At 38.9% G+C, this 1,153,433-nt stretch overlaps 12 protein-coding genes, 3 long non-coding RNA genes and 1 pseudogene across 40 annotated transcripts; 9 read left to right on the forward strand and 7 right to left on the reverse strand.

Moving 5' to 3' along the window:
• The first annotated feature begins 70,324 nt into the window (after positions 1-70,324).
• CTNND2 (catenin delta 2) lies at positions 70,325-708,336 on the forward strand. 11 transcript variants are annotated; one of them, XM_077182185.1, is made up of 23 exons: positions 70,325-70,801; positions 191,710-191,843; positions 318,511-318,623; positions 407,013-407,047; positions 407,541-407,657; positions 430,947-431,119; positions 439,971-440,538; positions 461,596-461,790; positions 480,899-481,217; positions 545,838-545,970; positions 566,569-566,782; positions 581,923-582,106; positions 612,102-612,219; positions 615,215-615,400; positions 625,251-625,424; positions 637,558-637,708; positions 671,866-672,076; positions 675,355-675,439; positions 680,545-680,670; positions 694,777-694,903; positions 698,949-699,080; positions 706,272-706,345; positions 707,146-708,336. In XM_077182185.1, exons 1-23 carry the CDS (start codon positions 70,765-70,767, stop codon positions 707,404-707,406), a joined length of 3,867 nt encoding a protein of 1,288 aa, XP_077038300.1. In that variant the 5' UTR covers positions 70,325-70,764; the 3' UTR covers positions 707,407-708,336. The 11 variants fall into 11 exon arrangements, with proteins under 11 accessions (XP_077038300.1, XP_077038339.1, XP_077038287.1 ...); XM_077182224.1 differs by lacking the exon at positions 70,325-70,801 and adding an exon at positions 70,858-70,972; XM_077182172.1 differs by lacking the exon at positions 70,325-70,801 and adding an exon at positions 72,708-72,835.
• Positions 270,887-302,034, reverse strand: LOC143694651 (uncharacterized). Its single transcript, XR_013183284.1, has 3 exons — positions 301,865-302,034; positions 295,521-295,685; positions 270,887-275,238 (listed from the first exon to the last, which is right to left on the reverse strand). It is a non-coding gene; the product is annotated as an uncharacterized LOC143694651 (long non-coding RNA).
• LOC143694650 (uncharacterized) lies at positions 281,278-289,745 on the reverse strand. Its single transcript, XR_013183283.1, has 2 exons — positions 289,399-289,745; positions 281,278-283,710 (listed from the first exon to the last, which is right to left on the reverse strand). It is a non-coding gene; the product is annotated as an uncharacterized LOC143694650 (long non-coding RNA).
• LOC143694649 (uncharacterized) lies at positions 429,241-440,930 on the reverse strand. Its single transcript, XM_077182238.1, has 2 exons — positions 440,781-440,930; positions 429,241-430,155 (listed from the first exon to the last, which is right to left on the reverse strand). Exons 1-2 carry the CDS (start codon positions 440,923-440,925, stop codon positions 429,779-429,781), a joined length of 522 nt encoding a protein of 173 aa, XP_077038353.1. The 5' UTR covers positions 440,926-440,930; the 3' UTR covers positions 429,241-429,778.
• Positions 708,337-786,957: 78,621 nt separating the features above from the next.
• Positions 786,958-838,567, forward strand: DAP (death associated protein). Its single transcript, XM_054633342.2, has 4 exons — positions 786,958-787,156; positions 793,537-793,633; positions 834,028-834,070; positions 835,766-838,567. Exons 1-4 carry the CDS (start codon positions 787,102-787,104, stop codon positions 835,883-835,885), a joined length of 315 nt encoding a protein of 104 aa, XP_054489317.1. The 5' UTR covers positions 786,958-787,101; the 3' UTR covers positions 835,886-838,567.
• A 15,131-nt stretch (positions 838,568-853,698) lies between these two features.
• ANKRD33B (ankyrin repeat domain 33B) lies at positions 853,699-899,372 on the reverse strand. Its single transcript, XM_054647000.2, has 4 exons — positions 898,282-899,372; positions 869,243-869,372; positions 863,602-863,742; positions 853,699-856,892 (listed from the first exon to the last, which is right to left on the reverse strand). Exons 1-4 carry the CDS (start codon positions 898,714-898,716, stop codon positions 856,042-856,044), a joined length of 1,557 nt encoding a protein of 518 aa, XP_054502975.1. The 5' UTR covers positions 898,717-899,372; the 3' UTR covers positions 853,699-856,041.
• A 22,270-nt stretch (positions 899,373-921,642) lies between these two features.
• LOC143694652 (uncharacterized) lies at positions 921,643-938,820 on the forward strand. 3 transcript variants are annotated; one of them, XR_013183290.1, is made up of 4 exons: positions 921,671-921,723; positions 930,366-933,725; positions 936,102-936,218; positions 937,358-938,820. It is a non-coding gene; the product is annotated as an uncharacterized LOC143694652 (long non-coding RNA). The 3 variants fall into 3 exon arrangements; XR_013183285.1 differs by lacking the exon at positions 930,366-933,725 and having other exon boundaries at positions 921,643-921,723; XR_013183291.1 differs by lacking the exon at positions 930,366-933,725 and having other exon boundaries at positions 921,643-921,723; positions 937,361-938,820.
• A 1,885-nt stretch (positions 938,821-940,705) lies between these two features.
• Positions 940,706-948,760, forward strand: SNRNP48 (small nuclear ribonucleoprotein U11/U12 subunit 48). 5 transcript variants are annotated; one of them, XM_054632367.2, is made up of 9 exons: positions 940,706-940,841; positions 940,915-941,028; positions 941,150-941,210; positions 941,945-942,019; positions 944,350-944,538; positions 945,493-945,614; positions 946,042-946,195; positions 947,354-947,518; positions 948,426-948,760. In XM_054632367.2, exons 1-9 carry the CDS (start codon positions 940,782-940,784, stop codon positions 948,713-948,715), a joined length of 1,230 nt encoding a protein of 409 aa, XP_054488342.2. In that variant the 5' UTR covers positions 940,706-940,781; the 3' UTR covers positions 948,716-948,760. The 5 variants fall into 5 exon arrangements, with proteins under 5 accessions (XP_054488342.2, XP_054488352.2, XP_054488360.2 ...); XM_054632377.2 differs by having other exon boundaries at positions 947,357-947,518; XM_054632385.2 differs by having other exon boundaries at positions 946,042-946,157; positions 948,426-948,704.
• Positions 948,761-949,117: 357 nt separating this feature from the next.
• On the reverse strand, positions 949,118-961,550 carry ROPN1L (rhophilin associated tail protein 1 like). 4 transcript variants are annotated; one of them, XM_077182334.1, is made up of 7 exons: positions 961,280-961,550; positions 955,739-955,888; positions 953,777-953,900; positions 953,446-953,607; positions 950,825-951,000; positions 950,239-950,334; positions 949,118-949,612 (listed from the first exon to the last, which is right to left on the reverse strand). In XM_077182334.1, the coding sequence occupies exons 2-6, from the start codon at positions 955,867-955,869 to the stop codon at positions 950,271-950,273; spliced, it is 657 nt and encodes a 218-aa protein (XP_077038449.1). In that variant the 5' UTR covers positions 955,870-955,888; positions 961,280-961,550; the 3' UTR covers positions 949,118-949,612; positions 950,239-950,270. The 4 variants fall into 4 exon arrangements, with proteins under 4 accessions (XP_077038449.1, XP_077038456.1, XP_077038428.1 ...); XM_077182341.1 differs by lacking the exon at positions 961,280-961,550 and adding an exon at positions 957,864-957,927 and having other exon boundaries at positions 949,118-949,471; XM_077182313.1 differs by lacking the exon at positions 961,280-961,550 and adding an exon at positions 957,864-957,927.
• A 768-nt stretch (positions 961,551-962,318) lies between these two features.
• MARCHF6 (membrane associated ring-CH-type finger 6) lies at positions 962,319-1,006,612 on the reverse strand. 2 transcript variants are annotated; one of them, XM_054649906.2, is made up of 26 exons: positions 1,006,472-1,006,612; positions 1,001,716-1,001,812; positions 1,000,822-1,000,895; positions 994,078-994,221; positions 993,146-993,218; positions 991,315-991,483; positions 989,725-989,917; positions 989,367-989,428; positions 987,407-987,439; positions 986,294-986,345; positions 983,581-983,639; positions 982,896-982,976; positions 981,657-981,725; positions 981,466-981,540; positions 980,504-980,638; positions 979,903-980,022; positions 977,706-977,806; positions 976,876-977,013; positions 974,960-975,161; positions 973,536-973,605; positions 972,161-972,342; positions 970,887-971,021; positions 968,783-968,872; positions 967,258-967,390; positions 965,985-966,120; positions 962,319-964,929 (listed from the first exon to the last, which is right to left on the reverse strand). In XM_054649906.2, exons 1-26 carry the CDS (start codon positions 1,006,488-1,006,490, stop codon positions 964,839-964,841), a joined length of 2,733 nt encoding a protein of 910 aa, XP_054505881.1. In that variant the 5' UTR covers positions 1,006,491-1,006,612; the 3' UTR covers positions 962,319-964,838. The 2 variants fall into 2 exon arrangements, with proteins under 2 accessions (XP_054505881.1, XP_054505873.1); XM_054649898.2 differs by having other exon boundaries at positions 1,001,716-1,001,815; positions 1,006,472-1,006,602.
• Positions 1,006,613-1,028,434: 21,822 nt separating this feature from the next.
• On the forward strand, positions 1,028,435-1,033,632 carry LOC129128734 (carboxymethylenebutenolidase homolog). Its single transcript, XM_054646227.2, has 5 exons — positions 1,028,435-1,028,640; positions 1,029,256-1,029,363; positions 1,031,216-1,031,358; positions 1,031,732-1,031,823; positions 1,033,453-1,033,632. The coding sequence occupies exons 1-5, from the start codon at positions 1,028,435-1,028,437 to the stop codon at positions 1,033,630-1,033,632; spliced, it is 729 nt and encodes a 242-aa protein (XP_054502202.1).
• Positions 1,033,633-1,040,770: 7,138 nt separating this feature from the next.
• Positions 1,040,771-1,046,471, forward strand: LOC143695224 (carboxymethylenebutenolidase homolog; annotated as a pseudogene).
• Positions 1,046,472-1,049,975: 3,504 nt separating this feature from the next.
• LOC129120017 (carboxymethylenebutenolidase homolog) lies at positions 1,049,976-1,057,508 on the forward strand. 4 transcript variants are annotated; one of them, XM_054632292.2, is made up of 8 exons: positions 1,049,976-1,050,155; positions 1,051,540-1,051,643; positions 1,052,066-1,052,109; positions 1,052,430-1,052,652; positions 1,053,445-1,053,552; positions 1,054,647-1,054,789; positions 1,055,925-1,056,016; positions 1,057,008-1,057,508. In XM_054632292.2, exons 4-8 carry the CDS (start codon positions 1,052,438-1,052,440, stop codon positions 1,057,185-1,057,187), a joined length of 738 nt encoding a protein of 245 aa, XP_054488267.2. In that variant the 5' UTR covers positions 1,049,976-1,050,155; positions 1,051,540-1,051,643; positions 1,052,066-1,052,109; positions 1,052,430-1,052,437; the 3' UTR covers positions 1,057,188-1,057,508. The 4 variants fall into 4 exon arrangements, with proteins under 4 accessions (XP_054488267.2, XP_054488259.2, XP_077038487.1 ...); XM_054632284.2 differs by lacking the exon at positions 1,052,066-1,052,109; XM_077182372.1 differs by lacking the exon at positions 1,051,540-1,051,643.
• A 21,796-nt stretch (positions 1,057,509-1,079,304) lies between these two features.
• LOC129122518 (serine/threonine-protein kinase SBK2-like) lies at positions 1,079,305-1,083,164 on the forward strand. Its single transcript, XM_054636465.2, has 3 exons — positions 1,079,305-1,079,810; positions 1,080,513-1,080,715; positions 1,080,970-1,083,164. Exons 1-3 carry the CDS (start codon positions 1,079,549-1,079,551, stop codon positions 1,081,537-1,081,539), a joined length of 1,035 nt encoding a protein of 344 aa, XP_054492440.2. The 5' UTR covers positions 1,079,305-1,079,548; the 3' UTR covers positions 1,081,540-1,083,164.
• Positions 1,083,165-1,098,949: 15,785 nt separating this feature from the next.
• Positions 1,098,950-1,106,932, reverse strand: CCT5 (chaperonin containing TCP1 subunit 5). The gene is made up of 11 exons (XM_054630386.2): positions 1,106,722-1,106,932; positions 1,105,747-1,105,807; positions 1,105,491-1,105,655; positions 1,104,906-1,105,104; positions 1,103,968-1,104,160; positions 1,102,929-1,103,078; positions 1,102,488-1,102,607; positions 1,101,901-1,102,086; positions 1,100,731-1,100,868; positions 1,100,174-1,100,354; positions 1,098,950-1,099,225 (listed from the first exon to the last, which is right to left on the reverse strand). Exons 1-11 carry the CDS (start codon positions 1,106,824-1,106,826, stop codon positions 1,099,098-1,099,100), a joined length of 1,626 nt encoding a protein of 541 aa, XP_054486361.1. The 5' UTR covers positions 1,106,827-1,106,932; the 3' UTR covers positions 1,098,950-1,099,097.
• A 115-nt stretch (positions 1,106,933-1,107,047) lies between these two features.
• On the forward strand, positions 1,107,048-1,121,366 carry ATPSCKMT (ATP synthase c subunit lysine N-methyltransferase). 3 transcript variants are annotated; one of them, XM_054639402.2, is made up of 5 exons: positions 1,107,048-1,107,200; positions 1,107,614-1,107,885; positions 1,109,766-1,109,903; positions 1,110,643-1,110,693; positions 1,115,502-1,121,366. In XM_054639402.2, the coding sequence occupies exons 2-5, from the start codon at positions 1,107,619-1,107,621 to the stop codon at positions 1,115,697-1,115,699; spliced, it is 654 nt and encodes a 217-aa protein (XP_054495377.2). In that variant the 5' UTR covers positions 1,107,048-1,107,200; positions 1,107,614-1,107,618; the 3' UTR covers positions 1,115,700-1,121,366. The 3 variants fall into 3 exon arrangements, with proteins under 3 accessions (XP_054495377.2, XP_077038510.1, XP_077038518.1); XM_077182395.1 differs by having other exon boundaries at positions 1,107,058-1,107,232; XM_077182403.1 differs by lacking the exon at positions 1,107,048-1,107,200 and adding an exon at positions 1,107,254-1,107,515.
• The last annotated feature ends 32,067 nt before the right edge of the window (positions 1,121,367-1,153,433 follow it).

The raw sequence follows: 1,153,433 nt of genomic DNA on the forward strand, positions 1-1,153,433 counted from the left end.
AACCCACAAAGACCATCATGGCAGATTTTTTAAAGTAACCTAACACATGATGTACTAGTCTATTCTGAAATATAACCATTTGTTTGGATATGTAAATAAGACCTCAACTATCAAAAAGCTCTGCCCCTTCACATATGCAAGTTCTTTCTCTTTGGGTTCAGAACCAACCTAGGCCTGACTTTGAATTTTACTCTAGTGGAACAGAACCTAAGTTTGTTGTGAATTAGGGGAATTCAGTTCCAGCACTTGAGAGTTAACATCAGATTTTCTTTCTGTTTGTAGAGACAGGACTAATCTTTCCCAGTTTCCCTCTCCTCTGAGCCATCAAGAGACACTAATTTTAGCTGACACTGGATTCCTATTCATTCCTCTCATTCTAGGAGAGTGTTAAGACATTAGTGACAGTGAAGAATTACTTGTCTGCATAGCATGTTGTGTATTGCAGCAATCACTACATGCAGGAAACTTTGAGGAGTGACAATGATGGCTTGATGTGCACAAAAGTATTGATGTCACATGAAGAATATCAGGTTTTGTATCAAGTTTTAGTTGTCATTCATCTTGTTACCAAGTTTTTCATATTCTTGAACAGAATTAAAAACAATGTATTTGTCATATTAATCCATACCTCTGTTGAGACTTCCAAAATTATTTCGCAAGTATAAAACCATTCAATCAAGGCTGATAATTTTAAATGCCACCTATATATTGCTCATGCCTGCACTGAATCTGCAGTAACAGATTTTACATTTTCTATTCTGTACTTACACACTACACATAGAACCATAAAATCATAACTACGCCTCAAATTAAAATAGGATACAAAAAGGTATGATCAGAAAACCATAAATGGAATTTAACATTTTCAATATTCTTTATTATTACCATGTGTTTTTCTTATGTTTCTACTTGTTTGAAGGTTTCGTGAGGTAAGAAGCCTTGAAATATTAATATAGTTATAATTACAAACTTTTAATAATCTAACAGGATGTAAGATAAAAGCCACTTGAAGCTCCTTATAGCCTGAGGGACTATGTTGATTTCTTTCTGCACTCACTTCTTAAAGTATTAAAAATGCATTATTGGAAGTGCTCTGATAACTGCTCAGATGTCTATTTATTCAACTCTGCAATTGTTTATGTTAGAATTATGGGCTTGGTTTTCTATTCCGACAGTTATCTAGTTTGCTTGCTTGCTGTGTCTTGAATCTATTTTAGTTCAAATTATATTAGAGCATCACATACAAAAGAATTCTTTGTTCACAGCCTATCCAACAAAACAGAGAAGGCTTCAGAGGCATCTGTAGCTCCAGGGCCCAGTAAATTAGGTCTTGACTAGAAAAATAAAAGGAATAAAGATTGCCATGTGTAAGAGGATGGATTGGATGTGCTGTCTTCCATTAAGAAAAAGGAAACTGCATTGTCTTATAAATTGAAAGTGTGTTTATTTTACAAATTTTTTTTAAAAGTCACATACTCTTAGATAAGAGGATCTACTCTAAGATGAAGAAACAGTGTTTTATATTCTTTCTGTGGTCTGGGTGACATTTTTTTATGATGAAAAAGAGAAGGAAGTCAGATAAGAAATCTCTATGGAATTTACATTGTCTTGGCAACTACCCATCTTTACACCAGCCAGGAAAGCTGTGGAAGTGTATGGCTCCAGAGAATCTAGTTTTTGCCACACCCTTATTGTTGTACAACATCACAGTCTGAAAGTGGGAAGTGTTTCAAAATAGAATGTTTTTCTTCCCTTCTTTCTCAGCTACTGCCCTTTTTCAAAAGGTTGAAAATCAATTTACAATGTATTCTTCTACTGAAGCAGCCACTGAGAGATATCTTGGGAAGGCTAAGACATGAAAACTCTGGTGTTATCAAAACATTGGTTTTTTCTCCTTATTCTTTTAATGCATATTTTGAAGCAGATATCCTTTTAAATACCATTCACAGAGAAGAATCCATTTGCTTTATTTCCTGTAGATGCCTTATTAGCTACATAATTTTCTTTCACATTTTTATTTACATAGCTGAAGCATAGAATTAGGTGGAAATTGATAAAATTAGCTCTATGTACAATTTTGATAGTTATTTTTGCATTGAACATTATTCTCCTGTGTTACTACAAGCTGTAGAAGGAGGATTATTGTTAATTAGATTGATAAATCTTTAATAGTGAAAAAGAATGTGGGTTTAGTCATGTTTCGGTAAGGCTTTTTGCAAAATCTTCTGCATTGTTTTAGAAAAATCTTATTCTGTATTGCATTTTGCATTTCTTCAGTATCAACTCATATGAAGATTGTACATATGCTGTCCTTTAGTCCTGGTTAATAATACTTCAATTTCTACTTTCTTCCTTCACACTTCAGAGCGATGAGGATCCAATTTTAGGTTTATTTCTGAGGTCATTAAAAGGACATTTTATTTTGATCTTTTTTGAATTTCTTTAAGAGATCAGGTCCCAACATACCATTTGTATATTTTGGAAAAAAATATAGCAAAACAGAACAAAACAACATAACAACAACAACAACAAAAAGAGCAGGAAGAATTATGTCTTACTGAAAACGCTGAATAATTAATAGTGTATTTTAAATATGCTAGGTACTATTTTTGAATCATCTGTATCATAACCATGCATCTTTTAACCAGTATATGTTGCTTAGTTAAAATTTTATATACCTCTTCAATTCATTAATGTAGTAAGCAAAAAGCCCATTCTTTAGTGCTTCATGTGTTACTTTGGACCAGGATTCTAATTTAAGAACCTTTATCAGAAGCTATCAATCAGAATTATAGATAGCTTTTCATTATAGCAGTGAGCTATTGATTTTTTTCCTGTAATGACATGGGCCAATGCCTTTTTTCTTAAGAATTGTAATGTCTCTTTTGTTTTATTTTTATTTCAATGTTCAGCTAAAGGATATTCACAAGACAACCTTTTAACTTATCAGTAGTGAAAGTGATATGAAACAGCAACAAAATAGGGAAAGAACAGATTGATAAGGTGATAGATAAATCAGTCACATTTCAGGGTTTACAATAAGCTGTTTAAGAGCCAAACAAGGAAATGTTCATGCTGTTTAACTTTGGGAGTTACAGGATGATGGCCCTGGTCTTGGAGGTGTGGGAGCTGTAGCACAACACCTATATTTCAAGCAGGGAAAATGAAAATGAAAATATGAGGCTATTTAGCCTTGAAAGATTTTAGCACTAATTAAGTAATTGGGGTGTGCATACATAAATTCAAGAGTGTAACAAATGTCAGATACAAATTTGCTGAGACTCAATGTCCTTCAGCAGCAGAACAGAGGCTTATGAATGGAAGATATGTTAAATATGATAAAACTTCATTTCAGGAATATTTTGATTGCACCATATGGCTTGAAATTCATGCAACCAACTAGAAAAATAAATTTTAGAATGCCTTTATGAACTGTTAGTAACAAAAATTGCAAATTAATTACCAAATTTTCACAACAGCACTGCAAACTTGCCAAAGCTAAATGTAGTAGGAGTTCTGAATACTCAGAAGATGCAAATTGGATGTGAGAGTGAAATCCAGAAACAATAATTAGGTGAGGGTCTGAGCTACTTGGTAGGGTCAAGAAAAGCAAGTTCTTCATTGGATCCAATGAATAGTGTCCCTCTCCTTTCAAATGAAAGAATTACCTTAATCTCTACCACTTTTGGCTTGGCACAACATTTATTGCAAACTTATAAACCTCAGAGGAAAAAAAAAAGATTATTGAAATCATTGCAGATCAGCAACTTGAATAGCTTCAGAACATTATCTGTGCCTTTTAATCAAGTCCTCTACAAATGAAAAATTGAAATTAATACAGATTTAATTTACTGCCTACTAAGGTTAGTGAATTTTAGGAAGTAAAATAACTCAGCTTTTTACTTTTTTTAGCCATGGATAACCTGCAATCCCTCTTTGGAGATGAGCAGAAAAAATATATATAAAGACCTCTTAGAAGAACTGCTTTTGTGCAGAAGTTTTGTGTTTGTACGTGTGAATAATGGCTTCTCAGAACTGAGAAGGCAATCTCAACATGACTGTAGACTACAAGGAAACAGAAAATGTCTTTCAGTCTTTTAGCCAACACTCAGCATGAAAGCATCACAGATCTTTTTTTGGCAATGTAACATTTTCTGCTTCTTCTTCTAAGAATCAGGCACTTTACAGTGGTGTATGATAGGAGAACACAAGACAACAGACAAAGCCAGGAACTAGAGAAGATCCAGCCTGATAAATGAAAAAAAAATCAAGGACAGAAACAGGTTGCCTAGAGATTGTATGCAACCTCTGCTGCTGAATACCTTCAAAAATGTAGAAAAAAATGGTGAGTATTCTAGTCTGATGCCACAGCCAACTGGACCAGAAATTTTCTGAGATTCTTTCCAACCTGAGTTATCCTATAAACATACAACCAGCAACTTTTCATATCATTAGCTAGCAGGGTTTTCCTCATACCTCTCTCTGGTCTGTTTTTCAGTGTGGATTACAGCCTTACAGTTGTAGTGATCCTAAAGTTTCTAACTTTTTACAGATTGTGAGGGGGAAATTCTAAGCACCCTTACTACTTTAGACTTAAACCAGATGCACTCAGTGAAACAGCACTCATTTCACTTTGTATTCCAAATGGCAATTTTTGTGTCCAATTTAGTGCCTGTTGACACTTGAATTGCATGTCTACTTTCTGTCTCTCAAGGCATTGAGTACCTGCCTTACAGTCCACCACAGATAGAACAGTTTTATTAAAAAAAAACAGGGAAGTAAATATGGTCTTTTCTCTTTGGCCTTTCTCATCCCTAGCCATGTTTACTTTACTACCCTATCATTCTTTCCTTTTACCCACTGCTGCTAAGAAACAAATTCCTACATCAGCAGAAAAAATAGACACCCTTTTTATATGTCTTCTTACTTTCCCAAAGCTTCTTTTGACCTAAAAGGATTGTTTTTGTGGGGAATGTGGAAATATGACATGACATGTTTTCTGTCTGAGCAGAGGGAAAAATAGGTTTGATGGGAGAGCAAAACAAGCTTCTTTGTTTGCAGTAAGACAGACCTTGCTAATATGATGTCATAGACAATTATCAGGGTTAAATTAAATAATATCAAACTTTATTGATATTAATACCTTAAAGATTAGGAGATGCTCTGTAGATTGTTATGAATGGGGTTCCATAATTTCAGAGGTCTATAGAGTGATCCTTAAAGCATCCTTAAAGCATCTTTAAAGAACAGAGAACATACAGTAATATGGACGATATTCAATGATTATAATGAGTTAATTTCCTGTTTGTTTTTCTAAAGGACAGTTCTGAGATCTCTGAGGCCTCTTGCTTCTCCAGGTCTGCTTCTTCAAAATGTCAGTGATTTGAATGAAAAGGATCTAGAAAGAACAAGTTGCACTATTTTCACATTCTTCCTATTTGGGTTGAAAGTTTGATCAAACCTGCCAAAAAATTAATCTTGTCATGGAGATGTCTGGGTTGTTCATGTCCCAAACATAACCATTCAGAGCTGGCCAGTTCTATTACTGAAATGAAACTGCCTCATCTGAACAGAGAGAACAGATACTTTAGCAAGGTATGATTGCCCAGTTTTTCTTTTTACTGTGATATCTTATGCTTAAATGTTATTAGTAAGCTATTAATTAAAAGTAAATATTGGTAGTAAAAAAAAAAGGTAAATGAAATTTCAAATTAATCCCTGCTTAGTCTTCATAATTCACAAAGACTGTCTCCTTTTTAGAAAAATACAAATATTTACTGACCGACTTTTCTTGAATCTTTTGAGGTTTTTGGACTTTTTAGTTTTCTTTTTTTTCCTGCTTAAATCTCATTTCTCAAAAGAAATAAGTAATGTCTCGTTATCTATATTAACTATATTTACATAATCATTTGCTACATATAGCTGTAGGAGTTCCTAAAACATAAAAGACAATGTTTTTGAAAAGCATATCTCAAAAGATGGATAAAGCTAAAGAGTCCTCTAGAATTTAAATGTTTGTACTGCATGTGCTGGGAGACACAAGCTAACCTTTGATACAGTCATAATGTGCAGAAAATCATCACTAACCAATTTCTGGCCCTTGGGAATATTTCTCACTGTTTTCTAGAATTTCCAGTCAGCACTATCAATATCCAGAATGACTATGAATAAACAACCTCTAATCTGAATTCTGGTGTCATTTTTCTCAGAGCATCGTGCTTAAAGCATTACTCTTCATCCACAAGAAACTTTGTCATGGCTGTAAGTATTATAGTATAGAGAGCACAGACACTTCTGAATGTAAGGTTCGGTGACTTTTCCATGCTTTCATTATCAAATATTTGGAAGAAATTGATTGTACAAGATGGGTTGCTTTGGTATGTTTCTAAAGCTACAGAAGCAATGCATGTGACCTACATATTCATAATTAAGACTTCTTAAGCATATTCTTCAGGTTCTTTCTTTGGAAATTTAACCATTGGGACTGCAATTATTTCAACACACCTTTTGGGCAGAGAGGAAACCTGTACAATGGAACCCTCCTTATTTAACACCTGAAGATATTTTGGAAAAAAAACCCCTGTGGCTGGAGACTGGAATATATCTTAGGAATTCACAGAATCCAAGCATCTAATATTTCCCTTCCTAAAGTCAACTGATACATCTACATTTCAAATTAAAGTGATGACAACTAAGTAACCCTGAAAGTAATTATGTAAAATATCATCATATTTTCCATTATAGATTCTGTCATTCTTAAATGAGTTATTTAAAAACTTTTCAACTTAAAAAGCAAATGAAGCATTGGAAGCTTATTATGAAATACAAAATCTGCTGTACAAACTCAAATAACAGATACTCCTCAGCTGGTCCCACATCTAACTAAATACTTGTGAAATAAACATAAAGAATGGTGACAGCAATTGCAGATTATTTATATTAAAAAAATGGAAGCTGAATAATTTTCCACAAAAAATATACTTAACTGAAAACTCTTTAGAGTAATTGAAATGTGCAATTAAAGTGAGATATGGCAAGATAGTATTTGAAATGCCCAGACTAAGATCCACTTGAACAAACCTTAAACATAACACAGCAGAGATTACCATTTTACATTAATATACCAAGTCCTGTTCCTTCATAGATTGATTATCTATGTAATGCAAAAAATATTAACAAACTGCATTGCTTTAAAGTATTGAAAATTTCCTGATCCTAACAATCCCCTAGAGGAATCATATTTCTCTTGATAACAGAAATATCTGCTATACATAAATATTTCCAAAGATTTTTCATTATTTCAAAAACCATCATGGAAAACAACAAGTTATATTTAATTACTTATATTAATTTATTTATTAACAATTAATTTATGAGTTTTGCATTTAAATCATACAACCTACAGCAAAGCAACTGCTTTATAAACCTGAATTGACATGTGCATGAAAGCATCAATTAAATCAAATTCAAACAGAAAATGTTTCTTAGATAGTAATATCCTTCTCTTGTTCTTCAAATGGTGTTACCATTTACTGTTCTCCCCTACATGCTTGACATACTGAAACAAATATAACTGTAAGCAAAATTACAACATAATTTTTACTTACAGTAAAAATCGTCATTAAGAAAAAGTCAGAAAAATTAGGAAAAGTAATATATATTATTTTCATAATTTTGTTAGTGTCTATATTGTATATCTGCTGTGAAAGCACTGTAAATAACAAAGTACTGGATTTCTTTTGAAAATTCAAATATATTGTCAAAAAATGCTTGCGGTATTTAAAGCTTCCCTACAAAAAAATAGAATTTCTAAAATAATGTTTACCTTTATAAGTATATCCTTACAGAGGCTTTATCAGTCTAATTTCTTTCAACACATGAAATTTCATAAGTTTCAAGAAAAACTAAAATCTAAAAAAAAACCAGTAAAATGATCATGCAGTAAATTTAAAAGGAAAGAAATTGCAAGTTAAAAATCCTCACATCATTTTATTTCTGCTCTTTCAGGTACATACTATAATTTTCCATGGTATTATTGAACCCCCTCTATGTACTGAACTACATGCATACAAAATTTATGGAAAAACTCATCATTCTGATGAGGTGGTATTTTTGCTGCTGTGGTACCCAAGTTATTTTTACCTTCCTCTGTATCACCATGTGTCATAGGTTTCATAGGCTCATTAGAGCACATTCACCTAAAAAAAGCTATCTGCCATTCTGTCGATATGGGGATTGCTAATACACTTGATTGTTCCTGCCCTCCTTCTATTTTTGTGATCTTTCACACTTAAGTTCTTAATTTCTAAGGCACTGAAGTGCTTTGTGATTCAGGGTGTGTCAGTACGGTCCCTTCTAGATTAGATATTTGTTAAATGGATGGCTGTAATTCACAGCTGGGTATATTTGATGGGTCAGAAGGTCTTCTTGAGTGCTACAGTCCTAAAACTAAATGTGATTACATAAGGTGGGAAGTAGTAGAGATATTTAATTACTAAATCACATAGGCTATTATTTGTGAAGGCAGTGATGCATCATGAATGAGGCAAATGGAGCACATTGCTTTTATCCTCTCCTTTCAGTAAGCAAGGACACCTGCATCATTCCTCCTTCTGCTGTTTATTCTGTCAGTGGGGATTGCTCTCGTGAGCATAGTACAAATTAGATTCTTCCTTCTGAACAAGACAGGGATCTAAAATGCATTGCCATGCTTGTTAAAACAGATATTGGCATCCTTAAGCAATTTTTCTGAAACACATTTTGATATTCTGTGTGTGTTTATTGAAGAAATATCCTCTTCTGCTGTTTTTTTTTGTCATTCAAGCTATCCCCACTTTTCTGGGACTGCAAGGCGATGGTTGACTGAGTCTTGACCTACCTACTGGAATGGACATGGTAAACTACTAGACAAGAGAAACTCCTGGACGTGATGAGATGGATTTGTGGGAATCTAACAACAGTAACAGAAGTGCCATGAGAGGATGGTTGGATTTCACTGACAGCTCAGGAGTAGGTATGCAAGAAACAGGCAAACTTGACAGGAGGTGAAAAGGACCTTTGGGAAAGGGAATCTTGCAAGGCCCAAGATACTGAGAAAATCATATGGCTGAGAACACCCCCAAAACAGTAGCAGAAATACTAGATTAGACTCCAGATAGGTGTACCAGAACATGATATGAAAAGTAATTAGGGAAATATTGTTTATTTTGTAGGAAACAGTTGTAAAAAGGAGAAAACCTGAGAAAGAAAAAAGGGAAAAGAAAGCAGCAGCTAAGGATGACTTAGAGAAATATAGGTGGAGCAGCTAATGGTCTTGGTTCTTGATTACTACACCTGGCAGCACAGCAAAACAGAACTGTTATTCTGCCCATAAATAATGTGGTGAATGTGCTTCTACTCTTAGGCAGACCAAGGACATCCAGACACCTTCCTATGCTTAGTGGAGAATGTCCAGACAGTCCTGCTACTGTCACCTTTCCAGTACTCCTTCTGGGTGTCATGACACCATAACCTTCAACACACTTACCCTGCACACTTCTAGTCTGACTATAGGAAACACGTGATTAAAAACCCGGAACAGATATGAACTTGAGGCTGTTTCAGATGAATGCACTGTTGTAGGTAAAAATTGGATTAACACTGCATCAGCCCATAGAAAGCTGAGAACAGGTGAACAGGAAAATGACATTAAAATTGTACCCAAAAAACCAGTCTTCTCGTTCTGTTCTGGTACTTTGCAGTTTGAGAGTAATGAACAATGAAAATTTTTCAGGCTTTACAGAGTAACTTTGAAAACCTTCATCTGCTTTACTGAGTTTGAGACTGGTCTGCAGTAATGCACTGGAGAATCAGAGAGTCATAGAATAAACTGAGTTGGAAGGCACCCATAAGGACCATTGAGTCCAACTCCTGTCCCTGTATAGGACCCTCCCCAAGAGACACACCATGTGCCCAACTGCACCATCCAAACCCTTGACAAATTCTGCCAGGATTTCTGTTTTGACTACTTCCCTGGAAAGCCTGTTCCAGTGCTCAACCACCCTCTGGTTGAGGAACCTTTTCCTAATATCCAACCTAAACTTCCCCTGACACAACTTCAGGCCATTCCCTTGGGTCCTGCCACTGGTAACCACAGAGAGGAGATCTGTGCCTGTTCCTCCACTTCCCCTCATGAGGAAGTTGTTACTAAATGAGGTCTCCCCTTCTCCTCCAGGCTGACCAGACCAAGTGACCTCAGCTGCTTCTCATACGGCTTCTCCTCCAGAGCCTTCATCATCATTGTTGCCCTCCTCCGGATGCTCTCTAACAGCTTAATATCCTTCTTATATTGTGGCACCAAAAACTGCCCCCAGCACTCGAAATGAGGCCACCCCAGTGCAGAGCAGAGTGGGACAATCCCCTCCCTTGCCTGGCTGGCGATGCTGTGCCTGATCTGCCCCCAGGACATGCTTGGCTCTGCCAGGGCACTGCTGGCTCGTGTTCAGCTTGCCAACAACCAGGACCCTCAGTCCATATATCCAGTGTTTCCCTGTCACAGGTGTGGAATCCAGCTTTTCCTTAGTGGAGTTTATCGGGTTGGTGACTGCCCACCCCTCTATTTGTTGAGGCCTCTCTGCAGGGACTCCCTTCCTTGGAGGGAGTCAACAGCTCCTCCCAGATTTGTATCATCTGCCAATTTACTTAGTATCCCTTCCAGTGCTGCATGCAAGGCGTTTATGAAGATGTTGAAGAGCATAGGGCTGAGAATGGGGCCCTGCAGAACCCCAGTAGTGACAGATTGCCATCTGATGTCACTCACTCCATTCACTGTAACCCTTTGTGCCAACCCGTGAGCCAGTGGATCACCCATCATATGAAGTGTTTATCCAACTGTAATGCTGGGCGTTTTGTTCAGCATCACTTTAAGAACCAGTCTTATGGAAGTGTGTTGAAAATACAAGCTTACAAATTTTAAAATGTGCAAAAGTTTCAGTCCTCAAAAGTACAATCTAGGCAAACACTTGTAAAAAAATTTTGCCTTACTTGCCCATTAATGAAAGAATATATCAAGGTAAATTAGATTTTTGGGTGTGTTTTCCCAGCATAATGGTCAAATGCAACTTGGCTTATTTTAATCTGACTACTTTGAAGCCACTGTAAATGGCACAGTTGGACATTAGGAGGACTAATGTAGCCAATGTCTAGACTGAGGTCAGTGGAGCATGGCTGTCCTTCTCCAGGGCCAGATGTCAAAATAACAAAACATTTTGTGAACAGGTGAAGGTGAAATCCAATAATCTGTTCTCAGGGTTGAAACATCAGGGGCAGAGACATGATATGATTTCTGAAATTGGAAATATTTTTACTTAAAAATAATACCATAGTTTTCAGTGCTGACACTGAGTACCTTTTTCACAGAGTCCTTAATGATTGCCTGCATAGGAAATTAATACATTCAATTTTCAACAGCATCATTCAGTCTCATGGTGATCTGGATAACACACTACCAATTAATTAAGTTCAGAAATAAGGTGTAATTAATTCTCTGAGCATTTATTTAATTTCTGCCCAAGCAAACTAATTCTACCTAAAAATGTGCATATTTTTCTGTGGTTAGCTGTGCTTCAAAGAAAGACTGTTCAAATAAAACCCACAGGTTTTTTCTTCCCCCATCCCACATGTACTAAGAGTTTAAATATAATTGGATTTAACATCACTGAACACATCCAGTAGAATTTGCATGAATAGACAACATAAACAATGCACATAATATTCAGACAATTCTGTCAAATATTGATTGATGCCTTTGCTGCATATGCTGGAGAAGGCTATTATAGAGATTCAGCTAATATGTGAAATCATTTATTTTCACCTATTCTTTTACATTTACTTTTTACCCCTACACATTTACTTAAGATTTATCATGAGAAGCTTAGAAAATAGTTGATGTTCCTATAGTATAGCAGCTGGAATATTTTAACAGGGTTTCACTGGAACTGCATCAAATAAAAAAGCAAAATTTACCGAAACCAATTGTGCTACACCCACCATATGCAAAACTAAAGTATTTACAAATGCTTTCCTAACTCCATGACCAAGGGACATGCATATATTTTCAGTGTTGCTTGAACCAGAATCCACTCATTCATAGTAGTGATCAATCTGCTTCATCATTCCCTCATGTTTCTAGGCTTTCGTCATAAGAATTCTTCTTATAATGAAATAAAATGTAAATCATATAGGAAAGTAAAATGTGAATTCTGTATCTTTCATTTTTAAATGCTTTCTTTGCTTGGAATACAGTTGCAAAATACCCACATATCAGTCCTTAGAGCTAGATAAAATTTTCATGTTTTGGTTGGTTTCATTTGACTTTCACTTGAGAAATGGATTGCCTTTTTAATTTTTTTGCTTAGCTTTTTTTTTTTTTAAGGAACATATTTATGTCATCTTTTCAAAGGAAGAAATTATGTCAGACACTCTTCCAGGACTGATGTGCCAATTCTTCTTCTTCTGCTGGAAAACTAAATATATATGTGTGTAAATCTGTTTTTTCAAGTGTTCTTTGGCTGTCTCAAAGAACAAACTGTAAAATACAGTTTTATCTCCTTCCTCCACATCCATTCCTAAAAATGTTATCTCATTAATCAATCTTTAAAAAAAAATTACAGGGAAAAGATGTTTTATCAGCAGAATTAACAAGGATTATAACAAAAACATTCTTCTGCATGGAAGTCTATAAGATAAATTGGCACGGTATAAGTTTAGAGAGTGTGTTCGTTTCTTTTCACTAAAGTGAATATAAGACAACATTCAACTGGCATAATTTTCACTGGGGATTGCTTGCAAGAGAGGTAGAATTTCAAGATATTTCATTTTATTGCTGACTTTTTTTTGTGTTTGGCACTCTCCTACAAGTAAATAGTGTCCAGATGTTAATATTTCCTAATCAGGATGTTTTAGAATTGTCTAAATCAACTATGTGCTTTATTGGAGTCAAACCTTGTTGCTGCTGCCAATTAGCATTTCCGTTATTCTCCACTACTGCCAATAGGCTTTTCAACCCTATTGTCATTAAGTTTTCAAAAGTATTAGACAACTAGAATAGAAATTTCTCCAAAATTTTCACAATTCATCTGTTATAATCCCTTTAATCATTGTTTCATGTCTTTTTCAATTCTCAATTTATTGCTATCAAGTTTTGTGATGAACTATGTCAGTCTTATAGTTTCCTCATTTTACTTTCTTCTCTTTGATAAATCATGAAAGCTCTGAGCATATATATCTATGAAGCATAATGTCCAAACTGGTGACACTAGCTAACATCTCAGAACTTCCAGGTTCTGTTCTAATAATCCTGAAACATTCTTGGTTTTGACAACAGAAATAATGCTCACATAAAGCAATTCTGGGAAAAAAACCAAACAAAAAACCAAAAAATGAAGAAAGGACAGCCAAGGAAAACAATAATTTCTGTCAGAAACTAAGTGCTAAACACTTTTAACAAAGCCTTTCTAACTTTTCTCAACTTTAAAGCTGAGAAAATTCAGATGACTTTTTACTGGTTATAAGTATAATTAAGGTAGAAAATACAGAGAAAGGTGTAAGTTTGTCATTAGTTGCATCGTTATACAGTTTCAAGTTTTCGATTTGAACATCCGCAGGCATTTAGAAGAAAGTCCTAGATACTCTTTAAAGATCTTTTCATTTAAAGCAAATAAAAGCTTCTTAAGAGTACAGTACCAGATTGAGAATAGAAAATCTATGAGTAAACATAGAATTTGTTGTTGATAAATGGTCATAAATTCAGAAATATGTATAAAGAGTGCATGGAGAGAGAAGAGTGACATGGGAGGAATCTCAATTGACGCAACAAGATGAGCAATTGTACATAAAACTATGAATGTAATTTCTTTGGCTGTATTTAGGCTAAAATAAACTGTACATTTAGTTTTGTTTAACTGAATTGAAAAGGGCAACTAAGAAAAAGGCCTGCAACCTAATATTAAATAAAGACACTGTAGCTTTGACAACTTCCTCCAATCTAAGCCACTAGCATGGAAAACTAAGATGCAAGAGCTAATGATGATTTAATGTAAATTTTAATATTTATATAAGCTATGTTAATATAATCACTTTACATTTGGGGTGATTATTCTCATATAGGATCCTACTGGGATCCTGTGTTCCTCTGCCCTCAAATACATCAATTACCCTCCTTTTTCCTTTGTAACAATTTAACAGATGGGAAAACTGAATATTTGTTTGCATGTCATTAGCTGTGGATCGTAGAACAGAAGTCCAATTTCAAGGAGGTAAATGTCTGCCAGCATTATTATTTAGAAGTCAAAGGATGCAGCAGTGTGAAAAATGAGGATATTTATCAATGAGATGAAAAATTTTTGAGGCTGGATGTTCCTTAACTTCATATATCAGATCTAAGCTACATTAGAGAGAAATTAATCATTCTTTGAAAGGTCCTGTCTCTTCCCTTGAGATGTAAAGGTAGTGTAAAGATCCACAAATACTTGGTGCTGAAGTAAAGGTCAGCAAGATGTATCCAATTCCAAATTAGTAAATGTAAGCCACTGATTCTTTGCTCTTTACTTGGCTTCATCTCATTTTAAGTTTCCAAAACGAAGAGTGTTTGTATACCACATTACAATGTTCTGATCATTATGGTTGCTATGGAAACTTAGCTCAAGTTTTATCAATATAAACTCAAATAATTGAATTGTGATTAAGCACAGTAGGAGAAAGAAGGGCTCACACAACATCCTTGTACTTCAAAGCAAATTACAAGGTCATGAGTCCAGGCATACAGGAACAGGATCTCCAAAGTAATTCCATTGCTCCTATCAAGGTACATCTGAACAGGAGTAAAGGCTACAAAGACAAAGGCTATGACTCTCTGCTGGTACATGCCATGAGTAAAGTACTGGGGTAACTTCTGCCTGCTATGTCTCATTGCAGGATAGAAATGAAACTTCTGGAGCCTTGCAATGGCAGTGAAAGCAAAAAACAAAGCCAAGTGCAAGGTCCTACACCCGGCTCGTGGCAATCCCAGGAATACCTGCAGGCTGGAAGGAGAAATGATTGAGAGCAGCCCTGTGGAGAAGGCCTTAGGGATAAGAGTTGGTGAAAAACTCAGCCTGAGCCAGCAGTGTGTGCTCACAGCCCAGAAAGCCAATGGAATCCTGGGTTGCATCCAAAGGGGCTTGGCCTGCAGGTCAAGGGAGGTGATTCTGCCCCTCTACTCCAATCTGTGACTACACCTGTAGTACTGCATGCAGTTTTGGTGTCCCAAACATAACAAGGACATGGAACTGTTGGAGCAAGTCCAGAGGAGGGTCATGAAGTCAATAAGTGGATTAGAGCATCTTCCCTAGGTTGGGAAAATTTTGGCTGTTCATCCTAGAGGAGATTGTGTGGAGATCTTGTAGCAAACTTCCAATACCAGAAGGGAGCCTCCAGGGAAGCTGGAGAGGGACTCTTCTTCAGGAACTTTAGGGACAGGACAAGGGAGAATGGGTACAAACTGAAAGGGGAAATTTGGGTTAAATATTAGGAAGAAATTCTTTACTGTGAGAGTGGTGAGACATTGGAAGAGGTTGCCCAGGAAGGCTGTGGATGCCTCATCCCTGGCGGTGTTCAAAGCCAGGCTGGATAAGGTCTCAAACCACCTGGTCTACTGGGAGGTGTCCTTTCCCATGTCAGGGGGTTGAAACTTCATGATCTTTAAGGTCCGTTGCAATGCCTTAACTTTCTCTGTTCTGTGACGGCCTGGATACAGCTGCAGAGTAATCCAGTTTCACCTCATACCTATCAGCCTCGCTCTTTTATGTAAAGTTGATTTAATGTCACTTTCTGATAACTAATATACATAATTAGCATTAATTATCAAATAACTATGTACACAAATTCTAGTGTGGAAGAAAAGAAATGTTAAATGTTTGTAGTATCTCCTGTCTGTGGAAAGGCACAAATTTTCAAGCCAACACTAGAAGAACACAGTGCAGTAATTAGTGATGTAGAACAGAGTATAATCAGAAAAAAAAACTTCTCACATGATTGAAAAGGGTTTGGGCCTGCAGTAGCAGAATACATTCTAAAGGTTTTTAGGGCAGCGATGTAAACACAAGATATTATGTAGTATTTTTCATGCAAAAATAGAGCTAGCAAGCACAAAGCAATGCAAGGGTTGCGATGAACTTCTTGGGAACACTGTGGGGTAGATACAATTATTTAGGCACAGCTATGTAGGGAAAGGAACTCTGTACCAGCTACACAGCTCAACTGCAGTACAGTTTTCAGTTTTGGTCATCTTAATTAGAAAGGGAAAGAGCATATAAGGATCAGGCTTAGTAAGAGTCAATGTGAATCAGCAGAAGCAATGAAAAAGCCATAAAGAAGTTTTTCTCCATTGTCTAGGTTTATCTTAGAGAAGAATAAAAATGCCTTTTGGTATAAAAAAAACCCCAATGAATTCCAGAGGGAAAAAATGGCAGAAAACAGTAAATCCCTTTGCATTTCTTTTAGGGGACAAAGAAGGGTAACTAATCTGGTACTACTGTGTGTCATTCACTGAAAGAACTCATTGCCACAAAATGGCATCAGGAGAAACTTTTAAATTGAAAGGGGAAGGGAGTTTGATACTGACACTGTTGGTGAGTACTTCTGTAGTTAAATCCTACAGAGAATTTTAGAGAAGCAAGGCTTGTAAACCGACACTTCAGAACAAAATGTCAAAGGTGCTTGTATCATGCCAGTTTTTCTAGATTTTGCTTTCTGGATTATTTCACACTGTCAAATATCAAACACAATTATCAGACTATGGTTAGCATTATAGTACATTAATAATTGTCTCCCAACAATTTTTCTAATTTCCAAACTCCTCTATTTCTATGATGATCTCAGATCACAACAGCCCATTTTGTACTGTAATTACATTGAAATTAATCTGCAGCAAATGAAAAGATAATTCCATGAGTTATAGTTGTAGGTCAGGTTTCAGCATGGGAAAAAAAAAATTATTTCAAAATAGAGAATATGCTGATATAAATGACATTCTAGAGCTATTGATTGACAGAAATTCTTAATTCTCTGTTAGAATCAAGAAGGACAAAAGCAGGATCTGAATGAAGATGCTAATGGGCCAGTTGCCAGACAGACTTCTTGTACTGAGACTGTGATCTTCACTCAAGGGACCACTAATATGAACCTTCCCGTTCTATGCAATAGTTTACTTTTATGAAGCTTGTGGTAACGTAAAAGCTTTGAGTCCTCAGCTGTGCTTTCACATGTTTTTTTTTTTTAATTGTATACCTTGTTTGAAAGTTGTTGGGTAGACTGACAGACTGACAGACAGATAAATGGCCATGGACAACATGATTGCAAAAAACTTTTCTGTTTAGGAAACCAGGATAAAAATAAACTGCCTTTATTATAACACTCAGTAGACTTCTGGAATCACTGAGATAGCCTCCATAATTACAGTACTATACTTCTAAGGCTGTTTAAAGGTATATAATGGTTATAACTGTTATTCTTCTCTGACTACCTGTAAAATTGCTGTATGCCACTCATTCCTAATGGCTGTTTAACAAATTTTAGGGTTGAATATGTGCTACCAACTGACTGCAGCTGGAAGAAACAAATAACACGACAAAACAAAAATCTCAACATTCATTTGGAATTGTCTCTACCAAGGTCTGTAAACAAAAGCTATTAATTCAGCTGGAAGCATGATGAGTGTTGCTGGGTAGTTCAATCCAAAAGAACTGAACTCTTTAGAATAGTTTAGGTTGGAAATGACCTTTAAGATTATTGAGTACAACTGTTAACCCAGCACTGCCATGACCATGACTAAACCATTTCCCCAAGCACGGCTTCAGCACATATTTTAAATACTTCCAGGGATAGCGACTCCTCCACTTCCATGGGCAGATTGTTCAAATGCTTGACAGCTTTTTTGGTGAAGGATATTTTCTCTAATATCTGGATTAAACCCTCTCCGGCACAACCTAAGGCTGCTTTTTTTTGTATGGTCACTTTTTTACTGGGAAAGGAGACTGACATCTACCTTTCAAGTAGCTGTAGAGAGCAAAAAGGTCCCCTCTGAGTCTTCTTTTCTCCAGGCTAAACAACCCCAGTCCCCTCTGCCACCCTCATAGGGCTTGTTCTCTAGACACTTCACCAGCCTTGTTGCTCTTCACTTACAAGTCACTCGCAATTATTTCATGATGCCACTTTTTGAGAATCAAGTGAATACTTGATTCTGAAGTACATCAGAAAAAGCTTGAGGTCCTTTTGGTCATTTAATGGAACACAAAAAGCCATTGTGCTCCTCAAATGAATATTTATTCAAATCATGAAGTGGTTTACTTCAACCACTTCAATTTTTAAAATCCATCTTTGCTGCATTCCAATTTTTATTTTCAGTAAACAGATAGGCATTTATCTAGAGGCAAAAGTATATTTTCCTGTAAAAATAACCCATTCTGATGAAATTATCAATATTATAATGTATGCAGCAGTCAACAAAAGCAAGTTACCTTTCTGGAAACTTACAGATACTTGGTCCGATTAGATTATTTACTGTTTTGAAAGAAAGGCCTGTGACAACTTACCCAAATATGGCTTTTCCTAGTGTTTGTTTTTTTCAGGGAGATGAAGGCCCTGCTGGAAATTTGAAGCAAAGCTGAGGTGATGAAGACTCCATTGCTGGCATCGAAATTGCAATCTGGGTAGAATTTGGGCCAACATCCCCACACTTTAACATTAAATTAATGTTTTTGATTAAATACTAAGTAGTGAATGATTTTTGAGTTCTGTATCTCATATTTTTCAGTAATATAGCCATAACCTAGAAAAGGGGTCCAATCTTGTTCTTCTTTACTTATGATACTTACTTCTTCTTTATGATATCTATTCTCATCAATAGAAGTCATACATGCTTGAGTTTTTTTGATCTGTTTTCTCTTCTCTTGCAGTTGTCAAGCACAGAACAGCTGAGCTGGGAGGAGAGTAGTGGTGAAAAAAAGGAAATAGATTTGTTAATCATGCTCTTCATTTAGTTTAAATGGCATTGGCCATTCCTACCTATTATCACTTATTATGCTTACTTTTTTGTGATTTATTTTTCATCTCTTTATTACTAATGCATGTCCATTAGCTCAAAAGATTTTTTTGTTTGATTTGCTGATGAATAGCTCCATACAATGGCTTGGCAACAGTCCCCTAGAATAATGTGGGATTCAACTGTTCTGCCCTTGTCACCTTGTGCTGGTCTAGTCTCTCTCATAACAGAAAGTTGGAATACTGAACAAAGAGGTTTTTAAATCATTGGAGAAGGCTTATTGTACCATAATGATCCTTTCTGGGCAAAATCTAAAAATAATACTCTATAGGTGAGCTGACCTTATGTCTAAAGCCAACCCTTAGTATTTATCATTGCATTGGCTTTCTTGATTATAGAGTTATGATATGCCATCCTGCAGCATCTAATGCTGTTCATCCAAAATTTTGGGATGATTTTGCTACTAAGTGCAAATAAGAGGCAAGATGCCAGACTTGAGGTAGAGACAGTTTTCACTACTGGACTGAGTAGAAGAGCTATGTGTCTTTTTTAAACTATCTATTTCATCTCTTACTTGCATGCATCCATTTGCTCCAATGGCACCTCAGTGTTTTGTTTCCCTTAAAAGACCTTGGATGTGAGATTTTCTTTTTGATGAAGGGCTATTCAGGGCTTAGTGTTTTCATATCTTAAACCTTTCCATGCTGAAAATATATACCCTTTCCATCACATACCAGAAGGATGACAATAAAACTGCCATAGCAGAATAGACTGCAAGGTAAGTAACTGTTTCCTCGTTCTTAAAGACAACTTGTAAAAATAAAATGGGCAGGTTTTTACAACCATATTTGAAAGAATTGATGTATTTATCTTGAAACCTGGAAGAATTTTTATATCATCAGTAAGTTCTGACCTATTGATCTGCCTTCCATCTGGTGACACCATTTATACTCATGCAGAGCACAATCAATAGTATAGAAAAACCATATTTCTCCTGTATTACGGTGATATTTCAAATGACAGTATGGTCAAGGGAGAAGGTTTCAATAATAATAAAAAAATATTAAAATAAGAAATATAGTTTGGGGTTTAATAGCTTGCCCATATTGATTTTTACCAGGGTTATTTGCCATATTTTACCATCAGGAGGAGCTGTCATCTCTGCAAAAGCCATTTATTTTCCAATTAATTACTTCAGCTTGGAAAAGCAAATAAGAATACCTAGGGATTATAATGTTTCCCAAAAAAATAAGCTAAGCTTTCCTGCCCCAGGGTTCTAGCCACTTTCTGCACCATTTCCTCTGGCTCTTTGGGATTCTTTAAGCTTAATATTTTTCAAAAATGTGAAAGAATCCCAGTTCTTCCTCAAGTCTCAGCAGTGCAGACTATCATGCCACAAACAAAAGAGGTTTCCAGAGGCCCTGTTAGGAGGAGGGAAAGCAAGAGCACACCTTTGGCTTATGCTCCAGCAGGAATCATTTAGAGAAACACAGGCTTTCATTGACAGGCTTAGGCAACAGCCACTGCTCAATACCACAGAGGAACATAAACAAAAGCCCAAAGTCTCAGTCAGTCTGACTGGGAAGAAAAGTATTTCCTCACTTCAAAGACAGCAAGTATTGTTTCACAGTCTGTCTTATGGGATGAAGCTTACCTGAAAGCACTGCCCACATAAATGAGATCCTGTTTATATCTTCACAGCCCTGACTGTATCAAACCACTATAGAAAACAAAAAAGGCCACATAAACTTTTAATTGCTGCTGCCAAATTCATACCCTTTTAACATTTTTTGGGGACAAGAGACCTGAGTGTCATAGAAATCAAGACAAAAAATATTAAAAGGCCTTCAATATAAGGAAACACAAGAAAATTGTGCTACATGATTAGCCCAAAATTAACATTTTGGCCCACTACAAAATCAAATCTATTTTAGAAAACACTAAATGGTGAAGACAACTCTGTGGAGACAAGGGGAACTCTAACACAGAGACTGTGAAGACTGAGTCCAAGGTGAACCACTGTGTTAGGGGTCAGGCCACCTGCCACATGTTAAGAAATTAGACCAGTGTCATGCTGCCCCAGATCTGTGGTGCTTGTCAGACCTGCACTGCAGGGCCTCAATTACGTGAGAATTACTTGAGTGCTGTGGAACAGAAATCTGAGAATAGAACTTATTACTCACCTTTTTTACCTTATTACATAAATTTAACTGTGTGTCACTGAGTGGTGTGGCTCTGTTCTCATATCCATCTGATTCAGATTCCCTCCAGGACAGCATAAGAGCAAGAATAGCACAGCTGACATTTTGGGTCATTGGTTTTACTGATGCCACCTGAACACTAATGCTGTCTTCTCTGGGGTTTCCTGTATTCACAGGTGGCCAGTATCAATGTTTCAAAAGAAAAGGGAAGGAAAAATGAAATTTAATGAAAGGGAAAAAAATCTTTATTTTCTCTTCAGTGAACTTATATTTTTATAGCTGCTCCCATCAAAATCTTTGGTGTTTTTCCCCTACAAAAGTAACTGGCCTTGTGAACAAATATCAAGAAACAATGATAAGCATTGTCTGCATGAAATGCCTGTGGAGATGACATGAATTTATCATTCTTTCAATCATGGCCCATAATCTACATATGAGGTTTAAACCATTTGTTAAAAGAGTTTGCATCTCTCTGATGGGGCTCTGTGGCATCATGCAACTCCAGAGAGGCTGTGCCTGTCAATGCAGCACCCTGTCTTAGTCATAATTTTCTTTAAGAGAGAAGAAACTGCCAAGGAATTAATCTAGCACAAAGCAGCTTTGCTCTCTCTGGGCCCTGAAGCAGCCAGCAACAAGTAGCAAAATCCACGCACACACACACACACACACACACACACACACACACACACACACACAAAAAAAAAAAAAAAAAAACCAAAAAAACAAACAAAAAAAAAACCCTAAAAAAACAAACCATACCAAAAAAAACCCCAAAAAGGAAACAAACAAAAAAAACCCTACCTTTAAAGTCAGTGAGAAAAGAATTGTAATAGCATAGCTGATATTGTTCTTACAGGCATCCTTTGGGAATTGTAAACTCCCTGGAAATTTCACAGAAACTTCAGCTGAAAGATTATTCATCTGAAACCAGTGAATGAAGAAAGACACAGCTGGAATGGTAAAAAAGAGAAGTGTTTGCTCTGCGGCAGCAATTAATTTATTAACTATTTAAGAGAAAGATAAGAGATGCTATGAACTATATCTCTGTACTTGTGCACTGTATAGCAAAGGTAAGGGAAGTGTGGCAGCTGCAAGTTTTGCAGGGACTAAATTAGTAAGCACAAATAGTTTTAATATAATGGAAACCTAAGGTTTAAGAGATTGGGAACATTTCCTGTAAAATCCCCCTTTGATCTCAAGATAATTTTCTGTTTTGTTTTATTAGGCTTTTGTAGACTTTTTTGTTATTAAAGAGGAGATGAATCGACAGGGATAACTGAAAAAAAACCAAAAAGAAACAAAACACCCCCAAACCAACAACAACCATAGCCTCCCCCACCCCTCCAAAAAAACCAAACCAGTTTCGTCTCAACAAAAGGAAATCTCAGGTTTAAGGGTAATTTTATGTGAAAGATGGATGAAGGGGAAGCTTTCCAGGGAATATGTAGCACACAGAAATGAATCAAAGCATGAAAACAGCATGCAGAGGAAAGGAGGCCACAACAGAGAAGAAAAATTACTTGTTTATATCCCTGCTTAACTTGGGTAAGTTCAGGGAGATTTCTGAGCTGAACCATGTTTTTTAGCTATAGACTCATTAAAGGATACTCTCGACTGTCAGCAGAAGTTATTGAAGTAATAGAATTAAGAATAAAAAATCTGCAAGTCTAATTGATATTTCTTTTTAGGCTCTAGGGAGACTTAAAGATGAAACACAGGAATCTCAAACTTCTGTCTCAAATACAGTGTGGAAGAACAGGACTGACACATCCTGACATCAATTATTTCAGAAAGCTGCAGGGGAACCTGAGGACTGACCAATAGCTCAGTGCATCCACCATGTTAATTAGCTGAAACTGCCTGAGAAATGAAATTAATGTGCATCTGAATAAATATGAACAATTATGGTTCATAAATATGAATAATTAAGGAAGACCAATATGGCATTTGCAAATGAATAATGGTTTTTACAAATGTACAGTTCTCTAAAGTAATCAGCACGCCTCCAGACTGATGCAAGAAGGCTGATAAAGTGCACCTTGACCTTGAAAACGTGTTGAACAAGGTCTTGTAACAAAGACTTAAACAGATGAAGATGACTTTGGAGAAGGGACTAAAATGAATAAATAAATTCCGTATTAAGAGGTAGAAAATAAGTGGCAAAAATAGTTAGATTTCACAGGGGAGGAAGATTATCAGAAGTATTCCTTAGTGATTTGCACTTGACTCCATAATTCTTAATTTAGTCTTTAATGATCTTGAAAAGATGCTGAGCAGTGAGGTGGAAAAGTCTGTCAAAGTTAATAAGTTATTTGGTACAACATACATGACCAGGGGCTGTGAAAAACACAAAAGCACTTCCTAGTAGTGACTGACTGGGTGACAGAGTGGTGTTGAATGTAAAGGAGAAAGCAGAAGCCCACTTTATTACCTTAAGTATGCTTTAATTAATCTTTTGAAAAATGAAATTTACAGAAGGTAAATATAATATTAAAGTCATCAACCCATTTCAGAAACAGTATAGTAGCCTTAGAGAACTCTCCGAAATACTGTTTCAGTTCAAAATCAGAATTTACAAATTACATCTTTAATCTGTGGATATTGTTCCCTTGATTTTCAGGTTTCAGACAGAATGGAAGAGAATGAAACACCTGATTTAAGTTCCATTAAATAAAATCCATCTATGAAAACTTCTGATGTAGTATTATTATTTAATTGTATTTTACAAGAAGATAAACCATTTGATATCTGTTTCCAGTGTAAAGATCCAGAAATAATGTGTCAATTACCATCAAGCTACTGCAACTTCTTATGATCTTTTAAAATAAATATATTACAACTGCTTTATAAAGCCAGGCCAAGAGTTAGAGAACCTAATACATATCATAAAGTAATGAACACAACCTACAGTAAAAGTCTCTCAAAGATAAACCCGTGAAACTTTTCTACATATTCTTCCCCAGGGCTCTTTGGTCAATATGACTTCATAGAAACTGTCGTTCATGCATATTTTTCTGTCTATGGTTTTGTTTTCCTGGGACTGATAGAAGAAGTAGATTCTTTTCTTATACTGAGAAATTTTGATTTTTCTATTTTTTATATCCTTTGAATTTTGTCTGCATTAGACGTGATTGGTTGCAGGTGTTTGTCTTGTTTCAGGTAGCAAAGTAGCTGTAGTATAATGATCTTTTGGTACTCTCCAGTTTCTTTTCTAAACTTACCTCTCTCTCTTCAGAGATGCGGATAAAATTCAGGCAATTCTTAATTAACTCCTCTTTTAGACTTTTTGAGTATAGGAATACACTGGTTCTCCACCTGTAGCAGAGATACACAGTACTTTCACTTATTTCAAAATGATAAATAAATGCTAAAATCAGCAAAATTTGTCAAATCATAGAATCACATACGTTGGAAAAGACCTTTAGGGTCATTGAGTCTAACCATATGTGTAGGAATCATTTCAGTAGCTCTTGAGGAAAAAAAGTAAACAGATTACAAAACTGAATCGTCCATAAAAAAAATAAGTAATTTTAAATAATTTTAAGAAAAGTTAGCAGGGCCATTGAATTCAGTCTTGAGGTTTTGACAATCTCACTATAATTCATGATGCAATTAATTGCATCTCTTGAAGATTTTTGCAACCCTAAGAACATTTGACCATCATGTCAGGACTCCAGGTACATTATCAAGTTTCTATGACAGAGTTTTAAGGTATTGCAACCTTAAAAAATAGCTGGTTGTCTTGCATTTAATATGACAAAACGTTAGTACTTCAACTTTCATTGGTCTTACCAATTTGTATAATTTTGTTTGCAGCCTTTATAAAATTTATAATTATTAAAGGTGACACACAATAAGTTGATTTAAGATGACAAAGTAAACATATGCCATAAATAAAATGAAAATAATAGTTTTATCAATTATCTCTTCATCTCTCTGTCTTTTCATCTCTCTTTTTCTTCACTGAAAAATGCATCAGTTATAGTTTTTCAAAACTTGAATTAAACTATCAGTATCTAATTTAGAGAAATTTCCTGAAAGATGATGCAAAAATAGTAGAGGCCATCATCCCAAAATAATCAGATCACTTTTGAAATGTCTTTCAGTTTGATGAGTTTGTCAATGTCATGAACAATAGTTCCTCAACTCAGACTATCTGTCAAATCCACTAGACACCAAAAAATCCCACCTGATCTAGGGAAAATACTGGAAATTTTAATAGAGGAGTTTAAACTGTAGAACTGCAATATTATTCATTTTGAGTCATCTAATTTCATTTTCTCAAAATAAATTAGTAAATACTGGACAACATTTTGAAGGATCTCATATATTTAAGGAAAATATTAAGCTGTTAAATAATTTTAAAAATAAAGAGTGCACTATTACTTTTACTAATTTTAAAATGGAATGTCAAATATTAATTCTTCTAATGTGTATATGCTGTTAGTTTAGTTGACTACTGTTATTGGCAAAAGCTTCTGAGTGAATGTTATTATTTAAGATGTTCAGAGCTTCTAGAAGCATATTTTCTTGTAATGTCTCATGATTGTTTTAGGTATTGGGAGAAAAAAATATCTGAATATAGCTGAACTAATTAGAGAGGTCAAGAGTGGTGTCAGCAAACTTTCAGCTGTTTGAGGAGTTAGTGGATGTGGCCTCCTGGAAACTGCCCTCAGAGATAAAGGATTGAACAGAGCTTAGAGAATATTTTTCTCACAGCACAAGAACTTTCAATTTCCCTTTTTAAGAAATCAGGCACAGAAGGCAAGGAGATAAGCGTGGCTGAGCAAGGACCTCCTGATCAAATTAAGTATAAGAAATGCACAAGCAGTGGAACCAAGGACAGGTTTCCTGACTGTAATATAGCAAGTTGCCTAGATATGTAGGGATGGGATCAGGAAAGATATAGTTCAGTTAGATCTTAATTAAGCAAGGAATGCAAAGAATAATAAGGATATCTATATTGTTGATATGAAAAAGAAGATAAAATGAAAAGTACCTGTCCTGATAAGTAAGACAAGGGAACTGATGGCAACAAGCACAAAGACTTGAGGCACTTAAAATTTTTTCTGCTTCAATTTTCAGTTTTAATCTCTCCTCCCACACCTCTCAAATTTCTAAACCTCAAGACAGGGGATGAGGGAATGATCTCTCTGGCTCTAGAAGATCATTTTCAAGACCACCTGAGAAACTTGAATGTACATAGGTCCATGTGACCTGATGAGATGCATGTCAGGGTCTTGAGGCAATTAGCTGCCTAAGATAGTGTCCTCTTATTATGTAGTGACTGTATCAGTGGACAAGGCCTTTGACATGTCCCCCCACCCAATATTCCACTTGATAAATTGGAGAGATATGGGTTTGATGAATGCACTTTTAGATGGATAAGGACTTTGCTGGATGACTGCGTCTGAAGTTCAGTCACAGTTATCAGCTCAATAGACAAGTGGAAATTAGTAATGAGTGGTGTCCTTCAAGGGTCCATACTGGAATCAATACTATTTAATATCTTCACCAGTTACATTGACAGTGGGTTTGGGTACACTCTCACCAAGTTTGCAGATAACACCGAGCTCAGTGGTGAGGAGCTTCGTGTTATCTGCTGATGTGCTTTAGGGAAGCAATGCCAGCCAGAGGGACCTTGACAGGCTTGAGAAATGAGCACACATGAACCTCGTGAAGTCCTACGAGCCCAAGTGCAAGATCCCGCACCTGTGTAGGGCAATCCTAAGCACAAATACAGGCTGGGTGGAGAATGGATAGAGACCAGCCCTGCAGAGAAGGACTTCAGAATACTGGTTGTATATGAGCCAGCAATGTGCACTTGCAGCCTAGAAAGCCAGCTGTATCCAAAGCAACCAGGGCACCAGGGTGAGGAATGGGATTCTGCCCCTCTGCTCTTGTGAGACCCCACTTGGAGTGCTGAGTCCTGGTTTGGGGTTCAGCAATGACATGGACATGTTAGGACTGACCCAGAGAAGGGCCACACAGATGACCTGAGGGCTGGAGCACCTCTCCTATGAAGAAAGGCTGAGAGAGTTGCTGCAGCCAGAGTTGTTCAGCCTGGAGAAGGGAAGACTCATGGAAGACCTTATTGCAGCCTTTCAGTATGTAAAATGGGACTCACAAGAAAGATGGAGGGATACCTTTTATGAAGATCTGTACTAATTGGACAGGGGTAATGGTTTTAAGTTGAAAGAGGATATAAGAAAGACGTTCTTTACAATGTGAACAAAGATATGAAGAGTCGTTTATGTTCCATTTCTTGAAGTGTTCAAGGTCAGGTTGGATAGAGCTTTGAGTAATCTCATCTGACAGAAGATGTCCTGGCCCATGGCAGGGTGTCTGGACTAGATGATCTGTAGAGATCCTTTTCATAAACATTCCATGGTCCTATTATTTCATGATCCACAAAGTGACAATTATCGTGAAGCAAGAACTCTGGTTCTTTAGGATGAGACACACAGAAGATTTATAAATAATGAGATTTCCCAAGACGCTCACTTTTGTACAACCTCTTCCAGATTTACCAATTACTAACCTAGATTGAACATGTTTAGAAACCTGTTTGTCATATTTTATTTCAGCTATAAATGAAGAAAAATAAGATAGTTAAACACAGAGTAAACAAGAAGAGGACAACTAGATTAAGTGGGAAAAAAAGCAATAGAATTATGCTTTGAAAAAATAAGACTGCTAAAAATACTTTTTAAATAGCAAAGATTAATAACAGTATCCAACAAATGTAAATAGTATTGGCACATTCGAATCTTGAGCCTGTATATTCTACCATGTAAAAAATATATTCATTCCTTCTTCCCTAAGTTGATGTCTCAGCAAAAATAATTTTGCTTATAAGTGCTTGAAAAGTGAACCAATTTACAGAAATCTACTGCAGAATGTAATTGCCATCTAGTACTCCAGGCAGCTCTGCCCATAAATGGAGGAGAAAGTAATAGATAAGGGGAAAATATAAAAGACAAACAATGAGAAAGAAGAGGAATTTTAGACTGCTGAGAAGAGGAACTACTGCTATAAGTCCTGCCAGTTCATGAGAAACTGATCTGCAATTCATGAATGACAAAACATATTTTCCTTACAAAACAAAAAGAAGAGAGGTAAACAGAGCAAAAGGTGCCCCCTACCCCACTGCAAAATGGTGAATGGTATTTCCACTTAGGTAGATCCTTTGTGTATTTAAAAAACAAGAGCCTGAAGAATGCAGAAATTAGAAAACAAAAATCATATTTTTTACAATTGACAAAATTAAGAGGTCAAAAATGAAGAGGTCAATGAAAAATTTTGAACATGTATATAATCTTCTGGTAACTCAGAAATCCTCAAATCCTTGCATTTGAGAAGCTATTAGGAAAAACTGCTTACTTTTTTCTTCTAATTCAGATTTCTTTCTAGCTAATAGAAGCTGAGATCCTTTTATGTGTTTTTACTGCTGTTTTGCTTTTTTTCATAAGAGTAGAGCTCCTGCAATCCTTTGTCTATGACTTTTTTTGTCTGTTTACTCCAAAGTAACCACATGCCTTCTTTTTCTTTCCTGTATTCCCATGTCTTTAAAGGCACTGTATGGGAAATTGCTTTTTCTTCTCTCTGTTGGAAAAGCGGGACTGCTGTTTTGCTTCTGGAAGCAAAGAAAGGAGACTTTATGGATCAGACCCAGTAGATTTTTTTTTTTTTAATCAAGTCAAATAGTACATGCTATTGATTACAAATTCAAATGCAAATGTAGTACTCTTAATACTAGTTCTAACATTATCAGTTTTGGTCTGTAAGCTTTTTTTTTTTTTTTTTATATTCCTTTTCTTCCATGAGATTCTCGATTCATTTTAAAATTCACTTGAAGGATTTCTAACCCTGGAAACATTGTGGGCTTTCAGATTGACATAAGGAAGTAGGAGAATCTCTGATGGAAATGGTCTTAAATCAGATGGCCACCCCATGAGACATTGTAGAAAACCATACGGTAACATCTGGATTGACACAATAAAATTTTTTTTGAGCATGGCAGCACCACTGTTCCAGGGCAAAGTGTCTGTGTGCTCTTGGGAATTAGCCCCTCCATCACAAGTTGTTTTCATCTTCATTTTTGCTCAACTAACAAATTCCTTCTCCTTCTTCTATCTGTATGCAGAACAAATAAGGGTAATATCTCAAAAGAATTACAGTAACAGATTAAAAGCAATGTGCAGGATCACAATTATGTTGTACATGTCCAAAATGAATAAAATAGAATTAATTTCAGATTTATAATCACAAGAAATGAGGCTAATGAACAGCACTAATTACATCCCTGTAACATGATAAGCATAAAATAATTAAGTATGGATAATGTATTATATGATTTTAACAGAGATCAGGAGCATAGGTTTTCAGGAAAAGTTCTAGGCAATGGAGAAGATTTTACACCTTTAAAATTAGCAAAGATGTCTGGAATATGAGATTTTCCTTTAGGTCTCTGTAGTAACACTTTTTAAATCTGCATTTTATATAACTTAAATGTGAACTGCAAAACTGCAGCTTATATTTAAGGCCAGGAAGACATAACTGTCTAATTCCCATTTTTGACTGTTCTTTAGAGCATCTTTATTGTAATAATTTGTTGCCTTTTATATCACACTATGTTAATTCTTTATGAGCATTTATTAAAGTATTATTTTCTTAGGGATACCTCCAAGTACTGATTTTATTTGTGTATCTTAACTTTCTCTGGAAAAGTAGATTTTCATTTGTACAAATACCATTACAACAATAATAAAAAATATTAGGTGTCCACACTGGAAATTGAAACACAAAATTAGACAGAGGTAAGAAAAACTTGTCCACCTTAAAATTATAATATTTAGTGTTTAAAGAGTAAAACAAAGCATTCAAAGAAGTATTGGGGAAATTATGCAAATCACGATCTAAATTATTAGCAAACAGAAGAGGAAAATTGGTTTGTTCTCTAACCATTATTTCTGAAATGGGATTTCTGAATGGTTCCATGTTAAGGAGTTTTCTTCTTTCAATTTTTGTTTCATACCTTAATACTGCGGGGGTCTCTTACAAATAATATTTCTGAAATCAAGCATTTTCTTTAACAGCCCTTCAAGTTTGCACTAAATCTTCCAATGCTTGCTACCCTTTTACATACAATATTCCTATGAACCAGCAGATGCAAAGATGAGCAGGAAGGTTTTAAGTCACATGCTGTGGACTGCTTATCTTTAAAAATGCTTCATGAAAAGCACATTCTAAATGGCAGGCATATCACCTAATGGAAGGAAAGGCCTTTTAAAAACTACTTGTTTTCAAGTTGTTTTGCCAATGCTTCATTAGCTTTCTTTTACAATCAGAAGATGAAGTTCTTCCTCTTTTCTTTTTTCTTTTTTTTTTTTTTTTCTTTTTCTTTTTTTTTTTGACAAAGTAAAACTAGAGCTGGTAGGACTTGGGGGCGGTGTATGTGGAAGGGAAGCAATAGCACCTCTCTTTATGTTTCATTCTTTGTAAAGACAAGGAGTCTCACAACCCACTTGCAGCTGTGTCAGGCTTTAGCCAGTCTGCAGAGTTATGGTTGGATAAGAAAGGGCTGAAGCTGAAAGATGAGCTGCTGTACAGTACATCTTGGGTTAAAACTTCCTGGGGTTTAAATAACATCTCTGAACAGGATTAACATTTTTAAAACTTCTGCCATGCACTGAGCAGAAACCATGTTTGTGCAGCTCCCAAAGGAAAAAAATCTTTACTAGGTGACCAGAAATAGAGACCAGCTAAATGTATTTGGACTCTCATGCAGCAAAGCATAGAAGCATGGCCTTATTCTCCATTTAGTCAGATCACATGGGCAAAAAACCATGTTCCTTGGGCTTGATCAGAACGAAGCTTGTACTGGACTGATTTGTTGAACTGATGCTTCTGGGTTCATTGAAAGCTCACTAAGCAAATGAAAAATGTTGCATTAGCATTAATAAGCTTCAGAAACTAAAATCCTATGATCTGCAGAGCATGAGGCTGATTTCACAGTAAATGACCTCACTGCAGTTTTTGAACTGAACAAATGTAATGAGATTAGAAGAATCCTCTCATGGATATTTCTCATTTCACAGTATAAAGAGTATATATTGCCAATAGATATGTTTTTGTCTGTTACTTATCACCAACTAGTAATTCCAAGAAGTTTTTCTTCTCTGATAATGCCTTGAAATTTGTTAGACTCAGCTAAGCATTATGACTTGGAATAGGTGACAACTTTAAGTCAGAACATCCAAGAATAAAGTTTAAAAATTTACATTTTTTAAAAACTTCAGCACAGCAAATACCCAGATTAGAAGATGACTTTCTGAATGAAGAAATTATGAAATCTTTGTAAGGAAGTGTTGACATGACTAAGTTCTGTTGAATTATTTCATTGGTCAATGTCTTGAAAGACAAATTTAGCAGCATTTTTTGAATAAAGAAGCATAGAGATTCAGAAAATACAACACTAGAAGGGGAAAGCTTCCATTTGTGACCAGGAAAAGACATTATTGAGAAAGTAAATCACACTCTTCATCAAATAGCATTTTTAAGAACTGAAAACTGTCAGCAAAAGAAAATTGTAAGCCAGAGTGCACATGTTATCCACGTTGTGTCTTTAGCTGGAACAGAGCATGCCCTAAACAGTCAAAAAACATGTGGATACGTGCTCTGTATCACTTTGGACTCACCCAGCAGAGGAAGGAAGCCAAGGTTGAACAGATGTCCACTTCCAGCCTCACATTGTACCATATGGCAGAGACATACAGACAGTGCCCAGAGGAGAGAGACAAAAGGTTTGTTTAATTCCAAAACCCCTAAAGTGTTATGGATGGGTGTTATAACAAAAAAGTGGGAAAAGCAGCCTGCAGCTCCAGGTACTGGGCAAGCTGTGTATCTCCCATTTCATCTTATCTGGTGATAAACCAGTTGTAGTAGATTATTTTGCACCAGCAGAGCATGCAGAGGTCTCCCACTGGAGCAGTAAATCTAACCCAGCATACTTCATAGTGGAGGGAACTGCTGAGCCTGACATTTACATGACCTGTAAATGATATTGGACTCCTTTATTTCACAGTAGACTAACCATGCTGGGTGTCACTTCAGGGTGAAATGGGCGTGCCTGCATACACTTATATATACAGGTTTGTGAAGGAACTGCAGTAGCACATAATTTGGTTTTCTCATGGTAACTCTGATTCTTGAAAAAAGCAAAATTAACATTAAATAAATCCACAATTTGTTTGATGAGGGATTTGACAAATGATCTTGGCCCATCCTGGAGACAGGTAATGAGAAGCTATTTTTGTCCTGGAGATCTAGCCCCTTTAATATGACATGGCATATCTGAGAAATATAGATGAGACAGACAGGGGTAAGCCCAGGGCCTTTTTTTCTTCTGGAGTGGCAGCTGGAAGCTAAGCATCATACCCTATACTAAAATGGCACAGGAACCCACCTTCAGGTACCTGAATAACCAACTCCCTAATCTTTTTGTGAGAAAACAAGAACAAAAAATATCAGTTCAGCAAACCCAAATACATAAATACCAGTAATAAAATCCTTGGCTGTGAGCGCTACCACTGATCACATGCCAAAGTATTATTCTGAACCTTAAAAAATAAAGTCACTAAAGATTTAATTGTCACCAGTGCTGACATTATAAAACATATGCAGCCCTCCTTGCTTCACAGCAAAGCTACCAGTGTGGGCCCTGAAATGCACAATATGTGCTTTCCTTTGGCCAAGGGTGTCTGGGTGTGAGGGACCAGAGAGGGAGTGTGTGCTGCCCAAATGCCCCAGGGAGAAGTGGCCTGCCAGCAATTTTCCTTCCATGATACCCACATCCCTCTAGCCTGCTCATCTGGTTTTCAGCCTTGGCTCCTTCCTGCCCCATTCCCTTCCATCCTCCTCACTGTGGACATATAGCAAATATTCTGGTCTCAAGGTCCAACAAAAATCTTTCATGGAATGGATAGAGACTAGCTTGTCATTTGCAATTTTGTCTGAAAGAATGCTCCATATTTCAACAGGTTAGCCTCTCCTGTCACACGAGATGGTTGGACATCACCTGCACAAGATAACAGATTCTTTCTGAACAGCTCATGGGTTATTTACAACCAGTGATGCACAACGATTAACCACACTTTTTCCACTTTTCATCACCCAGACTGTTTTAACTTAATTTTTCACCTATTTTTATCTGGCCTCCTCATTCTTCCTTCTCCTTTTATGCTTCTCCAGGCTCACTTTTTCCCCTCTTTGAAAAAAGGACAACAAAAGAATTTGTTGTTTCATTCTTTAAATGGGCTCTGTTCCTCAGTGTTCTAAGGAAGAGTATTGTGAAAAAAACTAGAGGCTGCAGACACAGCAGGCAGACAGGAACCACAAGTTTCAGTGCAGAGAAATTTTTTTTTTTTGTTTGTTTGTTTGAATGCATTTGACAAGGACTAGGCAAATATATAGTGAATTAAAGGCTTCAGATTGCTAGGTTCAATGGCAAGGTTGGTTTCTCATTTACAAAGCTCTCTTGGGCAAGCTGGTAATTGAGCATCCACTGTAACATGTATGTGATTTATGGCAACCCCAGATGAATGGTGGTGGAATCCATAAAAAAATTATTTTTAATAAAGAAAAGGAAAAGCAAACTGATTCCATTCCCAAATGTGAAGTCTATTTTTAATTCATACTACTTTTCAAATACTGGAACTATCCAAGAATAACTATGGAGTTATTGGCAAATGACTTCAAACATATGTATTTATGATACTATGCAGCCATACATACAAAGAATACAACATTTGAAGGAGATAAATATGGTTTATCATGTTAGCTCCATTAAGCTTAAGTATATGAAATTATCTTTGACAAACTCAACTGATTTGAACACTGTGTTTTGAAAGTTGAAAAGCAACTGAAAACTCAAAAAAAAGCTGAAAAAAAAAGATACAATTCCTTTACCTCTGGTTCATACACCAAGCAGGTAAAAAAAATTATTACCCACCTCATCTCTTCTTTTAATCATATGATCAGTTTCAGTCCCTGTTTCATATTAGCATTATGTAAAATCATTCTATTAGGTCCTTGTTTGCACTGTATGCATTATATGTGCCTTGAGGTTCATGTACATTTTTCTTAGAATATTAGAATACACAATGAATTATAATCTTCTGTATTCTACTGTATCTTTACTTAGTCATACACATATTTAATACTTGGAAATTACTATGTGGTGGTAGATATTTTTCAGTTGAACTTTCACCAACTCTCCATTAGAGGCAAGATCTTGCTTGTTAAAAAAAAAAGCTATAATGAATTACATATCATTTCCTTTTATATTCTTCAGTTCTGCTAAGAATATTTTTTAGGTTGCTGGATAATTAGCTTTTACCCCTCCTTAGGTACAGGCCTGAGTTCTCAAGGACCCACAAATGTATCATAGAACTGTTAATCCTAAGGGAAAATTATATCAGAGCTCAACCTCTCCTACTTCAGACAAGTCAATTATAAAATTTCATTGAGAGCAAATGTGCCAGAGTTTTTCACTTTAAGAGGGGCAAAATAACAAAATGTTCCCTCCTTCTTAATGCTTTCAGAAAATTTAAATTAAAAAGCTCCAGCAAAGGAAATTAAAATTAAAGGGAGAAAGAGACCCGAGTAAAGCATCAAGTTTGACTGACTGGATAAAATAATAAAAATTTACTGAGTTTAACTAATGTTTTTTCAGTAGCTAAAACCAAGGATCTCTGACCATTGCAAAACCAGGATTTTGTGAGTATTTGAGACCAAGTTTTAATAAATGTAATAATTAAATTATTATGTAAATAATTTAATAATATTAAATTATTAACATAATTTAATTATTTTACATAAACATATAAGCAACAGTCTTAACTAAGTAAAAAAAAAAAAGAAAATAGGGAAAGAAGAATTTAATTTGTAATTTTTTCTTTAAACCTTTTTTTTTAGCCCAAGTTTTCAATATATAGCAGGCAGTCTACTTCATGTTCTTTCACATCACACTACAATACATGTCAATGTCCTAAATGCATGCAAAATGTCCTAAATAAGTATGCTGGCATATAAAAATAATTCTTTGCCAGCCAAGGCAGAAAGCAGGTCTGTGATATGTATAACCCAAACCTATGTCTGTACCATCTTTATGGAAAGATATAAACGAAAATAGAGTCAAAGGGATATTTTGTGTAAATTATTGATTGCTTTGAATTTAAGGCTTGTACAAAATTAGTAATTTTTGATGAGAAATGGCAAAAATCTCTCAAAAGTTAGTGTTTGCTATAGAGAACTGAGTCTTAGGTTAGAAATGTTTATAAAATTAGAAGATAAACAGTAAAATGGTAGGCTATTAAGTAATTTTAATTTTCTAAACCTACCTCTAGAAAATTAATGCAAGGGTATCAGCAGATATCACATTCCTTGGTAGATAAAAAAAACGCAAAACATATTTCTTTGTTAAACAGTTAAGACATAACAACAAAATATGAGTTTTATATAGATTTTATTTAATATAAGTTTTATCTTTAGTGAGATAAATCTTACCAAAGCAATAGGAAATTTTAGTTTATAATTTGAGTCAGTAAATTCAGCTAAAATTTCAGAAGAACAAAATTTGAGGAATAGTGGAAATTTTCTAGCACGTTTGCCTAGAATGATGAGTTCAAGAACCTCTGAACCTCTGAAACTGAAGAGGATGCAGAAACATTGTGTCCAATATATTAGCTTGGTGCTCGAAGTTCAGGGGGAAAAGTCCATTACAAACCAGAACCTTGAGAGGGTTACAGACTTCCTGGGATGACTAAGCAGTTCCTACAGAGATGAGGAGTAAAAATAGAGCATGCAAATATGGAAATTTGAATGTAACACATTTCTGCATCTTGGGAATTTAGAGATTTACACAAGACCAACAGCCTACTGTGGACCTACATCTTGCAAAGAAAATGAAAATACGGCACTGATGTTCTCCTTAGCCATAAAGCAAGAAGTAAGCAGAAACTGTAAAACCAATGTACTGCAGGCTGAAAACACTAGACTAAAGCCAAAAATAATGAAGCACACCCAAATATTAAAACATGATACTAGCACCAAGGAAGAAAAGAGAGGATAGCATAATGGAAAAACAATATGTATCATGGAAAAAATATCCAGATTACTCAAGATAACAAAAGGAGGGGCTGAAAGATCAACATGTGAAACCACAGCTACAAATATCCAAACACTACAGAATAGGAGAAATAATTTAAAATGCCACAACCATGTTTTTGTGAAAGTATGAGCTTATTCTAGATATTGTTGCTCCCATTTTTCACTTTTTTGACTTGGTTATTTTTCTCTATTGGTGTACTTTGAACTAGAGAAATTTTGACACATTTTACAATAAAGGCAGGTCATATTCATATGATATTATAAAATTTCAATACTGGAACCCTGGAGCCTAACTTTTCTGACAAGATATTGAGAATCCAATTTAAAGAAATATTTCTATAATTTCTGATCATTCTCCACTGCTGTCAATGAAATATTTATAAGAGCCTCATTTCTTCTGCTAGTATAAAATAATGCTGTGCAATTTTACAAGTGTGACTCATGACATAAAACAAATTTGTGGCATGTCTAAAACTTTAGTGCCTACCTAGACCCTGCCTGAGATTTTAAACAGAATTGGAGAGAATCACCCCTGTAGTCAGTTCCACTCTAGTGGAACTCTTCCACACCATAGCAGCTAAGCAATGAAATAATTAATTTCAGAAAGTTTCACAGAAAACAGTAATCCACAGAAACCTACAAAGAATTGAATAATCTCAATCTCAATAATCAATAGCCATAGCTATAATGACTACTACAGGTCAAAAAAAAAGAAAGAATTTCAATCTAAACAAAAAATGGAAACCACAACAATGTACAAAAAACGGGGGGGGAAAGTTGAAAAAAAAAGAAAAGAAATGCTCTCTGTGATTTGACCTGCAAGAAAACAGTCTTCCTGATTTCCAGTATGGTCTCCACTCCAACTCTGAGCATGGGAGCAGGGTTCAAAAACACAGTACTTGATAAATTGATGCTACTGAGAGTACTAGTGAGCACTAATCTCCAGTCTGCCACTGTACTCAATTAAGAAAATACTTTAGGGAGGAAAAAAAAACCCCAAGAAGCAACAAAACACAAATATAAAAGCACCCCACATTATTCATGGAATAAAAAACTAAGATGGTCTTATTTGGCAACAGACAAAATTTCTGAAGCATATCAATATAACTTCCATTTATAGCATATAAAAAGAACAATCACTCTCCTAAAATATCAATACCTCAGACAGGCAGAGATTCTGCTTCACTTTTCAAATATTCTGTCATCTTTTCCATGAACTTGACATGTTCTGATGATTCTTCATTGTTATGCTGTTTTGGAAGATTTTTTTGAGCATAAACCCATAAAGAAGAAGAAAGGAGAAGAAAGAAGAAAGAAAGAAGAAAGAAGAAAGAAGAAAGAAGAAAGAAGAAAGAAGAAAGAAGAAAGAAGACAATGAAAATGACAATGACAACGATGATTCTGACAACAGAGTTTAAATTTTTTTTGTATTTCTGTGGCTATTTTCCTCCCCTGAAATTTACTTGTTTATTTTAATAAATGGTCAACAATCCCCTCAGACTCTGTTCCACTAATCAAAACAAGTCAACTACTTTTAATTACACTTCCTTAGGACAGTCTTCTCCTTTGATTAGTCTAGTAGACCACGGGCTGCTTTCAGATAAGAATTTTGTAACTTGAAAAACGTTAATCTAAGCATTATATGTTATTTCAGAGGAAGTCCTGAACATTGTCTCAAATAAGAATTCTGATAATTCTATATCCCCATCAGATGACAGTTTTCTCTCCAAACTCACTGCTGCCCTGTTTTGCCAAACTTACTTATCTTAAAACAGCACCACTTCTCACACACAACTCATAGGGATGGTTCAGATGCTCTCTCCAGACAACCACGCACAAAGATTCCCCTTGTCATCTGTTGTCCCTTTTTGGACAAGTGATCAAACTACAGCAGCTGTTTGTGGCTCCCTCTGTGCCTGAGTTGTCATTGTTTAATACCATTCTATTCCTACGTCTCCACAATAGTGACAATCCTCTCCAGATTTCTTGTTTCTCTGATGAAATGAACCCATGCCAGCCCTTACCTGGTGGCCACTACTGCATCTATTCAACAGGATCCCATTCCCAAGTGTCACCAAAAACTGATCCCTATCCTTTCTGACAACTGTTAAGCTGTCCCTTTTCCTCCAGCTTTTCTCTATCTGCCTCACAATTCACTAGCAATCTCTGTCATCCACACCTCCCTTTTTTAATGTACAGGACTCACATACAGATGCTAAACCTAGACATTCTCTGGATTAGATCCCTTCTCTGAGAAACCGGAAATATTAAAAAAACCTCAAAAGATGGAATTGGATTTCTCTTATGTCCCTTTTCACACTTTCCTTCAAGATCTTTTCTAAGACAATGTCCAGTACTTAGGTCTACTATCAAGAAGTTTGTTGGCAGGTAATTTTCCAAATTTTCTGGAATATATGTTGATAAACTTCAGCAAGTTCTTAAATAGATTTTCCTCCATAAGAAAAAAACCAAAAAGCACACCAAGACTAATAACCAACCAAGACTGGTTTTGTTATTCTTTAATCCACTTGATAAAAAGAGCTCGACAAAACACTGAACTTATAGAAATGATGTTTGTTACAGAACAGTGATATAGTCTGCATGTTCAAGGATTAAAAGTTTTTTTGCCTCTTGGTTCCTGCATATTTTTTGATTATCCAATTTCAAGACTAACATTCATACAAATATTTTTGGGAAATGCATGAGGATTCAGCTAACATTGTTTTTTACTATATGGATTACAATTACATAAGAAAACTACATCTGAATATAAAATAAAGTTTTGCTTCTCAAAAGATCTTTTCTTAAAAAGAAACAAAATTTTGGTAAAAGACCTGCTGCATTGTCAAGGATATTCAGGGATGAGTAAGGAAGGGGAACCAAGAGCAACTAAAAAAATCATAGAAAAATAACCTTACTTTTTCAGGAAAATTCCCATTCAAAAAAAAGAGATAGTGAAAATAAAAGCTCATTACTCTTCTCACAAGCCATCATTAGTTGGATGCAGGTACTTTTATTTACTAAAAGTAGTGGCTAAATGCATGTTTATTTTAACAGAAACAGAATTTCAAGGACCTTTTGAAAAAAAATCTTGCTGGATAGTTAAGGCAATTGATAAGCATGGACAGAAAAAATTAAAAAAAAAAGAAAAAAGAAAAAAAAAACACAAAAAAAGAAAAAAAAAAAAACAAAAACAACCAACCAAAAAAAAAAAAAAACCAAAAAAAAAAAATAGAGCTTTGACTTGGTTGCACCTATCAAATGTCATATTCAGGGATATGATGAAATACAGACACAGATACTAAAATTACTGGAGTTAACTGGAGTTAACACAGGAAAATCAGAGCAGGACTTTCCCTGAGATAATTTTCCCTGCATTATCCTGTACTGATACTCAGTTCCTGAGAGATTTCGATGCCACCACTCTGTTGAAATGTGCTTTTCCTTTTCTTTCTGAAGTTCTCTACATCATCCTCATGAAACTCCATATGATATCTTAGTCATTACAGGGAATCTTGATTCTCAGCTACTGTTTGCCTTGGAAGATCTCCCTTTATGAAGCATCCGCTAAAACAGATGTCTTCCAGCTTAGACTGAGAGATCAGAAATGAAGTAATAGCTTGAAAATCACAGTATCCTCATGAAACCTGGCAATGCAGACAGCAACAGGAGACTGGAAACAGGGTGAGAACTCATCTAACCATCTGATTTCCAAGCAGATAGTCTGTTATATGCTGCACACAGCAGGTACTAGGCTGAAAATGCATTCATGTTAGCAGAAAGCATATAGTAGATGAGCTGAAAGGAACCCAAAGTTTTCTAATATTACAAGTATCCATGCCATGTGATATCAAGGATCAGGTGCAGATAAACTAGCGTACATTTTTGTAGATATCAGTAGTTTCCTTCTTTTTTTTAGCAATGCACATTGCTATCTAATGAAAAATCAAGAAGTGTCAAAAAGAATAACAATTATTCAACAATACAAAACCCCAGGTTTTAAAGCCACAGTTTTTCTTCAAATCAGTACACTTTTCTAAACTGCATTGTATGAAGATGCTTTGGGTGTTGAATGTGTCTAATATTTATCACTCATGCAACAGAAATGAAAAACATTGCCCCAGGTTGCCTGAAACTTAAGACAAATTCTTTAGTATTTAAGCGTATAGCAAGTCTAACCTGATTCCATGAATCACCAAACACTTCACTACCTCTGAAATATTTCAAGTAGATCTGGTATGAACTAGATTCTCCTCCTGCTACAAACTTAGACAAGCAGATTGCAAATATTAAATTAAATTACTTTGATGCAACCTCATGGACAAGCATTTAACTCAATGATTAGACATACACTGAAAATAGAGCCCATGATCTCTAAATTCAGACACTTTGAGAGTTAAAAGTGGATCTGTTTGTGTATGAGAACTTTGTCATGTACCTTAATTACCGCATTGCAGAACACAAGGATAATGACCATCATATACTTACAAAGAAATTTGTTGAACATCCCTATTTTAAATACTAGGGTCAATGACAGAATTAATGAATTATCTGTCATGTGATTGTCTAAAATAAAAGATGAAATCTCATAAACAGAATACTATTGAGAATCACTTTCTATTGTTTACTCGGTAATATGATGACTTATAAAACATGGAATGGTCTCTAAAGGTAACAATAAATCAAAAGTGTAATATTATAAGTTTGGCTTATTTTTTCCTTAGCTTACATTCATCCTACTCTTTTCAATTCTAAAATATAAGCTAGTTTCAACCAAAATCTGCCCTGGGACCTCAAGGTCTGCAAAAATATTGTATGCTTCATCATTCTGTGCCTATGAATGATTGTCTACACCTGAAATCCCAAAATTCATGGAAGCAAAGAGCAGTAAAATACCCCATCTGAATGCACACATCTTCTTGACAATCTAACCTTGAAATTTATGGAACCAAGGGAGTGTACTAACTTCTCGATGTAAGTGTGATGAGCAATACGAGCCCCTCTCCTGAATTGCAAGAATTTTATTTTGGACAAGGTCCATTTAAACTATTTTTCCCCATGAGTGACCTGTCAGTATAAAACAATTGTTACATACTTAATTTTACTGCAGTTGGCATTTTCAAATGCTCCTGAGTTTGTAACATCAAAGTTGGAATGCTTTCCAGGGTATCATCATTCAGAGTGTCATGTTGTCTACTCTCAATTTACATCAAAACTGAAATTCCAATTATTCTTACCTTTGATTTCTAGTTAAAATTCTGGTTTCTACTTTGCTATGTGCTATTTCCCACTGCATGCTCTACTTAATGAATATAAATGGTGAATTTTGGGTTGGACAATCTTTTAGTTCTAAATATCATGCTGTTTTCAGACAATAGGCACTCTGTCACTGAACAAAGTAGGGAGGGTTCATAATCTGTATGAATCTGGACCAAATACAATTTTATTGTCCAGGGAAAAGAGGGGACATTAAAGATTGTATACAGACAGCTGATCATGACCAGATGGAATATCTAGCTGTGCTTAGCAGCAGGCAAAAATATTTTGGAGGACCCATAAAAATCCCAGCAAAATGGTAAGAGTTCAGATTATATATATATATATATATGAGAACCTTTTTTCATTCTTTTTTTTTTCAGTAGATAGTCATTCAAAGTTGCTAACCAAAGAGAAAAAGGTTTAATTCCTAAGTAGTTTCCCTAAAAGTAAGTTCCACATAAAGTAAAAGACATATTACAATATGAATATTTTAAGGACTATAGAAATTCAGAGTACCACTTGAGGGTGAAAAATAGACAAAACTTAATTTCCTGCTGAACAGAAGATGCCTTGCTTTGGTGAAGAGCTGGAATCAGTCATGGTTCTTGACAATTTGCCAGGCTACAAAATGTGAAGCAGAATTAAAGAAAACCTAGTTATTTATGATTTAATTATTTCAGGTTGATAAAATGTAGTGCTGATTTAGCAAACCACATTTGAAGTGCTTTGCAAACATTATCTAATTTGTTTATAAATATGTCTCTCTCTTTTGCGTTTTTATTTATGCCACTCTTTGTTTCGGATAAATGTGTTAAATTAAAATTAGCCACCCCAATAAGAGATACTGAAGAAAAAGAAATGCAGTAAAATGTAAGAGGATTCAATGTAGCACAGAGTAGATTCTAATATTAACAACTATTATGTCAAAATTCAGGTTTTGAAGGCTGCAGCACTGCAGGGCAGAGTATATCATTAAGGCACATCTGTGGAGGTGGCAGAGAGAGACTACTGAAAGCACTGAAAAATAGCTTTTTCCCTAAAAGAGGTGCAACACACATATTTAGCCAGCCACTGAATTCAGGTAGGGATAGAGTCATAAAAAACAGACGTACCAAAAAAAAATCTAGGGCCTGAGCAATGCAAAAGCTGCTGTACTTTATAGTTGCTACAAATACTCCTGCCTAATTTAAGCAGAGCATTTTTTCCCTGCATCTCCACACTAAATACCATGAGGTTTCTAATCTGACATCGTGATAGACTTGAAAGTTTTCATGAAGGTGGTCTTTCCATGAATTCATATGTCAGAACAACTGCAAGAGGAGGTTCAGCATATCCCATGTTAAAAACACAGTGTAAGTCTCAGCTGACATAAATTCTTTCAGATCTAAAAATGTATCTACCCATGAGACTGGTTTTGTTTCAATAAACAGTTGTGATATTTCTTACAAAGTATATTAAATCAATAATATTCTCTGAGGAAAAAATTATATAAAAAATTATTCAAAGAACAGTACATTTATTTTTCAGAAGTTTACTTTTAGATTCTACTAATTTTCAATTATTTTTGCCTTATTTTTCTTTAGAGTTTATTTCATTAACCAGGAAGAGAAATAAAATGCAAGATTTCTGTAATAAATTCCTTGTGATGGATGTAAATCAACTACAAGTTAAAAGGGGGGAAAGGTATATATTTGCACTCATTTTTAAGCAGTATTCTTTTTCATAATGCAGTTCAGATTTTAATTTACCCTTGTAAGTGTCGGCAATGGGCATAGGCAGATTTTTACACCCATGTGACCAGATAGCTTTTGGAGCAAGTAAAGCTTGCTGGAGCTTTCTTTCTGTTTGTTTTCAACTTGAAAGTTCTCAAATATATATATATATATATATATATATATATATATATGTGTGTATATATATATATATATATATATATATATATGTGTGTATATATATATATATATATATATATGTATATATATATATATATATATATATACATGATCTTGTCTAGCTAAACATTTGAGTTATGACTCAGGTCTTGATCTGAGAAAATTAGAACTCAGAAAGGAAGAAATGGCTTATAAGGCTTCTGCGGGTGTGCTTAAAAAGCTGCCAGTTCTTCCCAATGTGTTTAGATGCCTAGGGTACTGCTGCAAGTGAAGAGCTGGCTGCTTCAGACCTTGGGTAACACCAATACTGTCTGAAAGTACTTTTTCAGTGAGTATTTTGGTGGTTTGGAGCACCTTCACACTTCTCCACCTCTGGCTGAAAGACATATCTGGTGTCTGTATTGTGTACAAGTATCCGCAGGTGTACTGTCCGTACATATGTGGACATATGTAAATACACTGTGTGAATATATCTGCTCCCCACTGAGCCAGGGGCATTGCTCCAGGAGCCCACTTGCTGAGCACATAGCCACTGATCTGTCAGTGTTGGATTCTTTTCAGACCTGGCCACCTCCTTCTCATGAGCTGTGAGGGCCAAGGCAGAAGCCCAGCCATCAGGTGCAGAGGCCCAAGTGCTTGGTTGCCAAAAGAAAAGATGAAAGACAGACTGCATCTAAAATGCCTCTCTCCACCATGTATACATGCTACAATAAGAAGTGCATTATGTCAAGCTTGGCTTCTGAACTCATTTCCACTATTTGATAGCAAGCAATATCACTGGGATTTGTTGGAACGACTGAAAGCGCCTTCTGGGGAATGGAAGATGTTAAGCACAGCTATAGCATTCTTCATTTCATTTTTTCAGCAAGGAATGCATCTTTCTTATGCTCACCACTGACACAACAGTCAGTCTTTATTGCTGCTTAGGAAAAAGGCTTCGTAAGAATCTCATTGCCACCTGGATACTTCTTTCTGTGACTGTCAGGATGTTCATGATAAATGTGTGACTCCTGATAGCAAGGTACAGCAAAAGAATTTTCCTAGATGCATATATTAAGCAGTATATCTCTATCTAACTATATAGTAGACAGTTTAATAAACATATATTGCTGGATATATTTTGCTATTTACTTCTTTTCATTTATTGATGACCTCTGAGAATTCAACTTTTTCTATACTTTCTCAATTAATAAATAAATATAGCACACCAATTACTTGTTTGTACAATAAAAAGCAGGTCATAAAAATATCACAAGGAAATGATCATGAACCTTCAACTATGCCAGGTAGTTGGGTCTAATTGTGTCATAAAACAACCAATTCTATCTTACAACTGTTTCATTTTCTCACCTCACTTCTTACTGGAAAGATGGTTCAAAGTCTCATTTTGTTAAAGAACGTATTGTTAATTCTAATCTAAACTTATTTGTGCACAGCATAGAGCTCTTTTACTTTTCCTGTATCAATATTTTCTTCCGGCTTAACAAACTCCTCCACGGTTTTTGGTCTAGAAAGTAGAGAGGGAAGTGAAGGTCTCTCACAGAGGGATCAAGTGTGTGTCATTCAGTCTTTGTTTAGTGAGATTATTAAACCAAATTCTGTTAGTCACTGTTTGCAGGAAGTTTTGCCCTTTCTCTGAGCAGTCTCTGTACTCCTTTTAATGGAAATTTCTTTTTCCTGAATGTGGATTATCACAATGTATGTCAGACTCTCCATGATAATTTTCTTCTAGGACTTTTTAATATTTCTTATTCTCCTGCCAATTCTTCTGATATGTTTAATTATATTTCCTTTCTCCTGACCACATCACACTGATAACTTATGACTCATCTTGATGAACTCAAACTTTTCTTTTCCACTGTCACTCGTTCATTTCCTTTTCATGAACCTTCCATTTATAGAATAAAATTCTTTTATCAATCTATAGTAGCAAGACCTTCTTGTTCTTGCATTTTATACCAATTCCTATTTGCCTTTCTAGTCTTAATTGCTTTTTCTTTGACAATATATCCCAAGTCTTGCACACTGTAGAGGTCAAAGTCATCTATTTGTGGCTGCTTAGATAACTTATTCCTTTTGAAAAGTTACTGCTTCAAGAACTGGTTTTGATACTTTAAAAAATTGAGTTTTTAGTAAAAAATCATTGCTACTAGACTCACTTGCACACTTTACTATGTTTCTGTACTTGGAAATCTAAAAATTGGAGGTAAACCATCCTAACAGGTAGACCACTTCTCCTCCCCCACTGAGGAAGAACCCATGAGAAGGATCTGGCCTCCTTAATTTTCCCTGGCATTTTCTATGTCTCAGTTTCCACTTCCATACAATCCTTCTCATAGCCATCTTACTCCTGCTATATATTCAACAGTGATGTCCCATCTTCTGCAAAGAGAAGCAGAATGCTGCTTTAACTTAGCCACCCTGTAATTATTTTGACTCTTCATCACTGATTAGGATGAGCTCAACTTTGTTTAATCATCTTCTTTTTTAACTTTCTGGTCTTCCTGATAAGATTCTTTGATGATCAATATTTTCTCAGGATTTTTATCATCCAACTTGCCAGGTTTTTATTACATCTTGTTTCAGCTGCCTAGGTATTCAACTAAATCTAGAGCCCTACAGAATTTCCTTTGTGCTTGACAATAAACTCCAAGTACTCTAAATGTTTCCTTCACATTCTTCCAGAGCCTTGGACACATGAATCCTCTCAGTTTGACCTGAATTCCTCTGTAAAACTCAAATCTGTGATTTTGAACTAGAAAGAATTATGTAGTAGCCTGGATTTTTAAACTTCTTTTTTATTTAAGCTGAACAACTCTAAGATAATGGTTTGTGTACTTAGCACTTACAAGCCTTCCAGAATAACTTTATTTCTTGACATTGTATCACTCTTGAATGACAAAATCTTTTAGCTTTTGCACTCAGAAATGACATTGTTATTCTTCGCAATAATTTTTTGTGTTATCCATATCTAGGAAATTTAAAGTCTGGTAAGAACAGAAATATAAATACTTGTAGTATTTATAATGTTAAGATCCACTGATTTAAGTTCTTGGAATCTTTAGAATATTTTTATGTTGTTGCAGTTGTACTAATTTGTTGCAATCCTTTGCAGAAATTGACTAATATATTATTTCAGTGCCTCTGTTCTTCCTCTCCTCCTCCAAATCTAGCTCAGGTATGGTTGGGCCATTTCAGTGGGAATATTTTGCCTCAAGAATAGCAATTTGTATATTTTTCTTTGTTTCTATCAGAATCTCTTTTTTTCACCTTACTTCCACTACTATCTTGTTCTATATGGCAGGCAATTCATTTTTCCATTCTCTGGTTCTTCTTTAGATTTAGGACTGGAAGTCCTTTAACAGCAGTCCCCACTAGAAAAATTCAAACAGACTTGTGATATTTGTAGCAGGCCTTTGTATTTCCTAAGTATTTCACATTCAGTTTTCTCTTACAGTCTCTTTGGCATCATTCACCTTTTGGGGCCATTACTGCCCCTATCTGCTCCCATTTTCTTCTTTGTCTGCTCCGATGGAAAGAATCTCCTTTCTCCTTGTCCCTGTCACCCTGTCTCTTACCTGATTCCCTTTTTACTTCCCCAGCACAGCTAAACTTTTTCCTCAGGGAACAAAAAGATGTTTTTACCTTGGGAATTAGCCAAGCCAGACAGGATATTGGTTAAAGCCTGCATTCAGTAGAGGAAAGAGGGAAATATGGGAAATTGTTGCTGGAATGGGATGAAGACTACATGTGGCAGAATCCCAAAAAGCAGTTGCTCTTTACTTCTGCTTAGCTCCTGTCAGTCAGTTCTCATTAGTTGTCTTTTTTAATTAGCATTTATGCAATTACAGGCCTAAGAGTGCAGGCTTTAGTCAGGCAAGCCACCTGCTGAGTTTTCAAAGTGACTTTTCTACAAGTTTTTCCTTTCTAGAGTTCAAGATCAAGTACAAGAGAAGCAATAGCTGAGTTTCATCTCTTTTGTATCTGGACTAATTCCCACACCATCTGCAATAAGCATTCTTAAACAACTTGTTAATTCTCTAGGGTTCCTTACTGAAGCAACATGATGACTACGTTACTGGATCAGTTCTGTTTCAGAAAGAGATGAGAGTATTACCTTGCTAAGCCTCAGCAAAATTCCAGTGCCAGGCACTACTCCAGACTTTCACCAAAGTCTTATTTCTAACTCAAGAGTTTAGTCATCAGCAAACACAGCTTGCATTCATGAGATATAATATTGAATTTTATAGTTATGCAATACCACAGAGATAACCATCAATATTTATTTTATATTAGAAACTTCTTTTGGTCCAGGTTTGACCCTTATTCACTTTATGTAGTCTCCTGCAAAATGGTGCAATTTGATGAAAAACTTCCCAGAGCCTGAATCTTTGAGCAACGGTGGAAATGACAAGGGAAACGCTAAGATTATTTAGAAATGTCAAGCCCAGTGATGCAGCAGTGAGTACTTTCATTTTTTTCAATTTTGTTAACTGTAGTTTTGAATCAGCTTTTCACTGAGAAAATAATGGATCTATTTCTGCCGACTGTAATAACTGTGGTTCATGAGGTCTGCTCTGGCTGTGAGCTGAAGGGTTGCAAAGTCAATGGAAGTTTATAAAATGTTTTGATAGCTGTTAATAACATAAACTGAGGGGTAAAAGTTACCAAAGGAAGAGAAAAGAGAGAAAAAAATATTAAAAAATTACAAATTATATCTGTCTGTGGATATGATAAAAGGACTGCAGTGAAACCGTCTTTACCCAGAAAAAAAAAGCAACATAGAAATGAATGAAGGCAAACTGGTGTGTTAGCAACACAGTCTGTTCAACATCTGCCCTTAATCACTGCCTTTTTAATGGTCTTTAAAGAGGCACTTTGAAAGGAACAGGTGGACACAAAACCCAACCATCAAGTAGGGAAATAACTGGTTTTTTCACTCCAGAGACTTCAGCCTTTGATTTTGATCTCTGAACTCATCTCCCTAAGGGTGTTTCCAGATTAGCTCATTATAAAATTAACAAAATCCCCTTTCTGATTAATGTGAAGCCTTCCTTCTCTGTTATCTGCCCAGGACTCAGGGAAATTAATTTGGTGATAGAAGTTACAGTGATTGAGCTCCAGCCTCAGACAGTAAAAAGCACTAAAAAAATGGGGAAAAAAGGAAAATAGGATCAGAGATCTCCTCTGTTACCAGATATAATTTTCATTATTTCGTGATTATTTCCTTTAAAAAATAGTAAGAAAACTACCATCTTTCAAAGAATTGAAAGACAGAAATAGCCTTTTTTCCTATGAAATATGTCCCAACAACAACAAATTACTTCTACCTCTAGATCCTGACATTTAAAAAAGGCTCTTTGGGGATCTTTGACTATAGTTTTCAGTTTTGTAGTCAGGTGTGATACTTTTTTCTTTTTTTTTTCTTTTAAATAATTGTTTCTCATTTTAACATATATTTTCTAGATTCTTTGAAACAGTAAATAAGTACCTCTACTTGTTTACCGCTTGACACACTGGTTTCATATGAATATTGATAATTCACTATGCTTATTTATCCTTTTTGAATAAAGGAGAAGCAGTTGTGCTGAAGCTGAAGTATAACTGACAATCCCGAGTGACTCCAGATCTGCTCGATCATAACCATCAAACAAACTCCCTTTGGTGGGCTGTGGCAGAAGGGCTGAAGAGCTGAGACTCAGCTGAGAAATAAGACGACATCAGACCACAGAAACGAAGAGCACTGTTCACACTGCAGCTGCTGTTGTCCAATCCACATTCATCCATTCCTGGAAAAGTTTTTGCCCTTGCTTTCCTTGCCAGAATACAGCTGCTGATGAGTAATGAATGCTGCTCAGAATAACCACATTTTGCTGAAAGTGAGCCATGGACACTATGCTCCCCCCCTGACTACTGATAGAGAAGGTATTTGAAGTACAAGCTCTCTTTAAATAGCCCAATGCAGCTTAAAATATAGTCTAATTTGATAAACAGGGGGGAGGTTTATGGATATATGTGTTTCATATATCCATATGGTTTATGGATATATGTGTTTCATATCTGCTATTATATGAATAGTGCAAAACACTAAGAGTCCTCCTGGTCATGTCTGAAAAATAAATTTCTATGAGTTATGGAGATGTCAAATTTTGCAGTGTGAAATGTTACAGAATCACAGAATCAATGTTACAAATGTTACAAATCACAGAATACAAAAAATTCCTCTTTTTTTCATATGTACTGGGACTGCATTACTAGCACAACCCAAAATGAAATTATTCTGAAATCATATGATCTTGTTAACACTTAAGAAATTTCTCCATTAATTATTTACAGCTTGCTGTTATTTAGACATGTTCTCTACTGCCTACATGATCCAGGTTATTTCACCTTCCTTTTGCACTATCATGCTCTTCCCACAGTCTTTCCACAGTCTTATTTCTTACCTCATTCAAACATTTATTATGTTTCATTTTAGACAGAATTCATTCCAGGGCATATGACTCAACTCAAGACTTTAATTATATTTCAGCAGGTAAAGTTTGAGAGTTTTGAGTCAGATGCATCACTTGGTAATTTATATATCACCCAGTATAATATCACATACTGATTTATATTGATACAGGTTTCTCTTTATTATAGGAATATACAGCTTGTGTCCTCCTTAGATGACACAACTATTTAAATCCTGAGTTAACAAGTATTTAAATAAAGGCATCTGCTTTGTGATTGCTATATGGTTGAAGGGAGTTCCATTGGCTGGCTGTTTATCCCAGTGAAATAGCACAGATATTGATTATTAAACCTTCTTTGAGCTGGATAGAAATTCTTTCCTTGCCAACTGGAACTATAATATATTTAGTTGCTAGTATATTTGTATTCTGAAACTAGGGTGATTTGGTTTCATATGTCTGAAGGTATGTCGTACTGTAAAATGCAAGTACTAGCCAGCTGTGAATTATTTTGTAATGTTTTAAATCACTGTGAAAGTTTTTGCACTGAAATTATTCCATATTTCTTTTTAGCCTCTAATGCTCAAAATGCATTATATTCTTTAAAGAACTAAACTCCTTACTAAATGCTTTATATTGGTTCTGAGTTTTTATTTTAAACCTGTTTTTATTTGGTACACTACACTTGCAAGATATGGTGGAGTCAAAAAATTACGTAGAGTGAAAATAAGGAAAAAGCATTCTTTGCAGAATGACCAGCAACACTCATACCTGGAGTTTATCTACAGTATTTTCTTCTATACATAAAATTCTATAGATTTTTGCTCCCAACAGTGCTTGGCCAATTTAAATTAATTTTTCATTATATTCTGAAAAAAATAGTTGTGCAAAGTAATCTCCAGAGGCCTTTGAGGTTTGCATAAATGGACACTAAGGTGGTATCTCAGATCAAATGAAACAACATATTGATTCTCGTTAAGAATTCTGATCATTGATTTAGCAGTGCACTCAAATGATGGTGCTGTAGGTAAACATTCATGGATAGGGATCCTCAGACTTACATCCATCTGGCAGAAATGGATATTATAATGGACAAAACATGATGTGTAAGAAAAAAGGTGAAGCAGCAACCAGATGCTTAAACACAGAGGGGATTTATGCAGTTTTTTGTAACACAATTCAGACTGTGCTACAGGCTGTCTGAATTTTAAAAAAAAGTACAGAGGGAGCAGAAAGAAAACATTCGCATAGAAAAACCCTTCTGTGAGTTACTGGTTTTATTCTTAGTCTTCTTTTGGTTTTAAAAATCAAGAAAGAGATTAGCAATTAGCAGGAGATTATTGTCTTTTTTCAGATAGGGATTCTACACAAAAAGTAGCGCTCATTAAAATAAAAAGGGATCTTTTTGTTTTTGCTCAGGAAAATTTATGATGTTGCTGTTTTCTCCATTTTCAAGAACTTTGAAGTGCTATTGGTCCCATGAGAATGGGAACTCCCCTACCTTTATACTTCTAACACAGAGACATATGTATGCATGCACAAGCACTCACACATCTGTTCATGCTGGTCCATTTATGAATGATTCCAGACTGATTTCAGGTAAGTCAGGAGTACTCATATTCTAAGCATTCTTGGGAATGGTAGTGCAAAAAGAGACCCTCTGACAAATCCTGGAATTGGTGATTACAAAATGGGAGGAAAGGAGTGGAGAGGCTATTTGCTTAGTCTGAAGAAGTCTAAAGAAAATAAGCAGAGTTATCCTGTGCCATCTGTTAGGAAAGGATTGGGAGAAAGAATATAGGAGAAAGAATATGAAGTCTTTCCAAAGAGTCGTGGAATATGAGGTACACAGAGACAAGAAGGACATAAATAACAGTAATGGGTGGATTGGACAGCAAAATCCACTTGTGAGCCCTGTACTAAAGCATGATGGTAAAATGTCAAGGATGATGGAAGTAGGGACCCTTTGGTGTGTTGTCACATGCATTTACTCTCACTAGGAGCCTGTCCAGACAATGCAAGAAGTTCTTTCTCTACTTTTTTTTTTTTTATTTGGGAGGACTATTCAGGCGGATGACGGACAAAGTGCGCATGAAGTTTCATTGTCTTGTGGAGAAATGAGCTTGTTACCACGAGAATTCCTTGTGGCTTTATAGAAGTGCTAGCACACATCAGTTACCCCACAAGAAAACTACAGTTTGATCAATGCCAGTCTAGGTATGGAAAAAATATGGGAGCCTTAACAGCAGAATAATATCTGAGGCTTTAGCACATTACCTCATTAAATACCCCTGGATTTTAAGTTCCCCCCTTTCTCAGTCCTGCTCCCCAGAGCCTACATTTTTTACATAGCAATCAAAATTGTTCATGAAAAGAAGAAAAATCTGACTTTGTACAATATTTTTGTCTGTATTATAGTAACACATGGTTCCACATTTTTTTCAACCATAATTTTACTGTAAAATTTTTGTCCTAGCAGATATAGAAGATATGCAGATCTAGAATTTAAAGGAAATGTAATGTAATACAGTTTCTAAGATAGAATGACAATATTCCAATTTCTTCACAGTCATTAAAAAATGAAAGATTTTCAAGGATCATAGTACAGTAGAACAAGAAAATGAAATTTGACCTAGTAAAATATATGGAAAATCACTTCAGAACAAAAGAACTTTGAGTAAATCATAGTAAAAAAAAAAAAGAGACTAAAGAGGCAGTCTGCTATACAGAGGAAAAATAGATCAAATAGATATGGAGGTATTTGCATGTTTTAGTGGCACTGATTTCTTTGAACAATTATTATTCACTCTTTTGTAGGTGCCCAGTAATCCATCACAACATCACATCTGGTCCAGAAGTCATTTTTTAAACTATGCCGATAAAAGTGAATAATGCTGCTAAAACTAATTTTACTTCATAAGTAATAGAATATTTATCACACATTAGCTTAGTTTGTCATAAATAGCCATTTCAAAAATCACACTGAGATCACTGATAAGTTTAGGGAAGGAACTTAGGAGATCACTTATTCACAACTCCCTTATTAAAGCACAGTCAGTGTTCAACACAGACCAGGCTGCTTTGTCCAACCAGCTCTTGAAAACCTCCTTAAAGCTATTTGAGACATCTATGATATAGTAAAAGTCCTGTGAAAACTCCTTGGCCATTTCCTTCTGTATTGATTCAGGAAAAGACTACTTCAGACATACTTCACCAAGGCAGTTCCTCAGGAATTTTCCAAAGGATTTAATTGTAACAGAACTGCAAAGATATTGTCCCACTCTAGGAAATGAAAATATATTAACTGATTTTCCTGACTGTATTTGGTTTGAACAAACCAAAACAAACAACTGGTGTGGTGGGAGAAACATTCTGTTTGACACCTACCTTCTTTTTTTTTTTTTCTGATCTCTTGAGTCTTTCATATGGCTCCTTTTGAAATTACAGAAACATTCACAGCTTCTATTTCAACAAAATGTGATTCCTGCACTGACATCAACTCATAATCCTTTGGTAAGTATTTTCTTAAGTTGTTTTATTGGTACAACCATATGCTAAAATTTTAGTGAAGCAGTCCTTCCTTAAGGAAATGAACAAATACAAGATTGCTTGATTTTTATTCATAAGCAGCAGGCAGGTGTTTGTTTTGGTCCTGCTTGGTTTTGATGCTCTCAAGAAGTGCTGTGCTATATTGTGAAAACATAGGAAATAATTTGATTATATGAAAAGGAACTTGTAAAACATTTATTCTACAGATAGATTTAACTTCTTATATTATCTTCTATTATTTCTTTTTAAAACACATTTCCCATTGCTTGCGTATGTTAGAATTAAGATCTACAAAAATTTAAAATTGGTACAAATATTTTCTTTACAACATATACTGCATCACTTATGAAAGCACAGCAAAGAACAATCATTTAAGTGTTTTTTCATCTTTCTGGTACTTGAGAAGACATCTTCATGAAGAAGAAACTTTGAATTATGCTAAGGACATTGTAATATCACTAAATGGTTTCTCATAGCATGATATGTGCAAGTTTTGATTATAATTTTTTCATTTTTATATCATCTTTCAAAATAGAATAATATCACTTTTAGCAAATGAAAGAAAATAATTACTTGTATTAAACGAAATACACAAGGAAAGGGTTGAATTTTTCCAAGGACTTCACTGGTTTATATGAAAACTCCTGAGATGTTTTTAATTGTCAGACTATTGCCTCACACATTAAAATATGTAGTTTTAATATTTTTTCTTATGTATGAATCTTAAATCTATTTACCTACATTACACTCACTGAGAGCATGAAACTGTAGCCTAATGTTTGTGCTTACAGGAAAGCAGCAAGTCAAACAGGGAAGACAAGCAAGAACCTGCTCATTTTCAGCCTATGTATTCATACTTCCTGACTTTGGGGGGATGTTTGTGTTTGGTTTTTTATTGTTGATGATGGGATTTTTTTAAGCTTGGGAAATTTTGATTTTAGCTTGAACTCCAGGACAGCATTATAAAATATAGTTGCAGTGTCAGAGGTCTCAGTATAGGGACAGAACTACCAATTTAGGTACTTAGTTTTAATTTTCCAGATCTAATTTGAGTAAAAGAAGGTTGAATTGGTGATAAGAGAATTCTTTTGATCAAGATCTGCACTTCGCATGCTTTAGCTACTGACATGGATATTCAACAAACTGCATCAAGAAAATCTATCCTGATACTTTATGCCTGAAACAAGAAAATGGTAATTCTTTTTTCAGCTCAAGTGTAGTTTTATAACTGGATGAAACTCTCTTCAAGAATTTCTCAATCTTTTTTACTCCTACATCTCGGTACATGTAGTCACACTTTCCATGACCCCACAGTCAATGCTTTGCAGCAGCTCATCCTCAGATTCAGAAGTGCTCCAAGATATTTTCTGTGTGTTTTCCAGAGACACAAAAGTAACACCTATGACCCCAACAAAAACAGTGTTCTCTGATTTGGTCATAGGACTAAGCAACTGAGAAGTTGCTGCAAAGAATTGGCAGGCTAGATGAGTTAGAGGAAATGCTGAAATACTTCAAGAATTTATCTCTTAAAAAAGCAGAGGGAGAAGTGTGAAGATCAAACAGATGGAGGTTGTCAAAAGCCTTTATTAATGTTTGATTTTATGTATCACACTATATGAGACATGTATACACTCAATCTTTTTACTGCTCCAGATATACATTAGATAGGATCTGTGTTGTCTGGAATGGCTGATAAAAATAAAACACCTTTTGTAATTGCAAGAAAAGAAGTAGTAAGAGTTATTACACAGGAAGAAGATTTATAATGCTGCCACAGGGCACATTACAAACAACCAGAAAACAAATGAACATTAAAGGCCAGAGGATGATGACTTTATTGTTCTTCTAGATCTGCCCTCACCATATGGTCTACAACCTCTGATTGTTTTTACCTTTCCCAATGTTTTATTGTCTCTTTGTGTTACATACATAAAATGTTAGGAAAATTAACCACTGGCACATTCTGATAAGATGATTTTCAAACATAAAATGAAAAACCTTTCAGCATTTTTTGCCTTTGAAAATAATGCTAGCTTCATTTTTGTTTCCAGGTTGAGAATCCTTATTTGTTTTCTAGGCACTGCCAAATGGTGTCCAAAATGATACCTGAGAGTATCTTGCAACACAAAAATGTCTGTTCTAATGCAATCAGAGCCAAGTCTTGCTACTACATCAAAAATTAGGCAGACAAGAGGGGAAAAGGCCTTACAACAAAGGTGAAAGCAGCTCTTGTGTATGCTGCATACTCCTCACCACCTGACTATGTCCAGAGCATACCAATTTTTCCAGCCCAGCCCTTCTGGTCCCAAGTCATAGCGCATTTATCTTTTTTGCAGTTACAGGCAGAGGGCCCATGTGACATGTGAGGTCCAGGTCTCCCAGAGGTGGGGGCTGTTTGAAGTGCTGGGCATTCCCCAGTTTTCCTGGGGTGCCCAGTGCTGCCTTTTTGAGCCCTTCTCACAGCTTCCTTCATCACCAGAAGAGGTCAACTGATGGACATTTCCAGCCTTCCTTGGCTCACCCATTTGCTCTGCCCTGTGATAGCAATAGCTTCTGGCAGTAGCAGGCAACATAGGTGCTACAAGCAGCACGCTGGAGCACCGCCTCTGCTCTGACTCCCAAAAGCAAAGCAGGGACTACCTAGTGACCAGCTTCCCCTGCATATTCTTTGAGTGTGTCAGTAAGAAACACTAGAACTTAAACCTGGCTCATTTTTCCTCTCACTCAATGACTGTGGGAGTATTATGCTCTATAAAGCTAAGCTCTGTGAATTTGAAACACATATTCGACCTTCAGTATTATAATGGTTTTTTACGTTTTTCTCAGCATGGGAAAAGCTTCATGAGGTAGGAGCTGGAGTGTGGTAGGGAACTGTTTTGTGCATGTTGTCCTGAAATGGTAAAGAATTTCTCTGCACAAGAGCAACTGCATCTCTTGAATCAAGCACATCAGAGGTGAATCCAATAGAAAAAGCAAGATATAAAAGGTCTTGAGTCTAAAGATAGAGTGAAAGAAATTGTTGGCTACAAGGAGGTGCTATGGGAGTTTCACTGTGGATCTCAGGATATAGAGGTTTGATGAGTTCTCTCTTCTGATGACATCACAAAAAAAGAATGGGAGGCCAAATGGACCCTAAAAGACCTCCTTCTCAAAAAAATAAATCATGGCAATATTTCACAGCCCGAGGTGTGTAATGCAGACATTTCTTTGTTCTGATTGCATGTATGACAGCATAAACATAAGATCTTTTATTTCGTTTCATATTATTTGTTAGACCATTTCTTTTCATAGAGTGAGAGGTCATATATTTCTCCAGAATTAATAGAAAATATTATTAGTATTATATAATATACTATGTATTATATATATAATGAGTATTTTTAATTACGAAGGACCAAGATTTGGTGCCTTGTGAGATGTCATTTGTTATGTAAACAGTGACACTATTTAATGCTTTCTGTATAAGGGTATCCACCCTTGTCCAGAGATACTGAATTCTGCAATGTGAATTATAATAATTCTTACAGGCTGTAGTGACAGCTTTTAACAAAGGAACAGCTGATCTGCTGTAGATGCATCAGCTGCCAGACTGAGTCAACTGTGAGGCCACAATGAGCTGATGAGCCCCGCTTATGTGCATGTGTGTGTAAGTAATCAAAACAAAATCAGTCAGAAACACCTATAAATAGAAATAGTAGCATTGTTCATAGCTGCAAATTCATGCTCATGTAGTGACTCAGTTGGTAATTTGTTAGGTGTTTGTAGGTCTTGTCAAATGCCAGCTAGTATAATTGACTGGTATTAGCATTGTTTGCAAAACAGACTTGTAGGATTATAAAACAGGCTTTATAAAAACAGGTGAAAACTGAAAAAGGCATTAATGCTCTCCTAGAAAATATGTTTATATTAATCTTAGAATACACAACTGATAAAGCACAAAAATGCCAATGCCTCTGCATGCTATGTAAATTAAATGTACATCTGATTTAGAAAAAGCTAATTTGCTCTTTATTAGCTGTATATCTCCCTCTGATACATTTTTATCCATCACATTCACTTCTGAGTAGGCATCACCTCTTCTGAAGAATGTCATGTCACACATGACTTTTAAGCCACAGTCATATTTTCACACAATTTTGCAGTGCAGTGAAGGGGAAGGATAAGAAGCGACTGATGTAACTAATGACTTCTTCACTTACTTCAAGCAAAAGATGAATCCAGGAAGTGAAGACAAAATCAGGTTGCTAAAGATTAATGCAAAACAATGTAGGTGAGATATATGGAAATAAAAGACCAAAATATAAACCTCATGAAACTGACGAGACATATCCCCATAACATATGCAGAGCTTGCTAGCAGAAAAGTAGGAAAAAAATCCCTGCCCCTTACCCAACAGTGAAGAAAACCCATGAATTTCATGCCCTTTTTGAATCTTGAATCCAGAATTCCCCATCGATTATCACTGGTTTTCATAATTGATTACTTCACACCAGTGGGATAAGATCTTAGCTTAGAACAAGGGGAAAAGAAGTGTGAATACATTTAGATAACTGTTTGGAAGTCAGCTGGGCTTGATACATTTAATTCTAAAATATTTATCAAAATGGCTGAAATAAACACACATATTAGCAGTTATTTTTGAAAATGTATAGGGACAAAAGGTGGCCTAAATGCCCTAAGAACCCTAAAAACAGTTAAAAGAAGTGATCTGGACATTTTCATGGGGATTTTACAGATTTTTCAGCTTCATCATGGACCCTAAGCAACCTTGATACAAGCAACTAAACTGTTTTCAAGCAGACAAGAGACTGAAAGATTACAGGATCAATAGCAGCTAATGTGGATTTGTAAAAAAAATAAAATTTGTCAATTACAATATTTTATCCTACAGTGGGGTGATGAAACCTGTGGATAGAACGGAAACACAGGAACATAAATATATGTTTCATATCACAAGGATAATAAAAACTTTTAATGGTGCCCTACATGATACTCTATAAGCAGGTTAGGGAGATGTGATGTAGATAAAATTTATTACAGGACAATCTGGATTAATCAGCTACAGTGTGGGTGTAAATCTTTTTGGAAATCTGTAATCAGAAGGGTATCTGTCAATGAATTGCCACCCACAGTAGAAGAGGTCTGCTCAGAATCTGTTTTTTCTTAAATCTTGTCATGGATGAATTTGATATTGAAGTAAAAACAAGCTTATTAAATGCACAGATGATGGAAAATCAGGTGAGACTGCAAGCATGTTGAAAGATAAGCTTAGAATTCAAAATGACTTTGATAAATTGCAGAGATGATCCTACAATTTAAGAAAAAGGTTTTAATGGTTAGAAATGCAGTGAGCAGTTGTGCATGCAAAAGGTGAAAAGCAACCTGTTAGAAGTCAGTCCTATGGGAAGAAATAAACTATGTAAGCATGAAAAGGTTACTCTCAGAGGATCATTTTTGAAAGGCAGCACAGTTTTAAGCCTTCCATGTGTCCACACTGCGCACCTGTTACTTAGTCCTGTTGTCCATATACCAAGAATAAAGGAGAAAATTTAATATCATCTGTATACACTGAATATTTTAGGTAAGGTAAGATCTAATTTGGGGAATTTAATGATTTTAAATACACTTCAGAAAAGGATGATATCCACTCTATAGGTTAACCATGCCAGAAAACTATAGCTATCTAGACAATAATTCTTCTTTACTATTGCCTCCAGAAGCAACCATAGCTTCCCTGAGTTTTTGAAATGTATCTGCAGTAGACCTGGTGGATATTTAAACCCTAGATTAGCTGGCTGGCTCAGCATGTGAGGATCAAATATTTAGAGGGAAATCTCCTGAATCTGTGAATTTTTAGGAATCTGCAATAAATAAAATCATCACCAGTTTCTAGGAAGATGTTCCTTTTTGTATTATATACTATGCAATATTCAATATCACTTCTTTTCACTGGAGTTTTAAAGGTTTGTAGGCTGTAAAAGCCTATTCCATGTCTTTCAGAAATTATTTTTATTCATCCATGTATTTTCCTATATCTAGGATGTAGGATGCTTTCCTGATGTAATTCTTGGAAAGGCCAAAATCACTTTAACTCTCACCTCTGCACTCTTTTATTATCTAGAGCTCTAGATCAAAGAAGTCTATCAAATTTGTGGCTCATTCAAAAGTCTGAACACCTTAAGGTGAGTGCAACTCTGGTTTGTGTCACTTAGAGACACAACAAGAAAGGGTAAACTGCCTCTGGGAAGGAGTTGAGGTACATGGAATATCTTGGCAAGCTGTCTACAATAGGTCAAAATATTTTAATCAATCAAAATTGAGATTAATTTGTCCAGTTCTTCCTTTGTTGTTTTATTTTTTACTTCACATGATGATTTATGTTCTTCAAGGATTCACTTTCAGTAGGAAAAGATAATTATTGAAAACTGAACTTTTTCAATAATTTCTGATTCACAGGTAAAAATCATTAAGTGAAATGAAGTTACATGAGCAAGTTCTCACATTACGCATAGAGCAGGGAAATTATCTAGAAAGAGCTCAGGAAGTTACCCTGGAAAAGTAGAGGGTTGCAGCTAAAATATTTTGGCTTATCAGCTTTTGCTGAATGCTGGGAGTTCTGTGCAGAATGTGCAGACCTGTCTCAGCTGCTGTGGTAAAAAAAGCTGTCAAAGCAGCACTGAAAGATCTGAAGATTATTGGCTATTTCAAAAGCTCACAGGACTGTAGTTGGTTTTGAGTCTTCATTTTAAATTATTATATAATCCAAGTGGCTAGTTATTTGTTGTTACCAGGGGTGTTTTTCTTTTAATATCAGTGCTCTTCTTCTACCAGTAAAATAATTTGTAAAATCAAGGTAATTTTATGTAGCTGTTGCTCTCTTCAGAGTCTGCAAAATATACATTGTACTGCTTGAAAGAGCACCAGGTGATGTTACCCTCAGAATCCCCTTAACAAATGACTTGACCAAAAAAGAACTGGCTTAGCTTTTTCATCTAGATCAATTCTTCTAAGAAGATGGGCTCCAGTTGCTCAAACACTGTGTTAACATTGATATTAAGTACTGTAAGGATAGGTAGAAGGTAAAAGCTGTGTGAAGTATGATGGATTGAATGACATTTGTAATGTAAGGACATTTTTTGAGAATATTATTGAAAAAAAAAACCAAAGAGAAGACCAGAAAAAGTAATAAACCCCATCTCAATACACAGACCCTCTGGAAAAAGAGATAACAGAGACAATATCTGTGACCAGATCTCCCAGTTCCCTCCCAGATTGAGGGAACACAACTGAACAAATCACTCAAGACCTTGGAGATGTTCCATCAGCTTTTTGTCACTGATAAAAAGGGGTGCAGAGAGGGAGAAAGAGTCTCACAGGTCTCAGAAAAGAACAAACATTTTCAGAATTTTTCAGGGGCTTTAAGGCAATGGATTAAACTGACTATAGAATGTTGGGAGATTCAGAAAAAAGATTGACAGAGTTGGCTATGTAGACAATAATAACATTGAAGTGAAATCAGGTGATCACAGATCTATAGAGACAAGAAATTAGGGGCAAAGGAGGCACCTTTGATATATAGGTGGAATAGCCTTTCCCCTTGCTCTGGAAGGATGATGAACACCTCCTGCTTGTCTGAGCTGAAAGAGCAGTCAGGACTTTTACTAAAATGGTCAGGAGTACCTATTTTGTGCCATTCTTCATTAAAAAATCTATTAATCTGCAGCATTTGGTGGGCAACTTGACCTCTTCCAGTAACATCATATTTATTTGCCAGTTACTCATAAGGGGGGAAACTGAGCCCCCCTGACAAATCAGTGGGAGAGGAGAAGCCTATGAAACAATCACAGTCAGGGCAGTCTGCCTTTCACAGATGTTCATTTTGTGGTGGCTCTTTATACTTGTCCATTCTGGAGCACACTGCTTATACTGGGGGAGTTTTTCTATCGTGCTTATATGTTGTTCCTTATCCAAAAACCTCAGCGTAATCTAAATAGTTTGATACATCCATTCAATAAGTGAAACAGTAGAAATCCATTGTATGGAAGCTACAGACAAATCTCATTTCAGTGAGGATCAGTTACAGACTATCCTGACCCTCAGCTCTCTGTTTTAATGAACACCTCATATATATATATACTAAACACACAAATTGTCTTCTATCCCTATGACTGCAACCATATTGAGATTGTTAATAGATCTGTAAAGATTCCAGATCACATTTTTCATAATAGACTAATGCAATATTATATCTGAAGAACAAGTCGCTAAATAACCACTAATGAAATATCTTTTACAGATTAAAAGTATTTTCCTTCAGTGTAATACACTGACTTCTACACATGAAACCTAAGTGAAGGATAAAATTTACAAATTGTTGAAATTAATGCTTGCCATTATAAGCCCATAGTGCATTTTATAAAGAGGCAAGGAGTAATGATTACAAAATGAAAGGGGAAATTTAGACTAGATGTTAGGAAGAAATTCTTCACTGTGAGGGTAGTGAGATACTGGAGGAGGTTGACCAGAGAAATTTGGATGCATCATACCTGGAAGTGTTCAAGGCCAGGCTGGATAAGGCCTTGAGCAGCCTGGTCGATTGGGAGGTGAATGGCAGAGGGGTTGAGACTAGATGATCTTTAAGGTATCTTCCACTCCTTAACATTCTGTGATTCTATGATTCTTCTTTTTTTGAGCTCTGTGTATGAAAACAAAAACTGTAGCTTTTGAAAAGTGAGGGTGGTTAGCCAATATGCACTACTGAAGTAACAGCATATTGACATCTCTTACATTTTGTTTTGTGGTTTGATCATTTTTTACAAGAAACAGCTACCTCAACAAAGTGCAAATAGAGTCTAGCCATAAAATTCATGCAAAGTGTATGAAGATGAAAACCTACCGTGTGTCACCCAATTGCTTGATGCAGTATTAGGTTAAATTGGCAAGTACATTGTCAATCACTCATTAGAATAAACAACAGGAAAAAAGAATCCAAAGATAGATAGTTGCTCACCTGTATTTTTCTACAGAATATGTTCAAACATCCAAAATCACAGTAGCATTCTCAGCTGCTTTATAACAGCTGAAAAATCTCACAGGCATCACAAATAACATAAATATAAGCAAAGGTCACTGAATCTAATACAAATTTCTAAATTGATATCCCAGAGTGAAAAAAGAGAAGATTTACCATCTGAACTCTGTATGCAACAAAAGTAACTTATTTTAGGGACAGAGTTGACATGGGAAATGTGAAAGATCTTTTGTAACTCAGTTAAAAGGCTTTACCCCTTTAAATGGATTCTTGGTGTTGAGCTCATCAGAGCTGTCATAGTATACATTCAGTGTCTTTCCAAAAGGACTTCTGCTGGGACTGACTATGTTACTTTTGTAACATAGCCACAGTAGATGTTGTGGAAATTTCAAAATTTAGCAAAAATGACTGACTACATAAATTTATATAAATGCATTTTAATAAGTACTTGATAAGTAACATTAGTGATGATAAAATTTTTACATTAGGATCATAAAACATCTTATTTCCTTCTTAGAATTTGGTACTGTTTTACAGCTTATTACTTTCATTTATTTCTTCTTTCATAAAAGGTAAGAAAATACTAAACACAGTTATCTTTTCCTTTGTAATTTTAGCAGGTGGTGCTGATAAAACATATCTTCGTGTTTTTCACTAAGTTAAAAATACCACAAGGGAGGTTAGGTGTGCAGTAATACAGAGATTTACATAACAGGATTACATGAAAATAAGCAGTTCGTTTTTCTGCTGAAAAAGCATAGGGCAAGAAACTCAAGTTTTCCTTCAAAATCTTTTACCCTGAAATTGAAAGAGCAGGAGTAGGAGGAAATGAGGAAAAATACATCCTGCCCCTTGTGCACCACATATTTTCTTGATGCACTTAAAAGATGAAAACTATCACAAAGAACATGAGACAGCAATGGACTTTAAGAATGGTACCAGGCTGAACAATTTATAATTGTTTAAATGTTGTGTCACAGATTTTTTTAGTATTTCCATTTTTACAATATCATTGTGAAAATCTAGTTTCCCAGATAGAAAACCATGATGTTGTAAACTTTCATAGGAAAAATTCAGTATTGTACTCATCCATTGCACAGTCAACCTTTCAACTCTTATGTGAATGAACATTTACATTGCAGCAACTGGTCCTCCTTCTTTGCTGAAATTTACTCTTTCTAAACAACTTAGTTTGTAGAAGTTTGTAGAAGCTTGCTACTGAAAACTCTGCAGGATGATGACAAACACACCTCCTTTACAAACCATGTATAGGACCAGAACCTGGCAATTATGCAAGATAGCCTGTAGCAAAAATGGTAAAACTGGGTAGCAGGCATGAACCAGATGATCTGACACAGTCAAACCTTTTTTGAGGTGAACTGACAGAGAAAATTATCAGGTCAAAGTGTAAGGCAATCTGCTTCACAGCTATGAAGTGCAGAACAGCTCAGCTGAGAAACAAAATAAAATTAAGTATTTGGGGCCTCAAAATGTACAGGATATGCTGGAGGGCCTTGTGTCCCCACTGGCATCCGTGCTCTCCAGACAGCCCCCACTGTGACTTCAGCCTTGGTGCCACTGGTGGGTGGGGCAAACATTTTTTATGCACCAGTGGCATACCCAAGAAATTTAAGGTATGGGGAATATTACCAGGTGTCTTCCTGTACACTGAAACACTCATATGCATGCCTCATAAGAAGACAATTCTTGTAAGCTGTCCTTGCTAATGGCTGTATACCCATGCATCTTCTGAGGTGTGGGTTTTCATAAGAGTTTATCAAATTAAATTTAGAGTAAGGTTCTGGAAAAGTGTCAGATGAGAAGCTCTTCTGAGCACTGAAAAAACACACCAAGTCTCTCCAGAAAATTAAAATCACACTGGTTGGAAAAGGTAAATGTGTGTCACTTTTGGAGCATGGCATTCATGGAAGTCTAACAGTGAAGTAAAACTAGCTTCATCTTTCCTGATACTTACTAATTATAATAGAGCCCAGATTAGAAAATGACCCAGCATTCCATAATTCCATAATGCCAAATCATTAATTTTGACTTCAGGGTAGGTAATATCTCAGTCTTATGCAAGATGAGGTCTAACTAGATAATCAATCTACTGGTTCCTTGAACTCTGACAGTCTTTTACCCTATGAAAAGATACAAAGTAAAACCCAGACATAAATGGACTAAATAAAAGGATAATCATTGTAACAAGGTTTCACTAACTTTTATTCAAACAGCATCATTTTCTGAATCTGTGTCAAGACTTCTGCTCGACTTTTTGCAGGATGGTCTTTTTTGTTGAGATGGACTTATTCAATATACAAATACAGAAAAAAGAAAAAAGAATCCGAAAGCACAGTATAGTTCTGTAAGTGTTATACCTTAATCCTAAATGCTTTTATAGCTGTAAATGTATTAAAGGATGTATCCTGAGAATGGCTTGTCATTTCAGTTGACAATAATAGAGATAAACATGTTTTGAACATTCAAAGATATCCAACTATAGATTACAATTTGCAGCTGAGTTGACATTGTACTGCTAGTAATACTGGGTAACATGTAGACATGAAGACAAAATGAAATTACTTTCTTTCATGGGGTTAATGTTTACAAATTATTTCAGAACAGTCAGCTCTTCATATAACCTATTTATGTAACAGGGTATATGAATTTATAACAGTAAACTTTGTTTTACTGGATGCTGAAAAGAACAGTTTATACACTATGCTAATTTTCATTTCAACTTCTGGCCTTCCATCTTCCAAATAACAATATACCAAAAACCAACAAAAAGTCCACAAACTAAAAGCCCCAAGCCCTCTTTAAATCAGATCTCTTTAACTGATAGGAAAAAGCACCTACATTGTCTGTTACCCTCTCAATATTTTCACCATGTTTTTCTGTGAAGTTAAGTAAATCTCCAACTATCTCCTTAATCAGGAACACTTAAATGAAGTTTTATTATTTAAAAATGTAGTTTCCTTACTATACCTTGAATAGGAGCTCTGATTGATCCTGGCTGACATGCACCATTGAATTCAATTGAATTTTTAACCTTTTGTATAATTTCTTGTGAAAATTTGACATGCTTAAAATGCCAAATTGTTTAGGAAACCAATGGCAGCTACTCACTAAATAATAATTTTTACAATGATTTTTTAAAGTAAGGTAGGTCGAAAAAATATTTTAATATGGCTGTTTCAGAGAGATTTTGTTCATTACTGCCTATTTGGTCATCAGTGGATGAAGCTGGTAATAAGAAAATCTCAGTCAGGTCCTAGGGATGTGAGTTGTCTTCAGTACATAAAAACCAGCTCTCCCAATGCAAATACAGATTCATTTACAAAATCTGCAGGTACTACAAATTCAATTGTATCTTCCTATTGCCAGTCAAGCTTAGCACTTCAACAATAATTTACTCATAATCAGACTGAGACAAAGCCAGCTGTGCCTCAGAATTGAAAATTCCTTATATTTCTTTAGGATACTTCTGTTTAAAAAATATTTTCATGAGATCAGAAATGCAAGCTTTTGAGAATACGATCATGCAAACCTCCTCTTGTCATGTCATCATTGTGGCATAGAAAATCATCCTCATCCCAGGATTTATGGGTACTTTATTGTTATACAATATTCTGCAACAATTTAGGAGAAATGGAAAATACATATAGTATTACTATAATTCAAGGATGACTTGACTTTTTAAAAATAACATCAAAGTCAAATAAAAGAGAAGAAATTTGGACCAATTATTTGAATTCATTGCCAGCTTAGTTTCATTAAGACATCATATTGTGTGACTCAAGAAACATGTTCTTTCTTACCTGAAATGTATTTTGGTGGATGTTGTCAATGTCTTTCAATAATTTCACCCTGAAATAATTCTTAGAAAGGGATAAGAGAGTAATTGCTAGAACTTCTTTGAAATACTGCTCTAAACTAAAAAACTATCCATGCTTGATTGGTTTTTCAGTTTATTAAAAAGGGCAAAAACAAGTTTTCCCAATTTTATTCTAGACTTGCTAAAGATTATCTGAAACATGAAACTATTACATATAGTTAGTTTCACTTCAGTTACATTTTTAGTATGGAAAGTTCCCATTGACTTCAGTGTGAAAAAAAAAGTTGCCGGACCTGGACATGACAGAGGATCTCAACAATCTTCATATGAAGTATACATTTAAATTTAAACATAATCTTAAAGTCAAAACAGAAAAGAAATGTTTTCCTTTCTGTCCAAAAATTCAAGCTTCCAAACTCCATTCCAAGAGGGATCAAACAAAAATTAATATGATTTGAGACAGAACATGCAGACACAACTAGTGTCTAGGCATCCCATATTTTAGAGGACTCATCCTGGCTGTTGACTGAACTGTTGACTAATGGACTTTTCCTTGGGTTCCTCCACTGCTACCTTCATCCTTTACCTCATGATGAAATTTTTCACAAAGAAAAATATATATTTTTAGTTAGCAGGATGGGGAAATTATTACTGGTAACCAGCTATTCCTAGATGGAACCCTTGAGCCTAAACCTGAAAAATTTGCTACTGATATTGTTTTTCATTATACAGTCATTTGGAGGACTAATTATCTGAAAATTATATTAGTGCATTTAACTCAATTCATGCTATTACTTCTTTTTTTCTGTTTTCTAAAATTTTTGCTTGCTGTTACTTCGACCAAATGGAAATTGGAGGCTCAAGAACCTTTCTAAATCTAACAGGTAAATATAAATGGCAAAGATGCTTTTACAGTTCCTGTGCTAGAAAATATCTGCCTTGATATGATAATTTCCTTTTCTTTTTCCATCTTTTTCAAGGAACAAAAAAAACCCAAAAAAACTCCAACTTGAAGAAACCCTCAGGGAAGTTAACCAAACATTAGGATAGATACACCACTTCTAGGTACAGACCTGAGAAGCCTGAGAAGACAGACTGTCTACATCCAAGAAGTCTGGGACTGACCAAAAAAAGTGAACAGCTTCCACCTACGTATGCTTTTTGCTTGTCAGAAGAGGAGGTTTAGTCACTGAGAATAAAGTTGGCAGACCTCTTCCTGAAGCTCTGTGGAATGCAGCCTCTTCCAGAAGTTGATCTCACTGCTTTTCACATTCTTAACCCTCACTGATCTCCCTTACTCTTCCTCTGTGACAGCAACAACAGCATATGGAAACTGATTTAAGTCATGTGGAAACTCTGATTTAATTCCTTTGTTACATTTCTCCATATCCATAAGCAGGGCTCGGTCCTGGCCCCTTCTCTGACCTCATGTGGTATCAGGGAACATTGAAAATGTGATGCATCGGGGAGAATCAAGGAGAAAAGTGACAGGAATGGGAGAAGCTTTTTGAATCTTGCAGCATCTTGAGATGAAAACCCTCTCATGCAAAACTGTGATGTGAAAGGAGGAAACTTTGAGGGAGAAAAATAGATTTCAGACACCTCCCAGATTCTTCCAAAACTCTTCTGTCTCCAGGCCTCACTTTCCCTATGGAGAGTCTACATTATTATATATCTTTATTTAACTTATATATAGTATATATATTGTATACTATATTTAACTTCCAGGCTAACAGCTTCCATACTAACTACTCAGATCAGTATAGCCAGCTGGGTAACCTTTGCAGAGTAGGGAGAATCAGATGTCTTAAGTTCATTCTTCACTAGCCCGCTTATCCTACCATTAGGTCAGATGTGTACAGTCCCCAGAACCATGAAATGCCCCTATTACATGGGAATATTTGAGGGGGAATGGAAGAAGGACACAGCCTACTTCTAGTCTTTCAATCTCCTTTACGTTTATTGCCAGAAAGACCTTTCAGCTCTGAAAAAGAGGCTGGGCTTCAGAAGGTGGATCACATGATGCTATCACAGATCTAGGATACTGTGCCACCCAGTAATTTTATTATCAAGTACATTTTGAAGTTTAACTGTAAGACAGTGACTCCAGGTAACTACTGAGTGACCCACTACTTTCAGTTCAGAGTTAGATGTCTGTCTTAGGCTGGGAATCATAAACCCAGGGTCTGGAACTTAGCAGAAAAAATGAACTTTTGGTCCAACCAAACGTTCGGACAATGGGCTAGTTGGTCGCTTCTCTACTCGAGTCAAGACTGGATTGGCCACTGTGTTCTGCCACCAGCAAGCTCCCTCTATAGCTGTAACTCAGCAGGCATCAAGACATGCCCGACCAGAACCTGACAATGAGGTTTTGGGCTTACTCTAGACTTGAGCCCAGAGGTGCTCTTCTCACAAGTCCTAGTAGTTGGGCAACATCTGGATTGACATTGAGGGATGCTGCCAGGCTGAATCACCCTCAGCTGTAACTTACTGATTTTGTCACAGGTGGATGGGCCACCTTCACCGAACCCAGGGAAAGGACACATACCAGCCATCTACATGGTCCAATAAATCTAGAAATAAACTCCCCTTGCTCCCCCTCCCCAAAAAGTGACCTCAGGCCTAAAACAAGGTATTCTGGCAGTGGGAAGACGCAGCCTCCGGCCTTCCCGTGACATTAAGGGAGGGGTAGCCACCGCAACCATCCGTCGGTGAGAAGTGGGATCTTCAGCCAGGTGGATCTCGTGCTCGCAGTTTGGGGAAGCTGCGAGAGCGCCAGGCGAGAGGTGGCAGCAGCGAGTCGCCGTGCAGCCACCAGCGGTCGGTCCGCACCGCTGCCGCCTGGGCTCAGCCCGGCCGCGGGTACCGCTGCGGGTCCGGCATGCTTCATCCGTGCGGTGCGGGGCTGGAGGGGCGCGGGGAGGAGGGATGGGTGCATGGATGGATGGGAGCGCTGTGTCCCGCGGGAGCGGCCCGCCTGGCCGCCCCTGGCGCCCGGGGACACGCGGATCCCTCCCTGCGGGGCAGGTGCTGGGACCGCGATTTTGGTCAGCAAATGACCGGCTGTAGGCGCTGGCCAAGCGCCTCGGCCGCGCCTCTGGCTTTCCCCAGTACCGCGCTGATGCTCAGCCCGCTGCGAGCGTGAGTTAGCAGAGGTTACCCCGGGCAACGACCCCAAAAAATTGGGTGGCATTGTTCAGGTACCAAAACTCCCGGCGGCGAGTTGAAAGGAGCCGTGGAGTGGCAACTTTCAGGTGAGTGCTGCAATTGCATTCCACACAAGTTTCTCAACGAAGGGTTAAGCGTGCGCAGGAGTAAAACATGACTTCCATATTCCTTACCCTATTTGCTCGCAAGAATACTTCTGAAAACACGGTAGGAATTCCACCTAGGTTTCCCAAGCATGGGAAGAGAGACCCGAGGTAGACACGAGCCGGAGAACGAGCTCTGGCTTCCCTGTTGCTCTCACCGTTTTGGCTGGCCCACCTCAAGTTCCCAACCCATGACAGCGGGAGCCGCGGTCACCGCCGAGGGGCTGCACCCCACCGAGGACCCCCGCCCCCGGGTGCGCTCCCACACCTGTGCCCTCCGCCCTGCTTCCCCTTCCCCAGTAAATCAGAGCCCCCCGGCCGCGGGGGTCTGAGGGGACGCGCCCCTCTGCGGCGAGGCTGGGGGACCCGGCGCGGCCCTACCTCAGCCCCGCCCGGCACAGGCGGCAGCGCCCCATCGGTGGCGGGGCCGCCCGCCCCCCTGTGTCCCCCCCGAGCAGCGCCGGCTGCTCGGCCGCGGCGGGCGCGCTCCTGCTGGGGAGGGGACGGGCAGGGAGGGGCGGAGGCAGGCGGGAGGAGGGAGGGAGGCAGGGCGGGCGGGAGCGCGGCGGCGGCAGATGCTGCGGCGGCGGCTGTGTCTCCTTCGGCCACATCCCGCGGCCGGTGCGCCCGCCCGGCGCGCTGCGCTACGGCGCCGCCGCGCAGCCTGCCCCAGCCGCCGCCGCCGCAGCAGCAGCAGCAGCAGCGGCCCCGCGCCTCGCCCCAGCGGCGGGGCGGTGGATGCCGAGCCCTCCTCGCCCCGGCAGCCAGCGGGCAGCTGTCCTGCGGCCGAGCCCCTCGGAGCCGGATCGGCGCGCTCGCACGGACACGGGGACACACGGGCGGACACGCACGCCGTGGGGGGGGGCAAGCCGAAGATGCTGCAGCTGGGCAAGGTCAGGACCTTGCGGTGAAGCCCGGAGCCGTCGCTCGCCCCCCCCCCCGCCCCGCTCCCCCGCTTGATTCTCGCTTAGCGGACTGAGGATTTGCTCTTGGGTTTTGGTGTATGTTTGGGAGCAAGCAGACTGAATCGGCGCCGATCGGTGAGTACGACAGGCACCGTAATGGTGCCAGGTCCGTCCCCCTCCCCCCCACACACCCTTCCCGCCTGCGTGATATTTCTTCTTGGTGCGGGGTCCTGCGCTGCTCCCCTCGGCGAGGCTGCCGGGCTGGGCTGGGCTGCAAGGAGCGGTGTTTATGCCCTCAGCCGAAAGGTAACAAAGTGCGTTATTTCCTCATGGCTCTTTCTCCCGGGCCTCCCCCCTCCATCGCTTTCCTCCCTTTCTTGCTACGTTAGTCGTTGCTTATGTAGGGCATCCGCGGCACAGTGTCTCCCGGCGCCCTGCACTAATGTGCTCGTTACGGCGGTGAAGTCATGGGCCAGGGAGAAGGAGGAGGAAGAAGAGGAGAAAGAAGATGAAGGGGCCCGGGGACCCGCGGGCGGGGGCAGCGCCCGGCCCTGCGCGGAGCCCGCGCCCTGGGGCGGCTCCGAGCGACGGCTGCTGCGTGTTTCTGTGTGTCTGCGCTGCGTGTGTGTGTCTGTGTGTCTGTGTGTGCGGAGGGGTGTGTGGGGTGTGTGCTCTTCCTTTGAAGCCACCGTCTGCGAAATCCTGCGCTCGAGGAGCGGGCGGAGGGGGTGGGGAGGGGAGCCGCGATGTGCGCTGTGATGTTTCGTTGATCTATATTTAATGGCTGAAAGAAGATATGCTTTTCTTTCCTTTACCCTTACCTTACTCTTATTCTGGTGTGTAATGTGCTTGCATCGATCGGTCAAATCGTAGCTTCAGCTGAATCAAGTCACCACAGAAGAAGGAGGTGCAGCGGCACAGGCAGTACATGTAATACACAAATTCATCTGGCCGGGGATCTTGGAGAAAAATGAAAAAACCCGTTAGAGGGATAATTTTAGAAACCATGTTAAATTTCCTCTGGAGGGACTGGAAGGACGAATACACGGAAGAGTGTAATACAGCTTCTTGTGCTGTTACATTTTCTTATACTTTGTTAGGGTGTGCTTTGTTTGGATTCAGGGTGTCATGGTTAACCCTATGCTTTACAGAAAAGAAAAATCCAAAACTTAGAAGAAATATTTAGAAATTATTGGGCTTCTTTGTTGAACACCCAGCTCTTAACTTTAGTGGCTGTAGTAACTGATGACTTTGCCCCTTAAAACATATATGCCTTTTTATTGGCAATAACAGGTAAAGTAAAAACTTCACATTGCAGGTTTATTTTCAAAGTCTTTATAGGTAGCCTATATGTAAAGTGAAAACAGTGAGTCAGCCTGAGCTGTGCTTTGTAGCAAACCTTTCCATAGGGTACGTCAAGACTTACGTACCTCAAGACAGAGGGAGGACAACCCAGAATTATATGGAGTTTATGTAAGTCTGTTGTGTCTCTTGCAAAATCAAGAGAGGGGAAAAAAAAATCTTCAATCATTCTGTACTTCAGGATATGTCTTAAAAAATAAACTGATTATGTAACTCATGTAGGCTGGGTTTATCTTTTTCAGACAGCCTAGTTAGCTGGCAGTGTATAAACGATGTGGCACGAAGGGGTTAAGGGCAGGTCTCCAGAGAAAGCTGCTGTATATCCTACTTGTGGGCCTCTGAGACTCAAGTGGCTTTAGGGCTTTTGTTGCCTTTACACAGGTTATCTGGGGAGGAGCCCCAATACTAAACCCAAACCACCTGGAATGACTGTGATATTTAAGCAAAACATTATACGATGATCAAATACCCTTGTAAGACTAATTTCTGAGCTGAGTTGGTGAAGCTGTCTCCTTTCAGTCTGTGAATGAGATGATCCTTTGGGAGCCTTGACTGACTATCAGCTGCAAAACTGCAGAGAACTTGCGATCGATCATCGTCATTAGTAAGAAGTTGATTAATAGCTCGGGACTGGGTTGAATGTGATTACGTTGAATGTTGTAGTTCCAAAAGAGGAGATCACATCTTGATCACGTTGTTCAGAGATGGTTTTTGCAGTCTGTTATATAAGAGAGGCTTGGGGAAAAAAAAGGAGTAGCGGGCTGTGCTATGGATACCTACCGAGGGAAATACCCCCCAAAGCTGCTGGTAGGAAGCTAAGTATTTATTTCCAAATGCCAGTTGCATGACTTTTTGTGGATTGTAAGAAAGATGCTTTTAGGAGAGGACTCCAGCAACAATTCTCGAGTTCTGTTTGTCAGGTGCCTTAATAGATGTTAAGAGCAATAAATAGCTCATCAGTGACACAAGCCTCTGACTTTTGCTGTGGGGTTTTTTTAAAAGCAATACCAAGATAATTTGATCCTCACATAATGAACTCTAACAGACAGTTGCACAAAATAGAAATAGCAACTAAAAAAAAATGTTTTGCATAATTCTGATTTGTATAATTTACCTTTGCTGATAGATGGTAGCAATTTAATGACTATGGTTTGGTGTTGAGTATTTGTTGCTCAAGACACGTGTAAAATCAACTTATGCTACGAAAGAAGTGCTGGAGTAGTTTATTTTAAGCGTTTTAAGAAAAATGTTTTTAGGTAGGGGTGTAGATTGGCATGTAAATGGAGCAGATAACAGAATCAGCGGAACTCATGAGTGTTAAATTTTGCACTAAATTTCAGGTACATTTTCTATTTCATGGTTCAGTGTGATATGATTTTTAGGGCTGATCACTTGTGGAAATTCTGGCATATCTTTGTTAGGATTTCAAGCATATGTTTCTATCCCAGAAGCAACTGTTTTCAGGAGTATCAGCAGGATAAGGAAAATGCATTATTACAGTACTCTTCACTTAAATAAGGACCTATGGTTTTGATGCTTGTTGATTATGCTTGTAAGTCAGGAAGAGTTTGATATTTGAAGTTACAGCTGAGGTTTGACAAAAATGAAAGTGATTGTTTTTTCTCTTTGAAGTTCCCAGTAAGATCCTATTAGAGAATGAATTTTGGATGCTTTTTTACCTGCACAATATTAAGTTTAGTAGTAGAATTATTAATACATACAAGTAAACAAGATACCTTAATAGAGGCAGCAGTTTTAAATATGGAAAATTATTTCTTAAGTGACAGAATGACTCTCAAATAGGACTAAACCACATTTGCTTAAAGAAGAGACTGCTTGTGTCATGACAGAAGATATTATACCAGGAAAAACATGTATTTTTGGCCTTTTTTAATGGGGGTATGTTGGGAAAAGTATTTTCTCTCCTATGAATAGGAAGTCTCTGTGCAGGACAGGTAAGTAGTCCTCTGTTCACACACTGCAGAACCACAAAACTCTTTGGCTAGATGGCTTCTTGGTAGTTAGGCTCACCTGGAAAGAAATCTGAATGCACCAAGACACACTGAAACAATTCTTTCTATCCCCTCGGGATGTGCTAACTTTGTGTAGTGAATGGGTTGTAAAAGCAGATTGCCTGACCAGATTGTCTGGCATTATGCTGGACAAAATTTAAATTCAATAGTATTGAAAAAGAAATATGCTATTTGTTTCTATGTAAACCAGTTGCCATGTTAATAGATTTTTTTCTTATATAAACTGCCAGTTTAGTCTAGAACTAAGAAGCAGAGAAACATTTCATTAGCTATGAGAGCAAGCATTTAATATTTGTTTAAATTGCTATTGGCATGGTAACTTCTAGTGCATCCTACTGGCCCTTAATCTGCCTATTCTACTTTACAAAATTCTATTATAATAATAAGCAATAACTTATAAGACATATAAAGCATGGAACAAAATGTATTGTCTTGTCCTTTTGGTTGCTGCCTATTTTATTAAAGCTTCTGAAAAAAAACCCCAAAAAACTACCCAACCTAAACTCCCCCAAGAAACCCCCCAGGTTTCTAATGACACTGTTAAACTTTGTACTTCTCAGAGCTGTCAAAATGGTATTAACTTTCTAAAACTCATATATATAAAATAACTGTGTTAGATGTTACATTTTGTATTGGTTTATTGTGTTAATAGTAATAATTCTACTATATAATGAACTATTATTTTCCACTTGTTTTAATTCATTTTAAGAAGCCACAAATATGTGGAGTTTGACTTGTAGCATCCAAAATCAAGAATATCTGAGACTCAAAGGGGCTTTACATAAAACTTTCTGCAGGGGAAGATTTTGCATTTTCCCCTCCTATGTTTTCGATGTTTTTGTGTTCCACTCTTTTTTCCTTGCCAAATTTACAATTGATTTCTTCATCTCCCAAAAGTCTTCACAGTAGAGCAACTTCCTTTTGGTCAAGATAATTACTTTTACTGACAGTGTAACTTAAATTTGCCTGCTTAATGTAACATAAACATCTTCTTTTTTCAGCCATGGCTACATTCTCCTGTTCAAATACCGTCAGTTGTTATTCAATTAAGTAGCCAAGATACCCCTTTAAGGCTGAATTTTTGAAGGGAGCCAAGGGAAATAAATAGGTAGTGTAAATATATATTCTGATGGGATTCTAGATTGTTTTAAACCCACTGAATAAGATGTAACCCTTACACATTCAGTTATATCAGATTTATATTCGATAACTTCATTCAAATTACTAAGATGCTTGGGAAAATAATTAGGAATAAGTTTCAGTCTGCTGGTAGAAAATTGCTGTACCTTTTAGCTCCACTAGGATGACTATGGGTTGTAATATTCATCCTGTAAAAGTATGTGCTTTCCATCAGAACCAGCAAGCAGTTTGGAAGGGTGACTAGCAAGGATGCTCTGAGAGGTAACTGAAGGCTCCAGACAATGAGTTTCAAGGTATTTTAATTCCTGCTTCCCAAGAGAGTTCTACAATTTTTGAAGCTGGGTATCTGAAAGGCAAGAAAACATGCACTGGATGTTATAAACAGGACATGTGAACTTTTTAGTTTTTCTTAACAGTTTTCCACCTAAATGCTGGAATTCATGAATTTGTATGCTTCTGATATGCTAGCTGATCTATAAGTGGCTATAGTTTTTTGTTTGTTCGTTTGGGCTGGGTTTTTTGGGTGTTTTTTGTTTAGTTTTGTTGTTGTTGTTGTTTTGGTTTTTTGTTTTTTAAATGTAGACATGGTTTTAGATTAACGTGAGTAAAGAGTAACTTTTATGAAGATGGCATAAATGAATCAAATCCTGGCATGTTGGCTCAGGTTTCTTCAAAAGCAGGTTGTTGTTGTTTTCCCAGTCAAATTTGCTTGTTCAGAAAAATTTATTCTTCTTGACAAGAGGTTGACTGTTGCTTTACCTGTTTGGCATATGGGAAGGCAAAAGCTTTTTCATGCTCTTTTTTTGTGTGAAAAATGTCATGACATTAGATGTGGATGTTCATATTCAGTGAAAAGCAGAGTGAGAAGGCAGAAAGCTAGGTCGGAGAATGATTAATCAAAGGAAATAACAACTTAAAGGTTTTCAACAATGAAAATGCCTCAGGATTAAACATGTAAATCTTGCCTGGACAAACCTTGTTGTTGTTTTGTACACCAGAATTTGTAGAGTCAGTTCTTTAAATAAGCAGGTACTTAGAGACATTAATTACACCATCACTTTCTCACATTTCTTATGCCAACCAAGCTTCAAGACAACTTTTGAACGTGCCTAATGCATCATCTAATTTGTGCTTGGCATGATACTATAGTAGGTGAGATTGTGTCTGATGGAGAAATTGAAGTCTTATGGGAAGTTGAAGTTGGGGCTGCTAAAAATCGTAGGTACTAAATATGGAGTGGTACGTCTAGTGAATTCTTACAAATCAAAATCTAGGTTAGTCTATGAGCATTTTGAAAAAATTTAACAAAATGATTAGTCATATTTGATACTTTGAGTACTTCCTATGAAACACCTCTATCCTTGATCACCACATGATGGTAACCTGAACCTTCAGTTCAGTGCCTAACCTTGTCTGACCTAGTGTGCTTAGAAATGCAGTGAATAGAACAAAAAAGTTCTGGGTATTTTAAAAAGTTTGTGCTTTAATGAAGGAGGTTGACAGTAATTGATGAGTTGTAGAATTCTTGCTGCAAATGGTTTTGAAGCCTGAGTTACAAGAATAATGTGATTTTATATGTGGATTTCCACTGTTGTGCTGATGTATGTCATCTGATGGTACAAAGGGCAAAACTTGGAAGTGTGATAGTGCATCTCTATTTTTGCAGGGGCCCCCAGGCAGGTAATAGCTTACATAGACTCCATGTATTACAGAAGGCTGATTAATCTCTTTATTATATTATTATTAAGAAACCCACTGCTCTTAGTTTGCTACAGGTGTACTCGTGTGATTGGTCCTTTAATTAAAACACCATCACCATTGGCTAATTAAGAAACTACCCTTTGGTAAACAAATCTCCACAACACATTCCACATCTTCACAATAGCAGGTGCAGCGAGTTAAGATAAGAATTGTTTCTCATTCTTTTCTCTGATCTTCTCACAGCCTTTTCCCAGAATGATGCCTAGGAAAGTTGTGTTTCTCTCTGTGGTCAGAGAGCTGCTGCTACACATTTCTTCTTTGTAAGTGGCAAAAATATAGAATGCATTCTCAAAATTTTCATTGCAATTAAAGCAACAAAAGACTGTTGGTTTCTGTTTTCTTTACTTCTGACATTTAACTGTGTTAACCTTCCCAATAGAAGAATTTTGAGTAAAAGGTTTGGAAGTCCTCTCCTGCTTACAGCTCACCAGGTTAATTCCAGATCTTTCTCAGCTATGCCTGTATGATTTTCAGACAATAAAGTTTGGTCCATTCCGGGGTAAAAAAGGGGTTGCAATCTGCCAGAGACCTTGAGGATTAGCTACTGCACATACATTTATTTTACTGATGGCTTACATCATCCTACAGTTGAATGCGTAGGAGATAGGCAACACCAATTCCTCTTTTTCTGCCATAATAAATATGATAGTCCCTTACAGATTTTATAGATTCAGTAGTATGTATTTTTGGTTGAAAGTGTTTCTGACAAGCTTGGCAGCTTATTGCACTTATTTTTCACTTCTGACTTCTATTGCCTTTACCAAGAACAAGTAAATTATTGCACAGAGCCTCAGGAGTCTTGGGGGACTCTGACTTTAATCTCTTCAAAGAAGAATGGACAGGTTGAGCTTAATTAGAAACATGCATGTCTAATCAAAGGGTAAATTTAGAATCACACATTTTAAGAACTGGCATTAAAAGCAGACTCATGGTACCAAAAAAATCTTTGGTTTCATGAAGCCATGGTATATTTGTGAAGCATAATGCACTATTCTGATAAGCAATTGTTTAATACTCTTAGGTATGTAGGCCTCCCTAATATGAGTCATTACATAGTTTTTTCAATTAAAAAAATTCCAAAGCATGCAATTCTGGTGAAACCATGGAAGTTCCCAGTTTCCACTGGGATCTTATGCACTTAATTCTCAATGCAGACTCTCATAATGAGTGCCCAAAGGATGGCTAATACTCCTCATTTCAGCAAGGAACAAACATTTCCTTATATTCCACGTATCTTATGTAGCATAGATCTGTTCAGCAAGCACTGTATGTGAATGAAGTGGAAAGCTATGGTGTAAAATGTAAGCTTTGCATTTTTTCTTTGCTTTTCCTGAGGTTGAGTTTTGATTAGTTGGCTTACATGTTCCTTCTCCATAAATACCTTATATGTAAAAGTAGCCCAGAGTAATCTGCTTATTAATTCTTACTTTTCTATCTCTAAGTTGTCGAGATACAGTGCATGTATAGGTCTTGCTGTTTTGTTTTATTTTTTGTGTTGTTTTTTTTTTCCAGTCAGTAAGAGATGTGAATTTTTTTTGTAGTGAGTAATAAATATTTCTTCTATTTCATGTGTATTAGAAAAACAGTATTTGAACTCAGCAGAGGAGACATCTGGTTTTGTGTGGTAAACCAAAATTCCAGGTTTTGATTATGTTTAATGCCTTCAATTTAGCTTAGAGTGGGTAAAATTTTACACAGATATGTAAAGTAACTTAGTCTGATTTCCAGAATAAAATTTATGTACTTAATATTTTTTTTTTTTTGGTGAGCAAGTGCAACACTGGTATTTGAAGAATGCACTGTACCTGACAGTGACAGTTAAGCGCCACATAAACTTGACTTACTCTTAGGATTTTGGGACATCTTGGATTTTTACAACCTGGCATCTCTGACTCCTGAACATGCTGGTGTCATTTCATTGGAAAGCTGGCTGAACAAAGCCACTTCAAAGAACCTGATTTTCCTGCTTGTGCATCAAATCCCTATATGTAGTTACTCAGAGGGGAGCTGGCCAGTGAGGGGGAGCAGGTTTTCCTTCACAGCTGTGTTCTGCCCACCGGAGTCCTCAGGCTGACATTGCTGATGGATTGCTCTGCCTGAGACTCTCTTCCCCCTAAAAATATCCAGGGAGGAACTACTTGGCTTTTGATCAGTGGTGATGGAAATATTTCAGGTCCCCAAAGGACAGATTGTTGGTGATCTATTGACAGAACAGACTTGGAGCAATGATGTTTGTCAAGGAGCCAAAAAGTCTGCAATATAAATTTCTTTTACATTTTGGGGTTTGTTTTGTTTAGTTTTCATTTAGGTTTTTTTTTGGTTTGTTTTTACTGTACATAGTGTCCAAAGCAAAGGAAGAGATCTGAGATACTGGTTATAGCAGGCTAATAAAAGGCTGGATGGGAATGTGGGGACTGGGGGACAGACTGGAAGGCATAACTGCTATGTTGTCATGTTATCAATGACTAGGAAATGTGCAAATTCAATCTCTTAACACAGGTAGTTGATCCAGTCTAGCAAATTTCTAGCAAATACTTTCAGAAATACATTTTTGGGAGTGTTTTATTTACTAAAGTGCATCAGTTCTAACATAACACCTTGCACAGATAAGCAAAGTAGAGTTTGAACATGTTTAAGAAATGCATGCATGCATATATTCTATTTTTATGTATTAAACACATATGGAATTAGTTGCACCTCTGTCAAATGTAAAAATTCCTCTCTTGTATGCATGTTACACAACTTGCACATTAATCTCAAAAGCAATGCAGTGTTGTCATCTCCCCCAGGCAAAACCCAGCTGTACTCTTGTTGAATTTGGTAACAGAAATCCAACTGATTCCATGGGACCCCTGTGTTTTACTCCATATCCCTTAGTAAAAATATTTTTTTCTATTTATTCTGCCTTCTTTCACTTGATTCTTTAGTAATTCCACAAGATAACGTTTGTCATGAAACAGTTGGGGTGAGCTTTTCAGTGGCTTTTGTTTTGTGGTTTTTGGTTTGGTTTGTTGGTTGAGCTTTTTTTGTTTGGTGGAGGTTTTTGTTGGTTTTATTGGGTTTTTTAAAGAAAAATGCAGTTATTACACTGTTATCAAAAAACAGGCAGGACAAGTAAACTCAGTAGCAGTTAATAGTTTTTATACTACTTGGTCAATATGTGAGTTACAGGTGGGGGTAAAAATGGTGGTGAAGTGGGAAAGAGAAGGAAAAGATCAGAATAGAAATTGGTTTACCTAAGTTATCTTAATGAAAGATTATTCCTGACCTGTAGAACAGTATAGTTCTAGAAGTATAAGGTTTGTTTACCTGATAGTGTAGTATGCTAGTCATCAAATGGAATTGCTCTCTAGAAAGTTGTACAGATCTCCTAAAACAAGTTACTGGGTTTATGGAAATATGCATTCTTGGGAATAAAGCAATTTATTCTTCCCCTTCTGCTGTTTTAAATTCACTTTTTCATAAGGTATTTAGCGTGCCTCCAGTAAAATACTGTAATAAAGAAGCAAGGACTCCTGATTTTTGAAGGGCTTAATATTCTCATAATAGCATTCAAGTATCCATGTTTTTCAAATACTTTTCTAATAAATCTTTACTTAAATGTGATCTTTTGGTTCCAGTTTGGATTTAATAACTAAATAGTGTTGGTAGATTGACAGAAATAAAAGGTTTTTTGGTCATATGGTTTTGTTTAGGAGTGTCTAATTTGTATATACTATGCAATGCATTCATGTTTTTCCTAAACAAAAGAGAATGAATGGTGGATATTAAAAAGACAAGTTGGTCAGGAGGAACAGAACAAATGGAAAAGTGGCGTGGTCTTGAAATGCAGATGTATAGCTGTGCTTCAGAAATAAATGTTGTGTCTAAAACCTAGTGTTGTAAATTACGAGTCTCTAACTCTTTCACATCATCTACAGTAAGTTGCACATTGAAGGGAATAGGATGCAGAAATAAAATTATTTTAGCCATCCTCAAACTCCATGGAAATAGTAGAAGATTTATTGCAGTGATATTGCTTCCATTAGCTGACGCAAAACACGTCTCAAGTCATATCATTCCAGCATGGAAGCTTCTCGGTGGATTTTATGGGCAAGTGAGGTGCTGTCACTACCACTTACTGCTGAGGCTGGCTTCTGTCTGAATGGGAACATCCACCGAAAACTTGTACCACTTCTATGTAGACTTTTCTACCTTTAAGTATGTTCCTGCACCTTGATACAGACCCTGATGGATGTCTGTCTCTCTTGTACCCTCTACTTAAGTTGGTTGTGCAATAACTATTATGAACTACTGTAGCGTTCTTGTTTAACTGTAAGAAAACAAACATTTTTTGCTTAAAAAACCATAAAGAGCTTCCTCTAATCCGAGTTTCCAGTGGCTACCACACTTCCTAACAACATGATGGGAAATTTATGGAATCTAAATTCTCTCTGATTTTTACTTTACAACTTTTATTTGAATAGCAATATCCCACAAATAAATATATGTGCATTCAAGAGGCATGGAGAAGAACGGTTATGTCTGATTGTGTTATCAGTATCCAAAGCTTGCACTTCTGTCCATGGGTTGTGAAAGGAAAGGGTTAGAGACTTGTGATTGATTTCACAATACCAGTTTTTAGATATAAAGTGTATTTCAGAGGCACAGCTATACATCTGCATTTCACAGGAACAGTTGAAGAAAGGAAGGCCAGCACAAAGCTTTTTCTTTTTTGCAGATGAATCCTTCTGAAGCTTCTTCAAAAAGGTGACTTACCTTGCTGAATGAATTTATAGAACATTGTTCAACATTTCTGATGTTTTAATCTTCACATTTTTCATACATGTGTAGAAGATAAGAATAAAAGGGACCTGCAATTTAAAGTCTGAGCATTTATACATCCAAAACTTCTGAAATTTGAGGATGTATGCAGCGCTTTTAATAGTACCTAAATATGACATTCAAATATTACCCAAAGTGTAAAAGGTATATAAAGCAATACTTTCTATCTCTTTATTATTTATTTCTGCCAGGCAGGCTTCCTTTTTTGAATAGACTTTTTTTTTGGTTGTCTTGAAACAGTCATTAATGGGTTCAATAGAATATCATGGAAATAGCTGTGGCCTTATGAATTCTGTTCTTACCTTTTAAATTTTTTTTTCTATTTTGATAAGCTCTAATTTATGATACTATTTTACCCCTGAAATAGTTTTATAGTGCAAAAAAGATATTGTGAAGGGCCTGAAGCTGCTAATTCTAGATGCAGGCTAGCTCACAGTAGAAGCTTCAGGAGGCTCCTTCAGCACTCCTGTTTGCAGCTGTTGTTTCAAACTTTCCTATCATTCTGCCTACAGGAAACCAAACTTCTCAGTGTTTGAGTGGAGGTGTATTTGCTTCTTATTGATACTGAATTTCAGTAGGTGAATTTTGTTATGGAACTGGACCTTAGCCCAAAATTAGAGCAGGACCTTGAAGCTAGCTGTAAATATCCCAGTGTTTCTCACATTGAAATACAGAGTGAGGTCAACACTCCTGAGTCCATCTGTGACTCTTTACAATAACAAACAGAACCACAGGCTGGACTGTGCTCCAGCAAGCTCTGCCTCTGCAGAGTGGTCTGTAACCAACTCCCTCCCGGGGCAAGTTTAGAAAATTGCGTGCTGCAGCTTCATTAACTGCACCATGTATGAGAGACCATATGCAAGAATGCAGATGGAGGAACAGACTGGACTCATCTAAGCAATCAAACATAGTGGTGGCTCTTTATTTTGTATGACATCAGTGTTTTGACAACCATACTTAGATCACAGCCCTGTTGAACCTGTGCTGTCCAAAACACTCTCACAGATGGTCCTTGTGCTGAAAAGTTCAAAAACCTATCTAACAAGACTGCTGAAGGGAAAACAAGTCAAGAGAGGCTGAAAATAGGTCAGGAACAAGCATGAAAATAGGATCGTGGTTGCTTATGTACTCTGTCTCCTAGAGCATGTAGCCCTTTCCATGTTGCTTAAGCAAAAAGCTCTTGCTACACTGCTCTCAGTGCATGGGTGGCATAAAAGTTAACTTTTGTTTGACTTCAGCTGTTTTTTTCCAAAACAAGTAAAAAAATATTTTATGTGATGTAAGAGACTTTTTTTCCAAAACAGAAAATGTCATTAGTGAGCTTTTTTTACGTCTTTAAGAAAATGAAAATAAGTAAGAAGAGAGTAATTTGGAGGGGTGTAAACAAGGCAGGGGTGGTGGGGGAAAAAAGCTGTGCTAGATCCCTTCTCTGTGAGAATTTTAAAGAACAAAACTAGAACTTGCTTTGGCAAGAAGAATGAAGCTCTAGAAAGCATCAGCTAATACCCTGCTGCTGGTCCCTTACTACACTGTTACTTCTATTGTATTAACAGAGTGTGTAAGGAATGGCATTATACTCATTTATAGGCAAAGGTTGCTATTGTTTCATTATGTACTAAGAGAGAAGTGGACAGACAACTTCTACTCAAGCCTTGCTGTGGTACCAATAGTAGTCTTTCAGTCCTTTCTTGTTTCAAGCAAAAAGGAGCCATTTCAGAGCCGGAAGATGAGGGACACCTGCTTGAATTCCCTACATCTGTACGTTTTTCTACTTTTAATAAGTGTAAAGTTGATATTGGAGTAGTTAGAGATTGTTTCAGCAAAATAACTAGCCTAGGTAAGCCCTAGAATATTTGAACAATCTTTCAGCATTTTTTTTTTCACTTTCACAAAACATTAATATCATTCTAATATTTGTCTGAAAATATCTCGGTGCTTTTTCGGTGGTTTCTCACAAGTGGTCTTTTCTGATATAGTATTTCTTGGTGTTCATTTTGTAAGGAGAAATAAACAAACAAAATACAAAAGAAACAAAAAGGAAAGAGAAGGGCCAAGGTGGTGGAGCACCCTAGGCTTTGGCTCAGTGGATCAGAAGGTAACCATTGATTTTTCTTTGTAGTTGGTTTATTAGGTAAAAGTTGCCTTTATCACTTCATGAGTTTTAAATAAAGTAAAATATCTCAACAAATATATGTAATTACTTTGATAGCAAGAATATATAATATTTTTGGACATACTATAGATTGTGTTTATTGTTCTGTAATAATTTATGGGTAGTAATAGAATACATTGTCAAAACCATAATTAATGCAATATCAATTTGAAAAAGAAAATGTGTTAAACCTAACAAATTCCATGAAACTTTAGTTGTAGCTTTTGTAGCTGCTGCTCTTTCAGTCAAAGTAATAATTAAAGAAGGTTTGCTGAGCAAAATTAATTTAATGTACAGGAGAAATCTAATTTACTCAACTCTGATCCATTTATATATTTGTAGTCAGCCTTGATAGCATGGTCTATTGAAATTCACAGTGAATTTTAGAACATCTGCCTTCTAATTATTCTAAATATCACTATCTTAAAAGCATGTACATGAGGCAATTACTCCTTATGGTTTTATACATTTCTATTCTAGGAGCTGCTCAAAGCATGTCTTGTTTTTCTTATCCATTGTTTCTCTAGGTTGTCAGATTACAATCAGCAAGGTTTGTGGAGTTAACAAACCACTTACACCTCAAAAGGGTAACTACAGCACCAATGACAACAGTGTTTCCTACAGATGTAATCTGAAGAGAAAATTCAGTGTAAAACCCATCGTTTCTGGGACTTTTTGTTCACCGTGTTTACCCAACTTTGTTTACCCATGTGTGTGACTGTAGTACATTACCTCCTTTATCCATTTATAGGTATGTTTTATGTACTCAGAGAACGGTTAGACTGCAAATCTTTTTTTTTCCTACTTCCAATAGACTGTCCCACAGTTCAGCATCTTTCCCTGACATCACTTAGTTTCCTCTCTTAAGCTTTGCTCTAGGCTTTATTTCCTGTGTTTTCAGCTGACTTAGGGCACAGGCTGCTGTTAGTGACAAAAAACCTGGGCTCACTCATCATGACTGTGGTAATATGAAATTCTTTGGCATCTCCTTATTGGTCTGTGACTATCAAGCAGTCTCAGGATGTTTCAAGTAGGGCCTTTCCTTTTATTGTGGTGTGGACTCTCTTACAGATGCAAGAACAAATCTGATCAAGTGCTAATAAACAGCTGATTTGAGCTTCAGAATTATCTTCTAGACAATACTTTCTTCCAGCAACAGAATGTGATATCTCTCTCTTTCTCATGCATTTCTGCCATATTTGCTCACTGAAGAGTGGAGGAGTTTATACCAATCCTCTTTATCATGGCATCTGCCCATCATCTACTTTAAAAATTCTACTTACCTACTAATTATGTGAGATTTAAAATCTCTAATAATTATCTTTGAAAGGTCATGGCTATCATGGGAGTTTCCTGAGGACTGGAGGAAAGCAGACATCATCCCTGCTGTCAAGAAGGATAATCTGGAGAACTACAGTCAAGTCAGCCTCACCTCTGTCCTTGGGAAGATGATGGAGAAAATCCTCCCAGAAACACTTTCCAAACATATGAAGGACAAGAAGGTGACTGGGAGTAGTCATAATGATTTATGAAGGAGAAGACAAACTTTGCCAGCCTGATGGCCTTCTATGGTGAGATAAGATGGCCGTGGAGGATGAAGGAAGAGCAACAAGTGTAATTTATTTTGACTTTGTGGGAGATTTTTGACAGCATTCCATAATCTATTCATACTCAATCTTTAAAAGTATGGAAGAAATAAATGAACAGTGACATGGGCTGAAAACCGTCAGATCTGCTGGGCCCAAGGACTGTTGTCAGCAACAATGACACCTACCTGGAGGCTATGCACTAATAGTATACACCAAGGGTTTCTATTGTGTCCCGTGTGGTTGAACATTTGTGTTTGTTCCTGATCTCAGTGATGGGACACTGAGCCACACTCAGCAAGTTTGCAGCTGATAGAAAACTCAGAGGATACACCAGATTGATAAAATGGTGTATCTGGCTCATCCACGAGAAGATTGTGCTGCTGTTCAGAAACGTGTTACCAGATTGGAGAAAAGAGAAGAAGAAAACCTTGTGAAGTTCAATAAAGACAAAATGCCAAGTTTTGCACCTGGGTTGGAATAACCTCTTGTGCTAGTAATATGCTGGGGCTGGCTGGCTGGAAAGCTGCTTTGCAGAGGAGTATCAGAAAATTCCTGGTGTATGGCAGCAGTGTGCTCTCAGGGCAGAAAAGATCCAACAACTTCCCAGGCTTCAGAGGGAAGTGACTTTTTCATTCTATGCATTACTGATGAAGCCATGTCCTGGACAACTGTGCACATTTCTTCTGTGTTTCATAATTCACATTCTTTGACTTAAGTGTTGACATCTCCATTGTCTCAAAGAAATTCAGATATTAATGGACCATAGTATCAGTTTAACTGTTACTGAATATTGAACAAAGAATAAGGCTTTAAACCAGGAATGGAAGCTGTTTAGACCGTGGAAGAATTTTGGGTGTGGGCCTGATATGTTTCCATTGATGCTTGCTTTTAACACAATAGACAACTCGTTTCTCTGCAAATGGGAATCTGTATGTGGTCTTCAGATTGTTCATTGAATGTGGTGGTCATCCCAAGGATGTCACTTGCATTAATTACCATGGCTTGTTTCTTGACAGGCAGATGGAAAGGAAATACTCTAATGCTGCCTGAAGACGTAGACATTTCAGGATGTAAAGGAGCTTTGCATGATTTCCAGCAGAGCCCAAAGACTGCAGTAAATGTGCCTGTGCAGAGCCATTCAGCCTTGTCTGAGACTGCCTTTTCTACATTCAAGAGCTTGTCTCCTGAAATTCAGAATTCACAGTAGCTAGACTTGTGTCCCTTAGGAGCCATCATCAGGATGTTTCAAGAGTCTCATTACAGTTTTCTCTGAAGCAGATGCTGTATGATTTTTGTTAACAATTGGTCTTCATTTCATTTCACCAGTCACTGATACGGCAATCTAATTCGAATAAAGTGATGAGTATGTCTCAAATTAGTCTGATACTGGAACTGGAGAGGTATATGTATAGAATCATAGAAAATGCTTATGCTATGTTGGAAGGAACCTGTCAGGATCATCAAATTCAACTCCTGGCCCTGGGCAGGGCACCACAAGGACCACACCGTGTTCCTGAGAGCATTTCCCTTATGCTTCTTGAACTCACACTGTCTTGGTGCTGTGACCACTTTCCTGGGGAGCCTTTTCCAGTGCCCAACCAATATCTGGGTGAAAAACTTTCTCCTAGTATCCAACCTAAATCTCCCCTGACTCAGTTTCATGCTGTTTCCTCAAGTCCTATTGCTGGTCATGAGAGTGAAGAGGTTGGTACTTGCTCCTCTTCTTCCACTCACGAGGAAGTTGTGACTGCAGTGAGGTCTCCCCTCAAGGCTCCTCTTCTCCAGGCTGAACAGACAAATGACTTCAACTGCTCCTCACATGGGTTCCCCTCCAAACCCTTCACCATCCTTGTGGCTGTCTTTTGGATACCCTATAACAGCTTAATGCCTTTCTTATATTGTGGCACCAAAAACTGCCCCCAGCACTCGAGGGGAGGCTACCCCAGTGTAGAACAGAGTGGGAAAATCCCCTCCCTTGCCCAGCTGGTGATGCTGTGCCTGATGCACCCCAGGACAGGGTTGGCCCTCCTGGCTGCCAGGGCACTGCTGACTCATGGTCGACTTGTCACTGACCAGGACCCCCAGGGACCTTCCCTTAGCACTGCTTTCCAGGATCTTGTTTCCAGTCAGTCTGTCCATACATCCAGGGGCAGAACCCAGCACGTTTCCTTGTTGAACTTCATGCAGTTGGTGATTGTTGAGATCTCTCTGCAGCGCCTCTCTTCCATCCAGGGAGTCAAGAGCTCCTTGCCATTTAGTGTCATCAGCAAGCTTATTTAGTATTCCTTTGAGTCCTGCATCCAGATGCTTAATGAACACATTGAAAAGAACTGGGCCAAGGATATAGCATTCCTTCTTTTTATTTTTACTCCTGGGATACCCTGGACACCCTAATCTGTGTGTTCTGGGGTTTTTTAAATTTGCTTTCTTAAGAAAATCAAGGCGAGATGTTTGCAGCAAAAGACCAGTGGTTGGAAAGCTCTGGTTAATGGCTTGCAATTTCAAAGGATTCTAAAAATATACACTTCATAGTCAGAATTTCTGTGATATAATTGATGACGAGAAATGCTTCTTCAATATTCAGATTGCAGAGTGTTTTGTTGGGATTTTTTCTTTCATAATGAAGCATCTAAAATGAGCTAATGCCTTCTGCTTTGTTTTAGGAAGTTGTGTAAATCTGCTAGAAATATCCTCTATTTTTAGATACAAAATGATGATAGCAGAAAATTAATGCTTCATTCCTGATCATATTTGTGTTGGACCTGAAGACCACAAGCTACTATATAACTAGTTATACTAGTTATATAGTATAGAAAATGGCATCCTAGCACTAACTTTGTCAAAAAGTCAGAAGGCAGTTTTGCAACAGAAAGCTCTTTTCCCTTCATATTTTGTATGGACAGGATTTTGTGGGAAGGTGGCTGGAAAAATAATGGCAAAAGTGGACTATTAATTCTGCTTTTATTCAGAGAACATGAACAAAATTTAACTTCCACTTTATAAAAATACATCCATGTGACAGTAGAGGTTTGGAATATTATTTTACAGTGTTGCATAGATGGGTGAGCTATTATTTCGCTAGCTGTCTTCCAGGTTGGTTAATAAACTAAGTGAAACATTACTTTTTATAAAGACACAGTTATGTGGTGATTCCCTATGTTTTAACAGGGGAGAATTAATTGTCATCTGTTTTTCTAGTTGTTCTTACAAATCCAAAAGTCTTGGGCTGATGGACTGAGATGAGCAATGTGATCATAAAGAATGAAACCAGAATTGATTTTCTGATTTATTAGCTTTGCATTCTTGCATAAACCTTTTTGTAAAAAGCTTCACTGGTTCAAGGCTTGAGTTCTCAGTTGTAAGCTCTTCTAAATTTTAAAAGTATCTATCTTCTGAATTGTTTCTTTGTGGGAGCAAAACCTCTAGAGGGTGCCAAAAACTGGTTTTGGTTAAAGAAGCTGTTGTGTCCTGCACTACTAATGTCAGAAGTGCAGAAGTGCAGGTCACAGATCAGGCCCTGCAAACTTTTCTTCCTCCCAGTAATTCAGTTACCTGTAAAATCCCTGCTCCTTTAAATTTGATTCCAAAGTCTTTCTACTCTGTGATAATAACCTTTTTTTTTGGCTTTTTTTTTTTTTATACTAGGCACTGTATGATTGACAGGACTGGCATTGGAATTCCTCTTTTAGAAAACTTGGTTAATCTTTGTTTATAATTTCTCCAAATGGGAATAATACATCATGTTTCTAATGTCACACAGAGCATACACTAAGATAAGTAGTGTTTATATGACCAAGGCTTCTTGTACCAGCAGACTAAGGATGTCTACAAATTGTAGATTTTCCCATTCCTATGTGACTCTTAATCTTGCCCTTCACCGTTGCCCGGTTTTAAAAAGCTCCAGCTAGCATTAAGAACACACTGCATTTTAAAGAGAAGCAAAACAGAACCAAAACCAACCTAACCTCCTCCTCACTCCAAAACCCCAAAACAGAACAGGGAGGAAGGGTGGGAGTTCAGTAGTGGAGATTGGTGCAGGGTAGAAGCTCCAGGAACAGATTCTCTTAGTAGTTACTTCTAATTGACTTCTTGTCATGTAGCTACAATTTAAGAAGAACTAGATCAGTTTGGTTTTTTTTTCTAATAAACACTGTATTCTAGCAGTTAAACATGTACATGACAAAGTATTGCCAACTGAACAATGTATCAAGCTGCATCAATGCCAGTCATCTCTAGCTAGGGGCGATGAGGACACTATCAGAAGCAATAGGCTTGAAATTGCTCCTGCTGCACCTTGTAAGAGACATGACATATGCTTTATTTCTTGTCCCTCTCTGTGTAGGTGTGCCAAAAATACCTGGGTGTGCTCACGTATTTTAGGTTGAAATATTGCTAGGAATTCTTCTTGATGGCAGCCTTGCACACAACCTCAACAGTTGTAGAGGTTATAGACAGTAATGATGTGCCTTTAAACATAAAGTGCTACATTAAAGTCTCAACCACCAGCACAAATTAAAAGTTGGTGAAGAATGTTCTCAAGAGTTTTGTAGGGATTTGGAAGCTTCTGCTGTAAGATGTGATTGTTCAGGGGATTTGTATATGACCTAGGACCATTGCCCCCACCCTTAAAGATACAGAAGATCTTTGTATTTTGGTCAAGACAGTCAAGTCTTGTTCATAATTACTCTCAGAATTCTATTGACATCAGTGGAACTCTTTACATGAGTGAAACCAGTGGGATTTGTCCCAAATTATATAATCTCCAAAGGAATTTAATAATATGCATGTATTAACAACATTTACAGTTCTTGATCAAGATCAATATTTAATCTACAGAAATTGTGCTGCATGTAAATCAATTACATGACCTGCCTAAAGAGGACCTTAAGAACATTGCAGACTTAGGAGCCTGAAAAAAACTCCTCTTAAAAAAAAGGGTAGCATATATTCTTAACTGGATATGCTAATTTTGAATAGGGTGCTGAGAAAATATGATGAAAAGACTAGCTAAAGATTGTCCCAGTAAAATATTGACTTGTTAGAATGGCCAGGCTAATGGGCACAATTGACAAAATCAATTTGTTTTACCAAAAAGGTTTTTTATGAAGCTAATCATGCAAGTGCAGAGAAAATCTGATGTCATTTCTAGGGAAGAGCAAAACTTGGGGATTAAGAAAAAAGGAGTGATGAGTCTGTCCCAGACAAAATCACATGCTGTTTATTGGATTAACAATTAGTTGAACAATCTCAAAAAAAAAAAACCAACCAAATACCCAAAAAAACACACAACAGCAAAAGTTTAAGGATTCAGTGCAGTCAGCTGAGACTCTGCAGGTGTATTGGCAGGGTCTTTCTGGAGTGAATCATGATCTAGAAAGCACACCTGCAGAAGATGATAAAGAAGCTCAAGCTGTTTTCCTTTGCCAGATGAATCAAATCATTGCAGACTGTTAGTACCTCCTGGGAAAGTGGTTTCTGTTGGATGGCTTTTTGATTTTGTAGCAAATAAAATGAGATTTGGAGTTGGTGGCTAATATGAACAATTGATTTTAGAAATGAATTTAGACTTTTAATACTTGTTGTAGTTCATAATGGAAATAAAACCATCAAATTACAATTGTCTGGATATATTTCTTGAACATTGCATATACATTTAAAATATATAAATAGTCTGATTGGTAAACTGTTGTGGATATCAAATGATAGTTTATTCTGGCCTTAGTACTGAATTCATTACTGAGTTAATGCACTTCAGAAGATTCTTTAAATTGTTCTCAGTTGCTCACTAGCTCAGTGTGCTGGTTGCATACTCCATCCTTGCTTTTGAAAGAACACTTGAGGCTCATTTATTTCTACTTAAATCACCAAAGGTAATACTACTGGTTAAAGTTTTGATATTTACTGCTTCTATTACCATTGGTTCTGGGATGATTCCAAGAGAACCATATATTTATAGGTAGAGTAAACCCTGGTTTGTTTTCATTTCATGATGGTGGAATGTAAGAACCTTATGAAATTTAAATCATGAATAGAATCTCATGTGCAGTTGTAAAGACCTGCTTCCTTCACCATCTGAAATTCATGAACAATCGGGTTTCCATCTTTGTGTTTAAATATTCCACTAAACTAGCACCAGAAGGCAAATCATAGCATTTGATTACCTTTTCTTAGTGTTTTTAGGTTTTTACTTCTATCTACTTCTCAAAAGCACAAGGGAGATTTTGGCTTCAATAGGATCCTTGTTAATATACAGTAAAAGATACTGGATGTAGGCTCTTGATAATTCTCTGTCTTGGTCATTAGTTTGTCTATCTGTTTGGTTAGAATTTGTCTTAGAATAGCAAGGGTCATAAATGTCTGTTCCAAATCTTGGCTAATTTACTTTCTTCATAATGAATGTGGGTTTTTTAGAAAGTAAACTAAAAAAGTGTTAACTGGTAACAAAATTTGCAGAAGATGGAGTTGGTTTTGTCTCTGCTGCTGTTTGCTAAGCTGCAGAACTTCTTCATTGGTGTGTGATGTCACCAAATATGACTGAGGAACACGGGAAGACAGAGTCAAATTCTGCAGGGTTCTTTCTGTAATGAATGTTTATGATAATTTTCTAAAACAAACTGCTCGGATGAGGTAGCCTTAAAATGATGACATTCTGTTCAGAAAGAAATACAAGTACCTCTGGATTTTGCATAAGGATTACTCTGTATAGTGCATTTCTGTTAAAGAATTATAGAGTCGTTCAGGTTGGAAAAGACCTTTAAGATCATCAACCGTCAGTCCACCACTGACCCATGTGCACACTGGACAGCAGCACATCTAGACATCTTCTAAACCTCTCCAGGCATGGTTACTCCACCACTTCCCTGCACAGCCTGTTCTGACGCTTGACAAATCTTTCTGTGAAGACCTTTTTCCTAATATCCAGTCTAAACATCCCCTGGTGCAACTTGAGGCCATTTGCTCTTGTTCTGTTGGTTGTTACTTGGGGCAAAAGGCTGACTTCCACCTGGCTTCAGACTCCTTTCAGGTGGTTGTGGAGAGTGATAAGGTCTCCCTTGAGTCTCCTTTTCTCCACTCTAAACACCCCAGTTCTCTCAGCTGCTCCTCATCAGATTTGTTCTCCAGACCCTTCACCAGCCTGATTGCCCTTCTCTAGATACACTCCAGCATTTTAATGTCTTTCTTGCAGAGGGGGACCCAAAACTGAACACAGGATTTGAGTTGTGCCCTCACAAGGGCAGCATACAGAGGGTCAGTCACTGCCTTGGTCCTGCTGGCCTTTTGGGAACCTTCTCTGTCATAACTCCAGAACTTTTTCCTAAACATGACTGTACAATCAAGACAGGCTTACTGAGTATTTTGGTATTTGGCAATATCTGAATATCCAAATGCTTAAAAAGGTATGTGCCACTTAGTTTCTTAACAATATTATAAAAAATAGAGTTATGAGGCTTACACTCTTCCATGTGTGTAGAACACAAGTTTCCAGCACCCTTGAAGTGTGGTGGTGCTTGGGTTTGTAATTTGAGAGTAAGCATGTTTCTCCTGCAGCTGACTTCTTACCTGACTGGCACTTCTGAAATTTAATTTAGGCTTCACAGGTGTGCTAATTGAACTTCATTAATTTTAAATGCCTTAACAGTGTTATGAAGAGCAAGAGAGCATTTGTTTATGTTTTAAAGAGGGAGGGGAAAAAAGGGATTGATATTCCTAGCTCGTTCTTCTCCAAATTTCTTGCATAAGAAATAAAGATCTCTTCCTAAGATTGCAGTAAAAACTACAGATAACCTTTATAAAATCCAGATGACTACTGAGTAGCTTTTGGTTTTAACAATGTAGACACCTACAAGTTCAGTTTTAAGATTCCACTTTTCCGAACCTTGATGTATTATGTAGTACGCCACTTTTTTTTTGTTCTTAATGATAGATAATTAAGGATAATTTGTATCAATTTTTACTCACAGAGCTAGATTTATTAGCAACAGAAAGTGATGCTCTTTCTCATGCATTTCTGTCATACCAGTCTACTGTTAAAGCCATATATCCTGGCATGCATCCCGGTGTGTATCCTGGCCTTCTACTCTTGGTAGTGCTGATTAATATGTAATGTTTTGTATCTACCTTCCTATCCATTTCCCAGTATTTATATTGAGCACAGGTTATTTTGTTACCTGCTAAGTGTGAGACTTGTTACTTTTCTGGGCATTTAGTAAAATTGTGTTAGGAATGTTTATTGGGAATTTATAGTAGCCATTATTAAAAATGGGGAGTTTGCCAAACAATTTTTTTTGTAACATGTTGCATTTTACTGCTTCCTAAATAAAGGAAACATGTGGGCTACATGAGCTCCATGTGTCCAGCTCATTCTAAGACAACATGCATAAGTCTTTTAAATCATGGTTTCTCTCAAAATATAATGGCAATTTGTGATGAGGTTTTCTCTGAGGAGTGATGACCAGTGTAACCTAGGCATCTTCAAATGGTTTAGAAATTGTTACATGATGATACAAGTAATTCTTGTAAGAGTTTAATGATGAAAATGGTCACTTTTTTAACAATCATTTCCACTTATAAATTGAAATGGGTCAGATGACAATGAGACTTCTTTCTGTTTTCCCTCAATTATAGTAGTAACAGATCTTTAGTGAACTTAGGCATTCAGAAATAGAGCATCTCATAACTAATTGACAGAGAAATGCACGTGCAAGTAGAAAATTATTCTTGTGCTTATTTTTATCCTCAGAGTTTTAACAGCTGCATATTTCAATTATGTGTGGCTAATTAGAAGCCTGGCTTAAAGGCACTACTGCTCTTGGGGTTTCAAAAAATACATTGGGCTATTTATCACAAGAATGAAATTCTGAGTCTGTTTTCACTTTGGACTATTTCTTCCATGTTTCACTGCTTCTTTTTTGCCTGGAGAGATGAGGCATTGGCTTCAGTTGTATTAGGTTACTCAAGCTTGTTACTCAAGTGGTCTTTGTTCATTGGATCCTTTTTTTCAGAGGATGCTAACACTGCCCTGTAATCACTTTATTTGGATTGTCAGACTGTTGGCCTCTTAAAATCCAGAGATAATGTTTGGTTTTTTTCTGGTATTAGTATTTGTTTCAGAGAGTTTGGAGGAAATTATGATAATGGTCTCCTAGTGCCTCGAGGCAGAGGTGAAGTTTCGAAATCCTAGATAAATACCACTGTTTACTGGTGGACCTTGAGCAGCCACCTGCTTGTCTGAAAGTCAAGCTTTTATTCTCTCTGTTGCCTCTTAAAGTGTTCTCTGAGGGCTTTGGCTAGAGCATCAAAGGTTCTCTCCTAAGCAGTGGATAAATTGTAAAATCACTCAAACGGTGTGTAGCTTTCCTTGAGCCTCTCCTTTGGGCTTTGTCAAGAGAGACACGGGTTTTATGCTGCTGTTGGGCTGTGTGTTCTGAATGAATGGAGTCTTTGGACAGCTGCAGGGACCAGTTTTGCACCATGATCTGGGCCTAGAACTGTCACTCTGGAGCAGGGGGTGGAACTGCTGTGTTGAAGATAAGGCTTTCAGAAAGGAGAACTCAAGATGCTTTCTCGATTTATATAAATCATGCTTGAAAGAGCAATTGCCATGTCAGGTGAAATAAAAGAGCATTGTGTAATGGGTCTTGAAACATCTCCAAGCTGAAGTAATCAGGACAAGATTCAGTCCACTTTGCTGACAGTTTGCTTTCTGCACCCTTCCTTATGGTAAATCCATTAAATTTCACTCCGTTTTTAACAGAAGAGGGAGTGGACTTAGTGATTAGCAGCTAATGTGATAGCACCAGCTTTACTTCAGAGTGAAATGGTGTGTGTAACAATGTGAGAGTATGACTTTTTTTTTGCTCCTGAAACGGGTGAAATATATTGACTTATAGAACACGTGAAGCAGGATTTTGTCAGCATTTGGAGATACAGTAGAAAATTCAGCAAGGAGAACATTATACGCTATAAAAAGAATTTGAATTCTTTTCAAGGCTGTTTAAGGAACCCAATTCATAGTTCTAAATAAACACCCATAAATGTAATATATTTAGCTATTAGTGGAGTTCAGAAAGGCATTTTAACTTGACTAGGATGGGGGTGTTGGGGTGGGGGTGGCCTTTGTGCGGGCTTGTTTGCTTTGCTTTTGGTGTTGTTGTTTTTTGGGGTTTTTTAAGCTTACTTTAAGAAAAACTGCTGCTGTTTTCAGAACAGTTAATGTTTATGTTCTTGGTGACCAAATGCTTAACTCTGCATTGGCGCTTGCTCTGTGCAGTTCGAAAGTGTCATTGAATCTTGTGATTTTTTTTTTTTTTGTTTTTTAAGACATTTTAAGACCATCTCTTTTTTGAATGGACTAAAAACCAGGCAAATTACTCACAAAAAGGGTACAGAAATGCTCAAGCAAAGAACAAAAGAACAAAGCCAGATTTAAACATGATTTGAAATGACACTGGTAGAACTTTATTTTCACTTTTAGAATCCTGCTTAAAAAAATGTGCTCTTTCCTGTTCACAGATAACCATTGACTTCAAGAGGAAAACTTGATAAACATGGACAGAATCAGGTCCACAAGCACTAACACCCTTTTTTACTAAGTATAAAATACATATGTAAGCATTTTCCAGATGTTTCAAATGTTTTCATTGCCATCTTCTGAACCTGGATTTGATGTGGATAATTAAAAGCGTCATTGCTTACATAGCAAATAGGGAGGAATAAATGTTTTACAGTGTGTTTATTGTGCACGACCAGATGTCATGTTATCACGCTGCATTATTTTTCTTTGAGATTAATAGTGCTTTGTCTGTCTCCCAGATGTATGCGACACCTGCTACTTTAATATCTGTCTAGGTCATTGTTACAGATACTCTCCAGTTTAGGCTGTTTGTTTTTCATCATTTAGAGGATACATGCATTGATCCATGGAGCTGTAGGAAAAGTCCTCAGCTTCCTTCTCTCTCTTCTGGCACTGAGAGTGTTTTCAAGCCCAGTTTTAGAGTGGATGTGAGAGCCGAAGCTGTTTCCTGGTTTGGCCAAAACCTCCGTGCCAATGCAGACATCAGGATAGAGAGAAACAGATCTGTCTCTTCCACCTACTGGTTCTGCCAGACAAAAAGAGAGGTGCAAATTTCTTTCGCTATCCCTTTATCCTCTTTGTGGTGTTTCTGGCATCCATTTAGCTCATGAATAACCGCACCACTTGTTTCAGATGCTCTTCACAGGGTCTTGCCAACAGCAGCGCTGTGAAATAAGCGTGGTTCATGCGAGGTGTCGTGGCTCCCCACTGGGCTCTCAGTGGCAGCGCTGAGCGATAATAACATGGTCTTTTTGTTTTCACTCTGCTGCGGTTTAACAAGCCCATGTGTAACAGCGGAGATTAATTCAGCTTTCCGTCTGCTGGCTTGGGACAGCATTACAGCACTTTGCATTATCAAGTTTAGGTTTACTATTATATCATGTAGTAGGACTTCTTACTATTATTATTATTATCATTATGGAATAATTTGAAACAGGAAATCTTCCAGCCTGCTTTGCTTGCTTTGGGAAGTTTTACCTCTTGATAATTAGTAAAGTAATATATAAATTTAAGAACTTTCTTGTGCTGTGTAGTCTGATCTGTGTGTTTCATCTGATTCCTACCAGGATAACAGGGTTTAGGGTGGTGGTGCTAGTGGTAATCCCAGATAGAGTAGTGCTTGAGTCAAGAAAAAGCTCCTCTTGCATCTGAGCCACATTAGTTAAATTTAAACGTTCCTAAGGATGTTTCTTTTTTTAAGCAGTTAGGGTATATGTGCTGTTGCTAGTCCATGGTAAAAGAAAACTTGTTGTGGTCTTTCTCAAGTCCACTCCTGAGAGTGGGGGTTGCCCTTCCTGTCCCTTTGTAGCAGCATTGGCTTCTCTGCTGTTCTCTGTATGGGATCCTCAGAACTGCTGCTGGTGGTTTAGAAAAGGTCTTCCTTTTGCAGATTATCACACTCTCAGGTGTCAGGACTTCTCGCATTCATGCCCTGACCTCTTGGGTTTTTCTTGCTCCGTATTTCCCCTCTCAGTGGGAGGAAGGGTACAAAAGAAAAAGTCTGAGCAGGATTTTCAAGGATGTCTCACTGAACAGTGGTTCCCTCACTTTTAATATGCTTTTGGAGCATTCCATGCTGATTGACCAAAAAAACCTTGGTTTTGGGTATTTCAAGGTGTAATGAGTTTCAGACCCACTAGACAAGATTTTAATTTTTTATTCCTTGTTAACCAGGATCTGTTCAACCCTGTTCTTCTCAAGTCTCTCCACTTCCAAAGCAAGCAAGTCACATGCAAAAGATTTATTTTGCACTGTGGCTTGGTTTGTACTGCTAATGCTGCTGTTACAGCACTTCATGCTTCTGCTCCTATTGTGGGGTCTCAATCACAGTGTGCTCTCTTGTAATGAACACAGAAAATTCTCCTGCCTAGCATGAAGTTTCAAAGAAAATACATAAATCTCCCTTGTGCAGCACTGCGCAGAGATGGAATTTTATTTTCAGTATTTTGGCATCTTCTGAATTGTAATGCTCCTCCTGTGATAATTAATTTTAATTAATACTGTGGTCTAATGCACATAGTCCAGATTAACTGCCTTTGAAATGAATTGAAAAAGGTGGGGTGAGAGATCCATGTGAAAATCTGAGATGGACAGGCCTGCTATCCTCTGCCATAAAATTCCTTCAAAATTGCTGTGGAAATGCAGTGTAAGAGTTAGATATTTGCTCTTGCTGATGAAGCTGGCATCTGTATTTGCTATGGTGTAGTTTAGTGGGTTTGTTAATTAGTTTTAATATGTGATTGAGGCTGCTTCTGCTATCTACAAGTAGATAGGGACTAAAGTTGCCAAAAATGAGTTGTCACTGCAGCTGCTTCCACTCTGTGAAGAAATGGAGTGTATTTTTTCAGGCTCAGATGAGTATATCTATGATGCAGGAACAACAATTGCAGATAAACGCCAACTATTTGTCATTTGCATCCAGTTCAGACATGGTTCAGAAGTCAGTTAAAATTAGTCAAAATTTTTTCCTAAATGTTATATTAAAATGTGTCCTTTCATTTAATGTCATATTTATCTTGAAGTTTGAGGAAGAACATGAAGTTGCACATTTACTACAGGGCTTTAATAAGCTTCTTCTGCAGCTAATTTTGGGAAATTAGAAATTACTCCATCTGCTTGCTGTTATTTAGAAGTGGGTGATTTCTCAGGTGTCTAGGTAAAAGAGCCAATCTATTTTGGTGTGCACAGAATAAACTCACGTTCAAATGTCAATGTAAATTTTCAAGTATACCTTTAAATAAATTCACTCATTTGCAACCTTCAACCTTTTGTAAATTGAAGTGATCTTTACCAGATATTAACTTGTTATATTTTAGTAAGCTTAAGTATTACAAGTGCTGAAAAGGAATAAAATTTATATTAGGAGCCAACTTTTGAGATGTGGAGTTGCTTAAATTTTGATAAAATAGAAAACTTAAATTAAATGAAACATTTCTTTCAATTGCAGAGCCATTCCATTTTATATATTAGATGAATTTTAATGTGGTGAAAAAATCCTATTGAAACATTGTTCTATTCTGTGCTTCTCTCTTCAATGTGATATTTCACCATTATCTAGATTTCCCCCACTCAAAATATTATATTCAGCTTTAGTGTTTTAGAAAACTTTGGCAAAGGAGAGGCACTGTGCTGCAAATAACTTCCTGTGGTATTTTTGGAAGCTGTCTGAGAAGGTGAAGAAAAGGTCTGTAAGGGTGAATATTCATCAAAGCATCAAGCCTATTACATGGTCCATCAATGCAACCAGGCATCTTTGCTTGCTGACTCCAGCTAAGGCCAGCTCTGCATTTCTGTGTTTTGCTGGGCTTTTTTGCTGATGTGAGGAGCTTGGGTTTCTGCTGTAGCTGTGAAATATGCCCTTTTCATATGTTCAGCAGAAAGGGTATGGATCGTATGGATCCTAACTTGCTAATATTTTTAAGGCTTTACAAGGGCTGATGTGAAGTACCAGCTCTCTGCTGAGCCTCTTGGCTGAGGTGTATTGCACTTTGAGTGGGAAAGGTGCCTTCATATTAGTGATATGGTTTTTCAGGTCGTGTTGGAGGATGTATATAATTGGTGTAAACAAGAGTCTTTGCATTTTTAAGTATTGCAAACAAAATTCACCTGTTTCAGGGAAATCCTAAGAACAAATATGGGCTCCGTGGAGAATGATTTGAGAGCAGCCCTGTGGAGAAGGATTTGGGGATGTTGGTGGACAAAACCTGACATGACCCAGCAATGTGCAGCCACAGCGCAGAAGGCCAAACATGTCCTGGGCTGCATCCAAAGCAGCGTGGGACAGCAGGGTGAGGGAGGGGATTCTGCCCCTCTGCTCTGCTGAGACCCCACCTGCAGTGCTGCATCCAGCTCTGGGGCCTCCAGCAAAAGAAGGACATTGATCTGCTGGAACAAGTCCAAAGGAGGACCACAAAGATGATCAGAGGGATGGAGTACCTCTCCTGTGATGACAGGCTGAGAAAACTGGGATTGTTCTGTGTTGAGAAGAGAAGGCTCCATGGAAAATACTATCACAGCATTCCATAATAATGGGGGCCTACAAGAAAGATGGAGAGGGACTTTTTCTAAGGTCCTGTAATGATGACAAGAGATTATGTCTTTGAATTGAAAGAGGGTAGGTTTAGGTTGGATATTAGGAAGAAATTCTTTACAAGGAGGGTGATGAGGCACTGGAACAGATTGCTGAAAGAAACTGTGGGTGTTCCATCCCTGGAAGCCTTCAAGGCTGGGTTAGATGGAGCTCTGTGAAGCCTGGTCTGTTGGAAGGTATCTCTGCCCATGGTGGGGAGGCTGGAACTAGATGGTCTTTAACATTCCTTCCAACCTAAACCATTCTATGGCAATAATATTGTGTTGTAGCTGAAAAGAATGTGCCACTTGTCATCCTCTTGCACTAGGTTCTGGTGGTATGGACTCCCTTAAGGACTGGTGGTCTTATCTATGAATTATCCATCTGTTCTACTAGATTAGTGCCAGGTTTTGGACATTGTATGGCTTCTGTGTCCAGCTTTCCAATTCCATGTCCTGTTCCACTGCAGGCAGTGCTCAGGTATGAGATGGAATAATTTTGCTTGCTGGGGGATCCCAGGCTGTTGCTGATGGTGGAAGTGGTTTCTGTATGTATCCTTGCCCTTCTGGCACCTCCAAGGTAGGCATGATCTGCAGTGAACATGCTTCTACCTACAGTGAATCCAGGAGCATTTTCCTAGCTGTTTTTGCATGTGGGATGAAAGCAGTGAGGAAAACACATCAAGTTGAATAAAAGTGCCTGCTCTGACCATGTAGCTCTGAGTGACAAGAAGTTTTGACATACAGCTCCCTGGACCTGCCCCTCTCAGGAGGTCCCAGAGAAGCCTGAATGATTTTAAATTAAGAAAGCATCAGGTTTTACCAGGGAGGAAGATATTCCTTGGTTTAAAAAGCCTAAGTGATGGGTGGGAGACAGGAATGTAAGAGGAGGACTGTGAGTAATTTTTGTTCAAGTGTGCCTTGGCAGGGAGAGCCCTTGTGGATGGGCATGGCTGTCATGGCAGCAAACTGCATAGATCCACTTGATTTGGGGAGCATTTTTCCATTCTGCAGTCCTGGAAGAAATTCCGTTTGTCATAAAGATCTTCAGGATAGGATAGTAATGCCTGATGGGTCATTACTGAATGTCTGAGCATTGGATTAGCTCAGACAAGATGATATGAGGCTAAGTAAGGAACCAGCTTTTTAATCTATGGTAAAATTACACGTTTCATTCTGTTGCTACTGGATGTTTTAGTAGCATGGTGTGGGGTTTTTCTGTTTGGTTGGATGTGAGGGTTTTGTTGTTGTGTTGGAGTCTTTTAATTTTCTTTTCTTTACTGAATTCTTTCCAGATTTTTTTTAATGTTTTGTCTTTCTTTCTCTCTTTCTTCTGTTTGCAATAGTACAGTTATTTTTATGGTGCCACTTTTTTAAAGAGCGTCTGCTGTTGATTTTTAGCATCTGTAAATAACTTCCATTGTTATTTACTCAAAGAGAGAGCTAATGGAGGAGTGACTGTGTATATCCTGCCTAATGATCTCAGACAATTCAGTTCAATCATGGGTGTTGCTATTTACTCTGCAAATATTTTTTAAAAGTCAAAAAAAACCCCTACATGATACATTATGGAGGAAAAAACTGCATATTGAGATGACCATATAGTGTTCATATATATATAAACTAGCATAAAAATACTAAAATATTACTTGAAATAGCTGGTTCAACAGCCAGCTTCATCACTTATTATGTGCATTGATTTTATTCTGTTCCCATTGTGAACTTCAGAAAAATATAATGCTTATTTGTCAGTGATTTCGGTGTCCAGTGGGAACCTGTGAAACACTGTGGTATGGAGGTCATCAAGACTCTTAATTTTCTTGCTAAGTACTTAACCCTGCTGTACAATTCTTAAATTGAATTTTACACAGTGCTGACTAAAGGAACACCACAATATAAATAGCAAAAAATCATGGTGTAATATTTATTTAAGAGTAATTTTACAATGAATCTAAGTCCCAAGGGAAGTAGGAAATCCTGTAAATTATTTGGTATATTACATGAACTGTGTAAAAATGTTTTCTTTCTCTTCATTAATTAAAAAAAAAGAAAGAACCCTCTGTTTCTTTATAGATTTACAGAACCTTTTATATATGTCTTTAGCTTTTAGTAAAGGATTATGTCTATTTTAATTTTATTAAGACATTAGTCTTTATATTAAATATATCTTTAATTTTATTGAGGCATTAGTGAGAAGATGAAACAGCCTGGCAGCCTTTTTCCTCCCCCTTAAATGAGAGTTAAATGTTAGCACACTAGAAAGCTCTCCTCCCACCCCAAAACCCCTACTACCCCTAAACTCACCAAATTCATACTGCTGCAATGACCATACAACCTGAACTTTGCTGGAAAATACGACATAAACTTCTGTATGAGGCAAAGAAGAGGGTAGAGAAGGTCTTATAGGTGATGATTCTTTTTATTTAATGTAGAGGACAAGCCCCACTATGCGTGAAAGATATTTGGTTGAAAGTTTTAGAGGTGCTTCAGCTTGATAAGAGTACTTGTTACTGTTTATGTTGTATTGGAGGATTAAATTAAAATTTTATAGGACTAATGAATTCAGGCTATTGCTTCCAATTAGTTTTTTACATGGTTTGTGTGACCTCCTTTCCTCTGTATGAGTTATGAGCAAAATTATTGGAGATCACAGAGAATGAATAAACTTTAGAACTAAAATGCAAGTAGTTTATTTCTCTAAATTTAGGTTAATAGAAGTCTATGCAGTTTTATGGGAGTGTTTGAATAGAACATGCCATATGTATTTCAGCTCATTTATATTCCAATATGCAGGCATCTAGGGAAAAGTAAGGACCTTGCTTATCCTGCCTATCAAGATTGTAGATTGTACATGTTTCTTAAAAAGACAAAGGGGGGAGACACTCCACTTCCCCATTCCCATTTTATTTGCTTTCTGTAATAAACTATGGTGTTTCTTGAGCATGTTGGGCTTTACTTTGTATATTATTCATGTTGTCACTGTGCCTAGGGCTTTACCAAAGCTAATGAATAAATGCATCAGTTATAGCTGCACAAGAAACCAGTTCAGCTGGAAGGCTGATTCTGAATTATATCAAGGAATGCTTGGAAAAGAATCAAGTAAGCCAAAATACATGCATAGCTAGGAATTGTAAATTTGCAGATGGTGATAAAGCTTTCAGTATAAAGCAGCTGCTTTTTCCAGTGTAATGCACTGTCCTGCATTTGGGCCTCTACTCCCCTAATGTGCAGTAAGTAGGCTGCAAGCAGTGAATGCAGTGGGAGTCAGGTTTGTGTGCACAGGATTGGGGAATTCTCTATGCTCTTATGCCTGGCTGATATCTTTCTGGAAAAAAATAATGGACCTTACAATGTTAAGTCCTATCTCATATAAGAAAAGGCTGATTAACTTATTTTTATGAGGATTAAGTAACTAGCTATAAACTTTTGAAAAAAAAAAAAAAAATTGGATTTGGAGAGTAAAAAGATTACCAGGCCTTAAAAAACTGTAAGTACACAAAAATGTTTCCTTGATATGGGATTAAGACAGAAAATATGACCTTGTACTTTAGGGTGTCTGCAAAGTACAAAGGGATTAGGAAGAAAATTCTGTGATAGGCTATTTTTTGCATGCTGACCCAGAATGGATTTTGTTTTTCTGAAAATATTCTCCTGTAGTCTCCTGTACCAGCCATAGACTGAGATAAATAGCTGGAAAAATCAGTGGGGTCTGATCCCTCCTATTGCATGTGCAGAAAATTCCAGCAAGTACTGTTAAAGATGATCTGGTTAGGAATGTATGGGTAGGAAAGCACCAGGAGGAATAAATTGCAGGAAAGGGGCTGTAGGAAGGGGCAAGTCTAAATGCAGCTTTTCCTGAGCCCTGGGTTAAGGGGCAGTGATTAGGCCCTGGTGGCTCTGAGGATGGAAAGATTGAAAACTGCAGCTCCTGAAGGCTGGAGAAGCCACACATAGCTGCCTACGGCTGCCATCTGACAGGAAGAGGACTCATTCTTCAAGCACCTTGGCTCCCACACCATCCTGGGAGGCCATGGGTGGACACCAGTGACCCTGACCCTGCAGCCTCACCACTGGGCAGGCTGCTCAGAGTTTTGGTGCTGGTGAACATTTGGGTATGGAAGCAAGAATGTGAGTGAGTGAAGGCAGCTTTGTTGAAAAGCAAACCCGCCTTTCTCGCCTGTAAGTTTTGCTACAGGAGCACCGCAGTAATGGAGCAGCGTTCCCTACATAGAACCAGCATCTGCTCACCAGTGAACCATTGCACGCATCGCTCCTGACGTAACTGAGGATTATGACACTCTGATGGGGTCTCGGTGGGGTGCTGCATATGTTTTTCCCAAATATCCCATCTGTGAGCAGTTAAGTACTGGAAAAACACTTAGAAACACAAATGAAAGCAGAAAAACACACAGAGAGAAACTCAATCACCAAGATGTTGTTATGCTTCTTCAGTGCATTGGTCCTGGAGCACTGCTTGTGGCAGTGGTGCTGCCTGGTGGGTGTGAGTGGGGTGTGAGGAGGGAGAGGGGTTTATTGGTTTGAGTCTTCCTGCAGGAGACCCTTATGCCATAGGTATCAGGTCAAAGCAATAACAAAAGTTGCTCTGGGTTTTGTTTTAAACGAAAAGAAAGGCAGCGCTTTTGCTTCATCTCCCTCAAATGTTTGGGAAAAAAAGCTGTGGGTTGCTTGTGGGGTTTTCAGGACTCCATTCTTTTTGTTTGAATAGGTACGTGGTACTTGAAAAGATAAATCTGGAAAGAAATGATAAACACTCATGTATTTCACAGCCATCACTGGTCTAATCAGTGTGTAACTGTTAATTTCTTGCTTTGTTTTTTCCACCCCTTGTCATGAGTCTGGTGATTTAATAGGAAAAAGAAATCAGCGGTTTGACTTGTACGTCCATTCAATAACATCTGTAAAGCAAGCTACTCTTCACGCATGAAGAATCCTTTTCTGTCATTGGTGTTAGGCTCTGCGAAGTCTTTCTAAATTTGGGGGTTTCTCAGTTATTCTTTAACTTCAGCTCTCACAAGGTTCTTTCATTGGTGTGAAGATGCTTTGTTCTGCCAACACAAGACATAGGTTGTTGTTTATAACATGGATGCATGGTAGCAGAAGTTTCCTAGGTCTGTACAGGCCATGGTTCTATCTGAGCCAGCACGGTAAATTATTCATTACCTTGTGATCTTTACATCTTCATAATAAATGGAGCTGTGAGGTAAAAGGTGTGGTGTGCACACTGCTCCCCCAAAGCTGCTCAAGCGTGTACTGTGGATCTACTTGCTGGTGTAGGGAAGAAGCCTGGGAGACTGGAGACTGTAACACAGCAATAGTATTAGAAAAGTTCATTCAGTGGGATGTCTGTGTAAGCCATACTGTACCTAGGCAGAAAAATGTTTGGCATCATATATCAGTCTGGAGGAGTAGACTTTACTGAAGCACACAGACAGTGGGAAAAAAATGTATGTTGTTTACATGAATTGATTTTGATTTGCTGTAACGAAATTAACTTGAAATTCGATTCCTAAAAGTGTTAAATGTATTTTCACCAGCAGTAAACTGATAATTTATTAGTCTGAGTCTAGTCATCTGTTCTTTTAGCTGCAGGGATGTGGGCTGAACATTTTCTCGAGTAGGAGAGAGATCTTTTTAAGTCGTTCTATTGGAAGTACATCCTACTCATGGTGAACGAATTCAGTTGTCTGAAAGATGCTATGGATAATCCATCCAATACTGCATTTATTATGAAGACGTAAAGATTACAAGGTAAATGAATAATTAGCATGCTGGCAACCTTATGAAGTCTCAGGCATACTGGCTTTCATAATTTTTTCAGGTATTTCTAATTTTTTGCCACAAGTTAACATATTTTATTTAAATTCCTTTAAAATACGATTTCCTACAACATCAAAGAAATTTTCTCCATCAGGATTACTATTTATTATTCACCAGGATTCTGAAAGAAGCATTGTATTATTTAATTTAGATCCTGGAGGAGGATGAGGAGAGATGAAGCAGAACCGGTGTTAAGTCAATGTATCATTTTTTTATTTGAATAGAGAAGTTTATTGTTCAGCTGGCTTCCTGCCAGATGTTCCTATGCTAAGAGGACTCTCACCATAGAGTTAAGATAACTTGCATTTCATAATGAAGAGCCAAACCAGTGACTAGGAGATTAGTAAAAGAATAAGGGAGTCCTGTGTTCCTTTGTGAGCACAGCTTTTCTCCTGAAATGCTTACATAGTGATGTAAGATGTAAAATGCTTACACATTTTGCAGGCTAATCTTGCAATAAGTAGAAAAATAACTATAAAACATGGCCATCAAATAATTATAAAATATGGCTGTCAGTAGAAAAAACATTTAACATGCACATGGCATTGAAACAATATTGATTTATGATTTATAACCCACAGCTACTGATATGTAAGGGGATAGAATATAAGAAAATAAAGATAGTGTAGAAAGTAATCTTACCCCTAAGGAGTTGCAGCGGGGCCAATTATCAAAGATTAGGAACAGGCCTGACTTTAACAGGCCACAGCTGTAACCAATGAGAAGAAGAGTGCTATAAAAGGGTGAGGTGGCTGGTTGAGAAGGGAACTGGGGTCAGTTGGTTACTTTGTGAAGAAGGAAGAGTCAGTGCTCTGAGGAGCTGCCCACAAGAAACACCAAGGTATGAAACTTTTGTGATAGGAGACAACAGTATGGAACCCCTGCAATAAGATGACAACACTGATATAGTGTTATATTTCCTCCACATTTTAACAGTGACAAAGGCTTGCTTTCTCACAGGGTTAGAAAACAAGTCAAGTTTTTATTCAGAAAGTAAAATTAAATGCTTTTAATTTTCTGTAGTTTAAATTTACAGTTTAGGTTAAAATAAATCATGGCCCAATTAACTGCTTACACTTATTTCTTTATTTTCCTTCAGAAAACTGTGTGTTACAGAACTTAGTTTAGAAAGTTACTAACTCCAGGCTTTGACAATTGTGCTTGCTCCCACTGATAAAGAGTGTAAGCCTCCAGACTGTGGTTCATTTATTGCAACTAAGCTTGACTAACTTCAGGGTCCCAGTCTGTAGGGGTGGGACCCTGATTATTTTCCCTAAGGGAGAGAAGGTGTGGTGGACACCAATGGCCTTGGACAGGAAAATATGAAGCTGTGTTTAATACAGAATGAAGAAACTTCTCATTAAGTAAATGTCTGACTCTCTGCACTGAGTGATAATGAGCAAAAGCTGAAGATGAGAAAAAATGTCTCACTCTGTGGTGATGTTTATCAAATGATGTGCAAAATGAGTTCCAAATGTGATGGAAAACATCCTGTGCAGCCAGACTTTTGATATGCCTGACTCCATTTGCTTTTGAATTTAATTAATCTAGTTTAATTAAACTGTTTTTTTTTATTGTGTTTACTTTTGCTAAAGGTGTAAGATGTAAGCCTAGATACATCACGGTGGGGAGAAAAAGAAAATAATTTTGGATTTTAGAGAAGATTTCTCCACAAATGTAGTTCTTGGCCTTGCTTTGTGCAGGAAAGAACATCTTTCGCCTTATTAATTGGGAAAGAGTTTTATGTGAAATACTACTTAAAATCAATCCTGTCTTTTTGATTCTTAGGATGTGTAAATCCTATCTCTCTATGACAATTATGTGTTTGTGGACGGAAGTATTAACATCCTTAATTCTTGCTCTTGCTTGTGATTCTTCCATGCTTCATATTCCTTACTTTTTATGATCTGGGGGACTCAACAGTGAATGTATATTGCATAGATACTGCCCTGATATTGCAATTTTCTGGATCTGGAGATTTTATCGATGTGCTGGACTCTTGGCTGCTGAGCTTGGATACCAGGTGGCTGTGGGAGTTGAGCTGTTCTCACAGTTTATGTGAAACTCATCAGTATTTCTTTGTTAGTGTTTTGCCTCTCTTATGGACTACCTGTTTTGCTAAGCAGTGTTATGAAGCTCTGAGTATATGATGTGTTTTCAGAATCAGAAAGCTGTAATAGTGTTTTTGTTACTGTGTGGTATCATTTTTTTTTCCACTTGTTCTTTAATGCTGTGTTGCAAAACATTGAGCTGTGTTTGGACTCATTTAATGCTATGACTGCTACGGGCTTTAATAATAATCTCTCAAACCTTTTTTGTACATAATTGTTTTTTCTGGCAGTGGAAATCTGGCAAATGCTAGGTCATTTCATTTTAAAACAATCCTAATGTTTGTAAATTGCTTGAAACACAGTTGGTATTTAAAAAAAAACCCAGAAAAAAAACCCACAAGCAATTATCTTTGCCTTTTGCTATCCAAAATAAACAACAAATGCTTAGAATCCTTTTATTCTAATTACTCCATTTGGCTGTTTTGAAATAATTGATGAAATATAATTTATACCTCTACAAAATCAGTAAATTAAGAAATGGTGTGATACCTTTGAATGGAAAGGCATGGCAGTTTCTATGAATGATGTGTGGTACCTAAAGCACTGTAGCTTTCATGCTATTCAGCACTGCTGACTTATTTCATACAGACTAATTAGAGCCGCTGAGCCTGGCTTCAATGGGGCTTTGAACTTTGGTTCTTACCTGGGCAGAGTATCTCAATTACAGAAATGCTGAAGGTGTGATACATCAACATGGATTATTAAATAATGTACTTGCCTAGTGTTGAATAAACTTTAGAGCCCCATCAAAAATATATCCTATGCAGTAGTCCCATTAAAGTAATATTTCTTTTGAGGTAGTTGTTTGAAACTTATTTTGCTCTTGAATTCCCGTCTGATAATTACGGAGTCTGTATCCAAGACAGAGAACCTGGGAGATCAAGGCACAAGGGATTCATGCAGGTATGGCTGTATGCTAAATAACAGACTCTAAATCCATGGACCTGTCAGCCCTACTCAAGTCAAGTAGTTGCAACAGTCCTGTTAGATCCCTACTTGAACAAAGAAGTTCAAAACCAAAACAAAACAACCCAACCACTGTCCTCCCCCCAAAAACTCCCAAAACTATGAAACTCAAAGAAAACCCATCAACACCCCAAAACAACAACAAAAAAGCTACAATCAAAACCAATTCTAGGCAGAGCATCTATTTTCCCTGCACAAGGGACATGCTAGGAGCTGTTCTGCCTCAAATATCCAGGGAATCAAATATCTCCTTGAGCTTCATGGATGCTAAGTGGGAGGGAGTCTGCTGTTACCATACACAGGCTGCTAAAAAATTGTTGCTCTTTTTTGGGATGGAATATGCATAGTAACAATTTCAGACAACATTTTATTGGTGTTCTGTTGCTTCAAGTGCAGACTTTTTAGAAGGGTGGATACACCACTGACATGTAAAGCATGCCTGTCCCGCTGTGGCAGTCAACCCTAATCGTAGAGAACGGCACTGACTAACTGCACGTGCAATAAACACTTTCCTTAGTGAAAACCAAGGCTGACAGAAATTTCTTAGCCTTGGCAGACTTGACTAGCTGGCTGAGAAAAAGCATATCTGGACTGAATCTTGGATAGAAACACTGCTTTCATATTTCTACTGTGGAAGCCTATAAATACGGAGAGGATTCTTGTGCTGGGGGCAGGGAAGGTCACAAAAATTTAAGTATGGTATTTCTAATTTCTTTGAAAATAAGTGACCACAAAAATTAACATTTTAACAAAAAAGAAATAGCATACATTGAACTAAGAGTATAAAGTCTTTGGTTTGTAAAATTGTGTTTGTCAGTGGTAAAGCATTTGATTTGTATTTCTCCCAGTTTAGGAGATCTCAGGGAACTTTATTATCATAAGCAGAAATAAATTTGGTTTTACAATATATTCAATGAACATTTCTTTAAAATGGACATAGCTTTTTTTTCTTTGGGGTGCTGGTTGTATTAATTATTGTTTTGTTAGGTTTCTTATAGCAGTCTCAAATATGGTGCTGTTTCTTAGATACGTCTTAAAAAGCCCTGAAAGGTATTAGGTCTTGTTGCTGAAGGGGTGTGTGTACTTTTCTCTTGGTTTGCAGTCTCAGTGTGCAGGAAATGAAACCATTGCTGCCCACCCGCCCTTCCAGAGGCAGACAAGTTTCTTTCAGGCTTGTGCCTCTCTAGTTCAGAGGTTCTCTCATGTAGGTGAAGAAACAACTGGATTTTTGTAATTTGCATGTAAACCAGAGCATTAAGAGCATGTCATGGGTAATAGGCTGAATTCCCAACCTGTTTAGAGAGACCCGTCTGAAGCAGATGTCTGCACATTACTCTAGGAGTGCTGCTCTCTGGTTTTGTAGCATGGTTTTGTGAAACATTTGCAAGCTTGGCAACATGTAGGCCAACGCAATTGTTCAACCTCACGTGTTGGGGCACAGAGTTAAATGTTGTCACAAGATAACATGTGTGCACGTCTTCAAGTATATGAGATTTGCTGATTCTTTTACAAGCTTCTGTAGCAGCTGGGTAGCAACTGCATCCAGGAAAGGGAAAATAATGGAAGAGAACTCTGTGTTTGCTAGTCTCTCTTTTGAAAAAGCCTGAACAGAATAGATCCTGTTTACATTAACACTAGAAGACATGATTTGTTGGGCTTGATACTGTTACCTGGAAATCTTCTAAAGAAAGTGTAGGGCTAAATAACCATTATATTCAATAATTGTATCTCACAGGTAAGCTTGCTTAACATTTCAGACCAATTCCTGCAGACCAACCTGAAATGGGTGGTAGTGGAGATTTTTTATGGAAGAGCACGTTGAGCAAGCTGGTCTTTTCTCGATTTGACCTCAGGCATTTAGTTCCCTGGAAGATGCCTCATCTGAGGACATGGTCCTGGAAGGAAAGGTCAGGTGTGTCTCTGCTGCAGTGTTGAGGGGCAGGGGGAATTAATGGCATTAATGAATTTGCAGTAGTTCATAATAGCTCATTAGTAGCAGTCTCATGAAGTAAGCTGTATGTAAAACTTTTTTTCTAACATAAAGATGATCCTCTTACAATGCTTAGATACCATTTCATTATAATGACAAGTAGTAATGCTTAATTGGTACTATATAAAGAATAAATTAGAGAAGTATGACCTGTACCAGGCTTTAGGAAGTCATCACTACAATTTCTTAAATATTTTTTTTTAAATACAGGTGGCATGATGTCAGTGGTTCTGTGCAAAATTCTTCAATTGCTATTTTTTTAAACTTAAGTTTTAATTTAATGGTTTAAAAAATACACTGATTTTAAAGATGGAAATACCTTCAGAAGATGAAAAATTAGCAACTTTTTAATGATAAATTTTATCTTTCTAAGAAATGTTGGAATTGAATGCACAGGATAATTCAGAAAATGTTTACTATAAGCTACTTTTACTGGAAGATGTATTACTTTTAAAAAAATTAGATATATATGGAAGAATTTCATTGGGTTTTTTCCATTGGGTCCTCAATTGTTCTTAAGAGAAGCTCACTTTTGTTTGCATTCTCTGCTGTTACAAAATTCTGGTTCCTTTTCTGTTATCTCTGTTTCCTTTATCTGCTAAACATTGGGGAGCTTTTGTGTTTGGATAAATAGCTGGGGTTTCTCTGTAAATGGTGGAGAGACTGATAGTCGGTGTAGCCTATTTGTTCTTCTGAAAGAGAAGGATGGTATTTTGCAGTTGGTTATGTCTGTGTTTCACTGCTCCTGCACTAAACGCAAATGAGATTTTCTTTCTCTTTTTGGTCAGAGCTCTCCTTATGTTGATTTATTGATTACTCATTGGAGAAGTAGATTTAGTTTGGCTGCTACTCAAAAGTACTGCATGAAGACTCTCATTCTCCTCCACTCCTTCTCCCTTTTTTGGGTAATTTTGGTATTTTGGTAAAATAATACTCAAGTATTTTACCCATTCATTTTGATGGAAAAGTGCACCCTTGCTGGTTTTTAGAAGCAGACAGAAGTGCAAGTGGAGACTATGTAGAACTAAAATTTTGTTACACAAAGACTGGGCAGCAGACTGCGTGTGCTCATGCATCCTTAATGGGTCAGGGAAGCAGCTCTCCATCCAGACAGAAATATCTTGGCTCACCTCCATGTCTCTGCAGCTTTACCCAACGATGTTTTTTCAACTTTTCATCAGTTTGTGAGACTCTTAAGTAGACAAGGGCACACTCTGTTAATGAAAATGAATCAGAACTGGGCATCCAGACTACTTTGTGCTTCAAAGCTCTCCCCCCCCCCCCCCCCAGCCCCAAGTCACATTGGGACGCTAAGTCCTTCTGCAAAGTGTAAGATGTGGTTGTCTTGTTTGAGAAGAGGTTCTCCTGAAATTGCAGATCTCTTGGTTGAGTGTGGCCCTGAGAAGTCTGAGGTTCCACTTGCTTCACAGCCAACACAAGATGTGTTGCATGCCAACGCAGTTCAAAGCTCACTTCCTTTGGAAATAGTGGCCCTGTTGGTATGTTAATTGTATTAAGGTACAATAACATTGCTAGATCCCAAAATAAAAGTGGGTAGCAGCACTTAGCTGAAAGTTTGTAGTTCAGTTGTTCTAGCTTAGCCTTTGCAGTGGTGGCATGGGGAATGAGCAGAAGGGATGAGTGCTTTGAGTTAATACGTGGGACAAGACAATCTTTGTTGCCTTCTCTTTGAGGGACGTCTTCACAATTCATTTTCCAGTACTTTTACCTTCTTTTTGCTAGCCATAAATGGTAATTTGTATACAGAAAGGATCCTGCTGACTGCAACAGCTTTGTACTTTTGCTGAGACCTTGCTGGAGTTTATAGTCAGCATTTTTACTATAGTGAAATTAATGTTTTATTGCTGCTTAATGTACAGCATGTAAATCTTGTGGCACAGTTGCTTGTTACTTGCCACTTCTTAAAATTAATTTTTTCTTTGTCTTGCTCAGTCATTCTCTGTAGAGAATGGTGCTTGTTCTCTGCAGTTGTAAGTGAATTGTGATACTCGGCACCCTGAGCCATGTTTCCTTCACATTTGTTTTGCAGCAAATGTTTTAGATTGCCTGGCATCTTCCCCAAACCAATTAACATTAAAATCTGTCAAGAACAGTTCAAGCAAAAGAACTTAGCCTCTAACGTGTCAGACTACAGTGAGCAAAAATTTCAGACAAGCATCTCTACTGTTTAAATTATTATTTTATTTAGCTGTGATTTTCTTCTTCTGTAGTGTTTGCTGTCTGGCGAATGTATTCCCTAAACATAGGCAATGCTGAAGTGCAATCTCTATTCCAAACATTTTAGAGCCTATAATCTCCCCAATCAAATACCTGTCAGAGCCAGAATCAAATTTCTACATTCTCATTTTTCTCATTCTCATGAACAGTAGAATTACTTCTCCATCACTGTAGGGAAAACAAGTAGGGTTGCTCTTGGGGTGAGGGAGGGGTTTTTTAACGCCTGTGAGTTCTCCCCCTCTTTTCTCAATGCTCAAATTGAGCCATTTTCCAACTCTTCAGATGTAGTTTTGGAAGTTGAAATGAGATAGTGTTTACATATTTTCATGCTGTATTTAAATGTTCTTAAGCCATAACGTAAGGAGAAATTTTAATTCATTTTTTTGCAATAGCAGTTGGTTTTGTGGTGGCATCTAGGAAGTCAAATTCAGGATAGTTTTACAAACACATGAGAGAAGCTTCTCCATGGAACTTCACCACATGTGTCATCAGAGGTGGGCAAGGGATGAGCAAATTTGTTTAAAGTTCAGTAGACAAATGTGGTGTCTTGCAGTGTCCCCTGGCAGCAGTGAAAGCTGACAGCGTCCTGGACTGTGTTAGACAGAACACTGATGGAAGTGTTCCGTTCCCCTTTTTGTCAGCACTTGTCAGAACCCACCTGGAATACTGTTTTGAGATTTCAACACCACCTCTCCTCTTTCTGCCAGCCCACCTCAAGACAGACATGGAATGACTGGAATATATTCAATGGAGGGTGACCAAAATGGTTGGAAACTGAAGTGTACATCCTTTGCAAAGATGGGGGAATGGAGCTTGCTCAGCCTGGAGGAGATGCTTCAAGGGGAGGGTAACCTGATGGCAGCCTTCCATGACAGTAAGGAGGCAATCAAATAGAGCTGGGCTCTTCACTGAGGCACTTGGCCAGAAAATGAGACACCGGGTACGTAAATCAAGACATAAGAGGCTCAGTTTAAGAAGAAATATCCATTCACCATGAGGATAATTAAGTATTGAGAGAGGCTGCCTAGCAAGGCTGTGGAATCTCTGTCCTTGAGATTTTTCAGGTCCTGCCTGACAAAGCCCTGAGCAACCTGATCTGAATTCAGAATCGACTCTGCTTTCTGTAGATTGGAGCAGATGACCACCTAATTCCTTTCCAACACGACTTCTAATTTTATTCTATGAGCCAAGGAAGATGATCAAGGAAGATCCTGGGAAGAAGAATATTTACTGTCAAAGATAATGGTTTATAGAAGATAGGCCTACTTCCTTGAGCTGATCAAGAAAAAGATTTCAAATAGTTTTCAAGAGGCCACATTTCAGGTTTTTGAGCGATTCATCCCTCTGACCCCCAGAATTATGCAGTGTTCCAAAAGTATAGCAGTGATCAAGAAAGTACAGAAAGCTGAAATAATTATCAGGGCAGGGCACAACTTCCTGAGAGGGGTGGTGTATGTTTGGGATCTACAGGCTAGAGAATGGATAATTGAACATGTGTAAGGTAAATCACAGGAAATATGCAGGATATGAACTTGAAGCTCTTGTCTTCTCTCCGCTAGCAGGCAGACATGGTTGTCAAATGCAGCAAACAAGAAACAGGTGGAAAATGCAAGCCAGTGGTTTGCCCCTAATAAAGGCAATTGGGTGGGATTGCTTGCTGCAGCTGTTAATTTAAAAATTAGTCAATAAATAAATAACCTTCAATATGTTTAAAAAAAGAGGAAAAAATAATGGAATATTAAAATAATAAGTTACAGGTGGTCTACCATACACTTAACAAGAGTATGTGAGAGGAAAAAAAAAACTAGTTTTGATGAACACTGAAGACCAGAGAGGACTCTGTAACCTATTAGTACTGCTGTGCTCTGATTAAAGGAATAGTCTATTACTTAAGTGTGAATTGTATCGGTTTGGAATTTCCCATATTTGCAAACCTTAAAATGACATAATGTCACAGTCTGACAACTGATTAATAATTGATTGATTAATACCAATGATCTAAGAACATGGAATGGTCATAAAGGCATAACATTAAAAGGATGTTTTTTATTGGAAGGGGGCATACAGAGTTTCCTCCTTGCTGCTGGTTTTGTTGACATTCAGGAGCTGTTCATCATTCAGTCTGGGAAAAAGTATTTTATCACTGGATCTTTTCCACAGAGTTTTCATCCTCTTGTAAGCTGATTTTCCTCTGGTTAAGAAAAAAGCTGTCCTTTGAAGATGTCAATAGGCATATCATATATGTAGAGGTATTTAGAGCAGTAACTTTATGATACTTTGATGTAATAAGGTCAGAAGGAAACTATTTCAGACAGCAAAAAAAATTATACTTGGACTACTTTGTCCTTTGGGCAACACATCAAGCAGGAGTGGAATGTGTGCATACACATACTAAGTATCCAATGTTTAATCACATTCAATAATACTCAAAATCCTAACTTCACTGGAAAATCCACGTAGGCAATTGAAGTCCACATGCCATGAAAGTGAGCTTTTTAAGGTGGCAAATTTCTGACCAGTGTAGTTGGTGGCAGGATGCAATAGTCTATAGAAAATACCCAGTACAGAGTCAAGAGTGTGTAATTTAACATAGTGTGCTTTGGGCACTTCAAATGAGCATAGGGTATGAGGGTATTGCAACAAATTTATGCACTGTAAATTTTTCTCAATGCGTGTGGGATTTTTAATCATCACAACATGTTTCAAGAACTGCAGATAGAGAATTGCTGTAACAGCTTCCTCATATTTGAATAAATTTATGTTAATAGCAAATATGTGATGACTGCTTCAGAAGTAGGAACAGAACTCCAGAAATACTAATGAACTTCCAGAGCTTTATGTGTTCTTCTCCACTTCAGATTTGATGTATATTGAATCTGTTTTGTGGGTACAGCATCCAGCCTTGGAGAAGTGTGTGGGTGGGATGCAGAGGACAGTGAAAGGGAAGTATGCCCCTGACTACATCTGCCAGGAACATGTTTTATAAAACAAAAACTTGGAACAGGGATTATATTCCATATGAACTTTTCCAAGTGAGGATGGGCTGTGTCTTGGCATGCTCTTTGTTGGTGTTTGACACACAGTTCTCATCTCCCCTTCAGTGCAGAAACAAATGTTAGTAGTCACCACAGTGTGCCTGCAGTTGGAAGATGGTTGTTTCCCACGTGCTGCATTCTTTGCACTGAGCTACATCTGGAGAAGCCGGAAAGAATCTCTGTATCTGCAAGTTTTAAACTGTCCTCTAAGCTACTGTTAGAACAGGCTTTACATGGCATGGCAAAAAGCAATGATATGTTGTATTTTAAGCAGAAGAGACAACACTTGGACGAAACAAGTACCTATGTGTGTATACTGTAAAAGCAAAAATGTGATGCTATTAAGCAAATAGACTCTTTTGTTCAGCTGGTTTTGGTCTTAGATCCTTATTCATCCATTTAAAAACCCAGAGACTTTGTCAGCAGCAACAGATTGTCTGTTACTTGATCACAGAAGTTCATAACTAAAAAAATTGGTTTTATATATAATTAAGAGCAACTAAATACAGTTAGTGCATTTTGTTTACTTTTTGCTAGTTGAAAACACTCACAGTGAAACAAAACATTCAATGTGCATTGTACCATCTTTTACTTAAAACAACAAAAAAATTGTATAAAAAGGTTATTTCCTAAAGCTGTAAGCTCAGATGCTTGTGTTCAGCTGTGAATAATCAACGGGCAAACACTCTACTCATTTCTAATTTTGGCATCCTTTATGCAGCTGCATTATAAAAGAATGTGTTAAAGATTTTGGATTACTTTTATCTGTCTCTATATTGGTGGTCCCTAACCTCCACATGTAATGATAAGTGTTTCAACTCAGATGGTCCTATTTTATTTGTTTGCATTAATTAGAATTGCTTTTATTAAAAAAACCAAACAAACCCCCAGCAAAACACACACACAAACCTAAACAGCAAAAATAAGAACGTAATTAGCAGCCTGAATGATGTAATGGGAATTTGTGGGAATTCTCTGAAGCCATTTAGAGAAAGAAAATTAGGTATTCTGAACAATGTCATATTTCACGTATGCAGTCTGTTAATGTTGAATGATCAAATGCTTGTTTTGAAACATTTCTGGGGATAATGAAATAGTATCAGAATGGAGTTGATGAGATGTTTGTGACGGACAGGTAATGTCAGATGTGCTTAGTGACTACTTCTTCTGAACCAGTTCATATTTTGTACATGTGCTAAATGGCAAAACAGCTACCAAGCTCCTGAGCGTTGCTGGTACATTAGTAGGTTGATTGAGACAACAGGAGACGTTTGAATGTATCTATCTGCCACAAAAATATCTTTATTATAATTTATTAGCATGGATCAAAACTGACATCACTGTGTGCAGGAAGATGACTTCTAACTCAAGCAAATGTAGTTTGTTGTCGGGGCCTATAAATTTACATTAAAGTAGTCCTAAAGAACACAAGTGCTGCTCTAGAATGCAGGGGAAGGCATGGTGAAGAAATTGCTTAACAATGATGGTGATCAGTCAGTGCAATGATTCTGTATTTACTGATTGTCAGAAACATGACCAGTTTCAATAACGTAGCCAAAGTCATGGGAGTTTTTTAACACTCCTTTCTGGAAAAGGGTCAATGAGAGATGATAAACAGTAGGTACTGGGGCACTCAATAAATATGTTTTGGTTTCCCTTTAGAAATTAGTTGCTAAAGGATTCTGAGAAATTCTGTTTGTGTTCCAAGCTTCTTTCCTAGTTTGCAAAATGATCATAGTACTTGCAGTGTAAATGTCTGTATCCATTTTACAGGAGTCTGTGGTTGCAATTGTGAGAACTGGCTCTCTGAGACCATCCAGGCCAAAGCAAAGCAGACATGCTTTGAAGGCCTTTGGTGGCATGGGTTGAATTTCTGTGTTACAGTGAATATGTCAGTCACAAGGAGAAGAGGACTGTGTGTTGTACTCATATGCCTCCATCAGAACTTCTGTCATCTACTGGATTTGAATAGAGGTGTTTGAGAATACAAACCCTAAAAGGTTTGCAATTGAAGATGGCGGAGCTAGAACATCCTTCCTAGATCAGATTATTCCAATTTTTTTGTCATTTCAAAAGCTGTTTAGGATATGTACAAACATCAGCTGAAAAAAAAAATTAAAAATACATTCACTGTTAAACATGGTCATATCTTGTTTCATAATTTTACAAAACTTCAAAGCCGTGCACATGAGAATATTCATAGTTGACCTCATACAGAAGCTGCTGTTGTATCTGGGCTTCAGATTCTTTTTCAGCTCCCTCCTTGATGTCATATATGACTGTGAAAACAGTGACTTATTGCAGAAATATGGTTACAGGAATACTTCAAGATTTCAATGCAAGATCTTCAACACGTAACAGGAGAACTGGAAGTTATTCTCTTTTTTTTGTAACTCCTTCAATCTTGACAGCAACTCTTTTGTTTCAGTGGTAAGATATGTTCTGATGGCATAAACATAGTACTTTAGCTATACCACACAAGAATCTTTTGTTTCTCATATCAAGGAGTAATATATATGGTTAAATTTCTTAGTTCCATTCACTTACCTGTAGTTTGCATACAATGAGTTTCCATTTTCCAGTCTTTGTTTCTCTTTGTGGTTTTTTTTTCCTGATGTTTCTTTGTTTCCCACTTTGTTAAACCAAGTTTGAGGGATTGGTTTAATTAACTGAGGAATTAAAAAGAAACAGTGGGATTGCTGAGATGAGAGAGACCTGCGGGAACAGACCTTGAAATAATACAATGGAGAAAAATCTTGGAAATTTATATTCAGAAACTAATTCACTTTGCTCTTTTGCCTGCTTTTCCTCACTAAAGATTTGACAAAATTCTTGTTCTTTTGTCAACACTCACATCTTTAAGTGTTTTTTGTTCCTCATTAGATAATCATGTATTGCATTTGTATATGTGTAGCACATACTGCTGTAGGACTTTTGTCTTAATCAGAAACATCTTGACTTAAGTTGCTAATTACTGCACAGGTCTGACAAAAACCATCCTGTTGTTTAGTGGAATTTTTTACAGTTTGATAGATGGCATAATGAGACAAAGAGCAGGTGAAGAGATTGTATAGTTGGCTGAAAAGCTACACCTTTCTGAGCAAACACCTAGTTTCAGGATTGCTTCAATAATTAGTGTTTTGTTCTGTCCTTTTTACCTGACTCAGACTTCCTGATGCCCAAGGAAAGATGCAATTCAATAACTGTGAAACTTGGTTTTCTTTTATAAAAACCATTACAGAAGCACTTATTCTAGTACTAACAGCTTGTAAAATAGTTTTAAAATGTTTTATCCACCTGGAAAAAGGAGCGTTTGTCTGTGAAAGAATGGAAGAGCTTAAATTTCATAGTTGCAATGGGAATATATAATTAATATTTCCTCGTTGCTACTATAATAGAAATTAAATGGTAAAACAAAGCATTTTCTCTGTGAAATGTAATTGTAGAGAAAAATCAGTTCTGCACAATTGGCAGGCTGAGCATCTCTAAGAAATTTCCATTTAATTTAGCAACCTATTTGGTGAACAAGGAGATATTGCAAATAAGGACACAGATGAGAAAAAAATCCCAAAGTATTAATTATCAAATATTTTAGTAAAATAAACTTGAGTTTCTTGAATTTTTTGCTTTTTCCTCAGCCTAAATTAGATCACATTTTTTAGAAAATGCAAATATGCACGACTTCTTTGTCTAAGTGGTCGAGAAATTCACTAGGAATGTCAAGTTCTTCCATGTTCCATGCTTCTGGAAAATATTCCTCTTCAGAAGAGACTGCTTGTGTTTTTTAATGAGATGGACAATTGGAGTGGTGCTTGGGGTGTTTCTTCTGACTGGCAGCATGTGCTGAAGGTGGGGGTAGGAGTTGCCACAAGCCACTGGACAGAAGTGGAAAGCTGAAGGAGGAACCATTTGGTTTGAGGATAAGTTTGGTAGTTGGTTTTATGCATGGAGGCATATCAAAGCTAATAAAGACTAGGCTGATCTGACATGAAGAGTAAACAGATTGTACTTCTCTAGTTACATCTATTCTGAAAACAGATACACAGTGCTGAAATTGGTCAGCTTCATGTGAAGACTCTGGAATCTGAATGTGAACTCTAGAGTTTTAGATAAATTTATTTACTCTCTCTGTAGGAAAATGGAAGGGTTGTCTTCTATACGAACAAAAAAAGAGCATACCACGCCATACAATCGTTCCAGATGCCAGGGACTTGGATGATCATCTGGTCCAGCTACCTGATCACTCTATAGCTGACCAAAGTTCAGTGGCTGGACACTGGAACAGATTTCCTAGAGAGGTGATGGATGCCCCATGTCTGTCAGTGCCTAAAAAAAAAAAGAAACATGCAGCATTTAGTTTTGCCCTTGATAATGGGATTCACTTCTTGGTCAGCCCTGATGTGGCCAGGCAGTTGGACTAGATGATCACTGTAGGTCCCTGCAAATTGAGCTATATCCTCCTCTCCCTTCCTTTCCCCTTCCCTGTTCTCTCCTTTCTTCTCTTTTTTGTGGAGGTGATGAGGTCATTACTCAACATACTCTGGTCTCCAGCTCCTTTTCCTGCCTCTTTCTCTCCTGGGAATTGTCTTGATTATTCGGACTTGGTGTAGGGGTGTTTGTGGTCCTTATTTTCTAAAGCATTTTCTATATGCTTCAGGATTTTATTTGTTACCCTTTCATAAGCTTGTACTTAAAATATTTTGTAGACATGCAAATTATTATCTTGGGAAAGTGAAATTTCATGTAGTGTACTTTCAGAAATTGACATGTGTGTTTGTGAACAGGTTTAGTAAGCAGAAGGAAATTTAACTTAATTCAGTGGTATTGTTTGGTAATGGATACATACATTTTATATAAAAACATTGTTAATATATTAAATAGTCAAAAAGAAAATGAAATTATTAGGTTATAGAGAGAAGAGTCCCTTTGAATTCATATGAATTCAATCTGATATACAGCTCAAAAATGTTAATTATTTCTGCAGGTGGGAGATTTGGTAGAGATTAAAAACTACTTCTTTCTCAGGCTGATAGACTACTGTTAATGATCTCCTATGATATATGAAGAATGCTGTTCCTATGCTAACACATTTTACTTGATCTCTCAGATTTGTAATTCTGAAAAGGAAGCTCTAAAGAATGCAGCATTCTGCATAAAGTTTCCAATATTGATGTGAAGGTGATTCCTGGAAGTTAATTTTCTATGTGCTGTTAGTATTCTGTCTTCATTTCAGCATTCATTCATTCATGTATTCATTCATCATTCAGAATGATGAGAACTCACGATATGGAGTTAGCATGTTTATCCAGAGCAGGCAAGCACATACATTTTCCATGGAGTGAAGCATCAACAAAGCATCTCTGCTGTTAACACACACTGCACCCCTGTGTTACATTTGACTGCATTAATGCAGTGTGCAGCCATCCCTTCTTTCCCTCGTAAAGTTTTGTTGGACAGCACCTTGGGATCAGTGCTTCTGCTAGCTGTGGATGGAAAAATGCATGGTGGTGGAGCATGTGTGTGGTTTTTCTTTTAGGTGGTTGTTTTTTCTGGCCAACAGATAGAGGGGAGGCAGAGGGAAGACAGCTACTGTGCCAGTTATTCTGATGCCTTGGACTGGCTACCTAGAGCAGAGGCTAGACAGAGTTAAGAGAATAATGTGAGTATTTATTAAAGGCCTTCAATAGATACACCTTGGGCAGTCAAAAGCCTCACAGAGGCTACAACCAAGTTGGTCGATGGTTGTGAGTTTTTCAGACATAAGCCAGGTTTTCAGATGTAAAACTGGTTTATTTGCATATCAGGTATTAATTCTCCAATTACAGCTTCAGGTAATGAAGCTATACCCCCAGTTTGCTCCCTTCCGCCTCAATTCACTTTTGTTTCTACTTTTGGGGGCCTGATGCTGTGGTGTGTCCTTGGATCACAGGCCTAGAGGAATTGTTTGGTCTAACCAAAAGGTAATGACAGTTAACTACACATTATATGGAGTTTAGAGCTATGCACTAATGCAGTACAGGATTTGAAATGTGTAAAAGCTAAAATCTTAAGGCATCCATTCTGCCACTATGAACAGAGAGCAGGGAAGAGGAGCACTGTTGGGAGAGAACAGGGATTTGTGCTCTTCATGAACACAGAAAGCAGAAGTTAAGCAATCATGCTTAGAAGTGTAGAGTGTTGCACTACACCTGATATATTTTTGCAGGTTAAAGAAGCACACCTTACACACAAAGACAAGAATTTATTGTTAGTCTAATTGAAATTGTAGCAGTCTAATCAAGAAGCATCATTTTAATTGGACTAATAATACCAGGCTATCTTGAACTCAAAAAAAACTCATTAGCATTATGTTAAAGTTGTTCATAAATGTCCTTGAATTGACTCCTTTTTGTCACGCTCATGTAACATCGCCTGGGTCCTGAGGTCAGTGGCATTGAGGACAGGGGGGCAGGGCAGCACTGATGTACTTGGCACCACTCTGGGAGTGTCTGCATGAGGGGCAAGCTTCCCCCTTGATCTCAGGTCTGTTTAGGTCTGGCTTTATCTATTTGCTGTCTGTTCAGCCACACTTTCTTTTCTAAATGACTTGAAGGGTGCTTGCACAAGGACTCACTCAGACCATTATCACAACACAAAGTTAAAGCACGCCATGGCAGTTGGCAGGAAGCAGTAGCAAAGGAATCTCCTGTCAAGCTCTAGAAAATAGGTCTCTGTAGAGTCACAGAATCATGGAATGGTTTGGGTTGGAAGACAACTTAAAAAAAAGATAGTTCCAGCTTCCCTGATGTGGGCAGGGACACCTCCCAATAGACGAGGTTGCTCAGAGCCCCATCCAACCTGGTCTTGAACACTGTCAGGTGTGGGGCATCCATTGTCTCACCAACCTCATTATAAAAGATTTCTTTCTAATATATAATCTAAACCTACCCTCTTTCAGCTTAGGGCCATTCATTACCCTATGTCCTCGCCCTATATGCCCTTGTTTAAAAAGTTTGGTCCAGCTTTCTCCATTAGCTACTGAAATGCTGCCACAAGTTTGCCCTGGAACCTTCTCTTCTCCAGCCTGAACAACCCCAAAACCCTTTATCCTACTTTCACAGGAGAAGTTCTCCATCCCTCTGATCATCTTTGTGGTCCTCCTCTGGACTTGCTTCAGCAATTCCACATCCTTCTTATGCTGGAGACCCCAGAGCTGGATACAGCACCACAGGTGGGGTCTCACCAGAGCAGAGGGGCAGAATCCCCTCCCTCACCCTGCTGGCCACGCTGCTTTGGATGGACTCTAGCATACTACTGGCTTTCTCACTTCCAAGTGCACATTGCTGGTTCATGTCCAGCTTCTTGTGCACCAAAGACCTTCAAGACTTTCTCCTCAGGACTGCTCTCAATATGCAGAGTCACTGTCCAGCTCTAGAATGTAATCTTCCCGTTCTTTCCTGACCCTTATCAACACTTGCAGTTGCAGCTAAAGCAGACCCATAACCATTTAAAGCATTCTCTGGTCAGGCCCTAGCAGTGTGAAGCTGCTGATGGGCTCTGATGTCCATGGCTGGGGCTGCAGGGGCAGGGGGGAAGAGCACCATAGTGTGGGGCATGAACACCATGTGAGCTGAGGAGAGGAGATGCCCAGGGAGAGGATTCTGAGGGTGGGTGCAAACAAAGTACAGCTTCACATCAGCCATGGACAGTCTATCAGAAGATGTTACCCATCACGCCACATGTGGGTCTGTGGAGGTCTTTCTTTACTCTATGTTGGATAATGGAAGTTCAAAAAGTCACTTTTTTGCCTTAAGCTTATGAACTGACCAAGCCAATATGAGCACACAAGAAAAAAATCAGAGTTTGAGCACATGTTTCCATTTTTGGCATTTTAAATCTTTGATTGCTCTTTAAGCCTTTAACTTTAAAATGTCATTGATTTTCATTAGAAGGCTTTGTAATCTATTTCAGAACTGCTTTAAAAAAAAATCTATGTTGTTAGGGAGTTACAATGATTTTCTGTGTTGGCCTCCTTCCACTTTTATAAATTGAGACTTAATCAGGGCTACTGAACTGAAATTGATTTTATAGAAAGTAACAACCCATTAATAAGATCTTTTGCTTTAAATAAGTCTTCAATTGGAGCTCTCTACAAATGTGATAGAGGAAAAATGTTTGTTAGTGCCGTGACTTAATATTGACTAATATTTATTCTTTGAGAAACATATTTTTCCTTCTCTATTTTTTAGAGAGCACAACCAAATCTGGATGTAAGCTTTATATCCCTAACTAAATGCATTTAAGGCATTAACGGATTTTTTTTTTTCAAATGCCTGTCAACTTAATCTTGTGTAGCAATCTTGATTCAGCAGTTTAGAGCTCTAAACTGTTACAATAGTCTACCTTAGTGAATTTCCAAGCCTTAGAAAACCCTGTTAAATCTTTTTGTCCCCTCCCTCTCAGATCCACTACTGAGGGGAAAAAAAATCTGTGGAGCTGAAATATGAAAATGAGACGTTATCCCTAATGAAATGTGTCTTAAATAACGATTAGTGTGAGTACACTATATTGATCACCCCCTCCCTGGTCTTTCTTTCAGTCTCTTTCTTTCAATTTCTCTTGAATTGCCTGGTACCATTTTTTGCCTGTTAATTTTTAAATAAGCTGTCTTTAAAAAGCCTGCCTAAGTCTCTATATCACCTGTAGTCTGTTAATTTTAAGATTTTATTTTAAAAGGGCCCTCCCTTTTAAAATTGCCCTCTCCCTTTTAACAGACCTATGAAAATGAGAGATTGAGAGGTGTCAGGATGTTGCTGCAGAGCAGCCCAATACAGTGGTGTATTCTGGCTGATCAATGTAAGCACTACTCAATGATATATAATCTCTCCTTGTATAAAGAGCTGATTGGGCTGTTATTGCTCTCATTCTCTGTCTTCCCTGCAAAACTATCCTGTTTCTTAATTTTAGAGTTTTCAAAGAAATGACCATGTTATCTCATTGGGACAGGAATTATCTCTCTCAGGTGTAGACCCAGGGCCCTTTCTGGGGAGGTTCTCACAAGTAGTTATCAGACTGTACCACTGGTTCCAGGTGTGAGATGTGGAGTGGTGTGTCATTTTTAACCCATTTCAGCTGCCTTTACAAATGCTTTTGAAAGATAAGCGCAGTTCTGTCACAGGCATACAGTTGATGTGATGTTTCTCAAGGAAATGCATCATTTTATTGATAACAAGCTGTTTTTTCTATTGATGTGTCACTTGGTCAGCACTGCAGTGACATGGCTTTCAGTGGTAGTTTTTTGTCTGCCAGGTCAGATACACTTCAGGACATCTCAGTCAGTGTGTGTTGACACTTACAGGGAGAAATTAGAGAAGGAGATCACTTAAGCCTCTGTCAATAATAGCTAGACTTCCCAGCCAACAGCGGGGTCTCCCGAGCCTTGTGGATCTGACCAAGTGGTGCTCCAGGCACATAGTGCAGCAGTTATGGGGTTGTTACTCATGAGGGACCAGTGCAAACTCTTCTAGATCTTGGAAAGCTTTAAATGTTGTTCAAGGTTAAATACAGAAATCCCTGCATGGAGTTTGTACTGCTTCAGCTGTCCATTCCAACTGGGCATCTTTCTGGGTATCTTTCCCCGTGCAACTGTACAATAATTAAAGTGTTAAAAAGCCCAAAGATGTTACTGCAGACATTTAATACATATGGCCTATAGGTATCTGCCTGATTTTCTGACCAGGAAAATAGCTGGACTTTTTCCTTCAGAAGTCACTTAAGCATTATTAAGATGCTGAACCTCATTAGTTCCCATCCCAGATTGCTTTAACATTCTGACTTGGAAGTACTGCTCTTTGAAAAGATAGTCTAGGATCTTTATTTAATTGGCTCATCATTTAACCACAAATTAGCCAGTAAATTTGTAAATTAGTAACTTTCAAGTTTATACTCCAAATTAGACTTATCTAAGGGGTATTTGCATTACTTTATGCAGGTCAAATAATTACCTTAGCTTACTAGCACTCAGCAGATTTTCAGCTTACATTCAGTTTAGATTGTATTTGTTTAAGCAAACAGAATAAGCAGATATTCTTTAAATATCAAAATGTCAAGGTCTTAATTGAAGTCCCCAAAATTCTTTATATCTACTCTCCACCCCCAAGGTATGCAAAGATGGCCTTATATGGTATGCAGACAGAATCAAGTCCATTTCCCCCTTCTTTGTCGAGAACCTTGGCAAAGTGACTTTACCCTAACTCTTCCAAGGGAATCTGTATCCTCCCAATCAATTTGCTCTAATATCATACCTTTGCAAAACTTTTAAATATAATTTAAAAAAAAAGTTATTTTGCTATGTCCTTAGGATCTTATGGTGAAGCATGTGAGTGTAGGTGTGGAACATATATTTGCAACCAGTCAGTCAAAGGGAAGAAAAATTAAGGGACAATAATAGAAGGCTTGAAATTATAAGTATTTTTCAGAGGTTGAAACCCAGAACTGATTAAGATAATGAAAAATACTGGGAGTGGGCAGAGTCACTTATGCTTAAATGCTTCAATTAAAAGACAAAAAACCAAACCCAACTTCAGAATGAAGTGTTAATTGTGATGGTTAATGAACATCTCTAAATTAGCTGGAAAATAATTTCCCACCCAGAATCTCACCGTTGTTACCAGAATGATTGTTTTAAATGTCTGTGAAATATGGTATTAAGAAATTCTGAGTCTTTGCCTATTTTGCACATGCCTTTATTATGTATAAACCTTATTCTTGAAAAGTGAGTATTAATGTGAATAATTTTTTAGCTTTTTTCGGATTAGTATCAAACTTCCCAGAATTCCAAAATCAGAACTGAATATAAGCACTATCATGTTTGATTAAAAAATGTTTATTCCTAAATTATTTGTGTTATGAGTTCAGTCTACTTTTCAGTATTCTTTCTTTCCTTCCTCCTCTGAACTTCCCCATCACATCCCAAGCAAGAGGCTGGAACATGTTAACACCATCAAGTGAAACATTTCTGCAAAATTGATTTTGTTGTTTCCAAAATTTATTCAAATGAGTCACAAGTAACATCAAAAAAACCCCAACCAGTCCTGCCACAAAAAACCCCACCCACAAAAAAAGCCCTTCCAAAATAACTGAATTTCTAAAGTCAGTGCCCTTACCTTGGGATGAAGAAAAAAAGAAAATTTCTAAGGGGCTTGGGTATGACTACCACCTATATTATGATTTTTGGGCTAAAAAGTCTCCAAGGATATGTCTAAGCTGAAGAAGCTTTGTGATGTGACTCTAGCAGTGGAACATAGCTGGCAAGTTGACTGTAGGCTGAAGTTTTATTTCCTATCCCTTTGTGGAATAAGTAATGCTGTCAAAACCACAACTCTGCCTGTGTACCTGCTGCTACAGTGGCACCAGTTTGTTGTTTCATTTCTGTCAGCTGATGGAAATAACCAGTGGTGGTAAGAGATGTTAGTGTGAACTTGGCTCTGTTTCGATTTAGGAACTGTCCACGTGTCATGGCAGTGAAAAAGCAATTCATTTGGGGTAAAGGACTTACTGAACATGGTCTGCTACATGTAAAGGTCACCTGAGGTTAGTGTGGTAGCTGGTGGCAGAAAATTTGACCTATTCATGCATGCCTTCATGGACACTTGAGATATTTGAGTTTTATTTACCCAAAAGAATAAATGAAAAATTATCTACCCCAAAATGTTTACATTTTTCCCTGTTACAGTTTGGCTACTGGGCTCTATTCCATGGAAAGCAACATTGATGTCAAATTTCACATTTTGATGCCATCATCATAGGGGGACCACCTCTAAAAAATTATGTAAGACAGTGCATATAAAATGAGGAAAAAGGATTCTTCTCTGCTACCACCCAGAGGAGAACTCCAGGTTATCTGTAGCAAGTTTATCAAAGAGATCAAGAAAGCTTATGAGTTTGGAATTTAATGGTGACATTTTTTCAAAGTGTTGATAATCTGAAATCATAAATTACTTGGCACTGATACTGCCTTTAAATAGGAAATGTTATGTAACACTTGTCAGAAGAGGTATTTAATCCTAAATTAGCTTTTTAAGGAGCTGTTGAATTGCTGAATAACCATGATATGGAAAACTACAAATCCTTCTATAATAGGAAAAGATGCAAGAGGAATAAAACAGGGCGGGAACTTGAAAGTGAAAGGTGAAGGTCAAGTCTGACAGTTTTAACTATGTGTAGCAGAATGAGGAATCAGTTGTCTGAGAAGCTGCCTGTGCATGGTGTGAAATTCTGATCACTCAAAACGTATCCCATGGTTACTTTTGCAGCCCAATGGGAGGAGAGAAGGACTGGGTCTCACTTATCCTGAACATGAGTGCCTCCAAGGCTGAGAACTCCAGAATGGTGATGAAGAACAATAGGAAAAATACTGTGTGGTTTTGTTACCCATCTGTATCACAGACCTCCTTCAGTCTTTGGCTCAGTTTAGAGTGGCCTTGCAGCTCCTGCTACTTGTGTCACGGTGACAATTCCTTGATACTGTGCAGCAGCAGAGGTGCTTGAGTACGGCATGTTCAGCTCTTCTGCTGCAGGAGCACTTAGGGTGGATACCATTTTACTATTTTTTTGATCCCTGTCAGTATACTTTGTCCTTATATATGAATTAATGAATATGACAAGATATGTAACTAAAAAGTAAAAAAACTTCCTGAATGTTGTGTAGGAGTCTGTACAATTTTAGTTTTGTAGTCCAGTAGAAGGGAGAAAACAGTAGCTACATTAAAAAGGTTTATCTTGTCAACATCTTTTGTATACCATGATCAGATTTTTTTTTGCTCTTTGCCTGTCTCCAGGTTAAGAAATGCAGTGGAGATTTTTCACTGGATTTATTGTTTCCAAATTTTTCTTGTAATATGTCATGATGAATTACACTTTGCTGCAAAATGTGGTGGTGTGTTTTTGTGCTATAGCCTTAACATAAATAGCATAGTCCCACTGGAACTAGTTCAGGTTTGTTGTGTAAAAGAGAGGTCAGTCTTGGACTAGTCACCTGGCTGCTGGAATCAAGCCTGTAAACAACAGCGCTGACAGTGTTTGATGCTCTCCATCCCCTGCCCTTCTAAAATGTTAATTAGTCTCAGGCTTTAAGTAACTCTTCAATGTGAAAAGTGAACATTTTTTCAAATTACTGTACTTTGGTAACCTTTCACCACAGAGACATGATACATGTGGCTTCCCATCTGGTTAGCAGCATTGATCCTACTTGAGATCAAGTTGTGCCACAAAACTGTGAGCTTCTCACACTTCTAAACAAAGATTACTTGAAGTCTGAGACACTACAGCTTCAGAAGCAATTTTTGAATGTTTACCTTTAGAATTCTCTTTCCTAGAATATAAGTGTTGTTCAGTCCTTTTCTTGCAGTATCCCATCCTGTAACATTGTATTTTTCACCATTCTTGAATGCACCCATTTCTAGGGTTTCTGACATGATCAGTGCTGACAGCTAAACTGACAACATCAGTTTAAGGAGATGGGTATGCCCATAAAGGAAAATAGCAGAGCAATGATGGTGGGGAATGGAGTTTGCTGGAAAAGTTGAAATGTGGTTGTCTTTCTTTCTGCAGGTCAGAAGGAATGTAGGAGAAGGGGAAATTCAGCAGTGTAAAGCTGTAATTTGCCTGATCCTGTTGCAGACTGAGCCATGTTGAGCACTGTATTGAAACACCACTGTTTTGGAATGTTTGATCGTCAGTACAACTACTGTGGTGTGTTATAGACTCCTGGCAGATAAAGTCTAAACATTTCCACCTGATGACACAAGATCATGCCAGACTAGTGGGTTTTAGACAGGTGTAAGAATTTTTCTACTCACATCACCTTATCATATCTGAGCTCTCTCAGGGGAGGTTCAGATTGGACATTAGGAAAAGGCTCTTCACTGAGAAGGGTGGTCAGCCCCTGGAGCAGGCTTCCCAGGGAAGGAGTTAGAGCACCAAGCCTCACAGAGTTCAGTGAGATTCTGGATTCCAGAATCTTTATGGATTCCTTCCAACTTGAGATACTCTATGATTCTATGATTTTCATCAGCCAAAAAAAAAGTATTTTCAACGCAAATAGACATTTAGACATTAGGCTATACTACTGAGTTTCTTGTACATTTAAATATGTTCAAGTTATGTTGGGTGGACATCATCTTAAAAAGGCTAGTTAGTTATCTTGGCTTGTACAGCATTGCTACTCACCAATTTATTAAGGTGAAGAGTATAGACTGTATGATTTCTGCAATTAAGTCTTGACATATGTGAAGATGTGAGGATTAACATTTATCAATTTCATTATGACTTCTCCTTAGTTTGGTTTGATTTTTAAGTGTAACTAATATTTCACTAAATGTAATGAATATGAAACTTTTGAAATTCTTCATTTTAAAGTTAAAAAACTTTAAAGTTAAAAAACCCCCTTTTGAAATTCTTCACTTTAAAGTTAAAAAACCCCAGAGCCAAAGGTGTTTCAGGTTATTCAAAATTTTCTGATTTGTCTAAGTACCATATCCTCCTTTCAAATTCCCCATATTGGAGGGTATGAGTGAGAGGTTCCTGGAAACTTCTTCAGTTTTCCTCTGTGTATTCAAGTATCTTGTTGTGTCTTAGTGCAATACTTAGTAGATAAAAGCATTTACAAATGAGAGCTTTTATATATAATATAGGTAGCTCTTGTTTCTGTAATGGACTGAATCTAAAGTCCTCTGCTGGTTGCAAACATCTAAAAGGGTTGGACAATGTGTGATTGCTACATAACTAATACAATATAAAAATAAATGTCTTTTTCAGAAACATGATGGAAAAAAATAAGCAAGTAGTTTGACAACTAAGACAATGTTACCACCAATGAGAATAAACCTACCAATGCCAAATAGGAATCCCTTTTTATCTGGACACATACTATCTGCCATTTCCTTGCTGAGGAAAATCTTAGTGTGATAACATTGCCCTAAGCTAGTAGGCATTCTCAGTCTTTTCCATGCCAGTAGCCTCTTCTGATGCCAATATCAGAAAACTAAAGACAGTCCATAGAATTTTAAAAACTTTGAATTTTGCTCTCCTGGGTCTAAGGATCCCAGCAGAAGTAGTCCACCTGAAATGGACATTTTTGTAGTAAGCGGCTAATTGTAAGAGGAAACATGTAGTGGGATTAACCTGAAAAAATACGTTAAATTGTAGTTTTTCCTTTGGCTTCAAATTTATTTATTGTTCATTTAAAACTTACCAAAGTAGTCCTATAAAAAGAAACAAAAACAAGCAGCCTTCCAAGACCAATATCATATCTGTACAAAAGTGTTTGAAAGACTTGAGAAAAGAAGGCTAAAGTCCATCTTGTTTATCTCAAATGGTGAGAAAACCAATTGCACTGTACCCTACTCTGCCAACAAAAGTCGTTTGACTAAATTGAAGAGGGTCATAAAATGGGAGGAATGTGACAGATTGATGAGTAGGTTGAAAATGTTTATCCTGTAGAATATGGAGGCTTAGGGATGAAGACCATCATCAATCTGTAAAGCAAATGAGATAACTTGAGAAAAATGTGAGTTGAATGTGGCATAATTTAGTCATAGGAAGTAATTTATGAGGGGTTCTCATTTTTTTTCCATGAAACCATTATGTTGGTGTTGGTTTGAATAAATGACTTTCATATCGTGTTGTCAAAGATAGTTGTTGTAACCATTCACTACAGAAATGTGGCTCCTCTGTCCTCATTGTTTCTTATCACTGCCTGAGTATTATTTCATGATAAAATGAGTGATATTTTCTGTGGAAATTTATCTGTTCAGAGTTTTCTGTGGTAGAGACAGCAATAGAAGATAAGAAGGACTGGGGGCAAGGTGGGGATGGAGGGGGAAGGAAGGGCAACAATAAACAGGTGAGATAAATTTTGCACCACCTGATATGATAACCCCTAATGATTATTTGTTATGGTTGTTATTTTCTGCAGTCTTATTCATGGAAATATTTTTTGAGTTTTGGAATTAGTCTAACCTCATTACTGCTAAGGTCAGTAATTTTATTCTAGCCCAGATCACAATTTTAGCAGTCCTGAGTGCCTGTGGAATACACCCTTCCTTTTGTCTCTGGGGAAAAGAAATATGAAACAAATTCCTGAGCATTACCTGTTCATGTAGTGACTAGGAATGTCACATTAGTAAGTTAGCTTTTATGGGAGACAGAGCTATATTATTTGTAGCTACTTGAACATTTATCTAAACTGCCTCTATCAAATAAATGCAAGAAGCTAATTCTAATTGACTGCATTTAATGCAGTGTCACCTGAAAGTGTCTATATTGCTAAATTTAAACATGAGCGGAATGACTTACATAGCCCAAGAGGAAGTTCAGGGCATTTTTTTTTTTTCTGCTCTGCTTAGCAATTAAAGAGCAAATCTCTCAAGATTAGCCAGGTGCAATATGCTGCTACTCACTTTTCTGTGTAGCATCAGGTATTGGCCAGTGCTGGAGGCAGCACGCTGGATTTTACAGAGCAGCAATGTGATCTGCTATGACAAATCCTGTGAGATCTTTTGGGGAAGTGGAAAGCTTCTCTGCTTTGAACACTGATGCATTCTCCACAGATTGTTTTTGTGGGTTTAGTGGCATGTCTGTTTTTCTACTTCCTGCTTCATAGTAGCAACATTTCCCTCTCCAACTTGAAAAGTTATTGTCGGGGGGACAAGATGTTTACATTACCTTACATGCCAGCATGAATGCAGTTGAAAGTATGGAAGTATTTAGAAGGAAAGCATCAACGGCAAGTAGAAAGAGAGATACAAACCAATGAGGAATGCATACCTAAGGCTACCTGTTGCATGACTGTAGGCACCCTATTTATTAGATGAAAATGAAGTAGGACGTGCTAAACTCTATCAGAAGCTGAGATGTTAAGCAAGAACAATGCACTTAATCTCTGGTTCATCACTCCACAGTTACTGCCTGAAGACCATTCCAGTTAGCTTGAGTCATGTTTTGAGCAGGCTGTTGTGTGACTTCACAAATGTCTCCTGGCTAAGTAACTCTCAGGAAAGGCAGCCATAAGCACCAGTACATGCTGGATGACACCCAGCTGAAAACCAGCTTTTCAGGAAAGGACATGGCGTTCTGGTGGATGCTATGTTGACCATGAGCAAATAAATCAAGAGCAAAGGGGACAAGATGTAGTAGTATCAGTCAAATTGATAATGAATAACAAAAGGGAGAAGAAGAGGATGCCAGACAATGCAGTATTGAAGGATTTCCAGCTCTAAAAAAATAAGTAATAGGGATTCCATTTTTAAAAGGATGACTTTGCAAATCTTTCCCTATGATGGTTTTCAGGACAATGCTTCAATTTTTTCAGAGCTGTTATTGGAGGAGGGACCAAAGGATGTCAAAAGAATAGGGCATAGGGGTGATGGAGATAATTTCATTCTTTATTTCTATCTAATGTCAGTTCAAGGAACTTGGATACATAAAAGCAGCTTGAAGGCTAATTACAAGATGACAGGAATGAGTCTGTATTAAAGATAAAACTTTCCAGACTTTGCTTTTATGTGAGGAAGATTCAAATTCAAAGTGAAGGTTGCTGATATAGTGAACATCATCTTGTCCAATTTTCTTCTCTTGTTATTTCTTATCCTATTGCAGCATGGACTTGGTTTCAAAACTTTCCTCTCCTTCCCTATTGCTGACAAGTTTCAGAAAAATTAGTACCAAATATAGATACCTTTTTATGAGGAAACAGCACTACTGCATGTCTTGAATCAGTGCTTTCATTAATTTTGTGTGATAGTGGACTGAATACTATTTGTGCTCAGTTTAGTTTAAATTTCAGGATAATATTCTCAAACATTTATATGGAAAGATGTTGATTTTTTTCCCTTTTCCCCCAGATTCACCCCCAAATGAAAACAATTGTGTTTTCTGCTCTAAAATCACAGAAGAATTTTAAGTTAGAAAAATTATTCATTCTTGTTATGAGTATGTACACAAAAATGTCAGAATGTATTTTAGGGAGTTCATCTGTGTTTTCACTGTTTCAGCAGCCTTATGGTCTATAAAAATCATAGTTGTTATTCCAAATTTCCAAACTCTGGTTGTGTGGGTTTTTTGTTTTTCTTTCAAGACTGGATGCACTGAATGTGAAAAATCAAAGATAGCAGTGAGAGGATGCTACAGAATGCATTAAGCATCAGAACAAAGCATCTGGACTTATTCTTACCTGTGACTGAACACAATATGGTAACACCACAGTTGTATTAGCTGGCATTTACAGGGAAAGAAAAAAATAAAACAGTACAAAGAGATCCTTGGAAAATGGTGTGATGGGGATTCTGGTTTGTCTTTCTGCATGTTAAGCAGTTTATGAAAGATCTCAGTTGTCTTATATGATGGCTTCAGGCATATACCCTTGCTCTGAGAGAAACATGAAGTTAAATGTTCTTGACCATGACCCAGGATTTTTACAATTATTGGTTATGAATTAACCAATATGAAGGAACAGACTAGACCAGAAACATAGATACCTTGACCAGGATGTGATCTGTTCTAAATGTTCAGCATGATCTGTGACTCAACAGCTACAAGAAAAGATAGAATGATTTGTACTTCAGAGGATTTCTTGGAATGTTGCCTGGCACCTTGCAGATGGTTTCAGTTAGAATTTATGGTTGAAAGAAACAAAAGTTGTGCTAGGTATCCCATTTTTCTTTAAATCAACCAACCAACAAACCATTTTTTTTCCAGTCTTTCTGAGACAAACATGTCTTGTTTATTGTTGCACTAGGCGAACTTGAATCCAGCTTAATAGAGTAAATCACTATAATTTCTCAGAAAAAAAAGTTAGAATGTAAACTATGTTATTCAAAGAGTGAATTCAAATGGATAAACATCTGAAACACCTGCACTGAATCAGTGGCCTCTGAGTAATAAAGACCCAACAGAATTTGCACAAATTTCTTTCTGTTCAATGGTAGAATATAAGAGTTTTCCATAATCTGCTTTCTGTGGTGCAAAAATTATTTTAATGTATGTTTGCATTGGTAATAATCCTAAAATACTTGGTTTTGGGATAATGGATTGTTCTGTTCATTCAGGTGGTAGGTATAGATGAAACAAGTGCAAGTATAGCTGTATGATGCATGCTTGCTTTAAAAACCAAACAAATAAGCTCAATAGCAGGAATGAACAAACCCTGGAACTACACCTCAGAAGAGTGTGCATTTTATCCTGCTTTTTATCCTTGATCTCATTTAATCAGTAGCTCAGATCTCTTCCAAGAATATGCCTTCATGGGATTGCACACCACATTAGAAATGCAGAGAGAGAGTGAAATAGACTTAAATGTAATCATTTTACTTTCTTGGCTCTTGCTGATTTTTTTAGGCTGTGTGAATGATATTTTAACTTTTATTGGTAAGCCCTACCTAAAATCAGCTGAAATATTATAATTACAAAAGAGGGAACTTTGTTTGCTATGCTTGTTATTAAAGCAAAAACTATTTGATGTACCTTGAGGGGGAAATATTTTGAGCTTGAGTAATCGTGTAATCCTTCATTAAAATGCATTTATTTTGCCCAGGACTTGAGTGTCCTGCTCACAAAGACTTTAATACTTATGTTCTAATTCCTCCAAGGGCACTGCACGCACCCAAGTTTTTGTAGCTTTGGGCGTAGTCTCACTTGGTCATCAATTTTGTTTGTTTGGGGGTCTTTTTTGTGGTTGTTGTTGTTTTTATTTGGTTTGGGTATTTTTTGGTTTTTTGTTCATGTTTGGGGTTTTTTTATTTCTTGACAGAATGTAAATGTTTCTAAAATTCTTTAAATAAAGCAAAGGTCTGGGACATTCTGTAGTCTAGATTTTTTCCTTAATTTTTTCTTATTTATTAATTTAAAGTCTGCTTCTTATTTTGAAGTGCAGCAGTAGAATAGGAAAACTGGAAAAATCTTTTGCAGGAAATAGTTTCAGGAAAAAAATTCAATCCAGGGAAGGAACACTAAGTTCACTTGTCTTTCCCTAAAACTGTCCTTTTCCCTGAAAAAAAATTCTGAAAATTTTCATTTTCAGAAAACTTATGTAGACAGTATTTTACCTGTAATGCAAGATGTCCACTGTGAATAAACATCCTTGTTAAACTGCTGTTGTGGATTATTAGCTTTTTCATTAAATGCTTGAAATGCATTCAGATTATCAATCTAGCAGTCCTTGAGATCCACCTCTTGGTCTAGCACATAAAGGTAATATTTCTGTCTAGTTTATATCTTCCCATATATTTAAGGAAATCAAGTTTTTTCTGTAACCTACCAGGTTGTTGATAATTGATTTTAAACATAAGGGGTTTTTTTTCAGTATAGAAATGTTGTCTTGGTTCTCTTTCAGTGCACCTTCTTTGTACTATGGATATCAGAACTTAACACACTTATCATGTAATGTCTTTGGATTTATTAACGGTTTTTCCACTGTCAGTTAATGGGTGTTATCTGTGCTCTTTCCCACTGAACAGAGAATTTCACATCTGTATATACCTGTATATATCAATTCAGTGTGTACCATGGGGATCCATTTTTGGAATATTTAAATGTACATAAAGACATGCCTTAAGAGAAGAACACTAACATTACTACTGCTTTCAGCAGAGGAAAATTGTCCTTCTGTGTTCTGTTCCTTAATATAAAATGTTATCTTGATAGACACATAATTGCTTTAATTATTTTATCAATGGAGCATTTACAGGGGGTATTCTTTTTATTCAGCCTACTTAATATTTTAGGAACAGTTCTTAGTAATTTCACTTGCAAAGTAAAATTTAATCTGCTATCAGGGAAGAATTCTAAGTGGTATTTTAACTTGTGCATATCAACTTACCCAGCTATTCTTGGATTTTTATTGATTGATTTATTATAGGGAGCGGGGATGCTGCCCTGAGATTGCTCTGCATTGCAATTGCAGGCAGGGATTTGGGTCTGTGTCCAGGGTTGGCTCAGGGTATGAAGGCAGGCAGCCTTTGGGGTGATCTGTCCTGGCTTTTGTGGGGGTTAAAATTGTACATAATTCTTCCCATGCTAGTAATTAAGGCATGTTAGTGCTTCTGTAGATCTGGCATGCTCCTCCTTGCCTGTAATGTACCTCAGTCCTGCACATATTTAAGTTGCCTGCTTACATTTGTAAGGTTTCAATCAATGTGGTTTGTAGTAAAAGTAATAACATGCAAGTTTGGTGCAGTGTTTCATTTGTAAACTGAGACTGCTAATTATGGTTATTACTACTCATATTGCTAGTCATATTTTGTAAGTATGAAAAGTAATCCCCTCTTTGCAAAGGGTTTAGGTCTAAGTATAATTAAATTGTTTTTAAATGTCCATGTATCAGTATTCTGGAGGAGACTCAAATGAAAAGACACTGAAATCAAATTGTGTGGGTGTAAACCTCATTCCAGTAATTTCAACTGAGAGAGTTCCAAATCCATATCCTAAATGGGATCCTGATTGTGTGCCAATCTATATTCTGAATGGCTGTGGGGAAAAAAAAAGGCAAAAAAGGTGCCATTTAAGGCTGTATTTCTCATTTTATTTGGTTATAAATGAGACAAATAATAGTCATTATATAATTCTGAAGAAAAAGATGTTTCCATAGTTTAAGACATATACCTATTCGTAACTGTCTGCATAATGTGATTTATAATATTTTTTTTCCTTCAGAGAATTTCTAGATTGTTAGATATGTATGTTCTCATTCCAGGTTATGAATTTTGAATAATTTTTCTGGATGTATCATAACTTTCCTTAACCACCTTTTTAAATAAAAGAAATCCTCATTTTGACTAATATTCATAGCACAAAGAGATGATCTTAAGGTCTCTGAGAATTTTAGTGCATATTCTATTTAAATGGCAAAGCAAAACTACAGCTGAAGCATATATTTAAGCATATATTTTCCAACCCACTATATGGGAGGTGGGGGAAATGGTGACACTATGTATTCTTCTAACCCTAGGCCCCTAATTTTTTTTATTGAAATCAGAGAGGATTTTTAATAATTTTGTAGGCTGATTTGTAGTCTACAGTGAAATCTCAGAATCTTCCAAACAACACAGAAGTGCCCTTTTTCTTCTTAATGAATGAGTGATATTTTTTTTTTTTTAGATTTTGGTCATTTACTGATCTTTTTTGTTATGACAGTAGAAACCTTCTCAGCAATTAGTGTGAAGAGATCACTACCATAGCCATATAGTGACATTTGACCTTGCCACAAATAAATGAGGGTAGAGAGAAATAAATGCCACGGCAAACATGTTCACAGTGATGGGATTTAATTTTTTTTTTTATTCTAGTCTTTTTTGGAGACAGGTGCTTTGTCTATCCTTGTGAATAAAGTACTCAATCCAAATTACTTAATATTTTCTGATTTTTATTTTTTACTAGTTACAATAGATAACCTAAAAAAAAACCATTTTATAAATAGAAGGATTTGCTCTTCAAGTGTCTTCTTATATTTTGTTTCCTGCATTTTTTATTCAGGTGCACAGTGTAGTGGTTAGCACTGAAGTGATGTATTTTTAGCAAGGTAGATGAGATATTGTATTTTGGATTATTCCGATTCTGTTTGATTTTGGTTTTGCATTTGGCTGGCAGCAATGAAGAATTCAGATAAACTTGTGGAATGACAAGCCTGTGTTTGTAAAGGGCTGTCCTGTTCTCAAGCTGCATGCATAATTTTTGCAGTGTTTCCTTTCTCCTGTGGGGGATTTCTGCTATTGGATGTTATCAGTGCAGATGGTTACAAGCACGAGACACAACCTTTAAAACCAATGTTTTCCAAGTGTTTCCCCTGCCTCCACAGCTGTAGAAATTTCATTTTTTACTGATTCCTTTTCAGCCTTTGGTTGGTTTAGGCTGCTCTTGGAGGTTCTTCCTGAGCTGTACATGAAACACTGTTTTGAAGGTTGTTTGTCTGATGGTAGCTGGCACAGAGGAATGCATGTGCTAAAGAATTACTAAGATATCTCTCTGTATTCCAGCTTACCTTATGTTTGGCATTTTTAGAACTTTTCATAAAACCATCCTGTGATAGTGACAGATCCATTTTCTCAACAAGATCTTCTAAACAAGGTGTTATTTTCTGTCATCTAAAGATGAGTAGCTTAAATAACAGAGTTTAAAACTAATATTCTTTGAAATAAGAGAAAAGAAAATTATTTAAATAAACTATTATTTAAAAACCTTACTGATTTCACACAGAAAAATAATTATCATTATACACTGTGACCGCAAATATTACACCCAGCATTATTTACACAGTTTTGGACAACTTTGTTTCTGGTGAAAAAGAAAATGACCACGAGAACAGTAAGGAGGTGGATCAGGTTGCCCAGAGAGGTTAGGCAGCCTCCTAACCCTGGGGGAATTCCAGACCCAGATGGATGAAGCCATTGGCAACTTGGTCACATTTCATGGCTGACACTGCTTTGTGGAGCAGCTTTACTTTGGTGTTTTTCTGAGACACTCTCCAACCTGATTTAGCCTCTGATTCTATGAAAATGAGTTCAAGTCAGCTGCTGCTGCTGAAAGTGAAGTAGTTGTGTTGTAGCTCTTACAGGTCTTTTTTAATCAGTCATACTCTGTATAAAGATAGTGAAAGAAACAAGATTTAATGCTTAGTGCAGGAAAACATTCAACCCTGAATATTTAGATTTTTCCCATTGCCTTTTGTTATCAAGAAAGTTTGATAGCCCCAAAATATTGCAGTATATCAGGCAAAGACATGGAGTTTGATTCCCAGTTTCTGAAAGGATACCTGGTCACAGGTGGTGATGGGTTGTCTTTGCAGAGATCTGTGGTGAAAACAATAGGAATTGATCTGTGGTGAAACAAATAGGAATTGAGATACAGCTGGAGGAAAGTAATGAATTTCTATATATTAAGAAGAGATGTACTGAACTCAAAGAGCTTGCTGCAGAATAATGTCCGGAAAAGGCCTGGAAAATCACTTGAGTATTTGATATGAATGGAGTTACTTTCTGAGATCTTTAAATACTGTTTTTAGCTAATCTTGTTTAGTTTTTCTTGTGTGCAATATTTACAGGTTACTTTTACTGGCCCTGAAGTCTAGTACCAAGCCTTTCTCTTATAAACAGGAGAGCAGTTGGATCTTGGCCTACAGACTATTTAGAATAGTGTAAAACTTTATTTTCCTTGGCACAAATGGCAATATGCATGATAGGTCTTTAAAACAAATGACTTCACATTCTTTTATTTAAATATCTAAGGACATCTGCAAAGGCAATGAAGAGTTTTCAGGGTTTGATTGTGTGTTTTGCTTTTTGTTTTTGTTGATCATGTTTGCCTTTGTTTTTAGTACAATCATTTCTACTCTTAGTATAGTGTTTGTGGCAGCCTTGGTCTGGTAGGGTGTAGAGTGACAGGAGGAAAACAGGACATTCTGGGGTTTTTTATTTCTCCTTTCTATTCCCTTCCCCCTGCCCCCTGACAGCTATTGGGACACTGGAAGCATTTTCTGAGTAGGAAGGGTGATAAGAAGTCCCCATAACGCAAAAGCTGTCCTGTTTGCTTTTCCCCTGACAGTCTGGGAGATGCCAGGGGCTGCTGTGCACAGAGTGGTGCACAGCCCCTTGTCTTGCTCCATCCCATAACTCTGGTGCTTGTGTGCTTTGGGAATGTGAAGGTACTTTTGTGTTTGCCAGCACACTGCTGTGTATTTCTGAGCAAATTACCACAGAAGTTCTAAGTTCTCACCACATAAATCTTGATGTCTAGTCTCAGTCTTAGCTCAGGCTTCACTTTTGACAGTTCCTATCAGTCTGTGTGTACACTTCTTAAGGGCCTTTATATTTATTGCACAATATAGAACCACCAGAGGAATTTCAGAATATTTTGCTACCTGAAGTAGTGAGATCAATCAAGTAGGATAAGGTAATCTAGCAACTGTGTACTTCATTTAGCTTCTCAAGGTAATGAGCTGTCTAGCCTATTTGCTAGAAATGTCTGGTGTGATTCCTGGCTGTCCTTTATCAGAGAAGAGAAAATAGTGTCTTCACATTTACAATTTGGATAAAGTTTTTTCATTGCTCAGATGAAAAAATATTTGATAGTGTTTTGTTGCATATTAAAAAGAGTAAAATGCCACTGGGTAGGAAAAAAAGGTTTTTACCTTTGTTCTAAAACCTTATTATTTCTATATAGTGCCATACTTCTCAGAAGCCCTAGCTGGATTTCCCTAGCAATTGTGCAAAACGACTTTCAAGCTTCTTGTAAAACAACCCAATGATTTTTTAATTTTTGTTTTTAATTTAGAGCACATTAATGAGAGACATTGATGTCTTTCAGTTGATGGAATTCCGTGTCAAGTAAATAAGAGTTATCTTTGGTGGATTGAGAAGAGTTTTAACTTTTTAAACACTTGTGTGGTTAAACTGAATGGCCAGAATACCTGAGTCTTAAGTACTAGAGGAGAGGAATTCTGTGTGTGGAAATTAATTGTTTGCTCCTGTGGCTAAGTCTTGGATAGTGACATAAAAATTCTGGGAGTATTCTTCATTCTATTACAATTCCTTGTGGGAAGTGAATTCAGCCCTGACATGAAAATGTGGGAGGCTACAACTTAGCAAGCATCTTACATTCCTTATCTCCATTCCCATTTGTCATTGAAAATATTACAGACCTACACTTTAGAGCCCCAGAAAAACTGAGCAAATAAAGGTTCTGCTGGAGTAACACATGTCTCTGGGTACTGATCTTTCCTTTTCTAAACAAAATAAAACAAATCAAATGAACAATATAGATAAAAATCAAGAACATGAGAGCAGCCAATACCTGGGCTGAAATGGGGTGGGCTGAGAACTGATGAAGAGGGGGAAGAAATACCTTTGGTTCCTAGAAAATCTGTACTTGAAAACCATGAAAACTGCATTTTCTTCAGTAGACTGACTTGCTAGAAGAAACAATGGATTAGGTATCTATAAACATTTAAATACCGAATGAAGTGCAACTGTGTTTTTTACCTCATACTTGGTTCTAGATATTTGATACTTCATACAAGTAAAGACACACAGGACTTGTTATTCCATGCTTCACTTTTTCATACACATTCTTACAGTTCTTTATCTGATGACTCCCTTTCAAAATAGGAAGTTACATAGGAAAATACACATCTTCACCTGTGTGAAGAACGAGAGATGTGATGGCAGGTGGGAAACCCTATTATTTCAGCCTAACGGCTTAGGGTTTTGACACACATTTGTGTAGCACCTATTGCAGTGTCTGTGTGCACTCACTGCCCAAGGGTATGGGCAAATCATGGGTGGCCATGGAAGGGCATCTCAAGATTACTCCAGCTGGTGAGGAGGTTGAGGGCTTTGGGAAGCAGGTGTGCTGAGCATCAGGAGTTGGCTGCTGGAGTGACCAGAGGGGCCAGGGGAACTCCCAGAGAGACTCCCAGAGTGTAGGGGTGGCAGTGTCTGTGCCTGAGACCACTGGAGACGAGAGGGTTCAGACATGAGAGACAGGGCAGACTGAAAATGTCAGGTCAGTCACTGGAGAGTTGCTCAGCATGGTTTCCCCACTAGTGGACCTTCATCCTGGTTTGCTAGTGGTGAACAGCGTGAAGCTGCTAGCAATGTTTGTTTCCTGATGACAATTTACCGCTCTGAGAAGCAAGTGAGGTAGCTGTGCTGCTGCCTGCATATGTCAGCCTAATGTTTTCATAACCATATGTATGAACTTCATGGAATCATTTAGGTTAGAAAAGACCTCTAAGATCATCAAGTCCAACACTTAACCCAGCACTGCCAAATTCACCACTAAACCACGTCTCTCAGTGCCACATCTGTTAAATACCTCCAAGGATGGTGACTCCACCACTTCCCTGAGCAGCCTGTGCTAATTCTTGATGACCCTTTCAGTGAAGAAATTTTTCCAAATATCCAAACTAAACTTCCCCTGGTGCAACCTAAGGCCATTTCTTCTTGCCCTGTTCCTTGTGACATGGGAGAAGAGTCTGACATCTGAACCAAGCACAGGTTCTTCTGGTGGCTACTTGACCTTTCTTTGCAGGGCTGATCCTGCTGTTTCTTTCTCATTTTTGTGTATTTAGTTTTCCAGCTGGAATCCAAAAGCTGTCTGCATGGGATCTGATCACATCCCATTTTTTTTCTCCCTATTCCACACTTGATTCTAACTCAATTCTTGTTGTGAGGGGAGAGTAAAATATCTGTTTGGTTTGCCCTATCTTCTCTGATGTACAATATTGCCGCTTGAGGTCTCTAGCTCATTGAGTGTGTTCAAAATACATAGTTTTGTCTCTAGTCCTGTCCTTCAGAAGTGCTGAGCAGAATTTACAGCAAAGCTATCAATTCATATGAAAATGAGTTCATCCAAACTGCCTATCAAATAAAAGACCCTTCTTTTCTTTTTTTTTTTTTTTAATGCATCAGTATCACAAATAAGTTTGTTGTTTGCCTGTTACATGGAACATTAGAATCAAAGTTTCTGGTTATCACATTGTAGATATCCAAGACAGTAAAGCTGATTGTAACTGAAAGCATATTTATATTAAGCAGCAAATGTGCTCATTTTTAACATAAAGAAAAGCGTTCATTAGAAAAAAGGAGTTCATTTCTTTTGAACAGAATGAAATGTAAGTTTAATTTTCAGAACATTGCTTGGGGCAATGGTTTGACATTTTCTTGAAACCAATCTGATTAATTCTCAGAATTATGCTGAGAAATGTCACTTACTGTAGAAAATACCTTTCTAAGAAGTGAACCTCAGAAAAGAAAAGAAAAAAAAATTTTTCTTTTTTTTATAAATTACTGTGTGCATTTTAGTTGCAAGGGCAACAGCTCTACTTGTGTATTGAACTTGGTTTTATATGATTATGGAATCAATTCAGAATCTTAACGGGAAAATAATATGGATTGAACCAAGCTCATTGTGCTATTTTTGTGAAGGTGACCTTATAGAGAAGGTGTAAAGGTTTTCCAGTTTGAAATTTCAATACTCTTCTGCTGTAATTTTTATAACATGAATTTAAGACTTGCTTGTGCAAAATCTCCCTTAAATGAAAGACTTTTTCATCTGAATTAGCGGAATGAGTGAATAAATATAACAAGGTTGCACACTATCGCTTACAGGACATGCTAATAGAAGTATTTAGCTTATATAGTCATCCAGCACTGTGAAGAGTTCAGTACACTTACTAGATCCTACTGGACAGTGAAATGATATTTTAAATTGGATATTGAAAGTAGTGTGGTTTAACAGCTGGTAGAATTTCTAGAGCCAAAAGCCAGACTTCGATGATCAGATTTCATCTTGTGCAAAGTTTAAGGTTTCTGCCAAGGATACCATTTTCACATCTGAATCATGATTTGTGGTTGTTGTATAGAGCAAGGCCAGGAGAATGCACTGTCTGAGGGAAATATCTTTTTCAGCACTGTAAAAGCTTTTAATAACTAAGTTTCTTCTTTAAGAATATATGTATTATTAAATAAAGAATACAAAATAAAGACTATAAATATTTTAAAAACTTGATAGAGGTTTTGATGCTTATTATTTAAATTCCACCATGTATGATTTTTTTAAATCAAAAACCAGTGGGGATTTGGACCGCCTCACTAGTTGACTCAGTACTACAGTTTACTGTCTATTTTAATACAACTTGCTTTCTAGTTGTAGAACTTTTTACATGACAAAGAAGTTGATCTATCTGTATTTTTATGCAGTGTATAATGTCTTTGTAAAAAAAATTCTATTTTCAGGGCACTATATTCTATACATTAAGAAGAGAATACAAAGCTAGTTGTTTTATTCCCAGTTCTGGAAAATGTAATTTTTACCTCCAATGTAAAAAAAAGTAATTATTCTTGAAGACAGAGAAAAGAAAATGGATTTGTGTGGTATGCAACATGCAGTTTACAGCACAGAACATGAAAATAAAGGGAGCGCCTCTGAAATTGAACGGTTTGAACGGCTTTAAGCTAAAATTGAAGGGAACTCAATCTTGCACTATGCTTGTTGATAACATTGATTTAAATTTCATATGTTAATGCATGTGTTAGTAGTTGGATATACAAGTTGATGTATCTAAAATCCATTCTGACCCCTGTTACCTGAAATGTCCACGTCTTTACCATTTAAAAGAAAAAAAAAATAGTTTTATTGTTCAAACACTGTAACAGGGGCCAGTATCTTTTTTTTTCCTTCCTTCTCTTTCATTCCCAGGTTTACAGATGGGGAAAAGGATAAGAGAAAAGGTTATTCACTCAAGGTGGATTAAGGTGCTGAGTGAAAGAACCCAAGTGTCTGTAGTCCCAGCCATATGACCTTTCTTATTCTTAATCAAATTCTCTTTCAAGCAATCTTAGTTTTAATTAAATAGAACTAGTCCTATCTCTAAGCTTCATTAAGGTATCATTAAGAAACTAGGGGGAAGAGAAAAGGCTGCCAGAGTTCCTTCAGCAGGACCTTAAATTCTGTTTCTAAACCATAATGCAATTTCATCTTCCAGTTTATTTAATAATTAAGAATGCCAGTTTCTATTGAACCCTTCTAAGATACAAAAATGCTGGTCATATTCTAAAGGAGCCTTCCAAATTATAAAAAATAAATTGTCCATACATTCATCTCACCTTAAACATTTTTGGAGTCTGGAGATAACAAAACAGCCTTAATTGTGGGGGAAAAATTGCTTAATTTAATACTCGATACCTGGGAAAAACCACACAAGTTGTGACTGAAGTGTTTCTAGTTGGAAGTTGGGATCATGGGAATCTCATGAGGTCCAACAATATCAAGTGCAAGGTGCTGCACCTGGGTCAGGGTAAGCCCGGGTACCAACCTAGGCTGGAGGATGAACAGATCAGGGCATCCCTGCCCAGAAGGACTTGGGGGTGCTGGTGAATGAGAGGCTGGATAGGACCCAGCCATGAGCACTCACAGCCCAGAGAGTCAAACATGTCCTGGGCTGCATCCAAAGCAGTGTGGCCAGCAGGGGAGGGAGGGGATTCTGCCCCTCTGCTCTGCTCTGGTGGGATCCCACCTGCATCCAGATCTGGGGGCCTCAGCAGAGGAAGGACAGGGAACTGTTGGAGCAAGTCCAGATGAGGCCACTGAGATGGTCAGAGAGATGGAGAACTTCCCCCATGAAGAAAGGCTGAGAATCAGGGTTGTTTGTTCTGGAGGAGAATGCTCTGGGAAAACCTTATAGCAGACTTCTAGTACCTAAAGGAGTACAAGAAAGCCAAAGAAGGACTTCTTACAAAGACATGTAGCGATGGGACAAGGGGGAATGGCATAAATCTGGAGGAGGGTAGATTTAGATTAGATACTAGGAAGAAATTCTTTGTAAGAAGTGTGGTGAAACACTGGAATGTGATGAGAGAAACTTTGAATTTCCCATCCCTCACAGTGTTCAAGGACAAATAAGATGGGACTTTGAGCAAACTAGTCTAATAGCAGATGTCCCAGGCCACAGCAGAAGGGTTGGAATTAAATGACTTTTAAAGTCCCTTCCAAACCATTCTATGATTCAATGATTTGGGACAACTAGAAAATAGTAATTTTTCAGATGCTCTCTTTTGATGCTAAAATATTGTTACTGTCATCCTGAAATCAAGTTTGTGTTTATGTCATATTCTGTTGTGCATGGGGCTTTTTTGTTTAAGCACAATAAAGTTCAGAGTTTCGGGTTTTCATCCTGTATAAGGGACTTGTAGACAGGTCAGAGAATTACATGACTGTGAAACACGTTTCCTCAAGGAGGAAGAGGAGAAAACATAATGTTGTAATAATGTTTAAAACCAAGAGGCTGAAAACTGTTGACTTTTTCTTAGAGGTGAACTGCAGCACCATATGTGCGCAATCTAAAGCAGTCTCTTTAATTGCACAGTGTTTTGAAATTTGCAGCATATGCTTGTGTGTGGGGATGACTAATTGATGTCCACTCAGTTTTCACAACACTCTCAAGAGCAGAAACTGCATTCCTACATGAGAACTTCTTTTTTTTAAAGCAATAGTAAGAGGTAATGGTACAGGTCATAGGAGTAAATGGCAAGGTGGGCATTGAGCAGGCATTTTGCCCTGAATTCATATATTTAAAATTGCTTGCATTCCCTGTGAAATTTATGAAGTCAAAGCTGTCTCCTTAATTTTTTTCAATTTGTTTTTCAAGCTGACTTTAATCATCTGAGAGGTAGAGGACAGAGGATGTGTCCTGAAAGAACATTGGTTTGTTTATTTGGTTTGCATTGTTTTTCTCTGGAGACAGAGCACAGCCAATGTTATCTTTGTTCAGCAGTCTCACCAATATGCCTTATTCCTGGCCAGTTCCTTCCCTCTTCCTAGAGGGGATCAAACAGCTTTCATCCTCTTCAGCTCACTGCTTGCACTGTCTGCAGAGCTCTTGTTTTGAGGCATTTCTTTTATGTCTTTGGTAATCTTTGGGGCCTAAGGAATTGGCCTCGTTGCTTTCCAGCACCAATGAATTGAGCCAGGGACTAAGGAAGGACTTGCAGTTCAAATCCAAGAATGGTTGTGGTAAACTGTACATTGATTTGAAAAAAAAAAAAAAAAAACAAAAAAAACCAAGGTTTTTTTTGTTTTTTTTTAGCATTTCCTCTCAGCACTATGCTTTAGGAAGAAATGACTCAATGAACTGTATCTTCTTTTCTTCCCCTTTGCTTTTCTTTGTTGTCCCGGCATTTGCCCTTTCTTATTTCTGAATCTGCAAGCTGGCTGCATTTAAGCAATACTTCCCCCTCTTTATTTTGTTACTCCCTCTAAAGATAGGATATACATTTGTTACATATACAAGAAAAACCTCCTGGAGTGACATGGAATAATGTAACTCTCACCAAGAGTGACACTTGCACACAACATGTGCTCTATTTGCCTTGCAAGCACGGGCTGTGTTCTGAGCAGCCTTCAGCTGTGTTTAAAGTACACACTGCACTGGGATTTCTGGATGCAGCCACATGCTCTGTTTTTCTAGTCAGGAAATGTGCAAAAATTAGAAATCTGTATACTTCAAAAAGTGCAAAAATTATTTTGGACTCTCTCCATGTGTTTTAGAATTTAGGCTCATTTGGACTCAGCATTCAAAATGAATCAGATTCACATCAAAAGATTCCCTATAGCCTGACTACAGGGAGCTACTAATGCAGGCAAAGAGTGAGCTCTTACTTAGGCTTCCATTTAGTTTCACTTGATCTGATCCCTTCAGGAAGAAATTTCATCAGCTTCATTGCTCTCTAGGTAGAAACATGAAATCCTTAGTGGTAGCCTGAAAACTGGGCTACTGTATGATTAGAAAATGAGGTGGAAACTTAGAGTGACCCAGTCTACCATAGGATATTCATAATATGAAAGCCCAGGATGTCAGCTCTTTTATGACTGGAAAGTTTCTTCCAAAGAAAATGTAGTTCATTCATCCAGGTGAGTTTAGAACCTGGCATGACACAAGAGAAAGCCTTAATAGGCATGGGTCCTACCTCTTAAATTCACTGTTATTTTGCTACTGAAAGTAATTTGCTTTCCATTGTTGTACTGAGAAAAACACACTTGCAGTGTTCTCCCCATCTCTCTGGTTCTAGCAGAGAACATGTGCACCAATGCCTTTTAAAAACTTGCACAGCTATTATTTTAAGACCAGTATCCCTAAGGTTCTCATAGTGTTTTGTTCCTGAAAGTAGATATAGGTGGAAAGTAAATCTGCCAGCATGTTGATTAAAGGAGCAATGTAGTCTCTGATAACCATTCCCTCACAGTTGTTTTCCCAGTGACCTGCTTTTCTTACTGAGGAATTCAAGTGTGGTCCTACAGCTTCTGAAGAGCAAAGTGCTGCCTGTCATCACATCTGTGAGATTTGGGACACCAAATACTGCAGTTTTCCAAACCACTATCTTCTTAACCCATAGCTGCCCAGATGAGATGTCCCACTGATTTGTAAGTGAGGGAGACTCGTTTCTCACAGTGTCCTTCTTTCTGTGGAACAGTGAAATTCAAAGATCTTTGTACTGTTTAATATGTACCTACTTGAATTTTTTCACTGCACAGAAAGAAGCAGCCTGCGGTGAAGGGTTCCCATGAATCTATGTCACATAAGGCTCACAGGATATGGATTACTATGTAAGGAGTGCTTTAAAGTAAATATGCAGGCAAGAATGCATATGTATGCACACATAAACATGGCTGTAATATGCAGGGTGTACTTACAGATATGTACTTGCAGGTTTCTTAAACTGAAACCCCCCTTGCTTGATGATTACACAGTCTTGACCCTCCTTAGACATCATTTTTGTCTCTTACTTACTGTATTTTTACACTTGCTTGTATTTCCAGAAACAAGCTCAGCACCCACACCTGTGTACTGTGTTCAGTTTTGATTTCTGCTATACAAAAAAAGTGTACACAAGCTGGAGAGGATGCACAGAAGGGCCACAAATATGATCAAAGGACTGGGAAGTGTGCCATGTGAGGAAAGGCCTAGAGAACTGGGTTTGTTCAGCCTGGAGAAAAGAAGGCTTATCTCCATGTTCCAGTATTTAAAGGCTGGCTAAAAAGAACATGGAGACTCCATTTTTACCAGGAATCGCATGGAAAAGATGAGAGGTAATGCATCCAAGTTTCTTCATGCAGATTCTGGTTGAAGATAAAAGGAAACTTTTTCACAATGAGAACAATTACCCATTGGAATAATCTCCCTGGGGAAGTGGTGGATTCCCCAATGTCAAACACTTATAAGAGCCAGCTGGACAGAGTGCTGGGCCATCTTGACTAGACCGTGCTTTTGCCAGGAAAGGTTGGGCCAGATTATCCTTGAAGTCTCTTCCAACTTGGTATTTTAGTATATTTTGATATTCTAACTACAAAGCTGAAGTGATGAAAAAAGAAGAACTATTTCTCATTATGTTGTTCCATCTTTTAACAGATAAAAGTGAAGCTTTCATAGTTTTCTTCTAAAGCATTAGCTGTACAATTCCCTTAGGATTTTCTACTATCAGAAATTCTAAGGTAACAGTGACAGCCGTGACAGCAAGACTGAGGTGTTGATCTGCAGGTGTATGGTGTCTTAGTTATTTTCAGTCTAACTCTTAAAAAAAGTTAGACAAAATAGTATTGGACATATATGTTTACATAATAGTTATGAAAAATTATTCTTCATCTTTATTCTTCATCTCCAGTTAAGGTTTTGCTTTCTGTCTTAAAGTATTTCCATTTCTGATGGGAAACTTTGTGAAAGATAAGCAACTTAGAGAAAGTTTTAAGATTTCTTAATGCTTCAGCAGTGAACAAAGACTTGTTATCAAATGTCTTCCACTGCTGCAATAGCTTTGAAAAAAAAATTAGTATTTAATGTATTTCTTAAAATATTAAATAGTCATACTGAGTGTTTGGCCTTATGCAAAAGTATAAAAAACTATATTAAAGGATTTGCTTTAGCAAACTGATTATGCTGCTCTCATTCATGCATGGAGTTTGATTGACTTCCCCAGTGCCTCTCATCAAAGTCTTCTTCAACTTTAGCCAAACGGTACCAAATGGATGGTATTATTAATTTTAAATAATTTCTCTACATGTGCTGCTTAAAAAAAAAAAAAAAGACAACCAAACCACCCAAATTCCACTTATTTTTCCTGTACCTTTATTTAAAGCTTCCATATTTTCCCTGAAGTAATCATAGTTCCTGAAAAGCATAAACCGAAAAAGAAAGTAACATACAGGCATTTCATCAATGGGGTGTTAGCTGTTCAAGGTGGATTTGAAAGCTTCTCTCTTGGGATCCATGCAAGAAACCACTTCTGTGTTATGTGTACCATATTTTATTGTGTATTTCTATATAATTAAATTTTAAAAAGAGAAGCTAATTTTGTTTCGGATCTAATTTTACATAATAAGTTGATCAAACTACTTGGTTAATGAGTAGAAGTATCCCATCTTATTTAATCATCTAAATGTGTGTATTTATTGTTGGTGAAGTACTGTTACTGTAATTCTTTATATGCATGTACTTAAATTAAAAAGCCATGTGTTACAATTTGCTGATGGTAGGAATTGGAAAAAAAGAGATGTCTTTAGGTTTCCAAAACCTGACTTATGAGTGTAGTGATCATCTCTATATAAAATTGCTTGGTCTTTTTGTCATGCATTTTCCATTTAAGTCAGGGGAAGTTGTATAGCTAAAATCATGCTGAATTCATTGCAAATCTAGGGCATGCTTAAAGGGCACTTCATCTGAGCAAAGAAATCATTGCTTTGAGTGTGGCTATGTTAAGTGAGAGATGGAAGTGAATAGCTTTTAGTTTATTGCTCATTTTAAAGCTAGAGGGGAAAATGGCCTTTGTCTACCTGCCAAGCTCTTCCCCTCCCCTGCCCAGACTTCCTAAAAATGCTTATTTGAAATCTGGCAGCAGTTACCCTTCATTTCTTTCAAGAGCTTTTTCTATTTTTTTTTTAACAGCATTTTTGTTTCTTTCTTTCCTGTTATAAATGTTATCTATTTTAAAAATGTGGTAAGTAAAAAACTAATGGGGCTTTGGGGCTTCAAAACAAGCCCCAAAGAAAGAATCACTTATTGATAATTTAATACTTAATTCAAAATCTAATCACTAATATGTACTCTTCAGTTGCTAGTTTTTCTCTGTGCAATGATAAATGAACCTGTTATATTTCCTTAGGAAAATTTTAAAAGTCCTACCTCTATGTATATACTATAATGACATCTTATTGCAGATGCAATAAAATTGTGTCATAATGTTGAAATCCTATAATTGCAGCTTGTAGCAAATTTGTCGTCTGCATATATGTGGATGTGAGACCTTATTGTTGTGTAATTTAAAAAGGAAAATGAAATTATGAAGTCTTTTGTTACCTTAAACAATAGTGCATTTAATGCATTAATTAGGATGTGTTTGCTTTGAGACCAGCAAAAGAACAGAAAGTATCTGGTGTTTTCATGGTAGATCATTAAATAACACAAGCTTTTCTTAATAGAAGTGATCATGAACTTATTGTGATTTTGCATTTATTCTGCTTTTTATCTTCTCATTCATTTGGGAATTTTTCAGCTCCTGGCAACACCATGGTTATCAAGTAGGCAGTTCTTGGAGATTTTCATGAGAGGTTTGTTTTTATGGAGGAGAAAAAAAAAAAGGTCTGATTTTTTTTTCCTTCAAAGCTGTGTTATGATAAAGCATTTTCCATACTCAGGGGTTCCACTTAAGGCTATAGCTAAATAAACCTGAAATCTTGCCAAGTCCTGCAACTCAGTGCAAGAACAAATGAAAATGGTTCCTGAACAGTGTGTCTTTCTAGGTGATGTTGTGAACATGTCCATTTATACTTTGCCCTTGTAAGACAGTGTTACTTACTTAGAGTTTTAAATAGCTTTTATGTTTACTCTAGAGTGACTGCTGATGCCAGGAACAAAGTCAAGAAACAGTTTCCCAAGAAGAGAAAAATAAGTCAGTTTTGAAAAATTCAATCTCTGTTTGAACTGGATTCAGATTTTATTAGTGGGTGTGGAACTGAAAAGGAGGTCCTCTTGATGATATTAATAAGCACCAGCCAAAGGGAACAAACTCTGCAGAAGTTAAACTTGGGGTGGGTTTAGTAATGAGTTCCAAAGCTATGCTTCCTCTTTGCTGCACTGTGTTTTTGGATTGTGAGAAAATCAAGTAATAAAGTAATAAAGCATTCCTGCTACTTGAAACCCTTTCACTTTCCTAAGTGAAATATGTCCTTATTGGTCTTATATTAGCCAAGCCCAGACTTTGCTCTATTTATATAACCTCTTCTCTCAATATTTTTACTTTGAGCATCCTCTCACCTAAGCTCTGATGTCATTTTAGCTATCGTGGTCTTTTTATTCTTCTGCCTCTAAATTAAAACAGCCCCTTAATAAACCCCTTAATAAACACTTAAATTCCAAGGATATAAAATTGGCAGGCTGTACTCTTTGTGACGGCTATTACAAAAAATGCTGACCAGCAAAAAAGAATGTTGTAGCATCATGACTCCTGCTTGATAAAGATGCTACTATAGATAATGATGCTGCCAGATAAATGTCATTACAGTATGAAACATTTATCAAAAACAAGTATCAGGCCTCAACTGATATGCATATTGATCCAAAAAATTATTTCATCAGCAGCATGGAAGGTGTTTATTTTTGCATTGAGGTTAAGCACATTAGGATGATGATTCCTTAAGCACCTTAAGAGGATATTTAGGAAAGGTACTTTATCTTTTTGCCTTCATGATTAATGAGGCTGAAATTCTTTTCTGAAATTTTGAGGTTGCCAGACCCAGGAGAGACCATTGGTTTCTCTGAGCAGTGCACCCTGGTGTTGCCAGTACAAACGTGATGGGAGAATTTTGAATCTTGTGTAGACTCTGAATCATGCTTAAAGTGCAGTGTACCTATGGCAAAAGACTTGCCTATCATAAAAGCATGGATCTTCCATAAAAATTGCATCCTCTGCTGGCAGCCAAACTGGGAAGAAAATGAGGTGGTAGTGCAGGATTGGCAGTCTTAGTGAAAGTCAAAGGTCTGATTAAAAGCTGGAAGCTTGTGGCTTATAAACCACTGTGACAATATGTCATCATTAATAGGCATTACAAAGTACAGTTTGAAGTAATAGTGATATTCTTGGTTGAAAATAAATTATTGGATTATTCCTAATAATTTCATAATCTGATCAATTTGATTTAAGGGGGAAAGAACTTTCTTCATAATGTGACTTAAATACCTTTAACAACGTGTCTATGTTACAGAAAAGACATTTTTAGGGAAGGACTGTCTTAGCAAAACAGCTTTGTTTCCTATTAGTTTACTTAAGTGTTTTTAGAGATATCCTTCCTGCAGTTCAAGGTAAACTTAAAAAAATAGAATGTTAAGAGTTTTACAGGCCATTATGTAAGAATACTGTCCGTAAGTATTACTTCACAGGATCCAGTTTGCAGCATTATTTCTCTCTGTTTCAAAATTATTATAATTGACAATTACTGTATATGTTTGATTTCCATGATGTTGTGTTGGACAGTATTGCCATATAAAATTAAGTTTTGAAGTTCATTTTTTTTTATATTTTAATCTCTTTTTTAAACATAAGTCAGAAATAACTACTTTAATGGTTTAGGCTTATACAAAACAGGAAAAAGTAAAACTGGTTTGGCATGGAGTTTAGCTATTTTAATCTTTAGTGAGGTTTATGGAGGAAGGAGGTGTTTGGTTTTGATTTTTTTTGTTTATGTTTGGTTCAGGATTTTTTTGTGTGTTTTCCTTTTGGTATTTGATTTTGGGCTAGTTTTGTTTCTGGTTTGTTTTTCTTTTCCAAATAGTGTAATTGTTTTGCAAAACATTTGTGTTTTTCCTTGGAGGCAGTATTTAATTTAGATGAAGTACCTTTCTGGAAGTAACCATACTTCTCCCCTATTTGAATCTGTGATGTAAAATGTAAGTAGATAATTGGATCTTTGGGAGACATTTCATAAGAGTTAATATCTCATAAAGTGATGTATTCTGGATATGTTTAGAAAATTACAGACACCACACTATTTGTGTAAACCTCTCAGTGCTACACATTTGAGGTGTTAATACTTCCTGTAAAAAGAGAAAAATTAAGATATTGCCCATATCGCCTACAACTTGAAGTATGGGGACGTGAGTAGCATCTGTTCAGTGAATGTAGCTTCAGGATGTCATGGCCTCTAGTCATAAGGAAACCCAGAGAAGAGAAGTCTTGTGATTCATTCTGATTATAGCCAAGTTTGCTCTTGATTTAATTTCTGCCAGTAGCAAACCCCAGAGACAGGTATCATCTGCCAAGAATTCCCTCCTTCTGGGTGCATGAAACCAAAATGCTTGGAACCCATCAAAGTTTGCGTGGTTGGGTTAGAGAAGGGTAGACAGTGAGTCTTCAAAAAGGCATTGCATCCAGGGAATTGCCAGCTAGACTGGCTGCCCAGCACTGGGCATTTCACACAGAATATTGCCAGCTGCCACAGAGCACCAGCATAGCCTGAAAACATATGCTGTGCTTTCACCTCCCATACAATAGTATATTATGGAAAGCATGATACAGGTATTTACAGCAATGTTCCTAGAATTTTGAAACCTTTCACTGACTTCTGTGTGTACCAAAAATATAAAGAAACAGAAAAGATATATCTATACATAATATAGATCTAGGCTGGAAAAATTCAGTTTGCTGTCAGTATTTTCCCACTCCAAACAACAAACCTCTGTTAGACACTCTTCTCAAATGTATGAGGAATTTTTGAAATTCCAGGCTCTTGAAGAGTAGTCATCAAGGATGGAGTGATGCTTGATTTTTCATCCACTGCCTTCCTTCCCAAGGTAGAAGAGATAGATTTGGCTTTAGCAAGCAGAGGAAAAAATATCAGTTATAAAAGCAGTACATAGAAGCTTTCAAGAGCAGTGAATCAATATACTGATATTTCTTAAGTTTTTGTTATGTTTGGGCAATTATTTTCTTGTAAATTTGACTGCATTTTATTAGTATTCAAAGTGCCTTATAAAACATTTCTAAATTTAACACTTTTGTCCTTAATGTTATATGTGGAGATGAGTTTGGACTACTTGTTCTTCCCTCTGTAGTAACAAACCTGGTAGTCTATTTGGCATTGAAGTTGACTAAGTTTACTAAGTTGACTTTAAATAGTATTGCTATTTCTTCATTTGCCATAGAAATATTTTCTTCCCAAATAGCACCTGAAATATTTCTAAAATGGCAGATACAATTTAGTTTAAAAGCCACAGTATCTGATGCTCCTGTAGTTAAGGATGTTTCGAGTAGTGCATGATAAGCAGAACTTAAATTCCTTGACATTTAATATTAAAAAATGGAAATATCGTTATCAGTGATAATGTGCTTTTTCAGTTGACAGGATACACTGGAATTTGGTATTTAAACTTTATCCTATGATCAGCTTAGACAGGCTTGTAAATTTTTTTGGTTGTTGTTACACTGTGCCCTACCCTTCTTCTGGGAAAACTTTCTGACTTCTCCCTCTGTTGATGATCAGTGCTTTCTGTGGGAAGCTGGGTAGGCGCTCAGCAGTTAGTGCAGTTAGAAGAGGAAAAGCTTTTCCTTCTGCTGGGCCTAGAAGATTTGGTCCCACAGACTATGGGAAACTGCCTTGCAGCAAGTTGGTGAGCTCGTGAGAAGAACACAGCCCTCCCAAGGCCCTGTAAGAAAAAAAAAACAGGTACAATGTGAGTTTTCTTGCTTTGAGATTTGGCTCAGACAAGTGACACTAAGTTGCTTTCTTTTGTCTTGTCTGCTTGTTTTTTTTGCTCCTCAAGATTGCCTGGCAGAACATCCCTCCCCAAGGGACTCCGGGCAGCTCCTGGACCGTTTCCCAAAACCCCATGTCTTGCTTTTGCTCCTCTTTCTTGTGCCTTCAAAATCTTCATTCATTGTGTTCCCATTCCTCTAAGTCACGGTCTAGTGCATCATCTCAATGTGTACTTTGGCAAGGCTGCTGTGGTATCGACTGCTGGTCTCCTGTAGAGGAAAATACCAAAAATGTAAAGTCATTAAGTTATGCAAGCAAGATTTTGAATAAATTAATGTATGCAAAGTGGGTTGAATGACTGTTGATTAGTGTTACGATGTGGATTTTTTGTGGTCAAGGTCTTGACTTTCTTTTATTGATCATTCACTTTTGAGACAAGGGTAGTCACTGAACAAAGAATATATTTGAACAACCTTTGCATGTGATTAATGCGTGCTTGGAATAATTTACAATGAAGTGCTTCAATATGTATCCATACCAAGTATTATTTTTAGAGCCTGTGTTAAAATGACCTTAAGCTTGCTGATATATAAATTAGAAGGAAATAGTGAAAAAGAAGACAAAAGAATGAAAATTAGCTGATCTTGAGTAAGTACTATATAATATCCAGTGTACTTGTGCTGAATATTGTTTTCAGAATCATCATGGAAGTCTGAATTATATAGATGTTAGAATTACAATGTCCATAACATCATTGTCAGCCCAGCTTCCCCCCATACTCTTACCTATTGAAAGAATTAGTGTGATATAAATCAATAATCAGGATGGCTTGTGGGAGTTGGACTTGATGATCCCTGTGGATCCTTTCCAACAGAGCTCATTCTGTGATTCTGCGATTCTGTGAAAAGTAAAGGACTTTTGAGTATAGGAGTGGCAAATGTAGAAAAGCATCTGGAATAGTGAATATTTGCAGTATGCCTGAAACCTAGGGAAAAGCTTTTCCTTAAAAAGGGGAAAGCTTGAGTGGAACCAAAAGTTTAAGCTTTAGATGGAAACAGAAGTGAGACATCTCATGCTATTTTTGGAATTAGGTTCAAATTTCTGTAATTCTTCTATTACAAGAATGTCTGTTTACACATTTTTCATCAGAAAAATGTGGTTTTAGAGAAACTCCCATCTGCTATAAGACTTTTTTGCAACTGTTATCTTTACATGGAAGTAATCAATATCTTTACTACTGAGTTTTATTTTAAAAGAACCACCAATAAAACTACTTGTAACAACTTTCTTTGTTATGAGATATTAAAATATTGAGAATGATCAACTGGCATCCTATATTTTAGCAGTTCATTTTATGTTTATATGCAAGAATATATATAATGTGCATCTAAAGCACTCAGCAGTCTCATTTATTGGGAGCATTTGTTTCCAGATAGGAAAAAGAATTGTCCTTTTCCTAATTGGGAAAAATCCTTTGCTCTTAATTTATTGTCCTGTAAAGGCAATACTTTGTGTCCTTCTGCATGTATTTCAGCTCTGAGTATCTTCCCTTTCCTCCTATGTAAGCTGAATAGACATACTACAGTACATTTTTAAGCATAATTCTGTTGTGATTTGCTAGCTGGTGAACTACTGCTAACACTCCTTCCTGTTTCTCTTCTGTGTCTGTGTTTTATTCGCCCTCATATAGAGTAACTCAGAAGAAAACCCATTCTTGCCACCAGATATTTTTTGTGGTTGATACTGCATATTCCTTTTTGTGTTCTTATTCTCTATAATTTTTCTGACTTTCCAGAGAGTTCTTGGAAGCAACTTAATGTATGTCTTGCTGTTATGGATTGATTACTTTTTTAAAAATTTTGTTTGCTTATCTTTTTCATTAGCAGTGTCTCCAAAAGTTCTCATGCTAAAACTGGTAGAGGACTTGTGGCAGAATGTGAAGTGTTGTGCTGGTGAAGAGTATTTCTTCAGTCCTTTGACAATGTTTTTTTTTGTGTCCTACCCTTTAATAGTTGTCTCATACTTGAGAGTTACTTCGGCATTCCACTGCATTCCCCGTGATGCAGGGAGAATGAGGCATGAAGTGCTGCTCTTGTCACTATCATACGAGTTTCACGGGATGTGCCAAGGTGGGTTGTCCTGGAGAATCCCATGTCACTAGGCTGACTGTGTTTTAGAGTATCCAGGGGAGAAATATTAGACCTTGGGGGAATCTGCTCCCTGAAAAACACATAAATAAAACTCATAAATTCTCAATCTCAAATACTTGAAGCAGGCTTCCCTCACGTGCCCCCAGGCTTAAGAAAAAGAGCATTCTAAGAAATCCTCAGATCCTAAGCAGTCCCTCTAGATATACCATCTCCTTTTGTCTCCTTTGTCTTTTAGAAAGCAATACATTTTCACCTTCTGTTTCCTTTTTTCCTTTTCTTTTGTTACCTTTTTTTTTTTTCTTTTTCCTCGGTAATTTAAGAGCTTGGATATGCATCAAATTAGAAAATGCTGGTTTTCTCTTGAGGCATTCTTAGTGCTGCTCTGTGACCATGAGGCTTGGTATGGCATTCATTTAGTGTTTGGTTGAAGATGTAGCTAGCCCTAAAAGAGTGCATTCTAGATTCAGCTTGTTCAGCATATAAAGTACTTCCACTGGAGTATTGGAATGACCAGGTAATCAAAGGTGGCAGAGAGCCATCAGCAGCAATGATTAGATCTGTACAGTGATGAAATTCTTGTACACCAAGAGGAGTGGAAACAGCCACCTTTTTCCCATACCTTGTCTCAACTAAAACACAGGAGCTGGAATGAGAGAGCTAGTTCCTGAAACTGAAGCATAGGCTGTTCAATTTTCAGTTTTAAGGAAAAAATTACTAGAGAGGGCAAAGGTTGGAGTGCTTGTCTGCTACCTGAAGGTATGAATATAATTCAAAAATTGTTGTGCGCTGAGAGGTATATGTTCAGGATAAATCCTAGGAAAAATACTTGCCTTTGTGGAAAGCCGTAAGTCCATTATTTTTGGGGTTTTTTGTATGGCAGAGGTAATAGCTCAGAGAAGGAACAGGGTCACGTTGTCATAGAATCATAGAATGTTTTGGGTTGAAAGGACCTTTAAGATCATCCAGTTCCAATCCCCTGCCAGGGGCAGGGACACCTTGCTCAGAGCTTCATCCAGCTTGGTCTTGAACACTTTGGGGGAAGGGGCATTCACAGCTTCCCTGGACAACCCGTTCCAGTGCCTCACCACCCTCACAGCAAAGATTTTTTTCCTGGTGTCTAATCTAAATCTGTCCTCTTTGCTTTTAAAACGATTGCCTTTTTTCAATCCCTACAGAAATTGCTGTAAGGCCTACCTCCCTCTTTATTATAAGCCTTTCAGTAATGAATGGCTGCAGCAAGGTTTTCCTTGAGCCTTCCCCTGTCTGGGCTGAACCACACCAATTCTCTCAGCACTTCTTCATAGGGAAGTTGTTTATTATCACAGTATTTGACAAATGTCAAATTTTGGTTGCTAATGATTTTGGAAAATGCTTTTATTCCTCAAATAGTGAATGAAATAGGCAGATCAACTGCACTAAGTTTAATTTCCTTTTTACAATTATTATAGCAACAAAATCTATAATCACACACAATTTAAATACACATTTATTTAAATTAAAGCATTTTAAATATATATTTTAAAATACACACTTGCTAAGCAATAAATTCAAGCAATATCAATGGGAGATCTTATTTTGGAAAACTAATTATCTACAGTACATATTTGTAAAGAATCACAGAGCTAATTTTACTTGTTAATTTACATTGTTAAAAGAAAAAACTGGAAGGAGAAAGCAAAGGCTTATTAGTACACTGTAAATGCATTTTTTTAAAGTGTATAAGCTCTTGACTTTTAATTTATTCATGATATTAAGCATAGTAGCTGTGGCCATGATCAGAAGGAAATGTGATTATGTGAAAACAGGGTCTAAACGTTCTGCTCTAAGTCAGACTAAAATCTCTTCCACTTAGCAAGCCATCCTTGTGCTATTGCTGAATGTTGCCATAGAGTTAGGTAGTTGATGAAGAAGACAAAGTAATGTAAGAAAAGAACAGACAGCCAAGTGAAGCCTAGACATTAAGTGAAACCTAAGTTACACACTGTGGATGGTGGCCATGCTGGGCTTCCCAACAGAGTCCTGCTGTACCAGCATTTATATGGCTGAGAAATTCTCCCTCTGGTCAAAACAGGAGAAAAACGGAGTGGTTGACTTTTTCTCCCCCAGCAGTCTTTTACTCTAAGTTCCCCAACTTTCAAAATATTTTTTCTCAAAGTTATTCAAACTCTGTGGAAGCAATTGAAAATAGGGGCATCTGTTTCTTGACAGACTGACATGGTTGGTTGAAACAGTGCAAATTTACTGCATAACTGAAGCAGAACTGGGGAGGGAATCCCTGCCAAATTGTAATCAGGCTGGGACCATCAAATGCTTTGAAACAATTTCCCTCCTTTTTCCACTTCTCTTTTTTTTTCAGTGATGCTTTTATGAATTAATGGTGCATGTGTGATGCTTTTATCCTATTAGTACTGCATATGCATACTGCAAATGTCATCTTAGGTGGCAAGGCCAGAGGAACAGCATGCTTTAGTTCACTGTTTTTTGCCACAATATCCTGTCTAAAGGGGGCAAAAGAATCTGCATCCGCCCAATTTGTTTCTGTTTTTATATTCTGTAAATATATGCCAGATGAAAAGCTGAAATTGTGGTTCTCATTCAAAATAATTGCCTTGGAGAGGCAGGTTTTTTTTTGTGCTAAAATGTGCATCCTACAACAGGTATTCTTTTTGTAGAAGCCTCAAAATAACATGATGACATTTAAACCAATAGAATATATAAAATTGAAAGAATGTTACTCTTAATATTCCTTTTCTTCTTCCCCTCCCTCCCCCTTTGAAATGAATGAGTGTGACTGTGCCCTTCTGTACACACATCTGGTTCAGGATTGAGCTTGTCAGTTCAAAATTTGAATTTTAAACGCTATTCTTCTGCCTTCAGAAGTGCTGTTGTAAACCTGCACCTTCTTCATTAGGATTGACTCTGACATGTGTCAGGGTACTGCACTTTTTTTTATTATCAGTCAAAAATTGATGCACAGTAACCATATCAGTTAGGGTACTTACTAAGTCACCTACACAGAGTTTAAAAAATGCTGCTAGCAAAATCTTCCATTTATCACTTTTATTTAAGTAATAGTTGTGTTTTCCCTTCTCCAGCCTCTCTTGAGTTGGGCCTCTCAACTGAAAGAAAATTCAAAATTCATTCAAAAATTAACTGGAGATAAGCTTCCAGTATATCCACTGGGATTTTAATGTTATGACAATGAGATGCCTTTGTAACACTGTCCATCTAGTCCAGTTACCATGTGGCACAGTGATACAGAACATAAAATTTGTTTTTGTAGTAAAGGAAACCTGTTTGCTGGGGAATTTTTCATTTCGTTTTTGAAATTTCCTTCGATACTAGTTTCTATTCTTGCTGAATTTTGTGGGAGAGAATTTGGCTGTGTCTTGCATGTTTGTATAGTATCCAAGTGAGAGGCAGTTTAAAGATCCCAGTTTGTCTACTCTTGTGATAGGAACGAGTTTGTCCAGCATTTGTAGCTACATCTCTCCTCACACTGGTGCAGAAATATACACAAAGCAAATTATTCTTAAGACATGTTAAAAATCTAATGATACTTGCTTTTTGTTTGTTAGAATTCTGTGCCAGACTTTAAGGTGTATTTTTGATTTCCAGAAAAGACACTTGGGCTAATTCATGAATAATTGTGGGTTCATGATTGACCTCAGTGGATGCAATACATATGACCAATCTTTTGAAGTTCCAGTATTATTTTTGCTTTGTTTGTGGTCTGTCCCTGTGTGTCCATGTGTCATGCCAGTCCCCTACCAGTTTTCACTTGAGATGTGTTCTTTTTGGGCACTGAGTTTTCAGTGCCTTATTTTGAACTTAGGGCAGGAGTATTCAAGAATATTTTTCACCACTTGTGTCTCAAAGTGTAGATCTAGGCATTCTTTTTACATTATTTTTACTTCTACCTGGAACTACTGCCAAAAAACTGTGGTAAAGTTTATTCTGCATGTGAACGGTAAAAATCAGTGCCTGGTGTAAGTGCTGTTTTCACTGCAGCTAAAGAAAATTATTACTTTATCTGCCTGAAGTGTCATAACCTGTTGTTTAGAGGTGATTCTCACCATGGCCTTGTAGACGTAAAAGCTTAACCAGCGCTCAAGTAATTCTCTCGATGTCAACATACTTCAGCTTGTCAGCTGCCTGCCTCACTGTGCTTTGAGTTACAGCATTGTAATCATTACCGCACTAAATCAAAGCTCTGAGCCACCCTTGCAAATGGAAGTTGATAGGTACCTTCTCTGTTATGAGTGAGAACGTGTGCCTTCAGCATCAGGCAGCAAGAGAGCAGGGAAATTAAAACTGGGAGAAGCAAAGATGAAGTAAGTGGAAATGCAAAAGGAAAATAGAAGAGAAGGTTGTTTAGCCTTCAGCAGGAATTAGTGAGTTATTATTTTAATTTGTAAAAAAATTGAATCGCTTGAGTATGTGTACTGTGGACCTGCAGTTCAACTTGCTTAGTCAGAGTCTTAAATTCAGCTTTATTAAGAAAGCAACTTTGTGTGTAGCATTATCATGTGCTCCCATTTTTATTTTTACCTGTAATTTCATAAGATTTTTATTCCCTAGCAGAATCATTGTAGGATGTTATGCACTGAGCAGAGTATTTCTAATCTCATGGAATAAATTCATAGATGGTTTTGGAAAAGGCTGATATACAAATTTATTCAAATTAGCTTAGTGAAGCAAATTTTAGGAGTTTGCTGGAAAGAGAACATCATGTACATCAGAGAAGCAAATTATGTATCTGATTATTTGAGAATTTGCATAGAAATAGGAAATTATGCAGAAATCAAAACTTAATGTTCATTGGAGTTTGGACAAGGGCAGTAAAGAGACTTGGAGTTACACAAAGTAGAAAATGAAGGCAAAATCTCTGACATTCTCTACTTCAATTGAGATTATGTCCAAACAAAGATTTTTTTTTTATTATTTTTTTCTTTTCTTTCCCTCTCCCCTTTTGCATATGCCTTTGGAAGGGATCATTGCTATCCATTGCATGTGAGACACTGCCCTTTAAATATGTTTGATAGTACTGGGTATATTAAGATCCATAACACTGATTGATTTTGAAGTTAGTTTTTTAATGCAACGCCTTCCTGAAATATTTGTTTGTGCTTGCACCAATAAGCAATGCTCAAGTGGATTTTAACATAAGTAGGACATCATGTCTGTTTTTCTTGAACCACAGCTCAAGGATAAAATTTATGCTAAGGGTAATAAAGTTGTTATCCTATAAAAAGTATCTATAGTTATATAAGACACAGATATCATGTATTCTCTTACCCACTCAGAAGAAAAGAGAGTAGTGCCAAAGTAATTTTAAAGCCACCCACCAGCAAAAAACCATCATACTAGTGCCAGTGAAATGGCACTAGTGAAATGTAATATAATACCAGTGAAATGTTTTGGGAAAAGAGTACTAAAGTCAAAGCAGAAATTATTTTGTACCTTGCTTATGGCATTCCAAATGAAATGAACAGCATGGTTCTTGCCTTTGAGCTTCACAAGAGAAAAATTAAACAGACTCTGCACAAATTTTAATCAGGCTGAAATTTATTTCTTAGGCTAAGTACAAATCGTGTTAATACTTTTCTTTTTTTAGAAACCACTTCATGTCTTGGTACTGGATGTGCCTTTACTTAAAGATGTAAGGTGATATTACAGATGTTAGATAAGCTTATGCATAAAGAGAACCAATGTAGAAGAAGGTGCAAAAGTGAAGGGAGAGGCATTAATTGCTAAAATGTTGAGGAGAATTCTGTGGAAAGGTTTATAGGAAAGGCAAATGCACATGGGCCTTTGAATAAGGTAAACAAAATCTTGAATTAGAAAGAGGCATAATGAAGTAATGAGGCATTTAGAAAAGCAAAGCATGCTCTCAATACTTCAGAACTTTCTGAAATAAATGTAGGAGGATTACAAAGGTAAACATCACATCTGAAAAATAACCAACCCAAAAAACCAATGAAGATGTGATAGGCAGGTCTATGTTTAAGCAACCCTGTTGAAATGAAAAGCAAATGGCATTGCAGTGATGCTGTGAAGCAGATCTAAAAGGCAGCCCCACTCTCCACACTGCAGGGACTTGGGACATTGTAGATCAGCTTGTTGTGGTGTAGATATAAATAGGCTTGGTCATCCCCACTGGTGAAAACCTTACAAGGAAATTTTTTTCTGAAAGTCTTTGAGGATCTTTCTTGTCTCTGTGAAGCATCTGACAAATGACTCATTAAAACAAATCAAATTAACCCTTTGTGTTAAGGATAACTTTAAAATGTTTTTTGTCCTCTTGGGAGAGAAGGAAAGTTTATCAGATTTGAGGACGAGGCACAATTCACAAACTGAGAACCAGAGCAAGAGAGACAGTAAAAGGGCATTGTGCAACTGATTCGGGACTATTAGCCTACAACATGGTAATGGACTTCTTCATGAAGCAAATTGTTGACATTGATGCAGCTAAATAATGAAAAAATAAAAATACTACTGCAGTGCACAAACACAGGTTTGTAGCAGACAGAACATGGGATAGCCACAGAAAAAGGAATTGTCAATTAAAGATCAAAAGCAGAAAGGATTGCATTTAAGCCCAGACAAGGAGGAAGGGGAAATAAAACAAAGAAGCTAACAAACCCAAACAAGCTCTATAAATATAATGAAGTAATAATAGAGAAACCTTTCTAAAAACAGGAAATGATTTCTTGTAAAGAGCAAAATAAATTATTAGTGTATTTCATTTCATTCCATCTACAGAACAGAAGTATAATATTGTGGCAATTAAAATCCCAAAAAGCAGAAAATATTTCTTTACCAGCCAAGCTTCTTTTCCTTGTAAGGTATGTACTAGGTACCTTGGAAAATGGATTTTTGTGCAAATTACATGACTCATCTCTATCCCGAGGGAGTGAAAGAAGGTGGAGAAAGAAAATTATTTCTTTTTATCAGTCTTAGTGATAGAGGGAAGGGAAATACTAGCATTGCATTAAGCAAGCTAGAAAAGTGATTCCTTGTAGCCAGCTGAAATACCATTATTGTACATTGCATTTCACCAGATCTGCCTTGCAACTGTGTGCAAGTGCTAAATGTTTCAAAAAGGTTAAATCAAAGCACTAGACTTTGCAGTTGTTAATTATTTCCATTGAGAAGATACTTAGAGATTAAATATTCCTTGAAGATGAATACATGAAAACTAGCATGCTTTTAGTAAATGTAAATGGGGTTCTCACTGCATAGTGAATGGAAATGGGGCCTGTCTACCCAGCATACCAGAACTCAGCATTTCCTTGAGAAAATATTTAGCATATTGAACATTTTGGAATTGAAAGAGGTCTCAAAGCTTTTGTGAAAATGTATCTTATTCACTGTTGGAGGCACAGAGATAAATCCCCACTCTTCAGTGATTTTCTCCAACTTCAGTGTCTGTGGATCCTTTGCAGTGAAAGGATATGAGTCACTATCACAAGGTCATCTTCTATGGCCTTTATTCCTTCTCTGATTTGTCTTTCAATCTCTGGTTAACAGTCTATGAATTGATTTCAGATGCTGCATTTCTCAACAGCATCCTGCTTCAGTTCTGTCCTCAGTAGAGAGGCACTTTTCTGTATCTCTGTGTGTCAGCTCTGGTGGAAATCTTGCCTTGTTTATTGACTTAATCAGTCCTGCTCTCTGCCTGGTCTTGTTAGCATTGTTCAAAAAGACTGGCTGCTGTCACTAGTAATTTCATTACTTCCCTGTGTCTTGTGACAATCTGTTGACCACACTAAGGACAAGTCACCTCACAGCAGTAGTGAGTACTGAATTACTCCAGTAAATGAGTAATTTATTTTATTTGGCATATGATTTCCAACTGGACATGACAAACTGCCCAAATGGACTCCTTTACAGCTCTGCAATCTCTGGACTGCTAGATTTTCACCCAAAATTTACTCAGTGAGCACCTCCTGTAAATTATTAAAGTCCAATTTCAGATACAGAAGGATATGCATTTTCCTCCAGTAATGTTTTCATCTTCATATCGTTTGAAAAAATTGAGATTATAAGTGTTGAAATACTAGACTGCATTAATATTCTCCCGATCTTTGCCAATATATATTAGTTAGTTGTTTTCAAGTGAGCTATATATTGTTTTTCTTGAGCTCTAATAACACTGATTTCCATGAGATCCAGTTGCTGTTATTCATGCTGGAAGTAAGCTTTACTCTTCCAACCATGTACAACCATGTTTTTGTGATCATTATGTGCTATAAATATAAATCACAGTTTAGAATTAGTTCAGAAATATGTGGATGAAGTTCAGATATTCTTTGTAGGAATTTTAACTCTGCACACAACAATACCTGTCTCTATTGGAGGAAAAACCAGAAATAGTCTGGAAAACTGCTGCTCCCTACAGATGCACAGTTTCAAACAAAGGACATTTAAAAAAATATATCTTATATGAAGGATTTCTAAACTTGTGTGGTACTTTGTCAGTTCCTAGAATCATGGAATTCTCTATTTAAAATAAAATGTATAGTAAGTTTTACAGTAAAATCTGGTATCTGTGGAAGAATTTCTTCAGAAGGTTTTTGCACAATTTGCAGTACATTGTGGTATTTATGTTTTTCTAAAATAGCTGCTTTGTGTTGCTTTTGAAGGTCAGCATTAAAGAAGATATTTAGAAATCACTCCTCCTTTTTCCAGTATAGCAATTTTCGTATGGACTTCCCTGAAATTCTCTTTTCTATTCAAGGTAGCCTGCCTATCCAGCTGATCTCAAGGCTTGTGGTTGTAAAGGATAAGGAAGCACTGTTAATGTCAATAAGCAAGCAAAAAGCATGGTAAAATACCTGTGTTTTATCTTTTCCTTAACTAAATCACAATAAAAAAAGGAAAGTGTTTTGAAGCAGAGCACTATGGTGTTGCACAGCAAATTGTGTTCGGTTAAGAAAAATAATAATACTACAAATCTGTAAATGCTTTGCAAAACATGTACACAGGAATTTGTAAAGCCTAGATTTAGGATAAAATTTCATTGCATGTACTCATCTTTGTTGTACATCATCTTGGGTACGATGCACCTGATTTCATACTTTAAAAAGGGAACATTTTAAGAGATAATTCGTACATTACAAATTCCATAGCTGCAAAAATCATTGTATTATCACTTCAATAAATGATTTATTTTTATTTATACTCAGATATCTGCTGTGGGCAAGAGGAGACTTCCATTGTAAACAGAATAATTCAAAGTGCTGATAATGGTGCTGAAATGGTGTTTTATTTTCAGTCCAGCAGTTCAGATCTAGCTGACCATCGTTTATCAGTTGGCAGGTGTTGATGAATGCATGTGTAAGACAGTACAGAGCAAGAAGCAGATTGTGCACCACTGTTGCTCCTGATGCACCTCTCTTACAATCTTGTTCAAGAGGCCAAAGGTTCACTGACAGCAGGCAGCACAGTTTTCACACCCAGTGAATACTGTGCCTTCCTCTGTACTGGGTGTGGCCTATCTCTTCTATCTCAGAAGTTTGGTAATACAGCTGGAGTTTTAAAGAGAAACAAAGAGTCCATTTCTCTACAGTCTGTCATGCAATCTATGTGGGCCTCATTGCTTTCCTGGTCAGAGAATTATTATTTTTAATAAAAAAAGTCTTCATGCAAATAGTGAAGCAAAAGGAAACCTTTGGTATTACAACTACCAATTTGAATCTGTGTTCTCAATAACATGGTGTAATCAGTTTGTTATTTGCACTCTCGATATAACTTACCCTAAATGTGCAATGTAAAAGAAAGTAGGATTTTAGTATTATGGGTATTAATTACATTTGTTTTCCTTAAGATTTCTTGGTTTGGACCTTAGTCTCTAGGTGTCCACTCCTAATTTTAAATGTTATCCTAATTTTGATTTTTTTAAAAATTATATACATCATCCTGCAATATGTGACTTAAAAGCAGTTATACCTGAACACAAAAATAAAATGTGGAACGCAGAGTTGTGTCAAGAATTTTTTGTACAGAAAGAGTTCAGTTCACATCCACCAGCTCAAATAGAGCTTAATACTGTGTGATTGTTGCAGTCAGAGAGCTTGTCTAATGTGACAGGCTGATGGCACTTTGCCTTGTCACTCCTGAACACCAGCCCATCTGAAGGAAGCAACTTCAGTTCACTCAGTGAGTGCTCTGGCCACATTCCACTGCTACCTGCCAGTAATTCTGAGTAATTTGGTGGCCACTTCTTAGATTCTTGGGTCAAGGAGTGTTTGGGAATATTTTTTGCTTCCTTTTGGTGTACTTGCAACAACCAGCATTTGTTGGTAGGTCATGGATCTTCTAAGCTGGCTATTATTGCATGCCTAAATAGGAAAGTGAAAAAAAATTTGTTTTAACAAAATGAGAGATCTTTTGATGTTTAAAAGTAGACTTTTAAGTTAGAGAGATTTAGTAAAATGACTTAGGAAGCAAAGGAAATAGTATTTTTCTAAGGATTCTTGAATTTACAGAGATTCTTATTCTGTTTAAGCAATGTTTTCTATTAAAAGCAATTCTAAATAAATAATCTGGCCAACTTTATCTCTGTGTGGGATCTTTCCAAAACTATATTAAAATTCCCTGTCAGACCCTTTAAAAAGGGAGGGATAGAAGCCTGAATTTTATTTAATACAAATTGTTTTGTCTCCTTGCTTTCAATAGGCTAATTTATCACTGGCATAGTCCTGATGTTAAATCAATGTTACTTTTTCTATTTTACCATATCCATATTGCTCAATTTGACTTCTGTTTCATGAGCTCATGTGGCTTTTTTATCACATTTGGTTAATAAGGTTTTATTTTGAGCATTTGCAGCTTTTCATAATTCAATGCTTAAATTTCATGTAACTTGCAACTGCTGAGAGGTTGCAGTGCTGCTTTGGTTATGCATTAAACCTGTTCCATAGCTCCACAGCATGGAGTAAAAACAAATGTCTTGTTTCTGTAGCAAGCTCTGGTTTCTCCGAATCATGCGTGCACTGCAAAAACAATGGCTTTCCATGAAAAAGACATAATTTTTCCCTGCATTAAGCTCTTTATGTGGTGTTTTTCTCTTGTTTCACTGTGTTCTAGGAATGAAGGGCTCCATTCAGTTACCTCAACATAGATGGCTAGTGCCATTTGAGACAGCCCAAGTTTTTGTGGTTCCAGTACAGCAAATACAATACAGGACCTACAAGAGATTCCTCCTGAGTGCCACCTGGACTCCAGGCAGGAGAGAGAGAAACCCAAAGGCCTCCCAAGCAGCAGTAGACACTTGTTGTTGGTTACCTTTAATGTAATTAATGTAATTACTCAATTTTTTAATTGAGAATTGTGATGAGAACAGCTCTATGGGATCTGACTGTCCTGCCCCAAAAATTGCCAAATATAAATAATCAGAGAAAAAGGTTTTAAAAACAGCAAGTGTGCATTACCTATCTTTTTAGCACGTGCCAGCCTCAGGCACTTTCCAGAAGAAGTGCGGATTGATGTGTTTATTTAGTAAACCTTGGTGCATTTTTCTCACCTGAAACCATGTATGTGTTTAGCAACTGCAGGAGCATTTCACGAGGACTTCAACAGCTCAGCAATGTACAAAGAGCCTCCTCCTTTTGTCTGTGTGGAATTCACCGCTCACTCACTGAATCTGCTGTCCCTCTTTGTTCCTAATCCACCCTTCCTGTGCTACCCAGACTTTCAGAGTTTTCTCATTTATCTTCCCAACTCTGTCTTCTCTGAACCAAGGAGTTCTGACATGCATCTTTATTCTTGATATGGGGACCATTCTTTGCCTCTGATTGTCTCTGTTACCCTTCTCTGGCTTTCCACTTCTGCTGTATGCTTTAAACTAAGGGGAGCCAGACCTGCTCACACTATTCAAGATGCAAGTTGATGTTTATTGACTAGTCATTTAGTCTTGCAAGGGCTTCTGCTGTTCTCCTTAACTGACCATTTTCTGTAATATTTCAATTTCATATCATTAGCAACTTTCATTACCACCTGTAATCAAAAAAAAGGAATGAGCAGTATGAACATGTATAAAAACCTAGGTTTCAACTCAGCTATTTCCTGGAATTTGTCTGTGGTGTCTGCTGAAAGAGCTTACTCTCTCTGCTTTTGTTTGTCCTCATGAAATTAGTTACTCATGAAAGAATTTTCTGTCCTATGTAATACCTCTACAATTTTTTCAAAAACTTTCAGTGAAGGACTTAAGAAAGGCTTTGGCATAGGCTGACACAGCATCATTTTATCCAGCTTGGGACATGAGTGGTCTTACTAGATGGATGAAAAACTCTGTGGAACATCAGACCAGAGGTCTTTACTTTTTTTGGTTCTTTAGTTCTTCAGTGACAGGGATGCAGAGATGCAAGGCTTTGTTGACAAGTTTGTAGATCACCACAAATGGTGAGGTGCACTCAAAAGCACTTGGAGGCCTGGCTGCCATTCAGAGGAGCCTGCACAGACTTGATGAGAGAGCTGGCAGTGACCTTGTGAAATGAGGCAAATAACTTAGTCTTGAGCCTTGGCTGGACAAGCTCTGGCCATTGGTACGTCCTGGGCAGTCCCTGGCAAGCAACTCTGCTGTTACAGACCTGCAAGGCCATCATAGCCAGCAGCCTGAGCGTGAGCTGGCAGGATGCCTCGGCAGCCAACTGCGTCCTGGGCTTCCCTAATAGCAGCACAGCCAGGAGAGTGAGGGAGAAGTTTATTTGCTTTTAGTCAGCTCTCATTCGACTGGGCCTAGACTGCCATGCACACGTGTGGGGGACAGCCCAGCACAGGAAAGACATTGATACCTTGGGGCCAGTTCAGCAGAGGCCTCTGCGACAAGCAGTGGCAGGAGTACTTGCTCTGGGCAAAGAGGCTCAGAGGTGGGACTTGTTAAGCCTGGAAAAGAGATGGCTTTGGGGGAACCTAGCAGCCACCTTCTTGTATCTGTGAGGAGGTTATAGAGAAGACTGAGGCAGGCTCTTCTGTGAGATGTATGGCTGGGGGCTGACTCATTAATTGAGAGGGGAAATTTTCGCTTGACTTACGGGAAAGAAAAGTTGGCTGTAAGTGTAATTAAGCAGTTGAAGAGATTGCCTGGAGAAGCTATAGGATCTTCATTCCTGCATGTTTCAAGAGCCAACTGAACAAAGCCTAAGTAACCTGGTCTTGAATGCTGATCAACTGGCTAAAGCAGATTTTCCTGATCTGCTTGAATTGGGATGTTGGATCAAAAAGTCTGCTGAGATCCCTTCTAGCCTGAATAATTAATTTTGTATGATCATTGCTTATTTTATACTTGCTTCTTTCTTAATATTCACCTTCTTACCTGCATGCTTATTAAAATCCAGCTTCTTAGCTAAAAGCAAAGTAATGTTTTTAAAAAAATAGTTATACTTTGGAAAACAGATTTTTTCATATTGTCATTCAGCACTCACATGATTGAGTTCTTACATTTCAATATACAGACATAACAATGTGCAAAAATAATATCATTTTTGTAAGGGATTTTAGTTTGAAATAAATCCTCCTCCCCTGCACTGGAGGAGTATTATATCATCTCCTTTTCCAAAGGAAAAAAACCTCAACAATTAACTCTATCATAAATGCTGCATACTTAGCATAATTATTTTTGTACTGAATCTGCATGAGCATATGTTTCTGCTGAAAATATTGTACTAAAAAATCTCAGATGATGCCTAATTCTGTGCGTGAAAAAAAAAAAAAAGATACAGGCAAGCTTGGGCTTGGATGTTTTCATGTCAGGGACAATTTCTAAGTCCTGGATAATTATACTTATCTTTCCAGAAGAAGTTTTGAACAACCTTTTGATTATATAGCGTGTCCCTGATGAGCTTGTTTGTTGGTATATTTATCATGCATCTCAGATGCAATTCATCTACCTAATTTTAGCTACCTGAAAAGGTAGTCACTGAGTTTAAAATAGATGCCTAGGCACCCGCTACAGGTAATAGAGATGATTCTTCCTATCCCCAAACATGAGTCATGCTGTCTGCCTCAGAGGCTTGACTTGTGATAAAATTAATCACTCTGCAAAGCACCTCTTTTACCCTATTAACTAGAAGGGGACTTTAGGCACTTAGCTCTTCCAGGAGAACTAGTTTAATATGCTTATGTTTTAAATCTCTACATTCAGACTCATCCTGTGTCACTTTCTGTTTCTCAAATATCATAGAAATATTTGGGAGAAACAGAAGTGAGCCTAACTAAAAAAACAAATTGCTTTAAGCTATCCTTAGATATGGTAACTGATGCAAATGTCTATTTCAGCACTGAATTTTGTAATATAACTCAGCTGGAGCCCATATCTGGAGCAGATACATACCTGGTATGATGACTTGTTGGAAACATGAAGTCAACACCATCTGTACTACAGAGTGGGTTGTTTGCAGGACATGATGGAGTGGTGATACTTGGTTTGGGATTTATTTGTTTGGGGGTTTTGGATTTGGTTTAGGTTGTAGGGTTTTTTTTGTGGGATTTTGTGCGTGTGTGTGTGTGTGTGTGTGCATTTTTTTCATTTCTCCATCTCTGGATATCTCACAGGAGACATTAGTAACTGGAAGAGTGTTGGTAACACACCAGTATTTTGGATACTGCTGAGCAGCACTGGCACAGAATCAGCTCTGTCTCTCAATATTCCCCACATCAAGGGGCTGGAGGTAAGATCCTGAGAGAGGATGCAACCAGACCCAAAATATCCAAAGGGACATCTGCTCAGATATAAAAGCTAAAGAAAGGAGGAGGAAGGTGTGGCATTTATTATTTGCAATGTTTGTCTTCTGGAGCAACTTCTATGTGCACTGAAGCCCTGCTTCCTAAGAAGTGGCTGAACATTAGTTGCTAAAGTAGAGGATAATTTTTTTTTTTGTCTTAACTTGTGCTCATGAAAACTTTTGCTTTTGCTTTAGTAAACTCTCTTATCTAAACCTATGAGTTGTTTTCCATCTTGTTTTTTCTCCCCTGTCCATCTGGGAAAGGGAGTGGTAGAGCAGCTTGGTGGTCACCTGGTATCCAGCCAAGGTCAACCCACCACAGTAGCATTGGGAGACTGGAAACTCTAGAAGTGATGTCAGTGAAATAAGACTCCAAACCTATACTAGAACTTCCTATTCTTATGCTTCTTTTTCTTGATTGCTAGCTAGACTTAAAAGCAGATTGATGTTGGATACATACCTCTTTTCTTCTCCTTTAGCAACACATTAATCCTCTTCAGGACAAGTCAGACATGAGTTTGTATCTACTTCAGATTAAACCAGATGAAATCTGAAGTATTACTTCTTTCTTTTCTTTTGGAAGTAATTGAAAGCAAGTTCATTCTTCTAGCAGCAGAATTGTGTATACTTCATAGAAAACTCATGTAATTGATAAGCACTTCTAAAAGCCCAACTTGAACTCCTGGGCTAAAGGTGATAGCAATAATGCTCAGCATTCAAAGACTGCCTGCAGCTGAACAATGAAAGCAATGCCAAATCAGCTCAAAATATAGAATTTATCTGAGGGTTTAAGGTGCAGGACAGGAAACAGCTGTCTGTGTTGTTAAGATTTTTCTTTTGTGGACAACACTGTAATAAGTGTTAAGTCTAGTGGATTAATTAGAATGACTGTTCTTTTGGGGTTGTACATTCAAACATCTCTGGCAAATTGTGACACTCCTATTAAAAGAAATGGGTAATCATGAATACAGACAGTGAAATGCTATTTCTAACCTTGTACTATCACTGTGTTTAGTATTTTCATTCAGTAAATCTTGCATATGTTTGCTGGTCATAAATTAATGATTTTCCACTTACTTAAAATGTTTTAGAGTGCTTCTTTAATTATTTTAGAGAGATCATGAAGTTCTAATTACCTCAGCTTTGAGTTACTTTTAATCTCTCAGTTTCTCATAGCTGTCTTTACTGCAGACAGGTAAACTTCCAGTGGATTTTTTTCCTGTGCATGTCTGGACTAACAAACCCCAAGTATCTTATCAAATAACAGTATCAAATAACTTATGAATAATCCTTGTGAATAATTTATTTTTTAGTCAGAAAATGCCTGCATGTGTTAAAATCTGTGCTTGATTGACAATATTGAGTTCAGTAGAGATCTGCATATTATGGTTTTATGATATTTTTTCTAGTATTTTTGTAATTTGTACAGTCCTCAGGCCAGTGGATATTCATTTGCAGTTGAAGGCTCTAGATATTCCTATAGTACAAATAATTATTTTGCTGCTGTGCCCTGTAGAACAGAAACACTTCCAGAGATTCCACTTTCTTGGGAGATTTTTTTATAATGCAAACACAAAAAGATACTCTCCAGAAATACAAGTATTGGAAATGCCTGAACGGTTAAAGACAGGGGGGAGTGTGTGTGTGTGTGCTTAATTACAAGACAGCTGCCTGGATAGAGTATTTCAGCCCAAACAGTGAGCTTGTGAAAAGTGTAAGTGGCTCAAAATAGGATCTTAAAATGAGAAGTGCTAAACACTGCTAACTCTGTCTGCAACCAGAAAGAAAATTGTGAAACTTCCTTACCAGCTTTACATCATGGAATTCCACCAGAACTCTTTTAAAAATTGCTCCCAGCAAATCTGACTTCCTGCTGTTGCTGACTGCTTTTCTAGAAGCTGTGATGTCTCAGGTCTGCATTGCTCACCTTCCCCCTCTTTACCAGCTTTATTTCAGGAAGCAGCTCTTCTCATCTTAGTCAAGGGAGGGGAAAGGAAGAAGAGGCACAGAGAGGAGTGGCACCTTCTTTCTTGGCTTCCTGCCCACATGCTTGGCCTCCTCCCCAGTATCATGGGATATATCTCTGGCAGTATATTCCTGAACACTATGTTTGTTTAACTTGTGCAAACGTTTTTTATGGCAAAGAAATTTAATTTTCTGTTATGATGTGTAATTTGACAGGATGAACATGCAATTAGAATCACAAAAACAGCTGAGATTCTGTGGATATAAGTAGATTAAAGATTGCTGTATATACATTCAAAGTATGTATGTAGGAAGTTAAAACTAGGTAATGCAAGCAGCCAAAAGCAGCGCTGGAAAATGTGTCTAACTTAAAAGAATGGTGTGTATGTCTTTCCATGGGCACTCAAATGTATCTGCTTTGAGTGGATGTTGCTGCAATTCCAGCCAGTGCAAAGGAATTCAGTGCTGTCTTAAATCAACCTCACAATGAAAATGGGAGATAACAATTATTACACAGCTCCAGTTTAACCCAGCAAGGCAATTTTAAGGATGTCAGTCTGCATGAAGACTGGGATACATTCTCAATCCATGAGAGTGTTTAGGGGAAAAAAGAAAGGAGTAGTGTATCTTTGTAGGGCTACACCTACAATACAAAATGGAAGAAGTAGATGCTGGAGGACGTGTATTGAATTGAATATATTGATTTCTTTTTTGTTGCTGCTAATAACTTTGAGTTAGAAAATCAGAGTTACACAGTGTATAATAAAATTCAAGTACAAGTAAATTACAGGTGATTTTCAGTTCTGTGTAGCTAGCTGGTTTAAGCCCAAGTCATTGAAGTGAGAGGTGACTTTCTTGCTATACTTAACTGCCACTGCAACTTAATTATTGTTTCTGATCTTTAAGCATAGCCTTTAATAATGGGCCCATTATTTAGTAACCAAATTTTTTACTGTTACATGTTCTTGACAAGTCCTGCAAAAGTAAACAGGCCCTCAATAAAAGCCAGCGATATGACAATATTGTAAAAGAAGGCCCTAGCTTTAGGCTTACAAAGAAAATTATTGCAAGTTCTCTTGCCTAGAATACTTGTAGGTGCAATAAAAGTGTAATCATAATTAAAGGTCAATTTATGTTGCTATGTTAGTTTAGCTACTTATCCTCACTGAAAAAATGGTCCACTATCTCTGTTCTGGGAGAGTTTGTGGTTCTTCAAACAGCACATCCCTTGCACTGAAATAAGGAATTTGATTAAGGTTCTGATGGTACTGTAGGACCATTCATTTGGGCAAGTTATGGTGACACTTTACTGTTTTATGAATGATTAGTCAATTGATGCCATGTGAGGTGGCTTTTCACTTGTGGTCTTGTAGGCAAAATGGCCATGGATAAGCAAGACATGATGTACATTCTTCACAAATACAGTTCAAACCATCAGTCTGAGCCTCCTTCCTGCTTAAGTTTAGTCAGCCTGTGTTTGGAGATAATTTCTTCTTAAGCAACAGCAGAGTCCTTATCTGCTTCTTGTCTTTTATCGCTTAGCAACAAAAATATTTGAATGAACTAGTTCTGCATTTAGAATCACAGAATGTTAAGGGCTGGAATGGACCTTAAAGATCATCTATTCCCAATGCCCCTGCCATGGACAGGGTCACCTCCCACTGGACCAAGATGCTGAAGGCCTTACCAATCTGGCTTTGAATACTGCCAGGGCTGAGGTATCCACGATCTTCTTGGGCAACCTGTTCCAGTGTCTCACCACCCTCACAGTAAAGAATTTCTTCATAATGTCTAACCTAAATGTCCCCTCTTTCAGTGTGAACCCATTACCCCTTGTCCTACTACAGGTGGGTCTCACAACAGCAGAGTAGAGGGGAAGAATTACCTCCCCTGACCTGCTGGCCAAGCTTCTTTTGATGCAACCCAGGATTCCATCGGCTTTCTGGGCTGTGTGTGTACACTACTGGATCATGTTGAGTTTTTCATCAACCATCACCCCCTGGTCCTTCTCCACAGGGCTGCTCTTAACCACTTCTCCGCTCAGCCTGTTGGTGTACCTGGGATTGCCATGACTCAAGTGTAAGGAACTTGCACTCGGCTTTTTGATCCTTACAAGGTTTGCATTGGCCCATCTTCCTGGCCTGTCAAGGTTCCTCTGGATGGCCTCCCTTCCCCCCCTGTGTCTAACACACCACTCAGCCTGGTGCTGTACTTGCTGAGGGTACACTCGATCCTACTGTCCATGTCACCAGCAAAGGTGCTGAACAGAATCAATCCCAGTACCAGCCCCTGAGGGACAGCATTGGTCACTGGTCTCCACTTGTACAATGAGACAGACCACAACCCTTTGCCATCCAGACAGTTCATTGTCCACAGAGTGGTTCATCCATCAAGTGCATGTCTTTCCAATTCTGGCCACAAGAATGTCATGCAGGACAGTGTCAAGAACTTTGAGTAAGTCCAAGGAGACTATATTGGTTGCTCTGCCCCGTAAATCAATTGTAAAACAATTGGCTCTGAGAGAGTTATACAAAGGTTTAGGTTTATTCTTACTTTTCCCCCAGCAACTTTTTACTACTATTTAACAGATTATCTGACTCTTTGTATAGCAAACAGGAGGAAGACAGACTTAACCTAGCCAGTCTATTATAAGCCTTGCAAATGATGCTTAACTGATATATTTTAAGAATGCTCTCAACATATGGGTATGAAGATAACACTGTAAATTGATACCCCTTTAGTGTGACAGAGGGAAGGCTGAAACTGTTAGACTAATTACAGTCTTACAGAACTTAAACGTACATATTTTTATTCTTTTCTGTCAATAAGGTATCTCCTGGATAGTATAATTTTTGGCTAGAAAGAAAGTAAAACAGAAGATACATACTGTGAAGGGACACTGGGTTCAGTTTAACTGTGAGGGGGTTAGTAATTTCCAAACTTTGAGACAAACTGTGAAGAAAATGCAGTTGTCATCACATTCTTATAAAGATTGTCATTGTTTATTTAAGTATATTTCAGTTAAATCCAAACTTTGAAACTTGGTTTGGGTGTGTTAAGTATACTTAGCAGAAAATGATCCATTAATGCAAGGACTTCTGCCTCTGCTTTCTGGCAGGCAGAGATCCAGAAACAGTTTTGTACTCTATCGAATGTTTTTTATGACTATGTTTCTAATGGATTTTATTAGTTGATGTTTCAGCAGAAATTTCTGTCAGTACTTAGTTCTATGAAAATCCAGATTTCATGCTTGGGAGCACATAAAATATTCCTTTGTATAGAGTTTAGAAAAATGGCTAGGATTGCACTGATAGAATTTCTGGTTTGTTTTCTCCATTAAATTGTACATTCTGTCATATAGATTGAAAAGTTTGACTCTTAGAAGAGCTGAATTCAACTCTGATATCCTTTAGATTTCTGCTGTATCTTAGGTGAGATCCCTTGCCTCTTTGTGACTCTACAGACATGTATGCAGCTTTAAGTGTCACATGATTTTGATATCCTGTCAGAGAGATTATTTTGTCCAGGAGAAAATCTGGGCAGGGTAGTGCAATGGTTGCTTCACACATCTTCTCTTTTCTGCAGGGTTACAGTGAAGTCAAGGAAAGAATGCAGGTGGGTCAGCACAGTGTTTCAAGCTGGACTGTGTGCAGACCTGGTGTGGAGTCATGGGGTCGCCCAGAGCACTCTCTGGTGCTCTTGGGTCCTCTGCATGTTGGCGAGGTGGTCCCTAATCTTGCTGGAGAGTCATGAGGTTCTCACCTCCCACTTTTGTACTCTGATTTCCTGCAATATTAACTATCCTTAGTTGTAGGACTAGGCAGGGAATATCACATTGGTAATGAGTCCTGTCAGATCTTGATCTTTCCACATTTGCATTTGCTGCTCTTACTGCTCACAGTCTGTTCCCAGTACTGAGCCTTTGCACTTTTTGATGATCATCAGGCAGTTTGCATGGTTTGGCTGCCTGTTTTCTTCAGCACACAAAACCAATTCTCTTTTTCAGGACATCTGGCTGACTGTATTTCATCTGCTTTTGCCACAGTAAAGAGCTGTTTACCATTTACTGGCTTATGCTAGCAGCTATCCTGTCTGGACATAAATCATGCTAATTGCTACAGAGAGTGAAGAAAAAGCCCTAAGTTCTGTATTTTTTTTCCTTTTTTGTCCCAACTTGCTTGGTCATAAAGTCTGTTTAGGGAGCTTCCCATTCTGCAGTGTTATTTGTGGAGATGCCCTAGACTCTCAAAATATTGCAAAGAGTTTATGAAGCAAAAAAATCAAAATAATGGATGACAAAAAATTTATGTGGATAAACTTGAAATGATGCATATATGGAGAACAAGAGTAATATGACATCCCAGCTTCACACAGGAATCTGATTTGGGATTTGCTACTTTTTGTGGGGCTTGGGCTGTGTGCATAAGCCCATATCAAAGGAATGAGAAGACAAGAACCTACAGTTCCCATTAGGAGTACAGCACTCTTCAGGAAAACACTTAGGAAATGTTTGATTGTCATGTTCATCTTTGGCTGGGGGAGGTGCATCCAGATGTTTAAAAAGCAGATGTCCAGAACTCAGCAGATCCCTACTTCAGCATGCTGTGAACAAGTGAGGAGATGCTGTGCTCATCTGCCAACCCCTTATTTAAGGGGTACAGCCATGGATAGAACCCCCCAGTTATTGCTGCCTTGGTTCCCAGGGTGGCCCTACCTGCCAGACATTGTGTCTGTGCAGGTCACTCTGGAGGTAGGTTGCACAGTGTTGTATGGGGCTTGGAAACATGCATTCTGCTGTCTGGCTCTAATAAAAGGGAGAGATGTGAGGCAAAGAGGATTGTGCAATTCAGTATGATATATATAAGTAAGCTCCTTAACTGCAGGAATTAGTGAGGAAGTAGATTAGTCCTGAGATTACACCAATACCAGAACTGTCTATCCTCCTTCAGGTTCAGAGCCATGGGAGACATGAAGAGTAGTCAGCATGAATCACCCTGCAATTTAAATTTAAAGTAATAGTAATAAAGAGTCTAATTTGGCAAGAACTTTAGTGGATTATTTACCTCAGACTCATAGGGCCATGCTTTTGCCTTGCTATTTCTGTTTTTTGTAATCAACATGTGTCCTCAGGTGTTTCTGCCATTGACCCTCCCTCTTTCATTACAAACTTCTTTTTCCTTTGATTATTGTTGGTGGTGTTTGGAGGAATTAGTTGTGATGTGGTTGGGGTTTGCCTCTGGCTGGCAGCTAAGCCTTCACCCATTTGCTTGGTAACCCACTACAGCAGGATGAGGGGGAGAACTGGACAGTGAAAAGTGAGAAAAAAAACCTCTAGTGAGTCAAGATAACAACAACTTAATACATCAAAGGAAAAAAAAAGTAAAAAATTAAGTAAAAGCATTCACCACCATCAGACTGATGCCCACAAGCCCCCAAGCAAAAGCTACTTTGGAGAAACTGCCCCCAGCTTAAATGCTAAGCATGGCATTGTACAGTATGGAATATGCCTTTGATCTGTTGGGGTCAGCTGTCCTGGCTGTGTCCCCTCCTTACCCTGCTGAGGGGCAGAATGGGAAAAAGACAAGGTTCAGTTCTGTGCAAGTACCACTCAGCAGCGGCTGAAACTCTGCTTTTTAATCACAGTGTTACCACATGAGCTTCTATAAAGAAAATTAACTCCATTCCACCATGAACAAAACATAATGCCACTTTTTTTTTTTTTTCAATTCACCCCATAGCAATAAATGACCAACTGATGAAAAAAGAAAACCCAACAAAATATTATGTTAGTATCACCTACTCATTAGGTGTCTACATAATAGAAGATTTTAAGAATTCATTGGAAGGACTGTTTCTGGCTTTTGTTTGTTGATGTGCATTTTGCTCTTTATGCTTGGGAACAGGAGTTCTTTTATATATATATATATATATATATATATCCTATATTGGCATTGTCACTGAAGTAAGAACTCCTGTTCCCTCAGTAAGAGCAGCAAACAATATTCTCTCATTGGTTCCACGAATGAAACAAATTTGCTTGCTTTATTGAATAGATTTTTCAGCAAAACTGAAATAAATTTTTGCAAATCCTCATGCTGAGGTCTCTAAAATACTGAGAGAAGGAGGATTTTTGATGCTGGTTTCTCTGTATGATTGCATTACTATCTCCAAATGAAATGTTTTCCCAAGAATTTGAGGAGGTTGCTCAGTTCGCAAATGATCATGCTGGCTGGTTAGGATAAATCCTTACAGATTAGGATGGTGCTTTCAGGACCAATGAAGTAGGAAGAAGCAGCATGTGGTTTATCTGTTCTGATTAATCACTTATTCAGTTGCTACAATAAATTGACATGGAAGGGGGCTAGGGGTAGTGAACAGCTCTGGCTTTGTGATTTGAGTCTGATCTTTAAATCTTCATGCACTGGTCAGCAGTGATTCGAGCTCTTGTTTGAGAGAAAAAAACAACAAAGGATCTAGAATTAGACTTTGCCTTTTTTTCAAGGTCCTTTGGGCCAAATGCTGTACGTTTTTTCTCATAAGCACTTCTGAGTTATGCTGCTAAAATAATTGGGAATTACTTAGAATTTTTGTTTAATTTTTAAGGAGGCTGGCTGTATAAGTAATTCAAAGAATTTGAAATTGTGAACATTATAGCAAAAAGCAAAACAGCCATGCTTTATGACATATTACTTGAGCAAAAAAATACTTAGCAGGATCATATTGAACTAAAAAATTTGAAATCATTGCAGATGGCTTAAGCACTAGTCAAGACTTCAAGTTTCATATAGCCTCCAGTGTTCTTACACTGGTTAATGTAGACAGGGGCAGGAAAATATTTGATACAGCCTGTGGAGGCCTCAGGCTGTTGTGTACATAAGACTCTTCATTTTGCTTCCTCTATGCAGAGCAGGAAAATAGAAATATTTTAATCAAGACACAGGGCAGAAGTAGAGAGTTCCTGAGGAAGAAACTTTTTTTTGTCTTGAGCTATAGTCATTGGAATGTTTCAAGAAATGCCTTTTGAGTCAGGCATCTGTGGAAGAGAAGGAAATTTTAGGTATTTCATATTTATCTATCGGACTTTAGAACAGGTGAAGTCAAGGAAAATACTGGAGGAAGTTTTCCAGTATAGCTTCTGTTCTGTCAGGTTTTAGAATATTGTTGTCTTTATCCTTTACTTTAGTGGGGATCTTTTATGTCTTCTACCACACTTCTGCAAAGAGCAGGAGGGTACAAAAAGAAATTTTATGATCTAACTAATCTGAACCTCAACTTTGCCTAAACTTTAAACCAGAGAATTCTTTTTCACACCCTTAGAGGCCCTAAATACTTGTACAGTCTGGTTGAAATAACTGAATGCAACAAGCTGAAGTCACAAAAGAAGACAAAAGCCAAGCTCATCTGTTTTAATGAGCAGGGAGATGGATGAGTCTGTGAACAAAGAACAATCCCAGAAAGAAAACAGCCCTTGCTCTTTGGAAAGCCTTCGTGATACGTTAGCTAGAATAAGAGGAGTGCTGACTGATCCCACATATCCCTGATCCTTAATTGAGCCTAAGCCTTTCCAAAGGTCTTTAAGATATCGTGTCTCCTTTAATTAATCTGTTTTCCTGCCTTAGTAATTTCAACATAGGAGATATATGCTTTAGGATGTTGTGATAACTACTTAGGCAATCAGAAGACATTTTCGCCTCCAAGGTATTTGGCAGGTTCTGGCAGTTTTTCTTATCTTACTGTTGACTCAAGAGATTATCAACCTATTTTTAAGAACACTTACCCAGACACAAATTGAACCAGGCCTGTCAGCTAAGATAGGACAGTTACAGAAATCTGTGATTTCAAAGGGGTTTTGTGCAGGAGGAGGGAGGGCCCATGTTTACAGACCTTGTTTCACTGTCACACAGCTGCAGGATTCAGATTCATTGCAGAAAAATTCAGAGCAGCATTAGTAGGCATGTGTCCTGCCGTCTAGAGACAATGCTATCTCAGCCTTCAGACACCTCCATAGTTTGAGGTTACTGAAGATTCGAATAATGGGTCATCTTTCTACTGGGAATGATAATTTGCATATTTAAATTCTCAAGCAGTGCTAATTTCTACTTCTTCCAGTTGGAATCTTATTCCAAAACTCTAATGTAAACATATTTGTTAGTCTACCAGTTGTATGTGATAATATTTCAATTGACTATACAATATGTAATAGTAAGAATTACTATTTTGGGTAGTTTTCCCCATCCATGTCTGTACCTAATATGACTTGTGATACATATAATAATTTGCAAGAATGACCAGACCTATTTAAATCTGTGTCATTTTGACTCATAATTTATAACTGAATTCTTAGCTTATAAGAATGACTCAGTGAACAGGTAGAAACAGGATCAACATTAGCCCTTCTGACATCATGATATTAGTGTAGATATCATGAGATTAGTTTAGATATTTAGTAAATTTAAGTGTAGGAACAGTTTTAGGTAAAAAAAAGAGAAATTAAATTATTTTCATTATATAGTAAGTCCTCATATATTTGAAACAATAGAAAAAAGGTAAGAGCAATTCTAATAGGAAAATAGAAATGCCTATTAAATTCTAGTCATACAGTAATCTCTACATAGCACGTGTAAGGTAGAGGAAAGGAAGAAAAAAGTTTTCTTGATGCATGATTGCATATTGGATTATTTTAAGTGACTGATTCTTATCCAAGGCTACTTCAGTATCATTTGTGGCTTTCCAGATGAGCTCAGTAACATGCCAGATTTGATTACTATGCAGTAAGACAGCATGACTTACACTTTTATAATGAATGCACTCACTGATTAATGGTTCACTGTACAGGAAGAACTCACTGCCGTGTATGTGGTTTTTTCTGCAATATCTTTTTATTAAAGAAAGATACTTGGATTTTCTGATTTGAATGATTTGATGCAGTTGTTAGTGTAGTGCCTGACCTGGCTTTTGCCATGGATTCTCAGACATCGTGGAGCTGATTGGTTTGAGTTTTTTTAACCTATATGTACTTTCTACCCATGAAAGAGTGATAAAACATTAGACTACTTAAACATCATTAACAAAGTTGCTTTTAGAGGAACTTCAATCTGATATTTAAACCTGAAAGTCTGTCTCTTTAAGCAACATCCTCTCCTTCTTTAAGCATTGATGCTGTGGCTTCTTAAGTTCTAAATTTTTTTTTCTGTGAATGAAGCTTGTTTTTTTCTGATGTGGAGGAGGAGAATAAGATCAGTGAAAGGCAGATGTAACTACCCCATCTATGAAAGAACAGAAAGACTGGCAATGTGTAATTAGACAACTATGCAACCAAATTGCTTTCACCAATGACATCTTCATGACTATACTTCTTTAGATCCCTATGTAGCAAATCTCTGCCCATAATCTATGCAAAGTGTGTATGGAAAATTAAACTTTTAAGTGAAACCTCATCATCTGACACTGCCATTTTCATATGCATTTTTAAATCCTATAACTATTTTGTTTTATCTAAGGATTTATTTATGGTGTAGAATGGACCTCTGTGCCTGAGTTTAGCCTGAACATTTTTGCAATTTTTGCAATTTGACCTTGGAACTAGCTACATTGGGTGCCTCAGAGGAGGCATGACATCCTCCTACAAGGAAGGATATCTGCCATCCAGCTTCCACTGCCATCCCAAGAGTCACAGAAGGAATGTGGTCTTGCTGTCGTTTATTCTCCGGTTCTGAATGTCATGCTATTACTGTTGCCAGATATTTGTGTGATCTAGTCATAAAGATTTGGATCACAGAGGTACAAACTGATGGTCCTCTGTGATCATTGAGTCCAGCCATTAACCTAGCACTGTGAGTCCACCATGAAGCCATGTCCTTAAGCACCACATCTTGGTTTAAAACACCAAGTGTGTTTTAAACACTTCCAGAGATGATGATTACACCAGTTTTCTGGGTAGCCTGTTCTAATGATTGATAACCTTTTTGGTGGAGAACTTTTTCTAATATCCAGTCTAAACCTCTCCTGGCAGAACTTGGGGCTGTTTCCTCTTGTATCATATGGTGCTTAGAAGAGGAGATCAGCTGTAAGCTCCTTTCAGGTGGTTGTAGAGAATGATAAGGTCTCGCCTGAGCTTCCTTTTCTCCAGGCTAAACAACCCCAGCTCCCTCAAACTCCCTGCTCTGGACTCGCTCTAGCACCTCCATGTCCTTCTTGCTGTGAGGAGCCCAGAACTGGACATAGGATTTGTGGTGCCAAGTACAGGGTGGCGATCCTTTCCCAGGTCCCGCTGGCCACACTATTGCTGGTACAGGCCAGGATGCCATTGCCTTCTTGGACACCTGGGCACACATGGATCATGTTTGGATGGCTTCCAGGTCCATCTCTGCCGGGCAGCTTTCTACTGGGCTTCCTCCTCACATTATCCCTGCCCCAACTTGGGGCCTTCCCAGGGGCCGCAGGGCCAGCCCATTCCGGCCGGGCTCTCTCCCAGGCCGCAGGGCCGTCCTTGCCGGGTCTCTCCTGCCCCCGGCCCTGCTCCCGCTGTCCCCTCAGGGCTCGCAGGGCTGTTTCTCGCTCGCTTCCCCTGGCTCAGCCCTGGCTGCCGGGCAGCGTTTTGCCCTCCCTTGCCCAGGCTTTCCCCGGGGCTGAGGGGCTCAGCCGTGCCCTGCGCTGGGGCCGCTGCAGCCGCTGGCACCGCCTGGGGCCGGGCCGGGCAGCGCCGGCCGCTCGCAGAGCCAACACCGGGACACTGCGCCCAGCTGGGAGAGAGAGGATGGTCTCGTCCGGATTTACGGTGTTGTTGACTTTTTTTTTTTTTAATTGAGATTAAATTTTTAGATGCTCTTAGAAGGACAGGGAAAAAAATTAAAGGGTCAAACTCTAGACAGAATTTTGCCAGCGCTTTGGAATACGGGAAGCCATGAATTATTTATGTCTGACTTGCCAGTATGTTCCCAAAAGGCTGGTAGTATTTTCCCTGTTCATCTGTCTATGATTGCCTAGAATTTTAATTCGGTTCTCTCAGGAGCATGTTTATGCTCTGACTTACAGAATTTCATCTGTGTTTTTGTGGCACAGATAGAAAATAGTGTTGCTGTTGTGGAAATTAAATGTAGCCAAGTTACTTCTAGCAGTTTCTCAGCTATGGTATACTCTCTTAAGCTGCTTCGCTTTTCTTTTTCTTCTTGTACTCCCTCTAACTTTCCCTTTGTTTTTGGTGCTAAGTTGCCAGGAGTGTGGGTTAAAAGGCTATCAGCCAACTTAATTTATGATGAAAAATGAAAAGCATTGGGGTGGCTTTTTCAGAGATTTTTTAGAGAAGGGAAGCCAGAGAAGAAGGAAAGGTACCATGGTCATTATCATTATGTGGGAAAATGCTTTTTTGAAGACAACTGGTGGAATTATTAGGTTTTTTGTGCCCATGCTGAACAGTGGAGGAAACAGGGAGAGTAAATGTATTGTATTAAACAGCAAAGCAAATTTTCTACTGATAAGGCCAGTGGAGCCTGGAGCAGAGGGAGGTGGCTAAGAGAGGCTGCAGTGAGAGTGGCTGTGCAGGACTGATTTTGTGTGTTAAATATGTGAAATGAGAGGAAAAAAACCTGCCTTGTCTAGAGCTTTGGTAGTGGGCTAGGGGTGCAGAGGCTCATTTCAACCATATTTTTTTTGTAATTCTACAGTACTAGCAGTTTTAGGTCCCACTGAAACCTGAGAATGTAAAATTTCTTATGCTGAAGACTGAGCTAAATTAAAAGTTCATTTCTGAACAGATGTGCAAATGCGAGTGCTTGCTATGTTGATGTTTGCTGTTGAAACAGTTTTATGTTGCTGAGTCATGCTTTTTTTAAAATCTACTGTACCTTCAGTACAGTAGTGTCTCTATAGCTTGTGAAAATTCATTCTGTGTTTCCTTTCTGTATGGTATCTCTCATACAAATTTATGTAATGAACAAATAACTGTTAGAGTCTATAATGTTAACAGTTCAGCTGGATATCCCAGAACTGTAGATCCAGGGACACTGGGCTACTAGGTGCTATTGGCTGCAACCTTTCCCCTTGAAGAACTATAGTAACAAATGAACTCAGATGTTTGACATTACATTCTCTGTCCAGAAGAAATATTTTAATAGGGGCACAAAACATTCCTTTTAATGTCAGAGACATTTATTTTGATTTCTCTGTTTCTAGATGAAGGGGACATGTGCAACATGCCTTTTTAAAAATCTTTTAAAATCTTTTTCTTCCCCCATCTTTTAATGTCTATATTTAAAAACAAACAAGCACAAATTATGGAAACATGGAGTGGTTGCAGAATGTTCGCTACTATCCAGATATTGAACCTATTTGAACCCAATACAATTTATGACAGTAGTTGATTATGTAATCAGGGGTTTTTTTCCCATTTAAACTAATGCTTGCAAATGTAGATTAACAAAGCAGTTATTGAAGTGTTCTTTGGTGAAAACAAAGAGTTAAAAAAACCTTACAGCCTAAAAATTAAAATTTACTGAAATTGAATATTGCCCTAAAAGAAGTTAACAGTAGCAGCAGACAGCTGCTGCCTGTGTCTTATGGATGTAATTGTTTTAAACTCACTATTTTTGTTTGTTATTGTTGTACCAGTAGCATCTTTTTGGTTACAGAGCAGCTTCCCCGTTAGCCATGCAGCCCTGCAGTCACTCCCAAATAGACTTTAAATATTCTGGAGTGTTTGTGCTCGGGCAAACATTTTGGTGTAGCTAGGGCAAACATTTGTGTAGTCTTGGACTTCTAGTCTCGTTTCCTTGCTGGGTTTTACCTCCTTGGGCGAGTGTTGTTTATGGAACAGCCAATTCAGCAGAGCCTACCCGCCGGGGTCAGGCAGCCCTGGGGCAGCGTGGGGATGGGCTGAGCAGGCCAAGGGGCTTTTCCCAGAGAGCTCCCTCAGCATGGCACCGAAAGCAGGGTGCAGCAGGGGAGCTGCTTCCAGCCAGGGGGCCTGAAAACATTTCCCCAGGCACCTCATTCACAGCTCTGGTTGAAATAAATAGGGCAAGAGATCTTTCTCCTTTTTAATGCCTTTATTAAAAACTAGCTCGGGTGGGAAGAACCGACGGGTCGCATTCACACTCGCTGCTGCTTCCAGGAGTGGCACGGAGGAGCAGGAAAAGTGTAGCCATGACGTTTTCTGAAAAATCCTTTCCTTAGGATTTTTTCTCCTGAGAAGCTGAAAGGCCTCAGGAACAAAATGTAAACAATGGTTATCTGCTGCTGTGTAATGCAACAGGTGCATCTGTGATTGGTCTCATGTGGTTGTTTCTAATTAATGGCCAATCACAGTCAGCTGGCTCAGACTCTCTGTCCGAGATACAAGCTTTTGTTATCATTCCTTCCTTTTCTATTCTTAGCTTAGCTAGCCTTCTGATAAAATCCTTTCTTCTATTCTTTTAGTATAGTTTTAATATAACATATATCATAAAATAATAAAGTCTTCTGAATCATGGAGTCAGGTCCTTGTCTCCCCCCCCATCCTTGGACCCCTGTGAACAACACCATCACAGAAATGTGCAGCTTTGTCCACTGGTCTGTGAGCAGAGCTGGGGCTTCCATCCTCACAAAACCATCAACAGGTTCCCTGGTTTTGGTTTGACATTTGATGTCTTGTGTCCAGCCGACATCTTCGGTTAGGGTGAGGGTAAAAAGGGTCTTAGTGGATACTGGATTCTGTTCCTCACATCTAGACATCACCCTGATCCGTCAATTCCGTGTTAGCTCGTTGTTTTTAGGGGTTTGGTGAGTGGCTTCTTTCTTTGCGTGCTGGTTCCAAGGTCATTTGCATGCCAACTCCGATGTCCCCTCCTCTTCACTTCCAGGAAGCAAGCAGGGTGCCACTCGACAGGGAATTTTAACCATCAACAACAGGTAGTTAACAAAAACGACGGGTGATTATAACAACAAACAGTTAGAACTCCACCCTGGCAGCAACTAGCCCAATCTGTGAACTCTGTAACTTTTTTTTTTTAAATGTGCAGCTTTTCTACTCCTAACACTGGTGTTCCTCCCCGGCCCAGCGCAGTGTCGGGATGCAGTTCCTGGAGCCTCATGCCGCTGTAGTTCCACGTGAGCTGCCCCGAGCAGGGAGCAGGGATTCCCTGCGCCTGGAGCAAGTGCATGCCGGGCAGGTGGGACTGCTGCTGCACTTGTCCTTGCTTGTGTGCTTGGATCCCCTGGGCTCCTTCAGACTTCACCGGCTACAGAGCTGATAGCAAGGAGTGTTGCATTACAGTGATTTCTGCAAATATCACTCTGCAAAATTTACAAAAAGGCAACAAAATCAATTATTAGACCATTTGTAATTTTTTGTTGTATGTAAATAGCCACACCAAAAAGAAAACTACTTTTGTTTCTGTTATGATAATGCAATTATTAATTTACCAAGAAAATATAATAACTGGATGGTTTGAAAGCAAGGTAACAGAATAAAGATTTATAGGTGTGTGCCTGCATGTCTTTTCTCTGGTACTTACAAGACAGCAGCAAATTTAATTGTATGTCACAAACTAGTTAAATTCCTATAACAGAAGTCAGTTCTTTTGTTAAAAAAAAAAAAAAAAAAAAAAAAAACAAAACCAAAAAACACCCAAGAAAATGTAATCCAAGAAGTCCTTTTAGATTGAGGTATTGGAATTGTTAAGAAGTTTTGTTTGGTCTGCTTGTACTTGTGATAGAAGAAGGCAGGTTTTCTAGGTTCCCCCAAGGAACCTTTCTTTCCCCCCAAGGTTTTCTAGTTTAACTTCAAATAGTGTTGGTGTCTGGAGCAAGAGCATTACCAGAGCCAAAGATTTGATATTTAACATTGTCAGCAACATTTGCTTACAAAAAGTAAGCTGTATGAAAATATGTAGCTTCTTTAATTAAAATTAAATATAATCACATTCTTCAGTATATAAACTAACTTAGCCTGAGATTTAGGGAGATTTTTCTTCTAACAAATAACTGGCTTTTTTATGAATAATCTGTTTTCATGTTTTTGTCTTGCATATGTATGTCAGTGTCTTGAGCTTCAGGAAGCTTTGGAAAAATGCTACCCAGCTGGGCTAGCTGTGTCTTCTTGGGCAGCACTGTGGCTTCAGAGACAAAGCTTTATAGAATGTCATTTTCCCTTCTTTTAGAGATCTAATTTCCATGGCAGACTGATGCAGGGATGCTTGGGCTGGGTATTGAATTTTATATTTGCTTTTACCCTACCCTTTCCTACTGTTTTCAGCCTTCTCACTTCTTCAAGAAAAAGCTGTATTACTATATTTTAGCAGAATAGAGCCAAGGCAGGAGTTTTGCTTCTTATGCAAGTGGTGACTGCTCTGAATATCCCCATTGCTCTTTATGAGGCCCATCCAGCTGGCAGCCTGTGGGCCACTTCTCTTGCACAGAATAATTCTGGCCAGCTCCCACATGAACCTGATTTTATCCTATCGTGCCTGTGCATAACCATGCAAACTGCCTCTCTGCTCCTTTACTTCTGGAATGTGGCACAACGTGTCTGCCTCTGGAGATGTGCCTATAGTGACTTTTAAACAGAGATGCTGCACTATAGCTTAGCCTTCAGAAAGATAAATCATTCCACTGTCACACCACTGTTTTGCCCTCTGAAAAGAAATGCTAGAAATGTCTTCAAATGCCAAGACTCTTCTTTTTCTTTTTCTTTTTTTTATTAGTAAGAGATCTTAAAAATGGCTTAACAACTGGTGTGTGTTTTTCGTAAAAATACTCAGATAAAATGGCAAAATTAGACTACAAGAAAGGGTATGAAAGTTATCTAGGCTTAAAATATAATACATGTTAAATAAAGACGTGTGTTAGCAAGTAAACACTAGATAGCTTATATTTCTCTCATTTATCATTTTTTGGGTTTCTGTTTGCAAAGCATTTCATGTTTCATTACTTTCATGATACTATAATTTTATGTTGTATGTTGCCACTGGTATACTATACAAAAATCACAGCTATAAATTATTTGAATCCTTACAAAGGTACTGATGGTAACTATTTTAGAGTAAGGCTGATTTTTTTTTTTAATTAAGAATTTTTTTTTTAATTCAGAAATTGTTTATGTTTTAAATAAGTGATATATTCTACAATATAGAATTATATATAATTTTTACTTTAATTATAATAATAATTTTTACTATAATTTTTACTTTAAATGAGAGTTATTATTCTTGTATTTATATTAGTCTGCTATTTATCAGGTTTATGATAACAAATCCATTGTTTTATTTTTCCATGAACTGCAGAAACTATGCCTGTTCCAGACCAGCCCTCGTCTTCTGACAAGACAAGTTCCCTTAGTCCTGTGTTGAACACATCCAATGGCGATGGCTCCGAAACTGAGACAACCTCTGCCATTCTAGCTTCAGTCAAAGAACAGGTAGGCAAGTGATGCATCTCTAGGCTGGAAAACAATAGTATGATTTACTGTTTTTTTTGGTTTTTTTAACAAATATTTCATAGCTGGTATCTGAATAATTTAGTTCACAAATGCATATTCCAAAGAATGTTCACCATTTCTTCATGCTTTAGTATACTTCTGGAAGCTTTCCTACAGTAAATTTAATATAATTTAATTGACTTGCTCATTTTATTCTCCACTTCCACACTTTACTGTGGATGGTGGTTTTCTGATTTCTCTCCTTTTATTGTTGGCATCTGCATGTGGAGTTACAGTATACTGGCATGTAAGAGTTATAGACAAATGAATTGTGGACAAGATGTGTTATTGTAGAATTTTTTAAGGATTAGTAAGGGCCCTAGGATTTTAAAATTTATATACATGTTTTTGGGGGTTTTGGGTAAAACCTGAGGTGAGATTGTATCAGGGCAAAACTGGGTATAGATAGAGACACTCATTTTTGGATGATTAAAACAAAAATATTAGAAACTTTCAAGGAAAATGTCTTCAGTGTGATGGTCTGCTTTATGCTAATAAGACAGGTTTGACATTTTAATGTAAATTTTTGTGGGCTGAATGTCAGAGATTTTGCTTTTAATGCCTTTTTGTACTTTAGGAGATGGTTAATACTTCAGTTAATGCAAACAACTGGTCTCTGTCACTGCCTCCTTTGTTTTGACACATCAACAGGAATTCCAAGGAGAGACATTAAAATCAGCTGCTTTTAGGCAGCTTTCTCCTTGCTGAAGGTGTTTAAATTGTTTCTTCCTTTATCAGGTACTGATCTTTCCCTGCCAAAGACATTCACTGGTTCTTGATTTAAATTAATGCATGAATTCAGCTTATGGTATTTCTCAGCACTGGAGTAATAGCTCTTGAGTCTTAGAGATCTTATAAAAATTATAACATTGCTCTTTCTTGGTTGTTTTGCTATATGCCAGTTCTCTCTTTTGGGTGGTAGAGGTTAGTCATATTTTCTGTTCTGAAAAGAGGAGTGCAAAAATGAAATGCTATAATGTGGAGCTTTGTCTAGGGATTTATGGCACATCATTGGAATAGAAAATTGACCATGGTTTAGATGTTTGCTTTCTCTTCCATGTCAATGATATTTCTTGGGTGTGTACCAGTGTTTCAGCCTGTGTCACTGCATTATTTTGTAGAAAAGTATTTGCCTTTCTGACTCTTTGATGGTGAAAAAGTGTACAGGGAGATTACATAGATAGAAGCTATGTTTGCATGTTGGAATGTGAATCACAGTATGGAATAGTGACAAGAACTCTGTTGTTTGGTGTTGTGATTTTCACTAGTTTATATCTGGTTATGTGTTTTACAAATGAACCTTCCACCCCTATAAATCAGTTGAGTACCAGAGGAAATTGCTGCTGAATCCACCAGATGAAAAGGATTTCAAGTGGTAATATATTAGCAAAGTTATTTCTGTTTCCTGTGAACTACAGCAGAAAGGAGCCTGTAATAAAGTAGTTCTGCATTGACTTATCACCAAGAACAGCCTAGCCAGCTAACCTAAGGTACTGCTAACTAAAAAGATATTGTCTTGAACTACTGTAATACAAAGTACCAAAATTTAACAGGTGTTCTCTTAAGGAAATTTGCTTCTTGGTAGGTATCTGTAGTCAGACCTATCTTGAAGCTGGAAGACTCTACTAAACTCAAAACCGAGCAATAATGATATCAATAACAATGATAATGACAATAGCAATAACAACAACAACAATAATAATAATAATACCACCACAAACCCCCTCACCCCCAACCTACTTTTGGCCTTTTTCCTTACAAGATTGTGTGTTTTGACACACTTCCATTATTTAATGTTCTGTTGGAAAAATTCTAGGTAATGCCACAATCCTGATTCTCCATTGTTGGAGTAAATGAAGTTAAGTTTCTAACTGACTGTTCAAATGGGTAGCCACCTGCTTTTTAGAAGAAGGAAGGAGTTACTTTACTGTCTGGTATGAGATTTTGCTCTGCATGCTTTTTGATTGTAGCCAAAAATATAACTAGAGTTACACAGATACAATAATTCAAAAGTACTGTCAATATTGAGAAATTAAGGTATTTTTCAACATATCAGTCATAATTAGGATGGTTTTCAACCAATCAAGTATATTACATTTTCTTTTTCTCTGCCTATGCTTAACTTTAAAAGGTTTCCTTGCATTTTTTCTCTTGGAACACTTGGGGTAACTTCATGTGTTACTTCTCATAAAATAAATAGAACATTGTCACTGAGTGATGGTAATAAACTGTGGTATCTATGATATGGAAAAAAGTAAGAGGTGTTTGCATTCTTTGAAGAGGGCAGGATACATGAAAGGCACAGAGAAGTGGTAATAAATGTTGTATTTATTTGTTTTACTTGAATCTCCTACGTGAAATTTAAATGATATAATGAAAATTTAAAGTTTTGCTGTGCTTAGTTTGAAAAACACATATCCCTGTGCTGTCACATTTTGAGGAACTGATTTATTTGGTCTAAAAAGTTTATTGGGGCAAAAGTTGTGCTTGATATGTCAAATTAAAGTGACACACATGATTTTTATGACTCAATAAGAAGATTTAGCCACATGCTTTTCAAGCTGAGGGTATCTGTCAAAAGAGAAATTTTGCTCTTGAGGAATTATTTTGATTTTGGGAAATGTAAATGAAAAACTCCTTGCTTTGAAATACAGGCCATTTCCTTTGTGCTTTACCTCTGGACAAGCGTGCTGATTCATGTTTGGGTTTCAGACTTCAGAGATGCTATTCAGAACTGATAGATACGGAACTTGAATCCATTCTTCATCCCTTGCTGTGAACTTTCTTAAGGTTAGACAGCACTGCTGGAGGCAAGGTCAGGATCATTCAACATTTGTCTAAGAAACCATGAGATGCCAGGCAGTGACCTTTGGCTTAGCCGTTTTTGAGCAGTCCTTATGAAGAGAAATATTAAATAACTTCTGTGAAAATGAAAGCTGTTCTTTTGGGGTTATTTTGTGTGGGTTTTTTGTGTGTGGTTTTTTTTTTGTTTGTCTGAGATTTTTTAGACAGTATCAAGTTATTTAAAGAGAAATCAAGCAATGAAGACATAATTTCAGTTTTCTGTGAAATGGATGAAGGAGTTTTTTTCTTACGATATACTGGGAAACACCTTAGGCCCAATGCTTCATAGGTTTTAGAAAACATAAGGCCATTTCTCCTTGCATTTTGTCATCTGGATTTGTATCTGTAAATATGGGAAAACTTCTTCAACAAAAAGTGAGATATCAGAACTCTTAATTTGTGAGAATATATGTGATAGATGCAACTATTTCTGCAAAAAGTATGATGTGCTTCTGATTGGGAATTTCCACCTGCAAAAGAGACTTCTGAGCTCACTTGTTAACAAACATCCTGGGAAGAGAGCTGTTGTTGATGCTTTTTTGAAGGTGGAAATAGCTGCTGGGGAGCCTTTCGAGTAAATATGTAATGAAGCGGATGCTTTTCCTGGAAGTCTCCAGGCATATGTAGTTCACAGTACTTGGTTCTTGGCATACAGAAAACTGCTCCCTTGGAAGCTGAGCAGGATTGCAGTGACCTAGCAGAGGCTTGTTGTGGCAGATTTTAGTTTTATAGGAACACATGGAAAAGATGTGATAAATTAATTTCCTAGGAGTAAGATCCATCTTGAAGTATGGGCAGCTATTTTCAACTCAGAAATAGTATCATGCATCTCTTTTATTTTCTTTGTGGCTCTAGATTCCTTTACCATCTTAGTAGTAGGCTGTTTCAGAGAACACCTTTCACTTTCAGAAAATTTATGCAAAGAGCAAGTTGTGGCAATGTTAATATTTCTTTTGAATCTTTTTTATGCGTACCTATTTTAAATAAAGATAATTGTTTTCAGTTGCACCCTTTAAAGAAAAACATTTAGACTAATTCTTTTGAAATATTTCTCACATGGTTCAAATAAGTATTGATTGATATGTGCTTTAAGTCATATTGCTGATTTCAGGGAATACAGAAGTCTGGCTTTTATGGTTGCTGGTGGCTTTTGGTTTTGGTTTGGGCTTTTTGGGTTGGATTGTTTGGGGGTTTTTTTTGTCTTTGTAAGATGCATTTTGTTCCTAAAATGGCTTATGTTGCTTTTAATATTTACTATGTTTTTCCACTAGAAAGCTACTTGTTTGTCAAGAAATTATGATTTGGAACTTAATTAAAATCATATAAAGGGCAATAATTACTAAGTGTTATTATTCATGTCAGTATTAAATAAGGTGACTTAAGTAAACTTTTCCATTAGGTGTTAGTACACTTTGGAAACAGGGTTATGTATGCCATGCATGTCTTATATAGGTACATGTAAGTAAAACTGCAGTATTTTTTTTCTTTGGTCTGCCCGGTTGTGTTTCTTGTGTCTTTATATCATGATTGAAGTTTTAGAAAAAAAAATCACATATGTAGGTGGATGTTTCAATTCAGACTTTTGTTTTTGTTTTTGAGGTTGTAAGTCCAGAAGAGATGTAAAATCATCTAGCCTGACCAGCGGGTCATAACATTTCCTAGAGTCATCCAAGTTTTGGGCTCCCAAATCTGATTACAGAATGACATATGCACTGTTTTCCCTAATATTATGCATGCCATATTGTAATATGTAATATTCACCAAATAAAACTCCATTCTTGCCTTTTGGATACCAGTAATTACTCTAGTAGTATCAATTGTTCAGCAGGTTTTCTAAATAGATTCAATTATGATATATTCATGTCTTGCTTCCCCTCAAACAGCAGGCTCTGTTTCTGCCCTCAAAAGTTCTAGCAACTCTATTTCAAATGAATGCTAATTGTATTCAATCAATAGGTATTTCTTTCATAATTTCCCTTAAGTAGCATGTCAATATATTCATTTCCTTAGTTATAGAAGTCCCTTGTTTCCAGTTGGGTTTTAAAATATTCCCGAGAGATATTCCTCTTCTATTTTCATTAATATATTGATTTAAGACAAGAACTGGACCCTACTGTATTGTATGCTCTAGAATAGCACAGGTCTGTACAGTGCTTCTAAGTTGCTGAATAGACCAAGACATTATTGAAATATGAAGCTTTGGACTACAGCTGGTGCTTCCCAGATACATCTTCGGGTTGATGGGAATTGCTTTTGAGATGTACAACTCTGCTACTGGAAATGGCAAGGTGAGTGGAGAAGTTTTGAAGAGCACTCTCACATTGTCTGTTGAAGAAGGAAATTGTGGAAGGGGCTCACAGCTGGTCTGTGAGTCAGAAAGAGTTAGTTGAAGAATAGAAGCTGATAAGAGTTGGCTTTTCCCCTGAAAGGATTTCTGTCAAGGCCGTCGGCATGGAAACAGAAGAAGAGATAAATGAGAGGCTTGCAGTTAGATTTTGGTGGAAAACAGTGGTGGAGACCACCTTACACCAGTGTTGATTAATTTTTTACTTTGTGAGAAGGTATAAAAAGACAGCATGCTGCAAAAATAAGAGAGATAAGACTTCTCAAATACATGGTGCTCTTCTGTTTGTTACGACCGTCTTAACAGTGACAGGAAATCATGTAATGTAGTTGGTATCCACCCTGCTCTACAAGATTCTCAGGCTCTTAATTTAGCCTGGGACTGCTTTCACACAGTTCTTTGGAGCAACCATGAGTGTATTTGTGTGGTGCTTCTCAGGAAACAGAAGTTAACAAGACTGGAGACCTAGACAAGCAACAGTTATTCATGCTCAGAACCTCCAGCCCTTAAGTCATGCCAAAGGCCCTGTAGCCATAGGAGATGTAGAATGAAGAAACTAAAAATTGCTTCACTGATAAAAGATTGCAATGATAACCCAAAACATTTTTGGGATAGTTTGAAATGAGCTGGAAGTGGAAAGGTTTCTGCAGAGATTTAGTGATCAAAGAGTATTGAGGCAATGTGCAATGATAACCCAAAACATTTTTGGGATAGTTTGAAATGAGCTGGAAGTGGAAAGGTTTCTGCAGAGATTTAGGGTGATCGAAGAGTATTGAGGCAATATATCCTCCCAGCAAAACCATCTTTGAAGAGAGAGAAGAAAATGCTAATTATCAGAATAAAATTAGAGTTAAATATGATACTATTTTGACTTGAAGTAATGTTGAAAAATTAATATTTCAAAGCCAGGAATTTCAGAGAAGCTGGATAGAAAGCCACTTAGCCACAGCTCAGTCTAATGCTAATTTAAAGCATTAATAAAGGCCATCACAAAGAAAGGCAAAGTATCCTTTCTTATCAGGCAGCCAGTATATGAACATGCTTTTGGTAATCCGAAAGCACTTCTGCCTTGGCTTATTTTTTTGCTAGTAGTGGAATAGTTTCAAACTTAGAATAATGATACCCTATGAAAGTAATAATATTGATCTCAATGCCAACATAATTTAAATTTTAGTATATTACATTTTTAACATTTTAACATATTACATTTATAATTTTTAAGATCATTGATTATTTTCTCTCTGGTTTCATTCATTAGGGCTTCTTGAAACATAAAATATTTTTACTTCTAAACCTGACTTTTTTAACCAGTGTGGTGGTTATTTCACCTCAAAGTCACTTGAGAGGCAGATCTGAGCTTAAAATACTTACAAGAAGCGAGTCAAGTTGTGCCTTTCCTGTTTCTGACGCATCACTCTCTGTTGTACTGGCAAAAAATGTACTTCTGCAGCCGTGTGGGGAATGCTGCTGGGGAGCTGAGTGGGTCGGAAATATGAAAAGATGAGATGGCAGCTTTAGGTTATTGGAGGTCAAGTGTGCTGTCCCTTTTGGTGAAGGGCAGATGGGTCAATGTGTCAGCTTGTTTGCAAGTATTGGGCTTTTTTAGCGTGGCTGTTGTAGACATATACTTCAGGCCATGAGTTTAATCAACTTTGCTGTAATATTTGGAATTATTCAGAAAGTCCAACATTATAGGCCTGTATAATTGTTCAGGGGAGCGGAAGTTTTGGGTGTGTCTCCCACAAATCTCCCCCACTTCTTCCTCTAAAAGCAAATTATGGTCTTTATGAGACTTAGCTATCTAACCTGTTTTCAGCATTTTTCTCTTTCTACACTTGAATTAGGCAATATCCATCAACGTTAATTGTCATTTGCATAGAGAATATATGAGGCTTGAGTTCCAAGGCTTTCAAAACCATCACACCTCTTCTACAGAGAAAATGAGGTGCTTTTAAAAGGCAAAACTCTGAAGGTGGCTTCAGTTAGTGATGGCTTTTATTTCTTTTGTCTTCTTGGGAAATGAAAAAAACTACTGGAGCACTTTCCAGATTCCACAGTGACCCTGTTTACTTTTCTTGCCAGTGTTTTTCATGCAGCTTGCTCTTAAAACTTACATTTAAAATGGGATTTTTGAAGGAGATTTGATTTTTGTAAATATTTTAGCAATTTTTGTTCCTCTTATGTAATTTTGAAAACTTTACTACTTCTGTTGTGTTTCCCCATCTGTTCCTATGTGTTTTCTCACATGTTATTATTTTCTACTCCTGATGCATTTACTCCTAAAGGAAACTGTATCTTCATGTGGGTAGTTTAAATCTTTTGTATTTCTAGGTAAAACTACTTTAGGGGTAGGCTGAATTCTATTCATGTTATGTTTTGATGAAATAAGCTACAATTTAGTTTATCCCCATACATGAAAACTAGAACCCCAGAAATGCTAAACTAAGTTTAAACTTAAGTCTACCCCAGAGTTAATGTACTTTACTACCAAAATAACCTTAACCTAGGCTGTGAGTTACAGAGTTATTATAAGAATAAAGCAGTTTAGAATAACGTAATAAATCGATTTCAACATGTGGAGCATGTACTTCTCTTTTACCTCCTCTGAGGTGAAAATGTGTTTACCTCTGAAATTTCTGGTGAATTCTAGTTGCTTCTGATGAGGATCTTTCCAGTGTAAAGGAGTAAAAGGCGAGCAAAGGACATTATTCTTTTAAAAAAAATAATTTGAAGATTCATAGTAAAGATCTAGACAAATTAATTGCTTAATTCATAATTCTTTTCCTCAGCATTAACACTGTATTTTATGTAAAACTTTACTCACTTTGTTTTGGAGGAAGGCTTTAGATGTATAACCTATAACATACTTAATAGTGGAGCCAGACTTTTTGTGGGGGTTCCTTGCTACTTTTTATGAATGCATTGTTTTTTCTGTGCAAAGTGCAAATCCAAGTCCTGAGGCTCAAAGATGTTTTTCTCCTTTTTCTTTTCTAAGAGGTTTCATTGTTTTGTTTTCTTTTTTTTAAGGGGTAGCTATGAGATGACACCAGCTTAAACCTTTTTGCTTGTTGGAACCTTGTCATAGTGCAATACTTTTTAACTATGTTCTTTTAGATACAGGTAGAGGACTTTTTAATCTATAGTAAGAAGTTTACATTTCATATTACTTGCAGTTACAGGGGATTTTGATTTGAAAGTGATACAACAATTCACTGAAATCACAATTGAGTTAGTGAAGCGCAGCAATTGCACTATACAATTGATACAATACAAATGGAATTTAATTATTTAGAACAAGCTCAGCATCATGGTGCTGAGCATCTCCCAGTCCCCTAAAAGGAATGTGTATGTTGAAGTCAGCTGAAGGCTAAAACTCTGTTCAGAAAGGAGTTACTTGGTTCATTAAGAGTTCCATATAATTCACATAAAGCTATCCAGCAAGCTCCCCAGTGGAGACCATATTCCTTCCTCCATCACCCTCTGGGCCCAATAGCATGAGCTGTCCTGCATGCCTGGAGCTCAAGGCTGGCAGCCACAGGGCAATGAGGCAGGTATCCCAGGAGGTGTGTCCCAGCTCAGCCCACTTGCCTGGAGTCCGCTGCTGCACTGGGACTTCATCAGTCACTCACTGTAGGTGGAATCACAGCAGACAAAGTCGCTTGCTGAGGTCATGACTAGGCTCTGCAGAAAAGCATAAAACAATATCTAAACACCTATTATATGAGTAAAAGATACCCTTGATTAGAGTACTAGGATGATAATTTATAAGCAGATCCAGTACATACAGAAGTTACATTATTTCAACCAGAAGCTAAAACTAGCCAAAACTAACTTAACCCCTGAAATTAGTTTTGTTTTGCTCTGGGTCTACATTCCTTTCATTCAGGGACAGGCTTTTAGGCAAACAGTCAAAATACTTTGCTGATACAGTCAGTTTGTCTAAAACAAAGGCACCCTTGGGTTTCCCTAGGCAGGGAGATGAGTCTGGCTTCCTTTTCAAGGTTTGTGATCAATCATGCCATTATTCTCCCCTGAGCCTTCAGGTCATGTAGCCTCTATTTATCTCTTCAGAGCATTCCTTCATTGTGGGTGTTTAAACTGTCAGTGTGTAGGGGGCTGTGTGAGGAGGGGGTGTCTTTGATCTGTTAAAGCTCTTTGGCCCCTTATTTTAACAATTTATGATTGGGAAATCTAATTTTTCCCTGTGCAGAAATTTACCTTTTTGGGTAATAATCATTTGTGACACCAGTTTCTGTAAGCAAAAACCTGCCACTGGTTATCCACTCGACAGCATACAGAGTAAAACTTTCTATTAGTATTCCCTCAGTTTCTCCAGTCTGGATTGTAATACAGCAGATAGCTGCTTGTAGTCTGTTTTCTTAGTTGCTTCAAAATGTGAGCTGTACTTCTCAAATTTCATCTCTGCTCCTTTAGTTGCCACATTTGTTTTTCCTGGATTTCTCAAAAGGCATTATTCTTTACATTTTTCAGACAGTCCCATGTCTTATGCATTACTAGCTCCTGTCTATGTTGATCTTTCCTTGCTTGGATTTCTAGTGCTCTTCAACATAACGATCTGAGTAATCTGGAATGACATTTTGCTGCTTAGTGTGGTATTCCATCACTCTAACCGGCAATTCATGTTGCACTGCTATCCTATGGTCATGATTATCCATCTACCCCAACAGTAACACAGTGCAGTTATGTGCCTGACTGTAAATAAGATTTAAATTGAGCCATTTGTATACCATTACCAGCCCCTTCGTCCAGGAACAATTGTAGTTCATGTTCACATAGCTAGGCAATTTTCAACACATTTTTTCAGTGAAAAAAAAAAAAACAAACCAAGCTCAGAATGGGAAAATTTCCCAAGTTTATCTGTTCACGTCTATGTATTTCATAATCTTCAGAGTCTTTATGTAAATAAGTAGGTTTAAGAATTGTACTGTATGTTGTCTTGAAAGCAGTAAATATTTTCTTCACCCTCTGTATTGTTCCAGCAGAGTAACACATCTTGGTAAAATCCTGTTTTTATTTTTATTGTATTGTTATTTTCTGAAGTAGCTCAGTGCTTTAGGTTTTACAGCTGGTACCTCTGGAAAATACTGTTTTCATGTTTCAAAGTAGTTGCAGATTTTTTTCCTCCTTTTTTATTTTTCCTGTGCATAGTTAGATTTGTCTTTGTTCAGCTCATTGTCAATCTAGGTCATTATTTGAAGCTTTTGTTGACAGACCTCTTGAGGGTAAGTACATCTGATGCTATAAATAGGGCTGATTCTTCATAATAAGTCAGCAGATTCACTTGGAAATTCTCGGCTTTGTAGTAGGTTTGATGAAATGGAAGATCTACTGCATTGTTCTGTCACCCAGTAACATAATCATGTTTAATTAATTAGTATCTTCAAAACTGTGACATTCTGGAATTTAGTAATTTTGAATTAATACAGGATTACTAATTTTGTTTAGAAGGGTGAAATGGACTCCTTAAATGATCTCTTTTTTAATTGTTTTTTAAAACTTCTATTTTTGTTTTCGCAAAGCAGTGCTTGCACAAGAACACTTGTTCAAACACATTTTATGCCATTCTGTTTGTTCCAGATCTTAGAAAATAGAGGATACTATTTCTCTTACTGTGTCTTTCAGTAGCCTGTGCTGTGAAAATAGATGATTCTTTGGATTAGTTTTTTGTTTGTTAGTTCAGCACAAATTGTGTCAGGGACCAACCAAACAGTACCTTTCTTGCTACAGAGGTAGGTGCATGATACAGCTCCAAGATGCTGTTCTACTGGCTCAAAATTTTCAGGCATGGAAAAACCTGGGAATAGGTTGTGTTCTGTATGGCTACAGCCACAGGAATGGAGTTTAGGATCAGCTCTGTCTGCACCATGTGCATGGGCACCATTCTGAAACCTTTGATCACTGCATGTGGTGCTGGAGCTTTGAAAATCCAAAAATGACATAATTTTCACATTCTGTACTGTTCCTTAAAGGCTTATATAAACAGTGAATAAATTCTTGAGATTAAACTAGCAATGTGTTTTCATCCTATGTGCACAACGAATGTATTATGGAACCAGGTACAACATTAGGTAAGGCCTCTGTCTCTGAAAGTGGGACTGGGTGTCCCACTGTGGTAACACTGGGTTGAGGAGCTGTGTAGGTAGGAGGACAGACCACAGGCTGTAGGGATTTGCCAAAATGCCCCCCCCGAGCCAAAAGGCAGCACCAGCATCCACCCTGGAGGTTTGTCACACTGAGGCTGCATGAGGGACTGACCAGCTGGAACCTGAACAGTTGTCCATGATAAATCTGATAGCCACTAAAACTGAGGTTTGAACCAGTGCCTGTTGGCTGATTCTGAATTTGCATTGCTGCTGGTGCTGTGCTTTATCTGCCAGATTCACTGTCAGACACAGAAATATAAATTAATGGATAGCATATGCCACAGTGATGCCTATCTAAATGCAGAAGAGCTGAGTTAATAACTTAAATAAATTACTTATTTATTTTGTAATACATCAAAATTTAAAGGCTGATGAGAAGTCTGCTAAGTGCTTTCCATTTAATTTTAGAAAATGAACTACAGTTTATTCCACAATTTTTTAAAAATAAAAACAAGTAAAAAAGTACTTTCTGCGCCAGTGGTCTGTCAGTGATATGCAGCTGTATTTCCATATTTAACATGAGAAATTGTCCAATACTTGCTAGGTTGTTTTTGTGTGAGAGAGAGAACCTTTACACTGTCACTAGTTTTAGTGCACTTTGGTTTGCAAAGGCCATACTTAAATGTGTTTCCTTTATGCATTGGGGTGAAAGGAATTAAAGAAATCTGTCTGGTTGTCATAAGTTTAGTCAGAACAGAAACAAGCGCATTCCTTCCTCTTTTCATCTGTTTTGTCTATGGTGAGATTCTTGTGAAGCTTATTCTTCTCAGTTTTCCCTACCACATAAGGAGTTTTGCTTTTTATTTCCTTGCATTGACAACTTTGTCTACTCCCTCTCAATCTATGGTCATGCAAAGAGCTGCCTTACGGCTTCTTACACTAAATTTGAATGGTACATAGAGTCCCTTGAGTTTTTGGTTGTTGTTGGTTTTTATTTAATAAGGTAGACTGTGACTCTGTAGTCATAATGCAAGATTTATAGGTATAATTAACAACTTTTTGAGGCCAACTACACCCTTTACTGTGGTCTAACTTAGGCACCTCAATATTTACCTTTTTTTTTTGGTACAGTCAATGGTTCCTTTTAGTATAGCAGTGCACAGGTATGCATACAGAGAAGTAAAGTATTTAAAAAAAAAGAATATCAATTTGTGTCTGTTCTGTTCAGTATTTTAGATATTTGCGAAGATTTCCACATTGTTAAACTTAAGTTTGATTTTTTTTTAAATTGACTTCTTTGATCTGTAATCTGCATTAATGATCTTAATTACTTGAAAATGGAGAAATAGGCAGAGAGGTTGTTTAAACTCTCTTCAATGATTGTGGTGAGGCGTGAATGGACAGACTAAAGAAAAGTGAAAATCTTCAGGTTAATGTTGAAAAGGATTGTATTAACATTGACAAAGATGCACAAGCGACTCAAATGAAAATAATTCTGATTTTAATTTTAATATTCTTGACATAGACCTTCCTAGTTGGGTGTGTTTACTTGTAAGATTTATTTTCTATATATGTACTTGAAAGAGTCATTAAATGGTGGCATCAGGGTGTCCTTGCAGTTGTGGTCTAATATTGCCTTTTTTCCCTGGCGTTCAAGATTAATTGCTTTTGATAACAATTGCCCTGCAAGTTTTAAAATGTTTCTATTCATTACTAAAATTCATAATATGGGAAAGATTACTTCAATTCCATTCACTTTGTTAGGTAAATTAAAAAGGTTATCACCAGCTGTATGCTTTTCTTCACCCCACCGGTGTCAGACTAGTTGATTTATAGCAGGAAAAACTCATCTATTTTCTTTTTTTTTTTCTTTCTGCAATGATCCCTGAGACTTCTAAGAAATTTTTCACCTGCATTACCTACTGGATAAAAGTTTCTATGTGTGATGCCTTATGTCACTAAAGAAAAAGCCTACACCACCATTCCTTCAAAGAGCACAGAATTTGTTCCTAACCTTGTTATGATCTTTAAGTTGAATTCAGGTTTGCTGTAGTGCTTCATATAGTGCCTTTAATTTCTCCTTCATTATTTCTGAAGGAAGGAAATTGAAATTTCCAAGCAGGCCAAAGCCTACTTGGAGCTGAATGTGAACACATAGAATAACGAGAAAGGATTCTTCAAGTATTTTCCAGAGGGAACTTGGGAAATTTGCAGGTCCATGGTTGAATGTTGGAGGCAGTCTAATGGTGGACATAGAAACATAGAAAACCCAGAATTTTTCTTTGTTTTTTCAGTGGCTCCCAGACAAGGGACAGTACCATGACAGAGACACAGGTTCAGGACTGTTTAGTAGAAAATGGATGTATTCAGCTTCTTGGGGGTGACTGACAAGAGCTCATTTATGTAACAGTACTGCAAGGCAGCTGTCATCCAAGAGGTAACATGGTCAGTGAGGAAAGTCCTAATCTTACAGCAGCCTTTACAAAAGTAAGGAGAATGGTACTGGGATACACAGGCTGTGTCAGATCAGTGTCAGTCTCCAGGGGGATCATGGAGATCATCATCCTCTTGTTTCTAGACATGAGAAGGGCAAGTATACCTAGAAAGAGTCAGAACAGATTTCTGCAGTGCAGTCAGTGTTTTATTTGCCTGTGAATGAGGGGAGCACATGTGGTGTGGTGTAAACTGTAACTTTATTAAGGCTTCTGATTCCTACTCCCACACTGTTGTCAGTAGTAAGCTGAGGAAGCATGGGTTGGGTGTTGAGTGGGCTGAAAATTGGCTGGACTACTGTACTGAAGGAGTAGTAATCAATATTAGCAACTAACCAGTTGACCAACTATCAGACAGTAAAGAGTGAAAATACCTCAAGGGTTGATTCTGGCACTCCTGCTACTCAATTCTGCAGTGACTTGGATGACAGAACTGAACAGAATGCACCCTCAGCAAATTTATGAATGATACTAAATTAGGGCGATGCTTGGAAAGCCAGATTGAGCTTCAGTCTTAAATCATTCTGAGACCTTGAATGAACTGAGGACTTAGCCAATAGGAAACCCATGTATTTAAAAAAGAACAGATTGAAATTCTGCATCTGAGGTAGAACAACACCATGGCTGGGAAGCACCTGTCTGAGTCAGAGCCCTGCTGAAAAGGACCTGTAATCATTAGGAATGTCAAGCTGAATAGGAGCCAGCACTGCAGATAAAACTCCCTGTGTACTGAGCTGCATTAGAAGGAAGGAGGAACATGGCTGGCAGACTTAAGAAAATTGTTACCATCCCTACTTGGAGCTGCTTCTTGCACAACAGTATGTTGTTTTGGTAACCCCCAATACAGAGAGGATGTTGAGAAATCTTGAGTCCAAGATGCTAAACTGGTTGGAGGCATAGACAACATGATGTAATGGGAGCAGTTAAGGAGCTGTGATTTTCAGGGAGCTGGGCCAGGTGAAGCAGAGGATAAGGGTGTGAGTTTAGCGTAGTTCACAATATCATCAAAAGGAGGGACAAAGATGATGGCACCAAACTTTTTTCAGTAGTGGTATACAGTTCAGCAGGGGGCAATACCATCAATTACAGCTTGAGGAGTTCAGGCTGGACACAGGAAAATTTTCTTCATGAAGAGGTTACTGTAGGAATGGAAGAGGTTACTAGAAACGCTGTGAGTTTGATCTTTTCCAGTCAAATACATAAATCCTGATCTGGTGTTGAAAATGATCATATTTTTAGTAGGAGGTGAGAATAAGTGACTTCCAGCCAAAATTTCTGTGATTCCATATTGATTCTTTGATAATGTACAATTTTACTGAAATTATGATTTAAATATTTTTCATGTAGACCATGGAAAATAAAATGTAAGGGAGGACAGTGTAGCTTAACATTTCCCCCATTGTGATTACTTAGCTTTTAAAGCTTTAAAAATCGTATAGAAACTGAGGATGGCTGATTATTGAAGTAAAATCTCAATACTTTTCACTGTTTATATTAAGTGGGAAACAATGGAATAGATCAACCAACAAAACTGGTGGATAAAGAGGAAAATTAGCTAACACAGAGTGGAATACTGGAAGATTTTGATAAGATTTAGTTTTTTTTTCAACCCTGGAGATGTCATCTATCTTTTAAAATAGATTTTAGACACCAAGTTTATTAATTCTCAAACTCTACCAGAACTTAGTGTTTGCAAGAGATAAACATATGGAAATAAATAAATAAATGGTGTTTTCTTGATATTATAATACAAAAGTGTAAAGGTAGTCTCACATTTAGATTTGATATCCTTTCTGTCAAACTTTGTATGGCCGATCCATTCTTTTCACTATGCCTTAGCTTTTTAATTTATTTTTTTTATTTGGAAAAGTAGCATTTACCTTTTTTTCGGACAGCTTGTGTGTATATGTACAAGAAGAAAGACAGCATGGGTCCCTTAAGGGAGATAGGGCACTTTTCTTTCAGTTGCTTATGTCACGTTGAATATCCAGAGAAGAGCAAAACAGGTATGAAAACGATGTTACACACTTTAATATGGCAAAGATTCCTATCTCAGGAGGGCTGAACCTTCCCTTCAGAGGATCCAGAGCTAATTCATAGAGACTTTGGATCTCCCCATGTGACTTGGACCTCAGGTCACAGAAAATAAGTCCAGGCAAGTCAGTTAGGCCTTCAGCAGGAAAGTTAATCACCTCATAGGCTGTGTGTAGCATGTGTAGCATGTAAATAATTAGGCTGGAAACCAGAGCAAGATATTGCTAATAAAGGAGACTGAGAGATTTCATGTTGCTGCAATAAACTGGCTGTCTGTGACTGCTTGATCTCAGTGGCACAGAGAACAGTCAACACTTTTTGAATGCATGATCAGTTCTGCAGGAGACTATTCTTTGTGTTAATCCTCAGATTCAGCAAGGTATTTCCTGGTGTTTGTTCAGCTCTCCCTAGAGCTGAGGGAGAAATACAATGTAATTGTTGTAATGATGGATTTTAGGATATAGTATGTTGATTGTTATCTTTCTAATACTGAACTGATTGGCATGAAAATACATAACTGTTTCACGTCAGACACATTCTTGTTCTTTTAGGAGTTGTTTAGAAAAAGTTCCAGCATGCCAGATGAGGATTTCAGGCAACAGAAGTTTGATTGTGGCCTATTTCTGCCTATTTTATCAGACTATTTATACAGTAGACATATACCAATACCTGTTCCTGCCCTTCTTCCTTAAATCCTAAGAAATGCTTGGTGCTTTAAAGAAAATCTGTACTTTAAGGGCTTTTGTAAGCATCTTGTAGTTTACTGAGATGCTATTCAACAGTGCTGGTTTACCTTTTATGCTACTCTTAATGAGTATTGTTGTTCGATTCTGGGCCATACCCTATAATCCAATGTATTTGAGCAGTGCCCAGAAGGGGGATGTAATAATAATAAAATTTTCTGCAGAATCTGCTGCAGCTAATGTGCATTGTTTAATGTGCAAGCATTTTCTACAGCAGTCTGTTCACAGTTAAAGTTTACTTTCTCCAATTCCTTCTGTTGCATCACTATCAGTAAAACTGATGTTCTGCATTTTCATATACTTGTAAAGCCTTACTGTCTACAGCAAGTTTCTGTGTTTTTGGCCATTTAAAGTAATTTCGCTGTAGAGTTCTTGATTATTACATGAATCAAGATGCTTTCTGACTAAGATACTGCCTAGCTGTGCATTAAAGAGATCATCTGTGGCTGGGTTATTTTTTCAGTAGGTTTTGCGTTTCAGCTTAGTTAACTTTAACCCTAATGAAGTTGTTGTTCTACAGCACAAGAATTCCTATGCAGTTATCATGTTAGTATCTCAATTTTTTTCATTAGTGTGATATATTTTATTGAAAGAGGGACTTGCATAGTGCATAAAAAGCTTATTTTTTCCATTAGCATTTTATTCCCAACACAGTAAAATCCTTTCCCATTGTGAGGACCTATGGATGCTGTCATGCAATTTTTGAATTAAAATAACTTAATCTTCAGTATCTTTGACACTTTCACAGTAAGTTAGGACAATCTCCAGTCTTTGTAAACAAGACTTCTTTATCTGCACACTTGTGTAATGGAGCAACATCAATAATACAGGTGTAGCTCTCTCTCAGTGGCTTGACAGACCAACAGTATCTGGGAGGGCTAGTACTGTATTAATATGCTGAGGAAGACCTGAGGTGGCTTCATGTGATCAGAATTCCCTGTGGTTTTGAGCACTTGCAGTCTCAAAATGAAATAAATGAATTGCTTCTAGATCCCAGCATGTGCTGAATGGCTTACAGAGGCTTGGTTCCCTACCTGTCTCTTCTTGACCTCTCATCTCTCCACAATTCCCTAGGTGCGGGACTTTGTCTGGTTATGTTGCTATCTTCTGGGATTCAGCTCCCTGAACTTCACCTTCTCCACGCTCCAAAGTTGCCTTTTTAGACCAAGCTGTGTTCAGTCTTCTGAGCTATGAAAGGTACTAAAGGCACCTACAGGGCTGCTAAAAACAATGGTACAAAAAGAAATGATACAAAAGGAGATCATAAAGCACATCTATTTGTCTGGATATGGTACTTACTTCTTGGGCAGGAAAGAGTTGCTCAATTCTTTATGTGACCTCCCTGTCATACTCTTGCTGTACTTGGGCATCTGGGGAGTCCTTTCCTGTCTGCTGATGTAGCTGTATTCATATGAAGAGCTAGAAGTTAAATTTTCAAGCAATTTTTGTGTAAATATTATAGTGAAAGGGGAAATAATCCTGCAGATCCTTGAGCATAACTGTGCTCACCTGAACATCATAATACAGCTGGTGAAGTTACTTGTATGAATTGTTTTCCAGTCAGAGGGCTTAGAGATTTGAGTAGAATCCTGAATTTAATTTTGAATAGATGGCTTTGAAGACTGGGATTCAAGTGATTTTTAAGTTAATTCCTGAAAATAAATACTTACATGGAAGTACAAAAGCAATTTTAGCATATAAATTTCCAAATGTAAGTGATATAATATCCAAATCCTATGACTTTTTACAGCAGCTTTCTTTTTTTTTACTATTTGAACTTAGTTTCCTGTTTTAAAAGGAAGCAGGATATATTTACATAACATTACACAAATTTAAAATACAGCAAATAACCTGTATATGAATAATATGTATACTAACAACTTATAGTATGTAACAAATTATTTGGCTTTCAGAAGGGTTTTGTCTAGTTTTTTGTAAATTTCAAACTTTAGATGGGTTTCACATTTAAGACATCTGTATCTGAGCTATGTATTTGTACAAGAATTTGGAAATTTCCTTTATATTTTAAAATACTAAAAAGTCAATAGAATGTTAGAAGTCTAATCCAGTGCTGAAAAAGTCTAAATTGAGAAATTAAGTTAAAACCTTATTACAGTTTTTGTTATTTCTCTCTTGGTAAAAAGCACATTTGCTTTTATGTCTTTCAAGTTATTCTCATTGGTTGGTTGGTGGTGGTAGTGGGTTTTTTAAATTGGATTTTTTTTTCAATGACCAGAAAGAAATATCTTCAACTGGAGAGAAATATTTGAAAGCAAAAGATTAGTTAATATAAACTTAATATAACCTTAATAATAACCTTTAGGAGATTATTAATTAAAATAACTGTATCAGTAGAAAGTTGATAATGTACAATTGAGGACTTGGAGACTGTGGTGTGATGTGTAGGTGGAAGATGTGGTGTGATTTGTAGGTGTTTGAGGATTATTTAACTGAGTTAGCAAGGTTAGTTTTCCTGTCTTATTATACAGTAATATAGAACTACACTCTGCACATTCTTGTTCTCTCTATTGTGAGGTGCAAAAAAAGAATTGTCCAAAATCATATTTGTTTGTTTGTTTGTTGTTTTTTTGGGTTTTTTTTCTGAAAAAAGTGCTGTTATTTTTCCAAACATGCTCAGGATGAAACATTTCACACTTGTTGAAATATTCCACCTTTCTTCCTTTCCCCTGCTTTCTGTCTCTCGACTTCCAAGGTAACATCTTGCTTCTGACTAATAATCATTTTTCAACAAGGAAATATTTCACCAGAATGCTCTAAAGGGAACCTAATGGAAATTACAGCTAAAACTTTAATGTTACCTAATCAGTGTGCAGAGCAATTCTGGACCACTTGCACAACCCAATTCCAATATGACAAACAGTGACAATTATAAATATTACCAAACTACTGATGCAAATTAATTTACATTTGTTATTTAACATGAAGAGGAACTGTTTTTAAAGATCTTACTCATTAAATGCAAAAATCTGATGCATTTAGTGAAAACTGCAAGGCTATTTTATTTCTGCTGCTATAGTAGAGTTGTGAGAGCGATCATTTTGATGTCATGCATCTACTGTCTTTCTTTTCTCTGAGCTCTGAATGTTTGCATTCTGTCTTCATTTACTCCTTTGCAAGCTCATTGAATTTTATTAGTTATCACTGCAAGCTAAATGAAATACAAGTAGTTGCACAGCTGCAGTGATATGAGTCTGAACTGCCTCATCATCCTTACTTGCAGATATGAAAACAGGACAAAATGAGCTTGATTATAGATCTCAGGAACTTTGCCAGAACCAATATACAAGTGATTCTCTCAAAATGAAATCATTTTGCGCTGGGAATGTTGAAAAAAAAATCAACCAAACCTGGGGGGAAAAAAGAAAAAAAGGAAAAAAAAAACCCCAATAACAAAATAAACCAAAAAAGCCTAACAAACAAAAAAAAAAAAAAAAAAAAAAAAAAAAAATCCCACCCCCCCAAAAAAAAGGAAAGAAAATATAGTCTCTTTAATTCTCAGATGCTTAGATGCTTAGCATTCTTCGTCTTTTCAAGTCAGTGAGAAGTGTGGGCTCCCACTGTCTTCTAAAAGTTTGACCAATATGGAAAAATTTTTGCTCATATTTACGTTATCTTACAGTAACAGAAATGTATCCTAATGCTCTCTAGTTGAGCGTGTGTAATTGTGGCAGAAACAGCTGTGCCTGAATATTGATCATGGCTATCAAAATAAAGCCATTTATTTTGTGCACATTGAAGTATGTATTTTAAGCTTCCAGAATGAGCACTTTTATACTCTGCAGTTAGATAATTTCACAGTATTACAGCAGGCATAAAGACTGGAATGAGGGAACATCTCTCTAGTGGGGTTGTACCTGTTGAACTGCTGCTTGTAATTCATATTTAGTGCAGGATGTGTTTGTTTTGTAAATACTGTTTTCTGCTGTTCCTACTCTGTAGATTCACAAAAACTATGCCTTGAAGATTTCAAGCTGATTTGCCCTGAGATTTTTCCCAGTGGTGCAGGTTGGCCTAAGAAGCTCAGATCAAGGCAGTGCTGTAAGCAGGGAGCAGCAATCTGTCTGCTGAGACTGGAGTCATGGAGCTCTAGTGCCTGACTCCAGAGACAGCGTGTCCTTTCACATGGGCTGGCTGTCTGTCTGTCCTGGCTTTGCACCAGGGTCACAAAGGCACAGTGCAGGTGAGGCTGTGCAAGGAGCTGATAGAGACATGGAATGGCAAAGGGAAGTCATGGGACTGGGTGTGTGTCATGAGCACAGCTACTTTGAGCTGACATAGGCAGGCATGACTGTGTGGTCTGTATAGGCACAAAAGGATAGAAGATGCTTTTAGTGTAAAGCCAGCCTCCCTTGAAAGTAATGAAAAGGTGCTGAAGGGCTGTGCTGTTCAGAACTGTAATACCGTGCCTTCATTCCAAAATAGCTTTAATGTTTTATAATCAGCTTTTATCAGTCAGATAGACAGTGTGGAGTTTTTTTAAAAGATAGCTTTAAAAGTAGTTTTTTAACATATATTTTGGATTTCTGCATTAGACTCTCCAGAATGCTATTAAGAATGAAATCTGACAGATCTTTCATGAGTTTATTTGTAAAGAAATTCTTCAATTCAATGCAAGTTTCTTACTTGCTTTTTGGTTTTAGTTTCCAAGGTAAATAAATTACTAGTAAATGAATATTTCATTTCTTTAGTACTTTAAGAAACAAACAATTAGTTGAGCAGCTGTTTATTCTTCCTTCTTTGCAGTTCTCTTAATGGCAGGTTTTGAAACTGAAGATTGAAGGAACAAATCTGCCATCCAAATATTTTCAGTATTTTTTATGGGTTTTTTGGTTTTGTATGTATTTATACTTCCTCTGCTTAGTGTCACTTTCCGTGAAAAAAATAAATACAATAATAATAAAAATAGTCATTTTGCAATAACATATAAATATTTTATCTTTGCTCTTAGTAAAACAGGAAAGTTCAAATTATGTTTTCTCATCTGATTGCAGTTAATTATGTTCTTGCCTGAGGTGCCTGTGTTCCCTCCACATAAATCTGTTTTTAAGAATTCCTTCCTTTTTCCTGTCAGATTTTAAAAAGGTGAAAGCTCTCAGTTGCTAAAATAAATTTTTTGTGCGTATTTTTTTGTTAGAATAAGAAAATATTCCACTGTAGGAAAAAAGTTGTATTCCCTTGCTTGGAGAGTGGGGAAAATTTATTCACACATGAGTATATATAAAAAAAATTGAATTTTACACAGATAATGTGCTTTCCTTTCAAGAGAGGAAAAATATTGTTGTGACTTTTTTTTATTTGGAATTTTATTCTTTGCTTCAAGTCTTGGAGTAAGGCATGGTGGGTGCTTCAAGTCCTGTGGGAATACGTGCTACAGTGCTCAACTCTGCTTGCTAAATCCATTACCTCTGGATGTTGCTGACACACTGTATGACAGTAAACTGAGAAGAAGCAAGGCAGTGGCAAGTGCTGGTGACTTGCTGCTGCACTGAGGGTTTCACTTCCCGTTTTTCCAACATGACCTATAGCACTGTCTCTCCTTTGGCCTGGATGGGGCCTGGATGGGCCTGGATGGGGCAGGCAGCCCTGCTATACCCAGAGAGATCAATATGCTGCTGGCTGGCTGCAGGATAAGAAGCACTGAAATGGTTTGAGTTGAAGTTGTTAGGCCTAGTAAGTTTTAAAATATGCCTAAGGAATTGGCATGGTTTGGTTCATTGGTTCATCACCACCGGTTCACATGCAGTAGTTTTTGGCATATGCTGAAACCAGTATATTTTCCATCAGGGTTCACATGTGGAAACACCTAATTCAATCTTTTGTTGCAGTAAATACTTTAATATCTCTCTTCTATTGCATCAAGCAGAATGCTTGGGAGGCAATGCAAAAATTTGAACTTCAAAGTACTTCTTTAAATTTATTTCAAAAAGTGACAGTGTTTTCAATGGCACTGATAAATTACTATTATATCTTGTAATGAGAGAAACTTCTGCCTCCTACAAGGCTATTCATTGTGGGAAAGGGAAGCAGGATGGGCTCTTACCTTGTGCCACTCTGGTGGTACCTGTAGAAACAAGACTGTAAAGATTTCTTCTTCTGTATCATAATGGAGAGCATCAGCTTCCTCATACACAATTTTAAATACCAAACATGTGACTAGACAGGCCAAGAAAAGCCCTTTTGTTTTATTTTGGTTTGCTTTTGTTTAATCTTTAAGATTTTGAACATAGGAATTCACTTACTTTTGTGCTTTCACATAAATATTGGCCTTTCTTTTGGATGAAAAATTAGATTTTCTTGCTGAGTAACAGAGAGCAAAGAAGGCAGAAGTTTCAGGAAATGTGACAAAAATGACTGAAGGCTTCCTTTATTACCTACCTTTTGTAGTAGGTAGGGACAAAGTATGCGAAAAATTTGCTGCAATCCTTCAGGAACAATAACAGTAGGCTTTCTTATTATTCTTGAGAGTTTTTCAGAGAGAATTCTGAATTTCAGAGGAAATAACTCTTCCTTACAGGATCTTAAGCTAAGAAATAGCCTGTAAAGTTGTCTGAACTTAGCTACTGTTTCTCAAATAATAGTGAATAAGGACATGTGAAAAATGTGAAACCTGACCATATATTACTATATATATTACTATGTACATTTTTATATATCACCAAATATTTAAAAAAAAAAGTACGTTAGATATTCAGTTTATAGTTCACTTAATATATGGTCAAGCTTCACATTTTTCACATGTTCTTATTCACTAGAACTTTTTCATATGACTGCATTACCTCAATCCCTAGAATAGGAATTCCTGAAATTCCTAGAATAACTGTCTCCATTTATGATGATTGACATACCAAATAAGCAGGTACTATATAGTCAATCTGCTAATGTGTGTGTTTATTAAAATTATTTCTTTGAAGTAGAAGTTGAGCATTGTTGAGCTATAAGTAAGCCACTCTTGGGTTTATTTGAGAGTCACAATACTAATAGATTGTACACATGTAAACACACAGAAAAGTTTCATTTCTCTACATTAAACACAAAGGATAAAATTAACATTTACTTCAGTTTAAAGTCGGAGGAGTAAATGACAAAGCATTACTAAATCTTTGTCAGAAGTAATACTTATTTTTTCATAGTTTTACAATAAAAAATAATTAAGCTCCTAATAAGAAGTAATTCCTAGTTTGGTTTCAAACAAGTCTACCCAAACCCTTAGCTCAGTTAAAGTATATTTATGGATACTACATATTATTTGAATTACAGTCATTTCAATGGAAAAATAATGTAAGGCAAAAATACTTTGATTGCTTGTCAAAGTTTCTCAGAATGTTGAGGGCAAAAAAGATAAAACAGCCACTGAAGCCACTGGTATTTTAAGCTGTTTTCAAGTCTCTCTATTACTTTTTGATCTTTTTATAAACATGATCTATCTACAGCATAGTAGGTAAAAGAATACTCTTCCCAGCCACTCTCCCCATATTTTTATCCCTGATCTAAATATCTGTATCAGCAGAACACTGGCAATTACACCATTGCTTTAAAAACACAGTAGATAACTCTTCAAATGCCAGGTAGTCAAAGTGATACCACATTCTTGTAAATTCTTGAGGTGCAGAATCTGTAATGCAGAAACTTGTAGCTAGAAGCAGTGAGCAGTGGTGGGTACTTGAAATATGATTTTGGCTTCTGGGAAGGAGAAGAATGAGGCCCTATTGCTTCCATTCCTTTATTGTAGAGTTTTTTGGGTCAAGTTGTATTTCTGTGTGTTGTTGTTTTGATTTTTGGCTTTGGTTTTGGTTTTAATCTTGATGTTGGCCTACCAAATTCATGTTTGTGTGGGTAAGTAAATGACCTAACATCCAGTGGTGGGACATACTGAAACCAGATGTTCTGAGCATCAATCAGTCGCCAGAAGTCAATAATTCATGTGTGAATATTTTGGTGACTCCAGTCTTTTTTTATATTCGTAGTAACAGTATGTAGCAACAGGGACCGAAACTGTTGAGGATTTTTTTTTTTTTTTTTACAATTTTCACGGATCCATGTAAAATAAAATAAAAAGGCAGTCCCCCAAATGTTTCTAAGCAATCCCTTCCTCTCCCCTAATGGTTTAAATAATTCAAAAGATAATTCTGGTGTTAAACTTCATGGCCTATGAGTGTCTAAAAGATTTTAACTTGCCATTTTTATGATGCCCAAAATTCTAATATCTACAAAAGACTTTTTGTTTTCATTTACTCTGTTCCACTTTTTTTTTTTTCAGTTACAATTACGAGAGAAGTCTTTTAAGCCCCTGTTAGAAATAAATTAAACCATCACTCAGTAGCAAACATTCACTGCCCTTACCAGAAAATTTGATTTAGAGTGTAATTTCAAATTAAAATAATATTTAATTTGCTGTCAAAGTTGCATTCAAATAACAGCCTTCTTAGAATTGCTGACAGGCCAGCACAGATACAGGTTCTAATCTACTTTTCTGGCTACTGTTGTACTTGTGCAGAAATCTCAAAACCTGAGCAAAATGGCAGAATTTTACATGGGCAGAAAATCAAAATAACTGACACATGGTTCAGTATAGCTAGAAAATAATTAAACAAGCTGAAAATGGGTACAGGTAGTTTTGGCCGATGCCATTTTGGTAATGGTTTATGGGGAATGATAGACCTCAGCCTGTCCAACTTTCAAATCACAATTAGGAGCAGGGTGCTTTTTGAGTGTCACCAAAAAGAGAGTATTTAAATTCTGTTAAAGTCAAAGTCAGTTTGATTAATCTTAAAAGCAATTTATGTTGCATTGGATGATGTTTTACCCCAGTGACCCAGCCCATGTAAGGGTGGTGCTTGGTAGGAGTAGCAGGAAGTTGTAAGATTCTCACTGACTCAGGGGAGTGTCCAAGTGGTACTGGATACTCCAGTTGTTTTTGGACACATCCCAGCTCTAGACCTAGTCCTGCACTAAGCTACATTGAAAGCTGAGTAGACACCTACTTTCATCTGAACTTATACATATGAAAGTATATGTAAACATCAAGGAGCCTTGATGATGAAGTAGAATAGCCCAGGACTTAATTTGTCATGTCATCACAGTCAGTAAGACTTATACTGAGGTATAAAGACTTTCCTTGTTTAAAGAAGTGATTACAAAAATAACAGACTGCAAAATTTCTGGGTGAGAGAGGAAAAATAAATTAGTGAAAATGGAGGTGCAAAATGTAGTGTTTCTAATTGTAAAAAATGTCATAGTAAATTATTTTAGTGGGTGGTAAATGCACCAATATGCATAGGAGTGTCTCAAATTCCTTTCAGCAAGAGAATGAACAGTGTAATACTATGGTTTTGCCATATAGTATTTCTGATGAGAGGATAAGGAGTAAAGTGAAAACTACTTCCGCTGAAGTCGGTAGTTATGTCATAGTTAGAAGTGATTATTAACTATGTCATAGTTAGAAGTGATTATTAAAGAGTAATTTTCTTGAAATACAACACAAATTATACAAGCAAGCTGATATTTTATTTTGATGAATGATTCCGGTTGGAATTTTTGTTTACCCAGTCACAGCCAGCTCTGCAGGTAGCTGTGACTAAGAGGATGTGAAATTCTCACTGTCACCTCATTCTTAATTAGTGCATTGATCCCGTGTGATCCCTGTAGAGTAAACACTGAGATTTCACAACAGTTTTTCCCTTAATTCATTCCTGCCTGAAAATCTGTATCACCTAATATTTAAAAAAAAATGTATGTTAGATATTCAATTTATAGTCCACTTAATATATGGTCAGACTTCACATTTTTCATGTGTTCTTATTCACTAGAACTTTTTCATATGACTGCATTACCTCAAGAACATAGTAAATAGAAAACCCAGATAAGTATCTCCTGTCACCTCTGGTTGTTCCCTGTTACTGTAACCTATTAAAAAAAACCCAGCTCTTTACTCTGGCAGTAAAGACATATATTTAAACCTAGGTACATTCTCTACTATTTCTATTTTATAGCCTTCTTCAGTAAATATTTTGGAGCATGCAGTTTTCTGTAATACAGTGAGCTTCCCGTTACCTGTGATGCAGTGGGAATACCATGGCTCACAGTACCTTTGGAAAGGCAGCTGTCCCCTGGAACACTTGTAGAAACAGATTCCAGGAATCTTAGAGCACACACATGTTCTGGTGGCTGCCCTGGAGCGGGGTCACCCATTATGCACAATGGTGTGTGTTAAACAAGGCACAAAAATGGGTTGGCTAATTCTGAGGTAACTCCTACATTTGTGTGTAAAGCTCTACACACAAGTGGTCTGTGAACCAGAAAAGTCTGTTTGCACACATATGGTTTTTCAACTTAAATGGCTCCCTGTACATGCAACAAGTCTGTTTTGGTAAATCTTTGTGGACATGAGCTTTGGGTTCATCCTTCAAGTACCTAACTTGTTAATTGAGACTCAGCTTGGGTATAAGTCACCTTGTTGGCTGTGTTTCAGTGCTGGCCACACTGGAGCAGGGCTAACCTGTGTAGAGGGGTCCTAAAGAAAGTCAACACCTTGTTCTTGGCTCTCATGGTTCTCTACTAAGAGCTGCTTATTTTAGTGCTGTGTGCCAATGGACACAGCTAAACCTGCCATGGAATCCTGGGATTACTCAGTAAGGTGCTTCCTATCTTTACAGTTTTAAAAATCTAAACCTCTCCATATCTCCATAAAGAAACAGCTACAAATCTCACCTGTGTGTCTGGTTGTTCATGATGCATTGCTGGGAGTCAGGAAAAGATTTGCATTTCTATAGCTTACAGCTACAAAGCTCAGACACTGCTTAAATGGTTTTTGAAAGTCTGGAAGACAGTGCTAATAAGCAAATGTCATGTTGAAATGCAGTTTTCATTACCTAACCCATAGATTTTTAAATGCTTGTAACTTCAAGTGCTTTTCAGAGGCTGAAATTATTCCAGGCTCTGTTTAAACTTGAGATCATTAATTTTTAATTTTTTAAAAAATTATTTTTTATTTTTGAAAAGGCAAAAAAAGGAAAGGAACACCAAACTTCTTTATTTCTAATTAAGAATTTTTTTCAACTACAGTACTTAAAAGATAAAACTTTTGTTTCAACCTTCAGTTCTTCATAGACTGTGTAAACCTTTAAACACTAATCCTCTCATAAAGAAAATTGGTGCAATAACTCTGGGCCTTTGCCTGTAAAAAACTGTACTTTATGAGATATTAACTCTATACTATTACATTGATTTGTAAGTAAAGGGAACATTACTGAAATATTTTTTGTGGAAAGGAGTGGAACCTAAAATACCAGTACAAAATTGAACTGTGAGTGGTAGCTCCATAAAATTTGAACTGTTTCATTAAAAAGTAATTTTTTGTGAAAGAAGTTAGACTCAAATAGTTAGGCTTGTAATGGAAACAAGTTTAATTTACTCATTGAGACTCAGTTTTCTAGGAAGGAGTGGTAGAAAGGCAAAAGCTATGATTATTAGTAAAATTATATTCATTGAATATTTACAAAGTTGTTCCTTCTGTCCTCTTGACAGTTTGGTGTATAAAATTTTCACATCATAATTATACAGCGTCGTACATATTAGGTCCTCTGAATAAAATAAATTCATCTTAGCATTTTTCTCTTTCAAGGGTTTAAAACACAACCCATAGACTCTCACATTTTGAGTTAAATTTAGAAGAGTTGGGCTCTTTGGTTTACTGAGATTTACTTCACTTTAAACAATGTTTTAATACTTTTTAGCTTTGTTTTGTTTGATAGGAGAATTCCATTTGGATATACCTCTATTTGTGCTGGTCAGAACAAAGCAAAAATAAAACAAGGAAATGTACATGGACGTTTTCTCTCCTTTTTTTTTTGTACAATTCAGACATATGTGTCCTTTTCCTTAGAGATCCTTAGCAGTGAAGTGAAAGTTAAATGAGGTTTTTAAGTGAAATGCTAGCCATGTACAAATAGTGTGGTGGAGGATGACATCATGTGTATGATGGGAGGGATTGAGTAGGTTGGAAACAGTGTAAGCATAAGCAGATTATTTTCTTTATATAGAGTAAACTGGGCATTTCAGTCATTATTTCAGTGCAGCTTTCTAGTAAAACTGTGTAAGTTTTGAGGCAGTCTCTGGAGGAGGGGAACAGTGCTGGCTATCAGACATGTATCTCAAATGCTAGATTTCTGAGTATTCAAGTAATTGAAGTTGGTTTGCAAAGACAATAGATAGCACTGACAAATTCAAGTATGCCTGAATTTAACCATGTATCTTGTAATTAATCAAAGTGTAGTGCGAGTATTTCTTCCAGGAGGCCATGAGCACACAGGGCAGATGTGAGGATTGCAGCCAGCGGTTGTGGCTCTGCTCTCACCACGACTTACAAGGATAATGCACAATTGCAAAGGGCTTCTCCCCACTTTTCTGCTCTGCTGTGGGAGTGGCTGAAGATGGATTTTTTTCAGCTTAACTACTTAATGAGACTGGTGAATGAAATCACAGTTTTCATTTCAGCCTTAACAGCTTTAAGGCATCTGTAGGGAAAAGTAATTTTAAGCATCTAACTCTTACGTTTAAGCTGATTAACTCTGCTGCTCCACTCCCTAATCGCTCATCCCTTTCAACATATAGGCCATCACTTTTACCTTTTCCCTTACCCACAACATTTGAAAGTAGTTTTAGAAGCTGATACTACTCAAATATTGCCATTTTTCTATTTTGTGCTTTTTTAGTCCTCTGTGAGTATCTCAAACAGTCTATCAGTGGACAACAAAAAGTAGTTTGTCATGTAGCTCAGTTTGTCCCTTTTGAATTTTAGTTTGTCATGTAGCTCAGTTTATATATTAAATTTTGTCCTATTTAACCTGTCTTCAGTTGTTCATTCACAACCAAAATTTAGAATTTGTTCATCTCTCTGACCAGTTCCTTCACTTCAGTAAATCTGCAGAGGATTGTGATTGTCATATGGCAACACAGTTAAGAAAGGCAGAGGGAGAGACTAAAGTTTTAAAAACAGGGAGTAGAGTTTAAATACAAGTCTGCATATAGTTACATTCCACTGGTTTGTAGGCCATATTTCTTTGTTGAATGCTCATTCCTTATAGTACCTGTATCATATTAGTGTCTAAAATATGTACCTAGAAATTAGAACATGAGAGCCTTTGATTAAGCCTGCAGTTAAAATAAAACAACACTTCCAAATCCAATAAACAAGTAAAAAAATATAAATCCAAAGAAAATTGATTTTTAAAGTCTCTTTTCCCTCTTGTTGCCTCCCTCCTTCCCTTCCTTCACCATCCCCCTCCCAGATTTGGATCACTGACACAACCCTTTTGAATTTTAGTAAGCATGCAATTTTTAGAAGATTTATAAATCCTCTTTAAATATAATCTTGATTCTACTAAAGGCAGAGGCACAAAAGGTTCTCACATGTATGAGAGTGAGTTATCAGATGTCTAGAAAATAAGAGGGCTTGTTTAGCTCTGTGGTTGTACATCACCTGTCCTGTCTGGGGACACCTGTCTGAGGCACCAGCCATGCCTGTTTTCCATGTTTCATCCCAGTTGCCAACCAGAGTCCCACTCAGCAGGCATCTCATGCTCTGCTCAGAGGAGCAGGTTGGATCTCAGAAATGATCACATGCACAGGGCAACAGGGCTGTGCTCCATCAAATATGCAAGGACGAGGCAAGGAGCTTGCCTTTCCAGTACACCAACAAGGAAGCTGTAGCTTTGGAAGATAGGGTGTCAGATCCAAGTCCCCTGGAGCAGAAATGAAAAGGCTTCTGAGGCAGGTCTGAGACACTCCTTTCCCCCACCCTCTGATGAACACAACGACAAGAATTGTATCCACCCTGTATCCTTCCCAATAATTTGTGGTCCACTGTCCAGCTGTCCTTCTGGATCTGAACATCAGACAGCTCTCAGCATGCTTGGGTGAAGCCAGTCACGTCCAACCTGTGGGTCAAGATCTCTCAGGTAATTATTGACTGGATCTTCCTTCATGCCTAGTAATTCTTCTCCTTTCCTCTCTTTTCCTATGGAAATAGAGAACTGGGAGACCTTGTTGTTTCACCTTCAGAAGGAGGCAGAAGAGGCATCAGTTATCTCAATGTGTATCTATGTCTGCTGTTATTAAATCATCCACCCTATTCAACCATAGTCCCACGTTTTCCTTGTTTCACTTCTACCACTAATTTTATGGTCTCTGTTGTATTCAATTTCTTTTGCCAATCTTCCTCTAGTTCAGCTTTGGCCTTTCGTAATACCATCCCCTGCATGCCCAGGCAGTGTTTTCAAACTCCTCCTTTATAGCTTGTCTCTGCTTCCATCTTCTGACGGAGGAAGAGTTTTATTCAATTTATATTTAGTTTATGTGAATGCTCACTGCATGTGTGAGAAAACTGGGAAACTGCATATAAATAGAAGCAGTTGAAGCTTGCACTTCAAGAGGTACACAGGAGACTTCTACGTGGGCTTTCTCTCGTCAGTTTGTGCATAACAGTCACTTGGTGGAAAAACGTTATTAAATGCTTCTGTAGGAATGATGTGATATATCCAATGTGAACACTTTGCTTTCTGTTATCATTTAGCCTCAGCACCACTGGAGTGACTGTAATTAGGCACAGTTTATTTTATAGTTCAATACAAAAAAGTTGGATTTGACTAGTGCTTTTAGCAGTAATAAAAATATTAAGAATCATAGTTCTATTCCTCTTGGAACTCTCTACTGATAACTGTCTTGGAGTAAAAGATGTTTTTCTCTGGATTCTGTTTTCAAAACTTCTGTATATGTGTTTTGTATTAATGAGGAGGGAAATTGAGGACTTGAAGTCAAGTGAATTTTTTTAATATGATTTCTCCAGTTAATGATTTAGGTATTGATTAGGTATTAGGAAATTTTACATAAAATAAAGAGATTTCAGAAGGAGAGATAGTTTAGAAAACCTGTATGGAAAATATGATTTTTTAAACAAATTTTAACTAAGCCTCAAGTCTTTTATATATTGTATGATAACTGAATCTTAAATATAGACTATACTGAAAAGGAAAAAGAACCACTGAAAACTCAGTTCTGTGCATCTGTAGTTGTTTTGCTTAGTTACTTATCTAGTGTGTCTCTGCCTACCACTGTAGTAACAGATTTATCTGAAAGAATCACCAGTTATTCTGTTCCAAATTATTGTTATAATAATCTAAGCAATGTTCAATTGCTATCCTCTGATATTCAATATGATTACAGTTATAATCCACATGATGATCAAATGTTTTCTTTTGATAGTGTCTTGTTACTACCCACTCACAACAGAGACAGTATGTTGTTTATCTGTTATGAAATAGAGAGGAAAATAAGTGTTACTGAATATTCCAAAATTCAATTTAAGGGGAGTTATGAAGTAAGGTAGTCATTTAGAAGAGTTATTCAGTGAATCAGATCAAGCCCATTACATATGGCAAGGTACAAACCTTATTTAGATACATGAAGTTTCAGCTATTTATGTTTTTTCTAAAATTAGGTAAGCCATATTGTGATATGGAAATGTACACTTAGGGCACTCATGTAACTTTAACAGCCCTATCACCAATGCCCACACAACCTTAAGTGCTTTATCACAGCTGCTTTCCAAAGGCACACTTCAATTTCGCTGAAATCTTCAGGGCAGAATATATTTGAACACAGAAATAATTCTATTTTTGCATAGCAAAGCTTATGTCAGACTTAGAAGTTGCTTGTTATATAAGTGAAAACATTTTGGTAAGTCATTGACATCCATACTACTTAAAAGGTATCCTGCTTTTATGCTTTTAAATACAGGTTTGGTAGCCTGATTGCAGTTTCAACCTGCAGCTATCAGAGCTAGGTGTTGCACAACCTGGGACACGTGAGCAGAGAACTGCAGTAATGGAATAGACATTGTAAAAGAAAGGGCAAAGAGCTTGTTGGGGTGTGCCTCTCAAATGTCACACAGGTGTTAATTTGAGGAAATGATGACCTGAAGAGTGGCAGCATGGCTCCAAATGGTTCCAGAATCCTGAGTGTCCCTGCTGATCGCCTTGAGCAGCTACACTGCTGAGCAGACAAGTGGATGTCACAGCCTATTTTTACAAATATTAATTGCAGGAGTGGGCATGAAAGCAAGGAAGTGTGTAGGTAGATTCTAGCTATTCCCTTTGGAGTTAGTTGCAGTAATTTTAGAGCTGCACTGCATATGCCAATATTCTTGAAGTGTGAGTATCTGTACGTGTCAGCTGTAGAATACCTTAAATCCAGTTGATAATTGATTCATCTGAACTCTGTCAGATCATGGAGAAACAAGACCACTTCATGACCATGCTGTCAAGCTCTGTACCATTAAAAAGCCTGAGGAAATAATTCTTATTTTTGAAATATAAAAGAAGCCAGATTTATTGTCCTGATATTTTTAAAGTTTATTCATGACTATTTGTAATATTGTGAGAATGTAGAGTGCAGAGAGGCCTCACAAGATTCCCTTTTAAATTTCCAATACATGAACTATAATGTAGGCTTGAAATTGGCCATTTCTCTCTCAGCACACTCAAGTTCATATTTTACATATGTTTTACATATTTCTGCTAAAACTTGTTGTCTGGTGTACACACAGGTGAAGCTTGCATGAGGGATGAGGAAACACAACTGTTATCCATAATAGTCAGAAGTAGCCTGGATATTCAAAGTAATATAACTACATGAATAAAAGCAAAATGAAATATTCATGTAACTGAGAACATACATTTTTGCAAAAACTGAAGGAAAACAGAGAATTTCAAAACTTGGTTTCTAAAGCCCCAAGCCTCTGTGTAGACATTTAATACTTGCATCCAGAAAGGGATATATTGTTTTTAGTTGGTGAACATTCTAAAGTTATTGCTGTCAGTGGATACAGCAAGTGCTCCACATTTTAAAAGCAACTATGCACTTGGTGAATGAAAAAACATCTACAAGCCTAAATTCAGACATCAAGCTCTGAAAATTCTGGTTGGAGATAATATTGATGCTTTTCATATCTTATGGTCTGTGTACCTACAGGAATGTTCTGAGAAAACGTACTCTTCAAATCCCACACTGATCCCTGCTGATTCACCAGGCAAACAAATACCTCTTGCAGGGGTATTTCCTGGCTTTTCTTCCAGTTTCTGAATCCCTGCCCTGTCACTGAGTCTTCTGATAGGGGAAATCAGCTAAAGAAGGCTACATTTATACTTCATATATAGATTTTGTAGTTAACTTACTAAAGGATGGTAAAAACCAAAGAAAAACATTTGTTTTTTTAAAAAAGGCATACCCATTCAATTTGTTATTTTGACAGTAATTATATACAGCTTCTTGTTTCCAACAGACATTTTTGAAAGTATTCACAGAGCAATTAGGTTTGTTATTAAGAAGATGTAACATAAAATTTTGTATGGAAGGTTTTCATTTCATATCTTGATCCATGTCATTAAAATCTGGCAAAGAGGACTCTCTTTACCCATCTGTGAAAGATGGAGTACAGTCATTTTGGAGGATGCTAAGTTAATTCTTCTGCAGCCTTATTGTGGATAGCAGCTTGGATATCAGCAAGTATGTTTCAACTCTCTGTGAGAGAAGGGAGGATAAGAAATACATGCCCCAGAGTGGCATTGAGTAATTGTTTGGAGTAAAATGGGATTAAAGAGTAAATCCTACTTCTATAGCACCGACTGACAGATTTCATAGTGTGAGGAAACAAGATAAGCGGTAATGAAGAGGAAGTGTTAATCTGGTGTATTGTGTTTTTTCCTCAGTGGTCATGATTTTTTATTTTTTTATTTTAATATGGTTTAATTTACCTCATCACTTAACTCTTTCTACTAAGGAATCTTTTGTTTTGTGGCCAAAAAGGGAGACCAGTGCTCTCAGCTGTAAAGTTTAAGTGGGCTTTGCTTCTGTGTTGCACCTAAAAAAAACATATTGTCTTTAAAGGCTGAGACATCAGTTCCTGATGATGCTGAGAGGCAGAATGCTTATTCTGTTCCTTTGTTTGAATGTGATAAGTTTCCTTCATATATAGAGTTCCAAACTGAGGTTATTTGAGGTAAACAGTGGATATAATTTATGTGCAGATGTAATAGTATGTCCAGTGATGATGATACTGGATGTTTCTGTAGGCATTGCTTTTAAGGGAGTTGTCTTACCTGTCTTTGTGTTAAAGATTTAAAATAGTTCCATATTATCTGGTTTCTGGTAGTTTTTGTATTCATCTTGGCAATAATGAAAACATGAGGGTTATTAAGGATTTTTAGTTTATGAAAGACATGTGTTTAACTGAACCAAGAAATTAAATAATATATCTATGTCCTCTTTGTATTTTGGTTAGGCATATAATCTTCTTTCTTTGTTAATGAATTTGTTTAGCAGCCTCACTGAATACTCACTCAATATTGTTTAGATTTCATTTTATGAACTAACAGCAGTAATGCTGTACGTAAGACACGTTGGAGTTGATATTACATCAAGTTTTGTCATCACAGTATCTAGCTATATAAAGTTTATTGTAGCTGAACTGTGCTTTGTTTTGCTACCTAAGAATAATTTCTAAATTATTTGTGCATCTTAGATTGATCAGAAATTGTTTTGGTCAGTTTTCCCTAGATAAATTAATAGCCTTATTATTTTTCTAAACATTCAGAATTTTGCCAGTAAGCTGAAATCCAATTAGTTTTAAAGCTTGATTGAAAAAGTAATTTCCACTGCTTATCTTAGAAATGGTTTCTCAGTGTCCTAGGTTTCAAAAGATGCAACTCTTTCAGCTTTGAAAATTTGCATAGGAGTGTCTTTCTTAATTTTTCTGTTTTTTTTGTTGTGGGTTTTAGCTGCTGTCACTCTTTGCCTGTAATGATGTAATCATGGTGAACACTATTTTTCTGAGAGGCTTTCTGATTTAAGAAAGAATGCCAGACCCTTCAACTTTTTGGAAGCAGATTCAGAAAACACCTCAATAATTTCAGAAAATTTTTGCCTCTTTATCTTGATAGCTTTTGATGAAGAAGATTATGACATATTTATATTTAAGATAACATGATTTTCTAAATAATGACTGGGGGTTTGAGGTCCAAGAGCATGACATGACAGGTGTGAGACAGACACAGGTTTACCACACGAGCTACAGTGACTTTGCCTTACAGTGCCTTTGCCTTTTGCTGGCACTGTTTGGTATGGCAGATGCTCTTGCATCATCTGGTAGAGTCTCATCTCTGTGCAACTATCCCATCCTATAAATGGAGGCTGCATCTTTCCATGTGAGATGCTCATTGGGAATGAAGATGTTTTTCAGTTCCTTTAATATATCAGTTTGAATCCCATGAAACAGAGTTTATCAGCTGTCAGTGGTTTATCTTTCATCTCCTTCTACTCAGGATTGTTACAAAGTACAACTCCACATCTGAAGCAGCAAGAGGCCAATCTTCATCATGTAAACTATGCACATTACAAAATAATTTAATAATTTGGTAAAGTTTTTCCTTCTGCTTTTGGGCATCCTAAAAGTTTGTGTGTGGTCTGAATCTTCTCTTAAATAAGAAAGAGTAAAAGGCAGTGGAAAGAAAGAATGGTTTTGTACCAAAAGCTTTTTGAATGTTCTTTGTTACAGGTCCCTTTTCTTGTGTACCTGCAAGAGGTGTGCACACTAGAAGCAAGTGTTTCAACATATGTAGTAGAGTGACTGAATTAGAACACTAATTTACATGCTGGAATATGAGTCATGTTTACTTCTGCTGCTACATAATTCAAATATGTGTCCAGAGCAGTTAATCATAAAAGAGCTCAAAGTTAGGGGAGAATGTGACAAGATTAGGTTGATTACTAACCAGCCAAAACAATAAAAGAGAATCTAATTATCACTTGAACTCTCTCCTTGTCAAATAGTTGTGAATTAAAAAGGCCAGTATCCTATGGCATAACATAATAAATAAAAAAACCTTTGAAACTTGTTTAAGGAAGGAAACACGATTTTCTTTCTACTTGATTAAGTAAAAAGACATTATGTGTATCCCTATATTTTGTGTGTCTTCTCCACTAATGAACCAATTTAAGCTGTGTTAATTTTCATTGTCAAAGTTACCTAACATACCAACTGTTTTTATTCTCACTTGATGATATTAAATTAATGAAGAAAAATGGATCTGGAAAAAACAAACAATAGACACAACCTGTAGGAGTCCTGTCAGGTTTTGATTCACTTTAAGGGATTCCTTATGTGTGGTACAGACATCTGGGTAGCCTAAAGTACTCTCTTTATTTACAGGATTGTACTGGAGAGAGTGGATTTCTAAAAAATAAATCCCTCCCTCTCCAAACCCCTTTTCAGTTACAGTGTTTGAACTTGTCAAAACAAGAATAGGTCAAAGTCATTGGAATAGACAATTTTTTCAAGTTACAAATGCTGTGCATAAGCATCTTGCTCATGACTGATTTCAATGAAATTTCTTCACGGTCTCTCTGTTTGTTGTCACTTCTGTAGCAATACTCCAAATAGCTTGCATTTTTTACTGATACTATATTTGGTTCCAGAACTGGCTAAAAAGGAAGATCCCATTCTCAGTACATAGTTGCTTCCCACAGAAAAACTTCCCTTTTATCTGACCATGCTGCAAGGCAGCTGGCAAGCTTCAAACAGAATTTCAGGGGGAGCTTCTGGAGACAGGGACGCTTTGTTGGGCTGCCACGTTCAGTGCAGCCACATCATACCTCTCCACCCTACAAGACGGGATTGCTCTTGGCATTTCTGTGTCTTAAAAAAGGCCATCCAGGGAACAAACAAACAAAAATTGCTCTAACAACCTATGGACAGAACCCTTGGTTGTGTAGGGCTCTGTATTTTGTCAGTATTTTGCCCAGTAGCAGTCCAGTGAAACACCTTGGAAAGTAAGAGATACGCTTAACCCCTATAACAAAATAAAAAGTCTGTTGAACAAACCTGAAGTCTTCCAACTGCAGATTGCTGCAGTCCTATTTTGTAGCCCACACAGATGGCATTGTACTAGGGAATTATGGAACATAGATTGATTTTGTTTTTAATGAAAGGTAAAGGAGAATAAAAACGTAAGTGCCAGCAATTATCCATAGAAGCTGGAGTTTAAAAAATAGCAAATGATAAAGAAAAATACAAATTTGTATCTGCCTTAAGCTTATTTGTAATAGGTACAGAATTTACATAACTGTAGTGCTGGTACCTGGAAAAGTATGGAAAAAACCAGCACTGAAAAATCTACTTCATCTGTTCCATTTAAATTAAAATACTTGGTGGGAAGAAACAGGGAGGGAAGTCTTTAGGGACGGCTGGTTTTTTTGCCACTTTTCTTTTGAAAGATGTGCTTTAATTTTAACACTCTAATGATCTGATACACATCAACATGTTTTTCTCAGAGAGATCATAGCATTTTGTTCTCAGAAATGCAAAGCACTATGTTTTTAGGTGGTCTGTGATTTATTTTTTCTCCCCCAAACCTCATGTAGGTAGAATTTGCTGATAGTTGTTTTAAAAAAAAGGAAAAAATCTTTTATTTTGCTAAAGGTTCTCCTTATTTTGCATCTTCATTAGGCAGCTTTCTGTTGCATTCTTGTTTTTTTGTTCTGCTTTTCCAAAAGAGAACCTTTGGTTCTCTTTTGGTCTTTTTATTAGCATCAACCAGATTAGGTCTTGGAGATGTTTGGTAGACTATATTGTCCAACTTAGGTTTGCTGTTCATAATTTTCTTCCATTTTTCCACTTCTGATCAGGTGACTTAATACTCTTTGACTTTGGCTTAGATACCTCATATTGTATATATTTGTCTTACACATTTTGCATAGCTCAGCCTCAGCATATCTTCCAAAACCTCATTCCATACAACTTCCTTCTTAAATATTACCCTCAAATTTTCTGAGCATCAATTGACACAGATGTTCAAGGCATTGTGATGCCTGTTCTTGGGTTAGGCTTGCATGATTTGCCAGAAGCAATTGTCCTAGGTACTAATTATATTCCTAAACACCTTGAAATTATTTAATATATATAGCTTCCCCTTACAAGTATAAGTGCTTCAGATGAAATACAGATTGTAAACACTGAAGTCAACCTTTGATCTATGAACAACAATGGGAAACATAAATAGGGACATTGTGAGAAGTTACCAAAGCCTTTTATGTATGAAAATTATTGGAAAAATCTGACATAGTAGTAAGGTGAGAAATAGGGTGTGTTGATTTTAATAAAGATACAAAAGGAACATGTGTCATCGAAGAATTTTAACGCATTCAGGAGAGAGCTGAATACAATTGCAAATGATAAAGTAGACTGATAGAACAAGGTAATAAAAAGGCTTCAGAATAGAGAAAATCATACCTTTTCAGATCATCTCTAAGCAAAATGTCAAATCAAAGTGGGAGGGAAAATATCTCAGAACCACAGATTTATTAAAATCTACTTATATTATGCAATCTTGAAAATCTTAATTCTCTAAATATGCAAATAAAAAGATTTGGTGGGTGACTTCATAGGTGGCTTAAATTTCAGCTTTAGAAGAGAAGGGCTTGATAAAATGACTTTAAAAAAAAAAGAAAACCTGGGTTTAAGCCTCATATGTGTAATCATAAAGTAGGTTAGATGTGGTAAAATTTATTAAACCTTTCAGAAATTCTGCATTAAATTAACTGTAATTTTTTGGTGTCATCTTAGCAGGGCTTTGAGAAACTGCAACTATTTGGGACCCATATTTAAGAAAAGAACAATAAGCCAGGAGTAGCTGGTTTGTATATTCACTGTGCCAGATTAAAAGCAAAATATTTCAGGTTTCACCCTGCATGTATGTTGAGTGGTAAATCCTGCTGGGGGGGGGGGGGGTGTCTTTTTGTTAAAAAAAACAAACAACCCTTTTTAAAACATTGCAAAATTTATGGGAAACTACTTTTCCTTTCATAACTCAATCCAATAATAAGTCAGTAAGGATAAGAATGATATTTTAATTCCTCATTTCATAATGAGAAGAAGCAGTAACTTCAAGAGCCTGTATCTGTATTCTGTGGCCAAATTGTGTAAGAAAACTGCTTTATTTCTATACTGATGCAAAGTTCTTTTAATCTGGTGGGAAAAAACCTTTGATTTTTAAGTCTCAAGTAATGTGGCTCAATAGCAATTTAAAAAGTGCCATTTAAAAAGTATGAAGATTAGAACTGATGTGTAAGCTAACTCAAGTATGCCTACAGCTGCTCTGGCTGCCCAGTTTGCTGTTCTGTTCCTTCAAGTGCCTGATGTGCCTAAGTATGTCTCCAGGGAAAGCATGTGCTGCAGAAGCTTGAGACAGGGAAGATACCAGTTTGTCATCTAATTCTGCAGCACGTTCTACAGAGGCAGGGGAGGTTCAGTCCTGAGACTGACACTGAGCTGCATCACACAAGAGGCAAATCTGGCCTTGGTGGAATAGCAGGTGATGTCTGCTTCAGGGAGATTTCACTTTTTCCACTTTCTGATGGTCCTGAGCCCTGTCTCTGGGAGTCACTGTCACCCATGTCCTTCTGCTGGCCTCCTCTGCAGAAGGATATGGCATGAAGTGCCTGAGTGGGAAAGCTGCTGGAGCTGAAGGTGAATCTGAAGAGCTTTTGTCTTCACTGATTCCACCAACTGAAGATTGTTTTGAATATGGGCTGCTGCTGCTGAAGACACATTCTAGTCTTTCCACTAGCTTCCACTAGTCTTTCTAGTGGAAGCTTCAGTGTCTCAGCAAGTGGTCAGTATGGCCTCCACAAGAAGCCTTGAAGCCACGTTATTTCCTGGTATCACACAGACTTCTCTGGAGCTTGGTGTCCTTTTGGTTACTGCTTCTGTTGCAGGAGTCTCCCTGCAGTGTTATTACCCTTATATAGCCTTCCTTTTCCCTTTGGTTGTTTGCTGTTACCTGTTATCACCTCTGAAAATGACAAAAAAACTGATATTTACTGGAGGAGAAGGCACTAACTCTCTGTTGCCTTCTCTACACATGTTCCCTGGGGTTCTACACTTGCATCTGCTCCCTAGCCAGTGAACCCTGGAAAGTTTTAGGTTATTTTTTTGAGGTTTCCAATGAGTGTCAGGAGCCCTTTGTTCTTGGAAGTGAAGAAAAACAGCTGAGGCAGACAAAAGTGCTTTCTCCTACTGATCCCTACAGCATATGAAACAGAATAGGAAGCACAAGAGATACATGAAATACAAGACTGACTTTTCAGAGTAATTCACAGCATCCAGACTTTTTTAGATTTCATAAATCACACAGGAATTGTGACCCTGGGAAGGGTCAGAATGATATAACGAAAGTTAAGGAAAGAGGAGGTGTATGCCATATGTGAGTGCAAAGTTGCTCCCTGAGTTCAGCTAGGTAGAGGAGAATACAAATTGAATATTCTCAGCCTCTAGCAAAATAGTCCTCTCTCTTACTCTCTTCCCATGTTATATTCCACAGATGTTGCTTCTCCAAAGTACTGTGGGTCCATTGGACTGTGGTGTTTCCTTGGGATAACAATATGTATTATCATTAAGGGAAAAGGATTTGTGCTCTTATTATTTTGCAGATTTTAATGTATTTATGAGGACCGCTGAAAAAGAACAACTAACCTCTCCAAATAACCTAAAGCAACAACAACAAAAAAAATCCCAAACAAAAACAAACAAACAAACAAATTCTCAAAACAGTTTTAAGATATGCATATGCCTGAAAGCTTATCTTTGTAGATTAAAAACAGGGAGGAAATTAAATACTCTAACCTTAGCCTTATTAGTCTCTTGTTGATGGACATTTCTGAGGTGAAAGTTTGGGTTTTTTCTCAGCATTTGCTGAGGAATGTATATATCTATATGTGTATATATATGTGTATGTGTATATATATGTGTATGTGTCTATGTATATATTTCAACTATTGGCTGGTCCCTCTGCTCACACAATTCTCTGAAGGAAAGAAATGCCTAAAAGGCAAGAACAGAGGACAAGATTACCATGTTACACAAATGCATACTGTGGCAGGGAGGGTAGCTGAGTTGAATGGAAAATAAGACTATAAAACTTGGATGAAATAAGAATAGATATCAAAATCCCAAGCAGAATTTGAAAACAAGCTGTAGGCCTGAAAAAATCAGCTTTTTGTAGTATGCTTACATTTTCTTAAGGATGTTACCAAGTTCTGGAAAAAGACTTAAAAATCTTGTTTCTAATGCCTTAAGTTTGTGAAAGGATCTTCTGTGTTCTGTATTTTTTTTCTGTTGTTGTGGGGCCTTTTTTCCCTCTGTTTTCCTTTCACCTTTTGCCCCAGAGATGGTACATGAAGAAAAAAATACACTGTTGTGGTGCTTTTGACTGCATGATTTAAGATTGGCATCTGATATAGACACCAGGGCAAGGGCTGCTTTGAGAACTTAACTGGCTGGCTGCTTGCTGTTTTATATTTCCCTTGCAAGGACATCTTTGAAGTTCCAGGTGATGTAGGGGTAGTGTAATATCATCTCATTGCCATCAGTTTTATTAATAGCAAGTAGTGCATATGGCTAGGTAGAAGCATTCTCTGTTGAACCATACTTCTACTAAATGGATTGGCTTAGATTATTTTATAAATCCTCCTTTAGGAGCATAAGGGGCAGCTACTCAGATACACAGCTTTCTTAAATATTTTGCTTATAATGTTTGCATCACATCTACTAAGTGGTATGAAGATAATTCAAAAAATGTATTAAGATGCAAGATGATTCACTAGCAGTGAGCTGCAGATGGTCTATTACTGAATTACTAAGTAACAGTGGGAAGGCCAGGACAATAATTATGGCATTTACCTGCACAGTGGCCAGCAAGCTGTTCAGACCTAGTTGTCTGAGAGGCAGCCTTGCTGTTTTGCACACTAAACATAATTTTTTGTTCACTTACTCATTATCAGAAGGCAACTGAGAAAAAGAAACCCTTTGTACACAGGGTTAGAATAAAATAAGTCTGTTAAGGGAATTCTCCAAATTTCTACTTTAATACCAAGAATTCCACAGTATGTAAATAGTTACAGTCAAAATTAACATTATACATAGGAGATCATAGCCCTGTATGTAGCATCTCACCACAAGGATCTGAGCATTTTCTTGCAGGGAAAAAAAAATTGAGGAACATGCTTTGCTAGAATTTAGCTCAAGTATCTAACAGACTAAATACATTTTTGTCCTTTTCATCATCTTTGTTGCATTCTCATGCTTTTCTATTTATAATCTAACTGCCATATAGATAAGCACTTCACTATAAATTCATCAGAAGAAGGATCAAATGAGTATGAAGCAATCTACAGTTACTATAGCAGAGACTTTAATTATCCATGCCCAATATATAATTGAGTAAGAAAGCAATGGGTTTTTTTTTAATAAAAAATAACACCTAGGCAATTATCTGGGAAGATTACGTAATTTAAAATGTATTTTCATGACTGTGTCTTATCATTTTAATCCATTTAATCTCAACATTTAGGTAGAAATGAATTACAAAAACTCATTTTCTTTTTAACAGTTCAACTACCTGTTTGTAAAATGTCTATGAGAGAACAAAGTCCCCAAGGTGCATTTCAGGATGTTTTCCATGCTAGAAAACAGCAGAAAGCCTTATCACTCAGTAGTTTTTATTGACTTTCTGTGCAGTTCTGTCTCTCCTGGTGAATGTCTTTTGTCTCATATTCCCTCAAGTTCATTCAAGTAGCAGAATTACACAGTCCTGTTCAATGTCAACAGGTGCGCCCAAATTTTATCTCTTTAAATAATTCATTGTTGTTTGAAACTCTTTTTGTAAACAACATCTGACAGTAGAAGACTGCTCATATTCTTTTTCTTCTTTACTCAGAAATGTCACTCATGCATTTGATTACATAGTTTAAGTATGAATTTATTATTAAGCACATGTCCCAGATTCCTCATTCTGCATAATACATTGAGCCAAACAGATGCATATAGTAATTGTTCATGCATTTTATTTTACTGGAGTAAAAGTAACTAATGTTTTACTGTAGATTAAAGCCTTTTCTTTTACTTTATTGTCTTGAAAATCACAATTTAAGGCATATAAAAACTGAGAGAGGATGATCAGTTGGATGCCTTGTTAGCTGTGGCTGATGACTTTAAATGGAAGAAGCTTTTTCAAATGATGGAAAATGATTGATTTAAAACAAAGCTTATTCTTCTTACTTTTTTGCCCCCGTTGCCAAAATGCTTCCCCCAAGCTGCTGCAGATGGTCACAGTCTTTTTTCAAACTTTTTTTGTCTTGCATTTCCACAGCATTAGGCTTGATTATTTCTGTTGGATTGCTTTAGGGAACCCAACATCAACACTCATTTGCAATATCCAAGTAAGATGATGCAGTATGATAGCTTGTTCTCAAAAGAAGGTCATTATTTTTTCTTTAACCCTTCCTACAGATATGCTACAGCCAGACATATTATCAGAAGTCCCAATAGCTCCTTTTACTAAGAGAGGCTGCTCTTGGCAAAGGTTTAGTATTATAAGCTTTCACAGTGTATTTAGTTTGTATGTCTTTTTCTGCATCAACATAAATCCATACAGTATTGGAAACAGTTCATATTGTTCATTGAAAGATTAGTATAATCTGTCATTTCACATTGTTTCATCTGGCTTGTTTCATGGAACCATTAAAAAATTTAAGCTAGAGAAGACCTATGAGGTCATCTCATTCATCCCTAGAATCCAAAGGTGGAAGTAACTCTACCACTAAATTATTATTGCCATTAAATAAAATGTCATTTTTCAGTTCAAACTTTCCCTGCTTCAAATGTTTGATTAACTTAATCATAAGCAGTTTGCATGTTCTTTCTCACATTTAAAAGTGCCAGCAGTACTGCAGTTTTAGATCATTCTGCCTCAACTGTATTTTCATCTAGCACACTGAATGATATAATCTCACTTTCTATCTTCCAATAAGTTGTTAGGGGAACACAGAATTCATCTGAGCATTCTTATTTTTAATGCTTGGCCAAACCTAAGCTCTTCTGTTCTGCTCTTTAAATAATGTTAATGCTAATACTAATACTACTAAAAACATAATAATTAAGTAGTCAGGGCTTCTTATAATAACCATTGTTTAAGTGGTACTCTGTTCCCAAGCCTTCATAAAGTACTAAGAAAACCCCATACCTTGATGTCTCCCCAAATGCTGTAAATTTACTTGAGGCAAACAAAACAATTCTGATTTTAGCAAATGAAGAAAGGGAAAAAAGGAAGGTGTTGTTGCCAAGGAGAAAAGGGAAGTATTTTAATATAAGGTATTTAAAAAAAAAACCCAGTAACTGGTTTCAGAAAGAGAGATTGAGAGGCATGATAATACATACCAGAAAAACCCAAAACAAAGTGAAAAAACTCAAACTTCCCAAAGCCTAATGAAAGCTCCCAAAACCTCAAGAGGAGAAGTATGTTAGTTATACATGGAAAAATATATTACATGAGAGACTGTCAAATGAGAAATGTAGAAGCAAGCTACTTTGACATGCTGAAGTTTTTATATTTTCAAGAGTTCTTAGTATAAGAAGCTCTTGAGTGGGGCTGCTAAATGAAGCATATATGCTGCTGAAGCAGCGGGGTTTATGTGTTGATTCAAGGAGGAATCTCCCTGAAAAGTAGAAGAGTTTTTGTCTTTTCTAAGGTCATGGTATCACAGGGAGCCTAAAAGATGAAGTAGCTCTGTTGGTGAAAGGAGAAGGAAGAAGCTGAAAATTTCGTTTTCAGTTTTATCTTCATGTAATTCCACTTCAAGTACTGTGTGGAAGTGGTAATGAGAAGCCTACTAATATGCAGGATGTTATTGTTTTGGATATCATAAAAAGGGGTTTGACATTTACTAGATTTGTTCCCCCTGTTTATTTCTCCTTCCTTCATTATTTTTGTTCCACATTTTGTTTCAGACACCCAGAGTCAGTGGTGCAAATTGTGTTTCTAGAGACTGCTGTCACTGTACTGCAGCTGCCTGTACACACATTAGGAGTGGCATTCTGTCATATCACAGTCTCCAGAAGCCTTAAGCCATCTTGATATTAGCTTTATACAAGTGCTCAGTGTTCCTTTGCTACTGTCATCTGGTCTCATCTACAGAATTTTCAGTGCTTATAATTTCTATTAATGAAAATTTCAACTCAAAAAGGTTTATTTGTGCTTATGAAGAACAATTTCTGATATTTGTAAGATAAGAATAAAAAGCTATAACTCTTGGGAGTCTTTTTAAATTTTAAGCTTTTACATTACTTGGCAATACATACATATTACCTGCCAACATTACCACATGCAGATGTGATCTTTCCAGTTGTGATTTGGTTTATGCACATTGCTAGTAAGATTGCAGAAAATGACCTTATACTTGGAATATTTTTTATCAATTGTAGTCATCAGTGCACTCCATATATCTTGTGTAGTTAAATATTTTCTATAATGGTAGGTCATGCTTCCATTCTCTGGACACTTGCTCCAGTGCCTTTTTATCTTCCTATACAGGAAGTACTGTCAGTGGCATAAATCTCTGTAAATTTTCCAGATGATATTCAGGCTGAAAGGCACTTCAGTAGGAATTTATGCCAACCTCCTGCTGAAATAGGTCTTTGTCCTTCACGTCTCAGAAACTTGCTCCAAGTAACTAATGTCTCTTGCTCCAAGAGAACTTGCTCCATGATTTTTCCCTTGGGTTGAAGTGGGGCTGACTGGCTTTCTTAAGACTTCAGCCAGCTCTGCAGCAGCTTTGGATGATGAGGTGCAGCAGATCCTACAGACCTGATGAGCTCTCATGAGTAATCCCTTACCTGATGGCAGTTCCTTGCCTCCTTAAACCCTGCCTCTTAGTGCAGAAGTCCTGAAGCCTCAGGAGTAGCCATTGGCACAGTCACACACTTTCTGTGGTTACACTTTCTGTGTATCAGTAGAGGATCTAAGCAGCTGGTTGCCAGCTCAGAGCTCTGCAAATCACTGCCCAAGGAAAGGAGGTGGGAGTGCAAAGTGAGCTAAGGAATTGTGGGAGCAGCAGTCCCTGTTCAGGAGCAAGAGAGAGAGGCTTTTCTTGTCAGCAGAGGTGCTGCATGTAGGTGCTATGAGACAGAATGGATGGGGGACTTGAAAAGAGTGTGAATGTAGTGTCCATGGCTTGGGAGAGAGGGCAACTTCCTGTGAGAGTTAAACCAAGGGCAGAAGTAGTTAATTGTGCCTGTGCAAGAGAACCCTCTCAGTAAGGAAGTCTTTTTGTCTCTCTTTGCCCAGAGACAGAAGAACCTCCATCTCATTTTCCACACTATATTCAACTCTCTTTGCTATGAGTGGATGTGGGTCTTCTACCTTTGGATGGATAATCACCACGCAGAAGGTCTGAGGAACCTCAGACCTCGCACAGAAACCTTTTCTGTTCTCCAAAGTCTGTTCTACACAAAGAGCAGTTACTGACCAAGTGCCCTGGTGTACCTACCACCAGTTTAAAGGGAGCAATTCATTGAGTGTCCATGCACCTCCCAAATCATGACAATCCATTGATGCATCTGGGTCTGCGCTTCCTGTGTCACCCACATTGTCCACAGACCCCCAAGGATAAACATTTAAGGAATGCATATGGGAGTAATACTTCAGTGTTGGATGGTGTGGTCTTCTCAGGCTCTCCCTCATGCCAAGCCTGGAAGTTTGAGTTAAATAACTGCAGAGATCAGCTCATCCCTTATAAAATGGAAGGTTCAGTGATGTGGTCCTGTCTTAACCCCCTTTTTAGTAGATTAATGTCTTACTTAAAGTAGTTTTACTTGCATTATGATTATTATTCCTTGTTTTCAAGAAACTTGGCATCACCTTTTTTGGTTTAGTGGAATATTCCTCTCACACTGGACGGCAGCCATAAGTTACAAACCTGCTGATGCTGTCATCAAGCTGAACCACTGCCCAAGACACTTTTAGTCTTCTTTTAGAGGTTAAGATACGTGAGGTAATGTCATATTCATGAAGTCATTTCTTTTCTTCCAAGAGTGGCAAGAGGTCAACATTGACTGATAAGATAGAAGATGGTTAATTGTAGAAAACTATAATTGGTAATAGTAGCAAAAGTTAGTTTAACTGATTGCAGTAGAAGAAAGTGCAGGCAAAGAAAAGAATTTCAGAGCAGAAAATGTGTGTGACTGAAGAAGCGACAGCAGAATTGAAGAATAGTTCAAGAACTTTCAGTCACTTGGTATAGTGGAGGAGCCTCCTCATGTTTGCTGTGCTTTACAAACTTTTAGTGGTGCTGAAAGTTGCATGTGGCAGTGTCAGCTCTGTGGGAGTTTGGACCTAATTATCCTCATCAGAGTTGTAGAGCACTTTGGTGCAGTACTTCGAGTTGATTTTTCTAAAATCTAATTTGTTCTCAAAACTGCTCTGAGAACTGAGCAAGCACACAGGAAACGCAGTGAAGCGAACCAGAGAATTTGGTTTGAGAGCGTTTATCTAAATGGGATTGCTAATGTACTCACAGCCTCTCTGAAAAAAAGGAGAAAAAACTTGCAAAAAAAGCATATTCTGCTTGTATGCATATATTCTACCGAAAGAATGAAGAAATTACCATTTCCTGTAAAAAAAAACAAAAAAAAAAGCCAAACAAAAAACCCAATTAAAAAACCCAAACACCCAACAAGCACAAAATATCTCTGTTTAATTAAGTTTTCCAGATATAATTTTTCTGAAATACATGTTCAAGCACTGGACTTCCACCACCCTTGCTTTTACTTCCTTTACACTTGCATTCAGTGTATTGTTTCCAGCAATCTAAGCTGTTTAATGGGTTTACATCGCTTCCAATTAAATTTGAATCATAGGCTCAGATCATAATATGCTTGACTAAAAATCTACATTTACATAAATTTGTCTTTTTTATCTTAACAGTTTACGGTACAAACATGAGGTATTTCTTTGCAAGCTTAAAAGGTTACTTCATTTATATGTGACATCTTTGTTCTGACACTTGAATTTCTCCATTTTGTTAATAAAACAGTATCAGCTGTGTGTAAGCTAGTAATTAAGAGACAAAACGTGTTTTAAAATGAGATAGTTGAGCCATAGTCAATTCTTCTTGTCTTCTTAACTCCCTATTCTAAGGTAACTTGTTTTGTAATACAATAGAATGAATTCTGCTCAAAACAAAGACAAAAGAAAAGATGGAATTAAATCAACTTTCTGGCCTTCTTAACCTTGCTCTCCCCCAGTCAATGTAATTTGTTCTTTGTATAGACTTATTGTTTTCTAAGCACTTCTCTGATAAGTGTTAAATAAATGCTTTATATTAATATTGCAAATATATTTCTTTGCAATTCATTCATTTAATTGACCTCTATTTTACTACAGCTTGTAATGATAATCAATTAAATCCTTTTCTAGCCTTCATTGATCTTTCATCCCACATTGTGTTTTCTAACTCTTTTTCATCTCAAATCCCTTTAGAAGATAGGAATAAATGTAAAATTGCTTAAACTTATTTTAGCTTCTCCCTGCTCTTCTCAAGCAATGTACAGATTTGGAATATTTTTACAGTATTTCAGCTACAGAAATTCAAAATAAGCATACTTATTAAGCTATATGGATTAAATAATGATGCTCAACTGAAGTGAAATACAACAATTGCAATAGATTATCAGTATATTTGAGAGGAGTGCAAAAAACACCTCAGGCGTTTTGTTCTTTTCAGTGGTAAAATGGAAGTGAAACAGTCCTAATCCTTTTTATTTGTCACATGGAGAATAACTGGTCAGTTTTATATTTTGGATGCAACACTCTACAGCAGAAATAAATTTGTAAGAAATATCTCCATCTCTTTTGTTCTATTTTTTTTTTTTATTTTTCTTGTTGCAGTAGTCCTAAAAATGTTGGCTTAATAATATCCATCATGGTGTCCTTAGCAACATTCTTTGCTTGTTTATTCCTATTTATTTATTAAATAAAAAATTTAACACAGTTTCATGAGGTTTTTTTTCACAGAGTTATAGAGGTGATTTGCCATTGACTGTGACTCTTATTAAAATCTCTGTGATACATCTTCCATATTTAGGCTTTAGACAAACCTGTTTCCAAGATGTGTTCTACATTTGGTGTTTCTAACTCAGCATATTCCTTGTCAAAGTAATTCACCAGGAGCTGGGTTTGTTTTAATGGTAGATTCCCCAGAATGGGGAAGCATTTTGTATCAACTGTGTGTACTAGAAGGGAAATTCCCAATTAGGCCGTCCTGGTTCTTATTCTTGTGAATAGTTTGTAACCTGCTTACATGAAAACCAGCTCATGCTGGTCTATGAGATGGGATACATCAGAATTCCATGGCACAAAACAAGAGCAGCGTTTTGTGATACTGGCTAAGAGAAAAAATGTTAAAGACATATGAAGAACACAGAAGAAATGCAATGACTTGGAATATCAGTGAGTGAGATGTATTTTAAGATTTCTTTCATCTGTGGTTGTATTCCAGAGTTAGAAGTAGCTCAGAAAATCCCAACTGAAAAAACCCATCCTGCCACAGCAAATTGTGACTGGCAAAAGGAAGAGAGAGTGTTCTTAGAGTTCTCAGATCATAAGTGTGGAGAGGTTGCTTTTTAAGCTTAAGTTAATAATGGAAAGATCCTTTTTTGCTTCTGACCTGTTAAATAAAGGTTAATGAAATGGCCTCTATAAAATACCAGATTATTATTTATTGCATTGAAATGGATTAAAATCTAAGTTAATAGGAATTATAGGTGCTGTTTCTAAATAGCTGATTTTATAATGGTTTTCACCATCATAAGTAATATTATTTGGAAGAAAGAAGAAATAATATTTGGAAAGCAATTAATTTTCAAGATAGCTAGAACATAATGCCAGTTAGAAATAAACTGGGTAGAAAAGAGCAGCATGAAGAAAACTGCAATCGAAGTCAGTTTAAAAATATGTATATATTTGTAGTGTATACACACAAATAGATTAAAAATTCAAGCCATTGGATGTAAACACAATCTGAGGAATCTGGAACATTTAGAAAATAGCTGGTGAGAACTATAAACAGAAGTGTAATAAGGAAAGTTGAGGCAACAAAAGAGTGGTTTTGAAGTATAACAGGAGTTGATATTACATGGCATACTAAAAGTCAAAAAGTTACTTTAATTAATGGGGGGTTTATTGTTGTTATTAGTATTATTACTACAGTGTTCAAAGAGGAAACAGAATCATTGCTGTTTAATTAAGAACTGAAGAAACAAGATGATTATACCTTTTCTTAATTAAATTCAAATTGCATTAATAAACATGACAGAAATAGTAGAATAGGCTTTCATAATACACTTGATTTAATATTATCTCTGTCATAAGAAATTAAAATAGCATGCATTAAATAATTATAAAAAACAGGGGTTTGATGAATTTCAGATATATCAGGAAAAAGCCTTCAAATGCAGTTATGTGTAGTCAACAGCAAAAAACTTTCTCTTTTTACTGTAAGTCTTTTTTTGTAGTGTCCCAGATGACAAAATACGATTGTTGCTTACCTGCTAGATATTGCATGTATCTTAAGGATGAATGCTACGATTAGAAAAGGCTTATTTTTGGTAAAGGATCAAGTTGTGGCTAGCAAATTTACAGACAGGTTAATCAGTATTGTCTCAGAGGGGTCAAAGAAGATGCCATGCAAGATGGATAGATAGATAGATATCATTATGGAGATATATCTTTGTGTCTTGTATACACAAAGATTTCAGACCATACTTAAAGTAGTCAGCTTTGTTGGGCAAATGATTGGAAGCCAGGATGGGACAGTTCCAAGCGTGACTTTAAAGCCAAGCATATTATTTAGTTGGAGTGGAGTGATTATTTTAAGAGTGTCTTTGTTTTTAATTCAAGTCCTACAGGAGTTTACTAACTAGTTCTTATTTGTCAATAGTTCAAGAAAGATGCTGATAAACTTAAGAGTATTTACAGAATGAGAATGACCAAAGATCAAGAAAACTTTCTCTGTGGTGAAAGATTCACAGAACTTGATCTGATTAGTTTATCAAGGGGATGATAAGAGGTACCTGCCTAGAAAAAAGATACCTGATAACAAGGTTAATCTGTAGTGCACCAGAAGTAAATCATCCAAACTCTGGAAATTGAAGCTATGAAAATTCAGACTCAGGTAATAAATCGTTGATAATAAAATTAAGTAAGATTTAATTTTGACTAACTGTTGATAAACTGTTATAAGGATTATCACATATATACCATCAAGATTATTCTATTGTCTGTGAATGCTTAGTTCAGAGACACCTTATGAATGCTTAATTCAGAAAGAACTTGCAAGTTCTTTTTGTTTTGGAAGCCAAAGTAGATATAATTTCCACAAAATATTTCTACCAGCCCTTGGGAAGTAATATATAATAACTCAAATTTCAATGTTAAGAACAATTTTATTACTTAGTAATCCTTCATAATACAAAAGGTTTGGGTTCACTGATTTATAGCAGTTCAGTTTGTACTTGATATATGTTACACCAAGGCAGTGCAAAGATCCACCCACCTGAGTGTCCTGTGTTCAGTCATAAGAATGTGTGTAGAAAAAGGAATACAAGAGAGTTCATATACACTGATGCAGCATATATGCTGCCACATATTGGCTCTAATGGTGGGAAATGGAAACTTTTGGGGGAAATGGAAAAAGAGGAGGAGAGGAACAAGAGAGAAAGGATAAACTCCCCTTAGGCAGGAGGAGAAGTGCCAGGGGACCCCATCCTGTTAAGCTCTGCATGCATGTATTGATTGCCCAAATGGAAACCAAGAGCTACAATGAAAAGGGGGGAAGGAAGGAGTAACCAGTGATAGTTCTTAACAACCACCAGGTTGCACTCCCATCACAGCTTGAGCAAAGGGATCAAGACACAGAGCTGAAGGGCTCTTTAGGCCATTCAAAAAGCAAGACATCAAAAGCACAAAATACCTCTGTGCCTGTGTCGTGAACACAAGTGTTTTATGTATCTCTAGACATATATAAGATGATTTTCCCTTTCTGAAATTGAGTTACGATGTTTTACAGTCACTCCATGCACTGGCTGCTATTCCGTGGGTAATATTATATTAGCTGCATTTGAATTCAATCATTAAGTTTTATCATGTCTTGATTTGAACATGATAAGGTCCATGATTTTTTCTTCAATACTTTTTCCAATTTGGACATTGCTATTTGTTTCCATTCCACTTGCCATTCTCCTTTACTTCTTCTTAAACAATTTTCCTTTCTAAAAATTGAGTGAATTGTTCATTACTTCTTGAGCCATATATTGATAGCCTTTAATTTTGTCCCCCAACCTTGTTCATTTCTGTAGTTAGCAGTTGTATCCATATTCAGCCATTTAAAAGTGAAATGAAATATGTCTTCATGATTACTGACTGAAGGAAGTAAATTTTTTGAAGGATAGAAAAAAATAGAAAAAGATTTTTAAAACTTAGTCACTTAATTTCATTTTGATTTAAATCAAAATACCATGAACAAGAACAAAAAGCATCTTTACATATTGCAATCAATATTTATGCAAGAAGGTGTTTGAAAGATGTGGAATGCCTAAGATGGAACATTTAAAGGGCATTTTAAATAATTCTTTAAAACTTCAAATAAACATGAGTTTGTTTTTAGATTTTATAAGCTGAATTGCTAATCTTGGCTAAGACAGAAGTGAACATTTTATCTTTTTATTCCACAGCAAATGGTAGAGAAGTGATAAGCCTGGTGTGTAGGGTTTTTTAGTTTGTTGGAGGGTTTTTTGTGTATGTGTGGGTGCTCACTTAGTATAGGGATTTTTTTGCTTTTTACATGCATGATTCAGAAACTGCTGCAGGTATTCACTGAAATCCAAACAAGCCTGTACAAGAAAAATAAATAAATAAAAAACCACTGTTGGGTTTTGAGCCAGTGAGTACTTTAGGAATTTTACATCTGTATGTGATAAATTATGAGAGAAACAAGAAATCTTGTTAAAAATGACATTTCAACTCTTATTTTACACAGACTTATCTGATTGCCAGAGTGCTTCTCTCCACATAAAAAGATTGTAAATCTTTAGAAAGGAGGAAAGTACTTCTTAAAAAGATTTGCTATCTTTTGCAATCTTATCTCTCATATGATTACCAAACAATAAATTTTAATAGACTCTGAAAAAGATTTTTTCAGGGTTAGGGGTTTTTTTGGGTTTTTTGGTTTTTTTTGTTGTTTGGTTTGTTTTGGGTTTTTTTTTTCATTTTTTGTTTTTTCTTTTGGATTGATTGGATTGCTTTTGCTTTCTGTTTGGTGGTTTGTTGGTTTTTTTTCTAATTTGGGAGTTTAGATATCTCAAATTCCTCAATAAAAGCAAAAATAAGGAAAGGAATTTAATCTACATAGCAGGGAGCTTGCTTTTTAACACTTTTGACTTCTATGGAACTGAAGGCTGATGCTTGCCATTGAAATCAGAGTATAATGGTTCCTTTAATCAGGCTGACCCCACTGGAGATCCAATTTTGGATTTTGCCCTAGAATATAAATTCAATTTAGTTCAGCTGTTTATTTGCAGCATACCAACCCAGAAATGCAAACAGAAATAACTGATTGAAGGAAACACTATGCTGGTGGTATGAAGCCTGTGTCATCATATTAAACGGGTAAAGAAGGTGTATTTAGGGGGCTTGGAGCATGAGGGGGTGGGACAGTGTCACCAGTTACAGTTGTATGAGCTTGTGCCTGACAAAGGCAAGAAATGAAGGAATGCATTACTATTATAGCTTTTTACCAAACAGAGGGATAGAGAATAATAACAAAAGGCTTATTTTACCTGCAAGTAAAACACATCATTATATTCAGGTTAGTGGCACAGATTCATTTGATTTAGGTAAAGTTGATTGGAAAATAGTATAATGCTTCCATTCTTCAGTATTAGACACTATTATGAGGTTCTTACAGTTTTTTTTTCATGTTATGAAACATAAGCATAATCATCAACGAATGTAACTACTAGTATTATAAAATCTAGCTTTAACCCATATCTTTGGACTGTGTAATGACTTACTCATTTAAACCAGTCCATTTTACATTGGTAGTAAAAAAATTCATTCAAGTAGGTAATTATAAGGGTAATAAAAAATCTGGCAGGAAGCAAATGCAGAAAAAAGAACAATGGTTTCAAACACTGAACAGTTGGCACAAAAAAAGGTTATTGGTGACAGCTAAATACAGAATAGGGACAAAGACAAGCAACTCTTGTTCACTGTGTTCCCACCAATGATCTCACAAGCACAACAGCTTAGCAGGAGCTTCTCAGTACACACAGCAGGATCTAGCTGGTACCAAGAATATGCTGCCCAAGGGTTGTGCGAGGGCATTGTCAGCCTCCTCCGCTTCCCTGTGAGATGTCCTGAGTGAACCCCAAGGTGGGACACTGAGTCAAAGCTTATGGCAGTGTTGGATGCTGGATAGCATCCTCTTCCAACAGAATGAAAGAGCAGGAAAGAGTGTTTCCTTGGTTTTAAATAGATAAAAAGGAAGTAGGAAGTTAAGAGATGGGAGTGCACAAAAGGAACAGTGCAATGAAAAGAAAGTGAGAGGACTGAGAAAGGGAGAGATGGAGAGAATAACATGAGGGGAGAATAAACAGGCTTTGCCATTTGGTCTGGAGCTCAACTCCAGCTATGCCAATGGATGTCCTTTCCTGACTCTATGCTAATCAAAGCTGGCAGGATTCTCTGGCAGTCAGATACTGGGGAGCACAAAAGGCCAGAAGCACTTCCTCTTATGTAGGGAAATTCCCTCTCAGAAATGGCAACCAGACATCTTGACAGTGTAACCTAAGCTGCAAATGCAATTTCAGTCAGATGTAGAATGCTGAGCAATCAATACAGTCAAAAGCTATACGGGACATGGAAAATTACTGGCTATGAGTCAGGTATGATAAATGCATTCATCTGGGAGAGCACCTAGAATTCACTACGCCAAAAATGAGTTCTGCAAGCAGTAGTAGAAAAATATTTGACTTCTGTAAAGCAGACTCTGAGGGAAAATAGAATGATTTGAGGAAAACTCCATAGCATCTGAAAGGTCTGTACTGGAAAGTAAAGAGATATGTAAGTGTGGAGTAACCCATACCCAAAAGTCATACTGGAAACCTAAAATATGTGAGAAAGGAGCATAAGCAATTGTAGCTTATTATAATTAAGAACACACTGAGAATATGAAAATGCAGAGTAAAGAAAGTGACTGAACTTTCTGAAGTTTAAGTTAAGATACTGACTGAATCATTTAGTAGTAATGCAAGAGAATTAGAATGAGAAGTAGCATAAAGAATGAAATAGAGTGAACCAGTAAACTGGTGACAGCAACCAGGAAAAGAAGGATTGCTAATTGGAAGGAGAAGCAAAGAAAAACAGAACCTAATCACCACAGAAAAAGGCCTAAATGTATAGTATAATGGCTGAAAATAAGGTGTGAGATGCTTGTTCCTTATAGAAGATAATTATAAAGTGAGAGGGATTTTTGACAGGCAAGAGGCTAAATTATGTAAGAAAAAGTCACACTATGAAAGAGAAAACTAGAACTATAGTTGCTTATAATACCAACCACATCTGTTGCTGTGGTTTGGCTTTCCACAGGAACACTCTCTCTTCTCTCTAAGAGCAGAGGTCTTGCTTCTTTTCATTGTCTGTGCTCCTGCTTATCCTACCTTCTCTGCTTGTGTGCAGTTTTGTGCTCATGTGCTTCTCCATCTGGTGGGAGGTATGTCAAGGAAGTTTTCCTGCCCTGAAATTATTGCTAGAAATAGCTAAGAATAGTTATTAATCCAGTATAATTGTACTGAAATGCAGCTCAGGAGAACAGTTTCCAAAAAATCTCAGGTACTGTGAGATGGTCTGAGTATGGATCTTTTCCATTCTAACACTAACTCAAATAGCTTTGGCTGCTTAAAAAGTGCATGTGGAGAAATTCTGTCCGAGGGCCTGAATATTTATCAAAAACATAGGCCACATTCCTTACTAGCTGAAACTGGATGGTGCTGGCAAAACAGGCAAGAAACAGGTACAGAAATTCTGTACAGAGACCTGAGATGCAGTACAGTGAGAACAGATATAGCCTTTATTAAATATATGCATTATCTGCGAAGTATCTAATGTTAAAAAAACCCCTGAGCTCGACTCACTTGCTGTTATGAAGATTAATTAAGTACTTGATACAATGCTTGAGATTTCTTAGATGGCACAATAGTTGTCTGAAGGGAGAGTAAAATGAAAAAAACAGTATCCCAAAGCCCCTATTTTGAGAAACATGTGGCAGAATAACACCTAGTAAAACAGTTTGATAAAGGATATCCAGCGTGAATTCAGGCAGAAGAGGTCATGCTGAGCTAATCTGTTTGAGTTCTTTGAAGATACTAGTGGTAAGAAAGATAAGGAAAATTTAGAGGATGTAGCATCCTTACATTTCAAAAAGAATTTGACAGGCTTTCACATCAGAGATAAATGCCTGCGGAAAAAAACTCTGGAGGAGGAAATAAATGAAGATGCTGGTAAAAAATTATTTGAAAGTGAGGAAATGCTTTGTGAATTTCAGAGAAGTTGAATGACATTCTCCTGGTCATTCTGTATTATGAAACTTAGACAATAGGACCAATATGATATTGTTAATTTTTAAAATGGTTGCAGAAAGACAGCAGAAGTGACTTAGGGTTATTAAACCTAAGTTTAATAACTAGTTGCTCAAAACTCGAGTCTTTGGGATTAAGATTTGTCAGGAAACTATTTATGTTCACACTCACAAAATCTCCTATTACATGATCACAACACAATTTTCCACAGCATTTGCCTTCTTTACTGTATAAAGGGTTTAGTATTCACTTGGCTATTTAGTGATTTGTTTTACCTTCTTTCAGCCTTGGGTCCTATTAATTATCACCACTTGCCTTGTGATTTAAGATAGATTTTTTAAATTCCTCATTGGCTTTTCCACAACTGTTTCTAATAGCACAGACTTTACTACAGTGGAAGAATACAGATTCCATCTTTCAGTGATGGGGAACTGAGGCTCTGAGCAATTACAGACAAAGGTGTCTCCTTATTTTGCTCTGTCATTCTGAGGTTCCTGCAACATGACCTTAATTTATACAGCTTTCTGTTTCAAAGGATAATGTGATACAGTTTTTGAAGTGCATAGTATTAAAATTCTAAAGTTAGAAAGAGCCATAAAATCACTGCTGATAGCAAGCTTTTTTGTACGTTAAGGAGAGAGGAAATGGAAACTCTGGGTTTTATAAAGTCAATGACACATTTTCTGATTACTGTTTCTCCTGTTATTCCTGCACACTTTGCATAAGTGGTCCCATGGTAATGTGATGTAATCACTTTCAATTTCTATAATAAGGGTGTGCTGCTGTTTCTTATTTCCAAAGAAAAACTTATTGGATATGACACCATCATCTTCCTCTCTGAAGTTTAAGCCTGTCAGGAAGAGTGCAGTATTTTTAGCATTATTATGTTGGTTAAAATCTTTCTGCTTAACTTGATTGAAATCTTGTATCTTTCTTGTGATTGTCCCTTCCAATAAGTCTGTAAATTTTGTCTGATTGGAGTGCAACATCTGGTTTGAAAAAAAAAAAAAATAAAAAAGAAGCTCATGTCTTTAAAGTGCATCTGGTAAACCTGAACTGTGATTTTAATTGAAGCACCTTGGAACTCATAGAGTAAAAGTGTTGTATCACACTGCTTTTGTTATGTCAGCACAGGATGAGCAGGAAATATAAACATGTAAACCAAAGTGGGGGTTTTAGTTCTCTAGAAGCTTCATTTCATGTGATTGTAGCTTGTAGTTAACATTGGATTTGGCAGTATAAACAGAGATCGCTTCTCCTTCAAGCTTCAGAGATTAAGTCATGAATACTTATTCCTTGAATGTCACTTAATTTATGTCTTTTGTTGTAAAATCTTTATCTGTCCAATTTAAATTGTTCTTTTTCTCTGTATTGAGTGAGTTCTGTCACGAGAGAGATTGTTTCCTGCCAAATACCATTTTACTGCAATACATAACAGGCTAAACAAGGCATGACTTTTTTTTCATTTACGTGTCATATATATCACCTGACTTATTTAATGCAGGAACTGAATTAATAAATAAACAAAGGAATCAAAAGCCATAAAATATTATTTTCTGGAAAAAAATTCTGTAGTAAACATACAACTACTCAGAGAAATGTTAGAATTATGACTGCTTACATTTACTCTATTCTCTTGCTTTGAGGCTTATTTGCTATGGATTTTTCCCTGGGGCGACCAAACAGTCTTAAAATTACAAATTGGCCACAATGAACAGACAGAAAGCAATGTGTATTTCTGAAATAGACATAAATCATAGGTGTCAATTGTAGGTCTTTGAAAAAAAGGAAAACAGATGTAGAGTCATACTGTGTGGGAGAAATAGCAACTTGAAAGCAACTTGAAAGATGGTGTCATATCCAATGTGCTGTAGTTACTGAATCTACAAAATATATTGTTTTTACTTCTTTATATGAATTTCAAAACCTTAAGGTGACAATCATGCTTGGGTTCCTGAAGCTGAGTCATCAAGAGATCATCTTGGGGGCTTGGAAAATTTGATTGTTTCTATGTTTCTTTAATGTTGAGTTCTGTGCTATCACATAAGTAATGCTAGTATTAGAGTGATAAAACTCCATGAATGAAAATTGTCAGATCATCATTTTGATGATTAGGCTTGACTGAAGCTTTTTTCAATCAAAAGATGGTGCTGTTAAATAAGCATTTTTGTTGTAATCATCCAGCTTGAGTCATTACAAGTCTATTTCAGGAATTAGCTTAGTAACAAGTTTTCGGTATGAATTTTGGGATTTGGTTTGGCTTTGTTGGTTTTGTTTGCCACAAACTGCACAAGGAGGTAAAAGGGAGGGAAGGAGGCAGGGAGGAAAGAAGGAAAGGAGGAAAAGAGATAATGGAACAAAGAAAGAGAAAGAGAAAATAAGAGGGGAGAGACAGAGAGACAGAAAGGAACTGCAATAATCAGAAGCCTTGGGTCAGACGCTTGTCCTTAGTTTCAATTTTGGAGTACTTTCATTCAAGTGTATTCCATTTACTCTTTCACACTTTTTTTACATCTTTAAAAAATTATTTTGCCTTACTGAGAAAGATGTATATAAAAAGCAATTATTTCCTTTCATTTTTCCTCTGTAAAAACAAGAGGATATTTTTGCAGATTTCAGACTGCACCTCTGTGCACTGACTCATGCGAAATGGCTGTTATAGCCTATATTCATTCTGGTTTGTACTTCACAATTTATTCAGGTTGTTAAAGTTCTGGAATTCATTGTTAGGCTTCTAGGTCTTCATATTATCACAGGACAAAAGGAATGACCTCTATGGGTGAATTCATTTTATTGTTGTTTTCTACATGGGTTGATGATGGCAGCCGATGGGGATGAGACACTAAAGCTTAAACAGTAAAGCTCTCTTCAAGGATGAAGCAGTAAAAAGTGAGGGTATTTTTCCTTTCTTTATAAATAAGAAAAATGGTTATACCTGATGAGTTTTAGCAATGAAATTGGTGAGCTGGAAAACTTCAGTCAGGTGAGAGGGCCTCTTCTCGAGTCAATTTTTGGAGACTGCTTGATGGAATATGTCCATTTGAATAGAAACTTAGAGTGTAAAAGGAAGATTTTATTGAGAATGTAATCTTTGCGTTATAAAAGAAACTCTTGAAATTTAGAAGACAATTTGCCTTTAGGGAGCCTTTGGAAAATAAGAGGATTTTTATTTTTAATAGAGAAGGTCTTTAGGAATATTAGAAAGGAAGATGACTTTTTCCATCAGTACCAATTTTGATTTTAGAAAATTATTAGCTCTTGCTTGAGGCAAGAAACCAAATTATTTTGCTGTATTTCAGAAAAATGTAATTACAGTATTTATTTCCAAATACGTTTTTTAGGAAAGAATTTGATTGAACGTTATTACTATCACTGCCAAGGGAGAACCAAAACTAAGATTGGTATGAATAGGTGTAGCTGATACTGACCCCTTGCTTAAAGATCCTGAAGAAATAAAAAGGCTGCATGAGTAGGCAACTCCCGGTTGGCTTCAGCATCATTCCAGGTACACACAGAAAAGGGACTGACCAGGTCTAAAGGACAGTTAAAACCTACCACAACAGTAATTAATTGGACATATGTGCTTTTCTTTTCATTAATTGAAAATAAAACATTTTGAGGCCAAAATCTCTATCCTTCTTTAGCTAATAAATGTGTTGTTAAAAACCTTCATCTATGAAGGGCCTACAGTCATAGATACCTTGGAGACAGAAATAAAATTTTAGAAGCATAGTTTCATTTCAGCTGGAAGAGACCTCTAAAGATCACACAGGCCAACCCCCCTGCCATGGGCAGGGACATGTTTCAATGATCCAGGTCACTCAAAGCCCCATCCAGCCTGGCCCTGAACTTCCAGGGACAGGATACCTACAGCCTCTCTGGACAACCTGTTCCACATAACATATTTTATGTTTGCATCATAAAAAAAAAAAAAAAAGGAAAAAAGTTTCTTTCATCTGATCTAAATTTACCCTCTTTCAATTTAAAACTTAATGCCCCTTATCCTGTCACTACAGGCCTAGCTAAAAAGCTTCTCTCTAACTTGCTTATAAGCCTCTTTTATGTTTGAAGGGAAGTGGACCTCTGGAGCAAGTAGGCGGCTGTAGGATGACAATGGATCAGAAAAATGGAGCCATCTTGGGTATGAGTGGTTGCTAAAGTAAGCAGACATTGATGCACAACTCAAATGTGCAAGAGGTCATTCAGAAGTAACAAGCAGGACCAGTATGGCAAGCTTGCAACTGAATAGAAGTTGCAAATCTGTGTTGCTTGAGCTGAGCTAAAGACTCTGGCTTGTAATCACACACCAGTGCTCCAGCAGAGGCCCTGCTCAGTTTGCCCAACAGATGAGCCCTATTTAGTTCCATGTTATTGCAACCCATTGTTAATGTGAGCATTCAGGATGTTCAATAAAATTATATCCATACAACTTTCTTTTCAAAACTTCCAGTCCTTTTTGGAAGTGTGTTGTGTAAGAGCACTGCCAGCATTTAAATAAGGAAAGTTTTCTGTTTACTTCAGCCTCCGTGTAGATACTTAAAGAACTGATTTTTAGTTACATGGGAAACTTTGGGAGCTGCTGAATATCAAGATGGCTGAAACCAGTGATTTTTTTGTCAGTAGTCAGGAAGGAATAGCTTGTTGCAGTAATTTTCCGTGCACAGAGTGGTTCTTGCAACCAAGGCCAATATTTCAAGACTGTGTCAAAATTTACCTAACTGCTTCCCTTGTCATAGGGCTTTTGTGATGGGAATCAGTTTAGCGTGTTTTATTTTAGAAATGTTGATCTATTTTTATCTGGTTTTTCAAATGTATGGGAGTTTATTGGCAAAAAGTGAGAAATGTACCAGCAATCCAGGGAACATAGAGTTTTCCTGCTGAGCTTAATATAAGAGCAGTTCTCCCTCCACAGGGGCACTCTATTTTCTGCTAGCTAATGTCCACATGGTGGAGTTTTTTTCATTTAGTAAAGAAGATGTTTTTGAAATCTGCTCAAGAGCCATTCACAATTGCATGAATGCTTTGGAGCTCAAACCACATGTGAAATATTTACTTAAGTGCTTTTTGAATCTGAGCCTTACATGCTATCCTTGAAAATCTGGATTCTAAGTTTACACCTGCAGGTGTTACAAGTGGAGGTTTCAATAATATCTAATAAGTTAATGTTATTATTAACAAGTCACACCTGTTACAGGAGCAAGGAGCAAAGACAGGCCTGCTTTGGACCATCCACTGCAATACTGGGTAATCTTACATGAGGAGCCACAGAAAGGGTCTTAAAATGTAACACTCTCAGACTGTAATGTAGCATTCCTGTGACAGAACTCAGGTCAATGAACAGCCTGACTACTTCAAGTAAGACATCAGTTACCTGTCAGTCACAAAGACTTTTTTTTTCTGGGCAGTAAGAAATAATTTCAAATGTTATGAATTTGTATTAGTGGGGAATTTGTTTAATTGGAGCATCTTGTGAAAATGAAACGGGAAATTTCCTCCCTGAACGCCTTTCTTAAACACTTTTAGTGTTATAGAATAGTGATTTTGAGTTTCATACTGTTGCTTGGCCTTGAGCCATAGATTTCACGAGTCCTTACCTGAAATAGTATTCCTTCGTGGTTGTATTTTGATTTCTTTAAATTAAAAAAAAAATCTCTATTTTTCTTTTTGTTTAAAAAAGAAAAAGCTAAAAAAAAAGCTTCAGCATAGGTTGTGAGAGCTCACCTTCCTGGTAGAAAAAAACTGTAAGATGTAAAGTCACTACATATCTTTGTGTTATTAGTCTTTCCCAAATCCCTTTTAGCTGGAATTATCTCAGCTGTTGCTTGTAATTATAAAATACATATTTTTAAAATACAAATCTAGTGATTTCTCTCTTATACAAGATCACATAAATTGCAGGAGCATGGCAGTAATTAACTTGGAGGGGGATAAAATTAGTGAATAATGTTTTCAACCACATATTTTCTAATTTGATTTAAAAAGTAATTGTGTCATAAAAGGTATTTCAAAAGCCTGTGGAACTAGTGCCATGTTTGCTGCTTTCTTGGTACGTATGATCAACCTCTAAAGCGATGGAATTAAAAATTTAACATGCTTGAAATGTCTTCCAGTGTGCTGAGAAGCAGTTTCTCACCTCGTGACAGGCCACTCCATTGTCTAAAACTCATTTGGGTTCCCAATAATGGCAACAAACAACATTCTTGGTGTGTTAATCGTTGAGATGCCAAGTCAGAATACAATTCAAAGTAGTTTAACATACCCTTAAATCCCAATAAAGCAAATTGAAACTAACTATGTGCTCAAATTCTTTACTGCAATGAAGACTAAAGGAATAGAGGCAGACTGGATGCTTGAAAGTTTCTCTGATCTAAACAAAATATCTCAAAAGCAACTTAAATTCTTCCCTTCTCTGCAGTTCAGCTATGAGGCTCAGCAATACAAACTGGAGTCCCAAAAGTAACCAGCATTTATTTACCTTTATTTCCCTAGGAGTTGAGGCTCATGGAAAGTGGCTTCCTGCCTAGCAACTTGCTTTTTTACTCTAGTAATTATATACTGTACCTCTTGCCATCTTACAGCAAGGATAACTGATAACTTTACTTATGTGAGAAGTGGTCAAAGTGTTGCTGGTCTGAGAAAGTAATTTCAAGAAAGATAATGCATCTGTACAGTCTGTTGTCTTTCTCAGTTTTTGTGGGGCTGTTCAGATGCACTTGCTAAGTAAACTGACCACAACAAGGGGGAATAAATCTATGTATTGGGATTCTTATTTCAGATTTTCAGAAATTGCAGTACTTCAGCTGTGACAGCTGACATGTTGAACTCATTTTTGTACATGTGTAACATACATGTGCATGTGTGAAATAACAGACAAGCTAATATGTTATTTGGAAAGCTCATACACCAGGCTAGGATTAGGCATTTCCTGATTTATTTAGAGCTTGTTACCTAGCAAGAGAATGGCAAAAATTATACTCTCTCACCTAATATTTGGTGAAGTGACTTAAGAGTTTCTATATCCCAAGGTGCAACCTAACACTGAAAGCCTTTTAAACAGAACTTCTTATATATTGATTGTTCTTCAGAAGTACTGAATACCAACCATCTTTTCTAAAGAAGAATGAAGTAGATACTTGAGTGAAAAATACTTTGCAAGTGTTGAAACAGAAATAAGATTCCTACTTTTCCCTCTCAGCTTTGAAGATAATGCTCAAAGTACAGTAATTATTTGTGATTTTGCCTTTTTGGTTCCCCCCTAAATTGCAGTCTGTATCTTGAACTCCAGTTGGAAGTCCCCACTCCAGCAGCCTCCCCCATCTATAAGCCTGGGGATGCCAGTTCCTGAGTGTCTGATAGGGGTTAATTTGAGCTAATGTATTTTATGCATTTTAAGAATATCTGGTCTTTTTGAAATGTGGCACAAGTGAAACTTCTTTGCTTTCTGATCACTTGCTAATTGAGTGTCCTTGCAGTTCTCTACCTGAGTGCTTCAAATGTAATGAATGAATATTAATGAAAACCTCTAATGAATTTAGATTATGGAATGTGTTTGATCATTAGATTATATCTTTGAAAATCTTCAGTTAGAAGAATGAGAAAGAATTCTGTGCTAAAACTTGATTCCAAATTTATGAATATTAAGTTTGCTTCTTATTATGCTAGAAGGTCATTAGGTTTCACAGAACATGTATTCTCCAGTAAAACTGTGGTTTTGTGAAGATTTTACTCAAAAGTGTCAATGGAGTTCTTTTCTACTTAAAATTAGTTTTATTGCAGTCATTACTGTTCAGCTGCAATTGATTAAAAAAAAATAACTGATGAATTTCTAAGCATATTAAAAAAGTGGTTGATAATTTATATGGTAAACGAACTGGCTCCTCACAAAAGGAAATGAAAATGCTGACTTTGTGCCAATTCCTACCATCTTTATTCACAGTGTCTTATACTTTATTCCACATGAAAGCCCTAGCTGAGAGAGTTGGACTACTTGCCTCAAAAAGCAATTACCTTGATAAATGAAGATGACAGAGTCTTTTCTTAAATAAACATGAATAATCCTTCCACCCATTCAGAAAGCTGAACGTACAGGTGCCATCTTATCCTGGCATAACAGTTCGTTAAAAAACCTCAACCTTTTCATTCACCATTTCAAAGGGATGGATTAAGCTACAGTTATTTCCATATTTCTTGCTCTTTATTCCTGGTTTTGATTCAGAGGTAAGTAATAGTTATTACAACAATTCAGGATGAACTTTCTAATTTCTGCATAAATGGATCTCAGTAAAATAGTCTTTTAAAATATGATAAGCCTTTGCAAATACTGTTCCAATTAAAGTTTCATGAAATCAGCAGGACTTTTTTTGGATAATCTCACTGCAGACATTTTGTTCCAAAAAAAATAATACTCATATTTGATACTGGGAAAGAAACTAAGTAAAACCAAAATAGGTTACATTCTAGGTGAAGTGGTACTTTATGTGTATCCTGTTTCTGCTTTTTCAAAATCTGTCAGACTTCCATATTCTATTAATCAGGTTATTTCTACTGTCTTTCATTGATTCATCTCTTGATTCAATTATTAATGAAGGCTTTCCTATTACAGAGAAGAGCATCCAAAGCACTTATTCTTCCATCTGTATGGCATTTTTTACTTCCCCTAGAAGAAAGAGAAAGATTAAATGGCAAGATTTTACCCCTTGTATGTTTGTATATGACAAAAGAAAGAAGCCGAATTTTCCAGAGTTTCCAAATTATTTTTTCTTTTCTCCATATTGTAATATACTGTATTTGGATAATAGGAATGCCTTGCCGGAATTTGCTTGGCCAAATCATACTGGAGCCATTGATTTAAAAAAAAAATAAATAAAAAGAAACCAAAACAAAATAAAACCCCCAAACCAGTTTGTTCTTAACTGAAACTGACTGATGCATACAGATCCCAGAAATGCAGAATGGGTGTCCAGTTTCTGTCACTGTTGGCCAGCCTTTGTGCAGTCTGGCATGATAGAATATGTTCTGTGTGACTCCTGTCATCTGCCAGGGCCTAGGTGGCCTCTACATTCTGAAGCCTCCCCTGTAGCAGCTACAGTCTCCATCTAAGCATGTGTTGCTCACTCCAGTGAGAAGGAATGTTGACAGAGATGCCATTTAAAAGCTGTCCATGAAGAAATGAGCCTTGTAGTCATGTGCCTCTGGCCAGGAAAAACCCCAGCCCAGTGCCTACCCTGTTACTTGCACTCAGTTCTGAATTGTTCCACGTCCCATTAGGCAGTCTTCCTAGGAAGTCCTTTTAGTGTCTCCTCCAGAAAAATATTCCTCTTCAGAGGTTGTAGTCAGCTCTTGTAGTCCTTGCCCCTATTAAGAACTTGGCTCAACAGCCAAGGTGCTGTGGGAGCAGACTTTTTGCCAGGCATTCTCTTCAAATTAAAACCACTAATCAGACTAATGTTTTTTCTGTTTTGCACAAGATTTCAAGTCTTGTTTTGGCTAAATAGATCAAAAGCAGTGTTACAGGAGCTGGTGCTGATTTCTCCATCATCCCTCCCACTCTGAAATTCAGTAAATACAATTTTGGCTTTGATAGTAGGAGGTCACAGGCTTGGTGCAGAACTGATAGTGTCTCAGGACACATCTGGCCTTGCCTTGGCAAGAGCTAGGTTTAGCAGGGGCAGCAGCTGTCTGGTGGCCACATGCCTGTGGCTCTCCTGCCTTGGCCTCTTTAGACTTTTAAACCACTAAATAGACTAGCAATATCTTGAGTGTAACTCCTGTGCTGTAGCATGACCAGCTGCAGCAGCCAGGGACATGGATGGTGGCATACAGCTGAGATAAAGAAGGGTTGGCACTAGAGCAGATTGTGGGATTCACATTCTCTGAACCTGAGAGAAGCAGAGAAGAGAATGATCAAAACAATTCTTATCTCATTTGCTGTGCCTGTGTTTGTGCCAAAGTAGAATGCATTGTGGAGATTGTTTACCCAAAGTGATGGTGTTTTGTTTCCTTGGCCTGTCAGGGCCAAGTGTGTGTGTGTGTCAGGACTGTCAGCTGACAGTCACAAGATGCTGTGCAGTTGAGTTGAGTTGGGTGTTTGTGCAGATTCAGTTTAGATGAAGTGTAATATAGTATAGAATAATATAGTATAATAAAGTAATTAGTTAGCCTTCTGATATGCATGGAGTCAGATGCATCATTTCTCTCCCCCCTGTTGGAGTTGCCCTGCTTTCTGATACAGATTCCCAGGGCAACCTGGGTCTGCCTGTCAGGACCCCTCTCAACTGGAAAGTGATAAACTTGCAGCCTGTTCAATATCCCCTAGTCCTCCCAGTTGTATTGAATCAGATACTGCAACCTGCCTTTCAGGTGTGGCATTTTTGCCTTGGCACTTTGGGCTGCCCTTTTTAGGATACATTAAGAGATTCAAAACTCTCTGCAATATTCTGAAAGGCAGCATCCAAGCCGTATTTAGATGGTAACAAAAAAAAAATACCACTACAGATTTTAAACAATATGGCAGTCTGTGATCTGTAACAAAATATATTTTAAATGCACCACAAAATGGCTCCAAAAATTCTAGTTTTTCTCAGAGAGCTATTGTGATCTGCCATGTATCTCTTCTCCTTGCTTTAGCCTACCAAATAGCTCCAAATTCTTGCTGTTTAAGGTTTATCTGAGCATTTCCTTAGATGAGCATTTAGAACTAGTTAGTGAAGTAGTTTCCTCATAGCTATCATGATACTGCCATGACTAAAACATTGTGTCCTTTTTCTTCCTTCCTCTTACTTCTATGTCCATTATTGTGTTGAAGCTACATTTCAGTGATGAGTAGCTACAGTTTTTTTCTAAATTAAAGCAGTTCCAGCAGAAATGTGATCTGTGAGCCAGCATTCCTGTAGTATTTTGTTTTCTTTCCCGAACATAGGGGAAAGAACATAGGATTTCAAGTGACCTGCACATAGGTTGGTTAGAGTGATGTTGTGGTTCCAGGCACCCAGGAAAGTCGCTCACTCACCCTCCCCTGCCACAGCTGGGCACTGGAGAGAAAAAAAATTAACAAAGGGTTCATGAGTTGAGATAAGGATTGGGAGAAAATATTTCAAGGGCAAAACAGGCTCAACTTAAAGGTACAAACTGAATTTACTACCAACTAAATCAGAGCAGGATAATGACAAGTAAAATAAGCCCTTAAACCTTTTTTCCCTCCAACCCCTCCCTCCTTCCCACTGACAGTGCAGGGAGACAGCGGTGTGGGGGTTTTGGTCAGCTCATCACCCAAGGTTTACTTTCACATCTCAGGGAGAGGAGTCCTTCCCCTGTGAGACTGGGGGTCCCTCCCATGGGAGACAGTTCTCTGTGAACTTCTCCAGTGTGGGTCCACTCTCATGAGCAGCAGTCCTGACAAAATTGCTGCAATGTGAGTCCCTCCCATGGGCACACAATCCTCCCAAAACTGCTGTGACTCTGTTTCCACATAGTGCAGTCCTCCAAGGCCAGGCTGCTCCAGCCTAGGAGCAGGGCCCCCTCTCTCCACTGCGTCTCCCACTGGATCACAGCCTCCTCCAGGCATCCACCCACTCCAGCATGGGCACCTCCCCCACGGGATGCAGATGGATCTCTGCATCCCCCATGTATCCCCATGGGCTGTGGGTGGATCTCTGCATCCCCTGTCGATCCCCATGGGCTGCAGGGGCACAGCTGCTTCACCATGGTCTCACCACAGCCTGCAGAGGAACCTCAGCACCTCCTGCCCCTCCTTCCTGAATGACCTTGGTGTCTCCATGTTGTTTGTCTCACATGTTCTCACCTCCTCCTCCTCTCTGGCTAGAAAAAAACTGTGTGTGCTTCTGTTTTTATTTTCTTCTAAATTTGTTATCACAGAGGTGATAGCACCATCTCTAATTGGCCCAGCCTTGGCCAGCAGCATGTCCATCTTCAGAGCCACCAGGGATTGGCTCTGCTGGACCTGCTGGAAGCTTCCAGCAGCTTCTCACTGAAGCCACCTCTGTGCCCTCCCTGCTACCGAAAACCAGGCTGAGCAAAACTGAACCAACCAAAAGAGGTGACATGACATACCATCTATTCAGGAGGAAACACTGCTTCATTTTAAGTCAGCATCTTTATTGATTATGAACTCCATCTACTGTATTAGTAATTCTTTTCCAAGAGCTACTTTACCGTTGCTTGGAATTTTTCCTGAATTAATCTGCTGAAAAAGTTTTTCTAATTGCTTTAACATTTCAATGATCTACGCAATAAATCCGCTTTAGCAGTTCATTCAAATTTATAATTACTACCACTTCAACCAATATTCTTTATTTTGTGCATTTACAGTGAAGAAATGCCATAGGTACTGCTAACAGTGTTAACCCTTACAACATGTTTGAACTGTAATCAGTATAGATGAAAAGTTATTTGTTAGAATATTTTAACTAGGGTCATCAACTGGGATGCAACATTTTTCCTTGGTACATGTTAAATACGACAAAAATAACCTATAATACTTCCAAAGCTAATTTTCTTGACAAAAAATTAATTGATTCTAATGAATTTCATTCCTTTCCAAATTAGGATGAGAACTTGGATAAGAGCAGTCTTTCCCACTTGTGGCTGATGCATTTGTCCAAGTCCTGTATAATCTGGTGTGGTTTCCACCTTAGCAAAATAGATGAGAGAGCAGTGAGTTTCAGGATTTAGAGGTTTTTTGTGTTTGTTTGCTTGTTTGTTGTTATGTTGGACTTCTCTCTACACTCACGCAAGATTCCTGTCTAAAAATCAGTCTTAGAGTTTAGCTTTATAACTAGATATTATTTATCCTGCAATATCCCACTGTTGGGAAGTAAGATACACATTATCCTTTAGAGTGATGTAAAAAGGGAGTTTCTTGTATGTAAGACTCTCAAAAAACAAAGGTAGGTTATGTATGTAGGTAGGTAGTGTATGCTTCAATAGCAAGTATTTCAGCTAAGGAATAAGAAATAAGAATAAAAATGTAAACCTTAATGTTGGTAGCATGGCCACATAATACAGGGATATGATAATCAGCAGAGGTTTTGAACATAATGTTTTCTGTAAAGTTAGATGATTTATTTCAGTATGAAATAGATTGCTCTGTAATACTTATAAACAACTTTACTCTCAGCTTTTGTTCACATAGCACTGAATGTCTGAAATTCTGCCTGCTAGAAGACAAGCAAATAAACAATTGGTCCTTACCAGGAGAGAAATTAGAGAAAGTGCATTATCCTTCCATCCTTCCATTTCCTAGCAACCATGTCTTCAAGCTATATTTTGTCCATAAAAAAGCAAGTAAACTAAGCTTCACTCTTGTCCTAGCCTAATTCAGTTCCTTCCTTCCTGCCTTCCTGCCTTCCTGCCTTCCTTCCTTTCAACAAGTTCAGCAGATACCATTATGGAACTCTGTCCTGATAAGTTTAACTTGGGCAAAAGATTTGGAGCAAATTTTATGATAGAGAAAAATAATCATGCTATTTTAAATATGCTGGATCATATATTTCCCCCTAATTTTTACTTTAACAGTGAAATGCTAGAAGTTTTGAAGAGGATTTTCAACTCTATCTTCACTGTACAAAGCAGCTTAGCTTTTGTTTCTCACTAAATTTTTTTACATATACAGTGGATCATTACTGCAAACACTTCACAGATAAAAATCTGGATCATCTTCAACACTTTGTAATGTGCTGAATTCCTATAAGGATAAAGGTCTATTCACTAAAGATAATTTGGTATGGGAAAAAAAATACTATTTTTTACTATTTTTTTCTAAAGAAGTGGAAGGAAACTAAATAGTAGTATGTTTGTAGGAAATCTTTGTAGAAAAAGAGTAAGATGTAAGAGTGAGACATAGAGTAAGATCTAAGAAGTCTAAAAGGCAAGCTGGCTTGCTGTACACCACTTTTTTCAAAGGTCTTGGTTGCAAAAGGGAGCAGCTATACTAAGAAGCATTTCATCTTGTGCATAATTGGTGGGCAGGCAGGTGTGCTTTGTAAGGAGAATGCCTATAACAAGAATGTGTTGAGCTGGACATGCTGACAGAGTGAGGAGAGAGACCCTAAAAATTCAAAGCACTTTGGTCTTAAAGGTGTTTTAAGTTTTTTGTTTGAATTATTTGAATTATTATTATATAAACACTGGCTTTCACACCCTTTCACTGTTGTAAGGACTAAGTATCTAATTTTTAAGATCTGAGATAAAAATTGGCTAAATATTTTCAAAAGGTTTTATTAACAGATTGCATTAAAATTTTGGTGCAATTGGATCTTCAAAATGGTGCCTCATGGGCATGGCTACTGGATGTATTGCTTAACACAGGAGGGACTTAGCTTTGTACTCTTGCTTTCAAATCCAAAATAAAACTAGTGAATTAGATAGTGAATAATTGCTTAACAGTCATAAATTTAAGGGAAGAAACCATTTTTTTTTAAGTAAAAATCTGCTATGGATAAGCTGCTAAGCTTCAAGAAAAAATGTTACTGCTTGATATATATGCATGCATCAACTTCTGTTCATGCTGCATTCACTCTGAATGTGTACATTTGAAACCTCTACTTTTGTTTACTGGTGGTTGCTGAAGTATTACATGATGGAGGATGGAGCTCTGAGGGAATCTCATCCATGTATGTAAATACCTAAAGGGAGGATGCAATAAGGAGGGAGCAGGCTCTTTTCGTTGATGGCCAGTGACAGTATCAGAGGCCATGGGCACAAACTGAGACACTGAAGGTTCCCTGTTAACATCAGGAAACACTTTTTCACTATGAGGGTGGCTAAGCACTGGCACAGAGTGCCCAGAGAGGCTGCAGAGTCTCCCTCTTTGGAGGTATTCAAAAGCTACCAGGACACAATCCTGAACAAGTTGATTTATTTATGTGTCCCAGCTCGAGCAGGCGGGTTAGAGCAGATGAGCTCCAGAGGCCCCTGCCAATCTCAAGCATCCTGCCATCCAGTGGAGATGCCTGCTGTATATGGTTAGAGCCACTGTATGTCCAGGCAGCCTAACTTCTTGTGCTGGAAAAATATTTACTCCTTTTTTAACAAGCAGCACAATTTAGGCAGCTGGCATTGTAGGCACATGAGCAAAAGCCTAAAGCTACTGTGAAGTAACATCAGTCATGATGTGTCATGAAATCCCAACAGGAGAAAAGGGCTGACTGATGAAATTATTTGAAGCCAGCCCTTTCATTGGCCCACCTGTTCTGGTAGTATCCCATCACTGGAGGGAGAGAGTAATTTTCTTGTTACAAAGGGAATTACCTCAATAGGTGTGCTGCAAGATAGCATGCTGTCTCAAGACAGCTATTTTAGTCACTTGACAGAGTGGTGTAATCAAAAGATTATGCAGTAACAGCAAGACTGTTGATGCATGTGCACCGCCACCACTTACTTTGTGCTCTTGATAAATGATTGAGGCAGACAGCCTATGGGGTCAGTGTGCACAGTACAGCAGGATGCCCAGGTCTAGTAATGGGGATTGAGGACAGAACTTTTGAGCTTTCCTACCTGCTGTTACACGCTTCTTTTGGCAGGTGTGGTTCTTGCTTCTCTTCTCCCGGTTGTAAAATGCAGCATTTTCTTCCCACTGTGTTGTAAGGATTAATTAGTTGGCATTTACAGAGAGTTTCAAAGAGGAGTTAATAGGACAATGTTAAATCTAAGACACAAGAGAGTACAATCTATTTGGTTTTTATCTGAGCAATCTCATTTATGTCAGAGAGCCAAGTTTCTTTTCTAATCTAGGAAGCAAAATCCTGGGAGGTGAAAAACCTCTGCAGCTTGCATTTGAAAATTTGATTTAAAATCTTTCTGACCATATTTTCTGAACTGTGGCATGATGAATTAAATCAAAGTAAAGAAGCTGAAAATGTAACTTTATTTTCAGTTCTGAGCAGTCAGCGTCTCTCAGTAAAGTTAGAGGAAATGTGCAAAGTTTTTGGGTTTTTTCTCTTTTTTCTTAATGAGGTCACTTAAACAGCTGCTTCAAGTATGGAATTACGAAGCCAGCTTTGGTTATCTTGTCTTCTCAGAATACTAAAAAATTTAAGAAGAGCTTTCATTATATAGGGAAATCATAATGTGCCTTCTCTGAAGAGTTCATCCATAAATAAATTCTTGTAAGCAGGGCTTAATATCAAATGAATAGAGTCTGCAGCTACAGCAGGTGTTTGAAAGTCAAAGAGTGGCACTAATAGGCATAATTTAAAGTTCATTAACATCAGTAGAAGAAAAAAAATTATATATTTTTTAAGTTCTTTATTTTAGCTAGAGCTTTACAAGGGCATATATGCATCAGTAATCTTAAAATTATATCTTCAACAGCAGCGTTAAAGTGCTTTTTAGTCATTACAATATTGTTTTGAAAATTCAGGTTTAAAAATAAAGTATAGATGAAAAGAGGACTTCACTAAAACAATAAAATAACCCTTTCTGCAAGGCTTGGCTATGGTATCTCTGCAGGGCTTGTGCAAATAACAAGAATCCCAGGGGTGGGCTCTTAACACCACAGGAGACATTTTGTCCTCAAAGCCCATCAGCAGAAACCCTTGGATGCAGAAGCTGCCTGTTCAATGCCCAGGTCTCATGTGATTAAGGAAGTGGCACACTCTGGGGGTGTGTATCCTGTTGGGACTGCACAGAAAGTGCAGCCTTATGTGCCACTCTCCCAGCCCTTGGGGAGGAAGTGGGGAGAGAAGAAGCCTGTCCTTCTGACTGCCAGTCCCCCCCATTAATCTCCAGACTGTTTTGTTGCAGCTGTGCTGAAATGTATTCCATACACCAGCTGTCAGCCTAATGTGACTTGAAATGGGCTGCTGTAATAAACCATTATCAGAGCACTTGAGGATGTGAGCCTTGACCTTATCTGGATAATTATCTAATAGAGTGCACAGAGTGATCCCTTTAATTGCTATTGTCATCCTTTGCAGCCATGGCAGAATGTGCTGGCTTGGACAGTTACTGACTCCTAGGGTGTCTTTACACTTTTTCTATCAACATCCCCCTTGCAGTTCTGTAGACTTTGCTATAGATGAGAATCACAGTGAACTTATAAATGAATTTTATTAGGATCATTTAAAAAATTCTGTTATTTAAATTGCTTGCTAAATTGACTTCAGCTAGTTCTTGTCAATTACTAATGTTTTAGACTGTGTTATGTAAGAAATCCCTGAACAATATAACAAGCGTAGCTTATGGTCAGCAGACTGTCAAAATGCAGGTCTGCCTGGCCAAGACAAGTTTTTCACCCCTTCCTGACCCACTGTCAGCAGGCAAGATGCTCAGCTCTTCTAGAATCCAAATTTACACATTTTGCTTACTGCACAGAAACAATTCTTTTTGGCAAAGGATGGTTGAGTAGGATTCAGCAGTGCATCCTTAACAGTTTATTTCCTCTGGTGGTGAATGGGGGCAGAGGACCAAAACAAGTTCTATTTCTGTTACTTTATTTAGGAACTTGCAACAACTTTGTCTTTTGATGTGCAAAGAAAGCATTTTGTGAGAATCTATATGTTTAGGTGAAAGGGTAGTTTTTAAGCAGTTCTTGTCTTCTGTCTCTCATTTGCTTTCCCTTGCAAGTTCATCTAGTGCTATAAATGGTGTCATTCCTTTTTAAGTAGCAAAATACACTATCAGTTCCTATTACAGGTCCATTTTTTGGACCCTGAAAAAAAATTCTGCCAGTGTACATGTGTTAGTCATCTAAATACACTTAGCTGTGACTTGGGTAGGATGTAACCGACATTTAATCCCAAATCCAGTTTATTATCTTTGAAAGAAGTCTCTCATAATCTGTATTGCTGTCATGTTTCTAGTCCATATTGTATCCTGAAAGGTCACATTCTGGAAAGCAAGTTCCTTTACTTTTTAAAAATACATTGGACAATTTTTTCTGTATAGTTATGGTATTGGAATGCTGTTTCATTTTTTACCTTACCAAGAAGTTCTGCTGTAGTCTATACTCTTGGGCTTTTGGCCTTGTATCTCTCTCAGAATCAGATGCCCAGAAGAAAATAGAGAAGTATTTTCATTAAATTCAAAGTGTTCTCATTAATGTTTATGCTTTATTTTTTCATGCTTTAGGCATTTTTTCCTTCATGTTATGAAAAACTCTGATCATCCCTTTGTGTTGGCAAGTTTATGTCATTACTTTTGCTTGATTTCTGTGTTTCCCTAATGAATACTATATTCAAATACAATAGCATTATCAATTTTTCACTTACAACCAATGAGAGATTTCAGATGTGAATTGCAACTCATATCTCAGACTCTTAAGAAGACTGGAAATTGAATGCACTGAAATTTTTTTAAATGTTTGTAGATAACAAAAGGCCTTTGACTTTTTTTTTTTGCATGCATATGTAAGTGAAAATACAATGCCAAGGTTGTTGTTATTTGACAAAATAAAGATTTAAAATACAGCAAGCAAACCCTTTGTTCCAATGCTGCGAAAATAAAGTAACTGTGTGAGTGAGTAGTGATGTAGGTCAATTCAGCTGCTCCTCATATTCATTGTGACAGTTATTGGAATAGCTGGAGGCGGAGTGGTTACTGATACACTATCCTGTATTTAGAGGTTTAGATGCTATGGCATCAACAGCAAGACCAATGGGAGCACTTAAAAGGATATTGGTGATACAGAGGTTGAATTTCATCCTGAGAGGAGATAACGATTCTCATGGATTGTGGTGGTGAGACACAATTGACAGGGCAATAGGTACCAGATGCTTACATTTTTTTTCTCTTGTTAATGCTTTTATGACACTGAATTTCTTTGTTTCCCAGTTCTCCACATTTTCCTACTTAATGGTGTACATAAGGAGAAAAAGATTAAAAAGGGTTAGATATTACCTGTCTAATATCTAACTATATAGATATTATCTAGATATGATCAGATATTACTGTAACAGAAATCATTTAGCTCCACATAAATCATAATCCCTGACTTCCTAGTTACATTGACTAAGCAATCAAGGCTGAACATAATCATTCTAGGTACTGGGCAAACAGAAAATTGTAGCGTTTCCATCTTATCCTCAGCAGTTTAGTGGACACACGCCGCATATGTAGCATGAAGGGTACACCAAACAAGAATGATAGAAGAACTATTGTGGAAATTCTGTGATGATGTTTTATTCGAGTGGGAAAGGCAGTGGAATGGAGGCAAACACTGAGAGGGAGAGAGATAATGGTAGACAGGGAAAAGCATGGGGTGATTACAGTGGTACAGTGAAGGAACGGGGGTTCAGGGAAGGTTTGATTTTGCTAATACTGTGTGTACCATTTTTTAATACAGCACTAACACAACAGCAAATTCATTTGAGAAGCGGACTGGGTTTTTTTATCATGGGCCACAATTTCAGGAGTATTAAGTAATATATGCCATTAACAACAGAATTGGCATATTCTGAGAACTACTTCTTGTGTGGAAATTAATATTGTAACTTAGAAACATGTATTATATAGACTCCTAAAATGAGTGCAGAACTTGTCACTTCACATTGACTCTGGGCAGACAAATGTCTCATCACTGCAGATCTGTATCTCCTTGATAAGTAGTCCAGTAGGATTGGAAGGTTGCTTTGGAATATTGTAAATAAAGGGCACATAGCAAGACCTTTCAGCTAATGTTTGCAGCTAAAGGTGAGAAAAGGGTAGGCTTCATGATGACTGATGAAGTTCAGAGTTGCACTATGCCTGCAACTTAATAGCAGTTATCAGTAGTCAAAAGAGATTGTAAATAGTCTGTTCTATTAATATTACTTTGTAATCCTGTGCTTTTGACTGTAACACTTTCTTTAGAACTGTTTGTCTGAGATTTGCCTTCATTTTTATGCAAGTGAGGAAAACCATTTCCATGTTACAAGTATGGGTTACCACTTAACTGAGATCTGTACTTCATGATCATGGCTCTCACCCCAGCACAGGCAGCCATGCTGATAAAAACTTGTAATTTTAGGACAAGGTGCGAGACCAATTCCACGCTGCACACAGAGCACTGTACTCATAAAGTAAAACCAAGTGAGTTATCTTAGCTTTCAGGTATTAGTTATGCTGCCTTAATCTTGCAGCTCTTTGGATCTTCATGAGCCTTCTTTTGCAGGATAAAAGCAAGATTTAATTTGACATTGACTTGACTTTCAGATAATTCAGTTTTTAGCAGCAAGTAAGTAAGATTTTTAAATGCACTTGAATAAAATTGGTACTATGTGCTGATTCTCATTAAAGGATTAAACTATAAGCATTTTATTAAGTTATTCTTTATAAAGCTATTTTTATCAAGTTATTTTTAATTGACAGAAGAAAAAAAAAATTAGAGGAACTCAAAATAGAGGGAAGTGCCATTATTCAGAAGCTTCCAACCAGGAAATTATTTGTCTACTTTGAATATAAAAAAACTCAAGTACTCTATATTATACAGAGATCATGCTGGGCAAACTTTATTCAATTTCTTTTTCTTCCTGGGCCCTCTAATAAAAAATTCACCTAGAACATACTTCAATTTCTTGGGTCATTATTCCCCATATGAGGACTTGGAGTGTGAAGAATGAAGGAGTTATACTTTCTTCCTCCTCTTTTTCTTTACCGCTTCATCTGAGGAAACAGACAGAATTCACAGTGTTGATTTGGGTTTATTCCATAAGAGGGTGAAAATCTACCTATGTGCAACAGGGCAGTGAAGGGTCTGTTGAAGAATAAACCAGCAAAAGCCTTGTGATTTGAAGATAACTGTTCCCTTGAAAAAGGCCATGGTTTTTCATATGTATCCTTGGCAAAGGTAGCCAGATATTTCATAGTCGTTTTCTCTCTGTAGTGTGGAGTTGCATAAGCTGCTTTTATCTTACCTTTTGCCCTGCTGTGATAAAAATCACCTCCTTTCCAGCTCTCATTTAGTCTAGTCCAAGTGGTCCTTGTACTGTCCTGGGAGGATGAAAAAGAAATAGCTTTCTCTCTGAAAGAGCTGGATGACCTGACTAGCCTCAGAAGGCTAAGGATAAGGGAAAGGAATAGTTCAGGAAGGAGAATAGCAGGGACAAGGGTGAAGCTAGAAAACTCTGAGTCTTGTCATGAGGTGAAAGGAAGCCGTGCTGGAGCTCAAAAAACAAATGGTGATATTAGGTAAAGCCTCGGAAAGAAACTGGTTTACTAGGTCAGGGAAACATCTTCAAATCCTTAAATGTAGAACTGGAATGATTTTGTGCTTATTTATATTCTGCTAAAGAAAACCTGAATTGTTATATTCTAATAATAGTAGATGGCAGCACAGTCAAATGTTCTATTTAGAGAGCAGCAATCACCTCATGGAAAACACATAGTATATGTACAGGCATTAAAAAGTTGGCCCAGTGAGTGAGATAATTGTGAGCTAGTTTAAATGTGATACAAAATAATAAAAGCTGTAATAAATTATAACTATTTCTTGCTATATAGTTATTTCCCATTTGAAGCATATGGTATATGCCTTTTTTCACTTCAGTCACAGGGCTTCTTTTGCATTCAAGCTTCATATACTGTTAATAGGTCATAAATCCATCAAATTAAAAGATATTGTGTACAACAATTTGTTTTAATTACAAAGTATCATGTGTTCTGTTTAACTGTGAGTTTAATGAATGGCTATTTAATTAAGGGTTTTAACTCAGGTAATCAGTTTGCATCACTGGGCAACAAATAATCAGTTTATAACATGCAGTTGAACAGTCAAAAAAAGCATCAGGCAAACCTTTTCCTGATAGCATTTATTGGCTAATTAAATGATCTGGACTCCAGAGTAAGTATAAAACAGGAAATAGATGGTAGGTGAAAAGGATGTCAGAGGAGGGTACTTGACAGAGCTTGTTGAAGCCATATAAATGTTGGTAGAGGCTTGTCATTCACTGTGTAAATATATCAATTCACTGCAGACACACATGTAGAAAAAGAATGTCTTATACCTTTTCCTATCTTTGCAAATACATTACAACTCTAATAATGAAATACTGAAGGTATTTATTGTTGGCTATGATATAAAAGAACACATCAGTTCAGATTTTTCAGGGTAATATTAAAATCCTTTATTTTCCCTTTTTTTCTTTCTAGGTTTGTTTTCTCTTTCCACTTCTACCACATCTTGAATTATTTCTATTTGAATTAAATTGATTATGCATTTACATGAGAAAACTGCTATTTACATCAATACCTTTCAGAGCACATGCAAAAATTGAATATACTCACATTCTAAGGTGTACTGTGAAGTTAAAAAGATTTGTATTTATGATTATGAGCAATGTCTTCATTTGATATCTCTGCTGTCATCCATTCAGATTTTTATTTCATACATTGTAAGGATAAAGGGGGACATTCTGATAGTCCATGATATATTTTGTAGGCCATAGGATTTCAGCCAACAATCCTAGTATTTGTTTCAAAAGCCGTGGCTGATCTGTTGAATTGTTTTAGAAAGATAGAGTATAAAAAGAGGAAGTGATGCATAATCGAGTACAATGCCGTAAAGTTGCTCCAAAATTTTATTTCCTTTATTGTTTAAGCTTTCCATCTTATTTATCAATTTCTTTTACTTTTCTTTATCTAAACCTACATGAACTGCCAACTAAAGAGGTTTTCTTTCTCATGTACATCCTTTTTATATACGATAGCTAAAGCTTTTCAGATTATTTCTTCCTGGTGATAATTTAAATTAGGCAATTCCTAAAGGTTACAATTCAAAAGAATTGCTTGGGTGATGCTCATGGTTTGTATAAAATATTCTAGTTCAGCTGAGAGACCAAAATCAAGCATGATCCTGAACTGAAAAATGTGGAAGTACCATGGATTTAATTATTAGTTTTACCTTTAAGTGTTTTATATTTAATAAAACAAATTGAAATCTGCTACACACCACATGCATATGAACAATTATTTTTTTGTTTTAGGTTATGGCAAATACAGGTTTTGCATTTAGACTACAATAATAGATTTCTCCTCTCCTGCATCATAAAAGAGCTAAGTCATCATGATAGTGCATGTGTGCAAGACAAGAAAAAGATACTACATCTTAAATTAGTGCAATAATATTGCATACATTAAAGTTCTTTTCCTAGGTTCCTTTCTTCATGGCCTATTAAGAAAGCATTTTTTTCCCCTTTCCATTTTGCTGGGTCAGAGGAAGATGACTTTTTTTCTGTGTAAGACTTTTGGAAGGGAATATTAGAAGGTTTTCTTTTTCTGTTCTAGGTATAACTCCAAAATAGTTATGTCTTTTTATCAGCCTAACAGTGTTTGCACAATATCCTACATCTGCATTGTATGCTGGCCGAAGAAATTGTTGGTAACTTTTATAGCTATTTTAGACTGAGATTTCTGTCTCGACTTCTGCTCATATCACATGAAATTTTCAATTTTCAGACATTCAATGGCGATTTGAGTGAATTCTAAAAATGCAAAGAAATGAAGATGAGTTGGAGTCTTAAGTTTAGATTAATCATGCTTAGATGTAATTTAAAAACAAGTGAAAGTTTATTTGTTCTTACTACTGCAGAGTCCAACAGCTTCTGCAGTAAAAAAAGTGTATTGGTGATCATAACACATTTCACTGTCTTAGTGGACTAATGTTTTTCAGTGAGGGCTACCTATAGATGGCACCAAGAGTAAATACTAGAGGGGCTATAGAGAAAAAAATATTTTGAATCCAGTGTACTCGTGCTTCTGAACAAGCAGTACTCAATGACTTTCTCATTATTATCACAGTGTTACAGTAGTTTTATTAATTCTTATGGAAAATAATTGAAAACCTTCTTCTGACCTAAACTGAATATAGAAAACGGGGACTGGATTCAGGAAATATTAGCTAAAATGGCCTTTGCTTTAAATTCTGTCTTTCTAGCCTGTTCTAGGTCTGGCGACAGTTCTGAAGATTGTAATGTCTCGCAGCACTGAGCAGCAGCATCACAAGGCTCTCTACTCCTGTGCATGCTGCTGAAGAAGATGGAGGGCTAGAACACTGTCTCAGATGTTTTTTCTTTCCCCCAGCTGCATCCTGGTTTTCCTAAAACACAAGCAAAACCTTTCAGGGGGAAAACAAAAGGGTGCTGAATTACATCAGGAATGGTCCCAGTGCTGTACTATTTCTTTATGTGACCCTGTGCAGTGAAATGTTCTGAGACATGCTGGGAAGCAAAATTAGCCTTTGAGGCAGTGTGGCCCTTGGTTTCTGTGATTAGTACATGCATCACTGCCTTTCTGCTGTCAATCTCTTTGTCCAAATTGGCTCAGCATCCCCAGTCATAAAGCTTGCAATGCCAATTGGAAGCATCATCAACATAATAATGTGTTACTCTCCATCTTCAACTGCAAATATAATAACCAAGCAAAAAAGTCAGCAGAAGGTGCACAAAGAGTCTGTCCCAGTGTTATTCACCTTTGTGAGTAAAGCACCAATACATTAAAGTACAGAGAAGTCAGGCTGACACTAGAGCAGCACTCTGGAGATTAGTAGAGATGAAAAGTCCATATTACACATTTTCCCATTCTGTCTTAGGTAGGGCAGAAAACACTATTAAGGCAAAATAATGTATGATACAAAGAAAGAAAATGTTGCAAGGTAACTAGTAACTATTTTAATTTCTAAATTTATCTGTAAACCTGAAATTAGATTGTTAATAATGGCTTTCTTGTTATCTGAGCTCATAAATGCCAGAGGCCCTTATTCAAGATAGGACTTAGCATTCTTATGAAAATGTTTTTGTTTATGACATTCACAGAACGTAGATTTTTCCAGTTTCCTTAGTCTTCACTATGATCTCAGTTTTTCATTCAAAACTTGAACAGTTATCTTGAGTGCCATCACATGGCACCTACAGGGTGGTTGGGGGGGGTCACACCCAGCCAGCATGGATTTAGGAGGGGCAGGTCCTGCCAGACCAACCTGATCTCCCTTTATCACCAGGTGAGACGTCTGGTGGCTGAGGGAGAGGCTGTGAATGTTGTATACCTGGATGTTAGTAAAGCCTTTGACACCATCTCCCACATCCCACTCCTGGAAAAGCTGGCAGCCTGCAGCGTGGACAGGTGCACTCCTGGCAGAGAGCTGTGGGAAATGGTGCCACATCCGGCTGGTGCCAGTCACTAGCTGTGTCCCCCAGGGATCTGGGTTGGGCCCAGTCCTGTTTTATACCTTTATTGATGAGGGCATTGAGTCTACCATTAGCAAATTTGCAGATGACACGAAGTAGGAGGGAGTGTCTGTCTGCTGAAGGGTACGAGGACTCTGCAGAGGGACCCGGACAGGCTGGATCGATGGGCCAAATCCAACAATAGGAGGGTCAACAAGACCAACAGCCAGGTCCAGCACTTTGGCCACAACAACCCCCTTCAGTGCTACAGGCTGGATGGAGACTGGCTGGAAAACTGCCCAGTGAAAAAGGACCTAGGCTTGCTGGTTGAGTCAGCTGAACATGAGCCAACGTGTGCCCAGGTGGCCAAGAAGGCAAATGGCATCCTGGCCTGTATCAGCAATAGTGTGGCCAGCAGGAGCAGGGCAGCGATTGCCACCTTGTACTCAGCACTAGTGAGGTCACACGTTGACTTCTGTGTCCAGTTCTGGGCCCCCCAGCTCAGGAAGGATGTTGAGATGCTTGAATGTGTCCAGAGAAGGACAACAAGGCTGGTGAAGGATCTGGAACACAAGTCCTCTAGGAAGTGGCTGAGGGAGCTGGGGCTGTTTAGACTGGGGAAAAGGAGGCTCAGGAGAGACCTTACCACTCTCTACAAGTCTCTGCAATTAAGATGAAGCCAGGTGAAGGACAGTCTCTTTCCCAGGCAACTAGCAGTAGGATAAGAGGACAGAGTCTTGAGCTGTGCCAGGGGAGATTTAGGTAGGAAGAAGTTCTCCACAGAAAGGGAGATTTGATACTGGAATGGGTTGCCCAGGGAAGTGGTGGAGTCACTGTCCCTGGAGGTGTTTAAGGAAAGACTGGATGTGGCATTCTGTATGATGGTCTAGTTGACACAGTGGTGCTAGTTCATAGGTTGGACTTGATGATCTCAAAAATCTGTCCCAACATAGTGGATTCTGTGAGTCTGTGATTCTGTAAAACATTGTGCAAATGAGGTGAATGGCCATGTGCTATCACCCCTCTGGAGTTCACCTTCTCAGACAGATTTGTGTGTATAGATGGCACAGCAGAGGTTCAAAGACCCTCAAAAAAAAAAGAAAAAAAAAAGATTGGCTGCAAATATTTAAATGTATCTTGTGCAGGATAAATTTTTGACATTGCTCATCAACTGTTGTTTTTCCAAGCACTTCATCTCTTATAGCACCATTGATCCTGTAAATATGAAGAAACAGTGTGATGTGATAGTGGTTGTTTTTGAGAGAGTGAGAGTTCAAGGCTGTTGAAGTCACTTTCTGAGAGGAAAAGAAGGGAAAAAAAGAAAGATTCAATATTTAAGAAATTATTGCCTCAGAGTACACTTTTCTTTTGATGTTGGCTTGAATACTGTTTCCATTATACAAATAAATTTTCTTTTCTTTCTATTTATTTCATATCATTGGACTTCAGGCAACAAATTTTCTATGCAAGAGATACATACACAAGGGGGTTTTAATTCTTTGCTCTCCTTCTTTCAAGAGCAAGTCTCAAATACCTACCATTTGGGGGGTTTAATACTCTAGTAAACCTTTATTCCTTTATCAAACAACAGATTTTCTGGTTTGTTGGTTTCAAAAACCTTCCACAAAATAGGTTTCAAATACAGTGTGTGGCAGTGCCATTTTGGTTGAGTGCTGATGCAAAACATACAATCTGTAAGGCTATTACACTGCTAAAGCCACATAAACATCTTTTAAAAATTAAACATTTTGTTTCCTAACAGACAAAACCTGACATGGCATGTGTCATATTCTCATAGTACTATGGTACTATATCTCAGCCATTTTTGAAATAATACATGTACTGTGCTTTAATTATTTTGACAGTGTTTAAAAAGTTGAAAACATCATGTGCTATTTAAGGGTATTATTGCCTTTATTCTTCTTAATTGGCATTTTGTAATTTCATTCCAAATTCCTTCTCACTGAAAGAATTAAAGTTTTGTTTTAATGTAACAACAAGTAGATGTGTGATTCTTCCTAGCTATGATATCTAACTTTTTAACTGTACAAATACATGTGAGTAGCCCTAGTGATATCAACTGAAACCATGACATTTTGTTAGTATCTCCTAGTGCCTGTAGTCACACCAAGCCACCATGGGCATTTTGTGTTTGGGGAATGAATTACTTTGGATAACAGAACAAACAGTGAATACTCCTTAACTTCCACACAGCCATTTAGTCCTAACTTCTCTCTCATTGATGATATTTTACATAAAGAATTACATACTGTGTGTCTGCTTTTCACACATTTGGTTATAAATATATAAAATCATAGTGAAATGGAAGTGTTACTGTTTGTACTTTAAAATTTCTTACGTAAATTGCATGTATTCCTTTGTTATTATGCATCAAGCTGATATGCAGTTCTTGTTATTGCTGCCTTTATCTTAATATAATTTTATATTTTTATATTCCAATACTCTCTTTAGCCCATAAGGATGACTCTAACTTGTTTCAGTCTTCAATAACAAAGTATTAATTCTTAATGTATAGGGTTGCTCTGGATTTATGAACTTGTTCCCATTTCTAAAATGTGTTTTTCCAGAAAAGAGTCAGTGTATTTTGATCTGATAAATAATACTAATATATTTTCTCTAAGTCTACAAGTCAAACATATTATAAGGCCATGTAATAATGTCAACATTTAAACAATTCCTTAGTGACCTTTAATTGCTTGATACAGCCAGCATTTACTTTAAGAGATTGGTCATGGTAAGTTTATCAAATTAAAAATATCTTCACATTGAGAAAGATATGACACATTTGGCACATGGTACTTTCTATGATTTTTTTTTTTGTCTTGGATATTTCACTTACCTAAAGATCAAAGCATCTTTATTATAGGAGAAATTCTGAAGGTACTTGATGCTTATATCTCCAGTGATAGTGCAGCAGATGACAAAATGTCTGGGCCACAGAGAATTTTTCATGTCTTCTAGGCCATATAAATTTTTCCTTAATTAAACACTCAGTAGGAGGCTTGCAGTTTCTCTGCTTTATGCAAATCCTGAATTAAAAAATTACCTGCCATTTTTAGGTGAAATAGAATTTAGTAGATTTGTGAAGTAGTTATCTTAATTCAAAGGAAAAATACTGTGTGGTAACTCAGTTATTTCCATATGAACTTCATACAATTTTAAATTTAAGGGAAGGAAAAGTATAGTTGCCCTTACTTTAGCATGGAAAAAAATAATTAGAGAGACACTCGAATAAAAACAGCAAAAGCTGTGAGCAATGGAGAAAAGAAACTGGAAAAGGCAGAATAAGAAAAATAGCTTCAAAATGTTAGGTTGCAGAGAGTCAAGAAAACGCAAGCAAGCCAACACCTTCTGCACCAAGCCTTGTGTTCAGTGCTAAACACTTCCTCTACCTCCTCACCTCCTCCTGCTTCATTAACAGTACCAGCTGTCAGCAAGAGACAAACACCCCAGAAAAGGCCTTGCCCTTCTGGATGACTGAGATTTACTCACTCATGCTTCTCCCCAGGATGCTCCACAGCCTTTCTTATCAAGGTTCCAAAATGTTTCAAAGTCCATTATGTACCCCAAAACCAGAATGTTTGTGTGAATTGGTGGCTGCTATAAGGAATACAGCTGACTTCTAACATGGTGTTTCCAAGCCATTGTCCTGTTCAGTGGAACACTACCCATGAGCGCACTGCCACAGGCTCTTATCCATGATTTCCTGCTGCAATGCTAAAAGTGAATGTCTCCCCGGGCTGTGAGAGCGGGGGAAATCGCCTCACTGGGCTCTACGCTCTCCTTACTCACTGCTTTCAATTGCCTTCCCACAGTCTAAATAATTTGCTTTAGGCTTATGAAGTAGTGTGAATTAATCTCCAGACTGACTTTATTTCACTACTTAGAGCTAAACAGCTGGCAAAAGAATTGTTTTTTTACTGAAGCATATCTCATTTTCTCATTGTTTTCAGTAAAACAAAGGAGCAGAAAGGTGGACATGATTATCAATTATGATTATCACTTATTTACATCTGCTTGAAATTCTAGATGCTGGATAAGTCTACTTGTTTTATTGAATAACCTTTTCATTAAAAACCACAAGTTTTTGGTTATTATTTTGGTACTTCTTACTGTCTCTAAGAACAAAGTGGTTGTCACATATTACCTGCTAGAAGGCTGTACTACCTATAGCTGTAAGTAATATAATATTCTGTAAGTTCTAAGCAGATTAATCTCTAGGTACCCTTTGCATAAAGATTTCAAGTATGGAAAAGCTTATTTAAATGGGTGCAACACTTTCTGCTCATATATTTACTCCTGGGATGCATATGGCAGCTATGTTGCAGCTATATGCAACATATTCCAGTGTTGCATAAACATTTACCTGTTTCAGACCTTTCAACATGAGCAAGTGTAACTTCCTTCCATGATTCTGCATTTAATTGCAATTATTTTTATTGTTAGAATAAGTAAGTAAAAATAAAATAAAGTAAAAATTTGGATGCTGTCTAAGCCATGCAGGTCTATTAGAATCAGTTCTTTTGTTCTCCAAAACAGCTCCAGCTGACATGTACGGGGTATGTTTGCATGTGAGTGAGCAGAACTGCTCTCCCAAGGTCACAGGGAGCACAACCCTTGTGAAAAGTGGAAGAAACCCAGCATGAGCCTGTGCAGTTAGGTGTTTTTAGTTTAGAAATGTGCATTAGGCATCACTTTCCTCATGATGGAGGAAATTTCAATTGTAATTTACACAAATGCCTGCAGAATAGGTCTCAAGATTCTTTTAGGCAGATACAATTGCTTGTATTCATGCAGAAAGTCCCTGTTCTCTGTCATGCCCTTGGTTTTAATCTCCATAACATCCTAGCTGGGAGAAATTCTGTCTGTAACTATCAAAGCATAAAGGCAACTTCATTTACAGTAACTAGGCCCTATCCACCAGTTTTTGAACACACCCCAAAGACAACCCTTTTACTCTGGAGGCCAAGGGAAGGAGACAGTCTTCCCTGAGACATGGTGTTGTCAGCTATTTCAAAGTTGTTTCAGGAGCCATGAGTTAGGGAAGATTTAGTAGTTCTTATAAAGGTAGACAGAGTGAAAAAGGTTCTCATTAGAAGGGTTAAATTCCTTACTCAACTAAGACATCCTGGGAAATGTATTGCTACCTTTCTGTTCCCACTCCCAGCAAATATTTTAAATGTAGGGAATTTGAGTTCTTATGTTGGTCAACACAATGTAACTTTTCACTTTCCAGTTTATAGAGATAATACCATCTCATAAGTTCTTAGACCGAACATTCACTTGGTAGTTTCCACTAATGTTTTCTACCCAGTGTATCAGCTAGGTTTACTGATAGCTGTTATATCACATGAGGGCAGCTACTCAAAAAGCTTAGAAACAGATTTTGAATTTAACACTTGTGGGCAAGGTGTAAAGGCTGACAGACAGCTCAGCATGGGCCAAGACACAAGCAGAAATTCTTGCACAATGTGTTGCCATGAAAAGAAAGGAGACAATAAATTTGCATCACAGCACAGGGAAGATGCAATGACCAAAATATCTTGGCACTTCTGAAGAGGGAGAAGAAAATACTGTGATGGAGCACCCTGTGCACAGAAAAATAATGATCCACTAGGTCAGAGTTACTTGTGGTTTACTGGGCACATAAAGGTGGGGTGAAAGATATTGTAGGTATTACGTGTACTGTCACATTTGAAGAATAAAAGAGGTGCTGTAGGACAGCACCTTGCTTGGGGAGGACATTGTCCTGCCCATGGTGGAGACATGCCTCTCCCTGCTCCAGTGCAGCTCAGCCCTGCTGCTCCCTGATGGTCACTGGAGACAGCACCCAGTGCTCAAAGCAGAGCTGGAATTCAGCCCCTTCTCACATGGGCAGGGGTGTGTGCCCTTGCTGGGCAGTGAAGGTCTGGCACTGCAGCCTGTTGGTGTTGCACAGGAAATGGTGGGTCTGGCTTCCAGGCTGAATTTGAAATAGTTGTGTGGTCTTGGGGCACTGAGGTTTTTGGGGTGCTAATAACCTCCTGCCATATTTTGAAGTGAAAAGAGGCAATTTGAAGGCAAGTTGGATTTAAAAAAATATACTACTGCGGTTCATGCTTACTGCGCTATAAGTAACAAGCAACATAGTCTCCAAGAGTGTCTGCAGAAAGGGCAGCAGGTGTTATTTCTTCACAAAATATTGTTTCATTTGTTTGAGGACACAGGCAGAGAGATAACATGCCAACAGAGGGAAGGAATTGTGTGCTTGAATGTTGCTGGGATTTGTTTTTCCTTAAGGGAACTGGATTTACTGTAAGGAGAGCAAAGTGGCAGGAAAGAATTAAGGGAGTGATTGAGAAGAGAGGAAGAAAAATATGGAGCTGCCGAGTTGAAGACAATGTGTGAAAAGGATGTTATTTAAATGTAGCATTGTTATTAGAATGAATGCCTTATTGACTGGAGAATGTTAGCAGAAGTTTAAATAACTTAATTAATTGGTCTGTTAATCATTGTCCAAGTTGCTTTCTCTTGGGTGTATATAACATTGTTCCTTGGTTTTTGCCACAAATATTCAACAGGTAGAATGTGAGGCATTTAGTATTTGCTATGGTAATGTGTGACTATACTTCATAACTTTCTGTTCTACAAAATCATTGTGTCTGTAATAAAACTTATGGAACAGATGCACTGTGTGCTTTTAGGAGGAAAAAACCCCAATACCAAAACCACACCAAACCAATACCAAAAGTACAGCTCCATCCTTATCTGATTAAAAACCTTAACTGAAACTCCAGTAGCCAAGCAGTCATGATTGTCCAAAAGAATTCCCTGAAACAGATTTAATTTTTTAATTGATATGACTGCTGTAGCAAGGGGAGGTTAGTATGGCTGTCACCTTGAAAGGAAGGGTGAGTGCAGTCATTAACAGGTGCCTCTCTCTCTTTCCTGGTAGTATCAGTGTCTCATACACCTTTCTGAACATCAGATTCATCCCCAGCTTTTTATCTGTTTTCTTTTTATCCCTCAGCCTCCTCAACTCCCTTCTGATCAGGTTAACTTGTTTTTCATTTGTGGCAATCATTCATCAGTTTATTCTGAGTACTTCTACAGCCAAAACAGAAATCCATTAAATCTATATAGCAGTTTAATCTCAACCAATAATTGCCCATTAATCTTGCTGGAAATACACATTTTCTTCAGCCCATTGCTAAAGCACAAGCTTGAGGAAAAAAAATGAAGTATTTAATCAGTTTTTTAAAGTTTGTTAATGACAAATTCTGGCTGACAGATTAAAAAATTAGGTCTGCTGCATTGGGGTGCATTCAGTTTTTAAAATGTGATTAACTATATGCCAAGCTGTCAAAGAAATTTTGCATGAAAAAAGAGGAGTTGTTAACATTATTATGTCTCTGCCCAATGATTTTATAATGTCCATTTTAAATATACATGGAAAAAAATAAGTCAGCATCATACAGTAATTTTCAAAAAGTGAAGTTTTTAACTATGAAAAGAGAAGCCTGAAACACCTTTTATGCTCACTCATAACCTCCCCCAATTTTTTTCTCCCATCAGTTTGATTTTAAAAACACTTCTGTATTTCCCTCTAAAATTTTAGTTGCATCTGCTAGCTAACTGAATTGAACACAGATTTTGGCTCTTCTGTCCTGAAGAACTTCTCCTTATTCTTGCCCTCCCATCAAACCATGGCTGCATCCTGGGAGACTCAGTTTTCCAGTGCAGTTGGATTTGCTGACACAGGTAGGTCATGGCCTGGGTTGATTTAGAAGTCCCACACTTGCTAAATAATTCAACCTATTTTATGGCTACTTGCTTAATACCCAGTTTCTGTGGAGTTGGTAAAGTGTCTGACAAAAGGTCAAATTGATTGCACTGCTTCTCTCTGTTGAACTTTTGCTGCTTCCTCATGGTGCTGTCCATATATCTTCACTTCTGATTGATTTTCTTAATTCAAAAATTGATGCAAAAAAGTCTTTTCTAATGAAAAGCATGTTTGTCAATATCCTCCACTCCCTTTATGGATTTCTGTGCGTTGTTACTTTGATTACCAGCTCCTGACCTGTTTATATTCTGGTTTGCTTTAAAATCCAAATCTTCCTTCTCCAAACGTGTAGTTTCATTTTAAAGATCTTTTTGAGAGCAGAAAGCAGCCTCATGCTACGTGACCCGTACAGCATTTTTATATTCAGAAAGAGAAGAAAAACAACCTGTTGTGAGCAGCAAGTCTTTATTTCTGGTCAGAGATGAATTCCCAGATAAAAGGATATATTTCTTCTTTGCCTTGTGACACAAAGTCAGACTTCAAAAGCCTTCTACTTGTTCAAAGTGACTTGGAGGCTGAAGAAGTGACACCATGTAAGGCTGTATATGACACACACCACTGCTGTGCACTTGTTCTGTGCAAAGTATCGAGTCTTGAACTCTTTTTAGTTTGATAGAAAACCCATCATAATGTTTGACTATTACAAAGCTTCAGCATCACAGATGTTGAACTTTTCTTGACGCTTGTATACATCATACAAAACGAAGCAAGTGAAGCTGCGTTACAGACATTGTTTTGTATTGTGATGATGAATTGTTTCTGCCACTGATCACCATGCCAGCAATGGACTACATGGCTGTAATAACACATTTTCACATTCCATTTGTTAGTTCCAGTATTGATTAATCTTTTTCCAATGTAGCCTTAGACTTTCTTTGAGGTTAAATGCAGCAAATTTTGAGGATTTCTCTATTTAAACAGTAAATACTAACTAAAAAAGATCCTATAATTCAAGTGAAAATAGCCCACATAACCCAATCCTCCAGGATTTTATACAGTTGAGCACATCCTCTCATTAATTTGGTTTTCCAGAATTCTGTATTGTTGAAGTTAAATAAGAATACACATGTAACCAAAGGACCTTCCCTCCCTACATTTCTTAAAGTTGTCCTAGAAGGATGTGAACACGAACTCTGAACTGGCATCAAATTTGAAAGATCATATTTTGATCAGGAAATCTTTACTAACAATTTGATGTGAGGGAAGTGAATTGGCAGTCCAAATGGAGATTGGTGACAAGTGGTGGCCCTCATTGATTGGTGTCAGGACTGGTGATGTTCAGCATCTTTGTTGGCAACATGGACACTGGGACAGAGTTCACTCTTAGCGGGTTTGCTGATGACACCAAGCTCAGTGATGTGATCAACACAACAGAAGAAATGGATACCATCCAGCAGGACCTGGACAGACTTGAGAGGTGGACCTTTGCAATCCTCATGAAGCTCAGCTAGCGCAAGGTGCTGTGTCTTGGTCAGGGCAATCCCAAGCACAAATATAGACTGTGTGGAGAATGGATTGAGAGGAGCCCTGTGGAGAAGGACTTGGGGGCATTGCTGGGCAAGAAGCTTGATGTGAGTTGACAATACGCACTTGTAGTTCAGAAGGCCAGCTGTATCCTGAGATAAATCCAAGGAAGCAGGACCAGCAGATCAGTGGAGGTGATTCTGCCTGTCTGGTCTGCTCTTGTGAGACCCCACCTGGAGTGCTGCATCCAGCTGCATCCAAACAAAAGAAAGACAAGGACCTGTTGGTTTGAGTCAAGAGGAAGGCCCTGAAGATGCTCAGAGGGCTGGAGCACCTCTCCTATGAAGACAGACTGAGAGATTGGGGCTATTCAGCCTGCAGAAGAAAAGGCTCCAGGGGGACCTTATAGCACCTTCCAGTGCCTAAAGGGGGCCTACAGGAAAGCGAGAGGGATTTGTTACAAGGGCATGTAGTGACAGGACAAGGGGGAATGGCCCTAAGCTGAAGGATGGCAGGTTCAGTTTAGATATTAGGAAGAAATGTGGGTGGTGAAGCACTGGAATGGGTTGCCCAGAGAGATTGTGGATGCCCCATGTGTTCAAAGTCCAACATGGATGGGGCACTGAGCAACCTGGTCTAGTGGAAAGTGTCCCTGCCCATGGAGGGAGGGTTGAAACTACATGCATGATCTTTAAGGTCCCTTCCAACTAAAACTATTCTACAAATCTGTGATTCTTTCCTCTTATCCTAATGCATTGTATTCTGCATTGCTGGGCATCTAGTAGATTTTTCTCATGTTGTGAACAGGCAATGAAGCTATTCTGGATGACTTACCTAGCAGTAATGCCCACCAGTGCACCAATTTTCTTCTGTTTTAACTGTAGATATTCAGGATGAAATATTATAAACAAATTGCAGATTAGGCTACAGATTAGTCTCATTTGTGCTCATTGCAATATAGCCATAAATGCACACAGATGGTAGAAACAGAATATTCTTTTGAGGGAGAATTTCTTCAATTTCTCCTATATTCTCTGCATAAGTCAACAACCAAGATTTGAAAACAAGGGTAAAAAAATCCCCAGCGTCAAGGCTTCTGTGTCCTCTTTTTATGCTTGCATTTAATCTTTCTGATAGTGAGGAGTACTAGGTAGCACAGAATAGTACTGACCATTGAGCACTGCCTGTGAGAGGTGGGTGGTGTGGGTTTCTGGAGAATGAGATTATCTATCAGATCCCATGGTTCTGATGGTGATTAAATCATCAACAGAAAAAAACATGCAGATTACTCTATGGAATAACCTTCTTCTTTTTTGCTCTTTTTTGTCCCATCCCACTTCTCTAATACAAAGCTCAGAGCAGCTTTCTGTAACAAGGCTCTGCATAGCCCAGGTAATTCATGTTGTCTCCAAGAAACTGGGATTATCTTCAGCATGCCTTCTGAAATCACTTTGCTTTCTATTCTATGACTTAAATGTGGCTCACATTCTGCAAAGTTCTTGCTGAGTGTTAAAAACATTTAGCAGTAATGTTTTTCTCAAAGCTGCTACATAGTAGTAGGAAATTCTTAGTGGTTCTTTTAACAAAGCTGGCTCCCAAATGGGCATGTTCTCTTCTTGCTTTCTGTTACTGAACTGGTTGTTCCCCCAAACAGGAAAACAGAGTAAGTCCTAAAGACTCTGTGGCCTGTAATACAATTTTAAAATAATTTTGCTATTCATTGGTGTTACACAAGATAAAAAGTTGGTGGAAATAACTGCTATATACTACTGTCTATACAGACCCTGAAAAAGGCTTTCTTCATTTATTATGCAAGAACAAAATTCCCTGTTTATTCAATTTGCCAGAGCTTAGTATGTCATAGAAGAAAAATTGTAGGGATCTGCAGGGCCACCATGCCCAGTATAACACAAACCTCTTGCTTATTCTTAGAGTGGTCGTCCTCAGAGGGTTATCAAATCAAGAGAGAAACATGAGTAAAAAATAGTAAGATATTCTGACAGAGGCCTGAGCTTCTGAAAAGCATCTGAAGTTTTGCAGTATTTGAGGACTATTTCATGGTAACTTAGTGTCCCAGAAAATGTTAGTAGAGAAAAAGGAAAAAATCTGGAGTAATCTCTGTCTGCATATGCATAGATTGTCAAGCAGAAGAACAGCAAAGAGTCCTCCTAGAAAGGGTTTAGGAGGAAAAAAACCCTACCCCAACTCAGTACAGAAACTACCTCAGTAAATATCTTTATTTACTTTATTTCATGTAAATGAAATAGTCTTATTTCTAGCAGGTACAGCAGTTTATCCTGTGCATGAGTGTTGGCTCACTACACACATTAAGGATAGCACAAGCTAACCCTTAGCTCTGGCCTTACTACAACTGCATTGAAATGTTTACAGATGTATCTTTCCTGAAAACATAGATTTCTGTATTGGTGTTTTTCAGTCAAATTACAATGAATCCACCTAGGCACTACACTCTTGATGTTTGGAAATGTTTCAAATTATTCTTGATGAGCCAACATGAAAAAAGGGGAATGGGCACTTGTGTAGATTAAAGTGAGGTGTGGATGTTTGCATAAAAACACTGAATTATGGTTCAGAGATAACTGTTCATGTGTTGCATGAATGAAAGAAAAATCACACACCTGATCTTCTTTCTCAGCATTCCAACTAAAACACAGTTTTCCTTTTATTCGAGTAGTTCAGGGATAAATTATAGGGTTTCTTTCTGTTTCTCTCTGTTCAAACTCTCAAAGTTTGCACAGCTTCAGCATACAATGGGTCAAATATCAACAGAGCACTTAAGGAGTTGATCAATTTTAAGTGTGTAGGAGTTTCTGTGATTCAGAAAAAGTAGGTATTCTACTCATATACAGTAACAGCATATGGGTTTGAAATGGGAATAGTTTTCCTCCAGTTTCATCAATCAGTTTTATGAGATAGAATCCCTTTATATAAAGATAGCAATCTGCACAAATGTCAAATGAACAACTCTTTCATGAATATGTGGCAATCCATTTTAATACCAATCATTGATTTTGGCAATGAGAGTGAAATCCCTTTGAGTTGTATTGATAGGTTAAATTTCTGTATTAAATATACTGCAAAATGGCCTGAGTGTTGTGCAGTGCTGCAATAGATGCAATAACCTGATAGTACGTGTTTTCTTATTTTTTTAACAGAGCTTTTCTGAGGTGGTGATGCATATTCGCTCATTGAAATGAAACAGGATGGCCCTTCACAATATTTTAATAAAAGAGAACATGCTCAGGCTGCTATGTAATTAACTTATGCCTTTGAGATATTCTTGCAAGTAGAGTAGATTTTTTCCTATTAAATTGCCATTTATTTGTGACCTTTAATGTATCACAAACAGTCTTCTTTCTACATCCTAAGCAGCGCTGGAGAACAACAATAAACTGTTGTATTGCTCTCCTTAAATGACACTTACAGCTTGGCAGAGTTACAAGGAAGCTGGTAGGTTTGCCATTCAGGAGCTAAAATAAAGGACTTATCCGTTGCTCCCAGCAACATTTTACTTCCTTGAAATTTTAGAAATACAATTAACGGTTGGATTTTTCCCCCTCCAAAAGTTTCTGGGATAAGTAGCTGATTGTGAATAATAATAATAATAATAATAATAATAATAATAATAATAATAATAATAATAATAATAATAATAATAATAATAATAATAATAATAATATTTCTTTGGCCTCAGCAGGTGTTTAAAATAAGTTTCTAGTGCTAAACCTCTGAACCTTCTTTGGAGCCATCTGTTTCTTCTCTCCCTTTTGGGAGGAAGCTGAGGGCAACCCCTGCACCTGGCAGCACACACAAACCCAGGCAAGATTGGTAGAAGCCGAATCAGCTACATTTTTGTCCCTTCAGCCCCTGAAATGCTGCTTTTCCTTCCTCAATGTGTATGCCTCGTCCCGTCAAATCAAGGAAAAGTGACCTCAGCTTCATTGTGACATTTTAAGAGAAGGCTACTGAAGTGTGCAGTGAAATTTTATGATTCCTAATCAAAAGTGGTAAATATTAATGATAGGGAATGTTAAGTACATGGTCACTGGGGTTCAGAGAAAGGGGTGGCTCTATGTAAGTAGAAAGGAGCTGCTTTTTTGAGATCTCTATTGAATATGGAATTTTAAGAAAAGGCTAAAATGCACGTCTCTAGTCAAGTCCTGCAGCCTTTTACCTAATCATTGGCAGCAAATAACAAAGGCTGTGCGCAAGGAATTCTTTTAAAATTAAAATGGGTATAAAAATTACATGAAAAAACTTGGGAAGGGCTCAATTTGGAGTCTAAGCTGATAGTTTATTCACACAAAGTATTTGAGTATGAAACTTAATATTTATGTGAAAGAAGAGAAGGCTATTTTGCCTTTTGTATATATCATTATTTATATACAAAATAATGGAACAGTTGTTTTCTACCAGCAGTCAGATCACAGAGGTGATCTGGAATGGAATGGAAATGCATTTACTGAATAAGGCAGTTTAGCAAGAAATTTTTAGGAGCAAGTTAAAATTTTTTGACTTCATTAGAATAATTGAACCACTTTAACACTTGCACCATGCCAAAAATACCACCAATCTTTTATGGGCATAATTACACCTATGGGGGTCTTGCCTGGGATTGTAGAAATTTCTCATGAATATTGTTTGAGTTTCATTTCCATCTTTGGCATCTTGATCCTTGACCCAAGAGCTCTCAGACTTCAGAGTGCACACAAGGTCTTGCTGCATTCAGTGGCAAGTAATGCTGTACATGGATCTGTACCTAGCAACGTGGTTTGGAGCCTCAGAGTTGTCCCCACTGGATGCTGGGCCATGCACTTATCCCTTAGCTTGTGACCTTGTCACCTGTTGCTGTGCAAAAATTCAAGAGTAAGTTTTATTTTCTAGATGACTGTATATTTTAAAGTTTCACAGCTTCAGGTCATACAGTCTGCAAAGCAGAAGTTTAAAAGAAAAGTTAAAAAAATAATATATGCCCCAAAATGTAATTTTATGTATTGTAAGAGACTGATAAGACCTGTCAGACTCTGATATGGAGTTAAATCCATTCAGTGTGAAGTTATGCTATGCATAGAATCATAGAATCTGACTCATATCTGAGTTGGATAGGACCTACAAGGAATGTCAACCCCTGGCCCAGCACAGGACAGCCCCAGGACATCACACCATGTGCCCGAGAGCGTTGTCTGAACACTTCTTGAACTCTGTCAAGCTTGGTGCTGTGAACACTTCCCTGAGGAGCTTCCAGTGCCCAAGAATCCTTTGGGTGAAAAACCTTATTCTAATATCCAGCCCAAACCTCTAACACAGCTTCAAGTCATTCCTTTGGGTCCTATCACTGGTGACCTCAGAGAAGAGATCAGTGTCTGCCTCTCTGCTTCTCCTCACAAGGAAATTGTGACTGCAATGATGTCTCCCCTCAGTCTCCTCCAGGCTGAACAGACCAAGTGACCTCATCCAGTCCTCAGTGCAGCTGCTCCTCAAGGCTTTTCACCATCCCTGTGACTCTCCTTTAGATGATCACTAAAAGCCTAAAGTCTTTTTTGTATTGTGGCACCCAAAATTGCACACAGCGCTCAAGGTGACGCCACCCCAGTGCAGAGCAGAGCAGGACAATCCCCTCCCTTGCCCGGCTGTGGTGCTGTGCCTGATGCACCCCAGAACAGGGCTGGCCCTCCTGGCTGCCAGGGCACTGCTGACACAGATTCAAGTTGCTATCCACCAGGACCCCCAGGTACCTTTCCATGGCGCTGCTTTCCAGCCTCCTGCTCCCCAGTCTGCCCATACACCCAGGATTGCCCGTCCCAGCTGCAGAATCCGACACTTGTTAAACTTCGCAGGGTCGGTGATTGCCCAGCCCTCCAATTTGTTCACTGGTAGCTTATCGACTTCCCTCAATTAGAAAGCCTAAATGACTATACCTGTGTGTGAAGATTGATCTGCACTCAGGTAGAAAAAAAAGAAAATGCTGAAGACGTGTGTGAGCCAGTGGCAGGGCCAGGGGCTGCTGCCCCCGCCCGGCTCCCGGCCCGTGTCGCCGAGGGCCGCTTCCCCGAGCCGCTGTCGCGCTCGCTGCGCCGGGGGGCGGCGGGGGCGGCTCCGGCGGTGCCGGGGGCGCGGGGGGCTCGTCCCGCCGTTGCCATGGAGCCCTTTGTGCCCGCGGAGCGCCTCCCCCGGCCCGGCAGCTGCCGCCGCTGCCCGCGGCCCGGCCGCGCCCCCGGCCCCCACCCGCCTCAGCGCACGGCGGCGCGGGCTGGGCTGGGCTGGCTGCCTGTTGTTGTCGGCCCCGCGCTCTGCCCGCCGCTGGGAGCGGCCGCTGCCGTCCCGAAGTTTCCTTTTGTAATGTTAAAAGGAGAGGGGGGCATTAAAAAAGAAGAGTAGAGCTGCTTGAGCCGCCGCTCCGGAGAGGAGGGAAAGTCGCCCCGGCGGTGAGGAGGCTTCCCAGGCGCAGCGAACTGATTCGGGAGATTACTTTACAAGTGGGCGACATAAGGTAAAGCCTGAAAGATGGATCGCTTATGTGAGATGGAATGGGAGCTTTCGTGGAAAGGTTTGTGACTTGTCTTGAAACGTCACTTTTGAATGTCTTTCGGATGGTGTTCGACTTCAAAATGCTGTAAGTCCCTTACCGTAGGTAGCATAATTAGCCACATTTTAGAGTTCACAGGAAAGGCAAGAAAGTAAATGTTACTCTTCAGTATCTTATTTCCCCCAAATGCCTCGTGTTCTTGTTCAGCAGCACTTGATCTGACTGCGGTTATTTCTTGGTGCGACCCGTCTAAAGCAAAGCTTCAAGTAATTCCGTAGTTATAATAATTCAACCAGCCGATCTTCCTTGTGCAAAATGTATTTCTGTAGATGCATGCTTTTGAGTTCACAGACCTGTTGCTTTGTACTTCCACCCTAGAAAATGTTCTCAGTAAAATACCATATACTCAACTGTAGTGATATATCTCTTTTCAAATTATAGTCTTATGTAGATGAGAATGGGATTTGCATTTTTATAATTATATGTAGCCTTTCAGACTTTGCTGGGCGCTTTTCAGGTAGATTTTTTGTTTGTTTGTTTTTACATGCATCAGCTAATTTGAAATTCATTACAGATAGCAAAAATAATGCATGGTTATGACTTGCTGGTTTCATCTGGTGCTGCCCAAGTCCCAGGGAAATGTGACTGACTGTTCAAGGGATTAAATAAATGAATTTCATGTGGAAGTCAGTTGTGTGGAAAAAGTCCCGACAGCCTTCTTTTACGCAGATCTGTATACTTGTTAAGGTAACAGTTTTATCTTTTGGCTGAATAAATGAAATACATAAAATGTGAAAACAAACCACCCTTCCTTATGTCTAGTACTCTCTACTAACAATTAAAAAAAAGAGAGTTTTTAGAGCGTGTTGTTTTTATGTATTTTTCCTGAATCAAAACACTGCAGGAATGTCTTAATGTGTTTACTAGATGACTGCATTTGTGCAGTTAAAGGAGTAAACATGTATCCTCTCAAAGTCCATAAGGACTGAAATACATGACTTTGGGGATTTTTTTCTGATACAATTAGTTTTTATCAGTTAAAGTTGGAAATTAAAGGTTTTCTAGATCAAAATGGTATAACTACACAATGTTAGGCTAAGTGCTGGGGTGTTTTGTGGTGTGGGTTTGGTTTGTTTTTCCTTTTTTTTACCTTCTGGTAATCTAGAGTATTCATCTTTCTTCAGATGTTCCCATCTTTATTAGACCAATAAGAACTTCTGCAATTACTTCAAGACCAAATTTTATTTCAAAAAAAGTTTTCTAAGACAAATTTTACATTTGACTAGTGCTCAGTAGTTTAAAGTGCTGTGTGCAGTTGATCCAAGCTTTTTCCCACTTGATCCAACTAGTCATTTTAACTAGTTTGTACCAGTAGACTGATTTTAGTAAGATTGCTTGACTTGTTCTGTGGTGTTTTTCACTTGATTGTGGCATCTTAAAGTATGCTCATTTACTGTGGATTCTTTCAGTAGCTTTCTAACTGCAGACAGTTTAATTTTAGTGGCTTCTGAAGTCTTTTAGAGAAACTGGGTACCTTCTTCCTCTACCTCTTAAGATGTGCTGCATAAAGGCCCCAGTTGGTCTCAACGGTGGGAAGAACATTTAAGTGACTTAAAAACGCTCATGAAGTGCTCGTGAAACCTGTGGTGTCAGAGCACTATCTGGAGTTGTTACAGAAGTTAATTCCAGTCTCCTTTACTAAAGTCCTCTGAGTCAGGTGTAGAAATAAAAATTCAGTGAAGTTCCTAATACAGTGTGCTCTCAGTGGAACCTCCTGTGGTTGATAAATATTTCAAGAAGCTGAAACTTAGTGATACATTTTAAATGCACTGCTAAGCTGAGATACTTCATGGTCCTTTGCATATACATTTGCATTATTCATTTGTGCTGTGCAGGTAGATAATGGGCCAAATCTATCTTTGGTATTACTCCACTGATTTCTGAGCTAATTCAACCATATGTGTACATCTTGCTTTTTGGAAGTCCAAGGCAAAGTTGGAATTACTTTGGTGATTTTATTATACAGGCAAGAGTTGTTTGTACACTAACTATTAGTGTTTGCTAGCTTAAGCATTTCTTCATTAAGATAATTGCAAGCAGAAGGTATCATTTCATTTTTCTTTCTTTTTTCTGAAAAAAACCCCATGGTTAATGTCTTAGCTGCTGAAGTGGCTGAGAGATGTGATAAACCATCTTTCTGTCATTGGTAAAAGTTCATCCTCATAACCTACTACCTTAGAAGTTCTTGACACACTACTTTGTACCACGATCCACCCTCTGCCTGTTTTAAGCAGCCTTTCGTGCCTTGGTCCATGATACTGATGTGCTGCACTTGTGTGTATGTGTATACAAACTGTACATATATCTCTATTTTAAATAACTAGGTACTTGCTTCAACTTAGAATGAGAGGCAGAGAAAACAAAATGGAAAGCCTTGATCCAATTGCATGGACTAGATTTAAAAAGCTGACTCTGAGCAGGTCATTCAGATTATATTCAGAGTATATAATGCATTTGATGGAAGCTACTATCCCTACATTTAAATGTGTATATGGAAGAGGTTATTGTTTGTGGGGGAGCTTTCTTTCTTTATTTCTTTCTTTCAGAAGATAATGATGTTGTAGAAATTTTAATGTCAAATTTAACTATTTAATTTTAAGATCCAGAGAGATCCTATCAGAAGACCCTTAGCATGGGGTTCATGCTATTATGAATAATTTCTGCCAGAGATCAAGGCCTTTGTATGGCATTCTCAGAATGCTCGTTCCAGTAATTGGCTTTTGAAAAAGCTAACCTGAAAATTGTAGCAGAAACTTTGTCCTCCCAGCTGTGAACACTTGAAAAACATCTCTGTCAGTGTTGAGTGCTACAAAAATGTGCAGTTTTAGGGGTCTGGAAGAATAAGTAGGTGGAAACACAACTTTGATTACACTCAGTTTTGAAGTAAGGCTCTACTTAATACACTCTGTGTCTAACATTTTCTAATGACAGTGTGCACAGCCATCTTATTCAGCAAAAGTCCTTCCTGTTAGCACAGCATAGTGGAGCAAATCAGAACTTAGGAGTCAATAAGAAAAACACTTATACATTTAAGATGTTGCCAAGGAATTATCACCATTGTATGTAATTCCTGTTAAGACCAGTTCTAATAGTTTTATTCTCAGTGCAATGAAACATGTTGAAGTCAAATAACTTTTGTGGCTTTAGCCATTGTCAGAGAAGCTAAGTCTTGGGATACCTCTGTCTTCTGTGCCAAGGAATTCTGTAAAAGTCTATTGAGACTTCAATAAACATTTATTGACAATTTCTTCTAAAACTATAGGCAGAGAAATATTATTTTTTTTAATTGTTGAGAAATTATGTTAAATTGTTTGGTGATCAGCAGGCACTCAGATGTCATTACGTTTTTGGGGATTTTTTCCTAGGTCTGGCATCAGTATTCCTGGTAGTGATGAATACTGGTTTTTTTTTAAAGAAAACTTGTCTTCTTTTAAATAATATCACCACTTAGACACACCGCTGACACTGTGTGTGTCTAAGATATTTTGATTGTGTAATGAATAAATTAATTAATATTGATTATTGCCATTCTCTTAGCTTTGTACAAGTATTTTGTAAGGATATCTACATCTGGAGTGGTACCAAGCTGTCAATTTGGAGACTGAGGGTAGAAAATGCCTTTGCTTTCTAGTATGTACAGGCTCTCATTCTGGCATTTTCTCAGGGCTATTTCACCTGGCACAGGTACCCATTCCTTGTGATGTTTGCATGCACAGTGGCTCAAAGATGATGTTGGTTGCCATGGTGGGAAAAGGGCAGACTGCTTGTCCAGCCTACTGGATGGCCCAGCAGACTATAAATAAGTTATAGCATTTCTTCTATAGGCTTGGTTGTGCAGTTGCTCATTTCTATTTTGTGAACCCACAGCACAGTTGGAATTTGTAGTAAAACTGAAGTCTAATAAGTTTGCTCTTCTGTGTTTCCAACTCTTTCCGCGTTTCTTAACTGCCAGAGTTCGTGAATGTGCAAAAGGGACATGTCTGATACAAATCTCTTGCACAGAGGATTAAAATGACTGCATCATCAATAATGTCAGAGGGGTGTTGTTGGCTAAAATGTAGAAAACTATAAAAGTAGTCGAGTTTGTGAGGTCTCCCAGACAAAGGAGGAATTGAGAATTTGACTCCATGTTCTCAGAAGGCTGATTTATTATTTTATGATATTATATTAAAGAATGCTATACTAAACTATACTAAAGAATGAGAAGGATACAGACAGCAGGCTTAACAAGAGTGAATAATGAAAACTTGTGATTGACTCCTCAGAGTCAGATGCAGCTGATGGTGATTGGTCATTAAATAAAAACAATTCACATGAAACCAATCAAACATTGACCAGTTGGTAAACAATCTCCAGACCACATTCCAAAGCAGCAAAACAGGGAGAAGTTATCAGATAATTATTGTTTTCATTCATTTCTGAGGCTTCTCAACTTCCCAGGAGAAGAAATCCCGATGAAGGGATTTTTCAGAAAATATGACAGTGACAAAAAGTGACGAGGAAATATTACACACTTGTAGGTTTTTTGCAGTTAATGGCCATCGTCAGAAGGATCAGTATTTTATTGCTGAGCCCAGTCTAGCATGAGCCTTCTAATCATGCTTTTATCTTTTAAAGTCTTGAAACCATTAGTTGTCACAAGATGGCCTTTAAGCAATAGAAAAGTCAGCCTGTTGCTGGAACTAAGAAAACCTAAAACATTCTTCTAATGCAAGAGATGGTTAATTGACAATAGGTAAAGAGAAAGAATTAAAAGAGAAGGACAGCAGAGATTTTAAGCAAAAAACCAAAACCCTTCAGATCCCAATAAACAGTTTTGCAGTTCTTTTTTTTTTTAAGGTTACAGTGCTACCTGTCTTCCCTGCCCTGATTTCAGGTTAGATTTCTTTTGGCTCCCCAGTTGACCCTCTCAGCTGGCTTTTTATGTGATAAAAATTGAATAGTCAAATTTCAAATTGAGAGTCAAGCATGCAAATGGCTCCATGACAGCTTTCTGTGAGGAGCGGGTTCTCATATTTGTCCTTGGTCTATGCTCCTTTTCTCTACCTCAGTCTGCACAGTGGCTCTGTTGTTTTTCATTGTCTTTCTGTGGCATTCAAAGCCATTATGTATTCACAGCTCTATACTGCTGAGCTATGACTCTTTTTAAATAATTCCCACCTAATTGATACTCAGTCACATGGGTAAAGTCCTTCAAAAAAGCTCCTGCCAGCCCAGTCCCTGCCATTAGCTGGGGAGAGGGATGCTCCTCAGTTCTCATGTGAAATTCGGAGCCATTAGGGAGGGAAGTTTGTGGCTGCTAAATCAGAAGAAATATTTTTAGTGATCTGTCTCTAGTACTTTCCTTTATTTTTTTAACCAACTTTATGATATTCAGTCACAGCCAGAAGTTCTCAGATGGTTTAAAAAGAGGTATCAAGATCTGCTGAAATTAGTGGAATTTGGCTTACTTACCAGGAGATGGATCTATGTTGGGTTGCCTTATGTTGCCCTTGTAGTTATGGAAGACTTGCCTGACCTGATGGAGTCTGTATGTTTTGTTGTGCTCTTGCTGAAACTGCTACACAACTGCTTTAAGTAACTTCAGCCATAGTAAACTACAGCACATCTTGGCATATCCTGTGGAGGAGGTGAAATGTCACCAGCTTTATCTGTATAAACTGTATTTGAAATTATGTGCTCAGAAGGATGCAATTAAAAGAGGAAAGAAAATAATATATAAACTGCAAAAGCCCTTGGGCTTTCCTAAATAACTTTACAGCATCCTCACCATATTTCTTCCCCTCTTAAACAGTCATAAGGGTAGACATTGCACTGGAAGTGTGTGTGCTTGACATTCATAAAGTTTCAAACACTAATGTATTTTGGGTTTAATTTTAACCAAGCACAGATTCCTTAAAAATAGTTTCCAGTATATTGTTTGATGGTGCTAGGATCTGATGAATAACTTGTGTTCCCTAATCTATTATTGAACAAACATATAGAAAAGAATTTAAAGCAATTTTATTTTAATATAATTGTTCCTGTATGAGATTAATACTACATATGAGTATTGAGTAACCCCAGCACTAATCATATTTCCTTCTTCATAATTCTTTTTCTGCCTCAGTTCACTGTAAGGCTATTTATGCTGTGGTCCAGCAGTGATTTGTGATTTTCATCACAAATAACAGATTCTGTGTATTCAGTACCAAAATACTGAATGTATTGAAATTATAGTTACAGAGATGGAGAATTTTCCTTCAACAGTAGCATAATGGAGTGTACAGATTTCTCAGTCATTTTTTCTCATATGAGTTACTTGCATCCACTTTTGAGGGGGTCATGTTATACCTCCATTCTCTCATTACTGCTCTTGTAATGTGCTGGCATTCCATGGCTTTGGTTTGGTTTGGGGTTTGTTCGTTTGGTTGGTTGGTTGGTTTTTTGTTTATTTTTGACGTTCTTTGGGTTTGTTTTGTTTGTTGCTGTTTTGTTGTGGTTTTTTGGTTTGGTTTTTTTGTCTGTGTTTTTACAACTATTGCTTAAATTTTGTTTAGTGGATGAAATAACTACTTTGTTCACTTTTCAACTGTAATGTAGTTATTGCTCTGGGTACCTTCTGTATTTGTTTCTAATACGTATTTACCACAAAAAAAGTTATTTAACTATTTTTTAGTATACCTATAGATAGGGTTTTTCAAGTGCCATTGCCCCTCTTAAATAAGCTTCTGCAGTTTTTTTAAAGCCCATGTACATACACATACAACGCTGAATTATATGAAGAATGATATCAAAATTAGCCATGTCCAAATTAGCTCTGTATTTAAATAGGAACTTTACCTGGAATGTGCATCTATATACTCCCTCAGTGCTCTTTGCACAAGTTGTATGTCTTTGAAGAGTGGCCTTTCACGTAACATTATTCTTAACAAATTGTTATTTTCACAGTATCTTTTAGTTTGAGGATATTTTATTTTCACTGTGTTTAATGGTAGCTTAAAGTATATTTTTAAATTAGTGTTAAATTATCATAATGAACCTGTGCAGCACATCATAAATGAGTTTTTTTTCTAGTATTGTATGAGCTGTCTGGCTTATACTGTAAATTACTTGCTTGGTAGCTGTAGTTCTGTGCTGAAGCTTCAGTGAGGCAGGTAAGGGGAAGGGAGAAACAAAAAGTAAAGTCTTAAAAGGTGGTGATATTTTGTGTTTGGACGTCTAGCTGACATATTGGTCCTTCCAACTAAAGAAAAAAGGCTGCTGTTATTTTAACAGCGCAGTAAAAATGTATAGACATTTTCAAGAAAAGATTAAAGCAGAAGGGTTTATAGATCCATCTTGAATGAGACCCAAAGCACCTTTGCAATGTCCCTGTAGGCATCTCAGGACTGGGTTACACTCAAATGGAATGGACAAAGTTCATATTTTTTCCTGTGGACGACAGCAATACACTATCTGCTGCATCCCCTGAAAAAATTCCTTAAAACTTACAGGATTTCCTTTAATGGATGAACTCTTGTGATAATAGCTTCTTGACACTTTTATCTTTAGGCTCTCTTCTTTAGGCTATGACACTTTTTTTTTTTAAACGTTGCCAGTTTGTTCCTGTGTTGGTGATGACTTGCACACAGACACAATAGCATTGCTTCAGAGCATGTGCATTACACATGTGAATTTATCTCTTTGCAGAAAATGTTACCTGAACTAATACTCTGAAAATACCAGGAGTCTACTTCAAGTATATGAAATTTTATTTATAGCCTTGCCATCTGGAAAGACACAAGGCATCTCAGCCTTGTGAATGTGCTTGGTGATGTTTGAGGAAAAATAGAGGGAATAAATTTGGCTGTGGCTCCTTTGTCATCCATGTTCCTGCACTGCTAACATGAAGACAGAAGTGAAGGTGTTTTATAGGACAAGATGCTTACTATTTTAAACAATAGCAAAATTCTACATACTTTGGAGTGTGTTTGCTATGATGTGTAGACAAGTAAGTTACAAAGCAGCCGCCCATCATATTCAAGTGCTCACAGGTGAAGGAGAAGCCCTTTGCATTGCAACTTGAAGCCATTTCTGTTACTTCCTGGATGGTCAGGTACCAAGCTAGTAAGCTGGCAGCATCTGAGCTGAAAAATCTTCACATCCCTGACTTGAGTTTGCACTTCTGTGCTTTTCTACAGAGTACAATCCAGAAGCAACTTGACAAGTTTGGTTAGTGTGCTAAGCAGCCTGTGTTTCTGGGAGCCAGGTGATGTTAAAATCAGATTGAGGTTAAGTGTTTATGTGCTTAATAGTGTTTCCCTGGTTGATGTCAGACCACTGAGGAAGTCTTGAGCAGTTGGGAGGGTGTCTGTTCTGGCAGGCTCCAGGATGGCCTTACTTCCTTTGGCTCTCCTGGCTTTGAGTCTCCTGTGGCTTATGCAACAGAATGTTTTCTTTGTCATTACTTTCTCTTTTGTTTTTTCCTCTGGAATAATTGGGAGTAAACAAGTACAGCAGTGATTCTAGCATTGCTGCACCACTTTCTTTCTTCTCCCAAACTTTTCCTCTGTGCTCACTCCTGCCATTCTCTACTGATGTGTTATGAATGGGTCTTGCTATGTTCTTGAAGAGTTCTCTGAGTTAGGGGTGTAATTTTCTTGTCTGATATTATATATTGAACTATTTGTTGTTTTTCATTAGTTATTGTGTGTCTGAAATTATTTTATAATGAAATTCTGAGTTCTTTTTGAGTTATTGAAATGGTGAGAAATGACATATTTAGCTGTGGTAAATGCAGCATTAGATGTAAGTGGACTCATTTACTCCTAAACAGGAATGCATGTACAAATAGCACCTGCATCCATCTAAAAAGATTTTATTTTGTGTACATATGCATGAAGATTAAAATTTCTGATTTCTTTTCCGAACAAAATGTGATTTATTTGCTATTTTGTTTATTTTAAGATTTTGGGTATTATTGAATCATACTATTAGTTAGTGCCCTGCTATCAGTTTTACATACTTAAAATCTATTACATTATTTGACTGTCAGTATCTCATTACCCTGCTTCCTTCTTTAGTGTGTTCAGGGGCTTCTACTCAGAAAGTCTGGTAGCAATAATCTCAACTGTTTTCCTATTCTTATTTTTAGTTCTTTGGCATCAGTGTTATAATGCCTTAAAATGAAAATAAGCTGGGATAAATGGATAAAGGCAGTGCCTGGACACTTGTTAAAAACTGCCTTGGCTTAGGAAGCCGTACAAATAGGGGTAGCTGTGGCATAGCTGCAGGATAAAGTAACTGCCTGCTTGGCTGTGACCTCCAGATAGACCCTGGATATCTGTTTAGACAAACTCTAAATGCCTTATGATTGGGCTTTTATTGCACATGGGCCTCCTAATGTAATCTTTTAACATTTTTAAGACAGGAAAGAGACAGAACCTAAGTTTTAATTAGTACTGGCTCTTGTAAAACAGCTGTCCATAAAATCAGTGAAATTCCTATTTGGACATAGGTGCATTTTCCAAGCTCTTACACAACTTCCTTGTGTGGGTTGCTGTCTTTCCTTCCTTTAAACATTTATTGTTAATATTCATGGAATGCTTTAAAAGAATAATTAGACATTTTGTTATTTGGAGGGAGAAGTCAGATGCAGATTTGAGACAGTCAGCATTGGGACTTGGCATTTTATGATTGATTTTTCTGAATGGCAGAGTGGGTTTATTAAAAAACCTCAAACACACTCTTCTATCTAAAATCAGTATATTCGAAAGGGAATTTGGAAAAAAAGAAATTATATACAAGCATTGTGAACAGATTGAAAGTTTTTCTGGGAATGGGAGGCCCAGTCATTACTGTTTGGCAGCACTTTGCTTATTGTTTCAGAATATCTTTGTGCATGACATAATATTTTTTTATATATAAAGGGATTAATTTGCATTATTATTTTTGTCATTCTCCTCATACTGATTTTAGTTGAAGTTTTGAAGCGCGCATCAGTAAGGCACAATATAGCTTTGAAAAACAGTATTAAAAAATAGTTTGAAAACTAATTTAAAAAATCAGTTTACAAACAAAATCAATTTGGCTCAGTTTACCAAAACATGAGCAGGATTCAGAAACAGCTTGTTGGCTGAGCTCAACAGCAGGAGAAGCTGTAGTCGATCAGTTCTGCCCTCTTCAGCAGGTGTAATACCATTTGATGGAAATTGCAATACATGGTTTCAGGGGACATGTGGATAATGTGTCCAGATGATAGCAACATCAACAAAGTATAGAAAAAAACAGGGGCAGATGTTTGGCTTATTCTGTCTACATGGTTACACGTACTTAAATTCACTGTAATGGAGTTTATCTACTGTTGTGTTGTGGTTTGCTCTCTTACAAAGAAGGATTTTATGGCAGGCTGCTAATCTTGCAAAACAGTTCACCTGTTGCAGCAACCATATTTTGCAGCCTTAGCTGCAGGATTTTTTACCTTTTTTTTTCCCCTACTCTTTCTTTTCAAATATATTGAAGTGCTAGGTTTGACTACAGTGGAATGAATTGCTTTATGGTTTTGACATACAACTGGGTATTCTTGCAGTGTGACTGGATACTCCAGACCTTCACAGGCAGAAGAAGATAAATTGCACCCTTTTCAAATGTCACCCTTAGGAAAAAAAAAAAAGCCTCTAGGTTTATCTAACTGAATAACTTTTACTTTTGATTTTTATATTCTGCTCTGTGTGTGCCAGAAGTATGTCTACTCCTAGAATTACTGAAATAGAATGTTGACTCAACTTGATCTATGGAATATAAAATGTATCAATAATTACTGAAAATATTTAGACAGATGTTTAATTTATGAGCCAATGTTCTTCAGATCCATTTATGTATAATTAAAAGTGGTGGTGTATCCAGCTGTTCTATCATCAGGAGGTCCTGTTGGCATGGGTAGGGCATCCTATCTCCATTATCTGCTCCTGTCTCTTTTCATTCCCACTACTAGAACTCCTTAAAATTCGAAATCAATACAGCTTGCAAATTTAAATTCAGTGCTTTGTAAGATTAATTCAAAAAATGTATTAAACTATAATTTTGAAGCTGATGCGAACATTTAAAGGAAAGGGGGTTTATCTGCTATTCATTTAATGCAGCACAAAATTAACATCTGAATCAAACAGCAAAATTTTAGTAAATAAGATGCAGCATTTATTATGAGGCCTCATTATTCCATATGCATAGTAATATTTTCAAAGTGTAATTTTTTCTTCTTCCTAAGCTGCTCAAAATGTTTCCCCCTGTTTTTCAACAAGGCATTGTGTGTTGATGTTTGTAATTAGATCATTTGCATACAGTCATTGTCATTAAAAGTTAGCATTTTCAGTGGTTGCAGTTGTCTGAGTTATCCAAAGCTTTCTCATTTAGAAATATTTGAAATTATAATTTAGGTCACATAGTTTTTGCGCTATCCATTATTTGGAGTGTTATTTCTCACATGACTGCTTCTCAAGCTTAAGCTTGTTTCACTGTAAATAATTTTGTACTTTCCATTTTAGTGGAATTCTAACTGTAGAGTATTTTCTTTTAGGGAATGCATAGTTGCAAGCTATTTATGTGAGGTACTGTATCCAGAGCCATGTGTACCCAGTTGCTATGGAGACACCTGTCATCCTGTCTTCCTAGGAAAGTGATAGTCCAGCCTGGCACCAAACATGCCCAGAGCATGTGGCGTGCAGAAAATTCGCTAGCAGGTACAAAACCTGTGTCACTGGCTTGAGAGATGTGTTCTGTAAATTCAGGAAAGGAAGGTAAAATCCTAAAATAACCAAACCCTATGCACTTTGGCTTACCTCCAGGAGGTTATGTTCCCCTCTGTCCAGTCCTGACAATAATCCAGTTGCCAAACTTCAATTAGGATTGTCTGTAGAGACTGTACCCTGTGCAAGTGCTGTCTCCAAAAGGGCTCCTTACACGTCTCCTGTATCAAACATGAGCTGGAGGAACAAAAGGTAGAAACTGTCTGCAGTGTTTGTGAAGCTGCTTAAAAGGAAGGAAACTGATGTATAAGGCTTTAATTTTCAAAGTCCTCCTCTTTAAGTGGCATTACACTGTTGGAGGACTTTGCTCTTCCTAAAAAAGACATGAAAAGTGGTTAGAGGCACTTTATATTCCAATGATGCTGTCAAAGACATCCCAAACATTGTTGCAAGGTCTCTGCCCACTTTTCATGAATGTATTCAAGGGAGGGTATGGTGTATTTCTCTCTCTCTGTCTCTCTCTTTCTGGCTTTTCTCTGCAGTGGATATGAGCCAGAGAAATGTCTTTCCTGGTCAATGCAGTCTCTTGTTTGAGGAAATGAAGTAAAGTGCATCCCATTAAATTATTTCTTTCATTCTAATTTCAGTGACTTTGCTTTTGGAAAGGATACACACTTTGCCAGCCATGTAATAAGAAAAACCAGTCTGTACTGAATAGGAATCAAGCTTTAGGGATGGGAAAGTAACACAATATTAAGAAAGCTTCAGCAGAGGTGAAACTTGCTTCAAAATCGTGATTTTGGTACACTGAATATATACTTTCCCTTTTTAAGACAGAGAGGAACTTGCTCTATAAATTTTTAGCACTTGCTAAATCAGTTTGATGTCACATTTTGCATGTCACATGATTGGAAAATGTAAAATACACAAGGAATAGACAAGAGAACAGGTCCAGAAAATTAAGTAGCTTTTCTTTTATTCTTACAGTTTAGCATTGCAAATGTTTCTGGTACTTGTGTATTCCGGTCTGGTGAGACTCTCCTCGAAAGGGTCTGAATCCAAGGAACCAGACTTACTGAGCAAAGAGGCTTCTCAGGACTGTATCCAATGCAGCTATCAGACTAGGGCAAGTTAGTGTTTTGCATGGCACAGGCTATTGTTTAAATTAGAGTGTCTGTGAGATGAGAGGAATAAATTTTGTAAGGTAAGACAAGTTGAACCATCTATGATCAATTCAGAAAATAAAAGAATATTCTCCCATATTGATATAATCTGATATGTTAAACATTCCTAGCCTTCAGGCTCACTAGGAAGAAGCTACACCTCTCACTCTGATTAGACAGAGAAAAATTCTAGAAGATCTCTCTTTTACTACAGATGTGTTCTGAGAGGGAGAGTAATTTTGATTGCACAAAAAAAGTTACCTAGTGTGCCTGACAACTGTCTGGTCAAATTTTGCTGCTTCTGAGATGATGTGTTTGCCTCAGTAACCTTGATAAGGTTAGTTTCAGACAGGGCTGTGCCCAGTAACTCCATGCACCAGGACATGCTGGGAGCTACCTGGCTGACGAGTGGCTTTGCCAAAAAAGGCCCTGAGGGGTCCTAGTGGACACCAAGTTGAGCATGAGACAGAAATGTGCCCTTGTGGCAAAGAAGGTGTCCCTGGCTGCCTTAGGAGGATGAGTGTTGCCAGCAGGTCAAGGTGATCTTTCTCCTCTTCTCAGCACCGGTAAGGCCGCACCTCAACACTGGCTCCAGTTCTGGGCTTGTTAGTTCAAGACAGATACAGACATATTGGAGGGGGTCCAGAAAAGAGCCACTAAGATGGTGAAGGGAACATCTCTCCTTTGAGGAAAGGCTGAGAGCTGAGACTGTTCAGCCTGGGGTAAAGAAGGCTTCAGGAAGGAAGTCATCAATATGTACAAACACCTGAACAGAGGGTGCAAAGAAGAGGGAGTCAGATTCTTTTCAGTGGTGCCCAGGGAAAGGACCAGAGCCAGTGGACACAAACTGAAACACAGAAGGTGCTGTAGGAACACCAGGAGACACACCATTACTGGGAGAGTGACTGAACATTGGAACAAGTTTCCCAGAGAGACCATAGGTTCTTCTTCCTTAGAGATATTCAAAAGCTACCTGGACATGGTCTTGGACAGCTTGCTCAGTGTGGCTCTTTGTGAATTGGACAAGGTGGCCTCCAGAGGCCCCTGCCTACCTCCACGCTTCTGTGATCCTTTAAAGGTGCCTGCCATGCATGGTTAGGGCATATGTCTAGTGCTGATGCATTACATCCTGGTTTGTGAGCAGGTTGGAGATTGGAAACAGACACAGAGTAATCTTGCATCTTAGTTATGTTGTGTAAGCAGAGATTGCAATTCCAGATTCTCATTATTTCAGGCTAGCGAAGATCATTCAGAAGTGTCACATCGCATCTCATTTCTGTCTTTGAGATGTTTGGCTGTGCAAATCATATGGCTTTGACAAGTAATCCCAACACATGCACAGTTCTGAGATGGTGAAAAATACAGCTAAAACTTTGCTACCACAGGTTTGGTATTTCTGATTTGTGAAGTAAAAGCAAAGTTCCCCTTGTGCTGCTTCAGTTCATAGCAAGTACATATCTCTACTTCCCCTCAGCCATGGAATGGCCAGAAATCCATCTGCTGTACAGTCAAAGTGCTCCTGGAGGGCAGGAGAGCCAAATGCTTTCTACCCATCCCAGATCTGCTCCGAACATACCAGCAAAACTGGGCACTCCATCCACCATGTCACATGAGCTTGAACCTCAGCAACTCTCACCAGGCGTGAAGAGAGGTTTTCAGGCTGCATGGTGCTGCCAGGCCCTCAGTCCCTCCCAGGATGTGCAATCAGCTTCACTCTTGTCCCTGGTTTCTCAGAATGCCTTGTCCAGGGAGGTGAGAGGGAGCTCTGCTGGAGGGGTGATTCTCATTCCCTCCCTTCCAGACCAGTTTGAAATGACTTTCCTGTTGCTGTCGTGGAAATGGTGCCTGGAGTCACAGAAGAAGGAGTATGTGGCATTCAGCTGCTGCCAGGTGTGGGGAGGAGAGAGGCCTTATTTTACCCAGTCCAAATTCCCAGTGGGGGAAGAGATGTCAGATTTAAGATGAGGAGGCAGGGTAAAGAACTGTATGGCTCTAAACTGCAGCCTGGAAACCATATCTGGAAATTAATTTGAATTGCCTCTCTGCCATTAAATTCACTTAAAACACTGAGTTTAAAATTCTGCATGCATGGCTTGTTTCCATTTACTTTGCCTTTCCTTTTCAATACTGTGACATCATGACCCTTTTTTTTCCTGAAAAGGGAACTGCAACTTCTCCCTGCTTAGCCTGCATTTGGAATCAGGGGCTTTAGTGTTATGCATTGTTTGAGACAGGTCTTGGACCTGTTATCAACACTGCTAGAAGGTTCCTAGCAGGAACCCAGTTCCACAGGGATAGGTGCAGTTTTGATGACTGTGTTTTGCTGTAATAAAGACTTAAATTTCAGGTGACTTTCACAATAGTATCAATGAAATATTCTGATTGAAGTCATACAACAAATTTATTCATTCATTCATTATTTCTACTCATTCTCTCTTCCCTCTTTTTTTTTTTTCCCTGAATCAATGACAGTAACAATGATTCCTATGGCTTTCTTATTTTATAATTGTATCATAGGAATAATGTTGATATTCCTTCTGTAAAGAGCATCCCTGTAGAGATGCTTCTCTCTGTTTTCATCTACTGACAGTTTCCTTGACATCATTTTGGTGGCAACTGAGTAGTCTTTGAACTGAAATCTGTGCTATGTGGAAGCAGCACAGTTGTCTTAGTGAGGCATGGTAATTCTGGAGTGCAGCAAGTGTTGCTTGTGTTTGAACTTCCAGAGGCATAGCCACAAATCCAGTCCAGTATATTTAACTATTCTGTTCTATTAATTGTTTTACTTACGATGAGTAGTACAAATCTATAATCTTTCTGATTGTTTGAGAACTCAGTAGTAAAATCTGTTTAGTGTTTTATTGAAAGAATAGCCTGGATTCCCAATCTGGATTTTTCAAGGATGAAAATCTATTCTTCTGTAGAAAAACCTGATACATTATGTTTTCTGGTATCTGTTTGGTGTTAATAATGTATGTTTCACTACCAAGAACACCTATTGTTGGTTGGATGAACTGTCTTCACTGATGACATCAAGTATATGCTGACTAAAGAGTAACAGCAGGGCCATAATATGTAATATCAACTTCTAATACTCAAAAGCCACCTGTTTTCAGGTAACCACCACAAGCATGCCTGTTACATAAAGAGTCATCTTCTTTCATCTGTTTTCAAGTCAGTAGAGTGTTTCTGGGTCAAAATCAGAGCTATTGAGAGAAATCTCATGGTGTCTGCTATGGACCTAGGTGAGGAAGAAGAGGTGGATCAAACCTTCACTTCCAAGAGGCCTCAGGCTCTGGTTCTTAAGAGGGAATTCAGCCACTCTGAGACTGGGAAAACAACACAATGGTGCATAATAATCTGGGACATTTCCAGGATGTGTTGAGAACAGCTTCTTCATGTGGTTGTGGATGGACCAACCAGGAGCTGTGCTCTCCTGGGCTGAATGTTTACCCTGTTGGAAGATAAAAATGTCAACAGCAGCTGCAGAGACTGTAAGAGCATAGAGGCCAAAGACTTGAGGAGGACAAGTGATCAAATAAAGACCTGAACTTCAGAAAAGCAGATTTCAACTCAGTCAGGGAACTTCTAGGAAGGATCCAAAGGGAACCTGTCTTGGATGGCAAAGAAGCTCAGGAATGTTGGGAGATTTCCCAGTGCAGCTGCTTCTTGAAGTACAAAAGAGCAGTCTATCCCCCTAAGCAGGAAAAGGAGCAGACATAAAAAGAAATCAGTTGGAAAGGCACCAAGCTACCAAAAGAGCTCAAATGAGAAAAGGAGCACTGGAGCAGTGCAAAAGGGGACAAGCTTCCACAGATGAATAGAGAGGTACTGCTTCAGTGTACAGAGATGCAATTAGGAAGGCAAAAGCTCAGCTGGAACTCAAAGCAGCAAGAGATAATAAGAATAACTTAAGAGTCTCTGCAAGTATGTTAGCAAGTAGGAGTACAAGAAAGATACAGCTCTGCTGCTGCTAAAGGCCAGCGAGTTCATCAAAAATGGCACAGAAAAGGCTGAGGCATTCGGCCTCCCCTCTTGGGTAATGTCAGGCCCCAAAACTCTGTGTCAAAAAGAAACAGCAAAGCAAATGGCAAACCACTGATAAAACAGGAGGGTCAAGTGTTGTTGCCCTTCAGCCCTACGGTCCTCCATAACTTTTTATTGTTGCCTAACTTTGTTGACCTGTTGCTCATTCCTTGTTTCAAGTCATGCTATATGTATTAAACAGTGGAACATGGCACCAGAACTTCACTGGTGGACACCTTCAGCTGAGAGAATTTACCATTTATTTCCTGATTTGACTTCCTGTTTAAGAAAAACTTATCCATGTGGAAGCCTTCTAGATAACTTGCTCATGTTTATGTTAGAGGCCACAAATTCTCTTCTATGTTACAGACTGATAATTTTTCCAGTAAGACTATCTGGCTTGCTGGTCTATAGTCTTCTAGATCCCCCTGAAACTGGCATTACATTCAATGTCTTATAATTTTAAGCTGTGTATTTCTTAGTTTCTTAGAACTATTGAGCAAATACCATCTGATCTTCAATTTGCTACAGGTTGTTTTGTCAGTTTGTTTCATGACCTATTCACTTCAATTTCAGGCAGATCCTCTGATAAGACTCCCTCAGTGATTTCTTAGCACAAGAATTTCCCATAAAATAGTAAAAATTTCCATGAGGGATTCATTTGGTTTCTCTTCAGTGAGCCCTTTTATATCCTCAACAGTGGTTTTACAGGCTCTCCAGGCAGATTCTTGCTCCTGATACATTTGGAGAAATATTTGTTGGTTGCTTTGATGCTTTTGGCTATTTGTCCTTTAAAATCAAATTGTGTTGTCTTGTATTCTTGTTTAACCTGTCAACATTTACGCTATTGTATTTTCTTCACTTGAAGATGATTTCACCTTTCAGAAAAAGGGCTTTTTTTAGTAACAACTTCCTTTGCCCTTACTAACTTTCTGTGTCTTGACCTTTTCTTGATACACTGCCTTGATTCTGTACATTCATCATACACTTCCAACAATTATTTTCCCTGCTGTCTATAAATACTTTACTTTTAGCTTTAAGCAAATTTTTTGATATTTTTTTCTTAAAATTTTCTCTTTTTATGTGGCTCCTAACTGGCAGATGCTCTGCTTTCTGTGGGGATGTTGGATTCAAAGACAGAATGATCACTAAGGCTGGCTTCTCAGCTTAGTGAGATAAGCTCTAAGCTTCACATCTTCAAGCAAGATGTGAAACTATCTTGCTTGACCAAGTCAAGAATTTAATCTTTTCTTGTGGGCATCCCAAGCATCTGTGTATGATACTATGTAAAATTCAGCTTATGTGCCACCTTTTCATGTTACTTTCTTTCATTTTCTGTACCAAGTGTTGGGGTAATTGAAGACTCTCAGAACTACTGCATTTTGTACCCATCTTTCAAACTACATCTCTGACAACTCAGTACTGCATCAACCCAGATATCAACTCATAAAAGGAATTTTTATTCAGTGAGATTGTTTCTTTTACTGGTTCTAAGCTCTTTCCCTACCTATCCTTGCCCATACTACAAATGTTACCCTGAAGTACATGTTCCTTACCTATTTGTTTTCAAACAGGTGATTTTTAGACTATAATTTCATTATGAAAACGTTTTTACTTTGTTGAAAAGATGAGCTATTCATACCAGAAATTAGGAGAATAAGATGATAATGATACTTCTTAAAACTAACATTTTCATTACTAATTGCTTTTTTCTTTCATAAGGAACAATATGAATCTGTTGGGAATTTCATGAAACTGTGGTATTTCTTTAGGGTAGCCAGAAAAGGAATGAATTGCCTAATTATTTTACTAGTTCTCTTCTTTGTAATAAAAGATATAATAAAAGAGGAAATATTCAAAAGCTATTAAAGTTAACTGCTACTGCCATAGAATCATCTGTGAAGAAAATGTGCAAATCTCAAGGGTTTGCAGTCCTTGAGTTCAAATTTTTTTTAGCCCATACTGGCAATTTTTTCTTTAGCACTTAATAGGACTTAGTAGCAGAAATAAATTAATTATTTGACTAATCATTGTACTGTCAGCTAGAATACTAGAATTTTCGTTAATTAACATCTCTGTATTTGAGCTGAATTTACAGTTTTGATGCAATCCTTTATTTATTTGAAACTCCATCCACATTCAGTTAGTGTAGCAAACTGCCTCAAGTGTGCAGAAAATCAAGCTTCTAAGTTGTTAGTCTCAATACAAGAAAAAAATCCTGTAGGTATTCATTTGCATGGGCTAGGTTATCTTAAAAAAAAGGGCCCATCTTGCTTTGTTAGATAACTTTTGAATCTCTTAGAAACTTGCTAATGACCAGCTTTTTAATAGCTACTCATGGAAATGTTCAGGTCTAGAATCTTAATTAATTCAGAAATTCAGGGATTATTGCAAATTATGTGTTCTTGGATATGCTGTACTTACAGTCTATGTGTTGAGAAATGAGTTTTTTCTTATAAGATGAGGAAAATCAAAAGAAAAAATTATTCACCAGAATAATTTCCTAAATTCAAGTAGGAGAAAAGAAAGGGAATAGTTGGCTGCTCATTTAGACCATTTTGGACAAGTGTAAAGCTAATGATTTATCGTGCTGGTTCTCCATCTGTTCCCAGTGCCTAGGATGATGTGTATTCTCTGGGAGGGAGAACTAGTTCAGAGGCATATAGACAGGGAACTGGAGAAGTCCATGAATAAAATGCTGGAGAGGACTTCGGATCTCTAAGCATGTAGACAGGCTGGTCAAGAAGTTGTGTGTGTCACTGGTGTGCACATGTGCTGGTGTGTGCTCTGACAGCTCTGCAGCTATTGCTGGCATCTTGGCACACTGCCCAACAGAGCACAGATCTAATCAGATAAGAAAGGGGAACTGGAACCTGAGGATGTTGTCAGAACCAAAAAAGGCTTTCTTAATGCTTCAACATCTAGGATATTTTTTAGAAGTTTCACATTTTGTGACCATGTTGTACAACTTCCTTTGCTTTTCACACTTCTTTAAACTATACAAATATATGTATAATAAAGCATCTTCCATCTTCAATAAAATGACTGCTGATATGTACTGGAAAATCAAGGTAAAAATCCGTCAGTCCACAGTTTTGTCTTGTATATTAGATTTGCTGAAAATCTAATAGTCAGGCTTCAAGAGCTGCTACTGTAAATGGAATTACCTTTTTCCACTTAGACATATGGTTGGACAGCTAGAAGTAAATGAGAATTACAAGCTCAGGCCAATGTAAGACTGAGGAGTCAGAGTCTGTTACTAACCTGCAGCCCTACTTCTCTTGCTCTCCTTGGCCTACCACTTTGATGATTTGTTTTGCTCTCACATTGAGCTTTATGAATAAACAGTAAGCCGTAAAGCAGGTCAAAGTTAGTAAGGTAGAAAGTCAATTTTATCTAACATCCTCCTTGAATTGCTGCTGCAGAGGGTAGAGAAGCGCAGCACTTACATTAGAAAGCTCATAGTAGTCCTAATCCTGTCCTAACACTCTGAAGTTTTTACTTAGAGTTTATTGCTTTATGGATAGAAGTTATTTGCATGGCAGGAAGTGGAATAGCACGGCAATCATGGTGGGTGATGAACCATTGGGAGTGTTGGCAAGGGATGTAAAAACTAATGAGAAGAAGAAAAGAGTTAGCTTAAAGACTGAAGCTGAAGATAAAACAGAGAAGTAAAAATGGGATAAAAAAGGACCATTTGAAATTTTAAAAACTTTGGTGATTATGTTGGAAAAGAAATAATGCAATTTCCCTAGGAACAGAAGTCCAGGCAGTTGGGCAATGTGCCTTCAGAGAGCAAGGCCTGCCTGCAATTCACAGAGGAACAGGGCAGTATGCCTGGAGAGCTAAAACAATGCCATGGAATGCAATTGTCACTATATTTGTATGAGAATCCTAAACATAGAAAATAAAATAGGGCCCTATTTCTATAAAAGTTGTTAAAGGCATAAAAGGGACTTCTTTGAAGTAATCCTACATGAAAATGAAGGAATAGTTTATTTTTAAACACTGTAATCAGCCAAACTAGTTCTTTGTCCCATAAATAATCCATATGCATAATAGCCTACATGCCATGCTAATCTCTTGTAAAGAAGCATGGAATGACTAAAACAGTCAAATCAGGTGGAGGAATAAGCTAGAGAAATTCAGGCTGATAAAATACAAGCATTTACATCAAGTGAAATATGTCTGTATCTAATCATCATGATCAGGGAGTTTGGTAACCTCTGATCTAATCAATAACCTTGGTATAAAGACTTGAAAAAAATATTCAGAGCTCATCAGTTCTAGGATCATGGAGGAAATAGGTTAAAAGAGACTCTGGAGGTCTGCTCCAAGCAAGTCTAGCTTCAGTGTTAGATCAGATGTCAAGATGGATTTTGAAATCTCCAAGAATGGCCATTTTATGTGTACCAGTACACCTGTTCCAGTGTTTCACTACCCTTAATTTTTTGTTTGGTTTTGGATTTTTTTTTAATTACTGTTTTTGTTGCTTGTGTTTGTTCTTTTACCTCTTGTTCAGTTAGAATTTACTTCATTGCAGCTTGTCACTGTTGCCTGTGTCTCCTTGCTGCGTATGTCTGGCAAGAGCCTGGTGATGTGTTCACTATAATTGCCTTAAAGAAGTGAAAGTCTGTGACAGCCAAGCTACAGGCTGGGGGCAGAGCATCTGGAAAGCTGCCCAGCAGAGAAGGACCTGGGGGTGTTGAACATGAGCCAGCTTGTGCCCAGGTGGCCAAGAAGTCAAATGCATCCTGGCCTGTGCTAGCAATAGTGTGGTCAGCAGGAGCAGGGCAGTGATTGTCCTCTTGTACTCACCACTGGTGAGGGCACACCTCAAATCCTGTGTTCAGTTCTGGGCCACTCCCTGCAAGAATGACATTGAGGGGCTGTAGTGTGTCCAGAGGAGGGCAGCAGCACTGGTCAGGGGTCTGGAGGGTCAGTTGTATGAGGAGTGGCTGAGGGAGCTGGGGTTGTTTAGGCTGGAGAAAAGGATACTCAGGGGTGACCTTGTTGCTCTCTACAAATGCCTGACAGGAGGGTGTTGCAAGGTGAGGAGTCACCTCACCAGTCTCTTCTGGTATCAGAAGTCATCGGTCTCTTCTTCCAGGCAGCTGGTGAGAGGACAAGGGCACAACAGTCTCAAACTGTGCCAGGGCAGGTTTAGGTTGGGCATCAGAATTAATTTTTTCTCTGACAGGGTTGTTCAGCATTGGAACAGAGTCATCCCTGGAAGAGTTCAAGAAACGACTGGATGTGTCACTTAGTTCTGTGGTCTAGTTGACAGGGCAGTATTTGGTCAAAGGTTGGACTTTTAATCTTGGAGGTCTTTTCCAGCCTTGGAGATTCTATAAAATACGTCCTCCCTAGATGGTCTCTTCTCCATGCTAAACAAACCAAATTCTTCCACTTCTGGTTGTACAATGTGTGCATTTATCTTCTGATCATTTTTGTGGCCCTCTGGTGATCTTGCTTCAAAATCTCGTCATGTCTTGTCCTGGTGGCCCAAAGCCAACCACTGTACTCAAGATGCAGTTTAAGGAGTAGCAAATAAAAGGGAATAATTAGTTCAATTGTTTCCTTGTTCTGCTAAGGGCTCTCTTGTTAGTGCAGTTCAATGAGGGGTTGGCCATTGTCACCACAGGAATGCACTGCTAAGTCATAACTTTGTGTCTGCTACACCCCCAGGTCCTTCCTGGGGAGAGGCTGTACTGTTACATGGCATTCCATCCTCTCTGCAGGACTGTTTGTTTTTCTTTTATCAGCTTCATGACACTCTTGTCGGCCTATTCTTCCAGCTTGTCAGAGTTCCTCTGAATGGTAGTCCTGCCCTTCAGTGTATGAATTGCTTCCTTCAGGTTGGTTACCTGGAAACTTGGACTTCCTTATGGGTGCAGGCATCTTTCCACTAAGATTCTGCAAGAACATACATACCCACCACTGAGTTTCTGAATCTGCTGCCTCTCTGCTTACATAATTACCTTTCTGTGAGCTTTTTCCCTCACCCCACGTTATTCACTACAATGGAAGCAGGAAACAATCCCGTGAAAAAGGATAAGAACAGAACAAATGAAAATGCAGACCAACAATGGAGAGTGTAGAGAATGTGAAAGGTATTGATTGGTACATTCTAAAGCCCAGTTTCAAAGCTTTTGAACAACCTTTAGTGTCAGATGTTTAGGGGCATTGCTAGTGGTGTTTTTTTCCTGTTTTGAAAGCATGAAGACACTCTGTTTTCCTTCTATTTACAGGATGGGTTGTCAGGTCTGGTTTATGTCTGATGATATCTGTCCCTATGTTTCTGCCAAGTTAGACTTTCCTGGGTTTTGCTGTTTTCCTTAGGAAGTATGTACTCCAGATTTGCTGCTCATGTGTGGTTGGTACTGTAGGTTAAAAATAGTTTGTTACCAACATGGCTCTGAGAAGTGGCATTCAGTAGAATGTACAGATGTGGAGTATATGGAATTGTGCATGATGTTATAGGATGTGCCTAGGAATATTCACGTATTTGTGATGTTAATTGAGGTAAATTTTTTCTTGTTTAACAGGTTACAAAAAGGTAGAGCCAATGCTGTATACTTTTACAGCCTGTGTACTTTTTGAAGTTCTGTGGTTTCTAACATATTCCTCTGATAGACTTCAATCCCAGAGACAATTTATTTGTTTGTGTAGCTGTAATCAGGTTTCCTGTATTCATCTCACCAGGGATTCCTACCCTGGATTATCAGTGCTGTTATTTGTCTGTATTTCAAGATTCAAATGATCACCAGTGCCCCAATTAGGTTTTGTATAGCATATTTGCAATCAAAAGCTAGACACTTCTCCTTTTTTAATGTCATGACCTAAAGATTCTTAGGAACCCAATAATTTTGCAAGCCTCTTGTGCCTAAATTTAGATTTTTTAAGGATTTTTTGTTGGTGGTTTTTTTTTTTTAGCTGCTTTTTACTGTAACTACTGATTTTGCTGTCTTTTGCTTAGCATTGATACACATCTCTTTGTGGAAGGATTGAAGGATTACATTAAGATTGTAAAGGACAAAGTAAAACAAGATCAACTCCAAATACCAGCCAAATTTCTTTTACCCTATTTTGCCCTTCCCAACATTCAAATGGGTCTATACAGCAGATGGCCCATCAGATGTAAAGCATAAAACATAACAAAATACCCTCTGGTTTGGTGTGCCCTGAGCTCAGGAGTTCCTGAGTTGTCCAAAGGCTGTGAAGATTTCTTCTTGCTTGTTCATTGTTTGGACCACTGTGAAATGTTATGATCTGACTCAAGTCTTATATTGTGCTTGAAGCTTTGGTGGCTGCAGAGGATAGATAAAATACAAAACTCATGCTGATAATGAAAGTACATTGAATTGCTATCTATGGAATAATGAATTATTTTTACAAAATAAACCCCACCATGTTTGTGGACAAATACCATTTTTAAAACATAAATTACTTCAGGCCCTAGCAGGTAAATACTTTGTATCACTTCAAAACAATTTGATAAGGTTATCATGAAGTTCCTCCCTTTCCAAGATGCTCTCTTGAGTGGTTTCTCTGGATTACTCAAATCATTATCTCTGATCTCTGGTGGCTTCCCGCTCCCACACCCCCTCCTGGTGCCAAGTGCCAGGACTGCCATGCTGGTCACTGCACTTTGTAGTGCCTTTGTGTGGGCACTTGCTTTGGCATTATTGCCCTTTGCAGCACAGTCCTTGAGGCTGCTCTCGACATGTTATTATGTAAATTAATTTTGATGTTGCATTGTAGTTTCTGCTGTTCTTCATTCTGCAATTGTCTTGACAACAGATTTGCATAATCAGTGAGTAGGAATTTGTTTTTAATTTTGATGTTCTGATTAGCTTGATTCAGAGAAATAATAGAAAGTTGTGAAGATAACACAACATGGCATGAACTGGTGAGAATGATTGTAAACACAACAAATAATACAAATGATGGAGTCAGGTTCAGTGATTATTTTTATAAAATGTAAGCAAACGCTATTTCTGGTTTCTGTCTACTTGCACTATGACAGCTGCTTGAAATCTAAACATATGGATTTATTCAAATATTAGTCACTCTCACTGCTTCCCAAGCAAAGACAAGGAAGCTTATTAATTTGTTTTCTGCCAGGATTTCTTGATATGGAGGGAAAACAGATTCACAAATCGTACTTGAATTCTTCTTTCCTTTTTTCAGTCCAAAGGCAACCCTGTGGACCTGCACCTTTTTCATGGGCATGAGGGAATACCAAAGAAAACTGCTTATTAAATTCAACGTAGAGGACAATTCTTGAAGTTATAATTGTTTGGTTCTGCACATATCCCACCTCCCCAACTTTTGTTTCCTTTCTTTCATTTCTAACTTCTGGTGGCACCTGACAGAAGATAATTAAGTAAGAAATAGTAGCAATTAAAAAGCTAGTAGTGAAGTTCCTGTTCATGTTTTCTTGCCATTTTCATGTGTTAGAAACCCAAGGCTATTTCTTTCTTAAGTGATCAAGTACATCTTTGCTTCCTGCTTGAGGAGTAACATAGATACAACTGCCCTTTTCTAATCATCTCTGCAGGGCAGGACTTAAATTATGTGGGCAGTGAAACCAGAAAACATCAATTTGTACGTCTTAAGAACAGAAGAGTTTCCTCAATGAGGAACCAGGGAGAGAGAGAATGAGAAAAACTCCTTAAACCAATCAATTTAGGGCATTTGCTGGAGTAGCACTTTGTGTAATAGGACTGAAAGAGATTTAGTGGAGGATGAGTCATGAAACACGCTAGGAAATGAAAGAAAGATGGAAGGCAGAAGAGAACAGAAAGCTGTAAGTAGGAAAAAAAAAAGACAGAGTGAAGAGTAGAAAAGTATGTTTTAGAGACTAGAATAATGAGAAAAAAAAACTTCTGAGGACAAAGTAATCTTAGCTAAAGGGTATTTGTTGAGGAAATGCAGAAGTTTCTGGAAATGTTGTCAATCAGAGTAATTAACTGAAGGAATAGAAAGCATAGAAAAGTATGAGAAGACATACAATCCAGAGAGCTGAAGAAAGGAAAAAAAAGCAGAATAATACTGCTTTTGAGGTATTTCTGTAAAATAGGATTGAGGCATTTCTGTATTTAGTTGGCTTAGGATAGCATGAACAAAAGGGAGAAACTAGAGAACCATCGTTTGCACCCCTATTAGACTTAAAGAGCACAAGGAACTGAACTTTTTTTGTCTAGGAAAAGGCAAGTGGACAACATGGAGAGTGTTGAGCATTTGTTCCTGAATTCTTGGTGCTTAACATTCTCTCAGCAGCATTGAGGGGACAGCTCCACCTCCTCACTGGGCAGGTAAGGCAAATGCCCATTCTGAGCCATGGCAAAGAGCACTCCTGACCTGCCTCACCTGGGATGGTGAGAGCTGAAGTGACTGGGTGAAAATCTATGCTAAGCACCTAAATTTGCATTGCTGAGATAGACTCAAGTGGCTTAAAAAATGTAGTGGCACAGAATAGCTGGTAAAAGTTCTGCTTGTATTTTGAAAGTAAACATAATGCTCAGCTAGATTTTCTTGGGTATTTTATTAGTATAATAATACTATCATAATTTCTCCAGCCTTACACACTTTGATTTAAGCATGCTGGCATGGCAAATACTGTACCACTTTGATTTTTCATTCTTCAACAATTTACTAATATTTCTAATAGAATCCTTTCTGCATTAAGGGTTTTATTTTATGCAAACAAGATCTGGATTTGAATAATAACTCTTGGAAAGCCGATAAACTGTCTCTTCAGCTTTTCAGGCAATTGATTCTTCTAGGTGAGAGAAATGCTCTTTGTGAAGGAGGCATATATGAAATAGATGATTATTGTCAGGTGATTTTTGTTAATCATATCTTCAGACAACAGTGAATAAGGTGTTGCTGTACACTACAAAAATGTGCAGAGAATATTATTAACTATTGATTGCTACAGCAGTGTTGACATTTAATGAACAGTGATGTTTTGTTCTTTACACCAATCTGACTTTCAGTGGTATTCTTGTACTCTGTATAGATTTGTTTGGAGTAATAAATTCACACTTAAGCAGGCTTTGTCACATAGTCAGTGGCCATTTAAGTATTCACTGGCTATTTCATGCTGAATATAACCTATGTAGATGTCCCCCTTTACTCATAGTGCAAGGCAGAAATTATTCCATGACAATAGCAAGGGAAACATAGGAGAGTGGTCCAGCTGGATTAAGCAGAATGATGATCAGTGAGTTCCTTCTTACATTTCAGTTATCATTTGCCTCATTTCAGAGATTTGAAAAATTTAAGGCCTTTATTTACCGTTGATTACTTGGTCAGAAGTTTTAGGTAGGACTTAGAATGAGCACTTACAAATCCTACTCTATTTCTGTCATTTCTTCCTTTCTCTCAAATATTAAGTCCTTCAATGTCCCTTGGTGGGCATAAGTCACGACTCCAGTAATTTCCAGTGCTGTTCTGCCCAGCAGGACTTTGCTGGGGAGTTATTCAAGGGACTCCCTCCCATACCTCTGAATTAAAGGGGAGTTGTTTTGGAAGAAAATAGAGGGAGAAAGTGATAATGGGTTCATTTGTGTGGATTGGATAAGGGAATTATTTAAGAAAGGGATTCTCAATATATTTCTCCTTGAGCCTTCAACAAACCTAAATAAAAGGGGCAGGGGAGATGTTTTTGTTTACCTGTGAAAATGATGAAATGTTACTGATCAAAATGAAAGGGCAGCAACACTTGACAAATTACAATAACCATAAAGTTGTTTAATTTTTTTATTTGATAAAACTAGTGCTACAATATGTGAGGAATGTAGCCCTTTGAGAAATGGTGGCGATTTTAATTATATTGGTTTTCTTTTTTTTTTTTTTAATAAAAAATAATCTTTTGTGTATAAAAAAGCCGCTTTATAAGTACCCTTATAAGCTCCGTGGATAAATCTTATCTGGTAGGACTGGTTTGGTTTCCTGGATAGAATAAAAGAAAATAAATTAAATTAGTGGTAGGAATTTAAGCACAGCTTTTGTCCAAAACTACTTGAGTTTCTCTTCTGCACATCATTAACTGCAGAAATTAAGTTGTGCTCAGGGCCTATCAACACACCTTCCATTTAGTTTATTTCACTGGTGTACACTGTGACGGTTATCTTTTTAAGTGCAGAAACTTAAATTAGATTATCCACAGAACTTAGCATCTTTTTTAATCAGTAACACAAATTGTACTTAATTGTGATCATACTTAGGTCAGTTTGCTAAGATCTCTGTGTTACTGAGAGATCTGCATGAACTCTGTAAGTGAAATTATTTAATATAGTTACAATTTCCTTTCCTGATAAACAGTCTTATTCTATGACATGCATCGTTAGGACAAATGAAGGAACAAGTAGGTGTCACCACAAAAATGTGAACTTTGAATGTGTTAAAAAAAGAAAAAAAGGAAGCTTTGTTATAAGATATTAAGCTAATAATTCTTGCACAAATTGCATTTTTATGTGCTGAAATTCCTTCTTAATCTCAAGAGAAGTCAAAGCAAATTGTTTAAATTATTGTTTTCAGGAACTGCAGTTTGAGAGACTGACTCGAGAACTTGAGGCTGAACGTCAGATTGTGGCGAGCCAACTGGAGAGATGTAAGCTTGGATCAGAAACTGGAAGCATGAGCAGCATTAGGTAATGTACAAATTGTTGATTTCTTTATAATTGGTAAGCATTTCTGCTGTTAGGAATTATCACAAGAACAAGTTTGATTTTTTTAAATAAAAATCATATACACTTGGGAGCGTGAGATTTTAGTGGAGTTTGAAAATTTGCATTATGACCTGCTTTTTAAAAAAGAAAATTTCCTGCAATTTTGTATCTTCTTTGTTCAGCGATAAAATAGTAGTCTTATTTGGAATTCATTGATTTGCTGGAGCTTGAATGGATTATCAGCAACTTATTTCCACCACCAATACTGCTGTAATTTTCAGTTGAAGACTTTTAGCTTCCTACTTGCAGAGATTGATAAGTTTTGTGAACCTGTTTAACCATAATTTTATCATTCAAGGTATTAAAAGGTTTGGAATGAATCATGTAAAGGTGCTGACCTGTCTTCAAAATGTCAGATGTATTTTATATCTTCATGAGGAGATAGAAGTCCCTCTCTTTGTTTAAACATTGGTTTACTTTAAGAAATTCTTCTGGTACATTGTTTGGAGGATGATAAGTTTATTTAAGAAATTGTAACAAAAGGAAACTGGTCTCTTGGTGAATTTCATGGAAGTGAAGACTTTGCATTTTTTAGCTTCTCAATTAGTGTGTTTCTTTGTTTTCTCAGTGAACCTAATAAATGGAAGGTGATGGTACTTGAGTTTCAAGAATTGAGGATTGTATAGGCATGTGTTCTTTTTTTTTATCAGTGGAAATATGAATAGATAATATTAAGTATAACATGGCAAGCTCAGTGCAAAATTTTATGTGATAATAGTAGCAAAAATTTACAAAAAACATTGATCACTTCCTCAGTTTAAGCAATTCAAACTACCCTTCAATCAAGTGAAATGAGTGATTTTTCCATAAGAAGTAACTATTCAGTAGAATGCCAAAGATGTAACAAAAATATGGAATGCAAGTTTGCTTAAAAATGGCAGAAGTCAGAAGAGTCTTTGACAAATTCAGCAGAAGCTGTACGTGAAGTTGACTTAAATGTATCATTCTTAATAAATCAGGTGAGAATTAACTCCTTAAGATAAACTCTTATATCATGTCACCATCTAGACTTGTTAACATTAGAGAAAGTTAGTTACTTAAAGTTATTTAAGCATGGCCTATATTGGCATGTCAAGTTTGCTTCTCTAGCACTTTAAATTTTAATTTAAAAATGGTTTGACTGAATTTCAAGAAAGTTATCTGAAATATGTTTGAGTAATACTGAGGTATGTTTAAATAATGCTGTTATTTTAGTATTACTCCAGTCAGTGGTATGAAGGTTGGGAAATTTCTTGCTGTGCAGGAGATGTTTCCTTGGTGAATTTTTTTCTTATTGATAAATTTATACTTTTGAGTTATCAGTGATATCAAGGTCAGATGACTTGGAATGTGTTCTGAGACTCCAGTTATTCCAGAAGTTTAATAATTGGACTGCTAGTCTGTCTGTGAATAACAGAAGAATAACGGAATAGTAGAACAGAAGAGATTTTAAGCAAATTTTTGATATCTGTAATTGGCCTTGAGATGTTTTACATATGCAGTTTCTAGCATTTAAACTAAATACATATTAAGAAATACCCAAAATACTGTTTTATAGAAAATAACATTGAAAGCTTACAGTTAGATAGCTGTCCTTTGACTTGGCAAGTGATGTGAAGACGAAATAAATAATAATCTAATATTGTTTTTGTTGGGTTGTTGTTTATCCCATATGTATTAAATGAGTAATCTTCTCTCCAAAAAATTCTAAATCCTCACTAGAGGGGCTTAGAACTAATACAAATACAAAATGCAGTCAGGTATCTTTCTGACTGCTGTGCTGATTTTCCAGTGGTCATTCAGATTTGAGAAAGTTTCTTTAGCATTGTATTCTTTGACATATACTTCATCTATAGTCATTTTTTAGGGGACTGGGGACTGTGGTCAATAGGAATTTTGCTAAAAAGGACTTGAGTGCATTCTTTTCAGGAACAGGTACTTGGATGTGAACCAAAGGCAGAATCAGTCGCTTCTGATAAAACTGAATAAAATGCTTAGACCACGAGTTAGGACAAAATTTGTGAACTCTTCCCTTCCCCAGTTTCCCTGATGGCAGATACTTACTCAGCCTGCTGAGTATTAAAATTTCATGATACATGCCATAAGGAGACAAGTCATGTTGTGTGCTGCTCCATTCCTCTGGCTGAAGTGCTTATTCCTTCTGGGCCAGATCTGTCGTCTGTCACTCCTTTTGGTATTGGGGGGGGAATTGGATGCCAGCATATCTTTAGAGTTCTTAAGTCTCTGATAATTTTAAGCATATATTAAAGAAATGTACTGTTAGCAAATCCTTAAGACTTTAGGTTACTAGTTCATAGTCTTTATCACTGTTTATCACTGTTTTGAGCAGTTTATTTGGGTTTTTGTTGTTTTGGGGTTTTTTTTGAAAAATCTCTAGTGTTTGAACTGAGGAACATAGCTCAAGCCTAGCCGACTTTTCTTCTTTGAACACAGCATTTGCAAATTGGTCAGGCAAGAGACTTTTTCTCAACTGAATTTCTACTTACTACTGAAATTGGTAGAAGTGATGTGCCATTTGTTATTGAAAGTCTCTTGAATAGACTGGCATTTGTGCCTGAGTGCCTGAAGCAATATGCTGAAGTTTCTGTATCTTACAAGCAGGAAAAATACAATCTAATAAATTGAATAGCATGGAAAACATACCTGCTTTATGAATGCTTTTTTTCAGTAAGGTTTTCTCCTTTAGAAATGCCTATGTTATTCACACTTTATTACTAGGAAAATTATGTTTTCCTTAGATACAATTTTTGCAAATTCACTGAAAACAAAAGTACAGCAAATCTAATTGATAAACATATAAGATCCCTAATTTCAAGAACGTTGACGAAATAGCTGGGATGCATTGTGACATAAGCAGACAGCTGCTGCTGCGTTGGTCAAGTAAATAAAATTGTAAATTATACAGTTTTCCTGTACAGCTGTCAGTGTTCTATCTAATTTAGGCTACTTGTTGTGAAGGGATATATGGTAGTCTTTTTAGAGATTTAAAGATTGTCAAATCCAGTAGCCTCATGAGAGGCGAGCCTGCTGGAACCTAGACCTGCACAGACTGGAGAAATGGCCTGAATGGAACCTTATCAAGTTGAAATTCATAAATGGTTTGCAAATGCATCTGGGATGGAGTATCCCCTTGTTACAACACAGCCAGGGATAGAAAACAGCCTTGCAGGAAAAGACCTTCAGGACTTTAGAGGTCTTTTCCAATCTAAATGATTCTCTGAATTACTGTGATACTTACTTGGGGATTCTCTGAGTCAGCAGTGTGTCCTTGCAGCAAGAGCCAGCTGCACCTTGGGCTGCTGCAGCAAAAGTGTAGCCAACAGATCAGGACAGGTGATTCATCCCTTCTGTTTGAAGGGATACATCTTGAGTGCCCTATCCAGTTTTGGGCATCCCTCTATAGGAAAGAGATCATCATGCTGGAGCAGGTTCTGTGCAGGGCTGCCTGGAAGGCAGGTGGCTGGAGAGCACCTGGGGAGTGAAATGAGGCAGAGGAAACAAGGGGTTTTAACTACAAGAGAAGGGTCAGGAGGGGCCAGCTTCTGATTGCAACCAGGTGAAGGAAGGATGTAGAGAAGACAGGCAAGAGTGTTCTCAGAGGTGCATTGGGTAGAATGATAGGTGACAGATGGAAGTTGGAACACAGAACATTCTAAATAGTTGTAAGGTGTTTTTCAGAATGAATTTGGTTAAACATTATCACAGGTTGCACTGATAAATTCTAGCGTTTCCATCTGTAGAAATAATAAGGACTTTCTGTTCCCACCTAAATTTTCCTGTGTTTTTTATTACTATTTCTTCATAAATCCTGGGAATAGAATTATATTAGTATTCCAGTATTCTTTTTTTCCCATAAAATGACAGGCTCCCCAGGGAACTGGTCATAGCATCAAGGCTGCCAGAATGAAGGAAGAATTTAGATAAGCCAGGCACATGGTCAGATTCTTGGGGCTGTCCTGTGCAGCACCAGGAATTTATGATCTTTGTGGGTCCCTTTTGACTCAGGATATTCTATGATTCTATTCAAGTATTTCAGAAAAAAAATCCCTCTCTTACCTGAACTGGTGAATGTGTTTGCTTTTGCCTGTGAATGTGGGTGAAAATAAGAATATAGGTACTAAAACAAAGTTGAAAAATATATGGTTAGTATGGATTCTGGAGCAAAATATGAGCCAAAAGACAAAGATATGTTTGTCATATTATGAGGACAGAACAGGGGTTTTTTAATGCATAGTTTGATCAACAGTCCTGTGTAAAAAACACTGCAGCTTTCAAGTGAAATTTCTACACCATCATACATATTAAACATACATTTCAATACATATTAGAAAATAGTTTAGCCTGCATTGTGGTTCTTTGTCAACTCAAAATTTATCAGTTAAATGTGTTCAATTGTTTCACATTGGTTTGCTTACAGAAATATCTCCAAATGCTACTGGAAAGCTTCTAACTTGAAAACAAAAATTTAAAAATCCTTTAAATTAAATGTAAATTAGAAAGCTAACTTTTAAAAAGAAAAAAAAATCAACAATTATTGCAGAGCAGAATTAAAAAGGATCAGTATTTTATCATTAGCTATGAAAATGCCAATTATAATGTTTGTACTTATTTTTTAAAAACAAGCCAATAGCATGGCTATTTTTACCAGGATTTTTAAAAGTGATGTTCTTTAAAGAGGTGGGCATTTCACCAGTGGGAAGAGAAGATTTTACTAAACTTTTGTCAGCAAATGCTGTAGCTTAAAATTAATCTCATTCTGTAATGTGTGTTTGCTTAGTAGTTCAGAAGCTGAATAAGCTTTAAGGTTTTTCACACACTGTTATTCATCATTGTGGATTGTGTAAAGCTTAACAATTCATACTTGGATGAACTTTTGTCAACTGAATTAATAAAAAAGTTTATCTAAAATAAAATTTAAAATGGCAATAAAAGCATGCAGGTTTTTGAAAATGTAAGATTCTGAAAATACTAGTCACAAATTCTATAAGTCAGAATTAATTAGCTGTGATAAGATAACATTTTGTAGGGGGTTTTCTGTTGTGTCTTTCTCCTCCCGCCTTTATCTCACAGTGATTTTATGTTGCTATACGCGACCAGGTCAGGTAGAACCTTTCAAAAAGATGCAGATTGCTCTACTCCTGAAGAGAGTTTTGTAAATGTTAAGCATGGTACTATCAGATGTATTTCTAGATCTTGTGCAAAGCTTTGTGTGGGCTTGTGATAAAGCAGAACATCCTAGTAAAAATATGTTGTGGGTTTCAAGGTAGAAGAGATTAAAAACATCCTACCATTCTTTGCTAGGAAACCTAGTTTTGGTTATAATGCGGTTAAGCCGGAATGGAAATGAAGTTAGCTGGAAGGAAGCATTCAATTAGAACAAAACAATGGGGAAATGTGCATGAGTTTGTTGTACCAGAAGGTTTTCATTGAAGTGTTTGCATTATTTGAGTGAGTCCTGCGCTATCTCTGGAAGGCAGAGAATCCAAAAAAATACCTTTAAAAAACATCACTACTGCCAAAAAAAACCCTAAACAAAACAGTGAAATACAGAGGTTTTCTTAAAAAAATTTGAAAAGATGGTATTTTTCTTACATTCAGAATCCTTAAGGAGTTCATTTGTATTATCTCAGAAGAAAAGAAACTGAAGCAGCCTTTGTCAGACCATAATTTAGAATGAACAATGTGGGTTTAATGCTTGCCGCTTTTTAAAAGGTTGGTTTGATTTGTTTTGTTGTTTTGATGTTTGTTTTTTTCCCATGTCAGTTTTCAGCCTAGAGCTTGACTAAGTCATTGAGGGATTCTTCCCCACACCATTCATCTTTTCCAATAATCCACTGAGCTACCACAAAAAATGTTTGTGACTTTGTTGGGTTGCTAGGATTGCTAGCTGATGGTTGATAGTCACTGTGGTAATGTGTGCTCAGCTAGGTAATAGCTGGAATCCTTCTGAAAATAGCTGGAAGCACTTCTGAAAATTGGGCTACTGATTACCATGCCAAATCACAGAATTTAGGCACTACTCATGATGGGAAGGTGGAAGGGTGGGTGCTGATCTCTTCACCCTTGTGAGCAGTGGTAGGGCTCAAAACAACATGAAGCTCTGAGCCAGGGGAGGTTTAAGCTGGATATCAGGAAAAGGTTTTTCACCTGGAGTGTGGTTGGGCAGTGGAACAGGCTCCCTAGGGAAGTGGTCACAGCACCAGCCTGAGAGTTCAAGCAGTGTTTGGACAATGCTCTCAGGCACATGCTGTGACTCTTGGGGTGTCCTGCTCTGGGCCAGGAATCGGGAGACTCGATGATCCTTGTGGGTTGCTTCCAACTCAGCATATTCTATGTTTCTCTGATTGTGAAATCTTGGAAATCAGAATTTTGTGGAATACAATAAGTTGTCTACTGAAGTAGAGTGGGCAGATTCTGCTTGTTGTTGTAACTGTGTATCTAATTTCCAGGCCTAATTTCCTACACAGTTTGACATCAGATTGATGCTCCTGGTATTGTGTTTGCCACCACATATAAGAGTGTTTGAGTCAGAGAAAAGGTCAGGGTAATACTAAGGATAATATTTTCAATGCTTCAGTATCACCTTGTACTTGGTACCTCTTGATCTTTTGATTGTGAGACCTAGAGACCTGAAATGTGATGAACTCTGTATGCTATTAGGCTTGGTCAATAAATTAGTTTGAATCCACCAAGAGAAGAAGACTTGGAGAAAATGTTACTCTAGCAAATAAATTATGGCTGGAACAGTTGGTAAAATTAATACTGGTAATGTGCCTACTTAATTATGTTCTGAAGAATGACATTTTACTGGATTAAAGTATCAGATTTGTGATCTGATCATTCTAAACAATCTGATTTTAGATTAAGTTTGAGCTTGTTTGTACTCAGTTTATAGTATTTCCAGCATTGAAAGAAATGGTTTAAAAAATACTGAGATAAGGAATTGGTACAGGAGAAAAAAAATGAGATGAAGTCAAAGGTTGTCCAATTTTTTTTTTTTTTTTTGTATTTCAATTACTAGAATATTTGCAGCTTCTTTGTGCTGGTTATCCACAATGAGATATATCAAGAAAAAATTTATTAGATTAGTCCTGTTAGCCTCTGCCAAAAACGAACTGGTTTCGTAGTTTTGGAGCAGATAAGCTTCTGTTGCTGAAAGGCAAGTTTCCAGCATATCTTCAAACTATCATGTTTGGTGTCATTTTGTTTTTTAAAGTACATATTACTGCTGTAAAAGATATGGATCATATAATTCCCAGATAGATACACCCCTGAAGGCACAAGCTCCAACAGGACTTTTAAAACACCCTTTCTACAGATACTCTCCCTCTTTTTCTGCTTGCTGAATACCCTCCAGGGATGCCATCTCCATGAGAGGAGTAACACAGTAATATTCAGCATTGCCAAACTCATTACATTGGCATGTTAATGAAATCAAGTATTGGATTTTCATTTAATTTCATAAAGAGAAGATATGTCAGTAAGGATATGGACATTTTACTGCCCTAAGAAAGAGTCTTAAAGTCTGAAAGCCTTATGTGGGGCTGCCAATTGTCACTTAGATTCCCTCTCAAGCTTTTCATTATGTCCTCTGTTTTATTAATACAGAACATACAGGAATAATACAGGAAAAAAACCAGAATGACAACAGAAAAATTCTTTACATATCAACTTTTACTGATATGTGGGCCAGTGAAGACTGTACTTAATAGTAAATTCTCTACCTTAGTGTACTAAGTACATTTTGGTGTACTACTAAGTTATTTGAAAACTGATTTTTTTGCATTCACAATTTCAATGTTTTTTTGAAAGCCTGACACGTGGATATGGCTACTATGAAATATGCATGGAATTGCTGATCTTAGGAAATATATTGTTAATGTAAAACTTGGTTATGTCTTACAAAGTGAGGTTCTGTGTTCAGCCTGCTGTTCACAAGCTGTTTGTTGAAATATCAGGACACTTCAGTTTATCATAAAGGGTTGATAAGCACTGTAGTAGTTTGCCCAAGGACACAATAATAAAAACTATCATTTGAAACTAAAGGATATGTAGAAAATCTATCAAGAATGGGACACAAGTGACAAGTCTATTTCTCTGCAGCCCTTCTAGCTCTCCTTGCTGGGCACTGCTTTAATAATTTGACAACATTCTTTTTGTTCCTATCCTTCCTTATTGTATGTCAAAATGTTTTTGGATCGATTAGGAGGAAGACAAAATTGAGAATATACCGAGAGAAAGTGCCTTATTATTAAAAGTTCTTGAATATAGAGTGCTGGAAGGCGAGTTTGATAAAACTTCTCCAGGAATGCTCATTTTTAGTGCTTACTGCTTGTGAGTCAAAGGTACTAGATAGTGATTTTGTGATATCTTAGATGTAGAATACAGCTGAGAACAAATCCTGCAACATGGTGCCAGTAAATAAATGGCCATGGGCAATCGACATCAAACACTGAAACAGAATTAAGGTATCCAAGGTGCTTCAAGAAGTCAGTCCTGAGAAACTGTCGGCAGAGACCAAAGTGCTATCTGTCATCAAAGTTGCCTGCTGCTTTGTACAGAACCAAGATTTCAGTTCCTTATTTTGATAAGCTGCACCTTTCAGGTAGAGTATTTCCTTTCCAAAATGCACAGACTGAGATTTTGAAGGGAATTTCAGCTAAGCAACTTTCTTGCTGTTTTTATAAATTTGCACTAAAAGCAAATTATCAGAGGAATTAAGCATACCTTTGCACAGAGGTATGGAGATAATTCCCTATTTTCCTACAGTTCTTTTTGTTTTCTACCTAATGTGGCATATGATGGGGTAGAATACTGGAGCTTGGAGGGAAGTCTCTTCAGTGTTGTTCCATCCTTCCTTCCATGTTGCCATAGGTGTCCCATGAGTGCAGTGGCAAGAGGTTAAGAAGTAGATTTCCAGCTGTATTTAACATCCCAGTTAATGCATATATGGGGGGAAGTTAGAGGGGAGGAACCTTTGTTCAAAATGTGGATGAAGTGTCTGGTAGAATGCAGATTCAGTCTATAAAGTGTAGATTGCTCAAAATTGGAGACTTGAGAAGTGAAGAGTGGGTTGAAGAAGGATGATGAAAAAACAGGAGCAGAGAAGAGCAGAAGAGGTGGCTAAGGCAGAGGAGTCAGGGAGCTGTGTTCTTTCCTTACAGCTGGAGGATCAAAGACTAAAGTTGAAAATACCCTTTTATCCTGGCTACTCAGTCTGAGAAATCTCAGAGTAATTGCTGAAGCAATCTACTGGCTTCACTTGCTGCTATAAGCAGTCATCACATCTGTGCATGGGTTCCTGATCTGGTTATTAGGATCCCTGCATGTCTGGAAGGCTGTACACAGAAATAAGAAGCGAAGAATACCTGACAGGGTTTCAAAATGATCTTTCCATTAGCAGCATTAGGCAGCAGAACAATTCCACAGGTACAATTCCACTGGATTGCCTTCAGCTGTTACAAGGAGATAGATAGTTCTCTTCCTAATGCACATTTTGCAAGTTATGAAATCTATTGGTGCTGTAAACAACAGTGTCCCTCTAGACAAGCATGACTTATCCCTCAAGCACTTTAGAAATGAAGTGGTCATGAAACAGAAGTTGTGTAACAATGCATTTGTACAAGGACTAAGTCAAAATGCAACTAGCTGAAGGTGTCCCAGAATTCCACCTATACCTTTTCTTCCTGTGTGTGTTTCACCAGTAAAAACAAAGCCTGTCTTAGTGCTTTCTTGAGGGAAAAAAAAAAAGTCTGATGTTGAGTTTCAAAGAAATATTTCAAAGAACTTTTGCAGTCAGGCATGGTAATTTCTCTCCCTTTACCACCCCTACCTTCTGCTTCTCACCATCTGACCTTGTGTAGACAACCTTGACTTATGTCTTGAGCATCCACTCTTCTGATATCTTTTTTCTTCAACCCTGCCTAAATTTAAATTCCACCTAAATCACTAGACACTGTAATTTGACAAAATAAAGCTGTTACCTCATGCTCTCAGTACTTCCTTGCTTTGGCAAGTCCTGCTCACCTTTCAGTGCAGATACGGGAACAGTTACTAAAGGTCCCAGCCAAACCCTCATCCTGGTTACTTTATCTGTCCCCAGCAAGTTATTTTTTCTATTAAGGTGGCTTTTTTTGGGTTCTTGATTTTAATAAAAGCATAGTTGTTTTCCAATGCAATCTTAAGAAACTGATTTTCAATAGAAATGTATTGATGGAAGTTGCAGACTTCCCAGAAGTCACAGCTCTCAAAGATATACTCCTCTTGACAGTAGTAATTTCTGCAGTCAGAGCAAAAGTGGATCTTGTATCTTGCCATGGTAAAAAAAAAATTAATTTTGTTGTATTTAGCTGTAGTGTTTGATACAGCAAATTTTAAACTTACCAATTCACTTAGAAAACAATTTGGGGGTGGTTTTTTTTTGTGTTCTTTTATCCTAACTTTAGAAATTGACTGTTCTATTGCTCTTAATTATTAGGTATTCTCTCCTTGCTCATATGTGATAATTGGTCCCGATTATCCTTTTGCTGTCTGTATACTTTTCTGTTGGATTGACATGAACTTCTTAGTGATGCTGTTGCAACTGTGACTGTTCTGTAGTTGAAACTGAGCTATGCATCCTTTGATACTCAAGTACTTTGACTACCAGAAGGGCTCAGGAAGTATTACTAGTATATTTAGTTGAATTCCGTGAAAGGCATGAATGAACACAGTTCTGTTCCACTGGCATCTCAGAACTGGATAGCAGTGTACTTTGAATGGCTAAGTTTAGATGCTTTCTAGGCATGTTGCCACTTCAGCAGTTAAGGAATATTTTATAGACTTTATTACGTTAAACTTAGAGGAGCTTTTAAATCTCTCATGCTTTCAGCTCATAGATGTACTCTCAGCTATTGCTAATTGTGAATAAATACTGTGCTTCCTGCTGGCTTTCCTTTACTCCTTCCATTTTATCCTTGTTCTCTACCCTGCTTGTTTGTACAAACAAACAGTGAAAAAACCCAAAGACCAAAACGAACCAAACAAAAAAAAACCCAAAAAAACCCAAAACCAAGCAAAAACGCAAAACTTTTGCACGCGTCAACTCACTGCTTCTTTACTCTCTATAGAGCAATATACTCCAACTCCCCAGGTATAGAGAAGGAAAATTTAGTACAAATGTTGCATTTATGTTTGTTCTATTATCTTAACTAGATCAAGATTATATACCTGTATTTTCATTTAAATCTACTTTCTGAATTTTTTCTTGAAAGTCTTCAACATGCGTATTATCACAAAGCTGGCTTAGTGAGTGCAGCTGCAATAGAATTCATATTGAACTGAATACAGTGTGAAGTTTGTCTAATTTCAAATATCCTATGAAAGTTACCTTAAATGTTCCCCATACAGCTATTGACTTTATTGACTTATTCATGAATGGCTAGCAGGAGCCAGTGGTTAACCTGAAAAGAATGTCTTTAGCTTGGATAAGAATGCTTTCTTCAAAGCTTATCAGAAAAAGCATTAAAATAAATTAAAGGACACCAGTTGTTGGTAGAAAAGTTTTAGTTTCAGGAGGACTTCAACGAGCTTCACAGCAATGGCATTCCTCCCTCCACTAGTGAATCCACACTTTCAAGAGGATTAACTTGGTAGTAGGTAGGTTCTATGGATTCTGGCCAGTATTTCCAGGCTCCCTTCTGGGTTTGAGCACTGCTCTCCAAACCTATTTGTTAATGAACCCCTATCAGTAAAACATTTTTGAGCATGGACCCACAATATATGGTTATTTATTTATCCTTTGCATTTATGTCCTATTGTATTAATATATTATGAACCTTATGAACCAGAAATTAAAAAAATATGGGATAAAAATGAAGTAAACACAATTAAAAAAAAATGTTTCTTTTATGTACTGATGGTACAAAAAGAATTTTTTCCTGCACTCCAGCAACTTGTCTTGTGGAATGCCTGGAGTATCTGCATCCCACTTTGGAGAGTGCTGGGATGGAGGACTAATCTCACAGTGGTAATAACCTTTCTGCTTAAGAGTCTGATCGAAGCCTTTTAGAAGCAGTCCTGCTTTAGGTCAGGCTCTGCAAGAAGGGTGTGCAAGACAGTAGTGTTGGCAAGATAAGCAAGGGAGCTGTAGATGGGCAGATGTGAGTTTCCCCCTCACTAAACCATCTGAGAGCTGCAGTCCTCCTTTAACAGTATCAGGCACTGTGTAGGGAATGCAGAAACAGCAGCAACAACTACATCAAAGTTGTAGTTTTCTTCTTCTCCCCCTTCTTTCACTGCCTTTTCCCCCCATTCTTGCAGTGTGAAAAAGAGATGTCATTAATATTTTAATTTTTGGCCTAGGTTATGGGTTTACTGAATAATATGTACAGTTATCTTAACAGTAGGTTCATGCCACACGTGGTGTAGTTCCCAGTACCTAAGGGATCTTGTCCTTAAAGGCATGTATTGCCTGTACTGGGATAAGTTCCCTTCTGTAAGCTGAGGCATGTATAGTTGGGGAACTATTATGCCATTCCTTTTCACTTTTATATCACTCATGAATAAATTTGTTTATTCTAAATACCAGTTGTAAGTAGTATTTCAATCTAAACCCATTTCAACCACTTCAAGCTAACACAGGAACAGCATTTCAGGACCATCGATCGACAGTGTTAGTCTATATGGTGCCACTTTTAGTCAGAACACCAGACTAGTAGATAGAGAGCATTACAAGAATTTTCTTTATTACACTCATAGGACCCATTCAGTTATAATCAGTGCTTTGTAGTTCAGCTATCTGATTTTCTCCTTCTTGTTGATTCACTGAAAGCTCTGGCAGATCTTTGGAAGCTCATGGCCAAATAATTTGTCAATGAAATGTATTGGATGTAAATTGATACATGTAGCTGTTAGGAGGAAATAATCATTGCAAATTTCTGATGAGAACAGAAGACCCTATTAATAATTTGAAGTAATCATCATCTCCACTTTCTTTCTTAGTCTGCTAAATCTATTGCATCACAATATATTACATGTTGCTTCCTAGGGATATGTAAACATAAGGGCATAACGAATTCTGTATATTTATGAAAGGCTTTTGCAAAAAGCTTTCTGATTTCCTCCATCTAGTCCATGTTAATCGTGTTGAAGAAATGAGTCAGAGATGTAGTTTATTCATACATAATGGTGTTTATAAATCTGCTCTTGAAAAGTGAAATGTACTTTATGCAGTAGATTCTAGAAGTCAATCTGAAACAGCTTCTGTAGCAGCATTTATGTTTCCCAGCGTTTGTTTATGATGTAAAAAATACCTCCATTTAGATGTCAGAAGACCAGGACTTGTATTATTGGGTATTTTCTCATCCACCTCTTCTCCTTTCCTTTCCTCCTGACTTAAATCCTCATACTATTCTCAATTAGTGCCGTAATTAAGAAGGCACTGTATTTATATTTGAAGAGAAAGACTTTAAGACTTTCACCTTCCTTGAGTCTTTATTTCTGACACTAATCTAAAGAGGACATTGTGCACTACCCTCCTTAGCACTATAAGAATCTAATTGTACTACAAGTCACTTTTGTTCTGATTTTGAACTGTTTTTTAAATCCATGTAAATCTTTCTATAGTCAACTCTACTAATAAAACCTAAAAATTGACTTATTTTAGTGACTTTGGAATAAACCACTGTTTCAATATTAATATCTGTTTCTGCTGCGAGACACTGGTACTATGTTGCTTTTTACTCCTTTGCAGTGAATTTAGATGACAGTTTATATTCAGCTTAGAAGAAAGACCCAACAACAAAAAAGGGATATTTATATAATTACAGTAAATGCCCTTTTTCATGCTATTAAAATAATCTGTGACAGGAACCGCCTAACATCAAGGATATTTCAATAAGCATGATTTTTATCCCTTGATGAATAAAATTTAACGAAGGCCCTGTTACCATGCATAATATAACCCTTGTCAGGTTTTGATTATTTAAAGCATTTTTGATTATTTAAAGCATTTACTGAAAATGTTGGCTATGAATTACTTTTATGTTATTCAAAATAATGCAGGATACACATAGTGAAGAGATACAATTGTGGCTAGTCATTTAGAAAGGTATTATGGTTAATGTACAGCTTTGTGCATTAATGTTGTCTTTAGTGAAAAACAGTACTGCATTTATTGAATGTTTTGATATTAGCACATCATTATTTAAGAGTGCAGCCAGCCTAGGGTACAATTTTTTGGATCTTAATTTTTTTTTTACTCTATCCTGTTATGATTTAGAGCTATATTAAGTGATGCTAAGCAGTAATAATGCTAAATATTCTTAATCTAATCCAATTATTAATATGGGATTTTAAAGGTTTATCTTGCTTTTTTTGTTCAAATTATACACAGGAGTAAGTTGTTTTGATGTTACTATTGCTGTTCAGTGTTCAAGTGGCTTGGATTAGCTTGTGAGGTACAGCAGATCTCATGAAAGAAACTACAAGAATATTCTTAATGTAATTTTTGTACTTTTTGAAATCTCATATTTTCAGTCACTTCTGTATTTTTTCTTAACATTTCAGTTCTGGTTTAGATTTTTGTCATATTTATAGCAGTTTCTTCTCTCTCTGCCTTTTCTCTTCTATTGATATTATAAAGGTATAGACCTTTTGATGAGCAGTTCTATTCTGTATGATTCAATAGTTTTGCCACCCTGGAATGTCTGATGAGGTAAATAATTTATTTTACTGGAGTGAGGTCATATTCCTGAGTTTCAAGATCCAAGGGCCTGGAAGTCTTAATGACTGCAAATCCTTACCAATTAACCTCTCTGACAAACAAGGTGTGTCTAAAAGGACAGAGTTTTTTTTTTTCTCTGTTGATATCTCTGGTTCTCATCTAGGAGGAGATACAGGATTTTCCAATCTACTTTCTTTAGAATCTCCATACCACTTTCTCTTTTGGCTTTGGAGGTATCTTGTTATTTTCTTCTGCAAGAACAATCAATTGCTTTGTCCCCTTAGCTTTTCCATCACTTGATGATGATGATAGACCCCTCCATGTTCTGCTAATTCCATAATGGGTCCTGGGTCAGAGTCGGGGGGCACAAGACAAGAGGTAGTGTAGTTTGGAAAAAATGGTCATGCTTTCATTGGTACTGATGATCAGTCAGCAGTCTGACTGAAAAAAGTGCTTCCATGAAGGTCTGTCAGAAATACTGCATGCTACATTTCTTGATAGTCACTATAAATAGAATATTATAAGCAAACACATGTACTTACTGCAGCTAAAATGTTATGACTTTCAATGAAATGTGCTTGCCTTCCTGCCTTGGGTTCCTTTGAACTGCTCAGTCTGAAAGTCTTCCACTAATGTTGCTGAAGTTTGCAAGTAATCTATTAAAAAATTAATCCAATAAACCCATTTTGACTGATGTTTAATTTTATTGCAGACAAATCTCAAAGAGGGATACCATGCAATGTGACTTGTAAGCAGGCAGCAAGCCTTTTAGTGGAAGATACAAATCTTGCAGCCAGTCTTCAATTCATTGACTGCTCATTAATTTCAGTGGTATTGCTTGGGTAAAGAAGTTAGAAAATGACCTTTGATTTTGCCTCTTTAAATGCTGTATCACTCTTATGGAAAAGACCTGTGGAAGTAGAACAAAAGGTAGTAAATGCATAATTGAAAGTACATTCTGTAGATTTGCTTCTGTATTTACTTTAACTTAATATGTCATAGTAAAGGGTTAATCTCAAAGAAAAACAAAACAGAAAGAAACAAACAAAAACCTCCACCTTACAGCATTGGGTTGACATTGGTCCTTCTTGCAAGATGGAATTGCAAGAGAAAGCAGAGGCTTCAAAACAACCTATACAGTCACAGTTAAATTTAAACAATATGTATTAAATTACAAGTTCTCTTTTGTGGAACTTGAGACACCTGAATATCTTTAGGAATAAGATTATAAAGAGCATCAAGGCAGAAATTCAAGGTTATTTCCTAATGGACCATTTTTATGGTCCAAGGTGAAATCTTAATTGCTTTTTATAACACAGTTTGAACAGAGATAAATATTGAAGTTTTACTTCTCTGCTGAATTGTCATGCTTCTTTTTAAAAGGAAGGGACCTAGGTGCTGTACCCTGTGGAGACAAGTTGATTTCCTTCTTTCAGTTCTTTTGTTCCCGTGTGCAGGGGAATGGGAAAAAAGAAAAAGGAAAAGAAGAAGAAATAAAAAAAATAAAAAGGAAAAAAGAGCTTTATTTGCATGGAGGAAGGGCAGGGATTGAATGAAGAATTCAGTTCTGCCAAGGCAGCCATTCTCTTCTGTGGCATCAGTACTCTGCCAAGATTGTCACACTGTGATAGCTCCTTTATTTTGAAGTTGGAGACTTTCTAAAACTAGGATCTTTTAGGTCTGTGGTTTTGCAGTGTGATAGCATGAAGCCTGATGGGAAGGATTCACCATGAACTACTGCCTGGAAAAGCTTGGCCAGTTCTCTTTGAGCAGAAGGCTTGAAGTGAAAGAAATGGCAACAGAGGGGAGAAGTAATGAATGTGGTATAAAGTCACTTTACTTTTTTGATAGGACAATAAGCACAGTTAGGGCGACTTTTCTTATCTTTTCCACTGCATCTTGATGGCCTTTAGGTAGCACTAGGGGGCAAAGCTATTAACACTAAGAAAAAAAGATTCAAATACATGAGGACACACAGCCTCTTATGGGAAATACAGCATCTAAAATGGCATTGCTTACTTTCCAAATGCAGTTCAAAATGTCTTGAAATGCCAGTGTTTACTGCATTGGGTATTCCAAGTAGTGCGGTTATTTTCCCAAAATACCTTTTTTTAAATAAGTTTAAACAAGCTCACTGCATTATTAGAAGTTATGGCAACCATAGGGATTTCCAACTATTACTATAAGAGAAGAAATGCCTTACTGCTCAGATTAATTTTTTTTCAATATTGCAGCATATGATTATTTTCATATTTCATCTAAATTCATGAGCTATACAATAATTACTACAGGAAATATATTTTATGTAAATGGCTGGGTTTTTTTCCCTCAGAATCAAAATTGTGTTTTCAATTAATGAAAATTATATTAGGCAATTCTTTGAAAGTCTATTGTGAGTTCTTCACTGGTTTCCAGATTTTCTCTGAGATTTTAAACATGTTGTAAATAAAAAAGCCTAAAAGCTCAAGTGTTCAAAATAGTTTATAACTATTAAAGATAGTGCTCAATTACATTCAAAATTGTGCTATTTTGGATACTATGAGTTGTTTTACTGGTACTTGGGGAATAAAGGCAACTTTAAGGTTTCTGTAGTGACTGGCTTTATGTGCCTTACAATCTCATTGCACTTGGCCACCAGTTGTCCAGACATGGAGTTCTGGGTGTCTGGTTCTAGCTCCATCACTGTCTGTTTAGCCAAGTTCTTTTCAAGTGGAAGCCAACTGTGCCTTTTGGTTCTTACTTCACTTATGAATTTTTCATTGTTTTAATCTGTTTTGCACTTGAAACTTTAAATTTATGCTTGCTCTTGTGTCATGGTAATGACATACCAGGGACAGTTGATGTACTGTAGCAAGGCACCTGTCATTGCCCCCTTGTATACAGGACAACTGTGTAATAAAATGTAAGTGGTGTTAAGGAACGATCCCATTTCAAGGAAAGCTATAAAAATACATATACATAAGGCTTTCACAGACATTCTTAAAGAGTATCTGTAAAGAAAAAAAGCTGTAGCAAATAAAAAGGCAAGGAATTACTTAATGGGGACTATTTAAGCATTCTCTGAACTAATTATACCTGAAAATCCTTTCTGAATGTATTCCAGTGCTTCACCTGCAGAAAATGTATACTGCTTCTCTGATAGATAGTGTTGTCTGTTCTACCAAGTGTTTCAGCCAAGTGGCAATATATTTGTTCTCTCTGAGATGTGTACAGGATGACTGCACTTGCAGACTGGCTGTGAGAATGACAGTGACACAGATCTTGCTTTTCAGTTTGCTTATGTTACTCCGTAAATGTATTGGCAGGTCATGCTTGAAATGAATGTGTCACCATTACTTTGCTATACACTGGTATCTTTAATGTCATTTCCATTTCATTACCCTACCCAGAGCAATTTAAGTTATCTGTGATAGCATTCTTTGTCTGCTGTCAACATAGTATTGGTAAGGCATTCAGGGGCCAATGGAAAATAAATGAAGAGTGTGGGTATCCTTGCTCCCCTGCAAGATAAATTTACAGAATGGTGCACTAATAATGCTCAAGTTTCTAGAAAACTTTCCATGTCTGTCCTGTGGACTAGCTTTCAGCCAGAAAATGTATGACACTGAGACCAAGTGTCACTGTCCTAAGGGCACGGAGCCAGTTTGTAGGTGTTCCTTTTCCAGTCCCATTTCCTTGAGGAGCACTGCATGTCCATTGTAGGTAGCCACATCTTCAGCCTTGTGCATTGCTGTGTCACCTGGGGGGACCTTGAATATATATATTATGGGTAACTTCTCTCCTGGATGGACCTCTTGGACAGGACTACAGCTTGTATTCCAGTCTGTTCCCAGCCCTATCTCTGGATGCTTGTGACCAAGCCCCTGGATGGATTCTAGACTCAATCAGTTACTTCACTGTTTCAGGAACTGTAGGTAGACTGATACCATCACCCCGTCTGCTCAATTCCTTGGCAAGAGTGAGGAGCTTTTCCACAGCACAGTGTGGGGCACTGAGCAGATCAAAGATGTGTCCCTGGATATTTCTTCACAAGGGTCTTCTGTCCTTGGGGGCTTGAAGACTTCTATCCTGAAGGATTCTCCTGGTGAGATGATGATGATCCTGGTTCTGTGGGTGGGGATATCCAAATGAAAACAAAGCTCAAGTGCTGTGTTTCCGTGTGAAAATGAGCTCGGGATCTCTGTAAGAGAGACATGTCGATTTTGCTACCCCCAAAGTCTGGTGGTGGTTTAGGGTCCTCAAAGAAAAGGTTTTCATCTTCATGAAGACAGTGCAGTACCTGGCCAGCTTGCACATTGCAGTGGAGTATAAGAAGCACTAGAAAGTAGCTCTGAGCCCCTAAGCCTTTTAAGAGCCTTTTGGATGGCATATGAATGTTTAGTGAGTATTTGGTGTACCTCTGGAACAATGTTTTCAGCTAAATTTCCTCCTAAAAGGATCTAGTTAGCATGTACTGTACCAATTCTGCAAGCTGAACTGGCATTCCAAAGGGTCTTTGCTTTATGGATTTGCTTCAAAATGATAGTACTGCTTAGGACTGAAAAGAGTACCATAGATGCAGCCTCAGGACATGGGTTCCATATGCTGACGACTGCCTGCCACTGAAAGGAGCAATAGTTGTCTTGTGCTCACATCACTTTTTGTGTGCTCCTTCTGCTTCCTCTTCGGAGTTCTACTTGTCACACTAAACATTCCCTGATTGGAGGGAAAGCTAACTCATGAAAACCTCCTAGTTTTCCCTCAGATCAGCAAGTTGAGGAAAGCCACTAGAGAGTTGCACAATTACTAAATTTAACTCAAGGGAAGAGTCAGAAAAGCAGGGAGAACACGGGTCTACCCCCTCTGGCCCCCGCCTGCTGTTAGATTGAATTAAGTCTAATATGAAAATACACCCTGAAGGAGAAGCATCATTTAGAGAAGATTATCACTGCTGCTACTGGTTGAGAATTCACACAGCTGAAGAGTCACTGTTTAAAAAATGTGGTGGAATTCCCCAAATTCCTGAGATTTTTTTTTTCAACAGATAATAAACATTGTCAGATGTCTCATGTAGGTCTTTCTTGACAAATGGAAAACCACTGGATATGTGTTTGGTTTTCTTCTTTTATTCTGGCCTTCTCAGAATGAAAAAAATTCAGAAAGTAACAGTGAGCTGTTATAATTAGTATGATATTCACAGGCAGATACAGTAGCTAATGCATCACTAAGATCTTTTGTTCATCTTTCCAAAATATGTTTTAGTATGAGGCCAGTATTTTTCCAAATTTTAATATGGTTTTGTGTATCTGTACTTGGATGATGATAAAGATAAAAATTTTGTATTGTATTTTTCTACCTATAATTTACAGAACTCATATTGTCTACTTTCTTTCCAATCTATTTATCTTTTTCTAAGAAAAAAACACCACCACCAGCCCTCCTTAAAATGCCATATTAAAACACCACTCAGTCTAGGATTGAATTTTGAGTCTCCTGCTGGAGCTACTCTCAGCTCACTTTGAACTAAACTGAACAGAAACAGCAGGAGAGTATTCTATTCCCTAAATATACATTTTGTTAGAAATAAGGTTATCTAATTAGAGCATATTAGTTGTGGAAATTGGGAAATCTCAGTGCTAATGTATGGGCAGATTAAGGTGGAAGTTCTAAAATAAAATCTTTTGTGTTCTTGTACTGTAAGTTGTTTCTTGCTGCTTTTGTACACTAGCAGCTTGCAGAGATTTTTCCAGATGGAACAGGTACCATACATTTCCTCCTAGGCTCTTAAGGGTCTGGGCTTTTTTTCCCCAGAGATTGCTCTGCAGTGTGGCTGAGGTCTGCTCTCTGCTCTGAGCAGAGCCTGTCCCTACTGGCCATTTCTGCCTTTCAGCCTCATCCTGGAAGCCCTTCCTCTTCCCTCTGGATAATTGTTCTGAGTGCAGCAGCCAGGAAAGATAGCTGACCACACACACTTTTAGCAATAATAGCAGATAATGTTTGTGCATCACATTCAACAGCACAATTTGCCCAACACACTGTTAAATTATGAAGACAGAAGCAGATACCAAGGAAGATCCTTTGGCCTTAATTAAATTAATTAAATTCTGCAGTTGTGAGCCTGTAGCTAAGACAGTCCAGATTTAGCACTAGGTGTGTGTCAAATGACTACAACTGAATGGGTGAACAATTTGAGGTATCTGATGTTTATTATATCCATTACATTAGGCATGCTTTGGGAAAGTGAAGTGAGATAAACAAATCTAGCTATGGAGACCTTGGCTGAACTGACAATTCCATGGCTACTATTCATAAAACCAAAATGATTTTTCTGCTGTGAAAAATACACATGTGAGTATGTCCAGCAAGGTTGTGACAGGATATATTGTAGTATGTATGTTTGTGTGTTGGAGATTTAGACAGAAATTACCTAGTAGTTGCTTCTGGAGAGTGCTTAAGGATTATGCTAGAACAAGCTTTAGAGAATTTGCATTATTTACAGAGAATTTGCATACATGGTATTTTATCACAAATTTTGCTGACCTCAAGGAGGACCCACGTCTATTTGTCACAGGTACTACCTGCTCCTAAGCCATGGTACCTTCATCATTCTGCCTAGGGTCCCCAAGGAACCTGTCTCTCCTCATAATGTTGGGTGAAGTGATTTTATCTCTTCTGGTTGCACTTCTGAGTTTCATCGAACTGAAAAAAACAGCAAAAGAAAGTCAAGAGTAGTACAAAAAAAAAAATTAACCCAAGGCACAATCGTATCAATTTCAATAAGGGCAAGTGCTGGATTCTGTGCTTGGGATGGGACAATCCTGGATGTTCAGACGACTGGGGAATGAGAAGCTGGAAGTCACTGCCACAGAAAGGGACCTGGGGGTTCTGGTTGATGGCAAGTTGAATCTCAGTCAATGCTGCCCTGGCAGCCAGGAGGGCCAACCCTGTCCTGGGGGTGCATCAGGCACAGCATCACAGCCAGGCAGGGGAAGGGATTGTCCTGCTCTGCTCTGCACTGGGGTGGCCTCACCTTGAGTGCTGGGGGCAGGTTTGGGTGCCACAATAAGAAAAAAGACATTAAGCTCTTAGCATCCAAATGAGAGCTATGAGGATGGTGAGGGGCCTTGAGGGGAAGCTGCATGAGGAGTGTCACTTGGTCTGCTCAGCCTGGAGGAAACTGAGGGCAGTTATCATTGCAGTTACAGCTTCCTCATAAGGTGAAGAGGAGGAACAAACACTGATCCCTTCTCTGTGATGACCAGTGACAGGACCTGAGGGAATGGCCTAAAGTTGTGTCATGAGAGGTTTAGGTTGGATATTAGAATAAGGTTCTTCACCCAGGGGGTGGTTGGGCACTGGAACAGGCTCCCCAGGGAAGTGGTCACAGCACCAAAACCACAAGAGTTCAAGAGGCATTTTGAGGATGATACTCTCAGGCACATAGTGTGATTTTAGGGAGTTATTGTGCAGGGCTAAGAATTGGACTCAGTGATCCTTGTGAGTCCCTTCCAACTCAGAATATTCCACGATTCTGTAAATTTGTTTTTTTAAAAACTTATGAGACAGAACTGGTGAATTCCTTGTTCCTAAGTCCTTTATAGATCTCACCTAAGCAAACAAGTCAGTCTCTGTTTTCCCTCAGCTCTTGAACCTCCACATGAATACTTATGGCTTCTTGAAAGAAGCTGGCAAATGTGCCTTCTCTCTGCATGTCCTTGATAAATGTGAGGAGGGTGGATACAGCCCCTAACTCTTCTGGTCTTCAGAGGGGTCTGCTCTGTGCAGAGAGTGTAAGCCTCCAGACCTCTCCCTTTTATCTTCATAAGGTTCTCCTTGTGTTTTGCTACTATTTTATGAGAAAGGGGGAAGGTAGGAACAGAACAGAGCAAAACCTAAAAAAAAAAAAACAAACGAGGAGATGGCAGAGAAATTTAAATCGATGCTTGATGGTGAGAGGCTCAGGAATTTAGTAGCAAGGTAAGGAGAGTAAGTTAGAAGCAGGAAAGGGTGAGTGGTAAGCTGGGACTGGATGAGCAAATACAGGAAGGCAGTGGTGTACCATAACTTGAGAAAAGAGTAACATGAGATTATAAAAGGAACTAGGCTAGGTCGATGGGAGCCAAAGGAAGTGGGTAGACAGTTAAAAGATAAGGAAAACCTGTTTCAGCACAAAATGATGATTGTTAGACTCAAAATCCTATTATCAACAAAAGGATACATGCCATATAGATATGTAAAGAGGAACTCTCCAATACAAAATAAAATACTTAAATTATCTAAAAGCTTATCTAGTTTTAAAGAAAGGAAAACCTCTTTGGAAATAGCTTTTAAATTTTAAATACAAGAGACACTTTCAAGTAGCTGCCCCTTTACCCGGCTGCTGTGTGTATTCTTTCAGTGTTCCTCTGGGCTCTGGAGCTGAAAGTGTCAATGTTTCTGAAGAGGAACGGGGGCAATTAGAACAAGTTTTCAGCACTGTGTGGGCTTTGCTGAACAAGGTTAACAGAGGCAGTCCCTTTCTCCTCATTCTTGGGATATTTTTATGTAATATCTTACTGCTGTGTTCCCCCTGCTTTCCAAACTGGGGAGCTGCACACTGCCTCCATGAGTCCCATTACGCTGGAGGGGCTGTTTGTCACACAGTGGTTACGTAGCGCCAGCCCCGTGCTCTGGGTGCCCCTAAACCAAAGCCATTGTAGGGAAGCACAGGCATGTGGCCATCATACAACTGCTGCCACAGCTAAAAGCAGCTTCCACCAAGGCAGAGCCAGACACATCCACAGATCCCATGCTCCTGACTGAACAGGCCTCTGACCTTGTGCTAGTGATAGCCAAAACTGTATTTACGTAGCTAAGGGAGAAAGGCTGATGGAAAAGACAAAGATGCTGCAGTTATAATCAGACTGGAAAAGTGAACCTACATATCATTGTATAGGGAGATGGAGTCTGACTCCCTCCAACCCAAAGAAGGGATGCCAGAGTTATGTTTATGGAGTTCTTGTGGATACAGGACTTGGCAAAACAGCTTGGCACTATAAAGCAGAGGAGGTTAGGCTTGGAGAAAAGGTAGCCTTATGGAGTAGGAACTAATATCCTCCAGGAAAGTGGGTTTGAGTTCAGAATTGATCCTGCATGTTCCCATTCTTTGCTGTCAGCAAGTGTCCAGTCTTGTGTACACAGGCAAAGTGTACCAGCCTGCAAATCTGCCAACTACTCTATTAATACAGAACGCAAAACCAATTCAAAGCCAAGTCTCATCATACTATTGATCTGCATGGATCTCAGCATGATGCTGTATTTATGGAGAAAACTGTGCAATAGGTTGTATCTGTGTTGAAGATTTTCAAGGTTAATAGTATTTTATACATTTTAAGTTACAATGCTTAAGAGAGTGATCAGGGGTATTTTTCTACAATCATTTGTGTCATTCTGCAAACAGCTCTCAGAATAATTCATAATTATTATGTAGTTTGAGGTATTAAAAATTAAAGATTAATATATTTAAATGGGTTGTATTATACTCAATATTCTCTAAAAGAAGTTCCTAATAATCTTTACATATATATATATATATATTTACACACACACACAATATCTATCTCTGGAAGCATGCAGACTTCACCACTCCTGTTCACTTGCAGTAATAGTTTTTTTTGTTGTATCATGTCAGGGTGCTAGTTATTGTCTAATGGAAAAACATATTTAATCTGTGCTTTTGTTATATTTTGGATATATTTAAGAGAAAACAGTTGAATTGGATATTCAGTCTTTGACAATAACCTGCTTTTTACTTTCTAGGAACAGAAGAATTTATCAACAAAACTAGTAGATGAGGATGAAGCCAAAACATGTATTTATAATGAGACAATCAAGTTCTGTGTTGAGGCTATAGTGCAGGGATTTTTGTTCCACTGCATTAAATGGTAGGTAAAAGCAATAACAATTTTGTTTGATATCAGTGCAGTAAAGTAAGTGCTCAGTTTAGATGTATTTTGATTATCTTTCAGAAAAAATTGATTTTTCAACCCAGTCATCAATCTAATTTATTGGTAAATTGAGCTCAAAAAGTACAACTCAGTACCCACATATATTTTAGGTTCTCTTGAACATACCAAGAAATGTAAGTGTCACTGATGGGGAGGCTTTGTTAATTTTTGATTTTTATTTTTTGGAAAAAGGTCAGTGCTGTGTCTTTTGGGAAGAAAGCCTGGTGCATACACAGCTTTCTTTCAATGGTTTGATTAATCTCAAGGATTCTTATTGTGGCAGAGTAAGTGATTCAGGGATCACTGCTCAAACTCAATACTTAACTCCAAAGAGGGCATGTTCATTGCACATTCTGGCTCATCCCCTGTCTAGGTCCTTTTGCTCTGGGCATGGAAAGTACAGACAGACTAATTCAGATCTGGAATTGCAGGAAAAAAAGGTTCCTATTGAGTTGCAATTGAAATGCCAAGATTGGGGGAAGGAGAAAGTTTAAATTATAACTCAAAATCTATTGTGGCAGTGTTTGCAGACATTCCTTTTTGCTGACCTGCTGCCCAAGAACTGGAACTGCTTGTGTTTTGGGGGCCGAGGGGCCACCTTACCCAGGGGGCTACTGTGCCTTTTGTGTGAGCTAGCTGGGCTTTCTCATGTCCTTCCTGACTATAGAGACACTCAGGGAGCTTGGATTTCCCTGTGCTGTGTTTTGCTGTACTTGCAGTTGTGTGCAGCACTAGGGGAGAAGCCACAGACTGTTCTGGCAGGGCAGTGCCAGAAGCTGGTTACACAGTCAGTTCAGCAACAACTGTCTGCAGGGCTCTGCACCTGTAGCTCTGACTTGTTTCCTGTAGACAGAGTGGTTTAAGTGGGGGACTTAATGAGCTTAAATTGTTGTGTTGCAGTGGAAGAGTATGAAGGGCAATTAGTTGGCCTCTACTTTCCTCAATTTTACCCTTCTTTTGTCAGGCCATGGTTCTTAGAACTTGGTGCATCACTTGTAGGAAATGCAAGTTTTGATGGCTGGGTCAAGTATCAGGGTTTGATGGATGATATTACTTTAAGTTTTAAACTAATGGAAGGAAGAAAATAATGTATTCTATTATCTTGTATGGGGCAACTTTAAAATTGGCAACTCAGTATCAGACAATGAAAATTTATAAAGTTGCTCACTTGTCAAATATCAGTGTCAAGATATAGGTTATAATCTACAATAAATGTTAGATACAGCACAGCACTGAGTGTTCTCAGTTGATGCTCAGGATCATGTTGCCTCTAGATGACTCTATCTAAAAAAACTGTTAAGAACTTACAGTGCTCAGAATATGTTGATTGAATGGAACATTTGAGCATTTTGGAGATTGACTTCATCTGTGTATATGTATTACAGTGTACCACTTGTTTTCTTGTCAAAATTAGTGTATTTTCTCGTTAATGTTAACTTCAGTCATGGTGCCCAAAATCTTGTTCAGTTTTCTTGTGTATGTGACTTTGCTTTTAATATCACTAGAGGGTGATACTGTAATTTACTGGTTATGTTCAGTTGCTGTTTAACTGGCTGCTGTTTAACTGTTTAAAATTTGATGGCCAGAAGACTTCCTTTATGATCAGACTAGTCAGCACATTGGCAGTCTATTTCTGTTGTGTGGGATCATCCCACACCACAAACTGTTGCGGGGAGCTGAGGTTCTCTTTTGCCCAATGTCAGGCTGAAGGAGTATAAATTCTGCTTTTGGAATGACTGTTCGAGAGGTTTTACTTTGCTTCTGTGCCAGCATCCCTCACAAAAGCTACAGTGTTTAAGTACAAAATAGTATTTCTTACCACTTAACAGGATGCTCTTGGATTTTTTTCCCAACTCAGCAGGGCTCTAACACGGTGCCAGACCTTTATTTTGTGGGCATCCGGTCTGTATTCCCAGTTCCAGCGTGACTGTCAGCCTCAGCAAGGGATGGCTGGCCATCAGCACCGGGGAGCCAGGGCAGAGCATGCTAACAAGCCTGGCAGCATGGGGGGCTCACCAGCCTGGGCCCCGTCCCTCAGGATCCAAGCAGGGTGGGTCTGGAGGCAGGAACAAGGTTCAGAGGAGAAAGGTGTTCACCCCAGGTTCAGAAGAGGTCAGACAAGTTCCTGGTGATAAGGCAGAGCTGAGGTGAAGCCCAGAACACCAGTCAGTGACTCCTGCTTGAGGCAGGCCCAGAGGCAGTAGCTGGGTCAGCCTGAGTGCAGAGGCACCAGGTGAGATCTCAGGGATGAGGCAGTTCCTGTGCCAGCCTGGGAAGTCGGTCTGGTCTGGGCCAGTGGGGTTGGTGGCCGGGCACAGGCACCTGCAGTGTGGTGGCAGCATAGCTCAGGTGGTCTGTGGCCAAGTGTGGCAGCCTCAGCTCTGCAGCCACTCCTACTCAAGGGGTAGGGCAGCCACCAAACCTTCTTCCAGCTTCTCCTGAAAAGCTCTTTCTGGCTTTCCAGGATATCTCAGCACTGGCTTTTGCCACACAAAGCTGGGCTGGCGTGTGTTGCAGTCTAGACAATCGCTGGGAAGTCTCACCTCTGTCTCCCACATAACAGTGATAAGAAACTACTCTCTTTTGATCGATGTTTAACAAAGTAAAAGCATTTCTGATACATCTCCAAGAACAACCTACTGGGATATCTTCCATAGCACATGGAATGGTCAAGAATTATCAAAAAAATTTTAAAAAACTATACAAGACTGCTTGTTTATACTGTTTATTCACAGATCTATGACATTCAAATCTCTGCTCTCCATGATGGAGGCAGACCGTACATGTCAACCAGTGATGAGGCAGACATGTAAGTCTGCTTTCAGAGACTGACACTTGCTTTCAAGTACTGTAGGCAGAGTAGCTTACCCCTGCCACAGAGCAAATCTAAGGGAAATAAATTTTAAGATCTTCAGCCCCCTGCATGTGCTTTTATCAGCAAAGGAGTATCTAATTTTCTTACAAAAAGTCACATCCATAGACTGTTTCTTCCTCTTCTGCCATAGGAAGGTAGTGGGTGGGGAAGGATAGGAGACAAGCTAGGTGGTCTCTGTGAGGGCCTCTGTTCATCACTTCTATGACTCATGGAGGTTATGTCATCCCAGGAAAACTCAGCTTAGGGAGGGACTCCTCTCCTTATTTACATTCCACATACTTGCAACAAAAAAGTTTCTGTAAATCATTAACAGAAGCTCAAATACTGAATTTACTATACCTGGCACAGATGCTAACCTTATGGTCAGCATAAGTGACAGCATCATTCACGTGGTCTTAAACAATATAATAAAAGGATAAATGAAGGCTCCCTCCATTTTCTCTCTTTTAGGACTAGCCCCTCACATCCAACATTGTAGTATCAATTTTGTGAAGCAGCAAAAGCTGCAAGAAGTATTTTTTAGCAAGCGTCTTGTGGCTATTTAGAGCAAGGCAAGGTAGCTGTGATGCCTTGCAGTTTTGTGTGCAAGCTGTGCCCTCTGTGCAATTTCTTCTGCTCACTACCATTGGGAAGGACTTCCCCTTTCCATAACCGTGAAGCATGGGGTATTTTTTCCCTGCTGGAGTGGACTCACCTGTCCCTATGAACTTAGGCTCTTAGCTCTCCTGGATGAAGATTTATGGGATCCTGGGCACAATTTAGTGGGCAGACTTCAGGAAGTGGAAAGCTGTCTCTTCTAGCACTTGCTGACAGCTGTGACCTGCCTGCAGAATATACCAGAATAGATATTTAGTGTTATGATTTTGTGGACCTCATTACTCAAATCAAGGCAGTGTTTAATGTACAGCCCATGCAAAGCTTTCTGTGCATTGTGGGGACATTCGGCAGGCAGTCTGCAGGGAACTGCTGAGGGGTTCTTGTGCTTCAAAGTTTCTTTGGCATTCACCACACCTAAAGGCACCAGCTGCTATCAAGGCTTGTTATTTTTTCTTACCTTCTCTACTTTTGTTTCTCTGCAGTTAAATAATTAACTTAATGAGAGATTTCTGGTTATTCTGATAATGTTCTGGGACATTGTTGAACTTCTGTGATCAACAGGAACTCTGACAGGTGTCAGGATCTATTTTCCGTCATGTAGAAAGGTAGTGAGTAGCAGCCAAAAGCAGCATAGAGCAATGACACAGCACAAAGCAATTCAGGAAAAACACAAAGTCCCTTAAATCAAAAGTGTCTGTATGTTTATGGAAGACTACATTTGATGGCTCAGTAATTTTTGCTTACTAATTTTTATTTTTTTATTTTTCTGACTAGATTATTGGTGCACTGGAAAGGAGTGAGTAGGAAAACTGGAGGTTTTGTAGTAAAGGAAATAATTTCAAGATATATATATAAAGTAAAATTTACTTTGGTACTTAAGTTAATACATACTTGTCAGGAATAAAAGTTGGAAGACTTTTTTTTCTCCAGAGGCAAAAAAAGCATGAGGAGAACTTACTTGTGGCTGAAAAATTGTTGTGTCGGTTCTTGTTCTGAATGGAACATGGTTTGTATGCAAAATTAAAATATTTTTGCTATGTGTGGTTTCTTAACTGTTCAACTTAAGTACACTTGGAAAGTTTTATTTTGAAATGGCAAGTGCATTCAAGCAATGCTGCCAAATTCCTGGATTAGTACAGTTAATAAAGAACATTGTGTTGAATTTAATTTGTGAAAAGGGATATGCAGCCTCAATTATCTTTGGAAAAAATGCTACAAAATCTGAAAGTGTTAGAACACCCAAATGATTTATAGACATAATAGTTTATTGTCAAGGATAATTGATCTGAAATACATATACAGTATATTTTGTCCTTAAGTACCCTATTTTTGTATTTGTGGCTTCTTAGAGGAAAAGGCAGTAAGGCAGAAATTATGTGGTAGCTGGTTTGAAAACCGTTCCTCAGACCAGAACCTTACTGAAGTTACCTTGCTGCTAGATGTGGGAGGTTGTGACAAGATCTCAAGTGAGATGACCAAGCCTAGTCTTCCTTCAAAAAATACGCTCCCCAAAGAAGATGAAAAGAGTTCTTAAGTGCAGAAGGGGCAGAGGGAAAAAAAAAAAAACCAAAAAAAAAAAGGTAGAAAACGTATCTTTTAAATACAGAAAAATCCCAAATTACTAAGAAAACAGCACAGAGATGGAAGTGGTTCGTACTGTGTCATGGTACAGTGATTTAGTCCTTCTGGGCTTGTTTTATGCCAGCTAGTGACCTTGAGTTGCAAACTGTGAACATTTTCTCCCCCTCCTCCTTCCCCTGCCATGGTTTGCTGCATTTCCTCTCTGCTTACCCCTATTGTCCAGCTGCTCCAGAGTTCCTCTGGCTTCTCTTCTTCCCCCCACACCTCACATCCTACCATGGCCACCTGCCCCAGCAGGCAATCTGCTTTTTAGTGGCATCCCTGGGCATCCCAGCGGGGAAGCACAAGCTCCAGCCCGGTCCCTTCAGGGAGCGGACTGTACCTCCAAGAGCCCAGGCCTCGGTGAGGAGGATGGTGAGAGCTTTCCCAACAGACACTGAATTACTCAGCATGCAGCTGCTTGCTGCTTTCCAGCAATTGCTAAATCACAGTTCAGGCAGAGGCAAAACAAAGCTGCCCTTGACTTAAGGAATAACAGCCTGCAGCCTTAATTATTCTGGAATTTAAAGGCTTACTGTTAGCACTAGACAATCAAAGGGAAGAGTGCTTTAATACTGCTAGAGATACGGGTTTGCTGGTAACCAGGACTTAATAAAGCTGATATTTCTTCATTTGAGCAACCTTCCCTACTTTCTGTGTGATTTTGTACTGCTTCTCTGGAGACAATATACGAGTGAGGAAAAAATCTTAATTCCAAGCACAGGATTGGAGGAAGTTTTCCTCAGCATCTCAGAGTAGTTCTGGCATCTTTTCTCAGTGGTAGTCCTCTTTGTTGTGTTGTACCACACCTGCTAATAAGGGTCTGTGTGCTATGAAAATGGGCAAGTTCAGGGAAACAAGAAAAGGTGCCCTTTACTAAATGGTTGTTGAGTGGCTTTTCCAAGTGTCACAGCAGAGCAGGCAGAAACATTGAATGGCTGTCGGGACTGCAGCTTGATGGATTTTTCACTAAAAAGCTGACACTGACATTATGTTTTGAATCTTTTGCACTTCTTCACAAGCTGAGTAAGATGAATTTGTCAAATATCTATCCAATAAATAATGTGTAGAAATCCTCCAAGTGACATGTCTTTTTAGCTTGTCTGGCTTTTTACCCTTCTGTTGGTTTACAGTTTCCTGTGAACAAAGAGACTGTTGCTACCCCCATTTTGTCTGCACATTTCTTTTAACTTTAGAAATCTTATTACCTATTGATAAAAACCTTCATATTTGAGTATGTTTTTAAAAAATAAAATAGAAGCCTAAGTTTTTAGCACTATCCTGTTCTTTGCCTATGCCCTCCACCCCCAAAATGTTTGGAAAACAGAACACTAAAACAAGTGCTGAAAAGATCCTTTTGAATTCTGACCCATGGCACTGTTAAATGATATTGTATATCCAAAGAATTTAGCCTTGGTAAACTTTTGAAGTAAAAATTTAGTTATTTACCACAGTGTAATTTTAGGTATCTGTTTCTAAATCTGCACTGTACACCTGAGCTCCCTGCTTGTTTCTTTCAATCTGTTCTCACTTACAGAGTGTGTGTGCAATGCTGATGGTAACTGAGCCATATGATTGGTTTCGTATATATTCTGAACAAGAAATTAGCTACTCAAACTAGTATGTGATTCAGTGTCCTATTTTAGATTGATTTTTTCCTTAGTCTTCGCAAAATATTTTGGGATTCCCATCGCCGAGGTTTAAAATATAAAATTGTAAAAAGAAGCTTCAGCTGAACTCTTTAAGTGCAGAAGAATGGGCAAAGAAAGGGGAACAAAGCTAAATAGAAAACTATAAGAAAAATATGCCAGATTTTTTTTTTGTTTAAAGTTCTGTAACTTTTTTCTTTCCTCTGCTAAAATACAATTTTTACATGCATAAAATCTTGAGCAAAAGAGAGGTCTACAAAAGCAGATTAAAACCAGTGGCCTCTTTTTACATTTCATTTACAATGCCTTGCTGAAGATAAGGTAATTCCAGCTTATTTAAAAACAAGCTACAAGAGAAAGGGTTTCCTGAGTCCAAGAGAAATTATATATAGCTACATAATTGGAACAAGTGATAGATTGAAAGGTTTTTCTGTTGTTTGTTTTTTAGCAGCTATTTGATATAGTTTTTAACTAGAAATTTAAAGTATCCAGGTATTTGTAAGTGAACAAATGGAAACTAAGACATCTACTCTGTGAAGGCAACAGTTGTACTTCAAAAAATTAGAGCTCAGATTTTCTGAGGTGATTTCTGAAACTAGACCAGGAAAAAATGGAATACAAAATATACAGAAGAAATTAACATTTCCACACTGTACAGATAGGCTTTGAGCCCTTGGGCTTTGTACTTAATAGCATGGGTTACTAGGCCACTTCTACCCAGTTGGTTTTTTCCCCTTGTCCTGCTTTATTACCAAAGCAGTCTTTGCTTTTTCAAAATCGTTGTCTTCTGAGGTGACAGCGTACTCTGGAAGAGATTAAATCCATTGGCAAATAGTTATCAATTGGAGTGTTTGCACTTTAGTCACCAATTTGGAAAGGTGCAACAAGCTTACTTGGTGCCACTTTTATTTGAACAAATGGTTGTCCATGGGATAATAACAATTAAATAATTAATAACTAAATATTCACTGTGACCCTGTAGTAGGTTCAGGACTCACTTAAGATTCAAAGATATTAAAATCCAATATGTAAACTAAAACAAAGATGAAGGCATACTACAATTCAAAGGGCAGAAGAAGTTTTGTCAAGTATTTCAGTGATAAGTTTGAAGTATTTAAATTTACTACTTTTTTCATCTTTTTAATCTTCATTATTTTGGCATACTCACTTTAACTTCATGAATAAAAAGAGTTCCACATTAATTTGGAAAAGATAATGCTGTTGCTTACAGAATGCACATTTCATGGTTTTTTGTGCTTCAGTGACTGAGCTTGTGTTTAGTTAGCATTATTGTCTTTTCATCAAGAGGAGGTCACACACAGTATCTATCCCAAATACATGAAGTCTAGTCTACACTCTACACTTGTGTAGTGTGGCCCAGTCTTTTAAAAAGAACCATGAACAGGTTAAGCTCTTTGGATTTTTAAGCAAACAGTTACTGTAAACATCCAGGAAATCAAATTAGTCATCTTAAACTGAGATTCTGAACCTTTTTTCAGAGAAAAACATCGGTGCTTACAGACATGTTGAAAAAAAAGAATCCTGTTAGAAGTAACTGATGTGTCACCCCGTGACAGTAGTTCAGAAGGTTTGACTTGCCATTTTATTTCCAGTGCTGTTGTTTTCTTCCAAACCTGTAGAAGTTCAGGGAGGCTCTCATGTACATAATCTGCAGCATTTCACCTTTATGAAGAGGGGTAATTTTTTTTTTAAACAGCTTGCCTTCTGTTTGACAATACCTGCAGAAGATGACCACTTCATCTGGTCATGTATGTCAATAAACCTCAGTATTTAACAGGATCAGAACTTCCATATGCAGGGACAAAAAAACCAATCCAGAAGACAAGAACTGAAGGAAGTAGAGAAGGAAAAATATGTTGATAAACAGATGAGCAAGCAAAATTGAAGGGAACATTTGATAAAAGATCGCCAGTATTTAAAGAATTCTTATTTTGGAAATATTACTAATTTTGAAATTTTTAGGTTTTTTTCTTTTAAATATCTGAAAATATCCAGGTATGTAATTTTAACAAGAGTAGTTGTCAGCAGTTTGGACATCTAGTCCTTCTCATTGTCGCATAAATGAAACTAGAAGATTTTTAAAGGTGCCTTCCAACCCAAAGGATTTTGATATGAAGATGATATCTTTGACTGAAAACCATCTTGACAAGTGACAAGGGTTGCAATTACCTAATTTGTAGATTATGCTTGTTCTTTTTAGTATTTTTTCTGACTTGAGAGAAAAAAAATCATTAAAAATGTCTAGTTCAAAAGAACAAATGTTGGGATAGTAGTGCATGTATTTATTTAATGTTCAAACAAATAGCTCTAGTATTTATTGATGACTACTCAAATTACATGTTAGGAGGAGAAAAAACTGAAAATGGCTACAGTATAACATCAGATAAAACCCCAAAATTATGTTTCCTATATCTGTCTGTTTTTTTTCAATGTGTGACATTGATACTGTATCAATTTGAGTAACTTCATAAGTCACACAACTTGCGGGGCTTTCACAAAGAAGGAAGCAAGGAGAGATGAGTATTTATGGAGAATACCTTTAGTTTTTGACAAACTTTGCTTTCTTTAAAGATAAACTGCTGCTTGTTTTTCGTTTGTAACTAGTAACTGACAAGAAATAGTCCAGGACTGTAGATGCAGCAAAAGGACTTGCATTTAATCCTCTCTGTAATTCAGGAGTAAAACATTAAGGTCTCTATTCAAGATTAGAGCTAGTAACATTTGTTTCATGTTAAGTGTATTTTTCACTGCTATTTCTGCACTGGAGCTTTCCTGGTTTAACCCTGCAATTACAATCAAACAAAAGTTGAAACTCTTTCAATAACAACTCCTGAGGCTACAGATGACAAGTCAAAGTTGTGGTCTTCAGCTCATGTGCCTTGAGTGGAATGGACAATTTATTTGCTAGCAGTGACTTCCAGAACTGCCAAGCATTTAAGAATAAGGATTTTTAGATCTCCTGGTTCTTTTTCTTCACTTTTTTTCATTTTAATCCAAAAAACTCATTAAAGACATTTTCTGACTGGCTTCTCAAGAGAGGGCAAGTGTAAGGTGTGAGCATGGACTGTAATGGAAGCAATGAGTTTGTGCTGAGAAGGATGAGGAAAACCTTCCATTTCTGAGAAATCAGCTATAGTAAAATTTCACACATGACTGTTTGACTTCAATTTGTTACTGTTCTCTGTACACAGAGGTTCCACCAACATAAGAAATATTTAGTTTTTGTGATGTTATTTGCTGTGAAATTCCGCTTTGTGGTTTTGCTGGCACATAAATGTCATTAATGATGGACATTGTAAAACTCAGTCATGTTTCAACAGTCACTTCCTCTTTTTAGGTAACAAATTAACCACTGAAAACTGAGTGGAAGTCTGAGGATTTCATTTGAGAACAGTGAACTGTTCAAAACATTGAAATAGTGACATTAAATATTTTGACGGTCATTGAGTCTATAGTCTTCAAGTAAATTCATCACACAGGAGAGTTATTTTGACCTGCTTAGGAGCCCTTTTCTGGGTCAGTTAATCAAAACTTCAGCACTGGTGTGTATGTGCTCAGCATGAATTCCCAGACTGCCAGGATTTTTATTTGAAAATCATAACTTTGCAGGTAACAAACATATTCCTTTTGAGAATCTGAGGGATTGACATAGAAAACTGGTAATCCACTGTGGACTCTTTAACTGTCTTAAGTTTCTACAGGCTGTAAAGAGCACATGGAGAAAGTGAGACTTTATTATCCTGTTACTTCATTATTTTCTCCTTTCCATTGCTTTGTCATATCTGCATCTCTTTTAAAATTTTGCAGTTCTTCTAGAGAATGTATACAAGTAAAACAGAATTTAACTGTACATATCTTTTTACATCTCAGTTTAAATTCTGAAATACTATATCAGGGAGTATGGGAAGACATGACAAGAAAAATCGTGAAATTTTTTGAAGGACTTTTAAATTCTTGGAAACTTAAGCTGATATTCATGATTCCTGTTTATCTGAGAGAATGTTGTATTCCATACATCTGCTATTGAGTGTGCCACATTGAAACTGTCTCAATCAGATCACTGCTAAGGACTATGTGGGACACTTAATTTCTACATTTTTAATGGCTTGAGTATGTGTATATTCCCTTTCTCCATAAGCGATTTTTATATTCCTAACTGTGTTTACTGAAAATTGCTCCTTGTTTCCCAGTAAAATTGTAATTTGTGCACAGATGCTGTGCTGCAGGGCATGCAAAGATCAGAATATGCACTGGTTGATTGATTCCTTCTAATAAAATGAGAATTTTATACTACTCTAAAAATTTGATTTAATAGCATTTCCTACATTCCAAAATGTCAAATTTTATCCTGTTCCATCAATGTATTTAGTTAGTGCTTGTGTACAGTACTTGTATTTGAATGCAAAAAGATGAGCTACTGCAGTCTTAAGGTTGCCTATCTAAAATTACTTAAAAAATAAAAAAGGTCAACGAGCAATACTAATGTGTTGTCTTACCACCTGCAGATTTACTAATGCTCCATCATAGAGGTCAAAGAGAAGAAATTGAATTAATTCGAAGAGCTCCTGGAGTGTAGGGACTAATCCTATTTAAACCTATGAGTTAATGAAGTGGTAGGTGTGGAGTCTTCAGCAGAAGAAGGCAACCTTTTTCTCATAAGGGGGTGCTGGAACACCAGAGCTTTGTGTAATTTTGTTGCCTGTCAGGTCAGATAAACAGCAATGGATGACTACATCTGTATTTTGCTAAAAGCCCAGGGTTTTGACAGCATACATGGAGACTTCTTTGATTGAATTTTTGAAATAGTTCAAACGTTGCATGAAAATATTTTCACCAAAATAAGGAGCTATTATTGCTGCATTGATTCAGATTTATTTTGCACGGTCAGTAGTATATTGTGAGTAGTTTACTTTACAGATGAAATTTTCTGATGCATACAGTAATATGTACTGTACTGTGGATATTGCCTATCATCTTTATTTAACATCCAGCTAAAGGGATGCAAAAATTGCTAATTGAAAACATCTCTGACTTCACCAAATTAGTAAAATTAGGTGCATTGGTGATAAAAAGTAACCAAGAATATATGAACTAGCAGGATAGATGTCTAAAGAGAGGACTGAGTGTGGGACTGAAGAAAATGCCTGGGATTGCTTCACTGGTTTCCCAAGATGGAATTAATTTTGCAATTTGACTTCAGTTTTGCAATGCCAACTCTGTAACTAACTGTGAGCCTGGGTTAGTACTTCCCTTGTTTTGTTCTTTCTTTTCTTTGCAGGGTGTCTGTGGATTAAACATTTTTCATTACAGCAATAAGTTTTGTGTCCAGTCATTGCTTGCAAGAGGTAGAAGGGTAGAGACTTAGATTGTGATTTCATTTTGTGTGGAGCTGAGAGCACTGAGCCAAAGAATGCTTCTCTCAGTTATCCTAAAAGGCATGAGCATACTCTGTGCCTCACACAGGCACACACATGTGCTGCATACACAAGTGGTAGCTACACTTGCCCTTGTGACTTGGGCCTAAGTGAAATATGAACAGAGCAAATATATGATAGCACAAAGAGAAAACTATGCAAAATAGAAACAAAGAGTTGTAAAAATATGGGACAAAAAGATTATGGCTAATGTGAGCAAGAACTTAAAATTGTATATACAAGGTACATTAGGTAAATGAAGAAAAAAATTAAAAATTAGCAGGTTGATCTTCTGATTAAGATTTTCAAAGAAGCCTTGATAAAGTTATTAATTCCTGTTGGTTTTAAGGAAAAGTTGCAGGCTCATTACTTTAAACCTCCTTCAAAGCTGAAGAATTTGATTTATCATTTTAGATGGAAATGATTCTGTCATGTGAAAAAAAAATCAAAATACTTGTATAAATATTAAGTTCTAAATGTAAAATATGAATGTCTAAGAGTGCAAATAAAATTATAAATAAAATTGCATTGTAGGATGAAAGAGTATAAAATTGAAGTCAAATATTTAACTTTTGAGGAAAAATCTAGTAATTAAGAGATGGAAGTCTGAGAAAACAAGTATGTTATTTGCTAACAAAATTGTTAACAAATACTAAATATACAGTCCAACAAATACATGCTTGTTTTTATGCTCTCTTGTTGGACACACATTAATTAGCCTAACTGTGTGTTGCCAAGTTTTACATTTGGCTATGGGTTTGTGAAATAGCACTGTTGCTGCTTAAAGTATTGTGTTTAGTAACAGAGTAGGTAATACTGAGAAAAAGTTTCATACTGTAATATAACTGTGATATGTGCCTGTATTTTCAGACACATCTTGAGAAAATTTCTTACATTTCACGAGTCACTTTGAGCTGTTAGTTTTCATTGTTTTGGAATTATAAAATAGATACATTTCCATTATTATGGAAATACAGAATTTATGTTGGAAGGGACCTTTAAAGATATCTCGTTCAAACCCCAAGCAAGGAGCAGGGACAACTTCATCTAGGTCAGGTTGCTCAGAGGCCCACCCAACCGGACCATGAACATTTCCAGGGATGGGGCGTCTGCCAGCTCTCTGTGCAAATTGCTCTGATGTTTCACCAGCCTCATAGTTAAAAATGTTGTCCTTACATCTAATTTAGATCTACTCTCTTTTGCTTTGAAACCTTTACCCCCTGTCCTGTCACAACAGACTCCACTAAAATGTTTGTCCTCATCTTTGTTAGAAGCGCCATGTAAGTGCTGAAAGGACACAACGAGGTCTCCTTGGACCCTTTCCTCTTCAGTCTGGACAAACCCAACTCTCTCACCCTGTCCTCTAATCATCTTTATGACTGTCTTGTGAACCATCTCATGTCTTTCCTGTGCTGAGGATCCCAGAGCTGGATGGAGTACTCGGAGCAGGGTCTCACCAGCGTGGAGCAGAGGGGCAGAACCTGCTGCCTGTATTTGTTTGGATACAGCCCAGGATACAGTTGGCTTTCTGGGCTGCAAGTACACATTGTTGGTTCCTGTCCAGCTTTTCATTCACCAGCAGCCCCAAGTCCTTCTTGGCAGGACTGCTCTCAAGTCCCTTCATCTCCCAGCCTCTCTTGATACCAGGGGTTAGTCTGACTCAGGCACACAACCTTGTACTTGGCATTGCTCCACCTCATGAGATTCCCATGCACCCACTTCTCAGGTTTGTGCGGGTCCCTCTGGATGGCATCCCATTCCTCAGGCATGTCAGCTCACTGTGCTACTTGGTGTCACCTGCAGGCTTGCTCTGTGTGCACTCAGTCCTTCTGTCTGTGTCATTGATGGAGATGTTAAACAGTTCTGGTGCCAGTACAACCCCCTGAGGGACACCACTCATCACTGGTCTCTGTTCAGATATTGAGCCATTGACCATTACTCTCTGGATATGACCATCTGAGCAATTCCTTATCCACTGAACAGTCCATCCATCACTGTTACAGTAAAACATACTTGAGTCTCCTACAGTTTATTCACTGTCAACAGTGATTTACTTCCACTTTTTCTATCTTTTGTATATAACCAAAGCATTAATGTGAGAGAAAATTGCATATAACTGTCACTACAGTGGAACATGCTATAGTGTATGAGGGAGTTGTAAATAAGTGAGCCCTGTGGAAGAAGCACTCTGCAACCTCCCTCTTCTGTTGCTATTTCCTGTGAAAGCTCCTCTAGGAAGTTGCTGTTGCATTTTTTAAATAGCTGCTGTAAAACACATGTGATGATGATACAAGATGCTTCAGCTGATTTAAATACAAATCCTTCAGTGAACTTGCACATTATGTGTGTCAGCATGGAATTTATCTAAATGTCTTTATCTGCCATGCCTTACCAAATCCCTCAGAAGATGAGCTGCAGCCTTGTTAATCAATTGAGATTTGAGCAGGGATGGTTAATGTTCCATAGTCACAGGGTATAAGGAGTTAACATCTTGAAAGTGAATGATTAGTGTTTAATTCAGAGTATACAGAATTATGGGTACAGACATAAGAAATCGTATAAACTCAGTGTAGATTCCTAGAAATGTATCAGAACTAAATGTTTAATTAAATGACTTGAAATGTGGTTTATGTTATGTTTGCTAATTATTCTTCATCTCAGCTTATCTTCTTAGGAGATCTACACCACTTTTTTAAAACCTTTGTAGTAAGAAGGTCATATGCTGATCTTAAAGAGATGGTGCATAGCTCATTAACAGTATCTTAGATTGTCTTTTTGTGAATGTTTTACTATCAGGATATCCTACATCCATTTTATTATACTTTTTTTGAGGAAGGACATTGGTGAAACAAAGAGTATCTGTTAAAACTAAACAAAGGAGATAACTCTATCAAAGTCTGACCAATACCTATCATTAATTACTAGGTAATTTAGCAAGTGAATGTGGATTATTTCAGTCTTCCATGCATATTCTCCTGATGAGGGCATAACAGGTATGGAAATAAGGGATGGAAAAAAATTCTGTGTTGTGTATATGAATTGGCAACCTTTTTTAGTGATTTCTCTTACTGAAACGGTGGACTTGGAATGCAAATAAGGTTTTCAATCCTCTGATGTAGGAGGTTGTAGGTTATATTAAAATACTCCATCAAAGAATTAATATAGCTTTAAATACTGCACAATTACTCACCTGTGTCAGTTGGTGCCATACAAGTACTTGATCTTTATTGAAGAAATGCATCCCCAAAATACATGTAGTAAGCTTAGAGGAAGTGAATTTTTGCAGCTATAATTTATATTTGTCAGTGTAGCATCTGCAAAGAAGTCAAGACATTGAACCATCATTAAAAATGCAAATGAATTCTTATCTTTTCTAAGCACTTGATAGAGGATGAGCTGTGATAAGGCTGGCTCTTTGCTACACAGTGCATAAATCTGCAAGCTGTGTCAATGTGAGATGCTTGTTGTAGGATCATTTAGGCTGATGCAAGTGGTAATGCAATTCCCAAAGCCTGGACCTCTATTAAACTGTATACTCTCTCTCATCAGAACGGTCTAGGTCTTTCACATATAGCTAAACATAATTTCATTCACTGAATTTTTTTCTGAGGTGGATGTTATACCAAGGTCAATTGATGTCTAATAAACAGTAGAAGCATCTCACATGATCCAGGATGATGGGTAAGTAGTAAAATGGTTTATTAGAAATTGAAAAAAATGGTTTATTAGAAATTGAAATGGAAGTGTTTTTTAAAGAAAGTTGTTTCATTATAGGTTCACTATAGATAATTATAAACATGCCCTTTAGAATTTTAGAAATAAAATGAAGACTTCTATGATTACAATACATATTAAAGACTATTAAAGATGTGCAAGATATAACAGCTCCTGGCACAGTGGAGGATGACAGAAATGAGGATCTCTTAGGCACTAACCTACATAAAGGTTAGGGATACACAAAGGTGTAAGTTAGTGCCTAATAATGCTACAAACACAACTTAAGCTGCATGTAGGAAGGTCTACTAGTCCAGATGTTCTTTTAACCTCTTTTCATTAATGGTTATGTAATGATTTTATTTCTCCACTGATTATATGGCCATTTTGGTGGTAGATATCACTTGTCAAACAGCCTTAGTTCAACTCATTCTGGACAAAACGTGTAAACATAATTTTTGCTGTATCTTGGGTAACATATTGGTTTAGGTTTCATTTTTCACCTAGTATTGGTTTGACTGAACAATCTTTTTTAAGGAAATGATAGGCTAAGACTCCTCAAGTAGGTCTTTAGCTTCTGCCTGGACAGCTGCTTGCTGTGGGTTTCTTGTATCTGAAGTGTACCTGAAGTGATCAGCTCACATTCCAGTTCCTCACTGAAGAACAACTGTTCCTGGCTCTACCTTGACTCTCAATTTACATTTGAGGATGTGAGTCTGCACTGGACTTGGGGAGACTTAAGTCTTAGATAAACACAGGTCTTAAGCAGTACTGGGATTTTCTCAAAGTCAAATTAATGTGATTGTGCTGTGTTCTTTTATTGACCAATTTCCTTTTGATTAATGAAAAAGTCCCCACCATGTGATGCTTTGAAGTTTTCCCTGGATAGTCAGAGAGCTCTCTGAGCAATACCCTGGGCAGTCTTTTCATCTGAGAAGTATTTTTTTCTGTACAGGGTGTAAGTAGGAAGGGACAAACCATTAGTTGAACATGGTAATATATCTCCGTTCATTAATCTTAATCACGTTCTGCTCTTCAGGAAAGGTGGGGTAGGGGCACGGGAAATAGCCTTTATCAGTTTTCACCCTAACTGAGGAACATTTCTCCTTGATTCCAGAGTGTCTGATCAGCTGGATATATTTGTTGCATGGAGCATGTGCTCACTGACAGGCTGCTTGTTGAAAAGCAGCTAGTGTGGAGATCACTTAGTCCGATGGCTCAGATCAGTCCAGGTTGTCACTTAGGTTCACCCAAGCATAGCAGGTCTTGGTCCACCCAGGGAACTGATGGCTGGCATCCTGGATGTGCACACAGATAAATCCCTGATACCCAGGCATGACTGATTTATAATTTTTTTTGATTCACAGTTACAATTTAAGCTTCATAGATCTGGACACTTATACCTTCCTGAAAATGCACATCCTACATTAGCATTGGAGGGAAGTAGGATAGGACAGATGTAGAAGAAAAACATTGAAAATTAATTAATATGTTGAAATCATTGCCACATCCATGGCAAACACTTCTCTCTAGCCTGGTGGGTGAAGGGGGCACATGTTGCTGTAAAATTGTCGCAGACATCTCTTCACTAAAAATCCTTTCTTTAGGATTTTTCCTTCTGAGAAGCTAAGAGCCTCAGAGATGGAATGTAAACAATGGTTATCTGCTGCTGTGGAATGCAACAGGTCCACCTGTGATTGGCCCATCTTGGATGTTTATAATTAATGGCCAATCAAGGACCGAGCTATCTCAGACAGAGTCTGGGAGAGCTGCCTTTGTTATCATTCTTTTCTTTTCTATTCTTAGCTCAGTTAGCTTCTGAGAAAACCTTTCCCTTCTTTTTCTTTTTAGTATAGTTATAATGTAATATATATATATCATAAAATAATAAATCAAGCCTTCTGAACATGGAGTCAACATTCTCGTCTCTTCCCTCATCCAAGAACCCCTGTGAACATGGTCACATAAAATGGGCCTCCTTCACCCTCCTGAAAATGTTTTCAGTTCCCTCCTTGTAGGTTTTCTTCTTTGGCTTCCAGGTAACAACCTTGTCTGAGACAGGCTCAGATCTTTTTTCAAATGAAGCCCTAGGAGAAAATCTGCCATTGGGCCACTATCAAAGACCAGTACCTGGCTGTTAGAAAGTTTGCTTTTATCCTTATCACAGCTGTGGATAACATGAACTCTTAAGCTTATGGCTCATCCTTAAAGGTGGTGAGCCTGTGGAAACTTGTCTGTAAAAGGTTTCTAGCTGTGGAATGTGCTTCACAGATATTCTAGGAAAGTGAATTGACCTCACATAGTACATTTCAATGGGTTAATATTGGAAACTGAAGAAAGTTTCATAACAAACTCCTTGATCTTGGGATTTCTAGGAGCACCTCTTCTATTTTTTTCTTCATTATAGCTTGGAAGCTCTCTTGTGAGAAGTTCATAGAAGGGGATAGAGATAAACAGTACAGAATGTACCACTGTCTGTTATATTTATACTGGCAATATGAAACAAGGAGACAAATTTGGGATGAATTTTCCCTTTCTATAGCTGTCTCCACACCAACTGATTTCTTTTTAAGCAAAGTCTTATGGGTAACAGACAGTTAGGAAGATCTGATAGTATATGGATTCCTGTGGGACATGACACTGGAGGATGCAGAGGCTTCAGAGGCTGTGTGTGGATGTACAGTTTACTGAATTGCCAAGAGCTGGGTCGAATGCTGGAAGTCATGCTGATTTTCTGAAATAGGACATTGTGTGAATTTCAGGTGAGAAATTGGCTTCACTAAGGAATTTTTTCATGAAGATAACATTCTGTCTCATCTCTCATATGCGTTAATAATTTCAATAGCTAAAAAATCACTATTTTTGGCCACTTCGGGAATGATTAAAGTGCTGCTGTCTTTAAGCCTTTAAACTCACTGCTATTGACATATTTATTTAGGAAGAGCAATATTCTCTCTGAACTTATATGAGACAAAACCATCATTAATTAAATTTTATATGTTGTGCAAGGCAGTTTGAGTTCAAGTGGATAAGAAAACCGTGCATGTATATTAGCAAAGGGCACTGAGGTAGTACCTGTTGTGAACAAAACAGCAGTAAAAGAGTTTCATTTCATTCTCAACAGTTCTGCCCCCAGCCTGTACTATTGCTTGTCTTATATAAATAAATCTTCTTTAGTTTCTGAAAATGTCCCTTGAGTTAGGGTCTGTCCTCATTTTTCTTCTTTCTCTAATTTAAATAGGAAATAGTATCAGTAAGATTCCTAAGAAACAGGATTCAGTGAAAATAGTAATTAATATAACTAACAAGCATTCCTATTGCAGCCTGGAAAATCCATAGGAATGGTACTGAAAAAAAAAGTTAGAGGTGATTATGGCATTAGCCTCTGTTCCACTGTCCCACCCATAAAATTCCATATAATGTCCATCAGTCACAATAACGACAGTACATTGCTGCACTGACGAGAGTAGAGGTGTCTCATAAAAAAGTAGATAACTTGGTTCCAGGTTATTGTTGGATCCATCAGATAAACTACCAGGGTTAGATACTGTAACTAAAGAAGTGATAAATAAAAGCCTCGTCAGAGACTGATACTGTTATAAAAATTCATAGTTATGTAGATTATATAACTTGTGGAAGGTCAATAGTACATAAAACACCATTGTAATTACCATTCTTGTTAATATAGTGTGTGTCTGTGAAAAGTGGTTAATTTATGACCCAAATGTTATTGAAAGTAATAAACACAATGCCCTGGAAAACTACATGAGCAGCTGTCATACAGAAATGATACTTTAGACCTTGGAGAATGTCTTCAAATATTTTGATAGCTATGTATGGTTGTTAGCTCCTACAGTTGGTGCAGGACGATTGCTTTTGGTGCTATGACAGCGATGCCATATTATGTGCCAGTAATTCTCATGCCTGCTTGGTCTCATGGAAGAGTTGGTGTTGGAAGGGACCTCTCAAGCAGAACCACCTAGATCTACTTGTCCATAACCATGTCCAGGCAGATCTTGAATGTCTCCAGGGATGGAGATGCTACAACTTCTGTGTGTCACTACCTGGCCAGAACAAAAGTGTCTCCTGATGTTCGTGCAGTACTTTCTGTGTTTCACCTTGTGTCCATTGGCTCTTGTTCTGTCCCTGGTCACCACTTGCAAATAGTCTGGCTCCATCTTCTTTGCACCTTCCTTCAGTCATTTATAGCCATTAATAAGATCCTTCCTGAGTGTTCTTTTCCCCAGGCTGAGCAGTCGCAGCTCTTGCATCTGATGACTTCCATACTACAGGTGCCCTTTGAATGCCCCTAGTTAATTTGAAACAGTGTATGCATGGCAAATGATGCTTGAATTATAGGGTAAAATACTGCAACAGGCATATAATATCTTAAAAGGCATTATTTGTGGTTCCTTTAGAAATTATTTTAAACAATTCTAACCGGCATTTTTTGAGTACAAAAGGTGATTCTGTATTCTTCTTGATGTCACTGAGAGATAAAATTTGTTTGTAGCATAACATAATATTACATCTCCCACAGCTTGTGTGTTTCTCGTCATGTTTGTGACTAGTCAATATAATCTGATGAAGGACCATTTATTGTTGAAAATTTGGTTCAGTAATATAAGGAAATTTCAGAATGGTATATCCTAGTGGTTCTTGATTTTTATTGCACCTTCTCCAATTTTAAATAATTAAGCACGCTTTGGACTTAAAGATTTTGGACACGTCAGGCCAAACCGCAGCTAAGTAGATGGAGATACCCATTCAGTCTTAAGTATAAGTTTCTTCATGTAATGGTTATTTTTGCTTTTATCCCCTTGGACAAAAACACTGGGATATTGAAAGAAAAAGTATAAATGTCTGAGTGCACCATTTGAAGTGCTTGACTGTATCAATATTGACATATAATAAAGGATTTCCTGATACTGAGATAATTTTAATCAGCTAAGTTTGTTCAGTGTACTGAAGGTTTTTGTTTAGTTTCCATGCAGCTTAGTACCAGAGAATTTCTCTTCTCTTGTGTTACCTGACATATTAATTACTAGCATACTTTTGCAGCTCTAGGCAGAATGTCTTAGTTTGATCTATGGCAGATTTTAAATTCTATTTATCATGGTTAGGTTTTTTTCATTTTTGTGTTTTGGCTTCTCATTTTTCTTCTTTTCTTCCCATGCTCCTTACAGAGGGGCCCCAATACCACAGAGTGCTTACCTGCATCCCAATCTAAAGGCAGCTGAATTGTCATGAGTTATCCATGCAGGAGCAAAGCAGCAGGAAGCCGTGTGTGACAGAGTTATATTATGAATTGCAATTCGCTACTTGGCTGTCCTGCTACACCAGATAATTGATAATCTGATGCCTTTCCCATCCTGCACCTGTACCCTGGTGACAAAGAAATTAGCTGCCAAATAGCTGCTGTAAAACCAAACCAAACCAAAACAAACACAAAACAAGCAAAAAATCCCCAAACAAAACTAACCCTGGAGGTGAGTGCTCATTGAAAAGAGTATTTTTCAGTATTATCTTTCTACCCTCTACTTCGTTTAACCACTCGTGACAATTATCTCATGTCCTCCAGTTGTCTCCATTTTGCACACAATTTAAGTTCTGCATCTGAAATGGAATAACCCCATCCAAAAGCAGGGCTGGGGCTGCCTGGGTGGAAAGCAGCTCAGGGGCCCTGGTGTACAGTAGACATGAACCAGCATTGACAGAATGAAAGGCAGCAGTCACAAACTGCAGCCAATTCTGATTAAATATTGTGGATTCTTTTATTTTCAGCACAAGAGCAGTCTGGGAACAGGTTTGGGAACAGGTGCACACTCTGGTTGTGGAATTTCATCCTCATAAATATTGAATCCTCACACAAATACAACCTTGAGAACCTGATCTACTTGGAAGTGCTCTGAGCAGAGAGCTGGGCTAAATGGTCCCCAGAGGTCCTTTGTGACCTTAATTTCTCTATAGTTTCATGATAAGCCAGGGTGAGCCCTGCAAGGGTAGCAGAAGGTACCTAATGTAGCAACTTCATTGTTGAATTTGGAATAACAAATTATGTTTTTTACTTTCATGTATATAATTTTCAATCTAAAAGAAGAAATCAAACTTCAATGAGGTACATTTTTCAGAAAGTGCTTTTGAATTTTGTGACTTCCACTATGTGTAATGAATTTACTATGAACAACATTTTAACCTGGTTTTTAGTATAGCCCAGTGACTGACTCAAGTTTTAGATTTTCAGCTGAGAACTTAAGAAAGGCTGGAGTTGTAGGGAGGAAGTATTCCACGCTGGTATTATATATACATGAGTTCTGTTTCATTGGAGTATCTTAAAAATTAAGTTAGACAGGACTATTTTCAGGGTCTCTAAAATTGATATCCAAGCAAAACTTAGGTGAATAGGGCCACAGCAATAAGCATCTATTTTAAGAATATTAGGAGTGTTAAATCATAAGAGAGACAAGATGTAGATTTCTCTTGCACCATGATTATTGTATTTTTTCTATGGAAGGAAATGCAATACAATCCTTGTTTACAAATCAAGGAAGTTGAAATGTAGAAAGAGAAGACAAGGCTATAACTCTGATGTTTCATTAGGAATTTTTGTCTTTTGGGTTCTGCCAGAAGGGCAACACCAAACATCTGCGCAGTATTGATAAATGGATTTTTATTCCTCCAAGGTAACAGGAGAACTGTATTGCTGCTACATTCTTGTGTATATAAAAAAACTTAAATGCATACATATAAAAACACAGAAATATTCTCTTGAGTAAAAAAATGAAACCCAGCAGAAATCTTCCTTGCAGGACTCGTACACGTATAGGCCTAGGATTTAAGAGATAACGTCCTAAATATTCCCTGAGGTATTTTATTTCTGTCTAACCCAAATATGATCTTTTCACAGGAAGTAAAATTACCCAAAAGGCAAAAAGAGAAAGGGGGAAAACATCCACCACTGTATATATGTCTCCTGTGTGGCAAAAAGGGAGGCACAGACTTAATCTGTAAGGGTAGCCCCATTAACGGAAATATTTGAATGTCACCCTTTCATGTCCTTTCATCCAGACATTGCTCGACAGTGTTGCCTTGTGGCATTCATTTCTGCAGTTTCATTGTTTGTTTTGTTCAGATGTGGCAAATTCAGTATTTACTACAGCCAAAAGCAACCAAGAGATGGCAGCACTGCTTTTAATATTCTGTGTGCACCATCTGCACTAAGTGCTACATCTGTCAGTAATTCTTTTGAACTTTTCCCTTTGTACCTGGCACATGCTTTCACCACTCAGTGAGTAGTTCTTTCTTTACAGAAGACCTGGTAAAATGAGTGGGCCTTACTGCTAATGGAAATTGTCTTTTCCCTCTGCAAATTTGCATAATGCTGTCTCATCTCTTCAGAAGGAAAAGCCTAATAGATATAGGAACTCTAGGGAATATTTAAGTGCCACAGGGCTTTGGTCAGTGTCACTGGGCAATCTTGCTTCATCATTTTCTTTTTTTGCCTTGAAATGATTTTTCTTTCATTTTTTATTCCAGAAAAAAATTGTTTTCATCAGACAAGGTGTTTTGGAATATAGGATACTGAACTAACTGCCCATGTTTAGTGATTTCTTTTTACCAGTGTGCTTAAATACCTTCTACCCTTCTGAAGTGAGCATCAATCACTTCAGTTTAATCCAAAGAAAGCCTCAAGGGGACATAGCCATCAAAGAATTATTAACACTGTCAGAAGATTATTAGCATTTCAGTAATTGTTCATAGGCTGTATAGAGTCACTTTGTTTCTTTCATTGTAATGGTTACATTATGTCACTATGTATATACAAAGACTCAAAAAATTTTAATCGACTAATTTTGTTTTCATACTGTATTTTTAAAGATTTTTTAGCAGCTAGACATCTGCAAAAGCTGACACAGTATAAATGTGGTGATTGAAACTAGAAATTAAGTATTTGAATATTAAGTGAAATAGGTTGTGGTACAGTGTGAGGTTGGATACACTGCATATAAATGTGAGTATTTTTCATTTTGCATTTAAAGTCACTAACATGTGTATGGCTGCAGTGTCAAAATGATGTTGAAAAGCAAAAAAATTTAGCTTGACCCTCCTAGAATCAACATCTATTTCTAGCAAACTGACTTCAGATCACTTCTTACTGTGACTTGGTAATGTGATGCTTGATTTTTGAGTTTTGTGTGTTGTGGTTAGCATTTTAAAACCTTTAGTCTTGCCAAGAAAAACTTCATAACATGTAGTCTACATGCATGTTTCAGCCCAGAACCACTTGATGATTCAGAGTGATCTAGAATTGTTTTATCTATGTGTGCCTAAATATTCAGAAAAAAAGGCAAAAGCTGATGGGCTTTAACTCTGTGGTTTTTTGCAATATTTGACAAAATAGCTTGCCATGTTTCTGCTAAGAAATCAGTGTTGTCATGAGAAAAAGAGCCTATTTCTGGCATTCCTGATCTTCCAGTACTCACCTAGGCTGGTCTTACAGCAGCGCTGCTGAATGGAATAGACCATCATTATTTTGAAATAAGCACTGCAATTTTTCTTATGTGGAAAGTTTATAACCCAAATGATTATCCATATTCAGAACTAGACTCGTCTTATTTCAGCATTTGTCTTTGCAACTGCTCTGGAAGTGGCCATCACCAGGAGCCTTCAACCATCAAATTTGTTGAACTGCATGTGGGTAATTTTAAATGATCCATTGTAAGCCATTTCTTTGGATGCAGAAATGATGATGCCAGGAGGTAAGACAGCTAGGAGACGTGGTGTCATGTGATTCTGGTGGGAATCCAGCAGAACAGTCTGGAGATCTCACCCAAGTTGCAGCCACTGCTGCAGGGGTGCCTGCAGAGGCTGCTGCTGCCACTCAGACAGCAGCTGGCCATGCTCTGTGTGAAATCTCTGTATATCTGGGAGTGTTACCCAGGCAAAGCATGTAGATTAGCACGTTTTGTTTTGTTTTTTTTTTTTTTCAGTAACTGTTTGCCAGTGTCTGTGCCTTGCTGCATTATGGGTATTTCCATTGACACAAACTGTGAGGAGGGGCACAGTGCTTGTGGCAGGCTTGGATTTCTGCTGCTGGCAGCAAAAAATGCAATGATTTAGGGCTGGTGTTGAACTTAGAAGTTGTCAGATCAAGCAGGGCAGCTGAGGGAGGCACAGGGGAAGATCCAGCCCTGGCACTGGGCACCTCCCTGGGGATGGGAGAAGGTCAGGCTGGGACTTGGGCCCATCCCTGGCTAGGCAGGGCTGTGGGGAGCTGGAGACTGGCCCTGCTGCAGCATCACTGGGATAGAGGCTGACAGCCCTGGGGGACTGACATGAGGTCCTGGGCTGTGGCAAGGTTTGGGGAGCACCAAGGAAGACTGGGCAGGGACTGCAAGGCCTCATGGGTTCCTGACATGTCTGGGCAGCTCATGAATTGACCACTCATGATAGCAGGAGTCTTTATTGGCAGCATCTTGTAGGGGAAAAAAAACCCCAAAAATGGACACCCCAAACAGCTGCAAGTAGATATTACAGGCATTACAATAAAATGTTTGTACCCCTTAGACATACCTTCAAAAGCTACAGGAGAAAATGAAGCAAAAACTTTGTTATGCAACCAGTGTTGGTAAGTGACAACACTAAAGAAAGGTCATGGTGGTTTAGCATTTCTATGGGAATGTGCAGAGTGCAGTGGAGTAAATCACAGGGATGGCATTAGGGCAGCTAGCTGAAGTGAGTAACTCTGTTTTCCTTATTGACCTGTATTTTCTTTTTTCAAAATGGCTGTAATTTTCAAAAAGGAATTGTTTGTAGTTGGCCTGGAGAGATGCTGCCTTTTCCTTCACTTTGTTCTTGAAGTCCCCCTTTCCTCTTCTGTGACTAGGAGGGTGCTGTCATTAATGAAGTAGAAATCCTGGCAGAATTCAAACCTTTTGAAGGACTTCACAGTTCAGTAAACTTTGACAAATGAAGACAAGTGAGAGCACACTGGAAGGTGTTTATCTGAATGATGGTCAACAGGTCTGTCTATAGGCTGGGCCAGGGACAGAGACATGTTCTGTCAGTGGCTCTGTTTGAAATGTATCCAAACTGTACAGTAAAAGAGCTTTGTAATAGTAATACTGGATTTTAAATTCCTCATGAAGTCTAAAAGCTTTCAGAACTTCACTAACGTGAAACTGGCATCTCAGCTTCTTCATCACCTTCAAAGTTCAAAGGATACCTCTATGAATAATATGAATGTTGATATAATCCCAATCAGAGAAAATTACAATAATAGTTAAAACCTCAGTCATTGTTTTAATTCAATGAGTACTTGTAATAGGTTCAACCACCTAACTTAGCAGAAGATGCAGCCACTTTTAATAAATAAGGTATTTGAGCAACTTTATTGGCAAGTGACTTGAAAAAACCTTGAAAGCATAAAATTGATCAAATCAAGATTGGTGAAAAGTGCAACAAAATAGTTTGTGTTCACTGGTGGGAAAATAACTAGTGAAACAAAATCCTGAGTAAACTTTAATAGCACTTGAAGTATATCCAGCAAACCAATGAAGTTCTTCATAACAGAGATATGCAGTCATGCAGTAAAAGAATTTAAATAGCATTGCAGAAAGTATTCCAAGTGTAATAGTAAAAGTTAACTCAAGAATTTAACTCAGATTTGGATTAACAAGAAAGCATTCTTTTAACAGAAAATCTGAAAACTTATTTGAAGATGAAGAAAAAGAAATTCTTATAATGACATTCACATTGTGTATTCTACTGTGTAAACTTTTTTGTCTTTTAGGCTTTATAGCTCCTAAGATTCAGCTCTAATATTTATACTTCTTTGCTCCAGAAAATTATAAACCCCTACAAAATTATGTTTGAGCAAAATATCTGCCTTTTAAATTTTCCTCTGTCTGATCCAAAATGGTGAAGAAATGTCAAATACAGCATATGAAAGCAGTTACTCAGACAGAGAAATTTAAAGTGAAAACTCTCCAGCCATGAAAACCAAGTGTTTTGTTTTTCCTAAGTATTCAGAGAAGTAGTTTGCTAATGAATTACAAAAGATTAGTATAGTTGTAATAGAAGCTCAGTACCTTTCCACATGTAAACAACAAGCTGAGCATAAAAAAAAATACTGGATATAGTGGCAGTCTTAGAGTCTTGAACAGCTGGAAATACACGCTGTAAAGAACCTCTATATGGAGAATGTTTTTAAGGAAAGAAGCAATAGATTCAATAGGTTTTGCCTAAAAAAGTGTTTGAGACAGCAAAATCTTTCATGAGCATGCTTAAGGAAATGTCTTGTAAGAGAGAACGGGTCTCACTTTAGTTGCAGAATTACAACAGGCTGGGTCACCAGCAATTGCTGCAACACTGATTGAAAAAGCCCTGTCACTGTAATGCTATTAGTGCCTGAAGGTGTTTATCTGACACCAGAGAATTTCTTGCTAAAGACACCTATGCAGGGGAGACAGAATGAGGGAGGGTTGAGAAACCTATCAATGTCCCACTGTGTGACCTTCCCAAATAGGATGAAATTGAATTTTGGATGCCAACTGCTCACAGTTCACTGGCAGGCTGCACAGTTACATCAAGCAGTAGACTTTAGGCCAGGTAAAATAATTTAAAAGATTAAGCATTGGCAGCTGTGTGTTTGATATGTGTTTTCTGATCTATATTTGAATTTGATTTTTTAATGTAGGTGGGAATATTGTAGAGTAGGAGTTGAAAAAAGAATCTTAGAAGGGATTAAGAGCAACTAATACAGAAGTAGAGCTAAACAGTGCACTGTTTAGTTGCCTTGCAAATATTAAGAGAAAAGTCCAGGTCTTTGACCTGTAGATAGCCCTTCGACATTTGCCCAGTTTTGGTGACATAGAAATCAAGTTAAGGTGCATTTCACAATCAAATGTAAGATCCAAGTATAGACTTCAACAAGGTCTGCTTTTTTAAATGGAAAATGAAACCCTTTCCAAGAAGTAGGCTTTCATCTGAGCAAGCATAATAAAACTTCAGTGAAATTGGTAAGGCAAACCTTTCATGTGCAAGTAAAATAAATTGAATTCTAAATTAATGACTCTTTCTCAGTGGTTTGAAGCATAGCATGATGTTAATGCACAAGAAAAGCTGCTATATTCAAATACTAGACCACACAACAAATCCATGTTGTTTGGTTTCCATCAAAGAAAGCATATTTAACCAGATTATGTGGGCTGCATGCAAAAAGTAGTTTTGCTGTGGGTAACAAAGATCCTCCTTCAGGCTTTTGTATGTCAGTAACTATAACCTCAGGGTTGTAGTTGTCTAAATGGCTACCTAAGTAATTTTTTATTTAGATTCTCTGGTTTTCTGTAGCTGGCTTAGCAGATGACCTCAGATTTAAATCCCCTGGAGCAGGGACCATTCATTTATATGGGCATGAACAGTGAGGATTTGATCTTGGCTGGAGCTGCAGGTTGTGACTGTGATGTAAATGTCAAGTCATAATAGAGTAAGCTCAGGCAATTTCTCTTAGAAATAAAACTTGCTGCTTTCAAATGTCACTAGGCTAAAGAAATTTCAGCATAAACTAATGCTGAAGTCAGTGGGAAATACATTTATCCACAATGTGGCTTCAATATAAGTTATTTAATTGTAAGATATATTAAAATTTTATTAATCCAGTTATTCTGTATTGTTCACTCTTGCAGAACTATGCCATTTGAGAGAAAAAAGCTTATTGGATGCCTTCAGAATTGCCACACTTCCTTCTGTCTCCCAGGCATTCCTTGCAATTTTTGGCCAGACAGTCTAAAAATAAATAATTATGATTAAAACAAAAATATAGTAACACCTCTAAACATAATCTTATGTGTTAAATCAGCCATAATGCAAATGCTTTTTAGGGAAGTCAAGTTCTCAAGTGTGTCTTTACCAACTGTGTGATTTCCAATTCATGTTTTCTCACTGCAAGTCCAGAAAATTGTATGTCACCTTTATGAGGAACTGGGATAAGTTGGAATGATTTCCTCCATTTTTTTAGATTTTTATGGCTACTTACCCAGAATGTCTAATAGGATTTATCTGCAAAACACAGATCTTAGTAGTGCAGTCTCAGTGAATGGAAAGAACTCTGTATGTATGTATGTATGATCCTGGACTTTGCTTACCAGCAGCCTTTTTATTCCTGGTGTGTACATTTTGTTTTCAGGCACTTAATTTGTTGTATTTGGAAGAAGTCACCATCCTCTCTCTTGCAGCTCTAGGGCTTCTTTGCAGAACTTAGTTAAGAATTCAAATATGGATAATACCTGAACCGTGAAGAGAAAAATTTCTGTGATGCGAGGTACAGAAGTAAATATTGGAGTTGATACATGTGAATTTCTTTTATTTCTGAAATACTTATGCAGTCACTTTCCTCAGTGGTGTCACAAAAATAGTTAATGTTTGAATTTCATGGCAGATAGCTACATGAAAATTAAATACTGCTGATTTGGAGTTACAAAGTCCATTTATCTTAAGTTAAATAGCTGCCATGATTGAAGGGAAATAATTGTGAGAAAAATATGGTAAGTTGCAAAATCTTACAGAATACAAAAATGTGCTGTGATTTCTTTATCTTTAGGCAGACTTGCACATTCTGAAAAGCCTTGTTATTGACACCAGTAAAAAAAAAATGAGGCATCTTGATTTGAGCTGATGCATGTCGGGTTCAGGGAACGATGTCTGTCATCATGAAAGATGTCTTTAGGGTCCTGGTGTTACACCTGATTTTTCATGATCATAAAGTAGCTGAAGTTGGTTGGGTGCATACTGTTTTGGATTGCCTAGTAGCAGTCCTTCAGTGGGCTTTGCTGTTGTTCACTACAGCTGTAAGCTCTGACCTTTGCAGGGACAAGATGGATCCTAAGGCAGGACTCAGTGGGTGTGTCTGCCACCTCAGTTTGTTCCCTACACCTTTGTCAGGAATAGGAAAAGCTAACAGCAGGAAGCATGTCTCCAAATTAAGGCTTTGATGTAGGTGTGCCTGCTTCTTCCTGGCTTATAAAAGTCTTTGTTTAAGTGGCTTTGAATTAGATCTGTGTGATGTCTTACGTCTACTGTAACTCAGCTGTGAAGCCTTAGCAAAAAGTGAAATTAATTAAATGTAGGATCTTGGTGTTTTATGGAGCAGTGTTTGCTTGGCATATTTTTCATGGTAGAATCAGGACAGGCCTTGAAAACACACAGTTACACACTCACATGCACATGTATTGCTAAGATGGAGCAGTCAGCATCAAGTTACGTAGTAGATACCGGTTGTATAACATGAAAAGAGATGTGTTGTGTGTGTATATATATATATATATATATATATATATAAAATTCATCTCCTTATGGCAAAAAAAAAAAAAAAAAAAAATATATATATAGACAACAATAAGAAATCCATCCATAACCAACTAATTCTAAAAAAAATGACTACATTACTTTTTAACCTGAAATTCCTAAGCTATTTTTTCTCCTCATTTGGCTTTCAAGTTGACATAGCAACTGCCATGGGTTCTCCTGCATTGCATTTATCATCCAGTTTCAGTGGGGGATGCAGGAAATGGTGTCCTGCGTAAGGTTGTGTTGATACAATAAGTTATCCTTGTGTTTTGGTGTAACAGGAAGGTTTTGAGGGGAGAGCCTGGAATGGGGGTGCAAGCCAAGGAAGAAATTAAGACTCTTACAGGAGAAAGTGATAAGCTTCAGATTTATTTGTAACAAAGTATGTCCACAAAGAGCTGTAAGGCACGTGCAGGGCAGACAGAAGATGAATACTGAAATGTTACCATCCATCCAGGTCAAAGATTTGAGGCCTTAGACTAATGGGGAGGCCTCTGCACATTTCCCTAAAGCATCGAAGGTGGCAGCCTGTAACACTTTCCTCAGAGAGCTTCCTGGAACCCTCTGACCAAAGGAAATGTCTTGCTGGTGCAGGTAGGAGTTTGTCTTGCTACACAGTTTCCATTCTGTTTCTGCTCTGAAAAAAGGATAGAAAGCAGAAAAACAAACAGCTGAACAAACTTCACATAGCTTTAGTCTCTCAAAAGGAAGTTTCTTGAGTATTCTTGAGTATCCCCTGTATTGCTTTAGGTGACAAATTGTCTGATGGCGTAATTTCCACTTTTAATTTGGCCTAATTGAACTGGAGGAGTGGGGCTCAGGGAAGCATTGCTGACCTGTTCACCATGGAAATAAAATGGGCTAGTCCTGAAGGAGATTAGATAATCCATAATTCAATTTACCTTTCCTAATGAAAGTTCATCATTGACTGTCTAAAATACAGTGTCCTTAACTAAGGATGCTGGCTTGAAATCCTGTAACTGGCCACAGGTATGGATGCTACCTGAAGGACTAATCAATCCAAGGGTTAGTAAATTGGTAAAATAATGAAAAAAAATCATTTGAGAACAAGGAATTTATGAAAAATTAAGATGATAGATTAAACACTAAGTTTGCATAGAAATGCTTTAAAATCAGTGGAAAAACTGTAAGAAACAAGTCCTTTAGTAGACTTCAGAAAATCAGTAACATTTTATCTGCAATAAAACTATCACGATGTTCTACAAGTTTTAATATCCAGAAATCGTTACAGGGTGAAAACATCTGTTCTCTTTGCTGTAATTTATATGCAAAGAGTGAAAGAAACATTTAAAAGTAATTATTTTAATGGACTGGGAGATCCTGGTGACTGTAATCATTGCTGGTACAACTAATGCAACAGTTAATGTGAGTGAGGTAATTGTTAACCTTAATCAATTTAGTAGTAGTAAAGTTGCTTACTACATGATCTGATACTGTTATGACTACTCATCACTTCCTCAGAGTATTGCATTCCTGTGTCTCAGATCAGCAGTAAGCCAGTTACTGGGTTTTTCATTGGCTTTTATATATCAAAGTGTGACTTAGTCTTAAGTCTTGATTTGCTGATTAACATTAGTACGTCTTCAAAGTCAATTAGCATGGACATTCAAGCATTCCTAATCTTTATTTACTTAAAAAACAATTTTCTGTCCAGTCTGAAAAAAGCTGATGAAAGACTTGGGACTTTCTGGAAATTATTTTCTGTAGAATTTTACTGTTTAAATCCAATTTTAAGGGTTGAAATGTCAAATAATGTGAAGACCATCTAAGATCTCCTGTATACTTCTGTTCTGATCTGAAAGTTCTGTCAGTGAAATCATCCAGTCCATACCTGAAATTCTGTTGGCAATTTTAAAACTTATTAACTGGTAATGCTACCAGGAACATGAAAGGTTCTATGAAGAAAAAAAAAATGGTTGTGGTAGTGGAGGATTTGAAGAAGGGGCTTGTGTGCCATCTTCAATGGCTGTCCTGGTTCTGCCTCTCCTCTCAAAGCATGCCTTGCTTCAATGCAGAAAACCAAGCATTGACTTAAAAAAGCTGCTGAATCTCAATACTGCATTTTGTCTCCCTCTGCAATTATGAACATGCATTTCAAATTGATGCCACCTTCTTTGAGGCATAAACATGATCTGAATTTCACTAATTATCTGCCTCTTGTGACCTCATATTTCATACATGTGCTTGCAACAGTTATTCTCTAAGCCACACTTCTTGTGGCTTTCTTGCATTGACAGCTTTTGTTCTTTTGGTCACTTTTTCCCCTTAGGCTGCAGCTCATGTTAATACTGGGATGGCAGTGTCAGGCTGATTACGTGTGAGACCAAGAAATAGTTTTAAAAAGGGGAGGGGAAAACAGTTGCACCACAATAAAAACCCTAAAACCCCTGCAGGATTTGCCAGCTCTACTTTGCTGCAGTGTGTGTCACTTCTTCACTTTCTGAGACAAGCACTGATGTGTGTTAGGAAAATGCATGAAGGCAAGTTATGGTTTCTAGTTTTCCCTTCTACACACAGTAGTTTGTTTACAGCTGGGATAGGAATCTGTATTTCTTAAAGTACAAAAATGGTTGAGATTGAGCACTGCATATTCATGGCCATGCCTGTAGATGTCCCTTGTGTTAATAGAAGAGACCACAGCATGGCAAGCAGTACAAAATCTTGACTAAGCCAAGAAATGAGAGACTGTGTTCTGCTGTGTCTGAATGCTGTCCCTTTAAAGCCAAAGGAGATGTGCTCCTGGATTTGATTTTCTATTTCTGAAGTCCAAGGAACAGCAGCTGATGAGTGAGTAAATGCTTGAAGTATTTTGGGAAGAATACTGACTTTCCAGGAGAATATGTAAGAATGCTAGGCCACTGTGATATTAGAAGGGACAGAAACAAAAACCTTGCTGATACATATCAATCAAGCTTTCTATCTGTGGTCTTCTTTTTCTGTGAGAAATATTAGCTATAAACACTTTTTAAAACCTTTCTCTTTTGTAGTGTGGCAAGATGGTAACTAATTTAGGGAGGTGGATTGAGTTGCATTATCTGACTGTTATTGCAAGCCAGTTTCAACAATCCTACTCCATGATTCCATAAATACAGCTATCTAAGACACAAAAACTACTGCATAAAAAAATTGCTTAATTCTGTATTAAATGTAGTAGCTTCTTTTTAATTTTATATATTTTCTTATTCATTTATTAGATAGAAAGATGCATTTTTCACATGTTGAAAATGATACAAGTCCTACCTTCAATATACTTTACCATGTTGGATGATTTTTGTACATTACTCTGTATTGTAAATGAGCGAGAAGCAGGAAGGTACAATTATATTCCATTACAATTAAAATCTTTACATGTAAAGAAAACTAATAAAATGGCTATATTGATTTTTTTCTCTTAATCCTCAAAAGATTTGTTAGAACAGTTCTAAATTAACTATAAATGTAGGGATAAGATGGGTTTAAAACTTGCAAGATGAGGAAGGATGCAAGAAAATTTGTCAGAACTGAACTCTCAAGTTCAGCCGAAGTATAGAGGTCAATATGTTTATGGGTATTTTTTGCTCTTTATATCAAAGGTCCAGTGTTTTTCCTCTAGAACTTTCATGCAAAGAGACAAAATATGGATTCTTGGAGGTGAGGTTGTTGTTGTTTGCACTTAGCTAAAGTACATGTGAGTGGCTTTTCTCATGACCAAAGTAAACAAAAACAAAACAAACAAACAAACGAAAAAAATCCTGTGCCAAATCCCTTGGAAGTTATCAGTTCAAATCTAATTTTTTCTTCTCTCTTTAAAAAGAAAAATCTTCTTTAACCAGAGCAAATTCTTAGTTATAAGTTCATTTCAGTACTTACTAGGTAATAACTAGTTCCTAATATTAACTTTCCTACATGTTTACCTAAGAGAACAGGTATATAGCAACTTTTAATTTTTATAGAAAACACAGAACTGACAGCAGCATTAGTAATTGCTTTAAGGTTTCTCTTACTTCATTTTGGGGGTAATATTATGAAGCATAATTTTGGCAGAAATAAAATAACTGAGCATCAGGTGAATGCCCAGTAAAAAGCAGTTAATGGGAATCAAATATTCATTATCTACATTCAACCAGCTGTAATCAACAGGAGATTTGAAATTCAGAGCACTTCTTAACACCATTTCAAGTGCAGGACCTTTGGATATTTGTGTGCTGAAGACTAAAGTCACAGTGTGTGATATTCATGCATTTATGTTTCGGAAAGAAAAAAGTTCTTTAGTCTAGATTGCCAAAGCAGCTACAGATTTTAATCTAAATAGCATTGCTACCACACTAGAAAATCAAGTGAAAAGGGGCAGAGTGTCCACCTGTAAAGGAATTTTAGATAGAAAAGGAGTGTGTTATCCAAAATATTTATAATAATACCAAAATTCTGGTTCGGAGTAATGAAATCAAATGCACTGACTCTTCCCAGAGTTTCCTTTAACATAAATTGAATTACCAATCTTCTGGTATCTAAATACTGCTTTTACACAGAAAGTTAAAAACAATAAGCAGCAGATGCAAGAACTGCCACAATGATAGAGAACACAAGTTTGAGACAAAATGTATGGTTCCTGATTGTATAGTGCTTATAAAGTTGTGTAATGTTTAATAACTTGTAGGATAAAGCAAAATAAAAGTTTTATTCTTTCTTTTTCCATTTTGATTCTTGAAGTACTTTTAAGGGATGATCTGTTTACTTGGTCCTGCCTAGCCATCATGGACATACCTGTCTTCTTTTCCTGTGTTGAAAATCTGTGCACGTATCTCTTCTGACATCTGTTATCTCATGGTCAAATCCTACAGCTTTGATAAAATCTTTGGGGATGACTGGAATTTTAGTTCTGTAAAAATGGAGTTTTGGCTTCAAGATTTATCATGAAATACTTGAAGGATATTGAAACAAATTCCTTGTGAGTCTCAGTGTCCAGAAAAATAGTGTAATTCAAAATAAGGGTGAGTTATCATTTGACCTGTAGCCAAATATTTTTAAGGCCAACATAGTAATAATCATAACCTATCTTTTGGATAATCCTGGAAAGATACATAGCTTTTAGTGTGGTTGCATTTGATTATAGCTCATGTTTATGTTGTTACCTTCAATTTAATGTGTGTTAGGCTCTGTGAGGTCATCTCTGGTGTTCGTGGTTTGGACAGGTAGATGCATAGGGCAGTGAAGTTACTGCTCTACCAGACATTTGCTGAGTGTCCTTTGGTATGCCTGGACTTTTTTTCAAGTGCACTGTGCACCAAAGAGTTTAAATACTGCCTACAGTAGACATAACTTGTCTTTAATTTGCTCTTACTGTGAGCTAAACCACATGAGGCTAAGAGCTTGTCAGTGTGATGTGGAACAGCCAGCATACTGAACATGGCACCACCTGAATCAACAGCATATTAGAACACAGCTGTACACAGCTAGTCACATTTTCAGTCCATCACTGCAACCTCCAGGAGGTCAGCTCTGTCCAGCTAAGGCATGCTGGCCTAAATATTTTCTGGTGTATAAAAGCATGTACCAGGTGTCTTCCACTCATATCCAAAAGGCCACCAGAAAAGGTGTTCAATGCTCTAGGTAGAAAATGTATGAAAGCTAAGTTCAATTCATTTCCCCAACCAACAGGGAGAATTTTCTAATGACAAGAAATATAAGTTATTTTGGCTAAGATTTATTTTTATACTTCCTATGATGGCTGTTCTACTGTGCACAGAACTGAAGATTCATTAGAGTGGAAAGAGGTCAAGGAACATTATTCTGACAGCTGGGGAGGTACCTGCATTTCCATCTGTGCTTCCAGGACTGTTTCTGTACTGTGGTTTCATGGACTGAAATATCAGCCTTTAAACCATAAAGCTTTTATTTTTCTTTTTCCCCTTTACTACCACCACATGCCACATTTGCTAAGAGTGATTTTTTTTTTTTTGAGGTAAACAAATGCAATAACATAAATGGAAAGATGTCTTGTCATTTCTCTGCTTGTTGGTGTTAAAAAAAGCAGTGGATCTTTTGTTATGAGAAGGTGAGAATACAGTTTGTGTAACTGAAATTGTTGAAAGTTGTTCAATAAGAATGGCACAGGGAGGTGAGAGTATATATCAAATTTGTTGGGCTTTTTATCAAGTTACAGACTTTCTGTTCAAAAGGTTTGTGTTTGTTTTTTTTTTAATCAGCACCCATGGAGCTGTGGATATGATCTTACGCATCACTGCTACTGTGCTGTTGGCAGCACACACAAATGTCATACTTGAGCACTTCTCTTTTGAGAATATCCCAGTAGTATTGGGAACCTTTGGGAGAAAAAACAAAAAAAAAAAAAAAAAGAGAACTGTAACTTAGACAATCACATCTTCTTTTGAAATCCAGGACAAGAGCTGTTCCCATTACTTGCAAGTATACCTAGCTCTGTGCTGGTTGTAGATATAAATTAACTAAGAAATTATTTTAGTTGCTTAAGATAGCAGAAGGGTGATGAGAAGGAATGGTAATTTCCTTCTCCCACCAGCTTTTTCTACATTGAGAAGTAGTATAACCACAAAGTTAGTAGTAGCTCTCACAGAAAGAACATCAAAGTTCAATTCATTGCTCATGTGACAGCACACAAATCTCTAGCATGAACAAAGAAAAACAAAGCTTGTAAAATATTAAGCCTTAGCATTTGTGCCAGATGTCATAAGATTAATTATCCTTATGAATCCTGTTTCTAAGGTTTTACAAGCTAAGTGTACACTTTTTTGTACAGTTAACACTTCTAGTTCAGTGCATGCAGTCCAGTGGTTACATAGGGTTGGCCTGATCCTGCTGAAGACAATCACACATTCCAAATAAAAGATCAAATGCCTTGAAGTAGATCACTTGGAGATAAACAGTATTAAAATGGAAGCACATCTGCCAAGTATCAGCTGTCAAAGCCCTGCAGCTATCTGAAACCAATCAAGTGTTAGAATAATCTGTTGTAGTGCACTTCATCTTTATGTCTTTGTAATCATCCAGGCAATTTCATGAGCAACATGGAAAAGCATAGGTGTGTGTTTGTGATTATAATAATGCTTTAGGTGAAATCAGAAATAAAGAATAAACACTTAATCTACAGCTATGAATTTCAGCACCTCATTTGTTCATTATTTTCTGATTTCCCATCAATTCATGATTGCCTATGGCAGTTGAAAACATTTATTCATTCTATGTCTGGCTGAGAATTAAGAAAACTTGTTGCAAATAGTCTGAACCTCTTAAGCAAGTGCATACAAGACCTAAATGATTCCAACACATGCATTGTTGCACCTTCATCCTCTAAAAATGTTTTTGTGAGACCCTTAGAGGAATAGGACAAGCTGATTGCTAAGGTCTAAAGTCAATTTTCAGCTCACCTAGTTGTCAGATCAGATGTCTTCTGTGTTTGTGAAGGGCGGCTGCAAAATTTAGGTATATACTCTGTCACAGTCACTGAATAAAACTGAAAGCATTCTCTGATGGTTACAGAGCAGGTTGATATTGAGAACTGGAAAGCTGTCAGAACTGGAAGACAGCCCATGTGGCATAAGAAAGGCCACTTCAGGGCACCCATTTTCTTCTACCTTTCCACCCATCATCATATTATTTGGATACTTTATAGAGCAGAAACTGGCTTTTCAAATAAACAATAAAGTCTAGCTTGTTTTGGCGTTCCTAAAGCACTTAGGCACTATGTTGTACACACTAATTGCCTTTCTTATGCAGTTGCTTCTAAAGACAGAGTTTCATGCGGTTGGTTTTTAAAGTGGAGCAGAATTCTGATAGGGTAGAGAAGCTGCTGGAGAAAAGTTGAGTGTGAAGTCCAGGCCATGGCCATCAGGACATTGTAGATGTCATTGGAGCTCAAGAATCTACTTACTGAATATCAATAGTTGAAACTATGTCTGCCTTTTGCCATTGGTTTTCTGGTTTTCAGCATAATCACCAACTTCTGTATATGTATTTGACTACTTTCCCTGTTATGGAGATAAAAATTGGGTGCAGTCTTTAAAAGTATCATGGACAGAAATGACCCTGTGAGTGTTCAGATCTGACCTCTCATTTGTCCTAAGCCATTTCATTTCAGCCAGCTTATATGTACTTGAATAACATGTGTTTACCTCACATAATTTTCAGACAAATGTAAACTCTTGGTTTATAGGCATTAAGGAATGGAGAGTCTATAAGTGCCCTTGGTAGTTTGCAGCTCTAGTGGTTACATACATTCATGAATATTTATATCAGATTATTGAAAGGAAGAGTTTTGCTGTTGTAATGTTCTCCTGTTCTGCTTTCTTGCAATTAATCCTTGGTTCTCTGGGCTAAGATAAATCCAGATCCGGCTTGCTCAGGACTAAAGCCCACACAGAATTGCACAGACGGAAGATAAAAGATGAGAAGCGCTCTTGGCCATGTGGAGATGAGTGTCCAGTTTATTAGCTTGAGACAGGACACTTCTGGTAGCAGCAACCACCCAGGCAGCAAAGAGCCAGACCCACACCTGCCCTAGGGTTTTATACCCCACATGATGGGGGCGGGGAAAGAGGACCATGGCCAATGGGATAACATTGGGGAGGGGCGAGGGGAGGGACCACCCATGGGACAGACCACCAGGGCATCCAGAAACCAGGGCCTTATGTGAGGGGGAATATACCATCCATGTGACCCAATAACATTTTTTTCAACACCCAGTGCAAACAACTAAATAACTATTTAGTGCAATACAACACTTTCTGTACCAGGAGAAAACCTTAATGCTTTGACTGGGAGAAAGTTTCATATACTGTAATCAGAAACCCTCTCAATCTTCTTGATTAACTGATCAAAAGAAGCCTTTTAATCATACAGGTCATACAGAGGTATTTTCATTAGTTTAATTTGTATTATTCTTTGCTTTTTTCTCCAGTTCTTTCAATGACCCCTTTTGAATTTTATCTCTCTAGGCAGTATTTGAATATCAAGAATATTTCTGGAAGCCTTTAACTGAAATAGAATATTCTCCACTATTTTTGTGCTCTTTTTACATTCAAGGTTTTTAAATTTGCTCTTCCTGCCACGGCATATTGCTTAACTAAATAGATATTTAAGCATGGCACCAAAAATCCTCTTTAACTGTTTTTCCAAGATACGTTCTCTATTTTTCAGGAAAAAACAGAATTCCTTATTGTTTAATGAATTACTCTTCTTTTGACCGTAATAAAACACACTTATACCTAGGAAGGTAATCATAATTTTTCTTTCCAATTGTTTCCTTCACATCTAATAATTTTGCTAATTCCAGGCATCAGCAAGCTTTATAAAATCATTGTAATGCTTTCCTACAGCTCATCAGTGAATATAGTGTTAGCTGTCCTACATACTGTCCCATTTGCTACAGAAGATGTCAGCCATTTCTCTACATGTGCTTTGATTCTGCCCAGTCCTATTTCTGTCTGAAAATATGATGCAGAATGGCATTGTGTAAACTGTATCTACCATTAATTTTAAAAAGTGAAACTTTAGATCTAGGAAGGCAATCAGATTGGTTTGATAATAACTATTCTTGGTAAGCTGTTATTGCTTGACATTTGGGACCAGCTCTTGGTCACTGCAAAAATAAAATGCCTTAACAGTCCCACCAATTGATTCAGCAAGTGGAAGAATAACAGACTAAAACAAAAATTTTAAAAATACTTTCATAAAGTTGTTTCTCCTCCCTCTTCCTGTAGAACCCCTCAAAAGAATTTTAGCTTCCATGGTTGTTACTCAGACATGATATATTTACAAATTCATGCTTAGAACAATATGCCTTTTTTTTTTGACCAGAGTTCTCTAAAGCAATTCACAATTTGAACCAACATATAGTCTGATAACTTGACCACAAGTGATGTGAACCAAGTAGCTACATAGTCTAGTATTCAGTGTATTCTTGAAAATAAGCAAGACTACCTAATAGTACCTGAATGTTCATGCATAGTCCAGCCAGTCAATATGTTTACCATAAAATGTCTTACCAGAATACAGGCTTAAATCTAAGTTGCTAACTAGAATGTGTGACTTAAATTTCATTGTGAATCTTATAATTTTCTAAGTGTAAATTGTGTGAGAGATTAACCTTGACCTTTTTTTAATTCATTGAGACAGAAGGGTTTTGGAATCAGCATTTGAGATCATGAGCAAATGAACCAGTATTGAAATTGTTGTAACTGCCCTTCACATGCTTTGTAAGGTGTTGCATTTGCTATATGTTGTAAATAATTCACCATTCTTTTTATAGGATACAGGAATAAATTAACCTATTAACTGAATGTAGAGTTTTCTGTATTAGATTTTTGTTTTAATTAAAACCCCACAATCTTCTCTTTTCCATTATTCCAAATTGTTAATTGTTAAGTAGTTTGGACTGTATAATATATTAGATTCTCACATTTGAATCACAGCAGTGTCAAGATTACTTTTCAGTTGAGACAAATCTGTTTCTGTAGCTTTTAATATGCCTGCAGGTGTTCAGGATGTTCACAATGTTTGTGACAGTACCCAGTTCTGAGGGGAAAGGGGGGCAGCTTGCCTCTTGCCTTTTTTTCTTTTTTTTTTTAACCATCAAATATAGTATCAGACCATACTTTCTACACCAGGCTTGACAGAGAGCAGTGCAGTGAGTTCAGCAGCTCCTACACCTGTAGTAGTGTTCACCTGGTAGCTGAGTTGCACTTAAGAATCAGCTGTGAAGGGCTCAGAGACCTAAGCAGCCTCTCCTTACTTGACTGTCCTGTTCAGGGGTTCAGCTGAGGAGATGTAGGTAGGAGCCATATGGCTTGGATTACCACACAGTGTGAGATCTGGAGGTGAAAGGGTACAGGGACTGCTCTGGAAGCCTGCTGGTAGGGTGGATGATCCCTCAAACAGTAAATACAAAGATTTGCATGTCTTTGCCAAATCTGGTGAGTGACGCTGTATTTGACATCAGCAGTTGTTACAGTCATTTATAATAAAGCTAAGACCTTTTTCTTCTCCTTTTTCAATTAAATTCTTTTGTCCAGCATCAAAAAAAAGCATTACAATTGTGTCAATTTTACAGGATGAAGTGCCATTCTTATTTTTGTGTGAAATTGTCCAAAACACTTAAGGAACCAGGAGCATGTAGATAATGCATGTGTCTATGTTATAGTTCTAGCAAAAATACAATATGAAAATTAAAGTATTTATGCCTGCATATAATTCATGTTGCTGGGAGCTCTACATGTAATCACTTTCATTTTTCCTGGCAAATGTGCTCATAAGGAAGAACAATACAGCATCACAGCACTTTGCATCACTTGTTGGTGATTAGCCTGATTAAGTTATATGGTACTCACAATGAGTAATTCAAAAGTATGTGATATTCAGAGATATGAGCAGGAGAAAACAGCTCCCTTCCTTTGGTGTGTGCTTACTGTTAACTGTCCAGTGAATGGCCTTTTGCCTTTGTCAAACAACTTGTAGTTTCTTTTATGTGCCAATTTTGTGGCTTTTGTGAATGTGCCATACAGTGAGAATATATCTATCTCACTGTTCCGTAGTTTTGAGGAAACACTTCTGAACACTGGCAGAGTTTGGCTTCTTGCCTTCAAAATTTTGATCTACTTCAGGCATCTTCTAGAAGTTTGTATCTCTAGCTGATAGGGAAGTACAAGATTAATACTCTGTTCACAGTTGCCCATTGAAACATTTATTTCCAATACAAATTTTTTAGCTTAATCTTTTACTCCAGGAAATGACAACTAAGGAGAGACATGAATTCTGTAGAGCAAGTAAAATTCAATAGCTTCAGCTATTAAATAAAAATGTTACAGATTTTTGCAGCTGGAGCTTAAGAAATATTGGGTAGTGAGTAATGTTATTCAAAATATATTCCCATGATGTTTCCATTTAGAAACATTCCTTCAATCTATGTATATTATTCTCCACTTGATTATGCAGTTTGATTTTTTTTAGCCAAAATTCTCTTTGGCCTTCTCATAATGATTACACTATAAAATGTCTTCAAATATTTTAAAAATAAAATAGCTTTCAGTAACCAGTTATATTATTTACTATCTATAGATCTCTTCAGAAGAAGCTTTTCTTTCTGTCAAGTTGACTCTGGAGCCACTTATTCTATCCTTATTCTTTCATTTCTTGCACGGATACCATCATCATTACTAAACATTTATGTACAGCTGTGCATGCACTGTCATAATGATTTGACAATATTTTGCAAGTGAGAGAAAGTCAGTATTTGCATCTTCAGTAGCTTTATCCAGACTTCTTAGAGATGAAATCTAGCAGCAGTACTTACTGTGTACTGCTCAGATTTTGCCCTTTGTTATTTGATACAGCTACAACCTAAGAATTTTGCTGTGAGGGCCTCCTATTTCTCTTGATGCATGACATATATCCAGAAACAATGGAAGTATATTGACTTCATAAAGAGGATATCAAGTACAGGAAAGACTAAAATGCTCTGAGTATTCAGGTACTAATTTTTAGGCCTATTTTCTAGAGTACATGTTGGGATATCACATTATAGAGATAGGGATCATCTCCAGGCCTACCTCTTACTGCACAAAGACTGACAACCAAGCTGTCTTTCTTTGGTTATTATTGGTTTTTTCTGTGAAAAAATTGAACTGAAACAACCCACTCAATTTTAATCCACAGACCCCCAGCTAGCTGGGGACACAGTCTTTCCAATTTCGATTCCAGTTTAGACAATAAGAAGAGATCCTTATTCTATCTGCCTGTGATCTGCTGAGTGCAGTAGAAGAACATAACTATAAAAAATCAGGCAGTTTAGAGGTGTAGTCATGGTAGATATTTATTCAGTTCTGAGGTTTAGAGCCCAATAATGGAAAATTTTGATTATTTTGAATGATAAGCTAGTTTGTCTCAGAGTTGTAATTTCTTTTTTCTATTCTGATATAACTCATATATAAAAGATGCTATTTAGTGGCAATCCCTGTTCTAATTAGAAGGAGTACTGGTGTCACACTTTTCATGAAAGAAAAGATTTCTAATAGTTCAAGTGTCAGGTAATGATAATTTTAACTGAAATCAACATTGGCAGGAAATTTGAATAAGGCTTTCATTTTCCATGTCTATCTGATTTGAACATATTATTTTTTAATACATCACAAAAATCTGGAATTTAAAAATAGTTTGCTGTGCAGGGATTAGAATGATCATATTTTTTTTTAACTTTTCAGAGTAAGTGGAGACCATCTGTCTATTAATTTTTTTCCCCAAGTTCTAACTGTAATTATTTTGTAGTATCACATACCTTCATATTTAATCATTCCACTTCTGTCAAAATTTATATTTTTAACTCATCTTAAGGGTATACAAAAAGATGGCTTAAATGTTTTTCTTGCTTGGTCAAGGTGCATCCTCAGTTCAAAAAACCATATCTGTTTTTTGTACACATCTCAGTTTAAATATTTGCAGAATGCAGTTAGCACAAAATTGACATTTATCATGAGACTGTTCTTGAAATATAAGATTTACTGAGCAATTTAGATGTGGGAGGAACCCAGCTTTCATCCTGGATGCATGATGTTCTGAAAATAGAAGTGGTATTTCCGATGCTTGCTTATGATCCAGCTAAGTTGATATGTGCTGGCAAGGGGGTTTGGGAGCTGCAAACATTTCTTATTTTCAGGATGTCTTTTCAATTTAAATCAAATCTCAGTTTCTTCCAGCTGACCATTAGATGATGGAACAATAATCCATTTGAGTTCTGAAACTTAAAAGAACCTGAGTTCCAGGAGAGTGGGGTTCTGCTAAGATTCATTTAAAAAATTTGTTTGTGATTGTACTTTCTTTTGCAAATACGAATATCACTTTCTGTCTTCTGAAAAATGTCTATGTTGTCTTCAAAATACTTTTAATTTGAAAAATAATAATACGGAGTCTTCTTAATTAGGTCTCTGATTGTGATAGCACACAGCAGGGCGGGAGGCATACAAGGGTAACTTACATGACATTTTTTCCCATGTATGCATCCTCAAGACTAGATCAAAATGAAGCCATATGTTGTTAAGCAGTCAGAGAGTGCTGTACCTGCTGGTATCATCCTTCTATTCCAAAAGCAGGTGCATTTTATTTTCATTAAAAATGAAAAGTGAAGATGTACAGTCAGGTACATGTTGGGTGGGACATATCTCTTCAGAAGATCAGCACTTCAGCCAGGGGAAACACTGTAGTTAAGGGCTGAGAGCTGCACTTCAAGTTCATGCTTTACTTTTCTAAACAGAGAAAGTTCATACTTTCTCTGCGCCCAGAAAGTTGCATGTAAAGGTTGAAGACAATGATCTTTTAGCATTTTTGTTAATTCATTTATTTTGCAGTTTTCAGCATGACTGGGTTTAAATTCTGGTTTATAGTTTATCCGATCTTGGTAACATTGTTTTAGGGTAATCTAGAAATTGGTTTCCTTTTCTCTCTATTCCTTTACGAAACACAAGTGTTTTTAAAATCATATTGAGATCCCAATATACTCCATCTTTTTGACATTCTGATGTAAAACCAGTGAACAGTCAAGATTGCAAGGCACCTGTGGAAGTGTCTGGTGCCAGCTCAAAGCAGGGTCAACTAGAGTAGCTTTCTCAAGATTGCATCCAGTGGGGTTGGCTCCACAACCTCTCTGAGCAACCTGTTCTAGTTAATAGCTATAAAAAAATTTTCTTCATGTTTAAGTGGATTTTCTTCAGTCTTAATTTGGGCTCATTGCTACTTGTCCTCTCACTCACTACCACTGAGAGGCCTGGCTCTTCTTTGCACCATTCCATCAGGTTCTTACACAAATCAATAAGGTCCCTCCAAGCCTTTCCTTCTTGAAGCCTTCACAGCTCTCTCAGCCTTTCCCTGCATGGCAGAGACTCAAATGCAGTTGTCATCTTTGTGGCCCCTCACTGGACTCACTCAAATTCTCTGTATCGTATGTCCTGAAGCCCAGAAGTGCCCACTGTGCACAACGTGTGGCTTCACCCATGCTGAGCAGAGGGAAAGGATCACCTCCCTCAGCTCACTGGCAATGATTTTCTTCATACAGCTCTGGGTCCTGTTGGCCACCTTTTACTGCAAGGTCACACTGTTGGTTTGTGTGCTACTTATTAACCAAAAAGACTTCTCTGCAAAGATTCTTTCTAGCTGGTTAGACCCCAGCCTGCACTGGTGGGATTGTTCCTCCTTAACCCCTTGTTGAACCTTGTGAGGTTTCTGTCAGCCCATTTCTTCAGTCTGTTGAGATCTCTCTGAATGGCAACACAATCCTCATGCCTCTCAAACACTTCTCACAATTTTTCATCATCTCTAAGCTTGCTGAGGCTGCACTCTGTCCTATTATCTACACAGTTAAATTATGATGCTCAAAATGCTCATCTCCACACTGATATAATTCATGTGGTATTTTCACCCCGCTGCCTTTCCCTTGAATTGATGAAGAGAGGCAATATATGTTAGGGAATAGATGTGCTGTATACAAACAACAAAAGACCATTTCTTAATTTCCTGTAGCCTCACAAGGGGCTACAAAACAACAGTTCAGATGTAAAGGATATTGGACTTGGAAACTTAGGTGAATCTAGTTATGAATACTGTAGAAATGCAGCATTTTCAGATGCAAGGCCTCATTTTGACTTCATTTTGAGCACCAAATGTATTAATTTTGGATCTGGCTCACTGAAAGGGAAATAACCTCTAGCAGCTGTTTCTGATTTTCACTATATTCATCTTCTACCTTACACGTGTAACATCTCCTAAATTTACTGTTATCTGTATTTGATCCCTAAGTACATATCTCATTCTGTTTAAATGTCCTCTTACATATTGCTTTATCAAATTTTTAGGAGATAATAGCATCATAAAATTACTGCTGTGGTACCTAATCTGTATTCTACATATGTCTATACATTGTAGTTCACAATTGCAAAGTTCATACTTAATGGACAATAAAAACATATTTAATAACTTTCTCCCTGGAAATATGATATTTTTACCAGAAATATTGGTTTATTGGTTATTCATTTAAGTAGGTTCTATTTAAATGTTTCTGTAGTTTTGTTTAGGCTACAAACTTCTTGGCCATAATTGTACTGACAGCTGTGGATCCAGTAATCCATTTGTATAAAAATCAAAGTATTACTCACAACCTTAAAGCTGAAAATTGATAAAATAGAATTTAGACATGGAAGTCAGAGAAAGATAGAAAAAATGTTTGTGACTGGAATATTTATAAGGTTAAATTAATTTTAAATGTGATTCACACTGTGATGTGAGGAGTGAGCATAGCTTCTTTAATTAAATAAATAAATAAAACAAAAATAAACCTCTTAGCTACTGATTGGGCCATATTCTAGTCTTATAGAATTATTCAAATATTATTGCTGCTGTAAGTATGTCTAGAACTTGCTACATAGACGTGGCCAATTTGTAGGGGAATTAGTTTTCTGACAGGTCTAGTAGCCTGTAGCTTCCACAGCCAAAGATGGTGGCTGTCAAGTGGATCACCTGCTGGTACACATGTCATGAGTGGGACCAGCAAGGTGAGCTGACCCTGGCTAGTCTGTTTGCCTTAGAAGCTGAGAGGAGTTTGTACTCCTAAGGCAGGCAGTGTTATTTGGCTACTACAATGCAGAGCATTTTAAGCACGTTCAGTTTGTTACTGAGCAGGAAGGAAATGGAAGTGCTCTTGAAGTCAGTGTGATAGGCTCAGAAAGGTGTAGCGGCAATAGCGGAGTGTCTGAGCTGTGGTCACCCTTGGCTGATGGCTCTGATACAGTAAGTTAGGCACTGGTGACATACATTGCAGTGGAGCAGTATGGAATCTGCCTGTTGGAGATTCCTGCTGGGGCATTTAAGGTGCTACATAGGACTGGGGCACATGGAGAAAGAAGGCTGACTTCAGGGCAGGTGTAACCTGCATCATTGTAGGGCCCGGCTTTTTATGGACACATCCAGGTAGTCAAGGCTTTCATAAAATAATGGGGCTGATGTTAGAAATTTTTTTGGATTAACAGAAAAGCTTGAGCCTTGTGGAAGAAAGTGATAACTACAGAATAACTGTGTGGTCAGCTGCTCCCATAAAGCTGAATTTTCCACACATAGTAATTATGTTAAGTTTCCTGACCTAGTTATACACTGACAAGGATTTTTTTTTTTTCCAGAAGTAAGAGTTTTTTGCTCAAATGCACACTTACAAAGGACTTGAAGGAGAAAGGGGAAGGTGCCCATCTTATGTCAGATAGCCTTTCACTTAGTTGATGCCACACTTTTGCTTAGCAGGTTGTTCTGCAGCTGTGAGAAAAGTGGCCCTATCTGTCACATGTATATCTTGTGTCAACACTCTAAAGAGTGAATTTCAATGAAGGCAGGCTTCTGGTCACAAGTTTCAATTGGTTTTCAGGTGATGTCACATATGTCTCATTGCCCTCAGCTGAAGAGGTTGTTGAAAGAATCCTTTCCTTTCAAATACGTTTCTGAAAATGTAACTCAGCCCTGAGAAGATGGTATCATGGCCTGCTGTTTCTGCTGTCCCAGTGACTCCAGGTTATACTTTCACAGGTTCAAAGCAAACATGGGGATTGCATTCACTTTCTGTTTTCCCTGTCTGCAATGCAATTTGAGACTGGATTTTAAAGGCAGCCAGACCTTCTTACATATGATGTCCTGGTTAGGAGGACACCAACAGTAATGCCAAGCACACTGTACAAGCCAGAAAAAACCACCTGCTTTTTCTAAGCAGCATTGGCTCTGGGTTTACAGGAGTTAAATCTATGTGTGGAATCTAAGTACTGGCATGTGCAAATATACCTGCTTCATGTACTTGGAATCAAGTTGCTTAATATACCAGCATTTTTAATCTCATGTTTTATGGACAACCTCACTTGCATAGTAATCTACCTTCTTCAACTCCTACTAATCTGAGTAAAATCTGAATCTAAAATCTGCTTAGGTAGAAATAAAAGGATCCATTAATTGTTTGCAATAAATATATTTATTCACTGGATAAATACTATTTGAGATTCCAGTGTGCTCGGTCTTGTCACAGGTTCCATTAAATGCTTATTGTAATAGGCAGGAGATGGGAGGAGAAGATAGTAATTCTGAAAAAAAGGAAACAGAACAATATCTAATAAAAAAACCCAAGGAACTCATGTAAAAGGTTTTCAGCTCTTTGAGTAGAGGTGCTAGGTAGCAGGAACATAGAAGTTTTGGGTTGGAGTGAAGAGGAATTAACTAGGCAGTCAGGCCACCCACCATGTGTACAAACACCGTGTGCCGTAGGAGAGCTTTCCCCTCACATAGACATACCAGGGAATCCTCGATCCTCTTCTGCTACTGGTGATGTGCTCACTCATGCACTTCGGTATTTCTGCATTCTGCCCAGCACCAGTTCAGCTCTGTGGGATCTCAGCACATCGTTCCCGATGTCCAGAGATGCCAGGAGAACCCTTGGGGGTCTCGAAAACCCTGGAATGTTGCCAAGAGTGCTTGGTGGCTTGATTTTGATCCATCCACAGAAGTAACAAGAGTCTGAGGACAAGAGAATCACTTTAGAGTAAAAGGTGTAAAAGAGACACATTTAGAGGGTGAGATATAGATTTTAAGGTTTTTGGTACAGGGGGGTTATGGAGACAAGATGGAGAGATCGGGGCGTGTCTTGTCCTTCTTCTTTCTTCTTCTTGTCCTCCATCTCCTGTGATGATGTTGGCACTTAGAGATTGGTTTCTGGTGAAGGTGCACTTGCCAACATGGGCGAAAAGCATTGGGAAATAAAGGTAAATATTGTATACGTAAGTTTTAGTATAAAAAGACATGACCGCCCCGTGGGTGGTCAGAGAGTGCCTGTGACTGCCTGCAAATCAGACCTCTGTTGGGCAGACAGAAAAATTTTGTAGATAAGAAATAATAAACAACCTGAAGACCGAAAGCTGAAGAGTCCAGACTCGTCCTTTGCATCGCGCCCACCAAAGAACCACTCTACCCGTGTCGGGGCAGAGACAGACAGCCGGACCCGACACAGCTCACCCTGTGAAAGGGCAGGTGAGGGTGCTGGCTGTCACACCAAGGTCACCTCTTGTCAGTGTCTCCAGCTTTGTGCTCTGCAGCTGCCTGGAACTGCCTGGCACACAGGGGAGTCACTCAGTCATGGAGTGCAACCTGGATTCCTGTGTAGGTTATTTTAATTATGTATTACTTCTTGAAAGTGCTTCTGCTCTTGTAAAGAGGACTTCACTGAACATGTCAGTCTTGAGAAGGCAGTCTTTATGTGTAAGATGGAAATTTTAAAGGTGTTATTGGCTCACAGTGCTGCAAAAGAACAGGTTTTCAAATTTTTCTTCAGTGGTGAAAACAACTAGACTAGACAAAATGACTAGAAAAATAGGACAGAAAACTTTTGGCCACTATTAGTGTGCATCACTGACATTTCACATGCAATTTTTAATAGTATTTCGTTTCAGACGGAGGTCAAGAAGTCCAGTCTTATCTAATACCAAAAGACTGCTTTAATACCTTTTTTCAGGTACTGATCTTGCCTCATTTTCAAACTGCCTGAATTTGTCTTGCATAGTTCTGTGCAAAACTGAATTCCCCCAAGACTGACTTCTGGGGAGTGCTGGGTTGTGTCTCACTTGCTCAGCTTCAGTTTAACACTGCCAATTGTCTCTTGTCTGGCTCTGTTTATGCACAGTGTTTGAATCTTGTACTGTTTCTCACTTTCTTTTTGAAGCTATTAACTTGGCAATGTCATCTGATAATGGGTCAAATGCCCAATGGAATTCCAGATGTATTAGATCTACTTTTCTTTTTATTTTACTCCATGAAAGAAATTGTGCTCTGTGAAACCTTAATAAAATCAAGTGCATTTACTTCTTTTCCTTTTAACTTATTAGCAAATTTTTAACTTTAGAAGCCAGCCTAGGCTTGAGTTGATAGTTTTGATTTTTTTTCTCCTTTCTTAAATAGGTATGATATTTTGTAATGTCTGTTTAGAAATTGCCACCCCCAGCTTGATGGAATAACAAAATTTGTGATTACATCTGCTTATTTCACTTATGGACTGGACACAGTATAGTTCATCATGGGACATTGAGTATACTGTATTATTAAATTTCTCCTTACCATTATCCCTGAGTAGAACACCATTCTTGTTGAAAACAGGCCAGATAATGCTTTTCTCTGTACAGATCACTTCTATTCCAGCTCATCCTAACATCAAAGCTGTTTTGCATTGAAGTCTAAACCACCTAGTTGTTGTGCACAGAGTTGTATTGAACTATATTTCTCAACACAAGAAATTGTTGGAATTGAGATTCTTAGAATTTTGTTTATCAGTTTTCATGTTTTCTTCATAAACGTTTTGCTTACTCACTGTTTTGAGTTTTTTTTAAACAAAAGAAAAATTAAGATCTGGATACAATTTTTAACAATTGAAGGCTAGGAATACCTCCCAGCCAGCACTCATTGATCTGGCTTTGAGCAGAGGTTTTGCTACATGATGAGCAGTAAAAATTTGTCTCTGCTCTTGACACTGACAGCCCTGAAGCTAACTTGCAAATACTGTTCTTCCTCAAAATGGCCACAAAACTCACTGTATTCTTCAGCAAAATTATTGTTTTCAACTCTTAGCTTTAGCATTTCTGTACTGTGAAAAATTAATTTTGTGAAGTCTAGAACAGATTTTATGTGATTCATATTCAGAGAGAAAAAAAAATCGGTTTCCTTGCTTTTCATATTAGCTCTGTTTTGCAGTGAGAACAGATTTAGCTTTTTGATTGGACTATTTCCAAGATGCACTGAATAAGTAATATAAAATCTCAATTTTACAATCAGCTTTTAAGCCTAGATTAAGATATTCAGGGAGAAAGAAGCTAAGAGAGTTAGTGAATGATGGCATAACTCAGTTGACAACCCCTTGAAGTTTCATTTAGTGTAATCAGAGAAAAGAAAGCTTAAAATAAATGCAAAGCTGGTAACTTCTATGTATATGTAGAATTTCTGAACATGGAACATGGTGATTTAGATGGGCATGAAGAGGAAAATATTACTTAGTGGCATGAGCTTTAGTGAAAACTAGTGGGATTCTGGATCTACATGGCTTGGGAAAGAAAAAATTTTAATTAATTGTTTTGAACAAGTAATGTTGAGGCATCCTAGAGAGGGATTTGCATAGGTAGCCAAGAACTCAATTTTCTTATGGTTCAGTAACCTTTTCACCAAAACAAAGAACTTTCAAAGAATTGTATCTGGCAATGTAAAGCTCAGCTAGTTATTTGAGATCTGGGTTTCATTCCCTTGTCTACTGTTTCAGCAGTCAGCAGAGAAAAGCAGTGATTTTATTTAACCAAATATGGTTTAACATTTTTCTGCATAATTGTGCAGACTTTATAGAAAGTATTTGATGGTCCCGTGCACAGGATGAGGATCACTGCCCTATCTTAATGCTTTAAAGTTTTACAACTTTCAAATTTGAAGTGCTTTGAGGACTGCAGTCAGTAGAATTTTGTTTTATCAAACAAGCCATCTCAGCAGTTGAATTCTTTTATTAAAATGTTCTTAGATGTGAACTCAGGTGCTACCATGAGTGACAGACTAATTGGTCTCTTAAATATTTACAAGTGATAAAAGCATATAGCTAAGCCTCCTGCGTTGTTTTTCAATGCAATGTGAGAACCTGTAATATTTGGGAATATAGTCACTTCTTTAATATTTGCCACATTTGCATTTGAAAACTTTACAATAAATAAGTAACAGACAGCTTTCACTACTTTTCCAATTTACACTCTGCTTTGGTCTCCCCATTTTGTGGAGAGAAAGATGGTCTTTTTTGCAGGTTAACGGAGCAGTGATATGGAATTCAAGGGTATGCTTTTGTTTTTAATGATTATTGGTAAGATTGCCCAAAGCAGGCCACAAGAGTTAGGAAAAAATTTGCAATTCAGCTGTAGCAATATCAGCTGCATGGCAGTAGGTGCAGATGGGGAATTTGGTACTTGCTTCAATATGCAGACAGTGAGCAATAGAGGGGTTATAGAAAAGCCAAAAAGAACAAAGAAGTGTCATGTAAAATTTCCAAAGCTGACTGAGCGCTTGTGTTTGGATCTGATCAGAGTTTTAGTCTAACTCTGGCTACTGGAGTACATCCCTTCATGGCTTACCTGGTTGGCAAACCTTCGGGACTGGATCAGGACATAAAGTTTTGTTGCAAAGTAATTGCAACAAAAGAATTCAGTATTGAAATGTGTAGATTATATATTAAATTAAAAGATTTAATATTTAACTGTCTTGTAAGACTTCATGTTCTGGATGTAAAGAATATAAGTAGAAAGATGATTTCATCCTTTTGTTAACAAAACAAAATTTCAAAGGATTGGTTCAGTTGTCTAGTAACTTTCACAATATTTTATATTGTAATATTCTTCTAAGAATAAAGATGATTGAAAATAATATTTTTTTCAGCATCACTAGTATGATATCTGTAAGATATTGTCTTCTTTATTCTAAAAAAATATCCTTTTACTCTTTAGGAATATTTTTTTTAATGCCTGTATATAATTTTTAAAAATACAGCATATTTCTTACATCTGTCTTTGCTAAATGTCTGACCTATGAACCTGGTTTTACTTGTGTCGTGTCTCCTGTGTTGTATTCCTTCTGGTAGGCAATGAATAATGGAAGAAATATTATTTTCATAGGGAACTGATTCTTGTTTTCCCCTCTGCACCTTAGTGGTGGAAAAAGCCAGAATAAAAAGACTGTGCTTACAACAATGCTCCCAATCTGTCTAAAGGTTACATTTACTTTTTGTCAGCTTGCATTAATATAATTTTAGTCATTTTCAGTAATAAATGTGTGATTAAAGGTTATCCATATAGCTAAGTAGCTGTTATTACCATGTGCCATTTTAGTTGCTTGGATAATTTGTCAACTCTATATATAAACAGACAGTTTACAAATAAGAACTTTCACTCCTGTTGTTAAAATCATAAACCAATAGCAATTTTTCATGGATTGATCCAGCTGCTTATCACCCACCTAACAGACTCAATTACCTTTATATTCATCTAACATTTTAGGTTAGAAAGTAGTTTTCTGTTGCCTTTATGTTCATCCACTGAAATGTAAATGTTCCACTCATCAGTTCTTGCATACATTTTTCTTGATACTGGCTGCTTCTAGAAAACTCTGTTGCCTGTGTTTCTGGAGGTATCAGTTATGTGTGGATACTGCTCTGTAACAATCATCACTTTGGCAGCATCACAGATTAAGGTTATTTCAAATACAGAACTGGAGGCACCATCCTGGGCTGCCCTTCAGTTCCTTGAAGCTGGAACTAATATCAGCTCTTTCTAATAAACTTACCAACCAGCCTTCTAAGAGCAGAGTGAGTATAGTTTTCACACCTCAACTCAAATTGTGTGGGATTGGCTGCTTCTGTGATGTTTTAATACATTTTTTAAAGTTCCATCAAAAATTTCAGTGACCAGCTTGAACTTGTTTGCCCTTATCCCATATGTGCTTCCTCTATTTCTTTTTCTCCTGTTCTTCAGCCTTGCTAAATTATAAAAGCCAGATGTGCTCCCTTCTCAGACTTCAATTCTTTCATCTTAATTCACCAAATTCTTCTGATTTCACCTTTTATCAGTCTTTATTTTCTCTATTAAAAAAAGATAATTAACTGAACAAATGCTGAACAGCAGAATACTGATGGAGTCTTCCACGTGCCTTGCTAAATTACATTCAGGACAGTACTTCAAAAGTAGCCCACCTTTAAGTGGGGACTGGACCAAATGATGCCGAATTCTCCCGTAAAAAAGATCAACAAAATCTTTCCTGCTTCCTGTAGAATCTGCTTCTGTTTCATGGGAGGGTTTCATGGGAGTGTTTAATGAGAGTGTTTCATGTTCACACATCTGGTGGAGAATATGGAAACAAAAGACAACCTATAAGGTGTGGGTGACCACCATGCAGTCTCTTCAGTGCCAAATTCAGACAATATATTGACACTGAGACTATTCTTTGTTAGTTCCGACCACTGTGGAGGCACAGTAGGAGTTTGCTTCTTGGCTCCAACAGGCATAAGCTGCAGGGAAGGAAGTAGCTAAATAAAAAGAAGAAACATCCTGGTTCTATATTTTCTTCTGTAGAGGGGAAAAGGAATGCAAAGACAAGGAAAGAATTGTTTACAAGGAAAGAGGTGGAGGTGAGAGCCCTGTGAAGGGAGGTTTCTTGGAAGCAGCTGAGTGAAGCTAATGTGAAGAGGCTGTAAGGGAGAAGAGCTGGGGAGGGCTGTGATGTGTGATTTCACAGTGACAGGCTCTGTGTTTGTGTATTGGGAATTTCCTGCATGGAGTACACTTTCTTCAAGGTAGAGGCCGTCTGGCTTCTGTCTGCTTTATTTCCCTAAGGAAGTGCTGAATTTAAAATGAATCATCCCTTCAAAACATTGAGAAAATCCCTTTCTATTATTTACCAAGGACAACACAGAACAAATATTGTAGCTGAAATAGTCATATAAAGTGTGATCATACTTTACATAATTTACCTAGAACAATGGTCAGCATGAGGCTCTCAGCTTAATCTTCATGTTAAGGATTAGCTCTTCTGCAGAAGGAATATCCTTGTGCAATTTGTTGGTATTGAAAAGACAAGGAGCTTCATGTTACTAGTTCTGTGTCTTTTTTACCTGCTCTAGCAGTTAGCTGTCCCTAGGAAAAAAAAATTACAATGTCTTCATTTACAGAAGTGGGTTTCCTTAAAGGAATTTCATGTACATTACACCATATACATTTGGAAATGAATGTTATGGTACAAAGGACCAGAACCAAAAATGCACTGAAAAAATGTGTTGTAATTCTTATTTGTAGGTGACTGTCTCCACGCATCCATGGTTTGAGTTAACACCCAAACCACAGTGCTCATACAATGCATAGGGAACTGTGTGCCTCAGAAAAGAATCAATCTCGTATTCACTGAATGTTTCTTTCCCAGCATCAAAACACGGGTTGTTTAAGGCACCTTACAAGAAATTCACTCCTGCTCCTTGGTCTTCAGTACCTTTTTCTGCTCCACTGGGAAAATACCTTTCCTCAGTGCTAAAGTGTGCACGCTTTCCCCGAAGGCATCTTTCAAAACTTGGTGTGAAGGAAATGTAGCTGTGGTGGTGTCTTTTATAATGGAGTTTCTTAACCAAAATAATGTATTGTTTTCTATACAGAATAGAAGTTTCAATAGGAAAGACAGGGAGTAGCCCAATGGTTACATTGAACTTAATCACTGCTTTCATTTCTCACAAAATATTGTAACTGGTTCCATCACATTGTGCACGACTGCTTTAATAACTAAACTTTTGGAATAAGAGGGAGGAGGGAATGAAGAAACTAGACCCCACTTTATCTTTTAGGGCATGGTACTGTTTTCTTTAAAGCATGGCAACAACTATCCTACTTTTTGTGCAATGTTGTCAATAAGGCATGCTTGAAGAACACAGTTTTATGGGTACTGATAGGCTGTGGTGTGATTTAGACACCAGACTGCTCTGTTGCCTTAGGGCAGAGATGATTCTATCTATCCACTATTGATTTCTCTAATTTGCCATTTCTGATTCTATTTTAGATGCTTATTGAGTTTGGATCAGATCCAAATACCACCACTGGGACTGAAGGAATATCACAGTATGCTGCTGTCTAAACTGCTCTGCTGTGTAGAAGCGGCAAAAATTTAAATTTTAAGATGGCTGACCAGTGAGCTCATTGCTGACTGAGGAGGTGAAGGAGAGAAAGAAGAGCTGAGCTCTTCCCCCTGGGATGCAGAGACAGAGCACACCCGGGAACAGTTCAAAGCTGTGTCAGGAGATGCTCAGACTGGGCATGAAGAAGCATTTCTTTACCAAGAGAGTGGTGAAACACTGGAGCAGGCTCCTAGAGAGGTGCTTGAGGCCCCAAACCTGTCAGTTTAAGAAGCTTTTGGACAATGACCTCAATAATCTGCTGTATAAGCTTCAGTCAGCCCTGGAGTGGTTAGGTATTTGGAGTCAATGGTCATTGTAGGTCCCTTGCAATTGAAATATTCTAATTCTATTCTCTTCTAAATGTGTTCCTGTGTACCTATGTTCAGTTTGGGAAATGAGCTCTTTTCTCAAATAAAAATAGGTTTGAAGCAAACCAGAAGAACTAACATTATTAGCAGAAATCCAGCCTTGAGCTAATTCCTTCTTATTGTGAACCATCATCCTTTTTCTTAATTAATTAATAATGGGAAATTACAAAATTAAGTAATTTGGTTTGATTTTGGCTTCTCTAAATAAGAACAGAAGAGTGGCTGTATTGATTCCAAACCGGGGTCTATCCAGCCCAGTATCCTGGCTGGAATGCTTAAGGGCCTGAAAGGGACATCAGGGGAAGAGTGAGAACAGGGCAATCACACAGTGCTTGTTTCCCTAATGTTGTTGCTGTGTCCAAGTTTAAAGTTAAATAAATACACCAAGTACCTATTGCCCTCTAAATTCTTTTCCTTAGAACAGCAGAGCTTCGAAGGCTTCCACTCTGAAGGAATTCTCTGTGTTCACTGTCATGCCAGGTCTGTCTGCGGAACTGAAGCTAAAGGAAACTGGCTGGTTGCAAGTGAAGTAGCAAGTGTTCCCTCCCTAGGTGACCAAGTCAATTCAAAACCGAAGTAAATGGGTTTTGGGGGGTTGGTCTGTGTGAAATTAATTCAGTAACAAAATAAAATTTACTATCATTGATGGTCTTGTAGACCATTTCAGGAGTGATGGTCAAAAACTATGGGGAAACAGGCTGTGTTATGCTTTATCCATTAAATAACAGCCTCTGGCACCTGCTTTGCAAGCCCTTTAGCAGGGCACTGTGTGGAATGCAAGGCTGCTGCTGCCTTTCCATGCATGCTGTGTACTTGAACAGTGTTCTTAGTGGTGTAGCACCTGAATTTTAAATCACATTTAAATAAGAAGAAACAGAACACTTTTATTAAGCACAATCAGCATAAGGAAATTGAATATAAATAGGACCAAAGCAGTGCAAAAATTGTTTTTAAAGGAAAATCATGTAAATTTCTGCAGGTATTAAATGTAGAGGAAAGCATTGATTCTTGAGACCTGTTTAGAAATTTGGCTGCAAATATTTCCCTGTATCATTGGAAAGAAGTACAAAACTTTCACAGCACAGCCACAAAGTTCTGCTATTGATTTCATAAAACCTAGGGAATAACAATCATTTTTCTATGAAAAAAAAATTAGACAGTTTTCTTTCCCTGCAGGAACTTGAAGCGAGGCTATTCTAATAAAGGTGGGAATTAACCACCTGAATGGTTTCCTGGCATCTGCAGCTAAGAACTTTGTCATCATTCTGAAAATCAGTTTGAAATTTCCAAGGTATAAGAAAGCAGCCATCAGTAAAATATGTGTGGGTTTGTGGGGGTATTGTTTATTTATTTTGGTTTGTTGGACTGGGTTTGTTTTGTTTTTTTTTTTTCATTTTCTGGGATCATTGTAGGGAATTGGATGAGGTTTGTTGGAACATCAAAAAAAAAGGACTTCTTGATAGGGCAGCCAGGTTGATACCACAGCTGACTAATAGAGTGATATTCAACATTTGAGAGAGCCTACAGTGTCACATTTATAGAGGTGAAGGGAGTGCCTACCAATGTCATAGATTTTGATGTTATTTTAAATTGGCCTCAAAACCCAAAAGTTGCTCTTGAGGATTGTTTTTTATTATGGCAATTTATTGAAGGGTTGGTACTTTTTTGCAGGATTATTTAATGTAAAATTTATTCTTAGGTTGTTTGGTTTTTTCCCCACCAGATAGTTGATACTAAAAGTTGTTTACTATTTTGCAGATAACCTAAAATGTACTGATGATTTAAAATTTGCTTCTCCTTTGCTTTAGATGGAATATTAGTTTTTCATCCTCCTTGCTTTTTGTGAAATGCTTCTGGATCTTTTTTCTTCCACCTTCCACAACAAAAAAACAATTTTAAAATCAATGAGACAATATCTGCCTGTAATTATATACAGCAATGGTTGTGTAGCTCCATTGTAGAAATAATTTAAAAGACCATGTGCTGATACAACTCCTTGTAAAATCCTTTCATAGCTTTTCTACAGTAGTGTTATATATAATTTCATTAATTGTTTTGGATATAATTTCATTAATTGTTTTAGAAAACAAGAAAAATATTTTGGTGTAGCAGATAGCTATAGCACTTTTTCAAAAAATGAGTGACAACTGTAAACTGAATGACTTCACACTAAGGAGAGGCACACAAACATTTCTTGGGTAATTAGAGGAATACAAAAGTGTGAATTTGTCCTGGCAGCCTGTATGCAGGCTCAGTGATAAAGCAAGGAGTGTGCCAGCAACAGTGAATGAAAGAAACCCTACCTCCCTTCCCAACAAGAATTGAGTTGCTCTGCTGTGGTGTTCTTCTGGGGAGCAGCAAGGCAATGAATAACCATAACTGCTTTGGCCTGCTGTGCATGTGCACTGATGTATTTTGGTGCATGTGGTAAGAGCAATGAATTTCTGCAGGCTGCATAGTAAATACCATTGCTGGAGCAGGGTGTGCAGGGCAGTGGAGCTCCTTCTTGCACTGAATGGTTCTGAACTTATCAAGGTTCAGAACCATTCCTCTGAAGTGGGCCTGGTCTCACATTAGGCCATGTAATGTCTAAAACTAAACCCAAGGGATGCTGCAAGTATTGCTGTGGCCAGGTAGTGTGCAAAATGTGTCTTGGGCTGGGGTTTGGTGTAAATTGCCTTTGCCTACCATTGTCTCTGCTGCCAGTGCCACAGGCACACATCCATCTTCTAGGAGTTCAGCTGAGCCCAAGGTGCCCTTGCTGCTTCCCAGCACCTGCTTTGGAAGTGAATCTTTGGGTGTTTGGGTGTGTTTGGGTGTTCGTACAGGCCCTAACAGCAACACAGTCTGAGGGTGTCTCAGGCAGCTTTCCTTCTGCCAAAATACTCAATAGCATTCCCCACCTCTGGGTTACCTCCCCTGACGACTTTGGTTGCTTTTATAGAAACATGGCTGGTGAATGTTGTCCAGGAAAGCATTATTTTGGTGTCATGTGGAGCATTCACTGCTACACCTCCAAAACTGCTTTTGACTCCTGTAAATTGCTGGGAGGGGCATTTGATGGTCTTCTGTAACTCACCTTGCTATGTAGGTGCTGGCTGATCTTATCATGGTGGATTCCTATCAAGTCCATCATGAAGGGGCACCCGCTTCTTGTTTAACTTGATTTGAGGCACAGGAAAAATGAAGGCTCCCTGGTTTGTTGCTTGTTTATGGACAAACTGTAGGTCAGTCTGGGATTTTTCTGTTTGAAAAGGGGTGAACTTGATGTACAGAGCTGCTGGTAATAGTCAGACATCCTCAGATGGCTGTAGAAAATCTGTGTTTTTGCAATGCTCTGTGCTGCTGCTGTTCCCTCACTGTGCAGAGGCAGGTAGAGCTCCCCAGGTGATGCTCCCCAAAATGAGCTCCCTGCAGGGTGCTGTGCTCATTTGCCTTTCGCCCTCCCCATATGCAAGGGCACACACAGAGGGTTCTCATTGCTTTGGTGCTTTTATGACATTTGTGTGGAAATGGGAATGTGTGAGTTCAGCTGGAATCAAGATGACTCTTCTGTGGATATTTACTTTCCTCATTCTTGCCTAGGGAGGTAAAACAATTTTTACTGGAATATTTCATTTCCTAGGTACTTATTAAAGGTAAAGCTTTAAGCACAATGTAGTGCATCCTTACAGAAGATAGGTTCATTAGCTTAAACATTAACATCAAGAACTAAACATATAACAATATTCTTCTTAGTGTTTTGCTCATATGTTTGGGTTTTAGCATTATCTTCTCATTCTTAAGTTATTCAGCTTCCTTGAGATTTTCCTTCAATACATTGAGTTTTCCAAAGGCAATATAAGCATAGAAGAATCAGGTTTTGCACAGCTGAATAGTGATGGAGGATTCTTTCTGTAAGTCAGGTAGAGTTAATCAGAACAGTAGTCTTATTTATACCTACAACATTTGAACTACAAATAGGATGCACTGAATACCAAAAATAAAAGAAGAATAAATAAATTCCAATTATTCTTCTAAGTTTGGGTTAAGGGATGTAGTAGTTCTACCTACTTGAGTTCTCAGGTCAGTCGTTTTTTATGGTAGGATTTTCTAATGCTATACCAATGTAGTTCTAGTTAAAATCCCTCCCTCAAACTCTTAAAGTGGGCTCAGGTTCCCATAGCTCAGAACAGATTGATAAAGAACTTTATTGCTCATCTAGCTCAGTCAAAGATACTAATGTTTGCAAACTTACATAATGAGGCATATAAATATTGAGAAAAGTGGTTGCTAATGCATTTTTTCTTTATAAAAAAAATATGAAGCAAAAATATGTTTTGCTGAACATGCTGAAAAAAATTATTAGGACAATACTTCTGTTAATTATTGTTTTTTTGTCTTTTCATGTATTTGATGTAACTATACAGTCTATTGTACTGATCTCTTGTGCAGCTGGGAAACACCAGAAAGAAAAGGACAGAAAAGTGTGCCCTTTTATTCACTCAAGCAGATTTGGCACAGTCGTGACACAGCCTAAAGGCTTCCTGCACAAACAAGTCAGGTTGCCTCAGTCAGGAATCTTTTTCAGGCCAAAAGCAGGGGAAGCTCAGTTAAAAAAGGGAAAAAGGAGAAATAAAGAGTATTTAGATTAAACCTATGGCAAATTCTAATAAAGTTTTCTAGTGAAACCCTTTAAATGTTTGTTTGCAAGGCTCTGGCATTGAATTCCAACCAAGAAAAGGCAGCTTCAATATCCAACCGTACTGGATTGTTATAAAGCTAAAAAACATGAATTTAACTAAGGAAAACAGCACTCTTTCCATACCAGAATATACTGATATCTTTGTAGGAGCAAATACAACTTCAATAGAGAATCAGAGAATGTTTTATGTTGGAAAAGATCTTTGTGACCATCAAGTCCAAGCATTAACCCAGCACTACCAAGTCCACCACTAAACCATGTCCCCAGGTTTCACACCCACACATGTTTTAAATACCTCCAGGGATGGGGACTCACCACTGCCCTGCTCAGCCTGGTTCATGTTCCATATGCTGAATAAGAAGGTAGCATTAGGATAAAAATTCTGATGGTGTTTCTGCCATCATGACTCTAAAAGCTACATTATTTATTGAAAGACCATTACAGTACTGGTGAGGAGAAGCATGACTAAAATTGGAAAAGTCAAAATGGAGTGAAAATTCATTGTGATCCTGAGATTAATATGGATACTGTACAGTGTTTCTGTGGAAGTCAGACAAGTGGTATTGAGGATTACTATGAATCAGCCATAAGTGATTCATTGAACATAATGACCTTTGTTAAATTTTGTACAAGTTTGCTACTTAAAATGGGCTAAGCTGGAATTCCTGGAAGTGGTAATTCGCTCTTTACGCATGACTTGATTTTCTTTTCTAACTTACTTGGATGAGGTGGCATATGCTTTTACATCATGGTGTTCTTGCCAGCAACATCTAGTAATTCATTCTGCCAGCAAGAATGCCACCTGAGATATTACTTTTTTTTCTGGCTGGTGAGGTGATATCTGTCACAAAGAAATCTGGATACTGGAAGAGGGACTTTGGAGTGGAAAGTAGTACATTACTTATTATGGATTGTGCTAATTACAGAAGGGAAGATTGCTCTCAAGTCCCAGTGTGTCAGATGAAGCTGCAGTTATTTAGTACATCTGAAGATCAGACAAAAGGAATGTAAAATTGGAAAAAGTGTTATTTCAAAAAAAGTCACTGTCCCTAGTCACCACTAGGACTTAATTTCAAAGGTAATTTAAATTAAAGTAATTTCATCCAGTTCAACACTTTGCAGTTATTATTGTTTGTCTGAGGACTCTGGCAACGCCTATCTTCAATATTGTTAATTTCAGTGGACTTGAATGCAAGAATTTTAGTTCACTATCTCATCAAAGGACTGGTTTCTTAATCTATAACATCTCACTACTGTGAGTCAATATAAACCACAGACCGTCGATATTAGGAAATTTATGATGATGTATAGATTTGAACTTGCCATGTTAACATTTATGATGCCAGGTAGAAATTAAAAGTTCTTTTAGAAATAGTTTTGTGTAAATTAGACAATAATTTTTTTTTAACACTATCAAATCTGGTAAATAATTTGCATAAGTTCTTTACTGTAAAAATAGACCTCCACAAGGAAGCATGTAATTTCATTTACATTGCTATTGTTCAGAACATAGATAGTAGGAGGTATACTGATATATTCATAAGTGATCCAGCATTTGCTGGGAAGAGGGAAAACAATTAGAGATTTAAATCCTTTTATTAATCCAAAAGAGCATTTTGTCTCAACATCATAAAATAAATGAAAAATAAATTGTTGGAAAAGTTAAAATAATTTCAGTCTTTGTTTTTTTCTTTTTTTTTTAACTTATGAGTGCAACAGATAATGTTGTTCTCCCCTAAAAGTATCTTACAAAAATGTACAGAAAAATCTTTTAGTCATAGGTGTAATACTCAGTTCACTGTTATCAAAAGAATGGGTAGCACTGAGTAACTTGAATCCTTTTTGTATTCTTGTCATGTGAGAAAAACCTATATTGAAGCATAAACAGAGCATGCCTTGGAGGAAAGTGTAGTCATTGCCTAATTGAATATACAATTTATTTTATCATTCATTTGAATGTATCTTTCATTTTATTGGGAAAAAAAAACCCTACCTAATCCATCCTCTGGTGTGCATGCTCATTATTTTAAAATTAAGACCTTCTGTTGCTTAAGTGCTTGTACATAGAAGCACAAACACATCTAAATTTACTCTCCTGTGTAGGTCAATTGAATTAACTTGGCTGCACATTTGAATAATATAAAAATGCACATAATAATCAGTAGAACCAGGACTCGTAATTTCTTTCAGAAATCACATGTAACTATTCACTTGAGAAAGCAATTTATAATTTTCTTGATAAACATGGAGAATCAGACAAATGAAAGGATCCAAAACGTTGAAGAATGCTAATGTTTTTTTGAAATAGTGTAGTTTGTATATCAAGACCAAGACGCCAATTTCTATATGCATGATTGAAATTACTTGATAAAGAAATAAAGATGCTTCCCTCCAGCTGAGTGAATGATGTCATTAATTAAAAATATATATATAAGTCATTAATTAAAAATATATATAAAATTATGTATTCTAAATACGTTTTTTATTCTTAAGTGTCTTCTCTTAAATCAGTTCCTTCAGAATAGATTTATATCTGAATATTCATGGCACACTACAAAACAATTTAATTAAAAATGATCACGTTTTTCTTTCTCTTTCCAGTTCAACAGAAGAGCAGTTTCACTGGCAAACACAAGGTAATGTACCTATCTACATATATGTATCACTTACATTCTCTCCCAGAAAGATCATTTTTACCTAAAGAAGATGGAGGGAGAAAGCACATTCATGTATGTGGAGGTTTTTGTTGGGGTTTTTGTGTGTTTTTTCTCATTGCTAGTGGGTGAAAATTGTACTTAAAAAGTGACAAGATTTGGCGAAAGTTTTTAGGATTGACAAAAAGCACACTGAAACTAAGTAGAGTTTTGAGAAGGGGCATTGCTAAATATGTCTCTGGCTTTTTTTACTACTAGACCTAAATATTCTCATTTTGCTTTTATTAATCCAACGCCACACTTTCAAAGGATGGCACAATTTTCAGTATGGCCAGCGTCCTGGGAATGTGTGGCCTCCATTCCTTCATCAGCTGTGAATGCTTAGTCACATAAAACTGGTTTTAGCTTTTGTCTTGTATATGGCTTTACCTTTTTGGCCTTCTTTTACGTTTTTATGTTGTTAATTTCATTACAGATGGTCAGAAGGATATAGAAGATGAACTCACCACTGGTCTGGAGCTGGTGGACTCCTGTATTAGATCACTGCAGGAATCAGGGATACTTGATCCACAGGATTATTCAGCCAGTGAAAGTAAGTTGCTAGAAATATATTTTCTAGAACTCAAAAATTTCTTGCTTTAAAACTGAATGCATGTCTTTAAGTGCTGCTAGTTTTTTGGGGGAAAAACAAGCACATGAAATATATTTAAATATATTTTAAAAAAATTTTAAGGAAAATATTTTCTAATTGCAATGCTGCTGCACTATACTATAAGGTCATGTTACAAAACTTCAGCATCGCCACCATAAAAACAACATTCAAACAGCAATTTTTCACTATCCAGAGGTAATAAAATGAAACATACTGGGTGGCTGTGAGGAAGTCTGATTGTAACCACTTGGCCAGGTAGCTGGTAACTCCTTACAACTAAAATTTTCTTGTGGACACAGAGGCAGAAGTAAGTGAACTTAAAGATGATGCACAGAACGGCAGCTGGAGCAAAAATGTGAAGTCTTGTCTCCAAGGTTGGCTCACTGGTCACTTAGCAGCTATGCAGTGAGTGGATGGATTGTTGGCTAGAACCAGCCACTGGGGAAGGGAATCAAGGCTACACAACAGCAAAAGTGATCAAGGGACATGCCACTCAGTGTGTTTGTAGAGCAGATGTCTACCAACAGTTGTGCTCATGAGTCATACCAAGACTGTTTTCCAGCATGTTAACTGGTCTGTTATCAGATGTAGCACTAGATGATGGAAAAGCAGGTTAATTCCCTAGATTCCTTTCTTTTTTCTCAGGCTCCTATCTCATATTCTGTCTCCATCTGCCACAATATAAACCCACATTCACTTCTCTGCGGTTCCTGACACTGGCTTTGTTTTTTTTTAGTATTCCTCTACATCTCATTCCCTCTTTCTCAGTTGATCCCTGCTACCCAGTACCTTCTGACTGAGTCACATCTTTGGAGGTAGCTGCCCAAATTCAGCTTTCTTGATATCAAAAGGGAAAATCTCCCCTGCATCTGATGAAGTTGATGAACTGTGACAGCCACCTTCTTCAAAGCATCTCTAGCAATGACAAGTCATCACCTGAAATATGATCATCAGGTGACAGAAGGAAGACATTGCACATTGGATACAGAATTTTATTTTTTCCAGAACACTTTTCATTATTTTAAAACAAGGTTTGCTGTCAAATTAAAGCTGACGATCCTGGGACAGTAGAAAATGTTTCATTTTTCATGTGCACAAGATTTCTGGGCCAACAGTGTCACTAACACTTTTGTTATGGTTTTGCTTAATCTGAACACAGTCTGTATGATTGACATCTGTTAAGATGTTGCTTGATCTGAACAAAATGGGGAAAATGATGAAAATCCTTGGTTTTTTCTTCATTTGGGGGTGAGGAGAAACAAAACAGACTAGCATGATAAGGATTGCCTTCAAAATGTGATACTGTGATAAAAAGATTAAACTGAGTAGATGGCAATAGAGGAGATTGAGAGCAGAGTGGGGCCAACTTGTATGGAGAACTGCCAAAAACTGGCTTAAGAGATGGAAACTAAGAGAAAAATATTGGAAAAAGATGAAGATAGTACATGGAATGAATTCTGTGTACATGAAAAAAACTAAAGACATTTCTGGGGAGCATCAAAATAAGCTAAAAGATAAACAGGAATGCAGATAGAAAGAAAAATAAAGAATGTGGGCAAATGGAAAATGGGGATGGAGAAGAGGAACAATAGAGATAGATTTGTAGGGGGTCATCAGGAGAGGAACTGAGGTTTGTTGAAGCAGGAGGTCGATACAGAATATTGAAAGCAGAATTTGCTTGGCTGGATGATTTGTTTTTGGAGCAGGAGCTAAGTGCAAAGAAAGGGGACAACCGGGTGATGAGAATGACAGCCCAGAAAAGGAAAAGTGGTATCATTATGGACAGGACAGTTGCTGTCCCTAAGAAACATAGGTTTGGAGAGAACAGGCAGGTGCATGTGCTCACAGGGAAGCAGGCTTCCCTACAGGGCTGCAAGCTTGATCTTCTGCATTGTCAGGAAATTTTATAAAGCCTTTTGTCACAGTGCCGTTATTCCTCTGCTCTGGGCTCAGCTTGTAATAAAACTAGATTGCTATTTGCCATTTATGGGTTTAATTAAGAATCAGATCTATATGCCAAAGCTAACAGTTGCAGCTCTGCTAATCACTCATAAATATAATTGGGATGTCATATACTGGATTTTTTTTTCTGGTTTGGAGGACTTTTTTGAATTTCGAGTAAAATGTTACGAACACATCAGACAGGTAAAATTTTACTGTGTTTTAAAAGTCAAAAGTACAAAAGTCAAGACTGTACAGCATAATTTGAATTTCTTATGAATTCATTAGAAAACAATTATTATCATGCTCTATTTTGTACATTTTCTATCCATGCCTAAGTTACCCCAAGTTGAGGCTCAAATTGCAACAGCACACTAGAGGGGAGAGTGCTTCTGACTTCTGTAAGCAACGAGTAGAACACACATACACAATGAAAACAAAAGTCTCATATTTACTTAATATTTCGTTGTGTCCCTCCTTTGTGCCCTAGAGCTTTCCTGTTATAGTTGTGAAATCATTCAAAGTATTTTCTGCTGATACTTAGTTTTAGGTGTTCCCAGTTAGGTGTGCTGAGAACAAACTGTTGTAACAGAACACTGTGGGAGCACAGTCTCAAATATTTGAAGCATAATACAAAAAGGAAGTTTAAAGCCCACTCTGTAATGTCTCAAACCAGTATTTGCATTTCCTAGACACTTCAGTTCTTAATCCTTTCAATTTTGAAATAGGAAATGAGATCTATATAAATGTCTCACTTTACAGGTATTCCAAAAGTCACCATGTGTGATGTATCTGAAGTAAACATTGAGTGCTGTAGAATTATCCACCAGGATGCTATTGTTTGTTTTTTCTTTGTATTGAACGTTTTTCAATGGAGACCTGATGTGGTGCAGTACAAACCACAGAACCATTTTGCATTGTGTGCACTGGCCATAAGGACGGAAGGAGGTGAAGAGCGATGACTCAGAAAAGGAAACTTAGTCTGGCATTTTCTAACTTTTGAGCTCCCAATTTGACAATTATACTTCTGTTTACTTCTCTGCAGTTTGACTGCAAAACTGAAAACTGTATTTTAAGTAACAAGACTGACTCTGAGGAGAGCATTTCCTGCCTGCCATGCATTTGAAGCAGATTTTTTGAAATCATCCTATGAAAGCCTGCCCAGTGATGTGACCACAGCTTCCTTTTCTGAACTGTGTGCATCTAGTCTAGTGACTTAATCTATCAGTAGCCCTGCCTTTGGAGAGGATTAGTGTGCCTCTACTCAGACTCTTTACAATTTGGTTTCACGCACTCTGATTTTCTCAGACTTAATTGTAAAAAGTTGTCACATAGCAGTGAGCTGTTATAATACTCTAAATCCCAAACATCACTTCACATGTGCTATTCCTTTAGTAGCAAATAAAAGCTATGAAAAAAAGGCTAATGGGACAAGTCACATGAAAGGGGCTTACACAGGAGGGCCTCTGGATTGCTAATAGAGATGCTCACTAATTATCTTTACTGAGTGTGAATCAGCAAATTTAGAAAACCTTAGGTATATAAAACTTCTTTATTTGGTGAAATGAAAGCAGAGTGGTCATTGCTTTTAAAGTAATTATTATCAAACAGGCAGATTCATAACTGCTGCAAGCTCTCATACGAGCTTCCTGTGGTGGAGCTGACCCTGGGACAAGGTTATATGCCACCAAGGAGAGCTCCTGCACTGTCCCCCACCTCTTTCTTGTGTCCCAACTCAGTGTTAGTTGTCTTCCTCAAACCATGTGCTTCCAGCTACAATTGACAAAGAGTCAGGAATCTTCCAGAATTATGCAAGAAACTGCATCTGACTGGAGCCCTGAGCCTGCATCTCCATGGTCCAGTTCCCCAGACTGCAGTGATTTCTCATTATCTCTGTGTAGCTCTAGGTCTGTCAAGTCTGTGTCACTCCAGTTTACATCAAACCTGTCATCGTTTTGTGGCCTCAGAGGGGCATTCAGCCTGTCCTGAGCGTTCCTGGGGATCATCAGCAGAACAACAGTGGTCCACACATCCCCCCCATCCCCGAGGGAGGGCACATACAGCTCCTGCTGGTGTCAGTAGACATAGGTACAGAGGGTCCAGGGGTCACCCTGAGGGCACTCAATCCATCCTCCTCCCTGCCCCTCGTTGCTGTAACACCCAGCTTGCCTGGCAGCTCCTCTCTGAAAACATTGCTTCCTTTTGCCATTACTTTTTTCTAACAGGAACTCAAAAGCACTGCTTTTGCATAAATGAAGATAAGTAACTGTCACCCTAAATAGGGTCAGGGGAAAAACCAGAGGTGTGAGAGCCAATGTAGTCACGTATAAGATGCTGGAAATGAGTCATGGAAGAGAGATGGGAATGCACAGTAACTGCAGGACCTGGAATCACTGGGTGAGGAAGCATGCAGAGGAACAAAATTTAGTTCAGAACAGAGTTATCTCATTAAGGATGTTTCAGGAGACACAGCAATACTGAACAGTGAATGTAGCTCAGGAAGGGTATTTTCATGGCAGAATGGTTTAATCTAGTGAGGAAAGGCATGTGAAAATAAATTTTGTGATGGCTGAGTATGCACTGTGGAGACGAAAAGTTAATATTTCTGACCAGAAATCTTGGAAAAATGCAGGATAAAGAAGCAAGACATTATTTCCTCCCCTTCCCATCACTGCACCACTGTCTCAAAATCACACAACTACTTCAGATCCATTCCTTTTATTGCCTTGTCAATGCATCTCCTTTTTTGTTTTTGTTTTTTTTCCTTTTTTCCACTCACATTATATGTAAGAACATTTGAAAAGGTGGAAACCTGCATGGAAAGAAAGAGAGTAAACACAGATATACAGCTGTCTGAGTTAAGAAGATTGGTTGCTGAGGACATTTGTCATTAAGGTTTAATAAGGTTGCAGTCTGGCCTGCAGATGAGTGAGAAAGGTCCTGATGAGCTGCCTGAGGCCCCCAGATGTTCCATCCTCTGTGACAGAGAAACTGGAGTCCTCTAAGCAGCTGGTAAGACCAAACTACCTTTTCCTGATGATGTTTGTAAATTTGCAGTTTACAGATGGGTAGTGTAGGGTAAAAGTGGAACAGGAGGAAAAGTTGGTTCTATATTTCTTTCCCTTCTATTAGTCTCCCTATTCCTGTGGGTCACTAGCGTGCCACATTAGAGGATTGACATGACACTGTCATCAAAACAATTTCTGAGATAATTAGCTGAAGCTCACTGAGTCTTTTCAGAATACACTGCATCCTTGCAGTCTACAGCAGTGGAGACTGTCAGTGGTTTTTCCTTCTGTGATGGCATTAGCAAAAGGAGGGTTTGCAGACTTCTAAGATTACTGAACAAATCCATTGGCACTTTCTTCCTAGCTTAAACCACAGGCTCAAATGTCTGCTAATACAGAAGTCTCTAATTTTAATTTATCTATTCTTAAATCTTCCACACTTTTTCCTTTGCTTCAGCCTCCACAAAATAAACATAGGACCGGTCTTTAAAGGATTATTGGGCAGATTTATGAAGCTTTCAGTGTTTATGTTTCTAACTGAAACAGAATAATTTCATTATTTTTCACTTGCTTCACCACTTCATTTGGCAACCTTCCTTGTTTGCTCTCTAAATCAACAGTACAGACTGTAGGAACAGGGCTCTCGTTGACATGGATCGAAAAACTTCCTGGATAGTTCTCCTAATTGTCTTGATATTTTTTAAATGCTCATTTTTAATTTCAGTTTTTAATTTTTTTTTTTAGAACAAGCAGTTTCTATTAGGATTGCAGTTTTTCCCACACAACACTGCCAGTACTCCAGATGAATTTTTTTCCCACATTTTCTGGATACATATTTTTATTTATGTCTGTGACCCTGTTGTCCTGGTGCTCAGGATTAATTGCAGAATTCAGAGCACTGATAAGGGAATAAATACAGTGCAGATTTAATAATGCCATCTTCTTGGCTGAGGCTGTTTCATAATGCACTTCACAGATGCTACATATTGACATAAATGCAGGCAATTTAGTGTCCAAGTTCTTCTAGGGAAGAAAAATAATGGTTAACCACTCTGGTCTCAATCCCACAATATATTAACTATTTTAGTTATTTGAAACTATTTGTCCCAAATGTAGCACAAACAGGTAGAAGTACCATTTAGATGCTGGGGTTTTTTCCCTCTGAAGAATGAATTATGTTACAAGAGCATTTTACCACATGAAATTATATACAGATGTCACACATTAGACAGATGTGGATTTCACTTAAAACCCCTGTCTAATTGTCAGGCTGAAAAGGTAGTCTAAACTCTTAATTTATTCTCTTAATTCGCTTTTGTTTCAGCAATTTTTTGTAATAAGAGAGATCCTCCTTACCCAGTGGAAACAAGTTGTCCCAGCTTGAAAAAAGCACTCCTTGTTCAACCTGTATGATTTTCAGCTTTTATCAGCTGATTTTATTATAGGTACTGAAAATGGATTGAAACAAAAAGGCTCTATTTACACAATGAATCTGTAAAAGGATGTCTGTTTTCCATCCCATAGCTCTTGCTTTGTGAAATTGCCACCTGTCAGATGGCTGGACGTGCTCAATGAGATGAAATTTGGCAACAGTGGACATCACAGTTTTTGACAGATGAAGTTATTTCCATTTCATTATCTGCTCTGAGAGCCAGGGCTATCCAGTTTAGTCATTCTTTGTGCACACAAAGGAGGTGTTCTTGTGGGATCTCCTGGTAAACATACACACTAATAAAATCACGTGCTCTTTGAGGTATGTTTCCAAGCTGAAAAACCCCTAGGAAGTATGCATGCCCCTCCTCCATTTCAGGATCAGAGTCTTAGGAGTAGAAGTGGCATAAATGCCTAACACAGGCTACACTATCTTTCTGTCTGCTGCATTAATGCAAACCTGGCAGTGTCTGACTCAAGCATTCATAGCTCCAGGTAAATCTCTCAGATTATGAAGTCTGATGAAATTTTGATTTTTTAGGGAAACTTCTGTCAGGATTGTAATATATTTAGGGTAAATATTTATAATTGGACATTTTGGATGCCTCTCTTTACTCCATTCATCTCTTCTAAAACAAGACTTTGGCCAATCTTCGCTTCAAAACTTCGGGGTTTTAAAGTCATCTTTGCCCAATTTGTAATGGAGTAAATCTCTGAAAGGGGAACACCATTTTTCAAAGGTTGGTTTTACAGTTGTTCATTGTGTCATTGTGTGTTCTCACAGAGAAAGTTGTAAGGGAATCATCTCAACTGTGAGTCAAATGCAGTCTTTTAAAGTAGTTGTTAAATATGTATATTTGTTAGAAATGGGGATAAGATGTTGTTTCCTTTACCCATCTCCCCTTTTTGGCCCTAGTCACCCTAAGTGTGAGCATGAAATAACAATTCAGTCATTTAACATTGTAATAGCCACTGGCTGATCACAAACAGAGACCTGCTTTCCAGGGGCAATCCTCAGCAGGAGATGAATGTCTTTACCAAATAGCTGACAATGAAAAGCTCCTGTAGATTCATTGCTACACCCCACTAAGACATTAGGATTTGATGAAATGAGGTCGGCTCTAGTGCTGCTGAGAGCCAGCTCTTACATCTCAGCAGCAGTGTTTACAGCCAGTGCTGCCTCAGGAAATGCTCCATCAGCACTAAGCATCCTTAGCTTGGACTCTATTGAATATTTTCCTTCTCTGTAACAGGCAGAGCTCAAAGGCATTGAGAATAGGCCCAGAAGAAGAGATGTAGCTCAAACACTGCCATGCAGTACTACATCACCTCTGCCCTTCTGGGTATCAGGATGGTATAACAGGCACATCTTTGCGACTGACATATCGCATCCTGGTAAATTCATGTCAGTCTTCTTACTTTAGGCGCATGAGGGAAGTTTTCCTTTTTGGCTGCTTCCCTTATGCAGGCAGGAGAACAGTCTTAGGAGTAGAGTCACAGTATGGGCTTTCACCACCAGGATTCCTGACAGGCTTTGGTGTCTACTTCAGGATGGACTCAGGTCCAGTTACTCTTTGGTTTGCTGCCTGTCTTCAAGTTCATGTGTGATTGTTGCAAGCAGGAAACCTGGTGAAGGCTGAATGGACCATCAGTGTTCAGGGAAGCAGTTTATGCTCTCCCTGGTTTCCTCAGAGGTGGTACAGAAGTTGCTGTGGGCACCCTCCTGTGCGGGGCTTCAATCATCTCAATTCTTCTGCTGCCCTTCTGCAGATTGGTAGGTGCCTGGGTGAATTTACAGGCTTCTAGGGGGAAAGCACTAGAAGCTACTGGCAGAAGTGTTGTTCAAAACTGATAGCCCAGTACATGCCCTTATTGTTGGACCTGAACTTCTGCAGGCTGCCTCTTGCAATTTCCTCTCCTCAGGAAGTTCTCCAGCTGGAGACACTCACACCATCATAACATCCAGCCTTCTACCTTCCTGTGCTCTCTTGCCTTTTCTTAGTGCACCATCTTTCCCTAAACCACCCATTTCTGTCTTACCACATCCTTGTCTTTTGCATCCTTTCTTGTTTAATTCACATCTTTTCTTTTATCTTCTTCCTTTATCTTTTATTTTTTCACATGTCATGCAATAAAGCCTCAGTGCTTGTCCCCAAAACAGATGATCATTCATCCTCAAAGAAAAAAAAAATCCATCAAAACTCCCCAAAACCCACACACATTTTCTGCATATAAGTGACCTTGCCCTCCTGACTTTTCACATGCTTTCCCATTAACTAGAAGCAAACCCAGATTGTGTATTGCTGTGTCAGAGGTAGCACTATGAGAACATTGCAACTAATGAATTTCTAATTTCCCTCAATTTCTGCACAGCAGCCTACAGGCTGAATTTTTGTTTCAATGTGCTGTGACCTGTAACATGGATTTTCTTGGAGTTTACTTATATCTGCAAGATAAAACGTGTTTATATATAAATTCCATACTGATATCACAATATTACTTTATATCTCTGAACTTGTCCTGTGACAAATCTGATTTTGGTAGCTGGTGTCATTTAATGCTGTGCAACTGACTTAAAATCCATGCCTAAGGAAAACAACCCCTTACAATCTAGTTTTAGTACTGTAGTACAGAAGAGTAAAAAAAAAAAAAGGCAGTAACAGCAGGTAAAACATACGTGGAGGGGGGAAATGGAAAGATGAGAGTCAAGACGAGGACAGCAGGAACAATTAGTGGCAATGTCAAAGATGGATAGGAGGTAATGATCAGTTTGTAATGCTTAGTCCTGTGTCAAACACAAATCCTTTACAGGCAACCAGGTGTTTCCTCATCCACAGCAGGAAGCAGCTACTGAAACTCGTTAGGAAATGACAGTGACTTATAGTAGCATCTGTAGGAGCAGAACAAAGAAAGGCTCTTGGCATGCGAACCCAGAGCGCAAAAGAACATCAGTAAATATTGTGCCTGTAGTACGGGCCAGGAAACAAATGCACCCACATCCCCACGACAGACTGATCAACCACTCACCCCGCTCCTGCCTCAGTGGCAGTGCCAGTGCCTGCACACTCGGCTCAGTCAGGAGTGCCAAGAGCCGCATAATTCTGGGATCTGCTGATGCCAGCTTGTGAGCATAAGCATTGTGGAGAGGCAGCCCTGAAAAAAGAGGTACTTGGCTTGTTAGCCTATGTGAAATGATGTATGTGGAAGATAAAATTTTGGCAGGTATGGATTTGGGTTTGATTTCTGTTGTGCTACATGCAGTTTACACAGCTCTCAATCAAGTAGGATTTTTGTGACTTCTGTGGTAACGCAGATTAGGGAGCTGCTTCCGTTTTTTCCATTCTGGCCTTATAAATGGAGAAATGCATTTTCTCAGGACAGTATGAGAGCAGAGAATGGTGCACATTTGTGTGGACACAGAGAAAGAAAGCAGAAGGGTATACTTTCTGGTTTATGGCAGAGGAGGTTTTGGCAGATGAAAAAGATCGTAATAAAATTTTGACCTTTTTGACTTACTTTTTAATTGACTTCTGCAGCAGAGCTAAACACATTCTGAACTGCCTCACCTCAGAGACCAAATAGTCATTTTCTTTTGTGGACAGAAAAGATTCAGGATTTAAGCCTGTCAAAGGTCTGGAAAAAATGGAGTTCTACTTTGCACAAGAAGAGGAAACCTGTTTTGTGCTAGTAGTTAAGTTCATAGAACAACATAATAGTGCAATAGATCTGCTGATATTTTTTGTATTAGATCCATATATCTGTGAGGGGTTTTATAGGCTTTTATAATCAGAAGCTGTTGGGCGCTTTCTTTTTTTTTCTAGCAGTCTAATTTAGGTCTATCAGAGGAGATTTTTCTGTTGGTTTTCTTTCCGGATAATGCATTCAGCTTCCATGTGCATCATGTTTGTGCAATGTCTATAAACATCTGATTGTATTTCCTAGTAATAAAAAAGGAACACATTAGTTAAGTACTATTGATAGCAATTTTAGGCTGTGCTAGGCACAGAGAATGACTAGAAACACTTGATGCTCACAGCTGGTTTTCACAGGTAGAAAACACTTCAAAAAATTAGGATTTAATAATCCAAAATATGTTCTTAAAGTAGTCAGCCCTTTTTGTTCCTGTAAACAAAGCCCACGCACCATTTTAAATATAGTTATTCCTTTAAAAATGGGACACTGATAATGAAAACACAAATTAAAAAATGACAGTTTTTAATGCCAAAACCCAATGTTTCTCAAATGGAAAGATGGCAGTTTCTTCTGAGTTGGAGTTTCCTGTCTGTGTTGCAACATGCAGTGCCTCTTTCTGTACACAAGTTTCTTCTTCTGGTCACATTCACAAATGTATCTAATCCCATGAAGGAGCCCCACTCAGGTACTGTTCTCCTGTGGTTCCACAGTGATATTTTAATAGAGAGCATGCTTCTGTTACACTGAAGTGTTCTACCACTCCTAGTGTTGCACAGTGTCACAGAAGCAGCATCAGAAAGGCTTGAGGATATTATTTTTCCTCTTTGTGTCTTCTGTAATGCAGAAATATAATTTAGTTATCATCCTTGCTGCCCATCTTGTTCTTCTATTGTGTCTATCTATTGCTCCAATAAAGCTCATTGTCCTAATGGCCAATGATAAATTATCTTGTTCAGAGACTATCTGATTTCAATATCTGCAGGGTTTAGCAAATAATTTCATAAAATATGATTAATCTTCTACCAAAAAAATTGGTTTAATCTTGGGGTCAATTAAAAACTCTCATTAGTATGGTTATCCTTGGTTTTAAACTCAGTTGAGGATAGATTTTCTGTTAAAAAACCAAAGCAAACAAACAGAAGAAAAACAAAGATGAGGCCAGCTTCAGTATTCTGAGCTTAAATATGTATGGATCTATTCTTGCTCAGTGCATGTATTTCAGTCCTGGTCTGCAGCATCTTCAGGAATTTCTCTCATTAGTAATGGAACTCCAGATTTTTCCTGCTGTCAAACATTACCCAATATTGCTTATGAAAGAAGATCTGGCTGGTTTTGCATTTCATACAAACTTCTGGAGTAATACTATGCATGATATGGTATAAAAAGCAAAATACATACTGTCTGAAGATACCCTATCATGTCAGGATTACTTAAGCTTTGCTATGTTACCTTATTCCATGAGGTTTAAAAAAAAAATCTTCCAGGAATCAAAAAAGAAATATTTACTGTTGGGATGGAATGCAAAGCTTTTTTTTTTCCAATGCCCTTCAAGTCTTATACTTTTCTACTACTTCTTGTGGACAATTTATGGGGCTTTGCTATCCTTTGGAGTAGAGATTTATTATTATTTCAAATCCTAGAAGATGCCTGTTTTCTTCTTACAGTATTGGCAGAAGTGTTACCTTGTGCAAAAAGCATAAGATAAACAGCATCTAATGAAACTAGTTTTTTATTTACTGTTCAATTACTGTTGAAGTAAAGTGTTTCTCATCTTTCTTTCTGATAGTAATTAGGTCAGGAGAGTTAGAAGGGATATCCTTGTATTGTTCACTTATATAATGGTATCAGCCTAGTTTTTGCATAATTTCTCCATATATATATATATATATGTATCAGTTATAGAATTCTTGGTTAAAAATGAACTTACTCTACTCTTGTGAATGCATTCCACAAAATCCTATTTTCCAGTACCTAAGAATACATTCTATAGCAGTACTAAAGACCTTTTCTGTGTTTGTAGGTAGAACATAGCCCTCTTAATGCTGGTAGAGCATGGCATTGCATATAAATTACTTTCCTTTTTTGTAAAACAGGTTTGTTTTCAGTGTACCCATTTAAGATTTGCTGCCTCTCATCTAAAGAGATGTGTTTGGTTCATAACAAGAGAGCTGCTTGTGATTAAGCATTTAAAGTATTACCATTTATTTCTTCGTTTTAAGTATGCAGATGGTGTCCCCCCTCTTGCTCTCCCCCTGCCTTTTTTTGCCATTTTTTGCCACTTCAACTTTCTTCATTTCTAGGGTATGGAATTCCTTTGCTGTATTGCAGCCTTGTTTTTTTTTTTTTTTTTTTTTTGTAATATAAAGCTACTGATATATTTAATATTTAATATCTCCTAGGAGGTAGATGTTGAAATATTTTCCTAGACCTATTCTAGTTCTAGTCTAAGATTTGGAGGAAGAAAGGGTGCCTTGTTTATTACTGTTGTTATAGGAGAGCTGCTTGTTCTCTTCTATTTGAGGTCAGACTAACAGGTGACTTGAAAACCCTTCTTTTCCTACAATATCTGTTTGACAAGTTGTGTTTCCAACTGCAGATCTTAAGTTTTGCCTTGGTTAAATCTCTCCCTTTTCTAATTAAGAAAACGTGTTCTTTTTATGATTGCCACAAAGTTCTGTCATCTAGTTCCCAAGGACTTTACTTTTTGCCCCATGCCTCTGTGTTTCTCACAACTTCCCTGGAGACTAGAAAATGGAGAAGGTCTGTACCTGTGTGGCATTGTCACTGCTTTTTGCCACCCTCTGTGGTACCTGCAGTGCCTCCCTTCTGCTCACTCAATTCCTCCACTTCCAAAACCATCCGAAATCATCTTGGCAACAGAGAGAGTTTCTTCAAAGAATGTTTCAGATGACCTCAAAAATAGGACACAGGGCAACGGAGGGGGTTAAAACAGACAAATAAGTGTTCTCTACCCTTCTGATTTGGAAGGAAAGTTCACTCCTCATTCCAGGTGGAGCCGTTTAATTCTGGGAGCAGGACTTAGAAACCAGGATGTACTAGTGAGATGCCAAAGAATTTAGTATCACCAGCAGTAGTCTGTCCACCTTGTCATTAACTATCATCACCTCTTCTCTAATATCAGCTACTGTGGAAGGACATCGGGAGGTTAACATCAGAAACTCTCTCTTGTTATACTGTTCTTTTTAAATTATCCATTCCTTTACAAAACTGGGCAACAAATAGAACTCAGCTTTAGGAGGGGTCGGCAACTGCTTAGTTGGAGTGCAGACACTTTAATGAACTTATAAAAAAAGTAGGTTGTAGGGTAGGAATTGATTTTTTGCACTCAAACTAAATGACCTGGGAGGCAGAAGAAACAAGTAAGTGATGACTTTTTGGTATTTGAGATCCTTAATTAGGCATATACTAACAGTTAGGAGGTGGCTCCTCTGGATGGGATGTGAGGCACCTCAACCTATTAACTCTGTAAATGAATGTTTAAAGGACATTAAAGGAGTTTTGCTGGTGTTTTTCTTTCAACTGTTATCCAAATGAGCAAAGCAGGTTGAAGAATGTGTGAAGTGATTAATTACACTAATTAAAAACACTTTATTTACACTTACTCTATAATTTATCATTACTACTTTTGTCAGTTGATCGAAGGTGAGTGAAGTGTTGTTTATAATTGGTATGGGAGCTAATTAAATGGTCGTTCAAGCACGTTTTGGTCTATTTCCTTTGTCAATTAGAACTGGCATCGTAATAGATGACTGACCAAATGGAGATGTATAGCACAATAGTAGTGCTACACTTTACTACTTACTGGGAGAAGCAAATGGGAAGCCAACTGACTTTAAATCTCAAGAAGAAAAAACCTTCTCCTTTCACTTGCCTGCTATTTTTGTTTGTAACTTCATATGAAAAACTCAGGTAACAAGCATGCAATTACTTCACAGAGGGTGACTAGGTAGATGTTTCTGTTGTTTGTACTGTAATTATTTTAGCCAATTCAGAGGTAATTATTGCATAGATTTTGAATACTGAATTAATCATACCATTATTTTGCAATAATATAGTGCTGTATGTAACTTGTCATTATCTGATATTTATTTTATAATGGAAAAACTACCAGATAACGTATTATTGAATACTTGTTCTACACTAAATTCTGCTCTGTAGTGTAATATATTAATCCTGTTTCATAAATCAGCCTTTTTATTTGTTTTGTTTGTTTGTTTGTTTTAAGGATTGACCATACTATTGCAATAGTATTATCTTGAATTGTTAGATGCTGTGAAGCTAAAGTGTTTGAAGTATTCCCTAAGATACTGTGGTCTAAGGATTAGGAAATGGGAGCAACTTTTCAGATGTTTGACAGGCAGACAGTAGGGATAGATTGTCATTGATATCCCCAAGAGAGCAATTTCTGTTGTTTCTTTTTAGGAGTTCCTCCTTTACAAGAAACTCCCATTTATATGAGTATTTAGCTTTGTGACACAGCAATGGTGCTACAATGTGACAGAAAAACTGTAAAGATTTTTGAGTGTGTAATAGAGTTAATCCACACCCCTGCAACCTTAACTTGCTCTCCTGTAGTTTAAATATGTATCACAAGTACTGATTGTACTTAAATCTTATTAGACTTTCCCTTGGGAAGCTGTCCTTAGGAAAAAAGGGGTCCTGCTAGGCTGGACACACTTTAGGAAAGAAATCTTAATGGCACAGGAGTAGGCCATCCTTACATGCCATAAGATGAGCTGATGGGGAAGAAGACTGGCCTGGCTGAAGAGGGAGCTTTTGCTGGAACTTAGATGGAAAAGAAGAGTTTATGACCTTTGGAAGAAGGGGTAGGCAACTCAGGAAGACTACAAAGATGTCATTTGGTCATGCAGAGAGAAAATGAGAAAGGCAAAAGCTCACTAGAACTCAATCTGTTAACCGCTGTGAAAGATAATAAAATGTGTTTATATAAATACATTAACAACAAAAGGAGGGCCAAGGAAAATCTCCATCCATTACTGGATTTGGGCAGGAGGGAGAACATTGCCAATGTCATTATTGGATTTGGGCAGGAGGGGGAACAAGTCTGAGGTATTTAATGTCTTCTTTGCCTGAGTCTTTATCAGAAAGACCAGTTATCCTCAGAACAGCCAGACCCCTGAGCTGGTAGACAGGCATGGAGAGCAGAACAGACTTCCTGCAATGCAGGAGGAAGTTGTGAGTGACGTGTTGTGCCACTTGGACACTCACAAGTCTGTATGGGGCAGGATGGGATTCACCAGAGGGTGCTGAGGGAGTTGGCAGAGCTCCCCAAGTCGCTCTCCATCATTTACCATCAGTTACCATGATGGTTGACCAGGGAGGTCCCAGACAACAGGAGGTTGGCAGATGTGATGCCTGTCTACAAGAAGTGTTGGAAGGAGGAACTACATGGCTGTCAGCTCAACCTCGGTGCTGGGGAAAACTATGAAACAGATTATCATGAGTGTGATCACATGGCACATACTGGACAATCAGGGGATCAGGCCCAGTCAGGATCAGGTTTAGGAAAGGCAAGTCCTCTTCACCAACCTGATCTCCTTCTGTGACTAGGTGACCTGCCTTGATTATGAGGGAAAGACTGTGGATTTAATCTACCTGGACTTCAGAAAAGCTTTTGCCCACAGCATTCTCCTGGGAAAACTGGAGACCCTAAGAGTGGTGGTGAATGGTGCTGCATCCACTTGGTGGCCTGTCAGTTGTGGCCAGGATTGGAGCCAGTCCTATTTAATACCTTTATCAACAATCTGGACCAGGGGATGGAGTGCACCCTCAGCAAGTTCTTGGTTAACAACAAGTTGGGCAGGAGTGTTGATCTGTTAGAGGGTAGGCAGGCTTTGCAGAGGGATCTGGGCAGCCAGGATCGATGGGCCAAGGCCAGCTGCACGAGGTTCAACAAGGTGAAGTGCCAGGTCCTGCACTTTGGCCACAACAGCCTCATGCAGCTCCACCACATGGGGGAAGAGTGGCTGGAAAGCTGCCAGTGGAAAAGGACATGGCAGGGCTGGTAGACAACTGGCTGATCTAGGAGTGTGTCCAGGTGGCCAATGTCATCCTGGCCTGGACCAGCAATAGTGTGGCCAGCAGGAGCAGGGCAGTGGTCATCATCCTGTACTCAGCACTGCTGAGGCCACACCTCAAATCCTGTGTCCAGCTTTGGATCTCTCAATGCAAGAAGGGCATTGAGGTGCTGGGGCATGTCCAGAGAAGGGCAGCAGAGCTGGTGAAGGGTCTGGAGCAGCTGAGGGAGCTGGGGTTGTTTAGCCTGGAGGAAGAGAGGCTCAGGGGAGACCTCATTGCTCTCTACAACTGCCAGAGAGGAGACTGTAGCTAGGCGGAGGTCAGTCCCTTTCCCCAGGCAACCACCAATGGGACAAGAGGAAATGGTCTCAAGCTGCACCAGGTGAGGTTCAGGTTGGACATCAGGAAGAATTTTTTTCACTGAAGGGGTGGTTAAGCATTGGAAGGAGCTTCTCAGGGAGGTGGTGGAGTCACGATCCCTGGAAGTTTTCAAGGAATGACTGGAAGTGGCATTTAGTGCTGTGGTTTAGTTGATAAAGTGGTGTTCAGTCAAAGGTTGGACTCTATGATCCTGGAGTCTTTTTCAACCTTAACATTCCATCATGTGTTTGTTTTTAAAACCTTGCTCATGATCTGTAGTATTAGAAATATTACAAATTTAATAGGATGAGCTTCATTGCCCCCTATCTCTAATCAGTGTTAATGTACTGAATAAATCTCTCAGAACTTAGAAAATTGCTTATCTTCTGACACTGGTAAGCTCCTTGGAGCCCAAGTTCCTATCAGCTTTCTTATATGAGATACTCTTCTGCTTATGACCACCATGGGGTATGATTCAGGTGAGCTCTGCTACTTATGTGGTCACTAGACAAGTTCTTACCCTACAGTGAAAGGGAAGAAAACATTTAATGACTCACCAGCTCTGACTCCCAAACAAGATTCCTGTCTTTTCAACAACTGTTGGTGCTGATGCCTATTTTTTGTAATCTCTCAATGAAGCTTCAGTCAGCATTAATGACTTTTCATTGGATCAAAATTCAATGTGTTGATGCACTTTGGTCTTTGTTGGTTTGGGTTTGATTTGGTTATTTTTTAGCTGGAACAGTATAAGCAGGTACTGGGAAGTATCTTAGTATTTTGTTTTTCTGCTATTTATAATAGCTTTGCTTGCAAACACTTGCCATTCGAGAATAATTTATTTAAAACATAAATTAAAAATTTAATTTTTAGGTTGTGATTTTGTTTCCTTGGTTTGATTTCTGCTTTTTTTACCCTGAATGATGTAAGAAGGAAGAGGACATGGTCTGAAGAGAGCAGAAATGACAGGCAAGATATTTTATTTTCAAAGAAAATATTGCTCTTGAAAGTTAAAAAGACAAATGTTTTCATAATTTCATTTTTTTCCTTCACTTTTGACCCAGTCATGAATTATAATAGTAGCCTGGATTCTTTGCATCACTTGCTTCCCCTAATCAACTCCTACTGTGAGGTCCTTGAATTAATAATAGTCTCATCATTTAAGACCACTCACTTCCTTAGTTTGGTTTTTAAATAGCTACACTGCACCTTATTGCAGCATTGTGCATGGTATTTTTACAAGGAAAAGCAGTGACCCCTGCAGGAATCCTGCCAGTGCAGATCCCTGTCCCTCCCAGGCCAGGGGGCACAGCTCAGCCCCAGCTGCACCATGGAGCTCATCCTGCAGCCGTGGCCTCCTGCTTCCCCCAGCTGCCCGTGGCAGAAGCACGAGCTGCTGTGGAAGCTCCCTCTGCTGTGGCTTGTCTGGAGCCTGGAGCTCACCAGGTTACACTGATGGCCAATGCAGAGTTCTCAGTGCCCAGAACCAGGCTGGTCAGTGCACTGTCAGACTGCTTTGGCAAATGCAGTGTGGCAGGAAGATGGCAAATATGGGCTTCACTGCTGCTCTCTTTAGTAAGTGAGCACTGCCTCTGCTCCTCTTCCCCATTTGGCTTGAGGTGTGCAAAGTACACTCAGGTCCTCCACATCTCTTAAACTAGTAAGTTTTGAAATACAAAAAATAGTAGCCTTATAATAACCATCATAACTGGCAGCAAGAGGGGTGGGTAATATAAACTAAGGGAAAGGGCTTCACACAAAGCCCCCTCTCCTCACTGCCTGAATGGGAGAGTAATTTTCCTCTAACCCTGTCAGTGCCTGCCAGCACCTGGACTTCTAAAACACAGAAGAAATTCCTGTTTCCCTTCTCTAATCCTAGAAAAGTCCTCTGTTCTCCATCACCTCTGAAGTTTCTTTGTGGGTTGGCTCCCTGATGTAAGCATATCCTCCATCTACATCTGTTCTCTTCTTGCCTGGTCTTCTCTGTGCTCCACCAGCTTTCCCCCACTTAACTGCACTTTGTGCCCCAAGCAAGACACCACCTTCTCACTCTCCTTCCAGCTCTTTTCTGAGCTGGGTTACAGAGGCCAAGGTGAGCAACCTAGGGAGGCTTGCACACTGCTCTGCTCAAGGATAAGAGGAAGAGGAAGGTATTGTCTGCAGTATTGTGATGGTGTTCACAGGGGTTTTCAGGTGAGGGATGAGATGAGAATGTTGACTCTGTGTTTCAGAAGGCTTGATTTATTATTTTATGATATACATTACATCAAAACTACACTAAAAAGAATAGAAGGAAAAGTTTCATCTCAGAAGGCTAGCTAAGCTAAGAATAGAAAGGAATGAATAATAAAGGTTGTGTCTCGGACAGAGAGTCCAAGCTAACTGGGCCATTAATTATAAACATCCAAGATGGGCCAATCACAGATGCACCTGTTGCATTCCACAGCAGCAGATAACCATTGTTTACATTTTGTTCCTGAAGCCTCTCAGCTTCTCGGGAAGAAAAATCGAAGAAAAGATTTTTAATGAAAAGATGTCTGCGACACAGTATCTGTCCCCCAAACTGGAGACAAGTTAAAGAGTTGATTGCTCTAACCTGCTCCATCATTTGAAGTCAGTCCACAGAGGTGTCCCTTGCAGTATGATGGCTCTGACTCAGTTTCCTGAATTTTCACTCTTACCTCTACCATTTTAATAAAGGAGGAGAGTGGCACAAACTGAATCAGTGAAAAATTGGTACTATCAACCCTGAATAACCCAACATCAATATTCTTTCACAAGGAATTTTTCTTTTTTTTAATGTGGTGGTGAAAACATAAGGGAGAACAGGTATTTATGTCTTCCCCATAGACTCAAATGGAAACCAAACAGTACAAAACTTTAAAGCAATACCACAGATCATTGATATCTGCTACACCAAATCTTATGAAGCCTGAAGTGTTTGTTTTAAATTGAACAATTGCAGTAATTATGTCTCATTAAGGGAACCAGTAAGACTGAATTGTGCTAGCAGTTAACTAGTGATTTTCCAGTACATAGCTGAAAATTGAGAATTTCCAGCTGCCTTAACTCTTCTGAAAGCAAATGAAAAACAGTTGGATGAACAGAGTTTAAATTCTTGCCTGGAAGAAATGATAGATTATTGTCAAGAGCCATCAGTGTACAGGACACAAACAAACTTCTCTTCTGAGTGAACTGCAGGCTCTTTAGAAGATTTGGTTTTACCTTCAGATTAACATCTCAAGAATGTTAATGAGAAAAGCAATGCATCTTTTCCTTATCAGACAAGGCGGGACTGCTTGCAGTCCCTAAAAAACAAACTTGTGTTTTCTCATGGTCACTTTAATTGGTCTCAAATATCTTCTAGTTTGTATGCTTGATTTAGGGCTTTGCTATTTACAGGTGAGCAACCACTACTCTATTTTACACTTGCTTGGGCTTATTTAAAATTCTAGGCTTATTTAAAATATATATCTGTCTCTCTGAAATTACTTTGTAATTATTGAAATGTATGTTCATTTTAATTGTTCATTACTGCTTGTTAAGGTAAAAAATACAAACTGCTAAATAAAACCAGTATTTTAGTGAACTTCAAACTATGTGCGCCAAACTTTTTACATTCTTTTTTTAAGAGGTTGGATAAGTTTCTTTAAGTGCATGGAAGTGTTTAAACTAAATGGTGCAGGGAACCCATGTATGTGTTTCTAGCTGGCAATGTAAATCCCCTAGTGAGCCACAGTAATATGAAAGCAGCACTTGAAAGCCAGATGCAATGAAAATTTAAACATATTGCATTCATAGCATGTGATAGTTTAATCATTATTTAAGCTTTAGAAATGTCACAGCATAATTACTTTCAGAATGAGTACAAACACTTTCATGCACAAAAATTCTTTCTTTTTGCAACGTTTGCTTCTCATGGGAAACTTATGCCTTTGTGAAATTTCTGAACTTGATCTTGTTCATCACTTGATCACAGAAAAATTATCAGTGAAAATTCAAAATCCATAAGATTCAAATAAACCCTACAGATCTTTTTAGAACTAAGCATGTATTTTCTTTATGCTCTTAAAATTAAAAAAAAAAAAAACAAAAAAAACCTGTGAAAGTATTTCTTTCATTATAGAAGAAATTTTGCAACAAAACCAGTTAAATGGAAAACGCTAAATAAACCCTATTTGCAGAGCCGGGGAATGGAAAGTACCAAAGGCTGGATTTATAAGCACCCATAGAGGATTAAATTCAGCTCTCCTGTGGATGTGATACATTTTTACTGGCCTCACAGCATATACAGGGCTCTACCTCCTGTACTTGTAAGGAAAATCCAGGGACCAGAACTTACGTTCTAAATTTGTCCTGTATCTCGAATGTTCTGATGAATGCCATTGATTTTGCAGTATAAATTGTGTTGATGTGTAAAATAGTGTCAAAATCCCAGTCTGCATTTAGATGGGAGCACTTCCTCTTTACATAGCCTACTACGATTTGTTTATAATACGAGCAGTCCAGGTTGGATTTGGAAAATAGCAGTTCTAATGGTTCTGCCATTTCTGAGAAATGGGCTAGAGGAAAAAATACTCTCTGTGCAATTCGGGGGTGGGGTTGTTTGCACGTTTGCTAAGTGGAAATGTTTTTGGAACAGCTTTACATCCTCATAGCAAAGATTTAAAGGTCATAAAAACTGCCTTTGTATCAGGAATGTACTGGATGTTATTTCTGGTAAATTCATTGGAATTTTTCCATTGTGAGTCTGTTTAAAACTGAACTTACCACATGTTCTGTAGGAGCAAAATCACTGTAATCATTTCACATCTCTTAAGGCTTGTGTCACCTTCTGTGCTCTCATGAGCTTGTTAGTGCTAACCAAAGGATGAACCTGTCAGCCCTGTGGAGCCACTGAGTGTGGTACACATGACAGCTGTTGGGTTGAAGGTAACCTGTGCAATGGCCAAGGTATAACCCTTTTTCCTCCTCTTGTATTTCACTTCCTGGGCCCAGACACTGAAAGAGACTAATATCAGTGAAGACAGAGAGAGGATTAAGTGTGTATTCTTTATTGTAGCTCTCTGTGTATAGAATGACAGAATGGCTTGGGTCAGAAAGGATCTTTAGGCTCATCTAGTTCCGACCCCACAGCTGTGGATCGGGACATCTCCATCTGGACCGGGCTGATCAGGGCTCCATCCCACCTGGCCTTAACCACTAACAGAGATGAGTTATCCACATCTTCTCTGGACAACTTGTGCCATAGCCTCACACCAGAGGGAAGATTTTCTTCCTATCAGCTAATTTAAAGCTACTCTGTCGATGTGAAGCCATTGTGCTGCCACTACATGCCCTTATAAAAAGTGTCTCTCCATCTTTCTTGTAGGTTCCCTTCAGGTGGTGGAAGCCCACAGTTAGATCACCCTAAAGCCTTTGCTTTTCCAGACTGAACAATCCCAATTCTCTTAGCCTTTCATCATAGGAGAGGTGCTCCATTTAACTTAGCGGTCCTCCTCTGGACTTGCTCCAACAGATGTTCTTCCTGTGCTGAGATCTCAGATCTGGATGCAGCACTGCTATGGGGTCTCACCAGAGCAGAGCAGAGGGGCAGAATCCCCTCCCTCCCCTGCTGCCCACACTGATTTGGATGCAGCCCAGGACACATTTGGTTCTCTGGGCTGGGAGTGCCCATGGCTGGGTCATGTCCAGCCATTCCAGCACCCCCAAGTCCTGGGCAGGGCTGCTCTGGATCTGTTCATCCTCCAGCCTGGGTTCATACCAGGATTTACCCTGATCCAGGAGCAGCACCTTGCTCTTGGTCTTGTTAAACATCATGAGATTCCCATGCACCCACTTTTCAAGCTTGTCCAGGTCCCTCTGAATGCCATCCCATCCTTCAGGTGTGGCAACTCCACCACTCAGCTTGGTGTCATCTTCAAATTTACTGCAGGTGCACTTGATTCCTGTGTGGAAAAATTGGGAAATTTGTTATGTGCATGTGGTAAGCTAAATCACTTGTAGGTGAACCTAATGAAGATTAGGACATGTTTTAGTTTCACAGAGCTACTAAATAACTGTGGAAAATGTTCATGGTCCTGACATGCCCTTCAGTCTGGCAGCCCCAGTTCAGGCTCGCTGCCTGTACTTGGCTCTCCTGCTATGCAGTGCTGTGGTGGGGAAGATAAGATAGCTGAAAAATAGTTATCAAAGATTTACTAGATCAGGGTGTGTCGTGCATGATGAGAAGAGCAATTAATATTTTAAAGGCTGCCATCCATCCCTACAGGCACCAAAGTATTACATCACTCTGTATACAGGACAGTGGCAGGAATCAATAGATCTAATGTGCTGGGGGCTCAGGGAGGGACAAGTTAGCATTTCCCAGGCAGAATGACTGGATATAATTAAGAGAAATAAACAAGGCTTATCCTTAGGGGGAAAAACCCTCATCAGCTATTCTGAGTTGAAAAGCAGTTCTCTACCAAATAGTATGGTTGGATTTGTTCAGGCATAGAATTTCTTCACCAGTCAAAATGATACATTTCTTACAAAGAAAGCAATGTGGTCTGTTGTTTGAACATGATGACTGAGTGGTAAGAAAACAAAGTAATGCATGTATTTTAATTACTGAAAAGTCAAATTCTGAAAATCTGAAGCCAGATACATCTGATAATTTCAAGACTCACTTGACAGATGATGCAGGTATGCTCTTTCACTGAGGCTTTCTGACTGCTCTCAAATCCTGTCCCCACAGGGCCCAGCCTCCTCTCCCAGAGTGCACTCCAGCTCAATTCCAAACCTGAAGGATCCTTCCAGTACTCAGCCAGCTACCACAGCAACCAGACCCTTGCCCTGGGTGAAACAGCTTCTGCCCAGCTCCCATCCCGCAGCAGTCAGGCCAGAGGTGCCATCCAGAGTTACAGCCAGGTATGTGTCCTAAGCAACTGTGGTCTCTCACTCCTGATATTGTGTGGAGTAGCTCCCAGGAAAGAGCTGTTTGCTGCTTCCCACACCTGAATTTCTGCCTTTACTTTCTGTCTTGTTCCACACACCTGCAGCAGGGTGGAGTTACCATCTTGATTTTTGTAAATCTCCGGTGGGTTGACTTGCATAGTGATAAAGTAATCCTGATTAACAAGGAGATCTGCATACCAGATTAACTTACTTGCTTGCATATATATATTTTGGTAATAGCATGTTCAAGCATTTAGTTTTCAAAGCAAATTTCTGTGCCTGTGCTGATTATGAGTCCATCCTAAAGTCTAGGACCTGCCAGCATTGCCATATTACTGAAAGCAGTAAATGCCAGGAAACAAACAAAGCCAGGCTGACACCAGATGTGAAACCTGCCTGGGATACCATGCATCACATGGTGCTATGGCCTCATCTCAAGTGTAGGAAACAGTTTTTTCACTACATATTTTAGGACTGTTGCCTTTACTTTTGAAACATTTTGAAAGATTGTCTCAGATACATATAAAACTTTGTAAATCCCTCTACCTGTCTAAACCATCTCTCCTGGCTCGGACATGTAACCCTCTCACCTTTTGTGCTTTTCACTGTGACATCAAAGCCTCTCAGGAGAAAGTTAAGCTTCACTTTACACAAGATGTGTTCATGCTTCTGTACCTAAGCAAAGTCTAACTGGGTTGTGTCGGTCAGCACTGGTTATTTTCTCTGTTTAGATGCTAACCATCCTAGCAAAGCAGATCATCTCAGTGTGATACCAGGACATTTTGCAGTTCAGGATTCTGTAGAAGAGAGTAGTTATTTGAATTTCAAAGCCTAAAATTGCTAAGAGATTTCAAGTATTAGAGTCATTGCACAGTTTGTGAGATGCTGAGAGACATACAATATTCTATTCTCTCAATTTTCTCAGAAAAGCTCCCTGTTCTCTAAGACTGAAAAATGAAATAAAACACAGTTAAATTAAATTTCAAATTGTGTAGGTAAGAACAGAGTCCAAATATTAACCCAGCACTGGCCATCAGTGAATCATGTCCCCAAGTGCCACATCTGCATTTCTTCTAAATACCCTCAGAGATGGTGACTTGACAACCCTTTCAGTGAAAAAAATTCTTCCTGATCTCCAACCTGAACCTCACCTGGTGCAGTGTGAGACCATTTCCTCTTGTCCTGTTGGTGGTTGCCTGGGAAAAGGGACTGACCTCCGCCTAGCTACAGTCTCCTCTCTGGCAGTTGGAGAGAGCAATAAGGTCTCCCCTGAGCCTCTCTTCCTCCAGGCTAAACAACCCCAGCTCCCTCAGCTGCTCCAGACCCTTCACCAGCTCTGCTGCCCTTCTCTGGACATGCTCCAGCACCTCAATGTCCTTCTTGCATTAAGAGATCCAAAGCTGGACACAGGATTTGAGGTGTGGCCTCAGCAGTGCTGAGTACAGGATGATGACCACTGCCCTGCTCCTGCTGGCCACACTATTGCTGGTCCAGGCCAGGATGACATTGGCCTTCTTGGCCACCTGGGCTCATGCTGGCTCATGTTCAGTTACCTGTATCAGCCCTGCCATGTCCTTTTCCACTGGCAGCTTTCCAGCCACTCTTCCCCCATGTGGTGGAGCTGCATGAGGCTGTTGTGGCCAAAGTGCAGGACCCAGCACTTCACCTTGTTGAACCTTGTGGAGCTGGCCTTGGCCCATTGATCCTGCCTGCCCAGATCCCTCTGCAAAGCCTGCCTACCCTCTAACAGATCAACACTCCTGCCCAGCTTGGTTTTTTTCTGCAAACTGGTTGAGGGTGTACTCCATCCCCTTGTCCAGGTCATTGTTAAAGATATCAAACAACAGAGATCCCTGGGGAATTCCACTTGTGGCAGGCCATCCCCCTGATGCAACCTTTCACCACCATTCCCTAGGCCCAGTCACCCAGCCAGGTTTTTACCTAGTGAAGAGTGCACCCAGCCATGCCATGGGCTGCCAGCTTCTCCAGGTGCATCTTGTGGAAAATAGCATCATCTGGAGTTCTGCTTTTTGAAAAGCATTTTACCTTGGGGGTTAGCCTGAAAGACTGTGATGCGGTCTTAAAGGAGGCTGGAAAAATAAGATGATGGAAATGGAGCAGGTTATGGGAGGAACAGAAACAAAAACAAAGTAGAAGTGAGAGGGGAAGAAGAAAGAATCTTTTTTTTTTAAAGGCAGGAAGGAAAATCATGCAGATTTGTAAAGGTTAGAAATAGATATATTCTTAATATAAATTCTATTATACTCATTGATAGAAAAAGATGAATTTATGGAGGGGGAAAAATTAATGACCTAGATTTTTTTTTTTCATTGGAATTACACTGATCAGACATTGCTTAGATCTGAGAAGCTCTCATGAACCATCACTTCAGAGAGAACTGGTTTCCTTCAGAAAGGTAATTAGTAAGGCAACATTTCCTATCCTTTGTTTTTCTTGGTATGAGAGGACAGAAAATAGATGTTCTTTTTATTTTCATACACATTGTAGGATAGATATTCCTGCAGGAAAATAATTCAGAGAACTTAATAATGCTTCACACCATGATGCTGCAAAAGATGCCTGACAACTTCAGATGAATTTATATATATTTTGAAAATGCTAACAAACTGCCACATAAACTATTAATTAATACCATTAAAAATATGTAAAAGGGGTTTTAAAAGAGGTAAACAGGAAGAGGAAAATTCAAAAGTCAAAATTTAAAAATTTTGAATATGACCATTGCTGATCCCACAATTACAGGGAAAAAAAAGTCAATCCTAAGAATTGTTTTGCTATACCTATTATAATTAAAATAAGCCTCAGGAGTTGAAGCTTCTCAGATTGTGATAATTTCCTTTGGTATTTGTGTGCAAGGAATATAGCTATCTCTCAACATGAATGATAGTCCAAATGCTTGCAAAAAAAAAGTAAATAGTCCCAAGGCCAGCTGTGACAGCAAGAACAATTTGTGAAAATGCAATTTTATAAAAAAGAGAAACTAATTAGTCTTGGGACTTCCTGCATAGTGTTGCAAAGTGCAATCTAACATTTTTGTCAATTTGGTGGAGTTCATTATAGATCATAGAGTTTTTCCAGTGCTTTGCCTACTTTCAAACATAAAACTTTTATCTTCTAAATACTACCGGGACACAATTTCTTAGCAAAAACTGCTCCTCTGGCAGGGAATTACTCTGCTTCCCCACTGAAAACTGCTTTTCAAATTCAGTGTCCAACCAGGTTTAGTGCAACTTGGAGAATGATCATCTTATGATGCAGAGATATCAAAGGAGTATAAAGTATAGCATGTAGTAAATAGAGTAGTTTTCTGCATGCTCTGCCATGTGTTTGCAAGGGGACAGGAAAGGAAGTTTATGTTCTGGATGAGGACTTGTTTAGCTGTTGGTAATGTTGCAGTCCTTTCAGAGGCTGTGGCTGCAACACAGGTAAATCCCTACTGTATTGCAGTATCCTGTGCACCTGATGCTTTTGGACTGAATAAGCTGGCACAGAATTGGAATACCTTAAAATCAAAAAAGTATATGGAAATTAAAGGTGATTAAAAAAGTCTTGAAAACACATTTTACAGTTAGTGTTCTAACTTGTCTTCTTTTCCCTATAAACAAGTTTGTCAGACCACCACACCTCACTAGCAAATGAGTGCTAGAATGCATTAAGTTTTTAAGCAGAATCTGTTTACTGGCCACAAGGTATCAGGTTGCTTGATAACCTACCCAGACGAAAGCTAAAATAAATATTTCTCTTCTGGTAGGTATGGCAAATGACAATGTGTTTAAAACCAAATTCCAAATATAAACATAAGAATTTTTCTGACATAAAGGAAACAAGATGAAATCTTAAAACAGATTACTCTTATTACAGCACTCAGATAACAATTCACTAGTAGAGATTATGGCAGTGGAAATCTGCAATGCTGCTTTGATTCTGCCACAGGTAATGACTGTAGCATTCACTGCTGCTTTAAAACCAGAGATGGACCATCTCTGGACACTTTGAGAAGGTCTCACACCATTCTGTTTGTGGATGTAGAAGACTACAATTACCTACCTTCATCTATATGTATGACCTTTGAGAGCAGGATCAGGTAGGCTGACAAATTTTCCTAATAGTGTTGGAATTTTGAAGTGGAATGATGGAACAAAATCAGGAGAAAGAGATGGAATAGGCCATATTTGAGGGATCCGGAGGTATAGTCTTGCATCTCTTTTTGTATAAGAGCATTTGAACATAGGTAGCATCTTTCTAGTCAGGTCAGGAGCTTACAAATTACATTAAAGTAGTCTTGCAGAAGAAAGGCCCTTCAATAGGTCCTGGCCAAAGACTGAAGAGGGCATTCCAAGACTAGAGAATGTTATGCAATTTCCATGCCCTCTTCTCTTTGTAAGAGTGTTGATTGAGGCATTGGACCACAGCAGAGTGATGCCTTGAGTGAAGCCTTATGGAAGGTTCTTTGGGCTTACAGGAAAAAAAGGAGCCCTCAATAGACTGGCAAGTCTAGCAGTCTCTGAAAAAGCTCAGAGCATCACTGAGACTGTGAAACAGAGCTGCACCTGTGGAATGTCTCTAGAAAACCCTGGTCAGGATGAACAATTTTTCTGCCTAAAGCTACCAACACACACCAATAGTTAAAAGCCAAAGGGGCCTGGAGAGAGGTTTTCTACACAACTTGGAAAATGCTCCCTAAAATCAAGAGAAAGGGTCTCCTCAGGGACCACAGTGCACTGCATATGACTATGTTAGTATTCATCAGATGTGACTTGTTTGAGATTTATAAAGGCAAAGAGATCCAGAGAGCAAAATGAGCTGAAAACTGGCACTGGCATTTACTGCTAAACTAAAGTTCATCCAGACCTAAGATGGGCATGCAGACTTACTCAAACCTCTGGGAGCAATCTCCAAGAATCAATATACTGATTCATATTAGCAGCTGACCCCAAAGTTTCACTTAAAGCTATCTAGCCATTTTGTAATTCCTTATCCATGAAAAATTTTCTGCAGAATAAATCAGTCAACACAGTTATTTGACCCTCTCAATTCTACTCTATAGAACAGAAATCTTATATTGCAGTCTTTTATTTACTCTTTCTAGGGTAAAGTTCCAATTTAAGTTATCCATTGGATTGTAAAAACAAACAAACAAAAACCAAACAAAAAAACCCCAAAAAAGCCAAACAACAACGAAAGAATCCCCACACAAGAACAACCAAACAACCAAAAAAAAAGCCACAAAAACCCAACCCCCAAAACAGTAATTTCCTGGAATTCTGGGCATTAAATGCTTGAATGAACAGGCAAACAGCAGTTAGACTGTTCTCTAGTCTCCTATAACCTAACTGGATATCCCCAGTAATTTTCTGTATGAAGCTCTAAAGATACTGTTTTGAATCAGTAGAAAATGATCTTCTTAGTAACATTAAATTGGAAAGAAAATATTTTTATAGCTGTGTTAATGTTCTCATGTTTTTTTCACACATTCCTGTTTTTAAAAAGGATATACCAGAATCCATATATTGAATCGAAATAAGCAAGGCTACTTTTCATTGGGATGCCAGGGAAATGAAACCCCTGTGTCTTGGAATAGATATTCATAGGGCTGTAGTAAAGAGAGTCCTTGATTTTTATTCACATCTGTGAAATAGGATGATGGTAGAGAATATAATTACTGAGAAGCAAATTTGCTCTTAGTTTATTAGCTTAAACACAGTTTTGTTATCAGGTTGACAAAAATAATGGATAAATGGAAAAAAATAAGGGAAAAAATACCACTGTATTTTATTCTTCCATACCAAGTATGTCACATTGCAGGGTGAACAATGATGTGTCTTTGGGTCTGTTTTAAGCCACAGACAGGGAGAAACACAATGAAAAACTAAACCACATTTTGTCTCTGAAAAGATGTGTGGAGAATGTTACTGCACACTTGGCCCTTTGAAAAAACCTAAGAACCTCACGGTACATTTAAGACAGGTCTGAGATTAGTCACATCCTAGAAAATACTGCATGCTAGTGTTTTCATTGCAATCTGTTCATCCATAAGTTCTCTCCTTCACACAGAGCACATGCTTAGCTTTTTAGGAAGTGATATACACTGCATTTTTAATTAAGCATTTAATTATTGTGTCTCACCACTACACCTTGTTCCCTATAACAAATCATCATGAAATGGGATTTTTGGGTTTTTTTTGAATTAGTGCTTGCAGAATGCTCGCAGCTTTATAGAGATTTATTAGGAATATGGGATAATACTGGTTTACTTGAAATTAATTACTGTAAATCCTTGACACATTAAGCAGTGTAGAAGTAGATTAGTAAAAGAAATTTTGTATACATGATGACAGTACTTGCCTAAAACCCTTAGGATCAACAGCAAACTGGTAAAGTTACCAGTGTGTTGAAGAAGTAATTGGTGCACTGTTAACATTGCAAAAGACTGTATTTTGGAGCATTGTTTATTAGAAAATTATTATTATTATTATGCCACTTAACAGTCAAAAAAGTAAAATTTATTAGCAAATATCAATTGATAATGTAGCTAGTTTGAATGACATTTTGTTAAGTGCAAAATTTGCTCTGCCCATGTTGTCTTAAATCATACCGACCTTTTTTTTGTCTAATGAAAGTTGTTACCATATAGTCTAAACCTGGAAAATGAAAACTGTACTCCTGTCAAATACATTATTGGACAGTCAGCTGAAGATTAGTCCTTCTTTCCACTTTAAAGCATATACGGTAAGTAGCTCAGCATGAAAGTAGCTTTTAAAAGTTTGCTGATGTTCCCACAGTTTACCTTCCTGGTTTTTGTTAGAAGCCTTTCAAGTGAGCAACTTGAGCTTGTTGACCATTTTTGAGAATGTCAGGACATGTACTTGCAGCTGTAATGTTTGTCACTCGCTGCTGCAATCTGAACAGTCCAGCTCAAAAGAGAGCAGCTACTTCCATCTGTGAGCCCCTTGCTCACCTGGCACTCACCATACAGAGCACCTGGACTGGGACAGTTTACGTTTCATTTATGTGTAAAGCCATTGCTCTGTGAGCTGCAAAGCCAGGGAGGTTTGGGTCTGGCAGTGCTCTCTAAAGAAGCCTGAGCAATGTCAGTGCTGGTAGCTTCTTCCATGCGACTAGCAACTGGGAGCAAAGTTCCAGGAGGAGCTTCTCCAAAGCCTTGTTTCTTGTCTCTGTCTAGGAAAATACATATTCTTCCTCCAGACACAAAGCATTTAAGATGAAGGGCTCCAAAAGTAAAAAAAAAAACCCACAAACATTTCCAGTGGGTGTACATAGGAAGAAGTACAGCTTTCTGGCATTTTGAATATTGTTTATTTTCTGCTCTGATTAGTTATACTGTCCTCAGTTCCTGACCAAATCCTTTATTGAGTATCCTAGTGCAAATAAATCAAATTTCATACCAGGAACATGGTGCTTTTGCCCACTTGTTTTTTTGTAGGATGCTACTGGAAAAATCACATTGCTATTCAATGTATAACAATGCTACTGTTGGCATTCACAACACCTCTTTGAATTGAGTCACAAAATTCATTATTCACATTTTAAAGCTTCTTCTGGCTAAGGAAATCAGTAGCTGAGAGGCGTGTGCATGTGTTTGGGCAAAGCATCGGTCAGACCGATTCAAACTATGCTGTCAACTCCGAGGATCCAGAGCACTTTCTGAGGTTTCAAGTAAATCCCCTGCCTAACCAGAAAAAAAACAGTATCTGAATCTAACAGCACATCTTCCAACAGAGCGCTGAGCTCTCCCTCACTGCGGGGTGCAGTTATGAGAGGATTTTAATGTTACCAGACTCACAGATGATCTCTTGAGCCTAAGATACCCGATAAAAAAAAAGGGGTAGCCGACTGTGTATAAGGGCAAGCTTCATCCTCTGCGGCTTCAGAAGCGGCTCAGGCACAGAACCGAAATTTCTCATAGGCAGTATCTCCCGAGGATTTTCTCTCGCTCCCTCATCCCAGCCCCCCTCAATTACTGGTCTTAGAGGGAGCTCAGCGCTGCTTTGCCCGCGGCCAGAGGGTCGGCGCAGGGAGCTCTCTCCCTCCTTCTCTATGCAGATTCCCCGCTGGATGCGGCCCAGGGAAGCGCCCGGCCCCGGCAGCTCCTCCCGTACCCCCCGCCCCCTTCGTGCGGCGTAACTGAGTGCGAGGCGGCCGCTTGCCGAGCCGTGCCGTGCTGTGCTGTGCTGCGCTGCCAGGGGGGCTCGGCGTGCACCGGCCCGGGCTTCCCCTGCCTCCGCCCCTCCACACAGGTCCGGGCCGCCGGGAGCAGCGAGCTCCCGGTGTGGTGCCTCTCCTGTAGGGACACAGGTTGCTGGAAAACGAGGAAAGTTACTCGATTAAAGGCTTTTTCCGAGGCTTCGGCCGCTCTTCTCTAATGTATGCAGAATAAAGGGGCGCGGGTGTATTTATCTGTGTCTATGTACGTACGTAAGTATTTGAGCCGGGGCTAGACCCTGCCTGGTTTAGGGGCTGGCTGGCGAGCGCGTTCCGGAGCCAGCGCGCCGGAGCGCTGTGCCCCACGGCCGGGAGACGGCTTCAGCCGTCGGGAGGAGTTTCGACGCCTCTCGGGCCGAGCCGGCCGATGTTTTTTTTTCCCTGAAAGGCTGGGAATGCTTTAGCAGATTACCGACTCCCGTAATCCCGCGGGCGCCGGGTGCCGGCCTGGTTCGAGGTCAGCGAGGGGGCTGCGTGCGGCCGGGGGGCTGCTCCGGCCGGCGGGCCCGCACCGCCCCGCGCAGGGCCGGGGGAGCCGGGCGCCCGCCGCCGCTGACGCCTCTGCCTTTCCTTCCCGCAGCAGGGCCCGGGGGGCCGCGGCGCCCACCCGGGCGGCCCGGAGCCGCCGCCGCCGCCCGCCGCCCCGCAGCCGCGGGAGCCCTTCGCGCCCAGCCACGGCAGCGCCTTCCACCTGCCCGAGCCCCAGCACGCCGCCGCGCTCTACTACGCCAGCTCCACGCTGCCGGCGCAGCGGGTGAGCTCCCCGCTGCCCGCCCAGCCCGGCGGCTCCCCCACCAAGCTGCCGCGGGCCGGCTCCGCCGCCGAGGGCGCCGCCTACGCCACCGCGCAGCGCCTCTCCTCCCCGAAGCAGTCCCCCAGCCGCCTGGCCAAGTCCTACAGCACCAGCTCGCCCATCAACATCGTCGTCTCCTCGGCGGGACTGTCGCCGTCCCCCATCCGAGTGACCTCCCCGCCCACCGTCCAGTCTAACATTTCCTCCTCTCCTATCCACCAGTTAAGCTCCACCATCGGCACTTACGCCACCCTGTCGCCTACCAAGCGGCTTGTTCACGCTGCCGATCAGTACAGCAAGCACTCCCAGGAGCTGTACGCCACCGCCACCCTGCAGAGACCCGGCTCCCTCGCAGGTAAAACCGCGGTCGGCAGCGCCTCGGGTCCGCGGCGGGGCCGGGGCTGCGCGGGGCCGGCGCGCCCGCGGAGGGAGGCGGCGAGGGGCGAGAGGCGGGGGGGCAGGGCCGCCGGCCGGGGACGGGAGGGAGGGAGGGAGCGGGGGGCGTTTGACAGGAGAACGGCACTTGGGGGAATTGCGGGTGGGTTTCATCGCGGGCCGTGCTCGGAGAGGCTGCCTGCCGCTGCTTGAGCGAAGTACCTGAGTTGTCCCGGCCCGTGCCGCCTTCCCGGCGCCGGGCAGGTGTGCGTGCTGCCGGGGGTGCGGGGCTCGCCGCGCTCCCCGCTGTGACCCGCGGTGCGGGTGGGGGGTTTGTTACTATGGCGAATCTCTTCTCTGCCGCCATCAGAACCTCTGAGCCTTTTGCAGGGAATCGCTTTTCCCCGGATTTACAGGCGGCTCAGGCGTACTTGACAAGTTTGGGGTTACTTAGCAGGAACTCCCGGTGTACCGAGTCGTGCCGAGTAAGAGGTAGCGGTGATTTGGCTCCGAGTGCTCTTTGGGGAACAGGCTGTTACAGCTGATTTAATGTCTCTGTAAACGCAGACTTTGAGCAGATCCAAGAAGTGAGATACTGGTGTGCTGTTCTCTAAACCATCTCTTTGCTAAACTGAGCATCCTTCAGGGGTGGGTTTTTTGTGTTCTCAAAATTTTCAGTTTCATTGCTATAGTAACAGCTGCTATGCTCATATGTTCTCTTGTGTGACATAAATAGATTTGAAGATAAATAGGATACATGAAGAAGTTAGGCTGAGTTTATCAGTCAGGTACACAAGTCTCTCACTGGAGTGAGGACCTCACCCCCCTTTCTCCTCTCACCCACCTCCCCTCCCCCGCTCCAGCTGTTGTCAGCGTCCTATATAATTCCTGTGTGTCTAAACACACAGATGGAATTAACTAATAATAAAATACTGTTTTGATCTATCTCCTTGTAAGAACTATTTGCTGGATTTTTTTTCATATTTAAAGGGCAGGAATTTTAGAACTTTATATCTTTATATATATATATATATATATAACACCACATTTTAATTTCAGAATGAGTAAAGTGACAGTATCATTAAATTAAGGTGAAATTCAAGATCTCGGGATGCTTGTATCAAGCCTCTTGGCAAATACCGAGTCTCAGAATACTAAGTGGTTTATTTACCATTTATATTAATACAACTTCTTCTTGCTGTAGTCTAATACACTGTTGGCCACAAGTATTAAATACTGCCTTTGTACAGTGAAAATTGAGGATTGCCACAGACTTTGTATTTTAGGTAGTTTTATAACTTCATTGTATAGCAAGAGTTTGAGTCTAAAAAGGCATGGATGTCAGCATCATTGATGTCAGCATCAAGGGAATGGAGAAAAAATCGATTTAAAACTTTAAACCTGTGGCTATGAGCTATTAGTATTTGCCTGATTTTTCTTACCTTTATTCTAGGATAGAAGTCTTTGCTTTGGGAAGTTTCTAACAGGCATAGTACTTTTTCCTGTTTGTGGACTGTTAGCATTGACATTTCTGTTGTGTTAGGGCTTTGGTTTTGTTGTATCATTGCAGCATCAAGTCTGTCATGGTAGCTTGGTCCAAAACTTTTTTATTTAGGGGTTAAGGTCCAGCATAATGACTCTGAAGTGCTACAGAAGCTGTTTGTCCTGAGCTAGATCCAAGTTGAAACTTGGGTTTAGGCTCTTTTGGCCTTCTTGGCCAATAATGCTTCTATAGACATTCCTAACAGAATTTTCTACTTTGTTTTGAATAAAAGTTAAGGAATTGACATTCATTTTCTTGGATTGCTTTTAAATAAAAGCTTTTGATAAGACTTCTGCATCTTGCATAACCTGCATCTTTTTAAAGCCTACTGCAGAGCGTTGCCTGATTTACTGATTTATGGCTTTGGTGAAATAAAAAGCCTATAGATGATACATGCATTTGGGAAATAGCTGGTGTATTGTGTGTGGATTTTCCTATGGGAGGGAAGTAGTGATTGACCATTTGAATTTGCTGTTGAGTTTGTAAAAATTGATAAAGCAGCACTAACTTTGCTTAGTGCTGGGCTGATCAGAGCAAGCATAACAATCTACTGGGTCACTCATCCCTTAGGGATTTGATTTTAAGATATGTAAAAACCCTCATTGTTTTATTTTATAACAAATGGAAAATCGTGTGACTTGAATAAGTATTATGTGGCTGACCTGAAGAGATAAAGTTTTGCTACTTCAAAGACTCAGTGTAAGCAACAGTATGTTAGTAAATAGCTTTTCTTTTTTTTCCCCACAGTGGTGACATGCCTTTCAAGTAGTCCTTGAAAGGAGCTCTCTCACATGATCCATTCTTTTGCAAAGGTTTTCTATTGTGTGCTCCTACCCCTTATTTTCCACTGCCATTCTTATGCATGTTCCTCATGGCCTGACTGCCATCCCAGAGTTACACATTTGCCAGCAGTGTTAAGTGCCTGACTAATCTTCTAGACTTTCACTGGATTCACTGAAGCCAATGGACTACTCAGAGGCTTAAAATTAGCATATGCTTTAGAGTTAGCCAGGATCAGATGTTACAGATACTACTAAGGTAATCTTAATTTCTTCCTTCCTTCTGTAACTATTTTTGCTCAGAATAGGTTTGGAATTTGAGCTCTAAGTATATTATATTTTTGCAGGAGTTTTTCAGTCATTGTGTTAGAAATCAAACCCACTGAGAAGGAAAGCAAGCAATTGTACTTTGAAAAACTAATGTTCAATAAATAGTGGTTTTGCTTCTTGTTCAAAACATCCAAAGATGAGTTGAAGTTTTTTGGGGTTTTTGAGAGAGAGAAAGAGAGGAGGAGGAAGAATGGAGAACAGTTGTCACATTGCACTGATTGATGGTTTGCCTACTGTGATTAATGTGAAGTTGCATTGGCACGTATGTGTCATCACAGGGATGATGTTATACTAAGTAATCTTTTTTATATCTGGCAATAAAAAAATAAGTATTTGTAGTAATTACTAAAACCACAAATGATGCATTTGTTTTAATTATTTTTGCATTATAGTAGAAATTTGTCCTGGAGCTATCTAGTTCATGAATACTACTGGGTTTCAGTGTGCTAAACAAGCCAAACCGTATCAGTGCCAGACTTAGATATTTAAAAGAGAAAATATTCAGATAAGATCCATTTAAAAAAAAAATTCAAGTAAAAAGTTACATAGATGACCTAAAACATAATCTGAGACTTAACTGAGGAGATGGCATTATTTATATTACTTTCCTACAAATTTGATTATGAAACAACTTGAAATTTTAAAAATGGCAGTTCTTAGACTTCATCCTGAATTTCAAATGAGACATGCAACAGTGTGCAATGACTCAGTTTTAACCGAGTAACCTTAGAAACGTCTTCAGAAATGGCTTTTAGTCTAGTTATATTTGAGCTGCTGCCACTGCCAAGTGTGTGTGTGTATGGGTGTGTGTGTACATGTGTATATAGTGGCTCTGGTGAGTGTACATTTGCTGTGTTTATTCTTAGTCTAGCTGCTTCATTGCTATGATCTGCAATTACAGTTTTAGAAGTAGTTTTCTGCTCTGCACTGCTCCAAAGCATATTTGACCGTCTGTTCAAGCAGCGATCCAAATCCAGAAAGCACAGTTAGTAAATACTTTCTTGCAGCTTCCACACCTGCACTGAGCTTCAGAGTGCTGCTGGGAGCCAAACTCACCAAAGCAGCCCATTTTGCCTGGGAGAAGGAGCGTTTAGGACAGCAAGCAGCAGAATCATGGGAAAACTCTTTCAGGAGGCAGGTTATGGCACAGGTGCCCACTCTTCACGCTCTTCTGATGCATCTTCTGGTGGGCAGAATCAGACAGACAGTACTAGAGGAATACTGCATTTATTTAGGAGCAAAGGGGAAGGAGGCAGTCACAGAGTGTTGTTCACGTGGTTTGTGCCTCAGGTTGTGTCTCTGGGAGCAGCCCCAATGTTACAAAGCCATTCCTGCCTTCTCATCCAGGTTTAGGGAAGACTAAGGACATGCAAAGCAATGGAAAGTAGTTTTATGTATTGCCTTATTACAGAAAATTCAAAGGAGAATAATCCTGCTTGAAGACTGCACCATATTTCATAAGCTGCACTAAAAGGTTAAGTTTAAGAAATGAGTGTTGGTGTGAATCACTTGATGTAATGTTAGATGGAAAGAATATTACACAGCTATCTTTCATGTAGTGGTGACACATTTCACTGAAAGAAGAGCTTCAGCATCCCTCTAGACAGCTCTGCTTCTACCAGTGTTGAAAACTTCAGTGCTCAGCCTAGTGTTTACAATCTTCTTTCAAGTAAAACAAAATGGAAAAGAATTTTTCCTTTCTGAAGTGGACTGTTTGTATGCAAGCGTAATACTAACATTAAAATAACACCAGTTTATAAAAATGTGGCATGGGTTAATACATAAAATATGCTTTCCACTCCTTGTTGAGCAAAGAGTTCTAAATTTATCAGGCTTTTAATTGGTTCCTTCTGCTCCTTCATATGTTTTGCCTCACTCATCTCTCTCTTTGCTGAGGACCATCCTTTATCCTTTCTCCTTCTGTAAGCTTTTCACTATATATGATGTGTTGAACCCTGGTTTCCTGTTGGGGCTTAGACAGGACTCCTATTTGGTGGTGAGTGTTGACATGTTAAAGCATGTCAGTGTGCAGTCACAGGGGCACAGAACAGCTTAAGCAACTTTCTGTGGGATAACTGATGTACATTACTACCAGCATGGATTAATGTTTCCTTTCGATTGCACGAAAATATTGGATCATCTGTATATCACTAGTTCATCACAATCTTTAAAAAGATTATCTTAAGTGTTAGACGTCTCCAGTAAATCACACTACACTTGTCTTTGTGCTAAAAGAGCTGCATTACTGTTAACTTACAGCCAAAGTAAATCTAAATCACCCCAGAATTAAAAGTTCCCTGTGCCTTTAAATCCCCACCTGAGACACAGGGCTGACCTAATAAAATAGTCTAGGTGTGATGTGCCATTGTACATTTTTGGACAGGCAAGGAAGAAAAATATTTTAATTTTTTTTTTGGCTTTAAGATAAGCTCTTGGACCATCTATATGATTGATCATAACAGAAAGGACACAGTTGTTTCCTGTAACTATTCTATATTTTTACAGAATCCTGAGTATCTCTTTTATAGAGAGAACCAAATTGCTTCATTAATTTTAACCAAAGTAGTTTTCCATAGATTTTTTTTCTAAATTTTTTTTTCTTTGTTTTTATTAGCTGGAAAATTTCTTTATCTGCTGCCAGAGTCTTTACACATGAGAACACTGTTAATGCTCTTTTGTTCTGGGACAGACACTGCTGTCTTAGGCGTTTTTTCTTCTCCTTTTACTCTTATTTGTTTTGAGACTCTTTCTTTCAGATAAGAAAACAAAGTGGAAGATTTTGAGTAATATCCAGCAATATACCAGTTATTAATTAGAACATGGAATTTGGCGTCTTTCTGATACAAAGTTACTTGCTCCCACATTGCAACCTGGAGGTTAGGTATGCTGGTGTTGCTTTAGAGTTGATACAAATATACAACTAAATGTCACTTTGATTTTCTTTGTCACTTATTCTACCTATTTCTTTAGCAATAGTTATGTTTCTAATTGTTACAACTGGAACCTTTACAATTGTGCTCAATTCCAGTTTGGAAAAGGTATCCACCATGGACAGTGTACAGCAAAAAAGCAGAAGGAATAAGGTGGATGACTTTAAAATATTATTGCCGTGATTTTTGCTCCTGTATTTTTCAGATTTAGATCACATGAAATTAACTTGCTTGTAGGAGAGGAATAATTGACAAAAGCCAAATACAGAAGCCCCATGTGCATCTTTGAGCTAATGAACTTGATGGTGGCTCCCAATGTGAGCAAACACAAGAAATATGTCTAAACTTGGGTCCTGTTCTTTCACTGATTACCACGTTTCCCTTTGCTTCCCATTCTTGATAAGGGACATTGTTTGGCTGATCCTCCTAATGATCTTTCAGAGGGCTGTTAAATCAAATAACATTGCAGACTAACAAGCTTTTTGGGCAAAAAGCACTAGTGTGCAGTACCACTGAAAATGGGTTCAACTTGTATAAAGCTGCAAGTATTTTAACGAAATGACTGGGAAACTGTGTGGCAGTGGCTGTTTCTGGGATTTTGGGTGAATGTAACATCAGATATGCTTCTGGGGACTACTGAGGCCTGTGCTGTTGCTTGGTAACCACAAATGTGGTTTCTGGCCTCTGGTCCTGAACTTTAGCAGTGTACCTAAGAAGGCCAGGATTCAAATTTAAGCATGCAAGTCACTAGAAGAAATTTCTTTAACATCAGAGCAGAATTTGAAGTGTCTCTGCTTATACACCTGTTGGGCAGGAGGACAAGAAGGAGGTGAAGTTGACAAAAGGTAACAGAGAAGAGTCTCTGTCCCTAGCAGAAGGATGGTTAAGCCAAGGAGCTGGAATTTGCCAGTTTTTCTTGGTTACTGAAATCCAATGGAATGTATGAAGTCAAAGAACAGTGTTTTGGGAACCTGACCTTAAGGAATTTAGGTTAGAGCAATGGAAATACATTAACCAATGTTGGCACTACAGTTCCTATGCTTGTCTTGCCTTTATTGATCTGTGTTCTGTTTAGTATGAGATTGCAGGAAGATAATAGAGCCTCATAAACGATTATACATCCAAACCTTTGGGTCTTAAGGGTGTGCTAGTGAGGCTAAGTCTTATCCTTGCCTATTACAACCCGTTTTTGCCTTCAGGTCTCAGTGGTGTCCTCATGTACCTATTGTTCTCTTCAGTTGCCAGGAGTGTGATTCTGTGCTATAGGTCTTTGGCCTCAAACTCGCTCCTTGAGGGCAGAGGAGACTGCTGTTGTATGGGATAGGGAGTATAAGCAAAGGCAAGGTCCCCTTCTATCAAATTTCTGACACTCAGTCTTTTATGGCATGAGTGAAAAGATTTATTTCTGCTATACAGTCTAAAATGGGATGACTGTGTTTGTATTGCTTGTGCACTGGGCAAAGAAGGTACATGTGAAAGCTGCAGCTTCCTCAGTCTCAAACCCTGTTGCAAGGCGTTATCTAGTAGCCTGGAAATGTTTGTTGCAAAAATATTGATAAAAATGACAGAAATCTTATGTTCATCATGGGTTTTGGGTATGTAAGGGATGTGAGAACAAGCCCTTAATTTTTACTGTGGTGGAAAACATCATCCTTTCCAGTTGCTGTGGCACAGAAACTTTTAGTAATAGATGGAGTAGCTCAGATTTAGGAAGCTGGCATGCAGCTCATCAGTAATATAAGCATTAATTTGTTGGCATATCTAATGGCTTTTTGGTTGTTGTGTGCACACACTCTCTTTCAAGCAGTGCAGGTGCCTCTGGTCAAGAATAATTAATTGGCAGAAAGAAGATGGCAAAATGGGCAATTGTGGAAAGCCCCTTTCTTTAAGGCCAAAGCTTGTGTGGGGAGGTTGCCCATGTCTGCCTGTGCCACATGCAGTGTGCTCATGGGTGACACACATTCCTTGTCAGTGGTAACACCTGCCAGAAGCTACACTGGGCCAAATTTGCTCTATGAGCAATCATGGGAGATAAATGAGGCAATTTTTCAGTAATCATAGGGTCAAATTTGAAGATCACATAGATGTGGACCTAGAACAGAATACCTTTTGGTTTTATAGAAGTGATATTGGAGAGGACAGAGAGATATTGTCTAATGATAATGAATTCATGGAACTGTACATTATCATAAGTGGTTAGAAGCAAAAGTCACAATTTAATATGCTGAAATGAGGAGGACCAAATGATGACTAATCTTACAATTATAAGGCATGGCATATGAAACTGCCAGTTAGATCACATAGATTTTTGATAAGTACATCAAGTTGCAACTTACAGTGTGTTAGTGAAGTGTCCCTACCCATGACAGGGGGTTGAAACTAATCTTTAAGGTCCCTTCCAGCCCAAACCATTCTGCGATGTTATAATAGTAAAGTGCTGTGTTAGTTTGAATACAAGTGGTTTGCAATCTCATGCAATCCTCCCTTTACTGAGGAAATTTTTGCATATGCTTTTCTATATTTACTTCCTCCACCGTGTATGTCTATGTCTTGCCTTATGGCCCCTTATCCTCTCAGTCCAATCCAGGTGCAAAGCATCCCTTTTATCAGCTAGCCAGCTGTGCTGCTCTCAGGCAGTAAAAGCTTTTGATCATCCAGCTAAAGCTGTCCCTGGGTTTAAAGAGTGTTGCCTGGGAGGAAAGTAAGGGTGGAGAAGGAACTGTGACCCTCTGATAGCAGGGCAGATTTCCTGTCATTGGAGAGCAAAATGACACCTCTCCATGGGTCTTTCCCTCACCCCACTACTTTCCTGAACATCCTAGTTCAGTGGGAATGCAGTCATGTTTACATTTGACCACCAAAAGGTGTCATGAACTCTTCAAAGTTCTGGGAGCATGATCCATAAAGGAGGGTGAGATGGAGATGGACTCCTTCAGATATTTGTGGGGGAAGAGAAGGTGGAGTGGGACAAGATGACAGCCCTCTGTGTATTTGGGGCTAATATACCATGGAAAAAGGGAGGACTGAGTAAAAGAAAAATTACAGACCTGCTAATCGCAGTGCTCTTTGAGCATTACAACATAAACTGATAGAAAGGATAATATAAGAATGAAGGTAGTAAATGGTTAAAGGGATAATTTGCAACAGGAGTTCTCCAAAACTAGATTGTGCTGGAATGACCTGCTCACTGACCTTTTCTTAGATGATATTTGATGTCTTTCTATTACCTGTCAGGGCTCTGAGCATGGATTTTCTGTAGTGCCACTTGGGAAATGTTTACTTAAGCTAGAGAAGATGGATATTCTTTCAAGAGTGTAGTTGGGCAGGGACCTGGGTAAAGGAACATTTTCAGTTTGTCATTTTGAAGACTGAAGTAATGGAAAGGAAGGGTACTCCTAATAAAGTTCCACAAGGAGAACTCCTTTTGGCTACTTGAAAAATACTTTTTCATTTTATTATCTTGGCACAAAACCATGAAATAAGCCAAGGAAACTTCTTGATAGTGGAATATTAGGAGGCATTTTCTGAAGAGAGGAAGATAAATCCTATGTAGAAAGATGGAAGATGGAAAGATGGAAGGGGAAGAAAAGGATTGGAGCCAAGGTAATAATACACTTAATAGCTGGTTGCATGTTCAGCATCTTTGGCTGAAAAGAAGAGTAGGAGAATAGCTATGTGACCTGGTTGAGTACAGCATATCTCAGCTACCTGTATTAGGAACATAATAGAATATTTCATGGCCTCACAGAACAAGCAAAACTGGGAGCCTTACACAGGGTTAGGACTTCATCTGAAGAACTGTACACAGCTGTGACCCTCTGTAGGCAAGAGACACTTTCTAGCCTTCATTTCTTCTGAACTGTCCTGCATGGGTTATCAAGAAATAAAGAAGCTTGTTGTACACAGACCTGACTTAGTGTTTCTCCCGTTTCTTAACAGAGGAGAGGCTGCTAGATTACATAGCTTCTTACAGTAAATAGAGGTTATTTGTTAAGAGTGCTGAATCCTGGTACGAATAATTAATTTGATGAAGGATTTACTTTCTTTGAAAAAATACAGGATTCGTTGAGTCCCGGCAGCTTTTAGTATAGTTCATCTCTGATGAACTATGGTGAGGGGTGTTTGAAACTAGGTGATTTGTAAGGTTCCTTCCAACTCAAGTCTTTATTTCTATAATTCATCTGACCAAGGAGGGAATGAGAGCTAAAGGTATCTTCTGAGTGGCTTTTTACAATCAGCCTTTGGTTTTAGGGCTTTAGCTAACCAGCCATGATGTGTTTGATTGGAGCATCTTTGTCAGCTGGTGCTCCTCCATTTTCCCTCAAAAGATTTGAACCTGATAGCCCTAGTGAATACAGTGACCTCCCAGCCATGATTGCACTTTGTCTGGTCTCTGACCAAACTTCAAAGTTTTCAAGGTTTATTAGGTGAAATTTTGTGTTTCTTTCTCTCCAGAGTCGTAGTTCCTGTGTAGCTCATGTCATCCTTGTCTGTGTTGCATCTTGAGATGGCTTTGGCAAGAATCAGCTAATGCTTGAGCATAACTGAGCATCTTCTCCAAAGTGATCTAGTTTGTGTCCTACCATGCTTAAGATCCTATCTTGTGAATTCAGAAATTCAAGAATTAATTGTCTTAGCTGAAAAACTCTTTTTCTCTGAAGTTTATCAAGGTTGTGATTGCATGTCACTGCTTTTTTCAGTTGGCAGTAGATTTTGGACCACTTTTGTAAAATCAGGCACAACTTGATGCATATGCCTTCAGCCAGCCATATGGCTATGGAAGCCTTGGCTTCACTGGCAAGGCAGCCATTGACATGCAAATAGTGTCAATTTGCATTTATGAATAACCAGTAACTAATGGTGTGACTCTTCAGAATGCCTCAAGTGTTTGTCACCTTTGGACTACATGAATCGCATTCTTCTAATTGGAATCACTGTTAAGCCATTCTTGAAGCTAAACACTTCCAGTAGTTTATTGCAAACTGCTCTGAGCACATTTCTTATGTTCCTTATCTTAGATCTACTTTCCTTTTGCCAGTGACCTTCTTTCACCATTTGTCTCCTGCAACATTTGTCATGGCCATCTCATTTAAGCATGGACTCTGCTGGAGTGACAGCACTCTTTCAGCCTAAGGTTCTTTTCTGGCCATGCTTTTCAGCAATAATCTGAGTTGTGAGGTTAATTGCAAAGTCTGTTTTTCTGTGTTTGTTTCTTTTCTTCCCTGCTCTCTTTTTTTCTTTTTTTTTTCTTTACAATAAGTTTGTGCTAAAAAGAATCTGTAGCCATCCATTTCCTCCTTTGCTTGTTGCTTATTGTGAAAGGTTTTACTTAAGGTACTTTTCTGAGTCTTTGGAAGTTGGATACTAAATGCATGCTATTGAGTGATTGCTATATTATTAAGAATAATGAATTAAAAGATCATTTTATTTTATGGGATGCAACAATTATTTCAGCATAAATTTTAAGTCCTTGAGCTACTCATGTCTTGGTGTTAACAGTATTCCTTTTCTTTGTCTCTGTATTCAGCATTTCTTTTATTTAGAGCATCCCTGTTAGAATTGCTTTAGATTATAATAACTTTAGTAATAGGAGATTATTTAAGTTTTCTAGCAGAGGTCTCAATAGGTACATAATGGAAACAACCTAAAACCAGCTTGAATAATGGTACAATAATCTTTTGATCATAATTCATAAAAAGTGAGTAATTGTTGGTCTAAACTTCTTTACAGGCATAACTAAATTCTTTGGTTCAATTGCATTCAAATTGATTTTGTATACATTTAATAAAACGTCCATGTTTTAACTCCCATATTTTAAATGCAGTGAGTCTCAAATGTATAGTGAAAACTTGATGAGTAATAGAGTATCACAGAATACCCAGAGATATCTTCCCTTTCTTGAATTTGGCATTGAGAAAAAGACAAAGATAATGAACTCCATTTTTTTCTCCTGGAATACTTATACCTCATGTCTTGGTGAAGTCTGGAAACCAGGGACTACAAGTTAAGTGCTCACTGAAGAGGAGAAAGCCTCTGGGAGGAGAAAGTGTTTAAGATTATATCAAAGATGACCTTACATGAAAGAACAAATACTACTAATGCTTTTCTCTATTCTCTTAATGAAAGGCAAGTTTGAATACAAAGAGGTACAGATAAAATTTCCAAATTTGGTGTTTTTCAGACCTCTTATAATGTGCAATCTTATTGTAAAAGGAATTACAAAAAATAAGTGCCCAACACTTTTCTGTGAGCGAACCCCAGATGCAGTGTCTGAGATTTCAGCTGTGTCTGTCAGAAACTGGAACACAGGTTTTCAAAACAAAAATATTCACAATAAGTTAATACTTTTTAAAAGGTGCATGTGTAATTGAGATTCGTTAGAGCTATGTTTGCCTTTTCCCTGTTAGCAGGAAAACCTCATCTTGGAATAGTGAACTTCTAGGAAGGACATTACCATTAGATAAGGAAGTCGGGTTGCCCAGCAAAAGCCAGTTGAGGAATACTGTAGTTGGGCAGACTTGACACTTCATTACCCAGTTGAGTTTTGTTTTTTTCTGTTGTTACCTTTTCCAAAGTGTTGCACAGTGACTGTTTTTTTTGTTTGGGAACCACTGTTCCACAAAGCACCTTCCTTAACAAATTCTCTGAAAATCTTGAGAATCCCACTTCTAGTTGGATTTAAGCTCTAGATATTCTTTCTGTTCCCTCTGCAGGGAGGAGTTGATGTGGAAAGGTTTTCCCCTTCCCCCTGCATCAGAGCTGCTGTGAGAACTGGCTCCGTTTAAGGTTGACTGAGCTGATGCTTGGTTTGGGGGAAGGCTTCAGAATTGCTGGGGTTTTTAGCTGCTGTGCTTTTCCACAGTGTTTAACACGATCAGAAAGTTAAATTTTCACCAGCAGGCATTAGTGCAGTAGTGCCTGATTTGTTTTGCTGGAGGCAGCAGTGCTTCTTAGCAAATCACTCATGCTGCTGGAAGTTGTCTCTAGCCCTCCAAAGACCTTTAGGGTTTTGGATGTTTAGCCTATACTGCTGCTTAACCAGCAGAAATTGGGTCTCCCAAGTTTGCTTAGGTACAGCCTTGTGAAAGAAGGAAGGCACAGCCTGGAGAATTAAGGATGAACTGTTACTTCCCTTTAGTTTGCAATCCTTGTCAGTGAAGCATTCACTGTGGGGCTTCACAGACTATCCCATAGAGGGGTTTTTTCTGGATATTTGCTTTTGGGGCCTGTCTCATCGATACACCAGTATTTCATTCCTTTCCTTGCTGAGTTGAATGCATTGCCACAACCCCTGCATCAGCATAGAGCCCATGGTGCAACACAAACTATTAACGTTCAGAATTGGAAATAATAAATTTTTATCTTTTCTAAGATCAAGATAAGCAAAACTTCAAAGTTCTCTGCTGCTGCAAAGGCCTGATATTGTTTTCAACGGTCGTGTAGCTGTGGTGAGCTATCCAAACAGCTTCTGCAGAGCTGCTTGGCTGTGTTGCTTAGTAACATCATCCTGTTGCTGAGGCACTCGGCCCTCACTCCAAGTGGGTAGCGAGCAGGAAAGTTAGGAACAGTGATTTGTATAACCAGATAGCAGCATCTGTTCCCATTTGTGCATGGGACTTCTCTTCCCTTTTCTTGTGAAATTGGCAGGGCTGAGGGGCATGGAAGAGGCAGAGCTTAAAAGAGGCGAGAGAAAAAACACCAAACACAAAGTAACACCCAGGATGATCATTTGCTAAATGGTTAAAAAAAAAAAAATATCTTTTACTTCCTTCCCAGCTGAAGGCAAATTGTTGATGTATGGTAGTGGTTTCTTTGGGGCAGTTTCTGTTTTTAGTTTTTTCTTCATTGACAGTACCCTAGATGAGAAATGAAGTAGGAATTATCTCCCTGAACTTTTCTGTCACATTTAATCTGCTATTTCTTCCTGGCTGTATTTGCCGCTTATATCTTTGCTCCCAGTCAAACTTTTCTTTTCCACCAGCAATTTATTTTTGATAAAATGTTGTAAGCAGGTGAGTGCTTTTCAACAGAACAAGGGCAGTAGCAGAAAGAAGAAAATGCTCAGGATGAGGTACAAATTTCTAGTGCGGTCCTTCTGTTTTCCCTAGATTCTTAGAATTATAATAACTGATACAGTACTTTACAGTGAAGTTAGATTGCATGGCTAAAATCATGGACTATTTAAAAATATTTCTGCCTTTGTTTTTCTTTTAAACATGCTGTAATGGATGCCAGTATTTGGTTAAAAACTTATTAACTTAGTATTTGGTTAGTTTAAATAGGATAAAAATTATGTGGGTACTTCTTATAAGAAACAATAAACTTTATTGAATGATTTTTAAAGTTTATTTGGGGCCTGTTTATTACACTTATAAAAGTGTAATCCTTTTTTTCCTTCTTCCTTTCTCTATTTTTAGCACTAATGTGAAAACTGCTGGCCTTAGTTCAGATGTTGATTTTGCAGTGTCCCTTAAGCAGCCAAAGCCAATCTGTTTCGAGGAGACTTTTCTAAGATGCTTAATCTGGTTAATGGACAAATTATGTCTGGGAAATTCCACAGTGTGAGCTGAATGTGGCAGTATCCTGACGGTGACACTGCTAATAGGTTTGACAGTGCAGTGAGAGTTTGCAGAAACACTCCAGACCATGCATCGTATTCTACTTCAATCCTTTAAGGAGAAAACCTGGGGAAAAGCAATCTAAGATACTGACAGGTGAGGCAAGGCTGCTCTTTTAGTTCTGGGGACTTGAATATTGGGGCAGACTTTTTGTTTGGTGGTGAGCTCCTATAGTGTGGGCTGAGGATGCCAGAGTAGCATATCCGTAGGGCTTTTTTCAGGCATCCAGAGTTTGATATCAGTTGAAAGATGTCATGTGTAATTAGTCAATTCACTGAGGGCATTATTTCTTTCTGTATCTGTACAAATAGTCCTGAGTCAGAGAGAGAATGATGTAGTGAGAATGAAAAAAGTGTAAAAACAGAAATGAGTTTTAATTCTGAGCTTTCATTAGTTAATCTTTCATTCTAGTATTTCATAAAGAAAAAATTGAAACATTTGTGTTTGTGTGTATGCAAAATCTAAACAGGTGAGAATCCTGTGTTTAAAAAAGCCCTAAACCCAGTTAAAAAGAATTCACTGGAGACTGTGTTCTGATTTTAGTGACTGCAGGTCTTTGGTGTGCTAGGGCCCAAGCTGATGTACCAAGGTGTGCATTAGCTGGAGCTGCCATATGGCCTGTCATGTCTTACTGGTTAATTTAACCATCTGTCATGTCTTAACAATTTGTATTCACTTTCAGTAGTCAGGATAGAAGGGTTTTCTTCTCTTTGGTACAGTAATTTTCATCATACAGTGCTGTTACATTTCCCTTATCTGAGTTCTATTAGTTTTATTTATAATCATATTACTTGTAGATAATACTTTCCTTTTTCGATGTTATGACTTGAAGATTCATACATTCAGGCAGGCATTTTGGAGATGTTTCTGCTTAAATTTCTGGCACAAAACAAAGTCAGTATCAAAACTTGAGCTGTGAATGTTTGACTCCACTTCTCCTCCTGTTCACTTCTAATTCTGCACTTGTGTTCACATCAACTTCTTTGCTATGTAAATTAAAATAGGTTAGTGTCTGTAAAACAGGTTTCATAACATATGAGTTCAGAGTAAAAATCCCACTGTACATATGCTCTTTCTCACATGTTGTGTTTTCAGAATTGCAGTGAAGTTCTGACCTGACCTACTGTATATATATATTTATTTAATAAGCAGCATTATTATTATGCTACTGTTTATTTAATAGTAGCATTTCAGGACAAGCATCTAAGAGAAAGTTACATCAAAAAGGGTTTTCAGCCATGATGTGCTATTTAAATCAAAAAGTTCTTTCAGTCTTCTGAAAAGCATGCAACATATCAAAGCCACAAAATTCCTATGATTTTCTTTGAGATTTTGTGCCTGCAGGCTCTTATCTCAATGATGGGCTTATTGCAATTTTATCATAGTCTGGGGTTGGTTGCTGTTTGTTTGTGGGTTTTTTTGTTTTTTGGTTGTTTTTTTTTTTAACTTGTAGTGTAAGCAACGTTGTCATTGTATTTAAAGTTAAGAATTGATGCAGCTAGATCTTCAATCTTCCTTGTCAGAAAGATGCATCTTCTAAGTGCAGTGTTATAGTGTGTTCAGTCAGATTTAGGTACTTGGAGCCTTAAGTAGCCAGAGGTCTGCTGTGTGTTGAAAGGTGTGGGGTTGCAACAAAGTTTAATTAATTAAATTAAGTTGTTAACATGTAACTGATAAGGGGTAATACAATGGTTGTAGATCTTCAGCTCATGTGTCACTAATGATGTTCCTCCATCATATACATAAGGAAATTGTTTATCAGGACTCTTGATCAAGAATTTCTGAATGAGGGCTGAATGGTATACCTGGTTAGATCTAAATGGGTTTTTTAACATTGAGATTATCACTTGCATATTTTGTGTTTCCAAGGAGCTGTTAAATCCTGGACAGGAGGACAGTACTGTATGCTCTTGCAATTAGAGATGTTTAGAGAGTATCAAGACTTAGTAGGGCTTCTTCTTAAAGGTGTAGCAAGGTAGGAGGATAGGTTATAAAGCCTTTCCAAAGAGTCACAAATAAAAACTCTCCAAGATTTATTCGAGCATATGCAATGCCTGTGATCCATTAATTTCAGTAATTTTAATGCCTGTAGTTTCTTGCAATGACAAATGCCAATATATTGGTTTACTTATTGACCTAAACTGTCAGATCAGCAGTGTCATTCAAATGTGTCTGTTGTATTTATTTTCTTGACAGCCTGCACCAGCTATGAAGAGCAATTAGGGATTATTTAGTGTGTATCTCTCATGTTACACTTGTCTGATTACAGTATTTATCTTCCTGTGGGAAGTGAGACTTTGTCAAAAAAGAGCATTTCCTAGGAAACAACTATTTCCCTATGCTGCAGAGGAACGTATCAAACTAGCGTGGAAAAATTTAGCTAGTGGGCTGGGCATTTTTCAAGTGTGAAGAGTGGAGATCAATTTTTTGATCCAATTTGGTAGGACTGCACTTTTCATATTGCTCCTCTTGAATGTGGGAGGAGAGGAAATACCACATGTAGGAATATGTCTTTTCATCTGGACAGTTCTAGGTTATCCTTGTTGCCCTAATCCAGTTCACCTGGCTGGGGACTCATGTGATACCCCGGTGGAACCTTGCCACAGATGACTTCTAAAGGCTCCACAGTGATGCAGAAGATAGGATGTTCCACTTGCTTTCAGGTTTCAGTCTTGGAGGCTTCAGAAGACAGAGAAGACTCTTCTTACCATATGCTTTGGTTCAAATAGTTAATCAGTTTCTGTTCTAAAAAATATATTAATTTTTTTTTCTTAATTTTGTGCCTCTCACAGCTATTTTAAAGATGTATAGTCTTCTTCATCACACCTTCTGCCGTGATGCCACAGATGGATTTGTCAAACAAGACTGGACTATTGGAATAATTGATTAAAGGATGGTTTCTTGAACACCTAAATAATGCTTTAGTTCTTCTCAGTGGTTTTGGATTGGTTTGGTTTTTTTGGGCTTTTTAAATTATTCTACTACCCCACTTTTTGACCACCATGATCGTGAGAGTTCTGGCTATGCTCTGATGCTGGATACATTATCTATAAATAACAACTAGCAGGACTGAAAGTTTAATAATGAGTTTTCTTTGAACTTGAGCATAGACCTGTCTGTGAATGGGCTTGATGCCTGATTACGTCTCTGAAATAAAAACAGCATTGCTGTTAGGGCAGGCTGGCCAGGGAGTAGGGCTGAGTCCATTTTCAGAATATCTAGGAGAAAGGTGTGTGGCCTTGCTGCACATCACTGCTTTGATTTCAGGCCCCCAGAGAGGTGCAGGGCTATTAGTGGGGTGAAGGGCTGGCCGTGTATAAGAAGGTTTGGACAGTGCAGTCTGGGGGGAGCCATACATTCATGATGCCTCTACGTTTAGAGAAACTGCTTTTGAGGGTGCTGAGCTTCCTTAATGTGAGATTGCTTGTGAGCCTTGCTGGTCTTATCTTCTACTGCTTCCTAGTAGTATATTGGTTGCTGCTTGTCCATTCTGACCTGGTTGCTTTTCCAGCCTCTGTGAGCTTCAAACTTCTTTAATGCAAGAGTTTTTGATGGCAGTGGAACAGATCAGCTTGCAGCTTTGAATAGGAAAGGATGTAGCTGTGGGCTGCTAACCCAGAATACATGCAGGAGACCCATTACACCTCTCCTTCTCCGTGACTTCAGTTCTTTGAGTTCATGGTCTTTGTTTTGATCAATTATCTCAACTGTCTCCCCAGTGCCTTCCAAAGCAGCAGAATATGGTGCCGGGTTGAGTGTGTAGATGAGGTGGGATTCAGTTGTCTGAAATCCCCAAGTTATCTGTGTGACCTTTCCTGGATATAACTCTTGGTATAACAACTACTACTTAGTTGATTTTAATATTTAAATTAAATATGCAATAAAAAACTGTTGCTCCTTAGTTGAGACTTGAATAAATTGATACATAGAAAAACTTCTAGGAGCAACTGAAAGGAAATTTTAACTTAAATCAACTTTCTGTTGTAGTTTTTTAAATACCTACTTAATAGAAACATTAAAAAGTATGATGGTGTTACATCTCTTTTTAAATCTTCTGATTTATTGTCTTTTTAGCTAGATTTAAGAACCTTAAAGGGTAGTAGTATTTTGTGTTTAAATATTGATACCTGATAATTTGGAAGAAGTGTAGTAAAATTGCATACAGAAAAGTATCATTTTTGCTTAAAACTTAAGCTGTTTAAGAGACATGATTTTAAAATGGCCTTAATTTCTGAGATTTGAGAGTAGTTTAGTTTCTAAAATGAAAATATTTTAGTTACCTATTGAAATCTTCATTTTCCTGAAGTGTCAGAGGGATAGTGGCAGTTACTCACTGATAGAGTTTTAACTCTTGACCTTCTTAGGAGGGATGTTCAGTCATAATGTGTTACTCAGATGCTTTGAAGTTGTTTTTAGATTGCCACTTAACTGTTTTCAGTCAAATCAGGTTGATTAAATGTTTTGGTCAAGAAGTTTCTCTGGTCATACATGTGCTTACTGTTTAGTACAGTAGTAAAATCTTAATTACATGTATAATTTGCAAATAAATCTCTGTTCAATATTAGCATAATAAACTAATATTAAGCTTCTATTTACACTAGTATCAGCACTTGTAAGTGCAGAACTATTGGTAGAGTATGAATTAAGGTTGAATTAAGCCCACCTCACCAGAAGATTACCATAACAGTTTGGAAACATGCTGATATCTGGATTATACTGCTACTGAGTTCAGTGGGAAAAAATCTTTTGGCTTACAGGAAGCTGAGTTAGGAAGAAAATCTGTTGTTCCAAAACCACTGTTAACTTGTATGTGGGCAAAAGAATTGTAATGCTTCTAGAATGGGGTTGTAATTCTTCATTCAATGCAAGTCCGATTTGTTGATACACTGTTAAATGTCTGAAATGTTCTCCTCACTTTTTCTGTATTTTTTCCTCTGATGCAGATTGATTGAGCCAAATATGCATTGAAATTTGGACTTAATCACAACAGGCTGTTTTTCAGGCCACTCTGAAGGATACTAGACCTTGGTGGGAGCAGTTCAGCTGTTCTGAAAATCTGTCTCAAGGGTGCGGGGCTAAAGAGCACTTTGAAAATGTAGACCATGAAGAATTTAATTCTGTAATAGTAATATCAACTTTCTGGATAATTGCTGTAGTTATAGATAAAATATTTGGGATTCTTGGCAGACTTTCTAGTAAGGAAAGCAACAGAATTACTTTCAGCAGTGTGCTAATGGCAAATCAGACTGAAAAATGTTTGAAGGGAAAAATATGCAAATAGGGCATTCCACTAAAAACATGCACAAAAGTTGAAAAATTCAGAAGAAAACACGTATATGGCACAAGCTGATTAGAAGAAGGAAAGGGAATAAATTATTCTTTTCTCCAGACAATTTGTATTAAAGTTTAAGTAATGTTGTGTCAGTGTATATTTCTCATTTCCATCCCGTGTTGCTATCTCGTCTTACTTTATATCTGTGCTTTGCATTTAAAAGTATTTAGTGCCTGTTTATGCAACAAAACCACTGCAAACACAATGATTGTGGCAGAGGCTTTCAGCAGGAGTAGCTACACCCGTGGTCTGAGCAGTACAAGCTCAGCCAGTGGAACATCACCTACATCCAGATTTCAGCCTCACAGAACTAGCAGCAAGGGCCAGAATAGTTGTATCTTTGCTTTTGTAAACACTTAAGTAGCATGTTATCGCTTTGTGGTATAGATCTGACATTTGCAAAGTGTCACTTGCATACTTATTGCCTACTTTACTTTATTCTTACCTTCAAAATGTGTAGTGTTTGTACAGCATCCCCATGACTCTTCTTGCCAATCTTGATAACAGACCACAGAGCTGAAGTTACCTGAGTGGCAAAAGGATTGAAGTGACAACTTCAATCACAGCTGGAAATATACAAGTCTCTTTTTTAAATGTTCTAATATAATATGTTCTTAATAGTAGAATAAGAAAATGTTTCAATGAAATCACATTTGATCTTGTTATTTACCAAAAAAAAGGAAATAAGCTGTATCCTTAAAATGTTTTTTTTTCAGGTGTGTTTAATTCATTCATTCTCAGAGGATATTTAAGTTATAGAAAGTCTTAGCATCTTGATTTTTTTTCAAAGCGTTGAAGACAAAATGTTGATAAGGCACAACCATTCTCTTGCTATTTTGAGAAGCATTTGAAAGATCAGCCTTCATGTAAATCTACATCCATTCATCAACTCCAGCTTATTTTATTTGTAGATCTTCAGATATGGGCATAACATGTGAAACTCGTTCTGACTGCTGCTGCTTTTTTCTCCCCAACCCTCCTACCTCCCCCAGTCATGGACCCGTTTAGTTGAGGACATTCCTGGGTTGTACAGCTTTTGCCTTTTCTTGTTTGGTTGGTTTTGTTTGTTGGGTTTTTCTTTTTTTTAATGAGGGGTTGGGGGATTGGTTTGGGTTTAGTTTGGTTTGGGGATTTTTTTGTTTTTTGGAAGGGGGAGAGTTGGGGTTTTTATTCTTTTTTTTGAGAGGACATGGTGGGTTCTTTGGTCTCTGTTTAAGAAGAGATGATATTATATCAATCTCACCAAAATACATAGTTTCCTTGGAAGAAATGGGATTTTTGTGTAGATTCAGGCAGCTGAATGATGCAGCTAAAGGGTTTAAGTGGAGCTGTAGCTGCCCTTGCTTGCTATTTCTATTTGCATGTTGAAAACACTTACTACTTAGCTTTGTTTGGGGATTTTTTTTGTGTTTAAATGCTACTTTAAAGTAAAATTTTAACAGTCAGATCCTGTATTTGTCTCTTGTTTTCTCCCTCTTAAACGTCTCTTCTAAATCTGTTTGCAGCTGGGTCTCGGGCATCTTACAGCAGCCAGCACAGCCACCTTGGCTCGGAGTTAAGGGCACTGCAGTCTCCAGAGCACCACATAGATCCTATTTACGAAGACAGAGTTTATCAGAAGCCCCCTATGAGGAGTCTCAGCCAGAGTCAGGGGGACCCTCTGCAACCAGCACACACAGGCGCATATCGCACTAGTACAGGTAGGTGGATGTAAGCTGCATGATTGTCTTTCTATGAGATATGTAACTTACTCTCTGCTACTAACTCTTCTTCTCTTCCTGATGTGCTTAACCAAATGTATTCTGTGCATGCCAGTCAAATAAAATACCTTTTGCAGATGGCAGCTACCAATAGAACCCCAGATACATGCACAAAAGGGAGAAATCCTTAATGTTGTGCTACATGTACAGTAGGTTAAGCTAATTTGGGGAGGGAGCTTACTCATAAACAGAGAGAAAATACTTCTGTTAATCTAGTATATTGTCTTGGAGAAAGATCTGGTGTCTCTGAAGAAATTGCTAGGATTTTTTTTTGTTTCCAAAGCTATTTTTTGTGTTGCAAATGGACTGCAAAGTTCCTGCCACATAAAGCTAAGTGATTGTTCACTTGCTTTCAAAGTAAATCATAAGTACATTTTCTTCCTCTGTCCCATAGAGCTATGCTTTGGTGTGGGTACACAGACATAAAATTGAACAATAACATAGGGAAAAGCTGTTAGCATCACTGGTTTATCCATAAATAATTATGATTGTCCCTGAACTGCATTGGTGTACAAGTCCTACTTGCAGAATGTCCTCTCAACCAAATGAAATACAGCTGTATGTTGGAACCCACAAATAGATCAAAAATCAACAGGGATATTTATGGTATTTAATGCACAAAATAATTAGAGTATATAAATGCTACAGCCAAAATAGCCTAAAGCAGATGTAGAAGAAACTTGCCTTAGGAATTGTAAGTATTTCTGGTGTTTTATCTTTGCTGTGTTGATCAAAGAGGGAAGATTATGTCCATTTTCAGATCCCTCCTATTTTCATCAAGGAAAAGTTAAGTGCACTTTTCAGAGCAAGATACTTCACTTTCTTTTAAAACTATTTTTTTAAACTTCTTTAAAAAACCCATTTCTCCAAGGGAAAAGCTGGCAGTTTTTGCATGTCCTACTGCCTTCTGCAAGTTTGGGTGTTCAGAGTACCAGAGGAAATCTTAAAAGGAAATTTGGCCAGAGAATTATCTAGAAAAATACCAGTAACAGCTTTATGCTTTTTGAAGAGCACCATTGCACCTTTTCCCTCCTGTTAAAGAAACTATCACAGTCTCAAGTTTTGTATAGAATCACACATGGATATGAGGAAAAATTACTATTCTTTGCATGAAAGGGAGAAAAACCTTGCTTGTATCAGTGAGTTGTGGAGGCAGTGGTAGTGATTGAAACTACTGTTTCTGTTGAACTTTAAGCCTTCTGTTCCACCTGTGGCTGCCACATATTGCCTATATGATGCTCTTTTCTCAGACGTGCCCTGAAGAGGGTTTCTTGTTCTGCTTGCAAATTATCCCTTTGGTTGTCTGTGCTGAAGTAGCAGGCTGTCTTGTGACTGTACTGCTCACAGCACCTCAGTAAGGAAGGAAACCTAGTCAACACAGATAACAATTACAGTGAATTAAACTGGGGCACAGGATGTTAGTTGGTTACATATGGAGATGGGTTTTCAAAAGGAAAGAGAAAAAATTTAAAAAAGCAGAAACATCCCCTGTGAAGATGAGTTTTGTTTTGCCACTTGGGATGTGGATTTGAATGTTGCTGCAGGCTCCCTCTGAAGAAAGACCCCATCAGTCCAGCTTTGTGTTGGGTTGATCCTCCCATGCCTTCCACCCTGCACCTCTATCATCAGGGTCAGGGGAAATGCGAGCAGATGGATGTGTGCCAGTCCAATCACTCTGTTGCTCTGTTGGTAGCTGTCAACTTTTCACACAGCCAGGCTGAAGAGCTGTCTGTGCTCAGAGGGAATTTTGAGCTGGATTGGATCAGCTCTCAGACTCCTGCCTGTAGCACAAATACCAACAGGAACATATCCTTTCTGATAGAGACCATACAATTTTTTTCAAATTAACAGAAAGGAGGGAAAGGAGTTCAAGTTTGCATATATTTTTTTTCCTTTATTGGGTTTTCATAAGTATTGATTTTTATTTTTTTTATTTTATTTTAGGACTAGATTGCTATTTGGTGTAAGATATGGGGGGGGGGGGGGGGGGTAGATTACTGTGTACTCCGTGAAGATACGTGCCAAGGATTCATGGCCTGTATATTCTGTGTACATGAGTCATGGCAGAGTGGGGAGCTTTAAAACTTCAGAGCGCTCCTTCGTACACCATAGTTCACACCCTTTGTGTATGACAAAAATAGCATTAATCATGATGATGATGATGCATGCTTTTCCACATCTGAAGAAAGAAAAGGGAAGACAAAGATGTTGTCCAAAGGATTTTTCTCTGCAGCTGACACTGCCCATTGAAAATAAAAATTAAGTTAGTTTTACTTGCAAGCCATTTAATTTTTTTTTTTAGTAGGGTTTCTTTTTGGTTGATTTTGGTTTGGATTTTTTTTAGTTTTGTTGTACTTTGTGGGGTTTGAGGGGATTTTTATGGGGTTTTTCTTTGGTTTGTTTGTTTGCTTTTAAAGAGCATTATTCCTAAATTTGAAAATTTCACTTACTTTGGAAAAGTAACCAAGAATGGTTACTTACTATAGACATCACCTCTTTCTATTTTATGAGCCCTTAAATACATATTACATTCAAGAATGTTTACACAACTGAGGATAAAGAGTTTTTAAACCCTCTCAAGAGTTTTTCATCTTCTAGGTGAATGAACATTCAGTAAGCAAAATACAATAAGCTAAAATTTCTCTATTGCGTGAACTAAATTGTTTGTTCTATATAATCATTGTTTTTTAGGTGATGTTTAGGTTCTTAACTTTAGTATTTTCTTTGTATTTCACTTGAGAATGAAATGCTTGATGATAGTTCTGCACTACATACTGCAGAAGGTACAAAACAAGTCTGAACATCTCCCCTAATACCTTTAGAGATGATGAATTCTTCAAAGAATCACTGAATGGTTTGTTCAGAAAGGGACCTTAAAGATCATCACATTCTGTCTTCCCTGGCACTGGCAGGAAACCTTTCACTAGACCAAGTTGCTCAGAGTCCCATCCAGCCTGGTCTTGAGGATTTCCAGGGATGGGGAGTCCACAGCTTCTGTGGGCAACCTGTTCCAGTGCCTCACCACCCTCAGCATAAAGAATTTCTTCCTCATATCTTATCTAAACCTATCCTCCTTTAGTTTAAGGCGATGCCCCCTTGTCCTGTCACTTAGTGCTCTTGTGAAACGTCACTCTCCAGCTCTTGTAGGGCCTTTTCAGGTACTGAAGGGGGCTCTAAGGTCTTCCTGGAGCCTTCTCTAGGCTGAGCAGCCACAACTCTCTCAGGCTGTCTTTGCAGGAGAGGTGCTCCAGCCCTCTGAGCATCTTGGTGGCCTCCTCTGGGCTTGCTCCAGCAGTTCCCTGTCCTTCCTGTGCAATGGACCCTGGAGCTGGATGCAGCACTGCAGATAGGGTCTCAGCAGAGTAGAGGGGCAGAATCCCCTCCCTGGCCCTCCTGGCCATGGTGCTTTGGATGCAGCCCAGGACACGGTTGGATTTCTGGACTGCAAGCACAAATTGCCAGGTCATGTTGAGCTTTTCATCCATAAACACTCCCAGGTCTGTCTCCCCAGGTCTAGTCTTGTTCCATTCTCCAGCCAGCCTGTACCTGTGGTGTAAATTATAACTGGGTGTGTTACTGTCATGCTGTCTAAGCTAAAAATAATGTTTCAAATTTGACAGCAGTAGCTGTAAAAGCTCTTTTGGTTGTTAAGCTTTTACTTAACAATCCCTTTTGCTCTTCAAAGGGTAATGCCTTCTCTCATATAAAAAGTACCAGCCCAGACTTTTGCACTAAAAGCAATAAGTGTGAAATTTTCCTTTTGAAATGGGAAGCCTCAAAGGATGTGCTTGGAGGGAGCACTCAGACACAATACAAAAAGCAAATTAATTTATTTACTGAATAGCAACTTACAGCTTGTATTTGTAACTCAACTAAATAACACTAATAATTTTTGTTCAGGCAGGTTTGTTACTGATTTTCCTCATAAACCTAAAGGTTTTGAATTATTCATATAGGAGAGCTAAGCTTTTTTGATGGGATGTTTACATGAACACTGATGGAATTTGAAGAGGGCTGTTAATTAAGAGGGAGGAAGGGTTGCCTTTCAGCCAGAGTGGCACATGGAATCAATGATTGTTTGCTTATTTGCAGAATTAGAATTTTGAACTAGAGGTTTAGTCTATAGTTATTGACATTTAATCCTTGTCAAACATGAAACCAGGCAAAACAGGCAAAATCACACTATTTTGAAGCCTGGGATTTCTGTAGCTGCCATGAGGACAAAGCATCCTCACTGTTATGGTTGTGGGCTGTCAGTGCTGAGCTCAGGAGCACAGCTTTGTCAGCTGTGGGGTCTGTGTGAACAGTTGTCATCACCCTCCAGAGGCTGGCATCACTGTCTGGAAGCTCATGCTTCTGTTGTGCTCCCTCAGAGAAACAGATGAGCCCTCTTCTGTAAAAAGGATGTAATTTCCAGATAAAGTTTGTAAAAGCCTTGAAGAGTAATATCCCCAGTGGTCTGGGGGGGGGGGGGGGGGAGATGAGAAATGGGAGAGCTGTGCTTGCTCTGAACTCTCTACAAAGAGCGACTTTATCAGATGAAGTAAGTGTTGCTGTGTAAGAGCACTGGTGCTGCTGGTAAACTGTGAGCATTTAGATCTTAAAACCTGCTGAGGTCTTTAAACCATGCTTTAAGAGCACTCACTGGTTTCAGGGGCTGCAGGGAAATACTTTTGACCCCAGCCTTACAAAAGTGACAAGGATGCCCTGGAGGAGTGAGCCTGTCCTCCTCAGCTCTGTGAAGGGCACCTGAATCTTGCTGGCATCAGGACAACCCTGGCAGCCTGGGTAAAAGCTTAGGGAGAGTCTCAGAATGCACACAACTTGAGAATGGTCTGTCTCAGTCCCCAGAAGGTCACCATAGGGAAAGTGTTGTGACACAGTTCAGTTGTAGTTGAATGGACTTCAAAGTCCAGCAGCTTCATGTGGTTCCACAACCACTTGGTGCTCGTTGGAGTGCTGGGTGCACGGAGCTGAGCTGCCTCCTTGATGGAGACAGGGCATGCAAGGTACTGCAAAGACTGTTCTGAGAGCATTAGGAGAATGAGGAGTCTGTGATTGATCTGCTGAAATTAAAGAGAACCCTGAAAGGAAGGATTAATTGAAAGGAGGTTGGATAGTAGAAGGCTAAGCAGTAAAAGTTTTATTGTCTCTGAAGAGTCACTTAGGGTGGGATCTGCAGGGCTCATCAGGCATGCTCTTGCAATGGGTTACCTGTCGGGGAACATGTTTGTGGCAGGTGCATACTGCAGCACTTCCTGCTACCTTCAGAGGTGCCCAGTGTCCCTGTGTGTGCAGGCAGCTGCCAGGCTGCCCTCAGGCTTCTCTGACAGCCTCCATTCCTTCAGGCCAGGTCCATCTCCCTGAGATTCCTCCCACTGATGCTTGAGTGCTTCCACTAGTACACCAGCACCTCTGAAGATGTCTGTTCCCAAAAGCTGTGCTGCCACAGGCTGCACCACTTCCTGGGCATCATGGCACAGTGATCCAAGAGAAGAGGCCTGTGGAATTATGTGAACTTGCACGCTGGGTTTCTGTGTGGAGGAAGAATGCTGACTGGAGAGCTGTTAACAGCCAAGGCAGCTGCTTTTCAAAGGAAAGAGTTATCTGCTGCTCCTGGCCATTTGCCAGTGGCAAGGATAAACACAATATTTCATTGTCCTTTGATGCAGCTCAGGAAAAACTGCCAAAGGTGAGAATTGCCATTGTGTATCTGGACAGATGCTCTTGTCCTCTTTCTCTGCCTTCCATCCCACTCCTGCCTCGTACTTCATTTGCTGAAGGAAGTGTCTGCAGCAAGGATGCTTTATCTCAAGTGCTGCTTGAAGTAATGTTGCATTTCTCCTGTAAAGGTGTGTTTTGCTTTAGTAGGGTAGAAGCAGGGTTTGTTTCTGGAGTCCAGTCTTTCTTCATGGACTAGATGCTGCTGGAGGGATGGGAAGAGGAGCCAGGTGGCAGTGGCAGCATTTGCTGCTTCATGCCTGCTGCTCTTGGGCTGGGCTTTTGCTGTCCTGGAGTTTAGGCAGTGTCCAAGGAGAAGGTATACAAGAAAACTTAGTCCTTTTTAGACAAGAAAACCTAGTCCTTCTTCTGTCACTGGGCTGATGGCTTTCTCACAACATGACTGAGCTGCCTCCTTGTTCTGTCTGATGAGGTGTCTGTGGTGAGGATCATGTCTCTATTCATGACCTAAAGAAGTAGGAGGGAGAAACCAAATGCCCATTTTTCTTCTGCTCCAGGCAGGAACAGCCCAATCAAAACAAATTGTACTCCTTGTTTGAGTTTGTTTTTTTGCAGGGAAGGGACATTACTAGTTTTGGTTCTTGGGAGTGTTGAAATGGCTCTGACCTCCACCTCTTCTCATTTGCTTTGCACAAGTGAAGTGGGGCAGTCCAGGTTCTCAGAGCCAGGTTCATGTGTCATTTGCCCCTGCTCCCTGGGGACTCCCTCCCTCTGTGAAAGGCCTGACCTCTTCAAACTTCCATCTCACTGACCGGGTAGACAGAAGTCTGGCATTGTGGAGTGGCTCCTGGAAAGCTGCACTGGCCACCATCTCCTTGCCTCTGCCCTGCCCTCCCTCTGCAGCTGGCCTGGTGGGGCAGAGACCATGCCTTGTCCTGGGAGGGAGTGCTGCTCTGGTGTCCCATGGCCTTGCCTTGCCAGCAAGGGAGCCAGAGGTCTGTGGGAACAGTTAATTGCTGAGTAGGTCCAAGGAATGTTTTTTTAACAGATTTTTACAGCAAGGATGGAGGAGGGTGTTGCATGGGCTTCTTAATGCTGCTTTGAAATACCCAAGGGCTTCATTTGCTACATGTTTTTTATGATGGTCCAGCTTAGCCTTTCTTTGGTTCTCAACATTTTGTCATGTCTCTTACCTCCTTTGTTGCCCTGTACAAAAGGAGAATGAGGCTACAGAGGATGCATGAAATGAGCCAAAGTACATCATCTTCACAAGATCCTGAATATTTGTCTTGGTAATTAATAAAGTAGTGAATATCTTTGAAATTTTTAGAAGTCATTATTTCAATGTGTATTTTTTACGTATTGTGAAGTAATTTTCAAATGCTCAAAAATTTGACATATGAAAAATTTAGATGTCTGAATCCCTTAGAGTGATTTACTCTTCATTCAAGAACAGTTAAGCTACTTTATTGCAGGTGTGTTTTATCACAAATGGATTGTGTTTTTCTGTATGCTTTTACAGATAAATTGTTCTTGAACCATTTTTAAGGTTTTAAACCTTAATATTTTGACCTTTGAAATTTGTTGGGATTTTTTAGTGGTTATGAAATAGTTTAAAACAGAATGATAGTCATAGAATAGATTGGGTTGCAAGGGGCCTCCAAAGATCCTGTAGTCCAAACCTTCTGCAGTAGGGAGAGACTTCTTCAACCAGACCAGGCTGTGCAGAGCCCTGTCCAACCTGACCTTGAATGTCTCCAGGGATGGGCCATCTACCACCTGCCTCTGGGCAGCCTGTTCCAGTTGCTCCTTTACAACCTTCATTGTAAACAAAGTCTTCCTTCTTTCTAGCCTCTGTTTAAAACCATTGCCTCTTGTCCTATTGCAGCAGCCCTGCTAAAAGGTCCCTCCCCAGATTTATTTCAGGCCTCCTTCAGGTACCCTTTCAAGTCTCCCTGAAGCTTTCTCTTTTCCAGGCTGAACAACCCCAACTTTCTCAGCCTCCCATCATCAGAGAGGCACTCCAGCCCTCTGACCATCTCTGTGGCCCTCCTCTGGCCCATCTCTAACATGTCTGTGTCTTTCTTATGCTGAGCTGGCTGCAGCACTCCAGGTGGGGTCCCACCAGAGCAGCTTAGGTGGGGAGAATCCCCTCCCTCACCCTGCTGCCTGTGCTGCTGTGGATGCAGCCCAGGATACAATTGGTTTCTCGGCTGTGAGTGCCCATGGCTGGGTGGTGTCCAGCCTCTCATCCGCCCCCAGGTCCTTCTGGGCAGGGCTGCTCTTAATCCCTTCATCCCCCAACCTGTATTTATACCACAGGTTTTCTGCACCTTGCATTTGATACTCAAATTCAGATTATATCTGAAACAAACAAAAGGGGAGTTTTTTTAAGCTTTACTTGGAGATATATATTGTTGATGGTCCCTTGGTAACTTGTTTGTTATTAGCTGTTTCAAATCAGTGAAGCTGTCTTATGGTTTAAACATGCTGAAGAAAATTTAGAGAATTAACACAGCATGAAATAAAATGAGACTATGTAAAATGACATTGAGGCACTGCAATTTTAGTGTCATGATGAATCACATACAGAGGGTTTAGTTCAGTTTTCTGCACCTGTAAGGTGTGCAAGCATAACTTCAGCTTTGGGAATCAGAAGTCTGATCCTTGCATATCACTAGTGGCAGTTTCCAAAGGCACTTCATATCCCAGTAAACGGACAGTTACCCTTTTTCAGGTTAAGTATTGCTTTTCAGCAGGGAACTGGAATTTAGTTAACCAGATGTATCACTTCTAATTCCATAGACTTCAGATTAATGAGTCAAAGGAATCTAAAGGGGCTTAGAGGAGGAAAAAATCATGTATACAAGCAGTTAGATATTTTCAGGTTCTTACAGGGGGCACCAGTGAGTTCATTGGTACAGTAATTAATTTCAGAATGTGATCTAGCTGTTAATGAAAAGTTACCCGTTACATGCTCTTTCCTGTATTACAAATACTTGATTTAAAAGAAAAAGGGAACTTTGGTTTCAATTGTACAGTTTTCTTTATTTGTCTCTAAAACTCTCAGTTCAGGGGAAAAGGAGGAGCAACAAAGATATCAGCTTTCACTTGCCCCATTTAGATTAAACCCTTTGTCCTTTATGCTGCTTCTCAAATCTGTATTTAATTTTTCATTCTTCCTGATCTAAAAGAGTTAGACTATAAACACCAAATATTGCTTCTTTCTGCTCAGATGGTGGCTTTTTTTCTGGCTGGGGGACAGGTTGTTTTGTTGTGTCATAAGCTGCTGTCTATGGATGTGCTGTGATGGCACAGCTGTAGATTAATTGAGGATCATGCTGATAAATCACACAGCATGGAGTTCTGGCTATAGGACATAATGTTTTCAGAGAAATTAAAAAGAAGAATTACTCCTACAACTGCATCTCTTTCAGTTTGGTAATGTTGTGATAATAGACCTGTACTCCTAACTGACATCCACTTGATAACATTGTTTTGGGAGAGAGAATTATAGGAAGCAAGCAGGGAACAAATCTTCAGTACAAAGTAAATTGAGCAGAAAATACCTTAGTAATCTGTATAAAGAATAACAAATCACCTCAAAGCAATACAAAGTCATAATCTCATTTCATTTGTCAGATCCAGGTTCACTCATATAGTCCTACCTGTGTTATAGTCTTGCATATATGTTTTAGGTGACATTTTTTTCTTCTATGAGAAAGGATTTTCTATTTTATTTCCTTCCTATTAAAAACTTGGCAGAGGAATAACGAAATGCGCTATTTTCAACTTCAGCAGTATCCTGTGGACAGGAATGGAGAGGGTGGGGCCAGAGGTTAAAACCCTACAGAATCACTGAAATCTGAAAGCAATATCCACCTCCTTATAGTGCAGAAGCATTTTCCAAATAAAACAGTTGTAGTTTCAAAGTACTGAGCCCATGATTGGGTTCTGTAGAGGAATTGCATCTATATGAATACAGACAAGATTTTACCACTCAGAATAGAAACCTTTTAGAATGGTTAGTATCCATGACTTCTTTCCTGTGTCCCATGAGCAAGATACCTCCAGAGACTTGTATTTTATTCCATATATTTTCTTGTATTCTTCTATTTCCACAGAAGAATGACTTGTAACATGTCTGAACATTTCTCAGGTGCCCCTTGACTTTTGCCACCTATTGAGGGAGAGCTGTGATTATAAAATCTTGCTCAGGGGAGTACATACTCTGTAAATCTCATCTGCCACTTCTGAGAAAATACAGTGTTTGTGCCAGAAACTGTAGGTGTATTTGTCATCTATTTACTGTACAGGTGTAATCTCTCTTTAAAGATTCATCACATTAGATTTAAGTCATGCAGGACACCCATTCTCATTTATATAATTCAGTGTTGCATAGAAATGCAGGGTTGTCATTAATGAAATAAAAATTCAATTCAAACACCTTTCATAAATCTCATTCTTGTAAATCTTTGCTGAAGGAAAACACTGCTGTGCCTCAGGTAACTACCCAGTCATGTCTTTAGGATGACTAAATCTTTTGTTAGAGGATCATTCCTTCTGCATATTACATTTAAAGGCACTCTTAAAAATCACCAGCCCATAATTTTTTTTTTTTACTCACGCTGTACTCTATCTCTTTTTTCTTAGTATAAGACTGGCTACTTTTAGAACTATCCCTTTGTCATAATTTAAGCAGTTCACATGTGGTTTTTCTGAGTACAAGTATACAAATAGAGTAGTTTTTACTTAAATGTATTCAACAACTTTTAAACTATCATTTGCAGAAGTTAGGTTAATGATTCGGGTGAACATACCACGTGGTCTGGCACTGGAACACAAATGTGATTACCTTAATAACAAAACAACTGTCTATTCCAGAGTGGAAACTACCAATTAAAATAGCTGAAGTTTATTAGGATGTTCTAAGAAATACCATTTAGTAGCCACTTGACTACTGAGGATTACAGTGCCCTAAATAAGGAAAACTCAAAATATGAAGGAGAAGATGTCCATGTGCTTGATGGCTGTAGCATGATGCAGTGCAGTCTGTTAATCTGTTATTGTCTCATACTATTTATATATATTTTTTATATATTAAGTGTGACTTCTGTCCGTGTGTTCAGCTTTATGCTGGCCAGATGGATGGGAAACTTCAGAAATTTCAAGAGAATGTTCTTTTAGGAGTGAAAGCAGAGATTTAGTTGCAGTAGGCTCATTTATGTGCATCAGCGTGGTCTGTGTGGATTTGCTGTGATTGGGTCATTTTGTCCCACGCACAGAATGTGAAATCATGTATTACTGCAAAGAGGAGGAAAGTGATGTATATGTCTCCTATATTGTGCCATTGCTCAGGGTTGAATTTTATCTCTAGGGAGGAAATTCCCATGATGAATTTTAGTATGTCAAATTCTGGAAGGGCAGTTGTTGATTTCTCTGTTTAAATGCTCATGTAACAAATGAATTAAACAGCATGTTCTTCCTAAACTGAGGGATGGAGCTGAGAGAGAGGACACAATCTGAGAAAAGATCTTGGCAATAACGTTTTCAGCAGCCAAAGTTGGCATCTGATTATCACATTATGTGTACGCACCATTTTTTACGTGCAGAGCAGCATCACTGAAACATGGTAGGAGCTGAACCTGAGATTGAAAGTTACATATATTACTGAGATTAAAATCTGGCAGATTTAAAATGCAGTCAGTTCCTGGAGGTGGAAAGGAGTGTTATATTTCTTAATACTGATAACTTGAAAAATGAGGCTTCTCCTCTGTTTAGTTGTAAACAAGGAAGTCGTTCCAGCCTTGAACTGGAAATCTGAAATAATGAAAATATATAGTTGAAATTCTAACATCTGCATAAAACCCTGGTGTCCACTTGGACTATGTGGATTTTAAAATTATGCTTTAACTATATGTGCTTTTGAGATGCAGGCTGTGTTACTGTGTTGGACACCCTGTAACTCTGAAACCTCCTGTTGGTAAATGACTGGAGGAAAGGATGTAGAATTGGAGAAGGTTATGGGTGGGGGGGATGTGAGATGGGGCACAGCACTGAAGCCTGTGACAAACCCAGCTGTGGAAGAGGCTGCATTCAGGTTTGGACTTGAGGCTTCTCTGAAGACTCATTAAAAGCACTGTTTCAAAATTAGCTTGGGCAGGAACTCACTCATCTCAGCCACTATATCTGTTGAATTGAAATACAGGTTTCTAAAATACAAATTCTGTCACCATTGCTGCTCACCGAATTACTTCATCTACCTGTTTGTGCATTAGCATTTGCTTAGAAGTACAAAAATCTTTATAGATTACTTCATTCATTAAGTCATTTGCTTTTCTTGCCAACCCTGGTGGTACCAGGTGATTTCAGATTAACACCAGCTAATCACCTAATGAACCCATAAGTAAAATAATTAGTAGTAAATAAATATCATGTCTAAATTGGCAATGAAGAGAATCATTTCATGATTTTCCATGCTGAGGTTTAGGCAGTGCCAGTTACACAACTTCCCCCAACAGAAAAAAAAAGAAAAAAGGAACTAAGACACAATGTGAGAGTGGGCAAACTGATGTGGAACAAGATAGACAAAAGCCTTCAAAGTGCCCAGGTAACAGCTGCAATGTAAAGAGAGGAATAGCTCAGAAACCAAGGAAGCAGTATTTGCAGTATTTTCTTTGACTGACTCTTATGGCATTATAGAATAAACGTCAGTTTCTAAGCAAAGGAGTGTTCAGCCTTACTGTTACAATTAGTGTTAGATCTAAAGAACACTCTTAGAAAATGGAACTGAAAGGACACCTCAGTGCAGTAGCAAGTTCAGTTCTTCAGTCTTCAAAGATTGTCCATTTTTGTGTTGAAAGACTCATTGAACACAATATACAGAGCACAAGTGATGTTTCCTTGGTTTCTCTGAAAAAAGGAATTCTTCTGCAAAAGAACAGCTTGTAGATATTGCAGTGGTAAGGAGATGATTGGTTGGAGTGTACACTCACTTTGAATATGTTCATGACCTTCATTAGGATTAGTACTTTACAGCTGCCAGCAATAGCAATGAGCCTATTAAATAATTCAGAGAAGCCCTGAGTATTTCCCATAGCAGTGACAGCGTAGCAGCTAAACAGCCACCTGTGGTTGTGGTTTTTAAGATGGGATGGAAAAGTGAGAAAAATATAAATCTCCTGTGATGGTATCTAGTAGACAGGGATGTTGCCTTGACAAAAAGGCTTCCTCCTCACCATGTCATGAAAACATCTGATGATTAAAATATTACTGAATACCTACTTACACCAGCTTGTAGACATGCTAATTACAAGTAGGTGTGACAGCTAGGTGTAACCAGTACTTGAGGAAATTATGACTAACATGTTTGTGGGTGGAAAAGAGGCCTTTTTTGCTATGCACCATCCTGTTCTGTATTAATTTTTTTAGTCTGCTTGCATTTCCCTTGTACATTGTGCTGTGTTCCCTTAAAAGATATCCTTGTGCAGCAGGGAGACCTGTTTGCCATGACCAGCTACTTAAAGCATGGAGCTGAGCATGGGGAAGCTGACTGGAGGGAAGGAGGTTGTATTTCCCCTGACTTACACAAAATAGGAGCATCTGGAGCCCACAGAAAGAATTAGGCAGAACAATCCTGGAAGCCCTAAAGGGCTGATGTGTTTGAAATCAAAGGCTGGCTGGCCGGTGAAGAGCCCATCTCATGAGGATGCAAAGGAAGATTTGCTGAAAAGTCCTTTTCATTTGTCCCTGGCTGAGAATTTTGATTGCAAGAAAAACTAGATAGGACAAAATAAAGAGTGCAGAAAAGTGAGGGAGGAACGAATGGAAAACAAGAGAAATAGAAAGCTGTAGTAGTTTTCACAGTGTTTCTTCTGGTTTGAGTATTGGAAGTCACATAGCAAAGATGTCAGCCTCCAGAGAACTCCTTTGGTATTTGGTATTTGCAGAAGGTCCTAAATATTTTAAATCTAAACTGAAGCCTTGTATCTTGAAATCCTGTAGTGTTGGCTTTTTTGTTTTGTTTTGTTCTCACTTTGCATGTCTGAAGTAAAAAACCTGCATGTGCATGTGTATTTTTGAGCAGAGGATATGATAGTGCCTTTATCAAATCTTGACAGCATTAGAGGTAGTTGATAATACCAAGTACAGGGAAGGATTTTTCCCCTCTTTCAGGAAATATTTTCAGTTTCCCTCAACCACGTATTTCTCTAAAATTTTATACTTCCCATGTGGAAAAATGCTCCTAAAAGTAACATCTAAGCAAGTTATTATTAGTAGTATCTATTATTTTTATATGTAATACCATGCACCTTGAGCAGTATTAAAATTGAATGTTTGTGCTTGTTCCTTTGGATTGCCAGTTTGCTACTAGGTTGATTAACATTTATTTTCTTAAACTTCTATTCCAAAAAGGCTGGTATATGCCTTAAAACACTCATTTCAGCATTTTGAGTTAAAGCGTTTGTGTGTCCCAAGCTTGATGAGTTTTTTTCATAATTGACAGAGAAGACACTTGTTATTTTTATGGTATATTAGGTGGGAAAAGGATCTGCTTTATAAATCTTCTTATAAATTTGGTATCAACAGAATGCACTGCATTTGTGTAGTTTATGAACTCATGGTGGGATGGTGGACATACTTTGCACTGATAAGATATCTCACTGGGATCCAATTTTCAACTTTCACGAAAGGGTATAAATCAACTGCAAGTGCAAATCAGTGAAGAAAACAAAGGGAGAAAACAAAGAAAATAATTTTGAAATCTCCATGAAAGAAACTAGGAGAAGGTTAGCACAGGAATTGAATGTCTAATATCAAATAATAATAAGAAAAAATTACAAGGTAATAACTGCAAATCAAACAGCAGCATCAGTGAGGTAATTTCAGCAAGCAGGTGTAGCAAGATAATTCTCATTAATGAGTTTATAATTTTTGAAGGTATGATCTTTGTTATGTTAACTTGGCAAAATGTCCTTTGGCTTCTAGAAAGTCTGAACTTTTTGGCAGTTCATGTGCCAACTTGGTCTCCCTAAGATACTCAGGTATGGTGCAATAGTATCCCTGCCTAGATCAAGGTGTTCTTGCTTTTTACATTAGTGGTTCCTAACATCAGCCACAGATGTGAGAAGAACATTCAAAAGCTGAAAGTTAGCTTGTGAGTATCACATTATGAGCATATTTAGTGAGACACCTAAATTATCAGCATTGATATTACAGTTGTGATATTTAAATTATAAAGACTGGCTTTTCTATATGCTGTTTCTGCAATCAAGAGAACAATAATTAGGGCATATATCAGGTTTTCAGAGGGTTTTCATTATATTTAACAGGGGCTTTTCTCTTTGACAAGCATTTGTAAGAACATACTAAATGCTGTGTGGTACTCCAGATATTCTATTTACTGGGTATGTGATTTTGGTTGGAGTAGTGAGGGGCTGAGATGATACAGTATCTTTTAGGTATTAATGACATGACAAATTAAAGCAAGATCTTAAACGTTTAGGGGACAAACTGAGATCACTGAGACTGTGGTGCTTGATTTGCAATGTGAAATGCTCACTTGGAAAATTCTAATTTCAGAAATTCTCAGTGAAACCCTTTTCTCAACCCAAAATTAAAATTCTCCCTTTCAAGGACAGTTCTTATATTGAAGTTTAAATATTGATAATATACAGAGATTTACTGGCCTACAACTGAGCATGTCATTTTTTGTGCTGGGTCTTTGCTGGCTGCAGCACAGAGTGCGTGCCATGGCTTTCCCTCCAGCAGGAGCCAGCCTCAGCTGCAGGTCAGGGACTGTGCAAGCCCTTCCTGTGTGTCTGGAGTGGGGCACTTGGCAGGGGAGGTCAGGTCCCAGTCACCCTCTCCTTGTGTCTCTGCAAGGCCACTGTGCTGAGCAGGAGCTGTGGGAAGGCCAACCAGTGCAAAAGGAGCAAGCAGAACTTCAGAAACTTACCTGACATCAGAATCCACTGAATTTCCAGGTAAATTTCTAAAAAATGAGGAGAGCAGTCACTGTTGAAAGCAGTGTTTTCACTTAGGTAAGACACAATACCGGATAAATAAGGTTTCGAGTTCTTCTGCTTATTTGATTTTAATCTTGATCTCCTTGTGAGTTTTGGGACTTTGAAGACCCGAGGAAGGTCTGGTTTTGTGGACACCTTTACCTTCAAGCTTCACAAAACTAAACCTGCTTCTTCACAGTGTGGTTATGAGTTTTGGTTTTACCTTTATGTAGAGGCAGAATAGGGTCAGCGGTAGACACAGGGAAACAACATGGTTTGGCCATGATTCTGCTTCAGCCAGGCCAGATCTCAGGCTGGTGAGAGAGGGAAAGACAGCCAATTTCTCCAGAAACATTCTGTTGCAATTCTTTTTTGTTCCTCTCTTCCCTTGCTGGGGCAAACCCCCTCTCCTTGTCAGCTCACCTAAACTGACCTGGTTCTGGTCAAACTGTGTCTGGCTTGGATTTGACAGGACAGTCAAAGGCAAAAGTTAGAGAAAGGGCTGTCTTCAATTGACAAACAGGTTAAAAGGTTGCATGACCATCTGCAAATGTACCTGGTGTGTGAATGCTTTCTGGTTCAGTCCTGATGTGTGTCTTCTGGATGCCCTGTGCTCAGAGAAGATTTACTGTGCTGGGTGAGGAAATCAACTTCTAAATCTGTTTCATTAGACATAATCACTCTGGCTTTGCTGTTTGAATAGCTAAATAGAAGGGAGATCTCAATAGTTTGCCATAGCCTAAAAGAGCCACAGTTCACTCAGTAGGTTTGGCTGCCAAAGGGTTTTGTTTAAGCAAGGGAAGTATATTGTAGAAGATGATTTTCTTCAGTTTTAGATACACTTATTTTTGTAAAAATGTCTGCTAAAGCATAACCCATGTGCAGTCAATGACAGTGGATGTAGTCAAGTTAGAGGTAGAAGTAGTTCTAATGTGTAGTTGTTTGGGTTTTTTGTTTTTGTTTTAATTGATCTGGGTAACACAGTTCAAATAAACACAATTGTGAATGTTTAAGTCATAGATTTGTCTCATTCTCATATTTTGAATGTGGCATTTCTGTGTTCATAGTGATAAAATTCAAAAGGAAGTAGCAGTCTACTAGGAAGGTAATTTGAGAAATGAATCAGAGTGACTTGATAAGCTTGTAGGTGTTAGGATGACAGCCAGTTTCAGTTTATATAAATACCTATTTTGATAACAAGACAAAGGAGAAAATACAAAGAAAACTTTTCAAATAATTTAAAAACAAACATGATTTTCATTGAACTGTCTTGCAAAGAAGATGAAGGAAATACAGTGGAATATTTTGCAAAGCAATAAACATTACAATGAAGTTCTTGTTTTCAGCAGTATTGGTGTAGAGGTTTTTGCAATTCCCCATACAATTTGTCAAAAGGTGCTAGCATATTCTATGGAATGACAGTGCTTAAGAATATGCTATGTCAGTACACAATTACATTTTCTCTTTTTCACTTGAAAATATTTCTAGTATTTTCTCTAACTTGTTTTATTACTCTTTTTCTTACAAGGCACCTGATTTTGGTTTTGAACTCTGTATTTTCTGTTAAAATGTTATGTTTGTCTTTCTTTCTAACACTGAATTTAGCATGATTTGTGCATGGGATGTGTAAATATGTTGATACTGTTAATATATTTGAACTGATGCAGTTTTATGAAAAAGTCTGTGTGTCTTAATTACTCATTTCTTATGGAGGTATATATATATATATTTATATATTTATATGTTTATATTTACACACTAGTAATTTAACCAAAACAATACATGTAAAATGTTACTATATATGTGAGTAAATGTGATTATAGAATCATAGAGTGGTTTGGGTTGGAAGGGACCTTTAGGGTCATCCAGTTTCAGCCCCCTCCTGCAGTGAGCAGGGACTCTTTCAGCTAGATCAGGTTGCTCAAGCTCCATCCAACCTGACCTTGAGCACTTCCAGGGATGGAGTAATAGATAAGTGGGTGATCCCACTTTCTTATGTTTGGAATGAAGTTACGATACTTGCTATTGTAAAACCATAAGGAAAAAAATTAAAATAAGTAAAAAAATTCAATATAAGTTTAAAATTTTCAGGTGTTGTAATTTTGCGAAGTACAAGGTCATACAAAACCAAGTTAATTGTATTTAAAGCTCACTGTATTTCATTTGCTGACACTTTGAGATAAAATGTTTACAATCCCTTTCATGAATGTATAATGCATTAAATATTTTTTTAAAAATGTGCATGCCAATGAAAAATGATTGGGAAATCTGTTCTAAAAACCTGTCTCTTCAGTATGTGGTTTTGTCTGCAGTTTAGCATATGCATTTGACCCAGCTAAAAACAGCCCTGGACTCAGGCCACTCCTTTTGGCAAAAGTATTCTTGTTGTCTTGGGACAGGAAGAAATGGCAACCACCATGAGTTCACGTGCCACTTCAAACAGTCCAAATTTTCTTCTGAGCAGAGCCAGCATTTAATTTGTGTCTGTCTCCATGCCAAAGATCATGTGGGTATTGGTCCTCTTGCCCTTACAGTGATAATCCATTTGCCATTAACTGGACTTTGGTTCAAAAATACTGCATGTTTAATCCAGTGGACTGCTACCCAGTGCTGTAACAGAAAGATAATGGGCTACAAGAGAGATTAATAAGATTTTTGAGTCGCAAAAGCATTAAGCCAGTTTAAAGCTATTGGTTAAGCTGCTCAGAACTGGTAATGCATTAATCTTGAGCTGTGGTGTATGAGCGCAGCCGCTGCTGATGTGCATTAAGACATCTACATGGTCACCTTGTGCTTAGCTCTATTTCAGACTGAGTTAGCAATAACACTCTCCTAAGTCTTAAGGTGAATTTCCAGGAGATAGGTTAACAAAGCATATGCAGTGATTCTCGGTAGCAGGTGTCTGGTTTTACCTGCTTTATGGATACCAGGGCTACAAATCTGGGATGGCTGGGTATTTCTTCTGCTGGAGAGCCATCTGTCTCATTTTGGACTCTTGAGCCTGCTTTGATTCTCCTCTTGTTGGTGGATGTGACTGACTTCCACCCCTGTAAGGACTGCAAAAGCCTCACTCAGTGGTGGTTGTGAACCTTAGCTTGAATATTCCCATGCTGCTTCTGCACTTCATTTCGTGTTAGCGCAGTTAGAACCCCAGGTGAAAATACCTCTCCAATCTGTTTAATTGGAATTAAGGTCTTCTAGTCCAGAACTGGCATGTCATTTAGAAATTTGTTTGATGGTTATTTCCTTCTAAGGTTTGGAAAATGACAATGTTGCTTGTTTCTTTTTGTTTGTTTTTTTTCTCATTCTTTTTGAACCCTCGTTTTATATGTGTGTGTTTTTTTTTTTCCTCTGCCTAGACCTGGTTAACCATTTCTGTGAACAGGTCCTCAATTTTTTACTTTGTCCCTACTTTCCTGTCGTAGCCCCATCTTCCCCTGGTGTCGACTCCGTACCCTTACAGCGCACAGGCAGCCAGCACGGCACACAGAACGCAACCGCGACCTTCCAGAGGGCCAGCTATGCGGCCGGCCCAGCCTCCAATTACGCAGACCCCTACCGACAGCTGCAGTATTGTCCTTCTGTTGAATCACCATACAGCAAATCTGGGCCAGCCATCCCACCCGAAGGGACCTTGGCTAGGTCACCTTCCATTGATAGCATTCAGAAAGACCCCAGGTGGGTGAAACCTTCTTCATTGTCTTTTATTTCCCGCTCGCGCTGAGGGTTGTAATTGTGGTTTGCTTTGCGTGTTTCTGCTGTTGGATATCAAAGAAACACCCGTGGTGGTACACGAAAGACTTTGTTTGCATGACAGCATTGTCCTAATGCTTCACCTTGGAAAGCTCTCATGAGCTGTTCTGTGCAATGAAATGATAGGTGTGGTCTTGAATGTGTGTGTGTTTAGCCTGCTCTCAGTAGTGCCACCCCTCAAAAGCTTAAAAAAAGTAGTTTTCTCTGGAAATGGGAGGAGTGGAGTAACTGTTGGCTCTGTAGCCATTGTGGATTGAATTTTCAAGTTGCTTCTTGGGCAGAAGTTGTTGCAGTTCTTGATTTGTCTACATGTAATGTTTAAAATGCTGCGGAAAAGGGTATTTGGGTGTTGTGCGGTGAGACTGAGCAATGTGAAAACAACATGTAACCAGGGTTGTTTTTCATCCCATGTGTTGTACAGGCTTACAGTGCCAGTATGTGGTAATAGAATGTATGATTACAGTTTTGCAGAAATGGTTATTGCTGTGCATGTTCTTCAAATATTTAGCACAATTTTTAATGTCGCTGGTGACCATCCTAATCTACTTAGGGAAGGTGCAAGGAGGAAACTTTACAGCCCAAGCAGTCACATAGATTAGAGAGAGAATTTTCTGGGAAATTATTTGACTTCTATGATAATAGCAACAGAAGTGCTAGCTGGAATCCTCAATGCACTTTGTGATTCTGTTCAGTTTTCTGAGGGAAAAGAAAACAATTCCCTTTAGTAACTTGAGTTTAAACTTGTTGAAAGTGTTAGTTTATACCAATGTTTTTCTTTGGCAGATGGTGTGATTTATTTGTTTGTTGTAATGCGTAATTTAATGATAGAAGAGTCCAAAAGTTTGCCTGCAACAAAAATGCTGGAGGTTTTTAAGTAACAATTTGAAGAAACTTCTTTCCCAAAATCCAAAAAAATAAATTCATAAACTGATTCTTTACTTGTTTAGCAGTAGCAATTCTTTCTGTCTCTCCACCCAGGAACAGAACAGCAGATAACATTTTGCATCACATCAGAAACATCACTGCTTGCAGGGTTTTACTTGTTGAGAACACTTCTGTCTTCAAGCTTTTTTTTTTCCCTCTTAGCTTTAACTGGAGAAATATGAAAAAAAATAATTGCTTCCTTTCTTCCCCCTGTGCCAAAGCAAACATTAGTAACAAGAGGGGAAAGGTATTTTTCTGAAATGGTGGTATTATATTTCCATTCCAGAATATAAGAGCCCATGTATAAAAAAGAGCTTTGCTTTGTAATTGTGTTATGTTGAAAGTTAAGGCAACTTACATTAGGAGAGCACTAGACCAGATGAGAAATTACTGTAATCTATATGAAATGTTCTCAGGAGAAGCATGATGGTGTTGAAAATGCTGTTCCCTCTAAACAGGAAAGACATACTTACAGTATCTCTACAGGGCTTAAACATAATGCCTTTTTAAGAAGAGGTTATTTCTGTTCAATTCCTTTGTTATCACTTTGCAACTGTTAATGTATAGAATATGTGCTAGTATTTTTCATTTGCTTCTTTTTTGGTTCTTCCTTGTCATGCCATTTGTACATTCATGAGTATTGATTTCTGGAGGTAAAAAAGGAGCGAAGAAGCAACTAGGTATAAAATGAACTTCATAAACCCTTTGGAGGGGATCATTAAATATTATTACTGATTACTGTTAGATGGGTTGAAAATTTGTACAAAACTTTTGTAAATGGGTTTGCATTACTCTTGATTTCATTTCTTTGATCCTAGGCTGTGTGTGGCATATATTAGTATTTCTACCTTTGCATGTTGGTTTGAATAATTCTGATAAAGAAATGTCAGAAACACACTTGATTATGTTATGCCTTAATCCACAGAAACCATACTCCACTGAGGCAGACTGACTTGTGAAACTGTCTGTGGCCTACAGCAGTTGCTGATCATTCAGCTATTGGAAAGATATTGAAGATTTGAAAGGAGTTGGGAAAAAAAGTAACAAAAGCAATCAGAATGTTTTTAACATATTGATTTATATGAATAGATTACAAAAATGCCCATATATGATAAGTGTGGAAGTGATAAAATGAAAGACTTTCCAGATACCTTAAAAAATACCATGGAATTGAAATTACTTAGGGTAGAATGTGGGAGATACAGTCAGGAAAAGGAAGATGACCCAAATGCAATACAGGTTTTCAGTGGCTGTGTTGAGTTATGCTGTATGCCCCAGAGGGTTACCAGTTATGTCTTACACAGCAAGAAAAAAGTCCACAGGTTGGTCAGCAGCTGCACTTTGTCAGCTGATAAGTCACAAGTGTCCTTACAGACATGTTGCTGCTTTTGTTGGCTAGTGGTCACAGTATTTTCTCACTGTCACAAGTTGTAGAGGGCAATAGTAGGCTTCATTTTCAGACACCAAACCTACCTGTCCAACCAGAGGTCCAAAAAAATGCTCAGTGGCAGAGGAAAATCTGCAAGACAAAAGCACGCTATGTGTAGGCTTTTGGTTAACCTATGTATCATTCAGCTCAAGATGAAAATCTAGATATCCAGAAGAGATAGTACTCAACCCTTATAAGCAATTAGCATTCCTAAAATTGAACATAATTTTCTGGAATCTTCAATTCAGACAGAATTTCTGTCTGGAGGCCCAGAAAAATGGTTGGCAGACACTGATGTAATTGACATTTTTTCCATTGTTTTCACCATGTAGTTTATCTTACTGATACTTCTAAGTTTAAATACGTGTTCTGAGCTGACATTTGACAAATGAAATTTTAGCTCAACATCTGTTCTGAATCATCTAGCTGTCATAAAATGCAGTTCAGTGTTCATTAACTTAAAGTTTAGGACAAAAACGTTTTTAAAAAAAGGGTATTAAGATGTTTACAATCAAGTTTGTGGCAGGGGATAATTTTTAATTTATGCAGGTAGACTGTTAACTCATAGACGTTTATAGACAGATAGTAAAAACTTTACACATCTATCCAGTTGGAGAGTGAGGCTTTGCTGTTTGAAAAGGAAATAAGTCCCATATCACTGTCAGAAATAATACTGAAGGTCTGCATATGGGAAATGGAAAAGTTCCTGTCATTGCAGATTGATTTTTCAGAGCATTCTTTTATGTTTCCTTCATATAAAAACAAAAAGGAAAAGAAATATGTGCTAGGGCTGTGATATCAACTGTTTCATGTCATAATTTCTTATATGAAGATGTGGTATAAGGAGGGAAATAACACAATATTTATTTTATCATTATTTAGTTTCTTCTGAACTGTGATTGAGAGAAGTCTTGAGTTTTTTAAGGTATCAGAAATACATATTAATGTGGTATTTTCCAGCTACTTTCATGAAGGAAGATTAATCTTTCTCTTGGCACCAACAAGTTATCTGTGACTTGTGTATACTTATTATTATTGTAATTATTTTACTATTATTTTATTTTTCAGTTTTATTTTGTCTGTTTCTAAATTTTAAGAAAACTGGGGAATCTTAGAAATGTTGGGATCCAGTATTCAGTATGTGTGCCTTCTGGATTTAATTCCAAATTCGAAACTTGCCAAATGTGTATAAATTAGTTAAATTTTGAAGTTTTAATCTAGTAAGAAGCTGTGTACATGTACCACTGTGGCTAAGTTACGCTTGCTACACAACAGATGAAAATAGAACATTTTCATCTCCTCCAGTTAAATACATACCAGTGGGGTTTTGTGGTTGCAGTGGTTTTGCTGGTTTATGAACTCCAGCTGTTTGGTTTGATGTGTCCAGTCACAAGGTGTTCTTCATTGTTGTGTGACTTCCCAACTGTTTTTATTTACATACGAATACACGGGTCATCTCCTCCAAAGAAGCTGGCAAAAAGCTGAGGTAACAGCAAGAATTGTGTGGAATACACTCCACCATGGATACCAAAGTGATTTTCAGAGCTCACTGTCCCTTTTCATATTGCCTTGCATTATACTGATCTGTGCTTAAAACTTTCCATTACGGCTTCACTTTCCACGTGCTTCAGAACCTTTAGAACTATTTATTCAGAAAAAGTGGGATAATTTGGTGAATGAAACTGTAAAAGGTACATTATTCATTATAGAACAGACTGCAATAATGATTTGGCTCTTGTTTAAAAAGAAAAAACATTATCATTAGAGAATCATGTTGAAACTTCACAAGAAAAAAATAAATAAACCCCAGTTATCTTGTAGCATTTCTCACCTTTACAACTGGGTATAAGTCAGCACAGAGACAAAAGTTTTCCAGGAGATGCATGATTTAACAGTAATTCTCTGAAACATTTCTGGTCAGTTCTGCATTTTCAGAGTCAACTTCTCATTTCATTACCTCTGCTGACCTTAATTTCCTCCTAAGCAGAAAACAACAGTGCTGTTTATCTTCTAAACTTCTAAACTAGCTTTCTTTTCACTTAGGAAAGGATATAAATTAGATCAGAACATCTTGTGTGAACTGTTAAGTTTCAAAACTCATCTTTTTTCTCTTTTTTTTTTTCCCATAAATATATTTCATTTGCAAAATACAAGCTAGAGAGCATTCTTTTTCTGTAGGAAAATTGACAGGAGTAAAATAAACTCTAGTTTAATTTCTGTGCTCCCGTAAAACTGCTTATGAGATTAGCACACAGAGTTTGGAGCATGGCCTGTTAAATGTTTCTGCAGGAGTCTTCTCCAAATACTTAATCTCACTTTGTTACAAGGATTGTCTTGGTATTAATAGTTTTAGTCTGCTGTAAGTCTGAATAGAAGCCAGGCACTCTGAGAGGCTAAAGAATTAAGAACATAACAGTATAATCCAGCACGGGTGGGACGTTGGCAATCTTGGTGGGAACGTTTCTGGTGGGTTCTTTGGGAAGGGTTGTCACTTTCAGAAAGGAACTTCTGGTGAGATGGAAGGCATTGCTATGACTGTGGTATAGCTCGTGGCAGCACTGTGCAACACTGCTGTTTTCAGGCCTAGGACATTGGCTGGAGTTTTCAGAATCCCAAGGGACTGGTGGTTGCATCGGTGAGTTTCTGGCCTAACTCTCTAATGCAAAGTGTAGAAGACTGGAGTTCATTCCCAGTCTGCATGAGACAGAACAGCGCTTGCAGATACTCTTCCTGCTTTTATGTGACACAAGGCATGATAGGCAGCTCTCCTTTTCTCTTAATTGGTCCCTCTTACCCTTACCTGAAATAAAGGGTAAAGGGGAAGGTTTCTCCAGAGGTGGTGGTAGTAGGGCAGCCACGGGAAACACACTTTTAGCGAATCAGATAATGTAAATTTTGGCAGTGTAGGCTTGTCTCTAGAAGCAAATGTTTCAACTTTCTAGGTCCTGTGAACACCATCAGTTTTGGGGTTTTTTTTTGTATCAGATTTACTCAGGCCAGGCCCCTTGTATTGGTAGGACCAACCGGACGGTGTTTGAGAGTGCTCATTTCATGGGTCTGTGTTTAGGTATTTCTTTCATACAGGAAGGAAATACCAGGTTTACTTTCCTTACACAGAAATCATACAGTCTCTGAGGATTTAATCAATACTCCTCCTCAGTATGACAAACTGACCCCAGAAGAATAAATTTGAAGAGTCTAAACAGCACAAAGATACACCCAATTCAAGAATAGCAAGTCTGGAGCACATTGCAATTCTTCATAAAGATCTCTTCTACATGGAAGGTGGGAATTTTTACTTAGTGCACAAGTTAGTTTTTAAAAAGCATAGCAGCTATAAGAAAATAAACAGCAATCTGTTTTCCTTTCCTGATGAAGATAATTAAGGATGAATCTTGCTTCCTTAAAATAGATGGGGATGGAATCCATAGACTATCCTACAGTCTGTTAATTTGGGATTTTGGGACCTAGCTGGAAACTTTGTCTGGGAAAGATTTTCCCAGTGAGTATTTAGTTCCAGCTTGAGCATAGCAAAATAAACAAGCATCTAACTTGTCCTTGCAAGTGTGAACTTATGGTGAGGTAAAGAATTGATATCCAGAACTTGTAAATTTTATTTTTGTCTGTATTTGAGCACATTGTGGTATGTGCCAACAGTTCCTGTCTTTCCACTGTTTACACTGATGTGGTTTATAAATGTCTGGGGAGGCGGGAGGCGTTGGGCACAGGTGGAACCATCTTACAGCACAGCAAATGCAATTCTGTATGTACAGAATTATCCACCTGTATTTGCTATTTTTTCCTCACTGGAATTTGCCCTATATTATTTAGCAACCTTCTTTCTCTAGGGTAAATGCTTGGTAGTAAAAAAAACCAACCAAACTGAACCAAAGAAACAGAAAAATTTAAAATATCTATTTAGAACTATAGGAATTAAGTGACTGCTTTTAGCTGATGAAGTACTTACTACCGTCTTTCTCTCCTTTTTGACTGGTACCATTTTACTGACAGTGCAGGAGGCCACTCAGTAATGTTACGATCCTGTCTTTCAAGAAATCCAATCCTATCATTAGAAAATCTGCTCTGTTGTGCTCACAGAACATCGTGCTTTCAGGATATTGCAGTAAGATGGATGGTGCTGGTCCATGAATTTTGAATTATGAGTATGTCCAGGAGAACTTACAGTTCCTAACCTATGAGCAGGGTAGAAGAGGTTATGTGTAGCCATTCTATTTGTCAGGTTATTTAGCAGCAGGGTATAATTTTGAGAGAGATGATACCTTGTGTCTTGTTTTGATCCGCAGGTTTAGCTCTTCCAGTCCTCTCCTTCTACCAGGAAGTAATTCCTTTCCATTATGCTGAAGGGAGGGAAGCAAAAGGCTCCTTAGGTACTTGTGACTGAGGCAGGGTGTTCAGGAGGATGCTGGCAGGAGAGCCAGTAGTGTGGTAAATGCACTTCTCATAGCTCAGGGGAGATAAGACTGATGTTTCCTTTTTTCAATTTTGGTATTTCTAACCTCCCTTCCTCCCCAGTGCTGGACTGCCACTTGAAGAGCAGCAACAAAGCACTTCCCTCTCTTTCTCTCTTCATCTGTTGTGTATTTTAATGGCCTCATTCATCCAAGAAGAAACCAGTGGACAGTACTTCATACTGTTCATAGCTCATTTCTGGTTTTTGCATGGCTTTACTGATCTTCTAACGGCAAATATATGTTTCAGTGCAGTTTCTGCCTTTGTTTGCCACACGTGTTGCTCAGCATCCTGTGGCTCATTTGCAAACTTTGACAGATGCAAAATCTGTGTGGTGCCTTTCTGTGATGACAGACTGTAAGAGCCAGGAAATATTGTAAGTATATTTTCCAACCAGACATTAAAAACAAGGAGAAGAATCATACTTTCAGGCTTTACTGGGCTCATGTAAGCTGTTATGATCTTCTGGCAAGATAAACCACATAAGAGGCTTCTCAGTAATAGATCTTGGACAACTCATCAGCCAAATGGGTAATAATGATCTTACTTTTTACAGGGACATTGAGAATAAGTTAAATTTTTAAGGTGCATCAAAGGATAATCTTGCTTTTACTCTCATGGGAAATACAATGGGAACAAGATGAAAGAAATAGATGGAGAAGATGAATGGGGGGAAATTTAAAGAAGTGATAGAAGATCAGGATGCATCGTCTCAATTTTTTCTTTAAAAAAAGCGACTGAAAGTCATCCTCGATCGTGAGATAAATTGCCATGCAGATTTCAGAACCTGGACCTCAGTGTCATATACCATAGCTATTTTATAAGCAGGAAACAAGAGCTAACATTGAGAGTGCAGAACATTCTGCAGGAAAATTATATCAATTCTTTGCTAAAAAAATTTCTCTACTGTAGTGCAGAGCTAAAATGTTTAAAGGGAAAGAATGGTCAACAACTTTTATTAGTTTCTAGCAGAACTGTTAGGTTTTATAAACTAAAAACTTGACTTTAAGAACTTCAGCTCTATGTAGATTTAAAATGCTAGATGGTAATAGATCTATCTCTGCTAGCTCACTCAAGATCACAAAAACTCAGAATGTTCTGAGTCAGAAGGGGCCCGTAAGGATCATCGAATGATCATAGAATGGTCCCTGCACAGGGAGTGGCACCCTGTGCCTGAAAGAATTGTACAAATGCTTCTTGAGCTCTGTCAGGCTTGGTGCTGTGACCTGTGGAGGTCCCTGTGGAGCCTGTTCCAGTGCCCGACCTCAGGATGAAGAACCTTCTCCTGATACCAAAACTAAACCTTCTCTGACACAACTCAGGCCATTCTCTTGGGTCCTGTCACTGGTCACCACAGAGTAGAGATCAGTGTCTGCCCCTCTTCTTCCTGTCATGAAGAAGTTGTAACTGCAATGAGGTCTCAGCTCAGTCTTCTCCAGGCTGAAGAGATCAAGTGACCTTGGCCATTCCTCATATGGCTTCCCCTCAAAGCCCTTCACCATCTTCATAGCCCTCTTTTGGGATCAGAGCCTGATGTGAAGTCCAGACTCCAGCTTTTATTTCTCTGGTGCATCACTGTTCCCTGGTGATCTCCACCAGCTTCAATTAGATTGTTCTTTCTCAGCCCACTCCACTGCCCCACTCCAGGAGCTCAGTGAACAAGTGAGGTTCACAGATTCACCCTAGTTCTTAGCATTAGGCAATCGGTTTCCTAGGAAGCAAAAGATAGCACTGATCCCATAGAAAACTGCAGCCATTGTTGCCAGGGAAACTCCTAGTCTCTGGACTTACTGTGAAACATTTGGGGTTTTTACTTGTTTGGTTTTGGTTGGTTAGTTTCTTTAAGCCACTGCAGCATCTGTGGGACCACTTGCTGCTTAGCTTGCCATTAAAAATTTGGGGGTCATGTTTGTCTTCACTGTTTAATGATGTGGAAAGATGTGGATACCTGAACAGCTTCTGGATAGCTGAAGACCTGGAATGAAATGGTCAGGTTTTCTTAGCCCAAAGGAGGGCTAAGAGTGAGATATCTAGGTTTCCTGAACATACCAAAGGTAAAAATGTGGAGAAGGAAGAGCTCTGTCCCAAGACAAATAATTTATGTCAGGAAATGACCAAAACCTACACAGGCTTAAGGAAAGTATATTAATATAGTTTTTTGCTCTTTAGAAATCGTTTCAAGTTATCGATTATCCTTGATAATCTTTTCATTCTGTGTGAGGACATGATGTATTTATTTCATAGATTTCTTTTTGAAGAGGAGGGCTGATTTTTGGTTTTATTCTGTTTGATGCTGTGTTTTTCTTTCTGAAAATAATTTCTTTCTGAACCTACCTGAATTTGAGCATCTTGAGTGTAAAAACTTGGTTTGAAAGTTTGGGCCTAATAGCTGCAGCTTAAGAAGAGTGATTGTGTGTGTGTGTTGGTGAGAGGAATGAGTACAGACAACACAGGTGTAACAGGTTTCTTAGTAAAAGCAGCTCCATTACTTTCCCATTAGCCAGGGCTGTGTAATATTTCATTATGACTCTCTCTCAGAATCTGTGCTGATCCATCAGCCTCACTTACTCCAGCTCTTGTTGCTAGTGTGAAAAGTGGTGCCTTTTCTTGCCCAGGAGATGACTGCTAGGAGTCTAGGCAAAGGCTGAGCCTGGAGCAACCCAGAGGTGTTTGTTTTTCAGAGGTGTTGGTACTTTCCTGTTAGCTGTGTGATGTTGCTGCCATGCCCATTCTGGTTCAGAACCTGGAGCTGAGGATTGAAGCAGGAGTTCCCTGCTTGCAGAGAGCCAGGATGTCCAGACCTGCTCACAACAGAGGGTTTGCTGCCAGTGAAGTTTACTGCAGCTGAAAGCACAAAATATTTGAACTGTTTTAGTCAGTTGTAATTCACGTCCAAGGATTCACGGAGAAAAGCAGCCTCTTTTTTTGGTGAAATGATCCTGTAATTACATACATAGTATGAATTACATTACACCATAGCTAGATTTATGGCCTTCAAATAAAAGGAATTTGTTTTCATCCTACAAGAAATTGGCTTTTAAGGGCTTACCCTTTTGACACTTTTTTAAGTTTCTGTATAGTTCTGATTCTGTCCAATACCTTTTTATAAAGAAAGCTTGACATTTTTTTGCATGAAAATAGTTGTCAAATGTCTTGTAAAGCTCTTGCTGCACACAAATGGACACACAGGGGGATCTTTTAGATGTTTTGCTGTTATCTTTTTCAGGAAGAAATGGGAAAAAGGCATTTGATTTCTCTTGTGCCTTTACCTGAGTTTGCCATGATTGGCCAAATCGCAGAACCTCTGTTTCAGCAAGGCATTTCCTCTCTCATGTATTTAGAAATTCTCTTAAATGCATGAAATCATCTCTGCAGGATGAAATCTTCTTTGCATAGTCTTTTCTGGTGGATGTTTTTTCATTTGTCAGCAGCTACATTTTTTTAAATGAAATTTTATCCCAAACTGTCAAGGTTTTATCTGCAGCTGTGAAGGGATAACAAATCCTGTCAGCCACTGCTTTTTCTGTGGCGTGGCTCCAGCAACCATCTGTTACCTTTCTGCTGCTGCATGATTTACACACCAGAATCTCCCCTAAAAAAAAAAAACAAAAACAAAACCACAAAAACAAAACTGTAGATAAGTGTTGCACAAAAGCTTCATTTGAAGTATGTAAGATTATATAAATTATTTCAGTTAATGTGAGTGACCAGTTCTTGGGTCTGATAAGAGAGACCTTAGAGCAATTTGGTTATGCTTCACAGGAGGAAGGGGCTGCTTATGCACAGGGGAAAATGGCCTGCATGAAATTTTCTCATTCAAAAGTGTGTGTGCATGACTTTCACAGAGAAATTCAGGAGAAATGCACACTGAACACCTCTCCACCTTTTCCTTTCCAGTTATGAGTTTGAGCTGATCAATTTTCAAGTCAGCTAAGTGGAAATACTTTCATTGAGAAGCCTGTTTATCACCTCCTGTATGCGTGTAATCATTTCAGTTGTACACATGGGTGCAGTGAAACTGAGCCTAATAGTTCCTAATCCACAGTAGGTTTATTACTAAGCCAGATTTGCCTCATAATAATAATGCAGACAGCTTCTCAGAATAACTTAATAACTGCAGTGTGAATGCAGAAGCCTTATTCCTGTTGCATTTCATATTCACCAACATAAAACTATCTGATACCGAACTTACATCTTCTTTGCTCTTGTTGTTCTAAAATAAAATCAGATTTTTGTTTAGATTTTATTATTTATTAATATTAAACATGACTAAGTTTCATTCTGTTTCAGTGTTTGTATTGTGGACTTTTTTTGTTAATTATTTTTTGTAGTTAGCACTAAGAATGGGGTAGGAGTCATTAGCTTCTCAACTGTTTTCCAAGAACATCTGATGAGAAACAGTGTACACTTCATTGCTAAAAGGAAAAAAAAAAGGCGTTTTGAAAGGGTGAAGGGAAGAACTGATGGAGCTGTTTTCCTTCAAAAGAGAGTTTGTTGGGAAAAAATGTATCAATCTCACTAAAATTTATTTCAGAGCACTATTTATTTATTTTGCCTCTATACGATTAAGAATAGAATGAATGGTAGAGAAGTGATAGAGCTGGTAGGTGACAGCTGAGACATGCAGAATAGTGAAGGTAGCCTGCTACACTTGTATTGAGAACTTCAGCATAGCCTGAAGGATCATTAAACGCACAAAGTTTCTTTTCAGAAACATTTTAAAGAAAAACTATTTATGAGCTCACGTCTCTAACATTTTAAACTTCTTTGGAAAATGCAATTCTCTGCATGTGGTGTTGAATTAGTTCCTTGCTGTTGCAGGCTTCTTGGGAAAGCTAAACTTATGGTGCTCCCAGTTATGCTGAATATAAGCAATATAAGCTAAATCCTGCAGTCTTTTCAAAGAGGAAATTCATTTACTTTGTAACATGACTTTGAATGGAGTAAGTGCAACAATTCAAAGAAACTTCTACTGGAATATTGACCATGAGTGTTGATCATCAGTGGTTAAGAGGCAATTTTTTAGTTTTTGATAAAAAAAAAAAGTGTATAAGAGGATAAAACTGTCATGTGACATTCTGTTAGATGACAGTGTAAACTAGTGAGGTTTGATAATTTCGTGATGGTAGTTTGGAGTTCAGCATTTGTTCACAGTACAAGCAGAGTCTGGAGTTTTATCAGTATATTATTCTCCATTTCGTGAATCTTGTATGTGGGGGAGAAAATGTTTAAAAGGCATTGTTGTCAAGTTCACAAAATATGTGCAATGAGAAATATATGGAGAAAACATTTTCATCCTGTTTCCTTTAAAATGGTCTTCCAATTTCCCTGTACCTCTCTTATGTGCAACAGCTGAGTCTCAGCAAGTTCACAGCAGCTAGAAGCAGTTGAGGGGTGGGGTTTTTTTCATACTTTCAGATGAATAAAGCTTCTTGATTTAAACAAGAAGATAACATTTCTTGGATATTACCTGTCTAATAACTTATCACTCAAATTGTAAGATGTCAGTGTAACAAGAGAAGTATTTTTTACTGTCATCATCTCTCTGAAGAATTTTGTTTCAGTTGGGATGTCATGCATCCTGCTTAAAAAATTTAAACTTTTGGAGAGACATGTTTTAGATTTTCTTGTAAGGCCTAAAGACCAAACTTTCAGTGGTAAAAAAGTAAAGCAAATAAACTTTTAATAGAGCAAGTGATATTTTCATATACTGGAGTTTGGTTTTGTTTAGAAAATTCAGAAAAAAGTAATGCTCTTTTGAAAGAAAAGCCAGGAAAAAAGAATAAAAGCTAATATTAATAAATGTAGCTTTTCTGTGTTTTCTGAGAATTTAAAGACTGATTGAGTGTTTAGAAAGTTCAGAGAGAAGAGAGATGGCTGCTTTTACATGAGTGTTGTAATATTTTAAAAAATATGATCTCTGTCTTTGTTTCTTTTACCTTGGGGAAAGAACATTTTGGCAAAGAACATTTTCTTCCTTATTCTCCCCACACCCATGTAAAATTTAGGCTTTGTAATACTGAATTCTCTTAGGATCCCATTGAAAAGGAGACTGGTGTGAAGATTTATGTATCTCTCTCAATATGTGCCTGTGACAGTGATAGTGATGCAACTCTCTTGAGAAGATGCAAGTTGGAATGGAGGCTGTGAAAAGTGCCTGGAGAATTACTGGCCAGCATCCCCTTTTAATATGCAAACCAAAAGTAAAAATATGGGTTGATGCCACTGTTTCTGCACATCTTGCTAGCATTTAAATGGTCCAGTGGTTTCATTTTGCTGTACATGTTCAGTTCCAAAAAGCTCATATTCAATTTGAAATGAGATGTGAAAAGCTGGACTGATGAAGAACAAGAGAAAGAAAGGCAGGATTAAAAACAAGAACACAGTTAAATTGTTTAGTTATGCCAAGGATTAAGAATTGGTAGCTTCTTTCTGGACGGGTCTGCTGTGAAAGCCTGTAGGAAGGATGCCGTGTGAAAATTGCAAAAATATTTTTGGAAAATGTGGGCAAATACACGCTCAAGGTTGTTGTTAAAGGAGCTTTTCAAAGACTGCAGTGAAGGGCAGAGCTCTGAAGGACCTTGGACATCTAAGAAAACTATGTGGAAAATGTACCCAACTGTATTCAACAGTCTCATGATACCATCTTGTGAAAATCAAAATTGCTTTGAAAGCTTGATTGCTGGAATGAAAAACCCACATCTTTGAAGTAGAGTAGCAATTTAACTGCATGACTATTAAGTCTGGGTAACTAACTTGGAAAAAAAAATCTGTTTCCTTTACTACTCCACAAGTGGCATTTGCTATTCTTAGCTTATTATATATACATATATTTATTTTTGTGTATTTATCTCTGTATGTAGTTTTAAGTAGGGCTTTTGGCTTGACCATGTGCTGGCCTTGGAATGTCTTGAAAAGAGAAAGCGCAGAGCACAGGATTTTTAGCAACAGCAGGACAGTGGAAGAGCTCCTCTGGAAACTTCAGTCTTTCTATATATAGAATAAATACAATTTATATATGTAGTATGTATGCATATGTAGAAACCATAATCCATGTTTGTCTGGCTTGAATCTGTATGCTGACAGCATGTGTGTGTAGGTGAGGAGATGGAGCACAGGAGCAGGGTGTGATTTTTATTCAAAGACGTGTGAGATTACTTTGGTTTATAAGAAACAGGATCAGAACAGTGTGAGTGGAATCTCCTTGGCTGCTGCTGAAATTCCTTGTGTAAATCAAATTGAAAGAGAGTACGTTTAGCTTAGATATTAGGAAGAAATTATTAGTTGTGAGTGTGGTGAGGCACTGCAACAGGTTGCCAGGAGAAGCTGGGGATGCCCCAGCCCTGAAAATGTTCAAGGCTTGATGGGATGGGGCTTTGAGCAGCATGGTCTAGTGAAAGGTCACAGCCGGTGGTCATGGGGGAGTGGAACTGGGAGATCTGTTCCAACCCACACCATTCAGTGAGGCTATGATTCTGTGAAATGCTGAGAAGCACTTGGCCTGATGTAGACCCCAGCCTCTCCAACACTGTTCACATAGAAACCTCAGGTTCAAAGGACATGATGTGTCCTGTGTCACCTTCAGAAAAGATACATGTTCATTGTGTCCTCTGCTTAAGGTAGAGTCATTGCCCATATCCTTTATGGTCTTCCTGCTGGTCTCTCCAAAGTATCTCCTCTGTTGTCTGAAATTGCAAGCTCAGGAGGTGCAAATTTTACATATGCAAATTCAATTGCAGCATCTAGTTTTATTTGGACCCTTGGGATTTCCTTGATTATAAAGTGGAAACTGCAATATCAATTTATTTCAGATGTTTGTGATGGTTTTCACTGACAGCTCAAGGAACAGTCGTGGTCATTTTCAGTGTTTAAGCTACAGGCAAATTACAGAGAATCTCTTTTATTTCCATGGTTTCAAATACAGAGTTAATATGGATGTTTTTTCAGAAAGAAATGAAAATAATCTGAGTATTCAAAAAAGAGCAATATATTTCCTGGGTTTCACATTAAAACTTTACCTTGGATAGTAACACACATCCAGTTCAGTGGTTAACCAGACTGACACATGCTGCACCAAATTACATCCACAGGCATATTATATGAAGAACCAAAATATGTGACAAGGTAGTGTAATCCTGAAGTGACAAGAGTTCTGACTTGGTTTGCATCAGCTTGTATGTCTAGGAAAGGCTGGTGTCTTACTAGGGATGTGATATTTGGAAGCTCTCCCCCAGTAGAGCCAGTCTGTGAGACTGAAGTTCTCTATCTTTGTTTCATGACTAAGTTTATGATGGAAAGAAGCTCTCCGATTCAAAAAAGGTAAAGGAATAAGTAGAATTTGTTAAAAGTCCTCGCTAATTTGCTTGCTAGGAGATGTTGCTCTTCCTAGAAGATGCATGACTGAGACCTGGATTTGCCTAAACTTTAAAGAGTACTAGTACTATTCAAGGGCATTCGTTATAGAGTAATAATAATATTCATATTAAATAATTATATGTATTTATTGCATATTTCACATATATGTGACCAAATTCTGTGTTGTAAAAAGATAAATTTGCCATTTAGGACAACAAAGTTGTTTGTTTTCAAATGAGATTTAATTATTGGCTGATGTGGTACTGTTTATTTCTTTGTTTGCTTTTTATTAAAAATTTTGTAAGAACATTTATCCCTTAATAGTGTTTTAATTTTTAGACTCAAAACTGCATTTGCTGAGGACCTGTAAAATAATTTAAGAGGATTGTATGTTACATTTAATAAGATGGTGCTTCCTTCTTTTGGATAGGAAGCAGATTCTCTATGTGCTTAATAGAGATTTATGTTTTATAGCCTATTACATAAGACTGGTCTCCATGGAACCTCAAGAAATTAGGGAATGTAATAAATTGTCTGGGGTTTTTTTGGGGGTTTTTTGTTTGGTTTTGTTTTTTTTTTTTTTTTTTTTTTGGTATCACTGGGGAATCTCAGTAGCATTGCAAGAATACAAATCTAGTAGGAGTCAAGTGAAAATTCCCCCTCCTGTGTTACCTTCACTTCCAAAGACTTGAGTCTCTGAAGTTCTTAAAATAGGTACTTTCTTCCTTTCCTGTTCTCTTATTTGACACTTCAACTAGACAGAGCTGAGTGATTTTTCAACAAGTAGCTAAAAATATGTAGGAGAGTGGCAGATATAAAACTAGAATGAATTTAAATGGTCAAAAGATTGACATGAATGTGTTTCTTCTAAATTTGTCAAAGGGTGAAGCAGAAAAACTTTTTAAGACCTACAGTAAAGTAGACTTGCTTGTGAACTCCAAGAGCAATATCCTAGTTGCGAATTTGTTGCCTGCTTATTTTCATCCTAGGAGGCATTTCTGGCTCCTGGGCTTCCGAACCTTCCAATTAGAAGTATGACGTGTACGACATCATTCAGGATTTCCTCTCTTAATGTTTGTGTTGTTGCATGTATGTGTCCTGTCAAATAACACTTCCTTGGAATGGCACTTGGTCTCTTCCTTTATTTCTCCTTTTTTTTAAATAATTTTTCGAGCATCTAGTGATGTGCTGTGTGCCAGGGTGTGCAGCCATCTCATCTCATGTGATTTTGACTCTAAAGTGGTCCCTGATGCAAGTGGGAATTTCATTTCATGCACACACCTTTTTTTTCTCCTCATGGAGCAGGATGCTGGCCAGTTTTTTATTGGGATACCTACTAACTTCTCTGCTGAAAGAGGAAGAATTCAGAGCAGAATTTTATTATGGTTACAGAAGGTGTTGTGAGTAGCTGAGAGAGTGAAGCTGAGTTCTTATTTGTTTACATGCTAGGAAGGGTAGAAGAGACAGTGTGGTGATACTTCAGCTGTAAAATGTAAGGCTTTAATGCCTCACCATTCAGAATAGCTCATAGGGCAAATTACAGCATAAATTTGGTGGTGGAAGAGACACATACTTGCTGAGAGACTTATTCCTTGCTGTACTGTACACAATATGCTTAGGCTAGATCAATTGGACTTATTTTTGTGTAGTATATGGATTTTGTCATTATTGGCAGTTCTCTAGCTGGTGGTGTCTTATGTTTTTAAGAACAGGTCTAATAAGCACAACCATGTTGGTTGCAGTTTTTAAGAACAGGTCTAATAAGCACAACCATGTTGGTTGCAGTTGGTAAAAGAAGCTCTGAGGGTTGATAGAAAGCTGCTGCTGTGAGATTATATATTAATGAGTTAGTGGTAGGAACCTTTTGTGTATATCAGACTTCCAGAAACAACACTGGAAACCAGGTCTGGATTTCATTTTTCAAAGTTTACTGGACATGTATTGTATAATTGAAAAACTTATTTTCAAACTAGTTGGAGGCACATAGAGGAGGGTGCCTTTTTTGCCTTCCTCCATGCCCCTGTCTCCTCCACAAGCTGTAGTTAGACTGCAGCAGTGCAATTTATGGTGTGCCATATGGAATGGCATTTGAGGGGGGAAGCAAGGATCAAGAATCTTCTGTCATGGATAGCTAATGAATATTTTCAGAATTAAGGCTGGCCTGAAAGCTGTGACTTGTTGCAGTTACTTGTAGGTTGTATCAATGGCCTCAGTAATTCTGCAGCAAGAAAACAAGAACAAGGGATGAAGTCTTCCTTTCCCCACAAAAAAGACTGAGGGGTCTGAGGGTTCTTGTTCCAACAGATTAGTAAAGTTGAAGACGATATGAACCTGTGAAGTTCTAAAATATGGCATTACTAAATGTTTGCTGGTTTAAAGTTATTTTAATGTGTTTTTTTGTGAATTGTCTTTATGCCTTCATTCTGAATTTACAAAACAGTTTAAATATTCTAAATTATTTCAGACAAAATGCAATTTTTTCTGTATTTTGCCTTTTTATTTTTATGTGGTTGAAGAAGCATATAGATGCCTTCAGAAAGGAAAGTGCCTTTTTATCAATAAAGGAGGCATAAAATTATGTTTCAGTCTTTGCATTCTAAGATACAAAGTTATGCTTTCAAATACATGAATTAAGTTTTTGTGTAATAGAATTTGAGTGGAGGGAGTATCAGGAGTATCTGGAGTATAAAATACTGAGAGGAGGAAATTTTTCAGTGCACTCACATGAAACGGCTTTCTTCATTTTATTTACAAAATTTACCTTTTTTGTTTGGACACTTGGTCTGAACTAATCTCTTACAGAGGGTATAGTATCTGATTCACAATGAATGTTCTAAAATATACTCTTTGCAACCCCTCTTAAAGCTCTTAGTGTTAAAGGTGATGCCTTGTCTCTAAAGGTGCATGTACAGTACTGTTAGTTTTGCACAGGCAGAATAAATAATGTATTGTGAACCTGAACCAGGCAGCCTGGGTGTTGATAACAATGTGCAGAACGAAGGTCGCTCTGTGAAGCAATCCAAAAAATGAGGCTACCAGGTGCTCTCTCAGTGGGAAGGTGAGGCAGCTATAACTGAAAGCTAGTTGAATTGTCAGCATAAACTCTGTCTCACTTGTACATACACTGAAATTACTGAATTATCCAAAAAGAATTTTCACAGGTTGTCAAGAAAATCTGTTTGTTGATGTGAACGAAAGATACCCGTCTCTGGGACTTCCAGAGGACAGTATTTGAATGCATGACAGTGTTTACAGAGTACATTATTTCTAGCTTGGGTTGGTTCTGAGTCTGCAAATTTTACCCACCTTACTGTCCACTGTCATCTTCAGGAGAAGGCAGATTGTCCTAAGGGAGGTGATACGTGTGTAGCTGCTTGTGTATCACAGAAACAGGCTTAATCTCCTAAAGTCCAATAAAAGGTGTGATGGATAGTAGTTACAGAGAAGGAAAAGTGGGAATAAAAAAGGCATGTGACATCTCTTATCTAGTACAGAACTCAGCCTGTGTCATGTCACAGGGTGGCTGTCACAGTGACTGTGCAGCTCCAGCATATATTGGTCCAGTTTGGCTTGTGGAAACAGTCATAGTAATAGTTTTTGTTCAGGTATTTTCCTGTTTCAGCCTTATGCATGAAGCCAAATGCTGCTTTTCTCAGTTATAAACACTAATTTTGGACACAGATTGTAGTTTTGTTTTCCACTACTTTGAGAGAAGTCAGTTTTTTTACATGATCCCTTTCATGTGTTCTTGGTATTTGTTCTACAGTCATGCATGTAAAGCTGTGATTCACATTTATTGTGTTGCTACCGGTTGCTTCAGGCCCAGAGTATTTACCTACTCTCCTTAATCCCCTTATCTGCTAATTGAAATAATCCTTGAAATTTCTTGAGCTACTATTATCCTAATTCATTTTAACAGGTAGTAAGTAATATTATTTCATACTTCTGGTTCATGTATAGAACTTTAACTGGAGAGTAAAGGGAGAACTCATCCTGCAGTTGTGTAGACAGTGTTTAGAGAAGTGGCATAATGGGTTGACCTGGAGTATTTTGTTGGGGTTTATTTTCAATGGCTGAACATACCTTCCTAAAGTTTTTTTCTTAGGGAATTTTGGTGTTTGTCTGGGTTTTTTGGAGTTTTTTAGATTACTTGACAGAGTTTGATTATCAGCTGTGTCTGCTTTGCTTTATGGTGACTGAATACTTGCTTTATGTCTCCATAAAGGTTTGGGAGTAAGAATACCATCTTTTTTACAAATGAGTTGTGAGTAGCCTTCCAAATTGTAGTTGCATTGTTCAGCCATGTGTGATTATAGGATCATCTGGTGAAAAGGCAACTGCAATGCATATGAAATCTTGTTGCTTAGCTTCCACAAAAACCCTCTTGGGTTCATTATATGCCTCTCATTCTGGCCAGAGGTTAAATGTAGGCATGCAGATACTCTATTACTACTAAAAAAAAAATTCCTAAACATAAGAAATCTGAACACTGTGATTTGAATTTAAAAAGAAATAAAAACAAACCACAACCTAAACTAGCAGTTTTATTTGTTTTCCTGTTACATGCTTGAGAACATTTTCTGTTCAGCAGGGGAATATCATCTCATTTGAAAAGCAGACATCACGACACTTAGAGATTTGTCATATAGCGCATTGGAAATTATCCATGAGAGCTGTACTGTGCTAATTTTTACTGCTGGCCATATCTCTCCATACATTAAAAAAGATTAACTAGACTTGAGATGAAAAAAAGTGTTGCCATACTTTTTCAGATGCATAATTGACTTTATATTATTAAACTGGAAATCCTCTGGGATACTGGAGCTTATCTTGAATAACAGCTCCTTGGTGGCCATCTTGGCTTTTAGATGATAAAACAATGTACTTATTTTTCTTAACACTGTGATATTCTAGAGTACAGTGCAAGATCTGTACTAAAATCAACTTCCGTAGGGGGGGCTTCCCCATCATGTTTTTTTACACCCTCCTACTACAATATTTTTTTGTGCTCTGCTTACAGACTTCACTTACATAAAATCCAAGAGGGAGACAGCTTGTGTCGATTCTGAGCATTTCTTACCTTATATAGGTTAAAGTAGTTTATAAATTTCAAAAACATCAGTTATTTTTATCACACTGTACAACCTGGAAGGTGGTTTTTAGATTGATGTTGCACATGAAGCTTGTTAGCTATGAGACCTCCTCTTTTCTTATTACAAGATGTTGCTAGAAAATCCTTTTAAAAGTACTTCAGTTTTTCTAATCTGTCATTTATTTCTAGACTGCCTATCTGGACTGCCTATTTCATCATTCAGTAGCAATGAAAACAATACTCTTTAGGCCAAACATTCTTGAGGGTGTTTCTATCTCTAAAATTGTACCTATCCTTTAGTTAGATTTCACCAGGTAAAATATAAGACTAGAAAAATGGCATAACATACTTTGTTCAAAGTCCAAAACACTCCTTGTCCTAGGGAGTTCAGCTGCAGCCAGGAATGCCACTGCCACTAAAGAAAAAAGTCTGGTCAGGAAATGCTGGATGGTGCAACTTGTTGAAGCCTAGGATTGTTAAATGCTATTAAAAATGAAGAAAAATGAAAGAAATTAGTCCTTCAAAGCATTTTCTTTGTGTCTGTTGTTTCTTTCAGTTCAGGGAAATAGAGATAGTTGAGGTAGGTACACAGTTTTTATACAAAGGCAGATGCTTCTGTACTTTGGTAGCTGAGTGAGGGAAGGATATTCCTGATTAAAAAGAATATTATGTAACAATACAGGAGATGAGCCTGTTCTCGCAGGCTGATAGTCTGTCTGAAACAAGGTCACATCATCAGCTACCTTAAGGTGGCTAAAAGCCCCTTAACTTTAGAGATAACTGTTCTTCAAAGGAGACTCCTCAATGGAGGTGTGGTAGCTGATTTTCTGCTCTGAAGTCGCCATGCTTTTTTATTTATTAATACCACAGCTGAGCATGGAAGGGACATAAATGGATTTTCCCCCTCCTCTCAAATTCCTGTTGACTTCGATCTGAGATTTTAAATGAGGTCTGTATACTCATAGCATTCTGGCAGAGCAAGCAATGAAACTTCAGAATTGTTATTCTAAGTTAGCTCAAAGGGCTTTTGAGTCCTATATCCCCTCTGACAGAGGCCAGCACGCAGGGAAGAGGACAGAACAAGCCTGCTGCTATTATGCAAAATGTTTTTGCATCCATATTGTGTTCAAGGAGTTTTTCAATTCATATGCACCTTCTTTGAAGATCTCATGGGAAACTTGCATTTGATATTTTAGTTAGATGTCTTTCAGTTCTTGTACTGAACACAGCTTTTAAAAGGAGATTCATATTCATCTTCTCCATGGCAGTCATAATTGTGTAGATCACTACCACACGTCCTGTAACTCATTTGTTTTATAGGTTGAAGCATTCTCTGTATATTTAGAAGTATACATTACTGAAGCTGCTAATTAACTGTTAGGGTTCCCTTACCATCTTCTCTATTTTCATTAAGATTTGCTTAATTCTTTTTGCAAGAGGGGGGCTACAGCCAGGCATTCAAGGTTTGTACCACAGATATGCAAGTAAAGCTAATGACAATGGTGCCTTTTTCTTACATTGTTTTTCTAATCACATATTGATTTCACAGATGTTTCACAGTATGAAGCTGATACTTTCCTAGAACTGTTATAATCCAAGTTTCTTTTCATTTTTTGAAAAACAATGCACTCTTTGGCTTCTTCACAAGCTTCCAGTGGCTCATATGGTTGCATGTGCTCATAAATTCAGTTTTGAAAAATAGTTTCTAAAAATTTGGCCAGGTTTTTACAGGTCTGTGGTTCCCCAAATATTCCCTGCAACTTTCTTCTCTTTTAATTAGCATTCCTCTATCTGTTCCCCCCCCCCCCCATTACTTAATACACATACAATTTTAAGCAGGAGTTTGTGCAGTTTAGCTAGAGGAGCTAGAGGTTCTCCTATTTCATTCTTGTACTTCTTTCATTGTGCATGCCATCACAGAATAGTTTGAGTTGGAAGGGACCTTTAAAGGCCATCTAATCTACCTCTCCTGCTATGGGCAGGGATCTTCAACTAGACCAGGTGGCTGAGAGTCCCATCCAACCTGACCTTGAATGTTTCCAGAGATGGGGGGGGCATCTCTCTGGGCAGCCAGTTCCAGTGTTTCATCCTCCTCAACTGGAAGACATCTAAAAAACATCTTTCTTTGATCTTGTCTCAGAGTACCCTCCTTCAATTTAAAAACAATTCCCGTTGTTCTCTTGCTGCTAAAAACTTTGTCCCCGGCTTTCTTAGAACTCCTTTTAAGTACTGAGAGACCACACTAAGAGATCCTCAACTCCAGCTCTCTCAAGCATTTCCACACAGGAGAAGTGATCCAGTCCTCTAATCATTTCTGTGCCCCTTGTCTGCACTCACTCCAACAGTTCCATGTCCTTTCTGTCCTCTGGGGCCCCAGACTTGGATGCAATACTGCAGGTGGGGTCTCACCAGAGCAGAGGAGCAGAATCACTGAGACTGATTGAAGGACATCCTATACCTGAAGGCCAGTAGCAGGTGAAATATCCTGGGACCTGTCCTGCTTAATTTCTTTATCAATAACCAGCTAGAAATAATAGAGAACACTGTATTCAAATTTCTAGATGACACCAGATTAGGGTGACCAGTTGATACCCTTGAGGGCAAGGCCACCATCCAGAGAGACCTAGAGAGGATGTGGAAATGGGTTAGCAGAGGAACCTTAGGAAATTTCAGATGGACACATGTCAGGTCCTGCATCTGACAAGGAATAAGTCCATGCAGTGGCTCAGGCTGGTGCCTGGCTGGTTGGGAGCAGCTTTGGAGCAAGGGGCATGGCACCTTGGCAGGCACAAGTTGGGCAGGAGCCAGCACTGTGTCCTGACTTCAGGGACAGCCAGCTGCACCCTGGGCTGTGTTAATAGGGGCACAGCCAGGACAGCAGGGGAATGATCTGTCTCTGGCTAATCCTTGTTGAGTCACATGTAAGTTACTGTGCACAGTCCCCCCACCTGATACAGGAGAGATGTCAGCAAACCAAAGCAGCTCCTGTGAAGGGAACCCCGAAGATGAGCACGGAGCTAGATATAAGTCCCATGAGGAGAGCCTGAGAGAATGGAGCTTATGGAGACTTGGGTGATGTCTTTTCTGGTGCCTAGGAGGATGTTATTGAGAAGTGTTTTCACAGTGTTGTGTGGTAGAAGGACAGGAGGAGGGCAAAGGCTGAAACAGGGGAGGTGTAGATCTCATATAGAAAATCTTTATTGCCCCATGGAGGCTCAAGCTGGGAAGAGGTTGCTCTCAGAGATGCTGTGGTTTTTATCCTTGAGATTTTCAAGACATGAAACCTGACAAGTTTAAACCCTGGGCAGTCTAGTCTGAAGCTTACCCTGCTCTGAACAGGAGGTGGGAGGAGGAGATCATTGATTGTTGCTTCCAACCTAAACTTTCTGAGTTTGTTTGCAAGCTGTTCCGAGGATGACCATTCATTCTTACTGTTTGACTGCACCTTCAGAAAAAAATTACAAGTTTGTGTGTGTGTGTGTATGCATACACATACATACGTACATGAAGAATTTGAGATGAATTAATGATTTTTTAGAATTTAGGAGTGAAAGTAGTGTGGATGATGTGAAATAAACCAGTTTGTTGTGGCTATTGCAATCTGTTGCTAAAGAGTGCTTACTACTTACTGTTCATGACCAAAGGTGTCTTTGCTGTATTCTGTATTCTTACATGGAGTACTCAAAGGCAGAGGTAGATTTTCTTAAAAAGAAGAACAAGATGGAAAGCTTGGGAGGAACAAGCAGTGGGCAAACTTACCAAGAGCTCACTTTGAACATCAGTAGCTGTCATTTGGTCCCTACACAGTTACTGGTTCTGTCATATTTCTTCGTGAAAGCACTCTGTTCCCCACTGGATCATCATTTTTCAACACTCTTAAAATACTATCTGAATTCCCTGTTTATATCCATTAGGTTTTTTTCTAATTAGCTGGAGATTAAAGCAGTTTGAATTTCTGGTGACTTTGAATGCACCTTGCTGCAATCTGAGCCCAACTCGTTGTTAGGAAGGCTGGCACAGGAAGACAAATAGTCCCTGAGGCAGAGTCAGATCCGATACTTTACAATGCTTCCCCTGAAAGAAAGTGTTGCCCAAAGCTACTGAAGTTTTGATGGAATTTGTTATGATTTACTAGGTTTAAAACTCAATTCAGGTATATAGAATTCCTAATACGCCTGCTAAGAAATCAAGTAAGCCTAACACAAGTGCTGGAGTATATGAATGGCACTTTTTTGTTCTGCTTGCCTTAAGGTTGTTGAGCACTTTTTCCCTAATGTGTCTGTTTCATTTAGACTGGGCTGCTTGTGTTTCTCCCAAAGAATCAGTATTGAATACATCCATTAGTGTAACATCTCAGTTTAAAAATATTGCTAGAACACAGCATTGAAAATTAAATTACAGATATTGCCACTATAACTTGGACTTAAAGTAAAGAAACTCTTACTTCATGAAACATTTCAGAATTAAAAGTATGATTTAAATTGTGTACACTTCCACAATGACAGATAAAATAAAACCTTCCATTGTTAAACTAGACTGAAGATCATTAACCAAACTGAGCTGCAGTCCTCTTATAGGTATGGTAGTGAATGAGCTCTGCAAAATCTTGTTTCAGGACACCATTTGGACCTAGGGTGTAGGTGCTGTTTCTCTTTTTTACATGTGACTGGTGCTCTGTGTCCATACTGCAAAAAAGAGGTGTAGGTAGTAGCTGACTTTGAGGACAGAAAGGAGCATAATTACAGCCTCCACCCATGTGTGTGTTTCCTGTTAACATGCACATTCCTTTTATCTTGGGGAAAAGGGCATGAATCCTGGGATTACAACCACAATATATGAGGCAGTCATTAGACATTCAGTTTACTAAAAGCTAAGAAGAGACTCAAGCTCTCAGAACAGAATGGTACTTTTCTGCACTTTTCTTGTGGTGACCACTTAGAAATGTTCCTTGTAGGTAACAAAAAATCCATTTTTTTTCCTCCACAAGATAGCAATTAGCTTTAGATATTCCTTTGTAAAGAGAAACACTGAAAATAATGAGAGCTTAAATGGTTTATTGTAACTAACCAGAAATTGTCCACTAAAATGAAGCATCAGAATGGTGGAGAGCAATGATATCCAAATGAAGAGACAGGAAGACAGGTGCCCTTCTGCCACCCTTATCCATGGCAACAGACTTGTTTCAGTGACCTGAGGCTCCAGTTCCTTGGCCCTTTGAGAGGCTGGTCAAGACCCTACCAGATACTATTGCACAAGGAGGCAACATAAGGCAAGACCACATAGAAACATTGCCTTACCCCTACTGTGAATTGTGCCTGAGCTGCTGTTCTGTCCAGTTGTTTGTACAGTTCAGGCAGTACCTAAGGGAAACCCTTTTCCATACCTTTTCCATTCCTTCTGGAAGACTGATAAAGGGAGCAAGGAAAAACTCCAGTTGACAGAGAAAGTGTTGAGCTAGAAGCAGGGAGTCAGTAGTTACTTTTATAGAGAGGTTAAGGGGGCTGCACACTATGAATTGTGAAGGTGCGACAGGAGATCTCAAAGCTGATATATTTAGGCGCAGTTTAGTTATCTGTAAAATTTGTTTACAGTTGCCATCTGAACCATCTGTTGCCTTTCCTTGCTTTGTAGTCAGTTGGGGTAGATGAGATTCTGTAATAGATGGAAGGTTTTTTAAAAGTATGGTTTATGTCTCTACATATACATTTATAGAGTACATCTTCTAACGAGGCCTAGATCCCATCGGTGCTATTTGGGGATGCCACTGTAGTAACAATGATATATTACACGCTGTTAATGCTGTGTTTGCAAAGCATTTCCAATTAAAGTTGTTATGCAAATGAAAGTTGCCTCCTTTCTCCATCTGGTTGTTTGCATACAGGCTGTGGCATGCTTTGCTGTGAAATAGTTTTTGGTGTTACATTTCTTAAAGTTTATCTTTAATGTTGGCAGGGGTATGGGAGGACTTCCATTATACGGAGTCAGTGTCCCATGACAGGAATTGCCACCAATGTACAGCTCTGTGCTCCAGCATTTGAGCTGATGGGGGATTGGCCACAGCACTGTTATGTTCTACCCTCTCTTGCTGGTGAGGGCATGGAGGCTATGGCACAACGTCAGGAATCACAGCTGCTTTCCAAGGCGTCAAGGAGTATTAGGGGCCTAGAATGGGTGTTCAGTTCTAGACACAATGTTGCAGTGTTCTCCAGGGTAATGGATAGGAAAACATACAAGAAATGACTGGATCTGGTTTCTGAATTGCCCACTGAGCCATAGATTTGGTTCCTTCAGGTCATGTTTGGAAGACCAGAGAGAGCTTTTTCCCCTGCATCTTAGTGACAATGTCCCCAGTCAGGCTTGCTACTCAGACATTTGTCACAGGGACTACAAGATGACCAAAAGAGCTGGGAACCAGCTGTCATTTTTGAGAATGAAAGGTAAATTCCACTCTGTGCTGACATTAACATCAGTTGAAAAAGCAAAATCTCCATTAGGACTCCACAGAACTAAGATTAACTGAGATTTAATGCACCATTTACTGATGTCTTTATTCCACTGCAGGTTTTGTCAGGATTTGTCAGTCTCATATATAGTCATGACCAATCTATTTGAGAGCCCATCCCAAGTATATATCTAATAGTTTGTATGGTAGTTATTTCACAACATTGTATTCACTTCAGAGAAATTTCACCTTCTAATTTAACAAAGTATTAGGAGTTTAACATCTGTGAAGGAATGTGTGGATATGTGGATAATAGAAATAACATGACTATGAATCAAATAGTGCTGAATCAGAGGTTAGGTGGACCCTTCTGAAAAAAATAGCAAACAAAACATTTCCGCCAGCATTAATAATTATTTGCTGTAGCATTTAGTCTTGTAGAAGATAACCAAATTTTTGTTGTCCAACCTAAATGACTCTTGTGTGTTCCATGCAAGACAAGTCTCAGCAGCTGTGATCAGCACTTCAAACACAGTAAACCTTTCTCTGTTTCAGCTAGAGGTGCATTACCTTCCTCTAGGATCCCAACATATGGTTTTCCTTAGAAATGGGACTTTTAATTCAGTGCAAGCCTAATCTGATTGTGGGGCCAAATCACAGCAATTTTCAAAATCTGGTGTATGCTCTGGGCTCAGTATCAAAATGCATTTCTTTCCTCACAGAGGGCTTGGGTTTTTTCACTCTCTACTTGTGCGCTGTGGCAGATTACAATCACCTGTTAAAAATCTTGTATTTATAAAACCTCCACAAAATAGTGCATGAATCCTAATGGCATGTGAAAGGAAAGGAATCAAGTCGAGCAATCCAGTTTTTGCTGGATTGATTGATATTAAAAGAGTAAACAGGTGTGTAAATACCACAGGGTGTGATGACTCTGCTCCTCTTAATGCAAAGTACTGCAAGAAGTTGTGCATATTTATGTATGTGTACACATATATGCATTTATTAGCATATAGTTTAATATATATATTTTAATATACATACAGTTATGTGTATATGTACACATATATAATTATATGTAGGATATATGTTTTTTCCTAGAGAAGCTGCTGCTGTGAAGTCAATATTCACATTTGGCAAAGAACTCGAGGAACTGGGTACTGCTATACTTTCATTGATGTTTAGTTTACCATTTCTAGCTGTTTATTTTGAAATACTAATTGTTTTTAGGGATTAAAGGAATGAAGAGAGGCAAATTTCTTTAAAGTAAACTTTAAGCAACTAATGCAGTGCTGCTGAAAGGGCCCTGGGGGGTTGATGGCAAGTTGAACATGAGCCAGCAGTGCCCTGGCAGCCAGGAGGGCCAACCCTGTCCTGGGGTGCATCAGGCACAGCATCACCTCATCTTGAGTCCTGTGTGCAGGTTTGGGTGCCACAATATAAAAGTGACATTGAACTACTGGAGAGTGCCCCAAGGAGGGTCACAAGGATGATGAAGGCTCTGGTGGGGAAGCTATATGAGGAGCAGCTGAGGTCACTTGGTCTGTTCAGCCTGGAGGAGACTGAAGGGAGACCTCACTGCAGTTACAGCTTCCTCATGATGGGAAGTGGAAGGGCAGGCAATGATATTTCCACTCTCATGACCAGTGACAGGACTTGAAGAAATGACATGAGACTGAGTCAGGGCAGGATGGGTGGATATCGGGAGAAAGGATGGATATCAGGAGAACGTTTAGGATGGATATCAGGAGAAAGTTCTTCACCCAGAGGGTGTTTGGGCACTGGAACAGGCTCTCCAGGGAAGTGGTCACAGCACCAGCCTGACAGAGTTCAAAAAGCATTTCGACAATGCTCTCAGGCACATGGTGTGACTCTTGGGATGTCCTGCATAGCACCAGGATTGGCCTCAATGAACCTTGTAGGTCTTTCCCAATGTAGCATATTCTGTGATTCTGTAAATCTACAGGATTGCAAATCCTTGATAACCTTTTTATCTCTAGGGCGCAAACTAAGGCAAACATGTAAGGCAGATAGGACAAAGCAGTTGTTTCTGTAGCTAGCTGACAGCCCCAGACCTGTTTGTCAGATGGTGGCATTTCATAATTCACATCCAGTTTCTTCATCATCCATAAATGATGAAGTTCATCACAATGTTTTGACATAAGAAATTGTACATTGTTTAGAAAACTATATTGGGTTCTTATTGCAGCAATGTGGGACAGATGCTAGAGAGAGAAGTCAAAATTAAGTTGAAAAATACTGTTGTAATATTTCATCATAGTTTACATGTTCAAAGCACTTTGGTAACTTCTGTTATTGTATAAATGTGTAACATATAGCTGCCCAGTATTTCATAAGGGATTTAGTAGTTTAATGGTAAATATCATAAAAAGAATAAATAGTTTAAAAAGTAATTTTAAGGACAAACACTACTGAATTGAAATTTTAGATTAGAGTATTGTGTATATCTCTACAAGCCATGTTTTAGCCTGAGGAGCTGAAAACCTGTGTCTATGTTGTGGGAAACCTCTGAGTAACCTTCTGGTTGCATGAAAAAGAAAAAAAGATAAATAGTAATCAGTGTGCATTGTTTATTTGAGTTAATATTTAATGTGCATTATGAGTTTCTAAAATAAACTGCTTACAATAATTCATTATGGAAAGATAATTGGTTTATAAATTTAATGTGTTCTGTATGTTCATGCTGGCACTAATCAAAGAAAAAATCATAATAGGAATTTTGCCCTCATTTGAAACAAAATTTTCATGTTGCTATTTTTTTCCCTCAAACATCATAAATGCAGGTTGTTTTATTAATACTTCAGTACTTAAATATTCCTAAAGAAAGACTTAATCATCTTGTACATGTTGTTTGCTTTCCTATTTATATTAGAATAGGCAAGTATTAATCACTGCTGAAGTTTTTTTAGGAGGTCAGAGAATCCTTTAGAGAAGAGTAATTGTTACAGCACAAAGGTTTTTAAACTACTTTATGTTTTCATTTGCCCCTCTAATCCATTTGAACAGGTCAGTTAAGAGGTATGAGTAGTTGTAATTACAGTTTCCTAGTAGCCTTATGGTTTAAGTTAGTTAGATTGTTAAAATAATTTTTGTATTAGAAGAAGCAGTTTATGTTGCTTAGCCTGTAGCTTAACTATAAAAGAGAAATTCAAATTAAGTCTTTTCCGGTTTAGTCATCAAATAAAGACACAATAAACATACTTATTAAGGTGTAATATTTGAGATGGGAAGGATTTGGTTTTCCTTTCTCATGTGAATAGTCCTTTCTTACACAACTAGTCATTATCAGTTCAGGAGATTTGCTTCTACTAAGGCTCATTAATAATGGTTTTGGAGTTGGTGCACGTACTTCTCTGAAATTAAGGGTAAGTGAAACACAGATAATGAGTTTTATATCGGTACCAGTGCTGGCCAAGAAACTAGAAGCATACATATGGTTACATTGTGATATGGTTGCACAGACCATCTACAGTAAGAAAATCTTCTGTTATCTCACATGAAAGAAACAAAACATTGTTTTGTATCTGTCTTATTGAGCAGGAAAAATGGCATTATTCCCACTGTGTTTACTTCTAAAAAGGTGAAGAGCTGAATTTGCTACTTGCATGTTGCTGTAGAAATTATGCACCATCATAGAAAGAAGTAAATGTTTTCTATCTCATGAAGTAAACATTATTAAATTCTTGAATCATTGAAGTGGAAACAACTTAGTAGTGTTTTGAAAAATCTGCAATGTATGAACACTGAGTCTGTTTGTAAATCTAGTGTCAATTCCAACTAGCTAGGAAAACATTATATGTGCCAAATAGAAGGTGGCTATGCTACTGGTAGTGATTTTTTTATTGTTGTGGTTTGGTTTGGTTTGGTTTGGTTTGGTTTGGTTTGGTTTGGTTTGGTTTGGATTGGTTTGGTTTGTGGGGGGAGTGGTATGTTTTTTCTTTTTTTTTAGTTGCCAGGTTAGTGCTTTCCTGAAAAGAGCTAGTTTTGTAGAAACTCTTGTAGAAACTCTAACCCTGTAACCTCTTGGGAAGTTCTGATCCAGTCTTCTCAGTAAAAAGTCAACACCAAATTTAGACCAGCATGCTGAAGCCTTTGTCTAGGCGTGCCTTGAGAATCTCCAAGAACAGAGATTATGCTGCCTCCTTAGGCAATGTTTTATAGTGCTTAATTCTCCTGATTTTAAACATTCCTTTCTTTATGCCAAGTCAGAGCCTCCCTCATTTTAATTTTTGACCATGGTCTTTTATGCTTCAGCCACAGATCTCAGTAAAGAGCTTAAGTCAACATTAGGTATATAACCTCCTCTTACATAAAGGAAGGTTGCTGTTAGGTCCTGCTCCCCAGTTATTTCCTACCCTGTACCATTGCAAGTGTTTACTCCTAGAAGCAGAACTTTGCTTTTGTCCATTTTGTATGTCATGAGGTTCCTGCTGTGATCTGTTCCTCCAGTCTGACCCCTGGTTTGTCTGCACAGCTCTCAAAGTTGCCCCCAGGTATGATAGAAGGCAGCAGACACAAGTTGGAACAGAGGAATTTTGGATGAAGTGCAAAGATTTATGTTTCTGATCCATGTGTCTAGAAGTGACTTTTCAGAACTTCCTCCATGATTTTTCCAGGTGCCAAAGAAAGACAATCCTATCACCTTGCCATTTTTTAAGCACCAGTGTTGCTGTTCTTTTCCCTCTGTTACCGAGGACCTTAGCCAATCTTCATTCCATGCCAAATGGCAGACTTTCAGGGTCATCAGCAGGCTCTCAGCACCATCACATGCAGCAGATTTGTCAAGTCTTTTGCTATTTGCAATCTTTCCTCTGTCGATGTCTCTCCTCCTTGAACTCTTCAGACATAAAACCCTGGGAGACTGTTGGGGACTACTAACAGAGAAGGTATCATGTACTTGATCTTGTCCTTAATCTTGAGTGTGATTACTGGTTTAGCCACAAATTTGTGGTTTCATTGTTCATCTTCTGGTGGTTATGTTACAATAAGAGCTGTTTTCATTGCCTTTGACATTGCTTGCACATCTCAATTCAAGCTCATTTTTAGCTTTCTTAGCAGCACCCATGCATGTTCAGGCAGTATTTCTGCTTTCCTCTTTCCACATCCTGTCCTCACTTGCATCCCGTGTACCCGTCCTTGCTACACTGGAGCTCAGTGGTTCATTCCTCAGACTTTTTACTTGGTATACTAACATAAATAATCTTGGCTTGTGCTCTGTTCAGTATTAAAAGTTGAGGTTTTTTCTGATTGATGCAAACTTTGTCCTGTAACAAAAGTTGAGAATAAAATGCTAAAAATAAATCAGTTAATTAGCCTTAATCTTCTTCATTTGAATTTGTTTTACAAATAAATCAGTATTTAGAACACTGTGACAGTGTTCACAGGGGTTTTCAGGTGAGGGAAGAGACAAGAATGTTAGCTCCATGTTCAGAAGGCTTGATTTATTATTTTATCATATACATTACACTAAAACTATACTAAAAAGAATAGAAGGAAAAGTTTCATCTCAGAAGGCTAGTTAAGCTAAGAATAGAAAGGAATGAATAATAAAGGTTTGCATCTCGGACAGAGAGTCCAAGCTAACAGGGCTGGGATTGGCCATTAATTGTAAACATCCAAGATGGGCCAATCACAGATGCACCTGTTGCATTCCACAGCAGCAGATAACCATTGTTTACATTTTGTTCCTGAAGCCTCTCAGCTTCTCAGATGGAAAAATCCTAAGAAAGGATTTTTAATGAAAAGATGTCTGCGACAGAACATATGTCTGGAATTTTCTGAGAAGCTTCAGCTAGGTTTCCAGTGATAACTGAAACTCATCCATGCTTTGTGTAAAGTTCAAGCAAGTGACATTAATTTACTGTAAAATTGAAAACTATCAATGTAGTCTTTAATTCCGAGAAAAATTACAATAATGTGTCCTATCTGGATAAAATTGGATAAGAAGAGATATAGCCTTTGTGTGTCTATGTAACAGTTGATACTGCCAGTCATGAATTCAAAGCAGCTGATGTAAAAGCTGGATCTCATAAGGAAAAAATAAGCCAAACACTGTTTAGAAGGTTAGACAGCAATGTATGGATAGACAGCAAAGCATATGGTGCCAGGAGCTTGATGCTGGGAACAGTCCCACTCTCTATCTTCATTATTAATTTGGAAGGAATGCAAACATATGTTAAGTTTTATTTTATATTTTTCTTTGCATAAATCGTACCTTATGAATTGAAGAATCTTGTACTTAACCAGTCAGGACAGAGCATAATGTGATTTGGCATGATTATATTTTTATTCAGAAAAAAAAAAAGGCAGAATAGTATTTGACTTGGAAATTACAAACTAATGTAATTAAGGGGAAATGAGGCCAATTTATTTATTTAAAGACAGAGACACTCATGTAGGAAATAATGGTACTACAAGAGACCCTTGGCATTCCTTCTCCCTGACAGCATGATGGGAGTGCAGAGAGCTGTATTACAAAGTTCTCCACTCATGGATGAGGAAAGAAGGAGCTGCCCTTTTCCTGCAAAGATGTATGGCTGTTTGGCATAGAGGGGAAAAACAGGTCAAATTGGGATATAATGAAATCTACTAGAATCTGTGACAGTGTTGAGCAAGTGTGGACCATTTGCTCTTAGTCACTTGTAATCAGTAAATTGAGTAACCAGTTCTGCACTTAAACAAATCACAGGTTGAGGGCTGAGTTAAAACTTCACAGGGATAAAAAGAAAACTGGCATATGGCTTAATCTGTTACTAGGATGTTCTGGAAAGCTTGGGAGCATGGTTAAAGTATTATGGATTGTTAAGCAGAGCAGAGGCTATGGGCAGCCATTGAATTTGGCCATTTTGCAGTGTGAAAATGCCATCTGAATACATTCAAAAACATAAACAGTTATCAGGAAAACAGAAAAGTCTCTCATGCAGAAGTTCATCAGCACAAGCACAGGAACAGCAAAACTGGAGTTGTTTTACAGCAGCTCAGAATGCCAAGTGTGTTTCTTGCACTGATACTCCTTCAGGCAGCAAGTACTTGCTCGCCAACACTGTGGTGAATGAAACTGGGGGATAGAAAAGAAACCAGCATTTCTCTTACATCTGCTGTCTGGGAAGGCAAATTTATTTCAGCAACAGGTATCTTTGTGCCTGACTTTCTTCCTTATTGCTTTCATTCTGTGTGGAACTGTGGTTTGGGTTTTATCCTTTAATAACAATAAAAAAATAGTAGAATAATTTCAGAGCTGAAACTCTGAGATTTACTTTCTTCACCTGTGTTCTCATGTATTTCTTTTCAAATTTCTGTTCAAGCAGTCTCTAAAAAGTAGGGAATATTTAAGTAATGTCCTCTGCTGCATATGGGATTATGCATGACATTTGCTTGATATTTGCTAGTATATCTTGCTGGTTTTTGTCTCTACAGCATATTAAAACTTTGCTTCTATAATACATATTGAAAAAGTACTTCTTAGCATTTAGCAAGTAATACTAGCTTTATATTTTATAAATATGAATTCACTAAATGTTAAATTAATGGTAATAAATAGAAAATTCAGAAAATGAAGATATAATGCCATTGTTTATACCAAATTGTTTTTATTATTTCTAGTGAATCCTGCAGGAAAATTCCAGTCATTACAGTGTTCCTGTTACAGTTTCTTCTGAAGATTGTTTTTCAAGAAACAGTGACTGCATAGTAAGCTGGACAGATGTTTACATAGCATGTGTAACATAGCATTTATGTGAGTCACTTCATAGAGGGATTGCTCTGGAATAACAACCATTCACTTAAGAAATTAATTCACAGTACGTGCAGTTGCATGTTCAGGAGTGTATGTCTAGGAAAACACATTTAAATTACAGATTTAATAATAAATTTCTGGTGTTATTTCATTTTTACTATATACAATCCTGCATTGCTTGAAATCATGAAGCTGCTCTTTGAGGAGCTGTTGCTTGGCATCTTAAAACATCTTGCTGTGTTTGTATCTAAGTGGGGATAATACATGAACAAGTTGGAAAATGTACTTAAAAAACTAGGACTATAGTAAATAAGTGAAAAAAATTAATCTGCAGTAACAACAGACATTGACAAGCTTCATATTCATTGATTAATGAAGATAATGGTATTTATTTTAAAACATTATCCAGAGAATCTTGATATTGCTCTTTGTTAGTTTTACAGTTTTTGAAGTCAGCTTTAAAAAATTCTTTTTCTCCAGTCAGATTAAGAAATTTGCTTGATAAAATGCTTGTTTTCAGTCTCTTAGTTTGACTTTTTCTATAATCTCTTTAGTTGTCTTTCAAAATACCTCAAACCAGTACTGCTCAGTCACTATGCAAATGTTAAAGTATCAGTAAGATTTTTACCCTTCAGGATGAGATTATCCCAGGAATTCAAAGTATAGCAGGGACCCAGTGTTCCCTCAAGTATTATTATGGGTGAATTTTTGTATCGCGCTATTTTCTCTGGAGTCACCAAGAGTCTCCTCTCCATGTTTTCCGTGGTTGGACATCAGATCACACCATCTTGATTCAACAGGAAAGGAATATTAACAGTCCAAGCAATGACCCAGGTTAGAATTGCTTCTCTGGTTTCTATGTGTTGCGATTTAATTGGGGTAAAAATAAAAATGTACTAAGCTATGGTTTCACCCAGGCTGGCAACCTGGTGCGTCTGTGCAATAAAAAGTCTTGAAAATTTAGCTTGGATTTAGTTGCTTACATATGTGTAGTTAATTTCCACATACTTCACTAAAGTAGACTTAAATACAGATCAAGTGCTGTATCCAAAAGGTCAAAGTCTTTTGAATCAATGCGGTTTTTGTACTCTGGAAAAGTGTGCCAGCTCAGTAACTGAGGGTTCCAGGTATTGCCTGAGTTATTAACTCAGCTGCAGTACAAGATATGGCACTCATGTTTCAAGATCACACATAATGATCTTGATGTCTTTTGTCTGGCTTTGAATTGATGTTGGTGAACATCAACTTGATAGACATGTTATCAGTGCTGGAAATCCACAAAAATGGCTCAGTAATTTGCCTGGAAGCATATGTTTGAGTTTCACAAAGTATATAGACATGATTTCAGTAAAAATTAGTTACTAGAGGGTTGAAAAAGTAGCTAAAATACTATTGCAACTAGTCATTGATGATGGTCAGTAGACATTTGTTTCAGCCTAAGTTATATTCACTAAGTCACATATGCCACTGATCTCATTTTACTAAACACTGTCACTAGTTATAATAAACTCAATTGATGTTTTTAAGTGTTTCAAGCTATTTTTTTAACAGATTTAGATGAATTTAGGTACTGGTTCTTGGCCATGATGCTCCTGAGGAACAAGAGACATTTTGACTAATGAACTGTCTAGTTCAATAGTCTAATGAATCATGCAAGTCATGCAAAATCTCGAAAGGGAAAGGATCCAGAGGGTAAATTCCCTACTGACTTATTACTTTAGAGTATCTTGTCATTCTTTTAACTTCCCATATCTGTCCCTTCCCCCTTGTTTTTTCACAGCAGTACTTTTTTTCAAAGGTTTCATAATATTCAGCTTTTGAAAATTTGTTATTAAAGATTTCACAATTGCTGCTTTGGTAGCAAAGAGCAAGTATTCATTAATCACTGTCCAGAGAGTTGCTCTCTATATATCCTTATGCAGCAAAGATTAAAAGATAATGATTAGTTCAGCGAAGACTCTCACCTTAACTTGTAGTATGGCTTCCTCCTCCTCCCAGCTTGTGCTTCCATCTCTTCCGATTTTATCACATTAGCAGGTGTGTGCCAGAAGCACATTCAAATACAACCTTCAAAGAATGCTGGGAAGGCAGCAGGGCAGGGTAGCTCTGCCTTTTGGGTCAGCTTCAGAGCCCAGAGTGATGGTAGAGAAGTGCCAGCAAAGAGAGAGAATATCCAAAGGCCTGACTCTTTCCTCACTGGCAGAATCTGGTTTTATATGCTCCTTCAGTGAGATAATAAGCTAGCTCCTTTTCTAGCCTTACACTGAAATAATTATATGCTCTTTCTGAGCATTTGGAAATAGCGTTCAGTAATTGTTAAGTCCCAGTTCAGATGTGACTTCATTCTTAAACCAGACATTTTTTCCATCTCAGTAAATTGTTTTTTATTTTCAGCTCTTAGGAGGAAATGAGAACAGCACAAAAATTGTTCAGGTTCTCCAGTCATAGGTTGTTTTTGACTTTGCACATCACAAAACAGTTTAAATACTATATTGCTGTTATCCTTGACCTCTATGCAAATGCTTCTTCCATTACTGACGCATCTCATGGGTTTGATGCAATCAATGTTGATAGAGCATTTCACAATGCTTGTAGTGAGTAGAAGAGTTAAACCTGCTCTTGATTTATCTTCATTCTTCAACTTCACTGGCTTGTGTTTTCGAAGATCTCAGAAGCACATCATATGAATGAACTTTCCTCATCTTTTTTGCTCATTTTTCCCTTTCATGAGGCTTCTTTTGAAAGGTGATTCCCACTACTGTTGTCCTTTCCTTAGGATGTTGTAAAGCAGCATTGATACTACATTAAGTATCATCACCACCCATTTTATGAAGACAGTCCTTTTCTTTTTTCTGTAGCTCCCTTCTCTGAAGTTCAGTGAGACTGGAGGATATTGTGGTCTTCATGTTTCACATTAGGATGTTTAGCCAAAGGACATTCTAGTCCTTAAGGAATGTGTCTTCAGTTGCAAGAGCTCAAACAAGAGTTTAGACATCATCAGAGGCAAGAGTTGCACTTTCTGTTGTGGGCTCCTTAAGCAAGAGTTTTAATGTTTGTGTTCATCAGCAGAAGACCCACCCTAGACCATGTGCTATTCTGTACCCTCCATCTTTTACCCCTCCTGCCACTCTCCTGCCCCCACTAGTCAGTAAGGATTTGAATTGCTGACAGGTTGATTCCCTTAAGATTGAGATGAGCTTCTTGTGTCTAGCTTCAAATGTCTCATACAAAGGAATCTCCACTCCATAGTGAGTAGGAAACCCCACTTTTTACCCAAGCATCCTTGAAAATTTGTCCATTTGCAGTCCTGTATGGTATACATGCACATAATTGCATGGAAGACCTTGATTCCAGCTTCCCTTGTAGGGTCCTCGATTTTTTTCTCTAAAATCTTTCTCTTGCCTTTTCCCTGTGCTACTGGCAGCCATGGAAAGCAGACATTTAGACTTCTCAGACCCAGTGCTTCTTCCCTCATATGACTTTGCCTCCAGCAAGTAAGTGACTGTGTGGTGCTGTCTGCTCTTGAAAACCCCTAGTTCCTCAGTGCCAGTCCCACTTTCCCCTTCATCATAGGTCCCTGGTTCCAGGACAGAAGGATACTTGGTGTTTGGATAGAAAGGCCTCAGCACAGCTGTCTATTGCCATGTCCTCCTGCCATGTGATGGCATGGGCTTTAGCCTGCACCTGGGTCTTGATTCCTGAACTTCCTGAAAATCTTCTGTCCAGGCTGATCATCCTCTTTCTCAGAGGATTTGGTTTCTGTGTTTAGAGAGCAGATTGCTCACCAGTCTAACACATGGATTGTGTTTCTCTTGAGTCCCTTTGGTCCAGCCCCCTCAGAAAAGCTCCCAGAGATACTGTCTTCATCCTCGTGCATCAGAGCTGTTTTCCTATGGTTCAGTGTTTGTACATGAGATGTTCAACAGATACCTACTTGCTAAAGCTCTATCTTTATTTTTTATTCTGGATGGGTAACAGCAATTCTTTAAGATGGTTTCTGTATCACAGTGATTCACCTAATTGGCAGATTTCCAGATGTTGCTGAATTGCCCCTGGATCCAAAAATCAATTTATCTTCTCAGCTCACTTCCTCTGATGTTTCCAGGAGCTCTGCTCACTCTACACTAGGACTCATGTTGCCTTCAGCAAGAGCCCAATTTCTAATTTCACATTTTTAGCTGCATCGTCCCTCTCTTCCTTCTTCCTGCCACACATAGTGCATTACTGAGTAAATACCTGTTCTTGGTCTTACAGAAATTGGACTGATTTCTTATTAACACAAGGGGAACAAAGCCAAAACATGTAAATATTTTTGCACAAAGCAATATATTCACATAACATATTTTAAATTACCAGAGAGAAACTTAGATCCTGTCTTTGAAAAATAGGAAGAGCATTAAGGAATACTGGTCAAAACAGAATTTCTGATAGTTTTTATTTCAATTTAAATGAGCAGTTTACTGGAGAGAATTGTATTAGGAACTTGTCTTTGAGCCTCAATTATAAAATACACAAAATAGTAATGTATGGAAAATCTTCTGTTTATTATCTATTTTTTATAGGAAAATACACTATGACTTTCCTAGTTTAGGGAAATTAGACCAAAACTACATCCTCTGATCAGGAATCAGTTGCGCTCAAGAGAGAGTCAGGTCACAGCTTGAGGTTACCTTGCCACCCTTATCCATAACATGCATATTGCTACATGGTCAGCCCATTTTTTGAGGGCTTTCTTGGAGTTGGCAAGGCTTGGGTGTGTCTACCTTCTTTGGGGTATCTCCAGATTTGATCCCTAGCCATTTCCCATTATTTTATCTGAACTGACACCAATAAATAAGTTGTTAGCCAGAGGATCATGTTGATGACTGAACCAATGTAAACAAAAATCCAAACAAAATGTCTCTGTATTAGCTCTGTGAGTGGACAGTGAATTGATCCAGCAATGGTGAGCTGAGTCTCACTGGGCTGAAGAGCTTTAACCGCTTAGGACCACTGGAGCTGAAGTTCATCATCCTCAACAAAAATAAGCAAAGTCAACACACACTCTGTTATTCCAAGAAATTCCTGGTTTAAGTGAGGGCAGTTCTGTGAGTTCATTCTGCAGTTGACTTGAAGCATCCTAATCTGTGAGTAGCCATTGTGGTCCTTCAGGTATTTCACAGAAACTGTTCCTGATCTTACATTGTAATGTTTGTTTCCCATTACTGTGGCTGCATATCTGTGCTTGGTAGCAATACAAAATGCATTATTCTGTTTCGGTTTGTGCAGGATAGATGACTTGTGTTTTCAGAGATACTTTGTGTCAGAATATTCTGAGTTTTGCGTAAGGCAGGATACGTAGCTGCTGAGCACTGAGTGATTCAGCAGTGTTCCAAGGGAACAGACTTTGACATAAAATGTGTAAATGACATGAGCTTTTCCACAAGACTTACAGCATTGATTCATTTACTTATCCCTGTTTTCTCTTGCTGTATTTATTCTTTTGTAGCCTGGATGTTTTCTTAAAGGGCTGTTTCAGACTTCAGTTATAAATTTCCAGCAGTCATAAATCTTCTATGACCATTGTTTCATTATGATTGTCCTGTTGGGTTTTTTTTGTTTTTTTTTTTTTTGTTTTGTTTTGTTTTTGTACTACAGAAAACTGAACAGACATCTGTAATTTTGGTGTTTCTTATTGCAATTTTAATTAGTATTTTGGGGATATTATATGAAATCTATTAGGATTTAGGTTTGCATTTTATACTGTGTCACATGAAATATGTCTCAAATTAATTCACATATTTTCAGTTTGAATGTTGTCATCTATTCCAAGAGCTTGTTAAAGGCTTTAGATTAGTCATGATTATTAAATCTTTTGGCTTAAGTTGTGGAAAAATGTATATTTTTTGAAATAATATCTGTGCCTGATCATTCTAAATGAGATGTCTATATTAAAAAAGCCAAAGAGGGAGTGAGGAAGCACAACAATAAAAGCTATAAGCAGTTCTTCTTTGGAAGCCTGCCTTACAGTACCTCAGAAAAACAGGGAAACATGAAAGACCTAAAAAGACTGTAAGTAAAATCCTTGTATTTACATTCAAACTGATAATGTGTTTGAAGAAGATTATGAAGAAAAAATTATGACAAATGAGAGTGGATGGCAAATCAGATATTTTAGAAGTATGATGTTTGAGATACAGTAATTTACAAGACTCTTCTATGGTTAAGTGCAAAAAAATTTTGTGACTTGAAAGCTAACCAGGATAACATGCATGAAGGTGTTCTTCAGAATTACTCAGAAGATGGACAGGCACCTGTGTTAAATTTAACACAGGAAAGAAAAAGCTAATTAAAATTTTCTGTATGGGTTGCTGTTTGCAGGAATTTTGCTATTCCTTTGGGTACACAGAGTGTAATTGTTTTCTAGTTCATCTGAGAAGCATTTCCTGAAAAAATGTAAATAATTGTGTTTATCTAAATCAAATTTTACTCTTCATTGGAGAAGCAAATTGCAAAATCTGAAAATAATGAAGAAGCAGATCACATAACTTTTATTGCTGTAAAAAAAGAAATTTATGAAGTTTCTCATTAACCTAAATATAATATTAAAATATGTAATTGGAATTACTTTTGTAATTTACCTTGTCACAATCACAGTTTATGACATCTTTTCAATGAAACAACAAAAGCAGGAAAAACAAAGCCAAAGTTCAATATATTAAAGTCAACTACTTCTGAATAGAGATGATCAATACATTTAAAGGGAATTGCATTCCAGAAGTGCCAGATGCTAGTACAGCTCAATACTGGGGCTGTAGCTCCTCTGAAAATCAGATATTTTTTATTTTTCTTTTAATAAGTTGTTCCAGAAACTACCAAAATGTTTAGTCTTGTATGTGTGTTCTCCTAGCTAGTTTGTTTTGGTTTTTTTTCTATCTTGTGGTTAATTCACATTATACTTGCTATCAGGAAAGAATCTGCTTCTTATTAATACAGCAAAGTTGGCCAAGAATTACATGTTGAATTTGATCTGTGTCTACATAATTCCCACGTTCTAGAAGAATGTGGAAAGCTGAGAGTGCCTCAACCCAACTTGCACGTTTTTTCCCCCTCCTGTAACTATTACAAATTTTATGTGAAGAAGCACAAGAAGTAAGAAGGTTGGTATGGAGTTCTGGCTTAGTAAGTTCTGATTCATAGTGTTTAGAATTTAAAGTTTCACTATCTAACAATTAACCTTAAATTTTGTTCCAAATTTTATTTTTGAGACACCGCATTAAATTTGATCTTTTTTTCCTCTGATATACACTGTGCCATGAATGAAATTGCTGTTTTTTCCCAATTCCCCAAATAAGGGATTGTCCAAACATAATGTGCTAAACCTGGTGGATTCAGTGAGTCTGGTGTGAGGTTTTACATCCTACCATCCCTAATGCAGTATAGAAGTTCCCAAGCCTACTCACAACATCTGCCAATTTCGTTTTACTCCTTTTCTTGTGATGAAGACTGACAGGGTAATCTTGGTCTGTAAGACTTCCAGGTTTCCCCTTCTCTCATAGACTGTGGTTTATTTTACCAAGAAAATGTCCAGATTTCTTCTACTGCATAAGAGATGGTGAGCCATTTGGTCATAGCTATGGGTATGGGGTAGCTTTCAGACAAATCTTTTTGTGCTACCTGTTGACCACTGCCCCCCTTAGCCCGCACTGCCTCCCGTTTGTTTCTCACAGTTTTTAAGGGCATAGATGTATATGCCCATTCCCAGTTGATGGCCAGCTTTTAACCTGGAAAGCTGCCCTGTGTCATCATGTAAAATGATGTTCTGTTCTGAAGTCAGGCATTCTGAAGTCAAGGTAGGCAAAGCATAGAATTGACAAGAGCTTGCATGAAGGCAAGAAGAATGTCATGAAACAGTTGAGTGAAAATGCCCTCGGTGTCAGATTGCTTGTGCAGACTTTGCCAATAGTTAGTTCAGCCTGTGAATCACAGTGTTTGTTACACTAGAGGAACATTTATTTCTTCCTGAATTTCCCTGCCAGCACTTGCTCACTGAAGAGCAAGTGAAAAGCTTTGGCTTTCTCTCCTTCTGAGGAGCATTTCTGAGAGAAGAGAAAAAGAACTTATCATAGGAAGTATCTCAAAATGTATCAGTGGCAAAATTGGGGAACAAATACTAAATTAGGAATAACAGATTGCCAGGACTAGATAATGTTCATCCAAGAGTAGCAAGAACTCTCAGAAACAAAAGAGCTAAACTGAAGGCTATAGTGTTTCTCTTTTAGTCCCCACAAAATGTCTCATAGGACGCCTGTGTTCCAGATGGGCTTCCAAGTAGGTCTAGGCAGCTCAGATCTATATAACATTTGCATCAGACTAATAGAAAATGCAATCAAGAGCAGAACTGATTAGCTCACATGCTAATACAATGTGGTGTGAGAGAAAAAACACGGAGTTTTTAAGAAAGAAATTGCGATGCCACACTGAAATCAGTTAAAATTGATTTTCTGTAAGTATGAAGTGATGTATGTGGAAAAGTCATGACTTCACATAGACATATGATGCATTATAAACCAGTATGAGGCATGAAGAGGGTCTTATGGTGATTTAAAGGATCATTCCATTAAAATAGTTGTTCAGTGGTCAGTTACAAGATGGTGAGAAGTGCCTGAGATGACCTGGTAGCTCAACCCAGAATGGCTTTTTCTACTTTGTAACATATAACTCAGACAACTTTGGTTTAGCTTTGCAAGTTCACTACCATTTGAGATAGTCAGTCCTGAATTGTTTCCCAAATTTTCCAGTAGCATCTGCCTGTTTCAGATCTGTTTATCCTCATCAGAACTTCCTGCTGAAAACTTTCAAAGAATAAGCAGTCAGAGATCTTGGTTTTGATGAAATAACAAAGTTCTTCAGAGCAAAAACCCAGATGACAGCCATTTAACCATTCAAAACATAATGTGGGTTGATATTACCATTTTTAAGTAGCATAAGCAGAGAATTCATTTATGCATTCTATACTATTTTTTAGACACAAATTAAAAATATTGTTTTCACATCATGCATCGAGAATGAGAGAGAGCCCATTCTTCTGCTACACTTGTTGTCAGAACTACTATAAACCTTGATTTCTGGTGGAGTAAAAGGTTTTAGTCCACATGCAATTCTTCACAGTCTTCTTAAAATCTGCTCCACCAGTGAAATATTTTTATTACTGAAGTATCTTTCCTCCAACTCATAAAATTAGACCTTTTTTATTAAGTGTAATTATCGAGATTTACCACATGCTGTCCTTTCTTCTGTGGAAGGGCTAGCCCTCCATCAGTCATCTTTTGCTTTGTGAGTCATAAATGATGTTGAGAAGTGTGTCCCAGATAGACTTTTAAATCACTTCTATGGGTCTCCACGACTACCTGCCATTTTCTGTTCTGTCCCAACAGTCCCAGTCTAATTTAAGACACACAATTAACAATTATTATTAACAACACTGTATTAACAAATACAGTGACTCAGCTACATGATCCAAAGCACTGTTTAAAAGTTAAAACTGTAGAGAAAACTGAAGATTTTGGAAAAAAAAATGTACATTTGTACACAACCCTATGCCCCCCCCAAACAGCAAAACAAAAAAAAAAACAACACCAAAAAACTAACAAACCTACTAGAAAATCTAAATACTCATTCATGCTGTTTGTGGTAGAGATACATTTTAATGTCTTCACACTCCAGAGCAGCAAAAAAATCCATTAGCACACAGATTCTCACAGTCATTGACTGTGTGGGAAGATACAGATGGGTTTTTTTTCTTCATTGCAGCAATATCACTAACAGCAGGAGCTGAAACATACTATGTCATGTCAACCTGAAACAAATTAGGGTTTAAGAATCTAATAACGTTGGGATTGCTCAGTGGTGCAGTTTGCTGACAGAATGTCATTGTGCACAAATGGCATGTGCTCAGAGTTGAGTTGCTCTGGCAGTTAAAATACCCATGTTTCCCTATTAAGCCAGAATGCCAGCACCTACCCCACTGGGGGCTTCAGTGTAATATAATACACTCCTCCCAAATTTTCTGTGGCACTGGGTGGTCAGAGGGCTGTATGGCCAAACAACTGAACTGAAGAAAATGAAGAAAAAGACCTGGTAACCTGTCAGAAGCTTAAAATCTGCCAGGTTCAGTGGCTGCCTCACTGTGGCTAATTGATGCTATCTCACAGATTCAAATAAATATGTTGATATATTATGTACTATGCCTAATGACAATGTTTTTAAAAACCTTAAAAGTTTGTGGTTTTTTTTGCTAAAGAACTAAAGTATTAATTGTGTCAGTTTTCTATATTCCTGTTACAGTGAGAAGGAAAGCAAAAGTTTCATGAGCAGACTTTCATTTTATTACGAAGTACTGCAAGTGCTTGCAGGTTTTTGCTTCATATATACCCAGGGCTAAGAAACATTTTAAAGCTAAATAGCTCCTTGTTCAAGTTTCTTAAACCTGATTTGAATTCATGGTCACAGGAATGTAGGTACATTACAAAAGAAAATTTTGCCTATAAAGATGTTAATTGCATACACTGTCCATCTTGTTTAACCAGTGGTAAACGAAGACTCACATAAGCACCTGTTGTATCAACAACAGGCAGTTGATATATCCCAAATTCAGAATTCTCTCTAATAGATAGTGCAAATACAAGGCTGTGCTATCCTTCTAAAAATTGGCTGTTCTTAGCTCACTTGTTTTGTGAAGCAGGACACAGCTCACTTGTTCCCAAATGTCAACAGCCCATGTTAGAAGGCTTTGTATGGACACAGCTCTTCAGTGCTGTGGCAGTGTCAGCTTGACCTCCTTCCTGTTGCAAAGATATTTTTTAAATGGCCGTGTTTAAAAATGTAAAGACTGTTGTATGTATTAGCTGCCAGTTTTTCAACCACTTCAGAGAATTTTTTGTTCTTAAGTTAGCTTAAAAATATCCAAATTATTTGAACATCAGTATCATATACTAACTAAATGAAATGTTTTAATTTTTTTCTGCTGAAATAGAAAAGGCGTGTTAAATATATGCCAGAAAAACTGATGATTTTCAGGGTCCAGTTGAATGGTGCAGAAGACATCTTCTGGTTTTGTACTTCTTTTGCTTAACCCCCAGTGTACATATTTGGGCTTTTCTGAAGCTCATGGATGCTAAAGCTGGTGATCCTGTATTTCTTCCCCTATTTCTGTGTCTGGACAGCTGGACCTCATTGTCTTCTAGTGCATTCCACTACAAGATCTAGCACTATTAATTGTCATTTTTAATGTGCATGGAGAAATTTTAGAAAGGGAAAAGTGTCTGTAACTTTTAAGGATTTCTCTATCTGTACATAGTATCTACCACTATTTATAAGAGGATAAAACTCATCCCTGCTGCTTTCACATCTTCTACTGAAATAGTAGTAGATCTTCTCTATGGAAAGTGAATGTTCTGTTTAAAGACTAAAAGCTAGAGTAGAAGGTCATAGGGAGATGCAGAAATCCTAGTGATTAAGTGAACAAACCTTTGAGCAGCACACATTTTCAAGCCTGACTGCACATTTCAGTGCTCCTTGTGGCTGCTTTATGGCACCACTTTCTTGTGTCTTAGGAGCTGCTGGTACAGCCTTGGCATCCTGTGCCTGCCTGTGTGCATCCTCAGCTCAGAAAGCTGTCCCCTGACTGCAGTGTTCCACATCTAATTGCTGCTTCTCTCACTGGATCTTGCTGAGTTTAAATCTGGTAACTCCCTGCTCAGCACTGATGGATTGTTATCTTTTCCATGTCCTTTTATCTACCAGTGGTAGGACAACATTCTTTGAGCAGATAGTTATATAAAGGTTGTGCTTTCTCTTAGGGAAGAGAGAATAGCTGGGAGTTCTTTTGTCTACTTACCATGTCTGTGAATACCTTTGAAATGGAAATCGAGATATCAGCAGATACTTGAAGGCCAGTTTGCTCTGAATATACCTTAAACCAAGCCTTTGCAGAGAGCAAGTCATTATTTAGTTTTTCTGTGTATTCCTTTGGCTAGTCCTTAACTTCCAGCACTGTCAAATGAATCTCACAGAGAGCCATAAGGTTTTTTTAACTGTATTACTGTCCTTGTCACTGAGCTGTGTGCTGGATGATCTTATTCACTCCTGAGGCCCCATCTGAATTTCAGCAATAGTGAACCTTAGAACATTACTATGCATTTTTGTTCAAAATGTATCACATGAAAATATTGATAATTATTGCTTTTTACCTCCATTACAGCTCTAGGAAATGTTTGAATTATCACAGACTTTTAACTTCTGGATTTCATTACAAACATTAAAAATGCATTGCTTTTTAAAAATCCATGAGCTGTTAACTCTACAAAATGGCATTTGCTGAAACAGCTCTGGTCATTTCAGCAGCTACTTCAGTCAGTGCATCTCCAAGGGCTGGACACTGATCCAGTCACAGTCCAGGTGGACAGACACATCCAAAGGAATGCTGAGCAGCTTGGACAGGCTCCTGGCTGAGCAGTCCTCTTCTCTGGGCCTCGTATGACATGTGGTTGTCATGGAGGGTTATTTATCTCACTGTTGCCTGCTCATGAGTTTAAACAGGGCTTTGGAGTTTTTAGATTATGCCGAATCATCACAGTGAAGTGTGATATAGTTCTTTGATTTAACACTTGGATGTGTAAGAAACTGCCTGTCAGTCTGTCTGGACTGTCAGTCAGTCCAGTCGCACCTGGAGATCCTGGGCAGTTGTCTGCCTACCAAAGAAGCAGCCAGTGGGGATGTTTTACATGGGCAAATCTCATGACTTCACCTGACAACAGGCGTTTTAGAGGAGGTTTTCCTTCAAAGTCCTTATTTTGAGATGTGTAGAAGTCAGGAAGAAAGTAGGTCTGCAGTATGTCAATAAACTCTTAATGTTAGAGAAACATTTGGCTCGTGACTTTTACCGTGCACCAAAGACAGTCTTGGAAAGACACAGAATGTTTAATGTGGTAATAAATGTGTTCTTAACGATTACTCAGCACAGCTGAGAATGAAAGGTTGCAAATGGCTTGATTAGTTCAGTTACTTATTTCCTGGGTGAGTGTTACCTCTCTATTGATACCCCATGGCATTTGTACAAAACTTTTGTCCTCCTTCCAGGATCAGTTAATTACTCATTAAATAGTCACACAGCTTATTTGGTCTCCAACTCTCAAAAGTCTTCTCCAGGATAATGGAAAATTGGTTGTCATGTTCCTGGTTCTCTCTCATTCACATTTGACTTTCCTCATGAAGCAGCCCCCTGAGAGTCTGATGCTGTGCTTTGTATGCTTGTAGATACCATTAGTGAGAAGAAGAGCACTGGATAAAATGCAATGCCAAACTATTAACACATAAAATGCAATTAATAAAATACACAGCAGTGCATTTCAGTCAACAAAGAAACTATTTGATACTTTAATTCTACTATCACTTAGAATAAAATAAAAGATGCCATCTAAGTATGCGGCTACAATATAAAAATCAAAATGTCTGAAAAGAAAATCTAGTGCTGAGAAATCATGTTGATAAGTCAAAGTTTGACTCTTAAAAATGTTATCCCTTATTGATGTGGAAGGACATCAGTTCCAAGACCAGCAGCATTCTCTAGAAATGTAAGCTTCTTATCTGGTTGTGGTGGATGATGAGAGTATTTTTAAGGAAGATGGTGGGAGTAGTACTTAGATGCTTCCCAGCTGGTAAACAATTGAGACTGCTGAACAGATGGCAATACAGGCTGATAGGTATTGGTGAGTCTGGTGATTAGTATCACATAAATACTTAGCTATACTGTGTGTACATCCCAGGTCTGTTCAAGATTTGTCATTAAATTCCTCTTGAGTGTATGTAAAGCAAAATCTAAATTTTCAGCCTCTGTATTGCTGAGTAATTCCATTATCATGGGAAAAATCAAGAGCAAGTCTAACTTGCTAAAACAGTCATGAAACCACCCAATTTCAATTGTTCAACTGGGAGAGTCATTCATGTATTTTGTCAGCAACGTAGTATCAAGTAAAATGCTGACCTAAGGTGTTATTTTATTAAGGGCTGTCCTCAGTGAGTATTTGTAATTTACCATTTTGCAGCTGCATACACTGGGATTATTTTTAATAAGGTGAGGAATTTTTTCTTAATCCTCTCTTTAGATATATGTAGTGCCTATATTCTCCAGCCAGCATCAGTTCTCAGAACTGGGATGTTAGGATTCTATTCCAAGGAAATTTGAGTTTTAGGGCAAAATACCTGACAACATAATTGAGAAACAGAATTTCTTTGGGCATGTGAAACAAATTGCATTTTACTAAGCTTCTCCCATTTTCTTTTTGCACAGTGCTTGCTTAACAAATGGTAGTCAATAATTTGGCTCCTGATAGGTTTTTTTTTGTCTTAGATCTTCACCCACTTTAAAACCATTTGGTTGCGATGACTACTCTGCACTTCTGTGGCAACGCTGATAATAACATTTTGCCCTGGAGTCAGTGATTTTTATAGCAAGGTCTCAAAAATCTTCTAGAAGGGCCATTCAGAAGGGCTATTTTTAATAGGTAGCAAACCAGATGTATAGAGATATGAAATGACATGGAAAAAATAACAATATATTTATGCTTCCCATTTCCTTGTCTCTTGCTGTGCTTACTCTGCATGATCTCTGCCTGACCTACAGGGGTTTTTTCTTAGTTTAATTCATGGAGTTTGTGGCTGTGACTATATTGCTTTGCTTTTATCTCATGTCTTCAAGCCATAACTCTTTATCTCCTAACTCAAAGCTGCGGGACTGAAGGCGAAGTTGATTTGCTTTCTTCTTTTCTCAGTGCTCTGATGTTCTGCAAGGAAAATTTGGCAGAAGTAAATAACTGTCAAAGAGAAAGAACAAGACAAACCTGGCAGATCAAGGTTTTCAAAATTGGCTAGTAATTTTAGGTGCATTCATTTTGGATGTGCAGTTGACAAACAAAGACTCACAGCCAGGCCCTTGTAGTTTGGCAGCCAAAACCATTAGCATCTTTTAATAAACTTGGCTACCACGCTATCTTTATAGATAACCTGATTTTAAACAGCTGGCTAAAGTAAAATTTTATTTCCAAAGGTAATTCAGTTTGTTGAAAAATATGACTATTTTTATTGTTCATGTGTTCTAATCTTAATTATAACAAGAAAAGTTTACCTTCAAAAAAAGGGTAATACTTGTCTTCTGACAAGCCAGCTTTTAATTCCTGCTGTGTGGAACTCCAGTTCAAAGGGAAGAGAACAGAAGGCTCAGCTGTTGTTGGCTTTGCAATGCAGACTGCTGGGAGCTGCACAGCTGCAGCTGTAAGCAAACCTGGCTGGTGCTGGGTTAGACCCAAGCTGCCTGTCCCAGGAGATCCTCCTAAGCAGCCCTGGGCCTGAAGGTCAAGCAGAATTTGCAGGTGCAGAACTAGTTAGCCATGGTCTCACTCCCTCCCTCCCTCCCTCCCTGCTTTGCCAAAGCAGGGGCTCCCTCAATATTGGATTGCATCACTTCTGGGATGGGGCAGTGGAGCAGCTTTGCGGGGCATCTTCAGTTTCCCTTGCGATTCTGAAACCTGTTGAACGGGCTGTGTTTGTATAGTGTCGAGACAGTAGCTGATGCATCATTTATATGTCTGAACAAAAATTCTGTTAGGACCTAATTTAGGATGTATCTCCTTATCTTAAATTCTAATCAGGCAGAACTTGCCTAGTTGTACGTATTCCAACAAAAGCAGTTAGTTGAAATAGGTATTGCCAATTTTTTTTCCTCCAAGACCTCTTTTATCAGTTGCTCTGAATTTTTGTTGAATTTCTAGGACATCTTCTCCTGTTCTTCCTATGCTCAGGCTCCAATTTTTGTTGAATTTCTAGGACATCTCCTGTTACATTGCAGCAGCAGCAGTCCATGACTGATTAGTATGCAGAGATCATTTTGGTCCTGGTCTTACCTAATAGTACTAACCTCAAAATAAAAAGTTAATTAGAGCAAGTGAAGTTATTAAAAGTGCCTGTGTGATTTAAAAGCTGAAGTCTACGTTTTTTCAGGAGAGTCTTAGGCATTTTGGAAACCTGATTAAATTAATATCCTTTATGAGGTTACATGAAAATAGAACTTCAGCTTTAAATCACCTTGTTGATTTTGATAATCTTTGAGTCTTTCATCATCTCTCACAATAAATGGAAATCCTTTGCAGGTGAAATTCACCAATCTCAGCTATGGAGGAGTACAAGGGCATCCTCACCAGCAGCATAGATTTAGTCAAAATTTTTCACAAAACTCAAGAGCACTTCAGATAACAATTCATTTTAAATGACCTTTATTTAGAAACAGGTAGGTGAAGACACAAAAAAGTTTCTTTGTTTGCAGTTTTTTTAAATTATAGTTCTTTACTGTCAGTAGAGATTTCATGACTGTTTGTGTTATGGTTGAGATTACATTTTGTAGCCCAGGTATATAAATCTGATACACTCTGACACCCAGCACATTGTGGGCTTTGGCAGGAGAATAACAAGTTGAATAAAGGCTTGCTGAGGGAGGCAGAGCCTCTCCTCCAAACTCAGTGTTAATATCAAGCACAGCAGTACTCAGGTGCCATTGTCCACATATGCATTGTCTGCATTTGCCATAGAAAACTAGTTTGGTAGCACCAGGGAAATAGGTGTCCATAAGAGTCCCAGTTGCTAAATCCTCACTAGCAAACCAAAGACTAAATGAGCCTGGAGACTGATTTGTGTTTTCATCTACAGTGACTCTCTTCAGTGGAAATTGACTGCCTGTGCTTAAATTAGTGTAAGAAATGCAAGACAGTATGTATTTTCTTTCTGAAGGAAACAAATGCACGGAGTGGGAGAATGAATAATCTGCAGGCTGCCCTTGGTGAGGGGGGTGAGATGCAGTGATGGGGGAGGAAGGAGCTGTGAAGGATGTAGAACCACTTCTAGTGAAGTGGACAAGAGACATCTCAAATCCTTCAAGTATTTTGCTTATCTTTAGCAAAAGCATCTTGAGATGCTTGTGCTGGTACAGATAGTATTGAATTCATACTCTTGTTTTATGTGTACTGTCTTGGTAACATAATAGGTGTTTAATGCAGCTCTGCCTGTCTTCCTTTTTCTACTTGTCTAGAATATCCTTGGTGTTTTAGAACAACCCTTATGTCAGCTTCTTTATTAAAAAATGTGCTGCGGAAATTATGCTAATTAAGCTGGAGTGTAATTATGGGCTAGAAAGATTATTTCACAGTCAGAATCGAATTGTTGTAGATAAATGTGCATTAACTTAATAGTGTGCAGCTAATTAGTTTTGCTATTTACTCGTAAAAATTAAAAAAAAAAGATATAATCAGTTATACTAAAGCTTGAGAAATGAATATATTGCAAAGCCAATGGGGAGTGTACTCTGAATCTCTCTTTAATTACTGTTTTGCTGGAATTTTTTCTTAGTTTTCCTATTCTGAACTTGCAATGGACACAAGTAGCTAATTAACAAACTTTATTTCTACTTAAAATATATATTATGCAGGTAATCCATGTAGTTGCCAGTTTGACAGTTATATCTGTAATTCATACTAAAGCAGTCACAGCATCAGTGTCTTGTACTCTCCACAAAAGTTAAATTGCTTTGGATCTCATTGTGTAGCAAATTAAGATACAGACTTTATTTTCTGTGTATATCTAACTTTAATTTTTGTATCTGTCAGCCAGCTGGCATTAGTCCTTATCATGGCTTTAGGAAGAAAAGAACAAATTACTTTCATGCTCAGATACATCCACTAAATACCTCTTTGAGTACTGCAGTGCCTAGTCATGGTACATTCCTGAAAACCAAAGAACACAGAATTACTTGACCCCCATCTAAAAGACTGAAAGCCTTGAGGTGTTCACAAACAAACATGTAATTTTATATGTTTCAAAAATACCCTTTATAGCTGTATGTCTCAGGTGTTCACAAGTGTGAAAGGAAGGCTGCAGAACATTCTCCCAATGTATATTAGTATCAGTTTCTGGGAAAATCTAATACAGTAGTTTGATTTGTGCATATAAATTCATATATAGAAATTTTTCTAAGCCACCCCTGAGCATAATATGCCTTCCATTGACTTCGGAGGAAAGAGACTCCAGTATAAATTAAAGTAGTGATTAAAAAGTGCAATCTCAAACACAAGTCTGGTGTGCTCTGAACTTCATGTGCAGTGTTGCCTACAGGGCTTTACTATATGATCATCTTTCGTTATGCTGAAATGAAAAAACATAGAAGAGGGACATATTTTTATGAAACAGAGAAAAATAATTTTGATACCTATATAGTGATTTCTCCCCTAATAAATAAATAATACCAGATATAATATCCTCTGTTGCAGAACAGTTCCATGGCTTTTCCACAGTGAGTTTTAATGAAATTGGATATCAGTTTCATTTTTATCAAGTTATATCAAGAACACTAGCTCCTAGGTGAATTTGTATTTGCCATTAGAACAAAACTTATGAACAGCAGGTATTGACACAAACCTAAATAATCTCAGATTTTCCCACTTCCAGTCTCCCTCGTGCAAACAACACAGCTGAAAATCTGTGAACTTTGTCATGTTTGAAATTGGCTTTGGAATTTGCAACAAGAATTTGCAATATGGATTTCCAAATCATAACTATTTTTCCTAACATTATCAGAAATGTAAAATTAGGATGTGCAAAAAAACATATGTTTTTTCTGCTTTGAAGGATTTTATAGCTGTAGTTGATGCTATCAGTTGAGCACATAGAGAAGAGTTTCCAATTTTGAGGGAGTGGTGTTGTCCTTTCAGTTCCAATAAGGAAATATGGGGGGAAAGATTAGCAAAGTCTGAGAGGAATCAGAAAAGGGAAAGGTACAATTCACAGTCTGTACTTCTTGCTGCTGGCAAAACATATTGCAGAGTGTCACTCACCAACTGAATTGTTGGATCAGTGAAAGTAATGGGCACTGGAATTTAGTCTATCAGATGAAAAATCCACCCAGAACATGTTGCATGGAAATAAGTACCATAGAAGTAGCAACTGAGCAAACTACTAGTAACTCATTCTTTTTGTGTCAATAGCTGTACTTCCACTGGCTGAGGAAAGATTTTTGATAGATCGAGGCCCACATTTTCCTTTAATATATTCAAGTTTCAAAGGGCTCTTTAAGATATTGATTCTGATTTCCAAATGGCAGCTCCTTGGCAGTATATCTGTCATTCGTTAATAAGGGCAATTGCCCTGAGTCAGTACCATGATTATTGTCTCCAGTGGATTTATTAGACACATGCAGTGTTTCACAGTTCAGCTGGAAACGTATCTGTAGAAATGCTGTACAGCACATTCTGCAGCCTCATTCTTTTACTCAAGAGCAGAAGAGTTATCTCCCCATTGTATTCTGGCAGGATGGCAATTAAGGGAGGAGCTAGGTTTCCTCATTCAAAGGGTGTTTTTCTGTGAGCTGGATTTCACTCAGGTAAAACTATCAAATATACATGTGAAATGTTTATTTTAGGTTCTTTTAAAAGATGCAGCCTACTTCTGCACTAAATATCATATTCATAGCTGAATATCGTATCTGACTATCATCCGTGTACATTTTTTTTTTCTGATCCAGCTTTTGCATTGATTTTAGTAAGATACTTCCTGGTTTCAGCCAAGATTCACTGTTCTTGGTCTGCTTTTGTTGCTGATACATCAGTTCAGGGTTGTGGATTTCTCTGGTGTTGACAAGAACTTGGTAGTACTTTAACCACTGACAAACTCATCATTCTTCTGCTGGCTTTTGAGTCATTGTGATGGCTCTCTGGGTTATACTGTGGCCCAAACAGAGATCAGAGACATTATCATGCTAGATAGCCAGCTAGAAATCATCCTTTCTCTGTTTACTTCCATCTTTAAGTGCTGAAGTACAGCCTTGTTTTCTTAATATTCAGAAAAGTGGGACATATATTATGTTTGTTGGTGCTTTGCATAGAACAGAATGAAATCGAAGTACCCAGTTAGAAACAGCAATATCAATAACAAAAACGCACTTTTTCTGAAAGAATGTGTGACAGATCTTTATTATTGTTATTATTTATAAAATGAAACTTGTTAGTTTATATCAACAGAATCTGAGATTGATTTAAATTCAAGCCAATTGATGGCTACAAGAAGCCATCTTTAGCTTAAGGAATGAATGTGGCAGCATCCATGCCAAAGAGCAGGAGGATCACAGTCAGAGGTTGGCTTTGGTAGCCCAGAAGGTCTCCTCTTGCCCTGCACTCCCCTGAAGTGCTGTCCAGATTCTCTGCATTTTTGATATACTTGAAAACCTTTTGCAGTCAGCTAATGGTGCATCAGTCTGTCTGGGTTCCGGGGCTGAGGATTTAATAGCAGCCTTTTAGCTTTTGCCAATTTTTTTTTCCTCTCTATCAGAGAGTCATGTAAGCACTGTCTCTCTTTACCCTTGCTTGGCATGAAGATGATGATATCTATGTACTGCATTAGGAGAGTTCCCTAGAATTTCTACAAGGCTTTGAAGAAGATGAAAAGCATGTGATGGGAAATAGCAATAGTATTTGAGTATCACTACTCACTGCTGTTAGATACATTTTCTTCAATCCAACAGCTTTTATTTGAGCAATTTTTTAACAACTTAACTCCCCTCGTACTGACTCCATGAACTTTCTGTCTCACGAGTGTCAAGTATGTCTTGCATTATTGCATTGTTTTGGTGGTTGTACAGTGAGGTACATCAAGCTAGCATGCAAGAGATCAGTTTTTCCATGCTTAATGAAAACTGAAATAAAGGCAGCACAGGAAAACCATTAGTCTGTATTTCCCCTTGACAAGAAAAGCAATTTCAAGTGCATTTATAGTATTGTACAGCTCGCAACTTTAGTGAACAGAATTAATTCCTTACTTTTTCCAAAAGACTGAATAGGAGTCTAGTTGTAAGAAAAGAAAATGAATACTTTTTGTTGTTTCTCTTTTTTAAAATTCAGTATTAGAAATTTTTGTAAGCTTTTTTCTTGGCTTTCTAGAGTTGGTGTTTCAGGACAAATTCTGGACTTATCAATTCGTATTGTTTTTATCAATATCTTAAGTCACTGTTAAGTTTTACTGTTTAATATTCATTATTAAGCATCAAATGAATGCCTATTATGAAGAGTTTGCTGTGCTCAGGAAAACAGGGAGTGCTGGAAAACGTTGCATAGATATGAATGATGCCTGGTATGTATGTGTGGGGATGAGAATGGTTTGGATTTCTGCTGTGCAGCAAGAAATCAAGACAATAGTGCACTCAGTGGAGTAATCATTTAAGGACTGAGATAACACAAGATATTTAGGATTAAGACTTGCTGTAAGTTTAGATTAATGCCTTTTCCTGGTGCCCCACCCCAACTGTAAAAAGTATTTCTGCAGCTTGTGCTAAACTGTATGCTCTGTTGGAATTTCCCACTTTCTGCTATTTGCACACATAGAAAACACCCAGTTTCTAGTGTTGGTGGTCATTGCTTTCCTTTGGCAGTTCCAGATTACCCAGGCAGTGGTAGGTCCAAGCTTTACATTTGAGAACATGAGAGAAACATCCAGCTTCATTGTTTCTTGGTTTGCCTAAACCTTGAAAAGCTTAACTTTGTCATCCCTGCTGGAAGAGGGTAGAAGCAGTTTTCCTGTCACTGCCATCGAACTTGGGATCTGGAGCCAGAAGCTTGATCAGGCAAAGAGAGCAGCAGGGAGAGACAAACCATGTGTTGTCACATCCCTTACTGTGAAACTCATGCTGCTTAATTGCACAACATCGAAAAGCTTTGACTGGAGAGAGGTGCAATGCCTCAAAACCTTTTGGGAACTTTTCATGTTTCTGGTTATTAAAAAAAATAATGTGGATGCTTTGAGCCTTTCAGGGAATATTGTGTGTGCCAGCTTCCCCTCCTGCAGATGAATGTGGTTTCAATCATTAACATTGGTGCTGTTAGGCTAATGTTTGAATGCTCCTGCTGCTTTTTTCACTTTCTTTTTTTATAGCTGCAATGTTTAGGTGCTATCATACATGTAGGGAAATAAAATAAATATCTTCCTTTCTAAAATGCTTCTCCCATTTTCCTAGGGAAATCAGGGGTTTGTGGAGTAACATTTGTTCTTTAGAAAGGTTACATTTCTATATGGCAGTATAGGAGCACAGTCTCAAAAGCCTTTTTTTCCCCCTGTTGTTGAAATACATAATGGTTTAGGAGCCTTTTAGTTGTAACAGTAGTTCTCGAAAAGGAGACAGCTTTGATTTATGGGTTTGTGGAGGTGGAAAACCTCTCAAACCTCAGAGAAAGGCATTAAAGTAAATAATTCTGTCTGACAGTGTAAGTCAATGACAGAGTCAAGGCTGGAATCCCCTAGGTCTGTGTACTGTTCTGATCTCCTGCCTATGTTCCCACCTTTCTGATCTATGAGGAAAACATATCTGCATCTGTAACAGCAGTGCTGGCAGTGAATAAGATTTCACAATCTCCTGGAATCTGCCCTGTGATGTGTGAACTGTAGATGGAGGGAGGCCAAGTGTAAGCTGGTCTCCCAGGGAAGGGTTAACTTGGCATATTTTCACAGCTGCAATGCATTAAGCTACTGTAAGGCCCTTTGGTAGTTGGAGGTCAGAAAAATGTTATTCATCACAGGAAAAAAGAAGATAAATTAGGCAGCTTAAAGACATCTTGATAGTTTAGCTAATTTGCCTCTTGCTTTTGCAGAGGGAGTCCCTGTATATGCAAATACCTGCAGAGGAACAGATAAAACAAGTTTTTCCAGACTTTCAGCTCAACAGCCCCAAAAGACAAATACCACTTTCCAACTAAAACAAAACTAAACAAACCAAGTAATACAAATGGGAAAGTAAGAGATAGTCTAAAGCACAGAAGTCCCTGCTCCAAACACAGTCTAGAGGAGAGATAACATTGTACCAGGTACTGAGGGTATGGTTACCTCACAGTAGAGGCAACTTTTCTCATAAGAATAAGAAATGCAAGCTCCTTCACAAGGTGTGAGACAATTAATATATAGATCAGTACCAATACAGAGTGAAAAAAATATTTCATAGATGTTCATAAAAATGACATTTGTAAATGAAATGAGGGTAACCTTGAGTAGATGATACTTATACTCTGAATATAATCACCTTGTATTGAAGGCAGTAACCTGGAGCTGTAAATAGTAACACATGGTCTGGTGTCAACTGATAATCTTTACTCAACTAAATCATCTTTAAAATCTTTTCTGCCTTATGAAATGTTCACAAAATCTAAAGATGGTTCAGCTCCAGGCCATTTTTGTTACGTTGAAGTAGTTCTCATCTTGCCTCTTCGCATGCTCACCTCTTAGGGGTTTTTTTAATTCTAAAATCTAAATAGCAGAAGAGTGATGCCTTATGAGAGAAAATGTAAAGGATACAAAGGCAGAACTGCAGGAGGGTATATTTGCCATTGTACAAGCCAGTTTTAGCCCTTTGCTGTATTCAAGATGTAAGTTTTTGAACTACTGGATTAACCCTGAGACCACAGGTTTATGGTTGTGTTAAGAACCTGGGACATGCTGAGCATCTCCATCGCTGCTTGACAAGAATCCTGTGCATCTGGTACATCACATCCTTCTCTGCACCTCATTAGCAGACACAAATGTATTGTAAAAACCACATTGTGCTGAATCTGTGTAAGCACTACTGCATGGCCGTTTTAGTTTAGGCCACATGAAAGCATAAACAAAGGAAAATGTCATAACCCAAGAACAACATCCAAATTTTTGGCAGGAGTGCCAAAAACTTTTTCATGTTTTACATACAGTCATGTTGAATTTGAAAAGCTCTAACAAGAGAGCAGCTTTTCAGAAAGTGTAAAGAGCTCTTTTAGAGGAAGAAAGAAATGGTGAAGATTTCCAAGATTCCGGAATCACAGGTTTGGTGAGATGTTCACATTCAGTCTGTGTGATGGTGGATTACCTGTGACCAGCCCCACATAGGCTACAGTTTTCAGGTTGGAATAAACAATAACGCATTTCTTTGTTTCATAAGAACTTAATGTTTTTATTCATAGAAAATACATCTTCAGTGCCTTTTCTCTGTCGTCCTTCTGGTGCTTCCAAATTTAGACTAAACTATGTCAGATTATTTTGTTCCTTACTTTTTCAGTAAGTTTTGGCTTATCTAATTTGAAAGGACAAAAAGAGAAGCATAGAGAGCTGTCTGCTGATAAGGGTTCATTTCCGTCCTAAGCAGTTTGCATTCGGCCCAAACAGGGCATTACTACATCTTGTGGTGGGTTATGTGTGGTTGGTGTCACCATGGGTCTGAGGATGACGATCAGTTGCTTGTTATGGTTCACTCCTTTGACCAAGTTTGACTGGGGAAGTCAGTATGCTGAAGGGTTTTGAGGGTTTTCCAAGGTGAGAGGAAGAGAGATTGACATATCTATTTTTTTCTCTAAAATTGAGTGCTGAAGTTAGCCAGTATTCATATGTTCCATTTTCAAAGTATAGTGGTTCTGCCTCCTCTTAAACTGTAGGAGATCATTCAGAGCGGGCTGGCAATCTCTGTGTATGCGTGTGTAAATATGGAGAAGTGTGTTTGAAAAAAAGAAAGTACTTCAAGGAAGCACTTCAAATTTAACTCACAATAAATTAAGTGTAATAAGTCAGTGTTCTCTCGTGTTTGACCAACTGTCAGAGAACCACAGAAAGAAAATAAGGAAATGAGCTGTTAGATGGCTCCTTCCTCTTTATATCACATTCATTTTCTGTGGATTATGTTTAAGTATTCTTGATTTCTTTTTCTATTTGGGTGTAACTTCCTATCTTTGTTTTTTTTTTTTAATGTACCAAGTCCTTAGAGAGAGATTCTTGTAGTATTGGTATATTGCCTTCCAAATACTTTAATAGAAGTTAATTTCTCCCTTTAAACACAGAAGCTAGTTCTTTGATCTTCTCTTGGCTTTTGATTAGTTCTCCTTGTTTGATCCTGAGCTACATGTAGTTTATTTTCTGTTAGTACTACCAGAAAACCATTTTCACAGCTCTCCTTTCTGAAATGAGGGAAAAGAGATTTTCAGACTTTATTTATTGAATTGAGGGAGGAAGCAAACAGAAGGGTCTATGTCTGTAGGCATAAATTCAACAGAAAGTCTTTTAGACTGGCATTAACAATGCCACAATGCATATGAGGTAAAAATTGAGGAAATATTCTTAGCTCAAATTGCCTTTGCCTTTGAGCACCACTTCCTATATGAAAAACTTTCCTTCACCAGTTCAAGACTGTTTCACATGCATATTAAGACAACCAGGGACACACAGGCGAGTTTGATTTAAACAATCTTGTAATAAAAAATTGTGCATCCACTTTGTTTGATAAATGCTTGGTGGTAGTTCAGTCTTTGTGAAGCATATGGTTCTTTATAGCGGGCATCTTCACAGCACTGCCTTTGGGGAATGCTGCAGAGACAGGAATAGCTCTGGGTGTCAGTGCTTGCCTGTGCCAACTGCCTGATCAGATGTGAATGTACTGCTCTAATAATGTAAATCAGAAATAAGAACCGAGCTCTTATGAGATTCACTGTGACCAATGGCTGCAGAGTAGACAGAGCCATCACACCTGCTCTTGCAATGCTTTGTAGAAGCAATCAGTATCCTTAGTTACCAGCTGGACACCTGTGTTTTTAAAACTCATTTAGTAGCCTTTTAAAATCAGTGCAGTATATATATATATATATATATATATATATATATATATATATATATATATATGTAACAGGATTTTTGGTTTTGCTTTTCTGTGTACCATCAGCATTTTCAGTAGCTGAAGAAGAAAATTCTGGCATAATTAAAGCAAATATTCAGATGCAGTACATCCTCTGTGTTCAGCAGCACTTCTAAGTGAACCCACAAAGCCAATGCACCCAGCTGTATTGCAAACAATCTCTTTTAAGTTTGCATCTCTTTTACTTCCTGGCACATGTATGTGATATGATAGAAGGAACAGGACCTGTTTTCAGTGCATTACTCGCAGTACCCAAGTCAGCCTGGATTTCTTGGTGCTACTGCTTCTATGTCAGAGTTGTGTCTCGTGTAGAACTCCTCCTTGATTCTCTTCAGTTGTTCATGATATGACGCAGCCTTTTGTGATAACTGTAGGCATATATATTGCCATAGAGCTTTGAGTTCCCCTTTGGGTCCTCTTCCACTGCAGGAGCAGTGTAGTCTGGTGTAATCCATGCAACATCTGCCTTAGTCACCACTTCAAGCTAAAACCTTCTGCAGGAATCAAAATCAGATCAATCCTACAATCCTAGAGCACAATTTTCATCAAAGAAAGAAAGTTGGAACACCTTGGTGTGTTCCAGTCAGTCTCCTCAGATGAGGATGCTTCCTAGAAAAAATGCACTTTTACAACCTGCCAAAATATTTGGAGTCCATGGCAAATGCTGCTTTCCAGACAAACTGTGAAGTTCTTGCACAACTGGGATTCTCTTGTGGACAAACTCACACTGCCAGCAGAAGCCTTTGGCTGACCTAAATGGATTAGTGCTCTTACTCCAGGGAAATCATAGGCAAATGGTAGATTAGGAAAAGATCTTGCATGTGCAGCTACTACCTTACTCTTCATTTTTGGATCAGCCACACAGATACTTTGTTAACATTCTCAAAATGCCACACACCTCCTCAGATTTACTCCAGCCTTTCAGCTTGTTTCACCATCTGTGTGGATTGCCTCGCTCAGATTTTGTAAGCATGGTGATGTTTTAATAAGGGACACAGGCTTAGATAGTGTTTGTTTAGGATGTCCACTGTGATATCAAATTCTGCTTAATTCTACTTCATAATTTTACTAAATGCAAGTTTTGTCAATTTGCATGTGGCACAGTATCAGATGTTTCACAGAAATCAAGGTAGATTGGATTTTCATTAACCTTCTACTTTCCTTTAATCTCATCTCTGTCAAATACTGACCCTACTGCTTTTCATTGGTAGGGAGTAAATGTCCACTTAATTCCAGGTCTTTCCTACTAGTTGCTACTTTCTGTTTGGCTCTCTATTTTAATGCATTTTTTTGTCATTTAAGTAAGTATGCTTGGAGGCATGGCCTTGATTTTCCCCCACATCTATGCAAATTGTTCCACATACATTTTGTGCCTTTGTCTTTAAGGAATACCAGTCGTCCTTCCTTCTCCAGGCATCTGCCAGATTACTTCATTAAGTAGCCTTTCTAACTTTTCATAATAAGGCTAAATTAAAAAAAAATAAACTTATATTTAATTTTTTTAAATAAATGTTAATAGAGCTGCAAACTTGCTGTTCTTAAAAAAAAAAATCCTCTTTCTCATTCTAACTTTTTTCCACCTATAAAACACATATATAAAACATATGAAAAATTTAAACTCCTAGAAACTACTCTTTCTTGCCCTGAAGGTGGCTAAAATTATCACAATTATCCATGCAGCCCTAACTGTTGACAGAAGTTTTTGTTTGTTTTATGTAGCTACTGTATTTCATTTAGAAACTACTAAAAATAAAATCATCTTAGAGACCATCTGCTTAAAATGACAGTGCATACTAGGGCTAAATTTTTAAACTTCTTTTCCTGCTTTGTTCATTATCTCTCCAAAAACTGGTTACTTAACAAACTCAGTATTCAGTGCTAAGGGCTTATTTTCTGAATTGATTTTCTGCTTACATCCAGTGTGTACACATCCATTTGCAACAAGTAGCCATAATTCACTCATATGCTGACTGCTTTGGGAGATCAGAGGGTAAAAGAAGGGATAGCCTTGTTTTAATACTTAAATACCATGTAGAGGCTTCAGGTTCCTCAGAACAATTAACTCTTCCTTTGATGAAGGGACCTTTTTCCTTTTGCTCCCTCGTTGCCTGTTCTGTTCTGGATTCCAGGACATGAGGAAGAAAAACCTGAGTAGATGGTTAAAGCCCATAATTTACCACTGCACATAATGAGCCTTTTGTTTAGTTTGGTTTTGGTTGGTTTGTTTCTTGGTTGGATTAAGTAATACACATGTTGAGAAGGAGGAAATTTCCTTTTCGAGAGAATTTGTTGGTAGAAGTTCCCACACTTCAACACATACTTGTTGTAGTCTTGTCATTCAGGCTGTTTTCTTCTGGTGTTTTGTTTAATCTCCAAAATACCCATACCAGCATTTAACATCGAGGATTGAAAATGAGAATAAATAAGAAATGGAGATAGGATAATTAATTTGTCTTCAGCTAGTTTATTGGATTTTGCTCTCATTTTTTATTTTTGTTTAAACAAAAAATCTGGAAGATGTCGTTGGTTTGTTTAGAGCTGTTTTTGTAGAATGCAGGTCTAATAGGTTTGAAGAACCTGTTAGGAAGTGTTAATATTGTTAATTGAAAGAAAGCAGATGTAAGAGGAAGATGCCCTGTCAGGTAATATTGTTTCTATGATCTTTAGCAATTCAAACTTAAAAAAAGTGTGGCAGTGAATCTCTTCCTTTTCACCTGTTGACAGAGTTATTGTTAACTGGAAATGTGATGTTCACAATCTTTGGCTACTGAAGTTTGTAGCCTTCCCTGATACTTTTTACAATGTTCTCTAACTTTTCAAAATATCAATTAAATGTTAAAATCTTTTTGAACCTATGCAAATGTCTCTTGCAGAGATTTCCAACAGTCTATATAATCTAAAAATTCATAGTCCATATGTGATTTATTACTACATCTTTATGTTTTCTTTGTATTAAATGTTTATTGTGAATTCTAATATTTATGAGTTAACTTAAGTTTTGTCAGAGGAGAAATAACCAATGAAATTCTGAGTGGTTTTTACATATCATATTCATATTCTGAATCTCCATAAAGACACAACTGTAGTGACAACACTCAATCTGGCAAACATCACATATAAGAAAAGAACAAACAATCCCTCTTTCTGTAGCAATTCATTATTATTGTAAGATAAGTCTTCCTTCCCTGAAATGTTGTGGGGAATTGTTGTATTTAAAGTGTGCTTGGGACAGATTGGAGAGATGCTGTGAATTCTTCTAGTGACGTAAACTTGGCCTCAGTGCAGAAAAATCTTTATAATTTAGGAAGGAGACTAGTGATCAGTATTATTTTAGCCAAATATTATAGCTGGAGTCTGCAACAGGTCTGCCAGGGTTTTTTTTGTCAATGAGGTCCCAGATGATCATGGTAACTGGAACAGAGAACTTTTTTGTAAGTTACCTCTTTTTCCGAGTTTCCCCAATTTCCCTTTTTTAGCGTAAACGTATTACTAGATGGAAAATGGTCAAAATATTTATATGGCACAAAAAATTAGCTCTTGGGGAAAAGGCATATGATAATGAAGTATATCATATAGAGAGGCTATGTGTATCTCTGGTTTTAGGGACATGAAGTCCAAAACCATTTCCATGAATGATTTTACCTGTAAACCCAGAGTGGAAAAATACACCTGAAGTGATGGATTGATTTTAAGTTCAGGTCTGGAAGCTTCATAATACATACTGGAACTTGTTCTGCATACTTGAATTCAGTTCTTTTATGTGATACTAATGGTGTTTCATGTTTTATATGATTAAAGTGTAGAGACTTGAGTGCTCAAGTAGGGCCAGAAATGTGTAAGAGTTTTACATTGACTGTATCTGAAAAAAAACCCCAAACAGAAGACAAAATTGGTCATTGCTTTCGGTATAAGATAGTGATTGGTATTGCATAGATACAGCAATAAGTACAAAGGACTTTATTTTGCAAATTAGCATTTCATAGCAAACCATTTGTGGTGATCTGAGCATGCATTTTCTTTCTTTTAGTATACTAAGATTTCACATAGCCTTTTTATTTAGAAAAATTAATCAGTTAGAGAACTATTTCCACAGTTACTTCTTCTAGTGATACTTTGCTTAATTCTTTTTCCAGAGGAGTACAGCTTAAAATGACAAATAGTTTCAAATTTGATTTTAATGTTTGCTTTGACAAAGTGGGGACAAAAAAGATGTTATTTACACATTTCTGTCTTCTTTGTTGACCTAACTGTTGGCACATTTATCCACTAATAGCAGATTTTTTGATGGTTTTTTTTTGTATTTGCTTTTGCACAGAGAGTTTGGATGGCGGGATCCAGAGCTTCCAGAAGTTATACAGATGTTACAGCATCAATTTCCCTCAGTACAGTCAAATGCTGCAGCCTACTTACAACACCTCTGTTTCGGAGACAATAAAATAAAAGCAGAGGTAAGATTTATAAACCCTTTTCCCAGCAGTATTGCTGTCTGCTATTTATCATCAACAATTATTTATATGTGCTTTAAAAAGCTTAAAAGAGACATCATGGATATATGCCTGACTTTCTTTTGTTACTAAAGCTTTCACTTAAGTCATTTGTTACTGTTACAAAATGAAAAACATGCATAAAATAGTATTGTAACTCATTGTTTTATTTTCTTTGGGATGGTTTGATTGATTGCATACCATTTAAACACTGTATCATAGTTGTTCAGTAATCAGCTAGTGGTGTAGTCTTGATCTGTCTGAAACATATGGGCATTTCCTTAGGGTTCTCTGAGAGCCATCTAGACACTAAATACAAGCACAGAATATGAAAATTAAGCAAGAAATTTCTAAATCAAAGCATCCTTTAATGCATAATTGTGTGAATAGGTTTTAATTTGGCTGTATTTGCAGCTTGAATGGTGCTCATTGGTCTATGATCTTGGAATTCAGTGCAGATTGTATCTAAAATGTAATTCAGACATCAGTATAGAGATTGTTCTGTACCTGTAGCTGACAGGTATTTCTTTCTTGTTTGTTCCCTGTGGTTAATGGGACCAGCACAGCTTTTGGCACAAGTTAAACAGAAGCTCTGAGGGATCTGACAAACACACAGCAGTCAATTAAAATTGAATGAGTGAAGCCATTACCAGCCCCAGCTGCTTCCCCTGGCCCTCTCAGAGACACTGCTAATCAGGGACATGTGGTGTGCACATAAATCTGTGCCTCTACTGGCACCTTTTAGCCTGGCATGTAAAGGGAAACTGAGATCAAGATCTGCTTCTGCCTGTTTGTCAGAACTGTTCAGTGATGCTGACTTGCCAGTGCTTCATCTTCCTCACCCTCAGCACAACCCACTCCGTGGATCTGTCCCACTGTAGAACCTTCCCTTGCAGGCTTTTTCATGCTCAGGAAATTCCTTAGTGGGTAAGCATGTAGTTTGCTGGTGTTGGCAGAGCTGCACTGGTTGCAAACATTACCTCAAACATCTTAGATATAATAATAAAAAAAATATTTGCATGAGTGTAAAGTGAAGAATGTTTGTGCACTGGAGAAGAGAACTCTGGTACAGGTATCACTGAAAATTTTAACTGTGTGCTCTCTCTGTACTCGACTCTCATCCATATTCAGAAATTAGTTTTTCAGTGAAAGAACTGGTAAATCTCTGAGAAAGGAAGTTAAATTATTAGAGCACTTTGCTCATTGCACAATTATTACAGCACTTTATTCATTGCACAATCTCTGCTGGCTCCTGTCAGCCATAGATTGAAACCCCTCAAGAACTGTCCCATTTGAGGGAGGCAGATGGTTTAATTTCTGTTGCTAACCATTTAGGAAAAAAAGGGTCTGGTCATTGTTGATCTCACCTGTCCCAACAGCCTTTGGACGTCAGCCCTTGTAAGCTTCAGGCTCATGAGCTGGGAGGGTGAAGGTAGGTAAATACAACAGTAGAGCACTAGGCAGCATTCAGAGCTTCTTCTGTGAAAAAGGATAGCAGATAAAACAAGGCTTCCCCCATTTCATTTGTTATTATTCAGGACTTTTACATACCCCTCGCTATGTAATAATGCAAACTGCTATGTAAACAAACCAAAGTACCTTTCTTAAAACAGTTCATCTAAGAATAAGCTTTCAAACTTCTGGTACTTTGGATTTTTGAAAGATGATGAAATAATGGGATGTATTGTAACACTTTCCTAATGCTTTGTGGAGCTGTTCAGTCTAAAGCACCCAACATTATCAAACTATTTTATATCTCTCTGTATCTATCTGTGTACCAACCTCTGTTATTTAATGGCAAGTCCTGTTGTGTTTAGGTCATGCCTCAGCAGAGCACTTGAAACAGTTTCTGTGTTTGCTTGTTGGGCTCAGGGTCTACCCAAATGGCTCAGTAGTGTGCCTAGGGCCTGCTCGACCTTCTACTGAGTCAGCTTCTCAAGGAGCCTTTTTTGTGAGAGTTCAAAATCCTGTTGATAAGGAGATATCACAACAGATATCTCAGATTCTTCATAGGTGTATACCTAGCCAGAGGAACTTGAGCAGTCCTGTCAAACCTGCCCAGAACTACTCCTGTGATAACTGTTAAGGATGTATCTGAATTATGAGTTGAATTATAAATAATACACCTAAATAATACACACTGATACCAAAATTCTCTTTTCTGCAAAGTATTTGTGTTGTAGCTGTGTGTCATGGCCAGTTCTCCTCTGTCTGAGAATCACCACATTTAATACTGAATTCCTCCTAACAGCATTCCAGTCCCACTGCACATGGTTGCAGGGAATCTTGCCAGCTCTGACACAAGGAAAAAAGTACCAGGATACAGTATATTTTCCTTACAATCTCTTACTGAGATTACAGAGCAAAAAAAATTCCAAAAAATTCTTTTGAAGCAGAGAAAAATGCTCTTTGATGAAATACCTAGCTTTAATATAGCAAAGGACTTGGGCTAAAGATGAGAAACTGTCTTGGTGGTCTTTCAAATCCTAGAGAAAGGACAAACATAAATATGTGTAATAAAGAATAGCTGCTGCTATTTTGTGTGCCTGACAGCCACTGAGGAAAAGGCAAATGGAATTCATGAAATAATTTTTAAGTGTTAATCTTTAATGTACACTTGATCATGCATGAACAGAAAGAATAATATTATACAATAATTTAGTTTGTTTACCAGGTTGTATTGAATTTTGAAATGTAATGGCAGTTGTTAAAGTAACTCTGGAATTACCTTACAGGGAAAAAAAGTTCTCTTACCTTTATCACTACTGAGCATCAAATTCTCACACTGCAATGAATGGCTATTTCATCCAGAGTTTCTGGAAATAACTGTTCTGAAATACTTAATTTTTTATTATTCTTTTAAACATGATTTATACTGTATCACCTATCCGAAAAGATGATCAATGATCTTTCCTCTAAACCTAGCCATTGTTTCAGTCTTGTTTTTGTATAGTGACAGACTTGTCCTACTCTCATAAATTAGTGGGATATGTATAAAATTTCTCCTCATATACTTGGTAGGACAAAGGCCTACCTTATATTCCTTTGTGGAAGAGTGTCACCTAAAATTTAGACAGAAATAGAAAATAGCAGCTGTGACTATATGCATTTCTGAGATTCCTAGTATCTTTTATGGTTTTACTATTATGTTTTTATCTTCTAAAATATTTCAGTTTCTCTGGCTGAAGTGTGGAACACTACCCCTTGCTTCTTCTGAACCCTCCCTCCAAGAAAAGGAAGTGGAAATGCTCTCCAAAAAACATCTGAGAAAAAGATGCTCAGTCAAAAATGTTGGATGTGTGACTAGGGAAACTGGAGCTATTTTTCCCTTCCTGACCATGTTCTTTGTAGTAGGTGTTATTTCTAGAGCACATTGATCACAGATGTGCTTATGAATTTGGTGATGTCACTGGAAATGTGCTTTTATTGCTGCATCAGCGTAAATGCTCAGCGTAAATGCTCAGTCTTACGCAGCAATGAGGTCTGCAAATCCCCTTCTCTATCTTAAAGTACTTCAGACAAAATTGGTAACTGTTTATGTGAAGATGTCCCAGGCTGAATGCTAAGGTTATCAGAAGTAATTTTCTTCTTCACAGAATAAACCCAGCTTCTGGAGTGAATTAGGTTTTGTATTTCTGGAAGAATTTCTATTTTTCCCTTGTTAGCCCTGATCACAGCAGAACAGCAATAGGCAAATGCAATAAACACTGGCCATTGATAAAGATGGTGGTGTTACTTCTTCCAGGTGCTGCCACTTCTATGCTGCTCAAAACCATTCAGTGAAACTCTTTATTTCTAAGTACAGTTGTAACTGCTTCTCTCATCTGAAAGTTTTTCACAAATGCTACTCTTGAGTCTCCTTGAGTCTTGCTGACTGCAAGGCAGGTGCTATACATGTTCTCAGTAGTGCTTCTCATTCTGTGCCTTCATTTTTATTCCATGTGCTGGGTGCTTATGTGGTGCAGCAGATATTAGAATGGAGTTGAAGAAATTGGATTGGTTTTGCTATTGTTTGATAGCTAGAATTTTCATCTTCCTTTAAGTAGTGACCAATCATCGCTGAAGGTCTCACATAAGTAGAAGGGGACATAGGGAGGCAGAAGTCATAATATAAAGATTATAAAAATTGCCAGGCAACCCATTACAGTTAGGCATAATAATTCCAAAATTGAGAGTCTCAGAATACTTCAGTAAATTCTTCTATAAATTATTCTTTCACTGGTAACAGTGAAGAATGTAACTTAAAAGCAAAAGGGAAGGAGGGAAGAAGTTTTGATCAGATATTTGAAAGCAAATGAAAAGCCTATCAGGCTGAAGAGCACAAGAAGACCCTTTCAGATGTCATTTTTCTCCTCAGGAGAGGTTCTTACACCAACAATGCTGAGATTGTGAGCAGGGCCAGAGTAGCTGCTCCTGGATGCCAAGAAGGAACAGACAGGGGATAATAGGAAAGGAGAAGCATTTTAAAATACTCTGCGGAGAAAATTTCTTTAAAAGAGCACATTCTATTAAACACAGGGTTCATTCTTCCACAGCATTCTTTTCTTCCTATAATGACATTTTCCTCCTTTGCATGAGGTCACCATATAAAAGGATTGAATTGTGCAGTTTCACACGCCAACACCATTTTGCCCTCATGGAAAATGGCAGCCTGCCACCAGCTGCAGAGGTGTAACAGTTCACTCGGGGGTTTTGGCACCAGTGATTCCCTTCCTCAAGCTAGGAAATTAATTTTTGCCAGCAAAGTCACAACACTTGAGATTCTCGTCTCAGGAAAATAATTCAAAGATGCCAAATAAAAGAGCAGCAACTGCTGAACTGTCCTGCCTGAAGTCTTCCCTTGCATCCTTAATTAATACTGCTGAATTGGACAGTGTCCTCTTTATCTTGGAGAGCATTTCCATAAACTCCCTTTAGAAGAAAAGTATCAATCCAGACACGGTCACATGGAGTTGTAAAAACTGAGTGACTGCACACTGAAAGCATCTATTTTCCCAACCCGTTGAAGCCCATCATTCACAGTCATTTTGTCATTACACTAAAGGTATTTCTACATCTTCTTCTGTGAGTTCTTTAGACTGTGCCCAGCACCCTTCCAGCATAGTACCCTGGTTGTTCACGTGTCAGGCAGTGGACATAAACTCCATTAGCCCCTTGTTCATCTTCTTTATAATACACATAGCTGCAGTGTTGTCGTAACTTCGATGTCGTCCATTGCACTGCTAGGTTCCTGATGATCAAGGATACTCACATACCTGTTTCTAGCATGGTTTTCTCCCAGGGAATACTTGCATTTAGTATGGGGTGATGGAGAAAAAGTTGCTTTTAGATATGCTGACTGACAGAAATCTTAATAGTATTTGAAGGATCCAGAAGGGTGATTGGAAGTGCTCACATCATCCTCAGAGGGTATCTTGATTTGAGTTCTACACTGCAAAATTCCCCTCTGTTTCCATAAGGATAGTCAGAGAGAAAACAGGTTATCTTACCATGCTGCAGGCTTGGGAAAGAGAGTTACTGGAAAAGCTGGAATGCTGCCCAGCAGGAAAGGATCTCCACCTGGTGCTGGTCAACAGCCAGCTGAACATGAGCCAGCTGTGCCTAGGTGGCCAAGAGGGCCAATGCCATCCTGGCCTGTACCAGCAATGGTGTGGCCAGCGGGAACAGGGCAGTGATTGCCCCCCTGCACTCAGCACTGGTGAGGCTGCACCTTGAGTGCCAGTCCAGTTCTGGGCTCCTCACTACAAGAAGGACATCGAAGTGCCAAAGCATGTCTAGAGAAGGGCAGCAGGTGAAGGGGCTGGTCGTGTAGATGTAGCACTTAGGGGACATAGTTTGGTGGTGGACTTGGCAGGGCTGGGTTCATGGTTGGACTCGATGATCTTAAAGGTGTTTTCTAACCCAAATGACTTGATGTTCTTTTTTTCCCCCTATGTGTTTGAGTAAGAATTATAGTTCTGGATTCACTTTCCCATACATAGCCTTGCTCTTCTCCTTTTACTTCTAAAATGTCTTCAGTTAAAGGCTGGAATGTGGCTTGTACACCGGTGATCCTGTCAGTTTTCCATTAAAGACATTATGAGAACTCCTTTAATTGCTGCATACAAGAACATATGGGCATAGTATTTAATTTAAATGAAAGAAGTATCTCACAGGTGATACTGAAAAGTAATGTAGTAATTGCAGAGAGACTCTACAGCATTTGTTGAGAGTGCATTTTAGTGCAGACAATGCCTGTATATCTTTGGAGAAAATTTGCATCCCTTTTTGGTCATAAACATTTTGTTAGTACTTTGATAACCATAATTTTCATATGTTAAAATAACTTTATGGATAAAACCTCACAATTTTGAAAAATTACTTCCCTCAATGGCTTGACAAGTAATTTCCTATTGTAGTGATGATTTTTTATATTAAAAGATGCTTGCCTGTACCTGATTACTAAAACAAACACTGAGATGTTCATGCTTTTGCTTACCTGTGTTTGGATTACTGCAGTACAGTTTGGGTCTGTGCCTCCATCCCCCTGGGCAGCTGTGTTCATCTCTGCAGGCAGATGTCAAGCAATCCATTTTCAATACACTTTCTGTGGAGTTTTTACTGGTAGAAATTACTTAACTGAAGTAAAGCAGCACCCAGTGGCATACCCAGAAACAGTGTTTGAATTATTTTTTTTTTTTTTTTTTTTTTTTTATTTTCTCATTGGTGATTTTACAAGACTTACCTTTTGGGTTCTTACTGATCTCTGGTTTGTTTTCTAAGTCAATCAACAGTTGGTATATAGTTTTGCAGTAAAGGTTGGAAGATTTTATTGATAGGTTATTTACTGTGAAATATTCAAAGACAAAATGCTGCTTGTTTGGGGTTTTTTATACTTTGCTCTCAAAGCATTTTGGAAATGATCCTTTGATTTGTCTTTTGTAAATTGTCTTAGTTTGCATTGTTGAAATAGTTTCTGCAGCAAGGCTTTCCACTCTTAGCATCTTGTTATTCAAGGATATGATTTTACACTGAAAGTTAGGTGTAACTTCCATGCAAAACCATCAACACCACCAGGGAGTCTCACTTTTCACAGTAAGACAAGGAAGACAAGGCATACAAATAGATATATGATTACTTCTTGTCCCACTATGTTCAAGGTTTTTGTTTTTTAGAATGAGAAATGCCATTTTTCATTCTACCTCAAAATTTATTTATATTTTAATGTTAGTTTTCCAAAGAGCTTTTGAACTACTTAAAGAATGCATTTCAGCCAAGAGAGGCTGCACTGTTATAGTATTTCTGGTGTACTGCATATACCTTACGTGAGAAGTAACTTTGAGTGTCAAATAACTGACCTGTAATTACTAAATGACATTTGGTCAACTGGGCAGTTGATAATTAGAAAACCAAACTGTGACAGGAATGATAAATTTGATCAATTCAAGTATCCATTGCTGTAGCTTTCTCTAGCACGCCTATGGTTCAAATGCACTCCTATTATGCTGTGACATGAAAAAAATCCCCACATATTTATGTTTCAGTATCATCAGACAGAGAAGAAAAAGGGGTAAATATGTGAGAGTGTCACAAATAACAAACATGTTAAGTAAAAGCTGTACACATCACATACTTGAAATAAAAAGGGTTTAGAGTAAAAGCATTTGATTAAGTTTGAAACCCGTGGCCCATTTTTAGCTCTGAATGATGATGGTCACTCTTGTAAATGGGGATTTAATTTTTTATTGTTATTATTATTTCCTTTTATTCTTCTTAAGGGTTCTAAGTTGGCAACAACCTGTCAATATCAACTCCTACGTGGCTTCAGGATGAAAACATTTCTGAGGGCTGTTCCTCTGTCGTGGCTTGACCCCAACCAGCAGCTAAACCCCACGCAGCCGCTCGCTCACTGCCCCACAGTGGGATGGAGGAGTGAAAAAAGTGAAAAGTAAAAGTGAAAAAACTCAAGAGATGCAATAAAGGCACTTTGATAAGGAGAGCAAAAGCCACACACACTAGGAAAGCAAATGAAGGAAATAATTTGTCACAACAAAACAAGGAATTTCCTATTCCATCACTTTGTATGGGCAGGCACTTTGCCTGGCATCATACATCTTTTGGTATTCTTGCAGTCCCACTAATTTGAAGTGGGATAGAGGGGCTAAAGATATCTTTTCCCTTGTCCTATTGGAAGATCTCTAAAGCACCTGGGATAGCTGAAAGATTAATCCACTTTTTGTTTGAAATAGAAATTATGTCCTTTTATTCTCACATGATCAAAATCCCATCACTTGGATACACTAAGTATGGCTTGTCCCACCTTCTTTCCACAGAAATTTTTTAGAAAGCTTAGTAGTAGACTAGCCCTTGTTTTCTGCTACTTCTACTTGGTTTTGATTTTCTTCTTTTTTTTTTCCCATCTTTTACACTGTGTAACCACTTGTGATCACTCTGCTCCCTTCCATTTTATCAAGCAGTCAGTAGCTTGAATTCTCTTTCTCTGTTAAGACAGACAGATATAAATGGTTTGTCTCTCCTGAGCAAAGCAGTGATATCTGTGCTTCAAGCTCTTCTCTACTGACAGGTGTACAAGAGAGTTTATATGACAGCATTTCAGTAAGTACAGTGCCAGTTTGAAGTGTCTCATAGGTCTGTTCTGGATGTCCCTTTATGCCATCTCCATGATACCCTCTCTCCTCTTTCAGTTTTGCATATAGTACAAGCCTGTGGATGAAAATTTTTCCTCTTTAATATTAACTAGAACAGGTGAGGCAGAAATGGCTACATTGGTCTTGACACAACAGTCTATGTTAACACTGTTAAGACCATCTAAATATGAGTGGTCTTAATTACAGTGCTAATAAAAACCCAGTTTCACTTCACATAAAGTATTGTAATTATGTTTCTCGGTCTAGAGACCAACACTGCGTTACCAAATAATATTTATGAAAGTATATCACTCTTTTTTTCTTGCTAATATATTGTCTTAATTTTGCTAGTAACTTCCAGATAAAATGATAAAGTGGTAGTCCTTTTCACTTTTTCACAGGAAAAAAGCATAAAAGTGTACTTTCTATCTGGCATTTAAATCTTACACTGACAGTCTTGTTTTCAAAAGCAATTCTGATGCATTTCTGTGTTTCTTTTTGCCATCTTACTTACACAGTACTATTTTATTATAGTTCTGTTTTCAGATGAGAGATGATATTTCTCTTTTCATCTCTGTTTTGTGCACAGTCTTTACACTGATTGAGACTGAGTATTAATGACTGTCACTGAGTGCTGTGCTGTGTCTCCATAATATGTGCTTTCTGTAGCATTAAAGTGTCATTTCACACTCTGGGATCCTTCTGGGATCATTAAACCAAGGTTATTCTTGATTTCATCATCAAGATACTGTGCCTGAATTATAATAATGATTTACCGTGTACCTGGCATATATTTCACTTGACTTAAGGAAAATGTTCCATTTGTTCAATAAATGAATTAATGACAAGCCCCGCAGGAGTAACATTTCTTATAAGGGGGAAAGGCAGATTTAGGATGTTTAGTTGGGATGTTAAATGAACATTGCACAACAAAGTAGTGGGAGATTGCTAGGGCCAGTCCTTGTCTTGTAATCCTCTGCTCTGCTAAGGATCTTGATAAATGTTTTGGGTTTATGGCAAGAATTATTTCTGTTGGAAAAAAGCTTTAGTCATGTAAAATGACATGATTTTAAAAAGAAGTAACTAAGACTGTATTATTTCATAAATGTAATGGAACATCTAGTTGTGGTTGGGTTTTTTTGAGTTAATGCTGGGTAAGCAAAAATTAGACATTTTTCTTCCCTTACTGTTTTCAGTTGTTTTGTAACATCTCATCTTGAAAAGAGATTGAATCAAGCAAATTTACAAGGTGACTTAAAACATTATTTTATGAAATTGTGGGCTTAATATTGAGTGATTTCATCTCAACACTGCTTTACACTGCTTTTGTGTTTCTCCTCTCCCACTGCCCAGTTATTCCCTCTCCATGGACTAACCAAAAGGACAGTATTTTTCCCACTCTTCCAAGAAGTTTATCTCTAAGGTTTTTCTGATAGTAATAGTCAGCAACAATTATTTAGAGTGAAAGTGAGCCAAAATTTTATATACATTTAGGTAATAGTAGTAGTTCACAAATGCCCGTGTTTTATTTGGATATTTGCAACTTCGCTCTTTGTACTCTGCTGTTTATTCACTACAGTGGAAGCTGGTAGCAGCTGTTCACAAACATCTTTGGGATGCAGAATTTGACCTTTGTTCTGCTGCTGTTTAGGATCTTGATTCTGGTCTTCTTGCAGGCTGAAGGGAGGGAGTCTGGACAAGAACCTGTCTAGACTCTCTATTTATCTCAGTTTAGCATTCATTCCTACAGTGTCTGCCTCACTAGAGATGGGAATACTGGCTAAAGGTTTCTATCTTTTTCATCTCTGGGCAGCCAGAATAAGCACCTAGAAAAGAATTTCAGGCAATGAATTTGATAAGCAAAAAAATTCAGATGTGAATATCTGGTGAAAATGCTTTTCATGCAGTTAGGAGCGGGAAAAAAAGCAGTACTATGTGTGCAAGATGAATGCCTTTGTGCTACTTTCTGTGGTATGCAGCAGACACAGAAAGAGCATTGCACTGTACTGTTCCTCTCTCCACTGGTCTGAGGAAAGCACGTCATAGTTGTATCAAAACATTTGCAAAAGCTTTATATTTTGTGTTTGAAAATATTCGGTGGTAGGGAAAGAAGGGTAATTCACTGAAAGACAGTGTCATTTGGCATAGGTAGTGTGACATTTTGAATGGGTAATAAATACATTTGCAGCTTTTTCAAGCAGTATAGTGGATTTCTTTCTATTCATAAGTCTCCTGCCAATTGCTTCTCTGATTTATTAGACTGATGTGTGAATGCAGAGGATCACTTTCCTATTGTAGAGCATATTTTTTATTACTGTTCTCATCATCCAGCAAGACATGGTAAGACTTTGCACACTATATATAGAAATAAAATAACCTAGATTGATATCAGTATCTGTAATTTGGTGCTTTCTCAACATATCTCTACTAAAAAGGTTGGCAGCAAAATGATTTCAATAAGGAAAATCATAGTCCTGATAAAAAGGACCTGCCAAATGAAACTTTTAAGGTAAAGACCATCAGTTGATCTTCAAAATGTGTTTAAAAATACAAAGAGATGGCTGGTATTGAGCTGCTGAGAGTGGTGGCAGCAGAAGGCACAGGTTTGTAGAGACATAAGAGCACCTGAGGCTCTAAAACAGAAATGCCTGCCTTGAAACCAGTGCATATATATATATATATATATATATACACACACACACATATATATATATATATATATCTGTGTGTGTATATTTATTTATAATTTTCTATTTTGTATATTTATATATGTATTTATACACACACTCTCATTTATTACATAATACATACTTATATATATATAAAGTTTAGCATATTGATCTGTGGGTAATACAAAGTGTATTAGCTGTGAGGCAGGTGTTTACTTGTTCTGATTTTTACTTCATTTATAAAACTCATGTAAATGGAGAGATTGAAGGAAGATTCTGCAGTGCACCTTTCTGCTTCACTGAAATTCTTAAACTGCAGGTCATAGCCTGCGTTTGTGAACTTAGACAAAAATTTAAATTTTATGTGCCTGGGGTTCTGTTAGCAAAACTTCCTACCAAAGAGGGATGTTGTTAGAACGCGTTCATTAGCTCTTGAGGGAGTAGCTTGCTCCCAAAATACTTCAGGACAGAAAATTCTCATGGGTCTGAGAGATTCTTTGAAGGATATTACCTCATTTCTAAGAAGAGAGCACCTCATATTCCAATCACTATATAGAATGTCTTGTGAGCAGAGGTCATCAGCTTTGATGTTCAACATAATAAACTGCAAATGTATTTTTAATCTGAGCAGAGGCCTTTTGTTTATTCTGTGAGGCAAACTGAGGTAGCTACAGCAAGCATCAATAAAAAGGAACTTCTTGAATTTCTAATTACAGCTGAAATGTCAGATAGAGTTGTTTTGTTGTTTGGGCTTAAATGATTGGAAAAAAAAATTTCTTTGATCTTGTTTAAGTTCACATTGACTAAATCCCATTTATTATACCCTTAACTGAATAGAGTGAAGTACAGCTTCAAAAATTTTCATATATCACTGAGATGATGTCCTTTGTTGCTGTTAAAATATTTGAAGTGACATACTGCTATCTATAAAAAACTTACTTTTGCTTTACATTAAAAAAAAATTAAATTTTCTTTATTTTGTTAAACTTCACCAGATATCTGGTTATAGGAATACCAGGATGTTTTCAGTTGAAATATATATGTCAGTTCTTTTCACCAATAATAAATGTAAACCTTCATTCTCAAATAGATAATTCATCATTTTTAAATACTGGAAAGTAAATGAGCCAAACTGTTGGTGTTAATCATAATTTTTCATTTAATGTCAGACAGTACTAAATCTGTTGATTGGTTGAGTAATGCCAATGTCTTTGCATCCTAAATTAATATTGCTCTTGCACTGTCTATGAAGTGCACACTGCTGAACCTTCTTTGGCATTCTGCATTTTTTGAAAAACAAAGACCCTGAATCAATATCAAGTAGTTGAAATACCTACTGAGGGTTTTGGCTTGTGTGTATTTTATCATATTTATGTGTGCTTCTCAGTTTATAACGTAGGTCAATGCCAATCTGTTAATTTTAGGAGATATTACTTTTAACAGTGGGACTGAAAATTGCTTTTCTGATGCCTTCTCAATCAGACAAGCACTAAAGGTCAGCTCTGTGCTTGTAGTTAGAAGTGTTATTTGGAAGATCCCACTAGCCCTTCATGATTAGAGTAGCATACTTGTGTTGTCCTTCAAATGTAATGTTTTTTGAAAGTATTAAAGTGCTTTACAATTATAGGTAACTCAGGCCTACCCAGGGGTTTTTTTTTTGTAAAATCTCAAATCACATGAAAACTTTGATTTATGATAGGTATAGCCTTCCTACCAAGCATGAAAAACAAAATGTGTCACAGAGCAGAATACATTAAGGCTTACTGACTGAGAAAGCAACAGATTTATTCATACCTTCTCAGGGCAATTTTAGAACATGATTTTCAGTCTCCTCCTGTTCAGAAAATAGTTTTGACCCTCTGTCAACCCCAGATATAGATCCCAAGATCTAAAGAGGTCACTTAAGAGACACAGGGAAAAAAAACAATCTGTACTCAGTAACAGAAATAAGATACCAACTCCCAAGAAAAAAGCTCCTGAATATTGATCCCATGCTTTGCATCCTCACGTCACACAACCTTTCCACCAAACACCCACCTGGTTTCTATAGACACAGAAAAAAAGATCCCCATCCTTCTCCACACAGTGCAGTTTAACACAGAGGGAACGATTCTTGTTTCATTTTAAGCATATATACTGGTAGTTGAATTTATTTACATTATGCCTGTTCACAGCTTTATGTTACCTTTGTATATGATCTGAAAAGTCCTAATGAGAAAGCCATTCTTAAATAGGATCTACCTCCAAACCCTGATTTAGATCACCTAAACAAATTAGACTTTGGAGTTAATGCAGCAATTTGCATAACATTCTGCTCTATTTTCAGCTAAAATTGCTCAGCACTTTTTTAAACCTGTAGCAAATTACTTCACTAATGAGGCAAAATTACCCTGTGATGTTACAGGTAAATTTTTCTGTAATAAATCGCATGTGCATTTGCAAGGTACAGATTTTGCATTGTCTACCTGCTGTTCCATAGGCACATCAGAAGAAATAATGGAGAGGACTTAAAGTTTGAACCAGTATATTTGTCTTAAGAGATGTGCTGCACTAAATATTATTCCCATATTTTGTTTTTATGAGTTGTTTTCTCCCTTCCACATCCATTTCAAGTTCTGGGAGTCAGGCCTCTGAAACTAGCTAGCAGTGGGGCTGCTTGTCTTCCAAACCCTTCTCCAAAAAAATAGTGTGGTTCTTACCCGCTTAGATGGAAGTCATTTTAGTAATGTAAACAAGGCAAAGATAAATAACTGAGAGAATTTGTAACTGCAGTAAAAACATGAAGAAATAGAATCATTTCATGGATATTGTGGATAAACAGCCAGTGCAGTCAAGTTGCTGTGCAGCTGTCTTGGCCTTTGCTGCAGTGCCCTGGTCCTTGTGGCCAAACCAGTCAGCTCACACAGTAAGCCTGAAAAGAACAGGGCGCCTGTAGTCAAAGAGTGTGTCACCACACAACCTGCTGCCATTTAAAAATTCTTGGGAATTTGGTTTGGCTCTTGTAGCTTCTCCTTCTAGCACTGGTAGAACAGAGTTGCACAAAATCCATTCATACATGAAGTGGTAGCACTGCCCTGCTGGTTGGAAAACCAGTATCTAAAAACATTAAAACCAATTCTTACTAATTGTTTCCAGAAGCAGACTTAAACTGAATTGTCCTTTTAATTTGGTGTTTATTGCATACATAACATCACCTGTGCTAGGAGGCAGTTATTTTTTAGTTCTGTTCTATATGTAACAGAGTGGCATTAAAAACAATTCCATGTGTTTAAATATGTGTATTTTGATATATTAAAATATGCTTTCTTAATAGCAGAAATGTCACAGAATAAGTGGCAGATGATGCAGTGTGTTATGTCAATTAAACTGGCAATTAATATCTATGATGTGTAGAAAGGATTGATTGTTGTTAGATTTCCTTCACCTCCTCTGGATGAAGAGTTACTCAATAGTGATTATTAAGTAAAATGTAGAAAGTAAGCATCTAACCATGAATTAATCTTTGAATTAGGAATGTGGAGCTGTTAATAGTGGAACACTTAATGTCTTACTGGGAAGAGGAGATTGTGCTATTTTAGCAGCACACTTCATCACTCTGTCAGTGTAACAGGTTTTTTTTTTTCCTATTCCTACTTCTCTTGTTTCCATTATGTTTTACTTTGTTAGGAAGGGTACTCAGAATGAAATGCAGAAAAGGATGTTTCAGTTATACCTACTGGCAAAATTTGAACAATATTTTAGATACCCACTTGCTGAATATAAATAGAAGAGGAAGGCTGTTTTGGTTTCTGTCACAGAAGTATTTTTAGGCTGTTTTGGAATACTTCATTATCTAACAGTCTTTGGCTAAACTGTTTAAAACTTGAAGCTTCACTTTTCTTTCTTTTTGTATCTCTAGCTCTAATTTTTGTAGCATTCCAAGGGATTCCAATTGCAAGAGGCAATTTCCATTATGTAGTGATTGAAAGAAAGGGTTTTGCTTCTTTGCTGCTGGGAGGAATCGAATAATTTTCATTCCACAGATTTCAAGGAATATATTTCAAAATTGGGTTCAAAACCTTAGTGAGAATCAAAACAGATAATATCTATTTGCTTTAACTTTGCTTCTGCTGTTGCAAAGCCATAAGCAATAGCTAGGTTCCAGGGCCAGATTTCTCATAGCTTGATATGAAGAGAGGTCACTCACCTACATTTTGTTCACTCTGGTCTCACCGGTATCTATCCTTGAGAACCACAGTGTCACTGATAGCTCTTTCCCACATCCCCTGTTGTCCTCAGCTATTCCAGCTAAAGGTCCACTAGTGTTATGCCATTGTTAGCAATTAGGATTAATAAGAAGGTAAAACAAGGTGCAGTGATCAAATGAGGAGTGTGACCAGACACGCATGGTGAAGCACAACTTATTTACAGATGACCAATCCCTTTCATCATGCCTTTTTTCTATTTCCTCATGTTGTTCCTCCCCCATGCATTTGGAATGACTCCCTTTTCCTATCTTTGCCCTTCTGCTAAATATCCTGTGAGTCTGGCACACTGCCACAATCCCATCAGCATGCTCTTTACCATAGGACCTTTCCATTCATTCCTCCCTGTGTCCCCACTTTACCAGTTAACAAAGCTGAGGCTGAACCTCTCCAAGCCTTGGAGTGGTTCCTTCTGCAGCCCATTGAGCAGTGACCTCCCAGACGTGGTCTTTAGCATTGTCCCTTGCTCTGCAGGGTTTGTGTACATCAGTGTGGTTTATTACTTTTCCCATCTCATCTCTGTTTATATGCTGGACAGCCACTGAGCAGATGTCCTCACAAAACAGATGCCTCTACATTCCAAGTATCTACATACCCTTCACATCCTGCATTTCATTTCCTTCCACACATTCAGACAATCTGTTGTATTGAATTGAGAAAGCAGGCTATCAAGCATTAATATGCTAAGCTCTTACAGTAATCAAGCATATAGATATATATATATATATAGATATAGTTTCAGACATATTGTCGATGTCTTATTGACTTGTTTTTATCAGGACATATGCTTCAGGCTGGTCATGTGTAACTCCTGGTAGATTAAGTGTCTAACAGTCCACTCTTGGGATGAACACCACTGAGTCAAACATAAACCTTGAAACAGATTAATTAATTTCTCATAGGCTCTTGGCATGGGGTATAGAAGCTGTCCTAAAAACATAATTGACATCTTCACTGCCTCCAGTAGCAGCCTGAACCCCTTCTTGAATCTAAGTTTTATTTTCATAGTGTGGATGCAAATACATATTCTCAGATGTAATGTAAAAAAACTTCATATTATGTCAGAGGAGAAGACTCTGTCATCAAGCTGACATGAGTGCACTTTTGTCAATCAGTGTACTAGAGAGTCTGGCACCTATTCCTGTCCTGTCTGCCTGTGTTTTGGCATCAGTGAGCCTGGTCAAGTGCTTGTGGCCAGCAAGTAGACAGTGACATTAATGGCAAAGAGCCAACTTTAAAGGAAAGTTTGAAAATGTCCTGGTAAAAGAAAACACATGATTCCTCAGATGAAAGAAGAAAGATGCATTCTTCCATGGAAATAGTTTTTTTCCCCAAAATTTATGTAATCTCTGTTCTTTCAGTTTTCACTTTGATTGGCATAGATTCCTAATCACAGCTCTGTATTTAACAGCTCTCTAACAGTGTCTTCCAAAGACATACACAAAATATTTTCAGTGAGAAAAAGGAAGGAAAATAACTTTCAGAAATTACTGTATCCGTGGATTAAGAGAGTCATGAGAAAGAACACAGCGCAGATTCACCCAGCCTTGTTAATATTGTTAATCCTTCTCCTCTGATCCTTTTTTTTTATTTTTGAGAAAAGATGGTGTAAAAAGGGGACAATGCATTTGGGACATGGGTAGATGCAGCTGGGCATACTCAATTGCTGGAAAGTTGAAGGTCATTCTTTTGAGATCAGAAATGGCTACTTTGGGGCTGCTGTGTGTAAGAATAGAGTTGGTCCTCTGTATCTCCTGACAAATTGGTACTCCACTGTTTGTTTTTATTGGTCAAGCAGACTCTGACATATTCTATTTTCTTTTCCTCCTAGATGTAACAAGGCAGCAGCCACTGATATGTCAGTAAATATTATATTAAGAAATGTTTTCTTCATCTTAAGTTAGGAAAGAGACAGAAGTATCAAATTGGGATTTGGGATTTGATGCCCCATTGGTGCAAATTGCTGCTTATCCATCTCCAGGCATTTTTGGCATAGACATTTGGCAGTAGCACTGTTGAATTCACTGGAGCTGTGACTAACTTAGCTGAGATCTGCCCCAGGAGACTAGGTCAGAATTGTCCTCCTGGCTATGGCTCTTAGCTCCCTAAAGGACTTGAACAAATAATTTCATTTCCTTTGCCTCTATTTCAATACATTTAAATAGATCCTGCTAACATCCATCACAATCTCACAATTTGTCAGGCTTACTTAAACTGCTGGAGAGTATAGTTCTAAACATCTATATAGATATTTGATAGAAGCATGAAGATGGGGTGAATAAAGGCCTGGTGTAAAAAAAACACAAAACAACCAAAGCAAGAGAGGAGTCCAGATAAAAAACAGCATCAGAAACTGGGCTCCTAGTTGTGAACAATCAGCTCCATCTCTCCCTGCATGACACAGTTACTCTGCCAAATACCTGAGCTTGGAAATTCAAGGAAAGTTTGTAAAATAAATCTTCTATTTCCTAGGTAAGAATAGGTTCTTCCTTCAGTAAAATTCAAGAAATTTTGTCAAGTTATGTAAAGTGTTATGTAACAACTGTTTCATTTCTGTTGTATTACCCTTTTTTTTCTGACAGAAATGCATTTTAGATTAATATTTAATGTCTTTGCTTTTAACAAACTATCTTTGAATCACTTTAGCCTGCTGCTGGCTTCAGGTTCCTGGGAGAGGAGGAGCTGCATGAGCTGAACACTAGTGTGCTGTCAGCTACCATAACTGGAAAGAGAAGGTGCAGCTCAGGAATACTGTCTCAGTGTTGCAGAACCACACATTTCCCTTTAGAAATGAGCAGAAGATAGCAGAGCCTATCCCCTGAGAGCATCCACAGGATAAACTGCTGGGGAGCATGAGATGCCTCTTGATTGTGTGCAAGGGAAAGAGTGGGAAAAACGGCATAAGCACAGAGTCCTTCTGAATGGAGACAGAGCCCTCTGAGTCTTTAGCTGAATTGTAGCACACAGGATGATTTTTTCTACAAATTAATACTTTTTCACATTCTTACTCTTTTTTTTTTAGCAGCAAAGCAATTAAAATATTCATTCAACATATTGTGGTTTAAAAATATAATTCACAAAGATCAGCAGGCATGTTTTCATTCTGTCGTTCCTGATATTACTCATCACACCAGGCAACTCATATATTTTTTAACTGTATTCTTTCTTCTATCAGATCTTGTTTCTTTTCCAAGGTTGAAGTGTGAAGCTCTGTGGTTGATTCACCTTTTGTAGAACTGATGCATAAATTTTTGTTCCTAGTCTTTTTAGTAAATGTCATCCGTTTTGTCATGTAGGTGGCTCTTCATGTAGCATGCTTAGTTTTTAAAATCTGGTTAGTAGGGGAAGCAAATGTATTTTTATATGAAGGTTAAATGGTAATGGATTGTAAACCCAAGCAAACAAAACAAAACAAGCAAGATTCACCCCACGTCTCTCCCTGATTAACTTGGTCAATTTTTTTCTGGCTCAGAAATGAGCTAATTATTTAATTGCAAGTCATCCTGTTCACATGCAAAATATGTGACTAGTGATATATTTTTCAGCACCTTTTCTCTTTGACCTGCTTTTCTCATTTCTAAACTGAAAGAGGTCATGGTTTCTCTAAGCAGCAGAAGCATAAAGTCTCAAAAAGATTGGTGAATTTTTCTGCCTGAAGTTGATATATTTTACCAATATATATACCATTCATACCTCTTCATGCATCATGTAGTGCCAGCTGCTGCAGTCTTTGAGGTGACCTGCATATTGCTCAGAAAGTTGCACATTAGTACTGATATAATGCCTATTTAAGGAAAAATATCCTAGTTTCTCTTTAAATACTATCACTTTGGCATTTAGACCAAAGCTGTGTGGTAACTGTATAGACATTACTTTTAAGCTTGAATTCCTAATAGATTTTATTGTACTTTAACTGTTTCCTTCTTCCAAGACTTCCCCCTGCAGAGCCCCAAGAACACACAGCCATGCAAAAACTGCTTCACAAATATTTCAAATTATTTTTTGTTGTCCTAAATGTAAAATGGCCAGCTGAAATGCCTGGCTTGTTTTGGGCCTTAGCCAATGACACATATGGGGAAACTTCATGACCTTTTCAGAGTTGTCTGTGTAATTTGCTTGAAGCTAAAGCATTGTACTCTTCAGATGTTAGTTATGAACCTGTGTGGTTTCTTAACATTAGATCCAAAAATCATTACTCTTTGAGGAACAAATAGTGCCACAGAACAATAAAGTGTTTGTTTGAAATGGTTTCATAATAAATTGTACTTAGTATTCCTGACCTTCTTGATAATTTGTCTCAAATATTTTTTAGATATGCATTTTAAAATGATTTTTATATGAGATATCAAATTAGAAATTTATTTTGTAGGCACCTTGGGTACGTACACATAAGACTTTGTTCTGCATCACTTAAGGGTCTCCCTCAATATTGTTAGAACAAGCTTACCACAATTTATTTCATATCCTTATCTTAATGTTTCTGGTGGTTCCTCCTTTTCCTTTCATCATTGCTCATCCCAATTTAGTTGATATAATGTCCTTACTGAGACTACGGTAGTTGTTCCCATTCCCAGTAATAAAATGTAAAGGTAGGAAACTTTATGATATTAAAAAAACTAAAAACTTTATGATGTTAAGTGCTTTGTTTTGTTTGCTGTAGCCTTGTGGTTTTTTCTCTAGCTTGTGATGTGTTACACTCTGAAGGAGATGATGTTTCTCCAGCACAGAAGAAACTCTTGCCAAGGCAAACCTTGACGAACCGTGAGAAACCTTGATGAGGCAACACTTGACTAATTTTGGCTGCTTTTACAGAAGTTCTGGTTTGTCAGTGTACAGTTTTGTTGCCACTGAAAGAATAATACTAGGAATCAGGGCAGTGAAATATAGCAGCTCTGTGGTGTTACCAGCACACCTTTACTGCCCGGCAGCCTGCATAAAACACATCTTCATTACATTGGACAGCATTTATTGGTACTGGTGTTCATTGCCTAACTGTGTGATTATCACTTTGTCCTGTTTCAGATAAGAAGACAAGGCGGAATACAATTACTGGTGGACCTATTGGACCATCGGATGACAGAAGTCCACCGTAGTGCCTGTGGAGCTTTGAGAAACTTGGTATATGGGAAGGCAAATGATGACAACAAAATAGCTCTGAAAAACTGTGGTGGTATCCCAGCATTAGTACGGTTACTCCGCAAGACTACAGATTTGGAAATCAGAGAACTGGTCACAGGTTTGAATTTTTCAATATTTTTTGTTCAAACTCTCTGTCATTCTTGCAAGCACAGTTCTGTGCCACATGCCACTTGCTCCATCAGTAACCATTTCATGACCATCTTGTTTGCCATAACAAAAAGCTTTCAAGCCCTTTGGATTTATGTAATGGATGAATGGCTTTCAATATCATGCAGTTTACAGATGTAGGTATGGTTTATGGCTGTCGTTGCTGGTTCACTTTGTTCACTTGGTTAGCCATGAGTGCTCTTGTGGGAGATGTGCTCCACACATGGATATGTTCTGGTGGGAATCCTCTGCTCTCCTTCCTGTCTGGTGTAGGGCTGGCCAGGCAAGAAACATATTTTGCTTAATTTACTTAGAAACTGTTACTTCTTGCTTTTATATACTATGTAATGATGTTGTGAGAGGGAGGATTTGTTAAGGGGTTTTCTGCCTTTCTTGGGGTTCTTACAGGAAAGTGGAAAACTGTGTTGGAGAGGTGGACATCATCTTCTGAAGCCTTTTGTCTGAAATTTGATAGCATGCTATGTGATGTGTTGCCCACAGAGCATGCAGGTAGTGGTAGTTTATTTCTTTTCTTGATGTAGGAGGATCTGGTCTTTTTAAGATTGTGTGGATTTTCCCTTTCTGAAATTCAAGGGAGGGGGGCTGGGTGGTGGTGTTCAGGAATACAGGAATGCTGTCAAACAGGACTGGTATGAAATGTTTGGAATTTTTTTTTCACCTTGCCCTTAAGCTAGCATATTTAATATGCAAAACAGAAGTGAGACAGAGGGTTTTTTTGTTTTTCACTTTGTGATTTCATTCTATTTGGTGATTATTTAACACTATAAATCAAAAATATTTTCATTATCCTGTTTCCAGTTTTCAATTGTATTTTCATTATGGGTTTCCTACTAAAATATGTAAGAAAATTTGTAATTTCTGTCACAAATCATCAGAGTACACATTATCATCTATGTTTGTGCAGAAATTACTTAGCCTTGTACGTCAGGCCTCATTTAGGATACAGTTGATAAGATGATCATCCTTTGGTTGGGTCCAGGTTTCTTCCTTGAGGGTATTTGAATAAACTGCATGGTGTTTATTAAATGTAGATTTTTTATATTTAATTTTGTTTCTTAGTTACAACAGTTATCACCTCCTACTTGTTAGTCAGGATTAATGGGGCAGAGATACAGGTTACATGAGCTCAAATTGTGCCTCCTGTGGAGTGACAGAATTACTGACAGATCTAATAAAGTGTAACCACTGCTTCATACTCAGCATACTTGTTTGTCTCTTGGTTATGTTGTCAGTATCCTGGCTCCAGGGAACATTCTGCCTATTTATTCTGAGCAGTAAGTGGCAAACTGCTAATACACCTCAGCAGTCACCGTGGCACTTCCCACGCCATCTGTAGATGGAACACACAATGTCATTAGGTCATTTAAAAAATATATACTGGGCTACAGTTTACATTGGTTCCATTGCACAGTATGCTGTAAAATATTCCCAAATTCCCACTGAAAGAAAGGATGTTTCTTTTCTAGTATGCCCACAAAGTGTTGCTACCAAGAGGAGTAGGCACTGACCATCAGTGGTGGGCAGTAACCTGCCTTTGTACAGGTAGATGCAACTCCCAGGGATGGTGAGCATCAGGAGTGCTGGATGTGTATGAAAGGGGAGAAGACCAAGATGGTGACCCTGAGGAATGGAATCAAAGTCAGTGGTATTTCAACATTTTATTCCTGAGCCTGTTTTTGTATTGGAGTTTTTTGTTCATTTTTAATAGCCTGTACATCCCAGAAGGCCACTGCTTGCCCTGGCACACAGTGCCATATTTTCAGAAAGGCAGATGTTTTGTGCCTTTCAGAATGTAGATCACTGGCCCTGGCTTTCAAAATGCAGACATGTTTGTGGTAGTGCTATGCAAAGCTTCCTTCTAAAGCAAGGCTCATAGCTGCAGCTCTCATCTTGCATCTCTTAGGAAACAGGCTAAAGTTGTGCATCTGAATCAGTTCTCCTTTCCTTTTTATTTTGGTAAAGTTTTGTAGTGTGACAGCTGAATTCCTTCTTTCTGTCCTTTCTAGGGAGTGAAAGGTAGCTCCTGCAGCAGCTCCCTTGGTAATGAAAAGATTTGACTCGGTGGCAGGCATAAGGAAAAATAAAAAGTTCCTCATGCTTTCCATCAGCCTTCCTGAGCTGAGGTGGCAGGAAGCTAATTATTTCAGTAGGGGCTCCACAGCCTGGAGGAGATGCAGAGAAAATAATAACAAATGTCTGTTTTGGGAGTAAACATAATACCTTGAGCCTTTCCATCTCATGTTCATTGTGCATCCTGTTATATAAAGGCTGCTCTTGTTTGTTACTTTTAGGGAGGACACAAAGTTCATGCCTTAGGAATTCATGCAGGCTCTGACATAGCTGCCCCTAAACAGTCATCCACATTTGTCTGCAGAGCACTTCTCTTTGGTGGGGAAGTATCATTATCTCGGTCCTACAGATGGGGAACTGAGCCTATCAAGTGTAAATGACCTGTCCAGAAATCTGGCAAGATGAAGGTATGAAGCACTCTGAGTAGGAACCCAGCTGCAAGGGAAGAAATATGGCCTGGAGAGGTTTTTTAGCAGCTCAATTTGTCTGGCAGTAGTGGAGCATTCATTGCCTGCCCCAAGTACCGTGAAGCACTTGCCCAGCAGAGCGAAAGTTCTGATATTAGTTTCTTCCTCAAACATGCACATTCTCTTCCTTCTTGTTGCTCTTCTCTAAGTAGAATAGAACTTCAATTTCTGGCAATCTCAAGCCTGGCTTTGGAAGGGTATTTAAATGTGCAGAGCAGCTTTCTAGCCCAGTAGCTCCTTGATTGTCAGGATTGCCTTCAGCACCATTTGTGTCTTGTCCTCTTTTCCAGAGATTTCTTTCTGCCATAATCTCTCCAAAACAGAGTTTTTTTACTTTTTCCTTTATCTTGTCTCTCTCCTCCTCAGCAGCAGAGGTCATGGGCTAATACTGGAAAACCTTACCATGCTCAAATTTTTGGACTGCACAAACTTAACCTTGTAGCAAAGTGTTAGAGTTTCAAGGCTGTCTTATGTCAAGGAAATGGTTTCAGTGCAGGCTCCCATGAAGAAGCTCTGAGGGAAGTGTGCTGCCTGGCTGTTATTAAATTAAATGATGTTAATGCCCAGGAAATATTTCCTGAGATATGGAAAGATTATTCATACAGAAACACTTCCACAGTTACAGGTTTTTACTAGAAGAACATGGATAAAATTAGGTATACCCGTGAACATTTGTGGAAAGTGAAATACTCTGATAGAAATATAGATGTTGGCATGACCTACAGCCTCTGGTAGTTTGCAGAGATGCAAGGAGAACCCAAATCACAACGTAAGTCTGTAAATAAAAAGAAATATAGGTTAAGCTGAATGCACCACACTTTAACTAGCCATCTTTTTACCCCAGCACTGTGCTGCCAGTTTCCACAGTAGCACCTGTTTGTGGGAAAAAATAAAAGCCTTCGATTTTAAAATAATTAAATGTTAACGCTTTTCTAATAAATATAAATAGAGAGGAACACAGTACAAAATTAGCACAGATCCTGCAGATGGTAGAAAGAAATGTTTTCACTTGGTAATAATGACAGTGAGTAACTGATTCCTGATTCTCTTGCCTTTAACAAGTTAATTATGAACCCTTCCACAAAAGTCTATTTTATAATTTTTTCTATTTGTTTTACTGTCAGGGAAAAAAATACATGGAAAAATCTGACATTTTAGCAAGGATAACAGAGGAATCCCATGGATGCCTTGTGTAATAGGTGAGGTCAAGCAGCTGTTGCTAGACCCTTTCCAACTCAGGCTGTTCTATGATTCTGTGATTCAACTTATGCTTGCTCCTTCTTCCATCTGCTTGATTGGTTGACTCGGTTGATCTCTGTCTGAGATAAAATAGTTTAAACTGTTATTCTTCTCAGTTTTGACAAACAAGATCCTTCACAGCTAGAATGACAGTTTCTGCCTATGAACAACGAGGTAGCTGGATTTAAGAAACTCCTTTTAAAGAGGGCCCTTGTATGACTGCATAACCTGTTTAAAATCTGTAAATACCATTTCTGATTGAAAGGTAAAAGTGGATAATCCACTTTTAGAAAGTACATGATGATAAAGAGCTGCAGCTATAAATAATGTCGGGAGAAACTGTTTTTTTCCTGTGCTAGCAGCCAGTCTCCTGCTTATTTTGGTTGACAATAAAGTGTCAGAGATTTAACTATTGTCTACTAAAAAGATATAAATTATAAAAATCAGCACATTAAAAAACTTATAAAGCAGAAACTAACACTAGACATATATACTAAATATAGATAGGTAGATATTGACTCTGTGTACTTCATTCACATTTTTATTCACTTAATTAAATGGCTTTTATTCCATTCCTGCAAAACATTACAAGATACTGCGTACAAAATATTTCTTTCAAAGAAGCACTAGTTCTCCAAGTAGCCTTAGCCCACAGTCAAGCTGGACAGGGAAGAATTTCATTTCCTTCCCAGACTTTGGATTGCAGTATTCATTAGTGCTGTCTTTAATTTCAGCTGTGGCCAGTTTGGGTTTTGGCCTGGTTGGTCCCCTGTTTTCACTCCATGTTATGCAATATTATTGCATAGTCCTGTTTCAGTTTTAGTAGCTGCTGTGTGTTTATAAGGAGGGGTTTATAACCTTATGGATAAACTCTCAGTGTCACTGAAAGCAATTACATCTTGTTCACCTGTCTGGTCTGAGTTAAGTACTGCCGGTGAAAGCTCCTTTTGATTGCATGCTGCTTCTTAGCATGTGCATAAATTATTGGCAGATTGGTCAAGCCACTCCAGAAGGCCCCTTTGAGCCCTGTATCTGCCTTTGCTGATCTGTGTAGTTGTAAGTTAGTAAACCTGCAGTGATATGTAAAGCATGGTTAAGGGAGTATTCTATTTAAATGGACCTTTTAGCTCACTTCAGTGGAAGATTTAATTTTTTTTTTTAAAGTAATTCTGGCCAATTATTTAGAATTTTTAACTTCCTAGTACAATGGCAGTTCCTCTGTTTGGGGTTCCCAAAGTCAAAATCACATGGCTGCAATTGTTTTCACTTTGTAATGTTATTTTCTAATTGGACTTTGTAAGGTATCCCACTTGTGAATTTTTTGCATAGTAAATTTATTTACCAATATTATGGCAAAGGGTTGGCTGTTTAGTACTTAGGATCTTGAAGCAGTTTAATTTAATAATTTAATAGTTTTCTGCAAACATGCCCTTGACATACCTTAGTTACTGGAGTGTGTAAACACAGATGTGAAATTTTATTGTGATATAAACATTTATTTGGAGGTGGCACCTATTTGTAACCTTATTGCTCTCTGTAAATTTGATTTAAAAATGAATAAAGGTTCTTTTATCCCATTCCGAGATGACTTTCCTACAGCCTTAAGTAAGAAAGAACCAAACTCTTCTATGAGTTCTGAATTCTTATAGTATTTCACCTTGATGTAATTCCTTAAATCTCTATTATATCCCTTTTCCTTTGCAGGTTTATATTAGGTGTTGCTCCAGTATTGCTCATATAAAGTATCCCATTTCTTAACTGTATTCAAGTGTTGTAATGGAGAAATGCAAGTGTAAGGAAGCCTGACCAGAGAAAGGCCTAATTAATTATCAGCTTTTGATCTGTAATGTAAAAAGATAAGTAGGAAGATAAATGTACAAAGTGACTTGTTCTTGTAACCAAAGAGACGATTTCAGCTTACACAAACTGAAAAGCAGATTATACAGATACATGTTTTAGGTTCAGATACATTTCCTGCCTATCACAAGCTTTTCAAACAGATGACATGGAAAGCCATATATGTGTGTTTAAATTGTCATGATGGCATAATCATACTCTAAGACTGCTGCTACAAGATTGACATAGCTCTGGTCCAATATATGCTTAGCTAAGAGAATGGGACTGCCAAATATCCTTTGGGGCCCATAACTATGTGGCAAAACAAAATGGAGATGTGGCATAAATGCAGAAAGTACACAAGTGCCTCTTAAGATGCAGCTCCTCCACCTCCAGCATCTGTGTCCTGTCAAGTCAAAGAAATTAGAAAGGTTAAGCATGGAGTTAGATAACTACTAGCACAGAGGACTGCTTTCAGGAGTGGTGATTTTGGTTTTTGCAGGAAAATATGTTCATTCATTTCTTACTTAGCGTCTGCTCTGAACATAAGCGAATTCTCTTTGGTAACTTCAAACAAGTGTTTTGAGGAACTCTGCCAAGCACAGAGGCAGGTGCCTTACAGACTTGAATTATTTTTCCACCAACAGATTTAGGATAAGATTAACAAATTACAAATCTACTTGCCTGGGCACTAAAGTTTGCTTGTATGTTTTAAATGATTTTTATTCAAAATGGAGATTTAAAGGGCATTAGCTCTAATAAACCTTTCCTATCCTTCGTTAAATGGATGTAATTGCAAGTACAATATCCTACCACAATCAATTTTAAAAGTTGATTAAAGCTTATGAAGCAATTTACTTCTAATTAGGTGTTTTAAATAAAAGTTGTTTTCAACATTAACAAGATTATTTGTGTAATGAAAATTCCTATCTGTTTACTCTGGATTGAAGCCAGTGGCTGAATAAGGAATTACATATTGCAGTTTCTTCAGTATTTCTTTCAAGTAAAGGAGCCTTTTCAGTTCCCTGAGGTTACATAGTAATTTGACTCCCTCCTTTAGCTTGAGATACTTTTAAGCAAACCTCCTCACTTCAACCTCCACCCTGAGTTCTGTGAACCACTGAGAATTTAAAAAAAAAAGCCAAACTCCGTCAAATCCCCTGCAAGCCTCAGCTTGCCTTTAAAACAATGTCTTTCATCTCACAGCCAAAACTTTGCACAGGCTAGTTTGTCATTTTATACTGTTACATCTAAAATCTTTTGTGGGGACAGAAGGAAACCAAGGGTTTGTTTAACTCAGGAAGACTACTTGTTACTGCTACCTTGATAAAATTTGGCTTAATCCAGACCATTATCAAAGCTAAGGAAAAGCAAAATAAATGAAGGCATGTGGTCTGCAGGAGCAGCTGCTCAGGTTAATCTCACTGAAGGTCCAAGTGCCCCAACACAACTTCAAACAACTCCACCAATGTAGTACTCACCCTGTGGCAGGGTGAGTGGGCTGCATGGCAACTCTGTTTTTCCACCCCAGTCATCAGTTACTCTAAGGTTTTACAGACAGTCTCCAAAAATCACTATTGCATCATCATCATTTTCAATAAATACTTAAATTTTGTATTTTGTACTATTTGTACTTCTCTAGACTAATAGGCTGGCATTTCATAGTCAGTGGAGTGCTACAGCCAGGCACAGCTGTGTGTTGTACTTTACAGTATAATTCTACAGTGTGGGAGAGTTTAAATTTAGATTTAGATTTTAAATCTAAATTTAGATTTAGATTTTAACATCACCTACAGAAAATATTGCCATTATTTCTGGAAATGTGGAAGTGATTTTCAAACAAATTCAGAGCAGGAATTAGTTGGCATTTTATGAAGTTTTCATATGACCCCAATGTGGAACCACTCACCAAAATACCAAATCTCTGTGGTCATTTTGCTTGCAAAACAGGAAGGTAAAAGCTTCTACAGCTTGCGCTCATATGATGTTGGAATACTGATTTCCAGCCTATAGGCTGTGACATCTTCAAGGAATTCCAGAGTCCTTCAAAACACATCCTATTTATAGTTCATATGTACCAGCAAACTTAAAAGTAATTTAATAAATTGTGTAATTTTTCTTCAGAAATGATGCTGTCTTATCAAATAACACTTGGGCAAACAATGTTGACAGTTCAACTGGATCATTTTACACCATATCTATTACAATTTTACTGTCTAATTATAAAACAATCTTTGCCCTCTCTCTCAATATGCTGTCACTATTTTGGCTCTGAAAATGGGAAAACCCACTGATAGAATCTGTTGTCTTCATGAAGAGTTATTCTCAACTTTTTCTGAATCATCAGATTAACTTCTTCACCCCCTGCTGCTCCCAGTTAAATCAGGAGATGTGTTAAAATAGTTACTTTCTCAAATCTTACAGCCTGCTTTCTTAGCAACAGGCTGGGGTACTGATTTATCGTGTAAGGTGTTAAATCCAAAGGATTTTTAGAGGTAGAAGGGAATGTACTGTTCCACAGCAATACCAAACCCTCCCCAGGCTGGCAGTGCCTGTTTCCCTGGAGGTGAATGTGGCAGAGCAGAAGGCGGCGCTGGGTTCTGAGGTCTCTGCTGGAACAGCGCAATGCTCCTGCCAGGGGAGTCCCTCTCCTCTCTCTCAGGGGTCTGCTTGGGGCTGGATTAATCTGTTTTCTCATCACAGCCTGCTTCCTTCTCCCTGTTTCCCAGGGAAATTTACACTCATTTGTCCTGCATTTACCACCCTCAGTACCAATACAAAACCCAAGGTGGTCCCATGTTGCTCTTCTTTTCTCTCTAAGTGGGAATAACTGTTTTTCTCTTGTACAGTGAGATGTATCTTCTATCAAAAATTCATTCAAGTTTTGCCCATGTTTCAGTTCATGGAGCAGTGAATCTGATTTCATAATTTACTTGTTAATATATTACATAAATAATTTTCTTTTTTTATTTTTTTACTTCAGTCAAATTTTAAGTTTAAGAGGAAATATCAAACAGGGTAATCTGGAGTGATAAATAGAGGACATCTGTTGCAGCATATGGCTTGACATAATAGCTGCATTGAACTTTTTCAGCAAGTAGTAATTCGTTGGAAAAAGTCAGCTGGACATACAGTTTTGATGGGCCTGCCTGAAGATGGATTATTAAAATTGCAGTTTAAAACCACTTTGTAGTTTTAAATGTTTGAGATTTGCCACACCAAGTACTTAAATTTTATTTTGAAAATGTTTTTTTGTTTAGAAAAAGATTGGAATATTTCACTTTTCGTTTACAAAATGAAAATTTGAGGTTATGGTGAAACATTTTCATTCTGTGGTCAAATTACTGTTTTCACTATGCCCAGTAATTTTATTATATATTTATTTTTTAAATTTTATTTGTTGTTTTTAAGTTCAAAGGCCAACTTCCCTTCTTCCCTTCCAAATGTTATTTACATTTAATGTTATTTACAGTGCTCTCTTTTTCTTAGGAACAATTTGGTTAGTAAATGTTTCCTTCTTTCTTGTTTTTTAGCAGCTATACACCAAGGCTTTCATTTTGCACAATTTTATAGATAGGACTAACTTTCTAACTGGTTCTTTTTAGAAAGGAGTTTTGTATTTAGAGCTGTAACTTAATATTCAACTTTAGTTATAACATTTTTATTATCTGTATTAGGGTCTGTTATGATATGTTTTGATTTTTGAGGCTAATACAGGTGTAAGCACTGAAAAACACCTTGCCATTCATATATATCCATCCTTGTTAGATTCCCATGTTTTCTAATAAAGTAGTTAATTTGGAATGGCACTGCCATTAGTCATGTGTTCGGATAAAACTTTTTTTGAAAGAGTTGATATTTTTTTTTGTGTTTCTGTCACTTAGAATGAATTGGTTTTGGTTTGGCTTCAGTGTTTAACAGGACTCATTGTATTTCATCAGCCAGGAAAGGAAGCTAAGCAGGAACCACTGATCTTTCTGCAGTAACCTTGGTCAGCTCTTCCAGTATTTCCTCTGCTGTTTAATATGAAGGCTAATAACCCTCTAACATTCTTGGCTGATACTTCTTCCTTTCCACAGTTATGTGTTAATTTTCAGTGTACAGCAGAAAAAGAGGAGCAACCTTAGGTCAGAATTCAGTCCCATTAGAGAAATACAATACTGCAATAGCATTTGGGTGGAACTTGGTCTTAATACTAAAATTGGCCCCTCCTTTTTGTTTTAATAAAATCCAAGATGTAATTTTCAGATGAAAAGAGCAGCAATTGAGGAAAAAAAGGGCTAGTTTTTCAGAGGAATTATTTATACTTTTTATACTCTATGTAGCCTTGTATTTTTATGTAGTCAAGATCAGTTGTATTTTTTGTAATAAAACAAAAAAAGCCACACCATAATTATCCTTCTCCTCTGTGGAAGCTTTTCCCTTATAAGTCTATGAGTGGATGCAAAGCAGAGAAATTACTGCTGCGACTTTGCTTAGTGTTCCATGAGCTCCTGCCTGCTTGTGGCTTTTACTGAAGTTCAGTATTTATCAATGTGGAATTTTCCTATGTCAGCTTATACACAGATAGCAAACCACTCTGTGCATGTCAACCTTTGAATTACAGCAAGGTATGCATAGGTAGTTGTTCACAAACCAGATAAATATTCAGGAACACTGGTGAAAGTTCCTCATCTGTTATGCCAGTTTTTAACTTACTTTCAGAGTGTGCTTCTAAGGAGATTCCGTCTGAGCTAAATGTTGTTCAGGTGCCAGAACTTTTCAAATCAGCCACTTTTTCTTTCCTACAGAAAGTCTGTTACTGAGCCAGTTTCTCACAGTTGGGCTGGTTGTGAAGTCTTACTGCACTTTGTATTAAGAAATGTTGTGGTTGATATTCAGCATCTCTGCAGCAGAACTGCTGTGATCTATCAGGAGCCCACACCTGCTGCCAGGGAGCAGATCCAGCTCTGCAGAGCAGCCTTGCAATTACAGCAGGGGCTCCAAGCAGCAGCCAGCAAATGACTTTTCTAGCACTTGGGAGCTTGAGCTAGAAGTTGTTTTTCCTAAGGATTCCAGCAAAAGATCCCTTGTGCTTGGCTTCTGTGCAGGGTATTTAGCACTCAGATTTCAATCTTAATTGTCATGTTTCTGAGGGAAACTCCCAGTAGTATTTCTGTGCCTTCAGCATATAAACAAAAATGCCTGCCGATGCTTTGGTCTCTATTTGTGGGATGCAGTCTCTCAGCAATATCAAATGGGTTTCCGCATCATTCCATGACCAAACTATTAAATTATCATGGAAAAGGAGAACCTGGATATATTAGAATACTTTTGGATTTTTATTTTTACAGAGAATATGAAAGTTGGCTTAAACATCCCATATTGAGAAGAATCAAATTTCGTTTCTCCAAACAGTATTTGTTTACTTACAATCTTTTTACCATATAATTTATTTTTAAAAACATAGTGGCAGGGGTAATGCTTTTTGGAAAAGATTACTTTTCCAGTTTCTTGGTTTCCATTTATATTTGTAGTCTGAAGTTGTTCTGAGAGGTTTGTTTTTTATATATAAGTCATAATTTGATGTTGCATTAAATCATGAGCTAACTAGTTGTTTAGACCTTCGTGGTTTTGCATATGTTCTATTGCTATGATTGTATTTTTTGCATAGATGTATGTGATCTCTATGTTCTTAACTTTGAATGGAATAAGGATAGCATGTGGCTTATCAGGTCTTGAGTTATATCTGACTATAGATATACATATACCAGTTCTTACTAAAACACCAGCACAAAAATGCATTGAAGTGTTTAATCACCATGAGTTTGAGCTCCAGCCTGATTCAGAGATTATGGGGTTTTCACTCTGACTGCTCCAATAAACTGGGCAACCCATTGGGCATAGCAGTTGCATGACCTCTGATAAACTACTCCAGAAGATGCAACTTGATGCAGTAAGATCTCCAGAATAAGCATTCCTATAGTCTTCTCTAAGAATCCTTCATCTGATGTCTGCTAGACTAATACTCAGACCCAAAATTCATCTTCTAACTGGAATGAACTGAATATTTTCAATACCAGTTTCTCCTCAGTTTTAAGTTTAAAATGTGATTGCAAGATACTTTTTCACTGTATTTCCATTTTTTATATGTAAGGGTGAAAAACCTCAACCTGCAAAAAGACTTGCTCAGTCTGGTGTAGCTCTTTTTGTCTTTCTACAAGTCTTCTAATATAACCAAATAGTTATCTGAAAATGGGGACGCAAAATGCTTAATCTGAATGCCTCAGAGCTTTAAAAGCAAGAAGAAGATAAGATATGAATGAAAGTGATTAAGAGATGTTCAACACTGATTAGTTCTTTATTTCATACCTCTCACAAGAGTCAGTCTGTGGATGGTAAACAGTTGGGTTGGACTGTTGGGTTGTTGGGTGGATCCTGCTTTTTGACATTGGCCACTGGTGAGTCCAGTCCCTTACCTTCCTGTGAGCAGGTGATGGCAATGCAAATTCTCCAGGGCTCAGTCAAGGCACCTCTGAGGCTATTGCAGAGTTGCTTCTTGTGCTCAGAAACCCAGTTCAGTCAGGGCTTTCAGAGTATTCTGTAAGTTTCTTACAGTAGCCCTAAAGGCATGTCATGAATAGACACTTGGAAAATAATGTTCAGAATCATGTGGTGAAAAGGTGACTCTGTAATGGAAGGTGTATCAGGTAAAGGATTTATGTTACTGTCATTCTCCCTTGCAAAGTCAAGGCAATGGATCATCTTCTCAGATCCCACATAAATCTAGCTCCAGGTTATCCTCAGCAAAAACAGTGAGGAGTGAATTGCCAATGCCCTTTTGTAATTGCAAATTTCTTAATTAAGAAGGTTACAAGGAGGTGTGTAGAATGCCAACCTCAGCATGTAGCAGACTGCACTGCTTGTGAGAATAAATTGTAGCATGTCAGTAGAAAATTTTTGGTTCATGTGGTTGGTAGTATTCAGTCTCAATTAGATAAAATGCATTGTTCTGGGGTGAAAGAGGATTATCTCACTCTTTAAAACTGTGAGCAGTAAAAACTTGGAAGAAGGCATCAGGCTCACTGGGCAATGCTTCTGCCTTGACTTAAATTTTGCTTGCTTCTGCCTTGACTTAAAATCATTTTAGGAGAAGGTGTAATAGGCATTTTAGCCATCATCCTCTTACTCTGAAGGTTTAATTTTCCAGTTAGAGAAATCAGAGAGAAAGAGGGCTTTAAGAATTTTTCTAGGCTCAACTGTTGCTGAATACCATGATGTTAATGTGAGTTTACTTTAAATTTGCAAGAACCTGAAGTGAATAGAAAATAGCTTTGACATACATGTTCTTTAAGCATTTTGCTAGATGGGGCTCTTATGTTTGCTTGTTTTGTATTCTTTTCTGCTTTTCCAGTTCATGACTACTTCTTGAAACCCAAAATATTGTTTTGCTGCCATCAAAATACTCTCTTCTACTTCACTTTTAAAACAGGACTTCTTTATAAAGTTACAGCCTCTTGTCTTGCATAAGAACTAAACTGAACCTTAAAGGGGGAAAGATTTGCATTCTGATTCTCTGCTTTTATACCATGCACATCATCTACACCTGTCTAGATAAATGTTTAAAAAAAAAAGGCAACTGTATTGTTGTTCTTACTGACAAAACCAGCAAAATGCTAGGTATTTCAAGAATAGTAGATGTGCCATTAAAGCTTTCCAAGAGCAAGAACACATAGAAAAGCAAGTATAAATATCCTTATGAAGGTCTTTATTCCTTTAAATATGGAATTCCTTTTCATTATGACATTCAGAACAGAATTCAAACAAAGACTCTTTTCCCTTTAAAGTAACAATTCTTAATGAAAAATGAATATTATTAAAATGAACATTTTTCTTATTTCTGGGGTTTTTTTGTCTGTAGCTGAAGTTGGTCTTCCTCATGCAGATCATGTTAATAGGGTTTCTTTTACTAGTATACTGATCAAAGTTTTATATTAAACTGTGTAACTACCTTTGCAGATAGTTAGCATATAAAATAATTTAAACATGAAATGGTATAACTGAAACAGTCTCCCTATAGAGGTAATTAATTTTAAAGGGAAATCAAAAAATGCAAGTTGATTCCTGACTGCTCTGTCAAAGCACAGAATGCTAAGGAAAATCTTGAGCAAGTAGTGTTCTTGCTGCTTGTATTTATAAATGAGTCTGTGTTCCTAAGGCCTTCCTTCAGCTTTTTCCTCCCACAAACTCACTTGGATTTTTTGTAGTGTTTGTATTTGTAACCTATATACAATGATGATGAGGGTAGTAATTATTCTCTTTTGGTTGAAAACTTTTGATAGATATAAAATCAAAACTCAGTTTTGCCACTCAAGGTTAGATATGATGCCAGGCCTACTGTCCTTTGGGAAGGAGAGTAGGGAGGAGTAGGATTGGATTCTACAGAAGAGGACGCCTGTTGACAAGGGGAGGGGCATGATGGGGCAGCTTCTTTGTCCAGCTACTGCTGGGAGGGTGCTGAGCTAAAAGAAAGACACTGGTTCTTCAGAATAGCAAATTGTCCTCCAGCTTCCCCCAGCAGTAAGAGCTGCCCGGCAGCAGCCGGCACTTGGCACAGCACTGAAGTCACCTGTGCTTTTCCTGCAAATACATAAATATGGGAATGGAAAGCAGTATGTCTTTTGCTCCTTACAATTTCTTGCCTGCCTTCTGTGTGGCACAATTGCAGTGACCTTGATCTTTGCAGATGTGCTTAGAAAACTTTGGCTCTTGATTTCTCTTCTTTTTCTTTGGCACATTCCGAGGTGCAACAGAAGGGATTTTGGTTTTTTTAAACTCCAGTAAATGTCCTTGTTAGTTGCACCATTGAGCTTGCTGTTTCCATGTAAAAATTACAGTATTCTCTACCTTTGTATAGCTAAATATTTGGAAAATATAACATTACTTGCAGAAAATACTACTGTATCAGGTTTTGCTTGTAGTACCAAGAAGCCTAGACAGTTACTTCCATTACAGTGATGATCACAGGGTGGAGGTTTTGTTCTCTCAATGTGTATCTATCAACAGTGAAAGTTTTAGTGTAGAACCTGTTTTCTGCTACTGGTTTTTATTAATTTTACTTAGAAGAAAGATATCTGAAGACCATGCCCTAAAAAATTCCTTCATTCCATGTGTGCTTCACAGCCTGTGTAGGCCTAGATCATAACCAGCTGCTCAGACTTTGGGCAGAGCTCTGAGAAATTTCCAGTGCTCCTGTGTCTACGTGTTTCATATTTAAAGCTGTATTCCCACTGCAAAAGTTTGCAGGTGTCATTCAGCCCCATCTACAATGTAGTCTGTTTTATTTTGGACAGAAACAGCTAAATTGAATACACCAATGCTGTGAAATATATTGGCTTCGATTGGGTTTTTTTAAACAAAAAACATTCAAAACTTGTTTTGAAGAAGTGTTAATTTTTAGTCATTTTACTTTTTGTAGGAGTTCTCTGGAATCTATCCTCCTGTGATGCACTGAAAATGCCAATCATCCAGGATGCCCTTGCAGTGTTGACCAATGCAGTGATCATCCCTCACTCTGGATGGGAAAACTCTCCACTCCAGGATGATCATAAAATACAGCTCCATTCATCACAGGTGCTGCGCAATGCCACTGGGTGCCTAAGGTGAGTACTTCAAAACCTGTGCTTTGCCTTTATCGTCTTGCTCTTGTTTGAATTGGTATTCCTCATTCGTAGTCATCTGTGAACTAAATAATTGTCCATCAAGAAAGATGATGTCCATAAATAATAAGTCCATCAAAAAAGATGATGACTTTCAGTGATGTAAACCTAAAGTTGGAAATTAATTAGAATACAAGCTTCAGGTCAGTCAAAAATAATCTTTAGAAGAGCTGTTGGGGATTTTCTGTTTTTCTTTTCTTAGATGTTTTCTTCCAAGCTTGTATATTACATCTATTTTCTCTCTTGTAGATTTGTCTTGTTTCCCCATTTGCTAAAATAAAGTCAGTATGTTCTCACTATTACATCAAATTTAATCAGTACAAAAAATAATTAAGATGTTCACAAAAAGTAACGTGTCTTAAAGGTTCCAGATGCCATTGCTGGAGTTGTGATAAATATATAAGTAGATTTTTTATGCTCTGGGGAGATGAGAATTTCAATGAGAGATCAATCAATTTAACATTTATCAACCAAAAGACTTAAATAAATCCTTAACAAATATGAGAACTATTTATGTTTGTGTTTCTATGCCAAACTTGTATATGCAATGCAAAGGTGCATTTATATAAATATGTGCAATTTGATCTGTCCATTCCTAAAAGTCACTGTAGATGTGAGAATAAAAGTAGAATGAGTAAGAAGAGTTTCAGTTTTGACAGAATCTTACTAAAGGATAGAGTCATAGCAATTTCTGAATTCCAATGCATATCATTTTCGTGAAATGTTTTAAGATAATAGGCAGGTTCTTTTTAAGTGTAGATTTTTTTTCTCCAGGTATATTGGAGGAAATAATCTGTAATCCATCCCATAGATATGAAAATAGATTAGTTAATATTTTTACATACATTACAGAAAATAACATAGTGAATAGTAGGTGTCAGTAAGGCAATCTATGTTGTAGGCTGCATCCACAGCAGATATACATTAAAGAGCTAAATAAAAAAGAAAAGTGATAGGAGGCAAAGTAAAATAGCAATATTTTTTATTTATCTGTAGCAAGCACCTTTTTGTGTTTGTGCTCTTTCATCAAATGAAATGTCTCCCTTTCCAAAGTTATATTTGAAAAGTTTAAGGGAAAAAGCATTAAATATTACTGACAGTTTGAATGCAATCAAAAGAGAATGAAAGATAGAAGATAATAACTTCCATATTGCAAATTGGAATTAAATGCAGTATTGCAGTATTGGACTTCAAGCCAGGTGTGATTATGTGAATACCAGCTATCTTGGGGTATGTGACTGAAGCCAGGTGTTTTTACCTGAGTTGTTTTGACTTTTTTTTTAAAGAGTTTATGATATAATTGTGTTGCATTGAATTCAAATCACTACCAAAAAAAGTTGCCATAATGTCTAGGAGGTGACAGAAGGTGTTACATGAAGACCTTTACTACATTAAAAGTCTCACATTTCCAGTATTTAATGTGTCTCAGTTAAAGAGCTGCCTCTGAAAGAAACTTCTGGTACAAATTTGGGGCTTCACAGTGTCCCCTCTCTGAGTGAGCATATCTGGTGTTGCTCTCCCCTCATCATAAGTTCCATCTTCCTGTTAATTTTTCTCAACTGCTTCTCAGCGACCAATGCTCATCCCTGATCCCGCAAACTTCAGTTTTTCCTACCTCTTAGTTGATGGATTCATTGCACACTGGTCTTGAAATCTTTCTTCTTTCTGTTTTTTCCCTTGTGAGTGTGTGTGCACGCCCATTTGCAAACTGATGTGAGCTTACAGTAGCCTGCAGCCCGGGTGAGCCTGAGGACTGGGGCCACGGCAGAAGGGTACGTTGCCTATGGAACACACACGGCTTTGCAGCAAGGCTTCCTACCCAGCGCTTGATGGGCTGCTCCCATGGCAGAATGGCTTCTGGGCAGCTCGTGCTAAATAAGCTCATATCTGCCTGCAAAAGACTGTGCATATTAAAGCTCCTGAATCCTTTCCAGGTAGCTGTAGCAGCAGCTCAAACTGCTGTCCTGAGCAGCTTGGTCTTCCTTCTAAGCCCAGGCCTTTCAATCATAATACGCTTTTTAATATCTTTCTGGTATCAAACCCTCACTATTTCCCAAATGCATCTTTCTATCCTCTCTAGTGGCTTCAGATATTTTTTTGGCCTCCATCCATCTTCCTTAGATAGTTCCATCCCACTGAGTCTGTGTGGATGCTCTTTGGCAGAGCATGAACATTTGGAGAGGGTTGAAACTTACTTCTACTTCACACCAGTGGTAACTTCTCTTGCTTACTTTTCCCCACTGTTGAACATATCTCTCTCTATGCAAAATGTCAAATCTGAGATTGTGCAAGAGAGAAAAGTGCAAGCTCATCCCTGAGAAGGTAATTGGTTTTTTCTGTTGAATTCCTGTAATATACAGGACTGTAGACTGGAGAAAACAGCAGGTGTCAGAATGAAAAGATTAGAAAATTATGTGAAGATGGTTGGAGTCTTGCTCTGTTCAGGTGAAATACCCACCACCCTCAATAAACTGAACAGCTTTCACACTTTCCACTTGGGTCTAGTTACAAGACCTGTAGTTCCATTTCTAGATCTCAGTGGACAAGGGAGGTAAATCAAGATGTAGTGTGGATGCTGGCTGAGGTTGTGCTATGCTTATCTGCTAAATGGAGTCCATTGGCATCTTCCATGGGAGAATTTCTTCTAAGACTCTGGTTTGGTTGTCCTCTGCTGTTTTCTTTTTCTGTTTTTGATAGAGCTCATTTTGAGGGGATGCAGTTAAAGTTCATTTGCATCAGGATTACCAGTGACAGTGCTCAGTATCAGAGGAAGAGTAGTGGTGCTCAGGACACTTGACAAATTCTGAATACCTAATGTTGGCAAATTTTAGAGACTTGAGGTTGTATTACATAGATTTAAAGCTAACACATATGCCAGGAGAATTTGGGTTTGAGGGTTTTTTCAGTCTTCTGTGACTTTGGTTGTCTGGTGTATTCACTGCTGAAAAACTTAAATAATAACTGAGAGGTGACGTACAATAATCCACCCCATATAAATGCTAGTGAGTAGTGTACAATGACCATTATACAGGAATAATCAGATCTTTGTTTTATGTTTTTGTCACAGCAGTATATGAATTATTATTCTTTCTGCTGATGTTTGTTTTCTCAGTTTCTTGATGAGAATTTCTTACAATTTTTCAATTTAAAAATTTGGTTATTACCTACAATTTTTAGTACTTATGCTTACTCATTATCCTTCTTAACAACATTCTTATGTCTGTAACTCCAATCACCCAGTAATGCAGCTGAAATCACATAAAAACAGCAGCAATAGCAGACCTTCTCCTGTTATTTTCTCTTTTCCTTAAAGATGTTATTTACAAACTACACTTTGCATACTTTTCTGATTAAAAAAAATAAAGTCTTTTAATACAATATTGTACAAATTAATTTTGAAACAAATTAATAACTGTAACACTTTGAAACTGTTTAGATAATTCAAAGATCTAAATACAGCATTATGGCTATCACTTACAAATTTAATCTAAATATTCAGCTTTCATAAATTGCCAGACCTCAGTGTGACATGTTGGAGTAATCACCCAATTTAGTTGCCTCCCCACTGAGATACTAGTACCTTACCTCATTAAGCTCTGGTAAAGTTAGACTTCTTTTTTTCCTTTTGTATTTTAGCTGCGACCCTTTTACTTGTATTAGGGAAATATTGTATCTTTGATTTATAATTTCTGATTCATTTAAATAGGTTGGGGATAGTTAGGTGAAAGTTAGGGATAGTCAGGTGAAAACTGAATTTGTAATCCCAGTTGTTAATGGGAGAGGGTTTGCAATCCCTAATCTGAAATTTAAAAATCAGCAAGAGAGACATTGAATAATGTCGTCTTAACCTGAAACATCAAGGTTACTTATCACAAAACTATAAATCCCTGTCCCGAGATTTATTTGAAAAAAATTGCAGACAAAAAAATTTTCAAAAATTTTTGCCTCATGCAATCTAGAACCTTGTTTTTTTCTATTAATTTAAAATGAATTTAAGTTAAATGAATACAATCTGAGGACTTAAAATAATTTTAAGACTTTACTATTTTAAAATTCTAATGTGGGTTTAGACACAGAATTGTTAAATTCTTTTTCTTTCTTCCATGTTTTACTCAATCTATAATCATACACTGAAAGTAGAGGGGCAATTGTGAAAATCAAAGACTTGTTAAAATATTTTTCTTTACCCCATTAGTCTGTTAGAAATTGTATGAGAGTATCATTCTAGAGGTTATTCATTTAGAAAGCTCCATATCTTTCCAAGCTTCATACTTCATACTTTCTTATTTGTAAACCTTTAACAAAATACCTTATTAATTTCAATTATTTTTCAACTGAATAAATATGTAACAAGCTCTCAAAGTAGAAGAGCAAGGGGGAAAAGTGCTTTTAAAACATGACTTGAATAACTGACTCAGTAGTATTTTCTGGATAGATCAACTTTTGGAAGGAACAGATTGCCTTGTTAAAACAATTTTTGTTAGCTTTGAAATCTGAATATCAAATGTTTTCAACTGGTTTGCGGCTGAGTGATGTATCTCACAGAGATTTACATCCAGTGTATTTTTCTCACTATCTTATATCTTCTCCAGTTCTCTTCTAAACATTCAAAGTCTATTGACTCCTGTCCTTAGGAACTTCTGTACTCTGTTTTCAGTAGAACATGCTGCATACTGACAAAATAAGACATGGGAGCAGCATCAAATAAATGACTCAGTCTGTATTATTGGTCATCTGTTCAGTCTAGAGAAATATATATGTACACACATGTATGTGAAACATGTTTGAGACTAAAGTGATACATGTATGTATGTATGTGCAAGGGTGTGGGTGTGTTTGTGTTGTATGCATTCAGATATAGACAGGATGATTATGGAAGCCAAGATAACTTTCTGTCTTCAAGCTCTGAATATCTGCTGTTGAGTATAGATGCAGCTGGCTTCTTACAGTAGGACCAGGACTGCTGTTGCTGATTTTGTGATTCTCCTCCTGATAACAGAGCAGTCATGTTTTGTCCATCTCTGTTGATGCTGCGGTGGATATAGAGATTTTGGATTTACCAACCCATCTCAGTCCTTTCCATGCTTTTCTAGAACCTGGAGCTTTTCTCAGGCTCTGACCATGTAATTTTGTCCACAGAAAGCCCATTCATTTGAGTTTTGTCCTAACTTTGCATTCTGACAGGTTTCTTTCTGTCAGAAATAAACCTGTCAGAATGCAAAGTTAGGACAAAACTCAAATGAATTGTGTATTTCCACAGACAGCCTTCTCAAGGGAGGGACTGTTAGTACAAGCAGTTCCCACAAGCCAAAATGGAAAAAAGCAAAGGAAATAAAAAAGTCAGTCTGCAGGAAAATGTGTATATCACCTTTTCAAGAATCTAGGTTCCAGCCTAGAAGAGAGTCACAAACCAATGAGAGGTCACAGCAATTGCATCCCAGTTAAGCCTAAAGTTTTGAAGGTGAATTTCTGCAAAATATTAAAGAGATTGTTCCTTCCTAAATGCTGCAATTGTTCAGAAATGTAGCTGAAATAAAAGTCTAATGTTAAGACTCAGAGGAAGAGAGACATTTTAGTAGGAATAGATCAGTGTCCTCTGATTACTGCTGTAATATTTTTATTCAGAAGATACTCAAGGGAAAAGTACCAACAGAATTAAATGTGTAGTTGTGTCAGATATTTAAGCACCCCACTTTTTCTTCACAGTGTAGTTATTCCTAATTTGCATATTCATGAACTAATTTATAAGGTTTATACAAGGTCATACTGTATTAATTATAGCAGTGGCATTCAAATAGCACTCTCAAGTATAATGCTTCTAATGCTTCTTCAGCATTCCTGGTAAAAGCATTATTTCAACACATCAAATTGATGCTTCAAATTCTGTATAGCTCTGGAAGTTTGTTCTGAGCTCAAGCTAATGAAAATCTTACGCAGAAATTTTGATTTTAAGCTGATATTATGGAATGCTCTTTGTATCCTTTTTTGGTCTAAAAAATAATACAACATAATTCCAGCCACTTTTTACTTTCTGTACTTAAAAACATAGCAGCTTTGGTAGCATACCTCCTTCCTGCATCATTTTATCTGATAAAAGAGATGCTGGGCTGCTCTGCAAAAATCTGCTTTCAAACACAGAACAAACTCCCAATGTATTGATTTTGCACAGAGTTAGCCAAAACGTGATCTGTCAACATACATCTTCAAAATACTGTGTAAGTGGTTCCTGGGCAAACAAGGAAACTCACTCATGGGTCAGTGGGGCTTCATGTGTGGATGCCAAATAGAAATACCGGACTTGTTTGTTGAGTGTAGAACCTAGCTGAAATTTAGTTTTTATTCTTCAACTGACATATTTTATTCTCTTTAACATGAATGTATGTGGATTATTTCAGGGAAAAAGTCCACAGTTTAACTGGGTGTCATACAATTAGAAGTATTTACTTATTGCTATGGCAGGAGTGTGTTCTTCCTGTATTTAAGTAATTTACTGTTTTTGGAAATTATAGACCTACATTTGAAAAGAATGAATATGCCTTTTGCATCTTAGGATATTCTTAGGCTCAGCAACAGTGATAAAATTATAAAGTGTTGCTTCTAAGGCTGAATGGCTTATGATGTACCCTAGCCTTAAATGTGGGGGGTGTTGAATATCTCAACTATATTTTGAAGGACTGACTGTTTTTCCAGATTTGGATGATTTAATTTCCTTTCAGGTTGAATGCCTACTGTTAAGTAGTGCCTAATGTGAAAATTAAATGTCCTTTCTTATTTGCATAGTTAGGTAGTGTTAATTTACATTTCCTTCTGCCAGCAGTTTAAGCCTTGTGGATGTGAATGCTTTGAAGAAAGCAGGTTTTTTTGTGAAATGGCTTCAACTTTGTTGTTTGGGGTTTTTGTAATTTCAAAACAGTTTCTGTTTATGCAGTAACGAGTGTTAGCTTGGCAGACACTGTAATAAAGTATGATTTGAGTCTTCATGTCCTGCTGGCTTGATTTTAGCTGACTCTTAAGCACAGCTGACAATAACAGGTCTCCTTCTCACTGGCCAGCTGCAGAATTGTGTATCACAGTACCACAGATGTTTTCTTTTTTGGGAAGAGCCCCCTAAGCCTGTGTGGTACCACATGTATTTTAGAGCTCATCCATGCAGTCACTGTGTGGGAAGATAAAGAGATGGAGCCAATTTTTTCATGGCTGTCTGGGCCCATTGAGAAGAATAACCAGGAGTGTCACTGGGAATCAAGGTGTTCCTCTGTTGTGGCTTTGCTGACCATCAAAAATCCTAAATGGTCTTTTTTGAATGGGTACTTTGACAAACTCATATAGTCTGGCTCCACAGAAAATATTATTTGTCTCAGCATGAGAGAAAAGCTGATTGTGACAATTCTGCGGTACTACTCATGGTCACAGTGATTGATGATAGAGGATGATGTTTTATTTACCCAAGAAAGATGAGAAACACAGTCATTCAGAGTTTGTATGCCCACTCAATTTCACCAGAGATAATAAAATAGCACTCAGTAAGTTTGGGTTCTTTAGTGCTTATTGCATGGTTTCTATATTGACTAGATTTTCTCTTCCTAAAATTATTTGCATTACTAGGCAATATGGAAAAGGAACATGTGAAAACCCGTGACTCTGAATAGTGAAGGAAAGCAGGTTGTACTTCTGCAACTTTCCCTCTTTGTCTCTTGATGAATGTCTTAAAATCTGAATGAACTTTGCCTAGGAATGGGAGGATCATTTGGTTTCTGCTCAGTCTGAGGATTTGCAGCAGAGAGATGTATTTGAAGTACACTGAGCTTGCTTCAGCCTTCTGAGTAAGCCAGCCAACATCACAGAGTAAACATTTTATCAGCTCCTTTCGAATGCTGTGGGCATGTGAACTGTTGGGCTTCAGGCACAGGAGTAATTAATGCCAGCAACCCAAGCTGAGGCAGTGCTCAAATCTCCTGAGAGATGCTTTGATGGCATTCCCCATGTCTGCAGGTTGGTGAGCTGCTGAGAGCTGGTGAGAAATGCTCTCCAGCAGTAAGTGTAGCACTGAAGCCCCAAGAGCTGCAGTCCCTACTAATCACATTCACAAACTTTGCAACTTTTTTCTGTTTGAGAAATATTTTCCCAAAAACTCTCCTGATGAAGTAAGTAAATAAAAATACAGCTCCTGAGGGGTGTGATGAAACATGCAGACTGCCATTGTCTGATCTGAACCCTGAAAAGCAGATGATCATTTCAGAATATCATATTTTGTGAAACTTTGTCTAGTGAGTGTTGAGATTGTGTTCTTGTTATCATCACTGCAAATCTCCATAGAGGAGTTTTAGCACTTTGGAAGATTTTTTTTGTTGATATCTTTTGATGAAGAGAGGGCAGTCTGGTAAGAACACATTGAGAAATGGAGATAAAGACCACTACTTGGAATAAAATGGATCCCCCCCTTTCTGAGAGAATTAGTAAAGGGGACAGGTAATTTGAGGGTAAATTGATGCTTCTGTAAAGACCGAGGTAAAAAGCAAGTGATGTTTTTCAGTAATTCATTTCTATTTCATTGATTTTATCCAATTTGAATATTTCTGTGGTCATAATACAAACACACAAGTGAAGTGAGATGGTTTAAAGCTTAGGCAAGATGGTGCTGATTTCCAGCTACACTGACCCACACAGCCTTGCAAACACTGCCTCAAAAAGGCAATAGCAGCACAAAAGGAGAGAATTTTGTGTGTTCTGCAAGCAAAGTCTGTGCTAATTTCTGTCTAATATGGAAAACAGGGTGGCACACTGCCCTCGTCAAAAATTAGTTAGAGATACTGAGGAGTTTGTATTTCAGGTGTTTATTGTTTATTTCCAGCTGTCTTCCCTAAATTAGCTTCATATACAGTATTTTCAACATCTTTATTACTGGTGGGACAGTTTTCTTGGGAAAGAAAGAATACATTCAGTAAAAAAAAAAATTAAGAATCCAGTATTTTAAATGCATATGCCTGTACTATGAAAATATTTAACATCTGCCTGAAAGATATCATTTTACCAGAGCATATAGTGACAAGGAGGAATGGTTTAAAACTGAGAGTAGGTTTAGATTATATGTTAGAAGGAAAGTCTTTACTGTGAGGGTGGTAAGGCACTGGAACTGGTTGTCCAGAAAAATTGTGTATGCCCCATTCCTGGAAGTGTTCAAGGCCAGGCTAGATGGGGATTTGAGCAACCTGGGATAGTGGAAGTTGTCCCTACCCATGGCAGGGAGGCTGCAGCCAGATGGTCTATAAGGCCCCTTCCAACCCAGACCATTTTATGATTCTATAATAGTATTTTTAGCGAGGATTGCACACTCCATGCAGACAATTTCTGTGACAAAGTACTTTTGAAGTATTTGTCCTAGTGTAGCTTTTTTACATTCACAGCTCATTTCTTTTTGTCATGTAGTCATTTATTGCAGGTAGCTGGTTCCAGCTTCAGTGTTTCCTCTTGAAGGACAGTAGTATTGTGAAACACCTCCTCTTCTCCCCCTTCTGTCATTCATCCATCTTTGTATTGGATTTACTGTGCACAAAAGAACAATATTTGGAAAGTGTTTAAAAAAGATTGTTGTGAGAGGGCACAATATAGGTATTGTGCCCACACAAATTTGAGTTTAGGGGTTTTTTTAATCCCCTAATGAAGTAAAAATACCCACTAGAATGGATAATAAAAATAGTTATTTACAAAAAACCTACTTAATTCCCTGTATTCGCTTTATATAATTGATTTGTGCTGAGGAGGTTTTTTAGTTGACTAGTCAAATTGATTGACTATGGTTGATTTTGATACCTGCTGTGTTTACTTGCCAGACTTCATGTTAAAAAGGAGTGTCTTCTAATCAATGCAAATATGAGAAAATGCACAATGTTGTTTGCACTCATGGTAGTTATTTAGGCATGAGAGTCAGCTGCCTGTGCTCATGGTCTGACTGCACAGGTGGGCACTTGCAGTCAGTGAGGAGAGAGACCTACAGACCTACAGCTGCTTGGCCTTGGGCACAGCTTATCACCTCAGAAGTATCTAAATTTCATAAACCCACAGGAATAATCTCTTATTTTTAGTTAACAAACTAAAGTGGGAGGTCATCCTTTTTATAGCCCATGTAATAAAGGGAGCAGAGCAGGGAGTAGCGTTTCTGTTTGCATTCACCAATAGCATGACCAAAACCAAACATTTGTGAGTTAGAATGAATATTTGCTGTGCACAACAGAAGGATCAGCTGGGACACATTTAAGAGAAGAACCAACAGAGACAAGTTAAGTAAGGAGGGTGCAGATTTATTAATTTAACATTAAGGATGGTGATGTAACTGGGGTGGTATCTTCTGTGCTGGATATCAATCTGCTTTGGAAACAGTGCAGTCCTCCTTAGCCCACTCTTAGATGGAACCGTGTCACCCTTCCCCGTCACTAGGTTGCAGAGGTTATTGAGGACACCTGGTCCACACACAAGGCATAGGATCCACCAGCAAAATCAGCAGGAGTGTGGCTGCCACTGGAATCACCAGCACTGAAACAGGGAAGAGGGAAATTCACATAAATTATACCATTTTCGGATCTGAAATTTTATACAGAAATGACATGGGAGTTTTTAATTGTTTTTACAAGAACAACGTATTTGCTTTTTTTGTTTCCCTTACCTTTAGAGAATTGGTAGTTTTGTTTTTACCTTCACCTAGGTTATAGAATAATCAGCTAAAAGAGTCCTTGGGCTGTGAATTACTCAAAGATTTCCAAGATTTTTTTATTATTATTCTATTTGCGCTTTAGTAAAAAAAAAATCTGGAGTACATAAATAGGCAGTGTTTCCACCTTGAAGGATTTCAGGAAAACAAATTGTCTTCCTTTGATTATAAAAGCAATTTATGACTTGTTTTAAGTGTCTTATTTAACTAGACACCTGAATGACGGTTGTTTAGAGGCATACTAGTGCTGTATGTATGTCACATTTGTGTATACAAAGATGATCTGTAAATAATCAGGTTTTTTTACAATTGTTTCCACTGAATATGTAGGTACTTTAAGCACTTTTCTAGTATTATTATCTGTAATGAAAATGCATAATTACTTGCTAATAAAACAGGAAGACGTGTGCATCTCTAGAGGGGATTGTATATATTTATATATTTTTCTTTTTTTTTTTGTACTCTTTGGTCTGAATAATGAGGTTAGTAAAATTTGTTTTGAGGCAGTGGGAAGTGATTGCATTAGCACAAATATTTTATTGGAGAATCATGGCTCCACATATCATGAAACACCATGGAAAGCATTAACTGATTAATTATCCCCCATAATTCTCCAACATATCTCTGTCTAAATTATAATGCTTACAGTGTCACTTCTGCTGGGGTTACATTTTGCCTGACCTTATGGCAGACATGCAGTGTAATTACTAAATAGGGGCTAATTTATATAAACAAATGCTAGTTTTTCATAGCATGAGCCCTATCATTATGTTTTATTGCTAGTGGATGGGTTATGTAGTCAGCCATTCTTCAACGGTTTGGGTAGACCATTATAGTAAATTATCTTTATACTATAAACTAAAAAAGATTAGCATTTACAAAGTGAAAGTAGCCTAACCTTTAGATACTATTTATATTTCCTCCCCTATAAATATGTGAGAGCTTCAACTATCGTACTTTAGCAAAGAAAATATATTTTACTTTGTGTGAGGGTACTTCAGGTATTTTCCATTTAGTACAGTTTGGGGGATTCTAATGCAAGCCACAGCTTGTATCAGATGTTAATAGATTTTTAAAAATATGCAGGAACTGGAGTTTTTTAAATACTGTGGTAACTGTCATGTACTGACCTTCATCTATCAAAAATTTCTGAGGTAGCTGCCATACAGTAAAAGTAATTGATTTCCATTGTTCCTTATAATCTAAATTACCCTCATAGCCCCCATTCTTAAATCAAGTGCAGGAATGTGTTATGAGGATAACAGTGAAACTACCCACCCGTTTACTTCTTGGTTTCAAATAGTACTAATAATAACATTTCCTTCTTTCTTTCCTTCCTTCTTACTCTTAGATAAGGAAAGAAAGGAGATTGATCATGTTTATAGTGACATCTGAATACCTGGAGTTTTTACTGCTGCAGACATGCAGCAGTATTGGGAATGGGTCTCTTGGCAGGCATCTAAGCTTCTTCATGCTTTTCCTGTTTAATCATTTCACATTTACTCCTCCATGCTGGAGGTCTGTCCTTGTGCTGTTCATTCTTTCAAGTTCATGTATTCAGTAAGAAACAAATAATTAATCAATTTTATCAATAATAAATATTCATTCATGCTTAGAATCTGCAATGAGAAACAGAATATTTCCAGAAGATGCCATTTGGGAGTTTGCTCTGCTTTTTTCATAGTTGGTGTGAAATGAAGTTAGGGGCTTCAGCACAGCTCCTGCTACTGTCTCACCTGAAGCAGTACTGCTGTTGCAGTCCTTGATACCCAGGCAGGAAAAGGAATGATGTTGGCAGTGCAAGTGGAAGGTAACTTGCAGCACTGGGTACATGTGCCCTGCAGCAGGATCACATCAGCCAGCAGTACAGACTATTGCATCTGATATCAACCTCCTGTGGTTGTTTACTATACATTTAGGTGGTTATTCTCAACTCTAGTGGCATTCTTCTAAGTTTGAGTTTGGTTGTTAAACATACCTGCCCAGGTATTTGATCATTCCTCCTGACCACAGCATCAGGGTATCCATGGCAGTCACACACTCACTGGACTTGGAATCCTTTGTGAATCTATTTCAGAGGAGAAAAGTGTGCACAAATTAAAAAAAAAAAAAAAAAAAAAACCAACAACAAAATGAACCCAAAACAAACAAAGAAACAAAAAAATCCCTCAAACCACCAAACAAAAAGCAATCAACTTGCTGGAAACTTGGAAGCAAATCATGCTGCTATACAGGAAGATTGGAAATTATAGTAGAACCACTTACTTGGGTAAACAGAAAGTCTCCTGAAGCACAAGAAGAAACCAGAATGGAAACCAGAACAACAAATGCAGCTTTTCATATTCCTTTAAAGGAATATGAGAAGCTGCATTTGGAGATAAAATGAGGAAGATCAAAGACCAGCGGGAGGTAACTTGGGATATAAAGGGTCACAGCAGGGGATTTTACAAGCATATGTATCCTAAAAGGAGAAGGAAGTTGAGAAAATATAAGTCCATTAATGCATGGGGAAGAAAAAATTAGTGATGGATAAAAGGGAAAAGACTGAAGAACACCTGTTGTGCCACAGTTTTATCAGGCAAATCATGCTCCTGAACTCCTGTAAATTTCAGTGTGTTTTAAGAAGGGCAAGAAGAAGCAGGCATGGGCATCAACAGGATAAGAGCTATTTGGAGAATATATATATATATGTGTGTGTCTGTATATATATATATATATATATATATACACATATATGTACATATTTGGATCTATGACACTGGATGGAATTTACACAGGGGTACTGCAAAAAAAGCTGATTGGTGCAGTTGTGAGGCATCTGTCACACTGTTGTTTTGGGAAGGTGACTAGAGAACTGAGAACTAGAGAAAGGCTAAAAATTAACCTGGTTTTGAGGAGAACAGAAACAGTCTAAGGATCACCTTTATCTCAAAACTCAGAAAAAACACGGACTATGACTTTTTAGAATCCATTTGAAAGCATATGATGGAGGAACAGTCAGCATGGATTTATCACTGGCAAATCATGTTTAGTGAGCATGATCGCCTTGTGTGATAAAGTGTTTGTCCACGTGGATGAAAGGAGAGCACTGATGGAATATACTATTCCTTTGTTGTTTTATTAGCACAGGCTGTAAATCCTGACTAAAGCAGCACACTTTTGAAAAGGATTTTGGGTTTATAGAGGACAACAATCCAAATATGAGCCAATAATGTCTTTTCCTCCTGTATATGGTAGACTGGGATACATCTGTGACTAGCAGGTGTATGGAAGATTATCTCCCTTTTCTTGGTACTGCTGTGGACATCTGAGCAACACTGTTTTCATCTTTGGGCCTACTCCATTCAATAAGAATTCTCAGAATCTGGAGAGGGAAGAGGTCACATGTTTCAGTTTGGGAAGTTCAGATTGGACATTGCACTTCACCAGGTAGGCAATGCAACGCTGGAACAGAGAGTTGGTGGAATGTCCATCCTTGGATCACTTCAAGGCTCTCCAGCAAAATCGCTGACCTTATCTGGTCTTGATAATCCTTCCATAGGCAGCAGGCTGGACTCTGATGGCTTCCCGATGGTTCTTCCAACCAACAACTCTAAGATTGATTACATGAGTGACTCCAGAGTTTCAAGTCAGGCCCCTGGAAAACTGGGAATACATAAAGTACAAGCTCTGAGACAAAATCTGGAATAGAACAAAATTCCCTTACCTCCTTTCTCATGTCAGGGCCATTATTCATCTTCCCTTGCATTGATCACGGAGCACTTGCTGACAGAGGTGAGCAGGCTAATGGAAAACAACCCCAACAAACCCTTCTACGTGAAACTGGCATTCACATCAAATAAATCCATTGTGTGTGGTGGATTCCCACACACACACAGCGAGTCCTACAGGGGTGAAAAGTGACAGCGTAGACAACATATCACAACCATTCTGTAAAAGGGGTTGAATGAAGCATGCAGAGGCTAACTTAATTTAGGTATTATGTGAGTTCTCAGTGCTTGACTTTCTAACTGTACTGTTCTGTAAAGCATGTTACGACAATGAGCTGATTAGCAATTGCAAGTATGTTACTTTCAAATGTCAGCCAAACAGCTCAAGAAAGATTTGTACTTGAAAATCTTTTTTCAATTATGGTCACATAGGCTAATGAGTGTTAATTTGGGTTCTCTTAATAGATAAGAAAATAAGTGGTATTTTGATGGTACTTTAAATTTATATGTACAGTTACAATATTGGACATTTTTAATTAATGTTAATTTAAATAGACACTTTCAGAATTGCAGTTGCAAGCTGGTTTTCATATTCTTTACATCAAGATGAAACTGCAGAGAAAAAGTATTGACCATTACATTCACAGTGTCTTGCCATTTGTTAGTATCTAAATTCTTCAAGTTAAATCCCCTTGAAATTGCAACCAAACTTGAAAGCTCTATGCAAAATATTAATACTACAATTTTTGAAGAACTGGACATAGAGGAAACACAGTAGATTTTTTTTTTTTTGTTAATCACTTTACCTAACTAATACAACTGTGGGACATTTAGGTCTTATTTTTCAATGTCATTGATACTTCCATATTTTTCTGGAGTTCTGTGAATTTGTATACTGAAGTATTTCCAGAATTCTCTGTTGTTTGTTCAGGGTAACTCCATCATTGGTCTAAATAAATAAAGATGGTTGCACTTAATCTTTAAGGTAAACTTTGAGAGTTTATGCTTGTTACTGCTGTTATTTTTGGTGTTATAGTAGTGATCAACTTCTCAGGCATTGCTATTTTTTTTGGCTTTCATGTTTTGTTCAGTTAACAGGGCAGATTTGTAAATCAAGTTTACAGCCTAGCAGACTGCCTGAATCTTCTGAGGCAGGTTATAGTGCCAGTTTTCAAGTGGACTTTGGGTTATAAATGTGTAAATTGAAGACCTAGGTGATATAATTTTTATTTGGGGAGAGAGGGTAGGAGGCGTATTGATAGTCATGACATGACTCCTAAGAGGCTATAACGGATAGCAAAGACAGGTGTATGAGGTTTTGCTGCCTGAATTAGGAATGTTTAACAGCTCAGTTTAATTAGGCATGTTTTGAGAAAATATTTCATGGTGTGGATTGAATTTCAGGCATTCACCAAAATCATGTGAGTGGCTTTGGCTGCAGCCATCTCAGCAGCACCACTGGTCACAGCAGTACCACCAGCTCACGTGGTATTTGGAGAAGCCCAGCACACCCCCAAAAATGTGGGAAAACACTGAATTTGTGTTTTCTATCTGCCAGGGTGCTGCTTTCCATGGAGATTCTCAGGAGAACAGATGACATGGATGACAGTGGTGTTGTGTGGCTTAATACCATGATGCTGAAGGCAACATTTTAGGTAAAATGGTGAGGCAAGAGTGAAGATATATTTGGTGAGAATCAGGCAGATTAAGCAGATAAAATTGAAGCTGGATATGGATTACTTCTTGTCTGTTGTAACCAAGAGTTTTATCATAGGGACTTCACTGCACTGTGGAATAGCATCAAGCAAAGAACTGCAGAATAGTTGTTTCTCAGTAATTCTTCCAGCGAATGCTCTCAGGGTAGACCCTGTGTCACCAGAGGAAGTTAGTGCAGGATAAATACTGCACATGAAATACAGATAACTTTTCCAAAGCCTCCTCCAGTAGAAGAGTTAGTGCAGTGTCTGAATGTCCCTGAAATGTTCAGTGGCACCCATTGGTGCCTGGGGGTGTTTCTGGAGCACATGTGCAATTCTTCCCTTCCTCTAAGCCCTGGTGTGGTTTTATATGACCAAGAAGTTCCTAGAGCTGTGATCAGAGACACACTTACCAGCTGCCAGAGCCCAAGGATACAGGGAGTGGTGCTTGTGCCCAGCAAAGCACAATCACTGTCTGATTGTGATTGCAGTAGGAAAGAGAGGGTGAGCCCCAGCTGAGGCCCCTCCAATACCTCTGCCTCACATGGTGGATAAGGAATTGGCTGGATGGATGCACACAGAGAGTTGTGGTCAATAGCTCTATCTTTAGGGGGAGACTGGTGATGAGTGGTGCCCCTCAAGGCTCTATCTTGAGGCCGGTGCTCTTCACTGGCAGTGATCAAGTGCACCTTCAGTGAATTTGCAGGTGACACGAAGCTGAGCAGTGCAGGAGACACAAGAGAAGGAAGGGGTCTCATTCAGGGGGACGCGGACAATCTTGAGAAGTGGGCCCATGAGAACCTCATGAAGCTCAACAAGTCAAACTGCAAGGTGCCACACCTGGGTCAGGGCAATCACAGAGGTTGGGAGAGCCACTGAGAGCAGCCCTGCCAAGAAGCACTTGGGAGTTCTGGTGGATGAAAGGCTGGACATGAGCCAAGAGCGTGTGCTTACACCTCAGTGATGTCCTGGGCTGCATCAAAAGCAGCGTAGCCAGGTCGAGGGAGGTGGCTCTCCAGCACTACTCTACTCTCCTGAGAGAGCAGCTGGAGTGCTGCATCCAGCTCTGGGGCCCCCAAAATCAGAAGGTCATGGACCTGTTGGAGCAAGTCCAGAGGAGGGACATGGAGACAATCTGCTCTGGGCAGAAAGATAACTCAAGAACAAGGAACTGGAACATTGCAATACTCAATTTATACACATACTATCTTGATGGAGTGTCATTTTACCAGAGCCACCTGCTAAAAACGGAAGAAAAAATGCTCTCATATTTGGTACTGACATATTTATTTCAGCAAGGTTTTGGCAATGGAAATCTCCTCTGAGCTGGGAAATAAGTACTAAGCTTCCTAAAGTTCTATTAAATAATTTGCAGTCTTTATACCTAATACAGGAAATTTTACTGTAATTCAGGGAATTGTGTTTGCAGTGTTTCAGAGGAAGCTATGTTTTCGAGTAACTGACAATTAACTGAGAATGGTAAAATAATAATTACAAAATTAGAATGAGTGTTTATTCATAAAAGAACAGGCACCTTTATAAGCTGTAATTATCTTTTTGCTAATTTGGTCTGACTGGCAAACGAAGCATACAGAGGATGATTCTTTTCCCGTGCATAGCTCCACTGCAGTGAGAGCACTGTTAGAGGTGAGGTTTGTTGTAAAAGCAGGTCCCATGGCAGCAGGTACTGATGGTGCTGAGTATCTCTTGCTCAGGGAATTCTTATTGACAACTGAAAAGTAAAAACAACTGCAGAAATTCCTCAGCGTAGGAATAATTAACTAGTGACTGAGGCTGAAGTTTGTCACAGCACCAGTAACTTCGTACTTGAAACCAACTCTCAACTTTTTCTGGTTATTCAGTTTGCATAAATTTTTCCCCCACTGTTTTTTTTTATTGTTTGTGAATTGTGGGTTTCTAGAACACAATGCATTCTGTCTCTTGGCCCAAGAAACATGTATCTCTGTACATGTCCTCTTATTTAAGGTGAAACTTAATGGAAATAAGATGAACAAAGGTGCATCATGAGAGAAAGGAGACAATGATTCTGCAGAAAACTTTACTCAATCAGATACATACAGCTCCTGCAAACTATATTTTGGGGAAGAGGAAGGGTGAGGGTGAGGTGTCCTCTTCTTTCATGGCATACAAATGTTTTGGTGCAATTTATAGGAAGAGTCAGGATGAGACAAATACAGTAATGTGTTAAATGCATGTCTTTGCAGATGGGAGGGGGAAACATCTGAAGCATAATAGTGTATTTCATGGCCAAGCAAATAACAAAGTAGAGAGTCTGATACACATGCAGGAGTTTTGCAAGCATTTTAAGGCACCAATGCAAAGTTTGAATTTGGCATTTAGTTCAACAGGAATGAGCAAATTGATTCAAAAGGTATCTGTTAAAATGAAAAGGGAAGAATTTAATCTCTGACAATAAGTAATATCTGCCTCCTGAGCAGTTCCTGTGACATACAAGAGAGCCAGGCATCAAAGCAGGGCAGTGTAGGGTCTTGTAAGAAGCTGGTTCTGGCAGTAGAGCCAGGTTGTCAGATGCCATCCCTGGGGTATCAGCCAAAGGGGTGCAGAGCATTGACAGTAACACTCATAGGAGAGTTTGTTCATTGTTCTGTATGGCATGGACTAAGTGGGGGTAAGTAGAGTTGTGGTAGAGTGATCCCTTTCTTTTTTACAGGTTGGCCCTGAGATTGGCTCAGGTGGTCAGGTGCTAAGCAGCAGTGATGCACAGGGCCTCATTAGGCTGAAGGGCACCCTAGAGGGTCAGTTCTTTCACCATCCCTCAGTGTGCACATAAAGCTGTTTGGAGATGGGATGATGTGACATAATTTGAGGTAGGATGCACACTGGCAATTTTAGGTGAACTGTCATAAAAACAGGACACAAACATACATATTTATTTCTTATGCTGAAGGCACATTTGGACAAAGCATAAGAATTGTAATTTATTATGCATCCCATTATTTGTTTTTAACAATTAGGCAATTTATGATAATGAGATTTTTTTAACAGGTATTTAGCTCAAAAATTCATAGCAATCTGAGATGCTATTACTGGGAAACAGCATAGATACCTTGATGTCTTTAATGGAGTTAAAGCATAAAGAAAAGAAAATTGAGGGTTGAGATTGTTCTAGAAATAAGAAGATGCAATTTCACAGGAACAGTATCATTTAATTATGCGACTAGAAAGAAATAACATGAGCAAATGATAAACTAATTTTGAGATGCCTTACTGAAAATTTGGAAGAAGGAGCTGGTAACAGAGCGTCTATGACAGGATTATGACAGTAAAAGAACTTACATACTGCAAACTAGTTTAGACAAAGAACAGGGAGAAATGGCAAATAAGCAGCATTTCTAAAGATTTTTAGTTTGGTAGGGAAGAAAGATGCCTCTCAGATTTGGAGAGACTTCAGCCAGAGAAATGTCCGTAGCAGTCAGTTCACTGAGAGCATGGGCAATCACACAGATGAAAAGAATGTCTTCTACTTTGCTGTGCTCTAACTTAATTTGTTTCAGAGCAGCATTTCATACTTCTGATACTCTAGTAAGTGTTCTGCTTTGTGACTTCTTATCCTCTGTATTAAAATTTCTAAGTAGCTGATCAAAAAGAGATGAAGCTTAAAATCTAATGAACTGATTGGTGTTGTAAATTAATTGTGCTCATCTCATTAGTCAACAACCAAAGCTGATTTACCCTCCTTTCTTCTCAAGGCACTGCACTGATAATGGCTTTTCAAGACTGCAAAATAGATGCAGGAAGGCACTTGAAACTCAGATGTGACAGGGAGATTGCTTTGTAGGTTAAGGGAATCATCTTACTTGAGCAATCACCATCCTATTTGTTTGTTCCTCCAGTTTGATAGGATTGCATATTGCTTGTGGTTTTTTCTGGAACCTAATCTTTATTCATAGGATTTTTAGAGTGGTAACTTTGTTAAATATACCTATTTACATTCTTTCTGGTCTTATTTTTGCAATTATCTTTTCCACTGAGTTCTAAAACCAAAGCAAGAGAGCAGTATAACTTTCCAATACTTCGATTTATAAGACCTGAGAAGAACTGCCTTCCTGATAATGCTTTTAAATGTTTCAAACCTAAGGGCAGAGGCAAACAGACTTACTGAGCTTAAGTGTCTACCAAAGTATATAAAAAGAATATGCAATATGTTGTAATACCTCATCCAAAACTTTTAGGTTTGGTTTAGTAACAAGTGTCAACTTAAAAATCAGCATACCCAATGGAAAAGTGAAAAATCAGAGCATAAAAAGTATAATCTTATGTCAAAATGGAATCGAAAATTCATCTCTAATGCCATTATTTATTTTCATATTTATACAACTAGAAAGTCACATCTGAACTGTCATCTAGCCCAAGTAGAATACTTATTTTAACAGATTGAGAAACCAAAATGACAGTGTCATGGTATCCCATCCCAGGGTTTAAAGTAGTTTTTCCTCATACAGATGCTCTCCTGAGTTGCTATGTCTGAAATAAGCTCTATTTATTTTTCTGGGTTTTTTAAAATATTTTTTCAAGATGTGGCTTTCGTGTTTGCCTAGAAATGCATTCACATCCTTTATCATCAAACTAGGAGAACTCATTTCAGCTTCCCATCCTTTCAAAATGTCTATTTATTTGGAAATGTAAAATTACTGGGTTTATACCTAAATCACAGATTTATCTTCTTGCATCACGTTGTAGGAGTTTGACAGTTGTGGCACTTAGCTTTTTACTACCTTTGTTTGGTTGCTCTTAAACTGAATTTGTATGGCCAGTGGGTCTATGTGTCAAATGGACTGTTTTCCATATAACAGGCATTCACTAGATATTTAAATGGGCTGTTTTTTCTGACACACTGACTTCTTACTGTTCCATTTGTGTGTATGAGCCACAAAGGAGACCAAGACAGGGACCTACAATTTACACATTAAAGCACTTTTTTCTTCCATAGTTGTCAGTTAAGAGAATTTAGGGGGACAGCAGGACTCACTGGAATGCACGACACTCAAATGACTGAGAAAGTTTTAATACAGAGATATTGGGCTTCAAATCACTTACTTTTTTGCTTCTGTGAGGTAGTGCAATGACATTCTTTGCACAAAGACTTCTGAGTGTGCTGGAGACCCATTTCTAAGTGCCTTACTATGATGGAGCAGAGGATGGCTCCAGAGGGTTCCAAATCTCGGGTACTGAGTTCATTATTACTTCATAGAAGGGAGAAAGGATGCACAAATTAGTCCTTTTAGACCTCAAGATATTTAACAAATAAACTTTAAGAAAGTGTAACCTAAAGTCTGTTTTTCGTAAGTTTTGGCCTTAGATTTTGGAGGTTTTTTTCTGATTACAGAAATTATACTTGTGAAACTTTTTCATAGATTTTGTTGTTGTTGTTTAGAAGTTTCATTGAATAAGAAAACTGTCTTGCTAGAAAAAGCATCATGCTTATATGTGATGGTCTGGTCCTTTTCTATTACTATAGTCAAATATGTCTTCTGTAGGTAGAACATGCCCACTAGTACTGACCAATTCCAGGTAAAACCTGGCAGCAGGCCAGGAATGTATTTTGGCCCCGTGTTGGATTCTGAAGTTCCCCTTTTATCATGACCAACTCAGGCATTGAAATATTTTTCAATATTGCATAGAAAAGGGGCTTGCATGAATTTCTGAAAAGCACAAGAGCTACACTGGGATTAAGTCATGGGGAAAGAGCTGTCAAAACTAAGACCTTTTTTTTTTTCATTTGTTAGTACTAGTTGTTCTTAAGATAAAAAAAAGGTCAAATACATCAAAGGATGGCAAGAAATTTCACACACTATGAGAGGTCGGCTAAATTCCTTTTCCAAGTTTCAGGTATGAATGAAACTCCTTTCCTCAGCTGTTGTGTATGTTACAATTTTGACTGAAGGAGAGTGATTTTTCTTTGCAGCTAAAATTGTATTAGAGAAATAACATTCAAACAATTGTATAAAGAGGTCTCAGCAGTTTAAGGCGTGCTGGTACGCTCAGAATAATATTTTAGACACAGTAAATTACTGCCTTCTACAGATAGCATATTTCTTTGATGCTTACTGCAAGCTCTAAAGCATTTTGTCTGCTTCTTTTCAATTGTTCTTAAGAATGCAGTCGTAATACCAAGTTTTTCCTGGGACTACAGCCTACAAAAAATAAAAGAGGGGACATTTTTATTTTGCAGAAGTATTTTTGCTAGGGCAGCTCATGCAAGTCAAAGGCTTTCCCACAGTCCTAAAGAGCACAAACAGAGGCTTCATCTTTTAGTGCAGAAGTAAAGTAGACATAGAAATTATGTACAAATAATCTGAATTACAATACTTTAGAGATTGCTTGAATGGTTGATGTAGAGAAAGAGCATCAAAACAGACCGATATATAAGGATTTGAAGAAAATAACCTAAAAACAATAGGTAGAATGAGGTTAATTGAAAACCATTTATGTCTGATCAGTTTTGGTCTGAATAAGATAACAAGCTGAACAGAAAAATGAAAATGGACTACTTTCCAATGCTGAAGCATCTGACACAGTAGTTTTGAGTTTTCACAGTAATCACAACAGGTAGCCAGGGAAGAAATGTGGAATGGGACCAGTAGTAGTTCCTCAGGGCATGCTCCCACTGGCCACAGGGGTGTTTCACTGAGTGCTGGTGGCGGGGAGTGATGCCTGCACTTGGCAGCCTCAGTGCCATCCTTCTCCACAAATTTGTCCTGTTGCTCTTCAGTCCATGCCAGGAGTAAGAGCTGCAGAGTCCTCTGGACAGTGATTCTGTAGGCAGAGGTGCCTGAGCTGATGCTGGTATTTAATGCTGGATCATCAAAAGCTGATGCTGTTGCATTTGCATTCTTGCAGTCTTCAACACATCTAGATCTCCATTTAGCAACATGACAATTGTAAATGGAGAAAAGTGTCTTGACACTGACATGTTTAAACCATTCCTATTTTGCCCTTCAGAGTCTGTACCACAGCAGGTCTTCCCAAGGGCAGTAAGTGACTCAATATTTCAGCTCTTTCTGAATGAACAGGTAGTGTATTAAAAGCTGTATAAACAGATGAGCATTAATGAGTGCAGCGATTTTTATGAAACCAAATACTACATGTCAGAGAAATCAAATATCAAAACAGAAATTTGATGCAGATAGGATTTTTTTATACCATAATTTAAAAGATTCCCTCAATACACTATGTCTAATTCTGTGTATTGTAGTTAAATAGAATTGCACACCAAATGAAAATACAGCAAAAGAGGAGAGGGGTAATTAGAATTTTTTTTTTCTTCCAGATGAAGCTAGGGTTGATTATAGCATGAAATCTTACCAAAATTGTTGCTGCCAGAAAATTTGGGGTAGTTTTGGGTTTGTTTTACAGAGACAGTTTCTTTTAAGATGTTTATTGCAGTTCATGTGCTGTCCCATTGTGTATCTTTCAAAACTATCAAAATAGCAAAAAATGATGTTAGGAGTCAACTGCTTCACAAATCCCACAGAGCATTCTTTAAAAACAATGCATTTAGCCTCAGGATTGGACATGCAGAAGCACAGCAGTAAAAGGCACCTGTTGAGTGCTTGACTTGGTAGGCTAATTGCTCTGATGCTTTGAAAACAACAGGCACCACTGAATAACCAAAGCTAAATAACATTGTCATAGCATTTGATAGAAAGGTTAATAACCAAGACTGTATCCACATTAGACTTGTCAGATGTTTGTCTAATTGCAAAGTATTCTTTTAAAGTGAAAGCGATACCTAAGAGAGAAAGATCTCAGGCCAAGCTCCTTTTTCATATAGAATGGTCTTCTTTAACAAAGTTGAGCTATTCTAATTAATACAAGACAAGTTTTCCCGGAAACTTATGTTAAACTTAATCCACATTCAGGATTGCTAAGTTCTGGAAGCCAGCTTATAGAGAAAGCTATAAGTGGTGCTAAGAATACTTACGAAGAAGAAATATTGCTGATTTTGGTGATACAGCACTGAACTGTCATTCAGATCAGGAAAAGTTAAAGGGAAATCTGTGGCAGTGACTAAAAAATCTATTTTAATTTATTTTTACTTCCAAACTATAAGCTGATTTTATAGTCACTGAAAACCTAGCACTTAGAAACTCTAATAATGAAGAATGAACCATCTTGTGTTTTCTAAGGTTTTGTCTCACTGCTTTGTTGAAATTTCTATTTTGTCTGAGAAATAGCTAGTCTTATTAGCTAGTTTTGTTTCCAATAAGAGATGATTTTAAAAAGTCTTACTGTACAAATGATAAAAAATCAGAATTTGTCTAAAAGTTACAGTAGTAACCAGAACTACTACAGCTAACCTATCTATTCCGTGTCCAAAGGCTGCACTGAGTACTCACAGATAAGCCAATGTGACTCAAGGTCTACTTCACTATAAAAAGCCCCCCAAATTGTATGGTTGCACAGGGTCTGCTGATGACACTGGGCACACTTGATGGATACATGCGTGGTGTTAATTGCTTCATTTTGCTGTCTGTGTCACTATATTAAACACTTGCAGCAAAGAGCCTGAATGCTGACAGAAACAGCTGGGAGTGTACAGAAAAAGCAATAGCTCTTAGGGGATCATGTGTTACATGGCAGGCCAGCTCAGAGGATCATCACCACAGCACCCTCTGACGGGCCTGGGGATGCCAGCTTGCCCCTGAGACAAGGCTTGGTCCCCGAAGGAGAAATGCTCAGTCAATCAGACAGAGTAGAAACAGGCAGCATATAAAAGAGCAGATCTAGAGAAGGCCAGTTTCAGGGTGGGGTTTTGTTTGTTTGGGTTTGTAATTTAAAGAAAATTATTTTGTGTGCCAGTTGTAACTCAGTTACTCAGTATTCTGAGGGCTTTTCCCTTCCTAGGTATCCTCAGGCAAACGTAATCGCAGTTGCTGTAATATTAATGGGGTTGGTGTAGCTCTTGATTTTTGTAAACCTTTCCCCCTTGCTGTGAAAAATCTTTTATTGGTGGCTTTTGTAACACATAGAAAGATGAAAAAGATTGAGGCTTTTATGATTAGTCCCTCTTACACAAAACTTCTTGAAATAATTATATACTTGGAAAGCCCCTGAAGTTTCATGCCAAAGATAACTTGTGCTTTCCAGCTAATTTAGGATATTATCCTTCCCGTTTCTGTCCTCTCTTATTCAGTCCATGACAAAAATATTATATATACTAGATATTAAACATACTTTCTCTTTTTATCATGGGGCTTTGAGGAATACCTGTCTCAATTTCACCATTGCTAAATGCAGATTATTTGTTTTCAACTATTATCTGGCATGACTTCAATGAGATCTGCAATCTGAAGAGTCGTAACTGCTACAGGGAAGGTCCTACTACTTGGCAAGACCTGAGCATGCTTAGGGAAGGCAGGTGCAGATGTTTTAATTCTGTCTTTGAGACAGATAAAACTGCCAGTGGGAGTAGTTTCAACAGCTTGCTAAATATTCCCGTATCCAGAGTTCATGTCTCAGCACACTGGCTTGCCTTCTGAATGATCTTTCTGTAGAAATCTATGTCTTGCCCATGTATAAGGCAGATTATTTTAGTTAGCCTAGAATCATAAGGACGTTGCTCTGAACCTCCCACAGTTTGTATGAATGTATGGAAAATGACCCTAAAGCAGAAAGAAATTGCTTGGCACCACCCATCTTCCCCTTCCTCAAAGCCTGACAATGGCATTGAATAACTAACGCCAGTGCCAGGGTTGACAGGAGTCAGGTGTGTTCTGGACAGTGCACTCCTTTATACCACACCCTTCATATCCCAAGAGCCTTGCATTGACATGCCTTAGGTATGGAGGATCATGCCTCCTGATAGTTTTCAGGTAATGATATGATAGTTGGCACATTTTCCCATGAAGCTGAAGCTGGATTATTGTAGTTCTCTTCCCATTCTGGGTAATTAGCAAAGTCAATTTGCCATTTGTTCAGAAAATCAGTTTGATGAACCATGGGTCTGAGCTCTTGCTCCATCTGTCCTTAGTCTTCCTCTCATGAGAAAAAGCTACTTACATTAGCTGGGGTTTAGAGGTCTAACTGGAACCTTCTGACTAAACTGAGACTTATTCTTCAGCCCTCTGTATTCTTGGTATTCCTCCATGACTGGATTCTATTTGAAATTCATTTTACTGGTTTATGGCAGGCTGAAGGACTCCTTGTCCTGTTAGATTCAAAATGACAGCCTATGGCTCACATACACCATGAGTACAGTTTACACTAAGAATCAAAGTATACAGGGTGGGCTGCATTTATAATGGAGAAATATTTTTTTCCCTGAAAACTTGTGTATTGTATCTCCACATCCAGAAAACATGGTTTCACCTGTTTGAAAAATCACGCTGGAAAAATATTCACTGACTTAGTGAGACATCTTACCAACAGGCGATACTACTAATGTTCCAATTTAGCATCTGCACAGTGACCTGTAAATTCACAAATGACAAATTCATGTCTTATTCCCTGTCACACTGACAGCTACAGCATGTCCAAGTTAAATGACAGCGTGTTTTCTTTGACCGGTCATTAAATCTGAAACTTGTTTCTCTTTTGCAGAACTACATAGCCTGAACATGGTGGTATTAGAGACCCTCTGTGAATGATCTCAGTTAAGAGTGATTACTGCAGTAGAGGTGATATGACACTAACTAGATATTGGGGTGTATTTCTTTTTAAATAATCAACTGATTATTTCTGCCAAAATGCTGAGGCAAGGTTGGGATTTGTGTTGTTTTTTAGCTGTTTCCTATGTAAATAAATGTACCATAACTCAGTGAAGGCTGTAGTAGCTATGAGTCAGTGCAGAAAGTAAACAGTGACTTTTGTAAGAAAAGGAAAGGCAGTCATGGGAATTCAGAATATTCATCTCTTGATTAAAGGAGCAACTGGAGCATAATGGGGAAGGATGATAAACAGAAGAACCCGACTCGACATCTCCTCCATACAGAGCCGGGAAATGCATTGTCTGTGCAAGATGTGCCCCTGGTGTGTCTGTATTGCTTTGTGCAAAGGCCTCATATTCTCTGTTTGCTGGAAATGAATGAGGCAGATAGTTCACAGCTCAGGGACTATAAGGTTGTCTACATTGCTGTCTTGGTGAGGAGAAGTTTCTGGTGAACTTGGAGAGGAGCTGAGAGGCTGACAGTCTCTGCAGGCTCTGGACAGTCAAGGTGACTTGCAGTTGGCTGTGATAGAGAGAAGGAAAAATCACCTCAATTAGAAGATCAGGGAGACTATATCTCTGTTTCTGGTGGTGTCTAAATCAGTCTTTTTTGAAAGCTTGCACTCAGTATGTAAAGAAGCCTTATTATTCTAGTTACACATTATTCTAGTACAGACTCGAAGATATATCTCTGTTTAAACGGATTCAGGAATATTTCCGCTTTTTTTTTTTCCTAGTGGTGTAAAGAAAGGTGCAAAGCCATGCTGAGAACTCTTCCTCAGCATCCTCCTGTTATAATTTCTGCGGTTGCTCTTCTAGGGCTGGATACAACTTTCTTCATCATAGAGTCATAGGATCATAAAACAGTTAAGGTTGGAATGCATCTTAAAGACTATGGAATTCTAACACCTTACCATGAACAGTAATATCTTACACTAGACCAGATTGCTCAAAGCCCCATCCAGCCTGCTCTTGAACACTAGCAGGGAACGGAACATCCACAACTTCTTTGGGTAACCTGCACCAGGGCCTCAGTGCCCTCTCTCCATCTATATTTATCTACCTACTGCTGTCTTTATCTGCCTAGAGGGTAAGAGAATGAAGTTTCAGAAAGAAGTCAAATAATCCCTCTTGTCCTCACTCTAAACCCCACAATGAGCTTTTCCAGTCCATGATTCTGCTTTTCCTACATGGCGCTGCCCTTTCAGAATATCAGTAGAGCTCTTGCCTTTAAAAGAGCGTGGTCTACTCTACTTTAGGTGGAGTCTCCAGACCTGCAAATATAGGGCACAGATACTTGTTTGGGGAAAACCATACTCTATATTTCTACCTTCTTATTTCTGCCACACAAAGGTAAGTCAGAAGTTTCCATCACTTCTAAGGGAGAGAGTTTTTCAATTGATGTTATCCAGACCCTACTTCCTAGAAGAAAGTTTCCCCATGAATTGGAGGAAAACCCCTCACCTGCTGATCTTATAGCAGCAGAGAGAGAAAGGAAGGAGGCATTGGAGTTCAGGGACCAGAGGAATCAGACAACACACACTTGCAAGCTGTTATGAAGGGCAGGCTTCTGATGTGTAATGTGGCCAAAAATGAGGGGTTTCAAGGAGAGTGAATTTGTTTGCTAGAGAGATGGAAGAATTCATTCCAGTGCTCCAGGGCTATATGTTTTCTGTCAAGCTGTCTGCTGAGGTGAAGGGAACAGTATTGAAATAATTGGGCCAGTTTGTGTGTGGGAGAGCAGCACTAATTAGGGCTGTGTGGGGATGCAAGTATAGATGGCAAATCATATATGTTTAGGGGGCAGTCAGTTAGGAACTTGAATTGGAACTGGGGGATTGTCCAGTTATAAGACTCTTTGTGGCTTTGGGGAAATGAAAATGCTTTTTTCAGGTTTTTTTGGATAATAAGGAAGCAGAGCAGGATGAAGTAGATAGAGCAGAAAAAGATTGAAAGGAAACCTAGCCCTAAATCCTCTCATCTTCCATCTGAAATTCTTTCCTCCTTCCCAGGATTCCTGTGCTTTTTCCACCTTTAGTGCAAAGGTTATTGAAAATGGCATAAAAGATAGAAAGTGCCTTGCCTTCTTCCCAAATTCAAGGGCCAATGTCCTCCCTTCCATTTTCACACATTAGTATTAAATACATAGGTCTGGTGTGTGTGCTTTTAATGTTCTTTCTTTGTGTAGACTTTACTAGTCGGGAGGGAAGAGCTGCAGACGAGCCACATCAGCAAAGGGTTATCTTCCCCTACTGAAGGAGACTCTGAAAAGTTTTACCCCATTCTTGAGATTGCTAATTCACCCATTTCCAAATCAAACCTGCTATGCATATTTGCATGCAGTTTTTCTCTGGGAGACTTGATGTTAGCAAATATAGATTCTGTTTGTAAATGCTCATTCATACATATTTGTTTCTTTGTGTATCAGTACTTTGAACTTTATGACACAATATGTTACGCAGTGAATTTTGTTTTAATTGGATTTGTATAAATATATTCAGAAAGCCATGTGGCCCCATCTAAGGAACACAAGAATTACAATGTTATTATAATAATCTAAAGCCTTAAGTTTTGAAATGTAAAATAAACTACGTAAAGAGAAGACTGAGGCATTAACCTTCTCTCAAAATGAAAGAGAAAAGGAAACACTCATGTAAAATGAGAAGCAAACAACAGCAGGTGTTTCATATTATGCTCTGATAATATCTTTCTCTCAGGTTAAGAACCCTAACTCCTGGGCTCTTCAATTCCTAGGAGATGTATTTGTCAAAACCTCTAGACTTTTGAAATCCTGATTTATATGTACATATGCATATTTTTAAAAGAAGGGAGGGAGGGAAGGAAGGACGGAAATTATCAGCCCTTCTCCAAATTTAGTGGGCCATGAGTCTCCCCATGCAGGTGGGCGCATGCTGCTTGGCCACTCAGCCCCATCCTGTGGAGGACCTGATGTCTTCCATTTGTTCCCCTCTGCGTTACATTTCCTGAGCTCATTCGCAGCTGTCTCCATTATTCACACTTCTGAGCTGATGAGAGGAAGAAGGATAACGTGTGTTCTATCTGTATGTGAACTGTGAGAAGGTTTCAGGTGGGGCAGTAAGCTGTGTGGATAGTGACCCTTGCTGTTGCCTTGCAGGAATGTCAGCTCTGCTGGAGAGGAGGCCCGCAGAAGAATGAGGGAGTGTGATGGCCTGACAGATGCATTGCTGTACGTGATCCAGTCTGCTCTGGGGAGCAGTGAAATTGATAGTAAGGTTTGTCGTCTTTGTCTTTTCAGCAGCAAATACAGGTATTCAGGGTACATGGGGACTATAAAGAGACCAGTTTTTCATGATATTCCTTTTTCAATGCGTAGTGAGGAATGTCTTAGCAAAGCATAATTTAGCCCATCTCTTCCTTTTTTTTTTTTTTCTGCTGAGCTGTTTATTTTCATGTGCTAAGCATTGTATTTGTACCGGTGTAGGGTGCACTGGTAAGCATGTCATCCTCTCTGTTGAATTATTGAAGTAGAAAGTATGATACTGGTTTAAGAGAAAATATATCATATTCTGTGTAAAGTTCCTTACATTGCTCTGCCAGTTTTACCTTAAAATTGATTTTTAGTACCCAGTATGAGAGCTAATGAGAGTGAGGTAGGCTTACAAGGCAAACAAGCAAAAAAGAATTGGACAATTAATAGGCAGTTTTGCAGTAAAACCAACATTATTTCTTCTTTGAAGAGGATCAATGAATGCTTTCAATAACAACTGTGTTAAGATGCCTCATTATGTCAACTTTACTTCTCTTAAAATGCTAGGATATGAACAAGCTTCTCCAGAGGTGAAAGACACTCCCTAATTAAAAAGACTCCAAGCATTTACAAATTGAAGATTTGTAATGCATTAAAGTATTCCAGAGAAGAAGAAAAAGGCCAGTTTCTTTTGCTTTCGGTAAATGGTGCTAAATTAATTACAGTGGCTGCTCTAGGGCAACCTTGGTCCATTTGCAAACCCCTAGGAATTGCAGGAGAGCAGCCTTTTATGCAGCAAGGTTTTAAAGCCCACTGGGCTTGTATTTCCAAATACTACTTCACAGAGTTGTCTGTGGACCCCCATGGGTTTATAGATTTGAGAGGAATAATCTCCAGGAGTCTCTGGCTACCATCTGAATCAAATAGGGGAAATTTGCCTGTGAATTCAGGGGACAGAGAGAGGAATATAGAGAGGTTCATAGCATGAGGTGCTGGGCTAACAGCATGGCTTTTTTTTTTTTTTTTTAATGAAAAAAAACCCTCAAAACACCCAAAAAATCTCACAACCCATTACCCTGTAATCAATGTTCCATTAATAGAAGTTTAGTAGAGGGATGCTCAAAGGACACCAACCTACAAGGCAGGCAAAACACCTGGCAGCAGGGTTTGGGGCAAACTTGGCTGTTGCCAGCCCCCACTACTTCCTGCAGAGCAGCCCCCAAATACAGGGGTGTTTTTGACTTCATTAGCTTCAGAGTAGCTTAAAAGTAGCTAGAGTAGAAAAGCTAGTGAACTTGTACCTAGCCCCTTTATGATGAAACTGAAAATAGAATAAGGAACTCAAGGATCCTTGAAAGTCAAGGAGGGGTGAAGTCTGTCCAGTTTTGTGGTTCGAACCAGCTTTCTTGGCTTGTAGGAGTTCACATTAATAGAGAAGGTGTTGATTGAATTTGAGCCTTGGAAGTTTGCTTATCAGTTTTTAGTTTAAGGTAACATTGTCCTTGTGATGACTCAGCTTATGTTTTCCACAAAATGAGAATTTCAAATGCAAAAACTATGATTTATTAAAAGGAAAATCAAAGTTTAGTATTCTAATCAACAGATGCAAAGCTTTAACTTCAGCATGCTATATCAAAAGTGAATAAAATGCATGTTAAAAAAAAAAACCAAAGAAGTAGCAAACTTTGAAAAATAATTATGGTCACTGTGATGTTTGCAAAGCTTTCAGCTGTGAAAGCTGCACTAAGAGCACTTTAGACACAGACACACACACATACATATTTCTACATGTGTTTATGTATTTGGCAGAAATTTCAAATCAGTACAAACGTATTGCAAAATTGTGACATTTCATCTATGTTAGAAAACAGATACATAAGTGTTCCTGTTTAGATGAATCTGAATTCGATGTCACCTCTGGAGCTTTGTGTCATCACAAAAAGCATGTGCTGAGTGCATACCTGGCAGAAGCTCATGCCATACATGGAAGGAAATGAAGCCCCATCTGTTTGCCTCACTGGTGAATATGGCAGAGTAGGGTAGAGCTGAAAACCTCACAGTCATTCCATTCTGGGTTAATGGAGCAAAAGAGCTGGGATGTAGTGGCTATTGCTTTTTATGTCCACAGAGCATTAGAAACAGTTGAAATAAATATAAATAGATAGAGAATGGCTTTTTTAACCATGCTTTCCTTGTGGGGAGAAAATTAAGCTCATATCCTTCTTATTAGGGATAATCAAACCAAATTGAACCAACTAAATGAGCAGGTTTCACGTCTAAACTGAACTTCTTTTAGACTTGGAGAAATTAGGTTGAATTACATGTGAATTTTCCTCCACTGGGTCTCATCCATTTATGGATTCCTGCTTGCATCTTCTACAGAAGGCACAACCTATTAGGGGGATAAATGGATGAAAGGGAAAGGCTGCACACAAGGTATCTGCAGCCTGGCTAGAAGCAGTAAAAGCAGCAAGACAGATTTCTAGTCCTACTTCTGGGACTGGAGAAACATCATCTGTTCATGCTACAAGTACTTGTGAAATGGAACTCAGACCAAATTTTATGGCAATTTACATAGAATTTCTGCCAGAAAAAAAAGGTTATTTCTGGTTTTAAAAGGACAAAACCCAGGATCTATTACCACTTTCTGTTTGTAGCATTTTCTATTCACTGAGGTGGGAGTTTTCTGACATTTGGAGTGTTCAGGTTCTCTTGATCGCTTTTTACCTCAACATCTGTTTCACATGGGGCTCCAGTGTGAAATTCAGAAAAACAATAAAAAAACTCCCAGTAAAGTATTGTTCAGACCACTGCTTTGTTACCATAAAAATTTCTGAGTCTCTTAACCTGTGATTACCTGGGGAGCACTCAGAAATGTGCACATAAGAATTGTGCTGGGAAAAGGCGCATTCAAAGATAGATGACATTCCTTCTGCTTCATATTCAGAGTGAGCAAGGGGAGGATTTTAATCTCTCTCTGGTTTTGTTTTCTGTATTTTTCTTTTTGTCATACTTTTCAGACCGTTGAAAACTGTGTGTGCATTTTGAGGAACCTCTCATACAGGCTAGCTGCAGAAACATCTCAGGGACAGCAGATGGGAACAGATGAACTTGATGGATTACTCTGTGGTGATGCCAATGGAAAAGATGCAGAGAGTTCAGGGTGCTGGGGGAAGAAGAAGAAGAAAAAGAAATCACAAGATCAGGTAATGAAAGTTTTTTGCAGCTGTGTTGTGAGTAGTTGAAGTGCCCATCATTTAAAATATAAATAATTAATGCACTGTATTAGAAATTAAATGCGTGACACATAGTATACAAAACTGTTGTCCTTGTTAATTAGCTGAGAGCTTAAAGTAGAATATGGCTCTGGAGTAATAAAATATGTTTGCTTGAGAAATTGTACATTATGTGGTGCTCCTGGAAACTGTAGTCATGGGTACACTGTGAATGCCATAAATACCATAAAATGCTCTTTGAAAGGAAGCCATTTCTAATGAAAAGTGTAATCTGCATATACTTTACACTGCAATTCCACGGAGCCACGTGTGTGTAGAAAGGCTTTAATGCAAACAAACATCAGGCTTGTATATATACACTCACTTTCCTCAAAGTTAGTCTTGTACCATGTCTCTACACACTGAAAGAAAACTGTACAGGACTGAATCAAGTAATATGAGTGAATGTTATAAAAGCATTCATATTTTGATATATTTTATGTTGTTACCAAAGAAAAAGTGAAAAGCTAAGCCTTGATTGCTTCCTCAAGTTATTTGACAGGTTATCATTTTGGGTGGGTTGATTGTTAAAGTGTATTTATCTCCTTTTTTTATCCTATTAAGACCTTATAATTTGGGGAATACTAACAGTTGTATTGCAGAGAAAGACACTGTACACACAGCAAATAGGAATAAGAATGGCTACTGATTTATGGACTTTTTCAGACAGCCTGTGCTGGCAGTAGTAAGTTTTCCACCTCTTCCTACACTTACTCACTTTTTTGCATTGTAGTTTATTTCTGTTTCAGATTGCTCAAAGAAAATATTTATTTGAGTAAGCAATTAAGTGCACAGGGTAATAAATTATGTCAACCAGTACTGAAAATATTCCTGAGTTCCTGAAGCCAATTTGTGTTGATGTGGAAAGGTTCTAGCAACACTACTAAGCTAAAGCTTGGATACTGAAAAATGCAGCACTCATTACTAGTAAGACTTATTTCACCTACTCTTGTGGTTAAACACCCTATCATCAGATAACTTGAATTTATTATGGCCTTTTGTTGGGATTCCTGTGTTAGGCTACAGTGAGATTGTAAGTGTTGAAGCAAACTAATTTTATCCCATGAAGTAGTCATCATCCCTGTTACTGAATTAACAGTTCTCACACACTGTGCTTGCAGTTATTCAAAGTGCATGAGCAAAAAATAGCATGTCTGGGGATGAATGTGTCACACTGCAGCTTGGCTTGCTCTCTGGTGCTCTGTTTACTAACACATGCACACACACTCACTAGCTAAAGGCTTTCTAAGTCTTCCTCTTCTCTTTCTTCTGTGACTTTTGGATCTCACAGTCATGCTTTTAACTCTGTACTGTTGACTCTTTCAGTATTCCCATGGGGCCTCTCTGTACTGTAATGGTTCCCTTAAAAACATTTTTTTGCTCCTCCAGGCCAAAGAACTGAGCTCTTTTGGCCAATTACCTTTACAATGTGCATGCTTTTGCCTGCTCTTAGATATTTTTTGTCTATTTCTATAAGTGGTCATTATCAGCATGTTGCATGGTAAAGATCTCCTCAGAGCTGTTAGTGTTGGCCTCATGGAAGAGTTTTATATAATTTTTAAAGTCTAAAGAACAATAAAACTACACACATATTTTTCAGGTTTATGATCACTAGGATTTTCTGTGGCAAGGACATAAATTTATTCTTTCCAGAACTGATTCTGTTGTGCATAGGACTGCTTTATATTACAAGTATTAAAAACATTTTTCTAATAGTGTTTTCTTCTTTCATCTAATTTCCTTTAAATCCAGACATCCTACTTCATTTTGCCATATTCAAGGTGTCACATGTGGATATTATTCAGTTCAGGAATTTTAAGGGGGCCTTGTGAGCCTTCTGCAGGTTATTTTCACCCCATAATCCTCAATTGCTGTTGAACATTCCAAATGATTTGAAGTATATTATCAATTTAATATATTATCAAGTTAACTAGAGTGCCACTAAAAACAACAGCAGCAAGATCACTGTGCCAGAAACAACTCTCCCAACTTACCCTCAAAAATGGAAAAGAAAAGCAATATTTTTCATGTGACCACATTTATATTAATAGCATAAAATAAACTGTGATAAAGGTAAATTTAACCTTTTTGTCAATTTATTTTGCAAAAAATAAGTACAGAAGTATGTTCAGAGGTACTTGTCCAGTCTGGACACAATTGTCCAATTGTGTGAAAAGACCTGTTCTTTCTGCTTCTTTGTCTTTGTGGCTCCTTTAATACTTATGAGTTTTATCTTTTCAGGTCAAGCCCAGGGCACAGGCATATCTCTGTCAGTTGTGACACCACAGTACAGGGGAGTGGCATCCACTCTATGTTGCTACATTTTATGTCCCCACAAGATATGTGTTCAGGGTATAGGGTTTTTTTCTTTTATTGGCAGCCCACGGGGTTTTTGCAAAACAAAATTGCTGTTTCAGTTCTTCTCAGAATATAAGATGTACAAAACAGTGTGGAAGAAAATTGTTCAGATTTAAGTGAATGCGGTTTTGAAATTTTCCTATTACACTATCACTGTAACTTAGTTTCTTCATTTTTATGTGTATTTACTTGAACTTCATTGTGCATTTATGAGGTAGTCTTTAATTTTTGGATAAAAGTCTTTGTAAAAAAAATAGTAGCAAAATTATTGTAGTTGCAAAAGAAAAACAGATGTATAATTTTAGACAAAGAATGTGGATGAAGATGCACTTTTCTGTACTTACAAAAAATCCTTCACAGAACAGGGGATTTTGTTTCTTAAGCCATAAAACAGGAGAAGTTTGACATTAAAGTCACTTTCTCATGTATTTTCTCTACAAAGAAAGTACAAGTTCATTTCTTTGGTTTATGATTTATGGAGCAAGTATCCCAATTTTTTTCTCAAGTTATGTTTCAGGTGTAGTCACATGTAAATTACTTAAAGCAAAGAACAGAATTGAGTGGTAGTATAAAATGTGGCTTCTTTCAAAGGCCTTTCAAGAATAAACTGAAATTTATTTTTTATTAATGATGCCAGTTGTCTATCAGTTGTCTATAATGGCAACTTCTGTGCATCTTGGAATCAAGTAAGAGATTTGTCTTTGTTCAGATCATAGGTCTAATGACACCTTGCAAATTACTTTACTTAAGGAATTCCCTTAGGATCACAGGAAGAAAGTATTCTCCACATATCAGAATAAAGGTCAGTGGTGTTAAAAGAGCCCACAACTGTTTTTCAGAGCTGAAAGAGGTTTCTGAGGCATCTGCTTTGTTGCACAAATTAAATGTTAGAAGATGGCCAAACCTTCTGAAGGTTTGTGATAAAATCTAGGTATAGCACTGGTTTTATTTATGGAAACACAGAAATCAAAACTTCTGTTAAGGCCTCAGAAAAAATAAGAGAAGCTCACTTGGCTTCTGTCTCAAACCTCTAGGACTGTAATTCTCTGCTGTTTTGTTAGTTTTTCTCTGCTGCTTACCTGTGATCAGCTGGTACGAACACTCACCCCAATAAGCTCTCCAGTCTCAGACCCCTTCATCCCTGACTAGGACCTTGTAGACATCAACCTCTCTGCCTTGTATTGTGTCACTTTTCAAATGGAAACTGATTCTTCCATTGCTGAAAATGCTGTTCATGCTGCTGGCATGCTCACTGCTGCCTACAGATCTATTCTTTGAGCTGTATGAGAAATGAGGATTATGACAAAAAGCAGTTAGGACAAATCAGGTGTATGGTCCAACTTCAGTTAAAAAAATGCCAGGGAGTTGTCATTAATCCTTATTTATTTCTTGTTACACAGCCCATTATGTATACATGTGGCACAATTTCATTTCTTTTCCTTTCTTCTCTAAGAGAAAAAAGTTGACTTCTTGGCTTCATGCTCATCTTGAGTTCCCCATCTGTGATCATTCTTGTCAAACCAGAATCTAGCCCAAAGTCTGTTTTTTGATTGGAAGTGACACTTCTGAAATGAGCCTGACCTTCTTTTTCACCTTCTGTCAGGAGCCTTAAGCTATAACAGCAACATTTCAAGTTATATATCATTAAGAATTGACTGGCACGCTTCTTTAGCATGCTTGCTAAATGTCCTATAAATTCTTCTATCTATGTGAAATAGAAGGTTTAAGGCAATAATATTTCAAAAAGCATAAAAAATAAACCTACCAGATAAGTCTTTTCATGTGGTGAAACCACTATTTTACCAAGTGTGCTTCATGCTCTACCAAGCCATACCTATCTAATAAGCCCAGAAACAGAGAAATGGTGGCAGGTCCTGGGTTTAACCACTAACATGAACTGTGATTAGGAATGAAAAGCTGTGTTGCCAATACATTCTTGTTCAGAAGGAATATTATTTCCACTTGTTGCTTCTTCATCTTGCACAAGGTGGTTATGTCAGATGTTGAGTAGCAAGAATCAACTGTCCTGAGCAATTCCTTACAGAGACTTTTGGAAAACATTTCTGCTTTCTTGCTTGCCAACACAGCATCTTGCCAGATACTCTGTGAGCCTCTCAGTGTCATGTATGGCCAATTTGTTTCCAAAGTCAAAACTGCAGAGTTATTAAATATAATTTGTATTTGTCAGTTCGTGGAACATACTGCAAAGCCAATTAGCTTCAGCTTTCTGTGGAGAGGAGAAGGGCATGCAGCTTTAACTCCATCCCCCTTTATTTGGGAAGGGTCTGTTTTTGCTGTTATCACTGGTTTTTTGTTACCACAGCAAAGAGAAAATGTACAGACTGAATTACTATTTTTTTCTTAGCTAATATTAAGCATAATATTAAAAAGTTGAAAAAAGGCAGTGGCAATTCTTTTAAGAGTGTAATGTATAATGTAAAGTACAATTTAGGTTTATTAATATCTGAAATTAATTATAATTATTCAATACATTGAAATGTTTTGAAAGCATTGCAAACACCTTTTCTATAATGTTGTAAATGTTGCATCAAACTGGGAAGGGTACCTTTATTTATGCAATGAGCTCTGCTCTCTCCCACCATGCTCCTGTAGTCTCTGTGTCAGTTAACACCTGCACTTATGTTCACTACCTTTATTTAGGCCTGGATATCTAAACTGAGGTTTGACTTGATGTAAACAGTGGTATACCTGCCTGCTTAGTGCCAGGTAGATGGATTCTGAAATCAAGCTCTGTGACTTGGTTGTATTTTTTGTTGCTGAATTTCTAGTTTCTGCTCTTTGTTTAGCATTGGCCAATTCACCTCTTGGACAAAGCTGTCCAAAGAGGTTATTGGACTGACCTGTCTAGGGAGAGCTGGCAGAGACTGTCACAGCCACTAAGACATGCAGGATGAGATATCAATGTCTTCTTAGGGAGCCTGTAAATTTAAAAGTCTTTGTCATTTCAAAGATGGTTTTAGTAAGCACTGTGTAATTGCTCATGTGAATTTTGTCACTGCTGCTTCAAGGAGCATAGCTACAGTGTTATCATACTATACCAAATGTCTGGGATCATTGGAGAGTGGTCTAGATGGTTTTAGACATTGCTGGGGTTTGTTTTAATTTTTTCCTAGAATTTTTTTAGTAGTGGTATTTTGTACAGACTGGGGTAAAGGAAGTATTCATATGTAACAGATTTAAATCAAATACTGGGTTTTTGTTTTCACAGGAAAACCTATGGTTATGTGATACCAATTTAAAAGCAAACCCCAACATTTTGAGGTTGTTAGTGCAAACCCCAACAATTTTAGGTTGTTAGTACAAACCCTAAAATCTGCAGAATATACGTCTCTTGCTGAGCTGAAGCCTTCCCAGGTATTTAGTACAATTGCACTATAAATTTGGATTTACTTTCATTAAAATGAGAAGGTAGTGGTAGATAATCTATTGTGCAGCACTGGAAAGCATCTCAATGAGTGATCTTTTTCTCCTCTCAAAGTTCCTTACAATTATGAAAATTTGGAAATTTTATTGGAGTACTTTAACTATCAAAAGTCTGTTGTTCTTAAAAGATCTTGGTATTCGACTCTTTATTTTTCTAGACTTTCTTTTTTTTTTTTGCACCAGTGTCAGGAAATGAGAGATTTGTATCTCACCCACGTAACAAGCAGTTTGTCAGCTTCAACCACAATATATGTGGGTAATTTCAGCTGAAGGAGGGAAGCCTGGAAGGAATATTTGTTTATGAATTTTTTTTTTTTTCTTCCTCAGTATAAGCTAGGAAGAGTAATTGCATGTTTTCCTCTTTTTCAGAGGCTCCTACTGCAGCCTCAGTCTATTTCAAATAGACCTTCTTGATCATCCCTGATGGACAGCAACAGTACAGTAACTCTTCCAGTAACTTACTGGGTAGAGGTGTTTACTGGGTGAGGATGCTGCCACAGCTCATTAATATTTAGCAATGCAAACTGCAAAGCAACTTCTGCCATGCCTTAACCACTACTTTAGATATGGACTCTAATACCACCCAGGGAAAAATACCTTTTTTTTTTTGCTCAGGCAGTTGATGTTTATGAAATACGAAATAAATGAATGGAGATATCAGGCAAATGAATCTCTTTTGCAATAGCCTCTTTGCTTACCCATGTCAGTTCTGTGTGCCCTGCAGCAGTTGGGCTGCACTGCTTCAGGCACTGGTCTCAGCTACACAGAAGACACCAGGAGCCACCAAGCCCTACAGTGAAGATGCTGCCACAGACACAGCAGCCAGCGGTGTCGTGGTTTAACCCCAGTCAGCAACCAAACCCACACAGCCCTAACCCAGTGGGTGGGGGTGAAGAACAGTGAAAGTGAGAAGATGTGTGGGTTGAGGTAAAAGCAGTTTAATGGGGAAAGCAAAAGCCCCACAAGGAAGCAAAGCAAAGGAAGGAATTCATTCACCACTTCCCATGGGCAAGCATGAACATTTCCCATCTTCAGCCATCCCCAGGAAAGCAGGGCTCCACATGCATAACTGTGATTTGGGTAAACAAACCCTATGAAAATGTCCTCCCTTCCTTCTTCTTCCCCATAGCTTTGTATTCTGAGCATGACACCATGTGGTATGGAATGTCCCTTGGTCAGCTGGAGTCAGCTGTCCTTCTTACTGTACTCCCTCCCAGCTCTGTGCATCCCCATTCTCCTCGCTGGTGGGATGGGATGAGGAGCAGAAAAGGCTGTGCTACTCAGTGTGAGTGTCAGTGCTACTCAGCTGTGACTAAAACATCCCTGGGTTCTCAAGGCTGTTTCCAGCCCAAATTGAAAACATGGCTCTGTACCAACTACTGTGAAGGTAATTACCCAGCCTAAACCAGCGCAGCGTGGTGAGCAGTGCCACCCTCCCTGTGCCGCCGCTCAGCTGCGCTGGGCACACGCACCACATGTGAAGAGCACTGCAGGACGTTTTCCAGGGTGACTGAATTTCCTGTGCTTTCACTGCACATGCATGTGTGGTACCAAAGATTTTCATCATCATTACATGGACTCTAAGGCATCACAGCATCTTGGGAAAAAGGTCTTCCCTCACAGTTGGTGATAAATTAATGTAATCATGCTGAAAGTGAGTTGCAAGGAGGGCAGGGAAAAGCAGTAATTTGTTTCCTTTTTTTTTTTTTAATGTTTTCTCATTACTGGGCAGAATAGCAAAAGAACATTAAATATTAATTTATCTGCTAGATCATTTCCAGTGCTTTATATGTACCAGCACAGCATGAACATATATATGGAGCTCTATTTATTTCAGCTGATTTTCAGTAGTCCTTGGGATCATACAAATGTAAATAGCTGAGCATAAAAAAACCTCATACCCCCACATAGGCATATACCCCCTCATATGGGTAGATCTGGTACATTTGATGCATTTCATGTGCTTTGTCCTTGAAATAATATACCCTGTACAAACACTATTTAGTTGCATAATGCATAATTCATGTAAGTTGGAATGAGACAAGTGAAGACTTGAACTGGTGCCCTTGGACATCACAAGTCATTCATTAGTGGTCTTACTAAGGTGCAAAACCTAAACCTGGTGTGAAGTCAGATTTGACCTGTAAGATATGTCTCTCATTTGTTTTCAAAAAAATCTGACAGTGTGAATGATTGAATTCTGAGAGTTAAAATAAGAAGCAGGCTTTAATGTATTTTTTATGAGCTGAAAAGAACTCATTTCTAGCAAGGCTGGTGATTTATAAGGAGGAAAAAGAAGAATTGAGTCACATGCACTGAAAACAATCTATTGGTTTAAAGGCAGAAATGCATTAAAAATCTCAAAGACACAGCCCCATAATAGTGTCATTTGAATGCATTCTTTCTCCAGAAGGCATTTGTCCTCTACTTTCTCAACCACCACTGGGCATTGCTGTGCCAGTTCTTTTAAACTATGGTAACATTTGTCCAGCATAGTGAGTTTCACACCTGAGCTGCTTTCTGGTAACTGCTCATGTGTATGAAATGGTTCCTCTAGCTTTCCAATTTGGTGTTTGTTCTGATTTAATTTAGAAAAGAATAGCAGGTTTCATTCCTAAAGACATTAATCACACAAAACCTTGTTGAAATTGGGTTAGTTGTTATTAGGGAAGACTTGGTTGATTGACCCTTAAAATATATATATTTTATTTTTAAAGTTAGTGTAAATAAAATGATGGTTGATACTTTCTGAAAACAAGAGGTTCTAGGTCTTTTCCAGTGCAAGTATTATTTTACACTCACAACTAGTTAAATTAACTGTTGCAGATTTAAACCAAGAATTAATTTGACTTATGCTATCAGTTTAGTAGATGTTAATGTTATGGTACAGATTTTCTGTTTATATAGGCACAGTAGCCTCTCACCGAAGGTACTAAAAGGTTTACTTTTTATTCCGTTGCACAATGTGGACATATCAGAAGTGTTAGAAAAGGTATTTCTTAAAAAGTTAAGACTTGTTTCTAACAGTTGCATTAGTGCCATGAATTATTAAAATCTATTTATCTGTACAAAACAAAACAGAATATACAATAAATATATAAGTAGATTTCTATTTAAAATTTTATTGAAAGTGCATTCCACATCTTACTTTTGTTTAAAAGGCAAAAAAAAAGTCTGTGTATTTTCCTTTGAGATGTTTCGTACGTAGGTGCAAGTATTGTGTGCTCCAGTGGAGAGGAGAATCCCTGTCCTCCTGGAATATAGTTATTTCTGGTAAGAGTGGGTTTTTGCAATAACCTACCATTTGTTCAGGTTTAAATATTGCACATTTTGGATATCAGACTTAGGTTTATTTTCACAGTAATACCCTGCATCTGATGAGAGCAACAGCATGTTTTGTGAGGGCTGATTCTACCAGTTGCATTGGAGTCTCAGACCACACAGCTGGCTGGCTGATCCCTCCTGCACTCTCATTGTGAGAAGCCAGAAGTTGTGCCATTGAAGAAGACTTGTCACACTTGTGCCTTTCATGGGACAGAGGGCTCATGGCCTTGAATGATTCTGTTTTTCATAGTAGCATTTTGTGTTGTTTTTCCTCTCATGGGAAGACAGACAATGTGGAGAACTGAGAAGGATGTGAAAAGAAAATCTCTTCTCCCCATGCAAGTTCTAGATTTGCCTCTTATGATAATGTTCATTTGGCTTCTGTTCCCACACACAAAAAAAATACATACATTGAAAAGTGTTTTTGTTTTTTCAGCTAGCTAAAACATTGGGATTTCTGCCAATCTTATAGTTCGTCTATATGGAATGCTGAGTAGGAAATTTGGTTCCTCCATGAAGAATCACATGATGTGCAAACATTGAGAACATCTGTTTATGGGCAGATGCCTTCACAGATGTTATAGTTTCAACTGAGGCAATTCTCAAATGTATTTCACTGTTCCTTGCTGACAATCTGATTTGTGCTTTCCAACAGTGGGATGGCGTAGGACCTCTCCCAGACTGTGCAGAACCACCCAAAGGAATCCAGATGCTGTGGCACCCTTCAATAGTCAAACCCTACCTCACACTTCTTTCTGAGTGCTCAAATCCAGACACGCTGGAGGGGGCAGCGGGGGCACTGCAGAACTTGGCTGCTGGGAGTTGGAAGGTAGGAATATTAACCCAATACGTATTTCCTCTTCAGTTCTGAACCTACAGCTGACAGCAGGCTGGTGATATAAATGTATCTAATTGCTTCTGGTAGTGGAATAACCTTCTGTTCTCATAGAACTATCTGAAGTCAAATCTGAGACAGTATTTCAAGTCCTAGGTACTCATATCATAGCAAATGTCAGCGTACAGCAGCAAAGATCACATCGGTCAAGTCAAGTATGAAAAATTGCCACGGAAAACCAATATCCAAATATAGAGAATAAGGAGAAGCAGTTCTTGATGAACCTGGGTGACAGAGCCATGAAAAATGAGCCAAAAATGCCACCAGTGGCAATCAAATGAATCCATATTGTTTTGTCACTGCAGAAACTGGTTGACATTCTGTCCCTTAGGAGAAGGCAGGGCACGGCAGAGCAAGATATAAATGATGTGACACCAAGTAATCTTAGCATCTACTTTTTTAAAAATAAGGCATTATTAAAATGCATTCATAATATGATTAATTATATACAATGAGTGAGGAAATGTGCAATCAAGGCACTCTATTCCAGCTAATCCTATTTTTTCAGTTCAAAAAGCACCATTTTTCTTTTATGTATTATTTTCAGTATGTCCAGTAAAATATTTAAGAAAATGCTTTCAAATTTAGAACAGATCAGTAAAATTCAACATTGAACTTCCTTTACTTTTTAGGACAACTTTCCTGGTGGTAAACTGGTTTAATTGGCTGAAAGTACTAACTGTGTAATCCTATGGTGTAACTATAAGGCATTGATTTTAAATTAACTCTCAGTAGGAATTTTTCTCATTTACAATGAAAACAGTCATGTACAGGGAAATGCACTGATCAAAGTTATGTCTCAAAAGGTATCCTGTTGGGTTTTAAGCAGTTGGGCCTTTGTATGTGATATGTAAATACCAATTTAATTAGGCATTCATTTTGAAATATTAGCACTGGCACTAAGAAGTTGTTTTCTTTTTCACATAAAATTTTATTGGAAGTTGGGTTGGCACACTCACTAGCTCTTCCAAGACATATCATGTTTTTGGGGGTTTTTTTATAATGGTGTTCCACCAGATTTATAATATGTCATTGACTGTTGCATTCAGTGGCACGTAAAAAGATTTAACAAAGTATCTGTTCAGTGATTTTTGTCCTATGTAGCACTGTGCCTGAAAATCATTATGGTTTTATTATTCTCATGTTTTAGACTGCTTCAGATGGTGTAATCCTGGCAGCAAAATGCAATAAATGTGTACTATCCATCTGGGAATGGGTGTAGTCCTGGTCCAAATGAGAAAACAATGCATGCATGTTTGCCAGGACTAATGGAAGTGCTAAAATCCAAGTGGTGTCCCTTCTCCCATTTCTAATAAATCTGTATACCTGTCATCCTTTAGTTGGCAGAAGTGTACAGTGAGAGGAAGGGAGGCTCTGCAGAGCTCTTTGGCAAGTGCTGGCTTAGAAAAACTGGTTTTGGACTTTAATACTATCTGTGCTGATACCATGGGAAAAGCTGGGTTGTTCTCATATTGCTCTATTTTTCTAAAGATTCACCAATTCTATTACAAGGGATGTGCAGACACAGAATGAATATCCTTAATTTCACATGTCATACTAGCCATTTTTGTGAGGGGAGTAATCCTCTTTGGGGATTACATAAGCATTGATGTTTCCACCTTTTGACCTCTCTTTTCCACTGCTGCAGTCCAGATATAAAATGACTGAAATAAAAGATAGAAAACTCTTAAAAGAAGAGGTTATTCCTCAGGGAGATTTTAATTTTTTTAGTTCCTCCAAGAAATGGTAATTTTATAAAGAATGGAAATTATTTTTTTTTTACTTGAATTCTTTAAGAACTTTATGATTACTGAAACTTAAAACTGAAAGAGAGAAGAGCAAACTGTATGAAGATAAACAATGTTGCTATTAATAACAATAGCAATAGCAGTTGTGGGCTTTTTCCAATTAGCATTATTTTAATACCAGAAGAATCACAGACTATATGAAGCACCCAGCCTACCAGGTGTGCTCACACACTACTGAAGATACAGTCTCTTCTGGAAAAAAATACAATGCAGTTGATACACTTCCACAATTCTTTCCGAGCTGTTTCACCCTTTTGGTTCCTCTGGTACAAAGCTGTCTAATCCTCTTGGGTGGCCAAGAGGTAATATTTTTAACACAGGCAGTGCTTAGCCAGTGCTATTACAGAGAGAAAGTGAGCAGATAAAAGGAAGCCTGGGTAATTTTTAAAAAATAAAAAGTTATGTAGGGGATTTAGATAAATGTCTACCGCTAGAATTAACAGACGATATGTGTCTAAATCCCCTAGACTGCTTTGGAGAATTTCAGGCACAAAAAGAAAGCAGCAGTATGTAGCTTTAAGGATTAATAGCTCAGAAAGGCTGAAAGTTTTCATTATTTCAGGGTGTATAGTTTCTCAGGGATACATACACATAAAATCAACACATGCACATGGTGAAACATAATCTGTAGGACAATTTTAGCACTGCTTCAGTTGCAGGAATTCCTTCTAAAGCCAAATACTAACATAAAAGAACAAAGTGGGACATACTTATATTTACAGACAATTTTTCTATGTCAAAATGAAACACTTAGGACTAAAGTCTTGACATGTATTACCCATCTGCAAAGTAAAACTTGGGAGTTTTTTATAATGACCAATGAAATATTTGGTCGGTGCAATTATTATTACACCAGGCACAGTTTATTACACAGTAACAAACCAGAAAAGGAGCATCTTGGTGGCAAATACATTAGCTGATCCAAATGAAGATTTGTCAATAAAACAGGATACTGATTTTGAAGTATGAGGAAGAGTATTTTCGATGTGAAAATTTAACCTGGCATAATTTATGACTGCGTATCTTGACTTTGGTGTATATTCTGGTTTTGAAAAAGATTGCCAGCTTATATACAAAGCAGAACTCATTTTGGAAGAGACTCTTTCAGATAAACACAGACATTTGTTCATCTCACTGTTCTGCATCAAGATGTCATCACATAAGGAGGACACTGGTATTGGAATCTGAAGGAGAAGAACCATCTTTGTCATGGAAAATTACATGCATATGCACACAGAGATATCTTTTTTGTTCATGTGCTTACTTGATGCATCCATGAAAAATAGGATTGGCCCTTTTAGAATAATGTCTATGGAGACAGCCAATATGTAAGTCTTTTGGAAAAACTGGACAAATTAGCATTATCTACATCATTGCCAGAGTATCACATTGCCTAAGGTCCAATTGTTGCCCTGCACAGTGACCTGTGACACCAGCTAGGGGTCACTGCATGTCCCCCTCCTGACAGGGTTGGTGACTGCCATAATGCACATTCCAAGTGCAGTGCTGCTGCCTGACAGCAATGGGGCAGTTTGTCAGCCCTGGATCTGCACCCACTCACTACCTTCTGCTGAGCTCAGCTGCTACATGGGACTGCAAGGGTTACTGTTTTAAAGAAGTTATTGCTTCCCAAAACATTTTGTCCCATCAGATCATAACCACAGTAGTTTCATGATATCCTGATCATCCTGCAGGTAGAAGGAGCAACACGTGAAAAGCGTGGCCATTGGGTTAGGCTTTGCTTCCTCTCATTGCCTCGCTAAGATTTTTTTTTTTCAAAGAATAGGCTTTTTGTAATTATACTTGATGTGAACTTGAATATTAAAGCTGCTTAGAAATATGAAATAATAAAGCTAGGGAAACACTTTCCTCATCAATCTTAGCTGGAGTTTTCCCTGAACAAATAAGGTTTGAGACATGCCTTTGGAAGCAGTGCAAACTCTTTATTTCCCATTAGGTATTAACTTTCACTGGGAGCTCTGTTATTTTTCTTTGCCACTTAATTTGTGTTTAACCAAATTTGTGCAAAAATATAGAATAAGAAAAAAGGAGACTTTCTGACTCTCCCAGCTCTATTCTGAAGACAATTGCCTGCTTATTAAGAAATCTCTCCCATTATAACTCTTCAAACCAGAAGTTCTTTCTACAACCTCACATTTTTTTTTATTTTAATGCCTTGGATTGAAAAAATTACATGGTTTAAAATTACAAGAGCAATCCTGTAAAAGATTATCTTTTTATATGTAGTCTGGCATTAATACTTCTCCTCAGATGGTAAAAATAAAAGTGGCAAGTTCTTTTTAGTTTTCACCTTGGTCAATTGGCTATTAACACATTAAATCTCCTGAGCCTGTAAAAAGTTATATGCAAAATGTCCTCGAGTTAACAGTGTCAAGCATCCAAGGTTATGTCCCTTCTGAATAAAATTATCCTCTCAGGAAGAAAGGAAATACTAGGATATCTCCTTATTACTGTGTCTGTATGTATCTGACAGCTGAGTTTAGGTTGATGTCAGTTTATCTGCCAGACATTACTGCAATATTGCAAGACCTGTTGCTCTGAACTCCTAGAATCACAAAGGAGCTCAGGTTGGCAGGGACCTCTGGAGGTCACCGGGTCCAACCCCCTGCTTAAGCAAGGCCACCTAGAGGCAATTGCCTGGGACCATGTCCAGATGGTTTTCTGAATGTCTCCAAGACTGGAGACTCTACAACCTCTCTGGGCAACCTGTGCTGGTGTTCAGTCCCCCTCACAAGTGAAGAAGCAATTCCTGCTTTTTGCAAAAGTCCTGTGTTTGTTATTGCCCATTGCCTCTGGTCTTACATAACCTTTGTTGTTACATGTGGTTGTAACACAATGTTGTCACCACAAGTGGCATTTCCTTAGTTTTGTCAAACATTAAAAATAAAATCTTCATTCAGATGATTGTTTAAAAAAATACTATCATTACTTACATAGGCAAAACCTATCTTTTAAAACCAGGAAACAAGATTTACTTTATTTCTTCTGGCTTAAATTGGAACCGATAGCACACCTGCTCTGAGCCTTGCTTAGTCCCTTCTGTGCACTCAGTCTCCTGTCTCAGTTAATTACAGGCTTTAGGAACTCCCTCATCTGCTTTAATGACAGGATGGCCAACTTCCTTTTCCACACTATTGCTGATACAGGTCAGGATGCCCTTGGCCTTTTTGGCCACCTGGACACACATTGGATTGTGTTCAGCCACTGTCAAGGTCCTTTTTCACTCAGGTCCTTTTTCACTCAGGTCCTTTTTCACTGGGCCACTTTCCAGCCACTCTGCCCCCAGCCTGTGGCGCTGCCCAGGGGTGTTGTGATCCAAGGACAAGAAGCATTTGGTACCTCAGCCTTTTCCTCATCCCCTGTCACTGTGTTTCTCCCTGCATCCAATAAAGGATTGAGATTCTCCTTAGCCTTCTTTTTGTTGGTGCTGTATTTATAGAAATTTAAATTTTTGTCGTCTTTTACAGCAGTAGCCAGATTTAGTTCTAGCTGGACTTTGGCCCTTCTGATTTTCTCCCTGAAACCTCAGAACATCCATGTAGTCCTCCTGAGCTCCCTTCTTCTGAAGGGGAGGGAAAAGCTCTGTTCGTTTTCTTCTGAGCTCCACCTTTGTTCAACCAGGCTGCTGCTTTTCCCCACCAGCTCGTCTTTTAACATACAGGGATGACTCCTTCCTCTCAACAACTGGAACAAGCTTTTAAGATTTCCTACTTGAACAATGTCTAGCCTTCCTGGACTTCTTTGCCCTTCAGTACTGTCTCCCAAGATACTCTGTGAACCAGTCTCCTACACAGCCCAAAGTTTGTCCTCTGCAAGTCCAAGGTAGCCATTCTGCTGAGCTTCCTCCTTTCTTATCCTTTGACTGTAACATGAGGAGCAAGTGTTGCTCTGTTGAGGTCAGTATCAGTCTCATGAAACTCTAGCATTCCTTGGATGGTTCTTTCTAGTGCCTCTCCTTTCTGTTCCATGTTTGATCATACTCAGCAGGGAATGAGGAGCTCTTTGGTCAGACTGCTGAATGTCCCTGCCTTTGATCCCTAATATACAGGTACAATACCCATGTGAGTGGTGTTTATGGGTCATTGGCCTGATCTCTTGAGATAGGCTAGATGCTATCGTGGTCTTCGTTTCTTAGACAAGCAACTGCATTTTTTTTGTTAATTCCATGCTGAGGGAAATTGGACTCTCATAGGAGCAAGAGCTCCATTAAGTAAATTATTAGATAAGGAAACTGAAAACATAAAAGAGACCATTTTAGGCACAAGGTCAGTGCAGCTGTTTCAAAGAGTCTGTATGAGAAAGAGTTTCAAGCTCCTTGCCATGCACACTCTTGAAGATAATGAGTAATTAGTTTTTAAAGCTGCAGACATCTAGGTTATCAATCTTCTCTTATCAGGCAAGGACATATTGTGGGTTCCTTGCCAGACTTTTCTGATTACTTTAGTTATTTATGTATTAACCCTTTGAAGTTTCATCAGGCTGTTCCAGGAGAAAGTTTTCTTGGATTACAGTGAAAAGGCTTGCTTTCATTTTCTCCTAAATAATAGTATTGTGAATCTTTATGTGATAGGATGCAGAAGACCATTTATAACTTAATATGTGATCAACAAAGTCAATTTTTAAAATAACCAATGCTTTATTCTGTCAGGAATTCCAATGCTTTGTTCTGTCAGGAATTCTTACCTGGTAGAAACAGCTCATTAATGAGGCAGCATCAATTGTTAAATACATTGGATTGTATAAGTACATAAATTGTTAATACACTGGAGATGTATTGGCTCTAGAGGACAGAAGACAAAATTGAAGGGACAGGACAATATTTAAAAAACAAGACCTGCTGCTGCAAACACTTGTATCATAGACATCATAAGGAAATTAGCATGGTCATCTGTATATGGAATGGGAGCACAGTAGTTCATAGTGCCTTCATGTTCAAGGTAATCCCTTACTATAAGCACTTTTCTTCCCGTGAGATGTACCACTTTTGTCCCAAATCTTTTCTTTTTTAATTATATTAGTTACAATGTTTGGAAAACTGCTCATAGAAGTTCTCAGATGATTTTGGAAACATAACACCTACTTGTTCTGCAGAACCAGGAATGATGAGGTGCAAAGGCAGTTCCTTATCAGTTTTGCCTTCCTGTTTAAGGTAACATCTGTTAACACTTATTTTTCTCTAGTTTATTTACTTAACTTTGTATCTTTACCCACTGTATTTTTTCCTTTCTCTTTAATCTTGACCAAGGTTGTGGAGCAAAAGAGTAACCAGTTAATATTTTACTCTTGTCCCAACACAAAGATGTAGAGAACTTGCTAGTAGTATACCAGATAGGATCATTTCTGAGAGCAGAACACCACAACTGGGACAAGAAGTCCTTGGGATGTCTCTTTCTGCTCTCTTCAGAAACTGCAGAGAGTTAACCAAGATTTCAGTGCTTTGCTGTCTGTCAGGTGGTGTGACTTCTTAGGGATCCCAATAGAGTTTTTTGAGTAAAGTAGATCTGTAATTTTTGAATATAAAAATATTTTCCTTTTTTCCTGATAGGTATATTACATTGAGTCTGATCAGACAGAGAGGAATATTAGTCTTTAATTACTCACTGATCTTTGATTATTTCACATTCAGTTCTCTTTCATGGTCTGCTATTTTACTACTGTTAGCATGGACTCTTTCTAAGCCTTTCCTAGCAGACCTCAAGTCTCTCTAATCTTCCTGGTACTATAATTTGCCAAGTAATTTAGTTTGCTGTGTCATGCCTGCTCCCCTGATTTAGCTTTCATGTTGTGGTTTATGTCTCAGTAGTTCCTTTTAGTATTCAGTAACTCAATAGTCTTTGGGTCACAGTGTTGAACTGTACCAGTACAATCCAAATTCTAGTCAAAGCTGAAGTATGGGATGAAATATTCTGCAGATACTTCGGGAGCACTGATGTCAGTGAGAGGAAAGTGAATCCATTCAAAATGTCAAGTGTATACAGTTGTTGGTATTTCTTGCATTTTTAGGGGGGGAATTTATTTTGGTAGTTTTCTTCTTTCTCATTTTATGATGGAAATTTCTTCATTGTTCAGTTTGGTCTCCTGTGTTCCTGCTTCATAGAGAAATAAAGAAAACCATATGAAACACCAGAAGGAGTTAAGTGAATACGTGCTTTTAAATTTTTCTGGAAAATATAATTGAGTTTTATCTAGAGTAATTACTCTTTTCTTGAGTTTCAGCCTAATATAATCCTAAATCCCTAGAGGCATTCACTTGTGCAGATGGTATCTGACAAACAAAAAAATAATTTGCAAGTTTACTCTATTTTTCTACCTAATTACTGTGATGAAAATAAAAAGGAAGCTATTTATGAAAGTGGACATAGAGCTCTACTCTGTACCCTCAAAGGGATGTGTAGTAGTTATGCCCCCCAGATTCCATTATTGGTAAAGTGTATTCATGCAGGAGACTTCGGCTCCTGTGCTTGTCTCTGATAATTTAGCCTCAATCTGATGCAGCAACAATGATTTTATTTTATTTTCTGGCTGCTTGTTGCTGCTAAAGTGTTTGCTGTTCCCACAGGAACGCTTTTGCTATACAAACTGAACAGCTATTTGATCGTTGACACTGGCACTGATTTGTGCAGTAACAGGATGATTAAGTGTATTAGCAGAGTGCCTCATTTACTTACTGATAGGCAACAAACCCTTTGTCTCTTTTCTTTTTTATGATTTTTTCATCTCTTCGCTTTTATGCTACACTGAGCTCGTATTAGCAATTGACCCACAATGTGGAAATGCAGGCACCACACGATGGCTTTAGGCAAACAGAAGGATCATCAGTGTACACAGGGCTGAATCAATTTCTCCATTCTCTGTAAGAATGAAATAGCTTTTTGAGGCACCTCCATTTGAGCTTTCCTGAAATCCACACAGTGCAGCATAATTGCTTGCAGAGACTTGTCCTAATTGGCAGCTTAAGGAAAGAGGACCACACAGTTCATACCACTTTCCACATGGAAAGTTCTCCAGAGACCCTTGAAACAATTAAAAGCGTTTCTCTCTTTCTGCCTAAGGTTCATGACTTGAAGCAGCAGATTAAATGATAGCAAATCACACATTGAGGAGTCTGTGAACTTTTCCCAAAGTGGATGACATCCTCTGGAAAAAGACAGCTTGGGAAGGAGAGGAGTACTCAGGAGAGAGGAGAGGTTTTGTACTTAACTTTTCTGTAGTACTCCACCCATTGTTTTATATGTGTGCATATGTGTGCATATGTGCATCTGTAAAAAATTTTATCTGGATCTTTCCCCTGTGAAAGCTTTGGAGCTCTCTTTTTTACTTTATTTGTAATCAAATTGATTGGTTCATTACAGATCCTGAAGGCTTGCATGTTGTTTATTTAGTAAGGAGGTTTATATTTTCTCTTTTTTTTTTCATACTGAGTTATTTCAGTGTTTCTCCTCCAGTGTCTCCTACTCTCTCTCTCTAGGCTTAAAAGTAAAACATTTCCTAATTTGTTCCTCTTAAACTTTTGGGTTGGAATGGATGATGAAAGTGCTACTTCCTAAGAAGTCTGTCTGAACAAGTGCTTATGTTTTCTCTTGGTAGGTGGCTAAAAAAATCAAAGAAAAACTGTTTACTGAGGTTTTAGAATGGAGGTTTTTAAAATATAGTGAATAATCTAAGGGATTTTTTTTGATTCTCCTTGGTATTGAATAGACATAGATAAGGCTTTTTTTCTCTCAAAACAAACACCCCCACTAGTTCCACATGTAGTCCGTTCTGGAGATGCTACATCTGTGATTTACTTCTGCAATGAACAGCAGCATCTTTCAGAATACTCTCAGCCAGCCTGAACTCTCACCTCAACCAGACAGGCTCACTTCTTTCTCAAAATATTCTCACTGTTATCTTGAACTCTCACGCTGGCAGTCACCTTGTAATCACAGCAGACACAACAGATGCTTCCCCTGGGAGTGATGTACAAAATACAGTGTTTTTTAAGTGCAAGGAGGTATTGCTCATTTCCCAGCTGCAGGTGAGAATAAATCTAACTGGCAGGTAAATACATATTTATTAAGCCAGGAAGGTTAGAAATATCCATTTGTTGTTTCCATAGCATCCTTTATATTTAATATCCCATTAAAATTAATGTATAGGGAAGAAACTTTTTCACAAAATACTTCCTGTTAGACTCTTTGATCCTTAAGATCTGTTTTAGTTTTTTATCTGATGATCATCCTACACACTGGTTCTAGAGAAGAGACTGGAGGAGAGAGCATAGAAAAAGATCAACAAAGAGTCCTGCTTTCACTTATCTCCCATAAGCTGTTTGCTTTGTAGCACAAAATGTCAGCACATTTATGTTTTAGACACATTATTATGCTCAGGGATGCTGAGAACCCCTTGTCCAATGTAACTGACAAGATAGCTTATCACAACTATTATCACTTTCATCTTCAACAAAGTCCAGCCAACTGGCTTTTGTTATGCATAGTTACTACAGAGGAGAATTAATAAAAAAATACTCTTTAAATTCTGGAATTCTGGTTTGTGTTCCTTTTTTCCCAATTTCCCCTGAATCCTATCACCTGGAACGAACTTGTACTACAGACATTGCAGCACCGGAGTTCTTGTCTATCTCCACATCTACTGTTTTTATCATAAATATATATTCTGGTTTTTGCTATTCAGGGCATATATCTGATATAAACAGATGCTTTTAAAGTGAGCTCTTCAGCTGTGGTAAGTAGAGGCTGTATGCAGGGGTTAAGCATGGTCTGCTTACAGTGAATGTGCTTTTTTTTTTTAACTCTGCCTGGCTATGGAGTAATGCTTTTGCAATGTAATTATTCTTTACAATGGGATGTCTTTGTCAAAAGACAAGAGCCATCTAGATCAGAAAATCCTAAGACTTAGCATCCTAGTTTCTGAAATAATTGAAATATTTCAAAAGCAAAGACCTTCCAGAACTTGTCTTCACCTTCCAGGTACAATGGCAAGATAAGCATCCATGCCATGGCACTGAAAGGAAGGAGACATTGTGCTTCAATAATTTCCTTTCAACTGTCAGTACAAGAAACATGAATGTGAACTTTATGGAAATTGCAGAGAAGAGAACATGAAGTGAAAGGAATGTGTGCCTGTGGATGGCTTGTTTTGAAGTGGGCTGTGCTGAGGAGACCTGTGCATCCACAGGTGTCCAAACAACTTAACTTTGGCAGTACCCATATACTTAAAACCCACAAGGTCACAGCTGCTTATATGTTTTACAACAGCTGGAGATAGCAGCAGAATGGAAAACAGGGTAGTATAGCTGACCTTTCAGCCCTTTATGTGCTGGGAACCCCAAGTTGTACAGCTCTGGATGGATTTCCTAATCAATCACAGCGCACTGCATAGATCCCTTGTTCACTGACATGATAATCTTTAGAGCTCCTGAAGAGTTTTTTAGAAGTAAACAATTCCATTCATCATTTCTGCTGTCAAATGAAAAGGATGTTTACATGAGAACATACTGCTTGCTTTGATACAAAGACAAGGCCGTGCCAGTGGTGTCATGACCAGCTGTCAAGTGGGAGATGCCTGCAGGCTTCTCTGATAGAATCAGCCACTGGGTTTATGCTGCAGCCACGTGATACCTGCAGCCAGGCACAGCATAGGCACACACTGCCCTCAGGTCAGCTCTTGAGGGAATGGCTAGCCTTTCAATGTACAAAAGTATTCTAGTTAGGATCACTATAGCTGCCAAAACCAGGCATGAAATTATCCTCAGTTTTCTTTCTGAACAAGTTAACAATCACAAGAGAAATTATAATAGTGTTTTCATGTTTATAGACTGAATAATTCTTAGGGTAACAACAAAGAATACTCAGACCTCTTGAACTTGCTTTATAATGCAAACATATTTCATAAAATAAATATTGTTAGTTTAGCAGTAAACAAGCATCATTAGATGTTGCATACAAAACGCTGGTGAAAAGTAAGTTGTCTGCAGAGTTGGGCCGTGAAAATGTAACCAGGTGTGCTGGGAAAGAAGTCAATTCATCATTTAATTTCTCTGTCACCATAAAAAGAAAAAGAGTGCTGATTGCCAAATCAAGTGGCTTCCTGGCATCATCAATGCAATTATTTCCACTCCTTTGAATTTTGCATCCAGGTGCTTCTGTTAGCCCTTGCTCTGTTGTGAGTTCGGGTGCCTCACTGCCTGTGGTGGATTGTTCACTTTGTCCCCCTCTCTCTGTCCCGTGTGTTCGCAGTGGTCAGTGTACATCCGCGCTGCCGTCCGCAAGGAGAAAGGATTGCCCATCCTGGTGGAGCTGCTCCGGATAGACAATGACCGGGTGGTATGTGCAGTTGCTACAGCTTTACGAAACATGGCCTTAGATGTCAGAAATAAAGAGTTAATAGGTATGTTCTTTCCAAACAATCTATATCTACTGTGGGCTTGGGGGTGGTGGTTTTTTTGTTTCCAGTTCACAGCAGAATGAGCACAATGAAAATTATTCTCACATTTCTAGAACAATTTCTTTAATTCTTTCTCTAGTGTGTCATGCTCAGATTTTATGTGACAGCTTGCTAGTATATATCAAGGAATTGTTAAATTAATTAAACATCATGCAATGTTTCTTGATCTTTCAGGCTGTAATCTCTGTAAGAAAAGCTATGGCTTTGTTCTGCTTTAGCATTTCATTCTTAGGCTGGCACTTGCATCTTCCAGATCAAGGATCTAAGCAGGGCACCCCCTCCTGATCCTCAGATTACCTATTGCACGTAACTTTGGAGTCATGAAATAACAAGTCATAAAAATTTTAAGAAGGTTACAGGAATTTACCGGGCAGATTAGTAGCTCCAGAAAGAGAACTGGAAGACTCTTGCTTCACAAACAAATATGGTCTAAAGGAAAATATGGTCTTAAGGAATAGGACAATAATTTATGTAAATCGTTATTGCCCCGAATTCTGATAGTACAGGAAGCACACATATGGGGTTTTTATTTTGTTCAGGTTTTTAGTGGGTTTTTTTAGCTGAAATTCATCCAAACACTGTGGGTCATTGAGCTTTTATTTTCATGTTCTGTCTTTGAAAAATAATCACTTCCCTGATTTTTAACTATTTCAACAATCATAACCAGATTATTTCTACTTCCGTACATTAAGAGCATATTTTCTGTTAATTTTTCCTGACTTGTTGATTTGTTATCATAACAGCATATTTCTTCTCTGCTTTTAATCACAGAATAATATAAATAGATACTATGATCATAATGTTTATTACTTGCATCCAGTGCTGTCTTAGGGTTAATGCTTCTTTACAGCAGTGCTCTGCAAGTTGTTAAAACAAGGCAATCACTCCTCTCATATTGGGAGGGGTGTCTTATTGTACTAATGTTCCCAGATCTACAAATTTCATTTAGGAATGTAACACTATACATTTAAAATTGAGCTGTTTCACTCTGGTGTGCCATTCAAAATACTGGTTAAATTATGGGTAGTTAATTGGCACAACCTCAACATTTTAGTATTTTATGAAATTCTTAAATAACACATCATAAAAGCAAAGATAAATTTAAAAAATGTGGGAAGAGTCTGGTGAATATAATAACCTAATATATTTATTTATGTAGCCAGCTGATAATAGCTGTAGAGGGCTGCTCTGCTTTATGTTATTTGTAGGGTTATTCTGAGAAATTGTACTTCATAATTGCAATAGTAATTCGCTGCAGCTTAAAAACAGTCCAAACATGCCAATATGACAGGGGAGTTATGATTATAATTCTTGGACCATTTCAGCTGTGATCTTTGTATGTTCATTTCTTTGGCTTTCATCATTGAACTTCAAAGAAACAGTAATAGCGGTCATTACTGCTCTTGTTCTCTAGTATTTCTTAGCAAATAGGGCCTATCATGCAGCTGATTTTCAGAAATGCTAAACATCAGCAGTAGTCAAGGATTTCAACTCATGTTGTAGTCCATCCATTTTTGTGATATTGCACTTCTGTGTATTGTATATGTATTGGAGGGTGCCTTATCTGTTGCTATGCAAAAGAAGCCTCAAAAGGAGCTTGTGCTTTATCAGGGTAGTTCCTCAAGCATCCTTCTGCCTAGGCAAAATCAACATGCTCTTTATCTTTTCTGATAAATTTTTTATCTGATTGTTGTTAGTGCATCAGGTTCTTGTGCTGACACATTCTGCCTCACAAGCTGGAATTTTCCCCATAAAACAACCTTTCCTAAAGGTTATCTTTCCTAAAGGAGAATTTTCCAACTGTATATATAGTAAAGTTACATAGCTAGAATTGAGTTGGTTAGGGGGTTTTTAGTGCCTTTATAAAGCTTTCTTTTCAGTGGTGCTGTTGTTCCATTCCCAACTGACATTTTTTTACAGAAATGTGCCAGAGAATGATATATTTAATTCTGCTGCTGCCAAGCAGGCCATAAATCAGTATTGAGGAACCTGGAAAATATATTAGAAACCTTGCCAAAATCCAGGCTCACCTGTACTGCACTACAAAACAAACACAAAGACCCTTTTCTCGATGGCCAGAAGTTTTGTACTAGACTTCATTGAATTGACCAATCTGTTTTGTTTTTCACACAGATCTATCAACTATGATGCTATATTGCTAAAGGCTGGTGAGAGGCTTCTCTTAAAATTTATCTGAGCCATCCCCATAGCAACATTTTCTTTATTTATATTGAGGTCTTCTTCCTGGGTTTCATTTCAGGCATGCTCCATGTCTTTAAGAGGACCTGCTCTTTTCTCCTTCTTCGTTGCTTTTGCATTGTGCCGTGTGTCCCTTGGCTGAGACAGCAGACATATTCATCCTTCTCCTTCCCAAAATTCAATTGCACTCAAAAACATGGTAAATCTGGCCTGGAATAGATAATGCAACACCCAGTTTTCTCTTCTTGAACACACTGCCCAGGTGGATTCCTGGTCACGGGTTAGACCACATTCATTTTCACTTGACTTCCAGGATCCTTGTTTGCATAAAATAGTACACAGTCTTTGTTGTTCCCAAGAGAGCACCCAAGGGAAAGGTTTCTCAGCCTTTTCTCCCACAGCTGAGGAAAAGATCCACTACTGATCTTGCCTGTTTTGTTCTTCCTTGGTTTCAGTGATCTAGGCTGCACAGCATCCCTGTGTCCCTCTGGTATCACATTTTTCCACTTCTATTCATGTGCTCAGCATTTTGGAAGGCTTCTTTTCCTTCCTTGAAGCAGGTTCTGTCTCTGCTAAACTTCTCCATGGGTCCATTAGCTTCTCCCACCCAGCCCCTGTAAATGTCACTGAATTGACAAAAATAACTTTTATTTGTTTTCAACTGTTCACTTAGGCAGAAGAAAATCACTTTTGTTCCACAGGTCCTCTAAAAGCTATGTTGATGACCTTTGTGCAGTTATGTCATTCCCATGTTCTTTCCCTCTTCTTCATCTGTCCCTTCCTCTCAAAAAAAAAAGGTGAGTAAGGGAAAGTAGAATAACAAACCCACCATTCTGTGTTCCTCAGAGCTATACTGGCACCTTAGTTTGAGGATATGATATTATTCTCTTTCTGCTGGGAATGCAGTTTTTAAATTGAGGATTTTCTGCAGACCTCTTGCTTCTGGCAGTGCTGGTCAGGCCAGCACCTCACACCAAAGCTGTGCCACTGTCTTCCCTACAGGAGTGCACCTACAAACTCCATTTTCTAAAGCCACATTTTGTTGCCATGGTATCAGAAAACCTAATACAATACAATACAATACAATAATATTGCTAATACAATATAGTTTCTTTTCTTTAATTACAAATAACTTGGATGAGCTGGATGGGGCAGAAAAGTAAAAAATAAACCCATCTCCTGTAAACAGCATCTTTGCATGAATTGTTTCCTTGCAGTCTGCCCCAGCAACCTTCAGTGGCTTTCTGGTTCAAACGCCCTCCACACCTTTCTGGTTCAAAAGTCCTCCTCTGGTTACCTGAGCCTGCACTGTACACTTGTGTCCTTGGGATTCTCCCAGCCAGCAGTGGTGCAGCAGCCTCCCTTCTCTACCCACTCTGCATGTGAGAAGGTTTCCAAATCAGGATTCCCCATTCAGTCCTGGGAAAGAAGCCAGCTTCATGTTTCCTTTATCTGAAAGACAGACAGCATTTTCCTCTCCGCTGCTATCCATGACCTCTTTAACAAAGGAGATTATGCATTGTACAGTTAATTGAAAAATAATGTGACTTGTTATTCTACCTAAACAAGCAGGTACAGACTATTCCTGTGTGAAATTTTTGAAGGATGACTATCCCCAAAATTTGCGTTTTCCTTGTTCTTCTGTTTGCACGGCAGTTACCTTTTATTTTAAATGGCAATTACTGTGGTATTTTAAAGTGCAGTAGGTGGTCTTTCAAACAAGTTAGGCTGATTTTTCTAGCTGCCCCAGATGAGAAATTTGTCACTATTCATGTACTGCAAAATATGTAGGATATAGGATTTTTCCTCTTGAAGGAAAATTTGGAATTTGTATTAGTACAGTTCAGTGGTAAGTCCACAGAGTATGGGCTTTGGAGAGAAAGCAGAGCTGGAGGTAAAATGTATAAAATTTCAATGCACAGTTTTGTGCTTTAAGTCGTTCTGTCACTTTCATTTTATCCTGACAATGGTTTCTAATGCTGTTCTGGGTCAGAATTCTGATTAAGAGGAATATTGTACTAGTAATTGAAAAGAACCATTCTTTCTCTTGGCCTCTTGGTCTGCACTTTTGCAGTAAAATAAAAGATTTTTTTTCCTTTTTTAGAGACTGGTATTATTTTAATCCCTTGGGAAAAAGGAGGACAGTTCCACTTAAAAGTTTTTGTTGACTTCTTGTATTGTGTAGAAAAGAAGTCCTTGCATATCTATGCTCTTAAAATGTTTAGAGAATCCAGGTGTCTGTTCAGGGCTCTAGATTCTATGGAGTTTAATGGGATAAGTTGAAGTGTTATAATATTTAAATCTTTCTTGTTACTACTGTTGTTGTAAAAGCTTGATTCAGATAAGTAAAGTTAGTGGTACAATTTCTTCTGCCTTCACAGAGTTTTGAATTAGGTTTCAAAACAGGGCCTGTAGCAGGGCTCATTTTTAAATAATGGTTCCTGAGTTGGGGACTGTGTGTCTGTACTGAATTATTATCCTCTTTTCACTGTTTGTCTGTCAGTAATGCAGTTATACATGCAAAATTCAATAGTAGCACATCAATTAAATTATTACCTAATGGGTGCTGGAAACTGCTTACTTTTGCTAGGTGTCTAGAAGTTCATTGTCTAAGATAAGATGCCTGTATTGGATGCCCTTATAGGTGACTAAGAGACTCATAGGAAGTGATTTATTTTGTCTAAAAATAAGATACTACTTATTGTGAGAAGATGGAAGTTACCCTATATTACTGTATCACTGTTGTTTAGTGATGAAAACCAACTAAGAAGTGTGTAAATTGTCAGTGTATGTCTTTTGATCTCATAGCAGTGTGAGTCTGTTTGGGTGCCTGGTGTTTGTTTCAAAGTTTTATTGCTAAACTTGAGAAAGTTTGACTGAATGATGTATCAGGAGTTCACAATTCTAATGAATTGTTAGATTTGCAGAATAATTCATGTTGGAAGGAACCTCGCAGGGTCACCTTGCCTAGCTTTGCACTCAAAGAAAGTTCAGATATGTTATTTCAAAGTGTGATATCAACATTTGGAAAGACTGGTTTTTAGCTGTGAGGCTGAAAATGGATCAGAATGAAGTATTTTCATTCTCAGAGCAGAACATGGCTCTTCTGGTGTATTAACAGCTACATGGAATCCTCCTATCTTAGAGCATGGTTGCATTTTGGTTTAGAATTAGTAATAATTCCAAGAGAAAAGTGTTTCCAGTTTTGTAGTTACAAGAACAGCAGCTGAGTCCTAGTAATGTACATTGATAGGGAATGTGAGGTTGTGTTGGGAGATGATTAAATCACATATGCAGCTTTCATCCCCCTTAATAGTGCCTACATGCAGCTTTCTCTTATTTTTGGATGTGAGCATTTCCGAATTTCTCACACATGCATCTGCTGACAGTGAGAGAGAGTGAATTTTCTTATTGCATTTTTAATTGATGTATAAAGTATCTTAGTCACTGGAATGCTAAATTGACATAAATTTGCAATGCAGAAGATTCCAGAAAGCACTAATCAGGCATGCGTTCAGAAGAAGGTGACAACATAATATATCCTGCAATTTTTAAATTTATGTCCGTTTTTATTGCACTTCATTTTTGTGTTTGATAGTTGAGCTGGGCAAAACAATAAACAGATATCTGAATGAGAACAGGCTGTCATCAAGAAGGTGAAGAAGTTGATTTACAAAATTAAACATATTGTCATGCATTAATAACTGGTGCTCCTTACTCTTCATCAGTGAAGAGAAAGATGCTATTTAAGTTAGTAAAGGAGTAATTAAACTATGATGTTTTATAGCACCTGTATAGCAACATCTGAACTCCCTGGTTTTTGGTGTTGTATAAATAAGTTAGCTGAGAATTTAACCTGATAAATGTTTAAATGTTAAGTACTTTTTCCCTTGTGGTGTAAAAGCCTTGTGTCAAGGAGATGCTGACTTTTCATGTGCCTTAGCCACTTGCATGTTGCTTTTTGCTCTATGTTTCCTCAAATATATTTGTGACAAGCAGACCTACTAATTACAGAGGTTAGAAAAGGTTTTCAATCTCAATGATTTCTTATTAAGTAACACTCTCACATGAAGATTTAGGAGGAAAACTAACACTGGTAAAACTGAATTCTTTTTTTTAGTATCAAATTCAAGATCAAACGCTTTCAGAATTCAATCAACTCTCCTACATCTGAACTTTCCTATTCCCTAAGTACACCTGTCTGGATTTGGAGGGATTTTTCTCTTCCTTGAAATATCTGAAAAAAATGGTGTTTCAAGTAGTCAGCTGGGCTTCTGAACAGCAGAAAAAAATGGCACCACTAGGTGTTCATCCCACTTATCTCTATCACATAAAATGTTTGATCTTACAGTCTAATGGGTCCCGTGTGAGAACCTAGAGAAGTGGCCAGAGACTGAGTGGCCAACTTTTGTGTCACTGAATCCCATCAGAAGTTGTTCTCGTAATACAGACTAAGCACTGTCCTGCTCCCCTTTAATTAGGTCAATAGACTTGGCAAGGGCAATTAGTGAAAAAGCTCTACAATTTTTCATTGTCACCCAAAACAGCAGAAATAACTGCATGCAGATTCAAATCTAGGGTAATGGGGAATACTGCTTCCACAGATCTGTTTTTAATTGTAATGTCAAGTTAGAGAATCATTTCATCTCTGTCATAGTAAGGTCAAGATGCTCCACAAATTGTAACCACAACCCAGCCATAGGTCAGCTGTTCCTTCTAGTGGAATAAACTGTGGGAAAATGCCTGAAAAACGCCTGTATTTCTATTTTAAGTGCTGTAATCAAGAGAATCATCTTCAGTATTGCACCATGACAGCTTCTCTGGATGATGATGGTAATGTTAAATGATGCCATATAGAGCTTTAAGGTTTATAAACCTTGAAGTCTTTATTATAGGTTTTATCATTTTGTATTCACATTCAGTATTACTTAAGATTGAATTCTGAATGCAAGTCATAAAAGTTGCAAAATCTGGTAGAGGTGGCCCAAGAAAGCCTAGATTAATTGTGACTGCCAAAAACACCACCACCTCCAAGAACAGCTGAGGGATGTGCCTTTTCACTTCACTGATGTGCATTTCACCCATAAGAAAGTGCCCTGACCTGCACCTTACATTTTGTTTGAGATAAACAATTTCTGTTCATTTCTGTTCTCCTGCATGAGGTAGCAAGCAATTAAACTGTAACTGCATCTGCTTTTCTCACTCAGAAGATTGACATTTCAAACAATTTAATATTAATTTTCATCTCTGCTTCTCAGTATGTTCGTGCTGAGAAGTGCCACTTACCTTTTGGAGTTCTGATCTAAAAAGTGCGTATAATTTAGTCACATGAAATATACAAAGGTAGAAATGCAAATTTCTGAAACTGCCAAAGTAATTTTAAAAGCACTTTTAAATCCATGAGAATGGAAAAACAGCTTTGAAAATCCAGGTTTTGTGACAGCCTTACAGTAACAGATAAGTGTATCAAAACATGTTTCCAGCCTTTTCTGTATGAACTTCAATTAATGAAACAGCGAGCTAGTTTTATTCTCTGTAAGATACAAAATAGTGTTTTCCCCTGAAATACATATCACCTTAAATGACTTTTAAATTATAGAAGTGACATATATGGCATTTTTTTACTAAAAGCACTTTTCTTTGAAGAAACTCAAATTCCCATTCATGAAATGTCAGTGCAAGACAGTAGAACATGACAGGTGAATTAGCATTTGATAAAGGAATGTAGTTTTCTTCTCACGTGTGAAGACCCTGAGAATGGGTCTGGGCCACTGTAGTTTCACAAGATGTTGAAGGTGGATCTGAGAAATGGAAAAAATTTAAACCAGTAAGAAAAGGAAGGATGAATGTGTATTGATTAAATTTAAACTACCTATAGATGGCTTTCAATCATATTAACAGTAATTTTCTCTGTGAATCTACATCCATGCACTCTCTAAATTAGTGCAGTTGTTCCTGCAAAATCTCATTCAATCCTAGTTCCCAGGTTAGATGGTGACAGGTGAAGTGGGCAGCACACAATGTCCCTCTCACCTCTGTGGCTTTTGAGAGATACTTCCACTTCTATTTTAGCGTCCCCAAAGTTGTTTTCTTCATGTTTTAGAGTGTTTGAAAAGGAAAAATGTTAAGGACAAAACCTGAACAGCATTCACAAAGGTAATACTGGTAGAAAATTCTGATTGCAGGGACCTAAGCTATGTCCCTGCACAGGAGGACTAATTGTAGGCTGACACAGAAATAAAATACCTGCAAATATGCAACCCCTGTTTTTGTCATCATCTATTAGATTTAAAAATGCACCATAGAAAGTCTCATTTTCACTGGATAAAAATGTTACTGTCAGGGTTTAGAAATGGTATTCCTTAATTTAGTGCTCCCACTAAAGTGAAAAACCACAAGCTCCTTCCCTGTCCCCATCCCCTCCAGTGAGAGACAAATGGCAGACATACCAAGCTGAGATAAGAACAATTGACTGGGAACTACAATGAGATAAGAAGACAGACAGTAACAGGAACAGCAACAAAGTTGATAACAAAAAGATACAGAATTGATACAAAAAGAGGCTGTTCTACAGGCAAAAATTGGTCTCCAACCAGGACAGTGAACAAAACAGTGGACAGACTGTCCACATCCATGTTTTCTTTTTCCCTCAAGCCTGAGACAGTGATAGTGTTTAATAACACCATATCTTGGCCACACCTACACAGCTCCAGGCTCTGCCCCATCACAGCTACTCAGAAAATTAACTTTGTCCTTGACTGAAACTCAGACAATAGCAAAGGTAGAAGATACCAGAGAGATAGTGTTCAAAGAATGCAGGATTGGAAAGATTGTGAATGTCTGGATTCTTACAACTGGCATTTTAACTAAATCTCAGTGCAGTTAATTTGAATTTAGTTATTCTTTCTATTCCTGACCATTAGGTGCTTGCACAATATTCTGGTTCGTAGCACTTGCCCAGTATGGGCAGAAGGTGATGGTAGCTTTGGTGGGTTATATGCACTCTGTGCCAAAATACCTGTGAACAGGTGTTGGTTAAGTCTTTGATGGATATAAAAAAGGCAGTCAGTCACAACACTTGTTGGCTTCTGTATGCCATCTTCAGAGGCTTCTGTTTCCTGACAGTTTAATTTGTCTTCATTAAGTACTTCGATGTAGGATGTTTTCGCTTGTAAGAGCCAAGTCATACCCTGGTTGTTTCCATCATTTATTATGAGTTTCAGTGTTAAAGGCCCTTGTTTCAGGTAATACTAGTAAAACTTCAAATATACTCCTAATTACAGAAAGCAGAATAATGGTCTTTTGCTGCAGCCTTTGCAAATGAATGCTTGTGTTTCCTATTAATATTTTACCTTTATGCACATGTAGCCTCTCAGAAGGCACTGTCTGGGACAGGCTGGTAGCACTGTCACTATATCTTAGGTTTCTGGTCATTTATGGGCTCTTTTTTTTTTTATATTGGTTAAATAAGTCTTGGAAAAATCCACTTCCACCCCTATTTAACAAGCAGTATTTTACAAAATCAAAATCCTCTGTTTCATGCCTGTAACTGGTGGAATTGAACAGCAGCAGTTTTGTAATACACAGTTACAAAATATTAAAAGGGTAACAAATTCTCATCATCTGAGATAAGTGAAGGAATAATCAATTTGCTGAGGGGCCTTATTATCATAATTCCATAAGGTAAGACTGTGATTCTTCTACTTAATATCTCGATGGGCTCAATTAAACAAAAGTAAAGAAATGTAGTTTTGCTCCCAAGGAAAGCCTAGAGAACCTTCAGAATCAGCTTCAAAGCCCCATTGATCTCTCCATGGCATCTCTATAAAATTACTTGAAATCTGGTATTACTGATACAATCTTCTATGTTACTATGTTTTCCATTTTCCTTTTGCTTCCTCTTGGGGCTGTGTTATGCAAGAGGTTGTGTGAATGTGAAAAAAATTCAATGACTACCCCCTAGAGTTAGCAATTTTATATATGTATAATGTAAGATATTTTATAATGATAGATTGGACTTCGGGAATTGACCTAAGAAAGTATTAAATGCATTAGTGCTTAAATCCATGCTTTTTGTGTTGATGTGTAATATGAGTAGTGCAGTTTGAAAGACCAGGTTAAGACAAAAGAAAACAGCACGTTGTTAGCACTTAAAATTGAAGGCCTTTATTGTTTGAAAAAATGAACTAAATAATTGATACAATTGCTCCAATATTCCAGAATGAAGATTTTAAGTAAATGTAATCAGAGAGACACCTTTAGAGAGATAGTTTTGAGAATTGTCAGTAGATTGACAAGCCCTACCTTACAAAAATAAATAGAAATTAAACCTACCTTGCTGATGGTTTATAAACCTTGATAAATGTGCAGGGAAGGAAACAACAATGAATTTCAAAATTGCTTGTCTTTATGGTCTCAGTTGCTAAGTAATTGCTAACAGTCTGGGATACAAATACTATGAAATTCCTTTGGTCACTAGAGGATATTGTGCCAGTTTATTTCCTTTAGTCCATATAAGCCTAAAAAATTAGGTTAACTGGGTAACTTTGGAAAATACACCTAAAAATAAAGTAACTTTTTCAGGTTGTAGGGAAGGCTTCAGTCTGCAAGTGCAATAAAGACAAAATTTGGTATTACTGCATCTGTTTGGCTTGGAAGGGGCCTCCAGAAATCAAGCTGGTTCAGTAACAGAAAGTTGCTTCAAACTTTATTCAGCAGATGAGATGGAGATTCCTCAATCTTCCTGGGCAACCTCTTCTGTTGTTTGACCACCACCATAGCAAAATTAGTCTTCCTTTATCAGATGGAATTTCCTGTATTCCAGCATGTCTTTTGCTTCTTTTTCTTAGACTGTGGAACTCGTTAAGATGATCCTGACCCCATCTTCTCCACACCATTCCATTAGGTAGAAGTAAACAATAGCAAGATCTCTCCATAACCTTCCTTTAAGGCCCAGATGATGCAATTATTGTCTGCCATGTGTTCCAGTCCCCAGCTGTCTTTGTGGTGCTCCACTGAACTTGTTCCAGTATTTTGCAATGCCTTTTTGTACTGGGCAGAAAAAAACTGCATGTGACACTCTAGGTGTAGTGCAGACTTTTTGAGTGAGAGGAAGAATCATATTTTTGTTGGGTTGGCTAGACTCCATGTAATAACCAGGATGTCATTGGCCTTCTGCACTGCAAGGGCACATTCTGGATTCATGCTCAACTTGTCTACCAGCACTTCTAGGTTTCAGGTTTTTTTTTTCTTTAAAAATTGCTTTCTAACCAGTTGGCACCCATCTGTGTGCTGGTACAGGGGCTTGTTTAATCTTGAGTGCATTTGCCTTTGTTGAACTTTGAGTTTGCTGTTCAGCTGTCCATCTGAATAGCAGTCCTGCCCTTCAGTGTATTGACTAGTTCTCCCAGCATCACATGGTCCACAGTCTTTCTTTCTGTCCAGTCCTTCAGGCTGTTAATGAAGATGTGAAACAGTCTTGCCCCCAGTACCACCACCTACGGGGCACCTCTAAGTAACCATCTAAGAAACCCGCTGGGTTTCATACTGGCAATGAAGCCCTTTGTCCAACCAGTTTTCTGCCCACCATATCATCTACTTATCTGGTCAAAATCTCAGTAAGGACACTATATGGAGAAAGGGTAAACTGCCACATTTGTTACTTCAAGCAGTGTAAAGTCTCTAATTCCTAAATTAGAAGTGGATAAATGCAATTTAAGTGTCTTTAACCTCAGTGACATCATTGCAGATACTTAAGTTACTTCAGGACAAGGTTCACCGAATTTTAAACCACAGATTCAGTGTGACAGTGTATAAGCTTCAGGAAATAACCATCTTATTGTGGAATCAGGGCCATAATAGGATAATTTTAACTAAATTCACTCAAACACAGAAGTTTGCTTTATTTACCAGAGGGAATTGTAGTAGTAGCTCCATTTGTTGCATTTTTAGTAAGGCACCGTACTTGCAGATTTTAAAAAGGAAATACTGTGGAATGTCATAGAATGCCCTAAGTTAGAAGAGACCTGCAAGGATCATCAAATCCAACTCTTGGCCCTGAAGAGGATGATCCCCATGAGACACAATGTGCCTGAGAGCATTGTCCAAACCCTTCTTGAATTCTGTCAGGCTTGGTGCTGTGACCACTTCCCTGGGGAGCTTATTCCAGTGCCCAACCACCCTCTAGGTGAAAAACCTTTTCCTAACATTTGTCTTTGGAATTGTTTACTTTCAAATCAGTGCAACTAAATGTAATTTCTCTAGTCTTCAACAGTGACGCCTATTATTAAACTAACCACATGTAGACTAATAGATTCTGATGTGATACATAATTCCATTGTGCAGCAATAACATGAATTTTAAATTATTTCAAACTCATGGAAAAAAATGGTTGTAAGAAATGTAATCAGAACACTCTTATGTACAAAAGCATTTTTATTCTGTCATTTAAGATAACTTTATTCAAATTCACCTCTTAATATCATCTGCAAAAGTATCCGCATATTAAATTGATGTAGAGTTCCTTTAACCTAATCTTTATTTATATTAATATATACACACTGCAGCGCTATATATGTATGTGGTAGTGTGTGTTCATATATATTTAGGTAGGTTCTCTTCCAGCCTTTAAGCTGCACCAAAGAGGAAGAGAAGCTGTGCTAAGGAGTACACGTGCACGTAGAAAATTACTCCCTTCATGTAAAACACATATTGTATTATGGCATACAATTGCAACAGCTAGAAGAAAATCTTGTTGCTGTCAGCTTAATCATCTCATGGGAGCTAGAAGGAATTTTTCCATCAAGTTCCTGAGAAGCAGGATTCAACTCAGAGTAACAAAGCAGCATTATTAAGATAGAGTGAGTAGGCTGCCTAGGTACTAATCACCATACAATGCCAAACAATGTTCAAGTCTACTTTAAATCAATTAATTAAATAGGAGAGTAAAGGGAAAGTGCAAGTGATTCTTACCATGTTAATAACATCTGGGTAGAATTCTTAGGTGCTTGATGGTAAAATAAGAACTGAATTTCTGTTTTCAGTCATAACATAGGCATTAAATGGACTGTTTTAAGGAAGTAACAGTTTATTATGAAAATCAGAGTTGGAAGCAGGTTAATTCACTTTGATCCTTTGAAAATACTGTACTTCACCATTAAGTATATTTAATAGAAATAAATTAATGTTAAATATATTATATAATACAGTTCATTTTTTAATAGTGGAATTTCTTTTCACTCTGAAAATTATAGGTTCTCAGCTGATTGAGTTAGCCTGTTTAAGAAACTATAGTTCCCTAAGCTAACCCGTGGTAATTCACCATGACCCAGTCAGTGACAGAATATCCTCCTGCTTCTGGGTTCTATTCAGCCCCTCATTAGCACATCACAACTACATTGAGTCAGCACTGCCTGACTAATCTGTCAGAATGAACTGGGGGAGCAAAAGGATTACTGTTTCCTCTTGCAGACTAATTTCATTAAACACAACAAACTCAAATGAGTCAGATGAGCAGCCAACCTGAGATGTGAAAAACTCTGACTTGCCCCACTAGTGCTTATGAGGCTCAAAATGATAAATTTTCACATACTGGAGGTCTGCCCACAGCCTGAAAGATGTTTTATTTTGTTGGAATCCAGCCACCATGAAGCCTATCTTAATGTTATTGCACTACTGTAAACTGTTGCTTTACTAAAAGCCCGCCCTTCCCCTTCTTCCCTCCCTCCCTCCTTCCATCCATCCCCAAACAAAATGAAACAAAACAAAACAACCAGTTTTGGGAATTCCTTCATGTCTTACTGGAAAATTAGAATAGGAAAACAGAGAAGCTGTGTTCCTTGGACAGACAAAAAGCAAGGTCCTTTGGAAAATAATGGTATCAGGCAGGCTGGGAAGCTGGCATGTATAATTTCTCTACATTGGCGTTAAATCTTCAGCAGCTAAAGGTGTTATCCTCTGCTGTACGATTCTGTACCACAATGTCTAAATCAAGCCCCAAAGAAAAGGCCATGTCTCCTTCTCTCTTGTGAGCCACTAACAATCTGAAATACCAAGTACATCATAAGCAAAGCCTTTGAGACAGGGTGTTCTGAGGGTGGATTTTTGTGCATTATCCACTGTAGTTAAATCCATTCTTCTGCCTTGGGATTGAATATGTATATGCCTTATACTGAAAGGCTCAGCTTCTTCCTAGGGAGACTGAAATTCATCTTGTTCAGTTGTAGCCCTGTTCAAGCATCTTTCATTCACTAGGACTTTTCTGATAAGCTGTGCTCAGCTTACAGAAACTTCAAAGCTGAGGCAAAGTTATTAAAAGAGAGAGAGAAAAGAACTGCACCTCTAGTTCAATCTTCAAACAATACAAAAATCGATTAAAAGTCAGAGATTAGCTTCACTGTAACCCTTCCCACATTCTCATGAAAATTAAATGTTGTCTCTTTCCTTCCCCATTTTATTCTAAAATCTACTTAAAACTTAAGAGATCAGTAACTATTAGTCTGGCAATATTAATAACAAGCTGCACTTTAGAGCCCTGTGGCTAGAGATTAGTTGTAGAGTTGCCACCAAAGAAAGAGAATGAAATTATTTACAAAGCAAATACTAAAAAACCTCATCTTGAAGCTGGAAGAATTCATTTGCTTCAATCATTTCTGAGCAGAAAAACACTAAGTCTTAGGTGGCTTCTTGAGTTGGACTTTGGCCTATCTTGCCTTGGTTTCTGTAACCATGAGTGAATAATCACGTGTGGCTTTGTCATTGTGAGAGACAATGATTGTGCAGAAAATGTCAGACATCACCCACTAAAAGGAATTCTAAAAAGCACATCATTATTACAAAATGATGGAAGTACTTCCAGAAGCAGTGGTACTAATTTGAAAGTTAGGATGGCATGGGCTTTTTAAACAGTCCTGGAGCACAGCCTGGATTAGATTACAGTGGGAACCCAGGAGAAAGCATCCAAGCTGAGCTGTTCACACCCTAATCTTCCTGGAAAGAGCAGTGCTTTTGAATATTGGCCCATCAGTTTGTGTGCATAACTCTTGCAGGATGGGTGAGCCAGAGTAGGCACTTGGCCATCTGGCCATGGCAGCAGCTGACCTAGGAGCCAGGTCACCTGAAGGCTGTGAACAAAGAAGAAGAATATTCCCTGGATTATAAAGAGGAGTGGAGGAAGATAAGATGTCTCAGCATTCTGCTTTGTATGATTCTGAAAGAAAGGGAGCAGACAGCAATGAGCAAGAAAAGGAGGATGGTGGTCAAATGTACTCAAGGAATTGTGCAGTTAGAAAATGTAAGGAAAATATTCTGAGACCTAGATCTGGGGATTCATATTGTGAATCTGCCATTTTTCATCTAGGTTTTTGCCTTGGATCTCTTTTTTCCCTTTCTTCCAAATACCAGGAAGTTAAACAGTTCATTCCTTTTGCAAGATCATATTATCATCCAACAAGTATTGTACTCATTCACAAGCTAAAAGGGTATTTCATCTAAGGAATGTATTTACAGGGCCCTGAACCACAGAGACTTCAAGCAGAAGTCTGAAGCCATTATGATCCTGAAGAAGATACAGAGTGTTATCAAAACCAGATATCATATTTTGACTGCAGGAGTTTTGAAAATAAGTTCTGTGTGCAGGTTCCTGCCAGCCATCAGTCTGAGCCCACTAAACAAATTCATTTGCAGAATCAGCTGAGATTCACCAGTTATTCTATAGGGAAATAACAGATTCTGAATCAGTTGATAGGCCTGTCAGTAAAAAGCACCATGAGCCAATCCATCAAGCTACAGCTCCACCTTTCACTCTTTCAACATACTGCATACACAACCTCAGTCAATTGATAGTCCTGTCCTGTCTCTCCCAGCACATTACAAGCCTCCACTTTCTGAAGTTAGCTCTGTGCCTGACCCTCCTCCACCTCAGAATAAGCCAGCAATTTTTAGATCCTCTGGAGAGGACATGGTGCGGTTCACTTCTTATCCTCAGAAAAGCTTCCCTGACAAAGGCCTTGTTAAAGGAACCAACAGATTCAGAAAACACTCACTCCTTCTTACAACTGCTTTACAATAAAACCTTACCCAGTGCTGCAAGGCCCTTTGAGCACAAGTTTGGAAGTCCTAAACCCAAACACAATCTCTTGACAAAAGAAGTTCAACATAAATCACAGTCACCATCAAAATCTCTCAGTTCTCACCAACCCAATTCCCACTGAGCTGTTTCAGCTTATTGCAGCTTCCCAAGTTTGACAGTGGAATGGCTACAATACCTTCAGTGAACAGGTTCAACAATCCTAAGTATCAACCCAATAATGTTAATGCTGTTCCTAAAGCCATTCCTATAAGCCCTTCAGCACTCAAGGATGAGAAGGAAGACCACAGACACACTGTTGCAGCACAGCAAGAGGTGTATTTAACAGCTATGGTGGTGTGTTCAGCTCCTTAGGGTCTGGTGGTAGTATTTTTGTACCACAGGGTATATTCCAGATGGACTAGAGCAAGAAATCTGTTTCAAAGTCTGCAAAAAACAACCTTTCCAGTTTTTTAGTCAAAGAGAAAAGTAAAATGCTTCTTAGGCCCTCAGTAATGTCAGGGTCTCATGGATTAACATTCCTGAAATCAGTGCTGCTGTGCCTGATGTACTGTGACCCCAAAACCTGTCAGAACAAGTCCCTTCTTGGAAGGGAAGGGGATAGTCTGGGGATCCAGACTATCTCACTAAAGGAAACTGTTTCTCAGTCCTAATTGACCCTTTATAAAGTTAGTTCAGTAAATAAAAACTGGGAAACTGAGATAGACCTCACATATAAGGTGAACCACTCTATTTCAAGGCCAGTAAGTGGATCTTGCAAGCAAGCAGTAATGTTTTCCATATGAGCCAGTTCTTTCTTCCCATTTTGGACACTTGACTTGCAACTTCCTTTGTTCCAGTTCTTTAAGTAGATCATATGGAGACCTCATCCTAAACATGCAGTGAGGCCATATGTGCAGGGACTCTGCTTTTTCTGCCATCTCTTGGTGACCTGCAGTCTCCAGTAGCAGCCTCCTCTGCTATGTATGTTGTGCAGGAAGACCCTGAGTAAGAATGGTGCCACTGCCGTACATTACGATAAAGAACACAGCATTGTTCCTTGCTTGCTGGTTGAAGGTGTGAAGTAGCTGAATACCTAGTCAAAGCTGAGATGGCAGTCAGTTCAGTCTGTCTTCCTAGCTACTCTTGTTGCTTTCATTTGGACTTACTCTGGTTGGTCCCTGTGTTTCCTGAAGTCTGCCATTGAATTGTGGTATTTCTCCATAAGCTCTGCACAGAGGAACATACCATCTGTATGTTCTGCCAGGAATAGTTGGTAATACACTCCTGAATAGCTAGCTGTCTTTGTCACAGCCACCCATCTTGTAACACATGCCTATCTTATGATCTTCTCTGGCTTCCTGATCCTTTCTTCCAGAATTGCTACTCAGTAAATTGTTCTTCATTCTGTATTTCTGCAGATAATTGTCTCCTGCTTCTGTGTAATAATATTATCCATTTGACTTTAATGAATTCCATCTTGCAAAATCAAGATAACTGAAATCTAAACCAGTCCTTAAATATTTTTCACCCTCTGTCCTTGTTTCTATCCATACAACAGACAGTCACACAGGATGGACATAGATCCAGGATAGAAGATTGTCTACAGAAATTAATTCATACATTTTCTGCCAAATTCTTTTGATAAATGCTTATATTTCATTGATGAACCATTAGTACCTGTTCTGAGTAGCACCATGTGAATATTTTTTCATCCTATTTGCACCAGTTCCATCTTATTTTCCGTTTCCATTCTGCCAATAAATACATATTTTCTCCTCTGTATTACTTAATCTTTCTTGCATACTCTTGCTGCCTTCATATCCCAGAATATATTCATATCAAAGAGAATGCAGTCCATTATCGTCTTTATGTAGTTAAAATTTGTACTGGGAGAAGAGACTAAACAAATGTGCACACAGGAACAGACACATTCATTGTATTTAAATGTTTCTTCCATTATGAATAATAATCTTTTTGACTTATGAGTAATAGTCTTTTTGACAAGAGAGCAGCAGAGGGGCTATTAGGTGCCATCTATTGTGTTATGTCAACTATATGAGATATAATACATGTATTTTTTTAACACTTTTCTATTGATCTGCAGTTGTCTCATGATAGTTTTGCATTGCATTGGTTTTGCATTTCTTGTGGGCAGGGAGGTTAGGTTAGACAAGCTCCCAATGTCCTTTCCAACCTCAGTTATTCTGGTTCTACATATAATTTTTAAATTTACATGATATTAATAAATGCATTTTTTCATGTGTATCTACATAAAGTAAAATACTTCTATGAATTATAAGGACAGCATTATCAGACTCAGTCTCTGAAAGGAGAAGTAATTCCAGGATAAAGAGAACTTGAACATAAATGACAGATCTATCTACTTTAATTTGCTTTCAGAAGAGGATTTCGTAGCTCAAAAGTGGGCCAGGTTCCAAGATATTCTTCAGTATATTTACTTTTAATGTTTGAAATAAATATGAACTAAGGATGTATTTCAGATATTTTCAAAGATAAGGATATGTGTGTGGATAAATCTGGAAGCTAAGAACTACCCAGTAGAATATCTCATAATTGGTAAGAGAGTGCTTTATATTAATGATCTTTAAAGAATCTTTTCAGTATGGTTTGTCTGCTATAAATCTGATGCAACGTGACTGCAAATGTGCTTTGTATTGCTGTTTATATTAGATAAGGAGCTCTTGTTTAAATGAATGTGTGGCTGTACAATATTGCTGTTAACTGTGTCTCACTCAAAAGCTGATATGCCAATTCTAATATTCTCCTTCCCTCATGTTTTTCACAAAAGTTTCATTTCATCTGAGTGGATTTTTTTAGGAGTAGCACTATGATATTTAAGGTCCATTTAGCTTAATGGTGCCATTTAAATGCAGTATTTAGCATAATTGTTAAAGGGAAGACCACTGCCACTTGCCTAGTGCATTGCATCATATTTGATTCATAGGCAGAAATTTTACTGGGGTGTTTCTGCTAAATCAAGGTGGGAACCAGCTTGAGCTACAGGAAAAGCAGGGCTAACAGGAGTAAAATCTTTAATTTTCTCACATAGTGAAGACTAATGTTTGCTTGAGACAGTGATAAATGAAGCTTTACCTCATTGCTTCTGCTCAGCTTTATGAGAGCAAGATCATGCCAAAAAAACTGGCTTCTTTTTTGGCAATTATAAACATTTGTGTCAGCTTGTTTTCTACTTTTACTGGCTTCCTTGGTCTTGGGTTTCAGAAGTCATTTGTGCTGTTGGGGTCAAGGATTAGAGTTTGGTATTGGGGTAGGAGGTGGGGGAGAGGTAGGAGTCAGGTTTGGGGTTAGTGGTCAGAGTTAGTGTAAAGGCTTAACAAGCATGGTCTAACACCCAAAGCGCACTTACAGCCACAAAAGCAACCCTTCCTTGCTGGCCCAGCTCTCCCACACCCTTTGTGTGAGCTTCACATGCAGGCCTCCAGGTCCTGCCTATTCAAGTGCTGAGGCATGAGGACCCCCAGGGATCCAGCTGAAGCATTCTGTCCTCCTTGACCTCTGCTCATCTCCCACCTCCTGGGCACTGGCACCTGAGAGCTGGGGTCAGAAGAGAGACTGAATGTCCGGGGTGAAGAAGGAGGGCTGAGGCTTTGGGAATCTGCATAGGTCTAGGGCTGGGGGTTGAGCCTGCCTTTTGGGGAGAGGGATTAGCCTTTAGAGTGACAGAATGGCTTTGGGTCAAGGTTTGGGGTTCCATGAAGAGTTTTTAGTAAGCAATTGTAGGTTGAAGGTTGTAGGTGGAGTCACAGTGAGGATTAGGATTAGCGCTAGGGACTGCAGATTAGGGCTGCCATCAGAACAAGGATGTGGGGTAGGGATAAAATAAAGGGTTTCAGGTTTGGTTTTTGGCCTTTGTGATAGAGCTTGGGGTTAGGGTTTAGTGAAGGGTGCTCGGGTAAGGTTTTTAGGTCAGGTTACACAGGCTTTGTGTTAGTGGCCAGAGTTGGGTAAGGGCTTCAAAAGTGTGCTCTTGTGTTTGCTGTACCCACTACGCTGCCATCACTTTCATTGTCAAGACAAATCTAAAAAAGTCCTGGAGTCAGCAGCACACCCCAGCAGCAAAGTGGGCCAGCAGCCTCTGGGCTGTCAGGGGTGTTAGCAGCAGGTCAGTGAAGGTGACCATGCCCCTCAGCTCAGCACTGGTGAGACCACACATGGAGCACCAAGTCCAGTTCTGGGGCTCAGCAGTGCAGGAGAGACACAGACATACTGGAGAAAGTTCAGTAAAGGGCCCTAAGGATAATTATGGGCCTGGAGCATCTCTCCTGTGAGGAGAGGCTCAAGGAGCAGGGACTGTTCAGCCCAAAGAAGAGGAGGCTCAGTGAGATCTTATACAATGTTTAAATGCCTGATAGGCAGGTGTAAAGAGGACAGAGCCACTCTTCTTGGTGTGATGCTGTCAGGACAAGAGTTCATCAGCACAAATTGAAATACAGGAAATTCCATCTGAGTATAAGAGAACATTAAGCTGAACCTACATTGAACAGAGGGGTTAAACTAGGTTATCTCTAGAGAACCCTGGCAACCTCAACTGTTCTATAATCTGTAAGGAAATTATTTGCATAAATATTTATTTAATTTTTGCTAGAAGTATCAAGGTCCACAATCAAGCTATGCTAGGGGCCTCCTAGGGGCCAATGACTATGCTAGGGGCCTCATTCATTTGTGGTTGCATTTCAGTTTTACACACTTAGTCCTTTGGGGAATACAGAGATGGGCTGATCTTTCTAACATAGGGAGCTTAGACAATTATTTAATCAGTGAGTGACCCTGCTGTTTTATGGCTCTTCCTGTATTTTTTTCAAGGTACAGGCTGTAACCTTTTCTTCTGAGAAGTTCTCTGCAACCTTAAGAAAGATAAAAATGCTACTAGTCCAGATTTACAGATTTTGCAGCATAAGCTCTGTGTACCAAAAGAATGTGCCATGGTGGTGTTCAGAGTTCACCTGCTGTTTGGTGGATCTAATGTGCAGTATGAGAGAAATAAATTATCTCATTACTTACTCCTCTCAGGAGAAAAGTTACAGGATCTCAGATTGTGTGCTACTCAGGGTGCTCTTAAAGTGATATGTTTTATACATTATTTGGATTTTATAACTCAGGATTATTTTAGCAAATCATCAGTGCTAATTTTAATTAGGGGAAAACGCTTTTATTAGCATGAGAATATGCAAAGTCATATATTTGTGTATAAAGTTTTTCAAGGTGACACTGACAACAAAGGTTGCTCTCACAAAGGGAACATGACATTCTGCAGACTTATGGTTTTCAGAGGAACAGTCTATCAAGAAATATTTTACCTTTGGTAATATTGTTCCCTGAATCTCCTGTGATTAGGAGGTCAGCATTGCATCTGACCTGTTACCTGTTTCATTTAGCTGAGAGCATTTCTTTTTCAGACTTGTTTTTCTGTTTTTATGTCAAATCTTTTCCAGCACTCCAAGCCTGATCTCCCATCCCTCCCCTGCAATGCAGAGTGTAGTTTATATTCTGTCACATCTCAGGGAAGTAGCAAGGCTGCTGGGTTCATGTAAAATTTTTACTCTGACTCCTCCCTAGTCTTTCAGAGCACTCTGATAATTTAAAATAAGTCACTGGAGCCTGGGAGCCAGCTGCTCTCTGCCAGATTTGTCTTTTCCATAAATCTGGAGGGGGAAGAAGTCTTTTGCAATTTTTGCCCAATTCTCCCCCTCTCTTTGGAAGTAACTGAGGTCAGCCAACGTTGCAGAAGTCAGTGAACTTGAAGGATCTAGGAGGTTTTGGGCTTTGCCTTTAGCTGGTCTCCAGCCTATCTCTAAGAAGGAGATGAAGCCCAGCATAACAAGTTTAACTCTCTGACTCTTGCCATTGGCCAACTGCATCTCCATGAAGGTAGGAAAAGGAAACTGAGTAGGTACACAGTCCTGAGAATCCTCCTGCCATGTGTTACTGAGCTGTAGGTGAGCAGCTGTGACTTAGGTTAAAAAAGCAACAGTTTAATGACACTGAGCAACCTCAAATGACTGTCTGGAGGCAAAGTTTCTTTGTGGGCCACTGGAGAGAAGGCTTGATCAGCTCCTAGCCTGAAGGTGACGCCTGGAGCTGTTACTTTGAAAGGATCAGCAGTAGCACAACCCGAAAGCAAGTCACGTTATGAACTGTTTGACTCCCACCTCCTGAGGAAGCACCAACAGAACTGTGCTCCAGTAGATCTGTTCTCTGATGGATCATTTGGGACTAGGATTTGTTTGACACAATTTCTTTAAACACAACTAATAATGAGCTGTATACCTTAGAAGAGCTGAGAAACTTTTTTATGAGAAATGTAAGAATTATTAGTGTTGTAGTCAAAACAATAATATACTGCTCATTTGTTAAAGAAGGTTATTGGATGCATTTTTGGCCTTCCTATGAGAACACAGAAGCTACTTTGACTCTGCATCATACATATCCTTTCTCACATAATTACTGTATTCACTTACTGTACTTATATTTACAGTAGCTTTAGGTGATTTAAAATATAGAACTACAATATAGTTTGCTCTTTTCCAGTGGCTGTAAAACACTGTAGGGAACAGGAATTTAACTGAGTCACAACATTAGTAATATTTGTAAAATTAATTGACCTCTAAAAAATACCTGTAGAACCAACTACATATCCACTTCCTACATGAGTAATGTGAGAGGCCCTGTTTCTAATAAATGTATTTATAGCTTCATTACCCCAGCAGACCTTTGGATGGTCTGGTTTAGTTATAGTGATACATTAGTAGTTCAACAGATGAACACTGTTTCCATGAGGTATTTGCTAACAATTGCAAATTGCAGGAAAAAAAAATTCAAATACTGTATTATATTCTTACCCATTCATGGATTAATTGTCTTTAAAGTTTTAAAAAATAATTTTTAAACACCCATCACTTTTTCTGATGCTGTTTGTTACTTGTTCTTTTCCCTTATGTCCTTCTCCCAGCCGCTGAAATCTGTAAAGTTAGCATATGATTTCACTGAGCCTTAGAAACTAACCTCCTGTATTTTGTAACTGAAATAAAAATTATTTTATTTTATGGTGTACAATGAAGCAATGTGAAATCCTGATACATAATTTGTTATGCCATCACGATTAATTATCCTAACTATTCCATGTAGCTTTTTCATGGTGATGACTTAAGAAATATTTGAACACTGAAGTAATTACAAAATAGATGAACATTGCAGTATGACTTGAAGTGGTTTTGATGTCTGTTGGAAGAGTTGCTCTCAAAAGACACTACCACTTCACCAAGATTTTTATTTATTGAGCTAATACATTTGCATCTATGCTTTTTATTTAACCTTTAATAACAGAGAAGATCATGAGGATCTCTTTTATTTCTCTTAATGTGAAGTAAAAGAATCTTCATGTTTTCACCATGGCATTGTATATAAAAGCATGCAAAAACAATCAGTCTTTCAGACCATACCACGGGGACAAATTTCTTCTTGAGTTTCAGGCAATATTCTAGCGCAAGTAAAGAAGCAGAAAAGAGCAGCAAATAAATTGCAATTCCTTCATGGACACTTAAAACAGGATAATGTCTAGTTGCAATTTCCTCTGCCTACCCCTGTCAGAATCTTGCTCTGTTTTGGACACAAAATAGAAACCAAAGTGGAAAAAAAAAGCTATTTTTTTCTGCATCCAATTTCATACCTTTTAACGTTGGTAGACAGGCTCATTAATTTCAATGGATGTTGGATCAGGCTATAGATCTGGAAGCCTAAACTTACTTTTCCAAAAATAGATAACATTTTTATTTCTTCATTATGCCCTAATTTGAAGTCCCTTGAATCAGACTATTAACAAAATATTATCCTATCTCTGAAAATAATGCAGATAAAACTAAAATTCCACTCAACTCTCACATAGTACTTTTCCTCTTCAAAGCATTTTAGCATCACTGATTAATCATTGCATTAATTAAATGACTATATTTTTTTTAAAAATTCAGCTTTCCAAAAGCTCTGTTCTCTGCAGGGAGCAGGGAAGAGCATAGCAAGGGACTAAAACCAGCTCCAGTAATCAGAAAACTTAGCCTGCAGCAATTAAACTGAGGAATCACTTCCCTTGCAGAATCTTTTTTACCTTGGGCTAGTGGAAAGATGAAAGGAAAGATGACAGTGCAGTCTAAACAAGAAATAGCTCTGTTGGTGTGTAAAGGAGCTGGTTAATTGGATGTATTTGCACTACCTGAATCAATAGGTAGGCTCACAGCTCCTTTCCACTCATTTTCTAGTTTGTATACCTGGCAGGAAATGCAATCAAAATTAATTACAAAGGAAATTATTTGAGTTATTGCACACATGGACTCCATCCATTCTGGATATAAAACACAAACATGCAAGAATAAATTCCTTAGATCCAACAACAATTAAGCCTGAGGTTGTCATTTTTGTTCTCAGACAACTCTCCAGAGCTAAGTCTTCAAGGGAGACAGCCAAAGCCACCACTCAAATCCTTTTTTCTGGCCAAGAGAGCAGAAGCAGCAGAACAGTAGCAATACCTCTGATTGCCTTAAAAAATGCTGCTTTCTTCACTGCTGAGGGTGACAAATAGAATCTTATTAGTGGATATTTTTCTCCTTCTGTGGACCCAGCAGTTGTTTGGCATACCAGGTCAGCAGATAATTAGACAGGTCATGCTGAACTTGAGCTGACTCATTTTTATAGTCCCAGCATGGGTGAGACAGTCAACAAATTAATGCTTGTACTTCTTCCCAAATTCATCTTCATAAACCAGATTGCAAGTCAGAGAGCACACCCTTGAGTTGGGTTGTGTTTGATGGTTGCTTCACTTCTCCAGCATGAGAGAGGGAGGATTGCTGATACATGAGTGAACATTCAGAGCAGAAGCCATCCACTGTGCTGGGTGAGAGGTGTTGTTACGAAACAGAAAATCCATTTGGCCATGGTACACATAAATCCATCTCAGGATTAGTCTTCTGGCTGTTTTGCTGCAGACATTTACGCCCCTGAAGGACATCTGGTTTCTCCAGAAATCCACATGGCAGGCAGCATGCATCCCATGAAAACTGCCAAAAGGACAGCAGCAAAGATGGAAGAAGCTGAGATGTTCAGCAGGGTCTCAATGGAGTGCTCGACCTTTGGCATTACCTCTGGTAGAGCCAGCTGAGGTGCTTCTGCATGCAAAGTGCAGACATGCATCTAGGCTTTAAAGCACATATTAGAATGTGAATCAGCAGGTTATGGTCAGCCAAAGAGCCCTGAGAATTCTTCAATCTGTAGTTTTTACAATAACTGCTGGTATAAAGTGTGAATATTTGTGGTCTCACTGTGTGAGAGACAACCAGAATGTGGGGAGCCATTGAGAAAGGAGTAAAATCAGTATTAGAAGTAACAGCAGATTAAGTAGCTGCCTGTGGAATTGAGATATACAAGAGAGACAACAAGAGTAGTACAAGAGCAATAGTGTTTAAAGACACTGGTACTTTTCAGTCTAAAATCTGTGCTTGCAAACAAGCTAAAATCTCCTTTAATTCAGAACATTAAAAAGCGTGAGTCTGTGGTGGGTTGGGGTGGGACTGGGAAGGCTGGGGTGTGACAAAAGCAACATCTAGCTGACCATCAAAGTGTAGGTATTTAAAGGAAAATGAGGAGAGGCTGGAAAAGCTTGGCAAACAAGGCAGCTGCAGAGATTTACAAGACATGGCAAAGGACGATGAAAACTTCACAGTTAAGAGCCAAAGGGTCAAGGGGATGCAGCTCAAGGAAGAAAAATTATTAGTCATGTAGTAGAGGGGAGAAGGGGTAGCCCTGGGAAGATGAGTTGAACACAAGAAAAGTAATCATCAAGAGGGAGGCAGGAAACATACAAAATGGAAAAGTTATGTGTATGGGAGCAGAAAGAGAAGCTTCAGAGAAGCTGGTTACTGGGTGAAAATGCTGTTACATGAAAGAAAATCTGTGAAGGGTCTGAGAAAGCATATTGCTGAAAAGTGGTGATTGCACTGCACCCAGTTGTGATTTCCCATGGCATGTACAGGTTCAAAATACCAAAATGCTTCTCTTTTGTCTTTGTGCTATGCCAATAGTTTCTATACATGCTGCTCTTTCATCCTTGTTATGGATGTGCCCTTTGTCATTCCTTGTTCTCCTCATACCTTTTGCAAAATGTAGAACTAACATCTTTAATCTTTTTCAAAAGATAAAAGCTTCTATATTGGTTACCCTTTTAGATATTTGATTCTTTTACAAGCAAATCTCAACTGACATTGCCACACAGTTATTGGTGTTCTACATGCTTTCATCACTCTGCGGTAGTTTGAGGGTTTCTTCCCTAAAACTGTAAAAGATTACTATTCCTGCTCCCTGTAGGGCTTTATATGCTACACTGCTGATGGCTGAATTTCTTCTTGATAAAAAAGATTTTAAAAAAGAAAACCAATGACTGACACATCACATATAATGCATCTGGGAAGATACTGTTCCTCTTTGTTGTGGTCCATACCAAATACCAATCTTATGTCTGGAAATCTTGCTGCCTGTCATCAGAGATGGTGAAAAACTGAAAATGTGTATCATTTATCTGAAGTGAAAAGGGAATCTGAGACCTCCACCTGATTCTTTGTTCAGTCTCAGCAGCCATCAGCAGAGTGCACCTGGATCCTTGGGGGCACAGGAGGGCAGGTGTGTGTAATGGTTTTTATTCTTTCTTTATTCTCAAATAATAATGTATCTCTTCAGACTCTTAAAATTTAAATTAAAAAAAATGCAAGGAAATTATATCTGGTATTGTTCTCTAGCTCAAGGTACTCATTATCCCAGCTTAATTGGCAAGTTATGCCTAATGTGAAGCAGCTAAAACAGTGGCTTCCAGCCCATAAGGCTCAAGCTGCTTACTAAAAGCAGTTTAAGTTAACTCATCACTCTTTCCTTTATAAATGATTGAGCTGAAGTGATAGTTTCTTTGGATAGGGATAATTGAAGTACTATAGTCAATTCCCATTATGTAGTGCAATATGTATTTATTTTGAAGTGCCAGAGGTTACAAATGTTTGTGCATGTCACTAACATAAGAATTAAAAGAACCCGAGTACCTAATCAGTATTTTTGGCCAAACATTGAGAATGATATCTAGGTGCCTAGAGATAAGCATTAAACTTTAAGGACCAAAGGGTATCCAATTTTGTTTACCTGTGCTTTTCCAGAAGCCTGTGTGTCTTCCATAGGTCTACTAACTGTGCAGGTATCTCAAGTATCCAAGGGAATTTGAAACCACACTGCCCCCATCTATTTGGACACATAAATTTCCCCCTATTTACCTGAAAATGGTTTGATCTTTTTTTACACTTCCATCTCAAAATGATCCAGAATCATCCATTCTCTGACACTTGCTAGAAGTGGTGGGGTGCATGCTTTTCAGTCCTGCTGCTCCAGGGTTTTTCCACTTTCTTCTTCCAGTAACAATTCATGCACAGTGGTCCTAGGAATACGAAACAGATGTGTTGTGATGAGCAGCATCATAGACCATGAGCCAGCACAGGCCAGGCCATGGGGGTTTGACAGTGGACATTACCTTGCAGTATCATAAACCTGCTCTGTCCACAGCTGAAGTCATGTCAAATGAGTGGCCCCAGAGAGAGGGAAGAGAGGATTGCTGTATGCAAACTGGGACTTGCAGTCCCTCACATGCAAGGTGCCCTGCAGCAGGCACTGCCACAGACTGTCTTACAGAGTCGGGTGCAGAGCAAAGTCACTGGTTGGTGGTTGCAGTGGAAAGCCTGTCTGGAGACAGTCATGTCATTTAGTGGTGAGTGAGAGGGCATTAAACTCTGTGCTGGCTGATGACCCTTATTTCAGATTGTGCTGCTCTGTCTTCTTTTATAAACCTTCTTTCAAAAGGTTACAAACCTTTATAAACCAACATTGCTTCATAAGGTGGATTTTTTCTTTCTCTTCACTCACTTTTCCTGCTGCTCCCCAAAGTCTGAGGAGTAATCATTTGCTCAGTGGGTCAAGTGTCTCTCAACCTCAGTCTTTTTTGCTTTCAAAGATACAGGTTTGTGTCTCCTTCCATCTGCTGCCTTTACTCCTGGCTCAGCAGCTCTGACATTACCCTGCTTCATCTTTTTGGGCTTACTTCCAACTCTGCCCAAAAAAAAAGCACGTGTTTGGCTCTAAGACCCAGTATGACAGCATTTCTTATCTCTTAGCCTATTTTGTCTTTAAAATTCAGGGTAGTTTTCTCCCTTGAGTATTTCACTGGTGATAGAAAATCTCCTTATGCAAACTAACACACCTTTACCCTCTGAAATGTCATGAGGTTGACTGCTGCTCTGATGCCTACACTATAACTTGTCTTGTCCAAGTCCAGAGTCTGCTACATATTGCAATAAGCATAATCATTCTTTTTTTATGGGCTCTTACACCCCCTCTTGCACCTCAGTATGTATTAGAAAATTTCCAGTGTTCAGATTATGCACAGGGTTCCTCTGGATCACTGACAGCTGGACTCTGAGGGAGTTCCAGGTGCTACACAGGTGCCAGTAGTGGTAATATATTACACTTAAAACAGTGGTATCTGACAGGGAAAGCATAGTGCAGGAATGAATCATCAAATATAGCTGTGTTTTTGCCACTGCTGACATGTGATGAATACGCTCTAATTTATTAGACTACCAGTTGAATAATACACTGACTTAAGACCAAAATCGGTTCCATAAAAATTAAGTTGACAGTTTTGGCATATTTCTTAAGTAATGATTGAAAGTAATAATAAAAGCTCTCCCAGTCATATTCTTTCCATAAGTCTGTGAAACACTGAAGTTGAGTAGTATTAAAAACACAGGGGTGGTGAAAATGCCCAAAACCACGTAAGTCTAAGTGGAGTGCACATGTTAGCATGAAGAGAAGAAAATTCAGATATATTCTGACATACAGCCACCAGTAGTTCTGGGATAGGATATCTGCGCCTTTACAACAAAGTATGGTGGCATTTTGCCATTTTTATATTAGCTAGCTACATTATATGAATTAATGGATATCTTTGGAGGCGAGGAATAGTGAACAATTACTTTTATAGAAAAAGATCTATCTCTAGGACAGGGGTCTTTGTTGGAATTGATATCTGTTTGGGGTGTCTTGTTTCTTTAATAGGTCAATTTTCCTAATCTTGTACTCTCAAACTAGGAACCATGTCACAACTATTTAATAAATTTGCCAATGTGTCAAAGACATTATTCAGAGATGAGTGAAAATGGAAGTGGTTTCAACAATGTTACAACAGCAGCGAATTTGTCTCAAGGCAATAGTAGGAAAGTATTTCCAGAAGTAGAACCTTATCTGTGATGATTTTGCTCTGGTTTAATCTACCAGAAGAATAGTTTGCTGTGCTGTTTGGCTCTGAAGGTAGAATCATTCTTAGGACAGTTATTTGATCCTCTGATGTGAAAATTTTCCTGAATTAAGTAATGGAGGCAGGTATTAAGGTGCTGAGGCTTTTATCATGCAAAGGAAAAGACATTAAATCTTCATTGTTGAAATAATAAGCAGATGCTATCCTCTTACAGTCAAAGACTTAGTAGATGGTGCTAGATGAATCACCTTCTTAATATGAAAATGATGGATGTCTTATCTTAGAAAAATAACTTTTAAATGTATAGTATCAGAAAAATGCTCTTCCAAGCACCCACAAGATAACCCCTTTCCTATTATGTCTATTTTATGTCTTCCTTCCTTTAAGAGTAAAATTGGACAAATAAATACATTTTCTTTTTTCCTTGTTGAGCTATTGGCTATGTTTAATCATATTATGTAAATCCTCTTTAAAAGCTTCAAATCAGTTTTGGATCTTGCAGTGTGTAATGTTGTTCAACTACAAAAAATAAATTTAAAAAATCAATTTGTTTGTAGATTAAAGTAGTTCTGCACGGACCCTAATGAAAATTAACAAGGCTATTTAATTTTAATATAATCCTCACACACATCCGCCTCTCTTCCCAGCATCCCCATCAGTTCTCACTTCTTCCATTCAGGGAGGCTTCTTGTATTGCAAGCTGAATTGCCCAGCTCTCCTACTAGTGGTGCTAGATAATGGTAGTGCTAGATAACATTTTGCTGACATTCCAACACTGGTTTCCATTACACATTTCAGTCTGCTTTCAGAAGAGGCTCCTAACACGGACAAACAAAATTCTAAGTGCAAATGCTCTGCAGAATGTAACACACACCAGTGCAGAAGTCAGGGATCGCAGTTGTGTTGGGCTGGTGCAACAATACCTGTGGGAGGACTTCACATTCATACCACTTTAGAGAGAGGTTTCTTCTATAGCTGGTGGTAGAAAACATGACTCTTCTTCATGTCTGTAGTAAAGAAGTAGGAGAATAACTGAGATAAGAGAAATTAACCAATAAGTAACGGGGTTTTTTTCTGTGCATGTCCTACAGTGATTTATTAACTAACTATATGTGTAGTTTTAGAAAAACTTCTTGCAATATAAAGAATGTACTTTATATATACTTGACTTTCAAATTCCATGGCTTAATTCTGTACTAAAGCAAATTCCCTGCTTTTTCAGTACATTTTCACATAGCTAACACAGTGTCTGAAGTACTTAAACCACAGAAAATGGGCTAACAGTTACACTCCTTAATAGGTTCTAAGACGGACGTAAACAGTGACTTGGATCAACTCTGTAGCTCAGCCACGCCCTCCTTCTTCCAGCTCATGTGCCACCTGTGTTTGGTGAACCTCTGGAAGGACATTTTGGTGTCCTTGACCATGATGCCTGCTGGATTGTAGTCAGTTGCTTTACCCACATGGGTGAGCAGCTTTTTTGGAAGCAGCAGTTCTGCCTTTTGCTGCCTCCTGGGGACAGGGCAGGGAGAAGGAGGGAGGCCTGTATCCCCAACAGGCAGCTCCTGGCAGGGGGGCTGGCATTGGCATTACAGGTTCTGGTAGGGAGGTCTCCAAACTGGGCAGCAGCTTGCACAGCTGCCACAGATGAAATACAGTGACTAGATTTTAGATCTACAAAATGTGAGTCTTCTGGCACTTGCTATCCAAAGGCTAAATTCGATGCAATTCTTGGGGGAGAAAGAAGGGGAAAGCAATTTAAAAACATTACCAAACCCACTCAGAATATATTTTACTTTAAATATGCTTCTGATTAAGAATTGAATGGTAATATTGGGCTAGAATTGCTACAACTGCTCAGAATAAGGAATGCTGTACTATCCCACTGTTACTCATTATGTATAAAAAGCCTGTTTTATTGTTTTGAAGTATTTAATACTGACTTTTTCTTCTCATGCCTTACTGAAGGGTGTGCACAGCAGAAATGTTAGAACTGCTGAGCATTGGAATTTCCAGAATGCTTATAACCTGCTTGATTGTGTCTGTTAAATTTTTCAAACTGAGCTTTCCCTGATAGCTCCAAAGCCTTTATTTGTTGTAAGAACCATCTTGCATGTCTAGGCATGTGTACTGGTGTGAATACTACTGCCTGGAATACTAGACCAGTTCCAGGAAAGAAATCTGCTTGGGGCAGCCATCCAGATTTCCTTACATCCACTGTTCTGGGATGTAATCTTTGGCTGCTAATGAAATTATCATCATGAACTGATTCCACTAGAGGACTGAGGTGCTGAGATGCTCTCTTGCAATTTAAGTGAGGTCCAAAAAGCAAAAGGAATATTGGTCTAGTCTGGATATGTGCACAGAGTAAAGCAGAAAAGTCTCACTGATCTGATTTATCTACTTGTACTTACTCCCAACCAGTGGCAGACACTGCACTAGAGGAGTAAAAGCTACATCAAATGATAGTTTATTTTTTGAAACACCAGCTTAATTTGATATGTGTTGCAAACTGAAGTACTCACTGTAAGTGATATACAGCTATTAATGTGTTCATGTTGCACAAGAACAGACAGGTGCAGGTGAAAATAGCATTTCAGACATTTCTGCAGTTTGTTTCATAAATGTGTGGGGAAAAAGATTTTCAGTTTGCTCAAACAAATCATTTCTGAAAGAGAAAGAAGTGCTAACAACTGTTCTACATCTGATATTAATAATACTGCTTAAAATCATTACAGTGAAAGTAAATTAAATATTAAGTTCAAAGAAATAAAAATGTTTCAGGACAAGATTTGTATTTGTATTGCAGCACACTGGAAAGATTCAAATCCTGCTGTACACATTTTGTACACAGTCTAATGCTTTTTATAATCAGGAATGTTTTTACATAATATAGACTGAGTATTTTCTAACACTTCACATTACCACAAAAATCTATTTGATAATCTTTAACAGTTCAGTACAGAAATTTAAGTTTTTATATGTATTATGAATATTCTGTTCAAATGACTGATTGTTCCACCACATCAGGCAAAACTGTGAGAAATAAAAATGATTCAATGTCTGATAGTTAAAAGATATGATTTTCCTCTTGCCTCTGCTTTCAAATATAGATACAAACAACTGAATTTATGAATTCAGAAATAAGATTTTTAATAAGTATGCATAAACACTATGGGTAAACATTTTTAAGTTATCAAAAAAATCTGATTAAATTACCATATCATATACAATAATCATACCTGATCATTCACAAAATGTAATGTAGATTAGATTACTAATTATGTTTATATTTCCCAATTTTCCTGTCCTTTTCATCCTGCATGACACACTCTTGGTGATTGCTGTATGCAAATTCTTAGCACATCTGCACTGAAGGTGATTCAGAGTTGTTTCACTGACCTCAGTAATAATTCCATCAGGCCTTCACCTTCTCTGATCTTCTCTTTATCACATTGAAGGATTGAGCAGTCACCATAATAGCAATCTTCTAGAACTGATGTGAGGCTTCTGGTGTATCTGTGCTGCCATATATCTGGTATATCTGTGCTGCTAATCCTGCCATATATATTCTCAGAAGCTGATTTTTTATTATTTTCACAAGCACTGCATGACTTCTAGGTGCAATTTTGAAAAGGAAATCTGTTTATTTAAGCATGAAAAAAATTATAATAATCTTAGAATCACTTAGGTTGAAAAGATCATCAAGCCCAAACATAATATACAGAATTTCTTTTTATTTAAATGTTTGATGCGACCATTTCAAAAATTCTTTTCATTTGAGGAGATTTTATATTCTGGAGGTTAGTGTTTTATTCAGGAAATCCTTGCAAAATGCCGGATTGGAATAGATGTTAGAAAGACTCCTTTTTTGGCCAGTACCATGCATACAACTAAAGATGTGTGAAAAAGATGGCATCCTCTTGAGCAATGCAGTCTAAGAAACACCACTAAACCCATTTAAATTGCTGCATGTAGATTAGAATTAACCTTGTACAGGGGAGAAGTCTTCAGAGAAGACCTTTTCACAAATAACAACATCACTGGGTTTGCATTCACTGCTGTGGTTTTAGCAATTGATGCACATTCAATTTATGGTAACATGTGAGATGTTTGGTGAGGACTTACCAAGTTCTGTGAATTGTGGTATTCAGATTATCTTTGTGCATATACTTGGCCTTACCATCACAGTTCCGTTCTCTTACGGGTGTGATGTGGCCATATCCGAAGTCTCTGATGCAGTATGGAAGTATTAACAGAATCTGTAATGTGTGAAATGCTTGAACATGCAATCAAAACAAAAACAATGTAAATATCACTTGCTCCAAATTAACATCAGTATCCAATTAAATTACCTGCAATGATGCAAATGGTGCTATTAGTCTTGCTTGTTTTCCCTGTACTTCTCCCTCACCCTTTATTGCTGTATCTTCTGAATTGTCCCTTCGTTTTCTTTCAACAAAGGCAAGTATGCCATGAGGGATCTGGTCCACCGACTGCCAGGCGCTAACAACAGCAACAGCTCAGCGAGCAAGGCCATGTCTGATGACACCGTGACTGCCATTTGCTGCACTCTGCACGAAGTCATCACTAAAAACATGGAGAATGCCAAGGCCTTACGGGACGCAGGCGGCATTGAGAAACTGGTTGGCATATCTAAGAGTAAAGGAGACAAGTATGTTTTGCAAATCACCTTGCACCTTTTTAACCTCTCCAGCAGTTATTACTAGTCCTGAATGTGTTTGCCTTCTCTGTGCAATCGCAAGTTGAATCCTTTAGTTTCAACAGATACCACGTGGCCCAGTGCAAAGGGTGACAAGAAACAGACAATGGCAATACCAAAAATCTCCCTCTGCTTTGGTTCATTTTTGATGTGCCATCCGCAATGCAGGGAGTGCAGTCCGTGTGCATTTTAAGGAAAAGTAATTATCTACAGTAACCCCTACCTCTGAGCAATTCCAGAAGATCCCAGTAAACATTAGGGATCAGAGTGGTTGGATTGCACCCTGCACAAGGCGTGACATGCAGGTGGAGAGGTCCTTTGAAAGGAAGGACCTCACCACAGTTCTGGTACTGCTTCTCTTGATCTAAGAGTGAAGAATGTAAAGTCACTGTCCCTCTTCACAGCACCCCTTTCCCTGCCACCAGCTTGGTAGTAGATCCATGGATTTTCTGACTGGTTGCTTCTGAGAGAGCCTTTAGGCTGCTTTGTGAGGCAAAAAAATGTCTTGCACACAACTGTGACATTTTCAGAACAGCTACAGTTTCATCTTGTCTGTTTGGCTATGTACACACTCTTCATGAAGAGTTCACTCTTTATCCTTCTTTTGCCTAAAACAGATAGCCTGGTTCTCATATTTGTCAAGCTGATGAAGTATAGTGCAATGGGACTATGGCAGTTTGAAAACAAAAAGCCTTCACTGTAGTGTACAAAACCCATCAGTCCACCTACTCGGAGCTGTCATCACACAGCCTACTGCAGCATCAGAGCTCTTAAAGAGCCCCTCAAAGCCAGGCCACAACCTGAAGGAAAGATTTATGCACCCTACATTTGGTATGAGAACTTATGCTCGCCTCTGTGATCGGAGCATTGCCAATATAATTTAATCGCATTTCTTTTCCTCTATTGTCACCCTTTTCCTTTCATACCAAATTCATTATTGAAACATTCTTGCATCCAAATTGTAAGGGGTAAAAAGTAGTGTGAGCAAGTATGTGATTCCAGCTGTGGGAGCTCCCCATGCTCTGCCAATTTATTTATATTTGCAGTTTGTTATTACTGAATCTACCTAAATTTTTTATTTCTATTTTCTAGATCAAATGTACTGACATTGCAAGCAGGTTCATATCCATTTCTCTTAAGTTGAATGTGTATTTCCTCAGAATAATGCGTCTACCTGTTCATTATCTGGTAAAGAATACTAATACCTGTTGAATATGGAATTTTTGAAGTATCATGGGCAGTTTTAGGAGGATCCAAGGGCATAATTCCTTGTCTGAATATACCTCATAACTGTGAAAGACATCTATTTCTAATTAATCTAGAGCAGAGTAATTCCAAAAAGCCCTTCTGAGTCATGATATGTATCCCTCCTCTCAAGTACTTTGACCTGCAGTCCTGTATTATTATTTTTACAGGTTACACAGTTCTAGAACAAGAAAACCTGTCAACACACAGTGCTGCAAACACCCATCTTAAGTAAAAGTTCAATTTTTCAGCTTTCAGAAGTGTCAGTACTGTGTGCTGTTGGTTTGGTTTGGTTTCTTATAGGTAATTCATTGTTTGAAAACCAAAATTGCTGGTTGTTGGACTGATAGAAAATTCTGACATGCTCACTTTAATACAGTAAATCATTTCTGTATGAAGTCATTTTGTCCAGTATGAACTGTTTCTGAATGTGCAGGATACTGAACTGGCCATGCATCCTAGTATGTATCAGTGCCAGTAGTCTGGCTCTGATAGCCCTTGGAATATGCCCAGGGCTTGAACAGCCTCTCTGTATGACCACATGAGAGAACTGGTGTTCATAAGGTTATTTATATTGTCCAAGCCCATATCAGCTTCACATAGCTCCTGCCTCTCCTCAATACTCATGGAGTGGTTGGCACAGTTATTTTCCTGGTTACTCCATGCTTATCAGCACCCCACTAGCCAGTACAGCTGGAAGTATAATAAAAACAATTATGCTTGAAAGGGCTTATCAAAACCCTGTTTACTCACCAATTACCCACCTACTGCTCTACTCTGGGTGAGAAATGGAATAGAAGTGGGGGAAAAAGCACCAAATAAATTACTAGGGAAATGTTGTATTAATAAATCAGTTGTGTCATAGCAGCACTTTACCAACTTGAATGTCAGCCTACCAGTGATTCATCTCAGAACTTATAGAATGAACCAAAGCCTGGCCCCTGCCCAAAGCAGCAGCTTAGGATTGCTGCTGGTTTTCTGGTTTCTCTTTGATGTTTCAAACCATATGCCTCTTCTGAGTAGAACATAAATCACCTCAATGACTGCCCCAGACTGCATCAATCCTCACTCTGGACTTTGGCCTTTGCAAGGTTTTCTAGCGTTCTGCTGCTTTATATGTATTTTTGATCCTGCACAATGTATGCTTCCTTAATGGGCTGGGTTATCTTCCAGGTCCTTTTCTATTTGACCCCTTTTTGTTTTGGGGGTGTTTTTTAAATTTTTTAATTACCTATTCCAGCAGGATTATATGACACCAGCTGATTGTAACAATAGTTTAGATCTTCTTTCAAAACTTCTGTGAAGAGAAATACCATGTGAAGTTACATGGTTTTCAACACCACATTGTATTCCTGTCATTAAAGGATAATGGTGTGAGCAAAATCCTAGTCCACATTTGGATTCCTAATGAAATCATAGCTTCTTGTAATCAGTTGTATTTCTGCATCTTGGTTCTGCATTTCAAAACCAGTGCTCATAATCCATCTAGAGTTTCTTTTATCCACTGCTGAGAGGAGCTAAATGAGTTGAGCAGACTGTCCTGAGCTAGAGTTCAGCAGCTTGCAAAGAATGAAATTCTGCTCTGTCTCCTTGTCCTTTATGCCAAAAGTTGCAGCTTATCTTAGATGTACATAATGCCAGTTGGTCCTCAATAATTTTGCCAATTGCTACCTCCTATTCCTCTTACTATGCTCTCAGCAGAAATCCCTCTGTGTGCTGAGATGCACAAGTTTTTTTCCCCTCACTGATTGATTAATACTATAGAGATAAGATATCTTGCCCTTGCTTAAAAACACCTTGGTCTCCCAGATGCCAAGCAAAGATCTTACAGTATACTTGAAACACACTTCATTTGTGAGAAATGGAAAAGTTTGAATCTGTAGCAATGCATCTGAAAATTGGAATGAATGGTGTCCTTTATTTAACAGTCTCTTTCTCACTCTTTTTTTTTCTCTCTCTCCCTTTTTAATGTACATGTGTAACAGGCATTCGCCTAAAGTGGTGAAAGCAGCATCTCAGGTCCTCAATAGTATGTGGCAGTACAGAGACCTGAGAAGTCTCTACAAGAAGGTAAGGCTTGGGTTTTTTCTAGATTTATCATCTTTCATACTGTTACCCAAATTTGGGGGCTGAGAGACTTTAGACCAAAATATTTGTTTATGTAACTGGAAATTCACTTGGAGTTTAAAGTTTCAGATACTTGGAGTTCTTATTTATTCCTTAATTTCTACTTTAAACATAAAAATGCCCTCTGAAAATATGTGTGGTGGTGAAAAGTAGATGTGAATTTGATTTTGAAATAAATTCATACAAAAGGTGCTGGATCTGACAGCCCAGGAGAGTGAAATCCTCTGTTCATTGAACAAACGTATGTAACAACTCCTACTGGAACAGTCTTTCTTACACCTCCTCGTGTTTCTGAGGAGATTACCAGATTTCCAGCCCTTCAGCTCCCAAATTTCCTCATGAGATTGTAAACAAGAGTATCTGAAGGAGAGGTGCTTAGGGACCAGCTCCATATGGAGCTGGGCAGAAACCTGTAGCTTTGTTTCTAATCAGCCAGCAGACAGTGGCATCATATACTTGGTTTTCAGTCTGTTGAGTCCATAGTACCGTGCCATTCCCACAGGCCTGCTAATCTCTTGGAAATGAATTGCAGTAGAGTAATACAAAAATGTGAAACAACATTCTATATAGCTTTTTTAACATAAGTGTCTACTTATTAAATGGAAACATGTACAGTAATTCTTGCCGAATATTTCCAAACTGAATTATGTTCCATGTGAGTATCAGCCTGCAGATTTAGTTCTTTTGTGTCTTCTTGCTTGGAATGCCACATCGTATGTGAGTGATACTTGTATTTGGAATCTCATCAGAGAGAGCTAAGACTTCATGTGGCATCTTCAGTTCAGGCTCTAGTTAAGGCTGAGGCATAAGGATTGTGAAGTAGGGAAGGTTCACAGTGGTGTGATCTGTGTTGTATGTATTCTGCACAAGAAAGTACCTTAGTTACGTGAAATGTATGCAGCAAATCTCAAGCTGGCAGAAGCTGACCTTCTGTGTGAAATGCTGTTCTTTTGCATGCCTCAGCCCTGCTTGTGTCAAGTCTGAGGAGTGAGGAAGATGATGATTGTTGAGTCTCTCCATTGTTCACTTCCCGTATTTTCAGTCATCCTTGGCAGCCCTAGGGATACCATATGTGAAGACGTTCCTAGTCACAAGCTGGTCCTCAACTGTCCCATTATGAGGTGGAAACAAACATGAACAGGCTTTTCTTGATCCAAGTCAGTAATACACTGGAAGTGTGCATAGCCTGACTTCTGTGCTTGTGGGTGGCTGCAGTGTAGAGGCTGAGCTGTTCTGCACCATAATCTCTTAGAGGTTCTTACAGTATCTGCCTTGTGTCCAACCTTCTGTCTGTATATATATGCCATGATGGTAAAGCAGTTTCTGAGGTGTCTCCATGCAGGAGGTAATAATGTTTGTGCTGTGTGGCTGCTGAGTTTACTGCTACCTAAGGGACGCCGTTGGCTGCTGGTGTGACTGCTGGTGATGGACTTACATACTAAGCATGCTCCGGTGCTAAGTACTTTGCATGCTTACAACAGCATTCTCCATGGCCACAAATACCTACTTGTGATATGGAAATTAGGGCAGGCTAGCTTTAGAGGTAGCTTCTCAACACTCATAGCAGACAGATCATCTATATAATCAGGAAGAGAATTGTATTAATATCTATATTACTAAACTCCTACACAAAATCTTAAAATGAAGATCAGTCTCTGCGACAAATTTGTGTATTAATTACATAACATTATATGTGCTGTTAAGCCTTGTATAAATATGGTTTCTTTTAATAAAAATGTTCAGATAGTTAATTTTAAATACTCCTTTTTGTTGAAATGCAACAACAATCCTTATAAAATTATAATATTTATTAAACTTGCATGTAATAGGCTGACTGACTTAGGCTGTCTGTCTGAGTTTAACCACTGCTTGGAAGGCAGTGGCAATGGTTTTATGATAGGAAAATTAGAGAAATTTGCATTACACTAATAGTCAGCTACTTATGTAATATAAAGATACTGGATTAATGCAATCTTTGTTTTGTCCCATTAAAATATATATGTACCAGTAAAAATGAATGAACACAGAGTGTAATGCAGTCAGCACTTGCAGTATCTTGCACTTGCATAGCCTTTTTTTGAAGTGCAGGTAAATCCCATTGCATAACCATCAGCAATTTGCTCCCATATACCAAAGTATCTATACAATTGCTTTCAAAGAATTGGCCAACAGAGACACAACTTTGTATTGTAATACAAGGAAATTGCAAGCATCCCATTATAGTTAAGTGAAAGCAGCAACACTTATCTTCTGTTTGAGAAACAATATAACCAAATAGTTTGAATTGTGGTATATTTTAGAGCTACATGTTCACAATAAAGTAAGAAGTTGTAAAATTAATAGAAGTATTATTCTTCGTATTAATGGGCAAAGAAGGCAATACATGTTTACTGCTGATATGGTAGAAGTCACTATGTTTAGCCCAAGTATGACTGGATCAGCAAAAACACTAAAACTCTTTAATTTTTCTAATTTTGCTCAACATTGTAAGGAACATCCTACAGCCAGCAGAAGATAAACTGCACTGACAGAAATCCAGAGTCGGGGATTGGTGTGGATGCTCTTTAAGTCCACAATATCTTATGCACTGTGTTTGCAGAGCTGTGCCACAACCTGTATCCTGCACTGGCAGGTTTTATCCAGTGTCCAGGGATTTCCAGGTCATGGAAGTTGTGTTGTGCCTTTACTGGGACACACAGACTCTTTAGGCTGGGCTGGCATGGAAAAGACAGAAAGTAAATAGCATTCAGATCTGTGAGTGAGGCAAGAGTGTTAGTTCTCTGTAGGCTTGTGCTTTGACAGGAAAAAAAATCAGTTTTGCCTCCTGGTGTGGTTAAGTTGACACTATCCTAACACCATCCAACAAGGAAAAGTTATAAAATGCATAAATATTTCTGGTCCTAAAACTGTAGGAAAAAAAAAAAGAAGGCTTAACAGACAAAGAGGAAGCAGATAATTTAGTCTTGAAATGAAGGAGTTGCCAGCCACCCCAAAAGTTGTGAGTCCTTCATCATGCAAGAACTCATCAGAAATACTGCTTAATTTACAAGCAATAGCTGGTACAGGAATCTAGTCTGAAAAAGTCCACCAAGAGGAAAGCAATGTTCAGATTTAGTCACATATAGACAGTGATTAGATTATTTAGTGTCATTAATTTCTAGAAAGGAGGTGATGACATTTTTCATTAGTAGAGAAAATATGGTCTCCCAAAGATAATATCATCATTTTCAAACTTCTTTGTTTTCTACAAGCAAGACATATATTCATAAATGATCATTTATCTGTCTTTGTTTTCATGAGTCTGATCCAAATTACTTAAAATCTGATTTTCAAACATTCTTAATGGTCCCATGGCCCAAAGCCCCATGGGTGGGGTCAGTGGCTCAACAATCGGAAAAACAAGGTACAGAAAGTAAATAGCATTCAGATAGTTGAGCTATCGCACAACTTGTTCCTATGCTTCAGACTCCTGGTACACCCCTCCTCTTCAAGTGTCTTGGTAACCTGTATTATAGAGTTAGCAGGAGATATGAGTGCTGCTTACAGCATCCAGAAAGAGACATCCTGCCCCATTTATGCTTAGCCTCTTAAGAGCTACTACATAGCTTGTTTAAAGGCACCTATTTTTGACTCAGTATCACTGTCCCTGCTCCAGTCTCTAGGGTGTTCACTGGTTGAATGTTTTGGAACACCTGAGAAAATACAGGTGTGTCTATAAGAGAGCAAAATTCCATTAACTGGTAAACTCTTCTCTGTGTCAAAATTCAAGAAAATAACCAACTGCTCTTAAATACAGATAGCTTGTTAAATTGCATGAGGAAATTTGAGCAAAAGGGTTGTGCTAAATGAGCTTAACATGAAAGAAAATTTATTAGCTAAAAACAAGCTTCAATTAGCATTAAATGTGTGTAGTATTAAAGAGCTGGAGGAACTGTCAGGAAGAATATGTTTTCTGTTAATTGGTTTGCTTTGCCTAACCACTTAGGCTCCAACAAAATATGTTTACATTCTATCATTATGTTTACACTTACTCTGTCTTCCAGTGTGTAAGTAGAGGTCATGATGAATTTGTAGAAAATATTTTTCTTTCCCATTTATTGTGGTAGGTTTCTGTTCTGCACAGAATATTAGAAATTATTGTCCCATTCGCCTGCCATCTGAATAAAAATGCCACCCAATGTTGGAAACCAGGGAGGCTGTACAGGGCAGATGTCCTTCAGCTTGTACTGTGCCATTTACAGCAGGGAGACTTGTGTGATAGGCATTTAATGGAGCCATCTGAAGATGGCCTCGTCTGTCGTTCGTTAGAAAAAACACATAGAATTGCCTGAAGTCTTCTTAGCAGTTCAGGCCATGTGGATATAGAAAAAGACTTGCTTTTCATGTGGCTTTCAGAATAATAAGAAGGTGGCTTTATGAGAAGTCCTTTATGACTAAATGCTCCATGAAAATTGACAGCATTAAAATTCAAAATCTTAGTCTCAAGGACTTTTAGAATCTAAAGTATTTTTCTTAAATAAAATATACCTACTCACCTTTTAAAAATGTTAATTACAACATCCAATCATGTAAACTTGGGACACATCTCCTGGATTTTCTTCTGGTAACGTTATTATTATCAGTCAGACATCCCCCAAAAGGAAGCTGGTATAGGTTAAATTTATCTAGTGAAAAGGTCTGTGCAGAACTTAAACCTTACATTAAAGATCTAAATTCTAAATCCAGAGCATAATAATTCCTAAAAAATAGTGGCTTGACTTGAAGGAACTATTCATGTGTTCAGATTATTCATGAGCATATGTACTTTGCAGTGCTGATCTTTCAGCAGGGCTTAATTTATTTCTGTACAATTGGCAAAAGCTTTTTCAGATTAATATGTCACCGTCTTAGAAAAAAGGATGAATTAATTTAAGATAAACCCCTTTCTGTAATATGAAGCTAAAGTATCATTATAGAGAAGGCATTGTCTAGAGCCCATTTTTATATTAACTATGAAAATGCAAGTACCTGATTAATAAATGATTGACTGATTGATTGATTTATGGCAGTGGGCGTCCCCAAGCTTCAGTGTGACTGATGACAGAGGATTTTCACCAACCCACGACTCTGGGTCATGGCACGCTCAGCATACTCTCTCCCAGAGCCAAGAAACCAGAATCTATTCCCCAACCCAGGTATTCTGGCTGTCAGCTGAGCAGTCTTGCATTGTTGTGTTTCATGCATACTGAGATTTGTACCCAAAGCAGTTCTTCAGGAGACCCTTGAATCAAAAGTAACAAAGCCTGACTCGAGAATATGTTCTTAAGTTGCACAGTGTAGTTCACTGAACCCTGTAGGTTCTAGATGGAAAGTGCCTCACTTCACTTAGGAGAGTACCTGCAAGGAAGGTGTGCCAAGTTCTGCTCTCTCTGTGGACAGAACATACCAGTGAGAGGGACAAGTGCATTAAATCCAGTTCCCTGACAATCTCTCTAGTATTTCACTGATCTCTTTCCTGATTGTCTCAGCCTTTCAAAGAGAAGGGAGGCTGCTGATAAGCACTATGTTGCAACACCATTTTAAATTTATCAAACACATTGCTTTGGTTTTTTGGCAAAACAACATCTTTTAAAAACAAAAAGCAATGGCTGAACATTTCAATAAGGGGATCCTAGGTAAACTGGTAAACTGGCACATCTATAGAAAAATCAGTGTGTCCATGAGTCAATGAAATTCTTAAAATGATAATTTTCAAAATCTTTATTATGAGTGATAATATATGTTTCCTTCAGACAATTATAGATGAGAATTAGCTGGACTGGCCTTTTTTTTTCCAGAATAAAATATTACTTTGTGGCATTATGGCAAAACCAAATCACCTTCTACATTTGCACAACATCCTAGTAAGTCCATGGAGTGACTGTGTTTATGTCTGTGCATTATGCATGTATGTGTATATATATGTGTATATATATATATGTGTATATATATATATATATATATATACACACACACAGACATATATAGACAGTCATACATATATGTCTGTATATAATCTCTGATAAAATATTTAGAGGAAATTGGAATTTACCTGTTTTTCTGGCCCCACAGAACATAGTAGCTATGCTATTTCTTTCATCTTTTTGGTTTTTTGTACTACGTTTGCCTGGAAAAGAGTAGACATCAGAGAAGACATCATTTAAATACTCCAGACATAAATATCTTTCAAGGTTAGGGTAAATCCTTTTCATCTTTAGCTAACAGGACTATAGTTAAAACACCCAGCATTTCATCAGCTTTTGTTAATTAGGAACTAGGCAAAGTCCTAATTTGACTTCAGATAAAGGAAATGTGGAAATTTTTTGCCTAAGTAAAATACTCTCAGGCCTGTTTAAAGTATCATCTGATTAATTTTAGTAGAAAGAGATTCTATAACCAATATAGCAAAAGAGTTATAGTCTACAAATGTATGCATCTGTTTTTTCCATCTTACGGAACATGTCATTTGCCTTTAGTTGAGCATTTTAAATGTGGCTTTTTATCAATTGGCAATCTTGCAAAATACTGAATCCTGAAATTGTCATTGGGTTCATTACTAGTTAGCATTACTGATTTGTGTGTGTGTGCATTCTTAATTCTGCATTTTATGCTGAATATTACTTGCCAGTGTTCATGTCAGATAGGTTTGCCTATCCCAATGCACGCAAAAATATGAAGAATTTAATCATTAAAGCAAAGGCATATTTTGTATTCTGCAGCAAATAACAGGTAGTTGCTGCAGAGCAAAGAATAATATGATAATCTTTTCCCATTATTTCTTAGAGACACAAGAACCTTTTCAGTGAGCAATGATATGAGAGTCTGGAATTTCGTTTTTACCTTGATGTTACTTTTTCAACATCATTTTCCCTAGGTAGCATCACCATATAAACTCACTATTTAAATTACTTCCTCTTTTGATTGCATAAACCTTCACGGGGATTGTTTTTTAAGAATCATTCAAACCTTTGGCAAGAAAATTTTAACATTTCTGGCTTTTTGATTGCCAATTGCCTGCTTGAATAGCACCCTATCTGTCTACACAATAGGAATTTACATATCATGAGAAAAATCATGAATCCTAAAGGGGAAATTGTGCAAATAAATTGAACTGACATATAGAGGCAAACTCTTTGGCTTATGCAGAAGTAGTCAGGAGTATCCACACAGATAAAAAGTGATGTAAAAACCACTCCTGAATTTTTAAAAATAGAGGCAGAAAAATCTCATCATTTGTCAAAACATGTATTGTTTTCACCTATTTGTGCTACTATTCAAAATCTTTTGGCTACTTTTTAAGAAGAACAATTTAAAAAAAAGACAAAAATATTACAAAATGCTAAGTCAAACTGAATGTTGTTTTGATTCCCTTTTAATGCTCATAATTATCATTTCACTAGTGGCATCAAGTGAATATGTTCTGATTTCCTTGGCTTTTTCATCATCTCAAGTAATTTTTTTTTCAGTTTATTAACAATCTCAAACAGTACTAGAAAGATAGCAAGTGATTACTATTATAAAAATACACTTTGCATGGCCTAGAGAGGGTAAAAAACATTTTGCAATGCAAACTATTCATGTTCTTACCTGTATCACAATGGCAACACATGGAGGAATATCAAATTATTTGTTTCAACATCAGTTGTTGGAAGGAGATGTTCTCAAATGTTTTACTGTTATGGATTCCATAATTTACTATATACTAATAATCATAATTTATTTTAATAATTTTGCATTTTACATAGTCAAAATTTTTGTGATGCCCTCAACAAATATTTTTTTACTATGTAGTATCACCTACCATTCCTTTAGTTATGTTTCAGTAATTACATGTTTCTCTCTAAAACATTTTCCATGTCTATCATGATATTGAAAATATTTATAGCAATCTAAGATAGTCTGGGCTGAACTATTGAAAATTCAATACCAGCAATCATTTTTCATGAAAACAGATCTGCCCTTGCTTGTACTATTTCAATAATGAATGAGATTTTAAAAAATCAGGTATGATAATTGAGCAGAATTAGAACAAAACTAATGTTTTTTTTTTTTGTTTTGCAAATACTTGTGTGTCTATTGGAAAACATATCTGTGTGTTTGGTGGTAAATACCACTCTGTACTTACAAGTACATGTATACACAATTGGGCTGTGTTGATGTAAAAACTTGAACACAACCACAGGGTAGATTTAGAGAACACTGCCTCTAAGTATGGTCCCCACAATACCCATAGGTTGGATATTGTGAAAGTCTCTTCACCCAGAGGGTGATTGGGCACTGGAACAGGCTCCCCAGGGAAGTGGTTGCAGCAGCAGGCCTGACAGAGCTCAAGAAGGGTTTGGACAATGCTCTCAGGCACAGGGTGTGACCTTTGGGTGTTCTGTGCGGGAGCAAGAGTTGGACTTGATGATTCTGACAGCTCCCTTCTAATTCAGGAGATTCTGTGATTCTATGTATAAACAAAGAGAGCTTGGGAATAAAAGAAATAAACCTTAATGGTTTTAATTGTGTGCTTAGAAAGTATCTACAGCTATAGTTGACTGTTGCTTTTCTCCTGAGGGTGCTAAGGGCATGATATTACTTCCCTCTAGCATTGAGCATTGTAGCAAGCAATAATTCAACAACCAAATTTTGCAGTAATTCTTCCAGATAATCATTAAGGAGAGCAGGGAAGCTGGCACCATTCTCATCCAAAATCTACTAGATTCAAGAGTTCAAGAGGTGCTAAACAAATGAGTAAAGAATCAAAGTTTATCCAAACAATTCTCTAGGATGCAGCATATATATGTGACACTGAAGCATCCTCAGCATTGATGCTGGGTCTCATGGTAAGCACTAGCTGATTCATAAGGCAGTGATGAGGTATGGTTCACTTAAAAACTCAAGCCCACTCTAAGGTTGCTAAGTACAGATTTAGAAGAGAGAAATTTAATCTCATACTTGTGTAAAGTCTGTCCCCAAAGTACTCCACCCTTTGAACTTTTCTGAAGAAAAGAAAATTTAAAATGCAGCCCAGGAGTCACTATCTTTAAGTTAAAGCTTTCTTTCTGAAGGGAATTGTATAACTGAAGTTTCTGAAATATCCTTAGGGTAGAGCTATGAGGAGGCATCCAGAATCCAGAAGGTTATGCATAGGTCACATCTGCAGATGTTTTTTCAAAAGTATGGTACCTCAGAATAAAATTGGATTTTAATATTTGAATAGAATATAGTGACCTAAGAAAATTAACTACATATCTTTTGGCACTGGTAACATTTTTAGTCAATTTAAATAATGTATTAAATGTTTTAAAACTAATTTACATTAGTTAATGGCAAACAATGCTTAGCTGGAATCATATGCACAACACTGAAAAAAATCCAGACATCTTCCTAAAGACTTTCAAAGGTGTTTTAAAGATACATGCAAAGAGAAACTATTTTTCGTTGATGTCAACATTTTTCTCCAAAAGTCATTCAAGGAATATGATTTCTACCATTCTGAACAAAATGTCATATTTAATTAACTTGTATGCTTAATATTTGTATATCTAGGTCCAGGCACAAATCAGAGTAGATGTGCAGTTAGGAGTATGGGTGAGAAACCCGGTTCCTCTCAGCAGACTTGAGCAGGATTGTTGGGTGGTGTTGGATGGCTGCTCACAGTTTTGCAAATGAATCAGACCACTAGAACTCTTACTTGCAGTAGTAGCACACTCATGGAGCACAGAGGGGAGGGAAATCAGTTAATTCCTGTGTCAGTCACAGCATATTTCTGTCTCAGAGGTAAACAGTTGATCTGGGATAGTCAATGCATAACAGTGGGTGTCTTTGTGACGCTGAGCTGTGTTGCCCTACTGGCACCATCACCATCCTCGTCGTTCTGGGTTCTACAAGGAGGTCAAAAGTGTGTGTTCAGTATGGCTGGTACATGTTAATTCAATCAAAGGTTAGTGAAACATGAAGCTGCTCCATCAACATCCTACCTCCATGTCTTTGATGTTCTACATGATCTAATAATGAGTGGGGAAAAAATACTAGGAAGTCCTTCTCATTTCTTCCTTCTTCTCTTCCTAAAACTGCTAAAGGAATTCAAAAATGCCCTAAATATGTCTGCCATTTCAGACTTTAAAAAAGAAAGAAACCTTATATTTTGAAAGAAGTCTCTTTTGTAGTATGTGTGCTTTGTTCTGAGTGTTTTACTTCCTTACTTGCTGATAGAGTTTGTCTTGATGAAAGAGCTGTAGCTACTTCTTCCTGCAAAAAGTAGAAGTTTCACTGGAAGTTTCTGAATTGGTTTATTACTTTTAATTGAATAGAGTGCTTTTAGAGAAAGTTGAGGATCTTCTAAATTGAGAGTTGTAGTCTTTGGTCCAAGAGTGTGTTTCTCTTTGAGTTAACAATACTTACTTTGTGAATTGGAAACTGTTAAAGCAGTATCAGTAAAAAACAATGTGCATTTCTCATTATTAATGTCCATGTGTGCTGGTGAGCTACATGTTCAAAGCAGAATATCCTTAAACTCACACAGGTTAGCAGCAATCACTCGGATCTCTAACTCTGTGATTCAAGTGTATTATGCACAAACTTTAGATCTAAAACTAAGGACAGCATGAGTTCTTCCAGTGAATTTTCTGAAGGGGCACTGATTCCTGTTATGTCAGGAATATGACATTTGAACAAAATGATTGTCTGTTTTCAGCTGCACTGCTGCTGTTTGGGAAGCACAAACTTCTAATGGCTCTTGATCACAGTCAGTATCATTAGTATACCATGTTCTTTACCATAAGGGAGAATGGTGCAAATTTCATTCTGCTAATGATATTTTTCATGTTTTACACTCATAGGTATAACAGAAGAGTTGTATCTGGTTGATTTTTTTGTTTAATGCATGAAGAGTAAAAGGCTGATTGGTTTCTAGCCTTTGGAAGGACAGTAAATTTAAGAAACTGACCATGAACATAAAGTAGTACTTGTCTCTCTCCTGAAATTTTGTGGCCAATAGCCACAGTTCACATTTCTAGATCATATACATGTTAAGATAGGTGGAATTGCATTACTGGAATGAAAATTACAATACAAATAAAAAATCATTGTACATATTTTTTTGTACATACAAGGTACAAGCAAGAATAGTTCTTTTGTGATTCTAACAATTTAAATTATAGCTTATATACATTGTGCAGGAGAAAATAGAAGAGAAATTCTAGCTGAAAGGCCAAGTACTGCCATCATTTCCTCTAAAATATATTAAAACAATTTTTTTTTCTGTATAAGAGGCAAAGTGATGCTTTGAGAAATGAATTTATTTCATTTTATTGCAGTGTTTTGAAAGGTTTGTTTTTTTTGCTGCATATAACCTTAGCAAAATGAATAATGAACTCTGCCACATCTGAAGTCTTGTCCTTCATGCTTTGCCTCACATACCATTCTCTTTTCTTGCAGCTATTTTATTTATCAGATTAGGTCTTGTCATCTTTGCAATTCACACAACAGGAAATCAATAATTAATTATGGATAGGTAAAGCAATGCCTCACTGATTGCCTAAAACATCCAAGACTTGCACTTTATAAAACCACCGGGGATAGTTTCCTTGCTGTTTCTCACTTGAATAGATTTGGCAAGTAATTAGCACTTATCTCTCCCTCATCGTGTGTCTCTTCATAGCTAAAATCAAGGGATGAGGTGTAAAATTAAGGTACAAGATCTGTGATTAGAAGATGATAACAATGCACATCAAAAAGTGCATTAGAAAAAAGAGAAAAGTCACCAAGGCCATCTGCGGTATTTTGAAAGAAAAAAAATGGATGACACTCTCAGAAGAATATAGTACCCCTTGCACTGCAATGGAAGAGAAAAACAGGGAGAGAAAATATTGTAGATTATTTTGAGGTGGAATGCTGACAGTGGGAGAATAATGGTATTGCTTTCAGAGAAGCCGAGGTGGAGGCTGGGAGGTGTATATCTCATTTCAAAAAAAATGAGTTTAACCACCGATTCTGAAAATGGCACTTCAAAGGGCCTACAGAAAACTTAATAATCCTCAGCCAGTTCCAGACAGTTTTGCTGCAGTTAATAACTGTCTGACTAGGAGCCCTTATTTAAGCCTCATGCTGCCCTAAATACGTATTCCAATATCTATTTGTCTTTCAGCTTCTTAAGCATTGAACTTGTGCTGTGTCTGGGATGCAGAAAGGGTCACTTGTAAGTAAAAGCCATTTGTACACTGAAATTCAGAGTGAGAAGATGAGAAGCACTGAGGTCAAGCCCTCTGCACCAGATATGAGAGGAAGCACTGCGTGTGTCACACAGGTGCACCGGCTGTGGAGCCACATGGCAGCCCCAGCATCTGGCACTGGCACAGGGGACTGAGGGTCCCTGGGAGAGCTGGCTGCTCCAGTGGAGCTCTGCCACCTGCCTGGCCTGCTTCTTCCCTGCCTGGCCCTGCTGCTAATGCTGCTCTTTGCCTTGGCTCAAGTGATGGCACTGATTCCATGGGGCTCTCGGCAGAGTCTCCATCCTTTCCCCCCCACAGTTAGGTCTGTGCAGAGGAGGAGGGAGTGGCCTTCCTCAGAGGCTCACACAGGAGTTGTACTCCCAGCATGACCTTTAACCAACAAACAGCTGGCTTCATCATCATCATGAAAAGGCATGGGAAGTAAGCTGTGCTTTCTTTTAACTGCTTTGTCTAACTTCTCATCCTGTCACCAACTCCTGCTCTTTTATCCAAATTAATATAACATTTTTAAAGCCCAAAAACTTGACGAATTTCTCTTCTAAAAATAATCTTCTGGCTTCCGTAAGTTGTGGAAATGAGTCTATAAGCACAAATACTAAAGTCTTCAAATTAAGATGAACTTCAGTGATACATGTCTTCACTTTGGATCTGTTGATTTTGGGGGCTTGGCTCATAACTCTTTGGGTGAGGAGAGGAAACATGACACTTGGAGTCAGCAGCTCTCCTAAAGCCATTGAAATTGCTCCAGAATAAAGGATTTAAACCAAATGGACATGTAAACTGGGAGAACACCAGGATCTTCCAGGCTCAATCCCTACTCTTCTCTTGAGCAGCATATCTTGATTTACCTCTTCGGAAGCAAAAGATAGAATCCTAGGAAGAGAAATGGCAATACTCATTAGAATTGTAGAGTAACTGATGGCAGTAAAATAATGTTTATTCATAATACATAGTAAAGCAGATCAATGCCCAGGAACTCTTTTCTGGAAACAACACTAGCAAATCCAGAAAAAAACAATACTTTGAGGAGTCATTTACTGTTAATAGGATTTGACAGTGTAAATTCAATTTGAATTTGAATTTAAAATTAAAAAACATTCAAATTAAAAATTAAAAAACCTTTGGGTTTAAATTAGATTGTTTACATAAAAGTAGTTGGTTTGTTTTTCAGGAGTGTTTCTAGAGTTTTTGAAGCTGTAGTTGAAATCTCTCTTCCAAAGTAAATACTCTTCAAGTACAAAGGCAGGGGCTTTTTTTAGAGAACACTGTCTCACCATCTCCTCCTCAGCAGCTCATATTTCCTGGTCACCTCTCTAGTGGTGCACAAGTTTTGTTGGTGGGGACTAGTTGGCTTCTTCCCTTGCTGCCATGGGGCTGGCTTGGTATCTTTTTTGAGAAACATCGGGAAATGTGTTTATTCTTTCTCTTTCAGTAAAACCAAATAATATGATCCCAGATTGTAAATCCTAATAAGTAAGGGTGGTTGGTGGTGACCATAAAAAATGCATTATTTTGGAAATCCCATGTGAGAGCTCCATGAGATATTTATGTGGATCACCCCAACTTTGTGACAGTTTCAGATTTCTCACCACAGTCAAGTCATACATATAAGTTTTCATATGGCAATGTATCTAGATTATTTGATCCAGTTGTAATTTCTGCTTCGTCCTATTAGAGTTGTGACAGCAAATTCCCACTGAAGAATTGCCCAGACCTATGTAAGTCTGATGAGCCTTGACTTAATTCACATCAGATTTATCCTTTGCTGTAGACAGCGTCACACTGGTGCACAGCAGTCGGGATGTTTCATTTAACCTGACAGTGCTGCTTTGGCTTGTGAAGGAAGCAGCACTCAGAGCAGTGTCTGGCTGAGTTTCAGCGAGTAGATCCTATGTTACATACTTACAGGCACTTTGCCTTGCTGCTGTGTCACCTACTTCTAACACCACAGTGAGTCTAGTTTCTGATCCCTGCAAGAGGTTATCTACCAAAACTTCACATTTCTACAGCTTATAATCATTAAGAGAGCAGTTATTACTTCAATTAATATCCTGGAACCATTGAAAATTTGAGTTATGGATAAGGAAGTAGGATGATGAAGCAAGTCTGGTTCTGTGTGCTTCGAGTTGTCTGTAAAATGTCTATTAAATTAGGTTACAAGAGGATCAGACCTGAAGCAAGAAGTAGCATGCTGGCAAGGTTGTAAATTTCAGGAAGGTAGGACACAACATTATCTATAGTTTTTCAGGCTTTAGCTGGTTTTTTATGGGATTTTTTGCATCATTTTAAATTTTTTTTCTCTACTAGAAATTTCCCATTTACAGGAAGTTGCTCTTCTCTATTCCTGACAATGTTCAAACAACCATGGCCAGGAGTCAGAGCAGACTGTGCTCTTCAACACTGGAAGATATTGAGCCATCACACAGCCATCATACCTCGTACAGTTCTTCTAGAGCACTCAGTGCTTTTCAAGTCAATGTCTTCTTATAGAAGTTGATCAGTCAGAGGATAGGGCTTGTTTTCACTTTTGCTGTGTGACTATTAGCACATGGACTGTTGTGGGATTTCTTTCTGAGTGGATGCTGTGAGGTATCCAGGTTAGGCACCGTAGCCTTCCTGACTCCTGGACTTTCCTTGTTCCTGTTGGGAACTGTTGGGTCAACGGGTTGTCAGTTGCCATCAGGACTTAATTTAATTCAGTCTTCACAATGACACTGTACTACAAGAGAGAAAATGGTGTGTCTGTTATCGTCCACCTCCACAAATCTTCTCAAATCAAAGACTCCCCTACCAGTGACTTCTGAAGATTTGAAATTCTTGCAAACACAATAGAAATCTGATTCCCATTTCGTCCTTACATTTTAAACACAAAGAGAATAGGAAGGAAGGAAGGAAGGAAGGAAGGAAGGAAGGAAGGAAGGAAGGAAGGAAGGAAGGAAGGAAGGAAGGAAGGAAGGAAGGAAGGAAGGAAGGAAGGAAGGAAGGAAGGAAGGAAGGAAGGAAGGAAGGAAGGAAGGAAGGAAGGAAGGAAGGAAGGAAGGAAGGAAGGAAAGAAAGAAAGAAAGAAAATTATATTTTCATGAGACACATGCAATAGGTGTTTGGTGCAATAAGATTAGTCATCCTGACAAAATAATTATTTTCACATGGGCCTGATGAAAATGATTTATTTTCAAAATGACTGAAAATTGAGTAGGGAGATAAAGAACCTGTTCACCCCATAAGCCCAGTAAAAAGTATTCAGAGAGACTACAATATCACTTTCATTTTCTATAGTGATCATCCAACTCCCATCCCAGTTTTAGTCCTGCAGCTTGTCCAAGAGGATGTTGTCAGAAACTAGTCACTCCCAAACAAGCTTTAGCATTTGGAATTTATAAAGTATAATTGATATAATAGTATAATGGATATATTCAGTTTAGTCAAAATATAGACAAATGCCCAGTAGGAGATGTGTTGGAAAGATGTATAATGATATTTCTGTACTCTGGTTGTTCTCTGTCCTCCTGTAATGTGCAGTTGCCACCTATTAATTAATTTAATGAAATACATTTAACATTACATTTAAAAAATATATCCATTCTGTAACAGAATTGCATTGAACTGCTTTCCAATTTGTCAAATCCTTTTGTCTTACTCTTCCTCTCCTAGATCACAGTTGTGGCTAGTAAATTGGTTTCTTAAATTCAGCCTCACATACTTTGGTCTTGAGTTAGCTTTCTTCTCTTCAGGACACTGCTGTATACTGTACCTTTAAGTATCCAAGTCAATTTAATTAAATTTCATTACAGGCAGTAGACCTGAAACAAAATAATGAAAGCAGCCATCATGTCAGGTGGTATTTATCTAGCCATTAAATTGAAAATACCCCCTTTAGGCTCTTAAAATTAGTTTCAATATTTAATACTAATAGCTTTTGGAATCATTAATGGGTATAGTTTTAATAAATTTGTTACAAACTGTTTACCTTTTCAAGGAAAGAAGCTTGTTACTTGCTCCAGAAGAGAGCTAAGGATAAATAACTTGAAAGTATTAGGGTTTTGAAATACTGTGAGGTCTGGGAGCTGCCTGCAGTCTGTGGAAAAACACCATGAAAGTTGTCATACAGTGATAGGTGTACGCCTTGTTTAGTCAAAAGCAATGCCAAGCCAGTACAAAACTTGCCTTAGAGTTTATTGTTTGCCTCAATTGTCTTATTGAGCTGATTTGGCTTGCCAGTTTGAGAGTTTGTAGCAGAATTTATTTAAAGACCTCATTATAAGCACTATTGTCACCAGAGAGAAAAATGAGAATTTGCAGGAAGAGAAGAAGGGAAAACCTCCATGCAGAAAAAGACTGCTGGTGCCAGCATCCAAGCAGCTCTCCTTGCTGCTCAGGCACCTCACAGTGCTGTGGCTGAGGAAGCAGCATTGACAAAGCACCTGTTGATATCCTGCACAGCCAAACTGGTGCCATCTGCTGTTCCTGCAATGTCCGTGGGATGGTGCAGGTGTCAGGGATTTATTTCATCTGCTTCCTGTCAGAAGCAGGCTGCAGCTATTAATGTATACAACACCAGTGAAATAGGAAGAAAGACTTAGGGGAAGACTCCTGTCAAATTTTACTGAACAATATGCCAGGGTTTTGCTTGAGGTAAGCAAGAGTGCAAAAGGAGAGTATACTTGGCCATAACTGTATCCAAATCCACAAAACTGGAAACATTTCTACCTTGCTCTATGTAAGCATGGTTGATGCCTCTTCTTTTGCAGGCAGAGAGTAATGAATAGTGAGTGCATCCCTTTTCCTTTTGTCAGATCTAAAGTCTGTCCTCTTCATAGCTTCCCCTTCTTCCGTCTGTTTAAAAGAAAATTTATTTTTAACAGATATTAATTCTTTTGTAGAAAATTACAACAGCTTGAGATACAGTCACCTTTCTTGTAAGAAATTCTTAACCCCAGAGAAGGAGAAAGAAGAACCATTTTTCTTCATCAGGATAAAGGCATGGGCTTCTAACATGTTTGCTCCTTCAGTTTCATAACAGAGAAATGAATGCACAAGTTATTGTCAACCAGACACAAAAAATAAGGCTTTATGTGTTACTTGTAGTCTTGGATAAGATTATTGGACTTAGGCTATTCATTACAGCTCTAATTATATTATGTCTTCTTTAAAATACATGTATTTCATATATATGTACATATCATGTGTAGTAATTTCCAATTTGATTTAAGAAGTTAGGGCTTCACAGATTTTTTTCTTCCATTATCATGAACCCTCCCTCTAGCTTGGAGGATGTGGTTTGTGTAGAAACTTCATTTTGGAGATGGGATATAGATTGGAAATGTTGTATATAGAAAATTTTGGTTTAACAGAAATTAATTCTGTTGTATTAGAAGAAGTTGTATTAAAGATCAAGTATTTCTTTTTCCAAGTTACTCTTACTAATTTTTATTAACTAACAAGCTTTCTCCCTTATATTTTCTTATATGACTGTGATTAAATATGAGGTGCAGTTCAGTGAAGTGTCTTAAACAGGAGCAATAGAGGACAAACAGTCACTGCTGACTCCAGGGAAAGTCCTGACTGTACTGTAAATGCCATAGCCCAGATTTCATTCTTGCTCATTTTTGTCTTTGAAATTGCAGCTGAGTTACACCCCTGTTTGTAAAATGCATTACATGAGAAATACAGTCCTTCAGCACCCATAGTTAGGTGTCACCTCTGCTGTCCTAAATTGTTTATAAAATTTCCCTCTACAAGAAGTGTATCTTCTTTCCTCCTGCTGTGTCACAGTCTTGATGAGTCCTCTTTTCTAAGAGTCTCATGGAAAGGGGATTTTCAACCCATCTTCTCTTCTTCTGAGAGCCAGGTGCCCATGGTTTCTGGGGATGGAAAAAAAGTCAGATACCTTGAGCAAAGGCATTTTGCTGGATGTGTGGAATTCATTGCTGGATGTGTGGGATTCATTGCTGGATGTGTGGAATAGCTGAGTTAGGGGGTGAGAATAGTCTTTACTACCCCAACCATGAATTATTCTTCTCTGAGAAGAGGAAAATTCCAGCTGGTTTTTGGTTATGTTTTATTGTGTTTATTTTTTTCAGCATTTTGTTGCAAAACTTCTGTTTAGCACCATGCCTGGTGCTTGACTTAATTTCCCCTGAGCCCAACAGAAAGTGGGCATTTTTAAAACTGTGTGAGACTGGAAATCTCAGTGTTACTGATTTAGATTTAACATTAAGAACTAATAAAGACAGTTGCAATCTATCAATACTGAAGGCAGTTGAAATACTGTCGATAATAAGAACACTACCAGAAATCAGTTTATGCTCTCACGATAGTTTCAGACTATACATAATACGTTTTTAAAAATGTGAAGTACGTTATTTTGATTTATTGCATTATGTTATGGTGCAGGAATAAACCATGAAGTATTTAAACTTTCCTTTTTTATTTTTGAACTAGCTGTTTTTAGTAATTGTATTACTTTGTTGCAGTTTTTTAATACACCACCATGAACAGAGTTTTAAATAGAAGGAATAGAATTTCATTCTGTATGCCTTGAACAAAGCTGGAACAAAATGCATTGATTCTTTTTCTCTCATGTGCGAGCACAAGAGAAAAAGAGGGCTGGTAATCCTGGAACTTCCCAATCTACTTATTCCAAAACTCCATATAAATGAAAAATATTTCAAGCCAGAATGAAATGTTTCAAGCAACAAGCAAACAAAAATATTTCAAGCCAATGCTGTTTGCAATGTGAAAATTTAGGTTTGGAAAAAAAGGCAGAACTATTAAACAAATATCCTAAAACAGTGTTGATAATTTGAGTCTTTCTGAGATGTGTTATTTTATAGAACTTTCTCCATTTATTTTTAATCTTGCTGTGTCAGTACAGTCAGCACATCCTATCCTGTACCACTAACTATACTTACCACCCAGTGGCAGGAAGAAGACAGCAGCCTACCAGTGTATCCATAGTGAAAACACCAGAGAAAAATACTCAGCTTAAAGCAGTGAGCCGTGTGGCGTTTTCACTGACCATTGTCACCATTCTTGGTGTTGCAGGACGGATGGTCACAGTATCACTTTGTAGCCTCATCTTCAACAATAGAAAGGGATCGGCAAAGACCGTACTCCTCATCCCGCACGCCCTCCATCTCTCCCGTGCGCATGTCTCCCAACAACCGCTCAGGTAAGGCCAGGCCCAAGCAAAGGCACAGGTAAAAATCCATCACCGTCATTTTCCCTGGCATCTGGATTTGTTGTTCACTCTGGTGGAAGGGCACAAAGTGTATTCTTTACTGTCACCAAATTACTTGGTCAAAACAGGATTTAATTATTTTTTCATTAGCACCTCATAAAGTTTTACAGAAGAAGGATTATTCCATAACGTTTTGTCATAAATTCTCCCAATATGTTTTCTTGATGGGGATTACCTGACTATATCCCAGGGCAATGGCATCCATTGGTACCACCAGGAAATTCTGTTGCTCACTTTGCTAGTCATGAAAGCCACTATGTGGTTTATGACCATTTTGCACACTTAGCAGGAGTTTAAAGACCCAAATTACTTTTTTTGTCAGCTTTTATTCTGTGTATGTGTGTATACATAAGCAAATGTAAGTTTCAAGATTTGTCTACACATCTTCCTAACATTAATAGCATATATTACACCAGCTATTATCAATTTTATATGATCTGCACAATGAACTAATGTAAGTATATCAACTAATGCCATAGTGCAAATTAATTTTTCTCTCTAGAAATTGGATAATCTTTCCCTCACTTAAAACATACCTTCATTAGATAAAGCCATTCCCGGTGAAAAATTTTCAAGATAAACAGAGTGCACTGGCAGTCTTTCAGTGGCCTTTCTGCTGCTTGTTCAATCAAATGCTGTCATTCCATAGGTACACAAATGGTTTAGGATTAAAATTGCCAAACTTATTATTAGCATTATGCCATAGGTTTTTTTTCCAAGAAAATTGTTGTGTTAATTATCTAGAAGCTGCATCTTAGTCCTGCAGAAAAACAATTGAGGAGATGTGAAAATGTAGCCAGAAGTACAGTGAAAGCTGCTACTCTGTTTTTAAAATCTGCCATTACACAAGTCCATAAAGGGCTCTTGTTCCTTTTTTTCTTCTCTAAAATCTCATCTTGACTGTAAGTGCAAGGTACTTGAAATGTCCAGCCCTGAGATCTTAGTTCTGTCTCTTGCCAGAGCCATCTTCTCACTTCTGTTGCTCTAAATTTTGGATGAAATTTTACTGCCGTCCTCAGTTATCGTAAGACTGGAAAAGCACAAATAATAGTGGCTGTTTCTGAAGGAAGAAGAGCCCATGTCATTACATACCAGTCAGCTCAATGTCAGTCTAGAAAATTGTTGGAACAAATAATCAGAACCTGAACAGCTCAAAGGTAGTAGGAACATAAGATATTACTTAGCTGTAGGAGTATCTATTTCTACATAATAATGTAAGTTGCTCTATGTCTGGTAGTATCCATATCAAATGCAACCATTGATTCAATACCAATTGCTCTTATTAAATCCATCTGAATTCCTGCTACAAGAATTTGCAGAAAGAAAAGTCAGTAAGTACAATATCCTATGATCAGTAAAACTCTTTCACACAACGTTTTTATGGAAAAGCCTAAGGCAAGCTAGCCAACAGTTCAGAAGACATCCTATGTGGTAAATAAAAAACTTACTGAAAACCATTCACAAGGAAAGGGTATTGTATATTGCCAAAATGGCAGAATGCTATGCTTAGAGCCTAGCTTGGGTCCAGTACCTTTCAGTGGTTTTAGTAATATACAAAAGTTACCTATTAACTTTGTGGTGACATAAACCTGGGAGACACTCATGTTCTTTGATGGGCATTATTGAAATTCAAAGTGATCCTGAGAAATTGGAGGTAATGTTCAAAAGGAAAAAAATAACCAGTCCTTTAAAAATAAGTTATAAGGAGAATGTCTGACTAGGTGATGTTCCTAATTTCTAAAGTTCTTTAGAAATTATCTGGCTATTTTTGTCAGTTGCACACATGAATTGGAAGGTGGAAAAATTAGGATATGAGAACATACTGAATGACTGTAATTGTTTAACTCAAGTAAAAGGAACATGAGATGCAGACAGTGGGAAGAGGTACACACCAAGTCTTCAAGAATGTAACAGCCAGCCATGAAGAGGAATGGTGTGAACTTTTTCTGCTTTCATAGCAGACAAATGGAAATAATGAGCAGCAAGGAGTCAGGCTAGACATTTCCTAGCAGTGGGGAAAGAAAGCACTGAACAGAGTGCTTGGAGCAGTTATGTGATCTCTGTCATTAGAGATCTTTAACTCCAGATTAAAATCTGTCAAGAATTATGTTGGTATACTGGATCCTACCTTGGGGTAAAGAGTTGAAGTAAATGAACTCACACCATCCCATCCATCCCTAGGACTGGGTGATAAAAGGCTTTTCTGTGTCCTTTAAGAATAAGAGCAGAAAAACATTCTATTACTTTTCAGTCTAATATCAACCAAAGTCTTCATCTTTGCTTCCAGTAAAAACTCTGAAAGAGGGTTGATTCTGCATTTTAATGCTTTCCAGAAAGTAGTTTTCCTCTCATGGGAAGAGCGAGGGAATTCCCACAGGGAACAGAGACAGATGATTTTATCTGTATCAGTCAATTTTATTCAAAACACCAGAGTGTTTATAACCATTACCAGAGCATGTGAAACAAAATGTGTCTCTCTGCTAGCAGCTTTTTCAAGGTTTGCATTCTGGCCCTCTCCCCATTAGACTCAAGCTGCCATTAGCTGATTTGGTGGTTTAACGTCATGTTTCTTTATATCTGCTGGATTATCAGCTTTAGATTTACATCACTATTGGCAAACAGTTTAAAAGCAATCCCCAATTCTAATGGCTTCACAAGAAAGAACATCTGTCCCGCATTTGCTCTGTAAATTCAGAGGCTAGGGCCAGCAAAACCAATCGAAGCAGAATTCAACATCACTTGTGCTTCCCTACTCCATAGTTGAGTGCAAGTACTTCACTGTTGCTCAACTAAAAAATGTAACATAGTTTAGAGATGCTGGAAGATATGCCTCAAGGTCAATCTTCACAAAGAGTTTGTATTACATTTTTAATTTTTTTTCTTTTCTCTATTTATGAACAAAGGGATTGTTACTGTTTTTGAGCTTCTTTTTACATAGCAAATACCTGGATGGAGGCAGGGAAGTGTGTAGGGGCAAGCGCCAGTACTTTAGTAATGTTTAGGCCACTGTGCCCTTGCGAGGCTCTGGGGAGCTCTGCCACTCACCCTGTGCTCCTCCTGCCCTCCACAAAAGGGAAAGTGCACTTTATTTACCAGTACCTAAATATATTGAAGTCAGTTCACTTGAAAGCCGTTATTTTTTTCCTTTGCTTTTCTCCTTTTCCTATGCATTGCAAGCTCTAAGGCTTCATGATCAGTGACAGTGATCACTTCCACATTCTCCAGTGTGTGAGACTTGAGTACAAAACCCAGTTCTCTTTTGTGCTACCTGTGCTTTCCTCCTTCTAGCTGTACCTTGAGTATAGGTGATGAAGGACTTCGTTTTTATAAAAATAGCTTAAAGTAGCAGTTGTTGCTTTAATGGCAGTTATTCACACATATAGCTGTTTAAAGACAGAGAAATTATTTCAGTTACCTTTAACTGTTAGGCATTCTTTGATATCTGTTTTCTAGGAGGAAGAAGGCATTCTTTTCTTCCCTTTTCCATTCAAATAATTTAATTGGTTTATTTTCAAGAGAAAAGGGAAGAAAATAATTTTATAAGGGTTTTTCCCTCACAGTTGAAAGTTAACAGTCTTTTCAATGGAAATAAAGTAACCATTTTGAGGAAAAATTGGAAGTGCCCATACCAGAAAGTTTTGACAAGTTAAAGAAACTGAAAAGCAAAAGGAGAAAAAAAAATTGTTGTACTTTTGTTCTTTAATAGCAATCATCTTAGATGTTGGATGTAAGTAAAAAGAAATTTAACATTTAGAAATAAAATTATGTTTGCAGTTGATTGTCCAATAAATACATTTGCCTTGTCCTTGAAATAGCAGCATCTCTTCTTTGCCTCCATAATGTGGTAGTGTTTCTTCAATCAGCTTCATTAGAAAACTAACAGATGTAAACTTTACAGGAATGCTTACTCAAGAGTTAAACCCTACTTTCAGTCATGTATGATAAGAAAAAGAAAAAATCCATTTTTGTTATCTAGCAAGTGCCCCAGCCTCACCTCGGGAAATGATCAGCCTAAAAGAAAGAAAAACAGACTATGAATCAACTGGAACTAACGCCACTTACCATGGAAGCAAGGGAGAACACACTTCTAGGAAAGACACCATGACAGGTGAGATTTTGCTTGCATAGCATATATATAAATGAGCTGATAGAACACTGATTTTATAGGATTGCCTGGGCTTGCTGCACTGTGGAAGAGAGTCAACCTGCTTTCGTTAATTCCCAAGTTTTAGCCACCTTGAGAAATACAACTGAAGATATATTTGAATGAATACAAGACTATGTGAAAATGATTTGTGAACACCATGGTTCTTCATGGAAGAAAGACTCTAAATCAAATCTTGCATGTCTTTTTCAATTTTACATTTGTTTTCATTTCAGGAGGAAGTTGGTTGATCACTTTGAATTAACTGGTATATTTGAGCATGTGCAGTGATCCCTAACATCTGTCTTTTGCAGGGAATGCTCTCCAGGACGAGTTACCTTATTTTGTATGTCAGTATTCATAGGAAGTTTGTGGCTCTTTGTAGAGTTTATCCATGTTACTTTCTTAGCGGGGCTTATTTAAATGCAGTAATTTTCTGTGTATGTTGTAGCATCTGTTGCAGGTTTCTCTGAAGGCCTCTCTTCCCCAGTGAGCTCATTAATCTCTTAGCATTTCAGTAATTAGGAAATTTTGAGTGTTCTTCCCACTGCTCTACCTCTTCATGAATTCTCTTGCAAAATACATGTTGGTCTCCATCACCATTGCGCCATCATGGGGTTGATATAACCATTATTGAACTTCTTGTCACATTTGTACAGCACCAAGCATCACGGTCTCCTCCAAATGCTGCCTCAGGGCAGGCAAAAAATCTCAGTGAGAAGTCTGAATGCCAGTTACCTTCTCCAATGCCCTCTGTAGAGGTCTTGCTCTGAGGCAGAATGAGTTGCTCACCAGGAACATGGTGACTCAGCATCAATCCATCCATAAGATCCATCTTTCAAGGCTGTATTCAGGATATGAAGATACTCACACGTGAAGATATCTACTACATTAAATGTGATTATGTAATCAAAACCTAAAGAGCAGCCTTGGAACTTGTGTGAAAATGCAATATGGAATGTTAATTAGCCTGAAGGTGAAAATCTGAAAAGAAGAATGACAGTCAAGAGCATTTGGAAACCACAGAAATTAGGAGTGTCCTGAATGACTTCTGTAGGGTACTACGGGAAAGTGCAGAAGATTCAGTCAAGGTACTGCATTTTATGTGTCTGTAGTGTTTTGAGTGTTTCATATTCACTGCACGAGGTAGTTTTCTATAACAGTTCAGTGGCCCCTACTTGGCTGATTGTGAAGGACAGCACTGATGTGTTTTTCAGTCATTTGTCAAGGACCTATAAAGGTTCCTCTTATCTTGGGAATAAGAGCAACAGGCTGAAAAGGAAAAGGCAGAATCAGTAGTATTTTGTTCTAGCTGTATCTGTAAATTCAGATTAGCAAATTGTATCAGGAAGTTCACCAAAATACAGTGTCCCCATGCTGAAAATTTGGGTTTCTTTGCATATAGTCTTGCCTCTGTCCACACGTTAAAAATTTTGACTTTTCTTTTTTCACACCCCTTTTCACTTTCTTTTTGAATGTGGTGCTTTTCTTGTCTGATTCCTACTTCCCTTAATTCCTTTTTCTCACAGTGTAATTTTCGGATTGTGGGGTTTATACTGCCTCAGCAACCTTTACTCCACTTTGATTTTTCCATTGTGTTTTCCTCTAATATTGTCTTGTATTTTGTCTATTTCTCTCCATTATTTGGGTGGGCTTTTAGTAAGGAAACTTGAAACTATTAGCATCATACTCAGCTATCAACTGTCTTTCCAACTCCTGAGCTCAGTGAGGGGAAAAAAAAATCAAACTAATTCAAATCAAAAAATGTAATATTTCATAATCTTACATGACCAATGTACAAATAAATATGAAATTAACAAGTAACTTTCTCTCTTTCAGATCACCAAATCTCTGCATGTTTGGTCTAAACTCAAATTAAGCACCATTATAAGAACAAAAGAAAATGACGGAAGGAGTTTTGCTTGCCAACATTCAACATGGAATTTATGTAACATAATTGTACCTCATTAAATAATAAATACTTGATTTTAAAAAACATATAAAGTCAGTATTTGTGATTTTGTGAGACATTTTGACTTTGCTTGAGTGGCCCAATACAAGTTCATGTAGCAAGTTTCTTGCGATGCCTGCGTTTCATTTTGTGCATCAGACAGTGCATTGCAGCCGATATATCCATGTGGATGGGACTTAGATGAATGTTTTCTCAGGTTCCACCTGGCACACACATATTTTGATCTGCTCTTCTACTTTTGTGCCAAGCTGATGTATTACACAAAGCTTGCTTTGACTTAGGGATTTTACACAGAGCGTAGAGCCACAGCTGTAGTCCCAATTTATCCATGACTTGTCTCCATGCTCTTCTCCAAAGCTCTTCTCAGTTTATAGTTGAAAAATTTTATGACCTTTGAGCTGAGACTGAAATAAAGGTTTTTTGATGGATTTTTGAAGTAGGAATGTTGGCTTCCTGCCATCCTGAGGATTTGTCAGGCAACCTCTGGGGAAAATGGAGAATCTATGAAGTAAACAGTTTGGCTGAAGATGATAACTTACATTGATTTCACGACGATAGATAAAAAAAAAGAGGCACAGTATCAAAGTTTTCATTGCCCTGTTCACAGGTTTATGATGCCTTTTATATGTACTGTCTATTTTCTCCTCTCTGTAGAAAATAATAACCAATTACAAAATTTTGTCACCTAAAGTATATTTTTAAGACAAAAGCTGTTATATTCCGTTTAGGAAAATGGGAACTGTAAGTGCATGTGATAATGTTATTTATGCCATGTTGGTTTTTTTCAGAACAGGGAAGATAAGGTCCTTGTGGGCCATCATGGGACTCCTTCTTTGAGGTTTCTTTTACTTTTTTAGTTCCGTCAGTGAACTAATATGTACATCATAGTCAACATGCTGTGTCTTCTCTTCCAGCAGCAGAGAAAAACTTCTAATTAATTTCTTTTTCCTTTGGTTGTGGAGAATCAATCATGAATACTTTTGTTATTTTAACTTACTGGCAAGTCCATGCATATTTGGAACAAAAAAAAAACACCATCAGGTGCTACAGGTGCTCGGATTATCATTATTTTTATTATTATTATTTTCAGAAACAATAATGCACTGTAATCTTTTCTCATGTCCTTACCTCATTTTTCACTGTGCAGGAAGGTGGCAGTGGTAGTGACAGGCAATGATCTCTGTTACCTAAGATTTGTGAGGTACAGAAACATTTTTCTTTACTGTGTTGAACTAATTTTTTTTAAATGGAGACCTGCTGCTAATAGCAGAAAAAGCAGGTTGTGTGATACCAGATGAGGATGACTACCTGTCCAGCTGAGCTGTCCTTTCTTGCTATCAGTTTGTTCCTGAGGGCAGAAGGCTAGCATCTTGTTATTCCAAAGTGTCTGTAAATGTGTTCAGAATAAGCACGTCCAAGATCTGAAAGCCGAATGTTAAACCATTAATCAAGTGACTGGGATATATGGGGATGAATTTGGTCAATGACATCTTTGACATGTAAACCACTGAGTAACATAATTTTCAATTTTTGTCATCTTTAAAAAAAACTGCTATAGGCAACTATGTGACTTTTTTTTTAACCAGTATTACCTAGAAGACTGAACAGAGGGGAGAAAGAAAGCTGTTTTTCTATAATGTCCTGTATGCAATTGAGCCACGAAGTACTGCAGGTTGATCATAGTATTCATTTTAGAATGCTCACAATTTTGCCTCTTCAGTATTATCATGGACTGATGTTTAGAGACTGCATAAAATACATACATAAACACACACGCTGATCACTTCTCTGTTAATCTGATTTTCCGCTAGTTCTCACATCTCTGTGAAGAAATGTGGCTGCAGAAATATCTGTTTCTTTCTCCTTTCCCTCCTTTCCCTTCTATTGCCATTTTTATTTTTAAAAAATACTCTATTGACTTCTCTTTCCATTTGTTTTACAGTTTTATTATAATGGTAAATATATAATATTATCAGGAAAAATCAGATGTTAACCACACTATCTGTCAATTTATCTAGCTCATTCTCTCCTTTTTGTATATTTGTCCTCTGCTTTTGGATAGCAAGAGTCAACTGCTCACTTTATCATGGCAGAGTGGGAATGGAGTTCCCAGGGATTCCACCTGCATGTTCAGAAGCAGATACTGGAGCAGGGCTGCATTCACTGCTAGCAGCTGCATTCGTGACCTACATTCCTCCAGAATCAAAATTACCTCAACCTCCAAGCTAGCCTAAGACAAGATTTCTTATTCTTGAAGTCCTGGGATTTATTGTCAAGCATTTTATGTCTCATTGTTTTCATTGCTTTGAGAAAATATTACTAAGGGTTTGAGGAGTTTTGGTTTTTTTTTTCATTTTTAACTTTTGAATTTGTATCCCCATCACTGCAGTGAAATCAGCCACACAGAGCTTGGAACTATTTTCATAAGCTGAAATTATCTGTTTTCCATTGCAGAATATGTGATCCAAGAGACCGTAAAATTTCAGTCTGGTATGTGACATTTGTGAGCACATCAGTGCAAATGTCACAGTAGTGCACTGGACAGCTACACACCAACTCGGAACTATTTCTAGGTTTATAATAGTCATGGCTAATAGCAGCACATATGTACCACATGTCTTTGTATATCTCAATATGGAAAGGTCATGACCTCCCTCCTAATGTCTAATTGCCTGAAGGAACAACAAGCAAATTAGCATGTCCAGTTTGCTATTTTTCATCATATTCGTCACCATACCCTCAGATTACAGTTGCACCTTGTACCAGTCTTTTGCTCTTGACATCAAACAACCAGGAACAGCATTGACCTGTCTGAACTCAATATGTCCAGTCATGTCTGACTAGAAATTTACATGCATGAAACTTCCAACCCACTTGTCTTGGCACATATGTTCATAAAGGCAAAATGGTTACAAGAAGTTCTTCCTCCATCTGTGGACAGTGTGATACATTGAATGTCACTTAATGTTTTTTCAAGAACTAGGAGTTCCCAAAATGGATATCTGAAACACTTGAGTATCTTTAGATCTTGAGAAGAGAAATTTGTATAACAAAACTTCTTCTGGCATTTTGTGGGACAAGCAAGAAAATCAGAAAAACAGCCTTAAAAAGATGATATCAAGGAAAGATCTGGCAGCTGTACTACAGAGAGTTGTGTTGTCATGAGATGCACCATAAAGAGCAATGTTGATGCAAACTTCTCTAATACTAAAGATGATCAGGAGGGGTATTCTCAAACACTACAGCAGAGGCTGCAGCTGGAATATAAAGAAACCCACTGAAATAACAACCAAGTCTCAAAAATCCCTAAGTGACAAAATGTAACCTGAACAGTGAGAATTTCTGCAGGTCAACTCTTTGACATTAATGTTGACAACCAAAGAAAACTACTCAAGCACTACTTTCTATCATTTCCCCTGTTTCTATCTGTTGCAGCCTATTGGCAGACAGGTAGAATTAAAAGTATCTACCACAGGAGGGGCCCAACCAGCGTCTGTCACTAGAGTTCATATTCTTGCCACCTTAAAAAAAAGGGTCATGCTGCACTTGGAGACCTCTGGGGCTCTTCTCCATTTCCTGCACAGGATTCTGCACTTTCTTAGTTATTGCATCCAGCTCTTCAAGGAACAAGAGGGGTTTCACCCCTATCAATTAACGGCTGTGAAATGAAAAGTCTCTTTTTCCAGCTGTTAGAGCTCATCAAGCCACAATATAAGCCCTGCCTTTATCTTGTTTTTACAAACAAAGTGCAGATCTTTAAGAAAAAACATCTGAGATCTGTAAAGCAGCAACATGGAGCAGTGCATCAAACTGACAAAAATTATACCCTCAACATGGAACCCATGGCAGATGTGAAGACCAGAATTGATGTATTCCAGTCAGCTTTGGCTGAAGGCCATGCCATTCCTTTCTCCAGAAAGGGTGCAGTGGTGGGAGGAAAGGTAGAGGAAGTTGTACATGCAGATGTCCATGTTTGCACATTGCCAAAGGAAGAAAGAATCCTTACATCTTTGTAAATGTGGTTCTTCCTAGTGATGTGACTGGCATGGATCCCATGTCCAGCTTTCAGCTCTGATGCTCAGCACTTGCTATCACAAGTTTTGAGCTGTGAAAGTATTAAAGGCCACTCTTTGTGCCTCCAGGTTTTTTGCCATTGCACAGAGACCTGAGAGTGGTCACGAGCCATGTGTTTCAGTTCCACTAGTGACTCTGATTCACAGCTACTCAGCTTTTACTTTCAGGCCTGTTCTTTTATAGTAAGAGTCCTCTTAACATAGAGACAGCATTCAGTCATTGGTTAGAGTGTCTGGAAAGGTAATAATGCATGAAGAGTGTGCAGCAGCCACACAAAATTCTATCTTCATAGTCTTTCAAATGTGAGAAGTAACTACAGTCTTTCAAGTCTTACCAGCAAACTAAGCTTCAGCTACATTGCCAAATCAGAGGGATCAGTGGAGTCAGCTTTGCAAGGAAAATCCTATGCTTTTCATTTGGGGTTTTTTGGGATGGGGTCAGAAATAAATTTTTGCAAGACTGTATATCATCCTCCTCTTTAGAAATACTTCCAGTTTCAAACTCATAGCTCAGTTTTGTCTGTGCATTTGAGTAGTAGGACATCTGAGAAGAAAGTGGCAGCAGTGACAGCAGTCATGTATTTGAGACTGTCTTGGCCAGACCTTTTCCATATAACTGCATATTACTTTTTGAATAACTTTTTTGTGACTTATATTTAATCACTTTATGCTTGAATAATTTCATGATAAAGCAAAATGACTGTAGGATTAATGATCCACATTGTCCAACTGAAGTGAAAGAACTGAAATGCTTCTTAATCTCAATATTTACAGCTGCAGTTTGTTACATGTGTTACATAAGCCCATCTATAACCTGAAATTTATTATTGAATGCTAGATTTATATGAAATTATTTTGTTGATGCATATAAGAAATGCACAAGATTGTTATGAGCATGACATGGAGCCTGTTACCATTAATAAATGAATACCAAAGAGATGTATGTACACCAAAGCAAAGATGATGACCATTCAGCAGGAGGAAAAGCCTGCAGATGCTTTTAAAGACTTTTGTGTGTGGGAAACAGGCTTTGTATGATGTACTTAATGAAGAATTCAGTTTGAGGCCAAAGAGGTATGTTTGGTAAACCTGCTTTTTCTCTCTCTGCAGCTCAGAACACTGGAATCTCAACTTTGTACAGGAATTCATATGGTGCGCCTGCTGAAGATATCAAACATAACCAGGTAAGTGCAGAGACTAAAATGTTACTGTTCCAGATGGCAAAAGACTGGTGCAACATTGTATATGGAAATGGGAAAAATTTAAAAACATCACAAATAAACAGATTGCTTCAGGTAGAATTTTACTCGTGTGTCCAAATCAAACACCTGTATTTGAATATGGGAACTGAAATGAAGTCCTGAAGGTCATTTACTCCTTGATAGCAGTTCTAGAAATAGAAACTAGAGTAGTTACACTCTCTTGTGCAGTTGTAATATCAGACCGGAACTTGTAACATCACTTGTGGGACGGCTAAAAGTTGTGAACTTAGGCGCCTTTTTCAATCCCTTCTTAGAGTGCAATACAGATACTTGTTCTGAACAAATATCAAGGGGTTTGGGTCATAGCAGTGTGACTGTTCCTGCCATCTTGAGGGAACATTACTAACGTGTACAGAGCAGCAGGAGCCACAAAATATTCTTACATTGGTGTCTGAGCATCAGTATTCCTAGTGATAATCATCTGAGGAATGACAGGCTACCTCATTTTGCAGCCATAAAGTCTGTCCCGCCTTACAGAGGTGGCATGAAGCAGGGGATAGTCTTCTAGGATAGTAAGCATGTGTTTATACATTTCAGATTTCAATAAAGTCTCAGCTATAAAATCAGAGATTCACTAGGGGTGTGAGAAAAAAAGTATGGCAACCTTAGGTTTAATGCACAATTTTGTATTTTTAGCATGAGAAATGTAAGCGAGATTAACTCCTTCCATCCTGTTGCCTACAAGCTGTATCTAACAAGCTGTGGGTATTGCTGTCTTTCAGGTTTCAACACAGCCAGTTCCACAGGAGCCCAGCAGAAAAGATTATGAACCATATCAGTCATTTCAGAATTCAACAAGAAACTATGACGAGTCCTTCTTTGAGGACCAAGTGCATCATCGTCCACCTGCAAGTGAATACAACATGCACCTGGGACTAAAGTCAACTGGCAACTACGTCGACTTCTACTCAGCTGCTCGTCCCTATAGTGAACTTAACTATGAAACAAGCCACTATCCAGCCTCTCCCGACTCCTGGGTTTGAGACTTGGGCAGATACAAAAGCTCCAGGAACTGTGCATGTGCATGCATACCACGAGACATTTTTTTTCCTGCAAATTTAGTTTGTTAAAGCCTGTTCCATAGGAAGGCACAGATAACCAGTATGGAGAAAATTAAGAGATTTTTTTAGAAGGCTAAAAGATATGAAAGCTAAACTTGGGAGTAATTAGAAAGAAATATATATATACATATATATATTTTACAGTGTGGGGCAACTTTACTGTTGGCCTGTAGAGTCTAAAGTTCAGTGCTGTATATTGAACGTGGCTGAAGGAAGGAGGAAGAACATGACAGTGGATCTGGGTCAAGAGTTAAGCACAAGTTACTGAGCAGCATACATACTTTATGGGGAACAGCTTCTCACACCTTGTTTAATATCCTCATTCATTGTGAATCTAGGCTTCAAGTTGCATTTGGGGTTTCCTCTGTACAGCAAGATGTTTCTTGCCTTTTGTTAATGCATTGTTGTAAAGTATTTGATGTACATTACAGATAAAAAAAAAAAGGTGCATTGTGTATATTACACCAATGCCACAGTGTTTCTTCATCTATGGTTCTAAATATTGCTTCAATTTCAAATTTTGAAAGATGTATGAATTTCCAGTTTTTTGTTTTCTTTTCCCCGGTGCGTTTTAACAAAAAAAAAATCAAAAAAAAATCAAAAAAACAAAAAGGAATATTTAGCAGTATTGTTTGTTCTGATATGTGACTTTGTTTGTGGCAACTCAAAAAAAAGGCATTCAGCAGTTTCTGACAATTAACATTCATCATTCCACACTCCTTGTCAACAAAGTGCTTTTTCACTGCCTAAAATTTTAGATGTAGATATTTGAAATAGATTTTTTTTCATTTATACCAGTTTTCTTTATGATGATACAGTGTTAAAAGAAAATAAATTACAATTGATCTGTCATCCATATTTGCTAAGAATGTCTATTTCCAAGAGCCTACCATACAAATACACATTCTTACTCGTGTGTGTCCATGTATGCATAGTATTCCGTGTGCGTGTGTTTGAGTGTGTGTGTTTGTGTGGCGTAAGACTTCTTTTCATCCAATGTTCTCCTTGTTAAGCTTCAGTTTTTGTTTGATTTTCAGTTCTTTTAAACAGTGGAAACTCCAGTATGTGCTTTCTCTGACTCACTTCCGTAACCATCGATAGCAATTCAACATTGCTAGGCCACATGCTCACAGAAGAAGGGGTAGCTGATTTTTTATCACCAACTCCATCACCCTTAGATGCCATTTCCTTTAAAATAACATCTTTCGATCTCCTCTTGAGGAAATTTCATTACTCTCCAGCCACCAACCAGTAAGTGCTCAAGGAAGGCAGAGTTTGATCTTGCCATCTCCCTGAGGGAATGAAAAACTGAGACCCATCAGACTTTAATCTGGACTCTCCAAACTCTTTTGACTACAGAAGGGTCCAATTCTTGAACCATTAGGACAATCATTTATTTTAACCCATACCAAAAATAAAACCCAACACCCAGAACACATTCCTCAAATATGATAATAAAGACCATTTCTGTGCATTTAAAGTGAAATTCTAAAAAATGTAAGGGACAGAGAATTTTTTTTTTTCATTTTAAAAGTAAACAACAGCTACATAGGCTAGGAGGCCAGAAGAGGTGGCATATTCATCCTAGCACTTGTAATGCTGGAAGGAAAAATAGAAGCATTTCTTCATTTCCGTGATTCAGGCAACAAACAGTTCAGCATACAGTTTTCAGAGCATAAGACCCACAACTAATGGAGTAGTTGTAAATTGCTTAAATTGCCAATAAGGAATTTGTTTTAGGTTGCAAACATTTCTGTGGTTAGTCACTGTAATAGTTTTAACATCACCTGGCGCACTTCTGGCTGTGCCCAGGGGGAGACGTCTCTCACAAGTCATCACCTGCTCTATAGGATGCAGCCCAAGTAGTTCATGCAGGCGGGTATTGTGATGTAGAATTGGTTTATTGGTAATCTAGGACTATAGTTTAATCTTTTGGGCAGCTTTTCCCAGTGTACGATATGTAACCTTTGCTCTTTGTAGTAAACAAGGGGAAAAAAAAATAGCATGCAAAAAACTTTTTAAAAAATTTCAGAAAGGGTGGGTGGGAGGGGCACAGTGGGCCAGATGTATAGTGAGGTAGATAAAAATACTATTCATAGTTTTGGACACAGGTTGTTTATATTTTATTTATTACATTGATTTTAATAAGTGACATTTGCAGTGCTCTTTTGAACAAAGCACATTTTCAGTATAAAAACTTTTTTTTAATAAAGAATGTCACTCGCAGCTGGAAGTTCTTCTTGACTGCCTGACAAGCAGCAGGCTGGTGCAGCTCTCCAGGCACAGGTTGGCCAACAGGCCGAGGGGATGCATCATTCTGTTTGAAGCTCTTAGGACAGGAGATCATTGTAAGTTGGATATATTTCCATTCTTCAAACTACTGAAATGCCCACATTGCCCTCTTTCAGCTCCTCTTAGGAATTACTTGGAGTCAAATGTTGACCATTGCTCAAGTGAGAGATTCTGGATTGATGACGTGGCATAAAATACCTTTTGTCTATACTTTGTGTTGGTTTGTTTCCATTTTTCTGTAGTGGCAAGTGCTTCGACTGGTAACGTTCACTCTTGCTGTACTGGGTTTTGAGAAGGTGTTGAATTTCCTGGCTTCTTTTCCAGGTTTGGAAATACAACACTGCTGCCATACAGAGCAAGATATATATGATGCATTCTTTTTAATACTGAGGAAAGTATCATTACCTATTGCTGTTCCCTTCATTCTTGTACTAGATCACACACAGAAATAGAGAAGAAACAAAACTGTTCAAAAAAAATGTATAAAATGCAATTGATGTACTGTAAAATGTCGGATTTTTTTTTTTTTAACAAGCTTCGTATTAGAATCTTGTTCAGCTGTGTAGAGCTATATAAATCTCACTGTTTTATTAAATGCTGTTTATGGTCTGGAAGGAATGGTTAACCTATCTCAAGATTTAACAAATTTGCACTAACATGAGCAATATTGATTTGAAAAAAAAATAATATGAATTCAATATTTGAAAGATAAACTATGATTTTAAAGGTATATTAACACTGAAAGTACATTTTGACAAATAACATATTTAAGCCCAAAATATAAATGGTTATGTTAGATAACACAAAAGAACTATAACAATATAGATTGAGAAAAAAAAAAGTGTTTCACTGTACATGTTGCTAACATGTACAAAGACAAACTCATATTGACGTATTTTCTATTAATAAATCCTACTGTATTGTGGAGAATCGCTGGTCATAGTGCAGTATGTTTAAACTCAGAAGTTGACTCTGTAGAAGCTGCCCAGCTTCACACAGCAAACAGATCCTTGTGATTTAAGTATTTTAAATATTGATCAGAAACCTAACTTTCAGCTCTGAAGTCAGTCACTGCCCTCTCCCTCTCCACAAGGCTGATGAGCACAACCTGCTCTACATCAACCAGCCAAGGGGAAAGATATTTTTGAGAGCGCCCAGTTCACCCCTAATTATGTCTGCAAGGGTTCAGCTGCCACCACTAGTAGAGAGAGTTTATCTACACCCCTAGAAAAAACCTGAAACGCTCAAGGCTGGTGCCACAGGATAGGAGCATGCTGTAAAATATATGATCCTGGCCACAGGTTACATCGACCACAGCCAAGAAACAAAGAGCAGAACATTAATTTGCTTGTGCATTGCTGGAAGACCCAGCACACAGTGCATATAAAGGCTCTGGAATAATTGTTTCCCAGGTTCTATGAGCTTGCAGAAGCGTCTCGCCAGGAGACTTGCAACTCTAATCAGAAATGCTGAATTTTTTTTGTACCTTGGCACAGCACAGGCTGTGTACGCCAGTGCATGGCAAGGGAGGCTTTCTCATCTCCTCTGTCACTGTTACTCATTTTCTCCTGCCAGCAGACAGAAAGAGCCCTGAGTTTAGATTTATTGCTTGTATCATGAGTGGGAGAGATGGAGACAGCAATCCGAACCAGGGGGAGGAAACAGAAGGGCCTAAAAATACACTCAGAGTGTGTGCATGAAGACAGATCCTCACCCATAATTACTAACAGTGGAACTGACCCAACAGGAGATTTTATGCAGCAAGATCTTCAAATATTACCATCAAGTTAATGTAATGAACATTTAATAGTAGCAGTGTGATGCACACAAAGCTTTATGCTAGAAAAGTGGGAGGGAGTGACAGAGAGAAGACACAGGTCACCACCGGGCACTCCCAGCTTCAGCCAGCAGATGTTGGGCATGTGGGCAGAGTCTGCTTACTGCTGTGAAGGAGAGGGATGACTCTCGAGGAATGGCTTTAGGTCCAAGCCTTTCAGATTCAGTCAAAACAACATTAGCTAAAACAGAGGCCACTTTTTGGCAAGCCTGCCCCTTGCCCCACCATCCTCAGTGGCAGAGTGAGGTTCCCCCTGGCAGACACATGGTGCACATGGGGGGCAGTCCTATCAAGGGCCTTGCCAAGGCTCTTTTCTCTCAGCTGGAAAATACCTGGTGCAGGTGTGTGTCTGACAGCTGCCAGAGCCAGGGCTGTTGAGCAGCTGCAGCCACTTTCAATTTGAAGTCCAGCATTTTCCCTGGAGGACAGATGGGCACCAACATCTGCCAAAGAGCTGTGCAATCCTGGCTCTTTCCCAGGGACTAGACAGTTTCTAAATAGTGGCCTAAAGCCAGTTTCAGACATTTAGGCTGAAAGGAGAGATTTGAGTTTCATTCCTAAGCAAGGGGGCTGAAGCCTGTGGTTGGTACCTGTAAGGAGAGAGGCATCCCCACCTTCCAGGCTGTTCTGAAACACAAGAAGAGAGGAGAAGAGCTGTACTGGCTATTACACACCTTCTGACCACCTGTGTTAGGAGCACTTGCTTCTAACTTGTGCTCTGTTCTTCTGAGGGCCAAACCAAACAGCTCCACATGACTCAAACATTTCTACTTCTTCCTTCCCAGTGCTCCCCCTGGCTTTTGCACTGTCTCAACTGGGACACGTCAGTCAAAAGAGCAGCAGACCACAGTTCTCTGCAAGTCCAGCAAGGCACATGCATGGGTACTGGTGCTCTAGCAGGACACCATGCCAATTCATTATTCCTAAACCTAATTCTCAATCAAACTCACTTTAGTATTTTTAATGTAATTTTAAAAGCAGTTTCCTTCCTCTGTGAGCATCAGTACTGCTTTGCCAGAAGAAAGCACATGCTAAACTCTTGCAAACCTGTAAATGTTTAGCTTACACCCAATTTCAAAGCCTATGGAATTCCCTGGAAAGATTTTCATCAGCTTCAGCAGGCCCAAGTGAGAACAGGTGAAGAATTGGTACAACCTTCTGAAAGAACCTCCTCATCAAGATCACTCTTGCCAACACATCAAAGGCTGCAACCTTCTAATAGCTAACAGGAGCAAAAAGTTATTTGCTAGTACCCATCTGTCAAAATTTACTCTAGAGCCTTTGCCTTTCTGCACTTTTACTTTCACTGCTTTCAGAGAGTGACATAGATAAAAAGTACTCACAGTGACTGATAGTTGCAGTTAATTTCAGTAGTTGGATGAGTAGTTTCAAATGCTGAAATATCTTTCTTTTCCAAGCAGGTAAAATCTGAAACTTGCCACTAAATTTAGGAAAGCAAAATGCTGATCCATATTTTTTTTTCACAAATTCAATTAAAATAGTAACTCTGGCTATGGGGGCTGATTTTTACAAAATTTATTTCTTTTACATTAATGTTACATAGGCAGAAAATGTTGATAGCTAAACATCAAGACAGTAACTTGTTTAATAACATCAAGAGAAGAGAGAAAATTTGTGCCATGGAATTCAGGCTACTGTGTGCAGGCAATATCAATTATTACCTCTGTCATCAAGGGAGAGAGAGAGAAAAAAAACCTCTTCCACCATTTGAAGCCTAAGATCTTCTTTAGCAAATATAAGTCAATTTTGAAAAAGACTTCTACTCTTTCCTTCAGAAAAACAGCACCAAAAACAAACAACAAAAAACCACCACCCCAAAACCTCTCAACCTTTTCCTTAAGCTACCCTGGGTTTGAGTTTTGCAGTGGGGTGGCAGGAAGGGAGGAGAATTTTCTCTATATGCAATATTTGAACAATATGTTGTGTTGCTTTTGTTTCTGCCTAAGGTCTGTGGATGTGGGCAAGAGCACCACCCACTGTAGTGCTGTAGCAGCATTAAGCAAAAATTAAATCAAAATATGCCAAATAGCAGCTGCATTGCCAAATGTGACAGCCACCACTTCCAATACCCTGGCTACCACTGCAGGCTTGTCATCATGGGAAGGAAAAAAGAGAGTGGCAGCCTTCTGTTTCACAGACGCAGCCGAGAGCGAGAGGAGCGAGCTGTGCAAAGCTGCTCAGGACAGACAGACTGCCTGTGGCTGTCCCTGCCACAGGGCTGAGTGGCACAGGCTGGGACAGAGTGTGGGGCAGCCCATAGCCTGAGGGAGCACCACGGGCAGGGGGATATGGGGCTCGAGGGCAGGCACAGAGGGCAGAATTGGGCAGAAGTGTCTTAGATCTCAGCAGGGCACAAATGCTGGGGCCAAGGAGCTGGTCTGGCCTGAGAGTGCTGAGGGTGCTGCAGCTTCAAGAGACTCAGAGCTGACCAGGCACTGCTGTCTTGCTCTGCTCCTGCAGCACAACCAGGGACTTTCCTGTCCAGATTTTTGCTTTACTTTCAGTTAGAATGATCTTAGAGGTGACATGTTTAGGTTTTTTTCCTTCTGGTTCTTTTTCTAGCAATGCAACTTCATAAAATCATGGAATGGTTGAAGGGACCTTAAAGATAATTTAGTCCAAATTCCCTCTTTTGGGCAGGGACACCTACCACTAGACCAGGTTTCTCAGAGCCCCATCCAGCCTGGCCTTAAATACTTCCAGGGATGGGACATCCACAACTTCTCTGGGCAATGTGTTCCAGTGTCTCACCAACCTTGCAGTGAAGAATTTCATCCTAACACCTAATCTAAATCTCCTGTCTTTTAGTTTAATACCACTCCACTTGTCCCATCACTATCTGCCTTTAGTCAGAATGCTTTAAGAGCTTACCTTTTGGGTTTGTTTTGTTCTCTTCAGTTTCTTTGTAATAGTGAAGCAGTTGATAGGATCCACTCTGATTGCCAAAACCCAGGTGCAGAGCCAATGCTTGCATGTCAGCAGCTCAATCTGCTCTTGCACTCACAGTTTATCTGTAATGTAGTGAAAAAAAAATAAAATCTCAGTTCCTAGATTATATGTTCTGAGCAAAACAAAGGGGTGTTTAAGTATGCATGGCTTGCTGGTGCACTAAAGCCTGGGCACAGCTCCCAGCCCTGAGCTGGCCAGGCACATGGCACGAGGATGTTGGGCAGGCAGCTGCAGACTGCCCAAAGTGGGGACAGCCTGGCCCAAAGTGGGGACACCCTGACCACAGCTTTCTCCACAGTCCCCACTGAGGGGAAAAGCATATGGACATCTGTAGTGGCTTTTTAAGTTATCAAGAGGGAAATGTAAGGTTGGGAACCAGAGACCAGGAGATTTAACATTACAGTTGTTTACTATGTAAAGTGCAAGCAATCCTTCTCACTGCTAAGGTCTGTAGTTTGGGGATTTGGGCTTTTTTGGGTTTTGGTTTTGGTTTTTTGGGGTTTTTTTGCTTTTATTAATACAGTTTAGGGCAATAACATTTTTGATGCAATCATCTGTGGAATATGTTTTGAATAAGCAAAAAGAAAAGGGACATTAATAAATGCAACTGAAAAAAAAACCAGCCAGAGACAAGTTGGTTTGATTTCTTAAAGTTTGATGTATATGTGTAGTTTAAGATAATGATTTGGTTCAACAACACTGTGATGTAAATGCAAATTATGTAATACTCTAATAGACTGTGAAATTCCAGGTCTATCAGCAGTGTATCCTATACATAGTTAATTAATGACTGCTCAAATCAGCAAAATTAAGGTTAAAATGTTAAAAGACAGGAAGATTGTGTAGCTGCTTCATAAAGTGACAGATGATGGCTGTCATGTATCTTGTCTCTGACATGCCACAGTTTAAGTATGATGTTTGTCTGCTGTATTAACTTTCATTTTAAAAATAAAACTAGTTTTATAAACCAGAACACAGGGTTTATAAACCCTTCAGTCACAACTAAGCCTGACCTGCTGGACTGAGGGATGTAAAAAGTGGGAAATGAACTATGTAGTCTTTTATTGTGTTTCTAATACCATGTCCAGAGATCATGAATTATCCCAGAAAAACCAGGACTCTTTTACTTCCAGGGATTCACTCTGTTCCTTGCTGATGGCACTTACTGCCTCTCACAAGACCATCTGTCAAGGCACTGCTGGAACCCCAGCAAAAGGCCAACAATCTTCCTGACATCTCAGCAGAGCAGTAGGTGCTAGGAAAGCAAATCAGCAGCTTTGCATCTTGTCACAACTGAATTCCTGATCCTTGCTCCAAGACCTTTGTCCACCCCACACAGGGCTAGAAGAGCAGAAAGGGGATATCACTGCCCCAGCCTATTTGAAATAAATCACCACATGGGACTAGGAGCATCTAAAACTGTCTAATGGCCCCATAGGTTTTTTGGGTTTTTTTGTTTTGTTTTTTTTTTTTTGTGTGTGTGTAGGTACTCCAGTGGCAAAGGGTGCTCCATGGCAAAGGAAGAAATCCAGCTTATTGCATGCAGAAAACCTTTCAGCCGAATTTTCTTCCCCTCAGCACCTCTAAGGGTGCTGAAGCCAGTGTTTTATTAGCAACCTCCTTAAATGTACCCACTGCTCCTCTTACTGACACCCACATCCTTGCAGACTTGCCTAGTTCCTGTACCTGGTTCAAGAGCAAAATATGAAATATCACTGGGAAGTGCAGTGAGCTGAGGCTCAAAAAGTCAAAGCAGGTTGACGTAATGGTGTCGGAACCCAGGAAATTCCTCTGGCTGCCCTGGAGGGCTCGAGCCCCTGTGCGGGGGGCTCAGAGACCTTGGTACAGAGCCCAAGACTCCTGTGCCTTTGATTTAGCCCTTGGGAAAAACAATTACCAACCTTTATATGAAGAATTACAAGCCACGAAAGTTTAAGTAGAATGATAGTCACAGGGCGAAAAATAGATTTTTTTAGAGTTTTTAGAATGGGGGTTCAGGGGACAAGAGGGAGGAATCTGGGCATGTCCAGCCTTTCTCCTTCTTCTTCTTGGCCTCCATCTTCTGCAGTGATGTTGGCACTTTTAGATTGGTTTAGAGTAGAAGCTCACTGTCTAACATAGGTGAGAGGTATTGGAAAGTAATTGTAAATATTGTACACGTAGTTTTTAGTATAAAAAGATAACACCGCCCCGGGGGCAGGCAGAGTGCCTCTGACTGTCCTGCTGAGCGGACCTTGGCTGGACAGGAGAAAGAATTTTATAGATAAGGAACAATGAACAACCTTGAGACCGAGAAATGAAGAGCTCTGACTCCTTCTTCGAGCACTGGGCTGGGAAAAGAGACTTTTTAATGCATCTCGGGTCACTCTGAGCAGTAGAGACCCCGAGATAATGGAGGAGACTTGCAAGATCTTGAGATGGTTTAAAGTGTCCTCTGAAAAAAGAGGTCCCCTTGTCACAGAAAGGGATGAAAGGCACCGTGCCTGCAGGAGAGGCAGAGGAGCCCTGAATCTGCCAGGCCCTTGCACAGCTGCCTGCCAAGCTGGACCCAGTTTGCTGCACTTGCATTTCAGTGCCTTTGCTCAGGACAGCAGCACCAGCCACACTTCCCCAGAGGAGATGGGACTGCCAAGGGTTTTGCAGAAGCTCATCCTCTGGCACAGTTTGAGTGGCCACAGCAGGACAGCAGCAGAGCTTGTCCCATGCATGGGTGGCACTGGCAGAGGTACAAGAGCTAAGAAGAGCCATGGGGAACCAGGGCTTCACTGAACTCAGGCAATGGGACAGAGACTCACCATGGTCTGCCAGGCTGTCAAACAAAAATTATATTAATGGCAATCATGCATTTGTACAGTTACAGTAAATTCTGATCTTTATAGCAATAACAGAATATTTTAAGCCTTGTCTGGATTTGTCTGGGTTTTAACCCATTTTAGCAGTATATTGAAAAATTGTCCTAGAAACTTTTGAAGCAGCAGCTCTGCTATCCATGTTTCTTTGGCTGTCTCAGTATTTGTATGTCTTAGCTGAGGTTTTGCTTAGCCTTGCACAATTGTGTGGTGTCAGCAGTCAGCATGAGCAAAAATTCTCATCCAAATACCAGAGGGATAAAGTATTACCAATTAAAGAGTTGCAGATTTAAGGCATGAACAGCATGTGATGAGTGAGGAAAGGAGGACATGAGCTGCATCCAAGGCCAAGCTAACACCACTTAAAGAGCATGGCTGTGCCCACAAACCAAGCAACCTGTAACAGGAACAGGATGTTAACTGGTCAGCAGCAGATATGTAAAGGAGATGCTGCATTTTCCCCTCAGTGCAGGGGGAGGATGCTCTGGGCAGAAGGAGCCCTAGTCTGACATTTCTCAAGCCTGGAAAGCTTAGGCAAGGAAAATGAGCTTAGGTCTGAATGTGTGTCTGTTCTTCACATGTGTGAGATCATGCTAAAACTACACCAAAAATCAGGAAGTGTTGCCAAGTTGTTGGTGTGCAGCACCAAGTATCCAAGACCTGTAAATCAGTGCAGCATCCATGTCTGTCCCAGCATGAAAACCAGAAGAGGAGTTAATCTTTCCTAGCACATTTACAACTGTGAATTTATAGATGAGGACCTCAAAAATTATTCTAATAAGGTACTGCTTCAGTCAGTCCTCAGCTGTCAAAGTCACAGAACTGCTCAATTCTGGTTTTGTTTCATTTTGCTGGAAAAGAAAAATTCCCTTGGGCACATCAAAAAATCGAAAGCTTTCAGGAAAGGAAAATGCCACATGGCATTCCTGCCACATGGCATTCCCACCATATTCCACCATTCTGCTGGAATATGATGGGAGAGGACTCAAGAGCATGTGGAACAGAAGTCCTGTTGAAGCCTGTTGAAAACTAATTACAGCAGAGGGGATGTCCACAAGACAATTAAAATGTTGTACTTGATCAGGTGGTGATTTTGCTGTATTCAACCTTTCTTCTTGAGCTGAGTTTTCTAAAGGCAGAATGGAATATCCTTTTCCTATGGCCTGATGAAGCTGACTCCAATTAGGACAGATGCTTTAAAATATAGACAGAATTCAGTGTAGATAGGAGAAATCAAATACTGGTGTTCTCATCCGTGTTCTTTATGCTGTTATTATTGTCTCCTGAAAGGATGATGAATGTTCTTTTTATGTGCTTGATAATTGATTTGCATTATTATTGAATTTCCTTAATGTTGATAGAGCTAAGTAGAACAATATGGATTATATTGATTTTTCTGGAAACAGACTATTTATGTGCAATTTCTATTAATTCACTGAAGCCTTACAGTAATAATCAAATAATGTATAACTGGCTTTCTACTGCTTTCAGGAGGCATCAAGAACAAAGAGTAATCAAGTCACTGAGTTCAATAGGCATTGGAGTTTTGTCCTTTATAAAACTGTCTTAAGGGTCTTCATAAAAGCGTAAATGAGATCCTAACACTGGATTTACATCAGAGGGTGCCTAAAGCTTTTTGTCCTGGGTCAAGTTTAGTTCCAGAATTCCTTTACTCATCCCATCAAAGTCAATAAACATTTTATGTTGCAGAGAACATCTCTTGTTTTGGACTTCACAGATGTGATGTAGGCTGGAGGAAAGAGAAGTTCTGAATAAGGACAAACATACATTTTAGCTGAGCTTTTCATCTAGATATGGGCTTTCTGAAAAACACATGCACAGGGACTTGTTGAAGAGGGTTTCATACATCTCAGTAAGTCAATATTACTTTTCAGTCCTGAAGGGAAACTGCACTCATTAGAAAAATCTTCCTTGTCTGGGTTTGTGTAGCAAACCATGAAGAATCTGTATGACCATATTGCATGACAGGCTTCAAATCTTACAGCTCACAATAATTTATAGTGGTGTAACCAAATTAAATTGTATTTGCCTAATCCAACACCTGTTAGCATAAGCAGACTTCTTTTGTCAAGATATTTTCCAGATGGATTCCTAAGTGTGTGTATGAGGACAGGTTGTTTAGGATGCTGACTAGAGCTTGAATGTCCATTATGTCCAATAAAATAAGGAAGAGAAACCTGCAGCATTTTTCAAAATGACAGTTCTGTTTCCTCTTATCATCCCTTCCACTAATTAGCTCCCATTTTTTGTTTATATCTTACACAAGAATAATTTCTTTTTCATGAGAAAACAATTTTCCCCTTATCTGTTCTAAAGGGTTAAGTAGCTTTTTCATCACTCTTAGGAACATAACTGCAACCTTGAGTCTTCCATGAAAGCCTTTCTTTCCTTCAAGGGCATGCTGACTACATTCATCTAATTTTGCTGCTCTGATTTGCATATTAAAGAATTGTTTCTTCTTGCAGAAAAACAGTGTGAGCAAAATCCATGGCTTTTGATGCCAACTGTAAACTAGATTAATGTTAGAGAAAATAATTACAGAACCCAAAATAATATATAACGTACTAGAGAGCTAACAAGGCAGTAGCTAGTCACAGGGTTAACAGCTTGAAGAGAGAGCTCTGCTTCAAAAGGCTTTTATCTGCCAGCAGATGTCTGTGAAAGGAAATCATCTCAAGAATGCCACGCTGTATCTGTACAGCAGAGCTGGGACGGCCTGGATAACCCACACACCAAGCTACATCCCAAAACAAACAAGAATCCCAAAGCCAATACTTGGTGGCAGTGAGCAGAACAAATTGAGGATTTGGTAAGTGCAGTGGACTCTTCATTTGCAAAGTCCAGCTTTCACAATCAGTTTGCAGCCCCTTTTGTCCAGTCATAAAAGTGCTAAAGTAGGCAATATGATGTCAGTCTTATGAAGAATTTAACATGCAGCCTGACTGATGTCCATAATTAGATAGATGTGATCATAAGCTTGGGCACCGAAGGTTTTGGAACAAAGCTTTGTGATGGCTTCCAAAGGCTGGTGGGAGAGCCAGACACCAACACCCTACTGTCTGCCTAGACATATTCTTCACAAATGTGGAGACTGCATTTGTCCTGTGAGAGGAAGAGGAAACTGAACATGTCTATAATACAGGTTATTTGCCTGTGTTTGAGATGCCAAATACATTCACCGTGTGTTTTGTGTACCCAACACAGCATTTTTGGATTATGAGAGATTTTTAGAAAAGAGGCAAAATTCCTAGCTGTTCTTCTGTCTTGGTTGAAGTCAGCAACATTTGCATGATTCCTTACCATGCCTGTAACCAATTATCTCTTAAAAATTTTCTTGCTTCTAAATCCTGTCTGAATGTGAAGTCTATGGCCTCTCTCTCAATTGTCTCTTTGTCTGTTATTTTAGGACTGCCCTACTAATACAGTCCTGAGGTTCATATATACAACCCAGACAAAATTGTGTCTTTTTTTCTTTTAATCCCTCTGCTTGTCTGGAGCTGAACTAAAATATTTTATGTCTTCTTTTTTTTTTTTTTTTTCCCTTTCACAGAGATCCAAGCATTTGACAAACTATATGGCATAATTTCCAGAAATTAAAGCACAATGATTTTCTACATAATCTTTAAAGAATAGAGCCAATGTGAGCTACACTACACCACAGAGCTAAAGTGCACTGAAAAAGTGATCAGAAAAAGGTATTAGAACTGCATCCTCTAAAGTCTTGTCCTTTTCTGTCATTTGTGGAGGGTGCTTTTCAATTCCTGCCAAGGCTTCAGTCTTGCTAACAATCACCCTAACTCATGCCTGAGTAAGAAAGTGTTGCCATAGTTAACATTTAGCTGAAATGCCATCACAAGCTTTTGCATCTCATTATGTGATAGCATGTTCTGTGGTAATCCCCCTCATATTTTGTCTCTTTTGAGCACCTTTTCTGGTGAAGGTGCCACACACAAAGTTCTCCAAACCAGCTTGCTTGATCTCATTCTCTTACATGTACCTTTTCCATTTCTACAAGAATAATTTCAGTAGCTGTCTTTTTTCTCTGCATTTTCAAGAAAATAAATACAGCAAGTTTTCCACTCTCTCCTGTCATGAAATTGTCTAACACATCTAAATTTCAGTCTCTCTACAGATGCTTCCAGTAATCTATGCCAAGGCTTCCTATTCTGCAGCACCATTTCACTTGAATAATTTGTGCTGAGCTTAACACTTTTCCACATTTAAATAAATACCCTGCAAAGTTTTCGCAGCATTGGTTTAGTACTTTCTTAGACTTAGGAAAACAATCAAACATATCTTCCATAACAAGTCACCTCAGCAAATGTATTGGCACTTCATCAAGAGACTTTCCTCACTTTGATATTCCTACCTGGTTTTATGACTTGCTCCTTCTAAATACAGCCTATCTCATCCCTGTTGGATTTATATTATTTAATTCCTCTCTTGCTTTTTCTTCATGTGGTACTCTTGCAAAATAATTGCTCCAAGCATAGCTTATTAATTCAGGATTCATTTCCAATATTCCTTATTTACCTCTTACATAAGCAAGCATGTTTGTATCCTTTATCATTTGTTCTCCTGCCTCAATGAGCTTGCAATTTTTTTTTCTATGTCTTGAGTCTGTCCCCTGCCTAAGGAGCTATTAAATTCACTGATAACTCTACTTGTAGCTGACACTGCTGCTCCAGCTTCCTTTTTTCTTGTCATATTTTCACTAATTTAGGTGATTGTTCCAATCTTTCCAATTCAACAGGCTCTTTTACTTGAGTTTTTCATAAACAATATACTTTATTATCTTATTCAGTTCTGATATGAGTACTGGGTGCTTTCTGAAGAAAACCTACCTATAGTTCCAACTCTGCCCCATTTATGTTGATTGAATTTAACAGATCACAGACATCCGAGGTGGAAAATGGGGATTGGGTGTATGCAGTAGGATGCCCTCTTGCCCACCCAATGGGTTTGTCTCAGTGATTTTTCTCAGGTGGTGATGGTGTTCCAGACAGCAATCAATTCCTTTACCCCAAACGTCTGTAAGAGGCAAAGCACTGTTTCATGGATGAAGAATCAAGGTAACGCAAAGCATACAGATAAACCTAACAAGCATTTAAAAAAATTATAAAATGCTCAGCACTTTAACGCTTCAGACATAATTTTCATGGACAGATATTTTTTCAGAAGATCTCATTAGTAAACATGAGTTCCTTTTGAAAACCTTTTCCCTGACCCGCTTTCATAAAATACATCTTCTACCAAACAGCTGATGGGCTGCACAGTGTGTTTGTAGTAATGCCAGCAAAAATGGGCACCATGTCCTCGCTCTTTATGTTGTGTTTCTACAGCCCAAAATCCTTCCACTGTGCAACCTTTGTTTTGTCTGGCTGCTATGCATAAAATTCAACAAGAAAGCAGAGAGAAAAAAGAAGTTGGCTTTGTGAAGAAGAAAGATTAATAATCTCTGCAATATCTCAGTGGTGCGATGTAAAATAATATCAGTGGGGCAGCAGAAAGCTGTGTGCAACACGACTTGCAGCCAAGAAGAGAGAAAAGGGATAACCTCTAACCAGAACATCTAAAACCCTGTCATGTCACTTGAGTGTTAATTTAATTTTTTGACAAGGTTACTTTAATTAGTTGGCAGATGATAGAAAGAAACCTGACAGGTAAGCATAACCTGACAGGTCCTGAATCCCTGCTGTCCCTCTGCCTTTTCATTTTGAGTTCAAATTTGGGCAAAAATTTGCATTGCCATGAGGCTAAATGTTGGCATGGAAGTCCATGCACCAGATGTTTGTTTCACCTCTAGGAGATTTTGGATGTATACTTACAATATTTTAACAACAACAATAGAAATGGACAAGAGCTTAAATTTGAAAAAACCCAAGCCAAGACTGACCTTTTCCAGTTTTAGCAAGAGTGGACTGTCCAAGTCTTCCTAATTTGAAAACACACATTATTCTCTGAAAGAGAGTGACTGTGATAAAATACAAAAATTAAACCATTTTCAGGGTCAGTGAGGAAAAAAATAAGATGGATTTCAGGGGCAGGGGGGAACCTTTATAAATCTGGTTTTATTCTTATTATGATTTAAACAATTTTACAATATTTAAGATCACAATTCACTTTACAATTAGGACTGCAGGCCTTCTCATTTTAAGTCTTCTGTGGTTAGAACTGGGCCTGAGAAATGGGAATTACGAGTACCAAATCTGGGACTGCCACTTCTCATTTGGGCTTGATGCTGCAGATATTTCTGCATGTGAGTACCACTGCCTTCATGAATAGACCCAAGGTTTTACAAGACCATTTGTAGGTGTTAAGATGCACCGGACTGTGCACTATTTTCAGGATCAGAGTCCTAACTTCCCACTTGGGCTTTGAAGAGCAAAATGTTCCTCCTTGCCCTGAGGGTGAACAGAGGCCTCCGTTTCCTCTGTCACTTCCAGGTAAATCAGTGGAATTTCTGCTTAAAACTATTTTATTTTCCCTTAAGTTGATCTGATTTTGTACACTCCCTGGAGCCCAAATGCCAGATATTATATTTAAGACCTGAAAAACTTTTGTATGACAATCCTGTTTTGTAATGTTCTTCTGACTAATAGCAAGCATGAGCATGAGCATGAGCATGAGCAGGAGATGAGACTACAATGAAAATCCAGCTTGGAATAATTCAGGGCACCACGATTTAGCTGAATGCATATGGATGTAGTGGGGTTTCCTGTGTTACTTCTCTGCTACCTCAGTTGAAATATTGGATGTTGTCCCATAAAGCACCTTGTAATTGTTGAGACCTTTATAGCTTTCAGGCTCACCAAGCAAGCCCTTCTCTGACATCTGATGTATATTATACTGAAACAGATAACATCCTCTTGGCACAAGTACTACTTGTCTGAAATTTTAAACTTCTAACATATTCGACCACAGGATGGGATTTTATTTTATACAGAGCTCAGGAAATATTTTGCTCCAAATTTTTCACAGTTTGTGAGACTCGTGTGGTTAGGGTCAGTTGACATTCCTGTTTTCTGTGTATTGCAGAAATGACTTTGCTCAGCTCTGGTATGGGCCTGCTGACTTTTCCACTAGAAGTTGCTGTCAGCCACCTGAATCAAAGCCATAAGAAACTTGCAGGGAAGGAAACTGATTCTGCCCAGTCACCCAGAGATGGTTTGGTTGTTTCCTGATAAGATTTGGGTAAATATTGTGTAGTTAGCACCACTCAATAAGTTTCATTAAAGGACCTCTGCCTCAGCAGAGAGGTTGTTGTGCTCTTGTGCAACTGGAGGGTTCTTTGCCACCTTCACTCCTGACTGGGCAACAATCATTTCAGAGCTTCTTCAGAAATAATGATGTCTTAAACCTAATGCTTTTTGGTTATAAAAAACCCACAAATAGCAGAAATACTGTATTTTCATTATTAGGGGATTAAATTTCAGAAAAATTAGTCAGGTTCCTCATAAAGTCAGTCCTAACTTGACTATATAACCAACATACAAACATATAACTTTGTTTACTATTACTCAAAAAAATAAATTCTGAGATATTTAAAAGATTTAGTTCTAGTTCTCTGAGAACAGTTTCTGGTGTCTCAAATTTTATTTCCATTTTATATCATCATCTTGATGTCTATTTACAGCACCTGGCTTGGAATCTATAAATACTAAACTCACTTTCAAGGCAGAAGTTCTTTTCTAAAGTAAAAAAAAAATGCAGAAACAAATCTAACCCCCAAACCCAACTCTGTTAATATTACAACAAAGTTGTAGGTTTTTTGAAATAAGAAAAGGCGAAACATTGAAATCAAAAGTTAAACCTGGCATGCGGAAGTAAAGTGAAAATAAAATTAACAGAATGTTGTAAGAGTGCTATTAAAGCATTGTGCATTGTCATTCATACAAATTATATATATTCATGGTTTGTGTGTGTGTGTGTGTGTGTGTGTGTGTGTAGCCATATTTGGTACATGAGTGTTTATTTGAGCATCTGGCTTAGCACAATTCTGATATAGGTAATGAACCAATCCAATTTGTTCTTAAAGCATGTCATCTACAGATTCATGATAACATCACAGATTGAAACTTGGACCATAAAGATTTCAAAAAGATCAATTCTAGAACAAGAGAATAATGGATATGGTACTTAATATAACCTACAAACCCTCTGCTATGCCCCAGTCCTGCTGGCCTGGGTCACATTCCTATTTCACAGCACAAAGATGCTTCAGCATCCTGGTTTGTCCCATCCTGGTGTCCCTTCCAAACAAGGACCACACAAAGGCAGGGGAAATCCACCATCAGTTTCTGAACAACTTCTGATGGGAGCAATAAGAAGAGGTGGGAGGCAGGCACCAGAAAGTGCCTTTACTTGACAAAGGACACAGCCTGAGTTTCTCTTGTTCATTTATTCTCCATAACTTAAATTTGCTGGTTATTGCAAGGTATCACATGCAAAACAGGGCAGTAATCATCTCTAGTTTCTACCCTACACTCAAAACCATTGAAACATTTTTTGACAGTAATTAGTAAATGAAATTCTAGAGGCTCTGATATAATTGTGAAAAGACAGAGTTCTCAGATTTCTTTTGTAATTAAATATTTTTTCAGCACTTTGTGAAAGTCTCACATCATTTGCACAGAAATAGATTATAGTAACTGCTCTGAACACACGCTTTGAAGAATTAACTACTGTGTAAAAGATAATAATTTATATTTTCAGAAAAAAAGCCTACATGGTTTTTAACTGAAAGATTCATCTGAGCAGGCTGCCAGTTTGCTGTCCTTTTTGGTAAAATCATGTGGGACAACCGGGAGAAGTCGCTCACTTCCTACCCTCAGTGAATTGGCTCAGACCACTTCAAATAGATGGAGTTTTTCCTTTTCTTTTTGGTGAAGGGAAGAGTTTGGGTATTGCTAATTGCTCTATGCATGAGTTCAAACACCGCTGACTAAATTAAGTTCAGGGGTGCAGTTGTATTTTTCCTTATTAACTTGTACCTGTCGTGAAATAAGTGGGAGGCCACTGTTTCAGGCAAGCTTTTCCTCAGATTTTACAATCAATTCCTCCAGGACACATTTCCTACACATACAACAATGCATAAAATATTGCCCAAATGTTCCCTGGTTCTGTTGGAAAGCAGATGAAAGACTTCCCTCCAAGACATTTTACTTTATTGGAAGCAAGAGCATCGATGGGATTTCTAGCAGAGCTAATTAACTAGAAAATTATCTTGCAAACACCCTTCCAGTTGCACAGGTCAATAAAATGCTTTTGAGATTATGTCTCAAGGCCAACTGCCCCAGTGCAAAATATGAAATAGACATGCCTTCAGAGGTGGCTTTATAGCAGTGTCATACAGATATGGCAGTGATAAACTGATAGTGGAATAACTGAGAAATCCAAGCCATTACAAGCTATTTTTCAAATCTACTACGAGGCTGCATGGGAATTGGTGAGTCCAAGCCTGAGGAAGGCATGATTTGAAGTCTGTGTACACATTGCTAAAAGGCAGGTGCAATTGCACCTCTCCATCACTGCTCTTAATAAATACCTAACTTAGTTTTATGAATTGGCTCGGTGAGTACATCGTTAACCAGCACAGGGTAAATTCATCATGGTGAGCAAGATAAACACAGAGCTCCACCGTGGGGAAGAGAATGTGACTAATGGGTGTGGAGGGTGGAGAAGAACTTAAAACTACAATGCAGCTACAGTACAGGGTGTTGGGCTGCCAGGAATGCTGTATTTCAAAGAGGAAAAAAAATCAGTTAAGAGCAGACAGCTGTCAGAGCCCTGTGATTTTGGAGAAGGAGTCAGAGGTGCTTCTTTGAGAGAAAGCATGAAATGGAAAATAAAGAAGAGAAATTGTGTTGTCTGGGAAGATAATGTGGGGGGGGGGGGGAAGGTTCAGACAGAAAAATATCTATTTTCGAAACAAAAAACTCCACATGGAAATATTAGTGGTGAAATCAGAGAAAAACTCTTAAGCAGAATGTGTTAGCTGGTTAATTTGAGGGTTTATTTTGAAAATCTAGAATATGCATGTATATTTGCTTTTGCATGCATGTGTATACAGATAGGTGCAAATATGAATGCACATTTTTATACATGTGTGTATATTTAGGTATTTATGTATATACAGACACACCCCCCCTTCATTTCCACACACAGCAGATGTCTGATTGCCATTTCCAGACCTACTGCATACTTTGAGTACCAGTTGCCACCTGCTTTAAGAATAAAGTGGGATATTGAGCAGGAATTTAAGCAATGTGTTCCATTAATCCAAGTGAAAGGCAAATCCAGATAAAAAATTAGTAAAACCATGCTTATTGCCCCTTTTTTATCTTCAGAGTATGGCAATGAACATGAACACAAGGCTTAGTGATTTTTCCTTTTACCAAACAGCCAACAAAGTGGGCAAAAGACAAAAAATAACACAGTAATGCAGTTGGTTTGCACCCAAAAGGTTCTATTTTAGAAATACCTCATACAGAGCAATTATGAAAAGAGAAATATGCTATTCCAGTTGCATGATAAATTTCTCAGTTTTCCAAATGCTAAATATAATCCAAGGTGGAAAAGTTTTACTGTTCCTTTATTTTTATTCTGTTCCCAGGTTTTATTCTACTCAAACAATCAGAGAAACTGTAAACTGGAAAATAACCCTGGAATGAATCACTGCAGAGAAGTTCACAATATGCTGCCCGAGAATTTTATCAAAGAAACTTCACTAGCCCTTGGCAGCACCTATGGATTGCTTGTACTATCTTTTTATTAACACGATTTTCAGATAAAAAATATTTTTGAAAATATTACCATAAGTCTGAGCCTCTGCATATCATTATCAATTTATAATCAGAAGAAAAGTGCTACAATTACCTCATGATTTCTTTGTGGGCTTGGGAGACATTAAAAAAATGTGCTGGCAGCCAAAAAAATATTCCACCCAAATACTCTTTTAGTTATTTTTTTCTCTTGTTTTAAAATATAAAATGAAATATGGAAGGAGATAGAAATTAATGGAAAACTGAAAAGTTCTGATTTCCATTAGAAAATCAATTTCTTTTCTGTCAGAAAATTGGATAGTTAAAATAATCAGCATTAAACATAACCAACAAATAATCCTCATTATGCTATATTATCTTGAAATCCCTTTTGCTAACCTTGCCTTTAAGAGCCTTAGATGAAAACTTGTATATTACATAACACTTGACACAGCCATGCCTATACACAGCACCACAAGATGGTTTACAAAATCTTAAATTATGTATATTGTAGGTTATTCACTCCATGAATAAACTATTAAATCAGTAGTTCAAACTTCAGCAGTTATGCAAATCTGTGACTGCAGTCTGTGCTGTAGCACTGAGGTGGCAAGTTGAGGATGACGGGTTCATGAAGTTTTGTCAAAAGCCAAACATCAAATCCACTAACACAAATACTTTTGAGAGTGTCTGGATGAAAAAATTTCTCAGTGCTGCAATGCTCTTGGTAGACTTCAGACCAAAGATGTATTTAAAAATTACATGTATTCAATGAATTATTTGCTTATGTGATTGTTGCCAAATCAGTAGAGAGAAACATCATTGCAAACTTGAATGAATATTCATACGGCGCAAATAAACAATGAATACTCATCATGGCAAGCTGACAAAAATTATGCTAAAATTATGTTGAAATTGGTTTGGGAACAAATTCAAATTCATAGCCTGTTGGCAAATGCTTTGCTGAAAGAAAAAGAGCTACAATTGTCATAGAACCATTTGCATACTTCAAATGTTGCACTGAGTTATTTTATTTAGCCATAAGGACTCTCAGACTTTCAAGTCTGAAATCAACTCCCACAGGAAATAAACAGGTTTGGAAGATGCACTGATTAATTGCCTTTGGTTCCCAACATTAACCCTCTTAGCAAGACAGATGAACAAGCTGGCTCTACAGATTCCCTTATTTAAACACCATTACATATCCTTGGATAGCATTACTGGGAGTTACAAGATATTAATTTTCAATTCCTGTTGCAATATGGAGCCTGAGCTGAACTTTCATTTTCTTTCCACATCAGCTGATCGTTAAGGTGGAAGTTTAGCACTCAGCCATCCTTATCCTGGCCTGACTTTTCCATACCTTTCAGTTCAAAAGTCCCTTCAGTCACTGGAGCCCATTAACCCCACCTGCTGTGCCTCTCAGCCAGACTGACTCACTCAGCACTTGTTTGGCTTTTCCATCAGCTGTCTGTTATTGCAAACATACCCAATTTTTCTTTGGTTTCATTGTGCCCCTTCCTTTATTATCTATTCTATCAAACCATTTCACTTTAAGCAGTCTACAAAGACAGCTGCATTGCTGGATGCCCACTTTGCCTTGGAGGGATTTTTCTTCCTGAGATAGAACTTTTGTAGGAGGGAGCTGAAGATGTAATTTCTAGAGGTCTGTAAGTTCATGCTTTTATTAATAACACTGAATTTCTTCAGTTTTCAAATACACCACTTGCCTTACACTGCCTAAATCACTACTGAAAAACTAGAGAAGGCAAATAATTTTTCATTTGTGTGTTTTTAGAATAAAGGCAATTTTGAACCCAAAAAAAGTGGTAACAAGATGCAAATATAAGTGTTTAACTGCTGTGGGACCCAATAACTAATGACAATGTTGCTTTATTATGTAAGCTGAATGGCACCCACTTGTCACCATATCCCTGGATGTCCTGCCCACAACATCACTGTGACCCTTAAATAAGGGATTGTACTCTACACTTAACTAAGAGACCATTTGGAGACAAATTTTCAAGTATCCACAGCCATCACATAGTCAAAATCTGTTTCTTTTATCAAGACAATAATTTGCAAATAAAAGCAAGAGGCTGAAACACTGAACTCTATTATAATGACTTCACTTTTCAAGATTTCCATAAATTCAGCAAAGTTCCAGCTAATTATCACAGACTTACAATGTGGAGATGAAGGCTGCTTGGAGGAAGAGCTTGTTAGAAAGGCAGTATGGAATGAAGGCAGGAGTTGAAAACCAGTCATGAAGCCAACATTTCAAGACTAATTAAAGCAAGAAAATTTTGTCTATAAAAAATCAACTCCACTACTGATACATTGAGAAGTAGCTGGGGGAATATTCCCAACTCATTATGACAGTTAAAATCTTATAGGTATTTGAAAACACAGCACAAATTTGGATGAATACTCACTAATCCTACCAGGACTTTACCCTTCTCTATCTTCTTGGCTCTGCCTTGTCTGGGATTGCAGCCCTGTAGCTTTGTGCTGTCTCCATTCACAAATGTGAGCAGTGGAGTATTGTAATGAACCTGGGCTTTTCTGAGTTTAAAAGCTGCTTGGGGAATTCACTGCAGGAAAAGGTCCAGGCAAATCCTCTTCACATTTGTACACCATCTGGAGACCTGTCACATGCATTTTTGAGCATAAGGTGGTAAATGCTGAAGGGCCTTTGTCCCATTAGATTTCAATTTACATGTCCTTGCTCTGTAAGTGTCTCTGGGCAGCATTGCTTCCAAGAAACATATCTGGAGGTCTCCAGCCTTTCTCTCAGGCACATTCATCCCACTGCCTGTCCCCAGCCTTGCACTCCATTGAAGGATGATTAAGGAGTGCACTATCTCTCTTTCACAGCACTGCACCCAGATCATGAGCGGCCCCACAACTCAGTGACCTATTCCCACTGAGTCATGACATGACCTTCTCATTTTTTCTCTGAAACAAATCCAACAGCAGCATTTAAAATTAAAAAAAACTGTCACACACTGCAAAATAGAAGTCCTTACATATTTGCATTACCTAGAGTCTAATGGCTAATCTGTGCAGTAGCCTGTTGTGAACTTCATGGTCTCTGCTTTGACATCAGTAGATTCTGGATTTCTAATTTCAAAACAACAGCCTTTGATAAAATCCCATCAGGCAAAACCAGCCACCTTTACTATCCCCTCTTTCAGGAATTTGGAGGTGACATTGTTTGTGGCATTATGAAATGGATTTGTCTGATGTGATTCTCTCAGCTGCATGTGGGCTGAACCCTTGCAGTGCTCATGCTGCTCATATGCTCTGTTGCTTTCCTTGGCTGATGACAGTGACTGGGATGCCAAGGTAAACTTCTTTTTCTGCTGTTTGGTATTGCTGCCAACATTGCAGAATACATCCCTTAGCCTTAAGCCAGTCTCAAATGATTTGTTTTCATCGCCTTTGGTACTCCCTGTAAACACAGACAATACCAGTCCCACGTCAGTAAAACCTACCTAGTTACCTGAAAAGTAGTAAAACCATCAGAATTAAAAACTGAGGCACCCTCTGTCATTCGTGTTGACAGGTGCTGCTTGCAGACCCCAAGCAAGGGGCTGCTTTCAGTCTCCAAGGTGTCCTCCTGGATTCTGGAGGGATTCAGTTTTCCTCAGATTTTAAGTGCTTACTCATACTTTCCAGGTGGACTTTTTTTTTTTTTTTTTTTTTTTTTTTTGTGGTATTGTTTTGGGTTTTTTTCCCCTAGTTTCACTCTAGGTGCAGGGATTGCTGGAGAGATCTGACAGAGGTGAGCTGTCTGAAATGTTTCAGTTGTACCTGAGCATTACACAGAGGAGCCATCCATCATTAACAGGTCAGGCATATTTACCACTTGCTCCCCTGCTGATGGGACCACAGTTACAATGGATACTTTTTTTTCTGCTGCAAATACATGGAAGGATTTGCAGGAAAGTTTCCTGTCTCCTTTTTTTTCCAGCAGGACAAAGTTAGCAGTATAACACTGATAAAACCCCATTTATTTCCATTTAAAGAATGTGCTACCACTGTTTTTTCCTTACATTTGTAGCTACAGTCCTCTTTCTTGTCAATGGAGACAGATTCTCTGCACAGGAGCTTGAACTTGGTGATGTCTTGAAAGGCAGAACAGCCTCTCCTCTTGACACCTGATGGAAAGAAGAGATTAATAAAAGTGATCCATGGAGCATGCTTGTATAAGTGTATCTGAGGGGATATTCTTCATATTCTTCATTTATGCTCTGCTCTTTTATAAAGCAAATTCATTCACAAATGAGGAAGATTAGGTCGTTGAGGAACTATAAATTAATTTAATTTCCCCCAGTTTCTGGATAGGAATAGAAGACAGTGTTTTGTTAGTAATGCTGAAACTTGAACTTAGTGCTGACCCTTACTGCTGTCAGTCAGATCCTGAGACATGGGCTGAGCACAGACACCACAAAACAAGGATGTTGTAGATGCAGCTAATCCTGCAATCCAAGGCACCTGCATCTACAAAGGGCTGCAAGGATGTGTGAACTGTCTTGTTGCATGATTTAAGCGTGACCTGACACAAAAGCATGTCAGATTCCCAAGAATTTCGGATGCTGACTAGGGTAGGAGAGTAGGTTTATAGCACAAAGTTCCATCAAAACATTTCTTATTGTTGTGACTTCATGTGGAAGTAATATGTTAAGTTAGTTTTCAGTCACTCCCTTTTAATGTGGAGTTTCAGCACTAGAAAGAGCTATCAGCATAATTACTGTGCAATAACTTCCAAAGCCCACATCAAGAACCTTTCATAGTACAGTACCCATGTTTAACAGGAAGGACACAGAGAGGAGGAAAACCAGAACAGTGAAACATGTCTAAATCTTCAAGACTTTGTTAAATTAGAAATTCAAAGTTAAAAAAAAAGAAAAAAAGGAAAAAGAAAAAGAAAAAAGAAAAGAGAAGAGAAGAAAAGAAAAGAAAAGAAAAGAAAAGAAAAGAAAAGAAAAGAAAAGAAAAGAAAAGAAAAGAAAAGAAAAGAAAAGAAAAGAAAAGAAAAGAAAAAAGAAAAGAAAAGAAAAAAGAAAAGAGAAAAAAAGAGAAAACAAATAAGAAAACCAAACTCACCCTAAATACCTCTCTTTCATGCAGTGGCTAGAATTGCCATTTATAACTTACCCTGTTAAATGTGACATCTAGAATCATAAAGAAAATAGCAATAAATCCCTTTAACTCCTAACAATTTGGCTATTGAAAGCCTGGTTTTCTATCAGGGTAAAAAGCTGAAAAATTTAGTGTATTCATACAAAGCCATCTACACTGTCACACCCTGGGGTTTCACTCCTGTTTTGAAATTATAAAATATTTTCCAATCATTGGGTTGAGGACTTCACATGTGCTACTGGAGATTTCATTGGCCATGGTTCATTGTCTCTCAGGAGTGTGGAGCTCAGCTCTGGGTCCTCTAGCTGGTCTAATATAAAAGCAAAAGAAAAATTACTGCCTACAGTGCCAGGCAATAACAAGAAAGAGCAATAGTTGGCAGACATGACCGGTGGACAGACAGACTTAAGAAAATGTTTACATGCAGGAAGTTCATGAATATACCTGCTTTCTTTTGTGAGCCAAAATCTGTGTATTGAAGGAGCTGAACACACCAGCCTTTCCTGAGTTCTTAATTGCTACAATTATGGAAGAAGAAGTAAAAACACTTGCATTTATGGAAGTTATCTTCTGCTGTCCCCCCTTTAAAGTGACAGAAGTACACAGTGCATCAATTCCCTTCTTCTACATGGTCAAGAGAAACACTGCCAGAAAACAAGCAAATCAACCCAAGCCATACTGTGACTAACAAATTACATACAGAATGAATCTCTCCTGTCTTCAGGGATTGCCTGACAAGTATTCCTCTTGATGTCACCCGAATTGGTGGATAGACTCATGTCTGAGCTGGATGACCTACTTAACTCTGTGTCACTCAATGATTTCCATGAATTAGGAGTGTTCAAGACAATTTTTTTTTTTTGTTTACACCTTGTTGAATATGCAATAAATGAAGTGTCCTTTTGCCTACATTTTATAGACTGGTGGTACTGAGATCTCCTCATTGCCTTTACTACATTATGTATTAAGAATATATAAAATGCCTGATGGGTGCAGATTAACAATCTCACAGAGGTGAGATATGGCTGCCACTATCTACAGCCCACCCTCCTCGTGCCCCTCCATCAATGAGGACGTTGTGAGAGGTGTCAGAGGGTGTGCAGCCCTGCTTGTTCTGTTTGACAGGTGTGTGTGCACCTGCAGACCCTGAATTTGACTACTGCCCTCCCCATTGGACCTGCTGACCATGTCTACCTCCATGAAATGCCACAGCAAAGAACACAGGTGCTCACCACCCACAGCCCAGAAAGGTGCTTTCATTTCTCCATTTTCATTCAGTCTCCTACCAGTGTCCCTGAGCCAGTACTTCATGGCATCCAGTAAGCCCAGTTACATATTTAGTTCATCTTCTGCCTCTGTGATTTGTGACCTCAGTCTTATGCCCCATCCATCTCCTCCTCTAATCTCCTGTGGCATGAGCCACAGCCTCTTTAGTCATTCCTTGTGAAGAAACCCCAACATCACATCCCTTTGATTGCTGCAGTTTTTCTTCTCTGTACCTTCTCTAAGACCATCATGCTCTTCTGGAGATGTGGCATTCCCAATACTTTTCCTGATGATGCCCAGAGCCTCATTGACTTTTCTGGCTGCTGTTTCACAACAGATCAGTGAGTTTAGAAGACAGTCAGCAATGGCTCCAATATATCTTTCCTGGTTTTTAGCTGCCTGGCCTGAGTTGCAACAGTATTTTAGGTTCCCTTATCATATCTTCTCTTAATACTCTTTCCAGTAATAGTCATGATCACTTGCAACTCCCTTCACATAAGCAGCAGCTCCAACTCTCTGATGATCTGCTGCCCTTCTCAAGACAACTGCTTCTGCTTCACATATGTCCCTTTTGAAACAAAGTAATAAAGTCTGATTGGGATATCCAGGGCAAGGAGAGCAAGGTGTGGCATTTCTGCAATGCTTTCTATGTTGCACCGTGGAATTTCTGAAATATTTTTTCTATCGCACTCTTCATTTTCCTTTGTATACTCTAATTTCCCAATCTGAAATTTTATTTGGCATTGAAACTACGTGTTTTTTGATATACAAAATATAGCCTAAGCAGCTTCTTTATTTTATAGTTCAAAATTATTCCCATTTTCAAAGAAATTTCAGCTTATCCAGAAACTATGAAGTATTGTCTTATTCAGGTGTCACCAAATGATTACTTTTTTATAGAGTTTGACATTCTTCACAAGTATTTCTAAAGTATGGAACAACGTGCTGCACTCTTTTACTCATTCACACTCGTCTTCCAAGCCAATCAAGATCTCAAGCAGGTCTATCAGGATGAGCTGCACATATGTCTATGTATTTCTACCTTGTTCTTTACCTGTAGAAGTGGTTTTGTAGATGGTAGGGCTTCTCACAAACACTGCACCACTCATCACAGCAGGTATCTCTTGAAATAATTATGTGCTGGAACAAGTACATGAAATTTATGAGTAGGTTTCAATAAATATTGCCCCAAGAAGCTCCAGCCTGGCCCAGCTACAACATGTATACCAAGACAGAGTAGGAATATGCAAAAGTGATTTTTAAAAAGGAAAGTTTGCCTAGCAGCAACTTTTGTATCTAAGAAAGTAAGGAGCATTTTTAAGGGCTAGGGATCCATATAAATTTTTGGAAGATGGAATTACAAAACCACACAGAATAATGTCAGGAGATCGAGAGAGAGGAGAATTTATTGGAGTCTTAGAAATCATGGTCTGTAGTGAACTTTAACTATTGTTTTCCAAGGAAGGTGGAAAGCAATAAAAGCATTGATAAATGCTAACCTGAAAAGCAGAAAAGTATGTCAAAGGTGTTTGGGGTTTTGCTGGAATCTTTTTTGGTGCATTGGTTGGTTCTTTTTGGGTTTTTTTTTTTGTTCTTCTGTCAAGCTTTGTAATTTCTTATCATGTACATATGGCATATCACATATTTGTGAACTATATATTGTTTATTAGCATAAATGAAGCTCAGCATCCATATTTTTTAATTATATATTCACAATCTAAATTTCATAAAAACTAAAAAAAGATATGCCAAGTCATTCTTTAGGCAGCAGTTTTGCAAGAGGTACTGAGTAACACAGATTTTCTATCTGCTTCAGGAGCAAACCAACCACATGGCATCACAGTGATTTTTCTCCAAACTGACTTCCAGTCATCTGCTGCTCTTTTGTTTGAAGGAGTCTTTGAGTGGAGGCAATACTGATAGCCTTCTTCTAACTAAATAGCAATGGCCAAAAAGAGAGGAACTCTCTAAAATTAGTGACCAGTCCAGTTAGTTGGACTTTTTTTTTTTGTTTGGGGACTGCTCTTTGATAAGCAGTTGGCTTTCCTTCCCTAGCTTGCCTGTGGCATTTTTAAACATCTGTTGCAATAAAGTCACATCATGGAGCACGCTGGGGATTGGCTTTAAACCCCACAATCTGCTAAAGAATGGCCTGTCCTATTACAGGGACAAAGGTCTTTTAATTGATATTTTAGACTATTTTAGGAAGGTTTGGTGGTTTTTAATCAGTTTTCTGGGGAAGAACCAAAGAATGATGTGTATTTCTGCCAAGTATAGGCCTCTTAACCATGGACCAAATAGACACACAAATCAATGCCCTTGGCAGCTCCGTGAATGTTTGGAACCACATCTATCCACTTCCAAGGAAGCTACTTGTCTAAACTTTCATTCAGTGCCTTGAAAAAGCAAGGCAAATGGCATTGCTGAGTCTCAGTGATCTTCTGCTCATTTATCACATCTTCATTCTTAGAGAATAGACCAAGGCATGACATATGATGTTTGTTGAGATTGCAGCAGCTCGAGTACCATTAAGTGCTTTCTAATAGTGTGTCTAGGGTAGCTCCTGGGCTGTGTGCCTTCCATCATCTCTCTGGCAAATGGCTGGCTTTGAAGGAAGGCTTACAAATTTTAAGACCTCTGACTACCACTCCACATTTTCCCTTCAGCTGGAGCAGCAGAACAGCTCCGGTAGGTGGGCTCATTTTGTTGCCACTGATGAGGAAGGCAGTTGTGGGCACTGGTGCAAGTATTTCAGGAGGCAGAGCTCAGACCCAGCTGTGATGGATTCCTCAGAGTACAGTCTGTGTTGGTGTCTCCTAAAAGCTTCTCTGCTGTACATTTGGACATATGGAACAACAGATTGGTGGACAGGGAAGCTGGTTAAGTCAGTCTGTAAATTTACTCACAATAAATCCAATCAATCCTCCTATGATTAACATACTTACAGTTGAAAGGTCTACTTTCAAGTGAAATGTCACTGTTTTGTGGTCTTTGGACAGATTGTTATATGGGAATGTTTTTGCAGGCTGCCAGTAACCTGCTGTCATTACTGCTGAGCATTCTGTCTAGGTCATGTGTAGCATATTTTCTCTTTAAAGTGCTCTGTGGTTGTAGGTCAACGTGTTAAAAGATGCCACCTTTCTTGAGAAAAACAAATGAACAAAAAGTAAAAAAATGGCTTTCAGCAGTGCAAAAATATTTAGTTTCATAATGCTATGAAGAAGACCAAAGCCCAGAACAAGATTTGCTGATGAAGTTTCCAGGACACCAAGATGTGACAAATTCATCTCTCAAACATATTTCCTTTTACCTCTTAATGTTGGAATTATGCCTACACTGATCTTCACAGGAAATTTTAGGACCATGTATCAAGCAGTAATCATCCAGCTCTTAATAGTATCAAATGTACATTTAAAGCAAATGAGTAACATCAAACTCTTTCTAAATAAGTTTAAGAGTTTAAAAAGTCTAATAAGAAAATACCTATCTTTGCCACTAATGCAAAGCCAAAATGAACAGAGCACAGATTTTGACTAATAAAAAAATAATAAATCTTTCAAGATTCCTTTTATAATTTTTTTCCAGTTGGGCTATTGTCTTCTATATCTCCTTGTAGCATTATCATCTTGTTTGGAAATTGAAATTCAAAACAATAAATAGGTACCATTCTAGAGCTGCAATGACCAAGCAAGTAACCTGACTAGTGAGAAAGGCAAATTAGGTGTGGTCTAAAATGTGATGCAATGAACTGTCTCATGTGCATGTGCATCTGTGCCATGGAGCCACGACAAGTCACATGCTGCTGTAAATTTAAGGGTCATTTCTCTTATGGCAGCAGAGTGGTGCAATTGATTAAAAGCACCTGTCTCTGCTTGCCACTGTTGCTATGAACTCACTTTCACATGAAGCACCAGCAGGCACAAAGCCTTATATATTTAATATTCTTATATATATTTAATATTTATTTTAATATATTATAATATTTATGCATTTATTACTCTTAATATCATGCTGGGTTGGTGCACACCAAACAATGTACAGACCTTTTCTGATTAGAGGGAATTACTGGGAGCTGGGTAAAAGTAGGACATGTAAAGTGTAGGTTAAAAGGAATGAGGAAAAGAGTGAAGAAATGTTTTTTATGTATTTATGCAATTTGGTGCATATTTGCTGTCATGCAAGATGGACAAGGATACACTTTTCATATGTATTACAGCAGACAGAATACAAATGGTCTGCTACATTTATAAAGCCAACATATAATACTGATTTCCTTTCATCTCAAATCATGACTCCTGACTTTTTAAAAATCAAGGATCTGGGCTCTCACTGAAAAATTCAAAGCTGTCATTGAATATGGTACATTGGAAAACAGAGAACCATGCAGGGTCACAGTTCCTTCCCAGCATGGCTGCGTATTTGAAGTCATTATGAAACATATTTGCAGATGCAGAGGAGCATAACTGCAGGGTGTTTGAAAATAATAGAAGCCTTCAAAATAATGATCAGAGGAATTAGATATAATTATATCTGAAAAGCATCCAGAGATATGGAAACCTTGTTATCTGTCTAGTTCAACTCATACATAAGAAGCAGCCTACCCAGGTCCTGGGTGGATCTCCTGAGAGGCAGATAGCAAGAGGACTTCCCTCAGAACACACAGCAACTACAACATCTGAAGATTTGGGTCTCTGTATGCAGCCTACAAGCTGCTGACAGAGACCTTCTTAAACTACACAGGACAGGAAAGAAGTGCCTGGAGTCAGGAATTCTCCACTGATCCACAAAGCAGAGAGAACGTGGCTAGCATAATATCCAGCAGCAACTGGAATATCTTTTTTATTAACGATGGAAGCTGCTGTTGGAATAATGTGCTTCAAAATTGAAACTGCCTGATTATATTATGAATAGGCCCCATGCTACCTACCATTTGGTTATCTATACATATGTTTTTCTAAAATGAAATAGTCAGTCTTGGAAAGATTATGCTGCACTTTGAGCAGTTTACCTTTCAGCAGAGATTACAGAAAATAATTTGTGGAGTCCACAGATACTGTGTATTACACAGTGCATAAGACAAAGAAATGGATACCATTTAAATCAACAAAGGAAAATGTGGAGAGCTGATCTGGAGCTAACAAGAGTTTATTTTCTTTTACAGTATCTATTCCAAATTGAAGACAAGGGAAGAGGCAAAGTGATAATTTTGAGGTATTAAATACCTGAGTGATGTGTGAAATAGACTAAAAACCCTTCTAAATCTAAACTTTTAGTATTACTTGTAATCCTCTAGTGTTCTAACCTGTGTATCTGTGTGAAGAATAGAGAGCAAGTGTAGATATTAACACCACTTCCTAGGAATACTAGTGGTGTGGAAGGAAAGCAGGAGACACAAGATGATGGACAGATTCCTTTCTCTGAGGGGGACAATGAGGTGCATGATGTGGTTGGAGGGAGCCTGTGCAAGGTTGTCCTTTCAGATATCCTGACATCAGAGCTGTAGGACAGAACAGTAAGACCACAGTGGCTTTTCACAGCAAGCAAGTTTTCAGATAACTTCTCTGGAGTATTTGCAAGGATTCAGGTTCACATACCCAAGAGCCAGCTGGGAAGTATATTGTGAGTTTCCTCCTTTTTTTTTTTTGAACATAAGGGTCTTCTGCTGAGGGTCCTGGAGAAAGCTTTGTGAAAAGTAGCTACATACAGCCTTAGGTTGCCCTACAAAACAAACTTTTGTCCTTTTTTTCTCAGAAGTGACTCCTCTCCTCAGCAGTGCACAATCTGGGAGCATTTAAATCAGACAGTAGAACTCAGGGAACAAACTGCTTTTTGTGCCCTGATCATTCAGATTGTGAGAATTAGAATCACTTCTGGGAACCAAGGCTTCCTCTTTGTATGTAAAGCCTGACTTTCAGACCTAGGTTTTAATCATAAGCGCTACATAAGCCTGAAAATAATTAATTGGACATTTTGCAGTTGCAAGCTGCAGTTCTGGATAAAAGTGATATATCACTTGAAGATCAAATATAAATGTGAAATTGGCTTGAATGACTTCATCTTGTGCAGTGGTGTGTTGAGACTACAGACATCAATGACTACAGAATGGCCAGAAATTATAAACTCAATTTAAAAATTGCCTCAAAGTAGGGAAACTTCAGGATAAAATAGGTCTAACCTCCTGATGCTACAGGTGGTTCACTGGCAGGACTATTTAAGTTGGTTTACTTATGTTTACGTTGGCATTTAAGAACTTTAGGCAGTTGTACACAAAATGCCTTCTCAAGAAAGGTGTTATTGCAGCTGCAAGGTGAGGGCAGTCTAAGCCAACCACAGCCAGGATGCCCTGTCACCCTTAGCTTGTACCACTGTGCCAATGTGTTGATCTACGTGTGCAACTGCCTGGGAGCCTGATTTCCACCAAGTGGGAAATTGCATGATTTTACAGGAAAAAAACCCTTCTCGATAGAAAACAACAACAAAAGTTAATCTCTGTGGAACAGAAGGGGAGGTTGTGAGTATTTGATCAGAATAAAGGGAGTTCACAGCACTGTCCATGGTTTTATGTTTTCCATGTTTATATCTTCATATCCATATATTCTGGGTTGTGACACCCGGCCTCGAAAGTTTTGCTCATGGTGCCTGTGATGGAAAGAGACAAGAAGAACTAAAAAGAGATGGGTAAAAGACAGAAGACACTCCAGACAGCAGCACTAGTGCTAGGCTGAAACTTATTAACTCCTCCCTTCTTTACAAAGTGGGACTGTCATAACACTTTGCTGTCACCACAGGGCAAGGGTAAAAAGCCAAATGAAGAGGTCGAGTACGTTAACAACCGGAGCATGTAGATGGTCTCCTTCCCTTGTCAGATACCAGGCAAGAAATGAAATTTCAAGGGTCTGATGTGCAAAAATTCCAAGGTCGCTCAACCCGAGGAGGATAAATGATAATAAGCTTCAGTATAAATAGCAGCCTCAGTGACCTGCTGTTGCAATTCTGGGTGAGTTATCAGTGATGCATTTTCAAGTATTCACCATTAAGAAGAATATGCATCATATTGAACGTCAGACTGCAGGAGGTTGTAGCTCTTTTCCTTCTTTAGCAAAGGGATGAGACATATGCCATCAAGCTGCAGCCACTACGAGGCATCTAGTTTAAGGTAGTTTTTTAAGTTTCCCATGTAATAAAGAGGGATTTATCTTAGTAACAAATTAATTGACTTCTGGAGGTGCCTATTTTCTTTCCAGTTAACTATGAAGGGAGCTTAAACAGCTGTGTTTAAACAAGGATCCGTATCTTAGAATGGTAAAGTGTGAATTCCATGATTGTGTTTCGTGGTATCCAGTGCCATGAAGTCACTAGGCATGATGTCATATCTTACCCTACAGGGTTAATAAAATGAAAGGTCATGCTTGTCCTAGATAGAGACATCTAAAAAACAAATGTTGCTAAATTCGTGCAGGGAGAAAAGGACAAAATTATGGCCAACACCAGGCAAACACAAAGACGTTCAAGTGAGCATGGAAAGCACCACTGAGTGTCACTGCCACAAGTATGGGCTCTCTTCATCTATTGAGTACAAATTTTACATCTCAGCAAGAACAATTGTTTCAGTGTAAATATTCCTAACTTTTTACAGTACAGGCAAGAAGAAGCTGATAAATGTGAATATTAATCCTTTGTCAGTCTATATCAGTTTAAATAAACTATTCAAGTTAGGCATATTTTCTATTGGGTTTTCGGTGATACTGAAGGAACATGAACCTGCATTGTTTAATATCAATTTACTGCTAAACAAAGTCTCTTCTGACTTCAGTGTGGCTCATGAATAGCAAATTAATCTAATTTGGAACTGTTTGTTTTGTCTTTAAAATGATTTAATCAGACATACTTCATTTAGAAAATAATTTAATAAGAGAGGTAAAGTAACAGTTAACACTGCTTCTGTGTTGAAGCAGATTGTTTAGATGAACTGGCTTATGAATCCAATATGCAGTATATAAAAATGCAGGCCTATCACCCTGCTCTTTTTGGATCAATAACCTCAACAAGTTCCTAATAACATGTTTCATATAAAGAATTCAGATATAAGTTTCTCTATCATTCTGTTTTGTGAAAATAAATGTTTGCATTCAGTAAACAATTTTAATATACAATGTATCAAAAAGTCAGTATGGGTCAGATTAATAAAAATTCACAAAATCTGTATCATTGATCTCACAGGAGCTACTCCAGCTCATTCTTGTGATGGATGCATCCCCAGACTGCATTGCAGAAGAGGAAAAAATGAAACATGAAAATTATTCTCTGTGGAGAAATGACTAGATTAGCAAAGGAATGAGTAATGACTTGTCAGCACTTACTCCATAAAGAAGTTTACTCCTGTTCATGGAGCAGGACAAAAATGCCTGGCCACTCTGGTAATGTCACAGAAGAAAGGAGAGAGATGCTAAGAAGATTCAGGTTTTGGAATAAGTGTTGTCATCACTTTCTAAAATGTATGCTTTAAAAAGTCCATTACAATTACAACAGCAAAAGTGAAAATAATGAAGAAAAATCATTACCTGTACCATTGAAATTATTCATTGCTCCTAAGCAAAAACCTTCATGTTTCAGCAGGCACCAAGAAAGGACTTAGTTGGGACATAATGAAGTCTCTTTCATTCAGTTGATAATTTCATTACATAATGTAGGATTGCATTTATCTGTCTTCAGCTGAGAGATGTAAACTCTTGTTGGATATCCAAACAGGAACTCTGTGATGAGTCAATCAGGCACAAAAGGAAGACTTTACTAAAATGTGTAATTGGATCTCTTCTAGATATCAGATGATGTTTGCATGAGGAATCACCACTCAGCTCTCACAATTTTCCTACCAGCACTCCTGTGCTAACCTCACCTTCCCTGGCCTCTCTTCTCATGTTCAGCATCATATCATGCTCCTCACCCTGTCAAAAAATGCCCACAGCTCTGCAAACTCTCCCCCACATCTCACTGATTCTGCCCTTCTTCCTTCAGATCTACCAGTGTCCTGTGTTCTGTCAGACTCTCATACTCAAGGAAGCACAAACTACGATGCATCCCTGCTAAAGATGTGCTTTTTAGGTGGTGTTTTTGAAAATTAATAAGGCTGAGAGGCAATGGCACTATGTACAGCTGACAGGATAGTGGCTTTTGGCTCCACCTCTCTCTACAGAGACATAAAGAGGGCTGCAGTGGGGCAAGCCAAGCATCTGTTTACTCTGGGGCCCTCAATCCAGCAGCAGACAACAGCAAACATACACAGAAGAGGCTATAAAGTAAGATAACATACAACAATGGCAGTATTTTCTTAAAATTTTTCCCCTAGTTGTAACCATGTAAATAAGATTTTTGACACACAGGTTTTAGCTGTGGCATCAAATTGATTGGTAGCCATGTGCCTGTTGCATCCCTGCATTTTCTTTGCTCTGGGTGTGCCCAGGGCAGGATGTAGTCACCATGGGACAAACAGCTTCTCTAAACCTTGTCTGGGAAACAGGGAGAAGGAGGTAGGCTGTGATAAAACCTTATATAAAAATATCTCCAGAGAGACCCAAGGCTGAGGAGAAGGAGATCCCTGGTCATCGTCACATTGCTCACAGCAAACATATCAGGACACTGATTATTTGTTGCAATCCCACTCCACCTTTTATGAGGGAAACTCAGCTCCTTGACCTTGAACCTGAGAGAGCCCTTGGAAGGCTCTTCAGAGCATCAGCAAAAAGAAGGTGATATCAATATATCTTCTTGTAAACAATTTTAACTGTATTACTCTTGAGGTTTCTCTATATTAAATTTGGACTTTGAGTGCATTTTATTGTAAATGCACTAGTAATTTGGACTATTAGGCTGTTAAAATATTAGTAGAGCTGATTTTAAATCATTCCTTTATGCCAATAGCAAGGCTTGGAGTGTAAATGGATTCTGAGTGCAAGCACATCCAACTAAATTGCCATCCCTCTAGGGACTTTCTGAACCAGAACAGGTGTCTCTGGAGTTAGTAGCCATGAATGGCTTGTTCCTACCATGGCTTTTTCCAGTCACTTTTTAGACCAATGCAGATCACTTCTCTTGCAAAGCTGGACACACATTATATGCTATCTCACAGGAACTGGCGAGCTGAAGAAGGGCTTTGGGGGATATGTATTTTGTAAAATGTATTTTGCTCTGCTTCATATTATATACCATCATCTTCCTAGTGTCCAAAAGTCTTTGTCTCTGCTGTTCTTCAGCTGTGTGGTAGGTACCAGCACCTACCACTGGTAGCTGAAGTGCTCTTACTTCTGTGCCTTGTAGGCAGCACTTCGGCTCAACATGTAGAAGTGAAGAGGTCAGCTTTGAACACAATCTGGAATTCCTAAAGGAGGGAACAATATTTGAGATATCTGGCCTTGATGTTCACCCTTGGCTGACAGGAACTACAGAACAGCACACAAATAATCTGTTACATCAGCTAAACCCAAGAAACAAACCAGTTCAGGACTCATTGGGGACTCTTTCCCATATTTGTAAGCTGCAAGAGAGTTTTACATCCACAGGTTTGTTTGCTCATGATATTATTTCTTCCTCCACTTATAAATGAGACAGACATGACTCTGCTGTTAGAAAATCCAAACATGAATTGTGACTTCAGTAATTTGCTACTGAGCTGTGCCTCTGCCCTGAGCAATACGTATGAACTCTCAAAGGCAGTGAATGAAATAAAACTGCCACAAAAACTGTCTGCAAAAACTTCTGAAAGAAGAACTGGGAACTTCTCTTCCTGTGCAGCAAGCAGCAGGGGCAGAGACACAGGACACTTCATCAAAAGCATTATGAAAGTGTCTAGTTTCCCTGGGAGGCTGAAGAATGTGATTTTCTGAAAACTCCACTCTGTTCATTAGTGGAAAAAACAAAACCAACGCCAGCTTTAACAATTACTGGAAGATGTTTGCATTCTGGTAGTACTGACTTAGACCTTAAAGGAACATTATTTATATAACAGCTCATCTTTCCCCATCCTCTGCAATGTTTGGTGAATCATGGCTTATGTCCCTTGCTCTGTTTTCTACTATATATACTCCCTTTCTTCCATTATTTGCTCTAGGCTGCCCATTCATTATGGCAATGATTCACTCTTAGTATGGGTAGCAACAGACACAGTGGTGAAAGATGTTTTGGCACTGCTAGCAGTTATCATTATGCAAAAAATACCAGTGCTTAGTTAATCTTGTTCAAAATAACAACAATCAACAGAAGGCCAATATTAACTTTTCTGTTTTGGGGAGGCAGAATTGTTATGATGTATGTCCTTATTTCAGGAAAACACCCTTATTCTGGACATCTTGTTCCCAAAGTGTCTAAAGTGGAAGGTAAAATTGAAAAATGAACAGTTGGAACTGTTTCTTAACAGGAAAAATGTAATATAGTTCTTCTGGAAAATAATATTGTGCTTGTACCTCCTGTGGACAGGTGATCTAGAATGGCTTTACAATTGCTAATAGTACAAAAATTCTCATTTGCACTACAGGTTGGTAAGCAATCAAAGCATCATGGTCATGTTGCCAGGAAGGGACCTCTAAAAATTATTGATTCCACTATGTCATTCAAAGCACAAGTATCAGCAACTCCTTTTCAGATCAGCTACGGCTTTGCTAGGCCACTTCTTGAAAATCTTCAAGGTTTCCCATGTTCCCAGGCAAGCAGTTCCTGTGCTGCACTGACCTCTTAGTGGGAAAGCTTCTCCTCAAATTCCATCTGAAGTTTCCAACATACAACTGGTGCCCTTTGCACCCTGCTGCATCACCTGTGACTGCTATGCAGAATTGGTCTCCTCATCTTTGTGACCTTCCCTGAAGTACTGTTGGCAGCTATTACCTGGCTCCTTATTTTCTTCTTCTGCAGACTACAAAAGCTCAATTCCTTCTAACTGCAAACCCCTGACCAGCCCAGATAGTAAAAGGCTGTCAGCACCATTGCTTTGTTTGGTTCTCCTAAATGAATGAAATTACCTTAATTACCTTCTAGTGAATCCTAGGGGAGAAAAACAACAACCACAAAAAAAAACCCAAAGCAAACAGAAATTGCCACCCAACCAGAAAGCAAAACCTTAAAATATTTTTAATCTCTTACACAAAATCAGAGGAATTTCTTGTTTTCACATGAAAACCAAGTTATGCTGTACTTTTAGCCATCTCTGTACAAACAAGAACCTTCACAGTACTGTCTCCTCTAATAACTGAAACTGCAGTTTGCATTTTAATGGTTTTTAGTAGTATTGAGATAGTGCATCAATTGCTTTTGTCATATTAAGTGCATCCAGCAAATGTCTGTCCAGCACAGCAGTACAACTATGTAATATACACAGGATTCAGCATCTACATGATACATAACAAAAGACAATGCAGGCAACTAACCATGTAATACAGGTTAAAAAGTGACAAAATCTAAAAGAACTGTGGGATAACAGATTCAAATAGTCGCAGAAATGACTGACTCAATTCCAACACTGGCTTAGTGATCTGAAGCCATCCTGATATGCCTTTTTTTGTTCACTGAAAAGAAGCACATAGAGTGCAAGCTGGTCTGCTGCTCTAAGGCAGTACATAAGCAATCCATATCCCCACACTTCAGAAAGCTCTTTTGCACTAGCTGCAAGTGTATAATTCCAAACACCCAGATCCAGTCACAGGAACTGCAGGCCCCAGTGTGCACTGCAGGGATAGTGAAGCCATACTGAGGGCACAGCCTTGTCACCAGCTTTCAGAACACCCAGGAGAAATGGTGGAGCTCTTGGATGCTGCTTACCCAGGGAAACTTCTGGCAGGACCAAGGCAAGCAAGAGGGCACAGAACTTGAGATCACTTCATCCATCCCCTACTTTTCCCATTGGCATGTAGAAGCACTGCACTCTCCTGTCCAGTACCTCTGTCCACTCTTGCAACACTGCTCAGCTTCCCATCTTTTCAGAAGCCAGTTAGGCAGGATTGCCCCCCTTAGCCACCCTTCCAAGAATTTTGTTGCTGCTGTACTGTTATTTCACATTTGTTTCCTCAAGAACAATCTTCCCTAAAGAAATCTGTCTGATTACATGAAAAGTAGTGTGTTGAGGGATTTCAAAATCTGCTCTTTCCACCTAGGTGCAATGAGCCTTGAGTAATTTGGTTTTGTCCAGTCATGGAGCATGGTTCTCTATTGCAGGGAAGGGTAGAAGACATAGCTTGTTTTTTTTCAAGGATTGCTGAATCTCCATAAAGTAAACACAAATCATTGTTAAAACATAAGGCAAAAAAAGAGAAAAGTTGGCATTGGATGATGTATCCATTAATGATTCTGTTGAAACCAAGACACATTTTGTTCTCATTGGAGACTGCCCACTTTCTGATATGAAGGAAATACCCTGGGACATCCAACAAACGATTTCTAGAACTTTCATCTGTTTTGAAAATTCCCTCTGAAAAAGCAATGGAGGACTGTGAGCTGAGATTTCAGAATCCCTGTGTGAGGAAACCTTATCAAAATAGTGTTTGCTCTTTAGGAGAGAAATGAAAGCAGAGAGAACCTTCTGAATGAAGTGAAAGCAGGAGCATAGATTTATACTGTAAGACTTTTGAAATTTGTTTTCAAATTCTGAATTTTGTCTGTTGTTCAAAACAAGAAAATCATTTCCTCTTGTCTCAGTAGAATCCAGAAATAATGACCACCTGCTGCCTGCTGCTGCTTTACTTCAATGGAACCTTCTAACAGCAGCTTCACTTCAGGAAAAGTATCTTTTATGTCTGAGTGAGGGAGAAAACAATTTCATTAGAACAATTTCTTTGTACACTAGGGATGCTCTTCAGTGTCAGTCCAGGATGTGGTGAGAGGCACAGTTCCTGGGACCTAGTGTTGTCCAGTTTAATTTTCTCTTCCCTTGTGATTAGGAAATAATTTTAGAAGTGAGGATATAGCAGGCCAAAAAGGGCAGAAATAAGAGAAGTGGAACTTTGTGTTCAGACTTTGAGAACATTATTGCGCACAAAATTTGGAGACTACTTGTTTGCTATTAGTTTGACCTTTTTACCTTGTTTGGTTTTTGTTCATGACTTTCTCTTCAGCTTGACAGATCTTACTGTCATCAGGATTTTTTCCCCTATGAATGTTGCTACCAATCAAAACAAACTACATTTAAAAATATATACTGATCCTAATTATAACCCAGTTAGAAAACATTCCCTAAAGGGAAAAAAGGCACATTGAAGAAAGCTTGAAAAAAACTGGAGCCTTCTGAATTTTTCATGTATAACTTCTTTTCTAAGATGGTGAAAAACACTTGCTTACAGCAACACTCCCTCACCTCCCAAGAACTGCAGCAGGTCTGTGACTTGTTTAAATTGGTGTCACAGCCATCTTACCCCTTTCTCAGGCAATTAAACACCAGAGTCTTCAGTTCCTTCTCTCACAGAAGAATTTGTTGGGGGCTCTTTCTAATTTCATAAAGTTGCACTGGTCTGGCTGTAATTCAATGAATTATGGGCTAGGGGAAAATTATTGATGCTCATCATGACAACGCTTTTCATCAAATTAAGCAGTGTTGCTGAGAGGGGAAAAAGTTATACTTCCAAGACAATGCACCTGCAGAGAATTAGCTGATAAATGATTTACAGACATGTGGCTGAAAACATTAATGGGGAAACACATTTTTTAAATTAACTTGGAGTTTTTTTCCAATTCTAAATGCCTCCTCTGTGTGATCTTAAATATTTGGCTGTTTAAAGATGCAACACTACACTTTGTGCCATGGGAAGCAAATTGCTCAGACATTTTTCCCTCTTGCGTGTTGTTTGATGGTTCTTCTCCCCATTATTTTGTCACTGACACTAGAATTCACAAATAAATCATCATGGCTAGTGATTCCCTTCCATTGACACAGAAAAAGTGGGAGCATGTAACTACCTGCCCAAAAGGGGCAACCATCTCTGTGCTGTTTATGCATCCTTACTTCAAGCAGTGTTAGCTATACTTTGTAGGTTTATGATGATTATTTTATATTTATACTACAGGGACAGTAAAAGATACCAGCATGTTACTGCCAGACCCTCAGAAGTATTATTTGGATGTCTAACTCCTGGGCTTTGGTTGCTGTGCAATGTCTGAAGGCTGCAGATGGAAGAGGTAGTCAAGCATCAAATTACATTGTTTCCTACAGCTCCCTTGATTCCCATGTTGCAGACTTTGGAAAGTACGGGGTGAGTAAGGAAGGAGGCTGCAGGAATAAAAAGAAGGTATGAGCCAGCAGAATGGCGCCATGGAGAAATGTACTTTATCCCCCAGACTCCTGCTGGAGAATTCCTACATGATGCTAGTTACTAAAGTTACTTTCCAAAGTAATTAGTTCCTGGTACCCAAAGTCAAGCACAGAAAGGGCTGGGTTTGCTGAAGTGTCACCCTCTGAGAACACTGACTGAGAAATCTTGGGGCTGTGCAATGAACTGCTCCAAGAAAACTAGGAAGAAGAAAGTGATGAAACTGCCAGGTGGTTTTACAGTTATTCCTGAGCAGAGAAGAATGCAAACAGAGGGCTTTGTGGGAGAGTTTGGAAAGCACTGTTATCTAGAAAAATCTGGGAGGCAATAAATATTTTGGACCACTTTTCTATGTCACTACCCCAGACTTCTAAATGGATCCATCTAGGACTGGATCTTCTGTGCAAGATTCTCTCTTTCTCACTCCCATCCTCGCCTTTTTATCTTCTCGGTGCATCCTTACTTTCTCCTCACCACCTAATTTATTTCCCTTTGCTTCCTTTCACCTACTTTCTCCTAATTCTCCTCTTTAATCTTTCTTCTGCAATGTTATTTACACTGTACTTTTCACCTTTCCTCTCTCCACATCACAGCTTGGAGTAGCATCAAATTCCGTAATCGTCGGGAAAGTTTTGATCATTCCCGAGTCCCTATTATGTGCAGTCACCTTGCTGAGATAAATCAAGCTCCATTGTCTTAAATTTTCTTCTTTCAGTGGGAACATGTAGTATGCCTGATATCCAGATGTCGAACCTGAATCTTTCCTCCTGAGTTTAAGCCTATTACTTTATCCCCCTGCGAATTACAGACATAGAGAAGAGCTTATTCACTTGCTTTTAGCAGCAATGTCTTTAAACATCCAAAGACTGTTATTATGTCTCTCCTTGACATTTTCCTCTCTAGATTAAATAGCCTCAGTTGACTTAACTTTTCCCCGTAGGTGATATTTTATAGTGCTCTCATTGTTCTCTCTGCAGTGCCTTTTGCTCAGCCTTTTGGAAGCATGTCATCAAAAGTGGACATAGATGTCCTGCTGAGACCCTGGCAATGCTGACTGCAGTGGAATTCAGTCTTTTAAGATATAATCCCTTCTTTCTCTAACCATATATAGAGATATAAAAATATAAATTATCTTTCAATATAGAGGGTTTAGGGTTGCTTTTTTTTAGCAATAACATGACATTTCTGACTTATATCCTTCACTATCATTCTTTTCCCACAGAAGGATTTCTTGCCAATTCTTACTCTTGCTATGTTAACATAAAGGACTGTTCCTGACTAAGTGTATTGCTTCTTATTCTTAATGGTAAGCAGCCTTCTTTGAAGAATATTCATCCAATTCAAAAAAATTATCCAGAATCCTAAGCTTGCTCTCTAAGGTCCTTCTAAGTCTGACATCATCTGCAGATTCAGTAGTCATACTTTCCCTTCTGTTGCTTCCACTGTCCCACTTTCTGTCCCCAAACTTCCTGACTCAGGTTAATCATGAAAATTTTATGAAACACTGTATGCAGATCAACTCTTACTAGAATGCTGCTTTGCATATCTCCCATTCTGACAGTGTGTTATTTTCTAGACAGTTTTTCCCCTGCATAAAATTAATTAGTGTAGTAGTTCATGTTTCTTTTACTTAATTATAGATGAATGGAAGACAATGCCCATTGAAACACAAGATATATGAACTCTGATGCTTCCTCCATATACACAGATTTGTAATTCTGGATGGATTAAGAAGTCCATTTTGGATGTGTCACTTCATTATCTTCTAGATGTTTATGTGCAGTTTGCTTGATCATCTGCTCCTCTCTTTTTCTGTAAGTGAAGTGTCTGTTGCAGATGTGTTAGCAGAGGTGTCCTTTGTTCATAGAATCACTATTTCTAACAGACACTGTTAGTATTTATTAGTACTGGACCACACTGCCCAAGGAAGTGGTGGCCACCATCCCTGGAGGCATTTAAAAGATGTTTTGATGTGACATTTGGTGGAAGTGTTTGGAATGGTGGACTTGGCTGTGCCAAAATACCGTTTGGACTTAATCACTTTAGAGGTCTTTTCCAACCTAAAAGATTCTATGAATCTATTAATGAATGCCATTTCTTGTGCAAAGACCTACAAAACCAACAGAGAGACAAGTGAAGGAAGTGAGTGGCTTTGGCCGTTGATATCTGCTGTGTTGTGGTTTACTATGTAACGTGCATTTTATTACCCCACTGCCTGGGTGCTGCAGGATGACTCAGAAGAAACCTCTGGATGGAGCAAAAGCTTCTTCTTTCCCTGGAAGCCACTGAGCCAGGCCATGGGAAGCGTCATGAGTCAAGGGTGGCAAAGGGAGAGCTTGGGTACCACAGTTTCCAAGCAACTGTGAATCATTTGCCTATCCTGTACACTTTGTTATCGATGTTGTAGCTGATACCATTTGCTTTCCTATCTCATCACTGTTTCCAATAAATTTTTCTTACCTCAACCCACGATCTTTAACTTTTGTGCCTCTTTTCTCCTCTCCGTCCTGCCTCAGTGGGAAGGAGAATGGGTCAGGGCAAGGGGAAGTGAGCAAGCAGTGCATGGTTGGGAGTGTTTTGGTGGGAATATTAAATTGGGGAATACCATTCCTAAACCACAAAAGAAAGATTGACACACTCCAAAAAAGAGAAAGGGGAGGGGGAGTTTTCTAGCTAAAGGGATAAAAATATTTCCTTTCTTTATAAAGGGTTTGTCTGATTTGGTAGGCACATTCTCTTAGATTTATTCTCTTAAGCTTTTATTTCTCTTTAAGTTTCTCTTAGGTTTACTCTTAAGTTACTTTGAGACCTTCATATATGAATGCTTACTAAATAAACCTGTCACCACAAGGATATAAATTCAGTTAAACTGCAACAAGGGTCCAATGGCTTTTTGCTAGGTAGATCTTTTCTCCAAGAGAATTCCCCAGAGTCTGGGAGCAAAGATTTGTGTAGCAAGACAAAATCCAGGCAAATCAAAGAGCGCTAAAAATGTGGCCTCTAAGCAATGAGCACAAAAATAAAATCTCAGTACCCTAGCAAAGAACATGAGATTTTTCTGATATCATTTGCACTGCTGTTCAAGTCTTTCTGATCAGTGACAGATCAGTAAAAACTCAATCCTACAAACTGATGTTCTTGAAAGACCCTGTGCCACAGCTGAACTTCCTCAAAAACTGTAGCTTCTGGAATCACAAGACAGTTCCTCAGTTATGATGAGGTAAAATGTACTGTGTAAGAAGGCATTTTTAAATATAATCATAGAACAATTTGGTTTGGAAGGGATCATAAAATAACATCTAGTTCAAGCTCTACTGCCATGGGCAGGGAATCTACCCCTAGACCAGGTTACTCAGAGTCCCAGCCAACATGCCTTTAAATACCTACAGGGATGGGACATCCACAATTTCTCTGGTCACTTCTTTCAGTGTCTCACCCCCCTTATGGCAAAAAATTTCTTCCTAATATCTAATCTAATATAAACCAGCACTCTTTCTATTTGAAGCCATTGCCACTTGTCCTGTCACTACATGCTGTAAGGCACTTAAAGATCACAATTGCCTTTAAACATTATCAAGGCTGCAGAAGGAATTTGCTATAGGATAAACCACCACAGCAGGAACTTCAGATAAGCACAGAGGAGAGGAAAGTGCAACAAGAAGGCACTGATTCCAGGCCTAGCAGAGGTGAGCTTTGCTTATCACCTCCTAGTTAATGCATCCAGAAAAAATTCTCACTGTGACAGACTGTGGCAAAGGAAGCAACTGCTTATAGACATGCCATGCCAAGTTATGGGGATGGCATCTACACCCTGTGGATACTGAACTTGGACTGTATGAAGGTGACACCCCAGAAGAATGACCTGGGGACCCCCACCACTGAGAAGGGCAGAAGAAGAAAGACCAACAGGATATTGCCTGGATCCATGGAGTGGTGATACCTTTTTGCTTATTCTGTATCTCTGACTTTTTTTCTCTCCCAACCCCCCTTTCCTATATCTTTCTATCTCTCTTCACATTCACTGTTGAATAGAATCCATATTATTGACTTTGACATATGCTCTTGTTTGCACTTTAACCTTGCAGAGGCATTTCTTAATAATCAGATCATAAAAATTGCCCATGTGAAATGTCCTTCTCAAGCTTTCCTGTCGGCTCTTTTAGGTACTGGAAGGTGCTCAAAGTTCTCTCTGGAACTTCTCCAGGTAGAACATCCTCAGCCTGTCTTCATAGGAGAGGTGCTCCAGCCCTCCAATCATCTTTGTGGCCTTCCTTTGGACTTGTTCCAGCAGGTCCACGTCCTTCTTATATTGGGGTGCCAGGGCTGGATGCAGCACTCCAGATGGGGTCTCAAAAGAGTAGAGTGGAATTTCCATTTTGAAACCTCTGAAAACTACAGCAAATGCATCAACTCAATAGGAAATTTCAGTTTCTAAGTTTTACATTTAATAAGATCCACTCATTGATATCCTTGAATATATTACTTATAGGGTCATAGCAGCTGAGACCGTCTGTCACTGTGACTTACAGCTCTGATGATTACTTCATTATAGAGGCTTCAGTGTTTCAAAAGGAAGGAATTAATTCTTTCAAGAGAACATATCCCTCCAAGCAGAAAGTCCAGCAAGTCTCTAAATTCTCATTACAGGGATTCTCTGCAGAAGAGTTTTGCACAGTGGCCTGAAGCTGCCTCGGCTGTGCACGTCTGGTCCCTAGCACTCTCTATCAGGAACAGGGCATCTGAGAGTGAAAATGATGATCTCATTCTGGTTGCAGATTAGCTTGAAACAAGATTTCACTAAGTCATGAGTGCTAGAGGGTTTCTCTGGGTTATTGCAGTCACGACTTGTGTGTGTACTGCAGGATGTAGATTGTTCTACACAGGCTCCCAGGCATTAGCTAGGCTACAGAAAGTAATCTTTTTGGCAGAAGCAGCCTTTGTTGATTGCAAAAACTGTAAATGCCAGGGGCTACTCTAGCTAAACAGCATATTTCATCCTTTCAAGTCCTGAGAGTGCAGGCAGGCTTGGTCAGACCTCAGTGACTTATTTCATCTGAAATAAGGAAGCAGTCAGCACAGTGCTGTTGAAGTGGCCAGTATCTCCTATGACAAACTATTCCCTCAAAAGAATTCTTATCAGAAAAGAAGACTTTGTCACTGCAGTATAATATTTTTATATTTCAAGTATTACTTTAGCTATAAATTATTTTAGCTTACAGAGTAGTTCAACTTTGCCTCATTATGATTTTGATGCATGGGAGTGATTCTAGAAAGTGTTAATATCTGTTTTGTTCTTTGTTCTTCTAGCATGTATGTGTCTGCCTTCAACCTCATGTATGTACAACATATTAAATATCCAACTAATGATACATCACAAAATAATTTAATTTCAATATGAATGAATTACTAAATATATACTTGATTTTTCTTAATAAGTTATCAAGGCTGAAAACAAAAACCATTTAGATGCTGGAGGTATAACAAGTTAGCAATTACTCTGTGTTCCTTCCTTTTTTGGCAAGATGCTTTTCCTTTTTTTTTTTTTGCTTTGTTTTTACACCAATTGTGGCTATTACTAGGATATTATGTATTTAGTGTCAAAATTTGGTTATACTGTGGGCTTTGCTATCCTGGATGAGCCATATTAATCCATGCTATTATTTTTTGTTTTATATGCCTAGCCTGAAAACACTATGCCAAATACATAAGGAAATAATTGAATCTTCAAACTCAAAAAGTGGCTTAGCCTTGTTTCTTCAACACATCAACACAGAGGTTTTTCACTACATTTCACAAACTGCAATTAATATTAAGATAATAACTACTGATTAATTAGACATATGCCATCATATTTACTCTACTAAATGGTTCAGGAAGTCATTACCCATCATTAAGTCAATGAAGGAAAAGGAGAATTTCACAACTGTTCTGTTCCATCCATTCATCTTTCATCTGTTCTTTCTTAGCCTGGGCTAATTCAGAAACCTGAATTAGCCCAGGCTAAGAAAAAACAGATGTTTCATGGATCAGGTCCTCAGCTAAATGGAGCTGTTTGTAAACTCCTTAAAATCACACTCACTCACTCACTCACTCACTGAGGAGAAGAGCAGGGCAGAAGGTGGAATAACTGCAAAACCAGAATCATTATTTCCCAGTCCTTATTAATACAAGTGTCACATCATTCTCATTTTGGCCTTTGCATGTCAGGAGAAATTACCTAACACTCAAGTCAGACTTCTATATCAACTTTCCATATACAAAAACCAGATCATGCAGCAATGACTGAGACCTTAGTACACACACATGCAGAAGGTGAAGAGGGTTCTGAGGAAGCTGTGTCTTCACATAATTGTTCATGTCTCTTGAGCAACTATATACACCTTCCACTGCTAAGATGCTTAACAGCTGGGCAGATCCATCTAAAAAATGTCTGCTTACTAGGGAATGTCTTTCTTTGTCTATATATTCATACCCTATTTACCTTAGTGGCAGAAATTGGTACACTTCAAAAGCCTTTACCTGTATCATAGACTAAAACTTGCTTCTTTTCAGAAGCCCAAATTTGTTGTTACATCATGACATCAGTGAATCTAATAATGGGGTGTGGTAATAGTACAAACTGGAACAGCTCTCAAATTCCAGCTTGACTTGGACAGTAAAAGCAGAATTAATTCTGAAATATACATGTGCAGCTACTGCCTATGTCCTTACAATCCAACATCTAGAAGACTGACTTAACTGTAAGGACACAATTGCAACATCCAAAGGTTTTAAGTACGTGTATAAAAGTAAGAGTCAAACGCATGTGAAATATCATATAGTAAAATCCTTTGTGTTTAATTTGCAACGTTGTCCTGCACATCTCAGGCATAATGAATCAATTCCTATTTGTCCTTTTATGAAGCAAGATCTTTTTTTGCTTTTGGCAGCAGCCTGGCTAGTGACTATATTTTTTTCATTGAAGTCCTAAAACTGGGGAGAGAAAATAATCTATTAATTAACCGCAGTGGTTGCATTGCAGCAGGAGTCTCTGATCGCAGTCTAGATGAGCAGTTGTAGCTGCAGAGAGGTTACATCAGGTCAGTCATTTGGGCTCTTTGCTCAAAGTGTTGGGCTAAACAGCTGTTCACGGGATTACTCACAAACAAGACTGTAAAAGGAGACACTTAAAAGGTAATCTGCATTCTATTTTAGAAACAAAACTAAATCCCCCAATTCTGAATAATCTGCACAGCTCGTTATGAAGCCTTTGCTCTGGCAGTAGTCTCAAAGTTAATTACCTTTTTTTATTCTGGTTTTTCACACATCATTTCAACTATAGTGTTAGTAATTTTATCTTTGATGCTCATTTTAGCTGCTCACCAGTTCCTGCAGCCATCTTCTGGGAATTGTGAGATCTGGCTGGAAATGATAACTCTACAGGCTGACTGCTCAGAAAGAAAGTGTGGTCAAAGAATGTAGCATTAGACTGTATTTTTGGCAGGGATTTTTCAATAGGTTTTGACTCAGGTTGGGCTAAACATTTCATTCCCTTTCCTTGATTGGAGCCAACATGTTAATGATTAGATGCCTTAAGGAACTGTACTATGCTGAAAAAAGAAAAAAAAAAAAGTGTGTTCTTTGATAAACAGAAAAGAAAAAAACCTATCATGATGGTTGAGACTCATTAATAGTTCTACTTTTCAATTTTTTATAACTTCGCTGTGTATTTTGGAAAAATGGGACATGGAGGTAAAGAAAGAATCAAGGCAAAGCTAGTGTTACTGTATTCAGTGTCTTCTTTTTAGATTAACAAGTTTTTTGTGATGAAATAATGAAAAGTTTATACTGAGATCAGAACATCTTGGCCTCTAGTCATCTGAACACTGATGCACTAAAAATCATGCACTGAATTTACAAAATATATATGCTAAAAGTATAAGGGATTGCAAAATAGAATAAAGATTTATTCTGCACAATAAACTCACCTGGACTGCAAGATTTCCAGGTAGATTTATGTAAGCAAGGAAAACCAAAGCTTTACATAATTCATACCATGAATATCTAGAATTTTTTTAACTAGGCTACATTTTTGTCACCAGACAAAATTCCTTCAGGCTTCCAGTAGAGCCTGAAGGAATTTCACTAACATCTGCCTGTCACAACCTTTTTCTCATACTCTTAAATATTACACACTTGTGTCATGAAGCCATCAACGAGGCAGAATGCAGAAGTGTTTTTCAGGCTTGGTTTCTCTGTATAAACCATGGAGACAGAGAGATACATGCCTAAAGAATCCACACAAGACAGCAGGCTGGCTCTGCCAGGCAAAAAGTTTACCTAACAAAAAAGGAAGGGGAAAAAAAAAAAAAAAAAAAGGGATCTTCCAGTTCAGCTTTCTCTTGAAATACATTTTATGAAGGAAAATGCTTTGACCATTTGAGGCTCCAGAAATCCCAAAAGAAGTACAAGCCTTAGCAAAACAAAGGGTGTTGCATTGGAGATGAGGGCTGTGTAAAAGAATATATTTTGCTGCAGCAACATTTTTGCACCTTTTCCTTGGGAAGAAGATGGAGCATTCATATTTTTTGGGCATGCCACAATTTGAAAGACGTCAAGCTGCAGTATTCTGGTTTACAATATGGTGAAGGAGATTCTGTTTCTCCTGTTAGAGTAGCTCTACTTCATGTGAAACTACTAGAGAGAGGATAAACATGCCTCTAACCTACTGATTTGACCACCTGCTTGGGCAGAAAAACATGCAGGTCACTATCCAGATTGTGCTAGGATGCAGTTGAAGCAGTCTTTTGAATCCTGGTCAAGGGCTCCAGGGAATATCTCTCCTACATGTCCAATATTTTAAGTAGTTCTTTTTCCCTCCTGATAATGTATGCTGAACCTGAAGTCTTTAGAAAACATTCATGCTCCATTTCCTAAGAAGGGTCTGAATAATCTGTGTGTTAGCCTCTCCTTTTCTCATCATTCTAATAGACCTTCTCTCCAGCATCAGTTCCAGACTGAATTCAATTTTCTCTACCACAGGTAAGCAAAAGTGAGACCTTATCAACACAAGTGTTTTCTCCTGATGTGAATCTATTCTTTAGATGGAGAATTAGCACCTTGTTTATTTCCAGTTGGACTGCCTCAAATATTGGAACGTGCTGCAATCATGGAACTGGCTGCCTTTTAGCTGGGGCACCTCCAATGTCATCTGCTCTGCAAGAGGTTTCCTGAATGGATAAAGTTTCAGTGTCGTTGTGATTTGCTTTGTGTACCTGCCAGGACTCAAAAAAATAAAACCAAAAATATTAATTATGTTAGAGGAAGGACAGGTATTTGCAACAACTTTTGATAAAACTCATAGCAGAAATATGCCTTTCATTAGTAATGTTTTATTTTTCCTTGTTGTAGCATTTTCTATAGGTTATATCTGGTAATTTTCAATTAAAATGAAAATAAACACCAGTCATTTTGCTTCTCACAGATGTTTTCTTTTACCACATGATTACAGTTTTGTTCTGCCTGTCTTCCCCACCTTTCTATTGATCATGATGAGTTTTTTTGGCATTAATCTTAGCTTTGTCCAATCCTGCAAGAACTCCTCCATCTGCATGACATTAGGGCCCTCCTAAAGTAGAAACATAAATCTCAGTGTGGCTAAAGCATTAGACTAGAAATATTTTTAGGATGTAGGATCTATTTCTGCTTCATAAGCCTTTTCTTAAAGTGGAGCCTCACTCTAACTTGAGTGCCTGCATGTGATTGAAAAATAAATTGTTTTTTAAATAACCTCAAAAGAAGAAAGAATTCTTGCCTGCTTCCTGATATAGGAACTGCTTTTCTCAGTTACCAAGCAGAGTGCCCAATAAAAGTAGCTGGTTCTCACCATGTTCAATGGGAAAAGTAGGAAATTACACAGATTGGACTTGCTCTAAAAAAGATTTTATGTAGATGCATTGGAAATGAGGAAGGGATTTTAAACATTAATGTTTATACAAACATCAAATAACTACAGAAAAACTTTAAAATGCTTTCAACAAAAATAAAAATATATATAGCTTTTGATGCCTCAGGTTTTAGCTTTTATATTTTTCAGATTCTGTGCTGCTTTAGTGTGTACTTCTGAGCTTCATGTTAGGGGATAAAAAGCTGTCTTCAGAATAGGTAGACAAAACAATTCCTTATCTAGCTGGGGACCAAGGACAAATGATCCAAATCTCAGACCCAAGAGCATAAACAATGGTGTGAACAGAGAAAAACAAGAAGGATGGGACTTCATAAGCTAAAGCTGTAATTGGACAATTAACTCCAATATGCAAATGGACCAGAACCTATAAAAGTGAGAGACCCTGTGACTGGTCATCTATTTTGTGACCATTTTGGGTGTAGCCCTGGCTGGGCTCTTGGGCTGCCCAAGGTGGATCCATTGAGGCCTTCTAATAAATCCCTACTTTATTCTTCAGCTCTGTCTAGCCTCTGTTCTAGGTCAGCCTTCACAAGGCATCACTTTCAGCAAACATAAAGATCAGTTAAAAGAAATGTATCTGTGTTTGCTGTTTCAAAAGATTTCGGAAGATGTTGATTCCAGAGATGCATTAACCATTTCTTTAACCTAACCACTACTCTTCATTTCAAAACCATCCCCATGGGGAGTATGGATTACTATTTTCATTTTTCAACTGCTAAAACACTTGAATAGTGGGAGCTATAGTAATTGTAGCATTCCTATGTCTTGTAGTTAGCAAAATGCAGGACGTGTTGAAATATTATTGTGGAAAATTTATATATTAACTGTATGAAAAAAATCTAAAGACCACTTCAAATTCTACTTTAATTTCTCTACATCCCTTGTAGACTGGGAAATTGTCTAGAGAGAACAAAAGAGTTTAGTCCTCATGGAAGTTCACTGCTGAGCTTTTCTCAGTACTGTTAAATATAGGGTACAATTTTAATTACTAAAGCAAAATTCTGTCCTTTCTTCCAGGTGCACCAGTGCCCTGAGCCTTTCTTCTGCCCACACTGTGTGTTGAAATGAAATGTATTTGTTGGCTGATAAAAACAAAATAAAAAAAAAGGAAAAAGAGAAGTTTTCTGCTGTGAGAAGTCAAGATCACTTAAATGCATATTAGTGGCTTCTACCTTTAAAATCAGAGTCTGTTTACACAGGGATAAAAAGGGTGCTGCAGTTAAGATAGACCTCTGGGAAATATTTCAACTCTCTATAAATAAGCACTTTGCCACTTTGTGGACTTTTTAGTATCTTCAGAGTCTTCTATACAGTCTATCTCTGTGACACCTCTATATGGGGTAATAGAGAAAAATGGTCATTCTACAAATAAACTTCGTCTGCACCAACTTTTATTTTATTTCCCCTTAGTCAAGAATAAACCTTTACTTGAAGTTGTCAGATGTGATTATTGATCTGAGTCTGACAGCATAACTCTGGACAACAGTCCAGGAATAACTAAAAAGTTGAGCTATTCTTTTCCCTCACTTTTAATTTAAATTGGATTTTAAACAAGGATAGCAACGATTGGAGAAAAATGTAGCAATCTACTGAAGTTAAAGCATAGTATCAAAGCAGCATTATGTTGTTTATGGTTAGAATCCTGGGAGGCCTGCAGCAACAGTAGTGGACATGTGGCTATAGATCTCTCTGCACCTAGGCAATTCAACATACTGTGCTGATTGAATAAAAACAAAATGACAATAGGAGCAAGTTGGAGCAGTGACAATTTTGAATGAGGTCTGGCAGAAGCATCTTTCACCATGATCTGGTGACTTGTCCTGCACATTTGAGGAGGCAGATGCCCCTTTCCTACCTACTCTAATTTCTTGCACTAGTAAAATTTTATGCTCTGAAAGTTTTACTCATGAAGTAGTTTGGCAAGCTGTAGTCTTGTTTTGACATATGCCCCTCTGTACCATAGAATAGATTTCTGCAAGTTTAAAATTGCGAGGAAAGACACATCTTTTTTGAAAGCACTGTGGATGGCCTGGAGGCTTATTTAGAAACCAAAATTTTTAATGCAACCATTGCAAATTCCAAAGCTTTCAATCAATTGATTTCTAAGGGAATTTGCTTGAGTAGAAAAAATTATGACTGTTGACTAAAGATATAATGTGGATCCCACACTTCTAACCTGAGGCAGAGCTGGCTTGAGGCTTTGCAGAAGTAGACATAAAATCATGGAACATTTCAGGTTGGAGAAAGACCTTATAGATAATTGAATCCAACTGTTAACTCAGCACTGCTAAGCCTACCACAAAACCATGTCCCTAAAAGCCACATAGACATGTCTTTTAAATACCTCCAGGGCTGGTGACTCCAGCACTTCCCAGGGCAACCTTTTCCATTACCTGATCATGTTTTCAGTGAATAAATTTTTCCTAATGTGCAATCTAAACCTTCCCTGGTGCAACTTGAGGCAGTTTCCTCTCATCCTGTCACTTGTTACTTGTGAGAAGAGGCCAACCCCAACCTCATACCCCCTCCTTTCAGGGAGTTGTAAAGAACAACAAGGTCACCCCTGAGCCTCCTTTTCTCCAGGATAAACAACCCCAGCTCCTTCACCACCCTTCACCAGCCTTATTGCTCTTCTCTGGACACCCTCCATCAGATCAACACTCAGTCCAGCTTGGTGTCATCTGAGAACTGATGGATGGTGCACTCAATCCCCTCATCCAGATCATTTGTGAAGATATTAAATAGGTCTGGCCCTAACCACAGCCCTGGGGAACACCACTAGTGACTGAAAAACAACCTGATTTAACTCCATTCACCACCACTCTCTAGTGGCCATCCAGACAGTTTTTCACACAGTGAAGAGTGCACATCCAAGCCATGAGCAGCCAGTTGCTCCAGGAAAATGCTGTGGGAAGTGCTGTCAAAGTACCAGTGTTCAGGCAGAAAATACCCACAGCCTTTCCCTCATCCATTAAGCAGGCTACCCTGCCATAGAAGGGGATCACACTGGTCAAGCAGGACCTGCCTTTCCTAAACCCACGCTGGCTGGGCCTGATGCCCTGGCTGTCCTGTACATGCCATGGGATGGCACTCAAGATGACCTGCTCCATGACATTTTCCTGCACCAAGGTCAGGCTGACAGGCCTGTAGTTCCCCAGATCCTCCTTCTGGCACTTCTTGTAGATGGGTGCCACATTTTCTAACCTCCAGTCATCCGGGACCTTCCCACTCATCTAGGACTGCTGGTAAATGATGGGAAGTGTCTTGGTGAGCCCTTCCACCAGCTCCCTCAGTACCCTTAGGAGGATCTCATCTGGCCCCACAGACCTGAGTATTTGTAAGCGGTGCAGCAGATCTCTGATTATTTCCCCTTGGATTATGGGGTCTTAAACTTATAACTACAGACATACTTGGACTTTTCTGTGCAAAGAGGAAGTGAAAACTTATTTTGCTGTCATTCTGAGGAAATAAAATCATTTTTTCACAGAAAAATTACCTTCTTTGGGGGAGACTAGCAGAGACTCAAGAGTGACTGGAAGTGATCTGTAAATTATCTGTTCACTAGGGATGTAGAAACAAAAGGATTTGGTGTGAATTTTCTGGATCTGATTGCTCTTTCTTGACTCCTTCCTTTAGATATTCAGCCCTAAGTTGAAGGAGTCTTGCATTGGCAAGTAAAAGCAGCTGTACTAGGTTGATCCAACAATCTGTGTCTTCTTTGTAGCAATGACCAAAACTGGAAAAAACTGATCAAAACAGGATGAGCATATTGCAACTTACTAAATTTTGGGTTTTCCATCAAACAAATGGCCAGAGGCTTGTGCCTTAGAGCTGGCAGTGCAGGGTCCCAAGATGTGGGTGTCCTGCCTTGGCATGAGGTGCTCTTAAGAGTGTCAGCAATCATTCAATGTCCACATGCCTGTGGCCTCCCCTGCTCCGATTTCACTCCAAGAGCACCCAGGACAGGAGGCTGGCACCCCTACCAAGTCACTGTGGGACAAATAGGACCTGTGGGGCAATGGGGAGGGGAAGGGCACATTGTGTGGCTGGGAAGCAGAAAGAAGGAGGCAGGTTGTGATAGGAAAACTGCAGGAGTGAAAGAGGGACACCCCCATTACTGTGCCCAACTGAGAGCTGAGGATGCTGATGATTTGTTCTGACTCACCATTCATCTTGAGGAACACTTGAATCTTAATTTTGACACCTAGAGGGACACCAGAAAGATGAACACAACACCAGAGAAAATGCATAGCTATCAGTAATTTTCTTGCCTAACAATTTTAAGGCAGTGCCTGTGACAAGGTCCCTCTGGCAAAGTAGATGGCCAAGTACCTGTCTCATGGCTGCTACCCAAGGCTGTGCATAAATAGGTTTGGAGAGGCTTTGCCCTGAAATGACTCAGACTCTTTTAAGTTTGTTCATATGCACAAATACACCAGTAATACATTTTAAAAAAAAGGCAACTTTATAATGTTGCAAGGTTGGTGTTAGATATCTAAATCCTTCCCAAACAGTTATGTGGACCTGTATGCAAACGTCTTTTTCCAGCTTTCTAGAGGGGTAGAAAAAAGAACAAATCACAACTTGTGCAATAATGAACACTAATTATATATTTTTTATAGAATTGACAAAAGAAGACTCACTTTTTAAAGACACAAAGATTTCAGGAAAGTGCATTATGCCAATTAGATTTAGTAGTACCATTCGGAAATAAAATTGTGTTATTCAATTATCAGTCACATTTGCAGACATTAGTTCCCCTGGAAACTTGTCAAAGCTTTAGAGTACAGCTGTCAAGGCAAAAAAACACAGAAAAAGAATACAAACAATTTGCAATTGATGTTTAAATGTTATTTTCATCAATGAAACTAAATATTTGGAAAATTTCTCAGAATAATCTCTTATGTCTCACTAAAATGATATCATATTCTGCTTGTGTACTACTTGATATATCTACATATATATACATACACAAATACAAATTTAACTGATATGTGTACCTGATATATGTACACATGCTATATGTATATACTACATTAGACAATTTTTTTACCTGCAGTAGCTTTCCAAAAATTCCTTTTAGACAAAAATAGGATACAAATGTTAGGAACAGAAGCACTTATGTCACTTGCTTCATGTTAATAATGATCTTAGCAAAGTGAAGATGAAATTTCTACCCTAGGTGGTTAGTAATACACAATCAGATTTTGGTTTGTTTGTTTGCTTCTCCCATCTGATGCACCAAGTGCTGTCCAGTGGCAGAGTTTCCAACTTGAATTGAGATATATTTAATATAAGCTTGCAACTCTGTGGTTCCAGTGCAGCAAAAAAACAGAGACTGAATAAATAATTTAATTTGAGGTTTACTATGCTCCTAAATGAGAGTTTCATGCAGGGAGGAAAGACTGTCTCCCCAGTGTATTACGAAGGATATACACAAGACATGAAAAGCATGGATATATTTTTATATACGAGACATGTAATGTACAACTTTTTTTCTACTTCTGAAAGCAATACAAATTTTGCAGGTATTGACTGCTAAATAAAACAGTTTCCTACATGATACTGGAGACTAGTATGATATTACAGGAGAAAACATTCAACAAGAATTGCTATTTTATAATATAAACAGTTTCAGTATTATAAAGAAATCTGTTGTGTCCTTAATTCTGTTCTTTTTTCTACTTTTACTCAGGACTTCTCCTTTCTATACCTGTCTTGTTTCTGTTCCTGGTATCAGAAAAAAATTAACACAATTTTTCTAATTATATCTTTACAGAAACACTAGGAATAAAGGTTTGGTGCTTAGTATTTTAGGGTAATAGAGGTTAGGTGCTTACTACTTTAGGGTACTAATCTGAATTACCTGTTAGAGACTTTATTCCTGTTAGATTTAAAATGCAGCCATGACTTGCTAATTAAACAAAGAAAAAAATGCTTATAGCACTCTCTCAAATACAGAACACTGATTGCATTTTTTATAGCATCATCATTGGCTATTGATTATTCCCAAGGACCATCAATCTAATAGACAGAGTGGCAGTGTTCTAACTTCTGTGTGTGTGAGGCTTAGACATATTTAAAGACATGCTACAAGAGGAACATGCTGTGGGGAGCACTGCAGTGAACACTGGTTCTTCAACTCCACTGATCAATGTGACAAAAAAATATTTTACAATTTATGTTCCAAAAACATTTAGTAAAATGTAATAAAAGAAAAAAAGTAAGGGTGATAAAAGTGTAGGCACATGATGTTACCAGTTTAATGACATTTCTTCTTTTTATTAGTAGCAATCCCACAGATGCCTGAGGAAGCACATTTGCCTTTGTTAAAACAAATCCATTCTAGAAACTGTTCTGACATCCATCATTAAAGCATTTTATGTGAGTAGTCTTTCTTACTGTATTATTAAACCATTCATTAACATGATAGATAAAAACTCCATTCCACTGAGAATCTGCCTTGGCATTACAAAAATGTACCAGAATGCTTGGCAACGATTAAATATGCCATGACAGGAAAACAATGGAACAATGCATCTTAACATTAGGCTTTTCCAACTGTAGAATATTTCTATTGTGCTATTTAGCATACACACCAAAGTCAATTTCCTCTTACAATAAATAAATGAATAAATAAATTCCCTTTGTACAATTGAATATAGGCAGTGCAGCCTGCAATATGATTGCTAAAACAAGACAAAAACAAAGATAGACATCCCTTAGTTACAGCACTGACTCATTTTAAGTTCCTGATACAGCTCTTAAATGTGCCTGGGAAGCCTGAACTGTATTTCTGTAATTGAGCAAATAGCAAATGACTGTACTTAAAACACCTGAAACTGCACAGGCTTTAGAGAGCAATGTATTTAGGCATGAAGACATCACCAGCCTTTCTTCAGTATTCTCCAGGGAAAACTATATTTTCAAAGCTTGGCTTTATAGGTAATTTTTTCACATTATTACTGAAGTATTCAAGCACTTCACAGCCTTCATCATCTCTTGTAGTGTCCCTGTTCTACCTTGGGAACAGATAAAACAGAATCACAGCATCAGACAATCACTGAAACTGGAAGGACCCTCTGGAAGATTCTCCAGTCCAAATTCTCTGCTCAAACAAAGTCATCCACAGCAAGTTACACAGGGTCATGTCCAGATATCTCAGTGGATGGACACTCCACAATCTTTCTGGACTGCCCACTCCAGTGCTCACTCAGCTTCACAGTAAAAGAAGTGTTCTTCACAGGTTTAAATAGAATTTCCTGTGTGCCAGTTTCTACCCATTACCTCTTGTCCTGTTCCTGGGCACTACTGAGAAAAATCTGGCTCCATTTAATCTACATCCTCTTTGAGTCTTGTCTTCTTGAGATTGAACAGTACCAGTTCTCTCACCCTTTCCCCATGTCACACACACTCCAGTCCCTTCATCATCTTTGGGTCTCTTCACTCTTATCCCAGTAGGCCAATGTCTTGTACTGGGAAACGCAGCACTCCAGACCCAGCCTCACTAGTGCTGAGCAGAAGGAAACCTGCTGGCAATGTTCTTCATAACAGGCCCAGGGTGCCCAGGGAACAGGACAGAGTACTCTTACAAATGAAGGAAACTGTACAACACCTTGGAAATGAGCTTGCAGCTCTCAAAACCAGAGCTCCCATTTCCCTGCAACCTAGTCTGCTGACTCTAGGTCCAACACTAAAGTTATGAACACTTAATAATCTGGGTTGGAAGGGACCAATAAAGGTCATCTAGTCCAACCCCCCTGCAATGAGGAGGGACTTCTTCAAGTAGATCAGGTTGCTCAGAGCTCTGTCCAATCTGGCCTTGAATATTTCCAAAGATAGGGCACCTGCCACTTCTCTGGTCAACCTGCACCCTTGTTTTATCCCCCTCATTGTAAAAAATGTTTTCCTTATCTCTAGTTTAGGCCATCCCTCTTTTAGTATAAAAATTATTACTCCTTGTCCAATCACAATAGGCCTTACTAAAATTTTTCCTCATCTTTCTTACAGGCCTTTTAGGTACTGGAAGGTGCTCTAAGGCCTCCCTGGAGCTTTCTCTTCTCCAGGCTGAGCAGACCCAGATCTCTCAGCCTGTCCTCATAGGAAAGGGGTTTCCATGCTATGTGCTGGGGCAAAAGACTCAGTTTTTCTACAGTGTGTCCTTCACAGGGAATGGTGCTTGGAAGCAGTAACAGATTACATGAACTGCACCAAATCCTGAGTTAGAAGGGATCTGTAAAACTCAGAAGATTTCAAGGCACTGCAAAAGCAACACTAAAGGACATCTAAAATATTTTTGCTGATCTACAAAGGGAAAAATAACTAATTGGGATTTCTGACAGAACTCAAATGCTGGCATCAGAGAGATTGCTATGCAGCATATAATAGCATGAACTAAGCCTAGCCTGGGAAGGACACACTATGCAATGAATCTCCAGTTTCTGGAGGGTGAATGGGATTCTATATCATAGTGCTGTCATGGAGCTTATAACATGAAACAGAGACAGCCCAACCCACCTGGGATTTCAGTGCACCTTAGAGGCTGACCTGGTGAGTGATGTAGATTCACATGAAAAGAGGGAGTGCAAGAATAATTACATATATCAATTTTTGGTACCCTCATCAGCAGTGTGGATCAGAGGAACCTGGCTTACACACATGTTACTGCCTCAGTGGTTATTCAAATGGCTACAGAGGCATCTGGAATTGGAAAATTTCAACACAATTTAAAATTGTGCAGTTAATTGCAGTTGACAGAGTTGAGAGAATCTTCAACACTGAAGGATATTACTGTGGTCAAACTGTGTTTCATGGCCAAACTGTTCAAAGTCCTGGTTTGGCCCTCATTTTTCTTTTATTTGAATCCTGTAAAATCATTATATTATTCATCCTCACAACACTGAGCAGAAGGACATGTCATTACCCTCACTGCTGACATGCGGAGGTACACAAAGGCCAGAGAACAATTTAAGCACCTGATTCTTAAGAGCTCCTTTTTATTCCACTGAGCATTTCTGTTTCCAGCAGTCAAGCTACTTTGATGCTTGAAGTTTTGCTCTCGTACATGGACTGATCCTTTTTTGACTGTACTTGTGCACCTTACTAGAGCAAGATTTGAAGGCTCATTCAAGAATGCTCTGTGCCTGCCTGACTCTGTGCCACATTGCTTACCATGGTCCCTAACATAGGTTTGCCCACACCTACCCACAGCCTCTGTGCCAGCTGAACCAAAGACCAAGAACACCAGGCAGCATGGACAAGACTGTAACACACTTGTTTGACCTGCACTGTCCTTCAGTGCACTTGCAGGGCACTGTGCAATCAAAACCATTTTTATACACTGTCATGCCCCATCATAATGCATGCAACACATGGCTTCTGTTTCAGCAATAACCAGCTGCCTTTCAGCACTCTCCTTGCCTCAGACACTATGAAGTAAAAGGTAGGCAGAAACCTGGTATTTACATCCTGGAGTCACAGAAACACCTCACAGAGAAGACTTATGTCATGAATACACACAGGTCAAGCCAGCCATGCCAGATGCACAAAGCTTATGGCCACAGAAGGCTCTTTAGCACTGTTTAATGTATTGGTAGAGACAAAGTTGCAGGTGAAAAATTGTGTCTAAACATAACAAACATAACTTATCCTAAGTGTGCTCCAGCCAGTATAGCCAAGAGGCAAGTCCCAGTAGGAGCAGTCTCTCCTGCTCCCTTTCACTGGGATAATGAATGATCTGTTCATTGTTGAGAATGTTCTCCTAGAAAACCACTGATGTGGATTTGAATCTTCCACTTGTTTTTTCAGAGGAAGTGGGATCTTTGATTTCTGTTACCTAGCAAAAGCTTCCACTCAGGTTAATATGCCAAAGTGCGTAAGTCAAACTTCAGAGCTGTGACATTAGGCATTATGGTTCATCTGATTCTCTCCAAATTATTATTTTTAAGTGACTACCTTAGGGCCACCTCTGATATTAAGGTAAAGAGAACCAGACTTGTAGGCACATCTGCCATCCACAGAGCTGCTCTAACCTCTAACCTCTCTAACCTGCTCTAACCTCTCCTGCTTCTAACCAGGAAGCGTCGCTCTTGTTTGGCCTGACCAGCCATGGTTCTGGAGTCACTGTTAGAAATGTACCTGTTACAGGCATCCCTGCTTAGTCTTTTGTAGGCTCAGATGGAGGAACACACAAAGGCTGGGAGTCCACAGGACACACATCAGTGAATACTAATGAGAGCCTCTCCTTTGCAGCTACAACCTACATATTTGGAAAATGGCTTTGTCATACCAGCTTAAGCACCCTGTTTTCAAACATGACAGATGCTTAGGTATTACATCTCAAGTAATTGCTTTTCAGGTCCTTTCCTTGGAAAGCCTTCTTCCAAAACCCACACACATCTTTGATGCACTTGTGGATTTTCTCTGACTTAGAACAGAACAGTTGCATTTAAATTTATTTAAATATTTAATATCCATCTTTCTCAGAGTGAATAGCAATGCTCTCTAAACTTTCTTAGTTATGTACCCACAGGAGTGCTTTTTCAGTCTTCCCTGTTGCTGTCAGCTAAATGTGAAAAAAGTGGATTATTGCTAGCAAGTATGTGGTGCTCTTCCTTCTGATTTGTGAAGTTCCAGACACAATTCTTTGGTGTATACTGCTCTGCCTGACCTCCTCTTTCTTCTAAAAAACATTGAAACTACTATCACTGGCTCAGTCTCCCCTCCCTATTGTTATTTTCTTCACAAGCTCTTTTTCCCCCTGGCAATTCAATTTTCTGAGTTTCTGTGGTGCAATTTTAATCTTTTCTACAGTTTTCTAGGATTTTTTCAAAGGCCATAAGGTCTTCTCTGACAGGTCCTTCCTGCTGCTGTTTCCTGCTCTTCAGGCTTAATGTGGCTTGTATAAGTTTGTAGCAATTTAGTAAAAATGAATGAAAATTTGTGCTAAATTACCAGAGCTCAAGGGCTTACACTTCCTCTTTATTTGGGTAATTGAGAGAGCCTAAAGAAGTACCATAAATACCTCAGAGTTGCTCATCATGCAGAAGTATTTTAATCTTCAGACTTAAATCTATTCACAAAATGTCTTTCGCATTTTCTTTCTGCTTTTATTCAGGAGCCTCAAAGCATTTTGCAAAAAAAAAAAAAAACATGTACTAGTTTTGTGTCAGGGTGTTCTACGAGACAAATAAAGTGAAAAGGGCTTGCAGTAAAGCTGCTCTACCCGCGGTGCAGTGATGAAGAGTGAAGTAGCTCTCTGAGAGGCTCTCGCTAAATGTCTCAGTCACCCTGCTCAGAGAAACACAGTGCCCCGTACCTCTCATGATTGCTCCAGAGAAGGGTACCACGTGTGCCTCCCCAGCTGCAGAGAAGGATGTGCCAGCCATCTGGCCCAAAGGCTGCCTGGTTGCTCTGAGTGGCAAATCTGTCTGAACTGTGGGAAATGATGGACACTAACTGGCAAGGCAGATTTCCTCCCTGGCATACATCAACCATCTCTACTATTTTGAGAACTAAGTAAGACTCCACTGTATTGTTTATGCAGCTGGAGACAGAGTTTTTATACTTTATGCTTTCCCTCTGACCAATACAAAATTTGCTGGGACTCAAAATAACTTTCCAGGAACCATTTAATAAAATCAGAGCAGTCAGGAGTAACAGCTGTGAGTTTCAGTTGCCATTAGCTGTATTATCAGTATATGAAAATCAGATACAGAAGATAGATAGGGCTTTTCTTTTTCTCTTTTTAATCTGGAATGTATTCAGAACTCTGAGGAATTGTTAAGTTTGATGTCAGCTGCTTCCCCAGCTGTTTCTACTTAGAAAAAGCTCATAAAATCTGGACTGTGCCTCCAATGGCATCCCACTAAGAACTTGCATTACCACAGCAGTGAAGAAAATGCAAAACACTCATTGAGACACTCAATCTCTACAACCAATTCTAGCACTTCAACAAAACTAAGTTCGGTTTCAAGCAAGGAAGCTTTACTCAGTGGCAGACTAAAAAATCCTATCTCACTAGTTAAGATTGGCCTCCTTTTTCTCACCCAATCACCATCCTCCATTTCTTTTTGTCAGGAAAAAAGGAACTAGTAAATTTAATTAAAAGAGCTGCTAAAGCAGAAAAGAATACTTTAGTCATATGATCTTCTGAGTTCTCTCCAACATCATCTTAGGTAATGGCTTATCACATAACATGTGCTTTATTTTCTCTTTAGCAGTAAGATATTTCCAAACTTGTGCATCCCATCTGTATCCATTTTCACAATGACTGAACAAATGCAATTAGTCTGCAGTCAGCCATGTAATGGTCTCCTACTACTACCACTAGGTATTTTTAGTCCATGGATTCTCTTATTTCTCAGCTATGCCTTCTTTCTTTCCCTAGCTTACATTTATTACCAGAATTGCTTTTCTTCCTTCACTGCCACTCTGTGTTATTGAAAGAATCTCATATACTTTATCTTTTCATAATTCTCTCATGGTGACCTCATTGCAACATACAGATGGTTGTAAAAGGAGGAAATTTTTCATTAAAAATACTGCAAAATTTGTCATTTATTTCTTCTCAAATTCTGTATTTTGCTTTATTTCCTAGATCTGAGCAGTCTGTCTTCTACCCAGACTCCCTTTTACTGCTTACTATGCTTTCACAAAGATCTATGAACCACTGGAGAAGAGAAAATCTCCATATCAACTTTTTGAGAAAGGAGTTCAGTTTCCTTCCCTCATAACAGATTTCCTATGGTCCACCCACCTCGCAGCAGAATGCAACAGTGATCTTTTTTAAGTCCAGATTGCAGTGCTCTTCTGTGCTGAACAGAGCAGGGATGAACATGACTTTGTGCGTGCCCTTTGCCTATGATGCGCAAACACAGCAGCCTTTCTGACTTAGCTTCAGCCTGTTAAAAACAAAGATGTGTCACTAACTCTTCCTTCACCTTTCTGAGAGTTAAATATGATATGCTTTGAATTCTCTGAATTTTCAGCTGGTTCCTTCACCAAGCTAAATGTGACGCTCCTCTGACTCTATGAATGATCCTGCTTTCCTTAAAGCTGTTTGGTGAACAGCCCCTTCTGTCTTTCAACATATTTTATTTCTCATTTTGTCATCCAATTTTGTGATGTATACAGAATTTCCTGTTTGTTTGAGGTGCTGGTATTCAACTTTTGTTTTTGTGGTCATTGTTTTTATGAGACAGACAAATTTTATTATTTCCAGCTTCTTTTTCAATGTACTTCTCTGAAAAATGGTGAATCCTCAGATGTCTCTCAACAGCTGTGAAATACTTGTATCAGGTTGGCCTCTGATGGGGACAATATGCATGCAGGAAGCCTTCCTCACACCAGAAAAATACATTTATTCAATTTAAACCAGGTTTTAAACCAACCTTGTTTAACAAATATAGGTTTTTGTGTAGACCTTCTTACTCTATATAGCTTATGCAAGTTTTTCATTGTCCTGAATTAAAGAGAGAAGACATTGGTTTCAGCTTAATAAGGAATGTCTATCGTATTTATTTAAAACTGCACACCTAAACAGACTGACTCATCTTGCTGTGTATATTTTAAAGCCTTTCTCCCCTCATGGAGAAAAGGCTTTAAAATATACACAGCAAGATGAGAAAAAAAATATATAAAGTCCCCTAGAGTATTCTTCCCACTGTACTCTGAGTTCCTCATCCTTTCCACACTTCTGATTGGAAGCTGAGCTTTTCAGTTGTTTCATAAAACAGAAACTTGCATAAATTTCACTGCAGCTTTTGGGGATCTCAACAATCTCAAGAAATGTTCTTGTGGTTACACTTCCTGTTCACCAGCTCCTGTTTCCTTTTTTATCCTTCTTTTTCCACACTTTCTCTGTGAATTGTACAGGCTCTAAAACAATTTTGAACATTTGGACTACAGCATTGCCTTTCAAAAATTTAACCAAGCTTCTAGGAATATCTTCAGAATATTCTCCCACCATCCCCCCAACACATTCTTACCTTTTAATAGAAAAAGAACCATTAAAAAGAAATATTCTGACACTGAATAGAAAATGAAATGGATTTATACCTCTTAATTTGGTTAAGATACATTCAGAGGCAGGATATACTGAAGAAGTTACAAAAATACAAGCAGGCTGAATCTTTCATTACCTTAGAGAATAGCCAAGCTTAGCAGCAGTGATTTCATCTCTAAGTCCAAAATCTTCAGCTGAAAATACTTTCCTTGCTTTCTTTTGAACAGGCTCAGAAACCTTTTCTTCCTTCATCTCATTTTTCTTCCCAGCAAAAGAAATTATTCTGGTTTTTCAGTCAGCCTCTTTTCACTCAGCATTTCAGTTTGCACCCTCAGCTCAGGTTCATGTGTGTGAATCACTTGAGCAGAGCTGATAGAATGTTGCTTTTTCCTTTTTTCCCCCCTTACACATAGGCCTATTTGCTATTACATTTCCTTCCCTTTGATATCAGATTAGTGAGGCTGCATTAATTATTCATTTTCCTAGGTGACAAACACTCTGTGTTCAATAGTTGATTGACCTGGTTCTTTAAGCTGAATAGAGATGTTAGTTTTAGCTATACCAGGGAGGACAAAGGAGAAAAGATACCTCAGCAAGAGTTCAAATATTTATAACAGACCATTTTCCTACTGCTTCTCCCAGTGATGTATGCCTTTCACTTTATGAAACTCAACATTTTAAAAAATCGTTTCATTCAGTATTAGGAAATGCTTTGACACTGAAACTGGCAGAATTCTTAGGTTAAATATTCTCCTCCACTATTCTGGTGCTTTTCTGACTAGCTGAAGTCACCAGACAATGTTTCTTCCACTTAAATCCCTGCCTGACAAGCTCTAAAATGGAAAAAAAAAAAGTACAAGCTGCTGGGTATTGCAAGGATATTACACTATACTGGTTCTAAGGCTAGCTGCACCTATGGGATCAAGTCATTAGCTATTTACCTTGAAATCCCCCTTAACTGAAGCCTAAAATAAAGGCAAAAAAATGTTTGCTTACAGAATTTAAAATAGGTGCTTGCAGAATTTTCTGATGTCTAAGTGCTAAAAGTAAACAGAAAATGCATGCAGATCTTTAGTCATTATTTATGTTGGCTCTAAAGTTTCTTCTCGCCCATTATGAGGCAGCTGAGACTAGAAATTCACATCTTCTTGACAGAGGATTCAGTCTTGAAAAATCTGAAAACATCCTCAGGCTGAGGGGAAAGGGATGGAACGGGATCTTGGCTCAGGAAAGAATGTTACCTTTCATAATGTGTTGATTTAAACACATTTAAAGGATGAAATTTCTTTTCTCCCAGATGAAAAAGAGAGATTTACCCAAACCCTTTGTGTTTCATTAGTCAAGGAAAGCCAAGACCCAGGAATGCTCAGACTCTTGTGCCCAACCAGCCTGTCAGCATCCCCTTAGGGGTTCCCTTCAGTGAGCAGTTCACTACATCAGAGACTGACTTGTTCAGGGTCACACACCAAACAGAGAAACCTCTCGTGGGTCTCCACACCTTTACCCACTGCCAGTGACTGCCAGAACCCTTGAAATACTCACATTAACAGTTTAGGGAATAATACTCTTCATAAATTAAATTGTGAGAATTTAAGATTCTAAAATTGCTGACGATAATATCTGACTGCAAATATACACTCAATGCTATAGAGTAATTCAAAGAAATATACCAAGACACTCTAACCCCCAGTAAAAGCTGGCTGAAGATGATCATTCAGCATGCAGAGAACACAGTTCTTTACCAGAAAGGCATCTCTGTGGGGGAGAAGACAGGTTTAGCCCTTCAACTGATTCCAGCTGGAGTTTTCCCCTACTTCCCTCTCTTATATTTTACACTATATCTTTACGTTTAGGTGGAGTTTGGGTGACTTTAGTCATACATCTTACTAGTATGACTAGTAAGTATGACCAGGTGGTCATATCTTGGGGCTGGATATCTCAGGATAACCTTGGGAAGGGGATGTGGATCAGTCCAAGGTTTTGCCACTATTGCCGATGCCACAAGACATCTTCCTTTATCTCTCTTGGTTTTCAGCTGCTGTGTGGTTTATCAGCTGGAAAGTACCCCTGAGTTCTCTCCTCTGCAAGGGTTTTGGCACAGCCTGGTCATGGTGGCTCCACTCTGCTCCATCATCTGTTTAGTGCCCCTTGGATTGCATTGTGTGGGGGAGGTTGGACATGCTGACTGCATTCCATATGGGGAGTAGCAACTGCATGTTTCCCTAGAACTTCCATGCCATTATCTTTTTAACCTCAGTGATTTCCTCACATCTTCCCACAAATTTTTTAACTTTCATTTCCTAAATGAAAAGTGCTCCTTCACTTTAGACCTTTTTCTTGAGTATTAATTTCCCATGCCCCTGTGATAATGCTGCTTTCTTTCTGGCAAACAAGACATAGTCGTCTCATTGGCTTGAGTATTAGGAAACTGTTATAACCAGATGTTGCACATCTCTTCCTACCTGATCAAAACTGAAAATACTTCTGGAAGTCAGTGTATATTATCATTTTAATAAGAAAGTTTCGTTTCACCTAAGGCTTTGCCCATGTTTTATACAAACATAACAATGGACTACACCACAACTGTCTGTCAGATATAATCCCTGGCGCAACTGAGCTCAGGGAAGTCACAGAATAAGTCAGGCATGGGATGTGTGAGGAGTTTCTCCAGCTGACACATATTTGTATCACAGGGTGTGATTCATTTCAGGTCCATGCTGCAGCTAACTGTGGTCAGTGCAGCATGCAGGCTCTCACACAGCACTTCTGAGACATTGCCACAGCACTCCAAAGCCACTGCAGGAAGAGATGAAGCCTCCCCAGGCATAGGTTACCTTTGCTGGATTCTCAGCATTTGCAGAGCTGAAGAGACAGCAGAAATATGCAGTGGGACAAGGAGTGTGAGCAACAGGCCATAGAAACCACTTCCAAGAGACACAGTGCAAGCATTTGGGGATTGTGTGAGATTTTTTGTTTGGTATTTTAAATATTGGGTTTTTAATTTTCCTTAGAGACTTGGGAATCATGAGATATGACAAATTCCCATGAGACTAAAAAGTATCTATATTATCATATATATTTCATTTGCTGAAGGTGAGTTTGATGCAGCAGAGCCTTGTTCCAGGATTGTCTCCAAAATACAAGAGCAGAAGCAGGCTCTTGTATTTAACTGACATATGGGGCTGCGTGCATTTAACTGACATATGGGGCTGAGAAGGGCAAAGAAACAGGGCATTTCTTCCTGAACAACCTGTTAGTGAAGGGATTTTCATCAGGTGTTTGAAACTAGTAGCAACATGGGAGACTGGCTAATCTTCTGTAAAGACATTTGAAAGAGGACCACATGGAGCTATTTTCATTGTTGCACTGGAAACAGCAACAGAGGAGAAAGGAGAGGCCAGAGGCAACAAAAAGCATTACAGAAGTAGAGGCATGCCTATTAGACTGTTTTGAAGAATGCATTTTGAACCTGCAATTGACTTTAAACAGGAATTAACTGATGGTACAGGGGATGGTAGCATGAACATGACTTATGGCTGCTGCTAATGACAGAAGTGCAGTTCAGTTTCAGTGCAGAGCACTGTCTTTTAGGGTTATAAACTCTCAAACCTGTGTTAGACACAGTATTGGAAACCAAGATAAGTTTGTGCTATGGAAGAGGGCAAGCAGGATGATAAGGAGTAGATGATAAGGGCAAGGAAGAAGCACTAACCTTTGGACAGAAAGATAAGGTAGTTTGGGGAGGCAGAACTTCCCCAGGTAACCTGTATAAACTTGAGGCTGTTTCAGGATGACCTAAGGGACAGTATTTCTAGCAGACTTGTCCTTCAGGGGGAACCAGGAATACTGTAACAGCCAAGAATTTAAAACCAGTAGAATTGGAAAGAAATGGCCTATAAAAAATAATAAATGAGGTCTCTGAAAAGAGGACTATAGGACCCTTTAGTCCTCTAGTACAGATAATGACAATAGAATGTGATGAATTCAGAATGATCCATTTGGCCCACATCTTACCCTTGCACAGTGTCCATAAATGATGGTGGTGACCCTCAATGTGTTTGTTGATACACATTTTCCTTGACCTGGCAGTATCAGACATTTTTCCCCATGGCCTTGTAACATGGCTTGCAAATTGTAACACCAAATTGGTAGTTCAGCTATTATCAGACCAACACCATTATTCCAATTTTGCTGGGATTCAAGACCCAGGGACAGTATTTCTTCAAGAAAGCAATTGTCAGTGTGTTGCCTGGTGGCTGCTACTGCCTCTGGTAATTCATCACAGAGCACTACAGGCACTGAAATGGGAAGTGGAAAGCTTCTGGCATCTTATTGTCCTCAGGTTTTAGCTGGAAAGGGAGGAAAGAAAGAACATTACTACACAAAAATGTGGTGGCAGACACTGACAAAGGATATAGAAAAGGCGAGGTACTTCATGCTTTTTTTGCCTCAGTTTTTACTGACGTGTTCTTCTCTCAGGTATGCCAGGAACTTAATAATGGTCTGTGACACTGAAGCATTACTCATGGTAAAGGGTAACTAGCAGGGCTAGGAATCACTTAAGCCAGCATATGAGACTTGATGGGGTGCATTCCATAGTGCTGGGACAGATGTCTGCTGTCATTGCAAGTTCTTTATCACTTTTGAAAGGGCGTGGCAATCACAAATAGGTTTCTGAAGACAGAAGAAAGTAAATTTCACACCCTTCTTCAAGAAGGAAGTTCCAGAGAAAACAGAATGGAGAAGTTGGGGAACAAATTTTCCTGGGAGCCACTTAGGACTGTAGGGTTGACTGTTACTGGTGCTAAAGAGCTGCCATGAGCACAGGCTCATCATAGCTCAGTGCCTTTCAGTGGCTGACAGGGCAATCAGCTTTGGCACAAGCAGCAAAAGGCGCAAAGGTGACTTTGGCAAAAGTCACCTAAGACACAGTGAAGCTGGGACTCAGCTTCCCGCAGTCTGCACTCTGGTGGGATGACCTGGGACAACAGCCAGGCACCCACAGACCCACCCACTTCCCTTTCTCCCTCTTACTGAGGGGCACAGAGTGGGAAATAGAGAAAGACTTGATGCTGTGCAAGCACTGCTCAACAACAGCCCAAACACTGTTAAAACTGCTTTGCTCACAAATCCAAAACACAGGACCATAAGGGCAGTTATGATGAGAATTACCACCATCCCAGACTGACACAGCACAAGAATGAAAAATATTCTAATGATACTTTGATAAATTCTTAACACAGGTTAATTGGTGAACATAAAACTAGATTTCTGTGGAAAGTATAAAAAATTTGTAATAATAGCAGCAACAAAAATAAAGAAAAATAAAGAAGAATTTAAATTATGTAATCTGAACAGCAGGAAAAATAGAAAACTGCTAAACAAACTGAATCTTTGTGCAAAGAAAAAATAAAATATAGATATATACTCTAGAAACATCTTAGAACCTTTATCTCTCAGCCAGCAAGCACTTTGAAAATATACTCATTAAAATTGACATAATTCTGGGACACAAGTGAAAAGCAAAACAGCCCTTCCACCATTGTTCAAATGCTGCAGCTTCCTAAGGAGAGGTCATAAAACTTCCCAAACTTAAAGAATGTTGATACTTTGCATTCTTTTCATGTAAGAAGAAAGAGGACTGGAGAGATAACAGGAGAAAAAATGTGTTAGCCTTATACCCTTGAGCTGTGATGAAATACCAGTCTACTTACATTTAATTATGTTCAGTTTATAACAAAGCATTCAGCAGAAAACATCAATAAGAATGTTGACACACTGAGACTCCTTCTAATAAGAGTGAAGAATTATAGTTGGAAATCTGGCATCTAGAATTCAACTGAAAAGGGATTTTGCTGTTTAGCAATTAGTTCTCTCTGAAACATAGTGTTTCTAATGGAAAATTATTGGGTAGATTTACAATTGAGGTATGTGTTCAGATCAGTTCAAAGATTAAAAAATGACTACATTACTCTAGACAAAGACATATTTCGACTAAATATACACCACAATATATAATTTCTTGTTGTACATTACTTAACATTCTCTGGAAGGAACATAAATAAATAATGCAGAGTGTAAAGACCAGAACTTTGCAACTGATATGTTTGCTGCAAAGTTAACAGAAATCTTAGGTCTGAAACCAAGGCACTAAGGCTCTTTCAGAAGAAAAAGTGTCTTTTGGAATAGGTCTGGGTGCATCAGAAGGATAATGCAGAGCCAGGCAAAGCCTGTGTCAGGTACTGGTGCTGGGGGAAGCTGAGTATCAACTTCACTCCTGCCTTAGGAGTGGCTGTATTTAAGCTAAAAGACACCACACTGTCAGGTACTGAAAGGTGCTGACCTGTGAGGTTGTGCTCTTTAGCACCTGCAGTAGTCAAACTACAATCTTAAGAAGTTATTTCCTAGAAGCTGGAGGCAAGTTACTTCTGTACGTACAAAACTCCCTCTCAAGCCAACAAAGCTTTTGTGAAAAATTAGAAAGAACCTGAAGATACTGAAATCAATGAAGTTTGATGTTATTTACCATGGTATCTGACTTTAAATATGAAATATGTACAGTAAGCAACCATCAGTTCTGTACTAAGTGCTTACTGCAAGGCCTGCTGTTAGCCAGGTTCTTAGTTTCCATCACAACCACAAAACCCCCACATTGATGATAACTGTTTTCAGAAATAAAATGTAGGAAAAAACCCCACCAAATCCAACGTGTTTGTAAACACAAAGAAGTTAAATCAGCTTGACTTTTTTCATTTTCACTTTTGAGCCAACATTAATTCCTTCCTTTTTTGAAAAAGCACAGCTTGCACAGGTACAAATCAGTAAGACAGAATGGGATGGGAAAGAAACGAAGAGAGGAGCAGGTAAGACCCACTTGCTGAGTGCAACATCTAATTCTCTTGAGCCTCATTTGATATGAACACCAGTAACTCCCAGGAGCAATCACAGCCCCCACTCACACTGATCCTGAGGCCGTGATGAAAGTCCTAAACTGCAAGAGGTTCTGCACATTCATCTCAAGTGGAGGGAGGCCTTTTGCTGTATACAGAGCTAAAAGAACAAGAGCTCTCTAAGTGGGCAGCACTGATGTGCCCATTTTCTATCATGATAAAATACACTGTTTCTTGAGTAAGTCCCAGATTAATGAGACAATTGAGAGAGAACTGTGCCCCAAGGGGCATTGGCAGTGCCTTCTGTTTTCATCTCTGCCACTAGTTCTGTCTTGGCAACTTAATTTTCTGTACTTCTGCTTACCCATTCTAAGACAGTGGATAATGAAAATTATGGCCTTTACACAGAACATTGGTCTTTTAGGATAAAAAACCTCCAAAAGATGAAATTTACTTTCTCTGTTGAAGCAGACATATTCCTCCCTAGTTTCCTTCTTTTTTTCTCTTCCCTGCTCTCTTTCTTCTTCCCTCTTCCTCTTCTCCCCTTTCTACCTTTCTTCCATTGAATCTGTAAATTCCTTTGGTAATCTTCCATATCAGAATACTTCTATGGCAGTATCACCATGAGTAGCATTTTAAGGCAGAACTGCAGTGCACTGCATTGGAGGAAGAATTAATATTTTGCAAGGCAAAGCCTCTGGAAACTCATACACATTTATTCTCTTTATTTTCCTTTTAGTATATAGTGGTAAAGCCATTTTATATAATTTTATTTTCATTTAATGAAAATCAATAAATTTTAGCTTAATGTGAGGATGTGTAGTGATAGCAGTTTCCATTTGGGTTTCCTTAAAGGCAGAATTCTCATGTGAACTCAATATAAATTTTTACTTCAGCTGTATGGCAACCAGCAACCTGTTCTTGAAAGAAAAGAAACCTACAACAAATTATGTCACTCTAGCGTGCAGCATGTCTAAAACTTAACAGCTAAAATAATATTGTAGAGTGGGGAGAAGCAAATGTAAAAAGCAGTCATAGCTAAGACAGATATTAGCAGAGTAACAGACTGTTTTTGTGAAAAAGGCATACAGAACAATTTCTTAATTTGCTACAAGCCTCCTGAATTTGATTCATATCTCAGTAGTAATCCATCATACTGAGAAATTGCTTTTCATGCTGATTTAATATTTGATAACAGCTTAGAAGTCTGAACTTCATGACAATATAATATAAGAGTGGCAATGTAACATTGCAACATTTCTTTCTGAAAACATCATCATTCTACCTTTCTCGTGAGAAAGACCCGTAGCATACTTTTTTATCAGAAATATGTCCAAGGAAATCTAATAAAACACTAAGAAAAAAGAGCATTTGAGTCTTACAATTACATTGTGATTCAATTCAGAAACTTCTAACACTCAACAAATTTATGTTTGACCCAATGGAAACTTATTCAAACCCTACAGAAAAAAAAATTAATTATATAGGTTTTCCTGGAAAATTGAATTAGTAAATCAAAAAAGCAAATAAATTTGAGTTCCTTGTCAGAATAAGAGCACAGTTAGAGTAACAAAATGGAATTAATCAGATCACCAAGATACAGAGAAACCAGCAAACACTGTAACCCAAGTGACTTTAATGAGTCAATGCAATGACAATTGGTACGGCAAGGGTAGAAAATCATTACTAAAGCAAATTACTCCTTACCGCAAATTTCTTTGCTTGTTCACTTACACAAACTATTTTCCCAAGTCTGCACATTAAAATAAAATCACCTTTTTGGGTGGCATCCCACACAATATCTGAAAATTTCCTAACAAAGCACAGTCCTAAACCCAGCACCCTTTTCTCAGTCTGGCATAAAAGTGAGACAGAACTAAAATGGCTTTATTTGACTTTTGCTAAAAGCTTTACATATTTCCACATAAGTAAAAAAGCAAGGAATTTTCCCAACTGGCTGCATCAGACTAAGCCCATTCTTTTAAGTAGTGGGCGGCAACATATACAAATAAAGATCTGCAAACTCAAAAAGTCAAAGTGAAGGATCGAATTTCTGAGTAAACCCTTAGGTTTGTTTTATCATTTCTCAGAAATTAAGGCACCCTCAAAATGTTGCAAAGGATTAGAACTCTATGGATAACTGATATTTTTATTAACTGGCTGGGGTGGGGGGGTGGGGGGGTTGGGGGGAAGAAAAATAAGAAGATAAAAGAGAAAATTATTTTATTTCCCCATGGTTTTTCAGATTTAAAAATAGCAAAATTTTAAAACATATTGTTGAAATAAAACAAAATTTCAAAACAACTAACTGCTTTGAGGCAAAACTATCTTGGATGGATTATCAAAATCAGCTGGTAGTTTTCATTGACTTGATGCCTGTCTATAAATTGGGCAAAACCCTGTTCACTGAGAGATTTTTGCCTACCCTGTAGCTAAACAGAGCAGATGATTGTACTTCCCAGTATTTACAGCATGAATGTGCATATGTGTGTTAGAAATGACAGCAGAAGTCATGTGGCAAAGCAGTTAGCTGCCTTTTAAATGCTGAGTGACCCTAGGTTGCACTATTATAATTTCCCATTGACTTGAACCCAAAAATTGTTTTTCTATGTGTGGCAGTATTTTCAGAAAGAACAGAAAATTCTGCTGCAGGCCCCAAGCAAAAGCACCAAAACTACAGCCATCTGTTTGGTACTGGTGAGCATTTTCAAAACTGACAAAAATGGTCTCCTAATCATAGTTCAACAGACTGTTTATTTTTAAAAAAAGACTGCTTACTGAACATACTTTGGGCTATAAAGGACAAAAATAAGAACCTGTTATTACTGTCAAAAGTGCCGTGAATGCCCAACTGCCACTGAAAATAGCTGTTATATGCATGCTTTTGCATACTTTCCTAACAATTCTCTTCAGGTTGTTTTTTAACTTAGCCTCTGGGATTTGTAAAGGACTTTTTCCTATTTTTGGCTAGCTTTTTTTTTTTTTTTTGCCTGCACCATCACCACAAAAGACATAGCTTCTTTCTGCTTGCTATTTTAGTTAAAATTTATAGTAGCTGGAGAGTTCTCTTTCTTGATTGTGCTGGATAATGTCACAGAGACTTAAGATGTCTATTACCAGCTCTTACCCATGAACTGAAGAGGTAAGTGGTGGAATCATCCACAAAAATACTTTTATTCTAAAACACTCAGCAGTCTTCAAAATATGTTAAAACATGAAATACCCTAAACAACGCTTTATTTACTCTTCTCTCAGTGTGCTGCTACATTTCAGTGCCCTGTGATGCTGTCATTCACTCGTTTTTCAGTAGAGACTTGACTTTGCTACAGTCTCTGGGGAAAGTGTGTCAGCACCAGGCGTGGCTGAATTGGCAAAGGAAGTGACTCCACAGCCAGATTTTTGTAAGAACTCTGCCTGTTTTCCGACGAAGTTTCCCACTGTTGCTGCCATTTGTGCATGCTGGTACAAACAAGAGGCCTGCTGGAAATGACTAAGTGACTGAAAAATCCTGGCATTTTACTGCCAGCCACTAAGAATGCCTCTCTGTTTCTTGTACATTGGCATAATTGAGCAGGACAATGTTTAGCCTGGGGAAAAGGAGGCAGAGCTTACTGCTCTCTACGAGTACCTGAGAAAGGAGGCTGTAGCCAGGTGGGTGCCAGTCTCCTCTCCCAGGTAACAAGTAACAGGATGAGAGGAAATGGCTTCAAGTTTTGCCAGGGCGGGAGGTTTACACTGGATATTAGGAAAAATGTCTTCATGGAAGGGGTTGTAAAGGATTGGAACAGATTGCCCAGGGCAAACTATTAAACCATGTCCTCAAGTGCCATATCCACACATGTTTGAACACTTCCAAATGATGGTTGGACTTTATGATCTTCAGGGTCTTTTCCATCCTTAATGACCCTCTGATGCTGTGATTCTTACTACTATGGCACTGCCATAGCTGGAAAAACGCATGCTGCCTTACATTTGCCAAAGAAACCATCACACTGTTTCACAAAACTGAAGAACCACTTACAAACTTTATGGCATCTTCTCTTTTAGGCGCTTAATTCTACAAATCTCAATTTATTTACTTATGTATTTAATTTTTGATTTTTGTCTTCCTTTTGCTTTTCTTGCAACAATTTAAGAACAATATCTGAAAATTAAATTCTACCCTATGGTATCATACTGACACCTCTATAATTCTTCTGCAAGCATAGAAACTTAGCATTGGCACAGACCCCTGTCTCTTAAGGAAAGCAGTAATTATGTGCACTGACAACTACAGAGAGGTTGGTCTGAGAAGCTCCAGACTATGGAAAGCAGCAAAGATCCTCCCCTCTCCCTCCCACAAGCCTGATGCTCTGTGTGCTTGCTCCTGCCTGACCTACCTTCAGTCCTCTCTCCCTTCTCCCTGGGCTCCTCATCCTCATCTCACTCGACCAGTTCTGGCTCCTACTTCATTTTTTGAGGAAAAACATTTCTTTCTGCCATGGTGGTTGCCCTGCTTCACAATTCTCATGTTACCCCTCCAGCACCCCCTACTCAACTTTTTGACCTTGTCTCCTGGGACACTAAGGCCAAGTCCTCCTGTTCCTCATTTTATTCTGTTTCAATCTGTCTTCCCCTCTTCCAGTTCTTGCTCTTCTGCACTAGTGTGGTTTGCCTTGAGGTTCCAGCTTCCAAATCTGATGCACAGCTGCGCTTTCAGGAAATTTCAGCCCTGTGTCTCTGAGAAATACTCAGGGTGGATGTTGTAGCTTAGCTGCAAAGCCACAGAAAGCCTTCATACAAATACTTGTGTTAATGGCAACATGAATTCTCACAACATAAAGAAATGTTGCTGTCTGTAGCAAGAACAGCCAAAGCACATCTTTGATGTAATACTTCCTCCCAGTGCACCTTCATATACTAAAACTTTGTGCTTAAATAGGAAATTATTAAATTAAATTGTTTCTTAGAGAAAAATCATTAACTTGCAGGTGTTTTAATTTAATATAGCACGTTTTCTCTAATGTCATTTCTATAACAGCTGGCTTAGATTAAACCTGCAATGGCAAAAATTTCTATCAACTTTGGTAATCAGCACAGGGAAATCCAAGGCAAATAAACCTGGGAAAACCAAGAAAAAGTGAAAATGAATTCAAATTCAGAGGACAGTAGACAAAAAACCATTAAAATCTCATAATACTACTCTAGAAAAAAATTATAATCTGGATAGACTTTGACAGAGACTAGAAAGGGAATTGGAGTAATTTGTGTTAGGCTACACGGAAGGTGACAGAGCTGAAAATACAATCTCAGACTCTAACATGCTGCATGTGTAAGAAATTGAAATAACCCACCAGCAAAATGTAAGAACTTAGTTACATTTCTTCATTCAAGCTGTTAAGGATGCCATGACGTGAATATATTTTGGACTGTTGCAAAAAAACCCCAAAAATGTGTATTTACACATCACATGTATTCTTTTAATGATAATATAGTTGTTACATAGATATAATAAACAAATAAAATATTATTACAAATAAATAAAATATTATTAGATTAATTTCCCTATAACAAATGTGTGATTAAATATTTCTGTACCACTTTGCAGGTAGGGAGGGTCAACTTTCAAACATCTAACTGTTATCTTTTGGGGTACTTGCTTTCTTATTCAAACTACAGAAGAAAACCAGAATGGCCTGCATGGTTTACACCTTGCTGTTAATATAATTCATTCAGATATTATGCTCTCTGCCTTTCCACATGACTTGGAAAAGCTAACTCAAGTGTTTGAAAATTTTCTTAAAACTGTGAATCAGGTCTGTAATTTCAAACAGCGAGGCAATGAGGTCTGAACCAAAGGCAAGGTGGGCACTTACTGCCCTGAGTTATTAACAGGGTCTCCAGCACAATTCCAAAATATGGCCCATACCGGCTATCTCGAAGAAAATTAACTCTGCCTCAGCCAAAAACTGCACAGCTCTTTATGCCGCTTCACACACGCGCGGTTTGGCAGAACACAACCAAGCGCAAGGCGCGCACTGCCAATTAGTCACTAATTACAAGTATTATTTGAAGTGCAGACGATTCAAAACCACGTCGTTAACGGCCCGCGCCGTTTTCCCTTAGCACATAAAACCAGCAGGGCGGACCAGGCCTGCGTTGCCCTCACGGCACAGCACAGCACGGCACGGCAGACGCCGCCTGTTGCGGGCGCCACGTCCCCGCCCGCCCGGCCGGGGCAGGGCCCGGCGCCCGGCGCGGCACCGCCCCCCCGGCGGCCACGTTGACAGGGCGGGTGTGGGCCGTGTTCGCCGGGCCGTGTCGGTGTGCGGGTACCCGGTGCGGGAGCGGGGCCGCTGCCACAGTAAAAATGTCTTCGCCTCCCAAAGAGAAAGCAGAGACGCGGGCCGGACACCCTCCTGCTGGTACGGCCGCCGGTTCCCGTCTCTCCGCTCTTTCTCTTGCCACGCCGGGGCACGGGACGGGGGGGTCGGGGCGGCCGCGGGCCGGCGGGGCCAGGCGCCGGTTCCCCGCCAGGTCCCCTCCTGTGCGCGCCGGGGCTGAGGAGGGCGAGGGCGGCCTCGGGCGGGTCCCGCCGCTGCCGGGGATGTGAGCCCCGGTAGGTTCGAGCCCCCGAGGATGCCAGCCCCGGTGGGTTTCCTCGCTCTCCACTGCGCTCCGGCCGCGGGAGGTGCGCTGGGATCCCCGCCTGAGCCCTGGGCGCCCGCGGCGCTCTCTGCCCTCCGGCAGCCTCTCCCGGTGACGGGCGACGCTCCCTGCCCTGCCTCGCCCCGAGGAGAGCTCTGCTTGTGGCCAAACCCTCATGGGGTGTGTGTAGCTTGGCATCTCTAGGCTCCCACCCGGCAGGCAGGCAGCGTTGTCTTCTGCGGCATCCCGCCCTCGAAAGGCGGCGGAGGCCTCCGGAACTCCGCCTGGGGTTGGTGGTATGGTGGGAAGGGGAGCGGAGCGGTCTCGGCCCCACGCAGCTTGCGGGGTTCCAGCAGAGTGTACGCTGAGTGTGAGCAGACACTGCAGACCAGGAGTGCTCTGTGCATCCATTTTGCCTGTGGGCATCACGGTGTGAGTGTCAGAGCATCCTGCGTGCTCCTGGCTGCGATTCTGGAGCCTGGCAGGATAGGAAACAGGTAAAGCTGCTTAAGAAGTGCCCAGCAAAGGAGCTCCATCGCGTTCCGTCCTGCTACTGTGTGCGAGTGGACAGTCATGGTGGGAGCTGTGTGTCACCTCCAGTGGGAAACATCTGCCAGGGTCCATAGACGGTAGCTCCTCTCTATGCACAGGTGGGCTTCAATTCCTCGCAGTATCAAAGTTGGGTTCCTTCAAGTACTGTTAGTTTTACTTCTTACAGTTTTCTTAGAAAGGGGAACTTTGATCCCTGCATCAGCAGTTTTACATATGTCATCTAATATTTCCCTGTGGAGTAGTTGGTGAGCTTTTTATTTTAAGTGTTTCAGTAAAAAATCCCAAGGTTGCTAGTTCTATATTCAGATCACTTGGTGAGATTTAAAGCTAAATTTGTAAACAGCTGTTGAACCTTAATTGAATTCTATGCTCTTTATGACGAGGACCTGCAATTCCTCTAAATAGAAGTGAGAAATAGTGGCTTTGCTTTTTGCATGGCATATACAGTTCAGCAGTGCAGGTAAGTCAGTCGCTTGGCTAAGCAGTCATTCCAGTCCTGCAGCCTCCCTTGTCATGGCATTAGCTCTTACCTGGCTTCTTGCTGAGCTGCTTCAGGGAGCAAACCAAAGCATCATTTTCCAGTGCTGACAGCTTTTGTTGCCCTGGCTCCTCGAGCTGGCTTGTCTTGAGGTACATGTCAGCTTCAGAGTGGAGGGATCATTAAGATCTTAACGTTGGTTTAGCTCTGTCTTCCAGCTACAACATTGAGGAAACAAATATGCTTTGTAATGGTATTTTCTGATGTTCCATGTTTGAGGGTTTTGCTTCAAAACCTGTCTTTTGAAACTGGCGAAAATTTTTAAAGACCTGAAGTGAGCCTCTCTAGGCCACATGAGAAACTAGCAATGTACAGTGTAAAATTTCAACTGGAGTACAGTACAGGTTTCCTTTGCTGTCAGAATATTTCAGTTTGAGCTTTTTAGTTTTTAAAACATGGGCCCACATATGAATTGAAGAACACCTTCACCTATGCGCCATTTAAGGCATACCTGTTTTGGGGTTTTTTTTATTTTTTGTGAACATGCACACAAAATTTATCTATGGAAGAAGGGTAATCACAGCCTGTCTTTGAGGCAAAAAAAAAAAAAGCTTTACCATATCTTCAGGTCGCTTTGGGAAGAAGATTTTTCTAAACTGTCTGGCCTTTGGTCTTTTACCACCTGGAAAACCCACAAGAAGTGTTATGACTAGCAAGAGTATATATTTACTCTAGTGGTTGAAGATATGTTTTAATCCTCTATTTCAAGCTTGTTTAGATCCCTGAATATTAGAATAATGCAATAGATCACTCTGCAGGTGATCTATAAACAGGTTTAGATAAAATGAAAGTAAGAAATTCTTTTTAAAAATTATTACAGGTGGAATTTTATTCATAAATAACAAGGCAAATTTCTTTCAAAGAAAAGGTGTGAATAGGGAATCTCTTTTGATAAATGGCTTAAAAGCCCAGGTTTTTCTGCATGCAGTTCTATAAAGAGCACTGCCTGTAATTACAGATGTGTCTTACCCTACTGAGTATGTTGGACATGTAAGTTTAGAAGGATTTGGGTCATCAAATTAAAAGCAAAATTGACAAATCTGTTGTTTTTCAAGTGCTCCATTGGCCCTTGCTTACTGACTGCACTGCATTCCTCTGCATTGATCTTTCACATAGGGGGAAAAGAAAAGGCTCTTGAAAAGACAGAGGGTAATGAAATGGAAAGAAACCTCAAGACCTCAGTGCAGGAAGTGACTTTGACCTCCCCTCTGAAATTTAAGAGGGTCCTAACTTAATCTTTATTAAATATCCGCCTGTCATTGAGATCAAGTGTGCCCATAATACATTGCTGAGTAGGTTTGTAAAGTTCCTCTGAAGAGATCTGTGTAATTATGCTTTAGCTGTTCATCTGGTACATACTGTGGAGGGATAAAGGAATATGATTGTGTTAATAGTGTATTTATGAAGGTTTATGATAGATTTTTGAAAATAGTTATGTGCTTTTTTGTACATTAAAAAAAATAGCTCTGAGCTGAGATTTCTGTGAAATGAAGGCATATAATAACTCCTCTTCTTACTTTGTTGAACACTAATGTATGCTCCCTTAAAATCATGTACAACGGCGTATTTTGTGTTTCCCTTTTCATACATCCTACCATTGTAATGGAATCTGTTACTACACACTACATAAGAAATAAATTTTTATGTTAATATTGAATACACGCTCAAGGAAAAGGAAAGCTGCTAAGATTACTGGTGTACTCTGGATTTGTAAAAGTTCTTCTCCGGTTGCTGTGACTGGCGGGTGATTGGGGCTGAGCTGGAAGGTTTCCCTGGGAAGGACTGCCTCGGGTCTGCACCCTGAGCCAGCCAGGCCAGCCCTGTCCCTGACCTCTGGTGCTTCTCTAGGCACTCAGTACTTGCTCCAACTCAGTGGGGTTTATTTCAGAATTCAGTCTCAGAAACAGAGAGCAGTCCAGCCGTGGGGGCAGGGAGGAAAAAGTAGACTGCTTCCTGACTGCAGATCAGCTTGAGTGGTAATTGATTAACACAGTTATTTAATACATTTCCAGCAGGAGTAGTCATACCCTTATGAGGAACACAGGCTGGCATTCACAGGACTGACAAGGTAGTCCTGTCTGCCTCTTGAGGGGGGAGGGGGGGAAAAACATGACATAATTCAAATCCAAAACTTGTATTCAGTAGTTAAGCAGATAGACTTGTTGCTCTTCTGAGTGTGCTGGCAAATGATCCCTTCTTTATTTCACTCTTTAGTAAAGGCTTAGGGCAACTTGGCTGTCACCACTCCAGGGAGCCATTTCCTGTCCTCTCCTGCCTTAGCACCTGAGCTCTGCACTTGCCCTTCAGCACAGGAGCTGTTTTCTTCCTAATCCCAATACAGGGTCGTTGACAGCATCCACTTCTGGACACTGCTGTCTGACAGTGTTCTGGAAGGTGGTTTATCAGTTATTTAAATCCTTTGTTTGCAGGATAAGGAAATCTGAGCTCTTTTAAGGATAATTTTTAAGTGACAAAATCACCATGGTAAGCATCTGTCGAATTATGTAGTAAATGCTAGGCAAGTAGGAAGTAGCTGATTCCTCATAATTCCTGAGAAAAATCTCCAAGTGTTGAGTGGGTTTTTCATTAGCTTCATGGATGTAATCAATTCTTCTCTTGTCACACCCTGAGGTAATGTAGCTTAGCTGATACCTTTTGAAAAGGAAGGTGAGTTATGCTGCAAGAGTATTTATCATCTTAAGTTAAATCTCCTAAAACTGGGTTGGGTATGAGCATGCTATGTCATGGGTGGCAGATATGTACAGAATGCTATCTAATTATTTCACTTCTGGTCTCACAAATACACATGATTATTGCAGCTGTTTGCTGGTTCCTTCTGCACAGTAACCTTGGATTGCTAAATATAATTCGATTATGCACCAAAGTACTCTAAGCTGTATATACTATGCCTGATGATATTAGTTCAAAAAAAATCACATTTAAAATTCTAAGTTGCTGCATTAGTCACTCTTACACCTTTTTAGTTGTCTGGTTATTTGCTTTTTAATCCCTGCTTTTTAATACAGGCAAATCTGAAAGTGTTAGCTGTGTATTTTTTCCAGTGACAGATAAAGAGAAAAGGGGTGGCTGGTGGCCTGATGATACACAATGTGAGAGGAGAAACATTTTAGATCTAAATTAGCACCAAATCTTCAGGTATCATTTTCTCTAGTTTTCTGTTAGATGTTGAAGGACATGGAAGTGTGTGTATTGTTCAGAACTGTTTTTTGTAACCCTGGCAGATGTTGCTGTGGAGACAGCATCTTCATGAAAAGTCATTTGAAACAAATAAGTAAAAGGTCCTGACTGTGCAATGATGTTAAATTTAGAAATTAATTAAAATAAATCAATAATTTATAAATAAATGTAAATAAAGCATAGCAGTACTGTGATTAACTGAGATGTTAAAAGAAGTCTGCACTTGACAAAACTCAGTGTTTGCTTTTGCAAACAAACTTAAATTTCTAAGGAGCTTGAATCAAGACAAATTAATTGGAATTTTAATTTTTGCTTCACTTCAGGCAACAAAGAAATGTAGATTTCTACAAAGAAATGTAGTCTTTCTTTCCTTGTCCCATGTGAAACATTTCTTACCAATTAAAGTTTTACACTGAAGAGGGAACACAAATGATTTGGGTTTGGGGTTTTTTAGTGCATGATAAGAGGACACAGTTTTTATAGGTTTTAAAAGATATTTCTTTGGGTTTGTCTGTTGATTGCCTGTCTCTAGTTAATGACCTTTATTGAATTAGAAGTTTATCATTCAAATATCACTCAGAACGTAAAATCTGTTTTTAAAAGACAGGGCCAAAGCTTTCACTTTCTCCTCCTGCAGGTCACTTTCTCTTTCCTGCTTTCCTTCACCCAGGCTGTAAAATTTATGCACAGCAGTGGCCTTTCCATTGCTGTCCTCGTTAAGAATTGGGAATTAAACCTGTGTCTAGGTTTCTGGGATAGCACTGAACAGCTGTGGTGTGCCCTGCTCCCTCTGTGGCAGGACACAAGAACCACGGCCACCCTGTCCCTGCCAGCTTCAGCTTCTCCGGGTGCTGCTCTGGCATCCTGCTCGCTCCGGCTGTGACACCTCTGCCGAGGCTCACCACAGACACTGTGTCAGGCACTGTGAAACACAAAACCAGCGTGTCTCTAAGTGGTTTTATTGACTTCTGGCCACTATAGTGGTTTTCTGATGTGGTTGCTGATGGTAAGTGTAACCTATCCAATTAAGGTAATGACATGCATCATCCTGTGCTGTCCTGTAAGCATGTGTAGCAGTTGTTGAAGAAAAAGAAAAGTATACTATTGAACCAGAAAGCAGATCAAGAACAGCCTGTCTGTTGCTCTGCTTGGTAGCTGCAGTGCTAAGCCTGGCTTGCTTCCTGTTTTAGATTGCACTTTGGAGTGGATAAGTGATGCACATAAGTGGATCTGCTTTCACTTCTTGTTTTGTGTTTCTAAGGGCTGCTTTCATGTTTGCATCATTTCTAAAACTTAAATGATGCAAGGATTGAAAATGTTGTAAATACTCGTATGTTTTGCAAACCAAAAAGCTCTGTTCTAAATGCAAGTTAACAGTTCTCCTAAATTTTGCTTTTTATTACACTGTTTGTGAAGTACTTCTTTGTATAAATACCATTATTATAGATGTAGTTTTTAACATGAAATAAAAAGTCAGTTTCTTTGGTTTGTGGCCTTTTGTGTAGTGTTATGCAAGTCATTGCCTCAGTTTCTTCTGACTGCTGCAAGTTGGTATGGGGTGAAGGAGGAATTAAAACAGAATTGAGTTTTCTAAAATGTCATTGGAAGCAGGCGGTAAAATGAGCTACAGCTTCTCAGGATAAGGAAAGATGGCATCATGTGAAAGAGAATGGCAGATGTGGTCCTGAAGGAGCTGTTCTTTAGGCCTGCCACTTTTTAACCCTTTGTGCCTCTTTTTGGAACTGTGGTTACTGTTAAATTACTATGAAAAGTATCAGGAGGGAAGCAGAGTGTAAGGAATTCCTTACATTCTTCACTTAACATTGATTTGACTGAGGTTTGTTGTTATCTATTTAATTTTCATTCCAGTGAAAGCCGGTGGGATGCGGATTGTGCAGAAACACCCACACAATTCAGATGCCAAAGAAGAAAAAGATAAGGATGACCAAGACTGGGAAACCAGCAGGTGAGCACTTTGATTTGGTGCATGTGCTACAGTGAATTTCCATGATCTTGAACCTTATCACCAGTTTGTTTTCCTTGTGACTAGCAGACCAAAGGTGCAGTTGTTTTTGTACCATAAAGCAGTCGCAAGTTGGACACTCCTTCAAGACAATTGGGGAATTTGGCAATTTTGATATTGCTGAGCCTTCTTTAAATGATCCTGTCATGTAAGACAGGAGAAAAGGCTGTCATGTAAGGCTGGAGAAAAAAGTACAATAGAAGTAAAACCTTAGCTTTCCTAAAAATGTTTCACTTCAGACTGTGCAGAAGCATAGAGGCTAGGCATACTTGGACACAGGTATCAGGCTGGCAGTCCGTATATGAAGTGGTCTTTCTCTGTGCTGGGTGTTTCCTTTTACCCTTTGGCCCCTAATCCTTTGTGAGGTCTTTGACAGTATGGTGCTTTTGAATAGACAAGTAAAAATATGTGGTACTAATATTATCTGCTTTTATTTTTAGATGGGAATCTATCTGTTTTGGTGGTAGAGGGTACTAAGACTGCAGTTACTTAGCAGTTTTAACTAGATTTGTGGGATTACTGCTGTTTAGAAATGAAAGCAGGGAGGTTCGATGGACTGTCGCTGTTTTTCTGTTCTTACAAAAGCCACCTGGTTTTGTGCTGCTTTCCTCAGCTAACTGTTTTTCTTTCCAGCCAAGACTATATTTACCTGAAATGTTTATCTACTAACTTAGGGCATGGGTTTGTCCTTGCTATTTGCTCAAGTTAAAACACAAACTAGAGAACCATTCCTGTGTTTTGGTAAGTAGACTGACTTAGATGATATTTATTTTACACGTAAAATAATGGTAATAAATAAACATTGTGAAAATGTCTAGAAATAAACCCAAATGTGTTTATTTACTTGAATAGGAAACACCTTTTTGAGAAGGGAAAAGTAATTTTAATTAATAAATCCAAATACCAGTCAGGAGAATTAAAATTTGTGAATTTCTTCACAGATTCTTTCTTCATCAGCCAAATTGGTCATCTTGTAATTCTGCACTGTGACACATCAGTTGAAAGTGTCTGTATTGCAGTCAAGTTTTGTCTAAAGTAAAAAAAATTATCTTGGGGTCAATTTAAACTTTGTGTGGGGATACATCCTTTTATTTGAGATGTGTTGACCTTCGCTGGGCAGCCAGTGTCCACGAAGCTGCCCTATTATTCCCCTACTCAGCAGGATGAGGAGGGAGAAAGTAAGATGAAAAAACACATCTGTCAAGATAAGAGCAGTTTAGTAAAGGAAAAGCAAAGGCCATGCATGGGAGCAAAGGAAAATAAAATATGTATCCACTATGTCCCATCAGCAGATGATGTCCATCATGTCCAAGGAAGTAGGGCTTCAGTATGTGTTAAGGATTGCTTTGGAAGGCAAACATCATAGTAATGAATTCTCCCTGCCTCCTCCTCCTCCTTTCTCCTAGTTTGTATTGCTGAGCAGGTGGTCTGGAATATTCCCTTGGTCAGGTGGGGTCAGTTGTCCTGGCTGTGTCCCCCCCAAGATCTTGTCTACCCACTGCCTGAGGGTGAGAGGATAATGTTGGAGAAGCAGCTTAGGTTCTGTGGAAGTGCTGGTCAGCAGTAGCGAAAACTGGTGCGTTTTATGTTATGTGGTGTTCCTGGCTACCAGTGCCAAGCACAGCACTAGGAGGGCTGCTGCGGGGAGAATTTACCACCTCAGCCAGACCCAGCACAGTGTTATGTACCTGCTTATCTTTCACTGGCACGCCAGCCTCATGGCAAGGAGCCTCATTAGGATCCAAATAACAAGACTTCTTGTGCCTGTTCACAGATCTAAGCCTCTCTTACAACACAGCACCTGCTTTATTCTGTTCTTCAAACAAAATTATGTTTTCCCTGTTTCACTTAATGGTGCAGGGAAAAGTTAAAATTTAACCTCGATTTTTTGTGGCTGTGTCTGCTGTAGCAGGTGCTGTGACACAGTAGAAGCACATCAATAGAGGTAAGCAGTGGGTGCTGAGGACTTCATGTTCACACTGTGTGTGTTTTAGAGATAAATTAGTTTGGTCATCTGGACTGAAGGACCAATCCTAGCTGGCATGGGTTAGGTGTCTCCTTGAAATGTGTGTGTCAGTTTAGCATCACCTCAGGGAGTCTAGGTGAGGTGACCTGAGACCAATCCCCAGTGTGAAACAAAGCCTAGACAGCTAGGTTGGAATGATTGGGAGAGAGGTGAACTCTTGATCTGTAGGTGCTAACAAAAGCAAACTGAATTTTAATACTGTGAGCAAAGGTTATGCTTTTAAGACAGAGGAGAAAGTTTAAAGACTTCTAGAGCTATCTTATTTACTAGCTGTGGTACATCAAAATCCATTATTTAGTCCACCTGATCTGTTGGTTGTCAAAACATGCACTTTGAGTGTGCCCTTTGCTTTGGTTTTCATTTAGAGGATGCATTATCGGTTTGTATTAGGGACTTGTACATATAGTTATTCCGAGTCTATGTATCAGACTGAAAGCATTGAGTTGAACTATTTTATTTCTTTGATCTAATCCTCTTGAGAAAGAAAGCAGCAGGAGGATGTAAGTTAGGTGGGAATTAATATGAATTATAATATAAGTTTGTTTACAAGTCAAGAGAAGGTGTTTTCCTGGTAGAACTGAGGGCTTTTTTTGTGTATATAAGGGAAAGGGTTTAATGTGTCTGTTGTAGGCTCCTTTGGGAATACTTGCACAGCTCTGGTGGCAGTACAAGCTATGTGAGCAAGAAGGTATTTAGCCATAGACAGAATAAGCTAGTCAAAATTAAATTAGGTTTGCAGTACATCGGCGGCTTTTGTGCTGGAAGGTGCAGTCCCCCAGAGTTTGTGTCTGCTCCAGATGATTCATGGTGCTGTTTGAAAACCATTGGATTTCTGATGTGTGTGAGGGATGGTTTATCAGGAAATGGATTTGTCAGGAGGGGTGAAGTGAGCATTGCTCTCCAGCACCAATATATATGTATATTGTGGCTTAGTTAGCTGGTATTTTATGTCCCTTTGTTAGGCAGGTGTGGAAACATCCGTGTTTTTAACTTTGTACTAGCTGTGGTTTTAGTCTTTGCCATTTTAAGGCGGTATTGTTGATATGATGCAATCTCTACTCCCATTGCATCTGAAGTCAAAAGAAGCAAACAGCCCTTCAGGAAATCTCTGTCAGCTGATATGGGCCCTTCAGGAAATCTCTGTCAGCTGATATGGGCAGCTGACAATGGGGCGAGAAAATAAGAAAACAGAGAAGAGTTAATTTGTGTGTGAAGAGGGAGGCTAGGATGAGTCATTATTTTAACCTCATTGTAAACATATCTGAAGACAGATTAGTGGAACTGGCAGTGAATGGAAGCAGAAGAATTCAGTCTTTCCCAGAGTTCTCTGGGAACTCTGAGAGCACATGGCCTCCCCATAATGGCGCAGATCTGAGCCTTTGCTGAGGAAGAAGGCTTCAGTTCATAGAACTAATTGTGGCTTTGGAGACAGCTGGCGTTGTTTTTGCAGCTTGCAGGAAAAGAATTGGATCGGTGTTTCTAGTCTTAATGTAAACGAAGCTGACATAGGTAAACACCCCTGACATAGCTAACTGTGCTGTGATAAAGGTGACTTTAACATTCACCGCGTAGGTCTTTGTTTCTTTTTCTCAGTTGTTTAGCTACTTGAAGTCCAGTTACTGTAATTTACTCTGCAAAGTATTTTATTCAATTCTGTTTCCCAAAATAAAATTGTTATGGCAACCTCCCATTACGTGAAATTGTAGGGAGACTTGTCAGGGGGGTGATTTGCAATCCCTTAAAACAATATGTGATAAAGACCGTTTTGCACAAATTTAAACTTTTCCTGCAGGGCAGGTCTCAGCCTTGAGTTGTAGCAGAAATAATTTCATGTCTCTAGTATAACTATAGTTTTACTTAAAAAAGGAATGTCTGGATATGATTATATGGTGGAGAAGGCTCAATGGAAGAAAGTTGCACAGTTTGATTTAGGTGAACTAAAGGTATGTGTGGCATCAAAGCCAGTGGAACCCCCATGGTCGGGGTGTCCATCTTAAATTGTGCTGTGTGGTAGGATTCTTGGCCCATATTCTTTTCAAGATGAGTGATTTTGATCAACTTGTTTAGAGCTAGGATGCTGGCTGGCTGAACTTCTGTACTGATGAATTACTGATTTTTCTCAGGGTTGTATAATTTCTTAACACTTATGTTGGTTTGGTTTTTTGGATACAGTTGCAGTTTTTATTGATTGACAGTCATACTGATTGCTGCTGGAAGCTTTTTTGTGATGCTAGAGGAGGGTGAACCATATAAATAGAAGTATGGTTATGAATCAAAACCATCATTTTTCAGGACTGTATGTTATCATAGAAATTATTTGGAATAAATAGGCTACTCACAGTCCTAGGCTTTATTAAAAGCCTGTTAATGCCTGTTTTACTGAGATTTGCAGTATCATGTGCATTCCTGTGCCAGCAGCTGACTCTAGACATAATAAATACTCCTGTAAGACAGATAATTTGAATTGAGAGTTGCATGTTCAGTTTTGCACAAGAGATTCATTAACTGTCACTCTGGGATCTCAAGAAAAAGAAACTGTAATTATCCATCAGGATCTGGATTAAAAAAAAATATTTAAAGTATCTGGCTTGTTTTTAACAAACAGGTTAAACTGCAAAGGCTTTTATGTCTTAAAGACTCTTGCCTTCTCTTTTGTTATATTTCTGAAACAAAGTGGGTAATTACCATGATTTAATTACTCAAGACAAATACAGTAGTGTAGTTTCTCTATATATGTTTAAATTGTATGTGTTTTGTGTCTTAAGCCTACCTGGAGATTGTGAACCCAACATTAAGCCTGACTTTTATGATGTGGATATTTGCCTTTCATCCATCAGGTGAAAGGAAGAAAGCCAAGAGAGTAATTTAGAATGTTGATTCAAAAGCAAAATTATGCTAATGAAGCATATGGGTGTCTGTATGTCAAAGAGTACTCTCAAAACTTAGTTACATGGTGAGAGAGGAGTTGTCAAAGGCCCCTGTTATCCTTCAGTGTTACTTGTTAAGTCTGAATATGCAAGTTGAGCTAAAACTGTTTTTTTCTTTCGGAAGTGCACTGAAAATCTCAAAAACTTGGGTGTGGGTATGTACTTTCATTCAAGAGTGAATTTGTTTTTCCTTTTCCTCACTTTGCTCTGCTGCAACTGACAAGAAATAGGTCTCAGGCATTATTTCTGTTTTTTTATTTGCCACTGAAGATTCTCCTGTCATTAAAATATTCTTAGTTTTTGCCTTGTCATGACCCATGTTGACCAAACTTCTGACAGAATTTAAAAAATATAAATTGGCTATATAATTAAGCCATTAGAGAAGGTTTGTATGTCTGTTTACATCCTGAATATGGAAGTGTTTGGAACTGTTTCTGTTCTTTGTATTTTATTGTTCTGGTTGTTTTAGCTGAGGTAGAAAGTGTAGAGTCAAAGTTCTGACCCTTTAGCTTGGGAATAACTGCTCTTCAGGACAGCTGAGAGCTGGGAAATGATGTGTAGTGTTCAGTTCACTTGTATGCACATCCTTTAGGAGGTAGTTTCCATCATGTATGGAGATATCCCAGTCCAGGTGGTTCTGATGTAGTTTGTTGTAGAGTCAACAGGTGTTTGACAGAGAGTTATATGTGTAAACAAACAAAACACCCCTCAAAACTTTGCAGCTTGTTAAACATGGAAACCAAACCCATATAAATGTGAACAGGTAGCAATGAACTTCCATAAATACTCGGAGTGAATAACCCATCAGTGTTCCTCCCATGAAGTTCACCGACATAAGGCTGAAAAAGACCTCGTTACCTACGTTCATGTATCTGTAAAACCAAAGTTACGGAAATGTAAGCAGGCATTGACTCAGTGGTGAATATTTAAGGTTAAAAGAGACAGGTCAGGACAGACAGACTGCTACACCTTCTGCATAAGTTTCTAGAGAGCAAATGTGCAACTTTGGTGGGTAGAGGACTGACTGAGTCCCCTTTTGCTTCAAAGGTCTCTTGGGCTGTTTCAGTGGAGGCAGCCTTGAAGGAGTGAACTAGTACTCTCTAAAAGCATCTGTCATCCTCTTCTTGGACAGAATTCAAATCTCTTCCACCATATTTCTAACCATCTCTTTTTTTCCCATCTTTGTGGCCTGATTGTGTTACCTCCATGAGTGGATATGGTTGCACAAAAGAGGTTATGTTCATAGATTGTATTGTCATTTTACATTTGACTACATAAAAAATGAAATTTGATTAAACGTATGGATATAATGGGTATGACTCAGGGGTTTTATTCCTGTCTTTGGCTTTTGAACTCTTGTTACTCAGATACAGAGCTTCGGAGACAACTGGCCTTGAAAATGAAATGTCTGGTGGAAATGCAATGGAAAAGCAACCTGGCTGTCAATACTGTGCTTGTGGTTTCTGGGAATTGCAGCAAATGCTGGGTGTTACCCCATGGTCATATTAGAGCTTTGTGTGACTTTTTTTTTACTCGGCTAAATATTCCGAGGGTTAAAAGAAGCTTCTGCTGGAAAAATGCTGTCAAAGAATTGCAACTATAATTTTGTAATATTATTAAGCATAATAATAAGCATTATTAAGCAACGTACCAGAGTTAGGGAAATAGCTTCCAAAATATCTTTATTTCCAAAAAAGATTCAGTGCTTAGTGCTTGGGTTTTTTTTTAATCCCTTCCCCATTCTTATCTTTATTATTTTGGACTTAAATTTACTTCACAGTTAAGGGAATAGCTTCTTAATAGTGTTACACCATTCTCCTTTACATAAGTGGCATTGCCTTCAATGCATTTTTCTACTTTATTATTCATCTTTGTGTCTCAATCTTTTGCCTAGGGTTTTTATGATTAGCAGATGCTCAAGTCTGCTAAAGTTTATACATACATAATTTGATTAGTTATAAAACCTGAAAACAATATTAGCTGTGTTCATGTGATTATTGGACAATACCTTCTGCAGATGACCAGTTACTTTGAGAAGTAGCAAAGTAATTGCTATGACCTCTGTTCAACTCTATCAAATGCCTATGCAGTAACAGATTTAAGTGTATGTACAGAGAATAGAATGTGTAATACTGATTTTTAAATGCAGAGCTACTGTAAAGCAAGAAAATAGGCTGTGAATATCTCCATTTAAGAACTGAAAATATCTGTGAATGTAGGAAATGGAGAAAAAGCTAAGCAAGATTATGAATGAAGCATTCTCATACAGGAAGATGAGAGTCTTCTGAAAGACCGTTTTATGCTTCCAGTATTTCTTGATGATTGAAGCAGTAAGTTGATAAATCCATCAGTGTAAGTGCCAGTTATGACATTATATGGATAGTTCTTTTCACATTCCTGAAGTACTGCATGCCTGTGTGAAAGAGCTAAAAAAGATCTGATATTTCTCCCCCTCAAAGTGAATAGAAGATAACGCCATCCAGCTCAGTGAGAGCCAGGTTCTGTCCTGAAAAAACATATGCTGTCTTATGAAATTAGCTGGAAAGCTGAGTTGAATTGTCAGCCAAGCTGGTGTAAGAAAAAAAGATTTTAACAGAATGAAAGTCTTTAATTTGTATTCTGTGTGATGAGAAAGGTGAGAACAGCTTAGTCATATATGAGAGGAAAATGGATGGGAAGCACTGTCTTTACTGTGGCACAGCTTAGTTAGCACAGCATTCCATGTCAGTACAGAAAAGTCAATGATCTTGAACTAATAGCTTGTGTGGTATTTTTCCTAGTTCTTTTCTCTTGATATCCTCCTGAAGTATTGGAATGCATGGGATGAAGGTGACTATGCCAGTCTGTCTATAAGCACAGGCATTATAAAGCACAAAAAATTTCAAACCCAGAAGTACAGTCAAATCCATTTCACTATGCTAACTGAGCCCAAATCGCTATTATTTAAGTGTTCAAAAGCACTGAGAGTATTTCTAAAGCTAAAGGTATTAATTTCTCCTAGCAAAAGCTTGCAGAGGACCAGATGCTACTCATTTATTTAGCATCACAACCCTATGTTTGAAGTGAAGTCAGCAAGAGCTGAAAATGAGTAGGAGGTGCGTGCGATTGTCACTGTGTGCCAAGGAGGGGGATCTTTTTCCAGTAGCACCTTTCTCTCCTTTCAGTTTCTTCTGCCTCAGCTGCATCAGGCACCAAACTTTGAAGTAGTTTAATATTAAAATAAACTTTGAATTATCATTTCTTAACTGTCACTGTTCCAAACAGGAGGGAATTTATTTCACTCCCAGCTGCTCCCAGAACACTGGTACAAGAAGCAAGAGATACATGGGAGATAGATAAGAACAACGCTGAAAGCATTTGTTACATGTCATTATTAGAGCTTTATTTAGTCTGCTGTGGCAGCTCATTCTTGCTTGTTGGGGGAGTGTTCACTGCAGTAGTCTTGCTGCCTTCTGATATTACTGTAACATTTTAATCACCACATCTTGGTCAAAGACATCATGTTAAATAGATGGCAGTTAGTAAAAATACTTTAGCAACATTCACACAAATCTTAGTTCTGGAAAATTTCAGTTTCTCTGGGACTTATTCCTTAGAATATATGTAGTGCCTGGAGCTGGTACTGTATTCAAAGGGCAGCTGGCTTTGTTGCTGCTGGGTACAACCAAAGTGGTTAGTTCTTTTCCCTAATAATCTTGAAATTTAACTATTTTCTTCTTCTTTTTTTTCCCCAGCTTGTTAGAGTTATAATTAAATACTAGGCTAGGCTAGCTCTCAGTTATGTCTGGCTTCATCTAGCACCTCACACTGCAGTACTGAATCAGTCCTTGAGATCCAGGTACTTTTGAGTGCTGAGTGTTTGCCCATTGCTTTCCAAACCCTATTCTAAAGCCTTCTTTTTTGCTTTAAATAAATAAATCAGTGCAGAGCTCTGGGTGTTACAGTGGAAGAGCTAGGCTGGATTTTTTGCTAGAACAGCTTAAGTGTCTCTTATGAGAGTATTTGAACTACCAAAGATGTGCAAAATAATTCAGTAACCAAAACCTCATTACTCACTGTGTCCATCCTTGTACACTTTGGATGTTGCTAGTAAGCTTGACTGCATTCCAGTGCTGATGGTCACTTTCCTGAGACTGCAACCTCATATGAGTGTTTAGAACATGCAGTCGTAAACTGTGTTTACTGTTTAGTGGTTGCTAGTTAAAAATTGCTAGATTTTTTTTTGTGTTTAAATATTTTATTTTTTCATGCAACTGATTAATATATGTGCTCATGTGCAACATGTTATTGTTGCTAATAAGCAATTTTTTTTGCTTGTAGTGCAAAATTGTTTTTGACTTTGTGGAGCACTAAGGAATTAATCAATCAGTTAAGGGACAGCCCCATTTGGCTTCTTTGTTAAAATGTTGCTTTTGCATGGATGGTGATGGAATGAAATTCTAGTAAGTTGAACTGAGTGTTTTTCACTTCTGTGATTCTTCCTTTATTTCTGGTATCATGCTACCCAGTGATTCTAGAGGAAAAGTGTATTTAGCCATGTGTATGCTGTTTTATATCAACAGTGACACTAATAGCATTACCACAAATTCTTCCACATAAGGCTATTTAGAAGGCTTGTGACTAAATGAAATTTAGCCTTCTTATTTTCTGCTTTGAAAACTGCTATAGAATTAATTTCCTGTTTTCAGAGATTACACAATTCTGTTTCTGCTGGTGTGTTTGAAAGATTTTATTCTTCTTCCAGTTTACAATAGGGAAAAAAGTCCAGAACAAAAAAAAAGCTTCTGTGGAGTGGAGCTTTGTGTTCTGCTGTTTTCTCCAAGCATAGGCTTTCTGGCTGATAACACTGGTTGGTTTGGTTCCTTCCCTGTATTGGGATGGTTTGGATTACCTCTATATGGCTTCGAAGTTTAATATTACATTTTTCCTTCATATCTTATGAACAATTGCTATTAGAGAAAATTTGAATTCCTGCTGATAATGAATTATTTATTCCTTCTGCATTTCTATGGAAGATCTCTCTTTATAACACCTTATTTCCTAGTTCAGATTCTTATTTTGTGTTGTGTCTGACTCTTTAAGTGATTTCTTTATTAGTTAGTATATTATTATTATATATTATTAGTTAATAACGTAACCAGTTATTCTCATCCTGTTGTATTTTCCTAAATCACTTTTTTTTTTTAACTCCTGAGAAGAGTTTTAATGTTGAGAGACCTGTATACCTTTCATCCTCCTATGCAAAGCTAACAGATTAGCTGGTCTGATGATCAGGACTTGGCTCTTTTATAAAAGTTTTCTGTGTCAGACTGAGAAATAAATAAATCTGCTGTTTAGGAGCTGTGTAGTTCTAACAGAACTGGATGGTAATAGTAATATGGTTTAAGGCCATTTATGTGTCATTTCTGTATTTGACTATTGCCATTTCTCTCTGCTTTATCCCATGCTAACTCAGGTTAGTGAGAGGTCTTACTGGTGTTTTTGGAAATCTCTGCATACCCAGTAGGCTAGAAGATTTTTGGGTGGTTTTTTGCTTTGATAATTCCCCTCAGGTTTTAATACCTTTTACTGGGAAGAGAAACTTGCCAAATTAATGCACATTGTTGTCCTCTGCCGTGGGAGGAGAAAAGGGAAGATAACTGCTCACAGTTAATGCACCAGATTTTGTCTTCCTTTGTACCTTTTTAAAGTTTTTGTAGGTTTATTACATAATGGTTTTTTAAGAAACTGGATGTTTCATACTTCTCCCTGCCTGTTCCCATGTCTTCTAAATAAATAAGTAGCAATACAATGAAGGAAAGAGGGAGTAATAACTTTGTTATAGTCTCTATCTTTCTCTTCTGTTTTAAAGAATATGGATGTTTCTGCAGGGCCAGCACAAATATCTGCCTGTGCAGCACTCCCCAGCAGATGGTCCTTTGGGGCAGTGTACAAGGAGAATTTGTGTACAATGAGCCCAATAAACTCCCCCAGCATCTAGCAATCCAAATTACTCCTGAGGAACTTGCTAATCAAATTACTGCCATTTGACCTGTTCTGTTTCTCTATCCCTCTTTCGACCTGATGATGATCCCCTTGATGATCCCCTTCCTGAAAAGGCAGCATCACACTCCAAGTAGTGTCTGCTGCAAAAAGTTTTTCTTTTTGCATGCCTGCTAACTTTTTCCTGTGTCCCTCAAGTATTACATACTAAGAAATACTGAATAATTTACATTCTCCTCTTTATTGTATATTTTTCTTGAGTTCTCTTTTATCATTTTGTTTGGGTTTTTGGGGTCATAACTAGAATTGCAGTGTGGAGGGTAAAAGCCTGCCCCAGACATATGCACTGACATAGTTCTATTTTTCTGCTTCCTTTCCTTCTCTTAATTGTTCTTGTGTTACAGTTGTCTTTTTAGCTGCCTTTTAGGTATTAAACTGCTGATTTCAAAAATCTTTTCCCAGTGATTCCAACATTTGTTATTGAGTTTAATAACTGTGGTAGAGGCTATCATCACGTAGGTTCAGTTAGGATTGTTTTTCTCAGTGTGTGTTTTCTGCATTTATCATGGTGCCATCTTTCTTCTTTCCCTTTATTGTTCTGTCATTCCTCTGAGATCTCTTGTAACTGTTTACATTCAGGCTTTTTTTGTCTTGAATAATTCACTAACATTAGCATATATTGTCATCTATTTAGACCTGTTTTCAAGTTTCTTGCAGGATCCCACTGTTAACCTCCGTCATTATGATATTTGATTTATTCCTCTTCTCTATTTTCAGTTTGTGATTCTCGAGAGTGTCTTCTGCCATATCCCATGATAACTCAGTTTATCTACTGAGGAGCCTTGTTTGCATTTTTTGGAATTCTGTGCATACCAAATAGACTGAGTTGGTTTTTTTTCACTTGATCATTGATTCAGATTTTAATACCCATCCTATTAAATATTTAACCAACAAATATAAACTCTATTTTGGGGTATTTTACAGTAACTTTACCTTAAACACTCATTCTCTTGCTAGAAAATCCTCAGCTAAGATTTCCTAATACTACTACACTTGTTAGATAGCATGCAAAAATATGCAAACAAAGCTATTAAGTAATAGATTCATCTGCTGAATCTAAAATAGCATTCATATTGCTGAAAAAAAGGAAATCTTTATTTGCTTGTTTTTAGTATTTCCTTTTCTAAGCTATCTTTATGTACATACTTGAGAGAAACCTTGGCAAATAAATTGCTTCTGTGAGATAAGTGGCATTGATTTGTTTTTATTTGAACTTAATTATGTTACTACAAATGTGGCGAAAATATCATCAAATGGGACAAAGTGTCTGTGCAAAGAACCTAGCAGCAAAATTTCTATCAGACATCCCCTTGGGTTTTCACAGCCTTTCTAGTGATGTTTGCAAACACTGGAGTTACTGAATCTTCACAGTTGATGTTTCGTCTGCCATAATTTCAGTGAGTGTTTACAGCCATGACATTCCATAGTGTGTCCCACCTTTCAGTAGAGAAGGCAGTGCTGAGCCAAGCTTCTGGGCAAACAGTCATGCACTAGGATTTGAATGAATAAACAAAAGCTGTGTTTATGGGAATGGTGGGCATATTACTTGATCTCTGCAACAGTAGCAGGGTTGATTGTTGTCAGTGACCTTGGAAGTAAACAGTGACTCTTCAAGTGTGCTAATGGTAAATAGCTGTTTTGCTTAGTTAAATGCCACACCAATGTGCAAAAGTGCATCAGTAAAGTCTGCTGGTAAATAGAGATGAAAAATTTAAGTACCACATGTTAGTCTAACTGGCAGAGTCTCTGCAAATAAATTCTAGTAAGTTCAATCAATCTTTGGATGAATATCAAGATATGGATGGTTTTGATGTAAAAGTTTAATTTGATTCTGTGCATACATCTTTTACTTTCACTTCCCTAAAGTAAACCATTGGAAGATATGAAACATTGCTTTATGGAAAGAAGCCTGGAAAATCTTTATGCAGAATCAAGTTGTTTTAATTCAGTGTGTAGTACTTGGTGTTCATGACTTTTCATATTCAGTAATAAACTTCTCTTCACTCACCTGCCCCTGCAGCCCTGGTGGTTTTCATTTTGGATGCAAGTCTGTGGTCCATCTGCTGTTAGGCATCTTGAAATATTTCATTTGTAGGAGATGTTCTTTTCGATACAATGTCCTGGAAGAGTTCACATTTGGTAGGAGTGCTATTGGCAGCATAAATGTTGACTTCTGTGGTGCTTGTCTGTGGCACTCATCAGCTGGTAATTTCAGGCAAGCCAGAAATGATCAGAACTGACATCTAGTGCCCATGCAGTAGCTGGGACTAGAGACACTTCTTCAGCAGTGTTCAAAAGTAAATCTCTTTAAACTGGAGCAACAGCAGCATTTCCTGAGGCAAGAGGAGTCTTCTGAAAGCATGATACAAGTCTTCTTGTATCCCTGTATATAGCATCCTACAACCAACCATTTTCTATTAATTTTTCAGTGGCCTTTGTAATCCAAACTTTTTTACAGAGTTTGATGCCATTCTGGAATTCCTCTCCACTGGTAGGGCACTTAACTGAAGTGCTGTCAGCTAGGCTGGTGAGTGTCATAGGTGCCTGGGCTGTGGGTGGTACTGTGTTTTGGGAACAAGGTCACAAGCACACAGTGTAGACCCAACTTGAAGCTGGAAGATCAGTCTGAGCTCAAGAAGGACCTGTCCTTCCTGTTAACTTCCACTCTTGGACCGCCCTGGTTTGGAGCCCTTTCCTATAAGGTTCATGATAAGCAATTACTTGCATTACTTTGGTTTTGCTAATCTCCCCCAGTCTTAATCCAGGCGTTATGGATAGGGAGGGATGTTTTATGATCAAATACCACAACAGCATAGAAACAGAAGATGAAAATCCCTTCAGTTGCACTGTTGTCCCTGCTTTGCCTTGCAGATTGAAACACTTTCAGGCTGCTGGCAGTCTTGTTACTGTCTGAAATATTCATGTGGCACCTTTGCATCTTGACTAGATTCCTATCTCTGGCATGGTGGTAGGGAGAGACAGAAGGGTGGAGGTGGGGACAGCATGCTGTCAGTGAGGTCAGACAGTAAAACAGTTAAGCATCTTCTCTGCAATGGGAGCTCTGCTGCTGTTGCAAGCCCTGGCCATGGGCTAACACAGTTTTGTGCTGGTTAACAAATAAAATGACTGAAGTCTAGGCTGCAGCCAGAGTGAGAAATAACCTACTTCCCCTAGTTCCACCAGCTAGGAGGAATAATCTGTTGCCTGAGGTTATCTACAGAGCATTTGAGCTCTGTGCTTTTCAGCTTAGCCAGGAACAAGCTTGTAGTGGTTTTGGGTTTGCACAGTATACTGCTATCCCTCTAACTCCAATTTGAAATACCTTCTTGAGGAGAAAAGAAATTTGTGAGGCAACAAAGTTGACTACTTCTCTCACTTTTCTGTAGAGGTGAATGATTTGCTTTATATGAGCCCAATTATGAGTTAGAAATTACAAACTGAAAATTTATAATCTTGTCATAGTAAAAAAAATGAAGTCACATAAGTGTTCATTTCTGTAAGCAATCTTTGAAAAAAAAAAATGGTTGTGAAAACTGTTGGACTGTGTTCCCACCTGTCTGTGATCATCCAAGAGAAATTGCAGGCAATTGGGTATTTGCCCTAGAGGCCACTTGAGCTGTTATCTATGGGTATCTGTTTCCTGCTCTAGGTAATATATGGAAAAATTCTTCAGAGCCTAAGGCACGTTTTAAAGACTGCAAGCTGCATAGTACTCAGGTCAGCTGAGATAAGACAAGATATTATTGAGGAGCCCTGCAAGGCAGTCAGGTTGGTGTTGCACTCCTAGGGTAAGCAAAGGTGTGGCAGCACCAGCTTTAAAAACTTATTTTTTTTACCTGCCTTTAAACATGGGATCTTTGACCCCCGGTGCAGGTGGTGCTGTGTTCTCTGTCAGTGCCCACTGAGAAGCAGCATCCAGTGCATAGGTCCTTAAAATATTTATGAAATAATCTTCTGCATCTGTGCCACTGCTCTGTTGAGATCTCTGCTCGTTCTTATTGAAGTTCATTAATCAGTTGTGGAGTTTTGGGTTTTAAATGCAAGTCCTTCATATTTGTTCTTCATTACCTGGCATGCAGTAAACACAGCTGCTGAACTTGAGTTTCCTCAGGAAAACATGCTGCAAGAGCGTTGTGAGTAGGCTATGAAAATCTGACATACTCCAAGTCTCTTAAAAAAAAGAATCTGCTTTGCCAGATAATTTGGCACTCCCCGCTTGAGTGAGCAGGATGGAGTTGAGGTTGATTGGCAGGCTTTACAGGCTGGAGAGGGGAGCCAGTGTGAACATGGTGAAGTACAGCATGGCCAAGTGCAAAAGTCCTGCACCTAGGCTGGGACAATTGCCATCACACAGGCTGTGTGATCAATGGATTGAGAGCAGCCCTGCAGAGAAAAATTTGTGGGGATTCTGGTGGATGAGGGGCTGAACATGTGCACTTGCAGCCCAGAAGGCAAGTTGTACCTTGGTCTGCACCCACCTGGAGTATTATATCCAGTTCTGGGGACTCCCAAGATAAAAAGGATGTGGACCCGTTGGAGCTGGTCTAGAGGAAGGCCACAAAAATGGTGAGAGGTTTGGAGCACCTCTCTTGTAAGGATAGGCTGAGAGAGTTTTGGTTATTAAGCCTGGAGAAGAGCACGTTCCCAGGATACCTCTTTGTGGCTTTTCATCTTCTATAGGGATTTTACAAGAGAGATGGGGACAGACTTTTTAATAGGACCAACTACCACAAGGGGCAGTGGTTTAAGCTGAAAGAAGTTAGATTTAAATTTGATACTAAGATGAAATTCTTTAGTGTGAAGGTCATCAGGAGCTTGAAGAGGGAAGTAGTGGATGCTCCATTGTTGGAAGTACTCAAAATCAGGTTGGATGGGACCTTGAGCAGACTTCTCAAGGCACCCTTAAAGATGTCCCTGCCCATAGCAGAAAATCATGTTTAAACATGACTTGATCATGTCTTAACAACCCTTACAACCCAAACCATTTGGTGGTTCCGTGTCTACAGGTGGTGCCTATGTTGTTTAATATTTTGAGAGGAGGGAATTTCAGACTGTTGACTTATGACTGTATTTATAAAAGTCCAAGCAAAAAAAGATTGTCTAACTGAAGCACATTTGATGTAGAGATTTGGTGTTATTGCAAACAAGAGCTGTGGAAGGTTTGAAAAAAAAAGAGTAGCAATGTTTATAGTCTCATTTATGTATAAACCATTTGCGTTAAAAAATACCAGCCTCCATATGATACAGTAGAAAGAAATTTCCTTATAAGCAGATTCTGGTACAGTTTGCTTGCTGTTGTATGTCTGACACCTCTTCCTGAGGCAAGATGAGGCTGTGAAGGAAAGGGAACACTGACTGATACTGAATTAAAAATACCAAGTCTTCAAGGCTGATTTTCCTGGCATTTCTTTGAGTATTTCTTTTCATTTGATGTGGGAAGACAGCTGTCCTTCAGTGTCCTTTGGTTTCTGGTAGCTAAACATCAAGGGTTCCCATTGTTTGACTTTGGCTATTGTTCCTCAGGCCTGGAGGCACCTTGTAGACCTCAGCTGCAAAAGGATAAGGGCATGGATAGATGAAGAATCTGTCTGAGGAAAAGCAATGAAGTGTAGAGGGTATTTGGCTTAGTGAATGTCAGTTCCTCGGAGGGGCTGCCATCCTTATTTAACAGGGTAATACAGGAGCAGTTGTCTTGTTTCCTGTACCTTAGCAGCAGGGTCACTAGTGTATGATGGTGACACCTAAGTCTGGATTTCATGTCTGCTTCTTTAGGGGGCAGAGAAAACCTCTGTTTTGTTTACCAACTAAGGGTAACTAAGAGGTTTGCTGTATTCGCTGTAAGAATTTGTGGAATGACAGGAAGAGCAGTCCCACCTAGCAGGAGGAGTATCAAGAAAGCTGTGTGCTTGATGGAAGCAGTATTTTGAAAGAGAAGAGGTATGTGTTTTAGTTAAATTAGTGTGTGTTCTGTCACCAAGGGATTGCCTGTCAGGTCTAATTTGAAATGAAACTAATTGTTAGTCTGACAGCTCGATGTGCTGGGAAACGTGATAAATACATTGGTACCAAAAATCGTTTTCAGCTCTATTATCTAACTGTTGTTTGATTTAATGAGAAAGGAAGAGCTGAAACATGAATGTTTTTAGGAACAGCTGCCTATAAGTTTTGCTTATGCAAAAATAATGCAAGATTTTTGTGCTCTTTTCATCAAATGCTTTTAAAAACTCTTGTACTCTTGTTTCATAATCTTTGCTAATCAACATAGGCATAAAAATATTGCTAGCTCTGGTAATGTTAGTATGTTTATCCTGTTTTTCTTCCTTACTCAAGCATATCCAGGATAGAGAGCAATCCGAATTCCCTAAACTACCGAGATGTAGAACTAAAGAATTAATTTGCATTTTTGGTCATAAGAGATTTCATTAGAATCACTTGAACTTTAAAGAACTAATTGCAAGCTTATTTTACAGCTGGTATTAAAAGGATAGCAAGGTCACTTTCTCTGATCAAAGTGAAGACTGAAAATAACTGCCTGGCAAATCACATAGATAAACTTGGAACCAATTGTATGAATCATCAAAGTTTTATTGTTATGGCTTCAGACTGGTGTAATTAGGCATTACCTTTTGGGCAGACACAGAATGTAGTCTCCCTCTCAAAAATTAAAAGCAGCTTGCTGTGAGACTGGCTTTGAAATAGAAAAGGCAGTGGTTTGTCAGGAAGGTAGGACTTCAGGCAGAAATCTGGGCTAAGTACTGTCTTTGTAGGCAGCTGTCTTTACTGCTGCCACCAGTTTCTTCTCTTTGCTTTGTTCCAGCAGTTGTTTTGATTTTCTGAAGAAGTCACTTAACATTTATTGGCTCTTGCCTTGTGACAGCAGCCAAAACTGCGCAACAGTACCAGAAAGATTTTCAGTGAAGCTTTCAAGTTGAGTTGACTCCTAAATATGTGTAAGCATTTGTTTCTTTCTTAAGGAATTGGGTTTTTTTCTCTCGTTTTGCAGTCTGCTGTCATCTCTGGAAGGGCACTGGTTAGTGGCAGCAGGGAAATGTTCTGTTTTCTAAAGTTCCTTTTTTATCCTGCAACAAGATGTAAATCAGCAGAGGATCCTTGCTGTAGAAACGTCCAGGGACTAATGTCTCCAAGCAGTAATTTATCAGAGCTAGATAATAAGGAAAAGGAATTAAAGATCCTGAGGGGATGAATATCTTTATAGGACAAAGAAGGGAGGGTCAAGGAATAGGAGACTCTTGGAAGAAAAGATTACTATTTTCTGAAAAGATAATGGGAAGGTGATTGTCTTGTGTGTGAGAGAGACCTCTGAACTGTACTAGATAGCGCAGAAAACTGAGTGATAGGCCTACTGAAATTAATAAAGAGCTGGATAGAAAGAGGGAGAGGAAGGAAGAGATCAAAATCAAGATTTACTAGAATGGCAGAAGGGATTAAACTTGAGAAACAGAAGGGAGTGCAGGAAAATGTATTTGCCTCTAATACTTCTGCTTATTCTCCTTTGTGGCCAGGAACTAGACACAAGATGTCAGCAGTGTCCTTACCTCACGCAGTGCTAGCCAGTGCAGAGGGCTCATTACTATTATCACTTACCCTTCTGGCTTAAGTAGCTAACCTTCATCAGTGTGATGATTAGCATGATGAACTCTGTTTTCCAGCTTCACTTGTTAAAGGCAGACTTGGAGATTTAGTCCCATGCAGGCTTACCATCTAATTAGCTGTGTGCAGCCCTGCACCCCTTGTGAAAGCGATCTTCGGAAGAGCAAAAAAAGCTTTCTCCTTTTACTTACCCTGCTGCAAGAAAGATTTCAGCCTAAATGATATTACTAGGGTAGGCTAAGCCAAGCTTAAAAAAAGAAATCAACTTGACCTTCACTGATCTTTGTTTTGGTGTTTTCTTTTAAATGCAATGGGGGCTGCAAAAAACTGTCAGTTCTTTTAGATTTGAGAATTCAATAACAACTGTTTCAGATTTAACTTCTCTTAATAATTAGACCATCACACTGAAATTATACCAATCAGAAGCTCCATATGTGCAATGTTGTCTTAAAATAAGAGTATGACTTCATTCAAGCAAACAAATCCCCTCAAACCTAAGGATTGGGGTTAAATCTGTTCCATCTATATATTCACTGACAAACTTTAGTTGCCTGATCAACTCTCCAGGTTTTCTTCAGAACTTGCTTTATTCCACAGAATTTATGCCATTAAGAAGGTGCTTGCCCAACTTTTTATAATACCTATTGAATTTCCTATGCCTCTAGTTCCTATTTATTACACTTTAAAAATCTTTTTTCACAGCAGTCTCTGAATAATTTCCTTATGGGCTTTTTGATGGTGCTTATAAGTGGTGCTTTCAGAATCAGTTTATTTTTAAAATGTTCTTCAGATATAAGGAAGCCAAGTTTGAAGATAAAGTATAATTAATGGGCTGGCCAGCTTGACCCCAAGGTGCAGTCATATTAGAATACTTACTTTGCATGTAGCACTTGGTATTTTCCAGCTATAGCTCCCATTGCCTTTATTTGCATTGGCCTTTCCTGCATTGAATTTAACATCTCAAGTTGGACACTTAAAAAAAAAAGAAGAAAGTTTAATCTGTGAAAAGTTTGATTATGTGATTTGCTAAGTATAGCTTTTGGATATTTTCTGGGAAATTACTAGACTCCTTTAGTTCTAGATGCCTTCTTTCTTGAGCATTCCCTAGCTTATTTCCTAAATTGTTTCGAGCTGTTACAGCAAGGGCACCTCTTGTATAATCCTCATTGATAAGCAGAGGTCTGTTCTGTTTGCTGAAGAAAGGGTTTATGTGAGGGTAACGTAAGAGAAATTAGTGGAGCATTCAGTGCAATTTGTGAATTCTGTTTATTAGTAGACAAACTGTAGAATCATCTAAATTCCAGTAAGTTACATCTGGTTCGTCCACACCTTCATGCTATTCGTTTGGTTTTTCAGCCTCTTTCATTTTAAACCTATTTACATACCATTAGCAGAATTTTGTTTTCTACTGGTTACATGCTAGATGGGAGGGTACATCAATTGAAGATGATTTCAGATGTGTGCTGCCACCAAAGATCATGGTGAGACTTCGGAAACCTCTTAGCAATTGCCAAAATGGATGGAAACAGATTAAGACAAAGAGCTGTTGATGAGATGAATAGCAGGGAAGTGATCACTTTGAACTTAATTTAGTCAATAACACTTTTGCTAAACTTTTGCAATTGGTCGCTATTAGAAACCAATTGCTAGGTGCAGATTGCCTGGTTTAAAGTTCTAAGCTTCTTACAAACCATAGCATCTAAGGACACAGTCCAGGCTCTGGATCATGAGATAACTCAGGTTGGAGAAGGCTTGAGAGATCTGTAGTGTAGGCTCAAAGCAGGGATGAGCAGAGCTCAGACCAGAATGAATACTCATGGCTTTATTCAGCCAGGTCTTGTAAATATCCAGAGATGGAGGCTGTGCAGTGCCTACAAGCAACCTGTTCTTCTGCTCCACTGTCCTCCTGGCAAGTTTGTCTGCACAGAACCTCCCTTTTTTCAGCTTATCCCTGCTGTCTCATCCTGCAGCCATGCACCACTGTTTAAAGCCTGACTTCTTGGTAACATCCTTGCAGGCATTGGCAAGCTACTGTTAGGTTTTCCCAAAGCCTTTGTTCCTGCTGGTTGAACAAACCCAGTTCCCTGAGCCTTTTCTCATAGGATAATGGTCCAACATTGGGAGCATCCTGATGGCCCTCCCTGAGCTCACACTAGTTTATTCATATTTTGGGGGCCCAGAACTGAACACATTATTCCAAACATGGTCTAGTGAGCACTCAGCAGAGCGGGTTAATCTCCAGCACAAAATGAAGCCACCTTTATAGGCTACTAGAAAATGCTGCTGGCTCATGTTCAGCTTGCTGTTCACCAGGAATACAGGAGAGAAATTAGTTATATTAGTTGTAAAATTTAGTCTGATCTCTTCATCAGCCTCATTGTCTATAGCCTATATTTCATAACTTGTCACTCTATGTCGTTTCTCTCCAGATTAGCTTTAGGTGTCTTTACCTCTGTTTTCACAAATCCCAATGTTTTGTCTTTTTTGTCTGCATCTGTGCCTGCCTGGCCTGTGAAGCTCATATTTTCTGCCCTTGGATCTCCTGGGACTTTCCTTTGTAACTGTGTATAGTAGGGACAACAAATAGAAGCAGTGGTAATAAAGAATAGCTGGTGTTTTATGTATTGTTTTTGGGGATATTGCTGTCTGCCAAAATTGCAGGACAGTCTCATTTGGCTCATGAAGCTTTGAAAATCTTGTGCAGGTGAAGCTGTAGTTTCTTGGCCTTAGCCATGCAGAGCAGATACCTGCAAGCAGAAATGACTTATCTGCAAGCACAGATGGTGTATCTCATTAGACCTACTCACAGAGCTGAAAATTTGGATGACCTCTTGGTCTTGTGAACCTTTATATATTTGAAATACTCAGACTTCTGTTTCATGCCTGAAGATTCCTACACATCTTGCTTTACTTGTGTCACATCATTGGAACAGTGTGGTCCCATTATTGGGACTATGGCCTCAACGCCTCATTTTTTTGCCACATGCACAAATGCCACAGAGAATGTTCCTGACAAACAAGTGGCAATTGAGAGTCCCTGATAAGCTGGGGCATTGCCATATCTTCTTAAAGTTGCTTTCACTCTCAGTATGGCAGAGCAGCTGATCTTCACTTGAAGATAGTCATTCAGAGACTTAGGCTACATCCCTGTCTTCCAGAGGATCTGCACTTTATGGATAGATACTTCTACCTGCAGAGGGTAGACAGCCTTGTTGCTGTGGAGGAAGTCAAGTCCTGGATGGAACTGTTTTAGTTCAGCTATCTATCACACAGGAATGTTTTGAGAAGTATCAGGATGAATTTTTAATAAACTAAGAGGTAATATATTCTGAATTACATATAGGTGTTCAAGTAAGTAATGTCATCCGAGTCCCACCTTGTGACTTCTGCTGTGCATCTCTTCAAGATCTTCATTTGCATTTATAGCTGAATTGCAAGAACCAGTTGATCCCAGAAAACAACCCTTACCTAATCAGTTTGCTGGTCTTAAGGTATCCTGGGAGAAACGGAGGTAATTTTGCTGGTTTTTTTTTTTTTTTAATTCAAAGGATAATAATATAGAACATGTAAGATTATCATCAGTCTGCTGCAACCAAACAGCTCAGCATTTGGAGAGCACTTCTTGCCAGGGATAAGGGGTTCATTCTTACTGAGAGAGACATTATCTTGGATGAAGCTCTCATAGTTGAAATTGTCTGCAATGAATGAAGTAATGCTGCCAAATTACAGCACAGGAATAACCATCTAGATATGCATTGGATTTTTTTAAAATTGGATTAATAGACCTGGGCACACAGACAAGTGGAAAGCCTAAAGTCTAGATATCTATACCATTGTAAAAATGGAAAGAAATGTTTGTTACAAGCTTTGTGTTTTCAATAGGAAAAAGATTGGCCCTGTGTCTTAGACTAAGATAAACCTGTTACTTGAAGTTTTGATATCAGCCTTATATATGAAATGTGCATTTCTTCCTGGCTGTGGAATTCATGTCAGCCAAAGCCAACTGTTCTGTGAAGGGTATTAAGTATTCCTTTGAAAGGGGATGTTGCAGGTTCCTGTGTCCAAGCTTGGACAGAATGAAGCATCTCAGGCCCACTAAAATAAAAGGCAGTTCCTAGGATCTAATTTAATTTGTTTGCCTTTGTTTACATATTGCAGTGAGAGAATTATTTTTGGGGTGTCACTTTTATCAGTGGTTCCCTATTCTCTGCTCTCAGAACTGGATTTTTAAAGTCATTTTACTTAAATTTTGCTGTGGTAACTCTGACAGAGACTTTGCTTCCTCTGTCATGATTCTGGTCTCACACAAAACGGGATGAAACAGCAACCAGCCAACCTTTGGACAGCTTTATTTTAGGGTAATGGGGAAAAAAAGCAGTTTACAAGTTAACTTTCATGGGATTTGACTAAGTTGCTGCTGAGTCAGAAGTTCACCAGTCTTCTGCTAAGTTTTTAACGTCTCTTAATCCACACATTTTCTGTGAAGATGAATTGCGTTGACTGCAGAGGCCCATTGTTTTCCATTTTGTCTACGTTCTAGAAATTTTACATGAATCTTCCATTTTTAGGAGCTCAAGATTTGTCTAGACTTTGTATCAGTGCTACAGTACATTTTTAGTGTTACATGTGCTGCTTAATTTAAACATGTCTTCATATAATAATTCCTGAAGTTTCCATACCCCAGAAGTCTCTCAGTTGTTAGATGATTATATTAGAATTGTTGAATTGCTTTATGCAGAAGTTGACTTCATAAATGCAGGAAAGGAGGAAATTGAATTTTACTGTGCAATAGCACTACATAAAAACTATTTTGGTAGATATTAATTTTTAGAAACCATGTCTATAGCAAAATACAATAATACAGCTGAAATTCACTAATCTTTATTTCCTAGAGGAATGTACATGTACATGGTTAATTCTAAACTATAAAATGCAAATGTGGGTATCTTGATCACTTCATGAGTTCATAGTTCTGTAATTATCTTTGGTGTTTAATTCACAATAATCACTGCATAATCTGATGTCTATGCCTCAACTTTAAAAGTTTTGAATGCTTTATATGGAACTGTATTTGACAGTTAAAAGATTCAGCTAAGTTAAAATCTTTTGAAGAATAAAATAACTTATTCATAATTTTGACTTTTCAGTCCCACCCTTACAATAGCTTTTTTGTTTCCTTGAAGTACCTAACAGAAACTCTTGGAATATTAAGAAAATTCCCAGTGTTTATAAGCACTTCAGAAAAGGCAGTCAGGAAGAGCTAGGGAACTACAGGCTGGTCAGCCTTACCTCACTTCCTGATAGAGCAGGCAATCGAGGAAACTACTTTCAGGTACTAGAAGGACATGAAAGTGATGGAAAAGTCAACATAGATGCATCAAAGGGAAGTCATATTTGATAAGCTTAATAAACTTCTGCAATGAAAATACCAGCTTGATAGACAAGGGGAGAACGTTGGATGTTTTCTACCTCAGTTTCAGAAAGGCCTTCAAAGCTGTCTGCTGAAAGATCTCCATGGATGGGATCTGATGAGGCATGGGCTTGATGAGCAGAGTGAGGTCAGTTGAAAACTGCTTGAATAGCCAGGCCCAGAGAACTGATCATTTAAAGGAAGTCTAGTTAGAGACCAGTTATTAGCATTGTATCCCTTGGGTCAGTACTGGATCTGGTCCAATCCTCTTCAACATCTTCATTAATGATCCAGGTGATGGGGCAGACCATGTCCACAGCAAGTTTGCATATGACACAAAACTGTGAGGAAGGGCTGATGTGCCAGAGGATTATGTTCAGTTCTGGGCTCCTTGGTACAAGAGGAAGTTGGAGCTACTGAAGAGGGTCAACTCAGTGAAGGGCCACAAAAAGGATGAGGAAATTGGAGCACCTTTTCTGTGAAGAGAGATTGAAGGAGCCAGGGAGAGCTTTTCAATATATATAAATACCTGCAGGTAGGGCACAAAGAAAAGGGAGACTCTGTTTTTCAGTGGTGCCTTGTCACAGGACCAGAGACAATGGGTACAAACTGAAATACAGGAGGTTCTCTCTGGATGTCAGTTAAAAAAAACAAAAAAGGCGTTTCCTGTGAGAGGAACTGAGCACTGGCGCAGATTTCCCAAAGAGATTTTTGAGTCTTGATCCTTGGAGATAGTAGAAAGCTGCCTGGACATTGTTTTGGGCAGCCTGTGTTCTAGATTGCCCAGCTTGAGCAGGGGCTTGGATGAGATATCTCCTGAGGTCACTGCCAACCTCAGCCCTTCTGTGGTTCTCTTGTGGATTGCTCTGTAATTACAGTTCTGTAATTTGTCTTATTAGTTTTTTTCAGTGTTGTTTATCTTTTAGATTTTTAGACTGTCTAGACTAGACTCTCTTCTCAAATAATTGAAGGCAGTTTTGGTTTATGAACTCTGTATGTGTATGTCCAGAGAATAGGTTAGGAATGAGTGTTTCCAAGACTCTCTTAGGTTGAAGTGTTATAATCTAAGATTGATTTTCAGTTTCTATCTGAAGTGTAGTGGCAGATCTCTGCTAAGAGGGATATTGGAGGAAGCACTTGTCCCTTGTGCTGCTGTCCAGGAGGAGCCACCCAAGCAGCACATACTGGAGACTGGATGATCCAGGAGAGCCATCTAGCCTTTTCAGAGTGTGGCCTTGTACAGCCATCCCCACATCTTATAAATGATCTGATGGGGCAATGTGGAACCTTCTCTTGGTTGTCTGTACAGCTGTGTTGGTTCAAAGTGACCATAGTCTGATCAGTAGGCTGCCAATGTCAGATGAGTGCAAAAAAATTATACATTCAGAATGAAATGCTCCATGAAGGAGGAAAAAGCTGGTGATCTTCAGAGTAAAACAGCTGCCATGGGCATGTGAACCTCCAGAGAGACAGCCTGCCCTGAGCACTGACCCAGCACAGGCTGCAGTGATGGGACTGTTATCTGTGGCTTGGCATCTGTTTGTAGGCACTGCTGACTGAGCCTGAGCTGCGGCCAGATGCACCACTAGGGAAGACACTGAAGTGCAGGTCCGGGGACAAGGTCACACTAGCAACAATGTTTGAGTTGGCCTCTGCTTGCACTGCCTGTTCTGTGCTTAAAAGGATTATGATCTTCTGGGCTGCCAAGTCCACATTTTGCAGAATACTATATTTCCTTGTCATTACAACCAAATTGTTAATAGTTAAAAAGCACACGTGAGAAGATGAACAACCAGCTCTTTTGCACTATCCTGTTTATTCTCAAAGAATTTGTGCTCAAATTCTTTTCATCTTTTCCTTGAGGATTATATCAGATATTTCACTTCTCTCATGCTTCTGTGATAGTGGTTCTGCAGGCTCAGTCACACATTCTACTGAAAATTCAGAAGTGGTTTCTCAAGTGCAAGTACCGTACTTAATAATCTTCACTCAGTTTTCAGAGGTAGAGATGCTCCTGTTTAAATCAGTCACATTTGTGAAGGCCCAAGCCCTTTGAAAAATGCAGCAGGGTATACTAATAAAAATAGCCAGAGGTCAAGTTTACAAACTGCATTTGAAACTGTTGTGTTATGTGGACAATAGCCAAGATGCTGAATAGGTTTCCTTACATTTCCTAAGGACATAAACATCACCAAATTACACCTTCCCATTACTATGTTAATATTTTTATTTGGTCTAAAACCTGACCTACCTGAAATAATTACCAGGCTTCCTGAAGTTCTAAAATATGCATTTTCATTAAAAAACTGCTACTGAAGTCATACCTGTCAGTCTGGTTTAAGCTTTTAATTAATTTGTTCCTTAAGATTGCCATACCTAAAAGAAATGGTAACAGATGATGAAATTGCTTCATGTGCCAAGAGTGACAGTGAGATAACATTTGGTGAAATAAAAAATGAAACTTTCTGAGCATTGAGTGGTTTATAAGAAAGTTATGAGGGGCTGTTTGCCAGTCTGTGATACCTAGAGAAAGACAGGAATTACTTCAGGCTGGACTTTTGCAGTAGTGAATTGCTTTAGCTCGTGTTTTCTGGAGTGTTTCCATTCGTTGTTAACATCCTACTGTTACTTGAAGCTCTGCAAAGCGAATGCAGGCTAAAATCAGCATGACTTTGCCACTTCCAAGGGTGATCATAGCTCTCCCTTTGACATAATGCTAGGTAGCTGCTTTCTGTCACACAGTGTGGTCTGTCATACCAGCACAGGCAGATACAGAGTGGGAAATTCTCCATTTATTTTTCTTCTGTTGTGGAGAGATGTGGCTTTCCTTTTTCACATGTGAAAGTCGTAATGTTTTGATTCATAAAAGATTGAGGCTCTCCAGTGGTCTGTATGGAAACTGGGCTTCAGGAAATAGCAGAGGTACCAAAATTAACCCATAAATGTCTGGTAGTTCATTACTGCTGATAGCTTATTGGAGCTTTACATATGAGTTGCAAATCTGCCTTTTGATGGTCTTTCAGAAGAATGGCAGTGTTTCTCATCTCTGCATAGGCTACAAAACACTTGGATCATTTCTACATGTCACAACTATAAAACTGGGGGGGAAGGGGATTGGGGATAAGAATTGCATACATGTGATTATACTTAGCCCATCCACACAGAAAAGGGGGAGAGGAAAGAATATTTGTGCACCAGTGTTGTGTCCCTTTGTGTGCTTAACAAGGTCATGGCCGAGCCCTTTGTCTGCCTGCGGTGGGAAGTCCATGGCAGCATGTCACTGATTCCCTGGGGTGCCTACCTACATCAAGGCACTTCATAGGCGGATCAGTGGCATCCTTGCATTGTCTTTTCATGGCCTTTCTCTAGCCTTACTTACTAAAACAAGATAGCTTGTGCTTGACATGGAGCATATCCCTGGAAATTTCCCCTGCCCTGTTATTGGGGCCTGTCATAGGAGCTTACACTTCCACTGTGTTTTAGGAAATTTTTCCTGATGCATATTCAGCAGTACTGCCAAAGGAGAGGATGTTCATTTTTTCTTTCTTTTTTCCTTCCCCTCCCCCTTTCCCTTTCTTTTCTCTTTCTGTTCCCTCTCCTTGCAGTTTTCTTTCCTACTGTACCTCTGCCCAATACTCAAAAAACTCCTGAACCTAGGAGGAATGAGCTTTTCTCTTCTTACTTTATTCATGGATCAAGTAGCATGATTGCGCCGTATTTTTTCTGAGCTCCGGATTGTGCTACTATCCCCTCTGTGTTGCATCAGCAAGTGTTGCTGTTCTCTATAGCAGAGCTTCACAACAAAACTTGCTATTCTCCCCTAAAGCTCCTGCATGCTTTACTTTCTACTCCTTTTGATGTGCTACGGTTATGAATGAGGATTGGTGCTGTAAAATTCATGGACCTTTCTTCACAACTGGAAGTCACTAGAAGAGATCCTTCTGATAGGCAAAAATGAAATTAAACTTCAGTTTGCAGCTGGCCATTATGTAGCAGCAATAGCATTGCTGTCATCTGGGTGCCTAGGGTATGTCTCTGTGGGCTTTTTCTGTATGAAGATTTTAAATAAATATGACAGGAGCCCAATACCCTTCTGTCAATTTTAATGTCATAGCAGCAAGTACTCAGAGCAAGAATACACAAGAGAATCTGTCTCCTCTCTTGACAGTGCAGGTTAATAATAGGAATGCCATGTTGGTTAATGGAAGCTTTTTCCATAAATATGGAGGATGAAAATTAGAAAATTATTTGTCCTTTTGATAAATTAAGGGCATTCACTTTACACCTGCTGTTTTTGCCTTTTTTTTTTTTTTTTTGTGGTCACATAAGGAATGGGTAGGCATTTGATGTTAAAGGTGTGTGTAAACTTGTTTGTTGGTCAAAAATTTACATGTATCAGTTTATAAAATGTGATCTCAGAATATAATGTAAAAGGAGAATTATAAGTGAATACAAGTTCAAGCAGTAAATATCTCAGACACTGATTTGGCTTCCTGTATTCTTATTTTGAGCTTTTTGAGGTCACAGCTATCTGGTTGTTACCAAAAACCTGTAGTAATGCATGTGTTGGGGTTTTTTCAGCCCCTGTTCAGTGAATAGATTTTCACTGAACCACAGCTTTTTGTGTCTGAGCAGCCTCAAATGCAATCTGGCCTCATGGCTTATTTGCACCTGCCATGAGTAGGTGCTCTGGGAGTCACTCAGAGACTGAGAAGTGAGAACAAATAAACACCAAAAATACATTATTGCTACTTCTAGCATTGTTGCATTCTGCTGACCTTTGCTATTCTATGTTTTGCAGCTCTCTTCTAAAGAAAATATTCAATTAATACCTCTACTTTTCAGTTAAATGAAAACTTCTATTTTTTTGGGGGGGGCTCAGTTTTTTAAGATTATCTGTATTGTAAGATATCAAACCGAAATGTACAGCCTTAATGGAATCTGAGGCCTTTCTCAGATACATGCATTTCTGTCAGTATGATTTCTACGCTGTCTCACACTCTTTCATGAGATGTTTTTCTGATGAAAGCAGGATAACCATCTGAATCCTTTCCTGTGTTCTTTGACTTAGCATCCCAGGCCAGTATATATTCTATCTTCTCCCTGAGTAAAAAAAAGGTAGAACTCTACGATCTAAATTGGTGCTGTTGTTCCTCTAAAGTATTTTTAGGACTTCTCGTTGCAAAGGTTTTCAGCTGTGTTTGAGATCATGTGAATTCAGAAGAGTTCAGCTGAGTCAGGCAGTGCATCGTCTTACACTCCAGCCTTGGAGTGTAAGATCATGCACTGCCTGACACAGCTGAAGTCTTCTGAACTTGTAGCAAAATTTGGTTGCTACAGGTTCCAAATTCCTGATGTATTTACATGTGAAGTGATTATGCTGCAAGTTACAGAGATGCTTTCTCAGGAAAGCACTGACTTTGGAAATACATTATCCAAAGTCATCACATAATAGAAAATAAAGAGTGTGGCAATTAACTTGCCACTGTTGCATAGTTAATGTCTTGCAATTAAAAACAACTACAAAAACTACTGGTTTGGGATCAAGTCCTTGGGGGTTAAAAGGCTGTTAGAGAAGGACAGGATCATTACCTCCCCTGTACCCTCTGCCAAAAAAGTACCATTGAAAAATTTCCTCTGGTTCTTGCTCCTGCAGATCTTGAGCTCCCTCTAACCACTTGCTTTCGTAATGAAAACTCAGCAGGGATGTGTTTTATACTGAACTCTTAAAATAATCAGCATTCCACACATGTTTAGCTCTGAGTCCCAGCATGTTGAGGAGTCTTAAAGGTGTGAGGGGAAATAAGGAAATGTAATGGAATCAAGAGATAAATAATCAAAAATACATTTTTGCAGTAGAAATAGCTCCTATTTACAAAATGTTTCTTCCAAATAGGAAAATTTGAAAAGAATTGGCTATGAGTCACCCCACATTAAGAAAAGTTATGAAAATTAGTGTTTACAAATTGGCTGTGAGTATGATAGATGGTGTAGTTATTGTGACAATTGCTATTTCACTTTTTAATTATCTGAAAATCTTATTGTGGTGGTGTATGTTTTCATTAATCTTCACACTGATGTACTGGGTCTCCATTTAAATACATAAAAGTAAAAATTACCTGAATCATGGGAAATATCTGCATTTGTATGTTAATAGGCTTTTACAAAGCATGTTGCAATTCATTAGTAAATAAAAAGCCATTAATTAAAATGGTTCTATGTCCAAATATGCACAGAATGACAGAAACAGGTTTTTGAAGCATACAAAGGAATGGTATTGTTATTTTTGCTAATCCAAAGCAAATCTAAGCTGATACTTAGATAGGTACACTTTTCAAAGGTGAGTATGATAATGATTTCTTAAGTCAGTTCCCATTATTATATTGTCACTTGTTATAACATCCAGACAGTGACTGAAGGTACTGCCACCAAGCAGTTATTATGGAAAAATTGTGTTCTCGCTGGGGACACCCTTCAGCTGGAAGGATGGAAATGTAGCTTTAGACAGTACTCTAGCCAGAACTGTCCCACCAGGTAGTGGATAAAGTAAAATGAGTAACTTTTAGTGCATCTTTGTTCTTTTCTGTTGTGCTGTGTGTGGAAATGACCAGTATAAAATACTAGTACAAACTGGCAGCATGAAGAACCACTAGTACATCTGCTGCTTAATAAATGTAAGCTCAGCTGAGACTGTGCATGCGTGTTTTATTTTCATTTCTCAGAGAGGCTGATATCTATTTGTCCCATAGAAGCAAAGTGAAGAAGCAAAGATGTGCATCACAAACAGAAAAAATGTAGTCTAACCCTGCTCTGCATGGTAGAAGGTGATTCTGCCAGGTAGTCAGCTGCCATCCTGCAGGTGCTGTGGTGCTTCTTTAAGGAAATGAACTGCTTTTGCTGTTACTAAAGCCATTCAAACAAATAGAACACCAAGAAGTGGCAGATCTAAGAGATTGAACTAGAAAAGTAGCAGTCATTCTTCTTTGATTAACAGAAAAATCACTAGTGGTATTGACATTCAGGAGTTTGTAGTTGCTTTAAGATTTCTACATCCCATTGAATGAATGGGTACTACTTTAGTACTATATTCAGATTTAACAGCACATTGATCTGTTATCCATTTGAATTGTCATGGCTTCTATTATCACTTCAAAAAGCTAGACATTTATTTCACACAGAGTGAAAGCTTAGTGTCTAAGAACTCCTCTTGACATCCTTCAGATTACAATGCTTTGAATCCCATTGCTATTGATTTCCTGAAGGTTATTTTCTGTGTATTTTCATAGCACCAAGTCCCAGTCCCACTGACAGTGGAAGTTTTGCAGATGATTGTAGTAATATCTGATATTGACCTTCCAGATTAAACCCATAAGATTAATATGGAAGGAAGAAACAGCCTGTTCTGGTAGTGTTCAGGGGACTGGATGTTTCTAGATGGAAAATGATGCTGCCTTTCCAACCACCACCTCTCAGCACAGGCACCGTAATGGTAATAGAGGAATCGAGTGGTTGCTTCCTCTCAGGTCAATGGAGGTCAGCTTCTCTGTGGAGAAATTATACTTCAACAAGTTCATTTAAATGAAGATGCACCCGTGTCTGAATCCTTTTGAGAGAACTTCGTTCCTTGTCTTGTGTCACAGTAAAAACCTATCTGGGCTAAGTGTATTAGGGACTAGGGGGTTTCTTGCTATTAAAAGTAAGCCGTTAAGTTAAAAACATTTCTTAATTCCATCTTCTGTTGCTCCTATGTGAGCCCTGAATATAAAATTGCATACTTAAAGAATGTTCTCTCTGTCTGGATGACATGATTTATGACTTCACTTGCCACTGGAGAATAGGGAAAATTGTGTCGATAACTTTGGCAGGGTTTGAACTAAAGCGAGTTTTTGACTAAGAGCAGTCAGCTTACACAATCTTCAGCTGGCATCTGATACTACCAGAGTATCTTCATGACCTTCCAACAGCATCCTTTATCATGGTCAGATAAATGGTCACTTCCCCAGGAGTGGCCTATTGAAATGGACAAGAAATTCCTTATGGTCCCTTTTGCTATGGGCAGAGACATTTCCTTTGGAGAGCTTCACATAATAGTAGGGTGCAACGGTAGAATGGAAACCATTCAGAATGCACAGTGTAAAATTGGGTTCAGAAGGCTTCTCATTACAGTTGTATGGCTGTGGAAGGTGATGTAGTATTTATGCATGTGCAGACACCTGCATATTTGACTTCATGTCTGCACTGGTTTTGGGGATAATAACAAATGATACTGCAATTGCTCAAAGCAGTAGGAGAGTGAAAGGTGCACATCTACTGAATGATTAATACTGTGAAACATTGGAAAGCAAGATTCAGGTTATGAACTCTTAACAGGAAAGGTTGGGAAATTTCGGGCCACTGCTGTGTGGCTCTGAGACAAACACAGCTTCACCTGGGCAGAAATGATGAGATTTACACCTTCTCAGCTTCTATCTTCTTGTGTTTTTCTCACTGCACTGACGTCCTCTATTCCTAGTACAGCATCAAGCTGTTCTTCCAGTTGCACTTCATCTTTCATCTGCTGAGAGATGGAGGAGTACAACAGTGCCACAACTGACTCTTACATCTCTGTAGCCGAGACACTGCAGTGCAGGCCCATGCTCATGATATTCTCAGCATGGAAGTGCATTGCTCTCATGGGAACATGCACAGGGATGCACTTCAGCACCTGACAAACACATGGAAGATTTGGTCTTCTCTCCCTTTTGAACCATGGTCTTTGATAATTTTGCAAATGCTTGAAGTCTACCCTATTTCCTTCCTTATTTTAGAGTTTCCTTGGAGTTGCATCACCATTTAAGCACTACTTACTTTATGTCAGTTTTCATAGCTCTCTTTTTTCCACAGTTAAGTAGTTTAAAGATTATTAAGTGGGCTGATGCTGCAGTAGCTGCATGTGAGTAGTTGGTCGTTGGTGTTCACTAAGAGCTAATGGAGATACTGCAATAACAGGATGAAACCTTTATAAATCAACCAGCAGTTGGAGAATTGCGGACTATTTCTAAATCCTCTGAGTCTATGGAAAAGGTGAAATACTTAAATCTTCATTTTGTGATCAGAAGGCAGCTTGAAAGAGAAATTTATTCTCTGATAGCAATATCATGTACAACAATATAGATAAGAGATGGTGGATCTCTTTCTTAAATAATTTCTTTTTATGGGTTATACTTGAACTAAAACAAAAGATGAATGAGAGGCTGGTGAGATTAATCAGGCCATATGCTGCAATGCCTTAATAGTGAATGTAAGAATAATGAATGTCAATCAGTTGCTATTAAATGTAATGGCCAGTCATTTACCACCTCATTAAAAGATCAGTACACTCGATTTGCTTGTATGTGAATAGCAAAATAAATAGTAATTAAAATTTCCTGATAGGGCGTTGCGTTCTCTTGTGGTGTATCAGGGCACAGCCTAATACACACAGGAAAGTTATATCCCAAAGTAGCATCTATAGGTATGTGTAAGAATTTTGTGTGTATTTGTGTATGCACTGTGTTTTGTCAGGATTTGTCATCAAGGGGAAGTACTGCTTTTTACTTGTTTTAGTATTTTCTGCAGCACCTGGATATTTTTGAGGTTGTTCCCTCCGTCATCTCCAGGAGACTCTGAGGTTCAACAGTGCCATCTTGTGGATGATCTTAAAGATCTGAAAGCTTTGGCAGATAAATGACCTCAACACAATAAATAATCGTAGACTATCAGATACTGTATGTCCCCAGGCAATCAGCTAAAACATTTCCCTCTGGTAGTCAGTCAGACTAATTATTACTTTTCTGTCCATAAAATTGATAATCTAAACGTATTACAACCAACAGGAAATTATTTCAAGCAAGCTGATGAGCAGGCTGCTTGTTAGTTTTGTTCTGTTGCTGAGAAGTGTGATTTTAATCATCTCAGTGTGGTTTTAATCATCTTAGAACTTATTTTTGCAGACAATGCCAAAATCAAAGGCAACTCTGTAAATTCAAATAAGCACTCCTGTAATGACATATCTGGACATCTTTAGAGAAGCATTAGATTGAAACTAAGACTAGTTAATGTTCATGTTTCATAACCATAAAATACAAATTCCCAAACAACCTTGAAGATTAAGGTGAATGATTTGAACAACTGGGCACAATACTTTCAATTGCAGAAATAGAAGGGCAGGATTAAAGTATGGCGTTTTGTTGACTGAAAAGGAAATTCTGCTCGGAATACTTGGGGAACCTGTTCATGGAGTGGTTATCATGCCAGGAAAAAAGTAAAAACCCACAAAACTTGCTCTCATTAGGAAGCAGTTGGGGAATCAATGTGTAACTGCAGATCATAGTATTTCATATATGGTTTTCATTTTGCTTGCCTAAGTTAATTGTGAGGAAAGTGAATGGAGTTTATTTGGAAATGAGCAGGGAAATAAAGGCGAGCTGATCAGTGGAAGGTTCTGCTCACTTTTCAAGTCTTTGCTGTTTTGGGGTGCTGGAGGGGCAAGGGTATGCTGTCTGTGTGCTGCCTTTGCCTGAATGGTCAGGGAGCTGGGTGCAGCCCCAGGTGCTGTGCTGTAATCTCTTTGGTTTGCAGGAATTTCTCCTTTGTTTTTTCCATGCCTGTCACAGAAATTGCTCCTTTGCTTTCCACAGCTGTAGGCCAACTATGAGTCACAGTACATGCCAGTGGATGATTTGATTAAAACAAGGAAACATCAAGTCACAAACTCCAGCATTATTCTTGGGTAGTTAAAAATGATGATGTAATTTTTGGTTCCAAAGTCTTTGAAAAACATGTATTTATAGTTTCCATCTATCTGTTTGCCAGGCTTACTTAAAAGAGCAAAAGGTGATCACCAGTGTTAAGACATACCATTAATTCCCACAAATATGAAAAGATAAATATGAGTCATTCCCATTCTTTAATCCTAAATATGAATAATTCCATCTAGAAGATTAGTTTAATGCAGTTTTAATGATTTAACTTTAGTCTAACGTATTTTGACCAAAAAAAAAAAATCATCCAGTCTAATAAAAGCCTTGCATCTATGTAGTTTTGTCCTTTTTAAAGTAGGCTAACCTGTTTTGAATGTTGGTGTAGTGGAAATTTTGAGATTGATGCCTTATTTTCAGGAGGTTCTACATTTAAATCTATTTTAAAGGTATCTGCTATTAATTTTAAATTTAGTCTTCTGCAAGTGTCCCTTTCTACTTATACTGTAACGAAGTTAGATGAGAGCACTATTGTCTACTCCTTTGTGTACTGTATCCTAAAGTTCTTAGCTGTCGCCTTATGTGAGTTCTTGGTTCTCTCTAAGCTATCTTTTCCAGCTATATTTTTTGTTCTTGTTCTTCACTTACGGTGTTCCTGGTCTGAATACTATATTTTAATAGAGGTATACTGTGAGCTACTATTTTTACTATTGCTTTTTCTCATTCTTTCTTTGTCTTGGTATATTATTTTGATTTTTCTGATCGCCAGTGTACATGGGGCACTTACCTTCTCCACTGTGGCTGCAGTGAGACCCACTTCCCTTTTTAGGAGCTTTTATGTTTGTGTGGACAGCAGCAATGTTTGGGGGTGTTTCCTGGTTTTGTCAACTCTGAATGGAGCCCTTTGGTTTGGATTGCACTGTGAGCAGTGCTCACAGTCCTTCCTCCAAATTGGATCTGCTGTTCAAACTTCTGCTGGAAGCCAGCATTATATGCATTCCATCCTATCAGATAAGGGATGCAGTAGGTAATTTGGGTGCACCAAACACCAGAGTGGCTGCAGGTGTTCATCCCCCCACAGCAATGTGCTCTGCTTTGTTCTGCATTTGGGCCCACTCTGAAACAGCTGTGAATTTGTGTCATCTCTGTGTGCATATGTGCACAGCCTCTGCACATATGTGCACACCTTCACTGCATTTATAGATAGAGATAGATACAGTTAACTGTAAATTTCCCTGTTGAATTACAAAACTGATTTAGTCAGGGTCTCTGTTTTAATGGAGTTGGATAAATACTCATCTGCTCTATGTGTGTTCTGTGGCCTCTAGGAGATTTCACAGTGACTCCTGTGTCACTGTGTTTGTCTTGATACTATGTCTGTCATACTTCAGTTCAACCAATCCCTCTTATGTGAAGACACAAGATTTTAGTATTATTAATGCCTCGTTTCATCTAGTTAATGATCTTTGCAAGTTATTTCATCTTCTTTGTGATTTACCTTCCGTGTCAGATAAAGATCCTATTTGAGCTAAGTATTATGGAATAATAGAAATCTATTCTATTTGAACAGTCAGGACAAATGAATCCAGTAGAGAATCTGATGTTAAACAGGTGCAGCGTTGCACATGTAAAATCAGGGTAAGTTCTCCGAACACTTAGATCTTAACAGATGTGTTCTTTTTCTCCATATGTTAGAGCAAAATAAGGATTTGCTTTGAAAGTATTGACACAAACACTAACCAGTCTTGGCAAGCACAAAACTGTGTTCCTTACACAGTATCAGCTGTGACTATTCATTAACTTTAAATGAATGTGTGCATTAAATAGTTGTAAAGCACATATATGTATAAACAAAATCAGGTTTTGTCAGAAAATAAATTTTTTTTGCTTTCTTGTTTACTGATGCCTAGACAAAGGAATGATGCATCTTCAAAACAACATCTGTCAAACCGATTTTCATCAGATTAAGTATATCCTCAGAAAAACCATTACAGCTCACAAAATACTGGAAATGTAGGTTGTGCTTTGTATAAAACACCAATAGAATTTAAAGCACTTAAAAGTGCTTTATAAATGTAGCAATGATAGCCTGTGCCTGTTCTCCATTTTTGTTTCTATTTTCAGGAAGTTCTTGGGAAAGATAATGAGTGATGTTGCAACACTGCAATCCCAGTAGATGTCTCAGAGTGCAATTACAGAGTTATGGTCCTGGCAGCTAATCTGGGTCCACAAAAGCCCATGATTTGGGAGTCTGGCAGTAGAGATTGAATTTATTATGACAAAGTTCATCTGTGGAAAGATTTCTCTCATTAGGAATGAAATTAAAGCATGAATCAGTGACTGATTATCCAAGCCTTTCTCTGATCTGTTGAATTCTTCATTAGTATAGATGTGTGATTAAATATGCTCTGGTCTGGTTTTGGTTCTGTAGATCATCAAAGATAATGAATAATACTAATTTTTTTAAGATTTTTTCTGAAACAAGGTAATCTGGTAGAAATGTAAGGGAAAGCCAGTGGCTTGACATAGGACATAAATACCAACACACTCAATCATTTCAATTTCTGGCCAGCTTTTGGTCTTTTTCCCTGCTACTGGATAATTAATACATGGAAATGAACTTCCTATTAAGCTGGTGTGTCTTCTGTGGGAGTGAAGCATTTTTCCTGTGTAACAAGTTAAATAGAGAGGTGAAGCCTCATTACCGTGTGCACCTGCAGCTGATCATGGAAACCTGGGGCAGCCAGAAACAAGTGCCAGGGTTTCTGCAAGATCTTTGTGGATGGAGGGTAGAGGTGCTTGAGCTGGAAGCTGGGTCAGCATCCCCATTAGTTCTTCCATTTAAAAACTGGAAATCTAGTATGGAGCAGGGAGAGTCCAGTCAAAATCCATGGAGATGACAAACAAGGGGGAAAGTCAAGGAGAATACTGTTCCAGCTGCATCGGGGAGTAGATCCCTTTTGCAGCTCTGATTTCCTGTTAGGTTGTTGTCTGTGTGTCAGCACTATCCTAGAGTGTCCTACATGAACCCTAAGTGAGGTGTTTTGGTGCTTACCACACACCTTTGGGAGAGGCTAATCAGCATCCTGTTTCCAAGGCAGTGTAACTAAAGACAGTCACAGAACACACTGCATACAAACAAGGCTGCATATGTTATGTTGTGATAGTGCTCAAGATAAATGCTTTGTGTCTGAAAAATACAGTTTTTACTAGGAAAGTGGTACTGCTGACTTTGGTCTTCTTTATAAAGATGTGCTAGCTGCTTCTGAAGTACTACCTGAAGCATAAACCTGAGACTGGATTTTAGCTTACCTGAAAATTACAGTGATCTTTACAGGATCTTTAGCCTGATTCCTGAGACAAAAGAACATATAATTAAATTAAAATAAATACAGAAATCTGCCAAATAGTCTAACCATATCCAGCTCTATCATATACTTAGGAGACTTAACACTTGCAAGTTTGGGCCCTGTGAACATGAATAACATGACATTTCAACAGGAGGCTGGGGTTTCTAAGCAGATTTTTGTAATTTGCAGTGGTAAAAGATGTGTTTGAAATGACCATTATGCAAGAGATTCCTTCTGGTTGTCATTTTTGGCCAAAGCCATAGAACATTACACTTGTTTTTAAAGTAAGAATTATGAACTGCACAGCAGATAATACAGTGTGGTAGTTGAAGAACAGCTCATGGCACATTCAGCAAATACAGGCTCTGCTGAGGAAATGTTGATTTGAATTTCATGCATCATCCAAGCATAATGAACATTGAAAGGTCATGTTAAGAATATTAAAAAAAATCCATCTGATTTGACTTTTTCACCATCCAGTATTGTTAATAATATAATGTCAAGCAAAAAACAGTTTCTCTGAGTGTGACTAAAGCCAGATTCCATGTCTAGTTGAAGAATAAATTGTCATACTTTTTTTCTTTTTCATTTACCGTTCATTTCCTTTTTAATGTCATGGTGTGTGTGACTTGTACCTTGAGCCACTGCAGTACATCTGTATTTTCTCAGTCAGAGTTATTTTTTTGAGTTTGTTACTCGGTATCCAGTAAGTCTCATGCAGACTGTAACATACTAATTGGCTCAGTATAATTAGAATGAAATGGAAATGTTTCGCTATTGATCTTTGCTTGTTATTAGTTTGTACTGACAGAAAATTGGATTGAAAAAGTCTAATACAGCTATTAAAATGCTACTTCTTATGGCAGGAAATATCACTGTTATTCTTCCATGAAAGTATTTTAGAGCAGAACTCTCTTCCTTTCTCCTTTTTTTCTAACCTTGTCTTGCTGACTTTTTAAAAATTTCTAGGAGGGATGCTGAGCCTTGTTAAATAACCAGGCTGTTCAGAGACTGAGCAGCAATACCATGACTTAAGCAGGGCTCAGGCAATATTTATGAGTTCATTATAACAAGTCTAATACTGTGCTGCTTGTTATCTTAACTTCACACAACAATATGTTAATAAATTTTTACAAGCTGTGTAGTTGTAAAGTGCATCATAGTAATCACTATCATTCCTCTAATAAGTCATTTGATTTGTGTGTGCTTTGTGTTGTGTCAGCCTTGTGAGCTGTAACATCTCGGGGTAGAACCCTTCTTGTGGTCCAGGTGAATGGACCTGCTCTGAGTCCTCAGTTACAGATGTTCTCAGGGGGAGGGACACCTTCAGCTCCCCACTCTGCTTCCCTCTGCAGTGCCTCAGGTTACATGGTTTTCTTACAGGAGAATTACCCCTATTGTGGAGATTCTCTGGAGCTCCAGGTCCCAGCCCTTCTGCAGACTCCATGCAGATGTGTGGTTTTACCTGCCCCAGAGGCACTAAGGTTGCTGAGTCTGTAATTCAGACTCTGGCAGTGCCAGCAGGGCGAGCAGTTGGACGTGGCTGTGCTGTAGCCTCCAGGTAGAGGTGGTCACTTCAGGAGATCAGGGAAACCAATGGCTTGTGCTGACCAAGCTACAGAGAACTCTGGCTGTGGAGAGTCTGTTCCTGTTGGTGTGGATGGAGGGTCTGCAAATGAGAAACCAGGAAAGGCTTTGCTTTATGTTTTTTAATATTTGTTTGATTACAGACATGTTTCTTTTTCTTGTAATGGACTACCTGCTTGAATATCTGCGATTTAAAGTACAGTCTGTTGCTCTTTCTGAGACTCAGAATCCTCATTCGTTCGATTGACAGATGTAAACTTGTTATTTATTTTAATCTCTAACACAGCAGTGACTTTAGTCCAGCTACAGTTTTCATTGTGCAGTACAAAAACACTAAAGTACTGCTGGCAGTTTATGTATAAAATGTGAGGATTAAGAAACCAATGCAAACAAAGACTCAGCTTTAAGAAGCAGTATTGTTTGACTAGCCTCTTACTTCTGTCACAATCATGGTGAAGTTAATGCAGCCAAAACCTAAAGGTCTGGTTTTGGCTGCAGTAAGTACTACTAAGGCAATAGTCATTTGAAGAGAAAATTTGTCTTGTCTGTTTGAAACATTAATGGGTTTCCAAAAATGCCACCTTTTTTTTGCATTGTATGTGTGATTTCCTTTTCATTTTTACATTCTAAATAAGCGATACAAATGATCTCTCTTATTTTTTTCAGCCCACCTAAGCCAGCAGTGTTCATCTCCGGTGTCATTGCTAGGGTAAGATTAACAGTAAATTTCTCTCAGTCATAGCAAAATTACTGTAAGCTTTTCAGAATTACCTCCAATCAGAGCAAAATTAATCTTTTTCATACCCCTTCCTCTTTTGTGAGAGGAGGCTTTGTGTTTTCTATATTCGTGTAAGGCCCTTTGAGCATTCTTTCTGGGTTTGTGTGAAATTGAAATTATTCATTGAAATTATTTCCACTGTTTTTCTTTGAATTTTAGCACTTTAAGTTTATTGGATCATCCTTTTATATCTAAGCTAGATATTACTGTATTCATTTCCTTTGGAAGCAGCTGCAGATTAAACTGCTGCTGTAGCTTGATCTGTGATGAGGAGCAGCCCTCCTGCCTGTAAGGTGACATGCTTGAAGATAGTATGTTTCAGCTGCCATATTGTGCCTTGAGGTACTTGGGATTCAGGGTGTTATTCCCTGGACTTTAAGAGCAGGCAGGACCTGTAAATCCTTACTATTAACTAGCCATTAATCATGTGATCAGTAATTTGTGCATTGTGGCAGGGTTTTTGTCATGGCTTTATGTGGTGGTTACCTTACATCACAGGGGCTTGTAGTTTGCTTTACTGTAAGAAGCTATGCTTGTGTCAGATCCCATAGGAAAGAGTGAGCTGATGCCATTTTCCTTAGCCCATAAGGAATGGGCAATTGGCAGCATCGGGGGAGAGAAGGCAGAAAATGTTGAGTCTGAGGAGAGCAGATCTTTGAACACTGGAAGCAAGTTGGAGGAGAGTAAAAATTATAAAATGTAACAAGTTAACATAGTGATTAAACGAAACCAAAACAAAACAGTGTAAGGTTGTTGCCCTGTGAGCCAGTGGAATGCCCAGAGCTTCTGGCCTATGATATGTTTGTCTCGCTTTCTGAAGAGGGAGGTTGTGTCCCTCTTCACTATTGTCCCCCTGTCACTGAGCACTGATAGTATTTGTTTCCTGTTGCTTTTTGAACGCCTCATGGGATTGACCTTAGAAATGGCAATGCTAATTAGGTGACATATGGGTCACCTGGACTGAGACTGTTCAGCAGCAGGACCTGACAGCTAACCTGGTTAAAAGAGCATGTTAAACTTCAAAGCCAGCCATCCCTAAGAGTTGAGTCATAAGTAGTTTTAGATCCTGCTTTCTTCCTAAGGAAACTGGCTTTGTTTAGTCTGGAAAAGAGAAGGCCTTGGGGTGACTCAACTGCATCCCTCAGGATGGAGTCCTGAACAACCTGGTCTAGTGGAGGTCATCCCTGCCCATGGCATTGATGTTGGAACTGGATGATCTTTAAGATTGCTTCCAACCCAGGCCATTCTACAATTCTGATTCCTGCAGCAGGTATTTTTCATGCTGCCTTAACTTACTTTTAAAATAGTCTATTCTTTCTAGTGGCTTCTTTGAAACCAAACACATCTGAAGATAGGAATATTTTGATTTTTTTTTCCCTTGGAGTCACATTAAGATACCTTATTATTGGATAGTGTGTGTAACTGGAAGAAATGAAGCTTGCATAAGAAAAATTTTGAAGTTGGCTAATAAGAATAAAAACATAGAATGTGTAAAGGGGGACCCCAAAGTAACATGCAACGCTGTTTTTCATCTGATTCTCACAGTTTTTAGAATTTACATCAATTATAACTGGAAAGTACACTTTTAAGATTCCTTAAACTTTTCCTGCTGTGTTCTTCAAACAGGGTGATAAGGACTTCCCTCCAGCTGCAGCTCAGGTGGCTCATCAGAAGCCACATCCTTCTGTGGAGAAGCTTCCCCACCCACAGCACGTCAAACCGCACATCCAGCAGCCTCGCAAGTGAGCTCCCACCAGGATCTCTGCCAGCCTGCTTCAGTGAATGTTTTCAAGAGAAAAACCCTCTAGTATTCACACTGTCAAATCTGTAAAATTGACATCTAAAATAATATGCTGTTTCTTTTACTTTAATTCTCAAGGGTTAATAAGAATGAAGACATTGTTCAGTTGTTATCCCAGATGGAAAATTCTGTTTTGGGTATTTGCTGATCAGGGGTGCTTTTTTATAAGATTTTCTTATTGCCAAGATAAAAACTTCAGTATGAATAATATGATTAATGGGCTTAAAATTTGTACTTTTAGTTGTGAACTCACAGTAGCAGATAGTTAATGTAGTTTTTATGCTAAGCCAGTGAGGAAGAACAGCCCTTTTGTACTGGTACCTTTACTGTCTGGAGGGAGTTTGTTGGGTGTGTTGAGACAGAAGTCAGTGGTTGTCTTGATTATGTAGAACCCTTGCAGTCTTCAGTATCCTACAGTGTTCCACCCCAGTGCCCTCTGGATTCAAGCAGGGAGATGATGATAGGGCCCCTCTACATTCTCAAGTGGGCAGAGATCCAGCTGAATATTCTTTACACCCCTTTGCACTCACACAGTCTTGCTGAGATTTTTCCCTCTGGTGGTCTGTGGGAATGGAGAGGAGAGAGAAATCAGAATTACAAGAACACTGCTGCTGTAGACAACTCATTTGTAATCTCATGGGTCTCACTGGGGGCTGTATTTTTGAGGTGATGATTTCACATTCCAATAGCAAGCTGAAGGAGTTCATGACCCTCCATATTGAACTTAAAATAAGTTGGTGAGAAATCTGTTTCCTTTTTTTAATTTAGAATTTGAGATCACCTTTTGAAACTAAGAGGTACCATTAGTAAATATGTTTATGATCCAATCTCTTTTGTACATAATTTTTTTTCCTAGTGTTCTTATTCTGAAATACAGTAGTGATATGAGGGAGTAAAAAGAAAGTTATTTCCAAACAGAGCAATCAGGTTTTTTTTACCAGATAATTAAATCACTTCATTTTTCCGTTCAAAATCACTTAGCTCTGTCATTTTCCTTCCGTAACTCACCTCTGTAAAAACCAGGAAAAAAGTTTCATACATTCTACCTATTTTAAAGTGTCCTTCTGTTTTTAACTGACTATAAATACAATACAGCCTTTGGTTTATAAAGCCTCCAGGTTTATAAAGTTTCTAATGATGTCAAAAAAGTGGGAGCTAATGTTGCAGCCATTCACCTGGCAAATGACTGAAATGTTAAGGTCACTTGGGGCTTTAGCAGTTCATTTATGGTTTAAAAACAGTGTGGAAAGTTTAGAAATTATTATTTTTTAAACATTCTGTAGATTTAATAATTACTTCCTGAGTAGCTGATTTAAAACAACAGCAACAAAATAATGGGAAATATGGCCCATTTCACAAGTGGAACAACTCACTTTTTGTGGGTGCAAGGGACCTGACATTTCCATCTCTTCGTAGGCTTGAAATGGAAATGATGTTTTACAAATTACATGCATGGACATACTTATTCTAAACCCAAGGAAGGATGTACAATCTACATACGCAGTCCTTATTTTCAATTTGATTAGAAACCATACTTGCCTTAAGGAACGAGTGTTGTTTGTAAGAATTATTCTGTATTAGAATATGCCTGACTTTTCAAATCTGCTTTCTGTTTCTGATGTCGGTGCAGCAGAGGCCTTGTTTGTAGCTGCTTACGAGTGTACAAGTGATTCACACCTGAGCAACTCATTCATAAGGGTAGCATGGCTGAGCCCGTTGGAATCTGTGCAGGAGCTGATTTGCTGGCAGGAATGTTTGCAGGCGCGGGACAGGCGGTGCTTGGTGGAGCAGCCGTAGCTGTCCGAGTGCTGCGTCGGCGATGGAGCGGAGCAGAGCGTCGCCGTCACCTCGGGTACCTGCTGGCCTCAGGGGGAGCTGGGTGGGATCCAGCTCTGCCTCCTGCTGCGCCTGCCTCTGAAGCAGAGCCTAGAGCCCGGTGTAGTCAGTGGTGGTGCAGTCAGGAGGGTCAGCAGAGCTTAGGCACGGCACCATTGCCCAAAGGGAAGAGTCTTTCAGGATGAGCTGGATCGCTCTTGGCTCCACTGACTGCAGTGGGAAACTAAACCTCGGTGTGGAGACACACGGTGAGGTGGGGCTGGTACCTCTGCTCCATGACTTGTAATAGACAAAAACAGCTTTGAAAGCCACACCACATCTCCATTCTGACAGTAAAATTTAGGAGCATGGATACATTCAAATTGCAAACTACTGCTCCTGGTTATTAATGCAATATATACAGCATATATAGACCATACCTGATTTTTGTCTTTGATTACTTAGATAGATATGTAAGTTTGTACAATGAGGTATGGCTCTTAAGATAGCTTTAGTGGCTTTTAGAGCGCAGAAATTCATATATGATTAGAAAATGTCTCTCTATGAAAGCTATATATTGTTGGGAGGTATCCATGTTTATACATAGATGTCCTTACCAAAGCATTACCTTTTCCAAAATAATCATAACTGGTGAACTGGATTTCTTACTGATGGTTATTGATACTTTTAAAATATGTTGCAATAGCATATAAGCACAGGAGATGTTCAGATGTTACCTTGAAATAACTGCAAAAGAAATTTGCTGTAATTGTCAATGTGGCAATAGTGCAACAATAAAGCATGAAGTTGTATATTGGGCTCTTTTTTCTCTGTAAGTGCAATGTAAATCAGCAGGGTGCAGCTTTGTGGCATTTATGGGATTTTATTACAGATTGCCGCATGACTAATCAACATTTTATAGATAGTGAAATTTATTATGAAGTTTTATGATACAGTGGATGAGCTGTTTTGAATAGTCCAGTCTCATGTAAAATAAAAAGTAGCTGCTACCATCTAGAATGGGAGTTGCTGTTTTCCACTATGAAATTGGAGATGCTCACTCAGCCCCTGTGAAGCTGGAGAATCTAACCCTGGTAATAAACCAGGATGGTAAAGGAAACTAAGTGTAGCATTTTCCATTGCTTTGCAAGTTCTAGTCTTTCAGAAAAAGTAAGTATTGTAATCAGAAGAGGTGACAAGCTTTTCATAAAGCTGCAGTTTACACAGTGCAGGCCATGACACAAGTGATTTGCTGAAGATTACAGAGAAATTGCTGCAGTGTTTCTGGGCCCTTCCTGATACTTTGGGCATCCCGTGCTTAGTGCATGTGTGGTGTGTATGTAATGCAGCAAATGTGTGTGATACAGTGCAGAGGTGATGGCTACTGCCCTGGGACTAGTGCAGCATTGCATCCTTAGACTCTGCACTCACATGATTGTAGAATGGTGTAGGTTGGAAAAACCCTTAAAGTCATTGAGTCCAAGCATTAACCAGCACTGCCAAGGCCACCACTAAGCCATGTCCCTAAGAGCCACATCCATACATCTTTTAAATACCTCTGGGGTGGTGACTTAACCACCTCCCTGGGCAGCCTGTTCTAAAGCTTGAAACCATTTTGGTGAAGAAAGTTTTCTTCATATCCAATCCTAACCCCCCCTGGCACAACTTGAGGCCATTTCCTCTTACGCTGTCACTTGTTACCTTGGAGAAGAGGCCAACCCCACCTTGCTACAACCTCCTTACAGGTAGTTGTAATGATCAATAGGGTCTCTTCTCAGCCTCCTTTTCATGCTACATTATTCAAAAGATACCTTCTTTCATTAAAATTTTGGGAAAATACATGTGCATGGTGTTGGGCATGCTGTTGATTGCATTGTCCATTGTTACTCCAAATTTCATGGCCTTGTAATCAGCAGTATTGCAAATGTTGTTAGTAATTAGAAATTACTTACTTCTATGTCAATGGTATGATCTACCCTTTTGTCACGGAATGACTTGAAACAGAAGCCTTGTACTTTTTTCCACAGTGCTGTGATCACTGCATTCTCCTGGCTGTTTAATCAAAGTACTCCCAGCAGTTTTCCATACAAAGGTGAAGGGAATGAACAGACATATGTTTTTATCCCTTTGGAATAACTTTATTCTGTATACTTGCCATCTTCATGGGGGAGGGAGGTATGGGCTTTATAAGGCACTTCTTGTGTCCACTTCAGCTTTGGGTAAAATTAGTTTAAAATTATATTTAAGTCTAAGCTAGTGCCTTAAGATGCTGGATTAATACACATAATTTCATTTTAGAAAATGTGGGGATGTCAGTATGGGTGCAGTTTTACAACAGGGGGCTATGCTGCTGGTCAGGCTGCAATGATGTGAAGAATTAAGACAAATCTCTGTTTTAATTTCAATTCTTTGCACACAAGCCTTTCACAAGATAAAGACATTTAAATATAGCTGGTTACACCCAGTGTTATCTGCTATATAAGGATGCAGAGGGATGCAGATCATAGTGACTGGCTGGCTCAAGAGGAAACTGAGTCAAGCCTGCAGCAGTAAAGCATGGGATTTCTTAGTAGATGGATAAAATAAGTCAGCATTGTAGCTGTAACCTTTGGTAAGTGCTGTGCATGATTCTATCATATAGAATTAGTAAAGGTAGTTTCTTAAGAAAGTGGAGGTTTGTATTTTGCTTGTCCCTGTGGTTTTGGGTCTCCTTCAAGAATGTGCCTTTATTGATTTTCTTCATCCCCTATCAGAGAAAAGACTGCAGCTAGTGTATACTATTTCTTGGATCATAAAATGGAAGCACTAGCATTCAGATATGAGGCCTGAGAGGAGTGCATTGTATTTGACAAAGCACTCTGTGAACAAAGAAGTAATTTCTATTGCAATGGCTGTTTTCCTTCCCTTCAGAATGCTGATCAGAGGTGAGGAAAAGAGTATGATACCCCATTGTGGGAATGGAATTTATTACTGTTTGGAGCTCACAGGCATGCATGGTTGCTGATGATGTTTTGCAAAATACAGAATGCTGCCAATGACAAAACTGAAATGAAGGATACTAGAGCCATGGCAAGCATAGATCTTGCAAGTGACCTTGAAAGAAGCCCTGTAACATAATCTCTGCTGTCCAGCTTACATTGGAGGTATTTTTAGAAAATGTGAGTGTCTGGCATTCTACAGGTCACTTGTAGCTTTAGAAAAAGAAAAGCATTAGTAATCCCCAGTGCTTTTAAGGATTATGAAATTGGTCAGCTGCTGATGACACTGCAGCTCGCATCAGTGTCAGTGAGGTAACGTTGTGTTACCTCAGTATAGTCTCATTGTTCTGACTAAAGCTGGTTCAGCATAAGGGTTTTTATCCTCCTTTCTGGCAGAGGAGCAAGTGGCTGGTTATGAAGGTGTGTGAAATGGGTTCTTATGAGCCACGTGTGGTAGCTGCTCAGTGTCAATGTCTGATACCATGTCAAGATGGATGGTGACATCACTTTGTTGCACACAGAGGAGTGAGTGAACTGGAGAGCACAGCAATGAGATCAGTTTCCAAATCACAGAATACTCTGCGTTGGAAGGGACTCACAAGGATCCAGTGAATCCAATTAAGTGAATGGCCCGTGGGGGGATTGGACCCACACCCTGCTGTTACTCACACCATGCTCTGGCAAACTGAGTTAATCTCAGAGTCACAATGGAACCCACCTGGCTTCTCTCTTAAACCAGAAGTGCCTTTTAAAATATAGAACCGTGGACTTAGTTAAAATGAAAAGCAAGAGTTAGCCACTTTTTTCTGTATGCTGGTAGCAGCTGAAATGACAAATATCTTCTCATGTTTCAGGTGTGACTGACTGAAGCCATATATTCAACGCCTTTTGGAGTAAAATTGCACCAAGTGTGTGTCACCATCTGTCCTTACGAATGGGTTTCATGATGGTTCGTGGGTTGATCTCAGGGTGCAAAAGAACCAACACAACACAGGGGATTTGCAGTATTAATCAAAACAAATGCATCTTTATTGAATGACCCCAGCAAAATGGGATAGAGAGATTAAGGGAGAGAAAAAGATAGAGAAAGAGAGAGAGAGGAGGGGGATATAGCTACCTAATGTAGAGATGAAGTCCTTTGGTCCAGTCCAGTCGAGGATTCACCTGTTATGTTGGGGAGATCTCAAAATCTCTAGCTAACTCAGAGGTTTTTATTATTGAAAATGTAACAGGTAGTCCATGTTCTCAACAGTAAGCAAGAGCTATTGTCTTCTTGGTCCAGTGGTCACACCTGCAGGCAAACATCTCGCTTTGGTCAGCTTGCCTCCCCCACACACCTCCCCCAGGCTGGGGGTTTCAGTCCCAGTCCTTGGAAGGAGGAGAGGGACCTTCTCACATGGGGGTTTCATGTCTCAGTCTTTGATGGAGAGGCTTCTTAAATCTCAGTTTTTCTGTCACAGTGGTTGTAAAACAGGTGAGGTTCTTCTGTGGGAGACCCTCTGAAACTCAGGAGAAGTCCAGCCAGGCCAAGAGGTGGGACAGCTTCCAAGGCTACTGTTGCAAAAAGGGCACAGTGCTCCTTCTTCTTCTCATTGGGCTCTGTGTAGCATACAGCAAACAATACCTGTGAAAACAATAACTTAGCAATGCTCTCAGATCTCAGGGCCTTGCTGGCATGTGACTTTCTCCTTCAGAGCCAGAGATTCTAGACAGGGGGGTCTTCTCTTCAGTGGTCCCCAAATGACGATCGTGAGGCAGATGAGGGAAATTTCGGACAGACTCTCACAGTGTGCCAGTGTTTGGGTCTGAAGGAAGAGAGGCATCACCTTTTTCCTTGTTTTATGCTTACTTGTGAACCTAATGTATTTACTGAAAACTTCACTTGGTATTAAAAAAAAAAAAAAAAAGCCTTGTTGCTAAGCCTTATTTCTAAGATGAGATGCACACCTCATCTTAAGCTATATTTAATTTTTGAAATGGTATCTCTGAGGAAGATAAAGGTTGTCTGGCTTTGTCTCTTGAAGAGCACCAGACTGGGGCACATGCCAGTGGAATGTTGCACACATCATTTTACTTTCTGTGTATTTAAATCAGCAGTGAACAGGAGCTGTGATCAGAGAAGTAAAGCCTTAAATACTAAAAGTAGAACAGTAAATGGATCAGCACAGAAGTGGATTCAGTTGTGCTCTGTAAAGCTGTTGTTAGAGGATGATAAGAGAAAAGCAGCAGAGCTGTCATATTCTTTCAGAACTGTACACTGGCCATTTCTTGTGCCGACCTCAATTCCCCATGCCTAATTACATACTGAGAGGACAATTCTTTGATTTGTAAATCTACATGTCCTTGAATCTTTTTGCGTGGAAGAGGCCTTTGGATGAGGGAAATCTGCAAATGCAAATACATTTTAATAAATTCTGGTTATTTTAACCTACAAGGTTAAGCATAAAGAAATATATATTATCTCTCTTCACTGCAAAAGGCAGCACGTATGTGGATATAAGATGTAGAACTAAGACATACTCTAGTTGAACTGAGACCTAATTAATATTCATATGTGTGTGTGTGTGTATGTCCCTACAATGAGAGAACAACCAGTTTTAAAAACTAGGATGTAAGATTTCATTCATCCCAGAGATATTAAGCAATGGGAGATCAGATTCTTTGGAACATGTAGTTTGGGTGAACACCTTTAATATCCTTTTTGCATGTAGCTAGTGTTACATCTGAGTTGCTAATAAAAAAGACCCACCTCAGAAGGTAATTCCTTACCTTATTCCTTCCCTCTGAACAAGATATAATGAATAGCAAATGCAAGAATTCTCCTTTTAGGGCCTGATTTATTACCCAGAACATAATAAACATTAGCCTGCTGCTGATGTGACCGTTGTGACAGCTGGAGGGGTTTAGAATGAAAGGCTGAAGCCTTAAATAAGCCTGTCAACTGAGCTTGTTATGAGGATCTTGGTTAAGATCCTTGGTTAAGACTTTGCTTTTCATGGCCCCAAAGAGCTCCTACAGCATCCGCACTGACACCTTCACAGTGTGAGAACTGTGCCTTGCATGCTGATGGCTGCCTCACCACCAGCCAGTAGTGGCTAAGGTCAGTACTTAAAGAAAGCACTGAGCTTGATCCAACTATTTATCATGACCCATGATATTCCTCTCCCCTAGATGCATATGTTTAGTTTGTTTGTGCACCTGGTTTTGTTCCTGGCTGTCGTGGTGTGCTGTGTGTGTCACTCTCTGATGGCTGGTCCTTCACAATAGCAATGACTTTGTTAGTGGGTGCAGGACAAAAAACAATCTTAAAAAGCAGAATCTAAACATTAAAAAGTATGGAAAATGTTACCAATGTCAGCTAAGCAGATCCCCCCAGGGAGATTTAGGATTCCTACAAGTGTAGGTTCCTTCAAGGCAGGTTATTTTCCCATCCCATTCAGGCCACTGGTCTTTTAGAGGATTTCTACTTTGTGTTTATTGTCCTGCTAACTTCAGTGATACTCTCCAAGGAATTAAGGTAAATTCAGATTTATTTTGCAGGATTAGAGAGTCCAACTAGTTATTTTACATGACCTAGAGACCTCCAAACATCTCTCTTTTCAAAAACTGTAAGGTCCATCAACCTGAAAAGTGGTGGAGAAGACTCGTGGGCAGATCCTTTCCTTTATTTGAGTTGTGTTTGTGGAGTTCTGCAGAGGAACGCTGGTGTTACACGGCTGTGTCCCATCTTCAGTTCTGCAGCTTGGTCACTGCTAAGCCACTTAAACATTGATTTCTGGGCTTTTTCCTGTCTTACAAATGTGTTATGAAGCTCTGGCTTCAGGGCATGAAATGAAATTTTTCATGCAAAATATGACCCTATCGTTGTGTGGGCCCTATGATTTCAAAAATAGGGGACTGGAATTCAACAGAGTTCCTTAGAAGAAGGAGCACAGGTCTGTGCAGTGCTCCTTGCTGGAACAGCAAGTTTACAAGAAAAGATTATATGAGTGAGAATATGAGTTATTTTGAAAACAGTTGAACAAAATACTTCAGAGTAAATGAGCTTATGAGATAGAAGTGGGGGGGGGAATCACTGTTGTAACACACAGGTGTACACGTACATCTAAACATATACATGTTGCATAATTCAGTATACCTGATTTTAATAACTAAGGGGAAAATATCCTAATTTTTCATTTACTAGTAAACAAGTGTACAGTCTGTTTCAGCAAAAACAAGCATAAGCCCAACCACAACTCCTTTTTGAGGAATGATATAAACATTATATATAAATGTATATTTTTTTAATTATATCCTTTGTTTATTTATAAAAGCAGTCCCAGGGTTACTGCTCTGGAGTTTCTCTTTTACTTACCTGTTGCTTTGCCTATAATCAAACAAGATTGCAAAACAATTGGCAAGATGTCAGCTCAGCCTGCAGGTGCTATTGAAATGCTTTCAATAGTCAGAATCAAACAGGAACTTCACTCTTGATTTATTGTGCTTTATGTTCTGAAAATACAAATATTTCTATGGCTGAGATTATAGAGTGAAAAGATTAAAGCACAGCACTTGAGGAAGAAGAGCTGTACCAATTACCCTGAGAAACAATTCTAAATAGCATTAGTGACCCAGTATTAGTAGTCTGAAAGGTGGCTGAGTAAAGATGGCACCTTCATATTCATTTTGAGTACTCCATTTTGATAGCTTAGCATTTGTACTCAAGGTGAAATGCTAGGGCCAGTGTAAATGGAGAACAGCACTTTGATAGCATTATAGTTCTAATAGGTAATACAAGCTACAAGGAATGAATATGAGCCCTGTATATTTTTTCAGCCATATTTGCTGGCATTAATAACCATAGCACTGAAGCCTTTTTGCCTTTCATCAGCTGTGCAGCAGAAGCTCTTCAAGTGTAAAAGGAGAGGTGAATTTGTTTTTATTCTGCAAACTTAACAGAAATGCTTCTTAAAGCGAAATCTTTAATCCTTGTGTGCCTGGTCACCGAGAGGCAGCGGTGTCTAACAGCCTGTGTCATCTGCTGGCCTCCTGCTCCCCAGTGCTGCCCCTCTCAAGGACAATCTGTCACCACAATTCATGGCCCAGCTCCTGCCTGTGCCTTGCAAAGCCACAGATTAACTTTGATGTAGCCTCTGGTACTGTTTTGTGGGGTGCTACACTGCTTAAAGGTGGGACCTTACTCAGGTGCGGGGAGGTGACTAAAGGCTGGGAGAGCATCCAGGGGAGAGAACTCAAGCTGAACTTGTATCTTCACTCCCTAAAGCTGCCAGTGGATGCTGAGCATCAGGTGGGCCTTTTATGTAGGTTCACTGAGGGATGGTTTAGCTGATGAACAGAATTTGGGGAAGATATTATTTGTCACATTCACATTTTCTGAAAAATCCCTTTGCCCAGGATTTTTCTATTGGGAAGCTGAAAAGCCTCAGGGAAAAAGGAAAATGATAATTATCTGATTTGCTTCTCCTCTGTTTTGCTCACGTGGAATGTGTTTGGAGATTGTTTATCCATAGGTGGTTGTTTCATTGGTTTCTGGTGTGAGTTGTTTTTACTCAGTGGCCAGTCAGTGCCAAGCTGTGTAGGGACTCTGGAGAGAGTCACGAGTTTTCATTATTATCTTTTTAGCATTCCTTTCTGTATTCTTTAGCATAGTTTAGTATAGCATTCTTTAATATAATACAGTATCTTAAAATAATAAATTAGCCTTCTGAGAACATGGAGTCAGATTCATCATTCCTCCCTTTGTCTGGAGGCAACGCAAATACAATAATTAATGAAAATCAATGGTGTGAGGCTACAGCAACTGAGCTGTTTTAGCCTTGATATTTTCAGAGGAAAATGCTAGAGCCTTTTTAGAAATGCACCTTGGAAACATTGATGCCTTGGAGCATCAACAAAGCCTGAAAGGTGGTATGCAGTATTAGAAAGCATTTGAAAGTGTTTTTAAGTGTTCTCAAGATCCTTTTTTATTAGAGGTGAGTCTCCTGGTGTTGTTCTGTCCCAGTCAGTTCTCTGGATGATGCAGTGGACAGCCTTTGCTCTTAGCCAGAGGCTGGCATGGAAGACCAGAGTGTGGTGTCTGTACCCTTCCTTGGGGAGAGTCTTTGAGGTTTACCCCCAGCTGTTACTGACGTGGGAGATTGGAGGGCCACTGCCAGGGCCACCTCCCAGGACAGGGCCTTGCACGATCTTTGGGCACCTCAGAGAGCCCCAGCCCATGAGGCATTGCTGGTGAGCAGAGGCATCCAGCCAGCAGGAGAGGCTGTGAGAGCTTCTTGTGCTGGTGAGCAGCTGCTGGAAGAGAGGGCAAAAAGAGTGTTTTGTTCTGGACCACTGGATGTGTTTGCAGCAGGCATAAAGGGTGTGGGGTTACCCTGCCACGTGTGACTGCATCTGCTGGTGATGCTTAACCTAAGAAAGGCACACCCTGAGCACCCAATAAGCAGTGTTTACTGCGGTGCCTGCAGCGTGGTGCTTATAATATGGACTCAGATTTAAAGGGATTTGGATTTCTAGCCCATTTCAGTGAAAGCTTTTGTTATCTTTCATGGAAATTGATTGCTTACCAGTAAAATCCATGTGGTTTATTGTTACAATTTAATAGGGTTTGCCTGTGAAAACAGATGTGAAAAAGTCCTTAAATAGCTACATGCCCTTCCAGCATCCCAGCATTCCCTACCCGACTCAGGGATATTTTCTCAAATGAATGATGTGGATAAAATTGAAATTAGCAGGAACACTGTGCAAGGAATCCTAGGAAAGGTATGAGTGGCTCTCAAAATATTTCACAGGTGTAGACCTTTCTGCAGTGCAGACCTTCCTGCTGAGCTGTGGGTGTAACATGGTACTCAACAATTCCCACTTCAGCTCCTTCCCACCACTATGGTTTTCTTGACACTACTCTGAAAATGTGAGCAGTGTTGCCTTCTCTGGTTTGAGGGAGAGATCTTCAGGCCACCAGGATTTCTTCACTCTTCCATGGGTCTAGGAGTCCAAAGGCTGTTTTGGGTGATTGTAAACCCACAATTCTGTAGGAAGATTCATGTCCATACATTAATGTGATTTTTAAATAACTGTGTGAGGGATGATCATTGTTAAATTAGATCTTGGCTTTGTTAGACTTACTGCTGCTGCTGGGCTGCTGCTGCCACCTCTCCCTCCTCTTTTTCCCTGCCCTGGGTTATTTAAATTCCCCCCAAGTGTCATTTTCAGATGTGCCTTCTCAGCTGGCACAAGGCTTTCAGAAGAACCCAGCTAATGGCAACAGGCAACACAGGGATTTTATGGCATTTAAACTGCACGGACTTGACTTTTGCTTTCATAACTTCATAAATCTCTTAAATAGCCCACTGGAATCTTCAAAAGCTGGAATTCTTCAGCAAAGGAGGGCATGATGGCAGTATATGATGGAAAACTTTCATAGTCTTGTGTTTTAGGCTAAGCTTTCCTATACAGCAAATACTCATTTTCCTAAGGAAATCACTTGGTGGAAAAAACAGGCCATGGGCATGGTAAGCTTCCTGTTACTCAGAGGGAAGGATACTTTTCACATGTGTTTTGAGGAGGGCACCTTTAATGTTATCTATCTGTACTGCAGGGAATGCATGAGCACTCTTGCCCTTCTTTGTCTTCAGAAGCTGTGTGGGCTCAGCCACTCTGCAGCCATGAGCCAAGATGATCTGTGTCCTGGCTGTGTCCAGCCTCACCAGCACCTGACATCTGAAGACTGCCACTGGGATTGTCACAGGCTCCACAGACCCCTGCTGTCCCAGCTGCCTCTGCCATCTCTGAAGAATTTTGTGTGGTTTTCCAAAGCCAAGAGGGGACACGTTCTCACTTTGCTTGACTGACATAGTTTTCATTACATGGTTTTGTTTCTGTGGATTTTCCCATCCATCCTTTCTCCCTCACACCTGATAACCAAGAGCTGACCTTATGCATTAACTTGGTATTGAGGAAAATATTTCTCTTCAGTTGAGGGGTAGACTGAGGCACACAGGAAATGAACAAGTCCGACTGGAACAAGCCCTGCACTTGACCCAACACATGCCAGCACAGGAACAGCTGCATCTTTGATGCTTATGGAAATACCGGATGGTGAGCTTGGCTGTAACCTGTTTTCTTCCCTCAGTGTTTTCTTCAGTTATATCCCTCTGTGGTGGTGGATTTCTTTCTCTCATTCTACCTCTCATTCTCTTTACTTTGGTCAGATCTGAGTTGACTGGTGTACAACACTCAGCTCTTCATTATGGCCTCATTTTGTTGCTTTTCCAATTTAACTAATTCTTGCCCCAAGGAAATGCCATTCAATGCCCTAAAAGAAGAGCGACCCATATAACATATGTTCTGTGCCCTGGGATGATGGGCTTAGGAGACAAAGAGCCAGAGTGATAGACTATCATATTTGTAGCATCTTCCTATCATATTTATAGCTTTTCTGCTTTTTTTTTTTTTAATTTGACACATCCTGAAGCTGGGATTTTTTTTCTACTGAGTAAAAATAGCTACAGTTGTGAATGTGATCTGCATGTGGCAATTGAAGAGCATACCTGGAGATAAAGAAGGAAGAGAGGTCTCCAGCCAAGCCCCAGGTTTGGAGTCTGGGAGATGGGCTGATTGTCTGCAGTGGTTAAATCCCACGGCTGTGGGATCCTGTACAAACTGTGTTTTGTAGGAGGTGGCCCTGGGAGACCTGCAGACAGGGAATTACTGTAATCCAGCCTGAATGTCACGAAAGCATGGATTAATATTTCATCTTCTGACTCTGACTGTTGTCAGACTCACTTTGTTCCTGAGCAGGGGCTGTGATCCTCAAAAGACAGTGTTGAATTAAAGATTAAGCCAGTGTTTTACTTGATGGGAAGAGAGCAGTTCTCTGTGGAGGATGGTGACAATGCGGCTCTTACCCAGCGCTGCATGTGGGGGTTTGGATTTTCCCAAATCCAAATGACAGAGCAAAGCTGCAGCGTGCTGCTGGGGATGGTGTGAAGGGAAGGATCCCTGGCAGCTGTGAGCCCTGTTAATGAAAGTGACACTGGTAATTAGCTAAAGGTGAGCAAGAGGCACTGAGCAGCTCCAGGAGATGCCATTGGCTGCTGTATGTGAGAAAGCTCATCAGCAGTGAATAAAAGGGCAACAAGTACCTGCTTGGAAAAATGGAAGCTGCAAGAAACCAACATGGATCAGCAGAGAGCCCAGGTGAGAGCCTTCCCCCAGGTCAAGGATGTGGCAGGGCAGCCCTCTTTGCTGGAAACAACACACCTAAGCTGCCCCAGCTCTCTGCACGGAAACCAGTTTCAGGATGAATGATTTATATCTCTTTAACCACTAACTGCTTCTGATTGGTTAAGTCAAGTGAATATAAGCCTGATTAAAATCAACCCAAGAGAGTTTGTGCACACTAGTTCAGCTTAACTTTTCAGCTAAAATGGCTCTATTGGAGTTTTTTTGTGTTGTTTTTAATTACAGACCAGACCTCGTCATGTTGCCTGGTATCTCTTCTCTGGACAGCTGACATACAGCACTTCTCCCTTGGCTTTCTCTGAGCACAGTATCCTAGTCAGTCATGCAGATTCTCATGAGGACTGGAAACCCTTCAGAAGCCTAAAAAGGCTCTTGCAGAAGACCTGGAAAACCATAGGCAAACACTGCTCATTATGCCCATGAACATAAAAAAAAAGGATAATGCAGTCAATCATGTGAAGAATAAACCCCACATTTTTCAAAAGCTAGAGGTGAGAAACTGATTGTGTAAAACACCCACAAAGAACATTTTTATGATCATGTTAGTGGAATTTCTGTTTGCTAAACAAAGTTTTGAGACCAAAACAAAGAAAAATTATTTTAATATGGCTGGTCTGTTCGGTTCTGTTGCTCACCAAACAAATATTTTATTTCACTCATATGAATACACTTAGGAAGCTGCAACTGCAGCTTTTTGAAAAGGATACCAGGCAATCAAAGACCACATTTCCCTTGAGCAGAACTTGGGTAAATGCTACATGACTACTATTCCACTAGACTTCCCTGTGAATGCAGCCAAGCTGACAATACAGCATGTCTGCTCTCAGTACAACTATGTTTGTATATTCTTTTCAAACACTACTTCACTTTGGTTTGGAACTGAACTTTTAGTGGGGCTATAACTTAAATTCCCCATTTACTTATTGATTTGTGTCCCATTAACACTGTCACACAAAAATGCAGAGCACCCCCACACTACTGGCTTCTGCAAAAAGCTGGCTCCAGTGTTGTGGCAGCAAACACAAGGAAACCTTAACGCCCTGCTGCTGCATGTGGTGTGAAAGTAAATATTTTATCACCTTTGTCAGCAGAAAGCTGTGCACATAGGCTCAGGAAGCACCTTTGGTGGTTAACACCTCTCTGAGCTGACTTCAGTTACTATGGCACCAAGAGGAAAAACCCCATTGGCACACACACACACGGAGCAGAGATGTTCCAGCAGTTCCTGGGCCCCTTTCCTGATCCACATTCACAGGAGCTCACTGCTCCATCAGTGCCTTGTGGGAAATCACTGCATGTATCCAGGATGGCACCCGCGAGCACAGATTTTGCACATCTGCCCCTGGAAGGTTTCTGTTCCTTTTCTGTCTGTTTTGGAGGAAGGGCTTGGGCAAAGAACAAACTGGCATTTGTGTGGGAAACTGCTACAACAGGAAGGGGAAAATGAACTACTGAATCCATTTTCCCAACCTCTTCTCTTTCCCTGAGAGACAACTGAAACAGGAGCATTTGGCCCACTAATTATCCACAAACCTGTGCACAGTTTTATAGATATAAAAGCATGCTACAACCATTGTAAATTCTAATGTGCCAAGAGAAGTGGCAAATTTAAACCTGACTAGGCAAAATTAATGTGCATAATAACTTCATTACCCAATGAAGTACAATTTTTACATAATCCCCTGCCTCTTCTCATGCAAGTGCTCCATAGTGTTCAGTGAAAAAGGCAGCTGGTCTGTTTTCCCTTTGTAGCCTCCATAATATACCCCAAATTATTTGCTCCTCTCACAGAACAATTATTTAATACTGTCTTTTTGAGAGATGGTCATCATTAACATATATAAGTGCTCCACATTATCACCGGGAGGTAAGAGGCTTTTTATATGTACATGTGTTAAACAATTTAAATTATGTATGTATCTATATATTTTATATATGTATCTCATTATTACTTTATACTGGAATAGTGTTTATGTGTGCCTGTTATCTGCAGGTAGTTTTATAGGTATGGTTAAGTGTAATACCATGTGTAATTAAGATTACTTAATTATATAGGTGTCTATATAGGTGGGGAACTGATTTGGAGCATCCAGTTTGCCCAGTCTGGGATATCCATATTTAGCATATTTAGCATTATAAAGCACATCTCAGTCTCAGCATGAATTTGGCTGATATCATTTATACTTCCCAGTGGTCAGCAGCTCCACAGCCAAAGCAGAAAGGGTCCAGAGTTCATGAAGTTTTCCATAAGTGCTATATTTAGCTGTACATAGGAATTTGCCAAACAGAAGAAAATTCCTGCTCTCCAGAATGAGTTGGCCCTTCTCATTTTCCAGGCTTCTTTTCTAATACTGTGACAGCCTGTGATACCTTTGGAGGTATCTATGAATACTTTTTAGCTTTTTTCCTTACTTGGATGGTGGCCAGCACAGTGGCTGATATTGGGTGATGGGGAAGATGGTGCCTTCTGGGAACCCCCATGCTGAAGCTCTTCCTCACCAGAGATGAGAGCACAATATAATTTTAGAAAACGTTGGGAAGCAGTTGGATTTCCACCTTCCACTGTCACTGTCATTAAATCCCTGTTAGTACAATTACTGCAGAACTAGGTTGGCCCATGGGGCTGGGAGCTTCCTGGGAGCACCATGGTGAGATGATCCCAGGGTACCAAGACAAGGAATGGCTGTGATGGCAGACACAGCCCCCATGCCAGTTACAGCACTCCAGGACTGATTCTTCCCAATAATGTGCCACACTACAGCCTGGCATTGAAGGCAGGTAGAAAACCTCCCTCTGCCCTAGGAATTAATGTCCCTTTTCCCTCTGAGAACATCTTTCTGCAGCAGCACCTTTGCCTTCCCTCAGGGGCTCCAGCTGCCAGGAGGTGCTGCAAAGGGTTTGCTTGCTCTTTTTTAGGAGGTAAACTGTGCTGCTTGAGTGACCAGGAGCAACCTGAAGTGCAGCCAGTATTGCCTGGCATTTCATTGTTATGGATCTCTTGGGAGAAAAGAAATCCACAACAAAACACAGATCAAGCCACTCTATTTGTGCTGAAATCCAACAGAACTCAAATCCTCCTTGGCAGCAGCAGCTCAAGGGGACAGATGGCTGAAAGCAAACCAGGTGTGCCTTCTCTTCCTCCTCCTCATCCTCCTCCACTGTGGTCCCTTTGCCACAGGTTTCAGGAAGAGTTTTGTGGGAGCTTTGCCTACTGCAACCTTCAGACAGGTAAGGTAAACAGCAAGTGAGGGGTGCAGACTTTAGGGTGAGGACAATGATGAAGAGGGGAAGATAGCAGGAGATCAGAGAGGCAGCAGGGGAGGAAGGCAATGAGGACACAGAAACCTGTGGCCTGCCCTGCCAAAACTAGCAAGTGCAAAGCTTTACACAGATGCCTCAAGTGGAGTCACACTCTCAGCAAGGATACTGGGAGACCATGTGCTTGCAGCAGAGCATGGACACAGGCCAGAAAAGCAATGACTTCTTTCTCCAGCAAGATGACCAGTGAAAACCTGATGGGAAACAAAAGCAACAGTTTTCCTTAACTCCTAGGGAAAAATTCAATAGGAGTGGAAGTTAATCCACAATAACTGCATGGAAACCAAACAACTTTTAGGTGATGCTGATGAGTCTTTTGGTGAAAGTGAACGGGCTTTTAGATCCACTGGAAAGTGAAAGGCAGCATCCCAAAACCCCTCTGAAGAATGAGCATGCCAAATAAGTTTAACATCTTGTGCCTCTTTTAATGGAAATATCACATTTATGCACATGAACACAGTAAAGTACAAAGGATTAGAAAATAGGCTTAATTTCCAGCCCCTAATTCTAACATACTGTTCATTAATCCCTGAGTGCACCTGTCAATTGTCGGTCTCTTGCAGGTGGTACTGAAAGTGCAAATTCAAGTGCTCAGCTGTAGCACAGGTTGCTTTTCAGAACCAAATCTGAGTACTAAATCTTCAAAACCCTGGGTTGGCAGTAAACAAAAATTAACAGTTAAACCATTCAATCCAGTGTACCAATTTGAAATCTATCCTGATACCTTTGCCACAGCCAGCCAAAAGATTGTCTGCCTGCTTTCCAGAGAAATGAGTTCAACTTGTACTCTGGTCACCCCAAAGCCATTAAAAAATTGGTGCCTATGAATTGCACAGCCCTGATGCACTTACAGATTAAACTGCTATTCATATTCCCAGGACTGGGCAGGTGTATTGGCAGGTGCATATTCCTCCAGCTCTGACCCAGGAGGCCACCTGGCACTGCAGTCTGGCCAGCACGGAAGTACAAAGAACAGGCTGTGTGAAAAAATCTTTGTCTCCCACATCTGTCCTAACGCCTGTCAGACCCCTCAGACAGGAAATGGCAGTGCTGATCTGGGCTCCAGTTTTCAATCAACTGAATTTATTTCTCCCATGGCATGCACAGTTTCATTACAAATTCAGTGAGACTGAAGCCAGCCTCTGTGCTGTGGGACTAAAGGATGGAAAAGTTTTCCCTCTCTTTAATTGAGGGGAGAAACTGGTGACAGCAGCAGCAGCTGCTGGGGTCTGCCGGGGCTCCAGCACAGCAACACCTTCAGGAGGACACACTGCAGCACATTTCAGTTCAAATGTGTGCAAAGCCTGAGCAAAACCTTACCCTGAGCACGTGCTCTGTGCTGTTTGCATTGGACCTCTACTTCTATCAGCATGGTCTTTCTTCAGCAAGCAGCAGGTTCACAGCCCTTCCTGACCAGAATCTGCCAGGGCTTGGCTTGCTGTTCAGCCTGACGACTGGTACAACCAGAGGAATCCTTAATGGATCCTTAAAGGAGCACAAAAACTTGCAGCAACCTGTGGGAACTGCCACTTGGAGATGCACTTCCATACAAGGGAAAGTCTTCTCCCTGTGTGGAAACAGGGGGTGAGGTACTGCCCTCCTCGGGCACCCAGAGGTGTGGTACCCAAGGTTACAGTGACATCTGGCCACATCAGTGGCTGAGCTGCCTGGTACTGCACCTCTGACTGGGTATTCACAGCCTGTAGCTGCACTTGACACCTGGGAAAGTTGGTTGAACCTCTGGAAGCTGCATAATATTCTTGTCCTGGCTATATTCTGGAAAGGCTAACAATAAACCTGGTGAGTTTTTTAAAAAGAAACTTTAATATCAACCTAAAAAATATCCACTGTGCTTCACCATCTCCCTTATTTCACAGTTAAAAGCAATGACAAAATATTCCCTGAGACTAAAAAGGAGACAACAGATAATGGATAAAGGGAAATCTATTGAAGGAGGCATATCTTAGGTGGTGGTGGCAATCAAAAATTGTCTCATCTTCTATATTTCTTCAAAGAAAGAAACTGTCTCATCTTCTATATTTCTTCAAATCACTCCATGCACCTGATTTATATTTGCAGAAGATGTGAATACTTCAACTGCACAGATATTTCATATTAAGCCCTTTTTAGGTTCAACAGAATAAACAATAGCATTAGGAACTGCATCCATACAGACTGTATAGACCTGTACTTAAAATCTGTTAACTGGAATAGAAATAAAGTGCTTAGTATATCCAAAACAATTGTAGACCTGGATTTTCACTGCCAACCAACACTGTGGTAAATTTTAAACTTTTAATTATTACTATAAACCTTTGCAATATGTCTACCTAAGGAAGAAGAGGGAGGAATGTCTAGTGTCAAAAGCACAACTCCTTAATTTTGTCCATTACAAAATGAACAAACACAAAATACGATCCTTTCAAACACGTTTTTCAAACTGTTTCACAGTCATTCACCAGGAGCTGGAAAAACAGGAATCCATAAGAGGACTGCACCACTTAGAATGTCCTGTCAACAGCAGACCAGTAAACCGAGTAAGTCTTCCAGCTCAAAGCATCTTCCTGCTCCACCATCAGACTTGCTGTGGCATAGCTCTTGCTGTATTTCTGCTCCTTTCCTGCTCCTGCCATGACTCAGTATTCCAGCTCCATGAGCAGTGGGCACGCACAAAGGCATTCAGTCTGTTACCTTGCTGGGATAACAAGACTAGCAGCTCAAGAACCTTCTCAGCAGCTGCCTTCAAATCAGGTCCTGCTCTGGGCAGGAGACACCTGCCTGGGCTTTTGAGCCTCTGCTGCTCTATTCTTCTCCAACTCCTCTGCCTTCCTCCGCTCTTCTTTCAGCTCCTTGTATCTCCATTTGGGAATCTGCAGATAGGGGTCCTCCTTGGCACTGCTCCTCCTCCTGGCCTTTTCTGGCTGGAAGGTGGGCGGAGGAGCCTTGCTGACACGGACTTTGGGGATGACAAATCCCGGCCGGACACTGCTCCGTCGAAGCAGGTGGAGCGGCAGCAGACTTGCTTTCCTCGTGGCTACTGTTGTCACCTGGGACATGGCCATGCTGATGGGCTGCAGGCTGGCTCTTCGTTCCTTCTTCTTGGGGACCACAGTGACTTTGGAGTTCTGGAAGAGCTTCTCATAGCTGCTAACGTGATCTTTGTCTTGAGATCGGATCTCCTCTGCTCTCTGCTTCCTAAGGATCTCCTGCACTGCCAGTCTGCGTTTCCCCACACAAGGTGGGCTGCCTGGGCACACAGTCCGGCACCCCAGGGCGATGAAGGGACTTCCCAAACTTGTTGTCACCTTCACCATGTGGTCAAGAACCCCATCCTCTTCTGGGCCATAGAAAGACCGGAACGAGACAGCAGCCCTTACACACTCAGAAATCTTCTGCAAGCAGCTTTTTGGCTCTGCAGCCTTGGCAAGAAGTTCCTTCATTTTTGGCCATTCTGGTTTATATTGATCAGAAAACTGTTCTGGGCATGGCCTGTCCATCAGCTTCTGCATGACGAAGGCAGACTCTGATCTTCCTGTGAAACAAGCCCATTCCCATGAAGTCAGTCCCCGGCTTGGGTCAGTTGCATGAACATTTGCCCCTCAAAAGAAAAACAATTAGCATTAATTAATTAAAACACCCACATTTCTGTTATCAGAGGTGAGTCAGGCAGATCCCTACATGAAAATGTCACATAAAATACACAATAATATTTGTGTCAAAATGAACATACAATAAGGATACATCTGATTCCTGACTTTATGAACTCCTTATGTATTTAAAACAAGGTAAAAGGCATTAAGAGTGCATATATGAAATTCTCTTAAAATTACAAATAATGAAATAATGAGTTTCACCTGCATTTAATCTTGACTGCCATTTTAATATCCATTCACTTGAGCTCACAAGAAAAGAGTTACAGATATGGAAAGAAACAATTCTCTATAAAGAAATCCTTCCCCGTATCGAATAGTGAACTTTCTACTGGTCACATCCACTTGGAAGAAAGGTCTTAGGCTAATAATCACAAGTTTCATGAAAATATCCACTCACTGCTCACTAGGGGTAAAAACAGTAAATAAAATAAAATTAATTTCTTTTAAAGTATTTCCATTAAAAATGGGGGGAAAAAAAAGAAAGTAAAAAATGTGCAATTCATGCTTTCTTATGTCTGAAAGGACCCTGTAGAATTAGGAAATGTTGAGAAGATGGTAACAAGGGTGATCAAATATAAGGAAAGTATCCATAAATGTCCAAGAGTGGATAATGGGTGAGATGGACCTTCAGTTTGAACCCAGAACAGCTGGTCTCACCTACCTGAGATAACAAGCCTAAGGAAATGAAGTAACTGTTAGCCAAAACATTCTGTTATTGCTAAGTGGATCAGCCATAAAAGGCAGCTGGGATACAGGCTACACAGCAGAGGCTTAGACATTTGAAGTGTTTTGTCCTGGAAGGAAATTATTTCAAGTGGCCTGTCCTCCCATTCCCAGTTTATGATCTTAATCTCTCTGATTCTGATGTCTGTCCCCATCACCATTCTTTTTTTTTCTCACATATTTCTGCATCCTTTTTCATCTTTGCATTTCTTTTGATCTCTCCATTGATCTCTCCATCTTCCACTAAGACCTCACACATTGGCTTTTGCCCTTCTTCTTCCCTCTTGTTTTCAAGTGGAGTTACACTCTTCTCCCCCGGGGCACTTGGGGGCTATTGAAAAGAGGATACAAGAATATCATGAGAAGCAGACATCCCAGTCTGCCCCATGGTATCCTTTACAACTTCCTTAGTATCATACCCACATTCCTTGGCAACCTGAAAATTGCAGGGAAGTCTTCCCATGACATTAGGGTGGAGCTGTGGGCATTTGTCAATGAGGATGGCGTGTGCCCAGTCCTGCTGACAAAGAAGAGCTCTGTAAAGGACACAGGAAGCTCAATCCAAAGTGCACCTGTGGAAGAATTGCTGCAGAACAATGAACAGCAGCAAGTGGTTCTGGAAGCTGAAGTTGGCAGGACACTGTTGCAAATAGCCAGCAGATTACAGCTGGTGAATGCTAAAGGATACAAAAGACCTGTCAAAAAATTGGCTTGATGGCACCAATTAAAAAGAATCTCAGAGACGTGTCAAGGACTTGACAACTGGCACCATATCCTGGGCTTTGCATCCAAGTGATCCTGGGCACACACACCTTGATGCTCTACAGTACATGGGTATGAAGGTGAAGAATGAAATCAATGGGAGAGTGAGGGAATACTCTCTGGTTTCAGGCAGACAGGTTCTTAAACTGAAAATCCTTTGGTTTATATTCTGCCTCTGAACTTTGACTGATCTCAGAGGGAGCTTTGCATGCTCCAGTCTGCAGACTGTTCTGCAGATCTGTTCCCTGGGACAGGCACGGGCACTTTGCCCAGCTGCCTTCAACATACTGAGCTCTGCAACATTTAGTCATGGTTTACTCATATCTCTGTCCCTGCAGACAGTTTCTGGGTTTCTTGAAAGAGTTTAAAGCTGGGATACAAAGAACATTTGACTTATTGAAGGGCTTCTTTACCAGATGAAGGACCATTTTCAAACAGACAACACAAAACTGACCCACACAGATCTTGTCACAAAAGTGACAGTCTATCCCATTGCTTCACAAGAAGGAGATGTCCAGAAATCTGAGGAAAGGGCCAGAGAATACTGGTAATGAGACTGTTACCAGAATACTGGTACATAAAATAATACTAATTTTTTTTCCAGGTGGATTATCTTGGAGACAGCATTTCAAACTGGAATAAGGAGTACTTGATATAAGGAAAAGCAACCACAATCCAGTTTGTGGTGGGTTCAGTATAACCTTTCCCACAAAGGACGTTTTGTCATTAGAGGAAGATAAAGGCAAAAAGAGAGCACGGGAAAAGTGATAAAAATCTCAGCTTTATTAAGCTAGTTCCTAAGTCTCTGAGAATATCCCTAAAGAGAAGATGCTGGAGACATAGATCAAGAATGGATGTGGAAGGAGACACCCTAAGCAAAATTGCTGATAACAGTTAAAGTATAATTTAAGTGAAATTTGCAGAAAGGACACTCAGAGAGAGAGCACCAGGGCACTGCAGGGAGTCAAGCACGGGACCCGGCCTGGAAGGTGGAAAGAAGCCAAAGAGAAGGAACGAATCAAAGAGTTCATGTGGATTTGAAGAAAGGATCTCAGAGGCAGAATGGTTTGATGAAGTTCATGACTGTAGAAATTACAGATAAATCACAGAGGGGTGGGAAAAAGGCAGATCAACACATACCTCCTGCTTCCTAACCTCTTTTTGAACCTCCCGACCCAAACTTCCTATCTTTGGATTTCCCTCATCTCACACTAGCCTCTTTCCCTAGTCCCTTCTTAATACTTGCCTGAATCTGAGCTCCTTCCCAAAAAAGCTCACTGTGACTGTGGCAAATTATGTGGAAGTTGTTTCCCTGATGTACATATAACAGGCAAGGAATTAATACAGGAAGAACAGCAGCTAAAGGAATTGTCTTCAAATAAAAAATTTAATTCTCAGCTTGTAAACAAGCAAGAGGTCTAGACAGCTGTTTACCATTATCTTCAAGAAAAAGTCATTTCAGTTCTGATATGGTGCAGCTGTGAGAATTTGGAGCCGAGTAGCTCAAAAAGAGCAGTGTGAGAAACTGTTCAGTGGGGGCTCCTCACCTTTGCTTGGGGGCTGCACTCAGCTCTGGTCCTTGTCTGGGCTATGCCTGTGCCCTGCTGGCCTGGACCCTGACCCACAGACATAATTTCTTGTTTTGCCTCAGACCTATCTTGACTCTATGAACTTGCCTTTGTTATCATGGACTTGCCTGGCAATCACTGCAGTGCTGCCTGATCCAGGTTATTGACACCAGCCCTGCCACGTTCCTCAAAGGAACACCTTTGTTGATGAGGCTGGTGCTGTCACCCTTGGCTCATCTTCCTCTGAGGAGAAGCCCATTCTTTCTCCCATGGCTCCCCAGGTGTTTTGGAAACTGTCTCAGAAAACAATACTACAGAGTATTGAAATCCCAACCTACCAAGAGAAATCAATGCTGACTTTTTACCTTGTATCACAAAATCTCTCCTAAGGTGTTATTCACCATAGTTTTATTGATTTTCTGTGCAAATCAGGATACATTCCTGAACAAACTTGTCATTCAGCAGAATGCCTTATCTAGAATATACATGAGTAGTCATGTCCCTTTGTAAATGTGATAGCAGTCTTATAGAACTAATTGTAATTTCAGTGTAACTATAGCCTACAAGTTTTCTTTCAGGAATGCTGCACTTGCCACTTGCCTTGCTTTTCCTAGAAGTTTCCCTGAAGATCATTTTCAGCACAATTAATTTGAACACGCATGCTCCTTTAGGATATAAATATCCTATTTTATTAAGACTTCAAGTCCTTTTGAGGTGCAGAACAGGCATCTTGAGTTTAAAGATGGGGCTGAAGAGACTCGGGTGTTTGTTGCCAGCCTGTTTTTTGGGTGGTGTTTAAAGTCCAGTCTCCAGATCCAGGGCCACTCTGCCAGCATTACTAAAGCAGCACTGAGTTTAGACTGGAGATTACAGCAGGGCTTGACACGTGAACAGCAACCAGCATTTCTGGCTGGCTCCCCTGATGAGTGCTGGCAGCGGCGTGGTGCTGGCAGTGCAGCAGCCTGTGACAAACTGCCAGTGGCAGAGGGGCCCCCCTTCACCCGCTGTGTGCTCACAAACAGCAAATTCACATGTTCCAAAGGCTCCCTCTGAAAGAGCAACGCTATGGCCAAGTGTCTCAGAGTGCCTTAATCTTGTAGTGATTGACCTTGCCCCCCCTCCACAAACTCAAATTTCAGAAAGAGCAGTCACTTTGGCAATCCAGCTCCGACCATCTGTCACACATTGCTGTCACCTCTTTCCCCATCTGACTGTGCTGAATCCATGCTAAGGCAGCTAGGAAGGTGAGTTATTTTGCTTTGCTGACCTCCTGCATTGCCATCAGCAGAGGTCTTACCCAAGCCTCTGAATGGATACCAGGTTTAAAACCTCCTGGCTGTAACTCTTTTCTAAACACACATAACTGCTTTGTAGCTGTGCAAGGAGACCCACAGCAGATTATGGGTGTTTCCCCTCTATGTTGCCATGCATTTTTACATTTTAATATCAAATTTTGCTGCTTTATTTGTGAAACTTATTTTTTCACCAAATCTTTTAATAATGTTTTTTACCTTCTGCAGCTCACTAGTACTTAATTGTCAGCACCCACTCAGTGTCTCTTAAATCTCAAACTACTTCTAAATCCATTCTGAATGAGAATTTCCCTCCTTCCCTCCCTCCATTTCACCAGACTGTGCAGTGCTAAAAAATACTCAGATATTAAAATGGGTGAAGGCAAATTACTGCGCTTCCTTTGTGGCCTCTAATTTGAGCTGAAAATGTGAGGAACTGCAAGTACTCACTGAAACTGCAATTCAGAAAATCAAAGGTATATTAACTTGCTAGATCTTTAGTTGGTGGATGACCTTGGGTATCCTCTCTATCTCTGATGCAAAAATAGGCTGATAAAGCTTTCTGTAGGCAAACCCAAGATGGAGGCTAAAAAAACCCATTTTCTGGCTCTCTAAAGGTTTGTTCTCCCCAATATTCTGGTTTTTTATGAATCATGGAAACAAGAAATGGCTATTCAGATGCCAGAGGCAGTAACCACAGAAGTGAACTTTGATAATAATATTTTAGTATAAGAATCAGAATAACAAGTACTGTGTTATTTGCATAGATGAAAGGTTGCAAAACAGCTTCTAGTGACCCAAACAGAAAGAACAAGCTTCCCTCAGATCTCAAGTGATAATAATAGGTCATGACACCATAAGGCAAATTTGACAAGTCAGAAAATCTTAAGATTGAAGTTTCATTTTAAGTAATGATTTATAACACTCACTGGAAAATTCTGAACTAGCATCTGCATGATGTATGTGTGAGTCCAGAAAGTACATCTGTTTCTAGTAGTATTCAAGCTCTGACAGTAGTTTCATAATTTTCTGTCATAAAAATTTAAAATGAATGATCCAGTTCCTAAGCCTTTGTTCCAGAGTAAGAGGCTACAGAACCTAGCAGAAAATAACACACTAGTTACCACATCATGTCTTCTGTGTCATATCAATGTCTAGAAACTGGATATTATGGAATGAAGGATAGTAATATCACTATGCTTGACAAAATCGTGTGACTTAAAATACTCTGATTATGAAGGGTTAGACTCTTGTGACAGCAAAATCACTGAAATGAACTCTTTGTTCAAGATCTCTCCCAACGATATGGACCTATAGGACTCTTGATCTGGACAGTAACAATATTCACGTGCCATTTGTTATTATTTCCACAATATTTAATTTGTGTTTTCATATTTGCATCTGAAAAACAAGTATATATAGTAATAGAAACTAGTTATTTAATCGTTATCTAAAAGTTTATATACCAATTACTTCATATTAAAAAACCCATACAATATTGTGGCTGAAAAACGCTGTATGTTAGGACTGCTCTTGTAGAGGCTGTTGCCCCTCAAGGAGCCTTCTGATTCTCCTCTCCAGGACCCCTTCACCTTGCAATGCAACACAGCCAGAAATTCAACAGCAGACAAGAGCCAAGAGCAAAAAACATAATTCCTGTTCTCAGTTGTGTAGAGAGACAGGTGGGCAGAGAGGGACCTGCTCACTCCCTGTGCCACAGCTCCCTCCTTGCAGCAGACACAGACCTGGTGGTGCTCTGTTGCTCATAAACCTGGTGACCAAACTCAGAGCTGTAGAGGCATTAACAAAAAGTGAGTGACCAGATTTCCCACCAGTGTTCCCTGGTGGGATGTGGCCCCTACACTCAACACTCATGACAGGGGCTGGAGCCCCCAAAGCTTTCCAGTCCCCAACACAGTTCAAGGCAGAAATGGAGGTCTGGCTGTGATCTCACCCTTGCAGTGTCTGCCACACACAGAGATGGCAGCCAGCGACCAGCATGTCTTTCCCACCTGTGTCATGGATTTCATCAACTCATGTTCTACAAATTTTGGTGATCCTGCTCCCCAGACTCTCCTGGAGACAATAAATCTCACCTTCACAGCTCTAGGAGAGCTCCTGGGTGAGGTTGTACAAGCAAACTCCTGCAGCATGTGCCTTCACTGCCTTGACTAAGGCTTATTTAAAAGCTGCACAGATTTCCAGGAAAGGCTGTACCACAGTTCTCAGAGCAAAAACATCCCAAGAGACAATTTTATTCTTGGTAGTTGTTAGATGTTGACAAAGACGAAGAAAAGCACTTTGCATACCTGCCATCATCAAGGCTTTCACACATTCTGTTCGGCCCTGCATTGCAGATTTCATCAGGGCTGTGAATCCAAACGCATTCCTCTTCTCAATATCAAGCCCAGGAAAATAGTTCAACAAATAGTTTGTAATGGTTATGTGCCCTTTAAAGAAACAAAAAAGCAGAGAAAATGTCATACAATGCAGGTGCTGTCTCAAGGATAAACCAAAAATTTACTCCTGCAGGTCTGATAACTGGAAAATGCAGATAATTAATAAGATATCTTTTCTTTGTGTCCTCTTCCATTCAACACTCATCAGCCATCATCAGCCTTAGGATTAAGTGGCCCTGACTTTTGACCAGAATATTGGGATAGGAGGTGGAAAATCTGGGTTCCTACCTTCTCTCGAATTGCTCTCCTTTCTGAAAAGTCAGTTTAAGGTAAGAGAATAATTGAAGACCAGAAATGGTCACTCTGAGTTTGCAAGGGGCCCCAGGTTCTTGACCCTGTGAGTAGCACTGCAGAGGCAATCCCTACACCCGATGCCCCATCACCAGGGGCAACTTATTCCAAAGGTTCAGCTTTTTCCCTCCCCTGGTAAATTTGAGCCTTACAATCATGCTGCTTCATTAAAAAGTGATGACTGCACATAGTTGTTCCAGCTAACAATGCTTTCAAACTATGCCAGGCCTGATACAAGAGCAAGGAATATTTTGTGTAGCATCCCACATTTTTATTTTTCCATCTGACAGTGTAAAGCCACTTGTCTACTTTCCTGCAGTTGGGAAATTGGATTGATGTTCAGTTTTGGTAGTAAAATAAATTATTTAAGTTCTGTTTCTAAAAGCAACTGTTGTTGCCATTCATGGGCCTTGTGTGCCAGGATAACTGGTGTCTACAAGGCTATATGGAGGAGCTGAACACATCTCTGGCTAAATGGTTGGAAGAGCAATTAAGACACCAAATCTTTATAATTGGACTATCAGATGAATAGCTAGGGTCATTATGACTCATTCAAAACAGTTTTCCCTTCACTTGTCAATCATTTTATGATGCTTTGATGCTCTATAAAATAATGCCGTCTGTCAGGCAGCTGCAACAATCACAATTTAATTAGCAAGAGCTGTAAAAATATTCTCTCATTTTGCTCTGCAGACCAGATGACTATTCTGTGATGCATGCCATTCAAATTCATCTAGAAATATTACTGAAGTAGATTAGAATTCATACAGGACAATTTTAAAAGTCTGTAGCATCACATCTGGTGTACATTTCATCAGCAGCCACTTTGTACCAACACAGTCCTCCATTCATTTTGAAAAGCAAGTTAAGAAAGTCTTTACCAATTAATTTGTGTTGCAGGTGTTACTCTTTCTCTCCTATTTTTTTTACTCTGTTACCTTTCTGCATAACTGGAGACTCTCGTGAAACCTGAGCAGATGTAGAGATAATGCAGATCAGATGAGCAACTCCAGAGCCAGAGAAAACCAAATAAAAAGCTCCCTGTACCTTGAGCAGTCTGATGAGAATGAAATATAAAGTTTCATCAAACCACAACAAGCTGAACAAAGCAAAAGCGAACTGTGTTCAGGGCAGGATCAAGTGGCCTGGTCCTGCTTACTCAATACAGAGAATTCAGCTTTGCTGATTCTATGGCATAAAATCAAATCCTAGAAAGGAGTCAGTTGCTACTGGGAGAATCTTTGTGCCCAAATTGTTTTGCAGGACATGCTCTGATTCAGTGATGTGCAACATCATGAAGGTTCATGAAGGCTTTGGAACAAAACCCTGCTTTTTGACCACAAAGACTAGAGACAAGCTGAAAGAAGTAGAAATAATAAAATGGAAGATTTTTCAGCAGTTATTACATCACTGAAGATGTTCTTCCTTTTGCCAAAAGTATAATTACAGTAGGAGATGTTTTGCAAATCTGGGGTGATCCTAAGAATTAATCCTGAAAGACCTTTCTTAACCAAAACTCTCCAGGGGACTAGAAGTGACTTCAAATTAGACACAAAAAAAAAAAAAAACCAAAAACAAACCAGCAGCAAAATATGAAAGAAAATTAAGAAGTTTGTGATTCACAGAAGTTTTGTGTCTCAGGGATTCCTGAAAATCAGTTTTAATCTGGAGGATCTTCTGTCCTCTGAGGTTTTGCTTCAGATTTCCAGTTCAAACAGATATCAAATTCAAAGCAAAACTCAGAGCTGCCAAGTTTTAGTTCAAACCCCGTCGTACACTTTTGATTTAATGCCATGAAGTTTGCTTTGGTTCTCCTGTGTCTGCGTGAATGAGCAGCCTGTACCTAATTTATAAACTGGGTGAGCCTCCTGTGATGCGAAGTCTGCTGTGAAAGCCCTGTGCAGCTCTAAAATAAACGAGCCTGGGCTCTGCCCGTTTGGCAACACTGAATTCAAAGCAGGCTTTTGCTGTTTGCAAGCCAGATCTACTTCCTACCAGAACTGGCATGCCAAGGGCTCACTTCTTCTCCCTGCGAGCCATATTTAGAGATCAGCACAGATGTCTGTAATAGCTTAATTCACTTAATTGCTGCCACAAAGGAAGGGCCTGTAATGATGACAATATTACCTAATAATCTGTGTAATGCAGGCAGAAGGATAAGCTGCATAGTAAGGAAGACCCTTTGTCAAATAACATCTCACTCCTGAATTGTACCTGCAAAATTCTTGTGTTTGGCCTGCGGGCAGCGAATGCTTCCTCACAGATGGATGGAACCAAAGACACCCAGAAGGCTTTATCTTCTGGGTGTTTTAGGTGTCTGTGTTCTCATGTCTTTCTTAATAAACAGAAACTGGGATAGCTTCCAATTTTGTTCCCAGCAAGGCTCTCAAACTGGTGGCTGTAACATAAAACATGTATACTTTGTAAGCAAATACAACTCCCTCTGAGCACCAGTGCATGCCAATTACTATACATTGATGTAGCTATGTCCCCATCAGCAGCAGAACTGAGGAAAAAAATTTGTAATTTTCTTTCTTTTCCTTTTCCACTTGTTATTTCAACCACATGTTTGTATCAATCTCCCGTTTTTTTCTGCATTGTCCTTGTAATGATGTTTAATGATTTTTCTTCTGCTTCAATAGCATTACCACCCATTTCTGGACACCACCTGCTGCAGACTGCAATGCATTTACAGTTCTGGAAGGCAAGCTCTCTCTGAAAAGGGATATAAGAAATAGGAAACATAGAGAAAGCAGGCGAACAGACCAATTTTCAAATGTGACATTTACACACAAAGCACAGCACTTTGTGGTTATTTTTCTATATTAATAAGCTTGTTAAGACAGAACTGCTTTTCACTGATCCTCCCAACCTGTCTTTCTCTGATCAGCCCATGCAGAAAACTTCAGCCTTAGATACTTTTGTTGGAGGATGAGAATCTCAAATTATCAAAAGCAATATGAGAAACTGAATTCACTCATCTTCTGAGACTCTAGTTGCTCTTTAATTTAATCCTATTTATTTCAAGCTGATGCTCATATTTGAGCATCATGTCTGGGCAGTCATGAAATGGCATAGGCAATTGTGGATTTTAAACTCCTCAGCACAAGTGAAGAGTCCTTGTCATCTGTTTTGGTATCTATACACAAGGAACAACTCCTCAAGACCACATGATTTTTCCCATCCAGCTCCCCTTTGGGGTCTGGCCATACACGATGGCCCACCTGGCAGTGGATCATAACAAAAATGGCAGCACTTTCTGAAACCTTCAAATACCATCTCACAGATACCTGAAATAACGTGGATTTGCTATTACACTTTCCACAGCAAACCCCATAGTTTTGGTATAAACAACAGTGATTTCAGAATAACTTATTTTGCAAAAGTGTGATTACTTTCACAGCCTAAAGTTAACCCCTCCACCAACAAATAAATTCTCCACTGAAGGCAAGCTTGCATAAGCTTTGCTTTCAGGTCTTTATAATGGACTGCTCAGTGTTACTACTTAACATCCAGCAATAATTAAGCAGCATCTATTGCACTGTAACTCCTCTGGTTGCAGTATTAGCCTCACAGTAATCTCTATTAACATTGCAGCAGTATTGGTGTAAACCCTGTAGCTCAGGATTAGCACAGGCAGGGGAAGACATCCAAGTTGTTGGGGGTTTGTATAAATTTCTGTTGACTACAGTAATTTCCAGTTGCTTTTGGGATCAATAGCAAGTACTGGCAGAGAGTGTCAAATCAATGTCAGCCCACTGGATTAATTCTGAGCTCATTATCATGAGTTATAAAGGTCAAGAAGGAGGCAGTGTTAAACCTTTTTTAGTTCAAATTTATATTAGGGGAGATAAATAAAAGTAGATTAGTGTTTTGGGGACTTTTCCACCTTCTTTGGAAAGCTACTCTACTCATGACTTTGCTATGAATGTGGTCACAGTTCTTTCTTCCAGTATTCAAGACCCATCTTGCAGGAACTTTCGCAGAGTTCACTTTTTGGTACAATACAAAGCAAGGTTAGGTACTACCTGGATATGTCTAGTGGCACTATTACTAAATTGACATGGAAACTGAACTGCTCCAATCTTTAGACATGGCTTGTAATGCCCATTGATGCTCCCAGATAGAAATTTGCTCCCTTCAGGCAGCCAGTGTCTAGGAGTGAGAACTATGTCCCACGAGCTCCCACAAACATCCCAGACTCTTCACCAGTCAGCAGACATGATAAAGGCCAGCTGTGCATTGTCTTGGAAAGTGACTGCCTTTGCAGAGTGCTTTACAACATGCAAAGGAAACCAGAGATGCAGAGCCAGGCAGCCCCTGGCTTTTAGACTACAAAGTGATGGCTTCCTTCCTTGGAGAAATTTTTCCTGATTTACATGGTTTAGCACTTTGTTGACACTCATTAGAGGAAACTAAACCTTCCCTTAAAGATTGAAGCACAGCCCTTCAGTTTAAACAGAAATAATCAAATGATTGTTTTCTAACTGAACACTGGAAGCAAGGAACTCTCCCAGGAGCTTCTCTGACATCTAAGTGATCTGTAAGACTCATTCACTGTACATTACCATGCTGGGTGGGATAAAAGAAAAACCTTGTGCTAAACTCCAGCCTGCATCAGGATTAACATGGTTGATGTTGATATCAGGTGTTACAAAAGGATCATTGGCAAATCCTAAATCCTGCTGAGGTTTTTTGCTTTTCAGCTGTGGAGTGGATGAAGGATGTCTTAGCAAATAAGGTATTTCTTAATGATGATATGTTTTCCTACAGTCATCAATTCCTCTGAGGTAGGTAGGTGCAGCAAGTATGGGAGGAAAGCACTAATGCAGCACATTACATGTCCACAGTGCTCAATTGCTGCTCACCAGAGCAAACATTGGAAAATCAGCTTAAAGGAACTAAGCACTATAATACTGCACACTTGGGATGAGGTTTTCTTTATTTTAAGTTAAAATAATTAATGGTGTCTACTAAAAACATATAGCTTTTGCTCCCTTAATCTGCTGGATAAATACTATTGTAGATTAATTAGTTCAAAGAAAATCACGACAAACCTATTTGGGAGTGGGCTTAGCCAGAATTACTTAACACAGAATAATTTCTTTCAGGGATTTGAAAAAAAATCCTAAAATTAAGTAGCCTAAACACACACTCCTCCCAAGACCCTGCATGTCAGAGGTGATGCAGAGAGCCTTACCTGCCTGTGCAGCTGTAATTAGAGCTGTGTTCCCCTCGTTGTCCTGCCAGTTCACATCAAGGTGAGGGCATTGTGCTAAGGCCATTACAATGTCCACATAACCTTGGTAACAGGCAACGATAAGACCATTCTGTAAGTAAAATATAAAGAGAGACTTAGGTTTGCCAGACTGAGAAAAATTCACTAAAGAAGCTTACTAGACAGCTGTTTAATTTTTTTTTTCTTCCAGACTGAAAAACTGAAAAGGTACCAGCACAACAAGTGATCACCTCCAGGCACAATGTTCAGATCCATACACTTCTTTTTATCTCTGCCCTTTGGCAAGTAATGTTTGATACTCCTCATAAATACCTAGGAGAGTAGGTATTATATTATACTACATGCAAAGTAACTGTTTATAAATGGCTTATGCTTATATGGCTATATACTCTATACCCAAATGAGAATAAATCTGATTTTATTATATAATAAAATGAACCCAGCAGGTAAGATGAACTGGACCTGCTCTGAATATTAATTCTCTGAAAAACAGCTATTTTTTCCATGAAGGGAAAGTGGTAGGCAGGAGTTGTGTTCATACTGCCTGTTGCTATCGTTAAATAATTCAAATTTCCCATTAGAACTATGCCTCCTTTTTTTATAATCATAAATAAAATTAAATTGCTTTTAGAGGTCCTGCTTAATGTGTTTTATGACAGCTGGAGGCTGTAAAATTTCCAGGAGGAAGCCAAGCCAGGAGGCAAACCCTGTAACTATGCTTGATACCCAGATAGTGTTTCACTCCACAGCAGCAAACTGACAGCTTCCCTAAAATACTGCAAAATACACTTGTCATTAATTAAATGGAACCACAGTGCTTAATCCTGGCTGCTCTCTTGGCCACTAGGATTAAAGCCATTATCTCCAGTCTTCAGGATTGCTTGGGCAGCCCTCACTCAGCCTGGGGCTGATGGCTGTAGGGGAGGGCAGGCGCAGATCAATCAGCGCTCCCTGCGCTCCCTCCCGGCTGCCAGCGCGTCACTCAGCGAGCCTGAGCTCAGTGAGAGCATCTGACTGACTGCCCAAAAGATGGGGGCAGATACACAAATCTCAAACTGCCTGCTTGCCCTGCCTGCCTGAAATGCACTCACACCAAAGACTTGCAGGGAGAACCTGGTTATGGAAACAGAATGGCCCACCCTGACTCCTCCATCATTTTTCTCTTGCCTACACATTCTCTTTATTTCTTTTCCCCATGGACATTACTAAGACAGAGATGTTCAGCAGATGACGACTGCGGCTTCTTATTTATTGTCATCTTAATAGTTAGTTACTTATTCAGTGTCCTGTTTCACTGTTGTTCTGGATAGTTCTCTTGGCTGAGGTGGCAAACACCTTCACTAAGATACAGGAGTGATATCTACTCTTCAGCTTGTCCACAGGCTATGTAGGTTATTTCTCAATTACATCTCTCAATAAAATAATTACGCTGCTTTCTTTTGTTCTCAATTCACTCTTGCCCTCAGCATGAAGCAACACCTACCATTGCTTTATAAAGGGCATCTTCATTTCCTTGTGAAGTACCTGCAATACTTCAAAGCCTTCTATTGAAATTGTACAGAGGATTCTGCCAAAAGTCATTTATTTTCAACTTTTTTTTTTTACTGAACGTATGTACTTTCCTGGTGAGATTTACAGATTAATACAAGTTTTACTGTAATGTAATAGTCTTTAGCTTTAAGAAAAATGTGTCAGTGTCCATTTTCCAAGGTTTGAGCATTATTTCAATTCTTTAATAGTTTAATTTTTCACCTGATGATCAGGATATAGGTCTTTACAACTCCAAAAGCTGTGAAGATTTAAAACACCACGCAGTCATTCAGTAAAATGTCCATTACTTATGATAGCAGAAAATTAAGTTTACAATTGTTGGGAGACCAAAAGCTTTTGACAATAAGAAAAGAGATTCTATTATTCACTGGAAAAAATGGTATTTTTGAAGATAGTTTCAAAAAGGTTGTAAGAATAACTAAAAGTAGCTATCTCTACCTCTAATGAAAAAAAAACAACAACCTGTTTCACCCAATATCTGGAGGATATTTTCCCAGTACATTTTCACACAACATTTTTTTGTTCAAAAAATAGTTACCAGATGCTTAAAATAAGTTTGGTTTTTTTTTGTTCTCTTTGTAAAAGTATAAAGTTCAAATATTGTTAAAGTGCAGTAAAAAAATTTATAACAAACATTAGTGGGTTTTTTGGTTTTTTGGGGTTTTTTTTTGCAAGAGGTTTTTCTATTACAGTATGGAGGGATTTTGTCCTACTTTAGTGGACAGATAGTAACTAATACATCTAACACTGGCGTTCTGATTTCAGCAGATACAAGACACAAATTATCTTCAAATCAATCAAACTCACTCACCATTCTGTGTTTAAAAACCAGAAGGATTACGTAGGTGTCAACATTTTCTAAAGTTTATTTTCCAAAGATGCTATCAAAGACTGCTTGCTTAAGGATAAAGAGAGGCAAGAGAGAGCAGGAGCTTTCTGAGGGATTACATGATGCAGTAGCACAGAAAATCATCCTTGAAGAACAGTTTTACAAATCTGAAGTGGGCCTGATAAGAGTGTGAGAACCCAATATTCGGTGGAGTGTACACCTAGCAGTCCCTGGTTGAGAAGCAAAACAAGCTATGGCATGAGAAAATAAAAACAAACCCCTTCTGTAAAGCTGATGTGGTTTTTTTCACCCCTTTTGCAGTTCTGTGGGAGGCGGGTGAGACAGACTGCTTGCTGAGGGACTGCTTTCCTTTGCATAACCCTTCCAAACATGTCAGATGCTGAAAGGGGGTGCAGGAGGCTGCAGCTTTATGATGAAAGTTGGAATAAACTACTGGATTTGATGGTTATTTTCCAAATCCTTGTGAAATGATACGTAGGTATCATTTGTGTTATCAAATGATAATTTGTGTTATCAGGTTGCTTTTCTTTTTCCTATTTTTTTATTTTTTTTCCTTTGCATCCATTTCTGACCCTGTCTTTATTCTGCTTGCTGAAAGCTAGTACAAAGACATCAGCCAGCATGTGAAATCAGTCACTAACAAAGTGACTTAGTCTAGAATCTTTAAATTCATATACCAATAAATACTTCTATATATTAAAAACTCCTTCAATGGTCTCAATTAATAAGTGATACAAAATCACCTCCAGCAAATTGCCTTTTGAAGAGATCAATAAAGCAGTAGCCTTTATCACAGCAGTGTGCAGGAAAATACAGCTGTGAAATTAATGTCTTTTCAAAATCTAAAATAAATGAGTTTTAGTTAGAAAATACTGGACCTGAACAATCTGGTTACCCTGAGAAGAGAGATGACATTAATATTCTACCAAAGGCATCCATTATTCTGCTCCTTATAAGAAAGGCCACAGTGCAACTATGAAATGGTCAGTATACATGGAAAAAAAAGTTATTTTTTAAATTGAATCTTACCATTATTTTTGTCAGTAAGATCCATTCTCAGAAGTACCCACTACTTGTGAAGGCTTTAGGAGAAAGAAAGATTAATAATTCTTCAAAGAATATTCTCTGCCTAAAAGGACTTTTCTCCTTCAACAGCATCCTTACCCCTCTCCCTTCTGCACGTCCTCAAACACCACTTATTTTAAATAATAATAAAACTCAAACTATTCCCATTAATATATAGTAATACACATCAATTATTAGTGTAACTGTACATATGTCACAAGGTGCAAGCACAGCATCCTTGCTTTTCAAGGATACTCTGTTATCTGCCTTGCTCTCTCCCGATCAGCGGCCAGGGTTGTTGCCCATCATTCTCCCAGACCAATGAAACAGATCCTCTGTGCATAAGAGACTTAAAATATGAAACAAGGTTTGCAACTGATCCTATTTCATTTTTCAAATACCATGCACAGGCCCTGTGTGACAAACAAGAAAACGTGAGCCATCCATCACACCGACTACATTAACATTTACTGGTTTTCCACAGAAGGGGAGGTGGAAAGTCAGCTCAGGAATGGGTTTTTTCCAAGTAGAAGCCACAATACTTCCAGGTGTTGGGGGCTCTATCTTTTCTCTGGGAAATATTTGGCATTACACAGAGCTTTCCCACAGTTTTTCTGTAGTATATGGTATATCTGACTTTTTGTGTAACCAGCACAGTTTTGAAAGATCCCCCTCTGTTTTGAAGTGTCAGCAAAATTAAAAATATTTAGAATATATGACAAAACAGTCTCAGATAAAATACTTGTTTTTCATATATTCTAAATAAAGTATAACTACTTTTCTTTTTTTCTTCTCACAGTACACAAATTAACATAACAGGCATTGGAGCACCTGAAGTTATTCAGATGTTGCAACACCTTCCTCAAGCAGTGAATCTTCTGATTCTGTTTAAAATTATAATTCTCCATGTGCCTTTGATTTCATGCAGGACTGGAATAGTGCTGCCACTATGAAAATAAACTCTGTTTTGATCAGCTGTGTTGGCTAATGACATAATAACATGTCTGATTAAGTGAGGTAATGGATATCTCAAGAGACAATTTTATAAATCAGATATTATGACAAAATTACTGATGTAGGGCTATTTGTACGCTAGATCATTACATATAATAGGGATCACAAGAAATACTCAAGGATCAATATTGAACTCAAGCTGAATAACAAGCAAATCACATACAGCATGCAATTAATTTAGCTTTTTTTAAATTCTCTTCAGGCAACTTATTTTCCACCAAGATGCTGAGAATGAAAACAGCTTATTATAGTTTTTTGCCAATTACCCCACACAAAATGAGTCTGGCAAAAGCCTAAATTGGTATTACACACTGCTCTCCACAAGCATTGTGATAAACAACTGTCCACTTTGTTTTGCATGCATCTGTAAGTACCAATGACAATTCTGCAAGCCTGGTTTACTAGCAGTGATTAAAACCTCATGTAATTGAATTAAATGAGATAATGATTCATTGTAATCCATAATCACATGCAAGGACAACAATAAAAATTAAGTGTAAGTTAAAAACAAGTTATTTAAAAATATTAAAAGTAGTAGAAATGAAATAATAAAAAAGAATAAAGGAATAAAAAGTTGTGTTGAAGCATTTTCTTGTTGATTCATAAAAATAATAATTCATGTGTTATGAAAATAATAATTCATGTGTTTAATATTTTGTCTTATACAAAACTCATATGATAACAGAATTATATATATATATATAACCACAACTCTTGTACGAAGAAAAAAAAAAAATTAAAATCAGGTCAAGTATTTCAAAGCAAATCTCCCAAAATCATTTCAAGGTAATTCTGATAATTCTGATCTCCACTAAAAGCTCTGCAATTGTGTGAAACTTCACTCTAACAGAGATTCTACATTTATGTTGTATTAAAAAAGAGCAAAATGTAGCTCTGAGCACCATGATCTGCTACATATTAATTTTTGTATCATGCACAAAGCCTTCCAGTATAAAAATGGCAATCTGAGAAACCTTTAGAAGTGGCTTGAGCTTGTTTTATATTTGGTTTAGGTTGATTATTTCAACAGCGACAGAGACGAGGTAATTATTCAGGTCATCAGTCCCTCGAGAAGTGGTGTTTATGTGCTACAGAAATCCATCAAGCACATAAGCCCTAAAATTATCTGCAGAAAATAATTTAGGCTGACCTTTTAAAGAAAGGACTGCAACAGCTTAGCCACATGCACATTTGTATTGGGAAAGTGACAAAAAAAAAGAACTGGAAAATTAAATAAATTTTGTCCAACGGTTGCTTGATGAAAACTCCACATGTCTGGAGGGGGAAAGGGGGGAGAGGTTAATTTTGCCAGGGAAAGTGATCAGAGAAGTACAAAAGGGGGTCCAAGCGTCAGTGTGGAAAACTCTCTGCCTGCTCTGCAGAGGAACAGAGTAGCCCAAAGCCTAATCCTGCATCCAAAATCGAGTTCAAATGGCACTGCCCCTGCCAGTGCTTCAATACTGAAGGCACAAAATTGCCACCTTTGCTTTGAAGAGTTATGAGCATTTACAGATCCATTCCCCAGTATGGACCGTGCTCCACTACATAAAAACACAGTCTGTGGACACACAGACGATGACCCATCATTTTTCTGCTCCAATTTTTGGGATGTGTTCAGCTTCACTTATTCCATAAGCACCTCTTCAATCAGTCAGGCCACATGTCTTTAAGGAAAGGTATATGTATCATCTCTGCAGAAATCCTTACTTAATCTATTCTAATCCAAATCCCCATGATCACCTCTAAAAATAGTGGCAGGAAAGTTCGTTTTACTATGCCTGCAAAAGCTTGCATTACACAACAAAGAGAACCTGTGCCACTTGTGTAATAAAGCTGACAACAGGAAAAGGTAATAAAAATAGTGGGATTTTCCTTATTTACTAACATGTACATCATCTGAATTAGTTTCAGCAACACTGGTGATGCAAGCAGCTGGCAGAAACCAGAAGTAACTGCTAAGAGCCATAAGGGACTTACAAGGCAAATAAATACATGCTGAATAGTCAGAGATATTCCAGTGGGTGGGATATATAAGAAATATGTGGCAATTCTGAGAGATGCTTATGAGATATTAACCCTTCTCTATTTTTTTTTTATAATATCAAGATACATAATAAAAGCAAATAATTCAGTAGGAAATCTAAACCCCATGAGCTGATGGGGACCTAAGGGTTGTGCATTGTTCCACGGGAGGCTGGAACGTGTGCTCAGCTCGTGCACTGCCCCATGTATCCCAACACCAGACATCTGGCTGCCTTTTGACACAGCTTTCTTGACCAAAGTCTGGGGGAGAGGACAGCTGAAGAGATGATCTTCAGCCCATGGGAAGCCTGATGGGAGGAGAACAGGAGCATTACACCAAAAATAGTGATCTTTCTTTCCTCCTTGCTCCTGCAGGCAGTTCTAATCTTCCCATGAGGCAAAGTCCAGGTAAGACAACACCCGGGTGTTCAGGAGCCCCACACCTCATCCTGCACCCCAGGGATGCTCCAGGAGCTGTGCAGGGTGACTTCTCTCTCTCTCTCTTCTCTCTCACTTCTTTATCTGCTCCATCTGCCACCACCTCCCACCCTACACACTGCCACATCTCACCCAAAATCACACCATGTCCAGGGGCCTGGGGGGTGATGAAGCACAGAAGTTATTTTTGGACTGTACAACCTGACCAGCAGCCTGTGGTGGCCAGCACCTCCTCTCCCCATCACCAGAGAAAAGGGCTGCTTTGTTCCTGGCTGTATCACATCCTCTGGACAATCATTTCCATGGCAGAAGCAGGCCAGAAGCAGAGGACACTCAGGATGACATCTAACAGTGGGAACAACCCTGCAGAAAAAATATGGGCCAAGGGTTGCTGTGCTGATTGAGTGGCAGGAGACCTGGGCTGCATTGCCAGCTGTTTTCCTCTATCTTATGAAGACACTTGATGACACTTCTTGAAACAGCAGCAACTAGATCTATGTTATCATGTGAAAAATCTTTTGCTGCTCTTTCCTCTGAACCTCAGCTGGAGCTGAACATGAACCAGCAGCAGCCACAACTAGCTTGGGCATATTTTAACGTTGAGATGCATGAGTTAGGTTATTTAATGTGATTCCATTAACACATATTTAAAAAAAAAAAACTGCTCAAGATGTTAGCAGATACACACATTCATGCTCAACATCAATTTTGTTAAAATACTATATTATTTTTCAGTGACAGATGGGAAAGGATTAGGAATCTACTCATCAATCTGAAATTTCAGCAGGAAGAAGTTCCTTTGCTAGTCACAGCCGAATGACGTGCAACAAAGCAACATACAGAATCAAGAAGTTTACATGAAAAGAGAGGAAACTGGGATCATTTTCCCACAGAGTGATATTTGATGTGTGCAATCAGTCCAAAATAAAGCTTTGCAATGTATGCAAGATCTCTGGTCATGGCAGAACTAAACAAGGCATAATTTAGAGAAGGACCAAGGAAGGAAACTTTAGGGAAATAGTGTTTAATACAAATAGCTTATCCTTCAAATGAACTGACAGGTCATGTAGTGGAGCTCACCATCATTATACATAAGATAAAAGGAAGTTGTGTAAGGATTCAATAACATGGCAAAACAGCCCAGAATTCCATTTTTGAGAAAGAGCTCTCTGCTCTGTTTATGAGGTGCCTGACTGAAAAGAACAGAAAGTAGTGTGGGAAAATGGTAGGGGAAGCAACACAAATTTTATTAGATTAAATTTCATATTTTAATTTTATTTGGACTGTCATGTTGGGTACAACTAATAATCCAACAATAACAATAATAACAACAATATTGTTGTTATTATTATATAATAATAACAACAACAAATACAACTAATAACAACAATAGCAATAATCCCTGATAAATAATGCAGCCTTTACTAATCCTAGCTTACCTGTTTGTACTGCACATAATAACAAGTGTTAGTACTGTCAAATATTAGTGCTGAGATTTCATAGTGTTGGTGGTAGTAACACAGGACCCACAGCAGCCCAATTTATAAAGTCCTCTATGTTCTGGCATGTGTGCTAAACAGGACATTCTGCTTTACAAAAAGCAAGAGGTCTGGCTTCAGAAAAGAATGTAAATGATGTACTGTGAGGGGGGTGGGGCACTGGAGCAGGCTGCCCAGAGAAGCTGTGGATGCCCCATCCCTGGCAGTGTTTATTTAAGGCCAAGTTGGATGGGCCCTGAGCAACCTGGTCTAGTGGAAGGTGTCCCTGCCCATTGCAGAGGGGCGGGAACCAGATGATCTTTAAGGCCTCTTCAAACCCAAAACATTCTGTGATTCTGTAATTTATTTAATGAGGGGATCCTGATACAAACCCTGAAGGCATTTCTACCACAAATCCCATGCCTTTACTTCAAGATGCTCTGAACATTAGCAACTCAAACCATTCACTGCAGAGGGCTGGGGAGGCAATGTGGCAGACTCCTGCCAGCATCAGGGTCCTGCTACAGCAAATGGTGAGTGGATTTTAATTTCTTTTCTTTTTCTTTCACTGGCCTGATATGCAATGTTCACAAAGGCTCCCAATGGGTGGAAACCATTCTGTGCACAAGGGTAATGTATTTCTGGGTGCTTAAATGAACAGTACCTTACTGTGCTTTGCTTGGAACAGCTGTTTCCAGCTACTGATAGATTCAAAGCAGGAAAGTGCTGACTGCTTCCTCCTGAGGACACCTGAGGCTGGGATCTCCTGCTGCTTTGGCTATTTGCTGCACAGAGCTGCAGTGGGTTTGGGCATCACTGGAAGAAAGAGTGTTTGTAATAAAGCTCAAACTGTACCTTTTGTGGATATAATTATATGTAAAACATTTTGGAGAGTCTCTCAATTGCCAGATTACTTCAAAATCCGACATCAAAATTGTAGCCTCCCCATGAATTCTATCACTGAAGGATTTTGTTTACTCTGTTTTCAGAAAGACAAACCTCCTAAAAGGAAAACAAAATGATAGTCAAAGCTGGATCATCTAGCAGCATAACCAAACCTGGTGTGACCTGTATGCAGTGCACTCTCTCAGCACGTAAGACCTCTGGGAATATTCAGAAACAAGTTTAGATGTGAACTTTAGGTCCTGTGCCTGACAAACTCTGCTGTCAACTTCTCTCCTTGCCTTTAAATATATGTACACCTTCATACACACTTAGGATGAAAAGGAGAGTTTACATCATTTAAAAAGCATTTTGTAGGGCTTTCAGAAGCCATGTGAAATGCATTGTGTGCACTGACATAACTCTGTCAAAAAGAGCTCCCTTTGGCTTTAAAGCATATGATTCAACTCCTCTCTGTGTTTAATAGATGCATTTTCCTTTTTGTTATGTTCTGTCAGACGCAGGCAGGTTGTAGTTGAGATCTGTTGCAAGAAGCTTAATAGAGTGTTTGAACGCATAGGGCTTTTTTCAGGAGACCTCTCACAAAATCTTCATAAAGATAAATTTTAACTTGACACCGAGCAAAAGATGAATGTACAAACTTTCACACCATCAGAATCTATCACTGCATCTAATCTGTCTCTTCTGTAAAGAATATTTTAAAGCCCCCAGAACATTTTCACTGTGAAAGGCTCTAAAATGACCAGTCATGAGCTTGCAAGCACCCTCTTGTGGCAGTAAGGTACTGTAGTTTTGTTTAGGAAAGACCTTCCCAAGAAGTTTCCCAAGTTTTCTTCCAACTTCTGTAAATTCATTTTGCAACTGTTCTTCTGTGAAATTGCACCAGATGCAAACCTTGTAATGAAAGAGCCCAGGAGCAATTCTGTCCATCAGTGGCTAATCTGACATGGGGGAAAAACAAACCCAAAACCCCAACCAACTAAAAAACCCAAAAACCAAACAAACAAAAGCCTTAAACCTGAAAGCTCTTTTTTCCTCAGAAGAAAATCATCTTGATGAAGTAAAATACCCATCAGGGTGAAATCTCTTCCTTGCAGAGGCCCTATTCTCTCAAGAAGAGAAACTGTACACCCTTCTTATGACTCCAAAGAGGGGAACTGAGCACACACTACACACAGTGCTGCATAATGAGGTGAGTAAAAAAAACTAGATGAGTTTTAAACTCCCTTCCAACCCAACCCAACCTGCTGTATGATTCAGTAATACCACACAAAATAGTGCCAGCCTATTTCCTCACCCTTTGATCCAAAGAAGTTGTAAGAGCACTAGAAGCCCAGTCTCCATATTAGAGTGCCATTTGACAATGAGTTTCATAATGGCATCAGTGGAAACATAACTCCTTCATTGTATCTTCTTCCCAACTAATCCTGTACTCCACCTCTTGAACCTCATTGCTTCCTTTTCTCTAGCACTTCTAATAATAACCTTCCCTCCTGATTTTGGATCTTCTAATAATAAGCTTATTGATCCTGAAATTGACACGAATGGACCAGGAAAATGTGGCAAACTTTCTTCCCCAGTGAAAAAAAGACAGGGCAAAGGGAGCAGCTGCCCTTGCACAGCAGAAGGGCACATGTATCTCAGATGAGTGTATTAGTATTTCCCCTATAGGATTCACCTTACATCCTTCTGTCTGGATGTGCTATCACATAGCAACAGCCAAAATCCTCTTTTCAAACAAGAGGATAACATGGTAACAACAACCTTGTTGTTCATGGAAATGCAAGGTTAATACTAATGTACAGAAAGAATGGTATGTTGAAATATTACTGGTAGATATGAAAGGGATTCTCCACCTGGACCAAACATTGCTATTTTACTTCTATCAAGCAAAGATCCCCCTGATGGGATCTCATTATCTTACCTCTTCAGGTTATCATCAACTACTGCAAGTGACAATGGTTCTTTGGATGTCAAAGTGTCCAGGTTCTTAAAAGCCCTTTTCATTATGGTTTCCACAATGAAAAAGCTTCCTTCATCTCGGTTATGCTTCTGGTTTTACCTAGTCTAGTTTTCCACTGATTTATGCCCCTTATGCACACTTTTTCTTTCCCTAGCTCTAAAAAAGCAAACGATTTTTTTTTTTGTGTGTATAAATATAAAAAAAAGTCTCCTGCTTTTTATTAGAAAATAGGTGGTTTTGAGCAACAGATGCATCTGTGGTGAATGGATGGGACTGTTTTTCACTCAGAGACCTAAAGTGGATTTTTATATGGGTGGATTAGTGTCAACTCTTGTCATCCTAAAAGGTTGCACTCCTGTAATCCTACAACTCTATAGAATGCAGCTGCTGTGGAATATCACAGATGACCATGCTGGAGGCAAAAAAATGTATTTTTATAGGTATTATTCCTAGTGTTCAGGTGTGTGAAATTTGGAGGAAAGTACCACAGTTCCTGACTTCACAGGAAGTTTTTTGCTCTTTCCCACCTATGCATGGCTTATTAGTAGCACTCCACAAACTGCACTGAAACTGAGTCTCCATAAAAAGAAGAAAAAAAAAAAATGAGAGGGAGAGAGAGAAAAGAGGCACTAATAACTATTTTTCTAAACACAATCTTGAAAAATTCACAGTTTCTGAATCCTGGAGATTTTCATTTCCGGGTGAAAGCACTGACTTCAAACAAAGTATGCAATTTTGCAGTAATGCAGGGTTCACGAGCACTATAAATTTTATTCTCATTTTTTTCATCTTTTATAGCTGTTAGAACCACTGGTGACTGTGATCACATTTTAAATTACAGCAGAACACATGACCTGTGTTTCAGTAAGACCTCTATTTTTTATGTAAATGTTCTTTGGTCAAGGGCAAACAGGGTTTTGCTCTTGTGACTTATGCCTACAACATTGGCTCTGTAATGTTCATGGCTGAGTAGAGAGCAAGGACTCCTACTATAAAACCCATAAACCTACAATCCTGTCTATTTAAGTAATAAAGTAACTGATAGGCTGCACACAGCCACTGGCGAGGAAATCCAGCATGCCTCAGGCTTCTCATTAAGGAACGGCTCCTTTCTGAAGGTTTAGCATCACCCTGTGAAAAATACATCTATTTTAAGAAAAGGCAGAATTACAGTTTTGTAAGATCAGAGACTAGCACTTGGCTAAACCAAGAATGCTGCTGCTACTGGCTTGCAAGTCCTAGTGAATAGCCTCACATTAATTTAGTGATGTATTTAGGGAATAGGCTCATCCACCTTATTAATCTGAAAGAGGCTCAGCCTGGCGTTTTTTGTTTGAGAAAGCACACACTGTGACATGGAATCAATCTGTCCAGAGGGACATTTTTTCCTGAAAAATGGTGAACCAGTAGTTCTCTGGTTTTTTATACTCAACTTTTTAAAAATCGTGAATGACGTGGTTCAAAAGCAGGCTAAGGGATTGCTGCTGGGTTTCATTTTTTTTCTTAAGTGTGCATTCCCATTTTGAATTTCCCTTTTACTATCTCAGTTGGCTAGATAAGGATTCACTGTAGCTGTAACAGGTAACAGGCATCAGGGTGTGAGTAGACAGTCCAAGAAAGATAAAAATCATGTTTGGAATACCCAGGTGGGCCACAGTAGCATCACCATCTTATCTGTCTCAAGTTAACTACAGTATTACAACTTGAGTTTAATAAGCAAATGCAGCACACGTTGGTACTGCATGTCCTTGCCTGGTGGCAAGAGCAGAGTGAGTCCTTCCTCTTCTGTAGAGCCTGTGACCTCCCTGTTTATCTCAGCTGAGAGTCTAGCTCCATGCAATGAAAGGCAGGAAAGATCTTCTGCCTCTGTTCTTGGATCTAAAAACCTAATCTTCTAATGAATACACCCCATTCACCTAAATAATAAACAAACATAGGGAGTAATTGAACATTAACATACTATTGAATCTGAAGAAGGCAGAATTAAATATCTGGGGAAAAGAGAGGGAGAAGCAATTTCACATTTATATTCAAATAGCTGGAATTTCTAGAGATCACTTGCCCTTGTTAAAACACATAAATCATTAATACAATACATATACTTTATAAAACAGTTTCAGTCAAGCAATCCAGAAACAGTTCTCCTACTCCATAAAATTGTAGAATACTTAGATAAACTGTAAAACAGATATTACTACGACAGGAGTCCAGGAATTCATATAAGCAGTCTGTTTTTTAATTTAGGGACCTATGGGAGAAATGGTAGACATTAAGAACACAGCTTTCTCAACAAAAGCTTTTCTTTTCAGCTTTTGCTGAAAAGAAGCACTCTACAAAAATCCCAGCATGTATCAATCTGATGGGGGTTTCTCAGAGCAGTTTGCAGTGAGCTTGACAGATCTCTGTGTACCACAGCAGCTGAATTACAAGAGTCTTTGGCTATGTCAAGACTTTGCTTGACTGCAGGGTGGCATTTTTTTGGATAGCAGCTCACTAAAGAGAGCAGTATCTGAGCACACTGTGGGGCCTTTGAACAATGCTGCAGGCCCTGGAGCAAAGAAAAGATAGCTGGCTTATAGGAAATATTCAGTGTACAGGTGGAAACTAAAACTCAGAATGACACAGAACATGCTGGGTTGGAAGGAACCCATCAGGAACATCGAGTTCAGCTCCTGGCCCTACACAGCACTCTCCCCAAGAGTCATACTTGTGCCTGAGACAATTGTCCAAATGCTTCTTGAAATCTGTCAGGCTTTGTGCTGTGACCATTGCCCTGGGGAGCCTGTCCCAGTGCCCAAACACCCTCTGGGTGAAGACCCTTTTTAATATCCAACCTAAACCTCCCCTGACTCAGCTTTAGGCCATTCCCATGGGTCCTGTCACTGGTCACCAAAGAAAAGAGATCAGTGCCTGCCCCTCCTCTCGCCCTCACAAGGAATCTGTAACTGCAATGATTGGTTCATTGACTTGTTCATTGAAATAGTAGAGGTGACTTATAAACACAATTTTCTTCATTTTTGTGGTGCCCAACTCCAAAGCTATGGAATTTCCTAAGAGATGAGAAGAAGCACACTTGCTTTGAAGAAGTACTGCAAAGATACTATTTGTGCAATTTTTACATTTCATAATGATGAAGAGCGTGATAGAAAAGGAAATTCTTTTACCATTAGATAAGCATGGAGTGGTTAGCAGTAAATAGGAATAATGAGAGTAAAAAGCTGTGATGAAGAGGTATTTCTGTATTTAAAAGGAAGAAAGTAAATGCTGGTGTAATTAACTATTTGATTATAAATTTGGTATTCTCTTACTAGCAGTGTATGACAACATAAATTTTCAGCTGTGCATCATAATTACATGCACTACACTGAACAAAACCCACTATGTACCTACTCCATAAAGAATAACAATATTTTTTTTATGTTAGCCCTTGTCCATTTAGCAGTCACTCACAAGCCGTACTCAAGAACAAACCAAGCAGTTTTAGAGGAGATGGAGGCAAAACCAGAAGACTGACTTTTCTAGATTTGATTGATAATTAAATACAACCACAATTAAGATGTTAAATGGTGAATATTATGCCCAGATATTTGGGTTTTTTGGCACTTGTTTCCATTTCATCAAAACTGAGAATGTGGAGCACTAGCTGCTCTCCTTCACCAGCAGATAAGGAGCATCCTTAAATCCATCTATGCGTGTTCTGAGGACAGTAAATCTCAGCACCATTAAACCTCCCAGCTCCATGCAGAGCTCCCCAGGGAGCCTCAGCCTTCCAGCCTGTTTGCTTAGTCAGAGTCCTCTACTAGAGGAGCTCAGCCACAGGAACTTGTGAGGCAAACCAGCAGCACAGCTGCTGCCAGATCTTGCTCTTCTCTTGCCCTGGGCATGGACACAGGGTTTGGCAGCAACAAATGCTCTCCTCCCTTACCACCAAGTCTACAAAGGTGCAGGTTCTTCAGCACTAACCTCTAGGAGCAGAGGCACTGAGAGTGACACTTTCTGTTCTTCATTTTTTTAATTCCTCTAATATGTATTTTATCATCCAGTGCTAAATGTCTCATTTCCTAGGTCTGATTCCCACCTTGTTCTTTGGCCAAAGAAATGCACAAATGATACTTTCAGATCTGAAAAGGTGAGAGATGATATTCTAACTATGTAGACTTCAAAGCCTTTGAGCCCTTTTTTCCACAGAGAACATTCCACTTGGTACAGAAGGCTCTGCCCAGCTGTAGCAAATGAGAGCCAAAAACCCCTTCCATGCCTCAGTTAGAAGACAGAGGTCAGATGAGATTGTACCTGCTGCACAAAGGCAATGACTCATAGAGCAGTAAACTGAAGGACATGTATACCTTAATGACTTCAAAGACTCTTTTACAGGTTATGATCCTTTCTATTTTTGATTCAGGAGTGTCATGTCTCCCATTTACCCTTAAAAAAGTGTGTTCTAACCTATCCTACACAGCTAACTATTAGAAAGCACAGGGAGGAAATATCAAGATCTTGCCTCTATTGGAAGACTAACAACTTATAATCTCCTTCTCTTTTTAAATTCCATGCAAGGAAAACGTGTACACCCAGATTTGAAAATTGTTGATTTTACAGTATTTTACTTTCTGTATATCTTCATTCATATTACATTTTTATGGCATGAATAACCTCATCAATATGTGCCTTTCTGCATCATAGATCTCTGGCCTAAATATTTGCTGTAGGAAAAATTCCTTACGTTGACTTAGACTTAAGATCTTTTCAGAGACTACATAATTAATTTCTTGAGTAATTCCTGATTTCCCCTTTCACTACTACTAAAATTTTCATCACTCTTTCAAAATGCCTTGATCTGGAGGTTGGCTGTGAAGTTGTGAGTTTCCACTGGCTTTTACTAATAGTTCAATAGGAATCAGGGTCACTTAGATTTGTGTAGAAAAGCTGCAGTGTAGTAAAAGCAACAGGAAGGTTTGCTAAGATCTTCCTTTACTCACATCAATGAGAAAGGCAAATTTTTATGTAAAGGAAAAGAAATTGAATTTAAAAAAAAAAAAAAAGAATAAATATGGTCTCGTTCCAATTAACAGTTCATCTTTCTCATGACTTCAGAAGATACTGTTTGGGGTTTGTTTTCTTTTCTCTTATTTGAGGAGTAGAAACTGAAATGATTAGAGGGTTTACAGTTACTAACAAAGTACTGCAATTTCTCATCCCAGATTTTCTGAGAACTATATTATCTCTATTAGCTAAAGAGACCACAAAGTAGCAGTGGAAGAGTGGTAAAATTTATGTTTCTCTCCCTCAGTATTCAGGCATCTAGAAGCAGTAGCAGAATGTTTTTGAATGTTTTTCTCAGTGTTTGGAGTTATTTTTCTATTTCTCTGACACAAAATGAGAGAATGCTACTTGGTAATAGGGAAATCTTTTAAAGACCAGATCTGGTCTTTTCATTTTTACCTGAAAATTATGGGCAGGCTGTTTCCTGCTACCTTCAGAGTCTGACTCCTTCAATCTATCTCTGGAAAGAAACAAACAGTAGCACACATCCAAAATGAAGGCTAGTTGCAATTAACTGATTCTAACACTGGTATCAAAACCCTATAGCCAAAAATCACCTTCTTCTCCTTAACATTTGTAAGTCTCACACTGGATTTTTTAATTTACTGTAGAATTTCTGTAAATAACATGGTTATACTAATTGATATTTATTTGTAGCAATAATCCTGAAAGCTCAGCCAATATAGGTAGACTTCAAAATCATGTATTATGGAATATTACTGGTTGCAGTACCACCAGTAATGAAGTAGAATCATTCCACTCCCTGAGGACCTTAAAATCTGAAAGGAAATAGCGGGATACAGCCCTGGGAAGACAAGCAAGTTTGTGAAAGCAATGCTGACAATATTTGAATGTTTTTGTAAGGGTTTACATCACATGAACAATGCTCACTTGCCCTTTCCCCTGTGACTGATAAGCTGCCAAACTGTACAGGCTTTGCTCTAGTTCTTAGTTCCTTTAGGATACACACTAACAATTTAGTAATAAATCACATCCGATGAAGTCACTGTACTAGAAATAGAAATTACATGAGAAAGAGGAAAATACAGTATTTTTAGGCAAATTCTCAAAATCTAAACAGGGTAGCTAAGCACTATTTTAAAAACCTCTTCCCCAGAGGAATATGTTTTGTGGATGGCAGGGAGTAAACAGAAAAAAGGGCCAATACACACATTAAACTCACAACTGCAATTACTACAGTTACTATTTTACATTACAGAAAAACCAGCACTGATTTTTCTTTTTTAATTCTCAAAACGATTAATTTATTTTTATAAAATCTCAAAGCATGAATCTGGATACGTTTGACCTAAATTTTCAAATTCTGCAGATCGACAGATAAATGACAGTAGGCTAGCTCACCAAGGATATTCATTACAAGATTGTGAACTGTGCTTCCCTGCACACCCAGCTTGTCAAGTGTTCAGACAGAACGTCTGTGTTGCCCTCTAAGCAGTCCAGCCTGAAGCCACCAGCCAGCCCTCAGCTCACTCTGCTGGGGAGATGTCCCTCAGTGACACATGCACAGCAGGTAAACAAAGGGGCTTTGCACATGACTAGTGAGTATCTGTGAATGTGGCCTGGTGAGTAGGTCAGGCAGGGTATGGTCCCCTGCCCCAGCAGACACAGCAGCTGGCACCTGAGCTGGAAGCTGCAGGGTGAGAGTGTCCCTGTGGCTCAGTGCCTGTGCCCTGGGCACCCTGCTCCTGCTCCTGCACTGCCCTGGCCCACCCTGGAGTCACTCTTCTTTCCACTGACACTAAAGGAACCCCTGTGATTTTTAAAACCCTTCCTCTCTGTGGTATCTTCACCCATATCACACATATTTATGACATTTAGTTGGCAATGTTGATCTGTTTCTTCCTGTGGTTATTGTCTGTGCATCCACTGCAGGAGGGAGTTCCTATTGATATAGCATCAGGTACTGAAGCTCCAAAGAGGGATCACAGCACTTTCTGCTGACACCTGATAGCTGGGGGGTTTCATAATTTTAACAACAGCAGAAAAGAGAGTGGTGAGATATGAGAAACAGCATTACCTTTCTTGAAACCTCCAGGTTAGGCTTTTTTCCCTCATTTGACTGCACATCCCAAGAGGATGGTAAATGCATTTGTGATCTGTGAACATTGCCATAGATGTATACCTGAATACCTCAGCTCTGCCTGCACCCATCTGTGAATGGAGCCTCTGCTCACAAATCAGCTGTGCTGACTGTAATAAGCATAAACTAGGTCAGGCTAAAAACGCCCACAGAGAGAAAAAAATGGCAATAGCAAGTAAAAGACATTTCATAATCTTTTGCCTTAGAAGAAAATAATTTGGGTGATTAACTTTAAGAGAAAGGTTGACATTTTTTTTCACCATCTCTTTTTCTTTTTTCTTTTTTTTTTTTTTGGTTCTGGGCTGCTGATATCAGAATCATAGAATCAATAAGGCTGTGAAAGACATCCAAGATCATCAAATCCAGCCTTCAATGGAATGTCACCATGCTCACTAAGCCACACTGTGAAGTGCCATATCTACTCATTATTCAACATTTGCAGGCGTGGTGACTACACCGCTTCCCTGAACAACCTGTTCCAACACTTAATCACAGAATGACACAGAAACACACAGAATAAGCTGGGTTGGAAGGGACCCATCAGGATCATAAAGTCCAACTCCTGGCCCTGGGCAGGTCACCCCAAGAATCACACCTTGTGCCTCAGACAACTGTCCAAATGTTTCTTGAACACTGTAAGATTTGGTGCTATGACCATTTTCCTGGGGAGCTTGTCCCAGTGCTCAGATACCCTCTGGGTGAAAAACCCTTTTCTAATATCCAACCTTAACCTCCCCTGACTCAGCTTCAGGCCATTCTCTGGGTCCTGTCACTGTTACCACACAGCAGAGATCACTGCCTGCCTCTCCTCTTCCTCTCACAAAGTTGTAACTGCAGTGAGGTCTCCTCTCAGTCTCCCCTTCTCCAGGCTGAAAAAACCAAGTGACTTCTGCAGCTCCTCACACAGATTCCCCTTTAAACTACTGTTTGGTGAAGAAATTTTTTTTAGTACCCAACCTGAACTTCCCCTGACACCACCTGAGGCCATTTCCCCTTGTCCTATCACTTGTTATTTGTGAGAAAGAGAATGACCCCCACCCTACCACAATCTCCTTTCAGGTGCTTTAGAAACTTACTGCTTATAAAATGTTTGACTTGAGTATTCAATATTTCAATATTTGCTTCATGTATCCACATATATGCAAAGAATCTTACACACTTCATGGGAACTTTTATGAAGATAAGTATTGTAATAGCACTGAGACAACTGGCTTCAATAAACACATTCTTTTAATTCAAATAAGGAACTAAAATGATTAGCATGTATCAAGTACTCAGTTCCAGTTCCTATTCCATAGGCAGTTCTGCTCATGGATATCTTCACACTTGGAGCATCCTTGTTGCATCCTCACAAGAGGAAGAATTTTCTGGACTGTAAAATTCCTGCAGACCATACAGCATCAGTGCAGTAAAACAAAAGAAAGCACAGCTATAAATAGGTGGCAAGGAAGGTTCAGTCCCACCCCACATAAATGACAGCAGGACTCAGCACAGCTTGGCTGTCCCATTGACTGGTGATGCCAAGAGGTTAAGGGGGGATCCCAGAACCACCTGAGCCCTTTCACACAGCCTCTGCTTGCAGGCTGTGGTACAGTCTCTGCCTGGGAGATTGCCCCTGACCCTGGGGTACAAGAAAGAGGCTTTCACTCAGTTCCCACAGTCCTTGAAATTGTTTTACTTCCCTGTCAGCCATGAATGGTTTCACTCCCCCCTCAAACCAGTGGCCAGGCTGTTCCTCCAGGAACCCTGTGTGTTTTATTCCAGGCTGGCAGCTCTGCATGGGGAGCTCAGCTGCAGCAGTGTGGCAGAGCAGTGTCTCTGATACAGTCATGCTGTCCAGTTTTCCCTGCAGACAGGACTCACCTAACACAGCACTGAGCCTGCAAAGTGCCTGTAGGACAGCAGGGAAAACAACATTTTTCTTCCCAGACACAGGTTTCCTCTGGCTGGCATTGTTCCATGCTTCCAGGCATTTACAGCTTGTCTCAGTGTAACCAGAAGACTCCTCTACTATGTTTATATTTTTTACTAGCTCAGAAGGGCTCTTATATTTCCTTAGTGTTTGAAGTCTAAACACTTATATTGCATTAGTGTTTGTGGTATTTCACTAATACTTGTGGTATTTAATTTTGCAGAACTGGCCAAGATGTGTTATCCTACATTCTTTGTCTAACAAGTTCTTGCTACTTCATTCTTTTTAGAGAAAATCTGTAGAAAACTCTGTAGAAAGAAAAGTATTTTAAATTAACTCTTTTGTGGAGCTGAGCTTTGACTCTGCCTTCTCTTGGATCCTTTATCAAACTCATATGATACTTGCAGATACACAGAAGTACCACACCACCTTTCAAAGAAACTCTTCCTTTTCCTTTCATCCACACTTAAAGACACTTTTATGAATACATGGACACCCTTCCTGTGTTTCTCAATCAAATGCTAAACAGTTGAGCTGAGCCTTCTTACTTTAGCTCCAAATAGCAAGATATCTAGGTTTTGTAAAGAAGAAAAAAGAAAGAAAAGAAGCCAAATACCGCCTGAAAGGCTCTTTTTATGAGCAGATTGAATATGTCCCATTATCTGCTACTTTTGAACTTCAGAAAACTAATAACAATGGATTCTGCATAAGCTTCCCTCCTATAGTAATAGAAACAGAACTTCAAAACTTCTCCATGAGCCCAGTTCTGAGCTCTGGTGGTTGCTGGCAGCATCTCTTGTTGCCAGCAGTTGGTCTGTCCGCACACAAGCTGTCCCAAAGATGAGGCCTCATGTACTGAGAGGCAAAAGACAAAAAAATCCCCAACCCTCATATGTGAGAGGATATTACAGGATCAAGCTCAGAACACTATACATCCAAAACGTGTGAACCAACAAAAGCCCAACCGTGAGTCATTCCCATTTTGCATCATCTTGCTTTCAAATTGCTCCCCATGGAATTTAACAGACATGATAGAAAATAATAGAATTGAAAAATGGGAACTATTTCCACATAGTGGGTTTTTCCCACAGTGGATACAATTTGAATTGCTAATTCACTGCCAGATGTGCAACCACAGACACTGTGACAACAATCCTCTTCCTATGGTACTTGATTATTTCTTCTTGTGACTCACTGAGGATTATATCAGGATTATATACAGGATTATATCTAGCCCAGGTTGGAGGGTTTCCATTTTTGTATTTAATTAAAGAACGGTCAGAAACAGGTAAATTCAAACCAGTGTGGCATAATATTTAAAATAATTTAGAAGGGTAACCCTGAGAGAATCTTTATTTATGAAAACATTAAAGGTGAACTCCTGTCTCAAATAAGGCCTGTGGGAATTCTTCATTGCTTTCACATTCTCCAGAGATTTTCTATTCTATTTTTTAAAAATCTACTGGCAGTTTTTAGCAACTCTACCATTAGGTTTTAGTTAGTGACCATGTATCACTTCTCTTTAGAGGAATAAAAATGTGTTTTAATGAAATGTAATTTTACATAAACTTGATGTACATTCGGGTCCTCTGGTGGGAAGCAACCAACACCTGTAAAGTCATACCAGAGTTACTACTCCTCTGTGAAGTTGAAGTACCACCAAAATACAGAAGTATTTCAGTAAAACACCTGATTTTTGTTGGTCTCTGTCAGACAGTGACATTTTCCAAAATGTATAATGGAGTTTTGGGGGTTTTATCTTGCTGTCTATTTCTTCTTGAGTAGTAGATCCAATTAGATGTTTTGATTGCTTGAACTGCCTGTTCAACTTCTTTTAGTTTCAATTTATTGTCATATTTTATATTCCCAAGCATAAACACAAGAATGTGTGACTAAAATTAAGATGATGGCAAGAGGTTTCTGTGCCACACACAAAAGGGAACATTAATGCCTCTTTCAAAACCCTTTTGGAAATGTCCCCTGAAACCCAGCACCAAGTCAGACTGAGTGAAAGATGACCAAGTCTCACACCTCTGAAAAGGGAACTCCCTGATGAGGGGCTGACATCCCTGTCCCTGCCTTTCCATCTGTAAACACTGACTCAGGAGCCTCCAAAAGCCCAGATCACCACTTCCACCACCAGGCAGCTTTGAATCTGGTGCTGAAACAGGAACATTTTTTATTTCTTCCTCAGAGCCCTTGCCTTGAGACCTAAAGCCTTGATAAAATGAGGTACCACTGTTGCCTTACTGGCACTTAGCTTGGAGCTGAAGAATTTGGGAATATTGGGGCTTTTGGACCACTTCCTTTCCCAGCAGACTTGAAGTCCAGTACCTCCTATAAGCTACTGAAACTCAACAGAAACCCATTTTTTCAGAGCAATCAGATGTTTTGTAGCAGTGCTGTCTGCTTCAACTTCCTATGATTCTGCAATAAATTTTCCCTGAGGAATCTTTGGATGCTTTACAAAAGGAAATTAGTGCCAATATTCCTTCTTGAGCAATTCTTCTATGAGAACAAAAATTTGAATTTCCTAATGGATTGAAGGCATTAGCAGCGTCAATTTATGCTCTGAGAAATAAAGCTCTACTATTCTTCTAGGAAAAGGCAGTAAGGCATCCCAAAGTCCCATGTGTTATGGACATGTTATGCTAAAAACACGTTATATGTCTGTCAAAATTACTGACAAAAGCTGTCCAGGACAACCAGTCTTGTTAGGTTATCATGGGATTTTAAATGCAGCTGCATTTTTAAATATCTGCAGTCAACTTGTCCTCAGATGGGTAACCAGGATCATCCCTGCATCTCTGAGGAGCCCTGCAAGCCACACACTTGATTTGAGACACTAACATGAAACGTTGCTTAAAGCAGAACAGAAGATTGATGTGACCTTTACTCCTGTACCACTGTCAGACTAAAAACACCTCTTCTGTTCCATACACTTCCCATTAAGCAATTTGTCAAAATTCTTCAAGGAAGCTACTCTTCATCTGGTTTCTCTAGAAGCTGAAACTATCACTTGAAAGTAGATTAAACTTGTACAACTTTCTCATCTGGTCTCCAAATCTGTATTTGTCCATTCCAGTAGGACCTACATCTAATTAGCTAATGCTGCTTTTGATACTAAGTACAAATTTTTTCATATTACCTGTCAGCTCCATGGAGGACACAGCCTGCTCTGGCCATGCATTTCCAGCAGTGCACTAAAGACCTGCATTGCCATTCTTTATTTCTACACACCCTCAGGGTCTTTATTAATTGTTCTCTTAAATCTATAGAAATTATGTTCTGTGCACATACTTTTTCTCCAGTAAAGTTATTCTAAAGGATTATTTTTTGTGCCAGGTTTACATAGGCATTAGTCACCTAACACTGCAGATGAATACAGACAAGAGGAGGCAGACAGCTAACCTGCCCACGCTCTTCTGATAATGCCTCTGAGTGCCTACCTGCATCAGTCTGGTTCATGCTCTGGTTAGCTCACCAAATTCCCTCTTAGCCAGCTCACTTCATATTTTCCATGCTTTATCTATTCCTTTCTGATGGCTAACCTTGAGCTGTAATTACTGTATTTGAAAAATTCCCCCCTTTTTTTGACATCTATAATTCTTTGCTCAATTCCTTTTTAAGCACAAACATGTATTTCCAGGGACATTTTTTACTGCATTTGAGGATTTCTGTACTTTTTAAAGGATTTAAATTATACTACTTTTGTTGTCTTTTTAAAAGTACTTTCACTCCAAGAAATTCCCTTTCATTGTTTAGTGTCATGATGTTAAGTTTCAATACAATTGTTTCCATGAGAATGCTTTGTATAAGATAATATGAAGGAACTGAAGCTGTCCATGAAAATAATAATGAAAAAATATTCTGAGCACTGTAGGACATGATGTTCTTAAAATCCTTTGTCTGACATGGGTTAACTTGGGTTAGCTATGTGCCATGAAAACTGAAAAGCAACATGTGACAGGGTAACTTCATTCCTTACCAGAAAATGTTAGAGCCCTGATTTTTTATTTTTAGAAGTTAAGATTCTGAAGATTTAAAAAAAAAAAAAATACATATATATATATATATATATATATATATATAAAACGAGTCAATGGAGTGTTACACAATCTTTGGCACTTTTTGTGATACATGACTTTTTAGAAAAGTCTCATCCAACACAAAGGTCCCTCACCCAGAAAGTAGGAATCGAACCGCTGGCTCCCTGTCCTTCACAACCAATTGCAATTTCAGAAGCCCAGCCCTTTGGCAAGGACAAATTCAGGTGTCAGCTCCATGGAGGATTCACTGTGCATTGCTCTGAGAAAAATTCTGAAGGGCAATGCTCCCTAAAGTGTGTGAGTTTCCCAAAGCAGTTTCACTGTGGCAGCACGGAGCCTGAGGAGCAGCCTGCACCACCAGGAAAGGAGAACAACATGACAGGTCTGATGCCTTGGATACTGTCATGGAGCCAGCGTGGAAACCAGGTGAGTGATGCCATTCCAAAACATTCATTCACAGGGTACAGTGCACAAACAAGCCTAGGCTGCAATCAGAGAAACATTCCCACAGTTATGTCCATAGCTTTCTATGGAACTATGGACATATGGACTATTGTCTTTGGACAAAAGACTCATTGAGCAATGACAGAAAAAAAAAAAGAATAACTGAGAAAAACTACAACAGAATATTCTTGCTAATATGGGCTATGTCACATATAAGATCAACACAAAACCTTTCTGCAGATCAGCTGCAGTGATTATTTTCAATGTGGCAAGGGAACGTTCTTTGCCTTCTTTTCTCTCTCCCCCGTCTCTTAATGCTTTCCCTATTGTCATGGCAAATTTCTAAATTTGCTTGTATTCTGCAGTTAGGTAACATCAGATTTTGAAACTCTGTCTTTCTAAGTATATATATAATCCTGGTCACCAGGCAAAATTTGATATTAAGTGATGTTAAAATGATGAGATAAAAATATCTGAAATTCTAGAAATTTGGCAAGTGAGGGAGGAGAACCAGTCCCCATGTGGTAAGGTGAAAAGTAGCACTATTAGCCAGGTGATACTAAGGTGTCAATCAGGTCAGGAAATTTCACCAGAGCCATGATTTTATTTTCCCTTGTCTATTTTCAAATCCCTCTTTACTGTTAGGATAAACAAACAAATACTGAAGCATTAGAGGTCACCCTGCACAATGTAAAATTAGTATATTATATGCTGTCATAATTATTTCCAGTGTTAGTTTGGGCAAGGAGAGGAAATGAGCAGTACCAATCCAGTCTTTCTGAAAATTCCATGGACAGACAGCAGTGCAAGAGAAGATGAGGGGATCAGCCACTTGGGGATCCTCCGCAGTCAATTATATAGAAACTGCTTTTGTCTTGACAGTAATGAAAACAAGACAGGGAAGGTACAGATCTTCGGGCTACATGTGGTGACTTATAAATCAGATGTTGTGGAGTCTGGTTTACTGCAGGAAGGTGGATTTAATGAAAACTTGTGCCTGGCAGGAGGTTCTGCAGCTCACAAACAGACTATGGGGAAAATACGCTTCTGGAGAAATGTCACAAAAAGGCACTATCCAAGCTTGGCAAATTGACTCTAAAGAGACAATTGATGTATTTTGGCACAAAGGGCGCAGGAAAATAAGTAAGGGTACCTCTGGATCCCAGCATTTCCTGGAGAATTGCTTCTACATCTTAAATTTATACACTTACACTTCAGGAACAAGGTAAAACTTATTAAAAACAAAGTAGGCTCATTGTGCCCAGTTTAGGGCATTTGGAAGTTTTTTCATGTTACATTTTGTGAGCTGATTTTATTTACTTTCAGAATCAAAATATATCGTGGTCTTACTACAATATCTTGTTACTTATTTTGTCTGTTTTGAACAAAATTTGATTTTGAAATTGTGAAAATGAAACTACTGTACCTACGTACCTGAGGTTATCCGATCCGGATGGTGAAAAAAGTTAATATCCTCAGATGGACAGCCCTCCCCTTCACCACCCCACTTCTCAAAAAGCAAGTTATTCTTCATTCTCTGCCCTGTCTCATGGAAAAGAAATTAAAACTTAGAAGAAACAAAAGTCTAGTTTATTTGTTCACAGCATGGGAAAAAAAAAAAAGAAAAAAGTTAAAAAAGAAAGGTAAAAAAAAATTTAAAAATAAGAAAAAAAAATAGATCTTTCTAACAAATGTATACAAGATAACATTGTAGACAAACATTATCCTGGCAAAAGAAGATGCTGAAAGCCAATAATAGTTTTAGTTTCAGCAACTAAAAAACTTCATGAGAACAACAGGTATGTGTAAATTGTTCTGTTACTTTGTGGAAGCAAAATTGTATTGTTCATGGATAACATCAAATGATTTATAATGAAATTCAAGAGAAAAAAAAATCCACAGAATGGGCAATAAAAGGCCTGTGTGAAATTTCCATTTGTTAGGTAAAGTTCTCTAAAAAAGGTGATTTTCCTTTGCAAAATAATGAGAATTTGCCTCAATACCCCTGAGCAGGAGTCACACCTGAAGTTTCCACTTCCTAGTCAAAAGATTTCTCCCATCCCATTCACATCTGCCTGGAAAAGACCGATTGTCCTGCTCTGTACTGCTGTGACTGGGGCTCTTCACTTCCTCTCTGTGAGGAAGGCAGAGAGGAAGGGAACTCATGTCTACCACATCATTCCTGTAGCATCACAAGTTGCTGAATTCCAGAACTTTTTCCTTTGTATTCATAAAAAAATGAAGAAAACAGAATTTTATGCCAATTTTTAATTTCAGGTCAAATTGAATATTTGCCTAAGTAGATGATCTTTTTGTTTTGTTGGGTTTTGGGCTTTTACAGTATGAACAAAGAGAATAAACTTTTGGATTCAAACTAAAACTCTGCCTCTTTTCTCTGAAGCTGAAGAGATAAAGAACAATTTGTTTTTTGGGAGAAGGATGGTGAAGGGAAGGCTGTCCAAAGAGGAGAATTTTTGCTGCTTTCACAACCCTGATCTGATCACCTTTGCCAGAAGAGCAGTTGCAGGATGAGGGCTGATGCTTGTGCTGAACTTTGTCATTCCTGTTGACTGAGGTCTGCAGAACCCCAGCCCTGAGAGGGAAGGTTCCTGCAGCTTCTTGCCCTCTGCTGGGCAGGAAGGCCACTTTTCAGAGGGGACAGCTCTGGGGCACTTGGCCCTTAATGTCACATGTATGTGGGGCCAAACCTCCCACATCATCACACACTTGAGACACACTGAATCACACTGGACCTCAGCAGAGGCTGGAGCCCAAACCCCTCACAGTGTCAGGGCTGGGGTGGGGCTCCTGCCCAGGCACAGCACTTATATTTGGGATAGGTGTATCGGCTGGATATTCAAAATATCCTGTACAACTGGATCTCACATGTTACCAGCTAAAGTATAACCACATCATACCCTGGCCTGGGCAGAAGAGTTGATGTAAATTATTTCTGTCCTGTGTTGCTCATTCCACCCTCACACCATAGGTTGCTTCTCCCTCAGCTGTGTTAATATGATATTTTGTCTTTTTAAGAAATTTACAATAAGTCTGATCACTGAAAATCTGTATTAAAATCAATCCTTTGGAGAAGAAGTAAAGATTTTTTAGGAAAAATCCTAGAAGTACATATATCTAAGCCACAAGGAAAGCCCCTCTCCAGACACAACCAAACACAAATCATGGCATTCTTTTTGACACAAAGACAACTTATGTTGCCAGAATGTGCAAGTTACTTGCCCAATTAAAATAATGCAGGTTTCCTTTCATAACACTGCTGTCACGGATTAGTCACAGAATTGTTTTTGCAGATTCTTTATGCAAAATAACTTCTTAAGTTTAAAACAAACTATAGTATTGGTAATCTTCTATACCACTGTTCAAATGTCTCAGAAACTCATTAACCAGAAAATCTTTCCCAAGTTTTCACCTTCTGATTTAGAGAAGTACACTTCTGTCTCTGCAATTAACTGAGTAACAGGAAAAAACAGAGCCACAAAACTTGTACCGATACAACCCGAAAAATAGATTATCAGCAAGAAATAAATACAAGGAGAACTCTGAAAAATGCTGATTTTAACACAGGAATACCCTGAACCCTGCTTGGCAGTCTAGGAACCAGGAACAAGCTTATGTTTTTGGGGAGCTAAAGGAAGACGAAAAAAAAAACTGAAAAAAAATTTACTAGCAGTTCAAAATTTCAAGGTGAATATCATAAAGTACTGCAAGGGATGAACAGCCCAGAAAAGAGGAAGGTTTTTTGATGCTGAACACAGCCATTACCAGCGATGTCCCTCTCTGTCCCCAATAAACAGAGGGAAAACAAGACCCAATTCAAAACTGATAGCGGGAAAACCCGGAATCTCTACCTCTGTCTCATTCCAGATACCGGACCCTTCCTTAGCCAAAGGCGTTAAGTCAGGGCTGGCAAGTCACACCCATCTCTGCTCCTCGCTGCCTGGGGTCCCGTGCCCCGCGGGGCTGCAGGGCAGCATCCCAGAAGCGGGAGGGCGGCACTCAGCCCCGGCACGGCTGTTGCCCCGGCTCGGCTCCGCTCGGCGCTGGGGGCGGAGGCGGCGGCAGCCGAGCCGCGCTGCCCCGGCCGGGGTGCGGGCTGCCGGGGCTGCCGGGGCGGCGGGGGCGCGGCGCGGGATGCTCAGTGCTCACCCTGCGGTTGCGGTCGGCCTCCCGCACCTCCTCCTCCTGGGGGCCCTGGCGGATGAGCGCCTTCAGCACGATGCTGTTGTTGGTGCAGCAGGCTCGGAAGAGGCTGAGCGCCTCGGGGCTGTCGCGCTCGTCTCCTTCCAGAGACCAGATGTCCTCGTCGTCGTCGTCCAGCCCCCTAGGAGGGTAGAAGGAGTCGTCTGAGGCGATGCTGCAGGTGTCGGGCAGCTCGGAGAAGTCCTCGTACTCCTCGCAATCCTCCTCCTCCTCCTCCACCTCCTTCTCCTCCTCTTCGTCCGGCTCCTCGGCGGCAGCCTCCGCCGCCCCCTGCTCGGGGCTGCTCTCCGCCCCGGCGCCGGGCATCTCCTTGGCGGCGGCGGGCGCGGGGCAGACGCGCTCCCCGGGCAGCTGCTCGCCGTGCCCGGACAGCAGCACCATGCCGGGGCCCCGCGGGGCGCTCAGGGCGCCCGGCAGCCGCGGCTCTGCCTCGCCGGGCCCGGCGGCCGCTGCCCCCTCACGCAAGGGTCAGCCCCCTCCCGCGAGAGGCCCCGTGGCAGCCCGGCCGCCCCCCGGGCCGGGGCATGCCGCCGCCTGAGGGGAGGCTCCGCGGGGGCCGCTCACCGCCGCCGGCCCGGCCCGGCCCGGCCCGGGGGAGCTGCCGCCGCCGCGGGGAGCGGGGAGAGGCTGCGGGCGGGCAGGGCGGCTCTGGGGAGCGCAGGCACTTGTCGAACTCCCGTCCCGTAATCCGCTCAGCATCACTGTGAGGAGATTGGGGCTGGGGTTTAGCGGCGGGGCGCGGTGCCGGGGCGGTGTGCGGGGGGAGCGGGGGTGGCCGCGGCTGCTCCCTGCGGGCACCGAGCTGCAGGTGCGGGACCGCAGCTCCCCGAGCGCCCCCGGGCTCCTCAGACTCCTGGGCTCGGAGGGGCCCGCGGCGAGCCCGCCTGAGGGGGCAGAGGCGGGAGCGGCCCCGGCCGCCGCTGGTCCTTCAACACCAACTGCGTGGTCCGAGAGCCGCGGCTGCAGCGATGTGCGCAAAACTTTTCAGGAATACAACCGGCCTGTGCGGAATTCGTCTTTTGAAATAAACACTGGCACTAAGGGGAATGACTGCACAGAATTGCCGTGCTGTAAAAGCAAGCAATTCCTTAAATCAGCCCTGGCGCTTTAGCAGCTGTAGAGATATCAGGCCCGTACGTTTTATGGAAGGCATTTGGAGATTAGGTTGAGAGGAATAATGCATGTATAAATTGAGTTCCTGCTTTGTCACAGTTCCTCTAAAATCTCTCTTCCCTTTCAAATGCCAGGGATTAGCACTGTTCCCTGGCAGGGAAACAGTGGGGAGAAGTCCTTTGGCCAACAAAATAGGGTATTTGCTTTCTTCAACAGCCTTTTGAAGTGAATCTCATATATTTGACATCTTTCAGCAAGTGAATGTCCAAGGTCCAAGTCCCTGTCTATCTGATGGGAGAGAAAGGAGGTGGTATTCCTGCAGGACGTGAGGCAAAGTATGAGCCACATTTTTTACACTAAAAGAACATAGGAAAGAAAAGTAAAATGTAACTGTGAGTAAAGGGTGTAGGTGTTTACAGTCTTACAAGAAATCATTGTGTAAATCAGACATGATGGGTGATATAAAGCCCAGCAGCTCCTTGCTGAATCCTAACTGGCAGGGTTATCCCAGTGACCAGCAGGAGGATAACTGTAAGCAGAATTAGTATTAAATAGTTCACTGATTGGCTGCTTCTGCATAGGAGCTAAACTGGGAAAGAAGGAGATTAAACTATCCCCTCACCTCCAGACACCTCTGAGATCACAGCTGGTGTAGATTACCAGCTTGCTCATGCTGCCTGTCTCCCCTTATTTGCTTGGGTAAAGACAGGCCCTTTCTCCACTGCTGCTGGGTGTGTCTGCTCCCAAATCAAGCACTTCTGAGCTGCCTTTATCTGCTGCACGACAGCGCTGTAGGATTCACTTTCTACACTTACTGTCTATCCATTTGTTATGTATTTGCATTCACAGAGCTTAGGGGCTCCATTCATTCAACTTCTTGTTTTCTTGTCAGTAAGTGCGGCCAATGAGCTGCTTAACAGAATGCTACCTCTTACAATAGCACTTGTATTTTGAGAAAACTTCATTTTTGCCTGAGATCCTGCAGCTGGTGAGGAGCATTTGAGTTTTCTCAGCCTGAACTCATCAGAAAAGCCCAGAAAGACTCTTGACTCTAGTAACTTCAAATAGCAGAAAAAGGCCGCAAAGTAATTCTACTACAGGGGAACAAAGGGGTTTTTTTTGAAGATTCAGCTCATCTGTAAGAATTCATTAATCAAATATACTTGCTTTGTTTCTTTCTTATATAATCAATTCAGAAGAATAAATATTTACCACATTACCAGACTGCTTTTTAAAATGTTATGTGGAATTTATTAGCAAAGAGGCAGGGACCACTAACTCTGAATATAAGGAAAACCAAAGCCAACAAAAAAAAAAAAACAAACCAACCTTGAAAAACCTTCATGCTAACTAGGGGGAAAACACAGTTATACAGGAAAAAAAGTTTGACTCTGGAAAGTCATCCTGTTTTTCTCTCCGTGTTCAGTTTACCTTATCAGCTAATTAATAGAGGAAAAATGTATCAGTTTTCTCCCACAGCTGTAGTAATTCTGCAGGGACCTTGGAGATGAAAACTGTTTTCTCTTACCTCAGCCTGTCACTTTCATCTCTTCTCTCAAAGAACAGTGCTATACTGCTTAAGCTTTCAAAGCAAGGTGTCAGGCTGGAACAGGGCAGACATGGTGTTTCCCCTTGAATTTTTCACTTTTACAACTGGTATTGAGGCTGTATTTCAAATTATTTAACCTGCATGCATCTTGGCAAAAAAGCTGGTGCAGCTAATCGGGCATAAACTGTTACTTGACTCCTTAAGATGCTGATGCAGCCATTTATCTTGTCACACACAGCTGCCCACCAAGGCTGCTCAGCTTGGGCACAGTCATAGATGTAAAGCAGATGATGTCTGGTTTCTTGATTCTTTCAGTGACACAGCTTGTATTATGTGACAAACAGGACTTCTTGTCCCTTGTGCTTCAGTGTGTAAATCAAAACAAAAAATTTGTGAGGAAAGGCCACAGAGTAAGTCTGCAGATTCTTTCAAATTATCCAAAACAACCCCTGTTTTCATGGCATTTGTAAGAGGACAGCCTCAAACTTTCATCTAGAAAAGAAATCACTTAATGTAATTGAATTTAAATGCTGGTATTCCTAAACTTTGTATCAAAATCTCAAAGCAAATACCCAAGAATTATGAGTCATTATCACTATCCGTATCTCATTAAAATCTATTGCTGGGAATTACCAAGGCAGGAAATTAAAATACTCAGTGCAGATACCTGGCCCTATGCAAACAAAGCTTCCCTTGAAGAAAACCAATTTTTGGAATGACTATATCGTGGGATGCCCCCAGTTTACCTTGTCGATGGTAATATAACCATTGCATTTATAAAACACTCTGAAATTGAGATTTAGTGATATTTATGTGCAATAATAAAGACAAGAGTAAGATAAATAGTAAGACTCAGTGAGTTTTATATGTTCTTACAGTCAACAATTTAACCTAAGGAAAAAAATTCATAATACATTGAAAGCTATTGCCAGTATTCTTAAAAGATGAAATCTAGTCACTACAAATACATTGGTTTCCAAAATAAAATAACTTTTGTTTTGGCTGTTTCCATTACTCAGGTGTCTAAAATTTCTGAATAACAAGAAGCCTGGTTGTTTAGTTTTTACCCATCTGACATCTAAATACTCATTTTTGAAATTCAGGGTGTATTTTTCTCTTCCTTAGTTGACCTTGTTGGTAAGACATTTAAGCTGTTTATGCACCTTGCTGGTGTATTCCCACCAACTGGCAACTTCAGCCGCTTCAGTGATCCAAGGGTTTTACAAACTCTTGGTGGCATCCCAGGTAGGTTTTTCTGCATCCATCTGGCTCCTCACTCATTTCTTTGTAGGTTTGTGCTGGGAGTGGGTGAAAGGATGGAGCAGCATCTCCTTACCTGGCAGCACCTGCAGTAGTTGCAATACCACAGTGTGAAACATGAGAGCCAGCTCACTCACCCCCTCTCTCTGTTTAGCAGCTTGTAAAAACTGTGAGATGCACAGAAAGGGTTTCTGTGGACACTGGAGCTCTCTTTCACAGCATTTTCACCAGCACCACTAAAGGAAGCATTCAGAGCACAAGGAAACCTCTCTTGAGCAGCCTCCTCTCTTCACAGATGGGAGAGGAGCTGAAGCCCTCAAAAGGCCGGTGTGGGGAGTGGGTTTGGTGACATGACCTGGGTTTGGTGACATGACCTAAGTCAGCATCATCCCAGTGCTGACCTGGTCCATGCCAAAGGCCACTACAGGTGGTCCATGGAGGAAATGTGGGCACTGAGGGAAACAAGGTGCTAAAAGAGATAAGATACTGCTTTTTACTGATAGCATCCTTTGGAATTTTGGGGAGAGACTTTCAGAATTACGGCCTCCAAGCCTCACACTCGTCCTCAAAACAGAGTGCCTGCATCTTCAAAAACTGTCTGCTTGAAGTTAATCTCAAGAGAGTTTATAGGCACAGATGTAAGCAAACTGGTTTCTGCAGTTGCTGAGTTCTTGGCAGAGCTAGCAGGCTAATAAATCCAACCTCTTGTTTATCATGCCTAATAATAATAATAATAATGTATTTTTGATTGGGGTGGTTTTCTACGGCTGTAGCAGGACTGTAAGCAGGCTGGCTGCTGTGAGGCATCAAAGTGCAATTAACTTAGTCAAAAACTATCAGGTGGTGTACTATTGGCAAGGTGTGTCTGAAGAAGGCATTCAAGGTAAAGAATTAAGCTGAAGAAATGATTAATAAAATGTTCCCTCTCAACTCTAAAGAGCCAAAGAGAGACAGAGTTATTTTCATATTTACCTGATTCGAGGTGTTGGAGAGAGCGTTTATAAACTAACAGATTCAGCAGCACTTGCTACGACTTCCTCACTTAAAAAGTCCTCTGGAAGGAGAAAGGTTGGAGTCTCCGTTTTCCTAAGCTCTGGCCAAGACTTGATGTGAAATCTTAGTTGATCTGAATAGTAACAGCTGCTAAGGAGTCATGAGTGGAAGTTGCAATATGTTTCCTAGAAACCAAAGGCTTGAGCTGAATGATGAGAGCAGAGCCAGAGAATAAAAAATACTAGCAACAATCTTATTAAATGTTAATGCTTTCTCAGTTGCTAGTATTGTTCCAGCACTTGCTCTGTCAAATTAAATGCTGTTTAAAGCATCTGTAGTACCACCTTATTGGTATCTCTGTGCAGTTAATACAATAAAGGGTTATAAGGGTATAAATGTAATACCAGTTCATTTAATTTCATTCACTAGCTCTGACTGAAAATAATCGATGTTCTGCTTTCAGTATGAACCTGTATTTTGTTTGCACTGAAATCTAAAGCATAGCCCTTTCCAGAAAAGGAATACTTCCTCAAGGCACGGTCTTGGGTCCAGCTAATCTCAATTTAGTTGTAGCCAAAGCTTGCAAGCCCTGTCAGTGCTGAGGACAGCAGTGGTAGTAGCAGGTAGGTCTCTCAGGGTAAGAGTTCTGTGCTACTTCTGGGCACGTAGGGCAGATGCCTGATAGCCAGGGGCACCTGGAAGGTGGGCATCTGCCACCTAAGAACTGCCTGCTGGGGGTCAGCTTCACTGGAGAAGTATGGAAGCTACTTAAATCTTTTTGGATTATTTCCTCAAGACTGTAAAGAACAAGTAAGGCACACCAAATATGCTAGCAGTTTGCTTTTATGTGTGGTTTGATATTTTTGAATGTGGTAGGTAGAAGTGGAGGAGGCTGTGCAAGTGAAGAGGGGAGAGATGGAGAGTACTCTAGTTCCCACAGAGCTGCTCTTTTCAAATACATGCTGCTGCAGACGCTGATGCTGAAGATCCTTGAGGCTTCTCAATAATTCTTCAGCATGGAAATTATGTTTTCATATTTCTCTCAATTTCTGTCTTAGGGAATTTCTCGGGAGCAAACTGTTGAAAATTTGTTGCTGTCCAGATGTTGCTTGATTGATGAAAACCAGAGATTTGCATAAAATGTTTGTCTGGGAGTCTTCTATCTCTGAAGAGCACATTTTAAAAATCACCTCTTCAAACTAATTCTCTTTCCTTTTAACTTTGCATATTATTTCTTAAACTGCCACAAAACTACATAATAATAGGGAAACAGCCATGGCTTGAAATGTCAGTGGATTTCTTTTTCTTGGAGGAAGGCTAACAAAGATTGAGAAAAGGAGAGAAAAATGTTTCTCAAACTATAAGTTTAATTTTATTTTTCTGTATTTTGATATCTTTTACCAAAATAACACAATACTAGACGTAATACATGTATAAAAATTATTAGGGAAAATAATCCCATATATATTGCATTTCAAGATTATAATTATCAGGTCATTGGGGCTGGGGATGGGGGTTGAATGGATTAGTGTACATGAGAGTTTATTTGGGAATTGTTATCTTATTTTTGCACTCCGCTGAAGCAGAAGACTCCCCACATATATGTGTGGAAATGTGTCCCTAAGTTGGGTATCTAGAATAAATAAGTAATGTTATTTTGATACCAAAATCTTTTGTTCCACCCTAAAGGAATTCTTTCTACATACAGGGGGTAAACCATGTATCTGCTTCACATTTTCCTAAAATTATTCCTCTTCCTTTATTGTGAAATTATGCACCCAAAAATAGGCTGGTTTGATGCTGTATGAGTAAGCCTGCTGATGCCATTCCATATGGAGAAAGCGTGTAGCACATCTACGCTTGCACTTCTGATCAGTTCACTCCTCCTCTACATGGATTTCCTGCGTGGCTGTGAGAGCTTTAAGCCTCTCCATCCCTGAGGTTTTATTCCTGAATAACAATAATGGTACTTCTCTCTACTTCTGGGAAGTTTGGGACCTGAGGACATTGCTGTTTGAAAGAGTTTCTGATGGTGTTTGAATTCAAGTTTTGAAAGTAGCCCAGGTACACGTCCATCTATCCCTATTGTTGCCCTGCATCAGGAAACTGTAAAGAAGTCAGTGATAAATTCATCCTAATTTTAATCTTTCTGACAAACCCTAGAGAAAGCCTTAATATGTGACCCAGTTTCTATTTCTGAAATATTATGGCTTTAATCCTCTTTCTATTTCAGTTTTGTCTAATTCAAACTGGGGATTGGACACTGCTACCTAATGTAGTCCAGTACTGGAAAAACATTGGTATAAAAGCAGAAACAGAAATGTTTTCAAAAAGCAAAGAAATTAAAAGAAAATCTAGATTTTGCTGCCATCATTTATTAATATATACCATCTTATTTTATCATCCACTCTCCTGTGAGAATTTGGAGTGCTTTAGACTTTAGCTTGCATTGAATGACAGGTTTCAGCACAATATCTCATCTCATGCTGTAGAGGTGAATGTCATAGCCATTTTATAGATGCTGAAATTGAATTGCAGACTACTCAAATGCAGCAGAGCATTGTATAATATAATATCAAACATACAGATGTCTTATTTTGGCTATACTCAAATGCTTTAAATGACTTGTGGTTCAAATGGCTTATCCACATACCTACATAATTAGGCAAATGGGGTATAGGGTGTGGTTACCAACTGGGACCATTAGAGAAATCCATCTGAGTCCCTGTGGTGTAGCTGCATTAAGGGCCACAAATGGCCATCTTGGAACTATTTCTCTTTTTAGAACATAATGAACACTGGCCAGAAAATTACAAGTAGCACTTTAGGACAAAGAGTTGTTTTAATCAGTGCATTGAATTGTTATCCACCTGTTTCTTCTATGCTCTTAAATATAAACCAGGATACTGAGACACAAAGTGGGCTCCAGCAAGGCCGTGTGGATACAAATCCAGCTTATTGCCTTAGTAGGGGATTTCAGAGATTGTATTTGTTTCTTCATACAGTATCAAAATAATAACACCCTGTATTTGGAAATGTGAGTCCTTGTATGTGCAATGAGTCATACTCTGAGGATTTCTTATTTTTCCTCTCCCACCCCGTCCTGAGATAATTGGTCTCTGGTGTTAACTGGTGTTTCACCAGCCTATGTAAACATGTGAATAACCAGAGGCTTTCATTGAAAGACAAATATACTTACATATTCTGGAAAAAGCTTTGTGCATGTATTTAAGTGATTTAAAGAATTAGTATCCTGATAAGATGTGTGTGGTTTGAAAACATTTTAGAAACTCACAGAATAACTGTGGGGCTGTTATTGTTTCCCTATTGTGTGCATTATCTATTAGGTTTCCTTGTCTCTAATAGGATCATACTCATTTTCATCTTTGCAGAAATGCAATATTCTCTCATGAGATTATTTAATATTATCCTGAAATCATTAAAATTGCCATACTGCCAAGTTAAAATAAACAGATGCTTATCTAGCCCAAGGTTCCATTGTTTCTTGGTGTTTTCATAATGTGATTTTCACAAATCACAAACATCATGGGACTCATCCCAGGAGATGTTCAAGTGAAAGTAGATTATCTGTAAAACATTCCCCTTTAGAAATCATACCTCCCATGTGATAGGCATTTAAGCAATTTTAAATATCCTGCTCCCTCTGTTTCATCCCTTTTTATCAGAATTCTTCCACTTAAGAAAATACATTCCCATTAATTTGCTGGAGAAGGAATTAGTGGGTTTAGTGAGTGGCTAACTCTGACTGCATTGTGGTGGTAAATCCTCTGCAGTTCCATTTCAGTTCTGTTAGTGCCCATGCCCCCTGTGTGCATACAGAATATGGAACTGGAGAGCTGCCCCTGCTCAGAGCATGTTCTGCCACAGAGGGGGGCAGGTACGGAGGGTCCTGCTGACCCCCTTTACAGTGCTAGTTAACAAGCAGTGCCAAATGGAGAGGGCAGCATCTCCTTCCTGTGATGTTCTCATTGCCTGCATTTTCTTTACAACTCTGTGTAAAGTCTGTTACTGATCCAGTAAAGGACACAGATGTTTCTGTGTGGTTGTATTTTCTTTGGAAACATCCCATGGGTCCAGCGTGATTTCCTTTTGATTGCTTCTTGCATGTCCAGCAACAAGTACGTTTTTTAACTTCCCCTGTAAGAAGGATGGCATCAAGGGATGACATTTCCATAGTCAAGCCACTTCAGAAGCAGCAATTAACAATCAGAAGACACTGAGATAGGTAAATATTGTTATCTCAGTTTTTCAGCTGGTGAAATTGAAATAAGGAGTTCAAGGTCAACATCTTCCAATTTAAATTTATGGTTGGACTTCAATGGCTAAATTAATGACATGAATTGCAAACTTTCGAAGCCTACAAAATCAAAACGACTGCACATTTTCAGGAATCATGGAAATCTGAACACTTATTTATATGCCATAAGTGTTGTAACCAAGTTAAAAGTTCTTGCTTCAATTATTAGGGCAATGTTAAGTCTTGGTCAAAGATATCTTCAGTCATTTTAGGTTTTAGAGTTTTGTCTTATGTACAGCTGTAGATAACTGCATTTGCTCCCTCTGTTTATTTGCACTTACGCAGCATTAACATCTCATGAGGAAATTTTCCTTAAATACCATGGTTGCTCTTAAAGTTAAGTCGTACTTAGATTTCTCTGGTTTGCTTCACTACAGTCTGTCTCACATTCATGAAGGAACTTGCACACTAAGTGAAGGAAAATTATCATCTATTCTGTAGGTGGCTGTGGAAAAGATGAAAATAGGCACTTTCCTCACAAAAAGAGGAAGGAAAGAAAGAGCATCTTGCTTTCCCAGAGGAGAGTGTAGGGAAGGGACAGGGCCAGAGGAGGCAGCTCTCTAGAAGAGAGAGAGCTTTACACTTGACTCTTCTCCATGTCCATGCAGTCCTGTTTGAAGGGGACTCCAGGCATGGTGGCAAGTGCTGCTGCAGCCCACGAGCTGTATGGTGTGCTTGCACCACATACAGGTAATTTGTTACTGAAGCCCTGACCAGATGGCCCCCCAATGGCATCAATGCATTGATTTTGTACTCATCAATTTGGGCTCTTAAAAGTTGAGGAGGGGAAAGTTAACTACAAAACTTGAATGTTTTGCACTGATCGGCCCTCACCCTCACATTAAGGCACATGGCCAAAGCAGAGGTTTTTTTCATTTTCAGCACACATGGCACAGAAAATACAGATATGCTGCCTAACTTAGTAATCAGCACTGGAAGAAGACAGGTGTTTCCTTTAACTGAGCACATGATCTGGCTCCCTCTCATGCTGCAAATTTCTTCTCTTGGCAGAGGAGTCAAGTCAGGTATCTCCTGTCTCATTAGTGCCTGGAGGAGGCATGTCCTGCCTGGAGGCACTGATCATCCTGATCATGTACTGCCCCACGTGTGGCCAATCGTTGAGGAGAAGCACAAGCTGGGGAATGCTGCTGAGGCAGATGATAAGTCTCAGATCAGAAGCCTTGAGATGGTATTTTGGCAGCCTGGGAAAGGCACATGCTTTGCCTTAATTAGGAACACGGTTAGTTATATTGCTCGTGAAAGTTTCATTACACTAGTTAGCACATTAGCATTACAAGCAACATAATTAAGCGTAATTGGTACAAGGGTTCAGTGTGAACTAATTGATCTGGAAAAAAATGACATTTCTGAATACAAACAAGAAAAATAAACCTTGATGTTTCCTAGAAATTTCCAGGAGGGATTTTATTTATAAAATATTAAGATAGAATTGAGAACTTGCTAGCAAGGTGATTTAATTTTTTTGTTGATTAGTTCATAAAAATGGCATCTTGCTTATCACTCAGCAAGGAGATTTACCTGCAGGGACCTCTATATTGAGCTGTGTTTGATTGGAAACTGCTGAAAATGTTGATTTGGGAATAAGAGGATACATCACGTTTATAAAAGATAAATTGCTGCTAGTTTTTGTTGTAAAGTAAGTACATTCAAGTAAGGTTACTGAGAGAGGGAAAACCATTCTAGTTACAAAATGTTAGCACAGCTATAAGGTCTTGCTTTACAATTTGCTAACTGCAACAGATAAGTTTTTGCCATCAAAAATGGTGACATGGCATTCAATTTAAATCCCTTTGTGTTGCACTTCTCTCTTGTTCTTAGCTAAATTATAAATACATTTTCCAATACTGAAAAAACCCCCTTGGAGATCTAACATTCAGTTTCACAAATTATATTTTTGCTTACCCATATCAAACCTAACTTTGGAACCTATAAACTTTTCCTTGTGTCAGAGCCAAAACTCACTCCCGTGCTTCTGTAAAATAATCAGGGTTTACAATTATAGTTGTGAAAGTTAATGAAATGCCCTTTAAACAGCTAAAAAATGTTGTCATTTAAATGAGCCTTGTTACTAGCAATTTTGGTGAGATTCAATTGTTTTTATGTGGGCAAGCACCAACATTTTTCTGGGAAGAAAATCCTTTGCTGATGCCATTGGGATGACTTCTGTAACAAGAAGCAAAGGTATAAAATGAGCAGAGTCTTGTTTAATGAATATAGCTTGGATCAAAGGTATGTTTTCACCAGGTGCCACTGGTTTTATACCACACAAGGTAGTGGTAAATATTTGAATAGCAGGGTCCTGACACTCGTAAAGTGAGCAGAGTGAATGAGTTTTCCAGGTGATTCAGAGCTGGGAGGCTGAGGAGTGAGGCCAACACCATCCCTCTGGGGATGGGGAGGAAGGCTGGGGGCTGGCCTGGGTGAGGGGCACTGAGAGGAGCAGAGCACATGCACCAGGGGAGAGAGGCACATCACCTCGCTGGTCTGTGCCTGTCCTCCTTCTCTCCTGGGGTGACAGCAGCAGGTGTTTCCTGGGATTCAGGGTTCTTTCTTTCACATCCTGCATGCTCTTCACCCCATTTTATTTACCTCTGCCTAGTAAATCCCTAGTCAGGTAAGACAAATGTATTAATAACACTTTAAACCACTTCAGCACTGCAAGAAACACAGAGCTGAGAGCTGTGACAGCCAAGTTCAACACATAATTTGCCCATTTGAAGGTTTTGCAGTGAGTCATTTTCGGGTGTGTGTGCCAAGTGCACCAGCATCAGTGCTGCAAAAGAGGCAGTGTTTCTTCCTGCGGGGTGGTGTCAGCTCAGCACAGATGGTGCAAATTCCCAGCAGAATCACCAGGTTTCGTGCAACAGGTGGGTTTGCTTCCTTCAGGGATGAAGGAAGAGCAGGAGGGGCAGGCTGAGTAAGGAGGCCTCCCCTGCCCAGCACTGCAGCTCAAAATGACACCAGGCAGTGACTCCCAGCAGGGTATGAGAGAAAAGGAATTTGAACTTTTCATTAAGTCAATAGCTACATGCTGTCTAAATTACATTTAGGTATTACATCAGCATTTTGAGCTAATTACAAATGCGGAGCAGGGGCACGTTCCTCTCGTGGTGCTCCTCTGATCTGGTTGGGAATTGAGGCATGGTGTGAGCAAAGTCCCTCATTCCTCTGGAGAGCATGAGGAGGATCAGTGCCAACAATGTGCCCAGGCCAGAGACTATGGAATAGGGATTACCTTCCAGGTCCACATCACCAGGGCAGCTGCTGACACAACTAGAGGGTTACAGTAGAAGTTTTAGCAAAGGCTGCTGCTGAGAGACGCATTAAAGGGCTTGGAAGTGCTTTGAGATCCACTGGGAGTAACTTTTGAGAACAAGATATATGCTGGTGGGAAAATGTGTTATGAATAACAAGAATAGGCCATGATCCTGAGTAACTAACTGTCTTGTTTTTCTCCTGATGTCTCATAATGTTCCCATTTTGCTGAAAGCCAGAGCTCCTGAAATCATCTGCTTAGCTCTAAATGTCACTTCTAAACTAAAAAGATGAGTAAAAGTAATGGTGAATCTGTTACTTTGCATAGCTTGTGATTTTGGGATAATCTAGTGATTTATGTTGCTGAGTACAGGATCTTTGGAAGTTTGAGTATGGCAGGCCTTGAAATCTGTGAATCCACTGTCATGCATTTTCTACCAAATGCACAAATTGGGAGCAGTCCCCAGGTTCATCACCCATCTGAGCTAATTTTTCTGCAATCTGGGATACAGATCCCACTTTCCCAATGCTTGCTGATGGATACAGTGCAATAATATCTCAATGACTTCACAAGCTGGCAAATAATCAGTAAAATCTCTGCCTAATTTGACATTTCCTAGTTTGGGATCAGTGTTTTGGAACCTCACTGATATGTGAGGAACCTGTGAAGTACACACCTAACGTGGGAGGAACATGTTAGTAGTACAAGAGGCACTCCCACATTTTATTGCCCTTTTATTTTGATACATAGTCAAAATAATCTTTCAGAAATGATGGACAATCCAGTCCATAATCCAACAAATTCTTGGCTACTTTTCTGCATGTGCTTTTAAATTTCTTTCCTGTATTGGAAGTTTTTCATATGTGCCTCAAGGACATAATAAACTGTTTTCATATAAGAAGCCTCTTGTTAGTGGCAAGCCAGCATCATTTTAAGAGAAGTTTCTGCAGTTTGTGATCAATATCAATCTTTCCATGACAGAGGTTCAGCCACTTGGTGCCTGATGTAATTAAGTTGGTTTAACATTTTCCCATTAAATGGAACCCTATTCTGTTACTCAGAAACAACACTTAGAAAAACTTCCTTAGATTTTAGGAAGGGTGCTTCTATTACTTTGGTTTTGGGGTTTTTTTTAACTAATTCATTTTGCTACATTCAAGAAGGGAAAAAAACCAGAACAATTGTGCTCTTGTGGCGTGTTAAAACAACTGGTGTCATCTCTGAATGTGGTTATTCTGTAAATATTATGATGAATTCTTTTTTTTCCAGCAATATCATATTTCAGCCAACCAAGCTGACTAGTGATCACCAGCTGTGTGTTTCTGGTTTTCAGAGAGCCTTGATTTCTTCTTTTCAAAGTCCTTGATCCTTTTTTCAAAAATGCTGATCATTCACTATTGCAGCTGAAACATACCTATGCTGGACAGAGAGAGCACCTGTGAAATTCTTTAGAGAAAAGTGAAGGTAAATAGGCACATGTATAAGTTATCTAAATACATTAAAATTGTTTGCCTGCTGTGAATTGGTACCTCCTGTGGTGTGCTCTAAATTAGTAGAAACTCAAAACTCTGTGCATCTCCTTTGAAAAAGCTTTTTCAGTGTGTGAAAAAAAATTATTTTTTTTCAGTGTAGCATACTCTTTAAAAAGTCAGATTTCACTTCTCCTACAATTTTTTTTTTTTTTAGCCAGGAAATATGAAAGTTAAGTAGAGAAGAATAGTAAAGTGGTTTCTGGACTATCTTAAAAAATTCTGAATTTTTTTCTGACTGCCTTTACTTTTAGCAGACTCCATTTTTTAACAGCCCCCCTTGCCTTCAAAAGTGTTGCTCTAAACATTTTTTTAATCATGATTCCTCATGTGCTTGGCATTCTGCTGTGGTCCCCGATGAGGCAGTGACATGCCACAGCTTTTCCTACCTGTGCTGTGTGCAGCAGAGATGGGGCACTGCCAGGGCTCAGCTGCTGTGGGACAGGCTAAGTAAAGTCTTATCCTCTGTGCAAAGCAGCTTGTTGGGGAGGAGGCAAGCTGGCACCAGCCCTCTCACTCTGTTACACAAGAATTGGTGAGATATCTGTAGTTTACATAATGGTACCCAGCGTCCAGGCAGTGTTCTCATCAGTAGATAATAAAATGCTCTTAAAAAAAAAAAAAAGTCAGTGTTATCATCCTCAATTTACATATTCTGAGTCTGACTTTGAAGAAAGGGCTTTTTTCTCCTGGTCAGAGCAATGGTAAAAGACAAGACAGCTTGTGCAAAGATTTAAAATGTGCCTGAGTAAACAAGGCTTCAAGGCTTATCTGTTTAGTGCTTAAGACCTGTGGCTGAATCTAAAACATACCTAAATTATCCTTGTGTAACTTTGCAGGCATAAAATTAAATACTGCTAATTACCTTCCTGTCTCTGGTGTGTTATATTTTGGGCTGCAGAACAAGCAGTCCCTATAGATTGATTTGCTTAACACTTCACACTAAGACCTTGTCTTTAGTTGCATGTAGTCTGTGTGTGTGCACAGCTGTGCAGGTTAGGATTTTCTGTCTGAACAGCTTTATCTTTAAAGACAGCTGATCTTGAAAAATCTTTTAAAGAAGTGCTTCTGTAAAAAAAATTCAGCACAAATTGAAGTTTGGGGAAAAATATTTTTAGGCACATCATGGGGGATTTTCAGTCTCACCCTGACACCGGATGCAGGCTTTAAAGCTGCCACTATTATTTCTGTGCAATCCTTGCATACCCCATTCCCACAAGCCTGCAATCCTTGCAATGTGCCTGCAGTCCTTGCATACCCCATTCCCACAAGCCCTCTGCTTTAGTTCTGCCCCTGTAAAAGGAAACAACAGCACCTTCTTTATGCAGTTCTTCCAGCGTTTTGCCTTTTTGGCCTGCAAGCTCTTGAGTCCATAGTATCTGTCTTAAATATACTGTCTGGCTTTTCTGGACCCAAATGTTACTCAAGAAACTTGCTGTAGCTTCACTGCAAGAAATTTTTACTAATATAATATTATTATAGGCTTTTTGATTGGAATTTCACAACATGATAAAAGAAAAATACATTTAGGAAGAGGAGTGTATATTGTAGGAGTGATCATTTGTTTGACCTTAATCTGTCATTGACAAAGCTTCCAGGCTGCACTGTATTAGCAGATGGATAATGGGCTCCAGCTGAAATTACTTGCACAGTTAAGTACTTTATTTTCTCATTTTCCTACAGTGAGAGTCTCTAAGAACAGGGCTGGCATATAAACACTCCTGAACATTCCTGCATAAACATGTTGGCCTCATTGTTTGGACTGTTTCAGTGAGAAGCTGAGCTGCTGCCATCTCTTCTCCAGTGCTTTGTGTGAGGAACAAAAGCTGGAGCCAGGTAGTCACTGTTGTTTCCCTTGGGGAGAGTGGGTAGCCTGGCACAAAAGTGCAGCACCTCATTTGGGACAGATTCCAAAGGACAGGGGGAGGGAGGTTTTTCACAGACTTCATTGGATTTTGGATCATCTTCAGAGTTTTTATCCTAGAATAGCTTGCAAAGCTTCTCTGTATTGAGCTTTTCAGTGATGTCTTTGTGCTGTGTAGAGAGAAAGTAATTAAAAGAGAAAATTTACCACAGCAGTAAACAAAATTAGAAATCACAAAGTTCAGAGGAAATAGGAATCAGGGGATAAAACCAGAGAAAACAATAGAATGAGCACTCATTTTGCATGCAGATGATCTTATTGCCTATAACTTTTGTTAACAGGTTAAGGAGAGCTCTTGCAAAGATTTTTATTAAAGTGTAAGCAACATGAGGAACAAAAATGATCAATGCTGCTAATTACACATCTTCTGATGACTTTGACATCTCTGGAAAGGAATTCCTCACATCACAACAGGATAAGATCTGCATAGTTTTTGTCAAGATGACTATTCCCCTAAATGATTCAAATATTATTAGAGCAGAATTAAGTGATGTGCAATTTCTGCCTGTGAGCCAAAAATAGTCTCTCATTTGAACACCAAGATGTAGAGGATTATTGATTATAAACTAAAACATTATAAGCAAACTGTGCACAAAGAAAGGGGTGCACCCAAGGGTTTTGTTCAGGAATAATGTATTTATTTATTCCAGAATAATATAAAGAAATTTGCATCTATAAGGAAATTACATGAATGATAATAAAGATGCTTAGCAGTTACAGAAATGTTATTGTTTTCATGTGGTAGGTAATTGTCATTTGAAGCTGGCTCCTTTCCTTAGCATATAAACCTGACATAACTGTTCCCAATGACACAGGGTAATTTTAATGAAACTTAATTGAAAGAAATTGAAAGGCAGTTTGGATTTGGTACTCCCATCTCAATTATATTAATTCTGCTTATATTAACCAGAGACAAAAGAAATTCATTTAACTATGCTTTATTCCTAACAGAATCATGGGTAAATGACATTCAAAGAAAATTGAAAAAAGGAGAGCAGATTCCCTGCTTTGAGCTGTAGAAGCTGAACAGAAAAGTGATTTTTTTTAGTAAGGAAAATATGTAGCAACCAGTGAAATTGCCATCGATTTTGCAGGTCAGATGGGGGTTTAGTGATGGCTGGCACATCCCTGGTGTGTTAGCTGTGGGAGCACTATGGCCAAGTACCCAGTAGTCAGTCTAGAGGTGAGTAAAAAAATCTGGAAAGAACTGAGCCCTGTGGATGTACAGCAGAAAGTAAGCTATGGCATGAAGTCACAAAGAAGTTCAATGAATGTGAATAAAAAATGTATTGGATCAGGAGCCACCCGTTTTTCAAAAAGAGACACAAAGCTTTGATCAGTTTGGTACCCCAGAAAGACTTCCTACCACTGAGGTGGCAGAACCTGCAAACAGAAGCCTGCAGTCTTGCTGAGCCAGTGGCTTGCCCACACCTTTGCCACTCAGTTACTCCAGGCCTGAAACAGTGTGCTGCTGTGCATGACCTAGTGGAACCTGTTAAATTGGGCCTGGGATACAGGGCTAGAGCAGGAATTGAAAGACCTGGAAATTTGCTCTGAGGTTCAGTTTTGTCTGCTTGCAAATATGTATGTTTTACTGAGGGCAGGGCATCTGCAACATTCCTGCTACTGCCACGTAGTGCACACAAATCAGCTCCAATGACAGGTGTGGCAAATCCTTCTAGATTGCTTGTGGCTACACATGATTGATAATAGAGCAGAGGCAGATGGGGTATTTTTTATTTAACTTCAGAAAGCAAACAGCATAGGCTATGTCAGCATTAAAAATTACATACTGTCTTGGAGCAACCCTAAAGGTTGATGAGCTCCCTAAATCCACGTTGCATGAAGCTTAGGATGACACAAGGCCCACAGCATTCCTGTACCCTTCTGATGCAGGGAGGGAGGTGGGGTGCTCTCTGTCCACATCAAAAAACTCCAAGGGCATGAGATTCTTACATGACCATCTGAGACAGTTGTGTGGGCTCCAGCTGCAGTCAGTGGAGACTGGGTGTGACTGCTGTTCACTGACAGCTTTAGATGGATCCTACACCTGGCCCAGACAGAGCTACTGCATTGTGGCCACCCTAAATTCAGGAATAAAAGCCCTACCCAGCTTGTCAGCAATTAGCCCGAACATTAAAGCTCTGCCAAGGCTGCAGAACTCATTGGCACAAAAGAGGGATAGTTACATATTTCTTGTACAATTGGACACTTTCTTATCACTACTGTTGGTCTGAGCTGGTCAGAACTCATTAAAAGGTAGAGAGAAAAGGTGCTAAAGATTACACATGCGAGCTGTGAGTGCACAAGAAATGGTGAAACTAAATATTCCCTGTAGAGGCACATGGAATTTAATTTTCTTTTAAAAGGTTATATTTTTTTATCTTCTAGCAACCTTCTAGTGTGATGTCTGTTTGTCTGTTGATCCAATGTAGATAGTTATATTCTGAGTTTAGGTGCTGAATCAGGTGTGAAATCATGAAATTATTTTTGTTTTAAGCTAACGTGTGAATGACAAAATTACTTGCAAAAAATGTACAAAACTGTAGTTTTGTTGGACTTCACATTTACAGGGAACATTTTCTCTAGTTCTGAAGAGTCCCCACAATTTGTATAAATCAGCAAGCGTTGGCATTTTCTTAACGTCACTAATGACATTTTGGCCTAGAGGGTCTTAGCTGACTTTATTTACTACAGAATAACACAAGGCATATCCTGAGGGGAATTGCTGCATCACTGGGTTTGTTTACATTACTCTTTAAGCTGTCATCCCCAGCAAGTGTAATTAGCTGCCCAGTGAAACAAGATCTTTCATTACCATCTTTCCTAATGCTTAATGTAGGAATAATTCTCTGGGATGTTGGTTTTATATGGAGTAAACAAAGTATTTCTTTCTCAGTGGGGTGAATAAAGTTACCGTTGTCAAATGCTGAATGACAAAAGACAGAGTTTGCCCAAAGGCACTGTTTTGGGGGGATAACTGAGGGAAACTGACATTGATCTGATGCAATGTTGCCAAGGTTATTATATAGCAAATTTAGCAAAGAACATATTATTCCAGGCCCTTACAGAATTATATACACCAAGGGGCCAGTTAAGAAAGTAAAAATCTCTTTTCAGTAGAAAGAGGACCACACTGAGCATTTGATAACAGCTGTGTTGTTACTCAGGTGATGGTGATGGATTAAGCCAAGGTTAATGTAACACAGCTGAACTCAGAGCTACTGATACAAAGAGGAGGGAGGTCTGGTGACAAGGCTACCCACTGTACTGCTCTCTGGAGAGCAAGCAGAGTGTGCTTACTGTAAGAGTTATATGCCTTAATCACAGCATCCAGCCAAGCTGATTGCTTTTGGTGTCAGTATTCAGTGCTCTGGGGATAGCAAAAGAGTATAAAATGCTCCCACAGGGTCAGAGATGTTTTAACAAAATACCTCAATCACTTATGAACAGATTTGCATTATGACTTGTGGGCATAGACCACTTCAGGAGTGTTGTGAAGCTGCACCAGGATATCTGGCCTCCTACCAGCAGGGCAGTTCAGCCACAACTCTGAAAGTGAGCAGCCTTTTAGGACAGTGTCATAGTGTTAAATATTCCACCTTCATTACTTTTTTCCAATGAATGTATATTGCCTTCTTTTTTCTGATCAAGTCAATCTCGGCCTAACTAGCAGGATGTGCTGCTACACAATGGTGCCTTTTGCCACATTGTACTCCTAAGATCTTGGCATCTTATTTCTTCACAGCACAGGCTGTGTTAGGGCAAGGCTGTGTTAGCCCTGGTATCCCACTTGTCTCAGAACAGCACAATTAGAGGGCTCAACATAATAAAATGTGCTAAGAGCCAAGGGATGTAAAAAAAAAAAAAAAATCTGACATCTGAGCAAGGCTTCAGTGCATACAACCTGTGCTTTCCATGCTCCATAGAGGTTAATTATTTGTCTGGCAAAAATTGTCTCAAACGACATGCTCCCCAGGAGGTTAAAATTCTCCCCTCTTCAGCTGGGTTATTGATTCCCTTTTCCACTACGAAAAATTGCATCAAGTTTCACTGGAGAATAAGGTAGTGGTAGAGGGAATGGAACTGCTCATCAGTGCAGGGACCACGGCCCATGATTCAGCTTCCACAGGCTGAAGAGGTGGAAGAAGCAGTAAAAACTAAGGAGGGGTGTCAGAAAAATGGAAAAGCAATCCTGACATTTCTTTTCAAATCCAGATGGTGAGCCACTCCTCCATGTGAGGGTTGTTTGACTTAAAAAAGATACAACTTTGTTAATATTTTTGGGCAAATGAGTAACAGGGATGGCTCTGGTTTTTGTTTGTTTATTTGATCAAAAAGAAAGTTATAGAAGAACAAGTAAACAAACCATGACTTTTGCCTCCTGCAAAGAAAGGAGGCAATTAAATGCTGACACAAACAGGTTGCACCAGGGGAGAGGTCAGTACAATGCTCCTTTGAAATGCTCATCCCTTCTTGTCTAAACCTAGTTGCCTGATTTTCCTTTGAACTGTTCAACAAGTGTATGGCAGTTGGAAGAGTCTGAAGGAAACACAAGTTATCCCATCACTTGAACTGTTCATCTGCAGTGGTAGAACCCATGGCATCCAGAGGTGCAGCCTGGTCGATGGCACTTGGTACAAAGAGAGAACAATTTGCCTTGAATTGTGCATCAAATAAAAGTAAAGCAGTCCCTGGAATGCTGATGTAACATAGAGAAGAAACTAAATAATTCTAGACCACAAAGAGTTTAAACATGCTTCAGAGGTATTAATTAACTGTGTGTTAATTAATAGTCCAGGTATGCAGAGCAATTGTTCCATAGAATCACTGAATCCTTTAGGTTGGAAGAGAGCTCAAAGATCATCAAGTTCAAGCATTAACCAGGACTGCAAAGCCCACCACTAAACCATGTCCCCAGGCACCACATTTACACTTTTTTTTGAATGCTTCTAGGAATGGTGATCTCACCACATCCCTGGGCAGCCTGTTTCTATGCCTGACCACCCTTTCCATGAAAAATGTTTTTCCTAAAAATCACTCTTAACCTCTGGTGCATCTCGAGGCAGTTCCCCCTCATTCTGTCCTTTGTTAATTTTCAGAAGAGACCAACCCCCACCTGGCTACAGCCTCCTTTCAGGCAGTTGTAGAGAGCAACAAGGTCCCTCCTGAGCCTCCTTTCCTCCAGGCTAAACATCCCCAGCTCCCTCAGCTGCTGCTTAGAAGACTTGTGCTCTAGTTCCCTAGTTGCAGCCAAAAAGAGATTAAATAAGTGACTCGTGGTCCTGCTCACTGCTAGTTTTCCTGAATCCCCTGGCATTTGTGTTTCTTTGCTGCAGGATGAGTATCTTGCCTTGAATAGCAGAGGTGGAGGTCAGCTCAGCATTTGCTTGTCCTTCATGCCCTCTCAGGATCTTGTCTCAGCTGGAGAGCCTCTTATGAGGAAGGGCTGAGCATGGTGCTAGTCTGACACCAGGGAATTTGCAGAAGACCTTAGATAAGCAGTAATCTAAGACCCTTCCAATTACTTGTATCCCTTCAACACTAAAACCTACACGTGCAACAGAAAAGGTGCACCAAAAAAGAAGAAGCTGCTGTCAGCTCATCCCATGTTGTCTCAGATAGTTCTTCCTCATCAGGGGAAAGATTCCTCACACTCTTCCCCTGCTGCAGCCTTGGGTCCATCTCTATGGTGCTTTTAATGCTTTAGTTAAGAAAGCTTAATAAAAATAAAAAGAACTCTGACGTGCAAAATAAGTTAGAGTTGTTTTTTTTTTTTAACCCTGTTTTCAAGAAAATGACTGATGATTCGCTGCTAACCTGGTGAAAACAGCTTCCCATGAGAGGTAGGATCTTAATTTTTGCTTTATTAAAGAAGTAAAGAATGTTTTTTTGCAAATTCTCATCAAATAATCTTAAAACACTACATAGAGAGAAAAAAACATACACAGGTATGGTCCTCTGTTTCTTGGCAGAATACCTGGAATGTGAAGGAAAAGGGTTTTTATAACAGAAGAACATGCTATGTGATGTCTTTCCCAAGCAATTATATCCTTTCACAGTAATGCTTTCATGAAAGATAATCTGATGAAATACCTTTGGTCAGGAGCCTATTTTTAATTAAATACCCTGAGGATAGCTCTTTTAGCTATTTAACTTTGAGCTATTTAACTCACTTGGGTTTAATGGCTGTCAGTAAACCCTGAGTAATTCACATGTTCAAAGAAGCTGAATTTATGAGTAAATCCTAACTCACCTCAGCCTGAATCTGTGGTTTGGCAGAGGGGTCATAAAGGGAGTTAAGGAGTCCTCTCTGCTACACAGACCCCTGGAGACTGGGGAAGCTCCTAGGTATCCAGTGTGGGACACTCTCAGGTGGTCTGATGCCATGCAGCTATTCTGATGCCTCTATGCCTGAACTCCCTAGAGTTTCACCTTTTGCATACTCAGCCATCTCGGAGCTCAGACATGCTCTCCAGAATTCTTTATGCACAGATCTAACAATAAGCAGTCACATCAGGAAGACAAATCAGTGATTTAGGCTGCTAACATCTCAAATACAAAGGGGGACTGAAATTTATACATATATAGACACAATAAAATTGAAGGCTATTCACAGATTAAATGCATACTTGGGTGAAGCCAATATTTGGGCAGCAGTCTCTGCATTCTGCTTTGGGAGCTTCTGGACCTTCCAGGGGCAAGGTCCAGGATCATTGGGTACACCTGGGAAACACTGAGAAACTAGAGAGTGCCTGCTGCTGTCAGACAAGAGCAAGGGAAGGGGAGCTACCAGGGGTGGCCTCAAGGAAGCTCTGGTAGCTTCTGATGATCATGATCAGCTGCCCTTAACCCTGCGTGCCTGGAGCCCTTGTGGCAGCTGCCCATCCTTAGAAGGGTGAAGCACATTTAGCCAGGGCTCAGGTGAGGACTATACAAGGGTCCTGGTTTGGAGCACAGCTCCAAGGCAGCAGTTTGTGCAGCAGACCACAAGGGAGGGGGCTTCTCTGGGATTTACAGTGCTGTGACAGTCTCAGCTATGGTAGTGATGTGTCACAGGGCAGCCTGCCTGGCAGGTGTTGGAGCAGCTGTTCCTGCCAGGGCAGTGGCCTGAGGCAGACTCTGGATAGCAGATGAAGGCCTCCAAGCCCTGGGCTGTGGGGAGTACCTGAAGCTTCTCTCTGATGCCTGAGAGATGGCCTGCTGTCCTGCCAGATGTGTGCTATCTTGGAAGATATGCAAACCAAATGGAGGAGTTACAGGTGGGAGTGAGCAAGCTGTGCAGCATCAGAGAAGCCAAAAAAGGAGAGAGATGAGTATTTTTATGGAAAAAAAAAAAAAAGGAAAGGTTCTTCTCAGTAGTGTGAAGAACCCTAGACTGCAACTGCAGCAGAGAAGCAGGCAGTATCCACCACTAATATTGAGGTAAGTGTAACTGCTGGAGAATGGGAAGGATGGGTCATGACTTTTATTACTTAGGAAATGTTCCTGCCCCCATCTAAGCACTTAAAACTGGGAGATGCATTCCCTGCCCTCAAAGCTGATGAGGAGCCAGGTATGCCTTCAGGCAAAGAATCTGTTCCCTCTGACTCTAAAGCATGCAAGACTATGGGGATGAAATGGTGAGGCCATGCAAACAGGCACCTCCCTGCTGCAGGGGACAGAGGCAGCCATGTGCTGATCTGGCCATCACCTAGAGCAGTCTGCTGCCTGTGCTGTGACTGGGGATGCCATGGAGAGAGTGCTGAAACTCCTCCAACCCTCTGGCCACTCTCCTCTGTGCACCAAGGGAGGCGATTCTTCCCATCTGCTCAGCACTGGTGAGGCCACACCTGGCACACTGTTGGTCTGAGCTCCTCAGTGTAAGAGGGATGAAACATTGGTGCATCAGAGAAAGTCCATATAAGGTCCAGGTACAAAGATGATGGGCTCAAGCATCTCTTAGGAAAGGCTGAGTGAGCTGGGACTCTTTAGCCTGGAGGGAAGAAGGCTCATTGTTGAACTTATCAATATGTGTATATAAATACCTGGAGGAAAGTTGTTAAGAAGATGAAGTGAGAACGTTTTACAGTGGTGCCTGGTGAGAGAGTCAGAGCAAAGCATAAAAACTGAAGCACTTATGTTTCCTCTGAAGATCAGAAAACACATTTTAACTCTGAGGGTGGCTGAGTGCTGGCAGAGGTTGCCCAAAGAGGTGGTGGAGTTTCTGGAGATATTCAAAAGCTGCTTGGAAATAGTCCTGGCCAGCTGTGTCTAGCTGGTCCTGTCTTGATAGGGGTGGGGAAATGTTGGATGAAATTATCCTCAGAGGTCCCTTTCAGTCTCAGCCCTTCTGTGATCCTCCCAGTTATTGCCACAGGGCTTTCTGATGGCAACACTAGAAATGTCTAAATATTACTGTGATAGTTCACTTTTTGATATCACTTCAAGTTTTTCACTGCATCAGAAAAGTAAATTTGCAGAGTGGTACCTTGAGACAATACGCTAATGAGAATATGCTCATTACAGATGGAGCTGTCTGAACCCATTAATTGTAGAGAAGAGTGTGTCTGAAAAACAGTCCTCAGAGTATTTAAAAAACCTTTGCCTGATTATGGCACAAGCTCAGAGACAACCCCAGAGGTGCAGCCTCCCATGTAACATGCTATGGATGGCCACCCCACATCAGATGGGCAGCCACTCAGCAGCCTCAGTGGCCTGGCTGTGGTTAGAAGAGGGATGAACTCTATCTTAGAGTGGTACATGTGCAATTTTAATTAATTCAGCAGCTGGAAAGGAGGCTACCTTGTATAGCTAACTGAGAATGCTGGCTGTGCACACAGTCAGCCTAAAAATAGAGGTGGCCATATTGTCAGTGGTACAGTGAGTTTACTTTAATTTTGGGCCGACACCTGGGGCCAATATCAGCAAATGGAGCCATGTCAGAAAAATATACTTGCTCCAGAAGCAAAATTAGCAAAACATTTTTATCTGTTTTAAGTTTAGGTTCGTATCATTATGCTCCAAAATCTTTCTAAAGAGGAAAGAAATAGTGCTTGAGTAATCTACTGAAGATTTCTTTTGTTTCAGATATTGATGAAATAACCCCCACTGTAAATAAAAGGTTTATTCAGTGTCTTTGAGAAAAGTGAAGCAACTTACACGATAACGCGCTCCTCAGGTCATACAATAAATTCATCTTCTTTTCAGAAATACAGATAAAACCTATCCACAGTTACAAGCCCCCCTTTCCTGAAAGTTCCTTGAAAAAATAATGTCTGGATTAGGAGTCAAGCATTTTTTTAATCTACCAAAGCAAAGCTTGTAACACCAACACAGGCAAGGTTTGAATGCTGCTAATAAGCTAATCAGTAAATCTCCATTTCTCCTGATCTTTGATGCATTAAAACAATTGACATGAAGTTTTTGATTAAAAAGTACTTGCTGAAATCTTCACTTTAATCAAGCCCACTTGTTATTTACTAAGCTTGAACAAATGTTCTGATCACCGTTGGCTAACATGCTTTTATGCAAAAATAACATAAAAGACTTAATTTAGGATACTATTGAAAATATAACTAATTAATCTTAAGCATTTTAACAATGTATTTTGATTATTTGAGGTATATTTCTTTACCAATATTAAGAGTGATTAGGATTTAACTTATAGTGTTAAAAAAACCCAGTTATTACAACCAGGCACATCCTGAAAATGGTCACAACCAGCAGACTGACAGTCAAATTGGGTTGTTTGGTTGAACTGCTGCAGTATTGCCATATTGTTAATCACCAATTTCCACAGCAGCAAGTTTTCTTTCTGGTGCTGTTAATGTCTCCCTTGATTCTTTCATAGGACTCTGGTTGTCTTTTAGGCATAATACTGTCTTGTTAAACTATGCTTAACAGTCTATAATGGCTGTTTCAAGCATTTTTTCCTCTCCATAATTTTTGCAATGTGTTTAGGAATAGAATACAGTGCAGTGGGTTAGAAAATGCATTTATGTCCAGCTTGGGTATTAATTTGGAGTCTCAATACTTATGCTGTTTCAAACCACAGTTTCTCTTTGAAAGGAAGTCCTTTGCCTAATCCATCCTCTTACTCTGTGCTTGGGGGCAGGGGGCTCAAAATGCTTGCCTAAATATAATCCTTTGGTCTGGATGTTTGGGAAGTTGTCCCAGATTTGGACATCTGGGAAGCTGAGGGCTCCAGTCAGGGTTTGTGTGTTCATATGTGATGAGGTGAAAGGAGGGAGTGCTGCTGTGCATTGAGACCCACAAGCAACATCTGTGAAGCCACTAAAGCAGCTCAAGTCCTGCTTTCTGAGCTGAACTGACACAGCAGTGTGCAGGCACACGCTTCTCCCCTCCCACCACCCAGAACCACGTGGCTGCATCCAGAATGACAGGAGCAGCCCCCCCACTTGTACCTGCCCAATGCCTGGCAGCGCTTTGGATGAGTGATGTGCTGGGAGCCGTGCAGGAGCTTTGCAGGGCTGGCACTGAGGAGGGAAAATCATAGCTCCAGATGCTGTGGATACTGAGGCTGTGTGGAGCTGGCAGTTTGGGAGCAGGCGCAGCGGTCCTGAGCAACCAGCTGCAGAAAAAAGACCAAGCAGAGTGGGTTGATGAGGTGAATCAAACTGCTTGATAAATAATTAAGCTCCCTCAAGAAAGTACCTTTTAGTAAGAGGACGAAGAATGCTAGTGTTTGAGGATGTTTTCTGTGTTCGTTTTGATTTGTTTTTTAACAGGGTTTTAGTGTTCTATTTTTGTGCCAGGAATTAGGATGGCAAAATAAAACTTCCTAGGAACTTTAACCACCTAGATGCTTTCTGGGGAAATTTTGGCATAAAGTAAATTATTATTAATATTGTAATGTGATCATAAAAATAATGAGTAGGCATATTTTATAATATGCCTCAATTTTTTATTATATATTGTATATAAGTCCTGCTAAAAAGGGCATTCTGTCCTGGAGAATTTAAAGTCTAAGGTTCTAGTCCTGGAATTTGCAGTATATGAGTGGATTTCTTAATCTGTATGCACTGCCAATGCAGTCAGTTGCATGGGAGCAGTCAGTCACAGGCTATGGTTTTCCGAGAGCAGAACTGAAAATTCCCTGGGAGGATCCAGTGCTTTTTGGTTTTTTAAATTTAGCTAATAAGTCTTATTTTCTTGTAAAGTTGAAGCAGCTTTCACTTTAGGAAGTGCAGGGCAGTGTAGGACAGCTCCTATAACTCACTGTGATTGCCAGTGAACACTGTTGTGATGAGTTTCTGTAAATCCCAGAAGGTTTTCCTTTTCCTTAATATGAAACAGTTATTTATAGCCAGCAACCACACTGAGTACAGAGAAATGAGCAACTCACCAAAAGTGCCTGTAGTTTCTGCCCTCTGACTGGACAAACAGAAGCCCCTAAAATATTGACTTTACTAGTAGTCCAAAAACTGTCATTAGCAAATAATTGTCATAATTTAGTTGTGCCAACTTTACTGCAGGATAAATGTCTAAGAGAAGTCATGCATTTTGTTTGCTCATGGTGGCTAATGCTTTGGAGGCCCAGCACTCTGCATTCTTTTATGCTAACAGGCCGGTGGCAGTAGAATTTTGTCATGTGTGACCGGATGTTTTATTTGTCAGGTTTTAAATTTGCAATTGCACTTTGCTAGACTGTCACCCCAGCTTGACACCAGCTGAATGAAGCCTCCCTTGGAATGGACAAAGAGTGAGCCAGTGAGGATGGTGTTTTTCAGGGCTTTCAGTGGCAGACAAAACCAAAGTAGTCCCTGTTCAGCAGTGGTGTTTATGGCCCAACCTCGTGGTCCTTCAGTTCACTCCTTTGTTTTCCTGCCTGTGTGAAAACTGTGCAGTCAAGTCCCACAAGAACCATGAGCACTTCCTTGTGTATTTTGGGATACAGGGCACATATACACAAGAAACTTTTTTTTCCCAGATGTCTAATCAAATAGTTTATGACATGGAAGAATAAACTCTACTTATTGCTGCTGTTGCGGATAGCACCAATTACAGTACCCCTTGGGAATCCCCATCTTTCATCACTCAAAAGTCCACCCTGTTTACTTATTTTCTTATTCTTTTAAAAGAGATTACTTGCACATTCTTCTTTCCTCCCCCTGCCCCCGGAAAACGTGACTTCAGTAAATGGTATTTCCACCATACTAAGTATCTCATGCAGCTATCATGTGAAAATAAAAATTACTCTGTGGGATTTTCCGCTAGCTCTGAATGTACATAGCTTAAAACATAGGATATGTGAGGAGAGAAAATCAGTGTCTTTATTTTTCACAGAGTTTTTTGTTAATCTATCGTGTATTGTAAGGTTTTTTGCTGTTCTAGAGGTGCATGAGATGTAACAACACATCTTATTGACTCTTTCTTTTAACATTGGGTATCATAAGACTTCTTCAAAACTGAATTGCTGCCAGCTAACCTAAATTAGGACTGTGCTTTGAGGAAACTGATTCCCTAGCAAGTGTGGGTGTAGCCTGTTGAAGGATGGCAGTTCTTCCTCTCTGTCCATCTGCCACCTGCCTCAACCCACAGTCTGCTTTATTTTCAGCTGGCAAGTAAGGAGTTTCAAAACTTAGACAGCAAAAAGTTAAATGTATTTTGAAATAGGTAAGCCATTAAAACAGCAATTTAGAAAGAGCCATCACCTTGGTGATTGCAGCTTTAAAAGTGCAAAAAATTTTGTATATTCCTTGTGCTATTTACAGGTGAGATAATAATTCCAGGGCAAGTTTCCTTCCAACATGACCAGTCAAAACAAAACAACACACATAGTAGCTTAAACTATGTGCATTCAAAAGAAAACAAAGAGTTAAGATAAGCATGATGAATGGTGAAACAGTTGGTTCCTCCATGGTCTTTTCATAAAAGTGTAGGTATAATACCAATCTCTGTTTCCTTTGAAAAACCTACTGCAATTTACTTTGTACTACATGATGATGTTGTATCTCATTCTTTCTATGCACATGTATATGAACGAGGGATAAAAATATTCTTTCTTACATTGACTTGTTCTTCTCTTTCATAACTTGGAAGTTATTTGTACTGCTAAATATGTAGGAGACAAGATCTGAGTACTACTTGTACTGTGCAATATTTTGCTTTCTTTTCTGACTGGTTTTCTCATTTCCCTGAGTCAGTTCACCCAGCCTCATTTGCTATCAAAATATCTCCTTTTCAGTATGAGATAGCCAAAGTGCCACTCTGTGTGGAGCAGCATGGGAGGAATAGACTTTGATAGCACTTTAACTCTGTATGTAATGAATGACTCATTTGCAAAAGTGATAAGGATATTTATTGTCTATGTTGGTGGTAAATGTTGACCAAGAACTGAAAAGCCATGTGTTTTTTACAGGCACTCATGGTGGTTTTACTCAGAGCTGCAAAGGGAGGTGTAACCCACCTGCACCTGAGGCAATGCCCCCAAGGGAGATCCACTCAGGTCAGACTGAATTCTGATCCCAGCTCTGCTGCCCACCTCCATCGCTGCTGACAGCACACCCTGCTGTCTCTCTGGATTTCCTCTCCTTTTGTCAAGTAATATTAATTGCTGTCATATTTTCTTTCCTGCTATGAAGATTAGAAGGGTAAAGCTAAGCCTATCAGTGAGTGACTTGGCTGGCATGTTGTTAAGAAACCATTTTGATGGTTTTGTGGCAGTCTTCTTTAGCAATGCACAGTCAGGTAGGCATGTCCCTGATCTTCCATGACCTTTCCTCAAGGGCATGATCTCATTGGTTAATCTATGTTGCTGCTTCTTTGCATTTCACTTGCAGTATTCTGCAGAGGATGAAGGAACCCTATCTTCAATGCCTGCACAGAGGACAGCACAAAATCTTCCTTATTATTACAAATCACATGTGAAATAGAGAAAGGAGAACTGACAGTGGTCAACCACAAGTGCTCTGTTATCCTCTAAAGGATTTCAATTTAAAAAAAAATCCCACCCAAGAGATTTAAAGCATTGCTTTTCCCCCCCACCCCGTCCCCTCTGGAAGTTTATTCCCTGATGCTGCTCTCAGATTTCTACATGACTTTTTTTGCCACTTTCTTTTTTAACCTCACTTGGGATTTTTTTCTTTTGCAGTTAAGGGATTCTCTGACTCCCTTAAAATAAGCACAATTGTGCTAGTACCTGGATAACACTGTACTGAAGCTGAAACACAGAGCTACAAAGACACTGTGCTCTGACTACCAGCTAAAAGCAAGAATTTCAATGCATAGCTTGGAAACTGAGGTATCATGAACTCCATGATATCATCTGCCTGAGTACAGAGAACAACATTACTGATAAAAGTTTAGTATTGAGCTAAATTGTACTTACAAGTTTCTAGCGCTGGAGTTTCCACAGCCTCTCTGACTTCAGTTTGTTCCGGATCCATTTTGTTTTTGTAAGACAGTGTTCAATCTAGGCATATATCTCCTGCAGAGGCCTTAAAAATGCTCAACTGAATGCAAGAAATACTTGCAGGACTACTTGTTGGTCTTGTTCATTCATCTCCAGTTTACATGGCCCTGTATTGCACAGCAGTTTGCCACAGGCTTGTGTTCAGCTCATGGTCCACTATAAACCCCAGAAACTGTTCTCCAACACTTCAGAACTATTTGGTCCTGATTTGTACTCCTGAAATTAATTACTCCTGCCCAAGGGCAGTGGTTTTTACTTGTCTTGACAAAATTTCATAAATTTTTTGCTCTCTGTTCCTCCAGTTTCTCAATTTCAAATTCTGCCCCTGATATATTTGTGGGAAGGTGGTAAAGCCAGTGATATACTGAATAGGATGACATTAACCTCACATCCTTAGGAAACTGGTAAAAATTTCAACAAGAAGAGAATTCAAGACTTGGCATTTTGCACTGACTGTCCTACATTGGCAGTAGGAGGGAAAAGCTGTGACTACAATCTTCATCTAAAAGTTGTGTTCTCCACCAAAATCAGTCATAGCTGAGTCCTGCTTTTGTTCTTGGTTGCTCATGTAGCTCAAAGCTCTCCTGAGAATCTTGGGACATGAGAACGTGATGGGCTGCACCCAGATGTGCTCCAGCATTTGCTATTGGTGTGTGGTTCTACCCAATGATTTGAACTATAAAGCCAGGTCTGCTAGGTCAGGGCCTTGATCTTCAGATGAGGTGTGCACATAGGAATACAATAAGATGAACTGTAACCAGATTTTCCTACCTTCTAGTAAGAACAAACCAAGCATTTCTTGTTTTCACACCTGTGCTGACAGGTCACACTAATATGTTACAAAAGCTCACTATTGGTGCTTGAACAGGAATGCATGCTTTTCATAAAGTCACTCATGATAAATTTGCACAAGAAGGAGGTTGTACGTTTTAGCTTTGCTTTCAGCAGAAACATTGTGTCATTTACAGACATAATTGTATCTTTGATAATGATTCCAGTATTTAGTAGCAGCTATTTTTGCCTGTTTGTTTGGAAGCCTCTAATGACTTAGTCCAGTTGAGCTCATTTCATAGCTTCCCCTATCTGTGGGCCATCTGTATCCACTCACTTTTTTTTCTTTGCCTGATTGGTTTCACACAAGCCCTTTAGTTCATTCAATTAGGGTAGTTTGTACAAGATCATACTATAATCTGCAGTGGTGTCATGTGTATGTTGTCCCTGTCCCACCCCACTCATCCCCCCACAATTAGATGAAAAACATTCCATGATGAAGAATGTTGTTGAATTTACCAGGCTTGGTGGAAAAAGACTCTGTGGGGATTTTCTCCAAAGCTGGAGGATTTCTGCAGGTAAGCCTATAAAACCTGCAGAAGAGGGTAATGAAAAAAAATCTAAAAATAGGAAAAAGGAATAGGAAAAAAAGGTAGAAATTTAGACACTTTCTTTAATCATACTGTTGACCTTTTATGTATATCTATGCATATATTCATGCATATAAATATGTATATATAAACACTGTTGACCTTTCAAATGTATACATAAATAATATATAATTTATAAATATACATTATATATGTGCATATAATATAAAAATATCTATTTCATTTCCTTGGGGAATTTTTCTTTAATTTAAAAATTTTTGTTCATACAGGTCATGAGTGAGGCTGGAGAAGTATAAGGGGAATGAAGAGATATTAGAAAATTCTTAGAAGCCTCTTGAAATATATCTCCAGACAGATGAACCTGAAGGCCTCTTTTGCTTCTGGAAATTATGTTGTGGGTTGTTTTTTTTATATGTAATTTCAGACTCTGAGCAAGAGTTATACAATGGTGGAATGGGGAATTGCTGCTGTGGGGAGGATTTTGGAAGCAATAGTTCAGAAGCAGAAGGGCAATGTCAGGTTGGAGGAACCCTGTCTCGCTTCCCCTGTCATTTTGTCATAATGAAGAGAATCCTGCAGAATCCCCTGGGTTTCAAACAATTCTCATTTCAGATTGACATGGGCAAACATCAAGGAATAGCTGACAAATTCTAATATCTGTGGTTTTGCACCAGCGTTGCAATAGGCCACGCCATTGGGAAGCTTAGGAGCAACCTTAATTTGAGATGTTACCTTCCAAAGCACAAAGTCCTCCTGCTGGCTGCAGGAAACAGGGGTTTTGCAGAACTGCTCGTGGCACGTTATTGCTGTGGGCTTTGTGGGAGTGCAATAGCTGTGCCTGTCTTGTGGTGCCTTCAGTCTGAGCTCGGCACAGGCTCCTCCAGTTGAAATTTTCTTGTATCTTTATTTCATAGCCCCAGGAAGGAAAAATGCATGCAAAATGTCAGCCTGGAAGCCTTTCCACTTTGGCTGGGAGCGGAGCACTGCACGGCTTGGGTTGGCAGGGGGCTCGGAGAGTCGCTCTGTCTCCCCCGCCCATACTCTTGCAGATGGATCACAGGTGCCAGCCTGCAGGCCCGGCCTCTGCTGTCCGGGCCTGCTCCTGGAGCTGATTCGAGCCCCCGGGACAGTGGGGAACGAGAGAGGCCTGAGCTGCCGGTGGGGGAGGGAACGTTCACAGGATTCCTCCTGGGGCTGGTAAAGAAAACCCCCAAATAAAACGGGGAAAAGGCAGCGTGAAGGATGTGCTCCAGGTTTATAACGGGAGGAGTGAGGGCTTCCGCTGGTGATGTAAAGCCACCAGCCCGCTCTAGGAGCTAAGGAAAGGCTTCGTGCAGCCGTTCCACTACTGAAATATCCCTGCGTCCGTGCTGCTGTGCCATCCCCGGCAGCGGAGAGGAAGGTCCCCAGTCACGCAGCAGGCGTGGATGCCACAAGGAGGAGCCAGGGTCGCAAGGCAAAGCTGTGGACTGTATTTTCCTGGGGACGGGGAGCCCCTCCGCGCTCCCGGTGCCGGCTCGTGTACGGGACTCCGCTGCTTTCCACAGCACCACCTGGTGTCGGGCGGCAGGGAAGAGCTTCCAAAGCTGCTCCTATGCCAAAACCTCCGCTGCCATTCTCTCGTGCTTAACAAAACTGCTTCCCCGGGAAGCCTGGTGGGTACCACCGCCTCCTGCCTGCCGTGGCTCTGCCCCTTGCCAGGAACAGCGTTGGTACCCGACACCTTTCAGCTGTGCAGCTGCCCTGTTCTAGGGTGGTTTTCTAAGAAAGGATCGATTGGCATTTGGCTCTTTTATGCCAAGTATCACTCACTGGGATAAACTGTTGATGGCCTTCTCATTTATCAGCGCGACCAGGCTGTGAGCAGTGACAAACCCCAGGTGCCACCCGGAGCATGCTGCTGCACCGCTGCCTCCTGTGGTAAAACAAATGCACCAATGCAGCCAATCAGGCTCGCTTTCTGTGGGCAAGAGCAGCCACAGCTAAAGGCTTTTATTAGGAACTATGTGTTTACAACTTGCTGCCCCTGCAGGTCCTAGGCTGAGGAGACAGGAGGTAGTCAGGGAGCTCTCTGAATCCTACCCTGCAGCTTCTGCCTGGGCAATTGCACCTGAGCAACCCATGAGGAGGCAGGGGAAAACCTAGGTATCAGGGAATGGGATCCTGAATCTTCAGCTCTGGGGTACATGTCTGCAACCAGAAAATAAAGCCTGGTTTGGAGGATGTTGCTTTTTTCATTGGTACACAGTAGCCGTTGGGGCTTTTTTTCCTCACTGACTGAGGAACTTTCAGAGCAGAGATGATGCTACTATACCTTGCACTAGTATCTGTTTCTAAATCAGTGTTTGTACTCAGCTTCTCATCTGGTTCCCTATGCAGCCACCTACAGACTGGGAAAGGCAAGACTGAGCTGAGGTATTCTGACTTTCCTGGCTGCATATCCATTCCTGTAAGGTGTGTAAATAGCCTTCCCCTCTCTCTTTAGCAGGACAGGTTTAGGGTTGGGAGATATGGCTTACAGAACAGCCTCAAATCTCCCATGGTTGCCCCCCAGAGGCAGCCACGAAGCTCTTCAGAGGGAGCCCTTTCAGCTGTAGGCTCCTGCTTATCCTGTTTCTAATCATGGCTGTACCCATTAAGTGTCTGCTGTCGGAGCCAGGAATAGACCAGAGTAATCCTGGTGCCCAGCATCCTTCCAGAGAGTTTTGTAATTGACAGCCATGTGTGTGTCACCTTCACTCAGCTCATTCTGCCAGGCATTGCCTTGTGCAATAGGTACAGGTACGATCTGCTGCCCACCCCGCAGGCTCTGTTCTCCATGCGTGCTGGAGGTGTGAGAGGCATCAGCACTGCCTGTAGGCTCAGCTACAGAGAGGAAAACATTGCAGTTTGCAGCTTAAACCGTGTTGTTTAAAACCAGCTCTTTTTGCACAGCTTATGCCTCTGTGTGTGTATTAGGTGGACTCTGATAATGGCTTTGGCTTTGCTAACAGCTTTTTGCTGATGGGAGTGCAGCTGTTTGTGTCCTATGTAAGATATGTCCTATTAGTGCTTCTATACTGCTTCTGCTCTGGTGGGCAAGAGACAGATCTGAGGCGAGGCACTTCACTGCACAGCACTTTGACAGGCACAGAGAACAACACATGCAAAGCTCTGCCTGAAAGTCTGGAAACTGGAATAAACAAGTGCTCAAAGAAAATAACTTAATTCTTCATGCACACTTGCAGGGAAGTATGTGCCAGGCTGCTGTGTGCACTGGGATGGAAGACCTAGAGAAATGGGTGAGGGTGGGTGCTTTTCCTTTGCACTGCAGCCAGGCTGCTCTTTGCCTTGCAAGGCTGAGTTTGTGACAGACAAAGCATGTGCTGGGGACCTGGGGACAGACAGAAGGATGGGTCAGATCTGCAGACACACTGGTAAGCAAAATGGTTTTCAGTGAAGGTTTTGGGTATCAGTGAACAGAGTCAGAAAGAACTGGGATTGTGCAGCTTCTGACATAATGGGTGGGGATGCCTGCCAAACCACAGGTCTGCCTGGGGAGGAAATGGGGGAAGGCCTGCAAAGAAGTAACAGGATGGAAGGAAGCCTGCACCAGGGAACAGTGGGATGTGGAAACCGCAGTGTCTGTGGTGAGTATTTTAGTACTTTAACTGCAAAACTCTAATGACTTGTGTGTGTGCAGAGCTGAGAGAAACTGGCCAAGGGGTAGAATTTGACATTGTAATTGAGGCATTCACAAGTGCCTGAGGACCACTTCTGATCACAAGCAAGCAGCACTTCTGCTTTGTGTCTCAGAGGTTGAGCTTCCAAATGTGATGACACTGGGATACACACGGGGAGTTGTGCTGATGAAATGCTATCACTGATGAGCTCAGCAAATATGCTGATCTTGAATTATGAGTCCCTGTGAAAGCTAAAGCCACTGTGTATTCTCCCCATTGGCAATTACTGAGCAGGATCTGTTTCTGCCCTGCACTTGCTTTCTCCTCCCTGCCCCCATGATCTTGGGAAACTGCAGTGTGTGACCATTTGAGCTCATGCCAATCTCTTCAAAGATTCTCTGTAATCCCCTATGCTAATCCTCCTGGAAGAGGAAGGATGCTTGTAGGCAGCACTTGCAGATCCACACCCAGAATATTAAGCCTGTTATAACACCTGGCCTGTCCTTGCATCTGCTGACTCGTTTCCAAGGAAATTGTTGTGCATAAGTTCCTCCTTTGAAATGTTGCTTCAGGTAAAAGTAATATTATTTGTTTCATATATGAGAAGAAATGAAGAAATGGCAGCATCCAGGGACAGCTATCATTATTCACTGCACTAACAGTGTTGAACATGAGAGGCCACATTTTTGAGGTGACCTCTAAGGCTGCACAACCCTGCAGTTACAGCAAAAGTAGGTGGTTTGATCCATGTGTCTAAACACTGACCATCAGCCTCATGCCAAGGATTCCCCTTGAGGGATACACTGGGGCCCCAAGAGAGGAGATGAAGCTCCCTAGACCAGTGCAAAATGAGGTACATTTAAGACATGCCCACAAGATAAATGCAAGGGAAACTTTAGCACCAGCTGAAACATGCAGTTGGCACAGGACTTCTGTGTTGCTCTAAAGCTTCCCAAGTAGTGCAAGTGCTGAGAGCAGAGTGGCAAGGTCTGTGCTGTTTCAGCTCCCTTGTGTGGCATTTCTAGCAGGCATCAATCAGAAATCAATAGCATGCTTTTAAAAGAAAAGCACAGGCTCTTCTGTGCTTCCTGGCAAAGAACACAAGGAGCCCGGTGCTGGAAGGGTCTCCACATCTGTGGCAAGCAGGGCACTGGCACAGCTAAGCAAAAGCAGGGGCTGAATCACCTGCCAGAAACTGCCACTTTTCCACAGTCATGGCCACATTTCAGTTTAGCCAGTTTCTTTCTCAGAGTATTTGTGACAAAAAGTACAGAAGAGGCTTTTGCTCTTCACAGGGATTATGTTTAATCACAACAGGTGCTAATGAAAAATTAATTAAATAAATAATGACCATTAACAATGAAAGGCAAGGAGGAAAAGGCAAGGGAGAAACCTTGGCTCCAAGCAGGTGGCAGGTATTAGCTTGTTGGAAAGCTCACAGCAAGGGAAGGGCAGAGAAGGGAGCAGGCAAAGAATCAAGGGTTGCAGGGCAGAAACTGTAAAGGGCTTAGAAAAACCCATGAAGGCTTTGAAATACACGATAAAACTTGAGTGTGCAAGAGGGCATTGGATTTACTTCTGGTTGTTTAACAGTGAGCTCCCAGCTCCATCAAGTGAGAACACCATGCTTTATCTTTAAAGATGAGAATTATACCAGCCTGATTAAACTGATCTAAATCTGATGAATCCATGAGAGATCACAGAGAGATACAGAGAGAAGAATCAATAAGGTATTAATAGATGCTAGAGTTGCTGCCTGTAAATCAATTTGGAATTGTCCAGTGCACTGCAGTTCATAAAATACACCACAGGCTGTAATTGTGAACTGGACTAAGTTACAAAGGAATAAACATCCATGAGCTAAGGAGTTGCAGCAGGCTCTGAGTGCTACACAGCTGAAGCAATAAATCAGCTGCACTCCTCCAGCAGAGAAAGCAGCGAGGTCTAAGCATTCTCTGATTTCTCTGGTTGCCATCAGCACCTGTACTGCTCCACACTGGACTTTTGGATGAGCTAGAAGGCAAGAAAATTAGAACTTGGACAGCAAAAGATGAAAATTAAACTCTTGTCAGTGGTCTGGTAAAGGCAATTTTGGAAAATATGCCTATGGCATAAATGATACTTCTATAAATTGATTCTTATGTGCTAGAGAAGCTCACCTCGTGTCCCTATAGATAAAAAAGCTGGTTCAGCTGAATCAAGGCTACAGATTTTGAATGTGGCATCTTTGCTGAAGTCTAAGGTAGAAGAGAGTAAAACCAACAGTGACCAAAAAAGAATGAAATTTAAGTGTCTGAAATTCAAGTGTGCTTTGTCTTCACCAAATCTCTCTTGTTTTTGCAGAGTGACACTGATGCTACCAGCCTGGATATCACAACTCCTTTCCTGGAGAAAATGAGGTTGACATGCAGGCTCCAGGGGCAAGGGAGAAGAGGTGGCAACAGCCAGAGCTGCTCAGAGGTGAGTACAGTCAATCTTAGCACCAGGGTGGGACCCCCAACCTTCCTGTTCAACATCCCCTGCTCCTGCAGGCCAAGGGGTGAGTGTTAAAGAAGCAGCTGCAGCTTAAACTGCCCTAGGGATCTGCATGGCATATGTCCTGGGAGAGCCATTCCCTGCTGCAGGAGAGACTGTGGTCTCTGCCAGGTGCTGGCTGCTTACTCCATATCCTTCACAAAGATGCACAGATCTTGTTGTAAATTTGCCAAACAAGTTGGGCTGGAACCAGCAAAAATCTGTCACAGTTGGAGGTCAAGAGCTGTCTTTTCTATCTCCCAGGCCTGCACGGGCTGTCTGGGCCCACAAGCCAGGCTGCTTCCATTTCGGCTTTTGGGTAGTCCCATGAGGCTTCTATTCATCCTACAGCTTGTTTTGCCTGGCTCCATGGCCCTTTTCTCACCCAGAAATGTGCATGCTGAATGTGATAAGGATTGAGAAAACTGTTACAAAGTGTGTTTTATTTCTCTTTACCCAAAGCATGTTTTAAAAAATTAATAAATTGAGCTTTCACATTTTTCCCCTGTTTCTAGGGGAAACTGAACACAATAAAACTGCTAGGTAGTGCTTTGAATCTAAGGAATAGAAGGAATGCTAAATATGAAAAATCTCTTTCTTTCATGTTAGAGAAAAATTCAGTATACTTCTAAATAAATACCTGGCTGCAGAAAGTCTGCAAGGTTTTTTTAGTAGTGGAGGAAAAACCTAACACAAGCCATGGGATGCTCCTCCTTGTGTCAGCTGTGTGGGGAAGAGGTCTGCTCCTCAGGATGAGCCTCCCACTCCTCTGGAACACCATTAGGAAGGTTTGGACCTTAAGAGCAGTGTGATTTCAGTGTGGTTTCAACCTGGCACTCTTGGAGGTACCAAGTGACTTTGTTGGGTTGGGATCATTCAACCTAGGTTAAGCTTTGTGTCCCAGGGTATGGTCCTAAACTAGATGGTTCCTGATGTGCCAACAGCTGGAGTGTCTAGCAGTATAAATTCCATCTGAAGGAAGACACAAGGTGGTACATTTAAGGAGTTCTCCTGAAGTGCTGTATGATCTATGTTGGCTTAATGTATACACTAATTCTTCCCTGTTCTACCTTCTACTTGTCCAGCAGTTTAGGACTGTTCTGCTGCACTGTGAGGATATTTGGGGCTGATATCCACAGAGACTTTCTCCATAGATCAATGCTGTCCATCTATGAAAGCACCACACTACTTGCCATGAATTGCAGTTCTGCAAAGGCGCTGCACCATACTCAAGTGCCCCTGCTGCAGCATCCTGCAGTGAGGCAGCATTCCTGCCTGGGAAAATGCAGCTGTGCAGCTTCCTCTCTCCTGCTCAGAAGGGACCATGAGACTGAGAGTGTTAAACTTACATTATTAACCATGTGTTAATGTTTGATGACAAAGTCACTGTGCTGTTGGGCAGCAGCAGCACAGTGCTGGGTGCAGGAGAAGAGGGTGTGCCACAGACTGGAGACAACAGCTGGGGAAGAGTTTTAGCTGAAAGACTGTGACAATCCCACTCTTTGCTTGATGGGAAGCCAACCCAAGTGTGATTTTGCCTGGAACGAAAAGTGGTGCTATGAACTTTTGTAAGCTGATGATCTTTTTCTCCCATCCAGTAAGTTTGCTCCTGGAAAGTCTGTTGCCATGATTATTCCATGATAACAGGAACTGGGGCTTTTTAGAAGAAAAGAAGCCCCTAAGATAATTTTGAATCATTTAAAATATTGTTGTTTAGCTGAACAAAACATCTACCCTAATTCTTATCAATTTAATTTATAAACAAACAAAATCAATTTTTTTAAAATCTTTAGTCTTAAAACAAATCTGCTTGGATACTTTGTTGAACTTGATTTTCATAATTTTGAATAAATGTTTATTTCCAGTGGAGATGGTCAAAACAGTTTTGCACAGCTTTTCTCAGTACTCTTTTGATAAAATGTGCTAATGCTAGTGAGTGTACTTCAGTACAGCATGGATGAAAAGTGCAGCTGGGAAGAGTCTTCACAACAAGTAGTCTGTATCATGTGATGTCAAAGATCCCCAGGCAAACGTAACTAGAGGCACCAAATCTCTCAGAGGGCTAAAATCCCAGCTGAGTCTCAAATTCACTGTGTAGGGAAGGGCTGTAATCTGCTAACGAAAAGCAGATGTCCAAAAGTCATTCTGGCAGCTGCATCTGTCATGCTGCCTCTCCCCCACCCTGCCTTGATAAACCCACTCTTCCATCCAGTCGTGTGCTTTTCAGAGACAACAAATAGGCAAGCACAAATGTCAATCATGTGAAATCTATCCCTTAAGATAGTCCTTCTGTCCCCAGCCTGCCTTACAGTCTGATTGAGCCCTATTGCTCCCTCAGCCCCTCAGCAAAATGCTCTCAGAATTAAGGCCAAGTACTGGGCAGGACCCTGGGGTATCCCTGTGCAGCCATGCAGCTCCCCCCACACTGGCAACACCCCTGTGCTCCAGGGGGGGACAAACCCATCCTGGTTCTGCACTGCATATCCTGCTGCTTGGGGATCCTCTCACAATCCTGCGGCAGGGGCCTGCTGGAGGGCCTGCTGTCATCTCGCACCACACTCCTCATGTTCTGTGAAAAATGTGTATTTTATGATTGGCTTTTCACAAATATTAAAATTAATATTATATGTGTTGTGTTAGAAAGTAATGCTGTATTAATTCTCTTAATTAGTGTGTTAAATATAGTTTTGGTTATAAAAAATGTTAAAATAGAAACTATGCTATGTAGGATACCTTTTTTTTTAAAGAAAGGACTTGCAACGAGATAGCAGCCACAGGACAAACTAAATCTTGTGTTTGAATGGAATTTATGCATCATGTATGAAGTGTATGAATATGCAACTGGCTATTGTTTTTAAAGGGTTATTGCTTTGTTAACGGGTGTCCTTTTTCGGGCTCGTGCTGCCCGAAAAAGGCAGCTTGTCTCATATTGTCCTAATTCAAATTGTCCAAATTATTATTACTCTAATTGTATTACTGTTTTTATAACCATTTTATTACTATTAAACTTTTAAAATTAAAAAAAAAAAAAAAAAAAACAAAAAAGTGATTGGCGTTTGTCACGTGTTCCAAGAGAGAATCGGGCCTCAGGGCCTGGATGGCGACAGGGAGGCTGATGTTCCTCCCGCCCCGCCACGATCAGGGGGAGCGCTTTGGCGGCTCTGGGGGCCCAGGTGAGCGGCCCTCATGAGGCGGGCGGGCGGGCACCCCGGCCCGTGCGGCGTAGGAAAGCCAAAGCCCGCTGTCCCCCGGGGCAGGGCGGGGGTGTCCCCGCGGCCTCCCGCCGGCAGGCAGCGCCCGCGGCCCTGAGGCACCGCGGCCTTCCCGGTGCTTGCTCCCGTCTCTCCAGGTAGTCAGCTGGGAGTGACCCGCACACGGCTGCCTTGCCGAGCGCCGGAACTTCACGCTATTTACACATTTCAGCAAGCAGGGGCATCAGCGGTCATTGGTTGCAAATTACGTAACTTTTGTGTTCATTGCTACTCAATCCCCATCTGCTGGCTGTGTCTGTCGCTGCTCATGCTAATCAGTCCGCGGCGCGGTCCTGCCCTCCATCTGAGCCTGGGGTCCGTTCCGAGTAGGTGGCCAGTGAGTCGGAGGTCGCGGATCGCCCACTGCCGGGATTACAGTCCCCAGTTACTGCTCAGCCCCGCTGATTTTGCTCCTGGTGCCTTTCGTCCGGACAGCCCATCTATGAAAACGCCAATCACTTGTTTTTAAATTTTTAAAAGTTTAATAGTAATAAAATGGTTATAAAAATAGTAATACAATTAGAGTAATAATAATTTGGACAATTTAAATTAGGACAATATGAGACAATAGAGACAAAGAGTTACGGATGTCCGGGTACCTTTTTCTGGGCATCACGAGCCCGAAAAAGGACACCCGTTAACAAAGGATTAACACTTAAAAACAATAGCCTGTTGCATATTCATACACTTCATACATGATGCATAAATTCCATTCAAACACAGGATTCTGTCTGGTCATCGTCACCTTCTTCCTCTGAATCCTGACAGCGCCTTCGAGGCGGGAAGAAGTTCATTTCTTCTGATAAGAGGGCAATAAATTCTTTTTCTCTGAAAGATTTAGTTTGTCCTGTGGCTGCTATCTCGTTGCAAGTCCTTTCTTTAAGAAAAAGGTATCCTACATAGCATAGTTTCTATTTTAACATTTTTTTATAACGTAAAACTATATTTAACACACTACTTAAGAGAATTAATACAGCATTACTTTCTAACACAACACATATAGTATTCATTTTAATATTTGCGAAAATCCAATCATAAAATATGCATTTTTCACACTAACCATGCTCACAATGCAACTGATTAATCCTAACTGTCCAGCTACCGGATACTAATTTTTAAAAAATAAAAGGCAAAGCTCAACTCTGACACCTCCGCACCCCGTGCCAGGCCGGGTGCCGCCCCCTCGGAGGCGGGAGCGCCCTCAGCGAAGGCGGTGCTGGGGCCGCCCCTCTCGGTCACGGGGCTGCGCGGTGCGGTGATGGCGGCGCCCGGCGCAGTGATGGCGGCTCCCAGCGCCGTGTGGCTCGGCGGGGACCCGGTGAGGCGGCGGGGGCTGCGCGGGGCAGGGCGGCGGGGCCGGCGTGGCGGGGCTGACCCGTGTCCCCTGGCAGGTGGAGTGGGTGCTGTGCCCCTACGATGTCCATCACCGTGTTCCCCGCGCGTCGCTGGAGAGGCACGCGGCGTCCTGCCGGCTCCGCAGGATGGGATACTCCGCCGAGGAGGAGGTGGGAGCGCGGCTCGGGAAGCGGGGCACGGGGCTGGCGCTGCTGCCCCGGGCGCGCCTGGGCTGCCACCGCCGCTCGGCGGCCCCGGGCCGGGCCTTGACCGAGCCCTTTGGTCCCGCAGGCCGAGATGTACGACTCCAGCTTTTTCTACGGAAACCTGAAGGTTCCTAGCATCGCCATGGGTGAGCGGCAGCGGGGGCTCCGCCGGACGGGGCGGCACACGCGGCTGGGGCTGACGAGGGACTCCCGGGGAGTGCAGAGGATGAGGGGCCATGGGGAGGTCCCGGGGAAGGACAGAGATGTGGGACTAAGGAGGCCGGGTCCTCACGGCAGCACAACCCCGCTGCCTTGGCAGCTGTAAGCTCCCCAAGACCTCCTGAAAACCTTCAGTGTTTCAATCAATAGGTTAGTTTTCTCAAATTGTAATTTGCAATATGCCTTATTTTACCGTTTTTATGCATCTATCACTGTGGAATTCTATTCTGTAGATCACTTTTATATTTTCGTCTTAAAATCTAAGGAGGATCTGTTTTGTTCTCTTAGGAGTTTCTTCCTATGTTCTCAGTCCTCACTCTTGCATCAAATGCAGAAAGTGTATTAAAATGAATGCTAAGAAGGTGGGGAAGCTGTCTGTAGAATTTGGAGATAAAGCAATGGTACAGAGAGCAATATACATACATTTCTTTTTCCATATCCTTGTAACCCAGAAATGCATTTTTTTTCCTTAATTTTCTCCCCTCATTTCAAATATGTTATAGATGAAAATTGCATTTTCAGTTCAAATGAATGAAACAATGATGTTTTGTACCATACCATAAGTCTCATAATAGAGGTTGGGGAATAAAGACTAACCCAATCAAGTACCCAAGAACTTGATGTAAAACTGGTATGATTTTATTTTCTTCTCTGCCTGCAGATAAAGATCTACAGTTTCACATTGTTAAGCAGGCTAGAGCCCAAAGTATGAAGGAAGGTTCAGGCTACAGTGAAGGTAAGGAGCAAGAAGATACTGATGTGATTTCACCAGCCTCCTGTGGAGAGCTGCCCTTGTCTCCCTCCTTACTGCTTCCTTCATTCCTCTCATTCCACTGAGAACTGCTGTGAGGAATTTCACTTCATTTATTTTTAATATTCCTTCCCCTGCACATCTTGGAGCATGATTACTTTCTATACTTGGGGCAACTAGATGAGAGACTTTGAGTTTGTTGTGGCTGTATCTCTTATTGTCTTCAGGACTGAAAAAACCAAACAACAGGCTGGTTACTATGTTGGACTGTTTCAAGACTGAACTAAGAATTTGTATAAGAACTATGCTGGCACATTTGCAAATGTGATGTTGTCCTTTGTCACTGCTCCAGGCTCACTAATTCCTTTACATTTCATTTTTCAGTGGGTTTTGTGACCAGACAGAGGACCAGACTAGGATAGAGTTTTTGAAGGTTCAGATTTAGATCAAGCAGAAAAATAGGGCTCCCTGTGGAATCTGTTGAGCTTTAGTGTATGGTTGAGAAATTACTGCAACACCTGAAAGAACACTTGCTCTCTGTAGACTTTGGTTTGTTAAACATATATAGGCAGAAGGAAAAGTAACACTGAAACTTTTCGGACAGTGAAATACAGCAGCGCTTGCTCGGACAGCTTTTCATGTTTTCTTTGTTTCTCTGGCATAGCAAATAGAGGCTTAATGGACAGTTGCTTGGAAGTGTTTTGAGCATGTGAGGTGCATTTCCTCTGAAGGGAAGTGGGAACTCATTAATTTGACACAACCACATCCAAGTAGAGAAGCAGCAGATAACCCCTTTGTGGAGTGGTTCATTGCAAAGGTGCACCAGTGAGCCACTAGATGCCAGTGTTCACTGCCCAGATTGCCCTGCAAGTTTGCCTTTCTCTGAGGTTAACACTAAAACTGGATCGGTGCTTTTCATTGTGACAACTTGGCCTGTCGTAAGGTTTGTAAAGGCTTTGGCAACAGAAACAAATGAAAAATAATTTTTCATTGTAAATTTCCTTTTTGACTCACTGTCTCAAAGGAGAAGATTTTCTTTCTTTGTTTTCTTTTTTTCAATTCTAACCATATTTAGAATATTAGCATAGCTATATTGTTGAAAAGAAAAATTTGTCTCAATCACAAGTTGTGTAATTCTTCTAAAATCACAAGCATGTAATTATCAGTGCATTTTTATGGACTTCTGTGACACTGTAAGAACAGTGCATTTTAAAAAGAGACTTCTAATTTCTGTGTTTAAATTCATTTGTTCATGTTAGAACAGTTCTGGTTTAGGTTCAAGTACAGTAATGATGAAATCTTGTATTTTAGGTTTGTTTGAGAGTTACTGTGGTTTCTCTTCCTCTTCTTTGGTGTCCTTAGTGATAGTAGGATGTGAAAGATTGCCCAGCTTCCTTTGAGAGCTGAATAATCTGGAGAAGCTCTAGGTTTGCTGTTGTTGCATACCCCCTTCTTATGTGTTGGCTCTGCTGTCTGTCAGGAGATGTGTGGGATTGTGTTGGGGGAGGCAGGATTATGGAGGTCGGATCAATGGTTGCAGGAGAATTGAAAGTTTTTGACTCAAATGTTGTTCTGCTGGCAATGTCCTAGAGGATTACAGCCTGTGTCTTTGTGGAAGTCACTTAACTGCTGTTGCAGTGGATTGAGGATGGATTAATTTGTTTGGAGGCATGTGTGTTTTAACTGGGGAATGGGAAAGAAAGTGTTCAGGCAGTGTGCTTGTTTCCGTAGCTTTAAGTCAGTTATCTGATCTGGAGCACTTTGAAAGTGCCTTTGCAGTACTTTTAGCTATAAATCCCAGTGTCAGTCTGTTATAAAAGCTCTGTAGGGAAGGTGACAGTATGAGTGAGACTGATTTTCACAGTGCTTGGTTATCTAGTCTCCTAGAAGCTCTCATTCTTGTTGGCAGAACAGGTATTTTGCAACTAGCACTTTACATAACATTTTAGGAGTAAGATAAACCCACAAGTTAGAGCTGCAGCCTCTTTTGATTTAGTTTGTAAGCCAAAAGCTGAAACTCATGGGAAATTATAGAGGTTGTTTCGATCTAATCTAGTATGATTCCTTTGTGGGGTATGAAAACTGTATCTGTGTAAGCAGTCAAGAGGGGTTTTACAGCCTGAAGGGGGCTTGGGAGGGATCTTTGAGCAGTTTTCATCTTTTCAAATTAAGAAGGTTGAAACTTCTTACAGATACATAGGGGATGGATGAAAACAGCCTAGGAGTTTACTGCATTGTTTGTTTGTTGAGCTTCTTGCTATTTTCCTGCATAATTATGCTACTTTACAAGTAACAGCTCTCTGTCCAACCTCCAGGTTCTTACTCATTACTGCCCATAGAAGTTCCTCAAAACCACAAGCGTTTCACCTGTGACCTGACCCAAGCTGACCGCCTTGCTCTTTACGATTATGTTGTTGAGGAGACAAAGAAACAGAGGTCCAGATCCCAGATTACGGAAAATGACAGTGATCTCTTCGTGGATTTAGCAGCAAAAATCACCCAAGGTTTGAAGAATGATCTGTTGTTGAATTTATGGCTCAGAACTTTCACTTTGTCCAGTTACATGAGTTTTGTTGATAGCCAAACAGAATTGATTGTGGGGTTTTTTGTGGTTTTTTTGGGTTTTTTTTTGTTGTTTTTTTTTTTTTTTTGTGGAGAGCATACTGTTCTTAAAAGCTACAACAAAGATCCAGGATCACAAAATGCTAGTTTGTTGTCCTTTGTGATGTTTACCTTCTTGGAAAACCTCAGTGCTCTGCCCTTGGCACATGTATTATGGGTATCTCAGTGGATGGATCTTCTGTCTTTGCTGCAGCTGTCTCCAGGTTGATTAATGTTGCCACTGTGCTGTGCAGCTAACAGTTACTTGCTGCAAGACATGATGAGATTAAAGATTGCTTAAGAGTAAAAGCTGAACAGGAGAGGTTGGCAGTCATCCAGGTGGAGCTCTTGAGCAACATACTTTGGTGTTGGTCTGGGACCTCTCATCCCTGTTGAGTCATGCCAGTTTGTAACTACCAAGTGCAGCAAAAGCATCTGTGTCACCCTGCAGGCCCTGCAGTGCCTAGGAGGTGTGACAGTGCTTGGCATCTATGGAGGTAACTTTTTTACAGAATCTGGCTTTCTCATTCTGTGTCTTAGTGCAATACTGGCTTTGAAAACATGACTCATATTTAGAAGGCGTTTGACCAAATCACAAGCCTGTATTTTGGTGTGGATCACAGTTTGGAGACTGAGATCACATAACAGCATTTGCTTGGTGGCTTTTTACTTGTGTGTAAGCAGCCAGCAAGAAGGTTGGAGGAGGAAGCTTGAGATAAATTCACCATAGTTACTAAATACAGGAGGAGCTTGAGAAAGAGCACAGTTATTTTATGTTCCTGAGCATACAAGGCCTGCATACTGCAGGTGCTAACATCCTGCTAATGACCATTTGTTTTACCCCAATTTTTTGCTAGATGATAGTCAGAAAGGTCCGAAGTCCCATCTTGAAATTCTGGCTGAAATGCGAGATTACAAAAGGCGGCGGCAGTCATACAGAGCTAAGAATGTTCATATAACAAAGAAGTCCTACACTGAGGTGAGATGGGAAAAAAAGGCTTTTTTTGCACAGAAGTGCTTATTATATATCAGCATAAACAATTACATATGCTTTCAAAGACAAATAATGTGTCTTTCTCTGCTTCTTGTATCCTGCTTTGTTATTGTTGCAAACTGTAGAGAAATTACTTTGGTTTGTTGCAGCAAGTTACAAATAATGAGCATTTCTAACTGCTAAGGTTTGAATGTGAAAATGCCAGCAAGATACAGCTCACTATCATAAAATGGTGCTATTTAAATTTATGCTGAAACATTTTTCTGCAAATAAGACTTTCCATTCAAACATCTGATGTACAGGGTTTGGGGGAGATTTTTGTGAGGTTAGGGTTTTTTTTAAGATGTTTACAGTTTGTTTAGTGCTAGTTCAGGCACTACCATGTTTGTTTTTAATATATTTTAATCTCCAGGTGATTCGGGATGTGATTGGTGTGCATATGGAAGAACTCAGCAATCAGTGGCAGGAGGAGAACAGGTTGGATAATTCAGAGATATGTGAAGGAGGGAAGTCAAAGTCTTCAGGAAGGTATGCCACAGCTGACAGCTTCTTCAGGCATGAAGCAGGTTGTAATTTTATCTTACCACCTTCTTCTAATAGCACATATCAACATTATCTGAGTCATATGCACGGTTTATTTTATACTAATTCTATTAAGTCTTGTTTGAGAAACTCTGCCTGCATGGAGGATGCAGAAAAATTAATAAGTATCTTTCTTTCAGAGGTAAGTAGGTTAGTTGCAAGTGATTCAGCTGAACAGCTAGTTTCTGGTGGAGGTGGGGGATGAATAGTGCTCCCTCTGTGCCCAAATGTGTATATATGTTGTAGCTGGTTACAGAAGGACACTTGGAAATACAAGTATACAATTTCTTACCCTTCCCTACCACATGACATGTGCTAGATATATTACACCTCAGAGTAGAGGTTTCCATAACATATTAAATATGGGGAGGCTTTACAGTTCTTATCCCTGCAAATGCCGCTGTGCTAATTGGGAGGGTGTTGTAGTATACATATTTCTGCTGTGTCAAGCAACACTGCACACCCTTCCACATATTGGTCACTGAAGTAAACATGGAGTCATGACCTAGTGCTTGCCTATTTGTGCCTCTTCAGCAGGTCTTTGAGAGGAGAATGTTTTTGAAACACTCTAGAAAGTGACACTCTATTACCAGCATTAAAATGAAGATGAATAGGTGGCAGAGCACTGGAACAGTCTGCCCAGGGAGATGCTGGAGTCTCCCTGTCTAGAGAAATTCAAAACCCACCTGAACAGGTTCCTGTGTAACCTGCTCTAGGTGACCCTGCCTTGGCACAGGGAGTGGATTAGATCTCCAGAGGTCCCTTCCAACCCTAACAATTCTGTGATTCTGTCAGATCAGGACTTAGGTTCTCCAGCTGTAGGTTGCAGCTTAAGGCAGGTGCTTGAAGAGTTAAAAGATTTGAAGCAAAACAGAGTGAACCCCTTCTAATGCCTCCTGTTTGACAAGCAAAGGTGTTAAGGAGCAGTGTTCATAGGAAATAACTGGATTAGAGTGCTGAGATATGCACATGGACTTTGGGCCTCTTTTGGGAGGTATTGCATTTCTTAGAGAGATAGGCTTAATAAAAGATATGTCTTTTGTCTTACATCAGTAGTATGTCACTATATTACAAAACTGGTACTGGAAGCAGTGACTGTGAAACTGTTTTTATGGATTAAAGTCACTTAAGTTTGTTTTCAGAAGGGAGGACAGGCGGTCAGCTTCAGTGGACTCGCGGCAGTCTGGGGGAAGCAGTAAGGACACGGAGTGCACGAGACACAGGAGAGACACCAGCAGGAGTCCAAGTAAACGGAGGAGGAGTCGTGAGAGAGGCAAAGACAGAGACTCTCGGAGAAAAAGAGAGAGGTGAGCTGAAACAGTGACAGCTGACTCCTGCTTCCCAATCAAGCAGCTGTAGCCATTTTCTCTGAGAACTTAGTGCAGAGGTTGAGAATGTCTCATCTAGTGAAAAAGCTAGGCTAACCTCATGTGCAGTATGACAAGTCAGTGGTATGAGGCCACTAATACTAAACAGAACATACTGTGAGATCACAAACTGTGATCCAGACTTCAGAATTTACTGACACATCTGAAAGGTGGCACTTCCTGCAGCATGCTTGCAGGGTTGCAACAGTACTGTAACAGGCTGTTGATTTTACTCCTTGAGCAGTATGGTTAAAGGGACAGCATGTTTCTCATCCACAACTAAGTGCCTGTCATGTCTAGTGATGATTTCTGCTCTAGACCTTAATAAATAGTATTATTAACCTTTCCACATTAGATGCTTCAAAACAATGCTGTTGCTCTTCAGTACATCTGGACATACAATTTAGCAAAAGAAAACAAATTAGGCCACAGCTTGTAATACCATCAACAAAGTTGATATTTACATCTGCAGGACCACAGATGTGTGGGACCTGTGTTTGAGCAGACATGATAGGGACTGTTGTGCAGAAGAAATGCTGCCTTGCCCCTTGTGTTTGGGTAAATGCATTACATAACTGCATGGATGGCAATGCTGGCTTGTCTCAAAGCTGGCTTCATTACACCGTGATGCTGTTCATCCTAAACTTATTGCCACTCTGGCACTGCATGACAAGGCTTGATTAAAGCAGCATGGAAAATAAACTGTCTACAAGCAGTGTACTTTCTTTCCTTAGAGGAGGACATGGCTACATTTAATGAGAGCTTGCCATTTTCCAAGTTGTTTTTTTCTCTTCAGACTCTCACTCTGAGCCTAACAACCCACACAATGTTTATGTTTTTGTTTCAGGGATGAAGACAAGTATTACAACCATAAAAGAAGAAAGTAGGAACAAGAACCTGATGATTTTGTTTGTCAGCTGTTCAAAACATAACTTCCACAAGAACTATTGTTACTGCTGTTTTGTCCAAGACAGTAAAGGTGTGCACATAATATTGGTGTTGCTTCACACCTGTGCTGCTTGGAGACGAAAAAGTGCTACAGTTTGTCAGGATGGAAGCAGTGTATTTCAGATAATGTGTAAATCTGTAACATTTATACATCTGTTAATAAATTATATTGATCTGTCATGTATTTGAGTTATTCTCACAAGGCTGAAGAATAAAATTTATGAGAGGCTGTACTTACTGGCCTTCCTGCCCCATAAGTAGTGGATATAGAACAGAGCTAATGCCTAGAGTCCAGATCAGTTACAAACAGGGAAGGCATGAAGAGAGCTCCCTCTCCTACCTACCAGTGTTACCTCTAGGTGACATTGCCTACTTACAGCATCTACCAGAGGGCACATTTCGGAGTTCTCCAATAGGATAAAACATCTTCAACTGCCGCTGGTGTTAAATGGACAATAACACAAAAGTTAGTGTTCCCAAGCTCATGCTCAAAGAAAATGCAGAACAATATAATCTGGCAAAGGTGATGAGAATGAAGCTCTCCACAGAAGCTAGGGGGGAGGCACCAAGGACACTTGGAGTATTGCTGAGTACCATATTCAAACAGCAGGTGCATTTCCTTTCAGCAACTAACATACATGTTAGTTTGTGATAGAGATTGCTAAAACAGACTTAAAACATGCAGGTAGATATTAAGGATGTACTGTTCTGTTAATTCCTCACACAATCTACTTCAGCAAGGTCAGTCACCATCAGCCAAGCTTCTTGCTTCAGCAAAGTAAACAACTATAAGAACAAGATCCATCTTTCCTAAAATACTTCTGTTTGTTCAATGTGTCAAGAAAGGGCACTTCATGTTGCTCGTGGTTGTGGCCTTCTCAGTCAAAGGGAATCTTTCCAGTTTTACCGTAGCCTCTAGTATCCTCTTCAATATCTCAGTTGTTTCTGCAATTAAGTGTGATTATCTGTCAGTAAATATTTGGTCTAGTTTTGATGGATTTCGGCTTCTATACCTGCTACAGCAGTTAAACCAAACAACTCTATGTAAGGTATTCCTTGCCTGCGTGATAAATGCAGTAGCTTTACCTGTCAGAAAACAAAACATATTTTAAAAGATCTTTATTTAGACAAGTTTATCCAAAAATGAAAAAAGGTATTTAAGTTCTAAAAGGCTTCTAATTAGAGGGAAAACAATATGGAACCACTGCAGTCCTTGCATTGGTTCTGTCTACCAGCTCAGCCACAGGGTTCGCATTAAGTTCTTTCAGTAGGGTCTGGTAAAACAGTTTAAATAGAGCATGTCCTGGCACACAAGCTGTATTTGTGCCAGAGTCAAAACGAAGTGAGAAGCATAATGAGAAATGCTCCAGTTACACCTGCCCTGGCTTAACTCAATTCCATGTTTTACTTAATCAGTTATCAAATGTAGGTAGGAAGCTCGGTAACAAAACAACTTTTGCTCAATTCAGTATCAGCAGATGAGTGAAGGGGTCGCTCCCTAGGGGTGGCCATCAGTGTCTGAGAGGTTGGAGAACAATATAACTATGTATTATTCAATGACCATCCCCTGAAGGGCCATCTCAAGAGCAGGATAAAGAAAAGGAAATGCCAGAGAAGAGGATCATGTTGTTCTGAAATGTGCAAATTATGGTACTTTGAACACAAATTATTTTCTTGAACTTATTTATTCCTTCTTTTATTTTTCTTCTCACCTCATGCTGAAGAGTACGGTTGGTAAGGTTGATCAATAAAATATGAAGGAGTATGGCAGGAAGTGTCTGATGAGTACCATGCCAGAGTGTTTGTCCCTGGAAAGGAATAAACCAAAATTTTTAAATGGCACTTTCACGTGGTAAATCCTAGTGTGTTGGTAAAGATACAATTTAGGGCTATATGAAATGCAATAAAAAGGGGATTTATGATCTGTTAAATCAAAGAAACAGCCCAGGAAATGCTGCTGGTCCCAGAAGCAGGAATATGCAGATGTTACAAGTCTGTATATAATAGCTTCCTACAGGGAAAATTATACCATCCTGCAAAGACTTCAATAAAATTTCACAGAAAGATGGAGGATAAATAACAGTTTATCTTTTAACAGTGTAAACGCTGAAGTTGACAAAAAATAACTATATTTTTTGATACAATAACTGTATATTTTGATACAATCTTAGTCAATCCTTCCTCCTGACATCATGGCTATGCCCAGAAGAAAATGGACTATTCACCTGAAATTAAAGGCTTATGGAGAACCCAGAGGCAACTGATACAATAAAATTCCTTGCACAGATTTTTACTTACGCTTTTTCTTTAATTTCATGGAGGAATGCATTAGTTTCTGTCTCTGATATCTCTCCATCAATGCTGGCCAAATACAAATAAAGGAACGAGAATGTTTCAAAGGGAATTCGAGCTGCTCCGCCTTCTGGGTCTCTTGTTAGGATCTCACAGGCCTGTTTCATTGAACTCAGCAAGGACTGCAGGGTTCCAGCAAGAAATGAAAGGAAAAGTATCAGAGCCATGAACATCCTTGCATATCATGGCAAAATCCACACTGAAAGCCATTAAAAGGGAGGGTAAATGAGATGAAGGTATCATCGTTGCCTAGCTTCAAACCCCAAATTTACTCACTAGTGCAGGTCCAGGGATGGAAACAATAATGTAGTTCTAGTAGAGGCCAGAGTAAAAAATACCAGAATCTTGTGATGGTTAAAAATTGCATAGGGTAATCTGAGCTCTCTCTGCATTAGGGCCAAATAGCTCTGTTCTGCTACTGTAAAAGCTCCAACATCACTGTATCTAGTAAAAGATCTTTTTGTGTGTGTGTATCACCTCAATGGCTCTAAATGAATTCTCAGCAGCAGTTAAGATAGATAAGTCTACAACCCTCAGAAAATAAATATAGGTTTGGTGATTTTATTATGATATTATATTACATAATTCTTAGATTATATTTTGCCTGATAATTACCGTTTCCCCTATCTCTATGCAAGTTCCATTTTAACAGATAGTAGAAAAAGCACCGAGGCAAAGGCATTTAAAGAATATTTCAGTTTAGTCAATGGCCAATAACATCTGAGTTACCTTTAAAACACATGCCTCAAATTATTAGTTCCAAATATACTTTGAAAAAATACTTCCTTTAATATGGTGTTGACAATCCTGTGCCTTATGCATGCTGAGCTATATTGGGAAAAGTGTTGAAAATTTCAGCATTGAGTTTCATTCAAAGACTGATTGGATGCCATTAAAGAAACAAACAAGTAAAACCACATGCGCCATATATATCCAAAATATAAAAGCACAAAACCAAACCCACACAGGCTTTCTTCCACCTAAGTCTTAATATTTTTCACTGCAACTTTTTCAAAATTTACTCATACATTTTCATTAACAAGCAAGCAATGTCTATGTAAAAAGATAGTATTTCCTACCAGTAGAATAGCACTATTTAAAATAAATACTGTATCTGTTTAGGATCTAGAACACATGCCAGAGAAATGTCATCTTATAATGCTTTACCAGTTTTACTTAATGCATCTCCTCCCCTGGAAGGCTTCTCAGGGAAAAGACAGGCAGCTGACTCTATGATGGCCAACTCTACATTTTGCATTTGGCTACCCCTCTACTGTCCTTTCTGGTCCTGCCACCCCAATCTGTCACGGTCCCTCTCACAACACAGCAAAGTTATTCATATCCATTTTGCCAACCTTGGAAGACAATTTAACAGGCTACCTGTGTGGTCATTTCTCCTTTTGTAAAGGCTTTTATAAAAATGTATTGATGCTTTACAAAAAAGATGTTTCAGACTGGTGCTCTTAAGAAGTTCATATTTGTCTACTCTTGTATCTCAACCATGACCCTGTTTGACTGTGAACACAATTTACAGCTGCAGGAAATTAATGTAAATTTCTCATGTATGTCTTTCTCTCCGGTTTAGGAAACTCAGATCTAGGTTTCATTATGTAGTATTGAAATCAAATAATTCACTTAATATCCAAAAGGATGGTGAGATGGTGAATTTTAGTCTGTCTAGCTCCATTAGAATGATGTTCCTGTGACTCCATTTTTAGTTTTGGTTTATTTGGGTTTTTTTGCAGGAAAGAGTGGTTGTTTTTTTTTTAGATAAGTAATATTGCTGTTACTATTTTTAAATGAAGAAAAGAGCCCAGATGACAAGATTATTTTGGGAGGGAGACTGGAACCAAGAAATACAAATTTGAAATAAAGACAGACAGACAGATGGACAGACAGATGGACAGACAGATGGACAGACAGATGGATAAATAGACAGACAATTGCACACTTGCATCGCCAGGCCAGGTTAACATTCAGGCCTTCCAGATATTGCAACATTCACAAAAATTATTTCACATATATTTTCTTTTTAGTACCTCTTCTTCCCTACTGTAGAAATCATTAGAAGTATTATACTTTATAAGAACATCAGCTTAATGCATTTTATAATCTTTCATTCTCTTGAAATGCTCTGCTGAGATTTTATTACTGACATTAAAAGAATTAAGTGCAGATGTAGTTACATTAGGTGCTGCTGAGAAAATTTAATTGGCTACACAATCAATTAAAAACTGGTTCTTTAATTTCTCTCTTCAGTTCTCCTTCATGGATATTGACACTGATGCCATGAGCATCATTCCTCCATCATCCTCTCTCACACAGTACAAGCTCCCTGCAGACACACTTGCTCTTCCACCGAGGACTTAGCCATCCTTCTGGTAAAGTTCCCCAGACCAAAATCTGATGGACAACGGAAGTAAACACTCAAGCCACTTTACCAGCTGCTGCAAAAGCAATCACCATTCCTCAAATCCATCTGCATTAATTGTTCTATGGTCTATCTTGCATATGGATCCCAGGCAACCCCTTGTGTTTGGATATGAGGGCTCCAGCTGTGAACGTACCCCACCAAGCACGCTGCACCCAAGTGCCAGAAACTTCATCCATTCCACCTCCTCGCCAAAACTGTCCAATTGCAGGATAGCTTCCAGCTGCTCCTCTGGCAAGCCCAAATGCTTCCATTTTTCCCTCAGTTCTGCAATGGCCACCATGTCTTTGGAAGAAAGCTTTGAACAAAATCATGGTACCACAATAAGAACTCTGAAAACCAGAATGAATTTAAGAACACTGTCTCCCCAGAATACTTCAAATACTTGACAGTCTCTCTCCCCAGCCATCTCCAACACATCAGCATTCCTCAATAGCATTGTGCATTTGATAAAGAACAGCTTGTACCTGTTTGTGCAAGACCTTAAGGAGTCCTGGGGTCAAACCAGCATCTTTTTTCCCTGTTGTTAATGGCATTTCGAGCCTCTCCTTCACAGGAAGGGGTTCACCTTTAGATAAGGCTGAAAAATACCTAAGTGAATGGAAAGAGCAACACACCTCAATGCCCATGGCCATTACAAACTGCACAGAAGTAAATTCTCTTACAGTTCAGTGTAAGAGTCTGCAGGCTCCCCCACAGGAGCAGCAGCAACTGGTAAGCTGCCTACATGCACAACTCCCATATTCCTGTGCCCAAAACTCACAATCTTTAGACTTTACTTGCCCCTTTTCATTACACTTTAATAATTCTTAAGGCATTTAACTTATTTTGTGCATGATATATTCAGTTCTTTTAATTGATGAACCCGAGGATTTATCTGTTTAACATTCCCCTCGTGGACTACTCAAAATGTACACCTGCCTATTCACATTGCAATTCTCTTCTCAGTATTTCTGCAATTTCTGTCCACTCCAAAATAAAACTTAAGAGCAGAGCATAAAGGGCATTGGATGCACATCCTTTTAATTATAAGGCTGTCAACCTTAAGAACTGCCTCTGCCTTAACTGGCCAACAAACTGAATTGTGCAAGGAAAACTCAGTTTTTATTCAGGTGCATCTAATTTACAAGCTTCTCCACCTGTCCTGCCTCATCTGCCCTGGTTGTCCATGTTCAGGCTATCCCCTGCTGTGCTAAAATACAGCTAAAATACAGCAGGCAGCACTCCAGAACTGAATTAGTGTGACTATAGAAACAGATGCACAGTACACATGCACAGATAACACCCGGCCTATTTTTCAGCCAGATCCAGTTCCTCATCTGATGATTCACAGGCACAAGCACTACAACAGCAGCAGCACGTGTGAAGCCACAGCTTTGCTCTGCGTTGTACGGCTCCCAGGGACAGATCTTGCTCTCCCAGGTCGGGAGCATGCCCCAGAGAGAGGGGCTGCGATGGGCAGCCGCAGGAGGATCGCAGCAGACACGCTGCCACCTGCGGGGCTGCCCCCGTCTGCTGCTGCAGTGCTCAGGCAGAGCTCGGGGCTGCCCCTGCTCCTGCAGCGCCAGTCCCAGCAGGCTCCGGCTACACACGTAGCCGCACCTCACCTCCACCACATTCCTAAGAAACGCCACACCATTGTAAGGTGGTCCTGCTGGCTTCCTCCAACACTGCAGCGGTAACAATTCAGCTTCGGATTATTTTCTTTCTAACAGACAAGCCGGACTCCAGCCTGGCTGTGTTAACAGCCTCCCCTCCCTCACAGGGTGCAGAAGTTTTGCAAGTCCCCCCAGCTGAGAACATCTCACAGATGCCTTTCAAGAGCTTGCCCACACAAACCATAGGGCAGGAAAAAAATATAGTGAGCAGGTGAGTAAAAGAAACAAAATGTTAAATGAGAAACATTTAAACATCTAAATCAACTTTATAGCAAGAGATTTATTATGCCGATTATCACTTCAAAGGTGCAATTTTTCAGGCACTTTTCCCAGAAAGAAAGAAGAGAAATCTAACCAGGCTTAAGAATTAGAAAGCTAATGTCTATTTTTTCCTTTAAATTCCAAGAACTGAATCTCAGATGAGAGAAGAAAAACCAAACCAAACCAAATCAAACCAAACCAAAAGGAAAAAAGAGTTGGTCTTTCAGATAGAAAGACTAATAACAAAAATAAAATTAAGATGCATTTTTCTGTATGGAAATCCAGCTATTTCAGAAGTAAGCCAGCCCTAAACCTCAAGGAAACAGAAAAGAAATAAAATAAATAAAATTTTTAAAAGGCTTACATGCTGCATTACTACACAGAAGTGTATATGTAATGTATATGCTGATGCAATATTCAAAACTGTGTCCACTATACAATAAAGAGGAGAGTGAGGTTTTGAGGGCCCATATGTAGAGCTCTCTGTTGTTAGGTGAACATCATACTTACGCAGCTGCCCACTGCAAAACATCAAAAGGCTGAGTCCTAATAGCAGCTTTAGTAAATTGCTTCAGAATATCGGGTAGCTCCGGGGGGATTTTGATCTGCTGAGCACAGAACATGGTTTCTGGAAGAGGCATGGTGTCCAGTCACAAGGACCTGAAAGAAATAAAACAGCAGTTCACAGATGCAGATGTGAATGAAAAGCTGTGTGTGCACATGGGAGTGAATAGTGCCTGACCCCAGATTTTCTCCTGTCCTACTTGACAGCTAGGGCTTCTGGGGTGCTGACAGATTTGGAAGGGTAAATAGACAAAGCCCCGTGTGGCTCTAGGATCTAAAAACCTTTATGGCTACACCAAGTAAAACATGTCAGCTTAGGCACCAGTCACAGATGGGTGAGAACTACTGCTTTAACAGGTGACTTCAGTTAGTTTTAAACTGATTTTTCTCCTCAAACCTACCACAACGAAAATTTGTAAAATGGGCAGTCCAGACAAGTCACACCACACATGCCAACATGAAAGGTATCTACACTGACAACTCACTACTGCATGCCAAGGAAAATCTTGGCATTTTTGTACAGATACCAGAATACGCAGATGAGCAAGTCTGTACTGTGTTTATGTATTCAAAAATGCTGTGGCAAAAAGTTACTAATTTGTGCTCGTGACAGACTTTACTTCAAACAATTACAGTGACGAACAAAACATTCATGTGCGCTGCAAGCACATATCACACTTTGCTCATACAGCTCTACAGGTGTATCTGTCTCATTCAGGATTTAACTCATTTGTTGCAAGGAATCCTGTTCCCCAGGATCCAAAAGAAGGGACAGAGATAGGCTATTGTATAGTTCTTCTCCCATAGCAATGGAGTGCATTCAGTGGGAAACTCTTCTCATCATTTCCAGGACAAACTATGGCATGCTTAAGTTGATTTAGCAACAAGAACCTAAGATGGTTAGTTGTTTGCAGAAAGGAGGAGCAGTAAAAGCAACAGCATTAAGAAAGTAATCAGGAATCATGTAACAGAATCCTCTATCCCTTTAGACTTTTTAAAGATAAGAGGATCTGGCAGGTGGCTTTCTCACATTAATTTTCCTGTAGTGGAAAAGAAAAAAATTAAAAGTCAGAGATAGAGCAATGGAACTGCTGTGGCTCAAGGCTCCTTTGAGGATCAAGCCATATTTAGAGCTTTATTTATGGAGAAATACAGACAGGGTACAGGATCTTCATCACTCCAATGCAGGCAATTTGCACCAGAAACAGACTTCAAAGTGCACATTTAATTACCACATTGGTCACGCACTTTCAGTAATGATTCAAAAACACAGCTTTAGCCAAGGAACAGAAGCTGAAGGCAAAAAAGCTGAGAATTTCAGGACAACAGAAAAACTCTGAGGAAGGAATACAGCTGTGTGTGCATGTACCCTAGGGAAGTAGTAAAATAAAAGAATAAAAACAAAATCAGAAAAAAAATGCATTGCAAGAGCTACTTTTCTACAATAAGCCATTAATCACAGAAGGGCAGTGGTGGCCAGAGACTTCTTGGAGGTCAGCTGGTCTGAACCCCTGCACAACCTATGAGCAAGGTGCCAAAGATTGATGTGCAGGTGTGTTCCAAGAATCTCCAAGGATGGAGGCTCCACACTCCCGCGGGCAACCTGTGCCAGTGCTTGGTCACCCTCACAGGGAAAGAAGGTTTCCTGATGTTCAGAGGGAACCTCCTGCACATATAAACGCACCTAACGGTCAAAAAAAAGCACAGCTAGGTCAGGCAGCCTCTGCACCCCTTCACCATGGGTTACTCTCGCTAGAGACAAAGAGCAGCTCACCGCTTTCACTTCCTCTATCTAGTTAGCTCTAATTTTCTATTTTTTTCCTTCCACGCCCCCCAAGCCAGCCCCAGGTGTTCTGAAAACAAGGCCAAGGCGTGTCCGCAGGCAGATGGGACGGGCCGAGCCCCGGCTGCCCCCGGCCCGTCCGCCCCGAGCTGCGGGGAGGCACCGCGGGCGGGCAGCGGCCCCTCGCAGGCCGGAGGGAGCCCCAGGGCCGCCCACGGCCCCAGCGCCCCGGAGACCCCCGCGGAGGCCGCCCCGGCGCTCGGGGAAGGCCCGGACGCGGCTCCTCACCTGCCCCGCTCCGGGCCCCGCTGCCCCGGCAACGCGGAGGGAGCGGCCGGGGCGGGGCAAAACTTGATGGCGGCGAGCTTTAAAGGGCAACAGCAGCACCTGCTCTTTGTACAGACTTTGGAAAAGGCCCAAACCATGGATGAGGAGACTGAATGTAAAGTTACGAACTTTACTTTCGTAAAGTCACAGACGCAGCAGGGTGGGTCGGAGTAGGCTGGAGGGCACAGCGGCGGGACATGAGCCAGCAGTGGGCCCAGGTGGCCAAAAAGGCCCGTGGTATCCGGCCTGTAACAGCAGTAGTGTTGCCAGCAGGATGGGGGAAGTGATTCTTCCCCTGTACACGGCCCTGCTGAGGCTACACCTCGAATCCTGTGTCCTGTCAATTCAGGGAGGAACTGGAGGATGCCGCAGGGAAGGGTGACAAAGCTGGACAAGAGCCTGGAGCACAAGTCCTATGAGGAACAGCTGGGGAAGGTAGGTTGTTTAGCCTGGAGAAGAGTCGTCTCAGGCGTAACCTTATTGCTCTGTACAACTGCCTGAAAGGAGGCTGTAGGCAAGTGAAGGTTGGCATCTTCTCCCAAGCAACCAGTGACAGAGTAAGAGGGCACAGTCTTTAAGCTGTGGCAGGGGACATTAAAACATTTAGTTTGGATATGAAGAAGAATTTCTTCACAGAAGGGATGATTAGACAGTGGAAGGGTTGATCCAGGGAGGTATTAGAATCACCATCCCAGGTGGTGTTTAAGGAAAGAATGTATGTAGCACTTTGTGCCATGGTCTAGGTGCTAGGGTGGTGTTCAGTCATAGGCTGGTCTTTATCTCAGACATCTTTTCCAACTTGATCGATTCTGTGAACATCTTAGCCCCATGTAAGTGGCAGAGCCCATGGCTGGGAAGGCTGGTTCCTGCAGGTGCCTGGGTTCCCTGTAGCCTGCTGGCCCCTGCATGTCCCCTGGCCACAAGGATGCTCCACTGGGTGAGCAGTGTTAGGGTGGCATGTCCATCTTGCCTTTGGCATTCTTGCACCTCCTTTCCTGGCTTGGATGAAATGTGAAGAAATGCTGAGTGAGCTGAAAAAGAGACAGGACAATGTATCCCCAAAAATTCCCTTGGAAACTGCTGCTTCCAAGGACAGCTCAGCCACAATCAACCTCTGCTGGTCAGGCTCCACAGTCCTGGACATTCAGGATAGCAGCACCACTGGCGAGTCTGCCACCATGGCGAGAGCACAGCCAGTGTCAGCAGCTTCTCAGCACCTGCGGGTCCAAACTGACACCATGGGGCAGTGTGGGCTCTCCCACTGCTCCAGAATGTGAGGAACCAAAGTGCCCTCTCTGCCACAAAGTCTTCTTTCCACTGCAGATAAAAACAGCACCAGAGGTAACCTGACTTGCATCCTCTGTAAAGATGCCAGCACATCTCTTGGTTACAAAGCAATACCCCTCCTGTACCTTCTAAAATGGACTGTACACAGCCTGAGCACTCAAATCAAATTGGTAATAGGATTATTCACGTCAGAAAGCCTTCTCAAGCCATTGCTCCAAAGAAACTTGGGTGCTGCATGCTCAAAACAGGCCAAGCAGAAGCACACAATCCTATTTGAAGCCAGGCCTTTTTAATCCACATTATGTCCCTGCTGATGAACATGCAAGGCCATGCAGGACAAAGATAAAATGGTGGGCTCTGGAAAGCAATAAGCGCACATTTTAACAACTGTTTAATTTTTCATAAAACAGGAATACTTGGCATAAGCTACCGGCTAATTATTCGGCTTCAAAATACTTTGCAGATTCCTGTAACTAAAGAAAACAGTAAACTTCTGACATATAATGACATACATTTCTACCCTTTGGTTGTTTTAAAGCATCTACTCATTTAAGAACGTGATAGCAAGAAAAACATGAAGGAAACATTATCCTTCAGGAACATACAGAATAGAATTCAATTAAACCAATTTCACAGTGCAGTTTCTCAAAGGTGCCTAGTGATAGCAGATTAACAACAAGATGCATATAATCTCTCATCTGTGGTCCTTGCACACACTCAAAACTATCCCTAAAATGCTCCAAAAGTAGATGTCATACTCTTACTTCTTCCAGCAATTTGGTCTAGTACAGTGAAATCATGCATAAAGCTGGCACACTGTATTATGGGAAACAGCAGCACATACGTGGAAATTTTTTTCTGTATTTAATGAAATGTATTTTCATAGAATCATAGACTGGCCTGGCTTGGACCTTAGAAATCACCTAGTTCCAACCCTCCTGCCACAGGCACAAGCACTTTCAGTACACCAAGCTACTCAGAGCTCCATCCAACCTGGCTTTTCACATTTCCAGTGGTGGGGCATCCACATCTTTTCTGGGCAATCTGTTCCTGTGCCCCATCACCCTCACAGTAGAGAATGTCTTCCTAACATCTAATTAAACCTACTGTCTTCCAGTTTGAAGCCACTTCCTCCTTGTCCTGTCACTACATGTTCTTGTTAATACTCTCTTTATATGAATCTATGCTGCTTCCTAAAAGTATTTCCTCCCACTGTAAAATAGAGTCTTGTATATAAAGAACATTTAGAAGCATATCCATGGATGTAATTGTTGCTTTATAGCAGCATTGCCAGAAATGCTGCTATAAAGCAGCATACCTTAGAATTTCTGCTGCTTCCTACTTCCATGACTCCTGCTAACTAGTCAAAATATCCCATGGACTCTCCATTCTAATCCAGCAGTATTTTTTAGATGCATCACATTCCTTACCTAACCCTAGCAAGCCACTTAGGCAATTTGTATCTGCTGAATGTGGCACACCAGTGCAGCTCTGCACTATTTAAGTTTTAATACAGAAACTCTATCCAATATAAATAAAAGAGCTTTGCACTGTTCTCTGGTTTTGTAAGCAACAAGGAATTCCAAGTAAAACTAGTGTCCTTTTCCAGGAACACGAACAGCCCTTGAAAGGCAAGTAATGTTAAATACCACCCACTCTTCCCATGCCTGATGTAGACACCTCCAGATGTTTGACTTCACCTTATATAGGGGAAAATGCCTCTGCAGGTTTGGTGTTGGCCAGTACTCAACAGGTAAGAGATAATAGCAGGTATGCAGATAAGCAGAAAAACTGAGATGTAGAGCTGTGAAACAAGTTTGCCATTGCTCCATCTCTCAGTATTATACTGAACTCAAAGCATTCAGTTTATTTTGAAATGGTGTTTGACCTCTAGAAATACAATCTTTAAAAATTTTCCATTATTGAGTAACTTTGATTTCTGCATATAATTTCTCAATTTATGGTTACTTCTTAATGAAGAAATTAAAACCAGATGCACAGTTTTAAAAAATTGCTGTTAACTATGCAATTCTTTAGTTCCAGCTACTAATTAACAACTGAAATGCCACAGTAAGAGAGCTCTAACTTACCATTATGCTTTGTAAAAGTTGTTTCCTCATCTCTTTTCAGAAAACAGCTTCTTTTATTTTGCACCCAGAACTTCATTACACTACCAAGATTCAATTCCTTGTTTAATGTTTTTACTATTTGTATCATAATTTCTGCCAAGAACCTCACTCATTGCCCAGGCTGTACCATGGCCATTATTCCCAAGGCAAGCAGAACAAGAACACTGATCCTACCACAAAACCTTTCCAATCTGGATGTAGAAAAATGGACAGTGACGTCCAAGGAAACACAATGATGCTGATCAGCATGCCAGGCAATCAAACCCCAGTCATTTGTGCTTTGTGAGGTACAGGCCTTTGTGAAGCTTTTTACAGAGTTCTCTGAAGAACAGCGCGGCTGCTGTGAAGATTTTTATGAGGACCTTTACGCAAGCATAGGGGAAGGCAAGGAAAGAATTAATGCACCCAGCAGAAAAGTGATGTGAGCACTGTAATGGGCTGGAGTTGGCATCTTACTGAGGAAGTCACTGACACAAAGCAGTTACAGGTACTGAAGGGCCCTCAGAAACAAAATCAAGTAACTTCGGCTTCACTCAATAGAGAAGGGGCAGACAGAAAAGATGCAGAGTTTTAACTATTTTTAATCAATATAAAATAACCTGTGTAAAAACAGTCAAAGCTATTCTGCAATTAACTTTTTTCAATATGCACAAGATAGCTACAGAGCCATCTGACAGTTCTTGGATGAAGGCTTGTGGAACTAACAACAGCATCAGATTCTCAACACACAAAGGAGATACAATTGAGCCAGTACACACCTCCAACCCCTCCAGTCAAGACCAAGGTCAACACAAATTGTGGTGGAAGAGTTCCCCCCCCCCCCCCCCCCTCCACTTCCCACTTGAAAAGTAACAGGAGCACACACCACTCTGCATCACTCCAGCACAGATGGAAGCCACTGGTACAGGGTTCATCAGCTGTGTCAGAAACAGCCACTTTCATGCTTACTTATCAGGTTTCTATGCCAGGGGAGTACACAGCACACAATAAGGCAAACCACTGAAATTTAAAACAATTTATAAAGTACTGTTATTTAATTCCTGTTCTCTACAACCTCCATATTCTTTCAAAATGTGTAAAAATAAGATGAGGAGATGAGATTTCTGAGAAGTTCACAATGGACAGTTCTGGAAACAAACTTTACCTGGGATCTGTAAAGCAGTGCAAATGCCAGCACAACAGTTGGATTTGAAATCAGTTTTCCATTTAAAAAAAAGCAATTACAGATACTGTAAGCTACATCAAAATAGCTGCAGTTCACATTGCATGACTGACCTGATTTGCTGTTTTCTTTAATGACTTGTAAAATACCAGTAGAAACAGCACAAAGGCTTTTTCTTAATAAATTTTAATATTAAGACCAGTTTGTCTGGATAAAAACACAGTTACAAGTACCACACTACTGCAAATTCTGCATGATGCACAGTAGTGCTTGCAACATTTGAGTGGCAAGACCATTTTGGAACTGTTTGTGGAAGGTATGTCAAAAACAGAATCTTGGCATAAGTAATAATGTATGTTACCAGTGAATTTATTATTGTGAAAATATATCTGTCCCACAATGTACACCACTGTAAATAATCAAATGCAATATTTATGCACATCAAAAATATATGGGGTGAATATAGACTCAGTTCAGCATTAAATCAGCAACAGTAAATGAAAAAAATATTTTGGCTATTTTTCTATGATTTCATTTCACTGGAAATTCTCTAATAAATCACCCCCAAGGGTAATATTTGTGGTTCAAAACCATCAGGACAACAGTAATTCTGTAAAATAGTATGGATCTGAGAGTGACAGCCCAATCCTCCTGCCACTAGATTTAGATGCATTTGGCTTGCGCTCACTGCCTTAGAACATGAGTCCAGACACCAAAGAATGAACTACCACCATCACAGCCTGGACCACATCAGCTCATACCATGTCAGATCAGAGATGCAACATCAATAAAAGGAGATGACACTTTAAAAGCACCTGCCAGATTCTCAAGTATGAATTATATACACACATGGTAAGTACAGAATACTGAAGGAGAGTGTACTGAATAGCAAGTTAAATGTTCTATTCACTTTCTCATTACTGCAATGGATATTCACATTTACCACATTGGTCCAGGAAAGATACTGCAATCTAAGCATGTGATTTGATGCTACTTAAAGCTTTGAGATACTGTTATGTGTTTTCTTTATCTACATAACCCCCACCCCCACCCCCAAATATTACTGCAAAAGAACTATCTACATATAGAAATAACACAGACTTGATTTGGTGGCTCTTGTTTGACTGTGTTCTTGCAAAGAAATCTGCTAACTTTTCCTTGCCTGTGTAATAGCATATGTATTTCCCTGCCCCTTAGGCCATAAATGGTTCATGATAAATCACTTCCTCAGTATTATTCCTGTAAAAATTCACAGTGACCAATTCTGAGAGAATTTTTTTTGGTTGGGTTTGGTTTTTTTAAAAGTAATTGTGCAATACAGAATTCATACTACAATTTTCAACTTTGGTAACTTGCAGAAAAGAGATTTCACGCCGTTTAACTAAGGATCAGGTCAGGACGTTGCTTACACTATGCTCTTCGTGCTGTGCAAGCACATCAGTTAAGGTTCATCCCTTTTCTTGAGATCCTGAAAAATTCTAATATTGATAAGAAATTGGCTACAATTTAAGTTGTGAACCTATTTAATTTTTCTTGGTACCTTTAAATACTTCCATCACCTAGCCTTAGTAAATTTTTACTTACTGCTTCAATTAATGGAATCCTGATCCCAAAGCAAACACCCATCTACCCCCTTCAACCAAATAGAAAAATCCAGCTGAGCCTCAACAAGTACATCTGAATTCTCAGAAGAGGAAATATTTTCTTGATTTAACAGCAACTGTACAATATTACAAACTCTGACACATGAAAAACAATCAGGCAATAGAAAAATGTACAACAGCTTTGGTGTTATACAAAATAATAAAAAAGACTGGACAGCAAGATACATAGTTCATTATGTTCTCGACACAGCAACTTCATTGCTGACTGTAAGACAGTTATTTACTTTTGATATTCTCTATGTGGCCTTTCCACTCATGAAAAATCATACTGTATTACTACAATAAGAACTGTTATGAACACCATAAAGTAAGCTCCAAATTTTATAAAAACATCTTGCCTCTTTGCACTATTGCTTTGTGGCACATTGTCAACAGAACAGCAGTCCAAAATAAAGTGACAACTAGATTTAATAAATTAATATACTTTTTAAAGATGTACAATGCACATTCTTTTTAATCCAAGGTTTTAGGGTGTCAGGACACTTCTATATACACATATACAGATCTCAGACAGCATTTACAACATCAGAAAATGCAGATAAGAAACAGAGCCTTAACTGCTATCTGGATGCTACCAACAGAAGCCAAAACACTGCTGAGAGTATTATTGGGAGAGATATCCAAAGACGAGAAGAGTCTATGAAAAAAGGACATGTAAAGGCAAAGGGAAGGTCAAGATGTTTAATATGACCATCTATTCTTGTGAAGACTGAGGTGGAGTTGTTGATGTGCCTGGTTTACCAGACTTCCGTTCATAATTCACAAGTCGTTGTCCAACAAGGTACCTGGGATCACAGTAAGAACAGAAATTAACACAAGGGAATATTATTTTTTAACACAAATCCACTCTATCTCCTTTGCTGCCAAAGTAATTTTTTCATTTCAATAAAAAGTTATTCTATAAATTGTAAAGGAGGAACTTTAGCTGGTCCTTAAGCTTTCTTAAAGGGAAAGAAAATATCCTGATGCTACTCCATGGAAAGCTTAAGGGCTGCAAGATATCTTTAGTGTGATATTGAAAGAAATTTAACTATCAGCAGCTTAACAGTTTTCATACCTTTCACATTATTCCTTTTTCCTATCATTGTTCCACATTTTTTGCCACCTAAATTCCTTTTCATGCTTCCTATTTGCATGCTAGTTCTGCATGTACAAGAGCCCTACACACCTATGAATTAGTTGCTAAATTAGTTGCTAATCTTCTTAATAACCCATAAAAAAGGTAATTAGGGTAACACCAAGAATAATTTAATAACACAAATAAGAGGCTCAACTAAGCGAGATAACCAGAAAAGAATAGGAAAATTATTATTTTTATCAGGCTTCTGAGTAATACAGAGTAATAATTACTGAAAACCACACAAAATTTAGTAAGGACAAACTATCAAAACAACTGAACATTCTTTAACAGGTTAGTTGGACTAATAAGTAAAAGAGTAAGAAAAACAGTTATGCAGAAAAGGTTGAAGAAATGGTTTTATAAGCAGCAGCTTGAGACATGATTTTAACTTCCAGGTATGTTGTAATTCATTACATTAATCTGTCATTCAAGACTACAGATGAGACCAACAGTCAGCTTCATTTGTGGGAAAACACACTCATGTTAGACATGGGGAAGTGTCTTCCCTTTATAAAGACAGTCTATTCCTGTGTTTATCTACCTGAACCACAGATAAAACATCTGCCAAGAACAGTCTGTCTGTCTTAAAGAGTCATTTGTCTAGAAAACTTAAAAACCCTTTTAGTCCTAAGAATTTACAACACCTGAATTCAACCTGAAGTATTCACATATATAGATATATAAAGGGGAAAAATTTAAAATCCCCCACTATATACTCACTTGTCATTTTTAATATGTTCATAAAGGCGCTTGAACTGGCGGACTTGGAAGGACAGAATTCCCATCAAAACCACCACCATAAGCAGAAAAGGATAAATGCGTCGCTGAACGAGGTTCTGCATTTCAGCAGTAACTCCTACAAAACAAGACACAATCCTTAGACATTGTAATACTGCTGAGCTAACTCACATATTTCTGCTTCTCTACTTGCTTCCATACTTTTTATACTTCAGTAGAAGGGCTGTGAAATAAATGACACATCCATTTACTTCAAAGATCCAACGTGACAGCTGCTGTTCTTTTTAATCTGAAGCACTACAAGCAGAAAGTTTTCCATTAACAGAGTGAAAATCCACGGTAGAAAAAGAAAAGAGCTTATCAGTTCTTTTTGCCTATTAACTTCTGCTTATCTGCTTACTGACTTCTCGTGTCAGAAAAGTCAACGCAATAAAAGTCGGCATTCAAGTGAGACTGAAGAATAAAATGGGACTTCTTGAACATGTTAACATCAAAACTAACTAGTACAAGACAAGTCTTGATGAAAAAGCTTATATACCCTGGTTCTAATCAAATTATTTACCTCAATTGTGAGGAAATAGGAAAGTCTGAAAAAACCCTATGTATTTAAAATTTACATTTTAATACTATTAAAACCTCAAAATAAACCCAGGATTTTCACCTGTTTTAAATTTTATTTAGAATCTGACAAGCCAGAAAAAGACGGCCTCAGCTCAGTATAGCTCCTAGAGGGACTAAAATCAAAGGCTGATTGTCCAAAGAAATGAATTAACCATTTCTTTCCCAAACTAGCTGGATACCTAAAATGCACCAGAGAAAAAAATCAGTGTCTGCCCCTCCTCCTGAGTAAGAGGAGGGGCAGACACTGATTTCTTCACTGTGGTGACCAGTGACAGGACCCAAGGAGCAGCCTCAAACCGTGCTAGGGAAGGGCTTGGGTTGGGTATTAGAAAAAGGTTCTTCCCCCAGAGGGTGGTTGGGCACTGGCACAAGCTCCTCAGGGAAGTGGTCACAGCACCAAGCTTGACAGAGTTCAAGAAGCATTTGGACAATATTCCTGGAACATGGTGTGATTCTTGGAAGTCTTTAAACATTTACACTTGTCAGCAGAAGAGGAGTTTTTTGTTTGGGTTTTGTGGGGGGTTTTTTGTTTGTTTTTTAAAATAAACTAAAGCTTGAAGTTTTATTTCCACAAACATATTTACCCTGCTGTAAACCATAAGATGACAAATAAGAGTTCTGACTGCATACATACCCAGTAAAGGTACAACACCAGAAGCTATGATGTACGGCACACACAGGGAAAGTAAGAGGACAGAGATTACAGGTGCTGCCAGTTTACGGATGATGAAGTGTAAGTCAATGTTACGAATCCCATTTGCATATACCTAAAATGGAACAAGTTAGAAGTAGAACAGATTAATTAAGAAAGCCTTGCTTTGCACTTACAGTAATAATTAAAAGGTTTTACACAATTCTTCTTATGAAAGGAAATGGGTGCTCCCATGGCCACAGCTGAAGAAGAAAAACTCTGCCAATTTACATCATGAAGGTTCCAGGAAATCATTTAAACAATGCCCAAGAGACCAGTTTAATCTGGAACAGAGTTGTGATTCAGTTGCAGGAAAGCAAGGGATCTTCTGAAAGATCATTTAATAGAGCTGTGGACAATGGTTCTGTGGGTGACCTGGGATCACTTTGTACTGTTAACTTACTAGAAGAGGATCCTGTATAGGCTGATAGAATAAATTATTACGTTTTGTAGTGGGCAGAAAATAGGATCCTATTTTATTTGGTGGGGCAGACCAGAGCCTCTGTATATAGAGTCTGTTCCTGAAAAAAAGGCCTCCACAATTCCTAAGCTTCTGCAGTTACTACCAGAAGCTAAGGTCAAAACATAACCAGATTAAGCATGGGTAAAAACCAGTTTTGAATGGCTACCAGCTACAGCTAAACAATGGCCTCTGTGCCACAGCCTGCAAGGCTCAGGAAAGTGGGTAAACAGCCCATGGAGAGTGTTCAGAATGGAACAGGGAGCTGTGGTACACATCAAAGTCCCAGACTAAGATGGCATTTCTGCAGTGTGACAGCTGAAGTGATTTAATAAAGGACTATGTGCTAGACTTACTCACGAGAGGCACCTTGTGTACAGAGGTTGGGACAGGCACCACAAGCATCACACACAGTGCAGGGCTGAAATATTACCTTCTGACAAACAACTGAGATACTTCATCAAGATGGCAACTATGTAATTTAACAGTTATAACCAAGAAAAAAATACTTCTAACAAAGCTACAGGCCATGTGACTCTGAACTGCTCAGAGAAACTGTTCTGTGTTGCTTAATAATCAAAGGGGAACAGAAATTGTGTCTTTCATCTCTACTGATCTATGAACGGGGTAATCACTACAGCTGCAGAGAAAGCAAAATTCTGTGTTCTTTACTTGTGGAGGTAAATATTGTCCAATATTTGGACAAGTATTTGGACACATAGACTTCATCTGAAGAAATAATCATGTTTCTTTCTCATTTTATTACAAACCTGAGAAAAATGCATATATGTATACAAAGCATTTTCTTGAATTCAGATTTCTGAGTTTTTGTTTTACTGTTAAGTGTACCTTAATGGATTGGGCTATACAATTTAAACGGTTTTTACAAGCCTAGTTGAATTCTACTCAGTTACTCCATCACTGCAAGAGTAACACTGTTTTTTTACACACAGTTAGAAACATAAAAAATGTACTATACAGATAATTCACATGAAGAATTTTTCCTACCTGTTCAATAACTGTTTTCAGCCACCACTGGGGACCCATCAGTGTTATGGCAGCAATTATTTTGGCATGCAGAACTCCAAGAGCCCAGTCCTAATTTTGTAAAAAATTATAGTGTTAGCAATAACATATCTTTAAAAAGTCTGACAACCAAAAGCTTTAAGAGCAATGTGTTAATATTACTTATAAGTGAAAATATAATCACTTTTCCATTTACATGGGACATTGATCCAAAGAGATGACATCATCTGCAGATTCCTATGAAAAAGAGAATGCTCTCAAGATTAACTGACATCTGTAAATTTAGCTCCATGGGACCAGGAAAATCACTACTTCTATTAAACCAAAGGCAAATACAAAATAAAAACATTAGACTTAAAGCAATTGACTAACATTCCGGTTAAAAACTAACTTACATAAAAGGAAATTAATTTCCTTTCTCTATAGAAGAATAGAAAAAAAGATAGAAAGATGATAACATACATTAGGAAACAACTTCTTTTGAAGTTTAATTACTCCCAAACCCCTACCTGATGTAAGAAAGCTTAAAGCAAAACAATGCTCTTAACAAAAAAAGTCACACTCCTTGGTGGAAACTTTATGTTTTGACATAAACTGCAATTATTATGGCACGGAATTAGGACACTAACTATTGGCTTCTAGTAAACACTTCACATCATAAGTCCATCCTTTCTGGATTACAGATATTTGTAAGAGATTTTCAATAAAACCCACCAAAAATAGAATGCAAAACATAGGCTGATAAAGTAGAATAACCAGCTAAGAACTGGTAAGGCTTGGGACATCATAGACTAAATTAACTTTCTTAACCTGCTGGGGAAATACATTTTCTTTAACTGATTATTTAAAAAGACAACTTTTGTTAATGCCAATTCTAAATGATTTTTAAAATTGTTAGAAAAAAAGCACCAGTGTTAAAGTTGATTCATGTTTATTTAATGATGTAACCTCTGCATAACTCTTTTGGGAAAAAATGGAAATTAGTCTCAATTTTGATAGTTCTTTGTTCATTTAGAACAAGTCCCAAATCCCACTTATCCTATATTTTGAAGAAGTTCTGCTACATGAAAATAAAGCTTTTCAGTATACTTCTTTTAAAACTTTTAAGGAACTAATGTGCAATAGTAAAGAATTTTTATAATCTCTAGCATTACAAATTCTTTCCAAAATTGTTTGGAAAGCATGATCATCTACCACTGTAATTATATGATGTCCTGATTTTCTGGTCATCTACTCAGCTCAAAAATATACTTGGATTTTAAAATATGGAATAATTAAATTAGTAGCCAAATTCTTCTTTGCATTACGGCTTTCAAACATTTGGATATTGAAAGTAAATGAAAGCTTAGGGCAGCTTAAAAAGTCACTGTCCCTGAACACTTTCTTGTTATTTAGAAATGGCATTCTAGATGCTCTGAGTTATGGTCCCCTCAGCTGGGTTTCTTCGAGTTATGACTTTTTTCATAATTCAGCCTAGGTGATGGAAGAAGCATTTGTCATTCAATCCACTCTATCTTCATTTCGTCTCCCAACTTGCAGGACAGAAATTTGCATTCAGCCTGTGAGACTGGACTGAAGAGTAATAAAACACAACTACCTCAAAATTTTGTATTAATGATTTGACAAGTCAGGCCAAAACCAGCACAATCCTAAATAATTTAAAAATTACATTCATAATGTGCCTTATACTGAATTAAAATCTTACAAAGAAAAAAAAATTACCAGAACCTCTTTCTGCATAACTGTATGCAGAAAGCTTTCCAGAAGGATTAGAGTATGTACATCTGTGCATACATACATATAGATATACTCATTTCTTACATAACTTTACAATTATGCTACTGGAAAAATAGCTGATCACTGTAATGCAACCTTTGATGTAATCTCACAACAGTTCAGCTATTCATAGTTTAAATTCCTCAGCATATCCTTTTGGTTCAAATAATTCTCACATCCAGACTAGCTGCCTTTTCTCTGCCACATACAAACATATTTGTGGAAAATGCTCTGAAGCACCAAATCCCCATGAAGCAAGGCAGCCCATACTCCTTACATCAACAGCAGCAGAAGAGTGGGAGCAACTGACCTGCCAGGGATAGAAGAGAGGTGTTTGATCCAAAGGAACTCTCAAAGGTGCGACGATGACCAGTTCAAACAAAAGACCGAGCAAAAGTGGAACCACACCAGCGAGCAGTATAGCCACTATCAATGTCTTCATTATCTAAAAAACCCAAGGCATTTCATTAATATATTTACCAGAGGATTCTTCGTTTAAACTCAAAAATGTAATTAGAAGTACATAAACTCACAGCCCTGGTAAATAAACCCCAAAACTACAAAGAACTCTATTTCACACATATACACCCCTAGAAACAATTTTTACTACATACATAGTTTTGCAATGCAAGTTTTCAAGATTGGGTCCTATTCCATAGGAAAAGGAATTCCAGAAAAAATCATGACTGTTCCTACTTGTACTCATATAGCTCTAAACCATAAAATCACATTGACTGTTCTCAAAAGGGAATACTATCCAATGGCACTTCAATACATTGCATATGCTCATATGTTGGGAAACTAAAATTTTTTTCCAAAACTGCCAATTTCCAATTCTCTGGAACAAAACAAACCTTAAAAATCCAGTCATTATGGCATATTTGACTTAAAAATGGAGGACTCAGAACACCATATTTGAATCTTTATTTATTCTAAAAGTCTCTTAATTTAACTGCATCATACAAAATAGCCTGACTCTTAATTAACATGATAAGGAGAAGCGGCAAAGAACAAATAGAAATTAAGTTTTAACTATGAATTTTCTTGAAGAAGCTAAGATCTTAAAGAAGCTAAAATGAAAATTATGGATGAGGTATTTGGGAAACATGGTAGTACATGAAGAACACATACAGTGTAACAATTCAATAAGCACATTAAAATGTCCATAACAAGATACATTTATGCTATTTAAGTTTAAAGGAACTAGCAAGAAATCTACTGCAGAAATCCTCAAAACCAAAACCAAGATAAAAAGTTGGGGTATGATTTTGTTTTCATGCTGAGACTCTCAATTCCTCATAATTAATATTTTTGAGGAAAATATCTTTTATTTGAACAATGCAAGTTCAACAGCCAGTAAAGATCTTCCTGAAAATATGCATCAAGCTACTTTGTAAAGATATGGTCATCATCATCTATCAGCTTTATTAGGTTTTTCCTTTTGATAATTTCATGTAACTAAACAAGTAAATAGTTGAGCTTCCAGGTTTCTGTGAAATAGAGTAAAGCCTGCAAGCAAAAAATGAAACAAGCCCCATCAGCTAATTTTTTTGTAATTCAGTAAAACTTTTTCTCAAGACTCACCATGAGAGACCATTCTTTGACCTTCTGGAAAATGACTCTACGACCCTGTGGCATCCAGGCAACCAGCACTGTCACAGCTCGGATAGTCAGCCAACAGACATAAAGACCACAGGCAGCTGTGTACAGCTCATGGATTTTGGCAGTCCCCGTCCAAAATGACATTAACCACCGGCCAGCAAACACTGAAAACACAAGCACTGTTACATACAGTAATGCTTCTGGATGTATTAGGGAAGGATGCTTATTAAAAAAGTACTTAGCAAATTTATCTGAAATATTCCTGCATAAATATTATTCAACATAAAACAGTTTTTTTGGTACTATACCCATAATGCATAAAGGTGTGAAGCACTATGCAAACGGCTTCAAAAATGATGCCAAATAAACATAAAAATTTTTTCCACGGAAAATTTTCATTAGGTCAGCAATGTGACCTGAGCTACAGCAAAACAAAGCACTGTTCAGAGCCTAAACACTGATCTTCAGAACTGCAACAGCGATCATGCATTAGCGGGTAAGCTTGAACTTAAAATTATACGAACTCTCTTTGGGTTGTTTCATTGCTTCATGTGATTTTTTAAGACTTACTGATGGGGCTTCTAAAGTTCTCTGACAAAAATGGGAGACTAACTTGCTATAGTTCATTTTTAATAGTGTTTTAATTTCCTTAGTATTACAGCGGAAATATTTTATGTCCTACTACTAAAACAATCGCAGAATTTATAACTTTGATCTCAACACATTATTGACTTTAGGATCATTAATAGAAGAAGGTGTAAATTACATGGTATTACAGCAGACAGCTTATGAAATTTACGCTGGTTGACATGGCTTCATTTACTCAAAATTATTTTTAAAAATACCAATTGTTTTTGAAGTACTTATTCAGACATTTTAAAGTGATATACATGCCACTTCACAAAATCTTCTAGTGACGTGTCAAGATGACCGAATCATAGAGTATCTCGAGTTGGAAGGATCATTGAGTCCAACTCCCTGCTCCTCGCAATACTCAAAAATGACACCTTCAGAATATTTAATTAAAGAAAATACTGTAAAGACCTGGAAGCATTCTACATATTTTCCTTCTCGAAACAGTAAAACAGGTGCAAGAGTTTAAATTATTTTCCAGTCAATACTACCAAGATCGAAGCACCTGAACTCCTCAGGGGAAAATTATTCTACAACAAAAAGGGAATGGCAATCTCTATCATTTAGATTTTTAGATTACAATTTGATGACAATTATTAAAAATGAGACTAGTTTCCATATTTTTGCCTTTTGACTTCAAACAATGATTTCAAAACATCTGCCATGGTTGGGCATGGCAGCATACTGAGTTGTTTTAAATGATAGTTTACTGTAATAGACTCACCTGGTAAGGTAAGGCAGATAAGACTAGCAATCAGTAATGTTATGCACATGAAAACAATCAAAAGAAATATCTGAAAAAGGGAAAAAAAAAAGGAGGGGAAGTTTGTAAGAAAGTTATTTAACCAAACCCCAAGAAACCCCAGTACAAAAAAATACATCATCCTAGAAAGGCAGCTAAACTAGGATGTTCAAATACTAACTGATGTTTCACTATAAATAAATGAGCAAAAAGAAACCTAACCACAGTACATGCAGAGCACCTGCAGTGTTGTGTATTTCTAAGACTTTCCATTAACTGTTCCAACAGTAAAAAATAACATTTGAATCCAGAATGACTTAAGATCTTTGCTTTGTCACATAAAAAAAGACCATCTCTTAATTTCTGCACTGAGCAGCACAGCTCCCATATAACCCTGAAAGATTTCTAGCTCTGTATACCATATGAGCAAGACAGTGGTTTTAATAGGAAAACCTTGTTGACAAAGTTCTTCTTGATGTGCTCAGGTTTCTGTGACCAGAAGCTGACAGTGAAGCTGCTTACTCTTCAGCCAGGTTTTCACCTTACCAGAGAATTACCATGTACTTGACTTTTTGAAATCTTTCTCAAGCACCAGGCACTATGAAGTTCTGCTTCACTAATCATCAAAGCAAGCTTGCTATGGGAAAGCTAACACCTTATCCCAACAGACTGCCAAGAGAAAGTTCAATCTGGAACAGACTCTCCTTGACGAGACATTTGGGTGTAAAGGAAGGAACCTTCAGATGCAATACCACACTGACCCAATGTTAGCCATTACTTCCATTCTTCAGCTATACCTGAAACCACACTAAGTGAGCTGTGGTGAAGTTTCTATTTAACTCAGAGTTCTACTAACAACAAAACAGCTATCTAGTTTAAGCTGTATATTATTCTAGAAATGTAAGTACTTGCCAATAAAATTTCCTTTCTAATTTTAAGGATTTAGAACTTTCAAGTATTATACGATGCCTTTCTATGTTTAATACAGATGCAGAAGCAACAGAAGTTCTCTGTTTGTTTTCTTAGTAAGGCAAAATAGTTCTAAATACACTTCAGCTACAAAGTATGCCCCCTTGAAAGCCAAGCTTTGTTAGAGGCACACCTGAACTACCTGTTTGAGAGGGGCTTATTGTCTTTCTCTCCATTACTTTGTGTAAAGAAAATAAGATGTCAATTGACACATAATACTCAACATATATAAAATTGTAATTGAAGGTCTTACATTAAAGGCTGGAAAAAGCCTTATATGAGCACAACTGCAACTATATGTTTTTGAAAGCTGCAAACCATATAAAACAGGACGCACCATGTGACTTCTGGTGGGCTAACGTGGACTAAATCTTTCTTAGAAAAAAAACCTTCTCAAATGCCTTTTTCTTTTCTCTTGATGTGTTAGGTATACATACCCTGAGTGGGAATTTTAAAGGCCTACGATAAGGCTGGAAACCCACAGGTCCTCCCTGTTGAAGTATGGCTTGATGGGCCGCATGGAGACCTTCTCCCACAACTGGAATGGCATTATTATTGCGAGCATGCTGGTTGTTAGGTTGCTGATTTGCATTGTTTTCGTTCTCTTCCTGATCACCAAGTAGGTAAGAATGAAGATCCCTGCAACAATCAAAATTTCAGTTTTGTTCTGTTTGGTATGAATGAGAAACTTACAGAAATATAGGCCTACTCAGAATCCATACAGGTTGTACAAAACTAATAAAGGAGTATTGGCAGAATCTTGATTAAGTAAAATAAGCCTTTTTTGGTAACATACTCAATATCATCATAAACACAGTTTAGAAGGAAAGTGCTGGTGTGGATGCAGTTAGAATTCCATCACAAGGGAAGATCACTTATCTGTTTGACTGCTTTAAAAACACCACCTGGTATTAAAGGTGTTGTGCACATGAAAGGAAAATTACATGGATATTTCAGTTCATGTAAGCACAGAGCTCTACTGACAGCTTTTATGTTACTGTCACCCAAGCTCTATAGGAAACAAGGGCCTTCAAACCTAAACCAAACAAGGATGGTGCTGCATTGCTATGGACGTGCTGTCAAACTGCAGAGGCAGGCAGTCTTTCAAGAAGATTCTGAATTGCTCAAACCTGTTCACAGCTTTTTAAGAATATCAATCCTAGGAAAAAAATCAATCTACTTAAAAATTATTCTGTTGATGTTTTCCACACATACAATTAGCAAAATTTGACTATGATTAAAAATGAACCTTTAGAACTTAATTTTCTTCAGCTTAGCAGAGTAAGATATGTGCAGATATTCTAATAGCAATTAAATTTACCCAACAGTTTGCTTTTTGGGAACAACAGAGCAAAAGATTTTCATCTGTGCCAAACTAAAATTCCTGAAGAGGTAATTGGTAATTGTCCTAAAGAGCTGCAACACTGGAGTAAGAAGAGCCATTTCTATCACAATCTCTAAAACTCTCCTGTTACACTATACTTAAACACAATCAAAACTTGGAAAATAATTAAAAACTTCTTCAAAATGCAAACCAAGAGAATAGGGAGTGAGCAGTTTCCTTATGAGAAACTAAAATAAATATTATGGGTTACAGTGAAGAAAAAAATCTTTCATTCATTCACTCACTTTCTCATACATAACTTCTCATACATAACTCATACATAATAATTATTCTTTGAATAATTCTTGATGCTAAGAGTGCAACATGGTGGGAGAATGCCAATGTACTTTGAAGTTAAACTGAAAACTGTACAGAAATAAAATCAACCTTACTTTTTTCTTGACTAATTTGGCAAACAGAAGAACTAAAAAATAATTTCAAGTGCTAGAACTCTGCCTGGCAGTACAATAATTTACTTTATTTGACAAAGAAATAGTTTATCCTTTTCTAAAGTCTGAACTTGTAACTTTAAAACCCCTAATTTAAGTTGCTTACTTCTTCAGCTCAATGTTCTAAATTATTTTTCTTTTTTTTTTCCTTCTTAGAGTAAGAAATCCAAGAAGTGCACATGAATTTTACTTAGATGATTCATGGAAACACACTGCTGACATTTCCTTATTTTCATATAATAGGGAGTGAAGAAGATGTCAGTCATACTTTTACAGATTTCTTTCACTAAGCAAATGCTGTAATGGTGTACCAAAAGAATTACTTGTCAAAGGCTAGTCCAGAAGTACATACATCTACTGCTTAGAAGAAAGCAATCACTGTATAAGTTTTTCATAATATATTTATCTGTAAAAGAGCTATTAAACCTGCTTGTTGGGACAACCTTCTGGAAAGCTGCCCTCATGTTAAAGGCCAAACTGGACACAGTGGTTATAGCTGAATTTGGATTTCTGTACTTACAGCAAGTATCCAGCAGTAACAGTCCATGCTCGTACAAGACCTTTCAACCACTGTCTTGTATGTCCTTGCTCTAGCAAAGCTGGAAGCACCACCTGAAGTAAAAGCAGCTCTAGGGAAAGTTCACTTACTGGAGCATCACTGGAAACAATGGGAAGAGCATAACATAAAATATAAGGAACATTCTAATAGAAATCTTTTACACTGAATCCTATCAATGCCACCACAATACAAAAATACATTGGATGCCAAAAAGGAAAATCGTTCATTTTTTTGTTACGGTTTTTCCCTATATACTACCCTGAACAGAGAGGTTAGCCACTTGGCATATAATAAATTTAGGAAAAAAACATTGAGAAATATTATATCTAAGAATACAGTATGTGTCTCTATTTGCATCTATCATTACTGTTTGAATTATTATTCAGAAATAGGAAAAAACTGCTATCATTAAAAAAATGCAGTTACAGATATTCTTTTACTCCTGAAGCAATGACAATCAGGAATGAGTGTGTTAAAAAAGCAAACACAAAAGGAACTTCACTATCAGAAAGTTGAACTGGGAAGTGTTTTGAGGGCATAAAGCCCCGAACAGTTATCTTTACGGAAGGAATACAAACTGCTTCTTTTTTCAAGTAGCTTTTAATTTGTCACATTGTATGATGTAGCCATGTCCTTTACCCTTTACTTCTCCTAGAACAATGAAGATTAGATTAATGGAAGACAAAATAACATCACAAAAAGTGTCACTTTAATGCTCAGGGAGAGCAAATACTTTTTCCAGTTATACAAACATTAAAAAAAACCCCATCTTTTTAAAATTAAATGCTCACCTGTAGAGCATAACATTATATGGAAGAAAGTTAGGCAGAAGATACTTAATAATGCGTATAGGAAGCCAGAGCATGAGTAGTACAATTGATCCAAAGACAATCTGCAATTATAAGGTAAACAAGTTAGTCCAAAAAGTAGAAACTACCAAACCATGTTTCCCACCCATCTCTGGCATGTTCCCTGGGGTGGTGGGCAGCCCAGGCTAACAGCTGAATACCTTCCCAGCTGCTTGCTTATTCCCCTCTCCAGCTGAAAGGGAAGGCAAAACAGAAGGCAGGCAAGATGAGATAATGGCAATTTAATAGAGAAAGCACCAAGTAAGCAATCAAAACAGTAAGAATTCACTCTCTACTTCCCATCAGCAGACAGACAATCAGCAATTTCTTGGGAAGTTGGGAAGGCAAACACCATAACCATGAACATCCCCTCCCAACCTCCTTTCTCACAGCTTTTACTGCTGATCATGATGTCATATCCCTTTGGTCAGTTTGGGTCAGCTGTTCCAGGAATACCCTCCTTCCAGCCTACAGCTTACTCACTGGAGGTGAGGGAGCAGGGCAGAGCGGCAAAGAATGCCTGGATGCTGAGCAAGCACTGTCCAGCCACAGCCAACAGGGCTGTGTTTAGCAACACTGTTTCAGCTGCCATTCAAGGTGCAAAAGGGCATTTGAAGACACTATGAAGAAAATGAAATCCATCCCAGGCAGACCAGTTGACTACGATGCCCTTGCCAAATAGGACTGCAGGTGAGTAAGCACCAGAATAACCCTGCTGACAGCTAGAGCAACGCCAGAGTTCTTTCTTCCTCCATCCCCAACACCAGGATTGCTTATTTTGCATTCCTCTCTTTTTCTAAGTGGCTGACTTCTTAAGCAACTTGCTGAAGCGTCAAAAGACCTTTCAGTTCATATTTTTTCACATTTCAAATTGAGTGAAAGACCAAAATTCAGTAGGGGACATCAAGTGCCTGAAGACAATGCACTTTTATGATTTCTGTTTCCTTAAGGAACCCGAGGAAAAATTAAGTACATTTTAAACACATTCTTACATTTCATATAAATGAAATAGAGACTAAAGATGTGGAGAAAAATTGTGTTTAACTAGGTAAAAAAAAAAAATCCCATTCTTCCTGAAAAATAATAGTTTATGTCATACACAAGACATTTCTTTAACATACAGAAAGATAAACAGAGCTTGAAAGGTGTGATTTATTCTTTGAAATGGTAAATGATTACCATTCTGGATCCCATATTCTAGCATGAGGCTAGTGAAAATTCTGAATTAATTAGCTGATCAAGTCAAAAGGTGAAGTTCAAGTAACTGCCTGTTCAACACTTATGTGTGACAACATAAGTGAGACCATGAGCAACCAGTAGATCTTGGCTTGTATTTATGCCACCTGATGTACCATGAAATTTCAGGCAGCTGAAGAATTACCATTATCTAAGGACAGAATGCTCAGAAAGGTGGAAAGGTCAACTCCACTCAGATATTGAAGGGCTCTCTAACAAATCAGGATCTCTCTGAGCTTTCACTGCTTAAAGCACCTCAGGTGTAACAACACAGTACATCAAACAATGTTTCTGGTGTGTCAGCTTACACAGTTCATGTAACATTTATGTCAAAGACAGTCTGCGACCCTGCCTTCACTGCATGCTCAGCACTGCTCAGCAAACCTCAGACAAACAACTGAAGGGAAAAAACTCTCAATGTTTTCACCATCTTACAGTGATAATCTGGAAACAGCCACCACTGGCTACAGCAGTAGAATCCAGTCCAAAATCTATCTAGAAAATTACTCTCCCCTGCTGCACTACTTTGGCTGAACTGGACACACAATGTTTACTGCAGTAACTGAGGGCATCATGAAAGTTAAGCGATTTACAATATCCATTATAACAAACACTTGTTTTCTGAATATACAAACATTTTCTGGGACTTAGCATAAGATACTTGGTTTAGAAGAGAGCTCTGAAGTCCAACCAACTCTCCCCAGACCCCTGCTCTGAGCATACCCAGATACATCAGGTTGTTCAGAACCTTATCTAGTTGAGCCTGAGTATTGAAAGATGCAGATTCTGTTGGCAACCTGCTCCAGTACCAGTTCACTTCCATGGTGAAAATGTTCTTCATTAAATACACAATACATATGAAGCTTTATTTCCAAATAAAGAAATCTTTTTGATAAGTCCTTACCACTGATAAGATAAACCTCCTGAGATGTCTATAGATGGGCAAGTGAATCATTTCCTGCACAGGATTGAAGTCTGGATCATTCAAATTCCTGAGAAACCATAAGACACCAGGTCTCAATACCTGAAGTAGGAAATAGAAAACAACATATGAGGACAATATAATCTTTGTATTTATTTTTCATTTTGAACAACACTGCTGTAGAAAATAAGCTTTACCATAATAGGGATATTGTTTGAACAAGATTCACCAAAATTGCACAGAAATAGAACAAAGAAAGTATTATTACAGGGAACTAGAGAACCAATAACCAAATAAGAGCTTAATTTTCAAGTACTGATTTATCTTAAACAACTAAAACATATTTGGATTCATTTGAAGGCAATGCTCATATTAAACAGCTAAACAAAAATCTCTAAGTAAAATGTACTCAAAATCATGATTTTTTCACTGCAGTAAGTACCAGCGTGGCCCTTTTTACATAAAACTGAATCCAATATACACACAAAAAATGGTAGCAGCAACACCCACACACGAAAGATTTAACAGTTCTGTATGTAAGCCTCCAACTGTGTTACATACCGATCTTGTTCTAGAGACTCACCTCTCTTAGCAAAAGGATGAAGGATGCAAAATAGAAGACATAAACCATTCCAACCAACCAATGCAGAAACATTGTGGTGCCTGGGGCAGACTGAAAGCTCAATTCTCTGTCTTTCAGAGTGGCATCAAACATCTCCTAGAAGAAGGTGAAGAGTAAACAAATTTGAATAAAGTTTGGCAAACATCCACACAAACAATTTTGTTTACCCTAGTTAAATATATATACTAAGCATAATTTAAATGTTTGCTTTAACACATAAATACACCATTTATAGAAAAAAGGGATTATTTATGATAAGAACAGCAAATAAAGATCAATATCTGATCAATTTATTTCTTCTGACAGAAAGAAGAAAGATGTCAACTCAATGTCTAACAGACTCTAGATAAGTTATAAATCAATTCAAACAAAGTGACACTGTGATGGAAGCAAGTAATCCCTAAGTAAAATTCTATTTCTACCAAGGCTGGAAAAAACTAATTTTGTCTATTTCAAATTTAATACTCAGTATTTTTCAGGACAGAAAAACTGTCCTCAATTCCAAACAAGTGCAGCAAAGATATTTTTCAAAACAGAAAGAGACTGGACAACTTAAAATACTAAGTCATTACTATTCCACATAAGATGGCTGCATAAAGAGGTTTATTCAGAGCACAAGTTTGCCTATAAGTAAGCTCATTATCAGAGTGGTCTTGTAACAGCACTAAAAAGGATTAGGATCTTGTGATTTTAGTAATAGCATGTTAATTTGTATTTAGTAACATAAAAACCCCCAAAATTAACATTAGGCAGTACCTAAAAAAACTTAGAAATCTCCCTCTGGAAATGCTGTTGATGAAAACAGAAGAGTGCTGTCAAATCAAACTCATATTAACAGCTCTCTTCTCATCAGAACTTTTTTTTTTTTGCTTCAAATATAAACAGCTACAAAAGATTTTGTCATTATTTGTTTCTGTTCTTACCAAGGAGCATATATCCAACCACCAGCCACAGATGAGAGGAAACACACCAATTTCAACCACCACTAACAAGGAAACCTTTAGGAAAAGACAGAAAATAACATCTCACTTATTTAACAAAAATTGCTAAGAAAACAATAATGTCAGTTTAAATTAAGAGGGTTTTTTTTCCACACACAAAAAATTAGGATTACCTTGACAACAATATAGCAAACTCCTAGTAAACGACGTGATCGCTGAAACTTAACAAGAGCTGCCAAACCCTGAATAGCTTTGTCAAGAAAATAACACTGGAAAACATTTTGTAACAGTCTAATATCAAACACTATATTATGCTGCTTTTAGCAACAGGAAATTTTATAAAAGAGAAAAATTAAATAGTAAGTATGTGTACTATCAGGGTTCTATTTCCAAAACTGGCTGTGACTCCAGTAGTCATGATCTGGTGTGCTGAGTAACATCCCCAAACATGCATCTAAAGTAAATAAATATTAATTAATAATAGGACCCTTAAATTAAACGACCAGCAGTTTTCTCGAGAAATAAATAGTTGTCTCTGAAAACATCTGCCACAAATAACTAAGTTTAAAAACCGAAGACCTACTTTAAATAGTAGCTTTCCCTTCACTGCTGTCTAAACCAAATTCTCACCTTTTCCAAGAAAAGTTAGATGCAATTGCACTTTGGGAGCTTGTTTTGGGTTTTTTTTTTCAGGAGGAAAAACCTACATGCTAATCTACTAATGTTTTCACATGCACTGCACATCAGTATACTGATGTGGAAAATCAATGTTAACTTCATTTACTTTTGCACAAAAAACTGGTAACAAGTGTATATTCTTTCAAATTGATGCTGATGTAAAAAAACACGCAGCTTGAATGCAGCTTTCTTACTTGTGACCAAATAAATCCTTCCAGCTTCCAGTACTTTATTTTCTACAACTGAAAGTAGTTTTCTCTGAGAAAGTAATAATGAGAAGGGAATTCTTGCTGCAAACTCTCAGTAGTGCAGAGACATAACAAAAAAACTAAAATAATTCTTATTCAAAAATCTGGCAGGATCAAAAATATTCGAATAAATTTCCCATCATACCTCTTTTTATAATCTCTCTGCTAGAACTACAGTTCACAGCAGAAGCCTATGGATAGTGAGGAAAAGATGATTCTACACTCTTCTCCTCAGACAGACCTTCAAGCAAGCATAAAAGCCCTTGATTGTGTTGTTGAGCATGTGACAGTATTTGAAAGCAGGCAGTTACACTGACAACTTCTAAATCTCCAAGAGAACAGATCTTTCCTTCCAATTTCACCAAAAGAGCAGAGAAAAACAGTGAGTTAAGTGCACCTGCATCATGTCTGCATCTCAACAAAGCATAGCCAGAAAAAATTATTGACATATAAATCTGAACCAGGTAACTACTGACAAAAGGATACATGACAAACAATTAGAGTCACTGCTAGAAGAACATATCCCACTATAGTTGTAATCAGGCCTTCAAAGTGAGACGCTTGGACCTGGAGCAAAGAGGAAAAAAAGTGAAAGTTCATCAGTCTCTTAGAAGATTACATCTCCTTTTTATGTAACTAAGATAAATTCCAAATTTCAACTCTTCAAGAAGAATGCCAAGTTTCTCTAGTTTTTAAATATTTCAATAATCTACTATTTTTGTATCTTCATCAAGAATAGATAATGTTTACATTTACATTACAACTACTTTCTTTGAACTCAAAACCACCTCAATATATGAAAGAAAAAGTGCCACCTTACACTGTTTCATTCATCCCCTGGTTTCCCCATCTCAGTATCATCCATTTTCAAACTTTGTAAACAAGTTTAAAACGTACACAAGGAACAAGAGGCTGTTAAAAAACCTGAAGACACACACAGTTTTTACAAACAGTAAAAGCTTCACTTGAGATGTAAATAATGGAGGAAGTGGAAAAGAGTGGGACAAAATTTTTAATCATATACTCAAAAAGGTTGAAGGACTAGCAAGAAGACATACTTGAAGTTACTTTTGCAACCACAAATAGAAGTGGAAAGATGCTACAAAAATATTGTGATTGAATAAACAGTGGTAGTTTATTTTTCATTTTGAAATTATAAAACAGTACTCACATATTCCTCAAAGCCCAGGCCAACAATGGAGAAGTGACCAATGTGGTATGGACAAAATGCTGTATAATGTAAGCAGAAAAGAGAAAAAAAGGCCATGAAAACTGGTAATGGAGCCTTATTTGCAGGATGAATACTATAACATGGTATTATTCTGCTTCTTGTAAATTTCATGAAAATAATACAAAAAATTAATTTCTGTGCAAATATTTGCAAGTGTTAGATTCCTATAATTTTATAAACACTGAACATCAGATCAGAATTTGCACTTAAGGACTAAAACAATATAAAACTACACAGAATAAAAGGAAGTCTTTTCCTTCTTATTCCATCTTGCACTCTGTAAATTAATTCCAGAGTTATGTACTAGGCTGGCATCTGTCTCAGACGCCTGTAGGAACCTGTGCTGTATATTCATTCTTTCCCATGCACTAAAAGACTTCATTAGCCATTTTACAGCCTGGTGGGATGGGACTTGCTCTAGCAAGGCTTCAGTTCTAGTCCTTTAATTCTTAAGAATACTTAATATATTGTGAAAAATGCAAGCCCTGCAGAAATTTGCAGAGGGAAGAGGAGGGGGAGAAAGATGACACCCAGTGAAGAGATGAGGAGCAAATGAGAAGTCTTTTACTTTGAACTAATGTACTGAAAACTGCTCATTATTCCTGAGAACTCACTCCTGATCATTCTGAGGTTTCAGGGGAAATGCATTAGAAAACCTTCCCCATTTTTAGAAACCTGCATATTTGCAACAAAATTAATTTTTTAGTTACTTTATCTCACTCTGTTGTCTTCCAACCAAGTTATGAAGGACTATAGAATTCAAATAATTTTTTTATAGGAGCGGAGTGCATCAGTAGAAAGAGAAGGGGCTGCAAAAGTGGCAAGCTTTTGTTTTCACCTATATTCTCTTCACTACATCATGGTAGCCCACCCTGGGAACCACTACAGACTAAACATTCCCTCAAATGAAAACTGTGATGATTTTCTTTTTCCTCATTTCTGTATGACCAACATGAAAAAAATTCCAACTTCAATACCAAGAAGCAAACAAACAAATCAACAAAAAAACTACAGGAAAAGAATTAGCAGGATTTGTATTACCCTCATCAATGATAAGAAAAGTTTTAATTTATGTCTCTTTTAGGAAAATCAGCAGTTATTGGGAAAAGCAAACATGTAAAAGATAAAGGAAGGAATTGAACTCTCCCTGCCCAGTAAGAACAAGAGAAAGAAAAGTGAGATGAAAAAGATCACACTTCCAACTCCTACAGATATCAGACTAATAACTTAAAAGTTGCATTTTTGACATTTTATGAGAATATAGTGCAAGTTTGTCATGTTTTTAAAATAAAATTATTTAAAACATTTTCTAATGGATTCCAAACAAAAAAGCACAAAGGAGTACAACTCCTCTGTGAGTACTAGACTGAGCGATAGAAAATATTAATTAAGTTGAAATGAATTAATTTGTCCAAGGAGAATTTCTGGACCGCTAATTAAGATTACAAATGCTTTCCTTCTGTTTTACCAAGTACCTCCTGTGACATCTGAACTCACAAGTACTATAATTACAAATTACTAGAGATTTGGCAGTTGCAAATGAAGCAGTATTACTTAATGGGAAAGATACTAAAAATAGGCTTGAGAGGCACATATTAAATTCCCAGACCTCCTGCTTACTTAGGAAAGTCATTCTCTTTTCTATTTGGGAGTCCCCCCTTGGCAAAGCAGCTACTGAAAATGTTTCTATACAACAGCCTCATTAAACATTCTTATTACTTCCTTATTATTGAATTTTTATCTATGGTTTAGAAATTCCATGGTTATTATCTACTTAGTAAAAGAGCCTACATATTATAGCCGCTAAAAAAATCCAATTAACTTCTGATAACTATGCATTAAAATAGAATAATTATCAGAAAGAAATAATTCAAGTATTTCCCACCTCTTATTTTAGAACAGTTACAGTTTCTTGTGAATTAAACGTACAATGTACTTATGTTTATTTTCTTTTGATTTGCTGTTCTGTTTCAGTATCTAGATGTTCAAATCACTGGTTCAGTGTTGTGAGCTTTACTTTGTCTGTAAAAACTTATCTACAGTACAACTTCAGCTTTTCAACCTCAAACCCTTCTGCCAGGAAAGACCACTGAAAAAACACCAAAACAACATAAAAATTTCTTTTATAAACTGGTCATTCAGAGCAAGTGAAACTTTGTGGTATTTTTGTCTGGTATTTTTTGAAGTGTATAACATGCTTTATTTGTCACTAAAATGCTACATTCTTGCATACCTCCCTCCCTTTCAGTCTGAGCTCCAAGAATGGATTCTTGGAAAAATTTGTATAACTAGCTAATAAGAACTATGAAGAGAAAAATTATCTTAGCTACTCCTCAAAGCACTGCATTTCCTCGCAAATTAAATTCCCTGAGATTCCTCCTTTAATTTAACAATATTAGAAATAAATATTTTCTGTGCTTTAGTTGACATGGTTAAGGTTCTACTAGATTTCCTATTTTAAATCTATTCACTTAAAGAAATTAAAATGACAAAACTAGAAAATAATAAATATTTGTTTTCCTATTTCCAGTTCATTTTTGGTTCTGTTTTTAGAGGTCACATCTTCATTTTTCTAGAACAGCCTTAAAATAGACCTGCACTACCAATTCACAAAGAAGGATCATTTTAAAACCTAAGAGCAAACAATACTTACCAAAGACAAGTATGAACAGGGTATTTAAAGACACCACCCAGAAGACATGCTCCTGTAAGGAGTACAGGGGAAAGAGGAAGGAAGATGACAAAAAACCGTACATAAATGTCAGTTTTTTAAATAAGTGACTTGACTTTGTATCTCAACTTCTTATTTCAACAGCCTATTATCACCAGAACTTGCACATCTCATGTTAGAGCCAGGAAGTTTGTGCTCTAACATGCAGCTCAGTCACATCCATGAACATTTATCTAGATAAGTGCACTTACTCTTACTTACATTTTGTAAAAGTAGGCTTTTATTTTAAAGTCTATACAAATAGTTCCATCTTTAAAAAGAATTACATGAAGTGTGAGTGGATACTTTTTTTATAAATGAGAAATGTTCATCTGAACTTTTAACAATTAGTTTTTGCCACAACAAATGCATTAACAAAACTGACAGCTCTGACTCTAGAAATGACAGCACATCTCCAGTTTTTAATATTACTTTTAGCTAAGATGTGACCTCAGCCACAAGTACACTGGATTTTTACTACTTTTGATATTAATATTTAAAGTAAATGACTAATAACATTAGTCATTAGTTATTAGCATCACATTTAAATAAGAGACATTAATGACCTCTGAGGTATTTTTCAAACTGAATGATTCTAAGAGAGAGTATTTTGAAAACAGAGTCAACTGAAGAGCTTAGATTTTAAAATCTAGTCTACACTAGATGTAGTGGTGTTATGGTGGTACTAGGACAAAAAATATATTTGAATGAGAACTGTATTTTAATTATAATAAAGATCAAAACATAAGGTTAGAACACATATGTATTTTCAGTGTGTGCTTTTTAAAAGCTCTAGTTTTTATTTTCAGTGGAGTAAGTGATCCAAAAGTTTCTATGTCTTTTAAGAAATTCACTTTTATGCCACACACACACCACTAATTTGTGAAACTCCTAAAATCCCAGTTTGCTTGAACAAGACATCATTAAAAATGTCTTTTAAGAAATATATATATGACATGAAAATAAGGACTTTAAATACAATTATGTATATTAAAAAATACAGATACTTAAAAGAATCCTTCTGTAGAAATTCTTTAAAAGCAAGATTGCACTTACTAAGAAAACCAGAGATCCATCAAGTCCAAGCATCTGTGAAGATAAGAAAGTTATTTTTACTCATCAGAAAACCTGAATCTAAAATAAGCCTCTTTCACATTGACCTTTATTGTCCAATGCAGTCAAGAGTTTTTTAATGGCTCAACCAACAGTATTGGCACATAAATTCTTACTGATAAAGAGAGAAACTAAGTTCTCATTCAACACAGTAAACTCAGGTGCTCAAAGGCAGTGATATACATGTGGAATATCTGAATACACATATATCTATATGCATCAAACCAAACACAGAATCAATTAATTTATAAGCGGTTTCTCTCTATGACTTTGAAGGCTTTGACAAAGATTTTGTATTTACAAAATATTGTAGTGATTGCATGGCTATTTAAGTACATGTTTAATCAACTTAATATTTAAATACAAGAGCAAATTTTTGTTTCATCCTACTTGTAAAGTATCAGTTTACGCTGCACTGAGAAAAGTTAGTATTTTACCCTCGATGTGTAAGCAACCCCTAACAGGGTAATCTGCTACACTGTATGCTATTAATTTTGAACAGAATTGTTTTAAAGCTAGGGAAGATGAGAAGCAAATTCTTCATCACTCAGCACAGCTGTTACACGAAGCATCCACAGAGCAGTCAAAAATAAAGCATCCATCACAAAAAAAAAAATAAAAATCTCCTTTCCCCCCACTTTGAGTGTATCTTACTATGTGTATCTTACTATTTCAATCGAGACACTCCTAATCCACAATTACCGCTGTGAAGTTCCATGTTCAAGGCTCTTTTGTACAAGGACTTTGCACTAAGTTCCAAGATATAAAAGTTGCACATATTTTACAAATCAAACTAAGATGCAAAAATGTTTGAAAATTCAGAAAGTTTGCATGGTATTTTTATATTATAATAGAAGAGCTACCTGCATTTCAATACTAAATGTCAACTACACATCTATTGCCTATGTCAGCACATAACATTGGAAGTGATTATGAGAGTATGCTGAAATTGACTTCTATGTTCATGGAAAAGCAACAAAATTTCATCAGTTAGGAATATATCAGCACTTTCTAGCAAATAAATTGGGTTCAAAAATACAGCACTTCCATCCTGAAATAACAGAATGGTTCAGGAACCTGAATTTATGTGCATCCTTTTTTATGAAATATCTTTCAAAAGACACTAAGAAGCTTTCAGTAAATACAAAACAAATATCAAGATGTGCCACTCATGATGAAAACTGTATTTTTGCTACCCTGCAATCAAGGCAACAACTATACCACAGCCTAGTAGTGATGCTGGTAAATCACATGAAGCTTCTGCACCTACTTTCAGGCAGATTGTGCTGCATGTGGTGAGCTTAGAACTCAAGATGTTGGCTACCTCTAGACCAGCTACAAAAACCTAATTTTCAAGTCTCTACACTACTCCATGATTACAGTGTACATGCACATCATGCTCCAGTTATGGAATTTGTGATCCATAAATAATACAGAAACATGTTACATTAAAATGCCCCATCATTTTAAGAGAAATACATTCCATTTCTCTTTTCTTCAGTCTAATGCTTTCATGAACACAAAAATTAAGCATTAAACTACATCTAAAGCAACATCTCTGCACTCCTAATCTGGCCCAGCATCCTCAAAGCAAGCTGCAACTCAGTTCTATACCTCACCAAGTGGAAGACTTCAGAGAAGACTACTAAAACATGTTTTATGCTGCTACTATATACTTATAAGCTGCTACTATACTTAAAATTGAAAAAATGCTTTCTTTAATGGTTAAGAAGTAGCATCATAACATTTTGTCTATAATGTAACAACTTATCTAGGTCACTAAAGGCTCTTACAAAAGAATTATTTCCAAATCTATCCCAGATGCATTTTAACACAGCATTACTACAAATAATTTCAAGTATGAGCTTGAATTATTAAATTCAAGAAAGTCATTCTTACTCACTCGCTCCCAAGTAAGTTCTTCTGCTGCTCGATCCCATTCCAAAGCATTCCAGTTCATGTCATCTGAGGAGACAATGGCCATTTTTATAGCTGTTAGATCACTCAAAACAAGATGTAACCACTCCATGTTATGTTCTATATGAACAAAAAGATTTTAGTGCATAATATCCATCTTGTAACTGCCGACAGCTTTTCAGCAAGCAGATGCTTCAGCACTCAAAATGCATGAAAATTGCAGAGGTGAGATAAATAAACTGAAGTGGGAACTTACACAGCTTCCTTCAATTACAACAGCTCGGTATTCAATTAATTTATATTTAATAAGAACTAGAACATTAATGTTTTGAGTCACCTGTTACCTTGTGCTCCATTGTTTGCATCTGCTGCATCTTCTACTACAGCATCCTCTTCATCTTCATTATCTTCCTCCTCTTCATCTACTTGTTCCTCTTGAATTTCAGGGTTCTCACCTACAACTACATTCTCAGCAGCTGGGTTAGCAGGTTGATCAAGCACAGCATTCTCAACACCTCCATTTACAGCAGCCTGAGCCTGTAGAAACAGGATTTATTACTTGGTTAAACTGACAGAGCACTCTTCATGCTTTTATCCTGTATATATATGAAACCAAACAGTATTAAAAAAAGCCAATAATATATTTTCTAGATAAGAATTACACTTGGGACCACTAAACCTTTAAAAACAGGAACAGAAACATTCCGTTAACTTTACATAGTAGCTGAGGTAGCAAAGGGCCTCTAGAGATCATCTAGCCAATCTGACTAATCAAAGCAGGTTCAGCTATGGCAGGCTCAGTGCTGTTTCCACTTGGCTTTTGAGCCACCTTTTCCTGAGGTTGAAACTTTATGATGTCTCTAAGCAACCTGTTCCAGTAGGTGATCACAGTAGTAGAATATAAAAAAAAAAAAAAAAACAAAAAAACCCAAAACCCACCTTTTTTAAAAAAATCTAAATGGAACTTGCTCCATTTTAACGTAAGTCTACTGCCTATGGTCCTGTCACTCAATACCAGCAAGACAGCCTTGGCTCTGTCTTCTTCACAGCCCTCCATCAGGCATTCAGGGCATCCATCAGCCCTCCATCAGGGCAAGGTCCACCCTGAGCATTCCCATTTTCAAACGAAATAATTCCAGTTCTCTTAGCATCTCATCATGTCAGATGTTCCAGTCCTTTAATCATTTCTGTCGGCTCTTCACTGCACTCATTCCAGTCTGTCCATGCCTCTTTTGTACTGGGGAACCCTAAAACTGGATACAGCACTCCAGATGTGGTTTCACCAGTGCTTAATAGAGGGGAACTCCCTCATGGAAACTATCATTATATGAGAAAGATGATAGTTCAAGGCCAACTCAAGTCAGTTACCAAGATGAGAATCTCTGTCTTTTAAAAACTGACATTTACTAAAACGAAAACAATATTCTGAATTATTTCTTCCCTATGCATTGATTGCTTATATGATGATTTCTTTACCTAAGAGGCTCCTGAAAGCACTGAAGGAGCACACGTGTGTGTGGAGAGTGGGAAGAGGGCAGAGAAGTTCCAACTTCAGTGGTGTCAACAAAACTTCCATTTGCTTTGAGAACAGTGAATTGTTACCTCATGAACTACCAGCATACTTATGAAGACAAAAGAAAAGCAAGCTGCATCTTCATTGACTATGCTTGAGAATTCAGCTTTATGTGCATAAAATTATCTTACAAAATGGTACAGATACGCAGCTAAGCATCTATGCAATGCTACACAATAAAACAATTTCAAAAACATAACAGTGGTGTCACCAAGTTTATACAGGAAAAAGTGCTCAACTTCTACTAACAAATAAAGATACCATGAAGTAAAAAAAAATTCCTGTTATGTTATGATAAAGTATTTACTCCCAGAAGCACATTTTTTAAATTAATTGTGAACTAATGAGCAGTAAGTTTTACCTCATTTTGTTGACCAACACCATTGAGTGGCTGCTGTTGATTTTGTTCCAACCACTGTGGTGCTCCTCCATGGACGATCTGTTCACGTAACCAAACAAGGCTGATAAATGCACACAGAGTGCATGTCACCACAAAACAGCCCTGCAAACAGTCAGCCAGTAAGTTCTCCCTATTAAAAAAAAACCAAAAAAACAAAACCTAATGAAAACAATATTTTGCTGGTAACACTACAGAGTAGCTCAGAAAAAACAATCTTCCAGAACAGCAAAGGAAACACAATAGTCACTAAGTAAATGGTTTGATATAGTAAGAGGTTTACTTAAATGGCTAAATGCATAATATCCAGTCCACCAGTCCATCCAGATAAAGCATTTTATCTGCTGAGCTACCTGAACCAGAAGAATGGAACTCTAGGGTTTCCCCTTCAATTGCTCTACATTTCAGGTAGCATTTCACCTCAGATATTATCTCTATACCTTAAAAATCTTAATCAATCAGATCATACATAACTGTATAGCAGCAGCAGCAAAGCAAAGTTCAGTCAGCCAACCAAAACTGGGGTTTCATGCAATGCAAGAGGTACTTAAATCATCTTAAGCAATTCTCATCCCTAATTTCAGGTTCCTCCTTGGAAAACTACAATATGTTCTTAAAAATAAGTAAGAAAGATGGCATCATAGTACTCTGCCATCCCCCAAAGAAGCATCAGTCTGGTCTCCCTTGAAGCTGCAAACTTGTGCCTTCACAGCACAATGAATACCATGGGGACATGAAGTCCAAAATGAAAAGAGGACACAAGAGGCTACTGTAATTGACTCTGCCAAAGAAATAAATGTCAAAACACAGTTTCACACACCATTAAAATCTGACAAATACTTGAGTCTCTTATTTTCTCCCTAGACTGTAATAGATATGAGGTGCTCTGGGTTCAGTTGTTACAGATTCTTCTCCGAAAAATAAAAATAGAATCTACACTAAAGAGATAATAGGAAATATACTGTTATTAGACTGAAACAAGCATCTCTCTCCAATAATGAAAATAAGTTAAATGCAACTTGACCTGATTTCTCAAATCAAATAGCCCAATTGAGATGATTGATTTAGATGAACCACAGAGAACATTCACTCCAAATCTGCTTGATGTGCAGCTGATTCTACTTAAACTCAGTTTCAGCTCCTCATGTTCAAGATAAGGAGAAAGTAAGAGGCTTGAATTTAAGTAAGCTTGGAATTCTGTCGTTTGGTATTTATTGATTCTTCAGGCAAAATTGATTTAAAAAGGACAAGGAAAGACAATGTGCAATAGCAGATGGTGATTGAAGCATTAAAAATCCAAGTATCAGCTAGAAGGAAATCTGATAAAAAAAATAATCCCTCTCACATAAGAGACTCAGAATGAATAAAATTAAATTCAAAATATAAAAATGCAACAAAGAAAACAAAGTGACATTATTAGTGACACATTTCTTAATATTCTACTATGTATCTGATTTAAACAATAGGAAGTTGATTTTTTAAATTATTAAGTGTAATTTTGCAGCATAAGTTTTCTTGACATCAAATACAAATTTTCATTAACCAGGGCCTGCTTTGCAAAGTCTGTTTTCCAGCTCCAAAGATCCTGAATAACGGAACTCCAAAGTGAAATGATTTCTATTGTAATGGTGTTGTCCATACATCTGGTTGTGCAAAGGGTAATGGGCAGTTGCTTATTAAGATGGTAGAAGACAGCAAGTGTAACTGGATGAAAGGGAAACTAAGTTCCCAAGTTCCTGTTTTCAAGATAATCTGACTAAAACGGGTTTTTGTATCAAACTGCTGAAGTACTTACGTGGACAGAATATCTAATGGCAGTGTCAGTAGTGAGCTCACAGAGCCAGTAAACAAGCACTTGTAGATACGACCTGCGTGAATAAACAGAAGCTTGATATAAATTCAATTTTGAATATAGCTTCACTTGGAAAGGACCCCCAGGTACCCTCTTGTCACCTGGTGGCCAACTAAATTTATGACATGGAAGAAAATCTCAACTTTCAGTGCATGAACAGAACTCAAGATCATATACAACCACGTGGAACAAAGCTGTATTTTAGCTGTACATCTTTAAAAGGTATGCATTCAAAGTGTAAGAACTGCCATGCTAGGTTAGAGCCAAGATTCATCTAGATCTGTGTCCAGCACTGGTCACACTAATGGATGCCTAAGGAAGAATATGGCAGCAGGTTAAAGACAGATGTAGTATCACTGCAAATATCTATTTGGAAAGTAAATTTCAAACTATATACTAGAGTAATTTAAATGTGTGCTCTCTTTTCTGAATTCCTTTACTACTTACATGACTTTGAGATTTAAGAGTTTCACAAATCAATTTGTCCATGATTATAAAGAATTTTACTTTTCACATAACCCCTGCACTTTAATTTAGAGATGATTAATAAAAATAGGACAATTCTTCTCTCCTAATATTACTAAATGGCATAAAAACATTCCATGTAGATTTTAAAGAAGACAATGAAGAAGAGGCATTTTATTGGAGTAAGACATTTAAAAGCTCTTTCATGCATTCTCTCCTATGTCTTAACATTTTTGCATTGCACTACTGGCTTAAGAATCAAACAGGTAGAATTTGAGTGAAAATAAATTAAATAGCATCCTTGAATTTTTATTTTTTAATAGACAATAATGGTCTCACAAAACTTTGTTGCAGGAAGCAGCACATTTCCATGTGTATAAGAGCATTATGTACAGAAAATTAATACTTACATGCAGTAAGAGGTACTACTCCCAACCATGCAAAGGCCACAAGTGTATAATGAAACCAGTATCGTATTGCTGTGCCAATACTTGTAACCAGTCCAGCAAAGATGTCTTGGATTGGAAGCCTTGAAGGCATATCTGGGGAATAAACTGTGTAGAAAAGGCACTTGTGAAACAGTTTGCCCTTTAGAGAAGCATTTATGTAATGTCCTGCCAACTACAAACTGTTTGCATCTGACAAAAGCTTACTAAAAGAATAAGCATATTTTATATTCTCAGGAGACGACTCCAAACAACAAGAAAAATTCACATAACACATTTGTTTCAGTGTGTACTGAGTGGAATGGGAAAATTAATGAGCTCCATGCCAATTTTTGACCTAAGAGAAGTTTTTTTAATAGCTTTATTTGTTAACTGTAAACTCCAATTACCGAAAAATAAGCTCAAGAAAAAGCAGATTCTAAAGTCAGTATAACTCTCACTCAACACTACCTCAAAGATTCCTCTGTCTGTTATTTATAAACCTAGTTCATGGACAGGGCACGAGGAATAACAGAAATTAGCAATTTTGCACACTATCCATTTGTTTGTGCTACGTAATTTAGATCCTACTTGCCATCCAACAGCACGGACCAAAAAAACCCCAGCAAAAAAAAAGCAGCACACAGGGAGGAAAATTGGAGAGAACTGATTAAGTATCCACAGACACTGAAATTTACACACCATGACTGACTTTCAACAGATATCTGCTTCATATCAGGCAGAATTTCTTCTAAGGATGCTCCTATTACAAAGCACAATGCAAATCTCTGATCCTGCACAGATATTCTCATATACTAGATTTTCTTGACTTTTTAAACTCAACACCTATATGTTGCATAGCTCCATCCCTACTCAAAAGCCAAGAAAAACAGTGGTGAGGTTTTCTTTTGCAAACAATTAGAAAACATGTAAAAATTTCATTACATGTACTTACTTTCTACATACTCACATGGATACTAAGAAGTGGAAATGCACAGCATCAATAACAGATTTGAATAAAGAAGATAAACTATATTTGGAAGTTGCACAAAGACATTTCTGCCTGGATGTTTGTAATGTTGGAAACATCTGTGCTTGAAGACTTTAACATCATGGACTATCTTTTAAAACCTTATATACTTCTAACTACATAAGGAAAATCAATTTTTATAACAATAAATAGGAAGAAGTTTGCAATTCCTCTCATAAGCAACCCTTTAAGAGTCTAACAAATACTGCTTTATGCTATCTACCTGCAGCTCCTTCACCTACATTCCCAATCATCCTTTTACTAGTCTCAGAGAAGAAGCATCTACAGGAGGAAGAAATTCTTTTCTCTCCAGAGCTATTTCCTTCAGTTTCTGTATTGTAAAGAGAAGTCAAGAACACAGACAAACAGTATCAATATCCAGAAGCAGTCCAGCAGAATGGGGAGAGACTGGTGCATTTCAGCGCTGTGTGGATTATAAATGACACAAAGTAACAACAGCACAGTACCCCCGAGACAAGTAGTAACTGGTTTGAAATTTCAAAGCTTGTTATTCGCCAGGTATCTGGCAGGGAACTGGAATTCATGAAACACAGGACTGAAAGTATAACACTAGGGAACTGTAGCTGTGAGAACACAGAGCAGTGAATTGAAAGCAGGACACAAACATATTTTGACATTGTCTTACAATTTTCTTGTTACAGAAACAGATTTAGTACACAATTTGGAACTATAGAAAATGCCAGCCGAAGTCTAACTAATGATCTCAGCTCACACTGAACAAGCATTCTGGAAAATTTCTGCCACAGGAGAGACAAAAAAGCTTTGTCAAGTGTGCAAAAGAATATCTGTTTAGAGTGCATCTGTTAAATATTTACGGCACCACTCACAATTCAGCAGATACTTCGAGAACCTTCTCATGTTCAAAAAATATATTTTGATCAACACTTTGCAACAAGGACTACACAGAAAACATTAACTTTGTATTAATGATTAATTTGTTAGGGACAAGTTGTTGAGTTGGAAAGATTTGAAATTTAAAAATGCATCTTCCAGGAATTACCAAACACACATGAAGAACTATAAGAAAGAATGTCCATCCTAACTTAAAGCAGAAAGTGCTTATAGAAGTTGGCATTTTTGTGTGCTCACTTTTCTAAAGGCTTTAGAGTTACAACAGAGCTTTTTCAAATAAAAGCACAATGTAGCTACTACTCAGAGAACGCAAGCTATGTCCCCCAACTTTTAACGATTTGGTAATTTTTGATGATTTGAGAAGCTGAGGGTGGGAAGAAAGCTGGTTTTTCTGTGCACACCTTAAAATATGTACAGCTTTTTCCACTAGAAGCTTTATATCATGATGACAAGGTAAAATCCTGCTATGTCCTGCAACACTCAGGTGCATGAAATGCAGGAATTCCTAGCATGACAGGAACCCTTGGTGTGCAAGCACCCTGCACCACTGCAGCTTGTTGCCAGTGATTTCCATAGCTTATCTCCCCACCTGTGTCTGTCACCCAGTGCCATTTTCTGTCCACACTGCAGCTCCCTGCACTCCCTTCCCACCATCACTTTGAGGCCTGAGACCTTGACTCTTGCCACCACAGCATCCATCCTCCTCACTGCACCTCCATCCCTTATTTACATCTCAGTAATCTTTCCTAACTCAGTTACTTTATTTACCACAGTTCCTACTTTATTTACCACAGAAATAAAAATCTTTCTACTAGAGACCAATTGAAACAATAGCTTGTCTTTTTTTTTCTATTACAGTATGAAATTCAAACAGATTTTGGGTGAGTTTTTAATAGGTTTAGCTCAACTTCTTTGAGCTGTACAGGTTATAGAAAACTACTAGAAAGCTTTTTGGATACTTAGGTCACAGCTATGCAGTGTAACTGCTAATTTAGTTGTGAATCCTAAATTTAGGTGGGGTTTTTTTGTTTGGCTGGTTGTTTTCAGGAGGTGGGGTTTTCTTTTACCCTCCTCTCCTGCAAGCCTAACTTTTCCAGGAACACAATTATTAATTTTACTTCTCCAAAACAGATGGTAGACAAAAAATATGCTCTTACACTGACACAAATAAGGTAGGAAAACCACAAGGCTACATTTAGAAGCTGCCATTTAGCTTACTTCACAGAATCATCACACTTGCAGCCCTCTCACCCATAGGTTCTTTATTTACTACTACATTTGCAAGCCATTTATATGCCACCTCAGTCATCCTCATGCACTGATCGTGAAATAACACTGTGTAACTCATAAGTAAAAACCATATACTTGATAGCTCCTGGGTGGAAACACTGATTTGGTAAAACAGGGCTTGTGAATTATTCTTTAGGTTGGACTAGATGATCTTCATAAGACCTTTCCAACCCAAACCACTCTATGTTTCTGTGTTTTACGCCCTTCAAACACATGCAGACTTTGCTTCAGACCACTAAGGTAAAAGAAGAAAAACTCCACTCCTTCTCAGGCAAGCACAGCTCTAGTGTATGAAGTAACATTCATACAACTCTCAGCTGTGTGTATACTCTGCACACTGGAACTGGCAGAAGGCACACTGAATTCTGTGCCAGCATGTAGTATTTTGTTCCAGAAGTTTATTTTTTGAAGTTAGCCTTTCTAGAAATGCTGAAGCTATGGACTACTGTGTTAAAAGTTTATCAAAACAAAACAGGTAGAGATATCAGTTTATTATATCCTTCAATAATGTAATATCCAAATTACATGATAAGGAACATCCTACTCATATGGGTTCCTTTAGTTTTACAGTCTTTGTTTTAACTAAGCTTGTGACATTGAATGAACTGCATACCAGCAATGAAGCTGCACAGGAAGTGCAGAAACGAACCCATCCCAATCCTCAGACAAAGATCAGCCTAGTCTGCTCCTGTACTTGTGTTTTTGACAGTATTTATGTTAACATTACCTCCTACAGAATGGTGAAGTTTTGACAACTGTATTTTCTTGGGAAATACAGCCTCACCATCTTTCATGTGTTGGCGCTTATGTTTAGTGTAGCACTAATAGAAGCACATCCTTGCACATGACAAAAGTAAGTGCATGTGTGGGGAGGAAAAGAATAGAGAGTAGTTACTCTTTAAAAACTCAGGAAGAAAACTCACAAATTGAAAATTAACAAGTACCATGACAATCAAAAAATGTCAAAAGCTACTTTTTTCATAGTTGATTTAGTTCTTAACTTGTAGAACTGCAGAAAAGTAGTTAATTTTAAAACATAAAAATTTAGCTTTAAAGAATGCATTTGAAATCAAGTAATTTACCTACATGACTAAACACATTTAGAGAATGATGCTATTATTCAAAAGAAAAATTTGTTCCTTTGTACTCCAGCCAAAATACAAGTTGAATCTTCTCCTTTTTCCTTTTTTCCAAGCAATAACTAAGCTAGTAGTTCAGGTGCTAAAAAATCCCAAAATGTTACAGAACTTAGAGAATAATGCACTACAAATAGTTTATGAATACTCTATTCAGGGAGCATTTTTCACAGAATGACAGCAACAGCCTTAGCAAGCAAACCAAGCTAAACAAGAGAGGAGTTGCTGGTATTACTGCACTAATATTCTATTACACCATTAGTGCTTGTCTGCTGGAGCACAGATATTAATTACATGCATGTGTTTATTTGACCACATCCCGTGGTGAATCGACTTATCTGAAAATGTGTTACACCTGGCATGGTTACAGGCCAGATCCAACTTTGCTTGGGATGACAGGCATACATAAGTCCCCTTTTTTTCCTGCCTTATCATTCTCTCTCCAGCACCTGTGACTCCTTCCCCGTTCCCACAAGCAGATCCAGTTTCTAGACTGGACAGCCACATTATCTTCCAAAGAAAGAGGGAAAAGAGAAATTATGGAAACCATAACTGCATGAGTATTGGGTGTGAGGGAAACAATGAAACAAGACCCCATGGGTAGCGAGGGCAGGAGGAATCTGTGCAGGGTACCTGACCTGCTACCACTGTGTGAAGCCTGGTAGAAAAAAGCACACTGCAACGTGGAAAGCTGAGAAGGAAACCTTATCAGCTGAGCCTGCTCACTCATGGGAGTGACAAGTGTGTGGCAGAGGATAAGCAGAACTTTACTAGAGGCTGAATGTGGAGGAGAGACTCTATTGCATGAGGAAGAAAGAGATTGCTTATTACCAATTTCAAAGTTCCTATTAAAAATGGTAATTTTTTTGAGCCACATGAACTCAACTAAGTTTTATCCCCTGTCTATAACCTACAAGTACATTACAAGCTGTGCTGGCAACAGCAGTGTCAGTAAAGAATTAACTTCTGCAGGAACACCTCTGTTGATAAGGGCAGCAACTAAGCTTCCTCTTATCAAGAGCAACATGCATATAAAATGTATTTAGTTTGGAATGGCTTATCCTCTTTTTCTAGATCCCAAGGAAAACATTATAAACTTTTTTGATTTGCTTTTTTCTTTTCATACAAAACTAGAAAGTCTTTTTTCTTAACAACTAATAAATCACTGAAATGCCATTTTCTGGTCTTGCACACTAAATTCTGTAGAGGACCTGGTCACAGTATGCAATTTTGGAAGTGGCTAATTAGCTTGTAGGGAGATTCAGAACTGCATATCACTTTTAGTTTGTGCAAGTTCCATGCAGAAGTAATATAATGCCTTTATAAAAATATGTAACAAATAAAACCTGCAAGCAGATGATTTCTAACATTCCTCATACAGGTCACAGCAGTATTTAAGAATAATAACTGGAAAGCACTGCTGTGTTTAACGTAAAATACACTATTGCCCTCTCAAGACAGAGTTAATATAGTACATTTCACTGATGGTCTAGTGTGTTTAATTAATTCTTGGCAGAAATACATTATACCAAGGTTCAACATATAGAAAGAAGGTGCACTAAGGCATTTTTGGAACAGAAAATACATGAACTAAACCACCTTAACCTCAGTTTTCTCTACCAAAGTACAAAACTAGGAGGAAAAAAACACCAACACACAAAAAAAGGTAAGAGGGGAACAGAAATAAATCAGTAAATTTAAAGAGAAAAATGTAGCATAAAACCCACTTTACCTGCTCAACAGGCAACTGACAACACTAAATAACACTAGCCTGCCACCTCACCTATTCCTTCTACAATCAGCCAAAATGTAATTAAGAATCCTCTTGGAGCTATATGAATATTCTTCATCTTTCTATTTAGTTGTATCTAACATAAGAGGCAATTTAATACTGAGTGGCTAGTATATCTTGACTGAAATATAAGTTGAATAATAATAATTTCTATTATCTGTAAAGACCACTTCAACTGAAACTGACAGAAGCAAAGTATTAGTGTTGCAGGTAGATCCTTTAAAGGTAACTGAAAACTGCCTTTAAAATTCAAATTTTGCCACTGTTTCACTTTACCATTCAGACTTCCAAAAACTCAAATTTATCAATGAAGCTGAAAACAGGCAACACACTGTAATGTTGGCAAAAAAAGAATGGGACTGAGGCTGTCAGAAAAAGGTACAGAATAATACTTCTATGTCTCACTTAAGATTATGAAAGAACCAAATTATCCATCATTTAAGCAATTCACAGTCTGCAATAACATGCATAGAAATTGCAATTAAAACAAAAATACAGAAGTTACACCACAAGTTTGGATCTACCACACTGAATGAAAAAGTAATCACTTCATAGATATTATGTAAGAAAAATTCTGAAAAAAATAGGAGCAAGTAAAACATACTTACTTGGTGTGAAAGCAAATCTGTGCTTACATAATTCACAGTATTCTTTTCTGCTGTGTTTAAGCCACTGAACTAAGCTGCAATAAAAAGTGATCACATTAACACACTCTATACATCTCTCAGCCCTATCCCTCCATTAAGGAAAACACACTAATTCCCTGCTCCACACTTAAATCAGGATATTTGTACTGTCAAGCAGGACTTAAATTAGCACGTTTATTAAGTCCATTTAGGCCATGAAATAAGTTTCAAACAGTAGAAAAAGGTAAACTGACATGTGTCCCAGTGTTGATACAGAACATTCATTCTCTGAGTACGTTATTGATCAAACAGACAGCCTGGCACAGACATCCACCAGTGACACCAGTTCTTATAAATACTTCAAGATATGACTTATGGATGCACACAGCTAAGATTTAGAATTGCTGCATTTGTGAAAGGAGGATTATTAAAATACCATCAGAAATGACCATATAGACCAGAAATACAGTTTTTACTTTAGCACTTCCTGATCAAACACACCTCAACTAAAAAGCACTAGGGTTTTTTTATTTTTTTCTGTGAGGTTTGATGTTCTTTCTATTCACAACTATAAGTGGGTAAAAAAAGCCCTAACATACTGATTTTTTGCTTAGTTTTCATAAAGCTGACCTCCAATCAGAACTGCAGTCCCAAATACAAATAATTATCAGCGCTTTCTTTCCATATATAATTACTAAATTTTTCCTGAATTGTAACGAATTAGCATGTAAACAACATCAAAACCCCAAACATGTTTCCACTGAATATTGTTTTTTTCACTTAACCTCAAGACTTGAGGTATTTTTAGAAACATGTTAATATGTTTTCATTAGGAAAAGAAAAATTTAAGAAACACACAGAAGACACAGAACTCACCATTCCTGATGAATAAATTTAATACTGCCAGTACACACACATGGATGATAGAGGGGTTTCTCGGGAGTTCCTTCCGACCGACAGACTCTGCATATATCTGCTGACAAGGACAAAAAGCTTATTACACTTCTGCTTAAAGAACTTACATCTTCAAGACAAATTACACAAGTACATTCTAGAAACTTTACTGTGTAGCAAAATGAAGCCAGGATAAATTGAAAGAGGATGAAAGACAGATTTCATCTGATGCAAGACAGAGACTGGGAGATCACCAGAAAGAGCAACATGAACATTATCTGCCTGATCATGTTACATAAACTCAAAACACATCCTAAAGAATTTTAGGATTTCTAGGAAATAGACACTACAGGAGGATGTGTTTTCTACCTAAAGAGTTATCACTAAAACAACATAAAAACTGTTTCTTGAATGTGGATACTTTGAAATAGAAAAATTCCATCTCAGTTTGGAGAAAGTTAAACAGATGATGAGCAGAAGATGTTTAATAATGTCCAACAATGACTTAAATAATTTGCTTGAACCTAACACACATATTTCCTTGGTGCTCTTCATCACCTAAGTGGAAGGTGATGAAAGGAAAAAAATCCAATATAACAAACAGACACAGGTATTTTGCAATTTGCTAGCCAACTTGGAGACAGCCTACTGTCCAGTAAGAAAAGCCACTTTCTATTTCTTATTTTATCATTTCAGTAATATTTCCATATGTCCCGCACCTTCTTTATTCCCTATTTTTGATGTTTTCTTGCAACTGAAGTTTGCAGAGGTTTTGTGGATAAAGAAGTGAGCATAAACTTTTCCCTCTAAACCATTCAGTTAGCCAGAGCTCTAAACACACAATTAAATAGAAATAAAAATCAAGTTTTGTCTGTTTATTGACAGATGCATCTTCCCTTGACTCTTCCTTTTACTTCTATTAAGGAAGTGAACATAAAATGTCCATTTTTATAGAATATGTGAGTTTGAGATTTTATCTTTTGTTAATTATTTCTCTATCAACCACTATCCAGCAAACACGCATATTTGTTCCAGTGGAACTCATGCCTATCAGAGATCTTTGTCAGAAAAATATGTGAGAATACTGCAAATATGCAATTTCAAGTCCAAATCATCTATCTTTGTTCTTGGCCAGAATCTTCAAAAGTTAATGCTTTTCTACAAAAAAGAAGGCACCAAAGACTGATTTTTTTTTCCTATAAAGAAGTCACATTATGACCATATCCATAGTTTATAGACTATTAGGACAGTTTCTACACATAAAGCATAATAATTCAAATTATTAAATTCAAACAATTTTCTATCCATGAAAGTGTAGTTTGAATTCATTATGCAGCATGAAAACCCAGAATTAACAGAAACAGGTATTCAATATCACATCAGTGATGCTACAAAGAGACATAAAGAGCATTTCCACCACTGCCACGTGTAGCAGCGATGATTTGCAGTATTGCTGCAAACACCACGAGTCCCTGGTTCCTCTGCTGACAAGAATGATCAGAACTGCTACTTCTCTTAACAAACGATTCTTTTATGGCAGAGGCACTTCCAGATGGCTGCACAGGACAGGTCTCTCCAGCTGACAGGCAGGCCCTGCCCTGCCCACTGGCTGTGGCATGCCCACCTCCTCCTGCATTCTTTCCAAGGGAGCTGTTTCACCGCAGCAAGTGGGCAGCTTTGTCGGCTGGGTCAGCCTCACAAGGGGTCAGACAAGCACGAGACAGCACATGAAACCACTGCTTCAAGGACACTCTGGCACCAATGAAAGCAAGCTAAAAGCACACTGCTCCCTGAAGGATGCCCACGGCTCTCTGAATCTGTCCATTTAATGGCCTGTTGACTCTCACAGCAAACTGTTCACTTATTGTCAAAAGTTCTGGGAAAAAGCAATTTGCATTACTGTGAGCAAAAGAGCTCTTTACTTGAGAAAAGACTGCCTGTTAGCTTACTAAAATAAACCTCAATTTCATTTTTTCAAAGCTATGATAATTTCTAGATATTTCCCCTTGTTGTATAAATCCAAATAAACATATTATGAGTGCAATTGTTTGGACTGTTAAGCAACTGATAGCTTCAAATCAATAAACTCTGTTGAGGGTCAAGGTGTTAAGCTATGCACTTTATGACCTACAGCCGTGGTCAAAGAGAACTGCACTGTGCAAGAGTCACTATTTTTCTATGTGCACCCACACTTTGCATCCTGTTCTTCAGGCACATGTTTTGGAAAAAATGACCTTGAATAATAAGTTCTTTCCTGCTCCCCCTGAGAATGATTCACTGCCTATTATCTCTCCAACTGAATCCAACACTGGAATATCAAAAAGTGAAGATTACGTTATTTAGCAACAAAGTGATCTATCTAGAAAGAACCAGAATTACCTCTTTAGCAAAACCTGGTATCTGGTGCTTTCAGGTGCTGCAGACAAGCAACTTTCACATTCGTTGAGGGGAAGCAGCTTCCACTTAGGTCTGACATAACCCCAGACTGCCTCTCTTATCTCAGCTCTCACCACACAGTTCAGTTTTCAACTCTACAATACACTTCAGTCAAGCACAAAGCCCATCAGAACCACAACGGCCGGAACACCACTATCAGACCATCACCAGTTCACAAAGTCCACCTGACACTTTGCAGCAGAAGCTCAAGCACACAATAATATCATATTTCCTCTTCCTCAAGGCACTAACACAGTCTTTGCTGCTGCTGCTGTTCAGAGCTTTCTAACCTTGGGAAGTCTCTTCAGCGTTCTGGCAAGCCTCGGGAAGTTCTAATAGTAGGATCTGATGTTTGAAACTGTAGAAGAAGTTGTAACATTCTGGTGGTATTTATGGAAAGTGAGTATATAGACCGGTTACTTTCAAGCTACCACTGGGAGCTTTTGAGGGCAACATCGATAAGGCCACAATAGAATATCTAAGGCTGCAGATACATGTGCCTTTGTGTGTGCTTGTATATAAAACCAGAAAAGTCAAAATTTCAAGTGTGGAATTCAAAATAAAGGTTTAGTTAAAGAAGACAATGCCTTAAAGATGTAACTAAAAATCTCCTCTTCTTTGTCTTGCTGGTCTGTTCACCTACTTAAGTCAGGTATGATCAAAGTCTACCACTGGTAACAGCCTGTAACAAATTATCAACTATGCTGTTTGAATTAAATCCACTGAGATGGATTTACCAGCTGCTGGAGTGGTGGAAAATCAGGAGGTCATTTCTGAGTATCCACTTCACAGCTTGCAAAAAAACCAGTTTTTCTGGGCAAGCAGAGGAAAAGCAGTCAAAGTTTCAATTTGTTGTTGATTTTATCGGTGTAAGTGACTTGGTCTACAGAGCTGCAGCAAGTAATTTCAAATGTTAGATTTAAGAAACACAAATATTTTGATAAACCATCAGTGATCACGGGTATTAAGGATGTCTACAGCACAACCCAAAGGACACTACTACAAAGGTGCTGTCTTACTTCATCCAGTGGTTCATGTTTTTCCATTTTTTTTAAACCCTCTCAAGCATCTGATAAAAAGCTACATTCAAAATGATGCCAAAGTAACAAGAGCCAAGACACAAAATGCTTTCCTTGGAACTGCCTTGCTGCTGCAATATGTATTTGCACTCATTGTTTGAGATGATAAACAAAGCTCAAATACTGCAGGAAACATAGCACAACAAACATGCTTTATTTAGTTTGGTTTACACTACAATATGAAGTGCTGATCTGTCAAAGTTCCCCGACATCTGCTTGAACAACATAGTCCCTCTCCCTCTCTGGAGACATTCAAAACCCACCTGGACACATTCCTGTGTCACCTGCTCTAGGTGACCCTGCCTTGGCAGGGGGCTTTGAGTACATGAACTCCAGAGGTCCCTTACAACCTTAAAAATTCAGTGATTTTGTGATTATCTAAGCATAACAAAAGTGCTGACAAAACATATCCATATTTGATCTCAAATAAAGCAATACCCTTAGAAATGGATACGACACATGAAACCCACCTCATGACTATATCTTTGACAATTCTTTTTTTAAAAGTTAGGTAAGTGACTACAATATTAGAGACAGAGAAACACGTCAGCTCCTGCATATTTCAATTTCCCAAACAGATTGCCCAGCACACGTTAACAAAGCCAGCTTTGCGAAAGGAGCAGCTATTACTATTCAGCTAAACGCAGAAATGCGAGGCTCCCTGGGCCACAGGGCCGGCCGGGTCCGACAGGGTCCGCTGGCCAGGAGGGAGCCGGGGGCAGTGCCCTCCTCCCGCTGCCCCAGCGTGCGCACCCCGCCTGCTGCTCTCCGCCCCGGGCTCTCATTTCTCCCCCGGGCCCCCACTTCCTCAGCCAGCGGAAGGTTCCGGCAGGCCCCGGTGCCCCGGTAGGGCCCATCCCAGCCCCGCTCCGGGTGTTGCCAGCACCGCCCCCCTTTCCCCCCCCGCTCCCCGTATCCCGTGGTTATGTAAGGGGCACCCGCGCGCGCCGCCTCACACACTGCCCCCCTCGGCCCGGCCCGGCACGGCTCGGCCCGGCCCGGCCCGGCCCCCGCGGCACGGCGGGCCCGGCACGGTGGGGGGGGGCGCGGGGCCCGAGCACCTGCAGCCCCGGTGCGAGAAGCCCCTCCGGGCGTGAGCAGCCCCCAGGCCGCCCAGTGGGCCCAGTGACACTCTCCTCCTCCCCCGCGCCCCTCCACCCTCCGAGGCTGCCCCGGCAGAGCCTCCGCCCGGGGGCTGGCGGCGGTGGCGGGGCGAGCCGTACCTTCCTCAGCGGTCTCCATCTTGCCGGGCTGACGCAGCGCCGGCCGGGCGGGTGGTGTGACCGGGGGGGCGGGGCCGCGCGCCGAGCGGACGGACCGGCCGCGCCGCCGAGCCCGCGGCCACAGAGCGCGGCCGAGCGGGGACGGAGCGCCGCCCGCCCGCCCACAGCGCCGCCTGCCGGAAACACCGGCTGGGAGGCCCGGGATGGGCCGGCGCTGCTGCGGGCCGGCCCCGCTCTCATCGACAGAAACACAGGGTCAGTTGGGTTGGAAAAGACCTCCGAGATCATCGGGTGCTACCTATGAACGAACAGCTGCCCATGTCAGCTAGACCATGGCACTAAGCGCCACATACAGCTTTTCCTGAAACACCTCCAGGAACGGTGACTCCAGCACCTCCCTGGGCAGCCCATTCCAATGCCCAATCACTCTTTCTGCGGAGAAATTCCTCATAATGTCCAATCTGAACCTTCCCTGCTGCATCTTGCCACTATGGCCTCTCCCCTAGCACTAGTTGTCTGGGAAGAAGATGCCGACCCCGACACGGCTACAGCCTCATTTCATGTGGTTGCGTGAAAAATGCTAATCACTTGTTTTTTTAAAATTTTAAAAGTTTAATAGTAATAAAACAGTTATTAAAATAGTAATACAATTAGAGTAATAATAATTTGGACAATTTGAATTAGGACAATATGAGACAATAGAGACAAAGAGTTACGGACGTCCAGGTACCTTTTTCTGGGCAGCACGAGCCCGAAAAAGGACACCCGTTAACAAAGGATTAACTTTTAAGAGCAATAGCTTGTTGAATATTCATACACCTCTTACATGATGCATAAATTCTATTCAAACAAAGCATTTGGTTTGGTCATTGTTAACTTCTTAATCTTAAGGCACCTTCGATCTTTATCTAGGCAGGAAGAATTCAGTTTCTTCTGATAAGAGAACAATAAATTATTTTTCTCTGAAAGATGTAGGTGTCTTGTGGCTGCTATCTGGTGCGAGTGCTTCATTCTTTTCTTAAAAAGATATCTCACTTACATAATTCTTATTTTAAATACAAAAGTTACCTTTTAACTACAAGACTACATTTATCATATTATTAAAATGTTAATATAGCACTACTAATCAATACATCAAAATACATATAGTAAATATTTGCATAGAGCCATATAATATGCACTTTTCACAGTTGCACAGTGATAATGTCCTCCCCTGAGCCTCCTTTACTCCAGGCTAAACAACCCCGGCTGCCTCAGCCATTCCTCAGGGGACTGGTTCCAGACCAGTCACCGGCTCCGCTGTTTCTCTCTGGACACTTTCCAGCACCTCAGTGTCCTGAATTGAGGGGCCCAGAGCTGGACATAGTACTCAAGTTGTGACCCCATCAATGCCAAGTACAGGGGGACAATCACTGCCCTGGTCCTGCTGGCCACGCTGTTCCTGATCCAAGCCAGGATGCCACTGGCCACCGGGACACATGCTGGCTCATGTTCAGCCAGCTGTTGATCAACACCCCCAGGTCCTGTTCCAATGGGCAGCTTTCCAGACACTCTTCCCCCAGCCTGTAGTGCTGCCTGGGGTTGCTGTGACCCAAGTTCAGGACCCAGCACTTGTCCCTGCAGCTCTGCCAGCGCCGCTCGGGCGGGTCCCTGTCGAGGGCAGCAGCAGGGCATGGGAAGAGCACGGAAGTTGGACAAAATGTAGCCAAAACTGGTTTTAAATTCTACTCCAAACCGGAGAGAAATGCTGCATCCTTAGGTGAAGTCGGCCAGATTTTGAGAGGATCAATGTTCCAGGGATCAGGGATGTGTAAGCCCTGGAAACAGCCGGCCTCCTTCTCAGTGTTACCTGTGCTGTTCGCCAAATCTCACCACCCCTTCCAGAGCTGGGGCTTCCAACAGAGCTAATAAACCACTCAGCAAAGCACAAAATTCTCTCTTAGCTTAATCATTTATGTTTCCATGTCTTGCTGCCCTACATAACCGGGGCAGCACGCATTAAAACTTTGTACTCTGCCACGTGCACTGAGAGCTGTTGCTCAGGCTCTGCTGAGTTGGCAGGAATACTGTTAAGGAAGAAAACAATTTAATTTTACTCAGGGTAGAGATGAATTCCATCCTGATGAAATGTATGTGTGCTTTGTTTTAGCGTTCCATTGTGGCAGCTGTTTCAACCCCTATGGTTGATCAATGAGTTGTAGCAACCCTCAGCTCTCTTTACCATATGACCCTTTGTGTCCAGGCAGTCATGAAGTCCTCTGCATTCAGCCTTCGGGCTCCGTGTCAGCAGCAGAGTGCTGGGTAGTTCAAGCCTGAACTTAGAGTGCAGAGGTGGCACGTGCCCAATTTGCGATTTTACAACTCTATTTTCCTAAACTGTAACCATGTTAGGTCCTTCAAAATTACAATTTTTCAAGCTAGTGGAGTGTATGATACTGGCCTGTGTAACCAAAAAAATAAGGAAAAAGTGAAGGCTTCATATGGCTCTCCAATAGCTGAAAAAGTACAGTAAAGTCCTGCAATAAATACACTTGGGCTAGACTACCATACTCAGCTCTTCTGTGTCCCTCTGCTCTGAAAGGCAAGGTGGAAAAATTCCCACTTATAACTTTTAAAAAAAATCTGTTTGTTTTAAAAATAAGCTCATTTTTGAGTTTCACTTTGCTCAGTGTCAGCAAATTATCTTGGCCTATTAAAAATCTGGCAGCATAGTACTGAGAATGTGAGAAATGCTGCAATGCTAATTTTGCCAAAGCAAGGAAAAATCAATGGAAAAAAACAGGAGAAAAAGCCAAGAAATGGAGAATTTAAATTTCCAAGTATATTCCTAATTCCCACTCTTTATTTTCCAAACATGTAACCATTCTTTGTTACAACATTGTTATTCTGCTGTGATAAATGTAAATTAAATGTCAATAAAAGTCTCTAAATTGTAATTTGCATTCAAAGACCATGGCAAGATTAATGTATATAATTCTTCATTTTCAGTCTCTCATGGTAGGCTTCTTGAAATTCAATTAAAGCTTTTGAAAGGAGTTGCTGTATGTTGCCAGTGAATAATTTCATTCCTGTCTGTATCTGTCTGTTCAGCCATTTAAATTACCTACCAAACATTACATGTGTACCATCTTCTCAGCATTTAGAGAGAATTAATCCCAAAATTTTGTTCATACCTAGTGTTTCAGTATAGGCTATACAATAGCTTACCAGTAAACGTGAGTTGGAGGCAGACCATTAAAATGAAAATGTAAAAAAAAAAACAAACAAAAAAACCCCTATAGTATGTTATTGTAGGTTAAATTAAATTAAGCATCTCTCAGCCTTCTTGGAGTTTTTGGTGAACATGCTATTAAGCCCTGTCTATTTAGTAATACGTTAGGTGTTTTTTGCTTAAGAAATACCCATGGCTTATGCAGCTTTTAATTTTTGGTAAAGAAGGACATCAGAAGGTTATTGTTAGCTTTTGTCTCTCGACAAGGTCAAGAATTACTGCAAAAAGGAGCTGAACAAATATGCTGAAAAAACAAAGTCTCTGATCCATATAAGTTATTATCTAGGTAATGGAGGAAATGTGGTAATTGTACAGGTGTAAACTGAAGACAGTAATAGATATAACCCCAAACAACAGAAGGTTATGGCAAAAGGAAAAGCATATTTATAAGTGGGGATAGTAAGAGTAGAAAAAGAAACAAGGTTCTTTTCAACATGGTCTTGTTTTGGTTTTACATGACTTAAATGTGTAGATAATGCATTTTTATTAGAGTTCTATTTAGAGAATACAAAATAATTATTGCAAAATGAAAACTATTCAGCATTTGTACTGTGACATTTCCATCTTTCCTGTCATTTTAAAATGGCTTCATAAAATGATTCCCTTACACTTTTAGTTATTTTGAAAGTTCAGAGCATTGAAAAAAACAAACAGCAAAAGCTACTGCTTTTCAATTTTTCTGTAGATGAACATTTCAAAATGCATTTATTTTCTTAACCAGTGGTTTTGAGGTTTTTTTCAGTGCTGTCCTAGTTTTTTTCCCTCAGCTGCTCACCTCACTTGCACTGCAAAATTGGTTCAGTTAGTTATGTTGCAGAAATGTGGAAAACATAGTGCAAGTTGCAGAAACGTGGAAAACATAGTGGATTATCTTAAGTAAAATGAAGTGGATGTCAGCTTTTCTTGACAAACCAAGCAGTATTTGGAGTGAACCTAAATGATACCTAAATCTGGTACCTAAATGATGCACCATCACTAGGGAGGCCCAGAGATTCCATGGCAGGAGAAAAACCATCAAAACAGTCTCTTTGGGGTGTAGCACAAAGTACTGCCCACAGAAGATTGGCCTGACACAATCAGAAAGCACAGAGGTCTTGGTGAAAAACACTGACAGCCTGGATCTTCCCTGTGCACTGCAGGGGCTTTAGAGCACGTGCTTCCTGGCCAGTGGCTGCTCTGCCGTGACATCTCCTGAGCCATCCCTAACCAGCAGGTAGCTGCTGTGGCCATGGGTTCCTGGAGTGAAGATGGAGAGAAGTGCTCTCAGATGTACTGTGAATGCAATTGTGTTTGCTGCTGCACCAGGAGATTGGCCCAGGCTGCTGCACTGGTGCTAAATACTGACTCTGACACCTCAGTATATGAACCGCTGAACAATGTGTTTCCCTTCAGCTGGTGCTTGCCTCTTACTAAACCTGGGCTATGATTAGTAGCTAATGGAAGAGTCAAACTTCCTGAATGAATATGTGACTTGTGGTTCATGTTTTGTGCTATGAAATGTGTAGCAGTACTGCACCAAACATAAATTAAAGGATGGGGATAATGGCTGAGCATCATCAGACTCAGCCATGACATAGGCTCCAGACCTGTTTATTTCAGAAACTGTTTCTGAGCAGGTGCTTAGCTATGCACTGGGGTTTGTTCTATGGATTATTAACATTTCAACCAAAAGGAACCCCTATTTCCACTAGCATCTAAAGGGAGAGATGAGGCAAATAAACCCAGTCTAAATGATGCTACTGTTTAACAAGTCTGACTGAAAAGACAAACAAGACTGTTTATATGTCTAGATGTTAAGAATCTAGGCAATACTTTGATAATTAACACAAACCATTTACATGGAGTAAAGAAGTATTTGCTGAACTTCATGGATCTTTTCAAGATCTGCAGAATGTGCTTCACCAAATTATTTTTCTTAAGCACAGCAGGGATATTTTCACACATGTTGCAGTGGATTTTCTATTTGAAATATAGGCCCTATCAGCTTGATTGGGACGCTGCCTTCATGCTGAGAATGGAGCCAATGGCTGTTATTTTTTTTAATTTTTAGATTTAATTAATCTACTTTGGATCCAGAGCTCTGTGGCTGTGGTTGCTTGATGGAGGCCTCCTGCATTCAAGGAAAAAAAAAAAAAAGGCTGTATTGGTCTTTCAGAATATCCCATTCCTAATAACTGTCATATCATTTGAAGTATACAGTTCCTCACCTACAACACTTTCATCATGTCCAAGTGAATCTTTTAGATAGTTAGATATTTGTGTCATTAGATTAGAAAGATTTTTTTTTCCTACTTCCAGAACTTTGATCTCCTGGGTAATAGAGGGTGTGGTGTGAAACACTACCATTGTCAAGTGACTGTGTATAAGTGCTTCTGAGGACATGTTGGTTCTCATGTCTTTAAAATTCTGTGAAAGTATCCCTGCAGATGACAGGAGTTAGGGATTATCCTCGGTATTTAGAATAAACAATCTTATTTTCCCAGAAACCTTTATCTTGACCTTCCAGACAATATTAAACATTATGACTGCCAATCAAATTAAATTTAATTCCTCAGGGCAAGGTTCAGTTCTACTTCATTTAAAACCCTGAGAGTTGCCAAAAAGAAGATGTAACTGCTAGGGAGAATGATACACATATTCACTATAGTTACACATTCTGTAACAGCACCTGTGTCACTGCCTGTGCTTCTGCAACACTGATTGGGAAAGAAGTACAGAAGGGCTTAGATTTGTAATAACTTTGTTATTACTTTTCCTCAAATGTTTGTGAGGTATGGTCTAAAGGTCAGAGTTATTACAGGCTGATCAGAGTCAATGACCTCTGTTTTGTGAGGTTGTCTGATTTCTGTGGTGACTTTCACTTCACAGTAGCTTGCACACAGAATGTGCATCACGGGGCAGCAAAAAACCCCCAGCTTTTACTCATTTCCCTATGGCAAGAATGCATTTGCTGTGTGTGCTGCCTTCAATGCAGGGTCAAAGAATACAGTGAAGAAATCACTCAATGTTTTTGCTGTCTAAAAAAAAGTTTGGCTCAGTGAAGTAGATCTTCAATTGGGTGACTGACATGGAATGTCAAACATGCTTACTACTCAAAAGGTACATTCTCTTCACTCTCCTTTGTGTATCAATTATACTTTTTTTTTTTTGTTAGACTTACTTTTTAGCATAGCCATGTAATGTGGGCCTCTGCCAGGGCCTCAGCCTGGTTAGAGGTGCTAAAGAAAGAGTAATCTCACAAAGATGACAACACACAGAGAAATGGCAGTGCATGATATTTCATTCTGATGGCCTGGTCCTCAGAGGGTCTGAAGACTATTTAAGCAGCTGCATTCAGTGTCACCATTCAGCTTCTGAGAACAACCTTGTTTGGAATATGCACTTTTAAATTGAGAACATCTGGGAAAATTCTTACCTTAAGAATCAGTATGGAGTTTAAGGTTGAAAAGTCTTCCAAGAGCCTGTCTTTTCTGATTCATTATCACAACAGCACTGAGAGGAGAAACTGCTGTCAAAAATTCTTACCAAAATTTCCAGTAAGGTCTTACATATTGAGGATGATAAACTGGGTTCTCCTCTTTCATTTTTCTCTGGATCTCCAAGTTTTGTTTCTACTCCTTTTACCTCTTCTTTTACTGATCTTCTATAGGAAGGAAATCAGGGGTCTTCAAATTATTTATGGATTCTTGAGGGGATTGATTTATTTCTGCTTTCCTTACATTCCTGGTCATGTTGAGCCGAGTTCTTGATCCTGATTCTGTGGAAAGGCGGGGGAGAATTTTATACAGTAAAGGACAGGGAGTTCTTTGGGAGGCCTCAACCTCACAGTAGCTTCAATGAAAGCAAAGGCTCATGGGCAACTCTTTTTCTCCCTCAAACTCACTCCCAATGAGGGTTGGTAGGTTGGGCAAATACAGTTTCTTCTGTGGATAGGGGTGCTACCATGGAAGAGTACAGGAAGAACAGCCAGGAGCCAGAGAGATGCATGGTGGAAAGGATCATGGTGGAAAGGATCATGGTGAATAGCATGGCCAAGATGAGCAGGGCAAGATGGGAGGAGTGTGAGTGGGGCTAAGCGAAAGACTAGAAGAATTTGCCCAGAGGAGTTGTGGATGCTCCATCCCTGGAAGTATTGCTCAAGGCCAGGCTGGATGGGGTTCTGAGCAATGTGGTCGAGTGAAAGGTGTCCCTGCCCATGGTGGGGGGGGTTAGAACTAGATGATCTTTAAAGTGCCTTCCAACCCAGACCATTCCATGATCCTACGAAGTAAAAATGGTAATAGGGAGAGATACTTGAAAACAGGGAAAAGGGAAGTGTCACAACAATTTTCAAGGCAAAACAAGAGAATTCATGGAACTACAGGTCAGTCAGCCTCATCTCAACCTACAGCAAGATTATGCAATGTGCACTGAAAGAATCTCAGGGCAACGGGGACCTGAACACGAGGAGCCACAGCACGGACCAATCCAGAGAGGTGACAGAGCTCCAAGGGTGCCACCAGAGGGCACCTCTACTCCAGGCCCAGGAGGAGTTTGGGGACCCTGAGAAGAAGGTGGCAGAGGAGAATGGAGCATCTCTGGGGCCTGCAGTGGCCAGTCAGGCAGGGACCATGGCAGCTTGCACCCAAGCTGGGGCCACCTGACAATTTGATGGGCCATCAAACAAGCAGCTGCTGATTTTGGGAAACTTATTGCCTTGAATGCTGCCACCTGATTCAGGAAGACTTCTGCTTGAGAGGTTCCAGGGCATTTCCAGGGGCCTAAGGCCTTCAACATTTGCAGCAGCATCCTGCACAGCTGCCCTGCACCTTGCTACTAGCACTGGTGGCAGCTGAATGACTGAGTCACCAGGGGCTGCCAATCTGCTCTCTTGTCCCAGGCTGCCATATCTTCCTGTATCATCACTGGGATAGTCCCCAGATCACATCCCGTGACTGTTGAAGTCTCTTGAGCTGGGTCAGTCACTGCCTGTGCTCAGCTGGGGCTGGAGTGGTTTGGGAGAAAGATGTGGGGACTTAGGGTTTTCCCTGAGAGCCCAGGGGTGATGTGACAGTGGCTGATGGCCTCTGCCTCAGCTGCAGAAAGTGCTGCCCTCCTTGAGCCCCATAGGTGACCATTCCCAGCTCCTATACCAAGGACTGGCCCTTAACCCTCTGTTCAGGGGGATGTGGGGAAGAACATGTCATAAATTTCTAAGCTGGCCTTATTGATGAGGACCCAGGTAGGGGTACCTGTCACTCCAATGACATTCAGTGAATTTTTGGTCTAAATATAGGAAATTGTATGCAAAACTGCTAACTGCTGAAATGTCCTGTCCATAGTAATAAAGCAGTATGAAGCCAAGAGGAAAGAGATGTGCTTTAGCTCTCCACCAGGAGGGGGACAGGGGGAAGGAAAGGGAATGGGAGTGCTTCAGCACTGACACACCAAATGGTCTCATGCAAGGAGCCTGCTGTGTGAGCCTGGACATAAAGGATGGGAGCTGGTCCAGCAGCATGTCAGCCCAGCCCTACGGGGCAGCACGCCTCTGTGAATTGGCGTGCTGTCAGCAGCAGCCTGCACCTTGCAATAACAGGAGAAAGTCCAAGAGGCCAAGAGAGGTGACCCAGAACTCTCCAGTCATCTGAGCAACAAGGATCTGTTAATGTTGGTGAGTTGGAAATCAGTACACCAAGTAGTGCTTGTGCTTGATTTTCTACTACGGATTTTCTGACTGCAGTCCAAAACTTGGGGTTGAAAGTGTGTACTTATGTTAAGTACTCCAATTTAGCTATGTTCACACATCTTTAATGACTATATCAGAAATATTCTTAGACCTGCAACATGCTTCAGATTGGCTTGTAGGTTTTGGATATGGAATCAATTCCAGAGCAGCTATCACAAGCAAGAAAAGGTGTGAATTTAGATTGTTTCTTGAAGACACATGAGAAGGAAGACATTGACGATCTCTTTTTGTTTTTGAAAACCATATTTAAAACATGCAGAGCAATAACATCCTATGCTTTAGTATCATATACAATCACAGATATTTAATAAGATTATTTGCCTACTCATTTTCAGTTATTTAATGTGACCATATTTTAATGAAAGTTGAAAGCTGAAAGTTAAGTTCTCACGCACTTGGATCCATTGTACTTAAAAAATTTGCCACATATATTTAGTGCTGTGCTCATGAACAAATCAAAGCTCTCCCTGGAGGCCAGGGAATAAAATCACTGGGACCTTGGGCAAGTGTTGTGTGTTGTAGAACTGGGACCTGTACTGACTTGGCTCTTCTTAGCTTGACTTGAACATGGTTTCTTCTTCAGCATCCCAGTCATGTTTGTATTTCTTTTAAATCTGGAGATAACAAACTGGAAAACCCCAGGAAAACCCCATATCTTTCTTGCTCTCATAATAAAAATCAGAAAAATGTATTTTCTTCTTTATAAAATTTTCATTTAAGATAAATAGAGAGCCATTTAATGGAGAGTCATTTAGTACAAGAGTAAACAAAGTTACAAGTGTGATGAGGAGGTTATAGCTGTTGATTTTCAGCTGTTGTTAGGAGAGCATTGAAAGAAGAATTCCTTGGAAAGATACCATACCTAAAGAACATGAAGAATTCCTAACAACCTTTTAGAAAAGTTCACTGATTCTCTGGGAGGCTTCCAGGAGTAACCAACACAACTGCCAGTAGTTCAGCTGCCTGAAAAATTAACATAAACACAGCAAAAATTACTTTGAAGTGTACCCAGGTGGAACGTGCAAGATCTAGATTGCATTTAGGAAAGCCAGTTGTTTCCCAAACTTTACAAAATCTTTTTATCCCATCAAAGCAGGAAACAAAAATAGTCCTCCTAACAAACCTTTATTATAACAGCATCTTGCATGGTAACCAAGAGCCTTAATTGCCATGCCAAGAAGGAGCCAGTTTAATTTCTGATTTTCTGTTTACAGAAATAATTTACAAGTTCATTGGGGAATGTGTAGTTTCATTGCTGTTCTTCTGAGTCATGCTTATTGTTTGCTCTCAATTCACATATGTAATTGTCCCTGGAAATTAATTTAGTTCTCAGAGGTTTGAGTTTGAAAACATTGGCATTTATGTCTTTTCTCACAGGAATGAACTTTTCAAAATTGTTGAATAACACACAGCAATGGTTGTGCTCAGTTAAATCATGGGGTTTAACTCCTGAGGAATTGAAATTACCTAGATGTGATTATTTTAGGATGAATATGCATCATCAGAAAAATCCACATAGTCAAAATTCAGTTTTGGTGACACTTTTGAACAAATATCTGGAGAAGAGATCTTCAGCCGGCAGCAATTTTTGCTTAAAACCAGAGAGGGAGTGTTGGAATAGCTGATAGTACATTGGTATCTGACTGGAATAAGAGGAATCAGGTTTCTGATTCTGGCTCACATAAAAACAGAAGTGGGTGTACCAAGGCAGAATCTTCCAGAGAAGACAGAAGCAGAGAAACAAACTGCCATGTAGGTATGGCAGTTCTGCACAAAGGAGCAGGGTGGAACAGTAGCTTGAGCACAGATCTCTGACCCAGCATATTTATGTTAAATCTTCGGGTCTACACTGAGGGCATGTCTTAGGTGGAAAGTTCTGGGTCCTCCTTTCAGAGTCAGCCTGTCCAAGACTTCCTCTCCCAACATTATCCCACCTGCTTTATATCTGAGTTTTATACTTTGTATGAGCATTCAGACAAATGCTTCCCATGAATGTCAGTCTATCACTCATGAGAAAGTATGTGATGGTAGAGGCACACTATGAATTCCTTCTGCAGAGAAGATGACTAATTTCCCTTTGAAGAGGCAGGTGACTGGGGATTTGATTTCAGCTTGAGGCTTAGGGTTTGGGTTGGTTTTTCCCCCTGAACCAGGAGAACAGGCTGTAATGAACACCTGAGCTTGTCCTGAGGTCTAAGCTGCAGCTCAAGACAGGTCTTTGGAAGCAATCCGCCCTATGGTACCTGCTGTGTCAAGTAAAGACAGGCTATCATCTCTGCAGCTTACAGGGAACAAAGGGAAAATCAAAGCACCTTATAGGTGAACCTTGTAAAGAATTGAATAAGGTGGGCCTAAACTTTTTGTCTCATGGCCTATAACACCTCATGTCTCTGTGATCTTGTTGTGGGTCTATCAGCAAACTGAGATCCAATTTCAGACCAGAAGGAAGCAGCATGCTGGAAATTGTGAAATCTGGAAGTGCTAATATCAGCCCTTTAGAGCAAATCTGATCACACCTTGAATTTTGTGCTTAAGCTCATGTTTTCTACTTGCTGTAGCATCCAGTTTGGAACTCACTAGTTCACAACCAAGCTGTGGAAGAGCAAGCCTGGGAGTTCACTCTTGGCACACCTGCTTTGGGACACAAAGTGTTAGCAAATGTTTGAACTGTCCCAGTGAGCAGGGGAAGAGAACCTCTTCCACACCATGATGTTTGATGCCACAAGCATCTGAACCAGGTAGGGTGGGCAGTGACTGCAGTCTGGTTGGCCTACCTGGCCCAGGTGCTCCCTTCCACATGAGATGCACATTGCCTGTGTGCCTTCCTGTACCTGCACAGGGCAGTGCAGGCCAGCATTCACACAGGGGGCTGGCCCCTTCCTGCCTGGACCCCTTTTGTCTTCTGAGATGCCCCATTACATGTTTGCAGCAGCTCAGGGAGTCTTAGAAACTCATTTTGTCAACTGGCACAGACTTAGAACAGTTCTAGCACAGTCTCAAGCATTTGCAGGGTTACACCAAAATGTAATTTTTTTTCTGCTAGGGCAAAGTTCATTATCTCATTTTAGAAAAAGGGTGAGACAGGTGCTAACTGCAAACATATTTAATAAAATATGTTTGCTCTGAATTATGTATGGTAATTATCTTGTTATATAATTAGAAGCTCTCAAATATACTTTCCTTAAACTTGTTGCTTTGATGTTGCACTTGGGCGTCTGTATTACTTTGTGGGATACAGTCCAAAGCTGCCTGGATACATTCCAAGATTACTAATGCATAGACATATTTGCAAAACAGGACTTTTAAAGTCGAGCAAAATGGGTAAAAGTTTTTTCCTGGCACTCTGTTTAAAGTTTTGGAGTTTAAAACACTGATTAGTATAGCAATTTATACCAGATTTGTTCAATATTCAGTGATAGTAGCTATCATGAATTGTTGAACAATCCGTGTTCCTGATCGTTTCCCTTTCTCCAGCTGGGAAAAAAACCCTAAAAGTTCATCTGAAAGATGTATAACCTGTAGGGGATCATATGCAGGTGGAAATTTTGGGCTCCTCTTGGCTTTAGAAAGGACGTCTTGGAAAATCCCAGCCAAATGAAGCTGTTCAAGTGCATGCTGGGAGTTTACAGAGGAAAAGCCAGATTCTATACATGAAAGTTACCTCTTTTGAAAATGAAGATAAATTCTGTGAGCACAAGGTGCAGCTTTTTGTCCAGGACAGCTTATTTGTACTGAACACTGAAACAGTATTTACATCTCCATGCAAATATGGCCTCAAATACAAGGAAACAAAATCACTCCCTTCCAGCTGATTAATCCCAGAAAGTTCCTGAAATATAAAATGAGCATTAGATGAGTTTTGTAAGAGTTTTGTAAGAGACAGCACATACCAAATAAAGGAAGAGAAGGAAAAAAAAAAAGGACCTATGCCCTAGAATAAAACTGTTCAAATGTATGTCTTTTAATGAGAAAAATTCTGGATATAAAATTCTGTTTCAAAGACTAAACACATTGAATTAATTCATCATTGAAAGTAGTACTCTGAGTGGTGGATAACTGGAAAAAAAAAAGTGTTTTTTAATAATTACTGGACTTAAAATTTTTGTTATTTTAGAGAAGACAAAATTTTTGCTAAGAGAAAGACAAAAGACATATTCCTAAATCATGCACAAAATAGATGTTTAGTTTTTTAGAGAAGGAAATCAGTCCTTAGTACATGCAGTTGTCCATGTACTCTTAATTCTATTTTCTTGCCCATGTCTGCGTTTATAGTGTTCAGTGAAAAACAGATGCCACTTTTGATCTGGGGTACCTGGTTTTGAGCCATTGCTCCAGAATGTACAATTATCCCTGTATACTGTTATTAATATTCATTATTATTTGGAATAATTTGCCTTGTGCTGAAAATCCATTGACAGTGTTCCTTAATAAATTGAAGAGCAACTGAATAACCTAGAAACACCTGCCCAGTGATAAGTGATTTTAATACCCCTCTTTGCATGTCACCCACAACATTACAATAGATTTCCTGTTATTGCTTGGCATAAACAAAGTACTCCACCCAATTTCTATAAAGTTCACAAAGCACACCCTCTGTAATCCCACAAACACTTTTAGGAAAAATAAAAAATTTGAGAATAAACAATAACGATTTATTTTTAAGTAAAAATTAATCCAAGACAGGCGTAAGAAACCCAGAAGCTGTGGGGTCAACCAATTCTATGTCGCAAACTAGCAACATACTTATGGAAAACTATAATTTGCAGATCATCCTGTGGTGAAAGTCATAATATTGATTTTAGATAGATAAGTACTTGTATGCCTTGAGAGCTGACCATAGCCTACCCCAGAAAAAACTCTGGAACACTGAAAGGGATAACCAGAAACCAACTGAAACCAGTGGCTTCGAATAACTTACATAAATGGAGCAGAGTGGAGCAGGAGGAAGAAGGGGTGGATGCAATGGGGAGATGGCCAAAAGGAGAGATGATAACAGATCGAGCCTATTATTTTTTAGCAGCAAATAAAATCACAAGGGAGTGGAAGCCTGGTGAGAGATGCGAAGATTTATGATGAAGAAGCAGCAATCACCCTGGTCCTGGAGCCCTGTGAGGAGCAGCGGGTGCTCTGATCAGTGCAGGGAACACGGTCATGCCTGCCAATGATGCACCAGATGGAGCAGATAAGGTCACTCACTCCCACAGAGGACAGACTTCGGAGCCTTTCTTCTTAGACACATGGGAAAGCTTGGGAAAGAGTGGGGATATGGTTCACTACTAACCAAATCAGAAGATTTCTTGGAGAATTTTTGTTGTGCTCCAGGCAAAGGCAGCTGCCAACTCCACAGTACCATGCTAGGTAAATGGTAAAGAACAGAATTGTAAGTGTAAGACTAGTTCTCACAGATGATAAAGAAAGTGTCTGTACATGTAAACCTCCTGCCAAGCCTTGATTTGCAATAAAAACAGCTGGCATGATTTCCAAGGGTATTTTTTCAAACACTGACTGGACACCCAAGAAAGAAACCTGGAGTATTAAATCAGATTTGTTAAAAAATATTTCTTCCCTCCCACGTGATGACTCAGTAGATACCTTTAGATACAAACCACTTTACTGGATGGAAGGAAAGTAATTGGGTTAACATACAGAAAAGAAAAAGCATCAAATGAAGCTCCAAATTACAAGCTCACTGGGAAGGCTGTTCTTACAGTAAAGCTTTATTAGAAGGAATAGCTACACTCCCCTGTGGTGGTTCTAGTTGTTGGTTCCTCTGGGCCTGGATTGAAGGCACTTGAGACAGTAGTTCATGTTCGGACTCAAGTGTTTATTACTTCTTATCAGTAAAACAATCTCACTACTGTGAGTTTGGCAGCTTTTCATTGGAAGGCACAAAATGGCCAACAATCTCTTTTTACAAGGTCTTTTAAGACTAAACTATCCAATTAAGAACTGACACCTAGATTATTTTCCCTTTTAACCCAATAACTGGTCCCAAAGAGCCCGCAATGAAGACTTCTCTGCCCAATTACAAAATGCCACCCAAACCCAGGAAGAAGAAGGAAGAAGCATGAAGAAGAAACCCAGGATGACACCCTATGCCCTTCATCTTGCTTCCATCCACAACATACTAAAAATCTCAAAACTTAAATTTCTCACTAAGTGATACACCTACACTACTCTCTATAATCTATTTCACACTTTTGTGGATTATGGTATACCTTGAAGTCTAGGGAACTTTCTCCATGAATGAGGGTCAAAGTCAGTGCTCCCCTGGGGGTCAGGGCACCCCAGAGCAGACAGAGAAATATTCCTGGTGCCCTGGGTTTCCACATTCCCCTTGTGAAGAGACCCAAGTCCCAAAGGATTTCTCTTGCTATGAAGGCAGATCTTGGGTACAGACTCACCAGTGGCATTACAACTGGGTCCCCAGAGCTGCATTTTGACTCCAACCCACTGTGCCTCTGCTGTGGCCCTTCCCAGGAGCCTCCCCACTGGCTCCTCACAAGATACCTGGGCAGTGGTAATCCCTTAACAAGGCTGCTATTGCTGGCTGGCACTGTCTAAGAGGAGAGGAGAGCCCTGCTGTCCCTCTTGCCTCATCTGCAGCTTCCAGGCTGCAATCCTGTCACTCAACAGAGATGTTTTGAATGGGTTTTTTCACAACATAAAATACAACATTTGCAATGATTTCAACTTCCTGGCGAGTCTGTTGTTACCAGCAGCACTCTAAATACTGTATGGGGTGACTGTAGATTGGGCATGTTTAAGCCTGCTCATTGGTTTCTCCATCTGAGTGTTTCACTTCTGCACTAGATGCCACCAGAGTACCTGCCTATCTGGGTTTTTAGATATCAGTAGTCATCTCAGAGAGAATACCTTTCTATTTTGCCTCAGGGCAGCAGGCTTGCATGTCCTAGGATCTTGTTTCTTTTATTGACATACAACTAAAATTGCAGCCAGCAGCTGTGAGGATTAACTTTTGGGCTTTATTCTATGTCCATTCCTATAAAACCAGGAGGAGCAGTTGGAGAAGTATTGGTGCAAGCCTTAAGGAGCAAAAGAAGTCAAACCAGACAAAAACCAGCTGTGTGCCTCAGGTGAATGAGAAATTCCACCACTGTGTGTTTGAACAAGTAAATCTGTTGTGCTCATTCCAATTCAGTTATGTGTTCTTTCTTTTTTTTTAACCCTAAAAATAGAAATGTTCACAGCCGGCATAAAAAATTTGTCCCAGACATCTTTTTATGAAAATCCTTTCATTAAGATTTTTCCTGCTGAGAAGCTGGGAAGCTTCAGCAACAAAATGTAAACAATAGTTATCTGCTACTGTAGAATGCAGCAGGTGGATCCGTGATTGGTCTCATTTAGATGTTTAGATTTAGTGACCAGCCACAGCAGGGCTGGCTCTCTCTCTCTGTCCGAGCCAGCTGCTTTTATTACCACTCTTTTCCTTTCTATTCTTAGCTTAGCTAGCCTTCTGAGATGAAACTTTTCCTTCTATTCTTTTTACTATAGTTATAATGTAATATATATATATAATAAAATAATAAATCAAGCCTTCTGAAATATGGAGTCAGATCTACGTCTCTTCCCTCATCCTGAAAACCCCTGTGAACACTGTCACAAAAATTAAATACATAAGTTCCTTGAGACTGTAGTAAGTTCATGGATGCAATGATCTGCATAGTCCTGAGTCCATTACATAGGTGATTGTATCTTACAGGGAAAAAGTCTTATTGAGTACGGGAGATCTGAATGATACAGGGTTTGCAGGTCAAACATAAACACCATGTGCAGGCAAAGGCTTGCATTAGAGCAGAGTCCTTTGCTCTCCTTTTACCCTAACCAAAGGTAAAGGGAGAGCAAGGCTGGGCACCAGGACAGGGTTTACAGTCGTGAGATGCATGTGGGATCAGGTCCATGCTTCTGCTGACCCAGTCTGTTCCAGGGGACTGCAGATTGGATGAATCCACATTCCATGGGGGCAAGGCAGGAAATACTTCAGTCTTGTGGCTCTATGTACAAGACACTCACCTGGGAGGGGTTACACAAGGGCAAGCAAGATGCCATTAATATCAAAGTACAAACCGGATCTTTTCAGTCAAGTCTCCCCACTTGTTCCCTTGCAACACAAGTAATCTTTTTAATGGTTTCTTGTACAATCCTGATGTGCAAATCTGCTGATGGGTGTAACAGGACAAACACCCTCTTTCTGGTCATGACAAACCTTAATTTTGAGTTGTGTGCAGCTGCCAGAGCACAGAGAGGCAGGACTCCTTTTGCCTGGGTTATTACGCACTCAGCATAGCAATCTTATTGCACTAGTTGGGTCATCTAGGGGACTACCTATTTTCATTCAAAAAAAGACACCCATGGAGTGTGAGTCATACTCTAAATATTGATGACATTGGTGTAGACACCAGTCAGCAAGGTGTAGACACCTTGCTGACATGAAGACATCATCATTGTAAATGTCTGAAATTTGGTGAACTGAATCCATCTATCACCTATTTAACATAGTCCTCAGATTATGGTCGCTACCTCACAGAGTACTCCTGAGCATCTGCTGGGTGACTGGGGAGCTTGTTTGTCATATACACCAAGAATAAAAATTTCTTTACTGTCCTCTGTCATGAAATTACATTATAATTTTCTTTGTCTCTCTTGTTTGCATACCCCTCTCCCCCCACCACCAACATGCACACACCCAGACCATGTGTACACACAGAGAGAAAATGAGTGTATGTCAGACCGAGGGCTAAGTTAATGTTCCTTGCATACAGTGCTGTTGTGGAAATAGGAATGGAAAATTTCAATGAGGCACCACAGACTCCAGTCTTTCTCGCTTGTCAAATGCAAGTCTAATCACAAATAACCTGGAACACTTTTCAACTTGTTGAGAATACTTATGGGTGTGGTTGTAGTATGTTGAATGTGTGTGCTGGGGAGACTTAGTAAGTTTTTTAAGCTGCAAGTTTGCCAGGACAGATTCATCTTAATTCACCTCAAATTTCATTAATGACATTTATTGTAGTCAAGAAAGTATATGAATATTCTTCAAAAAAATGCATCACCAAACACACCACTGATGCTAAATGTCTCAGTTATAAATACTGAAGTCTAAAACCTTTGCAGTGTCTTCATTGTCTGCATTACACACATCATAGTGTATTACAGTGTTTGGGTGCATCTTTCCTTCTCAACTCCTTAGATAATACATAAATGAAAGGTGGAGTAAAGGCAACTGATGTGGAGCCTGCTGCAGACTGCCTCTGTGCATGATCTGTCCCCACCCCTTCCGTTCGGGATGACTCTTGAGTGAAGCCTCTCCTACTTACTTCCCAATCCCAATATCTGCAGAAGAGTTGAAGAGCACCTGAAAACTGGATGGGCAGCACCAGGAGCAAAACTGTCAGCAAGAACTGGTTTTCTTCTTTTTCTGTTTAGAGAAATCTAGCTGGTGTCTCACTGAGCAGAAGAAGTGAGCTGGGCTGAAACAGGATCCTGCACTCCAGGTATGTGAGGGCAAACTGGTCCATGCAGACTGAGTTGACAGCAGAAAAGGATAGCTACTTTTACTTGTGCTTAAAGGGAAAATCTGAAATTGCTAAGCAAGTAGATATAGCTCTTTGAAAAGGCATGAAACAACCAGCAAAACCTACTCCTTTAAAGAGAGACTGTTATTTTGGTTTCAGTAAAAAATGCACAAAGACAAGTATCAAGGGGCAGATAAGATGGAGATAAAGGCTGTCAACTTTGGGAAAGACTAAATTTAATTTTGAGTCTTTGAAACAAACTGTGGTACAGTGATAGTTCTGAGGACACTGATAATTTATGTTCATCAAGTATCAAGTTCACATTAAAGGACCATAATATTTTTTTCACCCTTATGGTAATGAATTTCCATTCTTTTCCTTGTTTGGTCCACTGAGCTCTTAGCATTGAAATGAAATGCTGCTGTAGCTTAAAATGTTATCACTCGACCCGGGAAAAGGGCAGAGATGTCACATCTTGGCATCAATAGTTCAAGGTCCTGCCAACAGCACAGCACTTTAAGATCACGTGCTCATACTCACTTTCTGAGAAGTGGAGATTGTCCTTAGCAGGATCTTTGCCTCTGTTTAACCTGATTGTGTTTTAAAATATTTTTAACCTCACTTTTCAAGTAGAGATTTGTTTTTTCCTGATGAAAACTAAGACTCAGCAGAATATAATTATGTGATTTGCTGCTCCCAGAAATGCAATAGTTCGGGTCTGTCCTACCACGTTTTGTGGAGCCCACCTTTGTGGTGTGTAAATACCTCTCCTCAGTTTTTAACTTACTTGCATGAAAGCTGAATGATATCAAGACACCCAAAGAAGGGCAAAACTACTGGATAGAAGGAGAAGGTCTAAGAAGCCTTTCTCTCAAGGAGCAGTAGGATGTCACAAGACTCATCAATATCTGTGGTTTTCCCCATGAGCAGCAGTAACTTTTCCCCCTGTTCCCAGCAGGCCCTGCATCCCCTCTGTGCTGCAGCACAGTGATGCAGAGCAGGGCATAAAGGTGAGATGCTGCCGACTTGGAACTGTGCCATGGGGAAAGCAGGAAAAGGAAAAGTGTAGTGGATGAAATTGGTGGGAAGAGGGAATGAGGTGAGACTGGAAAAGTAGGAAATATCCTGGCGCGTTGCTTTGCCACACCACATTGCGTGGGACAAAGCAGGTGGGAGTAAATAAATCTCCTGACTGAACAGGATCCCATCAAACTTCTAAGCAGTTCAGGTGTGGCTGACTATTTACTAACGTTCTGTGCTGCCTGGTGCCTGGAAAGGAGCCAGCTGGCCTGGCCTCAGTCAGCACAGGCCAAAGAAATGGTTTCTGGGAAGCAACCAACGGATAGGGAGGAGGCTGGTTCACAATTATTGCAGAGTTTAGTGACTCCTAAGCAACACTTCCTTGAAGGGGACACAGGTTGTGCCCTTCTCAACAAAATACCACAGTGGAGTAGGACTGTGGCTGCCATCTCAGAAGGCACCAGTGCTAGCTAACTTTGGGAATGCCTGTGGCTTCTCCAAGCAGCCTCCTTTACTTCAAACAGCTCATTCATCTTAGGTTATAAAAAAGAGAGGTAGGAAGCGCTTTTGTATGAACAGACCTCTCTCAAGCATTTTCAGGCATTTCAAGCATTATGGGGGGGCCTCAACTAGGAGATAATCTCCCACGTGTGACACACCTTCCACTTTCATGTAATGCCAAAACAATGGAGGTCTTAATCCTGAAGATTAGGCTACTTTGTGCTTCCTAGAACCAAGCCTGACAGATGTTGAGAAAGGTGGGATGAAAATTACACATGTAATCAATTCTCATTTATCAGCACAGGGGATTACTGGTGATGAGAGATCATCCATCTTGTGGATTTATCTGAATGAGCTTGATTAGAGCAGTAAAGCCATGTCTGCCCAGTTCCCGTATGTCTACACCACTCTTAGCCAGGGTTATGGTTGTAATCAAGCATATTTGCTCAAACTCAGTGCTGGCCCTGCCAGATCTGGTAACAGCAGCCCCAGGCTTGGGAGAGGATGGGGAAGAACAGTGTCTCTGCACTATGCATTGAGGAGCATTTAATAAGTTTAAATGCATATAAAATTTGGGTATAAAGCAGTCTAAATGCATATAAAATATGGATCCTTTTATTGTGCCAGAGTGAATCATGCAAACTGGGAAGTATTGTGCAGGGCATAAGCAAGCGGTGAGTCTCTGTGGCATCAAGTCTCTGTTCTTCAGTCTGTCTGTACCACGGTTCCAAATGTGCCTGCATTGCCTAGGTAAAATTACCCATTACTCTGTGAAATGCAGCCCTCTGCTGCTCTAGTCAATGGAGGGCTGAGGAAGGCATGTATTTTTTGGGGAATTTGCTGCCCTTCCATGAAGATTAGATAGTTTTATGAAGTACATGTTACAGCGCGAACTAAAATAATAGGTTGATGTAGAAATGATGAAGTGGAGACAGTCATAGTGTATGTGCCTATGTACTGCACGCCCAAGGACAGTTTCAAAGTCAGCACAAAGTCAGTACATGGCTAGGAAGTGCTACTATTATCACTGCCCCTGCAGACTTAATTGGATGCCTTGTACAGATGCATTGTAACACCACTTTTAATTACAGGATCGTAATCTACTTTTTGCACAGAGTCCATTCCAAGCTCCTGACACAGAGAGTCAGAACAACTTTTGACTTTAATCTGTCTAGCACATCTACTGGCTCATTGTCTCTAATTGCTACTTTTGCAGGAGGGACAAAACCATATACTCTCAAATATTCTGAATGAGGCTTGCACATAAGCTTGTTTTTTTGCAATCCCTCTCAAGGGCATAGGGGCACATGGCATTGGAATCTAGTTTATAAATCCATCCTGCAGCTCTTCACTAACTGTGCCCAGTCCTCCTGCTCTCAGAAGAGCAGTGACGGTGCTACAGATGAGCTACCAGGCACCAGCACCAGCAGAAGCACTGAACACCCCACTTCAATGCAGCAGTTGAGTGCTGTGGTCCTTGCAAATAGCTCAGAGGAACCAGCACAGGATTCCCCATGAAGACATGGGTGATGGCCCCATACCTCAGGAGACAGTGACATGGGAAACCATAGTGCTTCACACCCATGCTCACAGAGCCACATGGCAGCAAAACAAATGTGACATGAGTGTCAAGACCTACATGTCCAGGTTGTTTGTAGTTTGTTCACTTTGATTTTGGTATTTCTTTTTATTCTCAGCTTAATAACATAATAGATGAAGAGGCATTCTTCACTGGAACATTGGTTTTGCTTTTTTCTACTTTCTCTCTTCATACAAGGATGTCAATGTTATTTACAGAAGTTATTAAACTACTTTCAGAAGACCATATTTGCCTTTTTGTCCTAAATGATTTTTGGTAACAAATTATTTTTACATTCTTGCTATATTCTTCTTGTTTTTTAGGTTTTCAAATGGCTGATCCTTTTCTATATAATACTGGAGAAAGGTCTCACTATGGGTGCCTTGGCCATGAAGTACAAATTGACTACCTTAAGGCATATGTTTGTAGACCATCTTTTTCCACGGACAAAGCTGTGATTGTGGTTCATGATGTATTTGGATGGCAGTTCCCAGACATTAGATACATAGTCGATTTGATAGCAGGTCATGGATATATGTAAGCAAATTTCTTTCTTATCTTCCCCTTAAATGCACTGATAGACCACCAAGCCCAAAGCCAGGCATAGCATATGATGTTTCCAACAGACAACCATACCACTTCAGTCTGAGCAAATAAAGAAGAAAATGGACAATATATTTCCATGGAGCCACCAAAGATGCTAAAACTGACTCAGGAAAATGGCTAGCTGAGCACAAAGGCACAAGGAGTCTTGAAGTGCCTGTGTTTGTGCTTATGAAGCAACATGGGTGGTCCAAAGAGAAACAGTGGAATCTATTTTAATTTGTGTAAGCTTTTCAGAACCAAACCTTTTGAACATTTGCTTTTCCTTGTAACAGCAAAGAGGTATATATGTGTTAATATAGAATCAGGAGGTTTGTTTAATCCCTTTATTTTTGTATTAAGTGTGTCTAAGGAAATAATAAGGAAACAATTTGTGTCTTTTTTTTTTCCATAAAAGACATATACTTTTAGCTAGCTGATTACCAGAAAAGGACAAGTAAAACATGATTCAGACAGCGATCGTGTAGATGTGTACTCTGGACTAGAAGATATTAAGAGACACTTAGACAGTTTTAATGAAAATTGACTTGAATTCCATATCTCACACAGAACCATCTGCCCAGACTTCTTCAAGGGGACAAAACCCTGGACATCTACTGATCACTGGGCTGACTTTCCTGACTGGTTGAAAAATCATGATCCTATGAAAGTAGACAAGTAAGATACATATTTGTACTTGAACTTTAAGAAGCATCTAGCAAACAAGGAGAATTTATATGAAATGTTAGAAATAGCACCTCACAGCAGAGCAAGCTGGCTGCACAACCACAGTTTCTTGTTCTGGGTGATTCTTCTGTGGTTCTGGGCACTGTCTTGTCTGAGATTTGAATAGGATCATCTGCTCTGCCCATCACTCTGCTTATTGTCCGCATCTTGTGTTCCTGAGCCCTTTTCTGACTATGTTATACTGGCCATGCAGGCTCACAGTGTTTCACAGGCTACAAAACACCCAGCACTCTCACCCACAAGTGCTGATTCTGCACTCAGTTCCTCAAGATAAAGAGGAAAATTCTTCTACAACTGCAGATGTTATCTGCCAGTTGTCACATGCCCATCTTGCCCTCTGCCTTGGAGATTATGATAGATACTGATGAGATTCTCCTGAACAGCATACATAAAAATTTGCTAGACTGACCAAAACCTAAGAAACATCTGATGAACTGTACTGGTTTTTTTCAGAGTGAAATAGAGGGATTATTTTCTGTAACAAGGCTTCTCTGAATTATGGGAGGTATTGCTGATTCTTCAGCATCTCTCACCACAGCTCAAAACTTCAGATGATAGTGAGGCAATGGTGACACCCTATTGCTCAGCTACCATCCTGCAAGCCACAAGTATTCTTCTGACCCTGTCCAGATATTCAGCAGCCCCAGTCTATCTTCAATGTCTCTCAGCAAATATTTTGACCATATAATTCCAGAAGCTGTGACCAAATTTTTTAAGACACAAATTACTAGCAATTGTAAAAAATCCCCCTCCAAAGAAGAGCAGATATGTGGGCACTGTCTTAAAAAATTAAGATCTCAGGACATGCCTTTGCTGTCTTCTGAGGGATCACTTGTAGGTGAACATTCCAGTTCAGATCCATTGCTCTTTCAGAGAACACAGAACCCAACTTATCCATGGCCTTCTTAGTATCCTTTCAAACAAACCAAAACTTAGAGAGCATGGCCACAGGCCTAGGACATAATGTCCTCTTCATGTCACTGTCACACTGGGTTTTTTTTGGCCAGCCTAACCAAACCTGAATGACCATACAACTCTACCTCATGTTCGAAAATGCAGTTAATAGCTTATGAACTCTGCATTTAAACTTAATTTAAAACTCTGTAGGCAATGAAGAAGATAAAATTATTGAGACCTCAGAAGTCAGCAATTTTAAAGAAAATTACTTGCTCTCACCTACAATAATAAAAATATTTTTCACTTTTTTTTCATTGCACCTCATGCAAAAGTTTTTTTTTAAACATTGTTGTTACTGACAATGTAATTTGCATAAATGCTATTTTAGCATAACATTCTTGCATGTAGGCTTGGTAAGATATTTTCGTATTAACTCATGTAACAGGAATGACAGGAAAAATCTTTATCTAAATTGGTGAACTCTGTAGAGATAGTACAGTGAAGCTTATCTATTCCTACAGTCCATAATGCAAGATGTTGTTCTACTTGCAGATATGTCTTGTCTTTAGTTGTCCTGTCCTAGACAAAGTGATTCAAATAAAAATTTACTAATTTTGAAAACAAAGGAGCAGGTGACAATTCAGGTAAGTATTTAAGTGCCTACACCTGTACTTCCCTAAACTAGGACCAGAGATGTTAACTCTCATTTAATAATGTAAGCCACTGCTCTAGCCTGAAATGTGCTTTTTAAAGTAATCTCTGTTTTAAACAACTAAGGGTGCAGACACAGAAAAAATACCATGTATGTCTTTTAATTTACTTCTTAAATTGTCAAGTATTGGCTCTGCAATAGATTCCTTAGTTTACTTTTCTTTATATGTCTTAGGGAAGCTGATGTTGTCTTGAAGTATCTAAAGGAACAATGCGGTGCAAAGAAGATTGGTATCGCTGGGTTTTCCTGGGGTGGAATGGCAGTACATCACTTGATGCTGAAAAATCCTCAATTAGCCGCTGGGGTGTCCCTCTATGGTAGTGTAGAACATGAAAACTTACTTGGGTTCACATGACTATGCATTGTTTGTAATTCTACTTATTGCTTTGTAACAATTTCTATACTCAACTCAAAGGTGAGTTGCAGATTTTTTAATTATGGTTATTTCAGCCATAAGCTATATTGGTACAAAAATATTAAGGATACTGTAAACAAAAAAAATTTCATTCCTTGTTTTAGGAGAGCAGGGAAATATGCTTTCCAAATGCTTATTCTCCATCCACATAGCCAGTGTCCTCATCCAAGTAATGTACCTAATGAGTAAACCTAAATAGAAATGTTCTCTTAATTTGCCATTTATCTCTCTGTAATGCTAACCTCACTAATGGACTGTTTCTCAAAACATTACAGGAATAGTTAGAGACTCTGAAGAAAGATACCGTTTACTAAATCCCACATTTTTCATTTTTGGTGAGAAAGACCACACTATTTCTTTGGATCAGGTAAGCTCTTGTTCTGGAAAGACTTCTTTTCCCATAGCTCATTTATCTTACACAGAAATCCTTGTTAGAAACCACTTTCACATACAAAAAAATTAGACAGTTTGGACAGTTCTGTTTCTATTTCGACTTCCCCTCTATCTTGTTTAGGTTATTCAAAGCTTCTTTTTTGAGGTAAGAAATACAGTAAAGAACAGTCATCAGTCTCTGAGTGGCTAGATAAGCAGAGTGTGAAACTGGGCAGGAATATCCAACTGGGTATGAGCCAAGCATCTCAAAAACTTGTAGCTACTGCTACAAGTAGCTACTGCTACTACCTGAGAAATCAGGTAGCTAAACCATTGAATCTGGACACTGAATGGGGGAAAAAAAAGTATTTTCAGCTTAGTGACTGAACTTTCTGATGAGTTAGTCTCATGACAAACTGCTTTTGCCACAGGAAGACAAAATGAACTGCGTCAAAAGAGTGGGCATGAACTTTAGCTGAGACAACAACAACAACAACTCATAGACTCAGATGTTTTGACTCCTGGCTGCCATCTATGTTCTGATATAACCCAGGGGTTATATGTAAGCATATGTGAGAGGCTGGATAAATATATGGGTAGGAAACTGGTGCCCTCTTCTGTGCATAAATTCTTTTTCTTCAGTGACAAGGATAACATACAACCTCTAGCACAGCTTGTTTTTTAGGGTAGGGTCTGACTGGAGAACTGGCAGTGTGCTCTGGGAATGCAGAAGTCATTCAATATTTTCTTCCAACTGCATTAGTCAGCATATTAATCTGTACCTCATATGTGTCTCTGCAGAGGAAAACAAATCCTTCACCCTCTGTCCTCGTTTTATGGCAAACATGTCTTTCTCCCAGGGGCACACTTTTGGCAAATGCATTTTTTCTGCATGCGTTACACATTGAAATCACTCCCTTTTCTCCTGAAGCTTTCTTTCTGTGCAGATTGCATCAGTAAAAATTTCTGCATTAAACAAAAAACAACCCTCAAATACATAGTTTTCTGTACTGAAAAAAAGGGCTTCATAAAAAAACCCAAACCAAAATGACAAAAAACCGTGAAATAAATTACAATACTCTCTCTAATCTGCACAATGGGTAGAAGTAAGCTTTTGGGGAAAAATAAGCATTCATTCTTCTATTTTCTGACTTTTAGTGGCAATAGGCACAACTGTGCCAGCAAATGTATATGGATACATGAACACATTGTATACTAATTGCATACTAATCACCAAAACATTGTGCAAGAGCAATGTCTTTTTGTTGTTCAGTTAACAAAAGAAACAAAAAGCCCTCCATGTTTTCTTAAACTCTGTTACTAAACCTATCAAAATGTTTTGGACTGATGGTCACTAAGGTTTATGGTCCATGGTCTCTCAGGATCAGAGCTTCAAGTGTAGGTTACAAGTCTGAGTCTGAACAGAAACACACCTGTTCCTTTATGGCAATGATATTTACCAAACCATTTTTGCTGCAACTGTTGAGGTTCTTAGACTCACCCAGACTTTAAAATAAAGTGTCAGTCTTATACCCAAAGAGGCATTTTCTCTATGAGAAACTGCAAATTTGGCAGATTTAAAAAAACCCCATAATGTAATGGAAAAATGTTTTTTTTTTTACAGATCTTCTTATTGGAGGACAAGCTGAAACAGTATTGTAAAGTTCCATACAAAATTAAAGTTTATCCTGGGCAAGTTCATGGGTTTGCACAACTGAAGCCAGAAGATATGAAACCTGATGATAAACCTTATATTGAAGAAGCTAGAAGGGATATGATTGATTGGATCAAAATGTTTGTTTGACAATAGCAGAAAGAAATGCTAGGCTTCAAGATCAGTGATTGATTTAATTTGAGAGAAGAAAACAGTCAAGGGAAAATGATCTCATTTTGAAAGTTGACATAAACTAAAATAGGAACGCTTTAATTTATATCTTTAAATTATTTTTGACAATATTCACAGAAGATTGTGAATTAAAAGTCAGACTAAAGGATGATTAGGCATTAAAAAGTCTTTTGAAGTTTTCTTGCTTTTTATTTGCTTCATTATTTTATATTATGACCTTGATACTCATGATAGTGCTTATCCATTTTTCTTTTCTAGTAAGCATGACTTCATTATGACTTTACTTGAGTAATTGCAGGCTTTATTTTGGTATGATGACTGGTGGTCATAGGTGTTCACATGGAAGTACCCTGTATTTGCATATAGACATTTTCTTTCATTACCTATGAAGTATTTTTCTCAGCTGCAGTGGGCAGAATTCCCCGTGCATGAAACAAGCACTTGGCTATACCATGGAGTTAGGAAGAAATGATGTTATTAAGTGACACCCTCCAGATATTCCCTTGGCAATATTCAGAAGGGTATTTCTGGTATTCCTTCATCAACATCAAGGAAAAATAGAAACAGTCCCTCCTGCAGAAGTAATCCAGACATGAACACTGCAGAAACAGTGGGTTTTATGTCATGATGAAATTGTGGTAATCAGGCACAGGGCTCATGCAATCCCAATTTTATTTTTTGCTGCACATTATATTCTTGTTCCTCTCTCAAGTTCTTCCCCTTTATCACCCTCATATCCTCCCAATAACATAATACATAAAAAAAAAAAAAGCATCCCCATGTACACTCTGCCCTTGTGTGTTTTTTGAATTTCATTCCTTGGTAATGACTTGGCAATTAGTGTTTACTCAGAGATTCTCTAAGGAACCCATCGCCCTTTTTATTTTCTTCATCTGTCAGTTTCTCACCCTGTCACCTTGTTAATGTTGCCATAAGTTAAGGCTAGCTAGCTATATTAATATGACTTTCCCTTTGATATCAGGCAGTCTGGCAGTTTCACACATTGTTATCCTGTCAGTGTAACTATATGGTCACAGCATGCTGGCTGTCCACACACCTCAAAACACCAACTATGTTAAACAATACTTGCTTGATGAGCCGTCTAAAAGGGCTTTTTATGTACTCTGAGTTAGATGCATGGGAGAAATACCAACAAGACATTATCAAGAGGCCAAAATAAAAAAAAAAAAACCAAAAAACTTCATTGGCAGCTATAGAAAATCATAGAACTTTGGCAAGAGGTTTAGAGTAGCATTCTATTAACATAAAACATCTCACAAAATGTTATTCACTTGTCTATTCAACTTGCCAAACTCCAAACCCATCTAATTTTAAATAATTCAAAACTCCAAGAAGAGTGAATTAGAAGAAAGAGACAAAGACAGAAAAGATATAGAAAAGAACAAGTATAGCTACCATTTCTAGTTCCAGCAGTGTCCAGTCTCTCAGAGTTGCATGCCCAGCTGTATTAATGCATTTAAATATTTTATGGTCCTTATTCAATATGTCAGTAGCTGGTCCTGTTTGATTACAGGAAAGGTGCCATTTCTGTGAGTGAGGTCCTGATTTTTGATAATTATTCCTTCTGACATGAGCAGGAGTTCTTCTCACACTCTGTTGCTTGCAAAAGAGCTGACATTGCAGCAGCCTTTTCCTTGCACCTTCTATTACCCAGACACAGTCTGATCCATATGCAATCATCTTGTGTGGGTGTGTAAAGAAATATCACTACTGTGCCATTAGAAATCTGGGAAACCTTGTCTCTTTATGGAATAGAACCCTGACAGTGAAAGCTTGGATTTGGCAGCAGTTGCCTTGCCTTGCCTTGCCCTGCCTTGCCTTGCCTTGCATTGCCCTGCCTTGCCTTGCCTTGCCTTGCCCTGCCTTGCCCTGCATTGCACTGCCTTGCCTTGCCTTGCCTTGCCCTGCCTTGCCCTGCCTTGCCCTGCCTTGCCTTGCATTGCCCTGCCTTGCCTTGCCTTGCCTTGCCCTGCCTTGCCTTGCCTTGCCTTGCATTGCCTTGCCCTGCCTTGCCTTGCCCTGCCTTGCCTTGCCTTGCTCTGCCTGGCCAAGGAACTGTCTCTTAAGACTGTTTGCTGCCTTCATCTTTGGTGAAGATGGTGAGCCATCTCTGGGCAATGGTGAGCTACAGTCATAAAAATTGTATTGTGACACCACTTCAGATGGAAAATATTATATCCATGAACTTTAACGAATAGGGGAATCTATGCTGCTTATTTCCCAAGTCTGAGGTACAGCTTTGCAGTAAATGAGTTTTCAGGTGCAAGAAGAAAGGATTTTGTGTGTGTATGTGTGTAAATAAGGGCATTTTAAAGTATGCAAACACAGCCATTTTTCTTTTCAGTTGTACTGGGGACCTTGAAATCCATGACACAAGTGGTTATCTCTTAAACTCAAGGACTGACAAAATTACACAATCAAGGTCACTGCTGCACATCAAAATGCACACTGTAAGGTACAATACAATACATGTATCATCAGTGTGACTTGCTGCTATTTGCCATCCAAAAAATGCTGGAATTGAGACTCTTTTGTTCTTCCAGTACCAGTAAACAATCGTGGTCTACTGGCTTGTTGTGCATGATGAAGAGTTAGGACTGAAGACATTAATTATTTATGTAATACTTGCACTTAGACAGTCCACAGTCATGCAGGGGATTGTTAGATTTGTCTTCCTTTAGATTCATTACAGTCAAGCACTTAAGCTTTTGCTTTTTTAATTCTTAGGGACAGCACAGAAATGGATGCACAAATTTTCCAGACAAACTAGGAACAGAATGTTTTCCAAAGGCAAAGGCGATGAATGTGCCTGAGATGTCTGAAAAATGGGTACATACAGACATGCCTAGATCACAGTCCTAGGACTTAGCAGGCTTAATTCACTGCAAAAAGGACACACAGGTCCTGAAATGCTCCTGTCTTGCCCTGGGAAGATGGTGGCTGGCACTGTGTTGATACAAAGAAATAATTTAGTAGATCTAGCCAATAGCTCCCTTCATGGTTCTCAGGAATGAAGGAAGGCATCAGAAGTAGGTTGTAGGCCAAAATAACCTTGGGGCCACCAAGATGGTAAGAGGATGGGAGCACCTTTCCTGTGGAGACAGGGTGAGAGAGTTGGGGTTGTTTGGCCTGGGGGGCTGCCTCCGTCTTCACCCTCCACGGGCGCAGTGGAGAAGGTCGTGTCAGGAAGGCACAGGGGAAGGTGAGGAGGCAGCAGGCACTAGGGGATCCATGGAGCTCTGAGATGTTTCACAACTTCTCCGGGGCAACCTGCCCAGAGAAGTGACAGAATCTCCCTCTTTGGAGAGGTTCAAGACCTTCAGCGTGAGTGAAGCTTGGAATGGTGTAGTCTTGTCCTGGCCCATGAGAGATTGGACAAGGTGAGTTCCAAGGGCACCTCCAACCTCTCCTGATCCCTAAAATCCCCATGATGACCTGACCTGGTGCTTTCAGTACAAATCTGTTACCATGTCCCCAGAGGGTATCTCTGGGTCCCCAGGTGCTACCCCCACAGCTGGATCTTATATTGCCAAACACTGAGGCCCCAGTCTCACAATGTTTCCATGTGTGCCAAGGAGAGCTCCAGGCCCTTGGCACCACTCCTGTGCCTACATAACCTCAGAAAAACTCTCCAAGTGTCATGGCTTTGTGAAGGGAGCACCAAACACTATGTCATTTTTGTAGGAGACAAGGGGCGAGGGTGATGAAGGTCTTGAAAATAGCAATTTGAGGAAGCTGTAAAAGCAGTGTCTGCTGTAGTTTGTCCTGAAGTGAAAAATGCTGCTTGCATTATTGGTGTTAAAACCTGTTTGAAGTGGGATAGAAACTGTTTTCCAAATACTACTCATCTTAAAAAATAGCATTCAGTGGGGAGCCTCTTTAGGTGACACTCGTCCCTATGATCCAGGTGTCGTGGGTGTGGGATAGCATGTGTGGGATGCAGCTGCATGTTGTGTAAACAGATTTTATAGGTGAGACATGAAAGCCTGCTTGTACTCTTCTCCAAAGCCACCGAGACAGGGGTCATCAGGGCTGGCACAGGGCGTCTCCAACTATTCTGGGCATCCAGGCTCTCCTGCTGCTCACAGCATGTGGCCACATGTGCCATGGCCTCTGGGGTGCCTGAGAAATTGTTCCTTGGGTTGGTTGGTTGATCTCACTGGTGGTGGATGCCCTGACCTCATCTCAGCTCACCCTCCTCTTTTCTCGTTCCCGTTCTTCAGTGAGCAGGTAAAGAGTTTGCAAGTAGTGAGCAGGTAAAGAGTTTGCACATAGTACGTAAAAGTGTCCTTCAGGTCCTCCTTTAAAAGCTGTATTGAGGCAGGATGCTTCATACCTACAGAAACTGGAGGATGGTTTGCCTTGAGAGAAGGAAACGAGGTCGTTTTTGCACTTCTCAGCCCAGATATAACTCCAGTTTAGGCAAGATCTGCTGCAGCTGGTTATCACAGCTTGTTTTCAGCACTACATTAACAGCACTGTGGTTAACAGCTTCACAGCCAGACCACACTTGCTCCAGGAAATGTCCACAAGATGGGGCCCCTTTCCTTGACAGCCACCAAGAAAACTTTTAGGGACTTTGGCTCTAATTACAGTAATCAACACTCTAAATGGTCCATGTCAAATCCTACAGTAAAAGTACACCAGTGTCAGAGGAAACCTGGCTTCCTAGTAAATGGAGGCTGTAGCAAGCAAAGCTGTTGAATGTTGTCTCTGTGTGCAGCAAGGCACCAGCCTGTGGGGTGTGATAAAAGGTGGAATGTCATCTGCTCATTAGGAGTTTGTAGTTATTCAGAGAAAACCCTGGTTTGTCATACAGCATCATCACACTACTGAATATTTATCAGTTTATCTGCTGTATGTAGGAAAATCAAATTATCTTGGGATATCATTAGAGCTTGATAAGCCAATAAGTTGGAAGAAGCGTGATTTGAATTTTAAGCCAAAGGTATTCTCTTTATGCTTGCTCATCATGAGCCAGACCTTTCTTTCTCCAATATAAGCAAGTATAAATAGAGCTACACTAAGCTGCTTAAAGAAATTTTAACTGTGGCAAACAGTATTAATTCCAAAATGCTGAGTTAATCTCCTTGCAATTCCAGAATGCTGAGTTAATCTCCTTGCAATTCTCTGTTAAACTTAATTGGCTAAATACTGCAAAATCACTTTAAAATTCCTCGGCAAACTAGAACTCAATTGAGAGGGCAGCCCAAATATCTATCACTGGAAAAGTAGCATTCAAAGAACAGCAGCTGGTAAATCTGAATTTCTGCCATCCAAACATCACCAGTGCTCAGGTACAAGGAACCTCTGCTACAGAATGAAGTCTTGTGGAGACAGATTTGTGTCTGGCACTCCTGTGCTGCATGAGAAAATGGGGAGTAGCCACCTTGATGACAGGCCATAGAATAAAACTGCACAAGGACTAATCAGCAATGGGAAGAATAAATAGATGAAGGAAAAAACAGAGAAGCATCTCAAACTAGTGCTGTTTGGAGTCTTGTTAACTATTTCTGTGCTGATGCTATAGCCCCAGGCTCCTTGCTGCGGGTGGGAGAACAGCACAGACGCTGTTATGCTCTGGCTGCAATATCAGGAGTTCACAGATAAGACTCTGCCCAAACTGAGTCTTACCCAAATTGTTTTGGTATTTGGTTTTATTTTCTAGAGAGGGTTTATGTGAGAAATTAATCTTGAAACTGCTTTTAATACCATTTACTGCATTACAATTGTAGCAGAGAAATTGAAGAGGGATTATTGGAAGTGTATTAGAGACTTTATTTAGTGTGTATTTTAATTAGTTAGAAAATCTAGAATGGAATAAGTAACTAAGATATATTCTGAACAAAAAGCAGTTCAGCATTGAAGAGCACATTTGATTTTTATTGCCAGCATGCTGCATTTCACTTTGGTAAGGGGACTAGCCAGACCAAGGAATATTGTTCCAGTACATGCATTTACATGGGAGTAAGCAAACAGTTCCATTTTGATCAGTTAAGAGTGACAGCAGAACAAGGTTTTAAACAGCTTCTCAGACTAGGGTAAAATAAATGCTCTTTGTATGACTGCCTAATGACTGTGAAGGGGAAGAGGAGGGATCACCAAATGTTAATTTGGTTTAAAAAGATGCTACAATGGCCTGTCTCCTGTTGAAAGATACAAGAAACTAAATTGAGCATGAGGGTTTCATCTGAGAAGACCTCCTAGGTCATAAACTCTATAGAAGCCTTTCTTCACTTGAGGAGAAATGGAATAGTTTCCAGCTTGTCCTTTAAAATGCATACCTGTGGAGAAGTTATGTATCTGTGCTGTATGAGGATGTGTTATATGCACAGCACTGGTGTATGTCTCTATTCTTCTGACCACTCTCAGTTCAGATTGCACAGTGTACAACTTTGCAAAGAAACCCTCTGCTGATTTACCTTCTTCAAGATGACTTATTAGAATCTTTAAAGATGCCAGTCAATGATGGGCTCCCTGGGAAAGGGAAAGGATTATGTACGGCAGGGGATACAAGAGATCAAGAGCATGCAGGAAGCAGCAGGTTTGGAGTCCCTGAGAAGAAAGGGAAAGGGGACATATAGAATGAAAGCTTGAAGGGAGCAGCAGTAAGAAAAACAGCATGATGATAGTGGGGTCCCACAGGAATTACAGCAAGAGGTTAGCAGGTGCAAGTGTGTGAGGAGGAACTGCAAGACCACATGAGAGGAGTGGTTACGAAGCAGTGTGTGGGGCCATCACATGGAAATGTAGCTAATCACATGCTGAATTGCTCCAGGCACAAAGCTAGGAGGGGTGGGCTGACATAAACCCTTCCTCTGCTCTTAACACTCTCATGGGTTATGCTGACTGACCTGAAATTTATGAATATTTATGTCATAAACATGTCAACAGCCTGTTTACAATACGCACCTGGAATTTCCCTTCCAACCTTGCCGTACCAAGTGGATATCATTAGGTGTCTGGAGGGGGCTGGGGAGGACTGCATGAAGATTGACTCATAATCCCAGCTCTTATTGCAGATAACAACTGGTTTGCATTTCTGCTTTCCTGCAGATTCCTAGATGGCTGATGAATGAGGCCCTGCCCGCGTGATACTGGAGGCAGATTTGACTATGAGGGTTGTGGGGCAGGAAGTACAAGTTGAGCACATCAAGGTGTACATTTGCAAACCACCTGCCAGCACAGGCAAATCTGTGATTGTGATTCATGATATATTTGGATGGCACCTCCCAAACACCAGATACATGGCTGATATGCTAACAACTAATGGATACATGTAAGAAATCTTTTATCTTCCAAGAAATCCCACTCTTTATGATTTCTAGCCTTACCTTAGAACTGTTATATGTGAAAAGAAACTATTACCAGGCCAGTTTGAGCAATATATTTCCATAATACAGACCCAAAGAGGAACACACTGTGTAGTGTGGCAGAGTATAGCATGCTTCCTTCATTCTTTGCTGATTACAGAAGAAGTGACTGCACATGTAGAATGTGTAGGATATTGAAAATATGATGCAGTAAAAAGTGATTTTGCTTATTTTCCCAGAAAAGTGAGATGACTTTTAAAAATAGAATGTTCTGAAACACAAGTATGTGTTCTGTTTTTGTAAGCCTTTTAAAAATAAAATAATTAAGTCTGAGTTCTATGACAGGATTTTAAAAAAAATTCCATCAGCAGAAATATGAATGAATGTCATACATTTTGAGCATGATATTGAATATGTGCATATGCATGGTCCATATGCACACTTGGATATAATATAATGATAATGATAATGATAATGATAATGATAATAATAATATATAATATATATATAATCTCCTACCCCCTTCAAAGCTTTCACATTCATTTTCATTTAATGTCCTGCAACAGTTAAATTCCAAAATGTAGAAAAATCTTGCAATAACTGGACATGATGCAACGTACTCCATTTGCTTTATACATTACAGACATTCATATGGGGTTTGAACAGGCATGCAGTACCAAAAAGCAAACCTCCACACAATTCTGTAGAAGTCTAGTTTGGAGAGAGAGTGCCTTTAATGCCCTGAGCCTATGGAGCATGAGGGAAGCCAGATGTCACCAGACAGATGTGGTGTGGCTGAAATCTGTCTGTGGCACTGTCTCTGGAGAAAAAAACTCTACCTTTGCCAGCATTAGGGTTTTACTGATACACTGGAACAATGCAAGGGTCTGTTGTCTGCTCCATGCCTTTCCTGATGTCCCCTATTCTGCTCCATGTTTGGAAGTCTGTTTGTCTTGTGACCAAATGCAAATGTTGTCAATGGACACACGCCCTTCATGCTGTGCAAATCACTGCTATGACAATGTGCTGCTTTGTTACAGCAAGAGTCTGCTCTGTCAAAAGTGCCCAGTGTCTGATCAATTGGTATTTTTCAATACTACCTTGCAAATTTTCCCTATGATTCGTGCTCTGCCATACTTGTTTTTGGGATACCTTCTTTGCCTTCATCCAAACTGTTAAGAATGTGGTGGTCAAGGGAAGAAGGCATCAGGACAACTGAGCATTTTCAGGCAGCAGTGTCTGAATGAAGAGAAGTTGTATGTAGCTTCCAAGATGCTGCTGAACTGGTGCATCAATGCTTACTGAGAGAAAATAGACAGATTTTTCCCTGAGCAGTATGGGGTGAGGAGCTATGGGAACTCCATTTCAGAGACCATATTAAGCCTGATAGCTACTATTGCCTTATTAGATCAGTTTGAGTGGGAAAACCTGTTCTTCTGCATGGGTTTGGGAAGGTTCACTTTCAAAGCACTATGTGTTTCTGACAGATTCTTATGCAAAGGCCGCACAGTTTTGCCCATACATTTCCAAATACATTTATGCTCTGGGTGTCACTGTTAGTTTTTTGGTTTTGGTGTTTTTTTTTTTGTTTGTTTTTTGTTTTTTGGTTTTTTTTGTTTTGTTTTGGTTTTTTTGTTTGTTTGTTTTTTTTTTAAATAGAAATTATAGAAATTATCAAACAAGGTGAAGAAAAATAACTGCAACATACTTCAGTCTGATTTAGGCCAAACTGATCCAGTCATTTCACCATGTTCAATAACATCCATGAGGTGTGTCTGGGGATGGAGAGAGCCAAAGACATTTTAATAAGTGAAAGATGATTGCTGTTTCCCAGAGATCCCATTGCTTCCACACAGCAACACCTGGTGGTGACCTAGTGGTGGCAGCCTCCAGAGTCCCTTCTGCACCAGGAAACTCTGTCCTCCACTAGTAAGTCACAACTGCTGCTGGTCATGAGACACATTTCAGCCAAGGTCATCCTGAGCTGGGCTTTGCATCCCGTGATGCAGGAGCTCAGTACTGAGTGGACTCTTAGTGCACTTCCCTTTTTCCAGTCACCAGATGAGTAAAACACTACTCCCCTTCTTCCCACACAGTTTCCCTTCACTTGTTCTTTGCTGACCTCAGTCCATCAGGCGTCTGTTGTTTTGGTTTTTTCCTTGCTCATAAGTAAGCCTCACCATGTGCCCTGTAGTAAACAACTATTTTATGTAATTGTCTTGGTTTACATGGAACCCATCAATGATGGATTTGTGTTAAATGTTGTATGCAAAATGTAAATTTTTTGTAACCAGGACAGAGTTTTATCATCTTTTACAAGATCATGCGTTGTTTTACTGTGTATAGTTTCAAAAACAGGTTAAATAATACAGATAAGAGTTTTAATATTTTCCAGATTTGTATCACAGAATGTATTTTGTGGTTTAATCATTGAAAAAAGCACTTATAGGTATATTTAATGTTTTCTAACGCTCATAGGTATTTCTGTGGAATAGGTAACAATGTTATTTAAAAACATTACTTTCTCAGGAAAAAAGAGATATCAATTATGTCTGGATAGAAATCTTCCATGCAATGAAAGGCCAAAAAACCCTCAGTGTTTGATTAATTAATTCAATTTTTATTTTTGTGTCTATGTGTGCAGAGCCAGCTGCCCAGACTTTTTTAAGGAGGAGAAGCTTAGACACTTTCTGATGAGCGGTCTGAATTTGAGGATTGGCTGAAAACTTGAGATGGCAGGAAAATACCAAGTAAAATGTCAGGGAGCTGGATATAACATTGCCTGCTGCTGTCAAAAACTGCCTTTCCCCACTTTTTTTGTTTCGTTTGTTTTTATTTGGTTTGGTTTGGGCTTTCTTTTGGTTTTGTTTTGTTTGAGATTGGATGCAGCTCTTTGAGCTACACTAGCAAAAGTGGCCTTTTGAAATGATTTCCTAGAAGTGGATGGAATCAATGATTTTGCCTTGAAGAGAATTCAGGGACAACTTTCTTAGTAGCAGCTTGGTGAAGAATTTTTGTCCTCTGCTGTTGACAAAAGTTGCTTCCTCTTCTTCAAAAAGCCCAGTTTAAAAGTGCTCATTGACTCAAATCGTGAGAAACCATAATTCTGATCTGATGTCTCACTGAGTAAGTAGACTGATCCTTTAAGGTGTTGTATGGAAAGAAGAAAGGAGTTATTGATTGTGCCAGAGAACTCTCCCAGCAGCGTGTAATTGCCCCCAGGGAGGTGATGGCTGCATCACCAGGCAGAGTGAGGGCCAGTGGCTCCCTAGGAATGTGGAGCTGGGAACCAGGAGGAGTATCACACCCCTCCTGTGCGCAGCACTGCCTGCACATTTATCAGCCAAGACCTGTCACTAGCAGGCTCTGCTGCCTTAATAACAGAGAGGGAAGCTGCTGGCAAGACAGCCCTGAGAAGGGGTCAGACTAATTAGAGGCCAAACTAATTAACTTTCCTGGGAGAGCAAATATCTTGGATTATTGGGAGTAGCTGCATCGAACGTTGCTGAGCTAGGGTATTTGGTGAGAAGGTTATGGGAGACATAACTGGACCATTTCCAGAGTGCTTCTGTCTCACAGGGGTCAGTTGTCTTGGAAACTTTTTAGCTTGGAATCTGCCCCCTGTCTGCTGCAATGGGAAGGCAGGGTTGGGTGCTGCCTGGCATTTCTTACAGGCAATTCACACGTTTCAAGTGTCAGCTCCAGTCAAGAAGGAATTTCTTGGCACTTAATTTGCTTGTTGTGTGTGTTTGTGTGTTGGCAGATAAAGCTGTGTTTTGGAGGCTGGTTTATTGGGGAATTTCACTGGTGCCCAAGGGGGTGAGGAACTGGGGCTGGGAACAGCCTGGAGGTGATATAAAAGCCTGAACTGCCACCCAGCTCCCAGCAATACTTTCTCTTTACTGTCTCTGCATGGTGACACATGCTACAGGAGTAAATGGGTGTTTTCAGAGCACAGCATCTCAGCAAGATGTATTTTCAGGTTGTAGGTTCTGAAAACATCTACCATGTTTGTTACATTGACTTCCCTGCAACAAATATCCCAGATGACAGCTTACAGTTACTGTCAGCATTTTCACTGGCTAATAAGTGGTATTTTCTAGAGCGGTTTTTACTACTTTTCTGTGAAAATTTACAAAGCAAACCTGGTCCAGCTTCTTCCAGAATGGCAAGCTTTTTTAACTCTTAGGTAGGTGTGTAATCAATATCCATCCTTTTCAATCCATCCTTTTAGGTTTTCTTTGATGTAGTTATGTTGCTTTTTTTATTGAATCCCATTGAGATAGCTTTTTTCTCTTTCTGATGATATCAGATTAGTGACCTTTAACACTTACCTGAAATAAATAATTATTTAAAGTATGCAAAAGAAAATCTAGTAGCAGCACAATATGGTGACAGTCACTTTTGCACCTCTGTATTTTCATATTTTCAGATACTGGTTTTACTATGGTTGCTCGATTTGCATTTCCTTACATGTCCCAGAGAAGCTGATGCTGTCCTGAAATACCTAAGGGAGCAGTGTGGTGCAAAGAAATTAGGGGTCATTGGTTTTTGAGTGGGTGGTGCTGATGTAGGTCACCTGATGATCACACACTTGGAATTAAAGGCTGGTGCATCTCTCTATGGTAGGTAAATCCAAGAATGTCCTACAAGCAGGTACACATGCATAAGCCTGTTGGGTAGCCTAAACACTTGGTGCAGCATCATTTTTTCAAATGAGGCTATCACCTGATGAAGAGAGGTATTTTTAGCAGAGTTGGAAGGATACTATGCAAAGAAGAGGGTGGTGAGGATATTCGTTCCTAGTTTTGGAAGGGTCATAGCAGACATGTCCTTAATTTGGATCTGGACACACATTCATGTTGTCCTTGGGTCACTTTCCCAATTTAGCTTCCTTTTTCCTGTTTACTACTGCTCTGCATACTGCAGAGACAGAACTTCACCCAGGAGCAGAGAGCGTTATTTTTGTTGTAGCTGCTCTGCAAAGTTGGATTGCAGTTATTTAACAACAGCTTTCCTTTATTTTAGCACCAGATTTCCTTTTGCACTCTGCTCTGCTTACTAAAACATTGCTTCTCCATGTCAGTTTGAAAGAACTCAAGCTTGTATGCATAGAAGATATCTTTGAAGTCTTAATTCAGATATTCTGTCTATACTAAGAAACTGGCTTAAATAGAGTTTTATTCTAGAAAAATTTATCTTTTGAGGAGCCATGATACCAGTAGATTCAAAATAAAGCTAGTATGTACGGCTACATATTGTGTGACATATGAAAATTTCTCACTGCAGAAGCAGAATGCTCTATTTGAGTCTGGATTTCCCCTAAAATGTCAATTGAAGATTTTATTTTCATGTTTTCCAGGACTAATCAAAGATTTTGATGATAAATTCAATTTCACGAACCCTAAATCTTTCATTTTTGATGAAAAAGATGACTTCATTCCCCTTCATCAAATATGCTAATAGTCTCCATCATCTTTGATTTCTGCATGTTTTAATTTCCATCCTAAATTGTGAGTTAAAACTCAGCCTCCTAATAGTGCTTGAAGATCAAAAAAACCAAGCAGAAAAATAGAACTGGACATAGAAGGGCTAATGTAACCTAGGAAAAGAATGAAATCTATCTATATCTATATTTTTAAGTATCTTTCTTTTGTAAAAATATGGTTACTAACCTAAGTAGAAAAGTTTCATAAGAATTCCACTGCTGTTTTGGAGTACCCTACTCAGGGACCTATCCTTTGCTGTAGGACACTTTTTCTATTGGTCTAGGAACCCATAAACCATGTAGGATGTGATAAATCACATCCAAATGTGTCTGTTAGAGGCTTCTTGTTCAATTATAGTGTATGTGGCACTGCCATATATTTCACATAGGAAATACCTTTGTTATGTCCATGCCTTTGCAATTGGGAGGCCTCCTTTTAGCAAATTTTCTAGAATCTGAATGCAAAAGTGGATGCCGTGCTTTAACATGCTTTGAAATACTCTCCAGTTCCTTGAGATTCATGTTTGAAGTTAGACTTAAAGTAAATTAATCTGTGTATTATGACCCTTGTTCATCTATGTTCCAAATAAATCACAAGCCCAAAATTTAGGAACATGAACACATTGCTTGGTGAAGCTCATTTTGAGAGATGAAGCTTTTTTGACTTGTAGCCTGGTGGCAGATGTGTGTTTAGCAGGTGATGTAAGGGAGCACATATCTTTCAAAATTTGTGGCTAAGGTTATTCAGAGGGGGTTCTACTCTCTTGGTTTCCCTGTGGCACAGTGAAACACCATAGATTCCTAAACTGACCAGTTTAGGAATTGAAGTGTGCATTGCAAGGTGCAGAAAGGACATTTTAATGTGAGGCTTACAACCATGGCTGCTCCCTGAAAAAGAAATCCCACATTTCACAAACAATCCATGTTTTTTTGCATGATGTATCTTGTTCCTTAGTTCTTCTGTCAGTGATATGACACAATTCTCCATGTCTCATCAGCTCAAGACTATCCTCCTCAGCACCCATTCTCCATTTGTGGCCAGCAGTAAGGAATATTCCCCCTTGCTAAACATCCTGGCAACCTGTGCTTCAGGGGGTTTCTGCGCTAGAAATTTCTAATGCCACTCCTGCAACTGTGTCAAATGGCCACTGGTGGACCAAGAGTCTGTGGATTAGCCAGACCCTTTTGGAACTTGCTTGAGCTGCTCAGCTCTAGCTCACCTTGTGACTGTGACTCCCGTGGTTTAATTATGCCTTATAATTAAAGAGGGAGAAAGGCTCGTGATCATTACTTTGAACCCAGCTGCCTCATATCTTCATCAGGTGCTTCTATTAGAAAACCAAACATGAGTGTATGCCCCTTTTCACCTTTTCAGTGCTACAGATAAAGACTGCATATCATTTAAATGGGGAGAAAAATATAATTTAGGGAAGTCTTAATTTTACTAATGACAGTCTCTCAAATTAAATATACCATCAGAGAAATATTTATTGTGGTGTCTCTCATGTAAAGATAGTCAACAGCACTAATGACCTGTATTTCTCTTAATGGGATTGTTAAGGTATTCCTACGTTATATGCTGCTAATGGCTCTCCATCTTTCTCATGGGGAGGTCCCCAGAGAATTCTGACCTGAAACTGCTGATTAACTGTTGATTTCTGTGTGACACCACCTATCTGTAATATATAAATGCAGCTGTTTCCTGGGTGATACAGCTGTCATAACACTTATTTTCCAAGAGAAGAATGCAGAAGTCTGGAAGTATTGTGCCTTAATTTGCCCCAGTGTCAAACACGGATAACTCCACATTAGTGGTGTTCCATTAGTGTTGGAAGGTTTGTTAATGTGGGAGAGGATGATCAGGACATCTATTTAGAGAACAGCAGTCATTCATAAATTCTGGAATGGCATGTGAACTGCAACACTAACACTGTGACTAAGCAAAAAGAAAAAAACAAACTGACATGCAGTAGTTTCGTGAAATGAAAGGGTAGACAGCTACAGAACCATATTATCATAGTTATGTTATAAATGTGTAGTTTATATATGTGTATTTTTAATATATGTATAATATATATAAGATATATTATAGTTCCTACAGGTACAGCCAAATATTCATGATAAAACTGTAAGTCTCTGAGTAGGAGCAGGAAATGTGAGATCTGAAAGAGGTGAGTGTTTACATTGTGAAATGCAGCCAAATGCATGCACAGAGATGGTGGATGCATTGAATTAAGTTATGACTTCTAAGTGAAAAATCAGCATGGATTGCCTATCAAGGAACATGAAACAATAGGAAATTAAAAGCAGTTCAGTTTCCAAAGTTTAACCTTGATATTAAGGTAAAGTGGAATAGTCTTACATATAAAGAATTATTTCCACATGACTAAGAAAGTGGAAATGTGGTTAACAGCTCTAGTGGACAGAAGGTTCTGCAAGCATTGCTGCCATTTTTGTTTTCTGTGAATGATGAAAACTCACAATTGTTCTCTCATTTATTTGACTGCTGTTCTCCAAAGTTGATATGGAGTACCTAATGTCCTTGTGTGCTATAATTTGTGGCACACAAGTGAGAAGAGCCAAGAAACATAAAACAAAAAGATTGGGGATGGAGCCTTATGACTTTGCTCTGGAAATCATGGATGGGCTTTTTTTTTAATTTGTTTTACTTTATTTTAGGGATTGCAAACAAAGAGCCCTAATGAAGTAACTTAAAATATAAGCAAACACCTTATGTGTGAGGACTAAACTGTAAGGCAAAAGTGTGTTAGACTAGTGCACATTTAGTCTACTTCATAGACAGCACCTCTGAGGAAGCAGGGAATTTTGGGTTGCTAATATATTTAGCTAAGGGTCTTTACAAAATAATCCTAATAAAAAGAAAATGGGGAGAGTGGGAAGGATACAAGGGTCAGCCAGAAACTAAAAACAAAAAGAAAAAAAAATGCATAAAGTATCCTGTAGTAGGATAAAAATGTCTCTAATTTAAACACTTATTGAATAGCATGGAGGTACAGCAATCTAGAAAGTTATTACTTTCTTACATGCTACTTATTTTCATTCTGAAGAAAAAATATTTTTCCTGCAGTGTATAACATTTGTCTAGTATAAAGCTTTGAAATGACATTTCTCCTTCACTACCTCACCCTGCTGATGACTTTAAATATACCTTTTACCCATGGATAAATAGTCTTGGGAATTAATTGTGCCAACGTATTATTCGAAAGTGGTACGACACCAACCTTTGGAAAACAAAGAACACTCTTAAAAAAAAAAGAAAAAAAAAGAAAAAAAAACTAAAAAAAACTAGTTGGATTGTTCAGCTAAATCAACATGTTTTGGAAACATGAAAGAAAAAGCCCTCCAGGGGTAAATACCATTTCATGCAAGTTCAAAAGAAATCTTGGGGCGATGGCAGCACACCCCGCCCACGGTGGCAGTGAGATGAAGAGCTTTAAAAAGAGCGGCCTTCGTCACTCGGCCAGGCACAAAGATAAAGGCAGGGGCTTATGTAACTCTTTTAAAGGAACCCGATCCCTGCGCTCTCCCCTTTCGTTTTGGGAGTGAGCGCTTTGTTTGGGGATCCAGTTCTGCCACAACCATCCACGCCGAGCTCCTGCATCCTGCTTCTACAGTCTCGCACACCTGCAGCGCTACAGGTATGTGCGGGTTTGTTTGGGTTTTTTTGAAAGTCATGGCTTTTTTTTTTTTTTTTTCCTCAGAAACGTAGAACAAGCGCTTGCGAGGTGTGAGTCAGCATGTTCGGGAGACTTTCATTTTATTTGCAGGCAGGGTGCAAGCTCATTTAAATGCAATTGGGGGTTACTTTCTTCCCTTTCTTTATCCCCCCCCCCCCCCTTTTTCTTTTTTTTCTTTTTGAGATGATGGTTCAGAAACCTGTTATTTTCACCCCAGAGGTGGGGAAGACCTCTGAGGAGGAAGACGCAGGAGAGTGTGTTTAAAGTGATGGTGCCACACAGCAGTATCTTTACATTTTTACTGGCTGTAGATTGAAGTATCTGAAAATCAATTCTTGTTTGGTCTTCCAGTAAATTCTCAAGTGCTTGCAGGTGGCAATGGTGGTACACCAAGGCTGTGGGTTTTCAGATCCTCCTAAAATAATAGCTTTGATCAATGTAAGAGGGGGAAATTAATTTTTAAGCAATGTTTCAATAGCATCTTAAGAATGGGGAAAGATGCTGTTTGTATGTACTACAGTAGATGCAGAAACACTGAAGTGTCTTGCCTATGCTACAGAGCTTGCAAGTGTATATGGCTTATAAACCATACAAGCCAATGCTATCCCTCACAGTCTTGCATCTGGAGATGTTTTCATCAGTGAATATATCTACATCTTTAAATATTTCATGTTCTATGTGTTGCTTTACATTTTATCACATAGTATGAAATGTTTTCAATTAAAGCCTTTGAGGTTATACCAGTGAGGGCATTGCATTTGTGTTTCTGGAGTTCTGAAGTGTAAGTTTCTTTAATATTTAATCCCTCCTCCTCTCTCTGCAGGAGACCACAACCTGCAGAGAAAAAAGGGCACTTATGGGTGTGGCTTATTTAAAAAAGAAAAAAAAGAAAAGGTAGAGTACTAGTATAGATGTGTGCCCAGAGATAATACAGCTTTCAAATATGACTCAGCTTGTCTTCAAATGATCTGAACTGATCTGCAAAACTGAAATCTCCTGGTATCTGCAGTCTAGCCCTGGTGATACTGCTTGGGAGATTCTGAATTTTAAAGTCTGCAAATCCAGAATATATTGCCCTCTAGAATTGTGTCCAAATTTTCTGTCTGCCAAGTTGTTGGCTTTCCTAAAGCTGTCCCTTTACTGCCACAAATCTTTAAGTCCCACTTGTCCAGGGACATTTCAGTAAACTCTTTTTACTGTTTCTGTCTGTATTTTTGACACAGTCAAGTTTGAAGATCCTTGTTTCTTTACTAGCAAAGTTTCTATGGGAATACACATGATTTATCTGTAGAGAGCTTGGGTAAAGCTTATCTAAATTCTTTCCATGTTCTTGAATCATTTGTAGATGCTCTGTGAATATTCAAAGGAGTTATTCTCTGTTTACTCAGTTGGTTAACCTAAGCTTGATGGCAGAAAATCATTAACTTGAGTCCAAGGAGCTACCTACAGGTGTGTTAGAATCTGCTGGTACTTTTTGACCTTTGTGAATTACTTGTTTATTTTTATTTAAGCAATAGTTTGAAAAAAAATTAACCATATCCTACTCTTACCTTCTTGATAAAAGATTTGGCTCAACTTTAGGAATTTGGTTCTTTATGTTCCGTGCTGGTACTTTTTTTTTTTTGCATGTTTCTTAAGTATCCTCCTTCAAAAGTCTGCAACACTTGAGGCTAAAGCTGTTTAGAAAAAGGATTTATTTACACTGAAAATTTCAGCTATGTAATATTTTAAGTCTCTGGATGAAAATATAGTGCTTAACCTATGTGTAGTTATATCTCTATACACAGTAGTTGTTGTTTTTTTCTTTCAAATTGCTGAGTCTTGTATTAAGCCTTTACTGTCTACTAAAGAAAGCTATGCACTCCTGACAGGAAATACACATGATGAGGAGTGGAAGGACTGGCTTCATCGCTATGTAAATAGTTTGTGATGGTTGCCTTGCTGCTTGCTCTTAACTTTATTTTTATTGTACTACTCACTGTAGGGCATGGAAATCCTAGCATGTACCAGGTTCCTGCTGAAGACTTCATAACATAAGAAACTAACAATAAACTTATTTATGTTAAATAACCCAATGGGCTTTTTGAGTAATGCTTCATTTTAGATGAAACAGTAATGAGCATGTTCATCCTATTACTGTAATGATTAAAAAAATTCAATAGCTGATGATACTGCTGACATTTTTCAGTGTGGCATGCTTTGGTATTCACTTCTGAATGTTTTTTTTTTCCTTAGCATCACACATGGCCAATGAATCGAGGCCCTGCCCATGTGATATTGGGGACAGGTTTGACTATGGAGGCCGTGGGCAGGAGGTGCAAGTTGGGCACATCAAGGCATACGTCTGCAAACCTTCTGCCAGCACTGACAAAGCTGTCATTGTGATTCATGACATATTTGGGTGGCAACTCCCAAACACCAGATACATAGCTGATATGCTAACAACTAATGGATACATGTAAGAAATATTACTGTTTTCAAAGTGTCTTTTTAATAAGCAAGTTTGTTGAACCAACTGTTCCCTTTTTTCATATAAAGCATACAAACACAAATAATTTCACAGTCTTTCTTTACCCCTTTCTCCAAGGAGCTTACTGCTAAAACAGTGAAAGAAGTCTAAAATAATTGAGTAGTCTTACCATAATGAGTTAGTATGTAAGCACAGAAGAACAGGGGAGAAACAGAAAATTTTCTTATGCTGCATCTTTCATCCTCATGAGCCTCTAGCAGCCTGCTTCCTCCCTTCCTCTGTGCAACTTGGCTGTTATGGTAAAAATTCCAAAGATGCTGAAGATCTTGTTAGGAAAGGAAAGTGTACTAACTTGTGCCAAATAGAGAAACAAATTCTCAAATATGTGAAAAGCATATTGAGTATCCTCTTTCCTGTATTACTGGGTTAGTGTTCCTTCCAGGCCAAACATAGATACCATGTAAATTGTAGTTTCTGTGGTTTGGTTTTGAATTTCTTTTTTAAGTTTGGTAGGAAACCACCAAGGATTTTCAGTTACAGTTAACTATTTATCAAATTAAGTAATGAATTTTAGCAGGGTAAAATGTAACTGGAAATTATACTAAGTTTCCTTTTTAGATGTAGAAAATTATTGAGGGTTGCTGGTATACTGCTTTGGTGTGGGTTAAGTACTATATATTCGTTCAGCAAAAGAATTTGTTGTGTAGTACACATGGCCTTCCCTTTAATCCCTTTCCAGTATTATTTCATGGACATAAAATATTCTCATTTTTCCTGCAGAGCCATCTGCCCAGATTTTTTTGTGGGACAAGAAGCTTGGAAACCTTCTAATGACTGGGCATCTTTCAATGACTGGGTGAAAACACGAGATGCCGGCAAAATAGACAAGTACAGCCATTGTTCCTCGTCCACCGAGGGGACATCCCTATTTCATAGGAATTTTTGCCTCAGTAAAAATGTAAAATTAGATCCTAAATAATTAGTGGGTCAAATATAGCTGGATATCCACAAATAGAAAGTTCATGCAGCTCATGGGACAAGCTCATGGTTATGTGAGTGGTGCTTTACAGATAAAAGTAGACATTTCAATCTTAAAAGTTCCCAGTGTTTGTGCAGAAATTAGAAGGAAAATGAATGAATGAAAAGAAAAGAACCAGCAAAGGCTAGAAAATGTAGCTCACTCTGGCCACTTGGATCCCTCAGGAAGGCACAAATTCCATGGATTTTAGATAGGGTACAAGTGCAGACACTATGCAATGAGGGAACGTTTTTTCTGCTCCCCATCAGATCACAGCTAGTTCAAAGCATACTGCTTTTCCACTTTTCTGTATCTTTCCCATTTTTATCTGCCACATTGGTTGATTGCATAAAGTAACTGCTGATTTAGAAAAAACAGTTGGAAATTTGCTTCCACAATTTTATAAAATATTTGTCATCCTTGTGAGAGATGTTTTGCATGTAAGTCACATTTGTGATAACAGGATGCTCTTGACTGGCTGTGGATATCAAAATTTTGTGTTCCCCTACATGATAACTACTGCTATTTGTGAAATTAATTGGACTGGTCATAAAATCACCTCATGTCCTAGTAATAATGATCTAGGAAGACTGATTTTCTCCTTTGTCTGTCTTCTCCCCTGGAGTTTGTCGTGTATTTTAGAAATTAATAATAGTAAAGTAGTGTTATGGGTTGACCCCAACCAGCAGCCAACAACCTGGGCTATCATTTAGTTGCTCCCACAAGAGGAACAGGGGAGAGAATATGGGAAACAAAGCAAGAAAACTCATGGGTTGAGATAAAGACAACTTGATAAGTAAGGGAAAGCGAAAAACCAGGAGTGATGCAAAGACAGTCACTTTGTCCCAGAAGGAGACTGATGCCCACCTAGAGCACCACCACCTGCCCAGACTTAGAGCAGCAGCCACCAAAGAGGCAGAGAAACGGGCTAGAACCTTAACTCACTTTCATTTGCATGTCTCAGAGAAGTTGATGTCGTCCTCAAGTATCTGAAGGACCAGTGTGGTGCGGAGAAGATTGGTGTCATTGGGTTTTGCTGGGGTGGAGCGGCAGTGCAACATCTGATGCTGAAAAATCCCCATTTAAAGACTGGAGTGTCCCTCTATGGTGAGCCTGAAATACCTGCTGCATTCTGAGCAGAATACCAGTGCAGGAAGCAATTCTTTAGGGCTATTGCTGTAACAAAATTCAGTGTGACTTCTAGTGGAACAGGGTGATTTTATTATAAATAATCTATTAGTGATTTGATTTTGCACACTCACAATTTTACACTTAAGTGTACCCAGCAAGATCTATGTATTTAAAGAGTGGCATGACCAGTATCACATCTGTGAACATAGTGCCAAATGCCATGGCCTCACTCATTTTGTGGTGGTGACAAAAGGGCTTCTAGGCACATCTATTGCATCTTTTAGACAGCTGTCCCTCATTACTAATAGGACCCATTTTTAGCTCTCTTTTTTAACTCTGTAGTCTCACAGATTACTCAGTGCATTTATGCTGCCTTTGATATTTTTCTTATTAACCTCTGTACTTCTACAGAACCCAGACCAACTTATTTTAATTAAAGGTGAAAGCAAATTGAAGATATTTTTACAGAAAGACTATTGGGATTGTTTTGCTGCACTGATATAGTTGAGTTCATTCAACAGTGTTACTTGCTAATATTTTACATTTTTGTTGTAATAATCTCAGGAATGAAAAGAGTAGCCAGGGTGGCAGTTGGTTTGTTCTACTGTAACTTGTATTCAAATGCATTTGAATAGTCAAAATTACAATGTCAATCTGTTATGAAATCATATCAGTGTAAATATATGTACACTGAAATTGTAACCATTTATGTGGAATGATGAATAGTAACAATTATCTTAAAAATGGTCTTCTCAAGCCAGAGGTGAGCAGTCCCAAAGTGTCCATCTCTCACAGAACCCTGTCTCTGACAGTGGTCAGAAGCAGTTGCTTAAAGCAACCCACAAAAATGGGGCAAGTGTAACAATTCTTTCCTGATTTTTCCCACAGAACTGGTCTTCGGTCTCTTTTTCATACAACTGATGTTACCTTTAATGACATTGCAAACATTCCACCCCAAAAGGGAATTTTAAGCAGAGTGTGTTAAATTCCACTACAAACCGATCAGCTGTAACTAACGAAAATGTCTCGAAGCTTCACTGTACAGATTTTGTAGTGTTTTAGCTACTTTAGGTAGCATAACTTCTTGTGTGTATGTTTTCTTCTTCTTTAGGAGTGATCAGCCGTTTTGAGGACAAACACACTCTGCTGCATCCTACCTTTTTCATTTTTGGTGAGAAGGATAACATTATTCCATTGGAGCAGGTGAGTTTCCCATCACAGATATTTGTCTTTTTAATGCTTTTTGTGCTTGCTTTGTAATTTGGTTTTAATGAACACAAAGTAGAAAACTAATTTGTACTTTTCTTTCTCTTTCACTAACTCTTACAGTACTTCTTCACGAATTGTTGTTGTTTATCCCCAAATCAAAAAGTTTTACCATGACACTAAAAGCATTTTCTGTTGCTGTTTGGAAATTTGGGTGATTTTCATCAGTTCCTAGGAAAAGAGCTCATGGTTATCCAAAGAAAGCCTTCTGACAAGTTTAAGATAGGAGACCCTTTTTAGTGATACCAATGGTCCATAAAATCTGCCTGTTCCAATGGAATCACTTGTAGGAGAATTAAAAAGATCCTGTAGCCATCATTTTCCTTTTCCCCCTGTCCTGCAGAGATTCTCCTTTCTGTCACTCTGTCAACAACCTTTCTCTGGAGCCTGAGTGGAGAATGGTTGGAGAAAGATTATTATCTGCCAAGGGGATCAAAGGGAAACATGTTTTTATTGAGTGATGTTGGCTTTAACTTTCCTAGCAAAAATTCCAGTCACTTTGAACTGCTGATTTTGTCTCTGCCCCTCCTCCCTCAATTTCTAATTCAAACTCTTGCCCCAATTTTTTTAATGGGTGGTCTATCAGCAGCAACTCATACAGTGCTCACTATATGATAACCCTCTCATGATTCTGAGCAGTAGGTTTTTTACCTTTACAGGTGTTAATAGTAATCCATGTAATATTTTTTTACATTTTATGCAGTCACATGCTGGTATTTTACTGGGGGGAAAAAAAAAAGCCTAGTTAAATAAAGCAAGTGCAGTAAAAGAAATGCATTTAGGTATAAAATTAGTAGAAGAGAAAACAATGGCAAGGATAAATTATGTCTGTCTTTCAGAAAAGTAAAAAATGAGGACAGCTTTGGGACTGTAAATATAGAATGTGTTAACTTTGTAATCAGCCAACATAAAATGTTCTGTGTTACAGGTCACCTTGCTGGAGCAGAAGCTTAAAGAAAACTGTAAAGTTGATTATGAAGTTAAAATTTACCCTGGACAGACACATGGGTTTGTGCATCGCAAAAGAGAAGATATCAATCCTCAAGATAAACCTTTTATTGAGGAAGGAAGAAAGGATATGATCAACTGGCTGAATAAATATATTTAGGTTAAATTAATGCAAATAAACAAAATCAATTGTTGTAGGAAATCAGAAAATAATAGACTATATTGCTTAAAATGTTCTTACAACCATAAAAATATTTTGTAAAACTCTTCTGCAATAACACTACTTATTTGCACTTACCTTCTAAGTAGGGGCTTAGAAATGGCTTTTAAAATGCTGAAAGGTATAAATGTAAAGAAGGTTTTTAACACTGGTATTGTATATCTTAAAATTATTAGAATTTTATATGGCATCTTTTCTGGCACCTGAGGGTTTAATTTTTTTATATCAATATCAACATGATTAAAAATCATTGAAACTCTACCCACGCTTGAGAAGTTATCTCCTTAAGGCTGTGTTAACCATTGTTTAACTGTGAGATTTTCAGCTCCAAGATTTTAGGTAAATATTGTTTACCTAAACATTATTATTATTATTATTATTATTATTATTATTATTATTATTATTATTATTATTATTATTATTATTATTACTACTACTACTATTATTACTATTATTACTATTATTACTATTATTACTATTATTATTATTATTACTACTATGTTATGGGTTGGAAGACTGGGAGATTTTCTTGGAAACAGAATATCCTCTTCAGATTTCATGAAAAGAGAGCTAGAAAAGTGAAGGGGAAAGAAAATGAAAAGAAATGTATGTGAACAGAAAGGGAGCTGCAAAAAGTTGGGAACCATTACTAAAGTGAAGAGATTAGAAGAGATCCCATCATTTCACAATTATCTTGATGCAAATCCTTCATCAAATTGTTCCTTTATCACAGGTTTCTCTCTGCTATGATTTAATTGGGTATTGTCATTGGTAAGGTACAGCCCATTCCTAGTGACTGGGGGAACATTACCCTGTTTCAGCTCCTTTGGACCCTCCCAGTGTAATTCCCAAAAACCATGTGGTGAGGTCTTGCCTGTATTTGTGATACTGAGGGAATAGATATGGCTAAAATATTGTACTGAACATTGCCCATTTTCCTCTCAGGTAAATACGTGTGAGCCCAGGGAGCTTTCAAGGAATATTGCCTTTCTAGTTGCAGCCCCTCCATGGTTTCCATTGCCCCACAAATTTTTTTCTTTCTGAGTTTGCTGCTGCCAGCCATGCCTGACAGCTTCTTCAGGAAGTCACATTCCCTCTGGCTCTTTCCTAGCTGGGGGCCTAAGTAGTCTGTGGTGGAGTTATAGCTGCATGTGTTTCTGAACTCCATGGTGTCTCTTCAGAGTCTCCCACCATGTGGGTCCCACCTCAGACCCCAAATCCCCAGCAGTGCTTCAACCATCCCTCCATTTCAACCCCCTTCTTCACATCACTCCTTTCTTCCTGCAATGCACTCTGTATGTCCCTTGAGAAAGTAGTTTTCTCTGCAGCACACTGGTTGATATTAAAGAAAATCTATCTTTCAAAAAGATTTCATCCAAACCTCTGAGGCAAAAATGCAAAATCTTCTTTTGCTCCTTGGTTCATGCCCTTGGTCAGTGATTATTGTTGTTCTGTGGTTTGGACACTGCACATTGTGTTTCCATCTCCTTGCTCAATGATTTCAGGCGAGATGAGCCTTCAGTTCTTACTAGGTCCAACCAGTGCAGGGAAAACATCTTCAGGTCTGCAGGGCATTGTTGCCATCAGTCATGCTGGAAGAAACAGTCCCTCCACACTGGAGAAGTTCCATGATGCCTCCCCTGATCCCACCCTTGTGCTCAATCTGTGCAGACTCCCAGCGACTTACAGACAGAGGGAAGGGCCAGACAGTGACTTCTGTGCTTCCTGCCAGTCCTGGCATGGTTCTGTTCTCAGCAGGGAGAAGAGGAACAGTTTCCCAGGAGAGTACTGCAGACACCTCTATGCACTGGCATGGGCACACCTGAGGTGTGTGCCTGCCCAGCTCTAGGGAATGGAACATAATGATGCACAAACCTGCCTGGAAGGAAGCAATGTAGGTTTGTGGTTCAGGTAATCTGTAAAGTGTAAATTCAATTCCCAGCTCTGGATTCATGCCCAGTTTATCAGGGTTGCTATGAGAACAGAGAGAGTTGATGAAACTAAACTCTCCACAACTATTCTCTTATGTGGATTTTAAATAAAAGAGCCTTGGTTTCTCTGAAGGTAGTGTCTTGGTTGGCAAACCTGTCCAGCTTGGCTTTTTATGGGAATGTACAGATGTCTTGGGGAATATGGTGAAGTGTTGCCAAATTTTCCCTGAGATTGGGAAAGACTGTAAAACGGAAGAGTATTTTGCCAAAATTCATTTTCCTTGGAGAATTCAGCGTCTCTTGCTGTAGGACAGGTGTTACATTTTATTATATATATAGGAATAAAACCAAAACCAGGTGCATTAGAAAAGGTCATTGCCAGCAGGTCAAGAGAGATTATCCTGCTCCTCTATTCAATTCTGGTGACGCCACATCTGGAATGCTGTGTCCAGTTCTGACTCCTCTGTACAAGAGACATGAAGCTCCTGGAGCAGGTCCAGCAGAGGGCAACAGAAACGATGAGGCAACTGGAACATCTCTCTTACAAGGAGAGGCTGGGACAACTGGGCCTGTTCAGCCTCAAGGGGAGATGACAGAGAAGGGGCCTCATCAGTGTCTATCTACAGGGAAGGGGTCAAGAGGACAGAGCCAGGCTCTTCTTGGTGGTGCCAAGCAATAGGACAAGAGGCAATGGGCAGAAAGTGATGCATAGGAAGTTCCACCTGAATATGGGGAGGAACTTTACTGTACAGATGACCATGGACTGGAGCAGATTGCCCAGAGCAGCTGTGGGGTCTCCCTCACTGCAGGTATTCCAGGACTGTCTGGATGCAATCCTGTGCAATGAGCTCTAGGATGACTCTGCTTGAGCAATGAGGTTGGACCAGATGACCCACTGTGGTCTCTTCCAATTTTAGCAGTGATTTGTGATTCTGTAAAATACACTGTATAGGATGAAAGACTCAGAAAACTCAGTACTGGCACAAGCATTTTGGTAGTATCTGTTACCTTTAATCAGTTTAATATCACACTGGCTTAACTTCTACTCCAATTTGCTTACTTTTTTTACATGCTGAATGGGAGCTTTTTTATGGGTTTCAGTTAAATATTTATGACAACAGTTTTTAATCCACAAAATGCCTCTTCAACTCTGTTCCTTTTTCTGCATTGCTCTTTGTTAAGTTCACATTTATTGTTGTTGTGGTTTTTTTTTACTGTGGTGCCTAAACCAGATAGCCACTGTTTTATCTTGTTAATTTTTCTCAGCTTCTTTGACTCCTAAATTGGAATGGGCTTTTAGTGTAGAGGCCATAGTCAGCAAAAACAAGGAAAAGCACTCCTGCTCTCCTCAACCCCCCCTTCCCCCCCTCCCCTGGATATATATACATAGCAGTGCCAATATTCCCATAAAATAATGTGCACTCAGTTAGTATAAAAAATAACCTCCACCTTCTGGCCTGCAGGCAGGAGGGCATCTGATTTATGGTACATTATAAGAGATTGCGCACTTGCTTTAAAAATGTGTCCCTCTGTACAGCACCCACTGCACAAATGTGGGGAGCAGCTCTTCCTCAGCTGCAAACTCTGACTCCAAGGAACTCTGTTGCTAGGTCTTGAAAGGGCTTTTTTGTCTTATTTTTTCTTCAAAGCAGGCCCTAGGGAAGGAGCTGAATGATTGCTATGCTGGATTAGTGGGGCTTCAGGGCTAGAAGCCTGACCAGAATTTGAACTTGATGGAATTTGGAGAATTGATGGAAGATGTGATAGAGATGACTTCACCAAAAGATTCAGGTCCAATCCATCTGAATGCCTTGTTGTAACTAATTTTGGCCACATTCACAGGCATACTTAGTTTGGTGTTTAGGACTGGTTGTGATCAAACTGGACTCCCTACCTTTAAATAATGAGATTTCAATGTGTCTTGTCACAGACCAGGAGTGGTAGCTTAGGCTCTAGAAAGGTGCACTGAAGACACAATTTTTTGAGGTAGGTTGTTTTGTCACAGGGACACAAAAAAATCTAGTTTCATTTTATTTGAGGTACAAAAAATAAAGGTAGACCCACTGAAAGCACTTTAGTCAGAGCTCCCATGGGAAGAGCAGTGGGAATTTAGTACCTACTTCCTCTTTATACCTTCAGAAACCTCCAGCACACTTCACTTATTTTCTGGTTTCTAATGTTTTGCACTGAAGTTTATCAAAGCCTAGTGAATAACAGAATGCTAAATTTTAGAAAGTGAGGAGTGGAATTGGCTAATGAAACTCCAAAACAAAGTTCCCCTTTCAGACCATCTGTGAAGCAGATGGTGACATCTGTGGCAATACATTTCCTTTCCTTCCTTTCTTGCCACTGCTGTATTAAGAGCTTGTGAGGAAATTTCACATCTGGGCTGGTAATTTGCCCAGAACTTCAGCAAAGCTATCCTAATGTTATTTGTTAGGGGGATTGCAAGCTGTTCCAACTGCACTAATAAACTGTTCTTCAGTTTTACTTCCAGGTGTTGAGCTTATAGATTGCTGACAATTTCTTTCAAGTTCCTTTTTTCCCCCCCAGAATCCTTAGAAAATTAAGAAAATTACTAAGAAACTTTGGGTGGGTGGCTAAGCCAAAGTAAAAAACCTATGTCCTTCAGTAAAGAAAAAAAACCCTTTCTTTTTCCTCTGACTCCTTTGAGCAAAAAGCAGAAGGTAATTCTTAGGAATGGGTGTTTGCAAGAAGAAAGAGATGCAGGGGGAAGGGATAAGCTTGCCTGTTGTATATATTTGCAAGAACTGTAGTTTGCAGTGCTCTGTGATGCTGCTTTGGAGAGCAGTGAGCTGGGAAAGCTCTCCCTGTCAGTAGGACAGCAGTGGGGTAGCAGCTCAGGATAGGTTAGTAGTGCAAGGTAAGTTGATCCTGTTGGATGGCTTGAATAGACTGAGGGCTTGTTATTGTCCTGCCTTTCCCCTGTTTTCCTCACCCACCTGGTTTAGCTCCAAAATCACTCAGAATTTTTCTTTCTAAGACACAGATATACCCTGGGTGAGAATTAAAGGGACAGACTCACTCATGTGTGTTATCTATTAAAGATGAAACCAACTTCTGGCTCCACAGGCAAGGTAGAGTAGAAGTGGCCTCCTGCTCAGGGGTGCTCCTGACGTATACAGGTTGTATATCACACCTGTGTTTTCAGATGAAGAAGAACATTTTTTCTTTTCCAGAGGAAATGTTTTCTTTTTATAGTGGTGTATAACAAATAGTGCTAGAAAAGCTAAACAAATAAAATGGTGGAACTTTCTTTGCTGATATAACTGTGAAATCACATCATTAAAATCCCTCTAGGCTGCAAAAATGGGAGTAACAATGTCCTGCAGCAACATTATTTGTTGCTGCTCCTTTCCAGCCGACCCTTTGCTGATGTCTTTGCTATGTAACAACAAGGCAGAGGGTAGCACTGCTGTGCCTGGCTGTCTCAAGGCTGCTGCAAAAAACCATGAACTCATTCTGCCCACAGCCCTGAGCTGGGCTAAAGCTGCACAGCCTCGTCAGATGGGTGCTTTGCTTAAACAATCTTAGCAGATAATATCAGCTTGGAATCATTATTCATAGCAAAGTGGGACTGGGCTTGTACTGCAGTGACTGGCAGCAGGGCTAGAGGGCATAAAGTTCTGTCTTTTTTGCCTCTGCAAAACACTGCTGAGGCCCAGACCTAACTATCTGTCTGCATAACATCTTACTCTCACACATTTGTCACTTTTTTCAGATTAAATACTGTGAGCAGCTATCTATGGCTACCTAAGTGACTCCAGTGACTCCTTGTGGAGCTGCAGAGACCACAGAACAAGAAGAGTTTTAGGATCTTTCTAGCAGGCCTGGAAAGAGGGAAGCAGGAGGAGTCTGACCAAGCTGGAACAGACAAAAAGTGAAGAGTGAGTAGAGGAGGGAGAGCATACTTGGCTGTGAAAAGGAAAAGTGTGGGAGGTAGGCACTGGAGAGAGCAGAGAGTGGCGTTGGTTGTTTAAAATCAGAGTTGTGGCAAAAGTAGACTGTTCCAGAACTTCAGCTCGAAGTAAAGTGACACTGTGAACAGGAGAAAAGGAGACATGAGACTGACCCTTGAAGATCACTAACTAGTCCATGCTCATCCTGCCTGCTGGTTTTCTTTACTAAGAATCTGTTGAAGAAGTCTCTGTGAGGATAGCCAGATGGAAATTAGGCAAATAAAAGGTGGTATAGAAAATAAAATAGAAAAGCAAATGGGAGAGGTTAGGCAGGAAATGCAGATGTGGGATGATCAGGTGGGGAAAAACACTGGCAGTGATGGTGTCTCCTGAAAGTCACAGGTATCCTATGCCTCTGCTCCACCTTCCTGACTTAATGAACCAGGAATCAGCCCTGACTGAACACTATATAATGTTAGCAGAGATGTCTCCATTAAAGAGGAGCAAAAATTCAGCTGTACTAAGTGTAGGTAGAGCCTCCCTGTGGAGAGAGATAAAGGGAGATCTGCTTCAAAGGAGAGGCAGTGAGTCAGCACTGAGGAGGCAAAGCAGGGCATATTTCTATTGCTGGGTGCCCAAGAGATTTGAGGAGATAAACACTTCTTGCTGTCACTAAGCCTTTCTCCATCACACTCTGAGCAATGGCACTGTAGGAGACAGGTGGCCTTCTGTTGCTTCATGGCTGTTGCTGGGTGATTTGTAGATCGTATGCCAAAGTTCAAAGTTAAATTCCCAGTAACTGCCCAACTCAAGATGATGCCAGGAAGCAAAATTGGTGAGATGATGGAAGTTACTCCTCAGTAAGATGAAAGCTTCTTGGGGAAAAATTGCCACCTGGGATTCTTCTCACACACCCCTTTCCCTTGCTGAGCCCTAGTTTCATTGCCTCTCCAAATGTACTTTTGCTGCTGGACTGATGCCAAGTGGTGCATGCAAAGGGGGCTGAAGAGAAATGTGTCAGGATGTTTTGGTAGAAAGTCAAGGTAAGCAATTTCAAAGCAAGAGGTAAATCAGAAATTAATAAAGAGAAACAGTTAATTATTTCTTTCCCCCATGTAAATTAGGGAATGGGGAATTCCTGAAGTCAGGAAAAGAGCTGGAAGAGAAAGGAAAAGAAAGATGTCTCTATTGGCTCATGCTATACCTGTAAGAGGGAGGTGGGGAAGGCTTGGCAGTTCCCTGCAGGCTGATGGGGTGGAGAAGGTACCATTCCAAGCCTTATTGCTTTCCAGCTGGCTCAGATTGGTGGTGTTTGCTATTCCCATGATATCTCTGATAGCATCTGTCTGATGTACTAATGACAAGATGCTTCATTCACCACTCAAAAGAGGGATTAGGGCTCAAATTGCCATTCCAGCTTGTCACTCACCAAGGAATTAAAATCTTCTTTGAATGTGGAATTTACTGACCCCATGGGAGAGCCTAAGACTAAGGAAATGATGCTTTAAACATGAGATCACTGAAATAAAATAACTCATTAGCTGGTGAGTATTCATCTTTCCAAGCTGTGGTGGAGCTGGACAACATTACACAGGCATCACTCTCATGGAACAGCCAGATCATCACAAATACCCCAGACATTTCCTCCTCTGAAGACATAGCAGAGTATAGGGCAGGAACACCAAGAGATGGTTTTTAAGGAGTTTATGTGGTTGTTATAGAAGAGGCTTTGATCTGTGTCTTTCCTAATGAAGCAAATTATCTACTTGTCCTGATTTGTCACTGACAGCTGGCCATGGTCACAAACCTAAATCAGGGGCTGTGCAGAAAATCACTTTGAATGTCATCTGAACAGAAGACTGATGCTGATAGCGATGCCTTAAATGAACTTATATAGATGTGCCCGCATGGGAAGACAAGTGTCCTGTAGTACAAGCCTGTGATCTCTGCTAGCTCAGCTGTGCTATGAGGTTTTACAGTAGAAGTGAGCTGGTACTGAACTGAATGTGCACAGTGGTGGAGAGCAGCAGCATCTCAGGAAACTAGATGGTCAGGCATTGATACACAGTCACTCTAGGTGCTCTGGGTTCCTCCAGAAATTACTGACATCTGTGTTTTAGAAAGTCTGAGGACACTGCCCTCCTGCTCCCCTCCCTGCTCTCCCCCCACCCCTGGACCCCCCCCCCAGTTTTTGAAAACACGTCTTTAGAATTATCCAGAAAATAAGATCCTTTAAGAAGTTAACAGTGAATTCCAGGTCTTACTAATTTGCATTGGTTGTGGGGTTTTTTTGGTTGGTTGGTTTTGTTTGATTTTGTTTTTATGGGTTGGTTTTTTTTGCTGTGCTAGGTCTAGCTTCTCTTCATACTACACATAATTTTATTGGAATAATTCTGAACTTATCTCCTTTGGCATACATGTACAATATGACCCAAAATACTCTGCAAGTTGAAGCAATTGTGTTGTAGTTTGTGGAATTACTAGGAATTGATGGACAAGATATGACTCAAGGTCAAAAACCCTTTTGGGTTTTTTTGGGGGGCTTCTTCCATCTCTGGAACAATCCCTGCCAACATCTCCACACCAGTGGCTCTCTCTAGCTCTCTGATGATGGAAGGCTCTCAGCCTCCCTTGAGAGAAGCCTGTGTCCATGTGATCAGTGAGGCTGATGAAGTCTCTTTAGAAGACTTAAACTCTCTCTTTGGAAGACTTAAACTGTATCTGAGCTCCCCTAGGAACGAAGCACAGCTGGGTAACCTGGCTTGTGTCATGTCCACAGCTCATCTTTCAGAAGGCAGTTCCCTGGATGGGCTAAGCAACCTGAAAAATCTTCAGAGCCCACAGAAACTGACAGATCCTACATCTCCTAGAGGGTAGGATAATAAGAAGGCAAGCCCAAGCTAGCAGAGGTCACAGTTGTCCTCAAATCAGCCACAGCTGTCCTGCCTCCTTGTTTCTGTGGAGAAGAATTGTGGTTGCAGGGATGTTGAACTTGAAATCCCTACCCCTGCCATGTGTGTCCATCCAGACTCAGGAGATTTTTCTGCCTCTTTAGGTTCTGCCTGTGATGTCTCAGGTTTTAGCTTTTATATTTTTCAGATTCTGTACTTTAGTGTGTAGTTCTGAGCTTTATATTAAGGGATGGTAAGCTCTTTTCACAGACTAGGTAGACAAAACAATTCCTTTTCTAGCTTGGGACCAAAGACAACTGATCCAAATTTCAGGCCCAAGAGCATAAACAATGGTAGACTGAAGAGAGAAAAACAAGAAGGATGGGACTTCATAACCTAAAGCTATAATTGGACAATTAACTCCAATATGCTAATGGACCAGAACTTATAAAAGTGAGACCAGAACTTATAAACTTGTCACTGGTTGCTCATTTTTTGACTATTTTGAGTTCATCTTGGGTGTAGCCCTGGCTGGGCTCTGGGGCTGCCCAAGGTGGATCCATTGAGGCCTTCTATTAAATCCCTACTTTATTCTTTAGCAAGGTCAGCCTTCACATGGCATCACCTGTATGTCTGTATATCTGCCTGGTTGTCCCAGATGCTCAGACATTCATATACCTAGGTATTCACTTAGTGTTAACTCGCACCAGAAATCAATCATTGGACCACAGTGGCAAGGGAAGCTGAAGCTCAGACTCTAGAAGGTCCCCAGTTCAGAAAAATGAAGTCTTGAAGGTCTTGAATGTAACAGGTCACTTCTGTGAAACTGAATTTCAAAGTGGCTAAAGGAATCTGTTCAATTAATGCACTTTTCTTTAGTTTAATATCTCCCCTTAGTGCCATTTGGGTCCAGTTTCCACTGTTATAGTTTTCCAAACCAGTCTTGATTTCTTACCTCTTCCCCCCAGGAACCTTGCAGATATAGCAAGAGACGTGCCAGAGGCCATGGTCCTGGGAAAATGACAAGGACGTATTTAGCTCAAGATGTGAATTTGTCAAGACATCAGACTTTAAACGTTTATCCCAAGGAGTTGAGGAGTTTTTAAAGCTTTCTTTTATATCTGTCTAGAAGGCAGACATACAGCTACATACAGACAGTGATATGGTTGTAGCAGAAGGTAGATACAGAATCTACTTTCCAGCAGTGGCATGCAATGTTTGGTGGGAACAATTTCACTCCTGATGCCATATTTGTAGTAGATTGGTCAGAGGGAACAGCTTAGTTGGAAGTAAGACCAGGCAGATACTTTGAATGTTAGTAAGTCACTTGGACTGCATGACATTTGCCTGAAAGTCCTGAAGGAATTCCAATGTGAAACTGCGAACTGCTGGCTGAGCTGCATAACCTGTCTGTCATTAGTACCTCTGTGCCTGAGCACTGATGGGCTGCTGGTGTAACCCATCTGCTATAAAAAACTACTGGTGAGTCTGGCTTCCATCCATTGTAAGAGGCAGGTGTCTATTATAAAGGGTAAGGCTGAAGAATGGTCTTGGTGACAGTCTTGTGAGAAAGATCCAGTGTGGCTCCTGTAAAGGGAAATCCCACATCATTGCCATGCTGGTTTCTGTGAGGGCCTCAATAAGCACAGGAAATTACTAAAGGGTTGGAGGAAAGGTCCTTTCATGGAATGAAAGCTGAGTAAAGGACAATAAACAAAAAGAGAGTATGGCACACATCTCAAGAAGAAGGAGGAAGAATGAGGAGGAAGAAGGAGGAGGAGGAAGAAGGATTATCCAGTCCAACTGCCTGACCATGTAAAGGTCAAAGTTAAAGCATGTTATTAAGGGTATTGTCCAAATACCTCTTAAACACTGACAGCCAGTAGCCACTTCTCTAGGAACCTGTTCCAGTGGTTTACCACCCTCTTGGTAAAGAAATTCTTCTTCATGCCCAGTTTGAACCTACCTTGAACAGCTACCCATCATGAGCAGCTTTGAATTGTCCTGTCACTGGAACCAAGGAAGAAGAGATCAGGCCCTCCCCTTCACTTCCCCTCCACAGGAACCTGGAGAGAGCAGTCATTTTTTCCTCCAAGGATAGCTCATGTATTACTCTTAGGAGTGGTTTTATTCAGCAGCTTTGTGGATGATCTAGGGGAGTGACTAAACTCCCTGCCTCCCTTCCTTGCAATTTTTTGGACAACCCCAGAGGAGACAAGTGCAATGCCTTGACATTAGACAGATAGCAACACTGGGAACAGTGTCCCAGCAGCAGTTATCCCTAAGAGCTGGAAGACATTTTGCAGGGTGCTGGCCTTCTTCTCTGTGCAGATGAAGCTGTAGAAATGAGGTAGGGTTAGCACAGAAGGAGTCAGCCTTCCTCAGGGAATGGGAGCCTTTGCCTTCCAGACCATTACTAGAGGCAGGCAAGAAGCTGCCAAAGAATTGAGAGGTAGGCAGAAACCATCATTTTGCCTTGCTTCAAGGGTACTGATAAGTTTTGATGGCCCTGACCAGCCTCTCCTGGATCTCCCACTTCAACATCTTCCCATGGGACCAAGAAACCCGTTTCACCTCAGCCCTGGGCTTTTGGTCCCTGCCTGAGCTGTAATATGGTCTATTTTTCCCAGCTATGACGGTCATATTCACTGTTTGTCTATCCCTGGCAACTGAACAGACTTCCTGGCTTGACCTCATACCTGCCTGGCAATCATTGTACTGGCACTGACTGCCACCACCAGGAGTGATACTGACCTACAAACCAACTTCTCACCTGGACCTTGGACCTGTTTTGCCACCACAAGCTCACCTGATGATCTGGACTCCCAGTTAAACCCAAGTCCATCCCTGGGCCTGCATGCTCCTTGTAGGAAACTTGGACAAGACTTGGCTGGAGAGACTTTGTACTGCCAGCCTTTTGTCTCTTGTCCCCTAGATCCCAGATGCTAAGGAGCAGTTGTCCTATCTCTCTATCCTGACAGAAGAAAACCTTCCCAGTAAAACATATTGTCCCTGGCCCACCACCCAAGTCCACTCTTCTTCTGCAAGTCTGTCCTTTTTTCCTGCAAGACCTCACTACAACTCATCCCTTCCCAGTATTATGGAGGAATAGAATGTAAGAAAATAGTGCAGAAGGTAATCTCACACCTGAGGAGTTGCAGCTGTACAAATCACCAAAGATCAGGAACAGGCCTGCCCTTAATAGGCCACAGCTGTGTCCAATAAGAAGACAAGTGCTACAAAAGAGTGGGTTAGCTGTGTGAGAAGAGAGTTGGAGTTTGTTGGTTGTGCTGTGAAGAGGGTGGAGTCTAGTGCTGTGAGGAGCTGCACATGCAAAATCACCAAGAAGGTATGGAACTTTTGAAGCAAGTTAACAAAACGGTATTTGTCATTAAGCCATTTGGAGCCCCAGCCAACTCAGCCTCCTGGAGTGGCACCACCTTACCAGGCCAGGGTGGGAGCTGCAAGCTGAGTTGTTTCCTGAACAGTCCCTAGCTGTAACTGTGGTGACAAATAAGCCCTTAAGTTTCAGGGAGAAGGCTGATGTACACTGTGGTTACAGGATATTTTATATTGGTTTAAGCACTGGAGGATAGGCTGGGAGAGATGGAAAAGATTAAAAATACAGCTATTGTGGATCCCTGTGCTGGGCTGGAAGGGCGCTACCCCAGCATTGCTCTGAGGCACTGGGAGCAGTGCTCATGGATTCCATTGGATTAGCACTGCCTCTTACAATCATTCTGCACCCAATGCACCTAACAGTAACATGAAGGGAGTAGGTTGAAGTGGGACTGAGCAGAACCCTTTGATGCAGGTGTGGTGTTCAGTGGGTGACCAGAAGTTTCAGGTGTGAGGGGTTTTGACAAAGATGGAGAACATAGCTGGGAAGCACTTCTGGGGAGCAGGGCCTAGGCTCAGTGTGACTGTTGTGTTGGCTGGGAAGCGAGGTGGGACACTGTACGGCATCGTCAGGAAGGCGGCCAGCAGATTCCTCAGTGATGGGGTAGCAATGAATGACCTCAGAGCACAAATGGTCTGTGCAGCTGGTGGACTCCTCTGAGCACCCTGCCTGTGCCAGGGAGAGTGCAGGGCCCCAGCTCTCCTGGGAGGCAGCCCACACCTTTGTAGTACCCTGTAGACTGGCCTGCCTGCTGAGGCTAGCGGGGAGGAAAGTGTTAGTAGCTCACAGGATTATTAACAGAAGAAGCAGAAGGGCAAAAGAGAAAGTCAAAGAGTGGTTGCCTAGCATCAGGCACAGAACTGGATCTGAAAAAGCTGAGCAAAATTTAGCGCTGGAAATGAAGGGATGGTGACTGCTCTGAAAAGCTGCTATCACAGATGTTCTGAGTAAATGCTTGTGGTCAGTTTGAAAATACAGAGACAAACTGAACATTGACATAGACTACTATATTAAAAGAGCAGTGCCATTTTAGGCCCTTTAGGTAAAAGAGCCTGACATTCATATTTCAACAACTTTCTCTCCTACATACCCCTGCTGATAAGCCTCCACACCTTCAAAGAGTGATCTGTTGGGTCCAAATGGCATCAAATCTTCCTCCCCCTAAATGCTTTTGGAGTCTCTAATAATATAGAATGGGAAGTAAAGGCCTGTGTGGGGCTGGGTAGCCCTGACACAGGAGTGCAGACCTCCTCACCCAGCTGCTGTGGAGATCATCAGAATCATTAGCCAGGGACATTGTGAAAAAGGGTTCACACTAAAGTCAACATCTGAGAAACTGAGTGTCCTGCTGAAAGTGTGTTGAGAGAGCTAGCTCCCTCCATGGTTCTTATGGTACTTGCTGGAACATAGTGGATTTCTGTTTGGAAGGGCAGTATTCTTTTGCAACCATACATCTGGCATCATCTGACTACAGAGCACTCTCTGTTAGGAGATCAGACCCGATCCTTTAGAGCTGTGTATGCCTGTCCTTGAAGAACTGCTGCTGTTCTGATGTGTGTATGCTGAGCATGAGCAATAAGGGGAGAGAAAGAAGGATGAAAAGGAGAGCTCTTCTTGACTATGTGCCTTACTGTAGTTGCTTTAGTCCAGCTGTTCCTCATGCAGTTGCCACTGCTATGACTTTGTGACACTGGCTGCCATGTCTGGCTCTTGAAAATTTTTATGCTCTATTCTTTTTCTGTGTACTGCCTATTCTGAGCCAGACATGCAGGAGACAGGATATTCATCATGCTAAACCAACCATAATTCAGAGGAGGAAAATGACACATTTTTATACAGTGTTTGTTACATTTCATAGGCCATCCCCAATGCTTGTGTGTGTCACTGCAGTGGGTTGACTCTGGCTGGATGTCGGACACCCACCAAAACTCCTCTATCACTCCTTGTCCACTGCTGGACAGGGGAGAGAAAATGTAATGAATGGTATAGTGAAGGGTTCATGAGTTTAAATAAGGACCAGGACAGATCACTCACCAATACTTTCACAGGGAAAACATGCTTGAATGAGAGATATTAATTGAATTTATTGCTAACAAAATCAGAGCAGGATCATGAGAAGTAGAATAAGACCTCAAAAAACACCTTCCCCACAACCCCCTATCCTTCCTAGCTCTACCTTCTCCACAGCCTGGGACCAAACTTTCCAAGACACTAAGGCAGTTTTGGTTACATCATGTTTCCATGTTCTCTCAGTGTTGACTTTGACCAACATCTTGTTTGCCAGCTGGACAAAATGCGTACAGTGTGGGTGAGAGAGGTGTAGGTGTTAAATTACAGAGGTCCTGAAATGCACTAGTGTGGACTTCATTAGTAGTGTGCAGCAGCTCTGGGGCCTCCAACAGCTGTCCTGTGCCCAGTGCTCAGGGAGTGGAGGTCAGGGATTCTCAAACATGCATGTGATACACAGTACGTGACATATTCCCTGGTAATGAGGAATGCAGGATGAGCCCTGTGGATGAATGGCAGGTCAGGAGCAAGCCCTCAGTGAGATTGCTACTTGTCAGTGCACTCCAGGTAAGGCTGTGGAAGGTCTCTTCTCTAAACCAAACCCTCCAGCAGGTGCCCATCTCAATAGGAATGGATAATGTAGAGGTTCTGTCTCTCAAAAAATTAACTGGAAAATAAGGAAAACTACTGTATTTTGTTCCTATATCTGGAAGCATATTTAAGGTAGTAACTGGAGAGAAGGAGAGAGGGACTGGGGGAGTCAGGGAACCTGGGCTGCTTTCCCTGCACTGCATTGTTACTGTAAATTATAGCAAGTCCCTGGGGACATTTTTCAGTTCTGACTTGTGTCTCAAGTAGAGCCAACAGTCTCACACTTTCCACCAGAAGACTAGATTATGCAGAGTTCCTGTTCCTGGAGAGGAGTGGTTATACTACACTATTTATCTCAGTGCTGAGTTCTTGGATGTTGGATAGGTTTCTTTGTACACTCACATCACCCCTAGCTGTAATGCTCCGGCCTGTAGGGACTTTGCACATTGAAGGCTGTTCCCAATCACACCTTTCAGAATGTGTGTGAAGGCACAGGCTTGAATGGCACAAGACCTTTAGGTCATCAGCAAAACAATCTCATTCCCCACCTCTTATCCAGAAGCAGAGGGACAGCTGGTAGCCTGACTGTGCTACTCCTCTTGCCCTCTGATTTGCATCTCCTCTGAGTGGTAGCAGACTGGCTCTTCACGGGCCTGTGCCAGCAGTCCAGTGCATCTCACCTTGTTGCCCCTCTGTGAGGGCAGAGCACTGAGTGACAAGCCCTTGGCATAATTATTCTCCCTTCTGAGATCAGGTGAGAAGGTTCAGTCCTGTGCTGGAGACCCAGAGTATTTATGGGGGATGTTTTTTCTCTTAGGCTTTCACCTCTCCCAGCCTTCCTCCCAATTCTCTGACCCCAGGGAGTGCCAAGGCTCACCACTACAAGTGCCCAGCATGGCTCTGGCTCTAGGGAACAGGGAAGCCAGTCCTGTGACACACCCACGTCACTGCTGCTGACAGATACACAAACTGATCCACTTCCTTGAGGAAAAAAAAAAAAAAAAAATCAGTGTTCAAGAGCCAAGATGCAGGGCCTGCATGGTGTCCATGCATCCAGGAGCTGTTTTCATGTCCATGCTCAAGTGGAGGAAGGAAGACCTTGGCACAGGAATATGCTCTGGGGACAGGTACTAAGAATAGGTAAAATGTTCACAAGTTATCACAGTTATCATTAATAATTTCAGGTTCACCACCATGCTCTGCAGTACTGGTGTGTGTGAGGACCCTGACCCACTGGGCCCCAAGAGGGGTTTTCAGCCAGCCATGGTTTGTGCCTGGTCTCTGATGCTCACTGGCATGGGCACCTTTGGTAGCTAAGGAGAGGCAGTGGCAGCCCATGTTTGTTCTGATCCCTGCCATCAGGAACACACTCCTACTTGGCACAGCCCTGGAGCAAGGACCTTGTTCCAGCCCAGGGTGCTGCTTTGCTCCTTCAGCTGTAACGAGAGCCCAAGCTGGAGCAAAGGGCTGAACAAGGTGGGTCTGCCAGTGGGTTTATAATACTATGGCTAGAGCAGAAACAATCCCACCCCGACTCCTGAAACACATTCCCCTCCATTGGGAGGGTAGAGGGATAGTCCTTTCCTTGTCCCTTTCCCCTCTTTCCTTCCCCCCGGGAGGTCACCTTCAGCAGGGAGGCAGTGTGCCCCCAGGCCCAGAGCCATGGGGACGGGGCGGAGCGTCACGCTCAGCCCCGCAGCTCCTGGCAGCCCCCTCCGGCTGCTGGCGCAGGCTGAGCCCGGCGGCTGCGGCGAGGGGAGCGAGGCAGGCGCGGCTGGCTGGCTGTCCTGCGCTGCTGGAGAAGGTGAGAGGCTTAGTGCAGGCGGAAGGGAAGTTACAGCAGTGGCAGGATGAAAGACGCTGGACAGGCATGTAAAAGGGGCACCCACCCCTCTCAAACAGGTTTTGGAGACTCGAGCGTGGTGTGGCGGCACAGTGCGGAGCGCACCCGCTTCCCCCAGAGGGCTGATGGAGAGCTCCTTGGTGGCTTTGCCCTGGAAGGTCGCTTTGTGTCCATTTGCGTTCGCTGGGATGGTGCTGCGCTCCTGGTGGGTTGGTTGGGAGAAAGGTGTGATGTGGCTCACTGTGGTCCCAGTGGGATTGCTGAGATTGCTGCCGGTTTCTGTCCGAGGAGGCTGCTGTGCGGAGCCTGTGGTGTGCTGCGGAGAGGCTTGCGGGGCTCTCCGGGGACACTGCTGGGTGTCTCTGCCCAGAACAGCAGCTCTGCTACCGCCACAGTCATGCCGTTCTCTGCAGCGAGATTAAGCACTAGCCTGCTGACCAGTTTTAGAAAGAAGCTCATAAATCTACCAGCAATAAGGCCACAAGCAAATGTTGCCATAATCTGTTCTTATCCCTTGTTATATTAAACGTGGTTTGCACCAGAATGGACCTTTTAGGGGGGAAAAAAAAGATGCCATTCTTGAACTAAAAGTTACAAAGATGGAAGGGTATTCTTCCATAATGTTTGATGAGATTTTTAGGGGCAAATATCCTTCTTCACAGAATGTGCACCACAGCGGAGGTCTGAAATGGCCTCACTTCAGCTTCATCTATTGGTTTTATTATAATGCTTTTGCCTAACTGGGAGAGCCCTTTTTAGTGAAATTCTAGTATTCAGAAAAACGTATACAGATGATAGAGTAACTTCTTCACTATCTGTTTGATAAATTATAAAGAAAGCACCCCTGGAAGTTTCCCCTGTAATTTTCAGCCCTCTTGCCATTGTCATGACTTTTTCTTGTCCTATTTCTGTCAAACTGGGGACACCAGAGGTAGCTTGCTAACTGTGGGCTCACCGATATCATTAAAAAGATAGAAAACATCTAGTAACTGGTTCTGTTGATTTATCAGAAGAATTCAGGGAATTTACCCAGGCTTTCTTCATATCAATGGATTTTTAATGTTTCAAGAAACATCATGAAAAGGTAGATAAAAAGGAATACAAAGCAGAGCAAGCAGAAAAATAAATTTATTATAAAAATACAAATTCCACTGGTGTGTGATATTCTCAATTGTGCAGAAGCTGTTAACAGGTGGCCAGCTCTTCAGAAATACAGCTTCCCTAACTCAGCTGATTTTTGGAGATTAAATTTCAGACTGTCTCATTGCATCTGTATGTAGGAACCTCTGCAGAAGCTGGAGTTCACTGTAAGAGGCACATTGCCTCAGAACAGATCTCTTCTTTTGTTACAATCATCTCAGCCTACGTGAAACTGAACAGCTGTCTCTACTTTTTTTTCTTGTTTGTTTTCTTTTGTTTACAGTGAAGCTTACTTTCTTAATTTAGCATCTGGAAAATGTTAGTTTGCCTCTCACTGCTGATGTTTCCTCCATCTGAATCTTTTCAGGCATTCTCTTTAACAGAGTGAATGCAAAAATGCAATCTGTAACATCAGTAACCCTTGATCTTAGACTTGTATATGTAATATTAAGATATGTATCTATATCACTGTAGATTATTTCTACTGCAATTCTGTATCATCCAGTATGTTAAGGCCTGCAAAGGTAGTGAGGCTATTCCAAATCTATATTTCTGGATTTACAGAGTGCCCATTCAGCAGCATGAAGAAACTAGATGTGTCTGATTAGTATGACTTTTTTCCTTTTTTGTTTTTTTTCTTTCCCTGTTACCCATCCAATGCCAGACTAAAATCTTGACTTCTTTGGTCATTTGGAATGCTTTTGTATCTGTGTATGCACATACACAGTTGCAGTTTTACCAAGCAACACATTGTCTACTCAAACCATTTTTTGTGCCATTTGCAGTATTTTTCTGGACGATTTCAGTGTTTCCTTCTAGATCATTGACAAAGATAAAAGTATTATGACAGAGTTAGGATTGAAAAAATTGTGTAGGGTGAGAACAACAATAAAAATATGGCATTTTCCACTATATACTGGGCTTTTAAATAATTAATTAAACATGTGTTGCTTCTTGGTTTAGACCAATGCCATGGTGAATTTGTACAGATAACTTTCAGGAAATGACCAGTGAATGGGACATTTCTGGCAGCTGCTGTATGAACCAATACCAGGATAAGAACTGCTTCAAACCAACAATTTAGAGGTTGGTGGGAGGTGCTTGCGGGTGGGGTCCTTACACAGCCCTGAAGCAGAAGTGTGATAACAACTGGGTGAAGTGATCCAGATTACTTGGTGCACTAAATCTATTTGAGCAAAATGTGCTTTACTAAACATGGTGCAAAAATATTCAGGTAGAAACCAGGTAGGCAGCACCCATAAAAGGACATGAAGAGAAGTTATTTTTTCCCCAACATTCCCCCAGTAATTTGGAAGAACTCTGGAGTCATAATGGATGTATAAGGTAGTGCAGCCTGTGTGTCATTCCTGCAAAAAGAGATCTTGAGGCCACAGCATGAGGCAGGGAGGAATTCTAACTGAATGTGTGACCGGAGGCATTCCCCCCAAGACAGTCGGGGTTTTAATGTGGGGGATGGGAGGAGAAAAATGATGAGACTTTAGAAAAGAGCCATGAAACAGATCTGAGAGCTGGACAATCTGAGAGCTTGGTCTGACAAGTAGACAGAAAGTTATTGGAAGGCATTGAACCAATAGGAGAACTGAGAGGTGTCTTGATCAGAGAGCATAGAGATGCTTATTCTCAATTCAAAATGTGACCACATTTTGTGGCAGCATCACATCTGTTTAAGTAACTGATGCAGGCACTACAGAAGCATAGCGTGATAGATGCTTTGTGAAGCCTAAGTAAAGCATCAGTTAATGCATTGCTTGAGCTTCAGTCTGGTAGTTTTACACAACCTAATTAATTGAAAATATGTTCTCATAGCCTGTGGTCATACCTCTGACCACAGTGCATATAAACCCTGCAAGAGTCGGGAGAAATTTAACAGGTATCAGAAACCTCATTTCTCTGTCTGAGAAACTTCAGCAGCAGGTTAGGTAAATTCAGATTAGGTTATTATACGAATACCTAACAGCAAGAATGTTCACACCGGCATTTATAATTGACCAACTGTCTTTGGATCAAACCTGAATGACTTTTTGAAAGAGATGCCCCAGATGCTATTTGTTATTTGGTTTGTGTTAAGGCCCTGTGGAAGGTCAGACAAGAAAGTGGAGCCCACATGTCATATGCTCAAGGCCATTTTTAATAGAGTATCTTTGATATGAGAAGAGGCTGAAACAGCTGAAACTCTTCAGCTTGAAAAAGAGAAGGCTCAGAAGGGATCTTATTGGTGTATATAAATATCTGATGAGGGATAATGAAGGAAAGGGAGCCAGACTCTTCTAAGCAGTGATCATTGATGGGAGTCTCCATCTATGGGGATATTGAAGACCTGGCTGAACACCTTCCTAGACAACCTGCTTCAGTTGCTGCAGCTGGAGCAGGTGACTTTATGGATTAGATCATCTCAAGAGGTCCCTTCTAACCTAAACACCTCTGTGATTCTGTTATCATAGCACTGTCTCTGTTATACAGGGATCATACTATCTTTGGCTTTTGACACGTATGAAGTGTTTTTCTGCACTAAATATATTAATCATTTTGGTTGAAGAACCAGAATAACATTACCTGGATTAAGACATTGTATTTCCATAGGTTAGATGGTTAGATCCCCCTCAGCTTCTCAGGTGGTTCAGAAGTATCTCATGATGGTGTAAAGGATGTGAGGTTTTGCTGCTGTAATTAGAGATTCTTTTAAGGAAATATGGTTTCTCACAGTCAGCAGCCTGGAAACAAGAGCTCTAGCAGGGATGAAGCATGGAAAGGAAAGAACAGGTTTGAATAGGACTCTGACTGCTGCCTTCAGTACAGCACAGCCAAATGGTGAATGCATGCTGGTCAGGGCCCTGGTGACCTCCTCTTCAGTGCTTGTCAGTCTGCAAAGGGAAAATGACACTTCAGAAAGTACCACAAGTAGGTGCAGAGCACTCAGGCACACTCTACTCAGCAGTGACCCAAATTTGATCCTCACTTACCTTCTTAGCTAATTGCAGTGGCATCTCAAAGAAAGACCTGAACACATCAGCTATTTTCTCAAGTATGGACTTTCTCTTGTAGTTCATGACTCCAAGGGCAGCAAGGGCCACAGTTTGCAAACTGTTCTGGAGTGACTGCAGCTCGGGCTTCCTTCATAAGGAGCCCTGATCAGACCCACAGGTCATAGGCCCTCAAGAAACTCTACCCATATCCTCTGGATGGTCTGTTCTTCCAAGATGGCTCATTCACATTATTGCTCTACTCTTGCAAAAAAGTAGGGCCAATTACTTGGCACTTCTGAATTGGATAAAATTTAGAAATGCAGTCTAGGAGGGAGGGAATAGAAGAGGAACTTTACCACAAATAGTCCCAGGCTCCTGTAGAAATCCAGCCTTGTAAATAATTCTTTTTTTTCCAAATTTATTTGAAGAATGATTGGATTTAGCAGCAGTGGGGCTCCTTTGCAGAAGAGAGATGTGAACATACTGGAACAAATCCAGACTGTGAAGACAGTTAAGATATGGGAGTCTCTCTCATAGAAGGAGAGGGTAACAGCGCTGGGACTTGATCAGGCTTGAGGGGATCATCTGATGGGATGCATATGAATACCAGCAAAAACACACAGCAAGGTATATCACAGTACCAAATGATACTGAGTGAAAGAACAGGAGATAGTGGGCCTGAAAGAGAGTTTCTATTTAAGCAGAAGTTAAAATCTTTGTTACCACAAAGGTGATTGAACACTGAAACAGGTTCCCCACAGCAGCTGTGGAGCCTCCATCCTTGTAGGTATGTAAAGCTGGGCTGGGCATCGGACAACCTGGTCTAGCTAACCCTCCTCTGAGCAGGATGTTTCAGTAAGAGGTCTCCAGAAGTACCTTCTGGCATTTACCATCCTGTGACTCTGGTTCTGTGACCTTGCTCCAAGGCCAGGAGGAACTCCCAGGTCCAAAGTGCCTTGTTCAGAGCACAGGGACATAGACAGGGAGAGAGCGCTGCCACAGAGGCCTTAAAATGCTGCCTTGCGGCTGGCTGGGAAAAAAGGAAAAAACTCTTCTCTGAAATGGGTCTGAAGCAGCTGGCTAGAGCTCAAAATGCCATTGATGTCCTAGGTTACTTCCTGTATAAGTTACTTGGCTGCACAGATGCGTGACTTTTGGTCAGAAATGTCATCAGGCATGTGAGGTACTGAGCTGCCTTTGGCTTCTCCGGGGCACTCTGCCTTTTGTCATGTGCCTGTGCCTAAGGGACAGGTCTGTCTCATCTGCTGACTCAAGGACTTTGTCCAGTAAGCAGTAGAGGTGGAATTCTGAGTAGAGAGATGAGATCTTTCTGCAGTAGGCTAAGGAGGGCAAGGAGGGGTGACTGGGACACACTTGAAAATCTGGGACTCTGCTAATGTTTTGCCTATTGTCTAATATTAGGCAAAAGGATTAGGGGGCTGGAGGAAGTTCCCTTCAATACAGAGACCTTTTCTATGATGAGGGGCTTTGCCCAGAGATGTGCTGTATAAAAGTGTAAATTCAATTCTAGCACAGCAGCAGGAGTATTCAGGCTCCAGGTGGCAGAAATATGCCATGACATGGTTGGTGTTGCATGTTTGATCTGGCTTTCTCTGTGAGTGCTGTGATGTTCCTGACTCTGGCTATGGTGTTCCTGCAGCACTCAGCAATGGCAGAGAGCTCAGCCGTGACTGCAGCAGTGCCAGAGAGAGCAGCACCCACCAAGCTGGAGGAGCTCCTGGAGATCACCGCTCAGAGCCTGGTGCGCACTGAGGTGGCTGAGCACTATGAGGTTGTTCGGGAGCTGGGCAGGGGCAAGTATGGCCATGTGATGCTAGTGACCCACAGGCAGAAAGGTAAGGAGCTGACTGTGCCCTGTGAACTACTGTGCCTTGTCTCCTCTCCACTCACCAGGGCACAGAGCATGGGGTGGGCTGGTGGCACACTGGGGACAGACACCAGGCATGGTAGGGAGGATACCCAGGGAGACCCGCAGGATGGGGACCTCCCCACCTAGGTATCATCCCATGACATCCAGCCAGAGTCCAGGCGATGCCAGGGGCAGCCCAGAACATCTGGCAAGGTTATGATGATAAGACAGGTCCAAGGTCAAGCTGGGAAGTTAATTCACAAGCCAGGATCAAAAGAATTCACAGATATGCACCAACATGCATGTGATATAGATGGAAACAGCAGTCCCACCACAGGGCTCAGTCACAGAGCCCCAAGCCTGATCTGAAGTGGTGCCCTAAGGCCCATGGACAGAGGGTGTGAATGAACATCCTGGGTTGGCCATATGAGTGCCCTGATACTGCTCTTCCCCAGTAGACCCAGCTCAGACTGATGGGCCCATTTATCCTGAATGTCCCTACTCTGGCCAGGGCTCAAAACTCACACCAGCAGCAGTTCCTGTTCCCAGACCTGGTGTCCACAGAGTATATCCACACAAGCTTTGGAATAGAGACCTCCCTATGGCTGTGACTGCCTGGATCTGTGGCTGCTCTGTCTTGCCTTGGTGTGACTTCCAGAGGAGTCAAATTCCCTCTTCCCATCCCCAGGGACTCCTATGGCTCTCAAGCTGCTACCCAAAGCCAGTACCAAGCTGCACACCTTCCTGTATGAGTATTGTGTAGCACTGTCCCTCGCCACCCACCCTGCCATCATTGGCATGTTCGGAATTGCCATTGAGTCCAGCCAGTACTATGGCTTCCTCTATGAACCAGCACTGCACAAAGACCTCATCTCTATCATCAAACCCCGCGTGAGTGTTGCCACAAGGCCATGGGGATTGGGCTGTAGTATTTGGCCCCTCTGAAGGCTGGCTGGGTCAGAGGGAGGGAGATAAAGTCAATGGCTGTGGGTCTATCTGGGGTCTGCAGCACTGAAGCAGCCTTGGGCTTGCAAAGTGAGAAATGTGAAGGTCTTTCCCAGCGCAGAGCACTGAGGTGAGAGCCCGTCTGGCAGGGCTGCTGAGGTGCCCCACGTGTGCTATCCTGCCTGTCTCTCCCTGCCCAGGATGGGATCCCTGAGCCGGCCGCAAAGCAGTGTGCCAAGCAGCTGGTGAGCGCGCTGGAGTTCATCCACAGCCGGGGGCTGGTGTACCGTGACATCAAGCCCGAGAACGTGCTGCTTTTTGATCCTGACTGCCGGCTCATCAAACTCACTGACTTCGGCCTCACGAGGCCCAAGGGTACCAAGCTCAAGCTGGTGGCTGGGGTAATTCCCTACACCGCCCCCGAGCTGAGCAACACCGCTGATGCCCAGGGGGTGCCCATCGACACCAGCATGGATGCCTGGGCCTTCGGGGTGCTGCTTTTCTGCCTGCTGACTGGCTACTTCCCCTGGGAGCAGAGCCTGCCAGAGGACCCTTTCTTTGAGGACTTCATGCAGTGGCAGGAGACAGGTCTGGAGAAGGACGTGCCCCGGCACTGGAGGCGCCTGACGGCCGAGGCTGCCTGCATGCTGCGGAGCCTGCTGGCTCTGGATCCCGCCAAGCGCGGCCCTGTCAGCGCGGTGCTGCGCTATGTCGGCTGCCCTTGGCGGCTGGAGGGCGGGCATGGTGAGGAGGCTGCCGTGAAGTCCTAGGGCATTCTAGGGCCTGCTCCCCACGGCAGGAGGGAAGGAGGGTCACAGCCTGCAAGGGCCTTCAGGGTTTGGGCACCATGGTGGCCTGGGCGTGGGAGGCCATGGTGGCCCAGAGAGCAACTTCTCTGCAGCACAGAGCCAAGCTCCTTCTCAGCAGATGGCCCTCACCCCAGGACTCAGTGCTGCCCAGTGCAGCCTCCTTGTGGCTTGGAAACATCTTTCTCTTGGAAATGACTGTGTGAAGCATCCACTTGTTTCCTAGCCACAGGAACTCCAGGGAGTTATTTAGGCTGCAGCACCTGCCATGCCTCAAAACAGAGCAAAATATATACTTTTGTGTTTCTGTATATGGCTCATTTTCCCTCATAATAAATGCCTGTTGGGACCCACTTACTGTTGGAAAGCAGGGAGCATGTCAGAACTTGCAGCTGTCTCAGGACAAGCTGTCCAAGGCAGGGGCCATCTCTGGATGCTGCCTGTGCCTGCACCAGGACTCCTGGAGGTTGGCTTCAGGCTGGTGGGGTGGAGGGGCTGGGGAGATCCCAGCACGTGGCCATGGATGATGGCTGGGGAACATTCATGGTTATTTCATGCCAGCCCAAACACATCTCTTCCCTTGTACTGCCTTCAGGTCCTAAGACAATGTCCTTCATGCTCCTTTAGATGCCTGGCTACCCCTCTACAAGACCTTTCTTTTTCCCTTTCCTATCACTTCTTTAACCCTTCCCTAGACACACACCTCTCCTAATGCCCCTGATATCCTCCTAGGTGCACATTTTAATCCTGAAAAGAAGTAGCAAAGAGGGCATTGGGGGTTAGTAGCCATTTTTACTTTTCTACCTCTTTTCAATCCCCAGGATTTTGCTGTTGGTAGTAATTCCTTCCTGCAATTAACCTGGTCTTTTGCTGGAAACATTCACAGCTTGTTTTTCACTCTCAGGGGCTTCATAACTTCTAAAAATGCAGTGTCCCAGCACTATACTTTCTAGCATTTCAGCTTTTTTAACATGTCAGACCCTTTCTTGTACACAATCTTTCTTCTATGGTTCCCCACCATGCAGCTTTTTTTTTCCAGCTTCTTCTCACCCACAGGCATTTTAGCATTATTTAACTTCTCTACTAACACTGCCCATCACCTGGTAAACACCTTTTGCTCACTCCTCTCTCAGCAACATCACCTCTGTACTGCTATTTTGTGCTGCTCCTGCTCCCTACATAATTTATGTCTTGAGTCTTCCACCTCCCCAACCTACCTTACCAAACAGCATTATGCTCACACTGTCCAAGATACAGTTTTCTTCTGCTTACTTCCATCTCTTAGAATTTTTCATTACTTGAAATCATAATAAATGCTGCTCAACTTCAGCCTGCTGAGATTGGCTTTAATTACTCTTTAATTACTGTAGGAATAGCAGAGAGACGTTAAGGTGCCAACATGGTTCCTGCATTTAAAGTGGAAAATCCTTAAGATAAATGGATCTAAAGGCCAGGTAGCTGACAAGTATCCAGTGAAAAATAATGGAAAAAGCATTTGTTACAGATGTTAGTTAACGGAGAATTACAGAATAGGAATGTGGCTTTTTGGAATGAGACATTCAATTTCATAATAAAGTTGTGTTTGATACAATAAATTCATAGTGTTATGGTACAGAGTTTTTGTAAGGCATGACCTATTGATAAAAAGAGAATTATGATATGTTGTATTGATTCAGAAGATGAAAAGTCCATAAAATATAGATTAAGTGGACTGAGAACTTTTAATAGGTGGAAGAGATAATTGTCTACTTGGAATGCTCTATTTTATCTGGTTTCTGCAGGGATCAGTTGTTAAATGAGAACTGGTTAACATTTCCAACCATGATTTTAAGGAAGGTACAAATCAGGTAAAACCCTACAGATGACACAAGCATGAATAGGGTGGTTGCAAGAGGAACAGGCTACTAGATAACTTGATAAGTTAAATATATTCAAACAAAATACATTTTCTTACAGGCAGGAGAAATATAATTAGGTAGGAACATGTAAGAATAAAAGCCACCCTTACAAAAGGACCCCTAAAAACTTGCCAAGTCACAGAGGATACACAAGATTACACGAGTTCTTACTGTGTTGTCCTGTTAAAAAAGGCAAATGGGCTCCTTGCATGGCTAAGGTAGGGGTAGGGCTAAGGGGTAGAGAGTAAGGATGGTCGAATCTTCAGCAAAAACAGTTGACAAGATTCCTGCTGGCCTAAATACGAGTGTGGGAAGTAGGAGTGAGCAATCTGTTTTTTATACCTCATGAGGAAATCCTGGGTATGGTGCCACAGATACACAGGCACAAATACAGGCAAGCTGGAAAACTGGAGATAGCTGAGAAAAAAACATGGTGGGACTGTGGTTTAAGGCTTAAGCCTTAAAGAAACTGACACGTGAAACTATCTAGAATAGGAAGACTGGATAGTGAATTGATTGTGGTATAGAATATTGAGAAGAAAATACCACCTACTAATGCCCTGTTTTAATTTGAGAATGATTCAGAGAGGCTGAAGAGAGGTTGGGAGATTGAAGCCAAACACTTGAGTAGTGAGGTTCTTGCCTACTGAAGGAAACCATCCTATGAGCAGAAGCTGAGAGAATGGGGAATGTTCAGCCTGGAGAGGAGAAGAGTCAGGGTGGGTCTTATATCTCTTTATACTTCCAGGTACAAGTACCAATTGAGAGAGGGGAGGCATTTAAACTAAAGAAAAATGGCTTTATGGTGATGGTGGCCAAATTTTTTAACATTGCTTGTGCATCTATGGCTTTGGAGATGTTCAAAAGATGATTGGATAAGGCTCTGGTAAACTTTCACTAGTTGTCTCTCTTTTGAGAAGGAGATTGGTGTAAGCAATCTTCATATGTCCTGTGTTGTATCAACCATGCTGTGATTCCACAACATTTTTTATTTTGAAGACACTCTGTGTTGTAGCTAAGGATGTTTAGGCCTCCAAAATGTCTTCTCCCTTGGAATTGCTCAGCATGGTCTCAGCACAGCTGTGTGCCAAATGCAAAAAAGGCTTGACAAGAAAGGGTTAGCAAGATTTTAGGATTTATTCCAAATTAAAGTAATCCTGAACTGATGGAAAATGGACATCTTTGGGGAAACAGATCAAGCTGCTCCATGCCATCAGGACCTTGGCTGGTTTTTTTTGCAGGAGCCAATTATGCCAATGAGGACCAGGGATTCTGTGCTGCCTGACAAAGGCAATGTGACAGGATAATGGCAGTAAGAAGTGGCAATAATCAGGATTGTTTCTCTGTCTCCTTTGTTACAGAGCCTTGAGACTTTGGTAGGAGGGATTTCGGCTGCCAGAAAGTTGTGTGATGTATAGTGAAGTGATGAAATCAGCACTGTGACTGTGTCATGCATGTGATGGTGGTGGGGACAGGGCTGCAATGAGGCAAGCACAGGTTTGAGCACAATGGCAAAGAGCACTGCCCTGAGCCAAGTCCCCAACTCAGGCTTCTTTTCTCAGTAGCTTGTTCATAATTGCAGCTGGATTTCTTAAATCAATGAATAAACAGACTTGGCAAAGACTATCCCCAGGGGGTCTGGAAAAGGATCTTGTTGCCCCCATGACCCCTGGAGCAGCTGTTGGGAGAGGCTGAATGGAAGGGGGTTGTGTGCAAGCACGCTGGCCCTTTGCACGCCCAGCCTCTGGGCAGGAAGGCTGGCCAGGTGCCCAGCACTGTAAAGGGCAACACTTCAGCTAATGTAGGCACGAGGGATGAGGTGGATCCAGTGTCATCCCTGAAGAGGCATCAGGTGGCTCTGAAGAGGAGGGAAAACATGGTACTTCACTCCTCTCTGGGATGGAATTAAGAGATAAATTGGGTAATTACCGAGCTCACCACACTTTGTGAGTTCTGGCTGCAGGTCAGTCCAAGAAGTGTGAATCCAGGCCCTGGTGCCCTGATGCCTGCAGCACACTGTGTGGTATTTTCTGGGTCCCCCGTTGGAGGGAGAAAATGATGAATCTGACTCCATGTTCTTAGAAGGGTAATTTATTATTTTATGATCTATATTATATTAAAGAATACTATACTAAACTATACTAAAGAATACAGACAGGCTACAGACAGAAGGCTAAAAGAGACTAATGAAAAACTTGTGACTCTCTCCTCAGAGTCTGACACAGCTTGACAGTAATTGGTCATTAAGTTAAAACAATTCACGTGAAACCAATGAAACAATGACCAGTTGGTAAACAATATCCCAACCACATTCCAAAGCAGCAAAACATGGGAGAAGCGAATCAGATAATTATTGTTTTCATTTTCTCTGAGGCTTCTCAGCTTCCCAGGAGAAGAAATCCTGGTGAAGGGATTTTTCAGAAAATATGACGGTGACATCACTGCATGCACAGGCTGGGAGCATAGATCCCATGGCTTTTGGTGGGATGTATCATCTATATTTCTGGATCCCCTTGTGGACCTCACAGTGGATTCTGTTTCCACTTCTGCACTGTACAGTCCACATGGCTCCTCAATAGTTACACTCATCAGCAGCCTGGGGAATGTGGTGCAGATCACTGCAGGGTGTAGGGGAGGTACGGGCCAGCACTGCAGGTGGAAGGGTGATGGGTTGAGCCTGGATCTGTTAACTGAACAAATAGTTTGATTGTAACTCTTCTCCCAGTTAGAAGTGTTGTTAGGAAGAAGTGAGAGTGAAGGCTGTTTGCTAGACAGAGATGCGAAAATTCAGGCAGATTTGAAAGTGATGACCTAAGTCGTGAAAATGTGCCCCAGATGACTCATCTGAGGATTAAAATACTGAAAGTTAAAGAGAGCCTTTAGGCAAATTATTTGGGCTAACCACAGGTCAGCAGTGTATCCAGCACAGAGACTGTTTTGTTACACTGGCTGGACTCAGGACATAAAAGGCAGGGTAGGACCAAATTGCATATTGGGGTCAATGTCATCTCCTCTTTCTACAGCAATAATAATGAAAGCCACTGTATTGGAACCTAGAGCAGTGATTAAAGGCAGGATAGAGGGATTTAGCTGTTAGGTCTCTGGAGTAATTTCTAGAAGCTTGCCTATAACTTTCCTTCTGCCTTGTGAACTCCAACACTATGTTACTTCCATCTCTTCCCACTTAAACCCCTTTAAGTATGATTACTGTGACTGAATAATTTCTTAGGAAGGGTGGTATTCCCCAGCATTCTCTGAACAAGACCACAATGTTGACCACCCTGTGTGACCTTTCCCACTCTGCATGTGAACGTCAGGGCTTGAGACTGCAAAAGGACTGAGCACCAGTTACCAAAAATGAGTGGGGAAAAGCATCTCAGGCCAGGGAATATGATAGGGCAGATGCAGGACTGCATGTGTGAGCCTAACTCTTCCCACACTGCTTGTTCTTGAGTTTTGACTTTCACTTCAAAGACAAAGCAGGCCAGAGCTTTGTTAAAAGCCATAAAATATGGCCCTGTTCTGAGCACAGGGATGGGAATTGACCCCAGCAAGAGGGGCTCTTTACAGACTATGAACGAGACAGGGCTGCTGTAGAACATGCCTCGAGCTGTTTTATTTTTCAGCATCAGTCTCATTACATGATTATGACAATGGGAAGATGCTAGCAGCTCACATTCTAGGCAGCAGACCAAAAAACTTAATGTTACAACTTACTTTATAAGCTTCTTGACCAATCACACAAAGCAAAAGCATATTGACAGTAGTTCTATCCAATCACCATAAGCATACATACCTTTGGTTCAAACAATGCTTGCTTATTTCAAATACAATACCTACTTGTAAGCCTTAAAACACAACGCACAGAGCTCCATTATTAAGCTTTAACCTTCTTAATATCTTGCTAGATAAACTTTCTGTAGCTTAGAGAGCTATTCAGACAAGCGTTAATACACAGACCATTGTTCTATTTGCCCTTGCTTTTCTACAGTTTAAATAATATTTCCCTATCTCATGACTGCTGCTTTAGCTCAGGGACAGTTCTGCTGTCCCTGAGGCATCTTGCAGCTTTCCCAAAACCCTCTAATTTTGTGGATTCCCACAATAATAAAAACTAACTAAGGAATAAAAATGGTGGAATTTGTTACCTTTTATTCTTACTCAAGTAGGGACATGTTGGTGACAGATGCAACCCAGCTGATGTCTTCTAGAGCTGCATGTGGCTGAGTAGCCAAGAGAAATCATAAAATGCCGTTGTTATGCTAAGGAGTTGCAGGATTGAAAGTGACTGGAGCTCAAGATACCTAGTCCCTGACATGGAGTTTTTAGCCTTTTTTTGCTTCTATCCAGCATCTGTGGGTGGAGATGCAGAAACTATAGGGGAATACCTCAGACAGGAAGATCAAAGAACTGCCTCAGTGTTTTTCACATCCTGTAGCTTGCACAGTACCTTGCTACCCATACTTTAATTTTAGCTTCCCCTGTGCTGTGCTGCTGCTGACCACAAGAAGAGAAGTGACCACTACTAAATCCCCTAATGGCCAGTATCAGCCAGCATGCTAGACTTCCCTACTTAGGGTGCTCCGAGGTCTGACAGCCAGGCACACCAGCCAATAATCTGGGCTTGCCCATATACAGGTCTGCCTGTTGCTGTGGTGCATTTGTTTTCTTTCCCCTGGGCTGATAGGCAGCTGGGCATGTTTATAAGCCCTGTGCCTTGGCTCAGCTTTGTGCAAGAGAGGGAGGAAAGGAGATTTGGCCTGGCCCAGGGTGGTGACAGAAGGCAGTCACGGCTGTCACACAGACTAATTGCACTTCTAACCCTCTTTGCTGTTTACAAGCTGCCCCCCAGCAAGGACTCGTGTCTCTGGCTGGCACCAGTGTCTCAGGGTAGACACACAAGGCTCCCTTGGTAGCCACTTTCTGTGTGCTAACTCAGAGTGCAACTTCCACCTGTACTTTGCTGACATGTTTCTTAGGGAACAGCATGTTCATGACTGAACAGATTTATTTAAGTGAGATGCTCAGGAGAAAATTTATCTTAAGGCGTAAAAGACTATTTTTTTAAAGTATCAGATATCTAGCTATACAGATCTGGCTTCAAGCAAAGCAGTCATGTTACCATGATTAGAGGTGGTACAGATGTCTTCAAATTGCTGCTTGAACAGTCCTGGGTCCTTGACCCCAGTGTTGCCCAGTGCCTTCCCTTCTACTGGTTGTCTTCCCTTCTACTGGTGGAGTAGGTGATGGAAGCAGAGCAAGGACTGAGACCTCCAGGCATTGGTTCACATCTGCTGAATCTGTTCTTTCCAAATCCAAGTAGAGAAAAAGTGGCAGCTTTCACATCCCCTTGTTCTGTCACTAACAGCTGTTGCAGCTGACATTTGCTTTGAGATATTATTTTATCTTCCTCTTCAGGACAGTAAATCTCTAAGAGATTGCCAAATGCAGAACTAACTCACATTTGCTTCCCCGGGGGCATCCTGATCAAACTTAACTCGTGACAATTCCTTCAGCAGACCCTCTCTCTGCTTTACCCTGCACCCCTTTCTGCAGTTGCTTCATGACTTTTGGCTGCTGACCCCTCTTGGAAGAAACCAAACCACATTTAATTGTTCATACCTTTCTTGGTATTGATTGATTGATAAGCCCTTTGTTGCCTGCAGGTCAATTCCCTGAGGTGTGGATTTGTTTACCTGTCCAAAGCCCTGGGAGTGAGCAAGATGAGCAAATGGTAGACCTCTATGCCTTTGGACTGAACAATACAGATTAAGTGCAGGAATTTCACAATACACCAGATTTACATGATGGATCAAACTACAGACAGACACATGCCTGTCCTAGTCCAGGACTCAGCACTGTTGTGTATAGGCACACAAGTATCATGGAGGCATGATAGGAATAGCTGTGCTATCCTCAGAGGTACAGATTATCCCAGGGGCGTGGTGAGAGCTGCTCCATGGATATGAGGCTTTGGTAAATTTACAGTGCTCACGCTGCTGTGGACTAACATCTCTTACACTGAAAGAAAAGAAGTTTCCAGGGACTCTTTTCCTCCTTCAGCTCTGAGGAACTTTCAGGGATTTTCCTTCTGTGCTACAGTTTATTTGCTCTCCCTTTCTTGCATTTTTTTTCAATCCTTCTCACTCTTTCAGCCCTGTTTCTGCATCATTTGCCCATCCACATTTTCCCCTTGCTGGAGTCATCCTGGTGCAAAAAGAAATATCCCTTTATGCCAAAACCTGGAAGACTTTATATTCTCAAGAAGCAACATAGGGCACTCGCTGTACAACTCAGTGGTTCCTTTCCCTGGTTTGGGAGAGGTGCCACTCATTTAGATCAGTTCACCTCCTTGCCCCACTGATCTGTAGCAAGCAGCAGCATGCACTCGTGTCCTCAGGGTCCCCTCTCTCACATCCGTACTGCTCATAGTGCTTCAGAGGAGGCTGCAGAGCCTTTATTCCACCAGGACTGTTTATCCCTCAGCTGGAAACGTAAGAGGACACTTGCACAAAAAGCAGCTGTTGTTTGGGTACTGCTGGTAGTGGGGTAGGAGGGGACTTCAGCAGGCAAGTTGGGTGGCTTCTATTCCCACCAGGAGAGGAGGTGGGTGCGGAGGGAAGCTGGACCTCCTGGTGATTCTCTGCATGTCTTTGAAGGCATCCATTGCCAATCTCTGTTTGAGTTTACTGTTGCTGGGCTGCCCCAGGAACTGCTGAACTGATTGGTCTTTTCTGTACTGCTCCATAATGGAAATCTGGGGATGAAGTGGGAGCCATGATAGGCAGCCCTTCTGTCCTACCCCTGCACAGCCTGCCACCCTCCCACTGGTTCCTGGCTACACAAGGGCATGTCAGGAATTGGATAGGGCTGGCAGAGACCTGGCTGTAACAGGATGCCCCTGTCCTTTCCTTTCTTTCTGTGACAGGAGAGAGATGAGTTTATGGCATGTGGTGTGTGGGGGCAGCCAAGTGGAAGGAATGATGGCACCTCAAGAGGGTAGCTTGCCACCACCACCACAGATCTGTTTGGTTCAATGAGTGGAAACCTCACTGGTAAGCAGTTTGGATACAAAGCAAAGTCTTGAGCTGCAATGTGGGTCACTCAGTAGGCTGGAAACAATATTTTAATAATCCTGAGACTTCAGGTCTCATTAATCATTAGGCATATCACTGTTCTTCCAAAGTTAGGCAGAGAATTACAAGTCCTGACCCTGACTGCTCATTTTCATTTCAGCTCATTCCCTTCCTACCTCATGTTAGGGAAAGTAAGGGCAATAATGTCTGTATAGACCCCGGTCCTGTTTCCTGTGTTTTTGGCATGGCTACTCATTTCCCAGGCTCTGATACAGATTTTTTTGTTGTTCTTTAGTGTCTCTTGGGACTGTTTTCATCTTGCTAGCAAGGAGAGTATGGCTGAGTATCATCCTCATGTTAGAATTATGCAGTGGAAAGTAACAGGTCAGGACCAATGCTCAGGTTGGATTAGGCTGGATTTCTCATCTCTGCTTCTAAATTTTCAGCTTCTTCTTAAGATTTGAGGAAAATGGCATGGGGAAACTGCTATTTTCCCATAGGTAATCCTAATTAGATGATAAAGAAAAATAAAGATAAATTAGAAACTCTTTGCTAGGGGAGAGGAACATTTCCTTAACAAGAGCAAAACCAGAGCATTTGTAAAGCTGGCTCACTTTAAGTTGGATACTCTTCTGCTCTTTTTTCCAGCTCTTCCCTTTATTCTGGGGTCTCCTGGGATACTGGAAAAAATATCCATGTTGTCCACAAAGCTGTTGTTTTGTAAATCTCCCTCATTAGCCTTAGCTTCATTGTCTTTGTGATTTGAACATGTATTTACTTCAGAGATAGGTCTGGTCACCATTTCATTGACAGATAATTTTCTTGCAATTAGGAGGTAAGGGCTACTACCTGTCAGGCTGCAGACAAGGGAAGAGCTTATGAAGACACATATTGCTTAGGTTAGAGGAGTAAATCTCACCCTTATGTACAGCTTGTCAGGCAAGCATCAGCACACCTGTCATATCTGAGCAGTCAGTAAAGCAGACAATTTCTTTCCTGTGTCATGGGGCTGAAAAGAAGCATTCAAAACCAGAAAGTCAGGCAATACATGTCTTGAGGCAGACTTCACAGCCTCAGAAAAGAAGAATTTATTGCATTTTCTTCACACTCACACACTTTTGTTCCATGCTGTCACTAGGCTAGTGAAAAGGGAATAACTGAGAATAGTTGCTGAGAAGGGGGTTTATAGACTTCTCAAACCTTCTCAATTTTCAGGCCTACAGTTTTGCCCCAAGATTTAGTTATGTTAGTATGCAGAGAGGAAAAATGTACATGTTTACTATAGGTGAGTAAATTGAACACTAGATAAATTCAGCATTAGATTAGGAGCTGGTAAAGTGTGGTAGCATGTAAACTGGGGTATATGTAAATGATTTCCTGCACATCCTTTCTGTATCCCTCCTCCCTGATGGAGCACAGCCTGCATGTGCCCTTTTACAGGTCACTCAGGTCCTGATTTCCACAGAAATCCTGGCACACAGAGCAGAAGCCAACAGGACCAGGTCTCTGCTGTGGACAGTCAGCACACCAGATCCACTGAATTACCCTCCCTGTGCTCAACAAGACCTCTGCTATCTCATCTGTGGCACTACTTAAACCCTCACAGGAGCTGGCCAGACTTTCTTTAATGACCTGGAGCAGAGACTGCAACTCAGATCTGGAAGAAAGGATTACACTCCCACACCAACTACTGATGGTGTGTGGTCCTGTCCCCATTCTGCCTTATCTGCAGAGTAATTTCTTGGAGCGAGGCAGGATCTGCTTTTTGCATTACCTTAAAGGGACTGCTTCACGACAGGAATTCTCACTGCCACATCTCAGTCCCTTGGATGCTCACACTGCTGCATTGCAGTAGCTGAAGCTTCCAGTGCTGGGAGGGTGCCAAGGATTCAAACACTCCTACCCACTATAACTCCTGCCTCAGGAATCCAGATTTGCCTAGGACTTAGTAACATGACCTGTTTTCCACCAGCTCTAAAGTGCTCCCTCCAGAACTGAGTTTCATCTTCTCTCATACTTAGTTTCAGCCAAGGAATGAAATCACTGTGACAGCCTCTGAAATTTGTTGTCCCTGTTAACTTCTGCACTTCTACTCAAAAGCATTAATATTCACTGCTCAGTTTTGGAATAGGTACATCTTCTGTTCTCTGCTCTTCCTAACCATCAGGAGCTAGAGGTTATATGCTTTCTATATTAGCAAAAGAGAAGAAATTGTGCAAACTTTCTTTGTCAAGGAAAAGAAGGCAAGGCTGTGATGATCTGTCCATCTCCTGGGCATGATCTCACATGAACCCTGCATGAAATAGCAAGAGAGAGAGCTTCACCCAGATCCTGAGGAGTCAGAAATGGAGCTCCCATGGGATTTGTAGCAGTAGCTTTTCTTAGGAGTGAGTCAACGTAGCTGAAAAGCAAGGCAGCATAGTGAGTGTTAAGGCGATGTACCTTTGCAACCTTGCATTGAAGTTACTCAGCTAAGAATGTTTCCTAAGTGGATTTTCAGTCATTTCAGTCACTCCTTCTTTCCCACTGCTCACCATACATCACCTTCTGTCCCTCTGTGCTCACTCCCAGTCACTAGCACTTGCACTCACTTAACCTTAACTATTAGTGCTGCCCTTAAATCAAAGGCAGGGCTTTGATTTAAGTACCCTTAAATCAAAGGACACTTGCCTTTCCCAGCCTTTGGCCTTCTTCCAGTTACAGCGGATGCGTTAATGAGAAGACCTCATATCTAACTGTCTAGTCAAGGCACTTGCAAAATGCCAGCCAGCACAGTAGCTGGATGTGGAAAACAGAAACCAGCTAATGTCAGCTCAGAGCAAGAATCAAATTCAGAGCAGCAGAGAGCAGGGAGAATCCATGACCACTGGGGGCGAGCACATCAAGACATGGTTCAAAGGTCCTTGCAAAAGGGTTATTTTCATTGGGAAACCCAGCTGAGGGCGGGGACCATCAGCTCCTGCTGGTGGGTTTTGGGTACACACACCTGGCATCAGGCAGCTGGGGAGTTAGTGGTCCACATGTGGGGGAATGGTCTGGAGATTGCAGAGGACTTCTCACTTGTGAGCTGGGTGATGAGAACGGTCAGTGAGTGATGAGTACAAGCAGCTGGTAGAGAATTTCACCACGAGACAGTCCAGTTTAGAGAGTGGGAACTCAGCAATTTTAATGTTGGGCAGTTTTTTAATGATACTCTGAGAACTAGGTGCCATAAATCAAATCTTGAAACTGAGACAGTGTGAGACCCTGATGCCCTGAGATCAGAGCAGCTGAAGTGATACTAGATAGTCCCCTGTGTACATGGGTTCTGTTTGTGCCAGCAGGGAAACCACTCCCTCATGATCTGGAGTGAAAAGACAAATGACATTTTTTAGGATCAACTTGGTTACTTGTGAGTTTTAGAGAAACAGATGATTTTCTTCACATGTTATAAAAAGGCACCAGACTGCATCAGAAATCACAAAATCTTTAAGTTCAAACCAGATTGTAAAATATTTTACTTATATTTATTTTTCTTTTAAAACCAAATAATTTCAAATTAAATGTGAATTCAAGGAAATCTTTTCAAGACTGTTCATTTAATATCAACTAATCAAAATATTTAAAGAGGGAAAGCAACGCTGCTTCACTGACATTTTTGTAAATTTTAATGAGTTATAGTTTTTTTGTTATTGGTCTTGTACAAGATTGACCCAAATATAATTTTTTTTTTTTTTTTGTCACAGAAATTAGGCTATGGGCAGAATGGACTCATCCTGTAACTTTGGACTGTGCTCCAGGAAAAGAGGTACATCTAAATGTCTTAGATGTATCTCTTCAAAAATCTTAGCTTCAAAGTTCTGACATTTGCCTTGTGAGAATCAGAAACAATCTGCCAGTTCACCAATGTTAGCCAGTTACTCCTTGCTCTTTACATCAGTTAGTTTTATGTACAGCACAAAGTTTGAAGAGCTTGTCTCAACAGTTATAATCCCACATTAAACCAATGGTTTAACCTAATCCAATATCCTGTCTCTTAAAAAAATAGTTATGAGAACAGGGCAAGAATATAGTCACAATTCCTCCAAGACACTTCCCAGTTTTCAGCAGATTTTGACTTAGGAGGAGTCTGTAGATAGGTGGAGACTTTAAGTGTAGCAGTCCTTAGCAGATTTTTTCCTCCCCCATGGATTTGAGCATGACACTACATATTGCAGTCCAGGGAAGGGAATATATCATCCTTGGCAGCACAGCTGGTTCATGCAGAGGAGGAACTTCCTCATTGCTGCTTTGTCTTCAGCCATGGTGTTGGAGTACTTTGAAGATGATACTGAGGAAGTCATTATCTTTTCTTGTCAAAAGCACTGTATCCCATTACAGGCCCTACTTCAAACAGAAAAAGAGAATACACACCAAGTGTTTAAAATCCTGTGTTACTCAGCTGCTTGACTTTTCTGGGAGGGAGAGAGTGCTTCTGCTAATACCCCATCCCTCAGAGCTGTTGTCTTTAGCAGTCCATGATAGCATTACTCATACTGACATTTTCCTAATTCTAATATATTTCTTTACATCCTTACTAAAGTTCCAAGTGTATACCATTCCCTGTGATCAAGTTATCAGATTATGCTGATTTCTTAAGGTTTCCCATTTTTCCTTTGCTTGCTCTACTTTTGCTTGAACAGACCTTCTTGCTTGTACACTGCAGGAGAGCCAGACATGCCAAAGAGTAACAACTCCTTCAATGGCTGTCTGAAATTCTCTTTCCGGACTTCTGGTCACTGTAGTCTTCCAGAGTTCCTTGGCTTCAATGTACCCAACAAAAAGCAGGTTCAGTCACAGTGACCAGGGTCAGTGAAAAGTCAAGGGCACCAGGCAAGTTCAACTTGATAAGGCAGGACAGAGGACAAGCCAGAAAGTCAAACCAGCACCAGTATCATCAAGGCACAGGCATAGCTGAGACATAGTTCAGGCAAGGAGCAAGGGCTGAGCTTAATGCAGCTCTGGAACAGAAGAGGGAGAGTGTCTCCCTGGCTCTCTCTTACCCCCAGCATTTTCCCATGTTCAGTGAGCACCCAGGCACCAGAGAGCTGGCAGAGACCTGTTTCTCTCAGTGCCTGTGCTGCTGTGAGCCAAGAGCCTCACCACAACACAACTACTGGTCCCAAATAGCTCAGGGAGGAATTTCACAAGGAACACGTATTCTAGTGCATGTACACCAGACAGGAATCACAGTGCACGTGTCTTACAGAGAATGTACTAAAGCTTTACTCCATAGTCATTGGAGTTTAGCAAAGTGTCTCTCTTGTGTCACAGAGAGGAGCTGCTTATAAAGCAAACAGTCAGCCCACTTAATTAGCTCTTTAACATGGTGAGAAATGTTCCCTGGCAGAGAGTTCCTGGGAAACCCTCCAAGATGTGACATGGAAAGGTACTTCTGTGCAGGGAGGACCAACAAAGCCAGACCCAAACCTCACAACTGAATCATTGCTCCTCAGATGATGATGATGAGACCAGAGGGTGTAATAACCATCCCCACAGCCTAGGTAACAGCAACTTCCAATACTGTGAGGGACAGTCCTGCCATCCTGCCACAGAGTAGAGCAGCTACCATGGTGCCCCCTTGTCTGTGCAGACTTACCGTAAGGACATACAGCCCAGGTAGGTTCTGGAGCCATTCAGATTAATTAGGTAAGTAGGTATCCTAATATCCAAATGTCTTGATATTAGAAGGAGAACTAACAGACCTGCAGATTGGCAAGACCTGCTTGACTTGCTCCCTTGCTCCACTTAAGATCCTATCCCTAAACTGGCACTGAATCATTGGGATGGGAACTGTTCCCATTATAAGGCATCTTTCCTCACTCAGTATGCAGAAATGATGAAAAAGTGAGTTTTTCCCTCAACAGAGGAAGAATGCATTTGTATTAAAAAGTGTCTGTAGAGAAACGAGAAAATTGCTTTACAGCTCTGCTTAACTCTATTCTTGAAAAAAATCCACTCATACTGTGGTGGGTCTGAAGTCAAAAGCTCAGTCAGGAATGCATGGCCCCTGAGCTGCTGCAGTGTGAGGGAGTGAGAGGAGCCCATGTGCTGTGCTCTGTGCTCCTGGCAGCTTTGCCTTGTGCCCCTGCAAAGACAAGTGTGCCAGCACAGAGGTGTGAGATCAGGAGGAAAGGAGCCCAGGCTTGGGAATGCAGCAGGAGAGACCAACAGACCAGGCTGGGAAAAGGCAGCTGGTAAAAGGGGAACTAGAAGTAGCAGGACACACAGGCAGGGTGAGGTTAAGGGTCCTAGGAAGATGTGAAATCTTGGATCTAAAAGGACACATGGAACTTAGTCATGAAATTAGCTGAAGTAACTGAGCCCTTGAGGGGAAGTTGTAAAGATTCATGTCTTATTGATGACATGTGTGCTGTGTCAGTGATGTTGGGAAAGACCTGCTGGCTGCCTCAGCTCGCTTTTAAAAAACCCAGATGCAGTCTGCTATGGCAGTGATGGGTGGATGTTGCCCTCCCGTGGTGAAGCCTGCATTTTCCCAGGAGTCATGGAGCATGAACAGCAGGGCTCCATGGACCTCATTTCCAAACACACCACCAGGCCAGGCATTTACTCCCAGTGGTTAGAAATGGACCATGATTAATTCAAACGTCAGTGTTTGCCTCCCCCAACCTTGTTGTTATTCAGATGTTTCCTGTTTTGTTTGACCAGATCCAGACAGCACACAAATTACCAATACGGGTATTGCCACTGTTCTGTCAAAGCACAAGTTTAATTACTCCTGCTGTGAAAGTCTACCAGTTTGTGCTGCAGCTGTTTCATTAATTTGGTTTAATAATTCCAGTTGTATGTTGCATGCTGTGATGAAAGCCATTTGTCCTCCAGTTGCCTCTATGCAGCACTGGCTGATGGTGCTAATGTCATACATTTGTTATGTTGAAGAAGTACAAACCACTGAAAAAAATAACCACTTCTATTTCTTACAATTTTATCAAAGTTCCATTATCAAGCTCCAGACTTCCCCTACTAAGATCTAGTTGAATATTAACAAATATTTATATACAGAGCACAAAATGTTTATTTCCTAGAGCCACATCAGTAAAGCCCTAATTTCAATTTTCAAAGTAATTTGTCCAGTGTTCCTAAGGGCTTCTGTATTAAGCAGCTTTTAACAGCCAAAGCCTGTAACTGTGTCAGGCTTGGACAGCAAAGGGGGTTCAACCATGCCAAGGGCCAGAAGATGAAACACCAGTAAAATTGGAATAGCTGTTTTCTCACTTCCTTTCTATTACATCCACAACTTCACTATGAGGTGAAAGGGGTACATTAGTACAAGTACACTGCTCCCTTTTAAGTTCTAGCTACAGCTGTTTTCCCTTTGTGTTAGCAAACAAAGTGAGAGATGGCTCTACATGAGCTCAGGTGTTTATGGGTTTTTACAGTCACACTTACAACCCTGAACAGATTCAGAATGCCGGATCTTGGCAGCAGTAAAACTGATCAACTGTTGTTGTCCATTGAAATGCATCTAAACGAAGCTAATTTGGGAAGAGGTAAAAGAGTAATGATGAAACACCCACTACTAATTTTTTAATCAATGACAATAAAGCTTTGCATGATTTATCCTCAAACAGTTCTAGAAATAAGACCAGTCTTGTAATTAGTAAACTTGTTTCTACCTTTCTTCCTCTATCAACACTCACTGAAGTTTTTTTTGACTCAAGTGTGGTAGTCACAGCAAATACCAATCAGAACATGACCTGCTAGCAAACACTGGCCAGCAAAGAGCTTCCTCTGCCCTATGTAACACAAGCAATGCTGAGTTGGTATTCGTAACACTTCCCTCACTTATGAAATCTTCAAAGAAATTGTACATTAGTTCTAGTCTTCCACTTGTTTCTTGCTGATTGTTTCACAGGCAAGGCACCTTACTAATCAATGTTACTCTGCCACTCTCAGATTGTACTGGGGACCTTTGAGTAAGTGCACTCAACTGTGGTACTACTGACAAAGTTCTGGGAAAAACTCTCACTCGGCTGAATGTGTATACCTCTGGGAAAAAACCCTCCTTAATCCTCATAAATCAAGAAGAGGACAAGGATAAAAAACTGAAGCAACTGGAAGCATGGAAGACAGCGCCTTTAAATGCTCAGACTGAAACCTCATATTTAATATATTAAACATATGAGAATTACTGGAGGCTAAAATAATTAGTTAATATTTAATTAATTAGTTTAAAAAGTGACAGACCTCTTAAAATAAGAATCTGTGGGCTTTCCCCATAAGGAACAACAGAAAAATTACCCATTAGGTTTTACTGCTTCATTAATTATATTTTCCCTATACATCCAGGAAGTATTTTCTATGAATATTTACACCTGTCTAAGAAAAGATGCAATAATACTTCTGAAACAAGTCTTGAAATCAGTGCTAAATTGTTTTATTTCCAACAACTAGCCATTACAGTATGTGAAACAAAAAGTGTCCAGAATAAATAGCTGAAGATGAAGCATCAGAATACTACCATCTTTGCTACTGCTGTGGCCCCTTAATGTTTCCTGCTTTTCAACCTTCACTCTTCGGATTCTCCAGGCCTACGGATATCATCAATCTTCAGGATCATTCTAACAACCTGAGTCGCCAGAGAAATCTGCTGTTTCTTACCAATCAAGGTTTCTATAACATGCTGCTGCTTCATATCTGCCAAAAGGAAGCAGAAGAATTAGACACCCTCATGAAATCTACATATAACACTTAACCTGTAAGTGTTAGTAATTAGTAACAGTAAATTCCACATCATTTCAAAGAACATTCTGAAATTACTACTCTTGGCCACTGTGGTTTACAAACATAATTTGTACAAACTAGCGTTTTACATGTGGGTTCTTACCAAAGATCCTAGAACATTAAGATACAACTCTTTTCTCAACTAGGTTGTGCTTTTCAAAAAGTAATGCAGAATGGTGAAAAGCTAGATTTCCATACACATATATTAAAAGCACCCTAAAGGCTGAGCAAATGCTAAAGAAGTGAAAGGTCAAATGCCATCAAACAGGAACACCTAACCAAAGGAGGGTTATGAATGCACAAATTACTGTTTACCACATTCTTTTCTCAAAAAACCAACAGAATAAGTAAGAAGGTGAAAAGCGTAGATCCAGTTGAAAATAAGGTTTTATACACTGGCTTCTTAGTCTTCACGTATTTGCTCCAGGTTTATATATGCAGACATATTGGTGTGAACATCATTGTCTACAAATATTTCCAGCCTTTTGTTTACTTCTTCACAAACTGTTTCTCAAAACAACTGTTTTTAGGACTGCAGTGTAACCTGGATCACTAAAACTGCAGTATTTAAAGCACAGCTTGCTTGCCTCATCCTAAGAGCAGCCTTCTTTCCTGTACTACAAGATCAGTCAACATCTTCAATTAATCTTGCCACAAAACAGAGGTTTTGAGACAGCTATACATTTTCCTCCTGGTAGACATAAATACGCTCTCCAAGCACATTCCCATTTATTATGGCAAGGCACAAGAGTTAGAATAAACCAAGTGATGCACAGGTGTAAAAAATACCACAGTGAGCATTTTGAACTTTCGAGAAAGAAAAGCTTTTATGCTCCTCCTTCTGCATGCTGCAGTTCTTACCATTTGTTCCTTTCTGCAAACAGTCAATGCCCAGGGCAGGATTATTTTCTTTCACCTGCCTCGCCCGCACTTCGGTCATTGTCTGTATTGGATTCATACCACTGTTCTCCGAGAGGGCCATGGGAATTACCTCCAGGGCATCTGCAAAAGCTCTCACAGCATACTGTTCCAAAGATGGGCACTAGAGGAAAAGAAATTCAAATTCATTAGCTAATAAACTCCAATGTTAGTAAAAGCAGATTTTCATACTAGATATAAAACACATACACACAACAGGTAGATTTTATTTGGAATATAGTAACTAAACAAATACCTCTGAATGATAACTACTTGAAAATTAAAAAATAATTTATCTGCTCCTAGCACAGAAGGAAAAAAAGTAGGAAGGAAAATCCTTCCTTTACACAGACAGGAAGGATAACTTCTAACACTGGTTATCAGGGAATGTCAGAAAGCACATTACGGAACTTTCTGAAAAATCTTGGAAGCTCTTCTGGAATCTCTTAAGGCAGGCTCAATCAATACACTAAAGAAAATGTTACCTGTTCCTTTCTTACCTTATCTGCTGCCTCACTGACTGCCAAGGCACAAGATATTTCAGCTGCACCACCACCGTACACAATCCGATTGTCACGAACGAGATTCCGGATTACACACAAGGCATCGTGAAGAGAGCGCTTTGCTTCCTCGATGATCTGCAATTACGCAACAGCGTGTGTTTGATACAGTACACACATCTGAAGGATGTGAAGATGTAGTTCCTAATGCAGATGTGGAAACTGCAGATAAACTCCCAAGATTTTTTTATGGCTCCAATGCAGCTCTGTTATTACTATGTCATACTCCTTAAAAATAGAGAATGTTAGACATCCAGTGGCAAAGAATAAAAATATGCACCAAACCACACTGTTATTTGTTAAACCTGTAATTTGAAGTAACAAAAACTTACATGAAAAGGTTCTCAATCTTGCGTATTTACAAGACACAAAACACTGAACTTTAAATGCCAACATTATTGTCAGACTGCAATTTCTGTCCACTTCTCATTTGAACAGATGTAGGAAATTTAACAAAAACACTAACTTTTAAAGCAGTATTTCTGGTTTCTTACAAGAAAATTTCAGACTACAGTATGCTCTTTTTTTCCAAAGGTTTTTCATTTAACGTAGGACTTGACCTACAGCAAATATAATTTAACACTAAAATTGCAACCAAAATCCAGTTTAAGTACATAAGCATTTCAAGTGGTCTCAATTCGAGGCGAGTGGGGAATGTAGGGTGTGGGGATATACAGCTTGCAGTAGTTTGGGGTTTTTATTTGAAATATCTTAACTGAACTAAATCAGAAGTGATACAACTAGGTCTACAAAAACTAGGTCTATAAAACCAAATCTGTCAAAGATGTTAATATACCTTTACTCATAGAAGTGACCCTCTCATGAGAAAAAAATATTAAGAGCATCCACAGGTAAAGCCATTTCTGTATTTATGAACTATATATGAACAGAGATAAAAGTAAAGTTTAAAACCATAGTTTGGTTTAAAACCATAGGATGCAAATCTGACAAGTTACTTCTGACACACAGTCCTGACTGCCTACAAGCCTCACCCCTTTCCTATTTGCCCACACTGCAAGGAAAATGTAGACAATGTCAAGAAGAGTGTACTAATTCGCTTTACAAAGAAACTACGCATTCTGCAACTATGTATCAAAGCAAGCATCTCACCATTTTATTTCCTCCCCTAATGAAGATGGTCACAGCTCTGGAGTTCTGACACTGCTCGATGAGGAGCATTCTGTCCTTGGTTGTTCCGAAGGAGATCTCTCTGACAACGCCTGCAAAGCCCAGTTTCTCTGCCGTGAGCTCGCAGAAGCGTGGCACGATGCGCCCTCCCGTCGCAATGGCGATTAACTGAAGTTAAACAGCCACGAGTTACTTCAACAGGATTTTCCCACGTTTTTCAGAACATAAAACTAGTGGAAAAGCATCTGTCAAATGCCTACTCCAAAAGGTTATCTTCCCATCACTTCAAAGTACTTCAGCCAATGTTTTGTTTCTGCCAACAGCAGGACTAAAGCAGAAACTTTCCTAGACACCTAAAACTTTATTAAGTAATATACAGATGCTTCAATTATAAACCATAATCCCCCCTCCATGGTAGGTTTTTCTCACAAATCCCCAGTGATTTTTCTCCAATACCCACCCATATACACAAGTATGCAATGATACCCAGAAAACCTGAACTTTTAGCTGGTACAGCCTATTACTTCATAAATATTTTAACAGCTGGTGCAAAGCCCAGTTTTACTTACTTCTATTTCAGGTCCACCAACCCAACGAACAGCAGGCAGCTCATTCTGAAGCAGCAAGTGATTTGCCTCATCATCAAAACCCCACTGGCAAATGGCAAGGTTTGCACCAGTGTCTTTTATCTAAAAGCAACACAAATCATCCTTCTGATCAGAACTAACAAAGGAATAAAAACATTCTTCATGGTTTTAATTCTCCCAATTTTCTCAAAAGACAATTCTCAAGAAGAACCCCCTGGCACACACAGAGATCAAAATATATTTTGAACCAAGCTGGTATCTCTTTCTTACGTTACATTATCTTTGATTCACAGCATTACAACTGCTCATATGTTGCTTCCCTTCAGGATTAGCAGCTCATTACAGGAACAAATCAACGCACTATGCTGTTTTTTTCTAAAGGCTATGAAAGACAAAGAAAACAGAAATAATCCTAAAGGCTACCTGCTTCACCATCTCTTCAAACTTCTCTTTTTCATATTTCTGCAGTGCCTTGTAATCATCCACAGATGTGACATCAAGCTTATGCTTGGTTTTAGGCTTAGGTGGTTCAAATGGACAAGTAAGGATGGCAATTTTAGCATCTTTTAGCTCCTGGGCAATTGGAAAAAAAAAAAAGATGATTTATGACCTCATTAACATTTTTTTCTTGTATTTGCAAAACATACAGATGTATCTTTATAAACACAAACACATGAGCAAATATGAAGATCATTCGACTTATTCTAAGATTAACTAAGTATAACTAAATAATTCTGTCAATTCTCAACAAACCACTTAGAACAAATTCCATAGTTCCCAGACACTGTTTAAGCCCTTAACAATCTTTACCAGTCATGCCTTTTTATAATTTAATGTTTAAAAAACAAAAGAAAAATTCAATTAAACCATCCCTTATCCATTGTGACTACTGAGAACACTACTCATCTTTGTAACAACTTTTCAACTATTACATGACCATTATTTTCCACTAGTCCTCCTTTCTACAGGATAAACGTGGGTACCTGCTAAATGAATATTTTAGAGCAGTAGAAGTTTTCTTAAAGTAAACTGCCCTAAGACTTGGAGACCTTACCTACACCAAACATAAAACAAGGACAGCTTCTGGAGTGTTCCAAACAGGACAAAATAGCAAGTCATAAAGGTTAAGAATCTTGACACAGCATTGTACTAAGCATATCACATACCAGGGATAATTATTTTTATATTAAACAGAATCCTGCACCTGTCCTCACTCAGCAGTACAGTAATTCCACCCTTCCACCACAATTTCTCAATATTGTTGTAAACTCTACCTTGATCTCTTCCAATATGAAAAATTTCATGCTCCTTGCCCCTTCCTCTGTTAATATACTGGTGAAAAGCCAAGCTAAACCACAAGACTGTGTAATACTTAATAAATGCTACGACGACACTTGAGGTAGGCTAGAAACTCTTATTTAAGACAGTACACACAAGAGACACACACAAGGACATCACTTACTTTAGGCATCTGTGGATGACTGAAATCTTTATCCACAATCACTCCTTTAACCAACTGTGTATCTTCCAGTCTACCACCCACTTTGCCTTGCACTTTGATCAGCTCAAAATCAACATCTTTCCGTTCCATGTCTGCTACTGTCAGTACAGCATTCACGGCAATCTCTGCCATTTGCCGGTGACAGCGGTTCACTCTAGGTTTGAACAAAATACAATCAAGTTGTACTCCATTTCCACCATTTGGGAGAAAAAGGTGATTCTATCAATCATTCAAACAGCCAGAAGTACCACTACAGCAGTCAGCTTTTGCACACTGTATTAAAAGAGGGGTCCTGCTTGTTTGTTCACAGAAGTAGAAGGTGCTGGCTATGGCAGAAAACTGAACACACAGTATGGCTGGTGTGAGGAACCTCTGTCAATGGAGTCTCAGCACAGATTTGGAACAAGTCAGGAAAACTAAGCTACTAAAGAACATTCAAGAAATAAAAACCATGTGTAAGACAACTCTGCAAGGGAAGCCCTTCCAATGTCTGAATTTATACATTTACATACAGAACCCAAAAAGGAAAAAGAACTTCTGGAACCATCCTAAGTAAAATCTTTTTAGTGGCAAAAACCCCAAAAGATGACACATTATTATTTTTAACAGATTTACATTACTTTTGGAACCTACTATGATGCAGAAACCTGGAACTAACAGCTTAGAATGAAATTGATGCTGCAGCTATTTAACTTCATGGAATTGACCCTTTGGAGACAAAGGATTCACAATTTCTTACCCTGAGACAGGAGTCCATGGAGGAATTAGACAAAACAAAACACAGAGGAGCCTTCAGCAGCACTCCAATAACACAAAACCACCAGGATTTCTCCTTTCCACGCAGAGAGTTTTCAATGGAAGGATAAATATTCATTCAATATTCAGTTTTTGTGACTTACACTTTAGAGCCCAGAGTTGTCTTTGCTGTCTGGATCAGAGGCTCAATGTTCTGTGGATCAACTGGGAAGCTGTCACTGATTTTGTCTAGATGCTCAATAGCAATGCGTGCTGCCTGCTCATAACCATCTGCTATTCTGATGGGGTGGATGCCTCGGTCCAGCAGCTGCTCAGCCTGTTCCAGTAGTGCCCCAGCCAGAACTATAAAAAAAAAAAGAAAAAGAAGTTTTATTCTTGATTGGAGCATAATTATAAGTACATTAACAACAGATTAAAAAGACCAAAATGAAGTAAAGGCATCAAGGCAGGACAAGGTGACTCCAGAAGAAAATTCTGCAAAAAAATTTTGAAAGTATCAAAGGGGTGCACAGCACTACCTTAAAATGTAACTAAACTTCAAAAAGACACAAAAGACTTCCTGATTAGAAGACTTCTCATACAAGAACTGACAGGAATACTGCAACAATAAATACTCCAAAGAAGTACTACAGAAAAGCTACTGTTATTTCTCACAGTTTTTTTTTAATAGCTGAAGCAGCTTGATTTTAAACTTGAAAAAGGAAGCTAAATTTAAAATACGTTCTTACCAACGACTCCAGTAGTTCCATCCCCAATCTCATCATCTTGAGATTTAGCCAGCTCCACCATAAGTTTGGCTATTTGGTGATCCACATCCATCATATTCAGGATGGTAGCACCATCATTTGTCACAGTCACCTCACCATCCTTGTCCACCATCATTTTATCCAAGCCTAAAAAACATGTACAAAGGATGAAGGAAAATTTTGAAAATTCCCCCACAACAAGTACTAAGAGAGAATCACTAAAGTTTTTCATTGTTACCATTGGGCCCAAGGGATGTTCTCAGAGTACTTGCTACAGCCTTTGCTGCCATTATGTGAGACTGTAAAACAAAGGATAACAAAGCCAGAAGTTAAATCATTATCATGCATTCCAAAATCACAATATTAAGCTAAGGAAAACACAGTGAGTAGTGCAAATGTGATTTAACTGACAATAACTATGAAAAAGAATCAGAAAATGTGTATTGGTCTTATGACAGAAACGTTTCCTATGCCTTTCCTTGTGCTGGTTCTGCTAAAGCATGCAAAAGCAGAGCAGCCAAATGACAGCCCTAACGCACAAAGCAAGGAGCAACAGAATTCGGCAACGCTAAAAAGAGAAGGCAGTGCAATGGCAATGCAATTTTACCCATCACAGAATCATCACAGGATGGTGTGGCTTGGAAGGGACCTCGAAGATCATCCAGGTCCTGCCTGTCAGGGGCAGGAACACCTTCCACTACACCAGGTTGCTCGGTGCCCCATACACTGAACTGGTTGTTCAGTTCCCTGAAGACTGCCAGGAATGGGGCATCCACAACCTCTCTGTTCTAATGCCTGCTCCCATATTCCGTCGGGATTCGTGCCACCCGCACTCAGCTCCGGCCTTCCTTCGGCGGCCGAGCTTTAGGCTGCGGTCTAAGGGAGGGAGCACTGGGGAGCTGGGCAGGAGCCACGGGGGTGACGGCCCCAAAGCCCGCAGCCGGGGGGGCGGATCCACGCCGTACCGTGGATTCCCAGCCCCGGGGCCATGCTTTCTCTCTTCCTCCATCTCTCTCCCGCTTACGGGCCTAGTCCAGGCTCCATCCGCCCTGTGTCTCGGGCGGGGCTGGCGATGAGCGGCGGCAGCGCCTTGCCCCAGGGGCTCCATGCTCCCACCGCAGCATGGCGCGGTACAGCACAGCACGGCATGGCGCGGCGCGGCCCAGCCAGCGCGAGCCCGCGGGCGGCCCCGGCGGCCGCCCCGCTCGCTCACCTTGAGCGCCTCCAGCCCCATGAGGCGCGTCTTGCGCTCCTGGTCCTTGAGGATGAGGAAGGGCCGCCCATACTCGTCAAACGCCAGAGTCCCCATGGCCGACATGGCTGCACCGCTGCACGGCCTGCTCCGACCGCCGCCGCCCGCGCGCACCGCCCGGAAGCCGCCGCGCCCGCCGCGACACCGCGCGCCGCCCCGCGCCTGCGCGGCCGCTACACCCGCGCCTTATTTCGCGGGCGGGAGCTTTGTGGCGCCCCCAGCCGAGCCTTCTGGAAGCCGCCCGGCTCTGGGGGAGGAGCGCGGCGCTGGCGGCCGCACGCCCCGGCTCACGGGGGCGGGGAGGGAAGGAGGGAGCATGTACCGAGCGGGGCGGAATACGGGCGCCGGGCGAGGCGGCAGCGGGCTGCGCCGGGTGACGTGAGGAAAAGTGTGCGCTGGAAAGTGTGCGCGGCGCTTCTCTCCGGAGCGCTTTCGGACAGGTTTCGGTCCCCCACCCCTTCATAGTAAAGTGGTACCGCCCTTCCCTATAACTGTTGCAGGCCGAGAACAAGGTTGGGTTGGTCATGGGCGGGTTGGAGTGTGCGTGGCGGCTGTCGCTGTGTCCCAGGGAAAAGTTCCTCCGCAGTAACTCCGGGACGTGTTGCCGAGGCGGGGAGGTCCCTGCGCCGCCCTTGAGGTGTTTGGGGCGCGCTGCCCCGAGTAGAGGGCCAGGGGGTCAAATAGGAACCGCACTCCTGCCCCCTCATGCCTCAGCTTTTCGGCAGCTGTAGCGTTTCCTTGGGATCGGCTGAAGTGTAGGGTGCTTTTTTCATCTCTTACGTCGTAGCTCTGTGCTACAAGATACTGAATTGTCTCGATTGAAAACACTGTCCGTCCGTCCGTCCGTCCGCAGGCGCGATGTGCCAGGGCCTGGCGAAGGAGGTCCCGCAGGCGGAGGGCGAGGGCGGCTCCCGGAGGAGCGGCTGGGGCCTGCTGGTCACGGCCGGCGTGGGGGGCACCTTGGTGGCCCTCTATGCTGTGGCCACCCCCTTCGTCACCCCGGCGCTGAGGAAGGTGTGCCTGCCCTTCGTTCCTGCCACCGCCGCTCAGATCCAGAATGTGCTGAAAATGTTGGAAAACAGAAGTGGCTCCCTAGTTGACATAGGTAGCGGGGATGGCCGCATTGTAAGTTATGGATGTTGCCTTCCTTTTAGATCACCTCTTAAAAAAGTGCCAAATTGCTGGGGCTGGGTTTTCTCACACTTAAAAATGTCTTGTCTTGTCTTTGGCATCTGGTGGTTGTGTCTGAGTCTTATGGAAAGGATCAAAGCTGAGAAAGGTTTATATTCAGTTTTGATGGGTAATAAATAGTTTTTGCTTCAGTCTTACCTGTAGCTTGACCAAGGTAGTGGACAAAATGTCATTGTGGTGACTGGAGGGAATCACAACACATTCACTTGAAAAGATGCTATCAGTCTTGGTACTGATTGAAAAAGAGCTGTGATTCCACAAAGGTATGTAGCTGCAGCAAGTGAGGCTGTGAGGTATTTAATGTATAAAGGTGATAGAAGTGCAAAAAGAAATGGGCAGCTAGTGATGGACTATAAAAATAAAAATCCTGGTGTGGGTAGAACTGCAGTCTTCAAACATTTTTGCACTGCTGGCTTCCCCACTTCGTAATCCGTGTGGTGAAACTATTTCACCATAAATGGTGAAACTAGAATAGACACCAAGAGAAATGGTGAGAATCATGAAAGAAAAAGTGGTACTTTGTTTCCAGGGTATTGCTTGAGCCCCAGTTTGTGAAATGTGATGATAATATAGCAGAAAATTGTGTGGTTTGGTTTTCCTTTTGTTGCTGTGATGTTTTGTTTGCTTTTTCATAACTGTCTGCTTCAAGTCAGAGTTAGCAACAGGGTGGTGGTTTTTGATGGAAACACATGTGTTTCTGAATGCTACCTTTGTCCATGTTTTATGTGAATGAGTCAACTATTTTTCCATGTTAAAAAAAAATGATTTGGAACCCAAATCTGTGAAGATTGCTTGAATTGTGCCTGGGTAGGAAAAACACCAAAAAAAGGAGATAACTGCAGTTTTCTGATGCCCTTTCCGAGGCATTGTGGCTGCTGACTCTCATCAGAGGTATTTAATTTCAATAGGTACTGTGTCATTAATTCTTATATAGGTGCCTAAAAAGGAATGCTTGGTGCTTCTTTGATGCATCTGTCCTGAAAAAAGTCTGTTCAGATGCTTTTAATTATTTAGCACTTACTCAGGTGTAATCATTGGATAAATATGAAGATATTTGCCACATTTCCAAGTGTGGTAAAGATGTCAGATTCTTTTGGTGAATTTGCAATTGCTCTGTGTGTGAGGGAAGATGCATTATTTTAACAGTGTGAAATGTATACTCCAGGTAAAGCTGAGAAGTTCTGTTAAGAAATGTGTACTTTCTGATTTCACCTTGCTTGTTTTGTAATTGATAGTTCATCAGGCCACTGCTGATCAGAAGTTCGCAGTAGCCTTTTAAATTTTGTCTTAAACATTTATTCTAGAAATCAGTGCATTTTTAATTTTTTTTTCAATCAAGACTGCTTTCACACTCTCTATTGGTATGTCATTTTGGCTCTGATTCAGGGGCTGCTCACGTGCCTATCCCTCACTGCTTTTCAAATAAGTGGTCTAATTTTGAGCATTTTGGCTTGTGAGTTTCACTGTTCTCTCTGCAATCAATGTTGGTTCTCTTTAATTCTAAGACGCTGTAATGAATGTGTTAAATTAAACTTTTATATGGATCATAGATGTACTGCAAGCTCACAGCTTTGCCCTGTGAATGTTTGTTTTCATTTTGTTTGCCTGGCTATATTTCAGTCAGCACTAGTAATAATAGTAAAATGTAGTTTTGCGGTTTTTGTTCACTATACAGCTGATCTGTTGGGTGTTAAACCCAGGGTGACTTAGGAAAGTGCTTTCCTTTGATTTATATTTTAAATAAAACTGTGTGCTTCTCTTTAGGTGAATAGACTTTTATGTTTCAAAGTGAAGATTTATTTTCTTCCTTGTAGGTGATAGCAGCTGCAAAAAAGGGATTCCAGGCTGTTGGATATGAATTGAATCCCTGGCTAGTCTGGTACTCCAGATATCGTGCCTGGAGAGATGGAGTACATCAGAACACCAAATTTTATATTTCAGACTTATGGAAGGTGGGTAGTGAATTATGTAAGAAGAGATCTAGGATGATTGAGAGATTTTATAAGTTTGGAAATACTTTCCTGAAAAAACTGAAATGCTGTCTGACCACAAGGTGCTACACTGGGCTTTGAGCAGAGTTCTTGTGCTGGGAATCTGGTTTCTTTGGGCTCAGTATGCTGTTCTGCTGCTTTTGTGCTTTATTCAATGGCTTCCTTTATCAGCAGAGGCTCCTTGAGCAAGCCTGGGCCTGGTAAATTATGTGGGAGGGTTTTTTTTGGCTGTGGGGGTGTTTGTGTTCTGAGAGGAACATAGGAGAACTTGATGGTGCTGAGTGGAAGAACTCAGTCATTAGAATGCCTGGAAAAATTTTATAGCTAGCTAACATTTAACAAAAGAAGGGGCAAACTTAAAGCATATGTGATTTTATCATATACAGGAGTTGTGAAAATAACTCTTTAGTTATTAGTAAAGTCATATTGGTGTTTTCTAAATTAATACTTTCTGTGCTTCTAGAATTGCTATTCTATATCCTTGGCCAGACAGTAGAAGTTTTTTGCAGTTCAGCAGTATAAGTTTTCTTTATGTGGAAATTTTTGTGATGAAAAGTTGGTAAGGGATTTCCTTGCATATTTTGGTCTAAATCCCTGTTGAAAGAAGTGCAGCTAGAGGGATTAGGAGAAAAGAATGGTGAGAATTTTTCAAACTAGAAATGCCATTTTCAATAAGATTTGTTCTCAAATTTTATTTTAGGTTTCTTTCTCCCATTATAGAAATGTTGTTGTTTTTGGAGTACCTCAAATGGTAAGCTTACTATTTATTTTTAATTTTTATTATATTATTGTATTTTATTTATTATACTGTTTAATTATTTGTTACAATGTTTAATTGTTTTAATGCCAAGGCATTCAGTGTTGATACATTAATCTGCAAAATGAATTAACCTGCAGATGGTCAAAGGCAGTCAGTAATAATCATTGAATCATAGAATGTTAAGGGTTGGAAGGGACCTTAAACATCATCAAGTCCCAAGCTCCCTGTGCATGGAATAGCTCCCACTAGACCAGGTTTCTCACAGCCTTATCCAGCCTGGCTTTGAACGCTGCCAGGGCTGGGGCATCCAGAAACTCCCTGGGCAACCTGTTCCAGTTGTTCTGAGGGTGCTCTCACCACCCTCACAGTAAAGAATTTCTTCCTAATGTCTAACTGAAATTTCCCCTTTCAGTTTTTTTCCATTATCCATTGTCCTATCTCTGCAGTTCCTGATGAAGCGACCCTCTCCAGCTTCACCAGGAGATTCCTCCCTGTAGGGTCCCTTCTGATATTGGAAGGCTGCTATGAGGTCTGCACGCAACCTTCTCTTCTCTAGTTCCAACCCCCCTGCCATGAGCAGGGACACATTTGACTAGACCAGATTCCTCAGAGCTCCATCCAACCTGGTTTGACCAATTCCGTAGCTGGGACATCCACAACTTCTCTGAGCAACCTGTTCCATTGCCTCACCACCCTCATGTGAAGAATTTCTTCCTAATACCAATCAAAACCTACTCTCTTTCAGTTTGAAGCCCTTCCCCCTTGTTCTGTCACTACCTGTGCCTGTGGAAGGTCCCTCTCCATCTTGTAGGCTCCCTTCAGGTGCTGGGGGCTGCAGTTAGGTTCCACTGAAGCCATCTCTTTTCCAGGCTGAACAAACCCGATTTTGTCATCCTGTGCTTCTGTATTGCTTCTTCCTTTGCCAAGGCAGGTGTGAGATGAAGTGAGGAAGAGCTTTATGTGATGCCATACCATACAGCATACACTGAAAACATTTCTGCAGCACTAACAGGGAGCGTAATAAACCTTCCTATTCTGTGTTTTTTTTGTTTGCTTGTTTGTTTTTTCAACGGCACCAAAAGTAATCCTCTGCTTCAGATTCCAATTGTAACCCGTATTGGAAACTGAAGTGGGTAAAAGTGGGATATTAGTGAGCACCGGGGTGTTCCTCATGCCGCCAGCCCTGGGTGTTACGTGCTCCCTTGCTGAGTTCCGGCAGGGGGCACTGGAAACGTTTGGATTTGCGGTCAGGAATTCTGCCGTTGCACCGAGGGGAAAAGTCCTGGTGGGGAAAGCTGGCTCAGTAAACTAGGAATAAACAAATGCCCTGGGAAAATGTGAGTAAACCCAGCAGAAATACTGAGTTAAACTTTTAAATGTAATAAAGCGGGATGCATTAGTAACAGCTGTGATAGAAAGGGTAGCTGTAGGGCTCAGAGTATCTTTTGTAGATCCAGTAAATACTAAGTTAAATTCTTTCAGCAGAAGTACTGTCATAAATGCAACAGATGCAAACATATGTACCTCTGTGTTTCCTGAGCATTCGTTTGCTTATGATCCCCTTTGAATTTACTTTGGAAGTTGTTAATGCTCAGCCTCTTGAATGACTAAATTAATTTTCTAGAAACCTTAATGCATTTGTTCTTTTTTACTGAGAAACAATAGATCTCTTTAGCTTTTTTAATAATGCTGGCCTGATTTGATGCTTTAACACAGTACTTTTATTTCATATCCAAGATTAGCTTTAAAAACCTGAATTTATTGATCTTCAGGGAAGACTAAGACCTCTCTTGTTCTTGCAGGCATTGGGGGGAAGGTGTGTTTGTTTCTGAGTTATTGCAGAGAGAGACTTGTTCAGGGTAGGATGATGGAATTCTTGCCAGGTGTTCATGTTTGCAGCTCCTGTGTATTTTAACTGATTACATACTGTACAAAAGGTTTACTAAACTATGTGTCCGTGTTGACACACCAAAAAATTCCCCCAAACCCTGGCTTCACATAAAATGATGATACACAGACAGTATGACTGTAACACCTAATGTAACTAATATATTTAGCTTAAAAACTAGTGTGACTGGTTCAAGGATATAATTCTTTTTGGCTGAACTTGGCTGAACTATTAATGATGTTTTCTAATTTGCTAATTTTCATAATTGCTCCTAAAAAATTAGTATATGTCCATATTTATATTTTCTGTAAAATTTTTTTTTTCTGGTGTCTCAACTCAGTTTTAGATAACAAAGTGGGCTTAATTTTCTAGTTCGTTGAAGGGGCTAGTAGGCTTATTTTTCTAGTTGTTTAAGGCAGCAAAAATGTTAAAAAGCTTTGTTGTGTGGATGAAATCAGAGCCTTAAAAATATTTGGAGGTAACTCTTTGGTATATTCGATCTATGACTGTAATTTTCCTAAAATATTCCATTGTTAGCTTAAATTTAGCTATAATAGGATATTACATCAAAGGCACACCCTGAATGTATGCGATAGTGAAAGCTCTTTGCAGCCTTTAGAAAATACCTTTTCTTTAGTCAGTCTTATTTTCTAATAACGTTCTTTTGGGTTTTGTTTCTTTCATGTTTTTCTGAAATTTTATGTATTTTTGTCTTTGTGACTTAAATTCAGCTAAATTTGTTAATAACTACTGCCCTTTAAAATTTTTTAATATTTAAACATTACATCATGATAACCAAAGTAAGTAGTGTTTTACATGTAACAGAAGTAGCCTGTTAAAATTACTCATTCAGATACATACAATATGTAAGAATAAAAGGAACTCCAAATGGATGTGCACTGCTGATCTGCTTAAACATACCATCAAACTTTTCCTAAGGACAAAAGTGGCTAAATCTGTTAGGTTTCTCTTTTTTTCCAAGAACATAATCACTATCTGGGATGGAAAAAAAATTCTTTTAAGTCTACATGTGTTAATTTATTTCTCACTTAATCCATGGCAGAATTTGCAAAGCACTTATTAGGAAAAGAGCATCTGATTGGTCAGGGTGTTGCTCTGTTCTAGAAAAGTAGTGATAGTTCCCCTGACTTTAATATCCTCTCAATTTTTGTGAATGGAGGAAAGCTGGACTTGTAGGTATTCAACCAGGGAGAGTTGGTATGTGACACGGTTCCCCTCAGCATTCTGCTTTCTGCACTGGGGAGGGATGGATTTGGTGGATGGACTGTTCAGTGGATAAGGAGTTGTCTGATGGCTGCATTCAGAGGGTAGTGGTCAATGTCTCAACATCCAGATGACATCAGTTACAATTGGTGTCCTTCAGGGGTCTTTATTTGAGCAGTCCTGCTTAATATCTTCATCAGTAGCATAAATCAGTGGAATTGAGTGCAGTCTCAGAAAAGTTTGCAGGTGACACTGAGCTGAGTGGTGCAGTTGACGTGCCTGAAGGACAGGATGCCATCCAGGGGGACCTGGACAAGAAGTGGGCCCATGGGAATACTGCGAGCTTTAACAAGACCGAGTGCAAGGTATGCACCTGGGTCAGGGTAGCTCTAAGTACCAACACAGGCAGGGGAATGAACATATCAGAGCAGCCCTGCTGAGAAGGACTTGGGGGGTGCTGGTGCAATGAGAGCCTGGACAGGACCCAGCCATGGGCACTCACAACCCAGAAAGTCAAACATGTCCTGGACTGCATCCAAAGCAGTGTGGCCAGCAGGGGAGGGAGGGGATTCTGCCCCCCTCTTCTGCTCTGGTGGGACCTCACTTGGAGTGCTGCATCCAGGGCACCCCATCACAAGAGGGATGTGGACCTGTTGGAGTGGGTTCAGAGAAGCTTCTTTCCTGGAGGCAGGCTGAGAGAATTGGGGTGAATCACCCTGGAGAAGACTTGACTCTAGGGAGTGGCCTTTTAGTACTTAAAGGGGGCTTGTAAACAAGATGGGGACAGACTTTTCAGTAGGGGCTGTAGGGACAGCACAAGGGGTAATAGTTTTAAACTAAAAGAGGGTAGATTCATCTTAGATATAAGTAAGAAAAATTTTATGAATACAATGGTGGAACACTGGGATGGGTTGATCAGAGAGGCAGTAGATGGGGTCTGGATGGGGCTCTGAGCAACCTGATCTAGTTTAAGATGTCCCAGCCCATGGCAGGGGTGTTCAACTAGACTACCTTTAAAAGTCCCTTAAATCCAAACCATTCCATGATTCTACATTCTCTTTCATGGAATGCTGCTGCAGGGATTCACATGCCTATGTTAACAGGTTGTGGATTTGACTAAGCTCAATTTCAGTATTATTTAATGTAGCAGTATTTTACCATAGACTGACAGCAGAATGTTTGCTTTGGGTTGTTGTCTGTGCAATGTTTTGAGTGTCCCAGGATCGGTCTTGGGGTTAGACTGTAAATTTTGACCCTTTGAGTATCACACAATAGCTCATGAACCTGAGGGTGTCATAAATAGCATAAATTCAGGGGGCTGAACTTTCATTCCCTCAGAGAAGAATCCCACTGAAGAGAATCATGAATTGGAGCATGCAAAGTCTTTTCCCAGCAGTTTTAGTTGTGGGTTTTTTTTGTTTGTTTGTTTTGTTTTGTTTGGTTGGTTTTTAATTTACAGGATAATTTGTGTTTTGATTTAATTTGAATTTGAAAATAACCATTTTCTGGTTTTAGATATTCTTTGTCAAGGCATCAAAGCCAAAATATCTATCATGAATACTTTCCTAAGATTTTTTAAAAAAAAGTTACTCAAATCTTTGATTTCTCTTGAACACCTGAATTAGATTCTAAAGAGAATGCCCCTGTTTTTTACTGTTTCTGAGAGGTTTTTCTTGTAACTCAACAGATGCCACAGCTGGAGAAGAAGCTAGAAGAAGAACTTGAATGTAATGCCAGAATCATTGCCTGTCGCTTTCCTTTCCCTTGCTGGATTCCAGATCATACTACTGGAGAGGGAATAGACACCGTGTGGGCCTATGATTTGAAACATTCTAGAGCATGTGAAACAAAAAGCTTGGAAATTACACCAAAGACAGAATCTTAGACATTGAATTTGGTTTCTTACGGAAGTTTTTAGCTTTGACTGGACCTGTTGAAGATAAGATTAACATGGAGAGAGCCCTGGCATATGAAGATGTGAATTCACTGTAAGAACTGAAGTACAGTGGCTGTCTGAAAGCACGCAAAGGTTACTGAAAGGTGTAGTTAAATGGCTTAATGTGGTGTCCTGGTTTGACTCTATCTAGCAGTGGAGTACCACACAGATGTTCACTCACCCCGGTCTGCAGACTGCCCCCCGTGGGATGGGAAAGAAAACTGGAAAAAAGGTCATACCCATGACCATGGACTGAGATAGGAATAGTTTAATAATTGAAATAAATTTACTAATAATAACAACAACAAGAGAGTAGTAAAACCCAAGAAAGATGAGTGATGCACAGTACCCTTGCTCACCACCCACTGATGGATGCCCACCTCATCCCAGAGCAGCGAATGCCAGCTCTCCCCAGTTTATATACTGGGCATGATGTTCTGTGGTGTGGAATATCCCTTTGGCCAGCTCAGCTCAGCTGTCCTGGCCATGCTTCCTCCTGGCTTCTTGTGCACCTCCTTGTTGGCAGAACATGAGGAACTAAAAAGTCCTTGGCTTGGAGTAAGCACTGTTCAGCATCAACTAAAACCATTAGTGTTTTAACCAGCATTAGTCTTTTCTACCACAGTGCTGTACCAGATAATAGGAAGAAAATGAACTCCCAGCTGAAAGTTGTTAGTCAAAATAATGAAAAAGTTTTTATAGAACAGGAAAACTTCAATATAGAAAAGGGTTTAGAACACCATTCACTACAGTTAAGGGGAATATATGAATAAGTTCAAATGCTCAAGTTTGTGAACTTAATATATACATTCTTTCTGACCCTACAGAACATTTAGTATTGGTGTTGGAATGATGTCCAAGTGTCTTCTCAAATGAGCTGTATTTCCAAAATGTCCGAATTTTGTATGCCAAGTACATAGTGCTGCATACACAAAACTGGTCCAGATGGAGTATGATGATGACACCAATGTTTCACACCACAGCCTTGAATGTGTACTTTTGAAAGTTGAGTATGACAAAATGGGCAAATAATAAGTTGTATAATAAGTTGTTGTTCATTAACACAAGTGCTACCTGTGATCTCTGACCCCTTTCTGCAACCAGGAACACTTGTTACAGGAACACAAAACTGCAGGAGGATACTCTTACTGGTGTAGGCTGCTGCAGATGACCATAAATTTTCCTAATCTTTCTGATTTGGGAAGGGTTTCAAAAGCCATTTATTTTTCAGTGAAGTGCCACCATTTCTGTCTGCTCAAACTTTAGATAAAGATTTGGATGAGAGTTGTTCACTTGAATACTTGAAGGCTGTCTCTGATTCCAGGGCTAGTTGTTCTGGCTAATTTGGTTAAATCTGATTCAACTTCATTTAATTAATAGTGAGATGAGAAGAAAAGTTTTCAATCAGACTCGCTTTCCCTTCTATTTTTCATACATCTGATGAGATCTCAGAAACTCATGGTATCACTGTATGGCTTTTCCTTGTAAGTGAAACAAGTTCTCCCTTGATACTGGTTTGCAATGGGGTATTGTCACTGCATTGGTGTTTTCCTTTCCTGCATGGTTACAACTTTCTGTTGTATAATGGTCTGCTTACTCGTTCTATTTATCTGGTTCTCAGGTAAAGTTTTACTGTTTTCACTCGTTAGTCAAAGCTCACAATCAGCCTCCCCTGGCCCCAGTTAACGTACAGCCTGTTTGTTAAGCAGTAACTGTAAGTTTGTCAGATCTTTGCATATATGTTACCCATGGAATGAAGCTAAAACAAGCTGGGCAATTGACTTTGAGGCAGTCATTACCACAACTAAATTTAGCTCAGTCAAAGAGAAGTGCTGAGACCCTAGAATTTGAGGTAAAAACAAGTCTGACATTTTATCAGGTGTTGGGAAAGCAAATTTGGCCGGTCTGTAGAGTCTGACTTGAAGAGAAGTTGGGTGCTATTTGGGATGTGTAGTCTACAATGATGTCTGTACCCATGCTTTTTGTTTTTGATGTGAGGGGACAGGAAGAAGTTAAAATATAGATTTACACTGAGGATTTGAAATGGAGCATGGTTTTGTCCTGAAAATATACACAAAACAGGAGAAGAAAGGGGCAAATGTGTCTGTAGTGTGCAAAGGAGAGGTGATTTCAGCCTTGCATGGCGAGGCACACCTGTGAACATGCAGACTGTGTATACTGAAGATCACCAGTGTCTGGTAAGCAGTTTGACAGCCTTTCTCTGCAAGAATGCATAAACTGTCTTGTAAAATTGCACTAAATGCTTTCTATAATGATTTAAGTGTTACAATCATCACATGGAGATAGAGTGACAGGACAGGGATAGAGTGGCTTGTCTGAAATGCTGGAATTTAATACCCCAAGGCCATAAAACTGGGACCTCAGACAAAGTACATCTGAAATAATTTCTAACAAAAAGAGACTGACAAAGGGGGAAGTAGCTAATTAAGCAAAGTTCTTCCCTGGAAGATCATAAAGGAGAAGAGGAGGTAAAATATTTTGATCCATTGATTTGTGTGTGACTCATCTGCAGTGCAGTGCTTTGACCCAGGTTTCTACTATCTGCTTTCACTAAATTTAGTTTGTAGGAAATGAAGCAGTTATTTACTTTTCTCCTCTGTTTGACTATATATTTTTCTATTGCATTAACCTTTGCCTGTTAAAAGGTAAAACTGAATTTCTCATTTTTGCCTGTGGTAAAGGTTTTGGGATGTGCACTTCCTAGTTACCACCTATTGCTCCAGAATTACTTTTTGAGGAAGGCACAATAGAATTAATGATATGATGACCTGAGCTTTAGGAGTATTAAGTGCTGTCCTCCAGGCAAGGAGAGATTTATGATTGTTTTAAAATAAAGCAGAGGGCTGTTCCTTGATCTGGCTATTTACTTTTGGCGGTCTACACTGAATTAGGCAGAAGTCTGAAGGTTTGGGATTCCTTATGATATAAGGAAATGTTCTGTATTTCCTGTTTCCACAGCTTAAGTGTGAAATGGAAAGCAAAGTGTTCTAATTTGCACAGGAGGACTGGGAAATCATTTTGTTGACATATTGTCCTTTTCTATCACTTGCTATATTCATTTGATAGTTTTTGAGATTAAATACTTAACTGTGACTTTAGTTATCACTATATGGATTATTAAGTTGATACACTTCCAATTGCTAAAGTAATGTATTATGATTTTGTTGATATGATACGTCAGAATGAAAAATTGGTTCTTCTGAAAACCAGGAAAGAGAATTACCATAATCAAATTATAGTGTAGGTCTGAAGCCAAAAGAAGGCAACATCAAGCTATGCATGCTGTTCAATACCAAAGTAATTTAGATACACAGAAAAACCTATAGTTTATCTTTGTTTGTATCTTCTAGTAGAATCAATTGCATTTTGGGACTTGTGTTATTTTTTCCTTGACCTGTCAGATTTTAGCAAAAAAACGTGTTACATTACTGAATGACTAATGCTTTCCTGAAACAGTATAGAATTTAATTTGTTTGTAAATAGTAAAGGTCAGGGTCATACTTAAAAATGTTTTCTTTGTTCTTTTCCCCCTCTTTTTTTTTTAGTGAGACACATGATGTCCATAAAGGTTTTGTGATGCAAGATGAATTAAACAAATGCAGCATCTTAGTGGTGCGATTCTAATTTTGTAGTGTTCCGTTTCCATCTTGCAGAAATTGGCTTTGTAGAGAGGAGGAGACAGGTATGGCTCATGGCAAGACAGCTATGAGATAAGCAGCTTGCACAGTCACTACAGCCACACAGCAGTGTCAAACGAACTTGACCAGATTTGTTTGGGAAATGTACACTTATTTTGTGGGTTTTAGGCATTTCTGTATTACAGGGCATATTGAAGTTCTTGATTTATCCTCTGGTCTGATTATATGCTGCCACTTAATCTAGTAGTGCTCCAAGGAAGTTAATCTTTTGTCTCTGAGCTGCTGTTTGTTTCTGACTCATGAGTTGTAGCCAGGTAAGAAGATACAGAATGCAGCTTCAAATTAAGCACAAGCCAGTTGAGTGACTATGGTCTGTGAAAAAAGAGTTCCAAATCCCAGGCTTTGAGGAAGTTTCCTTTCATGAAGGACACAGCTCAGAAAACAGCAGAGATCTCCTGAATTCTGCATAATTTAACAATGACTTCAGCTTTGCTTTTATCACATGTGTGTTCTTCAAGAAGTTTGCCTGCTGTAATACCATTGTAAGATCTGCAGGAGAAGTAAGCAAAGGCAGCATTTTAGTTGTCATTTATATTTGAAGCTAAGGGAGGAGAAGAGAAAGGGGATCTTATAGTCCAAGTAGGGCAATTGATTTTGATCTATTTCAAAAGCAGTTTGACAGACTTGCATCATCTGTGATGAGCATTCCCTGAGGAGTGGGTTCATGTCTGATGCCATTGCTCTCGGATGGACACTACGGATTGATAGATGGCCTCATACTTCTACAGTTTTGCTTTTCCATGGTTTACAGTTACTGAAGCATTTCTTCAAGAAAGGATGTGAGTCCTTCAAAGTCATAGTTGAATTTTGGATTGTCCTGTGCAGGGCCAGGAGCTGGACTTCAATGATCCTTGTGGGTCTCTTCCAGCTTAGGATATTCAATGGTTCTGTGGTTGAAGAGGGCAGCCTAACATCAGATTTAATGCCAGTAAATTCTGCTGTGAGTGAATTATTTTTCTTTTACATCTGCCAAGATTGTAGTTCTGTAGTTTTAAAATTTAGCCCCAACTTGCTTTTCAGAAATAATGTACACTTCTGCTAGAAGATCTCTTAAATTCTTGGTAAGACAGTGTGGCATCTATGTTTAACTTAAAAACCACCCTTGAGCAAGATTAATGAAAATATTAATTCTGCAGCTTTTTTCTTTGAATTATAATCTTTCTGTTAATCCTTGTACATTTTACTGAGGGAGACATATGTGGATAACTACCACTTTTCCCCCATTCTTTTCCTGAATTCTCCCTTGTATTTAAGTGTTTGCTTTGATTTTTCATATTCTCTTTTTACAATTTCACTGACTTCATAAATCAGTCTTCCCATTTTCCCCCCTGTAAATTAGTTTCCTTTTGTTTTTGTTTTTTTTTTTTTTCCTCTAGCCACTTTGCAGGAAGACTAAATATGTTAAGGAATGTTCTTTTACTCTCTAATGTTTTAACATGTATTGAACTAACCTTGATTTATTTAGCAGTCTGTGCTGACATAGCATGACTTTTGTTTCCAGTATATGAAAGAAAAACACATCCACACCAATGGTATTTAGTCTGAAAAATAGCCTTGGTCTACAATTCTGGCTATTTAGTAGCTCTAAGTACCTAATTTCACATTTTTATTGTGTTTCATCACACAGCAAATGAATACAGGCCTTTTATCCCTTTGGTAGTTCTTTGGATTTGGGTTATTTGTTCAGGTGTGACTTTTGCTGATTTCTTTTTCTTAGTATAATGTTGGTATTTCTATTAGAGGCTTTGGTTGAAATGTCAGATGGATGTTTTTTCTGCAAGTTGGTGTGTAGAGCTGGAACAATCACTGTAATGCACTCCTATGAACTGCTGGCATTGGTAAAAATTATGTGAAACCTGCTTACCAGTAAATGCACAGGGATATTTTTTCAGCTTACTGTGTATGTTGTGGTTTTTAAAAGTAAAGGAAGTTCTTGAAGATCATATAAAACTTGTGGCACAAAGAGGTCTTTGCAAGGTCAGAAGCAGTAATTATGGGCTTTCAACCTGAGGTTTGTGGCTACCTTCTGTGGAATCCACAAAAAGTAATTTAAAAAATAGATCTACTCTTAGCAGATATATTTGCTACCCGTGGTTGTGTTCTTCCATTGGAAAATTTTAATGTGTCTGAAATTATCATTTGAGAATCCCTGAACTAAAAATATGGTTTTACGTAAGATACTAGCTAAGTGGAAAGAGCTTATCAAAGTGAGGGAAGTTTTTGTTTTCTTCTTTCTGTTGTTGCTTGCCTGGATTGTTGAGCTTTGAACCTCTGCAATGTACAAGCCTCTCTGTCTTTTCTAATGAGCATGTAATTTCCTATTCTGCTACGTGAGAACAGAGCAGCCTCATGGTTTTGCACATTCCTGTTTCATTCTAATAATTCTGGCTTTTCAGGTAATTATATTTTTTGGCTTAGGATCTGCTTAAATATTAAAATTACATCTTACAACACATGATGAACTGCCACTGAAGCCTGTCTAAAACGCCAACAGAGCCTATGAAACTCCTTAATGCTGTAATGTCAGCAGCTGTCCATGCCAAAGCTTTGGTTCAGAGAGGCAGAAACGTGTGTCTCTCTTGCATATGCTCTCTTGATTCTTGACATTTTTTGAAAATGTAGGTGCGAGGAGAAGACACAAAAGGAGTTATCAGGAGGAGGATCAGTGTGAGCTCTGTGAGACAACAATGTGAGTGGTGAGTGATACAGCCAAAATCTGAGCCTTCTCTCTCCCTCCAGCCCTTAAGGTTTAATTCTGTCTTTTTTTATTTCCCCTGAATTTTGTGTTGCTCTTCTTGAAAGCCAGCCTTCCTTCCTTCCTTCCTTCCTTCCTTCCTTCCTTCCTTCCTTCCTTCCTTCCTTCCTTCCTTCCTTCCTTCCTTCCTTCCTTCCTTCCTTCCTTCCTTCCTTCCTTCCTTCCTTCCTTCCTTCCTTCCTTCCTTCCTTCCTTCCTTCCTTCCTTCCTTCCTTCCTTCCTTCCTTCCTTCCTTCCTTCCTTCCTTCCTTCCTTCCTTCCTTCCTTCCTTCCTTCCTTCCTTCCTTCCTTCCTTCCTTCCTTCCTTCCTTCCTTCCTTCCTTCCTTCCTTCCTTCCTTCCTTCCCTTTTTTGCCAAGTATTTTAGAGTGTACACAAAGTAATCTGTCTGTCCAAATGTGCCATTCTCTAAATTGTGCGCAGGAACCCTCATCATCTGTGTTCATGTATATTTTATTGCTGCTTCCTTCTTTTCAGTACACAGAAACCAGACTCGTACTCTGAATACCTTTATGTCAATACGTAAATAAGCTTTGTGGGTGTCATCAATACCAATTAAGTTTATTTACAAGCACAGGTCTCACACTGAATCAATTCTAAAAAGAGTTTGAGCAGGAATGGGACAAAGAGTGGTCATCATGGGAAAATACTAGCGTTACTTAGTGATGGTAGAGTGTTCTGTCACTGAGGTACTTTTAATTTCAGTGGGCAGTCTGATGTGTCAAGCCAAGTCAGGGAATGAAAGGGTAGTAGCAAAACAGCACTGTGTGGATTGCTTTAAAAGAAATTTATTTAAAAGCTGTCTTCAGAGGCTGCCTTCTGCCTTCATCTAAGTTAAGTACAGTTGTTGTTCTCATAAAGAGTATGTTGGTAGGAGAGTATTATTGGCTGAGCTAATATAGCTAGTAAGCATCTTGAGGTGTTTATTCTGTAAATAAATAGATAAACAATTCAGATAATTTTTTACCCTTTCCCCCACCCCACAAATGAAAAAAAACCCCAAAAACAGCAGCCCTTTAGAGTGACAACTTTGCCAAATTAAAATGGAAACTACTTCTGTCATCCTTAGAAATTAAATATAAAGAAACAGCTTTTAATATGAGAAAATCTGTCAGCTTCAGCAGCTGGCTCTTATTTACCAGAGAGCATTAAACATAACGTAGGTCAGATCTAGAATGACTTAACAAATGGTTGAAGTTACTTAGAAGTTTCTGCTTCTTGTGAGTTTCCTGGACATACACTCTGAATTAGGTTGTTTGCTTATTCTAATAAAAACACAGATCAAATAACACTCTATTCGGGATTATTTGTCTACTGCAGGAAAGTTAAGTAGTCTAAGCACTTTTCATGCACAGGAAACCTTTATGCTGGATCTGTCATAAAGTTTTATCTATAGCTGTTTTCTTTATTGTTGTCTGTACTTTGAGAGACACTGAACATCAGATGACTGGAGTGGGGACATTTTTCCACTTGGGTCATATTTGCATCATTAGATGTTGAAGCATGCCTTTAATTTCTTTCAGAATATGTGATCAATAGTGATCCATTTTCTAGCATTATTTTAGTCTAAATGGTAAAATTTTCATTTCCACAGGCATAAAACCAGATGTTGCTTACCATTCATCTTTCTATCCTGTCATATGCTTGAAGAATCTATGTTGGCAATACAAGTGTATTTCCATTTTTGTGCAAAATACCCAGGCGATATTTTATTGTCCTTGAGCACCTTTATTACTGTGGTGAGGCAGCGTTTCCATCCTGGTGTTGCACATGCAGGTCATTCACTGTCTGAGCCTGTAAGTACCCATGTTGTGAATGCTGCTGCTTCCTTGTTGGGGTGCTCCAAGCAGCACTGAGCCCAGGATACTGAAGTTCAAGCTCCACAACAGATAATCCAATAAGAGTATTGTACTTTGCTTTGTATTTATTGTTGTTACATCCTCCCTCATCACTACACCCCATCCCTCCTCCCCTCCCTGAATAAATGGCCCCCCCACCCCAACCTCATCCATCAGAACGTGTTTAATTGCTGTTCAGCTGCTGGTACAAATGAGCACATTCCTTTCCAGCTTTGTCTAGGCCATGGCCCTACTGAGACTGGCTCAGTTTATGTTTTGATATAAGTAGGCTCAGTTTTAGCTTCAGCTGTCTCAGTCAAGGGTCTGCCTAAGAAGTCCTCAAAATCTTTGGATGCACTGAAATGAGTGAGCTCAGGGTGCTGAAGATTTCCTGGAGCTTGCTGTCTTAGCATGATGGACCACAGCACCAATGTAGGCACACAGTTTGTGGTAATTGGGAATGGGGCTGTGGTGGAGCCTCATCCCCAATGGGCTGCAGCTGTGCAGGACAGGCGAGCAGCATTGAAGGCAATAAGACGCGGAGTGCTGAGGTGCACTGACCAATCACCAAAGGGTACAGAGGGCTCACAGCTGTAATGCATGAACAAGAAGGGTATAAAAGGTTGGACTGAAAAGCAGTAAAGAGCAGATACTTGAAGTTTTTTGAGGTGGTGTGGTGTTACTCTGAATGGATTGATGCTTTTTGAGATGGTATGGTAGATAGTCTGTATATTATTGCTGTTTTAACTGTGACACTGTTGTTCTATTTCTGGAGTCCCATATTGTTGTTGTCAGATTTCTAAAGTCCATACCTCCTCAGTGTGTTCTTATGGCTGCAGATCTTCATAGCACAGACTCCTTCTTCTGCATGTTGTTCTCTCTCAGTTCAGGGCTCCTTGAAGGCTCTCCCTGACTGGCTAACCCGCCCCCTTTTGTCCCAGTCATCTTCATGGGTCACATCTGCAGCCCAATTAAGGACATCGCAGCTGCAGCCCACCAAGGACAACCGGGACCTCCCGGGGCAAAGCCTATGTACAGATATTCAAGTACAATACATGCATTTTGCTAGGACTCAAAGGCCACCTCTACTATATGACACATCAATGATTTTCACGGGCTTTTATAAAGACTGCTTTAGTGCTGCTGAATTTTCTCTATCCCCCAGTTTAGGAACTCTGCTAAGCAAAGGATAAATTCACTCTACTTTGCTCTCTGACTAATAGTGGTTGAGTATAATTCTTTAATTTTACACTGCTGTTAGTTTTGGGCATAGTCTATTTATAAACTTTCCTTCACTGGAGGGCAAGACCTTGGAATCCTTCTCTTCAGCACAAACTTGCGAGCAAGGCTCTTGAACTGAGAACTTTTTCTCTTTGGAAAGTCTCTCAGCAGCACAAAAATCCTATACCAGTAGAGACTGGAAGGCTTTCTCTATAATTTCTCTTGCTGGTATGGATACTTTTTGTCAGGACAACAATTAGGAACATCTTGATCTTCCACCAAGACTTTGTATAATTACCTATGGCTTAAGGTTAGTCCAAGGGGACTGATACTGGGTGTGGTATGGAGTCTTGGAGTAGTAGAACTTTGTCTATTTGCCTTTTTGGGGAATGTTGAAAATGTTGAAAGTTTTGGTCCTCACAAGAGGATAATTTCTTTTATGTGTCAGTAAAAATATCATAATGTATTGATATAATGAAAATATAAGAATAACCTCCTGATACTAATACTCTGGAAATAGACTAAACTAAATACCACTGAGTAGAGATTTCTAGGTTGGAGAAAGAAATTTCTCGGTTTCCCTTCAGTTAGTATGTGTTAAGCCTATTAACTTTAGGGAATTTGTTTGCATGTATTTAAAAGAAATAAAAGTACATGTAGAAGATAGCAGTTGGAATGCTAGTTATTTGTTTGCATTCAGCCCTGAAGTAAAATGCAGTTTTTATACAGCAGTATTTATTTTCAAACTGCTACTGAATAATAAATCTGGAAACACTTTTTTTTTTTTAAGGATTGGCTCATATTATCTTCACCCTTTACAACTGCAAAAATTGTAGCAAAGAGCTAATTTGTTCTAAACCACAAAAGAAATTGGTGGCAATTCTGTGATTAAAATGAAGCTAGGAACTGCATGCCTGTGTCTGCAGCTGGAAGAATGTGTTTTTAAATTGCTGCTCCTGAGGGTGGCAGTACCTGTGCACTTTCACAACTGAGGGAGACATGGAAAAGGCAGATGCTCACTTATGCCACGTAGTGCTTTCTTACTGTTTAGAACTACAAGACAAACCACCTACAGTGTTTGTCAGATTCATCATCATTGTTTTGTTTCTTTGGTCTTATCTTTTTATTAGCTCTTAAAAGATTTGATGTCTCATAGTTACTGCTTTTAACTACATTTGGATCTGTCTGTCCTTGTTTAGACATGCTAGTTCACAGCTAAACTTATTAGTTGTACTAAAGTGTACAACTTTGTGTTTTATACTGCATCCTGGTCTTTTTTGGTGCGAAACTTTTTGTTTCACACAAAACAGAGATAAAATCTCTGTTTTGATTATTTCTGTCTTTTGCGAAGAAAAGTTCCAGACTTAAATCTCTGAAACGTTAATTGTCTCCAATCCTGCATAGGTGTGGTGACTTTTGTATATTACTATTTTACTTGCCTTATAATTTTTTTTAACCTTTGTGCATGATCTGTGTCTTAATTCCCTGAGGCCACTTCACTATACATCAATGAAACTTGATTTTTATGAAGTCATTAGATCTGTCATGACCGATGTTAGTAAGCCTACATGTTCTTACTACTTGTTTTTATTTCTATATTTTTCATGGGTACAAATGAGATGATCTGAGAGAAGATCTTAGGCCTTTAATAACTTTATCCTTTGTCAAAATTGCATGTGAAATAGAATGAAAAAGTTTTGTGTTGGTGTGACTCATCAACAGTTCTTGCTAATGTAACTTTCTGTCATAATAATCCCAAACTCATTTTTACCTGACATAAACATCAATTTTAAGTACAGTTACTATCTTCTGGTTTAGGGGTGATCAGCTTAAGCATCGCAAAACCAGCACTTGAACAGGCTGCTGACATCATGTATGGAATCTGGCTAGATTATTTGCATTTTCTGATTTTTTTTAAATAAGAGATGACAATTTGATACAATTTCTAAATATGAACAAACTCAAGACAAAATACTTTGTTTACCATTCCCATGAAGATGCATAGTGCATTAACAAATGCATTAACAAATGCACTATGTCTACCATGGCAATCAAATACCTGGTTTATTAGGTAAGTAAACAGAGTCAAAGCTCATGAGTGGAGAAACAATGCAGTAAAAAGCATTGCTGATTTCTGCATCTGATCACTGAATCCCAGAAGCAGTCACAAAATCAAATCAGTCATGCCAAATTAAAAAGCAGATCAGAGAGGGTGTACAAAAATGCTGCTTGAGACTGTTTGCTACACAGTAGCATGAATTATTTGGTTGGGGTTTTTTTCCCCCTAACTGAAAGATTAGTGACAATGCTTCCCCAGCCCTGAGACTGAAAGACTTTTCTCTGCATCATCTTATGCAGCATACTACTTTTGTTCAATATGTTAATACATTTAATACCACTAGAATTACATTAAACAGGAAAAGTTGCTGGGGAGAGCAGTAGTTACTGACAATTAGGTGGTGTTATCCAGCCATTGTAACTCTCAGGTCTTCAGCGTGTACTTCTGTTCATGCCACATCGGTCCAGCCAGAGCCCTAAGATCGAATAAAAATCAATATGCTTTTTCAGCCGGGGCCAAGAGTGGAATGGGCAATGCAAAAAGGCCAGCTGAATTGAGAAACATAAATCTTCCCTGAAGAGCAAGAGCCTTCTACGGTATCTGCTTTCAAAATGTTTATTGGAAAGTGATAGAGAAGAAATGTCTATGTCTTCGTTTAAAGTGTTTTCCTTATTAAAAAGTTGTTACACCATCTATTATATCTAGGTGCTTTATGGAGTATCTTTTCTGAAGACTGCTTTAATAGTAAGTGATTATGCTGATAAAAACTACTTGGAAAAAAAAAAAAGTCCTACAGTTGCATTAAAAAATTGCTAGAGCAACTGAAAGCCTCAGTCCAGAGCATATCCAACAACTGAGGAGAACCCATTTACTCACACAGGGTTTTCACATGGGCATCTGGTTCTTCTGGAAGAATCAAGTTCTTTTAACTGCTGTCTCCTGCTATTTTCTGAAACAAGCTGGGTGTGTGTCAGCAGGCCAAATCCAAACACAGGATGTTTTTACAAGTACTGTAAGATATGATGAGAAAGCTCAGCCTTCTCTAAAGTCCATGCAGCAAATTGGCTACCAATGTCTCAGTGGGTTCAGAGCCTTTTTCTTGCTAGTGGCAAGATACGTATAGTTGGCAGTGTACTTGTGACTTACAAAGGAGAATTAGCTTCCTACCTCCTGAGATAAATCTAGGTGGAAGGAGTCAAGGTATTAATTAGCCTTTCCTAGTGACAAATCCCCCTGCAGTGTCATTGGTCTGGACCTACTACTCTTTCATATTTGCTGGCTTTTAGCTGATTGAGTAGTTCCTTGTCCTTTGGCCTGTTGAAATTGAAGCTGATCTCAATACCAAGGTTGAAGACAGCTGCTGTGCATAAGGATTTACATGATCACACACAGCTATTCTGAATCCTACTGAGCTATAGTGAAGTCCTCAAATTACTCTGTCAGGATTCAATGAAACTGTAACAAATTGGGAATCCCACATCTCAGTTACTGGTACTGAAGGACAGCTTTGGCAGAAGGATCCTAACCAATGATGAAGCAATTTCTCTGCCCCCAGAGGAGTAATCTTTCACCCCTCGTGTCCCCTATATTCCCTATATTTTCAGCAGCTTAGGGCTGTCCGTGCATTATTGTGGTGTAGAAGGATATGGAAACTTCTCTGTTGATATCTCAATTTCTGGGTCTCAGGCTAGGCCCTCCCAGGGGTCTCCCCTGATGGGGAAGACCCTCCTGGAGCAGTTTTGTGTCAGGAAAGAGAGACACACTGGATTTTTTGGTCTTCAGGTTCTTGTTTATTATTATCTTATCTAAAGTTTTGCACGCTGTCCACACCAGGCTCAGCGCACTGGAAAAGCCCTGCAAAAAATGGCCAACAATCCCTTGTTACAAGGTCTTTTAAGACTAAATTATCCAATTAAGTACTGACACCTAGATTATTTCCCCTTTTAACCCAATAACTGATCCCTAAAAGTCTGCAATGTGGACTTTTCTGCCCAATTACAAAATGCCACCCAAACCCAGGAAGAAGAAGCATGAAGAAGAAACCCAGGATGACACCCTGTGCCCTCCATCTTGCTTCCATCCACAACATACTAAAAATCCCCAAACCTACATTTCTCACCTAAGTCATACACCTGCACTACTCTTCATAATCTATTTCATACTTTTGTGGATTCTAGTTTATCTTGAAGTCTAGGAAACTTTATCCATGAATGAGGGTCAAAGTCAGTGCTCCCCTGGGGGTCAGAACACCCCAGAGCAGATGAAGAAATACTCCTGGTGCCCTGGGTTTCCACACTTCTCCATCCTAGAGAGGCTTTGCTCCAATGTTTCCCAACTGAGGAACTGCTGTCTGCTCACTGTCCTCCATCATGTTAAGGAAACTTCCCTGTCTGATCATCCAGGAATCACGCTGTCAGTCACTCTTGCACTGTCTGACTGGTATTGAGGCCTCTTCTTCACTACATATCCCACACCCACACAGGTTAGGTTTCTTTATCTGCTCAACCTCAGCAGTCTCAGATGTCTAGATCCTTCAAATAGCTTAATCTGAGGAGGGACCCAGAACACAGAGCTACCTGCACTACACTTATTCCTCACCACGGTGGGTGAGGAATGCAGAAAAAGGTTGCTGCCAACATTGGGCATGGTTGTCCTTGCTTTGTCCAGGTCTCAGGTTTTCATGATGCCATTGGTGATGAGGACAAGCGTCTTCCTGAGCTTATTTACAGAGCTGCACAAGCTGCTTGTTCAGGCTGTGTGAGGAGATTCACAGGATCACAGAACATCCTGATTTGGAAGGGACCCACAAGGATCACCAAGTCCAGCTCCCAACTGAATGGTCCGTACAAGCATCAAACCCGCAACCATTGCATTATGAGTACCATGCTCTAACCAAACCTGTTCACTTTCTGTCTGTAAACACTTTAGGCAATGCTAAGGCTTTGATTTCTGTCATAGTAAATCTTTCATTTTTGATTTAAGTGACAAACAAGAGACAGATAAATGTGTTGCTGTCCAGTGAAGTGTCACTTTGGATCATGCCCTAAATCCATATAGCTCTGACTACCAATTATGTGGTATGTTTAAACTGGAAAAATTATCTCAATCTTCTGGTCTTACAGTATGAATAAAATAGTAGATACAAAAACTTAAATATGAAACATTATTAAAAGCTTCTTAATATGCAGTCCTTCATGATGTGTTTTATTTTACAGTCTCTTGCAATGCATAACTCAGTAATGCATTCTATTGTAGCACAGTGAAAACTTGCAATACCATGTTCATATGCTTATTGCAGTCCACTATACTTTAAATATGTGGAATTTTTTTATTTCCCTTTCGAAATATTTTTATTTTTTTAATGTGCTTTGGGATGACAGAGACTAAAACCTGACCAAACTTTAACTACTACAGTGTTACAGTGAAAACATTGTAATTTGCAGTAATTAACTGAAAAGTCTATGTTAGTTCATCTTCAAAATTATTTGAGATATTATCAAATATCTAACTAGTCTTTTTTGAGGCAAGAGAGTGATGAATTTTGTTTGAATATGCTTGATCAGCAGATGGGACTAGGGTGCCTGTTTGTTATTTACACAAGTTTGTGTCTTATGTACCAAGAAGGTATCCTGTACCAAGAAGGTGAATGAAGTATTTCGTATTTCATGTAATTTACTTGAAAACTCTCAACAGTTAGTCATCAATTCCTTTCCACAAATTGAATTCAAAATATGTGATTGAAAAACACTCAAAACCACTATGTTGCTTTATGAAGATGGATGTTATTTGAAAATTAATGAACTCTGATGCTAAAGAGAAGAGAGTTTGAGGTAAAAATGGAAAGAATGAGAAGTATGTTAAGATTTCAAACTGCAGTTGTTGTAACAATGAAGTGACTCTGTGAAGCAAACAGAATTTCAGAGTAAATGTGCTAGGCACATCAATGTAAATAAGAGAACAAATCTAGAATAATGCCAAGAAGGTTATAATTTGAAAATAAATCTTGCATCTCGGTTCCTGTGTGCTGTAGTGCTTGCTATTTCTTATGAAGTGTTCCTATGCAAATCCATTTGTAGCATAACTATTTTCACTTAATTTGCTCATCCTGACAAAGAATTTCTCATTGAGCATTTGCACATCATGAAAAAGCAATGAGGATTTGTTTACAGAGTCATATTTTTTTCTGCAATTATTGATAAAAGGCTGCAGTTGCAAGGTTTTCGAGCAGTTAAGCTTTTTGGATTGTTTTTCTTTAAATGGAAAGGCAGTAAGTGTAAATGTATTTCTAAAATAGAAGTATTCATGCAGTTTATCACCTCATGTTTTGGTCTTCTGGTAAACAGCTTTTTCCAAAATGAAATGTTGAGGAAACCTGCGTTAACAGCAATGATCTGAGGTTATGTATACATATGCTTGCAAAAAGTTGATTTCAACCATTGCCTGCTCAGTTGCATTTTTTGTAGTTTATTTTCCATGAAATTGTGAAAGCACATTGACATCAAACAATTTACTGCATTCAAATATGGTACATAAGAAAAGGTTCTGTTTTGATGTTAGTGCGGGGAAACAAAGGATTGTTATTTCTGAAGAGCAATTTCAGCAAGGTGATTTTTCTGTCTAATGTTAAGTTGTCCTTGTAAGCTCAACAATTGGAGAGAGTTGTTGATTTTCTCTCTGCAGAAAAATCAATGGATGCAACTTAAAAAAAGGTAAAGTTTAAATATCAGCTTCCACATGAGATTCCTTTAAATTTTTGTCAAGTTACTTTTTGTACTTCCCCAAAAAGTATGATCAGTTCTAAAAAAATGAATGGGCAGTAACCATAAAAAATAAGGATGACTTATAATGAGGACAAAAAGAAAAACTTTAAGGCTTTTTCCCTGGAATGATGGAAACTTATCAAAATATCTTCTAAATAATGCAAATTTTATAACACCAGCTGTTGTTGTCTTAGTATGCTTGAGGATAATCTTTGATATAACCAGAAATCAAAGTTTTTAGTTGTATTTTGGAGATATGAGCTTAGCCAGTGAGAGATATCGTCTGTTTTTAACAAAATGGATGTCTGTCAGAAAACAGTTGTGTCTTGTTAATGCTCTATAGTTTCATGCAATCATCAGAACATTTGAAGCATGTTTAATCTTTGAGTGGAAAAATGCATACAAGTAAATAAAGAGATAACTCTGTGAGGTTATTGGATAAGTGAATAGAGATCATCATCTGAACTCAGTAAACTGCCAATAAGGTGTATGAATATTGAGTTTGTGTTTATTTTGTTTTATTGGTTTAATTTATTTTTGAAGATGAAGATAGAAGATTACTTTATGCTACTGCAGGCAGGTTAATGCCCTTCAAATAAACCATTAGTAGTATTCAGATGATTACTGAGATAGTGCTATGTCTTGCAATTTGTAGTAATTAGTAATTAATTAAAGATAATTACTCTTCATATGTCTTGAATTAAATTATGTAACTATGGATAAAATTATACTGAAGTTCTGAGGTTCATTATTTTTTAAAGGCCTAAATTTCAGCTGTGGGCAAATAACTCCAAAAAGCAGAAAAGCAAATACTTAACTACTTGCATATGTTTTTGTCCTTCTTTTTTTCAAACTTTGACATAGTTCTATAATATTCCAATGTTTTTCTTATGCACTCATTAATTTATTTTACTTGGACTTCTGTTAAGATAGTTGGCAGTCTTTGGACATTGTAAACTGTAGTGGTACTTGCAGAAAAGAGGGGAGAACACAAAGGTTATCAAAGGTTCAGCATCCTTTTCAGGAGCCATATGCTTTAAAGGAGATTTTATAGCAGCTGTAAACTCTCCAGAGTACCTTCTGACTGCTGTAAAAAATCTGCATAGGCATATCCAATGTGAATTACAGGTATTTCTTTGGCAGCCATTGGTTTGTGGTGTGAGTTCTGTCAGTCTCCTCTGTGAAAGCCTCTTGCTTTGGTTCTTTAACAGTCTGCTCCAAAGATTCTGCTGCCCACTCTTTGATACTATTGTTCTACTGTGGGATATGTGGAGAGCACACAGCCTGTGACACACAGATTTGAAAACAGGAAATCTTTGGGACACTGGGTTTAAGTGCAGAACTAAATGGTCTGACAATTATAGCTAGACAAGTGTCTTCCTTTGCTGATTATGATATATGTTAAATCTTGTACTTGGCTTAATTTCACACTCCACCAGGAGCTTTATGTTTTGTCAAGTACTTAGAGAGGCTGGAAGTAATTCTCACCTTTTATTGAGAGCTATGTATGAACCTCTTTGAAGGGACGAGAGTGCCCCAGCTTCCACTGACATCAACTGAAACTGTCTTAATACTCAGTCTTAAATGTGACATATTTTTCAAATTTTACATGCTCAGTGGAACCAGTTTCAGAATTAAGTTGAATAGTCAAGGGGAAGCACTGCCTTACCAAACAAATCTTCAATTAAAACATGGGTATCTGGAAAAAAAGTCATTTCGGAAAGCAAAACCCATTGCCTCAATATAAGATTATTTCCTTAAATGTACAGAAGATAAATTCTGATCTGTTACCAACAAAATCTAGTGATAGACATTTTACACAGTTCATGCATGTACATTTTTTGTCTAATTACTTTGATTTTTTTTTCTTAAGATGGATTTTCTAACACCATTTCACTGATGTTTTATTAAATTCCAGAAAATAGGAATTTAACTACACACTTTTTGCCCTTCTCTTCTTCTATTAGTCTTCATTGTTTTCCTTCTTTACTGAGCTTGCCTTTTACTAAGGAGCCTCCAGCTCTTCTAGTCAGTAACCAAGTGTCTTGTGGCATTGTGCACATCTTGAAACAATGGGACAGCTACAACCAGTCCAGGCCATGGCCATTTGCCTGGCCTTGAAGTCAGTGGTAAGACTGTGTGCAGTGTCCAGCAATGAATTTGAGTAAGCCAACACCAAAGACTGCCAAAGCAATTAGATATATATGTATATTTGTTTGTTTGTTTGTTTGTTTTGTAGATGAATTAGTGTGTTTTACGTAGTCTTCTGTTAAGAGATATGGTTCAGATTTTAGCAGAAGCTTTAGCCCAGCTCAGCTTTTGCTTCTTCTGAAGATTGTCATGGGAAGGGGAAAGGTTCTTGAAATTCTTTGCAGCTGGAAGTTGTGCTGTTGAAATGTTAAGTGAGATTTTCCTCTTAAACCTAGAATGTTCTAATTTACTTTTCTTTTTAAAGGTCTCTAGAAAGATTTCCTAATGGTGGTGAGCATGAGACAGAGCAGATTCACTCAGCTCTTTGAACCACAGTTAACAGCCTAGGACCAGAGAACGACAGGATCTTGTTGGCATCGACTCCCACAGCATATCTATTTTGTGGTAATTAATACAACACTTTCCATTTAGTTTTCTGTCAGTGCAGTGCTATTGCCTGGGGCTTCATTTGCCTTGCTGCTCAATGTTGAGAGCAGCTGCAGCCCAGCTCACAGCTTTCTTGCTGCATTTTTCTGATCACTGTTAGAGGGACAGGAATGCGCTTGCAAAAACCTCAGTATTCCTGAGCTCTTGAGAAAGGGTAAATTTATACTTGGAAAGCAAATTCATTTTCCTGATTTAGCTTCCTTATTTCCCCTATTCTTATTTTGCTTGCAACCAGCATTCAGTTGGAACACAAAAAGACTTGTCTATTTATTTGAACTTTGCCTTTCCTACAACCCTTTTTCCTCCTGGGTTTTTATAGTATATTTCTGTGTTCCTGTAATTTCTATTCCTACTGGTTTCTATGTACTTTGCTTAGATTCTGAATCTTGGTCTTCCAAAATCCCTTGGCTTCTCCAAAACATTTACATTTTCATCTAAAAATATCTCTTGAATACTTTCCAGTGTTCTGCTTTCTTTTACACCTGTGTGTCTGTGGAGACCATTAAATGTTTCCCTCAGGTGTTTGTAGAGCTCATTTCTTCATCATTTTTGTCTTCTTCAAGTAAGATAATGACACCAGTAGAAATTTGGCTTCTAAGTTCCTCTACATTTCAAAAATCATGTCTGTGACACCCACACTTGCAAACCAAACCAGGAGTTGCCATTGTCTGGCACCACAAACTAATTGCTGAGGAGCACAACATGTTAGCATTGATGGTACAAATTATAATGTCAGGGGAAGAGAATATCTTTTATAACTCCAAAATGTCTAAATTCCACAAAAGGTTATGTTTGGTGTGAGATTCATCACATGTGATTTCAGACTGGTGTCATGTTTCTTTTAAAATTTCCCCAAAATTGGTTCATCTTTCTTTTCTCTAAATAATTTCATGAATATGGATTCATGGAAAGAGGTAGAGAAGACTTACGTCAAGTTTTTGTACTCAGGGAATTAAAAAACGCAATTATTTGGAAAGATTAAAAGGTTTGTGTTGTTTTGAGCAGGAGAAGATCGGGTCATTGTATCATCACATTGTATTCTGTGAAAACAATGTATTTTGGTAATGGCTAATTGCTCTCATGCAATAATATCATTTTGGCATAAACCAAAGCTTTCCAATTAGGTTAATGCATAGAATCCCAGCATATTTTTGCATTAAAAAAATATTCTTTGATCATTACACTACCTTCCAAATTTCCCATAATTCTCCCATTTCTAAAGAGACAGATCTGATAGGTCATATAAATTTATCAAGCTGATTGTGTGCTGAATAATTGCTCTGCCTATTACAATAAGATGCTTCTTTGAACCATCTTTCTGTTGTATGTCTCGATATTGGATTGAATTTATTGTGTTGAGGGTCAAGCCAAACAAGGCATATACTTAATTATGTTTGCCTCAACAGTTTAGATGCAGAATGTAGCCTTTGTGTTGTGCAGCATGTTGTGCCAGCTGATGGATCAGAAGAATAAATATCAAACCATCATGCAGGTATTGGAATGCAAGCCAGTAGCTGTGATGAATGTGCTTTCTGGCATTTGCTGATTAATTTAGCTTGTAGTGGTAGTAGTAGATTTGATTGGCTTGCAGTTTACAACTGTAGTTAACTTTGTAAAAATAAAGCTGTTGTATAAGAGAATGTGAAAATGGTGAAGACTGAAGAAAATGTGATTTTTAAAAAATCCCATGAACATTTTCCAAATCACAGTTAGACCCCATGGGCAGATACTGAACTTTTGATATTGTCCCTGTGGGGAAAGTGTGATGGATAGAATCATAGCTTACACTGTTTTACCTTAAACTCCTTAGAAAAACCTCTGTTGTCCCAGCTATTGAAATTCACCAACAGCTCTGAAATGGGTAAAGTGCTTTCTGTAATAAATATGACAACATAAGCAAAGCTTTTTAAAAAAAAAAAACCCAAAACCCAAAAAACAACCCCCAATCTTCTTTATTTCAGTAGTATTTTTCCAACCTAAAGCTTGTGTCGATTAAAGTTAAATTACAATTCAAACCTTTAGTTAATTATTAAGCATAAGCAATACAGCTAGTACCAATATTAGTGGCATTTATATAGCTTTGTATTATGGGCTTTTTGCTTATTTGTCAAAAAAATTCAGCTTTCAACTTGTCATGGATATTTGTGTTTACAGCCAATAATTACATTTTAGTAAGTGTAGGGGGAAAAAAATGTAGGCTTCTGTAATTCCCAGTATGGGATTTTGCATTCACAAGGTCAGTTAATGCTTTTGACATACTTTTCCTTTTCTCTCGGAAAAGAACATAAAGGTGTTTTATGACATCAGGGTACTCTGAACTTAATTTCCTATTCTGTAAAGTTTTAAGTGCACCCACTTGCCTGTTCTTCTATTGGCTAACATAACAAATGGATGTGTTAGTTGTTTGTGCTGAATTATCAGCCATAAATTTAACAGCGCAGAATGGCACTGCTGGTGCTGTAAAATTAGCAGTGGAATACAAAGCTAACATTATATTCTGTGCTGAGCAGATCAGGGCTATGTAAACCTTGCTCTGCCCCCACTCCCTAGTATCTTTTCAAGCTGAAGCAGTTACCATTTTACTTTAAATGTTGTGTGCTGCATTTGCAAGGTTCTGTGTGCAACCATTTAGACTTGCAACCAGCATTCTTTAGAGTGCCACTTAGAATGGGACAAACATGTGACCAGGCTGCTACTAATTGCTGTTGATGGTGGTTCTGTGTGTCTGCTGATTTACCTTCAGAAAGCTGTTGCATAACTTCCTAGTGATCAATATGTATTATTGTTGTTGATCACTACTCACTTGTGTTGAACTTAAAACAAATCTGATGCACGGATAAATAGTCTCACAGCTGAAATATTATTCCACTCGAATTATTGTCTTGAATGCAAATATTAGGAAAATATCATGCTTTATGCATTAAGGGAACAGAAAGCCTAATGATGTTTCATGGGAATGAAACATAACCCAGTGTTTCCCATAAAGAAAGATCTTGGACACTGCTAGTTTATTTGGTAAAATGCTTCTTTTGCTTTTGAGTTAACTCAAGCTTCTTCTGAGCTATCTGGAGAGACATTACTCTGATGAGCAATCCAGGGCACTTACTAATGTACTGATATGAAATGAGGAGGACATGGTGGAAAGGGAAGATCAAGGTCTATGTAAACCCCCACAAATTTTACTTTATGAACTATTTTTTTTTCTAGTAGAGACAAACAAAGGAAAGACCCCAGCTTGTATGTGGATGTGTTTTATTGCAGCATTAGCCTTATTTTCCAGCTTTGGGGAGATAAATACAATTCCATGCTGAAGGTAGAGTAGAAACCATGAATTAAGGGAGGTATAGCCAGTTTTCCTGAGTCTGTACACAGTAAAACAAAGTCTGTGAGTCCTTGAGAAAGCTAAAGAGGACTTAGCAAATGGTTCATGAGCAGGGAATAGGAATGATTTCCCCAGTTCTCCACTGTAATGGTAGGGTTGGATATGCTGGAGCCAAGCAGTTTATTTGTGTTTGATCATTGGTTTCTTGTACAATGGGAAATGCACTAAAAAATTCCCTCTCTTCCTTTGTCTTTCAAAATTTACCCTTCTCCTTTCATGAAAGTAAATGGCAACAGTTCTATATAAAAGTATTTTTTCAGCTGCATAATTAATTCATTTTCTTGAAGGATGAGTAGAAAATGGATGTAAGGTAAACTTTAGTTATTTATCTTCCTGTGCTGAAGATGGCTAAGAATGTTCATTTATTTAGGTTATTTTATAATGCTGTGATATTGTGTATGGCTTATGTTGGTCTAGATCTATTTTAAGAACCCTGTCGTGTTCTTGAACAAATTTCCATGCCTGACATTGTTTTCAGCAGGAGGTAGACATCTAAGGCACTGAGATCCAAGTCCTGTTAAGGTTCTGACTTCTACTGGTGCTCCTGTTGTTGATTATGTCATTAACTGTCCTTGTCCTTATCCAGATTTATCAGTAAAAACATAGATATAAGAAAAGATATTTGGAAAATACTAAAATGCAAATTATAGTGGTGAGGAAAGCTATTTTGAGATGTTGCACACTATATTTTGGGAAATCTCATTTTTGCCTGTTTACAATAGTCTAACCTTCTATTTGGATGACAAGTCAAATAAATCTGAGATTTAATTGTTTTTTAAATAGAACAATAAATCTATTTTTATGTTACCTTTAGTTTTTTCCTTGAAGACCTGGGAAAATATATTTAAATTTATTACAAGATTACACAAATTGTGACCTTTCCTGGAGCATTAATTCTCCTGGACAAAACATCAGGTTTACTTTGATGAAATTAATTTCTTCAAAATATGTAGGACATAATAAAAAATGGAGTATTATTTATATAAACTCACCTTTCACAGGTTTATAGTTACCTGTATGGACATGTTTTTAAATATCCTGAGACACTGGCAGCAGTGACTAAGTTACAGGGGATTTGTTCCTCTATCTGTAGTTCAAGAACTTTTAGACTTAACAAGACAGGGATTTTAGTTGATTTTTTTTTCTATTCTAGGAGATCCCATATGGTCTTTTAAAGAATTACTTTAACTTGAATTAGTTAAAGAACTGATTATTCATTTTTCTAGAGAGAACCTGGAAATGGCATTGATTCATTGATCCTTGGTTGTAACCTCCACTCTCCAAATAGTAAAACCCTTGGGGTTTTGTTTCTTTAGGATTAAGGTTTCTTTATTATCTGAGTTCAAAAGCCTGAATCAAACCACACTCATATGAATGTGATTAATTTGCTTGTAGCATGCTACCAGTGGGGTTCATGTTATCAGAAAGACTCTTTTGTTCACTGGGAAACAGACAAATCTCACATAATCTGAAGAAGGAAAATGAGATAGGAGACACCTCTTTCTCTCCAAAACCAACATCAAAATCTTGAGGAAACTTCTAACAGGGAAAAAATTTAGAGTGTAATGTTGCATTTATATTTGCTTGCTGAATTGGATGTTTAGGGAAGGAATGACTCACTCTGTAGGAATTTTTTAGACATCTCCATTTCACTTAGGTTCTGAGTTCCAGTTACAATTTCTAACTGCAGTTTTTCTTTTCCTATGAGTCCAAGTTCCTGCTTTGCTCAAAAATGCTACTGTTCAGTTAATTCATGAGTTGCTGCTGAGATGGAAGTTTGGGTTGAGATGTATCCGTCATACCACATGGGAAAAAAAGCACATTTTCCCTTCTCCTTCCTTTCTTCTGGTTTTGCATAAAGTTTTTAAAAGCTGACCAAACTTCTCAGAGGCTGCAGATAGTCCCAGATACTTCCTTTGCAAAAAGGGGATCCAAGAAAAGCATACATCTTTTCCATCAGGCTGCTCAGTCCCACTTTCAAGAGGTGATTTCACGTCTGAATAAGGTGTAAGAATCTCCTGGAGACCGCAGAATAAAGTTAGGAGAAGATTGGTAAAGAAAGAGATACGTAGATCTAATCTATACTGACTTTACTAGCAGAGTCTACTGGCTGTAGATGCAGCTCATCCTTGCCAAGAGATTCTTTTCCCACATTGCTCAAATAGCTCGGTTACTTCTCTAAATACACTATTAAACATTGTCTGTCTGGACTGAAAAGCAGGGGGGCTTTGGGGTGCTGCTCTTCCTTTCCAACTTATTTAGGTTCATGTGCTTGGTTTTCTTCATTTTTAACTTGGAGGGGAGAGGAGAGAAGGGCCAGATAATTGTACTTGGGTCACAGCATAACATGGAATTAAGGCCATGGCAATTGCATCCACAGTATAAATCATAGTCTGTACTTGCCTTCAGGACTCTGGCACATAAATATTTGAGTACTTTCACGCTGATGTTATGTCAAAACTTTCACTGGTACAGTAAACACAGTTTTGAGTCCTGAGCACGGAGGTGGACAACTAATGCCTTACTGGCAGATGAAAAAAGAACAATATTAGAAAAGTATATTTGGACCAATGACTAAATAATCCAACAATGCCATATATTATTTGAAAAATAATAAATCCTCTCACCAAAAATAAATCCCAAAAACTTGATGAATGAGCACTTGCTTTCCTGAGTTTGTTACTCGGTCAGAACCGTACCTTTGTCCATACAGTAATAGAGACAGTAACAAAGAGTAACTATTAAAATAGACATTTTCTTAACCAGGTGTGGGATCTAAGATTAGGGTTTTTTTGTTGTTGTGGGAAAAGATAAAGCAACCAACCAAACAACCATGCAGAAAAACTTGCATATAGGCACACCTTTCTTTAAACAGTCTATGATTGTGACCTGATTGCTAAAATGCCATGCGCTCCATTTAAAATCAGGAATTTTTTACTGGATGGTTTTCAGCTATCCTCCATAGCTATTATTGCCACATAACTTTCCTAGTGTGCTGTTTCCACATGCTTACTTATGCAGGCAGAAACTTCAGTGAAGCCATGAGCAACTTTGCTAAGTAAGGAAACCGAGGGTGTAGGTCAGAAAATGTCTATTTGAATAATAAAAATATGCTCAAGATGTGCACTTTCTTGGGTGAGTGCATTTTATTCCCTCCTGATACCTCTACCTCTACAGAAAGAGAAAAAAAATAAAATAAGGCATTTTTCATTCAAGGCATCCATTTACAAATATCTTGAGAGTTTTCCCTGAACAGGCTGTGTTAATTCTCCTAATCTTGTAGGACTTTATTTTATCTTGGAGGGTCACATATAATTCTTTGATTTCTCCTCTTTGCCTAAGTGTTCAGCCATTCCAGTTTGAGCTTATACCAAAGTGGATGAAAGGTTTATATTCTTTAAGTTGTGCTGTGCAGCTGCTTAAGGCGTGACCAGCTTAACCAAAAAAAGTAAGAGCTAGATTTCAAACATTTTAGTCTTGCAAGCAAGAAGGAAGAGTAGTTCACAGTTGAAAACTGAGTTTTCTGAAGCAAGCAGGTTTGGACTACTCTATCAGTATGATCACAGGAATGCTTACCCCTGCAGCACACTGTTTTGTTTCCTGTTGCATATTAATTCCTTGCTCCCTGCCATGTGTTCCTGTATTTATTTTTCATGGCAATTCTGTACATGAAGACAACATTTCTTTGGAAAACTAAAAACAAACAATATTTTTTTGGTTCTTGGCTACTTGGAATATTTAACATTATCCTTTTAAACAGGTACATTGCTGTTTTGTCTTACCTCACAGGATTTGTGTTTAGCAAGCTAGGCTCTCACTTTTATGATTTAATTTTTATCAGAGCAAGTGCATCTGTCATGTTGAAAAATAATTTCATCTTGAGATTTGAAAACTTTGCTATATTCCATCACATTATTTTCATGGCATTAGATCCAATTCTTCCTTCTTTTAAGAGCTTTTATCATAGTTGTCATTGGCAACAGAAACCATGGTCTTTAATCAGTCCTTTCAACTGCTGTGTGGTAAGTAGCTGGAATGGACATATAATTTAGACATGAGTAACTCAAGCAAATGTGATAAGTGAACTGTTGATCTCGAAATCTTTATTGGCAAATATACAAGTTTTAATTGAGATGGGATGAGTAGGAGCACATAAAATGTGAGTTACTGTGAAAGCTCAATCTGAACTTGAAACTAAACTCAGTAGTTTCTAATAGTCCAAAAATATTTCTCATTTCTATGCCCTTTTATATATTTTTTTTCTTGTGCTATAAAGCTTGCTGAGCTCTAGGACAGCACAGGAGCAGTGTAAGTATTAAAAAACTAGGAAATATAGAAATGAAAATTAGTTCAGCATTAGTATAATGTTGAAGTACAAACCTTAAAATGTTCAGCAAACAGAAGTGAATTTTCTGCACTGATAGTTACATTTGAATGGCCAGAATTAAAAAAAAAAAAAAAATAGGAAATCCTCCATAATTCATCTAGTTCCTTATTTAATGCATAATTCAAATATTCTCCTGAAGAGACAATTTCTAAAACTAAGTTTCCTACTGTAGAATGAGTTTCACAAGTATCATAGAGACGCAGTGAAAAGAATATGCTAAGAGAGGAAATAAACTGTCTTCATTTTGCAGAGCATGAAGCAAGGTACAGAGATTTAAACCTAAAATTGTCACATTCTCTAATGTATTAAAAAAACATTCACTGTATGTTTTTTTAAATGCCCAGAGTACTTTGAATTATTATTATTTTTTTTTAATGAAAATGTACTTCCTAGTGTCTTTGGATGTACCTTTTTGCATGATCAGCATTTCTGCAAATCTGGATCTCAGCAAATGGATGCACAGAATGTCCAGTGATCAGCTGTGAGTTCAGTTTGCTGAAGAGAGCTCCAGGACTCGGGAGGTACAGACCAAATCAATCACATCTTTGAGGAAGGCACTGAGCTGCCTTAGCCATACCACCATCCTGTCTCCTGCAGTTCTGGGACTCATTTGGTGCAAACATTCCTAAGTCCTGTAACCGAGGGTGTGGTTATCCTACTGCAATGGGTGACTCCCAGGAGATAAATCTTTCCATCTTGTGCATGGAAGAACTCAGGCTCCCTCTGGAATGAGGGAGAGGTGCAGAAAAACCGAATGATACCTTGTTAGAGTTGAATGCAAGAGTGGAAAGAGCAGAGGCTGTAAGAGATTGAAGCATGGAATTGATGAGATGCAGCATTGAAATAGTCTGAAGTTTGATGATGTTTTATATGGAAGTGAAAAGGGGTGTTTCAGCTAGCAAAGTGTAGCAGCCTACTTGCTGTTTAGCCTTTCTTCTTCTAATCTTATCTCTCAGAAGTAGACAAGTTTTAGTTTCATTCTGCATTCTTGGGAAGTGCAATGCCCAAGGTCAGGAGGTGAACCCAGGTGTCCTGAGTTTTCGACCAGAGTATTGTCTGATGGAGCGCAGTTGGGAGCCACATACAGATGATTAGTTGCCTATCTACTAAACAGTACTTGGGCTGGCAGCCCGGTAATGCTGTGCTGTTATTCCAGGCTTAATTATCAGTTTGACATAATGCTAGTAAATGAGTGTAAACTTCTAAAAAATTAGAGATTTTGCTGCATTATGCACTGTACTTTCTCTGTTAGTGAGAATTCAAATTCAGAATTTTGTAATTCAAAGTGAATTATAGAATAGACACTTGGTGTACAGTTCCAGATGACAATTAATGGACTATCTCATACATGCTTTTTGAGGAACAGTGAAGTTGAGAGCCTGTAATCATTAAGGAGGTACACTCTGTTCAAAATCCAGATGAAGAGATAGATTAGCACGGTCAGTTCATTGATTAGTGCTCCCATTTGTTTGACTTTCAATGCTAAAATGCAATAAATGAGATGATGTAAAGGGAATAGTGCATTGTAGTTGCTGTAGTTGTGTTGTCTGATTTTATGCATTATACAACAGTGCTCTGTTAACCAAGAAATACTGCAGTGTAATTCAAATGCTATAAATTGATTAGAGTTCATTGTTTCTTCTTATGCCCAGGCTGTTCAAAATGAATGCTAAAACATTTTGGAAGGAATTTCCCCAGTAATTTGTATATTGTGTTTCTGTTTAAGTGCAGTTTACTGAAGTATTCATCTAAAGGAAACACTGTCAATCTCTTCTGCTGTGTACATGAATTTATTGAAGTGCACATTAGTGAAAATATCCTGTCACCCAACTCTCTCTGAGTGCCATGGTATGCTTTGAGTTTGCAATATATCTGTCTGGAATAAAACAACTCCCTTCATTCTGCATTTTCTGTGTACTCAATTCCACATATAGCACCTCCATTAACAGCCTTAAAATATTGCCTGAACTCTTCTTTACAAAGTCATTGGAGCATTATCTTGACCTCTCTGGGACCTTTGTTATCCAAATGACATCATAACCAGAACAGCCCATCTGTTGAACCTGGCTCATCTGGGATGCTCTGTGGGCAGTTCCAGCCAGCTGAGATTCCCAGCTATCTTGTGAGGAGAAATGAAAGAATATGGCTGCTTGTAGTATTTTGTTTTACACATTTTACACCAGATTAATTGGACTTAATTGCTGTCAATACTGATGCAACCAAGAATTTTGCCGCTGCCCAGGCATCAGGTTTGAACCAAGGGGTTACAATGTTTGGTGTAATGTCCTACAAAGGTGTGCAGTGGAGGTGTTGCCAGAAGCCTTCTTGCTAGACCTCATTCTCAGGGAATAGCCTCAAATAGCACATTAGTGCTGCTGCTTGCAGTCTTCATCCTGGATCTCTTTGAGAAAAGAGGCCAATGATACCAGATTCCTGCTCTGGCCATCTGAAGGAAGCAGTGTCAGGCAATCTGAATATCTGGGATGGCTGCAGAGAAGTCTTCCCCAGGTCTGCTCTGATGTGTCCTCAGCTGGATGGCAGCCTGGCTTCCCTACTCATCCTGGACCTGCTGCTTCTGCTGAGCTGCCACCTGTCTTGCTCCTGAGGGCTGCTCCCTCATGAGGTGTGGAAAGGCTTCATCTTTCATCCATTTCCAGGCCTTGCTTGTTTGCTTTTTCATGCGCAGATTCTGATGCAAGAAGGCAAGAAAATGTTTGTGCACATAAAGGTTCTAAATGGTTTGGGTGTTTTTAATTATTATTTTTTTTCTGCTTTAATAAATAATTCAAAGCAACAGAAATATTGTGTCAATTTTCTCTAAAAGTCTAGGTCTTCCTGATATGCAGGAGCTCCATAAATTTCTTGCTCTCTGGTTGGAAACACCAGACCTTTTTGTGGTACCACAGTGAAAATTTCTTCATTCCTGTGCAGGATTCAAATGTGTGACAAGAACTCATTTCAGCAAAAGAGTGTTACTGAATGTGTAAAAATCTTCCACCTTTTGCAATTATATTTTCACCAGCACTTTCATCCGCAAGATCGTCTGGTTTTGGTTTTGGCTGGGAGGATTCTTATCTCCCCACTATTCTGCAGCCCTTAATATTGCTCTGAAGCCTACAAAGTTAATAGAACATTTATCACAGAGCAGGACATGATTACTTTTAATTCCAGTCCCACTTGTTCTCTCTTGGATCTTCTCATCAGGAAAATTACTTGCATACTAGTTTAGTGTAGCATTTTAATAGATTGCCTCCTTCTACCTTTCTCCCACCTTCTTTATTTCCTTCCTGAATTTCTTTTATCAGCTCTTGTTTAGCTGGCTACTCTTCTCACAAGAAGGGCTATTTTTAAAATGAAAATCCATAACATGTGGAGACAGCAGCTTGCAATTTGTAATTTAGGCAGAATTAATTTCATTCCTGTTAACTGTGAATGGGTCTATCATGCATGTGTAATTGAACATAACTTGATCAGAGGAGCACAATTAAGTTTGTATTCCTTTTAGGTTTTGAAGGAGATCACAGCAGTATTAAAATTGTAGTTTCAAAAGCTAATAAAATAGCTATTAATCCATTTTGTATATTTTAATAAAGAGACAAATTAAACACCCTTGGTCATGGTTTTGTTTTCATTTTCATTAACTGTTATATGAGATTTCTTTCCTATTAACAAAATGTAATTTTTTTTTGTCCTACTTGAAATAGCTCCTTGCAAGTCTTCTGTATTTGTGGCAGAGGTTATTTCTTGCCATTTCAATTTACAGCTTTTTAAAATAACTAGTCTGCAACAGCTGCTATGTTGGTGACTCTTCAGGTAGCACGATAAATTGCATTTTGTGTCTAAAATATTCCTATATCTATTTTAAAATTCATGCTGTTTCACAGACATTTGTGAAGTTCAGTTTGTTCTGAGAGGTTTTTTAATCAAAGCTAAACACTCATCCCTCTGTCCCCCATTTGCACACTTGTCTGTTAGCAGGACAGATTAAAACATTACAATGTTCATAGCATAATGTGAAATTCTTTTGCTGTTTTCATTCCTCTCGTTCATATACTGTGGTTTCATTCCTTCCTGAACAAACTTATTTTCCAGAGCTACATATACTACTTGCATAATGACACAAGGGCCATTCTGTTAGAAAATGCAATCTTTCAGATTGTGGCTTCAGCAAAGGAATGAATTTTACTGGACACCCAAATGTAATACATCTGTTGTAGTGTGTCTGTGTTTTATTTATCAAGGAGTATTGGAATGGTTCAGCATTTAGCTGCAGGGCTTTTAGTCTCAGAACAATTTGTGTATGTGGATACAGTGATGAAGTCTAAAGGAGAGCAATGGCAGGGCACACTGGACACCACAATCACTTAAGCATCAGAAGCAATTGTGTTTTGGGGGAAGAAATGGATGTCATACTTTACTTAGAATGTTGTTGAGAACTAGATTTTATAACAACTGAGTAAGAACTCCATCCTAAATTAACACACTGCAATCAGAACTCAAATCTCAGAGTCTTAACGTGCTGCTGCCCATGAGTTAGACCTCAGCCAGGCTGAATCAGGGAGAGGAGGTGCTCCAGGCACCATGGCAGAGATTCTCCCACAGCCCCTGGCACAGACCATGGGGAGGCAGCTGTCCCCCTGCAGACTGTGGAGTTCCAGAGGGGAGCAGAGATCCACCTGCAGCCCCTGGAGCATTGTCATCTTATTGCAGGAGTTCCGTACTGTTGTCTCCTATCACAGAAGTTTCACACCACTTGGTGTTTCTCATGGGTATCTCTTTCGACCACTGCCTCTTTCTGCTTCAAAAATCAGCCAACTGAGCCCAATTCCACTCTTAACTAGCCACCCCACCCTTTTATAGCACTCTGCTTCTCATTGGTTACAGCTGTGGCCTGTTAAAGTCAGGCCTGTTCCTAATCTTTGATAATTGGCCCAGCTGCAACTCCTTAGGGGTAAGATTACTTTCTACACTATCTTTATTTTCTTATATTCTATCCCCACACACTGGAGTACTCCATACCAGAGCAGGTGGATGTTCAAGGGAGGCTGTGGCCCTGTAGGAAGCCCATGCTGGAGCAGGCTCATGGCAGGACCTGTGGGAGGGTGGAGAGAGGAGCCCGTGCTGGAGCAGATTTGCTGATAGGACTTGTGACCCTGAAGGGGACCCACACTAGAGCTGCCAGTTCCTGAAGGACCATGCTGCATGGAAAGAGACCCACACTGGAGCAGTTGCTGAAGAACTGCAGCCTGTGGGAAGGGCCTACGCTGGAAAAGCTCATGGGGAACTGTCTTCCATGGGAGTGACCCCACGCTGGAGCAGGGGAAGAGTGTGAAGAGTCCTGCTGCTGAGGACAAGGGAGTGGCAGAGACAACATGTGATGAAGTGACTACAGCTCCCATTCCCTGTCCTGCTGCACTGATGGGTGAGAGGTGGTAGAGAATTCAACAGTGATGTTGAGCCTGGGAAGAAGGGAGCAGTGGGCAGGAGGATGATGTTTTTAAGATTGGGGGTTTATTCTTAGCATCCTACTCTGATTTAATTGGTGATAAATTAAATCAATTTTCTCAGGCTGCATCTGTTTTGCCTGTAGTGGTATCTGGTGTGTGATCTCTCTTTGTCTTTATCTAGACCCACAAGCCTTTTGTATACTTTCTGTCCCCTGCCCAGCTGAGGAGAGGATGACAGAGCAGCTTTTGGTGAGTAATCCTCATCCAGTCAGGGTCAGTCCACCAAAAACAGGGAGGTGCTTACCATTCTTAGAAGCCAACAATTGTATTTCTCTCCATGTTTCTACCAAAAAATTGTCTTGAATTTATTCAGGGCGCTCCTGTGCAATTATATATTCTTTATTTCTGAATTACAAGAGTAAACACCAGTAAATTTAAAAGTGAAATGAAGCACATACTGTTGAAAATGGGCAGAATATTAGTATATTTTAGCAAAAGATCACAGTATAGAAGTGCAGCATTGGGACTAAAATGAAAATCTACCAATTCTAGTTTTATCTCAAATGTATGTTTACTTCACATTTCAAATGCCCAACTTTCTGATTGACTACCGAAAGGAATTATGTGTACAGCGTATCAATGTGCATTGTGTCTTAGAAAAGTGATCTTAGTTCTATTACTTGACTGGGGGTTAATTAAAACACTAAAAACTAGTAGGTTAGAAATTCCAAAAATAAAGTTCTTAAAGATATCCACAAATAAAAAATCTATATGATACAGGTATTGAATTAAAGATAACTTAGAAAAGTTTTAATGGCATATTTTGTACATAACATGGTATTAAATGGTGAACATTTTTCAGGGAAAGTTGATTAATTCCCTGTGGGGGTTTTCTTTTTATTTTAAATTCTGTAAACTCTCCACCAGTTGTCCTTTTCATTGATTTATTGGCCTGCATTGTTGCTATCATTAACAAAAGACTTTTTTTCTACACAGGCATTAGCAAGCTCAATTTTTGTACAAAAACTCAACTCTTTAGTTCTTTGTCCTTTTAATTTTTTTTTCCTCAGTTATACCTTCCCCAGCTTTTAGGTGCCATATTGAAATTTACTGTACATGTTGTCTTCACAAACTCAACGAGACAGAAATATTTGATATGATGGAACTCCACTCCCCTTCCCTCTTACCCTTTTTTGTTTTTAATGCCACATCTGACCTAGACATACCTTACTGTTGAAAAATGGTATCTGCAGCAGCCATTATATGCCCCTTGAAGATGACAGAGAGCTGCCTTTCAGCATACAGAGGAAGGAACTGTCTTAACCAATTTTCAGGGCTCTGCTTATGCAGTGTTTCTCACCAGGTGTCTTAGTTTTGCTCTGTTAAGTGGTTTGGGTTTTTTTCTCTTCCCTGTTTTCTTAAATGTTGTGCTATTTCTTTTATCATCCTTTTCTGCCAGAGGCAGGGGGGCACTAAACAGCTCAGCTCTGTGGATGAAAGCAGATCTGTGTGGAAAGAGCTTCATGAAGTATTTCTTTTGGCTGTATTTTTGGGTCCCACCATGAGCCTGCTTGCTTCTCCTGAGACCTAAATTTGACACTTGCTTCCTGAATATCTGGTTGAGGAAGGTAGCTTTTGAATTTTTTTAAGTCTATCAGTCTATTTTTTTAAATTAATCAGAACAGGTACCTTTGGTTTGTGTCTCAATTTTTGAAGCCAGTCAAGTTGAATTTTTTTTCTTTTTTATTAAAGTGCCTCCTGCTGCCTTGCTTGTTAACCTTCAGAGGCAGAAGCATTAAATGAAGTCTGCAACTGAGGCATGCTGAACTCATCCATCTTCCTTCCTCCCCTGTTCTGTGCTCTTATCTGGAGAACAAGCAAAAGGAGCAGAGGGAGCAGAACAATCTGGGGGCCCACATAGCTGGCAAGTAATAAAGACCATTTCTCTCTTCTTCTTCAACATTTGTGAAGGCAGGGAGTTAGAGGTTCATGCTAAGGCCTGCCATGACCTGGGAGAGCACAGTGAAGAGTCCTTGGAGAAGAACTGAGGCTGAGATTTAGTCAGAGCTGTTGAGTTAAAGTCAGGGTTCAAAACCCTCAGGGAAGTTTGGGATAGGAACCAGGCAGGTGTGCAAATCAGAGTTTAGAGTGATATAAAAACTATTTATATTACTTATATATGGGAAAAGTAGGTCTGATTTGGAGGTTTGGCAGTAAAATAAAATGGCTAGCAGGGAGCTGATAGTATCTTGACACTGTTGGCAGTACTGAAGATGTGTCAGGCAGCCTTGTGAAAAGTGTGTGTGTGCAAAGTTTTCTGATATATTGGGGCTGGCAGCAGGCCTTCCATGCCCTTGGCTGGGATGAAATAATCCAAACAGAGCCTATGGCCCTGTGTGTCTCTGTTTGCTGGGATGAACAAAGCCAAATGGAGCCCGTGTCCCTGTGTGTCTGTGCTGCCCAGCGCTGTCAGTGAGGTAAGCAGATAAATCTACTCTCTGCATTTTGGCTGTGGTTTGGTGGTCAGCCTGGTTACCTGTGTGTGTGGATTCACAGCATCCCCACCTGCTGCAGAGGTGCAAGGGAGGAGTTGGCCTCCAGTGGAGAGCCCCAGCTGCACTGGGGCAGGATGCAGAGACGGGTGAAAGGCAGCCCTCCCAAAGCCCAGGTGGTGAACAGGCAGTGTCTCTATCCATGACAGCCACACTGACCCAGTGACAGGCCAAAGCACCTCCCAGCTTGGCAGTGCCCATACATCTCCACAGGCAGCTGCCCCCACACTCCCAGAGCCTGCTGGAGCAGCAGGCAGTGAAAGGTCCATCCCTCTGGCCCTCTTGTTCCTACCAGTGCTCAGCAGCCAAACCCCATGTGGCCTCCAGTGTGCTGCTTATGCCTCTCCACCCTGTTTTGTGACTTTTCCATGTGGACTGGGATGTCACACCAGTACATTCATGCAGCCAGAAGACCCTGGGTCTGGCCTGCCTCCCTGCTGTTGTCCATAGTTTACAATGCCCATGAAGTGTGCAAATGCCCTGTACATAAGGTTGTGTGGGGAAAATGACCAGCAGAGATGAAGAGATTTTAAAAATAAATAAATAAATAAAAGGAGGAATAACGAGATTTGGAGATTCCATTACTTAACAAATACTTCTATGTCTTGAGTAGAAGTGTTCTTTAGGACTGCAGAAAATGCTGTCCAAATAAATTGTGTTGATTGCTTCTCAGGCATTTTGTGTTCTTCACTCTGAAAGAGGTTAATAGACTGAAGGATTTTTTCTGAGCTTCATCAGAACTAAGAAATCCTATGGGCCTTTACATGTGAGAAGATTCATATCATAATTATTTTTATATGACTCTGGGGCCTTTTTTTTCCCCAACATGTTTTTCTTTGTGTCTCTACCCATTTGTAGGGGCAAAGGGGAGACACATTTACAGAAAACCCAATATTTTTCCCTTAACAGTGGTACCCATAAAATAAGATTTCTGTTTGTATGCAATATTTTTATGTATGTGCTGCTCTGAAACACAGCAAAGACTTGACTTGTTGATGATAGATTTTGACTTCTGAAATGTGTGTCTTGTATTAGTCCTGCATAGATGTCTTCCTTCAACAATTCTGAATCATATTAATTATAATCACTTGGGTGCTACAGATAAACTTAAATTTCAATTAGATACTATTATTTAGTGTCTACCATAAGGTTCTTATGTGGTTTGTAGAGAAAATCTTCATGTGAATTATGCTTATGATATTGTGTAATTCACTATTTTCCTAGAGGTAATTCTGCTGAAACGCCATAAACTATAGTAATTTTTATGATTTAGATTTTAATCTTAGTATTTTTTCATTTACATGAAAGTCTCACCTTAAGATACTTCATAATAATTTATTGCAGTTATTAAAATGCATTTTGCTAAATATAATTCCTGTGCTTTTGTCATAACATATTACCTTTTTATGTAGTCAGGGTTCTCCTAAATTGCATTTTCTCCATATTTTGTTTAAGAAGAAATCTTATACTCCTCAATTGTAAAGACTATGCTTCCTGTGTTTTTCTGTACTGTGAATTCTTGAATCAGTCTCTTCTTTGAAAAGAACATCAAAAGCTTAGGCCTTGCTTAACTGATTCCAAGTCTGTTTCTAAGGAGAAAGAAGTCTGTTTCTGATTTTGGTCATGTTGGCCTGAATAAGGACCTCTTTTATCCCAATCAGGGATGCTACTAAAGGGAGGATATGTTAAACTAAATGAAAATACTATCAAACCATAGGTTTCCTGTCTAGTAGTTATTTTTACCAGGTAAATCCAAGGTTTTTCTTATGGTACAGTGTAATGATTTTATGAATGGATTGCTTGGGGGTTGTATGAAAGACGTGGTAAAGACAAACTAGAATTAATGAGGTGAAATAAAAAATAGTTTGATTGTCTAAGGCTGACAAAATGATTTACTAAAATTTAAGTAGTATATTAGAGATTTCTGTTGTCTTGTGCTGTTTTGGGGCAGTTAATGTAGAAGATAGACTTTGTGTAGGTTTTTGGCAGTGCTTTGTTGAGAAACAGGATTCCTGTGTTCCAATGAGACTGTACCTGAGGATTTCCAGTGGTATCATCCAGCCACAGTGCTGACTCTCTCATCAGTCTTTGTACTCTGTGTTACTGTTTGCAGGATTCTGCTGCACCTGGTAATGAACAAGGTCATGTATTAACTTGTTTCTTTCTATTATCAAGAAAACAATTCTTAAAGTTATGCAGTGGAACATGAATTTATTGTCAATAAATTTACAAGATGCTATCAAAAGTAATTTAGCAGAGACAAAGTGGCCTTTTTAGAAGGTGTTTATAATTTTTCTTGACAGTAGCTTCCCATCTATGATGCAGCTGGAGTAAGAGTAAATGGACTTTATGGAGATCTACAGAGTAGAATGACAGTAGGACAGAGATTTGCTAGATTAAGCAAAGGAAAGCATTCCCATATGCAATACAACATGGATATTACTCCCTAGAAAACCTGCAGAATTAGAGGTATATCTTGGAGATGCTGAGGTTTCTCTCAGAAGTGCTGTCAAGCTCCTTTCTGTCCTATTAACACTCCTTGGTTTGATCTTTGGCTGTGCTCTAAGTATAGTCAAAGCAAGTCTTAAACTTGGTGTGAGAATTCCTTTGTGCAATAGGAAATATTTGGTTGACATGGTGACTTTAGTAAGTCTATTGCCCTTTCCTTGAGATACCATCCAGATTATGAGTGCCCAGTAGGAACATTGATATATGAACTTTGTCCTGGCCGTTTAGTTGATGATGAACAATGTTTCGTCAAAGCCGTTTCCTCTCATTCACAAAGTCTGTTTTAGGATTTAATTTAAAACATTCGCTCCATACAGTTTCTTGTGTGCACATTGCAATATCTGTACTATGATGTCAGAGTGGGTCTTATGGGTTATAAATGTAGAGCAGGAAACCCTCATTTATGCTTCTCTCTGTGT

The sequence above is a fragment of the Agelaius phoeniceus genome, chromosome 1 (assembly GCF_051311805.1).
Source record: "Agelaius phoeniceus isolate bAgePho1 chromosome 1, bAgePho1.hap1, whole genome shotgun sequence".
In the NCBI taxonomy this organism is placed as follows: Eukaryota; Metazoa; Chordata; class Aves; order Passeriformes; family Icteridae; genus Agelaius; species Agelaius phoeniceus.

What these genes read in the sequence shown, in the direction of transcription:
- CTNND2 (XM_077182172.1), top strand. Translation starts at nt 72,733, where the DNA reads ATGGTTTTTGCAGTCTGTTATATAAGAGAGGCTTGGGGAAAAAAAAGG. An exon ending in CGCATATCGCACTAGTACAG is followed by an intron (nt 461,791 to 480,898) that starts GTAGGTGGATGT and finishes TCCTCTGCCTAG; the next exon opens with ACCTGGTTAACCATTTCTGT. An exon ending in TGAGAAGTCTCTACAAGAAG is followed by an intron (nt 675,440 to 680,544) that starts GTAAGGCTTGGG and finishes GATTTATGGCAG; the next exon opens with TGGGCGTCCCCAAGCTTCAG.
- LOC143694649 (XM_077182238.1), bottom strand. Translation starts at nt 440,925, where the DNA reads ATGGCGGCAGAGAAGAGATTCGCCATAGTAACAAACCCCCCACCCGCA. An exon ending in CACGGGCCGGGACAACTCAG is followed by an intron (nt 430,156 to 440,780) that starts GTACTTCGCTCA and finishes TTTTCCACACAG; the next exon opens with GAATCAAGTGCACCTGCAGT.
- DAP (XM_054633342.2), top strand. Translation starts at nt 787,102, where the DNA reads ATGTCTTCGCCTCCCAAAGAGAAAGCAGAGACGCGGGCCGGACACCCT. An exon ending in GGCCGGACACCCTCCTGCTG is followed by an intron (nt 787,157 to 793,536) that starts GTACGGCCGCCG and finishes TTTTCATTCCAG; the next exon opens with TGAAAGCCGGTGGGATGCGG. An exon ending in CAAGACTGGGAAACCAGCAG is followed by an intron (nt 793,634 to 834,027) that starts GTGAGCACTTTG and finishes TATTTTTTTCAG; the next exon opens with CCCACCTAAGCCAGCAGTGT.
- ANKRD33B (XM_054647000.2), bottom strand. Translation starts at nt 898,716, where the DNA reads ATGGTGCTGCTGTCCGGGCACGGCGAGCAGCTGCCCGGGGAGCGCGTC. An exon ending in AGGCCGACCGCAACCGCAGG is followed by an intron (nt 869,373 to 898,281) that starts GTGAGCACTGAG and finishes TTTTACTTACAG; the next exon opens with AATGGTCTTATCGTTGCCTG. An exon ending in AATTACAGCTGCACAGGCAG is followed by an intron (nt 863,743 to 869,242) that starts GTAAGGCTCTCT and finishes GTTTCTTTAAAG; the next exon opens with GGCACATAACCATTACAAAC.
- SNRNP48 (XM_054632367.2), top strand. Translation starts at nt 940,782, where the DNA reads ATGGCGGCGCCCGGCGCAGTGATGGCGGCTCCCAGCGCCGTGTGGCTC. An exon ending in GATACTCCGCCGAGGAGGAG is followed by an intron (nt 941,029 to 941,149) that starts GTGGGAGCGCGG and finishes TTGGTCCCGCAG; the next exon opens with GCCGAGATGTACGACTCCAG. An exon ending in CTTCTTCAGGCATGAAGCAG is followed by an intron (nt 946,196 to 947,353) that starts GTTGTAATTTTA and finishes GTTTGTTTTCAG; the next exon opens with AAGGGAGGACAGGCGGTCAG.
- ROPN1L (XM_077182334.1), bottom strand. Translation starts at nt 955,869, where the DNA reads ATGCCTCTTCCAGAAACCATGTTCTGTGCTCAGCAGATCAAAATCCCC. An exon ending in GTTTTGCAGTGGGCAGCTGC is followed by an intron (nt 953,901 to 955,738) that starts GTAAGTATGATG and finishes CCATTCACTTAG; the next exon opens with GTATTTTTCAGCCTTATCTA. An exon ending in TTAAGGTCTTGCACAAACAG is followed by an intron (nt 953,608 to 953,776) that starts GTACAAGCTGTT and finishes TTTTGTTCAAAG; the next exon opens with CTTTCTTCCAAAGACATGGT.
- MARCHF6 (XM_054649898.2), bottom strand. An exon ending in CTTTAAAATTCCCACTCAGG is followed by an intron (nt 973,606 to 974,959) that starts GTATGTATACCT and finishes TCCCTTTTTCAG; the next exon opens with ATATTTCTTTTGATTGTTTT. An exon ending in GAACATATTAAAAATGACAA is followed by an intron (nt 964,930 to 965,984) that starts GTGAGTATATAG and finishes CTGTGATCCCAG; the next exon opens with GTACCTTGTTGGACAACGAC.
- LOC129128734 (XM_054646227.2), top strand. Translation starts at nt 1,028,435, where the DNA reads ATGGCTGATCCTTTTCTATATAATACTGGAGAAAGGTCTCACTATGGG. An exon ending in GATCCTATGAAAGTAGACAA is followed by an intron (nt 1,029,364 to 1,031,215) that starts GTAAGATACATA and finishes TATATGTCTTAG; the next exon opens with GGAAGCTGATGTTGTCTTGA. An exon ending in ACACTATTTCTTTGGATCAG is followed by an intron (nt 1,031,824 to 1,033,452) that starts GTAAGCTCTTGT and finishes TTTTTTTTACAG; the next exon opens with ATCTTCTTATTGGAGGACAA.
- LOC129120017 (XM_054632292.2), top strand. Translation starts at nt 1,052,438, where the DNA reads ATGGCCAATGAATCGAGGCCCTGCCCATGTGATATTGGGGACAGGTTT. An exon ending in GATGCCGGCAAAATAGACAA is followed by an intron (nt 1,053,553 to 1,054,646) that starts GTACAGCCATTG and finishes TGCATGTCTCAG; the next exon opens with AGAAGTTGATGTCGTCCTCA. An exon ending in ACATTATTCCATTGGAGCAG is followed by an intron (nt 1,056,017 to 1,057,007) that starts GTGAGTTTCCCA and finishes TCTGTGTTACAG; the next exon opens with GTCACCTTGCTGGAGCAGAA.
- LOC129122518 (XM_054636465.2), top strand. Translation starts at nt 1,079,549, where the DNA reads ATGTTTGATCTGGCTTTCTCTGTGAGTGCTGTGATGTTCCTGACTCTG. An exon ending in AGTGACCCACAGGCAGAAAG is followed by an intron (nt 1,079,811 to 1,080,512) that starts GTAAGGAGCTGA and finishes TCCCATCCCCAG; the next exon opens with GGACTCCTATGGCTCTCAAG. An exon ending in TCTCTATCATCAAACCCCGC is followed by an intron (nt 1,080,716 to 1,080,969) that starts GTGAGTGTTGCC and finishes CTCCCTGCCCAG; the next exon opens with GATGGGATCCCTGAGCCGGC.
- CCT5 (XM_054630386.2), bottom strand. Translation starts at nt 1,106,826, where the DNA reads ATGTCGGCCATGGGGACTCTGGCGTTTGACGAGTATGGGCGGCCCTTC. An exon ending in TGGGGCTGGAGGCGCTCAAG is followed by an intron (nt 1,105,808 to 1,106,721) that starts GTGAGCGAGCGG and finishes TTTGTTTTACAG; the next exon opens with TCTCACATAATGGCAGCAAA. An exon ending in ACAACTCTGGGCTCTAAAGT is followed by an intron (nt 1,104,161 to 1,104,905) that starts GTAAGTCACAAA and finishes GTTCAAACCTAG; the next exon opens with AGTGAACCGCTGTCACCGGC.
- ATPSCKMT (XM_054639402.2), top strand. Translation starts at nt 1,107,619, where the DNA reads ATGTGCCAGGGCCTGGCGAAGGAGGTCCCGCAGGCGGAGGGCGAGGGC. An exon ending in GTAGCGGGGATGGCCGCATT is followed by an intron (nt 1,107,886 to 1,109,765) that starts GTAAGTTATGGA and finishes TCTTCCTTGTAG; the next exon opens with GTGATAGCAGCTGCAAAAAA. An exon ending in TTTTTGGAGTACCTCAAATG is followed by an intron (nt 1,110,694 to 1,115,501) that starts GTAAGCTTACTA and finishes GTAACTCAACAG; the next exon opens with ATGCCACAGCTGGAGAAGAA.